The 1,099,658-nt window shown below is 33.8% G+C and overlaps 2 protein-coding genes, 1 long non-coding RNA gene and 3 pseudogenes across 10 annotated transcripts; 3 read left to right on the forward strand and 3 right to left on the reverse strand.

Moving 5' to 3' along the window:
* Positions 1–3,069: 3,069 nt before the first annotated feature.
* Positions 3,070–342,887, forward strand: APBA2 (amyloid beta precursor protein binding family A member 2). 6 transcript variants are annotated; one of them, XM_031955464.1, is made up of 15 exons: positions 3,070–3,159; positions 61,738–61,827; positions 146,227–146,282; positions 209,405–210,402; positions 246,609–246,689; positions 248,046–248,082; positions 259,741–259,886; positions 263,087–263,122; positions 268,359–268,445; positions 277,102–277,287; positions 289,287–289,466; positions 293,608–293,820; positions 299,595–299,714; positions 334,858–334,998; positions 341,415–342,887. In XM_031955464.1, exons 4-15 carry the CDS (start codon positions 209,443–209,445, stop codon positions 341,484–341,486), a joined length of 2,259 nt encoding a protein of 752 aa, XP_031811324.1. In that variant the 5' UTR covers positions 3,070–3,159; positions 61,738–61,827; positions 146,227–146,282; positions 209,405–209,442; the 3' UTR covers positions 341,487–342,887. The 6 variants fall into 6 exon arrangements, with proteins under 6 accessions (XP_031811324.1, XP_031811330.1, XP_031811329.1 ...); XM_031955466.1 differs by lacking the exon at positions 3,070–3,159 and adding an exon at positions 3,625–3,746; XM_031955465.1 differs by lacking the exon at positions 3,070–3,159 and adding an exon at positions 5,437–5,679.
* LOC116421846 lies at positions 98,330–124,488 on the reverse strand. Of its 2 annotated transcripts, XR_004232407.1 has the most exons (5): positions 124,192–124,488; positions 113,708–113,825; positions 110,580–110,849; positions 110,003–110,062; positions 98,330–98,548 (listed from the first exon to the last, which is right to left on the reverse strand). It is a non-coding gene; the product is annotated as an uncharacterized LOC116421846 (long non-coding RNA). The 2 variants fall into 2 exon arrangements; XR_004232408.1 differs by lacking the exon at positions 110,580–110,849.
* Positions 342,888–343,668: 781 nt separating the features above from the next.
* FAM189A1 (family with sequence similarity 189 member A1) lies at positions 343,669–895,057 on the reverse strand. Of its 2 annotated transcripts, none has more exons than XM_031955472.1 (12): positions 894,739–895,057; positions 693,800–693,856; positions 515,164–515,274; positions 458,946–459,080; positions 384,469–384,576; positions 376,438–376,598; positions 375,664–375,799; positions 360,978–361,053; positions 354,839–355,426; positions 351,906–351,980; positions 350,166–350,260; positions 343,669–345,999 (listed from the first exon to the last, which is right to left on the reverse strand). In XM_031955472.1, exons 1-12 carry the CDS (start codon positions 894,985–894,987, stop codon positions 345,814–345,816), a joined length of 1,977 nt encoding a protein of 658 aa, XP_031811332.1. In that variant the 5' UTR covers positions 894,988–895,057; the 3' UTR covers positions 343,669–345,813. The 2 variants fall into 2 exon arrangements, with proteins under 2 accessions (XP_031811332.1, XP_031811331.1); XM_031955471.1 differs by having other exon boundaries at positions 350,166–350,485.
* On the reverse strand, positions 397,325–398,043 carry LOC116421847 (annotated as a pseudogene).
* Positions 807,340–823,484, forward strand: LOC105749492 (annotated as a pseudogene).
* Positions 895,058–947,980: 52,923 nt separating the features above from the next.
* Positions 947,981–948,672, forward strand: LOC100922160 (annotated as a pseudogene).
* Positions 948,673–1,099,658: the final 150,986 nt, after the last annotated feature.

The following is a 1,099,658-nucleotide window of genomic DNA, read 5'->3' on the forward strand; positions in this document are numbered from 1 at the left end:
CAAATGTTTCTCCTCATCTTTACCTTTTTGTATATTTTGGTGAAGCCACCAGATACTGTGTATGTTAATTTGATTTGGAGGATCTTATCAAATTCCTTGTAGAATTTCTTTACCACTTCGTTCCTAGCAACACAAGTTGGTATATAAGTTGTAATTATTTTTCATGATAGCATTTTTGCATATACTTTTATCATTAATAACTATAATCCATGATGGGCAAACATTTCAGAACTTAATGTTTCTTATAGCCTCTAGGTCTTTATTACAACTCATGCTACCAACTACTGTGAACTTTCTTTTTATTAAGCTTCTTCTGGTTTCATGCACAGGAACATTATTCCTTCAAAAATGTGTCTAATTGTTAATCAGTGGGCAAGAATCTTACATTTAGAATATCAGTAGTCCAATTGAGATTTGTTGATGGTCTAAAATTTGTGATCCTTAGCCTTTTCTGCTTCTTTTCTCACCAATTTAGCCCTGTCATTGCAGAAGCAAGAAAAGGGCACATAGGATTGAGAGATTTAAATTTTATTTTTTCTTGTTTTGGCATAGTCAAAAGATTTAATCACTAGGTACTTATTGGTGATATGTTTCTCTATAACTAGCTAAGATGGTCTTTAAAAAACAGACTCAACTTGTTCTTGGGGACATACTTGAAGCCATACCAGGATAGTGAAATCTGTCAGTACTCTGCTGGCATAGTCTTTAAGAACCCAAGGTCATTTCTGTTATGTGATGAGGCCTGGAAATAGAATTTTTTTGAGATTTAGACTTCATGTAAAGAGAATTTTTTTTAGTATTTATTTATTTAGTTTCTCAATAGTATTTTATTTTTTTCAAATACTTATAAAGATAGTTTTCAACATTCAGTTTTTCTCCTTTCTTTCCTTATCTCCCTTTCTCCCCAAGAGAGCAAGAAATCTGATAGAGGTTAAATATGTACTATTTTTTAAAACATATTTCATATTTGTCATGTTGTGCAAGAAAAATAAGACCAAAAAGGAAAAAAAAACATGAGAAAGAAAACAAACAAACAAAAAGGTGAAAATACTATTCATTGATCCATATTCAGTCTTTATAGTTCTGTCTCTGGAAGTGATTGGCATTTTCATCTTAAGTCTGTTGGAATTGCCTTGAATCACTACGTTGTTGAAAAGAGCCAAGTCTATCACATTTGATCATTACATTATCTTCTTGTTACTGTGTACAGTGTTCTCCTGGTTCTCACTTCATCCAGCAACAATTCATATAGGTCTTTCCAGGCTTTCCTGAAATCAGCCTGCTTGTCATTTCTTATAGAACAATAATATTCCTTTACCTTCATAATAACTCATCTAGCCATTCCCCAAATGATGTCCAATTTCCAGTTCCTTCACGGAAAAAAAATTTTTTTTAAATAATTAGAGCTTTCCAAAAGTCTGATCAAGCAGTCTGTTTGACCACTTGTCAACATACAATAAATGTAATTCTTATTCAATTACAGGTTGCTATCCACATATAAAGGGCAGCAAGGTAGTATATGGGATAGAGTGCTAGACCTGGAATCAGGAAGATTCAACTTCCTGAGTTCAAATATAGCTTCAAACTAATTTTGTGACCTTAGGAAAGTGACTTAATCCTGTCTCAATTTCCTCTTTTGTAAATTAAGCTGGAGAAGAAAACAGCAAGCTCTCCGGTATCTTATGCCAAGAAAACCCCAAGTGGAGTCATAAAGAATTGGACACAACTGAAATCAATTGAACAACAACAAATACACATATGAAGTAATTCTTTGGTTGTCTTTTAGTGCAGATGTTCAGTCTCCTTTAGAAGCCCAAATACAGATTGCTCAAATTTTCATCTAGATTTTTCTAGAAAGAAAACAAAAAATGCACTTTGAAGTTTCAAAATTGCTAAATCATGTCTGTCTTATGTTGCCAAAGTGTCTTATTGGCATTAGAAATGAAATTAGGCATATATCAAGGTTTGATGACATAAGACTGGTAATTGGTTTCAATAAAAAAGGCACTTATTAATTACTAACTATGTGGTAAGGGTATTTTGAGTGACTTGGTAACTAAAAAGTAGAATTCCTACCACAATTCTTTAGATTTTGTAAAATCCATGTTAAAAGACTATATCAAATACTTTGTAATTATTGTTTCATATGTGATATAGACCCAGGCTAAGATTTCTCAACATACTTTAATAACTGAGTAATTCACTTGGAAATAAGAGGAAATGTCATTCCTGGAATCAGAACTATAACTAGGGCAGAGACACTGGGCCTTTGCCCCAGGGCAGAAAATTTATAGTAAGGGCAATAAGAGCAGAAAAGAGCTTGATTCCTTGAAGTGTCTATAATGGGGGGTGGGGAGGGGAGGGGAGGTAGAATGCTCCTTTTCTACTTTTTGCCCCAGATGAAAAAGCTGCGGTTCCCCCCATACACAATTGTGCTTTGTATAATGCTGCCCCCTGGTGTCACCATTTTCCTGATGTCATCGCTTTGGGGGGGACAAACTCCAAGCCTCCTTTGATCTCCCTATTTTAGGCCAGCCAGTTTGGCAACAGCCATTTAGTAAGCACTTGCTGCGTACTGGGGAAGTGCTCGATAAATACATTTTGAATGAATAAACTTGGGGCTAAAGCTAATTGTTGTTATTATGTGGTAGCACATATCCACCGTCTCACTCCTGCCCCTTTGTGCCGATTCCCCTCGGCGTGAGACCCATACCTGGGTGAGTGAGTGGTTTTGAGCCGAAAACTGCCTCGGGGGTGACCGCGCCGGGGCAGGGTCCGGACCCCTCGGGCCCGGGTCTCATCAAGAAACGGGAAACCCCAGCCGCTATCAGGGAGGCAGCTGCGGGGAGATGAGGCTGGAGGCCTCCACAGAGACTGAAGGGAGAGGAGGGAAAGCTTTGCCAGGCCTAGCAACTGTATCCAAGGTTGGGAGGTTTCTTTCCTTTTCTTTCCCTTCCCAGCATTAGAGAGCAGCTTGAGTTATACAGATTCTGGGGCGCCAGGCTTGTCCTCTATTCAGCTTCCTGGGTTAATTAGTAGTCTCTGTGTGTGGCTCTCAAGCAGTCACACAAAAGAGCTGTTGCAGCTGCCCCTTGTTCGTCTTCTCCAGGAGGGTGGGGGGGAGTGGGGGGGGAACCATTCAAGCATTTCCCAAGACAGGTAAGGAGAAGGAAGGAAATAAAGCTTAACTTGTCAAGCGAGTGCAAGCCCTTGTGTTTGTGCCTATGGGACCCACCTTGGTATTTGTAAGATAGAGGGAAAGTAGACGGAGAGGCCAGCAAGAGAGAGGATGCTTTTTTCCCCAGTCCGGGGGACAGTGCATGCTTGGCCCCCCTGCCACCCCCCTCCCCCCAGCCCCAGCTTCTGGAAGAGAGAGGCCGCCGCCGCCAAATCGCCTCCCCAGCCACCCCGCTAGAGCATGCAGACAGCTCCCCGCGATGCCCGGGGAGCCAGGTGGGGAAGGGGGTCTGGAGGAGCAAGGGCAGGGCTGGGCAGGGCAGGGCGAGCAGGGCTGGGAGCGCGCGCCGAGCGGGCTGGGGGCGGAGGGGCTGCTTTCCTGTGGGAGTAGTCGGCTCGCGTTTGTCACTTTGATGTGTTGCCTGGAAAGGTGGCGGCGGCGGTGGTGTTAGTGTTGTTTATAGCTCTGCCTGCTGCAGGCACGCAGGGGATGGATTTCAGAGAAGGCTCTTGCCCGATACGGAACAGCTTTCCTTTCTTCCTGCTATTGTGGTAGAGAGTGTGGTGGGGTGAGTGGTCAGAGGGAGATGGGGGGGGGGGCGGAAAAAAGCCTTGCTGCTTTTGCATCTTTCTCCTTTCTAAATAATTAAGGAGTAGGAAATGTCCGTGTCTTAGAAAGGTTCTGCTTACTGAGGGGCTGAGCCCCTCTTTCTTTGAAAGTCTTTTATGGTGGTGTGTTTTGGGGGTTTTACACCTCCCCCTCCGTTTTTCTCCTTTGCATCTTTGAGTAAGTAAATGTCTTCTAGAGAGAGGGTCATTTTCTACGTATCGTTGGATGCTGTGCTTTAAAAATAAGTGTGCCTCTTCTAAATCATACCTATTTGTATCTATTGTGCTCTGCAGGATAGCTGGAAGTTCATTTTCCTTAATGCACTTGAAGATGGCATAAAAGTCCCCATGCAACTCAGCACCTCTCTGAGTTTGTATTTGTCTCTAAATTTTCATGCCTCCAGTGTGGCAACTGAATCAGATCTTTTGATCCCCCCTTCCTCCCTTTTCCCCTTTATAATGAGATCTGGAGGGAAAAGCTACCTAATTAAAAAATTATACGTACCACTTTTTCCTGATATAAGCACTGTGACAAAACTGAATATGCATTTTTGGGGCCAGATTTAGCTGGACTCAATAAAAAGTATTTTCATATTGTTACAGGGAATAAGGGTACTGTATGCGGATGCTCAATGTTCAATAGGGAAGAATTGGCAAGATAATACCTCAATAGCTGGCAGGTTATGCTTTCTTATTTATGAAGTTGACTTGTTCACTATACCTTTTCTGGTTGTGATTACATCCTGACAAGGACACAAAAGATCACTCTCCTTCCAGATGTACCTATCTGATAGGAATTTCTCCGCCCCCCCTCAAAAAAAATGCTTTCCTAGTACTTACAGTTACATAGGACCATACTTTGCAACCTAGCTAGATTGCTTTCTATTAAAAATTCGATATAAGACCAATATTTTAAATGTTGAATTGTAAAATCCTAAAAAAAACACATCTTTAAATAACTTTTAAAGTTTATTATTTGAGGCTTTAGCTTTTTTAGAGAATAGACTGTCATCTGAATAGCATACTGTTAAGAGACCTTAAAAAAATAGATCTGAAGAGTAGTCTGCATAAATGTTGTTGTTGATATTTCAGGCATAGTATCAGTATTATTCGTTGTTAATTATGCTGAACCTTAGTCTTGACCTGTTTTTTGCTTTCATAAATAATGATTGCTTAAATAGTCTGTGATTTCTAGGGGAAGTACAAAAAAGTAGACATCTGTAATCATATATTGTTCTCTTATCCTGGAAGACATAAAATATATCAAAATAGTACCATAATTTTAACATATTGTTTACATATGAATGATGATTTTGTTGCTATGCAGTAGTAGTTGATGCCTTATGTCACTTGCCCATCCTCCTCTCCTCCTTTCAGAGCTTTCTTCTTTTGTGAGGTGATATTGAAGTTCTTAAAATCATTTTCTACCAGAGGTTTGGGGGTTTAAAAAGGAAAACTTTTCTTGAAATTCACACTTCTTGTTCTACCTAAGAAATATTGAAAATTATATATGTTGTTCCCCAGTATCATCCCTTTGGGTTAAAGACAATCTCCTACATGAATAGCAGCTGCTTTTTACAGTGTTTTTGTTATTATCTGGGGATAAGAAGGGGGAGCTATTTTTCTTTTTTTCCATCTTGTCCCTCTTCTCTCCTCCTGTTTCCTCCGCCCTCATTCCCTCCCTCCCTGCAGACTGCAGATTTGAGTTTACTTAGCTGTGACTTCTGGACACTTTTTGAGGCAGTATTGAGAATGCAGTCTTATCACGTGACCTCTTTGATGCTTTGAATGTCACTACTTTCATTTCTGTGCTAAGAAGCCTATGGACCAGAGAGTGGAATAAATATTCAAAGAACCTGATGGAGAGAGAAGTCAGGCAGAAAGTACAAGAAGGTATTAAATCTGTCTTGACTCGGGAGGAAAATGTCCAATTTATTAGGAAATGAGTTTTAGCTTGCTGTTTTTCAGTTTTACCTTTCTTCATTTAGAGCTTAACTCAGATATAATTAATAAACGTTTGAAAAGAAATTCTTTCCAGTATTTGATGACCTGAAGAACAGGTTTATATGATACCATTAAATAGTATTGAGAAGCAGGAATTGTTGACTAAGTTATCTAGGTATTCAAATGGAATTGTTTGTAAGCCAAAGTAATCACCTTCTGATAGACTTTCTATTTCCAAAGAGTTGTTCTTAGGCACCTAGGAATAAAGGTTTTATCAGATTCTGTGAAAGTAGATCCTTATTAGATTTTCTAGAGGAGAGGAGAGTTCAAAAGAGGGGGGGTTAATTAACTTTCAATAGATTTCTCATTATTTTCTGAATAGACCTGGCCCAGGTGGTCTTCCTTTTGGCTCACTATGAATTTTTGGCTTAGGTATATATTTAACCTGGAATTCCTCTAATCATTTCAATGGAGCTTTTTTTTTTTTTAATTTAAAGTTTCACAGGAATAATTGGTGATGATGGATTGTGAAATAAGAACAGCTTAAATATCTGACTTGTCAACTAAACTTAAAAAAATGTTAAGTAAAAATAAAAGATAATTATAAAAAGAAGCTAATCACACCCTCTAGAAGCTAAGATATTGTGCTAAAACACTTTTAGCTTTTCCTAGACACCACCGAAGAACTTAGAGGAAAAACACATTTGCTGGTGATGTTGCCTTTAGGTTGAGCTTTGTTTAAAATTGAGGGGTTGTGCAAGATTTATTTGCTTATGAAATAAGAGGGGAATGTGGAGGGAGATTACTGATGGAACTGTGGTAGATATATTTCAATATGTAAGCTAATAGAATTGTAACTAAGGAAAGGACAACAAATCTTTGCCCTGAGTTGAAACTTTGGAAGGTTTAACAGAACCAGCAGTTAGCAAGAATAATTAGGTTAAAATAGCCTCTTGTGTTGCTTCCTCTATCTCTCCCTTCCACTTCTCAATAGCTAAAGTTCTTCTTCAGCGATGTCCTGGTCAATCTGTTCCTCTTGTAACCTCTTGATATTCTGGGACTTCAATATAGTGTTACTTGCCTCAGGCACAAAAGTAGCTATTGCTAACAATATTGGCCTGTAAATCAGACTACTATTCTTATATATTGGGCTCAGGTGGATTAGGGATGGGGTGAAGGGAGGAGGGGAGTCAGATAATTTGTCTTTAAAACTTTAGGGAGAGTACTAGTCTCTTATCAGTGGCTTTATATTAGGAGTAAATCCTTTAATGACATCATTTTTTAATACTCATAAAATACATCACAGTAATCTAGGGGATTCTTTTTCTTGTTTTACAGCCAGAGAAATTGAGGCCCCAGATTCAAAAACTTGCTTAAGGTGCCTTGAAAAGTTAGTGATAGTCTATAACTTAGTCGACCCAATTCCTAGGATACTCCTTTATAAAAACAATCTTGTATGATTTCAAATCACAAATTTTAGTACACTGATATCAGGTGTTAGTAAACTATGACAGGTGTGCCAAATGCAAGTGGGTTTTTTCTTTTTAGTAGTAATCACAAACCAGAATGTTTGCTAAGGGCCTCCAGGGCCCCAGGTAAGAGGGGAAGTTTATGTTTGGCACATCTCACATCACTTTCTGTGCTATTCTTTGAAACAGTTTTACAAAACTGTGAATATGAGGCCACATTTTGGAATGGAAAGTGCTTATCTACTCAGCAGAGACCCGAGTTCTAAGACTGACTTGGATATTGGGCAAGCTACTGAAACTTTGAATTTGTTTCATCATCTGTAAAGTAGGTATAATAAGAATTTAACTAATTACTTCATAGTGTTGTGATGAAAACAATTTCCCTATAAACTTGAAGTGATATATATATATATATATATATATATATATATATATATATATATATTTATATATCCGTAAAGCAAAACTTGAAAGGACTTAGAGATCATGTCTGCTGCCTCTGCCCAAGCTTTTAACCTCAGATCTATTTGTCTCTAGTAGTTCTCAAATATTTTGGTCTAGAACCCTTTTACAGCCTTAAAAATTATTGAAGATCCTCCCAAAGAGTTATATGAGTTTTATCTATTGGTAATTTGTCATCTTAGAAATTCTAACATCTTAGTATTGTTATGAAAATAGTTTGACCTCATAGACTCCCTGGAAGTCTTGGGAACTTCTCCAACATTAAAAAACATTGATCTAGTTTTACACATGAGGAAATGTGGGCCTAGAAAAAGGAATTAAATTGTTCAAGGTCATTCAGTTAATAAAAAGCAGATTTTCTCAAATTACTATATCAAGTTTGCTTCCTCCTCATCATAATAATAAGAATAAGAGCTAACATTTATAAAATGTTTTAAGGTTTGAAAAATGATTTATATGTTATTTCATTTGATCCTTAACAAATCTGCAGAGTAGGTTTTGCTATTATTCCCATTTCACAGATGAGGGAATTGCCATTGAGAGGCTATACTTATCTTAACATGGCTATTAAATATCTGAGAGAAGACTGGAATTCAGACTTTCATGGATCCAAGTCTAACATTCTTTGTGCTGTGTCATCTATTTGCTTCCCTATATGATCTCTTTAGCTTAAACATTATGAATTTGCCAGAACTCTTCCTAGGGGTTGGTTGAATTTTATTTTTAAAATTTAAAAATTGTATTACCCTTGTTCCCAAATATCCTACCTACTCCCACTCTTTCCCACCCATCAAGCCATTCCTTGTAACAAAGAAAAGAAAAAAGAACGGGTAGTGAATTTTAAAAGAACCAATATAAATTTGGAACACAAAATCTTACTGAAATAAATATTCAAAACTCTCTTTATACATATTTGGAAAAATAAAATACTATTGAGAAGAAAAAGCACCAATATAAATCTTTAATTTGTTTCCCATTTGTTTTCTCATCATATCCTTCTGAATTCTGTCTCCTGTTCTCTATTTTCTAAAATGGCTCCCTTCCCAGAAGACCAAAGGGATGCAGAGTGGTTTAGTGGATAGGGAGTACAAGACTTGGTATCAGGAATATCTGGGTTTGAATTTTGTCTCTGGTAGTTATTAGCTATATTATTTTTGAGTCTCATTTTCTTCTTTTGTAAAAGGAGCATAGACCTATCTAAATGATTTACTTCATAAGAGTCTTGTGAGGCTCTTTTGAGAATGTCTATAAAAATCTGTATAATAACAACAAATATATCTTACATGTAAAAGGGCTTTAAAATTTGCATAGCACTTGATAGGTGAAATTGGACATTGAGATGATTTTGGTGGCAGTTCCTATTTTTCACAACAGAACAGCAAAGAGTATGATAAGCTCTTTTAATTATTGCCCAAGCCAACTCTTTTGACCTGTAGATCTCCTGCTTCCCCTGATTTTCTTTTCCTAACCTCAATGGAATTGTTACATTAAGCTATTTTAGACAACCCCTCATTATGTACATACAAATTTATGACTTATAGCAATATGTAAAAAGTTCTGGGATGTCAATAGTATAAGGGAACTTTTTTACCATGGTAGATAGAACTTTTGCTGTGACTTGGTAGATATATTTTAGAGAGTTGTTTGAGACGCATAAGGGTTAAATGACTTGCCACATAGCCAGTAAGTGCTGGAGTTAGGGTTTGAATCAGTCTTCATTTCTCCAAACCCAGTCCTATATTCATCATTAAACTATACTGCTTCTGAACTTATGGAGCATTCAGAATAAACCCTGTTTTATGCTACCTGCTGTGATTATGGTCATTTCTCCTTGCTGTAAGCTGGTATATTGTCAAGTAATGATACAAAAGAATTGAATATTGACTAAAGCAGAATATAATTGGGAAGGGTCAGTCTTCTGGAAGAACTGGCATGTTAATCTAAAATATAAATGATTAAAGAAAACCATCCATATTTTCCTTTGGTAAAGTCCTATTCCATTGTCTCATTGTGGCACGAAGGTGGTTTTTGATTCTGAAATACCATATAAAAAGACTGTGAACTTTGAGACAATGTGCCAAGCTAGAAATATTTCAAGTATGATCATAATGATGGCTTACCTGTTTGTTATTTGAAGATAAACTTAATTAGGTCAGAGTTGGTCATCAAGTGATGAAGATTTTCAGCCTTTCTCCAAATCATGAAAACCATTCGCCAAGGCCTTATGTGGTTGTGAGCTTTATCAGCATATGAAGAACTCATGCTGATGAAATCATATATCCTTGATTTAGCCAGTGATTTGACTGTATGCTATTTTGGGACAATCTGTCTGACTGTTCAGCTGGTTAATTGAGATTTGACAATAAGTGGATCTAAAATTAACTTTGGCATGTTGAGTAATGATAGCTGAATCTTATCACCAACCATGCTCCTCCCTTCCCTGCCACACACCTGGACCATAGAATTTTAAAAGCTGGAAGGGACTTCCAGGAAGAGACCATTTAGTTCAACTTGTGTATTTATAACTAAAGAACATAATGCCCTGAAAGGTTAGGTGGTTTCCCTAAGGTCACATGTCTAATTAGATGCATATCCACACCAAAACAAAAATCGATTTTTTTTTGTTAGATCTGATGCTTTTTAATATACCATGACAACCTATATATACCGTCTCCCCTAAAAAAATATATCATTAGTAGACCAAGAATAGACACACCTAGAGAAACTGTATGGAGAAGTACATGAGCAACAAATGTGCATGACTATAGTATGTGTAACCATGGGAATAACTAACATCTGTAGTATTTCAGGGCTGATAAGGTTCCCTAGTGGTATATATAAAAGGATCATAAGTTTAGGATTGGAAAGTTTAGGATAGAGGGTATCCTTTCTAACCCTTTCATTTTATATATTATGAAATAAAATCTCAGATAAATTGAATGAATTGCTGAGTTACATAGTGTCTAAGGAGGCAAATCCAAATCTTGCTTTCTCCACTGTCACTGTGATGATTCCATACTGGTCTGATCCCTCTGCTCATGTGGCATGGGGTTTCTGCCAAGTAGTATTCTAATGGTTTTGGGGTTCACTGTTAGGTGTTTCTCCACTGGGTATCTGCTGAGCTTTTCTCTTATCAACTTCTGAGTTGTATCTTTTTTAGGCACCTGCTGGTCAACTCAGCTCTTTCTTGCTAGGAGGCCTTTGTCTGATAAAAACAAGCTGACATCTTCTTAGTTACAGCCAGATATGAGCTAGCACCACAGTCCAGCAGAATGACCCCAGGCTAAGATTAAATCTATATTTTGAATTTCACTTTGTCCTGCTAAGAGAATCCATGTCATTATCTCAGACTGATAGCTATCTTAGGGTTAGAATATCTTTGCAATTCCCATTTAATTTCTTGTTGTAAAACTACAGCTTTTATGAATAATTTCTGAGACTGTTCTTTCAAGAAACAATTTGAGCATTTTTCTGGCCCTCCCCCCCACCCCATTCAGTTTCCCCAACTCTAAAATCACTGTTGATCTTTCAAGCAGATGAAAAAAATGGGGGCAGAATATAAGAGAACCATACCACTAAGTGGATCTATGTGGGATATCCATCTCAATGCTTTGTTCTGAAAGAGATGCTTCAGAACTATGATTTGAAATCATCACTGTAGATTGCTGTATCAATGAAGAACAGCACATCGCCTGTAACTTTTTGAGGAGTTAAATAACTCCTCCATTTGCACAACTCTCTTCTCTGGGTTCAGGGATTGTTCTTGAAATCACTGCTTCTTACTCTTATGATTTTCTCTTATATTTATGTTTCTTTTGAGACTTTGCTTCTGATCCCTCTTGCATGTTGTGTCCCCTACTGGCCAAATAACTCCCCTCCTAAGTTACATGGCCACAGGGGGTGAGAAGAGAAAAAAAAATCTCCTTAACTCTTATTGGAATCTTCTCCACAGGTACCTTCTGGATTGCAATCTCACCCACTGGGCAGATATGCCCAGGATTTAGTTATTTAAAACCTCCAGGAGGATCAAGAATTTTTTTTGCTTAACTAATTGAGTTGTTTCTTCTTATACTTCTTTTGGAGAGATGTTTATGCCGTGGTACCACCAACTGTGGCCAAATTCCTTTTTATAGTTAGTTTTTAACTTCTTTTAAAACCTTGTGATTTCATGAAGAGCTATCTGGTGATGGTAATGGAGTAGAGATTGATCAAAGACCATTTTCTCATATAAGCATTGCAAATTTCATTAAAACATATCACTACTCCTATTACTATTACATAATGACTTTGAAATAGCTATTTTTTCATTTGTATAAAAATTAATTGGGAAGAAATATAAATAATCAGTGTAAGCAAAAAACTGAATAATTTTTTTGGAAAATGAATTAAAAAAATGTTTACTCATATGGATCTAGGTCATTCTGGAAAAGCATCTACTACCTTATCTTTTTTCCACAAATTATCAGATGAACTTTGTCTGTTCTCTGCTATTCGTATTTTGAAGAGCCTCAGCACAATATGTAATTTCAACTATTTCTCATATGAAAATATTATATTTTATTGTCCCTCATATGTGGAGATGGTATTGGTAGTATTGATATTGTATATTTGAAAAAAATTATTATGCATTTTAAACTCTTCGTAATAGTAAACATACCCATTTTTTAGAAAGTAAAAAATAACATCTGAATGATATCTATGTGAATGAATGGTAGGAAGCCTTGTCTTTTCAGAAGGTAAGTATTATGGGGCTAAGAGCTTTACCAGCAACCTCTTAGTATAGGGCTCTTTGGAAGAGCCCTCAAGGGACCCACAAATTATAGTATGGGAGTTCTGCAGAATGGATGCTAGAGGATTCCTTGAAAACATTAATCTCTGGGTCCTGCTAAGGGTGCCGCCTCAAAGAGTGGGGTCAGATCCAATATCATCTTCTGTGGACTATCTAGTTTCTCTAATCTGGCTGAACACTGATTTTACTTCTCAAGCCTTGTAGCCAAATTCTTCAGGAAGAAAAGGATTCACAGTTGCATGATTCCATTTAGGGAAGGTAGGTGTCCAACCTATATAGATGTTTGCTACTGTGTTACTCTGCATTTGTCATAAAGTCAGGCATTTAGAAGCCTTTAGGTGGGCTCCAAATGATTACAGAATAAAGTTTTATTGTATTATTTTGTCATTTAACACTTTTCATCATATGGCTCCAATCAGCCTTTCTAACCTTATGTGCACTATTACTGGTCTTAGTCCTCTCCTGAATTAGCCATTCTTATGTTCATATGCTTATGTTCTGTCCCATACTAGATAGACTTTCTACCTTTCTCTCTGCTTCTCTGAATCTGATCCATTAGCGCCTAGTTTAAGTCCCAGCTACTCTGTGAAGCCTTCCATGATAATATCAGTGCTCAGCCATCCCTTCACCTCCTGAGCTCCTTATAGTATTTATTCTATGTTCTCACATAGCACTTGTCATTTTCCTTGAAAGAAGAGGCAGTTTCTTTTTTAAAATTATTAATATTCTCAGCAATTGCTTGCCTTGTATTTGGATCATAGCTTTAGAGCTGGAAAGTAATATAGAGGTCATCTGAATATATGTTGTTCCTCTGGGCACACTGTCCTTGAGAGCAATTACTATGTTTTATACCTTTTGATGTCTTCCATGGCCCACGACACAGTGCCGTGCACATAGGGGCTTGATAAATGCTGATTATTTGACAAATTCATCATTTCATGGCTACAACTTTAATGTAGAGCTATTATTATTTATCTCCCTGAATTTTCCTCATAGTCTACTTGACATTGTCAGTCAAAATGAGTGGGTCCTTCTCTGTAGCTGACCAGAAGTGTTCTCATTCTGTTATTTACTTTATTCTACTGTATACTGCTGTCCAGAACTTCATAGGCCTAGAACTAGAATGGATCTCAGAGGCTCTCTAGTCCAACCCCATCATTTTACAGATGAGGAAATTGAGGTCTCCCATGAAGAGTTTATGAAGTGTTTTCCTTATAGCAACAGAGGGATACAGTACTGTGAAAAGAGCATTGGCTTTGTAGTCAGAGCACAGAGGCTATATTCTATCTCTGAAGACTGCTCCTGGTATACTCTTGGGTAAATTGATTAAGAGCTGACAAAAAAAAAATAGCTAATATTTATGTAGTACTTAAAGATTTTTCAAAACACTTAAAAATAGTATCTCAGTTAGGGGGATGAAATTATCTCCCTTTTACAGATAAGAGAACTGAAGCAGGTTAAGTGATTTTCTCAGGTCACACAGTGACCACATGATCTTCCTGATTCCAAGTGTATCAATCTATCCACCATGTTACCTAGCTGCCTATTAACTTATTGGATCCTAATTTCTTTATTTATAGAATGAGAGGATTGAACTAGCGTATTTGGCTCTAGGTCTACGATCCTATGAACTCTGTTCAGTAGGTGACCAATGTAAGGATAATAATTATTAAAATGGAGTTAGTGTTTGCATTGCCTATTTTACCCCATTGTAAGAATGTAGAACTAAAGCAAAATAATATAAACTGAACTGTTAACCTTAAAATCACATAAATATTAACTTTTATTATAAGCTTATATTATTAACTATCATCTCCATCTTATAGATGAGAAAATGGCACCTGAGAGAGGTTGTGACTTGTCTAGGGTCTTGTAGTTAAAAGCTGAGGAGCTAAAGCTCAGATATGATTTTTTCTGACTCCCAGGTTTATTGTTTATTCTTATATGGTGGTAACTATCCACCTAAAGAATTGGACACTGCTACATGGAAAAGGAGTAGCTTGTCCCCTTTTCTCTTGTTCTGTCCCTCCAATCTTCTCTTTACAATTACTACAACCACTAAGCATAAGCTCTCTGCTTATACATAATTATAATGCATTTTGCTTACGGCGTTGTTTAATAACATTTTGTCATATCTGACTTTGATCCTTCTCCCTCATTGTTATATGTCTTTGATTGCAAGGATCCAGAGGGCAGAGTCTATTCAGTTAATCCTGTACAGTATCCTGTACAGTGTACAGTTAGTTCTGCACAGTTAGCAAGCAGATATAAAAAAAAATGCTTTTGATTTTGGTGCTACTGAAAATAAATTATTAAAATCAATAGATGTTCTCAAACCTTAATATTGATTTTAATTTTCTCCCAAACAAAAGAATCACTTGGTTGGACATTCATCAATTTCTTTTCTTTTGTATTTTTCCTTTGTTTGGGGGCTTAGTTCAAAGGTTTTCAAGAAGAAACAAATATCACATTATCTTCTTAGGAGGGGTAAGAAAACTGAAGAATAGCGAAAATAAATGACTGATATAAAATATAACAGTAACAGTAACTGAAACAAAACTGATACTTGTATTTTTTATTTAATAACTTTCTAGACATTTAAGGTAGAAAATCTATGACTGTTAAGCCCCAGAAGTGGAAAGTTAGCTCTGTATTGCTTTAATGTATCATTCACATTACCCTTAGTTTGGGGAAGCACAGTTGAAATCTTTGTTTAAACTTGTAGCGGGCTGACCAAAATGACTGAATGCCTTTTTGCTATCATCTGTTTACTGGTGAAAGATAGGACAGCTGCCACCAATTAGCTGGATATCTATGCTCATGGACTGACTTTCTTTATGTGGATTATCAACAATTTAACCAAAAGAAGCTTAATCATCCTCATTCTGGGCTTATCATAATGAAAAACGAGTATCCACAATATGTGAGGATCCATGTGTAGCATAGCAAAGAAACATTGCTATTCTCAAAGTTGTTGGACATTCTAGGTGATGTTTTATTTTTTTACTTGAGCATTTGTCCTTTAGTTTTGTTTAGGCAGGACTAACTCAGAGGAGACACCAGTTATTTGTCATAGTATCTTTTATCCATAGAATCCTAGGAAATATGAATTACATTTTTGTGAAGAGTATTTTCATGAGAGGAAGAGAAGTGATTTAAAGATAGAAAATTATGAAAAGTTATCCAAGATAACCTGGTATATAAACAAACACAGAAATGGAACTAGAATAGTAACACATTTCTATAGCACTTTTAAAAGGGTACAAAAAACATGTCATAAAATTTCTAACAGTACAATTTCTAGTTTAGGAGTCTGAAGTTCAATAACTTGCCAATGGTTATACTTAGTATAATTAAGTATTGGAGCCAGGAGTCAAACCCACTGAAGTTAGGATGATGAGGAGCATCAGATAAAGATAGTAGACATAGTAAAATCTTCACTGAATTTGAATGAGTGGCTTGGAGATTAGTGGTAGTTTGGGAACTAGGTAGTGTCAGCAGGACTGACCTTTTGAGGAGGGAGAAAGGATTGTATCCTACTTTTTCCTGCCTATGTTCTCCATTGCCCTCTGAATGATATTGATTTTTAATTTTTTGGAAACAGTAGTATTCTATATCTTGAAAACCATATAAAAAGAAATGATTACTTGATGTGATTTGAGGTGTGTCAGGCAGAACCCCTATACCCAAATATGAAATGCATTGCTTGTCATTATAACTAACATAGTAGCTAGTAATGAATACTTATGAAATGTCTATAGAATTGAATTGTAGTTTCATTCCTTCGGTTCTTAAATGCTTCTACATTACAAAGTGCAATTTTGAAATAAGAACACTCTTAAGGAGAGTCATACTTTGAACCATTTTGACAAATATTTGACAACATGAATTCAACATTTATTAAATCATTGCTATGTGTAAGGCACTGTGTTCTTGGTAAGAGTGGTATAAGGCTGAGAAACAGTCTTTGACCTTAAGGATTTTAGACCATGATTGGGGGGGAAAAGTCCTGGTCAGAAATAACTTATATAAATTAGAATGTAAATGCATGACTTACAATTTAGTTTTTAGTGAAGATTAGATTTCAGCAAGTTGAGAGCAAGAATAAAACATAGGAAATACTTGAATGACAGAAAAAAAACATCGTGAATGAAGGAAGGGTACTAAGAGGAAAAAAGTCAGTTATAAAAAAGGTGAAGGGACACAGTAATACATTTTACATATTTAGAATTTTATTTATGTCCAGCCCATATTGATGTTACATAAAATATGTCACTGGACCTAGACCTAGAAATATAACGACCATGGATGTAATCCAAACCCTTTCTTGTGAAATTCTCTAATGGCTTTATAAAAGAATTATCCAGATCTTCTCATTTCAAGTCTACTCTTCTTTCCACTGGTATTAAGTCTACTCTTCTTTCCACTGGTATTAAGCTGATAGTTTCAAATAGAAATGAGATGAAGATTGGACTCTTTTGGGTGCTTTAACTTGCTTCAGTAGAATATAAACTCTTCAAGGGAAAATATTTCTTTCCATCATTTTGTTTTCAGCATCTATCACAGTGCCTTGGAGATACTAGTGTATGCATATGCTTATTGGATTGGATTAAATTGGAAATGTGCCTGATAATGTAAAAAAAGAAAAAAACACACTTCTACACACATTATCATAATTAGTACAACCTTTCTCATAAGAGTATTGGTAAAATAAGATGGTAGTATGTAGCTCTAGGCACAAAGTAGGTACTTTATAAGTACTTTTGCTTAATTTGACAAATCCTATACAATAAGGATATGGTTCTTTTATAAGCATGAAATTATAAATTTCTTGATCTTGCCTTCTACGGCTACTGTCTTTATCTAGTGCTCTGTGAGCTATTCATACTTTTTTCTGCTTTTTTTTCCCTATACCATTTCCTTTTCTGAACTATTCTTAGGTGTGTAAGATCCCGCCTGAAGAAATTTTTGTATATGAACTCAAATTGATCCTGTGTCATTCAGTTGATCAAAGATAACAAATGCCAAATCCTATCATAGTTCTTTCAGTCTAAAAATTAAAATCTAAAAATAGTTATTTGCACTGTTGCAAAATGTATCCTAAGGATATGCATATAAAGTTCTACACATGGGTCCAAAAAAATCAATAATATAAAAAGAGGATGAAGGAAGCACACATACACACACACACACACACACACACACACACACATATATATATACACACATAAATATGTGTATATATATACATATATGTACACAGTAAGACATGGAAGTGTGAGTGACTACAACTTCAGACTTAGTCAACAGTGTGAGATAGTAGCCAAAAAATGTGATTTTAGTTTATGCTACTATTAATCCACAACAATGATACCTAGCATTTGAAGTTTACAAGGAACACTTCACAAAAATTACTGATTTTTTTTTTTTTTTTTTTTTTTGTATAACAGCCCTGGGAAGTGTGTGCTATTTATCTCCATTTTGGAGATGAGGAAATTGAAACAGACAGTTAAGAAGGCTATCAGGATGACATGGTTTATATTCCCCCTCATCCTATAAGAACAATATCAAGGAGAGCTAGCATTCATATAGCATTTTAAGGTTTACAAAGTACCTATGTATATGTCACTCCTTTATTCCTCATAGTCCTGTGAATGATGTACTACATTCTGCCTTTTACGGACAAGGAAACTGAGGTTGAGAGAGGTTAAGTGCTTGTTCAGGGTCACACCCATAGCAACTGTGTGAAATGTGATTTAAACTGAGATAGGTCTTCCTCATTCTATATTCGGTGACTACTCTTACCTTTGTGCTACCTTGCTGACTAGGAGGACTGATTGAAGGAACTTTTATTTAGTCTAGAGACATGGGGAAGGGAAGCATGATAGATATATTCAAATTTTAAAATTGAATATGAAAAAGGAGTTCAAGTTTTTCTTGTTAGTGTGCAGAAATATTAGCAATGTGTAGAAGTTGCAGGTTTTGACACTCTCTTAGCAAGCATTTCCCAACAAATAGAGCTGTCCAAAATGGGGATGGATGGTCTCTGGAGATTCCTCCTCACTAGGGGTCTTTGAGGAAAGGCTTTTACAGCTGGACCAGCTGACTAGTGAAATCCTATCCAACTCAACTCTGTGAGTCTGTTAACCTCTGAGGTCTTTTCCAACCCAGATTTTTGTGAAAATTTGCATTTGAAATGGAGAAGCCTTTAGCAAGTTTGAATGAGGGGATTCTCAAGTTGCTCTGTAAATTTATTCCCTAGTTGTTTCATGTTTGCATTTCATCCCTCTATAGACTGTCAGATTTTGACGGTACGCACTATATCCTCATTTTCTTTGCTCCTCTCCTTGACCTCTCAAGTGCACAAATGCTCAGTCATTGTTTATTGACTAACTTTTGACTTGCCAACAAGATAATTTTTACACTCATTGGAAGAGTGGGCAGAAAATCTGAGGTGTGGAACTGTGAATTGATTAGCAAGGACTATCCTGTGGGTTAGTGGGGAAGCTGGGATTTGGGCCCAGACCTCCTGTTTTTGAGTCCAGTTACAATCAGCTTTGGCTCCAGACTCTTATTATGTAGCACAGCCGGTTGCTACTGTGCCAGCAGACTTGCTTGGATGTTTAATTTTTAGCCTTAAGAGATTTACAGGTTTTTTTTTAGATTACATTGTCAGTGTTCTTCTATAACTACAAAATTCTATGGCAAACCATAAATCATGTTATTAATTTGTTCACATATTGTTAACCTCTGAAATTCAGTTAACTTTATTCTTTGAAAAACAGAATGATGAAAATATGGAAACCTCATTTCTAGTTGTCAGTAAAGCAAGGATGTACACCAAAGAATTTTAGGAGAGGAATACAAATGACAGACTCAGCCATTAGCTGGAATGTGTGGTTTTCTTGCATCACCAGGAGGCTTTCACCATTCTTTATAGTCAGAGCACGCAGACTGATCATTACAAAGGAGAATCGGAGCCCAACAATGTCGTCTTCTTGTTAAACCTGTGGGGTTGGGACTGGGGGAGGGGTGGCTTGGTTTTGTGAAAAGGAGGCATTTTCTCTTGGTGCAAATGCCATGATAATGAAACATAAACCTTGATTTTAGATACAGCAGGTCCCCCAAACACCTTCCCTCCATGATTTTATCTGATATGGGGTCGGTTGGTGTTAATTGAATTATGAGAAATCACTTATTATGGTCTAAGAATTATAGGGTAGTAGACACCTGTGGCATAGTTGAGATGGTTGAGAATAAATTAAAGACAAAGAAATGTGGCTGGTAACTTGTGATTCACTAAGTTCTACCTGCTCAATTGCACACTTATTAGCTGTGTGACCCTGCACAAGTTTTTTTTAACCTGTTTCCACATATTGAAAGGGGGATATCATCTACCTTCCAGGATTGTTGTAAGGATCAGAGGAAATAATAATTGGAAAATGCTTAGCACAGTGCCTGGCACATGGTAGGTGCCAAATAAAAGTTGGTTATTATTTTTATTATTATACATAAAGTTGATTTCCAAAGAGAACATTTTTGAAAGAATTCTTGAATTTGGAGCTGAAAGATAGCTTAGGTCAGGGGTTCTTAACGTTGGGATAGACCCTGCTTTTTTCCCCAAAAAATTTTTTGATAAAGGGATCTCAGTCTAAGTTTTTTTCTTTTGTAATCATATGCATTTTATTTTATGCACTTTTAAAAACTTGATTCTGAAAAGATTCCATAAGTGTTTCTAAATTACCAACAGGGCTCATGACAGTAAAAAGGTTAAAAGAACTGGTGATATAATTACTATTTAAGGTTTACACAGTGCTCTTCTCATAGCAACCCTGTGAAGCAGGTGTAAATATGATCATCTTCATTTTACAGATGAGTAAACTGAGGATTGGAGGGTTTGTGATTCCCCAAGGTCACACAACTAGATGATGTTCACTTTGCAACTCTATCTTGGTTTCCTGTCATCCAGGCCAGCATTCTTTCTATTCTGTCCATTGCCATTATATGCTGTAAGGATATATTTGAATTTTCTTTTAGCTCAGATACTACTAGTTTGTGCCTTCCCCTTCACCCCTTGGGCTAGTGCTCATTCTCTTGTTACAGACCTACCAACTGAAACCCAATAAGTAAACACAGGGAAGAACTTGCCTCTGCAGATTTTAAATTGTTTTAGCTACTAGGTTCTACAGTAACATTTTTTTTCTTTGTTTTTGTTGCTGTAATCTGAAAGGTGTTGTGTTTCTATGTTTTCTATTAGGTATAGATTCATTGTTAAAATGATATTACATAATTGTCTGCTAAAAAAATTTCAGGAATTTGTTTGCTCTAGAACTGAAGTGTCAAATGTAAATAAATATGGGGAACACAAAACTGTATATAAGGATACTGTCAGGCCACCTGTTGACTTTAGAAAACCATGTAATTAACATTATCTATGTTTTATTATATTTTTATTTATTTTGCTAAATAATTCCCAATTACATTTTAATCTGATTAGGTGGGAACAATGTGTTTGATACCTCCATTCTGAAACATACATCTAAGAAAGACTTCAGAATTTTTCTTAAGGAGAATCATATTCTAATCCTTTATGTTCTTGGATATTATACAAATGACTAACCAACCAATGCATTCTTACCTTGGAAGGTGAAATCTAAGTTAGATAAGGGAGATGAAATTGTCGTTTCACAGATACATTTAAAGGCTTGACCAGTTAGTATCTGGTTTACTATTCCCACAGAGTTAATGTATCTTATATACAGCAATAAAAGTAATGTAAAACTATTATTCCCCTGAGTCAAATAATCTCTATTTCCCCCTTCAAATCATTATTTCTAATTAGATCAACAATTAGCAGAAGGGCTCCAGTTATGATGCATGTGTACAGCATAATGAAGACCAACTAAATGACTGCTCAGATATCTGTTTTAAGGAGATCTGCTGCTGAGCATTTATTTGCAGATTGCAGTAGTAATAAAAGTATTGACAACTCCTCATCCCCCCCAAGGTGCTTCTAATAGGAAATCCCTGAATCCCTACAGTTCTACTGTGCCTGATGTGAGGACATAGCTGAGAGGAAAAAGGGTACAGAACCAGAGAAAAATAGTTGAAAAAGTTCTTGGCATATTGCTCTATGAGAAAAATTTGCATTTAAGATTTTTAAATTGATATCTGTGAGGCATCATCCTGAAATTCTTGGTAGGTCTGTAACAAGAGAATGAGCACCAACCCAAGGGGAGGATAAAGGGGAAGGCACAAACTAGTAGTATCTGAGCTAAAAGAAAATCCAAATATATATATATATATATATATATATATATATATATATATGTATATGTATATATACATATACATACATACATACAGCATATAATGGCAATGGACAGAATAGAAAGAATGCTGGCCTGGATGATAGGAAACCAAGATAGAATTGCAAAGTGAACATCATCTAGTTGTGTGACCTTGGGGAATCACAAACCCTCCAATCCTCAGTTTACTCATCTGTAAAATGAAGATGATCATATTTACACCTGCTTCACAGGATTGCTATGAGAAGAGCACTGTGTAAACCTTAAATAGTAATTATATCACCAGTGCTTTTAATCTTTTTACTGTCATGAGCCCTGTTGGTAATTTAGAAACACTTATGGAACCTTTTCAGAATCAAGTTTTTAAAAGTGCATAAAATAAAATGCATATGATTACAAAAGAAAAAAAACTTAGACCTACCAAGAATTTCAGGATGAACTTTAGCCCTCCAAATTATTAATTGAGTATTTGAGTCTTTAATAATAAATGCAGCTTATCATATGACCTACTGAAGTTATACTAAGAACAATCTGGATAAAATGATACTTGAAAATTACCTCATTAGTTCAGCCCAAAGGTCTAACTTTATACTCTTTGTCAGTAACACTGAGTTCTTATAACACAGAAATTCACACAATGTCTTCTTATGCAGAGTAGACATTTAATAAATATTGAATTTTGAATTTAGGTCATGATTGGTCTTACAAACATAATAATAATAGCTAACATTTATTATACATCAGGCTCTGTGCTGAGTGTTTTGCAAATGTTATCTCATTTGATCTTTATAAATACCCTGGAAGGCAATGGTGTTCAGTCATAGCCATATTTTCATAACCCCAATTAGGAAGGTGGAGTTTCTTGGCAGAGATACTGGAATGGTTTGCCATTTCCTTCTCTGGCTCATTTTACTGATGAGGAAACTGAGGCAGACAAGGTTAAATGACTTGCCTAGTATCACATAGCCAGTAAGTATCTGAGGTCAGGTTTAATTTAAAGATGAGTCTTCCTGATTTCAGACTAAGTACTCTAACTACAAGACCATCTAGCTGCTTTGAGAGGTAGGGTGTTTTTATTATCCCTGTTTTATAGATGAGGAAACTTGAGGCAGACAGACTTTATCTGACTTGCTTAGGATCATCTAGCTAGTAAGTGTTTGAAGTTGCATTTGAATTCAAGTCTTCCTGACTCCAAGTCCAGCACAATTCAGTGTGCCACCTAGCAACTCAACAGCTATTTCTCTTAATCACCCATTATGAATATGAATTTATCTGAATTTTTTCTGAAGCTAATTATTATTCCAGCCTATGCCACCTTTTGGGCTAATGAGGGCCCTAAGTATGCAATATTCAGAAGCTTAAGAGACAATTCTCTTATCCTGTTATACCTATTATTTGGTGAACAGACCTGTGTTTTATACTTTCTATTCCCTTTATGATTTTACAGAATTCAAGAATATTCTCCTTTAGTATTTTTCTTTTTAGACCAAAGAAACCCAATCTTTTTAATTTATCCTCAAAGAGCACCTGCCCCAAGCCTGGGACATTCAATCATTTTAATTGTCTTTCTCTAGGTTCTTTTCTATCTTGTTTTAAGTATTGACTTAATATACTTAGGAAAAGGATAAGATGATTTTTGTCTTTGTTTCCAGCAATCTTCCTTGGTGCCCATTATTATTTTTGATGTTTGGTGAGATGAGAGCAACTAGAATTTGATCCCTTATTTGATAGTTCAGAGCCTATCATCCTTTAAGAATAATTGGGATTATTTTTCATTAAATATGCTATTTGTATTTTCTCCTTTTGAAGCTTATCATCCATTTATTTGCCACCATTTCTGTAGCCCTGAGATTTCTTCTTTCAGTTTGTCATTTTGATGGTATCATTAGAGCATTTAGTGTCATCTGCATAATTAGAGACTTTACTATGTATTCCTTCTTTTAGAATATTTCTAAAAATGTTAAATAAAAATCAAGCTAAGACATCAGATTTCCAAGATCACTTGGGGACTCTCAAATCATTCTTTTCTATTCAGAAACGTATCCATTTATCCTAACCTTTCTTTACTATTTTAAACTAGTTACATACAGAGCATTTCTTGAGTACTCTGGTTTCTATATAAAAAAAAAAAAAGCAAAAATTATTTTTCTTCCTTCTTATTATTTCCCCTTCCCTTCCCCAATGAAATGAGTATATTATACTAATGAAAACAATAGTAATAATTTGGTCAATGAGAATTGTTTAATTGGAAATAGTCCAATAGTTCTTGGTAGAAGTCCACATTTGGAAATTTATGACTTTAGCACTTTCTCCTACCCCCTCTCATCTCAGCTCTGAATTTCGCATTTAGGTCTCCCTTCTGTCTTGTTTTTCCCTCCTTTTCTATTCTTCTACTGCCCTTTTAAATTAAATTTTAGAAACCTCCTTCATGAAATATCCAAACCAGACTATGATTCTAACTATTATGCAAATGTTAATTTGGGAATGCCATGATAGATAGCCTTAGCATTAAAAAGACCCATGTTCAAGTTCTACTTCTGACATGTATGTGTATATACATACACATATGCATATGTGTGCACAGCTGTATATATGCATGTATATATGTCTGTGTATCCACATACACATGAATGTATATATTACATGTGTGACCATGGACAAGTAGTTTCATCTCTCAGTGATCCCAGGAGACCCTTTAAATAAGACATCACAAGTTGCTGATTAGTTGCTGATGTGCTTTAGTAGTGTGAATTTTTTCACTGGGAGTTCCTGTCCAAATGAGATGATGATTCTAGACTAAAACAAAACAAAACAACATTTATATTTATAAGTATGGTGTTTTGCAGTTTGCAGAAGTTCATTCTTGTATATTTCCTTATTTATTTCTCATAATCTTTTGAGGTAGGTGGGAATAGTGTTATGTTATTCACAGATGAGAAATCGGAGTCTTAGGTTAACTTATCTGCCTTAATCATCTAAGAAATGGCAGAACTCAGATTCAAATTAGATTTCTTTATTCTAATATTATGGTGGGTTTGGGCAAGGGAAGAAAGGAAAGGTAACTTCTAATTCAGTACCCAGACTCTGAATAGGGATACTTCTTGCTTGTTCATTCCTTAATATTGTCTTCCTTTTTTTCTCTTTTATATCCAGTAATTGATAGAGCCAGATATATACAGGAAGGTTTTATACCTACTTAACTAAAATGTTAATCAAATGCTGCTTGGCAAGAACCCTCTATAATGGTATGCTAGTTAATTTTTAACAACTGATTCTCTGGGTGGGAGGGGGAAGCACCACAACACAGTTTAAAGTTTAATCTGCATTATTTAAAAAATTTATCCATCACTTTCTAACAGCCCACAATACAGTAAATCAAGCTCTGATTTGTATCTTTTGAAAATGTTTAAAGCCTCACAGTGAAAATTCAAAAAATCATTCAGGAGTTGGTTGGAGCTGATTCTAGCATACCTTTGTTTCTAGAACAGGGATTCTTAACCTTTTGTGTGTGTCATGGATTCATTTGACAATAAGGGGGAGACTATAGATTTTTTTTCTTAGCAAATACATGGTAATCATAAATTTCAAGTATAACTTAATGAAAAGAAAGATATAATTTTTTTCTCATTTAAGTTCATGGACACATTTGAAATACATCCATAGAACTTTTGGGATCCATGGATCTTAGGTTAAGAACTTCTGCTCTAGATGGTTTTTGAATAAATATGAATAGCTAATAGAATTAATATAGTACCTATTATGTACCAGGAACTTTATAAATATTATCTCATTTGGTTTTATATAGTTCTTATATTTGCTATATGGCAATGTTTGAATCATTGGCGGGGGAAGGGTTCACAAAAATGGCCTCAGTTACTATATTCTTATTATACATCAAACCTCTTCATACTATATTCATATTATTATGCCCTAGATAGAAATTAAGCCTTTAGAGATTAATTTACTTACTCAAATTCACCTAGATTGCAAATAGAAAATATGGAATTTAGACCTAAGTATTCTAGGTGATTCTGTGGATAGAGTAGCAGACCCAAAGCCAGGAAGTCTTCTGAGTTCAAATATAGCCTCAGACACTAGTTGTATATCCTGAGAAAGTCACTTAACTCTGTTTGCCCCAATTTCTTTATCTGTAAAATGAATTGGAGAAGGATATGGCAAACCATTTGCCAAGAAAACCTCAAATGAGGCCACAATGAATTGGACATGATTGAAATATTCTAATTCTGACTTTATTCCTCTTTTTATTGCATCTCATTCAATTGTATCTCAATATTCTAAATATTCTAAATTTATTATTATTTTTAATCACACTTCACTATCTTCCACAGTAACACATAGATCAACTGCAAATCTGGGATTCAGACCCAGAATGCTGAATTCCGAACCTTTGGTCAATTACTCTTTTTTCATTTTATAGTATGCAGATACAGCCAGATAATAGAATATTAGCTCTGGAAGAGGATTTAGAGATCAATTGTTCCAGGTCTTCTTAACCTGGGCGATGGGGGAGTGGGGAAACAGAGGATGGGGGAGGTTCTACCTGTATATAGAATTCAAGGGAGTCTGTAAACTTGGATGGGAAAAATTTTATAGCTTTATTTTCACTAAAATTGATCAGAAACATAGAATTTTCTTTCATTAAGACTTCTAAAGAACATTATTCTGAGAAATCCACGGGCTTTAACAAACTACTAAAATGGTCAATGACACAAAAAATATTAACAATCCTTAATCTAGTGTAAGCTTCTCATTTTAAAGACGAAGAAATTGAGGCTCACAGAGATGCAATGAAAGAACTGGAACAAGAATCCAGTTCAACTAATTTCTAGGCCAATCCTATTGTCTTTAAATTCCACTCTATAATGCTAAGTATTGGGATGTAAAATCAGAAAAAAATCTTTATTAACTTTTTTATATGCCAAACTTCTGAATGTTTGGAAATTTTTAAATGTTGTTGTTGATTTTAACTTTCATTCTAAGATTTGACATCTTGTAGGAACAACCTTGTTATATCCTCATATTTAAGTGATTGACATTGAAAGATACAGCCCAGTCTGGGAATGAATAGTTTCATGTAATGAAGAAAAAATGCATGGTATTTTCTGTTTTCGAGGAAATGGAATTCTATTGGAACTGATCTAAGAGCTATTTTTTATGAGTCAGTCTAATCGAAACTAGAATGGAAAAGTGATATTTCTTGTTCCCTTGCTGTACTCATTGGTGGTGGTAGAGGAGGAGGAATCTTAATTGTAAAGAAAAATTATGTTATTTGGGGGTGCTATGAGATCCCTCCCTCCTCATGATTTAAGCCTCAGGTATCTTTTGTAATAAGCAATCAACATCTTTTCTGTAGAATGGAGACATCATGTCTGATAGATGTTAGCTGAATGGTACTTGCTCTTACATGTTTATGATCCCCTGTTGATATATCAGCAGGTAAATAGAATGATCACTGATGGTTTTCTATTTCTTGTACAGGTAAATTCAGATGGCAGTTTTACTTGCATGAGGATAGCAGAGTAAAGCCTTTTGAGTTGATTCTTAGTAGAAGATGCTCATCTTGTGACTCACATTTATTCTGAAGTAGATGATGTTTGATAAAGATGGATGCTGGTGCATTCGGCTGTGAATTGTTCCCTGTACAGCTGTTGATGTGCTCAATACTTTTGGAATGCAACTCACAACCAGTCTTTCCTTGTAGATTAGATACAGGCTCTGTTCTTCCAACCATATATTCAGACTATTGGAGCACAGGTTTATGTAAACAATTTCCTATTTGGCTTATGTTATATATTAACTAAGAAACAATTATCATCAGTAGCCGTTCAGTCCATCCAAAGTAATCACATTTCATAGAGCAGCAGACACAGAGAGTCTTGTATGATCTGTTTTGGTTAAGGATGTTCTGAAAGACTGGGAAAACCAGCAGCCCACAGCTTGATGGAATCCCAGACTTTTAAAGTGGAGAAAAATCTCCTTTATGCTAACAAAGTTCTCATAAAATTATATTTAAGTATGGATTGTCACAGTAGGGAAGAATTTTCTCCATTTTCCAAGATGGTTAAAGAGGCTGCCTTTTCATACAATTTGCAACTCTTTCTTTTCTGAATTTTATATGCCTTCCTCTATACCTAATAGCTTAGATAATCAAGAGAGTTGATTGTATCTGTTGTTAACTGCTCAGTCACTTTCAGATGTGTTTGACTCTTCATGACCCTCTTTAGGGTTTCTTGGCAAAGACACTAGAATAATTTGCCATTTCCTTCTCTAGCTTATTTTACAGATGAGGAAACTGGGGCAAACAGGGTTAAAATGATTTGTTCAAGAACATACAACTATAAGTGACTGAGGCCAAATTTGAACTCAGGAAGATAGATGGCTTCCTGATTCCAGGCCTGGCACTCTATTGTGTCACCTGGCTAAATGTATTTGGAAAAACTTAAAATGGCTACTACAACAAAATCTACCTTTGAGATACAATATACTGTCCATAATCCAGTGTCCAGTCACATTTAATAATAACAGCAATAGTTGGCATTTATAAGTTTTGCAAGGTACTGGTAAAAATTTCCTTTTTTCTAAGGAGGGACCTGGTCTTGAAAATTAGAAAACAAAGGGATGTTTCATGTTGGAGTTTTTTGATGTTCCTTCCATATACTTTTTAATGATTTGGGTTTTGCATCCTCTTTCTTTCCAGTTGTTTCTTTATTAGGCATTAACAAAAAAAGAACAGACAACGATCTAAGAGGGAAATTTCTATGTTTGTTTTAAAAAAATGAGAATCAACTAAACTTACTTAGTGACTACTTTCATTTAAATTCATCTCAATGAATAATAACTTTTCATGTATTTCCTCTTGTCATGGTTTATTCTTGGTCTCAGACACTCTACATAAGTCTTGGTTATAGTCTTTGAGAGGGCTCCATTCTTCTGAGTCTACTTTTTTGTTTTGTTTTGTTTTGCATTCTTTTACTAGATTTCTTTATATTGTTATTTCAGTTTCAATTGCATTATAATGTTTCGTTCATTAATGTACCCAATTTATTTAACTAGTTGTAGAGGGAGATTTAGATAACAGAATTACTTCCCTAAAATAGACCACCAGAGGTTTTCTAGTCCATCCATTTCATTGTGTAAATAGGATAATTTTCTCTCTCTAAAGAACTAATAATTAATTTTCTGCTTTCTAAATAAACTAGAAAATCAGGGGGTTAGTAGTATAGCAAAGTGAAGTGGAAAGCATAAAGAGACCAGGGCTTTTTTATTGTATCTGTGCCAGTCACTAGCTGTGACACATTGGCCAAGTTCTATAAACCCCTTGAGGTGTCCATTCCCTCATCTCTTTAAAAAAAAAAAGAACCCTTCCAGATGTATGTTCTATGAAAATAGCTGAGTGCTAAAATAAGTATAATAGCCATTAAAAGGTAGGGCAAGCTGGCTTGAATTTTTACCATAAAGGAACATTATTAAACCATCAATGTCATCAAATGTAATTTCAGCTATGGTCCCTTGTGCATCTCTAAGTACCCAGACTCCCTATGGCATGATTTCTAAGTTTGGCTTGTGGCATTTTGAAAGGAAATCAAAAGCTTGCTGTGAAAAGCTTACTGTGACTTTCAAAGACTTCCCGATGACAAACAAGCAAAGCTAAAGCTATAGAACCTTGATTACATAGTACATTAAAAAAGATCCATGGAGACTAGTTGGGCAGCAGGGATTTTGGGGAATAATTCTAAGAAATATTTTAATGAGTCATGATTTTGTCAGTGTGGCTACTTCTACCAGTGATAAATTACAAACTCCTCTTATTCTTAGTAGATGGTCTTTGTGATTTACTGTGACATTAAAAAAAGCATTAACTTGTAACCAACGTGTTGTTAATGAGCCTCTTCAAACTTATTCCCCATATGACTAAGATATTGGTGGCTCATATTCACTTATTCAACAAGCATTTATTAAATGCCTATTGTTTACCAAGCACAGTGTTAGGGATACACAGACAAAAATAAGGCACTCCTGACCCCAAAGGAACTTCTGTTCTCTTGGGGGAGAGGACATATATACAGATAAGTAAATACAAAATATATAAAAATTGTAGGACACTAGCAACTGGGGGCATCAAGATATGGATCATATAGGAAACTATGCTTGTGCTGAGCTTTGAGGGGAGCTAGGAGTTCTAAGATACAGATAAGGAAGACATCATGTCCTCTCTGAGGGAAAAGAGGGTGGTAGGAGAAAGAAAATGTAAAAAGATATAGAGGTAAGAGAGAAAATGTTGTGTATGATGAAAACTTTTCTGAAATTATCTGCTGTCATAACTGGCTACCAAAGCATGATAAGAAATAGGAATTTAATGGAGGATAATATTTTTATTCTTGGATAATATCTCTCTTGTTTTTCAGCCCCCAAATAGACTCAGATCCATCTGTTTTTGTTTTTTAATTTGCTTAGTTATTTGGTAAACTGATTTTGAAGTAGAAGAATAATTGCCTAAACTAATTTAATTTTTTTAACTTAAAAAGTTTTGCTTCAGGAACAAAATATGTTGAAGTCTAGATAATATCGGTAGGTCAGACTATTATAAACCTTCAGGATGATACCCTCTCCCGATTTATGTGAGATGAGAGGATTTGTCCTTCCTCTTTGCAGGAGAGTTTCTATTCTTCTGTATTTTGAAAGGCATGCATATCTGTTCCACAGAGTAGGAGAAGGAAAAATTTGCCAAATGTAATTTATAAAGCCTCTTCACTTAAAAGAGAATATATAGCTTAAAATGGAATACTCTACTTCTGGGCCTTAAGAATTGAGCTTTTGAGCTCCTGCTCAAGTGAATTCTTTGAATATGGATCTAGATTTGTTGGAAACTTTCAAAATTCAAGTTGAAGTAAATACTAAAATATTTGCCTGATTGTTTTTTTGTTTGTTTCATTCTACAATTCAGAAACAAAATAGAATCAGGACTCTGAATGATCTAAAGACGTTATTGAATATAGCCTCTTATTTCCAATGGGATTCCATGTAAAATCATCCAGTAAGACAAAGTTATTCTTTATAAAAGCTCCACATAATTTATAAAGTTCCACATAAACAGAGCTCACAATCTACTTTTCCATTCTTTAGTTTTAACATAATTATTTGTGAAATAAAGATAAAAGTGCTATTTTTTCCTACTTTGATGACACTGGAAAGATGAAATATAGTTTTAAAAATATAATTTTAATAATAAATTGAATAAATAAAATAATAATTTTTATAATAAAAATATAATTCAGATGGTTTTCTTCCAGTTTCTTTAAGAAATATACAATATAGATACAAAGCTAGTGATCTATACTTCATATATCATGTTTTAACAATAATAAGAACTAGTAACAAAGAGACATTGTGGGGTATAGTGGAAAGAATATTAGCCTTGGAATCAGAAGACAAGGGTCAAATCCATGCTCTGTTGATCATCTGAGTGAACTTGGAGAAGGCACATCCCCTTGAAAATCCTCAATTGCATAATTTATAAAATGGGGTCATTGGACAACATGAAGGCTAGACCTCTTCTAAATTTGGGTTTATGACTGATGAATAATTAGCTTAATGTTAATCATACTTTTATTGAGTTTTATTTTTTGAAATACTTTCTAACAGTTATTTCATCTCATGAGAATTTTCAACAAAGGTCTCATCATTTTGGGGAAGTAATTTTGAGTTCTTAAAGGCCGAATGAGTAGACTATATGCTCTTTCAGGCCTTACCCTGAACCTTTAAGCAAATTCTGATGACAGACTATGTATTTTATCTGAAGACTGCATAAGTTAAAATTGGAGAGACTGATCACTGGTGGTTCACTGAGGTTTGGATGTTTCTGACCACAGAAACTAGTTGAGACTCCCATTTAAGGTATAAAGGAGTACCATCAGTAAAGTCATGACGATCTAAGATTTCTGTCAGAGGAAGCCTCCAGACAAGGAAACTCTTTACCAATCAACAGAGTCCAACACTTTCTCTGAAACTTTTAAGAATTACCTAGACTAGTGGTTTCAAACTCAAATAGTCTGTAAGGATCCCTCAAGGCTATATATCGATTCAGAAAGCACATATTAATATTATGATCTAATGTATTTTTATTTATTTTGTTAAATATTTCTCAATTACATTTTAATCTGGCTCAGGTAACATTCAGGAGTGTTGCTGTCCAGAGTGCTGCCAGTGTGTTTGACCTGTCTGGTTTAGAGCACTGAAAAGATTAAATTATTTGTCCAGAGTCATACAGCGAGTATGTGTCAGGCTGAAGGGATAGAATTACACCAGAGTAATTAGTCCATGAAGTAAGTATCCTGTGCAGAAAATACAGGACTTTTTCACACTCATTCTTTCAAAAAGTGACTCTACCAATGTCATACTGATAGAAAGTAAATGTTATCAACCAAATATTATGGCTGTGAATTTTGTGAGGAAGTCAAATGTGGCTTTTCTACAAAGTGAAAGGATCAAAAATGCAGCTTTGGTTGATATGGAAAAGATGAGAGTCCATTCACTCTTTTGTAACATGTCTCATGTAGTTATTGCATAAAATTGAAAAGTGGTGTGGCAAAATAGTTTCTTTACAAAAAAGGTAAAAATCAAACAAAGGTGAACGTTGTGTAGGCAAGGCATGTATGCGTATGTATAGAGCTCCACAGTTTGGACCGCGGAAAATAGGCCAAAATATTTCAGTAACTATCATCATGTAAGACTTGAAAAAGTCTTGATTACGGCCTGTGACTTTTGTCAATAGAGAGAGATCCTGGTAAAGGAACTTCCTCCAGCAATGCCAATTGAAATCTAAGTCCTAGCCAATTGAGAGATTTAGTGCCTTGTCCAAGATCTCAAAGCTAGTGAGAATCAGAGTTGAAATTTGAACTCTGTTCTCTCTGACTGCAAAGCTAGTATTCTGTCCACTACATGCTGTCTCCTTTAAGACAGTAATAACAGCTCCTTTTCATAATTCATTATTGTTTATTACATACTTCCCATGCAATAAGTCTGGGAGGTAGGAGTCATATAAGTATCAGTTCTATGTTATATATAAGGAAATTGAGGCTGAGAGAAAATAAGTGACTCAATAATGTGAGAGTCTAGGCTCAAACTCATGTGTTTTTTTAACTAGAGTATGCCTTCCTTTTGATAAATCCATAAGAACATCCTAATTTTGAATGATATAATATCTGAGACGCAATAGTAGATAACTTATACATAGTTGGCTTCAGATTCAAGAAGCCCTAGATTCAAGTTCTCTCTGAAATTTACTAGTTATGTTATCCAGACAAGACTGTTAAGCTTTCAATGCTCCAGAAAACTCCTTAAGACTCTAAGTTTTTGAAAATTTGCCAACCTGAATTTGTAGTCATTTTCCTTACCATGGAGCTCCCCACAGTAATAAAGTTACTGATCCAAATAACAAATAATTGCCTGCTTTTTAGAAAGAATGTTTGAATGTCTCCATAGTAGAAGGGTTTGATGAAAGAAAAACTACTATCTAGAATTATTTAAGAGCAGAGGTATAAAGAGGTTGGGGCTCAGAGTCTAAAGCTATATATTCCAAAATGTCCTCTGGACTGCCTTTCAGTACTCCTGCTGATCTGAATTACCTGAGGGAGATTTTTTGTTTTGTTTTGTTTTTGCTACTACTAAGTTCCAAAAAGGACTGAATGTATGTAAATCAGTATAGTGGTCCAGGCAGCTTTCTCTTCCCTTTGTGTACATCCCAGTTCAGTGCTCTCAATAGCTACATCTACTTTCCAGCATCTATTTCCAGTTCTCTCACCCCTCCCCCAATCCCTCCTTTCCTGTTCTGGGCATTGAGCGAGGATAGAACAAAGCTGCCATCCACTTTTCCCTTGCCAGTTTAAAGGTGGCCCCAGTGGCCTGCCAGAAAGGGTAGCATCTCAGAAGTTTTTCAGTGACTTACAGGCCATTTAAACTTGTCAAGTAGTGCATAAGATTTATGATTCTTATGGGAAGCCTCTGTGCCACCTTTTGAGTCCTTGCTTAGGATTAAAAATCTCACACCATGTTTAGTTGCTGCCACAGTGATTTAGGGAATGTGGTAAATTCAAATAAGCATTAAGATCTAATATCCAGAGTGCTGATTTCTAATAGAAGCCACTAATTAGCCACGTAACCTTGGACAAGTCATCAGTTAACCCTCTCGTATCCTCATTTTCCTTATCTATAAAATTAGATGATGTCAGAATTTCTTCCAGTTTTAAAATCCCATGATATTGACACAAGGATTATAATTTACCATTTATGCTGATTATGAGTTGAGATATGTCTTAATTGCTTACATTATCTCAGTTCTTTGGGTTAAGGGGGGAAAACCCCAAACAACAAACACTGAATACCTTACTGCTATAGACTCACAACATTTTAAAGGACCTGAAAATGAATTCAGGTGCTTTCACTTTGGGAAGCCATTTTAAAAGCCATTTATAGTTAAAATAATTCAGAACTCTGATCAGGTAGTAAAGCTTTGATCTATAAGACTGATGAAAATTTGTAAATTTAGCTTATGGGATTTTTTTTGGGGGGGGGAGGGAAGGGTGGTGGATAAATATGAATTAATAGAATAAGTAAAAATTCAAGAAGCAAGATTGGGAGTGAGGTTCTTAGGATTGAGATACAATTTTACCTTCTCTTTTTCATGTTATAATTTTATGTGGGTCTCAGTAACACAAATGTCATCAATTTTTTTTCTGTGGGTGGCAAAACTAGTACTTTTTGCTTTCCCCGTATATGATTGCACTTGGGAACCATTGCACCACTATTGAGTGAAGGTGGGAATGTAATTTGAAGCTAGAAGAAAGGAAGAGAATTAGATGCAGAAGTAATATTCTCACATAAGCTTAAAACAAAAATTCAATAATTCTATGAAAACTGTTAATGTGAAATACTTCATGGGACCCTAGGGTTCCCAGGTAGCCCAGTCTTGGAAAAAAAATGAAAACAAAACCAAAAATCTTGAATTCCTCCAATCCCCTTGTTATTATAAGTAACCTGGAGAGGCAATGTGATTTGCCTGTGAACATAAAGCTAGTTTATAAGCAGAGATAGGACTAGGACCCAGGTCTCAGCGCAGGAAATTGGCACAATGTAGGTGTTGAATAATATTTGTTGACTTGACTTTTGTTCACTGTTCTTTCATGGTCTGACAGTCTCAATTCCTGCTTTAAAAAATGGCTATTTATTTCTAATAGAATAAAATACAAATGACTTAGTCTGACGTTTCAGGCCCTTTAGAGTCTGATTCCAGCTTCTCTTTCCTGCCTTTTTCCCCCCACAGCAGTTCTTTTCATGTACTCATAACTCACAAAGACTTTATGAAGAAGGTGCTTATCAATGTTATTCCCAAAGTATTCTTTGTGTTTTTCTCATGACACAATGCTTTTATACTATATTGTAGTTATTTGCCTCCAAGTCCCATGTCCTCTGCTGGAATATTAGTCCCTGCTCTACAGGATCCATGTTTTATTCATCCTGTCCCATCCCCACCCCACCCCACCCCAATCTAAGCAAGGAATATTGGTTCAGTGCCTGACACATAATGATCACTCAGGAAATTGAGTCTCTTCTTCAGTCACTGAGAAGCTCTCAGACATAACTTGCATTTATTTAGCACTTTAATGTTTTTTGTGGATTAAAAACTCTCATTCTAATATTGACTTTCTTACACCTTCACCCATGTGGCCACAGGCAAAGCCTTTTTCTCAGAACTTTAGTTTCATCATCTGCAAAAAAGGAGAATTGAACTAAACGACCTGTAAGCACTCCTTCAGGTCTAAAATCTTTTGTTTCATGTCCCACATTCTACCCAAACTATTCCCTGTTATTTTCCATTTCTACCTTTGTTCATGTTCACAGATCATTACCATGTTTGTGATCTTCTTCTTCCTCATTTCTGCTTGCTGAAAGCTTCCTTCAAGGTTCAGTTGAGGTGTTACTATTTCTAGGAAACTTTACTTATTTCTCCATGTTTTCTCCTTTCCTATTTTCCAAGAACAAATTGACCCTATTAAATTCTACTTTGTATTATCCTTATCCTTTTACATTTTATAATTTGCCAGTAGAATGTAAACTCCTTGAAGGCAGGGGCTGTGTGATTTTTTTTTTCCCATCCTAATATCCCAAAGAATGCCTTGCACTTAGTAGAACTTTAATATATCATTTTTGAATTGATTATTTCAAATGGAATTCCAGCGTTGAAATGCCAGGCATGCAGTAAGAAGTACTTGATAAATGCTCACTGACTTATTGACTTGATAAGAACTGGATAAGGTTGAAGAGGAAACATCTCTCTGTCATTGAGATCAGGTCAATGATGTAGCAAGGGTCCTCAAACTACAGCCTGTGGGCCAGATTCGGCAGCTGAGGACGATTATCCCCCTCACCCAGGATTATGAAGTTTCTTTATTTAAAGTTTCATTTAGTTTTATCATCTGCAAAAAGGAGAATTGAACTAGACGACCTGTAAGCACTCCTTCAGGTCTAAAGTTTTTGTTTTTACTATAGTCTAGCCCTCCAACAGTCTGAGGGTCAGTGAACTGGCCCCCTATTTAAAAAGTTTGAGGACCCCTGGAGAGAATTCAGCACTGTTAACACCCATACCTCCTTGCAGGAAGTAGAAAATTTCATCTGTAATATAAAGTCAGCTTTAGTTCTCTTCTCAAGGCAAAAAAAAAAATAGAAATTGAGGGAATGCCCATCAATTGGAGAATGGCTGAATAAATTGTGTTATGTGTTTGTGACAGAATATTATTTTTCTTTGGGAAATGATAAGCAGGATGCTCTCAGAAAAAACAATGGAAAGTCTTCCATGACCTCAAGCAAAGTGAAATGTACTATATACAAAGTAATAGCAATGTTCTGGGATGACCGTCTGTAAAGGACTTGCTATTCTAAGCATTACAATGATCCACAACTACTATGAAGGACTAATGAAAAATCTTATCCTCAGAGAAGAAACTGATTTTGTCTGAATACATATTGAAACATTCTTCTTCTCCCCTTCCCATCCCCCTCTTTCTTTCCCTCTTTTTGTCTTTCCCTCTTTCTTTTAGCATTATTTTTCTTGAGGGTATTTTTTATTATAGTGGGAGATCTATGTTTTCTTTCACAACATGACTTTTACGGAAACGTTTGCATAACTTCACATATGATTTCTTAATTGGGGATAGAGAGAGAACCTAGAACTTAAAAGTTTTAAAAACAAATGTAAAAGAAAGTTTTTAATGTAACTAGGGGAAATTATTAAATAAATAAAATTTTAAAATATTAAAAATATGTAAGTCAGCTTTTTATCTTTGAGACACACTAATTTTAGGAATTGATTTTTTAAAAGGTTGAATAAGGAAGCATAATATCCATTTGATACATTCAGCAAACTCTTTTATCTTCCTGAATGTTTATTTTCTTCCTCTATCATTATTTGAGCATTTAATGTATTATGAGGAAGTTATTCTAAACTAAATAAAAGTATGAGACCCAAGATATGGTGGAAAAAGCTTTAGACTAGGAGTTAGAAGAGCTGAACTACCTAGCTTATACCATCATGGGCAACTATCTTCACTTTCCTAATTCTCAGTGTTCTCATCTGAAAAAAAATATGGAATGAAATATGGATTGCAAACAGAGAAATAGAAACAAATAGGTATATATGGAGAAAGTGAGACAGTTTCTGCTGTTCTAATAGAGCAGGGGAGACAATACATATAAGAGAGTACTGGAGAAGACTGGGAGTCAAGGTCTGGAGAATCTCAGGTATGGTGGGTTGATCCCATGTAGCCAATTAACATGTCTTTTCTAGAATTAATGCCATTATTTATTTAATTACTGTGCTATAAGTCAGAGTTTGAATGGGAGTAAAAGGAGATTGTGAGTGGTGGTGAGACAGATGCCAAATTGGCCTGAGTGAAAGGATGGAATGAGATTCATGTCTGTAGAAATAGTGAGCTAAGTAAGCTTGCATTAACTCAGGAACCAATCAAATCCAGGCACAGGAGTTCTAAAGTTGAATGGGTTATCTTCCTCTTGGACTGAAGGTTTCTATGATAGACCAAAGGCTCTTAAAGTCCCTTCTAGCTCTATAATTTGGTGTAGGGAAAGAATATTGTTTAGATATTATGGTGTAGTAGATAGAATACTAGATTTGGAGTCAAGAAGAATCTAGGTTCAGATGCTGGTTCTGATCCTATCTGTGTGACAATGGAAAGGTTGTTAAACTTCTTTGAGGCTCTATTTCCTTATTTGTCAGATGGAGTTAACATCTATAGTTCTCAACTCACAGGGTTTATTGTAAAGTTCATATGAAATAATACGTAATATAATATGTAAACCACTTTGAGAATGTCAAAAACCGTTTATGAATATTATTACTACCATTGTGATTTTCTTTAGTCAGTAAATTTCTTGAGTATATTGACTCCTTCCCCCCAGCCTCTCTGTTTCTTATGTTTCTGGATGTTACTGGGAAATCATAGCACTTTTCATGTATAGTGCTGAGTTGTGTGAAGCAAGGAATTTATAGACTCCTAAACTTCTATCTTCAGATATAGTTTTGTAGGAGTCTGCTGTCTCAAATGGGTTTAATGTCTAGATTTGTTTGGTGAATATTCTTTTAATGAGAATTTTTTTTTCTGAATTGCATGTCTGGTTTAGATCTTGAAATTCGAATTTTAAGAGAAGTAATGAAGGGTGACTATTATATAGTTCAGTGAAATTCATTTTTACAATAGTTTCTAATAGTCTGGATCTCAATGAAATCGGTGGTTAAAATGCAATAAGTCAGCAAGTTTTCCTTTACTTTGTTGACTTAGGTACTTTAAAAGTTTTCTATTCCACAATAAAATGACTTCAAGGTTTCAAGGATACAGGTTTAGGGAAATCATTGATGTGGGTGGATTTACTTTCTGCTAATATTACTGTTAATTTGTTTGAGATCACTGTAGACTAGCTTCTTAATTTTCAATTTGTATTTTATCTTCAGAAAGCTTTTCAGAGTAGAATGTTTGAAATGTATTATAATTATATCATTTGTAATTGTGTTAATTTTATTTTGAATGGACTGTAATAACACAACTTAATCTGTATAACTTTTACCTGTTGCACTGTTTTAATGAAAAATTTATTGATGAAATTTCCTCATGAGATTTGTTATGGCACAGGAATTTGAAACTTAGGCTAGTACCTCTTGTAGGTATAAAGTACTGTTGGCTGAGAAGATGACAAAGCTATCTTGGGTTGTTGTAAGAAGAACAATGAGAATTATCTTTAAATTTTTTCTTCAAAGGGTCTATTTACTTTTTGTTCCTCTTTATCCAGATGCTTTTAAGTGTAGGCAAGATATATTTTAAGGATACAAGATATCAAGTTCACCTATAAGAAATAATAAAGCAATAACAAAATAAGATTGACATTTTAGTCAGATTTAAGAGTTTGGAAATTTTAATGAAAAAGTTCACGAATTTACTAATATTTTGAAAGGAGGAAGACATGGAATTCCCAACTCATGAGATATTTGAAAATAGTATAAACTGATGTCTGAAGCAATATGATCTTGTAGATAGAGAGCTGGCGATGGAGTTCTGAAGCCATAGGATCAAATCTAGCCTCTGACACATATTAGTTATATGACCCCAGGTAAATCATTTATTAACCTTTTGGTGCTCCTAAACAACTCTTTAAGATTATAAATTACAGATGAATTGTTAATTTGAATAGATAGGAGTTTTCAAAGCAGGAGTTCTCTGATGAAATCAGAGTTCTAGACCAAAAAATAAACATACATGACATTATGCTTGGTTTTAGGCATATGAAGAGAAAATAAAGTCATCTCTCTTCTCAAGGAGCTTTAATTTTGCTGGATAATAACATCTTACATTTGTGCAGAACTTTATAATTTGCAAACCTCTTTGCATTTACCATTCACAATGGCCTCTAAGGTCTCTTCCAACACTAAATCTGTGAACCTCTTTTGACTGGCTTAATTATTATGCTTAAAGGCAGGAGACTGAACTAGCCGAGGTTTCCTTTGCCTCTGGGATTTTGTAATTCTGTTTCATTCCCTTATAAATTAAAGAAATAAATAACCTCCTAGGTAAATTCACCTTTAATATACCTGAAGAGGAATGTGTAGTTAAGTCTATGAATGAATATACTTAGCTTTTGGGATATTCAGGTAGAGAGCTACTAACTGCAATCTAGTCACTTTTGCCTTTTTAGTTTTCTACCATACTGTTTTACTGTTGTCCCAATTCTTCACAGAAGAAACATTGATTTTAGAGGATATTAAGTAAAATAATGCAAATTTATGTGGAATTTTGAGGGTTTATAAAGTACTTTTCTCATAACCTTGTGAAGAAGGGAGTGCATATTGTTTCCATTTTACAGATGTGGAAGCTGAAGGTCCCAAAGTCATAGAATGATCATCTATCTTGGGATCAAAGAATTAGAGCTAGGAAACACCATCTAGTCAAATCCTCCCATTTTACAGATGAGGAAATTGATACTCAGGGAGATTAATTGATTTGCCCAAGGTCATATAATTAGTTAAGTGTCAGGTGTGATATTTGAACCCAGATCCTAAATCCAGTTTAGAAGGATAAGATCCCAGATATAAGCTCAAGCCCTCTGACTGACTCTTGTGTTTTTCCAACTATCCCATGATGCCTCAAGCAGAAATGTTTCTTTTTTAAAATTAAGTTATGAAACCTCTTGGCTTCTTAAATATTTATCTAGGAATGAGAACACAAAAAATAGCATTTCTTGGGTCTTTTTTGAAGGATATAGACAATTTTATCTCCCTCTCTTCGCCCACTTTACAGGTGGCAAGAATAATAGATCCTTAAGTGCTTAAAAATTAAATTTTTGAGCTCTTTAATATGCACAATTACAATCTGTATATATTGCACCATTTTGAAGTATTTACACTTAGAGTAGGCAGAAAAATCCAGGAATTTATTTTAAGATGACCAGGTGTCTTTTAAATTTTTTTAAATTAATATTCTTATAGGCCTAGCCTGATAGAGTGTTGGCCTGGAGTTTACTTTTAGAATTAGAATAAAAGGAGACACTTGCATACAAGTAACCTAAAAGTTAAGAAAAGGAGATTTATGTAGCTATATTGTATAAAGGATGTTTAACAAGTGTAAAGCATTGATTCAGCTGAACCTTCCTACTTCTTTGTCAACCATGTTGACATGCTTGTCAAGACTGAGGGGAGAGCTCCTAATTCTGTATGTATTGTTTGGGGTTTAAAAATTTTTTTTAATTTTTAGTTTATCAAGAAACTCACCAGTGGTATGAGCTTGAACCTTCTGAACCAATTATGGTTCAAGGAGAATTTCAATAACTTTTAAGGAAAAACCATCTTTACCTGCATGGGATGAAAGTTTCTTCTTATGAAAGATGCTTTATAAAGATTCAGTCATTTTTTAGACCTTTCTCTCCTCACACCACTCCCTTCCTTGACTTATTGAATCATTGCTTGTGATAAAACAATCTAGTTGACAGAGCAATCACATCTGAAAGCTTATACAATGTTCCACAGCCATACTCCTTAACTTCATTGTTCATCACAGCCAAGATTATTCATCGCTATTATTCTGAGTTCATCTTTCTTTTAGTGTTGCTTTCATTGACAATATTGTGATCATAGACTATTTTGTTGTCTTTTTTTGTTCCATATCATATCATACAAATTCTCTCCCATGTTTCTCTGAATTAATTATATTCAAAGAGCTGTTCATCATTCTTGTTTTTCAGATGAGGAAAATAAGGCCATGAAAGAATAAACTGTTTGAATAAGATCATATAACGAGCAAAGGGCCAGGGATTAGACTAGAACCTAGGTTTCCTGACTCCTTTCCAATAAAGATCTTTGTACCTCTAATCATTACCTACCCTTTTGCTCTTACATAGAAACATATGCTTTATATACCATGAAATTAGGAGTCATATTTATCATATTTATGCCAGACTTTCTCAACTGAGAAAAAAAATTCATAGAATTCCATGGGTTGTACTTGAATGTATTGTCATTCTTGTAGTACAGAGCCTGTATCTATTGTGACACTCTTGTGCTTCATTACTTTGAAGAATTTAGGATGTCATTAATATAGGTACTAGATTCTCAGATCTCTTTTTTCAGCCCTAACTTCCTTCCTAAGTTCCAATGTCTCATCCCCTTATCCAACATGTTCCAAGACTTGTCCATTCTGACTTTGAAATCTCTTGTCCATGGCCCCTTTCTCCTTTGATACAGCTGCCTCATGTTGTGGGCCCTCATCACTTCATGCCTGCAGTACTGCAATCGTTTTCTAGTCAGTCTCCTACCTACAATTTCCACATTGCTATCTGCTCTCCATTCATCTCCCAAAGTAATTTTCCTAATTGATCTCTTTTTATTGTTCATTCATTTCAATTGTTTCTGACTTTGTGACTCAGTTTGGTGTTTTTTTGACAAAGATACTGAACTAGTTTGCTGTTTTCTTCTCCAATTTATTGTAGAAATGAAGAAACTGAAGCAAACAAGGTTAAGTGACTTGTCCAGGTCACACAGATAATAAATGTCTGACACCAGATTTGAACTCGGGAAGATGAGTCTTTATTATTCCGGACTCAGCACTCTATCCACCTAGCTGTTCTATATACCATCTCCTTTTATTTAGTAAACTCCAGCAGCTCTCTATTAAGATCAAATGTAAATTCTCTGTATGACTCTCTTCCCTTCTTCTCTTTTTAAACTTTTTATACCTCTCTATATATTCTGTGACCTAGTGATAATGACTTCCTTGATGTTATTCAAAGATATAGTGCCTTTTCACTAAATGTCCCCTGGTAGCTGGAATGTCCTTCCTTACCTCTACTTCCTGACTTCCTTCAAGTGTGAGCTCAAATTTCATCTTTAGCAAGAGAATTTTCCTGATTATCTTCACTGTTACTGCTTTCTCTTTGAGATTACCTCCAATTTAATATGAATATATCTTGTATGTCCATACTTCTTTATTGTCTCCCCCATTGAAATGTAAGTTTCTTGAGGGCAGGAATCATGTTTTTTTTTTTTTTTTTTTTTTTTTTTTTTTTTTGCCTTTCTTTGAATTCCCAAGGCTTAACATAACACCTGGCACATTGTAAATACTTAATAAATATTTGCTGACACCAGATCTTATATTTTCCCATGGTTCTTTGAATGACTTATATTCATTGCTTCTTTTGGCTAGCTAATATTACATCATATTCACATATGCTAGTATTTGTTAATAGGTTCTAAAATTGATAGACACCAATTTGTTTAAAGTATTTTGCTATCACAAAAGTGTTACTATGAATATTATTATATACATGGGGTCTTTCTTTTCATCTACATTCTCCTTGAAATATCTGCCCAGGTATTTTTGTATAACTCCAAATGCTTTATAGAATGGGTGGATCCAGTTATTGGTGCCTAGCCCCTTTAACATTGACTACTTCTCTTTTATTTTCCTAGAAAATTTACTGGATATGAGATATAAGCACTGTTGTTTTAATTTGCATTTTTCTTTAATAATTTGGAACAATCATTCATTAGATATTTAATAGTTTGCTCTTGGATATTAGATGTGTGTATCCTTTTAAATTCAAAGATGGTCAGTGCATTCCCTGTTTATTCATATAAAGTTTCTTTCAAATAATTTACCATTTTCTTTCTCAAAGGAATATTTTCTTTTTTCTGTGTGCATATCACACCTATTCTTTCTCTGAAATGTTTGAATTCAGAATATTCCTGAATTTCCTCTCCTGGATTACAGATTCTCATATGGACTTGTCCTTTCCCCCAAGGTATTTATATCATGTCTACTCCAGCACATAGTTCTTACTTGTTGGTGAAAATCAGCAAAGAAATTATTAATTTCAGTTAGTAATGGGGAATTTTAGGAGGTTGAAGATTTTAAGTCATCTTTCTAATGAAATGTAAATCCTGCTGAGAGAACCCATTTTTTAAAAATCTGCTTTGTTAAATCTCTGAAACACCAGTCTGTATTCTCTTTTTGTGAAACTCAATGGTATGATACAACAAGGAGGGACATCTTTAAGAAAATCATTTGAGTTTTTCTGCTGGATATCAAACTCTTCTCTGTGGAGACTAAATCAGAGATAAGGCCAAGGTCACTTAAGTCATTGTGAAAGAATATACTAAACAGTATCCTACTGTTTTTGCTTCTTTCCCCTGAGCAAAGAAGATAGTCAATTGGATGTCTGAATTTTGGACTAGCACAGACTATGCAGACAGTACTGTACCCTTTCAGTTTGCCTGATACCCTGGTAACACTTCTTGTTCATCACTGCACAATCAAATCTGATGTAGATTTCTCAGTCCTGCATAACAGAGATAAGACATTGGAGCTTACTGCAGCTATTCACAGGATTATAGAAGGAGCTTAATTTAATGCACTTTCCCCCCAGTCTCATTTGTGACTCTAGTATTAATGATATTCATCTTTTTTAGTCTTTGAAATGAAATACATCTTTTTCAAGATACTCAGAAATGTTTCAAATTTTTTATGATGCATTTTCATATTTGCTAGATCCTCAGTTTTCCTAAATCCATCTGTAAATGACTGTTTCTAATTCTGATTGTAAATGGAACTGTTCCATTGCAGATTACAGATTGCTTTAGTGGCAAAAGAACGGAAATAGACACTTCCTCTTTTTAATACAGTTCTGAGTAGAAATAATGAAACTGGATATCTGAGGCTAGCTGATTAAGTCTACCTTCCCTTAAGTATTTGGATTGGAGGAAAGTTGGGACTTTTTTTGGGGGGGGAATTTCAAGAGACTTCTCTTGGTAATCCTAAATATCTAAGAAATAATATTATCTATCTCTTCATTTTTATTTAGTTCTGATAATACAATTATGAATATTTGATTTTTATAGTTTCAGTTTAATTTTCTAATAATAATGTTTATCTTGCATATTTTTATATTATTACACTAATTTAAATTATGCTAATATTATTACTTGCACTCTGCTCCTATATTAGTGAATTGGTAAATTTTCTATTATTTAAAATATGGGCAACATATACAGCACATATAATAATGTGGGCAATATTTTGGATCATAAAAGTCTACTCTCTTACCATGATATGACATGTTAAGCTATGTTTAATGTAAATTGGTAAGTGTCTGAGCTTGAATTTTCAATGCTTTTGAATACAATGTATATGGAGAATCATGAATTATTCAGTTCTAAATTCTAAGATGTGATTTCAGAGCTTTGAATTCCCAGCACTTGGTCACTGAGAAACTTTGATCCCCAAATCAGGTAAATCTATAATAAAATTTAAAGTGAAAGTCTTTGTATGATAGATTCCAATTCATAGCCAATGTCACAGTGATTTCAAGTAATATTTGCTATAACCATATTCCAGTACATTCAAGAATCTGAACTTTCCCTTGGAGTTTATTAAAGTACAATTTGAGTAGTAAGGTATTGCTATCTACTTTCTCTGTATGTATAATAGGAGGCAGTATAATTGTGAACCTGAATAAGTTTAAATTAGAATACTGTTCTTTCATTTTGATACTAGGGCTTTAAATATTAAAGCTCAGATTGGATATAGGAAACTTCGAGAGCATAAGTTGGAGGTGAAATAGGGGGAGTGCTAAGTCAAAGGAAAGCCATTCTCCCATTCACTCATGCCTGAATGCCATATCTCATCTTACTAAGCAAGGTCTCTAGGTGATATCAGTGTCAGGAATATAGTGTCACAGCTATACCCTGGAGATGTGAATACATCAAGGTGTGACAAATGTTGAGATTTTTCATCTGAAAAAGAGGAAGGTGGATTGGATGAGCTATAAGGTGTTTTCTAATTCTGAATCTTTAAATTAAATTAATCTGCCAGCATTACTTACTTCCTCTACTTTGCTTGACCAATTTAGAGTGTTCATTATTTCATGTATTCCCCAAGCTCCAAAATACTATTTATGCCACTGGGACTAACAGAGTAAAGGGCAGGGGGCATAAAAGATAGGGTGGGGTTAAGATCTAGTCTAGTAGATTATTATAGAATACCTCAGTGTTTCAGGTAAAAATTTCATTTCAGACCATTGTATAAGAGAATTCTCTAGATACAGAGGTCCTCAAACTATGGCTTGCGGGCCAGATGCAGCAGCTGAGGACGTTTATCCCCCTCACCCAGGGCTATGAAGGTTCTTTATTTAAAGGCCCACAAAACAAAGTTTTTGTTTTTACTATAGTCCGGCCCTTCAACAGTCTGAGGGACAGTGAACTGGCCCCCTATTTAAAAAGTTTGAGGACCCCTGCTCTAGAATTTAAATAAGAAGGAAAATAATAGAAATTGATTAGATGATATTCAAAAAGGGAATGTTCATGAAAGATTTTTAAAACTCCATTATTAGATTTCTCAGACAAAAGTGGTAATGAATCTGTATTATATATTGTACATTGTAATATTTTGATTGTTAATATTTCATATATTTAAAAATTAAATTTGAAAGTATCATGCCTTCTCTCCCTTTAGATTAAGTGGGATATATTTTTATTTATTTTATTTAAAAATAATAATAATAATAATAAAAGTGTTATATTAATTGAGAAGTCTCAATTAAAGTGAGGTCTGTCTGGCTTGTCATTCTGGTGTTAACTAATTTTAAAAAAAGGGCTTTTAACCAGGGAGTCTGTCCCCTTATCTGATGCAGATTAGTGGAGCTGAACAGATCATGGCAAACTACTTAATTAGGCAGATCTTTGTTTTTAATAATAGCTTTTTATTTTCAAAACATATGCAAAGCTAATCTTCAATACTCACCCTCTATGCTCCAAATCTCTCTCCTTCTCCTTCTCTCCCTACGCTAGAAAACAAACAATCCAATATATGTTAAACATGGGCAATTCCCTTATACATATTTCCATATTTATCATGTTGCATAGAAAAATCAGATCAAAAAGGGAAAAAATGAGGGAAAAAAGCAAGCAAACAATAACAATAAAAAGATGAAAATACTATGTTGTGTTCCACATTCAGTCCCCATAGTTCTCTTTTTTAGATGCAGATGGTTCTCTCAGTCACAAGTCTATTGGAGTTGACCTGAATCACCTTATTGTTGAAAAGAGCCATTCATCAGAGTTGATTATCATATAATTTTGTTGCTGTGTACAATGTTCCCTTGGTTCTACTCACTTCACTTAGCCTCAGTTCATGTAAGTTTCTCCAGGCCTCTCTGAAATCAATCTGCTGATCATTTCTTATAGAACAATAATAGTCCATAACATCCATATATACCACAAGTTATTCAGTCATTCCCCAACTGATGGGCATCCCTCAGTATTTAGTTCCTTGCCACTACAAAAATTTTTGCACATGTGGTTCTTTTTTTCTGATTTCTTTGGAATATACACCCAGTAGAGACTTTGGATCAAAAGGTATGCATAGTTTGATAGTCCTTTGGACATAGTTCCAAATTCCTTTCTAGAATTATTGAATCAGTGCACAACTCCACCAACTAGGCAGATCTTTGAATAACTGCTATAGCTAGTCTGGTGATCTTATCTTGATTTCAAAGTCAACACCCTAAAATCGAGTTTCCATTAGAATTCTGCTGTCTCTTGGTTTTATTTCTTGACAAAGCCATTCTTTGATTTCTTTGACTATCCAATGAATCAATCATTCAATTCAATTCAATAAATATGTAATAAGAACTTATGCTAAACACTGGGGAATCCAAAGACAAAAATGAAAAAGTCCTAGGGTAGCTAGATTACATTGTGGATAGATTGCTAGACTTGTAGTCAGGAAGACCAATTCAAAAAAAGACTACTTCAAATCTTGCCTTGAACATTTGCTAACTTTGTGAGTCACTTATCCTCCTTTTGTCTCAGTTTTCTTTATCTGTGAACTGAGGGGATGGATTAAAAGGTTTGCAAGGTATCTTACAACTCTGAATTTATCATCCTGTGTTTTTTTTTATTTGGGAGACCATAGGTACCTTTATGTTCAAAATAAATATAAAAATAATTTAGGGGTAGAGGAACCAAGAAAGATTGTATCTAGAAGGCAGCTCTGACCTGGGTCTTGAAGGAATCTCCAGAATTGTAGAAGACAGAAATAAGAAGGAGAAAGAGAGCATTCCAAATGGGGGAAGAGAGTATCATCTTGTGCAAAGACAGAGATGGGATGTGTGTTCATCTGGATGGGATGCTGGGTACCGAGTATCTCTGAATCCAACATACAAAGTCAATGACCTTTTTGACCTTGAGTTTCCTCATTTGTAAATCCAGGAGGCTTTCTAAAAATTGATAATTAAATCATCAATTTAATCTATGCAATAACCTAATTATACTGGTGGGCAATCACAATTCTCTCTAGTCCAGATTTCCCTCTAAGCATTGCCAAAGTGGCTGATTTCCTGCTTCACTCTCTACTGCTCTGTGCTTGTGGAGGGTGTCTGGCTTCCTCCATCATGTGCCTGTAATGAGAATAAGCAGACCCAGGGCACACCCATACAGGGGATTGCTTGGCATTCCCTCTGTTGATTTATTTCCGACTTGTTTTGTTTGTACTTCTTTGGTACATACTTGTCTGCAAGTTGTCTCTCTCATCAGACAATGACCTTCTCAAGGGCAGGAACTATGTTTTACCTTTTTTCCCTCTTCCCAGTACTTAGTCAGTGCCTGGCACAGAAAGGAGTCCTTAATAAATGTTTGTCTCATCTGACTGGTGTTCTGCCATAACAGCTCAATGTGTCAAGAATTTCTTTCCATTTAGGCTACATTTTGGGATTTTTCCCTTTTCAAAGCTTTAATGCTCTCTCTCTATGGCAAGTCTTGGCCACATCCACACTTCTATACCTTGTTCTGCTTGTTAAGTATAGTGGAGTGCTGCACTTGGAGTCAGGAAGAAATGAATTCAAGTTTGGTTTCAGACACTTCCCAGCTGCATGAACTTGGCCAGTTCATTTAGACCTCTGTTTCCCCATCTGTAAAATGGGGATAATAAGAGCATCTAATTCCCATATTGTTTGTTAAAATCAAATAAGTTAATAATTATAAAGCACTTAGAACAGTGTCCAACATGAAGTAAATGCTACATAAATGTTAACTATTATTAACTAGTTAGCTACCTATTGTTTTATTTTTACTTAAACATTTCTTATTACATCATAGTCCAGATCCATTGAGGGTTTTGGCCACAGTTGGAAGAGATATACAGGTGCTGTACCTTAACATTTAATTCAACTTGGTTGGACTAGTCTGATGTTTATCGTCTGGTATCCTGCTTCATTTAACTAGTTTTTTCATCTCTTTAACAACTCCTATCTTCTCTGTGACCTCTTCAAAAAAGAATAAAAGAACTTTAGTTTAAGCTAAAACCTTTTTTGTGGCTTCCTTCCTTCAGATTTGAAGAGGTAAATATAAATGTCATTTCTGATCCTGGAGCAAGATGTTTTATGTTACCTTAATTTTGTCAGTATTTCCTCAGAATTAAAACTTAATTCTTGATTCAATTCCTCTTTTCTATATGCTGAAGATGAAATTTCATTTCCAACTAGTCAATAAGCATTTATTAAGCATCTACTATAAACCAGACACTGGAACTTATAGTGTAAGAAGGAGACAACATGAAAATATTATGTACAGACAAGATCCATATCTAATTAGAAATATTAGCAAGAAGGTGCCAAGATTAAGAAGTACACTTATTTCTTTCACTTTGTGACTTAACCCCACAGCAGTTTTGCTATAGTTCTTGGCATAAGAAATTAAATGGGAATTTTGGGGTAATTTTATGGAAGCCACAAACAACACAGAAAAAGTTTAGAAACTCGGGAAATACATAAAGTGTATGGATAATATTGTTTAATATCATATTTTATCTTTTAATCCCATAATAATTCAGACTGATACAAAGGGGAAGGCCAAAAAATTTAACATAGATTTTTCCAAGATTGCAGGGCTTCTGTACCCTCACCTCTTAAGATGTGGAAGGGGTAACTGTAATGGACAAGGTTTCTTGTACAAGTTTGAACTTTAGCTGAGACTTGGAGGAGTTCTAGGAAGCAGAAATGAGGAGGGAAAGAGCTCCAGGCATTGGGAAGAAGCAGTAAAAATGCCATGAGTTATGCAGTTCAGGTTAAAGGAAATATTCCTTGGAAACATGTAATTCTTGATAAATAACATATATAACTTTTACTACATATATATATATATATATATATATATATATATATATATATATATATACACACACACACACATACATACATACACTTTACTTTGCCTTTAATCCTATAACTGCTAGAAGGCAGAGCAGGCCAGGTTTCCTGCACCACCTTCTGAAGGTGGAGTTGAGAGACTACCAAAAGGCAGATCTGTGACATGATATTCTATCATAAATGGAGACCATGGATTCAGGGGGGTTCCTTTGCTAGGACTCTATAGCTAAGGCTAATATGACTACTTTATCTCATCTCTAATTTTCATTTTCTATTCTCATTCTGCATTCTCTCATCTTGTGGCCTTTGTGCCATTTTTCAGACCAGTAGTAGACTTCTTCCCAGTTTTTGAAGCCCCTCCCTTCCTTCAAGGCCCACTTTAGTTATTATCTCATTCATAAGTGTTGTACTGGGCTTGAGATCAGAAAGGTCTGAGTTCAATTTCTGCTTCAGTACAAGTCACTTAACATCTTTTCACTTCAATTTCCTCATATGTAAAATGAAGGGATGAATTCAATGGCTTCTAAGATAGTAATAATCCTACGATGGTCCTTTGTCTCTAGCTAGTATTAATGATCTTCTTTTCTTGAATTTCTTGTAGCATGTTGCCTCTTTCTTTTAATTTATTTCATAGTTCTATGTATTTGTCCTTGACATTTTTTACATTGTACATTCTTTGAGAGCGGGCTAAGTAAGTTACATTTATCTTTGTATCTCAGGCTCATTGTACGAATTTACTAAATACCAAATGAATACATTAAAATCATTTTTGTTTTGATGAATAAAAAGACTCCCATAAGGCTCATTTCTCTTACAGAGAAAAGAAACATATATATTGTAACTCACAAGGGTCAAATCTGTGTTAAGTAAATTCCAATAACTCTGTAAAAATTTATTATTAGAGAAAAAGAATGACTGTGTAAGAGGATGGTTGGGTTAGGATCCAGTAAGTCTGAGCTTGTTTTCCAGCTTTACTACCTAAGAGCTTTGTGATCTTGGACAAATCATTTTCTTCTCTTGATGTTAGCTTCTAAATCTATAAAATAACAGAGTTTTGTGTAGATGATCTCATGCATTTTTTTCCAGCTAGGTTTTAACCTGTACTGTTGTAAAACTGGGATGTTTCATCTATAGTCTTCTGGTGGGCACTGCATTGATTAGAGTTTTGATGTCATTTAAAGTTGTTTGTCTCTACAATATTGTTGTTATTGTATAAACTGTTCTACTCTTTCCATTCACTTCACTCTGCATCAGTTCATACAAGTATTCCTAAGTTTCTTTAATATGGGCTCTTTAAACATTTCTTATGACAAAATAATAATTACATTCATGTACGAGTTATGTTGTCAGAAGCAGAACTGCTTTCCACTTGGGTCAGGCTTTTTTGGGGAACTTAGTAGAAGGCAAAGGCAAACATCTTATTAATCGTTAATAGCTCTAAATCTTTCTCTGGATTTGAATTATATTGATTTTCTATTTGCAATCACCCTAATTTCAATACAAATATGCAATTCAATTTACTTGTATAAATCCAAGAAAGTTTAATATCTTTACTAAAATTTTTTATATTTGAGCTTTAATTTTTTCCTAAGTATGCTTTGGGCTGTATCCCACAAAATTTAGTATGCTGTTTAATTGTTGTCATTTTTTAATGAAATTATTGTTTCTATAATTTATTTTTTAACCCACTATTTCTTTAGCGTTGTCTATACCAGTTGCCTTCATTTGCTATCTAAATTACTTCCATAGTAGGAAGGAGATGCAAATTACAGATTCTTCTACATGAAGAAAGATAATTTTTAAAAATCCATAAAGGTTCCTTTCTAAATGGATAAATATTTATTAAGAACCTATTGTGTGTCCTCTGACATTTCTTTTAGGCACATTTGTGGTAGAGAAAAAATACTGACTTCAAAATAGTTTATAGTTTTGAAAGAAACATTTTTTTAATCTCTGAAAAATGTAGCAGTCCATCTAAGTCATTCATTTTCATTTAAATTCTATACAGTGACAATGAAATATGGATGCTGAAGCTTTGAATATTTTAATATCAATATAACATTCTTTAAAGCATGGTACTTGAATACATGTGACAGATATTTCTGTTTAAGAAAGAGAAGTTATTGACTAATTTTCAACTAAAGCTTTTGATGCACCATTTTACATAATGCTGGAGCTGTCATGATTTGGTATTAATACTTTTTAGTGTTTCTTATACATTTATAATAAAATAAGAAATTGTGTTCAAATATGTTTCCCTATTGATTTCAAATTACTCCACTGATCCATTGATTTTGTTTGAGACATTTGTTATTAGTATAGATGTTATGGTACAGATCATCTCTTTCCTAGATGATTGCAATAGTTTTCTGGTAGGTCTTCTGGTCTTGTGTCTCTCCTCATTCTAATTGTCCTCCAATCAGCTGTCAAAGTGATTTTCCTAAAGCAACTCTGTGTCAACTCCCTCCTCAATAAACTCCAGTGCTTCCTTGTTACCTCCAGAATCAAATATATAATTCTCATTTGAGGATTATATAAAGTACATCATGGGCTTGCCTCTTCCTACCTTTTCCAGTCCTCTTCCTTTTTCCTCTCTTCCACATACACTGTAATCCAGTGACATATAGCACTACATTTACTGATTCCATTTTCATTGGCTGTCTCTCAGATCAGGAATGCTGATTTGAGCTGTCTCCAGCATATGTTCAAGACTCATCCTATCCTAGATCAGATGGGAGTCACTAATTCGATGTCTTCTGCCCTATCAGTTTCTTAAGGTTCTACAGAGCCACCATCCAGGCCCTATGTCCTCTGGCTTCTCCTCCCAACTGGTACTTGATTTCCAGATACAATTTAGGACTTGCTATTATCTCCAGTCCTCCAATCCTCAGGTTTTTCTACCATACCAGAAAACTGATAAAGTTATTTTAATTAGAATAGCTTTATCTCCCATTTTAGATCAAATGTATGTCTTATCAATGCACACACACTTCATAGCCTGTCTGCTGTTGATTGCCTTTCTTTCAGCTCTGCATTTGAACTCTCTTTTCTTCTCTGATTAGAATATAAGCCCCTTGAAAGCAGGGACCATCTTTTTCTATTTGTATCCCTAATACTTAGTACAGTGCTTGGCATGTAATAAGTAAGTACTTAATTTAAAAATTGCCATTTATTTGTTTCACACACAGGTACACATACACAATTATGGTTTTTTGTAAGCTCATAAACAGAGTAAAGAGCAAGCCATGCTGTGTTATCAAATTCCATTACAACAACTACAAGGATTCTCCACATTTTTAAAATCAAATTTAGAAACTCCAATCTTAGTCTATTTAATGCTACAGAATTTTTTTTGAAATATAAAATCAGCACATACTTGCATACTACTACTAATTGCTAACTTGTCATTTCTCTTATACTTACAAAAGTCACACATGATCTACAGTAAAATTATTTAGCCTCTGAATATATTCAGAGAATAGGAAGTAAACATAAAGTCTTTCACTCACCACAAATAATATACCTTCTTGCTCACACCTGACATTTAGTCAATTAAACAGTCAAACTAGTTTATTTAATACTTTGAAGATGCCTTGAAATTAACTCCATGAAAAGATGATATAATTGTATGGTTTTAGGACACTATTGTCATATGACTAATACAATGGCCACCCCTAATTCCAAAGGAAAAATGATGAAACTTCCTGACAAAGTGATAGATTTAAGGTTCCGAATGAGATATACATATTTTTGCATACAATCATTGAATTAGTTTTGCTTGACTATGCATATCTATTATAAGGGATTATAAGGAGTTTGTTTTTCCTTTTTCTCTTTTCCCCCCAATGGCAGAGGGAGTAGAAGAGAGAGAAGATAGATTTATGTTAATTAAAAAAATAAAAGATGAGGGGGCTGCTTACAGAAGTCATTGGTATTATTAGTTCTGCTTGATTGTCTTTTCTAACAAAAGAAAGATAATCTGTAAATGTTTGTAATAAAAAACAAAACATCTATAAAACTTAAAAAACATAATAGACTCAAAAATATTTTAAGGGAAGGTGAATATTTTTGCATCATTGTTTAGAACTTGGAATTTATTCTACTTGATATGAGATCAGGATTGCTATCCCTGGTTTTTTTTTTCCTCATCTGAAGCATAATATATTCTGTTCTAGCCCTTTACCATCACTCTGTATGTAGTTTAAATGTGTTTCTTGTAAACAACATATTGTAGGATTCTGGCTTTTAATCTGGTCTGTTATTGAAATTTATTCCATACATGAGTTGTTATGGAAGGAATTTAGGGAAAATGTTTATTCTGTACCTTTCATATTTCAGTTTAGTTTAGCCAGAATAATTACTTGTCTTTTTAATTGTACTATAATACTTTCTAATAGACAACCAGGCAGATATGTTCTTCTTTGTAGTTTATTTTTCTTAAACCAATTTATGGATGCTTCTTGAATGTTTCAGTAAAGCACTAGGCTCCTTGTGAAGTAAGAGGAATGATGGCTTCATCCTCTTGTAATTCATAAAGCAAAGGTGGGCATATAGTTGTGGATTCTGCATGTTATGTTGTTGTTTTAGGGAATGTAAAGCAGTTCTTTTTGATATATGAAATATAAGTCGTAATTACACATGAGAATGGTATAATTTATTAGGTGGACTTTGACAAGGAAAGCTATTTAAAAAAAAAGATGTGTTCCCAGTAGAAATGATTTATAATGCTCAGATTCTATGTCTGTACAATATTTGAAACCACACCAGAGCCCTCTAATAAGATTGTGATTTGTGAGGTAATCTTGCTCCATTATTTTCCCTCAAATTTCTTCTCTTTTCTTGTGGTAGCCTATGTGGAATTGTGCTGAGTGAGCAGATGTTCTGGTCAGAATTTAGATGAGTGACTTCTTTTATTTTAACAAGAAGTTGCCTTAGTTTAATCAATGTGGTTTCACTTAGCTGCTTCATTCATCACTAGTCCTACCCAAGGCTTCCTTTTCCAGGCTATCCAATGAAAGGCTGGCCCACTACTCATTTGGATTGGGTCCAGGAACAAGAGTAAAAGGATTCCTGATCTGTTTTTTGTCCTTAATCAACACATTTGTTTGCTGTTCTTCAGTGGGAGTTAGGGAAGAGGGGATGTTCTTAATTTTGTTACTTAAACAATTCCCCCAGATTTACTTTGGCTTCCAAGATACTTGGAACTTGTCACCTCACTAGGTCTGACTTTTAAAACCACTGCAATGTGGTGCAGTGGCACTGAATGCTTGCTCATTGCCACCTTTGGCACTATGCCCAATGATTGCATTTTTAACTACTGTGCCAAGACTTCTGACTACTGTTCTCAGGACCAAAAAGGGAAAAAAAAAAAAACAGTGCGATGCAGGGAAACAGATCTCACTGTTCTTCAGCATTTTCAAATATTTACAGTTAAAATACCCAATTATGCAGTACATCTGAGTTCTTAGTTTTGAATGTGGCCTCCAGGGAAATAAAATGAGTTTAGGGAGAAAATTGAGTTGGATTGGAAAATTAGTGTCAGACCAGAGTAGAAAGCTCTGAATGATGGACTAAAGATTATTTTAAATATTTTTTTCATGTGCTCAATGGAAGTGCACAAAAGTTTTTAAGACATGGCTTTGTGATGTGGGGAAAATATTAGACTAAGAGGCAGAAAACTGAACTGATAATCAGGAGGCTTTTTTTGTGATCTTGAGCAAGTCATTTAATTTATCCTGGAGCCAGTTTACTTTTTAGCAAAATGAGGACTCTACTAGAGGACCTCTTTTTAGCTCTAAAATTCTATGATTAATTCATATAGCTGGGTTATTTAAGTAAAAGGAATTTCATCTGCAGGAGTAGCACAGCTTTTTCACTCATCATGGTAGGAAACACCAGAGTCTCTTTCTTCCATACTAAATAAAAGTAATGGGTTTGGTATAGTAGTACATGTCCATAATTCTTGATTTTTAGGGGGGGCTGAGGCTGGTATATTGCTTAACTTTGAAAGTTCAGAGTTACAGTCAATTATGTTGATTAGATATCTGTACTAAATAAGGGACTAATGTGGTGAGCACTTTGAAGTGGGAGGTAAACCAGATTGCCTTTGAATGGATGAAGTCATTAGAAACAGAGCAGGTTAAAGCTCCCATCCTCCTAAAAAGGACCTGTGTGTGGCCAATACATTTTCTGGCTAAGATAGGGAGACCCAGTCTCAAAAACAAAACAAAACAAAAAAAGATCACTTATGCTATAAGCCAAAAGAGGGACAAAGATCTGGTAAGTAAAGTAAAAAAAATGTTCTACTTGAAGAAATCCCATACTCAAGTGATTTTTCAAGTTTATTCCTACTATAAATTCATAAGGTGACCTTGAGATGTTCTGGTAAATAACAGGTGTGTTTTTGTATGTTAGGGTACATAGGTGATATATGATAGGATTTCCTAAAACAGAATATTTTACTATGACATTTATTGTAGATGTTCATTCTGAAAATCCTACTTCTCAGTGATCCTAGTAAAAATAACTATCCCTTAGGATTTTCTTCTATACCAGCAGAGGTTATCTTTCATCAGAATAGTTTCATCTTTCACTTGACAATAAATTCATATTCTAAAGGGCAGCTTCATTCAATATCAACCAGGTGCTAATTATAGATTTTTCAAGGTGGGGAAAAGTAAAGTGGTTATTCTGTTTGGATTTATGCATATATTTGGACAAAGTATCCCTTAGAAGTAGATTGTGTTTGAAAGTTCATTTTTAAGTCAGTTGTTGGGAGCTTGAGACATATTTTCTTATAAAAAGCAATATGCAGCTGTAAATGGTAACTGGGTTCCCAGGGCAGTTACAAAAAGCCAGTTTAAACTACTTCTGAAATACAGTTTTTTTCAATTGTTTTTCAATCATGTCTAACTTTTTGTGACTCCACTTGTGGTTTTCTTGGAAAAGATACTGGAGTGGTTTGCCATTTCTTTCTCCAGCTCATTTACAGATGAGGAAACTGAGACAAATAGTGACTTGTCCAGGCACAAAGCTAGTAAGTATCTGAGGCCAGATTTAAACTCAGGAAGATGATTCTTCCAGACTCCAGGTCCAGTGCTCTATCTACTTTGCCATCAAGCTGCCCAGATTGACTACCTCTCTCTGCCCCAACCCCTTCCCACTTTATATCTGTCTACCTCCTCCATCAATAGCCGCTTTGTTGTGACTAGGTCAGGAAATGCTTCCATTTTGGGATCTTATTCCTTGGCATTGTGCTGTCTAGGGGTGTGTGTGTGTGTATGTGTATACACATATATGTATACATGAGGTATCAGAAGTCAGACACCTGATTTCTTCAAGGAATGAATGTATACTGATGATTGGACTGATCTATCATCATAAGATATGCATTTACCCCCTCTTTTCTAGTGGTGATGGATTTATATTGAGCCATTTTTATATTTCCATCTAGTCTTCCATGTGACCAATAACTCATTTTAAAGATATTTGGCTCGAGTTAGAATGCAGTCTGGGGCTATGAAACATCACTTTTTACCCTAGGATGAATTTCCACAATAAAGAGACTTTTAAATCTTTGCAGTGTTAAGGCACTTAAAGAGTACTACATCTGGGTAAGGAATACTGAATTTAAATCTAGCCTCAGACACTTAGTAACTATATGATTTTGGGCTAATCATTTAGCTTTTGTCTACCTCAGTTTCCTTGTTTATAATTGAGGATAAATGGTGTTTGCCTCCTTTGGTTATTGTGAAGATAAAATGAGAAACTATCTGTAAAGTGATTTGCAAACCTTAAGGCATCATATAAATACTAACTATTATAATTATTTTTGTTATTATTGTTAAGGGAATCGGTAACAGAAGTCCCACTTCACAACATTTTTGGGAATTGCTCCACTCTGAGTCTACTTAAAGGGTCTTCTAAATAGATACTGAACACAGAAGGAGATAGGGAGAAATTTTATAGAACTCAGCAGTTTCATAAAGAAAAATGTCCATGCTAAATATACTAGTCTTTAGGGACCATTTTCTGAGAAAATATTATGAAGAAATGTGAATTTTTTAGTTATTGGGGAAAAAGTAGATATTTCTGCAATGACCTGCTCTTGTTTCACTTAGAGGCTTAAAATATCTCTACTTTTCAGCCAAGGGAGGGATTACATATATTAGTGCATGTATGGTAAGGAATGTATCCCCTTTTTTTCCTATACACAATACTTCCTCATTCTTTTACATGTTGTGAGTCAATAGTTTCTCAGTCTCCCCCCAAATGAAAATGAACTAATAATCTAAGTGCAGAGTTGCCTTGGGCCTAAGAGAATTCTCTCTAGAATGATTTTTTCCAAAATAAAAAATGTGTTTTTATGTCTTGCTGATAATGTTGAAGACAGGCCTTACTGAAATATTCGAGATTCACAGAGTCTTCTGACATTGTGACCATGGGCTATTTGTCTGTTGCAGCAAAATCTTGTAATTAAGTAGATGGATTTGGCTTTCAGACAGGTCACTTTGGATTTTTGACCATGGTTTTGATTTATGGAGGATAGTAGTGAGAGTGCATTCTTTTGTTTCACGGAAATTAGGATAAAAATGGACATGATTCTTTTCTTTATGGAAAGAATAATTTACAATATAGTTGAGGAGGTACTAAAACTGTATTACAATAAACCATTATTGAAAAAGAAAACATATTTAATGGGCCTTACTAAGTTGTTTTTCCTCCCATTATTTCCTTTCCATTTTGGAGTTTAATCTTTCCTGAACTTTTCCATATCTGTATTAATTTTGTTTCCTATTCAGTTCACATTTGCCTAACTTGATGTGTTTATTGTTAATTTTATGGATGCATAAATTAACCAATGGATTATGCCTAATTACCAATAAATATCTTTCGATGTTTAGTTGACTCGTTCATTCACTGAATGCCTAAATAGTAAGGATGAGTAGAGATTCCAGGAATGAAGTTGTATTCATTTGCTAGTAAGTCAAATAGAATATATTAACATTACCTAGGGCATTATTTAAATTTAGCACAAAAATACATCATATTCACTATTTAGTATTTAAGGGCAGTTAGATGGTTCAGTGGATAGCATGTTGTATCTGAAGTCAGGAAGATTCATCTTCCTGAGTTCACAGTCAGTCTCAGACAATTACTAATCATGAGACCTTGGGCCAGTCACTTAACCTGTTTGCTTCAGTTCCTCATCTGTAAAATGAGCTGGAGAAGGAAATGGCAAACAATGGCCAAAAAAAAAAATTGGACCAGAAGCTAAAAAATGTGTGTCCTATTTTAGGTAGTGTTAACTACTTAATAACTATGTGACTTTAGACAAATCACTTGTTCCCTCTGAGCCAGCTTTTTTTCCCCAATCCACCAAATAAGGATAAGAACTCATCTTTATATAATCCTTTAAGATATTAAAAATGCTTTGCATTCATTATTTTGTTTTATCGCCATAAAAATCCAGTGAGGTTGATACTGTTACTGTCCCCATTTTACAGATTTTTACATGACCACTTAGATTAAATGACTTGCCCAGAATCACTTTATTTGTGTCTGAGACAGAATTTGAATTTAGGTCTTTCTAACTTCAAGACCAGTATTTAATCCACTACTCTGCCCAACCTTTCTGACACCACAAAATTGCTATGAAGATCAAATAACCTAATGTGTATATAAATTATTTGGAGAGCTCAGTAAAAGCATAAAGAATTACCATTATGTTAAAATAATATAGATGGCTTAGATTTCCCCATAGGAAAGGACTGATCTTGCCTAAGGAAATTTTTACTATGTAAAACAAGCTTGGTGAAGGAATTAGACTCAGGAAGCATTAGAAAAAAGGATGGAATTCCTCATTAGCATGGAAAGAAGACAACTATTGGGGTGGAAGTGAGAAGTGGGGAGGTATCTTTAATGAAAGAAGTATGGCTTTGAGCTTTAAAGGATAGGTAGTTTTATTTAGGAAGAGAAAAATGAATAGGACATTCTGAAAGGATTCCAGGGTGTGAACAAAATTTTGCTATCAGGAATAAGAAATCATATTTGGCCAACACTTGAGTATTATTTATTTAACCTTACTTGCCTCAATTTCCTCATCTGTAAAATGATCTGGATAAGGAAATGACAAACCACTCCAGTATCTTTGCCAAGAAAACCACAAAAAAGGTTATGAAGATGAGGACACGATTGAAACTGAATATTGGAAAGAAATAGTTTCACTGGGGCCATATTGGTAAAGGTAATTGAATGCTGAATTAAGAAGTCCAGACTTTATTCAAAGGGTAATGGGAAAAATTTTTAACATAGGTAGTGACATGGATGAGAGTAGTAGTTTAGGAAGAATAATCTATCACTATGTGTAGGATAACGTGGAGGAAAATAGTTTGGAAGTAGAGAGGCCACTAAGGAAACTCCTGCGGGAATACAGTTGTGAGGGGATAAAATTCTAAAATTGTTTGGCAGCTGGTGAAGAAAGAGCCTGCTTTGGCAATCCTATGGCTGCAAATGAATTGTTAGCATAGTTATATAAACATATCTTATAATATTTCTCTGACTAGCCTCAGTCCATTGTCACTCATTGCATAGCAACTGCTAAAGAACCCTATTGTCATTTACTACCTTGGATCTAGGTCTTGATCTGCAGAAGTATATTGCAATGTATATTGCTTCTTTACTAATATTCTGGTTTTAGAACTTTTCTTCAGAAACTTGCACTGCCCTGTAAACTTGCTACAACCACAAAGGAGGTCAGAAACCCTGGCTGGTGGATTCATTAGTTCTCATTTCCTTAATCAGAACCTAAATTGGGAGTGGGGAATGATAGATCAGGGTGCATTCAAAAATTCAATTTTTAGAAACTATTTTCTATTCCTTTCACAGTAAATGGTTTCATAGAGTGGCACAGCCTATACATATTTGTATCTACTTCTAAATTATGTCTGTGTTCTTGAGAATACTGAGAGTTTGGAACCATAGTCTTAAGAAAGGGGTAGTAAAACTCCACCTTATCAAAATTTATTCAGATGTTAAACTGTAGCTTCCTTCCCTTTGGCCTTCCTTTTAAGAACTGTCCTTCCCTACTGTCCTAAAGTAGACAGCCATGGTGTCTGAGACTCGTTTGTACAGCAGGCTTTATGATAAGTGTTCATGATCTGTTCTGTCAGAAAGAGAGAAAGAGAGAGAGAGAGAGAAAGAGAGAGAGAGAGAGAAGAGCTTCCACTTCATATTGCTTCCACTAATCAAAAAAAGAATTTTTAATCAATGTGGGGGCCGCTTATAGTATGACCTACTGAGAGTGGGAACAAGGGTTATGTAGCATATGAGTAGTAAATGGAGGATGGCTTTGATTAAGCTCTGCAGCAATAGATTCCAGGAAGGTTTATGATGCAAATTAGGAATACTGCAGTATAGAAAGCATTTTACATTCAAACCTTAATGCTGCATTCTCTGTTCTCTGAGTTTTCATCTATTTTATCTTTGTGGGATTTTTTTATTGTTGTTGTGGATAGGGGGAAGGTTCTTTTTCTAATATTTAATTTTAAAAGATGACTAGTATAGCAGGAATACCAACCTAGAAGGACAAATGTGTCACTTGGTAGTATGATTAGGGATTGGTCTTCAGACAGGCATATAGTTTAAAGAACATGTGTGGTTCAATTGATATCATGCATCCCTGATGCTGATATTTCTTTGTGCTTTTCAGATGCTCCCTACAGTTGGTCTGGCTCGTACCTGACAGTGAACGGGAAGTCCCCAAGACCCTGGAACACTGGATGGAGGACTTTAATTAAAGGTGCCTCCAATTCCTAAGCATCCACAGATATTGTGTTTTAGTGGATGTTCTGTGGAGATGGAGATTAGTCAAGACTAGTATATGTGTTTATTTTTAGCCTCAGGAACATGCTGTATGTCACTTCTTGACTCTAAATGTCAGTTAACGGATAGGTTCGTTAAAGACATCTCTGCAATGGGGTAATTACTGCAATTTATAACACTGTGCCTATACCAGGGAGACTGACAGGCAGCTCTTTGCAAAATTTAGCAGGCATCAGCCTTTCTAACACTTAGGTGCAGAGATGATGGGTTTTTTCTAGGGGGGAGGGGAGAGTGTAGAGAGGTAATTTTTTCCCATTTCCACAAAAGCAGACTAGTCAAGAAACATTCTTCTAGTAATTTATGAAGATAGTTTCCTTACTCCTTGAATATTACTTGAAATATTTAATCCCTAATTGTGAATTCTGGTCTGATTTCACTTGAGAATTTCAGTTCTTTCTACATTTGGCTTCTTTATTATACTCAAGTGCTGTTTTGTTTTGTTTTGTTTTGTTTTCCCAGAGAACTATTTTTCTGAGAGGTGGAGGTGGGGTTGGGGAGATTTGGGCTGCTTCTTTTTTCTTACAATTAAGTAACGGATCTCCCTACCCCAAGCATCTCTCTTCGTTCCATACTACTCATAATCACCAGATTAATTTTCCTAAAACTTTGATTTGAATACTTTATGTTTCTACTGAGAAACTCTAAGTGGCTTGCCTTTGCCCACAGGATAAAATCTCAACTTCTTAATTGGACACTCAAGACCCTCCACTGCCTATAAAAATCATCTGGCCAGCTTTACTTCACATCCTTGTTCATATTGTTCACCCAAGTCCCACATTTGGGATCTTTTTAAAAATTACTTCCCACCCCTCCTAATTCTTCCAACAAATTCAACAAACATCTGTTGTATATTAAGAGCAAAGGATTGTTAATTATAGGGATAGTTTGGTGATGTAGCAGATAGAATCTAGAGTCTGGAGTTTGGAAAATTCATGTTCCTGAGTTCAAATCTGGCCTCAGACTCTTCCTGGCTGTGTGACTCTGGACAAGTCACTTAACCCTGTTTGCCTCAGTTTCCTCAACTATAAAATGAGCTTGAGAAGGAAAGGGGAAAACAGTTCTAGTAACTCTGTCAAGAAAACCCCAAATGGGAGAGATAATAACTATCTGTCCTAGGGGTTTCAAAGAAAAACTGTGAAATAGCCTCAGCCCCCAAGGAACTATTCTGGGAAGATAAAACATGAATTTAGATAAGTGCACAGGGATTTTTACAAGGGAGAGTACCAGCACTTGGATAAAGAGAATAAAAAAGGCATTATATAGATGGTGGCACCTGAACTTCACTATGAAAAATTCTGTGATCTGAAGGTGAATTGGGAATGTATTCCAAAAGTGGAGATTACACATGTGCATATGTGTGGGAAAAACTAGCAGACCACTTTGACTGGAATGGAGAGTATATGAAAGGCAGTAATAAGAGACAAGCCTAGAAAGAGTAGGTGGGGGTCATCCTGCAGAAGACTTTAAATTATAGATTAAGAATTTTATACAATTTAAAGGCAATAGAGAGCTGCTGAAGAATTTTGAGGAGAGTAGTGATATTCTAAGATCTGTGGTTTAGGAATATCATTTGGCAAGTGAGTGAAGAATCAGTTGGAGATCTTGAAGAGATTTAAGTTATTCAATGTCCAGTACTTTTTCTACAGCTGTTTAATGATCTCTTCCCTTACCACTATACCCTACTACAGATCATTGCAATGACTGCTTCCTCCCTACTCTGAATTCCATGTATTGTCTCTGCTGCTCATTCATCATGTATCATACATTCCTTTGTGTATGAGTAGGTTGTTTTCTGTCGTTCTGTATATATCATCCTAACCAGATTGTAGTCTTTTTGCATATGGGGAGCATCCCTTGTATCCTTCAGTGTCTAACATCTAATAGGGGCTAAAAATTAATTTTCTCTTTTGATTTCTCTCTATGCCCTGTGCTTCCTTTTCTAGTAAAAAAGGCTCAAAGCAGTTTTATCTATTGCCAGCATGGTGCCACCTTTGATACTGTCAACTTTGCTTATGAACTTGCTACAAGGATAGGATACTAATAGTAAAAATTCATGTTTCTGTAGCACTTTGGGTTGGTAGTTACATATGAAGATTGTTAGGGCAAACATCTAAATATAGTAATGTTTCTTTGTAAGCCAGGTATATAAAAATATGTTCTCCTTAACTAGGTTAATATTCAGAAGTACAGTGCAATGGGGCACTCTCAGAAAGGGTCATGCATAAGCATTAAAATGATTATCTTTACCCACAGTTGGCCTTCTCCAAGCAAATATTTACTTGCTTTGAATATATTTTGAACCCAAACTTTAAAAAGGGACGAGTGTCATCACTTTAAGTTAGTTGAGATTCACTAAGCTGACCTTTAGCTATTTGTCTCAAACCAATGTATTAACTAAGAGGTTTAAATACATGTATTATTTGAAAATGGTGACATCAATTTTTCTAGGGACTTAAATTACTCTGGAAAGAAAAGTGGGACTGATGACTTTGCATAACTCTGCCTCACTTAAATCCAATTCATGTTGAAGTCAAAACATCACCTGGAATGTCACTGGTCTTTGAAAATGAAAGTCAAACAACAACACCCTTTCAGAATGTGTATCAGTCTTTGTGACCTATAAATTTGGTTGTTGATGTGAAAAGTCAGTGCCATCCATAATTAAGTTTCTTATCCATAGATAAATAGTTCTTCAACTTGGGATTTCATTGTTTTATATAAGATGCTTAATACTTTTTCTATACTTTGGTATGATACAGAAATGACTCAGGTTACATTTCGATATGTTACATTGTTGTCTTGTAATTTTTATCACATCATTCCTTCATTTTTGCACCCTTTTAAAGGTAATAAAATGGAAAAAGATGCACAGTGCTTAGAAAATACAAGGACGTGATGAAACAGTGTAGTACTCTTTCAGAGAAGAGAAATGAAGTTGGAATATATAATATATAGATCAAAACTTTTTAAACTGTGGGTCATGACCTCATATGGGGTTGAATAACTGAATTTGGGGGTTATGAAGTTATGATTCATTATCAACAAATGTTTAATTCGTATACCTATTTTATATACCTAAACAACCAGGATCACACAAAATTTTCTTAGTTCAAAAAGGGTAGTGAAGTAGAAAAAGTTTAAGAAGTTGTGATATAGAGGATTATCTATTAAAAGTTAAGGGAAAGAAGGTAGATTGGGGAGCTTAAGGGGAAAAAGTTTGGAACATCTACTATTAGGAAGGAATATAATATAGCCAATGAGATAATTAAAAGGATTTCAATGTAGGAACAAGAGGGCATGAGGTTAGATAGTATAAGTTGATTGAAAACCCAGTCAACATAGTTTAACTATTTCTATCCAGCAGATCCCATAGGACTAGGAGTGAAAGATGGTAGATCTCCATGATGGAGACTGGGAAGGAGTAGTAAAATAATAGTACTACAAGGTCAAGGAAACTCAAAGATCACAAAGTAATTAGAGCAGGATGTTTGGAAGTCATCTAATCTAATGTATTCATTTTACAGGTAAGGAAATTGATGAGTTACTTGCCCAATGTTCCATGGGAAGTAAGCAAAAGAGCTTTTGCAGGTGACTGTTAAGACTGAGGAAGGAGAGAATGAGGTCTGTAGAAGAATGATGGCCTGAGAAAATCGAGAGGAACAAGGACCAAAAGTCTTAATGAGGATGAAGAATGGGCTTGTTAGGAGATTAAGGAATAGGAGAGTAGAGATTTGAGTCAGAGAAAGAAATTCTAGAGGATAGGGTATAAGATGAATAGGAAGAATTGTGAAATGTGATCATCCTTAGGTGGCAAGTAGAATGGAGATGGAGATCCTAGAAATTAATTGGAATTCATCAATTAGAATATTGAAAACTCTAAGGGGGATGGCATAAATAGGTTGAGAAGTAAGAGAAAGTGACTCAGATTAATAGATATTATTGATAAGAAACTGAAACGATCAGTTTATAATTGGATGGTATTTAATTCAAACAGAGCTGATTAACCGATGGCAGTAGAATAAGGATCTAAGAGTAGTAGTATGGGGATCAGGGAGGATGCCATTTTCATATACGTGGAACAGAGATTATATTAGTGATGGAAGTGACTAGGAAAGTATAGGGCTGAAATGAATGGGATGAGGGGAGATGTTAGCTAGGAAATTGTGCCTGAGGCTCTAATATAAATGGCAGATGTTAAATGAGCAGAAAATTAGAAGATAAGCTGGAGGGGAATGTAAATCATAAGGGGAGGAGAGTACTGAACAGACTAAGAAGTTTCATAAAAAAGTCTGCAGAGTTAAGTAGCTTGAGATTCCACTTAGAACACTGGTATCATGGCCCTTTAAGTTTAAAACTTCACAGGTCACGATTGCCCTTTCTTACGTGATATGTCTAAAGAGTTTCTTTCAGAATTTGAAGCTTGAAAATCTGAGGAGGAGGCTAGAGCTGAATGGATACTTCCATCCCATCATAGGTGTTCTTATTCTCTTCACATGGGGCAAAAGGGATATCTCCATAAATAGTGTATGGCTAATCCCTTTTCAGTTTAGGATCCTAATCATCTAGTGGTGCTAGTCCATTATGATTGGGTTTGATGTGTCAGTACCCTATTGTTGTTCAAGTGATATTTGGCCACTTTCAAAATCTTACAATCAGCTATTTTTATCCTTTGAGAACTTATTTATTCATTTATTTGCTTTTCATATTGACTATAACATGGCTCTTGCTATACTGTTAGCATTTGAGAACATCTTTTTCAGAACTGTTTGATACAATGGATATTTTAGTTGAAGATTCATGTTTTTGAAAAGCTTTTAAGGAGCTTCTAATTGCTTTATTTTTATGAGGATAGGAAGATGCATATAACAGAATCCACAAAATGGAAAAGACCTTAAAAGTCATTTAGGTTGGTCTCTATCAGGAGCATAAGTTTCATATATTATATTCCCAAGTAGCAGGACATTGAGTTTCTGTTCGAAGACCATCAGCTATGGGAACTTAGTAGTTCCCTGAGGCTATCCATTATATTTCTGGGCAGCTCTGACTATTAGATTTTTTTTCTTTGTATCAAGCTCAAATCTGCTTCCCTGTAACTTCTTTTTGGAGCTAGTAATGTCCTCTGGATATAGAATGATTATATAGAAACTTAGGGATGACTTAGGATGTCAATGTGTGGTTCACACTGACATTTTTATGCTGGATGCAGATTTATCTACATGCTTGAGAAAATAGCTTATGAAAATATTTGAGCTTATTGCCATGCAGCTGTTGCATATAGAAAATTTCTCTTTGCAGGGATAAAAGGAAGGTATAGAGTTCTAGTTCCTTGAGGCAGTGAGAAGCCCTAAAGATTGACCTTTAAAATGAACTAATACTATGAAATTTTATTTCTCAGGATAATAGCCTTATGAGTCAAAAAGTCCAGGCATAATTGTTTATAATACATATGGAAATCAAGATGCACTTATTTAAGTGTTTGATTTGAAAATCAATTAGTCTGTGGCAGAAGATTTGAATTTCTTAAAAAAAAAACCCACAATCCTCAGGCTTTTATCACCAATAACCAATGTGCTAGATTTTCTCCTGTGTAGTAATTGGTAGATGCTACAAAAGAGGCAACTAGAAATATTTACTAATTGCATTATTTTGCTTCCAATAGATAGTACCACATCTCTAGAATAAGCAAGAAATTCAGTAGAACCTAATTCTGTGACTAGTTATACCTCTCTGGCTATAAAATCAGATTTCTTTTTGAGTTTTACCCTCTTTTTCCTTATCTTCAACTCCCTGACCTCCATCAATGTGGATGTGCCAAAATGAATTTAGTACATGTTTTGCCTAAAGTACTGTGCTGTAGAAGAGCTGGGGGAAGGGAAGCAAATTAACCCAAAGCAGTTTGGAAGCTGATGAGCCAAGATTTTAACCCATATTGGAAATCAGTATTCAAGAAGCTAGAAGAGAGAATTAAAAAAACCCTAAAGATATATATAGATATAAAAAGACTTTTATTCTAGCTCTTCCTCTTCCAACCTACCATGAATATAGCACATATAAATATAAATATATATGTATGTATATATCTATGTATGTATATCTCCAAGGTGGATTGGAGGAGGAACGAGCCAATTCATATTGGTGTGCATATACATCTATATATACATATGCCCATATATGTGTGTGTATTTATTTATCTTTCTTTGATTTATAATTATTCTAGCTTCTTAGATGTTTATCTAAACCTTGGATCATCGGCTTCCAAATTGCTTTTAATTAATATATTCATGGTGGTTTGGAGGAGGAAGAGTTAGAATAAAAATCATGCATCTGATGTAAGAAAATCTGTGTCTTACACACTGGAGAAATAATATAAGAACAGTTTCTATACAACGATTATGGTGGTTGTCTTTCAGGGTTAGCATCTGAATACGTTTATTTGACTCGTAAAATAGGAAAATATAATAGAAAAAAATGGAAAAAAATCGTATCTTGGGGAATGTTGACCATGACACAGAAGGACAGTATTTCAGTATACCTGAGGATATTTTGTTCTTGTTCTTTACAACGTCTTTGAAAGTAAAATGCTTTCAAGTATATCATAACCTCAGAATAGGGTCTTTCAGGCAGTGATAATGTCTTAAACTTGTTTTTCCCCAGAATAGAATATACCCAGAATAGAGTAGCTAGTGGGCAAATATTCATTGATGAGAGATTATTATTATTAATATCATTTGGATGATAAATATTTAATGGATAATTCTTATGGCAACTTGTTGGGATTGGGCTGTGTAGCTCCCATTAGCATTAAAGGTAGCTTTGGGACCAAATTGATTTAGAAAATATATACCTTCAATTTTGCAGAATTTTTTTTATTGTTTGACATGAGATTTGGTATGTAGACATTTGGATCATCTGCTTCCAATGGAAATAATCTTGATGACTTGCAGGGATAGGATGTTTTTACTATATCAATTAGCTTTTTTTCTCTTCACCCTACCCCACCCTGCCTCATCTGTAGAAATACTTGTAGTTGCTGAGGGTTTTTTTTTTTTCCCCTCAGTCATTACCAATTCTTCCTGGCCCCATTTGGGGTTTTCTTGTAGAGAGGATACTGGAGTTCTTTGCAGTTTCCTTTTTCAACTCATTTTATAGACGAGAAACTGAGACAAATTGAGTTAAATGACTTACCTTAGGGCACATGGCCAGTAAAGTATCTAAGGCTTAATTTGAACCCAGAAGGATAGATGAGTCTTCATGACTCCAGACCCAACACTATCTACTGTCTCACCTAGCTGCTTTTAAACTATCTTAATTTTAAAGTATGTGATGATTTTGTAGATGTTTTCTTTCTGTAGAATCAATAATTTTTTTTTTAGTAGATTGAAAGATGCTATTGGACTGATTTTAAATAACATTTTATGAGGGGTTCTTTATAAATGTATTCTATTTGCTTTATAAGATAAGAAAAGTAGCTTTGAAACCTGAATTGTTAATAAGATAGCATGATGGCTTTCTTACTAATTTTTTCCTGGCAAGTTATATATTTTATGTATTTATAGAAATACATGAAAAAATATAAGTTCTTTTACAGAAATTGGGGGATAGTGGAAAAACCATAAGGTCTTGCATTTTTTAAAGAAGTGTTCATTATCTGCACAATTAAGAAAAATTCTTTGAAGTTATGAACCCTGTTGAGCTGTTTCACGCATCATTAAAATACATAGTGTGCCTTTAGCTAACTCCTTTATTTTAATCTGTGATTAGTCATTCTGATCTGTGAATGCCCCTCTAATTACGGTGTTTATAAATTAATATTTTACATTCTCAGATCATTTATGCACCATTTGTTCTCTTTTTTTTATTACAGTATCTTGAATATGTAAATGTTACCTAATTTTATGAAAGTAAAGTCAGCTGTTTAAATCAATTACTCTATTATGGTAGAGTTGAAAGAGTAAGATTTCTTCCTGTGGAGGTATTAAGTGAGCAGTATTAACTAACGGTCAACTCTCTGATGTCAGCTACAATCATTAATAGGTCGAGTATAACCAAGGTTGTACATGAAAGTTTTGAGGGTGATAATATGGGGGTGGTGGTGACAATGACTTTCATTAAATGCATTGCAGGAGGAACTTCAGTGATTATTTATGCTTACCACTTTCTTTTGACTACTTCTTAGATATGATAAACATTTTCAGAGAGATTTGATTAGATTTGTGAAACCATGGTTCTATAACCTAGCTCTTCTGAGTCTGAATCCTAACAAAGATGGCAACTATACTGAGCTGCCTTGTAATAACAGCTACTAAATAAATCTATTGATATTTGCTAAATGTATCTCCTTGTACATATTTATTTCTATAGAAAAAATAGTAGAGAAAGTCTTATATATACCACAGAATATATCTATATCTATCTTTAGAGTATTTCATATAGATGATGTTTTTTGAGATTCCATATTTTCTCTTAGAAATAATGCATATGAAATAACTTTAAATTTACAAGCTACTTACTATGTACCAACTGAACCTAAATTATCTAGTATTACTTTCTCTCATTTTAGTTAAGTAATTTCTATTTCAAGTACAAATATAGCTTAATAATGACTGGTCAGCATTATTTTTCAAGGATATTGTTTGTAAAGTATACTAAACCTCATTTCATTGTTGCCAAACCCTACTAAAATATTACTATTTAGCTAATTGTCCATTCTAGACATATAACGAATTAGCTGTTCTCTGAAGTGTTATTTTACCTATTTCTTGGAGACACTTAACATGGGTATAACACAGCTATAATTAAAATACAAGTTGAATTATAATCATCAAAGCAATTACATTCTTCCCACTAAAAAAGACGATTCTTGACTAGGTTCAGAAGCATAAAAATGCTAAGTTATTATCTTTAAAAGAGGTAGTCAATTTCCTTCCCCTGTTAAATGTTTTTTTTTTTCCTTCTTCTTCTTATCAATCATCTATTACCATGAACAATTTGTATGGTAAATTTATGTTTACATTCTCAAATGAGTTTAAAGCAGGTGAAATTTTCTGGTGAACTGCTATCATATGTGCCAGAAGATTCTTTGGGGATTATGGGTTTTGTTGGATGGATTAGCATCCCTTCCAAATCAGAAATTCTCTGATTCTATGTGGTATATTAAGAATAGGTCTGGCTTCTTTATTTACTTCCCCCTGATATCTTCTTGATCAAGGTGCCTTTAATTGTACTGAGACCTGAGATTGAGGTGTCTGAAATCAGCGATGACACATTCAATGATCTTATTAGCTCCCAGGGGTGCAGGTATCATTTTTAATGCAGATAGATGACTTCCAGTTCTAGATATCCTAATTTTCTCCTGAACCCCAGACATATGGGGGATGTTTAGGATGTTAATGCATTTCCAAAATAATCCCTTTTTGTTTGTTTTTGTTCTGACTTTGTGTTAAAGAAGCTGTGGGGTGGGGGCATTTCCAAAGATGTGCTCATTTATTGATTAATGAAATCCATTTAAATGGGAGATATATTCTTTGCTACTGAGTGTATCTCTATTTAGAATATAGTTATGTTGCATAAGAAGTCTAGCTTTAGGGAAAAGGAGCTTTTGAAATTTTGTCACTTAATTGAGAAGGTTGCTTTATTATTATGTGACTAACTTTGGAAGGTCCTCAATATTTTTTAGAAATTCTTCTTTCCAGAGGCAATAACCTCTTTATTGCCAATTTCAGTGGTCATTTCTTGGTCTTCATCCACTTTAACCTCTTTGCACCATTCGATCATGATCATTCTCTCCTTTTTGATACAGTCTCCTCTCTTGGATTATGCTGCATTCTCTGGGTTGTCTGTGTACCTCTTTAATTATTGTTTTCCTGTCTTTATCACCGACTCTTCTTCATATTCTTCTCATAGTTTTGTCCTCAGGCTATTTCTCTCTATATTGCTCTGTTATTTTGGTGAAAGAGAGAGTAGATCATGCTTTGCATACCTTAGGCTTTATGTAATGTTAATTGTTATTATTTGTGACCTTATCAATTCTTGTGTCTTTAAAGATCAGTTGTAGAAATAGGCTCTAAGCCTATATGGATAACCCGGAGCTCTAATCCTTGTGTTTTTATCTACTTGCTAGGTAATTCCTTCTGGATGTCCTGCTGGTACTTGAAATTCTATGGTTCAAAAATAGAACTAATTATCTTTTCCCTAAAAATCTGACCCTCCTAAATTGTGTATTTTTGCTGTTGGCATCACTGTTCTTAAAATCACCTAAATTTAAACCCCTGAATCATAATAATCCCCTTACGCCCCACATTACCAAATATCTTTATCCCATCAGTTCTCCATGATATATATCATTCACTTATTTCTCATATTTTTAGATTCACTGTAGTTTCAGGCCCTTATTGTGTCTTACGCAGACTTGGTTTCTTTGCCCCCAATCCTACATCCTTTTGCTAAAATATTTTCCTAATACACAGGTTTCACCACATTACACTCTCCTCCCACTTCTTTCCCCCTCCCAAATATCTGTGGTTTCCTATTGCTTATTGGATGAATTACAAATTAATTAACCTTGTGTTCAAGGGACTTCACCATCTGGCTCTGACCTACTTTTCCATTTTTATTGCATACTATCTTCTTTCATATTCAAATGTTTTAGCCAAAATAAACTACTTACCATGCCCTACCTGGTCTTTTTTTTTTTTTTTCTATTTCCATGTATATATTTCTCCTTTCTCTGTCTGTCTGTCTGTCTGTCTCTCTCACACCCCCATTCATACACACACAAACTTTTGTGATTACCCCCTTTCTATTAGAAGTCTTTTATAACAAAGTAAAACAGTATGAAAATGAATGCAACATATGCAACATTTCATATCTGTAGCAATTTCTTATTTTAAAAAATTCACAGAAAACTATTCTCTTTCCTTCCCATTCCTCACTTTATTTTTAAATAGAAAAGAAAACCAAATTCTTTATAACAAATATGCATAGTCAAGAAAAATAATCTCAATAACTAAATACAAAATATGAATCTTATTCTGATTATTCTCTGTCACAACTCCATTTTCTCAGTAAAGTCTTCCCTGATTTCTCCCTCTTTCCCTATGTCCTCAACTATGTGTTTTCTTGTCTGTCCTTTTTCAAATTTCTCATCATTCTGTTTACAACTATTCTATGTATTTATCATGGTATATCCAGATAGGTACAACACAAGGTATCTGTCTTATCAAAATTCTTCCCTCCCCTCCTCTACCATTGTAAGCTTTTAGACTTGAGGCATTATTTAGTTTCATTTTAAAAAACATCTAGTGCCTAGAATAGTGCATTGTGCATGGCAAACACTTAGTGCTTATTGGATTAATATAAAATACTGCGATGTAACATAAAAGTCATTCAGATTAGCAGATGTTCATGTGATCAGTCAATGAATTGCAAACAAGTTGAGTTAGTAGAAAAAAAGTAAGAATCATAGGCGCTGGCTTCGAATAGTGGCTCTTCCATTTAATACTTGTCTGATATTTACCTGAAAAAATGTCTACGTCTATATGTATATGCATATGTATATGGCCACATGCACATACATATAAACACATATGTTACACAGCGGGGTGTATATATAGAGAGGTAGATAGTATAAATGGGAGCGTGGAATTGAGGAGGGAAGGGAAATTAAGAGGGTCGTGTGTGTGTGTGTGTGTGTGTGTGTCAATTGGAGTTAAGTGACTTGTCCAGAATCACACAGCTAGGAAGTATTAAGTGTCTGAGAATGAATTTGGACTCAGGTCCTCTTGACTCCAGGGCAGATGCTCTGTCCACTTTGCCATCTAGCTGCCCCAGGAGAGACATCTTACAGAAGGTGGAATTTGACCTGAATCTTAAAGAAACTCATAAGATGGAGAGCAGAACTGATAATATTTCAGACATGGACAGCAGCCATTGATAAGAAAAGCAGTCCAGAGACTTGGTGTTTTGTGCAAGGAACAGCAAGAAGGCGAGTGTTGGCAGATCATACAATATGTGGAAGAGAATAAGGTGTAAGAAGACAGGAAAGGTAGGAAGGGGTCGAATTGTGAGGGGCCTTAAATGCCAAATAAGATTTATGTATGATCCGGAGGTAGGAGGGCACCTCTGCCACATAATAAGTGACTTGGTTTGACATGTGCTTTAGGAATCACTCTGGCAGCTGAGTGGGGATGGGTTGGAGGAGGGGAGGAATGTGAAACAAGGAGACTGACTATTGAACTCTACTATTGCATTGTAATATGCAGGCTATTATAGTATGGAGTTCAGACATAAGGCAATTCTAAACTCTATCAATCTGTGTGTGTGTGTGTGTGTATGTATATATAAGAGAACAAAAACTACTCCTAAATGATGAGAAATTTAGAGGAACATTAAAATCTGAATTTTGAAATTTCCTAATTGTATAAATTTTTTTATTTTAATCACTTTGGAACAAAAATTTCACTAGTGCAGTGAGAATTACAAAAAGATCTCAGATGATATTCTCTTTTCTTTATTAGCATTTCCTAATTGTAGTTTTCTTTGTCTTACTGTCGTGACTAAATTTTATATTCTTGCCAGTCTCTGCCTGTCCCCTCTTCTTTTTATATTCTGCATTTGTAACAACGCTTCCAGTATATAATGATATACTAGAATTTTAGAAATGGAAGAGACCTCAGGGTCAAACTCCCCCAAATGCCATTAAAACTGAATAAATCAAAATGTGTGATGATAGCACCTATTTCAGCAAAGTTTTATAGATAAGCAAATTGCTAACATATATTTTCATGGACATATTATCAAGTTTTCACCATCTGTTCTTCCCTTAATTATGAATGTAAAAAAGAATTTATTTCACAGTTACATATAATAGAGGGGGGAGGGAGGTATTCTTAAACCTCATGTTATTTCTTTTGTACAGAAGCTTCTGTGCTATTCTGTGGTCCACATTGTGAAGACCAAATTGTTCTCACCTGAAATGAAACTTCTATATATTACAAATTATTTTACATGAAAGGAGTTTATTTGGGTCCTGTTGTTACTAAATATATGTATTTTTTCTTTTTGGTCCTAAAAAAGCCGCACTAAGATAATCCTATGTTAGAAAATCCAGTCTGTGAGGGCTTTCTTCCTTGCCTCATAGAAACACCATTTTAGTGCTGTGTTGCCTGGTAGGAGATTAGCAGCAGCAAGGCACAACAGTCCCTGAGGAAGATTTGGGCCCTGTGGATAAGCAGCTATTTGTGGCTTTGCCAAAAACAGGCTGGGCTTGAAGGTGCTGGCGATACTTGAGCAATATTGATGAACAGCTTTCCATCTGAGCAACCTACAAGAAAGGTCAAAACTAATGTAGCCCTATACCTCCTGATAAATGAGATGTTTTCACTTAATGTAGGCTGCCTTCATTTTGGCACGTTGGATTTATGATACATAGAAGATTTTTGTTTTAGCAGACAGTGTGTCATGATTGAAATTTGGCAATATACCTGAGGCTTCATTTTCTGTCAAGTTAATATAATCATACCAATTCACAGGCCTTGGAGGAAGGAAGTCCTAGGTTCAGGTTCAGCTTAAGCCTCAGGATCCTGGACAAGTCACCCTTCAGAACCTTCAGTCAGCCTTCTAAGACTTAACTTTAGAAAAGGTATTCATCTGCATTGGTAAATGAAAGAAGAAAACATTTGGAGCAACTTGCAGGCAGCTAGGTGGTGCAGTGGATAGAGCACTGGGCTTGGAATCAGGCAGGAAAATTGATCTTCATGAGTTCAAATCTGGTCTCAAATACTAAGTATGTGACCCTAAGTATGTCACTTAAACTTGCTTGTCTCAGTTTCCTTATGTGTAAAATGAGCTGCAGAAGGAAATGGCGAATCATTTTCATTCACATTCTCAAATCATTCACAACTGAATTGACTCAGCAAAAAAAATAAAAATAAAAAATTCCAAACCTTAGAGCATATGTGTGTGTGCGTGTGTACATGTATGTATCATTTGCTAGTTATATTACTATTATTTATTTTCTTTCCCCAGGAGTTCTCTGTTCAATGAAATTATAGGTTTACTCTAAAAGAAAAAAAAATAAGCCATAGTGAAAGAATGCATTTAAGTAAGCTTTGTCTTAACATGACCTTTTGATTGCGTGACAATTTGATGAATTTAGTGACTATGACTACAGAGATATATTTTGGCATTATATTGCTATAAGTATAGCCATACTTGGACATTAACTAAAGCAATAATATTTATAACACTTAATAATAATCAATAATACTTATAATGCTAATTTTTATGCTACCTATTTCATAAGACATGTGGGGAAATGACTTATTATATGGTGAGAGCTACATACATGTGAGTTTCATATTCCTAGTCAACAGTCTTAGGAGGTAGGTAGAGTGACTTTTAAAAAGAATCCTCACTTATATCTAGTTCTTTTTTTATTTTATTTTAGTTAGTTTTTTGTGTATTTTATTTTAGTTCTTTTTATGTATTAAATTGTATTATTATTTATTTTAGTTCTTTTTTATTTTATTTAGTTCTTTTTATGTATTAAATTGTTTCCCCACCATAGTCTTGAGAGATAGGTAGTGTGGATATTATTATTTCCATTCTCTAAAGGGAAACTGAGCCACAGAGGGGTTCAGCATTTATTCAGTCTATTAAGTGCCCTTTATATATGAGTCACTTAGCTAGATCCTTTGGGGCATAAAGACATATGAAATACAGACCTTTCTAACATTTTATATTCTAAAGACAGGAAGGTTAAATATAAATATATATATATATATGAATAACTATAATAAAAGAGAGAATGAGATTAAAACCTTTGTTTTATGATAGGGACTAGCTATAGGGACCTTCATGATAGGGACTGGCAATGTTCTATGAGGAATCTGAAGCAGCAGAAAAATCACTTTTACCCCTTGGGGAAAGTTCAGAAAAATCCTTGTGGGAGGATTGATACTTCCTGCTGTTGTGAAGACTGAATATGTGATGTTTTTAGAGTTTGACAAACCTTCAAGTGCTATATAAATGCTGGCTACTGTATCAACTGGTATCAATACTATTATCTGAATCAGGCCTTGAATTAAGGATGATATTGCAGTAGATAAGAGTGGGGAAGGTAATGTTTTTCAGGCAGTCATGAAAAGGACGAGAGTAGAAGATAGTAAATATAATTTGTCTGGAACTTAAAAGTAGGAGTGAGATTGGAACCAAATTATGGTTAAATGTTAAATAAGTACTTTGTATTTATTCAAGAAGTAATAGGGACACACTGAAAGTCTTAGAGCTGACCAGTGAGATGACCCACTAAATTAGATGATTTGACCAAGGTCTGATTGCTGAAGAGGATGCCTTTTTAGTTAGGCAATTGTACCATTTTCAAAGTATGTTCTTTGTGATTCCAGGAAGAAAACATTTTTGTTTTGCAAATGTAGAAAATAATTACCATTTCTAGAGTTTGTTGAGAACATTTCATGCTATAAGGAGTTATTTTTTTCCTTCTGTAATCGTCCAGAGTGATCATTACCAGTAGTTTCTCATTGCCAAGGGGTTAATTAGAATATTGTTTTCTGAATTTGGCTTAGAGATGTGGAAGTTTATGTTTATTCAAATTAACAGTAATTTAAAATGTACAATTTTAGTGTTAATTGTATGTATTTGGGGATCTTCAGCAAGCCTTTTGAAATAATTGTGGATTACTAGTTTGGATAGTTAGATTAAATATTCAGAGATGTTTATGTGGTGGATAAAGGTATACATTAAAGATTCTTTTTCCTCATTAAGAAATTTTCTACCATGTCCAGTAACACAGTTCTGGTACCATTGTACTTGTTTCCCCAGTAGGCACATTTATCAGCTGCATTCTAAAAGGGGTTTGTTGACTAAACCTAATTTAAGTACAATGGGACAAACTGAAGCTATTTCTCCTTTTCTACTTGTGGTATGCAGTTGTCAGGTCACAAAAATCAATAGGTTGCAGTCTCTTCTGTGTTCTGCTTCAGTATAATAATATTGTATATGCTGCAGACTAGGGGTGATACTATCTAGTGAAGTGAAATAAGAAAGACAAGGAAGAATGGGAAAAGCAAATAAATTTGTTTTAAGAGGCGGGGTTAAAAGCTGTATAGAGTGAGTAGAACAAATAAAACTCTAAAATTAAAAAAAAAATTAAAAATCAGAGGAAATAATCACAATGCCAAGACCATTTTTCTACCAAACCATTTTCAGGTATTTCTTAAGATCACAGTATGATGCTCAGATTTACAAAGGGAAAAGACTATGGAGAATTTTTCTCCAGTGAATATGAACACAAAGGAATTATGTTTGGAAAGTTTTCATCCAAGTCTGTAATTACAACAGTGTGAAAGAACACCCATGTAGGGCAGCAAATCATTTGCAACTTATTTATTTCTCTGATCTTGTCACTATATGGTTGTCTGGGAAAATATGGTTGTGACTTGTCCATGACAGCACAGCTTATGGCTATGCTGAAGCAGGACTTTAACCCTCAAGTCATATCCCCATCCCTAGCTAATAAGCCACAGCTGTCTGTGGAGGAAATAGAGATGAACTGTTTGATTAGATAGAAGAAAGATTATTCCTGACAATAATGATGTTAGACTCCAAATGATAAATATTCCTGGTCTAAAAACTAACAAAAGTTCTTTATCGAAGATAAGCTTATATTCTGCTATGATGGGCACATGTCTATTCATAAAAGTGAACATGGCAGCTTTGTAATTTTAAATTTGGAGCTAAATAGTCCATACTGTATGTGTGTGTGCGCACACACTTACGTGTGTTGATTTTTATTCTTTGTTTTGGGGGTAATACTTTAGAAAGATGCATCAGAAAGCTTAAAAACCCTTGTCCAGCTTTCCAGGGCATGTTCTTAGAAATGAGAGCAGATAGGATAAAACAAAAATTTATGGTCAAGTTCAGTATATGATTCTAGGCGTCTCTGTTTTTGAGACTTGACTAATGGATATAAATTTCTCTTTAGAATAGAAGCAGCTTATGGACAGGACTCTTTTTTTGTCCTTTCTTTGTGCCCCTAGACTTAGCAAAAGTTCATGGAGCATAATTAACATTGAATAAATATTCTTTCATTTGGGATGATTGGAATACTTTTCATTCTGGTCTGTGTACTATTGAGGATCTTTAATGATCCTCTGGGTGGTCTCTTTTGATGGTCTATGACTCAGCTTCTTAAACTGTGATTCACCATCACATATAGGGTCTCATAATTAAATGTAGGGATCTCTAAATTAAGATTTATTATCTGTAAGTTTTTAATTTGTATGCCTGTTTTATATATCTATATACCCAGGGTCATGTAAAAAAATTTTGTGCAAAAGGGGTGGCAACTGGAAAAAGTTTAATAAATCCTGTAATGAATAAGAACACTGCACTTAGTATCAGGAAGGCCTAAGTTCAAATTTTGCCTCAGAAACTTATTATGTTGTGCTGGGCAAGTCACTTAACCTCCATCTGCCTCAGTTTTCTCCTCTGCAAGATGTTGTGAGAATCAAATGAGAAAGTGTTCTGTAAATCTTGATTGTTATTATAATAATAATAATTATTATTATTATGTGACTTCATAAATTACTGTACTTTTTTTTTCCTGATACAAAATAGTTCACTTAGGATTCTTAACAAAAAAAATCATCTCGTTTCTTCAAAAGCTTGCCATTATTACCATAAATTCTTTTTTTTTATTATTATTATTACCATAAATTCTTGTTGATTTTGCGGAACATGTGTATTTGGTGTCCTAACAATGGTAACTGAAGGAGTAATTGCAGCAAATGGTCTTTTGGCTCTTTGCAGCCCTGAAATGGTATATGGACCAAAAGAACGTGACAATTGCCAGTCCAGTGGGTAGATAATTGGAAGTAGATGATAAATCCTAGAGGCTTTTTCTGTCTTTGTCAATGATTCACACAAAGACTAAACAAGTCTGTTAACCTTTCTGTACTCCATGTTCCTCATTTGTAAAATGTGAATAGTTTGTCATCTTCCTCACAGTGGTGTTATATAGTGAATAATGAGGCACCATTTAGAAAGAAGCCTGAGTACCTTGGAAGAAAATCAGAAAATATGAGGTGGGGGAGGAAGGGAGGAATGTTAGCAAATTGAAATGCTGGGGGTTGAGTCAAGATGCATTCATCATTTTACTTAAGGTGCTGAAATTAGTATTCCTATATAGTACATCTTAAAAGTAAACATTGATAATGTTCTTGGTGTGCTGTTACTAAACATTGATAAAAACATGAAAATCAACCAAAACATGAAATCTACTCTATAAAACATGAAAAACTAATGGAATTATATAAGCACGAGAAGAAGAAGTATTAAATATAATGCCTCAGAATTTATATAAATGAAATCAGGTTCTTCCAACTTGTCATTGCATTATGACCATCAATCTTGGATTTAATTCATTGAAGCCTTGCTTCTGGTATTTCTTTCATGTATATTAAACAATTTTATGGGACAAATTAGCTTTCTGAAGATACTATAAAGATAAATTACCGTATTTAACCTGTTGGTAAATGAGAATTCCCGTATTTGGCTGAGGCTTCAGCTAAAAAGATAATTTTGATTTCGCTGGTTTTGGTAGACTGGATTACGTGCTAAAGTGAGTTGACCAGTTTTGTGACCACACCTAAAAATTCTGAATATCTCTGGTTGGCAACAAACTGTGAAAGCACATTAAAAGCATTTACAACCAACTTGAATGTCCATAGCCTTTGAAGGACTCTCTAAATAATGAAACTGAAATTACTTACATTGATGACAGACAAAACAAATGAAAACCATTAAGGATGATTGCAATCAGTTGGATTTTTGAGAAGTTGGTTTTGCTGAGTTAGAAAAGCAGAGAAGATGGGATTATTTTGGATAAACAATCTACTTACCTGAAATCACATTTCTAAAAGAATTCTAATGTTTTTAAATGTCCCTAGATATTTCTCAGCATTTTCATATTTGGAAATAAATTAGTTCCTTTCTTCTGATCTAATCTATAGTTTCATTATAGAATCCCTGGATTCCTTTACAGAGGTGAAGGCTGTGTATTACTACAAATTTAGGTACAAACTCCTTTATCTAGAATTCATTGTTGTTTAGTTGTTTCAGTCATGTCCAACTCTTTGTGTCCCCATTTGGAGTTTTCTTGGCAAAGATTCGGTAGTGGTTTACCATTTCCTTCTTCAGTTCGTTTTACAGATGAGCTTTACTGAGGCAAACAGGATGCCTTACCTTGCCCAGGGTCACACAAATAGTAAGTTTCTGAGGCTGGATTTGAACTTATGAAGATAAGTCTTCCTCTCTCCAAGTCTGGTGCTCTATCTGTTGAATTTTTTCTAACTGCCCCTTGCTAACATTTACTGCCACCTAAAATCTGGTATTTCCCTACATTTCTATCCTTGTCCATATTATTCCCCCACATGTCAAACTGGCCTATTCTCTGCTTCTCAAAAAAATTCTTTGTCTACATACCTTCCTGATTTATGATTCTGTTCCTTATTCCTGAGAGGTCTTAATTCTAACTTTATATTTTTTATCTATTTTTTAAAGTCCAATTCAAGTGATACATTGTTTTTTTTAATGGAAGAAGGCTTCAACCTTCTTTGATCACTTCTTCTGCCTTTCCCTCCAAGTATTAATTTTCCCTTTTTACATTTCAAGTTTTCATTTAAAAGTTTGAAACAGTAGTAATAGCAATAGTTGATACTTATTTAAGATTTATAAATCATTTTATACACATCTCCTACTTTTTGTTTTTAAATTCAAGAAATTTTCTTAATTTCTGTGGATTTTTTTGTTTCTTTTTGTATTTTAATAATATTTTCTTTTTCCAAATACATGCTTATTTTCAACATTCATATTTGCAGAACCTTGTGTTCCATTTTTTCCCCTTTCTCTCCCCTCCTGCATTTCCAAGACAGCAAGCAATCACATATAGGTTAAATGTTCAGTTCTAGAAATATTTCCATATTCATTATTCTGCACACAAAAAATCTGATCCAGAGAGGAAAAAACAAGCAAGCAAACAAACAACAACAACAAAGGTGAAAATAGTATGCTTTGATCTACATTCAGTTTCTATAATTATCTCTCTCTGAAGGTGAATGGCATTTTCCATCACCAGTCTATTGGAACTGCCTTGAATCACCTCATTGTTGAAAAGAGCCAAGTTTATGACAGTTGATTATCACATAATTCTTGTTACTATATACAATGTTCTCTTAACTCTGCTCACTTCACACAATATCAGTTCATGTAAGTCTTTCCAGTCTTTCCTGATATCAGCCTGCTCATAATTTTTTATAGAACAATAATTTTCTATTACAGTCATTTACCATAACTTATCAGTCGTTCGTCAATTGAGGGGCATCCACTCAATTTCCAGATCCTTGCCACTACAAAAAATGGTAGCTGTAAATATTTTTGCATATGTGTGTCTTTTCTCCTCTTCTCCTTTAAGTGTCTTTGGGAAATTTAGCATATATTCCCTACAACAGTGGTTCTCAAAATTTTGTTTTCAGTATCTTTATCCTATTAAAAATTGTTGAGGATATCTTCAAAGCATTTTTGTTTATCTGGATTATATTTATAGATATTTACCATATTGGAAATAAAAACTATTTTTGAATTTGTAGACCTTCTAAAAGAGTTTCAGAGATCCCCAGGATTCTCCCAGGGGTCCTCAAACTACGGCCCATGGGCCAGAGGTAGCAGCTGAGGATGTTTATCCCCCTCACCCAGGGCTATGAAGTTTTTTTATTTAAAGGCCCACAAAACAAAGTTTTTGTTTTTACTATAGTCCAGCCCTCCAACAGTCTGAGGGACAGTGAACTGGCCCCCTATTTAAAAAGTTTGAGGACCCCTGCTAGACTATACTTTGAGAACCACTGCCCTACAACATACTCAACCCCTTTAGTCTAAAACAAAAACCTGCATTTGAGGGGAGTGGTCTCTCACCTAAGTAATATAGAAGAAATATATTTACTTAATATTTCAAAATACGAAATAAGCAACCACTGGAAAATTTTTTTCAGCAAACATTAATTTTCAGTTGCATGCAGAATGCTATTTTAAGTACTGGAGAAAAGACAGTTTAAATGAAACATGATATTTCAACTTTCGGGATACAAGCAAACAAACAACAACAACAAAAGTGAAAATAGTGTGCTTTGATTCACATTCAGTTTCTATAATTATCTCTCTCTGGAGGTGAATGGCCTTTTCCTTTTTTTTTTTTTCTTTTTTTTTTTTCATGTGTGCTTTCTTTTGAATTTTTTTTTAATAGCCTTTTATTTACAGGATATATGCATGGGTAACTTTACAGCATTAACAATTGCCAAACCTCTTGTTCCAATTTTTCACCTCTTACCCCCCCACCCCCTCCCCTAGATGGCAGGATGACCAGTAGATGTTAAATATATTAAAATATAAATTAGATACACAATAAGTATACATGACCAAAACGTTATTTTGCTGTACAAAAAGAATCAGACTCTGAAATATTGTACAATTAGCTTGGGAAGGAAATCAAAAATGCAGGTGTGCATAAATATAGGGATTGGGAATTCAATGTAATGGTTTTTAGTCACCTCCCAGAGTTCTTTTTCTGGGCATAGCTGGTTCAGTTCATTACTGCTCCATTGGAAATGATTTAGTTGATCTCGTTGCTGAGGATGGCCTGGTCCATCAGAACTGGTCATCATATAGTATTGTTGTTGAAGTATATAATGATCTCCTGGTCCTGCTCATTTCACTCAGCATCAGTTCGTGTAAGTCTCTCCAGGCCTTTCTGAAATCATCCTGTTGGTCATTTCTTACAGAACAATAATATTCCATAATATTCACATACCACAATTTATTCAGCCATTCTCCAACTGATGGACATCCTGAATGGCCTTTTCCATCACCAGTCTTGGATACAGACCCAGTAGAGACACTGTTGGAGCAAAGGGTATACACAGTTTTATGGTCCTTTGGGTCTGTGGATTTTTTAATACCTTACTTGTTTGTTATTTGAATTTCACAACTCTATGAAATGGGGACTACAGATATTGTATCAATTTACAAATGAGATAGTCTGGTGGATAGGAATTGGAATCAAGAAAACATATATTTAGATCCCACCTCAGATACTCGCTATTTATGTGATTGTGGCCATGTCCCTTACCCTTTCTATGTTGCTTCACAAAATTGTTTTGAAAATCAAATGAGAAAAAAAATATATATATATAATACTTGTATGCTTTAAAGCAGTATATAAAAGGTAGTCATCATTATGAAATCACAGAGAATTTAAGTGACTTGGCCACAATCACTCAGCTAGTTAGTGGTAGAAGTGGGATTTGAAATTGAGTCTTTTAACTCTAAATCTAAAGCTCTGATTACTGTATCATATTCCCACTCCATGTCTTATGTTATATAGGGTGCCCTAAAAGTTTTAGTCAGTTTTAAAAACTTCATTAAAGCTTTTGAGATTCTCTCTATATTTGTATGACATTCTCCATACTGCACTGGAAACTTTATGAAAGCAGAAATATCATGTTTCATTTAAACTTTGTCTTTTCTCTAGTAAGTACCTAAAATAGCATTCTGCATGCAGCTGAAAATTAATGTTTGCTAAAAAAATTTTTTTCCAGTGCTTGGAATTTTGAAATTTTGAAAAATATTTTGAAATATTAAGTAAATATATTTCTTCTGTGTTACTTAGGTAAGAGACCACTCCCCTCAAATGCAGGTTTTTGTTTTAGACTAAAGGGGTTGAGTATGTTGTAGGGGATATGTGCTAAATTTCCCAAAGACACTTGACATTTTTCTAGCTTTGTCGATAATTCTTCCTTAAATCTCTGGGCAGCTCTGTTTTTCTGTTTAGAGAAAAATAACTATTCCCTTTTGTCTTCATGGAAGAAAAAGGGAAAGGAAAAATATGTAAGAGAAAAATAGGTGAAGTAAAAAAAAGTTTAATTCCCATTGAGCATTATTAGCTGTGATCCGCCAAGCTGATCTGTGAATCCTTGGCACACATTCTGGGAGAATAGAAAAAAAGAGAACCTGTCTTTAGCATCTTGTTACTGGAATTTGATCAAGTGAGAGGAGATGTCAGATAATCACACTAAGACTAGCTTTAAAGGTTTTATTCATTGCCCTAGGAAGTGATTGCTCTGGGCAGTTATTTATCAATCTGAATCCTTTCTTTCCTTAAAAAAAATCTTTTTTTGATGTTCTGAACTTGACAAACATTAACAAACATGAACATTTCCTTATACAAAGAGAAATAAAAATTATATTATGCTCAGCTTATATTTTTAAAAATTATAACAAATTAGACAGTTTCAAAGAAGGCCTGCTTGTCTATCTTCCTTTGAAGTTTTGCTTGTTCTCTGTGATTTTTTTTTAATGCTTTGATGGCATTCTTCTTTCTTTTCTTTTTTTTGGCACTACTATCACTAGCATAACTCTGTTTTCAACTTCTTCCCTCTAAAACAATTATAACAATCTCCTTATAGTGCCTAAGCATAGTGAAGCAGATCAAAGATAAACTTTGGCCATGTTTGAAAACATATGTCTCATTCTATGTCTCTAATTCATCCTCTCCTTCGGGGGGGTAGGTAGAATGTTTTGTTCTCAGTATTCTGAAATCCTTGGTGAGTCACTGTATATTGATAATAAACTAAAGTTTTTCAAAGTTGGTTTTTTCCCTTCACATTTTAGTGTGTATATATTGTTTCAGAAGGCACCTAGATGGTAGAGTGGATAGAATACCAGATCTGTAGTCAGGAATACTTGAGTTCAAATCCAGCCACAGCTATATAACTGTGTTATCCTGAGCAAGTCAACTTAATTCTGTTTGCCTCAGTTTCTCATCTGTAAAATGAGCTGGAGAATGAAATGGTAAACCACTCCATAATAACTGCCGGAAAAACCCCAACTGAGGTCATGAAGAGTTGGGCACAACTAAACTGACACAGTAAGAACATCGATTGTTGTAGTTCTGATCACTTTACTCTGCATTAGTTCACACAAATCTCAAGTTTCTTTTCTTTCTTTCATTCATTTCATCATTATTGTAGTACAATAACATTCCATTACACCAATGTGCCATAAATTATTTTGCTATTCCCCAATTAATGGAAATTCTCTTGGTTACTGTTCTTGTCTACAAAAACAAATATTACTTTAGATATTTTTGTACACATGGGCCCTTTCCCTCTTAAAAATCTCCTCAAGATATATGCTTGGGAGTAATATTGTTGGGGAAAGTATATGAATAGTTTTATAATATTTGGAGTTTAGTTCTTAATTCTTTTCCAGAGTATCTGGAATAATCCACAGTTCTACCAATAATATATATGTATGCTTATCCTCCCATATCCTATATAATAATATTTTTTCTTGTTATCTTTGCCAATCTGATAGGAATGAGGTAGAATACCAGGGTTGTTTTGATGTACATTTATTTAATTATTAGTGATTTAGAACATTTAAAAATATGGTTGCTGGTTCCTTGCATTTTTTCCCATTGAAAATTTCCTATTCATATTGACTGTCTATTGTTGAATGGCTCTTGTTCTTATATTTTGCATCAATGTATCTTATACATTAGACATTTAGCAGAGAAACTCTGTGTAAAGATGTTTTTCTGGTGAACTGTTTCTCTTCTAATTTTTCACCCATGTTAAATTTTGATTGTACAAAAACTGTTCAATTTTATATAATTAATATTCTCTATTTTTTGTGATCTCTATCCTTTATTTAATCAAGAATTCTTCCTCTATCTTTAGTTATAAAAAGTATCTCTCTGGTCCTTTAATTTATTTATGATGAGATTTTTAATATCTAGATTCTGTATCCATTTGAGCTTATTGTGATTTGTGGTGTGGAAAGCCTTTTATTAAAAAAAAGAATATTACAAGAGTATTTGAGAACTGACAAATACTGAGGAAAAGGAGATGGCTACTAGTAGGAGGAAGACTAAACTTGGAAATCTCTACTTCCTCAATATTATCCTGCTTATCATAAAAGAGTATACAATGTCTAGTGATTTCAGCTTCTCTATTATATAAGATAAAAGAAAAATTTACATATAATAGAAAAATTACATATATGTTATCCTTAACATGGGTGAAAAATTGTTCAGACAACTATGACACTTTTTTGCCTTTTCACATTAAATATAAATTACTGGGGGCAGCTAGGTGGCATAGTGGATAGAGTACCAACCCTGAAGTCAGGAGGACCTGGGTTCAAATGTAGCCTCAGATACCTAACATTTCCTGGCTGTGTGACCTTGGACAAGTCACCTAACCCCAATTGCCTCAGCAAATAAACAAATAAACAAAGTAAAATAAATTACTTAGTATTCCTTCAAAGTAGTCCTGTAAAAATGTTTCATCATGTGTATGGAACCAGATCTTAGTTTTGCAAATCTCTGTCAATAGGATGCAATATGTCATAGAATAGGACTCTTAATAATAGGATTCTTATGTCAGATCTTGCCAAATTAGAAAGGTTTTGAGAACACAGTTGATAATGAATTACATGTCTGTTTCCTAAGGACTAAAGGAGGTAAGATTTTTTTTTAAAGCTAGAGAAACTCTTACAACCCAGGGAATTGAGATTTGGGGAATAAAGTAGGGAAGGTGGAGACCTGTCTTGGTGGAGAAAGGAAGAAATAGTAATTAAGGATATTGATAAGATTTGAGAAATAGAGGAGAGTATGAAGGAACTCCCTTTGGATAGTCTCAGATTTCTCTGTGAAGCAGGAGGCCAGATCATTCCTTTCTTCCTTTCCCTCTTCTGTCCCTTCCTTTCCTTTTCTCCTTTCCTTCTCCCCCAAACAATTTTTCCTTTTCTAAATCTTGCTTTCAGTAGCACCAGAAACACTTCCTTCCTTGAGTGTCATTACTTGGTAATTGAATGCATGGTGATATTGGAAATATCACGTATGAGAGGCAGGGGGATGAAGAAATGAATGTCAACCAAGAAAATATCTTCTCTATTAGACTTAGCGCAGGAACTTTGATCATAAAACAAACTTTAAACCACTGTGTAAGTACTAGAGATCATTGTGATGATTGGACTTAGTCACCATGACAAGGAAAAACAAGATGGAGGAACTCTTGTGAGCTTTCTATGATTAATCAAGTCTGCAGCTCATAGCTTTGTGGCCTAATATGCAGAATTTATGAATCATTACCCCTATGTATCATATCAAATTGATTAATATTGATTAGAATAGAGTATCGGTCTAAATGAATTATTTCTCACATGTGTGTATGTATATGTGTGTGTGTGCGTGTATTGCGTTCATGTCATATTTGGGTGATATACTTTGGATTATCTACTTCTCTGATCCTATTCATTCATAATAACAGGGTGAACAGTACTTTTTAAGGCAGTACACATTGAGTTGTGATGTTCTTTTGTATATAATTTTTTCACTTTTCTCTGGCTTTTCATTTTAAATTATGAGCAATTTGAGAGCAGAGACTGTTTGTATTTACCTTGATATTCCCTAGTTGACTGAAACAATGGGCATTTAGTCATTGGTGTTAACGTTTGACTGAGTGACAAGATGTCACATGGAAACTGTACAGTTTCTTCACTTGGCTTTTCTTTCTGGGAAAATAGTAAATGCCTGAAAATCTTATACTTCCTACAAGAAAGGGAAATAAAAGGTTTGAAAGCTAAACTGTAATGTGAGAAAATATGATGGATGAATAGATAAATATTATTCATAAAAAATCACATAAGTACATTTCCCTCTTCTACAGCAGAATGGAAGAAGAAATCATATTTTCTCCTCTTTGATTCCCCTTGGGATGCATTGGTTATGAAGAGCTGAGTGTTATTCTTAGCTTATTTTTAGAATCACCTGATTTTGCATTTCATAGATAACATAGTAGACATAACTTTAGTGCTGAAGAGCACCTTAGACATTAGCTAGTCTAACCTCATTTGCCAGATGAGGAAACTGAGGCCCATTGAAGTAAAGTGATTTGTACAAAGGCATGATTCATCTCATGGTCATCTCATTCAAAGCCCCATATCTTACCTAAAGATGCCATGAGCCTTAAAGCAATTGTTGTCTTCTCAGTACAGGTCTTCTCCAGTAAAGGCTGGATTGGAGGGGTAGAAGATAACGAATAGATCTGAGTGTGTTTTGATCCCTTCTTCCACTTAGAGGCAGTATTGCTCAGCAGGTAAATAATGGAGAGATATCTGAGGGACTTGTATGTGTAATTCTGACTGAGCCATTAATTTGACATTTAAGCAAACCAAGTTCCTTTGACTTGGGTTCTCTTCCAGTATCTGAGTTAGGATGTGAGGCTATTCTTATTCCACAAATATTTTCTAAGTATCTTCTAGGTTGAGTATGCTTTTTATGGTTCAGTGAGTATAACAAACAATGAAATATGATTACTACCATTCCTGTCATATGCCTGCAGCACACTACCATGATTTATACACAGGGTCCCCCATGCCTGGAATGCATTCCCTCATAATTTCTACCTCTTAGAATATCTACTTTACTTTCTGGAGGAGATCCTCCTCCAAACTCTACTAGCAATTACTTTGTGTTTTATTTTCTTAAATGCAACAAACTGTATAAAGAATCTGACTTGGAGTTAAGAAGACCTGTGTTTGAATCTTGCTTCAGACATCACTAACGGTTTAACCTCTATTAGACTTATTTTCCTCATCCATAAAATGGGAATCATAATAGCACCTACCTCTTCATAGAGACTAAAGAAGATCACTTATGTAAAGTACTTGAAAAACCTTAAAATTCTTTTTTAATGTTGAATACAATTATTGATTCCACTGATGAGAATGAATATAAGCTCCTTGAGGCCAGAGATTATTTTATTTTTTTGTGTTCCTAATCTAACATAATGTTTAGCAATTAGGAACTTATTCCTGGATGATGGGTTGATTGACTGACTTTAAAGTCCACTATTTCCTTTTTGAAATATATGGAGATGCTCTCCAAGGGTGCAGATTTTAACCCTCCATATCCACATGGGCCTTCTTCAAGGTCTCTAGACATCTCATTGAGACCAGGAGCGCAAATAAACTGAGGGTAGCTGTCTTTTGCTTTTGTTTCTTAGATGCCCTACCATTGGTTTTGGTCACACATCTCCCTGAAGATATCCTTTATGCTTTTTCTGCTGAAAATTTCCTTTGGTAATATATTGCAACATTATCTTTTAAAGTGCAACTGTAGAGAACTGCCAAAAGGCTGCTGATTTTCTTGCAGTGCCACCACTGTGGTGTGTGTGAATATCCTGGATGATGATGATGATCTCAGAAGTTTCAGCAATGCAGAGAAGTCAGGAAAATTCCAGGTTCCCATTAGGCCATGCTCTAAAATAGTTGGCCAGTGCATAACTGTGATGATGAAGCATAATTATATTGGCAAAATTTGAGATCATTGATGATCAAAAAATAGGAAAAATTGTGGGGACTTGATGGGCAGAGTAATAGCAAAAGTAGCCTAATCAGTCCCAGATTTGATATTATAGTGAAAGATCTTTAAAAAGTGGCCATATAATATGCCATCTCATCACTTTGAGTTCATTGTGTCAACACCTTCAATTGTCATCCTGTATCATAAGAAAGCAAGATGAAAACACAGGAAGAAAAATATTGGAATTATTTTCCTAAGAGTATAAATTAAAACACTTACAAATAAGATACTCCAGGGGACAAAAGAAAAATTAAATAAAGGGAGTGGGATTTGTTCCAGGAGAAAGCTTTAAGTCATTAAGAAGATTGTATAATTTCCCAAAGATAGCTCAGTCTGTTGCCTGCCAACTTGTCCTGTCTATCTAAGATATACAGTGTTTACTAATGGATCCTCTCTTTTTATATACCTTATATATTTCATTTGGGCAGACTTACTTAAAAGGTGTTTTTCCCATCCTTCACCAATTAGAATGTGGGTTTTTAGGGCAGTTAGATGGCACAGTGGATAGAGCACTGGCTGTGGAATCAGAGTATCTGAGTTCAAATCTGACCTCAGACACTTAACACTTGCCAGTTTTGTGATCTTGGGCAAGCCATTTAACTTCAATTGTCTTACCAAAAAAAAAAAAAAAACAGACAAAAATGTGAGCTTTTTGAGAGAAGGGACTATTTTGTATATACAGAATAAGAGTGAGTTTTTATAAAAAGAGAATGAGTTTTTATAAAATATCAACCAAGTTCCAGGCACTATGCCAAGTAAGTGCTACAAGGTGTCTGAAGCTAGATTTGTCTTCCTGACTTCAGGCCCTGTAGTCTGGGCCATCAGCATTACTTAGCAGGAGTATCTGGCACATATTAACTACTTAATAAATGCTTGGTAACTTGCAGTTAACTAGATAGTCATTGCACAAAATTATCTTCATTGTTAATCCTTCAAGGAATATTGCATGATTTTCACATGTATTCAGGAAAGATATCTTTTTTAGGGGGGAGAAGGATCCATAAAATGGTCCTTTCGCTTTGCAATCAATTGCTTTTAAAATATAATAAACATAATAAGTACTGTGAGACTTTGTGTTTTTTATATCTTTCATTTAACTATGTTGTGTGACTAACTAGATGTGGTGTCCTCTGGAATACCTAAGAAAACCTTTCTGTTCTTTTTCAAAACTTCATCAAGGATGTTCTCTCTATGTGAAGGTTATTCTTATAGATGAAGAGACATATGCATTAATAAACTATTATATTATATCATTTGAATGATAGTATAGAAATTCAGAGGATGAGGAGTGTAACTGGGAGTGATCAGAGAAATATTTATTAGATAAGACTTGATTTGAAACTTAAAAGATCAGTAGGATTTTGATGTAAGCTATAGGAAGAGCATTCCAGGTATTGTTACAGGTGCATATGTAGAGACAGAAATGCATAAGATATATGTGGAAGACAGAGAATAAAGCAATTTAGTTGGAATGAAATATCAGGAGTTCATTTGCCATATTGTGGGAATTTGATCATAATTTTATATATGCAGATATGATTTAGAGATTAATGTTCTCTGGATGTGTCAACATTGTCCAGGTTAATCCAGGACTGGAATTCATGTTGATGAGTCTCAACTTGTTTGCTTTTGTGTGTGTGTGTGTAAAGACTTGTAAGGAACATAAAATTTATTAGATAACATTTTTGTATGAAGCTACAAAAAAAGAGAGACAATGTGGTATATTCAAGTCAAATCACCTTGGTTCTGTGTAATCTTAGACAAGTCACATATCTCCTATGATTCTATGACAACACAGTGATCATTAAATTAAATAATGACAACCTTGAGGCACTCAGATCTGTAAATATCTTCTGAGAGATCAAAGGAAAGATTGAATTCTGTTTAGTTTTATTATGATTATTTTGCTGTATTGTTATTCCTTTAAAAATTGAGATAGTATTTAGCATATTTAGTTAAACAGAACACATCCCCATTTCCTGACCATGCTAAATAATCAGGAACTGACTATACCTTATCCATTTTTGAGATTGTTATGCTCTTTCCCATTTACTGAACTACCCACTTAACTATCTTTTGAGGCTTTTGGCTCTCTGGAAATTTTTCTCTCCTGAGAATTTTTTAAAAGTATAGTAGAAAATAGATATAGACTTTTAAAGTAGTATTATGTACTTTATATTTTTTCTAATGGTATTAAATGTTATTAAGGGAAAATTTTTTAAAGGAGCATAGAATAGGATCAATAAATAGTTAGTATTTTAAAGTTATTAGGGGCTTTTTAAATTTGAAAGATTCAATTATAATACATTGTCTCAAAAATTTTTTGGGGGGTGAGGCGTATATATGACTTTGATAGTCAGGCTTTTCATATCATACTGACGTGCAAAAATTCACATGCAGATAATTGCATTCTCATTTAAGGGCTTATAGAGCAAAACCATAGTTATTTATGATTTATAAAGGAGAAGTTCTTTCTTTTTTTCCCCTTCCTCTTCCTTCCCTTTTCCTTGGTCTTTCTCCCTCTTTCCCCACCTCTTCCTTTCTCCCCTCCCTTTTCCTTTTTCTTTCCTTTCCTTTGCCTTCCTCTTTCTCTCTTTCACTTTCTCTCCTCCCCTCCCCCTTCCTTTGTGTTCTTCCCTTCCTCTCTTCTTCCTTTCTTTCTTCTTCCCCTTCCTTTTCTCTTCCCTGTGATTCTGCCCCATAGAACTCTAATAACAAATAAATGCATCAAGCGAAACAAATTAGCAAATTAATCATATCTGAAAATGTATCTCTTGTTCCACAACTATAATCAGCCTTCATACTTGAAAGCGGGTATTCGCTCTTCCAAAATCCTCAAGTTTCTGGAATATCTTTGAAAATAAAGAACCGGTGAAAAGAAGTAGCACTTCTTTCTTTCTTTTTTATATACTTTTTTTATTATAGCTTTTTATTTACAAAACATATACATGGGTAGTTTTTTAAACTCTTGCAAAACCTTCTGTTCCAACTTTTCCTCTCCTTCCCCCCATCCCTTCCTCTAGGTAGGTAGTCCAATACATGTTAAATATGTTAAAGTATATGTTAAATACAATATATGTATATATATTTATACAGTTATCTTGTTGCTCAACAAAGATTGGATCTAGAAAGAAGATAAAAAAAACCTGAGAAGGAAAACAAAAATGCAAGTAAACAATAACAGAAAGAATAGAAATGCTATGTTGTGTTCCACACTCATTTCCCATAGTTCTCTCTCTGGGTGTAGCTAGTTCTCTTCATTACTGAACAATTGGAACTGGTTTGGATTATCTCCTTGTTGAAGAGAGCCATGTTCATCAGAATTGATCATCATATAATCTTGTTGTTGCCGTGTATAATGATCTCCTGATTCTACTCATTTCATTCAGCATCAGTTCATGTAGGTCTCTCCAAGCCTCTCTGAAATCATCCTGCTGGTCATTTCTTAAAAAACAATAATATTCCATAGCATTCATACACCATAATTTATTCAGCCATTCTCCAATTGATGGGGATCTATTTAATTTCCAGTTTCCAGCCACTATGAAAAGGGCTGCTACAAACATTTTTGCACATAAAGGTCCCTTTCCCTTCTTTAAGATCTATTTGGGAGATAGGCCCAGTGAAACACTGCTGGATGAAAAGGTATGCACAGTTTGCTAACTTTTTGAGCATAGTTCCAAACTGCTCTCCAGAATGGTTGGATCCGTTCACAATTCCACTAACAATGTATCAGTGTCCCAGTTTTCCCATATCTCCTCCAACATTCTTCATTATCTTTTCCTGTCATTTGTAGCCAATCTGAGAGGTGTGTTAGTGGTATCTCAGAGTTGTCTTAATTTGCATTTCTCTGTGCTCAATAATGATTTAGAGCACCTTTTCATATGACTAAAAATGGTTTCAGTTTCTTCATCCAAAAATTGTCTATTCATATCCTTTGACCATTTATCAGTTGGAGAATGACTTAATTTCTTATAAATTTGAGTTAATTCTCTATATATTTTGGAAATGAAGCCTTTATTAGAACCTTTATTAGCACTTGTTTCTTAATACTGTATTTCTTGAAGTCACAGGTATAGGGAATTGTACATGTGCATATGTGTATGTGTGTGTGTACTGAATGAGGAACAATCAGATATAACTAAATTTAAGTAATTCTAAAAGGCGGTTTTACTTTTTGACTGACCAACTTGTACCATTCAGCAAGCAGGAGGATGGAGTAATATTTGCAACAATATGGTAACATAGTGACAAAAATGACAAATTTGTAGAGTTTGTATAACTCATAGAGATCTTGGCCCTGTTGGAAATGGCACATTCCTAAAGAGTGCAGGGAGTGGTGACATTTTTAATCCATAATCATTAATATTCTTGTGTCAGCCCAGAGACTGGTTATAAGAAGATGATCTATCTTTTCATATGTAGCCATACAATGTATAGAATTTTACTGTTTCACAATCTCCAAATCAGGGAATTTATCTGACAAATGTTACCTGAGAATCTAGACCTTTGTGAACTTACTGTAAAACAGGATAAAAAAAAATTTGCTTTATTTGGGACTGAAGTACAGATTCACTTCTACTTCTACTAATAAGAGATGGAAAAGGGGAGATGTGAAAACTTGGGGAAGCTTTTTTTATAATCTATGGAAAAAATTAAGGGAACTGAGAGAAGTAGTAGAGCATCCAAAGCTGTTTCCCCTCCTTTCTTGGCATGCTGTTAAGTATTGGCAGGCACTGCAGTACCTTTATTGCTCTCATCAAGAAGAGGCTAGCCACTTTACTCCTTTATATTATATTCATCCAATGATACTATAACCAAAACCTAAGTCAGACTGAGAGAGTCATGAAACTGTAGATAGAATGAGACTACTAAGTACAAAAAGAGACCATAAAGCAATTACCATGGATGTAAAATTGGAAGTGTTACGGTGATTTGAAGGCAATGAAAAAATTCAACGGAATCATGGAAGCATAACGTCTGATACTTTAACACCTGGCTGCACTACTTCTTAATATGGTATTTATTATAGTTTTGGGAATTATCATTTTGAGCATTTTCATTTTAATTATTTTTACTTTATGAAAATATGATCATTTCCCTGTAATTCCATGTTTTAAAAGGTATTCTGAATTTCTAATAGTGATTTGATTATATTTTGGAGCCAAATTTTTTTCTACAGGTATGCATAACTGGCTTTATAATAAGAGAATAGATTTTGAAACACAATTTAATTTTATAACCAACTTTTAAGCAGGTTATAATAATAACTAGGCAGAGCCCGTATACTATGCCTCTGACTAATGTTGGTTCACAATGATATTATCAATCGAGTATAATAAAGTACCACTTTATTGTTACATATTACATGATAACATATCTTTCAGTCAAATTCCATTCATAATATTCAGAATTAGGTAGCCCCCTGTGCCATTATTTCACTTAATGACTTGTTTTTTATAAATTAGTTGATATTTGATTATTTGTATATATTAAAAAATTTCTTTTCACATAAAAAAGCTTAAAAGCAAAATAGGTATATGCCAGACTTGTAGAACAAATTATTTACATAACAATAATAGTAATAGATGACATTTTTATCATTCCCTTAATTTTATACACACATACACAATATACATATATATGTATGTGTGTGTGTGTGCATATAAAATTCCTTAGGTTTTCAAGGAGCTTAAAAAAAAATTCTCATTTTGAGCATCTATAATTCTGTGAAGTAGGTTCTAAAAAGTTAAGGGACTTGCTGTTTCTTCATAATTAGCTGAGCTGTTCTTGGATAGTTCTGAGGTCACACAAGAAACCTTTCTGCTATAATAACACCAGACAAACTGAACCAAGAACCTAGAATTATGCACAAAGATAACTCAATTAAGAAACATTTATTTAGAAATAACTGTATACCAGGCACTGTGCTTATTTATCACTAAGAATGCAAAGAAAATAGCAAAAACAGCAAGATATAGAATGCAATTGTCTCCAGAGAATTAAAATTGATAGTCACAGAGAGGATAAAGAGCTCTGGGCAACTTAGTGATACAATGGATAGAGTGCCAGTTCTGGAGTTAGGTAGACCTGAGTTCAAATTTGGAAGAATATGTATGAATAGATTACAAAATATACTCAATAAGGGATTTTGAAAAATAGGAATAAAAGGATATCACTGGGGAGATACAGGATGAAAAGAGATGAGTTAATCACATGGTAAAAGGAAAATGAAAGGCAAATGCTTGAGTGCTCTACTGGTATCTTTTAAGTGTCTTGAGAAAGCAAGGAAGAATTCTAGGATTTTGAGTTGATTATAATGACTTAAGGATAAATGCAGACAAGAGTTTGACAAAATGAGTAAATGTGGATGTTTTGCAACCCGAATCATTGGTGGAAACAGCAAAATTGAACAAGATCACTAGATAAACCATTTTTAAAGTGATTAGTGTGTTATAGGAAAAAACATTTTTAAAGTGTGCTTAGTGTGTGACAAGAATTGTACCAAGTGCTGAGTACAAAATACAAACAAAAAAAAAAAACCCATAGTGCCTAACCTCAATATGTTTACATTTTTTATTCCAGTTGGGGAAGACAACATATAAAAGGGATCTGAAAAATAGAAAATTCCTTATGCTGGAGCATGATGGCAAAATTCTGAGTGGATTCAGAAGTGAACATAGATGCTATGGGCACTTCCTTCATTGGTGTTCCAAAGCAGGAATTTACTAATGAGAGGTAGGGGTGCAGACATCTCCAGAATAAGAAAGCTCATGAGGTAAAGGTAGAAAAGTCTAGAGAAGAGCAGGCTGAGAAGCATCTGCCAGGGAATTATAGAACTCTTCTGGCTCAACTCCTGAGACAGCATGTTCCTTCTGGGCATGGTAGCTGTTTCAGAATGTTTAAAAGGAGAATTTTCTGAGGAAGACAATGATCTTCAACATTTTTATGGAGGAATATATTCAAAGAAGGAAGACAGTGAGTTAGTGATACCTTGTAAAGAATAATTTTGGAACTTAAGGGCAGGAATTTGGATGTGAAATTAGAAGACACCTTAGAGGTCATCTTCTTTTTACAGATGGGGCACTAGGGCAGAATGATGTAATAGAAGAACTCTCTATTTTTCCTATATGACCTGGATTTAAAACCCACCTCTGCTCTTTACTACTTATATTATCTGGTGAAGTTCATTTACTTTTTTGGACCTCACTTTCTTCATCTGTGAAATGGGGAGATTGAGCTAAAAGTTCTATAAAATTCTTTCTAGTTATAGTCTGTGATCCTAAGTTGACTTGCCCCAGCTCATATAGGAGATGACCATCTGATAAGAGGTCATTTAATAAAGTGACTGAGTTGGGATCAAAGACTCATAGATTTACAGATGGAAAGCACCTTGCATTAGGTCCAAAGACCTCCAAAATGCAATCACTTGCCCAAGATCATGTAGGAAAGTAAAGTGGGAGAGCCATAATTTGGATCCTAAGCTGACTTCGAGCCCAATGTTCTTTTTAAAACACTGAGAAAAATGATTTAACCAGTCTTAATTATTTATCTCAATAGTTAAAATGCCAAGTAGGAATCAGTATAAATATAATAGTGAGTACAGGAATGACATTTTGATGGCCAGCACAATTGACAGTTTGACAAGAGAGTAAGATTATAGTTGCTTTCTGAGTTCCTGATCCAAAGACCATAGGAGATATCAGGATGGTTTTGTCAGTGTTAAAGATTTTGAATGTTGATGGGAAAAGCATATACCACAAAAAAGCAGCATATGATTAGTATTATTGGTGACTAGGCATATTAATGCAGTAACCCAATGAGTATCAATTTGGTTTTCCTCCCAAGAAGACTGATACAGGAAGGACATATTCCTAGTAAGTGTTAATACTTTATTTACAGGCCATCATAATAAATTAAGTTGTACAAAAAGAATAGCTTTTGACTTGTAAAATAAGTAACTTTTATTTAACAAGGCAAATTTGTCATTGTTTCTGTTGACATTTCTTTGTAATTTGCTTAAAGTTGATGACTGATGACAAGCTTATTACAACAGTGTAAACTAGAAGGTAAAATACATGTTCTGCACTGATTCATGCTTCCACCTCAAGGATTGTATTTTGTTTGGAGACTCAATGACCTGTGGTTAGAAGAGTCACATTAATGTTGATTGATTATTAAAAGCATTCATATATTCATATATATTCTATAAAATCATCTGGTCTGTATGGAAGTATCTTTATTTTTATGATAGTTTTTTTAGTTTTCAGATTAAATTGTGCTCCATGCCTCCCACTCCCCTCAATTTTCCTCCATATTATTGCTATACTGTATTTCCTACAGGATTTGATAGCAGCTTGCTCTTTCTTTTCCTGAATTTTAAGCAGATAGGTCATTAGTGAGAGATTATTTTAAGAAACAAAATGACAGATCTATTGCTAAAGACCGAACATTATAGAAAGTAGATCTCTTAGTGCTACCAAACAATTTTTGTTTTCTTTTTTTGTCACATTATGTCATTGTTAAGATGCCAGTTATCATCTGAACTGTCCCTTAATATGCCTTCCTCTAAGGAACAGATGTGACCAAATCACTCTCCTGCTTAAGAAGCTCCATTGACTCCTTATTGTTTCTAGGAAAAATTCAAACTTCTTCTTTTCTTTTTTTTATTGTTGTTGTGTAAAGTCCTTTACAACCTGACCCTGTACTGCCACTCTAAATTAGACCCTTTCACATATCTTACTGTCTAGCTACATTGGCTTATTTGCTATTCCTCCTGCAGAATATTTTATTTCTGCCTTTGGATAGGCTGTCCCCCTACCCTCCTCACTTCTGTCCCTGAAAATCCTAAGAATATATAAGTACATGAATCTGGAGACAGAAAGGATCTCAGAAACCATCTGCTTCAACCCTTTCACGTTACAGTTGAAAAAACAGGCCCAAGGAATTGAAATGACTTACAATCATACAGGTAGGTAGTAAGTATTAGATGAGGGTTAAACCGCAGATTTCTGAATCCAGACCTTGTAATCTATCTGCATGTTTCCCTTTACTCCTCTCTCCTTCCTAACACAGAAAGTCTTTTTTGATAAACTTATTCTTTAGCTGCTGATACCTCTGGCCAGTTAATTATAACTTGTAATTAATTTGTATAATTTTAAATTCTCTTCTATGTGTACATGTTTCTCTTCATCAAAGATAAACTTCTTGAAAGTAGGAGCCCTCATTTTGATCTTCATATTTCTAGCATTTAACAATATCAAGTAGGTAAATATAATGTAAGATGTAAACACGATTTATATACTATGTGTTAGAACATTAATTATCATAGTATCTTATCATTACTAGTATATCATTATTAAATATCAATTAATAAGATATAATAATATTTATATCGATCTTTAACATTTTTAAAATGTTTTATATTATATCATTTGATCCTCACAACATGCTTGTGAAGTAGGTGCTATTATTGTTCCCATCTTATAGATAAAGAAATCAAAGCCTAAAGAGTTAAATGGCTTGCCCAAACTCATATAAACTAATCAGTGTCTGAGGCAGAGATTCAGATTCCAGTTTTCCTGGCTCCAAATTTAGCATTCTCATAGCTAATATTGAAGCTGGCTGACTAATGTGCAAATGGTTCACCTCTGACTGCAGTTTCCAGATGTGTTCAACCATACATGTATATGGGGGCAATTAAGTTGGTAGGCTCAGAGTCAGAAAAACCTGAGTTTGAATGTGATTTCAGCTGTATAATCCTGAATAAGTTATTTAATCTCTGTTTACCTCAGTTTTCATATTTGTAATGGAGATAATAATAACCCGATTTCCAGGGTTATTTTGAAGATCAAATGATTTAATTGTAACATGCTTAGCACAGCGCCTAGGACATAATAAGTATTATGTAAATGTTAGATGATAATGATCCCTAAATCAGAAAGTAACACCTGATTTGAAGTCAGAAAGCCTGGATTCAATTCAATCTCTCTTCTACTACTTGTGTGATAGTTTGTTATTCAATCATTTCATTCATGTCTGACTCTTCATGACTCCATTTGGATTTTCTTGGCAGAGATACTGAAGTGGTTTGTCATTTCCTTCTCCAACTCATTTGACAGATGAGGAAACTGAGACAGACAGAGTTAAGTGACTTGCTCACGCTCACACAGCTGGTAATTGTCTGAGATAGCATTTGAACTCAGGGAGATGAGTCTTCTGGACTTCAGACTCAGTGCTCTGTGCTTTTCTTCTCTATAAAAAGAGGGTGTTTAAATAGACAATGTTTAAGGTTCTTTTCAACTCTAAATAAATCTAGTCTATGAAGAAAAGTCTTGCAGGGGTCCTCAAACTACGGCCCACGGGCCAGATGTGGCAGCTGAGGACGATTATCCCCCTCACCCAGGACTATGAAGTTTCTTTATTTAAAGGTCCACAAAACAAAGTTTTTGTTTTTATTATAATCTGGCCCTCCAACAGTCTGAGGGACAATGAACTGGCCCCCTATTTAAAAAGTTTGAGGACCCCTGAGAGGGAGAAGAATTCCCCAGCTTCTGTGTTACCATTGCTTCTCTCTAGGTAACTTTTCTAGATCTGGAAGCCTATTCTATATCATGTATTGTTTCCTGTAACTTAATGAACAAGAAAGATTAAAAACTGTATATAGATATTATTGATATAAGAATAATATCTTGTTTTTATGTGCCTTTTTCTTTGAAGAAGTTTTTTCTATAGTAATTAGTTATTAATTCATTTTCTCATAACATATGCCAAACTGAATTCTTGACATATTAGGTGTACCTATGTAACTCATCAGAACTAACAGGAAGTTATAAAAGGGCAAGGCAGTCTTTAGAATCAAGCTGAACTTCTTGCTTATTGTTGAAATGGAAATGAATTTTAAAATCTGCATTTATTTGGCTTCATAAAAGATGCATCAAGAGATTAAGAAAATATAAGTATAATTACTACTCAGAGCCAAATGACTGATTTTATTATTCACTAATACAATTATATATTAAATCATTTATAGGTTTTTAGTAAATTGGTAATATTTAAAGATGTAATATTCATTGTAGAGGAATGCAAATGCTCCAAGATTTGTATTCAACAGTCCTATTTATAAATAAAACAGCATTTCAGTGATTCTTATAGATTAAAGAATAATGAACATTATGACACTCTTAGTGAAATAATTGTTATTCCATTTTCCAGTCAAACAAGGGTGTTGGAGAAAATTATTATTATTATTATTGGAATGAATGAAAAAGAATTCTTGGATTCTGGAGAAGTTTTTTTTCTTTGCTATCAAAGTTCAGCAACCCAGATTTTCTATTTTCTTCGCTCATTGGAAAGTGCTGAATATTATTACAAGTTTTAAAACTTTAGGTTTATTATAAATATCTTGATTATGTCTTAAATAGTTAAAATAATGTAAAATATTCAAAACTCATACTGACTAGTCAGTTCATTTGGTTAGAACTTATTACTAATTGCTATCCAGTCTAGGAATGATTTGTCTTCCATCTCCTAGTGAAGACTATCAGCCCTTGCTGTACTCCTAATCCTCATAAAGGCTTCCTGTTCATGGATCATACAAATCTCCCTCAATACCCTTTAAAAGATAATCACAGACTCTTAAAAGTGAAAGGTCCAAGCCTCTCTACAGAGTTCTCATACAGGAATTTAAGGTTAACAAATAGTCATCCAGAAGTTAATAGAACAAAAGTGATGGAAAAAATAAATCTGACTCATAAATGAAGTAACTAGAATGAAAATAACTAGACTATAAGCAAAGATTATGCATATGAATTAACACTCCAGTTACTGTTTACCCTGAGTAATCTCTTGGGAGTGTATGTGCTAGCAAGTGTGTGCTTCCCTCAGAATTCCTGGAACAATTAGACTATTCCATTCATTTGGATATTAATCATATAGTGCCTTAGTTTTCATGAGGTCTTTTCTCCCAACTATATTTTAAGTTCTTAGAGACTCATTTATTTATGTCTGGCATAGTTCTATGTATATAATAAATACTCAAATATTTATTGAATTGAATTCTGTTTTTGTAAAAGTTCACGTTTCCCCAAAGTGGGTCAATTAATTTATTTCAATTGTTTGTGGACTTTTTAATTGCCTGCAGTTATAGTAATATTAAGATTATATTTTAATTTATTAATGTTTACCTATTTCAGTATTTCTTAATGTTCTTACTTCGTTCTGAAACCTTGATTACTTCCTCATTTTGGCTTTCTTAGAGGCTTGGTGTGGCTTTATGGACTTAGGTGGGTCTCAGGTTAAGTTCTATCTCTAAGACTAGTTGTGGGACCATAGAAAGACATATCCTGTCTGAGCTTTCAGGTCTTCATCTATAAAGTAGGGGATGGAATGTCTTGTGTGAAGAATAGCAAGAAAACTACTGGATTATATATGGAAGGAAGTCAGGTGTAAAAAAAAAAACCTGGAAAGGTAGGAAGGGATCAGATTAAAGAATTTTAAAAGCCAAAAAAGGATATTTTATATTTGATCCTGAAGGTAATAGACAGCCAATGAAAAATACAAATATAAGATAGTATAGATGAGTGAAATAATAGAAGCATGGCATAATATACTAAGTATTGGATTTAGTCAGAGCAGAGTTTAAATCATGGCTTACTAGGTATGTGAACCTACCTGGCTGAGTCACTTACCTGTCCTTGTTTTAGTTTCCTCATATGTAAAAAGAGAAAAATAATAACACCTATCCATAAGTCTACTATGAGAATTAAAGGGATAATGTAAATAAAATACTTTATAAATTTTAACATAGTACATACATATAAGCATATCAGAATATAAGCTCACTAAGGACAGGGATATGCCTTTTCTTTTATATTCCCAGCACTTATCACAATGTCTTGCACTTAGCTTAATAAATGCTTATTAATTTGTTGATATAAATAAATGAAGCACCACAGGGGTTCAGAGGAGAGAGGGAGGGGGAGAAGAAGAGAGATCATTAAAAGCTGGATTCTCAAGGAAATCTTCATAGAGAATATGAGATATAAAATGGATTTTTAAAGAAGCCTAGGATTTAGACATATGGAGAAAGAGGAGGAGGATATGGAGACAAAAATATCCAGATATGAAATGGTAACTTAGATTAAGATGGTGGCAAAAATTGTCATATAAATACAACACCAAACTACCTTCCTAGTGTTTATATTCCATGAGATTGATACCAAATCACTGATTTCTTTGAGCACAAGCATCACAGCATTTATAACTTACTTATTAGGAGAATGATTCAGGCCTACAGTTCAGTAGTTTTTTAGTGGAAAAAATCATTTTGCCATCCTTTAATATATAAAGAATGAGCCCTTCTTCCCTATTGCTTTGAAATGTGTCTAGAGCATTTTGAGATGGGAGGGTCCTTAAACATCCAATCCAATATCTTGGTCCTACAGTGAGGGAATTGAAGCGAAGCCCTAAATAATTAAATAATTTGTTATTATAAAATAATTTATTAATTAAATAATTTGCCCAAAGTCACATAGATATTAAGTAATTGAGTCAGGATTGGAATCAAGGTATTCTTACTCCAAATCTAGTTTCTTTCCACTGTGACATTCTCTGGTAATACTCCTTGTGATCATAAACATAACAGTTTTGTCAGATGACTGACAAGACTAAGGTAGGGTGCAAAATATGAAATAGGCCAAAGCTGACACATTTTCATAGCCCAATTAATACCGTGTTCCATCTACTTGAGCCAAAAAAGGATTTTGAAGTAGTTGAAGTGTTTTTTTTTTCTTTTTCTTTTTTTTTTTTTCTATTGTTATTGCTGTTGCACTTAGTCCTGAGAGGGAACCAGAGTGGTGTAAGCAAAACAATGTTTAAAGATGAAAATGATAAATTTCTAGATAATACCATCTGCCTTTTAATATCCTGAAATAACAATTAATTTAAATGTAGCAGAACTGTTCTATGACTGCAATAATGGGTTGGTTGTTCTGTTTTGTTTTATTTTTTCGTAAGTCTCTTGGGAAAGAGTTAACGATCAGACATCAATAGTCTTCATTTTGGTAAAAAGGCACAAAATCCCAGTTTGGGATTTCCCAATGACTGACATAGGTGAAACCATTAGCTCATGATGGTCCAGGTAAAACATTTCCCATTCTATTTCCTCTTAATGATGTAGGATGTCAGCCAAATCCCTAGTAAATCCAAAGCCATCTTTTTTTTTTTTTTTTTTTTTTTTTTTTTTTTTTTTTTTAAGAAACATGCCCTAAACTCGATAGGACAATTTATACTATCCAAATTGTTGTTTTGTTATAAACAATATATTTCAGAAAAAGTCGTAAGTTAAAAACATTTTGTTAGAAAGCTTGCTACTTAAAAGAAATGAATGAGAATCCTTTTAATACATTTTAAAAATCTTGGAAATGGAAAAGGAAGTAATAGCAAGTATATTTTCTTTCCTGCATAAAATAATTGCCTACATGGCAATAACCAACCAGTAGGATATATTTTTAAAATTCTTTTTTCTAAAGCATTAGATTTTTATTTAAATTCATCACATATTTTCTAGTTTCTCTCGAGACCAAGAACATATTTTCTTTTTTATTTTTATTCTATTTTTAATAGCTTTTTATTTACAAGTTATATGTATGGGTAATTTACAGCATTGATAATTGCCAAACCTTTTGTTCCAATTTTTCCCCTTCTTCCCCCCACCCCTTCCCCTAGATGGCAGGATGACCAGTAGATGTTAAATATATTAAAGTATAAATTAGGTACACAATAAGTATACATGACCAAACCATTATTTTGCTGCACAAAAAGAATTGGACTCTGAAATATTGTACAATTAGCCTGTGAAGGAAATCCAAAATTCAGTCAGGCAAAAATATAAAGATTGGAAATTCAATGTAATGGTTCTTAGTTATCTCCCAGAGTTCTTTCACTGGGTGTAGCTGGTTCAATTCATTACTGCTCCATTGGAACTGATTTGGTTCATCTCATTGCTGGCTAATTGGCCAGGTCCATCAGAATTGATCATCATATAGTATTGTTGTTGAAGTATATAATGATCTTCTGGCCCTGCTCGTTTCACTCAGGATCAGTTCGTGTAAGTCTCTCCAGGCCTTTCTGAAATCATCCTGTTGGTCATTTCTTACCGAACAATAATATTCCATAATATTCATATACCACAATTTATTCAGCCATTCTCCAGTTGATGACCATCTACTCAGTTTCCAGTTTCTTATCACTACAAAGAGGACTGCCACAAACATTCTTGCACATACAGGTCCCTTTTCCTTCTTTTGGGGTATAAGCCCAGTGGTAACCTTGCTGGGTCAAAGGGTATGCACAGTTTGATAACTTTTTGAGCATAGTTCCAAATTGCTCTCCAGAATGGTTGGATGTATTCACAATTCCACCAACAATGTATTTGTATCCCTGTTTTCCCACATCCCCTCCAGTTTTCCACATTATCTTTCCCTGTCATTCTAGCCAGTCTAACAGGTATGTAGTGGTATCTCAGAGTTGTTTTAATTTGCATTTCTCTGATTATTATTGACTTGGAGCATCTTTTCATATGGCTAGAAATAGTTTCAATTTCTTTTCTTTTTTATTTTTAATTCTATTTTTAAAAATTACATGTAAAGATAGTTGTCAGCATTCACTTTTATAAGATTTTGAATTTCACATTTTCTCCCCTTCGTCTGCTTCCTCAAGACCACAAGCAATCTCATATAGGCTATATATGTACAATCATGTTGTGTTTGAGCGCTGAAAGAGTCTTCACTGGCCATCTAGTCTAAGTGATATGTGAAAGATATTATAAAATATCTAGTTAATTGTCATCTAGCTTCTTGCTAAAGACCTCCATTGAAAAAGAATCCACCAGGAAGACTGTTCAACTTTTGGATAGCTATAACTGCTAAGAGGTTTTCCTAATAGTACACTTAAATTTGCTTCTTTGCAACTTCCATCAAAAACTATTGCTTCTACCCACCAAGGTCAAAGAGAACAGATCTAATCCTTTCTCCATAGGACAACACTTCAAATACTTGACAACAGTTATCATTTGCTTTTGAATCTTCTTTTTTTTGAAGCCCTTCAATTAACCTGTATAGGACATAGATTCAAGGTACTTCACAATTGTGATTCTTCATTGGACACTCTCCAATTTATGGAGATGACTTTCTTAAACTGAAGTGAGATGGGTAGCTGTTTATTTCAAGTCTATGTTCAGTATTTATCAAAAATACTGTCTAGTGACATAATGCTAGACCAAAATGAATAAGTTATTATGAAAGGAAAAAAAATCTGCTCCACATTTATAATCTGCACTTCTAATTCCAGCCTATTTTCTTGAAAATAAGTGGCATTATAAGTGAATTAATGTTTTATGAAATGATCAGAACCAAGAGAACATTATATATAATAATAGCAATATTGTGTGATGATCAACTTTGATAAGATTTAGCTCTCTTCAGCACTGAAATGATAAAAGAAAATTCCCAAGGACCCAGGATGGAAAATGGTTTCCACATCTAGATAAAAAACTATGGAGTCTGACTGCAGATTGAAGCATAATATTTTCACTTTTTTTTGTTTTTTCTTTCTCATGGTTTTTCCCTGTTCTGATCCTTTTGGCAGAAGTTGCAAAGAGGCAAATTTAGATTTGCTATTAGGAAACCTCTTAGCAGTTAGGCATATACAAAAGTTGAACAATCTGCCTGGTGGATTCTTCTTTATGGGAAGTCTTCAAAAGAGACTGGATGATCACTAACTAAATATTTTATAATGAGGAACACTTTCACATATCACTTAGATTAAATGACCAGTGAAGTGTCTTTCAACTCTCAAATTTTGTGATTTATCCTTGAAAGGACATTTAAGGGATGTCTTGACAGTAGATAAGTGCATCTGTCATGGGCTTGAATGAGAATCATTTAGCTTAGCTATTGTGTTCACCTGTACTTTGGGCCCTAGACTTATTTGGCTTCATTTTTTCCCACTGCACTCAGGAGGATAGAACTTTTATGTAGTTAAAGAAAACTTTTACCCTAGTGTAAACTTATAGAATATTAGTATATCAGGGTTAAAGTAGTAATTAGAGACTCTTCCATTGAGATGCCTAACCAAATCACTGGGATAGTAAATGGATGTATATTTTAAAGATTATTACTTTTTAATCAATTAGATTTATAGAAATAATGTTGGGTTATTCCAGCATTGTTGAAACTATAAACATAATAGATTATATTATTAGAAAAAATAACGATTAACATCAATAGATGTGGAAAGACTTTTGACAAAATATAAGCTTTTTTTTTTTAAAAAAAAACACTGTAAAGCAAAGTATTAAATGAACTTTTCCTTAAAATGACAAAAACTTTCTAAAACTAAAAAATAGAATTATATATAATTGAAGTACTAGTAGCCTTTCAGAAAGATTAGAAGTAAAGGAGGGGATTGTCCATTGTCACCATCATTTAGTATTGTTCTAGAATGCTACAAAAATCATGATAAAAATAAATTGAGGGAATAAGCATAAACAAAAAGAAAACAAAACCATCACTCTACGTAGATATGATGCTTAGTGATCCAGCCACAAATTATTTAAATCAATTACTTCAATGAAATCATCATAAAGTAAATTTTTAAAAATTAATCTGTTACTAACAAAAATCAGTAGGAAGAGATAGAAAAGAAAATTCTATTGAAAATAATTACAAGACCATATGAAATATCTTAGGGTTCTTCTAAGAAGACACTACCAGGATTTATAGAAATGAACTACAAAACACAGAAATAGATGACAAATAATTGTAGATATATTGATTATGATGGTGCTATGCCAATATAATAAAAATTACAATACTACCTAAATTAATTTAAAGATTTAATATCATAATCAAATTTTCAACAGAGATACTTTACAGAAATTGACAAAATAATAATAAAATGCATTCATAAGAATGAAAAGATGAAGAATTTCAAAAGAAATAAAAGGGAAAAAATGAAAAGGATCCCAGAAGATCAGATTTCATGTTGTACTAGTAAATAATAATCATCAAGACTTTAGTACTAAAAATAAAAAAGTTGATCAGTGAAATTACTTAGGTAAATAAAACCCAGAAACAACTGAAAATATTAGCGAAGTCTTTGATGATAATAGAGTGAAATAAAGAGACCCAGGAGAGCAATTTAAAATGCTACAAAAATAAAGTGAAAGCAATCAACTTTGAAAGACCTCACAGCTCTGAACAAAGCAAGCCATCAATCATGAATTCAAAAGACTGATGATAAAATATACATTTTACTTTTTGGATATAAGTAAGAGGAGGTAGAGGTCCAGAATGAGATGTGACCAGTGTTTGTATTAATTTTTCAAAAAAAAATTTTTTACTAGCGATATTTGTTTCAAAAGAGTTCAACTTGGAAGGGTAGAAAAGGGAGATAATGAGTAATTATTGACAGTAAAAAAAAGCATAAATAAAACATTTCTAAATAAACAGAAGATAACAAAAAAGTGAAAAAGGGGACGCAAAATAGAACAGTTTTATTATCAGAAGGCAACATAACCTTAGAGCTATAGAGATTGGTTTAGTTAGGAGCATTTGTAGCACAAAGGATGATATAATGAAGGGAAGAAGAGGGTAGTTTCCCTTAAATTTCCCCTTAATTTGAATCAAACATTCACAGGAGCATGAGCTTGCAGGACACAGAAGGTACAATGAATGAATCCAATGTTCTCCAGGCCATCATGGGGAATAAGCATCCTTCTCATATATACTGATGCAGATTAGACAAAGCCTGGCTGATCCCCTCTGTTACATCTCTCTCTCTTAAATTCCCTAGTGACTTTAACTGAAGAAATGCAAGAAATTATAATGAATTTTGCAGTTCTCTTTTATAGTATAGTTGTATTTCCAGTCCTGAAATATACTACATTATAATAAGTATATTTACTTAATTATAGTATTTTCAAGATATAAAAGGAAAAACAAAGATCCAAAGAATATGTAGTCTATTATTTGGAAAATGACTGGCACATCCTTCTGAGGTTTTTCTATCAGGCTACCTAGAAAATCCAGCCTTTCATAAATAATAGAGAATGGCTTCCCCCGCATCCCCAAAAGATACTTTACCAAAGAAACGTGAGTGTGAAATATAAAAGAACCTGCCCTCTCTGAAAATTATATTTCAGCTTGAGTGAGTTGCTGAAAGCTTTGATGCATTTCTGAAACTTTTGAATTTGCAAAACTGGGCAGGAGGTTTGTAGGTTTTGCAAATACAGACTCATTTGAGAGATTTTTGGCACTTCCTTTGCAGACTGGAAACACCTTAGACAGGCTTCATCATAAAATTTTGAATTAAATCCAATTCTTGCTTTAAAAAGTAAACAAGAAGATTCTAGGAACTTCTAAAAAAAATCATTCATTACAGCATTCATCCAACCTCGCTTTCATTCATCCTCTATTTTGAAGTAGGGAATATGTGTTGTCTTGTCTTACCATATTCCCTTATTTCATCTTATTACATACTAAATATACTTAAAGCCTAAAGCCACTATGAATCATAGAAAGTATTTATTTACCAGATGTCCATATGATGAAATCCGGAGAGCTGAAGTTTCTATAGAAGGTGAGGCTTAATCCTTTAAATAATGACAATGTAAAGTTTCAATCAAAATCTTGCTAAAGTAAAATATATATACTTCCCTGCCTTCTTAAATATGGTTTAACCTTAAAAAAATACTCAATATATTTGTGATTTACTGATAGTATAGTATAGAATTAAATCAAGGGAACTTAATTCTTTGGGGACTTCAAGTGGCTTAAAAAGCTTTGGCCCAGAAGTTAGTTCTCATTCTTCTATCCCCTTGCTTTGTGAATAAGAGGATGATTAGGTGATCTATACTTTTCTATAGGATCCTTTTCATCTATCATTGTTTCTGAGACTGACTCAATTTGTAAGAATCTATTATCATGCTGGAGGTAGATACAGATGTAGATATGAGTCAGGCATAAGGGCAACAACCAAAGTGACAGCTTGTCATTATACCACCAAACAGTAATTCCTCCTCCTTCATGCCCACATCCCTGAACTGTACTAGTGAGTATTACAGTGATGCTTTTAGGGGCTACAGAAATACAAGAATATATCTGACTTACATACTCACACAGAAGAAATTCTTCACACTGTGCTTTCAAAGACTACAGAAAAAAAGTGGCTTTTGGCAATGTTGATTTAGAGAAGAATACTGTTTAATCTTTTATCTCCATTTCTGACTCTCATCTTCTGTACTTTCTATGTATCTTCTAGCTTCCCTTCTTTATTCTAGATGAACACCTTTTGAATTATCTGTTACTAAACTATATAACTCCTCTTCTTTCTGCTTTTCTTCTTCCCTGTCTTGTGTCTGTTGTCACTTGTCAATAAAGCTATCAATAAGAAAAAGAGGATGCTTATTTCCTTTTCCTTAGAAAACTCACAAATTACACAGATTGTTCAGCATAATTTTCAGTACTCAGTGGCTATGTAAATTACTGGGTTCTCAAAGAAAATATTTTATTTATTTTGTTTTTGTACCAAAAAAGATTTATGAGAAATAGGTTTGAGTTGCTTCCAGTTTGAGACCTCTTAGGAAAGTGTGAGGATTCCTGAAGGATAATTTGACCTTGTCAATTTAGATTATATCAGGTAGACTAGAAGATCCTCATATTACTTTTCTCTTATGCATGAATTAATGGGAATTACAGGAGTTAGAACATTAATGACATTTCACCAGAGCCACAATTCCTTATAGTCCCTATAGTTGTATAGTTCATAGTTTTAAATTTTTGCTAATATTTTATTCAACATTTTTTTGTGCCAATAATCCTTAGAGTTGTTGGTATCTAGCATTCTTTTCTGCTTTATGTCTTCCCAACTTAGAAATCCAGACAATATCTATATTATAAAAGGAATTTTTTAGAATACCATCTTTTTCTAGTTTTGCAAGCAATTTATATGGTATTAGAGTTAATTTATTGATAATATTTACCTTTAAATCCAGTTGGAATAAAAAAACATCCTTTAATAATTCTTTGTGACTTATTTAATTTACTTTTCTGAGATTAGGTTCTTTAAACTCTCTGTGTCTTTTTCTGTAATAGTATATTAGTATTTTTACTTAATATTAAAGATTAGGAAACTGAAGACTAGAAAGATTGAGAGATGTGGTTAAAGTCACATAGACAATACAGAACAGTGACTAGAATCCTGATCTTCTTATCTTGTCTAATGCTTTTGCTATTTAGGATTAAATGTTTTAGAAAACCTTAAATTGATTATTCCCTACCATATCCAATTTGAACATTTTTTCTTGTTACAATACAGATAACATCTATAATAGTGTGTTCCCAGCATGTAAAGAAATGTCCAATAATATGCTTATGTGAACATTGTATTAAAAGGAGTGCCAAAATGGGGTATGTTTTAAAGAGGATTTGGCCACTAAACATTACAAAGAGGACATGTTGTTTTTAATCTTCTAACCCATGAGAGCCAATCTATATCTTCTCTGGCTTTCCACTCAGCTGAGTAATAACAACAGAGAACTGCTGAAGTTGTCATTTATTTCTAAAGGACTTTTATTGTGTGGCAACCAACCTTGTGCCATTTTAATTGTTCTACTGAAGCATAATGATGCCTGAAAATACTATTGCTTATTGAAGAAATAACACCTCTTCAGATACTATGAGTAGCAAGGAGTTGAACTGTTAGTATTTGTGGGAAGTTTAATCAGTAAGCAACAATAGGCCCCATCTCTGTAGGAAATTAACTTTTTTGGAAGCCTTCATACACTATTTCAAGTTTTTTTAATTACTTTTGGGTGCTTAGCTTTGCAGAATAAAATATTCCACGTACATAATTTGCCTTTAAAGTTTTCAGTGGATTCATATTTTTTTTTGTGATGCACAACACTATAAAATTTAAAATTGAAATCTATTTTTTTTAAGGCCAAGGTTCATATCTCCTTGTTTCTTTCCAGACTTGAAGGGGTTTGTCATCCCTCCTGGGCATAGCCAAGTTGTTACACACTCGAGATTCAGGGAAAAAAAAATTGTAGAGCTATGTGTTCAGACCTAAACTGACATGAAATCCAGAGATTACTTTGATACCCTAAGTAGTAGATTCTTCTTCCTTCAAGATCCTGTGCCTTTTGAGTGAGTCATGAAAAACTTGGCAGGACAGAGGAGTACCAGGCTGCTCTTTAGACTTTTTTCACATTTTTAAATAGTTCTTATTTATAGGACATTGTTAGAAATTGTTTCAGATTTCAGGAGGATTTTATTTGATTTTAACAGAGTTATGGGAAACAGTTAATGATCATTTGTTTATCCACATCAAACGAGGTATAAAATAGACAAATGAATTCTCACTACAGATATTTGCCACTAATCCTTATGCATGGTGAAGAGTACAGCAGGCTAGACAGGTATTGTGATCAACACAACAAATAAATAAGATTACTTGGATTTTCCTTCTAGTAAAAGGTAAACTTTCTGAGGTTAGAGATTACTTTACATATTATCTTTATATTTCCAGCACCTGAAATAGTGCTTTGCACATAGTAGGTGCTATATAAGTGCTTGCTGGTTTAAATTGTTGGAATAAAAATTTGGGGATTTTGATTTATAAAAAGAAAAAGAACCCACCTTTTATTAACTGGTTTATGTGTGCAACAAAATTGGCTTGTATTAACCTAGTATGAACTATAATTGTATCTGTGTGCATTCATGTTAGTGTTAGGGATTTTGTAAAATCAAAGATTACTTGCATACCTAGCTAATTTTAGATACATTTTCTTCTCTGCTCTACTGCTAATTAATTTTGGATTGGTTTGATTGTTAAAACAGTGGCAATACTGGCTTGATAGTTTCTCAGCTTCAGATAATTTGTATCTTGAAAGGATGCTGGATGAGCCCCATTAGAAGTTTTCCTCCTTTCTTCTCCATGGGTAGTCCTGACTGTAATTAAAATTCCTTTCTAGGGAGATCATCAAGGTAAATCAGAAAGGATTTTGCCTTCTTTGCTTGGACTACTTATGTATATTCTCTGTAGATAACAGCACAATTAGAGAATCATAATTTTAAACATCTGAACAATGACTAAGATCATTTGTGATTAATTACTGGGAAACTGCAAACAGAGAGAAAGTTTCTTACAATGGTCTCAAAGGACTAGGTATCTACAAAGACATAACAATGCAATTTTCTTATTATATCAGCTTGGCTGACAGCTTCCCATTGCTTACCTGTTTTATGCCCACTGCCTCCTTCTACTTCCTTTTCCTAATTTCGGTACCACCTCCAGTTGTCCCTTGCTTTGATGGCAATCTCTTAGAACTAACTTCATCTTGGCACTTTTGGTCCCTAGAGTGGGAAATTGCAAGATTCTGTTTTATAACAGTAGTAGTATAAGTTCAAATTCTTGACCTCCAAGTGCAACTTTTTAAGCTTTCCCACTCCCCCCACCCCTGTCCTCCTGCAATCCCCTCCTCAAACCTTCTTGTTCTTAGCATATTGGCCTCTTAAATCTATTTGCAGGTTCATACTTAGGATCTTCTTATTTTGAATATCTAAGCATTTCAGAGACATCTTTAAGGTGAATAGGTTGATGGCATCAGGAAGATATGAGATCAGATTTTGCCTTTGACATTTACTGACTGTGTAAACCTTGGCAAGTATCAATTTCTCTCAGCAGCAGTTTCTTATTTGTAAAATCAGTATAATAATAGTACCTTCACATAGTCGTTTTTGTTAAAGAACATATTAAAAGAAATAGCTGAGGTAAAGTGCTTTGCAAATTTTAAAGCATTATAATATATAATGTTAACTATGCCAAAAATGAAAATGATTTTCAAGAAGATGAAGTCAGTAAGAGCATCTGGTCTTATACCAAAAGCAGGCAGAAGAAATCTATGCTGAAGATGATGCAATTTTGAAACATTCAAAAATTAGTTTCTAAAATATTTGAGAGATAATAAATGACTAGAAAAAATCAGAGAAGCTATTTAATACACAAATAAGCGTATAAGTGTGTATACATATATACATACATATGTCTACTTTTCTTGTCTCTATTAAATCTTTAGGAGAATGATCTATGTGAAAAGGAACAGACAAACTTCCATAAATGATATTCTACAGGAGATTACATAATCATAGCCAAAGAAATGACCTAAAAGTATAGATAATACAAGATGATACTAAGCTTAGTATTTGTTGATTTAAAAAAAAAACTTTATAGATCAACAAGGATTTTTTCTGAACAAAGTTATCTTTGTGCCAGTTCATTTGGAGAATTTTGTTGGATCTTAACATAGGTATGGGAAACACCTAGTTAATGATCCTTTGTATATCATCTTCAAGGGAAGCATAAAACAGGGAAATGTATCCTTTCTGTAGGTAATTAGTACTGCTTTGGAGAATGTCTGTCAAAGATCCAAAAGGGAAGAGATATTCTTTTTAGCTAATGAGGTCCTCCAAATGTACCTGTTGGCAAATGACTTGTGCTGATTGATTCAAGACTTAGAGAATTTCAGACAGCTCATAGTAATGAAATTGTTCATTATTCAAAAGAGATCATCCTAATGATCTATACAGGAAAACAAAAACAAAATCCCTTAATGGATGAAAATTTTTTTTTGGCTAAACAGACTATCTTTCTTAATAGTCCATTTGAACATATGAACAATGCACATGAAAATGTGCATTGAGCTTAGCCCAGAATCAAATAGGAAGAAGAATATGGGATACATTGCATCTGGAAACAAACAGATTGTGAATTAAAAAAAAAACTGGAAGAGATTCCTTGACATAAAAATACAGCTTTCTTGTCATTAATATTTTCTTAGTAATACTGAATGGCTAAGAATCAAAATCTCAAAAGAGTCAAAATTATGGGTGATCCACAATAAAGAGACACAAGGTAAGTCTCGATAAATTGTGGCATATTACTACGATGATTTATTTGTAAAAAATGTAAAATTATTATTCCACAAAATCAAGTGAATAAATAACGTGAAAGTAGGAATAACAAACTAACAACCCCAATTCCTTGCTGGAATTTATGAAACAGTATTTTAAAACCCTCCATTGTGACTAGTAAATTCTCTACAGAAGATTTATAAGAGGACAAAAAATAATGACAGGCTGAGAAGGGTTGGAAGGTAGTAAGTGTGCTCTTGGAGGAGTGCAGTATAAGTATTTATACTTAGAAGATCCTGGATCTCCAGGATACCCATAATGAAAATATGAGAATGAAACAGGCACCCTATCACAAACAATTCTGTTGTTTACAGAATTTTGTTTACAACTTACATGATGTTGTTTACAGTTACTCCACAAAGCTGGATACACATTAGGTGCTCCAAAAATACCTATTGAATATACTGTTCTTTAATTACCAGTTTTCAAAGACTGTAATACAGTAAAACACACAGCATTAAGATTAGACCAACAATTACTCAAAACTGAGTGATTTAAGTTATTTAAGAATAGCTTTGTTCTTAAAACAATATTGTTACTATGTATAATGTTCTCTTGGTTTTGCTTATACATGAATCTGAATTTATGCATTGTTACAATCACATAGTTGACTGAAAGATGTAAGAATACAAAATGCTATTGTGTTATTACTTGTTGATGAGAAAAAAAATAAAAGGAGTGCAAAATGTAGCCTTAATGACTCTTCTCAGACATATAATCTAATGCTCATATTAAGATTATACATAATTCTTGAATAGATGAAACTATGGAGGTAACTGTAAAATGACTTTCTGATTATCAGATTTACTATTTACTGATATTGCACTGATTGCCTCAAACTCTAGAATAATACAGGACCTTCTCTGTGAGATTCTTGTCTCTTTAAGAGGTATCAGACTGATGAGACATATAGGGAAAGCTAAATCAATAAAAATTGTTTTTATTCCTAGATTATGACATATAATTGGTTGGTCAATCAATTGAATTAGGACATATAAACCAGATGGGCCTTGCAAATGGACATTGAAATGGACTCAAAATTTAATAATAAGAAGAAAATGGGCTATATGTAATTTGGGAAAATTCTTTTAATAATCCAAATTTGCAGCATTCTTTTGTTTAATACTAATGTTAAATATTCTGCCAATATTCTGGGATTCCAATTATTGGAACACTACAGTGTTTAAGGAATTAAGGTTGCCAATGATCCCAAGACCAATGGAAAGCGATAAAAAGAAAAACTTAAATCTAGAGTGAACTTTAAACCCTTTACTTTATAGATGAGGTAAATAATGTGAAAAGTTGTTAAAGCTAGTAAATGTCAAAGCAAGAAGTCAAACTCTGATTTCCTTGATTAAATTCAATTTTCTAGCCATTATGTCAGCTCTTAAGCTTCAGCTCATTTTAAATAATAATGATAATATTGACTGATTATTTTATATAGCATTTCAGTACTTGCAAAGTGCATTTCATCATTTAGGTCTCACAGCAATTCTGTGGGACAGATACTAAAGGTGTAATTGTCATTCTGCAGAAAAGAAATAGTTTAAAAAAGTTAAAGTGCCTTGTTTATGACTACCCAGCTAGTATACATCAGGAGCAGTATTTACAGCTAGTTCTTTCTGATTCCAGGTTCATCATTCTGCCTCTGTAATAAGAAGTGATATAAATTATATCTCTGAAGAAGTGTGTAATTGGAAAAGGAGATTAGGTTGGTCATGTATACATTGTACATATTTCCTTAATAAGATTGTAAACTTTTTGATAGAAGTTTTCACATATAATTTTCTCCCACAGAACTAGGTACATGTTAGGGACTCAGTAGTTATCAGTTAAATATATTATTCATGAATTACCAATTTTCAAAAAATTGGAATATAGTAAAATATACATCATTAAGATTAGACTGATAGTCACTCAAAATTCTTCTTAAAACAACATTGTTACAACACTGTATACAATGTTCTCTTGATTCAGCTAATTTTGATCTTCATTATTTTGTGTATGTCTATCCATGTTTTTTCTAAGATGATTGAGCTCATCGTTGCTTATAGCACAGTAGTATTCCTTCACAATCACATACCAATTTGTTCAGCCATTCCCCAATTGACAGGCATTCTTTCAATTTCTAGTTCTTTGCCACCACAAAGAGACCTGTTTAAATATTTTAGAACATATATGTTCTTTTACTTTTCCCCTAATCATCTTGAGAAAAAAGACCTAGTAGGGGTAGTGGTATTTCTGGGTCAAAAGTTGTTTGCTAACTCTTTGGGCATAATTCCAGATTGCTCTCTAGTCATTTTGACTGTTATAAATAAAATTAACTATAAAGGACATATAAAAGAAGACTCTACTAGCATCCAGAGAAAAAATTATGCATGGGATATTTATGTAAAAAAATACAAATGTATGTACACACATATTTTTGGCTAATAGTAGCCATTTTTAGGGTGGGGAGAGGGAAGAAAAAGAGAAAAAAAGAAAGTTACATGATAACTTTATTATATATTTAAAAGGAATAGCAAGCTATGCACAATAGATTTACAGTTTCATGCCTAATGATCTTTTTTCTATTCTACTATGTTATGAAAATGATTGTTTTTTTCTAAAGTTCAGAATAAAATAAATGTTTTTTTAAAGGCTAGGTAAAGAATTGAATTTCTTCTTAATGATTCAGAAGGCATTCAGAGATCTGGCTGTACTTATGAATCATCTTTGTGAACATATTTATCATTGTGCTTTAGAAATGTGAAAGTGTGATTTAGTCTAGGATGCAGAGCTAAAATGGCAGAATAAAGTCAGGGACTCCCCTAGCTCTCTCCCAAATACCTTTAAATAATGATTCTAAACAAACTTTAGAGTGTTAGAACCCACAAAAAGATGGAGTGAAACAATTTTCCAGCAATGACAACTTAAGGTCAGCAGGAAAGGTCTGTTTTATCAGGATGGGACTGGAGTACAGTTGCAGCACAGCATGTGGCAGTCCTGGGCTTAGCAAACCAGGAAAGGACCTTTATGTCTCTAAATCAGTAGCAGTAGCAGTGGTTTCCAGATGTCTCATCGCAGAGAGGCCAAGGGCAACTTGACAAGTTGTCAGGAAAGATTTGTCTCACTACTTTAAAGGGAACCTTGGCAAGCCAGAAGAGGGTCATGAGAGCTAGTGAGTCAAGAGCAGTGCTGCTGAATCAATAGCACTGGTGGCTTCTAGAGGTCTGAGACCATAGATAAGAAGGTCAAACAGTTGATCAGAAGAAGATTACAGGACTCTTTTTGCTAGCACAGTGACAAGATTCTATTGCTTTGCCTATACTCCAATCTGGATCACAATACTGGCTCATAGTATTGATCTTTAGAAGCATCTTTTAAAAGAGTTGCACAAAATTCCTGAAGCTTGAGACATTGTACCCTCCACCCTGAAAACAGCCCTACTTTGAGCTGGTAATAGGCTAAAAAAAATGAATAGAAAACAAATCTGACCATAGAAAGTTACTGTGGTAACAAGGAATATCAAAATGCACACTCAGAAGAAGATAATAAAGTCAAAGCTCCCACATCCAAAGTCTTCAAGAAAAATAATTGGTCTCAGGCCATGAAGTTCAAAAGGAATTTTGAAAATCAAGTAATAGAGATAAAGGAAAAGTTATAAAGAGAAATGAGAATGATACAAAAAGTCAATGAGCAGAAGACGGTTTTATAAAGCAAAATTGCCCAAATGGGAAAAGAGGCAAAAAAGTTCACTGGAGAAAATAATTCTTTAAAAATTAGAATTAGACAAATGGAAGTTAATGACTTTATGAGAAATCAAGAAACAATAAAAACACAAAAGAATAGAAAAATAGAAAGCAATGTGAAATATATCATTGGAAAAACAACTGATCTATAAAATAGATCCAAAAGAAATAATTTTTAAAATATTGGTCTACCTCAAGCCCATGATAAAAAAAAAAGCCTAGACATCATTTTTCAAGATATTATGAAAGAAAACTCTAGTATTGATGAAAAATGCTTTTTATACCCAGAGAAAGAACTGATTGAATAGAGATTGAAATATTTTTAATTATATTTTTGAGGGTTTTTTTTTTTGGGAGAGGGAGATCTATGTTTTCTTTCACAATAGGATTTTATAGAAATGCTTTGCATAACTTAACATGTGCCTTCTCAATGGGAGGGGTGGTGGAGAGGAGAAAAGAAGGAAGAGAATCTGGAACTCAAAATTTTTTGTTTGTTTTCTTTAATAGTATTTTATTTTTCAAAATGCATGCAAAGATAGTTTTCAGTATTCACCTTTGCAAAGCCTTGTGTTACAAATTTTTCTCCCTCTCTCCTTCTTCCCCTCTCCCCAAGACAGCAAGCAATCCAATATAGATTAACCCAACAGACTTTGTTTTGCAACTATCTCATAAACTTATCATTTGCTATTCTATAATATAATTTTCTTTGCTTGAGTTTTATACTTTGTCTAGAATGTAAGCTTCACATATAGAAGAATTTCTTTCTTCTATCTAAATGCTATGCCCTTTCTAGCACCTAGAATAGTAAGTGTTTGTAAATATGTAGTTCAATTAAAAAGTTAATAATTTATTATAATATGTCTGGAATTGTTCAACCCAGTTGGAATACAAAGACAAAAAGGAAAATATCTCTACCTTCTGCTGTTCATGTAACTGACCACATATATTCATAATAGCATTAAAATATTATTTTCATATTTTTTCTGAAGAAAAGTAGATAATACATAATTACTAATGGGAAACTTTCAAACAAAAGTCTTTCTTTAGTGTGTATACCATAGCAATTACTCTGATATGTTCCTTTGTCAGGGACCATAGCTTTGAAGGGTTCCTATGATGTTTTTCTTTTTTTGCATTTTCCCTGATAGCATGTGCTTTTATTTTGATTTTTCACTGACCTTCATTTCTATCTTCTTAATTGCCTGTGGCAGAAGCAGTGAAAAGTGATGTTACAGACTTTGCCAATCTTTACTCTACTTGGACATGCTTCCCACTGGGAAAGGGACAACAGGATCTGAGAATATATACTCTCCATCAGCAACATAGCAGAAGCATCTCTCTGCTCTTTGGTGTATTTATGATTTTCTTAAATTCTAGTCTGTAATCATTTCTCTAGAAATGATCTACTTCACGGATGCCTGTAAAAATTTGAACACAAGCTAATAGAGAGAAAACATGGCATGCTGAACTGTTAGTGTTAAAGACTTAGAGAATCTGGCCAAAGGGCTGTCACCTTCTGTTAGAAAGTTGCTGTCCCAGAAATCACCAATTTCCAACAGCAGGTTTATTTCTTTAAACCTCCTTCTACTTTCCAAAATGAGGACAGAAGCTGAGAATAAAAGATTAAACATCAGAGGAAGAGAATAGAGCCAGATTTTTTCTATTTATAAATCATAGAATGTTGGTGCTTGGAAGGAATCTTGGAATTGATGTAGAAAATAACATGCCGAAAGAGTATTCTCCCCTTTAAAGGGAGAAGGAAACTCACTGTCAAAATCATATAAGATTAGACAAAAAAATTTCTGGAAAATTGAATTTTGAATTTGGCTTGAAGAACAGAATTAGTGGACCTCAAAGGAGGGAAAGTTTTTGTTTGACCTTATGGTATTGTATATAAAACAATATAAATTATATGTTTGAAAGCAAAAATATAGAGATAAGAATGAGAAATTTATGTGGAGGGGAGAAAAGTAGGTAAGCTTGGTCAGAGGGGAGGGTTTAAGGAAATAAATGATAAGTTTTAAAAGTTGGACTAGAGTCTGTGGGAGCAGAAGAGCCCCTGAATACTAAGTGGAATAAATTATATTTGAAAGGATGGGAAACAATGAAATATTTTAAGCTTTTGATTAGAATAGTGATTGCTTGTATAAGTTATGAAAGAATGCTAAATAAGGCTATGTCATATAATCAGAAGAACCTGGTTCAAACCCAGACTGTTATTTATTGCCTAAGGGACTCTCAATAAGTCACTTAACTCCCAGGTTTCTATTTCCTTCTCTCCAAAATTGAATTGGACTAGATCAGGGTTTCATATTTTTTTTTCTATCACACACCTCTTTAACTGTTTGGCACTTAAGAACAAGTAAAGATAATCTTTTTAAATATACAAAATAAAAGATACAGAAATCACAAATAAAACCAATAACAATGAAATCCAATTATCTATCTGTATAATTTTTTAAGAAAGCAAATTCATGGATTCCTGCTTAAAACCTCCTGAACTAGATGATCTCTAAGGTTCTTTATGATTGTGAATCTTTATCCTCTTATCTTGAGCTGGACTAGAATTCTGGACATTAATACTTTGAGGAGTTTGCATTTATCAAAGCCCTACACATATCTGCTATTCTTTAACAATCCTTACAATGTATATAGTACAACACTTTGTATTAAAAACTGCGTAGTACTTTCAAATTTATGGAGTATTTTCACCAAAAAAACATCATATCTAAAAGTCCCCATGGCACAAGTGAAGGGAAAGAAACTCCAATTGAGTGTATATACTCGCTTTATTTTGTAGCCATAGTTCATTGAAAACTCAGTTCATCTTACTAGATTTAATTTGTTATGATGTGGAAAAATTCTATATGTTGGCAAGAATTGATGACTATTTCATCTTTTGAAAGTATCAGCATATTAATGTGCCCCAGAAAGTTACAAGAAGGTTTTAGGGAGGAAAAATTAAGGAAAGTAAAACAGAATTGGAATAACAAAAAAAAAAAAAAATAAGACAGAGTACCAAAAAATAAAGAAGAGACAGAGGTTCCAATGATGTTGTCAGAGAGCAACAGATCGTCCTATTTTATGTCTTTATTAAATTTAGATAGAAGATCATTAAATAAATTTATATCTGTGTTTACATGAATAAGTCTATCATTCAGGTATCCCACTGGAAAGGAGTTTTTTTTAAGTGTTTGTTTTGTTTTGTTTTGTTTGCAATTATTTTTGGATGACCAAGAAAGTCAAGGCAAAGCATATAATTGGATTTCACGGTATATTTCTTAATTTAAATGTTACAACTTTAATTATTAATTGTAGAGAAGATTTTTGGTGATGTTCTGATTGTAATATATAGTCCCTTCATTGTTCTGTGATTACCCTTGGGTTCTATTACTTTGAGGGGTTACCTGCTACTAGGTAATCCAAAATATTTAAATGGCTTGTTGACTAAGTCAAGACTTTTTAAACTTTCTCCACTCATGACCCCTATTTGCCTGAGAAATTTGCACATGATCCCAGATATGTAAAATAGGTATACAAATCAAACATTTAGTGATTCCAGATTATAATTTCATGACTCCCCCCCCCCACATTCAGTTTTAAGATTCTATATGGGGGTTGCAAACCACAATTTAAGAAACTGGAGATGAAATGATTTTAGTTTAAGGGAAGATGACTGATTTTTGTTATGTTTTTTCCAGATAGGAATGGATATAAAACTTTTAACTCAAGTACAAAACCAATTCAAGTTCAGACTCCTGTATACAGCAGAGATCATATGCATAGTATATTTTCTTTTAATTATTCTTTCATGAGCATAGAAGTGCTAGATTATGTGTTAAAGGCAGATAGCAACAGATTCCTTAGATAGAATTGGTGTCATAAGTTCACTTCCCCCCCCCCATTTCTAACTTGTATAATTCAGTTCTGAGAGATGCACCACTGAAATCAGGTCACATTTCCTGAAAACTGAGGGAGGTAAACATTTCTATGTAATTCAAAAGTCAGCAGATTTTTGCGATCATTTAGTATGTGCCCAGCACCTTGCTATTTTAAGCCTTTTTGAGGTAAACACAGAAATGAATAAAAGCATTATATAGAATGTATATCATACATTATATGTTAATATTACATATATATATATTATATACATATATATATATATATATATATATATATATATATAATCTTGCTCTCCCTCTCCTCTCTGTCTCTCTCTCTTCTCTTTCTCTCTCTCTTCTCTTTTTCTCTCACTTTCTTTGTCTCTGTCTGACTCTCTCTGCCTCTGTCTCTGTCTCTCTGACTCTGACTCTCTCGGTCTCTTTTTCATCTTGGACAATTCACCTAACCTATCCACTCTGACTCAACATTGTTTTTCAAATTTTAAGCTATGCAATCTTCAGGCTTTTTATATTTGATCTGAAATTAAATAGCTATGTAACTTTTTAACTGTGTAATGCTATACAAGTAACTTAACATCTACCTGCCCACTTTTTCACCATAGAGTTGTAAACATAACAATTGCATCTAATTCACAGGGTTATTGTGATGATTAAATGAGATAATATTTGTAAATTCCTGGAACTTAATATATGCCTGTTCCTTTCTCTTTCCTCATAACATACCACATCATAATTATTAATATTTGGCACTTATCAAACCTTATATTCAGTTATGACAGGAGGGTTTTTTTGGTGCTTTTTTGCTTTCAAAATGGTTAGAATGTGTTATGTGCCATAACAAAAGCTGTTATGGCAAGTGAGATTTCCTGATTCTATTGGCTGTGATTCAGCCTTAGGAAAATCCTACAAATATAATTGTCTTGAGCAAGACTGAAGAAATTTAAAAGAAAAATATCAACTTCAGTTATTATATAGTTCTACTTTTTCGTTGTCCTCTCTGCTTCCTATTATTAATTAATATGTTAATTATTATTATTATTGAATTAATAAATGTTATTTACATTAGCAGTCTTAAAGATTTTTAGAATTGGGAGAAATTTGCAGTTAGTCATTTACCTTTCTTCCTGTAGAGGTCCATGTTCTAGGGATTAAATGTAGGAAGAGCCATTCTTAAGTTTCCTGTTCATATTTCATAGAAGCTTTGAGGCCAGCTTAGAAATGGTAGGCTTATTGGCTCTTTGTATTTCAACAGTATAATTTGTGGGAATGTTGATGTGAATAGAAGAGAAATTTAAAATATTTGTGAGACTGAGCTATTTATTCTATCTTCCTCTGTCACTGGTACTTCCCTCCTTCCCCTCCTCCTCCATCTTCTTTGTCATCATCGTCATAGTTGTCATTGTCATAATTGTCGTCGTCATCAACATCATCATCATCATCATCATGGGATGGAACCAAAATTATGGTGTTATTGATATAGCAGAACTTTTGATGAGAAAACTTCCTTTACCAATGCAAGTCTGGTGCTGTCTCTACAAATTGTAGTCTTCTACAATTGCCTGGGACTTTGAGAGGGTTAGTGATTTGCCCAGTGTCACGAATCAGTAGGTGTCAGAGGCAGAACTTGAACACACTTCTTTATTCCCAAACCAGTTATCTATCCACTTAACCAAGTTGCTGCTTTCGTGATTTTGCATCTATTATCTTATTTTTACACTAACATTATGAGGTGAGTGTTCTTAACTATTGCTATTATACAGATGAGGAGACCAAAACTGAGAGAGATTTATCTCCAAGGTCATTTCATCTGAAATCCAGATTTCTTACTCATTTTAGTGTTGTATCAATGAATATTACAAGAGCACATTAGTCTTGTGTATCTAATAACAAAACATTTTTGTGGTGTTATCCAGCAACCCCTGTGGAGAAATTTACTGCCATTTAGGTCTAATCACCTTATGCCATTACAAATAAAAAAGGAAGATGCCCTGTTGTGAATTTTCATCTAAAGTGGGCTTAGCTTAGTGTTTGAGAGCTATGGGTGTTTACAAGTATATCTAATGATTCTCTGATGAATTAGAGAGGAAAGGCTTAACAGAGTTGAGGGGATGAAGAGATTATAACTGGTGAAGTTTATTTCTTCTGTTTTGTTACAAGGTAGCATTACACATAGAAAACTGTCATTTTTTCCACAGTAGAGGTGTAAACATAATTAGGTCACTTCTCAAAAGCAAATTTTCTTGTTCTCTAGCCTTTGCCTATTCCATAATGCAGCAACTTTATTCCCTAGTGCAGCAAACAAGATCAAGTACCGTTTTTAGTATAGAACTTAACAATTGTTTTAAAAATCTTTACTATTATACAGTGGGAATAGCTTTAGAATTCACCACCTTTCATTGGTAGGTGATAGAATTATTCTAACTCCTTGAAACCCATAACAAATCAGGAATTCATTTAAAAAAGCTTTTGGAATCACATTCATATTTCTTTGTAATAATTCAACAAATGTTATAAAAACTGTGTGGATGTGTATGGAGTTGTTTTTTTTTTCAAATATAATTTGTAGCAAGAACAATTGAAAAAAAACTTTTACTATCATCAGGGGTTGAATTGTATTTTTCAAACAATATCTTAAGTCTAGATTCTTAGATGTTCAATGGTCCTGAAAGCATGTGTAATGAACCATTACAATGCTTTGAATTCTGGTACATAAGATATTAGACTTTAATATAAGTCTGATAGCTTTTTGTTTTTCTTTCCTTTCATTTTATTCCAACACTGTCTTAGCCACAACAAGGGACAGATGTCTCATAATCCACTGGAGTGGGAAAGATGAATGCTCAGAGACAGACTTGGAATCTATACTCAAAGTCATGAGTTATAGGCCTTTTTCTTCATTCATGTCTTTCTTGACCTATACCAGTTTTCACATCATCATTGCCTTCTGGTTCTACTCATACCTCTTACTATTTAATCCTGTCTGACTCTTCTTGATTCATTGACTCGTGTCAGATCCTTCTGTCTTCCACTCTCTCTTGAAATCTATGTTCATGTTTTTTGTTTCTATTCATAACTCAAAGGCTGTTCCTTTGTCTCTTGATAACATTTGTCTAACACTTAATGCAGAGCCTAACACAATAGGCACTTAATAAATGTTCATTGACTGATTGACTTGTTTTCCTTGTATCTGCTTTTGCCATCATTTCTTATCCCTTTCCGTCTCTTATCAAGAAGAAGGAAAGGGATGCTTTTTTGGCTTTAGAGGGATGCTTCACCTTTATTTGGTGAAGGGGGGACTAAAAAATATTCCAATTCTTGCTTTTACCATGATAAGTGAGAAAATAGTGAAGAAGTCACAACATTAGAGAGTATAATAACTAGGTGTCTTCAGGAGAAAGCTAGATTTCAATGAGTGCCAAGAGTTGGAAGGAGAACAAAAGGAAAGGATCTAGGAGAAGAGGGAGCATTTGTCAATAATTAAGGAAAGGATAAAAACTGAGGCAAAAGAGGTAGAGTCAGAGAAAATAATTGTGTAGGGAAAAGGTGTTTTTTTTTTTATTTTTGTATGGTTTTTGTTTTAAACTGGACAGAAAATGGCTCTGAATCAGAGATCAGAATGGAAAGAAATAGGCATTTTCTAGTCAGAGAACAGGGAGAGCACCAACTTAAGGAGAAGTTAGTAGATAAAATCCTAATTAGATTGGTGACATGATGTCTCTATTAATGATGTTTTCCAAGATACCACACATATGTAATTCTACCCCTATGTGATTTCAGTAGCGGGAAAGGCTGAAATTTATGGTGACTGACAGGATACAGAATTGAGGGTCTCAAATAAGTAAAAAGTTCTAAAGCACACTTTCTGTTTTAAAAAGTCTATGATTCTGTGAACAATAATCACAAAGAAGAAAATCTATGGTCAACTGATAATCCCAGAATCTGTCCCCAATGTAATTTGAATGATTCCTAGAGATTAGAGTTGAGAATGGCCCTCCCAGGCAATTCCAATTAGAATTTCTATTTACATTTTTTCTTGAGATTTTTAATAAGTACAAGAAAGTAAAAGAGGGCAAAAGTTTCTTTCAAGAGAAAGTTTGTAGATCATATCAAATAAAAAAGATAAAACATATACAAGATAAATGTCAAAATTTCCCAGACAGAATGTAAAATCACAGATGTCTGTCGAATTAAGACATGCCTGTTTAAAGTCAAGTCTACTCATTCTTGCTTTAAATGACTATATAGTTGAATAATAAGCTTTTCTTCTAATTGTTATAGAAAATTAAAAGTTAAATCATTTATCTTTTTAATTTTTTATTACTACCTTTTAAACTATTACTACTAGATTGTTTTGCTATGCTGGATTGACTACTGTAGGATATAGTTATAAGATTATTGGACTTGGGTGTTAGGAAATTTGCATTTTTGGTCTCAGTTACAACAATAATTTAGCTATATGGTCAAGCATATTGCTACTGGGAAAACTGAATTAGGTAGATCACTTTAAGCTCTGGAGATGTGATGATCTAAAACTGACTTGGTTTGCACTATCTGGCACCAATATAAATCCCCATACAGGAGATTAAGGAAGCTTCCCAAGGAATGAACCAGCCCAGATTACAAATGGAGTAGGTCAAATATTCCACACTAATCAGTAGTATTTTAGGGCCTATGAGCAGCAACTATACTTTGAGGTGCATATCTTCAAGCACATCTCTTATTTGTCAAGTCAGTTTTCTTATTCGTAGAATAAGGAGATTGAATGAGATGATCTCTTAAAACTTAGATCAATGCATTGGTGATCTTTGATATCTAACATAGCTTTTTTGGTATAAAAATTTATTAACCATGAATATTTATCATAATTCTTTTACAGTTTGAGAAAGCTCTCATTTCATTGTTTAATGCTTTATTCTCTGATATTATTTATAGAAGAATAATTTGGAAGCAGTATTGCAAGTTACTTTTTCATTTTATAATGCAAAATCCATATGAGAGAATAGGACTGTAGTTATTATATTTGTTATATATGTAAAGTTAGCTAAGTAGCTATCCTGAAATTTTGAAATTGGTGTAAAAATACATTTTTTCAAGAACCTACAAGAAAATTGTAGTTTTGAAAAGCAGGGGCTAAGATCATATGCTTTCATCTGTAAGAGATGTTTATGAAAACTAAACTAGTATGTCTGTGAATAATTTTTAAAAATAAAATTATTTTCAAATATATATTAATTGCTAATTAGATATTAGCATCCAATTATATATTTTAAAATGACAATTCTTAGAATTTTTACTCCATAATTAAATTTCCTCTGATTAGATTTCTTTTTTCTGTACTCCTATCTTCTATGTTTCATGGAGGTCTAGCTCCTCTACAAAACATTCATGACCTTATTTTCTAGTATTGGTTTCAGCCTTTTAAAAATGTTTCCCCCTGAACTCCTTGACACTTTAGTTCTAGTATCAGTCAGAATATATCAGTATCAGTCAGAATACATCTTCATTCACCTCTTCTCCTATTTTCTTGCTGCTGAAAGAAATTTGAAGAAAGGTAATGCAGTCATATTGACTGGGACCCCTTTAGAGTTATATAACCTTATCTAGGGCCTTGGTACAGAATCTATTAATCCTTAGTTGATTCTCTGTTTAAAACTTCAAAACTGTTTTTCATTTAAACACATAGCATCTTTTCTTTCTACCATCACAGTTGAAGTTCTTGTCTTATCTTTAATTAAGAAAAGAGAAGTCATTCTCTATGGACACTCTTTTGTCATCATCTTTATTTCATAACTCTTCGACATTATGCCTCACTTTTGTCTCTGATGAAGAAGTAGCCCTTCTTGCCTAGACCATCTCTGTGTACACTTGAGTCTGTCCCCTAGTATTTTTTTTCATTAGATTGCCTTTGCTATCATCCCTGCTTCCTCTAATTTTCAGTTCCTTTCTATCTGATGGGCTCTTCATTGTTGTTAACAGACATGTTCAACTGTCCCTCATTCTCAATAAACTCTTATCATCCCCATAAGTTTTTCTTTTCTTGTTGTTCAGTCATTTTCAATTGTATCTGACTCTTTGTAACTCCATTTGGGGTTTTCTTAACAAAGATATTGGAGTGGTTTGTCATTTCCTTCTCTAGTTCATTTTGTAGATGAGGAAACTGAGGAAAATAGGAGTATGTGATTTGCACAGAGTTACACATCTAGTAAGTGTCTGAGGTCAGATATAAACCAAGGAAAATGAGTCTTTTGACTCTAGGTCTCCCCACCATGAGTAACCACTATCATTTCTCTTTTCAGCCAAATTCCTTGAAGAGGCCAACTATTTTTGTTCTCTCTCTTCATCTAAACTTTTTATAATCTAGTTTATGAATCTTCATTCAAATACAACCACTTTTTCTAATGGCAATTAGTGATCTCGTAGTTGTAAAATTTGATATCCTTTTTTTCCCCCAGTCCTTGTCTTCTTTGACCTCTTTGCAGGATCTGACTTATCAATCACAATTTCTTCTTATTTACTTTCCCCTCTTTGGGTTCTCTTGATTCTCCTATGTGTTTGGCAACTCTTTCTAACATGCTTAATTTTGAACATGTTTGGTGGATCATTGTCATGAGATGCCTCATAACTGTGCATATGCTCCAAGACTCTATCATTGGTCCCTTCTCTTTTCTCTTTAAAATACCTTGGTGATTGATTTTCATGAGTTTAGCAATTATCTCGATGCTTATAACTGCTGGTTCTGTATTTTTAGCCCTACTCTTTCTTCTATCTTCAAATCCACATTACTAATTATCTCCTAAAAATTTAAAATGGATGTCTTATAGATTTCTTCAATACAACATGGTGAAATAGAACTTAATATATTTCCCAAAAAATTTTACCTCTATTCTGAACTTTCATGATTCCTCACTCATTTTGTCCCATGTTCACCTAGTTGCCAAATCTTGTCTTTTCTGTCTCATAGGATCTCTATTATAACAGCTTTCTAAATGGTTTCTCTGCTTCAACTTCTCCCCTCTCCAATTCACCCTTCACACACTTGCCAAATCAATATTCCTACTGTACAGATTTAATCATCTAATTCTTCTATTTGTTAAATTCTAGTGTCTCCTATTACCTACAGAATCAAATAAAATATTTTAAAGCATTTTACAACATTTGAAATCTGGTCCAATCTACCTTTCTATTTTTATTACACATTATTTCTTTCCAGGAAAGCTGCAGTCTAGCCAAATTGACTATCTTGCCATTATATACATTCAACATTCCATCTGCCACCTTCACACCAGTTTTTTCACATGTATGAAATACATCTTCATTTCCATGTTTCAGGATCCCTAGTTTCCTTCAAAGATCAACTCAAACACTATATTCTACATGAGACCTTTCCTGTTTCCTTTCACTGCTAGTACCTCCTACTAAACTTCACATATACATATATGTAAATTTTGTAGAATGTAAATTCCAAAAGGGCAAGTAGTATTTCTGCCTTTGTCTTTGTATCTGTAGCACCTTGCACAGTACCCTAGTAAATACTTTTTGATTGATTGAGAGGAATGAATAGAAAATATAGCTGAACTTTAAAGAATACTTCTGTAAATGTTAGCTATTATTGAATATTATACTTTTGATGGTATCAAATCATACATATCTAATGACATATCAGATCCATATTTGATTTTTGTTTTGTAAAATAATTGAAAATTGTTTCTTTTGGTTTGTTTTGGTTTAGTTTTGAAGGAATATCTAGAAAGAAGTATAAATAACTACTTCTTTGGACAGTATAAGTTTTTTGAAGAGGCCAATGCAACAATGCAAAATATGAATGATCCCTTCTACAATATTTATTTTATCACCATCCACCAAAGTCCTACTTTCATATCTCACTATGGAGCAGAGATGACCACAGTGTTCTCAAAAGCTATGCCAGTAGACTGGTCATCCTGCCATCTGGGAGAGGGGGTGGGGGGAAGGAGGGGAAAAATTGGAACAAGAGGTTTGGCAATTGTCAATGCTGTAAAGTTATCCATACATATAACCTGTAAATAAAAGGCTATTAAATTTAAGGAAAAAAAAACTATGCCAGTAGAACTTAAGGTCTGTTAAGTCTAAACTAGATAGGTGTTAAGTTCGGACTCAGTGATTAACTTTATTCCTGTTATCAGAGAATCAGTCTAGCTAAGTGTAGAGACTCATAACCAGATTGCCTCTAGGGTGATGAGTTTTTTTTGTCCATAACATCTTTCAAGGCAATTTATGTTAAGAGAAGGGGTGATCACATTGATGAGATTACAAATTTTTGCAAATATTAAAGTATTTTGCCATTCACTAGTTATAATGCAGAGAGAACTCAATTCCTAAGTAGAGTTAGAGAATCAAAGAATTTTAGAACTAGGAGGGGTCTCCTAGGCCGGTTAGACCAACCCCCTCATTTTATATATCACAAAATTGAGGCACAATGAGATCAAGTGTTTTGCCAAATAATGGTGACTCTTGCGCAGGTCATTGGAGTGACAAAGTTGTTAGTTCAGCCCTGAGAATAAGCATTATTTTATGTTAATAGGCATATTTTCTTTTAAAACATTCCTAATTTTTGCAATGAAATATATAGTTAATTTCAACTTTAATGTTTTCCAAAATTAGATCATTAGCAGATAGGTAAAAATCATTAAAACACCCTTTAGCCAATAAGAATCAGTATGTCATCTATCCATGGCCTAATTTCAGTACCACATAGAAAAAGATTAAGTAAAAATATATATGTGGATTGGGGTGTTATTGTATTATACAACTTGCATTAAAAAATTCTCTTTTCTCAATTTGCTGGAATTCAGGCTTTTTTTCAGATATTAATAATAGGATGAAAGTCCCTCAAAATGACTTTCCCTTTCATCTTTAATCTGCCTTTGTGACGTATGTAGTGGCATGTCATCTCTGTAGCAATGTGTGGGACTAAGATAACTGTTTATACAATATCCAGAGTAGCAGGATTTTGCCAAAAGTTACTAAGATGATGGCTAATATTATTTTTTTTGCTTCTTTGGTTACACTATCGGATGGGAGTATCTCTGAAAATGTAGAGAAAAATTTAGAATATTATTATACTATTTTGTCCTGTGAACATAACCTATTCTACTGATCAACTGCTCTGTTTCTTAGCCAGTAGCAAATAGTTTTGATGATCATTGCTTTATAATATAGTTTTATGTCTGGTCACCTTCATTTGCATTTCTTTTTCATTAATTCCCTGAATTACTTGACATTTTGTTCTTCCAGATGAACTTTGTTATTGTTTTTTCTAACTCTGTAAAGTAATTTCTTGGGAGTTTGAATGGTGTGGCACTGAATAAGTAGATTAATTTAGGTAGTATTGTCATTTTAGTTATATTGGCTCAGCTTACTCATGGGCACTGGATATTTTCCCAATTGATTAGATCTGACTTTATTTGTATGAAAAGTGTTTATAATTGTGTTCATATAGTTCCTGAGTTTGCCTTGGCAGGTAGACTCCCAAATATTTTAACTTATTGACAGTTATTTTAAATGGAATTTCTCTTTGTATCTCTTGCTGTTTGCTGAACTTTGTTGGTAATATATAAAATGCTGATGATTTCTGTGAATTTATTTTGTATCCTGCAACTTTACTAAAGTTGCCAATTGTTTCTAGTAGTTTTTTTAGTTGATTCTCTATGATTCTCTAAGTATAGTTTCATATCATCTGCAAAGAGTGATAATTTGGTTTCCTTATTACCCACTCTAATTCCTTTAATCTCTTTTTCTTCTCAGTGTCAAAGCTAATATTTCTAATACTATATTGAATAATAATGGTGAAAGTGGCAACCTTGTTTCACCCTGATCTTATTTCAAATGATTCTAGTTTATCTCCATTACATGCAATACTTGCTGATGATTTTTAAATAGATGCTACTGTTCATTTTAAGGGAAAACTCCATTTATTCCTATAGTCTATGGTGTTTTTAATAGGAATGGGTACTGGATTTTGTCAAATGTTTTTTCTGCATCTTTTGAGATAATCATATGATTTTTGCTAGTTGGTCATTAATATAGTTAATTATGCTAATAATGTTCCTAATATTGAAACAGCCCTGCGTTTCTGGTATAAATCCTACTTGGTTATGGTGTATAATCCTGGGGATAACTTGCTGTAATCTCTTTGCTAATATTTTACTTAAAATTTTTGCATCAATATTCAGTAAGGAAATTGGCCTATAATTTTCTCTCTGTTTTGACCCTACCTAGTTTAGGTAACAGCACCTTACCTGTGTCATAAAAGGAATCTGGTAGAACTCCTTCTTTCCCTATTTTTCCAAATAATTTGCATAGTATTGGAATTAATTGTTCTTTAAATGTTTGGCAAAATTCACATGTAAATCTATCTGGCCCTGGAGATTTTTTCTTAGGGCGTTGATTAAAAGCTTGTTCAATTACTTTTCATAACTTAGGACTATTTAAGTAATTTATTTCCTCCTCTTACACTGGGCAAGCTATTTTTTTTTTTTTGTAAATTTCTTTTATAAATTTTTTTGGTAAATTTTTGTAAATACTTTTGGTAAATATTCCTCAATTTCACTTATTATCAGATTTATTGACATATAGTTGGGCAAAAAACTCCTAATTATTGTTTTAATTTCCTCTTTATTGGTGGAAAGTTTTCCTTTTTCAATTTTGATACTAACAATTTGATTTTCTTCTTTCCTTTTTCTAATCAAATTAACTAAAGATGTATCTATTTTGTTGGTTTCTTAGTTTTGTTTTTAATCAATAGTTGTCTTACTTTCAATTTTATTAATCCCCCTTTTTATTTTCCAAATTCCAGATTTGATATAGAATTGGGGGTTTTAATTTTAAATTTTTCTAACTTTTTCAGTTGCATGCCCAATTCATTAAACTTCTCTTTCTCTATTTTATGCAAGTAAGCATCTAGAAATATAAATATAAAACTTCCCCTAAGAACTGCTTTGGCTTCATCCCATAAATTTGGTATGTTGTCAAATTATTGTCATTCACTCAGATGAAATTAATTGTGTCTGATTTGTTGTTTCACCCACTCATTCTTTAGGATTAGATTATTCTATTTCCTAATTTTTGGTCTATTCTCTCCTGGCCTCTTACTGCATGTAACTTTTATTGAATCATGATCTGAAAAATGCATTTACTATTTCTGCCTTTCTGCATTTGATTTTGAGGGTTTTCCACCCTAATACATGGTCAATTTTTGTATAGGTTCTATGTACTACTGAAAAAAAAGTATATGCCTTTCTGTCTCCATTCAATTTTCTCCAAAAGCCTATCATATCTATCTTTTTTAGAATTTTATTTATCTCCTTAACTTCTTTCATATTTATTTTGTGGTTTGGTCTATCTAATTCTAAGACAGTAAGATTGAGATTACCTGTAGTAATAGTTTTTCTGTCTAATTCATTGTGCAGCTGTCTTTTAACTTCTCTAGGAATTTGGATACTATACCATTTGGTGCATATATATTTAGTATTGGTGTTACTTCATTATCTATAGTACCCATTATTTTTGATTTTGCTTGATCTGACATCAGGATAGCTACCCCTGCTTTTTTTTTTTTTTTTTTTTTTTACTTCAACTGAAGCATAATAGATTCTTTTATCTTCACTCAGAATGTCACTCTGCTTTAAATGTGTTTTCTTGTAAACAACATATGGTAGAATTCTAGCTTTTAATTTAATCTGTTATCTGCTTCTGTTTTATGGGAGAGTTTATTCCATTCACATTCACAGTTAAAATTACTAACTCTGTATTTCCTGCCATCTTGTTTTTCCCTAGTTGCACTTTTCTCTTTCTTTCCCCCTTTTTGCTCCTTTCCAATATTTTGCTTCTGACTATCACTTCCCTCAAATATCCCTTCCTTTTTACAGCCCTTCCCTCTTTCTTATATCTTTCAACTCCTACTTCCCATAGAATGAGACAAGTTTCTCTGTGATGCTAAATATGTCTAATTTTCTCTTTTTGACCCAAGTCTGATGACAGTAAGATTCACATAATGCTATCCTTCTCCCTTCTTTCCTTCAGTTGTAAAAGGTCTTTTTGTCTGTTAATGAAATATAATTTACCCCATTTTAATTCCATTTTCCTCTTCCAGTAGAATTCCTTTTCCTCTTCAAATCTATTTTGTAGGGAGTTATATGCTTTTTCTCTTTTGTCAAGTCTATTTTGTAGGGAGTTATATGATTTTTCCACTTCACTAAGTCAATTTTTAAGTTTTCTTCAGATAATTGTGTGTTTCCTTTTTCAAACTCTCCTGCAATGTTCTCATTTCTTTTCTCCATTTTCCTTCTATTCTCTTTTAAGCTCCTTTTTTAATTCTTCCAAGAAAGGCTTGTGAGATAAGGCCCAACTCATATTATCCTTTGGGGCTTCATCTGGAGATTATTTAACTTTAGTATCATCATCAGGGTTTGAGGTCTGTTCTCTGTCTCTATAAAAGTATCTATGGTCAGAGCTCTTTTTGCTTTTTTGACCATGTTTAAAGTTTGAGGTTTGCTGTTAAGGCAAAGGGAAGATTGTCCCAAGCTTCCTCTATAGGCAACAGCAGTTTCATGCTGCTCTGGGGCTGGTGATGCTGGTATCCCTTCTGTGCTGGGTATGTGTGACCAGGTACCATGTTATTCCAGGGTTGAGAGTCTCTCTATTTGCCTTAGGTATTTGTGTTGGATGTCTCACAGGTAATTTGCTAATGCACTGGCTTCTAACCAGGACAGAGTAGCCAATTGCTGTGTTTTGGCTGAGAGTCTCTTGGTAGATTACTCAGTGTGTGGACTTCCCACTGCCCTAAGAACCTGTGCTGTGCCTGTGCTCATCTACCTCACTCCTCACCCAGCCCAACCTTTTCTGAAGTTCTTCCAAACTATCTTGTGCTGCACATGTGTTACACTCCAAATATTTGTGAGTTCTGTCACTACAAAACCAGTTCAGAGGCTTGATCTGGTGTTTATTTGAGGGATACTATGAAGAGCTTAGGTAAAGACCTGTTTATTCTCTGCCATCTTCGTTTTGCTCCCTCATATAGAATTTTTCAAAGCCTTTACATTAATACATTAGAAATGAAGACCTGAAAATAGGGAAGCAACAGTAGATGAGAGAACAGTAGAATGAGAAATCAGTCCTTTTGAATTTTGCCTAGTGCTTGCTTGTTCTTACTCTTTACTCCAAATATTCCCATGAATCACTTGTTTTCAGGAGACTTGGGGAAAGATACATGACTGCATTGGTTCTGTTTAAAAAAATGGATCCTGAGAAGATAGCCTTATCTATTCTTTCATTATATTCTAGAACACTTTTGGAGTATCAGAGGGTGAGCATGACAGATTGATGGTAGAGTTTGAGAGGATTGAACCTTTTTTTGTCTCAACTTACCTTCTGGACAAAGTTTAACTTTATTTGTGCCAACAAAAGGTGTGCTTAGAGTTTTTGGTCTTACAACCCTAAAGTTTAAAGGAAACTTTGCTTTCATTAATTTAACTAATGTGGTTTACAGTGATCCTTTAAACTTAATAGAATTAGGCAAAGGATGATTCTCTCCTTACTGAAGTGAAACCATTGCCCACATAACTTTTTCAAGTTTTCCAGGTGATTTCTTATTTCATCATCATGGCTTTTAAGCGTATGTCATATTATTAATGTTCACTATTATACATATTAATAGCCTACTTCTTCTTCTGTTGTCATTTTTCATATTCATAAGAACTTTTTTCCTTTTGTGCCTATAACCTAGGAAATCTGACCTGATAAGTTTGTAAGTATAAAGTAATGTAGGAGAACCTTCAGAAATAGAACCAAGTTGATGGTAATCATTTCCTCCAATAAGACAACGTCAACTTCTAAGAATAAAGAACATTACTTGAACTGTTTTCTAAATGAATGACTTTAATAAATGAAATTTTTCTCAAAAGGAAAATTAGGTTTAGTTTAACCATGACCATTTCTTTATGGACTAAAGGAAGTAAGAGACAAAAAACTTTGCTGCATACCTGAACCTTGAGAGTTTTCTCCAAGCAGAATTAGGTGTCTAGTAACGGATGTATTTTTATTTCTAATCCAAATTTCACATGTAAAATAGTGCCATTATGTATTCACAAATTCCATATTGACTCTTAAGAAGTGATTTTTAAAAAATAAACAAACTGTAGAGTTTATTTTTAGGAGTGGGAAAGGAAGAGCATTTTTTAAAACTAATATACTGGAAATGGTGACTTTAATTAATTGTAATCTTTTCCTTAGTGTATAAATTTAAAGCTACCAACTCAGATTGTAGCACTCAGGTTTTTGAAAGCTATTCCCCTTTTTCTTTACAAAAATCATCTTTATAAGAAAGGTTTCCCACATTGGAGAAATGATGGAACTATAACCATTCCACAGGAACCATGCAGCCCATTATAGTTCCCAGAGAAAAACTAAATAAATTCTGGCAGGACTTTCCAAACAAGAAAAATTTTAAATCCCAGACTAGCAACAGAGTACAATAACACCTTTAAGCAGTGAACCATATAAAATAATGCAGCTCTTTTTTTTTGGTATTGAATTATTTTTTAAAAGACTGAAAGACTTCTTTTAAAAATCAACCTTTTCAATCTCCTTAGACTTCACTGACCTATTCATACGTGGAATGCTAGGTTAGTCAGAGCTATGTTCTTTGTTGCTAGGATTGAGGCTGAAGTAATCATGGGTGGTAGTGGACAGTAGACAGAAATGACTGAGGTATTTTTGGTCATTTAAGACTGGGAGGTCAAGTCAGTAATCTTGAAGTTCAGGAGTTTTAAGAAAGGCAAGATTCAAGGAAGGTAAAGTTCCAGGGAATTGGGGAGTGAGTCATGAATCCAAAATTTAAAAGTTTTGAAAGCTCCAGGAGAAACTTTTTCAAGGATGAAGTGACATTTTGCAGAGGAAGAAGAGTACTAGATTTGGAGTCAAAGATTTGACTGGTTTTGATGTGGGAAAGATTCCAATCTTTGATTCCCAACCCCCCCTAGTTAATGTAAATTACCCTTTGACTCATAAATCCTGGTCCATTTGAATTCCAGTAGAAGATCTGGACCTGTCCCAGCCCCACCTGGATCTGAGCCAACTTTGGGGCTACATCCAAAAGCCCCTCGAGCTAAGTCTCCTACTATAAAAGGGCCAAGCTGGGAACCCCTCTTTGCAGAGATTCCAAACATACCAGCCAAGTGAGGACTCTCTGTCCACTGGACCCTCTGTCCAGTGCCCTCCTTATCTCTACCTTCACCTATCTCCTACTTCTAAACTCAATAATAAACCTCTTTTATCAATCTAGCTCTAGGGCTAAAAAATGCTTTTATTGGGGACTCGCACTGCTACTAGACCTCATTTATGGCCGTGTCCTTGCGCCAAATCCAAGGGGATTGCAGGGGAGCTCTGTTTGACTTCCTGTACCTCAAACCTGCCACTAGACCTTAACTAAACCCTAATTTCATTTAGGTACCCCAAATCTAGACCTCAACATTTTCACAACTTTTATCTACTGATTATTACTTCAGTAACTTGGGGAGTGCTTTAAACTCAATGGGATATCTTTTCTCATCTATAAAATGAAGAGATTGGACCAGGGTTTAGATGACCTTTCAAGTCTAAGTCTCTGATCCTAAGCCTCTAGAATGAACTGAAAACTTCATGGCACTACTCTGAGTATTAGGAAGCTTTCTTCCCCTTCCATCTTTGGAGATTTTCCATATTTTTAAAGAACTAGCATTTTCTGCTTTAGAAAATTTGGGACTAAATCATCAGGTTTAGATTACAGAAGTAATTCATGTATCTACAGGGAAAGGAAGAGTCTTAGGGCCTGCCTTTCTTCCAGCCCATTTTAGGGCTAGATGTCTTCAGAATCTTTCTTCCTGGGTCAGTGATCAGTCCTCCCCACTTATTCCCTATTTCTAGAAGTCAATTCTTTGAATACGTAAAGAATCAATGAATAAGTTATAGATAATATTCTGTAGCTTTTGATGATCTGATGTTCTGGAGAAACAAAGAGCTTGATTCAAAACTGCATTTGATTGAGGATTCTTTCAACTACCAGAAATGTGCCAGTGGAATGATATAAAACTTATGACATTTTAAATGGCATCCTGTAAGAAAGTTAATTAATGCTGAAATCAACTGCTAACTGCCTTAGCAGACAATGTTTGAAATTAAAAAGAACCCTGTGATATTTTAAGTCATACAGCTGATGGATTTGGGTGTTTTGAATTGATTGTAAATTGCATTTTGAATACAATATCCTAAATGAGAAGTCACCTTTTCCCCCTTCTTAGCATTGAATGTTGTGTGTTTGCTGCATGTGCACCTGCTTGGCAAATTTCCTTGTTTGCATTTGAATTGAAATGTTTTATGCAAAAGCCACCTAGAGCCCTCAAGAGCAGTGACTGCCTCTTGCCTTCTTTATAAAGGCTCTATGTATAGTGTAGTGCCTGGCACATAGTAGTCTCTGAATAAATATTTATTATTTGATTGACTGACCCTGCAGTTTGAGTAATGGCACTCTTTTTCAAGAAATTACATAGGCAGCTTAGTGTAGTAAAGTACCTGGATTTAGAGGCGGCAATATGATACAGAAGAACCTGTAATTCTGAAGTTAAAGGATCTGTGTTCAAAACCCACTATGATACTTAGACATGGACAAATCACTTACCTTTCTCAGTCCTCAGTTTCCCCCTCTGTAAAATGAGGAGTGAGCCTACGTAGCTCAAAACCACAGGTTCTTAACATTTTTTGTGTATCATCACTGCCATTGTCAGTCTTGTTGAACCTACTACTGCTGTGGTTTGTTGCTTACATTCACAATAAGTACTAAATTTCAATTAGAAGTTAGGAAAAGTGAAAATAACATTCCCCCCATCCAAGTTCAGAGATTCCTTGAGATTCCCCTTTGTACCTGGTATGTGGACCTCACATTAAGAACCACTATTCTACATCTATGATCCAAAGACTTGGGTTTAGGCAAGTCACTTATTCTCTGGGCATCTTGTATGTTTATTTATCTATCTATCTAGTTATTTTTTTAGATCATAAAAAGTTTTAGCCTGCTTTGGGCGAGGAATTTGATTCACCACAGAACTTTCCTATGGCATGACAAAGATATGGTATATAAAGAATAGAGAGGTTAATTTCAGTCAGGAAGGCCAAATCTAAGCCTGCCTCTTAACACTGAGTAGGTATAGAACCATAGGCAAGTTATTTCACTTTGAATCTCAGACAAATCTCACATAAAGCTGAAATGGAAGGAACACAGAAGCTGTATAGTCCAATTGCCTCATTTTGCAGATAAGCAAACTGAAGCTTCATTAAAGTAACCAGATAATAAATAGCAGAGTTGGACTTTGACCTGATTCTTTAAGTCTATCAACAGGTATTTTCTTAATACTTACTATATCTCAGGAATTGCAAGGAATACTAGAGCCACTCTGTTAAACAGATAAATTTATATTTCAGATATCTAGCCTTTTAAACAATGTGTCCCCCCTGTGCTGTAATATGTGTATGTGTTTTGGGTGAGGGAATGTTATTTGGGTACACAGAGGGAATTAACATAAGAGTTTCCAAAAGGATGAATCTCAGGAACTTCATTTATATACACATATATACACATACACAGAAAGGAAGGAAGGGAGGGAGGGAGGGAGGGAGAGAAAGAGGGAAGAGGGGGGAGAGAGAGAGAGAGAGAGAGAGAGAGAAAGAGAGAGAGAGAGAGAGAAGGAGGAAGAAAATAAAGAGGAGGAAGAGGAGGAAAAAGAGTAGAATGCAGGAAACATGGAGAGAAGGACGTTTTAATTTGTTCTCATTTTAGGGATTATAAAAATTAGAAGGTTATTCCAAAAAGTATTATCAAGAAAAAGAAGGTTTGCTTTTGCTTAAATGAAGAAGACACAATCAAGGAATTCTGTAAAATGGCTAATGGAATGAGCAAGTACAATTTGGCCATGTTTAGAGAATTCATAAATACAAAGAGATTATGGGGAAGTACAGCCTTATGTCAGTTAAATCCTCAAAGGATCCTCTGCAGTTCCATTCCTGTTTTCTGTTGGTTCCCTTCTATTCCTCTTCCCTAAGATCCCAGAGAGATTTAATCTATGTGTGCTTTTCCATTGTTGCAACTAAATTTTTTAACTGGTTTCCCCTCATTTAAGGTTCACTGCAGAATGGGTTATAGCTTCCTTATTTCCCTGTCCAATTGTTTCCTTAAGAAGCCCATGACTCTTTTTTAGGTATAGAGCTGGAAGAGACCTTAGAAGTCAGACACGGGTTCAACACTCTTATTTTACAGATGATTTAACAGAGGCCCAGAGAAATTCTATAACTTACCAAGAATCACAAAGCTACAAAAGTATCTGAGACAGGAATTGAACCCAGGAATTAAGCCCATTACATTATTATTAGTGGATACAAGTGATAAGATTTAGATTTAGGGAACCAAAATCAGATTTGGGTTTCCGGTGGTCAGGGAGTTAAATGATAAGGTCTGGTGGCAGGTTCGGGAAACCAAAGGGAGAGGTTTGGCTCTCCTGCACCCCTTCGGATTCAGTGCAAGGGTCAGGAGTTTTGGGGATTCCCTTCTGGAGGCACAGTTCTTTGTAAAGGAATTTACAGATCCGAAAACCTAGATTGATTGAAGATATTTATTATAGGAATTGGGAAGTAAGGTAAGAAACCCTGACAGAGAGGCATAAAGTCTAGTTAGGGAAATAGGTGAGGATAAAGAGAGGATAACACTGGAAAAGAGTATTCCAGTGGACAAAGGCCCTTGGCATCCCAAGCATAGCATACCTGGCATGTTTGGAACCTCTGCAAAGAGAGGATTTTAGTTTGGCTCTTTTATATTGAGTGTCCTAGTGGGGGCTGGGAGAGCCAAGTTGGCTCAGACCCAGTGGGGGTTGGGACAAGTCTGGATCTCCTATTGGAATTCAAAGGGATGCCTTTTGACTGGGATTTGTAATTGAATCAAAGACTTTGGCATCCTGGAAAGACAACTTGTCTGGGAAGGATATGCCTTAGTCAGGAGGGGCTGGGAATCTGAAAGGAATCACAGATCAATAGGAAATACAATTTTTTAAAGGAAACAGACTAGAACCATTTAAAATAACATACGCAAGGAAAATGACCAGAAGTCCAAAATGTCTACAATAATTATCTTGTATTGTTGTTATTTGTCCTTTGTTTTTGGAAGAGGACCAGCAGGGAAATGATGCCATGACTTTCAAATGAATTGAATTTAAAGGAGGGAGGGCTGTGCAAGGTTACCTGCCTCACTTTCTCCTCCAGAGCCATCTGGGTCTAGTAGTCAGATATATATCAGGACAACTGGAGAGGGCCCTGGATGAAATAGGATATCTTGGTCTTTTTAAGGTAGGGTCTTCAACAACTCTCAGTTTGACCAGATACTTTGTGTCATTTTAAAGTTTAAGTTGATTTAAATCAATTTTTAATGTTCTTTTATTAGCCAGGAAAAAAACAAACAAACATTCAATTCACCTGTATACAGTGCACATTCCCACTTCTACTACTAACTAAATTATCTCAGGCAAGTCACTTAATCCTCTCTGGGTCTCTGTTTCCTGCTTGTTAAAATGAGGAGATTAGATGAATTGATCCCTAAGGTCACTTTCAGCTCTAACTGTGACTGTGGTCTCTATCTGGGGAGTCAGTTTTCCTGTAACCATCTATCTCTCTTTTCTTTCTGGGATTTATTAATTTATTCTTTCCCTAGTATCTACTTCTGTCTTGCAAGTGGATCTTTAGATGCCAGGGTAGAACAGTGTTGACCGTACGTGTCAGTAATGGATCATCAGTTTATGTAGAGTTTCACTCATATAATCACAAAAAATTTTGGCTCTGTCACATCCATCTCAGTAAAATAGATACTTCTCAGAACTTGAGAGTGAATTAAGGTTAAAACAAAAAATAGGAAGTTCTGTTTTATGCAGTATAGAATAAATTATAAAACTCATTACCCCAGATTGATATTGGTAATACCATTATGTCTGGGAACCAAAAAGTAGTCTTTAATGGCTATAACTGAACATAATTGTTTTTTGGAGTTCTATGCTTGACCCTGGATTAGTTAATATTTTAAAAAATCAATAACATGATGAAGAAATGAATGGCATAATTATCAAAATTTTAGTTAGGAGTGTTAGTTAACATACTGAATAACAAAAGCCAGGGTTCAGAGTATATAGATAGGCTATTAAACAAGATGAAATTCAATAGAGGGCTTCTTTTTAATTCTTTTTTTTTTTGTATGTTAAAATGTTCATGTTTGATAATTGTTGAGTTTACAATAAAACGTTGAATAAAAATTAATAAGGGTAAATGCAAATTTCTAAAGCTGAGGTAATACTTATTCACTAGCATAGTGTGGGAAAGGTGTGGTTTGACTAAAGTCCATGTGGAGAAAAAAAGATTTGGGCATTTTAGTAGACTTCTAGATTAATATAGGTCAACAATATAATACGGCAGCCAAAGAAACTAATGCAATTTTAGGCTACAAGAGGAGAGAGAGTGGCTATTGAACTAACTAGGTGATAATCTAGCTAAACAGTGCTCCATTTACACTGCATTTGAGGCATTATTTTCAGTTTTGGGTGGCATCAGTCCCTGAGGGAAGGAGGATTAAACTGTTAAAAAGCTACTCACCCTCTCTCTTAGCATGGCTACATCTACAGAGTATCCTTAATGCAATCACTGATGTATGATCCCCTTACCCTCACTTCCAAAATCTGCTTAGATCAACTGTTTTTGCTTGTGTTGTAAAATTCTAGTCATGGCTCTGGACATGCTATTTACTGTAACTTTTTGAAGAAGAATTATTATATCAAAAATAAATTAAATTTGTTTTATGAAGCCTTAAAGAGAAACAGTAAGAGGGTAGGAATGGAAAAGTTCATTTTGATGTAAGAAAAGCTTCCTAATAGGAACCATCCAGAAGTGAAATGGATTACCTAGGGAGTAAGTAGATTAACTTTTTTTTTTTTTTTTTTTTTGCTGAGGCCATTGGGATTAAATGACTTGCCCAGGGTCACATAGCCAGGAAGTATTAACTGTCTGAGACTATATTTGAACTCAGATCCTCCTGACTTCAGGGCTGATGCTCTATCCACTGCACCACCTAGCTGTCCCCAATAGGTTAACTTTTACTTGAGATCCTCAAGGGAAAATTGGGGATGTTAAGGATTATAGAAGAATTCTTGGCTTGGTTCAGGCTATACTAAGTATATGCTAAGCTTCTGTCCAGCTCTGAGATTCATTGTTTCATGTTATGAATATGTTTATTCAAAGGGGATTTGTGAGTGAAAGATACATAAATAGCCAATAATGGAAGCTAAGGTATGCCTAATCTTTTAAGTCACCATATAATGTAATTCTAGGGCAGCTAGATGACACAGTGGATAGAGTGTTGGATTTGGATTCAGGAAGACCTGAGTTTAACTTCAGCTTCAAACACTTATTGGCTGTGTGACTTTGGACAAATCACTTGACCCTATTTTCCTCAGTTTCCTCATCTGTAAAATGATATGGAGAAGGAAATGGCAAACCACTCACTACCAAGAGAAAACCCCAAGGGAGGTCATAGAGAATCAGACACAAGTGAAATAATTGAACAGTAACAGGAATATAAAACAATTTTCTTCTTCTATAATATCCTTATTGGGACATTTGTTGAGAAAAGAATACTAAGATGGAAGAATATGATTTTTATTCAATTTTGTAAATCTGTATTTCTCTGTAAAATAATATTTGGCTTATTTTTATTTATTATTCTATTGAGAACATGAAGTCATTTAAGATAGTATGATTCTATATACAATGGAAATAGCTCAACAAGAACATCAAGTAAAGAGATCTTTACTGTATTGAAAATAAAGTTAATTTTTTGGAAGTTAGTTGCTTTAGAGAGAAACATAGAATTGTTTCGTTGTGAGTCAGAGTAATAGGTGACTTTGCTTCTAAGATAAAACCTCGCTGAGGGAATTTAAGGAGCATAAATACATAATGCACAAAAAAATCATTAGAAGCGGACACTTTCTCAAAGTTGTATTTTGTCTCCATAATTTTTAATGCTGTTTTATGGTTATGTGAAACTTACAAACACTTTAGAACAGGTTTAAAATTTAATTGGTATGTGACCACTTTCTTCAATTACAAGATGAAATGCTCAATTTTTTTTCCTTTCCAAGAGCCATAAGGTTACGAGGAATTGTTTTCCTCTAGTCACCAAGTCAGAATTGGCAGGTTTGAATGAATATCTCTGTGGGATAACTGACAGGTCTTAAGCATACTTTTTCTAAATGTGTGATAATTTATTTGCCAGCCAGAAGGATGAGTCCTATTATTTTCTTTAGGATTTGATGAGAAAGACTTACTGCTAGTCACCAGAAATTTTTGAGAAAATTGAAATTGGGTATCTTTTTTCCTAAGTTTCTAGTTGCAAAGATCCATAGATGTGAGACAATATATTCATACCCTAAAGCATTCTATCAATACAATTTATTATTATTAACATCATTATTGTTGCTGCCATTTTGTCCAGACTTATAATTGGGTACTTCCTTATATGTCAGTAGAATCAAATGTAATTCTGAGAGGGAAAGGAAGAAAAGAGAGAGAGAAAGTAAATATCCCTCTGTGACTGCTAAGTGCCACTGAAAAATGTCAGAATATATTTAATCTCTTGAAAAAAAAGTGACAAGATGACTTCATTCCTCATTTTCTCCCTCTCCTCTATATCTTGACAGTCCTGCAAAATAGAGTTTAGGCTTGGGGCATTAACTTCTGTTATTTTTGGAACATACATATTCATAAGGGTTTAAAGAATAACTTTCTTAAAGGATATCTAATAATTCTATTTTGATGCACAAATTCATTGGCAAATCAATGTTTTTAAGACAATATTATATTATAAATGGTTATAGAAACTTTTTTATTATTATTAGTCCACAGTGATTTCTGTTCATCTCATTAGAATTTCTCATTTTAAGATAATTCAAAGCAATTGACTTATTTAAATTTTCAAAATTAAAATGTTCAGCTGATATTAAATATCCTATATCAGTATTCTGAAGCAAAAATAATTCTTTGTTTTAAAATTTCTTCCAGGAAGGTTTCATTGTCAAGAGATTTTTGAAGGCATTACCTACACTATTCAATTATAGGTAAGAAAGAAAGAAAATGGTTTCTTTGAAATGAAATTTCTATTTTTTATTCTTCATATATTAGAAACAATTTATTCATTACTTTGTTAGAATCATTTTGAGTTTTATTATTATGGCAATAACATTTTCTGAACAGAGTAAAGATAATTAGCATGTGGTTTAATATTTTGGGGCAATACTTGGGAATGTTTGGGGCTACATGGGTTCCACAGACTTTGTTTGATGCTGCTCTCTAAACCTCAATATCTTCCTATGTAACATGAGTTTGTTGTTAAATTCCCTTCTAGCTCTAACATTCTGTAGTACATTTTTTCCTCTCATTTTTCTTCTATCTCTTATTTCTTGTTTTTTCTCATTCTTTTTTTCTCTCTTCCTATATTCTTACTTTATAATTAAGATAATTTTGAAAAATAGTTTTTGCTCAACTGCTTCTTATTTTAACTTAAACATCTCATCTTAACCCCCATATTTTATTCATGGAAACTGAAATTGAATATTGTCTCATTTGGGAGTATGAGTAATGAGTAATGAGTAAACAAACAAACAAATAAATAAACAGAGCTTAAGAAATTTTCTAAGGAAAATTGTGTACTCTGCATGGTGAAATAACATAAGTGAAATAGCAAAATCTGCACAGTATCCCTTAAACAGCTACTAAACATGCAAACCTTCTAGGAAACTCAGTGAGAACATGGTAAATAGCTTGTGTCACCTGTAATTTCCTCTTCTAATATGAAAAATTAGTGTCAAATATGTACATGCAGTTCAATAGTATTTGGTGAGTTATGGTGATGGGAAGGATAAAACCTATTATTAGAGTCTATTCCCTTCTCCAACTTCAGGCATATACACATTCCATTCAATATTATACTGAAAAACAATTCTTTTCCTCTGAAATTGCCATTCATTCCATAGGAATTGTAGTCTTGCTTGTTTCCTCTTTATTATTTCTAGACTGTACTATGATTAGGTGTAGAGGATCTGATTTCGGAGAAGGGGAAAGTAATAAGTAACATTTTTGGCACTTTGTAGATGAGAGAGACCTGGTCTAAGTGTTAAGATAATATTTATAGTTCTCTTCCTGATTGGCTTCATTAGTTCATCAATATTCACAAGGAATATTTGATAAACTATTGAAGATTGAGTTGAATTACATTTACTATGTCACATACTATCTGTCTTGCCTAGATTCATCTAATGAGTTAATCAGTTGGTTAGAATATCACTAGCCAGTGGGAAAATGGTGAAATTTGGTGAATTTCTTCTGTAGGCTGCCAGGCAAATTTCTAGATGAAAAATAACATTTGTTTACTTGTAGTGAGTTAATCTGATATTTCTAGAACTACTTCATCTCCCTGGTTTGGAGTGTTTATGCTATCATAGCCCAATTTATCAGGAAACTTTGAATTACATAGTTTTAATATGCAAAAAAAAATGTTTCTAGAAAAAAAATATTTGAGGAAAGAGATAATACTTAGTAACTAAGAGTGTCATGGAGGACTTCTCAGAGGACATAGCTTGAGACCTAGGCCTCAAAGGAAAACAAGAATTCAGAGAGCTAGGGATAAGGAACAAAGACATTGTCAGTATGGAAAAAATCTTGTGCAAAAAGATGGAGGCCAAGATGAGATATGATATTTGGGGAATAACTTGGAGTCTAATTTGGGACATGGGTTGTATGAAATAAAGCTAGAGATTCAATCCAGAAATTTATTAAACATTTACTTTGTGCCAACTGACAGTTGGCCTTGAGGATGGCAATACATGCTTTTAATTCCCATCTTTCACACATGTTGACGATCCTAGGCAAGTCACAAGCTCCCCACTACAGCCAACAAACATTTAAGTACCTATTGTGTGCCAGGTACATACTAAGTGGTGATTATACAAAAGAAACCCCCAAAAATTAGTCCTTGCCTTCAAATTTAAAGACAACATATAAACAATTAAATGTATACAAAATATACAAGAGTATAATGAAAGAAGTTCTGAGAAGGGATGCCTTTTTAGGTGGAAGGATTATAACAGGTAGGATTTGACTTGTATCTTGAAAGACATCAGAGGAACCCTCAGGTTCTAAACAATTCTTAGTGTTCTAGATAACTTTCTTATTTAATGTTTTTGTTTATTATTTTATTTTTCCGTAGTTACATATGAAAACAATTTTTAATGTTCATTTTTAAAACTTTCAATTCCAGATTCTCTCCCTTTCTCCTTCTCTGTCCCCTATATTGACAGTGCAAGCGATTTAGTGTAGATTATACATGTGTAATCTTGCAAAACATTTCTATAACAATTATATTGTGAAAAAAAGGCCAAAAAAAACCCTCAAGAAAAATAAAGTTTAAAAAAAGTATGCTTCAGTTTTCATTCAGACACTATCTGTAATTTTTCATCATAACTCTTCAGTTTTCAATTCTTTGCCCCCAAAAAGAGCTGCTATAATATTTTGTACATATAATTTCTGTTCCTTTTTGTTTTTTAATCTCTTTTGAGATATAGACCTAGTAGTGGATATGTTAGGTCAAAGAGTTATTTATAGCTTTATAGCCCTTTGGGCATAGTTCCAAATTGCTCTGCAGAATGGTTGAATCAGTTCACAAGTCTACTAACAGGACATTAATGTCTCATTTTTCCACATCCCTTACAACATTTGTCACTTTCTTTTTCTGTCTTATTAACCAGTCTCATAGATATGAGGTAATACTGCAGAACTGTTTTAATTTGAATTTTTTATATTAATAGTGAGTTAGAGCTTTTTTTCACATGGCTGTAGGAAGCTATGATTGCTTCATCTGAAAATTGTTCATATCTTTTGATCATTTATTAATTGGGTATTGGCTCTTACGTTTATAAATTTGATTCCATTCTCTATATGTTTGAGAAATTAAACCTTTATCAGAGAAACTTCCTTCAAGTGTTTTCCCCCCACAATTATTCTTGCTAACAGTATTTCCCATTTATCCTTTTCTCTGTCTCCTTTTACCCTATCCATGCTCAAAAATATTTTGCTTCTGACTATCCCCTCCCCTAATCTGCTCTTCTTTTTATCACCTCCCTCCCTATCCTTTTTCCTTCCTACTATTTGAGGGTAAGATAAATTTTTATACTCATTTTTGAGTATGTATGCCATTTCCTCTTAGAACCATTTCTGATAATAAGATTCACTCACTCTCTTTCCCTCCTCCTTCTTCTCCTCCATTTAAAGATTTTTCTTGCCTCTTTTATGTGTGATAATTTATCCCATTCTATCTCTTCCTTTTCTTTTGTCCCAGTACGTTCTACTCTATCACTCTTAATTTTATTTTTTAGATATCATCTCTTCATATTCAACTAATACCTATGCCCTTTGTCTATATATAACTGTTCTAACTTCCCTAATAATGAGAAAGTTTTTATGAGTTAGAAGTATCATCTTCCTATGTTGGAATGTAAATAGTTTAATCTTATTAAGTTCTTTTCCTATTTACCCTCTTGTGTTTTTCTTGAGTCTTGTATTTGAAAATCAATGTTTTTATTCAGCTCTGGTCTTTTCATCAAAAATTCTTGAAATTTCATTGAATTTCAATTTCCCCCCCCTAAAGGAATGATTACATTCAATTTTGCTGGATAGGTGATTCTTGACTGTAATACTAGATCTTTTGCCCTCCAGAATATCATATTCCAAGCCCTTCAAACCACTAATGTAGAAGCTGTTAAATTTTGTGTTATCCTGACTGTGGCTCCAAGATACTAAAGCTTGTTTCTAGCTGCTTTTTTGCAATGTTTTCTCCTTGATGCAGGAACTCTGGGATTTGACTGTAATATTCCTCTGAGTTTTCATTTTGGGATCTTTTTGAGGAAGTGAGTGAAGGATTTTTTTTTATTTTTATTTTACCTTCTTGTCCTAGAATATTAGGGTAATTTTCTTTGACAATTTCTTGAAAGATAATGCAAGCATTATTTTTGATCATGGCTTTCAGTTAGTGCAACAATTTTTAAATTGTCTCTCCTGTGTCTATTTTTCAGGTCATTTTTTTAAATAGGATATTTCATTGTCTTATTTTTTTTTCATTCTTTTGGTTTTGTTTTATTATTTCTTAATTTCTCGTAAAGTGATTAGTTTCCATATTTCTTCAATGAGCTTTTGCATCTTTTTTTCCCATTAGTCCAATTCTACTTTTTAAAGTTTTTCTTCAATGAATTTTTGTTTATCTTTTTCCTCTTGGCCAGTTCTACTTTTTAAGGCATTCTTCTCCTCATTGACTTTTTGTACTACTTTTACCATGTGGCATACTGAAGTATTTTTCATCCCCTTTACCAATATGACTTGTTTTTCATGATTTTTTTTTTCATGCCTCATTTCTCAATTTTTCCTCTCTTTCTCTTACTTGATTTTCAAATTCCTTTTTGACTTCTTCATAGCCTAAGACCAATTCATATTTTTCTTGGAGGTTTTGGTTGTGGGAGCTTTAACTTTGTTATGTTCTACTGATTCTTCTGAGGATCTTTTTCTGTTGTTTTCTTATTTCCCCAGCCTATTACTTGTCTTTTAACTTGTTGTCAAAGTAGGGCTCTACTTCCAGAATGGAGGGAGCACTGTCCAAAACTTCAGAGTTTTTGCAGCTATTTTCAGAGATACTTCTAGAGACCTTTAAGTTTTCAGTTCTTTCATGGTGGTATGATCTAATGAAAGGTATGTTTATTATTCTCCAGCCTGTGCTCTGGTCTGAATGACCAAAAGCTCTCTTTGTTGGCCCTGGAACTGTTTGGAAGATACTCTTCAATTGTGGCTACAAGCTGTGATGTGCCAGGGATCCTTCTAGGCCTGGAACTGTCATCTCGGATTTTTGACCCTGGTCTGAGTATGGGCAAAGCAATAGAGTCCTGCCTCAGTGCCGTTTGATTCCCTTGCTGCCTGTGGTCTGAGAGCTCTGGAAGCTGTCTGCTGACGTGAATTCAGTTACATGGAGCCTATTCCTGATTTTCTGGGTCAAGGGCTATGCTGGTACAGCTTGTGCTGGACTGTGCTCCACTCTCACCTTGGTGCAACATACCTTTCCTGCCAATCTTCCAACTTGTCCTATATTGAAAAATTGCTTTGCTCCACCTTTTTGTGGGTTCTGCTGCTCTAGCATTTGTTTAGAGTCATTATTTTAAGATATATGAAGGGAAATTAAAGAATTTATGTAGCTGCCTTTATTCTTCTATCTTGGCTCAGCTTTGAGTAATTTTCTATGAGTATAATTTGCAAAGAAGGGATCAAACTGTACTGGTAAAAGGGACTTTCTTAGCTAGGAATTCTCTATAACAAAGAAATCATAGGTTCAAGTCCTCACCCTGGTCCCATTCTCCATGTGCCAGGCACTATGTTGACACCGGGATAAAGACAAAAACAAAATAGTTTTTAACCTTGCATTCTGTTGAGAGTGTGGTGAGGCAGGCAATATGAACATAGAAGAGCATATAACAGTACATATAGAGTATTGGTGGGAATGGGGGGCAGAATCAGGGAGAAAGTGGCATCCTGAAGGGAGGGGGCAGGGAGTCAATGAAATATTGCCTTAAAGATAACCTGACAGAGAACTCCTGATTCTTTTATTTGATTAATTTGTTTTTCTTTTTTTGGGAAAATAAATATAATCCCATTGGTTCAAATATGGATGAGCTATAAATATTAGATAGTTGCTTGTAGTTTTTAAATATTTTTGTAAACCTTAAAGTGATGTAAATCCTTAAAGCCTTATGTGAATTAGTGTTATTTAAAAATTAAATCTGATAACATTCCTTCTGTTAAATGATGAAATGCCCTGAAGCTTGGAATTTTTAATCTGAGCCTTTGACAAAAACTTAATGGGAGTAGCTGGTTCATGCTACTTTCACAAACACCATTGAGAATATTGTGGGCAAATAGCCCTGGGAGAATTGAAAGTATTTACAGGAGAGAGACTGAGCAGGTGGAAAGATGGGGGTGGCAGAGTGGAGGGAGCTCTATGACTCTCCATTTAGAAGTCTCATTAAGTTTTCTTTCTTTTGTCAAATGCTCTGATCTGGAATAGAAGTTGGGCCATGTAGAGAGCAAGTATAGGCTGCTGAGGGGGTTGCTAAGGAACAGTTGTATTTAACTCACCTTAGAGTAACACAAGCCATATTCTTGGTAGGTAGAAAGCTCAAGGGAGGAGGAGACAATTTCACAGTGTTTCATGTGATAGAATACTCCTACCTCCCCCTCCCCCCATTCTCCAATACATTTTCCAAATTTCTCTCTATTGAAAACCAAATTCCCATCATATTTGAAGTCCTCTTTTAATCGGGACAGTATAGTGTTTCAAATCTTCATTTATTAAAACTGGTTTGAAGATAAGATTTCTTTTTTTCTTTTTTCTTTCCTTTTTTTTTTTTTTTTTTTTTTTTGTAACTTCCATGATTCTTAGTATAAGAAGTTAGGACTTGTGAACTGACTCTAGCATTTCAAAACAGGAAGATCACCTGGCTCAATTCCACTACGGACTTAGGCCCAAGAGAGTTAAAGGACTAGCCAGGCATCTACTTCTTATCAGAGAAATTAACTGGGAATATGGAATGTTTTACATATTCTGATATGGATCAAATATTAATTTGTTTTTCTTGATTATATTTCATATAAGGAAAGAACCAAGGGATGGTGAACCAGTAAAAAAAAAGTGAGAGTAGTATCAAAAACAATAATCAATAAAATATTTTTAAAATTAAGAATTTGCCCAACTTTATACAGACAATTAGTGGCAGATCCAGAATTAGAAATCAAGTCACTTGATTTCCAGTCCTGTTCCTTTCTCTATATCATGCTGTTTCCCAGAGTTATTGCATCTCAGGAGTACTAGCAACAGATTGAGAGCCAAATTAGGTCCAAAGTGCTGAACTTGGAAGCGAGTTTCTATTCCTTTGAGAAAATGGTGTTTGTTAACATTCTGATAGTTAACTCCTGAGATGGTACCAGTGATGATTTGGGTTCTACATTGATGGGTCTATTTCAAGAGGAGATTGGTAAAGTAAAATATCTGTCAGGATACTAGAGGCATAGTTGGTTCTCAGTAACTAGATTCTTTTGGCTTAACAACATGGCTGTAATGGTTACTACTATTCCTGTTAGACATTAAGCATTTTGGTTGAATTGATAACTTGTAACTTTTTGAATTAAGATTGGAGACATAAGCACAGATTTCATTCTACAACAGTTTTTTATTGTAATGGTTTCATTTTAAAATCCTTTCTCTAAAGATATGCAATATATTTGAAAAGCTAATAAAGCAATCAAATGTTTGCATGCCTACTTTAGGAAAAGGACTATATTAGATGCTATCAGGGATGTGGAGATGTTTCTATAGTTGGAGAGACAAGATATAAATTAATGGAAAGTTAATAATACCAGAGTTAATAAGAAAGATGGAAATACAAGAGATGTAACAAGATAGTATATAATTAATAGCATAAGTGGTAGTATAATAAATTAATAATTTGATCCTAGAGCAGAGAAGAATAATTGTGGGATTTCCTTTTCAGTATTAGTTGTATTTTTTAATCCCTATTTTCCTAGGTTTCTCTGAAATCATCCCTTATACTACATGATTCAGCTCTTCCCCAATTATATATTATGTAATGTAGTTATTCCCTAATTGATGAGCATATTTTTAGATTACAATTGTTTTTGATCACAACAAAAGCTCCAAATATTTTTTTAATATTCATAAAGGTTGGGGTTTTTTTTTTTGTTTGCTTAGAATTAATACCTATCTTAAGGTAACCTAATTCTTCTTTCTCCTATGTTTCCTTTCCCTCCCATTTCTCTGAGTGAAATATATTTCTGTAACCATCTGTGTGCATATGTATGTATTCTTCTATTAATCAGTTAAGTAAGTTAAAATATCAGTCCTTCCTCCTTGTTTATACAGATTTCTCCTTGTACTACTCTGATCATATGAGATAATCTTCCCTAGTCTTCTCTTTTCCTCTCTTCTCCCACCCCCTGACCCAATGTATTCCTTTCCTTTCCCTTTCTGTTCTTTTAAGAACATAAAGACATGATAGAACCATTTTTAGGCCTTTTGTCTAATTGAAGCTTCCTCTCTCAATCCTGATGATCATTGGGTTCAGAAGGAATATATTTTACCTTACCATGTTAGAATATAAGAATATAAGCAATTTATCTTTTAGTTCTTTGTTATTATTTGTTTACCTTTATTTTTCTCTTAACTCTGTAGTTTGAACATCAAAGTTTTTACACAGCTGTGGTCTTTTTGTCATATTTCTGTATGTGTGTGTATGTGCGTGTGTGTGTGTGTGTGAGAGAGAGAGAGAGAGAGAGAGAGAGAGAGAGAGAGAGAGAGAGAGAGAGAGAGAGGGAGAAGGAGGGTAATGGCATTCAGATAATATGATGATTCTTAATTTTTTTTCCTTTTGATTTGTTTTCCAGGTTAGTTTTTTTTTTCATTATGTATCTTATACTTTCTTCTATTTTTTTATTCTGTCGATTTTGTTTTTAATATTTTTTGTTGTCTCATGGAGTCATTTGCTTCTATTTGGTCCATTCTGATTCTCAGTGGTTTTGTGGTTGGGCAAGATTTTATACCTCTTGTGCCAAACTGGTAATTTCCTTTTAAATTTTTCCCCATGGCTCTTATTTATTTTTCAATATTTTCCTCTAACACACTCATTTCATTATAATATTTAATATCTTGTATGTATTTTAGTCATTTTCTTATTCCAGATTTGGATCTTGAGAATCCTTATTACCATAATATCTTTTCATGGCAGAATTCTTTTTTTTTTGGGGGGGGGGGAGTGGGTTGTTTGTTTGTTTATTCTTCCAGCTTGCTTCCTGACTTCAAACTTGTTAAGGCCACTTCTGACTGGAAGGTGTAAGCTTATTTTATTGCTGTTTTCTTAGGGATATTGTGAACATAAGTAAATTGTAGGTTCACAGGGATAGCTTATGAGGCAGCTGGGTACCACAGTGAATAGAATGCTGGCTCAGAATCAGGAAGATTGAGTAGCTGTGTGATCCTAGAAAAGTCACCCCCATTCGCCTCAGTTTTCTCATGTATAAAATGAGCTGAAGAAGGAAAAGGCAAGCCACTTAGATATCTTTGCTAAGAAAACTCCAAAGAAGAGTAGGTCACAATTGAAAAAAATAAGTGAACATCAACACCAATTGGGACAGTTTAGGCTGGAGCTTTTAATGCTCTTGAAATGTTCTCATGCAGGAAGAAATCTTGGAGCCCCCTGGTGTTAATTCTGTAGGTTTGACCTGGACCTCAATCTAAACAATAGCATACAGCTGCTGGATTCAGCCACTATTAGTCACCTGGGAAGTTTTGCTGGTTTGTTGTCATAGAAATGCATAGCTTCCCTTTGGTCTGGGATTCCTGCTTTGGTTATTCTGCCTGTAGGCTTCAAACTGGGTTAGAAATTGAAAATGAGACCCTATATTGTTTCTGGGATTTGAGCCATAGCTGCTGCTTGCCTCTGAACTTCCTCCTTGCTCATCACCCAGGTTGGGCCCAAAAATGACTCCTTTGTCCCTTACTATATGTCTTGAATGTATTTTCTTTTGTCCTCTGACACCAAATATTTGTTCATCCTGGTGGAGGCCTTTATCAACCAATACTTACACTATTGAATTAGCCTCCTTGGTGGTTTGCCTGCCTCTGTCCAATCTATCCTTCACTCAACTATCAAATTAGTTTTCTTAAAGTACAGGTCTTCTGATTATATTACCTCCCTCAGCCTCTATTAAACAAATTCTAATGATTCCCTACCTCCAAGATTAAATATAAAATTCTGTGTTCAGCTTTTAAAGCCTTTTATAACCTGAATCCTTTCTACCTTTCCAGACTTCTTATACGTTATTCACTGCCATGTACTCCATGAAAAATGACACTGTTTGTCTTTTTGCTGCTGGTCTTTTTGCTGCTAATTGCACAGAACATGTCATCTCCAAATACTGAGATTTTCCACTGGCTATTAGCATTTGTGGAACTCAAAGGCTCATATTCAATAAAGAGCCTTGCCCAGTACTTCTTTTTTTTTTTTTAAATTTTGATTACAAACTGACAACATTTTATTTATTTATTTATTTTTTATTTAATAGCCTTTTATTTACAGGATATATACATGGGTAACTTTACAGCATTAACAATTGCCAAACCTCTTGTTCCAATTTTTCACCTCTTACCCCCCCACCCCCTCCCCTAGATGGCAGGATGACCAGTAGATGTTAAATATATTAAAATATAACTTAGATACACAATAAGTATACATGACCAAAACATTATTTTGCTGTACAAAAAGAATCAGACTCTGAATTATTGTACAATTAGCTTGTGAAGGAAATCAAAAATGCATGTGTGCATAAATATAGGGATTGGGAATTTAATGTAATGGTTTTTAGTCATCTCCCAGAGTTCTTTTTCTGCTTGCCCAGTACTTCTTAATCTTAGTGCCTTCCTGCTGAGACAAAATTATTCTTTAAGTATCTTGTTTCTACATAATTGTTTACATATTGTCTCTCATTAGACTTTGAACTCCTTGAGAGCAGGAATTGTATTTTGCCTTTCTTGTTATGCCCATGGCTTACCACGATGCTTGTCATACAATAATTGCTTTATAAATACTAGCTGACTGACCGGGTTAAGAAATTTTGGAAGAAGAGGGACTTGAATTTAGCTTTGGTTGATGGATAGATTTGTCTAAGGAAAGATGAAGATAGAGGTTATTTCAGTGGGGAAAAACATAGCTATTGCTTCAAAGGTAGATTTGAGCAAAGTTGCAAAGATACTTGAATGTTAGAACAAGGAGTTTGAACTTTGTGTGGTACTAAGAGGCATTAAAGGTATTTGAGCAAAAGAATAACATAGAGGTACTTTAGGGAAATTTTTCTACTTGTGATGTGCAAAGTGGTTAGATTGTGGAAAATTGGAGAATGAGGCTAATTGGAACTCTTTTATAGTAAGTAACCTGAGCAAGAGAATGATAGGTTCTTGAAAGAGAATGGTGGTGGCTGTGGTAATGGAAAAGAAAAAATGGATGTTTGAGAAGAATAAATCATCAAGATTCAGTGATTGGTTGGTTGCAAAGAAAAGGAGAGAGGGAAGATTAAAAAATGATTCTTAGGTTTGGAACAGGATAACTAGAGGAATATTAGGACTATTTTTTAATAGAAATAAGGAAATTAGAGAGTGGATCCAGTTTGGTCTGCAACTTGATTTGGTTTTAGGCTTTGGGTTTAACAATATCCAAGTGGAAATTTTTAAACCAATAATTGGACACATGGAACTAGAGACTGAGGGGAAAAGGAGCTGCAACTGTGCACTTGGAAACCATCCAAATCTTTACTACTTTCTGTCAATAGGGTCACAATTCTCTGCCTCCAAACCTTGCTGGTATCCTTGACTCTTTTTTCTCTCCTGGTCAACTTGTTGTACTCTTACTCTCTTTCCCTTTTTTTCCTTATTCCTTTGCTTATCCTGTTCACCTTGAATCTTTTCCATTAGAAATCTTTAATTCCTATCCATCATTCAATATCCAGAGCTATGAAATCTTGATGAAAACAATGTGATGAAGTGGACATGGGTCCAAAGGAGATGAGTTCAAGCCCTGGAGAGGAAGTTGAGTCAATATATGTCAATCAAATATTTGAGAAAATTGAAGATAAATGGCAGGGAAGAAATAGGAAACTAGTTGAACCTTGGACAACAGATCTAATGACTTTTTCCCCCAACATAAGGAATACCTGGGCAGATTTCAAGTCAGGAAGCAAGATAAGAGAAAAGAATGAAAAAACTAGAAAAAGAAGGAATAATAGAGGGGGGAAAAGTGGGGAAGAATAGTTTGTGGGCTTTCGTCAGTATGGTTCAGGTGATGGGTGGAGAGAGAGAGAGAGAGAGATTTTCATGGTAGTGGTGGAACAGAAATGGAAGGGTAATTTACATAATAACAACAATATTGTAAAAGCATACAACTTTGAAAATTTTTGAGAACTATGACAAGTATGATAACCATTCTAGAGAATCCGTGATGAAGTATGCTATCCATTACAGAGAAATGATAGATTTAAGGTTATTCAGTTATTTCAGTCTCGCCTAACTCTTCATGACTCCATGCTTGGCCATTTCCTTTTCCAGGTCATTTTATAGATGAGGAAACTGAGGCAAACAGAATTAAGTAACTTGTGCAGGATTACACAGCTAGGAAGTATCTGAAGCTAGATTTGAACTCAGGAATATATCTTTCTGTCTCCAGGTCTAGTATCACCTAGCTACTTTAGATTTAGATGTGTGTTAATGTATGTATATTATATATATATATATATATATATATATATATATATATATGTAAATTTAAGGTACAAAATAGAGCACTACTATTGGCTACAAGAAGAGATAGGTCAAGTCCAGACTGACTTATACCAGCTATGTAATCTTGGACAAGTCATAAACCTCTCAATGCTGTAGGCAACTCTCTGAGACTATAAATTACAGAGAACATGCTGCTCTGTGAGGGAATTTACTCAACAAATATCAATATTTGTCCAACTTCTATCCTTACCAAATGCAGAAAATAAAGGAAAAGCTAATTGAATCATGACTAACATTAAGAGGCATGTATTCATTCTCTTTGGACTGTACTACATTTTACTAGGTCTCTCTATTCGACAAGGATTACATAACTTTAAAGGGCATTATATTTAGCTAATACTCTATAATTTAATAAGCATTCTCTGTTAGAAGTTTTTCTCATCTTTTCAACTTTATCTTTGGTTTAAAAAATCAATATTATAGTAGAAATATTGCTTGCTGCTTACACTAAATAAATACTTAAAGACTTAGTGTTTGGGTTACATTTTTGTTGACTCGCTGTTTGAAGCTGCTTATCTAATGTTCTTTTGTGGGGAGAACATGACTTATTTCTTTCACTTATCAAGTCTGTGTCAGTCCTGCATTTGAGTTAATTTGATTACTTGTAAATTTTTACTGATTATAGTAGTAGTCTTCATTTCTTGAAACTGGCCTTGGATTGAGACTATTTCTGCCCCCCCCCCTCCATTTCCTCACCCTTATTTATAAGTGGTATTTCATAAAACCTTTGAAAGAAACTGAATAATCAAGACATCAACTACTATTAAACTGAAAGTATGAAATTCCTGAGCATTCTCCTCCAATTTAATGGAATTTGACAGATGAAGATAAAAATGTGAACATTTTACTGAAATCTGCTCTAATTAAATGGAAGAGTTCTTCAGAAGCCTCCAGTGCAGGTCTTGCAGCCAGAGTAACTACATTCAATTACAAAAAACCCACAACAATATAGCTTTTAAATATCCTCAGTTTTCTTCAGTTTAAGACATCAAACCAGCTAACTCTAAACTACAAAACTAACAGTTTGGAGCAGGGCTAGGATGACTTAAAGAAAAACAAAACCTGATGTTAAGTACAAAAATGGAGGTAAGATTTGTTTTTTAGAAGAAAACTATTCCTACAAATTAAAATGGAATTCAAATTGTTAAAGAAGCTCAAACTTCAATCATTTACCACAGTAAATTCACCAAATTCAGCCCTCTAGGAATTGTCTATTAATGAAATTGGCTCCTTGAATCTATTCCTAATGAAATAACGATAGTAGCTGCATATGCAGATAGACTCCACTTAAGCCTTAAGATCCAAGTATGCACTGTCAGAATTTTTTAAGCCTGAAAATACCAATTGGAATATTTTTCCAATCTAAAAATTCAGTTAAAATACAACAGTCCAGTTCTTTACATCAGATAGTGTGCTTGGTTCTTCTTCTTCTTTTTCTTCTTTAATATCCTTTGCTTTAGCTGATTGGAAATATATAATATGCTGAGTGTGTCATTTAAATGAATGCACTCATTACTATTCCCTGCAAAGAGGCATATTTCTTTCCTCAGAGAAAAAAAAGGAAATGAGATGAGTATTTCTGTATACCAATTATGCCAGAGTAAATCACTGGCACCAGATCTACACAAAACAAAGGGGAGGCCAGAGGTTCACTTTCCACTGCAAGTCTAAAAATTCTGCAATTTTAAGAATATTTTGACTTTTGTTTATCCGATACCTTCATAAATATTTCCAGAAATTATGTAGCAGCATTCATATGGTATTCTCTTTACCAATTCAGGTTACACTCCTTCTATTACTTAGTTCAGAGATTCCTAACTTTTGTTGTGATGAACTACCTTTACCAGTACCATGAAACCTATTGATCCCTTCTCATAAAGTTTTGAAATGTATGAGAGAGCATGCATAGGATTAATAGAAAACCACATATATCAAAATACAGTTATCCATATGTTTAAAAAAACAAACAAGTTTGTTTCCCTCCTACCTCTACACTTAGATTATTGATTCCCAGCTTTAGTCTATAGTTGTGATAAATTATTGTGATTTTAAAACAAATTCTTATCACCCATTGGTGATGAATCTCTAAATAAAAATTCAGGCTGATTCTTAGACAATGGACACATAGTCCCACACTCAAATCTGTCCTTGACAAGACCATCCAGAATTTGTGCTTGCTACCATTGTGCTTTTCTTTGAGAGCCCAGGGCCACCTTCATCTCATGGTAAAACCTTATATGACTTCAATGAAAGTATCGTTATATTTTTTTATACTGGCCAATAGATATGCCTGTTTTTTTCCTAATAAAGTAAAAAAGATAATTTATAGATAATAGAAAATCAGTTTTCATAAATTAGATATTGAGTTTATATCATCTAAAGTTTACATTAATAGGGTCATTGATTTACTGAGTTCAAAGGGATCTAGGAGTTCATCAGATCAATGCCTTTGATTTTACATATGAGGATATTGAAATCCAGTAGATAACTGCATTTTGTCTAGATTATGTTAATTAATGGCAGAACTGAGACCAAAACCCAGGTCTTTTGCTATTCAAGTCTTTTGATTCCCAGTCCTTATGTTTTTTTTCTCTGAACTGTTCTTTGAACTACTTTAGTCTCTCACAGTTCAGTGTTTATATCCTATATTGCTTTCTTTTGCTTCGTGTTTTGTCTGAGTAGCTGCTAAGATCCCTGCCCACAGGAAAGAAAAGATTTCTTATACTTCTCTACTCCTAATAATGCTTAGCACAGTACCTCTGCACTTAGTAGGGATGTAGTGATTTACTCTCTGTTGCTTTTAGTAGAAGAAAAGGGACCGATGTATAGACTTGTCTGTTTTCAAATACTTTTTTTATAGGTTCTCCTTGACACCATGCAAGGTGTCATCAAGGTAAGATACAGATCAGGAAAAAAAAATTGACATTTAAAAAAAAATGAAAAATGTGTTGAGGAAACACTTATTGATTGATTATATTGAAAGAAGTTATCAAGTTCCTCCTGAGTTTACTGCTGAGGTTACATTCAGACCAAGACAATCACACTTCAATACTGTTATATACCACTTGATTAGGAGCTGTTCTTTGGGAATTTGAATAACTCACAAATGCCTTAGATTCCTTCTCCAGTGAGAAGTTGTTGCCTCAGTTTCAGGACATCAGAGAAGCACTACACTTTGAAAGGGCAAAAAAAATTGCTGGGTAATTTTCAAGATGCAGGCAGTCCAATAAAATGAGCCCTATACCTTGATGAATGAAGCTGAGAAGCCTGCAGAAACAGAAGAACAACAGCTAAATACCTTGTTTAGCTTGAGTACCAGAGAGATGGGAGCTGACTAATTTTGAAATGTGCATTATCCCTGCTTATTTTTTTATTGACAAACAAAATTACATAAGAACTATAGGTTGAAAAATTGGATTTAAAGAAGACTCTTTATAATAGGAACTGTTCAGGCAAGTTACTTAACCATTCCCTAAATTATAAAATGACTGGACCAGATGATGTCTATTTTCTTCTAGCTCTAACATTCTATGATTTTAAAAAGTAAAATATCATGATGAATCATTATTAGATTTTCAGAGTGCTTTTTAGTCTTCTCATATTTTTTATCTGTATGAGAACACTTGTAATATAGAGAAGGTAAATATTATTAATTTCATTTTAGAGTTGCACAAAAAATGTGATGCAAAGAGAACCCTAGGGGCAGTGGTAATATAGCTAATAAGTCTGGTGTCAGTTTTTGTAATGCTTTGAAAAACTAGAAAATTATAATAATGTCAAAAAGTAATTTAAGTAGTATTATTATAATTGTTGTCATTCCAAAAATATTTATTACATTAAATAATAATAATTTCATTATATATTTTAAAAATATTATCCAAAGATTATTTTGTCTTTAAGCTATAGAATTAATACACTTAAAGTAAATTATCTGGTGTTTTTATAGATAAACATAATCATCAAATTAGTTTGTCCAAAATTCTTGCTCTATCAAGCTGTTTCAGGGGAAAATAACCTGGATAAGTCTATATATAAGAAAAATGTGGTTATAATATGGTTGGCTCCCTCTGCTATTTTGGGATGCCTTTCATTTATTCCGGTGATGCTCCTCTTGCTCAAAAACATTTCTAGATTCAATTGGAATTAGGAATTTTGGCACCTGGGACACATTTAGTTGAGTTAGGATAGGGATTTGTGTTTTCAAGTTAATTTTGTTATTACTTTATCTAATTCTAGAAAGTAATCCTTTAGTAATATGGTTGGTATCACATTAAACCTTATATTATGGATGCCCAGTAGATATTTTAAATTCAATATGTCCCAAACCAAACTGATTTTTTCCCCTAAACCTTCCTCTCCTCTTACTTTCCTTATTACAGTAGAAAGCAACTCTATCCTCCCAATCCCTCGGACTCACAAAATAGGAGTCATGCTTGAGTCCTCTCCTACTCCCCCACCCAATCCAATCTTTATACCAAGGCCTGTTTTACCTTTACAATATTTCATCTTTGCAACATTTCACCTTTGCAACATTTCATCTTTCCAGCATCTTTTACATGTGTCCTCTTCTCTCCTCTGAAACTACCACTACTGAATAAAACTCTCATCACAGTGTAAACATCACCTTGTGTCTAGACTGTTGTAATAACCTACTGGTGGGTCTTTCTGTCTCGTCTTTCCCCGTTCCAATCTGTTTTCCATTTGGCCACTAAAGTGATTTTCTTAAAGTTTAGGTCCAATTTTGTCACACCCCTACTCAATAACCCTAGTGGCTCCCCATGGCTTCCAGGGGCAAATACAAAATCTTCTGTTTGGCATTGAAAACCATAGTACTTTTAGTCAGTGACATTGGTCTCCTGCCTACTCCATGAACAAGACACTTCTATTGGATGTCTTTGGCTCTCTCTCATGCCTAGACTGTTCCTCTTCTTCCTAATAATTTATCTGGCTCTCTTTAAGTTCCAGCTAAAATCTCACCTATTATAGGAAATCTTTTCCAATTCTTCTTAATTCTAGTGCTTTCTCTCTCTTATTTCCATTTATTCTGTACGTAGCTTGTTTGTATATATTTGTTTGTCTTGTCTCTTCCCTTTAAATTGTCAGGTCCTTAAGGGCAGAGACTGTCCTTTACCTCTTTATGTATCTCTGACGTTTAGCATAGTTCCTGTTACATAGTAGATTCATAATAAAAATTTATTGAATGGCTTAATGATACTAGCATAGGGATTATTGACATATTTGTGATATTGGCACAGCTCAAACAGGAACGATGAAAATATTTCCACTAATTTTGGCTTTTGCTTCTGTCAAGAGCATTCTGCAGTTATATTTAGCTGAGTGTTACTTGTTAGGTTAGTGTCCTGATACTTTATGCCTTTTTGAATAGAATTTCTCTTTCTATTATTACCTCTCTTTTTGTTGTTAGTAGAATGCTAATTGCTGTTGCAAATTTATTTTTGTATATTTCTACCCTATTGAAATTATTAATGGACTTGATCCATTTCTTCAGAGCTTTTCTGATCTTTTCTAAGTATACCATCAAATGATTTGCATACAAGAATTTCCCCCCCTTATTTATGCTTTTAATTATTTTTCATATTGTTACTTTATATTTCTGATATATGTCAAATTAAAATGAAGGGAGTAAATTTCTTATAAATCATACAAGCTTGTATAAATCATACCAACTTAGTAGGTGAGCTGGAAACTAACTGTATGATAGAGCTGCCAGTTGCTATAGAAAAGTAACTACTATTTATTAGTGGCTGATATTTTTACACTGAAAAGCTCAGGTCTCAGTGAACAATTAACCAGGCATATAAATCATAACCCCTTTCCCTACCTTAGATTATATTGGAATAAGGATGAGTAGAAGAGAACCCAGGAGGAAGACTGCAAGCTGTGGTTATTAAGTTATGTTAGCACTTGCATCACAGCAGAGCTTAGGTTTCTTGCTGTGTGACTTAATGAAAGCAGGCATTTAGGCCACAAGAGAATCTGCTTGCCCATATTTCTCTGAAAGATTTTATGTTACATGGGGCATCTCACTAAGAGGTATCTTGTATTCTTTTAAAATTCTCCCTGTTTACTCTCTGGGAAACCTCATGAAATGTAGGAAAGTCATTTGTAGCTTTTATGTTTTGGCTACCCCCAATAGAAAGCAAGAATAAATAACCTGATCAGTGATTTGAATGGAGGTATACATGTATTTTTAATAAAATAGGTGGGTTTTTTAAAGTGACTACTGTGTGCCAGGTACTCTCTTAAGTGCTAGGAATGCAAAGGCAAAAACCAAATAGTCTCTGATTTCAAAGAGCATATTATCTAGTGGAGTGATACAAAGTATATCCTTATGTGTAAATACAAGAAATAATTAAAAATAAATAGAATGTATTTGGGGGCACTACATGGGTAATCACAAAAAAGTGCTTTGAAGAACGAAATACTTGAGCTGACCCTGAAAGGCAATATGGAATTCCTAGAGGCAGAGGTAAGAATAGAGAGCATTTTGGCATGGAGAACATGAAGTACACAGGAAGCAAAGGCAGGAAATGAAATATGATATGATATTTTGAGTATAAGCAGCATAAAGGGGAATGGCAATGTATAATTATCCTGGAAAGATGGGCTTGTGCCAAATTGTGAAAGGATTTAATTGCCAAATAGAGGAATTTTTATTTTATCCTAAAAGCAGAAGGGAACCACTGAATTTCTTTAGCAGAGTAATACCTTGGTCAGATTTCTGTTTTTTAGGGATATTGATTTGACAGCTGTATGGAGAATGAATTGGAAAGCAGAGGCTTCGAGTGCAACTAGATTAATTAGAAAGGTATTGGAATACACTAGCTACTGACAACTAGAGAAATCAGGAAAACTTTTTCTATAGCAGGTGGCCCTGAGTTAGTTTTCAAGGAAGCTAGAGGATTGTAAGAGACAGAAGTAAGGAAAAATGCTTTTCAAGCATAAGGAGGGAACATCTTTACGAGGGTGCCAAAGTTAGAAATGGAATACTGAATTCATTTAACAGCAAGTAGACCTACTGAGTTGGAGCATTTAGAGTAGGAAAGTGAGTAGCTTGAAACAATTTGGGAGAAATCAAACGATGTTATATTACACAGGTCTTAGATAAGAAGTTTTAATTCCGTCCTAAAAGGAATAGGAAACCAAGGAAACTTCTTTATCAAAATAGTTAGACTGGTGCATTAGGAAGTTCATTTTGTATAATTTAACTTTATCTTTTTCATTTATCATTTATTTTCTGTCCCTGCCACCTTCCTTCAGCTCTAATTGAACCAAAAGCAAAAGGAAAATGAGTCCTCATGTCAAATATCTGTAGTTAAGAAAAAGTTTAATCTTTTACTGGTCATATCCAAAAATGCATAGTTCATTTTTCATTTTGAATATTATCTTCTCTGTTAGGAGGTGAGCAGTACATTACAATTGTTGTTTCTCACAATCCTGGTTTGTACCACATTGATCAGTGTTCCTAACTCTTTCAAAGACATTTTGCCTTTTGTTGTATGTCCGGCACTTAGCACAGTTCCTGAGTGCTTAATAAATACTTGCTGACTTACTAACTTTACAATATTCTTATTGTGTAAATTCTAATTTCTGTTCATTACATTTTGAATCAGTTTATAGAAGTCATCCTAGTTAGAAGGCCCTGAATTATAGTAGTGGCCATGTGAGTAAATAGATGGGGTAGATATGAGAAATATTTTCAGAGTAGAACTGATAGGCATTTGACTATTATGGGAATGGCAGTAAAATGAGGTCATGTAAAGAACTAGAAAGCTGATGGTGTCATCAACAGATATTATTTGGAGAAGAGATGGTCAACAGGAAAATTAATGTTGAAATTTTGAATTTGAGATTCATAAGGGTCACCTACATGGGAATGTTCAATAGGTATTTGGTGATGTAGACCTAGAATTCAGGAGTAATAATAATAATAACAACAATAATAGTGATATCTGGTATTTATAAGTTTAAGGTTTGCAAAATGCTTTTTATATGTGATTTCAGTTGATTATCACAACAAACCTATGTGATATTTGATAGTATCATTCTCACTTTATAGATGGGGAAACAAGCCAAAACAAATTAAGTGACTGCTCAACATTAGTCATCAATGAAGTATTTGAGACAGAATTCAAACTAAGATCTTCTTGCCTCCAAGGGCAGTGTTCTGTCCACTACATTGCTGCCTCTAGATTCATGAAGGAGACACAGATTTGGGAAACATCTGCATAAAGATAATTGGGAGCTAATGAAATCATCAAGAAAGCAGGTGTAAAAAAAAGAAAAGAAAGGGATCTGAGAAAGAGCTTTGGGATTTACCACAGCTAGTGGGCAGAAGATAGACAACAATGCAACAAAGCAGACTGAGATTGAATCTTATGAACTGAGCCCTAAACATTTAGATCCCAAAAGCTACCTTCTTGATGGCTTCTTTTTATGCTCTCTAGTTGAGCAAACAGTATACATATTGTATTTGGGATGAAAAAATACACTGGGAACAACCATATTGGAAATAGGATTCTTCTTTTGCTTGAAGCTGCCCTGGATAAAGTACCCAGGGTAAAATTATATTTTTCTACTCACAAACTTTCTATGGTACCTCATTGGCAGTAAGATAAAGTCAAAAATCTTTAGCCTGATATTCATCATTGGCAGTAAGATAATGTTGTCAAAAAATCTTTAGCCTGATATTCAAAATCTTCCGCAGATTAGACCCAATCTCTTTCCATCAATATGTCCTAGTTCTCCTCTATATGAACACATTACTATATAATTATTCTGGATTTCTTAAGAATACTTGGGTCTGATCAAAGAATATAGAACTGAAAGAAATTTTGGAATTTATCTGGCTTAACCTCTTCATTTTACAGATGAAGAAATTGAAGCTGAAAGGGAATAAATGAGTTGTACAAGATCATATATGTAATAAGGAGTAGAGCCTGGTATGATAACCTATTGCTTCTCACACGTCCATCAAAGACCATCACAAGTCTTTGTTTCTTTATAAAGCTTTCTTTTCCCATTCTGGCCTGCAGTCACCCCTCCCTCCTTTAAATTACTGAATCATTTTGGGGTGTGTTTTATACAACATATTATATAATTACAGAAGGTTCATATAGACCCAGAATCACATGGAGTTCTACTGAGTATTATAAGGTATTCAGGGAATCTAATATATAGGGTTGGCCCATGGGGGGACCCTTACAAATGTTATCATTGTCATCAACATCAATCATCATCATCATCACCATCATCATCATTCTTGTTTCCATAATCATCATCACTGGTATAAATGTGGACTGGTTTTGCCAATGTGTAACTTCATAAATTTTCCCACTGTGCGGAAGGGATTTGGAATCTGTGCTTCCAACTATCAGCCTGAATTGGCTTTTACATTTGCTTTCAACAGCTAAATGTACCAATAATCCAGAGAAAGAAAAAAAGAAAAGGAAAAGGAAAAACACTTTAGAGTAAATTACTCAGGTAATTAAGGGAAGACTGATATTGGATCTGAATTACTATTATTAACTGTCTACCTTGCCCCAAATCATACACTAATTACCTGGTTTTGTATTGTTCTGTCAAGTTTGCATTAGCTGTAAAAGCAAAATAAGTTTGAGGTTTTTTGTTTGTTTATTTATTGTTCTTGTTGTTTTTCAGTTTATGCTAGAAAGCAAAGTTGTCTGTCTGATTATTCACATTATTAGTTACTGTTATTATTAAAGGAGTGAAGGACAAAGAGGGTAGAATTATTATTTCTTGTTTAGCCAAATACCTCAGTTTGGGGACTTAGTTGGGCATGGTGACAGGTCAGAGAATTTTGGTTATGGTTTCCTTATTTATTTAAGTGGATTCCATAAAGGGCAATTATAGTAAGGATACTGATCTTTATTAAAACAAAACTGTCAAAGGGACCCACATGTGCAAAGATGCCCATCAGTGGGAAAATGGCTGAAAATTATATAGCAAAATTATGGTATATGAATGTTATGGAATATTACTGTTCTGTAAGATACTATCATCAGGATGATTTCAGAGAGGCCTGGAGAGACTTACATGAACTTATGCTAAGTGAAATGAGAAGAACCAGGAGATCATAATACATGGCAACAGCAAGATTATATGATAATCAATTCTGATGAAGGTGGCTCTTTTCAACAATGAGATGATTCAGGCCAGTTCCAATTGTATTGAGATGAAGAGAGACATCTGCAATCAAAGAGAGAACTGTGGGAACTGAGAATGGATCACAACATAGTATTTTCATTCTTTTTGTTGTTGTTTGCTTGCATTTTGTTTTCTTTCTCATTTTTTTCCTTTTTGATCTGATTTTTCTTGTGCAACATGATATTTGTGGAAATATGTATAGAAGAATTGCACATGTTTAACATATATTAGATTACTTACCATCTAGGGATGGGGTGTGAGGGAAGGGAAGAACAATTTTAGAACCCAAAGTTTTACAAGGATAAATGTTGAAAATTATCCATGCATATGTTTTGAAAATAAAAGCTTTAATAAAAAAAGGAAAAAAAAGAATATTGATGAAACATATTAAATAAAATACTAGAAGAAAAATAAAACAAGACCCTCAGGGAAGTCCATATAACTTCAAGTGATACATTTTATTTATTTAAAATTCAAAATATAATTCTTCCAAATGTCATCAAACAAAATGCCAGCCCTTCATAAATTTTCTCTATTTTTTTAACTTAATGACTACAATAGAGATTCTATAGTTACTATCTTTCTGGCTGTTCAGTTTCAGGAAAGCGGAAAGAAATCTCTCAAACATTATCATAATGACCTTATGTCATTATGTTAGCAGTTGTTCAAAAAGTCCTGTTTGCCATTTTGAGAAGCAATTTTATGGTATTATTTCAAGTATATCATCCTTTTCCCCAAAAATTATCTGTTTTGTATTGACCAATCCATAGGAATGTATTAAGTCCTTATGGAAATCTGACTCCATTATTTATTGCCTCTAGAGACATAGACATATGCCAAGATCATTTTAGGGAACTGGCTGACATTTGGACTAATATACTGAATTGGAATTCTATTCAGTTCAATTTCAATTAGCCACCCTTCTCCCCAGCAAGGACTTGCATAAGACCTTGTGCTAGCCACTAAGGATATAAAAACAAATATTTGCCTTCAGAGATGCCACATAAATGTATTGGTGGAATCCAACCATCCTGGAAAGGAAATTTGAATAGTGTAAAGAAAATGACTATATTGTTGATATCTAGGCCAGGAAGATCCCATGCTTAGCAACCAGGTCTCTCAAGAGGTCAGAGATAAAAGTAAAGATCCCCTATACACTAAGATGCTCATAACACAACTTGTTTTCATACTAGCTAAGAATCTGAAATAAAATTGATGTCTTTGAAATGGATAATAGCAAAACAAATTGTGGTACATGGATGTTAAAAAATATTACTGAGCTATAATATATATATAATAACATATAATATAATAATATAAAGAATTCAGGAGAAGTACTCGGGGCCTTGTATTAGTTCAGTAACTAATGTGTAAAAAGCTTTGGTCATAGAGAGCTCTAGAAACTGTGTAGAAATTGAGCAGTCTTGGCTACTAGTAGGCAACTTTTGAGATGGACCTGGGTTAGAAAAATGTTCCAATTCTCTGGAAAGCGAGAGAGAGTATTGTTTGTTAAATGAGAATAATAATGAAAATTATTGAAAAGAATGTTATTTTTGTACTTCATAAGAAGAAATGCAAGGAAAACTCTTTGAAAGCTTTACTATAAATGTCTTGAGAAATGGCTGCCTTGTGAGAAATGGGGATATCTATTGCAAGAACTTTGGAATTGACTGACTGTTGAATTCTTTAAACTGGAATTCATCTACTCAAAGTTTACCAGGCAGCATATTTAGTTTACATCATTGATACACAATTTATTCTGAATTTTTTTATAATGTTATAATGGTTAGTCATGCATTAATGCCTATATATATTAGATTGAGATAAGTAGGTTAGGAGAAGAGGTGTTACCAGAGAAGAAAAACTTGGGAAAGGTCATGATTCAGGGAATCTTTAGTCTTTTGAGGAGAAATAGTTTCCATTTAAAAAAAAAAGATTCCTAACTAGTAACTGTTATATGTGGCTATGAAAAAACTCCATCAAAAATTAGTATCTGATAAAATGGTGTGAGGAATATTGATTTAATCAGAATTGGCTGTCAGAACTTCTAGGTGGAGTTTGGGGAAGAGCTTTCTCAAAGTTCATGAGTAAACTAGAAGGAGACTAGACCCATCTCCAGAATTTCTGAGTCCATTCCCTTATGATTGGTCCTATTGGATGCCTTGAGTCAACTAGCAGTTAGGAATTATATTGATGTCTTACTTTTCTTTACTTGCTCAAAGGAATAGAAAGGGCTAAACAAACTGAATTGTACTTTCCTAAAACTTCTCAACTCAGAGTAGGCATATACACAGGTTGGAATTCCTAGATCTGTGAGAAAATACATGTATATGTTGGTTGGTTGGTTGGATATTGTCCTTTGTTGGATATTTGTCTTTGTGAAGAGAACCAAAATGACATCACTGAGATGTAGGGCCAACCAAATGGTGCAATGGATAGAGTGCTGGAGCTGGAGATAGAAAGGCTCATCTTTGTGAATTCAAATCCAGCTTCAAACACTTACTGGCTATGTGACCCTGAGCAAGTCATTTCACTCTGTTTGCCTCAATTTCCTCATCTGTAAAATGAGTTGGAGAAGAAAATGGCAAACCACTCCAGTACATGCATATAATTTATGTGATAGATGTATGGTTATGTGTTGTTTATTCTTTTCATTTATTTAGTGGAAAAAACAATACTTATAAAATACTTATAAAGAATCTAAGTATGCTGGTTAGTTTGCACATGGAGAGAGGGTATGATTCCTTCATACAAAAGTTATATGATTATAGATAGCTAAGGGAAGGATAACAGATTCTGGGAGGAAATGGGTTTATTAATATGTTAAGCTGACCGCATTTTTTAAATCAGTAGTTTTCAAGTTTTAGAGTGATACCCTGCCCTTTTCAACCAAAAAATTGGCATGCCATTTTAATAAAATAATTTATGAAAATAATTTTCTTATATTATAATTTATGGAAACAAACTTAAGAATTTTATCGAGTTTATTGTTCTATATAAATCTTTAACAGTAAAAAGAATGCACTGGTACATTTATTATCAAAGGGACTTGAGGGTATAAAGCTAGAAGAGATCTGACCTAATTTAACTTCTTAGTTTTATAGTTGAGGAAACTGAAGCCCTTAGGGATTATTCAAGGTTACAGAGATGCTAAGTGGCAGAATCAGAATCTGAACTCGGGTTCTCTGACTCCAAATTCCATGTACTTCCCAAACTGGACTCTAAACATAAAGGAACAAACACAGAGTAATCAAAACTAGGAAGGCCTTGCATCTTTGCATTTGACCAAAATCAGGGGTTTTCTATGCCAGAGTAATGAAAGCATTGGAACAAGACTTCCAATGTATTCTGTACCTGTTACCTGAGATCCAGACTAGCTAAGTGTGTAGCGGTTTGTCACCAGGAGATCAGTCATTGTGTTATAAATTTTCTGTCTTTGACAATTTGTAAAACAAAAATACAAAATGATCTTCAGTCCTATCTAAGTGGATGGTGGAGAAGGGGATAGAAGGTGATACAATTATATTCTTAAGCCATTAATTTAACTCTTTTTTTTTTTACTCTAAATATGAGATTTTTTTCTAATGGCTTATAATTTTCTAAGAGGTATACCCTACAGTGGAAAGAGTACGTCTCTGAAGTATCAGGACTCAGATTCAATTTTGGCCTCTATTATATGTGTAATCCTATTTAAGTCATTTAATTTTTCTGGATTCCTAAAGTCCTTCCCCACTGTAAATTTGATATATGTTAAGAAATGCAGTTTTCAACTAAGAAGAGGTCAATGACTTGTAATGACTCAGAAGCCTCATGTATTATGAATATTTTCATCAGGAGGACTGGAGATGACCCTGGAGGCTATAGAGAGGCCTTGACCTTTTTAAGCTAAGATGTTTTAAAGTACCAATTTGATGGATACAACAAACATTCCAAAATTAAGACTAGCTAAGAATTGAGGCAAAGAATGAGGCAAAGAAATGAGGCAAAGATAAAACCCATTTTATCTAGTTAAAAAACATCCAACCTGGGAGGAAAATACTCTTAGGATTTCTGGCCTATAGAAATAATTGCTATTTACATTTACTCTAAATCAGTCAGGGTTCAAACAATGACCAATCGGGGCCTTTCCTGGGACCTATTGTTGGCCAATCAATGACAGCCAGAGGGATTTGGGTTTAAGGCATGGTTTTTAAGAAAGAAATCTAGCAAGTTAAACCCCAAAATATTTTAGGAGTTTCTGCAATTATTTCTTTTTTTAATATTTCTTTGAGTAGAGCACCTGCTCAAAGATATTACATGTACCAAGGTACAAATATCACAAAATTGGAAATTATGATCTGGGACTCATTTTAAATTCAGTTATCAAGAGAGATATTAGATATAGATGCAAAAAGAGACAGTTTTTCAGATATAGCCAGTGAGATTCATTTTACATAGCTGTACTTATTTGTCACAAGGAAAAATTATTATTGGGGGTATTGTGTAGTCAACTTTTTTTCATCCCTTTTCCCCCATGTGTCCATTTGTGTTACATCGTCCTACTATTCTCAGGAAAGAAAATATATAGAATTACTACAGTTCAGTATCATATATCTCTCCCACTTTTTCCTTCTTGCCTTTTCAAGTGGCTATAACCCTAGTCCTTACTAAGGACTAGGGTTATAGCCACTTGAAATATATATATATTTAAATTTCCTGAGGCAATTGGGATTAAGCGACTTGCCCAGGGTTACACAGCTAGGAAGTGTTAAGTATCTGAGGTCACATTTGAACTCAGATCCTCCTGAATTCAGGGCTGGTACTCTATCTACTATACCACCTAGCTGCCCCTGTCCTTAGTTTTATTTAAAAAAAGAATGATTCATACTCTAACATATTTAACATGTATTAGGACTACCTGCCATCTAGGGGAGAGGGTGGAGGGAAGGAGGGGAAAAGTTGGAACAGAAGTTTTTGCAAGGATCAATGTTGAAAAATTACCCATGGATATGTTTTGTCAATAAAAAGCTATAATAAAAAAAGAATGATTGTAGGTTGCCAAAGCACATATTTAAAACGCAAATGAACCAATCTTAGAGATTCTTCTCTATATTTTTACCACCAGACCATGAGTTCTTTGAAGGCAAAAACTTAGTTGTAATCTTAGTTAGATTTCCCAGAATCCTCTGAACATAATAGAATTTAAATGATAATTGTTATCCAAACTGGTTGGAGACCAGACCTCCAAGCTTTTCAAGGTTCAAAAGGAAATAAATTAATAACTATTACAGAATAGACAGGCCCTGCAAGAAGATGAATATATTCTATTTTTCCTATCATTCAGAATTAATGTGATTTTCTCTTGTGGAATAGAATTTCTTTATAACCCTTATCCTATAATAGAGGAATATTATCCATTTTGGAGTTTAAGTCCAGTTACCATTGTAGATAGTTATTCATTTTTGTGGGGCATGATTTGATTTGTGATGATCTGAATTTTTGTGATGAGCTTTATTTAGTTAGAGTTCTACTATATTTTACTTTTAAATTCATAGTGGGGTGGAGGAGAGAAGTGCATGGTTTGAATATATTATTTTATTGGTGAAAGGAACATCTCCTGAGGAAAGAACTCCTAACAATGCATGTCAATAAACTATGGTGGATTTGTTTGTTCTGTTCATATAACCTGTATTGTGTTAGAAGTGGGACTAGTAACCAGGTCTTTCTGACTCCAGAATATTGAGGAGATGTAATTAAGAAGTCAAAAGTTTATTGAACTGGTTTTTCTTTCTAAGGTTTGACTGGAATGGGTGAAATCTTTTGTTTCAGTTTAAATCTCTGGTTTCAAATCTAATCACATTTTTTATTATATATATATATACTTTTTAGTGCCTCTAGGAAAATATATTCCTCAGCTTGGCATTCCAAGACCCTCCACAATCTAATTCCTATTTTCCTTTTTAGTCTCATGTTACATAATACCCAAACTAGTTGACCAGCTGTCCCCTGAAGTTGATGAAATTCACAAATCTGTGTATTCATATATGACCTTCCCCATGGTTAGAATTCACTCTCTCATTAAAATCCTTGTCTTCAAGCTTTTTTTCTCAGGAGCCTCCATTTTGTGAAAACTTAATTGACTTTCTCTTAATGATTAGTGTTATCCTTTTCATATTACTTGTATAATATTTGCCCCTTTTCCACATATAAAATGTAAGCTGTCCGAAGTCAGGGATTGATTTTTCTGTTTGTTTTGGTGTTTTGTTTCCTTAATACAGTACATTGTATACAATAGATTCTTGCTTGATGTCTGATTTGAAAAGTTACAAAGATTTTAATTTTACATAAGAGAATCCACATATTTCTTGTTTTTTCCCCACCATTACAATCTCATTGTAACTATCCATAGTTTTGGTCAGTTTTTTATAATTTTTTGCTGAGGCAATTGGGATTAAGGGACTTGCCCAGGGTCACACAGCTAGGAAGAGTCTGAGGCCAGATATGAACTCAAGTCCTCCTGACTTCAGGGCTGGTGCTCTATCCACTGCACTACCTAGCTGCCCCTAGTTTTTTTAATGGTTTTAATGGAAATTGGTCTGATTTTTTTATGATCTGCTTAACAAAGATGAAAGTCAGCAATAAGCATACACTTCATTTGCAGTGCTAAGATGTATGTTAAATCTGACAGCTCGAAGAATATTTAACATCCCTCCTAGATCTCTGCAGTTTTGTTATCTTTAATATATTTTATTGATATCTTTGTTTTTATACTGCCAAGATTTCCTCTTAGATTCTTCTCTTTTTCCCTTCTAAAGAATCACCATTTGTGGCAAAACATAAAAAAGAGAGGAAGAAGCAGAGAAAAATAAGTAAAACCAATCAATACATTTAAAAAAAAAACTGACATTGTATATAGTATTCTGCACCTATGGACACTTTTTCTGTCCTTAAATTATGGAGAGGGAAATATCTTCACCTTTCTCTTCTCTGGGACCAAGTTTATTCTCTAAAATTTTGCACTGTTCATTTTCTGCTATTTTGTGATATGATTATGTTTACTATTTCCATTGTTTTAGTAATTGTGTATATTGTTTCTCTAGCTCCACATCCTTTCTTTCCTCAGTTCATCTAAGTATTTCCATGATTTTTTTTGTCAAGTTCATTATTTCTTAGAGCAAAAATATTCTATTATGTTCATGTATTTTAATTTGTTTAGCCATTTCCCAATAAATTGATGTCTACTTCATTTTCAGTTTTTTTCTGTCACAAAAATGCTGCTCTAAATATTTTTGTGTATATGAGGCCTTATTGTTAGTGACCATCTTGGGGTATATACCTAGCAGTAGAATCTCTGGGTCAAAGGGTAAGAAATTTTAGAACTTTTATTTTATGTAGTTTGTTTTATAGAGTATGTTTTGTTGGCAAAAAAAGAAATAAAACTGGAAAGGTAGTTGTAAAAATTCTATCCTAATGGGAAGCATTATTTCTAATATTCTTATCTTTATTAGTGGGAAAAAACTAATACAGAAGTTCTAGGATTTCATAAGTTACAAGCAGGTACTATAATTCAGTACCAATAATCAATTAGTAAATGGTTACCAGGTGTTTCAAACCAGAAAATATTAGAAAAGCAATAGTTTTTCCCCTTGAAAACATTAATGAGAAATAATTTTAAATAAATTAAAAAATAAAAATTGGAATGAATATGCCTTATTTCAGATATGATTTTCCTGAAGCTTTTATTTTCCCATTCCTATAAGACTTAAGGTAAATGACTGTGAAAGAAGCCTTGATGTTGTCTTTTTCATTAGTAGTTTTCTTTTGTTGAGATCTAGAGGATGTAATACCAAAAAAATGAAGGATGATTAACTTTCGGATTCTCATAACTCTAGAATTGGCTAGCTGGCTAGCTGAATTTATTGTTGTTGATTTTCATATGTATAAATAAAATGAAGAGGGATTTGGGGTAGAGAAGGAAAAAGGAAGGCCCATTTTTCTCTAATTGTAAATGGCATGTACTAATTATAATTCTTAACCTTTTAAAATTCAAATAAAGTTTCCAAGTTATTGAATGGACCCACTTGTGACATTTATGGGAGGATATGATGAGACTCATGGAAGAGGAGCAGGCATAGATGGTTTCCTTTACATATTTGTGGAAGAATTTGACACATTCATTATATTATTGATCCAGTGGAGTAACATTTTAAAATAATATCTCAGGTATAAGAAAAATAATGATGAAAGTTGGTAACACAAGTTAATGATGAAAAAATGTGGGGCTGAGTTCAGAAAAAAAGCCAACCGAGGTACATGGCTATTTTAATGGGAATAGCTGATTAGATTAAGACATTTAATACCATAAAGACCTCATTTCTTAAATATATAGAGAACTGATTCAAATTCATATTTGAATTGATTTGAATCAATTTGAATCATTTCCCAGTTGATAAATGGTTAAAGGACATGTAACGACAGTTTTCAGAAGAACAAATCAAAGCTTTTTATAGAAACATGAAAAAATACCATAAATCACAACTGATTAGAAAAATGCAAATTTAAAAAATTCTGAGATACTATCTTACACCTATTAGATAGACTAATATATAGAAATAGGAAAATAACAAATTTTGGAGGGATTTAGAAAAAAGGACACTAATATGTTGTTGGTAGAGTTGTTAACTGTTCCAGCCATTCTGGAGATCAATTTGGAACTCTTTCCAAAGGGCTATTTAACTGTGCATATCTTTTGATCTTGAAATACCACAACTATGTCTGCATCCCAAATAGATCAAAGAAAAAGGAAAAGGACTCATATATACAAAAATATTTATAGCACCTCTTGTGGTGATAGCAAAGAGTTGGGAATTGAGGATAGGACCCATCTTAATTTTCTTTTGCAACATGGATAATATGGAAATATGTTTTGTATGTCTATATACATATAGTCTTATAGAATTGCTTGCCTTCTGAAAGAGAAAAGGGGAGAGAAGAAGGGAGAAAATTTAAAACTCAAAATTTTTAAAAATCTTATTTTTTCTTACAAGTAACTGAGAAAAAACGGGAAAACAAAAGAAAATTATTCTCATGACTCTTAAGCATATGAATAGCCTAGTTGCTTTATTCTAGAAAACTTAGTATTGGACTTGCAAACAGTTGGCAGATGCAATCCATTTTTGCTCTTACCTGGAATATAATCTCTATATTTATCAATTAAAGATACTGTGGATATTTACATTTGTTTAAAAATGATATTAATATATAATGACCTACTTTTATTTAAAGAACAACAAAGACCCTCCAACTGTTACCTTTCCCCCTTTTCTTTTCTTCTTTGCTCAAAACATAGATTTTAACTCTTACCAAAACTATATTAGAGTCTAACACAAGTTTTCCTAACTTCAGAGGAAATGACTTTAACCACAACTTGCTCCAGGTCTTCTTAAAATACCCTGAGGTCTAAATAATCGCATCTTCTGCATGTCAGTGATTTGAGAAGATGGCTAAAGCAATTTACTTTTCCATCTGAGCAAACATCAAGCTTCAATCTGCGAACAGTCTAGATACCATAAATGATTTTTCAAGTGATTAACAAATTGCGTTACCTCTTTTGAAAATTATCTGTTTGGATGCTTTGATCATGTATTCATTGGTGAATAAATATTACTCTTTAATTTGTGTTTCTTATATAATCTAATTTTTTACCAGATATAATTATGTATAGGTATGTTGCTCAGAGTTGGAACCAAATAGGTTTCCACAAAAGATTGTCTACATTAAAAAATTGGCTGAAAGATATAGAGATTCTAAAAATCTAATAAAATTTCTTGGCTGCTTTTAAGAAGCACATTTGATCTGATAAAGCTAAGGGCCTCCTTAAAGACTGCCCTCCAATAAACAATTTCCAAGGCATGAGAGAGCAGAGAGGATGTTGTTTAGTGGCTCTTTCATTAATTTTATCAAGTAAAATATAAAACAGGTAAAGTATGCATGTATAAGGTATTTTGGAGAAAGTACAGGCAGAATACAGTGATTCCCTCCCTTCCTCTCTATCTCTCACTATATAAACATATGCCTTGTGTAAACAATGCAAATGAATAATGCAATGGGCTCAGATTCAAAGATAGCAATCTACATGTACACCAATGAAATCATAGATTTATCAAAAAGTTAGAGTATCATATTGTATCAAATAATTCTGGTTCAACTATTAAAATATTTACATATTTTATTGGTATAGGTTCCCTAAGATTGACCAGTCTTTTGTATGTTATAAAATTCTATTTGCCAATATTATATTCACTATTTTTGATCAATAATTATCAATTATCTTAACCTGAAAATTTTTTTCAGCCTTAACTTTGCTAGGAATGGGGATCAAAAACATGTTTGCCTCATTAAAAATTGGATAGTAATACTATTTTTAAATTATATTTAGAAATAATTCACTCACAAATTTATCAAGTATTTCTTATGAAAAAGGTACTTTGTTAGGTAGTATAAATTCTAAAATGAAAAGGCACCTTGTATTTTCCTCAAGAAGCTTAATTTATCTTGGGGTTTTAGTGGTAGTGGTATACAGTGTGTTGCCAGGTTTATGCTTCAAGCCTTCTTACTTGATTCAGTGTCACTTTTGTTTCTTGATGAGGTGTGAGAAGAGAGCTTTAATAGATAATTTTATTATAATTTTTAAAAATTTGCACAACAAAAGCAACATACCTATACATAATTATATCTGGTAAAAAAAATTAGATTATATAAGAAACACAAATTAAAGAGTAATATTTATTCACCAATGGTAGTGGTGATGGTTAGGGAATATAAAATATGTATAACTAAATACAATAAAGGACAAAATTTTATGGTAATAAGGGGAGGGGGAAAACATGGAAAAAGTTTTTAGATAAATTTGAAAAGGGAAAGACATTTTAGTTGAAAAAGTGAGGGGAGGTTAGGAAAGGCTTCAACAGAAGCAGTGACACCATTTTGACTGGAAGAGATGAAGCAGTGGAAGATAGCCTCTAAAAATGGAAGTGAGAAATAATTAGTCAAGTTCAAAGATCAAGGTAGTATATATCAGGGCAGAGTATATAAAGAGCAGAAAAACTGCAAAATGAAGTTGTAGCCAGATTGTAGAGGGCCTTGAATGCCAGCTTAATGAGTTTTGGTATGGGACTGTGATATTGCATGAGAAGATTATTTTGGCATGCAAATGAATAATCCAGTAAACAGGGTGGGAAATGAAAACAGGTAAACCAAATAGAATGCCATTATAATAGAATGGATAATTTGTAATGAAGTAGCGGTATGGAGAAATGATTGTTTCTATTTTATAAATTGAAAAATTAAAATTCAGAGGAATTAAATGACTTGTTTATTTTCATTCAATTAGTAAGTGTCAGTGACAAAATTTGAACCTAAGATTCCCAATTCTAAATCTAAACTCTACAAGAAAAGGAAGCTAGGAAAAAGAAATCCAGACTAATAGGAGATAGCAATTGATGATCTTTAAGAGTTTTAGTAGAATAATGAAGCTTGATGTCAGTTTGTAAGTGGGTGAGGACTGAATGGATAATGAAGTAGACGATAAGACTATATGGTACTTTTTCAAGGAATTTAAAACACTTATTCCAGACAGTATTCAAGTTACTTAAATACCTTGAAACTCTCTTTAGCCAGTTTAGATTCTTAAATTTATTAGTTTAAAATATTGCACAGGAAACTAATAATTTTCTTAATTTCATTTACATTATTGTTCTTTTTTTCCATGTCTAATTTTTGGAACTTGTATTCTATTTCTTCTTTCAAATATTGCCTTTTTGGGGGTTTGGAGAGGAGACGTGGTTTATATTTGGCACAACAATCTGCTTTCTCTACTAACACAGGCAAATTTCCTTAAACTTAGAATCTCAGAATATTGAAGGACAATGGAGAAGTTGAGTGACTTGCTAATGATCTCTCAGTCTGTCAGAAACTTAACTTTGAACCTAGCTATTCCTCACTCCAAACTATTACTACCAATTTAATTTTAAAATTATACTTGATAATTACTTTCTAATTTTATTAATCTGTTCTCTTTTCATATTTTTATTAAGGATATAATCAAGATATGTATAGGTCATACTTTTATGGGGATTAAGACTGGAGATTAGACATAATGATATGTTTCAGTCAGTTTAAGGGAACTGACTAATCTTTTCTCTTTTAAAAGAATTTTCTCTCTTGATATCTTGAAAATTCACCCTATAATGCTTTTAAAATTATGTCTCTTCATATACATCTTTATTATGTATTTGCTGAAGTCTCATTTCTCATCTTGACTTTATCTGCTTAAATGCCATTATAACTCATCACATAAATGCATTAGGTTCTAAGGTGTTACAGTTAAAATTAGTGATCATATTATCTTTGCTGATGAGAATAATTTGTAATATCAGTGGCAAATCAAATTCATGTCACTTCTGGTTTGCTGCTTGTTGTTATTGTTTCTCCTTTTCCTTGAAATTTCATCTACAAAGATCATTGGATAATATGATTTTATTGGGTCTCACACTAAGTTCTCTATAAATTAATTTCTCCTTCAATGGTTTTTGCTGTTTTATGAAGCAATGTCTTCTGTCATCTTCAGCCCCATTTTATACAATTAATTAAATCAAGATGTCTAATACTCTGCTCCTTTATTGAAGAGAGCAGCTGTACCTTGAGTTCACCACTGCCTACTCCCTCCAGTTTTCATTTTTTTCTTAACCTGTATTTATTTTGAAATTAAGTAGTTAATAATGATTTTTTTCTTTTTTATTATTTGCTATTTTTTGCAAATCAAACTATATTATTCTACAATTTAAAACCTTAAGAATTCTTGATTTCACAGATGTAGGTCCTTTTTCTGTTGATATAGATTACAAGGACTGCCCCTATTTGTAAATACTTTAACAAGTAGATGTATCACCTCTTCCTATACTTTTATCCAACAAAATTCACTGCCTAGTGCAATTCTCTGGAAACTAGCTCTTTAAAGTACACTTAACTAGGTTGTCCTTGAGATAACTGACATAGAATCTCCTGCTGGTGCTATATTTAATGATTCTTTAGTAAAATCTGTCATTGCTTCCCTCCACCCACCTATTGGCATGGAATTTGTCAGACAAAAGGTCACCTCCAACACATGATTAGGCAACAGAGGAGGATTCTCAAGAAACAAATTCAGTAATTTAACTAATAAAATAGTGGTATTTCTTTTATTATATTCTGAAGTCTCTTTTACTAAAATAATAATTCAATACAGTTGAAAAGTACCTATTATTCAAAGTACTTATATCTTCAGATTATCTCTCCAGATAAATCTCCAAGGCTTTTTTTTTCCCCCAAGTGTGGTTTTTTTCTTCATTGTTATAATATGAGGCCCTCGATGGTTTTTTAAAGTGTCAATCATTTGCTTTCCAAAAGAAAAAGATTTGTGGTTGGGATCTGTGAAATGATTGTGGTTTAGTGGAAAGTGTATTGGTCAAAATGTCATATTACTAGGCCTTCTAGTCTGCCTGTGACAGTAGTTGTGTGACCATTATGAGTCTCAGTTTCCTTATCTGTAAAATGAGAATAAACCCTTGGGATTTAATTCTTAGGGTCACCATAAGAACAAAATGATGTAACATAAAGTACCTGCCAAACTTTAAAGCATTATGTAAATTTGAACTATTGCTTTAATGATATATCTAAGTGAATTGAAATTCACCGACATACAGTGTTGGAAGAACTGTTTTTTCAATGAATTTTAATTTTCTTATAGGCATTTCTAGCAATTTTGTTTCTTTTTTGTATCTTACTGTAAGATTACTTTTGAAAGAAAGTGTTGGTTGTCTTAAAAAAAATCTCACTATAACATCGTCTAGGAGGTCCAAAATGAGTTTTCTGATATAAAGAATTAGGACAGAAATTTGATTATCTTTATAGAAATGAAGAACCCTCATTTTGTCTTTTAATTTGAATTATTAATCAGATCTCTAAATGCTGAATGATGGGATTACATTTGAAAGAGATGAAAGAACAAGTTGCTTTCAAAACTCGTTTTATTAAACTTTAACAAAATATTTCTATCAGGAGAAGGAAAATAAGAGAGAAGAATAAAAATATTCAAATGCATTATTAAATACTGTGGGACGGAGTGCAGTATTAGAAAAGACAGGTTATAGAATTATTGACCTTAATGTAGAGTTTATAATCTTAGCTTAGTCAAGGGGAGAAGCCATAAGTTCACTATTTTCTACCTCCTATCAACCCATCATCAATTTTACATACATATGTGTGTATGAGTATCTAACTGTCTTAAATTCCCTATTTTGATACTCTAGGGAATGGTTAAGATGATCCCTAAAATCTCTTTTGTCTCCAAAATCTTTTTGCTTTTTATTACTTTTTAGTTAATATGTCTTCCTATGCGTTCATACTCCAATAGTCTTATAGTTCATGTGATAGAATAGAACTTATAGTTCAGGTATCAGGTGAGATACCTCAGTGTAATTCACCTTTTCCCTTAATTTGTCCTTATTACAGGAGTTGCTTGAACAAAAACACTACTATTTAAAGCTCTCTGCAATCCATCTCAAACTTATCTTTTCAGAATGATTTCAAAAGAACTTCCCTTTATGTATTCTATGTTCCAATTAAATTGGACTAATGGCTCTTCCCCAAACTGGGCATTTCTTCTCCTGCCTTTGTGCCTGCCAAGTCCTCCCTCCTTAGCTCTGCTTCTTAGAATCATTCATGTCTTTCAGGGTACTTACGAATAAGCTCTTCTTGATTCTCCAACTTCTCTCCTACCCACATTTTCAGTGTCATTTCTTTTCTCCTCAAATTATCTTGTATTTTTTATGTGTATATGCCCTCTGAGAAGATTGTAAACTCCTTGAAGATGGAATTGTTTCACTTTGTACTGGTTTCTCCAAAGCCTTATATCATTTTATTTGAGTTTGAATTCTTGAGTTATGCATGAGGCTTTTAGTAGACTCAGGCTCAGGACCCACAAGTTTCCTGATCCTCATCAAAGTAGTAGACGAGGGGTGTCTCTGTCTCTGTCTCTCTCCCCCCATCCCCCATCTCTCTGTCTTTTTTCCCCTCTTCCCCTCCCTCTCCCTGCCTCTCCCCCGTCTCTCTCCCTCTCCCCTTCTGTCTCCCTTTCCTCTCTCCCTCTTCCCCTCTCTCTCTCTCCTTCTCCCCCTCTCTCTCTTCCTCCCCTTCCCTGTCTTTCCCTCTCCCTCCCTCCCTCTCTCTCTTTCTCCCTCTCCATTTCCCTCTTCCTTCCTTCTCCCTCTCCCTCTTCCTTTTCTTCTTCCTCTTCCTCTTCCTTCCCCTCTTCTTCCTTCTCCCTCTCCCTCTTCTTCCCTCTCTCCCTCTTTGTCTCCCTCTTCCCTCCCTCTTCTTCTCTCTCTCTCCCTTCCTCCCTCTCTGTCTTCCTTCCCCTCTCTCTGTCTTCCTTCCCCCTCTCTCTGTCTTCCTTCCCCCTCTCTCTATCTTCCTTCCCCCCTCTATCTTCCTCTCTCCCTCCCTCCTCTCCCTCTGTCCCTACAGATGTGAAATGTTTCATGCTTTTTCAGATGAGGTCACTGTATCATTAGTTTTACTTAAGTCTTTTATTTTCACTAAGGAGCAGTAATGTCTAAATATTTGTATTGTTTTTTTAAAAAAATCAATAAAACTTAAAGTTAAAAAACATTCAATACTTCCTACCTAAGAAAATGGTAAACTACTGTTATAGATATTAGCATTTATGCCTATCCTCCTTAGAAATTGGCCTCCAATTCTTGGTTTTTTTTTTACACCTTAGAGAAAAATAACAGTTCTGCTAAATAAAAATGGGTAACAGCTTATTACTTTCCTTTTAAGAGCTTTTTTCTGGTAAAAGAAAATGGTTTTTAAAAGGAGAAAGCAGATTCTTATCTCATGAAGGGGAAATCAAAATAATTTGCATTAAACAGAACAAATTAGCAAGATATTAATTTAAGTAAATTAATCCTACCAATTAGAGATAAAAGCAGACAAATTGTAGACAAATTGCCATCTTTTTTTTTTAATGAGAAATTTTGTATTGAAAAGATGATGTATGTTAAAGAAAGATTATACAATTGACTGGAATTTGAGGGGCAGAAAAGCCCTAAATAAACAAACAGACACACATTTGTTTGTCTTCTATGTATACACAAAAACACAGTATAGCTAGTTACAGGGATGTGTGTACATATGTAAGTATATGTATGTGTATATATGTACACATATCTACGTATGTGTATATCTGTATGAAAAAAGGGCTGATAAATTTGAAGAACATCTTAAAGTAGGAAAAAAGAAACTCAATTTAAAAAGCATTAAATATTTACGGTAAGCAGAGGTCTGTCCTAGATGCTATGGAGGGAAGGAAGAGAGCAGCAAATTTTAGATAAGATTTTGTCCTCATGGAGTTGACAGTCTAGTAGGGGAAGATGACAAATAAAAAGCTGTTTTTGTTGGTTTTTTCATTTTCAATTGTATCCAACTCTTCATGACCTGATTTGGGATTTTTTTTGGCAAAGATACCGCCTATTCTTTGTGACCCCATTTGGGGTTGCTTGGCAAAGATACTGGAGTAATTTACCATTGCTTAGATATATCTGAAATCTCACTAGTGCTGATGATCCTTTAATACCTTTCTATCCTGGGCAGTTGTCTATGTCCTTCCACCAATCAATGATGGTTACATTCCCTCTTAATATTATGAGAACAGTAGTGTATCACTGATACTTTTCAGCTGCCTCTCATTCTCCCTACATGATCAGCCTATTTAAATAGCTAAATTCAAAATAATGCATTAGGGCATTTAAAAAGTGCAAAGTTCTATGTGAAGAATGGGAGGAGGGGGTCATCAGAGAAACTTTCTAGAGGATATTCATTTGAGTTGGGCTTTAAAGAATAGTTAAGTATTCTAGCAGGGGAATGTAGAAAGCATTTTAGAAACAATGTAATCAGTTTAGGAGATGTATAGGGGATATTGAGTGATTTTTTTGGCTATAGCAGAGAGTATGAAATCAGTCCAGAAAGAAAGGATAGTGCTAGATTATGGAAGATCCATCAGGAAACATTTTTAAGCAGCTATTATGTGTTAGGCATTGTACTAAATACTAGGTATAAAAGAAAGGCAAAAGATAGCCTCTTCTCTCAAGAAGTAGAGTCTAATAGGGGTGACAATATGCAAACAACTGTGAATAGACTAGTTATATAAAATATAAACTGGAAATAATCAACAGAGAAAATGCCCTAGAATTAGGGAGTTAAGGAAAGGCATGCCATAGAAAGTGAAATTTTACTAGGGAAGCTAGGAAGATGAGGGAAAACATTTTAGGCATGGGTGAAGGCTGGTGAAAATGCCCAAAATCAAGAACTGAAGGATCCTGTTCAAGGAATAGCAAAAAGGCCAGCATCATTGGATCACTGAATACATTGGTAGGAGTGGAAGGGGGGTGTTGTAAGATACAAGACTAGAAAGATAGAATAAACAGGTTATGAAGGGTTTTGGACACCAGAGGATTTGTTTTTGATCCTGGAAAGGATAGGAATAAATAAATGTATTTTTTTTACTATTGTGTATGTTTGCATGGATGTGTATTCATGTTTGTGTGTACAGTAGTGTACTTGGGCTTTAGGAAGATCATTTTGATAACTGAGTGGATGGTGAACTGGGTGTGGGGGAGAGACTTGTGTTAGGTGTTCCAACCAGCAGGCAATTTTCACTTTAGGCATGGGGTAGAGGACCTACAGAGGAGGAACTTAGTGAATAGTAGCAGCCATCAAAAGTTCTGAACTGAGGAATAACATGACCAGATGGATGTATAAGGAGATTAATTTTGCATCAGTGTAAAAGATGGATTAGAGGAGAAAGAAACTAAATGTAGGATGGGTTACTTCCTTGGAGATATAAATGACTTGTTATATAGTCTCTAAATATGATTCTTTTTCACAGTGCATTACTACTACTACTACTACTACATTATTATACACTATTACTACTGCATTAGAGTAGATGGCCAGTGAAGTTCCATTCAACGGTAAAACTCCTCATTCTTTGTCCAGTGTGGGGGCCAAGGCAGTAGTTCATATGAGTGGAAATTTGGATCTATTTTGGATCTATGAGGATGGGAGAAGAAAAGAGATAGATTAGGAGGATATTTGGAAATAGAATTTGCAGGATGTGGTAACTAGATATGAGAGGCAAAGGAAAATGAAGAGTGGGACAAAATTGAAGTTTGGAATAGGGAGATTGGGTAAATTGTTATGTTATTAATAAAAAAAAACTAATAAAATCTGGGAGAAGAACAAAATTTGAGGAAAAGATAAGTTCTCTATTGAATATTTTGAGTTCAAAATGTCTCTAAGCATAGGGTAGGTCATTAGGGATGTGATGCTGGAGATCATTTGAAAAATCAGTTCTACAAAAATAGATTTGCTAGTCATCTGTTTTATATGCTAGTGGAAATATAATAGTAAATGAGATTTGCATGGAAGAGAATGTAAAGGAGAAAAGAATACTAAGTATAACTTAGTGAAAACCCACCTAAGGGATATAAAATAGGAATAGAAGTCAGTGAAATAGTTTGAGAGTATTCAGGAGGAAGAAAAGTATTCAAGAGGGTCAAATGCTGCAGAAGGGCCAAGAGTGATAAGGACTGAAAAAAAAGACCATTGTATTTGCCAGTTTTGAAGATCATTAGTGAGGAAGTAAATTTTCTGGGTATAGGTAACTTTTGATGAGATAATGTTTTTCATATTATTTGACCAGAATGGAGGAGGAAAATAGAGATGGTAGTTGAATTAGGATTAGTAAAATGGCTTTTTTTTGGGGGGGGGGGCTGAGGCAATTGGGGTTAAGTGACTTGCCCAGGATCACACAGCTAGGAAATATTAAGAATGGCTTTTTAAAAAAATTTAATAATTTACAAAATAGTAGCCAAACATACTTAAATGATCTTTTACATCGTGCTGTAATCTTGCAATAAACTGAATTATGAATGTCATTGGAAATGAAATTTGAAGCAGAGAGAACCATGAGAGTAAGAGAATAATAGGTGGGAGGGAAAAATAGGCTCCCTCAGTTTTGAGAAGATGGTGGTATATCCTATTCCTATTACAGCTAACGATCAAAATTATCCCAATATCTTTGTTTTGCTTTGGTAGTTCAAGGCTCTGTGATTTCACTAGTGAGGTCTTAACTCTTATCAATAATAATATGGAATTTAATTCCTCTACATCTCTGTGAGTTGCTGTAGCCAAAAACCAAACAAAAGTAATCACCCTGCTGCCAACCTGGTAATGAGTCTCTTTCTACATAAAAAAGAGACAAATTATAATTCATTAATTAGGTTCTTGTTTATACTTCTTTTGCCAGTTCTAATTAGCTGTTTGTTTGTATCAAGATCTGTTTCAAAACTTAAGAGTTATTTTACCTATCTTTTAAATGATCACAAATTTCACATATCTTTGCATTTCACCTGCCAGCTTCTGGGCATGGCCTATAAACTACATGTGTATACAGACAGGTGTTACAGAAGCCCATAATGAATTCAATCTTGGGAAATTACATATAAATCAAATTTTTGTTAATCACACCCAATTTGGAATGCACTGCGGAATGGTTGATTATTTAAATTTCTGGCAAGGAGAGAATCCTTTTGTAAAATATATCATTACTTCATGAATGTATTTGTTTGATGAGTTTGGATTTTTGTGCATTACATTTTCATTCACCCATTCAATAAGTAGTAGTTGATTGGTAATATGCAAAAAGTAATAGCAGCAGCAGCAGCACTTAAAAAAAACATAAAAAAGAGAAAGAGGAGGAAGAGGAAGAGGAAGAAGACAAGGGGGAGAAGAAGAAATGATGATGATAATAGTTAGCATTTATTTGGCAAATTCAGATTTGCAAAGTACATTACAAGTATCATCTCTTGATATGTAGTAGGCAAAAGAATCAACCTGTACACATGTAGATTTTTGTCTAACTGTAAGAGTACTGGGTGTGTGTGAATGATGAGGAGAAATAGGCTGTCATAATTGCTGGGACACTGTGTTTTTCTCCTATATACGTTTTTCTTCAAACTTTAAACTCTTAATATTAATGTCAATTACTAACACCAATACTAGTACCACCACTACTCCTCCTCATTCCACTGCTAAACTATTTTTTTTTATCCTCTGAAGCCTATTCTAATGTTTTTCCAGAAATATAGGTAATAGTTGATTAACTCGTACAGGTATTAGCTTTTGTGTCAGGAGCTACTGGCCTTTGACTATGACTGGACACTCACAGAAGATGTTGCATTAAGGTGTTTAAGGATCCTTCTTGGTTATTGCTCTGCCAGAGTCAGGTATAACTAAAGGAAACACTAGCAGAGAAAATGGAGGAACCAATAACAAGTAAAAGGCAAATATATGTACTAATTTCTCTCTTTCTTAAAATAATCTTATTTTTCCAATTACACATAAAGATAGTTTTTAACATTCATTTTTATAAAATGTTGAATTTCATATTTTTCCTCCCTTCTCTCCTCCCTCTACAGCTAGCAATCTAATATAGGTTATATACCTACAATCATATTAAGTTTATTTCCACATTAGTCATGTTGTGAAAGAAGAATCAGAACAAAAGGGGAAAAACATAAAGAAGGAAAAAAAAAACAGCAAAAGTAAAAATAATGTTTCAATCTTCAGTTAGATTCCATAATTATTTCTCCATCATGAATCTTTTGGAATTGTAATTTATCATTACATTGCTGAACAGAACTAAGTCTATCAAAGTTGATCATCAAAGAGCATTGTTGTTACTGTGTACAGCATTCTCCTGGTTCTATTCATTCACTCAGCATCAATTCATATAAATCATTTCAAGTTTTTTCTGAAACCTACCTGATTATCATTTCTTATATCAGAATAATATTCCATTATATTCACTATGTGTGTTCTCATTTGACTGTGCTAGAGGAGATGATTGTTTGGATAATTTAAAAATCATAATCCAAAATCGTTTTACTTTGTAATCTATTTTTGTACTTATATTACAAAATAGCTTACTTTTATGTTGTGAAAAGTTCAAAGTACAACAATAAAACTGTGCTTTAAACCAAAAGTTTCGAACATGAGAAATGTGGGTCTGTACCATTCCTCAATGCAGCCAAACCTGTCAGATTTTTATGTGTTCACATTTAACACATAAATATGTGTTTTTCAAATGCAGTGTGCAAGCAACAGGGATCCTTGTGTATGGTTTAGTAGTCCCCATTTATATTTGAGTTTCACACCATACTGCTTTTAACAACTTAAAATTCTGGCATCCCTACCATACTGTGGATATTCCATAAATACTGGTTGATGGTGGGACTTGGCCCTTCCTTTCTTCATGCAAAAATATTTTCAAAGTGATGCAAAGCAACCTAATGTAGAATTTGGTAGTTCACTTGTTCTCTGGAGGCAGGGATGGGATTACTTTGATTTTAAAGCCCCTTTATTATAGTAGCTAATGAGTTGAAATAAATGAAAATCCTCTTAAATTTTAACTATTTATGAAAGAATGACAGTGTCAATAAGAATATTAAAATAAGATGCATAGTGTCTCACCAAGGTAATGTAGAGTTGACAGTATTGATTTTCAGTAAAATCTCATTCATTTGGACTCTATTAATTAAGATTTTGTGCTTAAATTAAAATCTGAGATTATCTTTTCTGCAATCTTTAAAGAAAGAAATGACTAAATAATTTAATAGTATAAACAAGTAGGGATATATTTCACTTTTCCAAATGGACACACTGGTTTTGAAGGGCTTTAGCTCATTATTTGTTTATAAATGTTAATACTAATTATAATTAAGACTCAGTCATTGTTACCAATTTTGAGGGATACAAAGAAAGGCAAAAAGCAATCCCTGCTTTTATGGAGTTCACAATCTAATGGAGGAGACATATGAGCAACTATATATGTGCAAGATAATTACAAGATAAATTTAAGGTAATCTCAAAGAGAAGGCACTATCATTGAGGGAGAGTGGGAAAGTCTTCTTGAAGAGGTAAGATTTGAGTTGAAACTAAAAGGAACCTAGGACATGGAGAAGAGAAAGGAGCACATTCCAGGCATGAGAAATAGCTTTTGAATACGCATGGAGTAAAGTAAAGAAGATTGAGGGAGGGAGAAAATCTGAAACTCAAAAACAAAAAAAACAAATGTTGAAAATTATTTTTATATATAAGTGGGGGGAAATACTGTTTTTAAAAAGAAGACTGGAAAGTCAAGACGGGGCCACGTTATGATGGTTTTTAAAAAACCAAAGGGGAGATTTGATCCTGAAGATAATAGAGGGCCAGTAGAATTTTTTTTAATAGGCAAAAACCTGCATTTCCTAATTAGCATTATTTAGATTCCTCAACTATCTATACTGAACCTTCATCTAGATTATTTAACTATTTCAAAATATCTTTAATTTTTACCTATATAGACAGCCTCTTTATGGGTAGGTTATAATCCAGAAATTACAACACATTCATGCTTTAGGTAGTTCTATGAGTTGCTGTGGCCAATAATAATCTCACAAACCCATCCCTGAGTAATCATCTTCTAAGTGTTGAGTCTTTCTGAACTTTGCTTGCCTCATCCTTAAATCAAAGACCCAGTTCATTTTCTGACCTATATTTAAATCCTCTTTAGTTTAGTTGGACCCTTTAGAACTTGGATAGCCTTTGAGAACCCCAGTCTCAGAAGAGGTATTAGAGTAGAACCCTCCTACATATTACTCCAAATCTTTGTGAATTTTTGCTAGTTATTAAATAAATAAAAAATATGTATACACACATAAGCACATATATGCTTATGTGTATATATACACATATATGTGTATACACATGTATGTATACGTATGTGGGTATGTTACATCTGCACACATACATATGTATGTATGTATTTTAAAATATCTTTCCAAGTGGTTTTCAAGAAGCATGAAAATAAATTTCAAGGGACAGCTGGCAAATAAGGAAGAATGGGCTGTTACTCCCTTCTTTCCCATATGTGGAGTTTGAAGTGAACAAGAATTCAGCATCTTATTGAAAGTTACAGAATCATTATAGACTCTATAGATGGCTCATCCTCTGAAAGAGAAATTTCAGATGGTTGTTAATAAATATTTATTAAGTGCTTATTATGTGCCAGGCACTGTGCTAAGGGAAAGGGATACGAAGAAAGGCAAACACCCCCTTCCCTCAGTGAGCTTACAGTTTCCTCTCTTCTTTCTTTTTTCTCTTCCCCTTATTCTCACTTTTCTTCTTCTCACTCTCCTTTTCCCCTTCTGATCCCTTCTTCTTTTCTCCCTATTTCTCCTGTGCCGTAATTACAGTGACCACTTATATGTCTAATCCCTTTACTGATGAACATGGGAATTTTGACCTTTTCTCTTCCTGAACTGGGCCAGTTTGTTTCTCCTTACTTCATGTGGTTCTTCCCTTCTCACTAAGGAGCTCAACCACATTCTGCTAGATTCAATATGGAGTCCCAATTGCTTTCTTTACTGTTTCTTAGAACTCCTTCATTCAAGCAATCCATAAATTAACATATCTCACTTGAGTTCACATTGCAATGTATGGTCAAATTCATTCCAAAACTAATTTTTTTTTCACTATAGGGAATAATTTAGAAAAAAAATAGCCATTAATTATCCAGGGAACTTAAGATTTCTTATTCCTTTTTTGGCCTGTATTACTTAAAAAATATTAGACATCTATGAATTATCTCAAATCATTGCATATATTTAAAAAAAAGATATTGTTTCTTGTCATAGAAGTGGGAATAGAGTTGCTAGGTTTGGAGGTCAAAGGGGGAAATATGCCCAATGCTTACTCATTGGACAAGTTCTTTAAAAAACAACTAAGAAAAAAAACCAAACCCTAAATCTCCTTTAAAGCTTCCAATATGTGAGAGCAAGGAAGATTATAAAAATAGAACTCTTTGAGTAAAGCACATAAAATCCTTATGGATTTAGTGAGTTTATTTTAAATCTGCACAATGATGCTTGAACTTTAGTGTGATTGAAGTGAGAATAAAGTAATGAGGCAATATGTAAAAGAGAGAGAACAGCCAAAGCCGTGAAGCTCTAATATTTTATTTCAGCTCTTGTCTGTGTGGTGATTGTGTATGGACAGCCAATTGATAGTGGGTATAGTTTGGCATCGTGGGTTCTCTATTGGACAAATCCATTGGTCCCATCCATAAGAAAACCCTTAACCTCTTGAGAAAATGAGGGAGGAGGTAAGATTAGTTATACACATTTTTTTTAATTCATATTATGAATCATGAGTCTTTGTCTCTTTCTTGAGACAGCTAGGTGACAGCTAAGATAGAGGGCTGGCCCTGGAGACAGGAGGACTTGAGTTAAAAATCTATCTTCTGACATTTACTAGTTATGTGATCTGAGGCAAATTACTTAACCTATGTCTGCCTTAATCTTCCTGTCTATAAAGTGGGGATAATAAAGGCACCTACCTCCCAGGGTTGTTGTGATAGTCAAATAAGATAACATTTATAAAATATTCAGAATAATGCCTGGTACATTGCAGGTTCTTAACAAATGTTCATTTCCTTATTTCCTTTGTACCTAGGACATTATATTTCTAGAATTGGGGGCAGTGGTTTACCAGAATTCAATGATTCAGCTCATTATTTTTCCCCAGAAACAATAGAAAGAGTAAATAATCTACTAGCCACTTTAGAAATGGCTCCTATTCCTCTGTCTTGGCATCTCTATATTCTCTAATGACAGTATAGCTTAGTAATGGAGAGAGGGTGGCCCTAGGTACTAGGAAGACCTAAGTACAAGTTACACCTAAGATATAAACTAGTAGAGGGAGTTTCCTTATATGGAAGTTCCTTGTGCCAAAGAAATCACAGCTCTAAATTCTATTCTCTTATCCTTTAGTGAGGCAACGGAAAGAGCCCCAGACTTGGAGTTAGTAGAGATGGGCTTAAATCTTCCTCACTGACACAAGATATATGCCTCTTACAAAGTAAATTTGATTCCCATGAGTCTCAGTTGTTCTCAACTATAAAATAAGGTTGATTTTACTTTCAGTATTTCACAAGTTTGTTGTGAAAAAAATCACTGTGTAAGCCTCAAAGTACTAATTAAATGTGAGCTAATATTATATTGGAGGAAAGAAGGTAATGGATAGAGAGCCAGCCCCATGGAGTCCAGAAGGCCAAATTCCAAACCTTGCCTCTGACACATATTCTCTGTGTAATCCTGGGCAAGTGATTTAGTTTTTCAGTGCCCAAGGCAATCTCTAAGATCCGAAATTGCACAAATTATTGATTTGCTTTGGTAGAGGTAGAAATGCACTGGACATTTACAATGAAATAACAAGTCTGAATGAAAAAAAAAAAAAGGGAGGGGTAGATACCAATTTTTATAGTATTTGAGTCACAGATCATTACCACTACTCCTTCTGGCAGTGTGAGGTTATATGAAATGGGTTGTGTTATATTGATGCTTCCTTCTGTGACTTGATGTATTTTTTTCAGCCTTATTTTATCATCTTTTCACATATTATGTGTTGCAGCTAAATTAGATGACTAGCTATTGTTCAAACTGTATTAGGCCATTCCTTCCTTATCTTTCTTTGTTATAACCCTAATTTCCTTCAGTTCTCAACTTAGGAGCCAATTTCTTTGTGTTCTGTTACCCCACTTCTGCCCCCACCACATCCCACCAAGCATTCTCTCATCCAGTTTTCTTACAGCACTTTGTATGGATCTCTCCTGTGTCTCCATCACAACCTACTTTTTTTCTTCTTATATCTTTCTCTGTACACAGGTCACAACTTCCCTTCTCCCAAAGATCCTAACCCTAGCACAGAGACTATATCATTTTTAACTGTGGTATCCCTAGCATTTAACACAGTGTCTTAAACAATTCTGTGAGTGTCATATATGCTTGATATTGTTCCCTTCCAAATTTAAGTGTGAATTTAACTAAATGGTCTGACCCCATTTTGGACAAAAAAGACATCATTCTCCACCAAGTTAAGCCTAAGACATTTATTCTTCACATATGGAGAAATAGGACACCAGACAAAGTTAAACTAAGTACTGAATGTCTGCAGGGCCATTTGCAATTCATGACCATTTCTCTAGTGCCCTGATCTAGATTTTAAGGACTTAAAATTGAAAACTAAGGGCAACTGAGATTTGTTTGTTATACTTGTTAATTATTTAGTTATCATTAACTCACTCCTTAAAAATTCAGTTTGTTTATAATCTTGAAGCTGAAATTTCCAGTAATTCTTATCAGAGAAACAGTAGGAGAAATGATTCTAAATCTTGCATATGCTAAAACAGATGGATTAAATAGGTTTATTAAATTTGTTTAATTCACTTAATTCTGATAGAATGTGAAGGCAGGAACTGTTTCACATTTGTTTTGCTATTCCCAGTACCTAGCACAGTTATTGGCACATATTTGGTGTTTGATAAATGTTTGATGGCTGAGAAAAGCAAATACTTGTGTACGCACACAGATGTAAGTACACACATATGCATATATATGTGTATATATGTATTGGACTTGTGATTTCATTGGTAAAGGAAAGTCACTTATGAGTTAACTCCCTCTATCAATGAAGTCCCAGCATGTTCTCTGAAACTTAGAGTCTTTGAGGGATGCTGAAAGTACTGAAAGTTTAAATGATTTGCCCAAGTTCATGGAGTTAATGTGCATTGGAGGTGAGACCTGAGACCAATCTGTGCAGTTTAGAAGCCACTTCTATACATGTATGTAGACACACCATTCACAATACTCAGAACTAAACAGGATAACAACAGTTGAAATGACAATTCATCTAGATCTAGGTGTCATTTGAATGGCCTATTATGTACATGTCCTGGGTTTCAGTCACTTGGCAGCTGCTTTTCATTTTTGTTCTCCTAGATCATTAAACCTTCTTAGCGTCAGGCAATGACATTTTCCCCTGAAAAAGGTAAACACAGTTTAGAATGAGGAAATTGGTACTCTTTGTTGCCAATGAGACCTTATTACCTACATCTCATTTGGCTGTTTTGGATGGAAAACAGTAAATTAGATGTCAGTGACTTTATTTTCTATTGATTTATGTGCTGTTATCCAATTAATTGAGTCTGGACACAGTGCCTCATTTTTTTGGATGAATCACAGGTAATCATGCTTCACATGTAAATATGAATTACTTTCCAGATGGACAATTGTAGGGGATTTAGCTTTTATGCAATTAATTTTTAAAGTCCTCAGTATGTCTGCTCGTATGTTCTACCCTTCTTAAGTTGTTGCGATACCCTAACTCAGTGGTATCCTTGATATTATACAGATAAAAACTGAACTCTGTGATCTGCAATTGGTGCTGAGTATAATAATTTAAAAAGAATCTCATAATGAGTCTTTCTGGATTTTTTCAGAGTAAAATTCTAGAAGGAAAAAAAGAAAGGCTTAAAATACATCCTGGGGAAGCAGTGTGACTTGAGAAATTGCTGTCTCTTGGGTATATAAATCTACCCACATCAGTAAGACAAACAGTGAGCTAGATTAGTCATGTCTCTAGGACAATTTCTGAAGGTAGGGAGAGATTTGCTTCACACCCTCCTACATAGCAGCTGTACCCACAGAACAATTGCATTTTCAAACCCAATCTATAGATAGGGTAACCACAGAGCTATCCATTAGTGTGTTCAATGTAAATCTGTGAATTTCTGTATTATGTGTCCTTGAGATTTAGGTATCTCAGGCAATAGATATATTCTTGGCAAAATTGTACATAAATTGAATTACTTTTGACTGATCTGTATTTTTAAATGTAATTGAATTAGTTATTTAAGCAAAATGTACATTGTATCCTTTTGTAAAGTAAACATTATACCATAATGTGGCTGTTTGGGGAGTTCAGATTCTCTTAAAGGTGGATTCTTGCTTCATGCTGGTTGTTCCAGTATATGAATCTGAATATTGAAAACAGACCTGAGATTTCTCTCAGAGCAAATGTATCAATTAAAGTAGCTTTTACTTTGCCTTCTTCATCTCTAGGTTCAAGTGATAGTTCCTCTCTCTACCTGTCTTTTTCAAGCCTTGACTGCATCTCCTTTGAAAACTGTTTGAAATGGTTTTGTTTTTTTAGGTCAGTCTAAGTTTCCCCTGCTTCATAAAGTCTGTGTTCCCTTGTGGTCCTCTAGCAGGTAGCTATTAGAAACTCCTCTATTCATTATATTATGCATAAGTTTTTTCAGAGGTCTAGTCTGTGAGCCTACCTTTTTTCATTCCTTTCTCTTTCTTTCTTTTCCTCCCTCCCTCCCTTCTTCCCTTCCTCCCTCCCTCCCTCTTTCCTTCCTTCCTTCCCTCCCTCCCTCTTTCCTTCCTTCCCTCCCTCCCTTTTTCCTTCCTTCTTTCCTTCCTTCCTTCCTTCCTTCCTTCCTTCCTTCCTTCCTTCCTCCCTCCCTCCCTCCCTTCTTCTCTCCTCTTTTTTCTCCCTTTCTTCCTCACATCCTTCCTCTCTTCCCTCCATTTTCTTTGCTAACCAGGATGTTAATTGTCTTAATATCTAAATCTTTGATATTTTTGCATATGACATAGCGATGCAGTTAGGGAACCAAATGATGCAGTCAATGGCAGTGTAGAGTGTTGTGGGAACCCCTCTTGGGTCAGCACAGGTCCAAGTGAAAGAATTCACGAACCTGAAATATTAGACTGGTGAAAGAAAGTTTTGTTGGCCCTACAGAAGCCAGCTTTTGCTAGGAAGAATGACTTCTGAGTGACAAAGTCCTAGCAGAGAGATAAAGATCCTAGCAAACAAATCCTGGCAGAGAGATAACAAAAGCTTTATCACTGAGAAGAAATGTCTCTTCACAGCGGGCAGGGGTCCTGGTGGGCAGTTGTGCCAAGGTAGAGAGAGGTCCTTTTGGCATGGCATGATTCCTGCTTCAGGTCTCTGCAAAGAAATGAGCCCCAAATTGCCCTTTAATAGGAAATCTAACACTGAAGTTTCAATGGAATGAAATTACTTCAATGTTGTCACTGCTCCCAAGCCTAGATTCCCAGGTGAATAAGATCACTTAAGTTCTAGCTAAGTAGGAGTGCTCCTGGACTAATTTTCAGCTCAATATGGGGTGCAGCCAGCTACTCAATAGAAATATCAGGTCCAGAGCTCAGCTAAATGAGATCACTTAAGTTAGAGCTAAGTAGGGAGTGGTCCTGGACCAGTCTTAATGAAACCACTTAACTTCCCCAAAAGGTGGGTCCCTGTCAGGAGAATTTCAGGGTCAAGGACAGTTTCAGGATTCCCCTCACCATAGCTAGGGAACAACTATCAAGCAATTTTATATTCCATTTGTTTTTTGGTTATACTGACCTTTGAGTAGACAATGCCCAATAACACAATCAAGCACCATTCAAATTCACTTTATATATTCAGCTATTAAAACAAAGTTCCTACAGACCTACTGACTTGCATTTAAATCAGTGAGAATTCATGGGAGAGGTTAAAGAAAAAGTGGTATGGGTAATATTTGGCTGTGGCCATTATTGTTGCTCATTTGTTTCAGTCATTTCTGCCTTTTGATGTCTTCCTTTGGGGTTTTCTTGGTAAAGCTACTAGAGCAGATTACCATTTCCTTCTCCAGTTCAAGGCATCAGAAAAACAAAAAGGAATAGAATAAAAGAGAAAAGGCAGGTAATAAGTAACTTTTCTGAAAACCACACAAATGAAAGAGAGAAAAGTATATTTAGTGTAGTACAAAAGGAAATATTTGGGAAATTCTTGGTTAGAGTATCAAAGAAATTTTCCCCTGATTTTTTTAGCTTGTTTGTTAGCTTGTTAAGGAAAGTGCTATTATGGTTTTAGGGACTATTTAAATTTAAGAACAGACCAAAACAAAATTATGGACACCTGTAGTGGAATGAACTTTGGAGCAGAATCCCTGTAATGTTCTCACCAAAATGTAATGTTCTCTGTTGAGTTTTTCTTAGAGGCTCTGGGAGCAGCCTTCATTTCAGTTCAGTAATCACCACACAAGTAGCCAGGAGTTAAAGTCCAAATCCTTTATTGTCTCTTTCAAAGTCCTATCACCTTCACTTGGGGCTCGGCTAGTTTTCCTGGAGGCCTATCTCTCTCCTTAGTTCTGAGAGCTTGAGCTCCTGCCTGCTTTCTCTGGCTTCTGAATCTCCCCAAATTCCAAGGGTTTGTGTTTCAGCTTCCAGCCACAACAGAGGTGGAAAATGGAATGAATCTGTCTTTTCTGGCCCTGAGAGCTTCTAGCTTATATGCTCCATACTGAGTATATTCCAATCATTATATCACTAGGAAACCATTATTTGTTGTAGGATTAAATCAATGCTAAACTAGATTTAACCATTGTCTCCTTAATTCCACTTAGTGTCTTGTTTCAAGTTCTGGCTCATAACATCTCCTTGTAGGATTAAATCAATCATACTGAACCATGCTAAATTAGATAACCATTGTCTCTATCAATTCCACTGACTTTTAAGAATCCTTTGTTTCAAGTTCAAAGTTCTGGCCCATAACAGAGCCCAAATAACTGGATTATAGTTTTAGCCCTTCCACTAAGTAGCAATAGGACCTCGGACACCCTATTTCACTTTGGTCCTATTTCCTCATCTGTAGGTTAAAAAGATTGTACCAGATGATTAAAAAATCCATCCTCTTTAATAATCTATGAATTTAGAATTCTCTAATTATTTCTGTTAATAGGAAGCATATGATGTGTACACAAATATGTAGATAGCAAAAACATTTATTAAGAAATAACTAAATACCAGTAACTTTGTTAAGTATTTTAGATTTAAATGCAGGCAAGATGGTTCCTGACCTCAAGGAACTTAAATACTAATGAGTCTAGTTAAAATGTAAAAGGAACCTGAAAGGGTTGAGCTGTGGGGTGGGGAAAGAAGAGTGAATAGAAGAAGCCTGAAAAATCAAATTTGTAGTGGAGTGGATGGTGTTTTGAATTTTCAGTTACCAATCAGGGACTTGGTACATGGCCAAGCTAAAGATTTATACTTTATTTTACAGGCAATGGAGAGCCATGGACAGCTTTTTGAACAGGGAAGGGACATAATCAGACCTGTCCATTAGGCCATTTTCAAATCTTTATGAAAGATTGTAGATGGGCAAGATTGGAATGGCTGCCTAGAATAGAGGAAATGTAATTGTTAATCACTGAGAAGGCATTCTAGTAGAGAATTGTGAGGTCTTTGATTAACTGGATTGCAACGGATTGAGAAGAGTGGGATGATGAGGAAATAGAAGCAATTATAATTCCTTCTAGAAGTTTGTTAGTGAAGGAGAAGATATAGGTCAAATGAGAGCAAAGATAATTCTAAAGTTTAGAGTCAAGGGAGCCAGGCAAGAGATAGAAGAGATGATCAGTTTGGTTTTTAAAGATGTTTTGGTTTATAAATCATAAGAAGCACAAATAATGGAGTTGGGACCATGGAACATGAAGCACATTTGAGAACTTGGCAGTGGAGATATATAGCTGCTATAGAGTCATCAGCATAAAGAAATGAGAGTGGGAAGGGGCAGCTATTTGGCACAATGGTTAGGGACATGGCCCTTGAATTCAGGAGGAATCACTTAGCCTTGATTACCTCAAAAAAAAAAAAAAAGAGGAAAGAAAGAAGGGAAAGGAAAGGAAAGGAAAAATCAGAGTGGATGGACTTTGAGAAGGAGCAATAAGCAAAGGTGGCTAGGGATAACATGTTTGATGAGTTCATCCTAGAAATAAAAGAGAATTCTATTTTGAAGATAAGCACATACTGATTTATATCTACCATATGCTCAGTAAAGAGAGGCAATATGAATAGACTACTGGAATTGTCAAAGTTTCTGAGGTCAGATTTGTAACTGGAATTGTCCTCAGAAGGATCTGGGATAAAGTTCTGTTTTAACCACTTGTTAACTATATAACCATGGTCAAGTAACTTGACCTCTGTGAGCTTTAGGCAACTATCTAAGCCTATAAATTCTAGATGGATAATAATCAAAATGACACTAATGTTGAGGTTGGGAAGTTTGGGGTCCCAGACCAGTGTTGTAACGTGTTTCAAAAGAATTTGCAGGCTTGAATCCATCACCTAGTCAAGGGGCAAAGTTTTTTTGCATTAGTAATTATAATGCCATTACAAAAATCGAGCTGGAATTCTAAGGGAATTTCAACAGAGAAAGAGAAGCAAGGATATACTTTTATACAATCGTCAATATGCTAATTTTATGGTTTATAGTAGGAAGGAGTAGTCTCCCAAAGGAGTGGTTCTCTGTTGACTAGATTATTACTCACAAGATTACTAGTCTGCAATGAATTGAGGAGTGCTCTTATTCTCTATTTTCTCTGGAGTTTGATCTGTGGGAGTTTCCCCGAGTCCAGAAACTATTTGATATCTACCAGAATCAGACAGATTGGGTATGGGAGTTTCTTGAGACAGAGTCCAAAGCTAGAAGATTTAGGACTACTGATTTATTTCCCCTCAAGATTCCCCCAAGGGAATCACAAAATCATATTACATTATTAACACAAATAAAAGATTGATCAGTTAAGGAAAAGGAATGACATTAATGTTTACCGGCATTAATCTTTACCCAAATATTTTCTATCTTTCCTTTTTTTTTTGGTTCTTGGATTTTCTCATATGATATATAGTACTACCCTAGAACCCTTCACCTTTTTCCCCCTGTCCTGTTTCTTTTGAAGTGGTTATACCTACGCAGAGAGTCACTATGGAACAGTAGATACAGAGTTGGTTTCAGAGTCAGGAAGACTCAGATTCATGTCCTGCCTCTGATATTTGCTAAATGTGTGATCCTGAGCAAGATCTCTTACCTAATTTCTCTACTCAAATAGCTACCATTGTAGTTCAGTCTCTCTATATCTTTTGCTTAGATTATTACAGTAACTTCCTGATTGATATTTCTGCCTCAAGTCTCTCCTTAGTTCATCCTGAATACTGCTTCCAAAGTGATTTTTTTTTTTTTAGTGCAGATCTGACAATGTCACTCCCCTACTCAGTATCTCTTATGTGTGCCAGTCTTCTCCAAGATAAAACATAAACTTTGCTTATCTTTAAAAAGACTTCATAACCATGCCCCATCCTATTGTTTCCAGCCTCATTATCTTTTACTTCTCCTTTCATGCTACATCTAGCTAGCCAAACTGATCTCTTGTGTTTCTCACATGACACTTTATCTTCTATCTTTGTGCCCTGATAATTGGCCTTCACCCATGTTTAGCAATCATTTCTTCTTAATCTTTGCTTCATGAAATATATCTTTTCCTTAAAACATAGCTCAAATACCATCATCTATGTAAAGTCTTTCTGGATCCTCCCAATTACTAGACGCCTTCCTCCTCAAATTACCTTGTTATTTTGTATTTTGTAATTATTTGCATTTATTCTTTTTATATTTATTCTATATATATTTATGGTAACTTTGTTGTTTCTCATGCTATAAAGACTGTTCCTTTCAAGTAGAAATGGTTCCATTTATGGTATTTGTATCCCCAGTGTCTAACTCATTGTAGATTCTTAATGAATACTATTTGATTGATTAGGATAACCTTTCATTGTGCCAGGCATCCTCTATAAGAATATAATCAACAGAGAAATGATCAATCTACATTGACAAAAAACAGTTCCTCATTTCTTACACAGATGAAATCACAGATCCTATTAAAAACAAACCAAAACCTTGCCCAATCATGGATTCTATTCCACCAAGTTTCAGTGATTCATGAAATTGAATTTGCCTTTTTCTTTTAGGACTTCTGGTACCTTTTATTATTGTCTTAACTTTGGGCATTTCTGTACGAAACTTTGGAGCCATAAATTATACTAATGGTTCCTTTCTTGAATTTTGTAATCTTCTATAATCTTTTGGAGTCTGAACTCCTATTCTTATTCTTTCTCTGTACCTTTTTTGTTATGGTATTCTCAACTTTTAGCTACTTTCCATTGGGAAATATACATACACATTCTTCTACCTTTTATCATTTTTCTTTTAGTTTAAAGTGTTTTTTGCTGAAATTTTTAAGGCATCTAACAAATGCATTCTTGGTTCCATTAGGTGTATTCCTTTAACCAGTTATCTGTCAACTCTATATTGTGAACTATAAACCAAGAATCCAAATTCCAATCACAGGTATTGCCTATTTAACTAATTGTTCACTTCCTAAATTATTTTTCTCTTTAGCATACCTTGCCTTCCAGGGACAACAGCGAACAAAACAGCCTGTGTCTCTATGGTCTTTAGTTTCTTGCCTAAAACTTTGTAGTCATTGGTAATATTTTTTAGGTTCCTTTTGAAACTGTCATCTTGACATCTGAGTAGTTGACATCTATCAAGATAAATTTTGGGAGACTCTTATATTGTATACATACTCTGAAGAATAAAATATACCTATTTCTCTAGTATTATCAGCTCGACAAACAAGCTGTTTCAGTATCCCTGAATACTGGATATAACTATCTACTAGTAGACTTCTTCCTTTGACCCTTGATGATTTTTCATATGATAGCTTCTATGGATCTAGTATATCATTCTTTAATGGACAGGTGGCACTTTTCCCTCAGAACACTGAGTATCCTTCTCTTCAGGAAGATACCAAAATATATTTTAAATACCTAATTGTATAAATGTTCTTTTCTTTTCCTTTCTTCTTTGGGTAACACTATTTACTCCCCACATCTTGACAGATATCAAGTCTTTTTTCTTCCACTTCAGAGCACTTTCATGTCTTTTTCTAATTCAGTTAATTTTTCCTTTAAATTTAGATGTGAGAACATTTGGAACATATAATATTGATAGTGGTTGTCTGTGGCTCATTTCAGTACAATGTAATTTCTTCATTTATCTCTTTATACATTGTCAATATTTGTTTTTGCTTTTTCAGATGTTGCTTTTTTGGATTCATCTGATGCACATTAAATTTTATTTCACCCCTTTATTTTTTTATTCTTTGTATGTTTTTGTCCTTAATTATGCTTCTTGTAAGCAACAGATAATGGAGTTTTGTTTTCTTATCCAACCTGTTACTTTTTTTGTTTTTATTGGATTATCTAACCAATTCATATTTAAAGTTACATTGTTTATATTTTCTTCCATTTGTCTTTTACTGTCTAAAGAAATAGGATTTTCCCCTCTTCCTTTGAAAAGAGAGTATTCCTTTTTTTAATCTTCTTTTTTAAGTCGATCCTATTCTTGCCAGCTTTCTTCCTCATTCTCAGTTTTCCCTTTTCCTGATTTTGGAGTTGTTGGTTTTTTTTTTTTTTTTTAATTTGTGGATTCTTTTTACTTTTTAAAAAACCTAGTTGTCCAATTCTTCCTTCTTTGTTTCTCTCAGTTAAGCAATAAATCTACCTCTCCTTAATTTCTTTCATCTTCAGCATTTTTTGGTTTTAAATTTCATTTTCTGTTCCTGAATGAACAAAATAATAATTACTAATTAATGAATAAATAAATTGTGAACAAAAATGTAAGACAATGATGATTCCTTTATTTTCTTACACATCAAATTCCATCTCTTATAATTTTAAATTTTCAGATCAGTTCTTTCAGCTTCTCAGTTTGTCTTAAAATGTGAATTGGTCAATATTTCTTGAAAACCATGAATAAAAACTATGAGCCAATAGCAATCCTTTGGATTACCTCCCACTCAATAAACTCCAGTGTGTCCCTAGTACCTATAGGGTGAAATATACAATTCTCTGACAATCAAAGCCTTTTTATAATATCCTTCACTCTACATTTTTCCAGTCTTCTTACTAACAATCTGCACTCTCATTCTCAGCCCTCACAAGATGTTCCATCTCTAGCTGCCTAGAATATTCTCTCTTTCAATCTTCAAACCTCCTGGTATCTCTGGCTTCCTTCAAGGCCTAGCTAAAATTTCACCTTCTCAGAAAGCCTTTCCTCATTCCTTTTAATACTAGTGTATTTACTTCTTTTGGGTATTTCCAGTTTATTGCATATTTATATTGTTTGAAATTAAATGCAGATTATCTCCCCTATTAGCCTGTGAGCTTCTTGAGAACTAATTCTTTTACTTTTCTTTGTATCCCTAGCAGTTAACACAATACTTGACATATAATACATATTTATTGACTAAAGGTTACCTTTTCCATGTCACTATAAGATATGTTTTTAGCTCCTTTACTTTCAAGGATTAGGAAGAGTTATTTGTATATGTATACATATTACATGTAAAATACATTTTCACCTGATAATAACATCAAATTAAAAGTAATAATAATAATGATAGCTAGCATTTATCTATTACTTTGAGATTTATAAAGTGCTTTACAAAAATTTTCTCATTTTGTTCATATGAATGAAAATCAGAATTTCTTTCATTCAAGCAGAGATAAAATGTCTATTATATGTTGGGTACAGAGGTCATAAAAAATTCCTAAGACAATGTCCCTCCTCTCAAGCATCATTTTAGATCTTGAATAAGGCTGTGTTTATTGGTAATTAACTACATTCATTATTTGTAATTCTGAATAATAATATTCAAGTATTATAAAATAGGCAGTAGGCAGTATGTTAACCATGGAAATCAATAGATTGGAGGTAACTTTAATATTGTTATTGAATACATATTTACTTTTGGTACTCTTGAGACAGAATTATGAAAGTACTGAGAAGTATGTTCTTATTGACTAGTGGTAAACAAATTGCCCCTTATTAAAAAAAATGAGTCCTTTAGTTGAACCAGAATTAAAGGCATTGGAAAAAGCACAGTTGCTTACAATGCAATAGACAGGAAGAAGTGATGATCTCTTTTTAATACTACTTTTAAAATATATACATTAAATTCCAGAAAATTCTGTTCTCCATGGTGATTTGAATGAAAAGACAAAGGGATAGTCTCTGGGTAATCAAAAATCAGTTTATTAATTGTAATAGCTGATAATCATTAAATTGATGGTTAGTGATTTCTCCTGGTAATCAGAGAGAAAATCATGTATATTACCAAATGCTTAAATACCTTTGGAAAAAGGGGTGCCTCTGACAGGTGAAAATCAACCTTGATTGGTGAACAATTAAAGAAAGGATAGACTTTCAAATAAGGCATTAGGCTAAAAGCTATCAGCTCCTGTGTAATTGTGAAATTCAGCTACATCCAACAATCTCTATCTAGACCACTCTGCTTGGTTTTCTCTTTCATGAGCTGGATTAGCTTAAACCACAAGAGAGGGGTGCTTCAAGAGCATAGACAATGTTTCAGGGCTGGGATTCAATCTAGATTACATTCTGTTTATACTCTATACAGGAGTAAAGTCTAGTTGGGTAGGGTCCTGCCCAAGATACAGAAGGCTGTTCTTAGATGATTTGGGCAATTTAATTTGTCCACAATGTTCTTCAGACACTGATTTATTGATTTAGAGGGGATGGTCCTTGAATGAAGAAATAAAGGAGAAAAAAAGGTTTAATCTTAATCTAAAAAACTGGTTATTAAGATAATAGAATAATAACTTTTCTCAATGGTATATGTGTATATGTTTATATACAATGTTAGACACACCTCACCCCCGTCCTCCCACATATTTAAGTTGTGAATGTTATAGTGAAGGTTCAAAAATTCTAGTAGACAGAGAAATGAGGATTGCAATTTCTAATCTTTATGCAGGAACCACAAATGTGTTTGTTCATATTCTATAAATGAAATTGGTGATTTCAGGCCACACGCTTTAGTTTTCTATTGTTTTTAATGTATTAGGAACATGTTTTTATTTTTTCCCCTTCATGATGCATCCAGCCTCTATTGTGGATTTTGAGAGTAAAAATAATTTGGCATATTTAGGAGAACTCTCAGGCCCTACACAGGATGCTATTTAGTGGAGCATCTCTCTAGTAAGGCTACGACTTTTAGAAACTGATTTAACTTGCAGGCCATGAGGGTTTCAATGACAATTTATGACTTTATTATGACCAAGAACTTTTAGGGACTTGGGACATCATTCAGGAACTTGCTCCTATATTCTACAAATGAGAAGACTGAGTTCCAAAAAGTTTTTTTGTCCAAGATTACATAGCTAATAAGTAGCAAAGCTAAAATTTGGATTTAAACCACAATTCATAAAGTCTCCTAGGCCATCTTGTTGAATTTGTACAAGAGTTGCTTTTACACCATCCTTGAGAAGTGGCCATCTAGCTTTTACTAGAATATCTATATTATAGATAAAGCTACTCTTTTTAAGCAGCCAGTTTCATTTTTGGATAGCTCTAGTTATTTGGAGGTTTTTCTTTACATCAGCCTGAATTTGACTATTGGATTTGTATCCCTTTTCTTAGTTTTTCCCTCTATAAGAAAGAATAGTGAATGCTGTTAGGAAGTTCCCTCTTCCATGTGACAGTCCATCAGTATTTACAGACAACCATAATCTCTTGTCTAAATCTCTCCTTTGGCAGACTATTTACATAAATTCCTTCACCCTGTCCCTGAGTAATATAGTTTATTAATATCCTTCCTGGAAGTGAACACCCAAGATATGGTTTGCTTCAATTTCAGTTGAAGCATAATTGAGTGGGATTGTCAGCCTATTCATTCTGGACCCTGTATTTTCTTGATGCAACCCAGAGTAGTATGAGTATTTTGATTTCCATGTTGCTCTTTGACATTAAATTTGCAGACTTCTAAAACTTCAGATATTTTTCACTATTTTATATTCTCTCCCCATCTTATATTGTAAAGTTGATTATCTGAACACATATGTAAAACTTTACAATTATTTTTATTTGCCTTAATCTTTTTTGGATAAATCAACTAGTTAACAAATAATTGTATGAAAGCATTTTGAATCCTAATTCTGTCATCCAAAGTGTTACTTATCTTTCCCAGCTTTGTATTAACTGTAAATGTGATAGAACTGACACCTATTCCTTCACCAATATCATTGACAAAAATAATACATGGCCAAGGTCATTCACAGATCCAGAAACAGTTCAGTGAAGTCCTTTTTCCTCATTGTCATTGAGCTAGAATTCTAAAAAATGTTCTTTCTGGTACGTTGGTATACAATATACTCTGGTATATTATTCTATTTCTACTGTGTACGAAGCATTCTGGTCAGGTCACACATCACAAAGAAGTTAGTGTCACACAGTAGAATTTTAGAGCTGGAAGTTACCTTATGCAAAAGTGAATATAGTTTCTCAAGATTTACTCTCAGAATCACATATGTGTACTATAAAAACCATAGTTAAATAAGTAAATGTATATATATAATGAAATGAAACAAATCATATATTTCCTTTATGATTAATTTGGGTATATAGATGATAACATAACTTTTCTATAAATAATCAAAATTATCTAAATATACTAATATAAATATATCAACAGTTATTTACTGAATGGCTAATCTAAAAAAGAACTTTGAAGTATTTAAAGACCTAACACACACAGAATTTATGATTTAATGGGGAGAGAAGAAAATTATGCAAAAAGTTGCTTTCATCATTATTCATCAACTAATATAAAACTTTATAAGAGAAGTAAATGAATAGCGTGATAAATAAATATTATGGAAGATTAGAGAAGGGTAGAGAGAGAGATTTTAATAGATTTAGTTCTGTATGAGTTTATATTGGTCAATTCAGAATCATTTTTAAAGTATGTATTAAGCACTATGTTAGGTAGAAGGGATGCACATACAAAAATGAGCCAGTATCTTCTCTCAAGTGTTTAGTCTTTCAAGGAAGAGGGCACATACAAATACAAAATAAATACAGGATAATTAAGAAGGAAGAGTATGAACAGTTGGGAAGATCAAAACTGTATAGAAGTTGATGTATGAGCTAAGTCTTGAAAGAAATGAGGGATTCTATGGTATACAGGTGATATGGAACACATGCCTTGGATGGGCAGCAAGGCCAAAAGCGTGGAGATACAAGATGAGAAGACCCCAAAAAGAACTAAGCAAAGATCAATTTAATTGTATTATAGACCAGGGTTTCTTAATTTTTTTTTCCATTTACAACTCTTTCACCCAAGAAATTTTTGTACAACCCTGGATCTATATAGATATATAAAATAGGTATAAAAAAATTACTAATAAAAATTCATTTTGTGACCTCCACATTGTTATAGAACCCAATGTGGGATCTCAAAACACAGTTTAAGAAGCTGGAATATAGAATTTGGGAAGGGGATATAGTTAATTATTTTTATAACTTTCCTTATGTCTTCTGAAATTAAATTTCCTAATTATTTTCAAGCATAGTTAACAAGCATTTATTAAGTATTTATTATATGGTAGACACTATATTTTTTTAAATCAAATGTCTTTATTCTATTTTTCTATGATATGCTTTTGTGTAATATTTATAATAAAATTTTTGATAAAGAATATTTAGACCACATTAAATGGAAAATAGTAATAATATAACTCTTTCCGAAAATTAGGAATGTAGCTTATTTTCAGCCTTTTAAAAATTTATTTTTCAAGTTGAACTTTTTTCTGAGCATTTCTTCTTTCTGAAAATTTTCCTTTATAGTGACTACTTCGAAATGATTGCTGTGTAAGAAGTCAGCTATGGCCAATAGGAAACATCAGAGTACTACAAGCAACATGTTGGATCATAGAGTGAGGTCTTGCCCAACTTCCTCTCACAATAAAGAGTCCAAGGGTGAGGAAACAGACCTTTCACTTGAAGAGTATGCTGCAAAAGATGTAGAGCTGGCTACCATCAGGCAGGGAAGCCCTACCCCAGTGGAACATGAGTGTAATGATAACAGTGGGGATGGAGACTCCAGCTCTGATTATGTGAATAATACTTCAGAAGAAGAAGATTATGATGAAGGCCTTCCAGAAGAAGAGGAGGGAATCACATACTACATTAGATACTGTCCTGAAGATGACAGTTACTTAGAAGGGATGGACTGCAATGGGGAAGAGTATATTCCCCATGATGAGCATAATGTTGAAACTGATGAATGCCAGGAGGCTGTTGAAGAATGGACTGAATCCAAAATTCAGCACCATGATGGAAATGATGTAGAAGACAGGCAGGAATACCCAGAAAGCCATGTTCAGATTCTGGAAGATGAGGTATCATCTCTGGAGATCCAAGACCAAGAGGAAAGTATACAATATTGTCCAAGTGAAGAAAGTTACCAGGACTATTATCCAGCAGAAGCCAATGGAAACTCAGGTGGGACATCTCCTTATCACATAAGAAAAGAGGATGCTGACCTGGAAGAACAGGAAGAGGACATTGACCAGATCGTAGCAGAGATCAAGATGAGTATGAGTATGAGCAGTATCAACAGTACAGGGGAAATGAGCCCAGAGCATGTTGGAATGGAGAATGTGCCAAATGACTATAAAGAAACATGTTCACAAGAAGAGGTGGATCACTGTGCCAGCAGGCATGAGGGAAGGCCCAAATCACTGAATCTTCCACCTACTTCAAAACATGCTGCAGATGCTCAAAGGGGCTTTAAAACCAAAGCCAGGACACCAGAAGAGAGGCAGAAATGGCCACAAGAACAGGTATGTTTGTGATTTTCTACAAGAGATGGGAAATGGGTTGGAAGAGTTTTATAAAAGAATATATTTATCATGTTTTATATTATTCCTTGAAGTTTTTATTCTTCCTTTAGAAGAAAAAAATTTAATTGTCTTCATTGAAATACATGAGATTGAGGCTAAAGCTATATTTTGGTTGTTGTATCATTATAATTTTATATTTAGCAAATTCTTAAATTGATTGGGAGAAAATTTTGGTATAAACCTAACAAATTTATAAATAATGAGAGTTCCTTTGTGAGGTGCTGATTTTCAAGCCAGAATTTATTTAACATTTAAGAAGTTATGTTTCTAGCTAATTGGACAAATTACCTTAAGGCTGATGCCCTTGTCCCATCATTCCTCTGCTGAAATAATAGGTTCCTCTATAGCTTACTTCTTACTAGTTTATTGAACAAGGGATTCTTTTGTAGTAGATCTTTACTTAAAGTCCAGGTGATCCCTGGATTCATAACAAGACCTAATGAAGATAAGAGTTGATCTTTATGAATGATGATAGTCCCAGAAAACAGATAAGTCTCTAAAATGATCATAATCAGAGAATTTAAGCTTTTCACTTGTGATGAGGGAAAGGGAAGGACATTAAAAACCATAAAATATTTCTAAGGACTGAGATAATAAATGTATTTCATCATGAGCATGCCAGAATGGCCAGAAATCACACACCAACTATAGCATTCAGAGCAAAGCTTTCATATTAAATCATCTCTCAGTTACTTGTGCTAATGAAACGGATAGATACATGGATAATCCTGTAGTAAATGCATAGGAATGTTTCAATTCTTCCTTTGTTTGTTTGTTTTTAAGTAATATGTCTACTTTTCAAATTACAGAAATGTCTTCACAGAACTATTGATTTAATCATTTTGGCTAAATTGGTTGGTCAATTTTGTCAAGCAATCACTTTGAGTGATTTTATTGTTGAATTAACTGTTGTATCAATGAATCATCCAAAGTGACCATTTTATTTTTTTGATGATTGAAATAAAAGCTCATGACTGGCATTCTTGAATATTCAGATTATCATACAGCCCAGAATCCTATTGGGAAGCTCAAAATTTAAAATATACTATGGATAGTTTTTTATTTGATTATGTTTTGAAATAATTCAGCTATATTCAAATGATGATCTCAGATCTCCTTATAGAAGGGGATTTTTGTATCCTTTTGTGAAAGCTATTTACTTTGGGACTCTGACTATGTTTCAGTTAAATTATTTGCATATTTCTTTCTTGCTGCTCCATTTCTCCCATCAACTATTCCCTTTCTTTTGGTTTTATGAATAATTTATAAAAGTTTTTTATTACAAGAACCTTATACTAATAGTCTATAGAAAATTCACTTCATCTTCTTGAAATAAGTGTCTACTCTCTTCAAATCAAAGCTTTCAAAGACTAGCTGATATTGATGACAGCTACTTGACTAATAAAGTAACAGATCTCTTTCCCTTATACTAAGGTCATTTGCTATTCAGTAATGATATCAGTGAATTCCAGACTTCAGCATTTGCAGTTTTTTGAAATCTAGTTCCAACTCTCATTTCAATCATCAGCTTGATTTTTCTAACTACTTTCAAGACAATCCACTCAACATTTCTAAAACCAAATTCATTATTATCCAGGCAAGTAATATTTTATTCTCATAATGCTTAGTTTTATTAGCAAGCACTATCATTCTTCCACTCTCTTCAAACTAAATATTTAATGTTATATGGGCTCCTTCTTCTTTTCTTTTCTTTTTTAAACCCACAGTGACCAGTCGCTAAGTTCTATTCCTCTTTTGTATTATCAGATTTTTTCCTCTTTCATTACTACCAAATAACCATCACTATTTAAAAGCCTTTATTATCCTTTTCCTTGGCACTTTCCTATCTTTTCTTATCCCTTTCAATTCATAATAGACTATGCTAGCATATTAATTTTCCTAAAACCTATCACATACAACATATTACTTTGCTGCTCAAGAAGCTACAATGAAGCTTGCAATGTCATTTATGAACTCCCTGCCTAATGTTCAAGTTTCTCCTTAATATTGTCTCACTTTTCCTAAACAAACTTATTTCCTTCATTTCTCACATGTATCCTTCTCTCTACTCAGGCTACATTCCTTATTAGGCCCCACAAATCATGTTCATTTCCTTCTCTATTCTCACCCACCTAAAAACACAAAATTTTGTTTGTGCTTTTCTCTGCTTAATTGTATCTCATCCTTCATTCAAGACAAAGTTCTAAGTCTGACCTCTGGGGAATATTTGCTGATAATAATCAGTAAAAATTTTCAGCTCTCTTCTTTGATCTTCTTTTGTACTTATTGCTTTTACTGCACAATGTACATTTTATTCTAAATAGTTCCTCTCCCCTCTCCCAATTTGTTGCTATTATCAATTTAACCTATTATAGAACAATATATTCAAACTTTCTATTTCCTCCTATTCTCCAAATATATCCTTTGCCCTATCTAGTCTCCATTCCTACCTTGTACACATTAGGTTACATTAATCTCTTCTCCAATTTCTACTCTTTCTTCAAGATTACTTTAATGTCCATACGTTTTTCTTTTTTATTAAAGCTTTTTGTTTACAAAACATATGCATGGGTAATTTTTCAACATTGACCCATGCATGCAAAACTTTCTGTCCAAATTTTCCCCTCCTTCCTCCCATCTCCTCCCCTAGTGTCAGATAGTCCATACATGTTAAATATGTTAAAATATATGTTAAATCTAATATATGTATATATATATATATTTATACAGTTATCTTGCTGCACAAGAAAAATCATCTGGAAAAAAAAACCTGAGAAGTTTTTCTTCTTCTAAATTTTCAAAATGCAAGCAAACATCAACAGAAGGCATGAAAATGCTATGTTGTAAACCACACTCATTTCCCACAGGCCTCTCTCTGGGTGTAGATGATTCTCTTCATCACCAGATTATTGGAACTGGCATCAATCATTTCATTGTTGGAAAGAGGCACGTCTATCAGAATTGATCATCGTATAATATTGATGTTGTCGTGTATAATGATCTCTTTCTTGGTTCTGCTCATTTCATTCAGTATCAGTTCATGTAAATCTCTCCAGAGCTCTCTGCTGGTCATTTCTTACAGAACAATAATATTCCATAACATTCATATACTGTGATTTATTCAGCCATTCTCCAATTGATGGGCATCCACTCAGTTTCCAGTTTCTTCCCACTACAAAACTGGCTGCTACAGACATTTTGCACATGTGGGTCCCTTTCTCTCCTTTAAGATCTCTTTGGGATATAAGCCTAGTAGTAACACTACTGAGTCAAAGGGTATGCACAGTTTGATAACTTTTGGGGATAGTTCCAAATTGCTCTCCAGAATGTTTGGATCCATTCACAACTCCACTAACAATGTATCAGTGTCCCAGTTTTCCCACATCCCCTCCAAAATTCATCATTGTCTTTTTCTGTCATCTTAGCCAATCTGAGAGGTGTATAGTAGTACCTCAGAGTTGTCTTAATTTGCATTTCTCTGATTATTATTGACTTGGAGCATCTTTTCATATGGCTAGAAATAGTTTCAATTTCTTTGTCTGAGAATTGTCTGTTCATATCCTTTGACCATTTATCAATTGGAGAATGGCTTGATTTCTTATAAATTTGAATTAATTCTCTATATATGTTAGAAATGAGGCCTTTATCAGAACCTTTGAATGTAACAAATGTTTTCCCAGTTTATTGATTCCCTTTTAATTTTGTCTACATTAGTTTTGTTTGTATAAAACCTTTTTAACTTAATATAATCAAAATTATCTATTTTGTGATCAATAATGATCTCTAGTTCTTCTTTGGTCACAAATTTCTTTATCCTCCACAGATCTGAGAGGCAAATTATCCTATGTTCTTCTAATTTGTTTATAATATCATTCTTTATGTCTAGATCAAGAACCCATTTTGACCTTATCTGGGTATATGGTGTTAAGTGCGGGTCTATGCCTTGTTTCTGCCATACTAGTTTCCAATTTTCCCAGTAGTTTTTGTCAAATAGTGAGTTCTTATGCTAAAAGCTGGGTTCTTTGGGTTTGTCAAACACTAGATTACTATAGTCATTGACTATTTTGTCCTGTTAACCTAACCTATTCCACTGATCAACTACTCTGTTTCTTAGCCAACACCAAATGTTTTTGATGACTGCTGCTTTATAGTATAGTTTTAGATCTGGTACAGCTAGAATGCCCATGCTTTTTGACAGAGCTTCCTTTAATTATTCTAACCCATAATGATCGTGCCTTTCTTAGAACTTTAATCATCATTGCAAAACCTTGTACATGTGTTCAGAATAATTGTTTTTTGTGTATTGAATATTGCCTCTTCAACTTGGTTATACTTTCCTTGAGGGAACAAATAATATCCTTTTAATCTTTAACCCTGGACCAGTTAACATAATTTGAGAATGTTGTAGAAACTCAATAAATAACATATTCAAATATTATTTAAGCTGTACTACAAAATACTGAGGTGTATTTGAAATTTTTCATCTTTTATTTTACTGATTGGGAAAAATTAACTCAGAGCAATTAAATGACTTGTCTTAAATAAAGAACAATTGAGCATAATTTTCAATATTCAAGATTGTTTATAAGAAGTTTAAGAGCGTTATACTATGTCACCAACCAATCTTGCATTTAGGTAATGGTAGCAAATAAATAATCTTTACACTTGATCTTTCTTTTATTAATAATTTTAATTAATACTAACAAGATCAGAAGTGACATAAGAAATTTATAACTTTGAAGTCATCAACAAGAAAACTACTATTTATTTATCACATAGTTAATTACTTCATTAAAAGTCAGCTATAGTTGATATTTTGCAAATTTTGATGTTAAAGTTCAGTAAAAAAGCAAACACCCAAACCTAGAAGGATGAAATGCATACTAATGATTGCTTTAATAAAAATAATTTTTATTAAATTATAAGGTTATTGAAAGTATCCTAATAATGCATTATAAAAGAATCTCTTTTAAAAATTTCTTCTGAATAAATGGTTAGTAAGAAAAGATGATATAATTATTGAATAAATTTAAATCGGCATTTTATTTGGCCAATTTGAGGATAAACAAGAGAAAACTGCTGTCATATTTTTTCAAAACCTTTTTTTCTCTTTTTTGCGAAGAGGTCATGCATTGGCAAAATATGTAGTGTAAAGTCTCATGTATGGAATATAAATGATATTGACTAAAAGTTTGCTGTTCATTAAAATTATAGTTGCATTTGACATCTTTTGTTCTCTTTAAAGTTTATTGAGCAAAAGTTGACAAGGCTACTTCCTTAGCATTCCTGCCATTCATGTCAATTTTGAATATATTGGGAGCTTTAGAATGTAGGGAAATTAATATTGTAATAGTTAGCCCTGGAAAGCAAGACAAAAGGGCAGGGAAGTTTCTGGACTTTAAGTTTAAAAAGTGCTGTCTCTATTTAGTCTTTGGACAGATGCCTTGAAATCTTCCCCTCAATAATGGAGATGGCATTGTAATGATTGATGCTTGGTGGCACATATCCAGTAACATATTGTGCTCTGTTTTAACAAATCACTTTTCCGGCAAAGCTCTTGTCAGGAGGAAATTATCTTCTTAAAGCAGAGTGGGGGAAGTGTACAAGACCTAATATTTTGCTGCTGTTGCTTCATTCCAACCAAAGACTGAGGGAAAGTGGAGTGCCCTGTAGGTTAGCAAGGCACTAGGGAAACTGGGAAGTCAAAGAATCCCTTTGAATGAAACACAATAGGATTGCAGAAAGGCCATATTCATTTTCAATTCAGCTTGTGTTCAGGGACCTGGGAGATGGACACACAAAAGCTAAGGTGTACTGCACAGCAGAGAAAAGGAATAGAATGGCCAAGCATAGTAAATTAGGAAGAACACTTATGATGGAATCCAGAGCCTTATATCTGAATACTGATTCTGGTCCTTAGTACCAGCGGGACCACACTCAATTTGCTTAACATTTTTTTTTTTTTTTTACTTCAGCTCCCTCATTAGTAAAATATATAGAATGCTATAGTTGTATTACCTATCTTACAGGGTTGTTCATCCCCCTCCTCCCCCACCAGGGATTTGTTTTGTAAGCGTTCATGCTCCATGGACATGGGTTGCTGTAATTTACTATTAATTATTGTTATTATGATTTCTAGCAACATACTGAATGACAAAGGGAAGAGAGAAGCAGGTTTGTAATCTGAGAAAGTCAGTTTTAAAATTCTGTTCCCAGGGCTTAGCAGCTGTTTGTCCTCGAGCAAGTCACTAGAATTCTGTGGCCTCAGTTTCCTTCTATGTAAAATGAAAGAATCAAAGAATTTGAGGCTGGAAATACCTAAAACTTTGATTTGACTGATTAGACACAGGTGGCACAGGGTAAAGAGACTCCTGGACTGGTGGACCTGGGCTAAGTTTCTGGCTTCATCATTCTGTCACATGGGTGACCCTGTATAAATCACAAAGCCTCCTCTGTATCCCTATCAGTAGAATGAAGAGGTTTGGATTGGATGATCCTTTTCTTTAGGGTTTGTGATTCACTGTGTCCAATGTAAGCAAGACACCAATAGGCTAAGCTGATTAAAAAAAAAAAAAAAGAAACAAACAAACAAAAAGAAATTGTCCTCAGCCTTACCTCTGAATACTGATTCTGGTGCTCACACCCACACTTGGGTTATTTTCTCCCAGGAATCTGTTTTATAAACTTTCATGCTCTATAGACATGAGTTACTATAATTTATTATTAATTATTATTTATTATTTCTACCAGCATACTGAGCCAGGTTTGTAATCAGAAGGCGAGTTTTAGAATTACAAATGTATATATAAGAAAGTAAATGATAGTTATAAATATTTGCTTATTATGTATACTGCAGTGTACAGTTGAGAAAAAAAATAAAAAGCCTTAAAGCTTACTACACAGGCAATGTGGGCAGCTAGGTAGTGGGGTGTACAGAGTGTTGGTAAACTCAGGGAGACCTGAGTTTAAAATCTGATTTCAGACACCTACCAGCTGTGTTAGGTCACAAGGTCACAAGCTAGGCAAGTCACTTCACCCTGATTGTCTCAGTTTCCTCATCTGTAAAATGAGCTGGGGAAGGAAATGGCAAACCACTGCAATATTTCTGCCAAGAAAACCTAAATGGGGTCATGAAGTTGGACATACATGAAATTACTAAATAGCAACAATGCCGACAATTAAGTGGCAGACCTACACACAATTTGAATCCCAGTCTTTTGAGAGGTAATCTTATGGAGTGAATGAAGTGCTGAACTTGGAGTTGGGAAGACTTGGATTCAGATACATCCTCAGATTTTTACTGTAAGACCGGGGGGAAACCACTAATTACTTTGGGCTTCAGTCTGTTCATGTGTCAAATGAGAATGTCGGACGTGATAGATTCTAAGGTTCCTTCCTGCTCTAAATCTATGATACTTTTACCTTGGATCTAATGTCCTAACTTATATCCCATACTTTCTCTATGTAGTGTGATACTTGGAGTAAAATAGCTAATCAGTCATAAGCAGCATTACTATGAATGATGATACTATACATTACTATAGATATCAATACATTACAGTAGGTACTAAGGTGAAACTGAATATTAGTGAGGTCATTTGAGAACATCTCTCAAGATTCCCTGAATAAGATGGAAAAATATAAATTGGATAACTGCAGCTAGCTAGATATTAGATGGTTGAAAATATTTTATTTAATATATAGATGTGAACCTAGAAGGGAGGTCATGCTTTGAATCTTTGGTTAGATGAGACCTGAGGTTCTTTTTAGTAAGAGCTTCAAGGCATACTTGGCAAGTCCAACTAGGACTGGATTAGGAATGGGGCAAAAGAGAGAGTTCTAAAGTGAAATTAAAATATGAAGGTTTTGGGGGAATGGGAAGGGTCTTTGCTTCTGTAGACCAAGATCCAAATAGTCTAGGATTTCCTTCCTCCCTCCATTCCTCCCTTCCTTCTCTCCCTCCCTCTCTTCCTTTCTTTTCTCCTTTGGTCCCTCCCTCCCTTTTTTCTTTTCCTCCCTTCTTCGCCTCTTCCTTCCTTTTCCCCTTCTTTCCTTTCTCCTTTCTTTCCTCCCTCCCTCTCTTCCTTCTTTCTGTCTTTCCTGTCTTTTTTTTTTTCTTTCTGTCCTTTTTGTCCAGACTAGAACTCAGGCAATACTAATTCTTCAGAAGTTGCTAGAATAAACGACTGTCCATAGGCAGTGACTAGAAAGCAGTATTTCTCTAGTTAGGAAATGTTGTAGCAAAGATTTTTGAATAAAAATTTTAAAAATCTGAAACTGCCAGACTGTGTTCTTAGCAGCTGCAGTCCCTGCCTGAAATGTGGCACATACATCATCCAGAAAAAAAAAATCAGATCGCAACCCTGGATCATGCTGATATGTCTTGCACCTACCCTTCCTAAGGGAAATCAACTCTGTGCTTAGTGAAACTAGTGCACATATTTAGGCTCTAGATATATGGAGCACTGCCAAAATAAGCTTTTGTATGATATCTAAAGGAAAGAATCGACACCATGTCACTTAGATAGCTTGGAAGGTTATAGTTTAAAAAACAAATCAAAACAAAACAAATATTATCTATCAATGAGTCTTTCACTGTCTCATTCACATTTAAAAAATAGCTTTTTATGCATTTTAAAGGCTACCTGGACATCTCAGAGCAATTTAACATATTTATGTGTATGTACATATATGTTTATATGTATGTTTATATATATACATATGTATATGTGGATATATATATATATATATATACACACAGAAAGTGAGAGAGCGAGAGAGCGCAAGAGCGTGAGCATGCTGTCATCTTTTGGGTTTGGAGGGATAGTTAGCTAATCTTTATTGTTCAAATTGTTTGGTTTCCACAACGGAGCGAATGACTATCCCCAAAATGCATTGCCTCAGATTTGGAGGCTTTACCCTGTATACTGGAGGCCTTTTTTAAGGTCCTCTAATGTTTGTGAATAGCAATGCAATATTTGAATTGTCCATCTCTTTTTCCTCCCTTTTGTTATATGCCCCCGTCCTTTTCCAAATATACAAATACTCTTGACAATTTTTTTCTGCCAGTTCCCATGCACAGTTCATCACTAGTAAAATGTGCCACTGCCACCTACTTATAGGTTGCCATATACTTTCCATTTTCTTTTAGGTGAAAGGAAAAATAAAAACTGCTTTACTCTCATGAAGTCTCTTAATGCATTTAATATGTTAACTTTCAACTTTTCAACTTTCAAAAACATTTATTTCATAAAGTTTGCTAATGAGCAACTGAGATCCTGAAGAGCCAAGACTGCTATATGTACCCTCCAACTCCCAATTCAGCATGCTTTCTTCTGTACAATGGTTTTATTAAATTTGTATAGCATAAGTATAAACTGATTCGTTCCCTTTTTGTAAGTATTACTGGAGATAGTAGATTGAATAACAAGACATTATTTGATAGCCCTAGAAGAATCATTTCACACTTTGAAAATGGTCCACACAAATGCATGCTTTGATTATTCGTGATTTTTGTCATTTTACTTCAAGTACAGTAAGATAATTCCTTTGTGCACATTGGCTTATTTGGTTGTTTTTATTTTTTAAAAAACCTTTTGACAATAGAAAAACCAGTATGTCTTAACCAACTTGATAGAAAAAAAAACACTAAAAGGAAGAAATGATAAATAGTTATGGACACAATATTAGAAGTAGCATTGATTATTGCCATTCATTTTGAAAATGCTTTCAGATCTGTTTTTGCAAATGAAATGATACTTATTTAATGAGGGATAATTTGAAGTAGAAATGCATGATTCAAGCAGGGTGAGAAAGTAACAGCAAAATAGAGATAATTAGTAAATCAATGCTTGTTGGGGGGAAAGAGCCTGTGTTCACAGCTGCATTAGCACTTAGGATGAAGCACATGCCTGTTATTTTGTAAGAAGAAGGACATTAGCACTTTAACTATGATTGGAAGTTTTGCTTTGAGGTTAAAACAGTTGATTTCTTTTTGGCTGGTATGCAAAGATTGGACAGTGGGTGGAAGTTGGTGAGCCAGAGGTATAGATAGGAGAAAAACAAATGGGCACACATCCCTTAAGAAATGGGTTTGTGAGAATGGGCCTATCTCTTAGGAGAAATCTTTTAGTTAATTGAGACCCTCAGGATATTTGGTTCTATTTAGCTTGGCTCTATTATTCAGGTATTCAGAAGAGTCTGAAGGTTCTACAGTAAAATGGAAGGAGCATTAGACTGGAAAATCTGGTTCTAGCTCTGCCATTGATTGGCTAAGCTATGTATCATTGGATCAGTCACTGCACTGTCCTGTGCATGAGTTTCCCAACTGTGAAATGAAAGGAGTTGGATTAAAATAATTACCAAAAGCCCTTCTCAGTTCAAAAATTCTGTGATTTCCCAGGCAATAATATTACCTTTGGGATCAGAAGCAAACATTAGCTAAATTGGAAATACAGCATGGAAGACTTCTCTTTTGAGTCAGGGAGATTGATACTCTACTGGGAAATCTGTTTAATGATGTGGAATATATAGTCTTATAGGCACCACATGGAAATAGTTCTATTGATCTCCACAAAATTAAGTTTGATGGTGAATAGGTAACCATTGCTGAGGAGCCAGTTTTGCTCTTTGGTAGATAGCTTGTCCCAGAAACTTGGGCATGAAAGATGGAATACATGGAAGATGGGATGGTTTTGAAGGTGTTGTAATGCCGGAGAAACTGAGTCAAGATAGAGTTAGAGAGTTTTTAATGTTTTATTTGAAAAGGAGAGATTTATTGGGACCAAAATGGATCCATGGTTTGGTCCCAGGGCTGAATGAGACTATGGCCTCCAAGAATCCAGCAGGGAATATTGAATACAAAGATTGTTTTATAGCATAACAAGAAAGATTACATAATGGGGGGAGGCACCTGGGATGGGGATGACATAATGGGGGGAGGCACTGGAGAGGGAGAAGCACCTGATATTCTAATTAATTGGGAGGGGGAGAGGCATCTGAGAGTCTAAGATTCTGATGATTAAGAGGGAAGGGTGGTGTTATATATAGCCTGAGGATTGAATAGAACATTTAGGAACTGAGGCAGAACGATTCAGGGAAACAGAGGCAGGACAGTTAGGGAAACTGAGTTAGGACAATAAAAGGGAATTGTGGCACAACAGTGTAACTACCCCAGCAATCAAACTTCATTATGTGGGCCTGAGTTGTCAAGTCAGAAGAATTACCTTATTTGATTTTTATGGTGGTATTTATGACTAGATATAACTTTGACTGTCACTCAAAAGTTTACTTAGCTTAAATTCTTAGGTTGCTGACATTGCTTTTAAAATCTAGTTAAATCCAGAATTTCTTTCAAGCTGTTTTTACAATCTAGGAAAATCATGTACAGCTGCAGCTGTGCTCATCAAATGATACTCTTTCTGCAATAGGATGTTTTTCTTTTTATTTTTTGTAAACTCATAGGGTTAGACCAAGTAAAAGTCGTCAGGAAACACCTCTTCCCAAATGGACTAATCAAATTTCATTCCACCCCCAAATACCTTAAAACACACACACACACACACACACATTTTGATTAATAGTTTGTTCCTGTCACACAACTTGTTTTATCTTTTCCTAAGTGAAGCTATTATGTTACAACAAAATATTAAACAACCTTGCTTTGTACAAAATCTCTATTTTTTTTTTTTCAGATTGACATTTTCAGTTTAACTATAAATGGAAACTATAAAAATCAAAATTTTTCATGTGACAGTCTCCCACTTTCTTTTTCAGGGCATTCTCCCTCCTTTCCTTCCCCACTTTTTTCACTTCACTTCATCCCTACTTCCAAGCTGACTATCTTTTTATCTCTTTGTTATCTATTCCCCTTACAGTCATTGAGAGGTGTAGAGTATCTGTCTTATTGAGTAACTGAGTTAAATCCTACTCTTTCTTTTGACATTTTTCTTTGCCGTTGGCAAATTTTTGCTGTAATAATTGGGGGCTCAGTTGACTGAATTATTTCTTATCTATAAAATTTTCATTATATCAACCTTTTTTACTTTTTTTACATTATTGGGAAGCCCTTATCTGTCAATTTAGTATTATGTTTCTCTCTTCAAAAATTAAGTAGCAGGTCTCAAAATGAGGATCTAAGGTCAGCTTCCAGTGATGCCATTGCTTTTCAAAAATCAGGTCATCTTATCAGAATGAACTGAAGGTGTTGATATCCTTGATTTGGTCATACTTAAAATGAAACATTGGAGGGTCCCTCTGGGATGCTACCTTGTGGAATACGGAGCCACTGAAAGATAAGGTCCCTTATTTGCCTAGTACATATCTTTCAAAAAATATCCCCTCCTTCATCTCTTGCCTTGTCATTCAGAAAAACAAACAAACAATATAATCTGAATTGTGAGAGTTATAGAAGTATGTGATTTGCAGAAGCTGAGCAAATTCAGTGATCTGGATCCCAGTTGAGCTAAAATTTCTATTCCAGGCCATCTGCTGCCATTCTCTATGCCAGGGAACCAGGATATGGAGCCACTGAGCTGCCTCCGCAGCAGCTGTTTAAAACGTCACTGAATATGGGCAGAGAAACAGTGTGGCAAGATGGGCTTCTAAGATGAGCTGTTCTACTCTTCATGGGTCTCAGTAACCATTATGTTGCAAGGAGTCCTTTTTTTTTTTTTTTTTTTTTTTTTTTTTTTTTTTTTTTGTCTCAGTCCATGATCAAAAGTGATTATTTTGTTCTGGTTTCAAAATTCAATGAATCTGGTGCCAACAAAGGACTGGCAATTTGTCCTGCCAAACATGATCCACAGTGGCATGAAGGCCATTTAAATTTGTTTAACTAATTATAGTTTAATTTTTTAAATTAATTCACCAAACATTTGGATGTCTTTCATAAGAGATACCTTGATTTCTGGTCCAAATATATGGAAAAACCTAATAAAACAATTTAAATGGTTCTTATACATGTCAGATGGAAAATCCCCCTAGGAATATTAGTGAATTGACTCTATTTAGATTACTTAGATAAACCATTTTTTTTGTTAGCCATAATATATTATGCCCAGTTTTTTTAAACTCACTTTTCAGTGTAATCAAAAGAAGGATAGAAACAAACATTTATTAAATACCTACTTTGTGCCAGGGTCTGTTAAATGTTTTACAAAGGAAAAAAATGAAGAAAAGGAAGGAAAATATTTTAATCTAAATTTTGTAGAATGTTAGAATATAAGCTCCTTGATGATAAGAACTACCTCATCTTCACCTTTGCATCCTCAGTCCCCACAAATACCTGGCAAGGAGCAAGCGTCTAACAAATGTTTATTGATTGACTGCAGTTTACTCACTTAAATGGCTCTCAAGGTGGACCATACACAAAGATTTAATTTATCAAACTCAGGAATAATCGCTTTAGTTTTCATAATAAATTTAATAATTTGTACAATCTTCAGTACTTCAAGGTTCCATGATTTCATAAATGTAAGTCATGTTAGTAGTCATGCTGTTTCTTATCATTGTTCTTAAAAAGTAAACCTGAAACTGAGAGAAGAAAGATTGGGCTGTTGTGATTTAACTTCTTAACATTTGGCTTCTTTGGAATGTGGGGATATATATGACCCACCAGACTTTATCTCAGCATCGCTCTATCATTAGAAGTAATGTTTGGATTTTGTGAATCAGAATTTAAAATATGTAGAGGGCTGGAACTATTGAATCAATGCACTGAGGTCAGGACTGCTGAGGGCTTGAGGCTAACTTCTGATTGGACAATACTCTGTGGGCATATGCTTGGAAAATGGTCCTTTCCACTATCCATACTGGCTCAATGATTGGTATATAGAGGATTGTAGGAGGGACTAGAGAGCGGAGTAAGACTAGCCAGGGACACACTCTGGGCGGTAGACAAGGGAGAAGGTGGTCTCAGAGATTCTGCTTCCATCCTGTTCAATCCTGAGTCTAAGACCAAGAATAAAGATTAAGGACTTTTGCTTATCCTGACTCTGGCTGATTCTGGGGTGTCCTAGCATGATCGTTACAAAAATAACCAATGGAAAAGATTCTGCAGAAATCAAACAACACACACACACACACACACACACGTATGCACATGTATACCACTATACAGTTAGATCTTAAAAACCAAAGGGAGTGCTATTTTCCATGATTAACTATTATTTCTAGAACATTATTAGCATTTATACTTCTTTTCTTTTTTCTTCCATTCCTTGTGCAAAAAGCTTTTTTTTCCCATAATAATTATCATCTTTCAGAGAAATAATTGACTTCACTATACCAGCACTACCTTAAGAATTCCCATCCAAACTGATAATTATTTGCTCAAATCATTGGAAATTATAGCAGTCTTAGAGATTGGGGGGAGGGGGGAAGGAAGATTTCAGTACCCTCTTAACCTAGAAATGCTTCTTTGAAACTCTGTAATAAACTGTTGTCCAGAGTGAGTCATCACCTTGATGTAGGACCATTTTATGATAACCCCTTTTCCAGATCTATTCTTCATAGAAGAATTTATTCTACTTGCCGTTACTTTGTTATATTGAACAGTCTTATCTTTCTAAGGATGACCCATGAGTTCTGGCATCTTGTATGATAGTCTTTTATTTAAAAACTTCAAAATATCCACAAAGTAATCATTACTATTGAAGTGACAAAAAAAGCAGAAAGTCTACTGAAGTCAGATATCTAAGCTGCTGCTTCTTTTTTTCTAACTTTCTTTTCTCTTTTCTGTTGCTCTCTAATAAGTATTTCCAAGAAAGGCTTGTTAGAAATTTTGTGGTGTCCTTGATATGACTGAATGAATCCAACCTTTGTCTAGGTTGAATCCCTTTCTTCTATACTTGTAAATCCTTGTTCCTAGGACTAGACAAGAGAAATGGATAGTTTCCATTTCTTCCTTTTTTCTTCACTGTATTAAAAATGACAGAAGTATAGTTTCTGACATAAGAATGAAGTTTTCTGATGCTATCAGTTTAGTGTTGGCAATGGTAGCCTGAAAAATAGTGTTATATTTTTTCCACTTTTTTTATTGGATTTTTTTGATAACATGGCTAATATAGAAATGTGTCCTACATGACTTCACATGTACAGTGGTTATCATATTGCTTGCCTTCTCAATGGATGTATGAGGGGCTAGAAAAAGGGAAAGAATTCAGAATTCAAAATAAAAAAGGATGATAAAGATAACAAAAATAAAAATAAAACAAAATTCTCCAAAACAAAGAGATAGAAAGAAAAGAAAACAAAAATAGCTTCCAACAGTTCTAGAGCAAAGAAAACATCTTTCTTTGCTACTTTCAAGCTCCAAAGAATTCCCTTCTGGTACCTGTTTAATTTTTGCTCCTCAAAGCTATGCTAGGCAAATTAGTAGGCACTTCTGATTTTATTCCCTCAGTACTTCGCTTTTCATTTCCCTTCCTATCTGTATAGACACGTTTCTTGATGCAAGAAAAGACTTGGATTCTGTGCCTGTTCTAGTATGTCCCTTCCTTTGTGATATTTATCTATCTTCCTCTCTACCAGACATTTCTTATGTAAAGAGTATGCAAATGGTGAGAGGTAGTTAGTTGGGCAAGGAAATTGCAGAAGAGGTGGCCTGTGAGAGGAGTGGATGAAATAAAAATTGTTTGGTTATTCCCATGAGAAGCACTCATCAGGGAAGCAGGACCCCAAGACCAGAGTTCTTCTTAGGGATGGTCTTGGGGGTCAATATAAGGGGAGGTGGTTGACTGTGGAGAAAGTAGCCAGAGGGGAGGAACATTCTAAGAAAGACAATCAAAAAGCATTTAAGTGTTACTGTATAGGTTGTTTGGGGTGGGGGATTCATTTAGTGTCCTTGGGTACAATTTTGAGATTAATCTCATACCTGTTGTTCCAGTAAATTTTAAGTAAGCACTTTCCTTTCCAACCAGTTGATTATGAACTAGCAAATCACAGTTAAACATCATTTGCCAGATCATGAACATTTCTTCTAAGATGACAACAGTAAAAAGAGAGTAGGCACATGGCAGCATGTCTGTGTGATACCTCAGAAATCTAGCTATCTTCTCACCATGCTGTCTACATTCCAGTCATTATCCCAATCATCTTTCTCCACTCCCACTCCCTATCCCTAACTTGGACTTCACTCCTGGTTTTCAAGGTTCTTTTAGATGGGCTTTGGCCTTTCCTTGCCAGCAAACAGGTTTTCATATTTCTCTTCTTTTGACCAAGCCACGTATACTCCAGTCATCTTTTCCTATTCCTTGTTTTAGAGTCCCTTTTATATGTTATCTTCCCTATTTAGGATGTAAGTATTTTGAAGGCAGATACTGTCTGTCTTACTTATAGTTGCATCCCCATTTAGCATTTAGTACAATGGCTGACATGTAGTAAGTACTTAATAAAAATTCCGTCTAACTATATATCTACCATTTAACCATAAACTATGTTCAGAATATGGGCTATGCACCTCATGGTTTAAGGAAAAGCTAGTTTCATGTAAATGAGGAAAATTAAATTAGACTTAGAGATTTTAAAAAACCCAATACTTTCTTAAGCTAGAAATACTACTTTGAAACTTTGAAATATTCTTGTTCAGAGTGAGTCATTACTTTAATCAAGTGTCAGATCTATTCTTCACAGAGTTGTTGCTTCTACTTGCCATTCTTTTGTCTTTGCTCATGTTCTTTACCTGCAGTTCATGTGATGTGATCTATGGTGTGGGGTTTGTCACCATATGATGACAGGCACCAAAAGTTGGGGTTCGGTCATGTGAAGAATTCACAATAGCCATTCTTTTTAGCAAAAGATAGATTTATTTAGGGGAATAGGTTAGAGACAAAATGAAGGGATACAATAGACATTGGGAATGGTAAATATGAAATAGAGTTGAGAGAGAGCACATGATAGACAAGTTCCTCAGTAGAACTTACAATTACCCACTCCATGAGATTGGGGCATGCCCTTAGCTGGCAGGCTAAATCTTGAAAGGAATTTAGCACCCTAAGAAAGTTAGGTAGCTTTAAGGAGGAGAAGTGAGGTTGGAGAAAGGAAAAAATGGGGCAAGACACCATAAGGCAGAGTGCTGTGGCAGGCTTTCGCAAAAGAGGGTAGCAGCAAAGCCCATAGACCATTAAATTGTTTTATAGGGAAAATTTAGCCTCTGGGACATGACTGGGATTCCTGATAGGATATGGCAAGGTGAGACTTCTAAGGTGGGTCTCAGGAGTTTGGCACAACTTAGAGTTCAGACTGGACCACCTCCCCAAAGGGTGGGACAATGGGAGCTAAACTGATCGCTATCCAAACCTTCTGCCTGCTTGCCTTAGGAATCAATTCTTTAGTTTCTCTTGGTCCAAAACAATATTCAGGATCTCATCACATGAACTTAATCTTTTTTTGATAAATAAATTTTAATGTTAATTGGTCTCTTTTGTAATCTTGTGTATTTTAATCTATACAAATAAAAAATATTCTGAAAATCCTAAAATATTTTGAAAAGAAGGATATAGACTTTGCCAGACAATCAGGAGGGACTACTCCTTATGTGAATTGAGTCTAGATGTAATCAGCTTTGGTTTTATATGCAAGACAATTATTCTCCAAAATGATCCTACTTTACAGTAGTAATTGATGTAGGATAAAAGTGTAGACTACATTTTTAAGCATTGGCTTTTAAACAATTGAAAAATAATGGTATAACATTTCTTAACTAATTTTTTTTTTGGCAGGAGGAGGCACCATAACAATAATGATATATGTTTGGTTGTATGATGTGGCAAATGTATCCATTCAGTCACTAGTAGCAATAAGGCAAGACATGACTTCATGATGTTACTGATCCCTTTTGAAAATAAGTACCAAAAATCAACAACATTTGTTGACTTACATTTTGTAATACATTTTGGAAGCCAGGACCTAGATTTAAAGTTTTTATTTCTATTTATTATTGCTGCTATTGCTACTTTTTTTCTTTTTTTAAAAGCTGGGACAATTTACTTTTTGTCATGCATACTTTTCATTTATGATTTCTAGAAATATATCTTTGAAAAATCAATCTTTTTTAAAAAGTTCATTGCATTTCAAATATAGCTATATGACTTTAAACCCAAATCACTTTGGCCCTCATTTATTGGCCAGCAATAGCCCCCAACTCAAGCTTCTGTGTGTGACTCATTGTTTAGATTTTGATGGCTTAGAATGAATGTAAATAAGCAATTGTTTTCTATTCAGGCCAGAAACTCTGAGTTTTCCCTTCCCAAATTGGTTTTGTGATGGTTAATTGAATCATTTTTGGTTCTCAGTTCTTACCTACCCTTTAGACTAAGGGTATTGCCTCAGACAAACTGAAATCTGGGAAAGAACTAATTTAGAAAAACAAAGGGTACTCACCGAATCCTGGGCCATTGCTACTCATCTTGACTTTTGTCTTGCCACTGGACTTTGATGTCTCTGGAAGAGAGAGAGTGAGACTTATGATTTTGTTGCGTTCTGCTTCACTTAAATCCAACTTACATGCAAGTGAAAATATCATCCTTGTGATGTCATTGGTCCTCCTGAATGATGATGAATGAACAACAACATGGAGGTTTTAGAAATGTTTTTTTCACTCTTCTCTCTAGCATTCCAATCAAAGGAGCAGAAGCTATTGAAGGTTCTGATCATAACTTCTTCCAGGATGTCCATCTTAAATGGTAGGCTTCTTATGGGTAGATATCTTAACTTCACTATATTCTGATAGGGTACAGCTAGGGGAAATATAACAATGATTTTAAGGTGCCCCGATCAATTAGAGTGCTTCTGTTCTAATAATCTGTCAATGATTCTTAAGTCTTCTGGCTTTGGAATCAGTGATCTGTGCTGTTGTTCTAACAGTCTGTCAATGATTGTAAAAGTCTTCTGGCCTAGAAATATAATAATATTTCTTCCCTTAAACTTTAGGGAAGATACATTCTGAGATTCTGAGTGATTCTGAGATCCTCTGATCTTACAGTGCTATTGTTCTGACAATTTGTCTGTCAATGATTCTAAAGTCTTCTGGTCTTAGAATAATCTTGCAAACATTATTGACAGACAGATAATCAGTTGATTAGTGATAACCAACTTTCTTTTTTTTTTTAATAACTTTTTATTGACAGAACCCATGCCTGGGTAATTTTTTACAACATTATCCCTTGCACTCACTTCTGTTCTGATTTTTCCCCTCCCTCCCTCCACCTCCTCCCCCAGATGGCAAGTAGTCCTATACATGTTAAATAGGTCGCAGTATATCCTGGATACAATATATGTGTGCAGAACCGAACAGTTCTCTTGTTGCTCAGGAAGAATTAGATTTAGAAGGTATAAATAACCAGGGAAGAAGAACAAAAATGCAAGCAGTTTACATTCATTTCCTAGTTTTCTTTCTTTGGGTGTAGCTGCTTCTGTCCATCCTTGATCAATTGAAACTAAGTTAGATCTTCTCTTTGTTGAAGAAATCCACTTCCATCAGAATACATCCTCATACAGTATCGTTGTTGAGGTATATAATGATCTCCTGGTTCTGCTCATTTCACTCAGCATCAGTTCATGTAAGTCTCACCAATCCTCTCTGTATTCATCCTGTTGGTCATTTCTTATAGAACAATAATATTCCATAACATTCATATACTACAATTTACTCAACCATTCTCCAATTGATGGGCATCCATTCATTTTCCAGCTTCTAGCCACTACAAACAGGGCTGCCACAAACATTTTGGCACATACAGGTCCCTTTCCCTTCTTTAGTATCTCTTTGGAGTATAAGCCCAGCAGAAACACTGCTGGATCAAAGGGTAGGCACAGTTTGATAACTTTTTGAGCATAGTTCCACATTGCTCTTCAGAATGGTTGGATGTGTTCACAACTCCACCAACAATGTATCAGTGTCCCTGTTTTCCCACATCCCCTCCAACATTCCGCGTTATCTTTCCCTGTCATCTGACAGGTGTGTAGTGGTATCTCAGAGTTGTCTTAATTTGTATTTCTCTGATCAATAGTGATTTGGAACACTCTTTCATATGAGTGGTAATAGTTTCAATTTCATCATTTGAAAATTGTCTGTTCATATCCTTTGACCATTTATCAATTGGAGAATGGCTTGATTTCTTATAAATTAGAGTCAATTCTCTATATATATTTGGAAATGAGTCCTTTATCAGAACCTTTGACTGTAAAAATGTTTTCCCAGTTTATTGTTTCCCTTCTAATCTTGCCTGCATTCGTTTTGTTCGTACAAAAACTTTTCAATTTGATATAATCAAAAATTTCTATTTTGTAGTCAATAGTGATCTCTAGTTCTTCTTTGGTCATAAATTCCTTCCTCTTCCACAGGTCTAAGAGATAAACTATCCTATGCTCTTCCAATTTATTTATAATCTCATTCTTTATGTCTAGATCATAAACCCATTTTGACTTTATCTTGGTGTATGGTGTTAAGTGTGGGTCAATGCCTAGTTTCTGCCATACTAATTTCCAATTTTCCCAGCAATTTTTGTCAAATAATGTATTCTTATCCCAAAAACTGGGGTCTTTGGGGATAACCAACTTTCTGAGGCAATAGTGAATAGATCATCCCTCAAACTTTTCTGAAAGCCATAAAATTAGTAAATAAGTAACATGAAGTTCTGGTCTAACTGTCCTGTAAATCTATCTGCTTGCTTTTGGTTCTTTGCTAAATTCTTTTGGAACTTAACCCACTTCAATTGGCATTACAATTACAATAAATTTTGCCCCTTGACTTAGATATGGGTTCAAGCCTGCAAATTCTTTTGAGATACCTCCAACACCAGTCTGTGACCCCCAGCTTTTGGGGTCCTTTCTAAATCTTCCTTAACAACCCACCTCCACACCCCTCCCCACATTCATAAAATACTTGTAACTAAATAATCTTATTGAATTATACTACTTTATTGAGAAAAGAGGAGGAAAGATAGATTTTTCCTACTAAAGAAAGCTATATTACTCAAAACAATACTAAATTGTATAATTGTATATGCAGCATGTCTACACAAAATGTGTTGATGTAGCAAAAACAGTCACATGTGTCCTTTATCACAAAGTATTCAGATCTCAACAAATGCTAATTACTTACTAAAAAAAATCCATAGGAATATGATTAATAGGAAGTTTCCTAAAAATAAATCTTCAACCTACATTGGTCAAAGCATCAAAAATAACTCAAGAAAATTATCTTTTGACAAACATTGCATGTCAAAATATAGAAAAAGGAGCTTTACAACTGAATGATGGTTCTATTATAGACAAATGGGATCTTCTGTTCTAAAAATAACTTGAGCAACTCCAGGTTGGCTTCTTAGTCAAATTCCCTCATAACAAAATGGATCATGAATAAGTTCAAATTAAAATTAAATTGGGTCATATTCTTGGTCTTTTTGATAAAGATAAAAAAAAAACCTAATGAGAGTCTCCTTTAATTTTAATTCCTGATATATAAATTCATTCAATAAATATTTGAGTGTCTCATAAGTGCAAAGCACTATGCTCCTCCTTCTATAGAAGAAGTCTGCCTATGACATATGACTGAGACATATGTTAGAGAGAGAGAAAGCTATTGTTAATAGGGCAGGAGCTTTGAGGAGCAGGTTGGGTTTTTCTTTTCCTTTTATACTTATTTATTAAGTAGATGTCTGTGGTTAAGAGTATAGTTTATGACTGTGTAGCAGAATATTTATAATTAGAATCACAGGTTTATATGAGATTGACCTTAGTTTTATCAATATCATGTTGTAAAAACTAATTAAATTATCTGGCATTGGAAGGAAGAAGTATCTTTTATGCTTCATTGTCAGTGAAACAAGATGAACTATATCCTTAATCCTTGTTCCGTGATATAAGAATGGAGAGTCAGTCTTTTACAGAGAAGAAATGTGAATTCAGAGGAGGTCCAATTCATGCTTCAGTGTTATATTAAGGTTTGGAGAAGTTACTATGCCTCTGAAAGGGCCTATTTTGTAAAAGTTCCTTTTAACATGTTCTCTCTCATTCTCTCTTTTTCTCTGTCTGTCTCTCTCCTTCCCTCTCTCATTCTTCCTCTCTATTCCTCCCTCTCATATTTATCTGTGCATACAAAATGTACATATATGTATATATATATATATATATATATATATATACACACACACATATATAGCTATATCTTTGAGGAATGGAAGAATATTGGAAAATGTAAGAGATCCTAGATCATCTAAGTATGGTCAGGTTTGCTTATTATCGTTATATCAAAGTACAGTCTTTTTAGCCTGAATATAGTTTTTATTTGAGGACGGATTATATTATGCACTGTTCTACAGTGAGGTTGATAGTTCAAACACAGCAGAATACTGCTTTGATTCATTAAATCAGTGGATTTGCATATCTTAAGGAGTCTTTAAAAGAAAAATATCCAAGAAAGAGAAGATATTCTGAACTAAAAAAAGCAAAACAAAACAAAACAAAAAACACAAAAGGCAAACACCTTAGCAATAGAAAAGTCTTTTTCTCAAGTAGTATAGGAGTGGGAAGATAGAGCGTTTCATTGGAGTTTTTGATTTTCTAATAATATTTATGCATATCTGGGAGAAGAAGAAGAAAGAAAGAAGGCAATGACTGTGCCTTTTTAGATAAAAATGTATCTGCCTTTCCCTTAACACTGCTAAGGTCTTGCAATATGTTAATCAGAAATAACATTTACCTTGAATCACAGAGATTATTTGAGAATATTCTGTGCTTTAGCAATTTACAGCTCAGTGTAATGCAAATCGAGACATCACAAGGGTGATATCCTTTGGTCCTCTTGGAGTATGAAGGATGAACAACAACAGCATGGAGATCTGGGAAATATTTTTTCACTCTTCCTTCTAGACCTCCAATCAAAAGGGCAGAAACCTAACTTCTGCCAGAATGTCCAGTCTTAAATGGTAAACTTCTTGTGGGGAAATATCTTAACATCACCATATTCTTCCTAAACACCCCTATACTCATACGGTATTCATAAAATACTTGTAACTGCTTAAATAATCATGTTGAATTATGTTTTCCTCAAGAATATACCAACACAGTGGAATAGGACCATGTCCCACCTAATGAGGAAAGCCATCTATATGATTTAGACTTCCTAGAATTATACTCTTTGCCACAGAGTATTCTCATTTAGTTTCTTGCTCTCGTAGGATCTTCAAGTTAGAGATGAGATTTGGAAGGGCCCTTAGATGTTATCTAGTTCAGCCCGTTCTGATTTTCAGATTTGAAAACAGAGTTCTTAAATAACTCACTCATAGGTAGTAAATGGCAAAGATGTGATTCCAATTTGATCCTTCTGACTCCAAATCCAGGATACCAAACTGTCTCTCCTTTCTTTACATCCAAGCACAGGTCACTTCACATCAAGGCCTAACTAGAGCCTTTCCTGAGTAGATTTAGTACACTGGATTGACTTAGAATAGAAGAAAAGACTGCTTTTCTCCTGTTCTATTTCTTTTTCTAAAATGGGACTATTTAATAATTTATTTCCTTTAGCGTTAATCTGGGCAATCTATATTTTTGTACTCTTCCATTTCACTTAGATTATCAAATTTATTTACATGTAGTTGGGCAAAATAACTTCTAATTATTACTCTAATTTCTTCTTCATTGGTGGAAAGTTCTCCCTTTTCATGAAAGACTGTTCTTCTCATCAAGGCAACAGCTTCTGTCTTCTGGCCTATAATACTAAATCTCTGTCTTCCTAACTATGGTAACTGACTATTCATCTCATCAATGGTTATTATTTACATATACCCATTTGTAATCTTTATTAACTTATGCATTTATTTAGATTACAATTGTTGGATACATTCTCAGTTACTGGTTAAAACAAAAGTTGATTTCTCTGACTCATTTTAATTAAATCCAGACATTTTTCTCACCTCCCTCATCCCTAAGATGATTTTTAGGGAATTGACTATCTTCTTGATGTCCCTTTCTTGTTAAGTTTAATTTTTAAAAATTCAGCCTTTTAATGTCCTGCTCTAGTGTTCTCTTAGCTTAGGCAGTATAATTCAAGTCTTTTATTATTTATTACTGATAATATTGACACAGACTGAGAAATCCTTATCATAATATTAGGAGATAAGAGATCTAGTAATAGCAACTTGATTCCAGAAATAGCTCATGTATATTTTAGTGGAAATTAAATGTGCAAAAGTCCCCAGAAAATTGAATTCTAATATTGTTTTAGCTTTGGTCATTCTATTTCCTTTTGACTTGTGTACTCATATCTCGTTAATATTTCAAATGCCAGGTTAGTTTTCTCTTGAGTACATGTTCTGTTTTATGAGATTAAGTAAGAAAACAGTTACAGGAATAAAGAAAGGCTTGAACTAGACTGGTTTTCTGCTAGGACAAGCAGCATTTGCAAGCTCAATTGGAAAAACCAAGTAGTTATATTTTAGAGTTGATAGAATAGAGTGTAAGTTCCTTGAGTTCCTACTATTTCATTTTTGCTTTTGTATTCCCCATTGGCTAGCACAATATCTAGTGTGGTATAGGTATTTAACAAATGCTAGTTAATTGATTTTAAAATGTCTTAATTATCTTTCATCTTTATGGCTTAGAAAATGGAATTATGGACATAATCATAGAACAAAGAACTAGAAGTGTCCCCATAAATCTTTTGGTATAACCTGTATTCCATCTTCACCCTCATAAAAAATCTTTCTCATAACATACAAACTTTCTTCCAAGGCCCTCTACTCTATTTTTGAACCGTTCTTATTGTTAAGAAGATTTTTCTTTATTTGAAGCCTAAACCCATCTTTCTGCATTTCTACCCCATCTGTTCATGTTTATGCCCTGGATTCAAGTTGAACAAATCCAACACCTCTTTCATGTAACAATATTTCATATAATTGAAAGTAGCAATCATGTCCCTACAAAGTCTTCTTTTCTCCTGGCTCAATATCCCCAGTTTTTTTCTACTGAACTTCACATGATGTGATCTCAAGATGCTTTAATTTACCATTCTAATTCCCCTGCTATGTATATTCACCACCTGATCAAGACCCTTCTTAAATCCCAGAGCATAGAATTGAGCACGACATCCCACATATAGTCTGGCCAGAATAGAATGCAGAAAGACCAACCCCTTCCTGATCCCTGCTTCTTTTATGGTAGCCTAAGTTCACTTTAGTTTTCTTAGCTGACATAGCTTGCAGTATACTAGATAAGCTCAATGATTGTAAATGACCCAGGAGAAAAAAAACACATCTAAAATCAAAACTTCACATTTTGAACTTCTTCAATAAGAATTTCATGAAAGAGCAAACTTATTCTTACTCAAAGTTATTATATTTTCATAATTATATTTCAATATAATTGATTTTTTTTTTGTAATTCTGTACGTTTTACTTTATTCTTAGAAGAAGTCACTAGACTTCACTGGATTTCCAGAAGGGTCCATGACAATAAAAGACTAAAACCCAAACATATGGAGGATTTGAGTGGTATTTATGCCCATGGAAAAAATCCCCCTTGTTCACTCTACCTTATTTTCCTTGATCATTTTGCATTTTCTTCATCAAAGCAGAGTTTTATAACAATTAGGCCTCAGCAAGCCAAGGAGGTAATATGAACAGGAATTGAGTTGAAGTATATATGTGAATATAATGTTTTATGGAGACTGAAAACCCTTATATATCCCCTTCCCCCCTCAAAAAAAGCCTCCCTTTTGAAAGGACAGGAGTTATTTTTTGCTCTTTGACCCCTTAGTCTTATAGGGTTTGCTTAATTCATCATCAGGTTGAGAGTTCATCTAGAGCAGGAACTGTATCCCCTCAAGGGGCCAACAGTACTAGGCAGATGGCTGGGCTCAGTTGACCTTGACCCAGAACATATGCAGTGGTAATTAGCCTTTCTTTTTGTAGATGCAAATTCTGAAACTTATTGGATAGAGTATGACCAGTGGTAAAGATAAGGATTCAGTGAAGACACATACCATTCTAGAATCTCTATTCTTTTCCTTTACATAGTGTAATGTAGTCAATATTACATATAATGTAATATAGTCAACTCCTCCTTTAAAGAAGCATAGGAACAACCCCTCTTAAGTAGAAGGTAATTGTTCACTTTTTAAAATGAACTTAACATCTCATAGAATGTTGTGGCTTATTCCTCATTCCTCATAAAAATAAAAACCCAAATCTCATTAGCTCATGCAATATTTTTGTCAGCAGGCTCTTGCCTAGTAGATATACTGATAGTAAAATAAGTGAGACTAACTTCTTCATTTCTTTTCCAGAATAACATTTTGATAATCTATAATTTGCTTGATATAGGTATTCTCTCTAATGATGCAAATAAGAACTTTTAGGTGAAATCTTCCAAAGAAATTTATTTCTTGGTTGCTTGGAGGCTTGTCTTTTCTCTTTTGCTGTTATTCATATATCAAATACTGTCTACTTATATCTTGTCTCTTTCTTGTACAATTTCTCTTGGTGAGTTTTGGATACATAAAAGATGTGTTAATGTGAAGAGTGAGGAGAAATTTTTTCATATAATTAATCAATACTCAAATTCAAGGATCCTTTGGGCTGAATCATATTTTTAGAAATATAAACTGAGCTTTGCTTTAAATGCATTCTTAGGATACATGGTGTATCATCCTATATGGAAAGTATCTTTAAAGCATGAGCTTTCTAATTCCTTATGGGATCATCATATTAGAGTAGAAAGGGACTTCAAAGACCATCTAATTCAATGTAAGTTCTGCTATAAAGCAGAACTCAAAAATTCTCTGCAACATTAATGACAGTGCTTATTTTTATTATACTAGTGGTCATTTTTATTAAACTTAAGTTACTCTGTTGAAGAAGATTCCACTAATTTTTGAAGTAGTCTATTCTTTTTTAAAGTAGTATTTTAGTTTTCCAAATACATGCAAAGATAATTTTCACCATTCACCTTTGCAAAATCTTATGTTCCAAATTTTTCCTCCCTTTCTTCCCTTTTCTTCCTCCCCAAGACAGCAAATAATTAAATATAGGTTAAACACGTTCAGTTCTTCTAAACATATTTCCATATTCATCAGGCTACATAAAAAAATCAGATCAAAAGAAAAAAAAGCAAGAGAAAGGGAACCAAAAAAAAAAAAACCCAAGAAATAACAATAAAGGTAAAAATACTATTCTTTGATCCATATTTCAGTCTCCATAGTTTTCTCTCTGGATGTGGATGGCACTTTCTATCACAAGTCTATTGGAATTGCTTTGAATCACCTCATTGTTTAAAAGAGCCAAGTTCATCATAATTGAGCGTCACATAATCTTATTGTTATTGTGTACAATATTCTCTTAGTTCTGCTCACTTCATTTAGCATCAGTTCATGTAAGTCTTTCTAGGCTTTTCTGAAATGAACAGCAGTCTCTTCTTGTTGGGAAGTTTTCCCTGACATCAATTCTCAATTGGCCTTTTTTGCCCCTTACATTGCCCCTAATTCTGTCTTTATGGACAAGTAGAATAAATTTAGGTTTGCTCTTCCACAAAGCAGTCCTTCAGATACTTGAACATAGCTATTGTGCATGCTCTTTATCGCTACTCTCTGACCAAATTTTTTCTCCAAGCTAAACTAAATTCATTCATTTGATTCTTATATGACTCAATGTTCTTGTGCTCCAACTAATCCTTGTCCTTTCTAAATATAATGACTGGAACACAGTATTCCAGATTTTATCCAATTTACAAGTGCTTTCTAATTTGCTTATCTCAAGAGATTCCCATTCATTTCATTACCCTTTCAAGCTATGATCTTCATGTCCTTCATTGTCTTCCCTAACAAAATTCTTAAAAAAGTAGTTTGTAGTAATTTCTTTATCCTACATTTATTGCTCAGTTCCTTACTATTGGCTATCAGTCCCCCTATTCACAAACTATTCTGTTAAAGTACACTATTAACAATGTTGATCAGACCCTTATTCAAACTCTCCCTTCTCTTGATTTCCATGAAGGTGATCTATACTAAATTTTGCCTCTCAAGTGCTTGTCTTTTCTCCTTAACTTGGTTTCTTCTTCTCCCTGGCTGTTATGGTTAAATATAACCATGAGGGAGCAGCATAATTATCATTTAATTTTGCCTTTCTATGCAAAATACACTCATCATTATCTGTGGGACATTACTTAAATAACTCAGCATGACTGAAATGGTTCTCCTGATGTTTTGGTCTTGGTTGCCTTCTCCTCTTTCACTGCACTCTCTCCTCTGTCAATCTCATTTATATTTCCAACTCCAACTATTATCTCTATTTGGATATTATCAAAATATTAATATCCAACCTTGAGCATTTGGAGGAATTTCAATATCTATGTACATCTCTATCCAGCACCTCAAACTTAACTAATCCCTAATGATGTGAAGCTATTACCTTATTCCTTTTAGAGAAAATTAGGAGGCATAATGGGCAGCTAGGTGGCAAAATAGATGAATCTCCAGACCTGAAGTCAGCAAGATTCATCTTCCTGAGTTCAAATCTCATCTCAGATACTTCCTAGCTGTGTGACCCTGGGCAAATCACTTAACCGTGGGCAAATGCCTCAGTGAACTCTTCTGTAAAATGAGCTGAAAAATGAAATAGCAAACTATTTTATATCCCTGCCACAAAACCCCAAATAGAATCACAAAGCATTGTACATGACTGAAATGACTGAACAACAAATAAGTGGCATAATGGATAGAGTGTTGCATTTAGAGGCAAGAAGACCTGAGTTTAAATTTGGCCTTAGGCTGTGTGACCCTGGACAAGTCATTTCACCTCTATTTGTTTTCTCCTGTGTAAAAGCACCTATCTCCCCAGATTATTGTGAGGATTAAATGAGATATGTTTTAAATGTTTTGCAGCATTTAAAATGTTACCCACTATTACTATCATTACCCTCCAAACAATCCTTTCTTCTTCCCTAATTCCCATATCCCATAGTAAATGAATGGAAACATATTTATCAAATGATTTTTATGTGCCAAGTGCTGGAGAAGCATGGTAGAAAAGTAAAATAGTCCCAATTCTCAAGGAATTCACACCAAAATCTGGGGAGAGAAGACATAAATGAAAGATTTACTGCAATGTGAATGTAAAGACTCAGAAATCTTAAGGGTTGGGAAGTGGGATAGATAAGAAGGCCCCAGAGTCTTTAGGGTACATTTGTAGATCAGAATATAATATACAGAGGCAGAACCAAGGTGGTGGAGAGTAGACAGATCTTTATCTGCTCTCTTTCTGGCTTTCCTTAGATCAACTTCAGATCAAGCCTTTGAATGAGTTTTGGAGTAACAGAACCCACAAATATTTGGAGTGTAACAAATTTGCATCAGAAGACATTTTAGAAGAACTTCAGGAAAGATTGGTCTCAATTGGGTAGTGGCAGAATGGGGGGAAGAGGAATTTGCAGGCTGGCTAGTGTAAGTATAGAGTGCAGTGCAAGGAGACTCAGGGTCTCACTGAGGGAATCTAATAGGAGGCTCATAGCCAAAATATAGCAGCATTTACTACTTTGTCCTGGTTTAGAAGCCAGTGGGTCAGCAGAATAACTAGATTGAGACCTCCAAAACAACTATAGAAGGCAAATAGTGAGCATCTGAACCCTAGCGTAACAGGTACTTGGTCACATCCACCCAGCATGGGAGGGAGACCAGCAGCACCTGCTCCTAGGCATCATGAAGCCCCTGTTGCTTATACAGGAAGCTTATACCTTTGCCCTGAGAGTAGACCTCAACCTTTAAAAATGAGCAAAAAGCAAAAAGAGTTCTGACCATAGATAGTTCTTATGGAGACAGAGAAGAATAGACCTCAAATCCTGAGGGCACTAAAGGCAAAAAAAAAAAAAAAAAAAAAAGCCTCAAAGAGTGATATGAGTTGGTCTTCATCTCACAAAGATCTCTTGGAAGAATTCATAAAGGATCTTATAAGGAAGTTAGAAGGAAAATGGGAAAAGGAGATGAGAGCACTGGAAAAGGAAACACAGAACTTGTTTGAAAAAAAAAATCTTAAAAGAAAAAAATCCTTAAAAGAATGTTTTGGTGGAATGGGAAAAGAAAACAACTCTGAAAAACAGAATTTCTAAAATGGAAAAAATCCAATGAACAAAACAACTCATTTAAAAGTTTTATTGGCCAAATGCAAAAGAAAATAAAAAAGCTAACTTAAGAAAATAATTCACTAAAAATTAGAAGTGAACAAATGGAAACAAATGAATCAGTGAGACCACAAGGATCAGCCAAACAAAACCAAGAAAAAAATTTTAAATAGAAGAAAATGTAAACTACCTCATCAGAAAAACAACTGACCTAGAAAATAAATCCAAGAGAAACAATCTCAAAATTATAGAACTATCTGAAAATCACAATGAAAAAAAGAGCCTAGACAACATCTTTCAAGAAATCATCAAGGAAAATTGCCCTGATGTCCCAGAATATAATGTACAGAATCTGGAAGGTATAAATGATCAAAAGTAATACCCAGAGGACCTTATGATATCATGGAATGGCAGATGGTAAATCTCAGTATCTATTTCACTGAAATGGCTATGATTAATGCCTCCTTGCTCATCCAAAAAGTGTGGTCCCTCTTCTCACCCAACTGCCCATAAGATCTGGACAGCTTGGAATTGAGGAATAAAGTAAAGCAATGAGGCAGGATGCATTAGCTGGTAATTCTTCCCACCCATATTTTTCTTAGTCCTATATGGCTAAAGGCATCATTGATCTTAGCATTTGTCTAATAATTGGAAAGGATCTAACCTCAGCAAAGTTCTTTGAATCTATTTCCACTTATTCTCCCTTTTATTAACTCTCAATATTTCAGCAGTATTGGAGGGATGGAAGGGGGTGCTAAAGATTTCACTGATTCTTATCCTATCATCTAATGAGACAATCAGTATCTTTTGAATCTATCCCCCTTTCTTTCTATTCTTCATTATTTCTTAGCTTAACTATAGCATTGGTTTCTCAATAGGACTCTCAATTCAACCTACACAGTAGCATCAGATATCTCCCATAGATATAACTCTGATCATGGGATATTCCTGTTTAAAAATGTTATCAGTTCAAGGCTTTGACTTGACTTTAGACTGCCTTTAGACTGAGATTCCTTTTTCTAACACTTCCAGCCTCTATTTTGAACACTATTTGATAGTATTTGTGAATTGCTAATTATTATTATTAATAATTATTTGGATATTATTCTCTTGGTTAAACTTACACATACTTCATTTTATAAAAATCACCCTATGTTTATTAAATTCCTCATACTTTCTATTTCTTAATGTACCATAATGTTCTATTAAATGCATATGCCATAGTTTCACATTCTTATACTACATTTCTTTCATTTTGCAGACTCAGAAGGAGGAAGTGATTTTTTTTAAAGATCACATAATAACTATCCTTTATATCTATGGTCACACAAAATTCTGATTCTAAATTATTTTTGGACAAAAGAATACCTTTATCCTGTCCTTATTATATAATGGAGGGAAATATATAATGTATGAATAAATGGATGAAAAAATATTTAGATCATTATTGCATTAATTATAATTATGTCATCCTAAGTGATAGGTAGCATGGTGGATAGAGCCCTGAGTATGAAATTGGGAAGACTTGAGTTCAAAAATGGGACCCAACTGTTATACCAACAGTTACTAGCTGTGTGACCCTGGGCAAGTAAACCTAACTGTTGCTTTTCTCAATTTCCTCAACTGTGAAATGAGAATTCAATAGCACCCACCTTCCAGGGTTGTGAGGATCAAACAAGGTAATAAAGTGCTTATTTGTAAAGTGTCTGGCACAGAAAATATTTGTTTCCTTTCCCATGGTGTACTAAGCACTAGGTAGTCTTCACTAGGGTCTAAAAAGAGGTAGTAGTTGAGGTGGTTTGACTCTTCTGGCACGTGATACTTCCTGTCTTTCCCACTGGGTCTCTTTTCTGCCCTGAGGGTGGCTGTTGTTCAGCAATTGATATTGGCATTGTTGTTAGTAGGAATGGTAGATTCAAGGGATTTTTCAATCCAGAATGATGCAGAGGTTCCTCACCCCTCCAAGAAGTGGCAGTGACATCAGTAAAATGCATTTTTTTAATAAATAAAGAAAGTTAGACTGAATGATTAAGGCAATTGTTTTGCTCTAAAATCATGAATTTCATTTTATATTCTACCACTTGTTAATCATGTCACTTTAATTTCTTTCAGCCTCAGTTTGCTTTTCTGCAAAATGAGTACCATAATGGTTACATTACGTGCCTTTCAAAGTGATTGTGGATATTAAAAAAGAATAGAAAGTCTTTTGCAAATTGTAGCAAAGTGCTACATAAATATAAGAAATGATGTGGCAGAAAAACAGTTTATTGTTGATTTACTATTACTTATTCTAAGAGGTACTCATATTTGAGAGTGTGGACAGATTGTGGAAAAAAGAGGTTTTGACTTTCTTCTTCATCTTGCATGATAATTATCATAGTTTTTTTTTTAAAGGGAAAGGAGGGAGTTTATTCATTTGACATTTTAAAAAAATGCTACAACTTGTCTTTGAAAAGATGTGCCACTCTCCCAGGAATACTTATTGCCAGAATAGATACTTTATCCAGATTGCCCTCCAGATACAAATCATCAGAGCAATCTAAATTGAAAGAGGAGCATAAGAACAATATTATAATTTATTCAGAATCACTTATGTCACAAAGGGCAGTTTAAAGAACTATTGGAAGGATAATGTATTTGTGCAGTGAGACTGGACTTAAATCAGTTTCTACCAGTTTATATATGTGTGTGTAGCCTGTGACCTGAGAGTTGGTGCATCTGGATTTCTCCAAGTTGACGTTTTTAATAAAGACACAAATGTAGAAATATGATGTAATTTAACTCTCTCTCCCAGAGATAGTGAGCTGAGGAGATTGCCACTATGAAACCAGAAATTAAACATAATTAACATCTAAATGATTAATTCATCCAACTTGATATTTCTGAGGCTTGAAATGATACAAAGCGCAACATTACATTCTGGTGTATGTGTCTGTGTGTGATATGGAGGGGAATTGTTGATGGTTACATTTTTAATTTAGTGTTCTTGGTCCCTAGACTTTTAAACTATATAAATATAAAATGCGCACATTTATATATAAACATATTTACTAGCTAGGTATGTAATCAGAAACCATCTATTATAGGCAAAGTAAGATCATGACAACTAATTTGCTATTATCACAGCCAAAGCAATTTGGGCTATATTAATGTATTTTCGGTTCAATCAAGCACACAATGATTGGACATGACACTTTGAGAAATATTCTAAGCCATAGTTTTACCAACTGGAACCAAGATATTTATTAGAACAATTTATTCAAATTAATGTATTTTTATCATAGGGAAATAATAATCTCTTCCTCAAACAAATGTCATTTGGTCCTGATATTTTATAATTAATTTAGTCTGTCCATTTTATATTCTCATAACGCTGAAGGGATTCTACTTCCTACCCCTACCATATTAAAATATTTCACTACATATACTATTACCCATACTACATAGCTACTATTACCCATTTCCAACTCTGTAGGCTCATCTGAACCACACAAGGTGATTTATCATGTTTAAAGCCCACCTTCAACTCTCAGACATCAGAGGAAGAGAAAGGAGCATGGACATTTAGACAGTTTTCCCAGAGTTTGACTTCCAAGAAAGGAAAGCAATCTTTTATTTACTATAATTAATGGACCTAATTTGGGGAAGGTCTAAGGACCTCCAAACATGGCCTTTGGAATTTTGTTTAGACCTCAACTTCTTAAACTGTGGACTGGTTATGAAATTAGGATTTATTTTCAGTGAATGTTGGATTTATATAACTGTTTTATATATCTATATAAGCATTACCCAGAGGGTTAAAAGGGGTCATGAGTGGGAAAAGTTTCTGGTTTAAACTGTGAAATAGCCAAATGTATTTGACTCAGAAAACTGGAATTCTTACAAGACAAAAAGATTATGACTTAAATGTGTGCAGTCATTTGAACTTTCATCCAAACTTATTCCTTGCTGTTCCTCACTCCATATGCTGGATTCATACAGTTTTGCGATCAGTTCAGATACACAGACTAATTAGAGAAGAGGTATGTAATGTCCAGACTAGCTCTCCGGAGGATCTCTGGACAAACCTTGGTGTTAGGTAAAGGAGTGATGAAGGCAGGAGAGCCACCAGGAGGATCTCTGTTTCTATGTCTCCATTTTCTGTGTCTTCTCTTTCTATGTCCTGGCTTGAATCTGAGTCTGAGTTTCCTCTGTTTCTGAGTCTCCAGTCCTCTCGGCCCTTAAATAGCTCAGTATGATTACATCATTATATCACACTAAGTATAATGCCAACTAGAGTGATTACATCATTACATCACACTAAGTATATGCCAACTGGACTGATTATGTCATTACATCACACTAAGTATATGTGAACTAGAGAACCATTATCTCATCAATCTCACTGAGTAAGTGCTAGCTATAAGCACCCTGCTGTAAGTATCCTTGCTTCAAGTAGAACACAGGGGGTCATGCCCTCCCTTCTCAAGGAGGGAGGGGAGAAATTCCAAATGGAAAATGGGGAGCCAAACTAGATATTTTCATCAGGTTTCCTCTGGGCTGAACAGAATTCCCTTACTATCTGCGGCCCTCTACAGAGTTGTATCTGTTTATTTTGTCAGAGGAGAAAGAGGAACTGAGGGAATAAGATTCAGGGAAAGCCTCAGACTCAAGCTGAGTATTGACAAAATTAAAAGATTATACATTCAGCTTTTACTTTCTACTTTCCCTAAGAGAGTTTTGGGAAATAGGAGCAGCTGCTAGGAGCTTAGAATGGATTTTGGTCAATATTTTATAAAAACTAGATGCACTTCAATGTAGAGATAGTTATAAGAGGTAAAAAAAAAATTGAAAATATAACCAGAGAGTAACATTACATCACCATTTCTTAAATGAACAGGGGATCTATACTAGTTTCAGTTTAGCTTCTTGTGGGCAAAAAATAACTTCTTGGGATTCTAACAACTTCAATTTCTTAGGGTACAGATTGGGTTTGTATAATTTCTTAGGCCTCCTTAAAGTACACAGCCAATCATCAGTACTTTGTGGCTATTTAGAATAGATGAGTAAAACCTTTCATAGGAGAGGTATGTATAGAGGAAAGAGGAATGGTTCAAAGGAGAAGAGGCAGGGCAATATTTCAAATAGAATCTGTAGGACTTATTATCAGAACGAGAAAACATTTCTTAGGACAAGAAAGAAGGTGACCAAATCCTTTTGCAACTACTGAAGAAGTCTGTTTGATTTAAGAAAACAGGGGTTGAGGTAACCATAAGAGAAAGCCACAAGTAGGTCTCTCATCTAAGGATAACAAATTGTTTTATATATTGGATAAGATCCTCTGCTTTACCATATCTTTTTAGAGATTGTTATATTTTAATTGTTTTAATCCTATCTTCCATAGTCCTGCCTTGGCTTATTGGTAAAACTTTCCCTAGAGACTAGATTTGTAAGATAATGTCTCAAGTGAGATAATATATGCAAAGTGCTTTGCAAACCTTAAAGCTCAGGGATTATCATGATGATTCTAACTCACACTGATCTCTCTTTAGAACCCTTTTTATACTTTCAGACTGTTCAGAATTTTATTTTCCATAATTGCTTCAAGTGTCTTAGTTTTATCTCTTCAACTGGATTTTAAATTCCATGGTTGTCCCTTCAAGATCTAGATTTCTTTGTGCGATCTATGACAGGTGGGGACATTTTTGTATATTTCTTTATCCCTGCCACAACAAGCAAATGGAAGGAATGTGCTTGATAAGTCTTTGATTCATCAAACAGTTCTGAGATTAAAGATTTAGATTTACAATCTGGCTTGCAAGATATACTTACATATTACACATAGTATCTATTGGTACTTTCATTAACTGTAGTTTTATTCATTATGGTGTGAATTATAATCTTGATTAAATGAGTACATTCTGCTAACATAAGATTTGAAATATATAACTTAATGACTTTCCTCATGGAAAGAATCATGAAATATCAATTGCTAATTTAGTCTGATTGGGACCTTATTACAACTATGAATTTGAGTTTTCTCTATTCATTGTTTATAGGTTTGCAACAGTTTAGAACAACCAAGGAAACAGCAGCGTTCTGATCTCAATGGACCAGTCGACAATAACAATATGCAAGAGGTAATTTCATTAAAGGATAGAGTTCTGGGCCATGTTTTTAGTTTAATGGTGGATGGTAAAATTTCATTATTGGTTAAGCTTATTGTTCAACCATTTTACTGTTTGAATCTATGGACATCTGATGGGATGAAGTAGGGCTATGCCTGAAAGATTGTGGTACTAGGAGAATCTGAGCAAGTAAAATTTTCTTCCAGAAAAATAATTCGCGTTGGAAGAGTAAGAGAAAGTTCTTATCTTATAATTAGGAATAGAGACAGGTTAGTGTAATGGATAGGATACCTTGAACTGAGAAAATCAGAAAGAAATCACCTCTGACATACTGACAGGCAGCGTCACGTTGGACCAGGACTTGATGTCTCAGTTTCTTAGGTAAAGTTCTAAGGCAAAAGTTGCTGATTTACATGCTAGAGCTTATCACAACACTTGGAATTCCTATATTGATGAAATCATAGTGTGTACACACACATATTGGAATCAGGAAGTATGTTTATATATACTACCATTATTTCAACTTGATTCTGTAGAGTAGAGAAGGAAATGACCTACCCTATTATTCATTTTCAGTCATATACTTGGTTGCATTTGGGTTTTGTTTTTTTTTTTTTTTTTTGGCAAAGATACTGGAGTAGTTATTTCCTTCTCTGGATCATTTTAGAGATGAGGAAACTGAAGCAAATAGGGTTAAGTGATTTGCCCAGGCCACACAGATAGTAAAGTACCCAATTACTACATAGGTATTAAGTAATAGACTTAAGATTTTCTTACCCCAAAATTCAGTAGTTTCCCAATATGACACACAGCTTCTTGCTATATTTAATATTACTCTTCTACGTGAAAAAAAGTTCATCTTTCCTATCTTATAATTGTTTATAGACCAATGTAGATCATAAAAAGCCCACTAATTGTATGGCTTTAAACAAATCATTCCATTTTTTGGCTTCAGTGACCTCCTCTGTTAAATGAGAGAGCTGGACATTATGATCTGTAGGTTTCCTTTCAACTCTAAAATTCCTTAAGTTGCCAATGTGGTAGGAAAGATATTATATTATCAAATACTTACCCTTTGTTTTGGCTCTCTGATTTTAAGCCTATTATGATTTTACAGAGTACCCATATCTTAATATAGGCACTCAAGATATTGATTCCCTATGAAAGTCAATGAACTACATCCTCCAATCAATATGATGTCAATCAAGTTGGAGTAGTTTTTGTGTTACTAATCTCTTGGGAGTGCTAATCACTGATTTTAATTTTTTAACATTTTATTTGTCCAATAAATATAAGATAAAGTTTATAAGTTTAATATAAAATAAGTTTTCTTCTTTACCTATTGTTGTTTTTAATTTTTCCAAACAGACAAAGAAAGTTGCTTCATTTCCAAGCTTTGTTGCTGGTAAGTGATTTGGGGCTTTATCATTTTTGTAACAAAACAGTCATTTTATTTTATTTCTTGAAAAGATTATTAAGAAAATATAACTCAAACATTAATGAAATGCCACAATAAAGTACAATAAATTAGCATTTAATGTGTATAGCAATTCTGGGAGTTGTTCCATTCATTATTACATTGTTGTTTTTTTATTAAAAAAACTTAGCAGTCTGACTCATTTAATTGTTACCTACCTAATCATGCCATATGTCAGCACCAATGATTGATTTAATGAAATGAAATGGTTTTTGCTTGAAAGTGGCTAATTGTGTGACAACAGTTTTGATCCCAGTGGCTATAATGCATCCAAACTCACTATCCTGTTGTTTTTCACACTGACATTCCCGTGTTATTGTTTTCCCATCCTTTCTTTTCCTTAACATTCAAATGTAGATGAACAGCAGTGCTCTTTGTTTTTGTTTGTGGCTCAATTTCATTAGCAAAGTGTAGAGACCATTTTAATTAGGATTGGTGGATACAACCTTCCTTGGGGATAGAAAGCATGACTTATCTACTTACTAACTAAGCTCTAAGCCTTGTTAAACATACTCCTTATGTCCTTTTGATTCAACTTTAAGGACTCTTAAAGGTTTGTATCTGGCTCTAAAATATGAGTTGAGAAAGTTCACCTGTACTCCCAGGAAGGTGTCATGACTTGTGTTGAAATATAATAAAAACTTCTGATTTTCCTTATTTTACTGCAGTGTAACTCCATTAACTGAGGAAGGCAGTTCAGTGTATGTGGGCTAATCATTTATGTGTAAATTATTTACAGGACTAAAGTAAGTTAGTTCTCAAATAAGATTACCTGATTGTCTTAGAAATACCTTGGATCTTAGTCCATGCTCTAATTTTCTTACCCAGTTTAAACAAAGATTGTATTGAACTGAATTTCTTAATTATTTCTCTTTAGTAGTAAACCTCAATTAAATCAAACTTTTCTCTTTATCCTTTTGAACTTTGGTAGACTTTCTATATAGGCTGGTCCTCTGAGACTTATAGCTATGAGCTAAAGGCTTAGAAATTGTCTGCATCCACACAGAATGGCAGTCAAGAGACATTACATTTGACAGAGTTGCCAATTACTTGTTAACGAGACCTGATGAAGGTAAATCAAATCTACTCTTTTTAAGCAGATGATAACAGAGGAAGTATGACTCTGACTCCCAAACAATCCTGCTGGCCTCAAGGGATTTAAATAGGAGGAGACTAAAATGAACAAGCAGAGGGAAAGAAAAGTATACAATTTTTTAAAAAGAGGATCAAATTCGAATGAACTTTTTTTAAGTTGTTACCTGAAAAAATTCTATTAGTAAGAAAGATTGTTTTCAAATAATAATAAAATAATGCAAAATGTTTAGGGAGCTACAATCTTTAGAATATGTATGAACAAAATTTGTCATCTGAAATAACTGAGAATTAACTATGTGTTCATAATTCATCACATCTTTTTCTTCCATAACTCTGCTTTCATTAATACTGGTAGGGTGGCAGGGTGAAGATAAAAATATTTTTTGATGTGGAGCGAGAATACTTCAGTTCAAAGCTAGGCTCTAATGCTCATTACCTCATGTGGCCATATGCAATTCATTTAATCTTTTCAGGACTCTTTTTTTTTTTTTTCCATTTGGACTAAAAATTCTGAAACAAATTCCTTGTCCAATTCACAAACTAGTTTCCCCATGATAACATTGCTCTACTGGTCATATCCTAAACCTAGATAATCAGTATGCATCCCCAGGACCTAGTTTTTTTTTTTTTTTTTAACTTTCAAAATCTGCCTTTCCAGTTATATTCTTGAAAGGGTCTTCTTTTCAATTAGTCATCACTAAAAAGATAATCTGATAATACAATTTATATAGGGTATATTTTAAAAAATATTTACATATATTATTTCATTTGATCCTCATAATAGTCTTATGAGGTATGGGTTATTATTATGCTCATTTTATAGATAAAAAACTGAGGATAGCAGGTTTTTTGATTACTTAATATTTTCCCCAGTTACATGTAAAACGATTTTTAACATTTGTCTTTAAAACTTTGAGTTCCAGATTCTCTTTTTTCCTCTCCACTCCTCCTTCTCACTGAAAAGGTCCATGTGAAGTTGTGCAAAACATTTTCATGAAAGTCATGTTGTAAAAGAAAACATAGATTTCTCCCCAAAAAAAGATCTCTTAAGAAAAATAAAGTTTTTTTTTAAAGTATGCTTCAATCTGTATTCAGATAATCAGTTAACATTTTTTCTCCTAAGTCCTTCAGATTTGTCTTGGATTGTTGTTTTACTGAAAATAGCAGTTATTCACAGATGACCATCTTACACTATTACTGTTACGTTGTACACAATACAATTTACTTTGCATCAGCTCATGGAGGTCTTTCCAAGTTTTTCTGAGAGCATCTTGCTGATGATTTCTTATAGCACAATAGTATTCCATTAGAATCACATATCACAGTTTATTTCGCCATTCTCAAATTGATGGGTAGTCCCTCAAATTCTGATTCTTTGCCCTGATGAAAGAGCTGTGGTAAACAGTTTTTTTTTTTTTAATATAATATAGATCCTTTCCCTTTTCCTTTAAAAAAAAATCTCTTTTGGAATTCATGCCCAGCAGTGATATTGTTAGGTCAAAGGCTATGCATAGTTTTATAGAGACTGGAAGATATTGAATGACTTACCCAGGGAAGAGTGGTAAGAGTCAGTCCTTCCTTCATGCTTCTATCCATAGAATCCTAAAACAAATGATCTTTCTTCTTTTTTTTTTTTTTTTTTTTTTTGGCCTAAGACAAAGACTAAAGGAACCAGACATCAAATAATTCAGAGAAATGTGTGCCTTCACATTTCCATTTACCAAGAATCTTTATACCCTTTGGTCCTCCTGAATTCTGGATTTTTAGTAGAGTCACATTTACTATCATAAATCCATAACTTAGCTTAAGACAAAATGGAGACTTATAGAAATGGGGTAATTAGCCTCAAGTTTTTATCATTCAAAATCTAGATGATACCAACTAAGGTGAATTATGTCTAATACTTAATTAGTTTCAAATTATCTTAAAAAGTGAAAATTGAATTCTTCTATTGCTATGTTGTAGAGGGGATGAATGCTTTAGGTAGAGAGTTGGATCATTGAGATCTTAAATCTCTCCAAAGGAGTGACTTGAGGCATTCCATGTCATGGAGTACTTTTATCACCTTTGATTCTCAGAATAACCTTTTGAGTTGAGTAGGGAACACATTATTAGCATTTTACAGACAAAGACATTGAAGCTCAGAGAGGTTAAATGACCTTTTTCTAAAGGTCACACAGCCCATAAGATTCAGATCTGGGGCTTCATAGAATCTGATTTCAAATCTAATACTTACCAGTACTTCATACTTAACTCTCTAGACTGGTTTATATGATTATAAACTGGGGATGCATCTTGATGAGCTTTTGGGCTTCCTTGTACTGATTGTCTTCTTATATTCTAAGACAATCTAAACTATAACTTTAGTAACTTGGGAAAGAAAATCTCTTCTCTTTTCCCCTCCCCTTTCCTTTCCTTCCTCTCTTCCTCCCTCCCTCCCCCCCTCCCCTCTCAACATGACTTGAAAGGAGGTGATGAAGAAGGCAATGGGAAAGTGTCTCCATGCAAAATATTTCCATGCCAAACAATTGCTTTGTAGTGATGTTGTCTGAGCTCTTTGAATTCACATCAGCAAGCTAACAGTTACTGGGGAGTTCCTTTTTCAATACATAGTAGTTTGAGAGAGTTCAAATCAGGGACATTGTCCAGTTCGTGCTTAGTTAAGTAAGGGGTTTGGGTATGGATACAGCTTTGGTCCTCTGGATGGAGAAGTAGACAACCCCCAACATAGGCACATACACAGGACTAAGTGTGAACCTCATGTACTAAATTTGCAGACAAGAGTTTCCCTCCCTCTTTAGATTTCCTTCACTGTGTTGAACTCTCTGCCTAACCTCCCCTCCATCTTTTAAAATTCACCCTGGGATCATTAGAAACTAGACTTTTCACCATTGCTGGGCTGTCTCCAGGGACCACAGAGAAATTGAGTCTCCCTCAGCATGAGAGAGCACAAATGCATTTTGCTGCTTTCAGAGCAAAGGAGAAAGGCATCTGAGACAAAAGGAGAGACATGAAAAGACTCCATTTGAAGTTCAGCCAAGAAATCATACAATTGTATATAGAGTATTTTTCTCACACTTTCTTTTGTAAGGAGAACCATTGAAGTGAGGGGGAGGGGAACAGACCTTTTAAATAGTAGAGTCATTTTGAAATGAGTCCACTGACCTATGTGTAAGAAGCCCCATGTTTAGTGTATGATATTTTAGTAGGATCTAGCCTCTATTTAGACACAGCCCTTAATTTCCCCTGAGATAGCCATGAAGAATGGGTGCTGTCTGTTATGAAAGGTGTTCTGGGTTGCAATTGCTTTTGGCAAAATAGTTTCCCAAACACTGGAGCTTCATCTAGTATTAAATGACATTTTGTTTAACCTTCCTCCCAATCATCTTTTTTTCATGTAAAGTGACTTAAGAGATTGCTCCTAAAATGATTTATACAGCATTTTGTGTCCACCATGCTGTCACACTATTTGATTCTCAGATGGCTCCTATGGTTATTCATCCATTTCAGTTGTCTGATTTTTCATGACCCCATTTTAGTTTTCTTGGCATAAATAGGAACTGAGGCAAACAGGGTTAAGGGACTTGTCAAGGGTCACACAGCTAATAAGTGTCTAAAGTTGGATTTAACATCAGGAAGATGAGTCTCCTGATTCCATCCACTGTGCCACCTAACTGACATTAAGGGGTCTTCTGTGAACTGGTCTCTAAATTCTGGGCCTTTTAATTTAATGCAAAAGTATATCTGATTTATAATATTAATGTGTCAATCAATCACTAAGCACTTATTAAATGCCTACCATATGATATCTTCTGGTTTTACAGTGATAAAATATAACAATTCTCATCCTTAATTAGCTTATGTACATATGTAAATATAGACAAACAAAATCTATATAAAATGAATGCAAAATGATGGGGGAAGGAGATGGGGCACTAGCAGCTTAGTGGTAGTGCAGATCATGAAAGACTTCATGTTGAAGGTAATAATTAAGTGAATCTTGAAAAACTTTGAAGGAAACCAAGGCAGAGGTGACTTGGGAGTGCTTTCCTGGCACGAGGGGATAACCAGGGCAAAAAGTCCAAGAGGTTGAGAGATGATGGAATCATAAATTTAGAAATAGAAGGAACTTTGGAAGCCATCTCTTCCAACCCCCCTCATTTTACAGCTGAAGAAACAGACCCAAAGATGGCAAATGATTTGCCCAATGTCACACAGACAGTAAGAGAAATGGTATGAATATAGCTTCTCTGATTCTCAGGCTTTTTTCTCCTATGAGTAACAGCAAGAATACTGATTTGAATCATCATGAACATATAGATAGTTATTGTAGTGTTCATGATAAAATTTAGTTGGCTCAACAAGAATTTCAGGTATACAAATTGAATTTTGTTCATAATTCATTGAATTTCCTAAAAGTAGAAATTAACCTGTATTATTTGGATAAGTACAGGGAATTGACTTATGATTTCGTTAATATAGGGAGGGAAATCTCAAGTGAGGAAACTTTTTCTACCAATGCAACTTGCATCTCTGCATCCTATAGTCTTAGAGAGCTGGCAGAGTGCTGAGAAGTAAAGGGATCTGATGAAGGTCATAAACCAGGAAGTGGTAGAGGCAGGTTTTTCTGTCTTCAAGGCTGGCTCTCTGTCTACTCTGTCATACTACCTCTGATCTATCATAATTCAACCAATAAATATTTCTTGAGTGTCTACTATATACCAGCTCTCCAGAAGCTTACAGTCTAATGGGAGAGACACATACAAGTATGTACAACCTATAGGCAGAATAAATAGGAAATCATTAAAACAGGAAAAGCACTGGAAATTGAGGTTTTGGGAAGGGCATCCTGCAGAAGATGAGACTTCAGTAGGAATTTAAAGGAAGTTAGGGGAACCCGTAGGTAGAGATGAGAAGGAAAAGCATTCCAGTAATGGGGGAGAGACAAAGAAAATACCTGAAATCAAGAAATGGAGTATTTTCTTTGGAGAACGGCAAACTAATCAGTGTCACTAGACTGAGGATTATGTGGTGAAGAGTAAGACATAAGATTTAACATATACTTTTACATATTTAACATGTATTGGTGTACCTGCCAGCTGGGGAAGGGGCTGGGGGGAAAGAAGGTAAAAGTTGGAACAGAAGGTTTTGCAAGGGTCAATGCTCAAAAATTACCCATGCATATATCTTGTAAATAAAAAGCTATAATAAAAATGTTTTAATAAAGAGTAATACATAAGATTGAAAAGATAGAAAAAGATTAGCTGATGAGAGGTTTTGGATGCTAGATAGAGGATTTTGTATTTGATCCTGGCAGTAATAAGGAGTTATGGGAGTTTATTGAGTAGAGAGTTGGGAAAGGGATAACATGGTCAGACCTGAGCTTTAAGAAAATTATTTTGGTGGCCAAATGGAGGGCGAATTAGAGCAGGAAAACATTTGAGGCAAGCAGACCCTCCAGAAAACTACTCCTTTTTTTAACAGTCTAGGTGTGAGGTAATAAGGGCCCATACCAAAGTGATGGCAATGTTGGAGTAGATATTGGCCTAATTGACAGGCCCTGGCACATACTAGGTATACGTGCCTGATAGACTGAGAGCACAGTGTTGCCCTGTAGAGTTATAGGAAAGCTAGAGGAAGGCTTTTTTCGGAGAGGAGGGGACAAATAATGTTTGGTTTTAGGCATATTGAGTTTAAGATGTCCACTGGACAACTAGTTCAAAAGGTAAAGTTGTTTTCTTCATCTCCCTATTCTAGAATTGTTTTAGGCCAAAGTAAAAACCTTTTTTCCCTGATGCTGCTTCTTTTACTTTCATCCATATTTAGCTTAGTATCCACCCACCCAGTGATGATGCAAAATCTTTTTCTCCTGCCTCCTCTCCAGTGTGGATTCTGGAACCATAGCCTGGTGTTAATAAACTCCAATTTATTTTAGATCTCTTCCTTTTTGTATTTTTTTATTCACGTATATCTGACTTCCTCTGGAAGACATACTATCTTTGGGCTCCCTTTTCAGTATTAATTGTTCTTTCTCTTAAATCCCATAATATCTTAATTCAAGAGAAGTCGTAATATTATTTGCTCCCCACTTCCATTGTTCAGTAACCTTTTCTTCTTTGAGATAGTTACATATTCATACCCAAGTCCTTATTGCTGTGATTTGACATCGAAGCATTCTTTTTTTCTTTAGAGGTTCACTTGCTTCATGGTCTGCTCTCCCATACTCTGCTCTGCACTCCTATTTGAAGATTTGAGTTTTCACATTGAATCTCTTCTAACATCTTATCTTCCCCAGTTGATACAATTCCTTGATTCCCAGAAGCTATATCTCAGAAATAGTCATACCTTAGACATAACTCTCACTTCACATCCTACAAACTCTGAAATTGGGCCGTCTGATAATAATTTTCTATTTCTATCCTATGCTTCTTAAACTTATTCTAGGTTTTCATCCAGACCTCCAAGATCCTCTGTTTCTCCTGCTGTTCCAATCTATCATCTCTGTCCTGTCCTTGTATTCTTTCCCTTGCAGCCTTTTTTCCCTGTAACTAACTCATTTGACTATACAGTCCTCTGCCTTTGAATCCCAAGCCCCTTTGTCATACTAGCATTTGTTTCATACCAGTTCTGAACCCCAATCCAACCCCTTTCTCATTCCTATTCCTGAGCTACTGAATGCTGCTGGTGAAAGTCTTGTAAATATGCTAACTGGATCTGCTATACACTTATTTCATCTAATCTCATAGGCCAGTCATTAATGCTTACCGTTTAAGACTCTTTTTATCAGTTGATTTTTTTTTGAGGTCAGATTTGAATTCAAGTCTCCCTGACTCAAGGTCAGGCACTCTATCCAGTGAATCATGTAGCTGCCCTCTTCATTGGAGATGTCTAAATTGAGGCTGGATAACCATTTAGCATTGCAGATGTCAAGCTGAAGGAAACTACTTCAGAAGCTATTTGACCCAATATTTTCATTTTACAGATTAGGACACCGAGGCCCAGAAAGGTTAAGTGACAAGCATCCAAGATCACCTAAATAGACAGAGCTGAGACATAAACTTAGGTCCATTGGATCCATCCTGCCTCTTTTCAGAAATGTGGTAGGGAGGAAATTTCTGCATGGGCATGTGGTCAGACTAGACAATCTGAAATCCCTTCTTTCCCAATGGCTCTAAAAAGAAGCAAGGTGGAACTTCCAGGAGCTATTTTTTCTTCAGGGAAACATCAGGGCTTGAAGAGAAGAAGAATGAAAAGTAATGAAACTGACTTAAAAGTAATAGGTAGACTAGAATCAGTATTAACAATAGAGAAAACAGAAAAGTTCCAGTAGATATGTCAGCACTAGAAGTAAGGATCAGCCTAAGTGGCTATTTGCTAATTAGTTTTAATTTGGAGAATCTGCTCTCTATGATCTCTAATATCATTTAGACTCTTCTGAAGTACTTTGAAATCATCCCCCCAGACTCTTAACAGTTTATTAAATTAGGTTTTAGTACATATGAGCTGTTGCATTGGTGTGAAATAGATGATAATGACTCATTTTATTCTCTTCCTTCCAAATATTTATATCCCACATTTAGATGCAAGAAGCACAGAGCCCCAAGTGGACAAAACAGCTCCATAATTTTTAGATTATAATTTAATACCAAGCTAGAAAATGTTTCAGAATTCCTTGACAAATCTTTAAAAAAAAATTGGATTTTCAGGATGATTAGGACTAGAGGTTTTTTTTATTGGATACTTTATTGACTGGATTACATGCATATGTATATGGGCTGTGGTGGTAAAATTTTTAAAAATTTAATTCCAGAAACAAATGAATTTAGAATCTTACAAATTCCAAAGAATGTTTTAATAAAACAAGTGTTTGTGTTGTCACAGTTTAATCATCACTTCATTTTTACATTGTTTCTAGTCATTATCATGTGTATTAATGCATTAGGTAGAGTTATTTTTTTTTTTGGAACAAATTTTAATGAACTGAGTTCATCAATGATGCGCAGCTGATAGCTCACAGCTGGGATTGGGACATGGGCTGGTAGCAAAAACCAATGAAGGAACTCAATAGCCAACTATGTGTTTAAGAATTATTTATTCATTGGGAGGAAAAAAGGTCTTCTAGAGTTGCCAATAATTATTTATTGCTTCATAATGGCAATGTCACTATTGAAGAGGGCATTTGGAAAAATGCATTTATTTTGCATAATGAACATTTAGTTAAAGAATTTCCTTGGTGCTAAACTTTTGCTAATACAATGATTTAATTTTTCCTCTGTACTTCCCTATTAGAAGGCACAATAAACTATTATCCCTTCCACATTATGATTTTCCCCATAGCCATTTCAATATATCATGAGTCAGCATAAGAAATTAAATAGGAATGGCAGGGGGGGGGGCGTTGTATAAGCTGCAGATGACATGTAAAGGCTAGCAGAAATAGAAAAAGTTTAGAAATTCAGAAATGCTTAAAATATAGTATAGTATTATATATTATCAATATATTTCATCTTTTAATACCATAATAATTCAGACTTTTTCTCTTATATGAAAAGAGGGTCAAAAATTTATATTTATTTTCTAGTTTGTGTGGGGGTTCCATGTTCCTAACCGCTCCTACTCTCTTCCTGCCTCTCTCCTGCCCACCCATTCATGTGGAAAGAATAACTGTATGGGCATTATCCTAGAGCAATAGACTTTGAACTGGAAGTTATCTAGTATGACTCCCTCATAATACAGGTGAGAAAAATGAAGATCAGAGTTATTAAAGGATTTAACCAAGGTCATGAGAGTAGCTAGTATCAGAATCATAATTCAAACTATACTAATTAATTCCATACCCAACTCTCAAGTTGCCTCATCAGGCTAATGAGGGCGATTCATATTTGGGCCCCACTTCCTTCTTTCCCGATGGCCATTATAAGGGTGTGTTATGGTCTTAGAGTAGACACATTCATAACATCACATATTTAGAGCTGCAGGAGGCTATGGAGTCTATCAGATCCAGTCTCCTCATTTTATAATGACTTGTCCAGGGTTACATAGTTAGCAAATATCCTTATTTATAAATTAGTAAAAGTGAAATGCAGAGAAAACTGAGAAAACTCCATGACTTTCCCAGTTACAGCACATATCTAGATGTGTCCAAGGCAGAATCTGAGCCCAGGTCTTCTTGCCTCCATGTTCAATACTCTCTTCGCTCCTCCTCAGGATTTAGAGCTGGAATCAACATTAGAAATTATGTCTGATAATTGCACACATAAAACATATCAAATTACTATTTTAGAGGGGAAGGCAAGGCAACAGAGAGGGAGAAAATTTGGAACTCATAATTTTGCATAAAAATGAATGTTACAATTGTTTTTACATGTTATTGGAAAAAATATACTATCTACTAGAAAAAAAACAACACATGGCTAAAATATCCCTATAAGCATGCAACTTTAAGAGAACTTGAAGGAAACAGTTCTAGGCAAAATCTGTTTCACTTTTTGCAAAATGAAAGGTGTCTGAATTTTTTTTTTTTTTTTAACATTTTCAGTCCATTCCAACATTGTCAGATCTGACTATCTCTATTAGATAGAAAAGGCCAGGGGCAGCTGGTTGGCACAGTGGTGGATAGCACACAGCCCTGAAGTCAGGAGGACCTGAATTCAAATCTGACTCAGACACTTAACACTTTCTAGCTGTGTGACCCTGGGCAAGTCACTTAACCCCAGTTGCCTCAGGGGAAAAAAAGGTAGAAAAGTCCAGAAAACAGGAACTTTGTATTAAATTAATTAGCACTCACCTAAAAGGAAAGACTTCAAGGCATGAAAAAATAAAATAAAACTTTCTTAAAAAAAAAAAAAAAAAGGAAATCTAATCCAACCTCCTCATTTCACAAATGAGAAAACTAAGATGCAGAAAGGAGGCCGAGACTATAATTTGTGTGAGGTCACACAGGAACCAAATAGTAGAGTCAGGTTTTGAATGGAAGACCTTTGAGTCCTAATGAGGCCAGTTTCAGGAGACAATAGTGTACAGATGCTCTGACTTATGAAGCAAGCCTAGTCTCAGTGTGTAGCTGCCTCTCACATGAGGACGTGCTGCAAGTTACAGCTGCTGGTGTTCTATAAATTTCCCCTCTGTCATTGCTTGAGACTAAGAGACAGTGCCTTCTTTTGGAAAACAACATGCTTTCTTTATTGTCTCTTGGCGTACTTTATGGCCAGCACATTGACAGCTCGCCAGGTGGTTCTGCAGTTACTTTTACAATGTAAAGAAAGGTGTTTAGGAAAGATGGTTTGAGTAATGGTGGGAATAGCAATGATTTACTCCATTAAACCTGACCTTATGGATGCAATCATTCTCCTCCCGTCAAATGGTCTGCATGTGGACTACATTTGATATACATGTCTCTCCCACTGCCAGTCCTAGGTATGGAGTGTGAGTCCCCTTCATTGAAGACAGTTCCATCTTTCTGGGAAGAAACTAACTCCCTTCATTGTTTAGTTCCAGGTCCCTGTGAACCTGAGGATCTCATCGATGGAATCATCTTTGCTGCTAATTACCTGGGGTCCACACAACTGCTCTCTGAACGGAACCCTTCCAAAAATATCAGAATGATGCAGGCTCAAGAGGCAGTCAGCCGTGTCAAGGTAGCATTGGTCTCTAAGTTGGTGAAAGGGCTAGATCCCTTGGCTGCTGAGCTCTCAAGGATTCTGTCTAAAATCATGCAGTTTCAAATTGACTTCAGAGTGCAGTGAAGTGAGTCTAGTTCGACCACAGCAGAAACCCACTTTGCTTCCAAGGCCTGGTGTGAAAGTGCACAGAAACCCATAGCCCGCCAGTGAGTGAGACATAAATTATTGCCAAGGTCAGAACAAAGAGCCTTAAGACTGATAGAATACTCTGTGAGAATTCAAAGGCAGAATCTAGTCTACAAAGGGAAAATCGTCAGGCTGCAGAATATAGAGATTACTTTCCAGATGAATTCATTTCACTAAGTTGCAACCTAGAAACATTTTTTTTAAAAAAAAGAGATTATTTTCAAGCATTCTAGCTGCCAAAATTATTATTTTTTAAGATCTCAAGTCCCAATACAATGATATTTGTTTTATTTATTCTTTTTAAAGAATGTACAGATGGGGAGGGAAATTCATTTCATGAAAAAAGCTGAATATGCTCATAACTCAGAAACAGCTTAGAATTGGCAGACATAAGTTTAGATCCATGTAAATTTGTTTCTCTGATAGAATCTGGATAAATAGCAGTGATGTGATATTCTGATTTTTAGCACTGTTAAATAGCACACACATTTCACTAAAATCATCTGCCATGTCCTGGTCAAAGGTATATCTTGTTTTGAGCAATGCCTTCTCCACAAAAACAAACAAACCCACTACAGATTTTGAATGGAGGTTATGAGTTCAAATTCTGATTCTGCTACTATACTAAATGTGAAATGACACAAATTGGTTCACTACCTCTGGGTCTCAGTTTCTACATCTGTAAAATGAAAGGTTTGGACTAGGTAATCTCTATTGACTCTTCCAATTTAAATCTACGAATCCATGATTATATGAATCCCATGAAAGCATATATTGTACTGGATAGAGAATTGCACTTGGAGTCAGGAGACCTCATTTGAATCCTATTTCTGATCCTTATTAAATGTGTGATCTCGGTTAAATCATTTATCCTTTCTGAGTCCTAGTTTCTTTAGTTATAAAACAAAGGTGTTGGTCTAGTCCAGAGGTAACAAATTCAAATCAAACTAGGGACCATTAAGCCTGCAGATGCCTGCAGGCTGCATATTGACTTAGTTTTAAAATGTAATGTTATCCATATTTTATTGTATTCTTGTTTTGTTAAATATTTTAAATTCACTTGAGGCCCAAGAGCCACATGTTTACTTGATGCTTCTTGCCTGAAGGACCTCTAAGGTTTCCCTCTTTCAGAAGCCTATGATTTTGAGACAGATGGTACAATGCTATTGTATTATATTAATTTCAGATTTTAAAAAATGAGGCTTACAAGGTAAAATAATTAGAACATTGTCACACATCTAGGTATAGCGAAATCTTAACCATCTATCTTCTGATTTCCAAGTCCAGTATTTCTTTTGCTAAAATATTAAAGCTTCAGCATTCAAGAGTTTAATATTGCTTGTAAGTGATAGTGATAGTCAAATATGTTCTGAATCAGTGGTGCTAGAACAAGGTGATTATTTTGTTAAGAATTTGCTGTTTGTTAGTAAGATAGTAGCAAACATGGTATTTGAATTCTATATATATTAGATGCATTTAGTAAATAGTTTGAAGGTGGTGAAGACTTAAAGAGTATGGGCTTTTTTCAATTTTCCCACTTGCCATTCACGAGAGCTATTCTATACAATATCAGTTTTCCTTTGGAACCATATTGGAATGAGATCCTGATAGTGGCTAGGGAGTTTTTGCTATGAAAGATACTCTTAGTCCTAGTTGAAAACTCATAATTCTGTTTGGTCCAGGCCACAGATTACAGCCACATGAATATAGTTACAAGTAGATGTAATACCAGCTCCGCTGACCCTGTGCCTTGGATTCCCATATTTCCTGCCAGGTATCACAATTTTAACATAAGATGTGAAAACATTGTTATTTCTCCAGTACTTGATTATATTTAGTGATTTCTGACAATTCCAATGAACTTAACAAGTGTTTCTCAAATGCTTCCAGTTCTTAGATTCACACACTGAATAGACCATTGGTGTTGTAAGGGATCCTAGAGATTATAGTCCAACCCCAGTTTGTTTTTTTACAGATGAGAAAATTGAGACCCAGAGAAGGGAAATGACCTTGCTTGAAGTTAAATAATTAGTTAATATCAAAGCTAAAACTTGATCCTAGAGATTATAGTCCAACCCCAGTTTGTTTTTTTACAGAAAACGAAATTGAGACCCAGAGAAGGGAAATGACTTTGCTTGAAGTTGAATAATTAGTTATTATCAAAGCTAAAACTTGAACCCAGGGATCACAGTCCAATGATTTCCTCTTCCCTCGACCCCCAATTGCATCTTGTGCATAGTTATTTGAGCAAGTATTGGTCACTTGATGAGAAGAAGTACATTGAATATGAAGGTATTTATTATCTGAGATCTGGGTCACATTTTCCAATTCCATTAATAAACTTCAGTGTCTCCAAGTTCACTGGGACCTATCAATGGAATGTAACATTTTTTCTTGTTGTTAAATTTTTGTCTACTCTTTGTCTTCAATACTTTTATGGTACAGAGAGGCATTCCTAAGTCTTGCTTTGCTACCTAAGAAAAGAGTTTTGACTTACGTTTTTTAAATGGTGTCCAAGGGCTTTTGGCAGTCAATAGAATAAGGACACTATCAAATAACCATTAGAATAGAAACAAACTAGCACTCTTCCAGGGAATACAGAAGGGTTTTGAAACTTTCGTCCTATTTTTTAGCAGAGTTTCCCACTAAATGAAGGCCTCAGACCCCATAGCTATATGTGTATAGTTTCAAACTTAAAGAATTAATTCTTCACTGAGGCAGTAAGCTCTGTTCTCATACTTGGCACAGTCATTAAAATGTTTTCCTTAGTCCTTATCATTCCATATGTAAATATATGGAGTGTCCCAGATTTTTCTATTGCTAAGAAACAAACTTGTTAAAAGTCTTTAATGATTAATTTATCATTTATATATCTATGCTTAATCCAAAAGGCTATTTAACTCGGTAGATTCCCCCCTCCCATTTCATGTAGTTTCTAAGTATTTAGCTCAATGGCCCAAAGACTTATACTATGTGCTGTGTCTTTTTTGTGCCCATCTGTTTTTCTTTTTCTCTTACTTGCTACTCAGAGGATGCAGAAGGCTGCTAAAATCAAGAAAAAAGTGGTGTGTAAAAAAAAATGTTTCTCTGGAATACCAGTGCTTGTTTATGTTTTTGTGGCTTGTTCTTTGTGGAGCTGTGCTTTTCCATTAGGAATCCTCATAAACTGGTAATACTGAGTCTTCTTTCCTTTCCTCCTTGATTGCTTAATTCCAGATTATCAAATGGAGCCACAAAAATGACTTCATTTATTTTTCCTATTATCTATTTACTGAATTAGCTGATCATTGTTTCCTTTCTCTTCTATTTAGATTTTCAAATGTACCAATACTTTGTCTGGAGAAATGACTGATTTTGTATTTAATAGTGGTTATACTTCTAGGTGAAGCATTTCATGCTGACAGAGTGATGTATCTTCCTATATCATAGGCCTAACTATGACATTAATTAAATTATTCTGATATTTAAAGACTCATTAATTTTAATTTACCAAATCAGTACTGTGAGTACTACAATTTGCAATATGCACATACATTTTCATCTAATTAAAAGAGGTTTTGGAGTGTGGACAGGCTACCTATCATTTCAAAATAGAGTTAATATTTAGTAATATATTTGCAAATGAAGTCATTTGCTAAATTTAGGAGATTTATAAGCTGTCATTTTAATATCTGTTTCAGTATACTAAGTAGCAAGTATCTCAGATTGGTATTGAAATGCCCATTTGACAGATTTCTTTTTTATCTTTCATATTGACACTGATAGAAACAGTGTTATAATGGAGAGAGGTGATAGAGAGAACATGTTATAATGAATAGAGGAACACCTGGGTTCAAATCAAACCTGGACAGGCAAGCATGAAGTAGTAATTTTTCACACTTTTTGGTCTCTGAACTCTATTATAATACTCTTTTTGTTTTGGGGGTTTTGGAGGAAGCTGACTGCTATCAGGATTAAGTGACTTGCCTAAGATCACACAGTTTATAAGCACATCTGAGTCTGGATTTGACCTCAGGTCCTCCTGCCTCCAGGACTGATGCATTATCTACTGTACTACCCAGCTGCCCCAATTCCATTATGCTCTCAAAAATTATTGAACTTTTGTTTTTGTTGGTTATATTTCTTGATATTTACTGTATTAGAAATTAAAATGTCTTAGTTGTTATGAAAATGGTTTTGACTTCACAGATACCATGGATCTTGGTTCCCCAGACTACATTTTGAAAACTGTTCAGTTAGTAGAAAAGAATGTTGGATTTGGAGTCATAGAACATGAGTGTGAATCCTGACACTTCCATTTGTTAGCTATGAGATCTTGGTTGAACCATAATAAAGACATGAACCAAATGACCACTTAGGTCCTTTCTGCCCCCAAATCTATAGTCCCTCATTCCAACCCTTAAGAGAACCACAACCTCAGGTAATTCTGTTTCTGTACTAAATCATAAATGTGTTTTAGTAGGAAGTCCTCTATACCAAAGCTGAAAAAAAATCACAAATCTTATATTTTGATATACATACAGGATACATGCCTGAAGTTAATACACTTTTCTTTACACCCAGGCAGACATCATCATTTGATGGTTTCCCATGACCTATACTTTTTGGCCTCTGGCCTTACATTTTTACCTCAGATCTGTGACTATCAGCATGTCTCTAATTATTTATTTTCTGCATCCTGTTCAGTGACAAGCAAACTGGCTGGCTTCTGTTCTCATTCCTATTAAGTAGATATCCCTTTGGGGAGTTCAAAGCAATAGCATTATAGGTTTAGGTTTTCCAGGCTGGCATTCATAAAGCTATTTATTCTTTCCTAAGTACTTTATTGGCCTATGCACCACATTTTCCCCAATTCTGCCTTTTGCCTGCTCTTACTTCACAAGGGAAGAAGCAGGACCTGTGTGTAATTTTCATTCAGTTCAAATTGGACTCACCCACCTTTTGTTTGATTTTGCTTAAATATAGAATTTTCATTAGTACCTGCTTGTAGGTCCCAGGTGCTCCTCCCTCTGGCTATAAATGGGATATTTTCAGACCAAATGAACAAACTTTTATAACTCCTCTTCAATAATTCAATTTTTACAGGAAATATAGTTTATATGGCAAATAGTATGATTACTTTTCAGTATATATTCACCTATCAAATATTTCCTTAATTGTAATAAATATATAAATATATATATTTATATATGTTTATATACATAGCATTAATCTACCTATTTTACCTTTCAAAAAATCAGTTTTTAATAATACATCCTATATTGAGAAGGTGACCTATATTTGGGAAATTATGGTACTTGACATGTACTTAGAATAAGTTGTTACTAGATGGAAAGTGGTACCTTAGTACTGAATTTGTGATATTATTATAGACATGATTATCTTCTATAGGCATAATTAAATAAGACATTGATTGTAGTATACTTTCTTAATTATTCTTTTAAAAATATTATGAGGTTATACAGGTGGGAATAAACATTAGTTACTATTGATTTATATGCCCAAACAAAATATAGTTCTTACATGGAAAGAGCTTTACAGCTTCAGAGCAGCATGGTATCAAAAAACCTTGACAGCTTTCTTCTATGCTGAGCTTTAACTCTTCCAGTTTAATATTTTATTAAGCCTGTTTAACTGACTGGTCATTGGAAGAAAGGCCACCCATCTTTTTATATTCTTGTCTCTTGGTCCCAGTTTCTTCAGTCCCAAGAGAAAGCAATTGGTTTTATTGCCGTGTTATGTAAAATTCCTTATTTATGTCCACTCAGAAACTACTAATTTTCCCTTTTCTTGACTTAATTTGTTCCAAGTTTCTTCCTCCTTTTCTGATCAATAATTTTTCTGAGATTTCTACAGAGAACTGAAATGTACTCATTAAACAATGAAGCCACATTTGCCCAGCAATTAATTGTCATATTTTGCTTCTGACTCAACTTTTCTCAGCAAGAGTTACAATTCAAGTTATTTATCATCCAAGAATATTACTTTTGGAAACACATTTAAATAGATTGCATCAAAGCTTGTGGTTTGTGGTTGGATTTTGTTTATAAGCAAAAACATAAAGTGGCTTCTTTCTAATTTCACACACAGACACACACAGACGCAGACACACACACACACACACACACACACACACACACACACACACACAATATGTACTTTAGCAGGATTTATTTGAATCTATATAACAATGAGGTAAAAGTAATAGAACCCTGTAGTTGAGGGACAGTAGCACACTGTGTTTTTTTCTCTTTAAGGACAGCATGAAAGCTCAATTACATCATCATAATATGTGATCTCCAAGTATTTCAGAACTCTTAGGGTATAGCCAGCAGGGAAAATGTGTTTTAATCACATACTGGGAAGGATCGAGTCAAACCTATGTGATATTGTGAATTGGGAAGCACAGCACCATTGGCTTTTGAGTGACCAGAGAGAATTACTTAACTCAATAGGCATACTAGTTAAGCACATTTTTCTGTTTCTACTATATTGAAGTAATTGGGATTCCTACTGATTTAAAACCAATTAAAACACCTTCCTGGTCTTTAGCATGCCTAGAGTGGTACATTCAGGTACTGAAAAAGGTCAGCTTAAATGTAACTTAATACCATGAGTTGATGGTATTAACCAGTATTTCAGTTGGGCCAATAATAAGCATGCTGTGGTTTAAAAAAAAGTAGCCATTTTGCTTTTCAATATATATGCTATTTGTTATTGTCATTATTATTATTAATTTTTACAATGTTTTCCAGTTATTATGGGAGGATCATTATTAATAACTTTTATTATTAATTTTTATGATATTTCCCAGTTATAATGTAAAGGAAGAAGAATCACAAAACATTAATGATCAGTCATTTCTATAATTGTTTGAGATTTAAGGTTGAAAAAGTGCTTTCCTACAACAAGGTAGGTAGTGGAAATAGCACTGTCCCTATTTTTGGATGAGGAAACTGATTATTAGGAAGGCTCCCTGGGGAAAAAAGGCACACTTAACATACTTTTAAGTTTAATCTTCATTATTGATATAGTCCCCATCCCTCTCTTAAGTCTAGACAACCAACTAAATAAATCAAGGTCTGATTCGTAGTGCTTGATAATTTTGAAAAACAATTTATGGTTGTGAGTTGATAAAAGCTAGTTTATATAAATATATATATAGATATAGATATATATATTTATATATATAAAAAGATAGTTTAGTATCCCCTTATACTTGTCCCTGGTCACATGGCAAATACATATCAGTGTTGGAATTTGAATCCAGGATTTCTGATCCAAGGGTAGCTCTTTTCCTATTACATAATACTGCCTATCCATTATGTATTTATAATCCCCTAGTGTTAGAGCTAGAGGAAATTTTATAGATCTCTAGTTTAACTATCTTCTTCCATAGATGAAGAAACTTAAGGAGAGAAATTAAATAACTTATTCACAGTCATAAAACAAGTTAAATCATAGTTTTTCCAGAGTAGTTCATCTTCTACTTTTGGGAAAAGATAGAGTAATGGGACAGATGGGCAAATGTGATTATGAATATTTATCTCCAGAGAAAACACAGATATTTTAATTAACCTTCTTTGAAAATATACCCTTAGGGCAGCTAAGTGAGACAGTGAATAGGGTACTAATCCAGGACTCAGGAGTATCTGAGTTCAGATGTGGCTTCAGAGGCACATTCTAGCTGTGTGACCCTAGGCTTAAGACTTAACCCCCAGAGCCTGCCCTCTCCCTTCCCAAGAAGAAAAGAAAATGTAAATATACCCTCTCTATTTATAAGTGATAATTTTCAAGATTAAAATGACCAGTAAAGTCTGTGAATGTTATACTATATAGTTTGTACTTGTAGAATAGTCATTAATTGAATCAAATTTTGGGGTTATTAAAAAAATTGAATCAAATTTTTTGATTGAGTTAATATGGGCCGAGCCAAGAGGTATGAGCACACGCCATGTGCAGGCATGCACAGACACACAACTGACAGCTTTATTGGTCCAAATATATTTTGCTAGTATACAAAAGAAAAAATTGAAAATATTTCCATTTCTACCAAAGGCTTTCCTGTACTTTCAATGTTAAAAATTAAGAATTTGTTTCTCCTTTGCATTTTCAAATCACACAGGTAAAACTCAGTTTCCCTGAAACTTTCTTTTAAATTTATAATTTTTAGATGCTTATCTTTGAACAGTTTAGATATAAAGCACCCCTCCCTTCACAATTCTGTCTTGCTGAAAGCGATTAGTAAAGTCACTGAAGGCAGTTAAAATTTGCTTTTTAACTTTTTTTTTCTTTTGTTAGAGTTCTGAAGGAGATTCCCAAACTTTGACTGAAGTGGATCTCTTCATCTCTACTCAGAGGATTAAGGTTCTAAATGCAGACACACAGGTAAGTGCCTATCACGTTTAAAATATAATTACCCAGAAATTCTGTGATATGGAAAACTAGGTATATTATTAAAAAGAAAAGAAAAGAAAAGAAAAAATTTTTCATTAGATGTTTGGGGGCAAAAATGTTTATCTACAACACAGATGAATTTTAGGATCATGGGCAAGTACCAATTTTAGAAAGCATTTTTAGTTCATTTGAGAATAAGGAGCATTAGAAAGAAAATTTCCTTTAAAATAATTGTTTGCTTCTCATAAACCTTAAATACTTGAAGAACAAAGTTACTCTGGGAAGAAGCAAGAGCTGAGTTAGAAATCACGCAGTTATCTTAGGTGACCTTTCGTGATTCTAGAATGCTTTCCATGACTTCTTGAAAGAATAATTCCAGTAAATCTAGTTTTATTAATGTTAGTATAAAATGATAAAAAAAAAAACAATAGTAGCTCACATTTACATAGCACTTTAAGTTCTATAAAAAGGACTTTCATCTCAGAAACCCTCTGGTAGTGCAAATATTTTTATCTCTGTTTTACAGTTAAGAAAGCTAGGATAAAAGAGGATTTGTTCAGTATCGTATAGCTTAGCAAGGGAAAGGATTGGGACTCAGATTCTGGTTTTCTGATTTCACAACTGGAGACTCTATTACACCATTTCTCACTGTGTTTAAGAAGAATCTAGATATTCGAACTGTTCTTCTATCTAGTTTAGTGTTTGGAGATTAGGATGGTGAGCCTAGTAATTCTAGTTATTCTAGTGAATTTACATAATTGAGACAAAGACTTTAGTCAGTGATAGTCTCTCTTCCACATCTAGTTTGTAAGGCAAGTCTTTTAGAACTTCTTGTTTTTATGCACTCCCCACTTGTACTGCCTAGCCATTGGAACCGTTGCTTAATTAGAATGTGAATTAGTTTAGTTCCACTCTGATATAGTGGAAAGAATATTTGAATCGGGGACAGAAGGCTTGGGTTCAATGCTAATCTATTATTCAGTACTATATAACCTTAAGTAGATAATATAGCTTCTTTCAATTTTAGTTTCCTCATCCCTAAAATGAAGAGATTCAATTGAGTAAATCTTGAATGTCCCTTCCAGCTCTGAGTCCTATGGTTTCTCAGCATTATAAGCTTATATTAGCCAAGTAAAGGAATTTTAGTTTTGAAAAGAACCTTAGACATTTGTGTATATATGTGAGGCAATTGGGGTTAAATGATTTGCACAGAGTCACAGTTAGGCAGTGTTAAGTGTCAGCGGCTGGATATAAACTCAGTCTTCCTGACTCCAGGACCAGTGATCTATCCACTATGCCATCTAACTGAACCCAGACATTAGACATCTTGAAGTAAAACGACTTCATTTTACAGAGGTTGATGACAGGGAGGAAGGGAAGGAGAGAAGAAGGAAAGAAGGGAGGGAATCAGCAAATTAATGACAAATCTAGGATCATCATTATCATTAGCATAGTTAACATTTATATAAGTACTAGACACTGTTCTAAGTACTTTACCATTATTACCTTATTCAAGCTTCACAACAATCCTGGGAGAAAGGTGCTATTACAGATGAGGAAATTGAGGCAAACAGGTTAAGTGACTTCCCCAGGATCACATAGCTAGTAATTGTCTAAGGCTAAATTGTCAGTTCTTCTGACTTCAGGCCCATTGCTCTAATCTAATATGCCACCTAGCTGTAGGTCTTATATGTCAAGTTTGACATTGTACTGGTGGCAATATTAGGTTTGGAATTTTCTGAGTCTCTCCCAGAAAATTTTATTTTCAGGAAAAGATAAACTATTTTATTGAAGCTTCATAAAAAATCCTTTATTATATTCTGATTTGGGGTTCATAAAATATGGTCTGATTAAATCCTGTGTTTTAGAATCCTGGATCAAGACTAGGGGCACTTTTAAAAACTTTTGATAGATTATTTCAGAATTGACTGGGAGTGACTGAATACTGTTTGGTTCAGCAAACAGACATGTCATATGCCTACAAACCCAAAATGTTTCCCCAGGCAGTTGGTGTACTCTTACATTGATTTTCTTTTCTTCTCATGGTAGTTTTGGAGATCTATCTTTGTAGAAAATAAAAATTACTCTTTATCAGCCAGATATTAATTTTGCTTGCTATTTACTTGATAGGTAAGAGAGCAAAATTAGAAATCTCATGCAACTGAAGAAATGAGAAAAGTAAAACAACCACTCAAAAAATCTTATCAGTTCCACTTAGGAACAGAACTGGGACTTTCAAACTTGCAGTCATGGATAGAGACTATAACCAAATAAATCTCATTATACTTTGATCTACTTTTTCCAACCTACAGATAATGTAGCTTGTTTTTTCCATTTTAATCCTCAACTGTTACTTTCCCCTGGGGCTTATACAATGATTTTCTGGTTTCTATGCAATATTAAAACAACTGAATGAAAAATGGAAAAAAAATATTCAATCTTCTAGTTGGACGTACAAAAGCAGTACTAATAATTTAATTGTGTTGCTTTCCTCTTCTCTCCCCCTCCCCCTTTATTTTTGGTGGAACTAAAGAATTTTGGCATTGTATGAAGCAATTTATCCATTTTCTCATTGATCTAGTTTAGTGTTTGGGTATTAAGATGATAAGCCTACTAATTCTAGCTATTCCAATGAATTTACATAATTGAGATAGAGACTGTACCATGTAGATTATAGAGCAAGTCTTTTAGAATCCCTTGGTTTTAGCCACTCCTTACTTGTATTACCTAGCTATTGGTTAGCATTAAAGTTTTCTTAATGTCAAAAAGCATTCTTTCCTTCCTTCCTTCCTTCTTTTTCTTCCACTTCTTCCTCCTTCTCCCACTTTTTGTAGAGAGATCCTTCATGTCTCAGGAAAAGGATGGGTCTGAATTTTTCCAATATTAAAAGCACAGGTCTAATTAAAGAAGCCCATGACCAAATCCCCAAGAATTACTATGATACTCTGTTTGCTATTAACTTGGTAGGTAGGAGAGCAAAGTTAGAAATCTCATGAAACTTAAGAAGTGAGAAAAGTAAAACAACTCTCAGAAATTTTTATCAGTTCCATTTAGGAACAGAATTGGGACTTTCAAACTTGTAGACTGTAACAAAAAAATCTCATTATATAATGTTTCTACTTTTTGCATCCTACAGATAATGTAGATACTACTATTCTAAGGTCTCATCACCTATCTTTACATCACAAGTGTCCTGACACAATTATCCAAACACTTGGGTTGACAGCTTCATTTCACAGATATCTGAATTTGGCTTTACATGAAGATTTACCGCCTCAGTTGGAGTTAAGAGTCTGAGTACATGTTAATGATGACAAATTAACACTTTTAAAAAAGAGGTTATCTTTATTTACTTTATTTTTTACAAATACATGCTTCTGAGCAGAACAGAGGAAAAATGTCTTTTATACCTGATATGATAGGAAATCCTGGCTTTGAATATATTTATATATGTATATGTAGTTATACACATGCATATACACATATACATACATGTATGGATATATTTATACATATAAACACACACATACACACATTATATATATGTACACACCTTTTATGCACTCCATTTTTCTGAACTGGACCAGTTTGACCCTCCTTAGAAAGCTTGATGGTCCTCCAGAACTCAAAGTATTCACCTATTTCACTCTATCCCAGTAGGCAAGAATTATAGCTTTATGCTACCAAACCCAATACCCAGCAACCTGCTTTTGACTATTAACAGACTCGGCATTTGTTTTATTTTGTTTTTTTATCAGCCCACTGCAAACATCAGTACCAAATCTATTCTTTCATTTACTTAGTGCTCTTTGGCTTTTGAGAATGATAGCATAGTTTTAAGTATTGGAATTATTTTTGCATCTAATGGAAGGTGAGCAAATGGCTGGAATCATAACCTAGTATCTCTGAATCTAACTGACTGCGGATAGATGAGTTGGAGTTTAATGAGTATAGCTCCAAGTGGACCTCATCCTCCTCTTGCCTTTGATTCTCCATTTTAAGAGCCTACTCCCAATGGACTTTTTTCACTCAAAAGCAAAAGAGGAATCATTGTTCTCCTTAATGGAATGAAAATGCTGATGGTGAAATCGATTCTCTTTTTGGGGTGCTGTAAATAAAAGCTTCCCTGAGCAACCTTCCTCTTTCCATTTTCTCAGTGTGGGGGGTAAATTTCTTCCAAAAAGCCTTATGTTCACCAGTGTGCTTATATGTTTCTGGCTGATCATATTTCTGAGAGGGTAAGGTATTTTGACATAATTCCTGGCTTTTGATATTGTTTGACTGGTACAGCAGCTGGGGGTGCCAGATTCATTGCTTTATAATGGTTTCCAATTCTGTAAAATAGGTTTTTCTCCCTCTGTGTTCTATTGCTACAAGTCATGCAGGGCTGTATATAACGAAGGTCACTGGTGTGCATATGAGTGTGTGTGTGTGTGTGTGTGTGTGTGTGTGTGTATGTGTGTGTTCTGTATATGTATGGTTAAAGAATTCCATCATCTTTCTAAAAAGTGGAGAGGTCAGTTGTACTTATTATAACTCAACTTTCAGAGTAGACATTACTACAATTTTCCTCTGACTCTTCCCTCCTCAACACTCTTTTTGAACATGTGTAGTAAGAGACAATGATCATGCCCTTCTTAGTTATATATACTTTCTTAGTTATACAGTAGGGATTATCGAAAAGTGCCTTAGCCTGCAGTGTTTGAGGTTCTTCCAGGAAGCAACCATTAGAGAATAGTTTCCTACAGAGAGGAATTTTAGAAAATCACGGAGGAGAAAACCCAAAACATTTTTAGCATTTGTTTTCATGCTTCATCTGCAATGAATGTTCTCCTAACCACTGAGCATTCAATTCCAGGGTCCAAGAAGTCATTAAGAATATTTTGGGGGAATGAGCACTTAGAAAATAAATGCAGTGAACCAAGTGATTCAGAAAAAGCAGCCACAGAAGAGTTCAGGGGATTGTTGAATGGGCATTCCTCTTTCTAAACCAAACTGATGATCATCTGTCTTTTTGGAAGAAAGTTCCAAAATGATCTTTAACATTTGTCTTTTATCTTATAGTAAGATGCCATTGTCTTTTATCTCATAGTAAGACAATACTTTTGAATATTGCATGTGATTCATTACTATTACAATTTAAGGATATTATGGAAAAGGGAAGGAAAATTGGTGATACTTCAAGACTTTCAAAACAAATAAGTAACTTTTTCCATCTTTTACATGCCTAATAAGCCTATTTCTTTAGGATTTGTCTCTACTGTAACCTGGTCTCTTTGAAGAAGTATCTCCTATTTTCTAGTGAAAATTTTATTTCGTTTTTTGCCCAAGCTTTCTAATTTTATCATGACAGTGTTGTTTTGTTTTTCAGCTGTACTTTATACTCTATTTTGGTTGTCATTGTGATTTTGTTTTTGTTTTTATTTTTGGCTGTTTAGATTTTATAAGAAATCTTTAGCCAATCTACTTCTTTTCCAGAGATAGTAATAATCTGAGCAAGATGATTTTTCCCCTTTTGCACAAAAACAACTTTACTCCATTCTTTTGAAATGATGAGAAAACATTAAAAACATAGTCACCTGAACCTCTAAGAACAAAACTATCAATGTAGTGCCTAATATTCTTTCTTTCATCCTTCATTTTTCTTACCTGCTAGATTTCTAATCTAGTTCTTTTTCCAAAAAATCACAGATTCTAAGTGTACAGGAACCTCAGAGGATAGTTAGACTATGAAAAGAATCATCACTAAAAATATACTTGAAAAATGGTCTTCCAGCTTTTGCTTGAAGACCTCTATGGAGAGTGAACTTTGCAGAAAGAATATCTCTACAGGTGTCAGGCAGGTCCACTTCATTCAGTGGAATTTTCAGCTGAAGAGAGGAAAGGAAAAAAATTTTAACACACCCAGTCATGCTTTTATTTACCACCTCAGTTTTCCTAGACTACCTCCAAATTATGGGAGAGGATAAGTCAATATAGAAAGAATGGCAGGTTTCTCCATATACAAATCAGTTTGATTGCAGTATCCCTGTATTTACATTGATGTCTCACAATCAACCCTCTTTGTCTCCTACCCTGCTAATGTCAAAGGATATCTAGTGAATAAATGGGTGGCTCTTTTAATGTTTGTGTTTGCCAAGACCTTAGATGGAGTATTAAAAACTGACACCTGTCATTTCTTTTTTAAATAATCTCTAGTCTTGAGTAACTAAAAACAAAGCACAATTGCTGCTGCTGGAACCTCAAATCAACAGCGCAGATTGAAATCAGAACAAAAGATAAACATGTAATTTCATGAGATAGGAAGACTTCAGAGATCACAGAAACACACTGTGTCTCATCTTCTTTTGTGGAAGGGGAATAATGGCACTGGAAGAGAAGCTTATTAGTTGTTCAGAGTCATTGTGTGATACTTCATTGAGAATATTTTGGGGAGGAGACAGCAGACCATGATTTAATGGACAAAATAACAAAAATAAAATCAAAGCAACAAGAGTAATACATTCTTAAGCTGAGCTAAAAGAGAGGATAAGCTTTAGAAATTGCTACTGGGACATTTGGTGTGACTCTTGTAGGTCAGCACTTTCCCTATACAATGGCTGGTTGCTTTATGCTCTGTGAACAGAAGGTTTTTATGGGAAATTTAGCACTGAGCTGCATCCCTCTGTTCTCTGAAGGAATTTCTAGGCCAGGCAATTGTTATACTCTTTGTTTGAATGCACAGGTGCACAGTCAATGCTGCTTTTTAAGTTTGAGTATAATGTGTTCTAATTGAAGATGGCTCTTTGAGTCTTAGAAATTGAAGGGTACTTCAAGGGTCATCCCTCTGAAGGAGTGGGAGGTGGGATGGAAATCTTCTAGAGTAAGAGCTGCATTTTAAATGTTTAATCTTGTTCTATATCTAAGATAAAACTCTTTTTCTCCATAGATTCACATTTCTGAGATTATGAAAGGACTCAGGATCTCCTTGGCCTTCAGCCAATGGCAGAGCTTGATGATTTTGGCCAGCTCTAACATAACTAAGGATTTCACTTTGAATATGTTAATGCCAATGAACAAGAATGTTTAGGGAATAGAATATTCTAGATAGATGAGTTTGTTCCATCTGTGCCTATTAGGATGTAATTCCTGGAGGTATGGAGCAGGAGTCAGAGTTTGGGGAGAGGTGACACCAGGTACACTTAAAATAATACTTTTTAAATAAATGCACATGTTTATAATGCCCGACAATAATTTTTAGGCATTAATAGGTATTTACTTTGTGATGAGGTAAATGCAGTTTGTTAAGCCCTAAGTAGACAGAAGCACATAGGAGTTCAAATCTCAGATCTTGTCAAGAATAATAATAGTAACTTGCATTGCAATAACATTTCAAGGTTTATAAAGCTCTTTCTTCACAATAGCCATGTTAAGTGGAGGTATAATTTTCTACATTTTACTGATGAGAAAATTGAGGCTTGAGACTATTAAATGACTTGCCCAGGATCTATCTAGCACATAAGTTTTGGAGTCAGAATTTTCCTGACATCAAAAGAAGATAACTTTTCAAATGCCTTTTACTGGATCTGATTCAGGACACCTTAATTTTCTGATTAGCTGAAGGTTTTAAGTGGGAAAGCTTTTTTGTTTATTTTAATTTTGTCAAAGAGCTTTCTAAAATGTACTAGTCCAGCTTTCTTATTGAGAAAAAAATAGGGAATAATAATAGATGACATTTATATAATATTATAAAGTATACAAAGGCACCTGAATGTAATTATTTTTAATAGTATAAAAGACAGAGAGGATAGGTTTAAGTATTTATGAAGTTTGAAAAATGGTTATTGTTGTTAATTAAAAAAAATATATCACCAATATGAAGATATATTCTTATGCTTTGCCTGGTTTCCTTTAGAGCAGGGATAGAGAATTTTTTTTTCTGCCAAGAGCCATTTGGATATTTGTAACATTATTAGAGGATCATACAAAATTATCAACGTATAGAATTCAAACAGGGGGAGATTGTTGTACCTAACTTTCCACTCATTATAACCTGCAGTTACCTTAGCAAATGATTTCTCAGATTTTATAGGATCCTAAAACCAGACATTCCCTTTCCCTCCTTTAGAGTTTACTGGGGAAATTTTCTTTAATCAAATTTCTGCTTGATGGAGATTTTGTTCAATTTATCATCTTAGTGGATGTTTTCATGGTTGCTTTTCTACCATGTATTTGAATGCTTCCCTGTAACCATAGATATGTATTTCTATTGCTATGATGTTTGTACCTACCTGTATTCCTTGTGGGCACCTTCATTATCAGCAAATTTCACCCTTGGAAGAAAAGAATAGAGCCACTTTGGCTTATCTATGTGCCTTCTTCCTGCATACTTGAATATCTTCAGTCCTGTTGTCTGAACTGGAGGGAATCAGGTAAAGGCAGTGAGCAGGTAAGTATATTTAAAAGCTATTTGTATGGTTGTCCCAAAGACTTGTGTATAGTTTGTATTTTTGCTTCTCTCATTTCTGAGGAGATCATCATGTGAAAAGTACTAACACTGACAAGTTATCTAGTTAATAGTCTCTAGAGGCATTAAGAGGCGAGCCCAGTAGGCAGAGTGACATAGTTCTGAGATGTTCTTAATTTGTCTTTCCTTCTCCATTGGTAGGAAACCATGATGGATCATGCTTTGCGTACTATCTCCTACATTGCTGACATTGGGAATATCGTTGTGTTAATGGCGAGACGTCGGATGCCCAGATCAGCTTCTCAAGACTGTATTGAGACCACACCTGGTGCCCAGGAAGGGAAGAAACAGTACAAGATGATCTGCCACGTCTTTGAGTCAGAGGATGTAAGTAAATTGTATGAAAGAAGCAGCATTATGTAGTGCAGGGATATCTAATATGTGGTCCACTGTCCACACTCTGCTGGCAACAGTCCCAAAGGGAACTGAAGCAGATTAATGTAGAATTGGGAAATATTTCTTAAAAGTAAATAAAATATCACAGAACAGAGATGCATTGTTTTATTGTTGTTAGGTTTTGGCTAATTCTTTATGACCTCATTTGGGTTTGTTTTATTTTTTGGCAAAGATAATGAAGTTCTTTGTCATTTCCTTCTTCAGTTCATTTTGCAAATGAGGAGACTGAGGCAAGCAGGGTTAAGTGACTTGTCCAGGGTCACTCAGCTAGTTAGTGTCTGAGATTGAATTTGAGCTCATTTCTTCTTGACTCCAGACCTGGAATGATATCCAAAACAAAGATAAAACATAGTTAATATATTGTTTTCCAAATCAATATGCTGCCTTGGAGGGATTCTTTCTGTATAGTTTAGTGATCCTATTTGAGTGGGTAGTGGACAAAGAGAGCTTAGAGTCAGGAAATCTGGAGTTCGTTCCCATGTTAAATAGTTATACAAACCTCTCTTTGGTTTCCTCATTTGTAAAACAGGGAATAATAAGAATAAAAGAATAATAAGATCTCTTAAAAATTTTATACGGACCAAATGCAACAATATTTGTATAACACTTTGTAAACCCTACAGTGCTTTATAAACAATAGCAGCTATCATTCTTATCAATATTATTGCTGATATAATGATAGCTAGACTTTTCTGTGCTTCATGTTGTGATGCTAGATAGAATTATTCAGATGAACATATTCAGACCTCTTTGGAAAGGATGTACTATATATAAGTCTAATACAAAATTATTGTAAGTTTCAATGGAAATCTTGGAGTCCCCAATTTTTCTTTTATTAGTCCTTATGTCAAAGATATTTTGGATCAGCCTCTGTTTTTAAATATCTTCTCTAAGATGGTAATAGAACATCGACCAGCTTTCTTTAATCCATAGAACACTCTGGCACTTTTCTTCCACAATCTAATTCAGCACTACAGGAATGCCACACAGGAGTAAGGATCATTTTATATATTAATTTGTTTCATCAGCGTTCAGAAGCTATGCAATAGTTTTTGTTTTTCCCTAAACTGAAAGAAATATTAGAGAACATTTAGTTAAACCTTTATTTTTTTTAAACAAATGAAGAAACTGAGGCCCTTAGAGGCTAAATGATTTGTTGGCTTATTAGTGACTATAGTAGAACCCACATTTTAGTGTTATTTTCACAGTATAAATCCTCTTTACTGAACTTTCTGTTTAAATAAACCCTGTCATATATCATTTTTAAAAGCAAATAATTCCCTCCTAAATTTGCTAAATTATTTTTTGACATAAGTTTATCTTTTAAAAATAGGTATCAAATTTGCTTAAAGCTACATATGCTTGTATCTGAAAGCATATTTGGCAGTGTTTTCACTTGTGCTGTTTGCCTTCACAACACTCTGGGCAAATTCATTTGGGCATATTTAAAACTTCATTAAAGTTGAAAAAAATTCCACTTATTATCAAGCCCCTTTTATATCCTTTGAATGCTCCAGTATGATGTTAAAGTCATCATTAATAAAAATAGTTTATTTAGGGGAAGAAAGGGGAAAAAGTCAAGGAAGCAATGTGGTGCTATAATAGTTTTGTGATCCCCTGTTGAAGGGGGAGTAAAATTGTGTTCCCTTTAAAATTATCACTCTGAAACTGTGTTTCCTTTTAATCTTGGAGTCTCAAGCCCTCCTGGGAAAACATATCTCCCCATATAAGTTAAGTGTCATTATTCAACTAGAAATCTTGGTCCAAAAGCACCCCATTGATCTTTTGGGAATGCCAGACCCTTTTAAATTCCAATTGGAGATCTGGGCCAGATATTGGTAAGCGTCCAGGCCTGGGGACTTTGACTTTCTTTTCACCTGAAACCTCGAAATTCCTTTTTAAAGGGCAGTTTCTGAACTCATTCTTTACAGAAGGTCCAAAGCAGCTTGCTCTGCCTCTTTGGTATAGCTGCCAGGACCCTGCCTGCCGAGAAGATATTCTCTTCTCAGTGCCAGCCTCCATTTCCCTAATAGGGAATGTTCTGATGTTCTGATTGCTCTTGTCACTTTTAATTAAATATACCTATATACATATATTCATTGAAATCTGGAAACCTAAAAAAGACATTCTTGTGTATAAAAAGGATTTGTGGGTATCTTAGAGACCAGTAAGAATGGAATTAAGTCTTGTGTTCCCATAGTTTTTATAAGTAAGCAGTGTTAGAAACTTTATTGAAAAAGAAAATCTTAGCTTTGATGGACATGGGCCAGATAAGATTTCTTATGTCCCAATTGATTTTTTCGCACCCTCTTTCTGCCACCTCTAGGAAGATAAAATCAATAAATTATTCAATTTAAGTCTTCCCTTGGAATCATTTGTTACGATTGTTAGAATGTATTAAATGGGAAGAAACAAAGTAAAGTATAAGCAAAGACAATACAAAATTGGAAATGAAAAAGGAAACAAAACAGAGAAGATAAACTAATAGGGGAAATAAATTTATTTGTTATTCTTGTCTCTCAATTTAATGGTACTTTTCCCTTGGAAATTCTTCAGCATTGTTGCTTTCTAAGGGAACTTTAAATATAAAATCAAACTAAATCAATCAATCAAGTATTCATTAAATACTTACTATGTGCCAAGTACTCTGCTAAGTTGTAGGAATAAAAATGAAAAAAAAATATAAACACTCCCTACATGCTGGAATTTACATGCTAAGAAGGGAAACAATAGGTTTCCTAGTCAGAACACTAAAATAAGCATAGAATAGTGGGAAGGCAAAGTCAGAGAGAACACAATGGTTTCTATCTCCATCATTCAACTGAAACTGTTACTGAAGGTCATCATTAATCTCTTAACCAAGAAATCCAATGGCCATATTTTTCATCCTTTACCATTATATAGCTTTTGACACTATCAATCATCCCTTTTACATTTTTGTATTCTCTCCTTCCTTACCTTTCACTATACCCTACTATTATAGTTTTCTTTCCACAAAGTTGATCTCACCATTTATTTCTTTTTCTGGCTTCTTTCTCTCTTCATCCAGTAACTAAGTATTCTCCAAGCTTCTTTCCTTAGTTCTATCTATAATCTTTACTTTTTCTACATCCCTGGGAGCTCTTTATTCTTTTTACTTCAACCTTGCCTGGTATTGATTTCCTATATTTTCAGTCTTTATTATTTTCCCTCTGTAAAGTCATGTAATTATTTTGTAGATAAGTTGCACATATATACTATATATATATATATATATATATATATATATATATATATATACACATTCATATGTATGCATGTGCACACATATGTATATATATATATATATATATGTAGACATATAAATACACATTATTTTACCCTGATTAGAATGAAAGCTGCTTGGGAGTGAGAATTATTTTCACTTTTTCTTTATATCCCCAATCATAAATATGTGTCTTAATTGACTGACATGATAGACTTCTTGTGCCAGCTTCAGTACTTTGTCTCTAATTAGGTACAGGGCATTTATTTTTCCTTGCCTCACACTCAACATATCTAAAACCAAACATCATCTCTTCCCTACTATCTATCTGCCTTCCCATCTACCTCCCTTCCTTATCTTCATCAATGGTAACATTATTCTCATGTTAAGAAGTCAGGGCTTAGACTTTTTCCACTTAAGACCTAAAATTTTTTTCATGACTTCAAGTATATAGGTATATAAAATAGGCATACAAATCAACCATTTACTGATAATAAATCATAAAGAAATTTATTTCAAAGCAATTTTGGTATGTGTATAATTTTACTATTTATTAAATTGAAATCAAATTTGCATACTAATAAGATGGGTGTACTTATTTATTTTTACATAAAAATTAAACCTTGGTGGAACATTTGGCATCTTTTATTGTTGCAAAATTTTTTGTGACCTCCACATTCAGTTATTGACTCCATGTGGGGTCATGACACATATAGCCATATCTCTTTTTTTTTTTTTTAAATTAAAGCTTTTTATTTTTCAAAACATATGCATGGACAGTTCTTTGACATTAGCCCTTGCAAAATCTTGTGTTCCAATTTTCCCTCCCTTCCCCTTCACCCTCACCTAGATGACAAGTAATTCAATATATATTAAGCATGGTACAAATATATATTAAATCCAATATATGCATACATATTTATACAATTATTGTGCTGCACAGAAAATCACATCAAACCAGTAAAAAAGAAGAAAAAGAAAATATAAGCAAGCAACAATGATAAGAGTGAAAATGCTATATTGTGAACCACATTCAGTTCCCATGGTCCTCTCTTTGGATGTTGATGGCTCTCTTCATCACAAGAGCATTGGAACTGGGTGGAATCATCTCATTATTGAAGAGAGCCACATCCATCAGAATTGATCATTGTATAATATTGATGTTGCTGTGTACAATGAGCTCCTGTTCTGCTCATTTCATTTAGCATCAGTTCATCTAAGTCTCTCTATGCCTTTCTGAAATCATCCCGATGGTCATTTCTTACAGAACAATAATATTCCATAACATTCATATACCATAATTTATTCAGCCATTCTCCTAATTGATGGGCATCCATTCAGTTTCCAGTTTCTTACCACTACAAAAAGGGCTGCCACAAATATTTTTGCATATGTGGGTCCCTTTGCCTCCTTTAAAATCTCTTTGGGATATAAATCCAATACAAACACTGTTGGGTCAAAGGGTATGCACAGTTTCATAACTTTTTGAGAATAGTTCCACTTCACTCTTGAATTACCCTAAACTGACTTTTCAAGATCATCCTAGCTTTCATTCTCTAAAAATATATTATATCATAATGTGAACATTCTTCCAAAAATACCACTTTCATTATATTTCTCTAGTCAAAAACCTTCACTGTCTTCCTATTGCCTGCCTCATAAGGTCTAAACTCCTTTATTGTTTTTCAAGGATTATCATAATTTTTTGTTTACCCAGGATTTCTTCACTCAATTATTACCATTTTGTCTTTTCTCATTCTCCCTAATATTCCTTCCCATGTTTCTAAGTTTGAAACTAAGAGAAGATAAAAGGGCCAGAGGAATGTTTCTTTATTCTTTAAAGAAACAAGAAGAAAGTGGTGTTCCTTGAAAGAATGGGAGTTTAAAAATGAACACATAGAGGAAAAATAATTTATAGCTGCAGAGGGGAATCTAAATCTGTTTGAAGAGATTGAAAGAAGAAAGACCAAGATGTAGAGGACAAGAAGAATAGCCAATGAACTTTGAATTATTATATAAAAGGTTCAAACTTTCTAGTCCAGTAGGTTTTTAAAAAAGTGTATCTTCAGGGTTAATGTTCATGAGTTTTATGTAGTGATGATGAAGCTCTGCAAGTGCTGCCAGAAAAGAGTTGGTCCTAGTAACAGAGAGTAAAGAAAGAGTTTTACAAAATAGATGTAAATTTCCAGAATTGAAGATAGGAATTTTTGTTTATATGAAAATTACTATAAATGCCTCCTTCAGTTGGTGGCAGAGCAAAGCACTTGGATATCAGCCAAAGGCTGCTGGGCAAGTCAATGTATGTGAAGCTAGAATGGTAATGAAATAAAATTGGTTGGGGAAGTAATTCACTTCAACTCTTATCTGGTAGTATCCTCTCTTTTTTAATTATTTCATTAGTGTTTCATTTATTTAATTATTTTTCTGGCTAACTAGATGCTAAATTTTAATGTTTATATGTTACTGAAAAATTGAATGTACTGTCACTAGTTTTTAAATTTAATGCCCTCTAAATCCAGCCCTACTCTTCTCTCCCCAGATTATTGCTCTAGGTTACATAAGGATTAAAGCCATAAGAGACTTTGTAAATCAAATTTTATCCAACACAAGAGAGGCAATAGGGTAGAGTGGGAAGAGCCCTGATAGTTACTAACCATGGAAGTTTGATAAATTTTTTATACTCTCTGGGCCTTATAAGGTTCCTCATCTATAAAATAAGAGGTCCATACTAATTTATTCTGAAGTTTCTTTCAGCTCTTAATTTGTGAATTTATGATACCTCATATTATAGATGAAGAACTTACTTAGGCATAAATCACTTTCTTAAAGTTACATAGGTAATAAGCGAAAGAGTTGGAATTTGAACTTAGGTGTTCTGAATCCAAATTCAGAATTCTTCCTACTACACTAAGCAATCTGGTTTATGAAAAAAGTAATTATCTAACAGGCCCCTGGAACTGGGAAAACTGCTTCATTTTTCTGGATGGGAGAAATAATGCCCTAAAGCAATTGATGGCCATTTCTGCAAGTCTCCAATTTGAAACAAATTTTAGAATCCTGATACTGTCAAGTGCCAATTATCCATGCTAACTGAGGCAATCAGATAATCCAAAACAATTTATATTTTGATTTGAAATGCATTAGATGTGTGATTTTTTTGGACGATGGTGAATTCATTTGGGATCATTCTAAAATTAAGTTCCATTCCCCTAGCATACACATATTGATAGCAAGGGGAAAGAGTGGAAGCATGGTATTTAGCAGTAAGAAAACACTTTGATAATGAAAATTTGAAGCAAATAATTGAGTCTTGACTATTATTCATTTGAAATATCCTTTTTTTAAACAATATAATTTTCAAATAATCACTCTTGATCATTTATTTTAGATCTGTCTCCCGCCTGAGCTTGCTCTCAGGCTTCCTATGTGTGACCATCACAGTGCCAGCTCCATTCCCAGATAGAGCGGGTCCATGGGCACTTGGAAGGGACATCTGGTTTTTACTTTGAGTCACGTTTGACTTTTACAACCCCATTAGGAGTTTTCTTGGCAATGATACTGGAGTGGTTTGCCATTTCCTTTTCTAGCTCATTTTATAGATGAGGAAACTGAGGCAAACAGGGTCAAGTCACTTTCTCAGAGTCCTTCAGCTAGTAAGTAGGAGGCTAAATCTGAACTCAGGAAGATGAGTCTTATTGACTCCAGACCCCACACTGTTCTCGCTGCACCACTTAGCCTAAAATGTCTATCCTGGGGCTAAGATACTTTATATCTAGAAATACTATTTTTAAATCTTAGTGTCATTAGTGGCACACTATGTTTGATCATTGATTTTCTAAATTCTGGGAAAGGGGACTCAGGGAATGGGACTTAAGACATTTGTGATAGGTGTGAAGGGTCTGGAACTTAGGGGATAAAGGACAGGCCGTGGGTCCCTATAGAATATGTGAGATTGGTTGTGGTGATGTGGAGGTCCTGGATTCCATCAAGGTGAGAAAGAGGGTCAGCTAAGAAACAAGTTCCCTCCACTTTGATTTTTAGCCTGTGTCACCTCACGCTGTTTGCCATTCTTGTCTTTGTGCCTCTTTTTACTGGTACTATAGTGACACCTTGTGGCCATAATCGTCAAAGTGTGCTATATATGAAGCATTTAAAGCTCTGTTTTCAAGAAAAGTGGATGTGGTGCCAGATAAGGGAGTGCTTTAGCCTGGGGGTGAAGGGTGGGGAGGGGGTCTTAGTTCTTGTCCTTGTCATATTTAATATGCCCCCAAACAACCTTATAAACCAGGAGCAACAGTGATGATCCATTTATTAACCCCAAAAGTTTGGAGTTTATGATCATTTTCAAACACAAGTGAACATGATTTTTATTAATTTAAAAGAAATGGAAATAATTGCCTTCCTCTAAATGTTTTGGGAGTTTATTTGATAAGGGGAGAAGCTTGCTAAAATTATCAGCTTTTTAAAGTAAAATATTTAGGACTTTAGGGATGTTTTTTGTGCCATGTCATCAACTTGTGGCATGAAAGAAAGAGAGAAAGGAAAGGAAAAAAAGAAAAAAGGGAAAAAAAGAAAGGAAAAGAAAAAAAAAAGAAAAAATCATCTAGTGACCAGCCTAGCAATGGGTTTCTCTTATCTGAGTTGGGCTGCTCCTTTGATGATTTTTACTCCAACTCAAAAGACTTGCCAGAACTTGTAGTCTACTGGTTGAACCTTCAGTAACTCTCAGGGTCATTTCCATAGAATAGTTAAGTATCATTGTAGGAGTTTAATAGTGGTATTATAAACTGGATCACAAAATTTTAGAGCACAAAGGAACCTTGGGAATCAAGAGAGTAAAGGATTTTAACACTGAAGCACCTCTGGGAGATTCTGATTTAACCTTCTCATTTTATAGGTAAGGAGCTGAGCCTTAGAAAGATAGAGTCAAATAAACAGAAAGTTGCAGAGCTAGAACTAGAATGTAGAACTAGAATCTGGGTCTTCTGATTCCCAGGCCAGCATTCTTTTCCCACTGAACCATGAATCCAGCCATTACTTTCCTTTTATAGATGACAGCATGAAATAACATGCAAAGGGTGATAAAACTAATATATGGCAAATATAAAAAACATCTTTGATTTTGGCAGCATGGGGAAGTCTTGGAGTAGAGAATTAGCTCTACCAGTATAGACTATAAATTAACAGATAAATCATAGTGAATAGCCTAAGCCAAATTAGAAGTTAAGCAATGAGCCTAGGGTCACATACTGACTATATTTTAGAAGAATCTCAATCTCAATCTTCAGCAAAATTCAGAACTAAAGATTTTTCCCTGATCCAAGGATAACATTCTGTTATAACATGCTACTTCTGTTAATAAAAATAATAATTAATATTACTACTATTACTATTAACCAATCCTGTGATTTCATTGATGTAATGAAACTAGGTTCATTTTCTGGGTAAGGAACCTCTTCTACTGGCAAAATCTGCAGTTGTGCTATTCTCTGGACAATGATGGGACGCACAATGCTTCATATTTTCTTTATTCTACAGTTAATGTAACTTCAATCAATCAATAAGCATTTATTAAATATTTGTGTGCCAGACATTTAAAAATAAGTAAATAACTTTTTTTTCTTCTAAAATTTTATGTGATAGTCACTGTCATACTCTTCCTGAGCCTTTCACTTTATTATTACAAACCACCAAGGTTTTGTTTTCATCTTAACCTGGTCTGGGAGTTTAGATCTTGAATCTTGTCCAATAAATGATAGAAGTAGCAGGAATACACAAGAGTAATGCTATTGATTTTTAAACGTTGTGCTCTTTTCTATCGACAGTGTGGCAGGTATTAGATATGCTTAAAATATAGCTATGCTAAGAAAATAGGTCCCAGAAGACAAATGATTGACTCTGTTGCATCAATGCCATGGTAGGGGACAAACAGCCGCTGGGCCTATACAGAGTAGAGGAAGGATGGCCCTGCCCAAGAGCAGGCTGTGTTGTGATGTTGATGAACATGCAGGTCTCGTCGGCTACAGTGAAAGCCAGCTTATGAGATTCCCTTTATTGCTGGCAGAGAAGATTGGAGTGGATAGTCAGGCCCAGCAGGGAGAAGTCCTCATGTCATCACCTTCGGCAAAATGAAACCCAGACTGAGGGATGTGAGAAGAAAAGGGAACTGCAGAAGGGAATTGGAAGGCATCTGGGGCAAATCTTCTGATTCTATTTTGTGATCAGAGAGAAAGATCTGCTACTCCAGCTGAGGGTGGGAGACTTGGGACTCTCTTAATGAGCAGGGAGCTGTGCTCCTTAGGAGGCAGCACATCAAGGATTCAGGATAGTGATTTAATGCAGGGATGCCAAAGGCTGTTTTCATTTGGCAAGTGCATTAGTACCGGAATCTTATTACCCTGGATGTTTCATTTCCTAAGTGGCTGGGAGGAAAAGAAGGCTAACAATGTCAATTCACATTAATGAAAGGCTTTCCTCCAAAGGCAGGTAATGCAAATATCATTATCCCCATTTTTACTAAGGTTATATAGAAAATTCATGGCTAGCAAATGCCAGAGTTGTGCTCAAACTCGGGTCTTTGGACTCTGAGACTAGTGTCTTTGGCAACATTCTGCTTTGCTGTATAAGGAATGGGTGTTGGAATACCTTTGCCTTACTCATGTAGCTGTTAAGTCTCATGTAGAATTCTCAGTGGTATCCCAAGCCCTTATTATACTGAAGAGATTTTTGATTTTTAGGTATATACCCTTCAAAGTTGCTGAAGACTTTCCTGGCAAATCAACTGCACAAGTCAATGCAATTACATAAATATTTATCAAGCACTTACTCTGAGCCAGGTGCTGTGCTAGGTGCTGGGATTACAAAGGTAGAAACAAAATAGTCCCTGCCTTTAAGGAACTTAAGTTAGTTCTATTGTGCCCAAAGATGGAGAAATGTTTCTAGATATGTTTGAATGAATAAAAAAAAACCTTTTTGAAGTGGTTTTGTAGAAACATTTGAGTGAAAAAAAAATTTCTGAACGTTTTCTATATTGCAAATTCAATATATCTTAATGAGTCATATTGTTATCACTAAAGATAAGTGATGTTAGGCTCCATTTTAAAAAGCACAGTATCCATAATGAGGGAAGTGGGAGTCTGATGACATCAACATTGTTGACTCAGTTTACTCATCTGTAAAATGAGCTAAAGAAGGAAATGGCAAATAACTCCAGTATCTTTGACAAGAAAACTGCCAATGGAGTCATGAGGGATCAGGAACGACTGAACAGCAACAATAACAACTATTTTCAAAACATTTCTCAATTATATTTCAGTCTGATTGGAGCCAAATTAGGAGGCAGGATGTAGCCAGAGAGCCCTGGTTTGCCATCTCTGTTGTAAAGGGCATATATTAATTTAGGTACTGGTTTGACTAAATGGTTTGTGAGGTCCCCTCTTCAGGTCCCTGAGAGCTGTTGCTGCTGACACATCCTTATTTAGTTATTCTGAATTTAGGGAGTTCAGTAGGGATTTGTAAAGATTGTTAAGGTCAACTCCATGATACATTTTTTTAATTTAGGTGCTCTGTTTTCTCCATTTCTTCTTAGAAAATATCTTCCTGAATCTATCACACAGGTTGTATGTGTCAGAGGCAATGATCTGATCCCATGTGTTAGTCTGACTCAAGAATCAGTGATTTGAATGAAAGACCTTTTGAAGTACTATTGACCTCAGCTACTAGATAATGCAGTGGTAACCCCAATTGCTAAAAAAAAAAAAAAAAAAAAAAAAAAAAAAAAAAAAAAAAAAAAAAAGGCCGATTGAGCTTTTTCTTAAAGGTCCTTATAAACCTACTGGGGTTATCCTCCTTCCTATATCACTCTTGCACTTTAGTACCTGGAGTTTGAGGACTATGAATATGTTCTTATCTCTAAGCAATCTCCTGTTCTGTCTTTATACTTATAAAGGAAATCCAAACTGGGAGGAATGGCCAGAGTAAACTGTCATCAGGTCCTCCAGATACCTTTGGAGGCTATTGGCAGAGCTGGACTTAGACATCAGCAACTCAGAAGTATGATTTAAGGAGGCCAGAGGACACCTCTACCCACAATTGTCCCCCCTATCCACATGCCAGAGTGTCTGCAGTTCCATTATTAGATTTTTTTTTTCCCCTTTGGATTAAGGTTTGCTCACTGCATCTACTTTTAAAACTGGAGATATTTCCTTGGCCATAAATTGAATCCATAACGTAGGGATGAGAATTTATCCTTTGTATTACTTTCCTTTACTTAACAGGAGGGCTCTGAGAGAAACTCCACGTGCTAGGGTAAGAGATAAAGGGGTAAACGAGGCAGAAGTATGTGTGTGTTGCAGGTGGGTATGGGAGGGAGGGAGGAAACGTCTAACAAAGACAACTGAGCAACTTCAAAATTTTGCCAGAAGTTACCCAGGTTATGAATATTGATCAAGATCTGATCATTACCAGATGGAGGATGGAGTTCCTTTCTTATTTTTGTTTCTAAAGGGCAGATTTCCAAACAACTGACCCCTTGAAACCCTGTGTACTCACTTTGCAAGCTCTCCTATTGGGAATGATTCTCAGGAGCCCGTGGCTGTGTGGTTGCTGCTTTTTCTGATGCTTGGAGCCAGAGGGGTTATGCAGAACAAAGTTTTCAATTATGTCTTTTTTTTTTCTTTTTTGACAGGCACAACTGATTGCTCAGTCCATTGGCCAGGCATTCAGCGTGGCCTACCAAGAATTTCTACGGGCCAATGGCATTAACCCTGAAGACCTAAGTCAGAAAGAATATAGTGACATTATCAATACTCAAGAAATGTATAATGATGACCTTATACATTTCTCTAATTCAGAAAATTGCAAAGAGGTAAGCTTATTGCTTTAATTTTCCAGAAAAGAGTTCTTAAATTATATTTATCTACTAACTTATGCATTCCTGTTCTAGCTTCTTATCATAATTGAACAATGCAGTGGTGGAATGAAGGCATTTTTATGGGAAAATACCTCTTTTATATGTAGGCTTATCAGGGATGCTTGACGTTGTTGGTGGAGCCTTTGTACATCTATCATAAAAATAATTGCTTTTACATTTGATTGAAGTGGTGAACAAAGACTGCATCTTGCATGTCCTTGTAGTGTTGCCTACTTGTGTGTTGTAATGAGGTGTTGATATAACAAAGGAGATTGTAATCAGTTTTAATGACCTTGAAAATTTACATTTTAATGGTTTTTATTGTCACTGATTGGCACTCAGCAGTTTGGAAAAACAGAGCTGACATTTCAGAAAAGCTTTCTTCCATCTTTTGAAATGAAATATTAACAGAGTATTTGGGAGGGCCTGGATGCTTTTGTATTCCAAAGCTATGAACTGGTTTTGGTTAAGGGTGGGGAGATGCCCATAGGAGGCTTTTTGCAAAGGTCTGAAGATAGAGGCATTCCGTGGACTTAGCACAAAAGTAAAATGGGAGAAGGGGAGGAGGAAGAGGAGGAAACTGCCCCTGTGCTCGCTTCCTTTGAAGCCATCTTGCTTAGACTGACAAGGAACTGCTCTCTAGGCTCTACCTGTGTGTAGACATTCGCGCTGCTTTAGTTCTGTGAGACCAGCAGCAAAGGCTATCCAGGGCACCAGTGGCCTGGTACATGTTGTTGCCACAGTAGGGCCAATTAACCTTTGTATTCCCCATGCAATTTCTCTGACCTTTCTGGAACTGGAGTTTGGCTGTGAAGAGAAGTGTTCCTGTGTCACAATATATGGACCATAGGGATTGTCGGATTGTCTGAGCCTCTTGAGGCTGAGTGATCAGAATTTGCCGGTCCAAGATGGTAAGACTGGAACCATACTCTCCCTTCTTCTCTGTCAGAAAGGAAGCTTCAGCCCCAGTTGGATACTCTTGCATGCTTAGTGTTTCTACTTTGCACAGAGCTTGGGTTAAACTAAGGGTTTTTAACACCTTGATTAATATTCTTTATTGATATCCTTAGTGAAAGTCTGTGTTTAGGAATAAGACAATCTTGTCTGCACTTAAGGACAGGTGAGTGCAACATTGCTCATGGGGCACCACCATTGGATAATTCGGCTCACCAGACTTTTCCCACAAGAAGTTTCCAGCCCCTCTGTTTGGTCATTTTCAGTCATGGTTGACTCTGTGTGGCCCTATTTGAGTTCTCTTGGCAGAGATACTGGAGTGGTTTCTCCAAATCATTTTATAGACGAGGAAACTGAGGTAAACATGGTTAAGAGACCTGCCCAGGATCGCAAAGCTAGTAAATGTCTGAGGCCAGCTTTGAATTCAGGAAGATGAAGCTCCCTGACTCCAGGCCTGACACTCTCTCCATTGCACCCCGGGGCTGCCTTTTACAGCCTACAAAATCCTTTCTATTCTCTCTGGCCTGTTGGGACATTAATCCAGAAAAGACTCTAGTTAGTGTATAAAGTCATGGCCATTAAATGGGAGTAAAGATAACTATCTCGAAAAACATGGAAGTACTATGAGCTTTCAAGACTCACAAAGATAGGATGTATATGTAGGGTGGAAGAATAGAGGTTGGACTTTATTTGGTTTCAGAATTGATCTAGGCTAACAATCAGTCAACAAAAATTTATTACCATATGTGGAATATATAAGTTTGAAATATCTTTACTTTTTAGAAACCTTCAATCTAACTGAAAGATACATACACATGAAACAATGTTTAATTTTTGTGTAGGATATATCCAAACCACAGGGTGGTGCTATGAGTCTGGAGGACTTTAGAACCTTTTCAGAAGACTGAGACTCAATGTAGAGAATGGTATTGATTGAGTTACTCTGAATCTCCTATGTATCTTCTATATTTCCTGTGGGGAAGACCAAAGGCTAACATATACTTAATATATGTGTTTCTTACCTTGATTGCTTATGTGGGATCTGGGGATCTTTTTACCTCCTTTTGTATGATGTAGACGTGAATTATATTCTGAGTTTTTCCATAGAGGACGCTGAGGAGGGGAAATGAGTCAGAGAGTAATTGAGGGAGCATCCTAACATTGAGCCCCAACCTTGGAACACTAGTCTGTGTATTGCTTACAAAGGAGATTGTAATTACTATAGGTGCTAAAGTGTATGATATTTGTATATTAAATTCTATAAGACTGAAAAGAAGAGAGAGATCAAAGATCAAACTGGTCCTTATTTACTCTCTTTCCTCCAATCTGTTCTATACATCCAAGTCAAATTAATCTTCCTAAAACACCATATAGTGTGTGCATATATATATATATATGTATATATATATACATATATATATGTGTGTGTCATTTTTCTGGAAAGAACAAAAACAAAACAAAATCACTTAGTGCCTTAATATTTTTTACTTGGCATTCAAGTTCTATCAAAATCTAACTACAATTTTACTTCGCCATAATTATTTTGTACTATTTGTCTATGCATCACCAAAGCTCACCTGTTTATTTATATCTCTTATATATATTTATGTTCCCATTGTTTTCTTTGCTTGGAATATCTTCTTTTCTTTTATGAATCATATCCTTTATTATCCTCCTTTCTTCAATCAATCAACAAGCATTTATAATGTCCCTACTATTTGCCAGTCCAATGCCACTTCTTCCATGAAGACTTCTCTATACATTATAGCTCACAAAGATCTCTCGTCTCTAATCTCCATTAACTCTTAATGTCTGTACTATTCATTTGGCACTTAGAATGTGCTATCTGGCCAAGTTAAAATGAGTATTCCATATCCTTTGGTAGATTATAATCTGATTCACATTAAATATTGTCTTAAGCATTTTTTCTTCCCTCCAATGTCTAGCACTTGCCTTGTACAATTAAGAGCATGATTTTAACTCAATAAATGTTTACTTATTCATTCATTGAATGAGTAGACTTAAGTTGAGAAGACTTCTTGTAGGAGATGATATTTGAAAAACACCTGAAGGATGGATAAAATTTGTATACATTAGAAGGGAGATGGGAGTGTATAATAATTGAGGGAAGCACAAGGAACTATAGGATTGCTGGATATCTCTGAGGAGGAGACAAACAGGATAAAGGCTATGTTTAAAGAAGTTTGGTCCAATGGTGGCATGTACACTGGATTACAAAGGAGAACCTGGAGATAGAGAGACCATGCACAAAAATACTACAGTAACTTAGGTGGGAGATGATGAGGGCTAATGCTAGGTAGTTTCAGTAAAGAAAATGGAAAGGAAGGAGTGGCTTTGAGTGATTTTTTTAAAATAATATTTCAAAGGAAAAATTAATAGGACTTTGTTCCTTACTAAAAAGGAATAGGGCTTTCCATTTCTCTTTCCTTCTTGTGCTAATATGGATAGCATCAGGAAGGTCATTCTGTCACACATATCCATACTGCATATACCTAGCTATCAGTTTCTTAGTGGAAAGACCCAGAAGTTGAATGAAAAGGAAGCTTTTTACTTAATGAAATTTAATTATAATTTCCTCTAGATCTGGAATCTCTATAGCCTTAATTGATAATTCAGATTACACTTAGACCATAACAGGCAAAACAGGGAAAATATCTACTGAGCAGAGTTGTAAGGAAAATATTGTTAACTTAAAAGGGTTATATAAGTGCATGTTTTCTTATTATTATTGTCATCATTATAACTATTGAAAGTCTTATAGTGATATTAATTTCAAAGGCCCTGATTACATATTCTTCAATTCTTGGGATTATCTAGCGTGTGAAACCATATATGTGACAGAGATTGAGTTTTACTAAGAGAAAAAGATGATGGCTAGATATTATAAGTAAAAAATCCTCTTGTGACTAAATCTGAAACTAACAGGCACAGCTTTACTAAGGTTAATAGGGCTTCACATTATGGCATTAAGCCAGCCAACTCCCTTGAGATTCAAGTGGAGAGAGCAGGCACTCATCCAGTTCTCAAAATTGGGGGCCATGTTTAGGTCTTGTTTGCTGATGTGCCAGGTGGTTGTAGGATCAACACCAGTCACATTAATATCTATTTTATTTCATTGCAGCTCCATATAGAAAAGCAAAAGGGAGAAATCCTTGGTGTGGTGATCGTGGAATCAGGCTGGGGTTCCATCCTCCCCACAGTGATTCTGGCTAACATGATGAATGGGGGTCCAGCAGCTCGATCTGGGAAACTGAGCATTGGAGACCAGATAATGTCGATCAATGGCACCAGCCTAGTGGGTCTTCCTCTTGCAACATGCCAGGGAATCATCAAGGTACTATTGATTAATTTCTCCCTTCCTGTCCCTATCCCTTTCCCTCTCCCTCTCTTGTGCCCTCTCCCCCTCTCTGCTTCTCTCTCTTCTCCTTCTCTCTAGCTCTCTCCTCTCCTTCCCCCTCTCTCTTTCTCTCTCCTTCCCTCCCTCCCTCTTTGTCTTTCTCTCCCTCTCCTTCCCTCTTCCTTCTCTTCTTCTCTCTTGCTCCATCTCCTTCCCTCTCTCTCCTTCTCCCTCTCTCTTTTCCTTCTCTTTCTCTATTTTCTCTCCTTTCTCTCTCTTCCTCCCTCCCTCCTTTTTTCCTGCGTCCCTTTCCACACCCATCAACTTTTAAGGACCTATTATTGATCCTTACTTTTTCTATAAGGATTTTGGGAGTGTGGAAAAGTTTGATTCTGCTTCTCTGAGAATTAAGTCAACATACATCCAATGTGATGCCTGGGTTAGGTAGAAGAGATACTCCACATTTATATATAGCATTGATTTCCTAAAACTCAGGGCCTCTACCATTCTAAGAGTCTCTCACAAACAGTGGACCCCACAGAACATTTCATATTTAAAGTGTGGACAGGAGGAGTTCATAGAATCTTGGAAATGTAAGAGACCTCAGATTTTGGACAATACTTAACAAGCAGTCATCCAGTCATTGCTTGGAGACCTCCACGTTCAGGCAGTCCAGTTTAGCCAGTCACTTAGAAGACAGTATAATACCCTGATTCTCTCCAGGCAATAACTCCACATAATAGTTGTCTACAAGACATGGTTTCCTTGAATGCTTGGCCATAAATAATAGGAGTGAGATGCTGGTTTTAGTTTGGGCTTTTGATGAAATAAAAGGATCTCACTGTCTCCAAGACATCCTAAGACTGCTCTGAGTATTGTTACAAAGTGGGTTTTTTCCTATATCAAGTTTAAATTGGACTTTTTGAAACTTATTGATTACTATTAAGGGGAAAAAAGAGTATCATAAAAAATTGGAACATGACTTCAGGTGGGCCACATTTTAAACAATAGAAGTGTTTCTGAAAATTATAAGATCTTTGAAAGTCAAAACTAGAAATATCAATAGAAGTCACATGACCCAAACTTGATGTCAATGTGGGTTACATGTGTCAGGAATTAAACCCAGATGTCCTGAATTCCAGTGGAAGAATCCTCCCATTATGCCATATTACCTACTGTCAAATCTAAAAGGGACCTTCATTCTTAAGGTGGAGAGAACTGAGCCCCCAAGAGAAGATATTTGCCAAGTTAATGTCAGAACTAGAACTAGACCCCAGTATATGAATTGTTTTTTGAGTGATTTCTTAAAATGTATCAAGGGAGCCCTCTATTTAGAAAAAAATGTGAAAATATTTTTATTTAAATTTTTAAAAAACTATTTTATCATAACTCATCATTGCTTAGCTTATTTGTAAATTTGAATTTTTGACATAATGACCACCTCCAAGTAGGGCATGTGTACATTTATGCAGGGATAGGGAATAGAAGGCAGGTATTTTAGGAACCCGTGGGTCCAGGTTCCTTTTTCTGGTGCTTTAATGTCTCCAGAAAGTAGTTTAAGGCTGCTAGGAAGCCTGCTGAGCTATTGAGCACAGTGCTGATTTAGCCAATGCTTTGTACACATACAGAACCATCTTGTCAGTTTATAATTTATTCACCAGCTAATCAAGGCCACAGTATTACAGCAGAGGATGAGGGACTGGTTCCCTTGTCCTCCTCCCACACTCCCTCCCTCTGTGTTCTTCAGGGCCAGAGAAAGGGATTTCATTCCTCTTTTTTATCTAGTGAAATAAAGCCCTTTGTTTGGTCCAGGAAATCAAACATGCAGTGTCTCCGCACAGGACTAAGCAGATAGCATCTGCCTAATGGGCAAATCATACAGATAAACCAGAAGATAGATTTTCATATGAGTTCATAGCTGACTAAATTCTTCTCCTCCTAGCCAGGTTCCCCACAGAGCTGAAAGCCAAGCTCTGAGTTCTTACCAGTCAGTCGGAGGATAATGTAATACCCGATGTCTTTTTTTATGGGCAAGAGCTCCATATAATGGCTGTCTACAAGGCACCATTTCCATGAATGTCTGTCTATAAGATAGTAGGGGTAAGACTCTGTTCTTAGGTTAGGCATTTTTGATAACACAAAAGAATCCCAGTGACTCTAGGCTGTTATGAATGTTGATAAAATGTCACCTTATCAGAAAAGCCACAGAGGAAAGGGGACAGACTTCTCTGGGTCTGATAGAATAGCTCCCCTAGGCTAGAAGGAGCAAATTTGATTTAGTGCTGTAGGAGCAGTTCTCAGTCACAGAAAATATTCTTTTCATGTACAGTTAAGGCGAATAAGAGGTGGAGAGGGCCATATTGTCTCAGGGATTTGGTCTCTGTGTTCATGCTTACTTTTGATTACCAAATTTAGCCTCAGGCAGCCAGAAAATGGACCACTTTCCAATCAGATATTACTGTTTAAACTCAAAAAAAAGTCCTTGGATGTCACCTTGTCATAGACTTTCTAAAAAATCATAGCATCTCAGAATTGAAATGGCCCTAAAAGGTCATCTGAAGTGTCATAGTAAATATTTGAGGCCAGATTCTGTCTACTAGCTGTGTGAAACCGAGTTACTCACTTAACCCCGTTTGCCTTAGTTTCCTCATCTGTAAAATGAGTTAGAGAAGAAAGTGATAAAGCACTCCAGTATCTTTACCCAGAAAACCTCAGATGGAGTCGTGAAGAGGCAGACATGACTGAAAAATGACAAAAATGAAAAATGACTGTACAGCACCACAAAAAAGTATCTGATCCAATCCCTACCAAAAATAAGTATATTATCTAGGCAATCTTCAACAAGCATCATCAAATTATTGCTAGACATTGAAAAGATGGGGTATCCATTACCTCCTGAGGCCAGTATTGGATAATTATTAATCAGATAATCAACAAACATATATTATGGACCAACTTTGTGCCAGGCCCTGAGGATAAGACAAAAGCAAAATGACTCTCCTCTCAAGGATATTACATTCTAACAGAAGAGATTACAGTCCAACATTCTAAGACATTTTTCCTAATAATGAGCCAAAATTAGCATCTCTGTAACTTTCATCCTTTGCCCCTAATTCTTCTTTCTGAGGCCAAGCAAAATAAATTTACCTTTTAACATATTTGAAGATAGCTGTTCTATCAATTCCTTTTCACTTCATTCATCATTCACTTTCCCCAAGTCCTCTTTTCTTCTGGCTAAACACTACTGTTCCTTCAGCCAGTCTTTAAGTAGAGGCTTATTGTTTTCATTTCTAGCCTGATCATTCTCTTCTGGTTCCAGATTATCAATATCCTTCCTAAAATGTCATAGCCTAGATCTAGAGTATAGGAGGACTACTATTTGTCCTATTTTGGACACCACACATCTACTAAGTTGAAAATAAAATTATCCTTTCGGGGTGCTTGGCTCACTGTTGCCTAATGCTGAACTTGCAATCCCCATTAAAACACATAGTTTTTACATTCATTATGGTTTTATGTTGTCTAGCAATGTCTTCACCATGCTAAACCTGAGCAGTTGTAGAACTTTACATTTCATCTTGCTAAATTTGATGTATTGGTGTCCCTGTTAGTCAGGAATTTTTTGGATATTAAACCATTTATTTATTTTGTTAATCATCCCTTTTGTCTTTGTGCTATGTACCAAAGGCATTTTTTATTTATTATTATTTTAATTAATTGATTAATTATTAATTCCTTATCTAATAGAACCTCTGCCCCAGAGAATGTCACAATATGTAATTATTTTCTGAGACCGTAAAATTATTTTCCCAACATGTATCATGTATATATATATTGAGACTAATCAAATACAAAACCAAAAGGGAAGGCTTAGGATAGGATGCCCTTAATGCAGTCACTTCATCAAAAGTATGGCTGGTTTTTGTTTACCATAGCTTGGCAACATAAGGTTTTTGTCACTATTTGCAGTTTAACTGCCTAGTTCACTCATATTTTCATACCCATTTCAACACCACAGATGTATTTCTCTGAGGTTTGTTTTTTGTTGTTGTTCTTTGGTCATAGAGAAACCAATATGCTTTATTTCTGGGTTTGTTTCCAGGTTCAAAGTACCCTATTTGTAGCCCAACCTGAATCTAACTCATTAATTTTCTTGGATTTAGTCTTTGAATTTGTTTCTCTGTTCATTGAACCCTTGGCCTAACTTCTCTGAGTTTATCTCAATCTTCCCCACCTCAAAACTTCCTCAATAATTTTGATGTACAAATTCTCTAAAAATATCTCTTTGTAAAATTCAGAGCACCCTTAACATTCTGACCTATTGCTATTCTTAGGTCCATCATACTGAAGATGTCATTCATAGTTTATAGGTTTTGATTTCTACTGTATCTTCTCTACCAAGTCAAAGTAAAACACATGGCATCACAATAAAACAAAACATTTACTTAAAACAGAATTTAAAGTAAAACAAAACAAACAAATAATAAAATAAAAACAAATAATGAAACCAAAAAGTAAGTCTCCTTACCACCCACTTCCCAGAGTTATGGTAGATCATCATAGGCAAATTTCCTTCATGCATGGGTTTATTATATTAGTATCTACAGCCATTTCATATAATTTCTTCCTTCTTATCTCCATTCCTTGAGCTGGTTTTTTAGTATGGCACTGAAGGGTAAGGAAAAGAAGGGGCATTTAAAACTTGCTAAATGGATGAATAGAAAACATTAGTGTCTGGAAGCTAGTTTTTCTCAGTTTGGGAATGTTGAAACCTCAGGATATTGTATGCCATATCTGAGCAAAGGAACAGTGGAGAGAAGTAGCTATTCCTCTGCTTTGTCTTGGGAACCATAATGAAAGTGTTTTGTTTTTTGTTTTTATAATCAAGTCTACCAGGAAGCTCATGCAAACATGAAAGAGGCCTTGGTGGATCATAAATCAACCACTGGGGCAATATGGTTCAGAAAGGGTTAACTACCAGAGAGACAACTGGTCTAAAAATAGTTTTCATTTTTCTTTTCTCCTTTTTCTCAGTCTCTGCTGCTACAGTATTCAGCTTGCTTCTTATCACTTCTGATGCCTCCACACAATTTTTAACCTGGATACATTAAAAATATACTTGTCTAAATTGAGATTATGCTAAGATAACATCACCTACTGGTTTTATGTACTAGCTTTTGAGAGGATATAGGTCACAAAGTGAAGCTAATATTTGTACTCTATAATAATTAGAGGGAAAAGGATATAAAATGAGAAGAGCTAGGTTAAGCCAATTGGTTGCACCCCCACCCTCCCATATGATTAGGTTCTGCCATTAATTAATTATATTACCTCACGCAAATCAATTAATATCTATGGAGGGGTGACAAGAACACTGGGTTTGGAGTCAGTTGACCTGGGAAACCTCTGTGATCTTGAGGCAAGATACTCTTCTCTGATCTCAGTTTCCTAATCTGTAAAATGAATCAGTTAAACTAGCAGATGCTTAAGATTCCTTCCAGATCTGAATCCTCTCTTCTTTTGATCTTCAGTTTCCTCATCTGTAAAATCAAACAAGAGCATTTTTAAGTACCTACTATGTGCCAGGGACTGCTAGGTCCTGGAGTACAAAAAACAAAGATTGAAACAGTCCCTACCCTCAAAGAGCTTACATTCCAATATGAGGTGCTTAAGACTATGTGATTTTTAAGTGATTTCTAAAATTTCTGTGAGTCTAAAGATGCTCAGGATATTTTGGTTTGCAGTATCATACATATCTGCCTCTTTGACAGGGTTTGAAGAATCAGATCCAAGTGAAACTCAACATTGTCAGCTGTCCACCCGTCACGACAGTCCTCATCAAACGACCTGACCTGAAATACCAGCTGGGTTTTAGCGTACAGAATGGGATCGTAAGTCAACACTACTTTACTATGTGCTGTCTTGATGAAAATCTATATTTAAAACCTTAATGCAATGGATGCTATAAATTACTTAGTAGTGAGAACTTGGCAGATTAGATGCTTGCACTTATTCCTCTGCTCTTGAACAAAATGTCTCTGTAGCAGATCCAACTAGGGTTACTGTGTTCCAGGAGACCTGTTTGCTGCAGAGGTCATTTCCAAGCAAATGGGGCACCTATCTTCAGTGCCTATCTTGCCAAAGGACTCACAGAAACATCTCCTTACCCTCTGACAGGATTGTATTCATGACCAGCTTTGGTCATGGCAACAGTGACAGTCACCTATCCCAGCCCTCTGGGGCCAGGGTGAGGACCACATGTATTGCCAAAAAACTAAACCATGGGGAAGTAACTACTGGACCAGTGGCATTCTCTGGGGCTTCTGCTACTTTTTAGATCTCTTAGGGCTAGCTGGGATGGCAGCATTAGAGTAATGAGTGTAAAAGATATTCGTAAGGGACTCTATTCAAATTTAGCTTGTTCATGTTTATGGGAAATTGGGATAGCAAGTTAAAACCCATAGTAATCTCCAAATCCCATTTTCATTAATAATTTCATCCTGTCAGCTCATTGATCTGAGCTTGACTTCTGTATTTTAGCTTTCTTTGCCTTTCCATAAGCACTCTCTGAGGCAGAGGTTCCAGTGAATAATGAAAGTGTTAAAGGTAAATCACAAGAAGAAGGAGGAGAGCAAGGAAGGGATCTGGATAATTCACAACAGAGTAATCAAACTTTGAGTAGCTGATAGCTGACCTGCCCTATATGAGAAGAAGGGAGAGATGGGGGAATAAGGATGACAGTGAGAGTATATTTATAAAGAACCTAGAGTATACTTCAAAGGCAGATATTTTACTTTTTTTCAATGAATGGTATGATTACGGGGTCTCATTTCCTTTAGGTCTCTAAAGAGAATCATTAATTGGTGGTTTGGTTTCAGCCTAATAGCTAGAGGAACAGCCATCAGGTAGAAAAAATTGTAGAGGTCACCCCCGTCATTTTAGAATGAAAAAACTAAGGTCTAAAAAGATTACTTGGCTTGTGAAATTCTTACAAGTGGCTGACTGTGGATTCAAATCCAGATGCTCTGTCTTTCCTTTATAATACTCTTTCAACTTGGAGGCAGCTTAATGGCACAGTAGATAGAGTTCTAGGGCTGAAGTCAGGAAAGCCTAATTTCAGATCTAGTCTCAGATGCTTACTAGCTGTATAATACCAGGCAAGTAATTTAATCTGTTTTCCTCACTTTCTTCATCTATAAAAAGGGGATAATAAATAATATTTAACACAATGCCAGGCACATGACATGCATTATTATTCTTGTTATGTAGTACATAGATGGTATGAATAATTATTAATGGTATGCATTATTCTTATTATATAAATGTGGTATAGATGGTTTACACAATTATAAATGGTATACATTATTCTTATTATATAAATATGGTATAGATGATTTACATAATTGTAAATGGTATACATTATTCTTATATAAATATGGTATAGATGTTTACATAATTATAAATGGTATACATTATTCTTATTATATAAATGGTACAAATGATATACATAATAATAAATGGTATGCATTATTTTATAAAGAACATATAGATGGCATTCATAATTGTAATGGTATGCATTATTAGTATTATTACTTTATTGCATTCTAGATTGGGCGTTAGGACTGAGTTTGAAATCTGTTTCTATCAAATGTCACTTGTATGCCTCTGAACAAATCATTTCACTTTATTTTATTTCAGTTTACAGCTGAGTAAAATGGATGTTTGAACTAGATGCCCTCTAAGGACCCTCCTCTTTTTAAATCTCTCATGTTCTCATAGCAAATGACTAGGTCAGACAAGTGTTACTTTGAGCCATAATGATTTGGCCAAGCATGAGGTTATTTTCCCTATAACATCCAAGACTACCAATATGGTTAGCATAGAATACTAATTTAACATGAAAGGAAGATAGTTTCCCTGAAGACCAGGTTTCTTTACTCATGCTCAGACTTGTCCTTCCTAGTTAAAAATCTGACATTTGTCCTGGTTTCAGTGTGTGCAGTTTTCTAGGATTACAGATTTTAGAGCTGTATGCAGCTTTAGCTGGCACAAGACCATAGAATGAAGAAGACTCAGAGCTGGGTGAGAATTTAGAGGTCATTTCATTTCAACCCCCTCCTTTTACATGTGAAGAAGCTGATATAGGAGTAGCTGTTCCTTGCCCAACCTCCTGATTTTACAGATGAGAAAAATGAGTCAAAACAAAGTTGTGACTTTCCTAAGGTAGATCCAATAAATTGCAGAGTAGTAGAGTTAGGATTTGAGTGTAAGTTTTCTGATTCTATAGAAGTTCCTTATCCATTATATTGAACAATCATCTTATTTAGAAAATAAAAAATAACAAAATTAAGAGGCTCAAACTGACTAGGCTCTTGTGACAGAATCCAGCGACCGCATTTAAGGAATCAGATTTCATTTCATTTCCATTGGGAAATAACCTTGTTTATTAAGTTGATGTGATATTTCTATTCTTTAGAGTTGATCTTTGTAGATTTTTATGGTATTTTTCAATGACTATTTAATAGAAATAAGATTATCTAAGAGGACATAGTTGACAAAAAGGGAAAGATGGCATTCTCAAGATTATCTAGTCCCTTTCAGGGAACTATTTTGTATAAATAAAATATAAAGTATAACTTCACAGATTCAATCAATCAATATTTATTAGGTGTCTGCTATGTGTCAGGCATTGTGGTAAAGCACTGAGGACACAAAAAGAGATAAAAGACAACCTCTGCCCTCGAGGAGCTTTTAATCTAATGGGGGCGGGGGGGGGGGGGGGGGGGGGGGGGGGGGCGAAGGAAGTAGGGGAGAATTAGAGGGAGTGAAAGCTTGTATATATACAAGCTATATATAAGAAATAATTAACAAATGGAAGGCACTAGAATTAAGAGGGATTGGGGAAGAGTAGTAAAGTAGAAATGTGAAAGGCATTGTTTATAAACAGTAACTTCCTTGTTTTCTGCTGTGCTTTAAAGACAGTGGTAATATAATTGATTAAACAGTAAATTAAGAAAGATTTGAGTTCAAATTCTCACTCTAATATTCTAGCTGTGACACCCCAGGGAAGCCATGAATGTCTAGTCTCTCAAGCTGCTACCTAAAACTTTGTTACTAAGTCATGAGTGGTTGGTGGGTATTCTTCCACCAGTTTTCCTACTAGCAATATTACAGATCATTCAAGCATTCCTTCTTTATTTCAGAGGTAAGAGAAATGCGATAGAGGAAGTGCAGAAGAATGATTAAGACATATTAGCTGTGAAACAAAGGATTTGTGATTTTACTTCTGAATCTGATAGCCCAAACTGGGTTATTAAAAACAAAAACAAAAAACAACCTTCAATTAAGGAGATTCTGGGCAATGGAAAAAGAAATGGTGGGGGGTGGTTCTGGTTAAATGAATTTTGTGGTTAAGTGATGGCTATAATCTGAATCCATTTTTAAAAAATTGAATCCAGATTATTTAAACATTGCATAAAATTAGTATTAGTTTAACTTTCAAAAGTACACTCAACTCAAGGTTGAGGATCTTGTTAGATTACTTCAGTCCTTCAAAAGTTTCATGATTTCATTGGTGTTAATATTTTCTTCATTGATGCAACCCTTCCATGTACTGAAGCTTCTTACATTTCTATGGCTAAAATACATGTGTCACTTAGTCATGAGACTCTTCGATCAGGCTCTCCAAAGACAAACCCATGCTGTCAGTGACCAGACCTAAGTATGACAAGTATTCCATGGACCTTTCAAGCTTGGTAGGACATTACTGGAACCTTGATTCTGTTGGCATAATCTTCGAGAATCCCAGGTTATATCCATGCTGTGACTGTATCTAAGATAATGGCAAGAATGGGACTTTTAGTTTCACTTGATACAGGAAACTCATAGATAAGAAACCTATACAAGGTCAATGCATTCTCTGCAGCTAAGAGTCCTAGAGGAAGGTGAGTATTTTAGATGAGCTTGTTAAGTATCTTTGTGATGGTTGCAGAAGTACCAACTCACCAAGAATTATGCAGTGATAACTTATGACTTCTTTTTCAAGAAGTGCTTTCATTTATCTAGAGACCCATTGTAAGGTCTTTCCCTCCACAAAGCCTTGAATCTGCTGCTGTTTGCTCAAGTCATGCAGAAATAACACTCTTCTTAGAGTGAATCTGATTTGTGAAGGGGTTAATGTGCTAACTCTTCCAGACACCAGCTGCACTAGGACATGTGGGTGGGATGGTTAAATTGGAGAAATACTACTGATGTCATTGTCCCACATATGGTCAAGCAATTTTTAGCACTGGTTTGTTCTAGGTTTGCTATTGCTTATAGATTTTGTAAGGATAACATTTGCCAATTCATTCACTTCATGTGCCGAAGCTCACCGGTTTATTGCAGAAATTTGAGTTCAGAAATAACCCCAGTTCTAGTGGTTTGGGGAATATCTGGAATCATACTGTGTTTTAAAAGGATTTTAGAGCCAAAAGAATCATAGGATCTTGGATGAAAAGTTGGAAGGGACTATGGCCCATTTAATCCAACTCTCATTTTGTAGATGAAAAACAAGAAGACTAAATGAGCTGCCTGCATTCACAATAACTCGTCTTTTGAGCTCACCATGAAGTAGATTCTCAGGGACTCAGGCAGATTTCTGTAAAGGACAAGGAGCAGAAAAACTCAATTAGGATCCTACCTGCTCCCAAGTGTGTTTGATCCTTCAGCCTGTGTAATTTACCTGAATAAAACAAATGGTGACTGTTATTGTAAACTTAGCGCTCTCTTCTGGACAACATCCTATTGTGTCTGGGCTACTTTAGAGTCCACTATACTATGGTCTGGAACCCAGAGGGAATTTTATAAAATTCAGATGTTTAAAGGGGGGAAGGTTTTACATTTAAGGATAACAAGGAGAATAATAACCATCCAAAAATATTATGTTGAAGGTATTTGTTGGTAAAAATACAGTTATCAAATAAAAGTCTTAAAAGTCTTCTTATGTTTAATTATATTATATTAAAAGAAGCAGATTTTTTTTCATTATGGTGGTTTTTTTTTTCTTTTTTGTCCTTGTATCCTCAATGCCTGAGGATCCACAGTACCTGATATACAATAGGTGTTTAATAAATTCTTGGTGAATTGGACTAGATTGAATGAGATTTGGGAAATCACTACCTCCTAGAACCCTTTCCTGCCAGGATGGCAATCACTGCAGAGAAAGGACATGAGGATTGATATAATTACATCTCCTCCCCTTCTCAGCCACTATCTCATTAGACTGCATCTGCTCATTGTTTGCACAGCTCATCCAGTTCCCCATTTATTTGCATCCATCCAGTGTGTCTATTTTATACATTATATAGATATATTAGAGTTCTTAGGACTGGATGCTGCCAACTTCAGTGTCTATAAAAGGCTCTTTTTGAATCACGGACTTTGGTTAGCAGACTGATCGACATAATGATTACCCTTTAAAAATGATATATCTACTTGAAGTGGTTTTAATCATCTTTGTTTTAATGCCTTAATTTTGTATTTGAAGTTTCAATAAAACCATCTACCTCCTTACCTAAGTGGTGAGGCAGCCTGAAAACAGATTCAAACAAGCCTTAGATAAATTCATGGATGACAGATTCATAATGAGTTATTAGGAAAGATCAGACTCTCCAGAGCTACTGGGCCCTGAACTGGCTCCTTTGCCATTTCAGCCGCTGACCTGCCTTTCTTGGACACTCTGTAGCGAAGCTCCTGAGACCCAGCCTGCGGGTCACTCTCTGGCATGCGGAGGCCCTTGCCCCCCAGCCCCTTCCCAGAGGACAGGCCCCGGCCACCGCGTGACGTGATGCCTTTGGGTGCTTGGGCAGTAACAGAGGGAGAAGTCTCCTTCAGGGTGAATCCCAGAGGCCCAGCCGCGCCAGGTTGCTGTATGATAGATGCTCAGTGGGCGGATTGTAATAAAGGAAGACATTTATTAAACTCCTGGGCTTTCTCTTGTGATACATTGTGGCATGTCCCAGAGTGCGATGGGAAAGTTTTTACAGATGAAGCAAATAAATCTGCATGATTTTATCCTTGTTATGATACATCTCCCCACTGACCCAGAAAATAGGACAAAGGCTGTTGCACAAATCAATCACACTTCCTTGATGCATCCTTATGGCAGCTCTATTATAGTAAATACAGGAAATGAAATGCTAAAAGTCATTCCCACTTCTGAGACAAGCAACAGATGTTAACCTTTCTGTTTCTCACCTGCCTGATTTGGCATTGACGCCAGGCAACTCCAACCAGTGTGTGTGTGTCGTGTGTGTGTATGTGTGTGTGCGTGTGCTCCCACACCCCTTGGTGCCCAAAGCCCCTTTGCAGATGTTCAGATACTTAGCACTTATCTCATTGATCTTGTGCCAACTCTGTGTCCACTGGGCTTTTTAAGATGAGAGGCTCCCTGGGTAACAGCTCGCTAGCGTCCTTTGTCAGCAGTTCCTTCTCTCTCCTGTCCTCTTCCCTCTTCCCAGTCCCCGTGCCCTGTCACAATTGCTGGCCCCCAAGGGAGTTGTACTATTTCTGCTTCATCACTGTACAATCATCTTGCCAATACCCTTGATGCCAATTGGAAGGAAATTATGCTGGGAGACAACAGAGCAGAAAGGCTCTCTCGTCTTCCCAGTGCTACTTCCCAGTCCCTGCCCTAGAACAAAGGGCAGCAGCTGACAAGAGAGGGTGATTTGTCAGAGTGAAGAGTCATGAGGAGAAGAGATTCTGGCCGTGTATGCATGTCTAAGAGTAGCCTGGGAGGGTTATCCTCGAATTAGCCCCTCCATACATCAACAGTGCTCAGAAAACATCTCTATGTGTCTTGAACAAAAACAAACAAAATTCGAAACAAAATAAAATAAAAATAAAACCAAATAACATAGACTGGCAGTCTCTGCTGGGGAGAGCCTTATAATCTTTCCAGGACATCACTTTCACCATCAGATCTAGTCGCTAGGCTGCATATATGACTTTTTATGAGTAAATATTTTAATACATTTATCCATACATTTAAAACACAATACACATATGTCTTATAGTAGCTGGAATGGGTTAGCATCAAGGACTCTTATAAAAGATCTGACAAGGGAGACCTTTTTTTGGAGGCTGCCCACACACTAGGCATGAAAGGTCTATATCCTGGGTAGTCCCCTCACCTGGATGGCACAACATCCCCTTCAGTGAACCATAGCTCCATGTGGGGTACATTTATCCTTCTGTAGTGGAGAGAGTCCTTCATTTGGATCACTTTGGATCAGGGGGTTGGACCAGGTCCTTCAAATTCCAAGCCCAGTGACATTCTGTCACTCAGCCAAACCAGTGGCTTTTTTTCCTTTAACACAATTCACATGACTCTTTATCCTCAATATATGAAGTGACCACATATTCTGATTTTTCTGGGACAATCCTGCTTCCAGGAAAACGTCAGGCTTAGAGAAAGGACATGCTTTTTATAAATCACATGTCTTGATTTGGGGTTCAGAAAATATGATCTTTATCTATAGGGGGTCTTGAACAGCAATGAGCAGTTTCTTTTTTCATCTGGAAGCATTTGTGACTGCCTAAGGGGTAATGCACCTTTAAATGCAAATTTCCTACCACATTCATTAAATTTGCTTTGAGAGTCTTTTAGGCACCCTGCCTGTCACTGCTGTGCATAAATCCTATTAATTCTGATGGAAATTAAGCTACTGCCTTGATGGCAGAACAGCCCTTTTTTTAGTGAAGAACAGCTGCTTTAGGCAGAATATGTCAACTTCATTTTCCAAATTGTGCCTTTGTCATAAGCCCAGACCCAATGGCAAAGTCCAGTGTCCATCCCTGCTACCTTTTCTGTCATCGGAACACACAACTCAGAAGCACTTTCCGTATGTCTTCCCTAGTCTTTCTCTGTGATAGTATCATTAGGTTGACACCCATACCCCTAACCTGTGGACACTTAATAACTGGTAGCACTGGGGATGGGAAATCCACTATTACTAACTGTGCTCTTCTATCCTCTTAATTTTCATCCTGGTCATCGGATCATAGTTCCAGAGCTGGAGAAGGAAATCTCCAAAGCCATCTAGTCTAATCCCCTCATTTAATAAATGAGAGAATTTATTGCCATCTAGGGGTGGGGGTGGAGAGAAGAAGGGGAAAAGTTGGAATAGAAGTTTTTGTAAGGGTCAATGTTGAAAAATTACCCAAGGAAGATGATGATTTGTCCAAAGTCACATAAATAGTAATCATCACCAGAGGCATTTGAACCCAAGTCTTCCGGCCCTTGAGTCAGTACACTTTCTGCTGTACCATGCTACCAGCCTCTGAATGTAACTGTGAAATTGCTCCTTTCTAGGCTTGCTCATCAAGGACTCAAACTATGCTTTCATTACTCTTTCTCTTTGGACTGACAACTCAAATATGGAAGGATACTTGCCCCATGAAACTAGTAGTAGGGGTACTGACTTCTTATATGAGGAATCCAATGAGGATGGGAGCAGGGGTAAAATCTACAGAATCCAAAAGCCTTTAGAATTGCTAGAACTTTGTTTCTTGAACCCCTTTGACAATCTAGCCAAGTCTCTGAACCCCTTCTTAGAATGTTTTTAAATGTAAAAAAGTAAATCATGTGGAATTACAAAGGAAATCAATTATATTAAAATGCAAGTTCATGTACATGATGTGAAGAAATCTTGTTCTAGGATAATTACTGTTTTTTCTTGGCTGGGCAGTATGTTCATTCATGCTACAAAAATTATTGAATAATTTTGTCTATATGAGTATTCCCTCTACCAAATAGGATTTTCACTTTTCTGCAGCTTAATATATGGTATTAGTATTATTGTGACCCCCCCCAATTTCATTTTGTTGTTAACAATTTGGCAATGTGCCTCTTCAACCATAGTTGTCTCTGAAAGACATATGTCTAATCTATTAGAATCTATCACTGGACTGATGTTATTTCAACCATGTGCAACTCTTTGTGTGTGACTGTATTTGGGGTTTTCTTGACAAAGACATCGAAGTGGTTTGCCATTTTTTTCTCTAGCTCATTTTACAATCAAGGAAACTGAGGCAGAGTGAAATGACTTGCCCAGAGTCACACAGCTAGTGTCTGAGATCAGATTTGAATTCAGGAAGATGAATCTTCCTGACTCCAGGTCCAACATTCTATCTATTGCCCACACTGAGCTTATACTCATAAGAATTTGTACTGTGTTAGCATAATCTTTGAAAGTTCAAGATCCTGAAAGATCAGGAACCATGATGGTTGAGGAGTAGGGCTTATAAAGGCTGTCAGGTATAGAGAGAGCTAATCTTGGAATCTGGAGAACTTTGTGCAAATCCTGGCTCTGACACACCCTCTATGTTACCTTTGATAAGTCACTTAACTTCTCAGTATCTCAAGTAACTCCAAAGTTTTGCCCCTTTTTATATCCGTAGCACTTAGCATAATGCCTGACACAGGATAGGTGCTTAATAAATTTTGATTGAGTAGGTCCTAATTTAAAAGGATAGACTTAGTTTTCTCATTGGAAGTTCTACATTTGAATTAAATTTTAGATCTAGTCCAATTAAAAACATGCTCTTTCTATGTTCAGCAGCCCGTCTTGCCCTTTATGCATTAACAGGGAAAATAACAGGCGTGCGCGCGCACACACACACACACAATAATAGCACAAATAATGTCTTCTTATGGAGAGGTTGAATCTCTTTGGGCACAGTGGGATCATTAGGGAAGATTTCATGAGAAGTTTGATGTAGATCTTGACAAATGGGTAGACTTCCCCCCTTCCCCCACACTTAATAACATTTTTTCTAATTACTTGTAGAGATAGTTTTGAAGATTTATTTATTTTTATTATAGCTTTTTATTGACAAAACATATGCATGGGTAATTTTTCAACAATGACTCTTGCAAAAACTTTTGTTCTAACTTTTCTCCTTCTTCCCTCCACCTCTAGATGGCAAGTAGTCCCATACATGTTAAATATGTTAAAGTATATGTTAAATACAATATATGTATACATATATATACAGTTGTCTTCCTACACAAGAAAAATTGGATTTAGAAAGAAGGTAAAAATAACCTGGGAAAAAAAAAAACAAAAATGTAAGCAAACAATAACAGAGAGAGTGTAAATGCTATGTTGTGGTCCACACTCATTTCCCAGTGTTCTTTCACTGGGTGTAGCTAGTTCTGTTCATTACTAATCAATTGGAACTGATCCCTCTTATTGTTGAAGATAGCCACTTCCATCAGATTTTGATCCTCATATAATATTGTTTTTGAAAGGTATAATGATCTGGTTCTGCTCATTTCACTCAGCATCAGTTCATGTAAGTCACTCCAAGCCTCTCTGTATTCATCCCGCTGCTCATTTCTTACAGAACAATAGTATTCCATAACATTCATATATCACAATTTACTCATCCATTCTCTAGTTGATGGGCATCCATTCAATTTTCATCAACATTTATTTTATAAGATTATGATTTCCATTTTCTCCTTCCCTCCTCTTTCCTCTCCCCAATAGAGTAAGCAGTCTGATATAAGTTATACATGTACAATCATATTAAACATTTCCATGTTAGTCATGTTGTAAAAAGAAAATCTGAACAAAAGGGAAAAACCATAAAAAAAGTAAAAAAGGTAAAAATTATATGCTTTGATCTGCACTCTGACTCCATAATTCTTTGTCTGGTTAGGAATAACATTTTCCATCATGAGTCTTTTGGAATTGTCTTAGATCTTATTGGTGATAAATCTATCAAAGTTGATCACCCCACAATTTTGCTGTCCCTAGTGTACAATGTTCTCCTGGTTCTGTTTACTTCACTTAACATCATATGTAAATCTTTCCAGGTTTTTCTGAGATCTACCTGCTCATCATTTCTTAGAGCATAATAGTATTTCATCATATTCAAATATCACAATTTGTTCAGTCATTTTCTAATTGATGGACATCCCTTCCATTTCCAATTTTTTGCTACCACAAAGTGAGCTGCTATAAACTTGTTTGTACATGTAGGTCCTTTTCTCTTTTTATGATTTCTTTGGGATATAGACCTAGGAGTGACACTGCTGGATCAAAGGGTATTTAGAGTATTATAGTCCTTTGGGCATAATTCAAATGGGTGAACTTTTGAAAGAAATAATGGGTATATGGAAGGAAGGATGTGGTGGTAGTTGTGGTGATAGTGAGCCATTTTGCAAATAGAAGAAGCAATCTGATCAAAAGTATGTTTCTGTCACCACCAGCTGCAATAGAAGCTTCTTCCTCAGATAAGGAAACCCTTATCATCTTTCTCCTTTTGCTGACAACATCTAGTATATACTGTATGACTTGGGATTTGGTTCTTGAAATCAATCAAGTGTTGAAACTTGGATCTCTGTCTTCTACTTAACCTTTCTTGAGTGCCTAGAACCTCTCTGTGGCGGATCAAGAGCCCCAGTTATTGCTTTGCAGTTTGTCTCTGCCCCTCTTCCCCAATCTCTAGGATTGTCTTTGAACCTTCTCACCTAGCTTTGTCCACAATTTCAGTTCCACCTTGAGAGTTCCAGTTGAAGGTAAGAGTGAGATAGTGGCTGGCAGAGGAGAATTTTAGCAGAGAAAATTTTATCTATTGTCCTCTCTGAGAACCCATGGACTATTTTCTGCCATATACATATGTCTACATATAAACATACATATACACATACAAATAAGTATATATTGCTAAGAAGGAGATCTTAAGATTCTGCAAAGTCCAATATCAAGTTGAAATACAATGGAAAGATCTCTGATCCTTAAGTTCTTGACTGGCAGCTCTTGCCTCTTCCCTGTGTAACCTTGAGTTCCTGTGGATAAAAATCTTCTTGGGCCTCAGTTTCTTTATATGAAAATTCAAATATTGGACTACCTGGACTCTAAGGTCCCTTTCAGTGTTAAATCTGTGATCCTAAATCTAATTTATTCCTTATTCTGAGGATGCTGGTCACAATAACTTACCGGGAGTTCATAGTCTCTGTTATATTGAAATCTTACAGCCTCATAAAGATCTTCCAGGGAGAACAAGGGGATTTATCATATTCAATGTGTGTATATTTGTGTGTGTGTGTGTGTGTGTGTGTGTGTGTGTGTGTGTGTATAAGATGGAATAAGGACCTGTGATTTCATTGGTATAGGGAACTTTACCATGGAAAGATGTGAAAATTCCTTCCACTGATATATATTGGCTATTGATCATTTTGCCTGGAACCTTAAGAAATGAAGTGACTTGATCACATGGCTAATGTGGGCCAGAGTTGAGTTTTTAACCCTTGATTGTAAACTGGCCTTCTATGCTTCTATTTACTATGCTGCTTCTGGTATTAATGATATAATGTTAGATAACATATATCATAATATAGACTATATTAATAACAATATAATAATTGAAATTAACCTAGTACTTCAGGGTTTTGGAAGTATTTTGCACACATCTGCAGAGCCTCTAGGTGAAATCTGTTTTCTCTTTTAGCCTATACACTGTTTAAGGACAAGTATCATGTCACCTTCATGTTTTTATCTCTTTCAATATCCAATCCATGGTAGTCACTCCTGCAATGTTTGCTTAATTGAATTAAGGTGAATTTTCCAGTAATTTTTTTATGGAAAGCCTTAAGTTTGCATCCCATCCTGTCACCTTCAGCTTCCTAAGGCTAGAGTCCTGGACCTCAGAGCTTGACTTCAACCTTCCCCCATTCTCTAGGGCTATCTTTGGGGCCTCCTATTTAGCTCTATTCACAATTTCAATTTAGTCCTTAGAGTTCCAGTTGAAGGTGAGGAAGAGGTGGTGGAGCAGGCAAAGGAGAGCTTCTGCCAGGGAAAATATATATCTATTGCCCTCTCTGAGAACCCACTGGCTATTTTCTGCCTGATTAATATATAAAAATTTCATGTGGCAGGTGGCAAACTTTAATTTTCAGACTGAGCGGTTAAATGAAATATGTGCCTGCATAAGATGGCTGAACTAAATCTGGGTAATGTCGTTTAGTAGATTTTGTCGTCTGTGTGATTAGGAGAAAGGCGATCTGCAAAATGATATGTTCTTAGCGGGAAGAACCATGGTTGTAATTCCAAGGCTGGCTCTGTTGACACCGTTAACCATGAAAGTGCAGTTCAAGTGATTTCAAAACCCTAAGCAAAACCCAGAGATCTAATTATAGCCAAGTCTAGAGCACTCAGCATGTATTGTTATTTACAACACTGACTGTTGCACCATTCAGGATGCAGAAGGAGGCTCTTGTTGACAAGCAAGAAGTAATGAGTCAATGAATAAAGCTGGCATTTTTTCTACCCACTCCCCACTGCTCAACTTTTGCTATTAGAGGAGATCATACTGTATTTAGTTAGCATAGTTGCTGGGGGGAGGGGAGGAGAAAGCAGGAAATTACCATCAATATTTCTATGAAAGCAAATCTAGCCCAGAACCCAAGGAGAGTTGGAGAAGGTATTCTAAAGGAAACCGTATCCACTATTTCTGCCTTTGTTCTCCCCCAGCTATTCAGAGTTGGCTGTGCACATTAAAAACAATATGGTACTCCTTCCTTCCACCTCCCCAAGAAACAGAGAGAATGCCAGAAAAAGATCTTCCTTGAGACTTCAACCATTTCCCCTGTGGGACAGAAAGTGACTTTGCTGTGATTCAGAGTGTACTATGGGACTGCCTCCCTTTCTAGCTCTCTCTCTTCTAGGAATGAAGGGATGAGATAGTGGGTCTGGGAGGGAGGAGATGGAATAGAGGGAGGCCAAACAGTGGAATTTACAATTCTTGGTACCTGTGAAGCTTCTGCCACTTGTTACTTAGCAACACAACTGCTTGAGGCTTCACAGAGCTCATAAAGCTCAGCTGAAAGCATTTGATGATTTAAAGGGTGAAAAAAAGGCTCTGAGATTTGCTTCACAGTTTCTGGACCACTGCTGTCCTTCCCAGGAGCCCAGGCCAGAACTGCCTGAAGAAGAAATCCCGTGGTTTCAATTCATTTTCTTACCACCATTAGATGGATGGGAGGGAGGAAAGTGAAGTGAGAGCTCATCTCGCTGGGATAGTAGGTGTGTGTGTATATATATATATATATATATGTATATGCCTTTTTTTCAGTCTGCTTCCCCCCCCATTACACATCTCTCAAAAAGATTTGGAAAAGAGGAAATAGTGTTTTCTTTTCTTGAAAACATGCTAATGAAATGATTATAAAAGCCATTTAAAATAATATTTAGTTGTTGTTTTGTTTCATTCATTTATGTATTTATTCAAAGATGTATGGAATAAGAGAAAGAACATGGGAGTCAAGAGACTTGGGATCTAGACCTAACTCTGCCATTTATTGGTATTGTGAACTTGAAGTCATTTAAACTCAGTTTCCATAACCCTAAAATGGAGAAATGATACTTGCACTTACCTACTTAATGGGGCTATTATAAGGAAAATGCTTTTGAAACTGTTCAGACCTATATCAATGTAAGAGATTCAACTAAATACATGACTAAGTTCATACAAAATGAAAGGCATGGAGATGAAACACTATAAGAGACAAGAGTGTTGAGCTTGCAACTTGGAAAACCTGAGTTCAAATCCTAGCTTTATGATCCTGAACATGTCATCCAATTCCTATGTGACTCTTTATGACTTACTAAGTCAAGATTGTTGGAGGAAGGTTCCACATGGGGAGTCCTCTGATAAAAATTATAGAACTTTTTGTATTTGTGTCTGTGAAAAATATTGTTAGGCACTGGGGATAAAAGGGAAAAAAGATGCAAAAAGACATAATCTCTACTCTAAAGGAATATAACATTGTCAGTAAGAGGAAACTGTGTAGGGGAGACAGTTGGAGCATACAGCAGCCCACAGTTATGAATTATGTCTCTAGCTTATTAAGATGTGTTGGAACATAATCTTGTCTCTAGTGTTTGCTAGCAGCTTGGTGATAGACATCAACCCTATATGTATATTAAGAGGTTTGAAAGTAGATCCGTATCCAAGAGGAAAGAATGTGTAAGAGTAATAGTTTGTGAATGGTTGAGAGAATGTGAAACAAAGTTAAAAATAGCATGCAGCAGATATGGAGGCCAAGGGTTTGTGGGAAAACCTACCGTGTGTCAGTTTGTGGGCTTGGGGGAATATTGTGCGTTATTCTGGATCCTGATGCTTCTATCCTGTGCAATAATACTAGTATTTAGGGGCTGTGATATGAAAATAAGGTCAGATGCTATTCCTTAATGGAAAATTAAGACTATTAAAGGCTCTTTATAGAAGAAAGTTTGTTCAAACTAGAATAAAAAAGAGAAATAAGTACTTAAGTACAAATACATAGACTTCTTCAAAAAGCAGGGAAAATTGACTCCTATGGAAGCATAAGAAAGGGCTTGGCTTTTAGACAGAGGTTCTTCCAGATATATGGTACCATTGAGAGCTCTTCTGGTTGTTGTCCTCATTGAGAATGAAGCTCTAGAGATATTTTTCCAGTGAGTTGTATACATGGCCAGTTCACAAGTTAAGTTGAATGCTTTACTGAGTTCTTATGGTATTTGGGTGTGGGTAACCCATTGGTGTCGTACTACAATTGTAGGTTTGGATACAGTGGGACAAGATAAAATTACAAGATAATTAGAGGCACATTTAGCTTCTAGAATCTTCTGGATCAGGGCCATGGCACATCCCAAGCCCAAATATAAAATGGGAGGGATTAGGCTAGATAAAGCATCCAATATTTATTGTTTGCCCACTATGTTCATACAAATATAAATAATGATATTTTCAAGGAACTTCTATGATTTTTTTGATTCTGTGATTTATCTGACAAATATTTTTAACTACTTGCTTTGAACTAGGTTCTTGTGCTGAGACTTTTATTTCAACACCAAATCATTATAGGATACTTATTTCCCTTCCATATGCCTTTCTGTTTTATAAATACTTGTATAATTACCAGGCCTTTATGCTTTAGCCAGTAGAACTACTGGCTAAATAATGTGGAGTATTAAAGGGGGTAGTTGTTTTGTAGCCAGATACTTCAAATTATGTTCCAGTATACAATATATATGTCACACTGAAAACCAAACAGAAGCTCTGTGAGTTAAGACCAATTAGAATTCATTAATTAGTTCTATTTATGTTTTTGGCAGATGCTAATATTTTACTTGCTTGAATACTTGTTGGCTTTGTTTAGGGAATGGCATTCAGTTTCTACAGATCTTTTTGAATATCACTCCTTGAATTTCTAGACAGGAGAAAGACTGGTTAAAATGCTCCCCTATCAATTACTGGTAATCAAAGCATAGCATCTTAGTTAAGCTAGCAAATGATTAGGCTGCAACAAAGTGTATATGGTACCTTTCCTACCTGATTAATGAGTTTCCTAATGGGTTTTTCTTGTTCTGAACATTAACTTCAGTTTTATGTTTAGCTATATTATATATATATATATATATATATATATATATATATATATATACACACACACATACATTCACATAAGTGATCTTTATGTAGATATCACATATACATACTTGTACCCATAAACACACAAAGACGGACCTGAGTATAACTATATGTATATATCTTAAATGCACATGTACATATGTGCATAATTTCTGAATAAATAATATAAATATGTATATATAAATATTGTGTGTATATATAATGTATAAATATGTATGTATGTATGTATAAATATATATGTACATAAATAGAAATATATACACATTTATACATATATGTATACATATATGCATATTTATACATATAAATATAAATAAATTCATACATATACATAATGTATAATATATAAATAATATAAATATGTATAAATATATGGATAAGTTATATATGTATATATTCTCTTTATTGTTCAATTACATTAACTAATAATATAAGATATGCCTACATGAAACAATGCTAGCTTAGCAAATGCTGTTATCCTAAATCTTCTGAAAAGTTTGCAGACATGTGAGTTAGTTTTGCTCCAGTGCTTTCTATTTTCAGCTTCATTACTCCCAAAGTACAATACATTATTTCAGAGAAAGGCCTTAGATGGCATCGTTAAAGCTATTTAAAAATGGATTTTCAGAATTCATCAGTTTAACTTTGAGGCACTTCTCCTGAAAAATATTTGTGTCATATTCTCAAAAATAGGCCTCCAACTCTCTTGACTTTTGTACAGCAAAACACTTATTGTCAAGCATCTCTCCCCCTCTTTCTTCCTACCCATTCCCTGTGTCCTAACCTCTCCTTTTGAACACTTGATTAATCCAATGGCTTTCAACAGAGCTCTAAAATTTTTTCTTCTCCCTAGTTTTCATTGTTTATTTTCTTCCTATAAATTAAGGTAGTGATAGGAAAAGTCCTGAAAAACTGAATGAAAGGATGAATTTAGAATCATAGACTCTTAAATTTTGATAGGGACTTCTAGTCCAATCTCCCACTTAGTAATCTCTGTTGTAGTAGCCCTGTCCCTCTGTGAACTCTTCAGTGACAGGGCGCCCACTATTATCTCCATAAATTTGTCTATTCTATTTTGAGATATCTCTAGTTTAGAGGCAGAAAGAAAGGACACATTTCTGATAAAAATCTACTTTGAGTTCCATAGTACCTCTTTCACTTTAATAATATCTAAATCTTCTGATTACATTTGATTGACATGAGGGCAAAGCAGGGGTCCTCAAACTACAGCCCGCTGGCCAGATGCAGCAGTTGAGGACACTTCTCCCCCTCACCCAGGGCTATGAAGTATCTTTATTTAAAGGCCCACAAAACAAAGTTTTTGTTTTTATTATAATCTGGCTCTCCAACAGTCTGAGGGATAGTGAACTGGCCCCCTATTTAAAAAGTTTGAGGACCCCTGGTAAAGTAAATCATTTAACTTGAAGTTTTTTTTTTTTTAATCAAATGAATTAATACTGGGAATTGGACTTAGATGTGAACATGTGATTGGGGAAACTGAGTACTACATGGATAGAATCATATTTCTGAGTTCAAATCTTGCCTCAGACACTATTTGTATGAACCTGGGCAAGTCACTTAATCCTGTTTGCCTTAATTTCCTCCTCTGTAAAATAAGCTGGAGAAGGAAATAGCAAACCATTTCAGTTTCTCTGGCAAGGAAACCTGAAATGGAAGGCTTTGCAGCAGATTGGAATTGTAGGTAACATAGCAGAGATATGCAATGGAGAGAAGAAAGAGGTGAATACTTTTTTTTAACCATTAAACTTGTATTTATTAGGAAACAAAAGAATTCTAGAGGTTGGTTGGTATTTTATCCCCACTCTACTTTTCTGTGTATATATGTATTTATGTGAGAAAAAGAGATGAAAGGGAAATTGAATGTCTATTTTCTGATCAATAGTCTTTGAAAATTGTCTTATGATGTAAGTCATAGGACCAATATCAATCTATTATACCCTCTTCTTTTATCATACTACTACCCAATGATAATTGATATTCATAGTTAGAAATTTATCATAAAATCTTACAGAAACTTGTGAATTCTCAGGAAAATTCATTATGCTCAATTTACTTATATGTGTATTTTTGTGGGGAAGGAGACAAAGGCTTTATCGGTGAGTTCAAATGTGTTGGGAACTCCCAGTATGGAAATTACTGTCTATAGATACTGTTTGACAGTTGTCTAGAGTTGAGTGACCTGAGACACTAAGAGATAAAATGATGTTGCCATGATATCATTACTAATCTGCCTCAGAAACTGGCTTACATCCAGGTCTTCCTGACTCTAAGGCCGGATCTCAACCCATTACAATAATATATTACTTCTTCCGGGCAACATAATTAAATTCTGAGAACAATGACCATCCATGTACAACGCATATGAATACTCAACCAGAATATTCATTAACAGTTTTATATCCTCAGACAAAGTTAAAGCAAAATAGATTTAATCAAAAGAGAAAAATAGTGAAACTACACTGTGTGTCAGCCATATTAATCAATATTGTTTTAGACTATTTAAAATAATTAAATGGTATGAGGTTGAAATATTGCTATGGTGTAGGAAATGATAATTTGGTAGGTTTAGAAAAATATGGAAAGACTTGGACTTGTGAAAGAAGATGTTGCCCACCTTCAGAAAAACAGAGGACAAGCAAGCATAATATGGTTTTACCTAAATATATATGAATGTATATGTGTGTATATATACATGTATGATTTTATATATCTATGTATATGAATGTTAGGTGTGTGTTTATATGTAAATATATATAAATGTGTATATGTGTCTCTATATACACACTTTATTGTTGTCTTCTTGAAGGGAGAGATGGTGGGGGAGAAAGAATAAAGTAAAAAGTGCACAACAGAGAGGAAAAGGAAACCTTCAAAGAAGCAAAGAGGGATAGCTCTGAACACAACGTATAGTGTTTATTATATAGGCTTTCTTGAATTGGGAATTTATTGCTTTACATTTTAAATCCTCCTTTATATCCTGCTGTGCACATAGCAATTTTTTCAATTTTATATTTGTTTTAAGTTAATTAATTTTAAAAATAGAAGGAAAAAACAATATACATTTCTGTAAGATTAATCTAGGTTCAGAATTCAGCTTTCAACAGACATAGTCTTAAAGAGAGTGGGTACAAGTTTATTACTGCTCAGAATCTTGATTTAATTAAAACAAAAGGAAAGAGGAAACAGAACAAAAGTAATACATAGTAAACAAACACAGCGACCACTTTAATAAATGGCGTAAGTACATCATCACCACTCTAAGAAAGCAGAAATATCTGAATTCCTTAGCTGAGAGGACGCATGATTATAGTTATTTAGAGTCTTGAGTAGGAGCCATTGCAAGGCAAGTTAATATAAGACTTCCCCAAATCCCCAATGTCCCTTTCTACTAAGGAGTTTTTATAGGCTGAGGACAAAAAAGGCCCTATGCCAAGTATTCTCATTTGCTATGTGATTCTTGAGACAGACGGAACAGTCTTCCAGGTATAGGATGTTCCATCACAAGAGGCCCACCAAGAAGAATATTTGTTCATTTCCGTAAGGGTATTATGTTTACTCCAGGAACTGGCCAGGTTTCTGGGGTAAATACAGGCCTGCCATATAGGGTACTCATTAATTAAGGTACCAGAAGGGTGGCCAACCCTTCTTGTGGTCCCTGAGATTCTATCAGATAACTGTGAGCATGTTCCAAAGTTTTTAGCAAATAAATTTACACAAAGGCATAGTAGAGACTCACCAGGGTCTCTCACTAGGATTCCTTACAATATTGACGTGAATGAAAATCCAGCGTCAGAGTTAGGAGAAACTGCTTTGAGTCCTATCTCTGACACATAGATTGTGTGCTTTGGGAAAGATGTCTCTCAGTGTCCCCATTGCCTGAGACTATATATTGCAGAACAATTGGTGATCTGCATGTGAAGAGGCAGTTTCCTTAGTCCAGAGCTTCCTATACTTATGAATCACATTTACCAAAAAAAAAAAAAAAAAAAAAAATCAGCATTACATCTTTTTTGCATTATAGATACATGGAAATGGGTTTCATTGTACTATCCTTTATCCATAAAAGTTCTAATTACAGAGCCCTCCCCTCCCCACTTATTGAGCTGAGAATAAGTAGAGTGTAAATCTTCCCTCTAAGTCACATGAGTAATAGCCTAATCAATAAAGCTTCTGAGGTATAGTGAGCTGATGGGCAATGAAGCAGGTCTTAACCTTAGAGTGCTATCTCACCAGAACACAAGGACTCTTTCCTCTGTATTTGTTCCTTTAAACCTATGAAGAGAGACTTCTTTTAAACAGTTATAGATGTCACAGTGGCCCAAAGTAGACGATAAGTGGCTAATATTGGAAATGATTGTGGCTCTTGTGGCTCAAGCCATAATAAGCTGCCACAATAGTCACCACAGAGTGACACAGATATTGTCAGCCGGTATGGAGAAAGAAACACCCTAGTGGTCCCATATCTGTTGTAATTTGAAAAAAGTCTATGCTGGCTAGTCCTTGTGAGAGCAGGATGGCTAAGGAAGTATTAAGCATTTTCTGAATTGTCCTTTCTAGATTTGTTTAATGTCCAGCTGTTTACATAGAGATGGGTTCCATAGTGCTGCAGATACTAAGTAAATAAACAGGCCAGGGGCTTAATGGAAAATGTGGCTCCAGTATATTGTCTTTCTCCAAAAATGGACAAGAAGACTGCTTCCTTTTCTTTTCTTCTTTTTATTTCTTTCTCATTTTTTGGGTAAGGATTAATCTAAGTTGTCACTGACACACCATAAAACTTCTTTCGTAGCAGGAGATCTGGAATGGTCAGATCCCACAACATGTTTGTCATGTGAAATCATGGCAAGAAATTCTTACTTCACAAAAATCAAGATTAGGTTGTTGAGGAAACACTTTTTAGAATAAAATCTTCTATTTCTGTATTTTTGGTTTCAATTTAAAATCAACTGATAGACTGGTTCCTGAATGGCTCCAAAAAAGAAGAGTCTTTGAATATTTTTTTTCTTGCCTTTCCCTATGACCTCCAAACAAATAAATTTTGTCTTTTATGTGAGGGATGCAGTAAGGGGAGAATGAGGGAAGGAATGTTTTATTTCTTTTTCTTTTCTTTTTTTCTTTTTTTTCTTCTCTCTCTCTCTCTCACACACACACACACACACAAATGGCTTTGTCTTGATTCTCATATCTTTGACCTCTTTATGATCCCATTTCTAAAACACTACCATTGTGATAGGTGATTTTAAAATAGATTTCCAATTTGGGGACAATTACATTGAAATATAGAATGGTCTCTCCTGCTGAGATTAGCAACAAAAGCTTCTTAACTCATATTCTTCATGCTTTGCCCTCATTCAAGTTCTGTCTTTAAATCACTGACCCATAAGCTCAAGCACTTGGTTTTTGATTTTCCTTTCTGCTGTTATGTTGTAATAGAAAGTAGACATCAAACAAGATAAAGTAGTGGCTGAAAACTCTGAAATTCACAGAGGTCTCTGACCAGTTTAACTTGCAGATCATTAGATTCCTACAAAAGAAAATTTATCATCAATATAAATCTGGACTCGAGGCCTGATCTTGATACTTGTAAAACCTGGCCTTATTTTATCATCAATATTAACTGAGAGGGAAGTAGAAATATATATTCTGCCCATTTGGCAGATGGGAAAACAGAAGCAAAGATTTTGAGCAACATTATACAATTATATAGTAGCAGAATTATATTAGATTCCTCCTTAAAAGTAGCACAATGAGATTAGAACTCAGGCTTCCTGTTTTCCAAAATTGTGCTCTTTCCACTGAATTTTGGATAACAATGTTAAATCAATCAGGTTTTTTACTGTTAGATCTACAAAGCATTGTCCTAGGTACTACTGAGGACACAAAGAAATATAGATGCTCTTGTGTTTAGAGACGTCTAATCTTGATGGGGAGACAATATAACATATATACTCATGAAAAAAATAATGAACAACATTTCAAGTGAAAGATGTAGATAGTAGGAGCAGTTGGAATTTGGGTGAGGGGGAAATTATTCTTCCTGCTCAAATGATAATTTCACCTTACAAGTTTATAACATTTTAAATTGTTATTTCTTTAATATTTTCCCAGTTACATTTAAAACAGTTTTTACATTTCTGTTTACAAAGTATTAAAGAACTTATTGTATTAAAGAAATTAAAGAAATATAAGCTCCCAATAAAAGATTGAATGATATTCAAGAGCAAACATTTATTTAATGCCTGTATTAAACAGTACATTAGATACTAATGACATCAACAGGCATTTAAAATTTAGCCCCTTTTTGTATTGTATGAAAATTGGGAATATGCCATGTGAGTTTGATGAGATGGAGATAGCAAGACCTAATTTGAAATAAATGTGACAAATTCACAATTTGCCAGAAGGAAAGTTTATTTAAGAGAAGACGTAATAGACAAAATAAAAGATAAAATAGACACCAAGAATAGCAAAAATGAAATGGAGTTGGGAGAGAATATCGTTAGAAAGGAAAGGAATTTGGAAGAATCCATTAAAGGAATATGCCATGAAGCCTGAGTAAGTCTGACTGGCAGATTTGATTTATAGAGGAGTTTAGCAGACTAACCAAAGTTAGCTAGAGTAAGGAGAGAGACACCATTAAAGGGAAGGGACTATGAGGAGAGAGAGAGAGTATCTCATCATGAGTTTAGTCCTAAAAGGAATTTAGCAAAGATCTCAAGAAGGAAGGTCAGAGAGCTATGGCAGACTAGGTATATAATATGGACTTGTCTCCATGCTAAACAATATTCCAAAGTTGTTGCAAATGCTTTTAACAATGCTAACTAGATTGGAGACAGGATGAATCTATTAACAATAGACTCTGATTTCACATTATTCTTTACAATTTGGGTTTCTTCCTGACAGAGAAAGACAGTTCACATCAAGTTGTTCAATGGGCAGATTCCCAGTTTATAGATTGGGAAAGTAAGTGCTAGGAGAATCCAGTGCTGAGATCAAGGGGGAACTCAACAGTAATGACAAAACTGTAATCTTCTTTCTCCTCCTCCTCCTAATGGAAGCTCCCTTCCAAAGGCCCAAGACCCTTCTTTTGGTTTCCTAAGAAAGTTTCAACTTTCAGTCATCCTTTTAGAGTTGGAAAAAACCTCAGCGGTCAATTAAACTTTTCATTTTACAGATAAGAAAACTGGTGTTTGGGAAACTGACTCCCCAAAGTCTTATAGGGTGTCGGTGTCAGAGGGGAAATTCAATTTTAGATCCTCTGACAGGAAAACCAGCATACATTCTCCGTCTCCTTGGCATGATAATGATCAATAGTTACGTGAAGCAGGTTTCCTGCTGAAACTTTTGGCATCTGAATTCTTTTAGTGGATCATTAGAATGTAAGCCTTTTGAGACCAGGAACTATTTTCCTTTTCCTCTGTCCTCCAGGTACTCAGTATAGTTTAGTAGAACACAGCATTTGCTTAATAAATACTTATTGATTGATCACCAGTGCTTTCAGGTGTTTGGTTTGAAAACTAATAGACAAGATCCTTTCCCATGATCTCTTTGAAGGAAGGGAAGAGATCAAGCATTTTTTAGGTACTGTACTATATGTGCCAGGCACTGTGTTCAGTGTTTTCCAAATATCTCATTTGATCCTCACAACAAAGCTGGGGGGTAGGTGCTATTGTAATCCTCATTTTGTAGATGAGGAAACTGAGACAGACAGAGGTCAAGTGGCTTACCTAAGATCACACAGGTTGTAAGTATATAAGTTTTAAACTTTTTGACTTGATAAAAGTTTTTTTCCTCTTTCATATTTCTTTTAAAAATTCATATTTTCATTTGTTTATGTTTTTTTCTTGGTAAAGCTGTTGGGATTAGGTGACTCAGGGTAACACAGCTAGTAAGTATTAAGTCTCTGAGCTGGATTTAAACTCAGGTCCTCTTGACTCTAGGGCCAATGCTCTATCCACCATACCATCTACCTGCCCTTATTAATTACTTTTCAGTTAACAAATATTTACTTTCTCTCCCACATTACAAAAAATGACAATAATCTTGTAAAAATGAATAAATTCCCACATTGGTATTTAAAAATATTAGGTCTCATTTTGTATTTTGAGCCTGATACTTCTTTGTCAAGAATTAGGTATAGTATTTCTTCACCAATCCTCTACACTCTCAATTTGTTTGGTTTTAAATCTTTCAAAGTTGTTTGTCTTTATAATGTTATTTTTATTAAATGTTTTCCTGGTTCTACTCTCTTTAATCTGTATCATAAAAGTCTTTTCGGGTTTCTCTGAAACACACCATTCACTACATTCACATACCATAATTTGTTCAGCCACCCCCCAGTTGATGGATATCCTTTTAGTTTTTTTTTTTTTTTTTTTTTTTTAACCATCACAGGAAGAATTGCTACAAATATTTTTGTATGTGAGGGTTCTTTTTCCTTTTTATTTGATCTTCTTGGAGTTCAGACTCAGCAGGGATAGAACTAGGTCAAAGGCCATGCATACTTTTTTTCTATGCATTCCTTGAATGAGGTTAAAAGTATCAGGCTAACAGGACTGTGCGAATATAAATAACTGATTATGTGAAAGCTCTCAAAGTTCTCTGTTTAAAATGTTGTAAAATAGAGTTGAATGAATATTTAACATTATAAAATCTCTTTATTTTGACTCAAGGCCCCAGAAGTCAGATTGTCTCCTTTATAACTTGTGACCATGTAGAAGCTCAAAATATGTACTGATGTACATATAGCTGAGATTGCTATAAAATTTCTGTCTTGAGTAAGTCCTCCTCCCCCATCCCTCTCAGTTCTTCCTTTGTCTTCAGATATCACTGGGAGATTAATAACCCCTCTGCTATCCCTGGGGTCTCCATATGTTGCCTGCTCTATGGAATGAAGCAGCTTGAGGAGGGAAGAGGGGAGGGGCAGGCCCACCCTTTCTTGTCTTCCTTCTCTTCAAGCCCTCTGGACTGATTATAATTGTTTTCAATGAAACATGGATCTTTTCTGAAAGAGATTTCAGCACAGAAATCCCATCCCCTTAACTACCCTTGGCTGCACATTCCCTGTATCTGCCACCTCCACAAGAGGACTCAAATAGCCTTCACTTTCAGAATTCAAATGAAAAGGAACACAAGGACTTCCTCTGGCTGCCCAGTCTATTTCCAATTGTTAGAGGAAGATTTCCTTACATTGAGCCAAAATCTGCCCTTTGACAGCTTCTATGCAATTGTTCTTGGTTCTGCTTCCTTGCTACCATTCTTGACCTTCTCTGTTCCCCTGGCTAGAGCTGTCCTAAGCTCAACTTAGAAAAGTTGTTAAAATTCCTAGTATGGGATGGGAAACAAGGAATGGATGCCTATGGTTAACTCCCCCATTCAGTATAAGCTCCTTGAGAGAAGGGATTGTTTCCCTCTTTGTATTTGCATGTGTAGAGGCTAGCACAAACTTAGCATGGAGTATAATTCAGTGATAGATTGAAAAGGATACAGATGATGAATAGTATTGGATACTGAGTGCTTCTATTAGCTGAGTGACCCTGAACAAGTTACTGCACTCTTTCTCTATCTTAGTTTTTTCATCTGTAAAATGAAGATTATAATAGCACTTACTTTACAGGGTGAAGATAAAATGCAATAATGTAAAGTGTTTGCAAACTTTAAAAAAGATAAATTTGAATGATAGCTGCTATTCTTATTATAATTATGAAATATTATTATTAAAAAGAAAGACAGTTTCCGGCAGGGGATTTAAGGGAAGAGAACTAAACTCCTTATAGAACATACCTGTTAAGTATCTCTTTGACAAATGAATTTTGCATATCTGCATTAACTCCTCTTACTCTTTCCAATGCTAATTGCATATTTCAGTCTTCTTTAGGTGCAGGCTTTGATGTTTCTAATCTCCTTTATTTTAATACTAAAGAACTTACTCTCTTAGACTTGTATACTGCTTCTCGGGAGGCAAGTCCATTCTTGGCAAACAGTTCCCACAGCTTCTTCCATGCACTTTGGGAATTTCCTTGCTCAGGCACTTGTCTCTCCTAAGACGTGAGATGTAGGTGCAGGCCCTTAAGCTTCTTCCGTGTAGCCTTTCTTGCAAGCACCACCGTGTACATGCCATGGGGTGTCAGAGATTCGTGCTGGGAGGCTGCTGACCAAATGCTTTCATTTGCTGTAGGATCCAAAGCATGGGAGTCCAAAAGAGTCAGAGGTACTCTGGACACAGATTCCACATTGGTGGTTTGATAGAGAGGTTGTCACACATTTTATAAGGGAAGAAAACTAATTATATTCACACATTGCTTCAGTGATTTATATAGATTTCACATTCTTAATGAAAACTATTTGAGATAAGTAGACTAAATATTGTCAGCCCCATTTTATAGATGAGGTGATGCTGAGTTTATGTTTTGACCAAGATCACATAGCTAGTAAATGATGGAGTCACACTCAATCTGGGTCTTCTAATTTTTTTTATTCAGTGATATTACATTATTATCCTATATATATCAAGCAGGGACTTGATCACCAATAGGGCCAATTACAGCATCACTATACTCTGGTTTACTCAAGAGGATATGTTATAAATGAGTAGAAATCTGCATTAGTTGGGGTTCCCATGCCAAAGAAATTCCAAACAAGTGTCTGATATATTGGGGGGGGGGTGTGACACTGTACCAGGCTCTGGGGATTCAAAGCATGATAATTTCTAAGATCTTTGTTTCTAAATTTGAAAGAGAATGGTAAGGCTATTCCCTTTTAAGAAGAGGAATAGCAACTTATTTCAGTTTCCTAGCTCTGTATGCAATTTCTAATGACTTTGCAAATTGTCTTTCAACCTCTCTCCAATCCTCTACCTAACAATCAGCCTCTAGGCCTGGAAAAGATGGCTGGGAATTATCCTTGGTAATTAAATCTTAGTCTTTAAGAAATGGATATTTAAAAAATGCTTCCTGCAGATTTTTTCATTGTTGTTGTTTCTGTTCAAGCTCATAAAAGCCTAAGTTCATTATGGTTTTGCTGCATTTCTGAGGAAAAAAAATATTGAGCTCAGTGATTGGCTTTATTTCAACAAAAGTTCTTCCTTCAAAGAACAGCTGCAATGATGGCTCTGGTTCAGAAAGGAGCTGATCTTGACTTCTGCCATGGAGCTCCAAGTCTGTTGTTGTTCAGTCATGTCTGATTCTTTGTGACCCCATTGTTTGATTTCTTGGCAAAGATCCTGGAGTGGTCTGCCGTTTCCTTCTCCAGTTCATTTTACACATGAGAAACTGAGGCAAACAAGGTTAAATAGCTTATTCAAGCTCACAAAGCTAGTAAGTGTTGAAGGCCAGCTAGATTTAAACTCAAGAAGATGAGGCCTGAGACCCTGTTTTCTATTCACTGCACCACATATCCTGAAGTCTAGGAACATTCAAAAGGCTTTCTTGTCCGAATGACAGCTTCAAGAACCAAAGAGCTAGAGAATTCTGGAAGAAAAAATTTTATTCTCTGTATAAACACTATTTACTTTTCCCTAGGTTTATATGCTTGGCCTTCTCAGGAGTAGCTAACAGTTACTGAGCTCATGCCCTTCAAAACTGTCAGTTTTGGAAAGAGTTCCCATTAGGAAGTCTAGGATAAAGTAGAGGAAGAATATACTGTTACTGGGTGGGATCTCAAACTTTAGATCTTAGCATCCTAGATTTTGGCCTAGAAAGATCCCCTAAGTACATCTAGTCTGATATCTGACATCCAGACAATATTTAGTCCAATTCAGACCTGAACAGGAATCCTCTCTACAAGATCCCAAATGGCACTTTACCTCTACTTGAAGGTCTCTAACAACCTGAGGCAGCCCATTTTATATTAGGACATCATTCATTATTAGGAAGGCTCCCTTTATATTGAGGAAATTGCTTCTTTTCATCTTCTTCCCACTGTTCCTACTTCAGCCCTCAGGGCTCAAGCAAAACAAATCTGGTCTTTCTCCAAATAATTCTAATAAGTCAGTAGTCAAGATATCAAGAAGCTGGGATTTCATCAGCATGGGAAAGTCCCTTTATCCCATTCTAACTTTTCTATAACTTACTATGAGTCTTAGAGTTTGAAGCTCAAAGAAGTTTATGCCTTTATTAAGCACCTATTCTGTTCAAGGTAGCATGCTAGCTTCTGGGTTAATTTTTTTTTAAATCAAATTGTTCCTCCCTTCCAGGGGCCAGATTCTGCTCTGGGAACACAACATGTATGTAGAGAAGTAAAGACCAAGTTTATGTAGAAGGGATAATTGAAGGAAACCCTGATAAATTTACTGAATTGAATGGGTTGAATGTGCCCACTAACCCTTTGCTGAGGAATGTGTTCCTTGATAAGTGTACATAGTGAATGAACTTTGATTGGTTCAAAATAACTGAAGCTGGATTGAAAATGTTTGTTCATTGATTGTAAAGGAGGATAGATTCTTGCTGAGAAATCACTGATGTCTCTGTGGTCTTTAATAGCAAAATACTTTTTGGTTGTTGTTCCAGTCCAGTAGATAAATTAAGGGTTCTCTGCTATCTACGCACACAAAAAAAAAAAATGTAATGTACTTTTTCAGGGATGAAAAGAAAGCATTTACAATGGAGATGACAGAGAATTATGGAAGATCTTCTTATAGAAAATGGCACCTAGGTTAATTTAAGACTGGAAGTGGGGAGCTATTGATTGTTAGTCATGGGTAAGAAAGGATAACATTTCAAACATAAGAGATGGTCTATGCAAAGGCCTATTAGTTGGATTTGTAGATGAAATATGCAACTATGCCATTTCGACTAGAACACAGAGCATGAATGTGAGAGTTTCATAATTTAACTCCAGAAAAGTACACTGGTACCACATTGTGAAGGACTTTAAAAGCCCAATCCAGAAGATGTATTTTACTAATATGTCACTGGAGATTATTCATAATTTTTTAGTGGGGACTTCATGATCAGACTTCTATTTTAGGATCATCAACTTGGCAGCTATGTGAAGGATGAAGTGGAAAGAAGAGAGAATTTGGAAGCTATTGCAATGATGTTGGTGAAAAAGTAACAAGGGCTTGAACTACAATATCAACTATGTTGTTACAGAAAAAAGGGACAGTTGGGAGAGGTACGGAAAAAAGAATAGAGAAGCCTTAGCCACTCGGTGGATGTAGAGATTGAGGGAAAAGGAATAGTCACACATGATGCAGAAGTTGCACCAAAGGTGACTAGAGGATGAGAGATTATACCTTCAGAAAAACTAGATGAATTAAGAGGTGGGGGTCATTTCAGTATGGTTGTGTGAATTCATCTAGTGGTGCTCAAATGACTCAAAAGGAGTGAGAGAGATGTGGCAACTCTGGACTAAGATTTGATAAAGCCTAAGCAATAGTTGGACAAGGAAACAGTAGACAGGGTTTAGTGGAAAAGATAAATTCTATTTTAAATCTGCGCAGTTTTAGATGCCTATGGGAGATCCAGGTGAAGCTATCTAGCAGTCATTTAAATATGCAGGAGTGGCATTCAGGAGAGAGTATATTTGTAGATTTGGGTGTCACTGATTGAGAGGCAATGTTTGTCCCCATGGGAGATGATGAAAGGGGGAGAAAGGAGAAATGAGACAAGAGCAGAAGGTTTAGGAATACCCCCACATTTAAGAGAGGATACTGCAAAGGATATTGAGGAAGAGCATTCAGACAAGAGCAGAAACAGGAACAAGTATAAAGGAGGGCAGGATATGATCCATAGTGTCAACTGCAACAGGGATGTCAAGAATGGGGACCAAGAAAGGGCCATTGGTGACTGTGGGGAGAAAGCTTCAGTGGTGGGGTCAGAAGTCAGATTGCAAGGGGCTGACAAAGCAAATGCCAAGTGAGGAAATAGAAGCAATGATTGTAGAAAGCTTCTCTGACTCTTAACTGTGAAAAGGAGCAAAGAAAGAAACAAGATAGTAGCTTTGGTGACAGTAGAGTTAAATGAAGGATTTTTAAGAGGAAGCCGACCTTAGCATATCTGTAGATAGCAGGGAAGGAGTTGGTAATTAAGGAAAGAATGAAGACTAGAGAGAAAGAGTAGTTGATTGATGGGACAAGGTCTTGGATAGGGGTGTGTGGTAGGTGATATGATTAAGGGCCTGAGCAAAGAGATTGACATTAGCAGGGAGAAGTGCTACCTCTTATTTAGAGATTGGAGCAAAAAAAAAAAAAAAGCTTAAAATAGATGGCCTTTATTTTTAAGTAACCAATGAACAATTTATTAAATCATTCAATAAATGTTTGTGTGCCTGGAACTGTGCTAATGATGCCCACTATATGCCAGGCGTTATGCTAGGCACTAGGAATTCAAGTAGAAAGAATGAAACAATCCCTGCTTACATTTTGATAGGGAAAATAAATACTTGTTAAGAATATATACTGCAAAAATGTATAGTTAATAAATATACATATACAGAAAAATACTTAAATACAAAGTAGTTTGGGAAGGGGAGGACAATAGGTTAGCAGTGGGGATGATGAAAGACTTCATGCAGAAAATGGGACATGAGTGGACTCTGAGGCAGGGATAAGAAAGGAGAGCATTGAGAACATGGAGGACAGTTAGAGGCAAGGCCCACAAGTAGGAGATCAGGGTCACAAGTGGAGAAAAAACAGAAGGCCAATTGTCCTTATGGCCTTTATTTTCTTGGCAAAGTAGAAGAAAGAGAAAAAAAAGAAACCAACGATAGTTGGTTTGAGAAGAAAACAGATGATTTTGAACAGTCATTGAGGGAAGTGAGGTAAAGTCCATTAGGACATAATAAAATAATTGCCTTGTAGCAATTGCTCAGCAGAGGTGATGGACCAGGAGTACATGGATGCATGTTGGAGATTTTAATGATGCAAAAAAAAAAAATCAAAGGAGGATTGAGATGGAGGCTGAAATGGAAAGATAAGAGGATGTGGTAGAATAGTTATAGGTGATGGTGAGAGCAATGGAATGACCATCCCTGTGTTTACCTGAGGTAGGAATAAAGGTTCAGATCATGGAAATTGTGGAGTCTGAGAAATGGGAGCCTTGAGTGTTGGGGGACCACATGTATATTGAGGTCTTCAAATTTTTTTTTTTTTTTTTTGCTGAGACAATTGGAGTTAGGTGACTTGCTCAGGGTCATATAGCTAGGGAGTGTTAAGTGTCTGAGGCCAGATTTGAATTCAGGTCTTCCCGACTTCAGGGCTGGTGCTCTATCCACTGTGCCACCTAGCTGTCCCAAGGTCTTTAACTGTTAGAACAGAAATCAAGGTAGAAAGGGAGGTAATGAAGGCACAGTAGATAATAGTCTAGTATCTGCCAGTATCTGGCAAAGGTGATTGATACTGAATGGAGTGAATCTTAAAGGAGAAGTGGTGTTTGATACTGAATGGAGTGAATCTTAAAGGAGAAGTGGTGTTGACTGTGATATTCAGTACTTTCTAGAGGAAGTCAGGAGTGTTAAAGGATGAGGTCTAATGCAAAGGGACATTATTGTTGACAGAAGAGGGGTTCTAGAGATTGGACAGGATAGGGACTTTGGAAGTAGAGAAGCCTATGAAGAATAAGGATGAGAAATTGAGGAGTGATAGCAGGGAAAGGGAGTCACAAGCTAGTCAACCTGTCACTCAATCACACGATTTTGGAGAGGAGATAAAGGGAATTTGCTAGCTTCAGCACAGTGGATCTTTTTGATATTTCCACTATACAAAAGCAGTTCTATCCCATGCCCCAACTAGTAAAGGAAGATTGAGTCAAGATGGGATGTCTTTCTCAGGCCTCATTCTGGTGGTCACACAGCTAAGAAGGATTAGGGGCAGGAACTGAATTCAGGTCTTCTTGACTCCAGGTTTGTACTCTATCTACTGGGCCATTCTATCTGTTTATATCTCTTTCCCAAACTCCAGCTTGAGTCTTCCCTTCTCCAGACTAAATATTGCTAATTCCTTTACCCCTGTTGTATGATTTCAAATACTTTCAAGTCACTGCCTATTGTGTTCCTGCTTGTCTGTGTCCTATCCGAAATGTGCTGTTTAGATCTTAGAATTCTCCGAATGACCAGGGCATTCCTTTTGGGGCCTAATTCTGCCCTCTGCACATAGAACATAGAATTTTCTTTTCTATATTTCAACCATTTAAATAACTGAAGACAGCTTTCATATTTCCCCTTTTCTTTCTTCCTCTTTTCTTCTGTGGAATAATTAATTCAGTTTCTTATCTTTAGGACTGATATTTGAGTCAAGAATGCCTGATGAGATAATCTATGAGTTTCTTTCAAGTGTAATAATTAGATGAGTGAATCATAGTATTATCCAGGTGGAGGAGACCTCTTAGAGGTCATTTAATACAATTCCCTCATTGTATAGATGATGAGGTTGTGGTCCTAGAGGAATGACTAGTTCAAAGTCACAGGGATAGCAAGAGGCTGAGGTAGGACCTGAATCTAGGGTCTCTAACTCCCCAGAAGTATAGCCTTCTTTTATTTTTTTTCTTGTAGAGAAATTGAAGTTAAAAAAAAAAACGAAGCCATGTTTACTTAACATTCTACCTCCAACCTAATTTTCTACCCTTATTTCATATTACTCCCCTTCTTGTACTCTTTTTGTTCCAACCAAATTAGATTAATGGATCATCCTGAAATGTTGTCGTGCAGTGTATTAAAAGAGAATGACATTTAATATTGGCCTTTCTAATTAAAATTTAAAAAATTTTTTGATGTAATTTTTTTTTTTTACATCATTGCTACTTCCCAATAAATTTTATCCAATTTCTTAGGTAGAATTCTGGTAGCAAATAATTATAATTCAGCAAAGCAAACTAACATATTGACCACATCTGAAAATGTATGATTCATTTTACAGCTCTTCGCTAGGAGATAGTAGGTATGCCCTTGTATCCTCTAAAATCATAATTGATTTCCACATTTATCAGAAGTCTGAAATCTGTTCACATTGTTTTCCTTCATATATTATATTTATGCACATTTTTCTCCCGATTCTGCTTACTTTGCTTCACATAGGTTCATAAGTCTTCTTCATTTCTCTCTTCATATTTTTATTTCTTATGGCATAATAATATTTTATTTATATTAATGTTGCTACACCATATTCAGTAAATTGATGGACAGGTTCTTTGCTGACACAAAAAAATGCTCATATAATATTTTTGTATATACAGGCATTTTCTCTCCATCTTTACCCTCCTTGAATTTTAGGTCTGCTTATGTTTTCATTGGATCAAAGAAGCAGGGGTCCTCAAACTACGGCCTGTGGGTCAGATGCGGCAGCTGAGGACATTTAACCCCCTCATCCAGGGCTATGAAGTTTCTTTGTTTAAAGACACATAAAACAAAGTTTTTGTTTTTACTATAGTCTGGCCCTCCAACAATCTGAGGGACAGTGAACTGGCCCCCTATTTAAAAAGTTTGTGGACCCTGGGAGCTTCTTGGCTTTTTAGTTGTAATTCTAAATTGGTTGTACCACTTCAGAAATATAGCAACAATGCTTGTAACACACACACACACACACACACACACACACACACACGCACGCACGCTCATCTCCTTTGCTGTTGGTTATTCAAATTTTTTGGCTTTTTTGTTAGTTTGATGGATATTGGGTAAACCTTTGGAATTGTTTTTATTTGCATTTTTCAAAAAGAAATTCCTAGAATATCCCCAAAGAGGAAAAATGGCAATAAAGCCCAAAGGGATAGGTCTTGTTTGTTGTTTCTGAGCTTTCCTGAACCCATAGTTGAGGCAGGGCTTCGGATTGCCAAGAAAACCAGTGGCACTTGTACTTCACAAGTCTCTAGGACAAGTTAAGATATCTACTTTTAGGAGGGTCACAAAGTCAGCCTTATCAGTTATTGACACCTCAGTGCAAAATTTATCTCACATCTCACCTTCTGGATTTTTTTTTTAAGAGGGGGAAGAATAGTATCAACTTTAGCATCTCTTTAGCAAGAATCAGTTAAAATAAGAAAGTAACAGATGGAATGATTCTACCCCACCTTTTTTGGCATCCTAGGTGAGCTCTTCTTCCAGCCCAATCCTCATTGCTTCCTCACACAGTGATTTCCTCCCTAGCACTGGTTTTGGAGAGTCCCAAGGTCTCTGCTGCTCTCACTCCTTTGAATGGAATGGAAAGCAATCTTTATTTCACTTGCTTATTCTAAGTGCTGAATTGCTAATTATGGCTTCTGTGGTGAGTGCTAAGGCAGCACCTTTATATTGGATAAGTAAGTATTTTGCTTATCTGGAATGATCTATGCACATGAAAGGCAAAAACTTACTGGTTGAAATGGAACATTTAGGCAAAGGATACTACTTGTTTAAGAAATGTTTAAGAAATAGGTGTTTGTAGAATTGTATTGTAGGTGTTAATTTAGGGAATATTTTTATTCAAGTTGTGATTAATTCATTAATTATTCTCATTTGTCTATGATCTGTTACCTATGTTGACTTGCGTGTTGCATCCCAAACACACATTCCCTAGAAGTCATTCTTTCTGCATAACACTTGCTAATCATATTAATCATGAATTCCTCTGGTTAGATTTGCAGCCTCATGAGAGGGGGGATAGCAGAACGAGGAGGAGTGAGAGTGGGACATCGGATCATTGAAATCAATGGACAAAGTGTTGTGGCCACAGCCCATGAGAAGATAGTTCAAGCTTTGTCTAACTCAGTAGGAGAGGTAAGAGTGTTCTGTTATTTTCTTCCATTATCAAAGTCTGGATTGCAACCTGTGAACTTCATATTAGTGTTGTCTGAGGAACATGAAAAATTTGGGGAATAAATGGTTCCAGGTTATATATAGGATTAAGTTGCTGTGCATTCCTGAGTCTTTTCCAGAAGGGCTTTGCCTTTCCCAAGATGAATTTCACTTAACATTTCACCTCAGAGACTTATTAGAACCACTACTTGATCTGATTATTTCTGTTAGGGGTTTTTCTCTTTGCACCCAAGCTGAACTTATGCTATTTACAAGGCAGGATTGTTTCAATCAGACTGAGCAGTATTAACAGTTTCTCAGAGATAATGAATACATTTACCATAGGAGTGCAGGATTATATAATACTAACTAGGCCATTGCATTATACTTTATTTCATCTGAATGGACAAAGTGTTATTTCTATTGACACTCGGGACAAAAGACCTGTGCCCTGTATGATGTTGCCAAGGATAGAGTTGTCCTTAAATGTTTTTAGGATCGGATTCAGACTCAAGTAGGATCTAGGAGTCCTTTATTAGGAGCTAACAAAAAGGCCTTTCTAAATTCTAAGCCACTTAGCAAACTTTAGTTTCTAGGAAGAAGTGGGTTTAGGTAAGATTTGACTCATTCTGTTCAGCCTGCAGGTTGGCATGAAGCCCAAACCCATCTTATTTGCCCCTCACTGTGGACATCTGGAGCATTTTCTACTTGCAGACTTAACCTCCTTCCCCTTTCCATTCTGGCTTCTGACTCAGAGGCTGTGATATAGCATTAGAGCTCCTGACAGGTAACATTTTTTGTTGCCTTAAAAAAGAAAAAAACAAAAAAAAAAATCCCCGAGTTCTTCATATTCAGCATTCCATTGAAACACTAAGTCAGATACCTCTGGGATGAGAGGCGAGGAAGGGTTGTTGGCAGTTACTGGCAGTGTCATTTCAAGTAAGGAAGGAAAAAAAGGGTGAGATGTCATTAAGCCTCCTTTTACAAATGGTTTCAAAAAGGAAACAATCTGATTTTCCTAAGTGGAATCGTTGACATGTCAGCCCCCTTTGGAGTGATCAACCTCACAGAGATGAAGAAATCAATCGAGTAGCATAGGACTGAGAGCTATGAAAAATGTTTAAGAGTTTTTAGTCCTGAGATGAATTGATATTCAAAGGGGTGAGAACGCAGACTGATGGGTTTTATAATCCTTTCATCTTGTGGTATTTCTCAGGCTTGACTGGGAATGGTTGAGGAGATTAAAGTGTCTGTCTCTATTTTTCATCATTCCTAAGCATGTTTAAAAATTAGTGACTGATAAACACGACTTGAGGTTTTGATGAGCCCTGTGGGTGAATTTCCCTTGAATGGATGTGCAAGGGAAAAAGATTACTGGGCTGATGGAGAAGCTAAAATCAAGGATGATCCTATCAAAATATTCCTTATTGCAGTGTGCCAATTTGAAAAGTATGTTTTGCTAACTATGATTTATTTGTTCATATATGTGTCAGAACTAGTTAGATCAGTTGCTCTAGTGTGATGTGCAAAGCACCAATGCTTTGGCTTCAATCCAGTTAGAGAAAAATTCAAGTTCAAGGCCACAAGCTATACTCTTATCCTGGTCAGCCATCTTGCAAATGTGGTATTAGCTATAAGGAGAAAAGGAGGGAGGTGCTGGGCAGCTTAGCAAAGTTAATAACAGATTCTGAAAAAACAATTGCTCGGTGTACTTTTGATGATGAGTCAATAACACCTTCATATATTAAAGCTGATAAAATATATAAAAATATGCATGTGAAATATTGTATACTTTTACAATCATGTATTTTTTATTTTAACATTCATAATCTCAATAAAATATAACTTTTAAATTGTAAGGGCCTTAATATATGTGTGTATGTTGTATATATACACACTACATATATATTGGGAATATGGAGATGAAGAAAATAAGCATATGGAATAGACTATATAGGGCCTATGACTTAATTTTATTGCTCATTAAACTAGTCCCAGGATTTCAAAGGGAAGAAGGGCCTTTGGAAGCCACTATTTTACCTGTGACTAAGAAGGATCTCTAACCAATTCCCCTTTAATTTGGAAGCAAAATAATCCACTATAATCCTTCAAATACTTAAAGACAGTGATCACACTGCCCTTGTCCCCCAGATCTTCTCTTCTCTGAGTTAAATATTCCCTGTTCTTTTCATTGATCCTTGTTTTACAGTCCCAGGGCTCTTTACTGAGCTAGAAGGCTTTCTCTGGACATATTCCAGCTTGTCAATCTCCTTCCTAAAACTAGGCTACTCAGCACTGTATATATTTCTCCAAATATGATCTAATCAAGGAAGGGTAGAGTAAGCTTATCTCCTCCCTTATTCCAGACTTATGCTTCTTATAATGAAGCCTAAGAACTGAATTAGTTTTTTTTGTTGCCATGTCAAACTATTGACTCATAGTGATATTGGATCTTGCAGTCCACTACGTATGTTTGACAGTGTTTGGAGTTTTGCTATACAGTGTATAGCAGCAACTGTAAATTGATTATTTTTAAATTTTAAATAATTTCTCCGATGTGCATCAATTCTTTCCTTGTTCCCCTGAATTTTCAAGTAGCATTCCTGGAGCCACATCTTGAAATCCCCCCCCTTTTCTTTTTTTTTTTTTTTTGGTCTACTTGGGTTCAGTATGGGTTGAATTACTTGGAGTTTTAGGAAACTTCTGGTGTGAACTTATGTGTTTGGCTTCTCTTAGCCATTTTGTAAGGCAAGTAGCTGACCTGTGTAGCCTTTGAGTGGGGATCAAAAAGAGAGCTTCTGACATTTTCTAATCATGTATTTCCTTGGCCAAAAGTCTATTCTCCAGAATGGAAAGAAATGATTTCCTATAACAGTTATTGTAAGAATAGAAATGGCTATAATTCACATATCCCTCCTTCTTGTTGCCATCTTAACTTCGTGGATGGATTTTTCTTCATTTATAATTTTGGAATTTACCCTAGAACATTAAACTGCCATGTCCTTTTAGGTCTTTTGGCTAGGTGTGAGAGAAGATGAATTTGAGGGTCATGCTATAGCACTGATATAACTGGTCCTTCAAATTCCCAGAGTATTTCCTATACTTATACAAGGAAAATGCCAAGTGGTTTGAATTTGGCATAACATGCATTTAAATGTTCTTCAACATTTTAATTGTCCATGTGGGGTTTTTTTGTTTGTTTGTTTTACTAATTTGTTCTCCCTTCTGCTTTATGTAGTAAATCACTAAATTTCTTCTAAAGGCTTTTTAAGTCTTTTGTTGCCCAGAAACTCACTCCAGAGCACTTAATAGCAGAAATTACAGAAAGGTACAATTAGTTCTAGGTTGCTCTGCTCCTTCTCAAGCCAGATAAATCTTTGTTGTTGCTTTTCTCTTTGACCATCTGAAGAGGGATATAATCCTCTTCTGTGTAAAAAGTCATTGCTGTTCAATCAACTTAGAATTTATCTTTCCTGTTTTTGTGTTCTTTTTAATTGAGGTGTGATGCAGTTAGATTGTCACTTTGGAATTTCTCATTTACAAACTCAAGAGAGTCAGTAAACCACATGAAGCTGTTCTGCTTTATCCCCAATATATTTATTCATCTTGGAATCCCTACATATCTTTTACTTCCCTAAATGTGTTCCATTCTTTGTAATCTTCCCTTTAATCTCACTACACTTTTCATGATACATAAAACAATGATGGGTGAGTTTCCAGTTTACAGCTGGATGATTTGTATATAGAAATTACAGTGACAGAACTGTTTATAGGTGACATCTTTGTGATTACAAAAGGACCCCCATTAGCTGCCATTTATTCTTAGTTATTATCAATATACAAGGGACAAGGGAATGCATGACTATTGTATTACAAATCACTTCTATTAAAAAAGGAAATCATAACTAATATTAGAAATGCTATTAATGAAGTGACTTTGAAAAAGATGGTAATCAAATACCTGTAATTAATTACATAAATAACAGCAATCAAATAACCAATTTCTTTCTTTCAAGCAAAAAGCCTTGTCTTCTTCACCTTCCCATATTAAACTCAGCTTGCATCTCTTTTTTCTACTCACAAAACATTTGATTCATCTTTTATTCATCAAAGATGATAATTCCTTTTTCTGGCAAGCCAAAATATGGATTTTGATTATTGATAGTAATCTTGTGTAAAATTCTTCCTTTTAATTTTATCTTATTCAGTGTATTTACACTGTTCTAGGCACTGAGGGATATACAAATGATGAATAAGAAAATTCTTGTCCTTGTGCTTATAATTACTAAGAAGGAGAATTAAATACATACTATCTCATTTTTGTTATCATAGTTAAATGGCAAGACCTATAACAGAAGCACAAAATAACTAGTTTAGCAAAAGACAAATAGTCTGTAAGAGACAGATGTATGGATGCTGCATGGAAAAATCATCCTAACAAGTAAGAGTTCTCCAAAAATGGAATGGAATATCTTGGGTGACTAGTGCATTTTCCCCTCACTGAAGTAAAAGCTGGATAACCATTTGTTAGATATGTCATAGAAGGAGTTTTGCTCTGATATGGGTTGAAATAGATGGCTCCTTCTGATACTGAGATTCTGTGAAAAAACACTTTTAGGGAAGCAGAGACTAGTCCAAAGAGTGGGAACCTGGAACAAAGGATGAAGGTATACTATAATATATAGATATAGATATAGATGTAGATAGATATAGATAAGTTAAACAGGTGAAGAAGAAAAAGTTGAGAGAAAGCTTATGTTGGAAGACCATCTTCTCAGCAAAGTAGGAGGTAAGTTCATTTATTGTTGAACATAAAATTCTAGGTAGGTCAGTGAAGAAGTGAAGATAGTAAGGAGGAAAAACCTGGGATCAGGACCAAGATGAAGAACAAGGTGAATAGAAATGAAGGTGTAGAAGACAGAACAGAGTTTGAAATCTTCATAGTAGAATAGTTCTGCATGATGACGAGGTAATAGATTATAGCCTTGATAGTGGGCACCTAAAATGGTAAGGTGTTGGAAGTTTTTGATGTAGAGGATAGGGAGATATGGATGTGGAGAAACTGTCATTCATAGGACTGATTATAAGGATTATCAAAATAGCAAAGTCTAAGAAAGAGATCAAGGAAAAGTGTCATGAAGAAAATTGGATGGTGTTCAGTCATTGAAAAAAGTGAGAGATAACCTGGAGTTGGGAAAGCAATGAGATATATGGAGGAGAGGAGACAGAAAAGTTGATTTGAAGTATCAGTGGGGAAGAAGAAATGAGCTGCTCACTCATGTTGGCTCTCACTGGAGAGATAAGGAATAACTTAGTTACCTTTAGAGAGGGCTGCCAAAAAATGTGAAAGACTAGAAAAATTTGTGAACAATAAAAAGTGAGGCACACAGAAGATTGTAAAGGCCTAAGTTTTGGGCAGAAGATAAGTAGAGCCCAGTGAGGGTAAAGATGAGTTTGCTGAATGAGATATCTGGGAGAATGACTTCCAGCAAAAAGATGAAAGAAGGAGATTAAAATACATCTTGTGAATATTAGAGACCATGAACCTTCTCTCACTTCCCCCTTCATTTCTGTCTGATGGTTCTTTTCATATGAAAATATCGTGAGAAAATTCTTCTTTAGGAATAAAGTGGCAACCTAGAAGATGAAAACCACCTGTTCCCTCTATTTTTTGTGTGTTCAATATGGCAATTTTCTTATCGAGTTAACATTTAGAAGAGCATAATTACTCTCTCTTTGAGTCGATAACTCCAAGAATAAACAAGCCCATCCTTTGCTAGATTGGGAAAAGCAGAGAGGTGTGTTGGGACTTGTCTCCTTTCCTAAGCAAGAACCTAGAGAGATCTTGTTCTTGAAAACACCTTTTTGTTTCCCGTTTCCTCAAATCAAACAAACATATCTCAGATTTCTTTGGGGAGCTCCACTATTGCACCAGCATCTTCTCAACTGAAAAACTAAATTGTAGTCAAAATTAAAAATCAAATGTTTCAATTCCCCAGGATCAACTTGTGTTGAAAGGGAGGAAAAGGCACTTGGTGGTATATATGAAACCATAAAGCATCAGGGATAGGAAAAACTTAATCGCCTGAAACACCATAAAATGTATTCTAAATCACCTTTTGCATTGGTTAAATCATAATTTTTTTTTAAATCACTCTCAAAGACATATTTTAAGCAGAAAGCTCTCCGTGAAACCATTAAAATTTTTTTCTTCCCCTGAAGGATAGAAGGAATTTTCACATCTAGCTACATGCTGAATTATTTGTTCTCATTTGATTTGCTTCTCAAGTCTAGAATATAGAAAGGGGGGAAACAGAGGCTTCCAAGGCAATGGACAGATTGCACTAAACTCTGATACAAATCCATTTATTTTTAATCTCTTTTCAATTCATTAACAGATTCACATGAAGACAATGCCAGCTGCGATGTTCAGACTTCTCACTGGCCAAGAGACACCTCTCTACATCTAGTTTAAATCTGACTTTCATCAAAAGAACTAAAGGCAAATCAAGGATCTCCACCTGAGCTGAGTGGACTCTGAACAACAGAGGATATCTCATATTTTCTAAGAACAAAAGGCTGTGAAAAACCTGAATTAGCAGCCCAATGAATGACCAGACAGGCTTCCCCGAGTGTCTTCCCCTTCCCCCACTTCCTTTTTTTCTTTTTCATTTTGCCAAAAAAAAAAAAAAAAAAAAAATGATTTGTCTTTATTGAGGACCAGAGTCACAGACACCAGATCTTTGTAAAACACTTAAGTATTTTGCAACATATTCTGAACTGTTTTCTCATTCCAGCTGACCACAGAAATATTTATTTGTACCTTTGTGTGGCTTAGTAGGTGTCTGTCTGTCATACTTAAAACTATGGTGAATGTGGTTGTTTGATGAATGGGTCGGTGGAAGAGAATCCCGTGATCAAAAATAAATCTTAACATGGTTGATTTACCAGATGCTACTATCCAATCCAGTCCCTTGTGGTTCAAAAACTGAGCTAATGGAGGTATTATTTGATGGTGGAAAAGTGTGTGAGAGAGACTCAGTTGCTGCAGAAGTAGAATCCATAATTGCAGCAGTACCCCCTAGTATTCATTACTCCAAGTGTGTAACTGGTAATTAAACGTTGGCAAGACGTGAATGTGTTTATTTAATAACACAAAAAGGAGCCTTTCCTGTATTAAATAAAGGATGATGGCCACAATGTAAAAACTCAAAATATTTATTTAGATACATATTTATGTTTTTGACTTTTCAGTTTGACAAACTGTTTCCTACAGATTTAAAAGTTTGAATAATCATCAACAAGACTGCTAAACTTGTACTAAACATGTTCCACAATCTGTGCAAATGTTACTTTTGGCATTTTATTCCTTGCCCATTTGCAACCATGCAGTGCTCCTCATGGTCAAGCCATGCTTACCTGTTACTTCTGGAAAGGAGTAGAGCTGCCTGCCCTAGAATTCCTACTGTCCTTTGAATATACATTTACACAAGTAAAAAATGGCAACAGCCTTTCTCCCACTATCACCTCTTTATTCCTAAGGCAAGGAGTCATGGATACAAGTTATCTTGGGTGAGCAAGGAGCTATCATCATCAACAGTATTAGAATGTGTATAGATAAAGTAAAATGTAGTCAAGTTGTATTCATTACTGAGATAAATGTTAATTGATGTCATTTTGTCTTGATTTTTTTTTTGGCCACGGCCTTGAAGAAATACACTGTGACTTAAGAAGCCTTACCATGCAGTAACTAAAGCTTTAGGATTACTGTATTTCAAGGAGTAACCTATGTGTTGCATGCAACTGACCTTAGGAAAGAATTAAGCTAATCACTAATAAATCTGAAGTAATAAACAAGGTGCTTGTTTGGATTGTTTTGTACACTGTTTTATGGTCAGCATCTCTTGTAGTTTTTGGTCTCACACCAAGACAGCACCACCACCAGTATCAGTAATTCCCATAGCTACTAAATATCCCATCATCGTTAAACGGGTTGTAGAGCATAAGAGTTCTCAGCTATAAAATTTAGAGGGACTGTGTGCTTGCTATTAGCATGAACGGTTGCCACTGGATGTCACTGTAGTGTCACGTCAATGCAACTGAAAATGCATGTTAAAATCACTTCAACAATGGTGACTGATTTCACTAAATTCACTTTCTGGGGGTGGGAGACAACTCTTTTGTCATCTGGTTATCTCCTATCCTAGTCAGAAGGCAGTCTTTGCATTTTGTGGCCTAAAGATTAAATGAATGATGAACATTCAACATCAAGAGAAGCTCTGTATCTCTGGGGACCTTTTAGGTGTAAATGTGTACATTCAATTTTTAAGGTATGGAGACAGAAATTTTTCTGTCTTAACTCCTACTTGTTCTACCAGGGTAGCAGAGTGACTGGAGTACTGAACTTTTTTCCTTGATTCCCTGCTCTAAACTTTACTAGTGAGAGTATCTTGGGCAATGGGGCAGCTAGGTGGAGCAGTGGAGAAAGTGCCAGACCTGGAGTCAGGAAGATTCCTCTTCCTGTGTCCAAATCTGGCCTCAGACACTTACTAGCTGTGTGATCTTGGGCAACTCACTTAACCCTGTTTGCCTCAGTTTCCCCATGTGTAAAGCTGGAGAAGAAAAGGGCAACCCCCTCCAGTACCTTTGCCAAGAAAATCCCGAATAGGTTCACAAAGAGTCGGATACAACTGAAATGACAATAACATCAGGGCAAGCCACAGGATAATGGACTCAAGCAGAAGGGAATATTAGATAGAATCTAGGTCTGTACCTTATTTTATAAGTGAGGGGACAGAGGTCCAGAAGAAGTTAAGTGAGTGCCCCAAAGTTATAAACGGAGCAAAGTAGCAGCAGTGAAATTTGAACTCCAGGTCTGATGCCTCACAGCTTTGTTGTTAGGACCTAATGAGAGACGTGTGAGAGCATTGTAAAACTGTAAAGTGCTAAACAAATGTTTGCTTTCTGAAATTCTTTGGCTCTCAGAACATACTCATGTGACTTATGCAGTACTTCCATCATTCAGAAAGATCCATTTCTTCAAGGTCACAATCCTGGAGGTACAGTTATCTTCTGTAAACAAGAGTTAAATTGAGTATTATGCCATTGGTAAGTCATACATTACCAACAATGCAGAATTATAGTATAAATTTTTTGTTTTGTTTTTGGGGAGAGGGAGATAGAAGGGCTGATGAGGACAAGACTTTTGTTTACCTGGTTGGTCCTGGGTTGTAGCAAAAGAAATAATTAAATCATGTTTAAACTACACACTATGTAATCACCAGCCTAGAAAGAGCAGCTTTCCAAATAAGCATCAACTGCCAGTTCTGTGGCAAGTGTTCCCTCCCTCCTCCAAGGAGTCTACATTAACAGACTCAAAATATAATTTTCATCTTTAAAATGGGAAATTCAATTTGAAAATTTGGCAAGATTTCTTTCTCTAATTAAAACCACTCAGATGAATTGGGAATGTTATAGTTTTTGGGGGGGCATAACTAGGAAGTGAAAAACGCTAGACCATTGCCAATCTAGGAGAAGGGTTAATTTATATTTTGCATGTTGTTTCCCCAGAAAGGCCTTTTTATTAATTATGATGTCATAAAAGTAACCTGAGTATAAATTTACCTGGGATTAAATTAGAAAAGCCAGAAGGGTAGTTCCATTAAAATTCTCTACTTTGTAGAGAACACTGCCCTTGTGGTCCACTGCTCCATCAGGACCACAGACATCTTGTGGCTCTGCAAGTGTCCATAGGAAATCCTTGAGTCTCAGGCCTGGCCAGTTTGCTGTGATTCAGTGACCAGATAAGGTCTGAAGCCTACTTTGATTGTGCTTTTCATACCAATGAACTACAACACTTGATTTTTGCAGGATGACACTCTTATGATTTCCCCTTAGCAGTACTTTTTTTTTTCACTAAGTACCACATTAGGAAAAATAAAGTAAATGCTTATGCACTACAAACCATGGTCTCATCAAGTAATCCTAATTTGAAAAAAAAAGTCCCAATTAAAGGATAATTCTGAGCTACAGTCCTGAATTTGTAGTAGGGAAGCCTGCAAAAACATTAAAGTCACATGCACAGTTTGGAGATATGACAGCTTTATGGAAAAATGCCTTGACATAGTTTTTGGATAGCACCTTTTGGGCTTGCCCAGTTACCCAGTTATCTTTCACTTCAGTACTGTTATTTCTGAAACTCTTAAGTATATTTTAGGGAAATTTTGAGAAAAGCTATGACAATATACACTTTTCAGTTCTCAAGTTTTGTCAGGCTCATGTGTAAGTCTGACATGCTAAACATACACAGAAATCTGAAAATGTGTTGCTATTCAGAGCCTCTGTAATAACAAGTGTATTATCTTCTTCTGAGTCCACTCCAATCAATCCTTGGAGAAGCAAGAGTCAGAAATACTTTTTATTAAACACTGATCATTGTTAAAACACTGCGAGGTACATTAAATACATACAACTTTCAAGTTGTACAAACAGATCTCTTGTGGCTGGGGGGGGGGGGGTTCCTGGAAATTACCTCACAGCAACATTTAAACAAGCACATCTGAGCAAAAAAATAATCCATTTGGAAAATGCCTTTTGTTACATGATAACATACATTTAATTTGGGCATTCAATAAAATCTGTGCATTATCCTCTTTCAGATGAAGAAGAAATATAATCTTATTGGATGATGCTTTTGCTGCCGCCCCCCACCAAAGTGCTCTTCTCTGAGGTGGTCATTCAGGTCTGGGAGGGCAAAATTCAGTTTTTTGATCTTTCCTAGGTACATCTAGTTCAATATCAAATTATGGTCTCCCGGCAAGCTTCAACAAAACCCTGGGGGCTGTTTCCTTCTAGTCTGAGAGGGAGGCGTACTCTATGCAAGAAAGCAACCGGAGAGCTCAGGGCACCGCAGCTTTGCAGATGGAGGTCTTCTTGAAACTGTTTTCTAGAGAGAGTCACATTCTGCTGAGAACTGGCAATGACCTGTACAACACAAGAGATGGAAGAGAACAAGGAAAATTATGGGAAAAGGAAATCTCACTGCTTATAGACCATGTCTTTAAAAATACATCAAAAGAGTGGGCTTGAAAAATATTCAGGATGCAACATAGACACACATGGGAGAATTAAGATATCAGTGTTCTTTATCCATGGCCTTACATCAACAGAACTGAATATGGTTCTGACTGATGACTTAATGCTGGGGGTGCTTTCGGCTAGAAAATAACACAATACTGATTTCAGGTATTGGTCACTTTACTGTGGAGTTCTTCCAAGGTCTACTGAGTATCAACAAGATTAAAACAAGTTGATGGAGTGGTTCCTAATCTCCAGAAGTGTCAGCAACACAGTCATAAATGCTTTTCTTAAAGGCTACAGTTATTCTCCCAGGTACTCAAAACCTCTGGGAAAATCAAGATCCCAAAGTATATTAGTTAAGGGGTTTTTAGTAGCATTTTTACATAGTAAACCTTATAGTAAAACATAGCTCACATAGTAAAAAAAATGTGCTGTTTTACAAAATCACTACTGGTCAATTGTGTCCGACCTATTTGGGACTGGGCTTTCTTGGAAGATACAGAAGTGGTTTGCCATTTCTTTCTCCAGCTCATTTTACAGATGGTGGAAACTGAGACAAGAAGGCTTAAGTAACTTGCCCAGGGAAGCATGTCTAAGAAGTGTGAGGTTAGATTTGAACTCAGAAAGATGAGTCTTCCTGATTCCAGGTTTGGCATTCCATCCACCGTGCTACCTAGTTACCCCTAACAAGAATTGATTTGTTTTAATTGAATACCTATGGCAGGTAGGATATCCTATCTGATATGTGTCCTTGTATGCACAAGTGAGAGGGCCTGAAAAATGTATCCTAATGTCCTTAATCATTTCCATGATAACACGTCAGGCACAATTACAGAGCATTTGGTTCATTAAAAGAAAGGTTTTAAAACTAAAAGAGTTTAAAATAGGCCTTTGTGAATACATGGGGCTCTAAAAGAGATTTATAAAAAACATCCTGGGTCAGAGCTAGCCAGAATGAACTTTCTCCACTCCATAATAATATTATTATGGAAAGCAATTCAATTGAACTCAAATTCTGAGGGCTTACATTGTGCCTCAGATGCTTAGAGCACATGCAGCCTATTCCTGTAACTCATGCCATTTGGGACAGGTAGGCAGTAGAGTGGGTAGAACATTGAGCTTTAGAATGAGGAAGATCTGAATTCAGATCTCACCTCAAATACTTACTGGGAAAGTCACTTAAACCCACTTTAGGTTCCTCATGTGTAAAATGGGAATAATAATATGCCTCCTTCCTAGAGTTGTTGTGAGGACCAAAAAGATAATACTTGTAAAGTACTTAGCACTCTTTGGCATATGATAAGTGCTACCTAAATGTTAGTTATCTTTATTGTTCCTTGGTATTTAAACAAGGCCTTTCAAGTATTCCAAACTGCAGAGAGGGTGAAACATTCTATTGTAAATTAGCAGAAAGAAGAGAATAAAAAGATTGAGGATTAAGGCTGCTAAGAATAAATTTTGCCTACTAAAGATCAAGGCTCAATATCACCTCCTCTAAATGTGGCTGCTGATTATGTACAAAATAACAGTTATAAAAAATAGCTGTGCCTCTATGGTTTTTCTTTTAAAATCAACACCAGCTCAAATGTGGATTCTGTTAAAGAATGCAAGCTGTATGCACTCCCAAAGTAACTCATTACTCCCGTTAGAAACAGTTGTGAGTTTCCCAAGCCAAACATTCCTGCATCAATAGGCTGGGAGAAGAACTCTAAAATCTTTTATCAACCTCACTTACAACAGCATTTGACTCTTGGACTTCAAGAGCACTCAATAAAAATCACAAGATAGGTTTAAAATTTTTTTTTGCATAAGGTACTCATAAATTCTCCTGGTAAGAAGTTATGGTTTTTCATCAAAAGGCCTGATTTGCTCTTTTCAACTACCTAACCTCTGGGAATTAATGACCAATAATATTAGCAAAGCAATAAAAATGTTCACAGCAGAAGTGTCGCTGCTGAATTCTTAAACACTTCAACATGATATTAGCTTCTCTTTTGCTGGGGGAAAAAAAACAACTTTGCAGTGCTCACTGAGAAAGCTTCTTTTTGCAGCTGCACAGATGCCCATATCACATCTCATTAGGTAAATTTGGGGGGCTGGAAAGTGGGGGAGGGTGGTTCTGCAACATTAGCAGAGGGAGGCCATATGAGCAGATGCAAAGCACAAGACATCCACTCATAGGGCACACGTGGGGCCATGGCAGCTGCCAATCACCTCTTCCTCTGTGTCTAAGCAGAGTGGTTTAGAAAAGAACTATGAAGAAAGCTGAAGGCAACTATTTAGGAAGGAGAATAAGCTGTAGGGAACAACATAGATAACTAAAGGAAGAGAGGAAGTTTCAAGAAAAATGGAAATATTTAAGATTTCTGCAAGCTGATGAACTTATTAGTAGCAGATGTAGCCTTATTGCTGCATAATAAGTCAGCTAAACTCTGTGCTGACCAGAAGGATTGGGAAATATAGTACTTTCGTGAATCACTCATCCCAGTTAATATTTAGCTCACATACATCCAAGATAGGTGTTTTTTTTTTTAAATTAGGTATCTGTTTCATATGCATATAAAAGAATCTTAGACAACACACAAGTAAATAACTTTTTTGAGAAAAATATAAAATGGTCAATTCACCCACTTTTCAATTTCACAAATGGAAAGAATTAAGGGTAGACCACAAATTCATATTTTGGCCACTTAAGAAATAGAAATGAGGAGATAGAAAAAATGGTGGAAAAACAGAGCAACAAGTAAGAAAAACCCAGAGAATGTATCAAAAATAAGGAGGAGTGAAATGGAGAAGAGATGGCCAGAGGAAGGGAAAGCTGAAGAAAGAGGTTTAGTAGTTATGAGGTATATGGGTCAATGAAGGTTATCTGCTCTTGTTGTATTTTACTGTTTGGTCTATGACTTGTGGTCATCCCATGCTTCTTTCAATAGGAGTTCTTGAGGGTAGAAGAAGAGGGCAAAGGGAAGGCAATGTTCTATACTTTAGTCCTAAAACCACTGTAGCACCACCTTCAGTACTTGCCATTAGTCAGATGAAATTATGTCTATAGTTGGATCTAGCTTTGAGTTAGAGGGTCCCCCATCCACAAGCTAGGTAGACAGGTGGATAGAATACAAGGTCTGGAATCAGGAAGACTAGAATCCAAATTTGGCCCCTGATGTTTACCCGTTGTGTGATTCTGGACAAGTTGCTTAACCTATATCTACCTCAGTTGCCACAACTATAAAATAGGGATAATAATAGGATCTATTTTCCAACAAATAGATTGTGAGGATCTGTAATGCTATATTTTAACACATATAGCAAGTATTTAATAAATGCTTGTTTCCTTTCCTTCTTGTCCCCATATCTTGTATAATAATTAATTTAAGAGTGTTAGAAAGAGGCGATTCTTATGTAATAAGATGAATTCTATAAACCCCATGCAATAACTAATATCATTGCCTAAGTCTCATTGAATATACTCAACAATAGACCACACCCACACTAAATAGCATTTAAGATTTCTTAAATTATTCTGAAATGCTTTTAGGATCTTGTAATGTCTCAAAAATAATAATTAAGAACATCAAATATTGTACTGTAGATATGAAAATTATAATCAATAAAGAGGTACAGTTTATAAAATTACAATGAAAGCAAGACACAGCTGCATATACGAGGCAATGATTTCTGGTGTGTGTGTGTGTGTGTGTGTGTGTGTTAGGGAGGAGAAGAGGCAGGAAATATGTCAATGAATACAAGGAACCTATGGGTTAGACTAGATGTCAGTAATGCTTTCCAGGTAAGGCCACAGAAACACAAATGAATCCTGCTTTCCCAAGACATAACAGCCTCCTTTTCCATTCAATTCAGCTAATGTCAATCCAACAAATATTTATTAAATCCCTAGTAGAATAGAATATACTGAGCTGGGGCCTAGAGAAAGAACATTTCTAAATCAAACAGAAGTCATTTAGCTCCTTTCTAAAATTGTTTCCTGCCAACTCTGTCCCATATATTTAGCAACTTGGGATCACTGAGGAACAACTGTCAAAAACTGTGGCAGGACCTTGAGACACTCATACCTGTTCTATAATGTTGGCACTGAAGATGGCTTCTTCCATGTGTCGTTCATCAGATTTGATGACTGACCGGATAGTGTTCACCACATGCTGTACTTCTGGAGGGAGATTACAGTTTGAATGTTCCAAAAATTTAGCCACCAAAATTTTTGTATCTTTATAGGCCTTAAGGTCCACTAAAGAGGGTGGCTGCTCTTTTGAGACGGTCCGTAAGACCTTTGGCTTTAAATGTTGGTCAACTTTTCTGGTATGTCTTTGTTTTCCAGCTGGCAAAAAATGGTCCTGATAAGCAGAAGCAGCCATGTGAGAGCTAGAAATGGAAACTAAAAATAAAGGGGAAAATACAACTTTGAAAAAAAAAACTAAAGCAAGCTGTTAAAATCAAAGAAAACCAAACATAAGCATGCTTGGGAGAAAGCTTTCTAAGAAGCCTATGGGATTTAGAGATAGGACAATCTCTACTGAAATATAGGAGAGTGGAAGGCCACAGAGGGAGGAGACATACTCAGAACATGAAAAAAAAGGCATAACTCAGTAGGGAGTCACAGGCAAGATGGAGAGATATCTCTTTGTACAGAGATTAGAAAGATATTTTTCTTTAGGATATCTACAGTATTAAAGGCAGACTGCTTCCCCCTTTCTTGTTAGTAACAAATACATCTACCTTTTTTTTTTTCTTTTTGCAAGGCAATTGGGTTTAAGTGACATGCCCAGAGTCACATAGCTAATAAGTATCTGAGTACAGTTTGAATTTATGTCCTCCTTCCTCCAAGGCCAGCGCTCTATCTACTGTATCACCTAGATGTTCCCTACCTCTGGTCTTATGAAAGTTTGGCAGTCATAGGTTCCTAAAGGTGAAAGGGAACTTAAAAACAGTTTAATACATAATCCTTATTTGATTAAATCAGTAAAGTGAGGTCCAAAGTAATTGTTGCACAGAGTCATATAATTAGTATAATAGCTAGTTTTCTCCTGACTACTACACTAAATTTTTTTGTTTTTGTTTTTGTTTTTTTAATTTGAAAGACATTTCCTCCTTCCTTGGATTTTTAAAAAAGTAGTGTTTTAGATAATACAAAAAGCATTAATGTGAATACTCAAGTATCCACAACACAAATGATAAGCAATAGTAGATGTTCTATTTCCCTAACTATGTTTCAGGCCTACTGTCAAGGTGAATTCTGGGTGAACTAAGTTAATCTTCAGTAAACCTGGCTAAGTCAACTGACTCAACTAGTACTAGATTAAATTTTGATTCCCTCCCTATCACTATTAGACTAAGAATTAAAAAATGAAAAGCAAAAGAAAAAAAGGAATGGGTAGTCTGAAGCATTTCAGCTTAAAACCAATGGGAGATTAAAAAATGAAGGAGGAAGCACAGAAATGACCACCACCACTCGACCAAGAAGATGCCTCACAAAGGGAGAGCTCATATTGAAATCAGTAGGCATATGTAAGGCTGAAGTTAATTATGCTCTCTGATACATTCTATTAAGAGAAAAGGGAAGAGAAATGTAGACATTGTGTGTGTATACATATACAAATATATATGTGTATATTTATAAATTATACCTCGTAACATGAGAAAATGAATTTAGTAAATATACTTTACTCAGTCACCATCTATGAAAACAACAACATATAAAACAGCTCTCTTCAACCTATACCATCATCTATTCTATTGATAGGCTAATAAAAAAAGTTATGCATCTATGCAAAGAAGATTAGAAATCAGTACCTCACCTGTCTCTAAATCCGACTGAGATATTCCTGCTTCACGATGCTGGCTATATAGAGGTGTGTAGGAAGAGGTATCTCCTTTAACCAAAGATAATATTTAATTAATCATATTGCATTAAGAAAACAGAAGGAAAAGCCCTTCCAAGTCTAAGGAATCAATTGTAAATAATAAAACAAGTTTTAAAAAGTTAAAAACAATTGGCCTATGCCTTTAAAATAAGCAATAGATCCACAGATAGAAAAAAAAACACACCACTAAAATCCTTCAGCTTTTCAAACACCACAAGTTAATGGTTATTTTCTTTACTTTGACATAAAAAAATAATTTGATACAATATCTAGTTGATTTCTTTTATTAAATACTTGATCCATACTGGTGGGTTTTTTTCCCAAGAAGTCTCAAGGTACCCACTTCAATAGAGAGAAACAATAAATTGAAAAGAAAACTGATTTGTGTCAGGATAATTTTCTCTTTTTAATAGTCATGTGGCTGATAAAGAAACAACAAACACGACTGATTCTCATTAATAATGTTTGTATTTCAAGTTCTGATCAAACCCTATTTCTCCTTAATTCTCTTTGTGTTGTGCAGAACATGAATTAGAGGTGATCAGGGTTGATTAGAATAGAAATGGGGCATTTTAGCCTCAAATGAGAAGGTAACTGAAATCATCTCACTGATTGCACAAAACACTTACCAAAAAAACTTGTGGTAGTTTCCCACCATTCTCTCAATCTTAGATTCATGAAAATAAATAAGGAGCAAATTTACCATACATCAGAGGAAGGATTTATTGGTCTTTCAAAGACAAAAAATATCTAATTTGAACTTCTACATAGATTAAAATATGTCTCCTCCCCCTTTTCAGGGTACAGTTTATAATGAAAATCTACTCTACCCTCTTTGGTAGAATAGGTAATTAAATCAGGAAATGGGAAAAAAAAAGAAAAAGAAAAAACCTACAAGATCCTCACCACTACTCAGAAAAGTTAGGATAAGAGAGATGTTGGTGGGAGTTGACTTCATGGCTGAGAATTTTGGCATATGTTTCTCCAGTGAAACTCAGATATTTTATGGGAACTATCACTTTGCTAAAGTCACATTATTCCAGCATATAAAATTACACAAAGGTAAAGTATCTAAGATACTTTAAGAAATGTTATAATTTATTTGGGCCATGACAATGTGACAAAGTGATTTGATTGTTGCAGTATATACTGGCTTCCTCTGTTAATGTAGTTTTGAAGATATCTTACTTGCTCCTAAATAATTTATATATTAAAATATTTTTTCCAATAAGCAGTAGATAATCTACAGCTCAATTCTTAGACATGCTGGGCAGGGAGGCAGAGAGAGGAGGCTCAAATATCCTTCCTTTTATACATATATTATGAAAAAGATCCTTTTTTTCAAGTTAGGACTTACTAGGTGTATCTGTAATATAAAAGTAAAAAGATAAAGCAGCAATATCAAGGACTGTATACACATGAATGGTTTCAGAGACAATCATCTGCAGCCCTGAACTCAAGTTAATATTATCTACATTGTGCTGACATTAATATCCAGGATCTCTTGTTGAGAAAGTAACAAAAAAGTACTTTGAAGTCTAAGGAATAAATTATTGATAGTAGAACAAACCAATGAAGACTATTAAACTATATATTTAAGATAAGCAATACGAGTAAAAAAAATATTGCTGTATAATCAACCCTTCATATACTTAGGTACATTGGCTTAATTTTCCCCCATTTGACATATGCATGATAGAAAAAAACAAACAAACCAATAAAACCCAAAACCAGTGAATGACTAAGCTATTCTAAATATAGAAGATATTCAAAAAGCTACAAAAGATCTATGAAGGAAGATGTTATCTACCTACAGAGAAAGAGCTGATAAATAGGAATGTGCATTGTATGGTTTATATATAAACACGTGTGAGTATGTTAAATGATGACTTTCTCTACTGTGGGATGGGGAGGAAAGAAGATAGAATAGGAGATGTTTCAAAAATTAAAATGTAAAAGTAAACAAAATCAACATCAACTACATATATGAGTAGCTGTATCAAATCTAACTTTTAGTAGAAAGTTCCCACCAATGAAATCTCATTGCAAACTTCTAGGAATCAACATGGATAACTCTGTATTAGTTATATAAACTGGAAGATGGCATGGGTATGAGTCAGATGAAGCAATAAATAATCCCAAATTATTTACATTTAATTTTTATAATATGCATACACACAACATACACACTCCTGTGCCAGACATGCACAAATACTTGAGACATAGGGAGAACTCAGACAATTGGAGCTACAAAAAGACCATGAGCTCTACTACAATTCCCATTTTCCAGATCAAGAATGAGGAGATGATTTACCCATGTGTGTGCAATCTTAGTCTTGTGATCCTTCCACAACAATATATAACCTTTCTCTCAGTGTAACCATGCCTGATCCCAGTCTCTGTTAGGCTTGTATTTTGGTTAACATCTCTCATTTTCTTATTATAAATTTTAATTAATCTATTCTCTTAACACTTTATTATTTGTTTATACAATTTATTATTTTAAAATTTGTATTATACTTGCCTGTGTACTTCTCTAATGAAACAAATCAAAAGGATACCCTTCGATTACATGATCTGAAAGGTTGTGTCTTACTATGTATCCCTTTATGCTTATTGTGAAAAGTCATATAATTCAGAGCAGTTATCATTATCTTGTTATCAACTTCATGTATGTGGATTTCCTCACGTTTGCTTTGTCCCACACTTTTAAAGTTCCATAAAAGAGACTGAAATGCATAAAATATAGAATGAACTAGAAACCCATGTGAATGAGTTATTCCATATTTTGGCGTGACAACCAATACAATTAACTTTGGGATGATGAGTGGGAACCCTGGCCCACCATCATTTTTGAAGGAATTTACCTTCTGTGCTGGATGAACATGAAATAGGATCACTGGTAGATCGGACAATATTTGAAATTCGTTTTTTCCTTACACGTTTTGCCAGGACAGTTCTCTCTGGGCAACCACAATGTAATGAAGTATTTGCAGGAACTGAACAGAGAGAGGGCTGGGAATGACTTGCAGAAGACTGGCTAAAGCTCCCACAACACATTTTCATTTGTTTTAAGTGTGGCTGTGATTGATTCTCCCGGACAGAGTCCTGGGACTCTGAGAAGCTACAATTCTCAGAAGAACAGTCTGGCGATCTCTGAGGAGAACTCTCATAGTCCTGGATGTGAGATCTGTTTAGAGAGGCTCTATGCTGGCAGCCTCTAGCTTCCATGGGGGAACATGGTGAGTGAGTCCTGTGGAATCTGCAGCGCACACTGCGATCCAAGCTGGTACAGCTACTGTCCGTGGCCGCTTTAAGGATTGTACTGTATGGAGAAAAGTCTGCAGAACGGAGAGAGCTTTGAACTTCCAAAGAACAAAGGTCCTCAGAGGAGTAGCTATGATCTGGAATGTCAGCAACTTCAGACACCAAAAGAGAAGTACTATCCACAGAAACTACAAGAGAAGATTGTTAAAAGGAAAAAAAAAAAAAAGATTTAACATTGTTTTAAATGAGAGATGAGAGATGAAACAAAACATCGAAACACAAATTCTAGGAAAACTAATAGCAGCATCACCTTTATCTATATGTGTTTGTATCTATTTGCCTTATTTAAAACTCTGAAGCTTAAAAGTGCCAGCTTTCTTTTTCTCTTGTGTGATGTTTAAAACTTTTAATGGAGATTTTATTATGCTTTGAGGCCCTAATATGTAAGATGTCATAGAATTACAGTATAAAAATATCTTTAAAATATCTAGGTAAGCATCACACATCTCTGTGGTTCCAATGACCAAATTTTGGGGGCTTAAATGGGGGGAGTGTGGATTGGGAAACAATGGATTTCAAATAGAAAATAGAAAAATGCTCCAACATCTTTTCTGGAAACAAGTTTTTTTTTTTTTTTTAAGAAAACTGGATTTACCTATTAAATAATAGGATTACAGCAAACATAACACTACTGAAGTTCTCTTTGAACAAGGTTGAACAAGTGTTTGGCAAGAGGTTAATACATTTAATTTCCCCAATAAATATCGATGCAAAAATTCTGAACAAAATACTAACAAGGAGATTACAGCAATATATCACAAAGATTATACATTGTGACCAAAAGATTATACATTGTGACAAAAGCCTTTTCAACATCTATATCAGGAATGCAAGACTGGTTCAATATTAAGAAAATTAGCAATAAAAATGATTATATCAATAATAAAGTGCATAGAAATCATGATGATCTCAATAGATGTTGAAAAGGCTTTTGACAAAATACAACCATTCCTATTTTTAAAAAATCTAGTGAACCATAAGAATAACAGAAGTGTTCCTTAAAATGATGAGCAGAAGAATCTATCTAAAATCATGAGCAATCATTATCTGTAATAGACAAAAGTTGGAAGCCTTCTCAATAAAATCAGAAATGAAGCAGGGATGCCCATTATCACTACCACTATTTATTTACATTTTAAATTAAAATTTAATTTTACAAATTTCTAAATAAAATATATAAATACAAATTTAATCTTATAATTAATTAATTATTTTATGTAGTTCAAGAAATGTTAGCTATAGAAATAAGAAAGAAAAAGAAATGGAAGGAATTAGAATAGGCAATGGGGAAACATAACTCTCACTCTTTGTAGAAGACATGAGTTACAGGATCCTAGAGCATCAACTAAAAATTACTTGAAATAATTAACATTTTTAGTAAAATTTCAGAAATATAAAATAAAGTCACAATATAAAATAAAGTCATCAATGTTTCTTTATATGCAACAAAGCCTAGCAGCAAGAGATATAAAGAAAAATTCATTTTAAAATAAGTGTAAAAACTATAAAGGTGTCTACCTGTCAATACAAATTGAGAAACTGTAAGGACACAATTACAAAACACTTTTCATGCAAAACAAAGTATAATCTAAACAACTGGAAAAAAATCAACTTCTAATGAGTAGAATAAAAATGGCAATTCTGCCTAAACTTATGTACTAATTCAGTGCCAAACCAATTAAAATACCAAAAAACTATCTGATAGAACTAGAAAAAATAACAATAAAATTTAACTGGAAGAACAAAAGGTCAAAAATATCAAGGGAATTAAAGGAAAAAATATAAAGGAAGATGATCTAACAATACCAGATCTCAAACTATATTACAAAACAGTAATTATCAAAACTAACTGGTTCTGGCTAAGAAATAGAATAATGGATCAGTGAAATAGATTTGGGACACAAGACACAGTTAGTTAATGATCATAGTGACCTAGTGTTTGATAGACCCAAAGATCCTGGCTTTGGGAATAAGAACTCACTATTTGACAAAAACTTCTGGAAAAACTGAAAAAACAATAGTTTTGTTTTCTAAGTATAGATTAATATCTCACACTGTATACCAAGTTAAGTATAGGTCAAAACAGGCACATGATTTAGACATAAAGGATGACACTATAAACAAATTAGAGGAGCAAGAAATAGTCTACCTGTCAGATTTATGGGAAGGGAAAGAGTTCATGAGCAAAAAAAGAGAGCATTATGAAATGCAAAATAGATAATTTTGATTATATTTAATTTAAAAGCTTTTGTATAATGTTTTAAATTTTCTCTGTGTCTAGGAAGAGTAGATCTTCCTCTTTTCTTCTCATAGACTCTATCTTTCCCTTTAAGCTTCCTCTAAAACTTTGCTTCTATGTTGAATGAAATCACTTATATTCTTTTTCCCTTATATTTTTACACTGATTCAATCTTCACTGGCACCCCCAAACTTCCATATCTTAAAAACAAAAAAAAATCTCAATCCTGCTACCCACTCCCCAACCCCCAACCTGCCTGGATCAGTTCTCAGTGTCCTTTGTTGACTCATTATTTATGTAGAGTACACTAACATCTTTCTGGATATCATGTTTTTCAATCCTTTCTTACCTTACATAACCAATGTTGGCAAATCTTACTGCTTCTACCTTCACAACCTTTTTTTTATTCTGTTATTTCTACTAATGCACCCACTATCTTAGTTCAGGTCTTCTTCACTTCTTACCTGGAGAAATGCCTTCCTCTTTGGCCTTCCTGCCACAGGTTACTCTCCATTACAATCAATTCTCCACATAGAAAAGTGATTTTCTTTATATTGATCTGAGCAGATAATTTTTCTAATTAGCAAATGTCAAGTTCCTTATTGTCTTTAGGGAAAACAAGTAACTCCTCCATTTTGTTTTTAAATCCATTTGTAACTTGGCCCCAACATATCTTCCCAGACTTATTATATACTACTGTGCTTCCTATACTCTTTAGTCCAAGTCAAATTGGATTTCTCTGATTCCTGTAACTTCTATTGTCTTTTCTCCTAACAACCTTGTACTTATTTTGTATTTCTGTGTATATATATTCTATCCCTTCTTATACCTCCCCCAATAGAAAGCCACCTCTTAGAGAAGAAATTATTTCATTATTTTGGTCTCTATAACCCTAGCACTTAGCATCAAGCTGGGCAGAGTGTAAGCACTTGGTACAAAATTATTTGCTAACTGTGTTTTTTTTGTTGTCACATACTAAGTACTTAAATATATATTGAATAAACTTATTAAATTAAAATTATAAATGCAGGATCACAATTTTTGAGTTAGAACAGACAATAAAAATCATAAAATCAAATACTCTCATTTTACAAAAGAATAAGCTGAGTCCCTGCTAGGAAAATTGACTCATCTAATGTTATAAGGGAATTAAATAGTAAAACTTTTCCAAAGGAAGCATGGATGAAGCATTACTGATATCGGCAAGGACATAAAGCAGAGATTTCTTCCTCTTCTGAATTTTCTTTGTACTTTTCTTGTGATACTCATCCCATCCTACCTCATTTATACCTAATTTGTGTAAATAATTTATTTTTTCTATTAGAGGGCAAGGAATATATCATATGCAACTCTATCCCCCACAATGGCTAGCACAGAATTATGTTAGCAAATAATAAATCCTTCCTGAATGTATAAATAAATGAAACTGAATGAATGAAAACCCTTAAAAATATTCTTCAATCCCTACAATCTTATTTTTTAATTACAGACATTGCCATTTTAGGATGGCAAGAAGGAGGACTTTATTTGTGTTTTTTATTTTTAGTTTTTAGATTTCCCATTTTTTGAGGGCAAGGGATAATAGTAATAAGCAAAACAAAATAATGACATTCTATGAAGGATTTCACACATCAGAAAAACAGATTTATCATATTGTCTATGAAAAGAATATAAACCATACCATCTTGAAAAGTAATTTGAAAAAGAAGGTCAAAAGTATTCCAGCTAACGGCTACTTCTAAGATAATCACCAGAGAAAAGTAAACACCTTCCCTCACCCTCCCAAGTAAAAGTAATATAAGGGAAATGAGAAATTGAATTCATTAAGTTCTTAGTACATGAAAATACATGTAAAGTTAGGTTCAGTTTCATTTTGATCTAACTAAAATTAGTTCTCTAGTAACTGGGCAAATATCATTTTTCAGGAATTATAGTCATGTATTATGTACAAACCCTACAAATACCTAAACCACAAAAAAGTTTTTTTTGAAAGATGAATTATTCAAACCTTTGCTGTGTCCTTTTGATTATACATTTTTAGGATGAGCACACAGCTAATAATTTATTTCTTTTGAGAAGTGGAATTATAGGGAACCATAAAATCCTTTACTATATAATCTGTTTACTGAATGTGACTTGGCTCAAAAATTGTTTTTATTCAATTCAGCAGTTCCATTTCCATTAGCAAAATACAAGCAAAATCCACTCACCAAATCTGAAATTGTTATTTCAAATCAATAAGCATTTTGGGAAATACAGAATTTTGAACACTTAGAGTATCTTAAATATTTTCCATTTTTTTGAGAACATGTCTAGGTTTAGGTCGAATTTTATGTTGTATTTTTAAAATACTTTTCTGTTTAGAATTGCTACTAAAATTGAAGCGCAAAGCTTTAAGATTCTCTGAGACTGTCATACTCTATTTCCTGAAAGCGGCCCCCCACCCCCCACCCCTGGTAAGTAATTACTTCCTCTCTTTTTTCACCTTCATCTCTTGGAAACCCTGACTCTCCTTGAGCATCTGCTCAAGTGCCATTTTCTTTATAGACAGGCTTTTCCTAATTCCCCCATTCTTTCTATTATTGTATATTTGGGGAGAATACATGCCATAAAGATTATTCATTGTAACTCCCCATTGAAATAGAAGCACCGCTGGATCACTCACTTTTTCTTTCTTTGTTTCTTTCTTTTTTTGTTTCTCTTTCTTTCTTTCTTTCTTAATTCTTACTTTCTTTCTTGCTTGCTTGCTCTCTCTCTCTCTCCTTCCTCCTTCCTTCCTTCCTTTCTCTCTCTCCCTTTCTTTCTTTTTTTTTCGTAGGGACTATTTCACTTTTGACTTTTTAGAGTTAGTGCCTATTGCAGTGCCTAATAAATGTTTGTTGCTTGCTTGATAGAATGAGATCTTTGCTGTATCTTGCTTGTTGCTTGCTTGATAGATTGAGATACAGCAAAGATGCTTCACCCAAAGATGAAATTTTTGTAGCTATTTATGTCAGTGATATTCCTTCAACCTTCTCAGTGGTAAATAAAGACTTCATTACAGGGATCACTATGGTACTAAAAAGCAAAGATGGGGCCAAGATTCCCTAGCCTCATCACAGGGTGATCATGGGTATCGATTTTTTTTTTTTGGAAGCAGGAACCAAGCTGGAAGGCCAAATCTCCCATGCTACAAAAGAAGCAAAGCAGAATGCATTCATTAGACCAGAGATGCCACAAAAGGAATGCTTCTGAATCTACAAATTATTTCATTTTCCCACTTACCAGTTCTGGGTAAAAGTGAAGGAAGAGACAAAACTTAGGAAGGAATAAAATGGCCAATTCAGTGTCCTTAAAATGAAGTAAAAGTGGGTGAATGAAAGAAATTTCTTCTGGAAACTTTGTAAACCATGACTACTTCAAGTGTCATTATAAAGAACTCTACTCTGAGGTAAGCTTACCTTGTGTACTGAAACCAGCAGTTGTATTTTGATCCCCTAAGCTAGATTCAGTTACTTGCTGGTCTAGACTGGTAACCTACAGAAAGAAAACAAAAGCATTATGTGTTTGATTTCAATGAGTCTCAGATTCATTAATAATCATAACTGAAATAAATCATCTAAATGGCAATTGACATCCAGTGATATAGACTCACTTGAAAATTTTTGTTCAATTTATGACATTGACACATTTTCACACGTTTCAATCTTTTGATCCAAGGGGATGATAAGGGTGTGAAAAAGCATTAGTCCAAGGTCATTCCTGACCTCCCTAATCAAAAAAAAGATACTTTTCCATGATGATCTTTGATTCTTCAGGAAAGCATGGCCCAGTTAGAGAATATACAACAATCACTGAAGAACAGTGATGAAGCTTATAACCCCAGAAGATCACATAATTTTTTTTTTTTTTTTTTTTTTTTTTACAATCGTTGGACCAATTCTCCCATTCTTTCTTTACTGCATTCTCAATTCTACCTAATCCTTCTATTCAAATAGCTGAGGAATCAGTCTTCTGATTCTAGGGATTTTGAACACTTATACTTCTGAGCAAAAATGATTTATATCCTTCTTTTCCCAAAATTTTATTATCTCATTGTACTTATTCCTAACTTCACCTTATCTCCTTTTGTCTAAAAGAAATATTCTAATGTTTTTTAACCAATCCTATAACTTAATTGATATAGGAACCTTCTAATGATGAAACTTGCTACTAAAGCAAACTGGCATTTATTTTGCAATTCATAGTTTTAGAATTATTTTAGCCACTTTGAGGCTTAATCACTTTTCCAGTGTCATATAGTCAGTATGTAGCTGAGGCGGGACTTAAATTCAAGCCCAACTCTATCAACTATGCCAATCTACTACTCAATGAGAAGATAACAAGTGTGATTCCCAACCTCAATGGTGGAGTTTTCCTCTCTTTTTCTCCCTCCTTCTCTAACAGGAATCTGCAATCTTTGAATATCTTTTAACATGTAAATATCTATTTCTCTATAAAATAAAATATTATAACAACCTCTATATATTATTAATTAATATATTAATTACATGTGTGTATATATTTGCATGTATAGTTATTTAAAGATATTAACAGGTTACAATTAGGAATATATCTATATATGCACATACACATATACATACATAATTCTACATTTGTGTGGCTACATTTGTTTCTGGGAAGATCCACATTTTAAGGTATTCTTGCAAAACTAGATAATATTGCTGCAGTATCTACATGCAATATATGTATACAAGCAAAATCTATTTTAAAGTGGACCCAAATATATTGTTATTGTTTATCCATGTAACCCTCAGTTACCAAAATAACCCCATTTTTGAACTCCTAAGTGATTTCAAAATGGCTTAGGGAATTCAGCTACAAATAATGAGCTGCTAGGGGAAACTGGGAGAGGTGAATTGAGCCCTAGTGTCATAGTTATATTTCAACTCAGGTAATTAGATTTCTGCCTATCTATATGTCCCTTGCCACTTTAATCAAATAGGTTATTTTTATTTCTGTTCTTTAAACTAAAACTTTGCATTAGTGCAAGTAAAAATTGATGGCAGTGTCCTCATCACTACAAGAATATGTGAGATACTGTGTTTGAAATGATTCTGAGAGTTATATAAAGTTACTACTTAATTCAATTAGCATTTATTAAATGTCTGCTATGTGTTACAGACACAAAGACAAACACAAAATAGTCTCTATCCTCGAGGACTTGATATTCTATTAGGAAACTATTCTAGCTGGTTTAGCTCTAGGGAGAATTGAGTGATCATCTCCAATGCAAAAACCGCTCAGCCTTCCTTATCTGCAAGCACATCAACACTCCCTTTCCTGGGCTCAGCCCTCAGGAGTAATCACAACACAAGCTAACATTAATATAGCATTTTAAGGTTCATAAAGCCCTTTACATAAATTATCTCATATCAGCCTCAAGCCAAACACAGTGCCTAGCACAGAGCAGAGACTAAAAAATTGATCGTTAAAAGAAAGCAAAATAATGAACAGAAAATAAACATTCCAGAGAGCAATAATCAGTAAAGCAGACTTACTCTAGTCAAGTTTGGGCTTGTCATGTTGCCATAACCTGTTATTACAGTTTTCTCAGTACTCTAATTATGTTTTTGGAAATTTTGTGAATGTTTTTTTCACATTGGAGTATAAAACAAATAATAAACATTTGATGTCTTGATCTATGGAGGAGGGAATTAGGTAAATATAAATTAGTAAAAACCTTTTTTCTCTTAAATTTCTTTTTCCTTTTCTTCCTCCTCATTCAACATTAGACCACACACACACACACACACACACACACGTGTACTTTCTCTGGAAATGGACAGCATCTTCCTTCATAATTCCTTTATAATTAATTTGAGTATTTATGATATTCAAAATAACTTAGTTATTGATAGTTATTCTTCAAATAACTATATCCAGTGTTCTCTTGGTTCTGCTCATCTCATTCTTCTTCATTTCAAGCTTCATTTTCTATTTTTTTAATCAATCTGCTCATTATTTATTACAGCATGGTCATATTCCATCATAGTTATAAAACACAACTTGTTTGTCACTTCCCATGATGGGTATTCCCTCAAATTTCTAGTCCTTTGCAATCACAAAGAGAATTGCAATGATATTTTAGAACACATAGATTATTTTCTCTTTTTCCTGATCTGGAAACAGACCTAACAAAGGTATAAGTGGGTCCAAGGGTATAAACAGTTTTATTACTCTTTGTACTTTAATTAGTAAGATGCTTTACATTTGCTTATAAAGATTTGAATCAATATTCATAAATATTCAATGCTACACAGATCTTCCCGGTAGTCTTTCTCCAAATCACAAAAAAACAATCACTACTATGAGAGATTATTCTTTTTCATAATGCTCTTCTTTTCTCTGTCCTCTCTATCCTGCTCCCTGGCCCTCCATCACCATTATTAGTTTTTGGCATACCTCCTTTGAAACCTAAGGTTTGAAAAAAACTCCAACAACTTCTTTTTAATAAATTATTATAAATAAAGCAGGAGTACCAAAATAACCACTAGGTCAAGGTCTGGAATGCATTAGATGGATGCCATTTAAAAGAAAATAAGGCATCACTTTGGTTCCTCAATAGCCACATAGTGCTTAATCCATGTTGATTACAGTAGATGGCAGATACTAGAAATGATCATCAATCACATTTGAACAGGCAATAGTCAAGGGCTTAATTTTAATTTGGCCCTCCATAAAATTGAAAGTGACATTACTATGTAAAATCTATTGGGAAAAGAGCTTTTCATAAAATGCTAGACCTCACAGGGATGAAAACATCTAGTCCAGCTCTCTTCTTTTCAGATGAGAAAATTAAGGTTTAGAGAAGTTATGTGTTTGCCCAAGATCACACATCTGGTTGGCGGCACAGCTGGGACTGGATTTGTGTCATGTGTTCTTTCCATTATACCATACAGGATTTTAGATTAAAGTACATTTCTAATCAAAAGATGAAGAATAAATTTATTTGTCAAAAAGTTAAATTGAAAAAAAAATTAAAACCAAGACTCATACACAGAGCTACAAGCAGTAGGAAAGATGGTGGCATAAACATTCTAATGTAGATGTCACATAAATAACAAATATGCCATGCTCTTGTGCTATTAAATGGAAGGGATTTTATTCATAGTTATGCTACTTTTGTCAGCCATAGTAATAATGACAGAATAAATTGCCATGTAAACTTGTTTTCTCCTACTCAAGGGATGATGGAAATTTCCTAATAAAAAAACAAGAAACCATGAAAATTATTCCATGTTTCTAAGTTTATGCCAAACTAGTATTTGGGTCATGAAAAAAGTCTGCAGATTTTTGGCAATCTCAGGAAATCTACACTAAAAATTTTCATTCCCAAAGCAGAACAATGTACATTTTTAAGTGCAGATTTTCTGAAATTGCCAAGGATCTGCAGACTTCCCTAACAAGTGCAATCTGTATAATTATGTTCTTCTCTCTCTATTGGGGACTAAATTCACTTACAATCTATAGGCATAAATATAATTTAATTGAAAAAATTAAGTTATGTTATTGGAATATTAGGAATGAGTTTCTGAAAATGGTCCAGACTAATGAAAACTTAATAAATATTTTGTGACAGTGAGAAAACAACTCCCTAGCTGTATCTTTAGGGAAGATATCTGTGTCTCAAGAAATTCGATCATGGTCAAATCACATTCAAGTCAAAACCAATGTTGATCTCTGCTCTTTCTATCCAATAACTCTTCTCTTTGCAAAATAATTGCAAAGATTTCTTGTATTGTCTCTACTTGTTGAAGAATATTGGTTTTAAAAAGTCACATGAAGAATACTGAAAACAGAAGCAGACTCTCACTAGAGCAAAATTTGCCCCAAAAGAAAACAAAATTTACACACAAAATATCCCATAATTCCAGTGTAAATTTATCAATGACTTGAACCACAGCAAAAAGTTACTGACTTGCTGCTTAAGAGTGCTATCTAAAGCCACAGGAACATGAAGAATCAGCAGAGTAAAAATGAATGTGAAAGAAATGAGTATGTTCAGTGTAGCTGAGAAGTATATCTACATGAATATAATCAATCCTAAAAATAACTAATTCCTAAAAACAGGATTTTAAAAAATCTACTACTGTTTTTTTTTTATTCCAGGATTAGCTCTAAAAAGCAGCCCCCTTTTGCATCTCTCCCTAGCTTCTGTACTACTTGTATTCTTTCATTCTGTCAGTTTGTCTTCCTCTATTTCTAAAAATGACTGCTGACATGTAATTTATGTGCAGTTTACACTAGCAAGTGGAATCAATTAACCTTCTGCTTGTCTAGGGGGAAAGGGCTCTTGCTTTAAATGGGAACAAATCTTTAATGTTTAGTCAGGTCAGAACTCTTGGTCTACCCCCTGGGGAAAAATACAGCTGGCGCGGACTCCCATTTCATTTTGTAGAAGGTAATAGATTTCATTGACTTTGATACACTCAGCACTGTCTATGGCATTGAAAAGTGGTCACTAAGCCATTAGGACCAAAAGGCAAAAAGACCCAACAAAGAGTATGGCCAAGTCACTGAGAAACTCTCAGCAGGCCTGCATAATTTGCTCAGATGGGTCTTTCATAAGAATGAAAAAAAAAGCAGTATGCAGAAAAGCAATGTCTGCACCATAATATCTCCACTTATAAAATGCTAAAATTTAAACTTTTTTCAATGTTCAAAAAGATATAAAACTCATAAAAGATGTTATTTCAACAAAGCCAAATTATAGAATTTCTAATCTTTTCACAGATGATTTCAAAAAGTGCTTAGAAAAAAGCAATATGTCCCTAGAGCACTCTATTCTTTAGAAAATACAACTTATGCAGCTAATATAGGACAAGATATTGATGAACTAAATTCTCCTCAATGCTCAAATAGTGCTAAATGATACCCCTATTTCCCATAGTAAGTATTCTCTACTGGGAATACCAGTAAGAAGGACAAGGATTTCCTATTTTGTATTTATATTCACTTTCTTGGAGAAGTCAAAATTCTCTATGAGTATCAAAACATTAATCTTTACTATCTCCATGCAACATAAATATAATGCTCAGTCACATGAAAACACCAAAAGTGAAACTTAAATAAAAATGAGAAATTTTCTAATTATTATGATGATCCATATCATTCCCTAATTTAGGAGGAAAATAATGTTTGCATTTAATAAAATCAGTAAAACATCAATATGTGTTGCTTGCTACATTGTGTACTGGGTCATCTTAGTTTAGGAAATAGGCCATGATGTAAACACAATGACATCAGAAAGAGATAGTAAAGCTATAAGAAAACCTTTAATAACTTACCAGACTATCTTTCTAATGATTTGTTGTCACTGGCTGTTGTTTTAATATCATGTAAGAAGCTAGAGAAGGTATTTCCACTCAAATGACAACCCTCAGCTACGACAAGAGTGGGCTTTTCATTTCTTTTTTGCAAACCAGAGAGGAAAGCTGGATGCTATTTAGACCCTAGTCTGACTACAATAGTAGTCTCCCTCACTACAATCATAGATTGTGAAAAATCTCTATTACCTCTTTTAGAATTTTCTAAATCTGTCCTCCCTTGAAGGTTTTCAGAGAATCCAGTGAATTAAGAATGTGGATATTCGCTGAAAAAAATGTAGTTCATTAGCATCATGCGCCTACATAGTAACCTACAAATACTGCTGCTATTATTACAGTTTAAATCCCCTTATATTTCCTACCTGTGTGACTTCTTGCAAGTCACTAAAACTGTCCAACCCCTAGTCTCTTCCTCTATAAACTAAAAGAAGCTGATCTACATGGTCACTGAGGTCCCTTCCAGCTTGACGCTTGACTCACTAGCTGTGACTCTGCACACATCACTTAACCTTGATTGACAGAGAAGGGAGAAGATGGGTAGGGAGAGGGAGAGAGAGAAAAAGTAAAAAAAGAGAGGGAAAGAAAGGGGGAGAGAGAGAGAAGGAGAGAAAGAGAGGGAAGGAGGGAAGGAAGAGAGAAGCAAGAAGAAATAGAGAGAGAAAGAGCAAGGGATGGAGGTAGAGAGAATTAGAATGAGATAAAAACCATTTAAGGAGGGTCAGATAAGTGATTGTGTAGTTTTCAAGCAAGAGTATGTGTATTTAACTACAAGAGCTGTAACTATAGTTTTGTTGTTGCTGTTCAATCAGTTTCCAACTCCTTGGACCCCATTTGGGTTTATTTTTTCTTATTTTTTTTGGCAAAGATAACAGAGTAGTTTGCCGTTTTCTTCTCCAGCTAATTCTATAGATGAGGAAACCAAGACAAATAGGATTAAGTAACTTGTTCAGAATCATGTAGCTAGAAAGTATTTGAGGCCACATTTCAATTCAGGTCTTCCTGACTTTAGGCCTGATACTCTATCCTCTTTGTCATCTAGATGTCCTGTTATTATAGCTACTTTGTCCCAAAATTAGTAATAAATAGGTTTGGGGGAGGGAGGGAGGGAAGAAATTGTCACCCAAATCATTTTTCATTAGTATATCAAGGACTTGTGATTTTGTTGGTTTGAAAACTTACAATTTAGATTAGAACCTGTCTATAACTGGTAAGTAACTAGAGGAGAACTGCTTTACATTCAGAATGGTAAAGGAAATGATCTATGGTCATATGGTTAGAATGTCTCAGAGGCTGGATTTTAGCCAAATATTTTTATCCCAGGTCCAGCACTTTGTTACTCTGTACCATGAAGCTTCAAGAAACAGAATGAATATTATTTCTCTTTCTGTGGCTAAATCTTCTTAGTAATATCTATATGGCTAGGTAGGTAGCTTGGGATGTTGGGATAGACCTCTTCCTTGGTCTCTCTTTCATTTCAGATTATTATGTAAGAGAGAGAGATACTTGAGACCTTAGGGAAAAGGTGGTTAATTCTGAGTCTCACTGAAAAGCCATGGGTTTGTGCCCAAAGGCAAGTGAAAAAAAGATATGAAGGGACAAAGAAACACGTTCATAATTCAGGTTCCTTGAATTGTGGGATTATAGGGTATTATAAATAAAGAATCAGCAGAAAAAACAATATAACAAAGAAGTCATAGTGGTTAGGATTGTATATCCTCTACATCTTGAGAACTAAACTCTTTAAATTCCCTCGAGAAAAATGGGGATATTTTTATTTATTTTTTAAAATTTTATTATTTAAAACTTAAATACTAAGAAAACAAACAAAACAGAAGACAGAAAAAGAAAATGAAAAAAAATTGTCATGTACTCAACAGATATTCAATTCAATTCAATAAATATTTATTATAAATATATGTATTTACATAAACATATATATATATATTGGTAACATAGATGGAAAATTGACATATTTCATTGGCTAAAGAAGATAATATATTTATAGGTAAATACAGTACAAAGCAGAGGTAAGAAAGGCAAAAGAGATAGGATAAAGTTCAATTAGAAACATTTAGGGGTTATATGTGAACACATAAGTAAGATTTCATGGTGGAGATGGTAGTTGAACTGAACTTCAGGAAAAAGAGGCTTTTATGTAGAGATGAGAATGGAGTTCTAACCAGGAACAGTGGAATTTATTTTGAAGAGCATCTCAAAGATGCTCTAAGAAACTAAGAGTTGCTATGAAAGTATGATTTCTAATTCAAAGATTATTGATGTGGAATTTCATTCAAAAGGTTTAAGAAGACTTCTACTCATTACAAGGGTTGTGTGTTTTGTTTTCCAGTGGTAGTGGAGAGAGGCTGAGCAGGAAAGAAAATAGTTTAATTTAAAATAATAAAATTTAATTTAAAAACACGAGTCTACTTTATTGAGGGTGGGGAAAGACTCCTAATTCCATTGTGTGATGGTTCAATAAAGGAAATGTTACTTGCTGCCTTTGGTGAAGGCCTTTAAGCAAAGTTTGACTACCCTTATTTATGAAAGAGTTTCATCCTATTCAAAAGTGATCTTAACCCAGCTTACAAGAAAGTATTGTTACAGTAATCTTGTGAGTGGACATCTTAACTCAAAGTATTAAGGCTGAGTCACTAGGGTGGCTCAAGATAGACAAAATCATTGGAGATTAAGAGGAAAATGGGTGAGAAGAAAGTTGTTTCTTTTTTGGTTAGTTTGTTTTGAAGGTATGATAACATAATATTATATAATTAATATTATATCATATCATATGATATAATTAAATATGGTCCTAGGTCAAATGCACAGTTTTATAGCCCTGTGGGTATAATTCTAGATTGCTCTCCAGAATGGTTGAATCATTCCACAACTCCACCAACTATGCATTAGTGTCCCAATTTTCCCACATCCCCTCCAACATTTATCATTATTTTTTTATTGAGAGTGTGAGGTGTTACCTGAGAGTTGTTTTAATTTGCCTGTCTCTAATCAATAGTAATTTAGAATAATTTTTCTTATTAACTATAAATGGCTTTAATTTTGTCATCTGAAAATTGTTTATTCATATCATCTGACCATTTATCAGTTGGGGAATGACTTTTTTTCTTATAAATTTCACACAGTTCTTTATATATTTTAGAAATGAGACCTTTATCAGAAATACTGGATGTAAAGATTTTTCCCCAGCTTTGTACTTCCCCTTTAATCTTGTTTTCACCTCTTCTATCATTTCAGAACAATTTTCTTTGATTATTTCTTATATTATTGTGTCAAGGTTCTTTTTCTGGTCATAGCATTCAGACAGCACAATTATTCTTATATTCTCTTGATCTGTTCTCCAAATTTGTTAATTTTTTTAGTTTCACCTTCTCTTCTTTTTTTCATTCTTTATATTTTGTTTTGTTTTATTGGTCTCTTATATTTTCACTAGCTTCTCCTTCCCAATTCTAATTTTCAAAGAATCATTTTCCTTTTTAAGACTCTGTATCTCCTTTTCTATTCTTAATCTTCCTCCTTCTATTTTTCCTCCTCCTTTTCCTCCTCCTCCTCCTCTCTTTTATTTTTAAAGTCTTTTTTGAGTTTTTCTACAAATTATTTCTGGGCAGGTAGCCATTCAACATTACTCTTTGGGATAGAAGAACCTGTGAATATAAACTCCAGTCTTCCCTATTTCCATAGTAAGTTTTTATGGTTGTTTTTCTTTTTTTCCTTTGAACTCTCTCTCCCCCTCTCTCTCCTCCCTTTCTCTTTCTCTCTCTGTCTCTTTGTTTCAAATGAGAACTTATTAGTGTTACCACATCTCATCTTGGGATGGGGAGATGGTTCCTCTAGCTTTATTTCATCTCTCCCCACTCTGACCTGGAATCCCAAACCAAACCCCCACACTCTCCTGTAAGTGGCCATATCCCCACTGTTTTTGACCCAGGCCTGGGTCTCTGTAGCACAGCTGGACCTTGCATTTTTATTTTTATTTTTTTATTTTTTTTTATCTATGATTTTTCTTTATTCATTTTCCATTCTTTTATTTTTTTTAATTTAATAGCCTTTTATTTGCAGGATATATGCATGGGTAACTTTACAGCATTAACAGTTGCCAAACCTCTTGTTCCAATTTTTTACCTCTTACCCCCCCACCCCCTCCCCTAGATGGCAGGATGACCAGTAGATGTTAAATATATTCAAATATAAATTGGATACACAATAAGTATACATGACCAAAACGTGGACCTTGCATTTTTAGCAGCTGTTCCCTCAGCTTTCCCAGACTCAGATTTTCAATTCCCCATGCTATCAGAGAGGTGAAAGTTTCGATGGTTGTGGCTGGGGCTACCTCTGAACCCTGCTAGCTCTGTGCTTGCTGTTCAGCTTGGAGATGTGTATACTTCCTACTGATTAAATCTCCATCCTAGAGTCTTTCTTCAAATCTTACCTGGTTGTCCCATAGTGATCCCCATTCTGTCCCAAGTCTTATTTGTTTTTCAGTTTTCCATATTCTCCCTGAGATGTAATTTTGTTTTATTTGTGGGGGAAATCTGGAGATCCTGGAGTTTATTGATTGACTCTTCCATCTTCCTGGAATCCTCCCTAATGTGGAGGTATTGTATATGGAAACACTACAATCAAGTGTTTCACATTTCACATAGGTCCAGGAAATAAGACCTATTTTGTGGGTGACTTCTTGTTTATGAACCACATGAATAGGGGTACAGTACAGTGGAAAGAGCTCTGTATTTGGAGAAAAAAAAATTAAATTCATATCCTAGCTTTGACATTAAAGACCTATATGATCTTGGGTAAATCTTTTTACTTCTTGAGTCCTTACTTATTCCATTAGTAAACAGAAAAAATGGATTAGAATACCATTAATGACTCTAACCCTAAAATTTTTTTCCTATATTCTTAGTTATATGAGATTTTGATATGATTTTTCAGTAAGGAAGGCTCTGAGTTTATAAGAGCACCGATTGATTTTAATTGGTATGATAGGTATTCTTAATTATTTGTACATAGTAAACCCCAGTGTCTGTAGGCAGAGCTTATCCTAGTGTTATTTGGTACTTGTTGGGACATTAGGAATAGACACATGGTGCTGCATAAACTGAGTTTTGGTCCCTTACACAGTCATGGAGATAAATAGAATCACTTAACATATGGCCCGTGGGCTTATGCCATCATTCATGTGGATTAGTCCTTGTATATTTATGACAAGCCATGATCACAAAATAAACCATTTCATGTATGTACAAATCTTTACTTTACTCACATTTTTTTCATATGTAAAAATGACTTAAATTGTTTGCCATATAAAGAAAAATTAAACAGGTGATAAATATCGAAATCGCAAAACACTTTGGTATTTCTAGCATAGTTTTAAAACAAATGATGAGGAATTTCCATAATTAACAGCTTAGAAATAAGATGATACAAACACTTCAATTCTGCTACTTTAGTGAGAACAATTTCTTTCACTTAAGTAGTTTTCCGTTTTTGTTTCCATTATGGATAGAAGTGGATAGAAGAATCAAAGGCAAAGAATACATAGTTATTTTTATTATATACTCAATGAAGCAAAATTAGAAGCATTTTATCTATACCCACATTTGTGTGCCTTGACAAGCATATTCAGAAATTTCAAGCTTTGAGTAAAGAATGTCACAATATTAAATTGAAAAGGGATTTAGAAAAGATAGTGAAAATGAAGATGTGTGACTCATCTACCTAGCAAAAACTACCATGTGAATGGTAGGAAAAATCAAGTGATTTTGCTCTCTGTGTTTGGGAACAGAATTTGTTACTTGGAATAACTAGTAAAAATGATGAAATTAAACAATCACAGAATAGCATTTTTAAAAGTTAATATAAAAAATTCCATTTTATTGAATGAGTATTCAAATGTTTTGAATAGTAATTTTTCCTTTTGGTATCATTCCCTAATACTAAGTCCAATTTTCTTCTTTGGATTCAGAAATGTGCAAATCTTATATTCTGAACCCCTCTTTCTCTACATACTACGTCAATCAGCACTGATTTCTAAGTGCTATTGACAAAGGAAGTCTCTTTGTCAATGAAACATCTTCGATTCTCTTTTTCAGGATTCTGTAACTATAATCTTTCTGTGGCTTTCAGAAATTCCCAGATAACTCATAGTTTATCATTTTTCTTTTATCACACAGAAACTGTATTTAGTCCAAACTACTTAAATAAACAGTTATGCATCCTCACAATTTGGCTCCAGTCTTTCCAATATTTTTCTCCCAATGCTTTCCTGTACAAATCCTAAGCTTCAATCAGATTGGTCTACCTATTGTCCCTTAAATATACCTTGAACTTGCTTGATTTTGCACCCTTCCTCACACTGTTCTTCTTGCTTGGAATATTCTTTCTTCTTCAGATATTTGAATCCTACTTATTTTTCAAGGTCTAGATAATGCACAAATCCTAACCTAACTACCCCAGCCCATGATAACCAGCCTTTGCTTTGAATCACCTTATCATTTAATACCTATACCACCTGGTACTTCTGACATAAGGTCTTGGGTTATTATTTATATATTTCTTATTCATACATTCTGTCTCCTTAGTAGGATTTATTTAAAATTCAATAGATATTTATATAGTGATTAGACAACATTATGCTAGGTGCTGGGAGATGATAAGGGTTGTATCTTATGCTATTTTATATTCTTCATAGTACCTAAAAATGCCTTGCACACTGAAGACTAATTCAACAAGAATCTATTAAGGTGGTTGATATGACCCATAGCAATGTAGAATATGAGACGTGGTAATGTGGAGGATCCATAGAAACTGAGGAGGCCATATGGGCTTCCTTATCTCTCCATGAGGATTGGGGTTGAGCAAAAGCAAGAAGGAAAAAGTTTCTAATTGCAAAGGAAGCTGAAAGTCTAAATCAAATTAGGATCACAGTGGCAAACAATTTTTGAAGCATTTAGAGACATGAGGATAGGGCTTATCTCTCTATATACTTGAGATAGTTTTAGGCTGAAGTTTTCACCTGGGAATATGTGGTTCATTTTCCTACATGCTACTTTTTCATGCTACTACTCAAACCTCCTAGATATTTGAACATTTTTCTATTAAATATATCCAATTTAAACATAAACTTTTTAAATGATAAGAAATTCCATAAATAATAAAAAAAAGAATTCAAGGAAAAAAGAATTCATGACATCTTTTGTCCAATAAAATCTTACAAATACATTTACTATTCACAAATAAATACATGTAAATAGAGAACATCAATTAATACCTATACTATACCAGTTTCACTGCAATTTTGAAACCATGAAATGAACACTAATATGTGAAGTATCCTAACAAAAATCAAATGGAATTTAAGTAACACAGGGACCATGGGCAACTATATCTCCACATCTCTATATATCCATATCTATCTATCTATCTATCTAAATTCATACTTCCTTGACAAAAAGAAGGAAGAAGAATGGCAAACATTCTTATAGTACATAATGAAAAGGTGTGAGACCTAAAGAAATATTTTTGGGACAAGCACACATCACTTTATCAATCAATAATCAAGGCTAACAATAGGTACATCCTATGGAATTTATCCATGTAATAAGAAAATGGCTCAGATTCAAGAAGGAAATCAAAAGGCCCTCCGTGGGTGACATTTACATGAACTCACTCAACAATATGTGAACAAAGCCACATCAAATAAATAGTTGAGTCATGTATATTTGTTTATGATCTCAAAGGGGTTCATGATTATAATCCACGACCAGTCACTAAGCAAGAATAATTAGAGAAGTTTGTTAACTGATCATATAGGTTTAGTGATCAATGTAAATTAGCAAGAAAATGACAGAAATCGTGCTATATGGCACCAGATTGTAAAAAAAGATAACCAACTGACTATCTAGCAAATACAATCTGGTGACTAGAATTACACATTAGAATTCAATAAAATTCATGAACTGGTGGATGAAAAATCTTCATAATACATGCATATTTCAAAATATTCCTGACAACTCATGTAATAAAATATACTTGAATTAGATGATTATCATTTATTGAACTGTTACCCAGAATCATCCAAATATAATATTGGTTCATAAAAAGAAACAACTTAAAAACAATATTTTAATAGATTCCACTATGCCAAATTCTTATAATCTTAAATCTTCATGGAACAAAAAGTTTTCACAATATAGAGATTTGACAGAAGAGATTAAACTTGTGAAAATAGGAAGAGGTAAAAATATTCTGCTAAACCTCATCTGCTAATGGAGTTGCACCCAAAACAATTCACAATCGATAAATACATGCTAATACTGATATTCAGATACAAATTCTATTTCTGAAATAGTCCATACAAGACTACATATAAAAAAAAACCCCAAAAAACAGCAAAATAGCAATTTGTTCCAGTACTGTTTCTATCTGAAACCCACTAACAAAATGAGAATGAGATGAGAATGACTAGCATTAATATACCACTTTAGGGTTTATAATATGCTTGTATATTTTATTTCATTTGTTCCTCACAAGAACTCAGTGGTGGAAGTACTAGAGATTTTATTATTTCCATTTTACATTTGAGGAAACTGAGGGTCAGCAAAATTTTTTTCCAAAGTGATGTTTTCCAAATTGACAAGCTGGTATCAGAAGTGAGATGAGAACTCAAGTCTCTCCTGCCTCCAAATTCAGTTCTATTTTTTTATTCCACCAATTGCTTGTCTTTGAAAATGTTTCTTACCTGGCTTGCAGGTGTCTGTCCAATCACTGCTTCATATGGAGGAGGGAGTTCTGTAGGATACAGCATCCCAGGACTGTTGATTGCAACTTCATACAAAGTACTGAATGGAGAATGAGGAAATTCCAAGTGAAGTCCCCTGAAAAGAGAGAAAGAACACTTTATTATAGTCCTTTAGCTATGCAAGAAAACTAAGTTTCCTCTATTTTATCCAAGTAAACAGAATGTGTAACAATCTTGTGAAAAGTTCTTTACCATATACTTGTCATGTAAACAAAACAAAATCCTAAATCATTGGAATTAGTTTTTTTTTAATTTTTTTAAATTTTAAAAAAAATTTGTTCCTTTGAGGACACATCAACTATTTAACCAATTTCACAACATCACGTATAAATTAAGGTAATTATACAGATTAAAATTTTAATTCAATTGTGTTATATTTAACACAATTTAACACACTCTAATTTAATAGAAGTTTAAGTTTTATGTTTAATTATGGCATAAAAAGGTTGCTTTTGTCTTGTCAGAATTCTTTTTTTAATTTTTATTGCAACAATACTAATAATGAGTTCTAAATCTAAACTGTCACTTCTTTCGCAACTGATCCTCTCATCTCTTATCAAACTCTCCTTCTTACCTTTGTTATTCTCTAGTCAAATTGTTTGCTGAAAGCAAGAGCAGTTTCAAGTTCTCATAACAAACCCAGCCCAACCATTGCTTCCTGATCTATGTAACACCATGGCATGTAATCACAGACATATAAAACAAAAGATGAACCTTTGAGCTTCTATCATGGGTGTACAGGTATACTCTGGTGGATAATAGGGTGGGGGAGGTATTGGAGGTATAAATTCATCAAAATCCAAGGTCTGGTGGAGAATGGTTCCATGGGGAGTCATACAGTCTGGGTTTGTGGAATGTGATCTCTGTGGAAGAAACTGAAAAATAAAGTTGAATCAGATTTATTTGTGCAGAGCTACTAGGACATCTCATGCTGTGTGTGTCTAACTTAATTACATATGAACTTTAATTATAAATTTAAAGTATATGTAATTTAAACTGTCAAGCAAGGAATGTTAAACATATACTTAAGAAAGAAAAGTTTTTTTTGAGTAATGTTTTACCCTAGACATACAGTTATAGCTTGTTTTTCAAATACTGATACACAGAATTTTTAGTGCATTATTTTTGTTTGCTTTTTAAGGAAAATAAGATTGAAAAATTCTTTGCATCTTTTCTCATATTAAACCCTGATGGATAATTTTTGTTTGGTAAATTCCCTGGTTCCAAAACAATGTTAGTAACTTACAGATTTGAGGGGAAAAGAAACAGGCTTCTGACTTGTTTAATAAAAGGGCAAATGATTCTTCTTCTTTGAATAAATGTGACTACTATGTTTTTCATGAAAATCTGCCCATCATGCTTTCATATATTAGATTACTTTATCTGACTATTTAAGATGCTATATTTTATGCATTCATTTACTCATTCATTCATTTGACATTTATTGAGTTATGCAGTGCATTAGAATCTAGGGAAGATATGAAGCTAAACAAACCATAGCCTACAAACTCAAGGAGTTAATAATGTATTAGGAATTAATAAAGCTTATTATAATTTTATATAAACAATTTGTTTTGACATTATAGATATTTTCCAACCATACAAATATCTCTACAGAAATGTTGTTCAGTCATTATCAGTCTTATCTGATTCTTCATGAGCTCATTTGGGATTTTCTTGGTAAAGATTCTAGAATGGTTTGCTATTTCCTTCTCCAATTCATTTGACAGATAAGGAAACTGAGGCAAATAGGGTTAAGTGAATTGCCCAGGGTCACACAGATAATAAGTGTATGAGATCAGATTTGAATTCAGGAAGATGTCTTCCTGACTCCAAGCCTATCACTCTATAGACTAATGCCACCTAGCTGTCCTACAAAGTACATTTTGTAAAATATTAATTTAGTGATTTTACTTTGACAATACAGTATGGAATTTTAAATGTTATTATTCATTTTCCTTTTAGAGTTACCTTTATTTAAACTGCTATCATAAAATATATTGCTCCTTGGCTTAGCATTTCTTACTCTGCATCCCTTCATCTAAGTCCCTCCATATTTCTCTGAATTGTTTATATTCATTTTTCTTTCAGGTACCACCATTTTTCAGTTACCTCGCCAATTAATGGGCACATGTATAGTTTCTAACTTGTCACAGATAATGATAGTTTTATTGGTATTTTGGCACAGATGAGTCTTTTCTTATTATCAAGAGTTTCTTAAAGCTATCATTCCAGTAGTGGAATCTCTAAGTCCATGAGCATAATTTATTTTTCCATGCTACTTAGGTTACATTTAGATATATGTCATTTGTTCATGTTTCCTTTATTGATTACTATTTTTTTCCTTATAGCCTGTAAGATGATATTAACTAGTTCTACTTTTTTGCATTTATTTATGAGATTTTCATGCTCTAGGCAAATTTTTGTAATGTGATAATGAGGCCAATTTTTGTAATGCGATAAAGAAAAGTAAGTATGCTCTTTAATGTTTCCATTTAATAATTACCATAGGTCTAGCAAATCTGGTTTTTCCCCAAAATTCCACTTTGATAATTTTCTTCTTATTTGCCTTTCTGTTAGACTTAACAAGTTCTAAAACAGAAATGTTAAAATTACAGGGTTTTTTAATTTATTATAAAAGTAATTTTGTCTTTAAATTACATACTTTTTAAATTTACATACTTTTTAGGTGCTATACTATCTAGTATACACATACACATATACAAAAAATATATATGTACATATAATATTGATATTGTATTTTCAATGATAGTTTAAAACAATGATTTCCTTGTTTCTCAAAACTATTTTTTAATAATTAAAAATGTTTGAAATCATGTTTGACATGCCTCATGTTCTGGATTTGTCTGAAGCATCAAACTTATTAATATAGCCTCTCACTTTAAGACTCCACAGAGTATTCACATTTTATATAAATACATTATATATTTATAATTAAGAGGCAGTGAGTCTGTCACAGTAGAAAGAATCCCTAATTTTGAGTCTTCAGCTTAACATCACCAAATCTGAATTTGAGCTGTGGCTTTGCCACTAACTGCCTGTGTAACCACGGACAGTTTCCTAATCTGTAAAATGAGGGGATTTGATGAGAAAATTGACAAGATCTCTTCCAGCTTGGAATGTATGATCCTATAAGTGCACCAAATTTCTAGATTCTTGAACAATTATATAGCAACAGCCACAAATATACATATATATATACATATTGGTACTAACAATTACTAGTTATCTGAATTAGGATTGTATAGGGAAAATTAAGCAAAACTCGCTTGAAATAATTGAACTTTTGGAAATCTGCTCTCTCTCTCTCTCTCTCTGTGTCTGACTATATCTCTGTCTCTTATATCTTATACAAATTATTAAAGTCTCACCAGTAGAAATGTTGATATTCTGCTCCTAGATTTTTTGACAGCATCACTAGACTTATAAATCAAGATAATATTGCATAAAAAGTTATTATAATAATAAAAAAATAAAAAAGATAATATTGCAAATATAGCTAACCTAGTATTTAGCAAAGCTTTGGAGAAAATATCTCATGCTATTCTCATGGAAAAGATAAAAAAGAAACAGGCTAGGTGGCTATTCAGTTAAATGGCTTTGGGACAGGTTGGATGGCCTGGTCCAAAGATGGTAATTGCTAAAATAAGGTCTCCAGTGGAGTGCCATGTATTACCTGAGAAATCTGGGTTTAACTCTGTGTACTTCAATATATTTTATCAGTGAGTTCTATAAATATATGAGTGGCTTACATATCAAATTTACAGATAACAAAGATAGGAGGGATAGCTAAAACATTAAGTAAAACAGATTCAGAATTTTTAAAAATACCTTTATAGGCTAACATTGTCTGAATCCTCTAACAAAAATTTAATAGAAATATATGTGAAATTTTTATATTTGGAGGAGACAAGGCTAGAGAGTAATTTCCCTTAAAAAGATCTGGGCTTTTTGGTATATGGCAGCCTGAATATGAATTAGCCTTGAAATAAGGCTTTCAGTTTTAATCAATGACTTATTATTTGCCAGATACTATGTGAGGATCGAGGAATTCAAAGTCAAAAGTGAAATATAATAAATATATCCATACACACAAACACATACATATAGGCTTCTATTGATAGAGTGAGGGAGAGGCTTGGTAGATAGTGATAATTATGAAAAAATAAAGAACCAATAAAACATTTTTTGCAACACATATGAAAAAAAAATGCCAGAAGATAAATAGATCAGTGTTCTCTCTCCACTGAATTATATATACTTACACATATATTCCTTTAAAAATACCATGCAAACTGAAGTTCTATTTCTTATTCAAAGTTGTTTTTTGTTCTTGTTTTGTATGCTGAAATGTTTGTTGGTAATAAAGTTTAAAATAAAAAGAAAATTTTAAAATAAGGCAATTATGACATATATCTCAATAGTCACTAAATGATATTTTGATTCAGAGATACTAGCACTAAATATATAACTCAATTAGCTTCCAATGTCACATGCTCTAGGAGTAGAAAGGAAGAAAAAACTTTACCACTGGTCATTTTTGTTAAGAGGTTAGAAATTCTATGAGAAATGATGAACATATTGATTTCAGAAAAATCTGGAAAGACTTACATGAACCAATGATGAGTGAAGTGAGCAAAACCAAGAGAACTTATACACAGTAATAAGAAGATTATATGATGATCAACTGTTATGGACTTGACTCTTCTCAACATTATGGTAATTCAAGACAATTCCAACATTCTTGGGATGGAAAATGCAATCACATCCAGAGAAAGAATTATAGCGATTGAATATGGATCAAAGCATCATGTTTTCATTTTTTGTTGTGTTATTGTTTGTTTGCTTTCCCCCCTTCTTATGTTTTTCTTCCTTTTGATCTGATTTTCCTACATAGCATGACATACAAATATGTTTAGAAAAACTGCACATGTTTAATCTATATTGGATTGCTTGCTGTCTTGGAGAGATGAAATTGGGAGAGGAAGGGAGAAAAATTTGGAACACAAAGGTTTGCAAAGGTGAATTTTGAAAACTATCTTTGCATGTATTTGGAAAAATAAAATACTATTGCAAAAAAAAGAGACCAGAAACTAAAAAATGTTTATCTAGGAGATTTCCTGTTATGTCAGACATTGAAAAACTAGGCTCAATATGAACTCTACACATTTTCAAAGAGCTGTCACATATAGTTATGAGATAGTTCTCATAAATCCTAAGAGTCTTGGAGGAAAAGTATTAATCTTCCCAGATACTGAAACTGACACACATAGAGGATAAGTCAATTAAATAATATGTCAGCAGGCTATTTTGACACAAACAGAACGGGAGAAATTGATATTGGGAAATGAAGGGAAATGAGAAGATGAGATGACGAAAGTACAGGAAATTTATACCAAATAAATTTAAGAAGTTCTTAGTTTCCTCCAGAATTCAAATCACAATATTATACAAACTATTTAGTAGCAATGAAGTTGATATCCTTAGAATTACATAAGAGTAATATGTGATCATATATCACATAAGAATAATAATGCAATACCTTATCTCACAATCATGATTATTCCATAATTAAAAGAACTATCAATTTACATATAACTTAAGCACATAGTAAGCATTAAATTCATGCTAAAATATATTACTTTTTATATAGTATTTTTGTATTTAATACCTGTATGTGATTACACAATGTACAATGTTGGATTTTACAGCTCCTATAACGTTATATTTGCTTACGGAAGCACCCCTCAATTTATTGCTTCACAATGAAATCTGATGTGGAAGTACTACCCACATAGTATTTAACCTTTCTTTCATAATACATGCCAAAGAAAATAACCAGTATAAAGCCTCGATGAATAGGGTCAAAAGTTCATTTCCACTGCATAAATGTTTCTGAAAACTATAACCCCCTTAAAAGGTTAGTAACTGCTTGTGACAATCTTAGTGGATTTATATTGGCTATAAGTGTTTGAACGGGGTGTACAATTAGAACAGTATTTTTTTAATCTTACTAATGACACACTAAAACTGTTCTGGCTTCCAAGCTTGCTTAAATGACATATTATGATGGCAAAAATGGGCAAGGGGGAGGGAGGAGAAAACACTGTCCTACCAAAACAAAAACATGTTTTTTTTTTTTTTTTCTTTTCTTTTTCACTTTCAAATGAAGTGAGTATTTTTAAAGGAAGGGATTAGTGGTTTTTGCTTTTGGGGGGCTTTTTTGGTTTTTGTTTTGTTTTGTTTTGTTTTTTTTAAATCCTGGGTATCTAAAAAAAGAATAGACAAAGGTTCGATTTTTCTTCCCTCAATAAAGAAACATTTACACACAAAGTGTCTTGAATTTGAGGATAAAATACAGATTTATTTTGAGTTAAGATAATAAAAAGTCTTCTATATTAAGAGATATAACTTCAATTGCTTGGCCTCCTGACTTCCTTGAGGAGTAAATTTTTCCTAAGACAACACTGGTTACATGGGGTTTATAACAGGAAAATGCAGAAAAATCAACTAGCTGGATAAAAGCATGCAAACAAAATAATAATGAATCTAAAGAATTTGGTTAACAAAGTCCAATAGCTACAGATAAAATAAAATTCTTTATCTTCAAAAATGTAGTCGATATTTTTTCTTTTATTTTTTTCTTTTGTTAAGAGAGTATTCAGTAAGCCAAAGAATGAGCTTTTCTAGGGTTCCAGTCTATGACAGTGAGGTTATAGCTACATGCTTATTTAAAGTACTTGCCCCTTTGTTATGTTAATTTGCTGAAAAAGGCATTAAAAATGTTTGTGAAGCACTGATAAAAACAACTGGAGAAGAAATATAGCCTATCAGATAAAAATGCTTGAGGAGAGACAGCAACTGTTCTGAAAGGACCAAGGAGAGAACAATCAGTCTCAGAAAAAAAAAAAGTCCCTGATGAATTGTGGTAAGGACTGCAAGGCTTTGTTGTCCACTAGTTCATTTACATATGACTGTTTTCAGGTTCTGAAGGATATAGCTTTTTGTGGACTGAGTGAAAATTGATATATTTTCTGTTTAAGTCATACCTGACCGAACTGTAGACTTTGGATTTTTCAAATGCATTTAAAGATACAGGTCACTGATTCCTGAAGAGGTACTGATCTCTGGCACTAAAAGTCAGAGATGACCAAAGGAAAACAAAAGATGAGAAATAAGCAAAAGAGTGAGAAGACAGCAACTCCAAGAGAAAAGCTGATGATGGAGACTTTCTTTGATACATCATCCGAACAAAATAGTGCAGAATCAGAAAATAAGAGGGGGTGCTTCAGACTGAGTAAACTAAGATAAATAAGAAGCCAGGGAGACTGCAGCTACTGTCCTCATTGGAGCAGAGTTGTATAACACCTGAAAGTTGCTTAGGGGAGGAAGAATCTTCCTGTTGAAGATCTGGCTGGGTTTCTTAGTGTTGCCATCTAACACCATGTACAACCTGAGAGAGGGAAAAGCCTCACAGGAATGTGTGTTGCTCTTTACTATTTTCACATATTCAGAGAGCAGAAGGCGAAGGGAAAAGATAAACTTTGTGGTTATTTTCCTGTATGCTACACTAATATTATATGGCTTAAAAAATATTAACATTTTCTCAGCACCCTGCCAAGTGTGGCTCTGTGCTAAAAGAGCTTGACAATGCCTCAGAGGCCAGAAGTAGCAGAGAAGCATCTTTGACCATCAGGTAACATATGATAATCTGTTCCATACAGAATCTAAGGATATGAAAGTCTGCAGTCAGTTGTCATGAGTTTTCCCAGCAATGACTTTTCCTTCTCACTTGTTTTACTGCTAGGTTTTTCTATGGATCCCAACTTCTTCCTTGTGGACTCTATATGCATGGGTAGGAGAAAATGACCCTAGTTTAGGAAAAGACTGTATTTTTATTATTCCTGTTTTGCCCTATATTGGATAGGCATAAGGTTATTCTTTTTTGTTTTGTATTCTCAGTCATTAAATTAAGAGTTAATGATTTCATTCTGACTAATTTTAGGTAAATAAGAAACACACCAGTGGGGTTTCAGAAGCTAGAGTTATAAGTAATATAATTGTCTTCAACTCTCTCCCACCCCCAACATGCTTACTTCAAGAACCCTGAGAGTTGACAAGGAGCAACATAGTCTTAACCACATCCAGACCTCTGGGAAGCAGCTCTCTGTCCCCAGACTTGACAGTATCAGGGTTGGTTGGGGCAACTGAGCCATACTAGAGAAAGTAGGGGAGCATGGATGCACCACAAGACACAATACCTTGACTACATAATAGTAGCGCCATTGAAAACTGGTTAATTAATCATTTATGGTCTATCTAATGTGGCAGCATAACTGAAATAAATAACACTTTTAGGTGTCTGTAATTAGATGGAATTTTAATGATCCACAAAATAAATGAGATGAAAATTCCCATTAATTAGCATCTAACAAGTAAATATAATTCCATATTTAGCAATTCTCAATACTGAAAGCATTACACAATTATTATTACAAGGCTGTCAACATTTCTAAAACCTACATCCTATTCTTTTTCATTTATTAGAAGACAAAAATTCTCAACTCTAGATTAACTTTAAGCTGATTGGAAACAGAGAGGGAAAATTCTATTATTACTATTAATACATTTTATGAAGAAAAACATTTCTTCAAAATTGAATTCAGTTAGATAGCAGCTATATGTTCATCTAGATATGGGTGTATGTTATTAAAATACACTCACCATTTGTAACACATCAGAAGAAACCATCTGCATACAGCACATAGCTGTAGCTAAAGCACAAACAATGGTAGAAATGATGTTGAGAGCACACACACTGAATAAGAGGTCCTGTGAAAAAAGATACACAATAGAATGTCAGTTCTTATCTTAGTAATACAGATGACAGAAACCCAAATATTTGTGACAGCTCTGACAATGATAATTGACTACATTTATCAATTTTATATGGCTTTAATTGTTGAATGCAATTTATTCTTGTGAGAATACATTTCTATGACAGAAATTAATTCATGATTCAAAATAAACATCCCTAAACTTAGACTACTGACAACCATTTCAATTCCTTTTCATGTGTTTATAATTATCATCAAGAATTTTGCTTTTTGGAAAAAAACAAGGATATGATTAATGATTTCCCAGAAATAATGTAATCTTAAAGATAAGGATAATAATAAATTTGGATTGATCCAAAAATTAATTTAAATTAAATTAAATTAAAAATTAAATTAAAAATAAATAAATAATAAAATAATAAATAAAATAAAAATAAAAAAAGGATAAAAATAATAAAAATCTATGACATGGAAATAAACCAATATCAAGAAGGCAAATATTGCTTTTGCATTTTATTGGTCAAATGGGTTTAAGCCCTACAATAGAAAAAAGGCATGTGTGTTAGAACTTCTATTTGCAAATCCAGGTTGATGGGAGTGGTTAGGGCCTTGAACTATACATTCTATCTCTTTAAGTATTTCTAATAATAATTTCATGCTTGTTTTAAAATATTTCTTTGTTTATATTTCCAACTAAGCATGCTTCCTATTATATGAAATATTTATTTTCAAAAACTATATTCTCCTCTCTCTATTTTTTTTTACAAATAACAGAAATATATTTTCTCTCCTTTCCACCTTCCATTGCATTGGGAAAAAAAGGAAAACACACATTATTAAAAATACTCATAGTCAAACAAAACAAATTTGCTCAGTTACTGCCATACAAAAATATATGTCTTATTCTGCACTGTAAATTTAGCCCTTCTCTATAATCATAGTTTTTACAGCTTTCAAAATTGTATATCTATATATACCTATATAGATATTTAAATCTCTATACAAACATATATATATATATATATATATATATATATATATATACTTATAGCATTACTATTATTGAATAAATTGCTTTCCATATTCTGATCATTTCCCTATTCTTCAATTTATAAAGATTTTCAGAATTGTTCATTTTATATTGATATTCCAACATAAATTCTTCTTCTCATTTTACTTAACTTCACTCAACATCTTTTCAAATGTCTTTCCATGTTTAATCTTAAAATCATTTATTTCCTTATTTCTTATCGCACAATAGTACTCCATCACATTCATATACTACAACTTTTTCAGCCATTCTTCAACTGATGAACTTTCCCTTTTTTTGTCCCTACAAATTGTCACTATAAAAATTTCATGGTTAAAGTAACTTTCCTTCTTTCTGTGAACCCTTTCAGGAACGGGCTTAGCAACAGCTAGGGTCAGAGGACACATATTGTTTAGCAACTTTTTAATGTATAATTCCAAATTATTTTACAGAATGGTTGTGACTGTTCCCAGTCCTGCCAAGAATGCACCCATCTGCCCCTCCAACATGAAAAATTTAAAAAATTTTTTTATCATCTTTGCCATTCTTATGGTAGGAGGTGGAATCTCAGAATTGCATTAATTTGTATTCATGATGATTTAGATAATTTTTCCTTATGGCTATAAATAGCCAAGGTTTCTTCTCTTAAAAACTACCCTTTAAAATCTCAGATCATTTATCAAATGGGGAATAGCTTTTTTTCTTGTAAGTTTGAATCAGTTTTTTATATATCTTGGCAATGGAGATCATAAGCACAAAAATGTATAAAATATTTATCACAGTTGCCTTTCTTTTAAACTTACTATATTTATCTGTAAAAAATATCCCAATTTTATTTAATCAAAATTATTCATTTTATCTTCTGTAGTCCATTCCAATCCTTGTTTAACCATGAATTTTTCTGTTATCCATAGATTTGAAAAGTAATCTTTTCTTGTTTTCTCCTTATTTGTTTAGGATATGACCTTTGAAATCTAAGTCATGTATACATTTGGAGTTTATCTTAGTAAAAGTTGTGAGGTTTTGGTCTAAAGTTAATTTATTTTCTTTTTCTTAAATATATTTACTTTTTATACCAGACTTTTGTCAAATAGTGCTTATTCCTATAGTTGCATTTTTCTGTTTATCAAACACCAAGGCATTACATACATTTGCTTTTCAGTGCTGTTCATATATCTGTTTCATTGATCATTCTCCCCATTTTTAAATCAATATTTAATTATTACTGCTCTGAAATATCCTTTCAGATCTGGCACAACTAAATCATCATCATTATTATTTTTCATTATTTCTCTTGAGATTTTTCACTGTTTTTTCTCCAGATGCATTTTACTTGTTCTTTCCAATTCTATAAAGAAACTTAATGATAGTTTGGTATCGTAGTGAGTAAGTAAATTAATTTTTGTAGTATTTTATGGCTCATTGTATCCATAAGCAATTATTTTCCAATTGTTTAGATTTGTATTTATTTTTATTAACAAATGTTTGTAGTTGCATGTAGATATAGTTCCTATGTGTATCTTGGGAGATACAATTTTAAGTATTTTATATACACTTTCTACTGGGGTGGATACATATTTTATAAAAATGACAATTTATATTTAATTTGTATCTTGCACATTTGGGGAAACTATTAACTATTTCAATTAATTTTAGTGGGCTCATTAGGATTCAAGTGATTTAAAAATCTATGCTTATTCTCTTAATTTCTTTTTTTTTTTTTTGTCTTATTGCTAACCAGAATTTTAGTACTATATCAAAGACTATTTTCACAATACATATTCCTGTTTCAAACTAGAATTTATTTGAAATGACTTTACTTCAACTTTATTACAAAAAATGGCAAGTTTTAGTTTTAGGTGTAGAGCATTTATTATTTTAAGGAAAGGTTTACTTATCCCTGTGTTTTCTATTTTTTTTAAATGGAAAAATACTTGTCAAAAATCTTTTCTGTATCTACTAATATAATTAGATGATTTTTGTTTAATTTGATATTTAGTGATTAAGTTTATAATTTTCCTAATATTAACCCAACCCTATATTCATGATATACAACGCTGTTTGCTTTTCTCTTTTAATTAAGTCTATATTTTCTGTTTTCTTGTCTGAAATTATAACTGCTACTCCTTTTTGTGTGTTCAGTTAATTCATAATAGATTTTACTCTAACTCCTTAATGTTTCAATTTTAAAAATCTTACACTAGATTTCTTATTTTCTAATCCATTTTGCTAAGTGCCCTAACTTAATAATATATTTTGTTTTTTAATTGCTTATATTTCCCCCTGAATTTCTTTTCCAATTCCCTCTCAAGGAGTCATTCCTCAGGAACAGATACGAATGTCAGCAATAAAGTCATGAAGACAAGGGTTGAGTCCTGCCTCAGATACTTGCTACTTATGTGACTTCTAACAAATCACTTGAGGTTTTAGTGTCTCATTTTCTAAAACAATCAAATTAAACAGCTGGACTAGATGACCTCTCAGGACCTCTTCAGCTTTGAATCTATGATACTATGATATTATATGGAAATATTACAATTAAGCAGAAATTTGTTATTTTGTGAATTAAATTTCCTCTAAAATGCAAAGATTAATAAAGTTAGAACAAAAGGCTATAACTTAAATCCCTTAAAACTTCCCTGAAGCTATGTAACCCTTTTTAGGTTTTAGTTTTCCCAACTGTAATATTAGAAATTGGATTAATGGATGACTAAAATTCCTTCTAGTCTTGATCTATTTTGGTTTTTGGTTATGTCCAAACCATAGTAACCCCATTTTGGCAAAGATATAGGAGTGTGGTGCCAATTTCTTTTCAAGCTCATTTTACAAAGGAGGAAATTCAGGCAAACAAGATTAAGTGACTTGCTCAAGGTTACACAGCTAGTAAGTGTCTGAAGTCATATTTGAACATATTTGATTTTAAATTATATGCTTTACCTACTGTACCATCTAGTTGTTCTAGACTAGATCTACTACCTTAAGAATATAACACTTAGATTCATGCCAAAAAAAGCTTATGCAATTGTATTTAATTAAATGGAATCATTTAAAATATGAAGGTATCTATTTTCAAAGTCAGCAATACTTAAACTGACATGCTCTCAAAAGAGAGGAAGCACAGGAAATCAAGGCAATTATTTTATTTTTTCAGACTTATTTCAAACACATAGGAAATTGAAATGTCAGGAATTCATAGAAGAGACCATATAAGACTACATGTAATACATATGAAACTAATTTAAAGGCAACTTGGTGGGGCACAGACAATTCTAGGTCTGAAATCTACAAGACCTGAATTCAAATCCATCCCAGAACAGTTCCAATTGTGTCATTTTACTTCTATTTGCCTCCATTTCCTCACCTGTAAAATGAAGATAATAGAGCTCAAATGAGAAAACATTTATAAAGCACTAAGCACAGTACTTGGCACATAGAAATTGTTATATAAATGATATCTATCTAAGAGTAGGAATTTTTTTTTTGCTGAATTGCTGAATTTAAAAGTAAGTATAGGAATAGGAACAATGTCTACAAAAGTGCAGATACAACTTTAATGACCAACTTAAAAATATAATTGAGTTCAAAAACCATTTTGCAACAAATGGCCAAAGAGCATAAACAAATAGTTCTTAAAAGGAGAATTACAAATTATTAACAATACTACGAATGAATATTCCAAAGAATTAATAAAAGAAAGGTGAGTCAAAACAACCCTTATGTTGGATCTTGCAGACAAAAGATAAGAATAACTAATGTTGAAGGGATTGCATAAGGTTAGACATAATGATGCATTATTGATAAAATTGTGATGTAATATAATATTTTAGAAAATAATTTAGATTTATGCCCCTCAAATGTGGCTAAAATGTTCATACTTTCTGACCCAGAGGTTACATGGTTAAGTATATACATCCCCAAAAGGTATATGACAAAAATAAGGCTCCATGTAAACCAAAATATTTTTAGCAGCTCTTTTTGTGGTATTAAAGAACTAAAAACAAAATAGAAACATCTTGTTTTGTGAAATTAAGGTATATTAATTTAATGGAATATTGTGGTGAATAATGAATAAAGAACACAATGAATAAAATCAGATACGAAACAACTTACTTGAACTGATGCAAAGTGAAATAAACAGAGACAAGAAAAGTACATACATAAATTCAGCAAGAATATAAATAGAAATAACCACATCCTCAAAAATAAACAATTAAAGTAGGAAAAGTACAAAGAACATAATATCCACAAAGAAGAGATATGAGGGACAGCTAGATGGTGCAATGGATATAGCACTAGCCCTGAAGTCAGCAGAACTTGGGTTCAAATCTGATCTCAGACACTTAACACTTCCTAACTGTGTGAGCCTGGACAAGTCACTTAATCCCAATTGCGTCAGGAAAAAAAAAAAGAAGAAAAAGGAGAGAGGAGAGGAAGGAGAAGGAGAAGAAGGAGAGATGTGAGAAGATATTTTTCTCCCAATACTATTCCTTTATACTCTTTTGCAGAGTAAGAATTCATGGATATGGAATATTGCATATAATGTCAGATTGTTTTGATCTTTTGATCAATTTTCCTAGAATTTTTCTCTCTATTCAAGAAATTGTTTGTCATACAAAGAAATATCTTCTGGGGGAAAGGGACACAGGGAAATTTAAGAAATGTAAAAAAGTCAATAAAAAACTTTTAAAAATGTATTAATTAAATAATACGAGATATTTTTGTTTATTACAATGAGTGAAGTTTTTGGAAGTATATTGAGTTTAAAAAGTGAAACTACTTTAATTAATTAATTAAATTAGCAATTAAAGTTATTAATTAAACCTCTATTATTCAAATCAAAGCCAAAAGTTTCAAAGCAATTTGTGAAAAAATGTGGCAATCAAGAAACTGTGCTTAAATTTTATATTATCATTTAATAATAATAATCACATTCATATGGTATTTTAAGCTTTACAAACCATTTTCCTCATAGTAACCCTACGAGGCAGGTAATATAAGTATTATTATTACTTATTTTATACATTAAGGAAATGAGGCTCAAAGAGGTCATTCACTTATAGACTAAGAGTTGGACTATGACCTCAGAAGTGATCTAATCCAATCACTTCATTTTTATAGATGAGGAAACTGAGGCTCAGATGCATTAATTGGCTTGTCCAAAGTTCTTAATCTTAGAGACAGGATTGAAGATAACTGTCTGCACCCAGAAGGCCAATGTTCCTTTACATTTTCTTAATTATAAGGGAGGTATTGAGTTAGATGACTACTAACAGATAGTCCTTTTCCTGAAGAATTCAAGAGAAACAAAAATATTAACTAATTCAATGTAGATTATATTTGAAGTTATGGCTAATAACTAACATGAAAATTAAATAATAGTTTTTGCTAAAGGAAAACTGAGAAGAGAATGGGATAGAAAAGCATGAGTGCCAAAAAAAAAAAAAAAGGGATAGAAAATTATTTCAGTATGAACTTAGATGAAGCGTCAAGAGAGATTTTATGTCTATTGCACAAAAACTTCATATATTATTCTCTCCCTCACCCCCATTTCCTGAATGGGGAAAAAAGAGACAACATCCTTAAAAATAGGAAAGAGTCTTTCTTCTGATTATTAGTTTGGGAGCAATGAAAAGATTTTAAGTGCAGTAATCAAAGACAATGACAAAGAAAATTCAGTAGATAATTTTATGCCAAATATGGGTGGAGGATCCTTTAAACTCAAAATGCTAAATTTAAGATTCACTGTTCTAATCTAGGCCTATGAATAAGTTTAGATAACATTCAGAAATAGTAATGTGTGTGTGTGTGTGTGTGTGTGTGTGTGTGTGTGTGTATACATACATATAGCTATATATGTGGAATAGCTGCGACTGCTTAATTTGGAATTGGAGGGACTTAGTGGAAATCCTGGTTCTGATATCCTGGCAAGTCACTTAAGCTATCTAGGCTTTAGTCTCTTAAACCGTAAAATATGGTAGCTGGCATAAATTAATCAGTGAATAAACATTTATGGAGTTTGTACCTACTATGCACCTGGTACTATGCTAAGAACTAGTTAACCTTTAATTTCCAATGCTAACTGTGAGACTCATTGATGGACCTAGGAAAAAAGGAAACTCTACATTATGGTCAGTTTTCTTATTAGTAATTTTCATAAAGGAAAGGCTGTATTCTCTAGGCTACACAGTCTAAAGCTGAGATACTGCTTCCTATTTTCATTCTGTGGGTGGTAGCCATGGAGAACAAAATGACAAATATAAGAAAAAACTATTAGAGAGCCCTCTTTCCATTCTGTAATATATATAAGTTGACCTTTCCTTTTTTAATATAGAACATTAATCAACAATTCCAATATTATTTTTAACTCTAAGAATTTTTACAATGGGAACAAAACCCATTTCCCAGTGGATAAATGGTCAAAGGATAAGAAAAAAAACTACTTCTCAAAAGAAAAATTGCAAATGATTAATAATCATATGAACAGCAGCTCTAAATCATCAATAATAAGAATGCAAATCACAACAACCCCAGAGATTTCACTTTATACCCAGAAAAATGGCAAGCAAAAATGACAAAAGACAGGAATAATCAAAATGGGGGCAGGGATTATGAAAAGAAGGCATATTTGTATATCTGTTAGTGGAACTATTACTTAATCTGTCCATTATGGAAAGCTATTTGGATTATATTAAGTCAATGACTAAGATGAACAAATCTTTTGACCTAGAAATACTACAGGTAGGCCCTAAGGAGGGTAAGAAGAAAGACCTTACATAAAACAGAAATATGCATAGCATCACTTTTGGAAGTGCAAAAGCCTGGAAACAATGTAGATTCTCATCAAATGGGAAATAGTAAAGGATATTATATGTAATTATGAATGTAATAAATATTTCTTCATTGAAAGAAATTATGAATGTAATAAATATCACTCTATTGAAAGAAACTGTGAATATAAAGAACTCAGAGAATCATAGTAAGACTTATATGAAGTGATACAGAAATGAAAGTATGTAGAGCCAGAAAAACATGATAGTGAAAACAATTTAAATGGAAAGAACAACAAACAAAATTGAATACCGTGTAATGATGATGACTTAGCTTGTCCTTGAAGAAGAGATTTTAAAAATATAATTCCTCCCATCTTTTCCAAAGTAAAGGACTTTGGGTATAGAAAGAATAGATACTGTCAAATATGGCAGCATTGATTAATTGTACTAGATTTTCCCACTTTCTTTATTCTTTGTTAAAAAGGACATCTGGCTGAGTGAGGAACAAATAGGTGACAAAACAATAACAATTTAAAAATTAAAAATAAGATGCACTAAATTAAATAAAAATGAAGGAATTTTGTTGTTTTCTGTAGTCATATCTGCAATGACCTAAGAGTGGGCTCATTTTATAAGGGAAAAAAGGAGGGGTATATACAGGTTAATAGATTTTGAAACTTAAATGCCTCATAAGTATTCTATAACCATATACCTGCATCAGAGCATGAGAAGAATGATATCATAAATAAGACAGGTAAGAAGAGTATCCTCTTAGAGAAATTGCTGCTGGGGGAAAAAAAAAAGACCTGCTCCTTTATTACATTCTCAAGTGCCAAATGAATCATTCTGGAGGGTTATGCTTCACTGGATTTTATCAGTTAATTGTAAACCTAATGAAATATAGAGAATGAAGTGCTATTTCCTTATTGCTTATGCTCCTCCACTCCTTATCCTGTAGAAGTATCTTCATATGAAAGATTCAGCATTTTATTTAAGGCTATTGGTAACTTGTTCCTTATTTGACATATTAAAAATTGTTATTATTACTATGTGCATGTTTACATTGCACTTCATTGGTTAATTGTCAGGTTAATCTATCTCATGGTTAAAAGCCTAAAATATATTGCCTTAAAGTAAAGGAAAATGCTTTAAAAAAAACCCACAAGAACAAAATAAACTTACTTTGAAGTTCCAGTTCACATAGAAAATTAATAAAGTACATCTTGATAACAAAAAATATATAAATCAAAGTCAATCAACAAGCTTTTCTTAGAGGCTATTGTGTTCCAGCCACTGGTTAGGTAATGGAAAAACAAAGAAAAAAGATGAAAATCCCTGTCATCAATGACCTTACATTCTATGGGAGAAAGTGCAACATGGATATATACATATATGTATGTATATAGTATACAAAGACCTGTCTATTAAAAATGATTATATTGCAAAAAATACATAAAATAAATACAATGATTCTGAAAGTCATGTTTAATGGATCATTTTGGTAAACATATGTTTTGTTTATTTTATTAACTCTGTGAATGTCATTATGCTAGGAGAATCCTGTTTTTTGTTAGGGTCCAAATGTCAAAACATGTAGTTGTATTCCCTCTCTGACAAAAATAGTAATTTCTTTATAGCTCTACTTTAAAGTTTCTACTTGAAGCTTTGAGGGCAGCCCTACAGTTTCTATACTTGTTCCTTTCCTTTTTTTCTCCGAGTTTTAAAATGTTGTTCTTTTCAGGTCTTCCAAAAGCAAGGAAACCACTTCCACAAAGTTACCATTTTGATAACATTTGATAACTAAAAGGCAGGACCACCTGAGTGATAGAACTCTTATTTAACAACTGTTGCAATTAAGATCTGAAGAGTTATATGATGGAACTAATAATTATGTTTGAACTCCATAGATAACATCAAACTTTTTCAATAAAGGACAACTCAAAATCATAATGACAAAAAAGCAAAATCTTTTCAATGACATATATAAATTACAGATGCAAAAATACAAGAAATTCATTTTTATTCGTCAATCTGAAAAAAAAATAATTGCAATCCCTATACATTCATTTGTCATTGAAATGAATGCCCTTTTGAAAACATTAATGTGACACATACTATGTGCTACACTGTAGAAAAAAATTGTTTGTTTAAAACTACTAGAAAAAGAAAAACACAAGTCACAATCTTTTGTTTGAAAATGAATGCATTTCAGGAGGTAAAGACTACTTTGTACTTTGTGAAATGCACTCATTTTAAATATAAAACAAGGGATTTCTATTTCATTTTTTTATCAGCTCCTTAAAGTGACTGGCTTTATTCCACACAGCTGCATGCTGCATGGAATACTGCTGTTGTGTTTGCTTATTCACAATTCTCTTTCTAGCTGAAATAATGCTCTCACCTATGCACTTGGACAGCTTCATCAGAGAACCTTTTCTGAAAGCATGTAAATCAGTATTATGCAAAACTACTCTATAGCAGCTTTCCAAATTTTAAGTAAGAAATGGAGCTGGCTCTTTTAAAGTTGATCTTAAGTTTTGCTGCTGGGCATTTTGTATAATGATATTTAAGTGACATCTAAAATGGATTTAAAAAACAATTACTTGGCAATACTGAAGCAAGCAACAGATTAGGGAAAATAAAGTTTTCCCCTTTTCTAGGCAGAGCAATAAATAAACAATATAAAGTTAAAAAGAGCCATCTAAATGAACTATATTCTATAATTTAGGATATGAAATAGGGATTAAGCAATAAATATAGCAGAGTCTATAATTACTTTTTGATTAAAGAAAATGACAAGTTTGAGTAAAAAGTTACAAAGGTGAAGCATTACAGATGTCTAGAAATTAGTAAACATTAGAACTCTAGGACAATGATTTGTTTACCATATGAAGATGCCAATGAACAGGTGAAATCTGTATCTATTTCTAGATTTGCCCATTCATATTTGTTACGGTTTTAAAATGTGATGCCAAGTGTATTACATGAATAAGATTACTTTGGGAGAATATTGTAAGCAGAGACATGATGAAAGAAAGGGGGAAAAAGACAATAAGGTCAAGGAAAGCCAAAATATAGTAAGGAGGAATATAGGATGTAAAGGATAAAGGGGAGACAAGGGATGCAAAACATAATACAAGGAAGAATGATGGAAAATCTAATCATGAAAGTAACTTTGCTATGGCAAGAAAAGGTGTTTAAATGTGGAATGTCAGAAAGTTATAAAATGTCTTTGATAAGGTTGGTGTGTCTTCTAAATTCCCTTTAGAGTTTGGAGTAATACAGCACTCCCCAAACATTCTGCAATGAATAATGCAGCAGTCCATCCCCTTTTTATTTGTAATACATAATATGTTCTTCCTTTATTTTCAAACTCAGTCATAGAGTTTGAGGAAAGTCAAGCTCAGTGTTATGCAATATCACCAATGACTAGTCATTTATAAAATGAAGGGTTAGACTTCTTGACCTCTAAACTCTTAAGCAATAATTCTAATATCAACTGATCTAAAGTAGAATACAACCTCTTGGATCTACATTTTTTAGCCTTAGAATAATGCAGACTCATAGGATCCTGGCCTTAGAGATGGAAGGGGACTCAGATGTCATTTAGTCCAATCTCTTCATTTTACCTAAAAGTAAACAGAGGTCAGGAGAAACAGAGTAATTTTGCCCAAAGTCGCATAGATATTGGCAGAAGTAGGATTTGAACCTGTCCTTTCATTTCAAATTCAGTACCATATTTGGAGTGGTTTTGGTTCATTTTTCCCTATAACTAATGCACTCCAAGATGATGCTGATTCTTCCTTCAAGAAGTTTTCTAAGCATGTCCCATTCTATCATTTCTATCCTTTTTAATCTTACATTTGACCTATGGCAAAATAACATTTTAATTCTATTCTATGGATCTCCAAGTTAAATATTAAAATATCTTTTGATCATATTAGAGCTCTACTAAAAATGTTCAATGCCTTCTTATACTTTACGGCATAGTCTAAACTCCTTGCTAAATTCAAATTCTCTATAATCTGCCTCCACACTATCCTATTCCTTTCCCTGAAGGATCTATAACAAAAGTCATTTACTGTAGCTATATCCTGTCTTAAATATAGCATACACTTTTCTACTAATATGCCTTTGTTCACCTTCCTTGCCTAAAGTATCATCCCATGGGCTTCCTGGCTTTTTCTAAATCATACCCCATCCTTTCTCCACCTTCTCCAAGAATTCATCTCAAAATATTTCAGTTCAGGGCTTCATCCTCTGACTTCATAGCACTTGAAATCACAGAAGCATAAAATTTAATGACAGGAAGAAATCTTAGAAGCCATTCATTCCAAACACCATTTTTTTTAAGCATTAGGAAAGCAATAACTAGAGAGTAAAGGAGCTTGCCACGAGTGGTACTTCATTTATGGCAGAGGCAAAAAACAAATCTTTTTTTTTCTCAGCAAATACTCTTTTCAACATTAATCACTAAGCAATTAATCATGTGCTACCTTAAGATTACTTGTACTGTTGTCTTGAATTATTTGATTTTCTGTATTGGAGTATCACTTGTCTCTGAAAATGGCATCTTATATATTTGATTGTGTCCCCTACTATATTTGGTAGAATCCCTTGCATTTAGAAATCATTCAGCATATATTAACAAGAAAAACATGAATAAGCACAACACAGCTCTTCCCTCTGCCCCCCACATTTAAGATTTGTGAAGGAAAGACCAGAGATAGACAAAACCACAGAAGAGAAAATAGATAACTCTGATGACATCATTTTTGAAGTGTCCTTACAATATAATTTTATTTTGTACCTTATACAAATAATATACAAATAAATCAGTTTTAAAAAATGAGAACAAAGGAAAAGAAGTCAAGAGTTATTTTTCATTTTTGAAATTTTATCTGAATATATTTCCTATCCTATTAGACTTACAGACCTGAATCAGTGAACTAAGAAAAGGGGAAAAAAAAAGACAGTTTTGTATTTTTAACCTGGCACTCATAAGACAGGCTTGGCAAATAATTTACTCCTCCATTCTTAAGAGTCAGGTCAAGTTCCTGAAAGCCAATATTCTCATGCCTTCAGTGCTTGGTCAGAGTTGGCTATGCGATGGTAAATGTTTATAGAATAAATTAGAGAACAATATAATAAGAAGTAATAACTTTTTTTGAAACTTTAAAAGGGTAGTCGTTTTCATATTCTTAAAAAACTCTTGCTCATTTATTTTTCCATCTCCGTTATGATCACTTTATCCAGCTTTATCTGAGGTTCATCTTCTGATAAATGTTCTCTCAATTACTTACCAATTCATTTAACAGATTTGAGGGCAATACTTCTTGTGTAACCATATCAAATAATTTGAAAGCCTTTAAATTTTTTTCACCTTTTTTATTCCTTTTCACATGTTTCATAACAAAATGGTGCCAAATCCTTCTTTATTAATCTCAGTTGGCATTTAAAAATTTTCTTTTTTTTTTGTTTTTTTTTTGGCTCAAACCCTACGGCATGCATTATAATTTTCAATTCCTTCACATCAATGCTTCTGGACCTATTACCATCAAAGAATACAAAGGTATCTTTAATTTCTTATTTCTGTCTCTCAGTAAATTAGACTTTCATATTAAGCACTTTGTGTAATACTTGGTCAATAGTTAGATGCCATTTAGCAAGACACAGTGCCTCACCCCATTGGGTCAGTGCCCTAACACTACTCTAAGACCCAGGCACTGCCACTATGACTCCACACCATTAGTCTTGTCTATTCTCAATGGTACAATGGTTGCTAAGGCAAACTCTGACTATATAAAATTAAGAGTTTATTCAACAACAAAAAAATGCAGTTAAAATTAAAGGGGAAACTAATTAGGGAAAGCAATCTTTTCTGGGTCTCATTTCTAGAACCATTTCAGTCATATAAGAATAAGAGTCATTTCCCAGTGGCCAAATAATAGAATGGAGCTGAACAGGCAGTTTTATAAGAAAGAAATCTAATCTATAAGTAGCCATGTAAAAATTCTTCAAATCATTAAAAAATCAAAGAATTGTTGAAGTTCTATTTCATATTTATGAGCTTATTAAAGTTGATCGAAAAATTGAAAAGGGCAAATGTTGGATAACCAGTAGAAAAGCAGGACAATGATATGCTATTGATGGTCATTCTGTCATTCTAGAAACAGTTTAGAACTATGCTCCAAAAGTCCCTAAAATGTGCATATCCTTTGACCCTACAGTGTTACTAAATTTATACTAAAAAAGATCAAGGAAAGAAGAACAGGATCCATATATGTGAAAAGATTTACAGAAGTTCTTTCTTGTGGTAAAAAAGAACAAGGAACAAAAGGAGTATTCATTAGTTGTGGAAATGGCTAAACAAATTACAGCATATGAATATAATGGAATACTATTTCCCTATTAGAAATTATGAGAGATGGATTCAGAGAAATTTCAGAACATTTCTGTGATATGTATCAGTTGGTACAGAATAAAATGAGAAGAATGGGGAAGATAATTTATAAAATAAGAACAATATAAAGACGAGCAAGTTTGAAAGAATTAATAACTCTTTGTAATAACATTGTAATCAATGCAATAATCAGGTATGACTTCTTAAAAACCAGTGATAAAGCAGTAATACCTCCTGACATAGAGGTAACAGGGAGAAGTAGAATTATATATTTTTGGACATGGTCAGTGAAGAAGCTGTTTTGCTTAATTATGAATAAATGTTAACCGGGTTTTCTTTTTTGTTTACTTTTAACAGGGGGAGGTAGGAGAAAGGGAAAAGTACATTTTTGTTCTTAATTTTAATTAATTTTTTTAAAATATGGGAAAGAAAAATGATTTATCTACTTAATTTTTAGACTCCCTGCATGGTTTACATAGGGAAAAACATCATAGAAATAAAATGAAGTTGGACATGTGAATAGAGTACATTTAATATGCCTTTTACTTTTCCAAAAATTTTTAGAGTTGCAAGAGCATATCCTAGAATAGCTCTCAACAGTGAAGTCTAGCTATGCTAAAAACAATTTTGCACAAAGAGATTGCTAAGGATGGCATGTAAACTGATCCTGCAAAGGAAGTGAAAATTAGTCTTTTATTTAGGGAGGACAAGTGGTTCTCTGAAGAATCTTTGGAAAGTATAATTTCAAGCTGCTAAAATTCAATTTAGCAATGTTATAAATTTAAACATATAAAATGTCAGTGCTCACAATGCCACAGTCAGTAAAATGCTACCAAAAATACAATTCAATTTAAAAAAGCATTTATTAAGCACCTACAATTTGGAGGGTACTATGGAAACAAAAACAAAACATAATGCAATTAATTCCTGCCTTGAATGAATTTTCATGAAACTATAGTGAAATAATCAGATTGATTTCAAAAACTGACTCTATTACAGTTAATTTATTTTATCCGGTTAACTGTCTAAATCACGGTTCTTTGTTTCTGAATTTAGTTCAGAAACTCAGTTGGCCTGTATGAGTTAAGTTTACAAATCCAATGCTCCTGCTAATCATTTTTTATTCTTCACTTAAGGAAATCTATTATCTTTGAGGGATGTAGGTAGGAAAAAGGAAGTTGTGTATATTACCAAGCTATCTTTCAAGGATGTCTAGTTTGTTCTCCAAAGAAGTCTGATTCACTGTTTCTAACCTTGCAATGAATAACTCAAATACTGAATATTTCTTAGTCACAGGAGAGAAAAAGGGGGTAGCTCCTCATTCCCAATTTCCAATTAACCATATTGTCCTCCACGCCTCAGCTCTATAATCAATCATTTTGATTTCCCCATTTAAGATGTTGACCTCTATTAATTAATAATAACTTGTTTCCTGTCTACAAGTCTTGTTTTTTGTTCTGCACTCCCCAAAATTATAAAAGAGAGCTGTCCCTCTCATTTGGAATTTTAGCTTTGCTGAGGAAGCTAAGATCTATTTATTGGTAAATTCACATTTTACTAATAAGTTTATCATGCATGGAATTTTGTGCTTCAATTTAAGTTATTTTGAGCATAACAATATACATGGATAAGTATTTTATTATTTATGGATTAAACAATAAGGAAGATTAAGAAAGGTTTGCATAAGAGATGGCAAATGAACTAAGCCTTGAAGCAATTAAGGAATCAAAGAGTTACCTATTCAGAGTAAATGCTAGGTAATAGTAAATTATATCATAGATCATGAGAGCTGAAGTCAATGAATCAGAAATGTTGGGTGTTTGAAGGGATGCTGGTATGTTTATTAGAAGAAGCAATGTATAGAAAGCATTACTCTCTAAAGGGAAGTCAGTTTATGACTTCTTATAACCTATAGAATAAAATATAAACTTTTCTGATATTTAAAGGTAACTTTTATGTACCCTACAATCTATCCAGATGATTCTAATTGCTATTCTTTAGAAATAACATTCTATTTCTTTGTCCTGGCTGTCCTACCTACTTTAACTGTTAAATACCACCTTCCCACCCCCAACTTCCAACCTCCAACTCTAGAATTCTTGGTTTCTTTTAAGACTCAGATTAAGTAACTTGCAGAAGGTCTCAACTGCTTCCTTCCACCTCCTCTATTTATCTTGTATGGACTGATAATGTCCACTTCATTAGATAAGCTCCTTGAAGGAAGTTAATATTTTTGCATCTTCTTTGTATCCCCATTGCTTAGACAGTTTCTGATACACATTAAGACCTTAACAAATGCTTGTTGATGGATTGATTGGCTTGGTATAAGTAGGTATCTATAACCAATAGTTGATGATATAAGTTGATGAAGTCTGCTTCAGGAGGGGTGGTTCTAAATAATTGTGGCAGCAGGGCAACCTGGAAAGAGAATGAATTTTGTTTTTTTTTTATATATAGTCTTTTTTTTATTATAGTTCTTTATGTCTAGATCATGGACCCATTTTGATCTTATCTTGGTATACGGTGTTAAGTGTGGGTCCATGCCTAATTTCTGTCATACTAATTTCCAGTTATCCCAGCAGTTTTTCTCAACTAACGAATTTTTATCCCAAAAGTTAGGATCTTTGGGTTTGTCAAACACTAAATTGCTATAGTTGACTATTCTGTCTTGTGAACCTAACCTGTTCCACTGATCAACTAATCTATTTCTTAGCCAATACCAAATGGTTTTGGTGACTGCTGCTTTATAATATAGTTTTAGATCAGGTACAGCTAGGCCACCTTCATTTGATTTTTTTTCATTAATTCTTTTGAGATTCTTGACCTTTTATTATTCCATTTGAATTTTGTTGTTATTTTTTCTAGATCATTAAAAATATTTTCTTGGAAGTCTGATTGGTATAGCACTAAATAAATAGATTAGTTTAGGGAGTATTGTCATCTTTATTACATTCGCTAGACCTATCCAGGAGCACTTAATATTTTTCCAATTGTTTAAGTCTGACTTTGTGTGAAAAGTTTTTTGTAATTTTGCTCATATAATTCCTGACTTTCCTTTGGTAGATAGATTCCCAAATATTTTATGCTGTCGACAGTTATTCTGAATGGAATTTCTCTTTGTATTTCTTGCTGTTGGATTTTGTTGGTGATGTATAAAAATGCTGAGGATTTATGGGGATTTATTTTATAACCTGCAACTTTGCTAAAGTTGTGGATTATTTCTAATGGCTTTTTAGTAGAATCTCTGGGTTCTCTAAGTATACCATCATATCATCTGCAAAGAGTGATAGTTTGGTTTCCTCACTGCCTATTCTGATTCCTTTAATCTCTTTCTCAACTCTTATTGCCGAGGCTAGTGTTTCTAATACAATATTGAATAATAATGGTGACAGTGGGCAACCTTGCTTCACTCCAGATCTTACTGGGAAAGATTCCAGTTTTTCCCCATTGCATATGATGCTTATTGATGGTTTTAAATATATGCTCCTGACTATTTTAAGAAAAAGTCCATTTATTCCTATGCTCTCACGTGTTTTTATTAGGAATGGATGTTGGATTTTATCAAATGCTTTTTCTGCATCTATTGAGATGATCATATGGTTTTTGTTAGTTTGCTTATTGATATAGTCAATTATGCTAATATTTTTCCTAATATTGAACCAGCCCTGCATTCCTGGTATAAATCCTACTTGGTCATAGTGTATTATCCTGGGAATGATTTTCTGTAATCTTTTGCTAATATTTTATTTAAGATTTTAGCATTGATATTCATTAGAGAGATTGGTCTATAATTTTCTTTCTCTGTTTTCAGCCTACCTGGTTTAGGTATCAGTACCATGCCTGTGTTGTAAAAGGAGTTTGGTAGGACTCCTTCAGTCCCTATTTTTTCAAATAGTTTATATAGCATTGGGGTTAATTGTTCTTTAAATGTTTGGTAGAATTCACATGTAAATCCATCTGGTCCTGGGGATTTTTTCTTAGGGAGTTGGTTAATAGATTGTTCTATTTCTTTTCTAAGATGGGACTGTTTAGGATATTTACTTCTTCCTCTGTTAATCTGGGCAAGCTATATTTTTGAAGGTATTCTTCCATTTCATTTAAGTTGTCGAATTTATTGCCATAAAGTTGGGCAAAGTAATTCCTAATTATTGTTCTAATTTCCTCTTCATTAGTGGCGAGTTCTCCTTTTCAATTTTAAGACTAACAATTTGATTTTCCTCTTTCCTTTTTTAATCAGATTTACTAAGGGTTTGTCTATTTTGTTGGTTTTTCATAGAACCAACTCTTAGTTTTATTAATTAATTCAATAGTTTTTTACTTTCAATTTTATTGATCTCTCCTTTTATTTTTAGAATTTCAAGTTTAGTGTTTGACTGGGGGTTTTTAATTTGTTCCTTTTCTAGCATTTTTAGTTGCAAGCCCAATTCGTTAACCTTCTCTTTAAGAGAATGAATTTTGAAGAAAGTTAAAAGGAAGCAAAAGGAAAGACTAGAAATGGCATTTAAAAAAATTTTTTTTCTTCTTGAATTTGCAATGGGCAATGTGAGAATATCTCCTTTGTAATGGAGAAGATATTCATGGATGTGCTGTCTTGTAAGTGGAGCTGGATTTGTATTAAGTATGATAAAAGGTCCTATGCATGCAAAGAAAGATCTAATATGAAAGTCAGTTTCTTAAAGATACAAGGAATACAGAGGACACAATGAAAGATAAGGGCACAGAGAGATGGAGAGATATGAAGGATAAAACTAAGATCTATGTTGATGAGAGAACTGGAAATAGTACTGGGGAGAGCGTTTGCTTATGCAACTGGTGATTGAATCACAGAGATTCAGGGAGGAAGAGATCAGAGTTCGCTTGTCTTATTGTTCTTCATCCAGACAAGTGATATAGACAAAATACTTTCTAGCAATGTTGATCTATAACTGAGTTACCTAGAGGAAGGGCAGGCACTTGAAGTGACTTGATTGGGGTTATGTGATTGGGATACATAATTTTTTTATTTGGACTTCTACCTTTAAGGGGCTTGTAATGGAAGTATTTGCCATCAGCTACTTCTCTGACAAGAAGCGAGTTTTAGTCAGACATCTAAGAGACTAAATATTTACTGATTAGTTCCTTGGACACCTATATTGCCAATTTTCCTGCCTCATCTCAAGGTGATAAGGATTCATAGTAAGGAGACTTTTGCATGTGAGCCCAAACAACAGATCTGGTATAAAAGACTACATTATTAGGCAAGATGATAATGTTGATTCTACCAAAAATTAGTTTTATAAATAAGAATCAACTTGTGACACCACACAAGGATCCCATAAAAGATCCCAAATATATCAGCATTACATACATAATGCTTGGTAATTCTGTTCTGTTCTTTTATCTCTGAAACTCATAGACCTCAGTAGATGAATGCAAACTACCTAAACTATAATATGGTAAATATCTATATTCTGTAGAGTACTTTATTTTTTGTTCTGTGTGACCCTGGGCTCCAATAGGTGATCTTTCAATTTATCCTTCCAAGAGCTTGATCACCCTTAGACACTCCCAATCACTTCCAAACATACGACCACTGTAATCATCCCGTTCCCCTTGGATTTTGAACTTGGCTTCTACCTTTATAGTTCCCCTTTTTAAAAAAATGTTTACATCATTTTAACAAAGAAAATCACATTTATCATATATTAGATATTCAAGAAAAAATTAATGGGAAAGAAAAATAACAACCTGCCACCATTCCTGGCTCTGTTTGGCGTGTCATTATTTTTATGTTTATTTTGCTAAATATACAAAAGCTTACTTGAGGCAGAATTTGCCCCAATGTTTTTTCTTTTCTTAAGTATGATTTTGTTTTCAAAGCCTGTTAAAGTCCAACCCAACATCAAAAATATATATGAGATTCTTCTTATTAAAGACTCCACTATCAGTAACTTGGTTGGGAGTAGGATAACTAGCATGATTATACCATAAAAGTTATTCTACTACTTAAACCAATGTTTCAAACAAAATTAGAATTATTTAAATTATTATTGGTATTACAGTATAAGAGGATATTGTTTACTGAGATTAATAATCATTTAAAAATTGACATTTATTGGGCATATTAGATAAATAAATGAACTAGTACTTGGTTGCACAGTGAGCCAATGATATGACTAGGATTAGGAAGTTAGCACAACAGTTGTTAAGATATATATGGAGAGCATATGCAATTTGGCCTTTAAAATATCATATTTAGGTTATAGTATACTCACATACTATATTTAAAATCAACTGTCAGGACTATCTTCAACAAGGAGTTTGAGGTTTAGAATCAAGTCTATGGGATCAAAATAATGTCTACCTCATCTCTAGGGCAATCCTTTATATAGAAATGATAGTAAAGTTCTACTGCACAATGAGCTATTGGAAAGTTAACAAGGGTATTTTATAGAGAGAAAAATGTTTCAAAGTCAAACATTTTTGTTAGCTAAGAAAAAAGTAAACAGATATTACTGATATTTTAGTTTAAAAAAGGGCATATCAAAATGAAGTAAACAGAAATAAGAAAATGTTTTAAAAGTGAGTACAAATTATAAATAGAAAGATCAACAACAAAACAATTGAAATTGAGTACTATGAATGATCCCAAAGAAAGCACCTCTCCCACTACTTTGCACAGACATATGAGCCTTTGGGTAAAGAATAATGTAGATAATGTCAAATTTTTAGCCAGCATGTGCTAATAAGCTTTTTCTAAGCTCTTTTTTTTTTTAAACTTTTTGTTGCAAATAATGACTCTCTTGGTGGTGGTAGAGGAATACATGAAGAAAAATAGGTAGGAGCACCTAGGTGGTGTAGTGGATAGAGCACCAGCCCTGAAGTCAGGAGGACCTGAGTTCAAATCTGGTCTTAGACACAACATTTCTTAGCTGTGTGACCCTGGGCAAGTCACTTAACCCCAATTGTCTCAGCCAAAAAGAAAAGAAAAATAAGTGATGAAAAACAAAGAACAGCCATATAACAATTATTTCAAAATATGGTACATGAGTTATTTTTAGTGTTCATAGGTGATACATAATCAATGCATCAGGAAGGCAATTTGATTTAATGACCTTTAATCTCTCTTCTCACATTGAAATTTGACAATTTTAGCTCAATAAATATCTGCTGAGTTCAAAATCCTATAACCACAGATCCTAAAAAGTGGAAGTTACAGGCAAAGCATAGAATGTACAAGAGAAAAGGATTTGCCAATCAATGTTTTATATCATTTCTGCTACATCTGAATTAGCAGAGGATAACAACATTCATTACGGTCATTTTTGGTTGTGAAGAACTAAATTGTAACATAGATGTTATCAACAGGAACTTTACATTTTATATAACTGAAAACTTCTGCTATCATTTCTGTGCCAATAGACATTCCCAGAAACTGTAAAACACATGACCATTCTTTTCCCATTATTCAGGTGATGAGTCCTATTGTCTACTGGCAATACCTTTAATATCTTGCTAGGGATCCATCTCATATTCCATTAATTTCTTTTTGTACTAGAGCCACCTTGACTCTGAAGGACATCTATCAAACCCTTGCCATACATCACAATTGTGGATCGAAGAAAACAGTATAAATTAATGGGGAAAATTAACTAAATGTTTAACATGTGGCAAGGCACTGCGATAAGCATTGGGAACAGAAGTAAAAAAAAAAAAAAAGCAAGTTAGTTTTTGGCTTCATAAGCTTACATTCTAATGAAAGAACATAACACAAAAAGAAGAACTAGAAAGATAAAAGCAGAGTCTAATTATTAATGAGAGTGGGATGAAGACATTGGCCCTGGTGATTGAGTAATGGCTAGTTACATCTGGCTTTGGGAAAGATGAATTGAAAGATCACCTACAAAAGCTTAGGGTTCCATACAGTTTCACAGGATAGTTCTGCCTCCAACCTTTAATCACTGTCATATTTCAGTGCTAACTATGAATGTTAAAAGATTTGTAGATAGTGTATGTTTACTTTGGAAACCATAACCTGAAGAAGTATATATGAAATTTTGAGGGACTGTCACAAGGCTGTGAGTAAAAAGCAAAGGAAATCTGGAGGCATTGGGGAAGAATTCTCAAGGGGGCAAGTAGATGAGAGGGGAGCTAGAAAGGAAAATGTCAGAGATTGATAAGAACAAAATGGAGACTGTGAGTAACAGGCAAAGCTAGTGCTGGCAGCAGTATAATTTCTTCTTAATAGCATCTATTTCATGCCAGTACTGGCAGTCTCAGTAGAAGAAACAGCAAGAGGTCTCCACATTCTTCCAATTTGCAAGAGAATTCCATAGACTGTAGAGTTGTGCTGAAGAGCACTGTGGGGAGCAAAGAAAAATGGACTCAGTCTTCAGTTTTTGGAGCCTTGGAAGAGTAGCAGTTTTGGGAAATGGGGGTTATGTTCACTGTCTGATTTAACACTTTATTATTTACTCTGTATTTTTTTTAAAAAACAAATGTCTTTTGTTTCATTATGATATATATTTCACTTGAGTTTTATGGAGGGATATTTAGTAGAAATAGGGCTTTATGAGCTATGGAATGAGATAGACCATTTTCTCTCTCAGGATACAGAACAGAGCATATTCAGTACAGGTCTGCATTAAGAGATTAGGATGCTCCATACCTAAGGGCTTGTCCAGGATATTTAAAAAGCCCTTTGTATTTTTTAAGTGAGGCTATTTGAATACTAATTTTAACTGAGGCTATTTTCTCTGGCATGAAGACACAATAAAAATAATTTAATATCAATCTTTTTCCCTTTGAAACTTTCAAATATAACTAGATGAAACAGTGGAGAAAATGTTGGGTCTGGGGTCAGGAATACTGAATTCAAATCTATTCTCAGACATTTACTAAATGTGTGATCCTGGGCAAGTCACTTAGTCTATTTACCCCAGTCTATTTACCCCAGTTTCCTCAACTATAAAATGGGGATAGTAACAAACCTACCTCCCAAGATTGCAGTTAAGGATTAAATGAATTATATCATTAGTAAATATTTTGTGAACATTTTTATAAATATTTAGTGCATGGTACATAGTAAGCATTATATAAATGCTTATTCTGTTCCCCTTCTAAAGACCAAATTAATTATTTATTATAAGATATTGTACTGACATATCACTGATGCTTTATCATTGAAATGACACGGACAACTATCATTATATGTGAAATTTTAAAACTTTTTTAGAGTAATTTGGAAAACTTTCCTTTCTGAGATGAAGGACCTTAGGAAACAACTGAAAGACGATGCTAATAGAAACATCCATGTGCTATATTCCCTGTATTTCTTATACATCTGATACCATGATAACCATAAAATGAATGAAAGTAATTTATGACATGCAGAACCTGATTCTATAATAGAAAAGTATAGCTGAGTCTAGGATTCAAGATTCATTCCCTTAGAGAAATCCAACTGTTCAAAGTGTGACAGATATTGGACCTATGGGATTGAGCACTGTATTGGACCAAAATAGATTCAACTCTAGTTAAAAGAAGACAGTTGGTGTTATTCAAGATACACTGATTTTTCACCACTAATGTAGTATGTGATTTTAGACACAGTACATGAAAAAACCCTGGGTTTGGTGAAAAAAGATTCTTTTGGTCTAAGAAAGAAGCCAATGTATAAAAGTGTGAGACTTGTACTTGATATGTTCAAAGGAAAGTGCTAATGACTCAGATAGCTCATCTGGAGGATATAAGTACCAGAAAACTTTTGGAGTTTATGTTTATAGAATTTTTTAATCTGCGCAAAGAAATGTGAAATATGCAGTGTCCTAAAATGGCAGACCTTATAAGCACAGGCATTCCCAGTTAGTAGTCAAAAAATCTTCCATAGTTTTCCAAGGTATTATCAGAGATTTATTTCTCTGTATGTGGCTTCTCTGATAGAATCTATTCTGGTAATGCCTAGTTTGAGAGCCAGCTATTCATAGAAGTGTTAATTTTAGTAGAAACAAGAAATTTACAACCATACATTGCCATACTCAGGGAGACCCAAAACAAGATTATTTTAATCACATACTAATGAATATGCTAGGGTTCAGCAAAATCAACATGTTGACATTTCTAGTGTGTATATATGCTGCCAAAGCTGATGATACCAGCTTTACCTTGTCTGCAAAGGCTAAATTTAACCTACTGATTTGTATTTTGGAATCCTGGAAGATAGAACTAATGTGGAGACTCAGAACTGGTAGGTCTCTGAGCTGAGATATCAGACAAGTAGATCATAGAGACTAGTATGGACTTAGCTCAGAAAAGCTCAGGATGGAACAAATAGTATAATGCTTGAGTTAGAGGAACCATAGCCAATGGTTAGCTATCTGTTAAGTAATCGTTGTGTCTTAACAATTGTGGAGTCAGCTCATATTAGGCTGTTTATCAGTCTATAAAATATAATCAGAGAAGACTCAGTTTTCTACAAAGATAATATGCCTTAATCATTATTGTCTCTGGGAAATTAGGTTCCTTAGGATGTGGAGAATAAAGCATTGGAGAACTGGTCAATCAGCACTTAGTTTAATGCATTGACCATAATATATGCATAATAAATGCTTGTTGAATGAATCAGACTCCAAAGAGGCCCCACCCACCATTTCTATACGAACTGTAAAAACTAGATCATGGCTCATATAGAGATGATGGGGATTATGCATCAGATGAAGGGGGAAATGCCTGTTGGTAATCCCTTAAAGATTAGGTAAGTCAAATAAGGCTCTTCTGATCTAAGAAAGAACTCTTTCCAGAAGTGAGGCATTTATTTCTTGCCAAATGATTTACCTTTGAAGACCTTCAAAAGAAACTTACCTATAGAACTTAAGTCATTGGGACCTGGAAAGCAAAGCTGGCTACGTTATCCATGGTCTCAATACTTTAACTTCAAGATGATGAGGATGCCAAGTTACAGTGAACATAGACATCACTTAGTAGATATTTATTACTGACAAGAGAGGAGTAATAGGAGAGGTGGCTAGTTTCATATATAGTTAGCTGCTATCCACTAATATAACATGCACTTGTGTGTAGTCCTAAATCACTGGTGTTATATACATGGCAAATGAATTCTCTACTTTGTATACTGTATGCAGCCTTCTTACATGTGTGATTACTTTGTTGTATGTTTCTGCATGTGCTGTATGTCAAAAGCATACAATTAGACATTATGCATGCACTAACTATAGCTAGATTATATATTTAGGATAACATGGTATTAAGCTATATGAAAATTAATAATTGCTTATAATGGATGTTTATATTTAACTTGTCTTTGCCTATTTATTTGTCTATCTACTTATTTACTTATTTTTACTGAAAGGAAGATACAGAGGAGACAAGTTTATAGGACTATAGATCTAGACTTGGAAATAATAGTAAAGTCTGTTTTGTCTAATTTTCTCCTATTTCAATTGAGGAAAAGGAGAGCCAGAAAGTTTGAATGTTTTCCTTCCAGGGTCATTTAGGTGGTAAATAAAACAACTAGGACTTTGAACAGAGGTTCTTTGATTTCAAATCCAGGAATCATTCCACTGTACCCCTCACTGCTTAACTGACACCAGTGGTGATACTCCTAGTAGGAGAAGGAAATCTTGAAATTGCTTTAAAAAGCAATATTCACTTATTGTTCCAGGCTTCAACGTTCAGCTCTAGGTCAAGTGATTAAAACCCTTTTCCCATTCTAAAGCCTGTACTGCTATACTAAACAGCAGTATAATGAGGGAAGTCAAGTGAACTCACAAACTTAAATTTATGGAGGCTAGGAAGGTGGTAATTTTTAGAAATTGAATATTGACTATTTGACTCAGCTTTTTATTATTTACCTTATGTTCTGTTTAAATAAATGTGTTTTGCCTTAATATGATATCACATGTTTTGGCCAAGGTAGCTTCAATGGAAATCAAGGATCATAAACAATGGATTGAGTACCATTAACCAGGTATTAGTTGACAGGGGAATATCCAAGAAGGCAAAGGAGATTTAGATAATGAAAATATTTATTCCAGAAAATGAAGGTTTCCTGGAAATCATGTTACTTAAGTTGATTATAATATTTCAGTATAAGATAGAATAATGAAAGGCAGTGAGGTGGTGCAGTGGATAAAATGCTGGGCTTGAAGACAAGAAAACTTATCTTCATAAGTTCAAATATGGCCTCAGACACTTATTAGCTGTGCAACCCTGCTCAAATCCTGGTAAATGCTGCTTGCTTCAGTTTGCTCATCTGTAAAATGAACTGGAGGAGGAAATAGCAAACCACTCAAATATCTGCCAAAAATATTCCAAATGGCACCTTGAAGAGTAAGAGGTGATTGAAATGATTAAGCAGATTAATGAGATTCACAAATCAAAAGCCTGGCTCTAGAGCACTTAGAATTCTTCTTCTATTTCTTCTAATAAAAATCAAATGCAATTTTTATTTCATTTCATTCTCCTGACCTCTCACTCTGTCACACCATGAGAAAAGGACTAGTAAGTAATAATTATACTTTCATTGGCTATTTCTTTTGGTCTCAATCAATTGGTATATTTGAAGTAACTTCAAATAAACTCTGACTAAAATCTAAGTATAGGAAAGAGAAAAATTCATCCAAATTAAACTTAATATTTCAATTTGTAACTAAATGATAATTGGCTAAATAAGATATACAAGACATAGTGTGATATATAAAACTATCACAAACATAAGAGAAATAAAATTAAAAGAAACATAAAAAGCTCTTATAGGAAAGAGAGTAAAGAAAGAAAGTGAAAATGGTGGTGATTCAAGCAAGTATGATTTAATTTAGGACTCTGAAACCCTTAGGGGATAATCTTAATAAAGGAATGATAATTCAGTGGCATGGTTTTGAAGCACTTGCTAAAAAAGAATTTACATACATATACATGTTTGCATGCAGGCAAATTCCTGCATGCAGGAATTAACTTTTAAGTTTTTTTTTCTTTTTTCTTTATTGCTTTCTCTTTTCTAGTTATACATGTACATTAATTTTTTAAATGCATATTTCTTTATGAATCATCAGAACAATAGGGAAAAACCACAAGGGGAGTAGGGAATGAACATAGCATGTGATGATTTACATTCATTCTCTATAGTTCTCTCTTTGGATGCAGATGGTGTTTTCTATCCAAAATTTATTGGGACTGACTTGAATCACTAAACCACTGAGAAGAACCAAGATTTTTATAGTTGTTTATTGCACAATCTTGTTGTTACTATGTATACTGTATTCCTGGTTCTACTTCTCTCAGCATCAGATATTGTAAATCTTTTCGGACCTTTCTAAAATCAGTTTGTTCATTATTTTTAATAAAACAATAATACTCCATTACTTTCATCTATTACAAGTTATTCATCTATTCCCTAACTGATGGGCATTTATTCATTTTCCAATTCTTTGTCACCACAAAAAGAGTTTCTACAAACATTTTTGCACATGTTAAGGTATCTTGAACAGCAGACTAAACTGAAAAGATCACATAGGGCATTTTTGTTGAAAAATGGTGGCTGAGATAATATTTGTAACAATGGACCAATGGTCTAGTTTCTCATTTCTATGAGATTTTTTTTTTATAAAAATGATCTTTGATTAAATATATCAGAAGGATCAAGTAGATTTATGTAAGTAGTTTTCTATAGCAAACCACATTTTCAGCATCATATATCTGATTATGGTGCACAGAGAATATACCTTGTTAATTATTAAAAAACAAAACCATAAAAACTCCCAAACAAATCTATTTAACATATTAGAACAAAATGCAGCCTTAAAAACTCTCTTCAGTGGCAAGAAACTGCAAACTCAGTGGATGCCCACCAGTTGGAGAATGGCTGGATAAGTTATGTATATGAATGTTATGGAATATTATTATTCTACAGGAAATGATCAGCAGGATGATTTTAGAGAGGACTAGAGAGACTTACATCAACTGATGCTAAATGAAATGAGCAGAACCAGGAGATTATTGTACACAGCAATAGCCAGATTATATGAAGATCAATTCTAATGGATGTGGCTCTTCTCAACAATGATATGATTCAGGCCAATTCTAATGATCTTATGATGATGACAGCCATCTACACCCAGAGAGAAGACCGTAGGAACTGAGTATGGACATAGAATTTTCACTCTTTTGTTGTTGTTTGCTTGAATTTTATTTTCTTTCTACTTTTTCCTTTTTTATCTGATTTTTCTTGTGCAACAATATAATTGTGCATGTATGCCTATATTGGATATATATATATATATATATATTATCATGTTTAAATATATTGAACTACTTGCCATCTAAGGGAGGGAATGGGGGGAAAGGGGAAAAATTGGAACACAAGGTTTTGCAAGGGTCAATGTTGAAAAATTATCTTTGCGTATGTTTTGAAAACAAAAAGTGTCAATAAAGATTCTCTTCAGATCAAGACATTTAAATATAAAAATTATATTTTAGGAGAAAAAATTTTGTTTAAATATTTCACTGAATTTCAATTGCAGGAAATTCAGAAAATGGGAAAATAAACATCTACAAATGTAATTACTAGGGATGGATTTAGAATCTTAGAACAGGTGTGAATCTCAGCTGTGCTCCCTACTATGTGACCTTGGACATGTCTCTTAACAGCTTTTCTGAGACTGAATTGCCTCATCTTTGGAATTAAGTGAATGGGTCAAGATAGCAGAGTTTAGGCAGCAATCAAGTTGAACTCTTCCAATAGTTCTCTCCAGACAACTTTAAAATAACACCTCAAATCAAATTTTAGAGTAACAAAGCCAACAAAAAGTCAGAGTAAGACATTTTTTCAGCCTGAGACAACTTAGAAAGTTGGCAAGAGAGGCCTGTGATTTTGGGGGTGGGGGAGCCCTGTACAGAATACATCCATGTAGCAGTAGCATCAGCAGCAAGCATCAGAGGGATCAGAACAGAGTAGGGAATTCTTAGCCCAGAAATGGTAAGAGGTTGGATAACTGGTCAGAAACAGATCATCAGAGCCATTTCTGGCACTGGGTGCCAGAAGCTAACTGGACAAATCTATTGCAGTTACTTATTTCTGGATTATAGTTTCAGGGCAGAAAAGAGCATTTGTGTTGGTCATAAGAAAGCAGGGGTACTAGTGCCAGTTCTAAGAAGCATTAACTCTTGTGGCCACAGGAGAGTAAAGAACCTGGTCACAGTTCAAAAGCGAAGAGAAATGCTATGGCTTGCAGGTGCAAGAGAGTGCTAATGCTTGCAACTGTAGGGAAGCAGGGGTCTTTCCTGAGCAAAGACAGATCAGGAGAACAATAAACACACCTCTATCTGGATTACAGACTCTGGAAGGGCCAAAAAGCCCTATGTGAGCAGAACCCAACTTTAACATAAAGTTCAAAGCCCCAAAATAAAGTGGAAAAATAAGAAAACAATAAAAAAAAAGAACTTGATCATAAAAAAATTAGTGTGGTGGCAGACCCTTAAAATCAAGACGCAAACTCAGAAGACAACAATGTGAAAACAGCCTCAACTAAAGTCTCAATGAAAAATGCTGATTGGATCCGCACCAATAAGTATTCCTGGAAGAATTAAAGAAAGAATTAAGAATGGTAGTCCTATTTTTTCTTGAAGGCCAATTCAAGTCTCACATTAAACCATGTCACTATCCTAATCAAACTCCATTGGCTACCTATAACTTCAAAGATTAAATAAAAAAATACTTCTTCCCACTTTTCATAGGCTCTTGTTTCATTCAATAACTATCTCCTTTTTCTTACGCATCTTAAATATCTTTTCCCTCTGGTTCAATATGACCTGTCCATCATTTTATTGTTGTTGTTGAGGCAATTGGGGTCGAGTTGCCCAGGGTCACACAGCTAGGAAATATTAAGTATCTGACACTAGATTTGAACTCAGGTCCTCCTGACTTCAGGGTTAGTGCTCTATTCACTGCACTACTGAGCTGCCCCATTATCCTTATAGTTTATACAATTATCTCTCTAATTTCTTTCCTCCATTTCACTACTAAATTTCTGGGACAAAACTGTTTATAATAATGCCTCTACTTTCTGTATACCTTTTATCTCTTCCCCTCCTTGCAATATGGCTTTATCCCTCACAATTGTGATTAGACAGAATTCATCACTGATCTCCTATTTGCTAAACCCATCTGACATGGTTTTATTGTTACTGTTTTCATCTTCTTGGCTACTCTCCCAATGATTGTCTTCTACTCCCTTGGTTTCAAAAGACATTTATAATCTTCAGGCTCTTCTTTTTTTCCTTGTACATATTTCCACATTTATCATGCTGCACAAGAGAAATCAGATCAAAAAGGAAAAAAATGAGAAAGAAATAAAAAGCAAACCACAAAAAGGTGAAAATTCTATGTCATGATTCACTTTCAGTCCCCACAGTCCTCTGTTTGGATGCAGATAGCTCTCTCCATGACAAATTTATTGGAATCGCCTGAATTACCTCATTGCTGAAAAGAGTCAAGCCCATTATAGTTGATCATCTCATAATTTTGTTGTTGCTGTGTAGAATGTTTTCTTGGTTCTATTCCCCTCATGTAAGTCTCTCTAGGCCTTTCTGAAATCATCCTAGTGATCATTTCTTATAGAACAATAATATTCCACAACATTCATGTACTGTAACTTATTCAGCCATTCCCCAACTGACAGACATTCAGTCAGTTTCCTATTCTTTGTTATTACAAAAAGGACTGCTACAAACCTTTTTGTACATAGAAGTCCTTTTCCCTTTTTTCTGGTCTCTTTGGGATACTGATCCAGTAGAGACACTGCTAGATCAAAGGTTATGTACAGTGTGATAGCCCTTTGGGCATAGTTCCAAATTACTCTCCAGAATGGTTGGTTAGATCAGTTCACAATTCCACCAACAATGTATGAATATGCCAGTTTTCCCACATCACTTCCAATATTTACCATTATCTTTTCCTGTCAACTTAGTCAACCTAAGAGGTATGTAGTGCACACCTGTCAGATTGGCTAAGATGACAGGAAAAAATAATGATGATTGTTGGAGGGGATGTGGGAAAACTGGGACATTGATTCATTGTTGGTGGAGTTGTGAACGAATCCAACCATTTTGGAGAGTAGTTTGGATCTATGCTCAAAAAGTTATCAAACTGTGCATACCCTTTGATCCAGCAGTGTTACTACTGGGATTATATCCCAAAGAGATTATAAAGAAGGGAAAGGAACCTGTATGTGCACGAATGTTTGTGGCAGCCCTTTTGTAGTGGCTAGAAACTGGAAACTGAATGGATGTCCATCAGTTGAGAATGGCTGAATAAATTGTGGTATATGAAAATTATGGAATATTACTGTTCTGTAAGAAATGACCAACAGGATGATTTCAGAAAGGCCTGGAGAGACTTACACGAACTGATGCTGAGTGAAATGAGCAGGACCAGGAGATCATTATATACCTCTACACCAATACTAGATGATGACCAGTTCTGATGGATCAGGCCATCCTCAGCAACGAGATCAACCAAATCATTTCTAATGGAGCAGTAATGAACTGAACTAGCTATACCCAGAAAAAGAACTCTGGGAGATGACTAAAACCATTACATTGAATTCCCAATCCTATAGTTATGCACACCTGCATTTTTGATTTCCTTCACAAGCTAATTGTACAATAATTCAGAGTCTGATTCTTTTTGTACAGCAAAATAATGTTTTGGTCATGTATACTTATTGTGTATCTAAGTTATATTTTAATATATTTTAACATCTACTGGTCATCCTGACATTTAGGAGGGGGGGGGGTAAGAGGTGAAAAATTGGAACAAGAGGTTTGGCAATTGTTAATGCTGTAAAGTTACCTATGTATATATCCTGTAAATAAAAGGCTATTAAATAAAAAAAATTTAAAAAAAAAAAAAAAAGAGGTATGTAGTGGTCCCTCAGAGTTGCCTTAACTTCCATTTCTCTGATGAATAGTGCTATGACTAGAGATAGTTTTAATGTCGTCATCTGAAAATTCTATGTTTTAGAAATGAGACCTTTATTAGAACCTTTGGATATAAAATAATTTTCTCAGTTTTCCCCTTCTCTTCTAATCTTGACTGCATTGATTTCGTTTGTACAAAACCTTTTTAATTTAATATAATAAAAATTATCCATTTTTTATTTAATAATGTTCTCCAGTTCTTCTTTGGCCTTAAATTCCTTCCTTCTCCACAGATCTGAGAGGTAGACTATCCCTTATTCTCCTAATCCATTTATAGGATCATTGTTTATGTCTAAATCATGAACCCATTTTGACCTTACCTTGAAGGTATAGTATGTTCAGTGTTGGTCAATATCTAGTTTCTGTCATACTATTTTCCAATTTTTTGAGCAATTTTTGTTAAATAATAACTCTTATCCCAGAAGCTGGAATATTCATATTTATTATTCACATTCCACAATGTGGAATATTCACATTCACTAGATTACTATAGTCATTGACAATTGTGTTTTATGAATTTAACCTATTCCACTGATCAACTATTCTGTTTCTTAGCTGGTACCAAATGTTTTTGATGACTACAGCTTTATAATTTGGTTTTAGGTCTGGTACAGCTAAACCACCTTTTTTTAAATTCCCTTGAAATTCTTGACTTTTTTTTTCTTCCAGGTGAACTTCGTTATTAAGGCTCTTCTTTTATATCTACTATATTCTGTCTCCTTTTTTAGTCTCTTGCCTTTCTGATCTTTTACTGTGGTTATCTTTCAAGCTTTTGTCCCCATTTCTTCATCTGAAATTGACCTCCTGAGCTCTAGACATGCATATCCAATAGCCTGTAGAACTAGTCTACTTGACCACGATCTCAAAATCAACTTGTCCAAAAGAAATCTTATCATCTTTTAAAAAATAAAATTTCTTCTTCCCCCACATTTCAACATTTCTGTTATTGACGTTACTTTTACCCAATCCTCCGTGTTAAAAAAAATTTCTATTGGCTCTTTCTTCTTTCTTATCTTTAATATACAAACTACTAGCAATACTCATTGCTGAGCACAGTGCATGGAACATAATGGGTTCTTAAATAAATTCTGGTTGACTTAACTTCCTATTATTCCACAGAGTTCTATCTTTCTTCAGCAACTGGTTCAATTCATTTTTTCTTGCATTATTGAATTGCAGAAAACTATAATATCTTGATGCATTCAGCTTTTTACATTTTATCTTTTCTGTTGACAAACAGAAAAAATAGCTTTGCTGATAGCTTTTGTAGAAGGCTACTGGCCTTCATGGTCAAGGATCTATTTAAGAGTCCAATATACTGGCCTAAAACAGGGTTAACCATGTCTTTTTATTGTAGTATGTTTATTTTTAATACACATTGCTTTATGAATTATGTGGGGAGAGAAAAATCAGAGCAAAAGGGAAAAACCATGGGAGAGAGAAAAAAAACAGAAAAAAAGAAGTAAACATAGCATGTGTTGATTTATGTTCAATCTCTTTAGGTCTTTTTCTGGATAAAAATGGTATTTTTTGTCCAGAGTCTATTGGGACTGCTTTGGATCACTGAGCCACTGAGAAGAACCAAGTCTTTCATAACTGATCATCACACATTCTTGTTGTTATGGTGTACAATGTATTCCTGGTTCTGCTTGTTTTGTTCAGCATCAATTCATGTAAATCTTTCCAGGCCTTTTTATAGTCAGCTTGTTCATCATTTTTTATAGAACAATATTATTTCATTACCTTCATGTACCACAACTTTTTCAGCCATTTCTCAAATGATGGCTGTCCATTCATTTTCCAATTCTTTGCTATCACAAAAAAAGAGCTGCTACAAACATTTTTGCACACGTGGGTCCTTTCCCATCATTTATAATTTCCTTGGGATACAGACCCAGTAATGGAACTGCTGGGTCAAAGGTTAACCATGTTTTCAGCACTTCCACTGGGATAGATGATGATTTGGTTCTAGTGAGGGAACCTACAATACAAAGCATCCATATAAATTCCAACTGGAGGGCTGGACTTGCCCCAGGTACATTATGGTCATGATAATTGTCTTATCACAGAAAACTAGAAGAAAAGGAATGGAATCCACTGGGAAGGAACATGGAAGAATCCCTAGTCTCTTATCCACTTGGAACTCTTATGACCTAATTCATGTTTCTATAGACAGTACATATACTGGCAGCCGGAATCACATTCATGAGAATAGAGGCATTTGGAACAGCATTCTTCCACTCCTGGGAGTGGATATAGAAGAACTTCAGAAAAGTGACCTAGAAAGCACTCTTGATAAAAATCTGAACTTAGATGCTAGTTGAAATCAAGGCCAAAAGACAGTTGGAAATTTGGCCACAAGTGGTAGAGATGGTAGGAAAGGCTAACAAAAGTATCTCTAGGTCTTCTAAGTTATAACTAATACTGAAGCCACCTGTTCTTCAGGACCTCACAGAAAGGTCAATTCTAGCATGAGATATTGAGTGGGTTGCTCTTGTAGAAGGTCAGGAGCTTCTCATGGTCTAACATCTGCTACATAAAGTCCAGTAGTCCCTTGTATCGCCCTCTTCAATGAAGAGTTAATAATGTCTTCAGCATTTCCTAGGGTAGATGATGGTTTGAGGCATAGCTCTAGTGAAAGATCTTACAACAAAGAATTCATGCATTTGCAGTGTTTCCTGATTACCTACTTGATTTACTTAAATGCATGAAACTGATAGCTAATTAAGCCATTATATTAAGCCCACTTATTACATTCCCCAAATACTGAGTGGATGCCATCCTCTTTGTCAGATGTTCTACAGTTTCTTGGGAAATTTGGCTGATTGGTCATCTGGTCAAATGGAACTCTGATCTATGACACAGTTCCTGCCCCCCATCTGTTTCTACCATATGCCTAATGCATCCTCTTCTTTATTAACTCAACTGGCACCACCAGACACTTCCCAATGTCCAAGACCAAATGCTCTATGTTTTCCAGGCATTGAATTAGGAAATGTTCTTACTGTTCTTGTCAGTTACAGGTCATTGTCAAAAGGAATTTAATTAGTTCCTCTCTGTGCAAGGAGGACAACTAGATAATAGATATAAGACTCATCTTCCTGAGTTCAAATCTAGCTTCAGATACTTACTAGCTGTGTGACCCTGCACAAGTCACTTCATGCTGTTTGCCTCAATTTCCTCATTTGTAAAATGAGCTGGAGAAGGAAATGGCAAACCACTCCAATATCTTTATCAAGAAAACTCCAAAAAGACTCATGAAGAATCAGACAAAACTTAAAAAATGACTGACTAGGGATCTCTGATGGCGAGGAGGGGAATGATAGCCTGAAACCATACTTTACTTGTCCACTTCATGACTTTGATAGGTGGCTTGGTTCAATTTATAGTGTGTAAGGAAGGGGAGGGAGCATGAAGAATGAGGGGAAAAAAATTGGAGGTCACATCTCAGGCTCAGCAGATCATACTTCAAAGTCATAATGGTCTGGGCTGGCAAAGATTGTTCCCCAGCAACAACCTCATCTATTTGCAAAAGCCCAATTAACTGTCTCCAGGATGGGAGAGGGAAAGGGAAAATCCAAAGAGAGAGACCCCCACACACAACCTGATTCTTAATACACCAAAATATGTCAACATGGTATAATGGGCAAAAATTCAAAAAGATATGGGTTCAAATCTTGCCTCTGACACTTGTGTAATCCTGGAGAGATTTACCTAATCTGCTTTAGGAAACTAACATTTTGAGTTCCAGAGACTGTGAAACCTGAATTGAAAGAAGCAGTTTTCTGATCTGGAGTACCTTACACTAATAAAAACACAAGTTTAGTTCCTATCTCTATTTTAAATATAGCTGTTTCATAGCTCATAAACATAGCTCTGATAAAGAATTAGACTTTGCCAATGATTCCAGAAGGGTGTAGAAATAAGCTTTGAAAGAAATTACTAAAATATCTTTTTGGAAATTATAGGACTCCCTCTTGACCATGAAGGAGAATTTTTGTTCCCTAAAAATGTGAAGAGGTATGGCTACAGTCAGTGGGTTCTTCATTCTATTATGAAATATAAGAAACTTCCACTTTACCCTGCAAAAGTAGTACTCCTTTAATCCCAGCACTGCTTCTTGAGGGCAAGTAGAAGAATTGTGCCAACTGCTATTCTCTATGATTCTAAGTTTAGATATTCAGCACAGAGCATATCAGGGTCCAACAGGGATGATGCTTTTGTGGGAAATTTGTCAGGTGCCTGTTCTGTTTCTCAGCATTAATTCCCCTGTATTGAAAGGAAAAAGACTGGAATAAAAATTCGCTGCCAGCAGCTGTATTAGGCTACCAATAACTGGTGACTCAATGTATCTTAACTGGAGATTGAATGGCTTTTAAGAAGCTATAGAAAGTAGATGTATATGTGTGTATGTGTACATATGTATGTATATGTATATCTTCCTAAACGCATACACATAGGGATCTCTCTCCTTTTCCCCCTTCTTCTCTTCCTCCTTCTTGCCCTCCCTCTCTTTTCCTCCTCTCTATCTTACTCTCCCTTTGTCTCGATTCCTCTGTCTGTCCCTTCGTCTCTTTCCTCCTCTTTTTCTCTCCTTGCCTCCCTTTCCCTTCCCCTCCCTCCCTCTCTCTTTCCTTCTCCTCTTTCTCCCTTTTCTTCTCTCTCCTCCTCTCAAATACATAGAAATGTACTATGTTAAGCTGCACTCAAAGAAAAAAATCTAGAATGAAGAATGTACTGAGGTTCCACTTCTTACACAATCAGTTAAGGAGCTTAATGCATGAAAGAATTGTTTATTCTGGCCTATCTTTAAATGCACAGCACAGACATTCCTGAAAATAGTCATTTTTTCCTCATCTCTTTAGTACCATTAGGACAGTGGCGGCAGATAACAAGCAAGTACTGGGTGGTGTGTCACATAGAGTTTTCCTATTTTGCAGAGATAGATTTCACTTCTCTGTTCCTCAAAAATAGATAAACAATACATTTTCACATTTCTTCATGATAACCCCTGGAGACTACTCCAGGGCCAAAAGTACAGAGTTCTGTGTAACTAAGCTGTATACTCCAGCAAGGCCTTCCCAACTATTCTTGGTACTGAGCCCTGAGACTGGCTTGAGGTAAGGAAGGACATGAGGTCATCAGCAGATGAGGAGTTCTGGGTTAAATATATGCTTAGGAGGGTGCCATTGTACATATTTATATCATTAATTTATATTAGTTGTCATATCCCAGAATAGCAATGTACATTATCATCATCATAATGTGTAACTCTCTATATTTCTATAAAAGGTACAATCTAAAAGAAAATACAAAATACCAGCTAAGCCATATTCAATATCCCTGTGATGTTGACGCTCTAATAAACTAAATTGTAGACTCCAGAGGAAAAAATAAAGGTCTCAAAATTATGAATAAGTTCATTTTAATTCAGCTAAAGATCCAAAGGATGTATCACTTTCCTTTTTCATCATTAAAACCATCAAAAAAGTTGTTAGTCCTCTGACCAGCTCTAAGACCTGCAGTCCTTCAAAGAGGGAAAGTGACCTCTGCAATTCAGACATTCTGTCTACTTGTGTGATCAAAAATAATCAAGCACACACAATACTTATTAGAACTACCTAATTCCTGTTTCACCTCTTCACATCACAGCATGTAAATTGTCCTGTCAAATTAAACTACATGCATGAATAGCAAATCAGAGAATTTAAAATTCAAAACACAAACATGTCACCATAAATGAATCACTTACATTATAAAATACTTATTCTTTCTGTCAAACATAATATGGAAAGCTGCCCAACTGCACTGCAGACACAGATAAATTATATCTCAATCCACCCAAGAGGGTTTTATTCTTTAAAAGCTATGAAAATATTGTGCTTTTTCATGTTTCATTTTTGGTAAATTTTTTTAATTTTAAATTTGGACAAAATGAAAATATTTTATTTGCACTGCAAATTTACTTTCATTTTGATGTCTAAAGAATCCTGAGTTGCCTAAAGTTATTTCCAAAAGCTTTTATTTCTTACTTAACATCCTTTCTCCTGGAATTTTCCAAAGCAAACACTAAAACTTTTACATTCTTTTTAACATGCTTAGTTTTCAAAAATTATCATGAGAAAAAAGTCTGTAAATCATGAATGATAAAATCGAAATAAAAAATATCGATCAAATAATAAAAATGCTATTTTTGTTAGTGCTATGAAATTACATTTTTTTATCCTTGATTGACTTCAATTACTATGCTTTACTTCTCCAAAAAGAAATAATGAAAAACCAAGCGTTCACACTCAAGAAATGGCTTTCTTTTTATATACATTTTTGGCTTGAGTATAAAAATCTCATATTGTAAACTTACTAGTATTAAAAATAATATTTATGCAATTAAAAGATTTTTAGTTAATGTTTCTCTAAATCTGAAATTATGATAAATCTATGTAATGATACTGTGAGGTCCTATAATTTCTCCTTCTTCCTTCCCAACTCCTTCAAGGATCCTTACTTAATAAAAAATAAATAAATAAATAAAACAAACAAACAAACAAAAAAAAAAAACCAAAAAACCCCTCCAAGGCAAGCTCAGTTGTGTCCATGATTTGGAGATTTAAAGAACAAAATATGATCTTAGAATTTTATTAGAATTAGAGAATTAGAATTAGAGAGAGAGAGAGAGAGAGAGAGAGAGAGAGAAAGAGAAAGAAAGAGAGAGAAAGACAGAGAGAGAGAGAGAGAGAGAGAGAGAGAGAGAGAGAGAGAGAGAGAGATTGAGATCCCAGTGTTCCAAAGGTTACCAGTGCCTTCACCTATCTACTCTCATGCTATTCTCAAGAGCCTATTTGGGGTTCTCATCCTCCACACTTCTCTACAAACACTGATTTCACATATGAAAACTATATTATAAATGTATATTCACTACAACAGATGACTCCATTTCTATTCTCCTCCATGCATTAATTTGCATTAATCCATTAGATTAAATTAATTGAATGTTAAATCCATTTAAATCTAAAATTAATACATTAGATAAAGTCCTCTTCCACATTCTTGATACACTAAGCAATCCTAAAGAATTATAATATTTCACTATCTAACCCAATCATATTTATTAAGCAAGAAAGTCTAATATAGGTAGCAATCCTAGTGGTTTTGTTACTGCTGCTTTTCTGGTATAGAAAATTCATCCTTAGCACCTAAAGTTGATGATTAATAATAGCTGTTTGATTTTAAATAAATCACTTAAACTGTTTCCTTCTCTAATAAACAAAATAAGGGTAATAAAACTTCTACTTCTACTTTTCAGAATTACTGTGAAAAAAAGACTATAAGCCTTAAAGTATTATGTAAATGCAAGTTGTAGTTATTGCTACTGTGATTGTTATTATCAAAACCAAACTTGATAAATTAGAATACAGTTTATAATTCTATTGTAAAGATTGTTATTGATAATTACATTGTTACAAAAAGATTCCATGCCTTGACAATAAATGTTAAGTGGAGAAAAATATTGACTGAGTCAGGAGACATGATAATGAAGCAAAAAATGAAATTCATACATATTATCACTTATAGGAACAAATTACTCAAATATAAACAGAATATCTTAATTCAGAAAATACTGATTAAAGTAGACTAGTATAAACAAGGCCATAACACAATTTACAATTTTTCAGGCTAATGACAATAAACATGTTCCATTTTTAGTAGAAGCACACTTGCACACCCCCCTACACACAAGCACACTTTTATAGTTGTTACTTCTTTCCCTCTGGGCCCCCCCTCCAATTACTGTTAAAATGAACCTTTTTATAGTTTTTAGGAGCTTCACTGAGAAAAGTAATTGCATTGGGGCACCTTTTTTCCCAAAGGTGCAGAGGAACAGCTGTGCTTCTGTTCAAATATCACCCAAATGGGCCATGTTTTCCCAATTTGTCTGAGGTTTGAGTTCTATAAACCAGTTAATCTCAGAGCTCTGAGATAAGCTTTTTTTTTTTTTTATGAACAGAAGATATACTATTTTTGCACCTGCTAAAAAAGAAGCGAACCCTAGAGGTTTCTACAATGTATATATATCTAAGTAGTCTTGATAATCCATGGGATAATTATCAAGTGTGCCAATTAATTAAAACCTTTGGGTCTTTTTTCTTTATATTTTGAACTATAACACTCAGGTGAGACTCCAAACCAAAGGGCTATATTTGTTCTTCTAGATAACTTTCCACTCATCCCACTAAAGCTGAAGAGATTTTTTTTCTGCCAAAGATTCCACCCCTTCCCTTTTTCATTTATGTTCAATCTTAACCACATGTACAAATCTACTTTAAAAAGTATTTAAATCAGAATACAAAGGAATCCTGGAATACAACACACATTCAGAATAAATTTAAAAAAAACAGTTTGACAGTCTAATATTATTCAATTAATCTGACTTGGCTTAAAACAACAAGATCCAATCAGTTGACTATAGATCCCAATGTAATTAATGAAAGAACTTTTGTTGATATAAAGGACATAAGTGATTACAATGAGGTTTTTGATATGTAGATGGTTTTTGATTTTATCAATGTAGGTACTTCTTTCAATGTTACAGATTATTTCCCCTTTGTGCTTCCTCATTCTATGTGATTCTCACTGATGTTTTCCACAAATATTATATATTGTATTGGGGTCTATCCAATGTATTGAGAGCTTCATTTAAATCTCTGCACTGTATCAATATGATACACAGATTTTTTACATGACAATCCAACCTCCTTTTCTAGTCATAGTTATTTAGAAATAAATTTCACACTGCTTCTGAGGGACGATTTGTTGTTGGTAAGATGCTGAAGCTTAAGTCTGCCCTGAATCTCCCCCAAACTCCTACTCTGATTCTATATCATGATTTATAAATAACAAAAGTTACATATGTGCATCAAAAACTCTGAAAAGTTCTACAGGTTATGCCTGTTCTCCAAGAACTAACCCTGCTAATTGTGGAAGAGATTATCTCTAGCAGAGTGGCCATTTGGGGATGAATTCTTTGGTCATGGAAATACATAAAACAAAGAAGATTATAAGAAGTCCTTCAGTCCTGTGTGATTCCTTTCTCCTCCTACAGTGATAATGGCATAAAATAAATTGAGAGTGCCAAGAACATAGTTTTGAGGCCATTTATAAATATTAATTTAACTTTTGATAATGTAAATGTGAAGACTTTGTCCAATGACCAAGAAGATGATGTATTACTAGAGGAATTCAATCATATAAATATTAATATTCTTGCTATAAAAGAATCCAGATCTTAAAAGGAAGTTGCAGATAAATGATGGTCATCACATGATCAGAAAATGGTGGGTTTTCTTTCTTTCTTTTTTTTTTTTTTTTTTTTTGGAAGGGAGACATAACTCCTTCACTTGATTATTTCAAAATAGTAAGAAATACATCCAATTTACAGTAATTAAAACTTCATTAAGAAGAGCAAAAGCCATGAAAAATTTCAACAGAAGGTAGAATCTTTTGAAATAATAGCAGTGCCAGAATCACCTCTAGGTCCCATTGTAATGAAAAAAAAAAAAAATAGGAATGCAGATATGGTTCTTTTCCTATGGAATTTTCATATATTAGAAATTCAGCCAAGTCCAGTGGGTTACTTTACTCAGCCCAAGAGCTTTAGGCAAGAGAAAATAAATGTTACGGTAACGAAAAGGGAGAAGGAATAAGCAGTGTTGAGGTAATATATGCAAAATGGAAAGAATGAGCTATAAAATTTCAGACAAAGTCAAAGTATTCAGTGGTTATGATATTTATTTATTATAAGGGAGAGTTTCTAATGAATAAGAATGAAGTTGGGAGTTAGTAAGTGATGCAAATGACAGAAAGAAAAATATTTCAATGAAACATTAAAAATACATAGAAAAGACAAGAAGAAAGGCACTTGGAAATGAGAGACAAAGTCAGCAGAGAATGTAGGGCAGGATGGATTTGAAATCAACAGCATAGAAATGGGAATTTTATCAATGGGAACTGATGAGATCATTAAGTGAAGGTAAAAGGAGAAGAGGAAATGGCCCAGAACAGAACCTTGTGATACACCTACTATTTTAAAGGGTATCTCATTCAGGAGAAAACTAGATTTCAGTAATGGCTAGAAGATGGAAAGAGTGGGAGAGAAAAATCTTTAAGATGAAAAGAAATTTGTTGTCTATGAACCAGCCATTTTAGAGGGCAACCTGGAATGGGCGGCTGGTATTTGGTTTGAACTTTGGGGTGAGGTTGTCAGGATCCCTGTGTATCCCTTGTTTTCCAGGGGTTAAAGTCTGGCAAGTAAGCTGTGCCATAAGCTTAGCATAATAATAAACCTTTGTGCTCTTCTTCTGAATTAACTCTGCTGCAGCTAAGTCACAAAAAATGGCTCTGGCCAGCCCCAGGTAGTCCCTCACCTCAGACAAACACCTGCAGGAACCACCTTCTGGCATGAAGTCCTGCCTCATTCCTACTAATACCTCCTATCACTGCAGCTACACCTTACTGCTCAGTTCTTGTCAAGACACAACTATATGTGTCAATGCTTAATCTCGCTACCTTGGGTCTCTTCAGTCCTAGAGCATATATGTCTAGTTTCCCTTCTCCAGGGGAATAAAGAAGCCTTTTTGCCTATAACTTTTGTGAGTTCTCTAAGTTGATTTTCTTTTTCAGAGCTTGACAGATGGCATAACGTTTTTGCTCTATGATTCTTTGGTCAGAGTTGAAAGTTATAATAACCTGTATGGCTCTTTGATTTTAAATTATTTTTTTGGAGTTAATCATTGTTGAATCATTTCTGTGGTTCTTTAGTAACTTAGTTTCAGAGTGTGACTAAAGAGAATGGGAATAAGGAACTGAGAAGTGAGGGAAAGGGAATGATATTTGAATGATGACATATAGGTGTTTAGAATAACAGGAACATGTAAAGCACGACTGAGTATATTCAACATTAAGTGGAAGATACCATCATTCTCAAAGTCAGCTGGAGATAGGTGAAACATGAGAAGGAAGGCAGCTAGTCAGATGCTTATACTTCATTTCACTATTCCTCTAAATAATTATTAAGCAGGAAACTGTACCCCCCAAAAATTGAAATCAAGCCTGCACAACAAAAGATGAATGTACCATTTCTCATTGACTTTATTCTTTTATTTATTTATTTATTTTGCTGAGGTAATTGGGGTTAAAGTGACTTGCCTACGGTCACACAGCTAGGAAGTGTTAAGTGTCTCAGGCCACATATTAGTTGGAAGATCAGGCAATGCAACAGGAAATGGAAGGCCTGTGGTCAAGGGAAGGTGTTCTTACCTGATGTTGCAGACCAAATCATCAAGCATAAAGTGGGAGTGTCTCAAGGAAGGAAGAGTCCTATTGGAGCAGATAAAAGTTGGCTGAACTCTTAACACCCTCCCTTAGGGGAACTCATAGCAGGAGATGAAAGATTATGGTCAGAGGAAAGATATTATAAAGCAGAAATTGTTCAAATTAATTAGTTGTTTAAAAATATAAACAGTTTAAAGGAACAAGCCATTCAGGGAAAGAGAAAAAAATTGAAAGCAATAACTCAGAATATGATAAACCTGAGAAATGAACTTGCTCAGGAAATTATTACATGACAAGAATTGCTAGGAAAAAATAGAAATCAGTTTGGCAGAAATCAGACTTAGAGCAAAATCTCCTACCATATGTGATTATAAGCTCAAAATGGCTGTCTTGAATATTAAAAATAATGACATAAAAGGAAGATAACGAGATAATATATCTTAGAAAGCTATAGCTACAATGCTCTTAATGAAATGAGATAGAGGTGATCCAAAAGATAAAAATGAATTTTTTGACTATATGGAATTGAAAAGATTCTGCAGTTACAAAATAAATGCAACTAATATAAAAAGAAAGACTTAGAAGAAAATTCTTGGAATCAAATGAGGTTTTTATATATTTTAAAATGGCAACTAATACAAATACAAAACAAAAACTATTCTCCAAAGGATAAATAATAAAACAAAAACAAAACAAAAAACCTAGAACAAACATTTCTCCAAAGAACTATAAAAATATAAATGTGAAGTAAATCAAAATAGCTCTGAGGTTTCCTATCACATTTAGAATATACTGGAAACAAAGATGATGCCTATGGATTAATTGATAGCGCATAAATGTTTTATAGTGAACTTGAAAAATATAGAGAACTCTAATATGAACTAATGCTAAGCAAAGTAAATAGAGATTGGAATGGGAATAGGGTGAAGAAGGAGAATTCAGAACACTCTTATCTAGGAAAAATGAAAAGAATTATAAGATTGAAAAAAACTAAATGAATAAATGAAAAACTTTGAAAAGAATGAAAAATAGATTAGCAATTTAATAAACATCAAGGACCAAGGATTTAGGGAGAGAATAGATGTAGAGACATGTTGAATAAAGTTGGGATTAACTAGGTTTAGGTAAAGCTACTTACAGGAACCAAATATTAACTTAAAAGAGCAAAGGAGTGAAATACAAAAAGTATTACATTATTAAAAATTATTAAATGGAGGAAAATTTCACCCTAACAATTATATCTTTAACAGTGAAATTCCAAAACTACATGATAGAGCAAAAGAGAAAATCAGAATGCTTAAGAAAATAAAATTCCATATTCGGAACACATTTTGAAAAAATATATAATGAAAATGACATAATAAAGTAAAATTTTTTTATTGGGTGATTGCAAAAAATGCAAAAATACAATCATACTATTAGGGATAATAATAAAAATATTCACCATCAAAAAGACCAATATAGAAACCATATTAAACGTACCATGGTCAATGAAGTAATTTCATTACTAAACTTATATATATATATATACCAAATGGCATAGCATCTAGATTTATAAAAGAAAATCTAACTGAATTGTAAAAGACTTATATTGTAATACAATAATTTCATGAGATTTTAATATCTCAGGGCAGGAAATCTAATAGGAAGATATACATATACATATACATATATATATATCTTATTCTATTTGTATGATACACATACACATAAAAAAATAAAGTTAGAAAGGGATGTATTGAAATAACATCATGGCTAATGCATGGTATGAAAATTTCAGAAGGTATCACAAAAAAGACAAAATCCCCACTATCTTATCTGGGAATTCAGATGTATAAGGTTGTAGTGGGATATGGAAGATGAGGATGACTGTCAGACTGGATAGTACATGTGGAAGATGGTTGAGAGGTGGCATGGGGGGGCCTGTTTCTATGTAAGATAGAACTGTCAGAACTGTGGAACCCAGATGTGTATTCCAACCTTACTATGGGAGGTGAGAGAGATGAGGATGATGGATAGAGTATAATCAAGAAGGAAAATATAGAACAGAAATGACTAGTGACAAATTATATCTGAAACTTGAGAATATATGTGTTCAATATATAACATGAAAAGATATCTTTTTTTAAGGATTGAGGAAATTATCAATAAATGTAAAATTGTGATATACCAAGTTATTTTTTAATAGATTATAAAATATTATATAAAACAATTACAGAACACTATCTAAATGAGATAAGACAAATAATTGCAGGGATGTTCATTGCTTTTGGTTGGATTAAGCCAATATAATAAAATTAATTAGAGTCTCCTAAATTAATTTAAGAAGTTAGTGCTATGACTCAAACCATTAAGGAGTTACTTGAAAAACTAGGTAGAATCATAAAATTCATTTGAACAAACCATGTAACTCCAGGAAAACAATGGGAAAAAATAGAAATAAATGAGATAAAACATTTCTGGATTTCAAATTATGTTATAAAGCAATAAAGACAATTTTTTGATACTGGCTAAAAATAGAAAATTTGAATAGCAGAACAGACAAACAGGGTTCAGAAATAATTGAGTACAGTATTGTTGTGGTCTCTAAACTCACGAACTCAAAGGGTTTGGGAGAAAGATACCTGAAATGAAAATAACATCTAGGAAAAATGAAAAGCAGTTAACAGAAATTAGGCTTAGACTGGCATATTTAATCATATACATCATAGGGAGCTGATGAAGTTCTTTTAGGTCAAAATATAACAGTCCGTTTTGTACATTATAATTTGGGGGATGGTATAAATTGGGTATATTTATGTGTGTGTGTGTGTTGCATGTTTATATTTTGGACAGATACTGCAAATGGACAAATGGTTGTGCCAAGAAAGGACTGAAGAAATTTATTATTAGAAGTTTCTAGTTTTATCCCTCTTTTATTCTGGGAAGATTTTCCTCACAGTTGGCTCTGCCACTGGGTCATAGATTTCCCTGTGAGTAATCTTTTTCAGACCCCTGAATAAAGTATTTTCTTCCTACTCTGCTTTGGAATCTATATACAGCTTTATCCTCTATGGCTGTTCCTTAATTTAATCTGGTCATTCTCATTTGTTAACTCATTCTTACTTTCCACTAGGATTTAAAATGGAATTATTTCTTTGACTTCCTTGATCACTGCAGAATCCTGGTCTTTTTTTTTTTTTTCTATACCTAGATCTACTCCATAATTTTAGTTCTTTAAAGATAAAATCTGTGCTATCTACAATCTAACTTCATGAAATCTCTTGGACTTTTTTGCATGGATTATGGCCTCAAGGACAGTTAAACCTGGAAAGAACTTTGGAGATCCTTTATTCCAGCATCTTCATTTTAAAGACAAGAAAACTGAGACTCAGAGAAGTTTAATGATTTCTCAAGGTCATACAGATGAGTTTATGAAAAGGTCATGATCAGAACTGATGTCTCATGGAGTCCCATTCTCCAAACTGGGCAAATCTGTCTTTTATACAACCTATCGCAAGCATACCCTGTATCTGAGTTCACCTTGTCTGAGTTGGTTCCACCAATGCTCTTCACTTCACAAGTTATTAATTTATAAGTTCATCTTCCTTCCTGAGTCACTCTTATAGAGTTTCCAGCTTGCTACCTTGGTTTACCCTTCTCTTATTACCAGGATTAATGTATGTTATATCAACATAGAACAATTAGAATCTTACACTCTGTTGTGTTCCAGTTAATTCTGACTTTAGGCAGACTTAGATAAATCCCAATTCAAATAAGAATTTAGATTGTCTTATTTTTTAAAATTATATGTCTGAAACTAATGAGGGCAATAATGAATCTATAAATTAACAAGTTTTCATTAAGTATCTATTATCTACCAAGCATCATGAAAGGTGCTGGGAATATATAAAAGTATGTACAAAGAATGAAATAAACTACTCTCAGAGTAGTTTACATATAAAATTTAAATTTTTAAATTTTACTCATGAGGAGTTATGATCACAGGCTTTAGAAGAAGAATGGGAAATTATTGGCTTTAGTGAAACAGAGTTTTTATCTAACTCCTCTAATCCTATCCCTTATGACAGATAATCAAGAGTTGGTTAAGTATAAGATCTAACCAAGAAGTATTCTGTTTTGAGTTGTAACATTAACTAGGAGATTTTTTCATACAAAAATGAGGGCTATTTATTCATCCACAAATATCATTATGCTTGCTTAATATATATATAATATTTAAAATATTAATTTATTCTTTCAAAGTATGAACATTAAAAATTAAGGCTACAATATTTGCTATTTCTAATTGTACATTAGGGAATGTAATTTCTTAGCAATTACTTATTAATATATGAAATGCAACTTATTTTAAATTAATGATAAGTATATTAGGAAGGATATGTTTTGGGGGGTCCTGGAAAAGAAAATCCTGTTCTTTCCTTAGTGAGAACACCTCAAATAAGGGAGACTTTTAAGTTGCCTTATTTTAAATTAGAAAAGAAAATCATATCTGATTTCCAAAATAAATATTTTCTAAATTAGTATTTAAGTTGCCAATTCCTGAAGAAAATTTTATACTAGTTAAAACTATTCAAAGATGTGATTTTCTTCCCATCATAAAAACTGGACTTGTTAAATCTTCCAAGCCCCAGTGGATATGGTTCTAAGAGACTCCTATTAGTCACCCTATCTCTTGTGTATCAATGAAGATTTCATGGAAGAACAGTGCATAACTTTCCCCCATGTAACCAAAATGACAATCCAGCTCTTGCATGACCACAGGATCAAAGTACAATGGAGCTTCACTGGTATTTTATTCAATTAACATAGAGGGACAAACTGTATTTTCACAGGAGGACATTGAGACTAGAAATGGTTTTAGACGGGGAACCATGAAGGTTTACAATTGTTTGTGCAGTAGTAAAATTCTCTCAGTACTTTAAGGACATTATGAGAGCTCTTTGCAAGTATATACTGGGAATATGATTCTCTGCTAAACCATATACTCTAGCAAAAAAATTACTATACTATCATATCACACATGGATTATCTTTGTAATGGAAGTCTATCCAATAATTGCCAAATATTTTTAGTGCCTATAATCCTATCAGTGGAAAGCAAGAGAAAAGCAAGTTTATTTATTATTAAGAGATCATCAACACAAGGCTTTGTTTACCTAAGAACACTAGCAATAATGCATGAAATGAACATAGTGTTTTTCATTTTTAGCCCAGAAATTAAAAAAAAAATACTAGATAATTATGAGTTACCATTACAATGACTTTTGTTTTACTTCCCTGTTCTCCATAACTCAGTTCTTTTGTTTAATATGTAAAAAGCTCTTTGGAGAGGAAGTCTGATATTTCTCTGCTGTTTTTTCTTTTTCTCCCCTTTCCCCCACTGAAAGTACCATCAGTTAGCTGATCTAGTGTCTAGCTGAGTTAAATATGAGAGAAAGTAAATTGATTGAAACACAATCCAATTAAGATAGAAGTGATGCTGATGGGTGGGCATGAAACAGTGAATAATATGGCAGAGGTAATTTCAGTTCTCTCAAAAGAAAGCACTTATTAGCCTTTTGCTTCTTGCTTTATTAGATAATGTATAAGGCCAGAAGCAACATTTTCTATCTTTATTTAACTGAGATTCTAATCCTTTCTTAGAGTTATGGACCTTATCATCATTTTCCATGCCTCCTAGACTAGACAATTATCCTTAAATACCACTTTGAATGTAGAGCCTATGACAAAAGCAAGTCTGTTCATTTAACTTGGCCCATTTAGAAGGAAGAACACCTGTCTACATAGGGGTATCTACTCACTTTTCAATTCACTTAGGGTCTCTTTGAGTGACTGATTGTATAGATAGATAGATATGTATAGAGAGATGTATAGATAGATAGATATAGATATAGATAATCCTATCAGTGGATTATCTATACATCTCCCCATTTTATCCTAGACTTCATTCTAACAATTCAAAAATCTGAATTTAAACAATCATTATAAAGGTTTCTATAAGGAGAAAATTCTTATTCTTGTGACTTTCCTATAATGTACAAAATAGAAACTTAATGAAGCCTCCATTGATGCATGGAAAAACCTTTATTATTCTTGATTTATTCTGTATTCCACATCCTCCTTTTCAAGCACTTTCTTTCCTCAGCCTTTCAATGCTTCTCCCAATTCTCCTTTCTCAGCAAAGGTCTTAACATTCTACTTAAGAAATTCTATCCACTATGTATACTCTCCTTTTCCTTGTGCTGTACATCAATACCCCTTTACATATTTACCCATATTCTCCTTTAATTCTATCTCTAAAGATCCAGTGGTCTTTCTCTTTTCCAGGGAGAATCTATGCTTCTGTCTATGTTGCATCTCTTTACCTTCCTTTTCCTATAGCCATTTTTTTCTTTTTCCCTTCTTTGATCTTCTCAAACACAATGCCTTAATGTTTGCAAAGCACTTTATAAATAGTATTTTATTTAATCCTCTTAACAACTTCAAAATGTAGGTGGTATTATCATTCCCATTTTACAGCTAAAGAAAATGAAGCAGACAAGTTGAGTGACTTGTTCAGGATCATACAGCTAATGCCCAAGGTTGGATTCAACTCAGATCTTCCTGACTCCAGGTCCAATTTTCTACAACTGTACCACCTAGCTATTGAAGCCTTCATATTTCAAAAATTTTCACCTGACCCTGAGAGTATTACAGTTTATAATCCTACATCTTTCCTCCTTTTTACTACTAATTTTCTAGAATTCTAGATCCAATTCTTCAAACTCACCACCCATTTCAGTGTGTTTTTTATTCAAGTAAAATTCACCTATTTATTGTTTATTTGTTATAGCTGATAGTTTTTTTCAATTCCTATTCTTCTTGATATCTTTATAACTTTTTATACTGTTGTTAACTGTTTTATAACAGTTGTTATACTGTTGTATACCGTTTTTTCCTAGATATTTTCTCTTCGTTTGGCTTCTGTTACTCATTTTCTCTCTCCATTTTTCTTCTTCCTGGTGGCACTGATGGAGTCTTCTTTATTGGATTATTATCCATCAACTACCATCTTAAAATGGGGTGCTCTTCAAGATTTGTTCTATCTCTGACTGTATATCCTTTTTAGAGATCCCATCAGCTGTTATAGTTTCAAATATTTAGATATTCTAAATCTATCTAAATAGATCTGGAGAAAATCATAAGCTCATGTTTATTATGCCCATTACAAAGTTCTATTACATAATTTTAACTGGGCCTTCTTTGCAGCTAGGCAATATATTTACACTTCCTTAAACTATTAAGTATCCCACTTACCACAGAGCTTATTTCAAATTCCATCCCTCCTTAACCCTTCCCCCTACCAGCCTTCTTACTTACTCTCTCAGCTGAAGATCTAGTTCCATCATTAATCAAAAACAAAGCAAAATAAACAACAAACAACAACCAGGCTACTCCATACTTCCTTTTTCTATCCTTTCACTCAGATACTTAATTCCCCCCTTTACTGTCTCACATGAAAAGGAAGCACATCTTGACAAAACAAACTCATGCACATGTGCTTTTAATTGAAGCTTCTCCCATTCTGACCAGCAGACTACCCTTCCTTTAATCACCACTACATGCTCTTGAAATTTCAAACACTCCCTGAATGCTAATATTTCCATTATTCTGAAAAAAACAAAAAACAAATAAACAAAACAAAACAAAACAAAACTATCACTTGTTCCAATTACCACTGATAGCTACTTGGGAGCTGTACTGACCTTTCTTAAACTTGTTAAGAAAACCATTTACTCCAGGTGTCTCTCTCTACTTTGCTTTCACTTAATTTAAAACAAACAAAAACAAACCAAAAAAATCCTCCCAAAACCCAAGCAAACAAAAAACTCTCTACAATCTGGCTCTAAACCTCTCTGTTCCACTGAAACTGTTAACAATGATCTCCTTAATTACAAGCTTCAATGGCTTTTTCTCAATTATCCTTCTTGACTTTTCTGGGGCTTTTGGTAAGTCAATGACCATTTCCTCTGGGATACTCTCTCCTTTCTTGGTTTTAATGACACTGTTCTATCTTTATTATCTTCTTACCTATTTGCTCCTTTTCATTTTCTTTTACTAGATCTTCACTTGGTTTATGCTCACTAACTTCTGGCGTGTTTCAAAGATATGTCATTTGTCCTCTTCTCTATGCTAGAGCCTAGATTCCCTTATTATTATTTTATTTTTCGGTCTACCATTTTCATAATAGTTTTGCAATATAATTTATTTCCTTTAACTTTCTATTTAAATTTACGTATTTAAAAATATTATTCTGAGGAGGATTCCAAAGCCTTCACCAGACTTCCCAAAGGAATGGTTGAGTGAGAGGGAAGAGTGAGTTATTGTACAGAGTGCAAGAGCAACAGAAACAATATGTTTCTATGGATCCCATGGCGCAAATCTGTGGATTGGCAGTGGAACCTATCAAAATGGGAGGAATGATGTAGGAAGATAGTACTAAGTGAACACATTAGAAATTTAGCACTCTTTTCTATTAATTCATAACACTATTATATTTTTGGTCTGTGGAAACAGATTGTAATTCTTCTACACTGATACAAAAGTCTTCTTTGGAGGAGTTTTTATTGTGGAGAAAATGTGTAGTCCTCTATCTCAGGGATTACATAGTTCAGAAGTTTTATTCATATTTCTATTGGGGGTAGAACAATACAATTTTCAAAACTTGTATAAGGTGCAAAAATACTGTGGCCATACAGTTTAAAATTTTTTGTTTCTCCCACAGTATCTCTAAATTATTAAAACTCTATGTCCATTCTCTGCTCATCTTCTGTCTTGACTTTATCCTTTATTCAATAGTTTAGTATCTTACTCATTTTTGAGATGAAAATTATCATATCAAGAATTAATTTTTTCTCATTACTTCCTTTTCATAAGTGATCCCCTTTGGATCTTTTAAATCTAACTTAAATGTTCTGTATACTAATCTCCCCAAACCAAATCAATAGCAATTTCCTGAGCATGTATTACTGATAGATTCTTTATAATAATAAAATTAAAAAAGTTTTTCTATTATTCTATCCTTGTCTAAAATTTCTGTGCCACGTTTTACCTTCTTATCATTCACATACTCATCTCAAACAAAAGACATTTTTTTGTGTTTTCATATTCCCTTTTAAAGTGGCCATCTCTTAATAGAGACAGGCTAGGACTCTGAAACTAAAAGTCTTGAAAGTAATGATGTTTCCAGTCCACTACCCTCAGCTATCATACTGGGAAGCAACTCTTTGTAAAGATGGAGCCTGGCAACTGTTCTTGCAAGTGCTATATGCAGACCCAGAAAGGAAAGTTCTTACACCAAAGATCCTGGCCCTACAAAATAGTACATTATTAAAAAAAATAACTACATTAGAAAGTTACATGATTTTATCAATGGAAATGACATTAAAGAAATAGCATTAACAATGGATCTGCTGCTACATCCTATTAGCAATGGAACTTTTTCATCTGACTTTACAATTGAAACCTTTCATATAAGTTGTGTCTCCCTTTAGAATGTAAGATTCTTAAAGGCAGGAACTGTCTTGCTTTTCTGTTTGTATTCCTGGAGCTTAGCATAGTGCTTTGCACTTAATAATCCTTTTGTACACATATTTCCATGTAATCTTCCAAACTATTTCATATAAACAGAGTATTCATAAACTTAAAATTACTGTCTTCTATTCCCTTAAATTTCTCTTTGACATTTATGTTTTTTCCTTCTTAAAAGAAGATATTGGATTATTTTGGATGCCAAAAAATATCTGGAATAATATTTAAAAGTTTTGTATCCCTAGACAATGAGAGAGCATAGCTGGACTTGAAGTAAAGAAGACTTGAGTTTAAATCTTGCCTTAGATGCATACTAAGTATATGAATTCAAGTATGCCATTTAACTTTTCTTACCCAGTTTTCTCATCGGCAAAATGGGCTTAGAATAATATTTATATCTTGTAGAGAGCTGAAACTCCAAAAAGGCATGCTTGAATCAGACAACTGAGCACTTAAGGCTAATTACCTATGTGAGACAATGACTCTATTAGCATATGTTTGGATAAATGGCTCTTCTCACCATTGGTGCTTGCGGAATATTTGGTGTTAAGATAATCTGATGCAAGGCTTGGAGGGGTTGGGAGATAGGCAGAGTCACTTTATGGCAGGAGGAGGAGAGAGGCTAGTATAGAGAATCCAGGAGCCTGGTAGCAGTTTATCTGTCTCCTTCACTTCTCCCCCTAAAGACCAAGGACTTTAATTCATCCTGACTCTGGCTGATCTTGAACCTCTCCAAAGAACTAACCTGTATTTTACAATATCTCTGTAGCTCAGGATTGTTGTGAGGATCTAATAAGATAATATGCAAAAAACTTTTTAAGCCTAAAATTTACAAGAAATAAATGCTAGGCATTTTCTTTACTATTGTTATTGTTATTGATTGATTCCCTAGTCCAGCTCTTCTCTATCACTCTTTACATGTTTTGTCTGTTAAAATTATATTGGATTCATAAAAAATGAAGAATTACTCAGTCCAACATAGCTATAACACCTTATAACTAGTTTGCTTTTTATCACTAGATAAAAGAAAGTGGTCCCATATTTGGGGCAGCTAGGTAGTACAATGGAGAGAGAACTGGGCTCATCTTCATTAGTTCAAATCTTGCCTCAGACACTTGTCTGTGTCCCCTCTATGCATGTCCCTTAACTGTCTCAGTTCCTCATCTATAAAAATGAGCAAGAGAAAAAAATGACAAACACTTTAGTATCTTTGCCAAGAAAACCAGTCACGAAGAGTTAGACTCAACTGAAAACATGATTCAACAATACCTATGAATATTAAATCACAGGATTATAGATCTAGAACTTTAATGAATTGCAGTGGTCATTAGTCTAAGAGGCAGAAAATGAAGAGCAAAACTATTAAGTGATTTTCCAAGGTCATACAAATAGCTAAATACCAAAGTCCAAATCTGAAATCAGGTTTTGTGACTCTGAATTCAGCCTTCTTTCCATTGAACTAAAAATGAGTATGGCCCAGTCATAATGCTATTCTAAATTAGTGGAAAGGGATTCAGGGATCGATAAACCATTTATTTCAAAAGCTATCTATGTGGTAGTTTTGTTTGCCACCTAGTAGGTACTGAAGAAATGCTAGATGACTGACTGAGAAAACTACTAAAGGGTTAAGAAGTAAAAACCATTGGTCACTTTGTGTCTCTCCTCCCTCTTCCCCCCTCCCCATCAGTTTAATAAGATTATAGTTTCTTCTCTTTGGGTACATTGAAGGCCTTGGATTGGTTCCCAATGGTTCAGACTCAGGAGGATATCTTCTGGAAAACAAACCTCTCTGTCTGCTATAAAATCAAGTTGTAAAAATCTTCTAGCCCTTCCCATGATTTGAGAGAGCAAAAAGAGAGCAAAAGAGAATAAGACTGAATCAGAGAAGCTAATAGATATTTGGAAAGCACAATTAAAAGGATTTTTTTCCTCACTATGGCTTCACAAACTCCCTTTGTATACCTACCAGAAGGGCTTTACTGAGTTTGGAAAGGGAATGGCAGAACTCCTCTGTGAGGAGAGGATGAAGGATAATTTCTTTCTTTGGAGAAGGTCTAACCAAGAATGAGGGGAACTGAAGGTAATTTTTGCTTCAAGCATATTAAATTTTAGAGTAAAGAAAAAAACCTAGGCGAATATATGAGTAACCATACTATTTTGAAGCAGATCTTTTTAGTCATAAACTATATGACACCCTTCTTAGTAAGAGACTGCATACAGACTGCATTAGTTTGTGTACTGGTTGGTAAAGGGCAGATAAGTCATACCCTTAACTCAAGACCTGCTGTTGTCTATAGAGGAAGCTTGGGATAATCTCCTCTTTGCCCTAAGAGCAGACCTCAGTCTTTAAAAATGAGCAAAAAATCTCTGACCACAGATAGCTATTATGGAGACAAGGAACAACAAACCTCAAACCCTGAGGGCTCTAAAGGCAGAATGTTTCCAGATGAAGCCTCAAAGGAAGATATGACTTGCACTTCAATTCAAAAGATTCTCTTGGAAGAATTAAAAAAGGATCTTAAAAGAGAATTGGAAGAAAAATTGGAAAAGGAATTGAGAGCTTTGAAAAAGGAAACAAATTATCTGAAGAAAAAAATAGATTTGGTGAAATGGAAAAAGAAAACAACTCCCCAAAACTCTTTTCTCTTAATTTTCCTCTTTTTTAAATAAAAAAAATTAAATATTTTCCCCCAAATGCATGCCAAAACAATTTTAAAACATTTTATTAAAAAAAGTTTTCTTTCATCAGCCATGCTCACAATCCTGATGCCATCCTTGACTTGTTGTTCTCTCATCTTTTACAGCCAATCATTTGTCAAATTCTTTCAATTCTCCTTTTGTAATTTCTTTTGTATACAACCCCTCTTATCTTGCCACTACCCTGGTACCCAATTATCTCATGCCTAGACTATTGAAAAAGCATTTTAATTGGCCTTCCTGCCTCAAATCTCTCATAAACTTCAGTCCACCTTGTAGTCAGATGCTTAAGCTATTTTTTTAAAAAGCATAAGTCTGACTATGACACCCTTTTCTATCCCATTATTCAATAAACTCCACTGGTATCTCATTACTTCCATGATCAAATATAAAATTCTCTGCTATTTTTTTCAAAAATCTTTATCATTTTCCAGTCTTCTCACACTTTATTCCCTTCCATATACTGTATGATCTAGTGGCAAAAGTCTCCTAGTTATTCCTCACAAATGATAGTCCATCTCCTAGCTCTTTCACAGGCTATCATTCTTTCTGGCATTCTCTCTTTCCACATGTCTATTTCTTGACTTTCTTGTCTTCCTACAAGTTTCAACTAAACTCTCATCTTCTTTGAGAATTCTTTTTCTGATCCCCCTTAATGCCTTTGCTCTGAAATTGTCTCCAATTTATCCCATACAGAACTTGTTAGTACATGTGTCTCCCATTAGAAGGTGGGATCCTTGAAAATCTGTTTTTGCATCCCCAGGGTTTAGCACAATGTCTTGTACATAGTAGTTCTTTAATAAATGTTTGTTGACTTGACTTGACTTCTATAGACACAGCCTGATGGCTCTAGAGAAGAATAGAAGTTGGAATCTGAAGAGTTGGGTTAAGGTCCAATCTCTGATTAGTAAAATGACCCAATGGTGACAACCATTTTGAGACTTATTGTTCTTGTCTTTCTATAAAAAAGATAATGACCCATGAGGTACTTTCTCCAAAGTTTTCTTTTTGTTTCATAATACATGCAAAATAAGGATCTACACTGGAGGACTTTTTGTTTACATTTATTATTAAAAACAACTGTTGGTATATAATCTTTAATTATCTTCATACTTCTTTACTAATATTGTGAGTATTACATAGCACAATGATCCAAACTTCCAATCTCTGGTATTTCTTACTGTTTGGGTATTAAATAAAAGCTGAAATGTCTTTTTTCTTTTATTCATCAAAGAGAATCTGTAAGGTATCTGGAAATTTGTGGCTTGTATTTTCATTTATAGAAAAAATCTTCATCTAGTTGCTTCAGTTTTTCTAGCAAATGCTAATGTTTGTACATGGTTTAAGTACTTTTTGATCTGTAGCATCCTTTAGTTTTCTGTCACCTGATTATTATTTTAATGGAAGCAGAAGTGGGCTGCACAAAATCAACAACCACTTTATTTTTATGTTTCCTCACTATTATTATTGTTATTATTGTTGTTGGTGTTTATATGTTTCATCATTCATCATGGATAAAACAATTCATCACTTATTCACAAACTTGGTGGTGTTTAGCCTTTCTGATTCCAATGTGGCAAGTGTTTGAACAGAAGATGACCTGTGCCAAACATATTTCCAGCTATTATTTGTAGACATATATGTTTACCTTTACATAGTCACATGACACATATATGTATATGTGATAAAAACAGCATTATTTCTACATATATACATACATATAATATTCCTTAACCTTTTCCATTCTAACCAATATCATGTTTCCTAACTTCTGATCTTTTTTCTCTTAAAAAAAATACAATAGATTTGAAATCCTGTTTCATTTAGGTGCCTTAATAATGGCTATTTTATATAGGATTGGGTTGCTTTTAAAGTGCACAATGAAATGTACAAAATGGGGTCTCAATTTAAACAATTTTTCTTCCTTATTTGAAATAAAGAGAAAAAGATAAAAACACTAGGCCCTGTAGCTCTTTGTGAATAAAGAAACTGCCAAGTACATTACGAAATCACTGTAGAATGAATAGTACTCACCGAAAACTAGACAAACATTATCTGGAAATAATTCCAACAATATTAGTTTTGAATATGAAATGTAAGATATTTACATAAATATATAAAACTATCAATAGCTTGGTTTTTGGTAGAGAAAAGTAAAGGAGAGATAGAAGAAATGGAAATGAAAGGAAAAGAAAATAAACATGTTACAGTTAGATAGTTACAGCAGTAAGGACTAGAAATGTGGATGTTGCAACTAGCCTCCAACTCTAAGACCTCTTCCTCTGAATGAATAGCTTCTTCTAGCACCTCCATTTAGGGAAGGTGTCAAACTAGCATTCCCCATCCTCACCTCCCATTTTGGTATCTCTTTCCTCTCCCCCTCCATTTAAGCTTTTCTTTTTTAATTTGTTAGCTTCCTTCCTTGAAACATATGCTCCTTGAAGGCAGGGACATATAGTCTTTCTTTCTACTTTTTCTTGTATTCCCAGCGCATAATAAGCACTTAATAAATGCTTGGCTCAAGAGACTGAAGGTGAAAGAAAGCAAGGGAATCTTAAAGATGTCATTTGTAGCCATCTGTCCAAACTTGGGAATCCAGTAAAGACATCTCTCTAATCTTTTCGCTATATACTTATTTTTAATTTCTTCATAAAATAGCATATTTGAAGTCATAAAGTATAATGGAGAAACTAATAGAGCTTTGACTCTCAACCAAATCTAAAACTATAACCACAATTTTGATTGGATTGATATAGCTTAAGGTTTGTATTCATAATTATTCTGAAATGGAAAGAGACTATTAGTAATATACCAATTGATGTGCCATTCACCTTTAATTAAGTGAATATTTCCACACTTTGAGGTATTAGTGATTTCACTAATGTGAGGACTTTGTCCAATGATTCAGGTCATATCTCATCAATGCCTTATGATCCAAAGCAATTCTTGATCATATTTTCCATCATCTTCAACAAGGGAATCATTCAACCTGCAGAATTCCTGTAAATCTTAAGATATTCCATAAATCTCAGGGAATTTGGAAGACATCACCCTTTAGATAATATATGGGACATCCTCAGACAAAGTGTCAAATACTTTTTAACAAACATCATTCTAATTTATTCCTCGCTTGATAATAATAACCAGAATCATCAAAATTACCAGTGCTTACACCTTCCACTAAATCTCACATGATTTCAATATATGCATGGGAAATATTTTATTGGAGGACAACTTTCAAGGCAATTTTTGCTTTACTATGACAAATATTTTTTATAGTCAACAAAGAATAAACAGAGTGGGATATTGGTGTCTCTGTACTTTACAGTGTTACTATAGGGATGTAATCTATAAAAGACTATCAGGATGCTTATCCAGAAGAAAAGATGTCTCAGTTGAGACATGACAGCTCATGTGGGCAAGTATTTGAAAGCTTGTAATGTGGGGAAGAGATCTGATATTTATTTCTGTTTGGTTCAAGAAGGAAGAACCAGAAAAATTATTTTCAAGTTTCAGATGTTTGATATCAGGAAAGACTTTCTAACAATTAAAGCTGTTCAAAAGTGGAACAGATTGTTTCATGAGACATTGAGTTCCCTTCCTTTGAAGTCTTCAAGAAAAGACTAGACAAGCACTAGTCAGATATAGCATAGTGTCCTGTGTCACATATGAATTGTACAAAACATTTGCAGAGATCCCTTCCAAACCTCTAATTTTGTGACTGTGTGGCTGTTTCCTAAAACTTGCATATTCCCTCCTCATAGTTTCATTATGATTGCTCTTAATGTGTCTGAAGATCATTCTCACAGATATGAAGGAGGCATAAGGATTGGTAATTATTGATAACTTTTTCAATCTAGTCTTCTGCTTATTTCATCTAATCATTCAGTGTCTTGATGTCATCAAGAGATCTTGAGAAATTATCTCACAGTTGTGTTATCTTAAATATGGACTTTCTCTGCATAGACTTTAGCAGAGTCCATCTGTCCTTCTTAGCTCCTTTCTTTACTGATATTTCTGCTTATTCATGACAAACAGTAAGCACTGAGATGTTAAGAGTATAAATATAGTGACACCACTAACATTTATATTGTGAATAGTTTGCTACAAAAATCTTGAAAAATATTTTCTAATTTTGTTTGTTGATCACCTTCCAGGAATGAAGATGGAGGAAGTCCTAACAAATTATTTCTGTTACCCATCTTCATCTGGGACCACACTACACCAAGACAGTCTTTTAATCTCTCAAAATTGATTTCCTCACTCAAGCTCCAGAGAAACATTCCAAGTCTTCTATTAATTCCCCAAACCTCCTTATATCTCTTTACCCCCCTCATTTATCACTTAGCTGAAGTCCTTGCTTCTCATTTTACTGAAAAGTTAATGAGTATCCCTCTTTTCCATTATCTCTGTATCATTCCCCACTCTTTCCTTTCCCAAACAAGTTGCCCTTTTTTCTACCAAGGCCACCTCTGAAAATGGGGTAGTCCTTTTTCCTATTGAGGTCAATAACTCTACAACAGCACTTTATTCCAGCTTCTTGTGCCCAGCAGATTGCAATCTTTTTTTTTTTTTTTAATTTAATAGCCTTTTATTTACAGGATATATACATGGGTAACTTTACAGCATTAACAATTGCCAAACCTCTTGTTCCAATTTTTCACCTCTTACCCCACCACCCCTCCCTAGATGGCAGGATGACCAGTAGATGTTAAATATATTAAAATATAAATTAGATACACAATAAGTATACCTGACCAAAACGTTATTTTGCTGTAGAAAAAGAATCAGATTCTGAAATATTGTACAATTAGCTTGTGAAGGAAATCAAAAATGCAGGTGTGCATAAATATAGGGATTAGAATTCAATGTAATGGTTTTAGTCATCTCCCAGAGTTCTTTTTCTGGACATAGCTAGTTCAGTTCATTACTGTTCCATTAGAAATGATTTGGTTGATCTCGTTGCTGAGGATGGCCTGATCCATCAGAACTGGTCATCATATAGTATTGTTGTTGAAGTATATAATGATCTCCTGGTCCTGCTCATTTCACTCAGCATCAGTTCGTGTAAGTCTCTCAGGCCTTTCTGAAATCATCCTGTTGGTCATTTCTTACAGAACAGTAATATTCCATAATTTTCATATACCACAATTTATTCAGCCATTCTCCAACTGATGGACATCCATTCAGTTTCCAGTTTTAGCCACTACAAAAGGGCTGCCACAAACATTCGTGCACATACAGGTCCCTTTCCCTTCTTTATAATCTCTTTGGGATATAATCCCAGTAGTAACACTGCTGGATCAAAGGGTATGCACAGTTTGATAACTTTTTGAGCATAGTTCAAACTACTCTCCAAAATGGTTGGATTCATTCACAACTCCACCAACAATGCATCAATGTCCCAGTTTTCCCGCATCCCTCCAAAAATCATCATTATTTTTCCTGTCATCTTAGCCAATCTGACAGGTGTGTAATGGTATCTTAGAGTTGTCTTAATTTGCATTTCTCTGATTAATAATGACTTGGAGCATCTTTTCATATGACTAGAAATAGTTTCAATTTCTTCATCTGAGAATTGTCTGTTCATATCCTTTGACCATTTTCAATTGGAGAATGGCTTGATTTTTATAAATTAGAGTTAATTCTCTATATATTTTGGAAATGAGGCCTTTATCAGAACCTTTGACTGTAAAAATATTTTCCCAGTTTATTGCTTCCCTTCTAATCTTGTCTGCATTAGTTTTGTTTGTACAAAAACTTTTCAGTTTGGTATAATCGAAATTTTCTATTTTGTGATCAGTAATTCCATTTAAAGTAACTACTGATAATATAAAATATTTAGGAATCTATCTGCCAAGGGAAAATCAGAAACTTTATGAGCAAAATTACAGACCACTTTTCACACAAATTAAGTCTGATCTAACCAATTGGAAAAATATTAAATGCTCTTGGATAGGACAAGCAAATATAATAAAGATGACAATATTACCTAAACTAATCTATTTATTTAGCGCTATACCAATCAGACTCCCAAAAAACTATTTTAATGACCTAGAAAAAATAACAACAAAGTTCATATGGAAAAACAAAAGGTCAAGAATTTCAAGGGAATTAATGAAAAAAAAAATCAAATGATGGTGGCTTAGCTGTACCAGATCTAAAATTATATTATAGAGCAGCAGTTACCAAAACTATTTGGTATTGGCTAAGGAATAGATTAGGTTCAAGGGATAAAACAGTCAACAAATATAGCAACCTAGTCTTTGACAAACCCAAAGATCCCAGCTTTTGGGATAAGAACTTACTGTTTGATAAAAATTGCTGGGAAAATTGGAAACTAATATGACAGAAACTAGGCATTGATCCATACTTAACGCCGTACACCAAGATAAGGTCAAAATGGGTTCATGACCTAGGCATAAAGAATGAAATTATTAATAAATTAGAGGAACACAGGATAGTTTACCTCTCAGACCTGTGGAAGGGGAAGGTCTTTATGACCAAAGCAGAACAGCAGATTGCAATCTTAACCATCCCCCTTCTCTCTCTTGAAACTTTTCTTTCCAAATTGATTTCTTCTCCACTACTTTCAAACATACCCAGATCTCCCTCACTATTTAAAAACAATAAACAACAAAATAAACTTTCACTTCATTATACAATCTCCTCAAAGTATCATCTTACAGCTTTCCATTTTAGCTCAAACTTCTAGAACAAGCACTTTATACTATTTTCTCCATTCTCATCTCTCATTCTTCTACCCTTTGCAATCTGGCTTTTGGCTTCATGATCCAACTGAAACTGATTTCCCCCAGTTACCAATGATTTCCTAATCTTTAAAAAGTAAAATTTTATTGATATCTTTTGTTTTTTACATTCCCCAAATATATTTGCCCTCCATTTCTTTTTACTATTTTTTTAGAGAATCACTTTATAACCTATAATTTTCCTCCAAAAGATTTTAAAAATCAGTTTATATTCTCAACTAGTATTGCCTCTGGCTATCAAATCTGACTGGTTGGTAAGAAGACCAAATATTTCCAGCCTAACACATTTTCTATACTCGATTGATTTACATACATTAAACTATCATATGCACTGATAATAGTCTGTTGATTTTTTTTTCTTTTATCTATTTCTAGGGATTTGGGAGTAAGAGGGAAAAAGAAAGGTGGTGGTCAACAATTTTTTAAATTGGTCAAATTAAGATTGTTTTAATTTTACATCCCTATTTCTCATTTTCTAATTGGGAACTGATTTTGACTTTTTGCTCTACAATGTTTCCAGGAGCTGACTTGCAAATTTTTCCCACATTGGTAACAAGTTATTTTCTATCTTTCTCTTTAGTCTTTCTTTTGTTATATTAATTGCTATTCATGCTATATACCTCCATACTCTCGACGTTTTAAAAAATGTATTTATGATGTACAGATGTGATTCCTTAAGTCTCTTTAGTAACGTCATCTTGTAACGTCATATTCTTACATTTTTCTAACAGTTTCCAATTTGGGGATACTTCAGACAAAAGTGTCAAAGAATTGATTTTATTTAGATAATTGCTTCAATTTAATATATTATATATCTGTAAGCATGTTCAGAAGCATGTTCTTTTAAATAAGTCACTTCTAAAGATAACTATTATCTATATGTTGACAGCTTACTTTTAAAATTAGAAACAAAGCTTTTTTATTTCTTTAACAAAAATAAGGAAATATTAAAGAAAGACATGATTTTATTTTAAAAGTCCTTTTGCATTTTTTGTCAATAAATCATCTTACTTTTTTTGAATCTATTCAAAATAAGTTGTAATAGCATTGTCCTCAAGAAAGAAAAGCATTTAAAACAAATAATTTACTGCTTTCCACTCTCCCCTTTATATAAAGATTCTCTTGCTGTTATATTATATGACTACTGACAAATTAATTTCTACACCAGGAAATAAAGAAGAAGAAAAAAGTCCTGTTCAATCTTCTGAATGAGTAGTTCATTGTAATATAATCATACTGACATTCTGAAATGTAGGAGAGAATTAAAATTCTACAAAATATTACAACCATATGACAGTTTGTCTAAACTTCCTAGGTTAATGAATCTGCTCTTTTTTGTATTCTGTATATAATTTCTTTCATACCACCTGGAATAATATGTCATAGCCCTTAGCCAACTTGAACTTGGCATATGATCAGAATAATTTTTTTAAAAAATCTTCATTTTGCCTCAATAAAGGCTGTTTTGTTTTTGTTTTGCTTTATCTCACTTGAAGGGAATATATCAAGATTTGTTCTTGATTACATTTACTATGTTTCTCCTAGGTCTAAAGAATTTAACCATTACAATACTAATTGTTGCTTTTATTTAATATTTACTGAATGCCCTCAATGTGATTCATTAAATAATGGCCCTACTACCCAGAAAGTGATTTTATTAAGTAGCAAAATGAACTTTTAACATATTCAATTAAATAAATCAAGCCAATATCAATTTATTTAAATAACAAAGCCGTGCTATTCCACAAATTTGCCTGTTGTCACTCATATTTTGGTTCACTTAATCAAAATATGTGTTTTATATATATATATATATATATTGAAAAGGAAATTTAGTTTGAGTGTCAGATAGATTCTCAAAATAGTTATGATTACTTAAAGAGTAGGAAAAGATGAAATTATAATTAAATATTTTCTTTTTCTTATCACAATGCTAAGAATGAAAACGATTTGCAGATATCTCTAGAATTATCTGGGAACTCTGAGGTACTTTGTTTCTTGAGAACACATATAAAAGTAAACCAATGAAATATTTTCCTCATTGAATGCTCTGAATTCCTAGGAATCTATATTGCCCTAATGACAAAATGTTTAACAACATGCAAAAAGGAACACAAAAAAAGGAACAAAAGACTACTGTTAGAGATTTCTACACTAGAGAGGAATGTATCCAATAGAATAACCATTGCAATACAATACAGTATGGTTAAGAAGGACATTTATTGCTTTAATAATTATAATACGGTTAATAATAAACAAATGACTGAGAATTCAATCATGAATATATGAATTTAAAAGTGAAAAACTATTAAGAAGCAAGTACAGAATCGTTATCAACTTGATGTGGGCAATCATATATATACAAATAGGACATTTTGATAGACATCAAGATAGTATGTAGAGAACAAAAGTTTTTTTTTTTCCTAGCACTGTAAGACATATATTAGTTAAAATTGATATATTAAAAGGAAAATTCTGAGGAGTAAAAGGAATTTTCTGAAAATTCTATTATAATTTGTTAAGAATGATTTATTTAAAAAAAAAAAAGGCTTAGAAAAAGAGCAGAATGCCCTTCCACACCATAAAACCAGTGATCATTAAAATCTTTTGACATTGAAAAAATAATGACATATTAGAACCAATTGAATGTAATAATGTAGTTAAACCAGAAGACAAATTATTTAGGAAAGAATTAGTCATGTGAAAAGAATTGTTGGTAAATCTGGAAAGTTAAGACAAATGTTTGATGTCATTTATTACAATAAACTGAAAATGGTTTTATCTAACTATGGTTACTTGGATATTATATGTTATACAATTCAAAAAATAGAAGATAAGGTACCTTTCACAAATAATGCTAGGAGTTAAATTATTTTAAAGTAAAAAAATATTTTTAGTAATAGCCTTTTTTTTTTTAGTATCACCTACATGCTGCTATATTCCACTTTTTTGTCTCAGAAAGCCATCTTTAGAACAAATAATTTCTAAAAGAGAAAATAAGGAAGAATAGAAAACCAATTATCAAAACTGATTAACTTGACAGGATTCTGAAGAGATGGCAGAATAAGGCAGGAAATTACCTGGCTCTATTAAATTCCCCCCAAACAATATTAAAAAATGGCTCAATGTGAACTTTGAGTGACAGAAATAATTAAGTAAAACAGCTATATGCTTAAGACTATTTTGACAGACTATAGCAAAGACCCAAATAAGATGATAGTTAGATTTGATTGAAAGGCAAATATCTCCTAGCAGATACTGCTAAATTAACAAACAATCCTTGGGGAGCTGTGTAGGTGGCTTCCTCAGCTTCAGGAACTTTCACCTCACAGGCACTACTGGGATTTAACAGCTATTGGAGAAGATTGCAGGGGCCTCCACTGATGCTGAACTCCAGGTCCAAAAACACTGACTAGACATTGTCCAGGGCTATGATAACAAGCACGTGGCTGTGAATATGGTCACAGAAGACTGAGACTCTGCTTGCTGTGGGCCTTAGTAGAAGAGCAGAGGTCCCTGGTTTTGGTTCTATGGTAGAAGGGTCAGTTGTCGAAAGAATGACAGGGAGCAAGATTGCGATGATAGTGTTGCTAAGGGTCCTGGTGTGGGGCTGAGCAACAAAGAGGAATATTTTAAATTAGACCCAAAGATAAAGCTTAAAAAAACAGCACAAAAACCTGGAAGACTGAGATATCATTCCCCACAATTCAGGACTAACAAATTACTTTAACACTAAATTAATAGATGAGAAATAATCTACTGAAAAGAAATAAAAGAGCAAGAGAAAAAAATCCAACTATAGATAGCTACTATCATGATAAAGATCTGAGTTCAAATTCATAGAGATAATTAAGTTAAAATAGATGCTTCTATCTCAAAAACAAACAAAATAATCACAAAGCCCTAAAAGAATTTTTAGAAGATTTTAAAAATCAAAGATATTGAGGAAAAATTAGAAAAAAATAATACTAAAGTAAGAAAATCGAGAAAATTATGAAAAGAAAGTCAAAGAAATTGAAAACAGAGATCTAAAACTTAAGGAAGAAGATAATGCCTTAAAAATTAGAATTGGTCAAAACTGCAAGAAATAATAAAACAAGGTCAAAAGAATGAAAAAGTAGAAGAGAATGTGAAACATCTCATTAGAAAAACAACTAACCTGGAGAAGAGATTAAGAAGAAACAATAAAAGAATTGTAAGACTATCTGAAAGTTATCATTTTTAAAAAGAGCTTACATTCTATGTATGAGATTATTAAGGAAAATTGTCCTAAAGTTTTAGAACAAGATAATGAAATAGAAACAAAGACAAATCCACCAAGCACTACTTGAAAGAGATCCCAAAATGAAAACTCACAGAAATATCATAGCGAAATTTCGAAGCTTCCAAGTCAAGGAGAAAAAAATACTATAGACAACTTGGAAAAAAACTACACTATTTATATACTCTGGAATTATAGTCAGGATAACACAAGATTTAAGAGCTTCTGTCTTGAAGACAATGGGAAGAAAACACCAGAACTGAATGGAAATTTTGACCTATTAGACTCAAGAGAAAAATAAGAAGTAAACATTAAATACCAATTATAAAGGACTTAATGTAAAAATATTTACTTCTTATGTGGGAAAATATTATCTATAACTCTTAAGAATGTTATAATTACTTGTATAAAAACATACATAAATAGAAGACTTGGTGTTGAGTTAAGTATGATGGGAAGATCTTAAAAAATACAATTGGATAGGGATAGGTAAAATGACATAATTATTTCATAGAAATGAGGAAATTACAGTGAAGGCAGGAGGGGGTGAAGGATAAATTATACTAGAATCTTATTGTCAGAAGTGTTAAAGTGAAAATTTACACATAAAAGGTTATAAAATTCTTAAATTACAGAGAAGTAGGAGGGCAAGGGGATAGGATAAAGGAAGGACTTTTAGAAAGATAGAGGATAAAGATAAAGAAATAAGAGTATAAAAAGAAAGGATTAAAAAAAGTATTTTTTTTAAAGGGGGAGAGGATAAGGGAGGGAAACAGGAGAGTTAGTATAGTAAGTAATAGGAGAATAAGAGAAGAGGATAAGGGATGGATTCTTAGAAAGGGTGTGGACTAGGAAGGTAGTGGTTAAAAATTAATTAGACATTTGAGAAAAGATGCTAGAGAGAGAGACAGAGACAGAGAGAGACAAAAAGCATAAGTACTGACAAAAAGTATGATGGAGGGAAAACAAGTAGTAATTGTAAGTTGGAATGTGAAAAGGATGTGCTCACCCAAAAATGGAAATGAATAGCAAAATGGATTAAAAACCAGAATGTGACAATGTGTTGTTTATAGCAAACACATTTAAAAATGAAAAAATAAAGATAAAGGGCTGGAGTTGAATTTGTAAAAAGCGGAATTAGTCATGATCTCAGAGAAATTTAAAGTAAAACCAGACAATTTAAAAAGATAAATGGGGAAAATACATGAGTTACCATAGAAAATGAAGTAATATCAATATTACACCTATATGCATCAAATGCTATAGCATCCAATTTTTTACAGGAAAAGGTAAACTAATTACAGATGAAAACTGATAGCAAACTGTAACAGTGTGGGACTTTAATCTTGCCCTCTCAGAACAAGAAGTCAAGGAAGTGAACAGAATCTTAAAGAACCTAGAAATTATAAATACCTAGAAAACTGAATAAGAATAGCAAGGAATAAGTGCTTGCTATAAGTGAAATAATTTTCAGTGATACATTTACTTTACAAAACTTTACAAACTGATACATCTTAGATCAATAGTTAAATGCAGAAAAGCAGAAATAGTAAATGTATCCTTTTCAAAGCATAATACATTGGAAATTATTTTAATAAGGATCCATAAAAATGCAGACTAAAAGTAAACTGAAAAAAAAACCCTAATTTAAAGAATGAGTAACAGAAAAACTATAGAAACAAAAAGTATTTTAAAATGATTTAAAATATCTAAAATTTAAATATTTTAAATTTTAAAATAAGGAAATAGCATGCCAAAACCTTTGAGATGCAGCAAAATCAATAATTAGAGGAAATTTTTATCTTTAAACACTCTCATCAATAAAATAGAGCAAAAGTAGACCAAAGAATTAAATATGTACTTTAAAAAACTAAAAAAACAACAAATCAAACCCTCCTCCAGGGTAGCCAGACCCTAAATGGAGCATTAGACTCAATGATATCTTGGAAGGAGGTCTCTAGTAGAGTGACTCAGAGGCATGCATTTGACCTTTTGTAGCTTACTATTTTTTTTTTTGGTATTTTATTTCCCCCCAATTACCTGTAATCAACATTCATTTTAAAAATTGAGTTTCAAATTCTTTCCTTTCATTTCCACATTCCTGATTGAAAAGGAAATGGATTTGATATGAGTTACACATGTGTAGTCTTATAAACAAATTTTTGTATTTGTCATGTTGTAAAAAACAAAAAAAACAAAAACAAAAAAACCACAAAACAACATAGACCAAAATAAAAACCCAAGAAAAATAAAGGTAGTTAAAAAGTATGCTTTGAGCTGTATTATTTTTTTATTTTTCATAATAAACCCTTCATAGTTTGTAGTGTTCTTTGTTAGTTTTCTGGAGGTCTCTGGAACAGCCTTCATTTCAGTAGAGTAATCACCACAAGAATAGCCAGGTGTGAAAGCCCAAATCTTTTATTACCTCCTTCACAATCTAGTTTCCTTGCCTGGGGCCCATCATTTGTTATAGTACAAAAGTATTCTATCACAATCATATATCACAACTTATTCTGGGCATTTCTTCAATTTCCATTTTTTGCCACCAGAAAAGAGTTGCTGTAAACATTTTTTGTATTTATAGATTCTTTTTCTTTTTTGCTTACTTATCTCTTTTGGGATACAGACTTAGTATTGGATAGGTCAAAGACTTACAGACAGTTTCAAATTATTTTACATAATAGTTGAATCACTTCATCACTCCACTAACAATGAATTAGTGACTCCATTTTCCTACATCCTGTCTAGCATCTGTCATTTCCCTTTTTTATATATTCAATATAATTGAAATAAGGGAGTACCTCAGAATTGTTTTAATTTGCATTTATCCAATCAGTGATTTAGAGCTTTTCATATGGGTATAGATAGCTTTAATTACTTAGCTGAAAACTTTATCATTTAAAGAATGGGTGTTATTTTTATAAATTTGATTTCTTCATATATTTGAGAGAAAGACACCATTATCAGAGAAACTTGCTTAAGATTTTCTCCACAGTTTTGATTACCTACTGTATTTCCCTCCATTCTAATTCCCCCAGTTTTTTCTATTCTCTTTCCTTTCTCCCTGTCCTTAAAAATGTTTACTTCTGACCTCCATATATTTGAAAGATGACACCTTCATCAGAGAAACTTGCTTAAGATTTTCTCCACAGTTTTGATTACCTACTTCCCTCCATTCTAATTCCCCCAGTTTTTTCTATTCTCTTTCCTTTCTCCCTGTCCTTAAAAATGTTTACTTCTGACCTCCATATATTTGAAAGATGACACCTTCATCAGAGAAACTTGCTTAAGATTTTCTCCACAGTTTTGATTACTAACTTCCCTACATTCTAATTCCCCCAGGTTATTCTATTCTCTTTTCTTTCATCCTGTCCCTCCTTAAAATGTTTTACTTCTGACTACTGCTTTCTCAATTTGCCCTCCCTTCTATGAGAAATCCTGTTTTCTTATCTTCTTCATCTCCTACTTTCCTGTTGTGTAAGATAGATTTCCATACCCAATTGAGTATATATTATTCCCTTTTTGAGACAATTCCAGTGAAGTACTTCCCACCACCTCCCTCATTTTCGCTTTCACAGTTAAAGCTCTTTTGTGCCTCCTTTTCATCAGATATTTTACTACATTTTACTCTACTTTTTCCCTTTCTTCTACTCCATTCCTATTTCTCACCCCTTAATTTTATTTTAGATATCATCCCATGGTATTCAAATCACACCTATGCCCAGTCTCTGTCTCTGTCTCTCACTTGCTCTGTCTCTGTCTCGCACTTGCTCTCTCTCTTTCTATATGTGTGTGTGTGTGTGTATGTATATATATATATATATATATATATATATATATATATTCTAACTGTTCTAATAATGAGAAAGTTTTAAGTATCATCTTCTAATGCAGGAATGTAAACAGTTTGACTTTAAGTGCCTTATGATGTCCCTTTCCTGTCTCCTTTTTTTATGCTTCTCTTGAATTTAAATTTGAACATCAAATTTTCTATTCAGCACTAGTCTTTTCATCAAGAGTACTTGAAAATCTTCTTTCATTGACTATCCATCCCCCACCCTCCAATCCCCAGAAAGAATTATACCGAGTTCTGAGCTCATTCTACTCTTTTGCCATCCAGAAATTCCAAACCCTGATCCTTTCTTTCATGTAGAAGCTGCTAAATTTCTTGTTAAGCCTAACTGTGGCTCCACAATACTTACATTGTTTTCCTCTGGTTCTTGCAATATTTCCCCTGGACCTGGGAGCTCTGGAATTTGGTTATAATACTCTTGGGAGTTTTCATCTCATTGGTAGACTACTTCAATTTCTATTTTATTTTCTGGTCTAGAATATTAGGGCAATTTTCCTTGATGATTTTTTGAAAGACGTTGTTTAAGTTCTTTTTTATTATCATGTTTTTCAGAATTTCAATAATTTTTAAAATGATCTCTTTTGGATCTATTTTCCATGTCAGTTTTTTTTTTGCAATGAAATATTTCACATTGCCTTCTTTAAAAAAATCTTTTTGGCTTTGTTTTATTGTTTCTTAGTGTTTCAAAGAGTCATTAGCTTTCACTTGTTCAATTACAGTTTTTAAGGGACTGTTTTCTTCAGTGAGCTTTTGCACCTCCTTTTTCATTTTCATTTTCATTTCATTTTCCATTTTCATTTCATTTTCAATTCTATAAGGAGTTCTATTCTACCAGTACCAATATGTCCTTTATAAAGCAATTAATTGTCAGGATAGGATGATTGAAAGTAGTTTATTACAATTATATATGTTTGTATGGATTTTCTGTAGTCACAAACATTCTAAGAACAACTTAATTGGATATAATTTCATCAAGTGAACAAAGGAACATATTTGGCTAGATTTTAATTTAGACATCACTGGATAATTCTAATATTGAAATTTAATACAGAGAGAGTCTCAAGTCACCATGATGTAACAGAAAAAAAGTGACTGATGTAGCCAGGAAGATGTTTCATTCCTTTCTTCCTTACTAATCATGTTAGCCTGAGTAAATCACTTCAACCTCTCTTTGCCTTGGTTTTCTCTTCTTGTAAAATGGGGATATGTGAGAATCAAATGAGATCATATATGTTAAGTCCTTTGGAAACTTTAAAGTGCTACATAAATGTTAAGTATTTATATAGTTTAACAAATGTTTATTTAATACCAGAAGATATATTCTATAAATATTAATGTATATAATGAAACCTATTTGCATAATCTTCGATTGTGAAAGAATATAAATAAATAATCTTCACTGATTAATTAATATAAACACATCTTAACAGAAATCATAGACTTAATACAATTATTCCTTCTAAAGATTACAGAACCACACATTAAAGGGTTAAAGGAAAACTGGTGAGAAAAATATTAAGTGAAAAAATACCAATTTATTAGGGAAAGAATGCATATAGTATATCCTTGATTTTCAGTTAAAAGTTGGAAGATTATCCAGTCATTCAGTGAAAATCATGAAATGTAGCAGACCTTTATATAATTATTTTAATACATTAACACATTTAAGAGTATGCATACTAGTCAGAAAATAAGCAACTTTAAAAGTTCTTTAACTATCAATTATTGACAACACAGTGATTCATGACTGTCACAAGTGAGGCAGCTGAGGTGAGGATAGAGAGCTGCTTTTAGAGTCAGGAAGATCTGGATTCAAGTATTGCATCTGATTTATGCTGTGTGTGTGTGTGTGTGTGTGTGTGTGTGTGTGTTACCCTATTTATTAGATTAACTCCTAGATTAGATAAATTCCTCAGTGTCCTAGACAACTATACTATCAATTATAGAGAAGGTGTAGATGTGTTTTGGTAAAGGATGTTCTTTCTGTGGCAAGTTCCTTATAATAATGAAATAGGTTTACTTGCTATTCTTTTCAAAATCTCCTGTGAACTTCATCAAGTTATTTCATTATGATTTATTAAAGGTTCATGAATGTACAAATGTTGTTTTATTTAGGAAGCTAAGTTACTTAGCTTATCTGAAGATAAATTACTTATCTTATTATATTTTCTAGATTCTCTATCAATAAGTAGTTAACTGTGCAACCTATAATCAGCCTAAATATAAGATAAATACTATTCAAACAACAAAGAAATTCTTTGCTGGACTTTAGAGTCCTAAAATAGTCTTCAGATACAAGATTTAGGATTTGGTTGAACTTCAGAAATAGGCTACCACACTCAAATTTCCCTCAAAATTTAGTTTTCAGTCAAATATATATTATGAGTTATGATGGAATAGAATAAGGGGAAACTACTTTCTAGTTCTTTGTAAAAATTTTCATTTCATTTTACTCTGTGAGGTTGTGAAAGGTATTCAGTAACTTTTCCCCCTCTGTTTCTTCTTGTATCTATATTGGCAGTTGGAAAGAATGATAGAGAAAGAACAGGGTAAATGGATTGGAGATGGACTAGAGGATAGATGCTTTTCATTCCTGTTTAAGTCCTGTTTCTTCTAAAATATTCAGTAAATTGAAAAGAATAAAGCTCTGTGTTCTTACCACAGCTGTTCTCTCTTTACAAAAAAAAAAAAAAAAACCAGAAAGCAATTACTAATCATAATTAGGGAAAGTGAACACCCTCACTGACAGTTGCTGCCCTGATTAGTTATAATTTGCTCATTTGCCTCATCAGACATCTTTCTCTTCATGAACAAAGTCAAAATGCAAAGATTTTGTAACTTTGTCCAGGGAAACAGGATCTAATGTTTTAAGTATCAACATTGGAATCATTTTTTCCTTCATATTTTGGTCATTTTAAATTAATGCATAATGTTATCTGAGAGTACACCAAATATAAGCTCAATTCTTCCTATTTGAAAAATATGTTCAATATTGTAAACATTCCTATAAAAATAAAACTTTTTTAAACTTTTAAAAAATATTCTGAAAATCCACAAATAAGGATCATCATATTGTAAACTGTCTTCTTTCAGTCATAAACACCAATTATTAAAACAAGTGCATCCATGAAAAATAGGAGAGAAATTGCATTTAATTATTCTTTTTCTTACATATTTTTTACCAACTCTAAATTTATAATAAAAACACTACCTCCACTGCCTTTTTATGCAGTTGGAAGAAAAAGAAAAGGAGTAATTTAAACAATTGTTCTAGCCAATTTTCTTTAATCAGTTGCTATACACTGGAACAAACTACTGAGAGAGGAAATAACTATTTTTTGAATATTTTAAAAAATAATAAACCATCTGTCCAGGATTGTATAGTAGCAGATATGTCTGGAAGAAGTGAACTTTATGACTAGCTGGTATTTAGAGGATAATTCTAATTTTTTATTCTATATTTTGTATATTACAGAAGCAACAAAATAAAGCAGTAGAATCTCTTTTAATTTTAATAGAAAGTAAAATGAAACATGGCAAGCAGTAACTATGAAAATGGTTGCAAAATTGATATTTTAGAAAGTGAGAATTATTTTTTCCTCTTGATTTTGATAAACTAAAAAAAAGATAGTTTAATAATTCCTTTAAATGATTGTGTCAGACTAGATCCAAAGCAGAGAAAAAAGAAAAAGCCCACTTCTTCTCACCTTTAAAGTCAGTCTCACAGCATTACAGTCCTCCTGAAGTGGGTTCAGTTTTAGGGTTTCACCAAGATTGCTGCAGCCTGATGATTGATGTTGCATTTCACAGCAAACACATACTTCAACACTGTCAAATTTTATCTAAAGAAAAGACCACAAAAATATGTTACAATCAAAGCAAGATTTTAGTCTTGCCCCTTGAAAGTTAACAAGCATCATTAATGGAAGGTTTAAAATTTCTCAAAGTTGCTAACACTAGTTTTGAATATGTATAATTAGCAGAGCAAAACTGTTTGTATTGACAGAATCAATGGAAAATAAATTTAAAAATTAAAAGATATACTGTTTTAAAAATTCTCTTCATAAATGAGAAGACTAATCTGAAGGATATTAAAATACTTAAGAGGAGATGAATTATTGAAAAGAATAAAGCATCTAAAAATTAAACCGTGGAAATTAAACAATCCAAAGTGTAGGCAAGAAAACAAAGACAAGGGAAAAAAAATGAAAGTACATTAAATGAAGAAAATGAGGAGAAAATAAATAGTTTGTCTCTAGTCACAGTTCAACTATTTTAAGCAACTAATAATAACTGGAGAGGGGTCATAGGTTATGAAAAATGGAAATTGATAGCCTTCGAAATAATAGTTTAATATACTGAGATGCCAAGAAAAGATGATTTTATTAAAGTACCAAGCATCACATTTTAAGAAGGAAAATATAGTAAAAATACATATATGAAATGAATTTTTATTGATTAAAATATATGCATTGAAAAATGGTTTCCAACTCAAGGAAATATTCTTTATACTTGGATAATATTCTTTATACTTCGATAATATGCTTCATAGACCATTTTTTTCCTTTTCACTTTAAGTTTAAAATTTATTAGCTGTCAACTAACTAAATGAATTTTAAATGTTTCATAATTAATTATTCAGGCTATCTCTTTCAAGGAAAACAAATGAAACTGTCTCAAATTCAGTAACATTTAAACTAATTAATTATAAATATTCATTATAAATATTAATATCATTATGTATAAATATAAATTACTCCAAGATCAATTCCCTATCCATTACATTACACTAGTTAGTCAGTCAACAAGTATTTATTAAGCATTTTACTATGTGAAAAGCATCATGCTATCTACTACAGTCAAAAAGAATAGGGGGGAAATTGTTCTTTCCCTCAAGGAGTTCACATGCTAATGGGCGATATGGGTGAGATATCATACAAGTAACCACCACATACATACAAAAAATACATAGTTTAAATGGGAAGTAATCACAGAAAAAAAGGCACAAAAACTTGGGGGGATGACAGTCAAGGAAAAAAGTTTCCCTCAGAAAGAAGGTAGGCTTTGAGTTGAAGGAATCAAGGAAGTGGAGGTGTGGGAGGTGAACATTGCAGGCATATAAGGGGCAGCAAAAAGAAATGCACCAATTCAAACTGGAGATGAAGGCACATGAGTGAATAGTAAACAAGCTAGCATGGCAGGATTATAGAATCTGTGGATGGGACTAAAATATAATAGTGGAAAAGGCAAGTGCCATGTTGTTAAAAACTTTAAATACTAGATAGGTGATTAGGAAGCAGATGAAGTTTATTGACTAAGTGGGTAACTGTCAATATTGTGCTTTAGCATTTTGACAGTTGAGTGGAGGCTGGATTGAAATGGGGGAAAATTTGAGGCAGAAGACCAATCATAAGACTATTGTAATAGAACAGGAAAGAGGTGATAGAGCTCAATTTAAGTGGCTGAGTAAAGAGGAAAAGTAAAAGAGATTGCTGTAGAGAGAGAAATGATAAAGTTTTACAACAGATTTAATATGTGAAGTGAGAATAAGACATTAAAAATTACATCTAGTTATGAGACTGGGGGACTGGAAGAATAATAATGCCCCCCCATATTAATGAGAAAGTTGGGAAGGAGAAATTTGAGGGGAGATGAAGATGAGTTCTTTTTGAATTTCAAACTCTTTAATACAAGGGAGATAAATTTGTGATATGCAGTTTACTATGTTAGAAACTCGAGATACATGTGAGATATAATAAATTAAATTAATTTTTTTCAAAATGTTTATATTATATATCTTAATAGTGCCAAATAGAATATTTCTATCCATGTTTATGAAATAAATTGTCTTAAACATGAGCTTAAATTCCTCTTAGTTACTATCTGTCATTCTAAGTAAATCTAATAGATACTATTCTATTCTACTATTCCACTATTCTACCAGAGAGAAAAGAGCAATAGGGAAAACTAAAATTAATTTAATTTATCCTGAGTTCCTGAAGTTCACAATCTTAAAAACAAATAATTCCTGCACAATACAAATTTTAAAATGATCATTTTTTTTCTTTATTAGAATAACCTTTACCTCATCCATCATTTCAAATTAATCTACTGGTGAGATCACTACTCCCTAGTCCAAAGTCATGAATTTTCAGTTCATTTTATAATGGAAATCAGTGATAAAATAATATTTTCTGTGCAAAAATAAAATTTAGAATCCTTTCTGACAGAATTCACAAGGTCTGTAAAATGAAGGGAAATCTATATAAAATTCTAGAAGGTGAGGACAGATAGAAGAATTACTTTGTTTGGGGCCTGTTTGAGCTTCATATTAAGAGCAATCATCACTTGGAGCCACTTTAGAAACTCAATAAAAAAGAGACGTCAACTTCAGAAAGGGAAAGGACACAGATTTTATGCACACACAAACATACACACATACATGTATTATGCATACACTATATGTATACATACAAATACACAGGTAGGCAGTCCAGCAGATAAAGAGTACTAAACTTGTAATTATAAAAGATTTAAATTCATTGTGTGACTCTAGATAAGACACTGATTCTCTGTTTGCCTCCATATCCTCATCTGGTAAAAGTGGGTCTAATAACAATACCAGGATTACTGTGAGAATAAAATGAGATAATACTTTTAAAATGTTTAGCAAACCTTAAAGGACTACATAAATGCTACTAAATATAAATAAGCATACATATCATCATCCAAAATAGTCAACTAGCTTTGCTATGTCATTAATGAAATTTACATTATTTCTTATCCAGGATAAATTAAGAGGCTATCTTCAAGATCTCTAGGAAGGGAGGGGATGTCATAATACATGGTAAAAAACCACCAAATTAAGTTATGGAAAGGGAAAAAGAGAAAGCAAGAAAACAAATTCAATTCAATACACATTTAAATGCCTGTTATGTACATAGCAAAGAGTTCTTGACATCATGGAATTTGAAAAGTTGTATAATCATACCAAGAGTAACTTAATATTTGACCTTTACCCATAATCTAAGGCATCTAACAAATATTCCCTAAGAGAATGTGATTCAATATTTGATTTAAAAAATAGTTGAACTTTGAGAATTTTTTTAATATAAAAAGTTTAGGTAAATCTTTGTACTGAATATTTCTGATAAGAGTTTGATTTCTAAAATGCATAAATAACAAAACTTTGTGCCTCAAAGTTATTTTCCTATAGACAAGTCATCAGAGGACATGAAGAAGCATTTCTCAAAAGAACTGCAAACTATTAATAAGCATATGAAAGAATGCTCCAAAACACTAAGAAAAAACACCAATTAAAATAAATCTGAGATTTTACCTCAAATCAAGCAAACTGGAAAAGTTGTCAAAATCTGGGAAACTAAGGTTTTCAGGAGGTAAAGTAAAATGGGAAGAACTAGGACCTGAATTCCTCTTGGTTCAAGTCCAACACAAAGGTTGAGAAGGGTAGAGTAGTCCTTCATGGGTAAAAGTGATATGGGGGTGGAGTAAGTGCCTAGTTGGGGGGGGGGGGGAATACTATAAAGACCTTTGGCAGGATGTGTGGAGGTTTGGGGAAAGCTTCCAAAAAAGTGTGTTCTTGTTAGGCCCATTGGATTGGGTACCCATCAGTACTTGTCTCCTTCTACAGCCATCTGATGAATGGTCTCTAGGCCATGTAGGTGGACTGGGGAGGAGAAGGATGAAATTTTATGTATTACTCTACATCCAGAGTCTTCTGCCACGAGAAAGAATAAAGTAGGGAAGCGTATATTCCTCTTTGTTCTTCAGGGCCAAACTTGATGATTATAATTATGCAATGTTGTATATATATATATATATATATATATATGTGTGTGTGTGTGTGTGTGTGTGTGTGTGTGTGTGTGTGTATTACTGCTTTTTACTTTTATATTGTAGTGATTTTTAATAGTGTTTTCCAGGTTCTGTTATTTTACTTTGCATCATTAATGTCTTCTCATATTCCCCCTGTATTCATCATATTCCTCATTTCTTATAGTACAGTAATTTCTATCATATTAATAAACCACAATTTATTTAGCCATTATTTCCCATCCCTATCCAAATATATCTAGTTTCTTTCTAATTTGATGCCACCACAAAAAGTCCAGTATATTTTGGTGTTGATTATATCTTTCTTTCTGTCTTCACCCTTTTTAGAATCCATATCCAACAGAACACCACTAGGTCAAAGGATAAGGGTATTTTAATCAATTTTTAATGTATAATTATAAATTGCTTTTCAGAAAGGCATATACAAGTCAAGAAATAGCACATTAGTATGTCTCTTTATACAAACTCTCTCACATTGTTATCTTTGACAATGTGCTACATGTATCATGGATTTCAAAGTTGTTTTCATTTTCATTTCTCATTAAGAGTAATCTGGAGTAACTATTTTAAGTAATCTATAGTATTTTTATTATGAGAAATTTGTAGTAACTTTTCATATAATTTCTAATAGTTCACAATCCTGAAAATCATTTATATTCTTTGAGAAATGGCTCTGGGATATGTATGTATGTATGTGTGTATATTATATATATATATATATATATATATATATATATATATAATGTGTGTATATGTTTATGGTTGATAACAAATCTTCGAGGTATTTGATAAGTTTTTTAAAAAATTTTTGACTACTTTTTTCTTAGTTCAGCTATGCAGATAATAATACAAATCTTTCCATTTCATTAACCTTTCTTTAAGTTAAATATTCTACCTTTAGACAAAGCTATAAAAGTTATGTGATCAGATCCTCTTCTAATCTTTTTCAATAGCATGATTCTTATTTTTCAAGTCAAGTATATATTTTTATCTGATTATATTCTTTTGCGTAAGATATTGGTCTAAGCCTAATTTCTGCCAAATTGCTCTCCATTTTTTCAAGCAGTTTTTTTTCAAATAGGAATTCTCTCTTAGTAATTGAGGATCAAATGAAATAATTGTAATTACTTATCATAATACTTGAAAAACTGATATAAATGTTAGTTATTATTATTATTATTATTATTAAGCATTGAGTTCAAAGCAGATATTTATCAATGGTATGACCCTGGGATGTCATTTAACAGTTTTATCAGTTGTAAAATGGGGATACTGATATAACCTACCTGGCAACTCTTCTATAGTGAAAATATGAAAGGAATTATTTAGTAGGCTAATGTCTGTCTGTATCAACTTATGTAGCTAGCTTAAGTAGTAAGGAATAATTCTTAACCAAAAGATTATATGATTCAATGCACATTTTGTTATATTGAAATTTCTCATTGTTTTATACTTTTGATGCTGTTTAAAATACAAATGACATTTCTCCATTTCCTACAATTATTGAGTGACATGAGTTTTGATATATTGTTTAATACTGAGTAGGAATAACAAGTGGTTTGCTTAGGAGGGATTTGGGGAGAATTTGGATGTCATTAGCTACTGTGTCTTATGTCAAATCCCAGCTTACATACATCATGGAGAGTAAGAATTGAACATATTCACAGATGTTTATTCATGCAGTGAAATTTTTAATAAGTAAAAGATTTCTGTCACTTGTATGACTCTCAATAAAAATCATTATTGTTTCATTTTTGTCTCTGAATTCTCAGCACCAACCTACCATAGTATCTGACTCAGAGTAGATAGTTAATAAATGGCTATCTGTTGACTCATTAATGCTGTTTCTTAGCATTTTGTATCCTGTAAACGTTAGTATTTATTACCTAAATGTACATTGTATATATTCTTAGTATATCTACTAAGTTTGGTAATTGTGTAAATAGCTTCTGTTATATGTACAGTAAACTAACTTTTAGATCTCTAAGGAAATATTTTACTTCTCTATGAAATTATTGACTAGGTCACATGAGCAACAAGATGTGAAACAAGGAATTTTCTTAAATCCCCACAACCTCTCCAATAAACAAAATATGTATCAAAGATAAACCCCCAACTCCAGTCTATAAAAGTCTGCTTGCTCCTTGACAGCCATCTTGGCCATAACTTTTCAGGAACAAAAGCCTACATAGGGTTATAGTCCAGAAGCATCATCTCTGCAAACTTCTGAAATTCTGTTGCTGAGGAAAAAAGAATTTGAACTGCTGGTGTTAAGCTAAAACTAGGGAAAATATGGATTAAGACAGATCATCAGGACAGGATACTCTATGTATGTATGTATGTGGTGTGTGTGTGTGTGTGTGTGTGTGTGTGTGTGTCTGTGTCTTAAGCTAGTTCTTAAACTACCCAAAAGTCACTTGGAGCAAGATCTAAGGTTGTAGATCCAGAATTGTTCCATGTGGGAAGAGAGGAGAAGAAGTCTAGAAGTGACAAGGAAAATAAGGAATGGGGGTGGAGTTAAAAATCCCAAAGATTTTAGGAAAAAAAATACCAAAAGACCTTGAACATAAATAGACAAATCAACAAGAAAAATAGCTAAAAATAGCTATTTTTTTCAAAAGCAACAGAAGAAAAATGTGGCCATCTGATCTAGTAAACAAGTTCAAGAATCTACAAATCCTCTCAAATAAACACTTGATGAGACAGAGGATCTTGTGGAATTGGAAGAGAACATCGAATCAAAACATAGTATTCTTGAGTAGTATAAAAGACAAATGAGAATTATGAGAACATTTGTATCCTGCACAGGAAAAATAACAGATAGAAAAATCTTGAATATAAAATTTTAAGCCTTGCCAAAAAAATTGGTTGCCAAAAAATTAGATTGTAAATATACAAAACATCCAAAAGTGAAGAATACCCTAAAACAGAAGCAAAAAGTGGTTGTGTTAAAAGAAAACATGATCACTATGAAAACAAAACATACTGAATTTGAAGACATGAGGTGAAAAGACAAATGAAGTATTCTATATCACACAGATGAACATGAAAGGAGAACAAAACTTTAATCCCACAGTGAAGGAAAAAACAGAATAAAATGGGCCAAAACATCTGAGCATCAAAAATAAAATTCCAATTGAAAGAAGTCACAGGTTCCAGAAAAACAAAATCCGAGGGTGTAAAATCCAAGACACACAGAGGTTAAGTTTAACAATTTAATTCAGAAACTAGTTCTACAAGGGATAAAGAAAAACACCTTCAAATGCAAAGGAAAAGATAGTCAAATAATAGAAAACTATCATACCTGTTAGAAAAGGAGGAAGAAATGAAAGAATGTACTCTGAAGAGCAATGGAGCACTGATACTTTTGGATAATGAAAAGTAACATTCCCTAGATGTAATACAATAAGTAGTGGCCATATTTCAGGTCACTTAAGCAAGCATTATTTGGTTTAGTAAAAGTTTTTTTTAAAAATATGAATTAAAATCTGTGAAGATGAAAAGGGAAAGACTACATATAAAGCAACACTTGAAATCATTATAAAATATTATAAAGTTCAGCTATTTTTATAAGAATGAAAAAATCTTATTTAGGAAAAGAGAAGAGATATTCAAAAGTAGATTTGTTATATAAACTATAGGATATCATATGAAAGAATTCTTTTCTTCTTTAGGGTAAAAACAACTTAATAATATCTTCCATTTTTAATTTCTATGAATGTATGAATAATTCTGGGAAAAATTTTCAAAACATTACTGATTAGCTCTATTACACTGATTTACAAAAAGTCCAGGAGAATTATTTTAGAATTAAGTTAGGGATCACAATGAGCAATTCTACAAATAAAAGCTTAGTAAAATTTCACTTATATTTTTAAAGCATTTATACTAGGATCTTAATATTCTGTGCAAAAGTAATAAAGAAATGCATATGCAAATAGAAATTTCATCAGAGCTGGATTGTGCTTATCTGACTCCCTTCCACAGATTAACCAGAGAACATGGCAGCTACCACCACTAACAAGGCAATAAGATGGGAAAAGTTGTGCCAAAATGCTATATGGAATTGGACAAAAGCCCAAGGTGTAATGAGAACCAAAAAGAAGAAAAAAAAGGATGGCAAGCTGGACAGTCAGATGAGTAATCAGAGGAACAATGATGGAGTTAGTTGGTAGTTATATAACTGAAGTTCTTATTAAAAAAAATCTCAAGTACAGCAAACCATACTAGGTTCCTAAACTTAGATACAATCCTACAGGGACAAACAGAGCTGAAGAGAAGAGCTAGGATAAATTAACTCTCAGAAGAAGTGGGATACTGATGCCTCATACAACTTTCAGAGTTTTAATGGAATGTGCACATCTATATCCTTCTAAAACCATTTATCTTTCCAGTTTCATGGTGTTTGTAGCTATCCATTCACACTAAGTACAGTTAGATTAACAAATTCTATTTTTTAAAATTTGGAGTATAAAGGTTGGTTAAATTATTTTTTTAAAGAATTTCTATTAAATTGTACCAAATCAGAAATTTACAAAAGAGGAAAGAAAATCTAATTTCTGGAATATATTTTAATATACCAAGCCTGAACAAAGAGGTTAAAATCTTCAATTTTTTTGTATTTCTTAAACAACAGTATTATTCTCATCACATAGAGTAGCTATCTAACTATTGATTAATGGAGTCAGCTGCTGACTAATTAGCAAGTTCTCCCAGGGGGCTGAGCTCCAGACTACATGACTGGCATATGAGAGAAATTTGGGGGATGAGAAAGAGAAAATCCTCATCTATTCTGATACCTGGGTGAGGGTATTAGTTCTAGTCCAGTGGTCTGAAATCTGTACAACACAGGATTGATAGGTAGGTCAGTAGGTCTCTCATTTGGCATCAGGACTAATGCGAACGTTTCCCAATTGCATATAGCAGTTGTGAGGGAATATTATCATTAGAAAAATTAGAAATATGCTAAACAACCAGGTTGGAATTATTACAAGAACAATAGAAGTTGGAGAATATGTCCATTGCTAGTATGAACATTAGGGTTATAATAAATACCATGATGTACTGGGCACAGAAATATGTTGCTTTTTAATAAGGACAAGGTACCTTATACCTGCCCAATTGAGTTGCCTATGCTACTTGAAACAGCCACTTTATCCAAGTATCCCTCAACCTGCACCCAATTGGAAAGATGACACTCTGCCATCTCAGAGCTACATTTGCCCCTACTGATTAATAGCTGTATAATGATGTACCTGGAAACTCAGGTCACACATCTAAGTTTCCAGAAGCCATGTGTGTGATCCATCAATACTATCCTAGGAAGGGGAAAAGCTCTCCTTTCCAGTAGTTTTTGGGATTTAAGTCCTGAGAATACTTAGAGCTACTTTTGGACATAATTCTAGCTGATTTTTTTTTTTCTCTTCTTTCACTTGGATTAGCAACTCAAATTCCTCATGCTCAACACAACTCATTATTTAGCTAGGTAATATAATGAATAGAGTGTTGGGCCTGAAAGCAGGAAATCTTGAGTTTGCATCCTGCATTAGATACACTGCTATGCAACTCTGAACATGACACAACCTCTCAGTCTTAGTTTCCTCAGTTGTAAAATGGAGTCAATAACCTTAAAAATGAAGGCAACTGTGCACCCAGAAGGAAAATGGAATGTTGCTGAAGATATTTACTGCTGTCCTAATGGCACTGGCAGATCCAAGAAGGGAAAGAAACACTAGATTTTTCCAGGGAATTTGAGAAAGAATATAAGCTTTCACACAATCTCTGTTTGCTATTCAAAATAAAGACAAATTTCTAGATATATCAATATAGTAACCTAGGTAAGTTATTTTAGTAACTCTCAACTAGAATATTTGGAAATCATATTGTTCCTAGATACTTGAATTGACTAAGTTGCTTGAGATGTACTGTTTAATATTTTTATTAATTACTTACATAAAAGATATAATTGATATGCTCATATATGTAGATGCTATAAATCTGGAAGGGACAGACTAAAGAATCAAGATCCAAAAAAATAACAGTATTGAATGGAATCTAATAAGTTGAAGTGTAATAAGGATAAATAAAAGTTAAAATTACACTTAAGTACCACTCTTTTTCCAGTCATCCACATGTGCAACTTTTTTTCTTCTTATTCAGCACTCCCTACCATACAATTTCTAGGTCCTATTGATTGATTCTACTTAAACATATTCCTCTCAACTCATACTCTTATTTATGGCTTCATCACTTCTTACTTTAGCTACTGCCACTGTTTCCCTAATTATCCTCCCTATATCTAGTTTCCCCCTTTCCATCCTATCCTCCTCAAAGTAGCTAAATGTATATTCTTTTTATTTTTAAAATTAAAAATGAATTTATTAAAACTACCAAGCAGATACATGTTGGTGAGTTAGTCATAAAGATCAACTCAGGATTCAAAATGGAGATTACAGTTAATGAACTTTTTTTTGGTAATAGGCGAGACTCATTTCTAAAAGAGAATGGACCATTGTGTCTCAGTCCCTTCCCCTTTCTCCCACTTCTACATAATAAAGAAATACAGGAAAATAAGAACAGAGATAAGGGGGGCAGGATAAAAGCATGTGTGTCTACATGCTGACTGGCACATACTACATGAGACAAAGGGATGGGAGGAAAGCTATATGCCACAGATTGACTTTCCTAATAGATTGATTAACACATACAAGGAATTCAAATAAGACTGAAAAGAATGGGGTCAATTACTCAGCACAAATTTCAATAACTTTTCCCTGTGATGCAAACCATACACATAATATAGCAGAATTTGATCTATATCTGTCCTCTTATCCTCAATGGCAACATCCTGATCATTATCTTTTGCCTGTAAAAGTGAGAGCTGGCTTAGAGATCATTTCTTTGCCCCTAGGCAGACACTGTAAACATAAATAATACGTGATATTTTTTTACAGAAAGCCCACAGATACATTAGTCAAGAAAATCCTGCATCTCAAAACTTATCTGTGGTCCACAGACTTTGGTAGTTCAATATAGTCACTCTGGGGATGTTCAAATGGTAGGATTATCAATTCATCCACACTTTTATACAGTTTCCTTCCATGAGGTTCTTGACAGGAAAACAGCCTCAGATCCTACAATTGCTTCAATAAAAGCAGAAATGATAAGCAACTTACAAAATAGATAACAGGTTCACAGCACAACTAACATTATAAGCAAAGCTACAATAGGCAAGTAAAGAAACCCAATATAGCAGTACCTTTAGGGGTATCAAATGCTTTTACAACATCTATGATCTTCAGAGATCTTGTAAGCACACAAACAGCTGGCTATAGAGCAGGGCAGGTGTGTGGAGGCATTTCCTTCATCATCTCTAGGTTATTCACAGAGATTTTCTACATAATACTAAATCGTACTAGTGATAAAACTTTACCTAATTTAGTAAACTGTAATAAAATCTAATCAGATTGGGTTTCCAGTAATTAGTTCTGCAGCAAGCATTCAAAATGTAATGTTCTAACTCTACTAACAACAAAGTTATAAGAACAAAGAGCCTCATAAGTCATTTCAAATTTTAGAGAATTTCAATTTTCTACATACCATTTGTTCTTTCCATCTTTACCCCAAATCTATATCTGATATGGACAATGCTATCCACAGCTGAAAAAAGAGTGCCTGGCAGAAAATGAACCCTCTTGTCCTTTAAATAATTTAAAATGGGCAAAGGGAGAGACTTGTTTTAAAATTCTTTACAATTATAATAAAATTTTATATGTCAAGACTTTAATTTTAAGAACTTACTATCAAAATATACTGAAGTCTCTGTTTTCCATTAGATACATGTGGAAGCCAAGTGAGTATATATCCCAGGTTGTAGATTTCTAATAATATAATATTGTCTTCTCAAAGTTTACTATTCCATTAATTTTCTAAAAAAAACTTTACATCTTTGTTTTATCCTATCTTCTTGAGATCTCTCTCTCTCTCTCTCTCTCTCTCTCTCTCTCTCTCTCTCTCTCTCTCCATCTATCATATCATTTTGAAGGAATAGGGTTCTTTAAAAACCCAATCTTATACATGAACATATAACTTATTAACAAGGAGATGCCAAGCCTAAGAAGTTATTTATCAAGTTATATAGAATATGGAGTTAACCACAAACATAGATTGACAATAGTAGCATCTTTCTTACTATTAGTAGTACAGATGTTTTATTATTGAACTATTTATTAATAGGTTTAATATTGCAACAATAAATTTCCATTTTTTACCTGCCCTGATTAAAGAACTTTAGTATAAAAGGAAAAAAAGGAGAGACAAGGTTATGACAATATCAAAACTGCTGTTTCAAGGGCAGAGATTGATCAGGCACAAGCCATAATCGGGGAAAACTCCCTTCACTCTATTGGATTCCAGACAAGGGTCAGAATGAACAGTTAATCTCACAACAAAGTTCCATATTATTCATAGGACACCCAAAATTACCAAAATGAATCATGGGGAAACTTTTCCATTCAGAAAGAAAATAGTACACTGGGGAAATCAATTTAAGAGAGTTCTATTTTTGTCCACTAACTTTCTCAGGGACAGGAACTGCAGTTCTTAGACTGCACTCCATTTAGGCAGCATATAATTTCCCCTTTGAATGGTAGAATCTTGGTTTCAGGTCAATTCAGACAATTATATTTGAAATCAAAACTTAGAATTATATCAAATTATAGTTCCCTGAAATTTTCCCCAAAATTTCATTAACTGCAGCTTAAAATAAAGATTGCCATTATTTTTTTTTTATCATGTAACAATAACAGTTAACAATTAGCAAATATGAGACATTCTATTTCTCCTTTGTTTATAAATTAAGAATAATTATATGAGGGTGGATCAAAAGAGAGAAGCTAGGAAGTTGTCTAAATTCTACCCAGTTCCCCTAGGAAACAATACTATATCAAGCTTCTATAGGAATTTTGAAGTGACAGAACCCACGAAAAGACAGAGTGAAACAGTTTTTTACTGTAAGATAATCTAAGAAGGACTTCAAGAAAGGTCTATCTCACTTGGAAGGGGAGCACAGCACAGTGCAGGCAATCTAGTAGGAGGCTCTAGTCACACCACAGATCAGCAGTTGAGTCCCTATGTCCTGGCTCAGCAGCTCAGCTGTGAGGTTTCCAACCTCAGTGCAAAAAGCAAATTGAAAGCCCCACAATCTGCACAACAGATGCATCTAGAATAAATTAACCTAGTGCAGTAGGCAAGCCATCAGCACCTTTAGCCCCAGCCCAGAAAACCACTGACAAGGCCCCTTCACCCCAGAAAAAGAAGTTTGAGTTGTCCCCTATGCCCTAGGAGAAGAACTCAACTTGAAAAAACAAGCAAAAGATTTAAAAATAAATAAATAAATAAAAAGCCCTGAGCATAGAAAGCTACTATAGTAACAGGAAAGATTGTCAGATAAATTCAGAGGAGGACAGAAATGGCAAAATGCCTACACGTGAAGCTTCAAAGAAGAATATGAAGTGAAATCAAGCTCAAAAGGTTGTCTCAGAAGAGCTCAAAAATAATTTTAAAAATCAAGTAAAGAAGGTAAAAAGAAAAAATCAAGAAAAGAAATGAAAGTTATATAGGAGAATTATAAAAAGAGTCAACAGTTTGGAAAAGGAAGCACAAAAATTGAAGAAACAACTACTTAAAAAATACAACTGGCAAAATTGGGGGGAAATACACTAAAGAATATAACTCCTTAAAAATAGAATTGATCAAATGGAAGAATAATTTACATTCTGGAGTTTCACACATACAGTGAATACATGATAGCTGTCTTCAAAAACACCCCAAAATTCTGGGCACTTTTAAGTCTCCAGATTAATGTATCAATATTTCCTATCAATCCCCAAGGTAAAAATGAAATGTTTGAATTTAAGGTCTATTGTTACAAGTTGGTACAAAGATGTAACTTCAATATGGACTGTTTATTGAGATACAATTTCATAAGTAATAGCCAAATAATCTCAGATGAAACCTTCTCTTTACTATAATCCAACTTGTAAACTTCCCCTTTTGACATTCTTAAAGAATGAGATTTCCCCCCCCCCCCCCCCCCCCCCCCCCCCCCCCCCGCCTGAATTTTATAGCACTCTGTCAAGGCTGATAAGTTTTTAAGACTGTCTAAGTAGAAAGTCTCAGGGAACCTCACAGAAAGTTAACTGAAGGAGTCTGTTATTCACTTCAAAAAGTAATTTATTAGTATCCAAGTTAAAAACAAATATACCCTATTAATTATTTAAGTTTTCGAACATTTTACCATATTCTTTTTGCAATTTAGTTCATAAACAGCATTTAGATTAAAGAAAAGTTATGTTTCTAACAACATTTGAGATACAATTGTTTCTCAAATTTCAAAATGTAAGAAAAAAATCTTAGAAATACACAAATAACATATAATGTCACGTTTTTACAACATAAAGCAAACATTTGGCTTTTTATATGATTGTATTCAAGACTAATATTGAGTATTTAAATGTACAATTATCCCTCCTACATCTTGAAAATTAGGGGCCCAGCACACTTGCAATTTGGAAAATCTGCATAAATTTTTTGGCACTTCCTTTATACTACAGAAGAAGTCTGCATTATTATGGTATTAAAAGATAAAAATGTGTTGACGTTATATAATAATGTACATATATTTTATGCAATTCTGAGTTTCTAAATGTTTTCTGTGTTATCTGTTGGCCTTCATGTATCATCTGCAGCTCCCACAAAATTTCCCCCAAATTCACATTTAATTTCTTATGCTGAAGTGTAATATATCAAAACCATGGTGGGGAAAATTACAATATGGAAGGGATAACTATAGTTAAGATTTATATAGTTTTTGTCTTGTATCATGTGGCAGCTAGGTGACACCATGGTGCATAGAGACCAGACCTGGAGTCAGGAAATTCATCTTTCTGAGTTCAACTCTGGTTTCAGACACTTACTGGTTGGGTGACTCTGGACAAGTCCTTTAACACTATTTGCCTTAGTTTCTTCATCTGAAAAATAAGCTGCAAAAGAAAATGACAAACTACTCTAGTATCTCTGCCAAGAAAACCCCAAAGGAGATCATGAAGAATCAAACACAACTAAAACCATTAAACATGTACTAGACACTGTACAAATCATTTTTAATCAAGTTATCCTCACCACCTTGAGCAGTGGATGATATTATAATCCCCTTTAAAAATCACTAAATAGGTGAAGTAGAAGTAACTTGCTGAGGATCACAAAGCTAATAAATTTCTGACTGAATATTAATTAAAGTTTTCCTGACCCATGCATTTACCAATATATTACTTTAATGCCAAATAGCAAATCTATTTTACATTAAGTTTTGATTTACCATAATTATCCAAATACAAGAACCCATCTGACCATAAATGAGACCACACTTTGAGGTTGATCAATTTCAGAACCTATGTTGACCAAATCAAGTCTGGATTTATTATCATTAATGGTAACATTCAAATAGCAATTTTTCCAAGAATCATTAGCTGCTAGCACCTCAAATTTTGGAGATTACATTTTTAGTTACCTTATGTTGAGAAAAAAAATTTATGGTAGCATTCTCACCTCCCCATAACTTTTTTTTTCTCTTTAAAATCTCCCAATGAGCCCAATAAATTTCTTTTGTTTTCTTAACCTAATCCCATCAAGATATTTTAAGAGAGTAGATAAAGAGCACATCTCCTTTCTCCAAAGTTTCAATTTCACCAAGTTTCAATTTAGCTTCAGTTTTAACCATGGAAGTGAAAGGTGAAGAAGTTTTAGGTAAAGAAAAGGAAGGGAACTCACAAGACTGATTCATGTCCCCAATTCACTTCCTTTGGAATTCATATGGGTACTAAAAATTGGGTTGTGTTTTTTGAATGTTCTTCCAAGCAAAGAGGACTGTCTGTTTAAAATTGCTAGCAGGCATTTCTCTAAAAAGTTATTAAATCCTTCTTCTCTCAATGAAATCAAACCCTTTTCAAAACTGTCCAAACTCAAACTCTAAACATCATGTAAACCTCCACTTACAGGATCAATGCAAAGAGATTCCAACTTTCTTTAGCTTTTTTTTTTTCACCATTTTTCTCATTATCTCTACTTAAACATTTTGTCTTCTAAATTGTACCACTTTTAAAATTAATCTTTCATTTTATGGCCTAGATTCCTCACTTCTCTTTTTATTTTCACTGTCTTATTAAGTCTATCTCAGCTTATTTCTCATTTATATTTTAGTCTAACATTTCATTAATAACACTAGTCTTTGTTGCTGTTTGGTTATTTTAGCTATGGCTAACTCCATTAGCTTTGTAACTCCATTAACACAGCTAATATGTGTCTGAGGACAGATTTGAACTCAAGATGAGTCTTCCTGATTTCAGGTCTGGTAATCAATCTACTGTGCAACTTAGCTGCCCCTTGTAGCAGAAAAAATGAATTGAACTGGATGAGCATTCATGCATGGATGGCAAACTGTGCCACTGAGGGATCGTCTGAATTGAAATTTTATTTGAATCTGAGTATATGTATACACATACACAAATGCACACACTTCAGCAATAATGAAATTTAATTATAAAAACTTGTATAACTCTTAGCATCCCAAAAATCCTAGATTTCCACATGGAACAGATCACAGAGATCAAATATTTCAATAATGCCATCTTTTTACTAAAGAAAAAACTGAATCTTAGAGAGAAATTAAATGTTTAAAGTAAGAAGGTAGGAAGTAATAAATAAAGCTGAGATTTGAGTCCATTTCTTTTGAATTCAAATCTAACACAATAACTACACCACAACTTGTAAAAAATTACTTTTTATTAGTATTTTACTTTTCCAAATACACAAAAAGATAGTCTTCAACATTCACCATCCCAAAACCTTGTGTTCCAATTTTTTCCCCCTTGTTTCTCTAACTTTCTCCTTCCCAAGATAGCAAGCAAAAAATATAGGTTAAACATGTGCAGTTCTTCTAAACATATTTCCAAAATAACTTATTTAATATGAGTATTTAAGGTGACACTGTTTTACTCAAATGAATCAATAACAAACTCCAGGATCTAATATTATTTATGTTTCTCAGTCAACTATGTGAATGTAAAAAACATGGTTTGCATTAGAATGTCTTTTGCTAAAGTTTATTTTTTCCTTCTTAGAAAAAAGTTTAGAGTGAGCATATTTTTTGATAATTATTATCATCTCAATTCCCTTTTTGGCTTTAATAAAGTAATGCCATATATAGGCTTCTTTATTCTTTTAGAATCTTTACATTTCTGCAAAATTGTTAATACTCATCTCTTTAAAGTCATATTACTCTATCACTTATTTCTTCTTACTATATTTCATCAGTTAGGCAATCATCCTGACTTTATCAAATATTACTTCCCTCTTTTACACAGTATGTCACATAGTGAAATAGGGTAATTCTATTATTGCTGCCATTTAAAAAAGACCCCACTGCAAAAATGCTAGTAAATCTGCATATTTAATAAATTTTTATTGTGCTAATTATGGTTTCAGGTACAGGCTTTCCCAGGATATTATGAAGCTGAAATGTTCAACATCCTCTCTATAGGATAGATTGTTTTTTCCTTCAACTACTTTGGGTTGTTTTGGGATGACACTGCTTGTAATTTTCTGTCAATCTTTTTCTAGAAATTACTTTGCATAATGAACCTATGCCTTTTATGTCATTGAGCTTCATAAGTTGATCAAGTATATGCTGACATAGGAAGTTTCGGGACTCCTTTGCCTTCCTTGCTGTGGTGATTGTTTTCATCTGTTAAACTTTTCTAAGAAACTGTGAGTCTCAAAGTCTTTTTTTTTTTTTTTTTGTCCTTCTTAATTTGAAAGTCAATAATTTAAACAGGTTGGTTTGGAGGTACTATAATTACAGTTGGTGTCTTATCCTTATCTGTATTCCTTTTTTCTAATGTTAAAAGCTCATTCTGAATAGCTTGTGAATTATTCATTCAGAGGAACTCATGAATAACTAATAGTTACTTCTACATTTTTAATTGCATATTTCCTTTCCATTAAAAAACAGTCAACTCCCTTCATTCCCTCTGTTCCTTCCTTCCTTACTCTCTCCCTTCTTCTTTCCTTCCTTCCTTTTTACCTTATTTTCTTCCTTCCTTCTTTCCATCCTTTCTTCTTGTTAAATATTGCCACATCTAGCATTTTTTGATCCTCTTCTGGACAAAAGTATTTACAATGTAAATTACTTTTAAGCTATATCCTTCATTCAGTCTCATTTATTGGTAATAAACTGATAATAATGAAAGATAATAGTTTGTATTTCCAACATAGTAGACTTTCTTTTCTTTCTTTCTTGATCTTAACATCATAAGAGTATCAAAGTAGAAGTTAATTTAGTGGAGTATCTTGTCAAGTTCTTCAAAGAATTTTTCTATTTCATTCTCTGTAACAAATGGAAGCATTATTTATGATAGCCTTTTTGTTCATGATCGTGAGAACACTGCAAGATGCAATGACCAATCATATTTCTTCTTGTCTTTGGGATCTTTGTTTCCTTTATCAACTATTTTGGTCTCTTACTTAAGAATTTGTGAGTTGTCCTATTTAGTGATAACTTCTTCATAGATTCATCTTCATTGTCATTGAAAAAATACCAAAATGGACATAGTTCAGTTCTTTCTGGAATAGATCAACTTGTGGATCAGTGGGTAAAGAGTAAAATTAAGCATTCTAAGAACCAAAACATTCTGAAATCTTTTTTGTAAACCATTCAAACCTGTCACTGAGGAATACAAATTGATGGCTTTGATTTTTATGCATTTCATATACAAATATTATTTTTTTAAAAAGGAGAAAAGAAAAAAAAACGAAATTTTTATTTAAAGGCCAAGTTTCTAGTAACAAATATTCTGGATCTTGATTCTGGTATCCAAGAAGTAGACCTGAAAGCATTTGTGCCAAAAAAGCCCCATAGAAAGTTATGATCCATAGGGTCAAGAAGAATCAGACATGACTCAACAACAACAACAACAACAAATTATGAATACATTTATCAAGTGTGCCACCATTTTGCTTTCAGCATTTCCTTTTTTTGTTGTTCTTTCATGCTGCTTTTTCCTCTTCTATTTTTTGCCAATTAGAATATTTATTGTTTTAATCTTGAACTCTTTCGAAGAAAACTGTTATATAAATCTAATAAATAGACCCCCAAATGTAAGGATAATTGGCACTACTTCATCTTACAACCTTGAACCAAGACTTTCACATTAGTGCTTTAGGAAGGACTTCATTTTGTGAAATCTTTTATAAAAAGTAAAAAAAAAAAAAAAAAAAAAAATGAAGTATAACTCTTCTTGAAAAAGCTTTCCAAGTAACTCCATCAAATTGTTCAACATTTTCCACTAAATTTTATGTGGTAACCTCTAATTTCCAAAATAAGAAATATACATATATATCAAAAAATTCTTTTTGTCAGTCACAGGGTCTTGAAATGAAAATTAAAGCAAAATAGGTGAAAATAAAAACTGAGTTTTATTATAAATGAACATTTTGCTTATTCCTTACACCTTGCTAACTCTTGAAAAAAGAGGCATAAAATATTTTATCTAATTTATTACATATATTAGTATATTATCCCTGAACACCAACTGCCCTCAATCTTTCTCCCTCCCCCAAACATTTTCCATGTATTTCTATATCTAGTCTGTTTAATGTTTCTTTACTGATCTAACTCACTTATTTATTTAATAAACATTTATTAAGAGGACTGCTTATGTAAAAAGCACTTTAGATATTTAAGAAAATTAAGTTAAATAATATATGACTCATGCCCATCAGGAGCTTACACTCTTTGCATTGGAGCTTTACTCTTTACATACTCTTATCTATGCTAATTTCTGAAATACCACCACCAAAAAAAGGAAGGTTCCTAAGCCCATGATTAAAAAACAAACTCATTTTAAGCATCTACCACAATGTCTTATAACAGGTGCTTAATAAACATTTCTTAAATTAAATTCACATAAATACTGATTTCTTATGAGTGTTTTTTTTTTTTTTTAGCACATTTTTTTCTGGAGTAGAGATTTATAGGCATTGTTGTTGAGTCATTTTTCAGGCATGTATGACTTTTTGTGACTCATTAGGGATTTACCTGGCAAAAGATATAGCCATTTCCTTCTCTAGCTTATATAACAAATGAGGAAACGGAGGCAAACAGATTAAGTGACTTGCCCAGGATCACACAGCTAGTAAGTATCTGAAAATGTAATGCCGAAGAAACTGAGCAAGACAGAGATTAGAGACCAATTCAATAATTTATTAAATGGAGAGAAAAATACTGGGATCAATGGATCCATGTTGATCCCAAGGTTAGACGAGACTATCATCTCAAAGAGCCTAGCCCGAACATTGGGGCAGCAAGCCTTTTATGGAATGATAAGAACAATGACATAAAACTAATAGAGGGAGGTTACTGATATTCTAATGACATCTAAAATGGATAAACCTTTTATCTTGTCAAACATTAAGGAATGTCTATAAAACCTTTATCTCAAACATTAAGAGGGGACAGTTATAACCTACGGCAGAATAACAAAATAGGACAACTGGAGAAACTGGGGTCACCCAATTAAAAGGGAACTTTGGCATACAAAATGAGATTTGAATTCAGAAAAGTGAGTGTTTCTGACTCCAAGCATAGTACTCTATCTACTCTGCCATTCCTTTCTTATTTTACTCTGTACCTAAAAATAGCATTTAAGGTACGGGGGGGGGGGGGGGGGGGGGGGGAGAAAGCTTCATTTTTTATCCTTTACACTAAAACGTAAAACCCAATTCAATAAAAATAGAAAGGAATGTTTTTAAAATTTACACCTGACATTAAACCTACTATTCACTTTAAAGCTTCAGCTATGATCATTGGTGATATTATACATCATACACACATTAAAATATGAGAGAATTAAGAAATGTTAATGCTCAGAGATAAATTTTATATGAAAGTGTTTTTGAATTAAACTTTTCAAAAAGTTGCCATCAAGTTACAGGGGATGATGGCACAGTAAAGAGAAAATTCTAACTGTGCACTCACATGTCAAATGAAATTCTAAAACAGCATAATGAACAAAGTCAGGTTGGGACATTTTCTTTCAGATCAGGACAACTTAGAAGAACAGAAGGAGAGATAAATGGATCTGAGTTGAGGATTAATCTAGACCACAATGCAGAGAATACACCAGCTGTGGAGGCAACAATGGTGACATCTCTAATAAGAACAGCTTTATAGGAAGAATTCAACCCAGAGACAGTAAGGGAATTGAATAACTACTCAGAAAGAAATTACAGAAAATTCTTCTGCTAGCATCAGGAGTAATATAAGGCACCATTTGACAACTCCATCTATTATGCAATTCTAGTTATCAGTTATAGAGCAGAGAGGAGCACTTGCAGTTACAAGGGATCAGGATCCCAAGTTCCAGACTACAGTTTCATGAAAGAAGAATTGTAGTCACAAGACATAGAAGCACTACCTAGATAAAGAAGAGAGCTGAGATCCAGAGAATTATACTGTTCTCGAAATCTCATCTCCTTGGAAGCACTAAAAATTTACAGGCCTCCAGAATTAGCTATGAAAACAGCAGGATGAAAAAGTCTGAATCTTGGGACACTGACTCCCACCCCCACCTCACAATTAAAAAGAGCCCAATTCTATCATAAGGTTTGAATTTAAAAACCAAACTGAAAAAATGAATAAATGACAACAAAAAATAACCTGAACATAAAAAGCTACTATGGCAACAAGGAAGCTCAAGACATAAAACTTAGAAAAAGACAATGTGAAAACATCTACTATCAAAGCCACAAAGAAAAATGTAGGTTGGAAACAATTTGAATTTTTATAAAAGCTAAATAGATAATAAAAACAGCGAAAGAAAAATTTTTTTAAAAAAATCAAGTAGGATTAGTAAAGACAAAATTATTAAAAGAAATGAAAGCAATGCAAGAAAGCTATGAAAAGAAAACTAACAGCTGGATAAAAAAAGAGATGCTGAGGAAAACAATACTCTAAAAATAGAAATGACCAAATGGAAAAAGAGCTATAGAACTTCATTGATGAAAATAACTGCTTAAAAAGCAGGATGGTTAAAATGAAAAAAAATCTTAATAACTGAAAAAATAATTGCTCAAGGCCAGCTTAAATCAAGAGAAGAAAAATGATAATTTTACTTAAAGTAATGTAATCATTCAGTGTCCTACTAATCAAACTACCAAAAGATTATTTTATAGATCTGGAAAAATAATAATGGGAATGGAACCATTATAACAGAGTAGAGGAATCACTCATCTAAACTTTTACAAAATTCTCTTCTAAAAAACTTTTAAATACTACTTAGGCAGAGTGAATATAAGGTCATGGTAAGACATTTTTCCTGCCAAAGAGAAGTTGGGAAGTTGGAAGGGGGAATCTGTGACATATGCATGGAGGCTGGCCTGCAACCTACGTGGATGCAACAATAGTGGGAAGATGATGGCAACAGAAGCAGCAGCAGCTTTTGGAGCTCTCAAGGCACAGTCAGTAAGAGACTCAAATGACCAATCAAAAAGAGACACCTTCTGGTAACAAAGTTATAGGGTGGAGAGGAACATTTTCAGTCAAGAGAGAGTAAAAGAAGCAATATGGATTGCAATCAATTATTTGCCATAAAAAAGAGGCAAGAAAAAGCTTTTACAATAGTGGAGAAAAGAGAGAAAAGAGGGTGAATGAGTGAATCTTACTCTTATCATAATTGGCTCAATCATAAAGGAAGAAATAACATATTCAATATGGGTATAGAAGTCTATCTTACTCTGAAGGAAAATAGGAGGGGAATGAGACACAGGAAGGGGAGAGGATGATAAAAGAGAGGCTATATTAGGGGAGAGAGTGGTCAGTAACAAAACATTTTTGAACAAGGATAGGATAAAAGAAGAAAGAGAATAAAGGGGGGAAATATAGTTAGCAATAGTGATTGTAAAAAAAATTTTGAAGCAAGTTTTTCTGATAAGACCTCATATTTCAAACATAGAAGGAACTGAGTCAAATTTATAAAAAATAAATAAGAGCCAGACCCCAATTGATAAATGATCAAAAGATAATGATCTAAGCCCAAATTCATGCATATCCTTTGATGTAATAATATGGCTACTAGCCATGAATATCAAAAGAGATTTTTAAAAAAGAAAGAAAAATGACACATACGCACAAAAAATATTCATAGCAGCTCTTCTCAGAGCAAAAAAAAAAATTAGAACTTGAGGGGATGCCCATCAATTGGGGGATGACTCAATGTAATATGTGTTTGTGATGGAATCTTATTGTTCTATAGGAAATGATGAGCAGGATGCTCTAAAAAAAAAAACAAAAAAAAAAAACAAAAAAAAAACCAACAACAACAACAACAACAACCTGTAAAGTCCTTCATGAACTCAAGCAAAATGAAATGTATCATATACAACATAATAGCAATGTTCTGAGATGTATAGGTATTTATAGGTATAAATGACTTTGTTATTCTTAATAGTAAAATGATCCATGAGTACTCTGAAGGACTTATGAAGAAAAATTCTCTCTCTCTCTCTCTCTCTCTCTCTCTCTCTCTCTCTGTGTATATATATATATATATATATATATATTATTTAGGAGAAAACAAACCATATCTCAGTCTAAAAGGAATGACTTGTTTCTGAAGACTTGTCATGATGTGGAAGAAAACATAGATCTCCCACCTTAGTGAAAATAAAAACCGTAAAGAAAAATGAAGTTTAAAAAAGAGATGGAAAAAGAGAAAATGTTATAGTCTGTATTCAGACACAATCATTTCCTTTTCTGGGGATAGATAGAAAATGTTGAGTTCCAAATTATGTCCTTCCTTCCAGTCCTTCTTTTACCCATAGAGAAAGGAAGTAATAAAGTTTCATTTAGTCTTTTTTGGATTGTGTTAAAATTCATTAGAATTTAAATTTCTAACTAAAACCTTTCATGATAATATGCTAGAAATTCCAAGTAGTAAAACATTTATGAATGATCAATATTTCAAAATTTATTTTCCTTAAGATTTTTGAAATCTAATTAAAATTCATTTAAAATACAGACATTTGCTACAAAGAATATATTAAAGTTTCTGATAAAAGCAATAGATCTAAAAACTTGTTTTTTTCATTGCTCTTGGGAATGTACAACAAAAGGACAAAAGTGAAAAGTCTTCAGAAACAAGTCATTCCTTTTAGCTAAAATTCCTTTTAGACTGGGATATAGTTTGTTTTCTCCTACATAAAAAGATTATATTAAGAGAGAAAAATTTCCATTTTATGTTAGAAAAAACAGTATGAGCCTTTTTACATCAATGTTAGAATTAAATGAAGTAGTTCTATGTCTAGGCCCAACAAATTTATATTTTTCTCAAACTCTATATTTTTAAATTCTAATAATTATCATAAAAATGCTTTAACTTACCTGCCATGTCCTTCCCCAAATTGTAAAAATAAATTACCACTACTATCCTCCAGAAGATTATGCTCATAATCATTCTTTCTCTGCATTTATCAAATGATTAATCCCTTAGTGAGGAGAAAGGGTGAGGTGAAGTAAAAGCAAACTTCTTTCAGTATGGGCTGAAAAACCTTTCCATATAGGTTTTCTATAATGGACACTTCAAATTGGATGTTCCATAAGTACCTCTGACTAAATATGCCTAGAATGGAACTAATTTTCTTTGCTCCTAAATCCACCTCTCTTCAGAACTTCCCTGTTTCTGTTAAGAGTGTCATTTTCCTTTCAGAAACCTAGGTTCTCAGTCTTAGTGACTCTCTGGACTCTTTACTCATACTCATTTCATATATCTAATCAGTTGCCAAGGTTTGCAGTTTCTCCATCATTTACATTATATTCTTTTCTACGTAGTCAATCAATACCATACTTTAGGCTATTATCACCTTTCATCAGGGTTGAGGTGAGAGATGATGATAACCTAAAATTTTCTAACTGGTCTATTTATTTAAAGTCTTTTCCTTTTCCCCAGTTTGGCAAATTATTTTTTTTAACTGCACATCTGACTATGTTACTTTCCTACTACTGGCTCCCCATTTCACCAAATGCAAACTTATTTGTTACTTTTAAAAACAATTCACAGCTCAAAAAGAAGAGATAGAGAAATTACATTAAAAATACCTACAAAATATATAAAATACCTGGCAATTTATTTTCTAAGGAATATTTGGATATAAAACACTCTAAAGACAGTTTCGAATAATTGAGAAGATAGTAATTGCTCACAGTTGGTTTGAGTTAATATAAGAAAAATAACAGTTCTACCTAAGTTAATTTACTCATTTGGTGTTAGATCAATCAAATTATTAAAACACATGTATTAAGCATAAGGCCTTCAGTATAAAAGGAGGGAGGGAGAGAGGGAGAGAGGGAGAGAGGGAGAGAGAGAGAGAAAGAGAGAGAGAGAGAGAGAGAGAGAGAGAGAGAGAGAAAGGAGAGAGGGAAAAAAAAGGAAAAAATAAAAGATAATGAGGATAGAGAGAATATACAGTTAATAAACATAACTGTGAATGAGACACACTCACCTATAAAACAGTGGAAAGCAGAATGGATTAGAATCCAGAAGAATCCAACAATAAATTGTTTATAAGAGACACATTTGAAACAGAAAGAGTTAAAATAAAAGGATGAATAAGAATCTTTTAAGTTTCAGATGAAGTAAAAAAAATTCAGGGGTAACAATCATGAGTTCTGACAAAGTAAAAGCAAAAGCAGATCTAGTTAAAAGATAAAATAAAGGAAAGTACATTTTGATAAAAGGTAAAGTAATATCAAAAAAAATTGATATCTCTCTGATAAAGGCCTCATTTGTCAACTATATGGGGAATTGAGTGAAATTTTAAAAAATATAAAGAACCATTCCCCAGTTGATAGTCAATTTACTAATAGTAAATAGTCAATAGGCAGCTTTCAGAAGAAGAAATCAAAGCTATCTATAATCACATAGGAAAAAATGCTCTGAATCACTACTGATTAAAGAAAGATAAATTTAAAAATTATAGGGTACTATCTTACACCTATCAGAAAAGATAAATTCTGGAGTGGCTGAGGGGAGAAAAAACGTACATTAATAAACTATTGATAGAGTTAAGAACCAGTTCAATCATTCTAGAGAACAATCTGGAACTATATCCAAAGGCCACGAAAAGTGCATATCCTTTGACCTAGTAATAGCAGTACATTAGGTCTGTCTCCCAAAGACAGTGACTCTCTGGACTCTTTACTCATATTCATTTCATATGTTAGAAAAGATAGTTTTTAGAAAAGGAAAAGGAACCCTATATTCAAAAATATTTATAAAAGCACTTTTTGCAGTGATAAAAAATTGGAAATTGAGAATATTACCTGAAACTTCTTGTTTTCTTGAGTTGCTTTATTTTCCAGACACACTGGACTTGGGCTATGCAGGAAGCCCAAACAAATCAAGGAAGAAGCCCTACCCTGAGCTATATTCAACATATGCACTTTTAAATTCACTAATCTAAATAATCCCTCTTTTAAGCTCCAATCCATCAAAAGACACATAATCATTTCAAACTGTATCTAAAAGAGAACTCTATGCCTTTACATCCAAGTCCTTGAAGTCTCCTAAATTTTTTGTTCCCATCACCCTCCTAGGCATCTAGACTTGCAAACTTGGGGTTATCTTTGACTTCTCATTTCTATTTATTCTACCTATACAATCTCTAGTCAAATCTAATTTCTACTTTTCAGATAGCCTCTATTCACATAGGTACCATCCTTTTGTTTCTCATCACTTGTGTCTGGACTACAGCAACAGTCTTCTATCTGGTCTCCCTTCCCCAATTCTCCTAAGCAATCCATCTCTGCTCAGTTGCTAAACTAATTGTCCTAAAGTACAGGTGTGATATCACTCTCCTATTCAAGAAACTTCCCTATTATTTCTAGGATTAAGTATAAAATGCTCAATTTGGTGTTTATAGCTCTTCAAAACCTGATCCCTTTACATACTTCCAGTCTTCTAATTTTGCTTTCTTCCATGTAGTCTATGATTCAGTCATGCTGTCTTACTTGTTGATCCTTATATGATAGTCCATCTCGAAAGTGAGTTTGCAGTACCTTTGTACTTGTTATCTCCCTTGTTTGGAATATTCTCCCTCCTTTTTGCCTTCTGCCTTTTGACTTCTTTAGCTTCTTTCAACCTTCAGTTCAGATCCCACCTTTTGTAAGATGTATTTTTAAGTTTCCTTATTCAATATCTTCTGCTTAAAAATAAATAAATAAATAAGTATATGTAATCCTAGGAAGAAAGAAAAGAAGGAAGGCAAGAAGGCAGGGAAGGAGGGAGGAAGGAAGGAAGGGAGGGAGGAAGGAAGGAAGGGAGGGAGGGAGGAAGGAAGGAAGGAAAAAAGAAAAAGAGGGAGGAAGGGAGAGAGAGAAGGAAGGAGGAAATGAAGGAGGGAGGGAGACAAGGAGGAAGAGAGAGAAGAAAGAGTTGTTAAAATTTTGTGTCCCTCATTAGAATATGAGTTCCTTGTGGGAAGGAACTATAATTTTCTTTTTTCTTCGTATTCCCAAAAATTAGTATAGTACCTTGCAGAGTGGTTTTTTTTAAAAAAATTATAATGGTTTTTATTTTTCAAAATACTTGCAAAAATAGTTTTCAACATTCACCCTTGCAAAACCTTATGTTCCAAATTTTTCTTCTGCCTCCCTCCCTTAGACATCAAGTAACCCAATATAAGGTAAATATATGCAATTCTTTTAAACATTTCCACATTTAGAAAATCGAGAAAGAAAATAAAAAGCAAGCAAACAACAATTTAAAAAGGTGAAAATACTATGTTGTGATGTAAATTTTGTCCTCATTGTCCTTTCTCTGCATGCATATGACTCTCTCCATCACAAGTCTATTAGAATTGACCTGAACCATTTCATTATTGAAAAGAGCCAAGTCCATGATAATTGATCATCACATAATCTTGTTGTTATAGTATATAATGTTCTCTTGATTCTTCTCATTTCACTTAGTTCATATACCATAACTTATTCAGCCGTTCCCCAACTGATGGGCATGCACTAAATTTCCAGTTCCTTGCCGCTACAAACGTCTACAAAATACTTCTTGATTGACTGACTGTGACCTAGAGGATCGCTTCCACTTTTAAAATATATGTTTTATATGTACCCAGAGAAAGATCATAGTTTGCTATCTAAGCATCAAGCTAGCTAAATTTGGAGAGATTCAATATCAAATTATCTACAAATGATAAATTCATTTCTGTAACTTTCAAAAGCCATTTAATAACTTATAGGAGAATTCCGACATTTCTTGATAGAAGTCATGATTATACTGATAAAATTATACATCCTCGACACTGACATATAAATAAATGCTCATTATATTTGTAACTGGCAATAGTATTTAATGCAAAAGACTATTCAATAAATGATTAATCTTTAATACAGCCTGGGTGAGATTTATTCTATAGGTTATATCAATAAACATTACCTACAAAACTTACTTGAAGGTCAGTATTTATTTTTCAGGAAGTGCAATTTCTTTACTCCATTTAGTCTTTGATGTTGATATATAGAATAGATCTACTGCTGTTGTTGGAAATGATGATAATGACAAAGATGATGATAATTTACGGTACTATTATTAAACTGTATGAGTATGTTTACATTTTTAAAACCTGAATACCAATTAGCTTGGTTCCATTACTGATTTTAAATGACAACAATTCATGTAGTTTTGTTTCGTATTAATGACAGAACTAATCTCATTAAATTTTTAAGTACATTTTTCCTTAAAGTTTGACACCTGATCCCAAAGCCAATATGGTTTTGTAACTGATACATATGGTACTTGCCCAATTTTTATATTTACAAATCATCTTTCACAGTCCAAAGCACAGCATGATACATAATTACTTACACAGTGTACTCATTGAACAGCAGATGTAAAATTCCTTCATAAATTGAGTCTTTGCAGGGAGATATAAAACTCCTGCTATTTGTGAAAGCAAAGACTTTCAGTAGCCATCACTACTGCTGTACATACTTGTTTTTTATTTATTTATTTTTATTTTTTTAAATAATTATAACTTTTTATTGACAGAACCCATGCCAGGGTAATTTTTCACAACATTTTCCCTTGCATTCACTTCTGTTCTGATTTTTCCCCTCCCTCCCTCCATCCCCTCCCCCAGATGGCAAGCAGTCCTATACATGTTAAATATGTACATACTTGTTAATGCACACCTACTACTCTCCCCCTCATCTATCTCAAAGTCTGATACCTGATGTTTCTTTGAATTCTTTTCTTTTAAAGATTATTCACAAAACAGGCATATTTTTAAAAAATAAGTCAGCTATTTAGAGGACAATGTATTGACTTAAACAAAAGAGGACATTTTTGTTCATGTTTTAACCATGTTCAAAATTACTAACATTACCCAGAAGATGTAATCTCTTTGTCATGTTAATGTTTCTCAATCTGCTCACCTAGTATCTCTCCCATATTTTTTCCACTCTCTACAATTCCTAAGTTTGTGTTACTCAGCTTTAGCTCAGTCTTTGTTGCTATTTTACGTTGCAATATAAATTCTTACTCTTTCTTCACATCCTCATTGCCCACATTTATAGCAAATAATAAAGCTATTCACTTGACCACAAACACTAAAGCCACTCATCTCATGATTCTGTAGCTTCCTTAAATCCTTTCAGCAGCAACAGCATCCACTCTTTCCTCCTTCACAGAAATATTTCTTCTCCTTATTAAGGATAATTTCTCTAATCTGAATTACTGAAATCTCAGAATTAAAATTTAAGGATTTCAGAGTTGGGAAAAAAAACATAGCCATCAGCCCAAATCATATCCATGACAGCATCTTTAAATTCAATACACTACCTGAAAATATTCTATCACTTCTTCACTGATAGGAAACCCATCTTTTCCCATTAGAGTTTATTTCACTCTCAGATAGCTCTAATTATTAGGATGTCTTTCCTTATGTCATATCTAAATTTATCTCTTTTCAATATTTACTCAGTTTCTAGACTTGCAAACAGAACAAGTCTAATTACCATTCTAATATAACTCTTTTTCCCTTAGACACTTTTCTTCTCTAATCTAAATATCCCAAGTTCTTTCACCTTATCCTGTTAAGAATTCAAGCTTCTTTACCATCTTTGTTGTCTTTTTTTGAATTCTCTCTATTTTATCAAAGTACTCTTAAGTTGTGATTTCCTAAAACACAATATTGTCAGACCAGAGGAGAATACTGTAAGAATATCAGCTCTTTATTCTCGGAAACTATACCTTCTCAACCCATCCTGCATCAAATGCCCCATTTAGCACTCAACTAGTAAAACCTCCAGACATTTTGTAACATGTCTTTTATTCATATATCTCCCCATCTTTTAGTTTTAAAGTTGATTCTTTTAAACCCAAGTATAAGACAGGCACATTTATCTCTATTAAATTTACCTTTATTAGAATTTGCTCAATATTTTCTCTTTAAAGACTTTTTTGAGCCTGATTTTCCACCAAATAAGTTGGCTATTGCTGCTTGCTCCATGCCATTTATAATTGTGCATCACCTGCAAGTTTGCTGCTACTGCTGCTTAAGCCTTAATCCATATAATAGGTCTAAAAAAATGCTAACTCTTATATCACAAGGCATAGCACTAGGCACTTATCTAGAAACTTTTTTTATACTATTACTGAATTTTGGATGACTACTTTTGGGACCTGACCACTCACCACTCAAGAGGTTCTAAATATATGTAACGAGAATACACAAGCAGTTAGGTGACACACTAGATAGAAGAAAATTCATCTCCCTGACTACAAATCTAGCCTCAGATACTAGCTGTGTAGTCCTGGACAAGTCATTTAACCCCATCTGCCTTAGTTTCCTCACTGGTTAAATGAGTTGGAGAAGGAAATAGAAAACCACTCTAGTATCTTTGCTAAGAAAACCCTAAATGGTATAACAGTCAGACATGACTAAAAAGTGATTGTACAACAAAAGACTCCATTTTCTCATAAGTATAGCCTAAGATTATTCATCAAAATCTTCATTAAAATCAGATAAACTGGGAAGCTGGGTGGCGCAGTGGATACAGCATCAGCTCTGAAGTCAGGAGGCCCTCAGTTCAAATCTGATCTCAGACACTTAACACTTCCTAGTTGTGTGATCCTGGATAAGTTAAATGACTCAATTGCCTCAGGGGGAAAAAAAAGGGAGGGAGAGAAAACCAAGTAAACCATATCAATATCCTAATTCCTTAGCTCAATAACCCTGAAAAGAGAAGGAACAAAATTAATCTGGCATAATCTGTTCTTGATGAAATCATTCTGGCTGTGATCAATGCTTCTTTTTCTATCTTTCTCTTAAATACCATATTCTACTTTTTTTGGTCAAATATCTGCACCAACAACACTAGACTATAGTTAGTAGAAGATTCCATTTATTTTACTCTATTGCAGTTTAATAAAGATAGTAAAAAGTTGGAGGCTGCCTACAAAAGGACAAGTAGAAAAGTGAAAGGTCTAAAGTTCATCTAAATAAGGATGGGATAAAGGAACTATGATGTTTATCCTGGAGAAAAGAAGATGTATAGGGAAGGGCAAAGTAAAAGAGAATTTTACCTTCCTCTCAGTTCAGATAATGTAATCTCAAAATGAAATGATACACAGTAAAGTTTTAAATACATAAAATATGGCTATACTTTATGATCTCTTAATGTGGTAGAAGCTGCTTTCTTTGAACCAAATAGCTGATCAAACAAGCTAGCCACACTTATTTCAGCACTGATTCAGTACAGTGGTGGAAAATTTCAGTTTCAAAATTATTGGATTACAGTTGAAAAAGGCTTAGTGATAGGCAAAGAGGGAATTATTCTAGAGGAATGTGAGGGGAGGGAAGAAAGCTCTTACAAAATTCCTATTCCTTATAAATTCACCCTGCATTACTGCCTCTTCTCAAGCACTCATTTAATAGAAAAATAAATTTAAAAGGGGTGGAGACAAGATAGTGAAGTGAAGCCAGGAAGTTGCTGCAGCTCTCCTAGTTTCCTTTGAAAACCACATGAAACCAAGCCTTTGAACAGACAGAATGAACCACTCTCCAGCTCTAGATAGATTGGAAAAACTTCAAGAAATGTCAATCTCAATAGGCTGAAAGAGGTGTTCAGCCCAGCTCAGACTTTGGGAAAGCCAGTGAAAGGGTCTTAATCATAGCAGAACAATAATTGAGATTTTTAGTTCTGGCTCAATAGCACAGCAAACCAGTAGGGCAGTTCCTAGTCCCCAGCTCAGAAGGCAAATACTGGGAAATTAGGCTGTTTCTTGGAAAAAATAGATAAAGCTATCCCTACTTTATCTACACAAGGGGCTCCTGTACTCAAAGCAAAGGCTCAGAGCTGCCCAGAAAGCTTGAGATAGTGCCTTCTTCACCCCAGGAGCAGAGCTCAACATTAAAAGTTTAAAAAAAAAAAAAAAAAGAAAAGAAAAAAAAGAGGAAATACAAAAAGAAAAGAAAAGAAAGTGACCAAGAAATAGAAAACACCTTGACCATAGAAACCTAGTATGGTGACAGGGAAGACCAAAACACCAACTGAGGAAATCTCAAAAAATTATATGAATTGGTCTCAAGCCCAAAGAGGCTTCTAGGAAGTACTTATAAAAAAGACTTTTAGAAGCAAATAAAAGAGGTAGAAGAAAAATATGAGCAAATAAATGAGAGATGTGCAAGAGAGAACCAATAGCTTGGGGGTAAAGGCAATTCCTTAAATAATACAATTGGCCAGAAAATCCACTAAGGAAAACAACCCATTCAAAAGTAGAATTAACCAAACTGAAAAAAAAGATAAAAAGTTATTAAAGAAAATCACACACTGAAAACTAGAAAGGGACAAATAGAGGCTAATGACTATGAGACAGCATCAGTCAAACAAACTAAAAAGAATGAAAAAATAGAAGAAATTGTAAAATATTTCATAAGAAAAACAGCTGGTCTAGAAAACAGATCTAGAAGAGACAATTTAAAATTTATTAGTCTATATATAATATGTTTAAGATTTATATCAGCAATTAAGTAGCTCAAAAGAAAAACTGAGGCAGATTCTAAAAAAAGTAAAACAACTTAGAAAAAGGTCAAAATAGTAATTGTGCTATACAAATGAGGTGTGGAGGAAAATAGACAAAGAGGTATTAGAAGGCAAAAAGAGGGTTCATAGTTCTGAAAACCTACTTACTTGTCTTACTAGGCATATATACCATGAAGGCTGTAGCACCTTCCAAAATCTATAAAGAGATAAGAGGAGGAGGGATGGATTGAAGGGGAAGCAAAGAGTAGGGGAAGAAGACAGGAGAGAGATCCATGTGGGAAGGTTAAGTATTCCAGAAGGTAAAGGACCTGAGGTTACAACCAGGAATTAACTACCAAGAGATTGGGCATCATCTTTCAGGGGAAAAGATGGATCATGAGTCCAACTCTCATCAATAAAAGTTTATAAAGGGGAAAGAATATCAACATCCTGATGAGGGTCTCAAGGAAGGGGGGATTTTGGACAAAGAACACTATAGGCAGTGATAAGGGGGTATGTCTTAATTATCTACTTGGGTCTCAAGCAAGAGTCTTATGACTTCTTAGTTAATTACTAAATGTGACTGTCAGGGGATTGTGGTCAGTGTTGGAGGTGTTATTTTTACATACTAGCCCTGATGACCTCCATACTATATCTGCTTATCATTTTACATTAGGAGATCTATTTTCAATTGACTCTGATATTACAATGACTGCCAGAATTTTAAAAAATCTTTTTATTAATGAAAATATTTATCATTTATATTAAGTCCTTCTGGAGATATTTATAGTTTCCTTTGAATTAGTATTGTTTTAAAGCCATATGTAAGAAAGAAATTGTGAGGCTTTCTGGGCAAGGAAACCAATTTATACCAAGAGAAACAAAGGAGAAGTCTACAATTCACCTCGTTCAGTCTAAGACCCCAAGACACAAAATTCATCGTTATTTATAGATCTCTTAAATCATGTATGGTGCAAAGTCCTCTTCTAGAGCTGATTAATGTATGGCACAAGATCACATTTATGTCCTAACGTTATCACATTCTAACTTTGTTTCTTCTATGTCTCAATTATCCCTAAGGGTTTTCTTAAAATGAAATTTAATATGTAGATGTAGATGTGATTATTATAGTTCATATACTTAAGATACACATCTTATAGTGATTTAGTTACACTTGTAAGGTTAACTAACACAAGTGTTCACCTGGAATATCTTACCTTCATTTACAAAAGTGGTGTTTTTTTTGTTTTTTGTTTTTTTTTTTAACCTGGGACTATATCTTTACTATAAAGCACACAGGTTCTTCTTACTCTAATGATTATAGCTGATAAAGGATTATCAAGGCAATATAGAGAAAAACACTCAAGGCATTATCGATATTTTTTCTTTTTATATATGACTGCTAGAAAGCCCCTTGGAGAACTTTTAGGATTGTTTCCTTTTAATGTAGTAAAGAATTTGATTGATTCAAAATATTAATGTTAAGGGCAGATCTCTCAGTTCAGGTTCAATGATAGAACAATATAGGGCACTTATAAGTATTTCAATAGTTTTAAAAAAGAGATTTACTTAACCTTAGTAATTTAGGGATATACAACAACGATATTAGCCTATAAATATCTGCCCTTCCCGCCCCCCACTTTGATATAGAAACATACCTTTTGGTAGGTCAGAGTATACAGATTTCATGTGATCTGTTTTCTCCCCAGTATGAAGCACTAGTTTTACTAGAACTGACCCCATGTGCAGAGGACTTATCATGTTCTTGAGGGACTCAAGATATGGTCCATGAAATTATGTTAATATTGTCAGAGACAAATGGATACTGTGTTAAGGGAAGCACAATATGAGCCTAGATCAATCAAAAGTACTGGTTTTATTTGCTTTTTAGGGAAAATCTAGATGAACTTACATTGATGGCAAAGAAGAACACGGGTATATATTGATTCTAATGTAAAGAAGATTATACAAAGACCAACTTATGTGGTACTCCAGAGGTTTGGAATTTCTACTGCCCTCTGACAAGGTTTTCTGATCCAGAGTTTCTGCCCTCATGATTTCAGAGGAGAAAAGCAGTTGTTTTTTTTTTTGTTGTTGTTGTTTTTTTTTTTTTTTACTATAAGTACAGTTTTTTTTAAATTACATTTTATAGTATACAAGTGCTTCATTGTATTCAATATTGAGTTTGAATTATTTTACTAGTCTAAGATTTACTATGCAAAAGTAGTTGTGCCAAAGAAGCTATTATTTTCATCAACATCCCAATATGAAAATCATTTGAGGATAGTATAATTAATTTGAGAAGAAGGTCTAAAAAAGCCAGTACCTAGGTCCTCAGTCTGAAACTGTAGTGAAAAGTCCCACATAAATCATCTTTGAACCACTGGAATAAAAAAAAGCTTTTATAAACTTAAAGAAAGTCTTCACTGCACAAGTTGTTCTTTATGTTGCCAATCAATTATTGAAACAACTTTTATTTTATGCATGATATTTTTACTTCTGTGACATAAGCATTAAAAAACTAAGTTGAACTTGTATCCTCAAATTCTTTGTTCTTTACTCTTTTGCTGTCCAACAATGCCTAAATGATGTATTTTCCTCTGAATCCAAAAGATTAAGAATAGAAGTATGATTATTATAATAGATGGAAAATATGTAAGCACCAAGTTGAAACCAGTAACTTAGACTTCAGTTGAACAAATTCAAATGTTTAGTAGGAAAGGGTCATTTTAAGTTCTAGCTTTTCTTCATGTTAAAAGATATCTATTGTACACAGTCACAGCCCAGGGCTCTGTTCTTTATCCATTTATTATTCATCATGTTACAGTTAAATAATCAGTGTTTCCTTGGTTACTGTGGCTAGCTCTTCTGGGTACTGTGGTTAAGTAATTAATGTTGGCTTGGTTACTAGGTGCTCTCAATTCTGTGGTCAGAATTTGGTCATTTATGTTGCTGCAAAGCTGAATAAAGAATTCCAAGAACCTTTGAGAGGAAAGAAGTATAAATACAGGCAAATTTTTTCTTCCAAATGATTTGGATGTTCCAACAGGTAAGTTGGAGCTTCTATAACTGCATACATAACTGCATACACAACTATGTTCACATGGCCATGCTGTACATAATAAATGTCTGAATGAACGTGGTGAATGCCACTGGCTTCTTCTTCTTGGTTTGGTATGTCAAAGTCCTAGAAATGCTCCCAGTGATACAGTTCTTCAACTTGTCTGCAACTTACAGTGTTAAAAAGTTACAATGGGGTACTCTCTATCCAAATTCCATATTAGAAATTATTGTAAACCAAATCCTTTAAAAAGCAAGACATCCATCTTTCTTTCACCCTTCAAATTTTAGGTGTAGATAATTGATAGTTCTTTGTCTATTATGCAATTCTATCTCAAATCAATATACAGAAGGAAGAAATTATAAGGTGTCTTAGAAGATTAAACCTATATAAATTTGATTAGGACAAAAGTTTTATTCATGGAATAGTATGAGATGCAGTGAGAAATAAATCTGGAAAACCAGACAGTAAAAGATTTTGAAAATATGAAGCTAAAGAACTTTTTTTGGAGGCAATCTGGGTTAAATGATCTGTACAAGGTCACATAACTAGTAAATGTCTGAGGTAGTACTGAACTCAGGTCTTCCTGTCTCCAGGGCTGATGCTTTATCCACTATATAACCTCACTGCTCCTTTACTTTTACTTAGTAAGCAATAACCTGTAACTGAAGGTTCTCTATTAAGGAAGTAATAAGAGACTTAACAAGCATTGGCATCCCCAAGGGCATTTTAAAAAAATAAAGAGGGTATTCAGTAGACAACTGAGCGTATACTCTACAGAGGATATTCAGAAAGGCATTAGCAAAAATTGCATAAAATAAAAGGAATAAGAGGAGTTTAGCCTATTAATGTAGGTAGTAGCCATATTGACGAACTTATAAACGACATTAAATTAGAGAACTCTGGATATATGATTTGATATATGAAAGTAGCTATTGCTAAGGTATCAATTTTTGGTCTTCTGGTTTCCTTTAAAAGAAGAATATTATTTCTAATACATATTCTTGTATTGGCATCAATATGCTGATGATTGCAAAAAATTCACATTGAGATTGCCAACAATCCACTAATTATTAATAGATAGTTTTGGAATTATGTTTCCTTTTGAAATTTATTTAAAACTTAAATGCAAAATAGGAAAAGGAAAAAAATTGCTACATACACAGCAGAACACAAGATATTTGTTATTAATATTATTATTATTATTATAGCTTTTTATTGACAAAACATATGCATGGGTAATTTTTCAACATTGACCCTTGCAAACACTTCTGTTCCAACTTTTCCCCTCCTTCCTTCCACCTTCTCCCCTAGATGGCAGGCAGTACCATACATGTTAAATATGTTAAAAGTATATGTTAAATTCAAAATATGTGTACATATTTATACAATTATCTTGTACAAGAAAAATCAGATTTAGAAATGTAAAAATAATGTGGGAAGAAAAACAAAAATGCAAGCAAACATCAACAGAAAGAGTGCAAATGCTATGTTGTGGTCCACACTCATTTCCCAGTGTTCTTTTGCTGAGTGTAGCTGGTTCTGTTCATCATTGATCAATTGGAACTGAATTAGATCCTCTCATTGCCAAAGATAGCCACCTCCATTAGAATTGATCCTCATATAGTACTGTTGTTAAAGTGTATAAATGATCTCCTGGTTCTGCTCATTTCACTTAGCATCAGTTCATGTAAGTCTCTCCAAGTCTCTCTGTATTCATCCTGCTGGTCATTTCTTACAAAACAATAATATTCCATAACATTCATATATTATAATTTACTCAGCTATTCTCCAATTGATGGGCATTCATTCAATTTCCAGTTTCTAGCCATTACAAAAAGGGCTGCCACAAACATTTTTGCACATACAGGCCCCTTTCCCTTCTTTAATATCTCTTTGGGATAAAAGCCCCGTAGTAACACTTAGGGATCAAAAAGCACGTGCAGTTTGAAGAATAGTTTTTTTGAGAATAGTTCCAAATTGCTCTCCAGAATGGTTGAATCCATTGACAACTCGACCAACAACAATGCATCAGCTTCCCAGTTTTCCCACATCCCCTCCAACATTCGTCACTATCTTTTTCTGTCGTTTTAGTCAATATGACAAGTGTGTAGTGATATCTCAGAATTGTCTTAATTTGCATTTCTCTGATCAATAATGATTTGGAACAGCTTTTCATATGAGTAGAAATACTTTAAATTTTATTATCTGAAAATTGTTTGTTCATGTCCTTTGACCATTTATCAATTGGAGAATGGCTTGATTTCTTATAAATTAGAGTCAATTCTCTATATATTTTGTAAATGAGGCCTTTATCAGAACCTTTAACTGTAAAATTTTTCCAGTTGATTGCTTCCCTTCTAATCTTGTCTACATTAGTTTTGTTTGTACAAAAGCTTTTTAATTTTATATAATCAAAGTTTTCTATTTTGTGATCAATAATGACCTCTAATTCTTTTTTGGTCACAAATTCCTTCCTCCTCCACAAGTCTGAGAGGTAAACTATCCTATATTCTTCTAATTTATTTATAATATCATCCTTTATGCCCAAATCATGAATGCATTTTGATCTTATATTGGTATACCATGTTAAGTGTGGGTCAATGCCTAGTTTCTGCCATACTAATTTCCAATTTTCCCAGCAGTTTTTGTCAAATAGTGAATTCTTATCCTAAAAGTTGGGGTCTTTGGATTTGTCAAACACTAGATTGCTATAGTTATATTTTGTCCTGTGAATCTAACCTATCCCACTGATCAACTATTCTATTTCTTAGCCAATACCAAATGGTTTTAGTGATCACTGCTTTATAATATAGTTTTAGATCAGGTACAGCTAGGCTACCTTCATTCTTTTTTTTTTTTTTTTTCCGTTAGTTCCCTTGAAATTCTTGACCTTTTGTTCTTCCAGATGAATTTTGTGGTTACTTTTTCTAGGTTATCAAAATAGTTTCTTGGGAGCCTGATTGGTAAAGCACTAAATACATAGATTAGTTTAGGTAGTATTGTCATCTTTATTATATTCACTCGAGCTATCCAAGAGCACTTAATATTTTTCTAGTTGTTTAGATCTGACTTATTTGTGTGGAAAATGTTTTGTAGTTTTGCTCATATAGTTCCTGACTTTCCTTTGGCAGATAGAGTCCCAAATATTTTATACTATCAACAGTTGTTTTAAATGGAATTTCTCTTCATATCTCTTGCTGTTGGATTTTGTTGGTGATGTATAAAAATGCTGAGGATTTATGTGGATTTATTTTGTATCCTGTTATGAGCCAGAACTTGAAACAAGGTGTTAAGTCAGGGGTCCTCAAACTTTTTAGATGGGGGCCAGTTCACTGTCCCTCAGACTGTTGGAGGGCCAGACTATAGTAAAAACAAAAACTTTGTTTTGTGGGCCTTTAAATAAAGAAACTTAATAGCCCTAGGTGAGGGTGATAATTGTCCTCAGCTGCCGCATCTGGCCCACAGGCCATAGTCATAGAGTTGATAGAAACAATGTTTTTACCTTTGAGAGTTCACACATTGGAGTTAACAAGTCAGGAGATACCCAAGTTTACACCTCCCACAATCCTACTCTCTCAGAGGAGGAGTCAACCTTTGGGTTCACACCTTTAAGAGATCATATATATATGAAGCTCTTAGTCTCAGGGAGGGTCAGTTAGAGATATTGAGAGCCACAAGTCAGTGAAGATTCAGTTGGGAGACTGAGAAGCCAGGAGTCGGAGGTGAGCTAAAGGCAAAGGACTAGCAACGAGCGCTCTCAGAACCAAAGAAAGCTAACTGGGCTATTTTGGAAGAGACAATAAAAGATTTGAACTTTTATCAGCTGGCTGTGTTTGAGGTGATTATTGATCTGAACTGAAATGAAGGCTGCCTCTGAAAACCTCCCCAAGAAACCTGCTTCCCCCAGAAAACCATCATATATTATACAAAAGAAGAGAACACTACAGTATCCTGCAACTTTGCTAAAGTTGTGGATTATTTCTAATAGCTTTTTAGTAGAATCTCTGGGGTTCTCTATATCATCATATCATCTGCAAAGAGTGATAATTTGGTTTCCTCATTACCTACTCTAATTCCTTTAATCTCTTTTTCATCTCATTGCCAAAACTAGCATTTCTCTATAATATTGAATAGTAATGGTGATAGTGAGCAACCTTGTTTCAGTCCTGATTTTACTGGGATGGTTCCAGTTTATAACCATTACATATGATGCTTACTGATGGTTTTAAATAGATGCTACTAACTGTTTTAAGGAAAAGTCCATTTATTCCTATAGTCTCCAGTGTGGTTTTTAATAGGAATGGATGTTGGATTTTATCAAATGCTTTTTCTGCATCTATTGAGATGATCATATGGTTTTTGTTAATTTGGTTATCGATATAGTCAATTATGCTAATACTTTTCCTAATATTGAACCAGCCCTGCATTCCTGGCATAAATCCTACTTGGTCATGGTATATTATCCTGGAGATGATTTTCTGTAATCTTTTAGCTAGTCTTTTATTTAAGATTTTTGCATCAATGTTCATTAGGACCATGTCTGTATCATAAAAGAAATTTGGTAGGACTCCTTTAATCCCTATTTTTTCAAACAGTTTATATATCATTGGAGTTAATTGTTCTTTAAATGTCTGGTATAATTCACATGTAAATCCATCTGGTCCTGGGGATTTTTTCTTAGGGAGTTGATTCATAGCTTGTTCTATTTCTTTTTCTAAAATGGGACTATTTAAGCAATTTACTTCCTCCTCTGTTAATCTGGGCAAGCTATATTTTTGAAGGTATTCATCCATTTCATTTAAGTTATCAAATTTATTGGCATAAAGTTGGGCAAAGTAACTTCTAATTATTGCTCTAATTTCCTCTTCATTAGTATGCCCTCAGATTCTTGATTCCAATGGAACATAATGATGAGGAGAGACAGATTAAGGCAATGAAAGGAAGTAAATGAAAATATAATATTTATACTGCTTATTACAAAGGCACAGTAAAGGATTTAGTATTGGGAAATCACAGAATTTTGGAAATGGAGGTTCTTTCAGAGAACAACTAATTTACTAGACTAGAGTCCCTCAGTTCAGAGATAATTAAATGGATTCCCAGAAAGGTGAATGTAATCACTGAAATGAAACTTAGAGAATAGTTTTAAATTTCATTAATTCTTCAAATCAATCTATTTCTATATATAATTTAAAAAATGATGGATCAGTGAGACACAAATATACTACGATAAGTATTTTGCACATATGTAGAGATAATTACTCTGAAGAGAATAATATTCACCTTTTTCAAGTGTTTTGCTTATAAAATTAACCTCACAGATATATTCCTATGATAGTAGTATCAATTTTTAAACTAAAGTGCAGAGTGATTTTCTGAAGGTCGCGGAGCTAAAACTAGTTTAGAATTTAAAAGCTTCTCTAAGTAATTTTTCAAGTGCCATATTAATCTGTCATTCATATTCTTGTATAAAAAATCATTTATCTAAACAGAGAGTAGCCTCAATCTCTTCATAACTTATGAGAACACTGACCAAAAAATACACAGAAAGGAAATTAACACAAAACAAAAATAGTCAACTAAAAATAAATGACAAATGCTTTCTTTAATTCCTCTAGACTCTCAGCATAGAAGATGAGGGGGAAAGTGAAGTTTCAACCAAAAAATAAGAACATTCAAACCTTGAAAACCTACTACAATGGATTTGTCTGCCTCTCCCCTCCTCCCCCCCCCAAATATTACATAGCTATCTTTCAGTGACAGCATTTTGGAAATGAAGAGCCATTTTTGTAAACAGCATAAGGAATTAAGTAAATAAAGATCAATGGTAACATTACCCTATGAATTGCCATAGATATTAGTGGCTTGAAAATACTTGCTAATTATAAATGTTTCATTGTAATTGGCTACAATGACAGGAAAAAATAATACTAAATATTGAAATGGATGTGGGAAAATTGGGACACTAAGGCATATTTGGTGGAGTTGTAAATTGATCCAACCTTTCTGGAGAGCAATCTAAAACTATGCCCAAATGGCTATAAAACAGTGAATATCCTTTAATTCAGCAGTACCACTACAAAATCCGTTTTCCAAAGAAATTATAAAAAACAAAAAAGGATTTATGTGTGCAAAAAATGTTTGTAGCAGATTTTTTTTTTTTTTGTGACGGCAAGGAATTGGAAATTTAGTGTTATTAACGAAGCAGCAATACTCTTTTCTTTTGCCATAATCCAGTGAAGATTGGTAATTTGGTCTCCAGTGCATCTGCTTCTTTGAAAACCAGATTGCAATACTGGAAATTCTAGGTTCACCTACTGCTAAAGCTTATCTTGCAAAATTTTAAGCATAATCTTGCTGATGTGAGAAACTGTTCAATAATTTGAACATTCTTTGGCATTGCCCTTCCTTTGTACTGGAATGTAAACTGATCTTGTCCAATCCAGTGAATATTGTTCCATTTTTTAAATTTGCTGATGTAATGAATGGAACTTAACAGTATTATCTTTCAGGAAGTTAAATAGCTTAGCTGGAATTCTGTAATGTCCACTATTTTTATTAGCAATGTTTCCTAATGCCTACTTGATTCATTCTCCAGGATGTTCAGGTCTAGATCAATAATTACACCATTATAGTTGGTGATGTAAAGATCTTTTTGTTCATCTGTATGTGATTACCAGCTTTTCTTAATTTCCTCTACTTTTGTTAAGTCTTAGCATTTTTGTCTTTTATTATGCTCACTTTTGCATGAAACTTTCCTTTGATATCTTGAATTTTCTTGAAGAGATGAAGTCTTTCCCATTCTAATGTTTTCTTTTATTTTTTTCTGTTGCTCATTTAAGAAAGCTTTCTTTTCACTCCTTGCTTTTTTCTAAAATTCTGCATTTGTTTAGGTATATTTTTCCTTCTCTTCTTTCTTTTTCACACTTTCCTTTTTTCCTCCACTATTTGTAAAGTCCCATCAGACAGCCGTTTTGCATTCTTGATTTACTTAAATTTTAGAAATCCAATAAATTCAAATAAAAGAAGTTAGTCTCTTCCTTCCCCTACCTGGGTCCTTTGAAATACTCTCTTTTTCCTCCTTAAACACTTTGATTTTATAAAATATTGCATTGTAAGCCAAACAAATTCTGAGGCAATCTTAATAGTTTTTTCAATATAAATCTATGAAACTAAAATCTCATTTCTTTCAGTGGTTCTATATTTCCTCTTTATATCAAAAACTCTGAGTCAATTCTCTTTCCTTAAATAAGACTTACAATACCAATTCTACTTTGATAACATATCTCATATAAAGGGCAAGATGTTCATCAGAAGCTTGCTAGGTCCCTTACAATGGTTAATATTCTCATTTATGTTCTAATTTTAACTGAAAATAATAGCAATATCATATAGGACTGGGGTAGACTGAAAATATTCCCTAAAAAATAAAAGCAAAGCAAACAAATGAAAACACAAACTTCAATTGCTAAATTTTTCTCCAATTTTCAGTATCAAGATTTGAAATATATATATTTTAACCATCTAGACCAATAATTTTAAAAATTGTGTCATGGTAAAGTTGTGAAATGATCCAACCATTTTGGAGAACAATTTGGAACTATGCTGAAAGAGCTATCAAACTGTGAAAACCCTTTGCTCTTGTAGTGTCTATTGGATCTACAAGCCACAGAGATCATAAAAGAGGGAAAAGGACCCACTTGAGTAAAAATGTTTGTTGGTAGCAGCTCTTTTTGTAGTGGCAAGGAACTGGAAATTGAGTGGATGCTCATCAATTGAGGAATTCATGAATAAGTTAAGATACATGAATCTAATGGAATATTATTGTTCTATAAGAAATGGCAAGTGGGCCAATTTCACAAAATCCTGGAAAGATTTATGTGAACTGATACTGAGTGAAGTAAGCAGAACCAAGAGAACATTGAATATAATAAGAACAACATTATGTGATGATCAACTGTGATGAACTTGTCTCTTTTAAACAATGATAGAAAGAAAGAAAGTATTCCAGGCATTGAGGAAAGTCAGAAAAAAATGCCAAGTAAGAAGATGAAGTACATTGTTCAAAGAATAGCAAAAAGCCAATGTTACTGGGTCATAGAACACAGAAGATATGGGAGGGGTGAAGAGTAAGCCATAAAACAACAACATAACTTAACCAGGTCATGAATGACTTTAGATTACAAAGGAAGCTATACTGAATTATTAATTTTTTTTTTAAATTCATTAAGCTCAAGTTAAGAACCTGAGACCTAGGAGTTCAACATTTTATAGATGAAGTGAGGACTAGAGAGATTAAGTGATTTGCTCATACAGTCTTAAGAGTGCCCACACTAATTTAGTTTCTTTCCACTATGCTATAATGTTTCCTTCAATAATAATAATTTATATTTACCTTTAGTCTTAAGGTTTAGAAAATATTTTCTCCATAGGACATAAGGGAAAATGATGAAGAGGTTAAATAATCCTCCTATTATACAGCTAAGCATTCAGAAATCATACCTAGGTCTTCTGATTCTAAAAACTCAGTACTGATTTTCAGGAATAGTTGATCCTCATAAAAATTGCAATTTTCATTAAATTGAATGTGAACTTAAATTATATCATTAAATTTTGTCATTCAGGTACCATTTTGCTGAGAGATTCTGTTTTGAAAATGTAAAATGCTCACACGTACATTCTTCCAACCTAAAGTTACTATTTAACCTATTTGGCATTTATTAGAATAGAAAAACATGTAAGTAGCATCCAATGGCACATACAGATTACTTAAAAAAATCTATACAGTTCTAGAAGCTGAGGATAAAAATACTGCTTTGATATAAACTGAATATGGATAAATTATCTAACAGATACTAATAAACCTAATCTCTGCTGTTTTATCAACTTGACTGCCAAAATAGTCATCTCAGTGATTTATCAGTAGCCAAAGAAAATTAATTTTTTATTAGAGATTATAAGAGAGTGCTGATTTGTAGTCAACTTATTTTTTGGCGTTATTACCCACTCTATTCTTAGCCTGAATTCAGTTTCACCCAAACTCAAGCTTATCTGACTAATAAACTAATTTGACATTTATTAAGATAGGAAGAAACCAAATATATTGAAATACAATTATCAAAATATTTTTTTAAATGACTTCACTAACCTAGTTAAGAAGCTCAGTTTCTAGAGGTTAAATACTTTAAATGTGAAGAAGCTGAGGATCAGAGAGATAACCTAACTTTTCAGTGTTAAGGTACCAACTCTAACTATTCAAGCTCTTTCTATTATACAGCACTGCCTCTTCCAATAATATAACAATTTACATTTATATCAGAACTTAAAGTTTGGAAAATACTTCCTTTATAATAATGGATGAAGCTTAATTCCTTTCTCCACTGGAAGGGGATTATTTTGAATAGCCATGCCATAATTATAAAACTAAAAGAACAGTTGAATAAAATAATTTTTCAAGGTAATTTTATAACTCCTCCTGAAATGTCTTCACAATCTAATTTTATGTTTAAAATGCTGGAAATTCTGTCCCCGACCAAAATTAGATATCCATTTAAAATATATGTATAAAAATAAATTCACAAACTAAATACAATGAATTTATAGCTTATGTACTGTTTCAGATGAGCTACATCATGACTTTCACTATTAACATAAATAATCATGAGTTAATTATGAGTTAACACATGAGTAAATAATTATGAATTAATAACAAGTTAAGTAACTGAAACAGTGGGTATTGATGATACTAGAGATTAAAGATATTGTTCTAATCCTAACAGTTTTAAAACAAAAACTCAAAATTGAGTTAATAATGTGGCGGAGCCAAGATGGCGGAGAAGACACACGCGACTTTCTAAGCTCTTCTCTTACCCTCTTTATCAATATTATATCGAGCCTCAAAATAGTCTTGACTGCTACAATTCGTAAAGATAAGAAGTAGAACAACTCACCGCCGAAAAATCTGCAGTCTCGCCAAAAAGGTTGGTTCCGGGGCCAGGGGGAGATTGCGCAGACGGGGAGAGAAATTAGGTTCCGAGGAGAGTCTCAAAACCGAGGGTGAAGGATGATCTCAGCACAAGCGCCAGCCCCAACCCGCAGTACAGGGCTTTCCTTGGGGCAGTTGTGATCCTGCAGGCAGGAGGGACGCAGCCGGTTAGCCTCCAATCTGCAACAGTGGGAGCTCAGCGGGCCATAGACTTTTCCAGGGCCGGTATCAGGCGAGACACTGGGCAGAGTTTGGGCAGTCCGGTCTGCTGCAATACTCCCACAAGAGGCTCGCCGGGCGTACACTATCACCACTTACCCAGGAGGGCAACGATTCATCAGCCCTACTAAGCAGTTTGATAGTGGGCCAGTGCAATCCACCTCCTGGGGGAAGGAAATCTCACACAGAGCACTCCCTACCTCGGAGGCGGAAATCGTTTACATCTCCCTATTCTGCAGGGAAGCTGGTAACCCTTTCCTAGGAGACCTACCCAAAGGCTTTAAATATGAATAAAAAGATGAAAAGAACAATCGACAGCTTCTATGCAGAAAAGAGCAGGGTCAAAACTAAGAGACTCTAAACAGCAAAAATGCATCAGACTGTCCTCCTTACATAATGCTTCCCTAGAAGAGACCTTAAAAAGTCTCAAAAGAGAGTTAGAAGATAAATGGGGAAAGGAAAGAGAAGCTTTCTAAGAGAGCAACAACTTCTGAAATACAAATTGGAAAAGTTAAAAATTCTCAGGAAGTGGAAACAAAATTGGTGAATTGGAAAAAATAAAGAACTTGCAAGAAAGTAGGATCTGTGGAATTGAAAGAAAATAATTACTAAAAAAAAATTAGTGAAATGGAAAAAATTCCACAGACCAAAACAATACATTCAAAAACTCAATTGACATATACAGAAAGAAGTAAAAAAGCATTGAAGAAAATAATTTTTAAAATTAGAACTGAACAATTGAAACTAATGATTCATTGAGACAGCAAGAATCAGTCAAGCAAAAAAAAAAATGACAAACTGAAAAACCACGAATTATCTACTTGCAAAACGACAGACTTGAAAAAGATCTAGAGAGATAATCTGAGGTTATTGGACTTTCTGAAACTATGATGGAAAAAGAGCCTAGATACTATTTTAAAGAAATCATCAAAGAGAACTGCCAGATGTAATAGAATCAGAAGGTAAAATAGGCATTGAAAGAATTCATCGAACACCTTCTGAAAGAAACCCTAAAAAAAACCCCAAGGAATATTGTGGCAAAATTTCAGAACTATAAGATTAAGGAAAAAATTTAAAGCAGCCAAAACCATTTAAATACTGAGGTGCCACAATAAGGATCACTCCAAGATCTGGCTGCCTCTACATTAAAGGAAAGAAGGGCCTGGAATATGATATTCCGAAAGGCACAAGAACTTGAGATGCAGCCAAGAATAAACTACCAGCTAAGTGAGCATTTTCTTCCAGGGAAGAAGATGGATATTAATGAAACAAATGAATTCCATTTGTTTCTGAAGAAAACCAGAACTAAACAAAAAATTGATCTCCAAGAATAGAACCTCAAGAGATGCAGAAAAGGTAAAATAACTCTTGAGAATTGTATTTCTGTTGTGGATATACAAAAGAATACATGTATAATTTGATTGTACTGATATAACATAAAAAGGGAAGTAGATATGAAAAAGGGATGATGGCAGAATAAGGTGGGAAGGAGGGATAAAAGAGGAAACACATCCCACAAAGAGGCTAAGGAAACTTATCATTCTGAGGGAATTTAGAGAGGGGAGGAACATTGTGTGAATCTTACTCCTATCAGAGTTGGCTCAAAGAAAATAATTGACATTTGTTTTAAGAAAATTTCTCTCGCCTCATTAAAAACGGGGAGAGGAAAAGGGAAAAGAAAAAGAGTAAAGGAAGGAAGGAAAGACTCAAAGGGGGAGGGAGGATTATAAAGAGGATAAGATCGTATACAAGAGGGGTACATAAGTTTAAAGGGGAAAGAGGGTTGGGGGAGGCAAGAATGTAAAGCACAATCTGGGGGTTATTAGGATGGCAGGAAAACAGATTTAGTAATTCTAACCGTAAATGTAAATGGGATGAACTCCCCATAAAGGGAGGCAGATAGCAGACTGGATCAAAAGTCAGAACCTCACATAGTTGTTTAAAGAAACACATTAAAGCAGGGGATGCATATAGAGTAAAAGTAAAAGGCTGAGCAAAATCTATTATGCTTCAGGTGAAATCAAAAAGAGGTAGCTATCCTTATCTCAGATCAAGCAAAAGTAAAATTGATCTAATTAAAAGAGATAAGGAAGGTAACTTATATCCTGCTAAAGGGTAGCATAAACAACGAAGCAATATCAATATTAAACATATATGCACCAAGTGGTATGGCACTCAACTTCCTAAAGGAAAGTTAAGAGAGTTGCAAGAAGAAATAGACAACAAAACTGTAATAGTAGGAGATCTCAACCTTGCACTCTCAGAATTAGACAAATCAAACCACAAAACAAATAATGCAAGAACAATAATAACGGAGGCAGATCCATGTAACAGAAGATCTTACTAGCATATAAATCATTACAAAGTAGACTTCATTATTAATATAGGTCCACCTTGTCTCTCCATCCAAGTGTGTCTAATTACTAAAGTAGCAAAGAAAATACCTTTTAAACAGGTTTTACTTATATGGATGTCTCTGTACATAGATTTGAATGACTGCGTTAGAGTGAGTTTCGTATATGGTTTTATTAAATGATAAACGAGAAAAAAATTTTCTTTTTTACATATTTATTATTTTGGCAATGATGGTATCTGGCATAAATGAAGACAGAAAAAGCTGAAAGCTAAAAAAGGGGAAAAGAGAAAGAAACAGAGGGGTAGATCTAATAGAAAAAGAATAGTTTGAGAAAGGAAACAGAGGGAAGGGAAAATCTGCAATGTCACCCAATTAGGATTTTCAAAGAATTCAGATACAGAGCCAGAAGGAATCTTACAAACTCTCTAATTCATCATTTTTACTTTGGAATTGAAGTTTGTGACTTGGCCTACATCATAGAGGCAGGGATAAAGGAAGGCATTTGAACTTCAGTCCACTTACTCCAAACTCAGATGTCTTTTCATATTACCTAAACAAAACTTTCCTCTGGCCAAGCTACAATTTGAATCCAGGTCCTCTGACTTCACTCTAACATGGTCTCTCAATTAATTTATTCAGGTTTAGATCACTTTCAGTTTCTAAGAGGATATCACAGGTGGTTGTGGAATAGAATGACTAATTACTAAGCATACTATAACTGTTTTCCAAGCTTTCAGTTAGATCTTTTCTCTTAATCACTTGTTTCTGTGGGTGTATTTAAATTTTTCTTTCTTTCTACTATAATTTCCATGTAGTAACACTGGTCTTTGGTTTTCTGAAGCTAGCAGAAACTATATCTCAGTAAGAGAAGTAGAGAATAAAAGCTAAAGTTGTTTTCACTAATAAATTTTTGACTGCATTCCATCTACATTAATAGAACAGGTACTTATTCTTCTGAGAATAGGCCTACTTTCCTGAATTTCTCCTGCTCCCTATGGATTCCAGATACAAATACAGATAGTGAGTCCAGGGATTGTAATAAGATGCTAATTAGTATGAGGATCACTCATGCAATTGGAATGCCTGCAGCTATAGACTGAATGTAGATTAAAATAAGTCCCTCTCAGGAGGATGGTGTATTTAAATGTAAACCTTATGAATAACTGTCTATTATTGATGGAATCTAATCTAATCAATTTTATACTTGGCCTATTTTTAGTAAACTCAAAGATCTATTATCTTATATTCTGAGAAAAAAAAAGTATAGAATAAATTGGCTAATTTTTGGAGGACAAGGATTATATAGGAAGAAACCAATATTTTTCTTGAAAACTACAGAATTGATTTATAGTCATCTATACAGTGACACTTTTGGGCCGGACCTTAAAAAATATTTACAGACAGATTTGAAGATTAAAAAAATGCTTTTCTAGTACAAAGCTTCTCTGGTATATTCAAAGACTGAGCTTTGACAATTATAAACAATGCCCTTCTCCCAACACATATTGTGATTGTCTTTTCAGTTTTTAGCATAAAAATAAAGTTAAATGTAATACAGCAAATTAATAATTCTTTTTGAAATATTTTCACAAGATATTTTTGGACTATAATTTTAATGATGAAGACAACCTACAAGCAGAACAATCATATTGACTGATGTTAGAGGGATGTGAAAAACTACAGAAGAATTCTAGGCTTGTGGGATATGAGTTTAGGTCCTCTCCCACTTAATAGAATGAATTAGATACTGCTCTGCCATTTGCAACAAATGTTTTCTTTTCTCCTCTGGGTCTCATGTTCCTTAACAATAAAATGAAATTGGTAATGAGAATCAAAAGAGATAACAATGATAAAAATAAAAAAATAACATGCATATATATTTAAATTTGAAAAACAGGGCTATACAAATTGGGTTGTAAGAAATTATTTGTCCAATGAATATATAAAGGGCCTCACAATTTTTAGTTCAGCTTCATCTAATTGTCTTTCCTAGGTTTGCAAAAACTCTTGCCTTAATGTCCACTTGTAGTATTTTTTACTACATTCAAAACTTTGCTATATTCCTCAGCATTTTTTTCATTATTTCATATATGTTATATATTAATATGTCTACAGATAAACTTGTACAAAATACAAATTTATCAATAAATTTATTATTAATATATGAATATAATTATTGCTATTAAAACAAATATATAATAATATTTTAAATAATAATCCCTAGTTATATTTATCATAATTTTATCATTATAAAGGTATGTGCAAATATATTAAAACAAGCACATTTTTTTCCAATTTTTATAAAAATGGGATTTAGGCAATAACTAATGAAGTTACCTTACATCCAACTAACATCCATGGTACATAATTTTGATAAAAATTCTAGTGTTTCAGTTTTCATAAAATCTCTCACATGTATCTTCTTTTTACTCATAGAGTCACCATCCTAGCTTAGACCCTTATTACCTCTCATCTGGACTATAACAAAAGCCTAATAATTAATTTCCCTACCTTCTCTGCCCTCTCCACCACAAAGCTGCCAAAGTGATTTTCCTAAAGCACAGGTGTGATCCTGACACTCCCCTATTTGAGTAACTCCAGTTACTCCCTAATTGCCTTGAGTGCCAACTCCCATTGGCTCCCTAATTGCTTGTAGCAGAAAATACAAAGTCCTCTCTCTGTAGGGTACTTAAAGCTTTTCACAACCTGAATCAATTCAACTTTTTGGATTTATTAGTAATTATTTTTTTCAGCCTCTATAATCCAGCCAAAATGACCTTCTTACTATTCCTCATGCAAACTATGCTACCATCTCTCACCCTGGCTATTCCATATGCTTATAATGAATGCAAAGTCTCTCCTCCTCTCTGTCTACCAGAACCCTTAGTTTCTTTCAAGTATTTCACTCAGTGCATACAAGAAGCTTTCCTAAACTACCCAACTATTAATCTGTCAGTCCACCAATAAACATTTATTAAGCACTTATTATATTCTAGGCATGTGCTAAGTGCTGAAGAAACAAAGAAAAAGCAAGACAGTATCTGCTCTCAAGTAGCTCACAATTTAATGGTATTCTCCCAAACTCAGTTACTTTGCATTTATTTTGCATATATTTTATTTTTATTCACATATGCATATTATTAAGTGCCCACTATATTCTGGGCTCCAGGTATTGATTAAAGTGAATGAAACTATGCCTGCTTTCAAAGAGCTTACATTCTAATAAGGATGCCATTTTCCTTGAAAGAATACAGGCTCCTCCAGGGCTTCATTTTTTTTTTAAATCTTTGAATCAAAAGTACTTATATACACACACACACAAAAAAAACAAAACAAAACAAAACAAAACAAAACAAAAAAAACACAGTTCTTGTTTTACATAAATTTTGCATTAGCAAATTTGATTTGGATGTAGAATTGGCAGCTTGAAGGGACTGTAAGGACTCAGCTGAGGAGCTATACCAGAATTCTCAGCTTTAGGCACTGAAGCAGCTAGAGATTCAGGGACCTAGTAAAGCTGAGGAAGAAGGTAGAACTATGTAAAATACTTTAGGGGACGGGAAATTCTGCAGTCAGTTTATGTTAAGTGAGAACTCACCTTGAAAAGTGCCCAATATAGAGTGGATGCTTAATGACTACCTCGTGAATAACTGACCCATTATCCCAAGTATACATGACTGATATAAATCATACACTTTTCTATAGAACTAAATCAAAAATCTCTCTGTGAAGATGCTTGACTCCTGGCTCCCTTCAGAGGCTCACACTTTTGAATAGTCAACAGCTCCTAAGACTCCACTCCCCACTCCCAAAATGGAATTTACAAATCATAGTTTAGATGTTCATTTGTGTTCCAAACTTTCTAAAATGAATATCAGTTTTGTTCAAATCCTATGTCCTCTCGGTGGTAATTGTCTCACTAGAAAAAAGGTCTTACAAGCTGCTCTTGTTTTCCAGCTCATGAGTATAACAGGGATTAGATATCCCTGAACCAGGTTTTTTGTTTGTTTATTTGGTTCTGGGTTTTTTTTTTTTTTTTTTTTGCCTTTTCTTTTTCTACTTTTGTATCACTGAATTTTAAGTCAAAACACAGTATGATCCCTAATGAATTGTTTTCTAAACTTAAGGATTTATGAATGATATATGTACTCACAGTCATAAATAAGCATATAAAAGTATATAACTATAAAATCACATTCATTCTTCCTTATCCCTCAACCCCAATCTCCAATATGAACTTGAAGTCAGGAAGATTTGAGTTTGAATTCTGCCTCAGACATTTAATTAGCTGTGTGATCTTAGCCAAGTCACTTATGCTGCCTTAGACTTAATTTTTCTCATATGTAAAAATGCAGTAATAGCACCTAATTCACAGAAATGTAGTTGGTATTGTGTGGAATGGAGAGATAAGGTGAAGAACTTACAGTAATGTTTAAATTTTTTTTCTGTATTTTTTTTTTATTATTTCTATGTCTCTATGACCTACATAAGTATGGTGTGTGCAAGCCAATATTTACTTAAAACTTAGGTATTTTACTTAACCAGAGATGATGACATTTATCCTTGTTCAATGTTATCAATATTTAGACTATTAGTTTAAATGATGTCAGCTCAGTAATCTGAAATTTGAAAGTCTGATTGATGATTCCTCTCAGAACCAGGAAAACAAAGCCTTCTGTTCTAATCTGCCTTTGGCACCAATATTTAACATTCAATTAGAGGAGAGGGCACCTATTTCTCAATGCTCCCCAATTTATGATGTAATCCTTTATAACAAAACCTATAAAAATCTGTATATCTTTACTAGTTCTTTAGCCCTCCCACCATGAGCTTTCTCTTTCCCTTATCTCATGATAAAAGGGCTCATCCTCCGGAGATTTTAATAAACACCCCTCTTTCTGCTTTCTATTTTGAGTGATCTCTGAGTAATCATTTTGGGTAAGGGTCTTCTACATCCCACACATTATCAAAAAAGATTATGTAAGGTACTATGCAAATTTTCAAGTGTAATACAATTACTACTGCTGCTATTGCTCCTTCTCCAACTGCCACCACTATTACTACTCTCTAACATTTTTATGTGGTACTTACTAAATGCCAGGTACTATGCTAAACACTGTATAAATATTATCTCATAAATATTGATCCTCACAACAACTCTGAGAGGTAGGTGCTATCATTATCTCCATTCTACAAATGAGGAAATTTAAGCAGACAGAGATCAAGGAATTTACCCAGAATCATACAGCTAATAAGTGTTTGAGGTCAAATTTAAACCCAGGTTTTCCTAACTCCAGGCCCAGAATTCTACCCACTAGTACCACTACTTTTACTACTATTATATAGCCCAATTATGATTTAAGAAAAACAGTGTCTTCATTATGTGAATGTTTTTTCTTATGAGAAGATTACATTCTTCTTATCAAAAGACATAAACTTATTTTTTTCTCATACTTATATTTGTGATAATGGATCCATTTATACTCTCGCTTCTTATAATAAACATTAGTAATATGATGAACAAGTGTTATTGGTATATAATATATTTCTGAGATAATCTAAGTGATCTATGCAAAGAATAAATCTATGACCATGGCTTCTTTTTATCACTTTGCCTTGTTTTTTCTTTGGTGAACTAGAGTTTTGGGTCTATAGGTATTTACTTAGAGACAATAATGTGCTAGTAAGTTTCAGACTAGGATGAATGCCATTAGTTCAATAGTATTGCTGGTGTAGAATTAATTTATTTAATTTATATTTTCCACAGATGTTCTTCCCATTTTTGGGATAAGTTTGAGTAACTTTACATAAGCTATAATCAACTTCATATCGCAAAAAAAAAAAAAAAAAAAAAAAAAAAAATACTTAAGATGCATTCTTAAAGCACAAGAGAATTTATCAGCTTTGAAGGCATGCTTACCTAGACTCACTTCTAGTAACCTCAATGTATGTAGGGTAAAATCCCAAGTTCTTCTATGGAGAGATAAAATAGAGAGACTACAAGAAAAGCCAAAAAAAAAGATATTATAAGGGAAAAAAAAATGAAACAATTCAGCTCACAAACTACAGAAAGAGAAAACCAACTGGGATTCTGACCATTAGAAAAATAAGGCAGAAATCCATTCCCCTCATTTTACAAATGAGGAAAATGAGATCGAATGATTTTACATAACTTGTTTCAAAACCTAGAGCAAGCTAGTGGTAAGTTAGCTCTGAATTTCACTCAATATTTTTGGACTCATATACTTTCTATGCATTCAAATTGTTCTTATTAAGTGATATGTTTTAAAAGTTTGATTTACAAAATTTTATGGGCCAGAACTCTGAACTTGAAACAAGGATTCTTACAAGGTATTAATTCAGTGGAATTGATAAGACAATGGTTATCTAGTTTAGCATGGTGATTAATAGTTCTCTAAGTTCAGTATGATTGATTTAATCTTACAACAAATAATGGTTTCCTAGTGATATAATGACTGGTTTATACTCAGTGTAGAGCATATAAACTGGGAGCCCCAGCCTGATTCAGGGCAGAGAAGACAAAGAACTGGATGAGATTCATTCTGTCTTCAGTCAGTCTCCTGGTGGCCTGGCCTCCTGCACTTCCCCCACTGAGACCAAGGCTAGTCTGAAAGGCTCTCCAGAAAGCTGGCCTGAATCCCAAGTGAAGGAGATAGGAATTTCAAAGAAAAAATATAGGATTTGGACTTTAACACCTGGCTACTCTTGTGGTGATTTACGGAACTGAAAGGCAGGCTGCCCCAAAGACCTTCAGAGAAAACCGAAACAAGAACATTATATTTTGGTTTCCGAATGTGGGGCTAAGGATTTAAGTCCAGACACAATCCTGAGTTCATTGAAAAAACATTTGATCCTGATTTCAGTGGAAAAGTTTCCTATCCTGAGTTCAGTGAAAAAGTCTCCGTGACCCAGAAATTAGGGTAAGTACAAAAATAGACAAGAAGGAAACTTTGTAAAGGGCTGAACTCGTGCTTCAGCTGAAATGTGACAAATGCTGAAAAATAATTATCCTTCAGTATATAGAAAACATTCTAAAACTTTTACATTGTATTATTTTGAATTATACTAATCCTGTGTTTTTCAAATAAAATAATTTAAAATATGAAGTGAAATATTTTTAGAAATCCTTTTTATTTCTTCAAACAACTCAAAAATGTGAATCAATAGAACTATTAAATGAAAAATCACAAACTCCAAAAGATGTGGGTTTTAAAATGGATTCAGTATAAAATCAAAGCTTTTGCGCTTTGTTTGAAGGTCTTCATTTCATTACTCACCAACTGACAGCCTTCTAGGGAGTTGACTAGCTGAGCATTCTGACAGGAGAGAATAGAACCAGCCAAATTCAGCATTACACACACTGCTGACAGCAACATGAAAAAAGTTATCTGAAAATAAACCAAAAAAGAAAAAAATTTCATTATCCAAAAGGAGGGGGTCATAGGAAAGTTTTAATTTTACTTTTTAAAGCACTCTAAATTTATCAAATAATCACATGGATAATAATTTGGTTTAAAGAAAAACAAAGTATTCTCTCAACTTTCATATTTATATAGTTTTAGCACTTTAGCACTTATTGAAACTATTATTATACATATATGTACATACACATGTAAAGTATATATTCTACATGTATTACATGAGTTTTATGCATATACTTTGTATCCACCATTAAAATGTAAACTCTTTGAGGGCAGGAGGTGTGTTACTTTTGGCTATTTTGTTGGCAAAGTATTTGCATATAGTAAGAGCTTAATAAATACTAGCTGGCTGGGTAATTGATTATAGGAGGATACAGTATCTAAATAGGTTAGTAAATAGAAACTAATCTGAGGATGGAAGGTATACTGATGTAATAAGGACTCTGTCTCCCTGATCTTTGTGGAGGATGGGGAAATTCCTAAAAATGATTCCCACCCATCTGAATCTCCCTTGGGAAAGCTATCTGATTCCCACAGGAATCTCTCACTCCCAACTAATCTGATAATCACTTTGGTCTGTGAAACAAACATCACCCTATACTGAATTGAAAATTAGTCCCTCAAATTCATCTGGAGATCACTCTCTAGCCCCAGGCCCAAAACCCCAAAATAATCAAATCTATACCCCAAACTTTGCTAAAAATCCTAACAGGATTTGGTCCACTGAGAAGTTGTTTCTTCTCAGTGTAAACCCCTTTTTGCTAAAACCTACCTTTGCTAAATTGCTTTTTGGAAGAACCTGCTGAGTTGCTTCTCAAAGTAATAAGCTCATTTTTTGCCACAAACCTCACCTGCATTCAAGATTGTGAATTCGTAAAAACTTTCAACACTGGCCTAGGACTCTCTCACCCCTCATTTCTCACAGCTCAACAATACTAACAACTAAAATAGTACCTGAGCTATAAAGACAAAGATTCTAGTAAATAGAGTTAAGAAAAGTGCACATTACGAATGTTTGTAGCAGCCTTCTTTGTAGTGGCCAGAAACTGGCAACTGAGTAGATGCCCATCAATTGGAGAATGACTAAATAAATTGTGGTATATGAATATTATGGAATATTCTTGTTCAGTAAGAAATGACCAACAGGATGATTTCAGAAAGGCTTGGAGAGACTTACATGAACTGATCCTGAGTGAACCTAGCAGGGCCAAGAGATCATTATATACTTCAACAATACTATATGATGATCAATTCTGATGGATCTGGCCATCTTCAGCAATGAGATGAACCAAATCAGTTACAATGGAGCAGTAATGAACTGAACCAGCTACACCCAGTGAAAGAACTCTGGGAGATGACTAAGAACCATTACATTGAATTCCCAATTCCTATATTTTTGCCTGCCTGCATTTTGGATTTCCTACACAGGCTAATTGTACAATATTTCAGAATCCAATTCTTTTTGTACAGCAAAATAATAGTTTGGTCATATATACTTACTTTGTATTTAATTTATACTTTAATATAATTAACATCTACTGGTCATCCTGCCATGTAGGGGAGGGGAAAAACGGGAACAAAAGTTTTGGCAATTGTCAATGCTGTAAAATTACCCATGCATATAACTTGTAAATAAAAAGCTATTAAAAAAATAAAGAAAGAAAAGTGCACATTACATGTATAGGAGAATCTGTGCAAAGCTAAGCAAGTAGAAGATGGAATGCCAAACTAGGGAATGGGATTGTTTTGCTGGAATAAAAAGTTTATAAAAGGGAATAATGGGATAACAAATCCAGAACTACAGCAAATTTCAAAGAGCTTTAAATGTCAAGCTGATCCATTTGTAGTTTATCTTAAAGGCACTAAGGACTTTCTGAAGTTTTTTAAGGAAAGGAGTAAAATGATCAAAATAAATAATTTAAGAAAAATTATTCAAACTCAGGTCCTCTGATTCCAGATACTGTTGTGTGGTTCAGAAATGGTGAGAGGTCACCATTTAATTTTTAAAAAAAGCTGGAGAAATCTCTAGATGCAAAGCAAAGTTTATTATACATTCTTGCTAGACAGGGTGTCCCACCCATAGAGAAGACAATCAGGAGGAAGCACCTTCTAGAGCAGAGTTAACACTTTTAATCCCTAATGCAATTAGTACATTCTAAAAGGATATATAAACGCAATGAATTATAAAATTCAAAAGCTCTGATTAACCAAGTACTTGTCATAAACAACACTTTTCAGAAAGAAAAGGACCAGTTTTGCAAAACTCTTATTGAAAAAATGTAACAGTTCATTTTAATTACATAATATTGGAAATAGTATAATATACTGAATGTAAAAGTCAGAAAGGATAGCTAAAGAAAATATTCAATGAACTACAGCTTCAAGCAATAGGCATAAACAAAAGAAGGATTCATAGCTCACAAATTAGCCTAGGACATTGCTCTGCTCTTTTTGAGCAATAGCTTCTCTTGATCCATCACAAGCTTTGAATAGAAATGGGTCATTTGTATAACAACTACAAAATGATTGGGGTACACACACATCCCATTACTTTTTATTTGGTTAAGACACATACTTGAGCCCAATCTAATACCACTGATGACTGTTTTTTGCTCAATACTTTTTTCCATTCTTTACTCATTATTCTTATTAGAATGTTGAGCGATTTCCAAGCTGAATTCTGGTGATATGAAAGTATAGATACCAACCAAAGAAATACTTCACATGACCATCATAAAAAGAATTTTTTATTTCCACCAATAATAATGCTGTGGTGTTCTTCTTTTCTAAAATATAATGGTTCTCCTGGAGCAGGTTTCTTGGGGAGGTTTTCTGGAGGCAGCCTTAGTTTCGGTTCAGAGTAATAATCACATCAAATGCAGCCAGGTGTTAAAAGTTTAAATCCTTTATTGTCTCCTTCAAAATAGCCCAGTTAGTTTTCTTAGAGGGCTATCTCCCTCCTTGGTTCCAAGAGTTCTTGCAACTTGTCTGCCAGCTTCAGCCTCCAACTCTCTCTGAATCTTGGTTGTGCCCAACTGCCATCTCTAGCTTCTCAATCTCCTCAACTGACTTCTGGCTTTCAATCTCTTCAAATGACTCCTGACTGAAGCTCTAAGAGCTTCTTATATATGATCTCTTAAAGGTGTGAACCCAAAGGTTGACTCCTCCTCTGAGAGAGTGGGATTGTGGGAGGTGTAAACTTGTGAATCTCATACTGAATCCTGAAATCTCCCAAACTTGTGAACTGTGTAAACTAATGTGTGAACTCTCAAAGGTGTAAACATAAGCATTGTTTTTATCAATTCCATTGAATTAACACCTTGTTTCAAGTTCTGGCTCATAACATAATGCTATCTTTGAAAATGAAAGAAGGAAAAAAAAATGGATAAGTCATGGAACTACAAAGAGAGGATCAAGATGAGGAATCATATACAATAAGGAATAATATACAAGAATGAAGGGACCCCCAAAACTCTAAAACTCTTCCAAAGACAGATTCTCCTTGAATCCTGAGATTCAGTAAAAGATCCTGAGAGTCCCCCCCATTGATAACACTCACTACTGATTAAGTTTCCTATTGAATTAAAGAGACTCATTCAATTCTATTCAAATTCAGCTCAAACTGTACCCAGCCCCATCAAGAGCAACCCCCAGCTTGTAGCCAAGACATAAAAAGAGCCAATCTAAAATGCTTTTTGCAGAGGAGCTAACATGTCCTCCTTGGCATAGCAAGCCTCTGCCCACTGAGATGACATTCTCTTCCAGCAATACCCTCTCTTTATCCTCACCTATTTCCCTAATGAGACTTTATAGCTCTCTATCAGAATTTCTCTACTAGGAACTTTATTTCTCTGCCAGGACTCCTCCACTACTTTACTTCCCTATTGGGACTTTGCCACTAAGGAATTCAGCCTTTCTATTCATGCATAGCAAAGGATGACTTCCCAAGGCCTATAATAAACCTCTTTTATTGATTTAAGTTTTTGAGTTCATAAATTCCTTTATGAAGGATCTCTGCACTGCCAGGAGGGGGATTCTCAAAACTCCCTACCCATGCGCTGAATCCCAAGGTGATTTAGGAGAGCCAAACCTCTTCATTTGGTTCCCTGAACCCTGATCCTGCCACTAACCTTCAATTTTGTTAATATCTTTGATTTTCAGGACTTCCAAATTGGTGTTTTATTGTGGATTCTTAATTTGTTCTTTTTCATCATTGATCTGCTCTTTGTCTATTTTATTAAACAATTACAAAAGTGCTTTTTGTTTCTTGAAACGTTATCTGGGCTCTTGTTTTGATCAAGTAATCCAGTAATTCTCAGATTATCTTTCCTTACATCAATTGCATTTTACTTCAGATACCTTTCTTTTTCTATTTTCCCCAAGGCTTTCACTTGGGTTTTTAACACTTTCTGTCTTTTGTGGAGTCATTAACTTCTATTTTTCTCCTAATTTTCTGAGTTTGTTACTGGAGTAAAGTTTTTATACATTTTATGGTGTTTTAAATTCTCTTCAAATCTTTCTTCTGTAGTTCTTACTTTTCTGACTCTTTGATGTAGCACTCCTGTATTACTTTAAAGTAAATTATAATTTTTAAAAACATACCTCATTTATTTAATTATTTTAGTGATTCTAATTTCTTTGTGAGCAAGCTATGTTATCTTTTGAGACTTCATCTGTAGAGAATAGTTTATTTTCTACTTCTGGACCTATGTCTCAGGCATTCTAATAGTTCATTATATTTTGTTATTATTGGTTATGTTCTTCTAATCTTACCTCCTCATTGAGATTTTAAGGTAGGGCTAAGCTCTGTGTATTTTCATCTGGGCTGCCATGGTCAGAGTCCATAGATTACCTTATTTAGTATTCTATAGTTATATGTTCCATGTATATCTGCCCCATTCTTCAAGGATCAAAGGTATAAATTGGGAGAGGAATCTGCAAGCTTTCAAGAAACCTCTGCAGCAATCTGATCACCATCCTCCTGGGCTTTTCAGTCTCTAAATATTGATTTGTGTCTAAATCATATAGTCATTGATTTGATCCTAGGCAGACCTGCAGTCAGTAGTTTATGCCCTTAGCTCATGTCAACTAGTTGAAAGGTTCTGCAGCTTTAGAGTAACAAACATTTTGTCTTATTCTCTGCACTCTAGAATACTGCAACCCTGTTCTCCCAGGTCTGAATGCAAGATCCCCTCTCCTATGTTAAAGTGACAATTCCTGAACTTCCCAAAGGGACTGAATCCAAAGTCACTTTTCTGGTTTTAGGAGATACTGAAGCAGGCCCCTAGGCCTCAGGGCTGAGTTTGAGATCCTAACCCCCTCTCTGAAGAAGAATGACAATCTTGATGCCTTGTTCTGCTCATGAGATCTGGCTCAGTGATTACAATCCTGCTCTGTTCCACAATTTTTTCTGTAATCACTTGCCTTTGGGATAAACTTGTAATTATTTCTTGAAAGTATTACTCACTATGATTTCTCTTTAGAATTCCTATCGCTAGGAAACTAAGATGGAATTAAGCAGTACTGCTTTCATTATTTCATTATTATTTTTCATAGAATTAAAGTTGGGAAACAAGATCTATCTTTTATTTAATTAAGTCAAAAGATATAATGTGTAAATTAGAAATAAGAGTCCTTATCTGAACCTCCACTGATCATGCAGATTGAATTGTAATATGACTATAGGATCAATTATAACCTACACTATGACCCATAGGCTAAATCCACTCTGCTGTCTGTTTTTATAGTGCCTGCAAGCTATGAATGATGCTTATAGGTTATTCAAAAACAACAGATAAGCCAGATTTTGCCCACAAGCTATAACTGGCTGATCTCTGCCCTATCCTGTTATTTGTGAAACTCCTTGCTTATCCAATCTGTATAGTCATCTAACTCTGCCTCTGCTTAATGTTAAAACCTGCCCTCATTTGGGTGAATTTTTGTCTATTAAATGCATTGTTACTAACTCTCCAGTTAGACACTCTCATTATTCTACTCTTATCTCCTGCCTTTGAGATTAGTCTAGTTAGGACATATAAAGTTCATTTTTAAAAACTGTTTAATCATCCATTGCATTTTTCTAGTCATATGAAAAGATTCTCTGATTATATACATTTATTTAAATAAATAAATAAGTCTTAATTTACATTTCTCTGATTATATACATTATTTAAATAAATGTATATAATCAGAAAATCTTTTCATATGACTAGAAATTTTAGAAATGAGGCCTTTATCAGAACCTTTGAATATAAAAATGTTTTCCCAGTTTATTCCTTCTCTTCTAATTTTGTCTGCATTAGTTTTTTTTTTTTTGCACAAAACTTTTTAACTTAATATAATCAAAATTATCTATTTTGTATTCAGTAATGATCTCCAGTTCTTCTTTGGTCACAAATTCCTTCCTTCTCCATAGATCTGAGAGATAAACTATTCTGTTCTTCTAATTTGCTTATATCGCTATTTATGTCTAAATTGTAAACCCATTTTGACATTATCTTGGTAAACAGTGTTAGGTGGGTATCAATGCCTAGTTTCTGCCATATTAGTTTCCAATTTTCCCAGAATTTTTGTCAAAAAGTGAGTTTTTATCCCAAAAGCTGGGCTTTTGGGGTTTGTCAAATAGTAGATTGCTATAGTCACTGACTATTTTTGTCCTGTGAACCTAACCTATTCCACTGAGAGACTACTCTATTTCTTAGCCAGTGCCAAATGGTTTTGATGACCACTGCTTTGTAATATCTAGCACAGTTAGGCTACCTTAATTTGCATTTTTTTCATTAATTTCTTTGAAATGTTTGATCTTTTGTTCTTCTAGATAAACTTTATTTTTTTTTTTCTAGATGTGTAGAATAATTCCTTAGGAGTTTGAATGGTCTGGTACTGAATAAGTAGATTAATTTAGGTAATATTGTCATTTTTATTACATTAGCTCAGCCTACTTATGAGCACTCAATATTTTCCCAATTGATTAGATCTGACTTTATTTGTGTGGAAAGTGTTTTGTAAATGTGTTCATGCAGTTCTTGACTTTACCTTGGCAGGTAGACTCCCAAATATTTTATATTATTGACATTTATTTTAAATGGAATTTATCTTTCTATGTCTTGCTATTGAACTGTTGGTAATATATTTAAAAAGTTGATGATTTATGTGAATTTATTTTATATTGTGCAACTTTGCTAAAATTGTGAATTATTTCTAGTAATTTTTAAGATAGTCTTTTGAATTCTTCTAAGAGGCCCTTGTGAAATGGGGACCAACTCATATCACCCTTTGAGGCTTCATCTGGAGTTAATTTGTCATTAGGATCCTCAAGATTTGAGGCCTGTTCTTCTCTTTGTCCATAAGAGGTATGGTCAGAATTCTTTTTGATTTTTTGTTCACTTTTTAAAATGTTGAGGTCTGCTCTTAAGGCAAAGGGGTGACAGTCACTTTAGTTTGCCCAGGCAGGTTCTGATAACTTGCTTCTGGTGCTGGGTAAGCACAGCAAGGTTCCCAGTTCTTCCAGGCTCAATGGCTCAACAATTTGCCTTTTGTGTTTGCTTTTGTGGGTTTTACAGAAAATCTGCTGAAACACTGGCTTTTAATCAGGACAGAATAGCCTAACCACCTCTCAGTAGATTCCCTGGTGTGTGGAGGCCGCAATGCCCTGGCTTTCTGCCTGGCTCCCTACCTTGGGTTCCTTATATTGTAGTCTGAGCCTGGCAACCTCTGCCACTGCCTGACTGAAACAGACCTTTTCTGAAGCTCTTCCAAAGTATCTTGTTCTGGAAATTTGTTGTACTCCAAATATTTGTGGGTTCTGTCACTCCAAATCCAGTTCAGAGGCTTAATATGCTGTTAATTTTAGGGAAGCTCAAAGGAGGTCACACTATATTGGCTCTACAATCCTAAAGTTCATTTTTAAAAAAAATTCATAAAGCTCAAGAGCATACATGAAATAAATATAAAAGTACTGTGAAAGCTGAAGTTGAGATGAAATGTTACTAGCATTATAAAATATTAAAAGCAAGTGTGGTTGTATTTCCATCCATCCACTCATTCATTTCATTTTTCAGACTGCCTTTGATATAATTTGCACTATATTAGGTATGTCCAGGGCAGATTCCCTTGTCCTCTAGACAACTTCCAGGAGTCACTATGACAATAAAAGAAGAAGTAATACAATTACCATCATCAGTAAATCTTAAAGACATTTTGAAATCTGATGAAAGATACTTTTATTGCAACTAAGTTCATATTCAATATTCATTTTTTAGAATCTCATAAAATATGAAATAAAAAAGAAAAAGGTTAAATATGCCTGTTATAAAGTTATTTATTTCTTACCAATGGTGATTTTAAAAAACCCCAAATCATTTATTTTTTATTTGCTTTCTGAGAAGAGATTAATGGCTACAGTTTCTATACAAATGATTAAAGATTCCAGTAACTCTTTAAAATGACTTCAAATACACCGAACCCACAGCCATTTTCTGAAAAAATAAACATGAGAACCATGCAATTCAAAGCTCTTTCTAGTCACTTACATTATCTGTTAAGTAGTGATTCATTCAACTGACATTTTAAAGAATGCTTCATTAAAGTTATCCAATTTGACAATCATTATTCATTAAATGATCAAAACTAATAATTTTCTCCATTAAGTGATCAAAACTAAGACTTCAAATGAAAGCTTCAGGCTAGTCATAGGAAGGTTCAATCTAATGGAGAGACAAGCACACAACTATGTATAAAAAAGATGTAGACAAGATAAATTAAAGATAATCATCAACGGGCAGGCACTAGAACTCAGGTTTTGCATAGAAAGTGGCATTTTAGCTAGAACTTAGCCAAGAGAAGATAGGAAACAGATACTGGGTTGGGATGGGTGAAAAGGCAGGAAATTCCAGGCATGGAGATAGCTAGAAAAATTCACAGAGTCAGAAGAGAGAGTGGCTTTGCCAAGAAACAATAAGGAGGGCAGTGTCATTAAACCTCAAAGTATGTGGTGGCAATGACTAAGGTAGAAAAGAATCAGGCTGTGAAACCAAGGGATTTTTTATTTCATGCTAGTAATAATCTATAAATACAATGAATGAAATAAATGTTACTTATAGGAAGCTTTATTCAGTAATAGGGGAGACATAAAAATATACATAATAAATGAAAATATATAATATTTCAACATACGGTAGTAATAAGTATTGCTTGTGACTAGACACAATATAAAACATCAACAGAAATAGTAAAATCAAACCAAGTCAGATAAACTTCCAAACTAAACTACAATACATACACATATATATACACACACACATACAATACTATACATGGCACAGCAAAAAGAGAGAGAGAGAAAAAGAAGAGGAGAGAGAGAGAGAGAGAGTGAGAGTGCCAGCCATTTATTTTTAAGAGTTAATGCAAGGGTGGCTAGTTTGTGTAATAGACAGAGCACCACTTCTGAAGTCAGGAGGACCAGAGTTCAAATTTGACTTCAGATACTTAACACCTTCTGGCCGTGTGACCCTGAGCAAGTCACTTAACCCCAATTGCCTCAGCAAAAAAAAAAAAAAAAAAAAAAAGTCAATGAAATTGAAGCTTTTTCATCTTTAATTAGTAAAACTTTAAGAGAATGAAATAAAATCATAATGGTACATTAACACATTAATGAAATTTTATTTTTTTCAGGAAATACAGCTTAAGAACTTAATTTACCATAACACCTTCATTTAGTTCCTAAATCTTGGCTTCATCAGGCAAATGATGAAAACATGGTTAATTAAATAAAAAAGAAAAAAAAATCTTTTTTTAAGCTTTTTATTTTCAAAATACATGCATAGTTTTCAACATTCACCCTTTTTCTCCTTCCCTTTTCCCCACCCCATCCCTTAGATAGCAAGTAATCCAATATATGTTAAACAGATGCAATTCATATGTGTGTGTGTATATATATATATATATATATATATACATATATATATATGTATATATATATATATATATTTCCACAATTACCATGCTGTACAAGAAAAATCAGATTAAAAGCACGCATACAAAAACAAAAAGATGCAAATACTAAACTGTGATCCACATTCAGTCCCCCACAGTCCTCATTCTGAATGCAGATTGCTCTCTCCATCAGAAGTCTACTAGAATTGGCCTGAATCACCTCATTGTTGAAAAGAGCTAAGTCCATCAGAATTGATCATCACATAATCTTGTTATTGCTGTATACAATGTTCTCTTGGTTTTACTCACTTCACTTACCATCAGTTCATGTAAATCTCTCAAGGTCTTTCTGAAATTATTTTGCTGAATCTTTCTTACACAACAATAATATCCCATAATATTCATAGAATATAACATATTCAGCCATTCTCCAACTGATGGGAATCCACTTGAAGAAAAAGATTTTTTAAAACTGAAAATGCTTCATTGAAGATTCAGCTTATTTCTAGCCCAAGGCATTGCTTTCATTGTAACTCAAGTTCACATTCTATATTAACTATGCTTCTGTCTCCAAAGAAAAGAGATAGAAAAGCTGAATAAATTATGTTATGTGAACATGATGATCTGATTTCACAAAAGCCTGAGTAGACTTACACGAACTGATGCTGAGTGAAGTGAGCAGAACCAGAAGAACATTATATAGAGTAACATCAAGATCATGTGACTGATCAATCATTCCTTTTATGACACATAGTACTGATACCTAAACCAAGTAGGACAAAAACAGAAATTAAATTATAGACCGATCTGCCTAATGAATATTGATACTAAAATCTTAAATAAGATATTAGCAAAAAGATTACAGAAAATCATCCCAAGGATAATACACCACAACTAAGTAAGGTTTATATCAAGAATACAGGACTGGTTCAATATTAGGAAGACTATATATCATTGAATATATTAATAACCAAATGAACAAAAAACATAATTATCTCATAGATGCAGAAAAAGCATTTGATAAAATCCAATACCCATACTATTAAAAAAGACTAGAGAGTATTGGAATAAATGGACTTTTCCTTAAAACAGTCAATAGCATCTAAAACCATCAGCAAGCATCATATGAAATGGGGATAAACTGGAATAATTCCCAATAAGATCAGGGGTGAAACAAGGTTGCCTACTAACACCATTACTATTCAATATTGTATTAGAAATGCTTGGTTTGGCAATAAGAGAAGAAAAAGAGATTAAAGGAATTAGAAGAGGTAATGATGAAACCAAATTATCACTCTTTGCAGATGATATGATAGTATACTTAGAGAACACTAGAGAATTAACTAAAAAACTATTAGAAGCAATCTACAACTTCAGCAGAGTTGCAGGATACAAAATAAATCCACATAAATCATCATCATTCTTATACACCACTAACAAAATCCAATAGCAAGAGATACAAAGAGAAATTGCAGTTAAAATAACTCTCAATAGCATACAATATTTGGGAATCTATCTTCCAAGGGAAAGTCAGGAACTATATAAGCAAAACTACAAAACACTTTCCACATAAATAAAGTCAGTCAAAGAACTGGAAAATTTTCAAGTGCTCTTGGATACGACAAATGAATATAATAAAGATGACAATACTCCCTAAACTAATCTACTTATTTAGTGCTATACCAATCAAATTCCCAAATTCATCTGGAAGAACAAAAGGTGAAGAATTTCAAAGGAATTATTGAAGAGAAAAGCAAATGAAGATGGCTTAACTATACCAGATGGAAAAGTATATTATAAAGCAGCAGTCATCAAAACCATTTGGTACTGGCTAACAAATAGAGAAGTTGATCAGTGGAATAGGTTAGGTTCACAGAATAAAGTAGTCAATGAGTATAGCAATCTAGTGTTTGACAAACCCAAAGCACCAGCTTTTGGAATAAGAATTCACTATTTGACAAAAACTGCTGGGAAAACTGGAAACTAGTATGGCAGAAAAAAGGCATAGACCCATACCTAATGCCATGTACCTTCAAGATAAGGTCAAAATGGGTTCATGATCTAGACATAAAAAATGATATTTTAAATAATGTAGAAGAACATAGGATAGTTTACCTCTCAGATTTGTGGAGGAGGAAGGAATTTGTGATCAAAGAACTAGAGATCATGACTGATCACAAAATAGATAATGTTGATTATATTGTTAAAAAGTTGTTTTTTTGTTTTTTTTTTGTTTTTTTTTTTTTTACAAACAAAACTAATGCAGACAAGATTAGAAGGGAAGCCATAAACTGGGAACTGGGAAAACATTTTTACATCCAAAGGATCTGATAAAGGCCTCATTTCTAAAATATATAGAGAATTGACTCAAATTAATAATAGTTCAAACCATTCTCCAATTGATAAACAGACAATTTTCAGATAAAGAAATTGAAGCTATTTGTAGTCACATGATAAGGTGCTCCAAATCACTATTGATCAGAGAAATGCAAATTAAGACAACTGTGAGATACCACTACACACCTGCCATATTGGCTAAGATGACAGGAAAAGATGATGACAAATATTGGAGGGGATGTGGGAAAAATTGGGACACTGATACATTGTTGGTGGAACTGTGAACAGATCCAACCATTCTGGGAAGCAGTTTGGAACTATGCTCATAAAGTTATCAAACTATGCCTACCCTTTGATCCAGCAGTGTTTATACTGGGATTATATCCCAATGAAATCTTAAAGGAGGGAAAGGGAACCACAAGTGCAAAAGTTTTTGTGGCAGCCATCTTTGTAGTGGCAAGAAACTGGAAACAATTGGAAAATGGTTGAATAAATTATGGTATATGATTATTTTATATATATTATATATGTATATATATATATATATATATATATATTATTTTCTATCATACTGAATGCCCAATTAAATCAATTAAATGCTGCAAAATCCAATCTCTGAATACTCTAAAACTTTGGATTTTCTTCATAGAAAAAATTTAACATGACATTAGAGGAACAAGTTAAGTGATTGGACAGTCCTCCAGATCAAAGAAAAAATAAGGGCATTATTCATAATACTATTATAGTGCAAAGAAAATAGTTCTCTATTATCTTATACTGTTTTCCATATACATAACTAATAATAATTCATTATACCAAACATTATGCTCTATTAGGTACTTAAAAATGTATTATTTCATCAAAATGTATAGACATAACTAAAAATTCCATTCCCAAGACTTCCTCCTCTCCAAAAAAATGCAAATAAAATCATTAAGATAGTACATAGAAAATTTCAAAGTTAGTATAGATAATGTTGTTTTCCTTAGTCTCAAAGCTAATATAGATTTGGAGAATGTGTGTTGATGAAGCACTCAGATTCTAGCTATATCAGCTATTAACTGTATGATCTTGGGGGTGTCATTTAATTTTTCTGGGTTTCATCTTCTTTATAAAATACAGAGGTTTGAGGTGATGATTTTAAGATCATTTTTAAAGCTATGTTATGATAGTATAAATCTTTGCATGCTACAAAAGATTTTGTAATGATGAAATGATATATCTGTAAAGAGTTTTGCAAACCTTAAAGAACTATGCAATAGTTATTATTATTATCAGTACCAAATGCAGTACCAAAAAATAGAAATTTAATAGTATCACATTAAACTTTCCCTTACCTTCCCACATTTCAAACTGAATCCAAAACAATAACAAAAAAGAAACTCTTTAATATTTCACCATCAAAATTTCTCACAGCTTAGTCCATGGATTAATTCATTATACATCTCTTATTGGTAACTTAATTACAGGAACACACATATAGCAATTAGTGACGAGTTTGAGCTTTTATATTTTCCATAAAATTATTTAATTTATTTTTTATGGTTATATTTTCAATACTTTAATAATGTCAAAAACAAAATTTAGTTATATTAAGGGCCCTAAAAGGTCAATTCTTTTTATCATAGGTAAAAATAAAGTTATTATAAACACTTTAACAGACAAATTTGAAAAGAATATAGACTATTCCAAAAAAGAAAATATATTTATCATGATGAGTACTAGAGTACTAATAGGGAGGCAAAAAATAGCCAAGAGGAAATCTATACATAGAAATAAAATACAATCCCTATAATAATTTAATCCATAAATTGAAGCAGTGTAAAATAATTGCTACAACAAGAGGGCCAAAATATATGGGAAAATGCCATGGTCAGCAAACATCTGATTTATATAAAAAATTAAATTATGCTGTAAAAAACATAAAATAATAAAAGAAGAAATTATGACTAAACCAGAGGTAGAGAGCATTATGAGAGATAATACAGATAATTTTGATGACATTAAGTTTAAAAATTTTTTTAGAAACAATACCAATAAAACCAAGATTAGAAGAAAAGCAGAAAATGGAATGGATTTTTTCAGCATATTTCTCAATTATATAAAAATTTATAAGAATAGAAGTAATTATATAATTGATAAATGGTCAAAAGATATGAAAGGACAATTTTCCCAAGAAATCTATCTAGCGTACTCATTAAAAAGCTATCTATTGTCAAATAAAAATATTCTAAATGATTATTGATTAGAGAAATTCAAATGAAAACAATTTCTGAAATATCAACTCAATAGTATCAGATTGGCTAATGTGGCAGAAAAGGAATATGACAAACGTTGGCAGGGATACATAAAATTTGGAACATCAATGTACTGTTGGTGCAGGTGTAAATTGATCCATCCATTTTATTGAAAATGTGAAGACCGCGTATTTTAAAATCAGCCAGAGTCAGGAATTCAGGTTAGGGGAAAATTGTCAGTCTTTATTCTCAGTGAAGAAAGATCTGAGGTGGAAGAGAATCGGCAATAGCAATATGTGCAGCTGAATCAAGAAGCTAGCTAGACCAGTAGCCACACAACCAGCAGCTAGGAGTATGGAACCCAGGCCAATCTCTCCCAGCTTCTCTTCCTGTCTCTCTCTCAGCCTCCACCCACAAAAATCGTCATTTCCTATACAACACATTAGGACTTGCACAGAGAGTGGGTGGGGGCCATTCTTTATCCAATCATGTATATTAATAGAGTATAGCCCAATTACTATTTAGCCTCACGTACTTGGGACCTCAGTGCATCAACTCAAACCTCAGCCTATTACAAGAAAATCTTAGAACTATGTTCAAAGAGATATAAAACCACACATTTCTTTGATTCACCATAATACTACTAGTTTGGTATCACAAAGAGATTTTAAAAAAAAGAAAAGAAAAGGATCTAATGCATAAAAATACTTAAAGCAGTTATTTTTGAGGTAGCAAAAATGGGAAATTATTGGGATGCCCATAATTTGGGGAATGGTTAAAAAAAGGTTCTATTACATGATTGTGATGGTATAAAAAATTAAATGACAATGTAAAAAATTTCACTATTATGTAATAAGAAATGATGAGCATGACACTTTCAAGTAAAGTGGGAAGACTTAAGTGAACAGAGGCAAACTGAGGTGAGCAGAACCCAGACAACACTGTACAGAGTACAGCAATCAACAATATTACATTATGGTCAACTGTGAATGATTTGATTTTTCTCAGCAATACAATGATCCAAGATAATTCTGAAGGACTTAGATTAAAACATGTTATTCATTTCCAGAGAAAGTGCTGATGGGAGTCTGAGTGCCAATCAAAGAATACTTCCTTTTATTTTATTGTCGGAGTTTTTTGTATGTCTTCTTTTGCTACATAGCTAATATGAAAATATGTTTTGTATGGCTACACATGTATAATTTGTAGTGAATTGCTTGCTTTCTCAATGAGGGGTGAGGAAAGGGGAAAAGGAAGAGAATTTAGAACTCAAAATTATAAAAAAGAATGTTAAATTTATTTTATATGTAATTGAGATTTAACCGTATCACATCTCAAATTATAAGGCTATAATTATCAAAACTACCTGCTACTGGTTAAGAAATAGAAAACCAGATCAATGCAACAGAATATATATACACACATATATATATGTATATATATATATATATATATATATAATTTATAGCAGCAAATAATGATAATAACCTTGTATTTGACAAGTGTAAAGACAAGTTTGGGGAATAAGGATTCATTATTTGGTAAAAAAAAAAAAATTGGGGAAACTGGAAAGCAATCTGATAGAAATGAGGCATAGGCCCATCATTTTTGCTATTTACCAAGATAAGATCAAAATGTATACATGATCTATGTGTAGAGAGATGTACAAGAAAATTTGAAGAAAATAGAATATATTACCTATCAGATTTATGAATAAGTAAAGAATTTATGAACAAGAGAGAACGAGCAGAGTAACATGTAAAATAGATAATTTCAATTACATTAAACTAAAAAGGGGCTGTATAAATAAAACAAATATAGCCATGATCATAAGGAAAACAGAAAACGTGTGGAAAATTTAGACAGATTCCCAGATTAAGGTTTCATATATCAAATATATAAAGAACTCTGTAAAATCTATAAAAATATGAGTCACTCCCCAATTAACAGATGTTTGGAGGATAAGAGCAGACAGTTTTCCAATGAAGAAATCAAAACAATTTATAGTCATATTAGAAATGTTCAAAATAATTATTGATTAGAAAAATACAAATTAAAATGTCCTCGAGAGATCCTTTTATGCCTACCAGATTGACTAAAATGTTTGAAAGGGAAAGCAATAAATGTTGGAAGGAATGTGGATAATTTGGGACACTAATTCACTTTTGGCAGAATTGTAAACTGATTCAACCATTTTGCATCATGGGCAAAGAGCTTTCAAGCTGCTTATATATCCTGTGATCTAGAAATACTATTATTAGGTCTGGGACAAAGAAAAGACTAATAACTCTTGAGTAAGGGCTGCCAAGCTCTTTAAAGGTTGTTTTCCACCTTTGTTGTCCACCTGATCCATCCAACTCTCACATGTGGCTGCAAGAAGCAATAGGATGCTTCTTGGATAGCATGCTTAGATACCAAGAACAGCCACACCCTAGTAGATATTTTTGGTTATTGGGCTATAAACCATGTTGAGGATAACCAAGGAGTCTCAAATCCTATGGCAAGTTAGGGAGGTGTCAGCATGTGAACATTTCTCAATGCAATGGGCAGATGAAAACAATTTGTTCTAATGGCCATAAAGGCAGGTAAAATAGGTGCTATGGTGCACTTAGAACTTGGTTAGACATTGAAGATACCAAGATCATCATTCACTGCATCTTGAATCATCCATCATCAGTCATCTTGACTCTGTCCTGCCACTGAACAGTGATGACTCTGGAAGAGAGAATGAGACTGGTGACTTTGTCCAACTCTGCCTCACTTAAATCCATTTTATACATGAATCAAAATATATATGATATCATTTTTATTATTTTACCTATTTCAGAATCCTGCTGCAATGGGCAAGTGATGAAGCAGCAGTTATGGATACACTGGGAGTGGTAGTCACAAACCTTCACACAGCTGGCCCAGGCCATAAAGTTATCTCACTAGAAGTAGTGAGGATTCAGAATTCCCTGGGTATCTGAGAAGACTTTTAAGTATTACACTGCTCACCTCCAGGTGTGGGAAAGTGGTTAGAAAAGGTACCTCAAACATTGTCTGCTTATCTGACCCTGGCTTGATTACTAAACCAGCAAGCATTCACATTCTATTGCAGAGAGCACAACTTGATTGAACTGACCACATTCTTTGAATGTCAAATCTACACTTAACAAAAACATTATTTTATAGAGAACTCACACAGAGCAAGGACTCACAAAGTGGAGAGAAAAAGTAATATAAGGACACTCAAGGTCTCTGTTAAGGATTTTAGAATTGATTATATGACATGGGAGACATAGGAATAGGCCCAACCAGCATAGTGTGCCCTTATTAGAAAAAGTGCTGTACTTTATGAACAAAGGAGAATTGAATGAGCTCAGAAGAAATCCAAAATGTAGAAAGTTAGAGAATCCACCCCAAATGTTTATAGTAACTATTTGTGCCTGACTTGTGGCAGAGCATTCTGAGCTCATATTGGTCTGATCAGCAACAGTCAGTCTCACTTTCTACCTATGCTAACCTAGGCAAGTATATCAAGCCTGATTGCTTCAATTTCTTCATCTGAAAAATAAACTGGAGAAGGAAATGGCAAACTACTCCAATATCTTTGCCAAGAAAACCCCAAATAGGATCACAAAGAGTTGGACATGATTTTAAAAAAAAAGACTGAACAACAAGGAGAAAAAGAAAAAAAGACAAAATATGGAACTGACCAAAGTCTAGAGAATTCTAGAGAACTTTTAGAAACCTCTACTTAATAGACGTTTCATCCTCTACATGGAACAGCAAAAGAATACAAATTTCTCAGTGTGATATAGGACTTTTACAAAAACTCACCATCTATTAGAGCATAGAGATATTACAAATAAACATAAAAATATAGGATAGCTAATATATTTTTACAGACTATAACATATTGAAAATATTTGATTTAGATTCTACAGATAACAGATACAGATCCTATTAGAAATGGAAAACTAACAATAAAATCCTAAATGAGTGTGTTAAAGAACAAATTATAAAAATTAATAACTATAAAAGAAAATTATAAAAATGAAACTATATGTCAAAATTTCTAAGATGTAGCTATGGCAGTTCTTGGGAAGAAAAGCATAACCTTATATTAACAAAATAGAAAAATAAATGATTAATAAGCCAAACATGCATTTTTAAAAATTAGTTACAAATAAACAAACCTAAAGTAAACATAAAAACAGAGATATTGAAAATTGGAGAGTAAACATATTGATAACCAAAAACCATAATAATGGCAAATAAAACTAAAAGCTGATTCTTTGAAAAGACTTATGAAGGTGATAAATACTTATTTAATATAATTAAAAAATGAAAGTAGAAAATTAAATCAATAAAATATCATACAAACCAGGTAAAATCATAGCAAAACTAGAATAAATAAAAATAATTATTAAGTTTATTATACATATATATTAAATGCTAATAAATTTAAGAACACAAAGTAATGGAATATCTTGAAAAAATCAAGTAACACAAAATATCAGAAGGTTAGATAGAGATGTTAAATAACCCAATCTCAGGAAAGGAAATAGCTTTAGCAAAATTGCAGGATACATAATAATTCTTCAAACATCAAAAGCATTTTTAGATAATAATAACAAATGGAGAAGATTCTGGGAAGATGGCATAGTAGGTCAGAAAATTCCAGTCTCTTCATTTTTCCCTCACAAACAAGACAAAACAGTTCCCTGGAAAAACTTAAAAAGAGCATTAAAAACATGCAAAAGTTGGGGCAGAACAGTGATCCTCCTAGAACAATTTGAGAAGATCAAAAGATACAAGGATGGAGGTATGGCCCCTGTGAAGTGTAAGTAGTTCCAGACTGGATTGGGAGGTAGCCTCTGCTGCAGCCATGGGGAATTTTCACCTCCCAGATAATATGGAAACTCAGTAAAGAATGAGGAAAACTCTTCTTATAGGGAATACCAGGCCCAACTGCGCTGCCAAAATGAGGCCCTGAGAGAAAAAGAACCATTACACCTCAGCTAAGAGCAGAAGTGGGGCTGAAACCCTGCTGGCTGTGGGTGCTTACAGGAGTGTAAAGAATTGATTTTAGTTCCAGAGACAAGGGAGGACTGAAAAAGTACTATCCCTCATACTCCAGGAGTAGAAGTGATAATAATCTGCTTACTATCCATTTATCATCTATGTATGTGTGTATATCTATATCTATCTATCTATTTATCTATATCTTTTTTTTAATGAGCAGGCTAAGGAGAAAGAACTCAATCATATAAAGTTATAAGGTATTGGAATAGGGAAGATTGAGGCTCATCTTCATGAAAGATACTAAAGCAAAAAAAAAAAAAAAAAAAAAAAAGCTTTTCTTACCACCAAAACTAAGATTAAATGGTTATCTGCCTCAAATGAGCAAGACGGAGAAAAAAATTTTTTAAAAAGAGCAATCTTAAGAAAAACAAGATTATGAAAAGAAAATCAATCAACTAGAAAGAGAAAACCAGAATCTTAAGGAAGAAAGATAACTCTGTTGAAAATGAAAATTAGTCTAGAGAAAGCCAGTAAAGTTATAAAAGACCAGAAAATAATAAAATAAAATATAAATAATGAAAAAATAGAAGAAAATGTGAGACATCTCATAAGAAAAATAACAGATCTGGAAAACAGATCAAGAAGAGAAAACACAACAGTAATTGTATTACCTGAAAGGTATGATGAAAAAAGAATCTTGATACAATAATATGAGAAATAATTAAAGAAAACTGTGTTGAAGTGTTAGGGATATATATACACATATATGTGTCTCCCTTTTGGGGAGAGGAAGGAAAGGGAGAGGAAAAGAATAAAGTAAAAAAAATGCACAACAGAGAACAAAGAAAGGATTAACTGCTCTGAAACAATATGTAGTATTTATTACATAGGCTTTCTTGAAATGGAAATCTATTATTTCATATTTTGAATCCTCATTTTCTGTGCACATAAACATACACCTATTAAAGCACACAAAAGACCTACATGGATTAAATTATAAAATGTTTCTTAAAGAAATGAAAATGCTGAGTGAAATGAGCAGGACCAGGAGATCATTATATACTTCAATAACAATACTATATGATGATCAATTCTGATGGACCTGGCCATCTTCAGCAATGAGATGAACCAAATCAGTTCCAATGGAGCAGTAATGAACTGAACCAGCTACACCCAGAGAAAGAACTCTGGAGATGACTAAGAACCATTACATTGAATTCCCAATCCCTCTATTTTTGCCTGGCTGCATTTTTGATTTCCTTCACAGGCTAATTGTACAATATTTCAGAGTCCGATTTTTTTTGTACAGCAAAATAACAGTTTGGACATGTATAATTATTTTGTATTTAATTTATACTTTAACATATTTAACATGTATTGATCATCCTGCCATCTAGGGGAGGGGGTGGGAGGAAGAAGGGAAAAAATTGGAACAAAAGATTTGGCAGTTGTCAATGCTGTAAAATTACCCATGCATATAATGTGTAAATAAAAAGCTATTAACATTTTTTAAAAAAGAAATGAAGAACAAGTTTAAAAACTAAAAAAACACTAAGCACTCATAGCTAAGTGATGCTAATATAATAAAAATTACAGTACTATGAAAATTAATATGAATGCTTTATAAAATTTGATAAAACAATACAAAAATTCATTTGGAAAAAAAAATCTCCAAACTATCAAGAGAAATAATGAAAAGAATATGATGAAAAGACAGAGAAAAAAGAATCAGAAATAAAACAGTATAATAACCCACCATTTGATCAAATGGAAAATATAACATATCCCTGAGGGGAAAAAATCCTTATTTGACTACAAACTACTAAAAATAAGTAACTGTCAAGTGAATCTTCATCAATATACTCAATAACTACAACAATGTAAATTTTAAGTAGAAAGAATTACATACCAAAAAATCAAAAGTTATTATAACAAAATTGCAAAGACTAATTAAACAGAATTCTAATGAAGTTACATCAGATGACATCCCTGACCCACGCCTTATGAGATGTACAGGAGTCAAACCCCATACATGTTTCTAGACTTTTTTCAATGGACTGATTAGGGATGCCAATTCCCCTTCCCCCCAAAAACACTATTTGTTGTTTAAGCTAGCTCTCTGGGAGAGGGAATATAAGAGGTACTTAGGATAAATATGACTATATAAGAAACAAATAATTACTTCAACAATGTTGCATTATTTAAAAAAAAACCCTAAATATTGTAAGCATTTCTAAAAATTATCAACTAAACCAACATAAAATAAATTCCATTTAAAATAACCACAGAATATTAAAATACTTGAAAATCTAATTGCTAAGATAAAAAATTATTACAACACAACTACAAAACACACTTTACAGAAATAAAGATATAGAGTTTGATCAATGTAACAGATTAGGTACAGCACAAACAAATCTAGTATTCTAGTACCTGACAAATCCAAAGATCCTAACCACTAGGAGAAGATTCCACTATTTGATTTAAAAATACAAGGAAATATAACAATTTTGCAGAAATTAGATTTAGACAAACACCATCCAAAATATGGCAAGTCTGGTTCTAAATGAATACATGATGTATAAAATATCACATTAAATATAATTTAAAGAAACAAGGAAAAAATTTCTTTTCAGATCTATAATATGGAAAGAATTTATGATAAAAAGAGGATGGGAGGATCACAGAAGACCAAATCGGTAAATTGATTATTTTTAAATTTAAAAGTTTTTCATAAAATGAATGTAATTAAAATTAAAAGATATGAGGGGGGAAAACTAAGTTTCTCTGCTAAAAGTTTTATTTCTAAAACATATAATGAATTGGTTCAAATTTAAAGAATAAGAGCCACTTCTTAAATGAGAAATTATCAAGATAGATTATATTAATAGAATATTTTCTAAGGAAGAAATATAAATTATTATTAACAAATGTTTAAAAGTTCCAGATCAGTAATAATCAGAGAAATAAAAATTAATATAACACTGATGTTTCACTTTGCACACACTCATCAAATTGGCAATGTTGACAAAAATTGAGCAAACAACCAATTTTGGAGAGGCTCAAAGAAAACAAATACTTTAATGACCTACTGGTAAGGCTGTGAATTTGTCCAGCCATTATGAAAAACAGTTTGGTATCATGTCTAAAAAAATAAACAATTTAACTCTATATATCTTTTGATCAAATAATAACACTACCAGGACTATAGCAATAAAAGAGTGAAATAATTCATATAATTTATTTGTATTTATATTTATAGCAGCTATTTTTATAATGATAAAAAACTGGGAATTAACTGAATCATAACAAACTGGAGCAGAAATAGCTGAACAAATTATAGTATGTGAATATAATAAAATATGATTACCTCTATAAGAAATAATGAAACGGATAAATTCAGAGAAAGCTAAGAAAACCTGAAAAAGCTGATCTAAAGTGATGATACAGAGAAGAATCTGAAAAACAATTTATAAAATAACAATACTGAAAGGACAAATAATTGATCGTGCAGTGACTGACAATGAATTTAGAAGCCTGATGGTGATTAAGCATGCTATATACTTTCTGACAGAGATGTGAATGATGCTAGATCCAAGATGAGACATGTATTTTTAAACAGGCCAGAGTGGAATTTGTTTTGCTTGATTGTACAAATTTACTATGAAGGTTTCGGGTTTTGTTTCTTGTTTGTGTTTTTTTTTTTTTTTTTCAGTTTAATATGAGAGATATACTAAGGAATGAAAATAAATTGTAATTTAAAAATAAAAGTCAAATAAATGATTCCAATGTCTTAAATTTTATATTGTTTCTTTTCTTTTAGATAATCAATGGCTTTGATAATATTGTAAACTCTTTCAGAGCAGCCTCTTCATTTTCTTATCAATGATGTATAGTAGAGAACCATAATACTAAAGCAATATAACATTGTTGAATTGAAATGAATTAAACTGAACTAAAAAGGGATTAAAAAAACAACTCTAAAAGGAATGAAACTAGATATTGAAGAAAGTAGAATCAGTAAAGTGTTAATCTAGTCTGAAAATGTGTTATTAGTTTTCTATTAATTAATACTAAAAAGTAACCACAACTCTTTTTAAGAGACATTCCCCTCAGGAAATTACAAACCATTATGCAAAACATATATACTTTGTTCTGATCTACTTAGTCCACTGAAAGTGCAAGATAAATTCTCAAGAGGTGCTACTTATTATCATTTTTACATTAACTCTATTAGTTGTAGAAATTGAAGTGAGTAAAAATAAATTATTTTTGTATTAATATAATTTTATTTATACCCATGAGCTTTGCAAGGAAATACCCATTTCAAAATTACAGTTTTCTTAAAGAGTAACACAGGTAAATACAGAAAGATTACATAAAATATCAAATTTGGACGTCAGTATTAAGAAAGAATAAGATCCTTAAGAAAGGACGGGGATAATATTACTCATATTAAGGAGAGACCAGTTTTTATTATGGCACAACTCTCTAGGGTTATAGGAACTCATCATCCTGTTCACCATGGAAAAGTCAAAAATTAAATTTGGCTATTATCCAGGTACTATAAAACTCTGTTATGTCCAATACCTATTTCTCCCCATTCTTTTGCCCTTTTAATCACCTTTCAAAAACTAGCACCTCTAAGAGGAAAAAAATTCTCCTTTATAATGCTTAATAATTTGAACAACACATTTTCAAATTAAAACCATATTCCTTTTTGCTATGTGAGCAACTATTTCATAGTTGGAAGAAAAAAAAACCTAACAACTGTGGTTAGCAAAATATGTTTGTCTTTTATCCCATGGCTTAAATATTCAAAGTTTGTATAGAGTATATTAGAAATCATGTTTACATGCATAAGAATTTTTGAATCTTATTAAATTGACTAATAATGGCCAATCATATATGTATATGTTCATATAGATATACATATATATGCTTATGTAAGCATAAGCATTTAAAAAGGTCCCCCAAATTTCCCCTGAAGTTAATTTCAAAAAAAGGAAATTTAAACAATTTCAACAATAGGGGCACCTGTATAATAAAGATGTAGATATTCAGTAGCTACTTTTTAGAATGATGGCCATTTCAATGCCTCTACTATTCTAAAAAATGTTTTTTCTAGGGAGAAAAGTTAAATGTTTCTTTTTACTTTTTATAGATAATTTCATAAAGACTATTATAGAACAAAAATAGATGTACATTCATATAACTGACTTTAAAGTTAAACTCTTTTTGCTGAAATATTTGAAAATTAGAATTTTTTTAAAATTAAGAATACTTACTATAATTTTAAAGCAAGCATAAAAATATGAAAGGGACAGTTTCAGAGAGAGCTAAGAAAACTTAGATAAGCTGATCCAGAGTGAATATGTAGAATAAAACATTAAAGAGGAAGGTTATCCTATATAAGAAAGAATAAAAGAGATTAAATTGAAACTTATGGATTGAACAGAAAAAGATTGTAGAACTCAAAAAATAATTTGCAATGGTAAGGTTATTTCTTCCTGCCACTTCCTACTATAGCTCTCTTCAGGTTTAATCTTTCTGATAAGCCTCCTATCTCCCATTTGCCTTTAATATAAAGCTCTCTTGACCTTTACAGTAATATTTTTGAACCAAATTAATTTATGCTATTTTTCATATTGGTTATTTCTTAACACTTGGGGGTCTGAAAACCTGTTATAATAACATGTGCAGGTATATATATATATTATTGCTGTTTAGTTGGTTTGCTTTCATGTCTATTTCTAAGACCCCATTTGGAGTTTTCTTGGCAAAGATACTGGAGTGATTCTCCCTTTCCTTTCCAGATAATTTTACAGATGAGGTGACTAAGGCAAACAGGGTTAAATGATTTGCCTAGAGTCACACAGTAAATATCTGGGCAGATTTGAAGTCTAGTATTTCTGACGCCAAGCCCAGCACTCTATTCACAGTGCCACCTACCTGTCCTGCAAGTATATAAATGTAGATATGTATGTAGTATAATGTCAAATATCATATATAATGTACTATATTTCTCTTTGTGTTTATATTTTACATTTGTACATAACAAGTTAGCATATTTCTTTTTAAACAAATTAATTCATATGTTTTAATGAAACTTTTTTGTGGGTCAAATCAGACTAAAGAATCTGCTATCTGCATGCCCATGTGAACTGATCTATTACTCATAACAATAATATAGATACCCTTTACAATCACTATCTTGATATAGAATATACAAAAAACAAAGTAACTTCCTTCCTTAAGAGAGTTCAATTTAACTTTGGGTATCATTGATAAGGAATTACAATAATATGAATCAGTTAAATTTCTAGATTCTTAATATATGAGCCATGGGGAAGAAGAGGAAAAAAAATCTAACGGCAATATTCCTCATAAGGTACTTTCTTTTCTAAAGGATGAAATGTGATTATACTTCTATAAATTGTGAAATAAAATTTGCTACAATGTTTTCAATTATGTTTTCAAAAATTTTAACAGGAAACGAACTATTCTATCAATAAACATTTTACAATTATTTTCATTGTTATTTATTCAAATCAGAAAAAGTTACAACAAAGAAAAAATTATCTTTTTGATAACAATGGTCAAAATATAAAAGGTCACACATTTTCACTTAAAAATAAAACTTCCAAAGAGCGGCTACATTATAAAAGTACCGAATCATATTATGTTCCTGTTTAATGCAAATGCATTCAAAATAAAACAATTCAGAACACATCATTGGAATTACATGACCAAAACACAAGCTTATTAAAATTCTATTAAATGTTAGTACTATAAAAATGTTTATTTATAATATAATATGAAATTTTAATTTAATAACTGCACTGAAGTTATAATATTTAATGTAAAATGATATCCCATATTGTGATTCAGGTGTGCTAAAATATGAGATCCTATTAGTGATAACATAACAATGAATGGCTTTTTGTTCTATGAAAGATTCAATAATATATACTGAAGAATTAATCTTAGTGACAAAGGCAAGCAAGAAAAACAAATAAATCATCAAGACACTCATTTTTCAAACTAAGAATATTGCTTCTTCCAGAGGTTTCCTTATAAATTAAAATATAGACTTAAATTCAGAGAAATATTTCATAATACAGATTTCAGGATGGGATTCTAAAGAACAGGAGTAATGCCAGAAAATTTCTAGAATTAAATACATGAATATATGATAAAAAGCTGATAGATGTTTCCCTAATAACCGAGTCAAATTATAACTGGTGACAACATCTATGTATGTATCCAAATATTGCAACCACATAGGTTCTATACATCTATTAAATCAAAAATCAGTACCTTTTAAAAAGGGTCCTAGCTAAGGTGTTCTCATACAAGTGATAGGTCTTTATTATTCAAAATAGAGGAAACTAGTCTAATTTTAAATCCTAGTGCAAATCTCTATATAATTATCTAATTCACAACTTGTAAAGATACAAGTAGCTATTTTTTTTCATAAGCCTGTCCTACTCCACTGAAGTCCTTTAGACCAAAAAGAAAGAAAATTATAATACAGATTAACTAAGACATAATTCCAGAGTGTCTGTCCAACTCAGATCCTATGAAATGGCAAGGCTGTTTATCCACATACCATATTCTTCAAACATGTTTGATTCATAGATTAAGTACCATATCAGGGATATACTTTGCTGATAAATTACTTTCAGCCTGTTGGTTGAGATAGTCCTAAAGTTAGCCTCTGAAAGAAGTGGAATTTGGCAAACCAAGTTCTCTATGTTCCTGGGACCATTTGCATTAAATCCAGTTATCTGGATTGCACTCATCCTCTTGGAATCTGAGGATAAGTGAGAAGTGAGTGAATGAATGAATTAGTGATTAAATTATTAAAAATAATTATTAAGCACCCAGTGTGTGACAAACACTGTGTGAGGTACTAGAGATATAAATACAAAAAAACTGATAGAACTCACATTCTAAGAGGGAGGAATACTTTTTATATAAAAAAATGGCAATTAGGAAAGGCTATTTTCATTTGGAAAATTATAAGGCATAAAATAGAGAAATAGAGGATCAATAAATTAGGCCTGCAACTAGAACAGATAGAAAAAGAACAAACTGAAAACCTCCAATTAAATACAAATTTGAAATTCTGAAAATAAAAGGGAGATTAATAAAACTGAAAGTAAGGAATATATTGAATTAATAAACAAGAGTTGGCTTTATGGAAAAACAACAAAATAGATAAATCTTTAGTTAATTTGGTTAGAAAAAGAAAAGAAGAAAAACAAATTGTTAATATAAAAAATGAAAAGAGATTTTTCCACTTGAAAGAGAAATTAGAGCAATAATTAGAAGTTATTTTGCCCAACTATATGTCAATAAATCTGATAATCTAAGGGAAATGGATGAATACTTTCAAAAATATAGATTGTTCAGATTAACAGAAGAAGAAATAAATTACTTATATAGTCCCATTCTAGAAAATGAAATAGAATAAGTTATTATCAACTCCCTAACAAAAAATCTGCAGGGCCAGATGGATTGATATATAAATTCTACCAAACATTTTTAAGAATGATTAATTCTAATACCATGCAATCTATTTGTAAAAAATAGGGAAACACAGATATGATGTTGATATCAAAACCAGGTAGGGTCAACACAGAGAAAGAAAATTATAGCCTATTTTCTCTAATGAATATTGATGCAAAAATCTAAATAAAATATTAGTAAAGAAGTTACAGAAATCATCCCCAAGATAATACACCATGACCAAGATGGATTTATACCAGGAAAGCAGGGCTGATTCAATATTAAGAAAACTATTAACATAATTGCTTATATTAATAACCAAACTAACAAAAATCATATGATTATCTCAATAGGTATATAAAAAGCATCTGACAAAATCCAACACCCATTCCTATTCAAAAACACTAGAGAGTATAGGAATAAACGGACTTTTCCTTAAAATGATCAGTAGTATTGATTTAAAACCATCAGCAAGCATCATATGGGGACAAACTGGAACCAATCCCAATAAGATCAGAGGTGAGACAAGGTTGTCCATTATCACCATCACAATTCAATAATGTATTAGAAATCTTAGCTTTTGCAATAAGAGAACTAAAAAAGATTAAAGGAATTAGAGTAGGTAATGAGGAAACTAAATTGTCAGTCTTTGTAGATGACATGATGGTACACTTAAAAAATCCTAAAGAATCACCTAAAAAACTATTAGAAGCAATTCACAATTTTAGTAAAGCTGCAGAATACAAAATAAATCCACAGAAATCAATATTTTTATATATAACCAACAAAGTCCAGCAGCAAGAGATGCAAAAAATGTCATTTAAAATAACTATAGATGATATAAAATATTTTAACTTAAAATTTAACTTAATATAATCAAATTATCTATTTTTGCATTCCATAATGAACTCCAATTCTTCCTTGCCATAAATTCCTTCTTTCTCCACAGATCCGAGAGGTAAACTATCATAGGTTCTTCTAATTTGCTTATAATATCACTCTTTCTGTCTAAATCCTAAACCCATATCAACCTTATCTTGGAATATAGTGTTAAGTACAGGCATACTAATTTCCAATTTTCCCAGCAGTTTTTCTCAAATTTTGAGTTCTTATCCCAAAAGCTGGGGTCTTTGGGTTTGTCAAAGACTAGATTACTATACTGATTTTTCTTGTGCAGCAAGATAATTGAATATGTGTGTGTGTGTGTGTGTGTGTGTGTGTGTGTGTGTGTGGATTTAACATATATATTTAAATATGTTTAACATACATTGGCTCACTTGGCATCTAGGGCAGGGGGGTGAAAGAAAGAGGGGAGATTTGTAAAACAAGGTTTTGTAAGGATAAGTGTTTAAAAATTATCCATGCATATGTTTTGAAAATAAAAATATTTTTTTAAATAGTTTTTTATTTACAAGTTATATGCATGGGTAATTTTACAGCATTGACAAATGCCAAACCTTTTGTTCCAATTTTTCCCCTCCTTCCCTCCACTCCCTCCCCTAGATGGCAGGATGACCAGTAGATGTAAAATATATTAACGTATAAATTAGATACACAATAAGTATACATGACCAAACCATTATTTTGCTGTATAAAAAGAATAGGACTCTGAAATATTGTACAATTAACCTGTGAAGGAAATCCAAAATGCAGGCAGGCAAAAATATAGGGACTGGGAATTCAATGTAATGGTTCTTAGTCATCTCCCAGAGTTCTTTTGCTGGGTGTGGCTGGTTCAGTTCATTACTGCTCCATTGGAACTGGTTTGGTTTGTCTCAATGCTGAAGATGGCAAGGTCCATTAGAATTGATCATCCTGTAGTATTGTTGTTGAAGTATATAATGATCTCCTGGCCCTGCTCATTTCACTAGCATCAGTTCATGTTAAGTCTTTCCAGGCCTTTCTGAAATCATCCTGTTGGTCATTTCTTACAGAACAATAATATTCCATAATATTCATATACCACAATTTATTCAGTCATTCTCCAATTGATGGGCATCTACTCAGTTTCCAGTTTCTGGCCACTACAAACAAGGCTGCCACAAACATTTTGGCACATACAGGTCCCAGTAGTAGCACTGCTGGATCAAAGGGTATGCACAGTTAGATAACTTTTTGAGCATAGTTCCAAATTGCTCTCCAGAATGGCTGGATGTATTCACAATTCCACCAACAATGTATCAGTGTCCCTGTTTTCCCATATCCCCTCCAAGATTCCACATTATCTTTCCCTGTCATTCTAGCCAGTCTGACAGGTGTATAGTGGTATCTCAGAGTTGTCTTAATTTGCATTTCTCTGATTAATAATTGTGATGACTGCATATTTTAAAATCAGCCAGAGTCAGCAATTCAGGTCAGGGGGAAATCGTCAATCTTTATTGTCAGTGAAGAAAGATCAGAGGTGGAAGAGAATCGGCGATAGCAATGTGTGCAGCTGAGTCAAGAAGCTAGCTAGACCAGAAGCCACGAGACCAGCACCACCAGAGTAGAACTCAGGCCTAATCTCTCCAAGCCTCTCTTCCTGTCTCCCTGCCTCCACCCACCAAAAGCATCATTTCCTATATAACATATCAGGACTTGCACAGAGAGTGGGCCATTCTTTATCCAAGCATGTATATTAATAGAGTATAGTCCAATTACTATTTAGCCTCACGTGCTTGGGACTTCAGTGCATCAACTCAAATCTTAGCCCATTACAAATAATGACTTGGAGCATCTTTTCATATGGCTAGAAAAGGTTTCAGTTTCTTCATCTAAGAATTGTCTGTTCATATCCTTTGACCATTTATCAATTGGAGAATGGCTTGATTTCTTATAAATTAGAGTCAATTCTCTATATATTTTAGAAATGAGTCCTTTATCAGAACCTTTGACTGTAAAAATATTTTTCCAGTTTATTGCTTCTCTTCTAATCTTGTCTGCATTAGTTTTGTTTGTACAAAAACTTTTCAATTTGATATAATCAAATTTTTCTATTTTGTGATCAGTAATGTCACTAGTTCTTCTTTGGTCATAAATTCCTTCCTCTTCCACAGGTCTGAGAGGTAGACTATCCTGTGTTCCTCTAATTTATTTATAATCTCATCCTTTATGTCTAGGCCATGAACCCAGAAAATAAAAAAGATTTTTTAAAAAAATATAGGCATTATGGGAGGAGTCATAGGAGAGCAGGCAGCTGAGAGTCAAATGAAAGAAATGGAAGCTAAAGCTTTCTCATATAATATATCCATGAAAGAGAAGAGATTACATATACAAAAATTTTAACTAGAATTGTTGCCAGAAAGCTATGTTGTTGGTTTTGCGAAGTTTTGCTTGTACATATGTTTTTGGATAGAGGATGTCAGCTTTTAGTCTTCTCTTTATAGGGTGTGTGTGTGTGGGGGGGGTGTAAGTATACACATACATATATATAGTTTTTCAATACTTTTTTGAGTGACAAATTTTTCTTAACTCAACATTTCTGAGCAATTCTTTAGATTCATTTAATTTGAGAGGTGATGTGGTATAATAGAAAGAGCACTGGATTTAGAATCATTGGGCTTGAATTAAAATTCATTATCTCCTGTGTAATATCTAACTAGTCATTTTCACTTCTCTTGTTCCTCATATAAACAAAGAAGGTTTGAACTAGATGATCTTTAAGGCCTCTCTTCAAGTTCTAAAGGTATTATGTTTTGTTATCAGAGATTATTCCCTTGGTGTGGGAAATCTCTCTAATAATACTGATGACATAGCCTTTCTTAAGTGTAATAGATAAGTGCTCATAGTAAACAGCTAATTAAATATCAGCTGCAGAATTTGAGACAGTTCTTCTTGTCTACAAATCCAGCAAACAATCTACTATGTGAAGTTACATCTATTTCTTACTATCCTTTTTAATTGCCAAATTTTAACAACCTTTTTTCTATTGTTATCATTCTTGACCTATCATTAGACTTTCATGTTGTGGATAGAGATATCACTTCTTGATAATCTCTTCTTTCTAGATTACTATGACACTATTCTGATATTTCTACCTGTCTCACCATTCTTCAGACATCTTTGTGAGATCTTCATCCAGTGGGTCAAACCCACTAAGGTTTGGTTTTCATGGGAAATTTGTACTGAGTCCTCATCTCTTCACTGTCTCAGTGCTTAGAACAGTGCCTGCACTTAGTAGATACTTAACGAAAGCTTATTTCTTGACCTCTTGAATTTGAACATAACACTTAAGATTCAACTTCATCACTTGTGATATCAGAAAATTATTCTAAAAACAAATCATTTATGACTTTGAAGTGACATGGAATCAGATGACACAGTGGAAAGTGTTAAGCTGAAGGTCAGGAAAATCAAATTTCACATCTGGCCTCAGGTACTTACCAGCTGTGGGACCCTGGGCAAGTCACTTAACCTCTTTCTGACTCAGTTAGTTGAATTGTAAAATGGGAATCTTAAGTGTCTTCATCACAACTGCCATCTTCTACTCAACTGACATATGTCTTATTAAAGTACAAATCTGATCATGACACCTATCTAACCAATAAATACCAGTGGCTCTTTATGACCTCAAGAATTGAATAAAAATACTTTGAGATTTGAACCCTTTTATAAACTGGCTCTGTCTTGCCTATCCAGTCTTCTTGTATCTTAATATCACACTCCATGATCTATAAACACTGGCCTCCTTAATGTTCTACATATAAGATTCCTGATTGTACATTTTTGCTGATTAATTCAAATGCCTGGTATTCTTTCCCTCTTTGCCCATACCTTTTGGCTTCCCTAGCTTCTTTCAGATCCCAACTAAAATACTAGTTCCTATTGGAATCCTTTCTTAATCTCCCTTAATGCTAGTGCATTCCCTCTATTATATCAAATTTATTAGATAGGTATCTCATTTGTACAGTTCTTTATGTTTACTTCCCCTTTGTACTGTCTTTTTCTTATCTTTGTATCCTTAGTACTTAGCATGGAGTCTGACACACAGTAGGTAAACTGATTTCTTAATACTGAGCAATGAATACTTAAGAGGCTAGTTGATTAGTTTGGCATTAGGGTTGTTCTAAAACTTTCTCTTTTGTGACCTTTAACTGACATAAAATTACAACTATTACTTAAGTCATTATTATTGATGGTAGTCTTAGAGAATATGTTAATTTATATTCTAGAAATATTTTGAAGGAAAAATCTTGATGTAGAGGGAAAAAAGTAAAAAAAAAATTGAAAATGACTTGTTCTCTTCAAGGAAGGACTGGGATTACTGAAGTGAAGTTTACAGTAAAATCAATATAACAGACATGTATTTGCAAACGTAAAATAAATTCAATGTGATTTGGATATGGCATTTGTGACTTCCTATTCTGGTGATAAAGAAGCAATGAAAAGTACTAAAAAGCTAAGCATTTTAACACATTAAACTAATTACTCTAACACTATTTTCATCACCCTCATTACCAGAAAATATAAAAATTTTTGAAGTAAAAACTAAGATAGTTTAATTCTATATGCATGAAAATCAAAAACCCAAAGGAAATGCCTTACTGCTAATTATCTTAAATATACCCCCAACATAATTAAATGTTTTACTTTAACTCCATAGTAGCAGTTCCATGCCAGTATGGGATAATCACTCATTTTCACTGCTGAATTCTATCCTACTTCATTTACTAAAGTTTCTAGCTACACAATATTAAATTATAATGCACTTCCCAACAAAGTAACATCACTAAATTGCTAGTCTTCCTTACAGATTTGCCTGTGCTAAATATAATTTTCTTATCCTCTAGAAATGTGAGTTTGCTATGATATAGAAGAAATATGAGTGACATTCATTACACTATCATAATATGTCATATGTCTGTATTTTCTAAATAGTATAAATGGAACAGAGAAAGAAGAAATAAGTGAGAAAATAAGCATTTTAAAAAAAGGTGAAAGGCAATAAGTATGTAGCTAAAAGTAAATTGATGATGTAGAGAAGATAAGACAAACGAGATAATTAAAGTAATTTTAATACTGTCCTTTTGGTCTTAGGATCATGTCTATTCTTCTATACCTAAGAAAATCTAATTGATAATGATGAAATTGTGCAGTTAAGTGTTTGTGGTATTGTATCAAAGAACACATTTGCCAACTACAATCAGTTAAAGTATAAAGTTAAGCTTTTCTTCAGGGGATGGGGTAGAGAATGAGGGAGGGAAATAAGAACAAGGGCACAGCTACCACAGTTTGAGGCAACAATTTAAAGTGTCTATCTTCCATATATATCTATATCTATACACACACACACACACACACAAAGAGAGAGAGAGAGAGAGAGAGAGAGAGAGAGAGAGAGAGAGAGAGAGAGAGAGAGAGAGAAGCATATCCTATATTCATATTAGATATCTTTTCAAATAGCATTGAGGTAAGAATTCTAAATTGCTATACTATGTCCATATCTTGAGTTTATTGCTACTGAGTAGCAATAGAAGTAATGTTTCATTTTAAAAAACAGATCTCTTTGTTACACTATACTTGTAAGCAACAAACTGGAGGAAACCTCATTTCAATTTTCTGAACAAGTTATAAAGCAGACCTGGATGAAATTAACTACTTATAATTTGATAAACATAAATGCCAAGTTGCACTAATTTTTTAATAATAGTTTTTTTTCAAAATATATGCAAAGATAGTTTTCAACATTGACTTTTGGAAAAACTTGTGCTCCAAATTTTCTGTCTCTTCCCTAATCCCTCCCCCAGACACCAAGCAATCCAATATATGTTAAGCTTGTGCAGTTCTTTATAATATTTTCACATTTACATCAAAAAGAGAAAAATGAGAAATAAAAAAAGGAAGCAAACAACAAAGAGGTGAAAATACTATATTTTGATCTACTCTCCTTCACTAGTCTATTGGAATTGCTGAATCATCTCACTGCTGAAAAAAGTTAATTCCATCAGAGTTGATCACATAATCTTGTTGTTATTGTATACAATGTTCTGGGTTCTATTCACTTCATTTAGCATCAATTCATATAACTCTCTCCAGGACTTTCTGAAATCATTCTGCTGATCATTTCTTATAGACAATAATGTTCCATAACATTCATATACCATAACTTATTCAGCCATTGCCCAACTGATGGGCATTCACTCAGTTTCCAGCTCTTTGCCACTACAAAAAGGTCTGTTTTGAATATTTTTGCACATGTGGGTCCTTTTCCTTTTTTTATGATCTTTTTCAGATACAGACCCAATCCAGACACTGCTGGATCAAAGGTTATACAAAGTTTGATACCCCTTTCAGCATAGTTCCAAATTGCTCTCCAAAGTGGTTACATCAGTTTACAACTCCACCAACAATGTATTAGTGTCCCAGCTTTCCCACATCCAATCCAATTTATCAATGTCTTTTCCTGTCATCTCAGCCAATCTGAGAGGTGTGTAGTAATACCTCTGAGTTGTCTTAATTTGGTTTCTCTAATCAAGAGTGATTTAGAATACTTTTTTTCATATGAATAGAAATGGTCTTAATTTCTTCATCTGAAAAATGTCTGTTTTTATCCTTTGACCTCTTGTAAATTGAAGAATGACTTGTATTCTTTTAAATTTGAGTAAATTCTTTATATAGTTTAGAAATGATTACAGAATTATCAGAACACTTAAATGTAAAAATTCCGCCCCCCCCCCCCCGTTTTTCTGCTTTCCTTCTAATTTTGGCTTCATTGATGTGTTTATACAAAACCTTTTTAATTTAATATAATCAAAATTATCCATTTTGCATTTCATAATGTTCTTAAGTTCTTTGACCATAAATTCCTTCCTTCTCCACAGATCTGAGAGGTAGACTATCTTTTGTTCTTCTAATTTGCTTATAACATCACTATGTCTAAATCATGAACCCATTTCAACCTTATTTTGGTATAGGGCATTAGGTTTTGGTCAGTGCCTAGTTTCTGCCATACTATTTTCCAATTTTTCCAGACATTTTTGTCAAATGAGTTCTTATTCTGGAAGCTGTAGTTTGGGGGTTTATCAAACGCTAGATTATTATAGTCATTGACTACTATGTCTTGTGAATCTAACCTATTCCACTGATTAACTACTTTATTTCTTAGTACCAAATGGTATTGACTGCTGCTTTATAATATAGTTTTAGGTCTGGTACAGCTAGGCCACCTTGGTTTGCTTTTTCCCCCCATTAATTTCCTTGAAATTCTTGACCTTTTGTTCTTCTGGGTGAATTTTGTGGTTATTTTTTCTAACTCTGTAATTTCCTGACAGTTTAATTGGTGTGGCACTGAATAAATAGATTAATTTAGGTAGAATTGCCATTTTTATTATATTAGCTCAGCCTAGCCATGAGCTGAAATTGCACTAATTAATGAAAAGGCATTTGATCTTACTATGTGCCAAACATTAAACTATGTTGCCAATACAAAAGCAAAAACTGAGCCTGCACTAAAGAACTTATATGCTAACTACATATGCTATCTTTCGGTCATGATAAGATTGTTTGGGACATGTTGAATATAAAGTATATAGGAAATCCAATTCAAGACATTGAATAGGAAATTGGAGATAAGGGAGTAAAACTTAGGAGAGAAAATAGGACTGATGAAATAGATCTGAGAATCATCAGGTGAAAGAAAATTGAATTCATAGAAGATAATGAAATTATCAAGTGAAATAACATAGAGGGCAAAGATCAAAGGATATGAACAGACAATTCTCAGAGCAAGAAATTGAATCTATTTCTAGCCATATGAAAAGATGCTCCAAGTCATTATTAATCAGAGAAATGAAAATTAAGACAACTCTGAGATACCACTAGACACTTGTCAGATTGGCTAGAATGACAGGGAAAGATAATGTGGAATGTTGGAGGGGAAGTAGGAAAACTGGAACACTGATACATTGTTGGTGGCTTTGTGAATACATCCAGCCATTCTGGAGAGCAATTTGGAACTATGCTCAAAAAGTTATCAAACTGTGCATACCCTTTGATCCAGTAGTGTTACTATGGGGCTTATATCCCAAAGAGATTTTTAAAAAGGGAAAGAGACCTGTATGTGCAAGAATGTTTGTGGCAGCTCTCTTTTGTAGTGGCAAGAAACTGGAAATTGAGTGGATGCCCATCAATTGGAGAATAGTTGAATAAATTGTGTATATTAATATTATGCAATATTATTGTTCTGTAAGAAATGACCAGCAGGAGGATTTCAGAGAGGTCTGGAGAGACTTACATGAACTGATGCTGAGTGAAATGAGTAGGACCATCATAGTAGGATCATCATATACTTCAACAACAATACTATATGATGATCAATTCTGATGGCCCTCTTCAACAATGAGATGAACCAAATCAATTACAATACAGCAATAATGAATTGAACCAGCTACTCCCAGAGAAAGAAGTCTGGGAGATGATTATGAACTACTACATAGAATTCCCAATCCCTCTATTTTTGTCCACCTGAATTTTTTATTTCCTTCACAGGCTAATTGTACACTATTTCAAAGTCTGATTCTTTTTATACAGCAAAATAACTGTATGGACATGTATATACATATTGTATTTAACTTATTCTTTAACATATTTAACATGTATTGGTCAACCTGCCTTCTGGGGAAAGGGGGGGAAGGAAGGAGGGGAAAAGTTGGAACAAAAGGTCTTGAAATTTTCAATGCTGAAAAATTACCCATGCATATATCATGTAAATAAAAAGTTATATAAAAAAACATAGAGGTCACAGAGAAAAGATGATAACACAGACCATTTGCCAATTCTCACATTACCAAGTGTGTTCTAGATAAAGACCTATTAATAGAGACTGTGAAGAAATGGTCTGATAAGTAGGAAGACAACCAAGATAGAGAAATGCTATGAATACCTAGAAAAATTAGTGTATAAAGTATAAAAGGAAAAATAATAATGCCAAGAACTACACAGAAGTCAAGAAGGATGAGGTTTGGAAGAGGCCATTAAATTTTGAAATTAAGGGATCACAGGTTACTTTGGAAAGAGAAATTTCAGATGAATGAGATTGGAAGCTAAACTTCACAGTGATCCCAGAGGATATGAAAAGAAAGAGGAAACAAAATAGAGGTGACCTCAGAGAGCTTAATCAAAAAATGGAAGAAGATATATAACACAATAGTTAGTGGAGACAGAGAGATCAAGGATCAAGTAAGAACTTCTTTGAAGATAGGAGGAACATGGGAATATTTATAGTTAACAGGAAAGCAGGTAGTAGATAAGGAGAGATTGAAGATAAGGGAGCAAAGAGAAATGACAGAGAGGATGGAAATGCAATCATTTGTAGATATAGAGGGTTCGGTTTTGGCAAGGAGAAGCACACCTTTTCATGTAAAAAAGAGACAAAAGAGTCTGTAAGTTCCCACGGATATAAGCTCTGGATAAGTGGTCAATGGACTTAAACAAGTGGCTTTCAACAGAAGAGATGTAAACTGTCAACAAACATGGAAAAATGCTACAAATCACTAAATGAAACTATATTAAGACATTCTCAAGATATGACCTCATAACCATCATAATGGCAAAAATGTTTTTATTTTAATGATGTATTTCCCAAATCATGAAGATTACAACCCATTTATTATCTCTCATTCTATATAATTTGTAGGAAGAACAGTACATTATTATATTGTTGGAGGACTGTGGACTGATCTATATAATTTTTTTTTATTTAAATAAAAGAAGTTACTAATATGCTTAAATCCTTTATTTGGCAATGTCAAGAATAGGTTAATCTCTTATAATGGTCATTGATTGAATGGCTTCTGTGGTAGAAATAGAACAATACTTTGTCTCCTTGAGATTTTAGGCTTTTTCACATTAGAAATGACCAATTTGAAGCAAGGGATTCTAAGATTCCCAATCACTCAATGAGAAGAAGTATACATTTGCTGAGCAAAAAAAGTGGAATGGATTTTTTTTTCTGTTTACTTCTATGCAATCATTATAGGATTACAAGAATCTTTTCTGATCATAGGCCAAAGAAGGCGGCCAAATGTACAATATCATAGTTATCATCTAGTACAAAGACCAGTATTTAGAGAGGTTTTTTCTTAATACATCACATATTAATAATTTTAACACCTTCAAAACATTTTATAGAAATATTTCTAAAATGTATCATTTTTGCTTCATTAGTCAATAACATGTGGAAAATAATTTAATCTTGATGATTTAGAATTACCATTAACAATTACTGAATATTACTGCTAATTCATTTGAATTTTTTAGATGTTACCAGGGCCCTTAGAGCTACAAATCCCTCTAATGAATGCCTTGTTGATATTTTGGTCAGTGGACTTTTAATGTGGAACTGTGATTATTTCCTATTACTGAGAATTCTCCACATTATATCCCCTTCAACTACATGTTTCCAAGCTGGGATGGTAATTTACTGGTGTCTCTTTTCTCTCCTTCCTCATGGCTTTTATAGACTTCAATCAAGATACTTCTTTTTGCAGGTCAGCAAACCAATGAATCACATTACATTTCACTGTAATAATCTTTCCTCCATAAAGTCCAGCTATTTTTCTCACTATTGATAACTGACAGTTTTGCTGGATCAATTTCCAACTAATTTAGTGTGTATGATCTTAGTACTAGTTAAATAATTTCTAGGAGATGTTTTATAATTACCTTTCCTACTGTATAATGCAAACTCTTTAATTTTAAAACTCATCTATAATTGTCAAAATATTATTGATTTAATCAAAAACATTTTTTTAAAACATGGATTTGCTTTTATCTGGTAGGAAAAATTTCTTCACAGGACCTCAAATGGCACTTTATTAATTCTATACCAATGAGATAACATATGTAAAGTGCTTTGCCAACCTTTAAAGTGCTATATATGTTGAGTTCATCCTATATTTTCTTTCTTTCTTTCTTTGTTGAGGCAATTGGGGTCAAGTGACTTGCTCAGGGTCACACAGTTAGGAAATATTAAATGTCTGAGATCAGATTTGAACTCATGTCTTCCTGACTTCAGGGAGGGTGCTCTATCCACTGTACCACCTAGCTTCTTCCTATCCTACAAAAGGGGACCAATAACATGTTTCAGTAAAATAGTGGATGATGGGTGATGTCTTGAGTGATATCTTGATTTACATGTGAATTGAGTTTAAGTGAAAAATATCTGGGATAACTGGGAAGCAATTTGAAAGAAATTAGGCATAGACCAACATTTCACAGTATATTAGCAAGGAAAGGCCAAAATATATAAATGACTTAGACATAATGGGTACTATCATTAGATAAATTAGGGAAGCATAGAAAAGTGTGTCTGTCAAATTTACAAATAAAGGGAGAGTTTATGACTAAACAAAAGATAGAGGAGATCAGAAAAAGTTAAAAGGAACATTTTGATTACATTAAATTAAAAAGTTTGCATAAGGAAATCTAATGCAACCAAAATAAAAAGGGGAAAAGGAAACCAGAGAAAATGTAATTTCACAAGTTCCTCTGCTAGTGGCTTCAATTCTAATAAGAGAGATCTGAGACAACTTTTTAATAGGAGCCATTCCCTAATTGATAAATGGCCAAATTATATGAATAGAAAGGAATCAAAAGTATCAATAGTCACATTTTAAAATGTTTCAAATCACTATTGATTAGAGAAATGTAAATTAAAACAACTCTGAACTACTGCATTACATCTAATAGGCTGGCTAATGTGACAGAAAAGGACAATAAGAAATGCAAGAGGTGATATGGAAAAATAAGTATACTAATACACTCTTGGTAGAGTTGTGAACTGATCCAACAATTCTGGGGAACAATTCTGAACTATATCCAAAGGGCTATCAAACTGCTTTGGCCCAGCAATATTGGTACTATGTCTATATCCAAATATATCAAAAAGATATCAAAGAAAAGAAAAAAAGGACCTAGAGGTACAAAAATATTTATTTCAGCTCCTTTTGTGGTCGCAAAGGATTGGAAATAGAAGGGATGTCCATCAACTGGAGAATGGCTAAACAAGTTGGGATATATGATTGTGATAGAATAAAACAGTATAATAAATAAGACATGACAAACAGGATGAGTTGAGAAAAATCTGGACTTACATGAACTGATGCAAAATGAAGTAAGTAGAACTAGGAGAATATTGTGCAAAGCAACTACAATACAGTAAGGATAATCAACTAAGAAAGTCTTACCTACTTGGATCAAGACAATGATCCAAGATAATTACAAAGGACCCATGAGGAAAAGAGACCTGATAAATTCTGTGTACAATGAAACATATTTTTCCACTTCCCTTATTTTTCTTGTTTTATTTCTATATGTATTTTTTCTTTTTTGCAACATGGCCAATGTTGAAGTATGGTATGCATGACACATATAATCAGTATCATATTACTTGCCTTCTCAAATGGTAGGGAAGGGGTAAAGGTAGGGAGAGAATTTGAAACTCAAAATTTTTTTACAATGAAAGTTAAAAATTTTTATATATAATTGGAATATATTTAACAAAATTAACAAAACTACATCTGAATGCTTTGCAAAGTATGAAATACTATATAAATGCTAGTTATTATCAGTTTTGTAATTTATTACTTAATTGGAGGTTATAATTGGATGACACAGTATACTGTAGTTCAAAATCAATGAAAATAAAGAAACCATTTTTGTTATTCAAGTTCTTAAACTCCTTGGAGTTTTTCCATGGGCCCCTGGGGATTAGGAATCCATGTATTTAGTATGAGTGTACTAGATACCAGAGAAAATATAAAAATCAGATCAGATGTGGAGTTTCCTTCTTGATGTTTACATTTCAGTTTGAGCATAAGATGAACACATAACATCACATAAAAAGTACTTCAGAAAGTGGTGACACAAAGAGCTACAAGAGATCTAAGGAAAGGCTTCACTTATATGTTTGTCATTTTCAAAGCCAGTATAGTCAAATATTTTTCACGTTTGTAATTTAGGAGTGAATGTTTTAATTTTTTAAATAAAATTTAACTTCACATAAATTTCTCTATTAGTTTAAAATATGTGAAATTCATAAAATACTGAATTTTGAAAAGATTCTCATGGAGTGAAATTCTAGGCAGAAGGTCAGGGACACTAGTAATACCATAAACACTAATGGAAATTTGAATAACTTTTCTAAAATTAAATCAGGTTGAAATGTCCCCCCTATATTCTGAAACACTGTTCAAAGTTTCACATAATGCATACCTTAAAAAAGTGAGAAAAGATGCTTTTATAAAAAATTCAATTACAAATGAAGTTATTTTTTATTTTTTGCTAAATCTTAATTATTTCTGTAATTTTTTTTTTTTTTACAATTTCATCAGTACTAAAGAGGTATAAAATGGTTCAATCTAAATCTTAGTATGCTACCATTTGAGACAAAATAAAACAGTACTCAATCCTTTCAATCTTTGGATTACCTTCTTCCCCCTTCAAAAAAAAAATACCCTCCCAAATAGAATAGCAGATACAAAATGTGTTTATAGTTTTTCAAGGAATTAAATTAAACTTTAAGGAAAATTAGGAAACTAATTTTAAAGCCAAAAAATAACTGTAACACTAAAAAGAAAAAAAACACAGCATAATTATGAATGAATAATGTCACCCTCTGCATACCTGTTTCATCATACATAAACATAAAGGAATTAGACAAGATGATCTCTAAAGTCTCCTCCAAATCTAAATTGTTATAATTCTTTGCAACATTTCTTAATACCATTATTAGAATGAAAAGAAAAATATTTACTGTATTATAGACTTCAGATTATCAAATTAAAGAAATAACTGATTTAACATTTTAAAATATTTATTTGCAGTATAAAATCATGAGACTTTCAGATCATTTAGCACATTTGTTTAAATGTGGCTATATTTGTCTTTGAATACCACAGTGTGGGATGATTTTCTTATAGACCCATTGGAGATCTTGAGGTAAGGTTGAACTGTGTAAATAAAACTTTAACAATAGCTGCATAGGAATATTTTGAGAGTTCATGTTATTCATTGAATCTTAATTTCCCTCTAAAATTGCCTTTGGCAAATATAGGCAACAAAGACGACATAAGAATCTACCCTCATCATATTCTCATGAGAACAACATAAACAAAGACAGATAAGAAAGGTCAAGTATAGAGGAATTTCATATCCAATTTTTTCCAAAAAAAGGTCATTTCCTCTAAATGAACAATTACTAGGTCTCCTGAAAGACCAGTCTGTTAAAATTCTGTATACTATATTGTAAACAAAATGCTTCTGAATTAATCATAAGTGTTGCACCTATAAATAAACCAGGTATAAAAGTATAATACTTATATCAGAAGAAAGATATGAACATCTCTGTTGATGATATGTGCTTTAAAATTAAATTCTGTTGTTTTGCAGGCAATTTCTACATTCTACAGAAAACAGGAAAGAAGAGAAACATTAATTTGAGAAATGTTCAAATGGATATGGTGTTTTGTTCAACAGACTAAGCACAAATTTTATGTATCTTTCATCATGTAGGGCAGCCTACACAAACATTCTCAATGGTCTCATATCTCGTTTACTTACTGAATATTATTCAGGTAACTCAATAAAATTTGCTCCCCAATTTCCCTAAAATTGTAAATAATAAAAATGGACTTTGGTAGAAAAAAGAATTTAGGAATTAGGAAGCTTCCTAAAAATTTATTTCCCCAGTATTGAAAACTAATGAGAACTTTGCTAAGATGAAAACTTGTTTATTTCTAAGGCTTTTGGGGGTGGGGGTAGATGATTCAGCATTCAAATTTCCTTTAGGGTTTCTAATTAAAGTTTTTTTTAATTTTCAAAACATATGCATGGATAATTCTCTGGCATTACATCTTGCAAAACTTTTGTGTTTCAATTTTTCCCTTCCTTCCTTCCCCTCCCATGGATGACAAACGGACCAATATATGTTAAACATGGTAAAAATGGATATTAAATCCAATATATGCATAAACATCTGTACAGTTATCTTGATGTACAAGAAAAATCAAATCAAAGAAAAAATGAGAAAGAAAATACACTGCAAGCAAACAAAAACAAAAAGAGTGAAAATGCTATGTTGTAAACCACACTAAGTTCCCAAAGTCTTCTCTCTGGGTGCAGATGGATCTCTCTCTATCACAAGATCATTGGAATTGGTCTGAATCATCTCATTGTTGAATAGAGCCATATCCATCAGAATTGATCATTATATAGTCTTTTTGTTGCCATGTACAACGATCTCCTGGTTCTGCCCAATTCACTTAGCATCAGTTCATGTAAGTCTCTCCAGGTCTCTCTTATATCACACTGTTGATCATTTGTTACAAAATAAAATTTCATAACATTCATATACCATCACTTATTTAGCTCTTCTCCAATTGATGGGAATTCACTCAGTTTCCAGTTTCTTCCTAATACAAAAAGGGATGCCACAACAATTTTTGCACATGTGGATTCTTTTCCTTCCTTTAAGATCTCTTTGGGATATAAGCTCAGTAGAAACACTGCTGGATCAAAGGGTATGCACAGTTTGATAACTTTTTGAGCAAAGTTCCAAATTGCTCTCCAGAATGGTTGGATTCATTCACAATTCCACCAACAATGTATCAGTGTCCCAGTTTTCACACATCCCCTTCAATATTTATCATTAATTTTTCCTGTCATCTTAGCTAATCTGAGAGGTGTGTAGTAGTATGTCAGAGTTGTCTTAATTTGAATTTCTCTTATCAGCAAAGATTTAGAGCACCTTTTCGTGTGGCTAGAAAATGGTTTCAATTTCTTCATCTGAAAATTGTCTGTTCATATCCTTTGACCATTTATCAACTGGAGAATGTCTTGAATTCTTATAGATTTGAATCAAATCTCTATATATTTTTAGAAATGAGGCTTTTATTAGAACCCTTGAATGTAAAAAAATGGTTTCCCAGATTATTGTTTCCCTTCTAATCTTGTCTGAATTAGTTTTGCTTGTACAAAACCTTTTTCACTTAATGTAATCAAAGTTATCTATTTTGTGATCAATAATGAGCTCCAGTTTGGTCACAAATTTCTTCCTCCTTCATAGATCTGAGAGGTAAACTATCCTATGTTCTTCTAATTTGATTATAATATCACTTTTTATGTCTACATCACAAACCCATTTTGACCTTATCTTGGTATAAGGTGTTAGGTATGGGTCAATGTCTACTTTTTGCCATATTAGTTTCCAATTTTCCCAGCAGTTTTTTTAAATAGTGAGTTCTTATCCCAAAAGCTGGAGTCTTTGGGTTTATTAAACACTAGATTACTATAATTATTGATTATTTTGTCCTGTGAACCTAACCTATTTCACTGATCAAGTAGACTATTTCTTAGCTAGTACCAATGGTATTGATGACCACTGCTTTATAATATAATTTTAGATCTGGTATACCTAGGTCACCTTCATTTGCATTTTTTTCATTAATTCTCCTGAAATTCTTGGCCTTTTGCTATTCTAGATGAATTTGTTCATTATTTTTTCTAGATCTGTAAAATAATTTCTTGGGAATTTGATTGGTATAATACTAAATAAATTAAATTAAATTAGGTAGAATTGACATTTTTATTATATTTGCTTGGCCTACCCAAAAGCACTTGATATTTTTCCAGTTGTTTAGATCTGACTTTATTTCTATAGAAAGTGTTTTGTAGTTGTGTTCATTATAGTTCCTGACTTTGCCTTGGCAGGTAGGCACCCAATTATTTTATATTATCAACAGTTATTTTAAATGGGATTTCTCTTTTTTACCTGTTGTTGCTGGACTTTGTTGGTAATATATAAAAATGCTGATTATTTCTGTGGATTTATTTTGTATCATGTAACTTTTCTAAGGTTGTGGATTGTTTCTTGTAGTTTTTTTAATTGATGGTCTAGGGTTCTCTAAGAATACAATCATATCATCTGCAAAGAGTGATTGTTAGTTTGGTTATTGATATAGTCAATTATCCTCATAGTTTTCTTAATATTGAACCAGCCCTATATTCCTGGTATAAGTGCTACTTGATTATAGGGTTTGATCCTGGTGATGACTATGTAACCTCTTGGCTGTTTTAGTTAAGATTTTTGTATCAATACTCATTAGAGAAATTGGTCTGTAATTTTCTTTAATTTTCTTTCTCTATTTTCATTCTATCTGGTTTAGGTATCAGTATCATGTCTGTGTCATAAAAGGAATTTGATAGGAGCTCTTCTTTCCCTATTTTTTCCAAATAGTTTATATAGTATTAGAGTTAATTTTTCTTTAAATGTTTGGTAGAATTACCAGGTAAATCCATCTGGCCCTGGGGATTTTTGTTAATGAGTTAAGACAACTTAAGAAACTTATTTCCTCTTAGGATAATCTGGGCAATCTATATTTTTGTAGGTATTCCTCCATTTCAGTTAGATTATCAAATTTATTGACAAAGTTGGGCAAAATAATTCCTAATTATTGCTCTAATTTTCTCTTCATCGGTGGAAAGTTCTCCCTTTTCATTTTTGAGACTAACGATTTGATTTTCTTCTTTCCTTTTCTAATGAAATTAACTAAAGATTTACCTATTTTTTTTTTTTGGTTTTTTCATAAAACCAACTCATCTTTATTAATTCAATAGTTTCTTTTCAATTTTATAAATCTCCTCTCTTATTTTTAGAATTTCAGATCTAGTATTTAGTTGAGGGTTTTTAATTTGTTTTTTTCCTTAGCTTTTTTAGTTGCAAGCCCAATTCATTGATCTTCTTTTTCTATTTTATGCAAGTAAGTATCTAGAGATATAAAATTTCCCCTTATTACCACTTGGGCTACAAATTTCACTATGTTCTCTCATCATTTTCTTGGATGAAAATATTGTTTTACTCATTCATTCTTTAGGATTAGATTATTTAAATTTCCAATTAACTTTTGGTCTATTTTCCCCTGGCCTTTTATTGTAATTTTTATTGCATCTTGTTCAATGCATTTACTATTTCTGACTTTCTGCATTTGATTTTGAGGTTTTTATGCCCTAATATATGGTCAGTTTTTTTTCTTTTTTTAAATAGCCTTTTATTTACAGGTTATATGTATAGGTAACTTTACAGCACTGACAATTGCCAAACCTCTTGTTCCAATTTTTCCCCTCCATCCCCCCACCCCCTCCCCCAGATGGCAGGATAACCAGTACATGTTAAATATATTAAAATATAAATTAGATACACAATAAGTATACATGATATGGTCAGTTTTTGTAGAGGTTCCATGAACTGCTGAGAAAAAAAGTGTATTGCTTTTTGTCTCCAATTTTCTCCAAAGGGCTACCATACCTAACTTGTCTAATATTATATTTACCTCCTTAACTTCTCTTATTTATTTTGTGGTTCAATTTATCTACTTCTAAGAGAGCAAGATTGAGATTCCCCACTATTATAGTTTTGTTGCCTATATCTTAGAATTCTCTTAACTTCTCCTTTAGAATTTAGCTATTACATCACTTGGTGCATATGTGTTTAATACTGCTATTACTTCATTATCTATGGTATAGCCTTTAGCAAGATATAGTTTCCTTCCTTATCTCTTTTAATTAGATATTTTTTGCTTTTGCTTGATCTGAGATCAGGATTGCTACCCCTGCTTTTTTTTTTTTTTTTACTTGACCCAAAGCTTAATAAATTCTCCTACAGCCTTTTACCTTACTCTGTATGTATAACTCTGCTTTAAATGTGTTTCTTGTAAACAACATATTGTAGGATTCTGATTTTTAAACCTGTCTGTTATACATTTCCATTTTATAGAAGAGTTCACCCCATTCACATACACAGTTAAAATGACTAATTCTGTATTTCCTGCCATCTCATTCACCCTAAATTATCCTTTTCTCTTTCTTTTCCCCCTTTCCCTTCTCCCCCTTATTTTGCTTCTGAATACCACTTCCCTCAAGTAGCATTCCCCTTTATTGCCCTTCCCCCTTATTATACCTTTCCCCTTCTATTTCTGTTTTCCCTTCTATTATCCTCCCCTTTCCTTTTCCTTTTCCCCTCCCACTTTCCTATGAGGTGAGACAAGTTTCTATGTAAAACCAAATAAGTTTGATATTCTCTCTTTGAGCCAAAGCTAATGAGAGAGATGAAATATAGTTCTCAAGAGTTCTTTCCTTTTTACGAGTCTCTTGAGTTCCATATTTGAAGGTCAAATTTTTTTTTTTAATTTCTACCCTTTCCATCGGAAATAAATGAAATTCACTTGTATCATTGAATGTCCATCTTCTTCCTTGAAAGATAATGCTCATTTTAGCTGGATAGTTGATTCTTGGCTGCATTCCAAGTTCCTTTGTCTTTCTGAATATCAGATTCCAGACCCTATGATCCTTTAAGGTGAAAGCTGCTAGGTTCTGGGGTGATCCTGATTGTTGCTCCTTGGTATTTGAATTATTTGTTTTTAGTTGCTTGCAATATTTTTTGCTTGGTCTGATAGTTCTGAAATTTAGCCACAATATTCCTTGGAGTTTTCATTTTGGGGTCTCTTTGAAGAGGTGATAGGTGAATTCTTTCAATAGCTATTTTATCTTCTGGTTCTAGGACACTAGGATAGTTTTTCCTTGATGATTTCCTGAAAGATAATGTCTAAGCTCTTTTTTTTCCATCATGGTTTTCAGGAAGTCCAATAATACTTAGATTGTCTCTCCTAGATCTATTTTCGAGGTCAGTTGTTTTTCCAAGGAGGTATCTTTAATTTTCTTCTGGTTTTTTTTTTTTTTTTGCTTGAGTGATTCTTGATGTATCACTAAATCATTCATTTCCATTTGTTCAGTTCTGAATTTTAGTGAATTATTTTCATTTACTTTTTTTTTAAACTTTGTATTTGTCTGATTGAGTTTTAAATGAGTTATTTTGTTCTATGGATTTTTTTTTCCATTTCATAAATTCAGTTTTGCAAGGAATTGTTTTCTTTTTCCATTTTGTCAAATATATTTAATAAGAAGTTATATGGTTTTTCCATTTCAATAAATCTATTTTGTAAGTTTTCTTCATATAATTTCTATTTCCTTTTCTAAACCCTCTTGCAAAGTTCTCATTTCCTTTCCTTAGTTTTCTTTTAAGATCTTTTAAAATTTCTTCCAAGAGAGCCTTGTGAGATTGGGGCCCAATTTATACCACCCTTTGGGGTTTCATCTGTTGACGATCTCCTTTTAGTGACCTCAGGGTTTGAAATCTGTTCTTTTCTTTCACCATAAAAACTATGGTCAGAGTTCTTTTTGCTTTTGTGCTTATTTTTTATAAAAGTTGTGGTCTGCTTTTAGGGCAAAGGGGAGATTTTTCAAACTTCATGTACAGGAGGCAGTGGATACACTGGGTCAGTGCTGCCTAACTTCCAGTGCTTTGTGGGAATGGCCAGAACTCATGATTTTCTGGTTCACTATTTGCCTTTTGTATTTGTATTGGATGTCTTATAATTAGTCTGATGATCTACTGGCTTGCCTCCAGGGCAGAGTAAACAACATTGCTGTAGATTCCTCCCAGTAAAATCTCCAGCACACAATACTACCCTGGGACTGTGAGCTGCCTGAACTTGGACATATTTATGGGTTTTGTCACACCAAAACCAGTTCAGAGGCTGGATTTTCTGTTAGTTTGAGGATCATGGGCAAAGCTCAGAAAAAGATGTGTTTCATTTCCACCATCTTGGTTCTGTCTCCCTAAATTAATCTTTGTTTTGAGACAAGATCATCATATTACACACAACAAAAAAGATATATCGAGAAGAATCCTGATTGGCACAGATGCTTTAACCAGTCCCATTTCTCCTAAATTAATTTGCTCTTTCTAAGGAAGTCTGTTCATTTTCCATTAGGAATGGGATCACTATATTGGTGCCAAACTTAATACAAACACCTGATTAGCTTTAGTCATAATCCATTTCATAATTCCCTAATCTATTTGATCCACCTCAGTCTTCCAGCAAGTTTCTAAATATTACATGATATGACATGCCTCCTCTCTTTATCTGCAATTCTTGTCTTTTTAATGACTGGCTAAGTTAATAACTTGCCAACTGGTTAAAAATTAAATTATATTTCTGACTTACCTAAAGAACAGAAATGTTGTTGCCTAGAAAGTAACTTTTCCAGCAATTTGTTGATAGATAAAAATTAAGAAAATTGATTCATGTTAAAGTGATCACAAAGATATGTGTAAATATACCATGAGTTAAACTTTCATAGTATTCATATAACTTTTTAATCATGCTATGTAATTTGATATAAACATTTAGAAAAAGATGCTTTTAAAAGATCTCTTTTCTGAAATATTCTGAATTCAGCTACTGTAGTAAAATTAAAGTTTTATTTTAAAATACTTACAATTGTAAAAGACTCATGTCCTAACATATGGTCCCTATAGATTTAAAGGAAAAAGTCTTATCAATATTAGGAACTGTGCTAAGAACTAAATATACTGTTAAATTTTTGTTATGAAAATTTATGAGCCAACATGTAATATGAACAACTTGGTAACATAAATCAGTATTTATTAAATACCTAGTTATTAAAGATACAAGTACAAAAAATGAAAAACTTTATTCACATGCTGCTTATAGTCTGATAGGGGAGGCAAGTTTATATAAAATAGAGCACAAATATAAAATGAATAAATACCTATATCTACATATCTATACTTTTTCACACCATTTGTCATTTCTGTTGTATTTGACTACACTGTTCTCTTGATGCACTTTACTACATACATACACTTTACTACACACGTACACGTGTATGTGTGTGTGTGTGTGTTAAATACAAAGGATTATTACAGGAAAGACATTACCAATGAGGGCTACCATGAAAGGTTTCTTGTAGGAAATGGTGCTTCAGTAGTGCTATAATGGAAAAGAGAGTCTATAATATAAAGATAAGATGGAACTACATTCTAGATATGCATGTGGAAAGATGGGGGATGGAATGTCATGTATGAGAAACAGAGGTAAATTCAGTTTGGCTGGATCACAGAGTGTGGGAAGAGAATAATGTCCTATGAGATCAGAAATTAGATAAACTAGGGCCAGGCAGTGAAAAATATTAAAAGCTAAAAAGAGTTATATTTTATTCTAGGTGTAATAGGAAGCCACTGGAAGTGGGAATCACATAACCAAATATTCATTTAAAGAAAATTACTCTGGAATATATAATGGATTGAAATAGAGAGAGGCTTGAGAAAGATACACAAATTAGGAGGCTGTTACAATTATCTAGGCTATAAATGATTAAGGACAAAAAAAAAAATTGGGAACAGTGTGAGTAGGGGAAAAGTATTGAATTGGAAAGGCATAAATGTGAAATAGGAAAATATGGCAACTGATTAGATAAAAGAGGTGAGATAGTACAAAGAAAAGAAGTCATAGTAAATAGTGGTTACCAAGAAAGAGATAGGCTTTAGCAGGAGAAGAAAATTGTGTTTTAGGAGTGTTATATGGTTAATGAACCAACAAAGGACACTAAGGAAGATACATCAGATAGGTAGGAGAAAAAAAAATCAAAGAGGAAAGTGTATCAGGAGGACAATGTAGTCAAATACAGCAGATAGGACAGTGTGAAAAGACCACTAGATGTGACAATTAAAAGATCACTGGTAATTTTGGAGGGAGCAGATTCAGTTGAGTGATGAGTCTGAAAACCAGATGGCAAAGGATTGAGGAAAAGATGTAGAGATGCTGAATGTAACTAGCTTCTAGATTAAGTAAGAGAAGGAGATGTAGGATGAAAGTGAAGTTTTGTTAATTTTTTTAAAGATAGAAAAATGTGGCATTACTCAAATGCAGTAATTCCTTTGATAGGGAGAAGCTGATAAGTGAAATGAGCAGGACCAGGAGATCATTATATACTTCAACAACAATACTAGATGATGACCAGTCCTGATGGATCAGGCCATCCTCAGCAACGAGATCAACCAAATCATTTCTAATGGAGCAGTAATGAACTGAACTAGCTATACCCAGAAAAAGAACTCTGGGAGATGACTAAAAACCATTACATTGAATTCCCAGTCCCTATATTTATGCACACCTGCATCTTTGATTTCCTTCACAAGCTAATTGTACAATAATTCAGAGTCTGATTCTTTTTGTACAGCAAAATAATGTTTTGGTCATGTATACTTATTGTGTATCTAAGTTATATTTTAATATATTTAACATCTACTGGTCATCCTGCCATTTAGGGGAGGGGGTGGGGGGGGGTAAGAGGTGAAAAATTGGAACAAGAGGTTTGGCAATTGTTAATGCTGTAAAGTTACCCATGTATATATCCTGTAAATTAAAGGCTATTAAATAAAAAAAAAAAAAGAATGAAGAACAAACAATAACTTATTTATATCTACACACACATACACACACACACACACACACACACACACACACACACACACACATTCCAAACCTTAGAGGAAAGTGTTTTCCAAAAAGGGCAAGATATGTTTCTCTTTCTTATTTGCATCTTCATAATCTAGCACAGTGCTTTAGCACAGTAAGTGCTTAATGATGTTTGTTAAATTGAGTTCAATAAATATTTTGATAAGAAAAAAAAAAAAGATAGGGAGAAGCTGAATACTGGAGGAAGGTCAATGACTAAGAAAAGAATAGGCTAACGAAGAAGAGAGAGAGCATGTTATCAAGTAGGTAGTGCAATGGATAGAATGCTGGGTTTTGGAATCTAACAGTTCTGAGTTCAAATCCAGTCTTAGACCCTCTTAGCTGTGTGACCCTGGGCAAATCTCAGTTTCATCTATAAAATAAGGATTATAATAGCAATCTATCTTTCAGAGTTGTGAGAATCAAATGAGATAAGTGTAGTGTTTAGCTTATTATAAGCACTATATATATATAATATATACATATATATTAGTTATTAAGAGCATGTTCAGAGTAGTTAATTTTAATAAAATCATGTTAAATACCTAAGTTATATACTTATTTAAAACTAAAACAAGGATTAAGGAAATATATATTATCAGCATGAAAAATATGATGTTCAGACATTTAAATGGAATTATCAATTCAACCAATGACAATTTTCTATTACCTGGCACTCCTATCATTTTATAGTACATATTAGTTACTTTTAGACATGGCAAGATGCTGAATTTCCTTCTAAGTCAGTGAAATATTAAATTGTGTGCCATACATCTATAGCATTAAATTTACCAAATTCTAATTATCCAAAAACCTAGTAGTCCATGGATAAAACACATAAAAACAATTAATTAGAATGTCTGATCAATCCATTTCCTGATCTAATGGAGAATAAAGAGTTTACTTGTTTTTTTTTAAAGTAGGCAGATATTAAAATAATTACAATTTGTCATTAAGGTTTTGAGGAAGATGGCATGTAAAAAGTAAATGTTGGCTTATTAACTGCTTCTGAGGCTCTAATCACATATTAAAAATGTGCTTCTCAAACTTCAATGGTCTATTCAATTCAATTGTGTGTAATTATCCAATTCTTTTATAGTTCTCCCAGTTTTTCCTTTCCTTTTGCATTTGACTAAAAGCAAATTACTCAAATCAATAAGGTAATTACTCTGAAAATTCCATACAGACATATTAGGAATTTCTACATAAGCTAAAACATTTCTTTATTTTCTTTAATGTTCTCTGCCTGTTTTACTGGTTATGACTTACAGAAAATTTCCAGTACTTTAACTTTTTCATTATCAAAAACTCACTATCAAACCTCAAAAAATTTTCCTTGATTCACTTTATTTAAACTAACAATCTGTTGTCTTTATTAAGCAGAAGATTTCTTCATTTGATATGTAATGCTAGAGAAACTGAGACAAGATAGAGATTAGAGAGTATTTAATAATTTATTTAAAAGGGAGAGATTTACTGAGACCAAATGGATCCATGGTTTGGTCTCAGGGCTGAATGAGACTATCATCTCCAAGAAGCCAGCAAATAATCTCAGTTCTTAATGACATATATACATGTAGCTCAGACTCAGGGGGTAGACTGAGGCAGGGGTGGAGTCAGGGTGCTGAGAGCAGGAATGGGACTCTGACAGGGTAGGATGAGCCACCAGAGAGGGGCATGACATAATAGGGGAAGGTACCTTGGAGATGGGGAGAGGCATCTTGATAAGACAGTATCTGATATTCTGATAGCTTGGGATGGGGAGAGGCATTCTGATATTTTAAAATAGGAGATCTTTTATCCTTATCAAATATTCTGATTAAGAGGGAGGAACAGTTTTGCAGGATTGAGCAGAACAATTATAAACTGAGGCAGAACAATTAGGGAAACTGAGTCAGGATAATTAGGGAAACACAGTCAGGACAATAAAAAAGAACTGTGGCATAAATTTAAAAGAAAAATGATATATTACTTTTTTCTAAATGTGAAAATAATATATTACAACCAGGAACAATGGAATTTTGTAGATTTCCAAAAGGTCGATTATGATTTCCATTAATTATGCAAATGGGCAAGTGGCATAGAGAACTAGATTGAGAGTCAGAACATCTTGGTAAGTACAATGCCTTCCAGAGAGTAGGTATTTAATAATTACTTGTTGAACTGAATTAAATCCAATCTTGTCAAATGAGAAAATAGCACCTAGAATAAGCAATCATTATGATTAAAAACATAACTTTTATTCTAAAATTTATAGAAATAAGTAAAGAATGAAGTAACTTTATTGCTGCTATACATTTATGATAATTGATCTGAATAATGATAACACAACATTCAATTTTTATAACTCCTCTCTTCAGTGAGTGCAAAATACTTAACATAGATGCAACCAAAGAAATGAAAGCATTAAAACATCCCCATTTTTCATCTTGGATTACTAGGAAGTTATGCAAATTGTCATCCACTAAAACTGACTTTGTGACAGAAACCTGAATTCAGGCATACCTCCTCACACTCATTTATTTTTCCATTTGTCCAATAATGATTTATTTGTATAGCTCATTTTTCTCACTGAAAAAAACTCCTTTTTTTTCCAAATTGGAAAATATTAAAATAATTCAAATAATGGAAATTGTGAATAAATCAATACCCATTAGATTGCATTTATATGCTTGTATTCATAATTAAAAACATGAATATTAGGTTCAATCATTTGCAAACAATGATCTTTATCATGCATTACAAATGAAATTAAGACTTGGAATATACTGCATACCAGTAGCTATTGCTAATGATGTTTTGAATTGGTCTAGTAGCTAGAGGACTTTGGAAGGTCCTGAATTATTATGTTTATATCTGTTTTGTATGCTATTCAGTAGAATTATTTGGGATGGTGTAATGTTCTCTTTAGTTTGGTTTTCCTAGGGTCTCTGGGAGCTGCTTTCTTTTCAGTTCAGAGTAATCACCACAAGAGCAGCCAGGTGTTAAAGTCCAACTCCTTTATTATCTCCTTCCTGGAGCTGGGCAGCTTTCTGGAGAACCTTTCAGATTGGCCTTGGGCTCAGTGGGGGAAGTGCAGGAAACCAGGCCAGCCAAAAGGAGCCTGATGAAGGTGAAATGAATTTCTGTCTCCTTGGCTCCAAGAGCTTGAGCTTCTGCCCCCAGTCCTTTGTTTTCTCTACCTCTGAATGAATCTAATCGAGGTTCCTAGCTTATATGCTCTACACTGAGTATAAACTAATCATTATATCACTAGGAAACCATTATTTGTTGTAAGATTAAATCAATCATACTGAACCATGCTAAACTAGATAACCATTGTATCATCAATTCCACTTAATTAGTACCTTGTAAGAAGTTCAGAGTTCTGGCCCATAACAGAGTGGGGAAGTTTTCACCATTCTCCACAGTACTAATTGAATCTGGGAGGGAGAGAGAGAAGAAGGGAAGGAAAGAGAGAAGGAAGAAAGGGAGGAAAGGAGGGAGGGAGGGAAAGAGAAGGGGAGGAGGAAGAGAGGGAGGGAGGAAGGAAGGGAGGGAGAAAGGGAGGAAGGAAAAGAGAGAGGAAGAGAGGGAAAGAAAGAAGGGAGGAAGGGAAGAAGGAAAAGAGGAAGGGAGGGAAGGAGGAAAGGAGAGAGGGAAGGAGGGAAAGAGGGAGGGAGTGAAGGAAGGGAAAAAAAGGAGGGAGGGAGAGAGGGAAGGAGGGAGGGAAGAAGGAAGGAAGAAGGAAGGAAGGAAGGAAGGAAGGAAGGAAGGAAGGAAGGAAAGAAGGAAGGAAGGAAGGAAGGAAGGAAGGAAGGAAGGAAGGAAGGAAGGAAGGAAGGAAGGAAGGAAGGAAGGAAAGAAAGGAGGAAATAGGGGAGTTAAAGGAACTTGGCTTACATGGCAAGATGATTTTGAAGTCCAGAGAACGTTAAGAATAACGCCAGAAACAAAGAAAGCAGAGTAGCCTGAATCTTTACACAAGACAGTATCTCCAAGAGAAATTTCACAATTATTAAGCCTTGGTGAAGAACAGTTCAAGATGAATAAGATGCAGGAATAGTAGGATGTTCTAGGACAAGGAAACTCCAGGAGCTCAGCTTTAGGATGAGAAAGAAGCAGAGGCATGATTTTGATCTTCAGAGAAAGTCAAAAATAGGGATAGGAGGGAAAAGACAAGATCAACTGTATTTGAAGATTCTACTGGGCCAAAGAACATACTTCTAAGTTAAAAATAGCATTTACATTTCTATTACTAGCCAACTCATCTGCATAAAAAAAACAAAGGAGTCTGGGAAGTATAACAACCTGAACTGAGGCTGATTACAGTATAACTTTATTGATGAAACTGGATTTGAACCTGAAAGGAGGGTTACACAGGAAAGAACCAACTTCTGGCATCTCTGCCTGGAGAGGATCTTCAATCAATCAATAATCATTGATTAAATACCCACTCTGTGCCAGGTGCGGTCCTTAGGATTAGGTATGCAAAAAGAGACAAGGATAGCCCGTCTTGGGAAAGAAGAAAGTTCTGCTAATGCTAAATTAAAGGTTTTTGTTTCCTCTGACAGAGTCCCGTAATACTCCAGCTGATTCCTTCATCCTAAAGAGAGCACAGTGCCACCTTGCTGAACCAGTGACTTAAGAAAGTTAAAGACTGCACCTACCCTTGAAAAGGCAAACCAAGTAGGTCTATTAGCTCAACACAGTGAGCAGAAAAGTGGTATCCTGAGAAGATCCCAGTAACAGTGACCTGCCTTAATTCAACAGCCTTAGAGGATCAAAACTCTGAAAAGGTGTATTTGAATCTAGGTCAGCATGGTGCTTATAGTTAAGTACCTATTCAATGTGAGATAATGGTTCTCTATGGTGATGTAATGGTTGCTGTGCTCAGTGTGCTGTAGTGATGTAATCATACTGAGGTATTTAAGGGAGTCTGAGACACAGAAGACTCTCCCTCAGCCACAGCTCTTAGCTACAAACACAAGACTCCAAATTCCAGACTCCATCTTTGACCAGTCACATGGTTGCTCTCCTGCCTACTTCACTCATCCACTAAGACCAAGGACTCGGGCTGATCCCGAGGACCTCCAGAGAGCTAGTCCAGACATTACAAACAACCATCCAGAGGCCAACACTAACCAATCCTAGCAACAAAATCAACTAAGAATCACATAACACACCCACTCTAGGAGCCACTGAGGGTGACACAGCTCAACAGCTGAGTTACGTGTTTCATTCAGTACAAAAGCAAATAAACCCATCCAGCTTTGGGCTTTGCAAGAAGCCAGCCTGCCTAAGTAAGCTGCACATCACCAACACTACAGCCTCCTATAGCAAATTTTGCAAGGACCTTCTAGAAGGAAAGGAAATTGAGACTCTAAGAATTGCCTTTGGTTAAATGCTTTTGTTGAAAATTACATCTAGTGGATGACTACTAAGAGACAGTATATGGGAAGAATCAGGAAGGGAACACACAAGCTCCAAAAACACTGCTAACAGTGGCAAGGTATTCCTCGAAGGGATTGAAATTCAAGGGCCAGGTGGTTTGTTGGGAGAGGGCAAGATGATATTTCAAAAGCCAGAAAGAGAAGTGAATCAGATGATGAAAAACATGGCACCACACATTAGCAATGTAACTTGTGAGGCACTGATAAAAATAAAAAGAAAAAACTTTTTAAAAGATCTAAGTTGAAGAAATAATTAGATAGTACTCATTTGAAAGCTGAGAAATTCTAAAGAGTTTATAACACTTTAAGTTTGGTAGAGAGATTAGGATCCATTTTGTAAACTAATCCATACAGCCCCCATTAATCACAATTATTTATTACCAAAGAAATTAATAATCCCATATAGATACTGAAACTCAGCTTCTTGCAAAGTATAATTTATTGTTGCAAAATCATATTGAATACTTTGCTTTTTGAATAAGAATTTTTAATGTATAAACTTTATAAGTGGTCAGATGGCAAATATACATTTTTTTCCCCAAAAGGAGAGGTCTAATCTTCATACACCCTGAAAATAATGGCAAGAGTGCTAGGGATCCCTGCCTTCTTGATACATAAGCCAATTTTATATCACAGGTTACTTCAGCTTCTTGAGATTTGATATCCTTGGCAATACTAATACTAATACTAGTCATTTGATTAACTACATAGTAAAACTATATAGTAAAATATATTTAATTAACTTCACTTTGCACCTAGCATTCAATTAATAATCATTTATTGCCTAGGAATCTTCAACTTTCCCTCTGCTTTTTCTTTAGTCAAAACTACTTTTTAGTTATGTGTATTATTTTTTTACATTTATCATTGAAGCCTAAGTAATTATAATTGTAGCATATTTCCTCTAGGACTATGTTATATATGTCTTTCCTTTCATTTTTATATCATCTCTAATTTTGAAACAAATGACTTTGTTTTGCATTTTGTAAACTGTTTTTACTTTTCCTTCGGTTAATTTTTATCATTGGTTAATACAATCATTTTAAATTAAATGCTTTTAATTCAATTATTTATTGAAGTATTTTTTCCAGACTGTATTTATCTATTACTTTTCTTCAAGTACATTTTAAATAATTTTTATACTGCAGAAAATGTGGAGAAATGTAATGATCAAATCAATCTATAGTATATACATACATGATTGATAGACCAGCTAACTAAAATTACCCAGTGACATAATTTATATTGAAGTTTCCCATAGTACCTTAATAAACTTTTTAAAAACATTCTCTCATCTAGTTAATTTCTAAAATACATTCATTTTATATTGACATCACTGAAGTTTGTCTATCACAGACCTTACAGAATTCAGCCAGCTGATAATAGAACAATGTAAAGAAAAATATTTTATGTATGATAATTCTATGGAAAGAAAAGCATTTTTATGTCTGACAATACTGACACTGATAACATGAAATAGAATGAAGTACAACTTATCATTTTATGGTATAAAATCCTCTGTAGGACTTATTTCAGTAGAACCTTGATGTGCTTTTTCTTCCTCACTCATGTTCATAATTCCCCAGCATAAATAGAAATAGAACAAGAACACATGGGAACAAATGTGTTCCTCCAGTTATCATTTGTAAGAAACACATTTTATAAATGCCATCAAATCAAATACTCTTGTTCCTTTGATTCAAACATGATGCCAAGAATTTTTCATTTTCCGTTAGACAAAATCATACGTGTAAACAGTCTCATATCTCATCTCACATCTCTCTTCTTTTTTCTAAAAATTCCCTACCTCACCTTTCTTCAGTAATTGATTTCATTGACATTAAAGACTTTCCTGTCACCTAAAGTTCCTTTAAATCCATGTGTTGTCTCTGTATTTGCTCATCTCTTGTTCTTTTAAAAATTTCATGACATAGCATTATCAAACTAGTAATCTTTCCAATGCTGATTAAAATAATTTTTACCTTTACATTTTAATTTATATTTAATCTTTATAAAAAGGAATTACTTTTTCTTTAATTTACTTGTTTTTTAATACACACATTGTTTTATGAATTAAGTTGGAAGAGAAAAATTAGGGCAAAAGAGAAAAACCATAGTAGAGACAAAAAAAGAAACAGAAAAAAGAAGTGAACATAGCGTGTTCATTCAAATTTAGTCTCCATAGTTCTTTTTCTGGGTGCAGATGACATTTTCTGTCTAAAGTCTATTGGGAATGTTTTGGTTAACTGAACCACTGAGAAGAACTAAGTCTTTCTTAGGTGATCACACATTCTTTCTGACATTGTGTATAATATATTTCTGATTCTGCTTGTTTCATTCAGCATCAGTTCATGTAAATCTTTCCAGGTCTTTCTAAAATCAGCGTGTTCATCATTTTAATGGAACATTAATATTCCATTACCTTCATATGCCACAACTTGTTCAGCCATTCCCCAATTAATAGGCATCTACTCATTTTCCAATTCTTTGCTACCATAAAAACGGCTGCCACAAACATTTTTGCACATGTGGGTTCCTTTCCTTCCTTTAAGATCTTTTTGGATATAGGCCCAATAGAAACACTGCCGGATCAAAGGGTATGCACAGTTTCAAAACTTTTTGAGCATAGTTCCAAATTACTCTCCAGAATGGCTGGATCCATTCACAGTTCCACCAACAACGTATAAATACCCCAGTTTTCCCACAACCCCTCCAATATTCATAATTAGCTTTTCCTGTAATCTTACCCAATCTGAGACGTATGTAGGGGTATCTCAGAGTTGTTTTAATTTGCATTTCTCTGATCAATTGTGATTTAGAGCACCTTTTCATATGATTACAAATGGTTTTAATTTCTGAAAATTGTTAAAATCTTTTGACCATTTATCAATTGGAGAATGGCTTATCTTATGAATTTGAGTCAGTTCTTTATATATTTTAGAAATGAGGTCCTTATCCTGGAATATAAAAATGATTTCTTAGATTACTGCTTCCTTCTAATCTTATCTGCATTGGTTTTGTTTGTACAAAAATATTTTAACTTAATATAATCAAGATGATCCATTTTGCATTCCATAACGTATTCTAGTTCTTTTTTGGCCAAAAATTCCTTCCTTCTCCACAGATCTAAGAAGTAGGTCATCTTTTGTTCTTTTAATTTGCTTATAATGTCACTCTATGTCTAAAACATGAACCCTTATCTAGATATAGGGTGTTAGTTGTAGCTCAATGCCTAATTGCTGTCATACTAATTTCCAATTTTTTCCAGAAATTTTTGTCAAATAGTGAGATCTTATCCCAGAAGCTAGGATCTTTGGGTTTATCAAATATTAGACTGCTACAGCCATTGACTATAGTGCCTTGTGAACTGATCGACTATTCTATTTCTTAGCCAGCATCAAATGGTTTTGATGATTACTACTTTATAAAATAGTTGTAGGTCTGGTACAGGTAGGTCACCTTCATTTGCATTTTTTTTTCATTAATTCCCTTGGAATTCTATATGTTTTGTTCTTCTGAATGAACTTTGTTATTTTTTCTAGCTCTGTAAAATAATTTCTTGGGAGTTTGATTGGTAAAGCACTGAATAAGTAAATTAATTTAGGTGGTGCCATTTTTATTATATTAGCTTTGACTACCCCTGAGCATTAGATGTTTTTCCAATTGATTAGATCTGACTTTATTTGTGTGCAAAGTGTTTTGCAGTTGTATTCGTATACTTCCTCACTTTGTGTTGGCAAATGGACCCCCAAATATTTCATATTATCTACAGTTATTTTAAATGGAATTTCTCTTTTTTATCTCTTGCTGCTGGACTTTGTTGGTAATATATAAAAATGTTGATGATTTTTGTGCATTTATTTTGTATCCTGCAACTTTCCTAAAGTTATGGATTGTTTCTAGTAGTTTTTTAGTTGATTCTCTAGGATTCTCCAAGTATACTATCATATCATCTGCAAAGAGTGATAATGGGTTTCCTCATTACCTACTCTATTTCCTTTATTTCTATTATTGCCAAAGCTAACATTTCTAATACAATTTTTAATAATAATGCTAATAGTGGGCAACTTTGTTTCACCTCTGGTCTTACTGGGAATGATTCTAATTTATCTCCATTACATATAATGCTTGCTGATGGTTTTTAAATAGATGCTATTGATCATTTAAAAGAAAACTCCGTTTCCTAAACTCTAGTGTTTTTAATAGGTATAGATTTTGTCAAAAGCTTTTTCTACATCTATTGAGATAATCATATGATTTTTATTAGTTTGGTTATTGAAATAATCAATAATACTAATATTTTTTCTAATATTGAACCAGCCTTGCATTCCTGGTATAAAAATCCTACTTGGTCATGGTATATCATCCTGGGAATAACTTGCATCAATATTCATTGGGGAAATCAGTCTATAATTTTCTTTTTCTGTTTTGACCCTACTTGGTTTGGGTATCAGCACATATCTGTATTATAAAAGGAGTTTCGGTAGGACTCCTTTTCTTATTTTTCTAAATAATTTGTATACTATTGGAATTAATTGTTCTTTAAATGTTTAGTAGAATTTACATGTAAATCTATCTGGTCCTTGACATTTTTTCTTAGGGAATTGATTAATAGTATGTTCAATTTCTTTTTCTAAAATGGGACTATTTAAGTAATTTATTTCCTCTTCTGTTAATCTGGGAAATCTATATTTTTGAAAATATTCCTCTATTTCACATAGATTATCAGACTTATTGACATATAGTTTGGCATAATAGCTCCTAATTATTACTCTAATTTCCCCTTGATTGGTAGAAAGTTCCTCCTTTTCATTTCCTCTGGCCTTTTATTGCATCATGATCTCAAAAAATTCATTAACCATTTCTTCCTTTGTGTACTTGATTGTGAGATTTTTATATCCTAATGCATGCTCTATTATGGTGCAGGCTCCATGTACTGCTGGGGGGGAAAAAGTATATTCCTTTCTCTCTCTCATGTCTAACTTTTCTAAAATTCTATTGACCTCCTTAACTTCTTTCTTATTATTTTGTGGTTCAATTTATCCAGTTCTGAGAGAGTAAGGTTCAGATCTCTCGCTAGTATAGTTTAGCTGTCTAATAGTTCTTGCAGCTCTCTTAGCTTCTTCTTTAGGAGTTTGGATACACTTAGTCCATATATTTAGTATTGATATTATTTCATTATCTATGGTACCCTTCAGTAAGATGGAGTTTCCCTCCTTATCTCTTTTAATTAGATCTGTTTTGGCTTTTGCTTGATCTGAGATCACGATCACTACTCCTGCTTTTTTTTTTTTTTTTTTTTACTTTGGCTGAAGTATCATAGATTCTGCTCCAGTCTTTTACTTTTATTTTGTATCATTCTGCTTTAAATTAGTTTCTTGTAAACATATTGTAGGATTCTGGTTTTTAATCCAGTTTGTTATCTGCTACTGTTTCATGGGAGAGTCCATCCCATTCACATTCACAATTAAAATGACTAACTCTGTATTTGCCACCATCTTATTTTCCCCCAAGTTATACTTTTCTTTTCCCTCTTTCCTTCCTCCCCAGTATTTTGCTTGTGATCATCACCTCCCTCAAATAGCCCTCCTCTTTTAGAGCCCCACCACTTTTTATATCTTTCTCCTTCTTCTGTTCTCCCTTCTATTAGCCTCCCCCTTTTATTTCCCCCGTCCTCTCCTATTTTTCTATAGAGTGAGACAAGTTTCTCTGTGAAACTAAATCTGGATAGTCTCTCTTTGAGCCAAATCTGATGAGCGTAAGATTCACACAATTCTAATCTCCCTTCCCTTCTCTCTTTCAATTGTAATAGGCCTTTTTTGACTCTTCATGAGATGTAATGTACCCCATTTTACATCCATTTTTCTCCTCTTCCAGTTCAACCCCCCTTCTGCCTCTGGTTTCTTTTTTTACATCATGACAATAACATCAAATTATACCTATACCTTTTAATTAGACCCATAACAGAGATACAATTCTCAAGAGTTAAATATATCATCTTCCCATATAGGGATGTAAACTTTTTATTTTTAAATTAAACAGTTACTTTTTCTTTCCTTTTTTTTACTCTTCTTTTGAGTTCATTTGAAGATGAAATTTTCTGTTTAGCTCTGGTCTTTTCATCAGAAATAAATGAAAGTCACGTTTCATCAAATGTCCAATTTTTCCCTTGAAAGATAAAGCATAATTTTGTGCAATCCAAGTTCTTTTGACTTTCAGAATATCAGATTCCAAGCTTTTTGATCCTTTAAAAGTGGAAGCTGCTAGGTCCGAAGTAATACTGATTGTGGCTCCTCGATATTGAATTGTTTTGTTCTCATTGTCTGCAATACTTTCTCCTTTAACTGTTTTTTTTATTAATTTTTATTTTATTATAGTAACTTTTTTATTGACAGAATCTATGCCAGGGTAATTTTTTTTTACAACATTATCCCTTGCACTCACGTCTGTTCTGATTTTTCCCTCCACCCTCCACCCCCTCCCTTAGCATCAGTTCATGTAATTCTCTCCAAGCTTTTCTGTATTCATCTTGCTGGTCATTTCTTACAGAACAATAATATTCCATAACATTCATATCAAATTTCCCCATTCTCCAATTGATGGGCTCCACTCAGTTTCCAGCTTTAGCCCTCAAACAGGGCTCCACAAACATTTTTGGCCAATACTGGTCCCTTTCCTTCTTTAAGTATCTCCGGGAAACCCATAGAAATACTCTGGATCATGGATATGCACAGTTTGATAATTTTTTGAGCATAATTCCAGTTGCTCTCCAAAATGGTTGGATTCACAAAACCCCCAACAATGTAACAGTGTCCCAGTTTTCCCCATCCCCTCAACACTCATTTATTTTTCCTGTCATCTTAGCCAATCTGACAGGTTTAGTGGTATCTCAGAGTTGTCTTTTTGCTTTCTCGTTAATAATGATTTGGAACCTTTCATATGATGGTAATGATTTCAATTTCATCATGGGAAAATTGTCTGTTCATATCCTTTACCATTTATCAATTGGAGAACTTCTTTCTTATAAATTGAGTCAGCTCTCTATATATTTTGGAAATGAGGCCTTTATCAGAACCAACTGTGAAGATGTTTTTTCCCAGTTTGTTGCTTCCCTTCTAATCTTGTTTACTTAGTTTTGGCAGAAGCTTTTTAATTTTTAATTAAAATTTTTCTATTTTGATCAATTGGTCTCTAGTTCGTCTTTATCACAAATTTCTTCCTCCTCCCAAATTGGGAGATAAACTATCCTATGTTCCTCCAATTTGTTTATAATCTCGTTCTTTATGTCTAAATCTGGACCCATAATCGGTGTTAAGGTGGGTCCATGTCTAAACCTCCATCAATTTCCAGTTATCCACGTTTTGTCAAATAATGAGTTCTTATCCCAAAAGTAGGGGATCTTTGGGTTTGTCAAACCTAAATGGCTATAGTTGATATTCTGTTTGTGACCAACCTGTTCCACTGATAATTAATCTTTTCTTAGCCAATACCAAATGGTTTTTGGGACTGCTCTTTATAATATAGTTTTAGATCATCAGCTAAGGCCACCTTCATTTGATTTTTTTCATTAATTCTTTTGAGTTATTGATCTTTTATTTTCCATATGAATTTTGTTTTATTTTTTTCTAGATCATTAAAATATTTTCTTGGAAGTCGTTGGTATAGCACTAAATAAATAGATTAGTTTAAGGAGTATTTTTTCTTTATTATATTTCTCGACCTATCCAGGAGCATTGTATTTTCCAATTGTTTAAGTCTGACTTTATTTTTGGAAAGTTTTTTGTAATTTTCTCTTAATTCCTGACTTTCCTTTGGTAGATAGATTCCCAAATTTTTATCTGTCAACAATTATTCTGAATGGAATTTCTCTTTTATCTCTTGCTGTTGGTTTTGTTGGTGATGTATAAAAAGTAGGGTTTTGGGGTTTATTTTATAACTCAACTTTGCTAAAGTTATGGATTATTTCTAATGGCTTTTTCATAGAATCTCTTAGGGTTCTCTAAGTATACCATCATATCATCTGCAAAGAGTGGTAGTTTGGTTTCCTCACTCCCTATTCTGATTCCTTTAATTTGTTTCTCGACTCTTATTGCCGAGGCTAGTGTTTCTAATACAATATTGAATAATTTTGACAGTGGGCAACCTTGCTTCCTCAGATTTTCTGGGAAAGATTCCAGTTTTTCCCATTGCATATGATGCTTACTATGGTTTAAATATTCTCCCTGACTATTTTAAGAAAAAGTCCATTTTTCCTATACTCTCAAGTGTTTTTTATTAGGAATGGATGTTGGTTTTTATCAAATGCTTTTCTGCATCTATTGGATGATCTTATGGTTTTGTTGTTTGCTTATTGATATAGTCAATTATGCTAATCTTTTCCTAGACCAGCCCTGCATTCCTGGTGTAAATCCTACTTGATCATAGTGTATTATCCTGGGGATGATTTTCTGTAATCTTTTGCTAATATTTTATTTAAGATTTTAGCATCGATATTCATTAAGAGATTGGTCTATAATTTTCTTTCTTTTTTCCAGCCTACCTGGTTTAGGTATCAGTACCATGCCTGTGTTGTAAAGGGGAGTTTGGTAGGACTCCTTCAGTCCCTATTTTTTCAAATAGTTTAATTAGCATTAGGTTAATTTTCTTTAAATGTTTGGTAGAATTCACATTAAATCCATCTGGTCCTGGGGATTTTTTTCTTAGGGGATTGTTAATAGTTGTTCTATTTCTTTTTCAAGATGGGACTGTTTAGGATATTTACTTCTTCCTCTTTAATCTGGGCAATATATTTTTGAAGGTATTCTTCCATTTCATTTAAGTTGTCAATTTTTGCCATAAAGTTGGGCAAAGTAATTCCTAATTATTGTTCTAATTTCCTCTTCATTAGTGGCAGTTCTCCCTTTTCATTTTTTTGACTAACAATTTGATTTTCCCTCTTTCCTTTTTTAATCAGATTTACTAGGGTTTTTATTTTGTTGGTTTTCATAGAAACTCTTAGTTTATTAATTAATTCAATAGTTTTTACTTTCAATTTTATTGATCTCCCTTTTATTTTTAAATTTCAAGTTTAGTGTTTGACTGGGGTTTTAATTTGTTCCTTTTCTAGCATTTTTTTTTCAAGCCCAATTCTTAACCTTCTCTTTAAAGAATGAATTTTGAAGAAAGTTAAAAGGAAGCAAAAGGAAAAGACAAAATGGCATTTAAAAAATTTTTTTTCTTCTTAATTTGCAATGGGCAAGTAGAATATCCTCCTTTGTTGGGAGAGATATTCATGGATGTGCTGTCTTGTAAGTGGAGCTGGTTGTATTAAAAGTATGATAAAAGGTCCTATGCATGCAAAGAAAGATCTAATATGAAAATCAGTTTCTTAAAGATACAAAAGAATACAGAGGACACAATGAAAGATAAGGGCACAGAGATGGAAGATATGAAGGATAAAACAAGTCTATGTTGATGAGGAGAACTGGAAATAGTCTGGGAGAGCGTTTGTTATCAACTGGTGATTGAATCCACAGAATTCAGGGAGGAAGAGATCAGGTTCGCTTGTCTTTGTTCTTCATCCAGACAAGTGTATAGACAAAATACTTTCTAAATGTTGATCTATAACTGGTTACCTAGAGGAAGGGCAGGCACTTAAGTACTTGATTGGGGTTATGTGATTGGGATACATAATTTTTTTATTTGGACTTCTACCTTTAAGGGGCTTGTAATGGAAGTATTTGCCATCAGCTACTTCTCTGACAAGAAGCGAAGCTGAAGCTTTCTTAGGGAGTTGGTTAGTAGCTTGTTTTATTTCTTTTTCTAAGATGGGACTGTTTAGGATATTTACTTCTTCCTCTGTTAATCTGGGCAAGCTATATTTTTTGAAGGGTATTCTTCTATTTCAAATTGTCGATTTTTGCCATGAAGTTGGGCAAAGTAATTCCTAATTATTTCTAATTTCCCTCTTCATTAGTGGCAGTTCTCCTTTTCATTTTAAGACTAACAATTTGATTTTCCTCTTTCCTTTTTTTAATAAATTTCTTTTCTTTTTTTTAAAAAAATTTATTTAATTAATTCAATAGTTTTTTTTACTTTTTAATTTTATTGATCTCCCTTTTATTTTTTTCAAGTTTAGTGTTTGCTAGGAGTTTTTAATTTGTTCCTTTTCAGCATTTTTAGTTTAAGCCCAATTCGTTGACCTTCTCTTTCTTACTTTATGCAAGTAAGCCGCTAGAATTAAATTTCCTTAATACCCTTTGGCTGCATCCCACATTTTATGAGTTCTTATTGTCATTTTCTTGGGTGAAGTTATTATATTCTATATTTGCTGTTTCACCCAATCATTCTTTTAATTAGATTATTTAATTTCAATTATTTTTTTGGTCTCCCCTGGCTTTTTTGGTGTAATTTTATTGCATCGTGGTCTAAAAAGGATGCATTCACTACTGCCTTACTGCATTTGAGTTTGAGGTTTTATGTCCCTAATATTGGTCCTATTTTGTATGGGTTCCATGAACTGCTGAAAGAAAGTGATCCCTGCTCCATTTCGTTTTTCTCAGGGTCTATTATATCTAACTTTTCTAGTATTCTTTTACCTCTTTGACTTCTTTCTTATTTATTTTGTGATTTGTTTTCTAATTCGGGTCGGTTGAGATCTCCCACTATTATAGTTTTTGCTATCTAAATAGATAGAAAACTTCCAACTCTTTAATTTCTCTTTTTAAAAATTTAGATTACACCATTGGTGCATATATTTTTATTGATATTGCTTCATTTTTATGCTACCCTTTGCAAGATATAGTCCCCTTCCTTATCTCTTTTAATTAGATCAATTTTGTTTTTTGCTTGTCTGGTCAGGATTCCCCTCTTTTGACTTCACCTGAAGCATAGTAGATTTTCTCCATCCTTTTTCCTTTATTCTGCATTTATCTCCTCTTCAGGTGTGTTTCCTGAAACAACATATTGTAGGATTCTGGCAATCCATTTCATTTTCCTTTTTTTCATTCCATTTTGGTTAAAATTCCAACATTCTTATTTGCCCCTTTTTCCTTTTCCCCCCCCCCCCCCCTTCTCATATTAAATTTGGCCCACCCCTTCACAGCCCTCCTTTTTAGTATCCCTCCCTCCCACCCTTAGAGTTCCTCCCCCTATCCTCCCTTTCCCTTACAGTTTCCGTATTCCCTTCTGTGCTTATTCCTTCCCTTTTCACTTTTCCCTTCTCACTTTTCAATGAGATGGGGATTTTCACCATATATTGAATATGTTAAAATTTTTTTTCTTAAAAGTCAATTCAAAGGCATAAAATCCACTATTTCATCCCCCCTCCATTCTTTCTCCCGATATAATAGGTTTCCTTTGCCTCTTTGTGAGATAAGTCCCCCCATTTACCCTTTTTCTGATACAATTCCTTTCCCCTCTAATTTCTAGAACAAGGTATACATGTATTTTATACATCTTTACAGCAGAAATATAGTTCCCAAGATTTCTTTTTACCTTTTTGTTTTTTCTTGAGTTCTATATTTCAGATAAACTTCTTGTTAAGTTCTGGTTTTCACCAAAAATAGGTGAAATTCCTTTTTCGTTGAATGACCATCTTCTTTCCTGGAAAAAGATGCTCATTCTGGCTGGAAAGTTATTTTGGTTGCATACCAGGTTCCTTAACCTTTCGGAATATCATATTCCAGGCCCTTCGATCTTTTAATGTGGGTGCTTAATCTTGGGGATCCTTTTGTGGCTCCTTTATATTTGAATTGGGTTTTCTAGCCCTTGGATATTTTTCCTTTGTTTGAGGGTTCTGGCATTTGGCCACTATATTTCTTGGTGTTTTGATTTTAGGATCCCTTTCATTGGGTAATCAATGAATCCTTTCAATGTCTATTTTACCCTCTGTTTCTATGACTTCTGGGCAGTTCTCTTTGATAATTTCCTGGAAAATAGTGTCCAGGCTCTTTTTTCATCGTATTTTTCTGGGGTCCAATGATTCTAAATTGTTTCTCCTAGACCTGTTTTTTCCAGGTCTGTTTTTCCCAAATATTTCCACATTTTCTCCATTGTTTGATTTTTTGGGTCTTGCTTGACTGATTCTTCTTGTCTCCTCAGGTCATTCAATTCCATTTTTCTATTCTGATTTTCAATGAATTTTTTCTTCCTCCTTTTTTTATATCTTTTTCTAACTGTCAATTTGTTCAGGAATGTTTTTCCATTTCCCAATTTATTCTTTAGAAAGGCTATTTTCTGTTTCCAGTTCACTAATCCTATTTTTCAAGGTTTGTTTTCTTTATCCACTCTGTCTTTAAATGGTGGGATCTTCTCAGTCTCTCTTAATCTCCCTCTTCTTTTCCCATTTTTCTTTGCTCTCTTGTGAAAGCCTTTTAATTTCTTCTAGGATTCATCTGTGCTAGGAACAGATGATCTCCTCCTAATAAATTCTCGAAGATAATCTGTTTTATCCCTCAGGGTTTAGAGTCTTTCTCTGTCTGTATGCTTCCAATCATTAAAAGTCCTTTTTAACTTTTTTGCTCATTTCTAAGAAAGAATCAAGACAAATAAAAAAAAAAAAGGAAAAAACCCAAATGGAATCTGCTTTTTTTGGGGAGGGGCTGGGTTTTACCGGCTTCCTCTAACACTGGGGGGCAGCGCGAGGCACTACAGGACTGTGTTTGCCCCGCTCTGAGACTGAGGAGTGTGCAGACACTGTGGGGGAAGGGTTGCGATCCCAAGGAACTCCAGCTGTTTGGGGTTGATTCTTCACCCCGGTTTTAGCTTTCTCTGGGCCACTGGCTTGCTGCCAGGGAAAGGCCTAACCAGCAAAGCTCTCCCCGCAGAGACGGCTGAGATCACACCCCAACCCCCTCCGGTCTGCTGGGCTGTGAGCTGCCTGCCAAGCTCCCGCTGCCCTCAGCCTCTGTCCCAATCTAAAACCATCCGCCCTCAAGCAAAAACAGACCTTTCCTGGCGGGTCTCAAGGATGTCTTCTCTTGGTAACTGATTGTGGGTTTTTTTTCATAGGCATTAATTCAGGCTTGTTGGATGGATTCTGAGAGAAAATGCGGAGCTTACCCAGCTGTGTGCCTCCTCGCCGCCATCTTGGCCAGAAGTTCCTCCTTTATCTGTTAACTCTGAAATTTAGCTATGATATTCCTTGGAGGTTTCATTTTGGGGAATAGTAGATTCCTAGGTTACTGTGCTGCACCTACAATCAGCGGCTGCCTTTCCCCCATTTATCCTCCCCCAATTGAAACAGACCTTTTTTGAAGTCCTTCCAAAAATATTTTCTGCTGGAAATTTGTCAACACTCCAAATATTTGTCAGTTCTTTTCCTCCTAAAGCAGTTCACAGTCTTGATCTGGTATTGATCTGAGGGCTGCTAGGAAGAGCTCAGATAAAGACCTGTCTACTCTCTGCCACCTTGGCTCTGCCCCCTCCCCCAATCTAAGATTCTAATCATAAGGCAAAGCTTTAATTTTGGAAATCTTATCTACTCCAGAAGATGGAAAGAAGGATGTAGAATTATAAGGTCTAGGGTGAAATCTTGGATCTGCAATGCAACCCTAGATGGGTTGCAACCTATGTAGATCCAGTTACTTTATTTGCTAAATGAGGCAGTTGGATCAGATGCTCTCTAAGGTTTATCTAAGGTCCCTTCCAACTATAAATACTATAACTTTCTGATATATTTAGTCAGGACTACAGCAAGGGAATCAAAATTTCATATGTGATCATCTAAGATTCAAATAAAAATAAATGAGACAAAGAAAACTAACATTTTAGGATAGTATTTATGATACTGAAAACCATTTTAGCTAATTATAAGTGATATTTGTATAGGCTTTCTGCATACAAAAAACAATGTACTTTATGAGATGTATCCAACAATTCTGTGAATTAAGTGTAATAGATATGTGCAGATTTTATCTGTATGGGGGATTCCTAATATGGAATTTCTCTACTAGTGCAAATTTGAAACTCATTTCTCATATATAATCTTAAAGAACTGTTTTCATTACTTAAAAAACTAAACTGTTTCAGAAGTTACTCTGTTCTTTCAGATTTCAAGACCAACTCTCAATCATGCAGCATACTAGAGCTTCAGAATTAAGTACTTCAAGGATTTGGCTAATTATCTAATAGGTGAGGAAATTGTAGAATATAAAAGATTAAGTAATTTGCTCAAGAACATAAAGATAATATGTCACAGGATTGAGACTTGAACTAAGGTTTGTTTTCTCAAAATCAAATACCGTTTATTATTTTTGTCCCAAGGACTGATTTTATTCTATTAGACACCTAAATAATCAAGAATAGTTTGGACTCAATTTTATTTAATTCAATAACCAAAATCACTGGATGCAAAGAGAAAAAGTATAATAAATAATAGGGTTAATTCAAAGTTTAAATTAGATCCCTGTCCATGTGGAATTTACCAGTTAGTAAACAATAATAGATTTTGGATGTATCCAAACAAAATTACCTACACTATTAACAAAATTGGGTCTTTAATCCCAAAAGCAATTCTAAAAATATTTAAAATTAATCTCATAAAGGAAGGAGAGAGACTTGATCATCTTAGAGCACATGATAAATAGGTTAGAAAATTATTGAAATACTTTTGAAATGGATGCTGCTTTTTAGTAAAAATGGAATATAGGTATTAGATTTGCTGAATATGCCTGAAAGGGCTAACCCTCAGATGTAATACAGGAAATGGCAAAGATCCAAGAATGAGGTCCTTCAATGATGAAATCCTCATGAACTGAATCAAAAATATGCTGGCAAAGAAACAATGAACAAATAGCTAAAAAAAAATGTAAATTCCAGAAACAAAGGGATATGTGATAGTAAATTCAAGAGTCAAGTATTTGTCAATGAATATTACACAATGAAACAACAGATAATACAAAATGCTTTCCAGAGGTAAAAACATTATTTAGATATGATGTATATATAATAAACCATGACACATTTGTCAGAATTATATGACTGAAACTTGCTATTTTTTCATTACCTAAATATATATGTATATGTATAACCTTGAATCAGTATTTTCACAGATGAACCCATTCCCACATTCAATGGGACATAACAATGAGCCATAAAATTCTAAGAACAATCTTTATCATATTAATTGCAATCTCCAAATTGTATGGAATGAAGTTTTCAAAATACAAAGACCAATCCAAATGACATTTAGTTTTTAGTGCCAAACTCTCCATGAATGTCAAGGAAACAGAAAGGATGAAGATTTTGAGATGGAATTTAGGAATGCAACTGATGCAGTGACACTGAAAATTTCAGTCTTCTACAAACAAGATATATTTAGCAGAAAATTATTAGAAAGAATACTGTGGCTCTGTATGACAAAAGACTCCTATGACATTCTGAATTCAAAAGAAAATTGGAGTAACACATTTAGAGCAACTAATCTCTCCAATGCCAGTCTTAACATTCTCCTTTGAAACAGGAAACTGAATAACTGAAAGAATCCCAACAAAGAATTGTTCAACATAAATAAAGATATATGTCCACAAATAAAATGAAGCTATAGAGTGATTATCATTACCTTATTAAAAAGGATAAAAATAATTGAGATGCTACATATAAAACAGACTGAAATTTTATAATATCATGAATAACTACAACAATAGTATAGTAATAATGTAGAGCTCCAGTACTACATGTTAGTTATCATTTTGTTGTTATTATTGTGGCTAGCATTTATACAGTACTTATAGACTTGCAAAGTGAGTTGCAAATTATTATGTTATGTTATTTACACAATAGAGATAGTGTAGGGAGGTAGGGTCTATTAAAAGCTATTTTACAGATGAAGAGATCAACTGATGTTAAATGACTTGCCCACTTGTAAATATCTGGCACAAAATTTGAACTTAGATTTTCCTAAGCTCAGTTTGAACATTCTATCTACCATAATATTTACCTGCCAGAAATGTTTACTGAAAATATAATACTCTAAAAGTAAAGGATAGATAAATATTGCTGACACCTCTAGCATAGCAGATATAGATATACTGCTTAATGGAAATCATTAACAGCTATGATTCAAAAACAGAATATCAAAAGGCCCTCTGTGGGCCCATACTTCCACATGAATATCTAACAACAAAATGACTAAATAGCCTCAAGCAAATGGCTGTCAAACAAATTTATTTACAGAAAAGGAAGGGTCCACGATAGGGATTCAAACCCAATTTAGTGGTGAAAATTAAATCTTTATGTGAAATTATATTAAGTTAATTTTTAATGAACCCAGATTTATTGATACTAATATTAATCAAAATCCTGTTGATATTACTATTACCTAACCCCACTACTGCTACTGCTACAACTATTTACAATGACTACTTCTTGTAATAGTAGTACTACCACTACAAATAATAATAGTAACTACTCCCTCAAAGTCTAAACCTATCATCTATATTGTTGAGTGTGTGCAGAGGAACAGAAAAGTAGGGATTTTGTGGTACATTTAGGTAAGCACAGTAATGGAGTCCTTGTTGTTGGCCCCAGTTTAATAGTTGCCCTTAACTCCAAACCTCATAAAAGTCCTGAATCATAGGCTACATTAGAGTCATAAGCAGATCAGCATGCTCTGTGACTGACACCACCTGGGGTAGACATACCAGAGAACTAAGCCAATAACAAAGCAGCACCAACAGGATTTAAAAGAGCATGTTGTGTATGGGATTACCTGCCAGATAGGGGAGTGAGGGAAGAAAGGGAAAATTTGCAACAAAAGGTTATGCAAGGGTCAATGTTGGAAAAATTTACCCATGCATATGCTCTGAAAATAAAAAAAAAAAAACTTTAGTTGGTTTAAAAAAAAAAAAAAAGATCATGTTGAATTGCAAACCACAGAAGGGATTTTCTTCAATCTGCCACCTGTATGCTATATTTCCTAGTTTGCCCTTAGATAAACTTAGATGAAGTTAGGCTAATTATAATATCACTACCCTACATTAATATGTGTCTGAGTAGGCAATTCTGTATGGATTTTGAGTAAGCACATGGACAATTACATCAAGGTTTTAGGACCTCCCCATGGTAGCAAACTCCTCCAATAACTTCAAAATTTACATGATGTAATCATGTAATCTTGTGATGTGATCTACACCATCTTTGCTATAAAAATTCTTGTCTTGCTCTGATAAATGGTTCCCTTCCTTAAAGAAAGCTTACTGATTGTGTATATCTTGATAAATATCTTTACTTAATTTAAAGATGGCTTGGGTACTGGAATTCTTACAAACAATACTAGAAATCACTCACCTAACCTAACGTTTCATACAAACAAATTACAAAAAAGATCTAAAGAAACACCGAATTTTCAAATTATTTTGAAATAGAGATAGCCAAATTTAGAATGAAATATTGAAAAGCTCTTTTTGAGTCAGATGTCATGAATCAATGAACAATTATATATATATATATATATATATATATATATATATATATATATATAAAACTAGTTAATTGGGGGAAGGATTCTAGGAAGATGGCAGAGCAAGTTTGATAAATTTGAAGCTCTCCTAATTTCCCCTACAAATGGAACAAATTTGCACCTCAGGGTGAATACAAATTGGGAAAAAAATCAAGAAGACTAGGGACAGAATTGGGGTTTTCCTGATACAAGATCTGAAGAAAGGCCTCAGGCTGGGGACTAACCTTTCTGAAGTACAAACACTTCAGGGATAGCTCTACAGAAAGATCAGGTGGGGACCCCTCAGGCTAATTCGGTATGGCTATAGACTCAGCAGGAACTACAGAGATTTTCACCTCCTGGACTGTTTGTGGAATCTGGTTTGAGTCCCAGAAGACTGAGCCAACCTCAGCTAATTGGGAATGCAGGGCCCAATTGTGTTGCTGGGTGAGAAGGCACCAGTACCAGTGAGTGCAGAGGTGGGGGTGGGAGAAGTGGGGGTGGGGCGGATGTAGGGGGGGATAATGACACTGTTGATATGGGCACTTGCAGGAGGATGGAGCTGTTGGTTTGGGGTTCCTTATCTGAGTGGAGAACTGAAGGGAAGCTTGAGGCACTATCCACCTACCTTATGATTTGAGGTGCTTATACTAATATCTCTTATTTAAAAAATAAATCAGAAAAAAAGAAACAATCTCACCATTGAAATATATTATGGGAAAGTTGCAGGGTAGAGTAAAATAGAAGAGTAAAGTCAGGAATCTGCTTGAGAGCTCTCCCAGTTTTCCTTGAAAACCACATGAAACCAAGGCTCTGAACAGAGTCTGACAGAATGAAACCCCTCTCCAATACAAGATAGACTGAAAAAAACTTCAAGAAAGATCAGTCTCACTGGAGTGAAAAGGGTATTCTGTAGTGTTCTGGTTGGTTTTCTGGAGGTCTCTGGACCAACCTTTGTTTCAGCAGAGTAATCACCACAAGAATAACCAGAGATAAAGTCCAAATTCTTTATTGTCTCCTTCACAGTCTAGTTTCCTTGCCTAGGTCCTGGGCTAGCTTTCTTGAGGTCCTGCAGAATAAATCTTGGTTTCTGTGGGGGAGGCAGAAGGATTACTATGATCGTCTCTGTCTTGAAGTCTGTCTCAATCTGAGGGCTTGTGCTCCAACCTCCAGCCACCACAAAGATGGGAGATAAAATGAATCTCTCTGGCTGAGTTTGTCCCAGCTTCTATGCAGCATACTGAGTATAAGCCAATTATTATTATCACTAGGGAACCATTATTTGTTGTAAGATTAAATCAATCATACTGAAGTAGAGAACTATTAATCATCATACTAAACTAGAGAACCATTGTCTTATCAATTCCACTTAGCACCTTGTAAGAATCCTTGTTTCAAGTACAGAGTTGTGGCCCATTACAGTATTCAACTCAGTTCAAATAAACTCTGGGAAAGTTAGTGAAAACGTCTTTAGACTCTGGGAAAGCCACTGGGTGGGTCTTAATCACAGCAAATCACTAAGGCCTTCTAGAGAAGGCCTTAAGATCAATCAGAGTCAGGATCTGGATTCAAGTACACCTTTGTAGAGTTTCAGGCCTCCACACCCTACAATCACAAGAGGCCCCTTTGCTCAAAGCCAAGGCTCAGAGCTGCACAGGAAGCTTGGGACAGCATCCCCTTTAGCCCACGAGCAGAGCTCCACATCATAATTTAGAAAAAAAGAGGAAATACACAAAGAAAAGGAAAGACATTGAGCAAAAAACAGAAAAGAAACTTGATCATAGAAAGCTATTGTGGTGACAGGGCAGACCAAAACACAGATTCAGATAAGGATAGAATGTCCACAGAAGAAATTTCAGTTAAATTGGTTTCAAGCCCAAAGAGGCTTCTTGGAAGTGCTCATAAAAGATTTTAAAAGGTAAATAAGAGAGGTAGAAGAAAAAAAATGAGAAGTATGCATAAGAGAGTTGACAGTTTGGAAAAGGAAGAAAAACAATTGTCTGAAGAAAACAACTACTTAAACAGTATAATAAACCAAATGGAAAAAGAGATACAAAGATAACTAAAGAAAATCTCACATTAAAAAAATAGAACAGGGCAAATGGAAGCTAATGGACTTTGTGTGACAGTAAGAATCAGTCAAACAAACTAAAAAGAATGAAAAATGGAAGAAAATGTTAAATACCTTATTGACAAAACACTCATTCTAGAAAATAGATTCAGAAGAGACAGTTTTAAAATTATTGGCCTACCTGAAGGTCATGACTAAAAACAGAGCCTGGATAGCATTCTACAAGAAGTTATCAAGGAAAACTGTGCCAATATTTTAGATCATAAATCATAAAGGAGGGAAAAGGACTCATATGTGCAAAAATATTTGTAGCAGCTCTTTTTGTGGTAGCAAAGAATTGGAAAATGAGTAGATGCCCATCAGTTAGGGAATGGCTGAACAAACTGTGGTACATGAAGATAATGGAATATTATTGTTCTATAGAAATGATGAGCAAACTGATTATAAAAAGGCTTAGAAAGACTTACATGAACTGATGCTAAGTGAAACAAGCAGAACCAAGAATATATTGTACAAAATTACAGCAAGAATGTATGATAATCACCTATGAAACACTTGGTTCTTCTCAGTAGTTCAGTGATCCAAAGCAATCCCATTAGGCTTTGGACAGAAAATGCCATCTGCATCAAAAAAAAAAAAAAAAAAGATCTAAGAAGATAATGTAAATCAACATATGCTATGCTTACTTTTTTTTCCTGTTTTTTTTATCTCTCCCGTGATTTTTTTTTTCCTTTTAGTTCTGATTTTTCTCTTCCAACATGATTCATAAAGCAATGTGTAATAAAAATAAATAAGTTTAGTATAATAAAAATAAGTATATTATGAGAACAGGGAAGATTAGATTTCATCTTCAGAGATGGAAAATTTAGTAAAAAGCAAACCAAAAAAAAAAAAAACCCACCAAACTTCTATCCCAAAGAGTAATGTCCAGAAAGAATTTATAGAACTCAGAAAATAATTTAAAAAGCAAATGAGAGGCATTGAGGAAAAACCTAAAAACTAAATTTAAAAAATAAAAACTATCCAAGGAAAACAAGAAGCTTATTAAAAAAAATTAACCAACTAGAAAAGGAGATAGTGTCTCAAGGATGAAAGTAACTCTTTGAAAATCAGAATTGGGCAAGGAGAAGCCAGTGAAGCTATGAGAGAACAAGAAATAACAAAAATAGATCATAAAGAATGAAAAAATAGAACAGAATGTGAAACATAAGAAAAATGACAAATCTGGAGAACAGATCAATATGAAAGAACATAAGAATAATTGAACTTCCTGAAAGTTGTGACCAAAAAAAGGACTTGACACAATAATGCAAAAAATAATCCAAGAAAAATTGTCCTGGAGTGATAGAACATAGGGGAAACTAGAAATAGAAAAAATCCACCAATCATCACAGCTCAATGAGATCCTTTGTGGAAAACATATAGGAATATTATTCCCAAATTTCAAAATCTTCCCAATCAAAGAGATTATTTTGCAAGAAACAAAGAAAAAATTCAAATACGCTGGAAATTAGAATTGTACATGACTTAGCAGCAGCCACAATAAAAGACAACAGGCCCTGGAATCCTATCTACAGACAATCATAAGAATTAGGTCTATGCCCAAAAATATCATGTCCAGCAAAATTATCTATAATATTGAGTGAGAAAAAAATGGACATTCAATGAATTTGCAGATCCCAAGACTTTCTATAAACCAAACCTGAACTTAACAGAAAATTTAACATATAAAAGCCAATTCAAAGAACAATTTCAAGGAACTCAACATGTCTAAATTTGATCCTGTATTTTTACATGGGAAATTTATAGCATATGTTTAAGATTAGCATAAATAATATAACAAATCAAAAAAGTTGGGGCAGAGTTAAGATAAAAATAGTAACTATATCATATAAATGAGGTGCAGAGGAAGAATAGACACAGAAGCATTAGGGAGGAAGAAGGCTCATAGTTCTGAAAACCTACTCATCTTGGGAATGGGTTAAATAGACAATACCTCATACATACCATGAAGGGCCCAGTATCCTCCAAAGTTTATAAAGTAATAAGGGGGGAGTGATGGGCAGAGAGAGAAGCAAATAGCGAGGGAAGACAAGGGATCCATGGATTAGAGGAGGTTAAGTGATAAGAAAGCAAGTTAGGAGTAGAATTAAAGCAAAGGGTCAGCAAGGATAAGAAAGATATGTGTGCATCTATGTGTGGTGGATGTGTGATTGTTATGTGTGTGTGTGTGTGTGTGTGTGTGTGTGTGTATATATATATATATATACATATATATATATGTATGTATATATAAATGTATCCTTTCTCAACTATAGCTTGCATGGGTATGGTGCAGTGGATGAAAGGGGGGAAAAGAATAAAGTAAAAAAGGTACACAGCAAAAAGCAGAACAATTTAATAGAAAGTAAAAAAAAAAAGATAAATACTCATGAATATAATTTCTTCTGCATACACACATAGACACACACACACACACACACACACACATACACACACACACTTTCTTGATCTGGTATTTGTTATGTATTTTGAATCCTTCCTGATGTTCTGCTGGACACATAACAATGTTATATTTTCTTTTGTTTCATTTTATTTTGTATTCCTGTTTTTTTTCTTTTTTCTTATTCTGCTTCTTTAAATAAAATAAATATAAGGGAAAAAAGAAGAAAGTAATTTTTTAAAGATCTGCCATCTGATATAACCATCATGCCAATATATTTGAAGAAGAATAAAAAAAAAAAATAGGATCTGCAAATGTTTGACATTGCTTTTATAAGGACCATAGGAGAAAAAGTTGAAACATTAAAGATTACCCCTAATGATGGTCTTCAAATAACATCATAACAGATAATTTTAGGGAGCTACTCAACAAAACAGATATATACAACAAAAAGGAAACATGTAGAAAAAAAATCTGGAAAATAGAACCATAGTACATAGTCCATATTATCTTAATCAACAACTGGCAATAATTCAGTCAATAAGTATTTAAGTTATATTATATGGCAGGCATTTTGCTAGGCACTAGGAATGAGTACTTTTTTTTTCCCCTTGAGGCAATTGGGGTTGAGTGACTTGCCCAGAGTCACACAGCTAGGAAGTGTTAAGTGTCTGAGGTCACATTTGAACTCAGATCCTCCTGACTTCAGGGCTGGTGCTCTATTCAGTGCACTACCTAGCTGCCTTTCTTAAGTACTTTAAGTACTTTCTTAAGTACATTAAGTACTTTCTTAATGTACACAAGGAGATAAGGGCAAAAGGAAAAGTCACATAAAAGTAATGGTCAGGAAACAAGCTGGCAATTTCATGGCTTGCTCTCACAACATTTTTTTTAATTTTTCTTTTTATATTTAAATTCAAAATGAAAAAAAGAACATTTCTATCTGCAGAGGAGAACATAAAGAGAGAGTTCAATATAAAGTTATGAGTTTTCATTTCAGACAGCTTGCTTTAAGAAAACAGTAACTATTGTTACACTATACATTGGTTTCAAAATAACCCAGCTTTTCCATGCTTTCTTCAAAGTTTTCTTTTGTTCTCTCCTGTGCACTTTTTATTATTTTCCCTCCCTCCCAACCTATGCTAGAAATGGCTACAATTAAAAAATATACATATATAGATATATGTAAAATCATACTGTACATACTTCTAATTATGAGATCTTTTTCTGGAGATAGATATAGCATATTCCTTTTATGGACATAAGTATTTCCATGATTTTTCTAAAATCAACCAGCTTATCATTTCTTATAGCACAGTAGGGGTCCATCACAACCATATATCACACCTTGTTTAGCCATTCCCAGATATTGCACATCTCCTTAATTTCCAACAATTTTATTTACCAGATACTGTATACTTATCCCAAAAGCTTATTAAATCTTTACATTTGTCAAATACAAGATTACTATAGTTATTACTCTGTATTATAAATCTGCTCTGTTCTACTGATCTACTTTCTATTTTTAGCCAGTACCACATACTTTTGATATTCACTGACTTATAATACTATTTCCAGTCTGTTACTGGCTGTATCTTTTTCCTTTATATTTTTTTCATTAGTTTCTTTGAAATTCTTGACCTTTTGTTCTTTCAAATTAATTTTATTTTTTCTAATACTAAAAACAATATTTTAGTAATTTAATTGGACTGGCAATGATTAGATTAATTAGGTAAAATTGTCATTTTTATTATATTGGCCCTGCCTTCTCATGAGAATTTTATATTTTTTCTAATTATTTCTAATAAAATCTGACTGTTTAAAAATTGTATAACATTTGTAGAAAAATTGTATAAAATTGTAAAAAATCATATAAAAATGAAAATAATTATGTTCACAGGGGTTCCTGGATCTGTTTTGCTAAGTATACTGTCAGATTTTTATACTGTCAACAATTATTTTAAATGGAGTATCTTTTGCTACCTCTTCTTGCAGGGTTTTGTTTGTGATACATAAAAATATTGATGATTATTTATTATTTATTCAAAATTAATATTTGAGTTAAATCTTTAGAATTTCTCAATTATATTACTGTTTTACTTGCAAGTTTATGATCTAGCCATTTGGATGAGCAATTTGGCCATAACCAAAGAGCTATAAAACCGTGCATACCATTTGATCCAGAAGTATTACTACTGATCCAAAGAGATCATAAAAAAGGAAAAGGACCTACATGTGCAAAAATATTTGTAGCAGCTCTTTTTGTTATGGCAAGGAATTAGAAATTGACTGGATGGTCATCAATTGGAGAATGGCTGAATAAGTTACAGTACATTAATGCAATGTTCTATGCGACATAATGGGAAGGCTGATTTCAGGAAAGACATGAACTCTTCCTTAACTTGCCTTGCTATTATTTAACCTCTATCTACCCATGGATCCTTCTCTTTTCTTCTCCCACTCTTTTCTTCCTTCTTCACCCTTTCTTCTCCCTTTATTTTTATAATAAATTTTGGAGGATCTATACCCTTAATAGTACATATATAGTGTTGTCTATTTAATCTATTCCCAATGTGAATAAGTTTTTAGAAGTAGAAGCCCTCCTTCCTTGCCTCTACTGCCTCTGTGTCTATTCTTCCTCTGTACCTCATTTGTATAACAGAATTATTATTTACCTCAACTCTGCTCCAATCTTTTTTTTTGAGCTACCCCATTGCTGATGCCAATTTTAAACATATGGTATACATTTGCAATAAAAAACCATAAACAATTTGTCCACATTAAGTTCCCTGAAATTGATCTTTGATTCTTGGCTTATATGTATTAAATTTTCTGTTGAGTTTGGGTTTAGTTGAAAAAAAATCCTGAAAATCTATAATTGAATGTTCACTTTTTTTCATCCAATATTATGGATAATTTTACTGGATATATTTTTAGCCACATGCTTAGTTCTTTTGATTGCCAGTATATATGATTCCAGGACTAGTGACCTTATTATTGTTATTGTGGTTGATAAGACTTATATAATTCTAATTGTAGCTCCAGTATATTTGAATTTTTTTTTCCTTGTTTCCCTTTGAAATTTTCCCTTTGAAAAGTTTCAAAATATGGTAATATTTCTACGTTTCCCACAAAGGATCTCTTTGAGTGATGACCAGGGGATTTTTTCTATGTCTACTTTCCCCTCATGTTCTATCACTCAAAGACAATTTTCTTGTATTATTTCTTGTATTATTGTGTCAATGTTCTTTTTTTTTTTTTTTTTTTTTTTTTTTTGCTCACAGCCTTCAGGTAGTACAATTAATTTTATATTTTCTCTTCTGACTCTATTCTCCAGATCTGGTTTTTTTTATGTTTCATATTGTATTCTATTTTTTACATTCTTTATATTCTGTTCTGTTATTTCTTAGTTTCTTATAATGTCACTGGTTTCCCCTTGCCCAAATCTAATTTTCAAAGAGTTATTTTCATCTTTAAGATAATGTATTTTTTCTAATAGCTTCATATTTTTATAACCTACTTATTATTTTTGGATGTTTTTTACTTTATTTTTAACATTTCTTCCTTAATGCTTCTCATTTGCTTTTTATTTATTTTTTGAGTTCTATCAATTCTCTCTGGATAAGGAACCATTTAGCATTACTCTTTGGGATAGAAGAAGCTTTTTTTTTTATAACTTCAGTATCCTCCTCTGAACATGAACCACAATCTTCCCTGTTCCCATAGCAAGTTTCTATGTTTAGGCTTTTTATTTGTTTTTTTTTTTCTTTTTTTTTTTAATAAAAATTTTTAAATAAAAAGAAGTATTAATGTAAAGACCTCTAATAATGGAGTGAGAGGATGGTTCCTCTAGCTTCACTCCAGTTCTCCCCTATGGTTCATAACCACAAACCAAAAGCTCCTCACTCCTGCAAAAGCCTGCAACCAGCAGCGTCCCTGCCTCACTGCTTCTGCATTCACTGAGTGTGCTGCTCCTTCTTGCTCAGATCTGCATCTCTATAGCATAGCTGGGCCTGATGTTCCCAATAAGCTGAGGTTCCAGACACAGTCCGGGAGGTAAAAGTTTCTGTGGTTTCTGCTGAAGCTCCAGACAAACCCAGCTTGCCCCAGGGGTGCTCACACATGGTGTTTTTTTGAGAGACAACCTGAAAGTGTTTGCAGTACACACAGATTAATTCCTGGCCATTTTATTCTGGGTCTTTTTAGGTTGTGCCAAGAGAACCGCTGCTTTGTCCCTAATCTTCTGGATCTTTTACCCCTCTATGTTCACCCCGAGGTGTGAATTTGTTCTGTTTGTGGGGAAAATCTGGAGAGCTTGAAACTGACCTACTTTGCCATCTTCCCATAATACTCCCCCAATTCTTTTTTTCTTGTCGATATTGCTAGCATTTTTAAGACAATACTGAATACTGATGATGCATAGAATAGTATCCCTGTTTGTCTCTTTTAAGTTTACTTTAGCTTTAACTTTGGGCTCATGATTGATTTATCCCTGCTATTTTTACATCAGCTAAAACACAATAAATTCTACATCAGCTCTTTCTTTATATATATCACTCATTTTTAACTGTTATTTCTTATTAACTGATAACATATTATCAGATTCTGATTTTAATGCATTCTATTATCCATTTCTGTTTTATGGATAAATTCACTCTTTTTACATTCAAAGTTATAATACTGGTTGTATATTTTACTCCATCCTATTTTTCTTCACTATTTATCTTTCTGTTTTACACTAAACCTCTTTACAAACCTAATTTACCTCTAATGACTACCTTGCCCTCTTACTCCTTAATCTACCTACCCCTAGAAGAATCCCTCTCTTCTTCTTCCCCAACTCCTAATTCTTAATTTACACACCCTTCTAAAAGTCCCTCTTATATCCTATCCCCTTATCTTATTTCTTCATGAATTTAGAAGACTTTTATATTCTTTTAGACATATATATGGTTTTCTTTCTATAACCCAGTTCCAAAGAATTACCAGCCCTTCTATACTTACTTCTATCAATTCTTCCTTTCATGTTTCATGTGTATGAGATAATGAGTTCCCACCACCTTATACTGTTGCACTGTATGTACCATGCTCTGAAGAAAAAACCTCATGGGGAAATCTATCATTCTGAACAATCAGCTTTGGTATTTATTCCTCATTACTGTCAGTATTCATTCATAGAAGGCTAGAGAGTTGAGCAAAAAATTCTAAGTATCCCTTTGTATATCCAGCACTTAGTACAGTTCTTGCCACACAATTCCATTTAATAAATGTTTAACAAATGACTGGCAATAAAAAAGAGAAATGGGGACCTTAAAATGGATATAATCAACAGAGATTTAATGCTTAAAGATATCTATTTCAAGAGAAGGGAATAGGAACAACTAGCCAACATATTTTTCCTCATCCTCATTCTTCCTGATTTTCACCTTCTTTTTTTTTTTTTTTAATTGTCTTCCTCTATAAGATCATAAGCTCCTTCAGGAGAAATACTGACTATATCTACATCTACACAAACATATGTATAGAGATCTATTTACATAAAGAGATAGATGATATACATATATATATGTATGTATGTATGTATAATATACAGGCACCTTAAAATGTTTACAATCAGCAGGGATTTAGTGCTTAAACATACCTGTTTCAAGAGAAAGGAATCAGAGCTCCTAGTGGAACTGATACCCAAAAGAGAGGATTTTATGGAAACTGGTAAGGTGGGATGACCATAAAATGGACAAAATTCTATAAGAAATTAAACAATCAGGAATCCAGTGACATAGAAAAATGCCTATCTTGGGGCAATATCCTCTCTATCACCTACAGGAATGGATATTTCTAAGTGTAAGCCATGACAGAAAAGAAGGGTACTTGAAGATCAACAGGATAATTATACAGTAAAACTGTTTAGATGAGAGAACCCCAAATATTTAACTCCATGAGGAATACAAAGACAAAAGAAAGGATAATAAACAGTTCCTGAATCAAAGAATAAAAATAAGAAAGGACAAAAAAAAGAGATAAATAATGATGAGAATCAAGGGAAAGAAAATATTTTATTAAAAAGTCTAGAAAATGGAATTAAACTAATGAATCAAATAAGTTAAAAGGGATGAGGAAAGTGGAAATTTTATTTGACTACTCAGCTGAAAGAAAAAAAAAGATAATTAAATAATTAGATAATAGGAAAGTATCCTAACAAAATCCCAACAAAATGTATATCATAATATATTATCAACAAAACCTAGAGAAAATCCTCTCCTTAAAGGAATTACAGAAAAATGAATACTTCCATCATGTGATAAAAGAGAAATAAAATTGATAAGCATTCAAAAATCAATAGAAAATTTTCTGGAATAAGCAGATATCTTCATTGAAAAACAGGAGAGGCTGATAACAGGTATATGTTTTTGGATCTGTTGAATATAAATGAAAGTGAATTACCTCCATCTGAAGCCTATGAAACATGATTATAGTCCATGGTCCATTTTCTGTGATCCATAGTTACAATTAAAAGGCCTACCATGGATAATGTCCCATTTCAAAAAAAAAAAGGGGGGGGGGCAAATAAATGGCTGAAACAGTAGCAATTTTTGCCAGAGGAAGCATTCGGTGGCCATTTCCCACCCAGAAATGGCAAATGAGTTATTCTTAAGGGATTTGGATGTGATATTATGCAAAAAAATTATGCAAAAAAAATGCTGAGCATGGTACAATACAGGGTGTTAAAATTTGGCACTCACTGACGACTTATCAATTCATGACCTTGTATCTAGATTTACACAACACACTGTCACTCCCATGGATAAACAAATGACATTTCATTATCCTACAAATACAAACAAAAATATGCTGAGAAATTCAACCAATATTTTATCTTGGAACTTTACTATAAGCATAAGTAAAACTACTGCCCATAATTGTCAGGATATAACAATTACTGATGAATTTAATAGATGATGCCATTGCAAATACATCACAGATTCTAAGCAATATAGAATAAAATCCTTTTAAAATATAAAGCTGAGTAGGAAGACCAAAATCATATGAGGAACAGGATGAGTTATATTTCATGTCATTTGTCCAATATGATAATGGAATTATATTACATATAAAGTTAGTGAACTTACAAAAAACAAGATTATGTCCTAATGTTTTTATTCAACTAAAAAAAAAACCAATTTATCTGCCTATGCAATAGTCTTTATAACACTGAATGTTTAAAATTTGTAAAGAGCTTTGATCTTTCTATATATGTATACATATATTGACACATATGTATCTTCATCATGCAAGTAATATCTTTTGAACTATACAACACTCTTATGAGAAAGGTGTTATTTATTGACCTTGTTTTAAATATGAAAAAACTGAGGTTAAAGAAGACTGATAAATGTTTTCATTGCAAACAATAAGAAAAAAATTACAGAAATGTTTCTGGATAAAACAAATTTCACTTCACAAAGTTATGTAAAGGCTCACAACAAGTATATTAGATTTTCTGATCATAACTTAAAGTAGTTTGTGTCTTGAAGGAACCTATAAAATAACTAAGATTCAAGAATAAAATAAAAAAATGTTTCCATCAACACCACTGACACAGATTCAGACAACAAGCCAGTACAGCACCAAAGAATCACTCATCTAATAGATAATCACATTTTGGATATAGAAATGGAGAATTTTCTGACTACTGGCAAAGCTCCCCAATGGTTTCCCATTCATTTAAAAATCTAATAAGAAAAGATATTAGTGAATTAATACCATCATCTTTCCAGTAGGATTATCTTTTATTTATTGTCAGTTTGTTAATTCTTGCAGGTCTATATTACTTCTTTCCAAATGTGTGACCTCCATTATCTACTAAAAACAATATGCTAACACCCATCTACTAAATAAATACTAATAAAATGAAAATTTTATACTTATAAAAATATGAATAAGATGTTGAGTAATGCCATAATTTTTAGTATTTTTCTATCTTAGGAATTAAATTATTTTTATTTTGCAAAAATACTATTTGGGGTAATTTTTTCATGCAAAATGGCTTTTTTACAAGTTCCTGATAATATATGATGGGGGGGAAAGAAATAGCCCTTATTAAATGAGTCCCATATATTTTTTATCTTTGGAAGATGAACTAAGTATGAAAAAGAAAAGAGCAGGAAAAATATTAAGTATTTCTAAAGCTTAAATATATATTGTTTCCTTTAAAATTCCACTTGTTTCAAAAATGAATTGGCAACTAAGTTTTCATCAATTTACAAAAATTAATTTAAAATGATGAATTGTTGAGCCAACATTTATTACAACCCTTTATTTTAATGAATATTCATTTAACAATTTTATGAGCTACTTCTGATTACAAAAATATAATAAAACATAGGTTCTTTGGGAATACTTGAGAATAGTGTTATCTGATTAAATAATAAAACTACCGTGAAGTTCTATACAAAATTCCTACTTAGGATTTATTTGCCTTTGCAACTTTTTCTTGGTTCATGTAAGGATATTCTGTTTAATGAATTACATAATAATACAAATCATAATCCTGAACCTTCATTGGCAAAGCTCTCTAAGAATAAATAACGCATGAGTCACAAATCTATTAAATGGAAAAGAAATGAAGATAATATCCCAGAAATATCCAGGCAAGAGAATTCTTTCTCAAGTTCTTCATTCACAAATGGATCTAATTTCCTAAGCATCTAGAAGTAATTTGTGTGTGGTTAGATAACTTTTAAGGAAAACTTACTTAGGAAAAGAGGGAAATCTTCCATCCTATGTATTGGTATAGAATGAAAAACTTTGTTATCCAATCTTCTCATCACTTTCTTCCCCACACATCATTTAATTGCAGCCAGCTATCTCCATGTAGAACCAAGCTTCTGAGATTCAATCCTTGTATTATCTATAATCCAAAAACTCTGAGCATAGAATATGACATCTGTTACTCACTAGTTTTTCCCACAACATCAGATCACTCAAATTAAACCCTGTTGCCCATAACTGCTCAGTAATATACAAGGACTACCCAGAGGCTGTATCTAGTCACCTCTCCGTGTAGGGCCATATTTGCTTATATTTTTCAACTGAGTCATTATAGTTCAAAACCTTAAAACTGTTTTTGAGTTATCCTTATTCCTCATCTCTACAAATCAGTTGCAAATTCTTGTCAATTCTACTTCTTCAAGTTCCCGTCTTTTCTTAACTCCTTCTGCTTTTATCCTAATTTATATATAATATATATAATATATAATATTTACATTGTCTTATCAAAACTAATAAATATTTTCTAATTACTGAGGTTGGCAAGACTTTCTGCTCTCCAATTTGTCACCTCATTCAACTCCCAAAATAATATTTTAAACACAAATGTTGATAGGATTTAGAAGGGAAAAGAACTTTTAAGAATAAAAAATGAGGGAGGCAACAGCCAAGATGTCAGAGTAAAAGCAGGGACTTTACTGAGCTCATCCCCAAACCCCTAGAAATTCCTTTAAACAATGACTCTCAACAAATTTTAAGCATCAAAATCCACAAAAAGAACAATATTCCAGGTAAGAAAAAAGAAAGGGTAGGAAGGTAGAAATCCAGTTCAGGCCATTCCAGCACAATTGAAGTTCCAATAAAGCAGCAGCAGACCTAGAACCTCTAAATCAGCATCAGTACAATCCAAACCTTAATCCAGAGATGACTTGGAAGGACTGAAGGAAAGGTTGGTCTCATTAGGGTGAGAGGGCCTTGGGGAAACCATTGGCAGTGGCAGAGGTCTCTCTGCCCAAAGGTGGTAAGGACGTTGAGCTGACCAGAAGAAAGTCTCTTTACTATCACTGAGGGAAGAATTTGTTATTTTAACACACTAGCCCTTATAGCCACAGTAGAACAAGTGGCCCTTTTCACAGTTTCAGGGCATAAAAGAATTATTGTGGTCATTCAGACATACTTGTCTTTGTATCATAACACTTAGGAAGACTGAAAACTTACAGGTTCCTCATAGGATCTCTGAAAACAGCTGCATAAAATCTTGAACTTTGGGACATTATACTTTCTACCCTAAAGATCTAACTTTGTAGATCTAACAGTAAAAAACCTGATTGATTTAACATTGTTATCCAAAATTCAGTGGAAAGAGCACAATTCTGGAAAACAGGAAGCCTGAGTTCTAATCTCATTGTGCTACTTTTAAGGAGGAATCTAATATAATTCTGCTACTATATAATTGTATAATGTTGCTCAAAATCTTTGCTTCTGTTTTCCCATCTGCCAAATGGGCAGAATATATATTCTATTTACTTTACTTTAACAAAGAATTAAAAGCTGAGTAATAGGCTGAGGAAATGAGCAAACAATAGAACAAGATTCTGACTATATAAAATTACTATGGTGACAAGGAAGATCAAAACACATACTCAGAAGAAGACAAGAAAGTCAAAATTCCTCCAACCAAAGCCTCCAAGAGAAATAAGAATTGGTCTCAGGCCATGGAAGACCTCAAAAGGGATTTTGATTTTGTTTGTTTTAAGGTAACTGTGAGTTAAGTGACTTGTCCAGGGTCAGACTAGGAGTGTTAAATGTCTGAAGCTGGTTTTGTGCTCTATATATTGCACCATCTACGTGCCCCCTCAAAAGGGATTTTGAAAATCAAGTAAGAGAAGTAAAGAAAAATACTCTTAATGAGAGTGCTTACCGGGTCCATATACCAAAGAGATCATAAAAGAAGGAAAGGAATCCACATGGACAAAAACGTTTATAGCAACTCTTTTTTTGTGGTGGAAAGGAACTGGAAGTTGAGTGGATGTCAATCAGTTCAGGAATGGCTGAGTAAATTATGGTATATGAATGGAATGGAATATTATTGGTCTATAAGAAATGATGAGCAGACTGATTTCAGAAAAGCCTGGAAAGACTTCCATGAACTGATGCTGAGTGAAGTATGAGCAGAACCAAGAGAACATTGAATATAATAAGAACAATATTATGTGATGATCAACTGTGATGGACTTGACTCTTCTCAACAATGTGATGATTCAAGGCAATTTAATAGATTTGGGATGGAAAATGCTGTCTGCATCCAGAGAAAGAATTCCAGAGATTGAATGTGGATCAAAGCATAGTATTTTCACTTGTTTGTTTTCTTTCTCATGTTTTTTCCCCTTTTGGTCTTATTTTTCTTGCACCACATGACAAATATGAAAATATTTTTAATTGGCCATATTTAATCCATATTAGATTGCTTACTGTTTTGCAAAGAGGAGACTTAAGGGAGGAAGGGACAAAAAAGTTTGGAGCCTAAAATCTTATAAAAATGAAGTCTGAAAACTCTCTTTACATGTACTTGGAAAAATAAAATACTATTTTAAAAAAGAGTGATGCAAAAGGAAATGTAAAAGACTAATGTGGAAAAGAATGCCTTACAAAGCAAAGCTGGCCAAATGGGAAAGGAGATATAAAATCTCAGTGAAGAAAATAATTCTTTAAAAATTACAAATGAACAAATGGAAAGTAATGACTTTATAAGAAATCAAGAAACAATAAAAACTGAAAGAATGAATAAATTTTTAAAATGTTAAATATCTCATTGGAAAAACAACCATCCTGGAAAATAGTTCCAGGAGAGATCATTTTTTAAAAAAATTGTCTATTTAAAAACATGATCAAAAAAAGGACCATCATCTTTCAAGAAATTATCAAAAAAACTATTCTTACACCTAGAACATGAGGGCAAATTAGAAATTGAAAGAATTTTGCATCTATCTTACTTGATTTTCAAAATCTTTTATGAGATTTTCTATGGCCTGAGAACAATTCTTATTTTTTGTTGGAAGGAGAAATTTTGACTTTGCTATCTTCTGAGTATGTATTTTGATCTTCCTTTTCATCGTGGTAACTATATATTCAGGATCTTTTTCTATTGTTTGCTCATTTCCCCAACCTACTACACCTCTTGAAAGAGATCCCAGGATGAAACTAGGAATATTATAGCCAAATACTACAACTCCCAGGTTAAGGAAAAAATACTGAAAGTATCCAGAAAGAAACAATTCAAGTATAGTGGAGCAACAGTCAGGATAACACAAGATTTAGCAGCTTCTACATTAAAGGATATGAGCATTTGGAATATGATATTCTGTAAAGAGCAATGGAACTAGGATTACAACCAAGAATTACCTACCCATCAAAACTGAGTATCATCTTTCAGGGGAAAAGGAGCATATTCATGAAATAGGAGAATTTCAAGCATTCATGATGTAAATACAAGAGCTGAATAGAAAAGATAATTTTCAAATATAGGAATCAGAAGGTGCATAAGAAGGTAATCAGAAAAGGGAAATTGTAAAAATATTTTTTACATCACTACATGGGAGGATGTAATTCATGAGAACTTTCTCATTATTATGGCAGTTAAGAGTATATATAGAGGGCATGGATGTGCATTGAATATAAAGGGATATCTTTAAAAAATAGAATTAAGGGGTAAGAGGAATGGACTGAGAGAAAAGGAAAGGTGGAATAAATTATCTGTCTCAAAAAAAGACAAGAAAGAACTTTTACAATGGAGGAGAAGAGGGGGAAGGGAGGGGAGTAAATAAACCTTACTTTCATTAGAATTGGCTTAAAGAGGAAGTACCATACACACTTAATATGGGAATAGAAATACCTTATTCTGCAGGAAAATAGGGGAGGGGAATAGATGAAAGGAGGATAAAAGAGAGGGCATAATGGGGAAGGAGGTGATCAGTAGGAAAACACTTATGAGGATCAGGATGAAATGAGAGAGAGAGAGAGAGAGAGGGAGGGAGGGGGAGAGGGAGGAGAGAAGAAGGGAGGGAGAGAGAGAATAGGATAAACTGGGGAAATATAGTTAGCTAAGGGAAAGTGTTTCTGACAAAGGCCTCATTTTTCAAATGTATAGGGTACTGTGTCAAATTTGTTAAAAATAAGAGCCACTCCCCAATTGATAAATGATGAAAAGACATGCTCAAACCCCTGTAAAATCATGCATATCTTTTGACCTAATATTACCCTTACTAGGCATGAATTCTAAAAGAGATTTTTATAAAAGACAAAAGACTTACATGTACAAAAATATTTATAACAGTTCTCTTCTCAGGGCAATGAAATTGAGGGGATGCTCATTACTTGGGAAATGGTTAAATAAGTGTGGTATGTGATTATGATGGAATATTATTGTTATGTAAAAAATAATGAGCAGGATACTCTTGAGGAAAAACTGGAAAGTCTTCCATGAATTCAAGCAAAATGAAATGTACTGTATACTAAATAATAGCAAGGTTGTGGGATGATTAACTGTGAATGACTTTGCTATTCTCATCAATATCCAATATTACTCTGAAGGACTTACAATGAAAAATGCTATTCATACCCAGAGAAAGAATTGATTGTGTCTGAATATAAATTGAAGCATACTTTTTAATGTTATTTTTCTTGAGGGTTTTTATTGGGGAGAAAGAGATCTATATTTTCTTTTGCAACATTACTTTTACAGAAATGTTTTGCATAACTTCACATGTGCCTTCTCAATAGGGAAGATAAGAGGTAGGAAAGAAGAGAATCTGAAACTCAAAGTTTTAAAAAAGTATAAAACACAGTTTTACATATAACTGGGAAAAATAAAAATAGTAAATAAAAAAATGAAGAAATAAAAAGAATTTATTAATCATTTATTGGGTGCCCACCATGTTACTAAGTACTGGAAATATTAAGTTCCTGACCTCTCTGAAGTACATTCCTTGCAGTGGAGTCTCTGAGTCAAATTTGGATTATGGAAATTTTAGTCATTTTATTAGTAGAATTTCAAACTGCTTTCAAGAATGGCTAAATTGACTCACATTTCAATTAACAACATTAATCATTCCCACCTTTTGTCATTCTTACTAATTTGCTGTGTATGAGGTAAAATTTCTCTCATCAGTAATATGAAGGATTCTTTTATATGTCTGGTAATAATTTGCAAATTTTTAATAATTGTTTTTCATATCCTTTGGCTACTTATAAAGTTAAAATGGCTTTTGGTCATTTTTAAAAATTTTTAAATATTTTAAATATTATACCTTTACCAAAGATATTTCATATAAATATTATGGGAATAATTTCTATTTTTTGTTCTGTTTGACTGATGATTGAAGTCTCATTGAGTTTTTTACTTCCATTTGTTCTTTTTGGGCTCAATTTTCCCTTTATATTGGCTTTTGGGTGTCTTGCAGCAAATCTAATAAGCCACCCACCTGCAACCAGGGCAGAGTAGCCTAAAAGACTCAAAGAAGGTTCCATGGTCCACAGAAACAGTTTGCTCTGACTCCCTGCCCCAGCTCCTTGCCTCAGTTTGATTTGGACTTGGCAGACTGTCCCCCTGCCTGACTGAAACAGACCTATTCTTAAGTTCTTCCAAGGCATCTTCTTCTAGAAATGTGTTGTATTCCAGATATTTATGGGTTCTGTCACCTCAAAATCAGTTTAGAAGTATAATCTGCTATTGGTTTGAGAGAAAAGTCAGAGGAAGTCATAAAATCGTGTCTGCTCTCTGCCATCTTGACTCCCGCCACTGGAAATAATTTCTAAAGAACATTTCAGAAAATTTCTTCACCAGGTTTCATTTTTTATATTCAAAATTCATAACTCCTCTGAGTAAAAAGACATTTATAATTGTAGTAGTGGTGGTTCTTTATTATTAATTAGTTACCTGGTTTTCCAAAATGATTTTTTTTTTGTTGGGCAATTTTTTTCAGGTTCCTGATTTATGCAAAGAAATCTAGCAAATTTCATTTTATCTTAAGTTCATTTGAAAAGTTTTCTACTATTTAAAGCAACTTACCCTCAAACTTTTATGTTTTATAAAACATTTAGAAATTCAATATATTTCATGTAGGTCTAAATTGGTGTTAACCTTATATAGCCATAAAAACAAAATACTTGATCTGTTACTTTATGAAATAAATATTTAAAAGTAGAAGAAGAAATGAGAGAATCAAAATTTGAAAATGAAAGAATGAATTAGGCTAAATTTTCATTGTGCTATTAAACTCTTCTACATAAGAGAAACTGATGAATTTTCCCATTTTTTGCTTCATTCTGGATATATAATGATTAGGCTAGGCTTTTATTTTTGTAATTTAATCTATTTCCACAAAAAAGTCATAAAATCAAGAAAAAAAGCACAATTTGCCACATTCAGGGGCAACTGAATTAAATAGCTTATAAAGAGTCATAAGGAAAGTTCCATTGCCATATTTATGACATAGAAATAGACAGCCATCAAATATGTTTTCCAAATCTATTCTCTTGTTTTCATTTTTACTAATAATGCAAATACTTTCAAATATTTCATAAATCTTAAAGTACTAAAAGAGTAGCAGGCGAGCTATTATTATCAAATCATGAAATAAGAACATTATTGAAGCAAGAATTTAATAATTGATACATTAATCATTGTAACAAAAATAGAGATTGAACACTTGATTTCACTGTTAGTAAGGATTTCCAAGTTAGGAACTAACTTTCACTTCCAATGAAGGTTAGGATTTTATCCAGAAGATAAAAGTTACAGATAATTGCCCACAACACTGAAAAGTTATCTCTCTTGCCTAGACTCACAAAAACATACATCAGGGGTAGGATCTGAACTCAAGTTTTCCTCTATAAGATCAACTCTACTAATATAAATTAGTTATAATAGTTATATATATATAGTAGTTATAATACTAAAGGAAAATTAAAGTTTAATTTACAAATCAATAACATACTATACTTGTACTTACAATAATTATTGTCTTACAACAGTATTACAACAATAATAAAATAATTATATCTTATAGGACAGAATAATTTTATATACATATGTAATAGATATAAAGCTAGATAATGAAGTAAGAAGAACATTGGATTTGGAGTTAGCAAGACCTGTCCTAAATAAAAGTGATTAATTCTTTATATATCTCTGGTTCTTTATCTGAAGAAATAATAATAACATATACCTTCCCAAGTTGTTGTAAGGATAAAATGAGATAATATTTGTAAAGTACTTTGCAAACCTAACAGCAACATATAAATATTAGCTATTATTAATAATAAGCTTACATTTTTGAATCAAAGAAATAAAATTATAAGTTGAGATATCTCGTTTAATCAAGAACTTTGGTAGGACACTGCCAAATATATCAAGGCAAGAAAACAACCCCTTATTCTGAGACCTTTGAATGGATCCGTGATCTATTTAGATGACCCCTTCAATGGTACCTTTTATAATCCATCCTTGCATGCCCATCCAGTGCAATCTATGAACATATCCTCCTAAACATTTATGGAAAAAAGACTACCCCATATGCTTAAGGACTTCGGAGTTGCAAGGGTATTGGTAGGACACTCTGGCTATCTATATTTCATCCCTTACCTCTAATATATTTCCAGCTCATCACCTCTCTATCATGTAATTCCTTAATAATATGATTGATACCTCTTCTTTGAAGCTTCTCATTGGTTTATTTTGCAAGTTGTTCATACCTGTGACATACCTATCATATTGCTGACTATGTAATAGTGATTTTTCATTCTTAAGAGTCCATTATATTCCAAACTTTCTGCCAAACAATATTGGTAAACTATTGCTATTAAAAAGATGGGACTTTTGTTTTCATGGTAAATTTAGGTTCATATTCTTGGCACATCACCAATAAACTAGGGATAAAAAGACAAGGCAAAAAATAAAGATCTAGTTCTATGACTTCACTTAGCATCAAAGGGAAGAGAAAGGAATAAACATTGATATAAATCCTTCTATGCACCAGAAAAAAAATGTGCCTGTTAACATAATTTCTCTGACTGTAAATTATTTTTCAACTTACAACCATAAACTTGGAGTCATTTTAAATTATTCTCTTTTTCTATATATATAAATATCAAATCTTGTTTCTATAGCTGCTGTATTCACTCTCTACATATCTTCATACTCTAGTTCTATTCTTTTAATTTTTTGTCTAGACTTTCTAAGAAGTAACAGTTCTTGCTTCCAGTCTACCCCTTGCCTAATGAATAAAGTATAAAAATATTTTTAGCACTAAAAATCCTCAATGTGACTCTAACGTACCTTTTCAGACCAATTTTATATACTATCCTATCTCACATAATTATGTAAAAGTCAAACTGAATTACTGTCCTCTCTTATCTCTGTCCTTCAAGAAAATATGTTTTACTTGACTATTCATATTTGTTACAAGAAATTTGTTTTTCTTTTTCTTTGTCAATGGGGACAGGAATGAGAGGAATAAAGGAGAAGGGACAGAACTGCCCTCCAAAAGTGGCTCTATTCCTGGGATCTGAGCTCTTTTGGGTGAGCTTCTGTCTTATCCTTCACAGATTCCAGAACTCCATACACTTACTAGTCATTTTCAAATCAGGAGTTATATACTTACCACTCCCCTACTCAAATTGCTGTCTTTCTCTATTAAGATATTAGTTACAAAGATATGTTTGCTTGCATATGTATTTCTAGCAGTGAACATAGTGTTTGGTATAAAGTAAAGCTTTCTTATACACTCATGCATTACTTTATTTTATTTTATTTTTGCAAATTTTTTCTCAACAGTATTTATTTTTGCATGTAAAGATAACATAAAGATAATTTTCAATCTTTATTCTTGAGTTCCAATTTTTTTTCTCCCTCTTCCTTATCTTTTACCTCCCCAAGATAACAAACAATCTGATATAGGTTAAACATATACAATCATTTTAAAAGTTTCCATGAGTCGTGTTGGGAGAGAAACATCAGAAAAAAAGGAAAAAATAGGGGTGATGCACAGTCAAGAAGTCAGATGTAAAAACAGGAACTTACCTAACCTCTTCCCCAAACTATTCCAAATTTCTTTAAATAATGACTCTTAAAAAATCTTAGAGCATCAGAACATCCAAAAAGATAGAGTAGGTTTTTTTTCTAGCCAAAGGCAACTTAGACAGTAGAAAAGGTCTGTGACACCAGAGTGGAAGTCCAGCGTGCAGTCCCAGGGCAGACCATACCAGAACAGCTCCAGCCCTGCTCTCAGTCCCAGCCCCAGCCTCAGCCCCACTCTCAATCCCAGACCCAGCTTCAGCTCTAGTCCCAGTCCCTGGCCCTAGCCCCAGCCCCAGTCCAACCTCTGAATCAGCAGCAGTGCTGGACATTTCTAGACTTCTTGGCTTGGGAAAACCAGAAAAAACTCAGAAAGTTAAAGCAGAAGTTCTGTGGCAATGGGATGGAAGTCTGTAGAGCAGTCCCAGCACAGTCCTGGTCCAACTACACTTTAACACACTAGATCTTACAATTACTATGAGGCAGGGACAATTCTAATAGCTCCTAGGGCAGAAAACAGTGCTTGTGTTCTTAGAAAGATCCTTGAAAATAGCTGCATAAAAGCCCTGCAGTTTGGGACAGTGCAACCTTTACCCTGGAAACAGAGCCCTACATTAAAAATGAGTTAAAAGCTGAATAATAGGCTGAGTAACTGACTCAATTTTCTATATATTTTAGAAATGAAGCCTTTTTTAGAAACAGTGGTTGTAAAAATTATTTCCTAGCCTTCTACTTCCCCTCTAATCTTGACTGCATTGATTTTGCTTGGACAAAACCTTTTGATTTTAATACAATCAAAATTATACATTTTAAATTTCATAATATGTTCTCTAGTTCTTGTTTGGTCACAAATTCTTCCCTTTTCTAAAAATCTGACAGGTAAAATATCCCTTGCTCTCCTAATACTTATTAGTATGATCCTTTACTTCTAAATCATGTACCCCTTTCAACTTTATCTAGTATAAGATGTGAGATATTGGGTCAAAGCCTAGTTACTGCCATACTATCTTCCAAATTTCGCAGCAATTTTTATCAAAGAGTGAGTTCTAATTCCAGAAGGTCCTGGGATTTATAGAACATTAGATTACTAAGGTCACTGACTATTGTGTCTTGTGTACCTAACCTATTCCTCTGATCCACTACTCTTATTTCTTAGCCAGTACCAAATGGTTTTGATGATCACTGCTTTATAATACAGTTTTAGGTCTAATACAGGTAGGCCACCTTCTTTTGCATTTTTTCCTATTAGTTCCCTTAATATTCCTTACCTTTTGTTTTTTATAGATGAATTTTGTTATTTTTTTCTAGCTCTATAAAATTTGGGGGGCAATTTGATTGGTATGGCACTATATAAATAGATTAATTTAGGTAGAATTGGTTTTTTATTATATTAGCTTCAACTGCCAATGAGTAATTAATATTTTTTTTCCTGTCATTCAGATGTGTCTATAAAGTACTGGGGTTTGTCTGAGCAGGTAGACTCCCAAACATTTTATATTATCTATAGTTATTTTAAATGGAATTTTTCTTCCTGTCTCTTGCTGCTGGGCTTTGCTAGTAATATATAGAAATGTCAACAAATTACGTGGTTTTATTTTATATCCTGCAATTTTACTGAAATTTTTAATTATTTCAAATACTTTTTTAGTTGTTTCTCTAAAAGTTTTATTTCCTCACTGCCCATTTCAATTCCTTCAATTTCTTATTATTCTCTTATCACCAAAGCTAACATTTCTAGTACAACTGAGTAACAACAGTGATGATGGGCATCCTTGTTTCACTCCTAATATCATTGGGAATGTTTCTTGTTTGACTACATTATATTTAATGCTTGCTCAAGGGTTTAGATAGATACTACATATCATTTTAAGGAAAAGATTTATTCCCATGCTCTTTAGTGTTTTATTAGGAGTTTTGTATTTTGTCTAATGTTTTTTCTGCATCTATTGAGATAACTATATGATTTCTCTTAGTTTTCTTATTTGGTTAATTATGTTGATAATTTTCCTGATAACAAATCAGTCCCACATTCCTAGTATAAATCCCACTTGATCATAGTATATTAGCCTGATGACAAAATATTATAATTTCTGTGCTAATATTTTATTTAAGATTTTTGCATTAAAATTTACTAGAAATATTGATCTATAATTTTCTTTTCCTGTTTTGACCCTTTCTGGTTTAGGTATCAGCATCATCTCTGTGTCATAAAAGGAATTTGGGAGGACTCTTTCTTCATCTATTTTTCCAAATAGTATATATTATATAGAAATTAATTGTTATTTAAATGTTTGATAGAATTCACTTGTAAATCCATCTGGTCCTAGAGATTTTTTCCTTAAGGAATTCATTGATAGCTTGTTCAATTTCTTTTTGTAAAATGGGGTTAAATATTTCATTTATTTTTCTGTAATCTAGGTAATTTATACTTTTAAAAATATTCATCCATTTCAAATAGATTGTCAGATTTGTTGGCATACACTTGAGAAAAATAGCTCCTAATTATTGCTTTAATTTTCTCTTCATTGGTGCTAAGTTTATCTTTTTTATTTTTTGATAATGGTAATTTAGTTTTCTTCCTTCCTTTTTCTAATAAAATTAATCAAAGCTTTATTTATTTTGTTGATCTGTCCTTTGATTTTTAGAATTCCTAATTTACTATTTAGCTGGGGACTTTAAAATGGGTCTTTTCCCAGCTTTTTTAGTTGCATGCCTAATTCGTTGATCTTTTCCCCTATTTTACTCAAATATATAGATATAGATATATAAAAGGTATATTCCTTACTCTCCACATTCCTTTCTCCAAAGGTCTTTCCTAAGTAACTTTGCTAAAATTCTATTGACCTCCTTAACTTTAAAAAAAATTTTTTTTTGTTATATTTGTCTAGTTCTGAGAGAGGGAGTGTTGAAGTCCCCAAGTGGTACAGTCTTACTATTTCTTCCTGAAACTCACTTAACTTCTCTAAGAATTTGGATACTCTGCCACTTGGTGCATATATGTTTAGTGTTAATATTACTTCAGTCTTTATGGTAACTTAAGCAAAATACGGTTTCCTTTCTTATTTCTTATAATTGGATCTATTTTTTGCTTTTGTTTGGTCTGAGATTAGGATTGCTATACATACTTTTTTTTCTTTTACTTTAGCTAAAGCATTCAAATATGTTTCTTTTAACCAACATTGTAGGATTTTGTCTTTTAATCCACCTACTTCTGTTTTAATAGGAGAATTCATCCCATTCATATTCACAGCTATGATTAGTAACTGTACTTCCCTCTATCCTATGATAATTTCCCCACTTATACTTATCTTTGCTTTCAACCATTCCCTCTTTGCCAGTGTTTTGCTTCTAACCCCCACCTCCCTCAATCTGCCTTCCCTTCTATCAGCCCTACCTTTTTCTTTTTATTCCCTTCTACTTTTGTCCTCCCTTCTATCAGTCTTCCCTCTTTCCTTTTTTTTCCTCTGTAGAATGAGATAAATTTCTATTCTCAATGAAGTGTATATGTTATTCCCTCTGGGGCAAATCCAATGATGTTAAGATTCAAACAATTCTCATCTTTCTCCCTTCTTTCTTTGTACTGTAAGAGGTCTTCTGTGCCTCTTTGTGTGATATAATTTACCCCATTTTGCCTTCCTTTTCCTCTTCTCCCAGTACAGTCTTTTTTCTACCCCTTGATCTTTTTTTTTAAGATCGTTACCTCAAAGTCAATTTATACACACACCCTCTGCCTATGTATATCCCTTCTAACTTCCCTAAGATAGTTTTCAAGAGTTTAAAAATACCATCTTATGGGTATAAACAGTTTAACCTTTAATAGCATTTTTTTCTTTCCTGTTTATCTTTTATTCTTCTTTTGAGTCTTGTATCTGAAGATCAAAGTTTCTGTTCAGTTCTAGTCTTTTCATCAGAAATTACTACAAATTCTCTATTTTCCATCTTTTCCTCTAAAAGATTATGCTCAATCTTGCTGGCTGGTTGGTTCTTTGTTGTGGTTCAAACTCTTTTGCTTTCCAAATTATCATATTACAGGCCCTCAGATCCTTTAATGTGGAAACAGCTGATTCCTGGGTAATACTGACTATAGCTCTTCGATGTTTAAAATTGTTTCTTTCTGGATGGTTGTAGTATTTTCTCATTGACCTGATAATTCTTAACTTAGCTACAATATCACTTGTAGTTTTCATTTTGGGGTTGCTTTCAGAGGTGATCAGTTTGTCATTTAGACATTTTTCAGTGATGTCTGACTCTTCTTGACCTTTTCTTAGGAGTGTTTGAAGGGTAAAGATACTGGAGTGGTTTGCCATTCCCTTCTCCAGACCATTTTACAAATGAAGAATTCAGGCAAACGGGGTTAATTGACTTGCCCAGAGTCACATAGCTAACAAATGTCTGAAATTGAACTCAACTCTTTCTGACTCCAGATTTTGCATTCTATCCACTTTAAGTTGATACAGATATTAAATTACCTAGTCTAGGAAAAAGGACAGGAGTAGAGGATTTAGAGAAAAAGTAACGAGTTCTGTTTTACACATGTTTAATTTAAGATGTGTACTAGACATCTACTAGATTGAGACATCTCAAACAGTTGTAGAAGTAAGATCAAGATCAACAGAGGTTAGGACATAATAAATAGATTTGAGGATTGTTAGCATAGAGAAGAGTAAAAAAAAATCACCAAAAGTGTATCTAATTAAAATATATCCACACACAATGAATGAAAAAGGGTGTAATTTGATGTATCAAGTTCCCCATTTAAAGTGCAAATACATCTGGAACAGCTAAAGTTAGTTATGCAGATTAGATCTATAATGTAAATTTGTTAATGTGACAAAAGGGGAAAATCTCTATGTCAGAAAGACCCAAGTTCAAATTCTGTTCTCTCAGTCACTTGTGACCAGTGTGCTCATGAATAAGTCACTTAGCCTCTCCCTGCCTCAGTTTTTTCAACTCTACCTTCCAAGGTTGTTATAAGAATGAAATCATATTTTAAGCATTAAATGCCTTAATATACTGCCTTAAGGTACCACATAAATGCATATATTAAAGTGCTATTAAATTCCATTGATGATGATATCATATTATATGTATGTCTTATAATTTCTTTGATGAGTACTTTATTCTTTATGTTTTACAGAAGTTAAACGATGAAGAAATAAGAAGTTTTATTTCAGGATGGATAAAAAGGAGCAATTTGATATTAAGGAAGAATTCATCATTAAGCAACATATACAAAATAATTTGAAGAACCATTAGGAAGCAGGATGACCTTGGAATCTAAGAAACAGGATCAAGAGTGTGAGAAACTTGGAGAAGGAAATGATGAAGGGAGTTGGCAAGATACCAAATATAAACTTCACATAATTTGAGACTTTTCATAAAACCTTAATGACTATTGACTGTGAGTCATTGAAAATTCTCTTTCCTTCTGTAATGTTTATAGTAGATTTCTTGATCTGACTTCTAATATAAGCTATCCAGCAAAGTGACTGAACATCTGTAAAAGATTGCTTCTAAAAGATTTGAGGAAAAAAATAAATGTCTATTTGTGAGGCCAGATACCACAATTCAAAAAGCATTAGACATGTCAAAAGATCTAATCTTGATTTCATATTCTACCATTTACTAGTCAAATGATTTTGAGATAAATCACCAACTTTGGCCTCAACAAACCTGAATTTAAGAGATGTTAAAACTATTTTCTTTTTTTAAAAAAAAAAGTATTATTTTTAATATAAATTGTCTGTAAATCATGTTGGGAGAGAAAAACCAGAGCAAAAGGGAAAGACCATGGGATAAGAAAAAAGAGAAGTAAACACATCATGTGTGGATTTACATTCAATTTCCATAGTTCTTTTTCTGGAAGCAGATGGCATTTTCTGTCCCAAGTTTACTGGGAGTGCTTTGGATAATTGAACTACTCAGAAAAATCAAGTCTTTCATAGTTGATTGTCACACATTCCTGCTGTTATTGTGTATAATGTATTCCTGGTTCTGCTTGTTTCACTAAACACCAGGTCATGTAAATCTTTCCAGGGCTTTCTTTTTTTATTAAAACTTTTTTATTTTCAAAGTATATACAAAAATAATTTTTAACATTCACCATTGCAAAATTTATACATGTGCAATTTTTCTATACATATTTCTACAATTATAAGGCTGCACAAGAAAAATCAGATCAAAAAGGAAAATAAATAAGAAAGAAAACAAAAGCAAGCAAACAACAAAAAAGTGAAAATAATTATATTATCCATACTGTCCTCTATCTGGGTGCAGATGGCTCTCTTTCTCACAAGAGGAACTGTAGGTCTTTCTAAAATCAGCTTGTTGATTATTTTTTATAACAATAATATTTCATTATTTTCATGAACTACAACTTATTCAACCATTCCTCAACTGATGGGCATCCATTCCTTTTCCAATTTTTTGCTATAACAAAAAGAGATGCTACAAACATTTTTCACATGTCTGAGTGCTGAGACAAAGGGCATGCACCATTTAATAGCCCTTTAGGTATAGTTCCAAATTGTTCTCCAGAATGGTTGGATCATTTCACAACTCTACCAAAAATGTATTAGTGTCCCAGTTTTCCCACATCCCCTCCAACATTTATCATTATCTTTTCCTGTCATCTTAGCCAATCTGAAAGGTGTGAGGTGGGATCTCAGTGTTTTTTTAATCTACATTTCTTTCATCAATGGTGATTTACAGCATTTTTTATATGACTATAGATGGCTTTAATTTTACCATCTGAAAATTGTTCACATCCTTTGACCATTTATCAATTGGGGAATGATTTGTATTCTTATAAAGTTGATATAGTTCTTTATATATGCTGAAAATAAGACCTTTATCAGAAACACTGGCTGTAAAGATTTTTCCCAGCTTTGTACTGCCCTTTTAATCTTGTTTCTGTTGGTTTTGTTTGTGTAAAACCTTTTTAAATTTATCAAAGTTGTTCATTTTGCCTTTCACAATGTTCTCTAGTTCTTCTTTGGCCATAAATTCCTCTCTTCCCCATAGATCTGATGGGCATATTATTTCTTGCTCTCCTAATGTGCTTATGATAATCATTCTTCATGCCCAAATTATGTACCTCTTTTGACCTTATTTAATATGGAGTGTGAGATGTCAGTCTATGCTGAGTTTCTGACATATTATTTTCCAGTTTTCCAGCAATTTTTGTCATATAATGAGGTCTTGTTCCAGAAGCTGGAGTTTGGAGGGTTAACAAATATTAGATTACTATAGGCCTTGATTTTTGTGTCATGTGTAACTAATGTATTCTACTAATCCATCACTCTTATTTCTTAGCCAGCACCAAATGGTTTTGATGACTGTTAGTTTATAACATAGTTTTAGCTTTGTACTGCTAAGCCACCATGCTTTGAAATTTTTTTCATTAATTCTCTTGATATTCTTGACATTTTGTTTGTTCTTTCATATGAATTTTATTATTTTTTCTAGTTCCACAAAATAAATTTTTGGCAGTGTGATTCGTACAACACTGAACAAGTAGACCAATTTAGGCAGAACTGACATTTTTATTATATTAGCTTAGCCTACCCTTGAGCAATTGATATATTTCCAATAGTTTAGATTTGACTTCATTTGTGTGAAAAGTGTTTTGTAACTGTTCATATAGTTCTTGGCTTTTTCTTGACAAGTAGAACCCCAAATATATATATATATATATATATATATATATGTATTTTTTTTTTCTGAGGCAATTGGGGTTAAGTGACTTGCCAAGGCCATACAGCTAGGAAGTATTAAATATTTGAAGCCAGATTTGCACTCAGGTTTTCCTGACTTTAGGACTGGTGCTCTATCCACTGCTCCATCTAGCTGCCCCTTTTTGACTGGTTATTTTAAATGTAATTTCTCTATCTCTTGCTGATGGCTTTTGTTAGTAATATATAGAAATGCTGATGATTTGTGTGAGTTTATTTTATATCCTGAAACTATGCTAAAGCTGTTAGTTGTTTCCAACAGATAACTGAATGATTTTCTAGGATTCTCTAAGTATATCATCACATTGGTTGATAGTTTTATTTTCTCATTGCCTATTCTAATTATTTTAATTTCTTTTTCTTTTCTTATGGCTAAAGCCAACATTTCTAGTACAGTGTTAAATAACAGGTATCCTTGTTTTACCCCTGATCTTACTGAGAATGCATCCAGCTTTTCTCCATTACAATAATGCTTGCTGTTCATTTTAGTTAGATACTGTTTATTATTTTTGAGAAAACTCCTTTTATCTCTACACTCTCCAGTGCTTGCAATAGGAATGGGTGCTGTATGTTTTGTCAAAAGCTTTTTTTTGCATCTATTGAGATAATCATATGATTTCTATTGGTTTTGTTATTGATATGGCCAATTATGATAATACTTTTCCTGATTTGGAACCTGCCCTGCTTTCCTAATATAAATCTCAAGAGTCATCGTGTATTATCCTGCTGATAAGCTGCTGTATTCCCTTTATTAACATTTTATTTATATATTTGTGTCATAGAAGAAATTTAGCAGGATTCTTTCTTTACCTATTTTTCCAAATAGTTTACATATTATTAGAATTAATTGTTCTATAAAGATTTGTTAGAATTCATTTGGGAATCCATCTGGCCCTGGAGATTTTTTTCTTATGGAACTGATTAATGGCTTATTTGATTTTTTTTCCTAAAATGGCACTACTGAATTAATTTATTTCCTCTTCTGCTAATCTGGATCATTTATATTTTTGTAAATATTCATCCATTTTGGTTAGATTGCTGGATTTGCTGCCATAGAGTTGGGCAAAATAGCTCCTGATTATAGCTCTAATTTCTTTTTCATTGGTGGTAAATTCACCCTTTTTTTTTTTTTTTTTTTTTTTTTTGGCTGATGATTTGGGTTTTTTTTTTCTTTCCTTTTTCTAATCAAATTAACCAAAGGGTTTATTTATTGTTTTTTCATAAAACCAACTCTTAGCTTTATTAATTAGTTCAATATAGTTTTCTTAGTTTCAATTTTATTCATCTCTCCTTTGAGTTTCAAAATTTCTTATTTGGTATGTAATTGGGGGGTCTTTAATTTGTTCTTTTTCTTGCTTTTTTAGTTGCATGGACAATTCATTGATCTCCTCTTTCTCTATTTTATTCATGTAGCTAATTCAAAATATAAAATTTTTCCTAAGAACTTCTTTGGTTGCATAACCATAAGTTTTGGTATATCGTCTCATTGTCATTCTCTTGGATGAAATTATAAGCTGTTTCTGTGATTTGTTGTATGACCCACTGATTTTTTTTTTTTTAGAATTAGATTTTTTTCATTACCAATTGGTTTTTAATCTATCTTTACCTGACTCTTTATTTAATATATTTTTTATTGCACTGTGATCTTAAAAGGAAGCATTTACTATTTCTGCCTTTTTGAATTTGACTGTGAGGCTTTTATGCTCTGATACATGGTCAGTTTTTATGTAGGTGCCATATACTGTCAAGAAAAAGGTGTTTTCCTTTCTGCCCTTATTCAGTTTTCTCTACTGAGCAAGGAGAGAAGATTTTAGATAATGATTTTATGTTATTAAGGCCTAGAGTCTTTTCCCAGAGTCTGTCTGAGCTAGACTGAGCACCCTTTTCACCTCAGTGAGACTGATTTGTCTTGAAATTTTTCCCATCTGTCTTGAGCTGGAGAGGGGTTTCATTCCATCAGCCTCTATTGAGAAGCTTGGTTTCATGTGGTTTTCAAGGGAAACTGGGAAAGCTCGAACAGCTCCCTGGTGTTATTTCACCATCTTGGTTCCTTCCCAAAAAGGAACTAAAACTATTTTCTTTAAGAATTAATGTTTTCTTTTTTTGTTACCTCCAATTTATTTGTGTATTAGGCAAGGTCTTTTGGTATTGGTTTGTTTTCACATACCAATACAAATTCTGTGTAAAGATTTTTATCTAGTATCCAATTGTCTGGTTTTCTTCTATCTATACATTTTCCTCCCTCCCCTCCCTTCCTTCTTTTTCTCTTTCCAATTTCACTTACTATCTCTCTCCTCTCTTTAACATCACTGCTAAGGGTCAAGGAAATATCTTCTTCCCCTCTATTGGGCAGAAGACATTGTCAGCATTCTTATTCATGAGTTGAGGTGACCAAAAGATGTATCACCAAGCATCGAGTTATGGACTATGGCTGGAACTGGGCTCAAAATCTTCTAGTATGACAGAAAAAAAGCTAGCACTTATGGTTGGTTGGAAATGCCTTCGAAAATACAGGATTAATTTAGAAAAATGGAAAAGGATTTACATATACAGAAATGTTTGTGGCAGCTCTTTATGTAGGGGCAAGAAACTGGAAACTGAGTGGATGTTCATCAGTTGGAGAATGGTTGAATAAATTATGGTATATGAATGTTGTGGAATATTATTTTTCTATAAGAAATGATCAGGAGAATGATTTTAGGAAGGCCTGAAGAGACTTACCTGAACTGATACTGAGTGAAATGAGTAGAACCAAGAGAACACTGTATATAGCAACAACAAGATTATGCGATGAACAATTCTGATGAATATGGTTCTTATCAGCTTCAAGGTGATTCAGACCAGTTACAATGGTCTTGTAATGAAGAGAGCCATCTGCATCCACAGAGATGATTATGGACACTGAGCATGGATCACAACACAGTATTTTCACTTTTTTATTGTTTGCTTTCATTTTTGTTTTGTTTCTCATTTTTTTCTTTTTGATTTGATTTTTTTCTTGTGCAGCATAGCTGTGGAAATATATATAAAAGAACTGCACATATTTAACATATATTAGATTACTTGCTATCTAGAGGAGGGGATAGAGGAAGGGAGGGGAAAACTTTGTAACACAAGGTTTTGCAGGAGTGAATTTTGAAAATTACCTATGCATAAGTTTTGAAAATACAAAGCTTTAATTTAAAAAAGCTAATCACTTTGGTATGTAAAAAAAAAAAAAAAAAAAGACAGGATCCCATCTGTACCATGATGAAGCATGAGAAGAGGACATGATAGAGGTTATAACAGATAGGTTCATTTTAAGAGTTAATAATTGGAAAGGCACAAAAAACTTTTTAAATGCTCCTCAGCCTACTAGTCTGTAGAGGGCTCGAAGGATTGCAGAGGGCTGGGACTCTGAAAAGGTGTACTTGAATCTACTTAAGGCTAAGTACCTACTCAATGTGAGATAATGGTTCTATAAACATATACTTAGATGATATGGTGATGTGATGGCTCTCCTCCTGATTGGCTCCTGCTGAATGTGTTATAATGAGATAATGATAGGGAAGGGTTGGAGCACTGAGGGAGAGAGTCAGAGTCTCTCTACTGCAACATGCTCAGCAGGAAAGACTTCAGGCTCCAAACTCCAGAGTCCAGGAACCATCTTTGATGAGCCATGTGGCAGCCGCCTTCACTTCTCCTAAAGACCAAGGACTTTGACTGATCCTGATTCTGACTGATCCTAAGGTTCTCTGGAGAGCTAGCTTAGACATTACACTAGTCCTAAATGCATTCAGTAAGGTGCATAGAGCTTTGATTGTTGTTAGATAAAGATCATTACCTGTTAATGCCTGTTGACCTGTACAATGCTTATCCCTATATGGTCAAATCAAGAAACAGCCATTAATTGTCAATATGCCAGGTACTGTGTTAAATGGTGGGGATACCAAGAAAATTAAAAAAAAAAAAAAAAAAAAAAGGATTCTGCTTTTAAGAAGCTCAGAATCTAATAAGGAAGAGAAACATGCAAACAGCTATGGAAAAAAAAAAAAAAGATGTATAAAGGAAATATAGGAGATTATCTCAGAAGGAAGATTAAGGTATTTGGAAAAGGCATCTTGCAGGACATGAGAGGTAAGCATATTGGATGGATTCTAAAGAAGACAGATGGTACTCTAGAGGAAGGAGAGAGTTCTAGCCATGTGGGACAGACTTTGAAAATGTTCAGTTTCTGGAAATGGAATGCCATGTGCTAGGAATAACAAGGAGGCCAATGTCACTGGATCAAAGACTCTGAACAGGAATACTGTGTAATGTGTAATAAGACTGGAAAGACAGAAAGCAGTCAAGTTATGATGGGCTTTAAAAGTTAAAGCAGATTTTATTTGATTATGAGTCAATAAGGAGCCACTGGAATTTCAGAAAGAAAGTTGATAGGATCAAATTTGTATTTTAGGAAGATCATTTGACAATTAAATGGATGATGACCTGGAAGAGGAAGAGACATGAGGCAGGGGAAAATAACTGTCAGAATATAGCAATAGTCCAGAAGTAAGATTGGATCAGGATGGGATCAGTGTCAAAGGAGAGAAGATAAATTATAGAAGAGATGTTATTAAGGTAGAATCAATAGAACTTGCCATCCAATTCATTATGGGAAGTGAGAGAAAATGAGGAAGTGACAAGGATATTTAGATAATAAACCTAGGTGACCGAGATGACAATTTCTCCAAAAATAATAGGAAAGTTAGGAAATGGAAATGGTTTGGAGATAAAATAATTTCAGTTTTAGACATAGTGAGTTTAAGTATCTATAGGACATACATTTCAAGTTGTCTAACAGGCAGCTGGAGATAGATAACAAAGCAGAGAAAAGGTCAGAATTGAATATATGGATCTGAAAATATCTTCATAGAGCTCTTAATTGATTTCTTGGGAGCTGAGAAGATCACCAAGAAATAATATGGAGGGAGAAAAGAATCAGACCCAGATCAGAGCATTGGGAAATTCCCAAGATTAGCAGGTTTGATTTGTATTAAGATCCAGCAAAAGAGCTGAGAAGGAATGGTCATCCTTCACAGATAGGGAGGAAGAGAATCGGGAGAGATCAGTGTCACAAAAACTTAGAAGAGTATGAAAAAGCAGAGGACAAACAATAGTGTCAAAGCCTGTAAAGAGATCAAGGATGAAGACTTCTAAGAGTAAGAATTGGTTACTTTGGAAAGAGCAGCTTTCTTTAAATAATCAGATTACTCAGCAAAAAGTTAAGAAGATGTTAAGAAGTCAAGAATGAAGGTAAAGATTATAGAGAGCCCTCTCAAGGAATTTTGTCACAAGAGAGATTATAAGATAAAAACCAAAGGTTACAGGTTTGTTTTAGCAAGGAGAAGGGCAGCTATTCATTTGAGACAAGGCTGAAAATGATGACAGCAGAAAGAAAAAAAATAAAGTAGTTTATTGTTCCTATTGATCCCATAACTTGCTTACTTCCAGTAGAAAAGAGAATGCATATATCTTTAGGCTTTTCCTCTCACTTTATTTGCACAATCATCCTAAATTCTGCAGCATTCACATGATAATAGAGTGCAAATCTATAACATGTGCATTTGAACTTAACCTCCTTAGCTCTAGCATTCTTAAGCCTTTCTTCTTAATTATTACAGGAACATCTCTGACTTTGCTCTGTTTCTCTAAAGCATGATTCCTCTGGTCTGATCATTTTACTTTCTTTCCCATCATGGCATAGGCTTTGAATACATTTGGCTCCCTTCTCTCCTGATTTCACACTAATGCTCCTGGACAATCCCTACAGTGTTTTTTCTCTTCCCTCCCATTAATATGTTGGCTGGTTCAGGTTCAAGTCATTTGCTTAAAGTCTTCTCCATACTCACTTCCTCTTTTGTTTCTGACAGATCTTAATATTCTCCTCCCTATTCCCACAACTGCTATGAATATTCTAGGCTAATTATATATTCCAATAAGTTAACAATACACGGGCAAGATTACTTCTGATATTAGTTCATATCCCGATTTCAAGTGAGCTTTTTCTCTGCTATCTCTATGCTATCTAAACTCTTGAATGAAGTTTATGAACTTTAATAGATAGGTATTGTGACACCTGCTTTACTTGGACACTTTTGTTTATTTTCTTGTTCCTTTCTTGTTTTTAAATCATCAAGATCTTCCAACAGATTAACTTAATATATACAAAGTGACTAGAAACCTTAAAGTACCACATAAAACCTAGGCTTTATTATTATTAGGTGGCCCAGTAGATTAGAATACTGGGCCTAGAGTGAGAAAGACTCATCTCCCTAACTTCAAATCTAGCCTCAAACAATTACTAGCTGTTTGTCCTTGGATAAGCCACTTAACTTGTTTGTCTCAGTGTCCTCATTTGTCAAATGAGCTGTAAAAGGAAATGGCAAACTATTCAAGTAACTTTGCCAAGAAAATCTCAATTGAGGTCACCAAAAATTTGACACAACTGAAATGACTGAACAACATTATTATTGAGAACATCTAGGAAAGCCAAATTTTATATTATAAAACATTTTCAATCTGTTTACATTTAAAATACAAGTATTCAAATTAACTTCTGATTATATTTACTGGGATAATCTTGTAACATGTTTAGGGTAAGAATTTATCTTTTTTCAAGATATTATGCACTTTAAAACATTTTCTCTCAAATTAATCATTACTGATAACATACTCATACATTTTAATTCCAGAAGTTTTGCTAAAAGTGAAACGAAACTACCTAAAACAGTACTTTTTTCCCCCATTTCATAAAACATTTGAACATAATGGTAAATTAGAAACGATAAATTGAAAAATACCCCTGGAACTACTCATACAGAATCTTCCATGACTAAAAAATGTAATCCCTTTTTGGAAAACTTTTTATTCCAGCCTCTTCACAAAAAGGCTTAGAGAAGTATATGCAAAGCTACAGTTTAACTTCAATGTCATCAAAAAATTCTTTCGTAGCAAGCAGAACCAATTTGTCTTCTCACCATAAACAATTCCTGCCTCTTTTGCCAAACCATCTGTTTTGCACTAAAAACTAATCAAAACTTTCCTATTATTTTTATTCTCTTTTTTAAAAAATAGCCTAAAAGCATGCAGTGAGAATTATTCTATCCAAAATATAAGTACAAAGATTGTTACCTCTCATATTAGAGATTAAAATATGATAATTAGGGAGGATTATCATTATAGTTAAGATGGGTGGCATAGCTAAATATGCCATAACATATTTAACATTTCAATATGAATTTTGCAGTAAGTCATAATCATATAACCTTATAATTCAATAAAACTGAAAGAAATGTCTACATAGCTCTGTTATTAGCCAGATAATCTAAGTAACACAGTATTGGTATTAGTCAGTTAATCTGATCTAATCAATATGTAAGTTTCCAAATTCCTCATTTTCAATGATAGACCATTATTGGAAGCCATATTTAGAAGAGATTAAAGGTTTAAAAATTAAATAATCATTTCTGAAATACAAAAATTAGAATTTTAAAACTCCTAATTCATTAAGAGATTAAAGGAATTAAATAAAAATACATATGTTTAAATAATATTTAGCTCCTTAAAAAAAAATCAGACAAGAAAGCATTCTCCAGAGAGCAGCAAAAGGCAAAGTGAAGTATTTTACACTAATTCACCCTAGGCTGGGCCATTTATGCCTCAGGCAGCAAGGATGAAAAATGTCTTTCCTGCCTAACCTCTTAAGGGACCTACTCAATCTACTTAAAACTGATATTGCTCTTACTACATTCATCCAGAGTTTAATACTTTATATTGCTAAGAAAGTCATCCTTTAGGCTTATTAAAATTTCTCCTGCCATAATTTAAATCTACTCTCACACTTTTAAAAAAGACTATGTCCTTCAAATTGGTGGTATCTTGGACTAAATATACATTTCAAATTAAATTAAAACCAAATAAATACTGTCAACTTTCAATTAGCTGCACTGAGATAATACATTTTGTTTAATAACCATAGCAATTTCTAAATCTTGAACTATTTTCTCTTTATAATCCAGTATACTGTCAGTCATGTCTCAATACTCAACCATTGTGGTTTTAGGTAATAAAAATTAATTGCAAGCTGTCCTAATTTTGATATAACTGGAAAATAAATGTTATTCAAACCATATAATACATTCCATAGCTGACAGATTTATTTTCCATCTTATATTTCCCAAGCCACCTTGTTCTTGTTTATTAACAAAATAATCAATTTAAATACACTTACTTTTAAAGACAGAAAATGTAGTTATCAGCTTCCATGAGAGTTTAAGCTTTTTGAGGTCAGAGATTGTGTCATTCATTTGTACCACCACTGCCCACAAAACTCACCCATAGTTGGTCTTCAGTAAATATTTGCTGGATGAATGGAGAAGTATAAGTTTGCAAATTAATTTTCTGAAACAGCCTCAAATTTAGAAATGAAAAAGCTTCTAAACATAATGAAAATAATCATCATATTGCCTGAGTACTTTATTCCATAGCTATTTTTTTCAGCTCAGAGGCAGAGCCAGGTCTGCACAAAACTGCTAAATAGAAAACATTGATCTATTTTCCCTCCTCTCACTTTCTGGATCCCCTTCTTAACTCAAGGGCTGATTTTCCTCACTTGATCATGGTAGAATTCTATCCAATTCTATTCTTTCCAAAACTCCAAAACTCTTTATCCATTCTTTTCCCAACCCAAACAAGATCTCAAAACTTCAGGTACTTACTTGTAAAGAGCACTAGATCTGGAGTAAAGGAACTGATTTCAAAGCTGGTCTCTGTCACTTAATAGCTGAGGGACCTTGGCTAAAACATAATCTCCCTAGGTCTAGGTTTTGGTTTTCTTTTTTCTTTTTTTTGCTGAGACAACTGGGGTTAAGTCACTTGCCCAGGATCACACAGCTAGGAAGTGTTAAGTGTCTGAGACCAGATTTGAACTCAGGTCCTCCTGACTTTAGGGCTGCTGCTCTATCCACTGCATCACATAGCTATCATTCCTTTCTTCATCATTAAAACCGATAGCTAGGTAATGGACTAGATGATCTCTACAACTTCTTTTTTGTCTTACCTTTTGATACTAAGATAAAAATGATAATGATAACAACAATGATAACAATATCCAGAATTTATATAACTGTTTTGTCAGGTTTTTGAGGCATGATATTAACATATATTTTCCCAACTAAAACTTCACAAGTATAAATGCTACAAATTTACCCTCCAAAATCCCAACATTTGAAAAGTTACTTAAAATATTGATATTTCTTATCAACATTAACAACTCTATTATGAGATACAACACACTAATCTATGTATAAATACTTTGATACACTGCTGCTCAGTCACTTAAATAACTAAATGTATTTGTTTGGTTAGTGTTATGTTAAAAATGTATTAGCCTCTTGTAACTGATCTCTTCCAAGACCAAGCATAGAGAAAAACATTGCCCACAAACAGGAAAGGACCTCATCACGTCTAGGATGTACCTCTTCAACCATCCACCATCACATTGAGAAATATCTGTGGCTAAGATGTATCTGCCTCTTTTATGTTTACCTTGTTATATGCTAATCAGATTTTCAATTAAAACTAAAAATTATATTTTTAAAGAAATGTTGGATGATTTTGATATATGGATGGAAAACCCCTTATAAGAATTAAGAAAAAATAAATACAGGTCGATGCTGAATTCACTATATCTTTTAGTCAATTGCAAAATGGTAAAGAAGTGTTAATTGTAGCAATTAGTTACAAAATCTTCCTTTTTCTCCCCTGCAATTACACTTATCAAGTATTCTCTTAATACATGTAAGGAAAAATCAAATAAAGATTTTGTACAGATGATAAAGTAAGCATGATATTCTTTATCATTCACCCTTTTCTCAGTAATAATAAAGCCTGAAATTTTTTCCACATCTTTCACACAATCCCCTCCTTCAGCTACTTTATGACTTAGACCTCACTGTTTTCACAAGTATATTATCTGAACCAACAATGTCTTTGTTCACTTGGCCAAATTTGGCCATTTTTTCCCCAACACTGTTCTCTATAATATCATTTCTACCTATAAGTACATCTAAAACTCTGATTTTAAAGGCAACATTTTGAAAGTTCTAAAGTCCCAGATGATGAAAACAATTCATTATAAAAATAATTATGAGTCTTCCCCTATTTTTCTTCTATATATTGGTTAGTCTAGGTTATATTCATTTGGAGGTTGTTTTATGCTCCGAGGTCACCCCAACCAAAGACTATAACTCAGTGGCTTATAAAGTTTGTTCAGGTAGGTTGGATAGTAGTATGTGTTGAGTTATGCAACTTAAACTCCACAGGGTCTTCTTGTCTTGTATAAGCATTCCCACTTCTGCACCGGAAGGTCAATTTCACTGATTGGGAATAAGAGACAGTTAAACCCTCGTTGTGCCATTCATACTAGTCCCAAGTGATTATGCTACCTATGCACGGTCAGGATGCTGCAGCCGTTAAAGTCACAACTTACCAGGCAGGCAGTGCCTCGAATACTGGTAAATGCTAGAGGTGATGTTTTTGGTAAACAGGCGGGGTTTTTGTTTGCCAAGTTCCTTTTATTCCTTTTAATCTTTCCTTTTATGCACACCTGTGTTGGGTTAACAATGTGTGTAATAGAGTGCTAGTGTGTGGGTACAATTATTTGTTTGGTTAAGTGTAAGCGGTTGTTCTGATCTGTATTTATGTTTGTGCAAGGAGAATATATTCAGGTTACTCATATTAGCATTATATCTTCTAAATATTAATAGAATTGTCCAATATTGGATGTAGGGATTTTGATGGATTGTTGGTATTAAATGACAGGTAAGTTTGAGCTTTAACGCTTTCTTAATTGGTGGCTGCCAATGGTTCTGTCATCTTTAAATGCAATAAGAAATAATATAACTTAGTTGGCTCTTTCCATAAGGATCTTCTAAAATAGTTTTTAAAATCTCCATTGCTTCTTTCTAATTTATGAGGAAATATCATTCAGAATAATCCATTATTCTTCTTTGTAAAATTTTACAAACAAGTTTATATTCTAAACCAGGGGTGAGAAGCCTTTTTCCTGCCAAGTATCATTTGGATATTTCTAACATCATTCATGGACCATACAAAATGATCATCTTATAGAACTCAAGTAGCAGGAAGTTATTTTACCTTGCTTTCAGCTCATCATGACCTGTGCTTATTTTAGCAAATGATTTCACATCATATGAGCGGCAGGCTGAATCTTCCCTGTCCCTTTTCTAAACCAAGGCTGATTTTTGGCTACCATCTTGCTGTTTGACAATGAAGTCAAATGTTTGCTGACTAAATTGCTTGTTGTGCTTTTTTTGCCCTCTTTATCATGGTGATTAATTTAATTATTGTATTGAATTATTCCATTTCTGGTCATTTTTTTCCCCAAAATCAATTGATTTTTTTCAAAATTCAAGATTAAGTTGTTTCAATTGCATGATTAAAATTTCCACATATAAGTTAGGATATATTTGATACATAGATTTTTCTGGGGCTCTTTAGTACAAAAGAAAGTGGGAAGACATTTTAATGAAAATGAGTCTTTCTACAACTCCAGAGAAACTTTCTGCATTATAGATTTGAGCAAAAAAATGCATTCAAAACATATCCCAAAAGATAATAGTAAAGATTTAATGGAGAAAAGGGAGAAGTTAGTGTAGATTAGTGGACCAATAGGATAAGTCCTTCAAACATGCACAGATATTCCCTGCAAAGTTCCTGCTCTAACAACAATATGGAATTTTTTGGGAAACTTGAACTAAGCTACATATGATTGGCCACAGATGGCTGTCATAAAATACTTAAAGTATGATGACACAAAGTCTTCTAATTTTTGTGCCAGAATTAGTAATGAATCATCAGAGCTGATGTTATTGAGTGAATAAAATGGATGAATTGCAATTCTATACTTTACAAATACGAATGTGGTGTAGGGTGGATTCAGAGAATACTGGAATCAGGGTTACTGAACCCTTTGACCAGGCTGCTTTCTGCCTCTGGTGTCCACTTCACCCATCTAACTCTCACCTATTGCTCCAAGAGGCTGTATCATGCATCACAGCCACTATTTTGGCAGATGAGTTAAACCAGGTGGAGGGTAACTAAGAGGTTTGAACCTTATGATGAGTTAAAGGGGTGTCTACCTCAAGCCTGTGAAGACTTTCCCTGGTGGAATGGGCAAAAGAGAACAATTTAGTCCAAAGAACATGAGGCAGGTGCAGTGGCGTGCTTAGAGTTTGGTTGGACATTGAAGACACAAAGGTCATCATCCACTGCATCTTGAGTCATCACCAGTCATCTTGACTTTGTCCTGCCTTTGGACAGTGATGTCTCTGGAAGAGAGATCAAGGCTGATGAATTCATGTAATTCTGCCTCATTTAAATCCAATTTACTCATGAATTAAAAGACATCACAACTATGAGTAGGCACTGCTATTTTTATGTAATTCTGAGAAATAAGTGAAGGCAAAGATAATTGTCCCTGCTGTCATCCATCTAAAATGACCATGAACATAGGACCAATTATATCTCTTAGTGTTCTTTCCTGATCTTAGGCAAATGAGCATGCACAATGGAAGTCTTCAGGAAACCTGATAAATTCAAGAGATCCTGATGTCCAATTGTCCAAAATTGTTGATCAGTAGAAGCAATATCTATTAGGGGGTATGCCAGTGTCTTTTGGATTGGTTGCTGCCCAACAACAGCAGAAGCACCTATAAAATATGCCCCAAAGTGACACAAGTCTGCTAGCAGCTTCAGGGAGCATAAGCTCTTACAATGCAAAGAAATATTAAATATGACTCTAGAAAGTCATAAATAGGAAGCAAAGCAGGTGGTATAAGATAACCCTGTGGGTACACAACTACCTCAAGATAATTCAAGCAAAATTAATCATGAAAACAAAGTATTAACTTAAGAGGAAGGGCAAAAAATAAATCATTTTTTAAAATTGATCAGCATGTGACCTAAGGAAGTCACTAATTATAAGAAAGATAGCAAAACATTTAGAAAGCAGTACTTTCTTGCAGTAGTAAAGAGCTTTGAAGTAGTTGCCTATTAATTCAGAAATGCTCCCCCCAAAATGATACATGAATGTAATGATCTATTACTGTAAAAAGAGATGAATATTTTGCTAAAATGCAAAAACATAACACAGATTATAAATTATAGCCTAGAACAAATTTAATATTAATCAATTATATTTTTAAAAACCAAAAGTTGCAATTAAACTGTCAGACAAAGCAAAAATAAATATTCCCAACAATCAATATATAATTTAGGAAATCTCATTATACTGAAAGGAACCACAGAAAATGAACAATATAAATTTATATATACCAAAATACATTGCATTGTTATTCACAAAGGAAAAGTTAAATGAATTAGAAAAAATTTAGTTCCAGAGTAATAGTTGGAAGCTGTAATGCTCCTCTCAGAGCCGGGTAAATCTAACTGAAAGATCAACAAAAAAGAAAAAATAAAAAACCTGAAAAAACTTGTAGAATTGAGAGCTGAGAGATTATGACACCATCTGAATAAGATCAGTAGGGGATATGTATATTTCTCAACACCACATGGAATTTTTTTTACAACAATAAACATAAATAAAATGCAAATAACTGTTTTAAAAGAGGAGACAGTAAATATATCCTCCATAGGCTATAATGTTATAAACATAGAAAGTAATTCAGGAAACAGATAAAAAAGATATAAGCAGAATCAGATACTTAATATTGAAATCCTAAATAATGAAAAGATTAAAAGAAATTCAAAGAAACAATTAATAAATAAATACAGTGAGACAACCGCAAAATATGGGGAATGAAACCAAAGGAATTCTAAACAAAATTATTTTATCCCTGAAAACAAACATTAACAAAATAGAAAAAGAATTAGAAATATGGATGTCAAATGTTAGAAAACTCATAATATTGTGCTCAAAATAAGTACAAAAAGGGACATTATGAAAATTAGAAAACTAGATTAACTATAAACCAAAAAGATTACAGAATTTATAAACAAAAGCTAAAGTTGGTTCTTTGAAAAAAACTAACACCATTACTGCAGAAATTACCAATATAAATTCCTTTTAGAAATTGTTCTAGCAATCCAAATGGAAAATGCTCATTTTTTTAAAAAGTTCATTTTCCAAAAGGTACTTTTTACCCATTATTATTTTACAAAATTTGAAAAATGATAACAATAATAAGAAGAAAAGAGAAGAGAATAAAGGCACAAAGATGGGACTCCCAAAAGATAAAAAACTATCTCTACTGGTAGATTACATGATAACATGATAGTTTACTTAGAAAATCTTAGGAAATCAACACAGAAGCTACTTATGAAGATCAATAATTTCAACAGCTATAAAATCAACCTAAAAAAATCAATAACATTCCAATATAATAATAACGAAATCCAGGAAGTAATAAAGGAAAGGGAAGAACCACTTAAAATAACTATAAAAGGCATAAAATATATAGGAGTCAATCAATCTAAGCACATTCAATACCTAGGTAGATCCAATTACAAAATGCCCTTTAAAAGAAAAAGGAATAACTTGAATAGCTGATGGCTGGACCATATCAATAAAATAAAATCAAAATATTAGCAAAATAAACCTATGGATATATGTTATGCCAGTCATTTTAGGAAAGATTTATTTTACAGAGCAATAAAAATAATAAAATTCATTTAAAGTTAGAAAAATAATAGATATCAAGAAAATATAGGAATGAAGGGGAACAGTACTTCAAGACTTTGAACTCTATTATTAAACTATAATAATCAAAGCCATTTGCTTAATACTAATTTTAAAAAACAGAAAAGTAGGGCAATCAAACACACTAACTGAGAAAAAAGCTTAAAGAACTGGACTCAATATACCAACATTTGACAAGCCCCAAACCATAAATTATCTAGAAAAGAAATTCTTATTTGATAAGAACAGCTAGAAAAACTGTAAGGTGGTATGGCAAACATTAGCCATCCATTAAAATTTTATACCATATTGAATTGAATTGGAATGGAAATGTGATTTGAATATTAAAAATTATTCAATAAAAACTAGATGAGAAGCAGATTCATATTTGGTGGTGGAACAAGGGGATAGTGCGGTAGGTAGGAGGGATGAAATTTCTAAACAAGGAATAGAGGCAATTTATAAGGTAAAATGAGTGATTTTGATAATATAAAATTTCAAATATTTTGCATATACAAAATATTCAATTGGGAAAAGAAGGGAAGTAGTTGATTGGGAAAGAATCTGATATCTCAGATGAAGATCATCTACTGAAAATCTATGGGCAACTAACAAAAATATAAAACCAAAAGCCCCCCCAAAAAAACTTTCCAGAAAGTCAAAACAGAATATATAAACTGTTTACAAAAGAAAAATTGCAAACTAAGAATAATCATATATGAAAAGCTCCTTAGAGATAAAATGTCTCTATTCACACTTTGTGTGAATGAACAGGAATGAATAAAGAAACTATGGCAGAAGAATGTAACAGAAAATCATTAAAAAATGAAAAAGATAGAGGGAAATAAAAAAGAAATGTAAATTGATGGAGAGTGAATTAAATGAAGGAAAGGAGAAAGGAATAAGTATTTATATAGTATATACTATGTGTCAAACACTGTTCTAAACACTGATGCAAATACTTCATTTCATCCCAATACTATATACTTCCACAATAAAAAATGAAAAAACAATAACAAAACAATCAAAATTGAATGTTTTGGAACTATAACGAAGCCAAGATTGGCTTCAAAGAAAGATGTAAGAATACACTCCTGTTTCCTATTTTTTTGCAGAAGTTGGGGATCATGTATGTGAGATACTGAATATGACATTAGTTTTCTAACTGATACTTTGTTGAATTTTGCAGAACCTTTTTTTTCTTTCCTTCTTTCTTCATACTTTATTATAGAGTATTGCTCTCTGGAAAGATGGGAAGAGATTATTTAAAAACAAAAAGTATTTTTTTAAGGCTACTGGATTTGGAGTCAGAAAATCTCCATTAAAATATATGTAGTAGATCAGGACTAATCGATATAATTGCAATATGTGACAAGCTGATAACCTACCTGAAGTAAACATAGGCTCCTAAAGAGACAACAGATGTGATTATTGTCACCACATTTGATGCCTATACTTCGTGTTTCACATTTGCCTATATGCAAATAAGACAAAATTATACTATGTATATAGATCTTTAACATTTCCAGTGAAATAAACAGAACAGTTTTATCAAGACAATGTACAAACTAAATTACATACAAATTGATATTAATCGTGATTTAATGAGCTCCAGGTTTTTACATTTCACACACAGAATTTATTTATTTAGAATGCTGATAAAAATGGAATGTAAACTAAATATATAACATAAATTTGAAACAATATACAAACCCAAAAAACATGTAGAAGAAAAGATATAAATATCTTTATTTTACTGTTGCACTAAAGATATGCACTGAGGATGAAATTTGGTGAATGTGTTCATTTCCTTTGGCAGTGATGTTGGCAATCTTTAGTAAAGACTCTTATAACAGAAAGAAACCCAGAACATCCCTGTGATATTTTCAAACTTTTTCTTTGAGATACTTGAATTCACATCTAAAAACCTTGGGAAAATTTCACTTAAAATGTTCATGATCCAGCACTCTGACCATTGAGAAACATTTTACTGAAGGAAAAAGAAAAATAAAAGAATGTCTTATGATACATAACAAGAATAAGATTGACTTCCAATTCTTAGAAAGTCCCTCAATGAGGATCTGAGTATTATCAAGAATCAGCTCAGATGTCACTTCTACCAGGAAACATTCCCTGATTTCCACCATTGTTAATCATAGCCTCTTCCTCAAGGAATTCAATGCAGAATTTAAGAACTAGATGGAACTTTGGACACCACATAAGTCCCAATCCAAACACAAAGGGAATCTCTACTCAAACATACCAGACAAGTGGCTGTTCAGCTTCTACTTAAAGGGTTGCAAAGAGGGGGAACTCACAATTTCTCAAGGTAACCTATTCTACAATTTGAATAATTCTGATTGTTAGAAAGGTTGGGTTCCCCCCCCAATATTAAGCCTAAATTTGCTTTTGCCATTTCAACCCATTGATATTAGTTCAGTGCTCTTTGAACCACCAGAACAAGTCTTAATCTTACACATGACAACCTATTATACACTTGGAAAAAAAAAAAACTAGGATGTTCCAATTCTCGTCATGTAAACTAAATATATAACATAAATTTGAAGCTAAATTTATCATCATGAAGCTAAATATCTTCAGTTCTTTCAAATGATCCTCCTATTACATGAATTCAAGGTCTTCATCATCTTAATTGTCTTTCTCTGGACATTTATAGCTTCTATGAACACCTTTATGGAAATGTCCATAATGGAACATCCTTCTCCTCATGCAGTCAGCCAAGGACAGTAAGAGCAAACTGTCACTTCTTTATTTTTGGAAGCTCTGTCTTTCTTAAAGCAGTTCAATGTCATATGAATTAGGTTGGCCATGCTATCATCTGATGACTCATTTTGAACTTCTAGAATACTAAAACCCAAATTTCTTTTCAGAATAATTGCTTCTAATCATGTCTTCCCCCATCCAATATTTGGAAAAAATATATTTTTATACCTAAGTTCAATATTTTATTTTAATCCTTACTAAATTTCATTTTTTTAAAATTTAGTCCAATTCTCTTAAGCTTTCCCTACTACTACATATAGTATGACCATCCTCTTAAGGTGTCCAGCCTGGCTCTCACCCACCCATTTTAGTTAGTTGCCAAGTCTTATCCTTTCTTCCTTTATAATATCTCTCATATTTATCCCTTTTTGTACTCTGACACTTCCATTATCCAGGTCTAGGATCTCATAACCTAACATCTTAATGACCACAAAAGACTGATAATTGATTTTCCTGCCTCATCTTTTCTCATTCTAGTTTATTGTCTACTTGGATGTCAAATTAATTTTCCTCAAGTATAAGTCTGACCAGACTTAATTCAATTCAATCACACCAATAACTATTGCCTCCAGAATCAAACATAAGACCCTGTTCAACTTTTAAAGCCTTCCATAACTTTTCTGCTCCCTCACTCCACACGAAGGCAACAGATAATTCAGTAAAACAATTTTTGGAAGACCTGAGTTCAAATTCTTCTTCAGATAGCCTCATCTGCATGACCCTGAGTTAATCCCTTAACCTCTAACTGCTTAACAAAATGGAGTCATTGGATCCACTGGAAAAGAAAATGGCAAAGCACTTCAGTATCTTTGCCAAGAAAATCCCAAATTGGGTCACAAAAGGTCAGATATGACAAACAACTGAAAAACAGAAAACAACTTTCCCCCTTTCTACATTTTTATTCTTCTTACTCCTTACTCTTTCCCTCAGTAACACTGCCCTTCTTAATATTCTTCACACTAGCTGTACCATATCCTGATTTTGAAATATCCTTGGTTTATTATGCCTTGACCTATATTTCATCTGTGCAATGAATTCCCATTTAGAAAATTCCCTCTATAGGTCAGTAATTGTCCTCAACTTATAATCTTAAGAGAAATGCATGGAACAAGTTAGCATTAAAATAACACCCAGAAAAGACACTAATGCATTGTTGATGGAGTTGTGAAATGATCCAGTCATTCTAGAGAATAATTTGGCACTATTCCCAGAAGGCAGTGTTCCTACTGGGCTTATATCCCAAAGAGATCTTAAAGGAGGGAAAGGGACCCACATGTGCAAAAATGTTTGTGATAGCCCTTTTTGTACTGGCAAGAAACTAGAATTAAGTGCATGCCCCTCAATTGGAGAATGGCTGAAAAGCTTGGAAAGACTTATTTGAACTGATGCTGAATGAAGCAAACAGAACCAAAAGAACATTGTACACAGCAACAATAAGTTGTGGTGGACCTGGTTCTTTTCAATAATGAGGTGATTTATCTCAATCACAATAGATATATATGATGTAACATGTCATCCACTCTCAGAGAGAAAACTATGAAGACTGAATGAAGATCAAAGCAAAGTATTTTCATCTTTTCCTTGTTGTTGGTTTGTTTTGTTTTTTCTTTGCATGTTTTTTCCCTTTTGATCTGAATTTTTTTTTTTTTTTTGCTCAGCATGATGAATAAGAAAATATGTTTAGAAGAATTGCACACATTTAACCTATATCAGATTGCTTGCTGTCTTGGGGAGGGGGAAGGGAGAAGAGAGGGAGAAAAATACAGAACATAAAGTTTTGCAAAGGTGAATGTTAAAAACTATGTCTACATGTATTTTAAAAAATAAAATACCATTAAAAAAATTAACAACCAGAAGAACCCAACCAGAATGTGTTAGAAGCAGGGTTTGATTTCTGGAATCTGAGGATAACCCTCTTTCAGCTACATTATTCTGCATCTCAATCCCCATTTTTACAAAGAATAAAATTGGGACTCAAAGGTAAAATGAATTGCTTATAGTCACACATGTTTCTAGTATCATTCAAATACTTCTAATTCAAAGAAACATCTTGTTACTGGTACTGCTCCTGCTGCTCCTGCTGCTGCTGCTACAGCTACTATTACCACTACTACTAATGCTGTAATAATAATAATGATAATAATAACAACAACAACAACAATTAATATTAACATAGTGCTTAAGATTTGAAAAGTGATTTTCAAATATCATTTAATTTGATCCTCACAACCCTGGGAGAGAAGTGATATTATTATCAGCATCTTTGCTGATGAGGAAACTGAGGCAGTCAGATTAAGTGACATGCCCAAAGTCACAGAGATACTTAGTGTCTAAGACAGGATTTGAATCAAGAGCAGGTCAAATGATCTATCCATTCTGCAACCAAAATGTCTCTATATACTATGCATAATTGCTGTTCATTCATTTCGGTTATGTCTGACTTTTTATGACCCCATTTTGTGCTTTCTTGGAAAACATAGTGGGATAATTTCCCATTTCTTCCTCTATAGTAAGATTTTATAGATGAGGAAACTGAGGATAAGGTTAAATGATTTGCCCAGGGTCTCACAGCTAGTAATCTGAGACCACCTTTGAATGAGAAAGATGAATCTTCCTGACTTTAGACCCAGCATTTTTAGCTGCCCTTCATAAACCCGAACTACATTGAAATCCTTTGTTTTTGTGTTTATTTGCTATTTGGGACACCTGGATGGCATTAAGTGATGTGCCTAAGATCATGCAACTAGGAAGTGTCTAAGGCCAAATTCAAACTCGGGTCTTCCTGACTCCAGTCCAGGTGCTCTATTCATTCATTGTGCCACTTGACTACACAAATATATACATTTGCATAAATATAGATATAAATATATACACATATACAGATACATATACATATACATACATATTATATTTGTATAATAACCATGTATATATGTGTGTGTGTATATATTATATATATATATATATATATATTATATATATATATATATATATATATATATATATATACTATACGTTGGCATATCTCTAATGATGATGATGATGATGACATTGTCCAAGAGAATGAAATACGGGACATTAATAGCCCAAATAAATAGTCACCAAAGAGTTGGTCATAGGAAGATAAACATTTTTTGGATGTAGAAATTTATAAAGTAACCCAAAAAATGTGTCCTAAGCCTTTTGTGGATCCTTGATACTTATCCTGAGCTGATAGTAGTGACAAAAAAGTAGCTGATAGTGCTAAGAATGGCACAGTGCTTAGATGTAGTTAAAAATTTAATTGGTGTTATATTTAATAACCTAACTTTGTTCAATAAAAAATGACACATGACTAGTTAAACTGATAAATTACTAAACTGAACCAGATTCATATTGACACTATAAATGTAAATGTAATGAGAGGACTAAAGAAAGCTAAGTAAGCTTTCTTGAGAGAAGAAAATTAATGAGTTTATTTGGTCACCTGCCCAAAGGCAACAAGAAAAATAATTGTTCCTTGACAAATTGGGTCATTTATCCTTGGATTGTTCAGGAGGTATGTAACTAAACAATTTATGAACAATGATGATGATAAAAATCACATATCCCACTTCAAGGTTTGTAAAACGTTATAACTTACATCAATTAATTCTATAACAAAGGATAAAGAGTTTTCAAATTTAACAATTTTGGAATTTCTAAGTGCTAGCTAGTACTTTAGTAATTACAAAAATATTTTATAAAATCTCTGATGGGATGCTTTAAATTAAGGAAACAGTCCAATCCAATAAGCATTTAACTGTCTATCTTCTGCCAGATACTGTTCTAGGTACAAAAGATATAAAGACAAAATCTAAGCATCCATCCAGAAGTTGACTCTATTGGGGAGCATGTGAATTTATAAGTAGATAATAAGACACAATATTATTTTAAATAAGTGAAAGTACTAACAGAGGATCAGGTTACATTTCCCAGATGATTGCATATGAGATAATGCTTCAGGGGCACTTGAGATTCTGACAGAAGTGTATCTCAGGTATAGGATCCTATATTCTATATAGGATATCATACCGAATGATGAAATTGAACAATTTAGTTTCAAAAACACAATGTGTGGAAGAGAATATGATAAAAACAAGTTTGGAGAGGTAAGCTAGAAACAGATTGTGAAGTGTTTTCAATATAAAAGTTGAGCATAAAATTACATTAAACTATGCTGGAAAACATGGCTTGTGATCAAGAAACAAAAGACCACAAAAGTTTACAGATTACTCAGAAACCTCATACAGAATATGATGAATTCTTTAAGAAGATATCTGGATGCAGCCAAAGAGGTAATAAGGGGAAATTTTATATCTATAGATGCTGACTTGCATAAAATAGAGAAAGAGAAGATAAATAAATTGGGTTTGCAACTAAAAAAGCTAGGAAAAAAACAAATTAAAAACCCTCAATCAAATAGCAAACTTAAAATTCTAAAAATAAAAGGAGAGATTCATAAAATTGAAAGCAAAAAAAACCTACTGAATTAATAAATACAACTAAGAGTTAGTTTTATGAAAAAAAAAGATAAACCTTTAGTTAATTTAATTAATTTTTTCGATTAGAAAAAGAGGAAAATCAAATTGTTAGTCTCAATAGGAAATCAGTGCAATAATTAGGAGTTATTTTGCCCAACTTTATGCCAATAAATTTGATAGCCTAAGTGAATTGGAGGAATACCTTAAAAAATATAGATTGCCCAGATTAACAGAATATGAAATAAATTACTTAAATGGTCCTATTTTGGAAAAAGAAACAGAACAAGCTATTTTATAACTCCCTGAGAAAAAAATCTCCAGGGACATGTGAATTCTTTTTTTCCCTGAGGCAATTGGGGTTAAGTGACTTGCCCAAGGACATACATCTAGGAAATGTTAAGTGTCTAAGACCAGATTTGAACTCAGGTCCTCCTGACTTCAGGGATGGTGCTCTATCTACTGCACCTTCTAGCTGCCCCTACATGAGAATCGTACCTAACATTTAAAGAACAATTAACTCAAATACTATATAAGCTATTTGAAAAAATAGGGAAAGAAACACTTCTACCAAATTCCTTTTATGACACAGCCATGATACTGATACCCAAACCAGATATGATAAAAACAGAAAAAGAAAATTAAAGACAATTTTCCCTAATGAATATTGATGCAAAAAAATCTTAAATAAAATATTAGCAAAGAGATTACAGAAAATCATCCCCAAGATAATACACTATAACCAAGTAGGATTTATAACAGGAATGCCGGGTGGTTCAATATTAAGAAAACTATGAGCATAATTGACTATATCAATAGCCAAACTAACAAAAACCATATGATTATTTCAATAGATGAAGAAAAAACATCTGATTAAATCCAAGCTTCATTCCTATTAAAAACACTAGAGAGTATAAGAATAAATAGACTTTTCCTTAAAATAGTCAGTAGCATCTATTTAAAAGCATCAGCAAGCATCATATGTAATGGGGATAAACTGGAACTGTCTTTTCACTCATCCAAAAACAATTTGTTCAAAGTTTATTATAATAATCTAGTTGAAAGGTTATTACCTTTCAACTAGATTATTATAATAAACTTTAAACTTTAAACAAATCTTAATTCCCTTCCTTCTTATCCATTCTTTTAACAAAACTTCCAAATTAATAGTCATAGAGTGCAATTCGCACATATGTCACTCCCTTGCTCAAGAAACTTCAATGACTTCTTATTCCAACTAGAAGAAAATACAAACTTCTCTATTTACAATTTAAAGTTCTTTTTAAGATGACTCTAACAGACCTTTGTAGCATAACTAAATTCCACTCTCCCTCAAACACTCTATACTCAAATTGGACTACTAGCAATTCTTTGAATGGGTCATTCCATTGAAAATCTTCACATCTTTGTTCAGGCTCTTATTCAATGCCCCAAATGTTTCTGTCTCTGTCTCTCTCCTCTTCTGCCTCCCCTTCTTCACCACTCCAGCCCCATATAAACCATTTCTCAAAACTCGTAAACTTCTTCTCTTCAAAGCTTATCTCAAGTGTCACTTATTTGATTAAATCTTGGCTAATTTCCCTAGTTGTTACTGCCTAGTGTTTGAAATCATTCTATATTTAATTTGTATATATCTTGCATTCACTTATCTGTGAATATGTAATATTTCACTTCATAAAAGCATTTATTGTTTCATTATTATATGTGTATTCCTAAGTCTTAACTTAGGAACTTGTATATGCTATTTTTTTCTATAAGTTTTTCTGGATAAGACTTTCTCCCTTGTCTCCTTTTTTTTGTTGTTATTATTCATTACTTTATATAGTGCATATGATGATATAGGTGAGATAATGAAGGGGAACTGATCTTGGGCATATCTACCTAACTCAGCTATCTTCTTCCTCTATCTGAATTTTAAACTTAGATGATGAATGTTCAGGTTTGTCCATCCTGCTTTATTTAAACTTCATTGAGCTAGAAAGTACTCTATACTATCACCACTTTTACATTTTCCATGAAACAACAGATACTGTTCTCAGAATCATGGAAGATGTATGAAAATCAGAGATGAAAACTGATATTGCCTTCAAGAAAATGCAAAATTAATTTCAATTTTTTATATTTTTAATGACAGCAAATTTCTCCCAGGAAAACAAAGGTCTACTCTTTTAATATCATTATTCCATTAGTATTCTTGTATGGTTGTTAGTCATGGTATATCACAGTATGAAGAATTTAAAATGTTTCACACAAAAGACAGGTGAGGGTAATGTATAACAGAGAAAATACAGACTTTTATTGAAGAATTAAAGCAAAGGAAGAAAAATGGATAACTGAAAAAGAAAATTAGTCACATGTAGACTAATTACCTAATAAACCTGAGTTTTCCTCAGGTAAAATGACAATATCAAGAAAAGACAAGAGAAGCATCACTTCTTGTGATAAACTTATGGGAAGATGTGGATAAAACTTGCATAGATTTGGTATACATGAAGGGACAGTGACCTGTAGGGTAGGAGAGAACATCCACATCTCTGAAATCACAAATTACTATTTGAATATTTTAAATATCTGAATAAAAACTAAGATGGTTTCCCAGCTATCCTAAGTTTTCATCAGTATTCTTACTTTTTTGATTCATTTTCTTTTTCTCATAAATGGTAAAGTATCTACTCCATCATTGTTTCTACTGGTTGTTGTCATTAGAGGTCCTCAATGCAAAACCTAAAGTAGTGTAGAGATGATGCATTTTTCATTCGTCATTAGGGTATCCTGGAAATTTCAGTTCCTTAATCTCTACTTCTTATCTTTTGTTTATTTCTCTCCTGTACTGTTCATCTTTTCATTTGATATTATTTCAAAATTTTCCTGAAGTACTTCTAGAGCAGGGTATGTTAACTTTTTACCAAAAATAAATAAATAAATAAATAAATAAGCCCTTTGGCAGTCTGGTGAAATCTATGAACTCTTTCTCAAAATAATGTTTATAAAATGCATAAAATTAAGTGCATTGAATTATGAAGGAAAGCAATTATGTTAAAATAAATGTTAGATAGAAAGGTAAAGTGAATTGCCCAGGATCACAAAGTTAGTAAGTATCTGAACCAAAACTGAACTCAGTCCTCCTGTCTTCAATGCTCTATTTACTGTACCATTTAGCCATCATATATATCTGTTTTAAGTTCATGCATCCTATGTGGAGATTCCCTATTAAAAAAGGAAGTTGGTCTTGATTAGCAGGTTTTCTGGAGATATCTTTGTTGTGCTTATGCCTACCCATTTTCGCTGAGTTTTACTCTTACATGGTCACAATTAAATCTTACTTTATTTTGGCATTTTTTTAACTTGGTATTATTTCATATAACTCAGGATTTTTTCATATCTATTATCTATCATTATTAACCATCAAATTTTTCTCATTATATTAATCCATAACAAAATGTTTTACTATTTCCTTATTACCAAGCATTTGTTATATCCAGCATTTAAAGAATCAGATATAAAACTGCTCTTAATACTTTTGTTTAGAAGACTTTTTTGTTGTTATTTTTGGCAATAATTTCGATTAACATTTTGGTTGATATTGTAATGTCCAGGACCAGCCTTGATCGTAGTGCAAGAGTACAGGAGGCAGGAGAGTCAACCGGAGGATGGTCAAAAATGGAATCTCCCTCTTCCAGTCCTTCTTAGCCCTTATATACCTATTACAATTACATCATTACAGGATACTATGTTTGTGTAGACTAGAGAACCATTACATCACCATACTAAATACTAAGTATATATGTGAACTAGAGAACCATCATCTCATCAATTGCACTGAGTTAACACCTTGTTTCAAGTATACTTCTCCAGAGTTCCAGCTTTCTACAGATATTGCATGAAATACTCTAAACAAAAGAATCATTAGTTAAAAGGATATGATTATTTTTGTAATTTTTTTATCATTTACTGCCAGATTCTCTCCCCCAAAAAAAAAAATTTGTTCAGATTAAAATTCTACAAGTCATGGATAAACGTACTTGTTCCTAGACTGCCTCATAAGTATTCAATTTCATGACTTTTCATTATTTCTGCCATTTGATAGTATCCATTTGATGATTAGCAGAATTAGACATTTTTTACTAATTATCAAAAATTTTATTCTCTTTTTTACAAAATGTCTGTCTTACATTTTGCTCATTTATTCATTATAGAATTTTTTTAGGAATGAAGGGATGGTGAAAAAATAAATGCTACTTATTATGTGCCAGATACTATATTATGTGATTTTTACAAATATCTCATTTGATCTTAATAACAATTTTGCAAAATAGGTGCTAGAACTATTCCCATTTTACAATTGAGGAAAACAGATCAAGTGACTTGCCCAAGATCACATAGTTAGAAAGTGTCAGACCTAATGTGAATTCAGTTTCCCAATCCCAGGCTCAACACTCTATCCACTAAACTACCAGTTACTTCTGATATAGGAAAACAAGGTAAAAAATTACTTCTATCAATATAAATCTCTAAACTGTTCTAAGACATATGTCTCAGAAAACTCTTTAGGGACACATAGGGCTTAAGTGACTTGCTCAGAGGTCAATATATCTACTAGAGCTAAAATCTTGAATACAGGTCTTATCTCTGAGGGTAACTCACTATGCACTGTGCAATATCGCCTGTTGTTCATATTCCATAGGCTTATTAAATGGTAATTCTTTGTATATCTTTGAGTGGATAACTGACAGTTCTATTTTATTCCATTAATCTCAATCTGGTTAAGGTTTTGTTGTTATCATTGGTTTTTTGGGGAGAGAGGATTTTACCCAATACCAGGTAGTTCTGATGATAGCCTCTTTGCAATGTTTGAAGTATGGGAAAGTTTAGTCACATTTATCAAGTTTTCTCTTCAGTCTGACCTCTTCATATTATTGTCATTTGTTTTTCAATAGGAACTTCATCATGATTTTGAATAGATCTATAAAGACACTTATTAGTATTTCCATAGTTGTTGCATTAAATATTTAAATTTATTTGATCAGTCTTGTACCTCAATGTATCATACCTCAATGTATCAATCCCACTAGTACATCAAACATCACTCTGGTTATTTCAGGTTTTTATTTTGGTCATTATAATTTAAAAGTTGTGCTTCTACAGGGACAATGTATTATAAACTACTGATTGCTAAATTTGAAAGTCCTTAATATGAAGTATTTTATTTTTAATTATGTTTTCTTGATATTTATTCGTAGCACTTGACAATGAAGTGACAAGGATAAAGACTGGACATTCAAAACTCTCCTAAAGTGTTTAAAAACAGTTTATAAGTCATGTACGAGAGTCTCATATTGTAAAGTATGACAAATAACTTTTAGTTGAAAAATCAAAGAAAGCATTAAAGTTTACCACAAAGTTTAACCACAATGGAAGCTATTCAAAGAATCATTTCCAAAGGTCAGAGGGTAATTTAAAATGAATACTCTTTAAAATGCTTTCAGCAACAGCACCAAAACTGTAATAATTATAACATTGTCCCCTGTAGTGACCATGTTGAATTAAACATTATTCATTTTCTGACACAGGTTTTCATTATTTAAAAAAAAAAAAAGGTGACATTAACTCATAGTCATCTATTATACTACAAAATCATAATGATAACAAAAATATAATACAAGAATATATATGTGTATGTATCACAGATCAGGATCTAGGAATATGCTGGAGGCAGATTGAACCAGCTCACAAAATGTGATGGCTAAATTTTCAGTGGGAATAATTATACTTTCGAAATTAGCATTTGAAATGTCTAAACTTAAAGAAGCAATCAAGAAAATTAATAAGTGTTATTAAACATAAAAGTGTATCAGGCACATATTTTCCTTTCCTTTTCTTTCTTTCTTTTTTTTGTGGAGCCAGTTGTTAAAAATTTACCAACAAATTTCTAGGCATGGCTGATATTAAAATCTGTTAGTTTAACCTCTAACAATTCCCAAAATCTAGATAGAGAGGAAGATGGAGGGGAGAAATTGCATGCAACTAAAATACAGATTACAAATTTTGCTAATTAAGATTATTTCTTTTTCATTTACTTATTTTTTTTAATATACTAACTGAAATGGCTCCTGGCATAAAAACAAAGTAGTTAATATTTATACTAGCCATGACAGAATTTTCAAAAGTATCAAATTTATGTTCTTCTGCTATTATTAAAAGATCCAGTTATTAAATATCTCAAACTAATCAGTAAAACCAATTAAAATACATCTTGTAACTCAGACACGAGTAGTTTATTTGTGTAAGTGCCGCTGACACTCAATATAACCATTGGTATGCGGTACTTGTCTATGGTACTTATTTCTAGCGCCTACACATTTACTTTCTCCTTCCTTATGATGAGGTTAGGGTTCTTGGTGGTCAAGGAGTTAAATGATGAGGTTTGTGGCAGGTTTGGGGTTCAGGGAACCAAATGAAGAGGTTTGGCTTCCCTAAATCCCCCTAGGATTCGGTGCAGGGCAGGGTGTTGTGGGAACCCTTCTGGTGGCTCAGAGGTACTTTGTAAAAGAATTTACGAACTCAAAAAGCTAGGCTGGTAAAAGAAGATTATTATAGGCATTGGAAGTCAGCCTTTGCTATGCATGAATAGAAAGACTGAATTCCTTAGTGGCAAAATCCTGTCAGAGAAATAAAGTTTCTAGTGGAGGAGTCCTGGCAGAGAGGTATAAAGTCTTGTTAGAGAAATAGGTGAGAAAGATAAAGAGAATATCATTTCAGCGGGCAGAGGGTTGCAGCTTATGCCAAGGAGAGAGTGAGGTTTCATGGCATGGAATGTAAGGTTCTCTGCAAGGACTGAGCCCCAGGTTGGCTCATTTTATAGTAGAAGCTTAGGCTAGCAGCTCTTGATGGGGGCTGGGTGCTGCCTGGGCTGGAATCAGATTTAAAAAATCTTGAAATTAAATGAGTGTCTGGGCTAATCTTCACCTCAATAGGAAGCTTAATCAGTAGTGAGTGTTATCAATGGGGGTGGTGCCCGTCTCTCAGAATAGCAGAATGAAGCTGTTTGTCCCGTTTTCCTCAGGTGGGGCCTTTTACAGAGACCAGGATTCAAGGAGACTTTCTCCTTGAAGAAATTTCAGAGAGTTTCAGAGTCTCCCTTCAGTTTCAGGTTCCCCTCCTCACTAATAGTACTGAAAAGTAAATTTATTAGCAATTCCTGCTTTAGCTTATGTTCATGCAATTCAAACAATGTTACCTGATAGCCATTCTATACTACTTGCATATGTAACAGTCAAGAACAGATAAGTGACATTAAAAATGCAGAAAAAACTGCTATTTACTCTAAAGTCCTCAGTCCTGCTACATACAGATTACTTCCTTCTGTCCTTTACATTGGCTCAAAGAACAATCATTCCTTATATCAACTCTGCTGAGTTTGCATTTGCCTGGGGAAAGCTATCTCTTGAGATATAAAAGGTATAATTGTTCAATTTAATATATTTCTACTGTTTTCATAGTGTTAAAAGACCTAAGGAAAGCAGAACAAATTTCATGCATATGTTAATTCATCTACCAGACTATTAAACTGAATGAAAATAACAACTTCTATTTCAGTCTACAATTCTGAAAAACTTTAACATTTTATTACCTGTGTTGACAAATAACTTTAAAAATCACATGAACAATATTTTCTATTAGTTACTTATGGTGAGGCCCTTAGCAATTTAAAATGAAAAATCAGCATGACATTCTAAAAAGTTGTTGGTCAACAATTATGCATTCTCCTCAAATCTTTGTTCTACCCCACTTCTTGCCAGCCAACATGTTTTCTCTCATATGATAAAAGTAAGTGAATGAGAAAAACAAAAATTGATTTCAAATCATCCACTTAGTTTCTTAAAGTCTATGAGCAAAACTCATTATTCTTTATAAATTTCTTTTTTAAAAAGATAAGGGGAAATGAGGAAGATAGCTAAGTTTAATTTCTCTTTGCTTAAATATTATTGTTTCCAACTCTCAATGCCCCTAAGCAGGCTAATCTCTCCCTTGGAGCTCTGATCAGGATTCCTTCAAAGCAGATTTATGCAGACATCCAAATGATTGGATATTAGTAAGTGGAACAAAGTAACCTGTAGTCAAAAAGTAAATTACATGATATGAAGTGCAATGGGAAGTTGTATACTGAATGGAAAGCAAGGACCGAGAAAGTGATATAGCCTGAGTCTGTCCCATAATTATAGCAAAATAAAGGAAGAGCACTAGACTAAGTGTCAATCAGAAATTTCAAGGAGAAAATATGGAGTCATTTTTTCTATTCGAAACTAGCCTAAGGGAACAGCCAGAAATCTGTGGACATGCAAAACTTTTTAGTACAGGGACATTGGTCTGTGACTTAGAGCTCTAAGTAGAAGACCATAGAAATAAGAAAGGTGAAGTAGTGGGAGAATATATCCCTTCAAACTTACTTTTATCTGAACTGATAATAGGAAGAGAGAATATATACCTATATGTAGAGGGTTGGAACCCTGAAAAGGTGTATTTGAATATAAAAACAGCAGAATACTTAAGACTCAATGTGAGATAATGGTTCTATATGATAGGGTGATGTGATGGCTCTCCTCACCAATGGCACCTGCTGAATGTGGTTTGGTGAGGTTATCAGAGGAAGAATTGGAGGGCTGAGGGAGGGAGGCAGACTCTTTCTGCGGCAGCACACGGAGAAAAGAAGACTTTAGTCTTCAGACTCTAGAGTCCAGGATTCATCTTTGATGAGCCATGTGGCAGCTTGCCTCCCTCCTTCACTTCTCTTTCTAAATACCAAGGACTTTGACTGATCCTGACTCTGACTAACTCTGGGGCCCTCCACAGAGCTAGCCTGGACATTATACCTATACAAATACAGTAACAGTGAATTTTGTTTAGACATACATTCAAGCTAAGAAAAATATGCAACTAAATAAGGAGGATAGACTAAGGGATGCATTAGTTATAAACAAAAACAACTTTTAACATCTGAGTGTAGATAATGAAGAAGGGTTTAAAAGAAAAGAAAGGATTTGGGCATGAAAAGAGGCAGAATTGTATTAGCAGCATCAAACACAAATGATTAGTACCAAGCACATTCCTTGCCAACATTAAAAAAGGAAACTGGGCTACAAAAAGAGGGAGAAGAATAAGAGAATAGGGTGGAGACAAATATAAAATTAATGACTCGAATTGTGAATGTGAATGAGATGAAATAAAACATAGAATAGGAAAACAAAATTGATTAGAAAGTAATATCCAAGAATAGATTGATTACAAGACACACACTTGATACGTAAAAATTCACATAGCAAAAATAAGAGACTAGAGACATGTAATTATATTCAGCTTAACTTTTAAAAAAGTAGATGCAGTCATAATGATCTCAGATAATAAATACCAAAAAGTGACTTGCTTTAAAGACATTAAGAGAGAAACTATTTTGAGCTTAAAGACATAAAAAAAAAAAAATGGATCAATTACAATTCATAACATGTATGCACCAAAAGAAACAGAATCCAAATACTTAAAGGAAAAATTAAGTGATTTCCAGAGAAAAACAGAAAGTAAAACTGTGAATTGATACAAAAAATAAATTAAGGACCAGAATATAATTTTGAAGTTAAAAATAATTGATCTCTGGAGATTATTAAATGAGAAGACAAAGGAGCATGTATATTTCTCAGGAATACAAGATACATTTACAATTAATGCCATAGTTCAAATGAATATATAATTAGACATAAAAAGAACACATTACAAACAAAAAAGAGAAGGGAAGAAATTAATTTAGTAAACCTATTAATAGAAAAAGAGTCTGCAACTAAAAAAGAAATTATTTAATTGCAAAAATTAAAAAGGGTTTGCAAAAACAAAATATAAACAAAACTGCATTAGAGACAAGTTAACTAGGAGAAAAGCTTTATCAAAAGGTTTTCTGATAAAATGTCCTGTTTGCAAAATGATGAAGAACTCAGTCAATTTTATAAAAACAAGAATCATTTCTCAATAGATAAGAAATCTTTGACCTCTTTGACAATCCTAAAAGGAAGAAATCCAAAATATCACTAGCAATATGAAAAGAGGTTCAAATCAATACTAATTTAAGAAATTCAAATCATGGTTACTATAAGGTTTTCACACCCATAAAACAGTAAAGATGACCAAAAAAAGAAAAACAAATGTTGGAGAGGTTGGAGGAAAATAGGCAAATAAGGCACTGTTGATGATGTTTTTTATTAGTCCAGCCATTCTAGAAACAATTTTGTTATTATATCTAAAATATCACTAAATCATGAATATTTTTTGATCTCACAATATCTCTTTTGAAGCCTACACTGAAAATTAATTTTTTAAAGGAGACTACTATGCACAAAAATATTTATAAAGGTATAAAACTGTACCATAGAAAATGATGAAAAGGACAGTTTTGGAAAAACCTGTGTGCACTGATGCAAAATAAAGTATATAGAAGCAGAAAAACAATTTCATGCAAATAACAGCATTACAAAAACAAGCAACTCTGAAAGATTTGAGAAATTTGATTGAAGTAATCACCCATCATGATTCCAGAGGACTGATAACATATGCTATCCCGTGACAAAGTAGTAATGAATACAATATGCCAAATGAGACATACATTTTTAAATAAGCTCAACATAGGGATTCATTTTGCTTGACTATATATATTTGTAATGAGGTTTTTTTTTTCTTTTTCTTCTTCTTTTCAACTGGAAAGAGAGAAGTAGAAGGGCAAGCAAAGATGAGTCCTCTCTTCTTTATTCCACCCCCACCAAAAAAGAGAAGAGAACAGAAGGAAGACCAGAAGGAATCATAGACAAGTAAAGTAATTTATAAAGGTATATGCTGAATTTATTATACATTTAGAAATAAACACTTCTTCTACCTTAGAGATTTATAGCTTCAAGTACAATTTTCTGTTCAACATGACATATGGAAATGCTCATTTTCCTCTGCTATTTGTTAAGTTCAGAACATAAGGAAAACAAAATGAAAAAAAAAAGTTATTTTGTGGTGAGAATAGTCTCCAACACATTATAAATGACATTTTGCATTTGAGAAATGACACAAAGGACATTATTGATGACATGTATGATAGGAAAAGGAAGTGATTATGTAGCAAGAAAGAGGAATGAAAGAAACAGTCCAATGCTATGTTGATATCTATGTGATATCAAAATGAGGAAAGAAATTTTTCCAGGATGTTGAGTAAATCCTTTATAGAAACACATAAAGATTATGATGATTGTGGGAGGGCATGGATAGATTTTAAATTACATTGTAGTAATGGAAAACTACCAAATCACAGACATATTTATTCATAAAAAATATTCTAATAATACACTGGACTCATGATCTTAGATAGTCTCTTTAATGATACAGAACACATGACTTTTCCATGTCTACCCATTTTCCCAAATCTTATTCATGCCCTCTTCATGTATCTATCAAAGGTGGTATAAGGTTCAATCAATGTGTGTGTGGACAGTCTTTTGATATTTTCCTTGAGTTCTCATAATGTATACAAATGAATGAAGTACATGAGCCATTCAACCATTATACTTTCTCACTCTGTGACTAGCCTTTTTCCTGTCAAAATGCTTTAAGCCTCTCCAAGGTAATTCCTTTCATGTAACATATTGAAGTTTTCTCACCCCATTGCACTTTGTTAGAGCTTAAACCTCAATTTTCTGAAGACTTGTAACTTATAATCATTGCACATGAATACAGGGAAAGACAATTATCTATGGGGCTATCATACAAAACAATTATGTCTGAAGGTCCTTCATTTTGTCTTCTTTTCATGTTTCTTTTCTTATATTCACTAGAAACCATTAATTTCTCAAATCATACATCAATAAATAACAAAAACAACACTTTCTTCTTTTCACCCTGTCAAGAACTCTTCTGTTGCTGATTCTGCTTACTTGTGTGAAATATACTTTCAAAGGATTTATAAGAGGATAAAAATAACACTTCACCTTTACTATAGTAATCCTCCAATATAAGATGTGATAACTATTTAAACACATTGCTTCCTTTGGGGAGCAGGAAAGTTGAAGGCACACTGCTTACTATTACTGAAGCTGAAGAATTCAATCATTCAAAGGCTGCCATTATTATTAAAAAGCATTTGATCATGTTAAAAAAAAGTGAGAATGAAATACAGTAAACCCAGATCTCTAATTCTTCTTTATATTTTAATGTCACTACGAGCATGTGATTTTAAATTCTAAATCTAGAGTTTAGATTTAAAATTACTTATTATTGTCATTCAGAGGAATTATATAGAAAACTGTTTCATGTTTTCAGATTAACACTGTGGTGATGGAGAATACATTGTAAATGTGACATTTACTGTTTACCACAAAATGCAGGTATCTACCTAGGTCACTACCTTTTAGATAAAGACTTTCAGTTTCAAGGACAGCAATGATTTTCCTATAGGCACATAGGATATCTAGGACAGAGTTGCAATCAGAATTTATGGTTCCTAATTTTGGTTCTATGATGACTCCTGAAAGTTCTTATGTTGCTAATAAAAAAGCTATTCTTGCACAATATTAAATATATGAATATTCAAGGAAAGCTTATTACCAACTTACATGAACTGAACTATGTTTAAGAAAATCAAAATAAACTAAAGCTTAACAAAATTACAGAAATTATTCTATTAGATGACTTAAAAATCTAAGCTTTATAATTGCCATTTTATGTTGGTAAAAATGAAATGTAAAGTTGTTTAAGGTAATAATCTGTTGTTTTTCTCAATCTTTGATACAAAGTTTTAGGGTTTGTTTTTTGCATGAATGAAATCATGTTGAGTTAGTTAACATCAAGAAGCAACAGTCAAGATTACCCAGCATCTGACAAGTTATAGAATGAAGTATCAGAGGGTCTGGAATACCATATTCCAAAAGACAAATGACCTGGGAATTGCAATCACGTATTAACTACCCAGGTAAACTCAGTATCATCTTTTAGAGGAGGCCATGGAGCTTTAATGAAATAAGAGACTTTCAATCACTCCTATTGAAAAAACCAGAATTAAACATAAAATTTAATCTTCAAAATCAGGATTCAAGACAAGGATAGAAAGGTAAACAGAGGGAAAATATACATTATTAAAAGGTTAAACTGCCTACATCTCTAAATGGGAAAATGATATCTATAATTCTTCAGAACTGTATTTGTTACTGGAGTATCACATGGACTGAGATTGTGGTTGTGAATGGATTCTGATGTGATAATATCAAAGAAAAAGACATTAAGGAGTGGGAAAAGGATTGCACCTGGAGAAGAGAAAGGAAAAGTATAAAGGAACAAATTAGATCACATGATGATGCACAAAAGATCTATGACAATGGAGGGAAGAAGGAAAGGGGATGAGCATTGCCTGAAGTTTGATCTCATTACTTAATCATTCAGTTAGGTACAAAAATTTACCTAAATCTACAAAGAAGTAGGAGGAGAAAGAAGAAAGAAAAGGGAGGGGGTTAGACAGAATGAAAGACAGAACACTAAAAAAAAAAGTAAAAGAAAGGGGGAGGGGTGATAGAAGACAAGTTAATGAGTAAGGTAGGTTAAAAAAACAAAACATTACTAAGAGAAATGAGGAGGAGTGATACAAGATAAAGTAGTGGGTAAAACAAACAAACAAAAAAAACACTACTAAGGACAGGATAGAAAGAAATCTTTAGGGTCAGATAGATTTACAAGTCAAATTATACCAAAAATTTAAAGGACAATTAATTCTAATACTATGTAAACTATTTGGAAAAAACAGGTAAAGAAGGAGTCCTGCCAAATTCCTTCTATGACAAAAATATGGTACTAATATTTAAACTAGGAAGAGCCAAAACAGCAAAAGAAAATTACAGACCAATCTCCCTAATGAATACTGATGCAAAAATTTGAAATAAAATATTAGCAAAAAAAATTTCAGCAATTTCTCAACAGAATAATACACTATAACTAAGTGGGATTTATACTGGAAGGCAGGATGAGTTCAAAATCAGGAAAAATGTTACCATAATTGACCAATCTAAACCAAAAGTAAGCATTATTTGTAATTGAAAGAAGCTAGATGCATTCCTAATAAGATGGGAAGGAACAAGGATGCTCATTATCATCACCCTTATTCAGCATCACACTAGAAATGTTGGCTTTAACTAAAAGATAAGAAAAAGAAATTAAAGGAACTAAAATAGGCAATGACAAAATAAAACTGTCATTCTTTGCAGATGATATGATAATATACTTAGAGAATCCTAGAAAATCATCCCAAAATCTATAAAACAATTCACATCTTTAGCAAAGTTGCAAGATATAAAATAAACCAACACAAATCATCAGCATGTGTATATATTACTGATAAAGCCCACTAGCAAGAAATAGAAAGATAAATTCCACTTAAAATATCTGAAGACGAAATAAAATATTTGGGGGTCTACCTGCCAAGACAAATCCAGGAACTATATAAACACAAATACAAAACACTTCTCACACAAAAAGTCAGATCTAAATAACTGGAAATATAGTAAATGCTCATGGGTAGGCTGAACTAATATGATAAAAGTGACAATTCTGCCTAAATTGATCTACTTGTTCAGTGCCATACCAAAATGCCAAAACATTTTTTATAGAACTAGAAAAAATAATAACAAAATTCATCTGGAAGAATAAAATTTCAAGAATATCAAGGAAATTAATGAAAAAAATACAAAGGATAGTGACTTAGCAGTACCAAACCTATAAAGCAACAGTCATCAAGAACATTTAGTTTTGGCTAAGAAATAGGGTGGGGGATCATTGGAATAAATTGGATACACATGACACAATAATGAAGGTCTGGAGCAATCTAGTATTAAATAAACCCCTAGACTCCAGATTCTGGGATAAGAACTCACTATTTCATAAAAATTCCTGGGAAAACTGGAAAATAATGTCAGAAACTTGGCATAGATTGACAACTCACATCCCATATCAAAATAAGCTAAAAATGGGTGCATGATTTGGGCATAAAGGACAACACCATAAGCAAATTAGAAGAACAAGGAATAATTTACCTATCAGATATTTGAGAAGGGAGAAATTTATGACCAAAAAGAACTAGAGAATATTATGAAAGGCAAAACGGAAAATTTTGATTACATCAAATTAATAAGGTTTTCCACAAACAAAAGCAACAGAAACAAGATTAAAAGAAAGTACAAAGTTTGTAAAAAAAAAAAAAAATTTACAATCAGTGTTTCTGATAAAAGTCTCATTTTAAAATATATAAAGAACTGTGTCAAATTTATAAGAATAAAAGCCATTCCCCAATTGATAAATAGTCAAAGCATATGAATAGACATCAGATTTTTCAGATGATGAAATTGAATCCATCTTTAATCATATGAAAAAATATTCTGTATCAATATTGATTAGAGAAATGCAAATGAACAATGTTTTCACATCTCTCTGATTGGCTAAGATGACAAGAAAAGATAATGATAAATGTTGGAAGGATGTGGGAAAACTGGGACACTAATGCACTGTTGGAGTTGTGAAATAATGCAAGCATTCTGGAAAGCAATCTGAAACTATGCCCAAAGGGCTATCAAACTGTGCATACCCTTTGATCCAGCAATGACATTACTGGGTCTATAACCTGAGGAAATCATAAAAAAGGGAAAAGGGCCCATATGTACAAAAATGTTTATAACATCTCTTTCTGTTATAGAAAAGAATTGGAAAAGGAATAAATGCCCATCAAGTAGAGAATGGCTGAATAAATTGTGCTATTTGAAGATAATGGAATATTATTGTTCCATAAAAAATGATGAATAAGCTAATTTTAGAAAATTCAGGAAAGATTTACATGAACTGATGCTGAGCAAAAAAGCACAACCAGGAATACATTGTACACAATAACAGCAAAAATGTGCAATGATCAACTATGAAAGACCTGGTTCTTCTCAATGGTTCAATGATCCAATCTAATCCTAATAGACTTTAGAAAGAAAATGCCTTCTACATCAAGAAAAAGAATTATGAAACTCTATGTAAATCAACATACGATATGTTCACTTCTCTTTTCTGTTTTTTTTTCTCTCCCATAATTTTTCCCTTTTGTTCTCCCAACATAATTCAATGTGTATTAAAACAAATAAATATATATATTTTTAAATAAAGTATAACAAGGAAGAGAGGCATAGGAAAATTTAGAAAGAAAAACAAAAATGATCAAGAAAATCATGAAAAACAAGTTAACAGCTTAGTAAAAGAGACACAAAAAATACTGAAGAAAATAATAAGTTAAAAACCAGACTAAGGTAAATGGTAAAGAAGTACAAAAACTAATGAGGAGAATGCCTTAAAAAAATAGAATTGACCAAATGGAAAACTCGTTAAAGAGAAGAATTGGACAAATGGTCAAAAAAAAAACCAATCCATGAAAGAAAACAACTTCTTTAAAAGTTGAATTGAACAAATAGGAAAGGAAGTACAAAAACTCATTGAAAAAAATAATTCCTTAAAAATCAGAATTGAGAAATGGAAGCTAATGATTTTATGATAAATCAAGAAAGAATAAAACAAAACCAATGGAATGAAAAATTAGAAGGCAAACATGAATAACTCATTTGAAAAACAACTGATGTAGAAATAAATATGAGATACTTTTCAGGTAATTCAATAATTTTTAAATTATGATAAAAAAGAGCCTAAACATTAATCATCTTTCAAGAAACTATTAAGGAAAACTGCCCTGATATTCTAGAGTCAGAGAGTAAAATACATTGAAAGAATCGACCAATTACTTCCTAAAGAGAAATATTATTGCTAAATTTCAGAGTTTCCTGATGAGGAACAAAATATTGCAAACAGTCAGAAAGAAGCAATTCAAGTATCATGGCACCTTAGTCAGGATAATACAATATATAACAGCGTCTACATTAGGATTTAGAATATATTACAGAGGGCAAGGAAACTAGGATTATAACCAAGTATCACCTAGGTAGCAAGACTGAATATAATCCTTCAGGGGAAAAGGTGTAAATTCAATGAAACAATGTACTTTCAAGTATTCTTGATTTAAAAAAAAAAAAAAACAGCTGGATAGAAAATCTGATTTGCAAATACAAGACTCTAGAGAAGCATAACAAAGTAAACAGGAAAGGGAAATCAAAAAGGACTTAAGGTTAAACTGTTTACATTCCTACACAGGAAGATGATATTTGTAACTCATAAGAACTTTCTCATTATTATGGCAGTTTGAAGGAATATGTATAGAGAGTGCACAGGTGTTAGTTGTACGTGAAAGGATGATATCTTAAAAAGCAAAATTAAGGGGTAAAAGAGGAATATATTAGGAGAAGGAAAAGGAGAGGTACAATGGAATAAATTATCTTACATAAAATAGACAAGAAAAAGTTTCTACAGTGGAGGGGAGAGGAGGCAAAGAGAAGGAGGAATAGGTAGTCAGAGAACCTTACTCATCAGAATTGACTCAGAGCATAACATGCATACTGAATTAAGTATATAAATATATCTTACTCTACAGAAAAATAGAAGGGGAAAGGGATACCAAAAGGACATGGGGAGGTGAGGGAGATTTTAAAAATGACTGTCAAAAATTGTTTTTACCTATATCTGGGGAAAAAATAAAATATTAAATAAAAGAATTCTATAAAGGACAAGGAAAAAATGAAATAAATTTTTTACATCACTATTCAAAAAAAGAGAAAAAATGTGACAAGAGGTTATGTCATCTTCCATTTGCCTCGTGACTTCTCCTCACATAAGGCATCTACCACTTATTATTGGCATAAGTTCTCCAGCTTTAAATGAAAAATAAGTCAAATCTTTATCTTGTGCATTACATCTTCTGTTTAACAGACAGCTTCTCCTAAATAAATCAATGTTTTTGTGAGATTGACGAGGTGTGAGAATTGGGATAGGAGATCCTCTCTGATTGGAGACACAGGTCCTATAGGAAAGAATTCACAAACCTGAAATCTGTGGCAAAAACAATTTTATTTCCCCTAAGAAGACAGCTTCTTGCTAGGAAGTCAGCCTTCTTAGTGGACAGGGAATAAGCAAAGGTGGATTACACTGAGAAGAAAATATCTTCACCAGTGGACATAATCCTCTTTAGGACATCTGCAAAGATTCGAGGTTCAGAGTTGTCTTTTTATTAACCCTCTGAGGCTTGGGGCTTCAATTTAATTCAAAATTGAATGAGATTACTTAACTGGGAATTTGAGCCACTGGACAAAGTTTGAGCCACTCAACAGAAGACTATCATGCCGAAATTTCCAATTGAGTGAGATCATTTAACTGGGAGTTTGACCCACCAGGAGCTGTTTGAGGCAATTTAATAGAGGGTAGTGATTATGTCCCTGGTCAAGATCTCCACCTGAAAGAGACCACTTAACTTGGAAAGGGTATAGTTTGGGAAAAGTGTACTTGTCTCAGGGGAGAACTTGAGACCCCAAATCACCCTTTTCTCACACATTAAAGGGGAAACAGTTTCAGCCCCCCCCCCCAAAAAGGTTAAAGGAACACTATTTATATCAAGCCTATATTACACAAAACGTACATAAAAGAGGAGAAAGAAAAGGAGCATAAAAAGAGCAATATATGGTGTGGCTGGATCAAATATAGGAATAGTAATGAAGTTAAGAAAAAGCCAGTGGAATTATGAAGCAGAGTTAGCGTTAAAGAAAAGAGAGCCAATATGAATAGGATCATTTTAAAAAAATAATAAGGCAAAGTAACTGAAGGAACACAGAAATGTATTTACAGTAGAAAAGGGGAATTTTATAATCAAAAATATATATTAGAGAAAGAAAAAATATAAGCCTAATTCTCATACCTTTAAATATGAATGGATTGAATAATCTCCAAAAATGAAAAAAAAAAAAAAAAGATTAGCTAAGAGGACAAAACCCTATATTTATTGTTTGTAAGATATTCTAAAAACAGACATACAAAAAAATAACACTGAGAGGTCAGAAAAAATTTACTATGAATCAAGTGAATCCAAAAAAGCAGAAGTTGCAACCATTTTATCTGTCAAAGCAAAAACAATCAAAAAATGAAGTAAATTTAGATGAGAGGATAACAGATAGGGAAAAAAACAAATGGAAGTGCTGTTCATAAAAGAGATGAAAATAAAAGTGATACAATAACATCTTTAATGATAGAAGAAAATAAGTTTATTATATATTCAAATTTTTAAAAGGCTTTCTGTATGTGTATTTCTATATGTGCATAATAAAAATACATGGTTCACATATAATCATTTTTTATGTTCTACTTTGTTTATATAGATGCATAAGACTCAAAGTAGCCATACACTGATAAGATTTTCAATCCATCAAATTGCTCTCTTTAGTCTTCCTTTCCTTCTTATGTTAAGAAAGACAGGATTAAACCTGCTATTTCATTTGATATTGGAATATGGGAAATGGTGTGAAGGGAAAATTCTACAATTTAAAGATATTTTGCTGTACAACTGAGCACTAGGGTATAAGACTTTGAATGGTTGTTTTATGATGTTTGTACTGTCATTAATGTGTGAAGACCTGTGGAAGAGGATTGTTGAGTGAAATTTCAAAGTACAAAGATTCTTTTTTCAAAATCTTATTGTATAAATTCAAAATTGTGTTGTTTTAATCAAATTCCACACCTTTCCCCTGATCTTTTCTAAGTTATTGCTGATCTTGGCTCTTGGAAGTCTCACTATACACAGACATCTGATTCAATAATGACTCCTGTCAATAATGATAAAATTTAATATCGTACAATATAAATAATTCAATTATTTGTGATGTTATCTTGTGTTTGACATATCTGAGATCTAACAATTCTTTCCTTGAAGAAAGTATTTGTGCTGTAATGTATGTGGTCTACAGCTGTGTGGATATTCTTATTTCTTCTTCCTGACCAAAGTGTTTAAATATATTCTTCATCCTTCCTCACCTGTTCTCCTATTTTAATTAAAGTCACCAAGTATCAAAGTATATATGATTTTATTAGTCAAGTGTTATCAAGGTCTTTGTAGAATTTTTCTACTTCATCCTCCAGAACTGATGTTTGACATTTTAAGCGAATTATTTTCATAGTTCTCTTTTGCAAATACTTACCATAAGCACTACAATTTGAGATGAGCAAACATCCCATGAAATAATGAGGTTCTTTTTACTAACTTTGGATATATAACAAAATCAGTTCAACCAACTCCGTTATTTTTCCATGGAATACCTATGGACTACAATCTTCAATTAAAATGTAATTTTTCCTTCTATTTTTAGCTATATCAAGATTGTCAGAATTGACATTCAATTCTTTCTAGATTATTTACATTTAAAGATCTCACAATGAGAAGATCAAAAGCCAAGGTAAAGTTTGTAAATGGTTTATAAACTGTGATTCTTGTCACCCACTGCTAATCTTCCTATCTCCCACAATCATTCCAGAATAGAAAAGGAGGCTGTACACAACTGAGGACCATCTGCATTTTTCTTTTTTTCATGTGTTTTCAGAGCCAGAGAATTCACTACAAAATATCTAGTCTACTAGTGATGAGCTCTCTACTCAGTTAGACATATCTTTAGAAATCTGACAATATTCCTGCAACTACAATCAACCTCCCCACAAAATGTCCTCTAATGCCTCATCATGACACAGAGCTGACCCTGGATTCTCAAAGAATATAATGATAATAGAATATAATACCTCGCTAGTTCCATCAGCCTGAAAGATTATTTGCTGCATATATATTTAATGATGATATGATTTCATTACTTATGGTACCTTTACAGCATAATGTAATATTCTAATAATCTAATTAATATCTAATAATCTAACATCTAATTTTTCTTGATCTTTCTTGATAATATCAACTTCTATTGTTGCTGCATCCAAACTCTTAAATATAAATATTGATCTTTTTAGAGGCACAATAAAATTTGTTCCAGTCCCTTGTGTTTGCTTTTGTATGTCTTTGTATCTGAAATGTGTTTCTTAAATGCAACAGGTGGTTTAATTTTGGTGCCTTATGCATTCTACCATTTTCTTTTGATTTACTGGAAAAAGTAATCATTTCACATTTATTGTCATATGTTAAATTTGTGTTCTTTTGTCCTGGAGTATTTAAACAGGTAGGAGGTAACATGGAGAGGAAGCTGATTTATCTATCAAGAAAATCTGTTTTGCCTCTGCTACATAAAACATATGTAACCTGGGCAAGTGACTTCAGTTCTCAGTATCCCAGGAAAATTTCTAAAATTATAGCTGAAGAGAAGTTATCCACCTAAATTGGCAAAGCGTTTCCTCTTTCATGAATTCCTTATACCAAAAAAATCATAGGTCCAGTCCATTCCTACTGATTATCATTACCCTACTCTAATCCCAGTTCCTTAATTTTACTTTTATTGTAATTTAAGAACTTAGGATCTCTAAGAATTGACTATATTTAAGTAACAAATTTATGGTGCTTCTTTCCAAGTATTTTATTTTATTATTATTCTATAACCTTCTTTATTTTCCCTTTCTAGACTGCCCTGGAATCTAAGCTTGTATCACAAAGTTTTGACTTTTTATGATTTCTCTATTCTATTTCTTTCATAAAGGGCAAGATTTTTGGAAAATTATTGTTGCCTTCTATCCCCAGATCTCCCATTCTTATGTCTTTATTTCAGGTTCATTTTCTTAGGAACTACACTCCCAGAAATATGAATACATAAAGGGGACAGTTATGTGTGGTAGAATGGATGAATATATAAACAAATAATGAATTAATTAACTCAACACATCTATTAAGTGCATACTTTGTATATTATTAATCTTCAGTTTGTGTTTTTTGTTGTTTAAATAATATGAGCCTTAAGGAAGCAATGCACTGTGATTGGAAGTAGTGTAAGTACTATGTTATCATTTTTTTAAAGAAGCCTTCTGTTTTCAGCAGTGCAGCATTTTATTTTTCCATATCTTCTTTTCCCTGAATGCCTTTTTACTTGGACACTGCTGCTTGTTCTTTTTGCCATTATCACATGTATGGCTCACCTATTCATCATTTGACAGTTACTAACTCACTTGTCTACTTGGCATTTTTAAGTTCACTCTGTTCACAGTCATCTCCCAACTACCAAGCTGTCATGTATTGTGACATACCAACTACCTATTCGTCATCTGCCAGCCAAAGTTGTGCTTTTCTTTCTTAAAAGCCACCATCATTTCATTTGTGAGATTTTTTTCATTTCTCTTTGCTTATTGATTATTCTTTGGGCATTTACTGGCTCTTCAAATTTGCTCCAGTCTGCCTTTAGTTTGGCCTCATTTGTGAACTAACACAGGCTTTTTCCCCCACTAATATTTATGTGAAACACCTTTCCAGATCTGCTTCTTTTCAGAGAAAAACTTTATTAGTGCAGTGCATTCTTTTGATCATTCTTATATTACAAAGAATTTGGTAAGCAAGGATAGAGGTAAAAGTAGAGTAGTAGATTGCTACAGCACTGATATTATTATTATTAATTATTATTATTATCACATAGTGATTAAGATTTGCAAAGTGGTCTACTTGTGCTATCTCATTTTATGCTCACAACAACACTATAAGGTTGGTATTATTATTATTATTCCCATTTAAGAGATTAAGAAAATGAGGATGAAACAGGTTAAGTGATTTATTCTAGCCTACAAAGCAAGAGTAGGCACCTAAAACAGAATCCACATTCAGGTCTTCCTCACTCTAAATTCAACACCCTATCAACTGTGACAACTAGCTGCCTCCAAATTGTCCATTTCCATTCAACTTACACTTCCTACTTCAGGAAAAAAAAATTCCAAATAGACATGATTTTTCTATAAATGACAGACTTTATTAACTCTCTTTGCAAATAGATAGAAATAATTTCCCGTCTTTCCTATCACCTGACTGGTATAGTATATTCATGAACTGATTTTTTAAAAGCACTTATTAAATGTATGTAATGTTCCAGACATCATATCAAGCATTAGGAATACAAAGAAAAATTAAAGCACTCCTTTATTTCAAAGATCTTGCATTCTACTTCTCTATTAATTGTAGAATGAGAGATAAAGGGTCCACAGGCATTCCTTTCATTTTGAAAGAAGAAAAATATAATGGTATTTTAACAAAAGTTAACTAAAAGGCTGAGTTCTTTTAATGTCAGCTAGTGATGGTACTGTTTTCATTTCATTGCCAGGGAAACAGGTTAACTTAGATTAAATATTTTTTAAAGGTCACTTAACAAATCAGCAAAGTAACTGGCATTTATATAGTGCTTTAAAGTTTGCAGTGCTCTTAAAGATATTATCTCATTTTATCATCAGGACCACCTTGGGAGTTAGGTGCTATGATTATCCCCATTTTATGGATCAAACTGAGGCAGACAGTGGTTGTGACTTATCCAGTTCCACATATCAAATAAGCTTTTGAGGCTGGATTGATTTGAACTTAATATTTTTCAAATGGATCCAAAGTTGTATCTCCTTTTGTCACCTAGCTGCCTCTAAAGTTCAGGTACTTTAACACTTAATCTTTAATCATCAGACTAAACTATTTAGATGTTAGGATCTCAATGAGTTCAAACTTCCCCCAATTCCTCGAATTTGTTTACTTATTTTATTTTTTAAACTTTCTGTTGTCTGTGATTGTTCCTGGCCTTCGCTGGCCAAATTGTTTCAATAGCCCTCAACTTTTTTCCTTCCTTCTCTCCACTATTTCCCCACCCCTTCACTCCCCTCCCCTCGTTTCCCCCCCCTCCTAGTGACCCTCTCCTCCTGTTTGGGGAAAAAAAAAATTCTTGTAACAAATATGCATAATAAGCCAAAGAATTTTCTCTAGCAATATTCAAAAATTCAACTTTATTCTGCATCTTTTCCATCACTTCACCAAGACCATTTTTATTCACCTTTTTTCATCACTGAAGGAATCAAATTTCTTGCTGCCTAGGACTTAGATAGATCTATCCTATAATTAGAGGTCAAAACAAGTCTCAAGAAAAGGATTATATTTTACAGAGGAAATTACTTGTTACTGATGCTGAAGTAGATTCCGAATGAGCAGTGTAAAGTCAGAACACCTACTTGATCATGTAAAGAAGGGGGTAATAAATACACCATTACAAGAATAAAAATGCAAAAAAAAAAAAGACCATTGAAACTGATATAACTTGACTTATTTAAATGAATCAGTGATACATGGAGAGAGGAAAAGGCATAAAAACCAATTATAACAATTTTAAGTAAAAAGTTTTTTAAGTTATCAAGTTATAAACTCTTATTCCATGGTAACTTAGAAATTTGTGCCTCTCTCATGATATAAAGTAGCTACATTCTTTTGATTAGTAATTATTATGATAGAGTTTTCTGCTAAAATCTGTCCCACTTGATATCATTCATAATGACTACACTATAATAAAACTGCCTCACATTTGGTAAGATTTAAAAAAATACTAATTCTGAATTTAACACTATGTCAAATAGGCACTTCTATATACCAACTAAATAAGTTATACATAAACTGCAAATTTATGTTACATTCAGCTTATTCTTTTTTAAGGATGTAATAAAATCAACTTGTAACTTGCAAAATTGTTCTGTTCATCTGTAATTCACTCAGAACTTCCTTCTCTTCACTTCTATATATTTTTATATTATTGAAGTATTTTCTTTTTTCTAAAAATATTACTTTGAGCCTCTTCTCTCTTCCTTAGTGCCATCCACTCAATCAAGGGAGAGGAGAAGGAAAATGAAATCCTTCGGACAAATATGAATAGTGAAGGAAAATTCACATATTGGTCTTATTCTGAACCTTGAGACCATTATCTGTCAGAAGAAGATTAGCATTTTTCCTCATCAGTTCTCTAGAGTCACACTTGTTCATATTTGAAAATTTTGTTGCGAATCTTAAATATAAATTCTAGCTATTATTATTAATCACATTGTTCAAGATCTCAACAATTTTTTTGTTTACTTTTTTCTGATCAGTTCAAGCAAGTCTTTCTGTTTCTCTACCACATTAATATTTAGTTATATTCAAATAATATCAATTGAGTCACTACTCAATTGATAAATCTCTCTTATAAACAAAGAAGCTACACTGTAACAGGTATTATTCTGAGGAATAGGGATCCTAACAAGTTCCCTCCAGTAGGTCTAAACTGCAGGCCTTAAGGCAAATAATATCTTATCTAAACTGATTTCTTGACAGTGGTTATGAATCAGGCAGAGTACAGTATGTAAAGAAAAGAACTGGACTATGAAAAGCTCTTTTTAGGATTAAGACTAATAGACACAAGTCACTGGTGAGTCATGTTAATGCTCAGAGATATTATATGCTTTTAGGTGAACTGAACAAGTAATCTGATGCCCTTACGAGAAGAGCATAATCCAATGATTTCTAGTTTGCAACTTGCTTGGAACTACATGATTCCCCCTCCCCCAAAAGAGGATGACAACTACTTCTGTCCAACTATGTATCTAATGCAATCAGATAACATACTCCTAACAGACCAGTATAAGTGGCAAAAAATTTTCTGGCCCCCTTTCATTATCAAAGGGTAAAAGGCTTGCTCTTACTGTAGTTGATAGCTATTTAGATGATAGCAAGATAATGCCATCAATAAAGCAAAAAAGACTAAAACTCTCACCCAACATATTATCTTTCCTTCTGAGCTTCCTTCCTCTTTAGGCAGAAAACTCACTTTAGCACAAAGGAATCTGAGATTAAATCTGCTGTCATAAATCTACTCTTTTGTTATTTTAACCATCAGTTAATTAAGTAGGATCAACTGGAAAAAAAAAAACCAACTAATTCTGACAGCATCTGTAACATCTTTTTGCCATTGTCTGCCACTTTGTTATCAATAACATAGCAGTATGTTCTCCAGGACTGAGGCTGTTTTTTGATGCTAATCTGAACAGTTTCTTTTAATGCAAATGATAACCTGTAGGAAATAAAATTGATATATACTGCATTATAAAAATTAGATGAACTCTGAATTCACCAATACTTTCATTTCCTGTCTCTGCCATATAATTGTGCAAAAATCTCCACCAAAAACAAAACAAAACAATAACAAAAACAAAACCAGACTCTATTAATATTCTTTGCCACAAAGCATTGCTTGAATCATATGAAGAAAAATGGTCTGACATCTCATAGCCTCAATGAACAATTTCTTAGCTGGATAAGTAGAGACATTTGCTAAGAACTGAATATTAGATTTATTCTTAATTAATATAGTTCTGTATGCTGTTCATACTTATGATTTGTATGCTTGCTAATACCTTTAAAATTAGCTATGCCACAGGCAGACATATCAAATACTTCAAAGCAGTCATAATTCTTCTAGTGCTATATCTATATTATTATAATTGCCTTCTTTCTGAAAAATAGGCATTTTGAATCTAGTGACACTTCAGTTATTACTTTACTTATATTAAAGCTATCTTAGCATATTAGAGCTTTCTTAATGTTTTTTTTTTTCCTCAAGAGACTATGAGGACCTCAGTGCAAAAGAGGAACATTATAAAACTAAGGAATTTTATAGGTGAGACAAGCAGTTCTAAGATAATCTAGACAATTATTTAAAATTCTTTAACATAATTTTCCCTTTTTTGTCGTAATTTACTAATATAACAAGATGACAATATGTTGGGCGTTATTAAAAAGAATGAAGTGCAATACATGAAAAATGTCACAGGTAAAATTAAGTAAATTATCAATAAACATTTATTAAATGCCTTCTACATGCCAGATTAGCCTTAGTTAAATATCAGGAGTAGCCTTTTTTGTAGTGGACCTCTTGGGCAGGCTGGTGAACCTTACAAATCTTTTCTCAAAATCTTTACTCTTTAAAGAAATGCTAAATATCAGCTAAAGTTTAGTAAAAGTAAAGCTGTTTCCCATTCACATTCATGGACCTAGACACCTCCTGCCATTATCCACTGAGTTTATAATGGATTCTTGATCTATCACTATTATTGTGGTTCAGTCATGTTCTACTTTATATGACAAAGTCCACAGGGTTTTCTTGGGAAACATACTGAAGTTAAGATATTGCTATTTCCTTCCTTGCAGTGTCTCCATTTTACAGAGGAACTAAGGCAGATAGAGGTTAAGTGACTAGCTTGAAGTCATACAACTAGTAAGTACCTGAAGCAGATTTGAACTCTGATCTTCCTGACTCCAGGCACGCTGTGCCACCTAGCTGCTCCGATTGTTGTTGTTATTGAGTCATTTCAACTGTGAATGACTCTGTGGTTCCATCTGGAGTTTTCTTTGCAAAGATATAGGAGTGCTTCTACAATTCTTTTTTCCAACACATTTGTAGACTAGGCAATTGAGGCAAACGGGGTCTGGTGATTTATGCAGGGTCACATAGCTAGTTAAGTTTCTGAAGCCAGATTTAAACTCAGAAAGATGAGCATTTCTGATTCCAAGATGAGCTCTGTGCACTATGGCACTATCTAGCTGTCTCTGACTATACTTTAGACATGAATCAGCTTTCAACAAGAGAAAACAGAAAAGACACTGGTCATGGTAGTTAGTTAACTTGAGAAGACCAAAGTGTGTAGTTTTACTTTTTGGTATGGTTAAAAAAAAAACTATATTATGTTATAATGTCATGAAATTTAGAGCTAGAAGTCTAGTGGTATCAAACTCAACTAGAAATGGATCCTTGCAAGTCATAAACCAACGTAAAAAAAAAAAAACACCATTTAACAATATCTGAAATACATTTTATTTATTTTTGCCACACATTTCCCAGTTATATTTTAATCTTGTGCTGACACTTGGGATTTTGCTGATGCTGTAAAGTACCTGGCACAAAGTATTAAAAATTAGCTGCTGCTGTTGTTATTGTTTTTTTTGTTACCGAGATGACTCAGTGGATGGAGCAATGGACCTGGAATCAAGAAGACTTAGTCAGATTTGAACTGAGACATTTATTGGCTATGTGACCCTAAGTTAAGTCACTTGACTCTCTTTGCCTCAGTTTCCTCATCTGTAAAATGGAATAAAAATAGTGCCTATCTACCAAGGCTTTTGTGGGATCAAATGAAGTACCAACTGTGAAGTGCTTAGCAGAGTGCCTAGCATATAATAAGAACTAAATAAATATTAACTATTATGAGGAAACTAATATTCAATGGTTCATGCAAAATCACACAGCCAGTTAGTAGCAAGCAAGACAACTAAAATCCAGTTTTTCTTATTCCCAATCTAGAACTCCCTTCAAGAGTCATTAAAATAACACGGGGTAAACTGTGCAACTTAAAAAGCAACTAAATGACATGCATATACTTATTGCTAATCCATTCATTGCTAACCTAGAAGATTTTGGGATGTCAACTAGAGAAAACAAGATCCATTCCATTGCCCAAATCACCATGCAATCCACAATTTAACCTGAATCAAATTCAAACTCTCAGTAAAACTCTGGCCTCCCAGTATCTGGACACTAAAGTCAGAACAAATTTTCTGAGAAAGCCAAGTACTATTGTATTCAAATCTTATTTTCTCCCAATATCTTCATGCACTACCAAGTTTGTGCTAGCACACATAGGTAATGAACATTAGGAGGTACTGCAGAAGCTTAATATTACATGCTATGATGGAAGAAACAGCAAAGAAAAATAAAATTTCATATTTATCTGGTTAATGGAAGATCAGAGAAATACTCCTCATCCTTACTTCCCCATTGCCCCCAGGTGCTACCTTGACCTTAACCACTGAAAACCAAAGCTTTTTGGTCCCTTAATGTCATTTTAGGGCATTATTAATAACACACTTTTAAAATTAAAAATGAAGGGTAAAGAATTGGAAGAGAAGGGTATTCAATGAGAAGATGCAAACGGCTCAACATGTTTTAGTGGCTTTGAAGTGGGCCAAGAGCATATAGTGAGCAAGAGGAAGATCTAATTGAGACTTACCATTCCCCTAATATAGCTTCCTGTCAGAGTCCTTCAGCTAGAATTCTAAATTCAGTCCATTTCTAGAATTTTCCCCTTTTGAACTCAATTAATTTATAGACTATTCCTAGAGAAAACGTTTTCTTTCACTCTAACCAAATGATATCACAGTTCTTGATCAAAACAAAAACTCTACATGTGTATTTGAGAATATTCCACAAAAAATGTATGAAAAGGGAACAGGAAATGTACATTCAATAGCATACCTCATCTTTACCTCATCTGACTCAAAGATATAAAGAATACAAAATCCCACTGTGCTTATTCTTGGCTAAGTAAAAGAAATTGTGATTCAATAGAGAAAAAATATCATTTTAATTTAAAAACTCTCCTACAATAACGGGGCTGATATATACAAGCAAAAATAATAAAGATTTCTTGGAATTATACAAAAAGGGAAATTACTTTGCTTATACTCTGTTTAAAAAATAAGCAAAACATCAAGTGTCATGTCTGGAATCTTCTCTGTGTCTGAGACCAAGCTCTAGCACATACTCACTGGATTCAGCCTCAAGTCTGCTTATTTCAAGTCCCCTCAGGCCTTATATATTTTAGTACAATTACATCACTACAGCACACTGAGCATGTGTCAACTGCAGAATCATTACATCACCATCCCAAGTACTAAGTATACTTAAACTAGAGAACATTATCTCATCAATCACACTGGGTAAACACCCTATTATAAGTATCCTTGTTTCAAGTATACTTTTCCAGACTTCTGGCCCTCTACAATCAAGCATATAGATTGCATATTTGCCATAGCTATCATTATAGTGTCTAGCACCGAATTCAAGTTGAAGGGAGATTCTTTATAAATCCTAAATCTTACTAGATTGCTCTTGCCATACTGCTTTATCATAGAGTACTTTACATTTGTATATCACTTTACATTTATAAACAGCAAACACATGGTCCTCTTTGTCCTTCATAATAACCTTTCAAGGAGCCAGTGATGCAAATAAACTCTGCTATAGCGGTTGAAGTGATTTGTGGTCACACCTACAAAGTGGCAATACTAGAATTCAATGCTAGGTCTTCTGACTCCTCTTTCAAACAGAAACACTTGGATAGGGTTGCTTATTTAACTTTGCATGTTTATGTCCTTTCTCTTTCAAAAAATAAAAAGCCTAAACTCCTAGAAAACAAGGATTACGTCTTATACTTTTTTGCTTTTAACCTTGTCCAAAATCTACTTATTATTCATGAAGGATGGTGTCAAAACGGATTTACAAATACCTGGGAAACTCTTCCAACTCAACAGCCCTAGCAACCAGCATAGAGAAAGTTAGAGTTATTGTCTTTTCCTATATTCTAAAAGGTCACATTTTCAAAGCAAACACATAATTAATTGATTGTAGAATCATTTTGCAGAGTCAGCATGACACTGAGGACTAACAATAGACTTGAACACTGAAGTTGTTCACTAGCCTGCACTAGAGAAAAATTTATACAACCAAACATCATCAGCAACAACAATGAACTCAAAGCTTTCAATAAATCTTAATTTATAAGAATATGGCCTCATGAGTAAACAAGCTTCATAAACATGTGGTCAAGACATTTTTCCACAGCCTTAAGCTTTTTTGATGCAGGCTTCTAAGTTCTTTAACATAATCATAAATTTACTACTCACCTATTATTTCTTTATCTAAGAGATCTGGGACAGAAGCACCTCATTTTATAATGCTTAAATTTGGGGGCATTAATTGAAAGGAAATTATTTAAACTATAATTAAGAAAATAAATTAATTGTATTTTGAGTAGCACAACAGATTTATATTCAACCAGCAAAAGGGTTATTTTGCACCTTATCAATTATGTATATAATTTGTAAGTACTGTGTTCCTTGTTCCATAATTATCCTTACTTCCCAAAATTTCTGCAACCATCCAGTAGCATCTTTTTATGCCAGACCTCACCTGTGATTTTTCTGGGAGTGTTAATTCAAAACTTTACTATAGTAATATTTGTTTCTTTGGGGACCCTTCAAAGATAATTTACAAGCAACAACTGATATAAAGAATGCTACAATTGATTCCAGGTGCAATTATATATGTAGTTTGCAATTCATAAAGCTTTTAAACACTGAGTTACTTAGGAAAATGTAAGCAGATCTTTATTTTCTTATCTATTTACTATACCGTCTTCCTTATATATACATGTATTTGTATTATATATCTAAGCTTAGTGATGAAACAAATTTTAGGGGGTTAGGATAGAGAAAAGTGTCCAATAGGCTTCATAACCACTCCCCCATCCAACACTTTAAATCTAGACAATCAACAAAACAATAAGTCAAGCCCTGATTTATAGCTTGTTGTTTTCCAAAGTGTAAAAAGTCACAGTGAAAATTTAACAATCAGCTCAATGGTTTTTCACTCTGGTACATTCCATTTTTAATTCAGTTTAAAAAAAAGAGAGAAAAAGAGAGAATTGTGTGCCTGATTGGTTCATAAACCGACGCTTAAATTAGTGTTGCTTTAAGAATATGAGGAATCACCTCCATATTTCATGCACAATAATATTTTGTACACAAACATTTTTAAATCTTGATTTTCTTTTTTTTTCACTAACATTCTTTATTTTTATGAACTATGATACAATGACAAGCAAAATGAAAGGTGATTATTAAACAAGAGGGAAACATGCCTTCTCTTTAGATGGAATAACATGTTTTTCGGTTTTAAAATTTTATGACCTTAAGTTCTACCATAAGTCAAAGGAACAAAAATCAATAGCTCCATCTCAAAAACTTACTTCCTAGACTTCTAAAACCATTGCCCCCTCTAAATTTCCAATCCCTCACCTGCCCTTTAAGTTTTTCCCAGTGCAACAAGCATTAGTGACTACTTTCTTACTTTATTCAGGGTATTTACTGTGGATATCTGTTGTTTCCCTCTTGCTTCCTCCATTCAACATTGTTCTGGCCACTGTTCAATAACTAACTCTCTCTCTCTCTCAAAAAAAAAAAAAAAAAAAAGCGCACAACAGATTTTTTGTGTGTGTGTGTGTGTGTTTTCTAGGATGACTTTTAATCTAATAGACATTCAAGTAACATTGATTATGGTAATCACTGTGAGCATAACAACATTTCTTTTTAATTGCCACTTGCTATGAGCAAGACATTCATAAACATCCCAGATTAAAGAGTCAGAATCTCAGAGAGTTTCCATATCATAGATACATGGATTTCCCTGTCTCAGCTCTCTATTGCATTAATTTATACATTTTTATAGTAACCAAATTGCAATTCCCAAAGCAAAAATCTGACCATATGATTCACTTGTTCAAGAAGTTTCAGAAACTCCCTAAAACATATTGAATGAAACAAAGCATCTGTTACATGGCATTTAAAATCCTTCATAGTATGTATGTCTCTAACCTGTTTTTTTTTTTATTTTATTATTATAGTAACTTTTTATTGACAGAATCCATGCCAGGGTAATTGTTTTTACAACATTATCCCTTTCACTCACTTCTGTTCCGATTTTTCCCCCTCACCCTCCACCCCCTCCCCTAGATGGCAAGCAGTCCTATATATGTTGAATATGTCCTAGTATATCCTAGATACAATGTATGTGTGCAGATCCAAACAGTTTTCTTGTTACACAGGGAGAATTGGATTCAGAAGATAAAAATAACCCGGGAAGAAAAACAAAAATGCAAACAGTTTACATTCATTTCCCAGTGTTTTTTCTTTGGGTGTAGCTGCTTCTGTCCATCATTGATCAATTGAAACTGAATTAGGTCTCTTTGTCAAAGAAATCCACTTCCATCAGATTACATCTTCATACAGTATCGTTGTTGACGTATATAATGATCTCTTGGTTCTGCTCATTTCACTTAGCATCAGTTCATGTAAGTCTCTCCAAGCCTCTCTGTATTCATCCTGCTGGTCATTTCTTACAGAACAATAATATTCCATAGTATTCATATACCACAATTTACCCAACCATTCTCCAATTGATGGGCATCCACTCAGTTTCCAGCTTCTAGCCACTACAAACAGGGCTGCCACAAACATTTTGGCACATACTGGTCCCTTTCCCTTCTTTAGTATCTCCTTGGGGTATAAACCCAGTAGAAACACTGCTGGATCAAGGGGTATGCACAGTTTGATAACTTTTTGAGCATAATTCCAGATTGCTCTCCAGAATGGTTGGATTCGTTCACAGCTCCACCAACAATGTATCAGTGTCCCAGTTTTCCCGCATCCCTTCCAACAATCATCATTATTTTTTCCTGTCATCTTAGCCAATCTGACAGGTGTGTAGCGATATCTCAGAGTTGTCTTAATTTGTATTTCTCTGATTAATAATGTAAATCTTGATTTTCAAGAGAAACTGATATTTATCTTTTGTATCTTTTGAGTTATCATGATCCTATTTTGTACTTTCATTTAATCTAATTCAACCTCAGTTTTCTAGCTGAAATATTCTATTCCTACTCCTACTTGGTGAAGCTGGAAAATTTAAAAAGAGAGAGGGAGGATGATATTGGACTGCTTTAATAAACAAAATGATGGGTGAGTTTTTACCTACATACTTAAACTGAAGCTGTTTTATTAGTACAGTAAAAACCGGCATAGTCTCAAAGACTTTAGAAATTTATATCCCATTTCTAAGTTCTATTCAGTATTTAATGGATAGCTTTTATTCTTAATATGATCAAGTAAAATGCATTCTCTTAGAAAGAGGTCATGATCTAGAGTATAATGAACCTGAAGGTAAATTTATAATGACTATTTAGAATAAATTAAGAGTCCAAAAACACTTACGTTAATTGTATTAACCTACTATTTCCATAGATTCTTGCTAATATGTTAAAGTTATAGTTGAGTCCTTTTCTCAGATTTAGGGGAAATTCTTAAGGTTTTCTGATGCTTATGTTAAAAATCAAAATTCATAAACTGTGCCGTTTTATAAGAAAAGGCACTAATTTTATGTCAAAAGTTCTGATGCATGAATGGTAATAGTCCATATAGTAACTCTATAGAAATAAAACTGAATTACCCACAGTTAATACTGATACTACATTAAACATATTTTTTACTATTTAAAAAAGAATGTATTATAGAAAAAAAGGTTAACAGCAATCATCAAAACCATTTGGTACTGGCTTAGAAATAGAATAATTGACCAGTGGAATATCTTAGATTCACAAGACAAAATAGTCAATGACTATAGTAATCTAATGCCTGACAAACCCACAAACCCCAGATTTTGGGGTCAGAACTTACTATATAACAAAAACTGCTGGAAAAACTAGAAACTACTGTGGCAGAAACTAGGCATAGACCCACACTTAATACCATATACCAAGATAAGGTCAAAATGGGTTCATGATCTAGACATAAAGATTGATATTGTAAACAAATTAGAAGAATATAGGATAGTTTACCTCTCAGATCTGTGGAGGAGGAAGGAATTTGTGACCAAAGAACTAGAGATCATTATTGCTCACAATCTAGATAATTTTGATTATATTAAGTTAAAAAGTTTTTTAAACTAAAGCAGACAAGATCAGAAGGGAAGCAATAAACTGGGAAAACATTTTTATATTTAAAGGTTCTGATAAAAGCCTGATTTCTAAAATATATAGAGACGATTCAAATTTATAAGAATTCAAGCTATTCTCCAGTTGACAAATGGTCAAAGGATATGAACAGACAATTTTCAGAGGAAGAAATTGAAACAATTTCTAGACATATGAAAAGGTGCTCTAAATCACTACTGATCAGAGAAATGCAAATTAAGACAACTCTGAAGTACCACCATCCACCTCTCAGATTGGCTAAGATGACAGAAAAAGATAATGATACATGTTGGCGGGGATATGGGAAAACTGAGACACATATACCTTGTTGGTGGAGTTGTGAACTGATTCAACCATTCTGGAGAGTAATTTGGAACTATGCCCAAAGGGCTATCAAAATGTGCATACCATTTGATCCAGTAGTGTTTCTATTGAGCTTATATCCCAAAGAGATCTTAAAGGAGGGAAAGGGACTGGCATGTGCAAAAGTGTTTGTGGCAACCCTTTTTTGCAGTGGCAAGAAACTGGAAACTGAATGGATGACCATCAATTGGAGAATGGTTGAATAAGTTATGGTATAGGAAAGTTTATGTTTTGTTTATGTTTTTGGATTGTTTATATATAGATTGTTCTGTAAGAAATGACCAGCAGCATGATTTCAGAAAGCTTTGGAGAGACTTACATGAACTGATGCTAAGTGAAATGAGCAGAAGCAAAGATCACTGTATGTGATAACAACAAGATTATATGATGATCAATTCTGGTGGACATGGCTCTTTTCAACAATGAAATCATTCAGGCCAGTTCCAGTGATCTTATGAAGAAAAGAGCCATCTCCACTCAGAGAGGACTGTGGGAACTAAGTGTGGGTCACAATGAAGCATTTTCACTCTTTTTTTTGTTCTTTGCATTTTGTTTTTTCTCATTTTTTTTCCTTTTTGATCTGATTTTTTCTTGTGCAGCAAGATAACTGTACATATATGTATGTATATATTGGATTTAACATATATTTTACCATGTTTAACATATATTGGATTACTTGCCATATGGGGAGAGGGGAAGAAGACAGAAATTGGAACACAAGGTTTTGCAAGGGTTAATGTTGAAAAATTATACATGTATTTGTTTTGAAAATAAAGAAGCTTTAATAAAAAAAGAAAAAAGGTTAAGTAAATTGCATATGATTTTAAGCTAATTTCATTGCTATATAAGTAAAATACCAAAAGTAAGGAATAAGAAACCATTCAATTTGAAATTCATAATTGACATCTATTCAATTCCTCATTGTTCAGAATATAATAATAAATACTGCAATTGGCCAGGAAAAAAAAAAAAAAACCAAGTAACTAGCAAATGGAAAGTCAATCAAACCTAATTTTTCATTTGTAATATGTACCTCTCAAATCAAAATGAGATTAATAAATGAAGTTAGCATGTGAGACTAAAACATATTATATAGAGTGAATATTTTAGAACCAAAATGGGATTTTCAAACAATAACAAGCCCATGATATTGCTACTACCAGACTGAATAATTTTCATAGTAATCAATCCCCAAATGAACACTACTAATTGTTATTCTAGTAATAAGTATAATTGAAAGATTTCTTCATTATTTCTATGTTTTCTGCTATCTATATTGTTTAATAAAAAGATTACATCTTTCAAACAATATTAAACTATTCACATTCAGTTTGTAATAAACTATGACCCTTATTATACTCAAGTTGGTTCTACAGGGGATGTCAATATTCATGTCATTAATTAACTAATAATTATTTGAAACTATGACTTCCTTTTCGTGAGGTAAATATTTAAAATTTGAAATTGCTTTAACATAGATTATTGTGTACAACTGCTTAGAGGCAAAGTTAAAGTAAATATTGTGTTGACTTAATAAATGGCTATACTAAAAATAAAATCACAGGTTCATTAGAAAAGAACATACTTTCTTTAATATCACATGTTACATTGAATAGTGACCTAATTATGAGTTATAATAGATTTAGAAAATATTTTACAAGTGTAACCTAATGACCTTGAACTGAAGCTTTTGTTTTTAAACAGTCTAGGGTTAAACCTTAGAAGCTTCTCAAGGATATTATTTTTTTTTAAATAATACCTCTCACTAAAAATCTCCCTTGGGGGTCATAAAAATGTGGCTTATATTTAGGAAAGAAGGGAAAAGGGGGAAAAAGAAAAGGAATGGAATGTAGGGAAAGAAGGAAAGAATAAAAGGGAAAAAGGAAAGAAAAAAGTAATGGGGATGAGAAATGAGGGAAAGAGTAAATGGGGGAATGATGGAAAGGAGAAGGGAGTAGGGGAAAGAGAGAAGGGAGGAAGGGAAAGAAGGAAGGGAAAGGAAGTGGGGAAAGTGGAAGGGAATGGTAGAAGTAAGGAAAACAAAAAAGAGGGAGAGGAAAGAAATAAAGGGTTGAAAAGAGGAAAGGAGAGGAGAGGAAAAAGGGAAGGAAAGAAGAAAAGATTAAAGAAGGAAGGAGGGAAGGAACAAAAGAAGAAGGGAAGGGAGGAAAGAAGGAAGAGAATGAGACAAGAAGACATAATGAACAAATTTTTCCCACAAGTACATTTCCAGTCCATGGCCTAACCATCCCTCCCCACCCAATTCCCCACAGAGCCAAGTGGCACTTCCAGGTACAGAGAAACAAGCCAGGCCAACTCAGCCCAGCCCAACAGGGCTCCTCCCTTTTTGACCCAACTCACTTTCTGAGAGGAACTCCAACCTTTTAAACCTGAGCCCCCAAACTCATTGATAAGGGATTCTTTCTTCAAATGAAGAGAAAAATGCCCTCAATGAGAAGAGCAGGGTTGGCCAGCATAGGAGAGAAAAGAGACTGATTCTTCTGACTTCCAACTTCAAGAGAGGAGATGAATGATGCTACCCTCTCTCTTCACATCACTAAAGGTAAAGAAAGACTCTGGGAAGAAGTTGACATGAGAGGATCCAGCAGTCCCATCATGCTCCTTTTCCCAGTTTGCTACAATAGAGGTGTCCAAAAATTTTTCTCTTTGGAAGAAATCTGGGACTCAAAAAAATCTAATTCCCAATGAAGGAGTTTCCCCAACCTGAACTATCTGGTATATAATTTCACATATTTAGTTTATCTGATTTTAATTTTTCTACTAAGATAAATGAGTTTCTTTGCTATTTGTTATATGCATCCATTGTGCAATTTTTACTTGGAGGAGGGGAGTCAAGTGTTGTATGTAAAGCTTGGAATCTCTTTTCTTTATTAATGAATAGCAATCATTTTAGCTTAAATCTAAGTTATTTTCTCTAGACTAATGATATCTAAAGGAGCAGAAAGATATAATTTTTAGCCCTATACTCTTATTCTCTGAGGAGAAGATAGCCTCTGGACCAATCTCTTGCTTTTCCTCCTGGGAGGAATTAAAGTCTTCCTTTGAGAAGGGTGGGAAAGATACTAAAGATGTCTAGTCTTTTGGCACTGTGGCCACATCAAGAGTTATATTATATAAAGCTTAGTTCTACATTATCTCCTGGTAGCAAATGAATGTATAAATCTCCCTCCAGGACACTAATTTCAGTATGTAGCCTCTACTTTCTCTCCTCTGTGTCTCTCTTCATCTCTGACACAGTATCCAAATACATTAGTCCAACTATAACATCTCTTGTCTTGGTCTCCAGTCTTGGAATTCCCAATGCCTATTGGTTACCCTGAACTTACGTTTTACAGACATATGAAACTCAACATATCTCAAACTTGATCCATTAGTTTCCCTATTCATGTACCCCCATAAACCTTCTCCTCTTCCTAAATTGATTACTGTTCAGACTACCAACCTTCCCAATCAACCCTATAGCCTAAACCTAATTTTAATAGTTATATTCTCTTCCTCTCTCTCTCCTTTTTTCTCTTCTCTCCCCATCCCCATCTCTCTCTCTCTCTCTCTCTCTCTCTCTCTCTCTCTCTCTCTCTCTCTCTCTCTCTTTCTCTCTCTCTCTCTCCCCTTTTCCCTGTCCCTTTCTTCCTTTCCTTCTCTTTTTCTCCCCCTCCCCCTTTCTCATTCCCTTCCTTCCTCTCCCTACCTGTGTTTGGACATTTCTTTCTATGTGTCTGTGTCTGTATGTCTCTATGTCCTTTTCTGCTTCCCTTCCATATCCAAATGATTACTAAGTTCTATTGACAACTTTTCTAACATCCCATAGATGCCTCTTTATTTCCTTAGTCACTACCACATGATACAAGCCTACATCACTTTACATACAACTTATATACATGCAGCTAGGTGATGCAGTGGATAGAGAACCAGTCCTGAAATCAGAAGGACCTGGGTTCAAATCTGGCTTCAGAGACTTAACATTTCCTAACTGTGTGATCCTGGGCAAGTCACTTAAACCCAATTGCCTCAGGAAAAAAACAGCATCATCTAGGTGGCACAGTGGATAGAGCATGAGCTCTGAAGTCAGGAGAACCTGAGTTCAAATCTGGCCTCAGACACTTAACATTTCCTAACTGTGTGATCCTCGGCAAGTCATTTAACCTCAATTGCCTCAGGGAAAAAAAAGGAGTAAAACCACTGCAATCTAGTTACTCTGTGAGTCTTAAATCCTTTCTCTGAACTATCTTTCATTCAACTATCAAAATAATCTTCCTATAGCTCAGGTTTAGTCAATTCACTTCTGTATAAATTACAGTGGTATCCTATTACCTCGAAAATTTGTTGGCTTTTAAAGACCATCATAATCTGGCCCTTTTCTATCTTTCCAGTTTTCTCATGTCTTATTCCTCTTGACATCCTCTACAATCCAGTGATACTGGACTCCTTGCTCTGTGCTGTGCATAAAACATTCTATATCCCAACTACATGCGGCTCTCTATGTCTAAAATGTTCTCCCTCCTCATCTCCCTCTCCAGACTTCCCTGACTTCAAGTTTCAGCTAAATCTCTATCTTCTTCAAGATTTTCTCAGTCCCCAGTTATCCCAGTTCTTTCCCTCAAAGATCATATCCAATTTACATTGCAAATTTCTTGAAGACAAGGGCTGTTTTTGTCTTTATGTGTCCAGTGCTTACCGCAGTGCCTGGTATGTTATGGTTACTTTAATAAACACTTCTTAACTTATCTTTGTTGTGTGTATTTTTTCTTCCCCCTTTTAGAAGCCAAATTTAAGATTGTAGTCAATTATTAAAATCAATTATCAATATGGTATTCATGTTGCAAAAAGTACTCAGAAAAAGGCAAAGATTTGAATTCTCTGTCTTCAAAATATCATCAATATCCAAACAGATTCTCATCAGTGGGACACAGAGAGGTCTTTTACAAAGTCAATACCAGACTCAAAGGTCACTTTAATGGGTCATCGGGGATTCGGGACAATGTGTAAATACAGTCATACAATGAACCCTTCTTGAACCATATCTATGGTGCTGCCAAGTCAAATGGATAAAAGGATTGCAGGATTACTAGAAAGAATTTAGGAGTGAAGGGAAAGAATTTAGGAGTGAAAGAAAGGAAGACTATAAAATGTAGGGTAATTAAGAAAAACTAGATTTTTTTACATGATCAATTGATCAATTCTTATATATTTAGCACTTAGTGTTCAGTATTGGGCATCATGGATGATTTTTTTTTAAGCAGAATAAAAATTAGTCCATTCCCTTAAGAAGTATACTATTTAGCTGAAAGTAGCAGGTATGAAATGTTAGTAACAATAAAAAGTAGCACAGCATTAAAGACAGTTTCTGTGGCACAGGAAGGAAAAATCAATGAATATTGGAATGGTCTGAGATAGACAAATGGATGGGGAAACAAACACAAGTTCAGTACACACTACTGATATAGATCTTTATCTCTACAAGAGGCATACTGTTTCTTTAAAGATTTTCATAACTCAGAACAAACTCCCTTCCCCCAAATCATGCTGAGCCATATCATAAAACATAAAAGCTATGAACACTATTTTATGTCCATTCATCTTGATCTATATCTTGCCACAGCACACAGATAGATGGTTTGTTAAGAAAAAGTGAGGCTAGTGACTTTGCAGTCTTTCCTCACTTCAATTCATTTGCAAGTCATAAAATCAACTTCCTGATGTCATAATCCTAACAAAAAATAAACAACAAAAACAACTCTGAAGTTTTAATCTATACAAAAAGACCTAAATTTTCAAAGAAGTTAATTTTACAATTCTAAGAACTGTGAATTAGAATTCTGAGCCTTTCCTCTTCCCTCTCATACCTTTGCTTGAATTCCTCCAACATATTTTATATATTTATCCAGGCAATAAAAGAGACTATAGTCACTGATTTCCCAAGAAAATTGGGAATTTTAAAAACATCGCTGAAGTCACAGCTTAAAATGGCCACTTACTGAGGTCAGACTTTGTTTCTCACTTTGGGCAAGTAAAGGTAGAATTGGGAAAAAGGCAATAACAAGCCTGTTTGCCTTCAAACTTCAAATTCATCCTGTTGCCTGGCCATTTTAATATCACTTGGAAAGTGACAGTTAAACTACCTGAGCCAATACCTAAAATGAGAGATCCTATTTACCATGACTTTATATTAACATAATAACAATTCCATGATCTTGACTAGTAAAATTAGCATATAAATTTAAGATTATCTCATGATAAAGAGAGCCATCAGTACCCAGAAAGAGGAATGTGGGGACTGTGGATTGCAAAATAGTATTTTCATTTTTTATTGTTATTTGCTTGCATTTTATTTTCTTTTTCATTTTTTTCCTTTTTGATCGGATTTTTCTTGTGCAGCATAATTGTGGAAATATGTATAAAAGGACTGCACATGTTTAAGATATATTTAATTACTTACTTCTAGGGAAGGTAATAGGGGGAAGGGAGATAAAAAATTTGGAACCCAAGGTTTTACAAGGGTGAATGCTGAAAAGTATCTATGCATATGTTTTGAAAATAAAAGCTTTAATAAAAAATAACAAACTTAAGACAATTATTTGAGTAAATCATATAGTTTTCCTATGACTATGTGAAAATTTTTAAAAGAGGCAGAGAATTTATCACTTAGATTATCACTTAGATCTATGCATTACAAACATTATTAATAAATTCCAGTAGCTAAAAGCATTTTAAACTGGGTTTTTTTAAGACAGATCATATAATATATCCAAAATAATGCATTCTATCAGTTGCATATAAAAGTTAGTTTTCCTTACAAAAAATAAAAACCCTTCTTAAACTTTAGTTTTTAGTCCTTCAGCAGTGTTAGCATTTATGAATAATGCAATGTCCACCTTTCTGCTCATTTTTAACATTAGTATCTATGATTATTTGTAAGATTGTTTCCACTAAAGATAAGTAAGCAATCTCAAAGTGTTTCACTGAATCTTTCATGAAATTACCTAATCAGAGCCATACAATTTGATTCTTAATTGGCATCCAGCATAATGTAGAACCTCTTATAGAATAATGCAAAGGAGACAATTATCTCAATCATAGGGGACTTTTAGTACAAATGAAAAAAAAATTAAAGACATTCTTTTCCCACATATATACTACAGCTTAGGAGTCAGTGCAAGAGATGATATTCTAATTTTCAATCGTTTGGCAGGAATTGGATGGTATTTTTATAAAATCAAACAAATATTATTTTTGTTTCTTTACTTCCTCTCTACAATCCAATAGTAGCTATCCTGAAGCTTCCTAGCTGTCCATTACATATAATCAAACCTCTGCTACTTGCCTAGGAAGATGATCTCTTTTCCTTTTTGCGGGGTGGGGTGCTCCCTCCATTGTGCATCAGAAAAATTATAGGAATCCTTTCTCAAAATTTTGCAATTTTATCCTGTCTCTGTACTTATCCCTTGTAGCCAAGCCAGGAAGGGAAAAACACTAAATAGGTTTGGGACATAATGGATAAGACTCAAAGAACTAATTGAAAGGAAGCTTTTCCAGTATCTAATAGCAAATGTCAAACCAAGGACATCTTATATAGATGAGGGTAAGTGTGATCCCTAACTGATTGGAGAAAACAGGCATTTCTTAAACTCTGTTCAGGAATATATTAATCCTGCTCTGTCATCTCAAAATTACAAGCAAACCACAAGTCCTGATATCTATTTTCAATGAAAATGTTAACCTAATTCACTAGAAGATAAATGAAATAGAAAAAGCTATCCCTTTAAAAAAATCCTGATATACTCACCTTTCACACTATGTAACAAGTTAAATAACATCAAACAAAAACAACCACTTTGTCTGTATGTGCCACTTTTATAAAGCTAATAAAAGCAGTGTCTCCCACTCATCATTTTTACATGATATGTAGAAAAAGTACTGGGACTTATATTGTGAAGAGACAGGTTCATATGTGACTTTTGATATTGACTATTTGACTAGGCAAGGTGAAATCACTGAAGAGCATTCTAAAAGTATCATTTTCTACATTTGTGAAGTAGAGATAGCTCTAGCTATACTATTCACCGTGTTGCAGAGTTACAACGATCAAAGGTGAGAATGAAGGTAAAGTATCCTATAAAAGCCAAGGCATAAAAAAAAATCAATCATTATCCCTACTTCTTTAGGACTAGAAGAACCAGAAAAATTCATGAAGGTAGCAAAGGAAGAAGTATTACAAGCACCTTTCCCTTTAACTACTCTAATAAATTCCTAAGAAGGGAACCAGAGAAGTAATTCTAAGTAGTAATCTAAGGAGACAGCATGGTAGATCATCTTTCCAGCCCAAAATCCCACATTCAGGACCAGAATTGGAGAACTAGGAAGGGAAATGATCAAAGATTATGAGCAGGGCCTTTATGCTGACCCCTCTGAGAGGGAATCCCAGATTTAGAAATGATACTCAGAACAGGACTACCAGCATGACTGCTCTGACCTAGAAATGGGATAACAGCCTTCTACTTCTACCTCAGAATAGTTCTGGTGCTATGAATTCAGAACAGAATTAAGGACTCCACACTCAGGCTCAGAATGGGTATGCTAATAGTAGCTGAATTATTTCTTTGATAACAGGGTAGGATTGGGGACTCAATCCTCCAGCTCTGAACAAGCAAGAAGCTGAATTTTTGAAGAAGGGAAAAAAAACCCTATAAAATCACAACTAAATTTTATTTTTGAAAAGAAAATTAAATCAACATTATAAAAAAATGAAAACAGAATCTACAACAAATTAAGAAAATATAAAAATATTACTAATCATTGCATCCAATTATATGCCAAAAAAAACCCTGAAGTGAAATGTGTAAATATTTACCAAAAAAAAAAAATCCAGATTAAGGAAACCTAAAATATGGGATTTAAGTGACCCAATATCAGAAAAAATAAATTTAACAAGCCTCAAATGAACTTGCAAAGGGGGAAAAAACAGATGTATGGACAGGTGAATTTGGTCAAACATTCAAAGAAAATTAATTATTAAATTGCACAAACTGCCTGAAAAAAAATAGAATTTGAGAGAATCCTTTCTTTCTCTATGTTGTAAATATATCTTGATAGCTAAATTAATGAGGCAAAAAAGGAAAACAATAGAACAATGTGCTTAACAAACGCTGATGCAATTTTTTTTAATAAAACACCATCAAAGATGCTGTCATAAAGATTATATAGTTTGACAGATTCAATTTATAATAAGAATCTGTAACAGGAACTAAGGATTGGTTCAATAATTATGAAATTGCCAACATAAACAACCAGAATAACAAAAAAAAATAATTCTTTCAATTATTTTTTTTTGTTCTTGTAGCTGCTGATAAGTCTTGTACAATTCTAACTACAACTCCAGAGTATTTGAATTGTTTTTTCTTGTTTCATGCAAAATTTTCTCTTTGATAAGGAGGTTTTGAAATTTAGCATAATATTCCTATGTACTTTCTACAAAGGATCTCTCTGAGGTAGTGACTGGTGGATTTTTTTTTTTAATTTCTACTTTCCCCTCATGCTCTATCACTACAGGACAATTTTCTGGGATTATTTCTTGCATTACTGTGTCAAAGTTTTCTTTTTGGTCACAATTTTCTGGCAATCCAATTATTCTTATATTTTCTCTTCTTGATCTGCTCTCCAGAGCTGTTGTTTTTCTTATGAATTGTTTTACATTGTATTCTGTTTTCTCATGCCTTATAATTGTTTTGTTAATTCTTAGTCTCTCAGATTCACTGACTTCTACTTGCTCGATTCTAATTTTCAAAGACTTATTTTCATCTTTGAGACTATCTCCTTTTCTAATTAATTTTTTTTCATAATCTTCTTGTTTTTCTTGGATTTTTTTTTAGTTTTTCCTCCATGTCTCTCATTTGATTTTTAAATTCTTTCTTGAGTTCTATAAATTCTCTTTGGATAAGGAGACATTTCATGTTACTCTGAGGTAGAAGTTTTTCTTCTTTTTAAACTAATGTGTCCTCCTCTGAAGATGAACTCAGTCTTCTCTGTTCCCATAATATGTTTCAATGGTGGGGTTCTTTCTTCTTTGCTGATACATTTTTTTAAAGTAAGAGGTATTAGTGTAAGCACCTTTAATCATGGGATGGTGGATGGTGTCTCAAGCTTCCCTTCAGCTCTCCCCTCTGAGTAGGAACCCCAAACCACAAATTCTTCCCTCTTGCATGTCCTCAGCCAGCAATACTTTTCCTGCTGCTTCTGCACTCACTGGGCCCGTTTCAGCAGCATAACAAGATCTGGATTCCCAATCAGCAAAGGTTCATTCTGTCTTCCCAAACTCAAACTCCTACTCAAAAAAAAGTTTGGAGGTGAAAGTCTCTGTTTCCTACTGAGGCTGCAGCCACAACCACCCAGTCAGAGGGGCCCCTACTTTGTGTTTCTTCAGAGCTGGTACAGAGTTATACAGGAGGATCCGGGTTCTTTCCCAAGTCTTCTTGCTTTTTCACTAGTCTATGTTCACCATGAGGTACGAATTTGTTCTATTTGTAGGGAAAATCAGGAGAGCTTGAAATTTACCAATCTATTCCACCATCTTCCCAGAATCCTCCCCCCTATCAAAATATTTAAGAAAAGATTTCTGATAAAATATAATATTCAGTAATAAGAGAAATGAAAATTAAAGCAATGCAATTTCCACTTCAAATGTGACAAAAGAGGAAAATGAAAAATGTTGGAGATACCTTAATAAAACAAGTCCATTAATGCATTGATAATAGAGTTTTAAAATAGTTCAATGTTCTTGAAGACAATTTGGAAATGAACCCTGACAGTTATTAAACCGTACATATCCTTTAGCCTAGAAATACCCAGTAGGCTGCCAAGGAAAGAGAGAGATAAAGAGAAAAACAGACAAAGAGACCCCTAGAAACCTCAAGACTGAGAAACTGAGAGGACAATGACCGATATGAATAAAAAATATGTATAGAAACTTTTGCAGTGACAAAAAAAACCCTGGAAACTAAGGGAGTGTCTATCATATGGGAAGCAGTTGTACAAATTACAGCACATGAATATAATAAATTAGTATTGTGCCATAAGAGACAATGAAAGGAACAATTCCAGGAAAACCTGCATGAACTGATATAGAATAAAATGTACAGGACTAGAAAGAGAATTTATAACATAAAATACTGTAAAATAGAACAACATCAAAAGACATAAGAACTCTAATGAACAATGATTCATCACTGGACTTCCCCAGGAATGTTGATCAAGAATACCCTACTTTTACCACTGACTATTCTTAATACCTCGAATATATTCCTTCTTCACCTCTGCCTAACAGAATCTCTTCATTCCTTCAAAGTACAGGTCAAATATGACCTTCTACATGAAGTCTTCTTTCATCCCCTCAAGGGCTAGTGCTTGCTCTCTCTCAAATTCCCTAGTGTTTAACAAATTTGTATTTATATGCATTTATTCTTTATATTTGAAATGTCCTTGCTGTCCTTTTGTTAAGATTTAAGCTTTTTGCAAATATGGATTCTTTTATTCATTGCTTTTGCATCCTCAGCACCTACTACAATACTTGACATATGGAAGGAGAGTCATAAATACTTGATTCTGCTTGAAGCTGCCCAGGAATAGAGCAACTCATTATCTCTCACACTGTTATTGCAGATGAAGATAAAGGGAATTCACTAGAATCTAGCATTTATTTATTTTTCCTTCTACTTTTTAAAATATTTCCTATATTTGTTTCATTCTTTCTTCTTACACAGCCATGACATTTATCTATGCCCTCATCAACTCTCCCCTGGACTATTTTGAGAGTCTCCAAAACTGTCCCCTTGCTTCAAGACTCTCCCTACTTCAATTTATTTTCCGTTCAATTGCCAACATGATTCTTCTAAAGTGTTAAGAAAGACCATATCACTCAACTGCTCAGTAAGTTCAATGGTTCTCTATTACCTCCAGATCAAATGTAAACTCATATAGCAGTTAAAGTTCTTTATATGAATCATTAGAGCATATGAATATGAATAGAACTAGACATTATAGAAAGAAATCTGGAATTATGTCCAATGAGTCATCAATGTCATATAGACCTTTTACTTCAATGATGGCACCACAAAATATAAAAAGAAAAAGGACCTATATGTTCAAAAATAAAATATTTTTTTAATAAAAGCAAAAAACTGGAAATTAACAGTGTACCTATCAATTAGACAAAAAGTGAACAAATTTTGATATCATGGTATAACTAAATTCTACTGTGCCATAAGAAATGAAAAAGGGAGATATTTCAGACCAGGAAGATATATAAATTGATATAAAGTGAAGTGAGAAGAGCCAAAAGAATATTTTATATAGTAATAGAAATAAATATCACAATAAAAACAAATAGTTATGAAAGACCAAAGATCCCTGGATCAATGCAATACCTAACCACAATTCTAAAGGACAAATGAAGAAGCATCCTACTCACCTACTAAAAGAGAGGTGATGGATTCAAGATGCAGAATAAACATATATTTCTAGACACGGCTCATTTCTAAAAATGGAACTTGGTTTGATTTACTATGTATATTTGTTACAAGATTGTTTTTTCTTTTTCAATAGGAAGTAATATGTGACAGAGAAACAAATGCTAACCAAAAATATTTTAAAGCTTTTTATTTTCAAAATAGATGCATAGGTTTCAACATTCATCCTTGCAAAAGTGAAGTGAGCAGAACTGCAAGAACATTGTAAGCAGTTGCAGCAATGTTGTATAACAATCAACTATGAATAACTTAGTTCTTTTCAGCAATATAATACTCAAGATGATTCCAAAGGACTTATGATGGAAAAGGCTAACCATATCCAGAGTAAAAAGCAGATGGAATCTGAGTACAGATGAAATGGCATACTATTTTTACTTTCTTAATTTTTTGTGGATTTTTTTTCTTTTGGAACATTTATAAAACATGATGAAATATGTTTTATATGATTACACATATAAAGCCTATTTAAAATTCTTAACTTTTTTAGGATATAATAAGGGAGGGAGAAAATTTGGAATTAAAAATAAATGTATATTAGTGTTAAAAACTGTCTTTATATATGATTTGAAAAAATGCTATTTAAAAAATCATAAAGCTAATATATTCCTTTTTATGACCTCTTAGGGATATATACCTAGTTGTGATATTGTTCGATTAAATGGTATGTACAGTTTATAAGCCCTTTGGGCTTAGATCCAGATTGTTCTTCAGAATGTTTGGATCAATTCACAATTCTATCCACAATACATTAGTGTTTCAATTTTCCCATATCCTCTCCAACATTTATCACTTTCCTTTTCTGACATATTAGCCAATCTGATAGAGGTAAAGTGATACAGAGTTGTTTTCATTTTAATTTCTGTAATTAATAGTGATTTAGAATTTTTTTAATATGACTATGGATAGCTTTGATTTCTTCATTTGAAAACTGCCTATTAATATGCTTTGACCAATTTCAATTAGGTAATGACTTTTATTCTTATAATACAAGGGCTTCCTAATGTAGCTCCTTCCTACTTTTAGAGACTTCTTTTACTTTATTTTCCTCCAAGGTTCTACTTACACTAATATACTTACTTTTCCTCCCATATGATTCTCCATCTTTTCTTTCCACATCTTTGTACTGGCTGCCCCTCATATCTGTAACATTCTATCCCCTAATCTCCATCTCTTAGTTTCCCTCACTTCAAACTTTTTATCAAATATCATCTTTTTCAGGAGGTTTCTCCTACTCTACCATTCAGTTACTAGTGTCTTTCCCCTAGCATACTTTTTGTACACATTTGTATGTATCTTCTTATTTATATGTTGCCTCCCCCATTGGAATTATAAAGTCCTTTAGGGTAAGAACTGTTTTTGCCTTTCTAGCATAGTACCTGAAGCACAGTAAACACTTAAATGCTTGTTGGCTAACTGAATAATGAACGCATGGATTTTCAAGTTAAGTTAACAGAATACTATTACTTGTTTCCTCTAAAAATGATTATTAGAAAACTATTTATGACTGAATATTTGAAATATAACCATATTTTCATGGAAGAAAGCAGATTGCCCAAGTCAGACAGTCTTTTCATATGTAAAATGGGGAGAATGACCTTGAAGGTCCCTCCTGGTTCACTGGATGTACAAATTGGCAGAGCTGGAAGGGATTTGGAATATAGAGTATCTATAGTAGGAGAAATCCTAGAACCAAAGCCTGAGCTGGGAGCAATCATAGAGCACAGCACATTAAGGCTATGAGAGAGTACTGAATTTCAAATCAGATAGGCTAGGTTCAAGTCTTAAAACTCTATCTAGATTTTTTTTTTAACTAGGTGAAAGAGGACTTTTTTTGTCATTTCTTTTTTAGTTTCAACCTAGCCTTAATCCCTAAATGGATGTGGTCTCAGTCAAACAGAACTATTGAAAACCTTGTCTTAAAAAGGCTAATTTCTCCCACTGCATCCAGGGCCATCTCCAGTCATTCTGATCTATATCTTGCCACTGGACCCAAATGGCTATTGAGGGGAAAGTGAGGCTGCTGACCTTGCACAGCCTTGCCTCATTTAAATCCAATTCACTTGTATATCTTTGAGAACAATGGACAAACAAGAACTGAACAATGTCTCTTTTCTATTCCCTGACTCAGCCTTTATTGTAAAAAGGAAAATAAATCCTGAAAGAAGAGTTTTGAAATTTGCAAAATGTTATATGTATTTCCATAAGCATTTAATATTTTGTTCCTCAAAGTTAGTGGCTGGAAAAAATATATAATGACTGAATGACTATTAAAGTGGGGAAAAGGCTATACTCTTTTCTGATATTTCTCATTTTATCTTTTTTCTTCAAAACCCAACAATTATACACTCACCAAATATACAATTATTATTGTACAATCACAGAGCTTCAAATAAAACCTCCTTCACATTTGTCTTATTTTGTTGAAGAAAAAAATTATATCATGCTACAGAGTACAAAATTTCCCACTAAAACCTTCTCCTGCCAATTGTGGCTGGTATAAAATCTATATGCAACCTATAACAGCACTTTTTGGAATAAAATGACACCAAAAAATGAAGCAGTAAAGATAAAATTAATAACTCATGTTTTTTGAATTGAAAAAATATAAAATTAATCTTTTAAAATATAGTAAATTTGATCAGATGAGAAGGGATTGTAAGAGATTATTCAAATAGAAACTTATAGACACAAAGTAACAAATTTGTTTACTATTTATATATACATATATACACATATTTATGCATAAATAGATCCGTATACCAAATAAAAGTTGAGTATTTGAATATATATATAGCTATTGTTTTCCTTGTCAAAGAGACTACATTTGAGGTTACATCATAAATTCTTTTCCATTTCCGTAGCATGCTACTTCAACTTCTTAGCAAAGGAGTCATCCAGTGTCTTTTGTTTGCCCCATCTAGACAAAAGTGTATTATCTATCCTTTTTCCATTCCTTAGCACACAACTTTCTAACATGTATTAGTATACACTATGCACATATCTATTAGGGGCTATTTTTAAAAGTAGCATCTATACTTTGCAAACACGTTTTTTCTTGCATATCCTCACAAGAGTAACTAAAAACTCAGTAACACATATCTCATAATAACATACCATGAATATTTTTCAAAATTTTCTTAATATGGAACACATGACATCTTTAAAAATCTTTTAAAAAATTTAGCATCACTCAAATAACATTTTAAACACTTCTACCACTCAGATTCTACAAAGAAAAAGAACATTTAGATTAGCTTTAAAATATTAATATCCTATTATTTTGTTTAAATTAATATTTTTATCAAAACGTAAAACATTTGATTTAAATTATTTTATTTGTATTTGTTTATTCAATCATTTGTATTCTGATAGTTATTGTTAATGTTTTTTATTCCCCCTCTTTTTTGTTCAGACTTATAATTTCATTGGTGTAGAGAATTCATGGTGAAGAAACTATATTAATATAGAGCTACAATTGTTCTAAAGTTTAGAGTGGCAGAGAGTTGCCTGGGATACTAAGAAATGAAATGTTTTGCTCAGGCTAATAGAACCAATATATTACAGAAATAGGATTTTAACTTAACTCCTCATAATTTCAAGACTAGCTCTCTTAACAAGCATGTATTCTATAATGATGGTCCTAAACTGTTCAACTTAATCAGATCAGAATTATTACTTACCACAAGTGATAAGGGCCTTTTCCAAGAAACAACACCAATAAGTCCAGATAAGAGCACCTGAAATCAAATATAAACATTTCTGTAAGATATAAACACTAATAAATATAAACATAAAATAAAATAAACCAGAATAAATGCTTCTTCCTTAGCAGATTAGGAGCTGATTAAGAACATAAAATGTATTTTGTGTATGATAGACATGATAAATGTTTGCTGAAGTTAGTTGAAAAATATAAGTATATTCTTTGACAATGAGATGATTCAAACCAGTTCCAATTGTTCGGTGATGAAGAGAGCCATCTACACTCAGACAGAGTACAGTGGGAACTGAATGTGCTTCAAAACATAACATTTTCACTCTTTTTGTTGTTGTTTGCTTGTATTTTATTTTGCTTCTCTTTTTTTTTTACTGGTTTGATTTGATTTTTCTTGTGCAACACGATAATTGTATAAATATGTATGCATATATTGGATTTAATATATATTTTTACCATGTTTTAACATGTATTGAACTACTTGTCATCTAGGGGAGGGCATGAGGGAAGGTGGGGGGAAATTAGAACACAAGGATTTGTAAGGGCTAATGTTGAATAATTATCCATGCATATGTTTTGAAAAATAAAATGCTTAAGAAAAAAGAAACAAAAAAAGAAAAATATAAGCATAATAATATTGAATGAGTAGAGACATACTCCACATAAATGTAACAAAATGTTAGGTTATATAAAATTATATTATAGGGAATTCCTGGCTCTACAGAAGCAGAAGTACTAATAGTGCTAGTGGTAATAATAGTAAAAAAAAAAAAAATTAGTAAATAACTTTACTGATTATCTAGCAAAATAGGACCAATTGGCTGGCATTATATACCAGAGGCTCACTATCTTTCATGGACTACTGATAACAAAACATCACACTACAAATACAGACCTCAAAATGTCCTGGAGAATTCAATCAATAAATGATATTGGAAGTAGATCCTTCTCACAGATCTGTCACTTACAATAGCTCAAATACAATTTTGAATCATGAAGAGTTAGGAATAACATTTTAATAGATATAGCCACATCATATACTCTTAATGTCTGAGAATAAAAGGCTCTCAATATACAGATACTTAACAAAGGAAACCAAAAGTGTTTAGGAACAAGATGGGGCATATATCCATTTGCCAGTGGAATCATATCAATGTTGCTTTCATTGAACCTAGAGAAAATAAGCTTACATTATGGACCCAAAGACAAGAGGGTGGTCATAATGAACATTTCCTTGATGTTATGCTAGTCACTATAACAACTTTAAATTTTATAATTCTGATTATCCATAGAAAGAGAAGTAAACGTCAATTTAAAGTCCACTCCTCCAAACTTCCACACTGGGAAAAAAAGTAAGTATTCTTCTAGGCATCCAAATAAGCAACCTGAAAATAAGCTTTAACACTTCAACTCTTCCCTCTTTTCACCTCATCCAAACAGATGCCAAATTTTGTAAACCTCATTTTTCTAACATCTTTCACAGTTATGTTCTCACTTTACAAATGACTCAGATTCACTCACTCTTGATTTCTGTATGGACTGCCTTTTAATCAGACTCCTAGTTTTTAATCTCTTCATTCCACAAACCATCCTCCATTATAGCTGCCACAACAATCCTCCTAAAACAAAAGGCAGATCGTAACATCACCATATCTGAACCATCAGTGACTCCTTATTGCCTATAGGAACAAAAGGTAAACTCTTAAAGTTGGATTTTTAAATCTTTCAAGATATGGCTTGAACCTACTTCTCCAAGTTCATTTCATATGATTCCTTTTCAGATTCCAGAGAAATTGATGTGCTTGCTCTACTAATACTTAGCATCTCACTTCCTGCCTTCATGTCTTTTACATTCCTTCCTCATATCTATCAAAATCCATACCTTCATTCAGGCATCAGTTTCTGTATCAACTCCTGTGGAAAGCTTCTCTTGAATTTCCTAGTCATTAATATTCTTTTCCTTAAATTATCATGTATATACTCCTTTGTTTGTTGGTGTGGGATGTTTAACCCCCTTCCCTCTCTTAGAATATAAGACCCTTGGAAGAAAGGATTTTCTTTTTGTATGTCCAGTGCCTGAAGCAATACCTTGTACAACACAGACACTTAGAAAAAACAATGTATTGAATTTGAACAAATAGTTCAGATGGTCTAAAAGTGAAAATAGTAGCACACAGGCTCCCTTGTAATTGGTTCACTGGTACCTTAAGGGGCTTGCTCTATGACCATTTCCTGATTGTCCCAAATATCAAAGAATTCTAAGTAGGCCACTTAGGCTACTCTTTCCATTTAGTAATGAGTACAAAGAAGATTAAGAACATAAGAAATCAAATGCTATTAGAACAAGTGTTTGCTACCTCAAGGTGGGGCTTGAATAAAAGAATGTTATTGTGAAATAATATTGGTAGGCATAACCTTATGAGGGTTATTTAATACTTTTGAAAATACAAAAGTGCTATTTATAAAATTGTTTATAAATAGCAATCTTGTAATTTGAAAATGATCATATACCATCCACCAGTGTTTATATCAAGGTTAATTATTTACATTAGATTGCCTTATAAGGCCTTTTAACTAAAAAAATTTAGTAAAGAAATGGCTATTAAATTAACATTTGTGAGAAATAAATGAATTACAATATCTTAGAATTTTAAACAAATCCATAAGGTAATATAAACTGTTTGGTAGATGTATATACACATGCAAATATGCATACAGATACATATGTTATTATTATATTATATATGTTATATTATTTACAATATTATATAGTAACCTAATTTTATATTAATATATACACATATGTGTGTGTGTACATGTACAATTATATATATAAGATATATATCATGTTCATATCTCCCTCATATACATACTGATATCCATACATATATGTGTATGTGAAATAAAGATAGGTTTTGTTGTAACTTGTTCTCAAACTATTAAAACAGGCTCCAATACATCCCACGGTACATGGGAAAGATAAGCTGTAGAAGATGATATAAGCTTAGCCTTGAAGAAATCCACAACATCTAAGAGGCAAAGGTCAAGCAAGAGAGTGTTTCAAATCCTGGGAACAATGAGTGAAAAGGCATGGAGATGGAAAATGAACTGTCCTATAGATGGAACAGCAAGCAGATATATTATTATGGAGTTCTATAATATCCATAACTGTAGCAGGCTGGAATTCTGAAAAGGTATACTTGAATCACAGCATGGTGCTTATGGTTGCACATGCTCAACGTAGTGTAGTGAGGTAATCGTACTGAAAGATTTAAGGGCTGAGGGAGAGACACAGAGCCCTCTTGGCTGCAGTGTCTCAGCCACAGCTCTCAGCCAGAGAAGACTTCAGGCTCCAGACTCCATTTTTGACCAGCCACATGGCTGATCTCCTGCCTCCTTCACTTCTCCACCTAAAGACCAAGGACTCTGGCTGATCCCGCGAAGGTCCTCCAGAGACCTAGCCCAAACATTACATATAACAGAATTAAATTTCCCCACACTAGATCCTCCATCCCCTTGCTCTTCTTTACTTCTCATAGTTGTCAAGTATCACTACCCTCCCTCTTAGTCTTCTAGGCTAATAACTTTAATATGATCCTAAATTTCCAAAATGTGGAGTTGGTGATGTAAAACTATACTTTAGGAAGAGTGACAAGAGCTGGAAATGAATTAAGACAAAAAGACAGATCTTGATATCCTATGCATAGAAATTGTGATTGAACTTACGATGAAATTACAAAATGAAACTGTGGTATAAAGCAAAAACAAAAGAGTTTTTTGCTCAAGACGGAGTTTTGAATAACATCCACAGACAGTGGGCATAATATGGATGAAGAATCAATAAAATACACTGGGATGGGGGTCAGTCACATTAGGGGAGGACCAGGAGAGAGCAGTGACATAAAAACTCAAAAGAGGAGAGAGTCTTTAAAAGGAAAAGGTAAACAACAGTATTCAGTGCTACAAAAAATTTAATTAAGATTGGAGAAAGTTCATTAGATTTGGTATACAAGTGATTATTGGTAAATTGGAGCAAAATAGTTTCAACTAATGATGAGGTCAGACCGACAACACAGAGTTTAGAAGAGAATAAGAAAGGAAGTAGAAGTTACCGGGTTTAAATGGCTTTTCCAAGAAGTACAATGAAAAAGAGATGAAAGATATAGGAAGATAGTATGTATGGTAGAGATTATTTAAAGATGGGAGAAACATGCATGGGCTTATAGGCAAAAGGGAAAGAGATTAATAGAGTAGGAGGAATTGAAGATGAGACAGCATGGGAATGTTAGTAGGGACAATCTGCTAGAGAAGATGGGAACAGATAAGATCAAGAGTTCATATAATGCTGAGGTGTTAAATACATAGCCCAGAGGCCATATGGTCCATAGCATTTCCAACTGGGCCCTGGACCAGATTAAAAAAATCTGAGAATACTGAACAAAATATGTAAAACAATAAAACTTACTAAAACTAATTCAAGATACAGCACAAAGGGGTCCTTTTATACACATTAGTGGCCCCTTCTATCAGAGCTGGAGACCATTGATTTAAAGGATTCATCATTGAAAAAAAAAAAAAAAACCTATGTTTTCATCTAAGAGTTTAAGGGGAGAGGGAAAGAGGGAGGGAGGGAGGGAGGAAAGTAGAAAGGGAAAGAAGAAGGGAGGTAGAAAGAGAAAGAGGGAGGGAGGTAGAAAGGGAAGAAGGGAGAGATGATCATCAGTGTCAAAGGATGAAGAGAAGTCAAGAATAAAAAAGACTGAAGAAAGGACATTAGATTTGAGCATTAAGAGATCCTTGGTAACTCTGGAGACAGCAATTGCAGCTGAATAATAAGATTGTAAACCACAGGTTCTGGAGACATGCTCCTTGGGGAAAACCGAATCAAATAAGCCCAAAGCAGCCAGACCTCTCTCTAATCAGTATCAGACAGCTGTGGAGTGCACATACTTGTTGTCTTGCTGAATAAAAGAGAAAGCAATGACACAGAGGTATGCAATGCTGTTATTTCCATGCTGAGAGAAGCACAATGTTTTCAGTGCAATACAGTCTTCAGAGAGAGTTGGAACTGATAACTCGGCCCACTTTGGTAAGAGCTAATAATATCTGCTCCCTTCAGTAAGAGAAGAGCTGAGGAAATAAGGAGAAGATGCATGCGAAGAGGGTTAAAGACTCTAGTTGGCTTGAGCCTTTCCTTTCCTTCCCTCATCTCTCTCTTTCCCTCTGTTCAAGCCAGGAAAATATCATTTAAACTTTTATTCTCCAAATTTGGCTAAGCAGCAATGTATATCAAACTGAAAATATTATCCTCAATGGAACTAAATATTCTCTGCATCATGATTTTGTATATTACCATGCTTTTATGGAACCAATTAAATAGGCATATAAATAAAAGTCCAAGGGCTAAGGTATGGCAGCTTATAATCAAATCATTGATTAGAATGCCTCATTAAAAGTGAGAAACTAGTGTTCAAAGCCTCTCTTCAATTGCTAGGTACACACGTACCTTCTTGATTCCTTCATGTCTTACAATATAACATGTTACTAGGAGTACATATACATATGTAACATTATACATGATTATTACACACACTTAAAAATCCATAATTAGTAGATAATATGCCAAGGATTTGACATACATAAGCATCTTATGCAGCTTGAATTTAATAAAGGTTTGGCATCTAGTTGCTCATTTATTTTCATCTAATATTATTATTATTATTATTTTGCTGAGACAATTGAGTTAAGTGACCTGCCCAGGATCACACATCCAGGAAGTATTAAGTGTCTGAGATCAGATTTGAACTCAGGTCGCCCTGACTTCAGGGCCAGTGCTCTATACACTGTACCACCTAGCTGCCCTGTCTAATATTATTTTTTGCCAATCTGCAGAATATGAGGTGACTAGAGTAATGTTTCTCATGGTTGTTAATCTTCTTTTGATAACTTGTACATGTTCTTTGATTGCTTATCAATTAGAGAATGAAGTTTGGTCATATAATTGTGTTAAATCACTACACAACTGGACAGCAAAACTTCATTAGATAAACAGATTTTTCTTGCAGTCAACAATACGCCTTATTAACCTAAATGTATATTTTATTTATGTACAATATTTTCAGTTCAGGATAGGATATGTGAAATTACTAGTAAGGTCCCTTCAAGTGTTAACTGTTGTTTGATTAATTTCATGCAAACAAAATTGTCCAATTTTATGACCTTTCGTGAACTCTTATATTCTTTGTTTCATTATGAAATAATATACCCCCAACCTTTATTATAATTGTGAAATTTAATTCCTTCTATCTTCCTTCAGCTGTTTTATATTACCTTTCAAATTAAGCTCACTAATCCATTTGCAACATAGTAGTTTGAAATACTGTTCCAAATCTGTTTCTGCCCACTTATTCTCCAGATTTTCCTGCTCTCATCAAACCTGCCATCTTTTTTCAGTTAATTCGTATTCTCAATGTTTATCCAACCCTGTATCATAGAGTTTATGCTTCTCAAATATACTAAACTTCCAATTCTTCAACCTACTCAGTCAAAGAATATTTATTAAGTTTATATATGTCAACCAAGACAATAGCCATTTATTAAGGATCTATATACCAGGCAAAATGCTGCGCCGGGGAACAAAGAAAGATTACAAACCATCTCTGCCCTCAAAGAGTTTACAATTTAAAGGGTGAGACAAAATTCAAAGAACTATGAACAAAAAGCATACATGCAGGATAAACTGGAGGAAATCTGAGGGGAAAGCACCACACTTAAGATAAAAAATTTCTTGCAGAAGGAGAGATTAAATTCCAACAACTAATTAAGTATCTCCTATCTGCCAGGAACTATGCTAAACTCCAGGGAATACACATAAAGGCAAAAACAGCTCTTATCCTCAAGAAAAATTTTAATGAAATAGACAACATATAATTAGTTTGTATACAAAATATACTTATAAATGTGTGTATGTGTTTGCATGTGTGTCCACATAGACAGACAGACAGAAGTAACTTGAAATAGGAAATCTTGAGATGGATTGAACATAAGTGGTATCATTATTTTCCATGAGTCCTCGTATGAGCTCTTTTTACTGCAGTGTTGCCTCTAATCCATATTTCCTCAAATATATACTCAGAGATGTAATAATTCTAATAGTGATAAACAATGATTCAGACAAATAAGTCACAATTCTGTATTCATATAATAATAATTTGAGGAAATCCAGGAATAAATGTCAAAGAAAATTCTAATTCTGTCATGAAATGGTAAAACTGCTATACATAGCATTTATAAAATGCTTCAATTCCCAATAAGAACTGACATGGACCCTTGTAAGGCTAATTTAGTTTAGCTGTCATTCACCTAATAGAGTGTACCACTAAAACTGATAACTTTTCTCATTTTACTAGGACTTGAATAATTTTTCAGACCTACTTTCTAAAATATCTGCCTGATAATGGAATGTATATATACTTCAAATTAACTTTGGAGAAGCATTATGAATAAAACTTTCAAATGAGTGGGCTTAGTTAACTCCCCTTTTTGTTAATCATTTCCTAAAAGCCTAAAAATCTGTTTGCTTCTGCTATTCACAGTCAACCTTTAAACACTCTTTTTTAATTAAACCTTATTCTACAAGCCCAAATGTAGTTATTTAAGACACATAAAAGGGGGAGGGAGATTTCCATCAGGATCTACAGACATGAAATTAGAAAAAAAGAAAGAACTCCCTGCCAAGGGTGATTAGGCAATATAAAATGTTAGCAAAAAAAATAGTAGTATCTCCATTCCTAGTAATAGTATACATAAAGACAGGTAATCCCCTATACATTTTAAATTAGAAATACTATCGCATTAATGGAAAAGTCTGGACTAAATTACTTCTTGAAATCATTTCCCCTAAATAATTAGTAAAGTGGCATGGTTGATTGAGAGCCATCCTTAAAGCAAGGAAGAAGTTAGTTTAAATCCCTCCTTTGAAAGATTCTTGGTTGCATGACTCTGGGCAAGTTTCAGCTTTTGGCTGCTGTAGTCAACTCTCCAAGACTTCCAAACGCATTAAATACCTATTTGAATTAGTAGAGGGAATTTCCTCATCCAGAAAACTCATTCTGCTAAAGAAATCACAGGTCTGTCCCATAAAATGCTTTACTTAATATAGTATAAAAATTCTATATTTTCTCTAAACTCTCATAATTTATGAATTATGAATTTATGACCCAAGGGCAGTCAAAAGTTTTACAGCAATTTAACAAATTTTATAGGTAATCAGGTCTTTCCAGAGCAGAATCTCTGTAGGCAATTAACATATTTGTAAAATATATTGAATATGTATCCAGCCATCTTCACTAAAAACCAATTCATTTCTAAGTAGCTAGCCAGTTTTTGCATTTTGAATCTAGTCACAGGTTCAAAATCTTGTAGCCATTTGAACTTCTTCCCTTTCCCTTAATTCTGCTTCATGAATGAAAAAATGGAATGAAGCCATCTCAAATGGTCATATTAATGAGTCTTTGTACACCTCTTATTAACTGTAAAGAGGGAGGTAAACAAAGCTGCCTAAACTTCAATAAGAATACTGAAAGGCCACAGTAAGTGAAAATTATAATAATTGATGAAATGAGCAAAATCAGGAGAACAAATTACACAATAACAATATTAAAAACCACCACTTTAAAAGTTCAAAAAAAAGAACTCTAAAAAATATGATCACTACAATGGCCATTCATGATTCCAGGACATCAATGAAATAGGTTGTCCATTGCAGAGATATGAAAGAATTAGGATTCACAATAGGACACAAACGTAAACATTCATATACAGATATATAGAGACATATAAATTCACTTTTTAAATTTTTTAAAGCTTTTTATTTTTCAAAACATATGTGTGGACAATGCTTTAACATTAACCCTCACAAAATCTTGTGTTCCAATTTTCCCTCCCTTCCTTCACACCCTTCCCTAGATGGCAAGTAGTCCAATATGTGTTTGTTTTTTTTTTTAATAGCCTTTTATTTACAGGTTATATGTATGGGTAACTTTACAGCATTAACAATTGCCAAACCTCTTGTTCCAATTTTTCACCTCTTACCCCCCCACCTCCTCCCCCAGATGGCAGGATGATCAGTAGATGTTAAATATATTAAAATATAAATTAGATACACAATAAGTATACATGGCCAAACCGTTATTTTGCTGTACAAAAAGAATCAGACTCTGAAATATTGTACAATTAGATTGTGAAGGAAATCAAAAATGCAGGTGGGCATAAATATAGGGATTGGGAATTCAATGTAATGGATTTTAGTCATCTCCCAGAGTTCTTTCTCTGGACGTAGCTGGTTCACTTCATTACTGGTCCATTGGAAATGATTTGGTTGATCTCGTTGCTGAGGATGGCCAGGTCCATCAGAACTGGTCACCATATAGTATTGTTGTTGAAGTATATAATGATCTCCTGGTCCTGCTCATTTCACTCAGCATCAGTTCGTGTAAGTCTCTCCAGGCCTTTCTGAAATAATCCTGTTGGTCATTTCTTACAGAACAATAATATTCCATAATATTCATATACCACAATTTATTCAGCCATTCCAACTGATGGACATCCATTCAGTTTCCAGTTTCTAGCCACTACAAAGAGGGCTGCCACAAACATTCGTGCACATACAGGTCCCTTTCCCTTCTTTATGATCTCTTTGGGATATAAGCCCAGTAGTAAGACTGCTGGATCAAAGGGTATGCACAGTTTGATAACTTTTTGAGCATAGTTCCAAACTACTCTCCAGAATGGTTGGATTCGTTCACAACTCCACCAACAATGCATCTAATGTCCCAGTTTTCCCACGTCCCCTCCAACAATCATCATTATTTTTTCCTGTCATCTTAGCCAATCTGACAGGTGTGTAGTGGTATCTTAGAGTTGTCTTAATTTGCATTTCTCTGATTAATAATGACTAGTCCAATATGTGTTAAACATGGTAGAAATATATGATGAATACAATATGCATACATATTTATACAATTATTGTGCTGCACAAGAAAAGTCAAATCAAACCAGAGAAGAAGAACAACAAGAAAGAGAAGGAAGAGGAGGAAAGCAACAATGAAAAGAGTGAAAATGCTATGTTATGATCCACATTCAGTTCCCTCACTCCTCTCTCTGGGTGCAGATGGCTTTCTTTCTCACTGAACAATTGGAATTGGTTTGAATCATCTCATTGTTGAAGAGAGTGACATGGCTCAGAATTGAACATCATATAATCTTGTTGCCATGTATAATGATGTCCTGGTTCTATTCATTTCACTTAGCAAAAAAAAAAAAAAAAACTCTCCTTTCTGCTTTCACTCTCCAGGCCTCTCTGAAATCATCCTTCTGATCATTTCTTGTAGAACAATAATATTCCATAACATTTATATACCATAATTTATTCAGCCATCCTCCAATTGATGGGTATCCACTCAGTTTCCAGTTTCTTGCCACTACGTTTTTGCATATGTGGATCCCTTTCCCTCCTTTAAGATCTCTTTGGGATACGTATAAGCCCAGTAGAAACACTGCTGGGTCAAAGGATATATACAGTTTGATAACTTTTTGAGCATAGTTCCAAATTGCTCTCCAGAATGGTTGGATCATTCACAGTACGCCAACAATGTATCAGTTTCCCTGTTTTCCCACATCCCCTCCAACATTCATCATTATGTTTTCTTGTCATCTTAGCCAATCTGACAGGTATATTCACACACACACACACATATATATACATACATGTAATTTCATTTATGGCATTTGTTTTACTTGACTCTATTTGTTTCAAGAAACTTATTTTTCTTTTTTTTTTAATGAAATGAAGGTTGAAAAGAAAGAAAAAAAGATTTTTTTCTAGAGAGGTAGGAGCATTAGATATATAAAGTGCACAAAAGTGCATCTAAAAAGATGATATCACTTGTTTACTTAATTATTTTACTTTGGTATAGAAAACCTCTTCTGAAGCATTTATAATCTGTATATGTTTGTATTGTAAAAACACAATGTACTAAAAAATGTTAGTCATTACGAATAAAATGGTTATAAGTAGGAAGATGAAGCAAGTTTCCCTGATAAGTCTCAAAAGAAAAGAGATCAGAGGCTAAACTACCTGGTCTGGGTATGAAGCTGGCACAGGGTTTGCTAGGAAGTCTCAATGCTTAAGACAGAAGCTAGCTTCCAATCACTTCAATCTGTTTACTCCTATCTTAGGCAGCCTAGAGATGATGTTCTGAATTCACATGGTTTAATCTTTCTCTGCTATTGGGAAGCTTATAAAAATTCTCAAGAAGACAAAATTCCTTAAATCTCCAGCTAAGATTAAAAAGAAAACCCCAGAACTTTAGACAGGCCTTTTCTCTTTCTGCCAATCTTAGCTACCATCTCTATCATTTTTGTGTGAAAACTACTCATTTGTGAATGAGTTGTAGCTAATCATAATTTTATACCCAGTGTGGACTTTATTTAAAGGCATGAATTAAAATAAGAATTATGAATAGACTAAGAGAACAGAGAAACCGTGCAGTATATTTTTCTTTTTGAGCAGGGGAGAAATGGGAAAAGAGGGAAAAGCATATCACTGTCCTTTTCACATCTTAAGAAAAGCAGTTAAATAGGTCTCTCAGATTTCAAAAAGGTGGAGGCAGTATCCTCAACACCAAGGCTTCCAATTCCTCTCCTTGTTGTGGTTCATTCAATTCCATTCACCTCAATGCTCAATAACTTGCTCTCAGAGTTCCTATCTAGATAATCGCATATGCTGTCACAACTGCAACTACAGAATTCAATTCAAAATTCCTTATCTTGTTGTCTTAGAGCAGCACCACCCCCATGAGTGTCCCTAAGCCTCTTCTAGGGCAGGAAAAAGACAATGCTATCTCCTTGAAATAATTTCTCCCACCAACTGAGGCCCTAAACACTTCACCTTGTTTCCAGAAGTTCACTTCAAACATAGAAGAGTGCTTGTTTGAAGACTTTTTTAAATAACTTAGTATTTTGAGGTAAATTTTGAATTATCTATATTTAGATAACTAGAAGTCAGGAAAGACTTCTTTAGGTAAAATATGTTCAGGGCTTCAACAAAAACAACTGAGGAGTTTCAGAAAAACCAAAGACATAGATATTTCTAGCAGAAAATGAAAAACAAAAGGGTAGGACAGAATAAGGGAAAAGAGACAGTGCATTAATTTTATAGATATTCTGCAAAACTCCCAGGGCACTAGATATCAGCAGACCTAGTTATATTACCAAGGGACTCCCATAAACATGTTATGAAAGTTATTTTAAGAGCAATAACTGACTGCTGATGGTATGCAGGACCAGAAGATATTCTAGCTCAGTAAAAGAAAAGAATCACATGGTGAGATCAGAAGGGAAATCATTACAGAACAATTGAGATCAAAAACAATGAACGTGAAAACTATATAACAATCAAAATTAGAAACACTTGTAAATATTTGTGGTTCTTCTTGAATCCAAAGAAACAATAATGATTACATTTTATACAACAGAGTAATAGTAGGTTTACTCATATAACCTCCTGTTTTATATATCTCTTCTACTCCCAATACTTGAAGAGAAAAATCAATAAATTTCCTCTTGTCATAACTATTTTGCTTTAATTTTTGAAATTGTAAATGGCTATAGTCGACAAAAAAATTCCTAAAAAGAGAAAGATTTTATTATTTCAGAGAAAAAAGATTATTTTTTAAAATAATCAAATGTCTGTATCTGTCTATAGCATTTCAGGGCTTACAGTTCCATTCTTTTTATTTTGATTTTACCTGAAACCTAGCTGCACCTAATTTCCACTTTTTGATTTACCTGCTTTAGCGTATAATTGTTGGCCCTTCAATTAATCTGCAGCCTTTTAAAGGTGATATATGCAGTAAGTTTGGAAAGCAGTTTAGTCTAAATAATGGTCTAGTCTTTCCTTTAAACCAAAGGTGAAGCTACACCCAGCAAAAGAACTCAGGGAAATGAGTGTGAACCACCACATAGAATCCCCAATTCCTCCATTTTTGTCCGCCTGCATTTTTGATTTCCTTCACAGGTTAATTGTACACTATTTCAAAGTCCAATTCTTTCTGTGCAGCAAAATAACTATATGGACATGTATACATATATTGTATTTAACATATACTTTAACATATTTAACAGGTATTGGTCTACCTGTCATCTGGGGGAGGGAGTCGGGAAGGGAGGGGAAAAGTTGGAACAAAAGGTTTTGCTACTATCAGTGCTGAAAAATTACCCATGTGTATATCTTGTAAATAAAAAGCTCTAATAAAAAATTAAAAATGAAATAAAATAATAAAAAAGTAAAAATAAACCAAAGGTGATTGAGCTCCCAACCTGAATCTTAAAGGAAAATGTTAATTCTAACTTAAGCATAAATATCATCTTTTAGTCCACCCCAAATTATTTTCCTATCACAAAAAAATGTGTTCCTACTTAAGATAATTTTTCATTCAAAGTATCAAGGAATTGCAAAAAAAAAATCATGGTCTCAATTAATTTTATTAATGACTCATTTATAATCATTTGTGAGAATATAGTTTCTTAGCAAATGAAGATGAGGATCGAGCATTAATGAAGTTTATGAAGACTAAAGCCTGAAGAGAACACAGAAACATACCCAAACCTAGACTGAAAAAAAAATATGGCTGGGAGAGATTAAGATAATTTTTGTGAATAGATTTTACATGCAATTTTATTTATGACACATTATAATTTAAAATATTCGGATTACCAACTCTACATTCTTTTCTTTCAAAAATGTCTTCTTTGTATAACAATAAAAACAATGCATTTGTTGATACAGAACATTAATTCCATTAAATTCACATTAAATGTAATGAAAAGCTATCAAAGTATAATTACGCGAACTAATTTATAGAACTACATCAGCTTAAAATTACTGTAACTATAATATGCACTGAACTTGTCTAATAGATAAATTGTTCCTTCTTTATTTCCAAACCGTATATACAACCACAGTATTTTGGTGTTATAAACAGTATATTATTTATATGAAGTCCAATAATATAATAAAGCATCTTTACTCATACTGTTCTCCCTCATCTCAGATGTTCTTTTTACCAACATAAATATAATATCTTACCCAGTCCTACCTCTTCTGAGAGGTCTTGGCTAACTAACTTTATCCCTTAATGAAATTTCTGATTCTGAGACCAGGAAATGATTTTAATACATAATTTACCACTTTGTTATATTTTAATAGAGATATAAATCTTTATCTTTATATTTCACCAGTGACAATAAAAAAAAATAGGCTCTTCTTCCCCTTTCCCTTTTTTTAATGTTTAAAGAAACCATCCCAAGAATTTTGAATAACTCCAATTACTCAGGAAGAAGCACCAAGAATAGTTGGAAACTGTGCTCCTAACATGAAGAATCTATTTCCAATTTCAAAGATTTCTCATTTGTGTGGCACATAAAAAAAAATAATCAGGTATTTCAGGAATCTGAGTTTCTAACTCTTTCCCAAGGGTAGTTATCAACTGGCCTTAAAAAATACAAAGATCAGGGGCAGCTAGGTGGCGCAATAGATGGAGCACCAGTCTTGAAGTCAGGAGGACCTAAGTTCAAATCTGGTCTCAGACACTTAACCTTTCTAGCTGTGTGACTCTGGGCAAATCACTTAACCCCAATTGCCTCAGCAATAAAAAATAAAAAAATGCAAAAGTTAATAGAAATTATATGAATCTAGTATGTGGAGAAGTTAAAAAGTATTTATCAGACAAGGACTTCTTCACTTGTGATAACAATTTGAAACTAGATGTACCTTAAAGTTCTATGATGAACCTTTGTCTCTTGACACTTTCTCACTTAATGATCTTATTTGCTTCCATCTTTTGAAATATCATCTTTTATGCAAATGATTCACAGATATGCATTTAACTCTAGATTCTCTATTTATCTCTAGTTTTTCATCAACAACTACCTATAGGACATTTTGAACTAGATGGTCCATAGGCATCTCAAACTCCACATGTTCAAAATCAATTCATTATCTCTTCTCCCAAACCTATCCCATTTCCAAAATCTCCTATTTTTATCAAAGCCATCATCATTTTTCCAGTTCTCCAGGTTTACAAATTTAGAATTTGACTTCTCATTCTCACTCACAGTTGCCAAATCTTGTAATTTCATTCTCCACAACTTTTGTCACAATATGTCCTCTTCTCTTCATTTACATAAGCCATAGCTAATTCAAGTTCCATCACTTTTCACCTGAAGTATAGCACTAACTTCCTGACTGGCTACCTAGCCTCTAATCCCTAGTGTCCTTCTATAACTCCAATTAACACAGGTGTTACTGGTTTTATTATAATGTAGGTCCGATCACTTAGCCCTTTTGCTGACTCAATCTCATTTCTCCTTACTGCCCCTAAGGTCAAATATGAAGTCATAGTTCAGCAATTAATTTTTCATTGGTAATCATGAAGGAAGTAGAGGCACTAGTTTTTGTAAAATGTTTGGCAGTGGCAGTAGATGAAATAAACTTCCAGGGGTGGAGTCAATGACAGAGATGACACACATTTCTTTCTGACCTTTTCCTACAACACTCAGACTAATTAGCAAATCCAGCCTCTGAAATAGCTCTAGATGGGCAGAATCCACAAATATTGGGAGTACAACAAATTATCAGAAAAAGATAATTTCAAAGATCGCCAGAAAAGGTCTGTTTTAACTGGAAATGGGAGGGAGGCAGTCAGTACAAGCAGATGAGCACAAATGCCAGAGCAAACAGCACAGAGTTCCAGGGTGCTGCAGAATCCCCATGGCAAAAAATCTATGGGGAGGAAACAGACCATTAAAGGTCTGTTTCAATCGGAAATGGGAGGGAGGCAGACTAACACAAACAGCTGAGCACAAAAGCCAGCTCAGACAGTGCAGAGTCCCAAGGTGGGGTTGACTTTGCTTGGCAAAGAATATATAGGTAGGAATCTACAGGAATCTACGGCAGTGTTGACCACTCTGCCCTGGGTGCAAACCAGAAGATCAACAGTGAAGTTATAAAACATCCAACACAAACACAAAGGATCAATAGTGAACACCAAAACGCCAGAATGTCATGGGACCTGGCCACACCCACCTAGCACAGGGAGTGAGTCAGCACTGACCCATCACAGCCACAACTGCTTGTAGAGGAAGCTTTGAAAAACCTCCCCTCCTCAAAAACAGACCTTATTTTTTTTTAAGAGTAAAGAAGTAGAGGACTCTGAAGATAGACAGCTTTTATGGTGAAAGAGAAGAACAAATTCCAAAACCCTGAGGAGGCTAAAGGCAGATTGTCTCCAGATGAAGCCCCCAAAGGTGATATAATCTGTTCCCTATCACACAAGTCTCTTCTAAAAGAAATTAAAAAGGATTCTGAAAGAGAGCTAGAAGAAAAAATGGGGAAAGAAAACGAAAACAGCAAGAGGATTTGGAAAAGGCATATAACTCATTAAAAGATAGACTTGATAAAATGGGAAAAGAAAGCAACTCCCAGAAAAACAGAATTTTTGAAACAGAAAATGAAAATCACTCCTTAAAAACAGAATTTGTGAAACAGAAAAAGAAAACAACTCTCTAAAAAACAGAATTTGTGAAATGGGAAAAAAATTCCATAAAACAAAACAACTCATTTAAAAATTTCAATTGCACAAAAACAAACAGAAGTAAAAAAAGTAAATGAAGAAAATAATTCACTAAAATTCATAATTGAACAAATGGAAATGAATGACTCAATAAGGCAACAAAAATTGGTTAAGCAAAAAAAAAAGAAAGAAAGAAAGAAAGAAAGAAAGAAAGAAAGAAAGAAAGAAAGAAAAGAAAAGAAAAGAAAGAAAAAATAGAAAAAAATGTAAAATACCCAATTGAGAAAACAACTGACCTGAAAAATAGATCTAGAAGAGACAATAGACTATTTTTCAGGAAATCATCAAAGAGAACTGCACGGATATTATACAATCAGATGGAAAAATGACCATTGAATGAATTCATCAAATCCCTTCTGAAAGAGATCCCAAAATTAAAACCCCAGGGAATATTGTGGCTAAATTTCAGAACTGTGGGACAAAGGAAAAATATTACAAACAGCCAGAATAAAACAATCCAAATCCCCAAGAACTATAATAAGGATTACTCAAGACCTAGCAGTTTCCACTTTAAAGAATCCAAGGGCTTGGAATCTGATATTCCAAAAGGTGAAGGAACTTGGAATGCAGCCAAGAATAAATTACCCTGCTAAACTAAGCATTTTTTTTTCAGGGAAGAAGATGGACATTCAATGAAACTGGTGAATTCCATCTATTTTTGATGAAAAGACCACAGCTAAAAAAAATGTGACATCCAAATATAAAACTCAAAAGAAGCATAAAAGGTAAAAAGAAAAAAAAAACTCTTGAAAACTATATTTCTGTTTTGGGTATACATAGAGAGTACATGTATAATCTCATTTTACTGTGATAATATAAAAAAGAAACTAGAGGTGGAAAGAGGACTGTAACAGAAAAAAAAGTGGAATGTGGAGGTAAAATGAGGGAAATTACATCGCAGGAGGAGGCAAAGAAAACCTATTATAATTGAGGGAAATGAGGGAGGTTGATGAATATTGTGTGAATCTTACTCTCATCAGATTTGGCTCAAAGGAAGAATATTAGATATATTTGGTTTCACTGAAACATCCCTCACCTTATAAAAAAAGTGGGAGGGGAAAAGGAAAAAGGGAAGGAGTAGGCTAAATAGAAGGGAAAAGAGAAATAGTAGGGGAAAGGTATAAGAAAGGGGGAGGGTCTCTAAAGGGGGAGGATTGCTTGAGGCAAGTAGTGTCATAAGTAAAACACTGGGGAGGAGGGAAAGGGGAAAAGAAAAGAGAAAGGTATAATTTGGGGTTAATAAGATGGCAGGAAATACAGAATTAGTAGATTTAACTGTAAATGTGAATGCGGTGAACTCTTCCATAAAGCATAAGGGGATAGCAGATGGGATTAAAAGCCAGAATCCTATAATATGTTTTTTAAAAGAAACACATTTAAGGCAGAACAATACAAAAAGAGTAAAAGTAAACAGCTGAAGCAAAATCTATTATGCTTCATGTGAAATTAAAAAAAAAAGCAAGGGTAACCATCCTGATCTCAGATCAATCAAAAGCAAAAATTGATCTAATTAAAAGAGATAAGGAAGGAAATAATATCATGTTAAAAGGGACCACAGATAATGAAGAAATATCAATATTAAACATATATGCACCAAGTGGTATAGCATCTAAATTCCTAAAAAAGATAAGAGTTGCAAGAAGAAATAGACAAAAAAAACCTATAATAGTGGGAGATGTCAACCTTGCTCTCTCAGAACTAGATAAATCAAACCACAAAATAAATAAGAAAGAAGTTAAAGAGGTAAATAGAATACTAGAAACATTAGATATGATAGATCTTTGAGAAAATTGAATGGAGACAGAAAGGAGTACACTTTCTTCTTGACAATTCATGAAACCTATATAAAAATTAACTAGGTATTAGGACATAAAGACCTCAAAATTAAATGCAGAAAGACAGAACTAGTAAGCGCATTTTTTTCAGATCACAATGCAATAAAAATTACATTCAATAAAAGGCCAGTGGAAAATAGATCAAAAAGAAATTGGAAACTAAAGAATCTCATCCTAAAGAATGAATGGGTAAAATAGCAAATCACAGACACAATAATTTCATCCAAGAAATTGACAATAATGAGACAACATACCAAAATTTGTGTGGGATGTAGCCAAAGCAGTATAACAAGGGGAAATTTTATATCTCTAGATGCTTACTTGCATAAAATAGAAAAAGAGAAGATCAATAAATTGGACTTGCAACTACAAAAGCTAGAAAAGAACAAATTAAAAACCCTGAATCACATACCAAACTTGAAATTCTAAAAATAAAAGGAGAGATCAATAAAATTTAAACTAAAAAAAAAACTATTGAATTGATAAGAGTTGGTTTTATTAAAAAATAGATAAACTTCTAGTTAATTTGATTAGAAAAAAGGAAAGAGGAAAATTAAATTGTTAGTCTCAAAAATGAAAAGGGAGAACTATCCACCAATGAAGAGGAAATTAAAGCAATTGTTAGGTGTTACTTTGCTCAAATTTATGCCAATAAATTTGACAACCTAAGTGAAATGGAGGAATACCTGCAAAAATATAGATTGCCCAGATTAACAGAAGAGGAAAAAAATTACTTAAATTGTGCCATTTTAGAAAAAGAAATAGAACAAGCTATCAATTAACTCCCTAAGAAAAAATCCCCAGGACCAGATGGATTTACATGTGAATTCTTCCAAAAATTTAAAGAACAATTAACTCCAGTACTACATAAACTATTTGAAAAAATAGGGAATGAAGGACTCCTACCAAATTCCATTTATGACACAGACATGGTACTGATACCTAAATCAGGTAGGATGAAAACAGAGAAATAAAGTTATACACCAATCTCCCTAATGAATATTGATACAGAAAAAATCATCCCCAGATAATACACCATGACCAGGGAGGATTTTTACCAGGAATGTAGGGCTGGTTCAATATTAGGAAAACTATTAGCATAATTGACTATATCAATAACCAAATGAACAAAAAACATATGATTATCTCATAGATGCAGAAAAAGCATTTGATAAAATCCAACACCCATCCTATTAAAAACACTAGAGAGTATTGGAATAAATGGACTTTTCCTTAAAACAGTCAGTAGCATCTATTTAAAACCATCAGCAAGCATCATATGTAATGTGGATAATTTGGAACCATTCCCAGTAAGATCAAGTGTAAAACAAGGTTGTCCACTATCACCATTACTATTCAATATTGTCTTAGAAATGCTAGCTTTGGCAAAAAAAGAAGAAAAAGAGATTAAAGGAATTAGAGTAGGTAATGAAGAACCCAAATTATCACTTTTTTGCAGGCAATATGATGATATACTTAGAGAACCCCAGAGATTCTATGAAAAAGTTATTAGAAATAATCCACAACTTTAGCAAAGTTGCAAGATATAAAATAAATTCACATAAATCATCAGCATTCTTATACACCACTAACAAAATCCAACAGCAAAAGAAACAAAGAGAAATTCAACTTAAAGTAACTGTTGATAGAATAAAATATTTGGGAATTTATCTTCCAAAGGAAAGTCAGGAACTATACAAGCAACACTACAAAACACTTTCTACACAAATAAAATTAGATCTAAGCAATTGGAAAAATATCAAGTGCTCTTGGATAGGTCAAGCAAATATAATAAAGATGACAATACTCCCTAATTAATCTCTTTATTTAGTGCTATAACAAACTCCCAAGAAAGTATTTTACTGACCTAGAAAAAAGTAACAACAAAATTTATCTGTAAAAACAAAAGGTCAAGAATTTCAAAGGAATTAAAGAAAACTGTAATGTCCAGGCTAGATTTCTGGAGGTCCTCCAGAAGGGCCTTGGTCTCAGCAGGACAAACACCACCAGAATGGACAAGAATAGAGTCCAAAGTCTTTACTGTCTCTTACACAGTCTGTGTCTATCATAGTTTGACCTAGTCTCAGTCTGACCCAGTCTCCTCCAGCAGTCTGACAGTCTGCCAGTTTCAACCAGACTCCCCTTGAGAATGAATTTGTCCCCAGTTGAAATATCCTATTACAATTTTATCATTACAGGTTACTGAGTATGTGTGAACTAGAGAATCATTACATCACCATGTTAAGTACTAAGTATATATATGAACTAGAGAACAATCATCTCAATTCCAGTGAGTTTTAATACCTTGTTTCAAGTATACTTGTTTCAAGTATACTTCTCCAAAGTTCTGCCCTCTACAGAAAAGAAAAGCAAATGAAAGTGACCTAATTGTACCAGATCTAAAACTATATTATAAAGCAGTGGTCATCAAAATCATTTGCTACTGGCTAAGAAATAGATAAATTGATCAGTGGAATAGGTTAGGCTCACAGAACAAAATAGCCAGTGACTATAACAATCTAATATTTGACTAACCAAAAAGCCCTATCTTTTGGGATAAGAATTCACTATTTGAAAAAAAATTGACTCAAATTTATAACAGTTCAAGCCATTCTCCAATTGATAAATGGCCAAAGGATATGAACAGACAATTTTCAGATAAAGAAATTGAAACCATTTCTAGCCATATGAAAAAGTGTTCCGAATCACTATTTATCAGAGAAATGCAAATTAAGACAACTCTGAGATACCACTACACACCTGTCAGATTGGCTAAGATGACAGGAAAAGATAATGACAAATATTGGAGGAGATGTGGGAAAACTGGGACACTGATACACTGTTGGTGGAACTCGGAACGGATCCAACCATTCTGGAGAGCAATCTGGAACTATGCTCCAAAAGTTATCAAACTATGCATACCCTTTGAGCCAGCAGTATTACTACTGGGTTTATATCCCAAGGAGATCTTAAAGAAGGGAAAGGGACCCACATGTGCCAAAATGTTTGTGGCAGCCCTCTTTATAGTGGCAAGAAACTGGAAAATGAGTGGATGCCCATCAATTGGAGAATGGCTGAATAATTTATGGTATATGAATGCTATGGAATATTATTTTTTCTTTTTTCTTGATCTGATTTTTCTTGTGTAGCAAAATAACTGTATAAATATGTATACATATATTGGATTAAACAAGTATTTCAACAAATTTAACATGTATTGAACTACCTGTCAGCTAAAGGAGGGCATGGGAGAAAGGAAAAGAAAATTTGGACAAAAGGTTTTGCAAGGGTCAATGTTGGAAAAATTACCTATGCATATGCTTTGTAAATAAAAAGCTTTAATTTTAAAAAAAGAAAATAGATGGAATAGTCAAGTGAAGCTATTCTAAATTCTAAGGAGATCTGTCATTGGCTGTAATTATCTGTGAAGAAGCTGACTACCTCTTTTTTCCTTCTCATCATAAATTTCTCTTTGTGTCTTCAGACTTTCTTTCCTATGAGCTTCCCATTCTTCCTGATCTGACTTCTCCAGAAGAATTTTAGAATATTTTAATGAGACCAGAAAATAAAAAGAAATATGGCCAAGCCCTTTTCCTTGGTTCCTCCAACAACAAATTGAGTAGATCTGTCAATCGGGAAATTCAAGGAAAAAAATCACAGTAAGTAATTCATAGTAGAAACCTGTAACAAGGAGTTAGGATCAAGGATGAACCTACAGTTCTGTCTCTCTGAACACACAAAATCCTCCAGCTAGATGACACAAGCTGAAGAAAACAGGAATCAAATGAAGCAACAATCACACTCTACTGTTGATCAGAATGCTTAAAGTTCATTTAAAATTTACAGGTGTCTAGAATGAGCTCTTGCTGAGATCTTTAAAAGATACAGGACTGAATATCCAGAGAAAACAATAATAGCGCCCTAAGAAATACAGATCAGGACCAAAAAAGATTCAATATTCCCTATGCAAATATATAGAGCCTGACCCTGAATGGGATAAACTGAGTGAAAATCTCTCATGGGAATGTTATCTTGAACTGTGCCCTAATTGTGACTTGAGTCTTGGCAATAAAAAATTGAGATATAGATAAAAAGCTGTTCCATTGTCTTGGATTATTGTTTCCCTCCTGTTTCCTACCACCACCTTTTAATTAGCATTTAAATACTTGATAGGTAAAGAGTTTGTAATTTAGTAGTATCCTTTTGTTTCTGGGATAGATTTCCATTTTTAGAGTATAGGCCTGTACTCTCCCAGACAATGGAAGAAAAGGTGTGTGTGTGTTGGGGGATGGGGGGGTTTCTGTGTTTAGGCTCTATTAAATCTTATGTTTAGCAATTTGTGCTTTGCACTCCTCTACTGATACCTTTTCTGCTGAGAGTTGTCCTTTCTCAGGAAATCGTAACAAATCGTTTATTTTATTTTATTTTTTTGCTTTTTACCTTAAGAGTCTCTGATTTTAATTTGAGTGAGGAACACTGTCCTACACAGCCCTAAGAGAAAGTGGAAATTAAAGATAAGGGAATGCATTTTTTAAAATTCACACTATAAACAAATATTATGGAGTTAGAAATGCCCAAGGCACAATTAAGAAGAAAACAAAATGAACAAGCATAAACACAATATGAACAAGCAAATCTTCAAACAAAAGCACATTTAAGCATAAGATCAACTAGAATTTTAGGATGAATGCCTTAAGGAGGAGTTTCAAAAGAAAATTTTAAATAATATAAGAACTCTACCACAAGAGTTTTTATTTTTATTTATTTTTTTTTTTTTTTATTATAATAACTTTTTATTGACAGAACCCATGCCTGGGCAATTTTTTACAACATTATCCCTTGCACTTACTTCTGTTCCTATTTTTCCCCTCTCTCCCTCCACCCCTTCTCCTAGATGGCAAGCAGTCCTATATATGTTAAATATGTTGCAGTATATGCTAGATACAATATATGTGTGCAGAACTGAACAGTTCTCTTGTTGCACAGGAAGAATTGGATTCAGAAGGTAGAAATAACCTGGGAAGAAAAACAAAATGCAAACAGTTTACATTCATTTCCCAGTGTTCTTTCTTTGGTTGTAGCTGCTTCTGTCCATCATTGATCAATTGAAACTAAGTTAGATCTTGTCTTTGTTGAAGAAATCCGCTTCCTTCAGAATACATCCTCATACAGTATCATTGTTGAGGTATATAATGATTTCCTGGTTCTGCTCATTTCCCTCAGCATCAGTTAATGTAAGTCTCGCCAATCCTCTCTGTATTCGTCCTGCTGGTCATTTCTTACAGAACAATAATATTCCATAACATTCATATACCACAATTTACTCAACCATTCTCCAATTGATGGGCATCCATTCATTTTCCAGCTTCTGGCCACTACAAAGAGGGCTGCCACAAACATTTTGGCACATACAGGTTCCTTTCCCTTTTTTAGTATCTCTTTGGGGTATAAGCCCAGTAGAGACACTGCTGGATCAAAGGGTATGCACAGTTTGATAACTTTTGGGCATAGTTCCAAATTGCTCTCCAGAATGGCTGGATGTATTCACAATTCCACCAACAATGTATCAGTGTCCCTGTTTTCCCACATCCCCTCCAACATTCCGTGTTATCGTTCCCTGTCATTCTAGCCAATCTGACAGGTGTGTAGTGGTATCTCAGAGTTGTCTTAATTTGCATTTCTCTGATCAATAGTGATTTGGAACACTCTTTCATATGAGTAGTAATAGTTTTAATTTCATCATCTGAAAATTGTCTGTTCATATCCTTTAACCATTTATCAATTGGAGAATGGCTTGATTTCTTATAAATTAGAGTCAATTCTCTATATATTTTGGAAATGAGTCCTTTATCAGAACCTTTGACTGTAAAAATGTTTTCCCAGTTTATTGTTTCCCTTCTAATCTTGCCTGCATTAGTTTTGTTTGTACAAAAATGTTTCAATTTGATATAATCAAAATTTTCATTTTTGGAGTCAATAGTGATCTCTAGTTCTTCTTTGGTCATAAATTCCTTCCTCTTCCACAGGTCTGAGAGGTAAACTATCCTATGCTCTTCCAATTTATTTATGATCTCATTCTTTATGCCTAGATCATGAACCCATTTTGACCTTATCTTGGTGTACGGTGTTAAGTGTGAGTCAATGCCTAGTTTCTGCCATACTAGTTTCCAATTTTCCCAGCAATTTTTGTCAAATAATGCATTCTTATCCCAAAACTGGGGTCTTTGGGTTTGTCAAACACTAGATAATTAAAGTTATTGGCTGTTTATCCTTTGAACCTAACCTATTCCATTGATCAACTAGTCTATTTCTTAGCCAATACCAGATAGTTTTAGTAACCGCTGCCTTATAATATAATTTTAGATCTGGTACAGCTCGGCCACCTTCATTTGATTTTTTTTTTCATTAATTCCCTTGAAATTCTTGACCTTTTATTTTTCCATATGAATTTTGTTGTTATTTTTTCTAGGTCATCAAAATAGTTTTTCAGAAGTCTGACTGGTATAGCGCTAAATAAATAGATTAATTTAGGTAGTATTGTCATCTTTATTATATTTGCTTGCCCAATCCAAGAGCATTTAATGTTTTTCCAGTTAGTTAGATCAGACTTAATTTGTGTGGAAAGTGTTTTGTAGTTTTGCTCATAAAGTTTCTGATTTTCCCTTGGCAGATAGATTCCTAAATATTTTATACTATCAGTAGTTACTTTAAATGGGATTTCTCTTTGTAACTCTGACTGTTGGATTTTGTTAGTGATATATAAGAATGCTGATGACTTATGTGAGTTTATTTTATAACCAGCAACTTTGCTAAAATTGTGGATTATTTCTAATAACTTTTTAGTAGAATCTCTGGGGTTCTCTAAGTATACCATCATATCATCAGCAAAGAGTGATAATTTGGTTTCCTCATTGCCTACTTATTCCTTTAATATCTTTCTCAGTTCTTATTGCCAAAGCTAGCATTTCTAATACAATATTAAATAGTAACGGTGATAGTGGGCAACCTTGTTTCACTCCTGATCTTATTGGGAATGGTTGCAGTTTGTCCCCATTACATATGATGCTTACTGCTGGTTTTAAATAGATGCTACTGATTATTTTAAGGAAAAGTCCATTTATTCCTGTACTCTCAAGTGTTTTTAATAGGAATGGATGTTGGATTTTATCAAATGCTTTTTCTGCATCTATTGAGATGATCATATGGTTTTTGTTAATTTGGTTATTAATATGGCCAATTATGCTGATAGTTTTCCTAATATTGAACCAGCCCTGCATTCCTGGTATAAATCCTACTTGATCATGGTGAATTATCCTGGGGATGATTTTCTGTAGTCTTTTTGCTAATATTTTATTTAAGATTTTAGCATTAATATTCATTAGGGAGATTAGTCTATAGTTTTCTTTCTCTGTTTTCAGCCTATCTGGTTTAGGTATCAGTACCATGTCTGTGTCATAAAAGGAATTTGGTAGGACTCCTTCATTCCCTACGTTTTCAAATAGTTTATAAATCATTGGGACTAATTGTTCTTTGAATGTTTGGTAGAATTCACATGTAAATCCATCTGGTCCTGGGGATTTTTTTTAGGGAGTTGATTAATAGCTTGTTCTATTTCTTTTTCTGAAATGGGACTATTTAAGCAATTTACTTCCTCCTCTGATAATCTGGGAAGCCTATATTTTTGGAGGTAGTCATCCATTTCGTTTAGGTTATCAAATTTATTGGCGTAAAGTTGGGCAAAGTAACCCCTTATTATTTCTTTAATTTCCTCTTCATTGGTGGAAAGTTCTCCCTTTTCATTTTTAAGACTACTAATTTGATTTTCCTCTCTCCTTTTTCTAATCAGATTTACCAAAGGTTTATCAATTTTATTGGTTTTTTCATAAAACCAACTCTTAGTTTTATTTATTAGTTCACATAGATAACTTTCAATAAAATCAGCTCCTTGTTTTGGTTCACTATATGCAGTTATACATTTTTTAAAAATTATAAATTTTACCACTCTTTTCTCAAAACTAAAAAATCTATCAACATTTTAACAGATTAGTAGAGATACTATAGAATAGATAGCCAGTAAGAGAAATTGAGGTATGTATCTGAAAATTAATGTTATATCAAAACAACAAATATCAATAAAATAAGAAAAATGAATTTTATGTTATTAGCAAAAGTATTAGATACTTTTGGATCTTGACTGTCACTTGATTTGTCAGTTATCTTATAACCTCTATGTTACCAACAAATTTGATATATCACAATTTTTCTAAGTCATCAACAAAAATGTTATGCAGACATCCTTTAGGTCCTACACTAAAAAGCTCATTCCAAATTGACATCAAATTATTAATAACTACCCTTTTGTGTCTATACATTGAAGCAGCTCCAAATCCAACCAACCACAGCTCATTCCAGCCTCTGCCTCTAAATTGTTGAAAAAACAATAGCAACTGTTAGTTTTAGTAAAATCTAAGTAAAGCAGAAACAAAATTATACTGCTTTATCAGTATAATAGTCCTATATGAAAAGGAAATGATTCGGGGTAAGGGAGAAGAAATAGAATGATTATAGAAAAAAACACCAGTCTGCACAACATCATTAAAAACATCTTATACCTGGGAAATTAAAGGCCCTTTGGCTATGCAATGATTGTTGCCTCATGAGTTCTTCCCTAATAGACTTTCTGGACCAACTGAATTCTCAAATAATCAAATTTGCATGTTTCTAATTAAAATATAATTGCCACATTGATGTTATATATTAATTTTTGTAAAGGCATACAAAACAATATTTGAGGTATGTCTATGTTTTCCTTGAAGCACTTTTTTAAAAAATCAAACTGAAGGGGAGAGAGCCAGATGTCTGAACAACTACAGATATGCTCACAGAAGCATATCTATAATTGCAGAATTCACAATAAATGTCCATCTTTCATTTGTTTTACTGAAAACAAGAATAGTTGCTTAAATACCATTTACATTCTTTTAAGCATAAAGATCTGACAGATTTTATGACTACAGTTCTGTCTCTGCAATGATGGTAAGCTGAAAAGCCACCTTATTTAAAAAACAAAAACCAAAAAAAAAGACTTAGTCAAATTGTTGTCAAATAAGGTTTAGATAATATTCAAATGACATACAAATTACAATAAAGAACTAGTATCCAACATTTGGTTTTGAAACCAAATTCAGTTCATATAAATATTTCAATAGGAAGTAAACATTTATTAAGCGCCTACTATGTCCCAGGCATAGTGCAAAGTGCATTATTATTTTAAATGCTCACATACATCAACACAATGAATATGTGCCTAGAAATTAGACTTAAAGAAAAATTTAATTCTAGCTCCTTTTGTCATTTCTGGAACAGATCTATAATCTCATTGATGTGGATACTACTCCAATGGTACATCCCAGTTCCTTCTCTTATATAAGTTGGATCTTCCCATAAATCCTCCATAGGAAATCTAGGCAATATATTTCCTCTAGGTCTTCAACAATTTTGCATGTACAAATCAAGACATTACCCTCATATCACTGGAACTCTTCAAGAACAAATCACAAACAACAACTACAGAACCAGAGTTACCCACTAATTAAACCTCAAGAAAGTCTCCTATTATGCTATAAAAAACAAACATGAGGAATTCAAAGAAGCATCAATGAATTTATATGAACTAAAAGAGAAGAATGTAGAACTAGAAAAATAATATACCCATGAGGAGACTAAGGTCTTTCTCTGACAAAATTACAATACCAAAACAATGGTGTTTTGTAGTTGATGGCAATGCATAATAAGCAGGAGAATATGGTCTAACTAAGGTAGAAAACACTGATTCCTTAGGTTACCATTTGTTCTAGCTCAAATTCTCTTTCATGATAAGCCAGAGAGGACTTAAAAAAGGTGTAGGGAAATAAGAAAATTTATTCTTAGCCTAACAGGCTCTCTGACTGACTTTTGTTATCTGGCATGGTAACTATGACAAAAGAGCCATCAGCTTGCCCTCTATAAGAGAGAAGGCTAGCCACTATTTTCTAGCACACTGGAGCTGAAAAGGCAAGAAGGTGGCACTGAAGACATGTGTCCAGAGGCTGGGAGCAAGGAGCCACACTCAACTGAGACCATATAGCCACCAGTTAGCATCTGGTACCGATGGTGCAACACCAAGCTACAATGCCCAGAAATTACTATAAATATTATGGACCAGAGAAATAAAGCGCTGAATGGGGATGGCATAACCAAGAAGGAACAGACACAAGGAAAGCAACCTATCCCAAGAATTCTAAGAGGTACTATCCCATCAGAGGCACCCATACCCCATCAAGCACATCCCCTGGGCTGATGTGTTCCTTATGGGTATTTCTAACTTCCCATTTACTACCGAGGGCACCAACATCCTTCCTTCCAATCCCCGGTCTTCCACATAGATGTCATTCTATATTTACTCTCACATGCCCTACTCTGATCTCTTGCTAAGTCTCATCAATTCTATCTTAACAACACCTTTCATACACTCCCTCTTATCCCCTTTGATATTGCCAACACACTAGTGCAAGCCCTCAGCATTTTATATTCAGACTATTTCAACACCTTCTAATGGGTCAACCTGTATCACATGTCATTCTCTCTCCACTCCATCCTCCACTCAGCTGTCAAAAAAAATCTTTCTCAGCATGGATTTGACCCATGCCTCATATAAACACTCCCATTCAATAAACTCCAGTCTCTCCCTATCACCTCCATAACCAAACATAAAAACCTCTTTTTGACAATGAAAGCCTTTTAAATCCTTGTCCTTTTCAATCTTGCTAATCTTCTTACATTTTATTTCCTTCCACATAATCTTGGATCTAATGATAATCAACCTCTATACTATTTCTTACATTATTTCTTTTCACTGATTGTCTGCATTGACAGGGTTTTCATGCTGGACCAGAACTAGGACCAGGTGTCCCGTTCTGATCCCTAGGACTTGAGAGAACTTGGGTCCCACTAGCCTCGGCATTTGCTGAGTAACTCGGCAAGACAATGAAATTGCTCACCTCCTCTTCCTGATCCTGTCACTGACTGCACATGTAGACAAACTTTCAACTGCTTCTCAGCACCTGACTCTTCCTTCCAGAATATAATGGTTTATGAGAAATTCTTAAATATCTGCTGTTCAGTCATTTGAGTTGTATCCAACTGTTTGTAGCCTTATCTGATGTTTTCTTGGCAAAGATACTGGAGTGGTTTGCCATTTCCTTCTTCATTTCATTGATGAAAAAGTAGAGGCAACAGGGTGAATTGAGACTTGCCCAGGATCACACAGCTACTAAGTGTCTAAGGCCACTTCTGAACTCATTAGCTGTCCCTTTTAATATAACAACTTGGTAAAATTTCTCCAATGAACCAAATCCCTGCCCTGGAGCAAATTCCCATTAATATTCTAAATGTCTAGCAAAATGCATCTCATAACATTATTATCATTAAATTGAGCAATTTTGAAAACTTTTATGTCTTCATGAAAAAAGAAATGAGTAAAACTAGAAGAGCAATTTACACAGTAACAATACTGTACAAAGGGAATGAATTCATATACAGCACTCACTATGGACAAAGTAATGTTATTTTCCCCATTTGAAAATTGAGAAAACTGAGACAAACAGAAACTTGTCCAGGGTTACAAGTCTAGTATCTGAGGTCACATTTGAACTCAAATCTTCTTAACTCTTTTACAGCACTCTATCCACTAAGACATATAACTATCTAAACAAAAACAAACACTATAAGAATTATGATCCATACATAATCACTCATGATTCTAGAGAATTAATGATGAAATTATCTATTTACACATAGCGAAGGATCTATAATAGATATTATTATACATTAGAGAAAAGTGACAGATTGATTAATTGTCACTAAGAATTTGTTTTGCTTAACTAACATAATGTTTTGTTTAACCAAAGTTTGGTCTCTCATTTACTCAATATTAGTTTAAAACTAATCTATTAATTGCCATGGAAAGAGGAGTATAAAAATGTTAAATCCCCTGATGCTTCATGTGAACAGGAGAGTCCAGTCACTTGAAAATCTTTATAGCTACCAAAGATGCATTGAAATAAAATAACAATTATTATATATATGCCCTTCTTTCTATCCATATATTTATACTTTGTTCCTTTCAAGTTCAAGAAGATGCTTGTGTCACATTGGTACTTGATTTATTCTTGTATCCTAAAACGACTGTAAACCTAGAAGACAAATCCTAGAAGCACAATATTTCCATTATATGAAATGTTTATACAAAAATATGTTTCTTATCCAATTTATGGTTTTACAATATGTACAATATAACTCACCACACTATAGAATCCATAAAAGAACTTTTTTTTTCCAGAACTAGGGTGAGAGGAGAATTTTTCCTGAAAATAAGACTGTATAATATTTTCCCTCTAAATGTCATTTTACAAATTTATTGCTCAACAATGTGAAAAATGCAAAATATTTCATCTCTGTGACAGTTAATGTCCAATAATGAAAAAATAAATTCAGTGGATTGTGCCTCTAATAAAGCTCTACTTAAAATCTCTACGTGATGTTGAAGAAATCACATGAACAGTCATATTTGAGTACCTTAACTCTTCCCCCAAATGTAAACATTCTACTCTTGCTCAAGTCTTTTGGTCCCTAAGTTGCATTATTATAACAAAAGACTAATTTGTGAAAATTCTGAAAGTACATCTCAACAACTTGGCTACCAAATTAAGTAAATATAAATAACACATAATCCAGTATTCACTGTGCTTTGAAAAAATCCTATAGCTCTGTCCTTTAGATATATGCTTACAAAAAGGTACAAATAAATGATTTAAACTTTTAGCTTATGAGTGAAATAAGCAGGACCAGGAGGTCATTATATACTTCAACAACAATACTATATGATGATCAATTCTGATGGACGTGGCCCTCTTCAACAATGAGATGAACCAAATCAGTTCCAATAGAGCAGTAATGAATTGAACCAACTACACCCCGCAAAAGAACTCTGGGAGATGACTATGAACCACTACATAGAATTTCCAATCCCTCTATTTTTGTCCACCTGCATTTTTTATTTCCTTCACAGGCTAATTGTACACTATTTCAAAGTCTGATTCTTTTTCTACAGCAAAATAACTGTTTGGACACATTAACATACTTAACATGTATTGGTCAACCTGCCATCTGGGGAAGGGGTTGGAGGAAGGAGGGGAAAAGTTGGAACAAAAGGTTTTGCAATTGTCAATGCTGTAAAATTATCCATGCATCTATCTTGTAAATAAAAAGCTATAAAAAAAAATCCAATGCTATCTTGGGCTGCCATTAGTCCTAGAGAAGCATACCTTCTAAAAATAAGGATTTATTTTATTTATTAATACTCTGTCCTGGTTAGACTCCAAGTGGTGTATTGCCTTTAACTTTGGATGTCAGAATTTTTAAAAGATAATGATCAGTAGTACAACACATCCAGATAAAGACAGCTGGGGTTTTGAAAGGCCTTAAATCTAAGTGATATGAGGTTGTGGTAGAAGAACTGGAGATATTTAACTTGGAGAAGAGAAGACATATAATATCAATCTTCAAGTCTTTGAAGATTTGTCTTTTGAAAGAGAGAAAGCAGAACTAGGAATAATGATCAAAAGTTTAATGCAAAGAAGTAAACTTAATATAAAAACTTCCTATCAAAAAAAAAAACCTTTTAGCTTATGATTTGTTTCCATTTTCATTGATCATTTTTATCATATCAAGGATCATTAATACATGATCAAATGTAATGAATTCAGTTATACATGATCTTCCTGTCCTCATTCCCTAGGTGACAAACTATATAATCTATTTCTGAATAACTGAAAATTAATGATAACAATGTACGCCTCAGTTAGCTTTAAAACTACCCCCTTCAAGGTCTTTATGACCAAAGCAGAACTAGAGATCATTACTGATCACAAAATAGAAAATTTCGATTATACCAAACTGAAAAGTTTTTGTACAAACAAAACTAATGCAGACAAGATTAGAAGGGAAGCAATAAACTGGGAAAATATTTTTACAGTCAAAGGTTCTGATAAAGGCCTCATTTCCAAAATATATAGAGAATTAACTCTAATTTATAAAAAATCAAGCCATTCTCCAATTGAAAAATGGTCAAAGGATATGAACAGACAATTCTCAGATGAAGAAATTGAAACTATTTCTAGTCATATGAAAAGATGCTCCAAGTCATTATTAATCAGAGAAATGCAAATTAAGACAACTCTAAGATACCACTACACACCTGTCAGATTGGCTAAGATGACAGGAAACAATAATGATGATTGTTGGAGGGGATGCGGGAAAACTGGGACATTGATGCATTGTTGGTGGAGTTGTGAACGAATCCAACCATTTTGGAGAGTAGTTTGGAACTATGCTCAAAAAGTTATCAAACTGTGCATACCCTTTGATCCAGCAGTGTTACTACTGGGATTATATCCCAAAGAGATTATAAAGAAGGGAAAGGGACCTGTATGTGCACGAATGTTTGTGGCAGCCCTTTTTGTAGTGGCTAGAAACTGGAAACTGAATGGATGTCCATCAGTTGGAGAATGGCTGAATAAATTGTGGTATATGAAAATTATGGAATATTACTGTTCTGTAAGAAATGACCAACAGGATGATTTCAGAAAGGCCTGGAGAGACTTACACGAACTGATGCTGAGTGAAATGAGCAGGACCAGGAGATCATTATATACTTCAACAACAATACTAGATGATGACCAGTTCTGATGGATCAGGCCATCCTCAGCAACGAGATCAACCAAATCATTTCTAATGGAGCAGTAATGAACTGAACTAGCTATACCCAGAAAAAGAACTCTGGGAGATGACTAAAAACCATTACATTGAATTCCCAATCCCTATATTTATGCACACCTGCATTTTTGATTTCCTTCACAAGCTAATTGTACAATATTTCAGAGTCTGATTCTTTTTCTACAGCAAAATAACATTTTGGTCAGGTATACTTATTGTGTATCTAATTTATATTTTAATATATTTAACATCTACTGGTCATCCTGCCATCTAGGGGAGGGGGTGGGGGGGGGGGTAAGAGGTGAAAAATTGGAACAAGAGGTTTGGCAATTGTTAATGCTGTAAAGTTACCCATGTATATATCCTGTAAATAAAAGGCTATTAAATTAAAAAAAAAAACTACCCCCTTCTCCCCACCTATTAAAATTAGCCTAAATGAAAACAGTCTGGAGTTATTTTCGAAATTCAAGTTATGGAAAATTGAATTACTAAAAACACTATGTTTTTCATAAAAGGACATCCTTATTCCCTACTTAAAAATGATTTCAATTTGTAGCTCTCTGAAGCATAACTCAAAAGTACTTTCTTAGAATGATCCTTCCTCATAGAGAAATGCCTTAAATTTGATTTCTCTATGTAAGAATAGTTTACTGTATGTATATTAAAGATATGTCTCTATTAAACTCCTACACATTTTTGAAGGCTGCATTAATTGTATAGTACTCAATTTGTATCATAAGTATATGTATATATTTTATCACTCCTACTCAATAATAAACAAAAACTGAATATAACATATTTTTATTTTTCCTACAGAGGTACTTACAAGTATCTTAAATTCTTTGTAAACTGAATCATTAAACTGAAACTTACAATCTAAAAATAAAGACTGTCAAATTACCCCTTAACTAATTTGATGACAGATTTTAACACCTCATTTATCCATCAACCTCATCTATTAAGAATAAAACTGAGAACAAAGAAATAAGCCCCCCAAAAAAACCTTCTGGAGCCAAAACATATAGCTCTAGGGACGCAACTAGTAAGTACCTTAGGCCAGATTTGAACTCATGAAAATGAGTCTTCCTGATTCCCAGTATAGCACTTTATCCACTAGCTGCCCCAAATTAGGAAGACCAGAGTTCAAATCCAGGCTCATATACTTATTAGCTATGTGACCCTCATCTGTAAAATTGAGAGTATAACAGTACTTACTTCTCAGGATTCTTTTGAGGATAAAATGCCCTACTATTTGTAAAGTACTTATAAACTTTAAACTACATAAATGCTAGCTATTACAATTATTTTCATTATTATTAATCATCCTTACTTTGACCATCACACAGTGCCTACTTATTCTCATCTGGATACAATAATTTGAAGCCATTTTCAATAGAAATAAAAAGGCCCACATTTTAATAAGCCCTGAAGATGTTGATATAACACAGTAAAATAATTTGTTAGTAATAAATGGCCCTAAAGCATTAATAGAAATTTAAATTATGCTCCACATGGGTTTAAGAAACTATTGAACAAAATGATAAAAGAGAAAAAACGATATATTACTTATTAGCTTAGAAGTTCAAATACAAAACCAAGTGAGCACCTCCCCTTATGGGGTTTACATTCTAATAGAATAAAAACAATACATATGGAGTAATGATGGCCATAGACAAGTATTTTGGGTGGGTAAGTTATAGAGAGCCAGAAGGGAACTGATTACATTTCTTTGTAGCAGTAATGATCTTATTGATTTAATTACGGTTCCAGAGCTGGAAAGTGGAGCAGAAGGAGAAAGGGCATACCTATGGCAACAGGGCAAATGACCAGGAGGTAGCTAGTATAGATGTCAAAACCATGGTTGGGTCCTGCCAAACATAGTTATCCATGCACTCACTAATCAGGATACCACACATCTCCAGCACTAAAAGGATGAAATCTCCCTAGGTCATTACATTTCAGTTTAAAAACAGGACAGAGGACAAGATCTATGGTTTCAGAGAGTACAGTGGCAAGAAGGAGAAGATTTTAAAAAGAAGAGGGTCATACATTTAAATAACTCTGATATTCAGAATGATTTTTTAAAAATTTTGAGTGATTAGAAGGCGTAAGGTCTTTAGTTCTCCAGAATTACTCATTTCTCTAAAAGTTTAGGATAGTCTGTTATTTATTTATTTTTTTTTACTGCAGATCATTTCCTACAAGGAGTTCTTTTTTCTACGAAAAATTATCCTAAATTTATCTTTTGTGTGAATATGAATTTCATACTTTTTAAAGTGAGTTGGACCTGGAAACCATATAAAGCTGTTTTCTTTGCTAATGGACTATGTTTATAGCTTTCTATTCACATTATGATTATGCAACTTATAGCCCAAAGCTGTTCTCAAACATTTTTCTAACAAAGCCAAAATAAGCATATCTCCTAAATTGTGTTAAAGATTTTGGTTTTAATTCATTTTGGTCCTAAATTCTAATTATCATCATTGGTATCTCTAAGCACAAACTATACAAAGCAACATAGGAGAAGACAGGAGGAAAGAAATACTATCATATAAATGGGATCTGAAATTGAAGTGAATTTTACACACCTAATAAAACAAAAAATATAAAATAACAATCGACATAAAGGCAAGGATTAGGAAGTAAACCAAAGAGACCAATCTATTTTCTTTTCACATGAGATCTAAACCTTCTTATTTTCTATTCTTTAGATTAATGGAATGAAAATAAGACCACTGATTAGCAGATCTGAAGTAATGGAATCATAGATGATTTTCATTTACTTTCATTGTGAACAGAATATTCTGATAGTTATAAAAACCATGAAAAATAATATGATATGTCATTCCTTTGTTAGCACATGATGGGTCCTAGTTGTAATAAGCTATTTTAATTGCAAAACATGGGTCATTTAATATATATATATATATATATATATATATATATATATATAAAGACTTATACAGATTAATACATAAACATTAAATTATCAATATTTTAGTTCTATAAATTTGGCATTAATTGTCATTGATTGGTTTCCTCCAAATATATGCATGGATGAATAGCAGTGTTGAACAACAACTGATGATAATGATTCATTTCATAATGTCAGGTTTGTAATTATGACCTTTCCTAGAACATATGAGGATGTTTTTTTATTTAGTTAATATACTTTTAACTGCAAATGCCATTCTTTTTTGTGAATGGTAAAAATTGCCACTGCTTGGTAAAAACATATACCTTTACATATGCATTGGTAACTCCAATATTCTCTGATAAATGAAGTGCTCAATTAACCTTGAATGAATTTTATCATATTTATTATAGCTATAGCAAGTTTTTAGAATATTAAGATTCACTTAGGCTAAGTTAAATCAGCAATTCAAGTCATGAATAAACTTTGTTAGTTTTTTCCTTTGCTTTTTTATGCAGATATTTATGAGCTCATGAGCACCAATGTAGAAATTTTCTTAATCTCAAGGGAAATTTTCAAGAATCAAGTAAGGAAGGCCATACGAACCTATTTTATGACAAAAACCCCAAGTTAGCTATAAGTACAAGTCACCTTCTTCCATCAATTATAAAAATCTATCTCAAAATTGTGATAATAGAAAACACTTGTTTCCTTAGCAATCATTTCTCTGTAATCCCTAAACGAAGAGAATTAGTGGTACATCAATAGTATAAGACCTTTCCTGAACAAATACTGAGAAGTCATCTTTGTAGCTGTTCTCCCTTTCGACCTTTCTTAGTCTTCCCTCACCTTCAGTGGAATTGATTTAATGAAGATTTAAAGATTTGAAGCACTCCCCCATTTCCAGTTCTTCTGAGATTTCACTTAGTTGTAAACTATATCCTTCACCAAATCTCTTTTGGATATCTGTTTTGTTCATCACTTTTATTTTTTCATTACTAGGTTGAACACTTTATCATGAAATCACTCAGATGGAAAGGAATTTGCCATCAAATGTAGACAATAAAGTGGGTAAAAGGATTTGATAAATTCTCTTTTTCAAAAAAAAAATGAGCTTTAGTCTTCCTTTTTTTGTTCAGGCTGGAAATGAATAGGCCTCAGTCCCATTACTGATTAACAGAGGAGCTCTAACCTTCTCTGATTTCCAAAAAGACTAACTCCCTCCCTTAGAAGAACCCGGTGGCCATCCACTCAGCACACTGATGACAAACTTTGTGCAGACAACTGACTAGCCTAACTCACTGTAGCTCAGGGCTTCTTGTTCAAGAGTCCATTTTCCAGCAGCAGGCATAAAAGGTGTGCACCACAACCCTAGTACTTCCCTTTTAATTTATAAAAACAACCTAGGGACTCATAAAAATAATACCATGTTGCTGGAATTACCCCAAACCTAGAACTTCTTGAAGTAACTAAATCTCTTGCTGAAAAGACTTGAAATGTTGAAGCTATAAAGATTCTCACTTTCTCCTCCTAAACCAATGAATGAGTAACTTACATAACTTTTAAAAAATTTTATATTCACATATCCAGAACTTCAGCTCTAATATAAATTTTCTTTATTTTTAGATGAATTCTTAAAAAATCAATCATCCACAAATGAAATACCAAATATTTTAAGTAAATATAGTTAACTGTAAAAATCTTCCATTCATATTTATCTAATTAAAATACTAGCAAACTACTGAACCTATAGTTATACCACATTGTAATCATTATTTAAATTTCCCTTCTTCAGTCAGTATTATACAGGATCTTCAACCATTTCAAGCATATTCCAGTCTCTTGGTATATTATAAAGACTTAAGTGGTTGATAGCCAAAATAGTCTCTGCTGCCACACTTGACTCAAGAGGATTGTCAGGAAGGAGAGTAGAGTACTCTTTTCTAGCAAGGTGTAGCTTTTTCACACAGGGACCCTGATTAGGTGATCATATAAATTCCAGGAAAATTAAGAGCAAATCTTCATTAAGAAAACCTGGAGATGCCTTACTATGAAGTATTATCTAAAATCCTTCATATTTGACAATCCTAAAAATCACATTGTTTCTCCTTGCCTAGACTGAACTGCTGACTATACTGATACCTTGAGAAACAATTTTTTAAAATACTTGAAAATTGTAAGAGGTCAGTAAAAGTCATTTTACTACAATGTTTACTACATTGGCTCCAGCTATTTTACTATGTTTACCGAATATCTTGACTTCTATTCACTCCAGAACTTCCTGCCTGCTTCCAGAAGAGATTTATAACATACTCTAAACACTGAATTTAATATGCTCAAAGCAAATACCTATAAGCTTTATGCTGTTTTTGCTTTGGACCTCTCCATACTAAAAGTTGAGTGATCAGTTTTAGGTCTGTTATTCATTTCAAGGATTTAAAAAAGATTTGTTTTCTTGGGCTTGTAGGTCTAAAGTATGTATTGCATTCTCTACCCCTCTGTAATAAGCACTACATTTAAAATTTTGTCATTAGTAAATAAACACTTGCATGTTTTTAAAAAACATTCTTGTGATTGCATCAATCTCCCTTCACCTGTTCTTTGTTCTAATCTAATCTTCATTTGCTGCAATGAGTCATAAATTCTTTCATAGGTCATTGGTACTATGAATCATGGAACATCACAATCTCAGAAAGAATGGAAATAAATAAAAGGCAATGCAAAGATACATAAGCTTAAACAGGATAATGAACACAAGCAATGACAGTCTGTATGCGAAAAGCAGCATAAAAGATATTTTAAAAGAAAAGTTCAAATGGAAAAGGAGTTAGATGCCATATAATGCAAACTATTTAATTCTCAAATGCATTCAAGCTACATCTGTAAGATACCAAATGATTGAAACATTTTCAGGAAGCTTATGTGCAAAATAGATGTATGCATTTCTGCTCTAAATGGTGCTAGTCAATCAAATTAAGTAATCCTATCCTTTCTTTCTCAATCATTAGACTTTAGATTGTTCAGTCAGGCTCATTTCCTGATTATATTTGTTTTTTCTCCCTCAACTTTCAGCATTCTTGTAATGCTGCTTAAGTGACACACCCTAATTGATATATAGAGGCCTTTCTCCTAGGAAGAGATGGTTTGGCCTTTTAAATTTTTTGTTTTGTTTTTAAAGCTTTTTTTAAAAAGAAACATCAATCAAGAATATATTAAATTCATACTCCTAAGGTGTTTCATAATCAAATACCAAGAATCAGAGAGGAGAAAAAAAAGTCAAGAAAACTATTACTACTACTAATGATGAATTATGACATCATCATCTTAATTCCTGCATTATAAATTCAGACCTCAAGCTACTCTTGAGAATTCAACAAATAAATTATATTGGACTGCATTATCATGGACAAAATGGTTGCCCACAATTGCCTAGTCATAATACCATAAAACATCCATAAAAATATAAGAATAATATTTGTAATATATGTTGCCATGCCAAATACTTGTAATCTCCAAACTATATGGAATTAAGAACTTTCAATAGATGGAGATCTAACAAAGTATAACTGTGCTTACAATATTAGGTACATATCACTGTAGCAGTCACTCTATAATATTAGAGTGATCCTGTAAATATCTTTAGCAAGTCTACAAAAGATGAATTTTGAACCCAATATATTTATCAAATGACAAGTCATTTGATGCACCCATGTCTGCAGAACATTAAATATAAAGGGATAATGACAAGATGGCAACTTGTCCAGAACCATTTCCATCTGAATCATATTTTTTAAAAAGGATGTAAATTACTTATTAGTAATAATAACTACATATATTTATAGATCACTTTCAAAAATCAAAAGTTAAGCAAGCTTCAAAGGAAGCATGAAATTTCTGCTTTAGAAAGCAACTCTGAACACAAGAATTTGATTGGAAATGAAAGATTTTACAAGCATTTTATTAATTGATTACGATATACTAGAATTCAGGGGTCCTCAAACTTTTTAAATAAGGGGCCAGTTCACTGTCCCTCAGACTGTTGAAGGGCCGGACTATAGTAAAAACAAAAACTTTGTTTTGTGGGCCTTTAAATAAACTTCATAGTCCTGGGTGAGGGAGATAATCATCCTCAGCTGCCACATATGGCCTGCGGACCGTAGTTTGAGGACCCCTGTCTAGATGTTTTGCTAAGTACTGGAGACATAAAATAAAAACAAACAAGCAAGAAAATGACTGGCCTCAAAGAACTTATATTCTAATCAATAAAGCCAACTACATATATAGTGATTTGATTATAATGATAAATTTGTATATGTGTGCTAAACCTTCACAATTTATTCCTATAGTCATCCACTCACAAGTCAATGTCATTCTTAATAATTGGTATGAATCACCAAAATTATTCTTATGGCTATCAAGCATTTTGCATATTGTGGTTAAAAATGTTTTTGCCTTATCTTATGCTACTGTACTTTTCTGAAGTATTTTGTTTCAGCACTGATGAGTCTTAGCATAATCCCAACATGGTCCATACCTTTTTAATTTTAAGAAGATAATCAAAATTCATCAATTATTATTAACCCAATCAAACAAGAAGATTATAAATCTCAGCTAATCATAACAGGCCTATTTTCTTTTTTTAATTGATGCTTTTATTTACAAAGCATAATGCATATGCATGGGTAATTTTTCAACATTGACTGACCGTTGTAAAACTTTCTGTTCCAAATGTTTCTTTCCTTCCCCCAAACCCCTCCCCTAGATGGCAGGTAGCCCAATACATATTAAATATGTTAAAAATGTATGTTAAATCCAACATACGTATACATATTTATTCAATCATCTGGCTGCATAAGAAAAATCAGATTAGAAGGAGAACAAAACAAGAGAAGGAAAACAAAAATGCAAACAAACATCAACAGAAAGTGAGAAAAACGCTATGTTGTGCTCTACATTCAGTTCCCACAGGCCTCTCTCTGAGTGTAGTTGGCTCTCTTCATCACTGAACAATTGGAACTGTTTTGAATCAACTCATTGTTGAAGAGAGCCACGTCCATCAGAACTGGTTATCATGTAGTCATGTTGTTGCCATGTACAATGATCTCCTGGTTCTGGTCACTTCACTCAGCATCAGTTCATGTAAGTCTCTCCAGGCCTCTCTGTATTCATCCTGCTGGTCATTTCTTACAGAACAATAATATTACATAACATTCATATACCAGAATTTACTCAGCCATTCTCCAATTGATGGACATCCATTCGATTTCCAGTTTCTAGCCACTACAAAAAGGGTGCCATAAACATTTTTGTACATGTACATCCCTTTAAGATCTCTTTGGGATATAAACCCAATAGAAACACTGCTGGGTCAAAGGGTATGCACAGTTTGATAATTTTTTGAGCATAATTCCAAATCGCTCTCCAGAATGGTTGGATTCGTTCACAGTTCCACTAACAATGTATCAGTGATCCAGTTTTCCCACATTCCCCACATTCCTTCCGACAATCATCACTTCCTTTTTCTGTCATTTTAGCCAATCTGCCAGGTGTATAGTAGTATTTTATAGTTGTCTTAATTTGTATTTCTCTGATCAATAGTGATTTGGAGCACCTTTTATATGGCTAGAAATAGTTTAAATTTCTTATCTGAAAATTGTCTGTTCATGTCCTTTGACCATTTATCAATTGGAGAATGGCTTGATTTCTTATAGAGTCAATTCTCTATATATTTTGGAAATGAGTCTTTTATCAGAACCTTTAACTGTAAAAATGTTTTCCCAGTTTATTGCTTCCTTCTTAATCTTGTATGCATTAGTTTTGTTTGTACAAAAGCTTTTTTAATTTGATATAATCAAAATTTTCTATTTTGTGATCAATAATGATCTCGAGTTCTTCTTTGGTCACAAATTCTTTCCTCCTCCACAAGTCTGAGAGGTAAACTATCCTATGTTCTTTTAATTTGTTTATAATATCATTCTTTACATCTAGATCATGAACCCATTTCAACCTTATCTTGGTATACGGTATTAGGCGTGAATCTATGCCTAGTTTCTGCCATACTAATTTCCAATTTTCCCAGCAGTTTTTGTCAAATAATGAATTCTTATGCCAAAAGCTGCGGCCTTTGGGTTTGTCAAATATTAGATTGTTATAGTCACTGGCGATTTTGTTCTGTGAACCTAAACTATTCCACTGATCAACTTCTCCATTTCTTAGCCAGTACCAAATAATTTTGATGACTGCTGCTTTATAATATATTTTAGATCTGGTACAGCTAGACCACCTTCATTTGTTTTTCTCTTCATTAGTTCCTTTGAAATTCTTGACCTTTTGTTCTTCCAGATTTTGTTGTTATTTTTTCTAGGTCAGTAAAATAGTTTCTTAGGAGTCTGATATAGCACCAAATAAATAGCAACCAGCTGACACAATGGATAGAATACCAGCCTTGGAATCAGGAGAACCTGAGTTCAAATCTAGCCTCATCAATTAGATTATTTCTTTTAGCTTCTAATCACTGACAAAGTCAAGATTCTTTTGGTGCAATTTGAGATAAATGAACTTTATAACGGGTCATTTTTCTCTATTAGTCATTTAGTACATGTGCACCATAGCAAAGAAGGAGGGAGGGAAAGAAGGATAGGAAAGAGGGAAGGAAGGACGGAAGGAGAGAAGAGAGGAGGGAAGGAAAGAGGGAGGGAGTGGAGGGAAGAAAAGAAAAGAAGTAGTTATTGGTTTGGGGATAAAGTAGAAAAATGTAGTACATAAATTGGATGGTACATTACTGTGCCATAACAATTGGTCAAAATAAAGAATATGGAGAAACATAAGAAAAGTCATATGAACAGATAGAGAATTAAAGAAGCAGAACCTGGAAAATAATGTGCATAACACTATAGTAACATAAGTGAAAAGAACAAAACTATCAAAATTTAATACTATGAAAGGTAAATAATCAAATGTCAACCCTAAGAAGAGAGATGAAAATGCTTCTCCCTTTATTATAGGCAAAGGAGAGAAGTACAAATATGTAACATTGCATATCCTGTCAGATTTGACTTATGTATTGGTTCATTTTGCTTATGTCTCCATATCTGTCTCTTTCTGTTTATCTCTGTCTCTGTGTCTGTCTCTGTTTTCTTTTTCTCCTCTCTAAAACACACACACACACACACACACACATTAAATAGAAAGCTGACTTCAAAGCCAGGAAAATTTGGCAAATTTCACCATTACTACATATTAGTTGTATTTCTTTGCACAACTTGCTTCACTTCTCAATATTCTGATCAATTCTCTAAAAATAGTTGCAAAATGCACTGTTAGAACTGCATTGATAGAGGAAGGTAAACAAGTCTGCTCCACTTCTTTTTCTCTATTTTATCCTTTCTTATAAGACACAGTTCTCTGAGTTCGGGAAAAAGGAAGGATATATTGGAGAAAGAACATAATGTATTAGTAAAAGAAATCAATAAAAATTTTATAAAACCAAATTGACAATATAACAAAGGAAACAGTACCTTAATAAAGACCTTCTACTCTAGACAAGCACTTTTGGTCTTTAGTTTATAGCAACCAAAATTACATTAACTACAAGGAATATGTACACATTATTATATACTCATGCAACAGTTACCAGGTCTATAATATTATACATTATTTTGTCTGCCATCTGGAAAATGAAAACAAAGTTTTTATCCAGATGCAGAATCATAATCATATCATTCTGAAATAAACTTCAGGTAATTTCAAGAATGTAGCAGCTTGCTGGCTGCTAGCAAGTTATGGATTCAAGAAATAATGGGGAAAACTTTCATTTAAGTAGAAATAGTCCTATCAACTTGGACAAAGTCTAGACCCACTTCCTTTAATGACTCAAAATATTTGTAATTTGTTCATTAAAGAACCCTACCAAACATTCAAAACATATTATTTGTTATGAAGAAAAGAATTCCAAACATACAAAACATTACTTTATTAAGAGCATTTTGTTTTTTCTGTCATGCCATTGAATTTTTATTCACCAATGTTGAAATTGTTTATTCCTATTTACCTGTTAAATTCCTTCCTTTTCATGAGCCCAAATTCAGATCTGCCCTCCCCACAAACTCCAATCTTCCAAATCAGTTATTACCTTTCCCCTTTCCATCTTGCATAATTCTCTATTTTGTATCACTACAATTAAATTATTAAGCAATACTTTGGAATATAATTATCTTAGGTATTATACATAACAAAAGTCACATTCCCTGTGACTTAGAAGCAAGAGAGGATTTGAGCATGTAGCATCTGAGTTTGGTTATAAAATTGAGATAAAAATCAAATGGGTGAAAGGGACAACTAAAGATGTTACAGATATAGATAAAAGCATTAATAAAGGCATGGAAAGCAGGAAAGCAAAAAAGAGCTATAAACATCCCATTTTGTTATGGGTTGAAATTGTTTCTTTAGTGAATGAATTTTTGAGTCAAAAGATAGCAGAGACCATATTTCTAGGATACCTTTTTTTGAGTAAAACAGGCCCATAAAAAATGCCAATTCAATTTAAAACTCTGTATATGCTTACCTTTCATGAATCAAAACTTATTTTATATATTAACATAAAGTTATACATAAAATATTTTTCTTCCGTTTAAAAGATTGCTTATATCTTCTTAAATGGATTTATGTAAAAATCAAAAAGTATGTTTTCCAATTTTTTTAAATCAATGGAATTTGTAATAAAAATTAAAAATACAAACTAATTGCCAAAGCTTAGTTTCATAGAAATACTATCTATACAATTTTTCTAGCAGATAACTTTCTAGTTTATCAAAAAAAGAATTATGATATATCTCATGCTGCTATGAAAAATTAAACTATTGTTTAGATAAATTTCTTAAAATAGTTCCTAATCTGCTTTTTGAATTAATTTTTCCTTGCATCACTGACTTGGTACCTGAAAGTGTTACAATAATAGCATTTCCAGAGAAGGTTGAGAAATTTACCAGATTTTTTTTTTACAGCTATTAACTTTTAATATTTACATGAATAGGGATATGGAATGCATCATATAGATGAAATATTTTGATGTTTTCATTACAGACATATTTGTCCAAAAACCAAATGTTTCAAGATAGTGTAACAATATACACAAAAACATACAAGTACACCTGGGAAAGTGCCTTTCTTTGGCATATGGCCAAATGGTGTTTAAAAAGATAAATATATACTTGCAACATAATAAGTAAATATTTTGAAAAATAGCAAATTTTGTAAATAAAATAAAAATCCAAAATAATTTTATCAAATAATTCTTGAAAAATTAGAAAATTTTGAATTAAAAACTGTAACTCAAAAGATAGTAATGAAAATGTAGTACCTTATGGCAAATTATTCACAAAAGGATTAACTAGATGATTACATTTCTAATTCTATTATTATTCACTATCACAGGGCAGGCTTTGGAGCTCAAATAAATAATAAAAATCATTCCCATCAATCTATTCTGATTACCATTAATCAGGGTCAAGTTTACATTGTCAACTCTATAATCATTTCTTTGAACTGAAGTTTCCTTGATTCATTAAAATCATTACTTTCTGCCAGTAAAACAATACTCTAGTTTCTAAAGTATGTCTAATTTCACATATACTACAGCAAGAATGCAAAGGAATTATTTTAAAGGAAGTGTTGTTGCTTTTAAATAAAGGCCATAGCCAAGACACAGAATCTCAAATTGACATAGAAGTGTCCTTCAGAATATAATTGTCTTTCATAAGCAACATTAAAAATTCTAAGCAATGAATGTGGTCAATTTCACACACTCAAATGCATTGTATAAGGCAATACATTGCTTCCTGTGAGAGGAGCATTGGCTGTAGAGTCAATGACCCAAGTTTGAATTCTACATTATTTGGGGACCTCAATTTCTTCATTTCTAAAATAAAAGGGTTGGGCTAGATGATGTCTAAATTTCTCTGTAAGCCAAATCCAGTGATATTTAAAGATTATAATATAAAATCCTTTTTAGAATTTCTTTTAAAAATGGTCTTTGAAAAGACCTAAATATATATATTTGTTATTTTTTAAATATTATAGTAGTGTTAAATTATTTAACAAAGAATTAAGTCAAAATAACTTTAAACTATCATGTATGACATGTAAATTGGAAAAGAAAAATTAGAAAACAAAATCCAACAATATATTGTTTATAAGAAATATTTTTGAAGCAAAGATTCACAGAGAATTAAAATCAAGGGCAAAAATACTACTTATTAAGCATTAGGTAAACTCAAATATGGAGGTGAAGAAATATCAGAGAAGGTATTAGTAAAGTAGAGCAAAAGAAGACAGAAAAACAGAGAATCATCAAAAATGAAATAATATCAATCTTTAAAATAATATGCAATTCTTGGCATAGCATTTAATATTTGGAGGAAAAATTAATCAAATAGTAAACTATAGTTGTAACTGTCAATGTGCCTCACTTTGGATTAGAAAAAAAAGAAGTAACTTCTCTAAAATGATGTTTTACATTATCAATCTCTGGCATTTGCTGAATAGCAATCAAAAGAGTATTCATTTTTCTAAGCCATATACAATACTGTCACAAAAAATGAACTTATATTAGGACATAAAATCTCTCAGTATACAAAAACTATAAGCATTAGTCAAAATATCAAGGCAGCTAAGTGGCACAGTGAATCGAGATACTGTCCTGGAGAGAGAAAGATTCATATTCCTGTGTTCAAATCTGGCCTCAGAGACTTAATAGCTATGTGATATTAGGCAAGTCATTTAGCCCTATTTGCCTCAATTTCCTCATCTGTAAAGTTAACTGGACAAGGAAATGGCAAACCACTCCAGTATCTCTGACAAGGAAACCCCATATGTGGGTCCAAAAGAGTTGAACATGACAGAAAGGACTGAACAACAACAAAGTTAAAAGTGATCCTGAGGAATAATCCCCAGATTTGATTTTAGTATTTTTTCAAATAAATAGGCATTTCTTTTCATTTCTATTCACTTTTCTCTTCAATTAAATAATTGAAAAAACCTTCATAATTAATATGAATAATCAAACAAAAACTGTACAAAAACTTGGACTTTGTATGTCATTTCTAACATAAGATAGTAACTAATTTTTTTCCTCAGGAATTATGGTTTATCACTGCATTCATTAGAGTTCAACCATCTTTTAAAGTTCTTTTTCTTTGTAATGTTTTTGGCACTGTTTAAATTGTTTTACATTCTACATCATTTCACAAGTGCTTTCCCAGTTTTCTCTAAAACTGTCCATTTCATTATTTCTTATGACACAAAAGAGTTCCATTATATTTTTATATCCATAAGGTTTTTAATCATTCTTCAAAAAGATAAACAGCCCTTATATTACATAGTTTTTTGTAACGTTATAAATATATTTGCATTTGTCAGTTTATTCTCCTTTTGTTCAATTTCTTTAGGATAAATAGCTTGATAGTTATATTGCTGGGTTTAAAGGTAGATTCAGTTAAAAGCTACTTTAAAACTATAGTAGTTAGTAAGTTTCAAGAAATATTTCCAAAATGACTAGGCCAATTCATTGTTCCACAACAGTGAGTTAATGTGCCAAATTTCTGACAGACCTTTCAACATTTGTTATTTCCCTCCATTTATTTTCTTTGCAGATATGATGGATATAAGGTGGAACCTCAAAGCTGCTTTAACTTAAATTTTTCTGATTATTAGTCCTTAGCATCATCTTTCATGAAATTCCTGTTCATATCCTTTAATCATTTGTCTATGAAGGCACCTTACATTATTATAAATTTGAATCAATTCATTAATCAAGGACATTTATTGCAAAGGTTTTTCTGGAAACTATGTTTGAGATTGAATCTCTTCCTTGCTCCTCTAATTTGTTTATAATGTTCTCTTTTATAATTATATAATCAATTGATTTATATCTAAAGTACAGTATTTATCTATTTATAGTTTATCTTGGGATACATTTTGAGATGTTGGTCTATCCACAATTTCTGCCATATTGCTTTCCAGTTTTTCCCAGAATGTTTTACACCTAATCTGTTACTCACTACACTGTGTGGTACAGGGGACAGAGCACTAGCTCTGGAATCAGGAAGACTCATCTTCATGAATTCAAGTTAGAAAACAGCAGATCCTGTTTGCCTCAGTTCCTCATCTGTAAAATGAGCTGGAGAAAGAAATCCAAAAGATATATCTACTGAAGAAGCAAATGGCAAGCCACTCCATTATCTTTGCCGAGAAAACTTTGTGGAAAATACTAAAATGAAAAAAAAAGGGATGACATCAGAAGATTGAGTCCCTCTGTTCAGAAAATATCCAATACACTACTGGGGAAAAAAGAAAGGACAGCCATAAATAGCTCTGGTACTCATGAAATAGCTCAGCCAAAACCCAAAGGAAGCTCAACTGCAGATGCATATTCTGAAAAAAAGCAAATTTGCTCCAACTGCTGTAAAGATCAATATTGCATAGGAACCTGAAATGTAAGCTCTAAGAACCAAGGTAAGGTAGAAGTGTTCAAACAGGAGATGGAAAGATGTCAGTGAACTTAAATGGACAGGGAAGGGTAAATTTGTGTTTACTGCATGTAAATGCAGATCAGATCACTGCATGTACTACTATGGCTAAGAATTCCTTAGTAAAATAGAATAACCCTAATATCCAATAAAAGTGTGAGAAAAAAACATTACTGGGGTATAATCTTAAAACTGACAATGATATCTGTTCAAATCCAAGGCAAACTACTCACCATCACAATAATAAGTCCAACCATTGATACCAAAAAGGCCAAAGTAGATCAGATCTACACTATTTTGTAAAAATAACACCCTAAAAAAATGTCACATTCATCATAAAGGACTAGAATGCTAAAGCAGGCAATCAAAAGATAATTGGAACAACAGGCATGTTTGGTCCTGGAATACAAAATGAAGTAGAGCAGAGACTAATAGAGTTTGGTCAATATAACTCACTGAACATAAGAAACACTCTTATCAGCAACCCAAAAGATAACTCTACACATGGACATAACCATATAACCAATAAGGAAATCAGACTGACAAATATACTTTGCTGCCAAAGATGGAGAAGTTTTCTACAATCAGTTAAAACAAGAGCTGAAACGGTGGCTCAAATCATGAGATTTTTATTACAAATGTATTACAAAATTAAGACTTAAAATGAAAAGAGTAAGAGAAGCCATCAGATCATATAGATACAACCTAAATAACATATTTTTTGAATATGAAGTTAAAGTGATGAATAGGTTTAAAGGACTACATTAGGTAGAGTGCATATACAACTATGGACAGGTTTATAATGTTGTACAGGAAGCAGAAAGAAAAAAGAAGAGTAAAAAAGCAAAATGGCTGTCTGACAAGGCTTTACAACTATCTGAAGAAAAGGAAAATGAAAAGGAAAGATATACACAAATAAATGCATACTTCCAAAAATAGCAAGAAGAAATAAGATTTTCTTACATAAGCACAAAAGCAATAGAAGAAAACAATAGGATGTAAACTATCAAGGTAAAGTTTCATGCAAAAATGGTAAGGATTTAACAGAAGCAAAAGAGATTAAGAAGTGGCAAGAATGCACACACACACTCTCTCTCTCTCTCTCTCTCTCTCTCTCTCTATATATATATATATATATATATATATATATATATATATACATATATACACACACATATATATGTATGTATTATATCATAGAAAATAATGTTATTAAAGTATTACACTCAATATATCAACAAATTTGAAAAATGCAACAGTGGCCACTGGATTAGAACATTAGAATGTTCAAATTATCAAACAATTGTACTCCTTTCACACATCAGCAATGTTATCCTTAACATTCTGTAAGCTGGACTTCAGCAATATGTGAACCAAAAAGAATTAACACAAGAATAAGACTAGTTCTCTATGAGACAGACAAAGTAGAGAACAAATTGCCAACATTTGGTGAATTGTGAATAAAGCAAGGAAATTCTAGGGAAAATGTACTTCATTAAATACACTAAAGCCTTTGACTCTTGTGAATCACAACAAAATGTGACAAGTCCTGAGACATGAGCACCAAATCGTCTTTCTTGTCTCCTGAGAAACCTTATGTAGGTCAAGAATCAATAGTAAAACTGAACTGAGCTAAGATTGGAAAAGGAGTATGACAAAGCTGTATATTGTCACCTTTTTATTTAACATATGCAGAATACATCATGATAAATGGCAGGTTGAATGAATGAAAAAACAAAAGTTAAGTTGCTGGGAGAAATATCAATAATCTCAGATATGTACACATTACTCTAATAGAAGAAAGTGAAGCAAAAATAGGAAGTCTCAATGAGGGTGAAGGATGAGTTAAATAAATTACTATAACTGGGTTAGAGTTATGTATGTAAGGAATGCACAGTTACTTTAATATTAGGGAAACTATAAATACAATAGATACTACTAATTTAAAAAAGAAGAAATACACGGCTACATCAACATAAAAAAGGGAATAAAACTTTTGTTCAAATACAACACTCATTTCAGTACTAAACAGCACAGAAAAAAATGGGCCTTTCCTTAATATGATAAATATATATATATATATATATATATATATATATATGCATTGAAAATAAAGAGGCAGAATTATATCATAGAATTATATGATAGATTGTGTCATAGAATATATATCATAAAATATGCTGAAAACTATTCAAACAAAGCCACATAAGGAAGAATTTGATTATTATTACTTTTTTTTCCAATTCTGGCTATTACAATGACAAGAAAGTAATTCCCAGAATAATTACAGCCAAAGAAGAAAAAAAAATGCTCTTTTCATAGTTGATATGATAGTTGGAAAACTCTAGGGACTCAACTAAAATTAATTGAAGCAATTATAGCCAGCAAAGCAGTGGAATATAAGATAAACCCACAAAAGTAATCAGTTTTTCTATATATTGTCAATAAAACCTAGCAGATTGAGAGAGTGAAAAAATTCCATTTCACACTATAGGATATGTAAAATATTGAAGAATAAACCTGCCAATACTTACATAGGAATTCTATAAATACAACCACAAAAGACTCATAAACAGATCTTAATAATTAAAGTGAGATTAATTGCCTATAGTTGAACCATGTCAATATAATAAAAATGATAATATTTCCTAAACTAATTTATTCAGTGTCTGAACAATCAAACTACCAATGGATTATTCTTAAATCTTGAAAATGTTTGGAGAAACGAAAAGTCAGGAATTTCTAAGGAAATAATGAAAATGTGGAAACAAAGCGGGTGATTGAGCAGCACCATATTTTAAATAATACTACAAACCTGTAATCATCAATACCACTTAGTAGTGGTGTAAAAAAACTACAAAAGTTAACCATTGGAATAAATTATGCACATAACATATAGAAGCAAATGAGCATAGTAGTTTGGTATTAATTAAAGCCAAAGTTCCCTGATGCATAAGGCCTTCTATATAACAAAAGGAGCAACTAGTTAGTGTGGTGGATAGAGCACTAGGAAGATCTGAGGTCAAATTTGACCTCAGAGACTTACTAGCTGTATGGCCTTGGGCAAGTCACTTAACCATGTTTACTTCATTTTCTCATTTTTAAAATGAGCTGGAAAAGGAAATGCCAAACCACTCCAGTATCTCTGCCAAGAAAAACGCCAACAGGTTTACCAAGAGTTGAACACAACTAAAATGACTGATCAATAATAACAATCTAACAAAAATTGCTATCAAAAGTTGAATAGCAATCTGGCACAAACTAGGTTTAGACCACATCTCACATCATATACTATTACAACCTCCAATGGGTACAAGGTCTAAATCTAAAAAGTCACATTATTAAAAAAAAAATTAGAGGAACTAGAAAGAACATATCATTTACAATTATGGGTATATGGGGAAAGGAGATATGATCACAGAAGATAAAATAGAAAATTTTAATTACATAAAACTGATCAAATTATGATCTGAGAGTTCTTCACAATGACTTTCTGTAACAAAATTCATATATATAATTATAAGGATAATATTCCAATAGAAATTAAAGGATATGAACAGTTCTGAAAGGAAGAAATTTAACTTACCAACAAATATATAAAAATACTTCAAACCATTAATAATTAGAGAAATGCAAATTAAAATGATTCTCAGTTTCTATCTATGAGATTTGTAGAGGAGCAGAAAAAAGGGGAAATGACAATTATAGGAGATTCTATGAAAAAGACAGACATGAATTCTCCTTGGTAAAGCTATGAATTAATTGGTCAAAGCATTCTGGAAAGTACTTTGGAGCTATACTCACAAAGTCACTAAAGTGACGAAGGAGATAATATATATAAAACATTTTGTAAATTTTAATGCATTATATAAATATCATATTTTTACTGTGTACTTTAATACAACTTTTTCTCTTTACAAAAGTTACATATGGTCTTACATCTAATAATGCCTAATACATTTTTAAAGCAACAATATAATTATTGATGGAGATTATTAGCAATGCACAAACTAATTTAATAAATTATCTACTTTTAAAAATACTTCAGTGAAGAGTCTCTCCAGAGGCTAAAAGAGAAATTTTTTAATTTTTGAAGACCATTTTGAAAACTTTCAAATTATTATTCTTTAATTACTGAGAAAAGGTTAAAATAGAATGTAAGAAAATTGAAGTTATCTACCATGTCATATCAAAAAGCAATAGAAATCATGTTTCTAATATTTACCCAAAAAACTTTCAACACTACAGAGAATTTCAAAAACAAATAGGAAAAGAATAGTATTAGGTCATATATAATCATGTTTTTTTGCAAAAAGTTATAGAGCACTATTTCAAAAAGTTCTCAAAAACAGCCAACATTTTTTGTACAACATTTTCTTTCATATATGCTAAGCAAGGAAGAAAGAGATGCAAAGAAGAAAACAGACAAAGGTTTGCTCTTAAAGTCAAAAAAGATGAAGGCAAATTCACTTTATCTTTTGGCTCTTAAAGAAATACTTTTAAGTCTGTAAGTTTTTGATGACAGAAAAAGATACTGATGAATTTTGGAGGGGATATGAAAAAACTGGAACATTGTTGGTGGAGTTGTGAAATCTGGAGAGTCCAAAGGGCTTTCAAAAACTGTACATACCCTTTGATCTAGCAGTCTTACTCCTGGATCTGTATCCCAAAGAGATCATAAAAAGGGGAAAAGAACTGATATATGCAAAAATATTAGTAGCAGCTCTTTTCGTAGTGCCAAGGAACTGAAAATTGAGTGGATGCCTACCAGTTGGGGAATGGCTGAATAAGTTATAGTATGTGAAAGTAATGGAATATAATTGTTTTATAAGAAATGATGAGAAGGCTGATTTTAGAAAATCCTGGAAAGACTTACATGAACTGATGCTGAGGGAAATGAACAGAACCAAGAGAACAATATATATAGTAACAACAAGATTATGTGATGGTCAACTGTGATAGACTTGGCTATTCTTACCAATGCAGTGATTTAAGGCAATTCAACAACGGACTGGGGATGGAGGGTGCCAATTACATTGAGAGAAAAAAGTATAGAAACAATGTGGATCAAAGAATTGTATTTTCATCTTTTTGTTTCTTTTTCATGTTTTTTCCCTTTTGATCTGATTTTTCTTGCACAATAAGTCAATGTGAAAATAAAAAGAAAAAAAATTCTTTTGAGTTACCATAGGATATTGACCTGAAAACCCCAGTATATTACAGGGATCCAATCCCTGTAACCCAACAGGGGAATCCCTCCACTACTGCATTAAATGGACTTAAAAGATAAGCAGCTGGAAAAGTCATTGCTGTATTATTACCAATCTAGTCATTAGTCATGAAACTCAACTAGGTTGCCCTTTGGGCAATAGACTATGCCTTTTGTTCTGCCTATCTTTTAAACCTTTTTGGCCTGACTGAATCTGTCAGATCTTGTGCTCCACTAGCAATAAACTTCAGGTATCCAGGGTCACTTTTGAAGCACAATGAAACATGAGAATTGTGAGTGAAAGAACATTTAGCAATGTTTTAGTTAAAATTCTATGTGTTTTCAAAACATCTTTCCTTTTTCCTACAACTACCATTATTTCCTTTTCTCCCAAGAAGTATGAAAACCTTCTGTGGAGGTTTCAATAAAGTCCAGATTCTATACCAAATAAATGAATATGAAGTGGGTTTATTTCAGAAAAGGAACAGTGAGTAACAGCACATGGACCATGGTTCTGTCTAAGATCTTATTGAGTGTAATTGTTAATAAATGTAATTGTTAATCTTGGCAATAACTCTAAGGCAAATGGCCCTTGATTGAAAAGTTTATTTAATTCTGAAATTATATAAGGCTGGTATTTTCTTATTCTGAATCTATTTTATGTTTGTTTGAGGGAATTATTTTTGAGGGAAATTAAAGCAGCATTTTTATCATATCTCAAGGCAGTTTTTTCATGTAATATGTCTTTCTTTTCCAGATATTCTTTGGATACTCATCCTCATTTTATATTCCATCCCAATTGATTTGTCTAGGCTTCATTTATCTTCACTATTAATTTTAATAGGATGAATGAAAACCATTTAGTGCATTTTTTGAGTCTGAAGAAATGTGAGTATAAAGAAATCACTGCTTTTAGATCAGCATTGTTATGCAGTCTTATTTTGAAAAAAAAAATTAAGCTGTAAAGAAAATAGTTGCAAATTATACCTAGAGGAAAAGGAGGTAAATAAACATACTTTTTCTTACATTCAAAAATGAAAACAAAACTTTTGCTTCAGGTATATAGAAAATTTAAGTTTAAATAGCATTTGAACTTTTGCTCATTTACATTTGATATAGTATGAGTCATGATAGATTTTTTGGAAGACAGTAATGAATTCAATTTGATCTGTAAAAAAGCTAATGTACTATAACATATTAACAGCCAACTTTAGCTCAGACCTCCCTGATTTTCAGCATAAACCAAATATCTAGAAACAAAAGCATGAGTGAGGTCCTAAATATTTTAAAGTTCCTAATATGTGACACACACTGTGTGTCTGGAGATACAAAGAATGCCAAAAATAATAGCTGCTTTCACAGGGCAAAATGCAAGCAACTGTGTTCAAAAAATATATATATGGAATATATATTGGAAATAATCAGCAGAGGAAAGGCAACAGCTTTAAAAGGATCAGGAAAGGCTTCTTGCAGAAGATGGGATCTTAGCTGAGACTTAAAGCCAGGGAAGCCTGGAGATGGAGATGAAGGGAGAGAATTCTAGGCATTATGTGCAGCTAGTGAAAATGTCCAGTTTGGAGGTGGAATGCTTAGTGCAGAAAACAGGAAGATAGCTAAAGCAGAAGCTCCATGGCTGGGACTGAGCTCTAAAGAGAATGGAAAAGTAAAGAAGGTCAGATTGAGAGAGATTTTGAAAACCATAAGACTTTATATTGGATCCCAGAGACTATATACAAATAAAATGAAGGAAATAATCCCTACTTGCATATTATTGAGGCAGATAAGCATAATCATATAAAGCAAATATGAAGAGAATAAATAAAAATAAATACATTGTACTTAAAAACGAAGTACCAATTATTGTTTATATTTAAATCTAAAACAAGATTGTTGATATTGATATAATTCAAAGAAATCCCAATACTAAACTGGATGAGGTCCACAGATATGATAATTTTTCCAAGGATCATATGGGAAGTAACCAGATCAAGATTTGAATGTAGAATTCTAACTCTAAATCCAGGGCTTTTTATAATAGGCCATGCCATCTCTCAACTGGGCTGCTTTCTGTTACTGAATCCAAAGAAAATACTTTAGAATTTTAATGGCTTTCATTTTTGATATGTGTTTGGATTAGTCAAATATTTCTGGTATCAATACAGATGATATTTTTAAATTTATTGACATTTTGTTAGACTTTTTTTTTTTAGAAAGTCGGTATGTTAACAATTGATGCTGCTTGTAGAAGGAACATATATTGATTATTTCCATAATAAATTAGTGTTTTGCTGTGTATTCTCCACTTTTCTCTAGAGTTAAAAAAATGTGAAATTAAAAAAAATCAAATCACCATTTTATTGTAACCTGATCAGTTTTATATATAATTATAGGCAACAGACTATAAGAGAACTGAGAAATCACATTGGTAAAAAACAAAAACAACAACAACAACAAAAAAAAAAAAAAAAAAAAAAAAAAAAAAAAAAAAAAAAAAAAAAAAAAAAAAAAAAAAAAAAAAAAAAAAAAAAAAAAAACGGAAATTGAGACCCAGTGAAGCTAAAGATTTGTTCAGGCTCACACATAGCAAACGTTTTAACTCTTAGTCCAATATTCTTTCTACTATGTTACACTGCCACTTGCATAAAATAGTATGTACAGTATTATAGCAAGATAAGATTCTATCACAAATCTGGCCATCATATTACTCTTTGGCTCAAGAAGCTTTAGTGGCTCTCCATTTGCCAAAAGAATTATTACCTCTGGCATTTAAAGCCCTTTACTATATGGCTCCAGCCTGCCTTTCCAGACTGATTATATATTACTCTCCACTATATAGTTCCAGAAAAACTGACCTACTTTGTGTTATATATATATATTTTTCTCTTTCTTCCTTCTCCATGCATTTATACAAGCGGTACTCTATGCCTAGTTCTCCCCTCAAGCCTCCCTCTCTAAACTCCTGTTTCCCTTTAAGGCTCAATTTAAGTGCTACCTCCTTCAAAAGACATTTTTATGTTACCCTCAGATATTAGTATATCTCTTTCTCCCCAATCACAATGATTTATCTAAGAACTTGTAAAATGTAAAGCTCCTTGAAGGGAGGGACTTTTTAAAAAAATACTCTAAGCATTTATCATATTTATCACAGCCTGATAATAGTAAGTGCTTAATAAATTCTGATTAATAGATCATATCTTCCTGGAGTTTAAAGGTTTGTGTTATTTTATATGGCTAGAAACACATTTCCTAAATAGTTGTTCTTTTCTGTGACTATGTCAAATTTTTTTCCCACACTAGCTTTTTAAAAATAAATTTCAAAAGAAAATGCTCAATATATAGAAAGTTAAAAAGGGGGGACCTATAAATCTGATTTACCTGGTTGAACAGCCTTATCTTCACTTTGATAGTAGTTGTTATACTATGATAACTATTATGTTGGAAGATTTTAGCAAGTTTACTTATAAACTGTTATTGTGACCTAAAAAGAAACTTTTTCATTATTTGTTGACCAAAATTTATATTTTTAAAAATAGAGTTGTGTATTGTAGTTGAGTTTTATTTATTTCCCACATTGGTATGTATATAGATAGATCACTTTAGTACTGTTTAGTTTAGTTTGAAAGAATTTCATGAGCTTTCAATTTTCGTATTCCATACCTCTGATTTGAACAGTCACTCTATGACACTTCAATGTAGAAAGTAGAGTGCTGATTTAATACAGTCTAAGATGAATTAAGTCCAGCAGTAGATGTGGGCTGCTAACTTTAGAATTCTAGAGCAGACGAATTTGATGGCAAAAAATGATATGCAAATAAGCAGTTAGCTAGGAATTAGATAATCTTAATAGTGCAGATCACCAGTTCTTAAACTTTTTGGTCTCATCGTCTTCAGCATTCATTTCTGTAAGATTTTGTGTTCTAATTTTTTTCTTCTTTCCTTCCCTCCTACCTCCCCCTTCAACATAGCTAGCAGTTTGATATAAGATAAACATGTACAATCCTTCTAAAAGTATTTCCAAATTTGCCATATTGTGCAAGAAAAGCCAGACTAAAGAGAAAGGAAAAAAAAAAAACCATGAGAAAGAAAAAACAATCAAATAAAATGGGTGAAAATACTGTGCTTCAATTCACATTTGGGTTTCATAGTTCTCTCTCTGCATGCATATGACCATTTTCCAACCCAACTGGGATTGTCCTGGATCACCACACTACTGAAAAAAGCTAACTCTATTATAGCTGATCATCACATAATGTTGCTATTACTGTGTACAATGTGCTCCTGGTTCTGCTTACTTCATTCAGTATCATTTTATATAAGGCTTTCCAATCTTTTCTGAAACTAACCTGCTCATCATTTCTCATAGGACATTAAGATTTTCATTGACCTAACTTTCAGAAAGGAGAAGCCTGCTTAAGTTTCATATAATAATAAGTAAATTACTATGGAGATTAAAACACTTTGGATTCATGAACGTTGATATCTTTGTAATAAGACTGAAACACTGAGGGAGCCAGCTATAGACAGCAGCAGAGGATGTTACCACTGACACATACTCAAGCTCATCAAAACCTATAAAGTGGTAGTTAAGACAAATAATTATGGACCCTTGGATAAGAAGTACTTGATGAAAAATAGTCCAAGTTTCCAGAAGTGATTTGCTAATTATATCCTATCTAGTAGTGTAATCCAGCCAGAATAGAACCTTGATTTCTGCACTGAGAAATACCAGTGAAGCATCACGAGATTCTCTGGACTATTTTTTTCTTAGGTGAACAATAGTTCCTGTATTAAAAAATAATAATAAAGTTCTGCTTGTGATTGCTACTATAGACCTAAAAAGTCAAAGGTAATTTTGACCAGAGATATTGTGGGGAACCATAGCAACTGTCAGAAAACTTTATTTTTATATATTTCTAGTAAATTTATTCTGCATTGTATTCTGCTCAGAGACAATTAGAAATTCCAAAAAAGATCAATGATTAGATTACTGCATATATTTTTGTTTGTTTTCTTATATTTTTATACTTGACCATCCATTTAGCTTTATTTCATAAAATGTTAGAAAATAAATTTAATTATGCAACATTAAAACTTATAGATCAAAAGAAAAATTTTTTCTTGATGGGTATAAAATACAGCCACTTTAGGGCCTGAAATCAAGTTTAGATCACCTGGATTGTCAATTCTTTTTCAAAGTATCCGAAAGGTCCTGTCCTTGTTGTGGATAATTTTTTTTTATGTATTTGCTTTGTGTGAATTTCCTCATTATATAATTACTTACCATTTGGGAACAAGAGTATAAAATTAAAACTTGCAAATTACAAAATTAATCAAAAGGAATTATTTAGGAAAAAAAAGAATCTTCTTTTTACAATATTATTATCTGCTAAGCCTCTCAAGTAAATAATAGATGCTTTACTGTTACCTTATCTATGAATTAAAACAAAACAAAAACCCATTAAAACCATCTTCTAGTCTTCACTTCACTGGTCATTATTTCTTTTGGTCTTTTCCCACAGGTAGGGGTCTTCAAACTACGGCCCGCGGGCCAGATGCAGCAGCTGAGGACGATTATCCCCCTCACCCAGAGCTATGGAGTTTCTTTATTTAAAGGCCCACAAAACAAAGTTTTTGTTTTTACTATAGTCCAGCCCTTCAATAGTCTGAGGGACAGTGAACTGGCCCCTTATTTAAAAAGTTTGAGGACCTCTGGTAAGGCCTTTATCTAGTACTATAGGTGTTTTTTGTTAACCATTTACAGAACAAAATCCCTAGTTCAAAGTGAGATTTCTCACTACTGCATCCTTTCTTCAGTGGCTGCCCTATTTCCAGTACTATTTCCTTGTGACTAATTTTTCTTACTGCTGGTCATTCTTTTGTGTTAATTAGAACTATTAGCAAATATTCATTCATCTCTGATATTCACTTAACTGTGTAAGATGGGTCATTTGGAGGATAACCAGTAAAGATATTACTTCTAACAATTTTGAATTCAGAGCAACTGCTCTGAACTTTATTCTCAGATTTGTCAGAGCACTGAGGGATTTAATGAGAGAGAGACAGAGACAGAGACAGAGAAGAGACTTGAAGCCAGGTCTTGATTCTGAGATACTTTTTCTAGCCAATATATCAAGTTAGTTCTCATGGCCACCTGTAAATTCTTCTCTAAGTCTTCTCTGAGTCTTCTCTAAGAAAGAGGGGTCATAACACTACCTATCTCACAGATATGTTCAAAAGAAAACACTTTAATAAACTTTATAGAGCTATAAAAAGATGAATTATTATAATTACGTGCAAGAATTATATCAAGTGCTTTTATGATGGGGCCATCTCATTTTTCACTGACTCCTTAACATTCTCACCATCAAGTTAAGACCCTTCCTTTCGACTGTATACCTAGTGATCGAATATTATTACAGAGAATCTCAGAATGATTAATATGACAGCATAGGTCTGTTGACATCAAGGAACAGACTTGCAGATGCTACAGGAGCCCTTTGCTTATGCTACTTTGTATGGAAGAGAGGGAGAAGCAGGAGCATTTCCTTTTTATGGATGTTGGATACAATGGATGACTGGAACACTCAGAACCTTCACATCCTGCTTGGTATAATGAATTAAATAAGAAAATGTTGTTTGCCTCACATATGTGAATAAAAGCCAGGATCATAATCAAGTGTCACTCCTGGTTCTGAATGAGAATGTAAGGGAAAAGTTTCCTTGGTTAAAAGGAGATTTCTTGCTTAACTGTTCTGATTATTCCATGGATAGGAAAAATTACAGATACAGCAATAGCATAGAGAAAATAGGAAGCTTCTTATAAACAAAATCCATGAGCTTTCCATGTTTCTTATGTTTTATACTACTGAAGATTATATTGATGTTTATGAGGCATTATCTATAATAACCCAACAGTTGCCCTGCAAAGTGTGGTATAGTGACTTGGCATGTCTCAGATGTGGGCAGGATTATCTAAATTCAAAGGTCATTATGAAAACTTAGTCTTTTAAAAATTTTCCAATATTTTATTTTCCCAAATATATGTAAAGAAAGTTTTCAACATTCATTTCTGTAAAATTTTGTGTTCTAAAGTTTTCTTCCTTCCTGCCTTATTTTCCCCTCCACAAAACAGCAAGCAATCTGACATAGGTTAAATATGTACAATCCTTTAAAATCCTTTTTTTAAAAAGGAAAATAAAACACAAAAGAAGGAAGGAAGGAAGGAAGGAAGGAAGGAAGGAAGGAAGGAAGGAAGGAAGGAAGGAAGGAAGGAAGGAAGGAAGGAAAGAAGGAAACGAGGGAGGGACAGAGGGAGGGAGAAGGAAGGAAGGAAGGAAAGAAGGAAACGAGGGAGGGACAGAGGGAGGGAAGAGAGAGGGTTAAGGAAGGAGGGAGGGAGAGAAGGAAGGAGGGAGGGAGAGAAGGAAGGAGGTAGGGGAGGAAGAAAGGGAAGGAGAGAAGGAAGGAGGGAGGGAGGAAGAAAGGGAAGGAGAGAAGAAAGGAGGGAGGGAGGGAGGAAAGGAGGGAGGGAGGGAAGGATAAAGGAAGGAAGTGGGGAATGGGGGAAGGGGGAAGAGGGGAGGGGGGGAGGAGAGTAAGGAGGTAGGAGGGGAGGGAGGAGAAAGAGGTGAAGATACTATGCTTCCACCCACATCAAATTTCCATAGTTTTTCTCTGGATGTGATTGGCATTTTCCATCCCCATTAAATCTCTATAGTTTTCTCTCTCCATGTAATTGGCACTTTACATCCCAAGTCCATTGGAATTGCCTTGAATTGCTGCATTGCTGAAAATAGCCAAGTCCATCACAGTTAATTATCATATAATCTTGTTGTTACTATGTACAATGTTATCTTACTTCACTGAGCATCAATTCATGTAGGTCTTTCCAGGATTTTCTAAAATCAGCCTGCTCATCATTTCTTATAGTACAATAATATTCCATCATTTTCATATACCATAACTTATTCAGCCATTCCCCAACTGCTGGACATTCACTCAATTTTCAGTTCCTTGCCACGACGAAAAGAGCTGCTACTAATATTTTTGCATATATTGGTCCTTTTTTCCCTTTTTTATGATCTCTTTGGGATGCAGATCCAGTTGGGAGACTGCTGGATCAAAGGGTATGCACAGTTTTATAGCTCTCAGGACACAGTTCCAAATTGTTCTCCAAATTAGTTGGTTAATTTCATAACTCCACAACAATATATTAGTGTTGCAGTTTTTTACATCTCATCCAACATTTATTATATTACCTTTTCCTGTCACCCTAGCCAATCTGAGAGGTATAAAGTGGTATCTCAGAGTTGTCTTAATTTGCATTTCTCTACTCAATGATGATTTAGAGAATTTTTTCATAAGACTAGAAATGGCTTTAATTTCTTCAACTGAAAATTGTTCATGTCCTTTGACCAGTTATCAATTGAGAAATGACTTGTATTCTTAAAAATTTGAGTGAACTCTATATATATTTTGGAAATGAGCCCTTTATCAGAAAAACTGATTGTAAAAAAATTTTCCCAGCTTTTTGCTTCCCTTCTAATTGTGGCTCCATTGGCTTTGGTTATGCAAAATCTTTTTAATTTAATGTAATCAAAATGATCCATTTTGCATTTCATAATGTTTTCTAATTCTTCTTTAGCCATAAATTCCTCCTTTCTCCAGAGATCTAACAGGTAGATTATCCCTTGCTCTCCTAATTATCCTTTATGTCTAAATCATGAACCCATTTCAGTTCCTAGTTTCTACTATTTTCCAATTTTCCCAGCAATTTTTGCTTAGACCATCTCCAAATCAAATGTCAAAGATTTTATTATTATGTACTGCAACATATTCAACATATATAGGGCTGCTTGCCATCTAGGAGAAGGGATGGAGGGAGAGAGGGGAAAAATCGGAACAGAAGTGAGTGCAAGGGATAATGTTGTAAAAAATTACCCTGGCATGGGTTCTGTCAATAAAAAGTTATTTTAATAAATAAAAATAAATTAATTAATTTTTAAAAAGGTTTTATTATTATGACATTTATTGGTATACTAAATTCCCAAAAAAGAGTTAGCAAAGAAGTAGGGAACCAATAAATTCTTTTATAAGAGAAAATAATTTCTGAGGTAGACATTTCCAACTTGCCCTTCTGATTGGATACAGAAACTGTGAGGTCATGATAATTTTTAACAATGCAAGATTGTTAAATGCAAAGAATGCAAGGATTCAAAAAGAACCCATTGCAACTAAGGTCTACTATAGGACAACAAAGGACATTTAAAGATAAGATTAGCCTATCAATTTTCTTCCCTACTTATATCTGGGAATAGTTAAATTCACTTAAATTCAACAAAAGCCTTCTCAGATTAATTGTCCCTCCCTATGTCCCAACTATGTGTTTTATTTACCCCATCAACTCCAATATTGAATATCAGAAAGTAATTCAGTAACTTTTATAAGACAGTTTAACTAAGAAGAAGTTTTATTTTGTTTTGTTTTCAGTATTACTTTAAAAAGTTCTGTTCAATGGAATAAAGTATTTTTATTAGGCATGTAGAAGATACAAAGTATACAAATTCAGGAAATTGTTTAAAGAGAATAGTAATTACTACTTTACATTTATATAATTTGTGACCATTTAAAATTCATTTCAATATATAATATAGCATCTCTTTTTATTCTAACAACTATCTTATAAAGTAAAGATTGAAATAATTTATGCAATTACATATTAAGTATTTTAGCTCAAACCTAATTTAGGATGACTAGTGATTCAGGCTCAGGGTTAAAATACAATGATAGAGTCAAATAAGATGGAGAGGCAATTTTTCAATGGAAGAAATACAAGCTATCAAAAATGGATGAAAAATTATTTTAATAATAATAACAATAAGTAAAGAAATGAAAATTAAAGTACTTTGAGGTTCCACCACACAAACAATGAATTGATTAGGGTAACAAAAGAAAATGACAATTAATGGGCCTGTGGGGAAATATGTATGCTAATATACTATTGACTGGTTCAGTTATTCTGGAAAGCAATTTGGAATTATGTTACCAAAGTTGCTAAACTGTGATGCCCCTGTAATACTATAACTACTCCAAAGAAGTTGACAAACACAATTAATTGAGTACTGACTGATCCTGACCTGGCTTTGGTTCCCAGACCAATAAATTGTGTGAGTCTGATCAGATGTTGTCAGAGAGGCTTCTGATTATTATGTAAATCTCCCAAACTCTCCCCTCCCCAGATTCCCAAGCTTTCTGGACTTTTGCAAGATATACAAAACAAATTATTTGATGAAACTGAGATAATTGGCAATCTTGTCATTTTCCTGCCTTGATACTTTATATAAGCTCTGTTTCCAGTCCTGGTCCTTGGGTACTCTAGCACTTCCTGTGGGTACACAAGCTGCAACTCTTCTGTCCCAATAAAGATCTCCTTTCTGTTGTGTTTACTGCTTTCATAAAATTTCAGGTTGACAAGTTAAAAGAAAAAGGACAAAGACCCATATGAACAAAAATAATATTATAATGCCTCTTTATGTGGTGGCAAAACTGGAAACTAAGTAAACAGGATAAACTGAGTGAAGATCTCTCATGGGATTGTGGCTCTGAACAATGTCCTAACTGTGATTTGAGACTTTGCAATAATAAGTTGAACTACAGCTAAAAAGCTGCAGGTATTTGATTGTCTTAAAGGAACATTTCCCCTCCCGATTCCCCCCACTTCTTAATGAGTATTTAAGTACTTCTTTTAAAGGTAATGAGAGCTATAAGAATCTCTTCTAAGATAACTGCTTATATAGCAGTTCTCTAGGGAAAATGTAAATTAAGAATTTGTTATTTACTAATATTCTTTTGTTTCTGGGATGATTTCTACATTCAGAATGTAAGCCTGGATACCCCCAGACAATGGGAGAAAAGGTCAAAAGGGAATGAGGGGGGAAGGTCTTCTATATATAGGATCTACTTAATCTTGTGTTGCAATTTGCGTTTTGCACTCCTCTACTGACACTTTGTCTGTTAGGAGTTGCCATTTCTGGAGAGACCATAATAAATTCCTCCCCCCCCCTTTTTTTTTTACCTAGAGAGTCTCTGATTTTAACGTGGGTAAAGGTCACTGTCCTACATAAGGGTGTTCCCATCAATTGGGAAATAGAATAAGATGCAAAATGAATGTATGAAATAGAAGATTATTATGCCATAAAAATGACATAAAAAGACAGTTTCAAAGAAACATGAGAGGACTTAAATGAACTAATGAAAAGTAAGGTAAGCATAACTAAGAAAACAATATTATAACAACTTTTTAAAGAAAAAGAACTCCACCAAGATGGTGGAGAGGACACACGCATCTATCTAAACTCTCCTTTTTCCTCAAACTATTTTTTATGAAACATCCTCGGAATTAGTGCTTGACTGTCAAAACACAAGAATATTGGGAGTACAACACATTAACAACAGAAAATAATGTCGAAATTCACCAGAAAAGATCTGTTTTTGCTCACAGGCAGGGATGGCTAAACCAGGAGCAGAATCAGGCAAGCAGTGAAAACATGGGAAACAACTCATACTGAGCAGATCAGAGAGGGTAGGAAGTGGTTTTCACAGGCTTAAAATTTGCGGGGAGAACTTTACTACAATATCAGTTACTCTGCTCTGGCAGCAAGCCAGTAGATCAGTAGAGAAGCTACAATACAGGAGGTAAAAACTGTAACCTCTAAATACTAGAGTCTCTCTGAACCTGGCCATACCCACCCAGCACTAGGAGGGACTTAGCTAGATCTCAGCACACAACTACTGATCCCAGTGTAGATGATGACCAGAGTACAGATGCTACTCCCATAGCAGATGCTGATCCCAGCACAGGCATTGCTGTCCCACTGCTGCTTCATTGCTACTTCCTGTTGTCTGTTGAGGAAGCTTGGTAACACCACACTGCCCCAAAAGCAGACTGTAGGGTTTGTTTGTTTTTGTCAAAATGAGTAAAAAGTTAAAGCGGGCTCTAACTATAGATAACTTCTATACTGAAAGAGAACAGACTTCAAACCCTGAGGAGATTAAAAGCAGATTGTCTCCAGATGAAGCCCCAAATGGTGATGTAACATGATTCCCATCACACAAGGCTCTCATAGAAGAAATTTAAAAGGCTCTTAAAAGAGAGTTAGAAGAAAAATGAGGAAAGGAAAAGGAAGCTTTGCAAGAAGGTCTGGATGAGTCAAGTTACTCATTAAAAGATAGAGTGGATAAAGAAATCAACTCTCTGAAAAACAGAATTAGTGAATTGGAAAAAGAAAATAGCTCCTTAAAAAATAAAATTGGCAAACTGGAAAAAAAATCCATAGAACAAAACAACTCATTTAAAAATTCAATTGAACAATTACAAAAAGAAATTTAAAAAATAAATATAGAAAATAATTTATTAAAAATCAGAATTGAACAAATGTAAATGAATGACTTGAGGAGACACCAAAAATCAGTCAAGCAAAACCAAAATAGAAAAAAATTTTAAAAAATAGAAAAAAAAATGTTAAATACCTACTTGGGAAAAAAACAGACCTGGAAAATAGATCTAGGAGAGATAATCTGAGAATTATTGGATTTCCTGAAAACTCTGATGAAAAAAAGAGCCTAGACACCATTTTTCAGGAAATCATCAAAGAGAACTGCCGAGATGTTATAGAAACAGAGTGAAAGAGACATTGAAAGAATTCATCAATCACCTACTGAAAGAGATCCCAAAATCAAAACTCCAATAAATATTGTGGCTAAATTCCATAACTATCAGAACAACAAGCAGCCAGAAAAAAAAATTCAAATACAGAGCAGCCACATTAAGGATTACTCAGGATTCTAGCAGCAATCACATTAAAGGATCTCAGAGCCTGGAATCTGATATTCCAAAAGGTTAAGGAACTTGGTATGCAGCCAAGAATAACTTACCGGCCAAACTGAGCATTTTCTTCCAGGGAAGAAGATGGACATTCAATGAAATAGGGGAATTCCATGTATTTCTGATGAAAAAACCAGAACTAAACAAAAAAATTTGACCTCCAACTATAGGACTAGAGAAGCATAAAAAGGTAGAAAGAAACCTTGGGAACTATATTTCTGTTATGGGTATACATAAAGAGTATATGTATAATTTGGTTTTACTGTTATAAAATAGAAAAGAATCTAGAAGTAGAAAGGAAATTGTACCAGAAAAAGGGAAAAGTGGAAGTACTACATCTCACAAAGAGGCAAAAGGAAACTTATATCTGAGGGAAAGAAGAAAGGGTGATGAACATAGTGTGAATCTTATCTCATCAGAATTGGCTCAAAGAGAAAATATTAGACATTTTCCATTTACAGAGAAACTTCTCCCACCTCATTGAAAGGCAGGAGGGGGAAAGTGAAAAAAGGGAAGGAATAGGCTAAATAGAAGTGAATACAAAAATTGTAAGGGAAAGGTTTAAGAAAAGGGGAGGGACTCTAAGGAGAAGGGGAGGGATCCTAAAGAGGGAGGGCTTCAAGAGGCAAGTGGTGCTCACAAGTTTAATATTGGGGAGGGGAGTAAGGGGAAAGGAAAGAGAAAAGCATAATCTGAGATTAACAAGATGGCAGGAAATACAGAATTAGTCATTTTAACCATAAATGTGAATGGGGTAAACTAATGAAGAGGAAATTAGAGCAATAATTAGGAGTTACTTTGCCCAACTTTATGCCAATAAGTTTGATAACTTAAATGAAATGGATGAATACCTTCAAAAATTTAGCTTGTCTAGATTAACAGAGGAAGAAGTAAATTGGTTAAATAGTCTCATTTTAGAAAAAGAAACAGAACAAGCTATTAATCAACTTCCTAAGAAAAAATCCCCAGGACCAGATGGATTTACATGAATTCTACCATACATTTAAAGAACAATTAACTCCAATGCTATATAAACTATTTGAAAAAATAGGGAATGAAAGAGTCCTACCAAATTCCTTTTATGACACAGACATGGTATTGATACCAAAACCAGGAAGGATTAAAACAGAGAAAGAAAATTATAGACCAATGACCCTAATGATGCAAACATTGATGCAAAAACCTCAAATAAAATCTAGCAAAAAGATTACAGAAAATCATTCCCAGGATAATACACCATGACCAAGTAGGATTTATACCAGGAATGTTTAATTCAATATTATATTGGTTCAATATTAGGAAAACTATTGATATAATTGATTATATCAATAATCAAATTAACAAAACCCATATGATCATCTCACTAGATGCGGAAAAAGAATTTGATAAAACCCAACACACATTCCTATTAAAAACACTAAAGACTATAGGAATAAATGGACTTTTCCTTAAAATAGTCAGTAGCATCTATTTAAAACCATCAGTAAGCATCATATGTAATGGTGATAAACTGAAACCACTCCCAATAAAATCAGGAATGAAACAAGATTGCCCACTATCACCATTACCATTCAATACTGTATTAGAAATACTAGTTTCAGCAATAAAAGATGAAAAAGAGATTAAAGGAATTAGAGTAGGTAATGAGGAAACCAAATTATCACTCTTTGAAGATGATAATGATGGTATACTTAGAGAACCCCAGAGAATCAACTAAAAAGCTATTAGCAATAATCCACAACTTTAGCAAAGTTGCAGGATACAAAATAAATCCACATAAATGCTCAGCATTTTTATACATTACTAACAAAATCCAACAGCAAGAGATACAAAGAGAAATTCCATTTAAAATAACTGTCAATAATATAAAATATTTGTGAATCTATCTGCCAAAGAAAAGTCAGGAACTATATGAGCAAAATAATGAAACACTTTCCACACAAATAAAGTCAGATCTAAACAATTGGAAAAATATTAAGTGCTGTTGGATAGATTGAGCAAATATAATAAAGATGACAATACTACCTAAAGTAATCCATTTATTTAGTGTTATACTAATCAGACTCCCAAAAACCTATTTTGATAACCTAGAAAAAATAACAACAAAATTCATATGGAAGAACAAAAGGCAAAAATTTCAAGGGAACTAAAAAGAAAAATCAAATGAACATGGCCTAGCTGTACCTGATCCAAAACTATATTATAAAGCAGTGGTCACCAAAACCATTTGGTATTGGCTAAGAAATAGACTTCTTAATCAGTGGAATAGATTGTTCCTAGGACAAAATAGTTGTCCTATTATTGGACTATAACAATCTATAACTATAACAATCTAGTGTTTGGCAAACCCAAAGATCCCAACTTTTAGGATAAGAATTCACTATTTGACAAAAATTGCTGGGAAAATTGGAAATTAGTATGACAGAAACTAGGCACTGACCCACACTTAACATAATACACCAAGAGTTCAAAATGAACTCATGATTTAGGCATAAAGAATGATATTATAAACAAATTAGAAGAACATAGGATAGTTTACTTCTCAGACCTGTGGAGGAGGAAGGAATTTGTGACCAAAGAAGAACTAGAGATCATTATTGATTACAAAATAGAAAATTTTGATTATATCAAGTTAAAAAGGTTTTATACAAACAAAACTAATGCATACAAGATTAAAAGGGAAGCAATAAACTGGGAAAACTGAAATGGACCAAGGACTGGCCCCCTTCTTAGCCATACTTCAAAGGCCTCAGCTCGCAGAAAAATGTTTGCTCAGCCAGAATAGGGGACTTGTTTTGTACTTCAAAGTGCCAGATCAACAATGCTCCCAAGGATATCTGTTCCATGAGGGTGTTTGGCCTAACCCTGATCCCTATCTATGTCAAAACATCTGCCCTAGTGGATTCTCTTTTCATCCTGTAAAACCCCCATTTTCCTGTTGTAAAATTGAGTCACTGTTTAATGTCAAAATGTAACAAACCGAACAGAAATGCTTATAAGGCTGTCTCTAGTTCTACAAGTTATGGAGTTTGATCAGAACTCTGTCCCAAGCTTGGTACAAAATAAATTCTAAAATTTTACTCACTGTGGCTATCTAGACTTTTATTGCCTGGGCTATTTCAAAACATTTTTATAGTTAAAGATTCTGACAAAAGCCTCATTTCCAAAATATATAGAGAATTTACTCTATAAGAAATCAAGCCATTCTCCAATTGATAAATGATCAAAGGATACGAACAATTTTCAGATGATGAAATTGAAACGATTTCTACTCATATGAAAATGTGTTCCAAATCATTATTGATCAGAGAAATGCAAATTAAGACAACTCTGAGACATTACTGCACACCCATCAGATTGGCTAAAATGACAGGAAAAGATAATGACAAATGTTGGAGGGTGTGTGGGAAAACTGGGACACTGATACATTCATGGTGGAGTTGTGAACAGATTCAACCATTCTGGAGAACAATTTGGAACTATGCTCAAAAAGTTATCAAACTGTGCATACCCTTTGATCTGGAAGTGTTACTACTGGTCTTATATACCAAAGAGATATTAAAAAAGGGAAAGGGACCTGTATGTGCAATAAATGTTTGGGGCAGCCCTTTTTGTAGTGGCTAGAAACTGGAAAATGAATGGAGAATGACTGAATAAATTATGGTATATGAATGTTATAGAATATTATTCTTCTGTAAGAAATGACCAGCAGGATTAGAGAGGCTTGGAGAGACTTACATGAACTGATGCTAACTGAAATGAACAGAATCAGGAGATCATTATACACTTCAACAACAATACTAGGATCAATTCTGATGGAAGTGGCTGTCTTCGGCATCGAGAGGATCCAATTCAGTTCCAATTGATCAGTGATGAACAGAACAGTGAAAGAACACTGGGATATGAGTGTGAACCACAACATAGCATTTGCACTCTTCCTGTTGTTGTTTGCTTGCATTTTTGTTTTTTCTTCCCAGATTATTTTTACCTTTCTAAATCCAATTTTTCTTGTACAACAAGAAATGCCTGCCATACTTAGCTGTACCAGATCTAAAATTATATTATAGAGCAGCAGTTACCAAAACCATTTGGTATTGGCTAAGGAATAGATTAGTTGATCAGTGGAATAGGTTAGGTTCAAGGGACAAAACAGTCAACAACTATAGCAACCTAGTCTTTGACAAGCCCAAAGACCCCAGCTTTTGGGATAAGAACTTACTGTTTGATAAAAATTGCTGGGAAAATTGGAAACTAATATGGCAGAAACTAGGCATTGATACATACTTAACGCCGTACACCAAGATAAGGTCAAAATGGGTTCATGACCTAGGCATAAAGAATGAAATTATTAATAAATTAGAGGAACATAGGATAGTTTACCTCTCAGACCTGTGGAAGGGGAAGGTCTTTATGACCAAAGCAGAACTAGAGATCATTACTGATCACAAAATAGAAAATTTCGATTATACCAAACTGAAAAGTTTTTGTACAAACAAAACTAATGCAGACAAGATTAGAAGGGAAGCAATAAACTGGGAAAATATTTTTACAGTCAAAGGTTCTGATAAAGGCCTCATTTCCAAAATATATAGAGAATTAACTCTAATTTATAAAAAATCAAGCCATTCTCCAATTGAAAAATGGTCAAAGGATATGAACAGACAATTCTCAGATGAAGAAATTGAAACTATTTCTAGTCATATGAAAAGATGCTCCAAGTCATTATTAATCAGAGAAATGCAAATTAAGACAACTCTAAGATACCACTACACACCTGTCAGATTGGCTAAGATGACAGGAAAAAATAATGATGATTGTTGGAGGGGATGCGGGAAAACTGGGACATTGATGCATTGTTGGTGGAGTTGTGAACGAATCCAACCATTTTGGAGAGTAGTTTGGAACTATGCTCAAAAAGTTATCAAACTGTGCATACCCTTTGATCCAGCAGTGTTACTACTGGGATTATATCCCAAAGAGATTATAAAGAAGGGAAAGGGACCTGTATGTGCACGAATGTTTGTGGCAGCCCTTTTTGTAGTGGCTAGAAACTGGAAACTGAATGGATGTCCATCAGTTGGAGAATGGCTGAATAAATTGTGGTATATGAATATTATGGAATATTACTGTTCTGTAAGAAATGACCAACAGGATGATTTCAGAAAGGCCTGGAGAGACTTACACGAACTGATGCTGAGTGAAATGAGCAGGACCAGGAGATCATTATATACTTCAACAACAATACTATATGATGACCAGTTCTGATGGACCTGGCCATCCTCAGCAATGAGATCAACCAAATCATTTCCAATGGAGCAGTAATGAACTGAACCAGCTACGCCCAGAGAAAGAACTCTGGGTGATGACTAAAAACCATTACATTGAATTCCCAATCCCTATATTTATGCCCACCTGCATTTTTAATTTCCTTCACAAGCTAATTGTACAATATTTCAGAGTCTGATTCTTTTTGTACAGCAAAATAACGGTTTGGTCATGTATACTTATTGTGTATCTAATTTATATTTTAATATATTTAACATCTACTGGTCATCCTGCCATCTGGGGGAGGGGGTGGGGGGTAAGAGGTGAAAAATTGGAATGAGAGGTTTGGCAATTGTTAATGCTGTAAAGTTACCCATGCATATAACCTGTAAATAAAAGACTATTAAATAAATTTTTTTTAAAAAATGCCTGCCATCTAGGGGAGGGAGTGGAGAGAAGGAGGGGAAAAGTTGGAACAGAAATGTTCGCAAGGGTCACTGTTGAAAAATTACCCATGCATATCTTTTGTCAATAAAAAGCTATGATAATAATAATAGTAATAATAATAAAAGAAAGAAAAAGAATTCTGAAAGACTGAAGAATTCTGATTATACCATGGCAAATCAGGATCCCAAAAGACCAAGGAAGAACCATGTTACCTATGTCCCGCCAAAGAAGTGATGAACCTAAGATGCAGAATAAGAAATATATTTTGGACATTTCCAATAAAGGAATTTGCTTTATTTGGATATATAATATTTGTTATGAGTTTTCTTTTATTGTTGGAATTTTAGTTTTAGTTTAGTTGTAGTTTTATTGTTGCTGAATGGTGGGGAAGGGCAAAAGGAAGAGGAAGAAGAAAAAAATGTTAATTTTTAAAAATAAAATTAAATGAGCAAAAAAAAAGAAAGCAATGAGCGATTCATGGACCACAAATAGCTTTATTAATAAGAGTAGAAAGAGCACATTATTTCAAAGATTAAAAAAGACAGTAAGTCAAATTAAATGGCTTTTATCCTCCACATTCATATTCATTATTGTAACTAGTCACACTAGGTGACAATGCCATTCGCAGAGGGTAATGGGAATTCAGTTAAAACTGCTAACAAAAATTCTCCACATAGTGAATCTTTTGTGCCTGAGGCAACAAGAAACTATCACAGAATCCCAACCCTCTCAAAAGAAAAAACAGTTCAGCCTACATAAATTCAGAATAGTTACTACCACATTTGTGAAAATAAGGTAGAGACCTTAAGTGTAATGTCCAAGATTAAGTGGATAGCAAATATCTAAACCAGTCTCCTTTCCAAGATCAGCATTTGTCTTCATATGCTGAAGTAAGCTGAGGCATACTTAAAGCCAGAAACAAAATCAACTTTATAAAGCAGTTGCACATTTAATTTACAATATGTAGCACTATCTAATGAGTTTTAGTTATATATAACAAAAGGGATATTATCTTTCAAAATCTCTCAAATTCATCGCTTCTTCACTCCCACTGCCTTGTCTATAGATGTTCTCCTCTCCAAAACATCCCATACAACACTGATAAATTTTTTTGCCTTCCATGATAACCTAACATATGAATCCAAACTCTGGCTTGACTTTCAAGTTCCACTGAAATTTGGCCACAAAATAAATTTCCAGTCTTATCTTCCAGAACCCTGCTTTTCTCTATCTTTATTTCTCTAATTCCAGTCATATTGAACTGTTTCTTACCCTTTCCACAATAAGAATGTCTTGTTTTTTAGTTTCTGTATAATTCTAAACTTTCTCATTCCAATGCAAGAGAAAATACAAAAACAACTATATATATATATATATATATATATATATATATATATATATATATATATATAGTGTAAACAGGAGGTAATTTCAGAAGAAAGGCTCTGAAGCAGTAGAGAGGGTTGAGGTAAGAAAAGGATAGGTCTCTTGCAGAAAATGAGGTATATGAGCTATATTTTCAAGGAAACCAAGGAAGGTAGGAGAGAGAAATGAAAAAAAAAGAAGGCATTTCAAGAATGAGGGATTGCCAAGGGAAAGGAATGAAGAGGGATGAGGGAATGTCATATGAAAAGAACAGCAAGCAGGCCAATGTTACATTTTAGTGACCTTTAATATTACATAGTGCTTTACTTTTTTTTTTTTTTGGAACTCCTATAATCTGACTTTTTCATAACAAAAGATAATGAACTCAAAAAACCAACTGAATAAGAATAACTTAAAAATATACTATTACAGAGTTTGGATTAGAATATTAAAATGAAAAGCTGAGAACAGTTTTCAAGTGAGTTAAAGTATAAGGTTACAATCTTGTTGTTCAGTTATTTTTAGGAGAGGCAAAACTCTTAAAGACATGATAATCTGGGGTTTTCTTGATAAAGATACTAGAATGGTTTTTTATTTCTTTCTCCAGCTCATTTTGTGAATAAGGATTTGGGGTAAACAGGGTTAAGGCACTTGCCCAGGGTTAGCAAGTATCTCGGTTCAGATTTGAAATCAGGAAAATAAGTTTTCCTAAGTTAAGGTCTACTATTATTCTATGCTTAGTCAAGCAAATGAATTCCCATACTGATCATAGCCAAAAATGTGCATCTCACTTTGCAGCTGTACTCCATCATTTCCCTTTCAAGAGGTAGAAAGCAAGTTTCATCACTGATCATTTGGAACTGTGGTTGATTAAAGTTCTGAAGACTTTAAAAAGGGTTTGTTTTTACAATATTGCATACAATATAATCCTTGTACAAATTGTTCTATTCACTTCATTCAGCTCATACAAATCTTGACAGGTTTCCTTTATCTCATCATAACTGATAGTATAATCTTATTCCATTACATTTCTATAACATAATTTGTTTAGTCACAACCCAAATGATATTCCCTTGTTTTTCAGAGTTGTTTTTTTTTCAGCACAAAAAGACCTATAACTGTATTTGTACATATGAGTCTTTTTCTTTCTACGTTCTCTTTGATGTGTAGGCCTAGTGGCAGACTTGTTGGATATAACTGAATAGGCATAGTTTAGTTACTTGGGGGTATAGTATAATATTGATTTTGAGAATGGCTATACTAGAACAATTAATAGATCCACCAACAGTATATCAATGTTTCCTGTAGACCCAGGTCTCTCCAATATTTTCTTTTTTTTTGGTGGGGGGGAATAATCTAATTTGATCTAGTGGATGATAATGGCTATGAAAAAGAATCTCAAAAAAATTCTTTAGTAGGCTATTTAGTAATATTATATTATTAATATAATATATATAATTAATATTTGTATTACATAAATTAACATATTAGTTCTTGGGAATATTTTTATATGATTGTCAATAACTTGGATTTCTTTACTTGAGAACTTTTTCTCATTTATCATCTCAGGATGGTTGTTATTCTTATAAATTTAAATCAATTCCTTGTGTAATAGAAATGAGACTTTTATCAAAGAAACTTGCTGCAAAGACTTCTTTCTCATTTAACTGTTTTTCATTTAATTTTAGCTTCTTTATTTTTTGTGTAAAAATTTTATGTAATCAATATTGTCCATTTTTGTGGAATCCTTTATATTTCATGAAATGTTACTGTATTAAGTCATTGTGTATTTAAGTCAGTTAGTCATATAGAGCTTATTTTGATATGCTGTATGAGTCATTGATCTAAACCTAGTTTTTTCAGGATGCTTTCAGATTGTTTCTTTCTTGACAGTTTTTATCAGATGAATCCTTCCCAGAGCATTTGGAGTCTTTGACTTTATTGAGCATGAGGTTACTACATACATTTGTTTTAGTGTGCTGTCTACTTTGTCTTTTTATTCAATAAATCTTTCTATTTTTAATCATTACTGCTTTGTGGTAAAACAGAGTGCTATTAAACCTCATTCTTTTTCATTACTTCCTTTGAGATTATTTATCTTTTGCTTTTCTAGATAAATTCTGTTACTATTTTCCTAGACACATGAAGGAATCCTTAGATATTTTGATTAATATGGCAATAATATTTATTAGTAAAATAATCTAGATAGCACTGTGATTTTTATTAGTCTGGCTTTGCCTACCCACAGCAATTGAAATTTAAACCTGTCTTTATTTGTGTAAAGAGTATCTAAAAAAAATTCTTATGGTCCCTGGGTAAATCTTAGAAGATGTAAACCCAAGTGTTTTGAAGCTTCTATAATTATTTTAATTATATTTTTCTAACTCTTAGTACTGTGTTTTATTTTTAATACACAGAAATGCAGATGATTTGTGTGGATTTACTTATTTTATATGCTGCAACTTCGTTGAAGTTAATTGTTTAAATTAATTTTTAGATGACTTTAGGTTTCTCTAAATGAACTGTTACATCACCTGCATAAAAGCATTAACTTTGTTTCTTCTGGGTTTATCTTTATTCACTCAGTTTCTTGTTCTTGTTTTGTGTCTAGAAATGCTACAATTAACATTTCTAAGAACTTTGTCAAATAGTAATAATGATAAAGGACATCCTTACTTTACTCCTCATTCTACTTGAAAAGCCATTACATATGATATTGGTTCTTGTTTTTAAGATAACTGTTTAGCTAAAGAATTATTAAAGAATTCCATTTTAAGGAAATTATTCTTATGTTTTCTAGTGTTTTTATAGTTACTCATCCTTCATTAGATGATGCTAGTATTTTTACGTTATTCACACTGACATTCATTCAGGTCAATTAATTTCTGCCTAGCAAATATTTTTAAAATATTGACCTTGGTACTTTATCAACTATGTAGATGGTGGACTGGAGAGGGAAACACCAAATGCAAGGAGATTAGGAAACTCTTCCAATAATCTAGGTGAAAAATGATGAGAATTTTTACTGGACACCAGAGCAAAAGAAGAAAAAAATAGAAAATAGATAAAAGAAAGTTTTAAGTTTTAGAATAAGAGAAAAGAAAGATTTCCTAATACATGATGATTCTGAAATTATAGTAACCAATATTTTCTTCCCTATTAAAATAAAAATCAATTTCAATTTTTTGCGATATTGGTTAATATTTGCTATATTCAGGAACTTCTCACTATGAGAAAAATATTCATGAGGTTTCTGAATAATAAAAAAAATATATCTTTTTTATTTCTTAATCCCCAAACATAGATTGCAAGAGAATTTTTTTCCTATTAACATTCTCCATAATGTTCTTTACAATCAAGGAATGAATATCAAGGTGAGGGTTTATTTGTCTTAGAGGTACTCATCCAAGTTGTTCATAGAATTACTCCACTTTATATTCTGTAGCAGATATTATACATAAACTGCAACTATCTTTACAATAGTTCACATAGCATAGTAACTAAGTATCCCAAGAAATTATGTTTCTCATTTCCCTGGGAACATGATTAAAACAAGTCCATCAATTGCTTTTTTATTCATATCATTAGTATACACTGTGAACTATGTTTCCATTTAGGTGCAATGTCTTTATATATCTGACTTATCTTTTTCTCCCTGAGGCAATTGGGTTTAAGTGCAAAGTGACTTGCCCAGGGTCACACAGCTAGGAAGTATTAAGTGTCTGAGGTCGGATTTTAACTCAGGTCCTCCTAACTTCAGGACCAGTGCACTATCCATTGTACCATCTAGCTGCTCCTATCGGACTTATCTTACAGAAAACATGGCAACATTGAAGTGGTTTAATCCATATTATAATTTATCAAATCAGTGGTCATTAAGAGCTGAAATCAACAGTAAAGTGAAGATTACTTGGTTGAAAATGAAATAATTAAATGTGTTCATAAATAAAATTTACAATTTTAATATCATTTTTAAAAAATTTAACACATGGGAACAGAACCAAGATGGCAGAGAGCAGACACAGCTTTCTGTGACCTCAAATATTTGGAGTACAACAAATTTCCAGAAGAATTATATGATGATCAATTCTGATGCACATGGCACTTCTCAACAATGAGATGATTGAGACTAGTTCTAATGATTTTGTGATAGAGTCATCTACACCCAGAGAGAGGACTATGAGAACAAAATATGGATCACAACATAGCATTCTCGCTCTTTTTATTGTTATTTGCTTGCATTTAATTATCTTATTTTTTCCTTTTTGATTTTTCTTGTGCAGCAAGACAATTGTATAAATATGTATGTATATATTGGATTTTATATAGATATACATATATATATTTCTACCATATTTAACATATATTGGATTACTTGTTAGCTAGGGGAGGGGAGAATTGGAAAACAAGGTTTTACAAAAGTTAATGTTGAAAAATTATCCATGCATATCTTTTGAAAATTAAAAAAATTAATAAGTAAAAATTTTTTTAAAAAAAATTAACATATCTCATTTTTCTATCATTTCTTTTAAATTTTTTGCTATTATGTTTAAATCTAATCCATAAAAAGGTCCCAAAACAACAAAATGTTTATTTACATTTCTGGAATATTATTCAAAACTTTTTGTGACCCATGGTATAGTAGAAGACAGTGTTATAGTATTCCATCTTAATATGGAAATTTCCATCATTCTCTAAAACTTCTACCCCGCAATACAGCAATTTATTTATTAGAGTACATCATCCCATCAAGGGTATTAAGACATCCTGACATTATTAAAACTTTAAAAAATAAAATTGGGATATGTTAAACCATCTGATGATGTCCAGATCCTATAAGCTCACTTGAAGTTATTCAGACAATAGTTCTGGTGTTCATATTTTGAAATGAACTTAATTAATACAATTTTTTTTTTTGCAATCTTCAGTACTCTAGTCTTTCTATTGTTTACCCATTACAAGTTTGTGTTTTTGTTTTTAACTTCACAGCAACGGCTAGCTGCTATGGTACTTTGTTTTGTTTTGTTTAACTGGTCTTGCTGGTCTCCTACTTTCAAGAAGACTATGTTACATTTTAGCAAAATCAGTAATTACTCTTCTAGTTTCCAGGTCCTTCTGACAGTCTTTGATCATTTTTAAAAGAATTAATTAGGCTGTGATTCAGCAATAAATATGTCAGTTCTTGGCATTTTTTTTTTGCTTATTTTTTTATACTTCACATCCTTTTGTGTTTTGGTGTGAGTGATTCTGTTTCATTATGGGATTTAATGTTTCATTATGGGATTTAATGTTCCTTGAAGTATTTGACTCAACCTATGCCAACAACTGTATTACAGTATGTTCTTTAAGAAAAATACAGCTTTTACATATTTCCTTGGAGTAATATCCAAAGAATTAAAAACACAACAAAGAATAGCAATGAAACAGTGTGAATGTAGCTCAATTGGTAGAAAATTAATTAAAGTTTGGGAAACCAACTCAAATCTAGCTTCAGCAGGATAAGATCAAAATTCTGTTTCACCCTAAGGCCAGTAGAAGTACATGTGCAAGACTGTTGTTATCAAAAGGAAACCAAAATTACTGCTTATCTGAAGTAATTCATACTCCAATGTAAACTGCCATTAGTTAATATTTGTAATTCTTTTCATCACTTCACTATAATGTAATGCTTGATTTTCTGTAATTATCAGTATCCACTTTTCCATCACTTTACTATCATCACTATAAAAGTAATTCATCAATTAGCAATCATTAAGCATCTCTCTTGAATTAAAAATTAGTATTAAAAAGAAAAAAAAGAAAAATAGTACTTGCTTTCAAGAAGCTTGCATTCTAATGAAGGAAGTAACACACACAGAAGTAGGAATAAACAAAATAGATTCATAGTAGATTCAAATGCCTTTTGAAAAGAATGTACTTACAAGTGAAGGGAAGACTGAAAAGGATCTCATGCTGAAGGTAGATAGAAAAGAAAACAGAGCAGAGCAAAGTGCCTTGAAAATTACCCTCAGTTAGAGGGAGATGATAAAAAAGAGTCATAAAAGATTTTTTTTTTTTGCTGAGGCAATTGGGGTTAAGTGACTTGCCCAATGTCACACAACTAGGAAGTGTTAAGTGTCTGAGGTCAAATTTGAACTCAGTTCTTCCTGAGTTCAGGGCTGGTACTCTATCCACTGCGCTACTTAGCTGCCCTGAGTCATAAAAGATAAAGAAGGAACAGTCAGACATATAGGAAGAAAACCATGAAAGAACAGTATTACAAACAAACAAAACAGAGAGAGTAGTGCCTATACAAGAGGCAGTCAACCACATCCATTGATGCTGCAGAAAGGTCAAAAAAGAGATAAGCAAAAAGGAAAGGCCCTTATATGTGACAATTAAAAAGTCATTAGAAATTCTAGAAAGCAAGTTCGGTTAAATAATGAAGGAAGATTGCAGAAGATCTACAAAATAGCAAGAGGGGAGGAAATGGAAGTACACCAACAGCTTTTTCAAAGAGTTTAGCTGAGAAGAGGAAAGACATAAGATAATAACTAATGGTGATTAGAGGATCGAATGAGAATTTTTTTTAAGATGGAAGAAACTAGAATGTGGAGAGAAAGGAAAGGAAATATTATAGAGGGAGTGACTGAAGATTTTAAAAAGAATAAAAATTGTAATGAGACAATCTGTTGGAGAGGAAGAAAGTAGATGAAATCAAGAATGTATAAAATAGAACTAGTCTTGGCTAATAGAAGGGCCACCTTAAATAAAGTAGGAGATAATGAAAGATGATATTAAAAATATAAAACAAGCATAAAAAAGAAGCTTTCAGCCTCAATTTTTCAGTGGAAAATAAGGGGCAAGATCCTTTGACTGAAAATGTAGGGGAAAGGAAGTTGTGAGAAATTTGAGAGAAGTGAAGGATAGGAACACCCATTGTGATGAGTAGGGTAGGCAATCAATTAGAGAAGACCAGAATAGCTGACTTGCAGCAATGAATAGATGGCAAATGTGGCCCATCAAAGGAGTCAAGGCAAGGAAGAAAATAGAGTATATCACTTTAACATATTTAACATGTACTGGTCAACCTGCCATATGGGGGAGGGGATGGGGGGAAGAAAGAGGAAAGGTGGAACAAAAGGTTTTGCAATTGTCAATGCTGTAAAATCACTCATGCATATATCTTATAAATAAAAAGCTATAATAAAAAATAAAAGTTAAGTCAAAATTATAATCGAACCAAATAAATTTAAATATTTATAGCCAAAAATTAATTAATTAATTAATTAAATTAAATTAAAAAAAGAAAAGAAAATAGAGTATATCTAGAGCAGAGGTAACAGCTAGGAAAAATATTAAAGAGCGAAGGGATCAAAGGTCACAATGAACATGAAAAACAGGATTGTAATAATAAGACATTGAGAGTGATGAAATGATAAAGCAATTTTTGATTGGATAAAGCAATTTCAGAATTCTTCACCACAGAAACACAACACTAGTAGGTAATAGGAATTTTAAGGGTATGACCATCCCTGTGTGTAGTTGACACTGAATGCAAGAGCATTCAAGAGCAAGGGAAACAAATAGATTATGGAATTGAGAAGCATTTAAGGAACATCAACGTATTTGTTGAAGACCACTAATATGAGGACAAGAATTGAGTTGGGGAAAGGAATCTTATGAGCCAAGTCTAAAGTCCAAGTCCAAAGAGAAAGGAGAATATCCTGGAAATTGATAGATAATAGTCACCAAGAACTGTACTTGGTAATATAAAAATAGCTTTGACATGGTGAAAAATATATAGTCCCAAGGATTCTAGCTTCAATTTGGATAAGTCCTAAATATAATCTCTTTTTTTTTTTTTGAGGAAGATAGGGGGTCAGAGAAATCAATTGTTTGTTGTTTTTAAAAACAATGAGGCAAACAATTCTACTTAACTGAAAATTAAAGTAAATTTGTTTCCAGGTAAGAATAATTTTACTGATTCTTAAATGTCTACTTCTAGGGGAAAAAAATATTAATGAACAAAATGCAATGCAAAAAAAATTTCTAAACTGAGATAAAGTATCATGTTTAGTTATCTTAACCTCACAAACTATATTCAATTATAAAGTTCGACCAAAAAAACCTTAATCAATTAATCCAACATGGAATACAATGTTGTAAATGCCATATATATCTAAAATACCATATATATCATCATACTCCAACTAATAAAAATGGGTTTCTCTTTATTGGACTTTGAGTCTGGGGTTCTCATATATTATAAGCAGCTAGGTTACACAGTGGATAGAATGTTGGACTTGGAGTAAAAAAAGAACTTACTAGAAGGAAAATAGATCTTACTAGCAGTATGATCCTACATAAGTCATTTAACCTTAATAGAGAAATATGTGTTGCTTTATGTAGACATTGTCGAATATTAAATGACTGTGTGAATATGTTCTTATATTTTTTAGAGAAAATTATATATAGAGATAGATATATAGTTATATGTACAGAGATATATAATGTGAACAAATACTTTGTTTTCCCCAAATTGATTTTGTCTGTTTTACTGTGTCATAGAGTTTGCAAAGGTATGCTTGATCTAGCCATTCAAATTATTCTCTGACACTCATTGTCATACCATAGTCCTAGGATTTAAAAGATTCAAAATACTGCCAGCTTTTCCACAGACTCTAAGAAAATTTTTCATCTTAAAACACAAAAATATTTAAAGCGACCGTCTCCCAAAATTATCTCCCAAATTAATCATCTCCCAAAATTATCAAAAACCAGTACAAAGGGGAGATCAAAGGCAAACAAAAACAAATGGATATTTATGGGGTAATGAAGTAACAACACAGAAATTAGAGTTTCCAGGAAGAATAGCATGAGAGTCTTCACTTGGCTAGCCTGTCAACTGAAAATACAAAGCAGATATTGAATCTAAATTCATAAGTGGCAAAGAAAATTAAACCAGAAAATTAACAGCAAAAAAATAAACTAACATTAAAGGGATTACTTCGCATCTTTTCATTACTTTTAAAAATTACCCTTAGGTAACAGTGCAAACATAGTCTCCCACTATAAAAAAGGATAAGTTCAGAAATTTCTAGATTAATGACTAACATCTGTGCTGTATTGAGAGGAACAGTGCAAAAAAAAATGATTCACAATAACTTTAAGAGAATGTCCTAAGGGAGAGAAAATATTATAATGTTCTGAATATTGGAGTAGTTTTATTCAACAACATAATTGGGATGCTTTGTTTTGCTGTAACAGGTAGATTTTCTGGAAGAGTCTTTTCAGGTTAATTAATAAATATAAAGGTCACAAAATTAGAAGGGAAACAATTTTACATTCAAAGGTTCTGACAAAGGCCTCATTTCTAAAATATATAGAGAACTGACTCAAATTTATAAGAATTCATGCCATTCTCCATTCAATAAATGGTCAAAGGATATGAAAAGACAATTTTCAAATGAAGAAATTGAAATTATTTCTAGTCATATGAAAAGGTGCTCCAAATCACTATTGATCAGAGAAATGCAAATTAAGACAACTCTGAGGTACTACTACACACCTGTCAGATTGGCTACATGGAAAAACTGGGGACACTGATACATTGTTGGTGGAGTTGTGAACAGATCCAACCACTCTGGAGAACAGTTTGGAACTATGCTCAAAAAGTTATCAAACTATGCATACCCTTCGACCCAGAAGTATTTCTACTGGGCTCATATCCCAAAAAGATCTTAAAGAAGAGAAAGGAAACCACATGTGCAAAAATGTTTGTGGCGGCCCTTTTTGTAGTGGCAAGAAACTGGAAAACTGGATGGATGCCCATCAGTTGGAAAATGACTGAATAAATTATGGTATGTGAATGTTATGGAATATTGTTGTTCTGTAAGAAAGGACCAATAGGATGATTTCAGAGAGGCCTGGAGAGACTTACATGAGTAAAATGAGTAAAATAAGTAAAATGAGCAGGACCAGAAGATCATTATACACGGCAAAAACAAGATTGTATAATGATCAATTCTGATGGATATGGCACTCTTCAACAATGAGATGATTCAAACCAATTCCAATTATTCAGTGATGAAGAGAATCATATACACCCAGAGAGAAGTCTGTGGAAACTGAGTGTGGAGCACAACATAGCATTTTCACTCTTTTTGTTGATATTTGCTTGCACTTTTTGTTTCTCAGTTTTTTTTCCTTCTTGATCTGATTTTTCTTGTGTAGCAAGATAACTGTATAAATCTGTATACATATATTGGATTTAACCTATATTTTTAACATATTTAACATGTATTGGACTATCTGCCATCTAGAGGAGGGAGTGGAGGAAGAAGGAGAAAATTTGGAATAGAACTTTTTGCAAGGGTCAGTGTTAGAAAAATTAACTATGCATATGTTCTATAAATAAAAAGCTTAATAAATAAAAAAAATTAAGTTAAAAATTAAAAAATAAATATAAAGGTCACATAATTTTTCCATTCATAATTTTAAGAAATATGCATTGCTATTATAAGAATATAGTTCAATTTATTATTAAAGTCATAATTATAATGCACATATCAAAACATATTCCTAGCTCATTTGAAATCCTCTGCTTTCTAGTCTTGTTGTAAATCAAGATTGCAAATAAGCACTGGCCCAGAATACTTAGAAATTTATGGCAAAGTAACGATTCTAATTAGATTATTTTGCTTTCTTTGTTCCTCCTGCAATGGAAGTGCTAAAATGGCACTAGTATGGAGCTCATTCTTTACCCTAAACACTAGCATCTGAGTGCACTCATTGTTTTGGGTTTTTTTCACTGTCAAATTATCATCTGTATTTTGATTGAAAATATTCAACTTTTCAATACCAATCTAGGCTCTTTCATCTTAGGGGGATACTTTGTTGAACCCAGATCTTGTTCAAACAGTCCACATCTGCCATGTTTTGGACAATATACTTCTACCCTGGACACTGACAACTTTTCTGCTCCTTATAAGACATAAAAGAAATCAAGGATGATGCACATCATTAGAATTTATGAATTCCATTGCTTCACAAGCAACACCCTTTCGGCAGATACTGATTATCTGAAACTTTATACATGTTCATACAACATAATCCAGGCCTTATTTTAAACTGCCATTATGTATTATGAATCTGTTGGAATGCAGTGAAGTGTCAGTTTAAAAGATATTCAAGCTGAATCCACAAAATAAAAACAAATAGCACAGAAGATAAAAACCTCAATAAATAGACACGCCCTCTTTAGAACAACAGTACATATTCGGAGAAGCCAGCACAAGCAACTGTGTGGATATAAAATTCAGTGTTTGACTATGGTGGCCCCTATTCAGTATTGCCTTATTAATGGCTCAGTATGAACTCTACAGCTCTAACCCATAAGATTTAAGAGCTTTGAACACCAAAATTATCAACCATGAGTCCAGAGGACTAATGATAAACAATACTATTTGCTTCCTGAGAAAGAAAAGAAGAACTATATTTGCAGGATGAGACACATACTTTTTTGGACATGAACAATATGAGGATTTTTTTAATTGATTATACTTATTTTTACAAGGAGTTTTTCTTTTTCTCTTTTTAGTGTGTGTTGGTGGGGGGGAGGGGAGATGAGAGAAAGAGAAGATAACTGCTTGTTGATTAAAAATGTTTAATTAAAAAAAAAAAGAAACAACATCCACTAATTCTACCCCATGACCAAAATGAAGAGGTGAAGAAGGGAAAACCAGGCAGCACAAAGTTGAAAGGGGAGGAAAAGAATTTCTTAACACAAAATATCCTGAGCCAGGACAATTAAAAGTGTAAGACAAAAATAAGGTCAATAAGGATGCAGTAAGGAAAATTATGTAGATGTAGGGAAAAAAACATTTTTTAAATAATGGGAAGATAAATAAAAATACATAAAGATACAATTACATATAGGTAATACTAAAATAATTTTCCTTAACATGTTCAAATAACTTGAATAGCACTTACCTATTAATTCAGTCATGTTGTAGTTCTAAAATTATTGCCTGTGAATCTCAAGTTTTCAAGGAAGACACATAAAGTACTTCATATGATACAATACAGAAGATAGGCAAATTAAAATATTATGAAAATCTGTAATATGAAATTAATAAATCATCTTTTATAGATTCTTAACATAAATGAGATTGTTTCATACAATAAAAATTCATTGACTACTAAGATTTCAAATAAGTGTCCTTAGGTATGCCTAATTCAATCATAAAATGTCACCTATTTGATTTTAGAGAGAACTAACCAAGACATATTAAAATACACTCCCCAGAGAGCAAAACAGCTACTAAGAATCATGAATATCAATACATATATCAATTCATTAATCACATGTATAATTTCTATCTACTCTCACCTTATATTCAGGCAGCTTAAAATATTCCAGTAAATTTTGCAATAAAATTTGTGCTCTAAATAATATAAAAAGTCTAGATGCTTATTTTTATTTCTACTTGTTTTATGGCACATAATATCAGTTATGATGAACTGGGTTTTGTCACTCTCTTAAATCAGTGAAATTTTACACAGTAACCAATACAAATCAAGCAGAACAAAGTTGCCAAAAGCATAAATTTAAAAATAAAATCACATTCATCAAAACTGACAAAGTGCTCTGACTGCTATCATTTACACATGACTAAAATTATTCACAAAACTTTAAACCTCAGTGTTATTAATACAACTGACTACTACAGTAGGTATTTCGGAAAACATTCCATAAGCTTAGACCAAAAAAAGTGATTATTTTAACATAAAACAGTAATAATAAATCACAAGCAAAATTAAGAACATCCAGATGTAATCTAATGTGATAATTTTGACTGATTAAAGTCAAGGAAGTTACCCAATTGGTATATTAAATTATAGGATTAAACAGCAAAATGTGTGCCTAATTTGTAATCACAAAATTCTAAAAAGTAACAACAGGACATAGATCAGTAAAGAATGATAATTGCTTTGTCATATAATATCCAATATAAAGAGCAAAGCAAAAAAAAAAGAACAAAATGCACTGATGGAAATTGAATAATCATGATGAGAAACTAGCTTAAAGTTAAATTAATAACATCAGAGAAAGTTTCTAAACAATTAGCCCTCAGCAGAAAAGTAGATAACAAATCAGAAGATATAGAAACAGAGATATCAAAATAAATCAAATTATCCCAATGATAAAAGAAGTTAAATAACTGAAGAACTTGGGAATCAAAGCAGATAATGCTGGATAGCAAACAAATGCCAGCTTTATTTGTTTTAAAATGTGTTGATTATTAAACCCTTGAATAATATTCAAAAAAGTTATCATTTACTAAAATCTGGTTACCAAATTTATTTTATACAAATAGGAACAATTCCAAAATTCAATGGTGAGGCTATGATTTAATTCATTGGTAGACAAGCCACTAATGTTTTCTTATCCCGTGCACTAAAATCTCAAGATACACAGCATTTTGTTTTAGTTAGTTTAAAATCTGCGATTCTTTTGAATTTATGCAATCAAGTTGCCACTACCTATACTGATGGAGGTGAACAACTAATACAAAAAAAAAGTAATTTTATATTTGACTCTTAGCTAAATTTTCTTTATTAAGACTGACATGGGGGTGAATCTGACAGTCCTTGAATTAATAATACTTCAAGAAAAATATAAAAGCCAAAATGGCCATATTGTGAAAGAGCTTTTAAAAAGAAATTTAACAAGAATAAGAAAAGCATTAGGAACAAGTATCTTTTTTCTCTACCAAGTATTTTCACCTGCTTCACTGAAAGACAACTTTGCTTTTCAGGATGATACAAAGAATCAACATAAAACACAAATCAGTTCTCTCCCTTGAATGTCTTTTTCATATTTCATAAAGTAAGGTAAAGAGGCATAATTAAATACTTTGAACTAAAAAAATTTCCTGCAACACTTCTGACTACATGAGAGAGTCTAACTAAATGACAGTGTTTATAAAGGATTTACTATACATTGTTTTACATCTGTAACCTCAAAGTTCATTGGTATATGAGGTTTTCTCATTATTGGAGATTGATTACATAATAACCCACATCTGTGTGAAAAGAAGAGTTGGTAAAATCTAAAGAGATTTTCTTTTTCTTCTGATTTTCTGCCTTTCAGCTTTGATCAAGAAGTATATTGGGGTGCTGGAGGGAAAAGAACTCTAAAAACAGGAGGACATGTAAGAGTTATTTTGATTATGTCCCTATTCCCAGTACTACCACAATAGAGTTCAAGGAATTTTTCTTTGGGTGACATCTTGGACTACGCCCCATGGTCGAGAACTCATTAATTCCTTCCTGCTGTGTATTTTCACATATATATTCTCTGATTTCTGTTTGCTGTTTTGGATAAATGGATTTATTAGCCATTTTCTTTGTGTGTTCATTGTGGAACTGGCATTTGGTGTGTTAAGTCATGGAAATATAACTTGAGATGCTCCTTCCCTGGGATTACCAATCAGGAATACAGCTTGACCTTAAAAATTACTTCCCCTAGATTAACAATATTCAACAGAGCAGGCTGATATAATTCTAGTATCATATTTCCCTTCTCTGAAGAGAGCAGACTGGCCAGCTTCTGACCCTAATCTCCAATTTTCACCCCTAATAAGAATCAAAGTCAGCTGTGGAAAAGGGTAACAAGAAGAGATATCTATTCTTCACTCTCTACAAGCTACTTTTAGAAAGATCCATGTGGCTACACAAACCACATGTATAAAAGATAACACATCCCCTAACAGTCAAAAAGAAAAAAAGCAAAAATGACATTTCATTTCTAAGAGTCTGGTTGACAATAATCAATAGTTAATTCTTGTGTCTACATGAGTACTACCTAGTACTCCCACCTAATAAATGAAAACTAAAGCATCACAATTAATAAAAATTCATCATCATCCACCCAACTTTTTTTTGAGAAGTTCTATTAGGTTCCTTGGGAGTTTTGAATATTAGGACAACGCTGCTATCAGATAGTTTGGTACCTACTACAGAAGATAAGACATGATCACAAATACCTGCAATAAAAGGTAGAATATAAATGCTACAAATGAGAAATGACCATTTAAGTATTTACAGTACTTAAATGTCAGACACTCTGCTAAATACTAGGGAAATAAAGGTAAAGATGAAATAATACCTGCTCTCAAGAAGTGTAGAGGTAATATGTATATAGACTGGTGTATATATAAAACATGGGAAAGACAATTTAGGAGGAAAAAAAGTGTGATTATAGAGATAAAAGAGGGGGGGAAATAATTTACAAATGGAGAGTTTTCATAGATGGTAAGTTCCTTGAGGACAGGGACTTTATCATTAACTTAGCTGAGGGCCTTACAGATTATAGATGCTTAATAAATGTTTATTGACTGAAGTTGAGAAAAAAATGTCATAGAAGACATATTAACTTTGATAAAGATAGGGCACAAAAGATAGCACTGTAAAGAAAAGATGCCAAGTCAAAAAAAATTTTTAAGTGTCACAGGGGTCCCCAAACTACGGCCCATGGGCCAGATGCAGCAGCTGAGGACGTTTATCCCCCTCACCCAGGGCTATGAAGTTTCTTTATTTAAAGATCCACAAAACAAAGTTTTTTTGTTTTTACTATAGTCTGGCCCTCCAATAGTCTGAGGGACAGTGAACTGGCCCCCTATTTAAAAAGTTTGAGGATCCCTGATCTAAGGCATCTGGATACTAAACTTTTAAAATTTAACTATTACTTTCTTCTTCATTAGAACTTTTTTTTTTCATTACTACTTCCAATGCCAATTTCACTAGATCATGGGGAAGAGTAGGCTCTTATACAACCATTTATAAAAATGTCCTCAGATTTCTACAATAAAATAACATTAATTAGTATGATCATAAGCCAAAAGTCAATCTTCAAAATATTCATAAGTGATACCATGCACTAAGTAAATCAAAAAGGAATCCTATTCAAATCTTTGAATTTGGAACAAATGAGTGATGTAAAGTATACAGTGAAGAATGAAATGAAATTCAGAGAAGCCCATGTGAATCCTCCAAAAACCCAAGATCTATTCTTTGTAAAAGCAGAGTATATTTTTCAATCCACTAGGAAAAAGAAGATAGTAGTAGTAGTAGTAGTAGAAGTTGGCTACTTTGTAAGTCTGAAAACAACAATAAAGATGTCTATCACCTTCCTGATACATATGTCTAAAACGGTATTTTAAAAAAGCATAACTATCTCCAAATTCTGGTGATCCAAAGGGCACTAACTGAAAGTACCTTAAATTATTTCCCACAATTCTGAAGTCTTGCACAAGAAACTGAAGGCCATAGAAATATAGGCTGTTTTCTTCAATGTTGTTTAGTGAAGGTAAGAAATACATAAAAGAGCTATACCCAGAAAATGAACTCTGGGAGATGACTAAAAACCATTACATTGAATTCCCAATCCCTATATTTATGCACACCTGCATTTTTGATTTCCTTCACAAGCTAACTGTACAATAATTCAGAGTCTGATTCTTTTTGTACAGCAAAATAATGTTTTGGTCATGTATACTTATTGTGTATCTAAGTTATATTTTAATATATTTAACATCTACTGGTCATCCTGCCATCTAGGGGAGGGGGTGGGGGGGGGTAAGAGGTGAAAAATTGGAACAAGAGGTTTGGCAATTGTTAATGCTGTAAAGTTACCCATGTATATATCCTGTAAATAAAAGGCTATTAAATAAAAAAAAAAGGAAAAAAAAAGAAATACATAAAAGAAAGTTTAATGTGGGAAGCAACTAGCCAATTAAGGAAGTAGAGTATAATAATGGGGATCTGGATTTTGTACTACCTTTTTAAACATAGGAATGTAAAATGCCCACCCAGAAATGTTAGTCATCCAACAAAAGCTGACAAACACTTATTTATCAATTGTCTGGCAAACACAATCAAAAGACTTATTAAAACTAAAAAGCATAGGGGAATGAACAAAACTGTCATAGCTACCACACCAGATTAAAATGTGACTGGAAAATATTTTATGAAGTAAAAATAGAACAGAACATAGATTATGTGAATATGAGAGAACAGGTCATAGAGATCCTTATATACTATTTAATAGGCTCCATTTGTATTTGAATTTGATGCCAGTGCTATAGCAATTAGCTTGGATGAAAAACAGCAACAAAAATATGCAGAAGTTCACCAGACACAAAATTTGAGAAAGGAGCTAGTAGTAAAACCTATGCATTTATAAACAAATACCCAAAGTTTGAACAACAAATAAAAGGAGATTCTAGCTTTGGGGGTGGGGAGATTAAAGGGAGGAAAAGCGAAACAAATTTGACTTTAAATGTATCATTGAGACTTGAAGAGAAGAAATCCATAGCCGAACCACTATTCTGACAAAACGCAACTTATTCAAATGAAACAGGATAAGAACAATTTATATAACACTGGAGGTTAATTGTTCTTTGTGTAAATTATAAATCAATCTGGTCTTGAGATTTTTTGAGGGAAGGGATTCATTAATGGCTTGTTCAATGTCTTTTTTTGTAATATTAGGTCATTCAAATAAAATGCTCCTTATTCTCTTCATCTCAATATTTTGTATTTTTATAAATATTTATCCATTTCATTTAATTTAAAAGTTTTGTTGGCATAAAATTGAGCAAAATAGTTTCTGCTGGCATCATTAGAAGGATACTAAAGAAATGCAGGGAGCAGCACCAAAGGCAGGGAGAATCCCAGAAATTTCCAATACTTTAGTGGGGGGGAGTCATGTATTGGATACATGAGTATAGCACATCCCCAAAATGCCAAAGGGCCTGGAGTCCCTCCTCACAGTTCCATCAGACTGGACAGGGAAAGTCTGGGAGGGAAAGAAAGGGAGTGGTGCCTAATGTGGGATGGCCATTTATTATGACATTAAGGGAAGCCACCAATAGGTACCTCAGCTGAAAGAATGAGAATAGAAAGCTAGCCAAATAAATGCAGCTACAGCAAGACATGCAAAAAGCCACAGTTTAGTAGCTGGGAATTTGACTGACAAGGTAGAAACTCTAGTTTACTAGATGCTCTGGCTGAAGGAAGGTAAAAATGCAAGCAGGAGACCAATAAGATATGTGATCATGCTGGAGTGATGGGATCCCAGGACATGGTCTACTGAAAAAGAGAAGCAAGTGAATAATAGATAGAATAGAGAAAAACTGATAATTGATTAATGTGCAGAAAGTTTGGGATGCTGTGAAAGCCCTAAAGGGATTGATTCTGCTCACACAGAGGAGTCTGTCTTGGGATATGAGAGTGTGCAGGGACAGTCTATCTTCCCTTTCACAGGAGTCAAAGAGCACAGCCCATAGCAGTCTTAAAGTTATATAGGGTGGACAGCAGGCTCAGCCCCTTCTCTGGGATCCCTGTCAATTCCCCTTAATTTATAAACTTGCCAGGTTTCTTGAAACCATTCTGTGGGTAATGCCAACAGCTCTTTAGGTTATATATTCTGAAACAAAGAATGGGTTTGTTGAGAATTTACAAGTTTGTTTATTGTATAGAAGTGATTTCTAATGATTTATCTTTATACCAGGATGAGTTTAAACTCAAGAAAAAGAAGAAAAAAAAATGAAAGATATTATATGAAATCTCTTAGGTGTGTAAATCCTAGTAAGCTTTTGTTGCTCATTGCCATACTATAAGACTAAAAATAACTGTGTTTAGTTCTAAGTTGTTACTAGCAAAATGTTATTTAAAATAAATCTCTTTGGACTATAATTGATACCATTTTGAGTTTAGAATTCATTTTAAGTTGTCTGATAGATCATTAAACCATTATTTGAGAGAAATGCTACAAACTACTCAGAGGGATGTAATTCTGAACTGTTATAGGTAGAGATCTATATGTGGGCAAAAGCTGGAAGAACAATCTTTGGCTTAATTTAAGATGGGAACCTACTAGCTCGATTTTCTATTGTGTTCCTTTGAATAGGAATGCTTCTTATTGTGAGGTGTAATTGTTACTGCATGATTGACTTCAAGTAAGAGTAACAGTTGATAGATAAACATAGCTAAGGATTCTTTATGCTGCTACACATGTACTCTTAGATTTGGGCCTGAAGGACAAGCTGTTATAAACAAGTCCCTGCTTTTTTTCTCGCAGCAAATTTCTAGTAAGTGCTCAATAGAAGACATGAGCACAATACATGTATGTGAAATCTTACTGTTTTCAGTATAAATGTGTAATCATTTCATATGCTAAACAACTAGATAAATGAGTATATAACCTAGTCATCTATTACTGGACTATGCATTACTGGATATATATGTCTGTTTGAAATAAGATCTTTAAGTGTTTCAAAATTATGTAAGAATAATTGGATATCAATACTGTTCTTTGTGGAGCCTATTATTCTATTGATTATTAAAACTAAATCAGAAATATTTTTAGAGAAGATTTAGAGAATTTAGACTTAGAGAAGAGCATTTTACTGCAGTTTTCTTAGAGGAATATAACTTATAGAATATTTTGTGTGCAAGTTTATTACTAGTGTGGAAATAACATCGTTTTGTAGTGTGTATCCTGTAGTACCTACATGTTTTCAACCTCTTATAAGTAAATTCATTTGTGTAACCATTGAATATAAAGATGAAAAGCTTCTACTTGCAAGAATATTGTTACTTATGGTTTCATGTATAAGAATGAATCTTCATAAACATCTTATCATCCTAAAGGAAATTAAATCAGAGTAGAAAATTTTGAGAAAGAAACAAGATCAGCAATCCTGAGGCAGAGCCAGGATGGCAGTGTAAATGCATGGACTTTCCCAAAACATGTCCAAATAACTTTAAATAATGACTTAAACAAATTCTAGAGCAACAGCAGAACACACAAACATATAAAATGAAACAATTTTCCAGCGTGGGACAACTTGGAAAGTTGGCAGGAAAGGCAATATAACCTGGTCCCCATACAAGGCTCATCTAGCAGAAATTAAAAAGGATCTTAAAAGAGAGCCAGAATAAAAATGAGCAAAGGAAATGAAAACTTTGGAAAAGGGTTTGGAAAAGGCATATAACTCATTAAAAGATAGATTTGATAAAATGGAAAAATAAAACAACTTCCAGAAAAACAGAATTTGTGAAACAGAAAAAGAAAATAAGTCCTTAAGAAAGAGAACTTATGAAATGGAAAAAAATTCCATAGAACAAAATAATTCATTTAAAACTTCAATTTGACAAATACAAAAAGAAGTAAAAAAAAAGTAAATGAAGAAAATAATTCACTAAAATTCACAATTAAAGAAATGAAAATGAATGACTCAATAAGACAACAAGAATCAGTCAAGCAAAACCAAAAAATGAAAAAATAGAAAAAATGTAAAATACCTAATTGGGAAAACAACAGACCTGGAAAATAGATCTAGGAAAAACAATCTAAGCATTATTGGATTCCCTGAAATTCATAATGAAAAAAAAAGCATATTTTTTTTCAGGAAATCATCAAAGAGAACTGCCTGGATGTCACAGAATCAAAAGGTAAAATGACCATTGAAAGAATTCACTGAACAAAATAAAAACCCCAAGGAATATCATGGCTAAATTTCAGAATTATGGAACCAAAGGAAAAAATATTACAAGCAGCCAGAAAGAAACAATGCAAATACAAAGCAGCCACAATAAGGATTACTCAGGACCTAGGAGCTTCCACTTTAAAGGATCCAAAGGCCTGGAATCTGACATCCAAAAGGCTAAGGAACTTGGAATGCAGCCAAAAATAAATTACCCTGCTAAACTAAGTATTTTCTTTCAGGGAAAAAGATGGACATTCAATGACACTGGTGAATTCCATGTTTTGATGAAAAGACCAGAACTAAACAAAAAATTTGACCTCTACATACAGAACTCAAGAGAAGCATAAAAAGGTAAAAAGAAAAAAAAATCTTGAGAACTATTTTTGTTATGGACATATATAGAGAATACATGTGTAATTTGATTTTACTGTTATAATATAATGACGAAATTAGAGGTGGAAAGGGAATTGTTACAGAAAAAAGGGGGAAAGTGGAGGTAAAATGAGGGAAAATACTTCTCAGGAAGAGGCAAAGAAAACATTATAATTGAAGGAAAGAAGGGAGGGTGATGAATATTGTGTGAATTTTAATCTTATCAGATTTGGCCCAAAGAAAGAATATTAGATATATTTGTTTTCACTGAGAAACATCTCTCATCTTATAGAAAAATGGGAGGGGAAGAGGGAAAAGGAGTAGGCAAAATAGAAGGGAAAAGAAAAATAGTAGAGGAAAGATATAAGAAAGGGGAAGGGTCTCTAAAAGGAGAGGACTGCTTGAGGCAAGTAATGTTCATAAGTAAAATACTGGGGAGGAGGAAAAGGGGAAAAGGAAAGAGAAAAGTATAATTTGGGGTTAATAAGATGACAGGAAATACAGAATTAGTAGTTTCAACTGTAAATGTGAATGGGGTAAACTCTCCCATAAAACATAAGTGTATAGCAGACTGGATTAAAAGCCAGAACAAGAAACACATTTAAAGCAGAGTGATACATACAGAGTAAAGGTAAAAAGGCTGGAGCAGAATCTATTATGCTTCAGGCGAAGTAAAAAAAGGCAAGAGTAGCCATCCTGATCATAGATCAAGCAAAAGCCAAAATTGATCGGATTAAAAGAGATAAGGAAAGAAACTATATCTTGCTAAAGGGTACCATAGATAATGAAGCAATATCAATATTAAACATATATGCACCAAGTAATGTGACATCTAAATTTCTAAAGGAGAAGTTTAGAGAGTTGCAAGAAGAAATAAAGAGCAAAACTATAATAGTGAGAGATCTCAACCTTGCTCTCTCAGAACTAGATAAATCAAACCACAAAATAAACGAGAAGTTAAAAAGGTAAATAGAATAGTAGAAAAGCTAGATATGATAGATCTTTGGAGAAAATTAAATGGAGACACAAAGGAATACACTTTCTTCTCAACAGTTCATGGAACCTAATAAAAATTGACCATATATCAGGACATAAAGACCTCAAAATCAAATACAAAAAAGGCAGAAATAGTAAATGCTCTGTTTTCAGATCACAATGCAATAAAAATTACATTCAATAAAAGTCCAGGGGAAAATAGACCAGAAAGTATTTGGAAAATAAATAATTTCATCCTAAAGAATAAATGTGTAAAACAGCAAATCACAGACACAATCAATAATTTCATCCAAAAGAATAACAATAATGAGACAACATACCAAAATTTGTGGGATGCAGCCAAAGCAGTAATAAAGGAAAGTTTATATCTCTAGAGGCTTACTTGCCTAAAATAAAGAAAGAAAAGATCAATGAATTGGGCTTGCAACTAAAAAAGCTAGAAAAGGAAATTTTTAACTTAATATAATCAAAATTATCTATTTCATGATCAATAATGATCTCCAGTTCTTTGGTTACAAATTCCTTCCTCCTCCATAAATCTGAGAGGTAAACTATCCTATGTTCTTCTAACTTGTTTATAGTATCATTTTTTTATGTCTAGATCCATTTCAACCTTATGTTGGTATATGGTGTTATATGTGGATCTGTAACTACTTTGTGCCATACTAGTTTCCAATTTTCTCAGCAGTTTTTTTCAAATAGTGAATTCTTATTCCAAAAGTTAGGGCTTTTTGATTTGTCAAATGTTACACTGTTATAGTCAATGGCTATTTTTTCCTGTGAGCCTAACCTATTCCACTGATCAACTATCTATTTCTTAGCCAGTACTAAATGGTTTTGATGACCACTGCTTCATAATATAGTTTTAGGATCTGGTACAGCTAGACCATTATCATATGATTTTCTCTTCATTAATTCCTTTGAAATTCTTGATCTTTTGTTTTTCCAGATGAATTTTGTTATGATTTTTTCTAGTTCGGTAAAATAGTTTCTTGGGAGTTTGATTGGTGTAGCACTAAATAAAGAAATAAATCTATTGTCATCTTTATTATATTCGCCTGACCTATCCAAGAGCACTTGATATTTTTCCAATTGCTTAGATCTCACTTTATTTGTGTTGAAAGTATTTCATTATTTTGCTCATATAAGTTCCTGACTTTCCTTTGGCAGATAGATTCACAAATATTTTATGTTATTGACAGTTATTTTAAATGGAATTTCTCTTTGTATCTCTTGCTTTTGGATTCTGTTAATGATGTACAAGAATGCTGATGATTTATGTGGATTTATTTTGTAACCTGCAACTTTGCTAAAGTTGTAGATTATTTCTAATAGCTTTTTAATTGATTCTCTGGGGTTCTCTAAGTAAACCATCATATCATCTGCAAAGAATGATAATTTGGTTTCCTTATTACTTACTCTAATTCCTTTCATCTCTTTTTCTTTTCTTATTGCCAAGGCTAGCATTTCTAATACAATATTGAATAGCAATGGTGATAGTGGGCAACCTTGTTTCATATTGGGAATGGTTCTAGTTTATCCCCATTACATCATGATGCTTGCTAATGGTTTTAAATAGATACTACTGACTATTTTAAGGAAAAGTCCATTCATACCTATACTCTCAAGTGTTTTTAATAGGAATGTGTGCTGGATTTTATCAAATGCTTTTTCTGCATTTATTGAGATAATCATATGATTTTTATTAATGTAGTTATTGATAATAGCCAATTATGCTAATAGTTTTCTTAATATTGAACCAGGCCTGCATTCCTAGTATAAATCCTACTTGGTCATGGAATATTATCCAGGGAATGGTTTTCTGAAATCTCTTTGCTAATATTTTGTTTAAGATTTTTGCATCATGAGATGAACCAAATCAGTTCAAATGGAGCAGTAATGAACTGAACCAGCTATGCCCAGCAAAAGAATTCTGGGAGATGACTAAAAACCATTACATTGAATTTCCAATCCCTATATTTTTGCCCACCTGCATTTTGGATTTCCTTCACAGGCTAATTGTACAATATTTCAGAGTCCGATTCTTTTGGTACAGCAAAATAACAGTTTGGTCATGTATACTTATTGTGTATCTAATTTATATTTTAATATATTTTAAAAAAAGATTTTTGCATCACTATTCATTAGAGAGATTGATCTATAATTTTATTTCTCTGTATTTGTCTTACTTGGTTTAGGTATCAGTACCATGTCTATATCATAAAAGGAGTTTGGTAGAAGTCCTTCATTCCCTATTTTTTCAGATAGTTTATACAGTATTGGAGTTCATTGTTCTTTAAATGTTTGGTAGAATTCACACATAAATCCATTTGGTCCTGGGATTTTTTCTTAGAGAATTAATAGCTTATTCTATTTCTTTTTCTAAAATGGGACTATTTAAGTAATTTATTTCCTCTTCTGTTAATCTGGGTAATCTATATTTTTGTAGGTATTCCTCCATTTCACTTAGGTTGTCAAATTTATTGGCATAAAGTTGGGCAAAGTAACTCCTGATAATTGCTCTAGTTTCCTCTTCACTGGTGGATAGTTTTCCTTTTTCATTTTTGAGACTAACAATTTGATTTTTCTCTTTTCTTTTTCTAATCAAATTAACTAAAGGTTTATCTATTTTGTTGGTTTTTTCATAAACCAACTCTTAGCTTTTATTTATTAATTCAATAGTATTTTTCTTTCAATTTTGTTAATCTCTCCTTTTATTTTTAGAATTTAAAGTTTGGTATTTGATCAGGGGGTTAATTTGTTCTTTTTCTAGCTTTTTTAATTGCAAGTCCAATTTATGGATCTTCTCTTTCTCTATTTTATGCAAATAAGCCTCTAAAGATATAAAATTTTCCCTTATTACCACTTTGGCAGTATCCCACAAATTTTGGTATGTTGTCTCATTATTGTCATTCTCTTGGATGAAATTATTGATTGTATCTATGATTTTCTGTGTTACCCATTCATTCTTTAGGATGAGATTATTAAGTTTCCAATTTCTTTTTGGTTTATTTTTCCCTGGCCCTTTACTGAATGTAATTTTTATTGCATTGTGACCTGAAAGCAATGTGCTTACTATTTCTGCCTTTCTGCATTTGATTTTGAGGTCTTTATGTTCTAATATGTGGTCAATTTTTGTATGAGTTCCATGAATTGCAGTTCTCTTTGATGATTTCCTGAAAGATAGTGTTTAGGCTTTTTTATTTGTCATGGATTTCAGGGAGTCCAATAATCCTTAAATTGTCTCTCCTAGATCTATTTTCCAGGTTGGTTGTTTTTCCCATTAGGTATTTTACATTTTTTTCTATTTTTTTTTTCATTTTTTTGGTTTTGCTTGACTAATTCTTGTTGTCTTATTGAGTTATTCATTTCCATTTGTTCAATTCTGAATTTTAGTGTTATTTTCCTTATTTACTTCTTTTTGTATTTGTCCAATTGAATTTTTCAATGAGTTGTTTTGTTCTATGGAATTTTTTTTTCCATTTCACAAATTCTGTTTTTCTGGGAGTTGTTTTCTTTTTCCAGTTTATCAAATTTACCTTTTAATGAGTTATATGCTTTTTCCATATCATTATATCCATTTTGTGTTGCCTTTTCCAAACTCTATTGCAAGGCTTTCATTTCCTTTCCCCAATTTTCTTCTAGCTCTCTTTTAAGATCTTTTTAAAGTTCTTCTAGGACAGCCTTGTGTGATGGGGAATATCACCTTTTGGAGCTTCATCTGGAGACAATCTGCCTTTAGTCTCCTCAGGGTTTGAAATCTGTTCTTTTTAGCCATAAAATCTGCCAATTGTTAAAAGTCCTCTTTACTTTTTTACTCATTTTTTAAAGTAAAGTTAAGTCTGTCTTTAGTGCAGGAGAGGTTTTCCAAGGAACCACAGCTGCCCTGGGTCAGTGCTGATTCACTCCTGGTACTGAGTCTGCCACGTGGAGTCTGCAGTGCTGCTGGAGTCAGCAATGCCCTGGGTCCCTTTGCTGTCTATGCTGTCATTCGTGGTTGGAGTCTGCACCGCCATCTTGAGACTGCATTGCTCTGGAACTCTTGAGCTGTTTATGCTGGCATTTGTGGTCAGCTGTTTGTGCTTTGCTGACTCTCTCCTGTTTCTGATTGAAACATATCTTTTCTGGTCTGTTTCCTCCTGTAAATTCTCTGCCCTGGGACTCTGAGCTGTCTGTGCTAGCATTTGTACTGGTTCCCCTGGCTGCCTTCCTCCTGTTTCCAATTGAAACAGACCTTTTTTTTTTTTTTACAATCATTGAAATTATCTTCTGCTGATGATTTGTTGCACTCCCAATATTTATGGGTTCTGCCCATTCAGAGCTAATTCAGAGACTGGATTTCATAATTATTGTGAGGTTGTAAAGAAGATCAGAGAGAAATGTGTGTTATCTCCGCCATCTTGGCTCCACCCCGGAAGTCCTTTTTCTTACTTCTTGAGCTGATTTTTCTTGTGCTTCAAGATAACTGTATAAATATGTATACATATATTGGATTTAACATGTATTTCAATATATTCAACATGTACCTGCCAGCTATGGGAGGGGGTGGGTGAAAGGAGGGGAAAATTTGGAACAAAAGGCTTTGCAAGGGTGAATGTTGGAAAAATCACCCATGCATATGCTTTGTAAATAAAAAGATTTAATAAAAAATAATAATAATAAATAGAAGAAAAAAAATAGATTAACATATTCCAAATTTTCTGCCATCTTTTTTGCAAAAGGCCAGCCACCAAGACTTTTGTGATTTTGATTGAGACTTCTTAATTTTCTTTTTGTATACACATTGTATTTTTCATTAGGACTAGACGTTCTGGATTTTGACTGCATTCAGAACTTTAATGTTTCTGAGAGTTTTCATTAGGGGGTTACTTGTGGGAAATGAATGGTGGTTCACTTATTTTCTTTTTGCCAAGTGATTCTAAGAGATTTGGTCAGCTTTCAATTATGATTTCTTGATTATGATATCTAGACCTGTTTTCTGAAGATTTTCAGGCAATTCAGTAGATTATCCCTCCTTGACTTGTTCCCCAGATCAAGTAATTTAGATGGACTATATATTACATTTGATTCATTTTTTTCAATCATTTCTTTTTGGTTAATATCTCTTATCTCATATAGTCACTACTTTCTGTTTGGCTCAATCTAATTTTCAGGGATATTAATTTTTGGATAGAGATTAGCATGATTTGTTCTAAGCTATTAATTCTCTTGCCATTCTTTCTTCACTAGTCCTGATTTCATTTAACATTATATTTTGTATCTCTTGCTTCATTTCCTCTATGATACTCCTGTAGTCCTTGTGGCCAAGACTTTATTTTCACTGATATTCTACATAGAAGTTTTATAAAGTTACTTTCTTCTTCTGGATTTTACTTCTAAGTTTTCTTTCAGTCTATATTATTTCTTTATTGTATTTAGGATTATGCTTGGATCAGAATCTGCCATGCCTTTCCCTCCAGCATTCATGTTCTTAGATGATATGGGTAGGCCTTAATTAGTCCTGGATGCTGTGGCTAAGACTAGACCCAACCTTCTGGTGGAATTTCTGGATTTGGGCTTCCATCCTTTTCTCCTCTTTGCCTAATCCTAAACCTAGAGATGGCTCAGACTATTGCTATTAGCCTAATAGACACTAACCAAATGTTAATTTTTGTGCTAGTAACAGCCACGTAAAAGCCTATAACTGCTCTGCTTCCAAAGTATTTACCTGTTCTTTCCTTCTCCAATGCTCCTTGCTATCCCTTAAGCAGGACTGCTTGGATACTGAGCCTAGATGTTGATTTGCATCAGCATCCTGCTAACCTTTGAAATGGGCAGCTAATTGGGCCCTGTGCTTCCTGGGCCTGTCCACTTGTCCAAACCTGTTCTTCCTCTGTGATTCAGGTAATGTTTTAGCCCTTCTCCTACCCTATGTTTCTACTGCCTGCACACTAGCTTTTTTGCTCTCCAAGCTTCCATAAGATTCCAACAGTAGTTTTATATAGACCTAAACTATATGGGAGATTTTATACTCTTTCTCTTCGAATATTTTTAACAGTGATGCTCCTGGTATATTTTTAGAGCTTTATTGGGGGCTCCTTTGCATCCTAACATTATCTTTCCACTATCTCCCAAAATTAGATTTTTAAGAAAAGTTCAAAAAAAGCAAAAGAAAGGGCAGATAAAAAATGAATTTAAGAATGTAGTCCTGAAAAAAAGCTTATAACAAATAAGGAAGCCAAGAACAAGAAAAAGAGATTTCTTTTTAAAAGATGCTCAAAAAAAAGGATAGGACCTTTATTTGTGATGATAGGATAATAACTGTCAAGAGAGACAAGGTGGAATTATTTAATTTTAGCGCTGAGCATAGTGTGTAGCATTATGGGAGCTACTATATAACTGACTGATTTCTTACTTTGATTCTCTTTTGTCTATCAAAAACAATATCTTTTGGACATGATAGATGTTCATGAAATGATAGAACAAAAAATGGCTAATAGAGAGCTGACACTCCAGTTAAGAAAGGAAAAGGAAAAAGAGCACCTATTGCTCCTGATGAATTCATGTCACCTGGCCAGATAAATTATATCTTCTGTTACTGAATAAAATGGCAGATTTGATTACTAAACCACTATCAATGATGTCTAAAAGGTAATAGAACCACAAGGTCAGAGATGGGTAAATGTTTTCCATTTTTCCCCAGAAAAGAGAAGAAAATAGTCCAACTATAGCCTAGTGAGCATGACTTCAATTTCTCATTGACAATACTCCATCATGCCTTTTAAATTACTGTCCCACATTCTTAAAAAGCACTCCCATTTTTGTATCCCTCTAAAAATTCCACGCTTCCTTGAAAATCCTACTCCAGGTATACTTTCTACATGAAACTTTTCCTGATCTTTTGATTTGCTCTCTCCTCTTTACCCCCACCCCTTAATTTTTTCTTTTTGGCACTTGATTTTGGGGGGGTACATATATTGTATATACTTGTTTACATAAATGTCTCACCCTTATAGAATTTAAGTTCCTTAAGGAAAGGGATTGTTTCAATTTTATCTTCATATATCCGTAGGAGTTACTTAATAAACATTTTTGTTTGATTGTTATTATCTGGAATTTACAATGTCCATTGTCTTCTGAGTCTTTTCTTTTTAAAAATAAATATTTATTTATTTTAATATTCTTTTCTTTTTCAATTGAGTTCCATAGTTTGTCCCTCCTTCCATTCTCTACTCACAGACAAGCAAAATGATATCAATTATATATGTGAAATAATACAAAATGTATTTCTATATTAGTCATATTGCCAAAAAATGCCTTAGAAATAAGAAAATTATATTTCAGTTTACACTAAGAGTTTTTCAGTTCTCTCTCTCTCTCGAGTTATGGATAGCATTTTTTTCATCATTAATCCTTTGGATCTTGGATCACTACATCAGAGTAACCAAGTCTTTTATTGTTAAGCACTCCCTTTTATCATCCTTCTCAATATCTCTTAACCCCTTTCCCTCTTATTTCAGTATTAGATAAATTTCTGTACTCAACTGAATGTGTGTGTGTGTGTGTGTGTGTGTACACATGCATGTATTCTCTTTTTGAACCAATTCTGATGAGAGGGAAGTTCAATAATTGCTACTCCTCCCATTTTCCCCTCCCCTCTAAAAACTTCTCCTTACAAGCTCACTTATTGTGAGAAAAATGTTCCCATTCTGCCTCTTCCTTCCCATTCCCCTCTCCCATACCTTCTTGCTTACCCCTTCATTTTAAAAAATCAATCCAACATAATTTAACTCACACTTATGTCTTACAGACGTCTATGTAGATGCCATCTAACTGCCCTAATAATGGTAAAAGTATTTAGGAATTATACATGTAATATTTACATATAGAAATGTAAACATTTTAACTTTGTATTGAGTCCCTTATATGTATCTTTCATGTTTACCTTTTTATGCTTCTCTTGATTCTTGTGTTTGAATGTCAAATTTTCTATTCAGCTATGATATTTTCATCAAGAATGCTTGAAAAATATCCATTTCTTCCCCTTAAGGATTATAGTCAGTTTTGCAGGGTAGGTGATTCTTTGTTGTAATAGCTCCTTTGCCTTCCAGAATATCATATTCCAAGATCTCTGCCCTTTACCATGGAAGCTGCTAAATCTTATATGATTCTTCATGGCTTCATGAATTCTTTCTTTATTTGAATTCTTTCTTTATGGCCACTTTCAACATTTTCTCATTGATATGGAAGGTCTAGAATCTGACTATACTATTCCTGGGAGTTTTATTTGAGGATCTCTTTTAGGAGGTGATTGGTGAATTCTTCAATTTATATTCTATTATCTAATTCTAAAATATTGTAGTTTTCCTTGATAATTTCTTAAAATACAATGTCTATCTAGGTTCTTTTTCTGTTCATGGATTTCAGATAATCCAATAATTCTTAAATCTATTTTCCAGATCAGTTTTCTTTTCTTTTATGAGATATTCTTCCTATAAAGTATATCTCTGAGTTATGTTTTTAATTCTTTTGGCCTTTTTATTTTATTGTTTCTTGATGGTTCATGGAGTCATTAGCTTCCACTTATTCCAATTCTGATTTTTAAGGAATTATTTTTTTCAGTGAACTTTTTCCATTCAGCCAATTCTAATTTTTAAGTTCTTTTTTTAAGTGAATTTTTGTAACTCCTTTTCCATTTCATTTCCAAAAGCCTATTCTACTTTTTAAGGAGTTCTTTTCTTTAGTAAATTTTTGTAGCTCCTTTTTCACTTAGCCTACTCTGCTTTTTAAGGAGTTCTTAATTTCATTTTGGTGCCCTTTTTGCCATTAGGCCATTCTGTTTCTTAAGGTATTATTTTCTTTAGTATTTTTGTGTCTTTTATTAAGCTGTTAATTCTCTTTTCATAATTTTCTTACATTACCCTCATTTCTTTTCCCAATTTTTCCTCACCACTCTTATCTATTTAACTGTTCTAGGGATTCTTATTGAGCTTGCAACCCATTAGCATTTTTCTTTGAAGCTTCACTTGTAGCTATTTTCATATTGTTGTCTTCTTTTGAGTTTGTGTCTTTGTCTTTGTCTTCCTTGTCACCGTAATAGCTTTTCATAGTCAAGTTTCTTTGTCTCTCTCTCTCTTTCTCTCTCTCTTTCTCTCTCTCTCTCTTTGTGTGTGTGTGTGTGTGTGTGTGTGTGTGTGATTTGTTCATTTTTCTAATCTGTGTGGTTTGTTCATTTTTCTAATCTATTCTTAACTTTAAACTTTATGCTAAAGTTGGGTCTTACTCATGTGAGGAGTGAAAAGACACTATCCCAAGCTTTAGTCTTTTTCATGCTGCTGTTTTCAAAACTAATAATGATAGTCTACAAGTTTTTAGTGTTTCCAAGGTGGTGTGATCTAGCAAAGATTCCTCTGTAATCTCTTTCTGACATTGTCTGATTCCCTTATTGTCCATGGACTGAGAGTTACCAAAGCTGCCACTAATGCTTTCACTTTTACTTCCAAGGCCCCATTCATGCTACAGCCAAGCGCATCTCAGGATGTTCCCACGTCAATGAACACTCTAATCTCCTAAGCAGTCTTAGGTTGCCCAAAACAAAAACAAACAAACAAAAACAATACTGACCTTTTATTGGTTCTGCCAATCCACAATTTAATTTGAGGAGTTGCTTTAAAGTTGTTTAGAGGGAATGTTGGGAGAGTTTAGCTGGATTGCTACCTCTGATCTACTATCTTGGCTCTACCCTTTGTGATTCTTTTCTTAAAAAAATCATTAAAGTAAGACATCTGTGTAGTCTACAATTTTGTGGCCTAATTCTTTTATTATGGAACCTTATCTTCCAAAACATTTTTACCATCTATACCTATGCCCACTTTTTCACTAAAGTTGCTAAATATCTAGCCGTAAAATGCTTTAATTTGAAAAATCACATTGAATTCTTCATGAAATTGCTCTAAAATTCCATCCTCTATAACAGAGGTAATAGTTCATAAGATAGTGTTTTCACCAATATTTATCATGGACTCTATAATACAGTATGAAACAATGTTTCTTGTCTTTGGAAGCAAAATAAAACAAATTACTCTTCCAATTCCTTTATTCCACTAAATAATTGAAAAGGCAATTTATTATTAAATAATTATTTTATTATTAAATACTCATGATGTGCCACAAATAAGCAAAATAATCCCTGTCTTCAAAGAGCTCACATCCTAATGGAAAAGGAAAATATAAAAGAAGGGGAAGACACATATAGTACCAAGTTTTATAAATATACAGGAAGTATCATAGTGGTCTAATTTTGGCCACCACTCTTAAGATTCATTTCCTTTGAAAGCATATACACCAGTTGATTAATGGGCAATGATATTATATTCCAGATACCAAAAATAATATACATAAATTGTTTGAAAATTGTAATTCTAAGCACCTTTTAATAAGTCTGCCACTACAGATGCAGAAAATAGCCACACAAGACTATAAATTATTTTGTATTTTTCTTCATTTTAGAAGTTACCAAGGTCAAAGGGCTGATTACCAAGTGGTAAGACTACTACTGGTAACAAACTTCTCAACTAAATTATCCTCCAGAAAAAAAGGACAGTTTACTGCTACACTCAGAAGTCTTCCATCATAGTAAGGCAATCTGTAGACAGAACTTTCAAGAACCCAGCTTTGTTTCTGCATTATAATGAAGATATATCTATAAACTATCCAAGCTCATACTCCCAATGAAAACCTTGTAAACTTGAATTTAATCATACATCACAGAATATGCTATGGAAAGAACGTTCATTGTGGGGTTAGACGATTTGGGTTCAATTCCCAGCTCTATCTTTTCTTGTGTAACTCTGAAAACTGATATATTTTTTCTGACCTCAATTTCCTCCTCTGTAAAATAAGGGGATTGAATTAGATGATCTTACATGCTCTTCCAACTCTAAATATCCTCTATCATCCTTTAAAATTTATCAGCAGTATCTTTCCTTCTTGAAGGTTAGAAAATACAGAACAAAAAAAAGTGCTTTTCCAAACATATGGCCAGCACTGAAAATTTTCTTCCTAGTCCTACCACCCACACATAATATGGCATTAGGCAAGTCACTTAAATTTTCAGAATCCAAGTCTGTTCTTTTGTCTCCTAGATAGAAAACTTAACATAATGCATGTTTAAATCCTTTGAAACATATAAGTGTGTCAATTATTACTTAAAGCTTAAAACTTAGTACAAATTTTTTAATATCAAAATAAATTCTTGCTAATACAACTCCATATTCCCACTTAAAATATCCTAAATGTAATAAGTTGGCATGAAATCCTGCCCAAGTAAAACACAAAGAATGTTTTTTGTCTAGTCGTAGTATTAAAATTTGACTGTTTCCTGGCCTCCTCAACAGTCTCGATAAGTCCCAAACAGTGCCTAGAAAATACAAAGAATATTAATTTATATTTACATTTTTGCCTTACTCAGAACTCTGTGAAAAACATTTCACTTTGAAAAAGCCTAAGGAAGAAAATCTCAATGCTGGTTGCCACTGAGAATGAAAGAAAACAAATCCTCAATTGGTTAACATTTATCACATCAGTCACCCTATGATATTTTTTGTAAGGCTCAAATGCAAACTAACTGATACCATGGTTACACTCTTATTTTCTCATGTCAATACAGCACTCTTCCCAAGCTGTTAGCATTTAATCCTATTCACATTAATACCTATCAATGCAATTAGTAGGCAATTAAGAGATATTCAGAGATATTTTAATCATATTTTATAAAAGTGATATTACTAAAATAGAAAGCATACAAAAATGCTCATTTACAAATGTCAAGCCATTAAAAGGCCCCAAAGATGTTTGTGCTTTAGAAATATTTCAAGCTTAGTGAAATGCAGACTATATACATACATATATTTTCTTAAATAACATTCACAGATAAATCATATTATTAAAATGAGGCTTTAGTTTTACATCTTCCACTAACATCTCCCTCCAGCAGCCTGTGGTGGCCAAAATGACTGGAATGTACCTAGCCATTTCCATCTAAAAATTATTTCATTATCCTAAGGAAAGTAAAAAGAAGTGAAAAGAAGTGAAAAGAAGCCAAATACAAAAAAAAGTTAAATTTATGAACATAATCCATATTGAAGTCTTTGTTCTTGAAGATTATTGCTAATACAGTGTGTGAGCTCTGGAAAAAATTCAAGTTTTGACCCAGAGGCAGCTTTAATATTTGTTACCCAAATACAGTAGCCTAGCAAAGGTGGGAAAAAGTTATGACCAAAATGGCCACAGGATAATGATTTTTTTTTTGCCACAATTCAGAAACATTATTAAGGCCATAGAAAAACCGTGGTTTCTGTTAGTACAGAAAGTAGTTACATTGATGAGATAATGAATCTTCAATAAAATGAAATTTTATTTATTTATTTCAGTCATGTCAACTCTAGGTGACCCCATATAGGATTTTATTGGCAAAAAATACTAGAGTAGTTTGCCATTTCCTTCTCCAAATGATTTTAGATATGAGGAAATTGAGGAAACCAAGGTTAAATGACTTGCCAAGGTCACATAGCTAGTGTCTAAGGCCAAATTAGAACTCAAGAAGATGAGTGTTCCTGACTAGGTTTGGCCCTCTCTCTACTGTGCCACCTAATTGCCCAGTGAAGTAGTAGGAATGGAAGAAGGAGGAGGAAAAGGAATAGAGGGGGAGGGGAGGAAAAGGAAGAAGAGGAAAAGAAGGAGGAAGAACATGAGAAGGAAGAAAAGGAGGAGTAAGAGGAAGAGGGAAAGAGGAGGAGGAGAGAGGAAAAAAGATGGAGGAAGAAGGGGATGTGTGTGGAAGAGAAGGGGAGGTGTGTGAGAAGAAGGAGAGGAAGGAGGAGAAGAAAATGAGAAGGAGGAGGAGTAAGAAAAGGAAAAGGAGGGGTAGGAAGAGAAGGAAGGGGGGAGGAAGAAAGAGGGAAGAAGAGGAGAAGGGAAGGAGGAGGAGGAGAAGGGAAGGAAGAGGAAAAAGAGGAGAAGGGTAGAAGATGGGGGAGGAGGAGAAGGAAAGGAAGGGAGGAGGAGAAGGAAGAAGAAGAAGAGGGGAAGAGGGAGAAGAGGAAGAAGAAAGGAAGGAAGGAGAGGAGGAAGAGGAAGAAGAGTAGAGGAAAGGGAGAAGGGGAGAGGAGAAGGAAAGGGAGAAAAGGAAGAGAAAGAGAAGGAAAAGAAGGAGGAGAAGGGAGGAAGGAAGAGGGGTAGCAAGAAAGAGGGAAGATGAAGAAGAGAGGGGAAGAAGGAGGAGGAAGAGAAGGAGGAAGAAGAAGAAAGGAAAAGAGGAGGGGGAGAAGAAGAGGGAAAGGGGGAAAAGAAGGAAAGGAGGAGGAGGAAGAGGAGAAGAGGGAAGAGAAGAGAGGAAAGAGGAAGAAGAGTAGGGAGAGAGGAGGAAGAAGGGAAGGAGGGGAAGGAGGAGAGAGAGAGAAGGCGGAAGGAGGAGGAGCAATTGAATATGAAGGACTATAGTTCAGGAGAGAGGTAAAGTTGATTTTGAAGTAATCTGCATGGAGACGATAGTTGAATTCATGAGAGCTGATAAGGTCCTCAAGAGAGAAACCCTAACACTAGAAGAGTTCTAGCAAAGGTTGGATGGCCATTTGTTAAATAATACACAATATATTCTTATTCAAATGTGGGGTAGAATAAATCATCAGTGAGTTCATATGATTGTAGATTTTGAATTGTAAAGGAATTTAGAGGTCATTGAACCCCTGACTTTACATATGAAGAAACTGAAGCAACAAAAAAAAATGTATTTTACTGAACATCAGAAAGGTGGAGACAAAGATCAGTTGTGAATCATTTCCTTCAATATAATACTCTTTCCTCTACATTACTGAACCTCAGGCTGGTCTTTTTGGGGGTTTTTTTTAATGACTGAACCTATGATGCTGGGACTTTACTATACCAGGAGATGAGTGAACTATGAAGAGATCATATCTGAAGACCTAGCATCCATAGACAGACTTTCTACCAGCAGATGGCAATGTGGTAAGATCACTATAGCAGTTCTACTTGATAAAACATTAATCAGCAAAAAAGCACTAAAATGGGTTTTGCTAAAATTGCTCAAACTCCCAGAGATAGAAAATATATAACAGGATCTCTTATAAATTAAACCTTCCTGAAATTCTGTGACATTAGGGAATGCTAATTTGGGAGCTCTTTACCAGGGAGAACTTTTCATTTTCAGAATACTTTGTTGCAGATTTATTTTTTTAATAAAATTTCTTTTTGTTACTAAAATAAAATACAGCCCCCTGAAGACAGGTGCTTCAAAGTGATGAGGTTTGGCTCTCCTAGATTCCCAGTCAGGGAACCAAATGATGAGATTAGTGGCAGGTTCGGGGTTCAGAGAACCAAATGAAAAGGTTCAGGGTTCCCTAGATTCCTTTAGGATTGGGTGCAGGGCAGGGAGTTGTGGGAACCCCTTCTGGTGGTACAGGAGTCCTTTGTAAAGGAATTTATGAACCCAAAAAGCTAGACTGTAAAAGAAGTTTATTATTGGCATTGGGAAGTTATCCTTTGCTATGCATGAATAGAAAGACTGAATTCCTTGGTGGCAAGATCCCGACAAAGAAGTAAAGTTTCTAACAGAGAAATCCCGATAGAGAGGTATAAAGTATTGTTAGGGAAATAGGTGAGAAAGAGATAAAGAGGGGATAATACTGAAAGAGAATATCATTTCAGCGGGCAGAGGGTTGCTACTATGCCAGATGGAGAGAGGTTCCTTAGCATGGCATGTTAGGTCCTCTGCAAGGACTGAGCACCAAATTGGTTCACTTTATAATAGAAGCCTAGACTAGCAGCTCTTGATGGGGGCTGGGTGCAGTTTGAGGTGATATCAGAAGAGAAAATTTGGAATTGAATGAGTGTCTCTGCGCTAATTTCCAATTCAATAGGGTTGGAATCTCCAGTTCCAGGCTCAACTAGCCCCACCTAGATAACAGAATGAAAACCACTTTATCTTGATTCCCTGTGGTGGGTCTCTCAGGGGAGATCTTAGTGTTCTCCCTCAAAGTCAGAGAGAGAAAAAGAGAATTTGGGGTTCCCCTCATCAAACCATATTCAAGCTTTATGAAGACTACCAATCCAACTAGGGTAGTCTCTTTTGTCACTTTTTTTCTTTTTTAGTTTTGTGTTTTTAGATATGCAGTCTAAAAATTCATGTTTGTCACACAAGTAGTTGTTATATATAAGGGAATTTCTCTTATTGTTGACATTTAGAGAGGGGCCCATCCATACTATGGCTTCAACCTATCTTTCTACATAAAGTCTTGCACAAATTCTGTCTCCTACAGTGGTCAAATTTCTCTTTCTGGGGCTCAAAGAAGAGTCTATCCCATTTAAGAGATTTTTGAAACAAGTGGACTTCCTCACAGTGTCATTTAACAAAGCTAGGAAAACTGACAATGAGGATTTGCGAGAAAAGAGAAGAAAGGATCCAGTAAGGCAGATCAACTGGAAGAATACAGAGTATATTATTCTGTGACTAACAAATAAAAAAAGTGAATAAGAATAGGGAAGGCACAGAAAGAATGTCCTTAAGCATCAATAAAAGGGAAATCAATTCAGTAGTTAATTTACAATGCTCAATTACCCTTCCCACAACATAAAAATACATATTCAAAATGCAGATAGACATAAAAATTGACACTGCAAGATGGAATAGAATTTTAGAGAACAGGGTTTGAATCTGCCACTCTTTAGTAATTAAACATGTAGAGACAAATCAACAAATTTTTTTGATGGAGTAGGTAGCCAGTGCAGTGAAGAGAATACTGGATTTAGAATAAAAAAGAATCATCTTCCTGAATTTAAATCTGGCTTCAGATACTTACTAGCTGTGTAACCTTGGGCAATTTACTTAACACTCTTTACCTCAATTCCTCACCTATAAAATGAAATGGAGAAGGAAATGGCAAATCAATTCATTATCTTTTCCAAGAAAACCCAAAAAGAGTCACAAAGAGTTGGCCACAACTGAAAACAAGTAAACACACATCAGGCACCATACTAAACAGTGGGGATACAAAAAATAGTTAAAAAAAAAAAGTCCCTGCTCTCCAGACATTCAAAAATGTAATGGGAATGTAGCATGAAACAAATGTCTTTTTATTACTCTATTGCCTTATCGTGATGTAGGGTTGACTCTGGATTTACTGGGATAGGTCAATAAAGCACAAACCCTGATAAGCACTACCATCTAGAGAGCTGCAGGTGCCAAAGATATGCATTTCTGTAGATGTTATAACTGGACATAAAAACAGCATCAATCAAGTAATACAGAGAGTATAGGTAGTGGATCTCTGATTTCATCATTACAGAGAATTCCCAGTATAGGAAGCTTTCTACCAATACAGATGAGTACTTTAGCTGTAACCTACAGTCTTGGAAAGACTCCTAGAGTCCTATAGGATTATGATCTGTCCAAGGTCCCATAGCCAATATGTTTGATGCAGAAATGAAACCTAAGTCTTTCTAGTTTTGAAGACAGCTCTCTAGCCATTATATCACACTGCCTCAATATCAATGAAAGCTTGAAAGTTTCAGATCTCTTCACAATTTCATTATTTTAAACCAATTTTACATTGCAAGATCCCTTTGAAATTTAAATGTATTTCTTGCATCAATAAGCTACACTTTTTTTATAAAGTCTTAACAATGATCACAATCCTCAATCAAAAATTCATTTGAGTCTTTAATTTAACCTGACATTAAACTACTCTGAGAGAAAAATTTCCAAAGAAATTTCCTTCCCTATAGAAACTTATAATATTACAGAAACAGTACTTAAAGTTCAACATATACAAGATGAGTAGATTAAATTCATTTAAAATGGAAAGAAAATACTGGTACCATAAGGAGGTCAATGCATTCTAGGGATAAGAAATATAAGTTATATTACTTAATAGTAGAAAAGTTCTTACTGTTAGAATTATTTTAAAATTAGTTTTATTTAAGCAGTGATTGAATTCATGTGTTTGTTATTATACACAATAATTTTGGCACAAGGAGAGAAAATTTCAAGCAGGAAAAATGTTAAAGATCAACTAGTCTAAGCCCCTCCTTATAAAGAAAAAGGCTGTGTAAGATATAAAGAGAATTACTCAAATTTGAAGCAATCAATCCTTCAAAAAAAAAGCATTTAAACATTTACTATGTGCAAGACTCACCTTGTATTAATGACTAGAGATATAAAAAAGGTTTTAAAAAATGGTCAGTACCCTCAAGGAGCTCATATTCTAATGGAGAAAGACAACATGTATTTTGTCTAGATGCATACAAGAAGTGTGTACATATGTGCATATATGTGTATAAAGGGAATAGATAGATTATAGATAAGATTTTTTTTTATTATGCGAACTTTGCTTTGCATCAGTTCATTTAAGTCTTCCTGGGTTTTTCTGAAACCATCTATGTAAATGTGTTAATGGAAACTGAGGTCACAACTAACATTTTTTAATATTATAATTTTTTAAATTTCACAAATATAGAAAAAAGATATAATTATAGACGGAAAATTATACACACACACACACACACACACACACACACACACACACTATGGAGAAAGTAATCTCAGATTAGAAGGTATGAGCAATGAAAGATCAGGAAAGGATTCGTGAAGAAGATGGAATATGATGAGCTGAAAAAATGGCAAAGCCATGGAAACCAAGAAGCAGAGGTGAGAAAATAAAGCACTTCAGGCATGGAGGATAGTCAAGTCAAAGGCACAAAGACATAAGTGGTATTTATTAGGAACAACAATACAGTCAGTGCAGCAGTATCACAGAGTGATTGAAGAATACATGTTTTACTAAAAATGGAGGAAGAGCTCTATGAAGGAAGAGCTTGATGAAGAGCTCTAAATGCCAGGTAGATGACATTATATTTAATACTGGAGATCATGAGCAGCTCATTAAGTAGGAGTAGTGATATGCTTTACCCATGTTTTTAGAGAAACCACTTTCACAGCCTAATGTTGGATGTAAAGGAATGAGAGAAAAAGGCAGGAAGACCAGGTGAAAGGCAATTACAATGGAATAGGAGAGAGGTCATACAGATCTGAGTTATGATAACATAGGAGTAGAAAGAAAAGGATATATACTAGAAATATTGTGAAGGTAGATACAAGAAGAAGTAGCAAGAAACTGGATATATAAAGTAAATGAAAGTGAAGTATAACACCAAAATTGTGAGTCTGAGTGACTTAGAGAACAGCAGAGCTCTTGATAGTAGTAGAGAAGTTAAGAACAGGGAAAGGTTTAGGAAGGTAGATGGGAAGGGAAAGGAGGAAGAGATAATGAATTGTTTTGGATATGTTAAATCTGAAACATCTACATGACACCCAGTTCAAGATGTCCAAAAGATAATTGGTGTTATTGGACTTCAACCAGAAAAAGGTTAATGTTAGATACATCAATCTAAGAATTATCTCTTTAGGAAAGATCATTGAACCTGAGAACTGTTAAATTACCAAAAGGAGTAATATATAGGGGAAAAGGAAAAGGCACTCAGGACAAGTTAAAGAGAACAGCCGTAGTTAGTGAGAGTGACAGGGATAAAGAATTAGCAAAAGAAACAGAAAAGCAGTCGGACACCTATGAAGAAACATAATATAATCTGAAAATGTAACGTAATAACATATATGATGTCAAATACAAATGATTTTGTGCTATAATTACATCCTTAAATTTTACTTGCCTCTATCAAGACCATGAAATTACATCAAATTCTATATTTAAACATAAATCACACTAAGAGATCAAAGACTAAACAAGAAGTCATATACCTTTTGCAAAAGATCTCCCTATAGAGAACCAGTTATTAATCTTGACTTTCTTATGTTGGCTCCTAAAAAGACGGTAGGTCAGAAAAACTAAGCTATTAAAAAACAAAACACTTGGCATTATTATGGTAGCCTAGTATTCAATTAGTGTTAGCAAAAAAAAAAATCTATTTTTATAAGGTTAAAAAAAAAACCCAATAATGCAAAAAATGTTAGTTGTCATCTCAGTTTCCATAAACACAAACATATGCTTTCAGGAAAACCTAAGAAGACCTATATGAACTGATATAACATAAAGTGAGAAGAAACAGGAAACCAATTTACACAGTAACAGCAATAATAATCATGTAATAATCAGCTGTGAAAGATTTAGTAAATGATCAACATAATGATTCACAATGATTCAAAAAGATTCAGAATGAAAAATTCTATTCATATTCATTTCCAGAATGAGAATCAATAGACTCAGAGTACAGATTGGAGCATTTTTCCCTTGTTTTTTTTTTTTTTAATATGAGTAATACAGAAATTTATGATGCCTGGTTTTATATATATATATATATATATATATGTACACACATAATTGATTTTATATTTCTTGCCTTCTCAATGTATTGAGGAGTAAAAGGCAGTTTTGACCTGAAAGTTTACTAAAATTGAATTAAAAAAAAAAAACAGACACACACATAAACCTTGGGTTTGGTTGGCTTTAGTTTTTTCTTAATATGTGATTCTAGTGTCAATCCCTTTCCTAAGGTATGGTGATGAAAGTAATCCTTGGGGTTTGAGTGTATTTCTAAACTTATCTACAAATGAATCTATCTTTGTACCACAGGGCTTGACCAGGATTTTTTAAGTGCTCTATGAGTCTGCAATATAAAATTTCATTCCATTCCATTTAAATTACAATTCATCTTCTAAGATAGCACAGTATAATTTTTAAAAATTGGGGCAACTTGGTGGCAGTGGATAGAGCACCAGCCCCAAAGTCAGGAGGACCTGCATTCAAATGTGGTCTCAAATACTTAACACTTCCTGGCTGTGTGATCCTGGGCAAGTCACTTAACTCCTTGCCTCAGCCAAATAATAATAATAATAATAATTTAAAATTTTCCATATCATAATTTTTAAATCCAGGAACAGATATAATTATTATCTATGTGAATGTCAACAAAATTGTTTTGCAGGTTAAATTTCATTTATTGTTCTACAATATAGAAAAATTTATTTAAAATGTGTAATACTTAATAACCCAACAGGGACTAGGCTAATACCTATAAGAATAAAGAATACAATGCAAATACATGAATATGATTCTATTTATCATCCTATAACTTTGAGGAGTTTGATCCTCTGCTGTCAGCAAAATAAATTTCAGGCACTGATGTTAAAATCTTTAAAAAGCAAAACCTGATCTCAAAAATTTTAGAATATATTTGTAGAGACACAGAAACCCAGAGAGTTTCGTGGTTTATAATTATTATAGAATCATATTATTCAATCATATAATTATCAATATATAAAAATCATCTAATTTTAGAATTTTTAAACTGAAAAACCATTCAAAAAATATCCTATATAATCCCTCCTTTTTAAAGATAAGGAAATTGAAGTTCTGAAACACAATGTGAGCTGTCCGAGGTTAAAGAAATTGAGACTTCCAAAACAATGCTGTTTCCATTATATTAGACAAGGGAGCATGCCAGAAAATGTAAGGTGTGAAATTTTAACAATTCTGCAAACTCAAATATTATATTCTCTTAAGTTAGCAATATAAGGAAAATAGATTTTAACTCAAAAAATATTGACAATAAATGTGTGAACAGAAATCTAATTAATGAATTTGCAAACTTATTCATAACACTAATATATATACATAGATCTTCAATAACATATGGAGAACTTTTGTAACAAAATTACAGATTCAGATTTGACTTCAATAAAAAAATAAATTATTCAACACTAAGTTCAAAGTCATCTTGCCAAACTGTGACCCAACTTAGCAGATTTAATAAATAAATTAAAATATCACCTGCCATTTATGACTGATCAAAATCAGAAGCTAAATCCATATAGTTTCTTTAGAGTTCTATTTTTAATTTTCACTAAAAACTACTTTGATTACTAATATCTCGTTACACTGTTTCACCACATATATTTTTAAGACAAAAATTCCACCAAATTCCACTTAACTTTGTTAAGTACATAGGAATACAAAATAACTTCATGATCTCTCTTTTCAAAAAGTTTATAATCAAGATGAAGAGGAAAAAAAACCCAAATTATCATTACTTTAGAAAAAATAATTTATAATATTCATCCTTCCATGATTTAAAAGTTATCTTCTTTTAATTTCTTACCCAACTTAAGTTTTCTATCCTTTACCTTAAGAAATCTGTGTCACATTTCATCTTCCCCACTCCAATATACCTGTAGGTCTCATTTCATTTCCTTCTATCTGTTTACTGCTAAAATTTTTATATATGTAGCTCTCAAAACTATGTATATTATATATATAAATATATGTATATTCTCACTCAAAGAAATTTCTTCCATTTTTCTCAACATTCTTTGAAAATTTGCCTCTTCTCATTTGTCAATGAGATTTTTCTATTCAAATCTTTATTTTGGTATGCTGTAGGCGATTTCTGTCTTATCTACAAGTTTGAGAAATAAAAATGGAATCATTTTTAATCCAATACTTTTAAGTTTCATGAATTGACCTCCTGACCTTTCTTGTAAATTGCAAAATGAGAGAATCTAGCAAAAAAAAGGGTCATCTCTATTTATGACTTCTGCAGTAAAGGCATAAGACTATCTTTTGTATATTAGAACACAATTATCATGTCCCTGCCCCAAATCTTTTTTTCAGGTTAAATACCCTGAGTTTTTTTTTTTTTAATAATTTTCATATCCATAATCTCCAATCCTTTCGCTCTTGTTACTTTCCTCTGGATAGTAACAGTTTGTCAAGTGTTTGTTTGTCAACATCCTTCCTAAAATGTGATGCCTCAAGATGAATACTCTATATTTGACATAACTAGGGTCCCATCACTTCATTCTAATCACCATGCCCCCATTAATGTAGGTCTTAAGATTGCATCAGCTTTTTTGTCATTATATATATAATTATTGACATTCTGAGTTTGCAATCCAATAAAACCCCCTACTTTTTTCCATTTTAAATTTATTTTTAAAATTGTTTTTAAAAGGATGGTCACTTTCCAGTGTCTTTTCCCATCTGCACCCCTATAGATATAACATTCCTCTGTAATTAAGAAATGTAAAACAAATTAACACATTTTCCACATCTCAAAATATATCATAATTAATCCACCACCTCTCTACTGAGTGGAAGAAGACATATTTTACTACCATTCTGAATTCAAGACTGGATGCTGCATTGATTGGTATTCTGAGGTCTTTCAATACTGTTTTCCTTTGCGTATTGTGGCCATGGCAAAAACAGGTCTTCTTGTTCAATTTACTTCACTCTTCATGAGTTCATAAACTTTCTCACATTTCTATGAATTCTTCATATTTGCCTTCTTCATAATACAATAATATTCTAGTACATTCATATATCACAGTTTTCTCAATCATTTCCTAATCTCCAGCTTCTTAAACTGTGGTTTGCAATCCCATATGGGATCTCATAATTGAATGTGGGGGTCACAGAATTATGATTTATGAGCAAATGTTTGATTTGCATATCTAGTTTATATACCTATATACTCAGGGTCACTTAAAATTTCTCAGGTGAAAAGTGGTCACGAGTTGAAAATATTTAAGAAACTTTGCCTAAATCCATGAGCAACTAATTATTCTCTTCCTAGTTCTTTGCTATTACTACTGCCCAAAAATGATATAAATATTTTCATATACATGGGACTTGTTTCTCTATTTTTATACTGATTCAAGTGTCAGCCTAGTAATAGTATTATTCATTAAAAGGTAAGTACAGTTTAATGAGGTGGGTTTTTTTTTTTTAACTCTAATTCCAAATTGGAATAATTAACAATTCTACCAGCAGTGCCTTAATATATATCACATTCCTTTTAACATTTGCCAGGTTCACTTTTTGTCATTTTTGTCAATCTAATGGATGTGAAAGTAAAAGTGAAGCATTTTGATTTGCTCAGATGTTTTTAATAGGAATGAATATATTTTGCTCAATCTACACATAGGGAATTAATTTTTAAATAAAGTACAGAACTTTATATTTATCCTTTTAAGACCAGAACAGTTGACTTTTAAAGTTCTCTCCCAGCTATAAGATTCTACATTTCTATGAATTAATTATAGAACTAAATTCTATTCATAAATTTATAACTTTAATAGTTTATTAATCACACAGCATGGTCATCTAATCAAAAATTAAATTAGAGGGAATATTGCTAGTAATTTTCTCTTTTTAAGACTGTTTTTCACTTACTTTCTAAACCAAACTTTGTTCTACCATTTTAGTAAAATATTTCTTTTTTGTAAATTTTATTATTTATCTTAAAATTAAATAAAAAACAAGAAAAATACTGACATGTACACAACAGAATGTAAGAGAAGATTCAATAAAAAAAAGTTTTCATTTCATGAAAGCCTATATAATAAATACTATACATTAATTTCAAAGTTATCCAGCTTTTCTTTGCTTCCTTTTAGGTTTTTTTTCTTCTGAGCACTTTTTAACTTTATTTTTCCCCTTCCTCCCCTTATTCCCACACCTCAATGCTAAAGAAAGCTATAATTAAGTGTGGACATATACACATATCGATATCTATATAAAAATTTACATATATTTACTCATACACATATATATCATACTATGCTTAGTTCCACTTATTGTCTGTTTCTCTGAAGGTAGACAGTATCTTCATAAGTCTAAATCTACCCATATTTTTCTAAATCAATCAGTTCACTATTTCCTACACCACAGCAATATTCCAACTCAATCATATTCTATCTAAGGGGAAAGCTTCTTTTTCCTCAAATTTTCCGCATTCCTTCTACTCTTGGCTGTATAAGTTAAATAAGAAAGTTTTGATGTGAAATAATCAAAATAATCCATTTTATAATTCAACAATGCTCTCACCTTGCAATATATTTTAAAGTCTGATACCACCGAATCAACTTTTTTTTCTTACATCTTGGTTTCTTTGAAGTCCCTAAACTTTTGTTCTTTCATATAAACTTTATTTCTAACCCAGTAAGATAAATTGAGTAAAGTAATAGAACAATGAATAAATATATTCATTAGGTAAAATTGTCTTTTCTTATTATACTGCTTTTATGTACCCATGAACAATAAGTATTACTTCAATTATTTAGGTCTGACTTTAATTTTACAAAAAGTATTTTATGTTTATATTCATATAGTTCATGTGTCTGTTTTGGAAAGTATACTTTCAGATATTTTATACTGTCTGGTTATGTTAAATGGTCTAAAACAATATTAAATAATATTATTGATACATAATATAATGTAGTTTCCCTATTTTTCTCTTTTGATTAAATATATTTTAACTTTAACTTCATCTGAAATTATAATTATTATACCTGGTTTTTTATCTAATAAATTCTATTTCTGTTTTTTTATCTTTGTGTATATCTTTCATTCATACTGCTGAATTCAAATTTTTAATCTGCTATCAGTTTCCATTTTATGGGTGAATTCATTCCATTCATATTCTAAGTTATAATTATTTGTGTATTTTCCTCCTTCCTATTTTTCCTCACTATCCTCCTCATATTATTCCTATCCCTCCTCATTCCTCTACTTTATTTCTATCCATTACCTTGCCCTCATATTCCTTAACCTACCCCAGCCCTCCAAGAGTCCTTCCCTTATCCTTTACCTCTCATCCTCTCCCTTTACCCTCATTTCTTTTAGAATTTAGAAGACTTTTATACATATATATAAATATATGTGTGTGTGTGTGTGTGTGTGTGTGTATGTATATAAGCTGTTGCCTCTTTAACCTATTCCCATTGAGAGTAAGGTTTCAGCACTACCCACTCTCCTCCCACTAGAATCTCCTGTATCAAATTTTCCTGATGCCTCATTTCTAAGAGGTAATTACTCCTTTTGAATATCTCCCTATAAAATGTTTTGTTTTTAGAACCACCTCACCATACATAGGTCAAACCTTTTCTTCAAACTAACCTGATAATGACAGTCATAAAAGTACTATTACTCTTTTCACATATAAAAAGTAAACAATTTGACCTCATTGATTACCTTATAATTGGTCTTTAATATTTACCTTGTATTTCTCCTGAATGTTATATGTTGATTTTCCTTTAAGTTATGCTGCTTTTGTCAATAATACTTCACAAAATGTTCTTTTTTCCCATTCAGAATTATAATTAACTTTTATGGGTAAATTAACCTTGGAGGTAACCCCAGATCTTTTCCTCTTTGAAAAATCATAACCCATAGTTTGGAACTATGCTCAAAAAGTTATCAAAGTGTGCATACTCTTTGATCCAGCGGTGTTACTACTGGGCTTATATCCCAAAGAGATTATAAAGAAGGGAAAGGGACCTGTATGTGCATGAATGTTTGTGGCAGCCCTTTTTGTAGTGGCTAGAAACTGGAAACTGAATGGATGTCCATCAGTTGGAGAATGGCTGAATAAATTGTGGTATATGAATATTATGGAATATTACTGTTCTGTAAGAAATGACCAACAGGATGATTTCAGAAAGGCCTGGAGAGACTTACACGAACTGATGCTGAGTGAAAAGAGCAGGACCAGGAGATCATTATATACTTCAACAACAATATTATATGATGACCAGTTCTGATGGACCTGGCCATTCTCAGCAACGAGATCAAAGAAATCATTTCCAATGGAGCAGTAATGAACTGAACCAGCAACGCCCAGAGAAAGAACTCTGGGAGATGACTAAAAACCATTACATTGAATTCCCAATCCCTATATTTATGCCCACCTGCATTTTTGATTTCCTTCACAAGCTAATTGTACAATATTTCAAAGTCTGATTCTTTTTGTACAGCAAAATAACGTTTTGGTCATGTATACTTATTGTGTATCTAATTTATATTTTAATGTATTTAACATCTACTGGTCATCCTGCCATCTAGAGGAGGGGGTGGGGGGGTAAGAGGTGAAAAATTGGAACAAGAGGTTTAGTAATTGTTAATGCTGTAAAGTTACCCATGCATATAACCTGTAAATAAAAGGCTATTAAATAAAAAAAAAAGAAAAGAAAAATCATAACCCAGTACCTATTATCTTTCAATAAAATAACTGTAGGTCTTCTATAATCCCTATTGTAGCTCTAAGATATTTAAATTGTTTTTTTCCTTGTTGCTTCCAATATTTAACATGGGGAACTTTGAAACTTAGCTATGATATTCCTTTAAGTTTTGCTACTGGAATCTCTTTCACATAATGGTCAGAGCACTGTTTCTATTTCTGCTTTATCTTCTTGTTCTAGAATTTCAGAGCAATTTTCCTTGGTAATTTCTTACAATACTGTATCAAGATTCTCTTTTTTAATCACAATTATCAGGTAGTCTAACTATTCTTATATTATTTCTCCTCAATTGATTCTCCACATGTTTCACAATTTATTCTATTTTTCATACTTTTGATTTTGTTTTATTATTTCTTACTCTTAGAATATCATTAGCATCTTTTTGTCCAATTCTAATTTTTAAGGAATTTTCTTCCTTAAGTTTGCAATTCTCTATTTCAAGTTAATTGATTTTCTTTTCATAACTTTCTGAGTTACTTTTTTTCTAATTTTTCATTGATTTTTCTTTTTATTATTTTTCATGGTTGTGAAATAGTACACCTCACAGTTGCTTTAATTTGCATTTCTCTAAGTGATTTAGAGAATTTTTTCATGTAATCACTTTGATTTCTTTGTATTAAAACTGCCTATTCAGATCCTTTAACCATTCATCAACTGAGGAATGAATGGTATTCTTATAAATTTGATTCAATTTTCTCCATATTTTAGAAAAGAGGTTTTTATCAAAGATATTTGCTGCAAAAATTGAAGGAAAAAAATTGTTGTCTGCATCTTCTTACTCTCTAAAAAGTATGGACCTCATCCCTGCATATGCTATTGTGGCACACATCTATGGGTTGCATTGCTTGTTCTTACTCTGCCATCTTTGCATATGTAGCAGTGGTTGAAACTTAAACATCACCATATGAAGGAGTTTGCAGGACTGATGAATTAGCATTTCAAATGTCACCTTGGCTCTTCACTGGCCAAGCAATTCTATGGAGATCCATATTTTCTGCCAAACCATCCTCTTACTTATGATCTTCACCTCCAGTGCAAAAACTCCTGCAGTTCCATTATGACCAAGAGGCCCAAGATCTTCAACCTCTCAACCTCAAGAAGTTGCTTTCAAGATTAGAAGTTTCATCATCTATGCTTAGGTAAGAAATAAAAAACAGAAAAGATGTTTGGGTCCCTAGGCTAAAGCTCAGCTACCCTTGCTGAGCCTTGACTTTAGCAGTCATATTCCCATAGCTGCCATGTTGGTGAACTAGAAGAAGTGGTCCTGCCTCTACCCTACAAACTTATTGGCAATATAGCAAAGTTGTTACCACACAAAACAGGCAAAGGAAAGTACAGACAAAAAAGTTGTCCACCCATCTTAATTGACACTGCACCCTACCCTCTTATTATTATTATGGAGGGGGAGGAGGACCAAGAGAAAATACAGTGTCTTCTATTTCATATCAAAGTATCAAATCCTTTTAATATTAAGTCTCATTTCCCTGAAATGGCTAGAGTACAGTCTCACAACTACATGGGCTATTCCAAAAGTGGAACAAACAGAAGTACGTTTTTTACCATTTCATTTCATTTTTGTTTTTATATTCTCATTTCCAATGATTCCTGTAAAAATTTCCTCCTCAGATGAAAAGGAAGTAAAATATTTAGCTTTCTTAGGTTAATGTATTCAACAGTTTTATTCTTATTTTGATTCTGATATTTTATGCAAAAATATTTTTATATTTGAGTAAAAATAGAAAGGAACTGTTTTATTTTAAATTACTAAAAAATGGATATATAAGTATTACTATGACAGTATAAATGTATTTAAAGAGTAAAAACATGTTCAAAAAAATTCAATGTGTGGATTCAATAAGAGAACTGTTGAGAATACTCAGTTCAATTCCAATTTCAATGAGTAGGTTTAATTCATTATCACACAATATAAGGTTTAAAGGAGATTACCTCTTTGCTGATGAACATATGTGTGCACATCCAAGCCTAGTGTCCCCCTCAGCTACAATCCAATCATCTATTAGATATTTCAAACTAGATATCCTATCATAAGAGCATCTCAAACTCAACATGCCAAATAACTAAACTCATTACTTTTCTTCCTCCCCCAAAACTTTCCTCTTCTTAAATTCCCTATTTCTATCAAAAATAACAACATTCTTCTTGTCTCCCATGTTCATAACGTCATCACTGCCCTAAATTCCTCTTTCTCCTAAAACATTATCCAAAGCATTATCATGTCTTGTTGTTTCTTTCTCCAAGATTTCTCTTGCATCCAAGCCCTACTATCCATTCTTCTCACATCTACTATAACCCTCAGACCCTCAGTCAGACCCTCATCACATTTCATTTAAATCACTGGAATAGCCTCCTAATTGATCTCTCTATCCCAAATCTTTTGACAATCTAGTCTACACTTTATACTACTAATAATATACTAAAATATAACTACTAATCTGGTTAAAATACAAGTTTTTCTGTTTAGCTTTTAAAGTTCTTCACAACAATATCCCAAACTATTTTTCTAGATAAATTGGCCATTAATTCCATTCCAAGCACTTCAAACAGGTCTTCCCTTTTTTTTTTCCACAATACTCCACCCCTCTCTGTGTGTTTTTTCACTGCCCATCCCACACATATATAATATGTATTTCCTCCTTACCTCCATCTCATAAAACCTCTCTCTTTAAGAAAGTCTTTAAGATGAAACTCATGTACCATTTACATGAAATCTTTCCTAATCCCCTAGAATGCTAATGTTCTCCCTTCACAAACTACCTGATATTTATTTGTATGTATTCACTTTATTTTTATATATTTATATTTATATATTTGTGTCTTCCCCTCCCTCCCATTAAAACGTAAACTCCTAGTAAGTAGAAATGCTTTCTTCATTCCTTGTATAAATATACCTAGCACCTATCACAGTACCTGACAGATAGTAGGTGCTTAAAAAATGCTAGTTGAATAACTGATAACATATACCTAAATGAAATGTTAAAAGAAGTTTCATTATTTTCACTATGCACATTTTATTTCGGTGAAAATTCCTCCATAGTTATAAAAGCACTTTGACATCCTTTATGGTCATTAAATCACAGGATTTAAAGCTAGAAGAGCTCTCAGAGATTATTTAGTCTAAGTAAATATTTCATTGATAGTAAGTGCTGATGGGGGAGGGAGGAATTTACTTAGACCTCAGTAGCACATCCTTTTAACTAATGAATTGAAACTCACATTCCCATATCACTATTTCTAAATAGGAACTTGGCCTCTAGCACTCAAACTAAATTCATACCCCTTTCTGGCAAGCCTATATCCAACACCATCTGTTATGGTGGCCTTATGCTTACTTATATGATAGTAAGCCACTTTTAAATGGGCACCAAAACCCAAAAATAAAATGAATTTAGAAAAATAGCCTATAAAATTGATGAATTTCTTCTGCTACCTCCTCTTTTGAAGGCACAACAAACCCATTTTCAAATAAAACTCCAGCACGTCACTTACAAATTATAACTAGTAATTGGGGAGAAATCTTTGAGAAGGTCAAACTAATATCTTCACCACCACTGTAGAATTGCTTTCCAGCCAAAGTAGATGAGGAATTTTTAAACTTAAAAGGAAACTATTAAGTGATTTTGTCCATGGTCACAAACTAGTAGTTATCAGGGAAAGATCTAAATTCAGATCTTCTAGAACATCTTCTATGTTAGCCTTCTATCCACTACAACACAATGCTTCTCATTTACACTCACATGACTGACAAATGCAGCAACATTAAGGGAGAAAATAAATAAATATTTATTAAGAAGAGGGATGGTATAAGCTAAGGAAAGTATGCAATTACAAATATAAATATTAAAATCATGATCCTAAGGGATAGTAGGGGGAAGCAATGTGAAGGATTAAAAAATAAAGTAATACATAAAATACATCAGAGGTGCAAAAAGATAAAAAAAAATTCTTTAAATATTGCTGTGAAGAGTTTGGGAGAAAGATTTAATTACCAACTGGGCTAACCAGGAATACTTGATCAAAGTGCTTTTATAAAGTGATTATAATATGCCATATTTTCTACTAAGTGCAGAAAGACAAAAAGGCCAGGGAAGAGAAGGAATCTACTTGCCTTCAGGAAGTTCATAATTCATTAGGAAAAAATAATAATATGTACACATGTGGGTAAATACTGAGATAAACACAAGAAAATTTCAGGAGGGAGATATTAGTGTATTAAAGAATCAAGAAACAATATGCAAAAGAAGCAATATTTGGATCTGAGGACTGAAGGGAGTTGTGGTTTTCTAAGACACAGAGGTAAGAAAAAAAGAAATTCATAATAAGCATGGGGTATATACTATACAGATAGATAAATGTAGAAGATGTAATGTCATGTATGAGAAACTATAAGAAGATCAGTTTGGATGGAACATAGAGTACATCAATGGGAATAATGTATGATAAGTCAAAAAAAAGTTGCTGTAGCCAGATTTGAGGGCAACCAGGTTGCAAAGTGGTCAGAAACACCTGGGTTCAAATCCAGCGTCAAAGACTTACTAGCTCTGTAACCCTGAGCAAGCCACTTAGGCCTATTTACTTCAGTTTCCTTATCTGTAAAATGAGCTGAAAAAAGAAATGGCAACCTAATCCAGTATCTTTGCCAAAAAAATCTCATGTGAGATCACGAAGACTCAGAAACAATTGAAATGACTGAACAACAGCAGCCAGATTATGAAGATTTTTAAATGCGGAGCCACTTCATGAAGGAAATGTCATTTGAGTTTGCTTTCAAAGCATGGATAGGAATTCAATAGGTAAAGCAGAGCAGATGAATCAAATCAGATATGAGAAAGCACATGAGCAAAGGTATAGAGATGGGTAAAGCATCAAATAAAATTCATATTCTGAAACTTTTATAATCTGCTTAAGTTTGGATTTCTGCCTTTGAAAGATAAATATGCATTTAAATTTTCTCAAATTAAATTCAAAGCATTTGAGGTCAGCTGCATAAACATAATAAAATAAGAGACATAAAACAAAGAATTAAGGGGAAGCTCAGTCACTCCAGGTGGCTCTACCTAGAGAATTTTTCTCACATTTCTTTTTCCCTCCTTTCATTTGAGTACAAGACCAAACTGAATCTGAATTTTGGGATGGGGAAACAGTAGTGAAAGGGTTGCTCCTCAGATGTTGCTAAAAGGGTACAATGTAGTGACTGGAAATTAAGAAAGGAAATATAAGAACTTTGTAATTCTAAATCCTACTGGTGGTGGTGGTGGTGATTAATCATTCTCTGAGGACCAAAATGACACTGCTCTATTAGAGTTGAGTTGCAGTGTCTGATTGTGGCTCATCAGACCAATATGAGCTCGAAATGCTTTGCCACAGGTCAAAAACAAATAGTCCCATTTGGGATGGTTTCTCTACAGAGCCGTTGTGCTGACCTAATTGTTGCCTGTGAAACTTGGCAGTATACCAGTGCCATGCCAAGAAATTGAATCACTTACATTTGAATTGTCTTGGGAAGATTCTGAAGATCACCTGGCAGGATAAAAAACCAGACACAGAGGTCCTTTCTAGAACTAAACTGAATGAATGAATAAATGAATAATGAATAGTGAATGCAGGGTTTAAAAGATTTAAAGCCAACAGGAACTACTTAGCTGGATAGCTGCACTGTATTTTTAGACTTTGGTCCCTGGAATGAGGATTCTCCTTCTAGAGAGAATAAGCCCATCATCACCACAGTTCTGAGGACTGAGTTTCCTTATAAGAAAGAAAAATAATTTTCTTTGGTCCAATGACTAGATGCATAGGAGCCCCACTTATCTAAAATGGCTTTACTTCGATTTCTCAGTTCAAAGTTAAAGACTGCAGTGCCTCCTCTGGAAGATATAATACTACAGCCACAGACTCAAATTAAAGCCAGAAGTTAGAAGCAGAGAAAATTTCCTCATACATCTGCCTAGCAGAGTACCATCAAGCAGGAGCAGCATGAGACTATGCAAATATTTTTCAGTGACTATAAATCACCCAAAACCAACAAGAAGCAAACCCAAAAGAACCACTCAATGACATTACAAGAATACACTGGTGGCTCCCTTGTGTTAGAAGTATGAACTGTCCTACAAGTATGTCCTGAGCACATATGTACATCCCCTCTATATGTGTGCCCCAGATACCTGTTCCCTCTTGTATTTTCCTCTATACATGTACTCTAGTTCAATGTGATCCATACACATACACACACACACACACACACACACACACGTGTTCTGTACGCCTACTCTTCCCAATGATAGTGTGTGTTATTTGTACATAGCATGATGTATTTTTAGGCAAAAATAGTCTATTTTTTGTCTTATTAGCTTTGAATTAATTGTATCTTCAAGTGACCTACCAATAAAAATATCAAGGGTCAACTGATTTACAAAGTTAAAAGAATGACTTCCAATATAGGTTACAATGAAGCCACTAGAAAAATAATTGTTTGCCTAAGTAAGAAGTTTCAAAGACAAATGGTCAGACATACTATAGAAAACTCACTGATCCTTATATGGTAATTTGCTGTTTTGGACAACATATACAAAAGATTAAAATTTTGCCAAAACCTATTTTAATGTTATTATTTGAGTGTCTGCATTTTAGAATAATAAAATTACTCTAACAGATTCATTTAGTTATTTTGTGATTATGCATGTTTTTCATGTATTTAATATAAAGATCTTATTAAAAATCATATTCATTGTAAAGTACTTTAAGTACTATATAGCACTTTATAAGGAGAATACAAATAACACTTACTTTCATATAAGCATGCTAATTTTAAAGAAACTTAACAGAAGACAAATATTAGCAATACCAGCTTTATATTTTACATTATAACCATATTCAAATCACTCACTTATTTGCTTTTTGTATCCTATAACTAATCAGTTATAAAGTATGTTGTATTACATAAATTCAAACAAAACCATTCATTTTAACCTTCATAATTTAAGGGAACTAGTTTTTACTTTATTTTTTTTTAAGTTCACTTCTTTTCTTGCAGGGTAGTCAAATAAATACAGTGTAAGCCTCCAACAGCTAATAACTAAATCTGTCTCCTTTCCTCCACCTTGAGTAACCCAATTTATCATGAAATGGATCAATATAACATAACTACTGGCAGACAGAAATCGAGTTGGATATTCCTGTTAGCTGTTTGCAAACGTACTCTTGTAATCAGCTCTACCAGGCTCCCAACACTCTCTCCTCTCAATCCCCAGCACTGGGGGAATTAGGAATAGGGGAGGAGGGATAGGCCTGATGGAAATGGTATAACAATAGCAACAACTACAAGAAGTTCTCAACTTGTACCATAGAATTTTCAGGGTTTCAAGGAGATGGCAAGCGTCATCAGAGCATATGGAGGACACCTTCAGAGAAAAGCACTATATTATAAATGAAACTAGAATGTTGTCCCAGAAAAACAAAATCTTACAGATTCAAGACTAATTAAACAATGTATAGATGAATACATAGTAAAAAGTGAAATAGGATTTTATTATTAGATCCCTCCAATTAACCTGCCTCTTATAGTTCTCACTCCTCTACAAAGTTGTGGACTTCAAAACCAAGAGAAACTAAGGAAACTTCCTAAACCGTTATATCTCAAGTCTTATAATGAAGTGTCAATCCAGGAAATAGGTTCTCTGTATGAACTGTAAGCCATAAAAAGACTGAGCACAAACTAGATAATGAATCTTTTCTCTTTTATTTAAGTCTAGTCAAAGATAGGAAGGACAAAGAATATAGTCTTTGCTATAATTTCTCTTAAACACTCAAAGATCTAGATCTTTAGTCTTATAACACTAATTTATATGTCCTTAAATTTAGCAGTATTGTTGCTACTAGATAGAAATATGCTAACTCTCAAAAATCATTTCTAGTCATGATCTTAATAAAATCTTAGATAAAAGTCTGAACATAGTAAGAATTGGGTTTAAGTTTAAATTTTAAAATTAAAAATTTTGTGGAAAAAAAGCTGCAGAGTGAAGACACAGCAGTATCTGTTAACAGCATCTCTTGGAAGTTCTTAAAAATTACTACTATAATCAGATACTAGCCTCAGACTTGTCAGTCCTTGCTTTATGTTTAAATTATGGATATATATATATATATACATATTTAAAATTAGACCTTTTATGTTTCAGGTGTTCTACTGATATGTACTTTTTGGGGTTGTCTTGATACAAAGATTTTTTTTTCATTAATATTCAAGTATCCTAATTTCTCCTTTGCCACACTAGCAGAGTTCATAATATATACTCTAATCCCATCACCCCCTTAATTGCTAGAGAAGATGTCATAATTTCTTGGGGAAATTTGGGAGAGGAGGGAAATATCCCAAATTTTCAGGAACTTAATATTGTGTGTTTAATTCTGTCCATTAAATGCATACAACATACAAATGAATTCTAAAATATATGACATAATTCTGGCCTCAAAGTCTAATTGTAAACCAATGTACAACAGGTAAAAGTAAAAACTATTTCTAATTGACAACAAAATTGGAATCTCAAAACAAAGAATATGCTGTATAAAGTACAAGGCTTGGCTGATTTTAAAATTATGTAAAAATAGGAAAAGGAAAGGCTAGATCAAAAGAAGAAAGGGCACAACCTTTATGATAATCCAAGGGAAAACCCCATTGAGAGTTTCTTATACATCAGTGTTTTGTGTTCAACAAATTATTAAAATCTTCAACAAAAAATTGTTTATTAAAAAAGTGCTTTCCTAGGTGATATACTATTCAAGGCAAGTATAATATATTTCCCAAATCATAAAGGAGTTAGAAGGGACCTCAAAAGATACTGACTCTAATATCTACCTAGACACAATCTACACAAACTCCATAACTAGTCAACCAATCCCTTCTTGAAAGCTTCAAGTGATATAGTATTCTCTACCCACTGAGGCATCCCAATCTACTTTTGAATGCATATAATTGGAAGAAAGTTTTTCCTTATGTTGAGTCAATATATTCCTCTCTATAACTTGTACCCACTGCTCCTGACTCTGATACTTGGTGCTCCCATCATAAAGAACAGGGGAAGTGTATTGCTCTTTCACTCAGAAAACACAAGTTCAAGTCAGGGTCCTGATATTTATAATTACTTGATCCTATATAAGTCTTTTAAAAACTCTGTGCCTCATTTTTGTCATTTGTAAAATAAAGTTATTAATTTATTACTTACCTTATAGTACTAATTGTAAGGAAAGTATTTTGTATACTTTAAACTACTATATTATAGTGAGTTGTTACAGTGTTATCCTGAGATTTAGGCATTTGAGACAAGTGATTAAAACACTGATGACAGAAGATCACTTCCTTATTTATCTTGAATTTCAATTTTCCATTTGATATTTTTGTTCTATAATTCGTCTGAAAATCAATATTTTTCATAAATAACAAAATCCAAATAGGACCTTGAGTTCTGCCTTCCTCCACAACTGTAGCATCTCATGCCATTGTTTTAGAAAAATTAGAAAAATAATGATAGTAGAGTTGGATGAATTTGAAGCAAATGACTACTTTAAATGACTAGACTCAACATCAATTTGGAAGAAATTTTCTCATGCAAGGACTCAGAATTCTGCTTCAATTAATATGGTTTAATGACCTGTATAAATATATGGATGATGGCAAACTTATCAAATGTGTCAATGGCTTAAGCCTGAAGTGATAGATAATAGGTTATATACCAGAAAGATAATCCAAAATGTGCTATACTGAGATAAAAATAACACTTATTAGGAATAAATGTAAAACCTTACACAACTTCTTTCTAAACTTCAACCATGTCAAAGAGATGGTTAGATACTATTTGACAGGCAACCAGGTCATGATGTCTTAACTCCAAATGGCAAAATCACCATAAGCCATTTTATCACAATTACTCAATATATTTTCAGACTTTTATTAAAAAAAAAAGGCATGATACCATATTGTGGTGGGGAGGGACAGTCTTATTGTATTCTTCTTTAGTCATCTCAAATCTAGAAAATTATATTCAATTTGTGGTAGCACATAATAGGAGAAATAGATGCAATGTCTAAAGCCAGAAATTCTAAAATGCTGGAACTTCAGGGAATGTCCTAGTAACCCAAGACTGGAGTCTCAGACACCACACTAAACATCAAAGAATGAAGGCATTGAACACAAAACTTGATACAGATCTAAGTGCAAACTCCATATACAGTGTACCTTTTTGGTGTCTCTTCTCCTGCAATTCTGGGAAATAATTATTGAATTAATGTCATGTTTTTCAGATCAGTCCTTGGAGAACAAAACCTCAAATCCAAATCCTGCTACCATTTTCCTTGAGTTCCCAGTACTTGGAGAATAAACATTGAATTATTACTGTCTTCTGCCATCATGGAATCATGGGAGTAAAGGGCCCAACAATGGGTAATTTGGGTTAGCAAATTTCTAATTCCATTCTCCTCAGATTCCAGATTTTCTGGAATCTTTTCTGGGGAAGAAACACCTCCCCTTTCTTACCTTTTTCCTGTACAACTGTCCATACCCAACTCAGTCCTACCACTGTCTACCTTCCTCTCCCCTCCCCCCATCCTTTTCTCTGTGTTTTGTGGAAACCCAAAAAATCATTAACAAATTCAGCATCTTCTTTTCATATTCAACTCATCTTCTTGGATTTATAGAAACTGTACTCCCTCTACAATATAAGGCATCACTGTTGACAAAGTGGTAATTATTAGCCAATATTTCTCAAAAACCAGCACTTGCCCTCGTACTTGGAGACTTAAATATATAATATTGCTTTCTTTTACAATTTAATTTTTTTCATTTAACCAACATTTATTTTTTTTCTCCTTTCTACTACCACTGGGAGAAAAAAAAACTAAAACCAAAACCTTTGTAATAAATATAAACAAATTTGCAAAGGAGAAGCTAGATAATACAGTAGAGGAGAATCAACACTGAAGTTAGTGGGGCTTGAGTTCGAATCCAACCTCATACACTAGTTTTGTGACCCCGGACAAGTCATTTAACCCTGATTGCCTCTAAAAGCAAAAAACAAATGAATGTGCATGTTGGCCATTATCAAAAATGTGTTTCTCATTCTGTATATTTAATCTGTCACCTCTTTATCAGGTAATGAGTAGCTTCTTCATCATTAGTCATCCGAAATCATGGTTGATAATTGTATTGATTAGTTTCTTGACACTTTTGAATTTTTTATAATGTTAATTTTTAAGTTATTCTCTTGCTTCTGCTCACTTTACTCTGAATCCATTTATACAGGGATTCCTATATTTCTCTGAAACCTTTCCTTTCATCATTTCTTACAGCATAATAATCAAGTCACTAACTTGAGTTAACCTCCAGTTTCAAATATATATGTATTATTTTATACAATTATTTGCATGTTTTCCCTTCAAATGCTTCTTGGGAAGAAGGGACTATCTTTTTACCTTTCTTAGTATAGTGCCTGGAACTTATTAAGTCCTTTATAAATGCTTGTTGACTTGGGATATAAGCTAAGTCAAAAGGTATTCATAGTTAAGTGTTTTTGGTTTCACATTGTTTTCCAAAATGACTTAACCAATTCATAGTTTCATCAAGAATGCATCATTGTTCCTATTTTCCTGAAGCGTCTTCAATATTTTGCATTTTCTTTATTAAGTTTACCCATCAGAGGGTTACAAAACACAGCTTTAGAGATCCTTTCTCTGATCATCATTGGTTTGAGGCATTTTTCATGTGATTATATATATCTAGAATTTCTTGAGAATTTGCCTCTTGATAACTCTCTGATAGATTTTACACTAACCAATTTCAATCAGTTCCTTGCATAGCTTGGAAAATGCAATTTTTATCAGAGAAACTTGCTGCAAAGACTTTTCTCAGTTACTTGTTTCTCTTCTAATATTAGCTGCATTTGAACTTACAGCATGGATTTCTAAAAACCATTTTGTCTTCAGAAGTTAAAGTATCTTATACTAATAACTTGGTGTCTACTTCTGTCCTGAGATAACAATAAGCAAGAACAATGATAGTATCAGTGGAAAATGGATTGAAGTAATCTTGGAGAAAGCTGAAGGACAGAAATAACTAAGCATAAAAACACACCAGATGAACTCTCATCTGTTCAAGAAGTTTCAGTGACTTCCTACTGATCTAATATAAAATACAAAATTCTTTGAATGGCATTTTAAATCATCCACAGGCTAGCTTTAGCCAATTTTTCCAGGCTGATTACACATTACTTCCATTCTTGCATGTCACATGCAGCCCACATAACCAACGTGATGTTTCTTGTGTGAAATATTCTATCTCCTGCCTCTGTGGGTACAGAACATCATCCATACCTAGAATTCTCTCCTTCCTCATTTTGGCACCTTAGAATCTTTCGTCCCTTTCAGTTCACGTGCCATATCCTTTTGTTTATGTTGAAAGTTTATAATTAATAATCTAATGAACATATTGTATTTCCCCAGTGTAAGATCCTTAGGGGCAGAAATTTTATCACCTTTGTCTCCGAGTCTCCAGTGCCTAAGCAAAGTACCTGGTTTTTTATTTATTAATTACAACAAATTGAGAAACCTTTTTGCCAAATACAGCCTCCTATTATTTGTTTTAGCATGAAAGCCTAAAAGGTCATATTAAACCTCATTTCTCATTATCTCACCTGAGCTCTGTCCTAAATTTTGTTTATCCTACAGCACATAACTGAAGCAACGTGTGAGATATAGCATGGTGCAGCACTACAAAGAATGTGGATCACAGAGATTGGCTTTACCTCTGTCACTTACAACCTATCTACATTAACCAGGCATAGTCATTTAACCATTCTGGATTCTAGCAGTCTCATTTGTAAATTGAAAAGGGATGAAGTCAAAGTCTCTTCTAGCTCTAAATTCTATGATCCTAATTGTTTTGTAGACACTAGTAGATAAAAGGACTACCAAGGGAGGATATAATTATAGTTAGAAAAAAATTATAATTATAATACATATTTTAATAGAATTGATCATTTAAAGTAAAATTACATTCTAGTATATCCCTAAAATGATGTCATACTTTGGTCCTTGCTAAACAAAAAAACAAGTAAATATGAAATGAGGCTTTATAATGTCTTTGGATTGTTTCAAATCTACTCTAACAAAGTCCAAGTTTCTCTTTCATTAATTATTCTGATGAAATGAGATCATATATTTTGAGAAAGTATATGTCATGAAAATGCTTTTGGTATAAAACAGATGTATAAAAATGGAAAGAAAGCATTTTCAAGTGAGTCAGTGATTTCCTTCTGCCATCTACCTAACAAAAATCTGTATTCAATTTTTAAATTTAGTAGACATTATTTTAAATTCAGCACCGTACAGTATCTATCCTAATGGGGTGTATGCTTTCAAAGTTGTCAATCCATCAACACAACTTATGCTATTATTGTTAAACATCCAAATGTGGAAGAAAAACTTATATGAATCAAATTTTCATATTTCTCACAGACTGTTTCATGTATTATCACCATCATCATAACTAACAGACAATGCCTTATTGATAATCAAATGAGGGCTCTGGAGCTGCAGTATTATGAAGCCTTGAACCCTGAGGAGAGTAATAAACAGACATGCTCTGGGGAACCACCCTGCCATTGTGAAAGAATACTGAAAAAGTCAATCCTATACAAATATTTAACAAAGAAAAAGCAAAAACAGGCTCTGCCTTCAACAAACTATATTCTAATGTAAAAATTAAGATATCCTAAATTACTAACAGTAGCTGAGGAAACCAGGAAAAATTTCTCATGGAAGCTAGTGCCTAAATCTAGCAAAAGTAAGGGATTTCAAAAATTAATGTTAAAGGAAAGTATTCTAGGCATGGGAGAGTCATTGTAAAGGCATGGAGAAACAAGACGGCATATCATATATAACATCAGGATGGCTAGACTGTGAAGTTCATGAAGGAGAAAACATTTTAGAAAATTATATAAGATAGGAAAGGGTCAGGTTGTGAAGAGTTTTAAATGCTAAAGTACTAAAAGTAATAGGGAGCCATTGGAGTCTATTTCTTTTAAAAATCCTCCATAGCTTGGCCCTTTTTCCTATCTTCTGTCTTCTTAGACTTAATCACATTAGATTATGAGCTCTTTAAGGACAAGGAAAAGGGGTTTTTGTTTTGTTTTTGCTTTTTTTTTTCATATACCAAGCATTTAGCATAGTGTCTGGCATTTAGAAAAGGCTTAACAAATATTTATTGACTTATTGGAAGACCATCATGTACTCAATGATACAGTGACATTGGCTTTTTCACCATTCATCATACAAAGCACTCTATTTCCCAACTCCATTTTTTTTCATTGCTTAAACCCCATGTCTAGAATTTACTTCCTCTTTACCTCTGCCTCCTGACTTCCCAGTTAAAATCCCACTTTTTATAAGCGACTTTCCTAATCACATAGTACCTTTCCGCTGAGATTATCTTGTTAGTGTGTGTATATGTGTGTGCATGTGTGTATCTTGTTATTTACATGTTTATTCTCCCATTATATTGTAAACTCATGATAAACTGTTTTTTTTGGGGGGGAGAAGCGGTGCTGTCTTTCTTTGTATCCCCAGTTCTTATTTATCACTATCTGGCAGAGAGTAGGTATTTAATAAATGACTTGTCAACAATTAAGCAAATGAATGACATGGTCAGATCAATATTTCAGTAAAATCACTTTTCACAGCTATAGTGCATGAGATAGTATGGGGATTATTATGCCTATTTTATATGTAAGGAAACATGTTAACACATGTTAAGAGATATGTCTATAGTTACCAAGCTAATAAGTACCATATTCTGTGTAGAATAAAGGAATATCCTTATTAGTTCTTCAGAAGACTGTCACACTGACTAATTATATAAAGTAAGTACACTTAAATGCTTTTGATTCCAGTTTACAAAAACATCCCTAATGCAAAAGAGTTATCTATATATCATGATGTAGTGAAAAACAAAACAAAACAAAACCACTGAACTAGTCATCAAGAGACATGGGTTGTAGTCCAGGCTCTGCAATTAAGGAGCTTGGGAAAGTCACTAAAGAACAATGATAATAACACAGATTATGTTTATATAGTACTCTGTAGTTTCTAAAGCACTTTGACCTATCTTCTTATTTGTTTTAATGATCCTCAAAACAATCCTCTCTGACTGGAAAAGCAAGTATAATACAGATTAGAAACCTGAGATTCACTAGTTAGCTGACTTGTCCAAGATCACAGACATACATAATAGTCACAATTATATATAATTTCCCTACTTTTCAAACTATTGCACAGCTGCTTCCATAGGTCTTAGTTGTTTTACCTAAAGGGAGTTGGAATGAATAGTCTAATTTCATATTTAAATTTCATATTTTATATTAATATTTATTTTTTTATATTACATTAAATTAAATAAGCTTTCATATTTAAATTCTATGATACAAGACTCTATATCATAATAATCCAAAGTAAAAGCTAGCAATATGGTGGAAATGGCACTGATCATGGAGTCATGAAAAATGTAAAACAAATGATTATTAGTTTTATTACCACGATAGGTTCCAACCTCTTTGGACATTCGATTTTTCATCTATTAATGAAGATCTTTTTAACTGCCCATAATAAAGGTCAAATAAAATGATGTTTCTATTTTGTGTTTTGCAAACCTTAAATTATGTAATTATTATTAAACAGAATTTATTTGCTCACCATGGCAGCTTCAAGAACTTAGAAAATAAACTATTATGAAGCAGCCTCCATCTTTTATCTAACAGACAAGTCATATGTTAAGAGTACAATGGGGAAAAACAACATTCTCCATATCTTGTGCCAAAAGAAAATAGAGCTACCCATTAGAGGCATTAGCTGCAGATCACTAATCACTAATTAGTTTTTTACATAATTTGAAACCTACTTCCAAAACTCATATTCTATAGTGAATGAAATATATTAATTTAATTCACTGTTCTAATACCATCAGAGAAATATTCACTTAGAAAACACAGCTGATAAAGTACTTAAGAAGTGACATATGTTTATGATAACCTTGCAAGGCAATTGTTACTATCAGATTGGACATAGAAAAATTTAGTTCATGCATAGAGGCAACAATCCTTTCAAATATATGATCTGTAATAGAAATGTGGTTTTCACTAAAGTCCTAATGAAAACCAAAAGTTCATTTATTTAAATACAGGTACTTGCTCAGAATTATAGACAGAAAACATGAGGAGTGTTTCCTACTACCAAATATACAAATGTATTCTATCCTACACAATTGTTTTAGTCAATCTGATAATTGCTGTTACTACTGAGAGAAATTTCAATCACAGAACCTTAGATTCTGAGGTACACAACAGCACCATTTTTTGACTTAACCTATGAATATACTTCAATAAATGAGTGTTCAAACAAATTAATTGTACGGAAATCTGAATCCAGAATTTTGTTGCCTTTTTTAAATTAATTTTTTTGTTAATAGAATCAAGATGCCAGAGAGAAGCTAGGAAAGTTGCCTGAGCTCTCCCAAGTTTCCCTCCAAAACATTGCTAACTAAAGCTCTAAATGGATTCTGCTGTGATAGAACTCACAAAAATTCAGAGGGAAAACAATTTTCCAGTTGAGATATGTTGGAAAAACTTCAGGAAAGATCTGTCTCAGCAGGATAAAAAATGGGAGCACAGAACAGTCCCAGTGAGGGGAATCTAGTGAGAGGATCTCAGCCAAAGCACAGATCATCAGTATAGGCTCCTCTGTCTTTGATCAGGAAAGTAGTAGCTCAGCAGTCCCACTGTGAGACCTCCAGCCCAAGCATAGAAGGCAAATTGGAAGTTCTGGACTCAGAACAACAGATGGTATTAGGCCAGGTCAACCCAACAGAAAGGAGTGAGAGGACCCTGTATTCCTGCAAAAGAAGCTTGAGATCCTTTCCCCTGTGTCCCAGGAGCAGAGCACAAATTTTTAAAATGAGCAAAACAGCAAGATCCTGGACCACAGAAAGTTAATATGGCAACAGGGTAAATCAGAACAAAAACTCAGAAGAGGACAGTAATGGTGAAATATCTATATGTAAAGCCTCAAAGGGGAATATGAATCAGTCTCAAACTCAAAGGGTTCTCTTGGAAGAGCTCAAAAAGTATTTAAAAAATCAAGTAAGAGAGATGGAAGAAAAACTAGGAAAAGAAATGAGAGTTATTCAAGAGAATTATAGGGGAGAAAGTCAACAGCTTGGACAAAGGAAGCACAAAAATTGAAGAAAACAACTCCTTAAAAATAGATTTGGCAAAATGGGAAAAAATATGCTACAGAAAACAACTCTTTAAAAAAAACTGAATTGGTCAAATGGAAAAGGAGGTTTTAAAAAGCAAACTAAAGAAAATAATTTATTAAAAATTAGAATTGGATAAATGAAAGCCAATGATTCAATGAGACATCAAGAATCAGTCAAACAAAAATTTTAAATGAAAAAATAGAAGAAAATGTAAAATACCTCATTGGGAAAACAACCAACTTGAAAAATAGATCCAGGATAGATTATTAAAGAATTATGACTTCCTGAAAGCCATGAGCAAAAAAAGAATCTGGATGACATCTTTCAGATCATTAAAGAAAATTGCCCTGATGCTGTCTAACCAGAGGATAAAAGAGTCATTGAAAAAAATCTAGCAAGCACCTCCTGAAAGAGATTCCTAAATGAAAACTCGAAGGAACATCATGGCTAAATTCCAGAATTATCAGGTTAAGGAAAAACATTGCAAGCAGTCAGAAAAAAACAATTCAAATATCAAGGAAGCCCAATTAGGATTTCCAGGATCTAGAAGCTTCCACTAAAGGATCAAAGGGCCTGGAATATAATATTTCTAAGATAAAGGAGCTTGGGATGCAACCAAGAATCAAGTACCCTGAAAAATCAGGCATTATTGTTCAGGGGAAAGATAGACATTAAATGAAATAGAGGATTTTCAATCATTTCTGATGAAAAGACCAAAGCTGAACAGAAAATAATTTTTAAAAAATCTTTTATATATGCTTTTTGAAATAAAATTAATTAATTTTATTTTATCAAATGTGTAGGAGGCTATCAGTAGATTTCTCCCAAGTAATAAAATGTAGAAACAAATTCTGGAAAATTTTAAACCTAAAATTTCCCAAAATATTATCCCAACATTAATTGAAGATTCTTAGTATCCTTATGTTGAAGAACTGCAAACACAATTTTAAAGCTGAAGGAACCGGAATAAATAACAAAAAACTTACTTAAGTTGTAAATAAACATAAATAACAAAGATAATTGACTAGGTCAATACAATCAAGATTATAGATTTAGGAGATCTTAGAGATTACCCAGTCCAGAAGGTCTGAGGTGTATGAAAGATTCTGAATGAAGAAGAAGAAAATTACATCTTTATTTCAAAGCAATTGTTTTTCTTTGGAATTCCAAGTTGTTTATTTTGTGTTTTTTAAAACATTATTCTGAGAAGGGGTTGGTCCATAGGTTTACCAAAAGTAACATGACCAAAAAAAGTCTAAGAATTCAGGATTAAATCCAACACCCTCCATTAAATTGAAAACAAGCTTTTATTAAGCATCTATTACTACATGATAGGAAAAACATAAAATGAAATAGTCCTTGCCTTTAAGGAACTGACATTTACTAGGAGCATGTGACATGAACACAGATAAGTAAATCCAAAAACGCATAATTATATGTGTACATATATGTGTATACACAAAGAAAATACACATTAATTAGAAGGTAAAACTAACAATGGAGGAGAACGGTGGAAAGGAAAAGGCTCACATTAGAAGAAACACAAGCTGAACTCAGAAAAGAGGTAAGGATTCTAAGGAGCCAAGGTGAAAAGGGCACATTCCATACAAAATATGTCATATACAAAAAAAGTGAAGGATGAAACCTCAAAATAGGCTTTTAGCTGGAGCATAGAATGAATGATGGAGAGTAATATTTGTTTTGGAGTAAATTAGCTCTATTCTCTTCTGTAACCATACTGTATTCCTAGTCACAGCTGACCAAATGTATGCTGTTCATCACCTTAAAGGCCCAACTAAATAAATGTGTGCAATTAGCAGGGAAGACAGAAACATCAATAGTTAATTTGCAAGGCACTAACTATAATAGTTGGCTATGAGGTGAGAATGCAGGGAGAAAAGCCCTATGATCATCTATTAACTATAATTAGCACTTTAAAGGACCATAGAAGATACATGATAAATGTCCTCCCACAATCATAACAGACCTTCAACTACAGAGAGAGATGTATTTTAAAATCTTCAGGAAAAAATTCTGCCTTAAATTGATACTACATTTTTCTTAAACAACTGCAACTTTTTAAGAAAATCTAAACAATTCAGTAGAAAAAGTGGTTACAATAAAGTAAAATGCTATATTACCAAAGGAAGTTAGATACACTGATGCACCTTTATTTGCTACTCATTATTAGAAGTAAATAGATATGTGTAATAGTAGCAAAGAAATATGTTTCACTCACTATTTAGAAAACAAGGAAATTCAGAAGCATAGGTCCTAAAACAGTCTCCACTACTTAAGCTACTTTTCTCAGTGTTCACTTTCAAACTCTCTTCCCATCCCTCACCAAGACACCACTCTGGCTTTCCTCTGCCTTCCTGAGAATTATATGATTTAACACTAGAAAGCATCTTACAGATTATCTAGTTCAATGCTTTAATTTTACAGATGATTAAATTGAGGACAAGGAAACCTACATAACATATACAAGTTCACTCAGAAAATAGAAGGATCTTCTGACTCCAAGAGCAGTGCTCTTCTCACTACCTTATATTAAACTAGTCTTTCACAAGGCTTGCCTTCCCTTTAATTCTCCTTGTGTCCTTAAAGTATTATCTCATCAATTTATATCACCAAGACCTGTGGAAATCTTGTTCAAAATCTTCAAAATATAGATAAATGGAAAGAATACAATTACAAAGAAATGGGTTGATCTATAGGAGGAAAAATAGACACAATTCATACCATTCCAGTCTAGATTAATAAAAAAAAACTATTTCTGCATAGTAGATTGATCTAAATAACAATTAGTGTGTCCACAGGGCAAAAATCCCGCCAAGAAGTGAGAACAAAGGCATATCTTTGTTTTTCATAACTAATAAAGTTTATTAAAATGCTATTAAATAAGCTTTTGTCATGTTGTAAAAGTAAATTAAAAGATTTATACCTTTCTAAGACCAAAGACTTGTTTCTTATTATATTATGTGTCACTATTAAAAAAGTATACTTATTCTCCTAAAATTTGGAGGCCTGGGAAACTTTAGGGTAATCTATAGCTTATTTAGGGTTAAGAAGAATTAAAAAATATCCCCTGATCAAAAACTATGCTGTACATTTTTATATCAAATATTTATTATACAACACAAAAAAAATCTGGTTCCTGAAAATAGATATAAATCAGAAAATAATTCAAAATTACTTTACATTATTATAAATATAGATCTAGAAGCAAAATCTTGTATATGATATAAAGACAACAGAAATATATGCATGCTATGTATATATATGCATACATATAGAATGAATATTTCCAAATATCATCAACTAAATTCAAAATTGCAAAAACATAGTACTTTATCATCTACATTAATTATTATTGCTAAGCTTTCTGCTGCCAGATATTCATGTTTTGTCTCTTCCATCTATTCATTCCAATACTTGGACCTAACCAATGTACGTATCTTGCCTTTTACTCTGCTGTTGATGGAAGGCCTGTCCCCATCAACATCAGTGACCCTCAGGACCTAGATTTCCAAAGACTCTGGTTCTTTACTGAGAAGAGGAAAAAGAACAAGAATTAATCTTCTCAGTTTTTTTGGACTCACTCTAGGGAAGACTGTCCAGATGGAAGAAGACTAGGTGAGTCAACCCAAAAAGGAAAAAAAAATTCAAGAATGAAATTCTGAAGACAAAGGAAAAAAATGATCCTGAACTTTTGACCACATATCTATTGGCAAATGGCAGAGTTATCACCTTTGAAAGATCAATATGGAAAGATTCCATCTGGTTCTTGACATGCCTCTGGAAAATTTATTATTTTTATTCTCCTCTGTCCTAAGGCAAAAGGTTTGTTCTCACTGCAGTTGATAGCTATTCAATATCGGGAACGGCAGTCTGCCATTGTGGCAGTTATCATCAAGTGAAATTGGCAGTTTTTATCAAGTGAAATTGGCAGTTTTCAAAGGAAAAAATCCAAGTTAGCAAAAATAACATGAAAATGCTTCATATTACTAATAATTAGTGAAATGAAAATTAAAGCAATGCTGAGGTTCCAACTCATACCCTTGAAATTGGACAAGATAAAAAAATGATAATTATTGGAGAAAGTATAGGACAATTGGCACATTAATGCACTGTTGGTAAAACTATGAATTAGTCTAGTCATTATGGAAAACAATTATGCCCCTGAAAGATACTAAACTGTGCACACCTTTGATTCAGTGATATCAATAGGCCAATACCCTAAAGAGATCATATTTTAAGAGGACACATATGTACAAATATATTTACAACTGATTTTTATAGAAACTAATAACTAAAAGGATGCCCATCTTTGGGGAAATAGGAATTAAGTCCTATAAATAATATGAAATGTTACTGCTCCGTAATAAATGATCTGAAAAAGATCAAATATCCCAATTTTCAGAAGAAGAAATCTGCAAACTACAGGCTATTACACTTTATTTTGATTCCTGGGAAAAATCCCAAAATAAATTATTAAAGAAATGATTAATAAACATATAGCAGAAGTGGAAGACATATCAGTTTTGGGTACACATCCATAAAACCTTGCAATAAGAGATCCTCAGTTATCCCATGAAACTTAGATTTCATGTTACCTTTGAAGACAAAATAAAACTCCACCTGTTTCTTTATTAGCTTTACAAGAAGGAACTGTGAGCTTTCCTTTTATTTGGTCACGATTTAATTTTTATTTCTCATTTCACTTAAGGCAAAAATATTATTATTATTATCACTAGTGACAATAATAATAGCTACCATCTATTTAGCACTTTAAAGTTTACCAAAAACTTTACATACATTATTTCATTTTGTGCTTAACCACAATCATATGAGGTGGGGAATATAGCTATTTTTTACCCCACTTTACAAGTAGGAAACAGAGATTCAGAAAAGTTAAGTGGTAAGATACCTAGTAACTACCTAAGGAAGAATTTGAACCAAAAGTCAAGGTCAACATTATTTCAACTATACCATGTTGTCTCCTGTGTTCTTTAAAATATCTATTATGTTCTCCACAAATTCTGTATCTTCACATTTTAAAGATAAATACTACACTTTCTCTAGTTTAACAAGGAGGACGAGGTTAAGTATGTCTTCATTCATCTCTAGGCTTTACTCAACTCTCCACAGAAATATATAATGCCATACAAAACTGGAAGCTCAGTTCACATCTGGATTATTTCTCAACACTAAAAGTACTCTTTGCCTGTGTGCCTCTCACTCTACTGACTCCTCCCAGAATTTCCATTTGAAGAAGAAAGCCTAGATCAGTCAATTCTTCATTCCTTTTCAGGCTGCAATCCTGACTTAAGATTTTGTCTACTATGCACCAATACAAAATATCTTCATCTTCCTCTTCTCTTTTCCAGTTCCCTTTTATGTAATGTGTTCTCCCATTCCAATGTAAGCTCCTTGAGGCCAGAGACTATATTTCTGTTTATTGTGTAAACACTTAACAAAGGACAGTTGACAGGTTAACTTCACCTAAATTCTACTTTCTTGCTGGGTGTCCTCAAGAAATCTCATCCTTTTCATCTGTCTCCAACAGAACAAAAACAGCTTATTTCTTACTTTCCACTGTCAATTCCTAACCATTATTATAGCACCATATTTATGTAATATGCCATCGTTGTAAGCATGTACAATCTGTTTATACAACTGTCTCATTCTTGTTACTGCCATATTAGAATACCTAATTTTTCCAACTTTTTCACTGACTCTTAAACATAGCTCATGGTGTTAATTCTCTCAGTGATTTTAGTATCTGCTTCATGATACTAACTCTCCACCAATCCTTTGCTATGATTCTAATTTTTCAACAAGAGTATTAAAGCCCCTTTGCCCATCATTTAAAATCTTTAAGTTAAATGCCACCTCCTGCATGAATCCCTTCTGATTTCTCTACTCACTAACAACCTTCCTTTTTGGACAAATTCGTGTAGCATTCTGTTTGACAGCTCTCTAATGCACTTTGGCAATATTGTTTATTATAAGAATATGTTTATGTCTTTTCTCTCTTCAAAACTAAAAATGCCAAGAGATCGAATGATGTGACATAACATGACATTTGTCCTCAGCATACCTGAATTCAAGGTCAGAGGTTTATCACTAGCTTCTCTAGATGATTTTCTTCCTTTTTAAAATAAGACTGGGAAAATAATAACTGATATGAACACAATACTTTAAAGTTTACAAGGTGTTTTAAATATGTAATAGAGCTTCAAGGAGGGGTTGTAGTGAGCAGCCACAGTGCATAATCCCCAGATGGAAAAGACTGGGAATCTTGCTTCTGAAAAAGACATGATGTCATGTAATGGGATATTCCCTAATCTGACGCATGCACATACAGACTATAACTGTGTCCAGCCCACTTATCTTGTAATAAAAGAGGTGAACTACTGATTGGCTACATAAGTAAAGCTGAGGCTCAAAAAACTCTCACCAGCAAAGCTTTTCTTGTTCTAGCTCTTTTTTCTATGTAACTATAATTCACATAAAAGATGCAATGATGTCAGATCCTCCTGATTCAATGCCAAAACGTGGCTTACTTTTTGCAAGCCTGCATTTTTTGCCTCTGCATTAGTTCTGCTCTCCTTTTATGGTTAACTATTTTTCTGTCATGTTCAATTATTTGTGAACACATTTGGGATTTTCTTAGCAAAGATACTGGAGTGGTCTGACAGATGAGTAAACTGAGTCAAACAAGGGTAAGTGATTTGTCCAGAATCACACAGCTAGTAAGTGTCTGACAAGATAAGAACTCAAGAAGATGAGACTCATGATCCAGCATTCTATCCACTGTGGCACCTAGCTGCCCTGCTTTTTGTAAAAAGATTACTAGAGATAGCTATAAATTTGTAAGCTAGGAAAGGTTCAAAAAACACCATGAACTTTGCATACATTCTGGTTCTTGAACCTCTGGTTAGCTTACCATTCTGACTTTTCAAGGATCATAAATTTAAAGATTCCATTGGTTTACAGCTAACCAGCCCAGAAGCTAAGCCCTAGGGAATGCCCTGAAGGAGCTATCCTAACAGTAGCTGAGATAGGAACTCATCTAGACATTATATTTCATTTAGAAAGTCAATCTGATGGGAAAATGCTATGTAGAAATTTCATTAAATTTGACCCTAATCTCAATAGATACCTAAGTGATAAAGAAGAATATGACCTCCCTCAAGTACTGGGAGGAAATGCCTTTACTCTGGTTCTTGTTATATAATCACAGTAAAAACTAATTTTGTAAAACTAATTGATGTTAATTGGTAAAATGGAACTAACAGGTAACTACAGGGAACACTTTAGAATGAAGGATCAAGCTGACAGCATTAGAGAAAGACTTCTCCAAACCCTCAGGAATACTCCTAGGTGGTGGTATAGATAGCTTCACTCTAATAGAGTGAATTCAATCTCACTGAAAATACATTATCTCATTGGAGTCTCATAATAACCCCTGAGGTAGACACTATAGATTCTGTTATTCCAATGTTCCTGCTGGAGAGGTTAAGTGATTTACTAATGGTCACATAGCTAATAAGAATCAAAAGGAAGAAGGAGCTGAACTTTCTAGCCTTTTATCCTATCTCATGCCATACTACTGCTAATTCACAAGAAATTATGCAAATCATTGATTTGAAGCTAGAAAGGACCTCAGATTTCATTTAATAGGACTCTCATTTTACATATAAGAAGAATACTATATCCCAAAGAGACCAAGGAACTTTTCTGAAGTCACACAGGAAGCTAAAAGCAAGCATGAGTTTGGCACACATATTCTGGTTATAAATCCATTGTTCTTCCCTTTACTGCCTTCAGCTTTGATCTTGTGATTGCTGGGTACTCTGTACATAAGAGATGCTTAATAAATGTCTGCTGGATTAATAGCTAATGTGGAGAACAATAAGAAAATGTCCTGACTACAACAGAATGTTAATAATAAGTATACAAACCAGATTAAATATTTAACCATGGCAAATGGGTTGCTACACATTACAAATGAATCCTATCTATTCACAATAATTTCCCTTTAAAGTACCATGGGGGAGAAATTTAAGTATTTGATAATTCATATTTTTCCACTTATTCATACTGGCATAGTCCTCAGTTGGTTTAAATTAATGAGGTTTTGTTATATTTTTATTTCACCCATTTTTCTAACTTAATGCTTTTAAAGATATTCTTTATATTTTAGCAATCCATGATTTAAAAGAAATCAAAAGCAGGCCTGGTGGATCATAATTTTATCCATTAAGGCTAAACATTAGAGGATTTCTACTGTTAATATATAACTAGACAACTGTTCACTGGGGAAATATATCTACAAAACCTTTCAAAGCTATAAACAATGATCTTTTTCTAAATGCTATTAGGTCTCAGGAACTTTATGAAAAAATGCTAGCCAATGTTTTCTTCAGTTACTCAGTAGGCAAATGTTAGTCTTTGACACTTTAGAAAAATTTGGTATATGAATTCAATAATTAAAAAATAATGTAAGTATATTTCCAATACCTACAATCTTTTAGCAATTACTATGTTTTCAAACTTCATAACGAATCCTGCAAAAATCCTGACAACCAAGAAAACTGCTATGGCGCATTTTTTTTTAAACTACTAATCAAGTGTATGTATTTCAAGAGATTCCTTCTACATATGTGCATGTGCATACACACACACAATTAATCACATGCTGTCACAAAACCTGAATTTTGTAAAAAGTCACTGCATTTTTTTAAAAAAAGTTTTTATCTAAATACATTGGCCCAGACCAATTAGCTTAACCTCACTAAACCTTTATCAAAACTTCTACTTTTGCAAAATGAGGTTAGATAAATATTATGAACTATAAAATAAGTTCAGAAAAATATAAGCTTACCACTTTAAGGGATTTATAAATGTTTAATGTGATTTCATTTTATAAACTTCATGAAATAGTCTAATTGAAGATACAGTAAAGATATGGTTGAATGATATATGATAATCACAGTTTGTATAAAATATTTCTAAACTAGGATGGTTTAGAGTATGGACATCATAAATGAATTGTTAAGGAAGTAGATAAGTTTAAGGAAATAATCTGAAGTTAGTATGAAACTAATGAGAGACAGAATTGTTAGCTAACCAACCAAAAAGAAACTGCATTTAAGCTACCTAAGATCTAAAGTCTTTAAGGTATTATAAATCAGATGATAGCATCCAAGTTGACAAGCCAGTGGATACTTCTAATAAATGTTTGCTAACAGATCTCAAAAGTAAACAGAAAACAGCAATTTATTACCAAATTTTTTACAAGTGTGCTTTACTCATTTTTATTATATTTATTAAAGTTTACAAATTTACTAATTGCTGTAATTGCAAAGCTTGTTAATAAATTCAAAGGATTCAAAGTTTTCATTTAAATTTTCTATTAATCTAAGTCTGTACAACCCTGAGGTTGCCACATTTTTTAAAGTTTTCACTTATTTTCACACTTTTTTTTACTTATCAAAGACCTGATACCAATTTGTACCTAGTGACAACAAAATATGAGGTAAATTTTCTTAAAAGTGTAGGTAATTTTATATTTTCTCTCTAACCACCAAAAAAAAAAAGTGATTCAAAGGATATTATATGCTGGCCATTAAATGTTCTAGAATCATAAAGTAATTTATTAACCCTTTGTAAATATGCTGGAAAATATAGATAATGGTTATTCTTCCTTTTCAAATCTATTACAAAAATTGCAAAATAAACTTCAATGTGATCAAAACTCAATTAAGTAGCTTGTAAATGACTTCTAATTATTCTGATCTCAGAGATAATAAAATTAAAATACTGAGTTCTCATCTATCATAAAGCTGAAAAAGAAAAATGGAGGGAGGGGTAAAAATTATTTAATGAAGTTGATTCTCTGTTTATTTGCCTTCTAGAAGCCAACAAAAAGAAAAGGGGAATGGCAATACACTGGATTCCCGATTTAAGAATTGGGGGGAAAAGTAGAATGTTAACAAAGTGGGAAGGGAAAGGTCTGATAACTTCCAAAAAACATCAAGGAGACAAGAATTCATTTTTAAAGGGTTAAACCACAACTGTTATTAGAAAATAAATGATGACTTTATGTAAAAATGCATTTTTTTTTTGCTTACATAAAAAGCCTGCCATTATTATTGCTACTTCCAAATACAGTCATCCATGTTGCTACAACCAAATTCTGAGAATCACATTTTCCCAGGACTTAATTTCTCTGAATATTATTGACAATAGCACACTTGGCTATTCAAGGCAAGAGTTTTTACAACCTTCATGAAACATCCAGAAAACCTTTTTCACTACATTGTGGACTGTCCAATCTAAAACTTTAGCCATCATTTAGGGGGAAATGACAAGACAACAATAATAATGACAATATCACCTACATAGTACTTTAAGTTTTGTAAATATAAGTTATCACAAGTAACTCACATACTGGGAGATGTTTGGATATTATCAGTATTGGTTATTATCATTATTCCTGTTTTACAGTTGAAAATTTGAGGAAGACAGAAGTTATATGATTTGCCTAGGATCCCAAAGCTACTAAGTGTCTAAAGTTGGATTTGAATTCAGGTGTTCCTAACTTCAGATTCAGAGCTCTATATAGTGCATGACTTAATTGTTATAATTCTCTAAAAAGTATGCTTAGAGAAAATAGAAATGATAGCCTAAAATGCATCCTGTCCATTATTCTTATTTTGGTAATTCATTTATTCATAAAAAATCTTTTTTAGCATTTTACTTTAATATTCCAAAAAGCCCTCATTTTTATCAGCATTGGTGTTCCAGTTGCCAACAAATATGATGAACACACCAACATTCCTTAATGATTTAACAGTCTTTATTAATTGTTGTAACCAAAAACCTTCTTTACCTAATAGTCAAACCTGCTTTAATTAACATGTTTAATGGACGTGGCACTCCTCAACAATGAGATGATTCAAGCCAATTTGAACTGTTCAGTGATGAAGAGAGCCATCTACACCCAAAGAGAGGACCATGGGAGCTGAGTATGGACCACAACATAGCATTCTCACTCTTTCTGTTGGTGTTTACTTGTATTTTGTTTTCTTTCCCAGTTTTTTTTTCCTTATTGATCCTATTGTGCAGCAAGATAACTTTATAAATATGTCTGTGTATGTGTGTATGTATGTGTGTGTGTGTTTAATATATATATATATATATATATATATATATATATATGTATTGGATTTAACATATTTTAACACATTTAACATGTATTGGACTACCTGCCATCTAGGGAAGGGGGTGGGGAAAGAAGGAGATAATTTGGAACAGAAGGCTTTGTTTTTTTTTTTTTGTTGTTGTTGTTGTTGTTGTTTTTAATTTAATAGCCTTTTATTTACAGGTTATATGCATGGGTTACTTTACAGCATTAACAATTGCCAAACCTCTTGTTCCAATTTTTCACCTCTTACCCCCCCCCCAGATGGCAGGATGACCAGTAGATGTTAAATACATTAAAATATAAATTAGATACACATTAAGTATACATGACCAAAACGTTATTTTGCTGTACAAAAAGAATCAGACTTTGAAATATTGTACAATTAGCTTGTGAAGGAAATCAAAAATGCAGGTGGGCATAAATATAGGGATTGGGAATTCAATGTAATGGTTTTTAGTCATCTCCCAGAGTTCTTTCTCTGGGCGTTGCTGGTTCAGTTCATTACTGCTCCATTGGAAATGATTTCTTTGATCTCGTTGCTGAGGATGGCCAGGTCCATCAGAACTGGTCATCATATAATATTGTTGTTGAAGTATATAATGATCTCCTGGTCCTGCTCATTTCACTCAGCATCAGTTCGTGTAAGTCTCTCCAGGCCTTTCTGAAATCATCCTGTTGGTCATTTCTTACAGAACAGTAATATTCCATAATATTCATATACCACAATTTATTCAGCCATTCTCCAACTGATGGACATCCATTCAGTTTCCAGTTTTTAGCCACTACAAAAAGGGCTGCCACAAACATTCATGCACATACAGGTCCCTTTCCCTTCTTTATAATCTCTTTGGGATATAAGCCCAGTAGTAACACTGCTGGATCAAAGGGTATGCACAGTTTGATAACTTTTTGAGCATAGTTCCAAACTACTCTCCAAAATGGTTGGATTCGGAACAGAAGGTTTTGTAAGGGGCAATGTTGAAAAATTACCCATGCATATGTTTTGTAAATAAAAAGCTTTAATAAAAAAATTAATATATCCGAACTTGGTACATGGTCCATGCTCAAAGCCTTCCTGGCTTGGTAAACAGGACCTGTTAGAATTCACATGTGGGGATATTCTAGCGAATGTTTTACAACCAGCTCTCTAGGGGGAGAGGAGAAATGATTACAGATACACTTTTAAGTTTAATCTATATTATTTTTCTATTTTTTAAACTAGACAATCAATAACACGATAAATCAAGCCCTGACTTACAGAATTCTTTAATATCTGAGATACAAATGACTATGCTGAAAATTTAGTAATTGGCTCTCTAGTCAGTAAAAAAATTTTTTTTTCAGCACACCCCTTTATACTCTACTGGCACAGCCTTCAGAAACCCAGGTCATCTCCATCAAACAAAATTTCATTGGAGTTATTTAAACATGCTTTCAATCAAATTTCACTTTTTCAATCAATCAAAAAAGTATTAATTAAGCATTTGCTATATGCTAGGCACTGTGCTAGTTTATCATATAAATACAATTAATGAAATAATCCCTGCTTGTGTAATCTTGTATATATGTGGCATGAAAAAAATTCATAAAAGAAATTCATGGTTCTTAGAGATTAAATACATTAATCTTCACATGAATTGTAAATATGTATTGTAAGTAAACATGAATTGAAAACAACAAACATTTCCTCTCAAACCTATTCACCTTACTAAAAGAGGTAAGACTAAAGAAATCTATATTATCACCAAGAGTAAGTAAGAGTGACACCAATAAGTTTTCCTTCTTCAGTTTGCCTCAGGGACAAACAGTGAGAAAAATGAATTCCTAAGAGTGCTCTAGATATCCATCCATAGTAGAACTAAGTCACTGTTAAAAAACTGATTTACTCACAGAGGGCAAGAACTATATATATTGCTTGATTAACCTTACAGACAGCATCTTCTACTTCTTATATTGCAAATATCCATGATTTCATTAAAATAGAAAGGTATTTCCTCTGATAATACAGATTGCAACTTCACTAAGAGAAGATAGTTGTAAGTACTACAGCTGAAAAAAATTCATCTGGTAGGCAAAATTTTATAGGTTAACCTGGTGCTTTCCATAATCTACCATATTTTGTATTGGAAATAGGGATTTTTATCTTCTAACATAAAGAAAATCATTTAAAAATTATATTCTGTCATCACTGACCTAATGAATCTATTGAGTAATAATTACTGTTCCAATGTTTCCTGAAGACCTTAACTTTCTTAAAAGGCTGCCTGAGATGGGAGTTAACAATGCTATTTATCCCATTAATCAGAAAGGCAACAAGAAAGAATTCAAGATCATTAATGTATTCATGTCTTTTCAACTTATTGCAAATCAACAGAACCACAGGATTTCCACTACTAAAAAAAGAAAATTATTGTAACCACTAAAAAAAATTTAGTCCCAAGTCTCTATCGGCAATCCCATAGTTCTTAAAACCCATTCCATATGTTGGACATCCAATTCACAAAATTTCAACAATCAAAGAGACTTCAGTAGTCATCACACCTATAACTGAAAAAGAATCTTCCTAGAACATATCAAATAAATAGGCTTTGTTCAAAGACCCTTTGTAGAAAAGAAACTAATACCTACCCAATGAACTCATTCTACTGTTTAGTTGTCACTATAATCACTTTCTTATATTCACTATAAGATCTACATTGACTAGAACAGATATCAATATGTAAGCATTCAAACAAGCAAAAGTTACCAAAGATTCTAATGTGACATAAGATATACAACATAAGGCAAACAGACCAGAAAAAAATAATTGTACAATTACAACCTAAAGTAGTGGTGAGAAATAGCCAGTTTTTCTATAGCGAATCCCTAAAACTTGAGAACTTAATAAAAAGGATCTTACATGAAAGATCATTAAAATGGTCCCTGGAAAAATAAAGGTCTCAATTTTTATCCCCAAAAAGATCATGCATGTAGGCATATATAAACTGAGACTTGCTCTCCTAATCCCCACAAATCAGGTCTTCAGAGCTCATCTGTCTACTCCCCTCCCATGGTTCCAAAAGTAACCTGAAGGAACATCTCTTCTGTCTTATGTAAGCTTACAAAGTCATATCTAATTCATTTCAACTTCAATGTTCACTCACTTAATATCAGTAAAGACTAAACACAAGGACCACACAAAGGATCATGCATCCACAGCCATAACATATTGTTAAGGGAGACAAGGTAGCTAATTCTATCTTTTTCCTCACATGGAGGCTCATGACTAGGCAAGAGAGAGCCTTCTTCTGTCCCTGTGTTATGTATATATACTCATTTTCAACTCAACAGCCAATCAAAAAGTTTTCCATTGTGATTCTGCTAGCAATCAGTCACAGTTTACCATATCCAAAATAAGAAGAGTCTTTCCATCACATTATACATTCTCTGAAGCAGGATCACCAAGTTTCTATGAGTTGATATACAACAAAGTATACAATAAAAGCTAAATGAACTATGCTTCCATTGGGTAGTAATACTTAGATCAAGATTTAATTTGTTGGGGCAGCTAGCTGGTGCAGTGAATAGAGCATCATCCATGAAGTCAGGAGGACCTGAGTTTACATGTGGCCTCAGACACTTAACACATCCTAGCTGGCAAGTCCCTTAACCCCAATTGCCTCAGCAAAACAAAACAAAACCAAAAAAAACCTGTCTCTACAAAAGGTATGCATTACCTACAATGTTCTAAATTCTTCCCACTGCAGCCAATCAAAAAAGTGTAATTTGATATGATAGTCCTTTAAATACATGAAAACAACTTTCATACCAGCCCACTTCCTCTTCCTTCCAAGATCTCCAAGTCTTCTCTTTCAACTGACTGATCCTCACATGGCAAGAATTCCAGGTCTTTACCATGCTGGCTGATCTTCCCTGGATCTCTCCAGCTTATCAAAAACCATGGCATTCAAAACTGAAAGCAACAAAGAATGCAACAATCCTATAGCCACCTCATTCGTAAGCAAGGAAATTCCTACTTCTTTCCTATTTAGCAAAGATCAAATTAGCTTTCTTGGCTTCTGTATCATACTCTTGATTCACAATTTGACTTGCAGGTCAATGAAACCCCCAGATCTTTTTCAGATGAACTGCTGTGCAGTTATTCCCATCCTGTACTTAGGAAGTTGGGTTTTTTAAACTAAATACAGATTGTATTTCTATTAAATTTCTCTTGATACAATTCACTCCAATGTTTTAGCCTGTTACAATCTTTTTGAATGCTAGATGGTCTGTCAGATCCCCCTCTTAATTTTTGTGTTAATGCAAAATTGATAAGCTTTACATATATGCCATTTTCCATGTCATTGAGGATATGTTAAACAGCAGAAGGCCAAGAACAAATTCCTAGATATTGCTCTTGCTTTTTATTACCTAGTTAGTTCATATTTATTCCTTTAACCTGAAGATCATAGAATATAAGGATTTTTAAAAGGATTATGAAAATCAATTAATCTAACTACTTCTTTATACAGATTAGAAAACTGATCTGATTTATAGAGAATTTAGCACTTTATACTCATAGTTCCCTGTCTCTCTCTATGGACTGAACCCAAGTAAGTCTCTGAACTGGAATTGGTCAAGTCCTTTCCCATTCTTTCAGTATCATTTGTGTTCCCTTCCTTATTAACAATGTGAATTCTGACTTTTATTCTTGACTGCAATAGGTAGAAGGCTAAGGTAAGACATATAAGTTTTATTTTAAATTAAAAATTTTCCCATGAAGCCTCCACATTTATTATATAACAATAATGGTCACAACTCACTTTATACCCAAACTTTTCGCTAAAACCAAAGAAAAATAAACTAAATATACTTACAAGAATATTTATAGAGTTATCACATTTCCTTACGTTAAAAAAAAATCTAGAGCTATGATAGACTAAATTTTTAAAAGAATTAAAATATTTTCCTCTCTATTATTGTTATATGAAATACACTATAAAATCTCATTAAATTAAATACCTCTACAAAAGGAGAATACTATTTAATAAAGCTATTTCTACATTCAGTATTCTTATAAAGGCTGTATGATCTGGTTATAATGAGTTCTATACAGTAATTCAAAAAATGAATATAACTGATTTGAGGCATTTGCGCGATAGCAATAGCTGTACTTTTGAAAATTGTTATCCTATATGAAGCAATAATCATATTTCCAAATTCACTTTAGTTCAAATACACCAAAATCATACAATCTCAATTCCCAGATAATATAACAAAGCAAAAGAAATATCTAGGAGTTTATAGGATTAAACATGTAAGGTCACCAACTATTACCAATATTGGTTTCAGGCTTTTTTTTCCCCAGTGTGTACTATTTTTATCTTTTCCCACAGTTTCTGTAGTGTGCTACAATTCCTATATAATTAACACATCCACCTCTGAAGAGAAAAGAAAAACCATCCTTCTATCATAATACTTTGCTACTTATCTCTGTCCCCAACTCACTCAAAGAAATTCTCATAGGATATTTCTTTGAAAGCTTAAGATAACCTGTTTTCTACTCCCATAAGTCTGGGTCAGATTCATTTAAAAATTATGGTTTCAATTTTCAGAGGGAATTAAAAAATATTCCCTATAGTTATAGTCATTATTTTCTTTACAATTTAGATTTAATAGGTAACCTTTTCCAGAAGCCTGAAGTCATTCTAGAATGACAATCACATACTTTCTTCTTGATAAATCCAATATTTTATCCTACTTAATCTTTCTGGAATATCTGATAACAATAACTACCATCTCCTTGAAAGTCATGACACTATTCTTTCCTGGTTCTCTTCCTATTTTTCATATTCTCTCCTCTTTCTCCATCTCTATTTCAAGTTTTTTTTTTCCTCCTCCTTATATCAATTTACTCTGGACATTCACGGCTTTATTCAAGGCTGCCTTTTTTCCCCTTTCTCCACTCCTTTGATGTGTTTATTCACTCATAAGGTTTCAACTATTACCTCAATGCATATGACTTCTCTTCTCACAGGCATTCAATTTCAGTAGTTACAAGTAGCTACAATTGAAAACACCACCATCCCCTCAAATGTTACATAAGCAAAATTAAAATAATTATCAGAAGCCCTAGAAGCATGATACACAAAGAATACTCTTGGAGATGGTGAAAAAACTAAGACTAAGCATTAACTTAAGCTGCAAGGCCAGAGAAGAGGTTGTTTTTTCCTTTAAGCAGCATTATGTGACAAAACTGTTTACAAAACCCAATAGTATCAAGAATAAGAATTGGCCCTAAAACCAAAATAATAAAAAAAAGAATTACCATCTATTACTAAAAATGTCCTTTTAAAACCTCATTTACTATTGAAATACTCTAAAAGAAGAGGGAAAAAAATTTGTTAATAATGATGAAAGTACAAGAAAAAGGGATTTTTTTTTCAGAGTCCAGTGGTATATCTTTTGTTATTGCCGTTTGCTTGTTTTTTTTTTTTTTTTTGGGGGGGGGGGGAGGATCAAGTGACTTGCCTAGGGTCACAAGTGTCTAAAGGCCACATTTGAACTCAGGTCCTCCTGACTTCAGGGCTGGTGCTCTATCCACTGTGCCATTGTGCTGCCCCCCAGTAGGTTCTGATTGATCCTGTATTTTGTAAGGATTAGGAAAGTAATTGGATCACAAGGACTTTGCACACTAATCTTTTAATAGTATGTGCCATTATTGTGCTAACCAATTCTATGCTAAATTTTAAAAATAATAGTATGTAGTATCCAAACATGACTGTCTATTTTTGTAGTGTCAATTACATTATGCCAAGGTCATATGTCTTGGGCTCCCTGTAATAGAGCCAATTCAGGACCAAAGAGGAATTTCACCAGTGAGTAGGATCTTAAAAGATCCTATATAAATCAATACAACTCTTGACCCTGACATGGTACCATCCTATAGAGGAGGTTACTAGGTCAATTCCTATTGGAATTCCAAACTCACTCAACAATAGGTCAAAGCAGACTCAGGTCAAAAGAAAATAGGATTAAGTAAACCCCTAATATGCTCACAAAGAGTAAATTAAGCACTGAAAGTTGATTATTCAGGTTTCTAGGCATGTGATCTCCAAGAATTTCAGAGAAGCCGTCTGGACATGTCTGTCATATTAAAGCAAGCATTCTAGTTCTGCTTAAAAGAGAAAAGGAGAAAGAATGAATATTTATGATACAAATGAACTGTTACACACTATTATTTTAGTATTGTGAAATTCATACTTTTCATATTAGCTATAATACTCATCCTGGGATACAGTAATACAATATGTCAATATATAAACATTCAAACAAGTCAAAGTTATTACAAGGAAACCTCTTTGAGTTTACAAAGAAGCACACCAGAAAACTGACTTAGTAATTACAATCTAAAATAAAAGAAATAGAGAAGCTGCCAAATTCTCTCTAACAGTGTTCCAAAACTACTAAATCATGTTACTTTAACTGGGGTGGGGATATTTAATACAACTGACCTACATACACACTCTTACATATCTTTTTTCCTATATTCAATAATTAAATTCAGTAAAAATTCATTAAGTACTTTCTAGGTGCCAGGCACTATGCTCAGTATTAGATATACAAATAAGAAAAAGAAAGTCTGTGCTCTCAAGGAGCTTACAATCTAATGGGGAAAACAACAAATTGTTATTATAATATTCATTCCCCATCTTTAAAAAAATGGAATTAAGGGGTGAGAGAGGAATGTACTGGGAGAAAGGGAGAAAGGGAAAGGGAGAAATAGAATGGTGCAAATTATCTGTCATAAAAAAAGAGGAAGGAAAAAGCTTTTGCAGTGAAGGGGAAGAGGAGGAGGAGGAGAGAGTGAGTAAATCTTAATCTCATCAGAATTCGCTCAAAGAGGAAATAACAAAATATGGGCATAGAAATTTATCTTATCCTGTAGGAAAATAGGAGGGTAATGAAATATAGAAAGGAGGGTGAGTGATAAAAGAGAGGGCACACTGGGAGAAGGACAGGTCAGTAGAAAAACACTTTTGGGGAGGGATAGGGTGAAAGAAGAGAGAGAATAGATTAAATGTAAGGAAATACAGTAGTATTAGTAATTAGTAATACTTATAATTAGTAAAATAGCAATAGTAATAGTACAAAGAATTTTGTAATTAGTAATACTAATAATTAGTAAAATAACAATAGTAATAGTAAAAAGAATTTTGTAGCAAGTTTCTCTGATAAGGCCTCATTTCTTACATACAGAAGGAACTGAGTCAGATTTATAAAAATAAAAGAAAAAAAAAAAAAACAACCATGCTCCAATTGCTAAATGATCAAAAGATATGATCTAAACCCAAAGGCTAAAATTCATACATGTCCTTTGACCTAACAATGCCACTATTAGGCAAGAGTAACAAAAGAGATTTTTAAAAGGAGAGGGGATCTAGCAGCTCTCTTGGCAAGGCAAAGAGTTGGAAATTTGGGGATGCTCATCAGTTGGGGAATGGATGAGGAGGTTGTGGTGTGTGATTGCCATGGAATATTGTTGTTCTATGGGAAATGATGAGCAGGATACTGTCAGAGAAAAACCTAGGAAGTTCTCCCAGAACTCAAGCAAAGTAACTGTACTATATAGAAAGTAATAGCAATGTTCTGAGATGACCAGTTGTTAATGATTGCTATTTTCAGCAGTACAATGATCCACAACTATTCTGAAAGATTTATGATGAAAAATCCTATCCATACCCAGAGGGAAAAAAAGTGATATAGTCTGAATACAGATTGAAGCATACTCTTTCTCACACTCTTTTTTAAACTTTATTTTCCTTGATGGTTTTTGGATTAAGGTAAAGACTGTAGATATAGCTTATCTAGCTTTTAGCAAAGTGTCTGACAAAGTTTCTTATACTATTTTTGCTGATAAACAGGAGGTATTTAGGTTATGTGTCATTATCTTTAAATGGATGTAAAACTTGTTCAATAACCAAATTCAAAGAGTAGTCATTGATGGTTTGAATGATCATAAGTCATTTGATGTGGATTTAAAAAGGAGATTTCTAATGGAGTCCTTAAGGATCTATGTTTGGTATTATTTGACCAACATCTTTTAAGATACTGGCAGCATGTTTATTATATTTGCAAATGACACAAAATTAGGTATATATAATAAAGTGTAAGTCAAGAACCATATAAAGCTTATAGAAGACTGGGTTGAATCTAAAAGAATGAAATTTAAATTCATAAGAATTCTGGTTGAAGGCAACATGAAAGGTTTCCCATATATAATGCAGAAAAGATCTGAAAAGAAAACGATATCAAATAATGATCAAGAAATTCAGAGAGAAACAATAGTAAACCAACCACTGAAGCCCAGAACTACACACTAAAAAATTTTAAGCCCAAAATCCAGACAGTGGGGGAAAATATCTCATCAAAAAAAAATAGTGGGAGGCTCAGGAAGGGAAGAAAGGAGGAGGAGAAAAGAAAGAAAGAAATGGAGGGAGGGAGGAAGGAAAGGAGAGAGAGAAGGGAGGAAAGAAGTGAAGGAAGGAAGAAAAGGAGGGAGGGAGGAAGGGAGAGAGGAAATAATTTCCTAATATATTTTCTCTAATATTGATGTCAAAAATTGATGAATAAAATATAAGTAAAGATTTAAGTAAAATATTTAATCAGGGTCAAATCATTTTCATGATAATTTACCTAAAATAGAGTTTGTAACCTGGTACTAAGACTCTGAGTCCCAGAAAAACATCTACTTCTGCTTCACTGACTACACTAAAGGCAGACTTCAAGAGATAGTGGAAGGCAGAAGGGTCACAAAAAATCGATGCAACTCAATGACTGAACAATAACTTTCCACTTTTTTCCATCACTGGAATTAAAATTCTTGTCCATCTCATTTTTCTTGGTCTATAAAATATTCTTTCATGATTATGACTGATAAATTAGGTAGTACTGTCACTTTATCACACCCATAAACTATCCATTAGTGATTAAAAATTTTCTGATTATTTAGATCTGTATTTCTGCATAGAATATTTTTAATAAAACTCATATAATCTTGGGAAAATCTTAATATATATTCCCAAATACTTTATATATTTTGTATTTATTTTTTCACAAAATTTCTCTTTCTAGTTCTTCCTACTGAATTTTCTCAATCTCATAAAGGAATGTTGCTGGTTTATGTAGATTTCTTTTATACTATTCTATATCCCATAACTTTTTATGCTTATTAATTGTACCATAGTATACATAAAGTACAGCTGAGTGGCACAAAAAATAGAATACTAAGTCTAGAGTCAGAAAGAACAAAATTCAAATGTGACCTCAAACACTTTATAGCCATGTGATCCTGGGCAACTCATTTGCCTGCATAAGGCTGGTGAAGAAAATGGTGAAACACTCCAATACCTGTGATAAGAAAACCCTACATACTGTCATCCATGGGGTCATGAAGAGTTGGACATGACTAAACCACAACAACTTGTGTACACCAGATATAAAGTACATTTATTATAATATACATGTGATAATTTCTCTGCGTATGTACATTCATTCAATTTCTTTGTCTTATCCTATTGCTATACCTAATGTTTCTAGCATTGTTAAAAAAAAAAAAAAAAAGTGGTGATAATGGGTATCCTGATGTGACCACAAAGATCTCTAATTTGCTCTTTTGATAGTTTCTCTTCAATCTAGATAAATATCATTTACTATATTAAAGAAAACTCCATTTTTTAAATTTCTGGAGTTTTTAGTAGAAACAGGTGGTAGATTGTCAAATGCCTCTTTTAAAGCATCTATTGATATAATCCTATTTTATTAACAAATCATAATCTTCTTTATGTTAAGCTAACCCACATTTTTTAGTGTAGTCATAGTATATACTCTTTATAATATATTATTGAGCACATTCACTAATATTTTATGTAAGATTTTTATTTCAATATTTATTAGGCATATTGGTCTGTAGTTTTCTTCCTTTGCTTTGATTTCTCCTGTCTTAGGTAATCAAAATTATATTTTGATTGGAAGCAATTGGAAAGATGTCTTCATTTATTGAAAATACTTTATGTAGCATTAAAATTAATTAGTTAATTGTTCTTTGAAGTTTGGCAGAATTCACTTGTAAATTCATCTAGTCCTGTACATTATTTAATTTTGAAATTCATTTAATATTTGTTACATTAAAATATTTATACAAAAATGACTGGAATCATACAAATGATACAATATTGGTATAATATTGGGAGATTTATAAAGATAACATACTAAATTAATCATAAAACCAATAAATATTATGTGACTATGTCAATGACCTCAGAAAAACCTTTTGTCAAAATACAATACCCATTTCTTCTTTTTAAAAAAATGTTAAACTATAGGGATAAATGGATGTTTTCTTAATATGATAAATAGCCTATATTTAACAGGAGCTGGCATTATATATAATAAAAAATGATACATGACTTTCCAATAAAATCAAGAATAAAACACAGAATACTACTTTATATAATGCTTGTACAATACAAAAACAAAAAAAAAATCAAGGGAATAAGCTTAGGCAAAGAAAAAAACATCATTTCTAGACAGATAATTCCCAGATATAGTTTCTCCCTTACATTTCTCTTCTAGATCACAGTTGCTTTTTAGACATTTCAAAAAGAATGTCCTCAACATATATCTTAAACTTGGTAGTTCTAAATTGTACTCATTATTTTTCTGTCTAAACCCCTCCCTCTTCTAAACTTCCTTAATCCTGTCAAAGATAACCATATTTCAAGACTCCCAGAATCACTACTCTTAAGATTATCTTGAATGTCTTGCTGTCCTCCTCACTCTACATATTCAATCAGTTGACAAATCTTACTGATTTCCATCTTCAAAACATCACCTTAGTTCTATCCCTTACCTCTCATTTAGATTATTGCAATAGCTTCCTAATTGGTCCCACTGCTTATAGTTTCTCCTCACTCCAGTCTATTCTACAAAATACTGCCAAGATAATTTTATGATGTTCCTTAAGCACATTTCTAATCATCCAATTCATCCAATCAACCAACTTCAATGGCTTCTTCTTAATGCCTCTCTAAAATCCTCTGTTTAGATTTTAAAGCCCTAGACAACCTGAATTTAATTTATTTTCTAACTTCAATGAATATTGCCCTACTCTGTTATCTGGTCAAACTATCCTCTTCTCTGTTATTCAATGCCAACACTTCATTCTCCTCTTATTAAGGCTTCCTACTAAACATTCAACATACCCAAAATATACTTCTTTATTCCCACTACAAAGAGCCCCTCTTTTTCTTTAAGATGAAATTATGTCTGTCAATACAAAATTATTTAAAAAAAAAGATGAAATTATGTACCATGTTCTTCATGAAGCCTTTCTCAATCCAAACTACTAATGCTCTCTCATAATACCCTGTATTATTAATGTGCATTTACAGTATACATATGTGTAAATATACATATATGTATATATTTATCATCTCCCTCTTTAAGCATGTAAGCTCATTGTATGTACAGATTGCTTCCTTCTTTATATTTTCCTTCTTTGTATCTTCATCATCCAGTACAGTTCCTGTCACATAGTAAGTTATTTAATAAATACTTACTGATTGATGAATGAATTTGAATTGATTGACTGATTGATGATTAGGGTTATTTATTGTAACCTAGAAATTTAACTTAAACATTAACTACAGCAAAGTAGCAAAATATAAAAGACACCAATACATATATTGTTCTATATGCATTTTTACCTATTTTCAATGAAATGTCAGGAAATGATAAAGAAATTTCATTCAAAATAACTACATAATAAATAAAAATTTTGGTACTCCACTTACCATGACTCCTACATTATTTTAATGCAATTACAAAGCACTTTATAGAAATATAAAAGACCAAAAAATTGGAAAAAGATTAAATGTCCATGGCTGGTCTGTGCCAATACAAAAAATAATAATATTACCTACATTGCTGAACAGAGCTATAAAAATAATAACAAAATTCGGGTAGAGGAACAAAAGGTCAAGAATCTCAGAGGAAATAGCAAAAAACTAGGAAAGTGGCTTAGCAGTATCAGATCTAAACTATACTATGAAAGAATATTCTTGAAAATCATATGGAACTGATTAAAAAAAACAGAAAAGTTGTTCAGTATGTCAGATTAAATACATAAGATGCAAAAGAAACTACAGTAGCATAGTGTTCAATAAACCCAAAACTATTGGGGTTAAGAATTTACTCTCTCAAAAAAAAACTGTTGGAAAAAATACAGAACAATTGTCAGAAATAAGATTTATTCAAATATTTTACAAAAAATGCCACAATAGTATCAAAAAAACCTAAATAAGCTAGAAACAAAAGGTAATGCCATAAATATTATTTTTCTATAAGAAATGATAAGCAGGCTGATTTCAGAAAAGCCTGGAAAGACTTACATATACAGATACTGAGTGAAGTGAGCAGAACCAAGAGAATGTTGTTACTATGTACAAGCCATATGACCCAAAAAATGCTCAAAATCACTAATAAGATAAACAAAAATTGGTCCCATCCTACATCCACAAGATAGACAAATATAACAAAAAAGAAAAATGACAATTGTTGGAGAAAATGGAATATATTGGGCACATTAATGTGTAGGAACATTGAGAATAAAGGACTGGTGATAATGATATCAAAAATAAAAGTAAGAAAAAAGAATCAATAAAACATTTTTAAATGCATAAAGGAGAGAGCAAAAGGATTTTCACAGATAGATAAAGACAAGCTTTGAATATGTGTTGAATTTATATATTAAGCTTTTGGTTTTGTCATAAACAAGTTATAACTATATATATAACATGTTGTAATATTAACAGCTTTTGCTTTATGAATGCTGCAGTAACTTCCCTATGAAGAAATAAGGAGATCACCCTCAGTTTTTAGTGGTCAGGAGGATTAGGGATAAAAACAAGAGTCAATCAATGAAGAGCTGATCTTCCTGAGATTTGGTTCCCATTGCCCTAAATCTATGTCTATTTGATCCCGCCCTGCTGCCTTGGCAGAGACAGAGGAAGGTAGCATCTGTCTCTAGTAATTATATTAAAAGAATATAAGAATATTAATATTATTATTATATATATTATATAATTATTATATATTATTATATATAATATAATAATAATATTATTATTACTATATAATATTAATATTAAAAGAATAAAAGAATCTAGTAATTATATTCTTTTAATATTCTGCTATGAATAAAATCATTTCTATTGCATTTTATGGTCCATGAATGTCGCATTGCATGTTTATCCCAAACCTACATCACTAGCTTGACCTAGAATATTTGTCATTAGTAGCAAAGAATGATGTTGATTACTTCATAGTTCATTTAATTATTGAAATGGGGAAAAGGGAAAGTAGAAAAGGAAAGTTGGTGGCTAGATATAAGAATATAGCATTCTGTGGCCACAAGGATTTTAATCCTACATGGACAACTATCGAGATGGAATAAAGAATTAACTCCCCACTAAATTTGTAGGACTAGCCCCATCAATAATTAAGGAGTTTGACTTAAAAATATGGGAGATTCAATATCCCTTAGTACTTAGTAATTGTTCAGAAGAGCTAGATCATCAACCCAAGGGAAATGAAAATAAAATTTCTTTGTTTATTCAGCAGAGACAGATATTAATGTGCTTTTCAATTTTAAGTACCATGCCTACAAGGCAAAGGAGCAGTTTATGGGATTTAGTTACAACATTATTGAAAACTATAATCAAAATGGTGATGGATGCTGCTAGGATACATGTGGGAAGCACTGTTTCTGACCTATAGATTTCAGATGATCCCACTAAGATTAGGGTTATAAAGGAATGGTGGCAGAGGCCCTAGATCAAATGTGGCTCATATGAAGAATAATGGGCATGCAATGAACTGAAAGAAAATTTAGGATCCACCCTATCAGTCAAGTTTTGTAGGATTTTCTGGATGGAGAGGATACAGATAATTATAGATATAGTAACAATTGCTAAGATACTGACATTTATTCTCCCACAATCTAAAAAGAAAGAAGAGGGAATTAATGGACTCTTTGGGCTCTGGAGAATTCATATTCCCTACTTGGGTATTCTAACGGGCTCCATATACCAAATCTCTCAAGAATCAGATTCTTCTGACTAGTTCCCCAAAGAGGCTATAGCCCTGGAAAAATTAAAGCATTGTGTTCTTACCTCTTGAGTAAGAGGTAAGTATTTTGGGGACCTATATTTTGGAAATCTCTGTCCATAAAAATTAAGTTTACTGGAATCTTTGGCCAAAATGTTACCAGACTGAAGACCTTCTGGAGTCATAAATTCCTTGAAGTACCAATTCAATGTATAAGCTTTTTTAGAGCAGCTGTTGGTCTGCTTACTAAAGAATAGATTATATAGAGTTATGATGCCATTATCCTTGGTCCAAATGACCCATTACAAGTATGATAATACAAAGTGGTCCTCTAACTGGATGGAGATAGGCACAGGAAGCTTCCATTGTTACACAACATGAGCACTTTCAAGATCATGCTCACCTGGGCCTCTGAAACAGGTCAGGATATCCATGCCAAGGTCAACCCTCTCTTTTTAGTATTAGCAATCATCCTGTTTTCCAGAGCTAAGGTCCAGTATGCAGTAAGCTGTGCTCTGAGCTTTTCATAAAAACAATCCATTGCACTGGATAAACTGCGGCAGGAAAATCCCAAATTTTTTTTCACATGAGTCCCAGGTGGTCCTTGAGCTTAAACAAATATCTGCAGAAACCATGAAGCCCTGCAATGAATCAAACTTGTCTCATGGTGCTGTTGCCCCTATTGTCATGGCTACAGCTGATAGCCTGGCCACTGCTATCCTTACCAGAGTTTGCCTCACTAAAGCAGGTCTCCTAAAGGAAACCCTAAAGGAAGTCTGGTTTCTCTCCTCCAGTGGAATAAAGAAAGCTTTTTCTTAAAACCACCTTTAGCTCTTTGATTTTATTTTGTTTTGTTTTTCAGAGTTCAGTTGCTGTGATTTCTTTTGTGAGTTCATTAGTAATTTTTTTAGAGTTCACAGTCATTGGTATATTTAGTCCTTGGCAATTTAGTCATTTATTTATTTTTTAAAATTTAATTTAAATTTAGTCATTTATTTATTTTCAGGGTTTGACAAGCGCTAACATCCTTCATGCAGAGATTTGTTACTGAAGGGCTTCAGTCCCAGCTGCAGTTCTTTGCTACCTTTGATTTCCCAAAAGGTTGCAACTACAAGGACTTAGCTCTTGAAGATCTTTTTATCTGGTTCACAAATGGACCCACTTTGAGAATAGTATAATCAATTGGATCTCAGTAACCTTATACCAGTAATGACATAGTGGAATATCTGGAGGAATAGGATTCCAGCAAGTTCTCCAGTGTGCTGAACTTTGAGCTGCATGAGTGAATGAGGCTTGAAGGGTAGATTAGATTTTTATTTATACTGAATCCTTGGCAGTGATTATAGGTCTGGCTGAATGTTCTGGATATAGATAATAGGAATAAACAGTTAAAGGTTCTTTTGGTGATCAGGTACAAACATACATGTTTGTGGGGCAAGCGAGTGTCCATCAGAGGCAATATATTCTCTGCTGAACTAAATAATGAGATTTATGAGAATAGCAAAAATTAGAGAATGGATCCATCATCAATATGAATGTGAGGGTCATGATGCTATGTTGTAGTAAATATAAAACCATATAATCCCCTAAAATAAGGACGGTGCCACTACTTCTGCTCAATGAAGTTCATTTGGAATACTATGTACTTGTCTCTGGCTGGTAATCTAAATACATACTTAATCTCTTCACTAGTATCACTGCAAGCAGTCAATCCTTACCACAGAACATGGTTAACCAGTATACAGGATTGAAATGCTAGTTAAATCTGCCATTGCAATAGTCACCATCGAAATTCTTACAGACCCTTTCTTTCCTCCCTTCTAAGACTGCCTCTGCTTTGATCAAAGCACCCATTTTATCATGAAAAAAGCTCCTAAATTAAACCTTTCATCATCATGTCCTCTGGGCTATCTTTCTTCCTCAGGCAACAGGTATTGAACTTTTAAATGAAAAAAATGAACTTTTAAAACAACAGCTGCTCATCACTCTTTGATTACTGGGTCTCAATGTCTCATCTCAGATTTGTCCCTAATAATTCATAGCTATCCTCAAAAGGACAAGTTCCCAGGGATAGTAATTTCTTGGATCTAGCTTTTAGGAACACTCATTTGAAAAGATGGACTACTTTTACACAGAAACTCATATTAACTTTTGTATCCCTTCCTTATTCCATTCCCTGGGTCACCTGAGCCTTCAAGTGTCTGTCTCCATCAAAAGATTCTATTCAATATGGTGAAATAGTTTTAAAAACTCCTTAATTACCAGGTCTCTCTTGCTCCAGGATATTTTGAACACTTTTTTCCTATATAGAATTTTGGAGACCAAGTATTATAATTATTGGGAATGCTTTGTTGTTTAATATAGAATATGTCCTTTTTATAATTGTGGCAATATAATCAATGAAAAAACACCAGGAAAAAATGGAAATCCTTTAGCTGACTTTATGACATTCCTGAATGAATGCTCAAAGAAGCAGTCATCTAAATTCCATAAAAGAAGGAGTTAATTTTTTCTATATTTTTCCTTCATGGAAATGAGAGCTTTTGACTTGTGAGCCAAGAAACACTAAGTGAGTGGCAGTATCATAATAGTGGTGTACCATGATAAGGTAAAATACTGAATATCAGTATCATGAAACAAGCTCAGATCAGATTCTATTCTTGAGGATGATGAGATCTTAGTTAACTTGCCACAGATAATGTGGATCTGTACCGAGGACTGGAAATAGCATTGGGTATATAATAATGTATCCTGTTGTACCTGGGGCTACTTATGGCTACTGTAACTTTTGCAGCAAAAGATCTACTTCTGATATGACTGTCCTGTCATTTTCCCTATTTTATGAATTTTATTTCAGAAGTGTTTTTTATGTTTATTATTTTTGTTAAACTCTTCCTTCAGTGTTGCTCATTCTAGATTTCGAGGCATTTCTAAAGCAACTACCGTATGTCAAACACTGTGCCAAATCCTGACAATATAAACAGAAAGAAACAGTTTCTTCCCTCAAGGAGCTTACATTCTAAAGATAAAGAACAAATAAAGGAAGCTGAAAAGTGAAAGGATGGGAGAAGAAAAACATAACTCCACGGTAGACAGAGTTCAGATAATTAGAAGCAGAACCAAAAGAGGAATGAAAACATGGCTTAGATATGTTCCCTAGAATGGAGGTTCCCTAAAATGGAATACTAATCAATCAGATGAATAAAATGTTGGGCAATTATAATGAGGAGGACAGGGACAGAATGAATCCAAAATCAATGTTGTTTAAATGTCATTTTAGCATGGAAGGCCACCTAGAAAAGATGCTGGAGTCTGACACCAAAGGCTGGGATACAGTTAGTATACTTTTTTTATTTTACATAGGCTGGGGCAGTTTTGCTTTAAGGAAACAAGAAGACCGTCCTAAACTTTTACTGATCATAAGGAAAAATTCCTTAAGAATCAGAGCAATCTCAAAGTAGTAGAATAAACTTCTGGTGAAGCAGCAAGTTCCCTCTTACTAGAGTTCATGGTCAAAGACTAGATGGCCAGTTAGCTCATACTGTAGAGAAGATTCTCATGCACAAACAAGACTCCTCTGGAACTATACCGATATACATAAATACACAGTTGGTATCTACCAACTAATGAAGATCTAATGAAGATCTCTTCATTATTCATGGATTCCAAATTTACAAATTTGTCTACTCACTAAAAAAATTATTTGTACTTTTGTGGTCATTGTGGACAGGTGCAAAGTGGAGAAAAATTTGAATTGCCTGACATATATGTTCCCCACTGAGATTAAATAAGGTGACTTCTTGTTTCAACCTTCATACTATAAACAAGTGATTTTTATAATCATATTTTTGTGCTTTTTGTTGGTAATTTCATTGTTTAAAAGGGCCTCCAAGTGTAGCACTGAAGTTCTGTCTAGTGTTCCCAAGAGTAAGAAGGTGTGTGATGTACTTTACAGAGAAAATGAATGTGCTAGTAGATAAACTTCATTCAGGCATAAGTTAAGTTCTGTGAGTTAGAGTTGGCCATGAGTTCAATGTTAATGAATCAACAAAATGGTATATCCAGAGAAAGGAAGAAGAAATTTACTGATCTGTACCTGAAGCTTCTCTGGCAAGTGCTAAAGTAAATGTAGCCAGTGGCTCACAAGAACCTATTTCTATTTCCTCTAAGGGCAATGGTACAGTATTCATGTTGACTTTACAGAACCTAATTACTTCAAACTAAATGAATCATGCAATATATGTGATTCTTAGCCTAATGAAATCACAATCCCACAAAAATAGATTTTATATATATATATATATATATATATATATATATGAGAGAAAGAGAAAGAGAGAGAGAGAAAGGATACAAAAGGGAGAATATTGCATATGTATATGCATACATATATGTTAAACATATATGTTTAAACAAGTAAAAATCCAGAACTATTGCACATTGAAATATTATCAGAAGCTTTATTAGAACAATAATGCACATGTTTAGATAGGTAATAGACAAATTAAGAAATTAAAGAAATGCTCAAACACTTTTTTAAAAACTCAAGAAGAATTAAAGGAAAAAAATTAATGTAGCCAAGGAATCTCAGGAGAATGTGACAAAAATTATTAAAATGAAAACTATCACAATAAATAATAAAAATATTTACTGAATACAGTCAAAATAAAAACACTGCATTATAAGAATGAATGGTAAGTAATGCAAGTCAGGTTAAAAAAGCAAGCTTTTTTTTTTAATTAGGAAAGGATTTAGAAGCAGTGCAGGAGAAAGTAACATAGTTGGTGAATAGATCAAGGAAAGGAAATCCAAGAATTGTGGAAGAAAAAAGAAAAATGAAGAGAAAAATAGGGAGAAAGGAAGAAGGAGGAAGAAAGAAAATGAGATTCGCCCTCTTAGGAAGTTTTTCAGTAAAAGTTCCTAGGATCATAAAAAAAAAAAAATAGAATACAAAGCAAAAGAATTCACAGAACTCCAACAAGAAGAAACTTAAAATTCAAGTCACTGGTAAATTATCATTACACACTGGCTACATAAACTCAGGACAGAAAGCAAGTAAAGCTAAATCCAATTTGGAGAGTTCATCTCATCTACCCTTCACTAAATAGATTTAAAAATTATAGAGAAACAATTTCTAGATGCAACTTAATTTGGGTAAATTGATAGGGATAGAACTGTGCTAAAAAGCCTACAGAAGTTTTTCTAGTCTCTGCTTAGGGATAAAGGCTGTATAAATCTGATTATTTTAAATAAATCCTCTTTATTTAATAGAATTTCTGTGCTTTTTACTGCAACCATCTCTACAACTACGTTACTGCTCAAGACTTCAATATAAAATATTAATGAGATATCATTCAAGTAACACATTTTAGGATTCCAAAGTTAAAAATAAAATCCAAGAGATAATCAGTGACCAAAGAACTTAATTTATTAAGAGTTAAGAGTTATCACCATAAAATTTTAATTTTATGCCATAACCCTAATCCAACACCTTTAGAGACTATCTATAAAATAAGGTTGAAACTCCTAAGCATGACATTCAAGGTCCTCCACAATCTTAGCTTAACATAACATCTTCAATTATATAATTTCCAATTGTTCAATTCTCTAAACATTGTTCCAGATCCTTTTTCTAATACACATTATATTTTTCTACAATAAGCTTTGTTCATTCCATTTTTTCCACTTTGAGTGCTATCACTACTCATTAAGTGTTACTTTGTGAAATCTTCTCTGCTCACTCACATCCCTCGGGAATCTCTGACTCTTCAAAGGATTTTCTATTACAGGCCTGCCTGATCAACTATGTAAATAATAAGAAACTAGTTTCTGTTGGGAAAAGGAGGAGAGTTCCAGCAGGAAATGCTCCCTCCCCTTCACTGGGTTTTATTGTCCTAACCAAGACAATATGTTTTAGGAAAGAATTGTTCTCAAAAATAATTATTCAGATTTAGGAAACAACTTTCTATTATGAGTAAGGCAGATTTCCTTGATTAAAAAATTGTCATCTCTAATGAGCTTGAGACCTGGATTACGAGACTTATTTATTAATGGCATAAAGACTCCCTCAATGCAAAACTGAATCCTTTCTTGGAAAAGAGCTAATACCTCCATTGATCTTCACCAGACCTCAGGGATGTAACAAACAAGATCCTGCTTTATTCTCAGGAGAAAAGCATGGCCTCTAGATTGTATCATGTTAACTGATAACCAGAAATAATAATCAGGGCTTCGAAACACAGGTTCTTCTCTTGACATCACTTTATTTTCTCTAACTGAACAAAAGGGAGAATATTGCATAATTCTCTTTTGACCATCTCTTTTCTCTCCAATTCTGGAAAAGAGCTTAATTGTTCTCTTTCCCATTTCATCTCCTCCCCCTCATCTTTCCCATTCTTTTGTTCCTGCTTCCTTTCTTCTTTCCTCTTTTCATCTCTCTCCTTTCTCTTTCCTTATCTTTTTTTTCCTATCTCCCCTCTTCCTAGCAAGCTAATGAGAACCCCTTCCCTCTTCCTTCATCCTCACTTGGCTTGGTAGATCCCATTAAGCTTATACTTACAAAATCTACTCATAATCTACTACTACTACAAAAAATACAAAAATCTACTTATAATCCATTTTGGGGAATAACTATGTCCTATATCTTTAACGATTGGGGTATCATTAGATAGGAATATTTTTTAAAGAATTTAAGTTTTAGAAATTTTTTCTTATTGTCCATAGGTTTAATAATGCTCTTTAAATATATCCTTTTGACTCTTAAAAAATAATCTATTTAATTAGTAGGTTCTACTTCTAGGCATTCTATTAATAAATGTCTAGAAGATTCTGAGAATACTAGCCTTCAACACATTTGAATGTAATGCCCCAATAAGTAGTAATGGAAAATGCAGGTATAGAGTTCTTTCAATATCTCCTCCATCTTTTCATTCAATTCAAATTGGAGGAGAATATGGACAGCATCTTCCAAAGGTCCAAAAACATTAGTTTTTATAATAATACCAATAATTTGTCATATTCAAATACACTAACTAAAGTTAGAAAAACATAATGAATTATGTATTATTCTCCCCAGTTAGATTAACAAATATTTATTGATTGAGACTGATTATAAGCTCCTTAAGTGCAGAGATAAAATCTTAGGTTTCTTTGTATTGCCCCACATAGTACCTGACACTATCTGTCTTCCAAATGATAGCCATTTGATAAATATTTATTGATTCACTTAAAAGAACAGAAGTTGATGGGAAGGTGTAGCTTAGTGTTCCTAATGTTGATTTGATCAAGCCCAATTCACTGAAAGAACAAATAAATGAAGCAGACACACACAGAAATGCAAGACAATCCTCACCAAAAAAAATCACATTTTAATGGGGAAAACAACACATATAAAAGTTTTTAACTGCAAGTCAGATGGACCCACAGAATTGAAGGTATAGCAACAAAGCAGATGGTAATGCTTCTTTAATGTTATTTCTACAGATAAAATGATAACATTTTCTGACGTTGAACCATTAGATGGTGCCAAGAATTCCGGTGACAAACTTTAGTTTCTGAGTCTTCAATAGCTGTATCTCCTATAGGAGCAGATGCCTGGTTGCATTGCTGTTTCCAAAGCTCTTAGACTGAATGCTGAGCTGTGTCTATCAGAATCTTAGGGAAAATGGTGATCAAAGGAGGAGTATGTTGACACTGGTGGTAATTTGAGTTGCCTAGTACATGATGGCTTATGTCTTTCTCTCTCAGGGTGCCTTACTCTCTCATCTAGACCAACATACCCAGTACCCTAGATGTGGAAGTTGGTGTGGTGGCTCCTTCACATAATTTAATTCACTGGATGAGGACTGAGCTAAAGCAGAATTAGTGGTCCAAGAAGCACTACCATTCTCAGGGCTTCTATACCCATATCTGACTGTCAGATCAAATTAGCTAATCTGACCCTGGTTTGTGCTCCAAATATCCTTCTTCTATTCTGCATTAAAATAGTAGCTGACAAATGACCGGTTATTATGATTCCATTCCAAAAAAGAATGCTGTAAGAGACATAAGCTACAGAATAGGAGCATCTGAATCCACTGATGTCAACTAATGGATGGTAGGGAGTAAGAGTGGAGGAAATAGCATAAGCACTCCTCATAAAATGCTATGGTCTCAAGTTGTCCTTGAGTGAATTACATCATTATGGATGCCATAATGTTATTTTCTTTTGTTGCTATGTTGTTTTCTATTTCTGCTCATTTCAGTTATAGCAGTTTTTGACCCTCATCGTAGGACTCCTGAAAATGAATCTCTCTCTAAGCCCCAATACTTACTTTATACTTGATTGGACTTTGGCTCAGGTTTTTTCTATTGGCTCCCTAGCTTTTTCCAGATTTTAATGTGGCTTTTAAAAATCATTTAATGACTTTCTATAACATAAAGTTCTATTCTGGGTTCTTTTCTCATCTCCCTCACTATTTCATTTGGTGATCATACCAGATTCAATTATCATCTCTATGTTGAATTTTTTTTTTAAAGTTACAATAAAATAAAATAAACCCTCTACTCTTCTTAGTTTCTCTATTACTATGAAAGTTATCATCAGTCTCCCAGTTACCCAGTTTTGAAATATTCAATGTCATCATCCACTTCTGTCTCTCACACCCTTATATATCCAATCTGTTGCCAAGGCCTATTTCACCTTTGCGACATCACTTAAATATACTCTCTTCTGTCCTCTGACACTCCCTTCATCCTAGTACCAGCCCTGATCATATCGCATCTCACCAGACTACTACAATGGTCTATTAGTTGGTCTGCCTCAAGACTCTCCTCAGTCCTGTCTATTCTCCATTCTGCTGCAAAAGTAATATTACAAAATTTTAGGTCTGAATATATCACTCAGTACACTACTGTGGCTCTATATCTCCTCCAAGTCAAATAAAAAATTCTCTGGCATTCAAAGCCTTTCAACATGCACGCACACACACACACAGAGAGAGAGAGAGAGACAGAGAGAGAGAGAGAGAGAGAGAGAGTGAGTTAGTTTTCAACCTTCTTACATCTTATAATCCCCACCCAAGTACTCTGTGATCCAACGGCAATGGACACTTGAACAAGACACTCTACCCAAGTATTTTTTACCAAATGTCCCCCTGGAACACTCTCCTTCATCATCTTTACCTTCAAAAAGCCTTTTTCAATCCTCTTTAACTCTACTGCTTTCTCTGTTAATTGTCTCCAATTTAACCTGTGCATAGTTTATTTGTACATAGTTGCTTTCACATTAAATGTCCCGTTAAAATGAGTTCCTTGAAAGCAGGGGCTGTCTTGTGCCTTTCTTTGTATCCCTAGAGCTTATCACAGTGCCTAGTTTTCAGTTTTAATAAATGCTAGCTGACTGACTCACCCACCTGTATTACAACATAATAAATAAAAGAGAAAAACTATCACAACAAGGTCATGTGATTTAATTCAATTAGTATTTATTGATAACAATTACTGTGTATAAGGTATTAGGTAAGAGGATGATACAGATGAAATAAAGTTGAAAACGAACTTCTTCAAGAAATGTATTACTCCCTGCTGCAAGAATATAATGCTTGTGTAGATAATTAAATACACGGCAATTTGAGCACTTTTATTAAGTAAAGGAACAAGCATTGCAGAGAAAGGGGCACCAAAGGCAAAGTCTTAAAAAAAGATAAGGATTCTTAAAAGGAAGATGAGAAATATTACAGAAATTCCAGACAGAATGGGGCAACCCTATGCAAAGACATGACAAGAAATGAAATACCATCTTCAGGGAATAGTTGGTAATTCAGTTAGGCTAGCATGATGAGTGTGAGGGAAAAACTAATATAAAATAAATCTGGAAAGGTAGGCTAAAGCCAGATTGTGATAGACTTTAAATGCCAGGTTGAGGAGTTTTCATTTTGTTCTAGAAGCAATTGACAGCTACTGAAGCCTATTTTGTTTGTTTTTTATTTTGTTTTAAATCAAGAAAGTGACATGATCAACCCTGTATCTCAAGAAGATGACTGGCAACAGTGTGGAGAACGGCTTGGAAAGAGAAGATATCAGAATGAATAGGAAATAAGAGAAATGCCATTCCATTGACTGCCAATCCCCTGTAATCTCTTCCCATTTGCAAGGACCCTTCTTGTCTTTAGGAGACAGAGATGCCATTCCTTTTTGATCTCTCAATCTATTTCCTGACCTGGCCTGCCAGCAGCACTAATAGAGAAATCCTATTACAACACCTCTTTTACTGGTTCCTTGCCTGAGCCTCATAACACCCTGACAGGACACCATCTAGAGGGTGAAACCCTTGTGATGTGAATAATTCTCCTGAACTCATTCAGCAATGATTAATAAACTCCCACAAATATTCTCTTGCCATCCTAATGATGCTAACTTGAGGCTGTAATGATAGCAACTTTGTTCTCTATCAATCCTACCACCTTTCTTCCCCAAAATTCCACTCTTAAATTATCTACCCCTTCCACTGTACTCACTAAAAAATGTCCTTAGTACCTAACAAACTTGCTGTTATTCTAAATTTTTTACTCTCCTGCTCTTTTCATTTTCTGATACACTGAGATCTAGCAACCTCTTGATGATCCAGGTTCCCTATCCAACATTCCCAACACTGGCTACACTTGCACTCATACCCCCAACACCATTTACAGGTTATGGTAAGGGAGATGAGGGAATAGTCCTTGCTCTCTACTGCCATTTCCAGACTTTCTCACCCTCCATCATTTAGTAACCTTTCCTCCTTTGAAGTTCACTCAATCCATACCTCCCAATCAAAATTCTAGTAGCTGTTGTCTCCTGACCTCCAAGACATTCTTCTTTGTTTTTCAGCGAGTTCAGTGCCTAGCCTAGCCATAAGTCTTTCTTTTCCAACTCCAGCCATCATACTAGGAAACTTCAAAAATACATATTGATATTCTATCAAATCCTCTTAACTCCAGTTGCTCAATTTTCTAGTTTCTCATGCCTTGCTCCAACACCTCACTTTAACTACACAAAGCAAATGGTATACCCTTGGTCATTGCCAGAAGGCAACATTTAATTCACTATCCCATTCACCACAGCAGCTTTTCCAAAACTTTTCATCTATCTTCCTAATCCTCTCAGCTGAGAACTTTGCCACATATTTTGCTGTACTAAAGCCATTCGTGAAGTTTCCTCTTTTCAAAAAGTTCATATCTATCAGATTTTTTCTGCCACTATCTCTGCCTTCACTCTCATCTCACAATGTGGTCCTTACATTTGCCAAGGTCAATCCCTCTACATATAGAAATGGCATCATTCTATCCCTAATTCTCCATCAGACTGTCCCTTTCTACATCTCCATTCTTACTTATCTTTAATCTCGTCTCCTAGATCCTTCTATACCACCTATAAATATACCCACATCCTTCATCCTCAAAAAAAAAAAAAAGAAGAAAAGAAAACGAAAACGAAAAAAGAAAACTTATTTGATCCATCCACTATTGTCTCATATTTTTTCTCCTTTTGTGGCTAAATTCCTGGAAAAATCATCAGAAATAGGTGGTTCCACTTCCTTTCTTCTTATGTTTTACAATCTAGTTTCCAACTTTGTCATTTAACTAAAACTCCTCATTCCAAAATTACTAACAAATTCCTAAGTGTCAAAACTAATGGTCTTTTATTTATTCTTCTTGGCTTCTTTTCAATCTTTGATATTGCTGATAACATCCTTGACACTCTTTTCTCTATTATTACCTGTACACTGATAATTCTCAAATCTAATTATCTAATCCTAACTTCTCAGCTGACCTCCAGCCTAAAATCTCCAAATCTCAATGGGACATCTCTAACTAAATGTCTTTTATATATTTTAAACTCAACAAGTCCAAAACTTAACTTTATATTTCCCCCCAAAATCTCCCTCTTTCTGTTCCTAGCATGCCTGGACTTAAAATATTAAGCCTCCTGCTTGATGTCCCTGTCATAAATCTTTCTTCATTCCAACTCATCTCCACTCATTATAAATTATATATAATATTATAATTATTATAAATTATAATTTATATTATTATTATAATTATATAATTTATATAAATTGTAAATTTATATTATTATATAATTATATAAAATATATTATATATAATATAATTATATTTTATTATATTATTATAAATTATATTTATTTTATAAATTATATTATAATTATTATAAAATAATTATAAAATTATTTTATATTTATTATTATAAATTATATTTATAATATACTTATTTATAAATTATAAAATTATTATAGTTTATATTATAATTATAAATTATATTAAATTATTATAAAAAAGACTCCAGTCTTTTTTCTGGAATTTTTCTGAAAATCCAGTTCAACTATTTTACCCTTTACTCAATAAACTCTAGTGACTCCTTATCATTTTCAGAATCAAATATAAAATTCTGCCTGGTTTTCGAAGGTCTTCATAAACTGTTGCCTTATCTTTCCAGGCTTATTAAATGACTCAAATATCCTGAAAAAAATTATCGCTATTAAATGGTGATACATTAAGTTCTCAGGTCTCTACTATTATGGTTTCAAAAGCTCAACAGTTATTACTACCCACATGACCGACCACCCACTCTGACCTCAAGGTTTAGGCAATGATTTGAGATAATTGAGGAAATGAAGACAAGGCAATCTGAGGATAAATTTTATGCAACAGAAAGGGTCAAATTTGGAATCAGGGGACATGAGTTTAAATCCTAGCTGTTCCACCTAAGCAAATCATTTGATTCCCAGTTCCTTCAAACTTATGTGAAGGGTTGTACCAAATGGCTTCTAAGATTTCTTCTGTCTCTCAATTTGTAATCCTCTGACCTTAAACATACAAACATATGCAAAACTTGGCAAGCTATGAAATTAAAAGATATTAATTCAGCCTCTGGATCTTTCAGTAGTTAGGATAAGTAACAGGCCCATGCATTTCTATAGTTTCAAAAATATGCCATAGCTTTAAATCAAAATTAGTAATATTTTTAAATATCTAAATAGGCATATTGTTCCATTATTCATTCTACATGTTTCCTCTAAATATGTCCATCTATGTAAATCGTTATGCAACATTTTCTTCCTAAAACTGGAGAAACTATCAACTCCTTCCTTACCTTTTTTCCCTCTCTTTCTCCCTACCTAAACAAGTCATAATATAATGTAGATATGAAGTGTTACCTTTGGTTTTTAATGTTAACTTTGATTTTTATTTTTACATTTTGTTTTTATATCATCTGCATTTCTCAATATGACCCTTCCCTTCTACTTCCTAGAGAACCATACCTTGAAATGACGAAAAGAGAGAGGAAAAAATTAAGCAAAATTAAACATAACAAATGCAGTTACATGCAGTGTCAATAGCCATAATCTCTGCTTCTAAAAATAAGATGGGTATATGATTTTCTTTGGCACCATGTTTATTCATTAATATTTAACAGACCTTAGGTTTTCATTGCTTTTTTTGCTCTTTTCATTTATATTGTTAAAATCACTGTGTATATTATTTTTTGTTCTATTTACTTCATTTGGCATTAGTTCATTTTACTTCATTTGACATTAGTTCATTTAAGTCTTCTCATTTTTCTCTTTATCAATTATATTAATTATTTCTGGGCTTTGATTTAATTTATTTTTGTTAAAATTTTAAGTTCCAAATTCTTTCACACTCTCCCCACCACCCAGCACTAGAGGCGGCCACCATTTCTCTTCTCTCTATCTCTGTCTCTCTCTTTCTCTGTGTCTCTTTCTATGTATGTCTCTCTCTCTGTTTCTCTCTCTCTTTCTTTGTCTCTGTCTCTGTCTCTCTCTTTCACTCTCTCTCTCTCTTTCTCTTTCTCTCTCTCTCTCTCTCTCTCTCTCTCTCACACACACACACACACACACACACACATACACACATACAAATCATACTATACACACTTCTATTTATCAGAATATCCACAGATAACATCTCAAAAAGTGAGATAAATTGGTCTGAAGCCCAAAGAAGCTTCTTGGAAATGCTAATAAAAGACTTCAAAAGGCAATGAGAAGTAGAAGAAAAAATGAGAAAAGAAATGAGAGCTAGGCATGAGAAAGTCAATAGTTTGGAAAAGGAAGGGAAAAAACTGTCTGAAAAAACTACTTAAACAATAGAATAAACCAAATGGAAAAAGAAATACAAAAGATAACTGAAGAAAATCACACATTAAAAACTAGAACAGGGCAAATAGAAACTAATGATGTTGTGAGAGAGCAAGAATCAAACAAATGAATAAGAATAAAAAAATGGAAGAAAATGTAAAATACCTCACTGATAAAACAGCTTGACCTGGAAAATAGATCCAGAAGAGACAATTTAAAAATTATTGGTGTGCTTGAAGGCCATGACCAAAAAAACCTAACTTGGATAGCATTCTATAAGAGGTCATCAAGAAAAACTGCCCCAATATTCTAGAAAGAGGGAGAAATAACTGATTGAAAGAATCCATCAATCACTTTTGGAAAGGGACCCCACAAGGAAAACCTCAAGGAACATTGTTGTGAAACTCCAAAACTATTCATTTCAAGGAAAAAAAATATTGCAAACTGCCAGACAAAAACAATTCAAACAACAAGGAGCAACATTCATGATTACCCAGGATCTGGCAGCTTCTACAATAAAGGATCAGAGGGCCTGGAATATCATATTACAGAAGACAAAGAACCTGGGGTTACAATCAAGAATTAACTACCCAGAAAAATTCAGCATCATCTTTCAGGGAAGAAGATGAAGGTTCAATGAAGTAATAGACTTTCAGTCATTTCTATTGAACAAAACAAAACTAAATAGAAATTTTAATCTATTAACATAGGACTCAAGAGAACCATAGAAAGGTAAATACAGGGAAAATATACATTTGGGGGTTAAACTGTTTACATCCCTAGATAGGAAAATGGTATCTGTGTGGCTCTTCAGAACTGTGTCTGTCACTGGGGGGCATCACATGGACTGAGGGTATAGTTGTGAATGGACTCTAATGTGATGACATCAAAGAAAAAGATATTAAGAGGTGGGGAAAAGTCTGTACTGGAACAAAGAGGAAAGGGGAAGTATAATGGAATAATTCCTTCAGAAAAAGAGGCTCAAAAGACCTATTACAATTAAGGAGGAAAAAGGAGGGGGATGAGCATTGTCTGAAGTTACATCTCATCAGGTTTTGCTCTAAGAGGGAATAATTTAATCATTCAGTTGAGAATAGAAATTTACCCAATCCTACAAAGTAGAAGGAGAAAGAAGAATGAAAAGGAACAGGATAAAAGAGAGAGCAAAAACACCAGGGGAAAAAAGAATGGGAAGGGTTGATAGAAGATAAGATAGTGGGTAAGGAGGGTACAAAACCACTTATAAAGACAGGATGGAAAGAGAGAACAAAAATACTTAGAGGAGAGAAAATAAGATGGAGAGAAATACAGAGCTGGTGATCATAACTGTTCATGTGAATGGTATGAACTCTCCCATAAAACAGAAACAAATAGTAGGCAAATTCCTGGAGACGTTTTTAAGCCAATTATAGGAAAAGATAGCAAAACTATTCTAGTGGGGTACCTCAACTTTCCCCTCTCAGAATCAAATAAATCTAACCACAAAATAAACAAGAAAGAAACTAGAGAGGTAATAGAATCCTAGAAAACCTATATATGATAGACTTCTGGAGAAAAGTGAATGAGGAAAGAAAGGAATATAACTTTTTTTCAACACTATATGGCACCTACATAAAAACTGATCATGTATTAGGGAATAAAAACCTCACAATCAAATGCAAAAAAGGAAGAAATAGCAAATGTGTCCTTTTAAGATCACAATGCAATAAAAATTAGATTCAATAAAAGACCAGAGAAAATCAGACTAAAAAAACATTGGAAATTAAATAATCTATATCTAAAGAATGAGTGAATCAAACAACAAATCACAGAAACAATCTATAATTTCATCCAAGGAAATTATAACAATGACATAATACACTAAAATCTATGGGATGCAGCCAAAGTAGTTCTTAGGGGAAATTTTGTATCTATAAATAGCTACATAAATAAACCAGAGAAAGAGGAGGGCAATGATTTAGGCATGCAAATAAAAAAGGTAGTAAAAGAACAAATTTAAAAATCCCAATTAAATATCAAATTAGAAATTTTGAAACTCAAAGAAGAAATTAATAAAATAGAGACTAAGAAAATTATTAAACTAATATACAAAACTAAGAATTGGTTTAAGAAAAAAACAACAAAATACATAAACCTTTGGTTAATTTGATGAGAAAAAAAAAAGAAAAAAACCCAAATCACCAGCATCAAAAATGAAAGGGGTAAACTCAACACCAATGAAAAAGAAATTGAGGCAATAATTAGGAGCTATTTTGAACAGCTCTATGACAACAAGTCTGACATTCTAACCAAAAAGGATAAATATTTACAAAAATATAAATTGCCCAGGTAAACAGAAGAGGAAATAAAATGCTTATATAATCCTATTTTAGAAAAAGAAATTGAACAAGACATTAATGAACTCTCTAAGAAAAAATCTCCAGGGTCAGATGGATTTACAAGTGAATTGTACCAAACATTTAAAGAACAACTAATTCCAATATTGTATAAACTATTTGCAAAAATAGGTAAAGAAGGAACTTTAACCAAATTCCTTCTATGAAACAAATATGGCACTGATACCTAAACTAGGAAGGGTCAAAACAGAGAAAGAAAATTACAGACCAATTTCCCTAATGAGTATTGATGCAAAAATTTTATTTTATTTATTTTTTAATAAAGCTTTTTATTTTCAAAACATATGCACAGATAATATGACAACATTGACCCTTGCATAGCCTTGTCTCAGATTTTCTCTTCCTTCCCCCCCCCCCAACCCTCCAGAGGGCAAGCAATTCAATACATGTAAAACATGTTAAAATATGTGTTAAATCCAATATGTATAAAATATTTATACAACTTTCTTGCTGCACAAGAGAAATGAGATCAAAAAAGGTTCATCTTCAGAAGTGGAAAACTTAGTAAAAAAAAAAAAAAACCTTCAACCCTAAGAGTATTGTGAAATGACTTCCTGTCCAGAGAGAATTTATAGAACTCACAAAAGAATTCAAAAAGCAAATGAGAGACATTGAGGAAAAAACTAAAAACTAAAATTAAAAAATAAAAACCATCCAAGAACAAAAAGTTTTCTCCTCATTGTCTCTGATTTGATTTTTAAATTCTTTTTTTAATTCCTCTATAAATAAATTAACATTTAAAGTTACTCTTTGGGGTAGAAGCTTTTTGTACTTCACTGTCTTCCTCCAAAGATGAACCCCAGTCTTCCCTGTTCCCAAAGTAAATATCTAGAGAGTCTTTTTTTCTTTGCTGGTTCATTTTTTTAAAATGAGAAATATAAGTATCTCTAATTGTAGGGGAAAAGAGAGAGGCAGTGATCTCTGACCTAGAACCCAAACCAAGAGCTCCACCCTATGCCAAGTATTTGAAGCCAGTAGTATTCCTGCCCCACTGCTGGCTCTTTCTATCTCAGAACCATGTCTCAGCAGCACAGATGAGTCTGGTATTCCTAATAAACCAAGGTTCACTCAATCTTCCCAGACTTATATCCCAACTCCTTGCTGTCCTGGAGGATTAACTTTTAATTAATATAATTAGAAAAAGGAAAGAACAAAATCAAACTGCTAGTATCAAAAATGAAAAGGGTGAACTTCCCACCAATGAAGAAGAAATTAAAGGAATAATTAGGAATTATTTTGCCCAACTGTATGCCAATAAATCTGATAATGTAAGTGAAAATCTGATAATGTAAGTGAAATGGATGACTACTTACAAAAAATACAGATTTCCCAGATTAACAGAAGAGGAAATCAATTACTTCATTAGTCCTATTTTTAGAAAAAGAAATTGAACAAACTATTAATCAACTCCCTAGGAAAAAACCTCCAGAAGAATTTACAAATGAATTCAACCAAACATTTAAAGAACAATTAATTCCAATACTATACAAGCTTTTGGGGAAAATAGGGAAAGAAGGAGAGCAACCAAATTTTATGACACAAATGACCTGATACCCAAACCAGGTAGGGTCAAAACAGAGAGAGAAAATTACAAATCAATTTAACCTAATGAATATTAATGCAAAAATTTTAAATAAAATATTAGCAAAGAGATTAAAGCAAATTATCACCAGCATTATACACCATGGCCATGTAGGATTTATTCCAGGAATGCAGGGCTGATTCGATTTTAGGAAAACTGTTAACATAATTGACAATATCAATAACCAAACTAATGGTAATCATATAGTTATTTCAATAGATGCAGAAAAGCATTTGACAAAATCCAACACCCATCCCTATTAAAAAAAAAAAAAAACACACTAGAGAGCATGGAATGAATGGAATCTTCCTTAAAATGAGCAGTAGCATCTAAAACCATCAGCAAACATCATATGTAATCAAGACAAACTACAACCATTCCCAACAAGATCAGGGGTGAAACAAGGTTGTCCTCTACCACCATTACTATTCAATATTGTATTAGAAATGTTAGCTTTGGCAATAAGAGAAGAAAAAGAAATTAAAGAAATGAAAGTAGGTCATGAGGAAACCAAACTATCACTCTTTGTAGATGATATGATAGTATATTTAGAGAATCCTAAAGAATCAACTTAAAATTACTAGAAACAATTAACAATTTTAGCAAAGTTGCAGGATACAAATCATCAGCATTTCTATATGTTATCAACAAAGTCCAGCAGCAAGAGATACAAAAAAAATTCCATTTAAAATAACTATAGATAATATAACATTTAGTCTGTGAGACAAAGTCAAGAACTATATGAACACAATTATAAAACACTTTCTACACAAATAATATCAGATCTAAACAACTGAAAGATACTAAGTGCTCATAGGTAGGGTGAGTTAATACCATAAAAATGACAATTCTACCCAAATTAATATATTTATTCAGTGCCATACCAATCAAACTGCCAAGAAACTACTCTACAGAGCTAGAAAAAAAAATAACAAAGTTCATCTGGAAGAAGAAAAGGTCAAGAATTTTAATGGAAATAATTTTTAAAATGCAAATAAGGGTGGCCTAGCAATACCAGACCTAAAACTATTTTATAAAGCAGCAGTCACCAAAACCATTTGGCACTGGCTAGGAAATAGAGTAATCGATCAGTGGAATTGGTTAAGTTCACAAGACACACATCAATGACCATAGTAATCTAGTATTTGGTAAACCCAAAAGCCCCAGGTTCTAGTATAAGAACTCACTATATGACAAAAATTGATGAGAAAATTGGAAAATAGTATGACAGAAACTAGGCATTGACCAACACCTAACACCTTATACCAACATAAGGTTAAAATAGGTTCATGATTTACACATAAAAATGATCCTATAAGCAAATTAGAAGAACAAAGGATAGTTTACCTCTCAGATCTGTGGAGAAAGAAGGAATTTATAACCAAAGAAGAACTAAAGTACAGTATGAAATGCAAAATGGGTAATTTTGTTTATGTTAAATTAAAAAAGTTTTTGTGCAAACAAAAGCCTTTAGTATTTTCAACTTTTTGTTGTTATTTGCTTGTTTTTATGTTTTCTTTCTCATTTTTCCCTTTTTGATCCGATTTTTCTTATACAGCAAGATAAATAGAGAAATATGTATAGAAGAATTGTAAATGTTTAACATGTATTGGATTATTTGTGTCTGGAAGAAGGGGTGGGAGAAGGGAAGGAGAAAAATTTGGAACACAAGGTTTTGCAATGGTGAATGCTGAAAACTACCTTTGCAATTATTTTGATAATAAAAAAGTGATTATTTAAATGTATGTGTATGTATATATATATATATATATATATATATATATACATACACATACATTTAAATAATCACTTTATATATATATATATATATATATATATATATATATATTGCTGAGGCAATTGGGGTTAAGTGGCTTGCCCAGGATCACACAGCTAGGAAGCATTTAGGTGTCTGAGTCCAGATTTGAACTCAGGTCCTCCTTACTTCAGAGCTGGTGCTCTATCCACTGTGCCACCTCACTGCCCCAGGCTCATACCTTTATAATGGCAACATCTTCTGCCTGACATATGAAAATTCTTTGGGATGGATGAGTAACCTGGTTTTTTTAGACATTTTGAATGTAAGTATACACTATTTTGTGTGGCTGATAAGCACACTATATCCTCTTCTAAGAAATGTCTTTTAGCTATATTTATTTTCTTACTGCAATTTATTCAACAAATCTTTATCCCTTGTAAATTTTTTACTTTTTAAAAAATCTTTTCTAAAGATCATGAAAAATGGTTTGCAGTTTGTAGAAGTGCAGCATTCCAGATTTTCAGAACCCCAATAAAGTTATAATTTAGAAGAATCTAATTTTATACCAACTTTATGATTACAACATAAAAAATACAGAACTAGAGCCAGAAGGAAAGAATCTGCATTAAGTCTTAACTACCATGAATGTTAATGGAAAAGGAGGTAATATAAAAAGCCACGGGGGGTTGGTTTATATCAAGAGAAACACAGTTGGTATGTGTGACCCTATCAAGTAATGTACTGACGTAACTTAAAATGTTCTGCACTATAGAATAGCATAGGAAACTTAAATCTACAATTAAAACAAAAATTTAATTATAGCCAAGAGCTTGAACCTCATGGCAAAAATCCTCTTTTAACACAGATGAATAATTAAACTACTTTGAATCTTGGTTCTTTTTATTCTTCTTGTCTTTTCTTTTTCTGAAGATGATAATAATAATATTATTATCATTTGCTGGTAAGTGTATATACATGACTATACCTATAAAAAGAGATATACATATAGACATATATACACATCCCTTCATAGTTTACAAATTCTTACAACAGTCTTAAGCAGTACCATAGTAAATTACCATCATCCCCATTTAGGTATGAAGAAAAATCTTGAGAGGGGTTAAACAACTTCCTTGAGGTCACACTGCTAATAAATAGTAGTCTGTACTCAAACCTAGGTGAAAAGAGGGCCAAAAAAAGATAAACAAGTTATCATTATACTCCTGTTAGATATACATTATCAAGTTATTGCTAACTTATGTGCATGTAGGTTTTAAATAATCTATATGCTTGTAAGACTTTAAAATTCCCTCCTTAAAATTTAAATAAATAACACTGAAATGACAAAAATATTATTATATAAGCTGCTGTTTATATTGTCAATTACTAAATCAGTTTAGTAGAATTGTTCTACTAACTAGAACTAGCTAGAAGAGACTTGTATAATCTAAAAGGTCCAAAAGATTTTTCCACATCTAAGAAATATTCCAAAAATTACTGTCTATAATATCTATATCATAAACCAAGGACAAACTGGACTCAATGAGGAAAGCAGATTCAAGATTCTACAAGGAGATTTAGACCCATACCTCAGAGGAACATCTTCAGGAATAAAACAAAAGGACTCCCTCCTATAAACTGCAAATTACATCTTTGCTACTCACTTTCTTTAGCTTGAACATTCTTTCCCCTGAACAAGATATATATTAGTGTGAGAGTGTTATAGACTTTTTGAGAGAATGTACAAACTACACACTGCTAGTAAATGCCCTCCTTTCTAAAAGCTAAATGTAGCTGATTAATTAATGCCAACTCATAATCATAGCATGAAATACATTGGTCGGGATTCATGAACTATATAGCATGAAAAATGGAAATTCCAACCTTTCAGGATTAGCCAGAGAATTCTGAGAATACATGCTCTGTACATGACCTGATCTGTCAATGCCATAGGAACAGGGATAAAGATCCCCAAATCTATCATTCTCTTTATGTATATATCTGTCTGTCTTTGTCTCTATTTCTCTCTTTCCCCCCTTTCTCTGACTGCCTCTCTCTGTCTCTGTCTGTCTGTCTGTCTCCCTCTCTCTCTCTCTGTTTCTCTCTCTCTTTATTTCTCTCTCTCTCTCTCTCTCTCTCTCTCACACACACACACACACACTATCTCCTTTGCTTCTCATAACAACCTTATAAGGTAAGTATCACAGTTATTTTATCCTTACTTTACAAATAGAAAAACTACCATTTAGAAAATTTTTGCAACTTGCCTATGATGTCATAGCTAATGTCAGAGGCAGATTTCAAATCTGTTTCTGGCTCCAACTTGTTGCAAGATACCCCTCATTTCACACACTGGAGATTTGGAAGAAGCACAACCTAGGCACAGTGGTAGGTCTCCACATATGTAAGAAGGAAAGAAAAGGCAAGATGAAATTAGGGAATGTACTCTTTGACAAAAAAAAATTGATGAAAAGAAATAGTGTAAAATAAGACTGCAAGAGTAGATGACTAGTACTCTGTTCTAAAAATTATCAAAAAAGAAAGGGGAAAGATGGGCTATATGAACACTCTCAATAACTAATTGAGAACTAGTATGTTTATAATACAATATTTGTTGTTAAAATTGTTTCAGATGAAAGAATTGTGGAGTTGTATTAGTTACCTTTCAGTTCTATCCTAACAATAATAGTAAATTAGAAAAGGAGTAGAGCATATTGTAAGCCATAGTACAGATGGGAAGTAGTTTCTTTAGGAAGAGATACTCACTATTAATAACAAAGAAAAGAAAAGATATTCTAAAGGATCATAAGTGGTAGACCAATAAAAAGTTTACACTATAACCTACAGGCAATGGGGGAAAAAGTATTTGAGCAAAATGGTGTCATTGTAAAGCAAAATTCTCTGAGAACACTTTTCTCACTCTAAATTTATAACTTCACACATTCTCTGGGGCAAAGAAACAGCTGTGTTGTGACTATAAAACTTCCTTATTAAGTAAACAAAAATTGCTAATGTTAACAAAAGATTAAGAAACACACCAATCTCTCTAAGAACTTATAAAAACAAGATCTACTAGTGTATATTTCTACTTCAAAACTATACTTTTGTTGTGTTTACTTAACAAACTTGACTATCTAAATTCATGTAGCAGGTATTAGGTCTTTCTTACTTTCTTCCCTAACTTACTGAATAGCTTGATGGCAATTATGTCTTAAGAGCCACAAATGACATGGCTCCACCTGGAGTAATAGCTGATTACTTTGGGTAATCTGAATAAGTATCCAAATTACCTGGAAAGCATAAATTGGAAAGCAACTGATATATATTGGTAACCAAATGAAAATGGTTCTTTTGTTAAAAGATAGCTCCACCGTAAGAATGAAGAATTTCTCTCTGAATCTAAACTTGTAAAAAGATTCTCACAAAAGATGGACACTGACAACAAATTCTTCCTCTGCTATTAAGTCAATATACATGCAAAAACTATTGTGACAAAAGATGTTTTCACAAAGACATTTATCACCTAGGTAGAGAGCTCTAGGATCTGATAGTTAAAAAGTATTCAAAGAATGAAAATTCTCTACTAATATTCTCTCTTATTCATTTTGTCCCCACCCTGATTAAAACACTTTAGGAAACTTATCTAGTTTCCAAACTTCTATAAATGAGTCAACTGACTTGCTGCTAGCAAATCAAATCTACAAATAAAAATATTTTTTCATAATAATAATAAAGCAGCCTATGTTATCACATCCCCAATGACAACAATTTCATTCCACTTCACAATGTAGTTTTGGTCTTGATTTCTTCTCAACTCCAAAAAGGAAAAGTCTTAGCAAAATCCTTGCCTGGCTAAGAGACAGTGAGATTGGAAAACATCTTCAAAGTCAGAACTGGTATTTATACTCAGCTTTTCAGCCATTCACATTTAACAGCCATTCTCAATCTCTTACAAATGCAGAAGTTTCCTCATCATTTGGTCATATAAACTGACTGAAACATCTCCTGATTTGGCAAAAAACTACCATCATCAATTTTGCCTTCCTTATCTTTCCTGACAGTAGTTCCTATATGTTGAATGTCTATCTGTCATGTTGCTTCAGCCCACAATATTCTTGGAATTATAGTCTTTAACCACTGCTATGTTTGAAAGACACTCCAACTTCAATCTCCTGGCCTACCCTTTGGCAATGGGACAAGAAAAAGTATGAAAGTATAGAATTATATAAGGAAGTTTTCCGTTACTTTGTATCAATCAAATCAACAGACATTTATTAATCATTTTCTATGTGCCAAGCATAATGCTCTAGAGATACAAAAGGAGACAAAAGACAATCTGTGCTCCCAAAAATTATCTACAATCACAGAGAAATCAATCCTGCAGAGATGCCAACAAAGAGCAGAAAAGGAAAAGACCCAAAAAGAAAAAAACCACACCATGAAGGGTCTCAACCAAAGAATCCTCATCTTGCTTATAATAAGTATTAGGAGATTTCATTGTGGGTTTGGGGAGCTAAGAATAATTACATATTGACTTACATCATGAAGATTGTGATAAGGATCCCCAGTTCCTATAATGACATATACATACATATATAGATAGATACATACACACATATGCATACATATGATTTTCTATTTTTCTGTTTTCAATGAAACCTTCTGCAATATCAAGAAATGTGTATTTGGAAGTAGAAATTTGGTATAATTATGAGACTTCTTTTCCTCAAAAAGTTTTAACAGAGGGCCTTTCTATTAGTCACCCTGGTACAAAGCTTTTATTTCCAAGAGTTTATTTGGTATAGAAATGAAGTCACAGTTAACCACTCTTTCTTCTTGGATATTCTCCCTTGTCTGGATTTTCATGATACCATTCCTTCCTGGTCCTTCTCCAAGCTTTATAACCTTAACATCCACATGATATCCCCTAAATGTGGGTGCTTCTCAAAGTTCTTACTCTAGCCCTTCTTTTCCTTCTACAGTCTGTCTCTCTTAGGAATTCCATCCACTCTCATGGGCTTAACTATCATCTTAACACTCAAGAGAGGGAGAGAAAGACAGACAGACAGACAGAGAGGAAGGAAGGGAAGGAAAGAGGGAGAGAGCACTCCAATTTTTTCCTGACAAGCCTAAATCACTAATTTCCTAATGAGCATTTCAAACTGGATAGCTCAACTCAAATTCAACATTTCTAAAACTGGAATTATTTTATTTCCCCTCCCCCCCCAAAAAAACCCTTCTCTCTTTCAAACTTCCCAATTTCTGCTAAAGGCAATACTATCCTTTTAATCTTCCAAATTCACAACTATGGCATTATCCTGGACTGCTTCATTCTGCCTCAACTTACATATCTAAGTCAACTGCAAACCTTGCCATCTCTACTTCTACAATATCCTTTTCATTCTACTCCTCTCAAATCACTGAGCAACCTCCTTAATTCCAATTCCCTCTCCTAGATTACTACAAGAACCTTCTAATTTGTTTCTCTACCCAAAGGTTCTCACTACTCTACTCTCCCCTACACATTGCTGCCAGTGATTTTTAGTAAAGTATGTTATTCCATTACTCAATTAACTCCAATGATTTTCTATTGCTTTTAGAATAAAAAAAAACTTTTTCTGTTTAATGTTTTAAGTCTACCTTGGTTCTAACCAATCTTTCCAGCCTCAATGGATGTTACTTCACTCCCCTCACTCTACATCTAGTCAAAATTGAGACTCTATTCTCCCTCTACTCTCACATACTACATACTATTTGCTCTCTCCTTTGCACTCATTCCCCCATTCTATTATGAATGGAACACGCTCCCCCTACTGGCCACTTTAGCTCTCACAAGTGAGTTTTCATTTGGCTCAAACTCTAGGAGACACTCCAAAAGTAATCAATTTCATCAGTGCCCGACCTTTTACTTATGAGGTAAAAATCCACCAAACCTATCCTATGATTTCCATAATTCTTATTTAATCATCTCACAATCTATAAGTAGCTATACTTCTTCATTTTGATGACTTTTCATACTCTTAGATTTAAAACAGCTGTATGCAAATGAAGACTACTATAGCCACTGTCATTTATCATGTTTCAGAGGAACCTCTTCCACAAACTCTTTTAAAACTGTTTCTTCATATTCTTATTTTATCAGTGCTTAATAAATAAAAGTTCTCTCCCTGCCTCATTTAAACCATTAAAGGGTATCACGCCACATCCTTAAGAAGATGATCTGAGGATGCACAGCCGAGATGGTATATAATACAGGAAGTAACCTAGCTGAATTTTCCCATTATTCTCCAAACAACTTTAAATAACTCCCCAAATAAAAATTTTGTAGTAACAAAACTAAAAAAAAGTTTAGGGTGAAACATTTTCCTAACCTAATACAATTTAGGCAATTGGCATGAAAAGTCTTTGACACTGTAATGAGAACCAGTTCAGAGCTTGACAAGAGCACTAGCAGTGGCCACAACAGGAGCAACAGTAGCTTCAGAAGCTCTCAACCCAGAAAGAGGAAGAGCGTTGAACAATGAGTCAGGAAAATATTAGAAGGCACTCTATACTGTCACTGAGTGCAATTGGTGCTGATTAGCAATGCTGTTATCCATATATAGTTCTTGGTCATAGTTCCAGGGTGAAAAGGAGTTATTAGGGTTGGTCATAGAGGAACAAGGATACTGATCACATTTCCAGAGCCAAAAGAACACTAGTGTTTATGACTGCAAAGGACCAGAAACCTTTCCTGAGTAGTAATCAAAATACAATCTAAGACAGCAGTGATGACAACTCTCCCCAGATCACATCACCTTGGAAGCATCAAGAACTAGCTCTAAAAATACCTTGGGATGGTGCCTTCCCGTTTCAGGTGAGCAAAACCCAACTTTAACATAGAGTTCAAAATCAAGAAATAGGCTGGGAAAATCACAAACACATACATACATGTGCGTGCATGTGAACATGACCACTAAAAAATTACTACATCAAAAGGAAGGCCAGAAAATATAACAATGTAAAAACAGCTACAATCAAACCTCAAAGAAAAATGCAAATTGAACTGAAGCCCAATAAGAGTTCCCAGAACAATTAAAGAAAGATAAGAGGGGAAAACAAAAAAAGGGGGGGGGGAAGAAATGAGTGCAATGAAAGACAATTACAAAAAAGGAATTAATAGCTTAATTTTTTAGAGAATACTGAAGAAAAGAACTCCTTAAAAAACAAAATTGGCCTAATGGCAAAAGAGGCACAAAAGTTCACTAAAGAAAAGAACTCCTTAAAAAATAAAATAGATTGAATGGAAAAGGAAGATTGATTGAAAAAGTTCACTGAAGAAAATAATTCCTTAAAAACTAGAACTGGATAAATGGAAGATGATGAGTAAGAGACATCAAGAAACAATAAAACAAAAGAATAAAAAAAGTGGAAAAAATGTAAAATATATCATTGGAAAAACTACTGAACTGAAAATTGACTGAGGAAAGATAATTTAAGAATTAATAGCCTACCTAGAAGCCATTATTTAAAAAAATTTTGTTAGACATCATACATCAAGAAATTAGGAAGGAAAACTGCCCCAATGTCTTAGATCCAGAGGACAGAATAGAAATGGAAATAATCCACCAATCACCTCCTAAAAGAGATTCCAAAATGAAAACTTCCTGGAATAGTATAGACAAATTCTAGAACTCCCAAATCAAGGAAAAAATATTACAAATATTCAGAAAGAAACAATTCAAATATATAGTCAGGATCACACAAGATTTAGCAGCTTCCACGTTAAACGAGTGAACATCTTAAATTATATTTATTCCAGAAGACAAAGGAACTGGTGTTAAAATCAAGAATCACCTAATCACCTATGTAGGAAAATTAAATATAATCCTTCAAGGAGAAAAATAAATATTTAATATGTCAATTGAACTAAAACTGGCTTCTAACTTGGGAATGACCAGAGCCAGAGACAAGAAAGTCAGGAAGTAAGGAAAGCACTTGAAAGTGGAAGCCTACCTTTCTAAAAGGTAGTATTTAACAAGCTTGGATGAAGCACTGTTTTATACACATTACAACACACACACACACACACACACACACACACACACACACACAAGCTGGACTATCATAATCATTTTCAGGTCTTGCATAGCATTCCCCATGGCAGGCTCATGCAAAGATAATGTAGGCATTCATGGTCCTGTAGGACAGCCTGCAAGTTGTTTATCTCACAACAAAGTATAAAACCAGTGGGAACTAGAATGAAGTACCTGATTCAGTTTATTTGGCATTTTCAAGGAATGGAATTATAAGCACAAGGAGGGTGATGAATGGCTTTCAAGTCCCTGGAAAACAGGGGGCAATAAACATCTTATTCTGGTCAAAGCAATACACTTTGCCAGAGAGAGAGATCATCTAGAGTGCTAAGGATTGTTGTTATGCCAACCTCAGGGTACAGCCTGCTTGCTGGGCCTTAACTCTGGGAAACAAGGTTTATCTCCAAAATATTTTAGCAAATAAAATACAAGCTTCTCAAGCATTCCTGACCAGAAATGAATAGAAAATTAAATATTTAAATACAAACCCCAAGAGAACTATAAAAAGACAAACATGAAAGAGTAATCATAAGTGACTCAATAAAGTTAATGGTTTACTTTTCTCTATGGAAATATGACACATGTAACTCCTAAGAATTTTAGCATCATTATAGCAGCGGGGGAAGTATACATAGACAGAGGGCAGGAATGGGAGTAGATTATATTAGGATTATCTCAAAAAAAAATTGAATGATCTCATCCTGGATAAAAGATGGATAAAGGGAGAGAGAAGAAGTAAAATGGGGGAAAGTTTTTCCAACATAAAAGAAACTTATAAGGAAGATCTAACTGGAGAGGAAAATGGGGATTTCGGGATAGGCAATACTTCAATCTCACTTTCATCAAAAACATTTCAAAGGGGGAAAAGTATATACACACACTCAATTGGAGAGAAATTGAAATAAACCAATATGGAAATAAGAGAGAGAAAAGGGGAGAAATATTTGGGGAAGAGGTAATAAAAAGGAAGACAGATTAAGGGAGGCAGTAATCAGAAGCAAAGACTTTGAGGAAGGACAGGATAAAAACAGAGAGAAAAGGATAAACAGAAGAAAACAGGATGGAAGGAAATACACATAACTGAATGTGAACAGCATAGCCTCACCCATAAAATGGAAGAGACAAAAGAATGGATTAAAAATTAGAACATGTCATTTATAAGAGGCACACTTGAAAGGGAAAGACACACATTATTAAAGGTCTAGAGCATAAACTACTTTGCTTCAGCTGAAACAAAAAAAAGACAGAGGTGGCAATCATGATCTCAAACAAAACAAAAACAAAAAATAGGCCTAATTTTAAAAGATAATTAGGTAAAGTATATTTACAAAAAAAAAGTATATGGAAGGCAATGAAATTCATAGCAAATTTCTCTGATAAAGATCTCATTTCTCAAGTAGACAGAGAGCTGAGTCAAATTTATAAAAATACAAGCCTTTCCCAATTGATAATCAAAGGATATGAAAAGATAGTTTTCAGAAGAAGAAATCAAAGTTATCAAATAAAAATCTAATTTAAAAAGTGCTCTAAATCACTACTGATTACAGAAATGCAAATTAAAACAATTCTGAGGTACCACCTCCCATCTATCAAAAATGACAAATACTGTCATTTTTATATGAGTTTAACATATGAAGGAAAAAAGGTATACTAAAAACTGTTGGTGAAATTATAAACTAGTTTGAGTACTCTATTGTTTTGATTTTGTTTTATTGGTTCTTTTTTATTTTTAATATACATTGCTTTATGAATCATGTTGGGAGAGAAAAATCAGGACAAAATGGGAAAACCATGGAAGAGGAAACAAACAGAGAAAAAAGAAGTGAACATAGCATGTGTTGATTTACATTCAATCTTTTTCTGGTACAGATGGCATTTTCTATCCAAAGTCTATTGGGATTGCTTTGGATCACTGAATTACTGAGAAGAACCAAGTCTTTCATAGCTGATCATCACACATTCTTTCTGTTATTGTGCACAATGTATTCCTGCTTATGCTTGTTTCATTCAGCATCAGTTTGTGTAAATCTTCCCAGGTCTTTCTAAAATCAGCTTGTTCGTCGTTTTTTATAGAATAATAACATTCTATTATCTTTATATACCACAACTTGTTCAGCCATTCCCCACTGAAGAGCATCTACAATCTAAGAATTCTAAAGAAAAATTTGGAATTATGCCCAAATGGCTATAAAATTGTGTATGCCCTTTGATCCAGTAATAACACTATTAGGTCTGTACCTCAAAGAATTGAAAATTGAAGGTATATTCATCAATTGAAGAATGGCTAAACAAGTGGTGGCATATAATTTGATGGAATACTACTGTGCTATAAGAAATTACGAGAGGACTGGTTTCAGAAAAAAAAAATATAGCATGAGCTATATGAACTGATGCAAAATAAAGTGAGAACTGGAGAATAATCATACATAGTAAATAGCAATGTTCTAATGATGACCAACTGTGAAAGATATAACTACTTGATCAATGAAATCATGCAAGATAATTCCAAGTGATTCATGATGAAAAAAAAAATTAAATCAATCTCCAGAGAAATAACTGATAAAATCTGAGTGTAAATTAAAGAATAATTTTCTTCATTTTTTTTGTTTGCAATATGGCTAATGTGTAAATAAATGTGTAAATTTTCATGATTTCATGATAATTTATATCATTTTCTTTTGGAACTGAAAATTTAAAAAGAAAAGAATATTTAAAAATAAATAAATAATAAATTTTCTAAGGAGGTAACTTTAGCTTTATTCCACAGTCCATTTTCTATATTAAACTACTTGTATCCAATATGAAACTATTTATTTATGTATGAATTTTAGCTTTTTTATTAAACCTAATTTTTCTTTAATAATTTCAGGCATAAATGGTTCACCTATGAAAGAGGCAATATTTTACACAATTTATCAATAAATTTCTTATTTATGCAAAAGTATATTTTCTGAAACTTTCTACACTAAGCTGCTTCATATAAAAAGACAGAGTAACTAAACTCAACAATACCTTTTATGACTTATGTAGTAGGTACTCATCTTCCCCATTTGATAGGAAGATCACTTTGAAAAATGAATGGATAATGGACTGGAGTAGACAAAGACTTGAGACAGGGAGAAGGCTACAGACTTCAGCTATATCAGGCATGAGATAATCAATACTTATGCTAACATAGTGGTTGTGAGTGGAGAAAATGGGGTCATATACAAAAGCGTTGGAAAAGATAAAAATGACAGGACTTATTAACAGATTGGATAGGGAATTAATGCAATTAACAAAGATCAAAGATGACACCAAGATTTCAAATTTGGGTAACTGAGAAAATTGACAGTGAAAGAGAAGTTTAGAAGGGAGATTTGAAGAATATCCTGAATTCTGTTTTGGATATTGCCAAATTACAAATTTAGAGACCTAGCATTACTTTCTTGGCAAAGCCACATTCTCCACATATTCCCAAAGTCTCTGCTTTCTGGTAATATGAGAGGAGACTGCCTGCATATGTAAGAGAAACTTTTCTTTCTAATAATCTCACAACTTAATTCTATCTTGCCAGTAGAAAGTCAGGACATTGCAACTATCAAGGAACCAATCTTATCAGAAACTAATCTACTTCAATAGATATGTGATCTCATTGACACAAGTTTTTCCTCCATACTTATAGTTCACAATGGATCCATATATTCCCATTCTTTATGATTCCTGTCCACATTCTCTACAAGCTAATCTCTACTATAATTAGTAGCAAGACATGAATATATTGGTCACAAATTGATGGATTCTTAGAACAGTTGTCCCTGAAGGATCTTTAGAAACATCTAGTTCAAATCACTTGTTCCACAGATGAAGAAAGTTGGATCTAGAAAAGTCAAGCAATTTGCCAATATCACAAAGCAGGATGGAAAACTAAGGTTTGGATTCTAAATCTTCCGATTCCCATCTCAGAACTCATGACTCTCTATCAGGCTAGTAGCCACAAGAGATACACTAAGCGCCAAACATCCAGGATATGCTTCTAAATCTGTTTTTAGAAAATAAGAAAAAAAAATCACAGAAATCTCACAACTAAATAAAGTGTTTTAATCTCTATTACAAAAGATTTAATAAAGTTCTAAGAAATTACTTTAAAATGTTTTAGATTGTTAATTGTATTCAAGTCACATTGTATAAAGAAGGTAGAAATATGTTATGACACAATAGCTTTTCAATATGTAAAAATCTATAATATGTAAAATCTCTAAGAGAAAGGTAGATTACTTAAATAATATCACATTTTTACTTCATAAACTACACTAGCATTTCACTACAAAAACAATACTCAATATTCTTCAGAGGATGAGCTTCAATATAAGATAGATTCATCTTGGCTCCTGTGGAAATATTCTACTTAAACAAAGAATTTCATTAAAAGGTGGTCTCATGAAATGGCCCAAAGACAATTTACAGAAAGATATCAAAGTACTTATTAACATGTAAATTTGCCCTTCATCTAAACTGTTTATCAGAGTGTGTGACAAAGACTTTTATGGAGGGGAAGGAGTATGTGTCTATGAAAGGATACATTTAAAGAGAAAAATAAAATACAAAAGGCACACATATATGGGGAGAAACACTACATCCAACACTATAGGAAATTACTTAAAAAAAATAATATGCCTGGAAATGTAAAATTTTTTTTATTATTACAGTTCAACCCCATTCTTGGCATCACAATTCGTAAAAAGAAGACTGGGATTTGAACTGAGGTCCTTTTACTCCAAATCCAGGGTTCTTTCCACTGTACCAGTTACTTGTTTAACATACTTTATCTAAATACGTTTCTTTGTTTTGTACAATAAAAAGGGTTTTTTTTTTCAATTTTAGGTAATTTGATGCTAAAATTTAAATTTTTCTCATAATGCCCTGCAAAATCATCACAATCCACAATTGGAAACTATATTTCTTTGATTTACTTGGGGGGGAGGGGAGTAAAAAGGAAGAAAAAAGGAAGAAAATCAGTTAATGTACAAGCCTACCATCCCCAAAAAATATCTAATAGATTGACTAAAACTTCAAACTCAACATAACATATATTAAGTAGAGGTAAAACTGAGCAACAGATGTGTGACTATATATAGTAAAGGCTTTGGTTCACAGCTCCAAAGTTATAGTCTCACAACCTCATTCTTTTTTTCACAAGCACATTGAGTTGAGCCTCCTACAATAGTTGTTACAGACTACCTCTATCAGACTCAGATTTAGTCTGTAATAAGCTTTGAAATTAATATCCCAATTAAGAATAATGGCCATACCTGAATCGATTATGGAGTTTCAAGAGTCAATTTTGCTTTGATCTCATTAAAAGAACTTACATTAAAAGATAAAGAATTTTTAGATAGTTAAAAAGTTAATAAAAAAAAAATACACTGGATTTAGAGAACAAAGGCCATTACCAGAAAAAGAAAACCATAGTTTGTTTTGGATTGATATGCTTTGCTTTGGTATTTTTGGGGGTTAAGGGGGAGAGATAGGAAGAGAAGTTGTCTATAAATTCAAGGGTAAATAGCCAATGAAACCTCAAACAAGTTTTTGCATGTAGAATTATTATGCCATTTTTACTTCTGGTGCAGTAAAATGAAGTTCACAAATCAGTTCAACTAAGTCCTCTGTGTTTTCTACACATTTATTAATTCTAAATAGATTTTTCATTCTCTCCAATTTTGCAAAGCTACAGATACATATTTTCATTTTTAAAAAAGCATTGTAAAAAAATTCCAAAAATTAACTCGGCAACAATCTATTAAAGGAAGCAAGAACTCCTTATAGAACCTTCTGTGATATGTTACCCTGGAAACATCTCCTGTTTTACTCCATGGGAAAATACACACACACACACACACACACACACACACACACTCACACACACATACAAACTTTAAAAACCCGTCATCCCAATTTAAGAATTCAGAAAGAACATGCTACAAATATATGTTACATATCCACATAATATTTTCCCAAAATAAATATGGCATAGTACCACCAGGTGTGAAAATGAAAATATGTGTGTACACAATAGATAAAAGTGAGCCAAATGAAGGCTAATTTCACATTATCCTGTGTAAAGAACATGCTACCTACTCACAGGCTTTTCAATTTTCACATTGAAAACCATGGCAGTTAACTGTCACAAATCTCCTCACTCAGCAAATGTGGTGGCAAGCTAAGAGCAAAGAAGCATAGATCTCCCAATGGAGCAGTCCATTTGTTGCTCTCTATGATTGTGAGGATTTTTGTATTGCATGTGTGCATTACAATCTGTGCCCACTGTTCTCATCTCATTTTATTACTTCCAACACAACCTGTCTGGTAATTAAATTTGTACCAATATCCTAATCTTTTCTCCAGGATCTATGAAGTCTGTGATCTATTCGATTTTGTAAAACAAAGTTCTGCACGTGAAAGCAAATCATTTCGAAAAAGTCATATTAAACTTAACAATAAATACCCTTAAAATACCCTTATCTGGAAGAATTAGTCAGTTGACCAAAGAAAGCTTTCAGCTGAAAATTCAACACAAATTTGTAGATATAATTAAATACCCATCTGTGGATTTTGGAACCCAACTTCTAAAAATTCTTCAGGGAGAAGAGCACAGATAAAACACCTATGGCATAACTACACCTTAATTTTGCAGGACCAGTTTCCTACAAATAACTATCATGCCATTACAATCTCCATCACATTGTGATTTCTACAGGTAACTGGCAAAAAGCCCGAATGTTTGGCTGACTGGCATCTCTAAGATAAGTAACAAGGTTATATTGTTCAATAGCTTGCCTAATCAATACAGATTAGGTGTTTGTTTTAAAAGAGTGTAATTATAGCTGTGTTGGAATATGAAAAGGGCAATCCTTTTTTTAAAATTCCCAATTTTACACTTTAGTAACAATTTGCCCTAGGTCTTTCTAATACACTGCCTGCCCGTCCCACCCCCCATTCCCCCGAAAAAAAGCAGAAATCGGTATCCTATTCACTGAACTTAGGGGCTATGGTTTTCCTGGGGTTCTCTAGTAATTGCCCCTTACGAGGAATAACCAAGAGCGGGCGCATCTTTCCCAAATGTGTGCCCTGTGGGGCATGCCCGACACCATTAGATCAGCACCCGGGCCAGGCACTATTCGCAAGTCCATCTCCTCCCATACTTTGAACCCCCATCCGCACTTGGTGCACGTCGCAAGTTTCTCTCAGCTGCCAACTTTCTGGGTGCTGAGTGTCCGAGGTGCCATCGGGGGAGAAGCGAGAACCAGAGATGAAAGGGCAGAGAAGGGAAAGAAGGAGGTTGCTAGCACTTACCGAGAAACCAGCCCAGAAGGGGCAGGAGTGCCGGACCCTAGCTGAGGTGGTCAGGGCCAGCGCCGCGAAGCTGACTGCCACGATGAGGCATCCGAGCACCATCTGCGTGACCCCGAGAGCCAGCATGATCCGGGAGCGGGTCCGGTACTCGCGCAGGCGGGATAGGCTGCGGGACAGGGCGGCGGGGCTCAACGAGCGGGGGCCCGCCACCGCCAAGCCCGAGCCACCCCCGGCCACGGCTGGCGGCATCCCGGGCGCTCTGCGGGCTCCGGGCGGGGCCGCAGCTCCTCAGGCTCTGACACCGCTTCGTCTTCGTCCTCTGCTGATGCGCAGCTGGGACCTTCAGCCCAGGAGCTCCAAGCCGAGTCTGCCTGGGCGCAAGCAGTCCCTCCGTTCCTAGGTCCCTCAGTCTCCGCGACCGCAGAGGCTAAAGCCCAGGCGGGAACGACGTTTGCCCAGGTGCTTTTGCGGCCGAAGAGGGGATTCAGACCCCTCGGCACGCAGCTCAGGGCGCTTCGCTCCCCCGCTCCTCCAAGAGAGTCCGCCGCAAGTTGAGCTTCAGTCGGGGACGTCCTCTGGTGGGAGATGATAGGGCAGGTGGGTCCCCTGGCGCTGCACGCCGCCCACGGGCAAGAAGGTGAAGAGGAGAAGCGAGCGTGGGCAACCCCATCCCGCAGGCAGGCGGGAGCCTCCGCGGCCGCTGCCGCTGCTCCAGTGGAGGGCGGGTTACGGAGCCTCGTGCATCACGGATGCGCTCTACATCTCCCTCTTCCTCTCTCTCTTTCTCTCCTCTCCCTTTCCCTCACAAGCGCACACACACACTCGCACACACGCATACACTCGGCTCCTCCGCTCCCCCGCCCCACGCCAGCGCGCGGCGCCTCCAGAGCCGGCTCCGCACACTCGGGCACGGGCGCGAGCAGCCCCGCGTCCCCCGCACCCCCCGCACCCGGGCCAGTCAGCCAGCAAGCCAGAGGCTCGCGTGCGCGAGCCGCCGCCCGGATGTGCACTCAGCGGCCCCGGACTCAAGGAGGGGCTGGGGGCGGAGGAGGAAAGGAGAAAGGCAGCAAGCGCTGGTGGTGGCACAGGTGCTGCGGCCGGGCCAGTCCGGTTGCTAGCTCCGCGGGATGAGCTGTGATCTGCGGGGAAGGAGAGTGGAGAACCAAGCCGAAGCCCACAGACACACACACAGACACGCTGGCTCGCGCTGCGATGAAGCAGCTGAGGCGCCGGGCCCTCGGGAGCGAGAGTCTGGTTTGGGGTATAGGGGGTGGACGAGGGTGTTTACAGGAGAAGGGGCGGGAGGCTGCAGAAAGAGCCGTCGCCGCCTCCAGGGGGAGAACGAGCAGCTTCCACGAGCAAGAAAAATCAAGGGCAGCGGCTCCTGCTGAGAGACTGGGGCTTGAGGGGAGCTCTGGGGACGCGAAAGACGTCTGGGTCTCGGCAGTTCCCTGGGTCCTTTCTGAGCTGGGTTCAGACTGACCCTGGGCCAGGAATCCGTCTCCTAAAGGCAAGAAAAAGTAGAGCGACCCAACGGGGCCCAGAAATTCCCTATCCCGGGGTGAGGTTCGCTTTGGAGACTGGAGTCTAAAGCTGCAGCTGAGCTTTCTCGGCTGTCCTGAGCTCTTTAAAGGGATGGCCAGCGGGAGAGATTAAGTCTGCTCTAGGAGCTGGCCCCGAGGCCCGACTAGGCGGTGCGCCCCCGCGCTTTGGCTCCTGAGCTCACAATGGATCCTCTTCTGAAAGGTGGACGAGGTGACTTCCAAGATGGGTTTGGCTGGAGTCTCCTCCCGAAAAAGACATTAATTAACCCTGATTTGAAGCTGTAGAAAGGGAGGAGTTGCTTTGACTGAGGTCAGCAAAAATAGACCCAAAAAATGGAGGAGGGGAGATCCCTCAGGATAGGAATAAGAAAAGAAAGAGCAAACGATCCAGGAGAGAAGATTGGTTTATAAATAAAGAGAATTAAGTTAAGAAGAGATAAAATATTTCTTATGTCTTTAGACCAGTGTTAAATGTCAAATATTAGGGTAGGCTGTTTAATGCCATCCAGGAAATCTGAGGAAAACTCTAATAGATGGTCATTCTAATTAGCAATCTACACAAGCAAGTACTTCCTTCCTCCCCCCCAAAAAGTATTCATTTCTAATAAAGTAATCTTATAAAATGCAAGATATTTATTCGGCTGGCTCAGAATTCTCCCTAGAGCTCTTCTGTGAAAGTATGTGTATTTTTTCTTTCTGTTTGCCCATTTGAGGGACGAGATGTCTGCTTGTGTGACTTTTACAAGGAGGGATTTTACTTGAAATAAAAAGTTTGTCATCTAAGTGTCAAGATTATTTAAATGAATACAATCTTAAAACTCTGATATTCTGATAAAAAGAATATCAAGTCTCCTACTCTACCTTCTGTCCGCATTTTTTAAAAAGAGAGATTATAGTTACCTTAGAATAAAGCATATATATTTTTAGAATCTTTCCTCTAAATATAAAAAATCATTTTAAGATGACTTTTAAAAATTATATTTAAATGTTTGCTTCAAAAACTACTAGTAAGCTATGTTACTTTGGGTAAGACACTTTCCAAAATTCATTTTCCTCATATGTAAGAAGAGAATATAATTATTTGCATATTTACAGGTTTGCCAGGAAGTTATTTTGTACAGTGTCATATAAATGAATTATTGTATTTGCAAGATTATATTACTGATTAGACCCTACCTGTAAAATAAAAAGGTCACCATTGGATAGTGGAAGTAAATAGAAACTAAGGATAGTTCCCTCTAGAAATCAATGTTCCATAGTCTTTATTAAGGACCACTTTTAAGTGTAAGTGTAAAGGACAGCCAAAATAGAATTTGAGGAGCTCTGGGCACAAGTAAAAAAGAAGAAACTATCCAAATTCACTTTGTAAACTACAAAGCACTTTCTAAATGTAAGGTATCATTATCTACTGGCTTATCTTCCTTAAGATCAAAATAACAGGAAATTAGCTTGAACTTCCAGATGTAAGTATAAGAAAGAATCTCCAAATAAAGTTGATAAATTATTGTGATGGAATTCCAAAAAAGATTGTGGATTCTTCTTCAGAAATCTCCAAATCTGAACCTTTTTTTGAATTTGTAGCCTCGCTTCCTCTTCAGATACATGAGAGTTTTTCAGAGCCTTGAATTCTTGATCTGTAAAATGGGTCTAATACTTGCACCAGCACATGGAGATGTTGTAAGTCGAAATGCTCTGAAAACCTTAAAATACCATATAAGTGTATTCTTGTTAGTTACATTTTAAATAAATTTAAAACCTCACTGATCATTTCTGGCAAGCAAGCAAAGGAACACTGTCTTGAACCTCATCCTATTCTTAGAATGCTCTATGTCTTGGAAGTCATCAATCTCTTTTTCATGGAAATTACTTCATTTAGTGTCACTTTTTTTTTCTGGCTTTCAATCAGTTCAGGAAATAACTTTATGAGTCGTTTATAAACACAGTATCTATCCTTCTCAGAGGGAAGGAGGGAAAGAGAACTTCATGTTATTATTGCCACCCACAGGCATTTCTATTACTCAGGCAGCCTTTGCAGTGAGTATTTGAGAATCAATGAAACAGGAGGCTTTAGCTTCATAAGAAAAAGGTTCAGATGATTCTATGTTAGAGGAGTTATTCCTTTGTGAAGAGTAGAAGAACTTGACAATTGAAACTTTCACTTATCTATATTGGAAAATAGATTCATTGAACATTTATTGAGTGTCTTCTATGCTCAATATACTCAAATCTTATCTACAGCAGAAGGCCCTTCCTTCTCCCTAGGTGCTAGTACATTTCCTTCTTCCATATTACCTTCCATATAATCTCTAGATGGACGAATGGATGGATAGTTGGATAGATATAGATATTGTGCATATGCCTAGATATTTACATGTTGCATTCCCAATTAGAATATGAGCTCCTTCCAGGCAGGTTTTTTTCCATTTATTTTTATCTATTCTTAATGCTTAGAATAATGTCTAATATATAGTAAGCACTTAATAAATGATTTTTGATTATTTCCTTGGGAAGACCAAAGATAAATAAGATATGCTTCATATCCTCAAAGGGTATATAATCTAGTACAAAGTAATGGTTATGAAATTTACAAAGGACATCTTTATACATTCCTAGAATCATGATGAGTATGTAATAAAAATACAGCAGATTTAGGAAGATGAAGTTCAAATAATTATTCATATCAACCATTTTAAAAGTAATTAGGAAAAGACCATGTAAACCTCAGTATTTTAGATTAACTGTGAAAGATATTTCTGTCACTTAGAATGACTTTATATTAGATTATTAATTCACTTCAGAATCTCTAAAGTTGCTTGTTTGGCTCTTTTCTCAACAAACCTACTTATCAGCATTTATAAATATTATTTTACATTTGTGAGAACCACCTGATTAAAGCTAACAAATCATTCTGGATTACACAGAGAGGACAACGAATATGTGAGAAAAAAATCTACTTAGATTAATTCTACCAGTATTTTTGCAGACTTGCATATTTTAATGATTCAATATAAAAAATAAACAGCTATTCATATGCACACACATTGACGCTAACAAAATAATACATGAAAGAAATGTTTTGCCTTTAGGGGAAAAGTACTAGAGTTATGAATCATGCACATGGGATGTTCATGATTCTCATTCATCAGTTTAAGAGGAAAAATGAAGCCAAATCAATCATTTTGTTTTTGAAGTATGATGTTCACTCTCCACCAGAACTCCTTAACTAACTTTTTTAAGGGAAACTAAAATGGTAGCTGCCCTTCCCCCACAAAAAAATCTTTGTCAATATAAATATTAAATTTCTAAAATTATGAATTTCAAAAATCTATCATCCTGAGTTAGTCACCTAATTGTTTCTACTTAATAGCAGCAAATCACTTACAAATGGAATTCTTTGAGTAAATAGTAAAGCTTTGTCTCCAGGTAGAGGAAGGCCTTTAAAATCTGACTCCATTTTATTTTCTTAGTCTTATTTCAAGTTATTTTTCCGAACAAAACTGATTTTGTCCCACGAATATACCTTCTACCTTTTCTGTTCTATGCTTTGGCTTATACTGTTCCATTCTTTTGTAATGACCTTCCTCCTTTCTACCTAAACCCTAATATTTCAAGATCTAGCTCACATCCCACTAATTACCCAAAAAACAAACAAACAAACAAACAAAAAATTTCAGGTCACAAACAGAACAGAAGTAAGATTACAACAGAAATTCAAGTCAGGCCAAAGTATGATCAGGGTATACACGTTGGCATTTTTAAGGAACCAGGATTAAAACTAAAATCTTAAAGGCGGAAAAATGCAAAAATGTTTGTAGCAGCTCTTTTTGTGGCAGCAAAGAAATGGCAAAAGAAAAGTAGAATTGAGGAATGGCTGAACAAGTTGCGGTATATGAAGATAATGGAATATCACTGTTCTATTTTTAAAAATGATGAATAAGTTGATTTTAGAAAGGCCTGGAAAGATTTACATCAACTGATGCTGAGCAAAACAAGCAGAACCAGTAATACATTGTATACAATAACAGCAAGAATGTGCAATGATCAGCTATGAAAGACTTAGTTCTTCTCAGTGGTTAAATGATCCAAAGCAATCCCAAAAGACTGGACAGAGAATACCATCTGCATCCAGGAAAAGAATTAAGGAGACTGAATGTAAATCAACACATGCTATATTCACTTTTTAAAAATCTGTCTGATGTTTTTTTTTCCCTTTTGCTCTGATTTCTCTCTCCCAATATGATTCAGAAAGTAATGTGTGTTAAAAATAAATAAATTTAACAGGAAAAAACAGATACAGTCAGTGATTTATTCAGAGATATGAATTATTTTCTTATAGTCAGAAATAGGATCAATATTAGTGGTAGATCTAAGTACATAACACAAACGACCAAAGACAGACATAATCTAGAAATAAAGATATTATAAGAAAAATTAAATAATATGAATTTATGGATAGTTTACATAAAATTTTAAAAGGTTTTGTATAAATAAAACTAATATAACCAAGAATAGAAGGAAAGCAGGAAATTGGAGGGAAATTTTTATATGCAATTTCTCAAATAAAGTTCTTGTATCTTAAATATATAAACAACTTTGTCAAATCTATAAGAATAACAGTCATTCTCAAACTGATAGATGGTCAAAGGATATGAACAGACAGTTTTCCAAAGAAGAAATCAAAATGATTTATAGTCATATGAAAAAAATGACCTAAATTATTATTGGTTAGAGAAATACAATTAAAACAATCTTGAGATACAATTTCATACCTATAAGATTATCTAAAATAATTGAAGGGAAAAGCAACAAATGTTGGAAGGGATGTGGAGATATCAGGACACTAATTCATTCTTGGTGGAATTGTGAACTGGTCTAACCATTTTGGAAAGCAAACTGGAATTATGCCCAGCCTATACCTTTTGACCCAGTAATTTTATTACTTGGTCTATGTTCTAAAAATATTTATAGCACCCCTCTTTAAAGTGGCAAAGAAATGAAAAGTGCAATATGCCTGTCAATTTGGAAATGGTTGAACAAGTTATGGTATATGATTGTTATGAAATACTTTGTGATATTTTCAACAATCTTAGAGAAACATGGATAGGGGCAGCTCAGTGGCAGAGTGGATAGAGCACCAGCGCTGAAGTCAGGAGGACCTGAGTTCAAATGTGATCTCAGACACAACACTTCCTAGCTGAGTAAACCTGGGCAAGTCACTTAACCCCAATTGCCTCAGAAAAATAAAAGAAAAACAGGGATAGATTCATGAAATAAAGAGGAATGAGATGATCAAAACCAAGAAAACAGTGTATATAGAGTAACAGCAATATTATCTTAAGAAAAACTTTTGAGCAAATAAATCATTTTGGCTATTATAAATATCCAAATTAACATACATAGGAAGACACTATCAGCATCTAAAGAAAAAACTGATAAATGGATTTTAGATATGAAAGTATATATAATATACATATACATACACATACATATTTATGTATAATATTAGCCAATTTAGGAAAAGGTATAGAGAGGAAAGGAAAAAGGGGAAAAATTTACATGATAACTTTACTATATATTTAAAAGGAACAACAAGTTGTACATAATTAAAATTTAAATAAATAAAAATTTTAAACATATTATTATTATTAATAATAGATACCATTTGTATAGTACTTTAGGCTTTGCAAAATCCTTATAAATTATCTCAATTGAGACTCACAACTCTGGAAAGTGGGTGCTCTTATTTTTTTACAAGTGTTTTTAATAGATTTTTAAAAATTTTACCAATGAGGATCCTGTATCAGACAAAGGTTAAGTGGCTTACCCAAGGTCACATAGCTGGTGGGTATATTGACACTGAATTTCAACTCAGGTTTTCCTGATTCCAGAATCAAGGTTTTATTCACTGTGTCACCTAGCTGCTGCTGCACTTGTACCAAATTTCTACTATATATAAATTAGTTTAAGATTGCAATAGAAGAAATGCTGGGTCTAGAGTTAGAAAACTAATTCAGTTCCGGCTCTTCTATTTGTGTGACCTGGAGAAAGCCAATGTTTCTTTGTCTAAGTTTCAGCATTTCTAAAATGTCAGGGCTATACTAGACAATCACTAAGGTGCTTTCCAATTCTAAATATATGATGTTTTGGTTCAAAGATAAATAAGACACAGCTTTTTCTTATAGTGAAACTACTTACTTTTAGACGTTTCTTGAAGGTTTTCAAGCTACTTCCTTTTCAACAGCTCTGTACAGTAAATTTATGAGACTATAGAGATGACAAAAGTGAGACTTTGAGGATTTAAGTGATTTACTTAATTTCATATAAAGTAATAATGTCTGAAGCAGGATCATTAACCAAGTCTGACTGCGAGTCCAACAAGGTTTGTCCTCACCCATGCTGACCCCCGCAAATATATTTGTATTTCATGAGGAACTTAACACAAAAAATAAAAAGTAAAGCAATAAGAAAATATGGACAGTCTCAGTTTTCTATGAGATGTCTCATTTTGCTTAGAGGAATTTTTCTCTGTGTCTGACCCAAGTAATAAAACTTAGGAATTCACTTGCAATTAAAGTATAGCATTTTAAACTGAAATTATTAGAATTATTGAGGAGGCCCTGATGTTCCAGGTAACAAATTTGATTATGTAGTATAAGTTTTGATTGTCTGATTCCCCTGGTTACCATTATCCAGCCAGAAAAGGTGAGATCTCTTGTGGAATATTTTTTTCTATTGTTCTCATGCAAGTTATCAGATCCTTAATAAAAATGTTCCATTGAAGTTACAGGTGAGAAGTAACAATCATACCTCATCCAAATTCTAATTGGTACTTTAGCAACAACCTTTGTGCCAGTATATGAATATAAGTTTGCAGATGGACAATTCTGTCTGCTCATCATTTGTAGTCACCTTAGCAGCAAGGACTTAGGTGTCATTTTCATAGATGATACTTGTTCTTATCTTCCTTTGTTATGGAGATGTTTGCCAATCATTGTCCACATGGTATTTAACAATCTGACAATTATCTAATGGAAGGGAAATTATAATTATGAAAATCAAGATCTCTTTCAACTTGACCCTCAACTTACCTCTTTAGCCTTAGTTCCATCACTGGAGATATATGATTCTTTGGAAGTCAACTGCACATTCATCATATAACTTCAGGTTATCATCCATTTAATTTTCACAGCATTTCTTTCCTTTATCCAATTCTTGAAAGCATGTTAAGCTACAACATAACTCTGCCCCATGATCTTACCTTCTCCCTTGAAGAAAATTAAATTTTTAAAAGGGCTCATAGAAAAAACAGAGCTACTTCTTGTAAAGCAAATGTCATTTTGTCAGCTATGTACCTTTCCTCCCCAAATATGTCTTAAATTTCCAGTTTGATCTTGTAGAAGAAAAATAAAACTAAGGTAACTACAGTTATAGACACAAATAGACACAAGTATGTTTCTGCCTTTAATTTTCCAAGTCCAGTGATAATAAATTTCTTATAAACAACTTGGTAGGTTTCAATTCATATTAATTATGTGTTTTCTCTGCAGAGATCAATGTTTTGGCCATTTATGGGGGAGAAAGCTTAGATGAAGTATTATTCCTATCCTCATGGAGTTAAGAGTCTAGCAAATAAATGTATATAATCTATATGATTTTTTCAGTGGATCTGTAGATAAGGATATGGATATTCTGTCTGGGAGTTATATATCCCAATGAAATCATATAACACTGCTGACCCTTATTATATTTGAACCTCAGTTCCCTCAAGTATAGAATGACACTCACAATACTATAATACAACTAAGTGGTTCAGAGTAAATAGATTGCTAGACTTGGAGTCAGGAAGACATGATTCCAAATCCTTCCTCATATACTTATTAATTTTGTGACTCTGAACAAATCATTTAATCTCTCTCTGACTCAATTTCCTCATCATAGTATCTACCCCCAAGATTCTTGTGGAGATCAAATGAAATAGCTTGAAGAGTGCTTTTAAAAAGTACTTTCATAAATTTTACTATCACCATCATTATCATTACAGGGTAATTATAAGGTAGTTATAAAGTTCAAATTCTAGGCAGCATATCCCAAAGCTGTTAATGCAGGCAAAAATTCTAATAATTTAAAGCTGCACTAATACTTTTGAAGCATCCTGTACAGAAGTTACAGATATAGAGGATACAATCAAATATAGATAAATATGGGAGATACAAATATATGCATTGTAAAGCACTTTATAATCTGTAAAGAACTAAGTAAAAGTAAGGGTGGTATCCGATTGCAAAGAACTTTGAATATCAGGCAAAATTATTTATCTTTCAGAATTTTTGAGCAGAAAGTTGATATGACCAGGTCTCCCTAGTAGGAAGATTACTTTGGCAGTGAAAGCTGTATTAGAGACAGACTATTAGAGGTCTATTGTAGTAGAATAGAAATGAAAGGAATAGAGAAGGGAATAGAAAATGGGGAAGTGAGATATTGTAGAGGTAATAACTAATTCTAATTCTAGAAAAGAATTTGCTATATATTTATTAAAGGTAGCTAGGTGGCATAGTGGATAAAGTGCCAGGCCTACAGTCAGAAACATTGGTCTTCCTGAGTTCAAATCTGGCCTCAGACACTTATTAGCTGTTGTGACCCTGGGCAACTCACTTAGTCCAGTTTCCTCATCTGTTAAATGAGTTGGAGAAGGAAATGTGAAACCACTCCAATGTTTTTGCCAAGAAAACCCCAAATGGACTCACAGTCAGTTATGACCGAAATGATTGTACAGCCATAGCAATATATTTGATCCAACAATATTGTAAGATAGTACAAATTATATTATCATCACTTTACCAATAAGGAAACTGAGATCCAGAAATCTTAAGTGACTTGCTCTAGTAAGTATCAAAGGAAGGATTTGAAACCAGTTCTCTCTTGACTCCAAGTACAGTTACACTTTTTCTATTACCCGAAGTTTTGCTGTAGGGACTTGCTAAATGATCAGTTGGTATGAGAAGTGAAAGAAGAGATAATAGAAACATGAGTAAATGGTGTTGCCACTGAGAGAAATAGTAAAGTCAGAGAAAGAGCAGATGTAGCAAAAAAGATAAAAATCTAATAAGCTCAGTTTTGATGATATTGATCTTGAAAAAATATAGGGTCCTTGACTTGCAGCAGGTGGGAAGTGTATAAAGTTATCTAGTCTAACATCCTCACTTTACAGATACAGAAATCTTACCAAAGTCATATCTGGAGCTGAGATGTGATTTTAAAGCTCAGACAAGAGAGTAGAGGGTAAGGGAAGGAAAGGGAGAGAAGAAAAGGGAGGGAGAGTCAAAGGATGGAAGGGGGAAAAAAAAGAGAAGTAACCAAAGGAAAGCCAAACCAAATAAATGATTTGGACACTAACCTAAGCCACACAGCTTTGAATGTATTTTCATGTCCTTCATAAGAAATATGTCTTGAATACAATTAATTGCAAAGAGAAATGAAGGCAGAGAAAAAAGAATCTTTCTCATTCTAAAAAGGTAAAGAAGAGGTGTGAGAGGGAGGGGAGGAGAAAGAAAATGGAAGGAAGGAAGGAGGGATAAGAAGAGGGAAGGGGAAGAAACCTAAGGAGAGGACCTTCACGAACAGCATCTTAAAAGGTTTGGGATCAGGATGAGAAGCCAGAGAAGGAAACTGAGAAGGAACTGTTAGAGAGATATGAGGAGAAAAACTGTGTGGTCTTAGAAGCCAAAATGGGAAAATCACAGAGTCAGATTCCCTTAGAAAATTAGCTATATCATATATGTAAGTTAGTTTTGGAAGAGGTAATAGCTTTTTCAGGCCACTAGGGTGCCATTTAGTAATTGCTACTTTGATTCAATTTTGTAAATTACCATTCTAATTGAGTAAAAATAGAGTATCCTTTAAGAACTTTGTGGATCCAAGCAGGGAGGTCATTTATTGACCTGAACTTTCTGAATGATATCCTGGTGGTCTAAAAAGACTTAATGCAGTTTTCAAATGTGACTTGTTCACAGAACATAGCTTCTCTTTATTTAAAAAAAAAATCTAGTTCAATTAGTTATGATTTGTGGGGAAAGAAAGACTGTGAACCTTAATGAGGAGGGAAGGCTGTCCAGCCTATTTTCTACTCTTTGAGTGAAAGGCACTCATCCAGTCATAATTTTCTTTAAAAAAAATCTTCCAAGATTAACTATCCTTCTGTGGTGTTTTATGGTAGGAGAAAGTTTATATCCTTTGAATAAAGGATATTTTGAAAGGGACAAGTTAATACTTTAAAAGACACAATCATTTACAAATGTTAGAAATTACTGAGCACTAGAAAATATGTAAACATAGTTCTGGCTAATATGCAAAGAATGTTCCTGAAGATTTTTAATGAAATAATGTCTTCTCAGGACTGAAACATACTATCTTATAAATTATTAGCTATAAATGTATTTTATGTTAAAATCATATGTGAATCACCTTCACAAATCTCCACTTTTTTTCTTTTTTCCAGCCTCCTTCAGTCATTATCAGATATGTTCCTCCTACTTTTATTTCTCAGTTTGTTTAAGGAAAAATGTTTAAAAACAAAAAAAAGAAAATCTTAACTTAAGAAAATCTGTTTTTACTAAAACAATGTTTTGGCACATTGATCCATCATAAAACTTAATTTTCTTGGAGTATGGAACTGTCCAACCAGTTTGACAAGGTTCTTCTAACAGATTCCACAACTTAAAGGATTCCTTAAGGAATAAGATTTTACAGATTTGAGCATGGAAGATGAGAAATTACTCCTATTTAATGTTCAAAATGGATTGATATAACTAAAATTTTTTTAAAAATCAGCTATTCCTTGCCCTCAGAACATGTTTTTAAATAATAAAATTTTAAACTTTCTGTGAAACTAATAGCTCAGGTTTTTTAGGTACTTCTCTTATAAAATTTTTCAAGTGCTTTACCAAATGGTAATTCTTTTTCACATGTCAAAAAGAAAAATGGGAAATATCTATTTTAGAGAGAAGAAAATGAGAAGAGACTTAGTCCTGTGGCTTGCCCATGTGATTTTTATTAACAGGTAAATTCTCCTTACTTTTAACATAATAAATTATCCACTAGGCAGTGTTCTAAAATTTAGTAGAAATATGGTTCTGACATTTTGTTTTTTCCCCACTCTATGAGTTCGTTGATATAGGGAACTACTGACATGGAAACTCCTCCCATATATACAGATTAAAACTTGTCTGCAAGTTATAGTCTTAAAGAATTGTCTTTAGCATTGCTAAATTATTTACCTGTGGTTTCAAGTTTTCCTTATATATATGGATAGGTCTATGGGAATAAGTTGGGAATATTGGGAATCTCCTATTAAATACACTGACAGAGTAAATTACTGAGTTATATAAGTCTATAATATGAAAGTCAATGCAGCTTTCTGAGTGAAGAAAATAACTTATTTGCTAAAAGAATGATTCATAGGCAAGGAATCTATATTTAAGAAGAAAAGTTGCCAGGATTAATTGTGTATACGATTATGTTAAGATACTGTAGTATTTATTTTCCAGAAATTTGTCAATAACTTCAGTATTATAGGTTATTCTATGATCTTTGCTTATAACAAACAGCATTATTTCTCAACTTCATTCTTCAGTTCTCTTGCTATTTTATGACTCTTAAAAGCTCTTTAGCACAGTGGATAAAACACTAAATTTGAAGTCAGAAATCTCTTAAGTTTAAATCATGCCTCAAACACTGTGATCTCAGGCAAGTCACTTGTCCATTGTCAGTCTAAGTTTATTTACCTAAAAACAAGGATAATTAAAGTACCATGTAGTTCTCAGATAATATGTGTAAAATATTTGCAAAGCTTAAAGTACTATATAAATGTTAACTATTATTAATATACTTCCTAGAATATAACTAGAGCATTGTGTGTGTATTTAGTATTAAGCTTTCTTTCTCTAAGATTTGTTTAACAGGAAGTCTTCCAGTGGGTCTACTAGATAAATGACTTGGAAACAGGAAGAAAATGTTTTTACAATCAAATTTTTTAGGCAAGATAAATACTTTTTTTCCATTTGCTAATTTTAATACGTTAAATCATGTACAGTGAAAGCCAATATGTAGAACATTTTTTTTATTTATACTATACTGTCCTCTACTACTCAAACTACTCTTGCTGTGTTACATTTGATATAAAGAATTGAAAATATCCAGTAATTGTATATGTATACATACACACACATAATGAATTTTGATACATAAGGATGTTTGCATCTGAAAATGTCATTTAATCAGGAACTTCATTTATAACTCAAGTTATTGAAGTTAGATAACAAAATATTAATTATTTAATTTTAAGATACCAATTTCAACAAAATATTAATACTTCAATATTGAAGTATTTTGAAGTCAAAATTATTTTTAATTTTATGAAACATAGGGAGATACATATTTACTTACAAATGAGTTATTACTGATATTGTACATCAAGAGGAAGATAAGTCAAAGACTGATTGTCATAGAGTTAATTGGTATAGCATCTAGGCTAAGAAATGGTTTCTCTTGGCACTAAAAGAAGGACGATAGCTACAATAAAATATAGAAAAGCATAGTTTGTAGAGTATAAACTAGAGAATGAACACAGATTGATACATCTATGTAGTAGGACTATTGATATGCATGTGGTATTAATGTAACAAGGGTAAACAGTGACAGAGGTAAGACATTTAGGAATGTGGCTTCCCCAAGTGACATTTGGAAGAGAGTGAGGGAGAGAGCAAAAATCATTGATATGGGGGAAGATTAGGACATGGCTTACTGGATAAGCAGTCCCTTTTCTCCTGTTTTTCTCCTTTATTCTAGTTCCTATCCAATTTAAATATGACTGGATCTGTTTGAATATATAATATATTTATGTATATATACATATGTGCATATGTAAATATATCTCCCAGTGTATTGTTGTCCCCTGATTTTCCATTGCACTATGGCTCTTGGGGTCAAGAATAACATGAAGGAAATCTGATTTTGCCTAAATAGTGCAATCTCAAATCCAGATAAAAGCTATGAAGAATGATTTCTGTTTTGTGTACATAGCCCTTCTGGATATAGGACTGCTTGTCCAGTAAGCCATGTCCTAATTTTCTCCCATATCAATGATTTTTGCTCTCTCCCTCACTCTCTTCCAAATGTCACATGGAGAAGCCACATTCCTAAATGTCTTACCTCTGTCACTGTTTACCCTTGTTACAATACATTAATACCACATACATATCAATAGTCCTACTACATAGATGTATCAATCTATGTTCATTCTCTAGTTTATACTCTACAAACTATACTTTTCTATATTTTATTGTAGCTATCATCCTTCTTTTAGTGCCAAAAGAAACCATTTCTTAGCCCTAAGAATAAAAATTCATCCCACATTTTTTCCTAAGATTGTCCTCTTATGTATCCTTGAAATACAGTCTTGAATGGGAATAGTCTTTTTTAAAAGCCAGCAAAGTTATTGCCTGGCACATGATATAGACTTTTAATGTATGTTGACTACTCTATTAGTTCCCCAATTTTTATCAAATATTTTTGGACAATGTTTTTTATTTCTTTTTATCAAATATTAAACACGTGGAAAAAATAGCCTTCAGCTCATCATGCTTGTTTCATAACTGTTATTGGCTGGAATCAAGTCAGAATTTCCAAAGAGATGCTTCCCTATGCTGCTTTGTATAGAATCCCTGAAATGTCATCAACTGAGTATCAAATTTGTCATTACAGTAGTATTAGAAGTACATTTGCAGTAATACTAAAAACAACAACAAAACCAATATTAGGGTACTATTTCCAATATATCTCTAGAAAACATGATTACTATCTGGAAAAATCACTGTCATTCAACAGTTCCTGCCCATACACCCCACAATAATTATTCTTCCAGAGATATAATCACAGAATTAGCTGGGGGAGGCTAGTAAAATTCTAGAGCTAAACTAAATATCTGAAGCTCTGTTTCTGTCTCTGAGGAAGAAGAGACCAAGAAAACAGCATGAAGAGTTGCTGTCACTTGCTATCTCTATTTAAGGTTTTGGGTGGAAGGTCAATGTATTTTTTTTTATTAACTAAATCTTATCTCATAATTAATATTATATTAGCCTGAATACTTACCTTGCAACCAAAGATCCCTTTTTACTCTGTGTGTGTGTGTGTGTGTGTGTGTGTGTGTGTGTGTGTGGATTGTAAAGCATGGGCTAGCTCCCTGGAGGGCTTCAGGGTCAGCCAGAGTCAGGATAAATCAAAGTCCTTAGTCTTTAAGGAGAGAAGTGAAGGAGACAGGCAAGCTGCCATGCGGCTTGCCAAAGATGTATCCTAGATTCTGGAGTCAGGAGTCTCCAGCCTCTCTCCTCCTTGTCTTGCCACCAAGTGACTCTGATTTCTCTCTCCCCACCCTCCAATCCTTGTCTACAATTCTCCCAACACCACACATTCAGCAAGCACTAAAGGTGAGGAGAGCCATCATATCACCATCTCAACTAAATATGTATATAGAGCCATTGTCTCACATCTAATAGGTAATTATCCTGAAGTGCTCTGTTGTCTGATTGAAGCATACCTTTTAGGGGTTTCAGCCTCTACAGTGGACACCTAGATATAAGCCAAATTCCTGTTCCCAGAGGAGACCCCAAATTGAGACATAAATCAAAGAAACAGATATTTAATGAAAAGCCTCAACTCAAGAGTGAACTCAGAACCTGAGGAATAAGTTGCATTATTTAGTCAAATGAATCATCACTTCCTCCTCCTCTGAATAATTGAATCTCCCTTTTATTTCCAGCCAATTTTTAATAACATTCTCTCTGACAATCCTTCTATCTCATTAGGTAAAAAACCAAGAAACACAATTTATCTCCCCACTATGCATATTAAGCACCAAAAAGTAAGTAAAGATAGCTGAGTGGTATAGTATAAAGCTTCTTAAACTGTGGGTAGTGACCCCATATGGGGTCTTGTAACTTATTGTGGGAGTTGTGAAAAAATTGGCAACAGTAAAAAGTATCAAATATTCTGCCAAGATTTAATTCTTTATGTAAAAATAAAACAAGTACATCCATCTTATTAGTATGTTAATTTGCTTTCATCTTTAAGAAATGACAAAACTATATGTGTAAAAAGGAATTATTTTAAAATAAAATTATGATTTATTATCAGTAAATATGTAGTTTGTATGCCTACTTAATATACCTATAGACCCAGGATCATGTAAAAATTTCTCAGGTGAAAAGAGGTCACAAATAGAAAAAGTTTAAGAAGATCTGGTATAGTAAATAGCATATTGGGTAGAGCACTGGAGCAAGAATCAGGAAGATCTAGGTTTAAATGTGACTTCTGATGGTTTACTATCTGTGTAACCTTGGATAAGTCATTTAATCACTTTCTGACTCAGTTTCTCCATCTATAAAATGGGGATAATAAAAGCGCTACTTTTTATGATTTCTGTGAGGATGATATATTTGTAAAACACTTGATAAACTTAAAAACACTATATACTTAAAAACATAATAATACCCTATATCAGGGTATTATTATTAAAACAGTATATAATTCCCAACCTGTGTTTCTTCCATAGAAATAGTATAAACACTAATAGAACAAAGTTTACTTCTTCCATAGCCCATTTTTCATTTATACTGTATATCTATGTGTTCTGATTCTTAAATTGCTATAGTTATACTAGAAAAAAAGAAGTTAATTGGCCTTCCCCCAGGGGACCAAAGGAGATTGCCAATTAAGTTGTGACATATATACAAACTAGGATTCTCCAACATACCTTTTCAGCTCCTGGCCTCAGTCTGTGGGTCTTTCTACTTGGACTTAAGAAAATGAGCATGTTTAGTACCTAAATAGCTCTTCCTCCAAATACTTCTTCAATACATATAGAGGATCCTACCAAGTCTGGTCCCCATCATTTTCATGCTAAAATCTCTTTAATCTAGCTCTAATTCCAGAATTGATTCCTTTTATAAAGATCATCTTTCATGATGTAATTCCCAACTTGATAGTATATGAAACTGTCCATTGATTCCTAGGATACTTAAATTTTCTTCAGTTACTCTGTTGGTGAGGATGTTACTTTAGTACCCTATTAGTGAGAGTGCCCTCACACAGATATAGTATAGAACTGTTTCTAGGGAAAACACTTTTCCCACTTATTCTTTATCGCACCATAACCAAGATATCTCCAGAGAATTATCTATAGTCTTTTCTTTCCTGCTTCCCCATTCTGTACTAGGCCAACTGGTCAACCAAAGCCCAAGAAAACCTTTTCATATACTAAAGCCCTACTCCTTATATCACCTGTACTCTAAAGGGTTTTATTAGAACAAATAATTGACCTGGAAGAGAAGAAAGATAATGTTAAAGTACAGACTTCTTAAAACCATGGCTAAAGGTTAAAAAAAGTATGTCATAATTAAAAACATTATAAATCTTCCCACTTAGAAGATAATGTAAAAATAAAAAATTTCCACTAATGATCACCTGAAAAACAAAACTACACAACTGAAATTACACATGAAAGTCATAGTCAATATGAGTTTCCAAGCCCAAGAAAAAGTAATACAAACAGCTAGAATGCAATAGTTTATTTATCATAGAACCATAATCAAGATTATAAATTACTATGCTGAAATTAAACTAGATGGCTACTCAGGTCCATTTAGCTCTAAGTCTATGGTTCCATGAACTGCTATAAAGAGGAATACCTCTAAAGGCAAAAAAAAAAAAAAAAAAAACCAACTTAAAAACAAGAATAATTTATTTTGCAAAACTAAATGTAATACTATGACGGGAAAAGGGGATCTATAATAGAAGTCTTTCAACCTTTCTTGAATGAAAAGATCAAAGCTGTGGAGAAACTTTGAAATGCATATTAAGTTAAGAGAAACCTAGAAAGGTAAACACATATACAAAATTGGAAGGAACTAAATGATCATAAAATAGTTGCATTGCAATTGAATGAAAAAAAAAAACCCTTCAGAATCCTAAAGTCTTTAAGGGTCATAGAGGGAGCTAAATAAGACAAAAATGGCCATGGTGTGATTTTGTTGTTTTTTTTTTCTGGTAGGGTTTTTGTTTTGTTGTTGTTTTGTTACTGAGAAAGAAAGGGGAATTAAAAAAAAAAGAAATATGCTAGGGAAGAGGTGAAAAATAATAAGTAGTGTTTATCTAGTGCTCTAAGGTTTTTAAAATTCTTTATATATGTTATCTTGTTCAATTCTCACAACAAGGCTGATGTTATTATACTTGTTTTGCAGGTTAGGAAAATGAGGCTCAGAGGATTTTACACTTAATCGTATAAGGCAAAATTTGAACTCAGGTCTTTTTTACTCCAATTCTAATACTGAATTCACTGTACTACCTAACAGCAGCTAGAAGAAAACAGGGGAATCCATTATTTTGCATAATTGAAATATGAGAAGAGTATTCAATCCCAAAGGAAGAGATGGAGAGTAGATTTCTCATGAACTTCATCGACATCCAAAATAGATAAAGAAAAATATAACTGACACACATATGTGCACACAAATTCACAAACAGTTTTGTGTAGAAATATAATTAACTTTACAAGGAAATAGCCAGAGGAAAGAAGATTCAAGAGCAGGGGAAGAACAAGCAAGACAATAATCATAAGGAAAAAAGTAGCTTCAGAGGGTTTATCACAAAGGGGCATTTAAGAAAAGAGAAAGGGGATATAATGAGACCAGTTTGGTTTTTTCAAAGAGAGATAGAAAAGGGAAGTAAGAATAGACTATTTCAGTGATGGATTATTAGTGTTAATCAGATTTGTTTTCCTCTTCTCTTCCTCCTTCTTTGGAAAGAAAGAGGCAGAGGAGAAGAAAAAATATGTGAAGAGATGATATAATAAACTGCATAATTAGCAATGATAATTGTGAAAATGGATATAATGAACTCATCCATAACATGGGAAAAGTAACAGAATAGGTTAGAAAGCAAAATCTAAAAACAGTTCTTTAAAACCCTTAGAACTCACAAAAGTAAGAATTAGAGAATAGAAAAAATGTATTATGCTTTAGAGAAATTTTTAAAAGCAGGGGTAATAATCAATTTCTCAGTTAGTACAACATTTAAATATGTATGATTAAAATAGAGAGAAGTAGAGAAAATATATTATAATTAAAAATACCACAATGAAATATCAGTGTTTATACATATATTAAGTATCAACTTCAAAATACTTAAAGGAATATTAATCAAATCATGGAAAATAGAAAAATTATAATAGTTGGAGACCTTATTATGCCCCTTTTAGAATAAGATGAATTTAATAATAATTTAAACAAAACAGAAGATAAGCACCTGAAAAGAAGTCTTGAAAAGTTAAATATTATAGTTTTCTTGTAAACAGGGATCTGGTGATTCCTGAATAGAAATAGAGATATACATATTTCCTCAAGTATGAATAGCTCTGTTACAAATCTGACAACATAATGGAGCATAAAATTTTATAAACATATGCAGGAAAATGAAACATATCATCCATTGACCAGAATGCAATGAAGATTATGATAAATAAAAGAATTTGAATAAAATACTAAAATTTAGAGACAAAATAAGTAGCATATGAGATAAAGAACTAACTACAGTTTCATTATAAAAAAAGACAACAATGAGATAATTTACCAAACTTTTGGAATATGGTCAAATAATTTCTGGGGGGAAATGTTACCTCTAAGTACTTTAATCAAAAAAGAAAGAAAAGATTAACAAACTGGACATTCAACCATAAAACCTAGAAAACCAATAAGTCAACTTAATACAAAAAATAACATCCTCCAAGCAAAAGAAAAGATAAGGAACATGAAAAGTAAAACACATACAAAATGGACAAGAAAAACTGGTAACATTTTTTTTAAAGTGTAGAACAATCTGATTTTAAAAAGAGAAAAGAAAACCATGAGGAGGATCTCAAAGGAAATTATTAAAAAGTGGAAGAAAGCAAGTAATACCAGATGTCAAACTTTCCTATAAAGCAGTAATCATCAAACTAACAGTGCAATTTGTTTGGGTTTTTTTAGTGGAAAAAATCTATTAGTGGAACATTAGGTATATAAGAAGCAGAATCATTTGAACATAATAGCAATGCTTGCTAAACCCAAAGACTCTAAATATTAGATAAGAATTTTTTTATTCAACAAAGACTTTTGAGAAAAGTAGAATGTGATCAGGGTTTAGACTAACATCTCACACAACACAACACAATATACTCCAAAAGCATATGGTATTTAGACAAAAAATTTCTCATCATAAACAAATTAGAGGAACAGTAAAGGAAATATCTTTCACAACTATAAATATGGAAGAATTCTTAACCATTGAAAGAAACAGAAGATATCATGATTAGTTTTGATTTCATAAAACTGAAAAATTCTTGCATGGATAAAATCAATGTAGTCCTCAATTATTAGAAAGGAAATATTTCACCAGGAAAGAAATGTTTGCAATATTTCTCTGATAAATGATTGCTAATATATATATATATATATATTTGCTCAATTGTGTTATTTGTTACCAGAAAGAGCTTTTATATGAAGGGAAATAGAAAGAAAATTAGTATAGTAATACCAAAAATAAGAAAAGAAAGAAGAGAATATCACTGAAATAGTTATAAAATACATTGAAGAGAGTATTAGAAGGAGATACACACACACATACACACACACATACACACATATACACACAAGACTCACATACACACATACACACACAAGACTCATGTTAGAGGTATAATCAATCCTTAAATTTTGCAGGCATAATATTTCTTGTAAGTGGCACAAAAGTGAAAAAAACATGAATGTTGACTCATTGAACCTTTGGTAAAAAGAGAAGTTCCTACAACCACCAAAAACTATAATTTTTCACTAAAGATTGTTGAAAACATATTTTCTTGAATATAATGCTTTATAACAAAACATTTAATTCTGATGATGTACTCTTTTCCTTACACAGTAACTATAAAATATCCCATAAAATGTAGTACAAAATATAAAATTATTAACTTGTAAAACAGTTTTCTGATGAACAATTTCCTAGAATTCTTCAAGTTTTTGTACTAACATCTCAGTGGGAAAAAAAAAGATTTCAAACAATATCCATTTTTATAACATATGAAATCTAAAGTATTATAAAAAAACTATAAACAAATAAAATTCTTAAAACTAAAACATTTTTGAATCTGAATCTTACCTTATACTGTTTCAGATGGTAATGTGAGGGCATTGTACTTTACACTACATCATTGTAAATCTCTTTAACTTGATAAAAACCAAGGGAGATGTTCCTGAGATTTTAGTCACTCTTATCAGAAGATGCTAAGGTGGGTGAAGTCTCAGCATCACCTCTGATACTCTCTACTTTGCATAGCCAAGAATGTTGCCAATGTAAAAGTGAAAATGAGATTACTAATAAAATGATATGAATGCTTAAAGTTGCAAAAGTTAAACATGTGAGTGTTGGCTGTCAATTATAACATTAAATTTAACATTCTTTTTTAAGTTGTATGTAAATAGAGATTCATAGAAAAAGCTTTTTCTGTTTTTATATAGAAAATTTTACATTTGTTAGTATTGATAAAATTCATAATAAAAATCAAATTATCTTTAAAAAGTAAGTCTTTAGTTTAACATGATCATTTGGGCTACTATTGGCCACTAATTCTCATGCAGTAATAATCATTTCTTCCACCCCTGATAATGCTAACTTGATCTAAAATCACCATTACAAAATATTCCTCAACTTAAATGAGGAAAGAGGCCTTTAGAATTTTCTTAGGTTTAGTGCAATGGGTCTGGGGAGATAGGGACTTCAAAAATTAGAGGAACACAATTTTTGGGAACTTGAGCTATTGTCAGAAATGACCAATACCCCACAGTCCCACTAAGAATACCAGTATCCCTGGAGGAATGAAATGCAACACATTTGACTGTAAGGCAGTACTTTATAAAACATGTACAGTCATTATGTTACTTAAGCCTGATAACAACCCTTATGAATCAGGTGATATAAGCATTATCACACTATTTTATTGAGGAAGAAATGGACTCATAAAAGCTTAGTGACTTGTCAATGGTGGAATTTGAACCCAGGTTTTTTTGGTTGCAAGTTCAGTATTTTGTCCTTCTGGACAGGAAAACAGTAAAATCAAGTATGAAATTCTGAAGAACAATTCTGTTGAAGAAAAAAAGGTGATATCATCCAAGAGACCAATGTCAGTGAAAAGGAAGCTCATCAACCAATTTAAATTTTCAAAAATCAAGTACAGAAGTTAGAGGTAGCATAAGGTAACAGAGGATGAAAAAATAGTGTGGTGAGGTCTTATAAGAATTGTGTCAGGAGTGTTAGATTTCAAAATAAACTGATCTTGGTGAACAATACTAAGAACGACAAAAAGAGATCTTTACAGCTCTATTTGGAGAAAGAAGAAAATTAAGAAAGGATGAGATTGTTGCTTGTACAGAATAGGATGATAAAATATTCCAGAGAAAGAAGATAGAGAGCTCAATTTTTATTTATTTACTTATTTATTTATTCTAACAAGGAGATTGTTCTTCTGGTCTTAAGATCCAAAAAAAAAAAAAAATAGTAGGGCGTTTATTGCTGATATAAGTAGGAGGAATTAAAGGAACTAGTAGATGTGATTGTTGAGTAACTATCAGTGATCTATGAAAGATCATAGATGATGAGGACTGGACAAGGATAATTATTTGATTTTTAAAAGGTGGAGAACATAAAGTAGAATCTACAATATAATTCCAGAGTGTATTTTTATAAAGAGATGGTTAATGAATGAGCCGGGCCAATAAAGAGCCAATATGGCTTCAATGGGATAGGTCATGTCATAGTAAGTTCATTTTATTTTTTACTGTGATAACTAGAAAGATAGATGAGGAAAACCCTATAAATATAGTTTATTTTGATTTTAGCATCACTTTTAATAAAATGTCTCATGATGTTCTTTTGTAAAAGAGAAATGAGCTGAACAATAATTCATTTAGGTGTGTTTACAGCTGATTAAATAGCTGGAACTAAAGAAGAGTTGTTGATGGTTTGATATTTACTTGGCTAGACATCTCTAGTGATATGCCCCAGGGATCTATGCCTGACTGTGATGGTAAATATTTTGATTGGTAACTTGGATAAGGCATAGATAGCATGTTTATCAAATCTTCATATGACATAAAGCTGGAATTAATAGTTAACATATTAGATGATAAAATGAGACTTCAGAAATATCTTTACAATCTAGAACAGGGCTTCTTAAACTTTTTCTTGACTCCTTCTCACTTGAGAAGAAGAGAAGTCTGATACCCCAGGTATATGGGTACATGAAATAAGTATATAAATCAAACATTTCTTAATAGTAAATCATAATTTTGCAAACCCTACTTTCAATTATGTGACTCCATACTGGGTCACAAACCATAGTTTAAGAAGTTTTGGTCTAGAACATAAAAGGAGGATATGTTGTAAAATGTAAGTGATGATATCAGCAAAAAGCTTTAAAAGGGAAAATCTTTTTTTTTTATTATTTATTATAACTTTTTATTGACAGAGCCCATGCCTGGGTAATTTTTTTACAACATTGTCCCTTGCATTCACTTCTGTTCCGACTTTTCCCCTCCCTCCCTTCACCCCTTCCCCAGATGGCAAGCAGTCCTATTCAAGTTAAATATGTCACAGTGTATCCTAGATATAATATATGTGTGCAGAACTGAACAGTTCTCTTGTTGCACAGGAAGAATTGGATTCAGAAAGTAAAAATAACCTAGGAAGACAAACAAAAATGCAAGCATTCATTCATTTCCCAATGTTCTTTCTTTGGGTGTAGCTGCTTCTGTCCATCCTTGATCAATTGAAACTGAGTTAGATCTCTCTGTCGAAGAAATTTACTTCCATCAGAATACATCCTCATACAATATCGTTGTTGAGGTATATAATGATCTCCTGGTTCTGCTCATTTCACTTAACATCAGTTCATGTAAGTCTCGCCAATCCTCTCTGTATTCATCCTGCTGGTTGTTTCTTACAGAACAATAATATTCCATAACATTCATATACCACAGTTTACTCAACCATTCTCCAATTGATGGGCATTAAAAGGGAAAATCTTAAATAAAGTAAAAGTTGGTTAAGTAGAACAAGATAATGTTTTTTCTGCAAAAATGATAGACAAACAGACAGACAGACTTATATAAATAAAGTATTTATTAAATACTTTCTATATGACAGGCAAAAAGATGAGCTAACCTAGGTCAGGAAGAATGAGAAGATAATATCTGTTAATCTGTTTTGGAGGGAGGGAGCATAATGGTTAGCAACACAATAAGTGTTTAATAAATGTTTCTTTTTGTTGATGATGATATTGATGAAACATGATAGCTATTTTTTAAGTATCTGAGTGAATTTGCCTGATTTCAGGCTCAGCACTCTATCTACCCCACCACCTGGTTAGAAGTTACTAAGAGAAAAATTGTAAGATCGATGTGAGGAAAAACTTCCTAATAATTGCAATTAGGCAAAAGTAGAATAGGCTTTCTGGAGAGGTAGTGGGTTTCTCCTCCCTATATATTGCAAAGTGTTTCTTGTTCAGAAATTAATCATACCTGATGGCCTGTGAAAGTCTTTCTAACTCTAAAATTCTATGATTTCATATATATTTGTGCGTGTGTGTGTGTGTGTGTGTGTGTATGTTTTAAGAAGTTATTAAACCTTTGGAAAAGACTTTTTATAAGGAATGACTTAGCCTGGATTTGTTCATGAAGATCAGTGTCTCCTGGGCCTTGCAATCTTTTTCTAGACATAGAACAATCAATCCAGAAAGCAGAAAGAAAGAAATCAGGGGAGAAGAGCTAAGGGGTCCCCTGCCCTACAACGTGTATTCATGTCACACAGGATTGTAAATATATACAAAGTTAGTTCTGACCTTTGCCTTTACTATTGCAATTTTGTTTAGCATTAAAAACTACTTTCACTGAAGAATATGATTATTTTAATAACAACTTATGAATTCTTAAAGTTCTTAAAGTAAAATGCATCTATGTTATCTGTTAATTAAAATGTTTCTCCTGTCATAGCATGCTATTTTCTGGGAAATTATATAATTTTTAATATTAATGGTATTCAGAAACCCATCTGTTTATACTTTTTAGTGTAGCTTATGGCAACATGGAATATAAAAATCTTTATGCTTTTTACAATATTTATATATTTTTTAACAGATTATATCTACTAAAATTTTTCTAAAGGGATTGTAAATTGAGGCAGACACTCTTGAGGGAATTTAGATCTCTCCTTCTCCCAGAGAGGAATATGCCAGGAGAACACAAAGGTCAATTCTTGATATTTAAATACCCCTTTTCCCTAAAGGGAAAGATGATGCCTGTGAAATTAAAGAAAGTTTTTTATTTAACAGGGAAGAAAAATATACGCTTATGGGTGTTGTCCAGCCTCTGCTGAACAGGAAGGTAAAGGATGAAAAGCATTTATATACCTTTTAAACAAAGGAAGGTAAGGATTTTGGTTTAAACAAAGGAAAGTGAGCTTAGAAATGAAAGAGTCAATGAGCCCCATCCCCAAGGGGAGGAGAAGAGAGGAATTCCAGGTATCAGCTGTGGCCTTTTGATACACAAATGAGAAGGTGATAAGCAGTCCATAATTCAAGGCTTGATAAGGAGATGGCTCCAAAAACATGATATTTTTGGAGCTCTATAACTAAAATTAAGGGAATCTCTAAATTAAAATTGTCTCTCAAAACCATGAAACTGGATTTCTCTATAGTCTCATAACCTGCAATCAGGAAAGTCTTTGAAAATAGGGTTGTCTCTTAAAGGTCTATAAATCACCAAATGGCCCAGGCTCTTCTTCAAAGGTGGTATAGTCTTAATTATTTTGAGAATTGTTGATCTTCTGCATGTGTATCTGGGTTCACTCTAAGCTACTTTAATGGACTGTTGGTATGTCAAGCCATTTTACTTCTTAGTCAATATAATCAGTCTTCATAAAACTCCTCTAGGTGCCTGGACAATTGAGGGAAAGGAGTAAAGGGGAAGGATTTAAGCAAATCAAAATTCAAGCAAATTTCACAGGATGACATACTAAGACAACCATATTCAAATTTTTGTTTGTGTCAGTGAATTTAAGCATTTAACACCAATTTCAATGGCCTCCCCTGTAAAGATTGTAGATATTGTTACTATATCTTTAATCTGAAATAGAAGTTTGAGAGAATAACTGTTAAACTGTCAATCTCTTATCTCCCTAAAGGATACAGTAATTCTATCCATAGTCTCTGAGGAAGGGGCTATTAAGGAAGAATATTACCAGAATCCTTCAATTGCAGGGAGACATTGTAGACATTGCAGGGAGAGCACCAAAGGTGGCTTAAGTGATTATTTTTACTATTTGAGAAAGTTGGGTGTACAGTAATCTTAATACCTGTTACTCTAAAATTAAATCTCAATTTGGTTTGGACCCTTCTCTATTTTAGGGCAACTGGGTAATGCAGTGGATAGAGTACCAGGCCTGGAGCTAAGAAAACTCATCTTTCTCTGTTAAAATTTGGCCTTAGACACTTACTAGTTGTGTAACATTGGGCAAGTCCCTTAGCCCATTTTGCCTCAGTTTCTTGCATCTGTAAAATGAGTAACAGAAGAAAACAGCAAACTACTCTGCCATCTTTGCCAAGAAAACCCCAAATGGAATCACAAAGAGCTGTATATGATTGAAACGACTGAACAACAATGCCTCTCTGACTTATTTATTACTTCCAGGTATGCCTATTGGATGTCTACAAGTGACTGGTGCATTTGCAGAAGCTTTTAACATGCTTCCTTTTACTGTGAGAAGCATTTTGTCTTTTAACCTCTGTACTCTACATAGTTCCCAAGCTGGCTTTGTCACAGTAGGCAGATTGTGCTCTACCTCAAAGCTTTTTCAATGTTTCATCCAAAGCAGGACTATATGGTACAGAAAACCATTCATCTACCTAAGAAACTCCTAGTATTACTACTTGCATGGACCTTCACAAAGCATCTTCTCACTTCAAGTGTGTCTATTCATCAAACAATGTTAAATGATGATGATGATGATGATGATGATGATGATGATGATGATGATGAAAGGAGACCTAAGGCTAGATATGTGCTTTATAAAAGACACCCAACATTATAATGCTAAAGGTCAAGAAATGTCCAAGAGGAAAACTTACAAGAATAAAATAAGTAGGCCAGAACTACAAAAATATCCTCATGGAAGAAAATAATCTTGGCCATAAGAACTCCAGGAGTAATAAAGAGAAATGAAGAAATTACAAATAAAATTAAATATATACAAAAATATTTATAGTAGTTATTTTGTAGGAGCAAAAAATTGGAAATTGAGGAGACGTCCATCAGTTGGAGGATAGCTAAACAAATTGTGGTATGTTATTATGATGAAATATTATTGTGCTATAAGAAATGAAGAACTGGATACTCAAAGAAAAATCCTAAATACTTCCATAAGATGATGAAAAGTGAAATGTAGTGTGTACAAAGTAACAGCTTTGTACTTTGTAAGCTTTGTAAGATGATCAGCTGTGAATGACAGGTATTCTCAGGAATACAATGATCCAAGACAACTCTGAAGAACTTAAGATGAAAAATGCTATCCATACCCAGAGAAAGAACTGATGGTGTCTGAATACAGATTGAAGTAAACTTTTTTAAACTTTATTTTTCTTGAGGAGTTATTGGGTTTTTTGTTTTGTTTTGTTTTGGTTTTTTGGTCTGTTTTCTTCCAAAATATAACCATTAAGAAAATGTTTTTCATGACTACACATATAACTTGCTTTCTTAATGAAGCATAGGGGAAGGTAGGAAGAAAGAGAACCTGTAACTCAAAGTTTTAAAAACAAACGTAAAAAATTGGAAAAATAAAATATTAAATTAAAATAATAAAATAAAATTTTGATAACATAAAATTTTAAAGCTTTTGTGCAAACATGCCTAATGCAGTAAGGAAAAAAATGAGAAGTGAGGTGGGTAAGAGAAAAAAAACTTTGCAATAAATTTCTCTGATTAAAGTCTAATAATCAAGAAATTTAAGAAATTGATCCAAATTTATATATCCCCAAAAGATATATAATGGTCAAAGTATATGAACAGGCAATTTTTAAAGGAAGATTTGCAATTATATCAACAAGTATATGGGGAAGGAAAGATGCTCTAAAATACTAATAGAAAAATTAAATTAGAGCATATTGAAGTTCTATATCACATCTATTAGATTGGAAAAGGTGAGAAAAAAGAGGAAAATGACAAATGTTGGAAAGAATTGTGATTAAAAAAAAAAGGCAGGAGCCCTAATGTATCATTATTAAAAGCTGTGAACTATTGATCTAAACATTCTGGAAACTATGTCCAGAAAATTACTAAGCCTATACACCTTTTTGACACAATTACCCCATTATGAGGCCTAAAACCCAAAGAAATTGAAGGGGGGGAAAGAATATTTATGTAAAAATAGTCATAATTATAAGTAGTTATTCTATGAAAAAGAAAAATTGGAAAGTAAGGGAAGGTCTTCCTATTGGGGAATGGCTAAAAAATTGTAATATATAAAATTTTAACATACCACAAAAAAATATGAAGTAGATATTTTTAGAAGAAACTGAGAAGACCTACACTGAAGTAGATAGAATTGAACAGAAGACTTTTATAATATAACAATATTATAATAAAAACAATTTTGAAAGGCTTTATTTAGAACCCTGATCAACAAATTGATAAATCAAAAGAATAAAGATGAAACATGCCATTTTCCTTCAAAAAGAAAAGTGATTATCTTAAATGCAGAAAGTGACATTTTCAGACATTGTTAATGTGAGAATTTATTTTGCCAATTTATGCAGTTATAAAGGGTTGAGTTCTTCCAAGGTTGTTTTTCTTTGTTTTGCCTATAAATTTCCTCAGTGGACTGGGAGAAACAGAAGGACAAGATTAATTTTAGGAAATAGAAAAAAAAACTAATACATTTAAGATTATAATAAAAGCCATTGAAAAAAAATTAAAATTTAGAAACTACTTAATCCTAAAGAATTTGTGAGTCAAAGGATAAATCATAAAAATAATTGATGATTTTTTTCCTAGAAAATGACATTGATACAAAATGGGATGTAGCCAAAACAGTTCTTAGGGGAAATTTTATATCTACAAATACTTTCATCAACAAAACAGAAAAAGAATTGATTCATGAGTTAGTCAGCAACTAATTTCAAAAACCTAAAATAAACATTTAAAAATAGGCATTCTAGATGCCCATCAATTGGAGAATGGCTGAACAAGTTGTGGCATATGAAAATATTGGAATATTATTGTTCTATAAAAAATGAAGAACAAACTGATTTTAGAAAGGCCTGGAAAGAGTTAACATGAACTGATGCTAAGTGAAACAGGCAGAACCAGAAATACATTGTACACAATAACAAGAATGTGAGATGATCAGTGGTTCAGTGACCCAAAGTGACCCTAATAGACTTTGAGCAGAAAATGCCATCTGCATCCAGAAAAATAACTAAGGAAACTGAATGTAAATCAACGGTATGCTATGTTCACTTCTTTTTTTGTTTTTATCTCTCCCAAGGTTCTTCTCTTTTGCTCTGATTTTTTTCCCCCAACATAAATTTATAAAGTAATGTTTATTAAAAGTAAACAAAATCTTTTAAAAAAAAGAAAAAATATAAGCATTCTTAAAAACAAAGAGATTAACAAAATCAAGGAAAACGTCAATCACGATGCCAATAAACCATAAATAAAGTTAGGATTTGGTCTTGGGGGGGGAATAATATATCTACACCATTAATGAGTCTATCAAATTTCCAGTAGCAAAAATGAAAAATGATGAGAAAAATGAAAATTCAGAAGAAATTTAAATTCTTTCTGAATTTTATGTCAATAAACCAAATAACTTAAGTGACATTGATGAACATTTGCAGAAATAAAAAAAATGCCTACATTAATAGAATGGGAGAGGAGCCTAAGTGCAATGTAATGGAGTTTTATATGCAATCCTTTTTTCTATTCTTTATATAAAGAAATGTTATTTTTTATTGTTTCCCAAGTTAAGAATGATAAATAAAAATCATTTTAAAAAAGAATCTGTTTATTTTTTTAAATATACCAATTGTTCCAGGGCTGCAGACATTGGAACATTTGCTAAAGTTATTGCAAGATGTTATAAGAATGATAAGACCACTAAGGAAGAGAAATATTTGGTAACTCTATAGAAAGTGTGAGGAGGCCTTTGCTACATATAATGTTTACCCTTAAACTTAATGAGGCTTATTTGTTTATTTGTTATTTATTATTTATTATATATTTATTTGAAGGTCTTCAGAGGAGACTCCAAAACACATAGGCCACACTGTCTAAGCTAACAATATTAAAACAGAATTCTAACTTGAATTTAGTTCAGGCCAAATGTAACTAGGCCCAGCAATAATATGCAAGCTCCAGTGATATGACAGGATGTAATTCTAAGTATCTCTTTCCTCCCTTATACCTTCTGGTCCTTGAATACATAGATAATAGTTTTTTTAAAATTATTCTTTATACAAACAACTCGTGTTTACATATAAAATAGAAAAAAAGAACATCTATAGTGTGTTATGTAATCAAAATTAATTGTCAAGTAAATTGTGAATAAGAAACCTTCTGAATGGCAGCTATGTAATTATTTTTTAAAGCCAGGCTGAAACAATAAAAAAAATACAAGGTCAAGAAAATGGAGAAGAGTAAAAAGATATAACCAAGAATACCAAAATGTCTTTTTCCTTGCCATGGGAAATGAAGATCATTAATTTGTGATATAATGATGACATGCTGCAGTTTAAAAAAGTTATGTAAGTTGCTTAGCCTTTGAACTTTGCTCACTTGAGTATAAACAACCGAGCTAAAAAATGAAGAATTAATAAAAGACTGCAGGATAGAAAAAATAGCATCCTTTCTTCATAAATCAGGGAGCTACAATGAAATAGAGATGAAGAGAAATAAAGATAAAGATTCTGTATTCATGAATACCTAAGTCTCAAGAGTTTAAAGTAAATGATTCAGAGTATAAGGTAGAAGGACAGGACTTGTATCTATAGAATGAATTACCTAATTCTATTCCCATCCCTACTTTGCCATCTCTGAGTATATTATCAACAGCCACCCTACCTAGGTGACATAGACACTGTAGGCCTCTACACCTGGGATAGCCCTCACTTTGGAGATGGAAAAGGATAATTAATTACCCCCTTTCCCTAGCTCCTACTCCTCACCACTGGTTCAGCATCCCTATGCTGTAAATCCCCTTGGAATTATAACAATGAAAAATAGGGTAAGTGCATGATTTGGTACATTGTGCTAAACAGAAATGCATTTTAGAAGGCTTCATTAATTCTGGCTACATTCTGGTATGTACTAACGATGGGACACAGGGGTAAGAGAAGTAATCATATCTCAGTCCTTGGCTCTTTGCACATACTTCTACAGGCTGATGCTTTTTCAGAGGAATTATTTCAGATCTGAAATAATTCTGGGGACAATGAAAGCTCTCTACCACTGCAGTTAGCTGTACTACCATTTCTTTTTATCCAAACACTTAATAGAGCTATTGGCACATTTTAGGTACTAACAAATGCGTATTGACTTGATTTATACCTTGAAACATCTAACAGCTAGTAGTACATGACTCTTCCCAATGATATAAGAAAAACTTAACACCTTTATAGGGAAAGGCTTTTCATAAAATCAGGCTTTACATACAAGGTTGTAGAAATTTGCTTATTTCCTTCTCCTTACTGGCTATTAGACTATAACTCGATAGCAATAATATGATTTACTATTAGATGGAATAATGGGTAGAGCACTAGAACTGGCATCAGGTAGACTCCTCTCTGAGTTCAGATATGGTACTGAAGAAGGAAATGGGAACCCACTCCAGTATCTTTGTCAAGAAAATCCCAAATAGGGTCAAAAAGAGTAGGGCATGACTAAACAGCTGAGATACTGCTAGCTAACAATCCATATTATATAATAGAAAAAGTCTGAGTTAAATGTGTGAATTTGTTTTCTATTTAATCAGTTCTATTAATTTGATATTCCTAATATTAAGTTTACATATAATAAAGAATGTCTCAAAAGATTACAGGATTTTAAAGCTGAGAAGCACCTTAAAGGTCACAAGGTCCAACACTTTCATTTTGCTGACTGAAATCTTGAGCAGTGAAGTTCAAAATTATGCATGTAATGGTAGAACCATTATTCATACCCCAATCTTCTCATTTTAGTGGAAGAGGTCTGTCAGCCACACTATACATTTTCCTACACCCTTTGAAAAGCATAAGATTATTTACTGATGCCTAATCCTTACTTCATCTGTTGTCATAGTCTTCAGGCTCAGTCAACTGAGACATTGAAATGGAAAATTTGCTTCTATAAGGCTGACTTTAGTAACTCTTGTACAGAGTCAGTTGAATGTCTTTCACATAAATGAAGAGACAGATCAGGACTCAGGTGGGTCACCTCCCAACTCTGGCAAAGCTGGAGTGGAATATCAATAGGGGGCTTATCTTCCAGTCTCTGGATTTTATTTTGTAACTCACCCCTTCTCAATAAATATAAATCTGCTCTGCACACAGCGAGCACTCAATCAATGTTGACTAACTGGCAAAGGAGAAATGGAAACCCAGATCAGGCAATAATCCTAAACACATAAAGCATAGCTAAGCTTGTATGACTTCCCTTTGTGTGTTTAGGGTATTCACCGTCTTGAATCACAGGGTTAATGCTATAACTAAGATTAATATACAAATTATTTTGCAAATTTTGTGCAAATGACTTAATAGTTTGTAGTCATGGTTCCTATGGTAAATAATTCCTGTTTGCTCTTTTGAAATCTAGTGATCAAAGAAAAGGTCTGATAAATAGATCTTTGTATTTAAATAGGCTTAACTATAGAATTTCTACTTTTTTAAAAATTAGTTTAATGAGGAATTATACCTGATAATAATATAGAGTACTCAAAATAATGGTCTTTGAGTTTTCAACAACTAAAAAAAATCTCTTCAAAAGTACCTCTGAATATGCTATCACCACCACCACCACCACCACAGCAACAATAATAATAATAATTTACCTAACAACTCACTTTCTAAAAAACTTCAGGTACTTTATTATTTCACTAATGTGAGTACTTCCACTACCAACACAGATTAAAGCCTCTCTGTGCTTTAGTAGGGATATCCAGGTGGCACAGTAGCCTGGAGCCAGGAACACTCATCTTCCCGAGTTCAAATCTAGTCTCGGACAAATATTTACTAGCTTGGGAGCCTAGGCAAGTCATTTAACCTTGTTTACTCCAGCTTTATGATCTATAAAAAGATCTGGAGAAGGAAATGGCAGACCAACTCAGTATCTTTGCCAAGAAAATCCCAGTAGGGGTCACAAAAAAGACAAAAAAAAAAGTTAGTTAAAAAAATAACTAAATAACAACAATACTTTAATTCATCATGGTTGTCTTCTGGTGATGAGTCTCCCTAAATTTAGGAAGGCTGATACTTAGTCAACAAAAATATAGTTCATCCCTAAAATTGAAACCTTTCTAGTTTAATAGAACCTGCTAGGGTTTGAACTTTACTGGGGTAGTAGTGAAAAACAGTGTCATCTCTAATACTTCAATGAAAGGTAACTTTTTTGGAGGTGGATGTGTCAAAGTCAATATGCCATGTATCTATGATTTTATGAGTAAGAAAAAGATTCCCTCTATCCAAATATATTGCAGCTCATCTATAACTTAGTAGATAGATCAGTCTTAAAGAGTTTTGCTTAGAGAAGATAGTTTGTATTCAAGCAAGGTTGTATCAAAAGGAAGGATTTCAATTCAGATCTTCCTGAACCTATTCACTATACTTCTTGAACTCTTTCCACTTGTGATCCCTTTTCAACTGAAAAATTTTTATTCAACATTTGCCATAAATGTATATAAAATAGTTATACAGACCAAACATTTATTGATAACATCATAATTTCATGTTCCCCACATTGTTATATGATCTCATATGGGATCATGATTCACAGTTTAAGAAGCTTTGCACTACACCATGTTGCCTCTAAATGTTATATGAAATCTTAAATATAAAATACAGTTAACTTGAAAAAGTGATTACTTAATTAAATATGCCTATTAATTACAAATAATTTTATTAATTGTAACTCAAATAGAAGAAAAAGAGAAAATCCTTTTGCCTGCTTTTTCTACCACAGTACAGTAATTGAACTGCTGTAATCTTAGTGAAATGATATTTAAAAAAAAAAAAAAAAAGACCAGTTTAGTGCTACTGAAGAAAGATCTGGCATCTCTTGTTAAAGACTTATTATTATGTTGAGTGAAATGAGCAGAACTGGGAGAACACTGTATGTACACAGAAACAGTAACATTGTTTAATGGTCAACTATGATAGATTTAGCTCTTCCTAGGAATACAATGATCAAGACAATTCCATAAGACTTGTGATGGAAAATGCTCTATACATTCAGAGAAAGAACTATGGAATCTGAATGCAGAGCAAAGCATACTATTTCTACCTTTTGTTTTGTTTTTCTGCGATTTTTCCCTTTTGTTCTATTTCTTCATTTACAGCATGACTAATTTGGTGGGGGGGTAAGAAAGAACTATCATTAATAAGCCCAGAATAGAAGAAATTGATAAAAGTAACCAACATAAAGAAAATGGTGAAAATTTGAATAAAGAGGTAGAATTTATATTAAAAATAAGAATTTTTTAGCTTGGAAGACAAATTAACAAGAGCAGCTAATGTAGTAAAATAGGATCAAAGGAAGATTCAGCTGGGAAAAGATTTGAAGAAAATTTAAGCAAATTTAATGGAACTAATCATAGCTAATATTTACATGGTGCTTTAAGCTTTTAAAAGTGCTTTTCAAACATTACCTCATTTGATCCTCATAACAATCCGCTGAGTAAAGTACAATATATATTATTATCCCCATTTTATAGATGAAGAAACTTAGAAAAGTTATGATATTCTATGGTTATATAAGTAGTATATATGAGAAGCAAGATTTGATCCTATTTTCCTCCAGCCACTCTGCCACTTGTATCAAGTGAACTAAAAGCTAGAGTTTCAAATATTAGCTTCACAATCCAAAGAACAAGACTTTAACCATCATGTTTTAGTGGACTATTCAAGAAAATTTCACAGAACTAGTAAAATTGTTAGACTTCGAGAAATCTTTAAACAGTTTTAGAGAAATGTCATATTCAGTTCACTCAGACAATTGTCAAATTCCAGAACTTCATCAATAAAGGATCTTACAATCAGCTAAAAAGAAATGTCACTCATTAAGACACATCAATTAAAATCACATTATATGATACTCTCAGGAAAACAGAAAAGGCTGAATTGTGATTTCTAGACTATCAAGAGAAATTGAACTTCACCCTCAAAATATTCTGTCTAGCTAAACTAAAAATATTATATGAAGATAAAAATATATTTTTGATTTCCCAAAATATTTACAAGTAATTTTACCAGGGGGAAAAACCAAACTGTTAGAAGACGTTGTTGTATAAGTTTGCCCAAGAACAAACCTCCAGGTAATTCCTGAAAAGATAATGCTTCTTGGAGAAAATTTATGTGTAAATCAATGATGAACTTCTGATAAAAAGGGGATTCATTTAAAAGTTATTCAAGAATGAGCATAAAAGATTTAATATGATGAAGGTATTATGATCTAAAACTTTTCTTAAGGAGGGCGATAAAGAACTATATAGGGGAATTATCATGATGTTATTTAGCATGAGCAAATATCCAGAGGCATTATTGTAATCTGTAGTGATGTCAAATGATGGAGAGTTTGTATTTGTAATATATTTTGTACACTGTCATAGACTGTGCATTTACAATATGATATCTATTATATTATTCATAATGTACAATATTTGATTGCATGATAAGACAAAAGCTAGGATGTATTAAGTAAACTAGAGATTTATTCAATTTTCATCTTATTTTCTTCATAGCTATCATTATAATCCTGAAATATATGTAATGGATAGGTATATCTTAGTTCTTATGATAGTTGTACTATAGATAGACAAGAAAAGAAACCAGATAGTAAGGAGTATGTCTGCCATTATTATTTCATATTGTATTAGAAATGTTAGCTTTGGCAATAAGAGAAGAAAAAAGAGATTAAAGGAATTAGAGTTGGTAATGAGGAAACCAAATTATCACTCTTTGCAGCTGATATGATGATATATTTAGAGAGTCCTAAAGAATCAACTAGAAACAAGTTGCAACTTTAGCAAAGTTGCAAGGTACAAAATAAATACACATAAATCACCAGCATTCTTATATATTACCAACAAAGTCCAGCAAGTTACAAAGAGAAATTCCATTTAAAATAACTGTCGATAATATAAAATATTGGGAAGTCTATATGCCAAGGCAAAATCAGGAACTATATGAATACAACTACAAAGGGATATGTCCAGCAAAAACTTTTATAAAGAATTACAAAATCTCAGATTTAGGAAAGATTTAAGGACCTTCTAGTCCAACCCATACATAAACAAAAAAAAAATCCTCTCTACAACATATTCAATATAGTGGTCACTTATCTGGAACATGGATTTACTCTGTTCCCACTGTCTAAGAAACAGGTCTGTTACATGTAACCTCCCTCCCAATATTTTCTGGTATCCTGAGAGGGCTGAAGAGTCTCTGTTCTGCTGTCAGCTGGAGTCCTCATTGATTATGTTACTCTCTGTTTAGAGTCTATGACAAGCATATGAATTACACTTAAACATTAACATTGGATAAGTTTTTATGAGCAGCTAGATAGTGGATTGAGTGGATTTAATGCTGGGGCTGAAGCCAGGAATACTCATCTCCCTGAGTTCACTTCTGATCTCAAATACTTACTAGGTGTGTGACCAGGTCAAGTCACTTAACTCTGTTTTCCTCAGTTTCCTCATCTATAAAATGAGTTGGAGATGGAATTCACAAATCATTCCAGTATCTTCATCTCGAAAACTCTAGGTAGAGTCACAAAGAATTGGATATAAGTGAAATGACTGAACAGCAACAAAATTTTTTTAAAAAGATTTTTCCTTTAAAAATATAATAATATGGGCAGCTAGGTGGTGCAGTGGATAGAGCACCAGTTCTGAAGTCAGAAGGACCTGAGTTCACATCTGCTCTCAGATACTTAACACTCTCTAGCCTTGTGACCTTGGGCAAGTTACCCCCAATTGCCTCAGCAAAATACATATACATATATATGTAATATATATGTATATATAGTAATAAACAAACAAACATACATACATACAATCATGTTTCCCCACACTCAGAGAGTTAGACTCACAGTTTAACTCAGATTCTATATAATATTAATTATACCAAGTTCAAGTCCAAAGCCCTTCTCTACCCTTGCTCCCATTGTTGGGCTGGCTGCCATACCTGACCTGAATCCCTGACCTCCTACATTCCCATGACTTGAGTTCCCAGGTGGTAGACTCTACTACCTGCAGTGAACTGGAGAATAAATGAAAGAAGAGTAAAACCCCAAATTTAGAACAATTTGGTTTAATGGAGGGGGGAAGAAAGGTGGGGAGATAACCTTTGGGTTCTCCTTCCTTACTACATGGTGTCACTTGAGATATGTCAAGGAGTCCTTTATACTTCACTAATTCAAGAAAAAGAATCTCTACTGCGCTTTCAGGTAATTTTAAAGACTCAGTTCCATCTACACAAGCAACGGAAAAAGACTACTCCCAAATACATAATAGGCTAACTCAGAATGTCTGCTCACATAGCAGGGTGTGCTTTCTCTTAGAAGCGGGTACCTAATGTCCTCTATGTGGTTGACTCTATCTTAGGTGACCTAAGCATATACCAAACCCCCTTTATACACTTCCATTAGAAAAATCTGCTGTCCCTGACAAATAGACAGGATTACATTTTGAAAACATTCTCCATGAACCCAGTCCAGAAAATTCCTCTGGAGGTCTCTCAAGAGGCATACACATTATCCTTTCACTTGTTTCTCTATTATCCACAGTAAAAAAAAAAAAGACCATGAAAACAGAATATGGTAAGATTTTTTTCAGTTCCACATGTACAGGCAATAATCCCAATTATCCCCAATTACAAAGTTTTTCCAATTCAATAAACAAGGAACATTTCATTAATTTACTGAAATCCTTATTTGTTTAATATTTAGCAAGTGATAAAATATTAACAGAATGACCCGCTTCAACCCACAAACAAAGGCAAGGAAAACTGTCTTCTTATCTCAGATTAGTCCACACTGAGATTTATAAACTACATGAAGCTCTCATCACATAGATTTAGGGCCTTGATATGATTAGACATTACCCCCTTAGCTCAGAAGGAAAAGTTATTTTGAGTAGAAACTGTTCCATAATTGCATAAGGCCATTCAATGAGAATCTGAATAAAATTTTCAGACTTCCTTTTCTTTTCTTTTTTAATTTTTTTTTACATTTAAAACTTAAATAGAAAAAGAAAAACATTGTCATGTTCACAGTAGAACATAAAAGAGGATTCAAAATATGTAACAATAAATTTCCACTTCAAAATAGTGTACATAATAATAGAACACATTGTATTCAGAACTATCCATCTTTGTGTTCTTGTACGTTTTCTTTTGTTATCTGCTGCACATTTTTTACTTTATTCTTTTTCCTCCCTTTCTCCCTCCCACCTCCCCCTAAAAAGCTATAGCTAAGCAAGGATGTTTTTATACTTACATATATATGTACATACACACACACACACACACACACACACACACACACATATGCATTATCTTTTGTTTCTTACCCCTACTAACTTTTCTACTTTACTTCTACCCACTAGCTTACTTTGCTATTACTTGGCCTCCTGCCCCAAGGATCCCTTCTGTATCCTCTCCCTCTATTCTCTCTTTCCCTCTTTGTTCTTTTCCATTAAGGTGCACAGTTTATCCCATTTTGGTTAATCTATACATCCTTCTATAATCCTGTTTTATCCTGTCCCCTCCCCATAATCTTCATAGATTTTAAAGCATAATATAATTTCTAGTCATATGAAAAGATGCTCCAAGTCATTATTAATCAGAGAAATGCAAATTAAGACAACTCTAAGATACCACTACACACCTGTCAGATTGGCTAAGATGACAGGAAAAAATAATGATGATTGTTGGAGGGGATGCGGGAAAACTGGGACATTGATGCATTGTTGGTGGAGTTGTGAACGAATCCAACCATTTTGGAGAGTAGTTTGGAACTATGCTCAAAAAGTTATCAAACTGTGCATACCCTTTGATCCAGCAGTGTTACTACTGGGATTATATCCCAAAGAGATTATAAAGAAGGGAAAGGGACCTGTATGTGCACGAATGTTTGTGGCAGCCCTTTTTGTAGTGGCTAGAAACTGGAAACTGAATGGATGTCCATCAGTTGGAGAATGGCTGAATAAATTGTGGTATATGAAAATTATGGAATATTACTGTTCTGTAAGAAATGACCAACAGGATGATTTCAGAAAGGCCTGGAGAGACTTACACGAACTGATGCTGAGTGAAATGAGCAGGACCAGGAGATCATTATATACTTCAACAACAATACTAGATGATGACCAGTTCTGATGGATCAGGCCATCCTCAGCAACGAGATCAACCAAATCATTTCTAATGGAGCAGTAATGAACTGAACTAGCTATGCCCAGAAAAAGAACTCTGGGAGATGACTAAAAACCATTACATTGAATTCCCAATCCCTATATTTATGCACACATGCATTTTTGATTTCCTTCACAAGCTAATTGTACAATAATTCAGAGTCTGATTCTTTTTGTACAGCAAAATAATGTTTTGGTCATGTATACTTATTGTGTATCTAAGTTATATTTTAATATATTTAACATCTACTGGTCATCCTGCCATCTAGGGGAGGGGGTGGGGGGGGGGTAAGAGGTGAAAAATTGGAACAAGAGGTTTGGCAATTGTTAATGCTGTAAAGTTACCCATGTATATATCCTGTAAATAAAAGGCTATTAAATAAAAAAAAAAGCATAATATAGCTTTCTAAGTATATATGTAATATGTGTGTATATATATATGCATGTATACATGCATATATATATACATACATTCACACATACACACACATACACGTGTGTGTATATGTGTATTATTCCCTTTAACCCATTCCTGATGTGAATAGGATGGATTTCAGAACCACCAGTCCTCCTTTCCCCATTTGATTCCTGTGTCAGTTCTTGTTCTCATACTTCATTTGTATAGTATAACTACTACTTTTACCTTTTCCTACATGGTTTTGCTTTTTAAAAATCACATTATATCAGCTCTATCCCAATCTTTCTTTTGGACTATTCAATTACTAATGACAATCTCAGACATATGGTTTACATTTCCACATATAAAACATAACAGTTTGTCCTTATTGAGTCCCTTGAAATTAGTCTTTGATGTTGGCTCTTATATGTCAGATTTTCTACTGAGTTCAGGTTTGTTTGTAACAAAATCCTGAAAATCTGAGAGTTCATTGAATGACCATTTTTCCATTCAGTATTATATTCAGACATAATATTTTCAGCCACAACTCTAGCTCTTTTGATTATCCATATATAATATCCCAATTCCTTCAGTCTTTTCTTGTAGCCATTGATAGGTACTGCGTGATTTTAATTATAGTTCCAGATATTTGAATCATTTTTGTTGTTGTTGCTAGTAAAATTTTCTCTTTGATCTGGGGGTTTCAATATTTAGCAATGATATTCCAGAGTGCTTTCCTTGTTAATCTTGTTCAGGTAATGATTAGTGGATTTTTTTTCCTATTTCTACTTTCCTCTCTTTTTCTATTTATTCAGGACAATTTTCTTCAATAATTTCTTATATTCTTGTATCAAGTAGCATTGTATCTTTTTTGGTCATGATTTTCAGGTAGTCCAATTATTCAGATCCTCTTCTTGGTCTTTCCCCCATTTCTATTGTTTTTCTTATGAGATATCTCACATTCTCTTCTTTTTTTGTATTTTTGTTTTATTATTTCTTGGTCTCTTATAAATTCACTGGCTTCCCCTTATCCAGTACTAATTTTTACAGTCATTTTCCTCCATAAGGAGATCCTCTGAATCTCATTTTCTAATTGACTATAATTTTCATAATCTTGTTTTTCTTTGATCTTATTTATTTTTAATTTTTTCCTCAATTTCCCTCATCTTATTTTAAAAATCTTTCTTGAAATCTTCTATGAATTCTTCTTGGGCAGGTATCCATTTAATATACTCTTTGGGGTAGAAGAGGCCTTTTTTATTTCTATATACTCCTCTGAAATCTAGCTCTGGTCTTCCCTCTTCCCTAATAACTTTCTATGGTTAGGTTTTCTTTTTGCCTGTTTTTTTTTTAAATAAAAGCTCTATAGGTAATCACCTCTAGATCTGGGGTGCAGGAGATGGTACCTCTAGCTTCATGTCATCCTTCATTTCTCTCCTCTGGTCTGGAACCAAAAACCAAGAATTCCATCTTCCTGCAAGTGCACACAGCAGTTGTTTCCCTGCCCCATTGCTTCTGCACTCACTAGGTATGCTGGCTCCCTCTCACTCAGGGCTACATCTAAGCAGCATATCTGAGCCTGGAGCTCCTTATCAGCACAGGTTCATTCAGTCTTCCTGTTTCCCCACACTGTTCCCCAACATTTAGATGAAATTTAAATTTAGGGATGAGGCCATCTTCAAACTTGACTAACCCAGGGTTCCCACTTGTTTCAGTAGAGCTAAACTAGAAATGTTTACACTTCATGTGGGCCAAATCTCTGTCCTGTGTCCTTTCTTTGGATCTTCTCTGGCTGTCTCAAGAGGATCCCTGCTCTGCTCCAACTCTTATTTATTTTTCACTGGTCTACATTTGTCCCAAGGTACAATTTTGTTTTGTTTGTGAAGGCAATCTAGAGAGCTTGAAATTTTCTGACCTACTCTGCCATTTCATCAGAATCTTCTCCCAGGTGTCCTTTTCTACACAAGGTATACCAACATTTCTCAAGGGATCAAGGGATTCCTTAGAATTCCAGGCAAAAGGGGCAGCTAAATGATGCAGTGGATAGAACAGTAGCCCTGGATTCAGGAGGACCTGAGTTCAAATCTGACCTCAGACACTTTATACTTACTAGCTATGTGATCCTGGACAAGTCACTTAATCCCAATTGGAAGAAGAAAGAAGAAAGAAGAAGAAGAAAGAAGAAGAAGAAGAAGAAGAAGAAGGAAGAAGAAGAAGAAGAAGAAGAAGAAGAAGAAGAAGAAGAAGAAGAAGAAGAAGAAGAAGAAGAAGAAGAAGAAGAAGAAGAAGAAGAAGAAGAAGAAGAAGAAGAAGGAAGAAGAAGAAGAACCTTTCACAATTTGACAAGCAGTCTAGATTTGCTTAAATACAAAATGAAAATTATGAATATTTCTACTAGAAGCAACATTCTAATGATTTAATCTCCATATTTTTCACATTAGATTAAAAATCAATACTTATCAGGATATAATAACAGAATAAGTATTGATATTTAAACATTTAAGGAATCAAGAAAATTAAAAGTTTACAAAATTACACCAACGAAATTGACTTGTAAAACAACACCCATCAGAAAAAAGTCTATACAATTATAACAATTTTTTTTTTGCCAATATCTCTAGCATCTTAAAAACTAGGGTATCCAAAATTTAAAGTCTCAGGTATATGATCCCTCCAGGCGTTGGTCCCGACTTTATCCCAAACAAGTTCCTTTAAGTTCATGTCTATCAGCAGATATATACAGCTCAAATTCATAGTAATTCTGCCCTTTGAAGTATAACCCTAGTCTCCACTGGTATGATACACTCTCCTCACCGGTAAAGATGAATGCCCTACACTGCATGAGGGTCAAGTGTAGTTGGTGAGAATGGGAGAAAGGAGAGTTCTTGAGTTTTATTTGATTTTTTCTTTCTTTCTTTCCATGCCTTCAGAAATGCTTAGAGTCTCTTCAGGTTTCTTCAGGCTTAGGGCACTTCTGTCTTTTTGGTTTGAGAGATAAGATAGATGAAATGCACTCCATTTCATGTTGCTGAAGGGAAAAAAAGACTTTAGGAAGAAACTGAAATGGGAAGAGCTGACTGTCTCTATCACATTCTTTATCCCCAGCTTGCTAAATAGAGACTTTAGGAAACTTCCCTTTAGGTAAGAGCTAGTATTCTCTTTCTCTTGGTTGAGCTGTTGCCATTAGGAGAGCTCTTTCACTTTGCACTGTGTGGTATATGTTTTCCTATATACTCTTTCTATGATTTCTGTTTTGCTGTCAAATTGAATAAATGTGTTTCTTTGATAATATGTATATTCATTATGAAATTAGTGTTGGGCAGGAAAGGGGTCAAACCTTGGGTATAAAGTTTGAGGTCCTACTTCCTCCAATAATGAAATCTCAATAAGAAATTAGTTTGGAAAAAAACATATTCTCTAAACTACTAAGATTTAAGAGAACAGTTATAATTCTATCTATAATTCTTTGTAAGGAGAGCAGGGTGACCAAAACTTCTTACCTCCAACTTCTGCTTCCTATTCTGATAGGAAATCAAATCTTTGCTCGGGGATAAGAAGGAGGGAGAATGGGAAGATACTAGAGATATCTCTTTGGTCTCACTTTGAATCCCACAAATGACATTCCCATTCTGTGTGTCAGGGAATAGCTTTCGCTTGTAGAAATATAGTTGTGAAACGGCTCATGCTTATGTCCCTAGTTGATGAGCAATGGGGGACAGAATGATAGGCTGAGTGTTGAACTCCCAATCCTGTATTAGATAAGGTCACTTTCTTTTGTGTGTCTCTCACAGCTTTAATACCCTTATGCTAAAAACAGGGACACCAAGCAAAATAAGGATAGAATCAGCCAAAGTATTTATGGCAAATAATATTAAATTTGGCAAATGTCTCTTTAATAGAATTTTAGAAGTAAAGCAGAAGTGGGATAGACATCTGTTCATATCTGATTCCCCAGGACTATTGCTATTAAAGAGAGAGTGTTCCTGATTAAAATATATATATAGGTCACCTCTCTACTTTTGTCCATATAGAGGTTATTCATAAAGGACATATGAATAAAAATTATAGCATTAAGATAAAGAACTGACAAATAGAAATATACATAGAATAATTATATCATTATATAGAATATATAGAGAATAATTATTTGTAGAAAATATTTTCTATTTGTAAAATATATAGAATAATTTCATATATGTGTCTTTCACATGTACACCCACATATACATACCTATTTCTCTGTAACAGTAGCCATCTCTAGCATTGGGGGAAAAGAGGAGGGGAGAAGAAAAAGGAAAAAAAATTTACATGACAACTTTATTATATATTTAAAAGAAATAGGGACAGCTAACTAGCACAGTGAATGGATCACAAGGAAGGACCTGAGTTCAAACCCAGTCCCAGATACTTGGTATTTACTAGCTGTGTGACCCTGGGGAAATCATTTAACCCCAGTTTCCTCAGAAAATAATAATAAATCAATAAAAGAATAGCAAGTTATACATAGACATTTGCAGTTTCAAATGTATGTCCATAAATTTAAATTTTTTTAAAGAAGAGAACTGCTATTATTGTGGCCATTAGCTTTCCTAGTTGCTCTGATGCCAAAAGGACAACTACCACATCTCTCGTCTTCTCTCATTCTCCTGAGAGATGCTCAAAACTTCTACCATATGTTATTTGAAAAAGACCATCCCCCTTCTGTCTGAGGGCTCATTTCACATTCATTTCCTTTCTTCTCAAGATGAGAACTACAGCTGCCAGAGTCTTTTTAACTAGACAATACCTTGCCAGAACTTATTACATACCCTTTATCATAAAATTTCCAGTGAAGAGAAGCCTATAACAGGCTGAGGCCCCCCTTTTGGATAGCTTTAATTATTAGAGAACTTTCCCTTACATCAAACCTAAATTTGTCTCTTTCCAACTTTTATCAATTGTTCTTAGTTCTTTGAATCACTCACCACTCTGCCCCTTTTCTAGTATGTCTTTACTCAGATTAGGAGCAAATCAGTTATATTTGTCATGCTCACTCCAGCCTTCCAGATAGATATATTGCAGACATTAAATTTCAAGTTTCCAGTTAAACAGTTTAAATTTGTAAACATGGAAAATAAAAAGATTACATTAGAAACAAGCACTCATATCACTTATGGAGAAGCTGGGAATATCTCTCAATTCCTCCAGGAAGGAAGGTTATGAGTTCAGTATTTTTCCCTTTCTTCTGATACTTTGGGGTAGGAAAGAAAAGGAGAATTTAATCTGTCAATTCTACTCTTAAACCCATAAATCCTTTGACAATATGACAAAAAAGAGTTTCCAGGACCAAGATGACAGAGTGAGGAAAGAATGCCTTGGAGCCTTTTCAAATTCCCCTCCAAACAACCTTGAACAATTCCTCAGAATGAATTTAAGAGCAGAGAAGCAATTTAGCAGCACAGTAGAAAAGGTCTGTCTCAATGGGGAAGGAGGGGAGTCTGGTGAATAATCAGCATATATAAGTTAAACCCCAGGGGGCCTACAGTGAGGCTTTTAGCCCCAGTACAATTCACCAATGTCCCACTCCCATACAAGCAACATAACTTTAGACCAGCGGCATAGCAAATCTCTACCCCCCAATTAGATAAACCTTTGGTTAACTTGATTAGAAAAAAGGAAGAAGAAAACCAAATTACCAGTATCAAAAACAAAAAGGATGAATTTACTGTCAATGAATAAATTAAAGCAATAATTAGAAGCTATTTTACCCAACTATATACCAACAAATCTGATAATCTACATGAAATGGATGAATATTTACAAAAATATAAATTGACCAGATTAACAGAAGAGGTAATAAAATGTTTAACCCCATTTTAGAAAAAACAATTGAATATATTGTCAATGAACTTCCCAAGAAAAAATCTCCAGGGCCAGGTGGATTTACAACTGAGTTATACCAAATATTTAAAGAACAATTAATTCCAATATTATATAAATTATATGGAAAAATAGGTGATGGAGTCCTGCCAGATTCTTTCATGTGCTGATTATAGATGTAATGGGGATAAACTAGAAGCCTTCCCAATAAAATCAAGGATGAAATAAGGATGCCCATTATGAGCTGTATTATTCAGTCTTATACCAGATAGCTATAGCAATAAAAGAAGAAAAAAATTGAAGGAATTAGAATAGGCAATGAGGAAACAAAGCTATCATTCTTTACAGATGAAATGATGCTATACTTAGCATTCTAGTGAATCAACTTAAAAAGTCATTGAAATAATTAACAACTTTTGGCAAAATTTTAGCAAAATTGAAATAAACTTTTAACAAAATTATAAAATACAAAATAAACCCACGTAAATTACCACCAATTCTATTTATTACCAACAAAGGAATAGAAAGAGAAATTCCATTTGAAATAATTGTAGACAATGTAAAATACTTGGTAGTCTACCTTTTAAGACAAACCTAGGCACTGTATGAATATAAGTACAAAACTCTTTTCATACAAAGAAAGTCAGATCCAAACAATTGGAAAAATATCAATTGCTCATGGCAGATTGAAACAATATAATAAAAATGATAATTCTACCTAAATTAAACAGTTTATTCATTGTCAAATCAAACTACCAAAAAACCAGAAAAAATCTAACACCTCTAACAAATTTAACAAAATTCATCTAGAAGAGAAAAATATCAGGATTATCACGGGAATCAATGGAAAAAATATAAAGGAAGGTGGCTTAGCCATATCAGATTTCAAAATACATTATAAAGTGGTAATTATCAAAAATCAATCTGGTACTAGCTAAGAAATATGTGGTAGATCAGTGGAATAGATTAGGTACAAAGTGTATTGTAATAAGTAATAAGACCACAGTAATATAATGTTTGATAAACCCAAAGATTCAAACTTTGGGGACAAAAAAAATAATTATTTGACAAAAATTCCTAGGGATATTGCAATATAATATGGCAGAAACTAGATCTAGACCAACATCTCACACTGTTCTAAGATAAGGTCAAAATAGGTATATATGATTTAGACATAAAAGATATTAACAAGCAAATTAGGAGAACATGAAATAGTTTATCTATCAGATCTATGAATAAGGAAAGAATATAGGACCAAACAAGATATAGGGAACATTATAAAATATAAAATGGACAAGTTTGATTTTGTTAAATTAAAAAGATTTTGCACAAAATAAACCAATGCAAACAAAATTAGAGGAAAGCAGAAAAGTGAGGGAAATTTTTATAAATAGCATCTTTGATAACAGCCTTATTTCTCAAATATTTAGAAAACCAAGTCAAATTTTTAACAATTAAAATCATTCCCCAAATGATAAAAGGCCAAAGGATGTGAATGGAAAGTTTTCAAACAAAGAAATCAAAACTATATATAGTCATATGAAGAAAATGCTCTAAATGACTATTTTACGAGAGGAATACAAATTAAAATTACTTTGAGGTACCCCTTAATATTTATCAACTTAGCTAATTTGACAAAATAAAATTATAAATGTTGGAGGAGATGTGGGAAAACTGGGACACCAATGCATTATTGGTGGAATTGTGAACTGATCTGATCATTCTGGAAAGCAATTTGGAACTATGCCAATGATCTATAAAACTGTGCATGTTCTTTGATTCAGTAATACCACCATTAGGTCTATTTACTAAAGAGATTTTTTTAAGGGAAAATAACTTAATTGTACATAAATATGTATTGCAGCTCTTTTTGTGATGATTAAGAATTGGAAATTAATTGGAGACTGGTTAAACATGTTGTGGTATATGATTTTAATAGAATAGTATTTATTATGCTATAAAAAAATGATAAGCAGAATGAATTCAGAAAAAACCTGAAAAAACTTATCTGAACTGATACAAAGTAAAATGAGCAGAACCAAGAGAACATAGAATACAGCAACAATTGCAATGAAATGTGAATGACAGCTATTCTCAGAAATACAATAATCCAAGATAATCCATTTTTAACTTTCTTTTTGTTTGAGTCTTCTTGTACAAGATGAATAATGTGTAAATGTTTCATATGATTGCACAAATATAATCTGCATCACGCTGCTTATATCTCAGGCAGGGGAGAGAAGGGAAGAAAGGGATAATTTGGAACTCAAAAATTTTTTTTAAAAAGATATTAAAAATCATTTTTACATGGAATTGGGGAAATGTATTTTTAAATAAGTGAAAGGGGAAACAGTTCTAGTTTATTTTCACCAAATGACATCAACAGTGGCTGCTACTTGAAGTTTGCTTTCAGCCATAGATCATTTCTGAATGACTGTAGGTTAAAGGAACAGAGGTATCCTGACTCCTTTGTTTCAGGATTAGGAACAGCAAATACTCCTTTCCCCATTGTTATCTTGCCCCTGCCTCTTTGACCTACAAGTTCCATATACTACCCATTCCATATGTAAACCAAACTGGATCAAAAGAATTTTTCCTTAGCACAATAGGAAATATTTATTTAAACCACAGATATAGCAGTAATGGAAGAATCTTAAAAACCTTTACATTCAACAGGAGTGTTAGGTAAGACTGCCTATTCTGATTAGTATTTTTTGACTCAGTCCTAGAAATACTAGTTGTAATTAAAAGAATAAAATTAATAAAGACATAGCTAGAATGTTGCTACTTGCAAGTGATATATAATATATATAGAAAATACAAAAAATTCACTAAACTGTTACATTAAATAATAGATAAGTTTGAAAAAATAGTAGAATACAAGATAACCATCACTATCTTACTACCATAAATCATCAACATTTCTGCCTAGTACCAAAACACAGCAGACAAAGAGTTTTTAAAATAAATATGAAATATCTAGGAGTTAACCTATCAAGCTAAATATAGGAATTTTATGGTCAACTATAATACTTTTTTTGAGAAATAGAGAAATAATTGGTATGTCAATAAAACTTTTAAAAAACATGTTCATTGATCATTACATAACACAATTATACAATTGCATTGAACAATATTATAATGCTTACCAAATTAATCTTTAGATTTGTGCTATTCTTTTTCAAAATTCAAATGTTTATATAATTTGGCAAAATATAACAATTCATTTGGAGGGACAAAATGTCAATAATAAGGGAAATTATGAAAAAGAAAGCAATTTACAAAAACAGGCAATAGTAATATAAAAGAATATAAGAAAACAAAATAAAATAAAACAATTTGAAAAATGTTAGGACACTGATCAAGTAGCAACATACCAGATTTCAGATTTCATCAAACTGATGATAAAACCTCCCATCCTATCCCAGAAAGGATGTGTACCAGAGATGCAAAATGAGATATGCATTCTCAGACATGCTCTAGAGTTAGTTTGTCTTGCATGACTATATATAGGAACATATATAGAAAAGAGATTCTATTTGAGGTGATATGAGTAATTTAGTGAATGGTGATAGATATTCAAAAAAAGCATGAATAAAATATTTTCAATGTTCAAAATAAAGCAAAAACTCAGAAAATAGAGCAATTTTGCTACTGCTTAGTTAAATTTCATATATTTTTAAAACTACATAACAAATCCATAATTTTTGCATTATATTTCTCCTTTTATTATAAATATTGAAATGTTTATATCTGTTGAAGACTTTCAGATTAACAATAAAAAAGAATGATAGAAGGAAAGAAAATTGTATTTTTATAGTTCAAATTATATTCCAAAATATTAATTATCAAAACTATTTTATACTAGATTTTTAAAATACCAGAATAACCACATAAAAAATGAACAAAAAATCTATGATTCCCTCAGTCTAGGGAAATCCCACTATGATAATGCTCTCCATCACTGCAGATGACAATCCTAGGAAGTTGCCTGGAAAAACAAAACAAAACAATGTAATGAACAGAAGATTTGCCCAAGGTCATACAACTAGTACATGTCAAAAATAGAAATTGAAGAAAATGTTCCTAAATCTAAACCCAGAGCTATATACTATGCTATATTTTCAGGAAAAAAAAAACAAATGCCAAATTACTATACTTTCTAGATAAAATTTAGAAAATATAGGCTGTGCTGATCACCTGTCTTATTCAAGATGGTGTCTTTCCCCCCAGTTTTTAGTATTCCCTCAAATCCAAGGCAAAATGGAAATGAGAAAGCTCTCTTTATCCAAGCCAGTCACCTTAGAGTGGAGGTACTCCATGGACTAAGCTACTACAGAGAACTTGAGGATTCGAGTTACTCTCAGGACACCTGAACTCTGTGACTAACAGGCCAGAGTCGCTCACTCCAGCATCTCTAGTAGAATAAAACTCTTGTGGTTAATCCCAACTCTCAGGAAAGTTGCAAAAAATTAGCTACATCATTTAAGACACTTGAGAGGAATAGAAAACAGAGATTATACCCTAAATCCAGGTTTGCTTTCCTGTGGGTCAGCATAGTAAGAGAGATATATAGTGTGGTTATTTGTAAGGGAAATTTCCCAGAATACCATACAATAGAAATCGTGTTCTTTTTTAGTTTGGAAGGTTAGAGTTTAGAAGGAGAGAGTGCTGGACCTGGAGTCAGAAGACTCATCTTCCTAAATTCAAATCTGGCCTCAGATTTGAGTTCTTACAAACTGGGTGACCCTGAGCAAATACTTAACACTGTTTTCCTCAGTTTCCTCATCTGTAAAATAAACTGGAGAAGAAACTGGAAAATCATTCCAGTATCTTTGCTAAGAAAACCCTAAATGGAGTCACAAAGAATCCAACATGATTAAAATGACAATAACAAAAAAATACTTACCTGTGTCTGAAAAACAATTCCCCTCTCAAACCATCAAATAAACACACACACACACACACACACACACACACACACATTCACACACTCACATACACATGCCCTGTTCCTACCTATCTCTAGTTTAATTATTCACCATGAGAAGCCCATTACTATCTAACAACATTTCTAGCTACACATATATCAGTAAATTCAGTGCAGTGCAGTTCATTATCAATGCTTTGCTCAGAACAGTAGCAAAATTGAAACCAAAACATTGAGCAAAAGAGAGAGAGAGTGCCATAGATAGAGATGCTTTTTGCCATTTTCATGTTATCTGAGATATATATGGTCAGATTTGAGGAAAAAGAGTAAGTGCCACTGCTGCTAGTAAGAAATGAGTAGTCATTATGAAGCCCTGTGGCAAACTTACTTTTTTGTAGAGCACTCAAGCAATACTATATGAGAGTCATTTAAAATCATTTTTGTATCATGGTCCTTTCAATAGTTTGGTGAAACCTATGACCCCTTCTAAGAATAATGTTTTCAAATGCAGTAAATAAAATACTTAGGATAATAGAAGAAATGAAATATAGTTATCAAAATACATAGCAATATATTACTTCATTATTAACATGTTAATAAGATAATATGTTTAAAATATAGGCAAGTCTAAATTAAAATTTATTTTTAAAAGATATGCTCTGTGATGGCTGGCTATTGTTTTAGCTTCAATAAAAAAAATTTGATTGTGGAGTTATCTTTGAAAAGGCAACACACATGCCATGACATCCAATTGATTTTGAGGGGTTTTTTGTTTATTTTTTTAATGGTTATAAGTGTTGGAAACACTGATGTGAAGAAATTTATTGTTGCAAATGGAATGACAAGTTTCATAGCTCTTCCTGACAGGGCAAGGATTACCATCTTTCAAGAAATGCCAGAATTCACTTGGGCTTTTTGAGTTAGACTCCATTTTTTCTCTTAAGACCAATGAATTCATCTTTAACTTGGTCAACATCTTTAATATATCTTATCTTAGAAAGAAAAGGATTCCAAATCCATGGTCCTGGCAACAAGATACAAAAACCTTTTTAAAAGTTCTAAAGTGTTTCTAGGAGTTCATCAATTTATCTTTTTTTTTTTAATTGAGAGGGAATTTTTAAAATCTCAGCTCCACCTTGAGAAAGCACTTCCCCTAATATTTGAGCATCTATAAATATATCATCAGCCTTTACTCTTTTTTTCATATTAGCAGATAAGCCAAAAAAAACCTTTAAAATTTTCAGTAGCATCTATAATAGTGATTGTAAGACCTTGAATTGAAATTTTTATTTCATTCATATGGTTAAAAATATCTGCCAGGTAGGCCAACCACTGGATAAAATCTTTTTTTTTTTTTTCAAAGTGTTCCAAGAACAAGTTTTCATTTTTTCCTTTTTTTCAGAAAAAGTGAAACTTCTACTCAGATTGAACAAATGCTTCAAGATTTGTCCTCTTCAAAGCCAGCAGACTTCTGTGTGATAATGAAGAGCTTTGTATTCTATTCTCATTTCTTGACAATATCTTCTTTTAAAAATGTGAAGTTTGAGAGACCCACTGATATTAAATCTGATGACTCTTACAATGAGAAAAAACTTCTTTCATAGTGGTTAGAAGAGCCTTTGTTGCTGCTGGATATTTGCACAGAAAGAGTGAAAACAGTGGAAAGAGCTTCATTTTTTCATTAAAATAATAAAATAAAAAAATGACCTGGATCACATGGTCAGGAAAGATGTGGAGTGAACTATTACCTCCTGGGATGAATGAAAGTAATATTAAGTTGAGTTCTGAGGATGAGACTACATTGAAAATCTTGGAACTTAGTTCAAAGAAAGATAAGGGAGTTATGTGATTGAAGAAGTCGAGTTTTCTGTTTTCCATATTGATGGGCCTAAAAATGGGACAAAGACAAATGCAAAAAATGCTACTGAAGATTGTCCAGCTAGACTTCCTCTAAATATGTGGAATAAGTTTCAAGAATTACATAAAAGCATTCTGAACTGAAAGCCTTAACAATTTCTATAAGCAAAGAAAGTGAGAGAAAATGTCCCAGAAGAATAAAAAGGACTCTGACAGTCAACAATCTTCAAATAAAGCCCAGTGGATGGAGCTTACTCAGTATTTTGGAATAAATGATAAGTTTGAACCTCTCATAACTAAAAGGGCTCTTCTGAAGTCAGGCCTTGAAGTGCACAGCAACAAATCTTGGCTGAAGGGGATATTGCGAAGACTGAAGAATTAAGTAATAAGTTAGCTACTCAGGAGCTTGGGGCAAAAATTGCTAAAGTTGTTGCTTGTTGCAACTTTGTAAAAGCTAAAAAAGATGCTGAGGCTTCATAGGGGGCTTTTAAAAAGAAGAAACTTGGATGGGGCCTTGAAACAAAGAAGAATCGGGAAACCAAAAGCAACATGGAATATATATAACTAGTGCATTGTCCTTGAAAAGTGAAAACTGTTAGTATCTTACTTTTCAGAGGGAGCCAACTCAATTTGATAAGTTAAAGAAGGTAAACATCAGATTATTAGTAGGTCAACTCTCCATAGTTTTTAATCATTTTTTAAAAAATGTACATTTTTTGTTCAAATGGTTTTTCTTAAGAACTGTGAGAATATATGTAGTTAAAATATAAAAAATATAATGTATGTATATATTAATATTTTTAGAGTACTAAAGAAATTATAGATATGTACACTATTAGTTCACATTGAAACCTCTCTGTGTATATAGTAAACAGCATTTTTTTAATCGTATGGCCAAAATAATTTTGCCTTCTGGTGACTTCCTTTAGGCAATGACCCTTTCCAAGCATAGTTAATTTGGTGATCAAAATAGGTGTACTCTCTCTGAACTTGTTGGCACAGCTTTGCAGGAGTCAGAATCACCTATACTGATAAGATATCCATTGGACTTTATTGGATAAATATATTTATATAGCAAAAATTACTGCTTTTCTAGTATATAATGAATATTTAGCGATTAAAATTCTTGTAGTATATATTTATGGTCATAAAGTATCTTCATAGATTTTCTTTTTTAAATAATTGTTTTTATTTGGTAATATGATGGTCATAAGTGTGCCAAAGAGAAATAACTAGACCAGCCAAAAAACATTCAATTCTAATACAAGTAACATTTTGTCTAAATATTCTTTTATAGAAAATTAGGGATTTTTTCTCCATTTTGAAAGAGGTCATCAAGAAATCAACGGCCTCACCATTCCTCTTCAGTAAACACCTGAATAAAATTGCAGATATATTTCACTGTAGCCAGCTCCTTATTTTTATTCACTTAGTGCCTGCTGATGCCATGAAAGAATTCTTACTTTGTGAGTCCCCTTTGAAAATTACAAAGGCAATTGACATTTTAGAAAGTGAACTTATTTTTTGAAACAAAACTTTAACTGGAAAGAAAATTTCATACCTAGTTGGAGTTCCTGTGACACTTTGTAATATATCTCAAATTTTTTTCTAGAAAATCGTATTTTTAAACTATCTGAAAAATCAGAAAAATAATGCCTGCTGTTATAGAAAATGTTTTTTTAAAAAAAAAACACAATTATTGTAGAACTTATCACATCAATTGACAATGGAATCCTGTCTAGTTTTTTCCTCCATTACAGTTCATAAATCAAATCAGGTTTCCAATTCATACGACTTTATTAAAGTCTTCCCAACAGTGAATGATTTTCTTTTGTTTAAGCTAGTAAGCAATTTATAGAATACTTCAAGAAAAAGTTTTGTTGAGTTTTTTTAAGGCAAATCCAAATTTGAAAGTGTCTTAACTTTTTCAAATTAAGTATTCTTCACATGAAAAGAAACTTCATCTAGATCTGAGTTCAAATCCTGCCTCACACAATTTAAGCTGTGTGACTGAACAAATCACTGAACCTCTCTCTCAATATCTTCATATATAAAATGAGGATTAATAATAGTGGTTACTTCTCAAGGATGGATGAGGATCAAATGATCTAATATTTGTAAAAGTGCTTAATGTAGTATCTGGAACATAGTTGGTACTATATAAATGCTTATTCTCTCCCCTATAATAAAGTTTCTTTATCTGTTAAAAGGCGCTAATAATAGCATCTATTTCCCCAAATTTTTGAATTTAAAATGAGATAATAATTATAAAGTGCTTTATAAATCTTAAAATACTTTATATATTGTAGTTAATATTATTTTTGGTATGGATAAATAAGAGTTATTCTCAGTTTTTCATACTTCTATTCTCAAGAAATTTTCAGCAAAAATTCCATAGCTTTTGTGTTGTATCATGTTTGTTAATGTAAATGCATCCATTTAATACATAATTTTCATCAAATTTCTTTTTCTTCAAAATCCTTATTTAAATTGGGTCTATAAAATCATAAAATAAGGCTAAAATGAAATGTTTGATTCAATTGATACTTTCATAATTTTTTTTTATAAATCTGAATAGACATTAGACATTTGTATGTTAATTTAAAATATAAGATATTTGTACAAGTAGTAAAATGAAGGAGGTGTTACAAATTATTTAAAGTTCTAACACTTTTATTGATTTTAAATTCTTTTATCTGATCTAATCCTTTCTGCAGCCCTGTCTGTTCCTCTGGGCAGGGACAAGTGGAGCTACTCCAAGCCTCACCCTTCTCCCCTGGAGCGGGTTGCCCCTCAAAATGGGCAGCACGACTGTCTTGAGCCCTGCTGCTCTGTAAGCAGAGGCCGAGTCATGTACAAATGACCACATACCTAACTCACAGTGAATTGTCCATATACTCCCCAACTGCAGAAGACCTTATATGATTGCAATGAGGAGCTTTGTGTATTGCTGATTAACTCTGGGGTTATCAGGGAGAGACTTGACCTTGCCATAAGTCCTTGCATTGTTCTAGCTTTATTTTGGTTTTTATTTGGTTTATTTACTTCACATAGGGTTGGTCAAAATTATGGTGCTAAAACCTTCTAGAGGAAGGTAATTCAATGATTTGAATAGTTAGAAGAGAGAGAGGGTGGAATGTTGTGCCACAGTTCCCTTTTGATGTCCTGACCTAGTTTCCCCAATTGTCCTATTCCGTTACTCTGCCTCAGGTTATAACCATTCCCTCTCAATGTTAGGATAAAAGTCTTATATCTTAGACCTCAGGCTATAATCATCCCCTCTTAATGTTTGATGGGATAAAGGTCTTTATCCATTTTAGATATCATTAGAATATCAGGAGCCTCTCCACTACCTCCCTCCACTATTTCATCCTAGGTTCCTCCTCATTATGTCATCCTCATCCTAGGTTCCTCCCTCCATTAGGTCATTCCCATCCAGGTACCTCCCCCATTATGTCATTGTTCTTGTTACCCTATAAAAGAATCTTGTATCCGACATTCCTTGCTGGATTCTTTGAGACAGTCTCATTCAGCCCTGGGACCAAACCATGGATCCATTTGGTCTCAGTAAATTTTTCCCATTTAATAAATTATTAAATACTCAAAAAAATAAATTCTTTTATCTGGAGAAAAATGGCAAATCACTCTAGTATCTTTGCCAAGAAAACTCCTAGTGGGGTAACCAAAAGTCAGACACAATTGAAATGACAATCAACTGAACAAGTTCTTCCATAGACAAGCAGATTGCAGAGGTAGCTCAGAAACTGGGTCCATCCTGGAATTCAACTATTGTCATATGTTACTGTCTGTGTCTTCCTATAAATGATGATTCTCCTTTCTGATATTGTTCAAAGTTTCCTTGTGAAGACATTTTTAAATGTTGAATTCTTTCCCCCCCTCCTTTTTTAAAATGGTATTTTATTTTTTCTAAATACACTCATTTCTGTAAGATTTTGTGCTCCAAATTTTTCTTCCTCTCTTCCACCCTACCTCTTTCCCAAAATAGCAAGCTATCTGATATAGGTTAAATGTGTGCAATTCCTCTAAACATATTTCCACACTTGTCATGCTGAGCAAAAAAAAATCAGATTGAAAGGGGAAAAAAACACCAGAAAGAAAAAAAAAGCAATCAACAACAATAAAAAGGTGAAAATACCAAATCCTGACCTAAATTCAGAATCTATAGTTCTTTCTCTGTATGCAAATGACTCTTTCCATCTCAAGTTGATTGAAGTTGCCTTGAATCACCACATTGCTGAAAAGAGCCACATCCATCACAGTTGATCATCACATAATCTTGTTGTTGTTCTATTGATTCTGCTCATTTTATTCAGCATCAGTTCTTGTAAATATTTCCAGGCTTTTCTAAAATCAGCTTTCTCATAATTTCTTACAGAACAATAATTGTATTCATATACCATAACTTATTCAGTCATTCCCCAACTGATGGGCATCCACTCAATTTCCAATTCCTTGCTTATGTGATCTACAAGAAGGTTTAATAATTATAATAATTTTAAAGTAATGATCAGCACAAATAATTTTTCAAGATATCTGTGACATTTGTAATGCAATATGAAACCATCTGTAATTTCCATTGGTGACAAAATCACAAGTACCAGTAATGCTACTGTGGTTTATTACCTGCATTTATAAATGAGGGCAATGATAAATTTCAGCTAGTAAAAATAAAATTCAGGTTGATAAAAATGAAGATATGATTTTTCTCATTCAAATTCTTGGGATCTTTAAAATTTATCCATAACTGCTAATGTAAAAGTCGAGAAATGTGTCTCACCTGAATTTTTCACAATACTCAGGAACCTTCTCTAACATGAATATCATTCCTTCTTCCTATCCTTCTTTCTCATCCCAAAGGGCAGTTTCATAGAGGAAACTATGTATGATGTTTGTACTTTCTCTATCCCTAGACATCTTATGGACATTGACTGCATCTGCTATCTCTCTATTAGCTAAAGATCAGCCTTTAAATATACATAATTCTGTGATAAAAAATATCTTCTAAAAAAGTCCAGGACATATTTTTGATATAATCTCCTTTTTTTTAACCTCCTTTGGCTACATTTAGAACTCCAAACACAGCAATCACTGATGCCATTTCCACTGTTTTTCTACCCTGTAGAAAACTACAGGGTACTGTGTTCAGTATTCTGTAGTACTATAGTACTGACCAAGTTTACCCAGAGCTCAATGATTTGACTTAATTATGGTCTTGCCATTGTGTTTCTCCTACAACTCCTTCCCACTTATTCCTGAAGAACATGATCAGAGCTAGTTCCAGTAGAGAAATCTAACTAGATAAAGAATGTGAATAGCTTTAACTCTTCTGGGATATGCACAAACAATAAAATATCATTACCTGTTAGTAATCCAAAATTCCCCACCCAAAACTCATCTTTTAATCTTGCCCATAAAGTGCTAAAGTGGGTTATTTCTACTATTGTGTAAATTAAAGAGAACATGATTTTGAGGTGACATTTGTGAGTGAATAGATTTGAGTTTGTGGTAGTCCTAAGCAATAATTCATCAAATTCAGTCACTAAAAAAAGTAGTGAATGAGCCTGAATAAAGAGTTGGAGGCCAGGATGGACTACATATCAGGAAATGCATGTGATCTAGCCAGACCTGGATTCCCACAATGTAGTCTTTGTTCTCTGTTGAATCCCCTGCTGCGTTCCATGATTCTATTCCCCTTTAATGTGTGATGAGTGGCCCAGATCTCCTTTTCAGATGTCATTCTCAATTCATAAAATTCAGCATTTGTTGAGAGGCTCATATGTCTGCCAGTTGAATATGGATAAAATCTATAGGCCAGAAGGTGAGTTTCCAAAGACAGTAACATCTGTATTGCATTATTCTTGGAAAAATAAATTCAATAGGAATCAGTCCCAGTCCTACCACAGGTGTATAGTATAACAACATAGATACTAGTTGGTATAGGGATATAGTGCTGGATCTGGGGTAAGGAAGATTAGGCATTTAATAAACTTCTACAGCCTCAGTTTCCTGTAAAATAGAGATAATGGTAGCACCTATCTCCCAGGGTTGTTGTGAGGAAAGAAGATATTAAGTGTTTCATTAACTTTAAAATTCTATATAAATTTTTGCTATTATTACTGTTGTCATTTTGTCCTTGCACTGACTAATCTTATCAATATTAAGCTACAGTAAGTAATAAATGAATTCTTAACCTTTTTGAAGTATTATCCAGAATATAGTTGTGAACTATGTGAGCTATTCCCTCTCTCAGAAAATCTGTATGAGGATTCCACATAGTAATTGACCTTTAGAAGATAGCATACTAGTAATGAACTGAACTAGCTATACCCAGAAAAAGAACTCTGGGAGATGACTAAAAACCATTACATTGAATTCCCAATCCCTATATTTATGCACACCTGCATCTTTGATTTCCTTCACAAGCTAATTGTACAATAATTCAGAGTCTGATTCTTTTTGTACAGCAAAATAATGTTTTGGTCATGTATACTTATTGTGTATCTAAGTTATATTTTAATATATTTAACATCTACTGGTCATCCTGCCATTTAGGGGAGGGGGTGGGGGGGGGGTAAGAGGTGAAAAATTGGAACAAGAGGTTTGGCAATTGTTAATGCTGTAAAGTTACCCATGTATATATCCTGTAAATAAAAGGCTATTAAATAAAAAAAAAAAGAAGAAGATAGCATACTACAAGGTAAATAAAAAGAACAATTACACAATAAAAAATTAAAAGTGGATTGTTATGGACCAGAACTCCTGTACTTAAACAAGGATTCTTACAAGGTGCTAACTCAGTGGAATTGATAAATACAATGGTTATCTAGTTTAGCATGGTGCTTTATAATTCTTTAAGTTCAGTATGATTGATTTAATCTTACAACAAATAATGGTTTCCTAGTGATAAAATGATTGGTTTATACTCAGTGTAGAGCATATAAACTGGGAAAAACTTAGCCAGGCTGGGACTCAGAGACAGATTCATTCCATCATCCACTTTTGTGGTGACTGGAGGCTGAAGTCCCTGGGACACAAAGCCAGATTCGTTCACTTCATCTCACAGCACTGTGGTGGCTGGCTTCCTGCATTTCTCCACTGAGAAAAAGGTCTGTCAGAATGGCCTCCAGAAAGTTAGCTGGGCCCCAGGCAAGAAAACCGGACTGTGAAGGAGATAAAGGATTTGACTTTAACACCTGGCTATTCTTGTGGTGATTACTGAACTGAAACAAAGGCTGCTCCAGAAAACCAACAAGAACACTACATTTTGGCTCCTGAAGTGAGACTAAAGATTTACAATCGGCAGTCCACACTGATACATTCTGAGTTCAGTGGAAAAGCTTCCAATCCTAATTTCAGTAGAAAAGTCTCCAATCCTGACTTCAGTGGAAAAGTCTCTATGACCTAGAAATTAAGGTTCTTTCGCTGGGCATAGCTGGTTCAGTTCATTACTGCTCCATTGGAACTGATTTGGTTCATCTCATTGCCGAAGATGGCCAGGTCCATCAGAATTGGTCATCATATAGTATTGTTGTTGAAGTATATAATGATCTCTTGGCCCTGCTTGAACAACACACATGAAGTTATGGACTAAATAATGAAGTAATGGATTGGTTTTGGACCATTTCTAGAACTTATGGACATGTATAATTCCTCATGTTGATCATATTTGTTATATCACTACTAGCCTGTGTTATTATGTGCTTAAGTAATGATTCCCATGTTGATGGATTTATGTATATCTGTTTCAAGTGAAACCCTTCAGAAATCTACTAATCTGGTTTGATTCCCCATTTCTTTTGGTGTTTTCATCTCCCTTCTTGAGATGTCAGGGAAGGCATGATTACCTCCTTTGGGGGGTTCTCACCTCCCTGAGAAGTCAGGGAGGACATGATCACCTATGTTCTAAAACATAAGAAAGTGGGAGATGTTATGGGCCAGAACAATGAACTTGAAACAAGGATTCTTACAAGGTCCTCAGTGGAATTGATAATACAATGGTTATCTAGTTTAGCATGGTGATTAATAGTTCTCCAAGTTCAGTATGATGGATTTAATCTTACATCAAATAATGGAGTCCTAGTGATATAATGATTGGTTTATACTAAGTGTAGAGCATATAAGCTGGGACAAACTCAACTAGGGTCAGAGTCAGGCAAGGGGAGACTGAGAGACACATTAATTCCATCATCCACCTTTGTGGTGGCTGGAGGCTGAAGCACAAGTCCTCAGATTCAGAGCCAGATTCATTCACCTCATCTCACACCACCATGGTGGCAGGCTCTCCTTAGCTTCTCCACTGAAACCAAGATTCTGGAAGGTCTCTAAGAAGGCTGTCCTGGACCCCAGGCAAGGAAACTAGATTGTTAAGGACACAATAAAAAATTTGACTTTGGACTTTAACACCTGGCTATTCTTGTGGTGATTAATCTGCTGAAAGGAAGGCTGCTCCAAGACCTCCAGAAAACCAAATAAGAATACTTCAGTGGATGTAACAAAATTACAAAAATCTAGCTGGACTCAAATGAAAAGATATGACAGCCCAAATACTTCTTCATAAGGTGGGAGATAACAGATGTTCCACATCACACATGTATTCAATCTGTGTCAATTTGTTGCTAATTATGCTGATTTTTTTTCTTAGAAAAAATTGTTATATGGGATGACTCTGGGAAAGGGAGTGGGAAAAAAAACACCTAGGTAACATGATATAAGAAATAGAGGTCATCAATAAAAATCTATTTAAGAAAAAGGAAAACATACTGCCCATGATCCAGATGACATCTTGGGAGATAGGTCAAGGGGAACATTTTAAAGTTCTAGTAGTATTAGAATAGTAGTATTCCTCCTTCAATTGTGGTAATTCAGTTAAAAAATTATGATTAAGGAGGGATCACTGATGAGTGTAGGAATGTCTAATTTCTATTAGAATCTCTTCATAGATTCATACATCAGATTCAGATATAATGCCAAATATCCTCATGTTTTCCAAATGTCCATTCAAGAGATTGTTATGATGAGGTTACAGTGGCTTCTCTTGATAGTGCAGTAATAATTCTAATCCATTCCTGGAAGAACCACAGTTTGACTATTTCTTACTTCCTTACTAATGCTATATACATCCAGGAGACATGATAGTTGATAACAAGCGTTGCTTGATCTTCAGGTCCCAAATCAGATTCCAAATTGTATTAGCTAAAACATCTCTCATTCTAGATACATTAATGAACGAGGAAAAGGGCTGAAAATAACTATCAATTGGATATGATGCTATTTTGTGGTGCAGTAGATGGAGAATACTTCCTGGATTCAGGAAGACTCATCTTCTTTAGATCAAATCTGACATCAAACATTTTCTAGCTGTGTGGCAAGTTACTTAACTCTGTTTGCCTCAGTTTTTATCTGTAAAATAAGCTGCAGGAGGAAATGGCAAACCACTCTAGTATCTCTGCCAAGAAAACCCCAAATGGGGTTATGGAGACTCAGACATGACTGAAATGACTGAACAGCAACAATGATGCCACTGGGTGAGGTAAGTCTCCCTAAAATAAACTGAGTTTTTATGATTTCTTACTAAATGAATGAAAGTGAATGAATGAATAAGCATTTATTAAGCACCCACTCTCTGCCAGTACTGTTAGAACCAAAGCTAAGAGCTTAGCACCCTTCAAACAATGTCACCAAATCTCCAAGGCGGGATTGATATCAAGCAATCCTTAGTCTATCATGGTTTATTTCCTCCCTACTGAGGCAACTAATGAAAGCAATATGTGACTAGAAAGTCTAAAGCTTCAGCCTATGAACACTCTCCTTTTACAGCAAATTGTAAATCAACAGTACCTCAATAGCCACCTGGTGGTACCTGTCACCACAAAAAAGCATCCTGGTTTTGGATGTCTTAGCAAGAACATAGTTATGAAGGCTCTCTTAAGTGTCAAAAGATCCCCTCCTCCTGCCCCACATTTCTCTTGAGTAATATTTCCTTCCTCAGTAAATTATGTGAAGGGTTCTGTCAATCTTGAGTGCTTTGGAATGAACTATGTAAAATTTCATCATCCCAAGGGAACTCTGCAGGGCTTTAATTCCTGCTGGCAGAATCCAGTCTTTTATAACCTGTACCTGTTGGGACGATTTATAATTCTTTTGGATTCAAGAAAAATTTGCACAAGGTCTCCTGGCTCTGGTAGAAGACAGACTTATAAGAGAATCATTGAGAAGCAACGCCTAGAGTAGTTCTTAAAACTTCATAATATGGTACTGCTCTTCTGGGGTGGGGGTGGGGGGGGAAGAAAGACCAGAATTTTGTCCAAATTGGCAATAGTATTGATCAAGAGAATCTTCCAAAAACTTATCAGTCATCTGTTAGAATGTGCTCCCTCTCCCACTTCAATTATTCCTAGAGAAATTTTTCTGAATTTTTCTTTTGCCTTCATCGGGCTTTATATAGACTTATCTTTATATGTATTTTAGCCCCTACCCCCAGAAGACTATAAAGACAAAGGCCATATAATAAATATATATAGTTATATTCCTTATAATTGCATAAGGAATATACTTATATATTCCTATATAAGTCTAGCAACTTCCTCTACTTATGCAGAACAGCAATAGTTCTTAGCCTTAGAGAGTGGCCTGAACAATGTCTGAGAAATCAATTGTCTCGCCCACAGTCATGCACCTTGTATCTATCAAAGACAGATCTCAAACCCGGGTTTTTCTGGTTCTAAGCCTGGCCCTCTGTCCAATATGCCACACTGACTCTTGCTGTACTCATTGAGGCACTTAATGACTTTTTTGTTAAATTTAATTGGATGGTTATAAATGAATTAACTAACCTAAAAGAAATGATCCTTTTAAAATGGCCAAATGATTTCTAAAAGGTTTTATTCTCACAGGAGAAAGATTAAATAGAGTCTTATTCCCTAATGTCCCAATGAAAACAAAATCGGTTGAAGTACTGATGGTACTCTTCTTCATGCCACAATAATCAATACAGAGGTCAAAATTCTCTCCTTTCTTGGAAACAAAAACAAAAGGGCACTCTTGCTGGTGACCAAAAAGTTCACCTAACAGTTCTTCATATATATTTGTATTGATGTCTCTGTCTAACACACAACTTGAAAATTAATCTATGTAAGAGTGAGAGATTGGGGTAAAGTTCAATGGAAAGAATATATCTAGGTTCTGTAATTATGGAACAGGGAGCATTTCATTACTAACAGCTTTTCAATGGGTCTTGGTACTTTGTAAGAATTCCTTCCACTGTCCATTAGAGTAGTGTGCCATAATTGAAGTGGAAATCCTGAATGTTCTCTGGGTTCCATTCAGTCCTGTGAAAACTACAGTGGCTTAAACTCTAGTCATTGCTAAAATAATATTACATCAATCATAGAAATTCAAATATCACTTAAATTATAAGCGTGTCTACTTGCCCCAGGATCAAAATTAACAATCTCTGGGAAGGACAAGCAGTTGTCCAGAGCATACAACTTTCTATTACATCCATTCTACTGATTAAAAAAATCAAGAGAACATCCTCATGATCTTTCATAGCCTAAGGAGACCAAGGACCAATGTGGACTTTTCTCTCAAAATACTTGCCATCTCTTTAGAATCTATTAACCAGCATCCTTTCCTAGTATTAACCTTTCCATTATTACTACATTCTTGAGTAATAGTCATTTTAATTTCCTTAAAAAAAACATTGCAACAATTTATTATGTATCTAATATTAAAGGGGGGGAAGTATGCATTCAATGTGTAATATATCCATAACAAGGTAGTCAGTCCCTCTGTATCCCTTTTTATCCTGTTCAATTTTTCTCTTTATCTGTTTTGTCCTTTGTTCTTTGTTTTTAGTTAATGTCAGCATACATACTATTTTTCTGGTTTCTGATTTCTTTGCTTCAAATAACTTCATATGTCTTTCCAAATTTCTTTCTTTTCTTATTTATCATTATAATGGCATTGTAGTAAATTCCATTACATTGATATACTGTAGTTTATTCAGTCATTCACCAACTGCTGGACATTTAAATTATTCCCAGTTCTTTTCACTTACAACAACATATATATATATATATATATATATATGCATATATGTCTGGGGTATGTGTGTGTGTGTGTGTGTGTGTAGAGATATCTCTATTTTCTTTATAGAGGCACTTTTAGAGTACATTCCCAATAATGGGATTGAGCTGAATCAGAGGGAACGATTCTTTTCTTGACTTCTTGTAGACTGCCAGATTGTTCTTCAAAAAGATTCTCCTAATTTGCAGTTCTCCACAGCTAAGATAAATGTTTTATGTTTTTTCTAACTTTTTAATAGATAATTTTCTTGTATTTAATTTTATGGTTCAATTGGAGTTTATTATGGTATATAGTGTGAATTAATATATTTTTGCAATATTGCTAATTGGTTTTCCAATAACATTTATTAAATAATTAATTGTTTCTGCAGGTTTAGCAAACTCCAATATTTTGTATTTATTTAGTTCTTTTTTCTTGAATTTATATTCACATCAATTTTTTTCTGTTTCTGCCCAGAACCAAATAGTATAAGCAATTTACATTAAAACTATATTTTGTATTCTAGAAACTCAAATTTACTTTCATATGTTTTTCTTGCTTCAAATTAACATTTAACATTCTTGCTAATAAGAGGTAACAAACTATAAAGGACAGAGTCCTGAGGTTAGAAGTAGGGAGACCTAGGCTCAAGAATCTTGATTTTGATATTTGCTGATTGTGTAATCCAATGACAGGTAGGTGGCACAGTGGATAGAGTTTTTCCTGGAGTCAGGAAAACTAATTTTCCTGAATTCAAATATGGCTTCAGACACTTATTAGCACTGTGATTCTAGCAAGTCACTTTAGCATGTTTGCCTCAGTTTCCTAATCTATAAAATGAGCTAGAGAAGAAAATAGCGAACAATTCCAGTGTCTTTGCTAAGAAAACTTCAAACGGGGTCACAAAGAATCAGGATTGAAAATTACTGAATTGTGTGATCCAAAGAAAGTAATTTAGCCTCTATGCAATACAATTAGAATTTGATCTCTAAGTCCTAAATATGTCATGGTATGAGACAGTATAAATAATGTCAAATAAAGCAGAGAAGCTTAACTTGACTGAATGGAGGATGGGGAGCCTGGTGCTCTTGACAATACCATTTTGAGAATGCTGAGAATCAGTTGTTAAGGATTTCAGGGAAGGGATAAATAAGATCGCATGGACTAAAATTCTACCAGAGAAGTCCATCCAAGAGGAATGAGAAATTCTCAAAAATTAAATCATAAAGATACAAAGAAAAATAATCCTAATGAGGAAAAGTAAAAATTGTCCAAAGAGACTTGTGGATCAATAAGAAATTCACCAATTTAGATTTTAAAAAATAATATGCAGAAAATTTTTTTAAATGGTAGATAACAGATGAATACAAAAACACTTTAGTACTATCTATGTGAATCTATTAACACAATTAGTGTTAGGAATGCTAAAGCCCAGACAGAATGAATTAAGGCTAGTAAGGAAAGCTTCCAACAAGATTTTCTTTAGCTATATTGAGGAAATCAAGAAGATAAAAGAGGATATTGGGCCATTGTTTAGAGTAGAGGAGTTCTGTAAAAGCAAAAAGAAAGTAGAGATGCTCAATTATCATATAACTATTTTCTATGCCAAGTTAAATGACCTTTGGACTGGAAAGGACTGACCAAAATTAGCTACTAGGAGTTGATACCAAACTAACAGTTGGGCATTTAGGTCCAACTTCTTTCCATTTACTACAATTTTCACACATATATATACACATATCTGACATGTGTGTATGGATGTATGTCCTTGATGATCATGATGAATGCAAATCACCTGGTCCAGATAAGCTACATACTTGTGCACAGAAACAACTGGTGAGTATAATTTCTGACTATCAGTGATCTTTAAAAGTCACTGAAGCACGAAAGAAATTCCACGGGACTGAAGAAGAGTGCCAATTTAAGGAAAAAAGAAAAAAGATAAAGAGACAGAAAGACAAAGACAGAGACAGAGTTTGAGTTGAATACCAAACAAAATGCTAGAGTAGACTTTTGCAAATGACATTCTATAGATTACAGAACAAACTAAAAAGTAGAGGGAATGAAATATCCCGTTTATTGTTTGTTTACTAGAAAATGCATTTGTTTTAGTAAAGAAAAATAAAAGTTCTTCTTAAAGGCTCTCCTCCAGTAAGATGTTCCCCCCATTCTTTGTTAAAATAAGAAGATATCTCTTGTAAGATGTAACTACAGTAAAAATTTTTAATGATCCTGTTCAGTTTATCACCCTCTGATACCTTACAACTATCTAATATTATCTGCTCCTTCATTCTAATCACTGATGATGAAGTAATTCTTCAACTTACCAAGGTTAACTTCTCCTGATCCCAACCTCTCCTGTATTCTCCAGGAAATTCCCCCCTCATTTTCTTGTTCTCTTCTTCTCTCTTTATTCCTCTCTTTCTCCCTACTTCCCCATATTTTAATCTTTCTATCTCTAGAGATTTCTTCTTCTCTCCCTACAAAAGGTCTGTTGTTGCTGTTGTTCAGTCAGTCATGTCCCAAATCTTCACAACATTTGAGGTTTTCTTGGCAAAGTTACTGAAATGGTTTACCATATACTTCTCCAACTCATTTTATGATGAAGAAACTGAGGCAAACAGAGTTAGATGACTTGACTGGAATCATGTAGCTAGTAAGTATCTGAGGCTGAATTTAAACTCAAGCTGAATCTTTCTGACTTCAAACCTTGTGCTACCTAGGTGCCCCACAGATAGGTCTCTAAATTCCCCTTTCTAGGGGGTAAAATCTTCATTACATCCTATCATATCAGAAAGCTATTATTTTCCATTTCTTCTCCTATTCTCAATTAAATTCCTTGAAAAAAATCATCTACACCTTCTGAGAGTTATACAGAATAGATTTTTTATTGTTCCTTACACACAACTCTCTATTTCCTATTTTCATGCCTTCTTCCTAACTATCCTTCCTACCTGAAATGAGTTCTCTCCTCACCTCTATTAAAATGCCTTATGTCCTTTAAAACTCAATTCAAATTCTACTTTTTACAAGAAACTCTTACTGAACTCTTATCCACTAGTACTCTCCCCAGAAATGTCTTATTTATACTTAAGTTTGTCTGCTTTCTACCGTGGTAAAATGTAAGTTCCTTGAAGACAGAAAATGTTTCATTTTTGCCATATTCTCAGTGCCTAAGGAAGTACCTGGCATTTAGTAAGTGCCTGATAAATGATCCTTTGATCATTGAAATAAGAAGCTTCAATAAACATGGGTTTTTTTATGAGAAGGATTGAGAGTACAGTGATAATTTAGAGGAGAAAATAGTTTTTGTATTGAATGAAATGAAGAGTCTAGAAAAGAGCAGGACTATCAAGCAACAAGCTTACCAGCTTTATATTCCATGAATTTCTAATGTGGCAAATGAGCTTGATTTTACAAGTTTCTTCAGCATTCTCCAATAGCCCTAAAGGATTGTATAGGAAAAGATATTAACTATGGATGAGGTTTCACAAAATTTCAGGTAGAAAAAAAGATTCTAGGACTGTAGCCAGTGAAACAAAGCGTCTATGAATTAAGTTAATTATAGAGGAAAGTAAAGGAGAGCCAGGTGGACAGTGGAAAGAGATTAATCAGGATCAGGAGAATAGGGCTAAATCAAAGAAAGCCATATTGAGATGAATAGGCTTAGTGTGATTGAGATAGGGGAGGAAGCGGCCAAGAATTTATTAAACACCTACTATGTGTCAGGTACTGTGCTAAATGTTTTACGAATACTAGCTCAATTGATCCTCAATTGTGGAGTAGAATAAAATAGAAAATTCAGCCTTCTTTTTATTATACATTACTACTTCTCTCAAGGCCACTAATTCCTCTTGTTGGATCACCTAATCAAATGCAGTAGCAGCATAATCATCTGTTACAGTTCTGCTTTTGAATGAATGACTGTGCATTTCCCTCCAGTATCCATCCCAGTCCCTAATCCCCAATACCAATGAGTTGGTTCATATTAACTTCAGTTAAATACTTGCTAAACATTCTCCTAGATTTAAGGACATATACTGTGATAAAATATGTAGCCCTGTAGTCCCTTGTTCTTTGCTGACAAAAGTATTTTTTTTTTTTTTTTGCAAAGCCTCTGGTAGTATGGTGTTTCCCCTACAGCTACTTTTTTTTTGCACATATAATACATTCTCTGATTTTTTTCAAAGAACATATTTTCTGTGGAGAAAGTATTATGAGTACTTTTGCAAATGTCTTCATTTTGCTAGCATAGAAATAGCTTCATTTAGCTCAAATCACCTTTATAAATGACCATTTTAACAAAATATTGTTACACATCAAGCTGATTTGGCAAAGACAGGGTTCTTATTTGCACCTGCTCAGCAAATTGATAGTTACCTTCTTATATAATGTGGGCTATGTAGGCTGAAAAATTCTTGCTTTGAATGTCTATTTGTCAAAATCATTTTTACTGTACTAAAAGAGAACTTTATCTCTAACACACTTAAGATTTGAATTTTCAAAATTCATTTTATAACTAGCTAGCTTTGTTCTAGCATTTTCAACTCATTATATTGATATAGTCCAAATACATTGAACTTTTTGTGTAATGATTAAAACATTCATTTTTAAGAACCTCAGTCAGGAATATTCACTTGGCAATCTGTATTTAATTAACATTTAATATAAGAATACCAAGGTTTCTACAAATTAGAGTGCAAATATATTGGCATTGTAACACTTTAACTACTGAACTATATTGTTAAAATTTTAAGCCTATGCTATTTAATTTTTTTATTTTATTTATTTAAAACTTGAGTGCAAAATAAGATAGAAAAAAGAAAAAAGAAAGCAAAACATTGCCATGTGCCCAGCAGAACATCAGGGAGGATTCAGAATATCTAACAATAACTTTTCATTTCAAGAAAGCATAAAAAATAGAAGACATAATATTCATGGCGGTCCATCTTTTCTTTGCTTCCTTGTAGGTGTTTTTCTTTAGTTCTCTACTGTTCACTTTTTACTTTATTCTTCTTTCTCCTTCATCTTTTATTTTGTAAGTTCACATTTGCTCACTACCAGGTGACACAGTGGATACATTATCAGACTTGGAGTCAGGAAGCCCTGAGTTCAAATCGTGCCTCAGATACATACTAGTTGAACAAGTCACTTAAACTGCTTCAGTTTCAGTAATTTCTTCTGTAAAACTGGAATAAAACAGTACTGACCTCACAGGGTAGTGTGAGTAGAGGTATCAAACACCTACCAAATTAAATGTAATTGGGAATTTAAAAAACACAATAAAATATAGATAGTATTGCATTTTAAAACTAAGTCAAGACTTAGTTTTAGGACAAGAATCTCTGTCCTCTGTGAGAATCAAATAAGGCAACATATAGGTGATTTGTCGATCTTTAAGCACTATATAAATGCTAGTTTGGGGAAGCTTAGTGGTACAATGGATAAAGAGACTGTAGTTAGGAAGATCTGAATTCAAATCCAACCTCTGACATTGTGTGAACCTGAACAAGTCACTTCCCTCTGTTTGCCTCAGTTTCCTCATCTATAAAATGAACCAGAGAAGGAAATGGCAAATCCCTGTCTTTTGCCTGATACGCAACAAGCATATGAAAAAGAGCCCCTAAACACTGATTATTAGAGAAATTCAAATTAAGAACTCTGAGGCTTCTTCATTCACCTTATAATCAATAGATTGGCAAATTTGACTCACTCTTCCCAAATAGGAAAGAAAATAGTAGCGATTTTTGGAGGGCCTGAGGAAAAATAAATATATTAATGCACTGTTGGTGAAACTGCGAATTGGTTCACCCATTAGGGAAAGCAATATGGAAGTATGACTTCAAAGTAAATAGACTGTTCATATGCTTTGACCTAGTGATGCCATTATTATATTATAAAAAGATCAAAGAGAGGGGGAAAGGATCCATATGTACAAAAATATGTATAGCATTTCTTTTGCTCATAGCAAAGACTGGGAAACTAAGATGGTGCACATTAACTAGGGAAAAGCTGAATAAACTATGGGATGTGGAATGGTAATATAATTCATACATATAATACATAATATAATTCATACATAGAATATTATTTGTGATCAATATAATAGAATATGACATTAGAACAGTAGTGATATATTGTAATGGAATATTATTGTTCAAAAAGAAACTTGGGAAGATTTATATGTGCTGATACAGAATGAAGTGAGCAGAACCAGGAAAATAATTTGTACAACAACAGTATAAAGGAAAGATTTAAGACTGTGAAAGACTTACGTATCCTGACCAATGCAATGGATCACTATGATTCCAGAAGACTGATGATGAAGAATGCTCCTCGTGGAAAGATAATGAATTTAAGATGCAAAGTAAGACCTACAATTTCTGATTTGGCCAATGTGAACCAATATGTTTCATATGCATATTTGCTACAAGGATTTCTCTTTTTTTTCCTTATTTGGTAGAGGAAGTAAGGGGTTACTGTAGCCAAATTTCAAAAGAAAGAAAAAGCAAAGATAGTCATTTTTTAAAAAATACTAAGAAAAGAACAGAAGGCCCAAAAGAATTACAGACAAGCAAAGTAGCTTTGAAAATTATTTGTTGAATTTGTTATATATTTTGAAAGAAAAGAAAGCTGTATCTTCTTTGTAAAAAGAAGCAAGCTGTTTGCTTCTTGCCGTTTTGGCAAAGATTAAGTTTGTATGTGTCTGTGAGTGTGTGTGTGTGTGTGTGTGTGTGTGTGTGTGTGTTATGTACTTAACATGATCCTAGTTTATTGATTCCTGATTTTATGGGTATATTTCTGATTCTGAATTGATGCTTCAAGTCACTTACCAATATTGAAGAGTGGTGGCCTGTGTGACACCTCAGTTTTAATCTCTTGTCACCTGCTTTTACCAACCACTGTGGTACAGATTTTAATAAGACTCACTGACTGTGTCAACTCATTACTGTATTCTCAACTGCTGTCATGCTCCTCAACTGAATGGAGCTATTACCCAGTGGCATGATGCTATTTTAAATAAACTAGAGAAAGCCATTAGAGAGCCAGAGACAATTGAGGTGTGAATAAACTTGAAGTTTCCAGGATTTAGAGAAGCTTTATGACTAGATCTAGTGATTTTGGATAATAAAAACTGTACTGATGCTATCATAGACATTACCATACCCTTCAAAGATATTATATCTTACAATCAGCCAGGGCTGACAAAATTTAGAAATACTGATGGTGCATCTATACACACACACACATATACACACATGTGTGTACACATAAAGTTATTGAAGTTATTGAGTTATTGAAGAATTGGAATGCTTCTTGCTCTGCATACATCATCCTACATTTCCCATCATCCCCTCCCCATCCTATCCTTTGCATTAGCTGTCTAAGGTACTTACACAGCACATGCTTTGAGATGACTACTCCATCATATACTGACAAATCAGGTCCTCAACCTCAGATTTAGATAATGTGAATGTTTCTTATATTTATACATATAGAGACATATGTGTACATATGTGTCGGTTGCTTTCACCATTGAAATGTAAGCACTTTCAGAGCAGGAACTTCTTTCACTTTTGGTTCGTAGCTCCAGCAGTTACCATAGTATCTCTGTAATATTCTCTCTAAAATGTAATGTTCTCTGTTGAGGTTTTCTTGGGGGGGGTCTCTGGGAGCAGCCTTCATTTCAGTTCAGTAATCGCCACAAAGTGCAGCCAGGTGTTAAAGTCCAAATCCTTTATTGTCTTCTTCAAAGTCTTGTCTCCTTCACTTGGGGCTCGGCTAGTTTTTCTGGAGGCCTATCTCTCTCCTTGGTTCCAGAGCTTGAGCTCCGGCTTCTGAATCTCCCGACTGAATCCTGGCTGAGGCTCCTAGCTTATATATGCTCTCTTAAAGGTGTGAATCTTGTAGAACTATAATAAATACTAAGTCCATGTACTGAACTAAAGAATTGTTAAGCACCATGCTACATTAGATAAGTATTGTCTCTATCAATTCCACTAACTTAGCACCTTGTTTCAAGTTCTGGCTCATAACATCTCCTGATGTCTTTTGATTTAGAACATAGGTGGTCATGACCTTCCTGACTTCTCAAGGAGGTGAGAACCCCCCAAAAAGAGGTGATCACACCTTCCCTGACTGCTCAATAAAAAGGAAAACACTATAAAAGGAGGTGATCATGCCCTCCCTGGTGTTTCGGGAAGGGAGATGAAAACACCAAAGGAAATGGGAAACCAAATCAAATTGAAGGGGCTCACTCTTAAATCCATCAACATGGGAAGTATTACACAAAAATACATAAATTACATAAGCACATAGAAATATAACGCAGGCTAGTAGTGATGTAATAAGTTAAATGAATCAACATGAGGAATTACACTTGTCCATAAGTACTAGAAATAGTCCAAAACCAATCTATTGTCCATTACTTCATTACTTCATTACTGCCAGGAATCCAATAATAGTTTTATTATGTGTTAGGGAGTCCAATGATTCCTGATAATTTTCAAGTCCTGCAACAGTCTTTATCAATGATTTTTCATCTCAGGGAATCCAATGATTCCTGCTGGTTTTAAAGTTCTTTAACAGTCTCGTTATCAGCCATGCTCTTTCAGTGTCAGATGTTTTTTAAGTCTTCTCCTTTGTTTTGAATTTTTTCTCTTTTTTCTGTCTCTCTCCAGGTGCTCTTTGGCACTCATCTGATTCCTTCTCCATCTGTAGGAATACAAGCAAACCCTCTCTCCTGGCCAGTTAACCTATCTAGTCCTTTCTATTTATCACTTTCTAAATCTCTTCTCATCACCTGGCCATTACATTGGAGTTGCTCACACTGGACACTGCTCTTCTGTTGGGTCAAAAAAGCCTATATTCCCTCCAGTTGTAATCCCTTTCTGCCATCTGATTGCTTTTTTGCTGATAAATCACATCAGAGTCCTGAACTTCTAAAGACTCTCTGGGTGTAAACTCAGCTGCCATCATGCCCCATCTGTCTTTTGTATGATATCTTGGAGCTGGGCCCTGCCTCTCATTTCCCTGGGTCAGTCTACATTCTGAGTCCCAGTGAAAGCCCTTGTGGCATTTTGGACATGGGGTTTTAGGTCTTCTCTCAGCCTGTCCTCTCACTCTTTCTCTTTGCCTACACTGGGCTTTTAGATGTTCAATATTTCCATACTGAAAACATCAACGAGTTTCTCTAGAAGTCCCTTGCCAAGAGGGACCCTGTCTTCCCATGTTCATCATAGTTTGGGTATAGTAAGTACTTGTGCCCACTATGGCACAGCATCTAATAATGTCCTCTAAAGGAGCATCTTTGTGTAGTCCCCATATAATTCTTCTCCAAACCTCATTGGCATTTTCCTTAGCCAGTTGTCTTATCATAATTCTTGTAGCTTCATTTTCTCCAATAGTTCTTGTGACAACTGTTTGCAAATGTCCCACAAAATCTGCAAAGGGTTCATTGGGATCTTGCTCTATTTTTGTGAAGGCTTCCCCCTGATCTTTCTCTGGGAGGGAACCCCAAGCTTTTGTAGCAGCAGTGGCAATTTGCTCATACTCTCCTATGGGGTAATCTGTGCTGAATTCTCTGCATATTGACCTTCACCTGCTAGTTGGTCAAAGGAGATTTGTACATTAACTCCAGTTTGCTTATTGCATCTGGCTTGAATCCTACATAATTCATGATACTCCGAAAGCCACAACAGGTTTTGTCCAGGTTCTAAACATATCCTTGTTATGGATTTCCAATCACTAGGGGTTAGGGTTTCATAAGCCAAATTATCTAGTAACATCTTAACATAAGAGGATGTAGCCCCATAAACAGTGCAACCCTTTTTCAAATCCTTAATTTTTTCCAGATCAAAAGAAGTGTAACTTCTCCTTTGTTGACCTGAAGAGTCAAGCTCTTCAATCACAGGGTATGCATTTATTAAATCAAATATATCTTGTCCTTCATTTTTTGCCTTAACCGTGCCTTTTGTCATCTTGTCATAGGCTGTTTCATAAGTGGTGCTGATTGTGTTACTGCCTCTCCCCCTCCTCCTTCTCCCTCCACCCATGAAGGATTAATTGAGGGAAATAGGTCAGGGGATGGCTTCTGCTGTGAAGTACTACACTAAGAACTGTACTTACCTCCATTCTTATCTGATTCTTCATTCTTTTCATCTACTTTATTTGGATCCTCCCCCTCCTGCTCTTTCTTCTTTTTCCTTATTCTATAACATGTAATTTTCTAAAGCCAGTTGTATTAAATTATATGTATAAAGTGTTTCTTTGGAAATTGAATTTGGATTGGAATTGTAGTATTTACATAGTTGCTCTCCTACTAATTTCCACTCCTCTAGATCCAATTCTTTTTCCTTAAAGAACCAAGGAGATGTGTACTGTACAGTTTCTGAAAGTTCAGTGATCTGCTCCCAAATTATAATGAAACATTGGCTTTTCATAAGTCTGATATAATGCTCTCCACACATTTTCCTTGAATTGGAAAAGAAAGCTGTTTTCTAAACATCTGTCCCATTTTAGCTGAAATACTATTTTAGCACTTAACAAAGTTTCCTTGTCTATTTTTGTACTCACCCTAATTTCTGGGTCAAGGAGACTTTTCCACTGAAGACAGAATCAGAGAGTTTTCCACTGAAATCAGGATTGTGTCTGTCCCATATTGGGACACCAAAATGTAATATTCTCTCTTAAATGTAATATTCTCTGTTGAGGTTGAGAATGTAATATTCTCTATTTCTGCCTCAGGAGGCAGCCTTCATTTCAGTTCAGTAATCGCCACAAAGTGCAGCCAGGGGTTAAAGTCTAAATCCTTTATTGTCTCCTTCAAAGTCTTTTCTCCTTCACTTGGGGCTCGGCTAGTTTTTCTCAAGGCCTATCTCTCTCCTTAGTTCTGAGAGCTTCAGGTGGGAGCTCTGCCTTCTCTGGCTTCTGAATCTCTCGACTGAATCCTGGCTGAGACTCCTAGCTTATATATGCTCTTTTAAAGATGTGACTCTTGTAGAACTATAATAAGTACTAGTACATGTACTGAACTAGAGAACTGTTAAGCACCATGCTAAATTAGATAAGTATTGTCTCTATCATTTCCACTGACTTAGCACCTTGTTTCAAGTTCTGGACCATAACATCTCCATAGTAAATAGTTTGTTGACTAAACAAATATGTGACCTGATGTTACTACTTATCTTTTTAATTATATATACTGTCTCTTCAACAATGATCTACACAATTCTTTTGTCTACTGTAGGACTTTAATCTTTCAAGTATCCAATAATTGTGGGGTTTTTTTGGGGGGGGAAGGATGAAGAAAGCTAAATTGAATATCAGGTAAGTATCATACACAAGAATTGTCAGCAAGATTTCCTTTTATTCTCTAGAGGTTTGAATAAGTTATATTAGTTAGGTAAAAATTATTAAAGACATATATTCTTACACTAGAGTTTCAGCACCACTTGTGCTTGTGGTATATAAACCTCAATTCTTTAATTGTTCATTCAACAAACATTTATTGAACTATTGCAGTTTCCCAGAACTGAACAAATTGCTTTAGAAAATGCAAAAGAAAGCTTAAAACACATCTCCTACCCTTCAGTAGCTTACAATCTAGCTAGAAAGATGGAAAATACAGTAAGAGCTACAATAGTATTACAAGGCAATATAAATGTACAATGCAAGTACTAACTTTTATTTTTAAAATGCTGAGATAATTCAAAGTAGAGTATACTATTTGATAAAGACTATTTGGAGAAACTGATGTTAGTTCTTGAAAGAAGTATATTGCATGTGGCTTGCCAGAAAGGAAGAATAGTATGAGTAAAGATCAATAAAATCAGAGATTATGGAAGGCACAGTAAAGAGCTGAGGCTGGCTAAAGCAGAGTGGTCATATATATTAGAGTAGTGAAAAAAAAGTCAGATTGTCTTAGCTAATGTTGATCCTTGAAAGAAGAAATGAGGAATGTAGATTGGTATATACATTATCGAACAAGATAGTATAGTCTTGTAATGAAAGCAAGTGTTCAGAGTACAATGAAGTAGGGATAAATTAGATATAGAGGGACCCCCTAAAGAGTTGTAAATCAGTAAACTAGGATAGTTTTTGTGAAAATGTAGAGAAAGTCTCAGATTTAAATCACAGAAAAAGAACCAGAGTGATTTGACAAATAAACTAAGGCTAAGGAGTCAGAGCCAGAGATAGAAAAAAAAAAGTGAGAAACTGTGTCTTTGACAAACCTGGAGAAATTAGAATTTGAAACAAATTAATGATGGGGTTTGAGGTGAAATCATGATGTCTAAGTATATACCTTTTAGATAGCTGGAAGTACAATGAGAATGAGATGTCAAAACTGGAAATGGAGTTGTCAAATTGTATATTTGAGAAAGACACAGGCTCCAAATGAGTATGAGGAGAGGGGAAAAATAAAGAACAACACTTGGATGGTGTTCATTGATATGGGATAAAAGGAAGAAAAAGAATCATTTAAAGGAAAGGGAAAGATTACAATAGTACAAAACTGTAATGAATTGGTAGCTAGAAATGGAATCATTGAAGGGAAAGAAAAAAAACGAAGAGAATATAATGTCAAAGAATCATAGTGAGCTGATTAATATCCAATGTAAAAAAATAAGCTCAAGAAAGATAAGAATTGAGAAAAAAACCGCATTCTTTTGTCCAGAAGTTAATAGGTAATCAAGCAATTTCAGCCGAGTGATAGAAGAATTAGATTGCAACAAGTCAAAAATGTAGAGGAATAAGTAAATGTAAAGACTACTGGTTGACAATTATTCAAGAAGTGTAACTATGAAAGGAAGGAAAAGAAAAGAAAATTCTGAAATGATTTAGGGTTCCCTAAGAAGGGCCAAGTCTTTTTATTACCTGGTCCGGTAATAGAAGGGGAAGAGACTGAAGTCTGGTCTTTTGATCTTAATCTGTGAAATGTAGCTAGATACCTGTAGGGTCTACTTCATAGGGTTGTTGTGAGGCTCAAATGACATTGAGAATGTTAAGCACTTTGTAAATCTGAACAGACTATATGTACTTCAGCTCTCATCCTCATTCTTAAAGCGTCCTTTCTTTCTTTTTCTTTTTTTTCTTTTTTTGTTATTCTGAACCTCACAAATATCAATAAACATGAGCATTCACAAACAATACAGAAGAATAGAAAATGAGGCCCATACACAAAACTATGAATCTCTATGACATACAACTGGCATTTTTAAAAAGAATATAATAAATTTCACTGAGTTTTAAAGTCATTCAATTTCTCTGTATCTTCTTATGAATTTCCTTCTATTCTTTTCCATAGAATTATTTTAAAATGCTATAGTAACCCTTTTTCCTTTCTTTTTAAAATGTCTTCAATAGCTTATTCCCCTCCTAAGTATTCAACACATCAAATCCAGAGCCCTCAAGTGATTCCTCAAAATATTCTATCAACTAGAATCCCATGTATCAAACCTCAATTCTTTTTCTTCTCTTCCTCTACTGAAATTCCACGTCATAAAAAAATAATTCTTTGTGCCCAGCATATACCTTGCTTATTACTGCCTCCATGCCTTGCCTAATGGCAATCTATGCAGAACAGGGGCTCTTAGGCTAGATCTGTAACTTTAAAAAAATGTTTTATAACTATTTGCATAGAATTGATTTGTTGTGCAATTTGTTCTAGTCATTAAAGAAATATTCTGAGAAGAGATCTATAAGCTTCAAAAGCCTCCATTATATGAGTCTAAGAGCTATTTCTTGTAACACTTTTATGCATGCCTTTTTTTCTCCTCTACCACTGCTACTAGTCTAGTCTAGGCCTTCAAACCTCAGGCCTGGATTATCTGCTTCAATTTCTCTCCATTACAGTCTTTTCTCCATCCTACTGTAAAAGTATTCTTCCTAAAGCAGATATCTGACCACAACACACACACACACACACACACACACACACACACACACACACTATCCAACAAACTCCAGTAGCTCCATGTCACCTACAGGATAAAACAAAACCTGGTATTTGACATTCAAGGTCCTTAACAGAGTAAAATCCTTCTTACCTTTGCAGTCTTTTTTACATTTTACTCTCTTTCCCATGTATTCAGCAATCTATTGATAAAAGCTTCTTTGCTATTTCTTGCACAAACACTCCATTTCCAATTCCCAGATGTTTTCACCAGCTGTTCCCCTGCCTAGAATATTCTTCCTCTGTCTCAGCTCCTGCCTTCCCTGACTTTCTTCAAGAACCAACTAAAATTCCTTCTACTACAATAAGCCTGTCCTGATCCCCCTTAATATTAGCATTTTCCCCCAGTTGATTATTTTCCATTTATATCTTGATTATACACTTGTTTTTATATCATCTTTCCATGAAACCATGAGCTCCCTGAGATCAGGGATTCTTGACTTTTTTCCTTTAATCATCATTGCTTAGGCACTAGCCTGGCACAAAGTACTTTATAAATCATTAGTGACTGAGAAATGTTTTCATCTTCCCAACTTGTTCATTCTTCCTTTGCCCCCATCCTACTTGTTTTTCTTCCTTTATGTGTAGAATATAAGCTTGTTGAGGGTAGGGACTTTACTTTTGTTTTTTCAGTTTGTGTTTTATTTTGCTTTTATTTGTATTCCTATGTCTGGCAAAAGTAAGCACTTAATAAATGTTTGCTGACTGACTGACCAACTAGTTTCAAGATCCTTTTGAAAAATATCAACATTTTCAAATATTTAAGAACTTGTCTTTTTTCCAGCTTATTTTCTCATAACCAGGGGTATTGTTTCTGCTTACACACACCACACACCATCACCTCATTTCTACTCCTTCAAACCTTGGTGCTGACCTTTATGCTCTGGTTTTATTAGGGCAATTAAATTCTTGAAAACCAGAAGGCCATGTTGTTATTTTGATTTATGTTGCTGTGTGGATTTATTAACTCAATGTCAGATTTTCTGCTTATTTGTGATTTTTCTTTTCTAAGAGAGTTCAATTTACACTGCTATTTGTGCAACGTCCTTAACCATGGTTTTTGGCTTTTGACATTTTTTACCCTTCCTGATTTACATGCAGTATTCTTGGTCATATTTTTTCTTTTTTTAAAAAAAGTTTATTGATATCTTTTGTTTTCAAATATATTTTACAGCATCCCTCCTCCCATTCACTAAATGAGTAATGCACATAACAAAGAATTTTTTTAAAGAGGAGAGAAAAGTTCTTTAGCAAAACCAACCAAAGAGTCAGTCAAGTCTAATAGTTTATGAAATATTCTACATCCATAGTCATCTATCTCTTCAGAGAAAGGATGGGTGTGAATTTTTTCTTCCCTTCTTCAGGACTAGCCTTGGCCATTAAAATTACACAGAATTCAGTTGTACTACTATTGATTTGATTGTACCTAATATGTATACTATTTTCCTGGTTCTGATTATTTCATCCTACATCATTTCACAGATATCTTCCCATATTTCTCTGAATTCTTCACATTCCTCATTTTACAGAGCAGCACTATGTCATATTCACATTTATTTAATAAATACTATTAAGTAAATAAACAAACCATAGTTTATTTAATCATTCTCCAAGTGATAGATATATTACTCCGTTTCTGAGTTCTTTGCTACTAGAGAGAGGTTTTGCTACTACAAAAAGTGCTACTTTGAATATTTTGGTGTATATAAGATCTTTCTGGCATATACCTAGCAGTAGGATTTCTAGATCAAAGGTTATAGATATTGTAGATTCTTTCTTAGTATGATTCCAATTTATTTTTCAGAAGACAGATTTTAAAGCATGCTAGCAACTTCCTGACATGACATGGGTTGCAGAAGACATGTTTTGGGCATAGACAATGAGAAAATATGTTTTCCTTAATTCTGTCAATTTGTTATTATTTTTTCTTTCTTTTCTTTTTAGTGTGGTAAGGTAGAAGGAAAAGAAGATATATTTCTGTTAACTGAAAAAATTTTTTAAATATCTTTCTTTCCAGAATAATTTAAGCAGAATTACTATAAGTAGTAATTAGATTTTAGCCAGGATAGGTCATAAAATAAGTCTTGGTCATAAGAATATTTTGTGATTTTTCTAAATACAAGATGATTCTTTTTTTGCAAGGAGGATTTAAAATCATTTGTTTATGTTTCTCCAATTATATGTAAAAACAATTTTTAGTATTTGTTTTTAAAATTTTGAATTCCAAATTCTCTCCTTCCTTTCCCGTCTCCCTCATTGAGAAGGTAAGCAATTTGATATCAGTAATACATATGTAGTCATGTAAAAAATATTTCCATATTAGTCATGTAGTAAAAGAAAACAGGCCAAAAAGAAAAAGAAAGTTAAAAAATGCTTTACTCTATCAAATGCAAGATAATTCTAAACAAACATCATCTAGTTTTGCTTAAAAGGGATAAAAAAAATTTTTAATTATTTGTGAAATAGTCATAAACTAATTGGGTATCAATCTATTTGGGGTAATGTGTTCTGAGATTCAACATTTCCAGAGCAAAAATATTTTATTCTTTTTGCTTGTCCCAAAGTAGACAGAGCTCTTGATTATATAACCTTTGTTAGTGGTGTAGAAACCTAAGGTCTAGGAATTCCAAAACTGTCTGCTTCATTTGCACATACTGTCTAGCCGAGAATAGAGATGATAAAGCTGGCTACCCACTCACAGCACACACATCAGCATGTCATCAGACAGGCTTTCTTATGGCCTGCAGTTAGGAATAATCTGTTCAAGGATTACCCATATTTTGTTGCTAGGCAATGTACCTTGAACAATAGGAATATATAGTAGTTTTGTGAACTCTGGTACAGGAAGTCATTATTTTTAAGGTAAACCCCTTGGTTTATTATAGATTTTTCGTTGAGCATAATATACACTTGATTCTTTGGGGAAAAAAAACAATTCAGTTCTCTCTATCTTTTAAGACACCAAACTTAAGAAATAACCCCCCAAACACCTGTAAACTCCAGCTCAAGCTTCTTTTTTAACAGGCTATGGCAGGATTAAGCCAGAAATTTGAGAAGATACTGTTTCCTATTAAGCAAGATGAAAAGAGTTAGATTGTCACAGTGTTGCATAGTCTTCAAATAACTAGTCTCTATAGATTCACTCATACAGTATTTAGCATGGTATCTGGCACATAGTAGGCACTTTTAAAATGCGTATTGATTGAGATCTTTACTCAGGAAATAAATGGGGCCCTATTTTTAAAACCAATTTTTTTTTTTACAGAAACTTTCACAATCACTATTGTGATTTAGAAATATTTAAGCTTGAAAATATTTTAAATGGTTATTTGATACTAGGTCAGACAAAGGATTACATCAGAAAGAGCATGACCTGGTAGAAAGCATGCTAGCTTAGGAGTCAGAAAGACCTGGTTTAAGTCTGGAATCTGATACATACTAACTGACTCTGTTCAAGTCACTTAACCTCTCAGTACTATAATGCTTTTATGAAACAATCAACAAGCATTTGTTAAGTGCCTTCTTTGACAATATAAATTGCATGTAGATATTTATCTGCATTGATAGAAGAAATTGTCCCACTGGAAGTTACTTATACTTACAAAGTCAAAAGTAGGGCCCATAAAAATGTGCTAAGGGACCACATGGGACAGTTTAAAATAGACATTGGAAATTTTTTTTATTGCAAATTGTTTCAAAGAAAATAATCAAAACCTTAAAATATTTGTCACAAGGATATGGCTAATATTTTAATAACAAGTTAATTTGAAATAACATGATAATTTTGAAGGGGAAATGCTATTAAAAGAAAATTTTATTCAATTTAACAAGCATTTATTAAGAGTCTACAATGTGCAAGGCACATTGCTAGATGCAAAAATGAATGTGAAGAAAGACAGGTTCAAAGATATACACTTCTGAACTAAAAGCAAACATGAGAAAAGACTTGAACAAACATAAATATAGTGTTAAGAAAGCAAAACCCTGGATCTAGATGGGACCAAAAGGAGACTCACGGGATAGATGGATTTTATGCCAGTCAGTTGATTCTCAGTGTTACTAAGAAAAAAGGCAAAGGGGATCAAATGTACTGATAATTCATTATGAATTGGCAGTAGAATATCACCAAGAAAAAAATATAATTCAATCTTGGACTGGATAAATAGAATCTAGATAAATAATACTCATAATGAGGCAGGTAACTGGTATATACTAGTCAATGATATATAGAGGACTACTTTCATGTTTTCAAATTAATCAGTGTTTATTAAGTACTTCCTGTTTCCTAGATACCTAGGAACTTCTAAGGTAGAAGTAGGAATACTGAAAAGAAAAAAGAAACAATTACTACTCAGAAAGCTTACATTCTATTGGAAGGGATGGGGGAATAAGAGCATAGACTTAGAATACACAGAAATATACATATACATTATGTATAAGTATATAGAAAAAAATATAAAATTAACACAATGAGAGAGAGTACTAGGAAGGGGGAAAGGGAAAGTAGACTAGGACTTTATGCAAAAAGCTGTGCTTAAGTTTTATTTTGAAGGAAATGGTGGAGGCAGAGGTGAGGAGAAAGTTCCTTCTGGACATGGGGGACAGTCAGAACAAAGTGCCATATATGAGGAGCAGAGAGAAGGCCAGTTCAGATGGATTACAGAGAGTATAGATGGAGAGTAATATGTGTAACAAAGCTAGAAAGATAGGTCCAGGCTTTGAAGGGCTTTCAACATATGGAGAGCTTATATTTATCCTAATGGCAACAGGGAGCTACTGGAGTTGATTCAGTAGGGGAGTAACCCCATGAAAGGGTCCCCCTTAAGGACAATCTCTTCAGCAGCTATGTGAAGGATGGATTAGAGCAGAGATGATTTGGAGATAGATCAATGGAACTACATGAAAAAAAATTGGAAAATTAAAGCACAAACAGAAGAGGGGAGCCAGATTGGCAAAGAAACTGAAGACAATGTCATTCAAAGAGCAGTTGAAGAAAGTAAGAAACACATAAGCTAGAAAAGAAGACAAATAGATGAAAAGTCTTCAAATATTGAAATAGCTGTCAAGTGAAAGAGGAATAAGATTTGTTCTACTTGACCGTAAAGGGGAGGACTGGGAGCAGTGGGTTGAAATTATAGGACGGCAGGCAGACTTTGACTCAGAAAGGAAAAAGTGATTATTAGATCTCTCTTAGTAAATGGTGACTCACCCATCACTGGGAGTTTTCAGAGTTCATGACCACATGTTTGAGATGTAAGAGGCAGGATATGTGTTACAAGTAGCTGTTAAATGGCTTAACTAGAACCAGCAGGATAATGCATACAATAACATTGTTCTACAAAGAACTTTGTAGGATCTCCAGTTGGTACTATGACCAACCATAACTCCACAGGACTAAAGTTCAACTATTTTATTGACCTTCTGACTGAGATAAAGAGGAAGAAAGGAAGGAAGGAATGGAGGATGGAGGATGGAGGAAAATAAGGAAGAAGCATTTATTCAGCAACTACTATGTGCCAGGTAACATCCTAAGTTTTGTTTTCCTTTCCTTTAAAAAAATGGTGAAGGAGTGGGAGGGAAAGAAAATAAATATTTGTTAGTTCAAAAATAAAATTAAACAAACTGGATAGTTTCTGATGTACCTCCAACTCAGACTATGACTATACTAATAATAATTCTGTATATCTCTCAGTCTCTCTCCCCCTCCCCGCTCTCTCTGTGTCTTTCTCATCTTTCTCTGTGTGTGTCTCTCTCATACACACACACATATAGCCACATACACTTTAACTTTAAATTTTTTATGGTCTTCCATAGAAATTAATCTTGGATACCTCAAATTGTCATGGATATAAAAAGTGCAAAATAAGGTACGTTCTACCAAGCTTGGAAAGATATTAATCCTGTGAGAAACTATTTCTGATATTTAAGGACAAGCTTAACTAAACATAGAGAACCTTACCACTGGGAGGATGGCCATTAGAGGACAAAATTTGGGGTCATGACAACCTAGGAAAACAATGTAAAATTAAAGCAGAACCTGGTCCTCAATTCTATAACAGTGGGTACCTTTCACCTTCAGCAGTGATGATGGAACAGTAGCAGAAAATCAGATAATAGATACTAAAAATCACATGGTCTGTCTATCATTGTCTATATTTATAAACATATTGTAAAATTCCCATTATTCACTGCTGAGAACTTTGTTCAAGCATTGATATCATATCCTTTACAATTTGGGTAGTTGATCTGTGAACTTGCCTTAAGGATGATTTATTCATAAAAAGTTCATTTAATCTTAGACTTAACCTTAAAAAGGAGAAAAATGAGACACCAGAACATAGGCGTACAAAATGGGAACTAGATGTGGGATGCTGTAAAAAAAAAAAAAGAATCAGCTGAACATACATGGACCCAGTTTCCTAGAAGGAAGCTCTCACAGCTACATAATTCCTCCAAGGAATCATGTGTTCTTCTAGCTCTAGAGATAGCAGAAAAGGATGAAGTGACAATGAATTCTTGAGCTAAGTCAGGAACTACAGGAATTCCTTGAACAACAAATTACCTTCTAAGCCAAACTTCCTGGACCCAGGGAAGGAGTTTCTAGAGGACAACAAGCAATTTTGAACCAAATAGGAGTCAAAACAAGTGGTTAGTAAGGCATAGAGCTACAAGTAATGGAGTAGATCTTTGCTTTTCTTTGTGATTATAATATATGAACAGTACAGGTACAGGGAAATAGATCAACTCTCTAAAAATGCTGACTCCTTTCCCTACTTGTTGCTTATGTGGGGTGTGTGGGGGGGGAAGGATTAACTTCAGGGTGGTATTATAAATCTGTAAAACTACATAGGTCCTTAGAGAATGTTTTTTGGCAGCATATGGAGAATGAATTAGACAGAGGAGATATTGGGAGTGGGTAGAATAATTGGGAGATTACAATTTGACTGGGGTGAGGATGGCATACAACGAGAGATAGGTAAGTTAAAAAGAACAAATTCAAGAGATGTTATAGAAATAGAATCAAATGTGTTTGGCAGGTGATAGGACATAGAGGTCAGGAAGAAAGAAGGGTAAAAGGTAATTCTGGAGAACCAAAGCATCCTGAACAGACAACAAATTTTGGCGAAAGGAGAGTTTAGAGGAACAATAATTAGTTAAGTTTTGGACACATTGAATTAAGTCACTGATAGGGTGTCTAGAAGGATATCTTCAACAAATAACTGATGCTAAGAGACCGAAATTTTGAATATTGTGATTGGGTGTGTGTTGAAATCATCTCCATAGAGATTATAATTAAACCCCAGGAGATTCAGACGATCCTGAGACAGAGGATGCAGATGGGGAAAGGGGTTAAAACAGAGTCCCAGAGGTTATTCATACTTAATAGGCCAAAGAGGGAAAGAATCCAAAGTACAAGGGACTAAAAAGAGAAGAGGCAGCTTGCAAGGGTAGAGGGATTGATGTTGAAAGCTTCTAGAGAAGACAAGAGAACATGAGTAGAAATTTACTGTAGGAAAGGAGTACTTTCTCAGACACTGGAATAAAGGAAGAGAACATGAGTGACAAAGTGTGAAGGATCTTGAGTTTTAGAGTAGGAAAGATGAGAAAGCTCATAGTATCTTAATATTTTTAGCAAAAGCAGGAAGAAATTCACCTCGAAATGAGGAAGGATGGTAGTAGCATAGAGATGTGAAGATGAAAGAAGTTTGGAACAACTGATAGATAGATATAGATATAGATAGATAGATAGATATGTAAAAAGAGAAGCTTGGTATAATGCTGGAGTTGTAGCTAAAGACCTGGGTTTAAATCCTACCTTTGATACTAATTACATGACCTCAGGAAAGCCACTTAATCAGCCTCAGAATCAGTTCCTTCATCTGAAAAATGAGGATTTCGATTAAATGACTTCTAAATTCTTTCCCAACTCTAAATCTATGATTAATATAAGAATAAAAAGATTTCCATATTGCTCTGAGAGGCTATTTGATATTGAAAAATTGGAATTTTTAGTGGATCCTAAGAGTTACATAAATGAACAAGTTGGTAAGGAATTAAAAGTTGAAGGGCAGTATATGCCTTGATTAAAACTGCTGACCAGCAGGCTTTCCCTGGGAAGCAATAATGTTGCATCATATGCCTGACTCTGTGTGTGTGTGTGTGTGTGTGAGAGTGAGAGAGAGAGAGAGAGAGAGAGAGAGAGAGAGAGAGAGAGGAGAGAGAGAGATAATATCACCTGTATAGCTCTTGACCAAGATGGTTCATTTACTTCCTGGATCCTCCATCATGACTGAGGCTATATATGATTTCCTGAAATCAATTGTCTTTTGCTACTTACTTTCCTTCTAATGAGAATATCCATTCTTTTTTTCTCTACTGTTTTTTCCCATGGTCCTATCCATCTCCAGTGTCTCTACTGACCAATCCAGTGACTTGACAGCTGGAACCATGTTCCTTATTCTAGATCCATCCTACATTATATGGTCTTTGATACAATTGTATCCTACAGGAGAAACAGTATACATGCTCCCAGCCCCAGCAGAGTTGGCCAGATCAGGAGGTGTGATTGAACCACTGGCGCACTGATACCTCAAAAGCACCTGGCCACAGGGAAAGGATGCAAGTGTAACAAAAAGCTTAAAATCGTGGACGTTTAGAGTGAGTTGCCCAAATTATCAACTGGCATTCCCTGAATTGTGAATTACATTGTCTTCAATTCCCCCATCCCAGTCTACCAAAAAAGTAGCCCAAAGATTGGGCAATATCCTTTGCTGCCACTGAGAGGAACTATCCTCTCCTTTCCTTTCCTTTGCTTTCCTCAACCCAACCTTCATTGCTCAGGTTTGACCAATAGCAGATACCTTTTGTCAGCTGGAAGCCAGACTTGCTGGAGGTGTCCCAGAGCCTACTCCACTCTGACCCTTGAACCTCTGTCTTCTTTGTTGGGGACCATCTGCCTTGCCATTGCTCTCTAAGTTCCTCTGATCCTTTCCTTTCCAACACCTAAGTACTAACTGGTCTTTCTACCTGTCATGAATTAGAGTGGAGTAGAGAGAGAACTGGGTATGAAATCAGGTGAGTCTGGCATAGAGTAAATTCTTAATAAATGCTTCTTACTTTCCCTTTATGTGTTTCAATTAAAATATGAGTTCCTTGATATCAGGGGATATCTTAATCTTCTATTTGTATTCTTAATGCTTAGCAGCATTTATCAAATATTAAGTATTTACTAAATGCTTTTCCATAGTTTTCCATTCATTACTAGCTCAGTCTGATAAGCAACCTCCTATCTCACCCTGGTGGATTTTGTCATTCCAAAGATACTCTGGCAATAACCCCAATTTTCAGGTTACTTTGGCTCTCATCGTGACTGTGACCCAGACTCCTCAGCCCCAGGCAAGGATTACCCATCACCTCCCTGCAGGATCCAACACTAGGAAAGGTAACTTTATTCAACAACCTTCTAAATATCTACATTAAATTAGGCATATAACAAGATGACAGGTCTTTGCCTAAGGCATTCTGCAGTGTCCTGGAGAAATTCCTATATGCAATCCAAACAGAAGGCTTCTTTATTCACAGCAAAGTTTGCAAAATGGTCTTGTTCAACAGTAACAATATACAGATGCTATCGATGCTAGAGACATAAAGCAAATTGAAAAAAATCCATTGTTATCAGGAAAAGAATTATTAATTTAATAGTGTAAAAACAATGCTAATTGAAATACGTGTGATGTAAACTGCAATATATAATCCAATGAGCAGTCTTTGAGTTTTTCAATCAGTATAAATATATAGGTAAATAAAGACATATACATATACGTATATATCTTACACAGATACAGAAATGAGTTGGAGTCAGAAATGATTATGAAGAGCATATCAGGTTGTATTATATTGGGGAAATTGGAAAGTGTTTTTAAAATATCCCAGTCTGCTCACTTTTATAAAAGCTCCATCTCTCAGAATCAATATTCTCTGAGTGATGCATGTGACTACTAATCCCAGACTGCCATGATCTCAGAAGAATCAAAGCTGAAATGACCCAAGGTGCAAGAGAAAGAAATATGGAAAGTATAATAAAAAGCAGCAAGTGAGAGATCAGAGATTAAGTGATTGTCCTAAGTTATCCTGGGAATATTTAGTTCTGTCACATACATCATCAAGGGTCTTGAAAAGGTCAGCCAAACATACATGAAGTGAATGATAGGTAGGGCCTCATGTGAACTCTACAATAGTAGAAATTGTTTCATTTTTGTCTTTGCAACCCTACAATAGCAGAATTACATATATATGGTAGATGCTTAATAAATATTTATTGAATTTAATTTGGTGAATTTAAGGCCTCCAGCGCACTCAGTATGGCAACTAAGAGGCACAGTGAATAAAGCACTAGGCTTGGAATCAGGAAGACTCATTTTTATGAGTTCAAGTCCAGTCTGAGACACTTATTAGCTTTGTGACCCTGGGCGAGACATATAACCCTGTTAGCATCAGTTCATCTGTTTAAAAAAAAAAAGAGCTGAGAAGGAACTGGTAAACCTTTCTAGTATCTTTGCCAAAAAAAAAATGGGGTCAGGACTGAAACATCTAATTAAAAGAAAAATTTTAAATCACACTGAATAGATTCTCTATGGAGGATTCATCAAAAGATTTAGATAAGAATTACCCAGAATAAGAAGACCTGGAAGAGTTGAAATCTGCTTTTGTGGAGGCAGTTAACTATTCTGATGAGATCAAGACTCTGCCTAAGTATTTCACAGTTATTATAACAACCCTAGGAAAAATGTAGTTCAAATGTAATAATTACCCTCACTCTTGCTTATAGTCTGTTATATAATTCTATCACTTGACTAAAATTTTCTCAAAGTTACCAACTTTTCTCGTTTCCAATAATTTCATAATGCTAAATCCAACTGCCTTTACTACATCCTTATCCTATTAGAGCTCTCCTCAGTTTTTGACACTTTGACCTCTATCCTCCTCTCTTCTACACACTTTCTCACCCTGGGTTCTATTACATTATTCTCTTGCTCTTGCTTTTACTTCTACTCCTTTCAGTCTCTTTTGGATCATCATTCATGTTACATCTAAGTATGAACATCTCTTTGGTCTCTTTCCTGGCTTTTTCATTTTCTTTCTAAACTTTTTCTTGTTAATTTCAACAGTTACCATGTGTTTGATCATCACTGATGATTTCTCAATTTACATAGGCATTCCTGCTCCCAATCTCCAGCCCTCAGTTATTAAATGTCTATTGAATATCATTCTTAATATCAGAATATCATCTGAATAACATATATACATCATATTCAATGTCTAAAATTTACGCCCAAATTTATGTCTCCCGATGACTGAGCCTTCATTGACCAATCCCACATTTTCTAATATATTTCATACTTTGCAAGATTATTTACTATTCTCAATTTCTAGTACCTAACAATTCTTTCTTCAGTCAACACACATTTATTGTTTATCCTGTGCTATGCACTGTGGTGTATGCTGGTGATACAAAGAAAGGCAAAAAAGCAGCTTTTCTTCTGAAGACATTCACATTCTGGTGGGAGAGAAAACATAAATAATTTGCTACATACAAGAAACATGCAGAGTAGATGAAAAGCAATTTGAAAGAGGAAAACACTGGCAATTGGTAGAGTCAGGAAAGGCTCCAGAAAGTAAGGTTAGAACTGAACCTTGATAGAAATGAGAGAAACTAAGAAGTGCACATGAGGAGACAGAGCATTCCCAGTGTGGGGAATGGCCAATTCAAAGAAATGGAGATGAGAAATGAACGATGGAGTCTTGTATTTGAAAAACTATTAGTAGGTCAACCTAACTGGGTCATGGAGTACATGGAGGGGAATAGAGTGTAAGAAGACTGGAAAGTTTAGAAAGGGCCAAGTTATAAAGAATTTTCTTTTTTTTTTCTTTGCTTTTAATATTTAATTTATTTATTTTTCATTATTTAGTATTTTATTTACCCCCTAGTTACATGTAAAACCATTTTTTAAACATTTGTTTCTAAAATTAAGTTCTGGATTTTCTCCCTTTCTCTCTCCACATCCACTCTTTGAGAAGGCACACATGAAGTCATGTAAAATATTTCCATAAAAGTCATGTTGTGAAAGAAAACATAGATCTGGATATCAATAGCTATTGTCATTATAAGTTCTGTTATGACGAATTTTCAATGTCAGGCAAAAGATGTTGTCATTATAAAGGTATGAGCTTGGGGTAGCGAGTTGGCACAGTGGATAGAGCACCAGCCCTGCAGTAAGGAGGACCTGAGTTCAAATTTGATCTCAGACACTTAACATTTCCTAGCTGTGTGACCCTAGGCAAGTTACTTAATCCCAATTGCCTCAGTAAAAATGAATAAATAAATAAATGAAGGTATGAGTCTTAGTGTAATCTGTAATCCTTTCTAATTTAAAACTTATTTTTATTCCTGAACTACTTTCCTATATATTTCTTATCATCCTCACCATTTCCTACCTTTGCAATGAAGTCACTGAGTATTAGAGTGTATGTTGATTTAATTTTGAGGGTTATATCAGTTTTTAGTAGAATTTCTGTCTTTATCTTCAGCAACCAATGTCATTGCTTAAACTCTTTTTTCATGGGGATCATTCTGCAACATCTATAAAGAGTAACATGAAATGACCTTTTCATTCTGCCAAATTTAGGCATTTTCAACTCTTTGTCGAGGGTAACAAAAAATATAGCTTTGCAGATTATTATTATCCAGAGATGTGCATATAAATTTTAGCAATCATCTCCTCACTCATCCTTCCAAGAACTATAAATGACTTAGCATTTACTCATTTGGGCTATTGTTTTGGTCCCCAGGACAATTATACATGGAAAAAAAAATCCATGCTAAAGGTAATGCAGTTTTAAATGTGTCCAGGGTTCTATTTTTAATGTATTTGAAGGAGAAATGATACCTAATAATTACAAAAAAACTAAAAATCTAGAAAATATTATTATCTCCTTCTTAAAAAGAGATTGAGAACAACTACTGATTAGGTACCTACTTTCTCATATCTATTAAAGTCTTTTTGAGAAAAAAACTATACAAGTATATAGGGATTAAATTTAAGAATATAAGAAAATAACAGAAAGATCTTCATAGACTATTTTCTGGAGCAGACCATATCATCACAGTCACACAGCTGACTGAAAGTTGAATTCCATTGTGTTTACTGTTTTATATTTATATTCTTCAAAAAAGTAGCATTTGACCTAATTGAGCCAAACACAGTCATAAAAGTTCTCTATCAAGCCATCATTCAGGAGATCATACCAGATTCTTTGATTGTTGCAAACACGTAGATAACTATTTAATAATTTTCTGATTATTAATAATGGAAAGATGCATTATCCCACCAATGGTGTTATGATGGAGAATGTTCTTCATATGGTCCTTGCCCAGGTTAGAGAAGACATGTACATCATGGAAGGCAGAGAATACTAAGGGATGGCAAAGACTAACAAAAAGATCACCTATGAATAACTGTGGTAAGTTTTTTTGATTTAGGTAGGTTTTTTTATTTTTACTATTAATCCATTCATCTAAACTTGAGTAGTGTGCTCCTCTCACCCCAATCTGCTCTCCTCACCCATTATCCTTTTACTCCTATATTCTGTACTTTAGTTTACATTTTCCTTTTTTTCCCAAAATTCTAGCTAGGGTGCAAAGTTTATGATTATGAAATAAAAGCCAAACAATAAATAAGAAAATAAAAGAATATACATATGTTATAATGTATATTATATATAATAATTATGTTATATAATTTTCTTTTGGTTCACAGACCCCAGATTAAAAATTAAGACTAAAAGTTGCAGAGCAGTTGCCTGCCTACATTAATAAAGTCTGACCTACTGGAAAATGCCTACTGTGATAAAATCACAAGTCCAGTTCCTCTCCTCAAAAAAAAAAAAAATTCTAGGATGTTAAATTAGTTGTCAAAATTATCGAAAATTAGATGCCATAATTATGGTTTGACATCTCATTACTTTCTTGCTCTTTGGAATGGAGAAATAATAAAATGCATTCCTCCTCTCAGCTATCCTTCCCTTTCAGCCCTATCTGAACAAAAGATATTGCTCAGAGAATAAGGGAGCAGTGGATTGTGTAACTGGGTTGAGGCAATGGGTTTCCATTGCTAAATAAAAGTAACCTCTATTTGAAACTGAATTTTTTAAGAAGTGGGAACAGCATCCCCAAAATGAAGTCACTAGCTCTCATTTCTGACCAAGGTTTAGGAATATAAAAGGTGTACTTTTGTCTTCAGTTCTTGGAAGGAACTGAGAAACAGGTTCCACACTTTAGCAAAGGAGAAGGTAACTTTTGTCCGGCATGACCTCAGTACACCAGAAATATCAGGAAGACTATAAGAAAAATGTACACAACACTTTCTTCTTACCTGTTTACCTTGTCTATGGGGAAGCTTCACATGTTTCTCATTCTCTTGTTTTAATTGAACCACATTCAATAACTCTGTCATTCCCTACCAGCGACGAGGACCCTCAGCTATTTCTGTAGCCCTCTCTGATAAGTAAATGAACCATACATTTCAAATTCTACACTTTTTTCTTCTCCTTTTCCCTTTGATTCTTTATAATTGGAGTTTGGAACTGATAGGCTACATGACTTCTTCAAGTAAGACCAATAGTGCCTAGAAGGGCTACTGACTGTAACCTTATTCCATCCTTTTTGCAGGCATATTTTTGGGGGGTTATTATCTTATAAAGTAGTAGTTTCAATTTACCATTTTGTATGTTTGTTTTGGGAAACTTTTAGAAGTTTCCTCCAAGTTTCATGCCCCTACTAGTTTTTATTAATAATCCTTCATTTTGAGAGAATTTTCTCTATTTACCATAGGGGTTAAATAAAAAAGAACTAAAAAATTAGTGGTTAAGGAGAGGCAAAATAGACTTGATCTAAATGCCTACCCAGAACAGTGTTTTTATAACATAACAATCCTGTAAAGTAGATAGTATAAATGTTATCTCCATTTGACAGATAGAAAATTAAAACTTGGAAAAGTTAATCAATTTGGTAAATTATATTATTCAGTAAGTGATGGAGCTAGGTCTCAGACTTAAGTAATATGAAACTCATGTAGTGATTTTTTTAAAGACAGCCTCCCTATCTTGCCTACCCTAAGCTTTGATCTGATTTAGTTTCTTTTACCCCTCCTTAAGTATTGAACTGCTTTAGGCCATACATCCCCCACTACTCTTCTCTACTTAGGGCCCATCATATTAATGCAGACTTAATGAGGACAAGTAATAGTGTTATCCCAATTACAGCTCAGAACTCCTGAACTCAAGCAATCCACTAGCCTCAGTTTCCTTGGTGGCAGGGCAATAGATGTTCTGCATTTTGTCACCCAAAGAAACTTTTGTTGTAAGGAGGAGACTTTAAGACTGATTTGACATGGAAGTGTGAAAATCTTCCCTTTATTCCCCCCCTCGACAAATCTCCATCCCCCAGATTAATGATTTCTCACATTTTTTAATAGGAGACCAAGCCTTTTCATTCCACACAAAGAGACAAGACTAGATATTCAAAGAGCTTTGAAATAGACAAGGTATTGATTCAGATCCTGTGATGACATTAAGAAGAACTGAATCTGAGCAAGAATGTACTAGGTGTCATCTGGAAGGGGGAAATGGGGTGTTCAGCATGAAAAGGCATGCAAAGGAGAGAAATAGGTAGAAAAAATTATACTTATTTCTTAATTTCACCCACAGCCAGGCTAAAAAAAAACTTCTGTGACCAATGTTCATATTTCCCTTTGGCAGCATACTGCATCACATAATTCTGAAGTATTTTCCATACAACTTAATAGTTACATCTGGAATGGAGTCTATTTCCACTGAAGGGAGGTTGGAGAAATCTTTCAAGAATTGATATTCCATTTTCTTGGATATTCTTTGCCTTAGTGATTTAAGGGCTTGTGAGATATCTTATTTAAGGATAAACAATGTAATCCTCAGAATCCTAAAGAATTCAAGATCCAGTTATACTTTTAAAATGGGGCAGTTAGAAATGGCAAAGTAGATCCCTGAACTTGAAATTGTGAAGATTAGGGTTCAAATCTTGCTTCAAAACATCTAGTCACATTACCTTTCTGATTTTCAGGGTTTTTTTTCTTTTTAAAAGGGAGATAATTGTGTCTACTTCATTGGTTGTTATAAGGACCCAATGAAATAATGCATGTGAATCGTTTTATAAACCTTAAAGTGCTATCCAAAACTGAGCTATTCTCATATTAGCATTCTGTGGTATAATTTCATTTACCAAGTCCTTCTCACACTAGATTTCTGGATTTCTTATTCCAATTTACTGTACATCCATGTCTTTTCCCTTTGGAAAAGGATCTTTCTAACCTCTATAGATTTTCATATCTCTAATTATGTTTGGGTCCAATTGAACTAGATATATGTTTGCAACATACTTAAGTAAATATTTTCTGTCATCCAATTATTGAATAGACATAAGCATTTTCTAATTTGGTGAAACAAATATTCAAACTATATACCTGAGTTCTGAATAAACCAATTCAACATTTGCACAGAACTTTTGTCATAGAATATACATAATGCATATAAGGTCCCATTTCGCAGAATGGTCATGGAATGAAACGAATTAAAACCCAACATTTTGATCTCATCATACTTTCAGTTTGGATAGGATCTAGCCAGTTACATTTCAATCAGGTCAATCAATGACCTGTGCTAAGTATTAGAAAAGTAAACATAAATAAAAATAGATAGTCTGTACTCAAGAAGCTTATGTTCTTGATGCTGAGTGAAATGAATACAACCAGGAGAATATTGTACACAGTAACAACAACATTGTGAAATAAATCAACTATGATTGACTTAGCTCTTCTCAGAAATATAATGATCCAAGACAATTCCAAAGAACTCCTGATGGAAAATGCTATCCACATCAGAGAAAGAACTGATTGAAGCATACTATTTTTACTTTCTTTTGTCTTTGTTTTATATGGTTTTTCCTTTTGTTCTGTTTCTTCTTTTACCACATGACTAATGTGAAAATATGTTTAATATGATTGGACATGTATAACCTATATCAAATTGCTTGTCATCTTGGGGAGAGGGAAGGAGAGGGAGGGAGGCAGAAAAAATTGGAACTCAATATCTTTTTTTAAAAAATGAATGCTGAAAAATTTACATTTTCAGTTTTTACATGTAATTGAAAAAGTATTTTTAAAGCTTATTTTCTAGTAGGAAAAGATAACATAAAATGAAGCTAAAAAGAGAATACTGGTAGTGGGGGCATAATGGAGAAGCTGAGAGAATAGCCCAGTGAAAATTGAAGGTACCTAGCCTTAGTGTCCTTCTTAAAAAAAGTTTCTGGGAAAAGCCATCCAAGGGAAGAACCTCAGGATAGAGTGCTTCAGAAGTGACCTTCCAAGATGAAAAGGAGTCTGGAGAATGATGGAGAGTATAACCAGGTGAGAAATGAAGCTTTGTTTTTCCTTCATTTTTATTAATAATGCTAATAGAAATTGACCTTTATATAATACTCTAAGGTTAGCAAAGTGTTTCTCACATACATTATTTTTATTTGCTCCTCCCAATAACACTACAAAGGAGGTAACACAAATACTATTATTTCCATTTTCATAGACAAGGAAACTGAAACTCAGAGAATTTAAATGATTTGCTCAAGATCAAAAAGCTATTATCAGAGTTAGAATTTGAATTTGACACTTGCTGACTCCTAGCTCAGAATCCTATCCACTGCACCAAGCTCCATCAAAGATCCCTCTTGTCATTTCTGAGTTTTCAAGCAACAATGGCTTCCCAGTCCACGATAAAACCCATTGTGGGATTATTATTTTATTTTGTACCTTTGACAAGTATGCTGGGAAATCCTTCTGAAATTACACTACAGACACCTTTCCCATGTTGTGAATTTGATCACCCTCCTCTCAACTTTCAACATTTCTTTCAAGAGGTTTCCATGCTGTGATCTAACAAAGAAATTTAGGGATCAAGGAAAAATGCATCATTTTACTTTTCTCTTTTTATAAAAATTAGTGAAATGAACCAAGTCATCATGCACAGGGCTTATACTAACTCCTAACTAACATTTCAATTCTTATCTAAATACAAATCTCAAAAACACTTGTTCTCAGAGGCTGTTTTAAACAGTTTGCCAGATTGTGTACTGCCCTCAGTCTCACCCTGCAGTAATAAGCACTTCCCCTGCTGGCACCAATAAAGAGAGGAGACATCTAGAGCAAGTAGGAGGCAGATGTCCTATTAGAGCAAAAAGAAGGCTATATTGAATTCTTATTTTTCCTTGATCACTATTTTTTGCCTCCCTTGGTAGGATTAGATGTTTCTTCCTGAAAGCAAATCAGCTCAATGGGGCTCCTTTTAAAAGCTGTATGCACAGAACAGCTGGGAAATAGTCCCTGAAAAGGAAATCTTTATTTTCTGTCCAATTGAATAAAACCCCCACCTCCAAGTATGCACCCTACAGGACCCTATTTACACTGATGAATGAAAAAGACAAAATTTAATATTTGAAAAATGCTTTCAAAAGGAAAAATACTAATTGTATGATCATTATTAACAGACAGATTAACATTCTTGTTTCGTAAAAAAGGAAAGTCATGGTTTAGATCATCCTGATATCTATTTTATCATTCCAAAGAGCTACAGAACATTCCACAGGAAAGGCCATACAAATGTGGCTATCTATGTATTTTCCTTTTTCAGTGAAGACATTAATATCTGGGACTTAGAAGATGATGAAAGGCAGCATGGTGTAGTGGAAAGAACATTGGACTTGGTTCAAATCCCAGCTCTGGTACTTATTACCTACCATTTAACTCCGCTGGGTCCCTGTTTCCCAATCTGTAAAATGAAAGGTTTGGACCAGATGATCTCTAAGGTCCCTCCTAGGTCTAAATGCTAGGCTAAACTAAAGCAAAAGCTTAAATTCTTCTACATGTTTGCCTAACTCCCAAATTTCAGATAAAAATTATTTAAGAAGCATGGTAATTCAAAAAAGCATGTATTAAGCTCTTGTTATACACAACACACTAGTTTGTCACTGGGAATTAAAAGACAAAAACAAAAAACAATCTTTGTTTTCAAAGAATTTGCATTCTACTAGGGAATATCACATATAAAGGAATAAGCAAATACAAGAGAGTTTGAGGAGGGAAATAATAGTGATGATTAGGTAAATCAGAAGTTTCCTATCCAAGGTGACTCCTGAGCTGAACTGAAGAAAAGTAGGGAATGGATGAGGAAATACAGGGAGTACATTCAAGCTTACAGGACACCCATGCTGAGAAGCCACAGAGGGAGCATGCTGAGTTTAGGTAATGGCAAGTAGGTCAGTATAGCTGGGTTACAACATGTGTGAGAATCTGCAAAGATAGACTGGAGTCAGACTGTGAAGGGCTTTAAAGGCTGATGAGAAGTTTCCATTTTATGGGAAAGGCTTCAAAGCCATTGAAAAATCTCAACGAGAGAATGATGTAGACAGACCTGTACATTAGGAAGATTATTTCAACAGCTGTATGGAAACTGAAATTGGAGAAATAAGACCAGAAGCAGAAAGACCAATTAGGAGAATATCATAGTATCCCAGAAAGGGGCCTGAACTGAAGTGGGAGCCTGTATGAAGAAAAGAGGAGGCAGAAGAGAAGTTGTGGAAGAAGAAACAAAAAGATTTGTCAACTAATTGTTTATGGAGAAGAAAGAATTAAAGATGGTTCCAGAGTCATCTGGATGACTAGAAGGAAAGTGATAATCTCAATAGAATAGTGAAGTCTAGAAGAGATATGAGGGTTTTTAAAATATTTTATATTTTCCCTAGTTCACATGTAAAGACAATTTTTAACATTCATTTTAAACAATTTTGAGTTCTAAATTTTCTCTCTCCTTCACCACTCCCCTCCAAGAGCAACTTGTTACAGGTTATACATGTTCAATCATGAAAAACATATTATTATATTAGTCATGTTGTGAAAGAAGACAGGCTCTAAGGAAAAAACAGGCATAAAAACACAAAAAGCAAAAAATAGTATGCTGAAGCATACTGTATTCATCTGTATTCAGACTCCATCTGTTGTTTATATATGGATAGCATTTTAAAATTATGAATTCTTTGGAATTATCTTGTATCATTGTATTGCTGACAATAGCTAAGCTATTCATAGTTGATCATACAATATTGCTGTTACTGAATATGATGCTCACTTCACTTTGTATCAGTTCATATAAGTCTTTCCAGGTTTTTCTAAAGTAACACCTTCTATAAAAACCCTTTTTTGTTTGTCATCTACCCATTATTTTTCCCCACCAAAGATACCTTGTATAGTTTTGTATATAACTATGTATGTCAATGTTGGCTGTTCCATTAGAACATAAGCTCCTTGAGGGCAGCATTCATTTTGTTTTTGTCTTTGTATCCCAGAAGCCTGGAACAGCACCTAGACCATAGTAGACTTTTAAGAGCTGCTTGAAATGAGACAGATAGAGAGAGAGAGAGAGAGAGAGAGAGAGAGAGAGAGAGAGAGAGAGAGGGAGGGAGGGGGGGGGGAGGGAGGGAGGGAGAGGGAGAGGGAGAGGACAAAGAACTTAGGCTATTTCAGGGTCAGGTAAAAGTCTTTCAATTCAATAAATATTTACCTACTATTTCCAAGGTAAGAGACACTATGGAATAATGGATAGAAAACTGACCTCAGATAGAGCAAGGACCAAGTCTTGATTCTAATATACCCTGGCTATATGACTCTGGACAAGTTATGTAACCATGCATACTACAGGAAACTCTTAGCTTGCAGAAAAAATGCCAACTTGCATTAGTAGGAGTTTCCTTATCCAAGCATACAGGTCCAGTCCCCATTCTAATCCCAAAGACTTTGGTATAGGAAGATAAATAAAAACATATCTGCCCATAACGAGTTTATATTCTGCTAGAGGGAAATGCAAAATGAATATAATTAAAAGAGACAGAGAGAGACACAAAGAGACAAAGAGAGACAAAGACAGAGAATGTGCTAATAACATGAGGGGGGAAGGAGATCAAGAAAATTTGGTGTTAGACCTCTTCCTTGAAGGAAGAAGTGAGTAATTCTGTGATGCAAAGATAAAGAGAATTGCATTTCAAATATGAGGAAATAGGAAGAGAGAATGTCAGGTATAAGAAATAAGTAGAATTCTGAAGGTATATTCTGTATTCTACTTTATTATTTTATGGGATTAATCCGGATTAAAGTAATTCACTGTATATGATAGTATATATGTTCATTGTAATAAATTCTACCATATTCAAATGACTGTTCCTTTTACCAGTCAGAGTTAGGACTTACTCTGAAATCTATAACTCAGAGTCCCCTAAATTCTATAGGCTTACATGAACTAGCTTTGATCCTGTACATTTGACCTTCAAGGGATAATTTTTTTTTTTGGCTCATTGCTTCCACCTGGATTCAGTCCAAAAAAGACTCCAAATAAAACTTAAAATAAAGCTTAATTCTAGCTTACTCCAAATATGTATGGCAGAGGCTATAAAACCTGCAAGGATACTCAATATACCTTATGATTATTGGTTTTGGGATAGTCTTTATTTCATACCACCAAAAAGTCAGAAGATAGTAAGGATTCACAGGAGTACATTGACAAATACAGAAAGAGAGCACATAAAAAGCCCATCAGGTCCCTATCAGAAGGAAAAATGAATTTGGAATTGTTGTCAGGGCAACCCACTGTCCTTCTGGTGAGTTTCTCTTTCTCCAAGAACATAATGCGGTCTCCTAAGACTTGTAGTACCACCTTGTGGTTTAGGTTCCCTAGAAAGGTAAATGCTGTATTTTTTGGAAGTTGTTGAACAAACTCCTTTTTACTGGACCAGCACAACCTGAGTTGCTCACTGTCTGTCATATATACTATGAATGCTCTTCTTTCTCTAAGGAAGAGACTACATCAGGGAGTGTTTTCTAAGAGTTCCAGTGTCCAAATTCAAACTTGGGAATTCAAATTTAAAATTATTCACAAAGCATTTTTTTTAATCTGGTTGCCCAATAAAGTTCCCTTTTCTTCTAAAAGTCTCAGTTCTAGCATTAGAGAGAGACCTGACATGTTTTTAGGAGGGAGGAGAGGAGATATATATTAGGGGAGACTGCAGAGGGGAATGAGAGATTATCAAAGGGGACTCACAGAGAAGTTAAGAGGCAAGGGCACATACAGAGTCATTAGCTATGTAACCAGAAGGTTCACCTCTTTTGTAGAGATTGGAACAAAGGATGAGAGAATCAAGGGTTGAGGAGACTAGTTTATTAATTATGGGTGACTTTTATTTTCTAGTAAAATTAGAGACAAGCTTCTATAGTGAGAAGATAAGGAGTGGTATAGAAGACCTGTTGAGGAGAGCATGGAAGATTTGATAGAGCTTCTTTGGGGATACAATACAGAGTCAATCAAGAAAGCATGATAAGAGTACCTTGAAGCAGTGAGGATCCAGTTGAAAATAAGAAGGATAAATCTGCAGTAACTCTTTGTGTGGTCTTCAGTATGACTCAAATTGAAACATATTAAGACTGCTGTTATAATAGTGGCAGTAGGGTAGTCTAGAGTTGGATTTTGATAAGCATCAATAGCAAAAGACAAGAAAAACAAAATTATTCCACTTCATTTTTTCCTCCAACTCCAAATCCTACTAAGTGCTATTTTACCAAACTTAAAGAAAATTGTAAGAATTCATGAGTATCAATGGAACCATAACCCATGTTTATTGGTTTCTATTTCATTCCTCAAACAAAACTGCCTCCAAACACTATATATTATGTTTAGACTTTATGTTTGTTTTAAAATTTCCCTAACATGAGAGGAATTTGTTTGTCCATCAATAGCATTCTTCCACTTGTTTGCTGAGAGCAGTAAGATGGGTCATCTTTTTCTGGTATTTCATTTAATATACCTCCATTCCTATTTTCCCTGGCAATTAAAAAAATGATAAAAAGGTTTATTTAAGCACTAAAAGTAAATCTTATTTTATTCAAAATGTGTAACACCCCATTTACCCTTCTTAATTGGTCCTATCAAGTTGATATTATCAGTTAAATGACACAATGAACCATAGACATGCTATATACTCCCCATGAATGTTTCCTATTTATAAGGGATGCTGTGAAAACAGTCCTTATCATCTCTATCTGACTTTCTTTTTTTATTAAAGCTTTTTTTAGTTTTCAAAACATATGATAATTCTTAGACATTAGCTCTTGCAAAACCTTCTGTTCCAATTTTCCCCCCTTTCCCCACCCCATCCTTTAAATGGCAAGTAGTCCAATATATGTTAAACATGGTAGAAATATATGTTAAATCCAATATATACATACATATTTATACAATTATTTTGTTGCACAAAAAAATCAAATCAAACCAGAAAAATGAGAAAGAAAATGAAATGTAAGCAAACAACAGCAAAAAGAGTGAAAATGCTATATTGTGGACCACACTCAGTTCCCATTGTCCTAACTTGGGGTGTAGATGGCTCTCTTCATCGCAAGACTATTAGAACTGGTCTGAATCATCTCAGACTTTCTTAAATGTTAAAGTTTGTATTTTCCTCATGGAATTGAATAATACTATACAATTATTTCTACAAAAAAAAACACGGTAATAAATTATCACTGAGTGGCTCAAAGGATTATTTTGAATTTCTATTGTGGCAGCAAAGACTGGTGAATTTTTCTCTGACGTCTACAATGATGCTTTATTTAACTATACTTTTTGCTATACCATATACTATATACTATATGTTATACTAAATGCTATACCCAAAGACTATGTAACCTCTTGATTTGCACATTCCCTCCAATGATGTAGATTGCAGATGATCCTGTTCATCTCCTGTCCATGGAGTTTCATAAATTTGCCATTTGAAGGTGAGAAGGTTGGGGGCAGTAAGGGAATCATTGTGTCTAGGGCCTTCCTTTATTATCTTTACAGCATCATGACTCTTCTTTATTATCCTTCACAACTTCCATGTGGCCAGCCCTTCTTTTTCAATCCTTCTGTACATTCTTTTGATGCCATCAAAAAAATTGTTCTTTCTCACTCATAATGTGTTGCTGTCTGCTCACATACACCCACGAAACAAAGAAACTGAGCTAAACTCTGTTTTAGGGAAAAAAAGCCATTAAGGGGCTAGGTGGGGGAGGAACAAAGTTGTTATTTAATGAGGATAATTATATTTATATCTGCTATTATTCTTCAGTGGTTTCTAAGTTAAGTCTTGCTGGTACTATCTTTCAGCATAGCCATATTCAGAAATATTTCTTTAGCATCTTGGCTATTTGAATACAATTAGCTATGATCTGGAACCTCATGGGGTCTTTGTGCTTCTGGCAGCCTCAACTCAGATGTTATCAAATATCAGATTTGCAGATGACTTGGATCCCAAGATGACAATGCTTGCTGTTGTCATGGCATAATATTATGAAGGGCTTTATATTTCGTTAAGAAGATGAATGAGAATAGGGAAAGAATGGCCATTTATTACTCTGTGTCAGCCATTGTGCTAAGTGCTTAATATATATATTCTCCTTTGATCTTACAACAACACTGTAAGCTAGGTGCTATTTATGATTTCCATCTTACAGATGAGAAAACTGAGGCAGACAGAAGCTATGTGACTTACATAGTGTTACACATCATGTGCCCTGATTTCAAAACTCCTTCAAATCCACTGTGTCACTTGTGAGGAATGTAAACAGTGACAGAATAGAGTCGTTGTAGGGTCAGTCACTGATCTCTTTCTTCTTCCTAGTGCCTTTTCCTTTGGAGCTGTGCTTAAAAATAATTAAACTCTGAATTTACATCTCTTTCTTCATAGAAGGCCTCAACTCTGGGATTCATGACATGACTCATTTCTATACATTGATACTGCTACTTATATTATTGCTTGATGCTTTTTTAGTCATATTTGAAGATTTAGTTATACCAGGAGCATTCAGTGAGATTAAGAATGTTGACTTCTATTCTGTTCTTCACTATCCTAATTTTCTGATCCAAGTTTGTGATTTTATCACTATCAGTAAACTCCTGGTGGGAAAAAACCCCTGTCTTGATGTAAACCAGTAACTTATTTTCTTAGAGAATTATTTAAGACATTAAGTGACTTGCCCATGGTCATACATCCATGTGTCAGAAGCAGAATCTGGTCTGAATCCTGGTCTGAGTTCAAGATTAACCCTAAGCCACATTGCCTCCCTTTATCTTCTAAGGTCTCATGTAATTCCAAAGTGCTAGGTTTGTGCTCAACTATTTCTAACTGTCATAAGCTGTAAATTTTCTCTTTTCCTCTCCTTCTCCCTCCTCCTCTCCCTGCTCTTTCTTTTTTTCCCTCTCTTTTCTCTCTCTTACTCTCTTCCTCTCCTTTTCCCTCCACCTCTTTCCCTCTCCTTTTTTCCCTCTTCCTCAACTTCTCCCTCTTCCTTCTCTCCCTCTCTTTCTTTCTGCCTCTCCTTCTTCCCCCTTTTCTCTCTCTCCCTCTTCCCTCCTTCATCTCCCCCTACCTCTCTCTCACTCTTCCTCTTCCTCCTCTCCCCATCCCTCTCTGTCTTTGTGTGTGTGTTTCTATCTGCATGTCCCTCTCTCACTCCCCCCCTGCTTCCCCAAAATATACACAGACACCTACATTTATACAGATGGTCTAGACAATATCAAGTGAGAAAACCCATGCAAGTACATCACATTTCTGGCTCTAATCAAAATCTATGAGAACAGGGACAACATGTGTTCATATATTTTCTTTTTCTTGAACAGTAGCAAAACAATAGCAAAGTAACTACTTGCCCAGAATTCTGTTTTTCTAGTGTTATATTACATAAATGTATCTTAGTCAGAAGCAGTGTGATATACTGGAGAAGGCAGGAAAATCTCAAGTTTAAGTCTTACCTCTGATTCACACAAGCTGTATGACTATGGACAAGCCATATAATCTTAAAATACCCTCAACAACTTTTTATGACAATAAGTGCAATAGAGTCTATTTCTTTCAATAGGCATAATTTATATAGATTGAATTCCTTAGGACAAGTAAGTCATAAGTCCTAGAGCAAAATAAAAGGAAAAGAGACATTTGAGTTAAATCCAGAGTCACTATCTGTGCATGATTTTGCTGTGTTAAGGTTGCTACTTAAGAAATACAGATAAGATTTTTTTCTAGGATTTAAACAAGTTTTGAAAGGGAAAAAAAAAGAAAGAAAAAAACTAGCTGTCTTCTTGGGTATTATTAGGCATATTATTAGGTATATCTTGAAATATTATTAAATACACTTAACTTTATGCTAAATTCTCCTTCATGTACATGCTAGTATTTCAGATAAAAATAGCTAAGAACCTTCTATAATCCTCTGAATTGAACCAGAGTGCACATTCATTTCAAAGAAATGAGTTTTTCAGTGGATTTTCACCAAACTGTAATTTAATAACTAATCTGGCTGAGTAGAAAAAGGCTTTGTTTATAAAAGAAAATAAACTAGAATTTTCTGGCAAATGATATGCTTATATTCTTTTGTTTTGTATTTTATAGTCTTAGAAAAGTATTTTCTTTTTTTTCCCTTTTTTTTTAAACTTAGTACAATATTGAAATGAGATGTTTGGGTTATCACAATGACAAGAATCTCTGCAGATGCTATTAGCCTGAATCAGTGCACTTCTATCTGTGCCTAAACTATAACAAATGATACTGCAGTGGAGGTCCCGAAATACGGCGGGGATGATCACCATCCAAGTGTTGACTACTAATAAGCCAGCCAGTCCCACACTGAACCCACAATACCCCCACCCTCCTGAAGGCTGAGGGACCAGAGCAAAGTATTCCCTATAAGCAAGATAAGAGAATGAAAAGGCATGAAACAGTAAATGAGCCATGTAGCATGAATGATACTGCATCTCAGATATTGTCACTATTTTCCAGTGATCATTTCAAACAGAAATCATAGTATGTCTCCTTGTCTTACCTCTTCATAGTCAGACTGGTTTGCTTCCCTAGTGACCCCAATGTTTGCCAATTATCTGGTGACTATAAGTGTGACTTAGTCCTGTTAGCAGTTAGGCTCTACGTGTATATGTCTACAAAGCCAAACCAGAGTAGATAAGGAAATTTAAATTCACTCACCTCCTTATGACTGAGGGTCTTCATAAATCTGTGAGCAGAGAAATGGGTGCTGCTTAAATCCTATACATCTGGATCTGTCGTAGCATTGGTTTTCTGTGGGTGTATTGATACTGACCAAGAACAATATAAACTATGGCATCAAGTTCACCCCAAAACCTGAATAATTGAGTGGTTTGATGATGGTAGTCCAGAATCAGGTTTTTAGTTCCAAATTCCCAACATACAGCAAACCTTCCAGAATTAGAACTAAAACTAAGATAGGATAACTGGCACTTTGCCCTTAGGTACCAAATTTAGAGGGCATTAATAGCACTTTCAATCCCCAGGCAGCATACAAATAGACCTTCGTGTCTAATTTACAACAATGATTAGTTTAAAAAAGGAAGTTACTAGATGAAGCCCTCCCCTGCATGTCCACCTCCCTCTGTCACTCAACAAGGATGTTTTTGTCCATTTAGGTGGACAAAGTCTGGGTACAACTCTTAATCACAGTTCTTTTCAAAGGACTGCCTCACCCAAAAGATTTTCCTGGTCTTTCTTAACTTGTCCTGTTCCTTGAGTCCCACTGGATTCAGGGGCCATTTCTACAGACAGCAGGATAGGACAGAACTTTTATTCAAATCCATAACATTTATACATCTCATTCTCTAACTTTTGATTATAATTTTATAATAGACTTTTCTCACAAGTAGTCCCAAAGATATGTTTTGTAGGTATTTTGTACATATCAGTCTATCTTGTCTTCCTATAGACTGTAAGTTCCTTGAGGTCAGGAACTATTTCCCTTGGGTCTGTGTACCCCAGTATCTCATGTAATGGCTGGCAAATAATAGGCATTTGATAAATACTTCTTGATTGATTAATCTTCATTTCCTAGAAGTAAAAAAAACTAAGAAAGCCAAGGTTACATAACAGAATAGCATATCCAAAGAGATATATCTAGAAAATGGTAACATTGACATTGAATTCAGATTTCCTAACTTATAATTCAGCACATTTTTTATTGCATCCTGCTACCTTTTGCTTCAGTATGGTAGAATAGATAGAATATAGAATATCTCTATATATCTATATAGAATATCTATCTATAATATATCTATATATCTATCTTGGTATATAAAATATCTATAGAATTCTATATACTTGGTACCTCTGCTCAAAAGCATTGGTACTTAACTTTTTATGCTCAAAATATTAAAAAACAATACATGGTATAGAAATTAAGCAACATGCATAGACCAGTATCCTATCTCACACTAATTTTTATGATCACTGATACAGTAGGACAGGATCAGAGTTACTAAATTAACACTTACTCTCTCTAGGGAACCTGCAAATAAAAGTTTAAGAAAGCAGTTCCAGGTAGTTGTAAGAAAATTGGTGTTGAAGCACTATTATGACACTATAAGGTTGGCTCCAGCTTATAAGTATATAGATACGTTTGAACCTATATTAAAGGGGTAGGGAGTGAGAAGTGGGTGATAGTGTTGGGATACTCAGGACCAGTTTCACACAGGAGTCTCTGCAAAGCTAGTAAGGATGAATCTATTAATTGACTTGTACCTTACTTTTGTCCTATGAGATTAAGAGGATTTTTGTACAAGCTGCCCTCGATTTAGTACAACTGACTCATGCCTGTCTCATTATAGAAAGAAGTAACAAACAATTATGCTCTATCCACTTGACTTCCTGGTGGTGCTTTGACTCTTAAGGTTTAATCATTCCCCCATTTCCAGCCCATACTTGATCCCACACTGGGTCCCCCCTGCCTGTGCAACCCTTTTTGGAGAGGGGAGGGTTTCTTCTAATCATTTTGCATGCCTCAGAAGCTTAAGAACAATAATCACCCCTGTGAGTGAATAGGAGAGGCTTGCAAAAGAAGAGAACTGAATAGAAAAAAGATTTAATCAAATTTAGTGATAGTGGTTTGCCCCAAACTAAAATCAGGAGGAGACTGGACCTGTGTTGTAGTATTGTGCAAGTTATCATTCAAGAAAAAACTAGAATGTACATTGAAATTAAAAGCGCAGCCACACTGCAATCTATCAATTCAAAGCAACTGCTGGACTTGTGACTGAGATGAGAAGACTTTAATTTATGGATTCAGGATCAAACTCAGGACTCTATGTCTTTTCAGTTCAGATAGCATTCAAAGTAAGTCTTTGAGTTTTTTGACACCAGGAAGCAACTATGAAGCGAATAAAAGGATGAAAAAGTAAATGCAAGTAAGGATTGGTTCATGCGTTTTAAAGATAGCTGTGCCTTGCATAACAACAGGCCGTAACACGGAATTGCTAGTACCAACGAAACAAGAGCTCAAAAAATTTCCCCTAAATTGGCTAAAATCATAGAGGCAACTAAAACTTCATCATGAGTGTGACTTGTTCTGGAAGAAAATGTGTGTGGTTCACACTCAAAATCCAGCAATGAAAAATTGGTCTGATTTCAAAGAAGTTAAAGAAGGATTTGATAGGCAACCTAGCCTGCTTTATAGAGGGTTAGCTTTGGAAGAAGGAAGACCTGGTTCAATTTCTCCCCCTGATGCCTGCTTGTTTCATCTTTCAGTGCTTCTTGGAAACCCCTTAAGACTGTAAGCTGCAAATGATGTCAGAAAAACATGAAAAGAATTGCATAAACTGATGTAAAGTGAAGTGCACCAAAGAAACACTATACACAGTAGCAGCAATATTGTATGAACTATGAATAAGGAAAAAACAATTCAAATACGATGGAGCCACAATTAGAATCACAAAAGACCTAACAACAACTACATTAAAAAAAAAAAAAAAACTTCAGGTGTTGAAATGCTATATATCAAAGAGCAAAGGAATTAGGCTTGGGGTAAAAAATATCATACCCAGAAAAGTTAAGCATAATCTCGAATGGAAAAAAAAAAGGACATTCAATGAATTGTCAGCTTTCTAGGATTTTGATGCAAAATCACCTGAATTATACAAAATAAATCCACACAAATCATCAGCATTTTTATATGTCACTAACAAAATCCAACAGCAAGAGATACAAAGAGAAATTCCATTTAAAATAACTGTCATAGTATAAAATATTTGGGAATCTTTCTGCCAAGGGAAAGTCAGGAACTATATGAGCAAAACTACAAAACATTTTCCACACAAATAAATTAACATCTAAACAGTTGGAAAAATATCAAGTGCTCTTGGATAGGTCGAGTGAATATAATAAAGATGACAATACTACCTAAATAATTTACTAATTTATTACTAAATTATTACTAATTACTACTAATTATTACCAAATATTAATCAAACTCCCAAGAAACTATTTTACTGACCTAGAAAAAATAACAACAAAGTTCATCTGGAAGAACAAAAGGTCAAGAATTTAAAGGGAATTAATGGGGAAAAAAAACAAATGAAGGTAGCCTAGCTATACCAGATCTAAAACTATATTATAAAGCAATAGTCATCAGAACCACTTGGTATTGGCTAAGAAACAGACTAGTAGATCAGTGGATTAGGTTAGGTTCACAGGACAAAATAGTCAATGACTATAGTAATCTAATATTTTACAAACCCAAAGACCCCAACTTTTGGGATAAGAATTCACTGTTTGACAAAAACTGCTGGAAAAATTGGAAACTAGTAAGGCAGAAAGTAGTCATAGACCCACACCTAACACCATATACTAAGATAAGATCAAAATGGGTTCATGATTTAGGCATAAAGAATGATATTATAAACAAATTAGAAGAACATAGGGTAGTTTACCTCTCAGACTTGTGGAGGAAGAAGGAATTTGTGACCAAAGAAGAACTTGAGATTATTATTGATCACAAAATAGATAATTTTGATTATAATAAGTTAAAAAGGTTTTATACAAACAAAACTAATGCAGACAAGATTAGAAGGGAAGCAATAAACTGGGAAAATATTTTTACAGTCAAAGGTTCTGATAAAGGCCTCATTTCTGAAATATATAGAGAATTGACTCAAATTTATAAGAATTCAAGTCATTCTTCAACTGATAAATGATCAAAGGATATGAACAGACAATTTTCCAATGAAGAAATTGAAACTCTTTCTAGTCATGTGAAAAGGTGCTCCAAACCACTATTGATCAGAGAAATGCAAATTAAAACAACTCTGAGATACCACTACATACCTATCCAGATTGACTAAGATGACAGGAAAAGATAATGATGAATGTTGGAGATGATGTGGGAAAATTGGGACACTGATACATTGTTGGTGGAACTGTGAACAGATCCAGCCATTCTGGAGAACAATTTGGAACTATGCTCAAAAAGTTATCAAACTGTGTATATAACCTTTGATCCAGCAGTGTTTCTACTGGGATTATATCCCAAAGAGATTTTAAAGAAGGGAAAGGGACCCACATGTGCAAAAATACTTGTGGCAGCCCTTTTTGTAGTGGCAAGAAACTGGAAATTGAGTGGATGTCCATCAATTAGAGAATGGCTGAATAAATTATGATATATGAATGTTATGGAATATTGTTCTGTAAGAAATGATCAACAGGATCATTTCAGAAAGTATCATGAACCAATAATACTAAGTGAAATGAGCAGAACCAGAAGATTATTATACATGGCAACAAGAAGACTATATGATGATCAGTTCTGATGGATGTGGTTCTCTTCAACAATGAGATGATTTAAACCAGTTCCAATTGTTCAGTGATGAAGAGAGCCATCTATACCCAGAGAGAGGTCTGTGGGAACAGAGTGTGGATCACAACATAGCATTTTCACACTTTATGTTGATGTTTGCTTGCATTTTGTTTTCCTTTTCAAGTTTTTTTTTCTTTCTAGATACAATTTTTCTTGGGCAGCAAAATAACTGTATAAATATATATATATATATATATATGTTGGACTGAACATATATTTTAATATATTTAACATGTATTGGATTACCTGTCATCTAGGGAAGGTGGGAAGGGGAAGGAGGGAAAAATTGGAACAGAATGTTTTGAAAGAGTCAATGTTGAAAAATTACCCATGCATATGTTTTGTAAATAAAAAGGTTTAATTAAAAAAAAATGACCTGAACTTAATAGAAAATTTGACATATAGGATCCAAGAGACATATCAGGTAAAAATCAAAGATTAATTTAAGTGATTCAATAAGGCAAGCTGTTTATGCTTTACATGTGAAAATGTAAAGCATATGTCTAAAATTATTATCAATAAACGAGTCGTGTGAAAGAAAGATTGGGGTAGGGCTGAATATGTTGTGATTCTATTTTTTTTTCTGCTAAGGCAATTGGGATTAAGTGACTTGCCCAGTGTCACACAGCTAGAAAGAGTTAAATGTCTGAGGCCAGATATGAACTCAAGTCTTCCTGACTTTAGGGCTGGTGCTCTATCCACTGCACCACCTGGGTGCCCCAATATGTTATGATTCCAAAAAGCAAAACCATGTAGGAAAATATAAAAAAGAGTAATTAAGTTATATGAATGGGTTGCAAGAGCAAAAACTAACACAGAGGAATTAGATAGGGAAGAAGGATTGTTAGTTCTGGAATCCTACTTACATCAGGAATGGGTAAAAGAGGGAACAATACATGCACAAACATACACACACATACACATCTAGAAGGGTATAAAAATCTTACAAATTTATTAAGAAATAACAGGGAAAGGGAATAGGATAAGAGTGGGATATTAAAAAAAAGTGTAGATTAATAGGATAAGTTGTGCATGTTAACAGTGATTGAATGGAGAGGAAAAGAATAGGAGAAAAATGTGGGAGGAGAGAATAAGAGAAGAAAGAGTAAATTAAGTAATAGCAAGGCAAGGTAGAAAGCAGAAGTAGAGGAGTCAGCAGGAATAGGAAACAAGACATTCTTACAAACATAATAATAATGATCAAAAGTAGAATTTATTAGAAAAAACGGGAGTAGTAATCATTGATTTTGAAGTTAAAATTAAAATAGATTCACTCAAAAGAGAAAAACAGGGAAACTCATAATATGACAGACATATTAACTGAAATTGTTATAGACTATTTAAAACAACTAGACAGTATAAGATGGAAATATTGCTATGTTGTAAGAGATGATGATTTGATGAATTTAGAAAAATATGGAAAAACTTGGACTTAAGAAGGAAGATATTATCCATCTTCAAAGAAACAAAAGACAAAGGCAGTACAATCTTATGTAGATGTACGTGACTGTGTATATGTATATATGTGTATGATTATAGATATTTGCATATGTATGTGTATGTGCTTAATTGAGATGTAAATTTATTGTTTCATATTTTGAATCCTCTCTTATGTTCTGCTTATCAGAACAATGTTATTTCTATTTTGTATTTAAATTTTAAATAAATACTTTTTTTAAAAAAATTGTGAACAACTTAGCTATTCTCTGCAATATAATGATCTCAGACAATCCCAAAAAGACGAATGATAAAGCATACTATCTGCCTCCAGAGAAAGAACTGATATTATCTGAACATAAAATGGTATTTTTCACTTTCTTTTATTCTTTTTTTTATTTGAGTATTCTTGTACAAAATAACTAATATAGAATGTTTTACATGATAGCTAATGTATAACCTATATTATTGGATTGCTTACCATCTCAGGCAGGGAAGAGGAGAAGAAGGGAGGGAGGGAAGGAATTTGGTACTTACAACTATTAAAAAAAAACAAATATTTAAAAATTCTTTTAACATGTAATTGGGGAAAGTAAAATAACATACATATATATACACAGTTATATTAAAGGTTATAAGCTATAAACAAGCCATGGTATAATCTGATGGAAGGAGTTTCATATACTACTAAAATCACATGACTAACCTAACATTTTCTGAGAACATCCTCCTCATCACTTCTTACAGCCCAATAGTACTCCACCATAATCGCATACCACAATTTGTTCAGCCATTCTTCAATCGATGGGCATAATGTCAATTTCCAACTCTTTGCCACTAGAAAAGAACTGCTATAAATATTTTTGTACATATAGGTCCTTTTAGTTTTTTGGGTTTTTTTTAAACTCTTTAAGGATACAGATCTAATATTCATATTGCTAGGTCAAAGGGTATAACATGGTTTCATAACTCTTTGGGCATAGTTCCAAATTGTTTTACAAATTGGTTGAATCAGTTCAAAATTCCACCAACAATGCATTAATGTCTCATATTTCCCACATCCCTTCCAATATTTATCATTTTCATTTTCTATCCTATTAGTCAATCTAAAAGGTATGAGTTAGTTCCTCAGAATTATTTTAATTTTCATTTCTTCAAGCAATAGCAGATTAGAGCATTTTTCCACATTTAGCTTTGAATACTTCATCTAAAACCCATTCATATCATTTGATCATTTATCAAATGGGACATAGTCTAATATTTTCTAAAACAGATTTCCTTTTTCTTGCATCTAATAGTACAAGGGATATCAAGTCCAAATCCTTACCTTTGTTTTTACCAAATTTTTACACACTGAAACACTATGAAAATGAGAGAGATTCAGTCATCTGAAAACCAGGTCCCTTCCAACTTTAGATGGATTATCCTATGAACCCAATCAAATCACAGAATCTCAAAAACTTCTGTTAAGGAACTAGCTCTGAGTGTTTAAAAAAAAAAAGTCCTCAATGCAATACTGGTCATGAAAGTCTATAGCACCGGAGGGAGGAGAGAACAAAATAACAAGCCAGGTATTGAATTTACTGAGGAGGGATGGAAAGCAACCTGAAGGTCAGTATATGGTAGGAAGGACCTTAGAAGTTGGTATGGACCACAAGGCCTACTAGAACAAGAACAAGAAACCTTACATCACTCCCAGCAGCTGATCTCTCAGCTTGTGCTTGAACATGTGAAAGGAAAAAGAATTCACTACACCTCATGCTACTTTGTGATAGTTTTAATTGCAAAGAATTTCCCCTTACATTAAAGCTTAAATCTATTTTGTTACAATTTCTATATACAACTCTTATTTCTGCTTTCTGGGGTTAGAGAAGATTACAGAGAAGAGATAATGAAACATAATTTCTTACTCCACTATAGAGATGTGAGAGATCAGTAGGATAAAAGATTGTGCATGTTGTAAGATGCAGCTATCATCTTGGATATTTTACATTGTTATTTGTAACTAAGAGAAAGTTCAACAAATATGTGCGTGTGAAATGACTTACATAAAGACAAAAAAAAAAAGCATAAATCAGTCATTCTATCATAAATCCTTCCCTCTCCACCCCAATCCTGAGATGGCTCTCAGTCCTCCAACCCTCTTAGCTGAGAATGTTGATTCATATTTTTATTTTAAAAACTGGGAACTTTCACTGAGAGCTCCCTCTCCATATATTAAATAAAAATAAACTCTAAAGGCATACCTAGTAGAATATGTACAAAATTCAATAGCTAAGTAAACCTGATGCCAAATCTAGCTTTAGACACTTACTAGCTGTGTGACTCTGGGCAAGTTATTTAACCACTTTCTGCCTTAGTTTCCTCAACTGTAAAGTAGGGTCAACAATAATACTTACCTTCCAGGGTTTTTATAAAGATCAAATGGGATATTTGTAGAGCATTTAGCAAAGTACCTAATACATTATAGAAATCATATGAAATTAATCATTGAATTATAAATATTTATTAAGCATCTACTATATGCCAAACATTGTGCTAAGTGTTGAGGATACAAAAAAGAGGCAAATGACAGGCCCTGCCCTCAAGGAACTTATAATTTAATGGCAGAGACAACAAGCAAACATATGGAATGCAAGCTATATACAGGCTAATAAAAAATAATTAATAAAGAGAAGACACTAGAAATGCTAGCCAATTTTTTTTTATTATTTGACTATAAATAAGTCTCTTAATCTTTCTGAGTCTTGGTTTCTGACCTGTAAAATCAAAATAATAATAGCTGTACCACCTTATGTACCACCACTGGCAAAGTGATTTTCCTAAAACATAGGTCTGATCATGACACACCTCAACCAAATAAACTTCCCTATAACCATTACAATCAAATAAGAATTTTTCCTATTGACATTTCAAGCTCTTTATGACCTATCCCCTTCCTATCTTTTCAAGATTTTAACATTTTACTCCCTTTCACATATACTGTGAACCAACCATTTAGCAGAATGCTTGTGGTTCATCACACAATCCTCCATCTCCTTTCTGTCACTTTACAATGTCTATTACCTGTCTCTGTAATACAATCTTTACTAACTTCTGACTTTTGGACCCTGGCTCCCTTTAAGACTCAGTTTAAGTGCTTTCTCTTATTAGAGACTTTTTTAGCTTCTAGAGCAAACCTCCCCTTCCATGTATCCTGTGTGTACCATATATGCAGATTTGTATTGTCACTCCCATTAGAATGCAAGCTCCTTGAGAACAAGGATTGGGTTTTTTCCCCCTTTTTTTCTTTTTATTTCTATCACTTAGCACCAAGAACATGTTTTAAAAAATACTTTATGTTTGAATGATTACTGAAATAATGTTTTCAGGGGTGGGGGAAAAGTCATTAATGAAATGACAAATAAACCTCAGTGATGTCAGTAGAAAAAGTATGTCCACAATTTTTGCTCTAATTTCTAAAGATTTGAAGGGCAACACGGCAAAGCCACTGCTGATTGCCAATTTAGGAGTTCTTCTGTGTACCACTATAACGCCAGAAGGTTTTGTATTTCAGTGTTAGCATTTTCTTCTTTGGTGTGTACTTGTTCACGTTCTGTTCCTTCATATTTTCACCAGTTGAGTGCTACAATGATTTCTATGATAGGTATTGCATTTCCCCTCCCTCTTTCAATAGCTAAGTAGTTACAAAGATCTGTCATGTGAAAGCCTACATATCTGTTTCTTATTATTGATATTTGGCATTATGCTTTTCTGGCAAAAAGAGTGGAATTTGCTTTAAGGTGGATAAAAGCAGGCAGCAAGAAGTCTAATCTCAAGATCTCTTGTAAGTTCTGCCATTGAATTCTGCCTTTACTTTGAAATCTGAGCAGAGTTTATGATTTCAATGGCTCCACTGGAACATGTTAAAAAGTCTGATGCCAGTCAGCTAGTTCTGCAGATGTGCAGAATAATTTTTTTCTATTTCAAAGCAAGCAAATAGAAGAAGAATCATTAATTTTTAGAACCAAAAAGAATTTTAGAGTCTATATTATCCTAACCTTTTCATATGTCAATTGACACAAGGGAGATTCTATGACTTGCCACAATCCAATAATTTGTAGAGCCTAATCATGTGCCAAAATAGGATCTCTTGTAAGGACAGAAATTCTTTCATTTATATTTTTGTGTGCCATTGTCTAGCATAATACCTAATTTATAAGTGCTTATTAAATTGAGTTGAATTGATTTCCTAGGATTGTTGAAAACATCTTGTTTATTGAAATCATTGATTATGGTTGAAAGATTTAAGTTTCAAAAAAACCAACCAAACAAAACTCAACAGCCTGTGAAGTAATTGCTGTTTATGTTAAATCATTGTGTTGTTAGGAAAATTAGAATTATTCAATTGTGGCATATGTTGTCTCAGAAAAAATCCTCCCACCCAAACAGAGGCCCTGAAAATATGTAAGCTTCTTGAAAGTAAGAATTACCTTTTTTTGGATTTGTATCCCTAGGGTCTAGCACATGATACGTGCCCAAATACTGTTTGCTTTATTGATAGATAACCAATTTCAGATATGTTGCATAAAGAATTTTTATTCAATTATAGAGTAGACTAGATGATCTCTAAGGTCCTTTCCAGCTTTATGGATTCCTTACATGATCTGCGATAGGATTCTCTTTCCAGTAAAGTTCACAATGAAACCTATGAATGGTACTTCTTGCCTGAATTAAATGATTTGACACAAAGACCTAAATATTGGTGTTGTATTATTATCTGTCACAGAAATTAAAGGAGCAGTTTATAATATCAATGCTAGCCATCAGATTTTAATATCAATGTTATCCATCACATGGAGGCACAATGTTTTTGACAAGTGAGCCAACAGAAAATACAAATATTAACAATATTTGAAGATTCAATTCAACAAACATTTATTAGGCATCTTTTATATGCACAGAATTCTGTTAATCATTGGGGATAAAACTATAAAAAATGATAGTTCTCTCAGGAGCTTTGACTATATAATAAAGGGATACAATAAATATACAATTAAGTATGCTAACAAGATAGAATATGATCAGAGAAAAAGAGTAATCAAGACATAGGGTTGTTTGAAAATTTGGAGGAGAGATTCCTTCTAAATTAGAGATAAAGACCAAAGTTAGGATTATTGTTATGTCACAGTTATGGAGGGTACAGGAAGAGATGGGATCAAAGGGAAAGAAGTGATAAGACAAAAGCCAGTTGGATATAGAGATATTTTAAAGAAGGAAAGATGAAGGATCTCATAATAATGACTTTAATCTTCTCAGTAGAGTAGTAGACAAGATCTCCCAAGTGATAGGGAAAATAAACTGTGGTATTGAAGGAAAGGGGGAGAAAAAGGTTTAGAACGCCTGGTTTTGTATTTTGCTCTCTACTCCATCTAGTACTACAAATTTTAATGATGTCAGTACTTATATTAATGACTTTTTTCATTGATGACCTCCTTATTTATCAATCTCCTTAACTCCTCAGACTTCAAAACTTTACTATAGTCCAAGACTCTTCTGTCTTCAGGATGCTGTACTTTGAAATATCAATCTCAATTCACATATCCTTAATAGTTTCCCTTTGCTTTGTTTATGATTTTGCTTACATCATGGCTTCTGATACAATCCCATGATTCAGCCTTGTTCCTTGTCTGTCACTTCTTTTCTGACTTCACTCACAGTTTTGACCTGATAAACATTTGAATGATGCCCTGTCCTCCATCTTTCAGGCTGTTGCACCCTTTCCCTTTTAAAGTTCCCACTCTGCTTTTCCCCTTCAACTATTCCAACTGTCTACCTTCTCTGCTGCTACTTCTGAATCATCAAATACTGTTAGAGCCAATCCATTGCTATTAGATTGCCAATTCCAATACACTCACGACTGGGTTCACTATACATTTCTCATATCTAGCTTTGTCTGGAATTTTAACATACATGACAATTTCTTTATCTCTGATAGACTTTTCTCTCACATTTTCTCTAGTAGGTGTTCTAAACCTATTGAAGTGCTGAAGTCAATGAGGAAGATTGGAAAGCATGCTGAAGATCAGTATATGGTAGGAACTAGGATCTGGATGACATGCCATGGTGGATGGTATGTATATCAGAGGGTTTGATGAATCATGGTGGCACAAAGTCTAGAAGACACAGGAGGGGAAAGGAGTATACAAACTCTTCCTGCTGTTGGTGTGAACCAAAGGCCATGAAGAGTGGATAGCATTAGGGACAGTAATGAAGAATTTCACGTCTTCTGAGAAAAGCTAGATTGTAATTTGTATTGAGCTAGAAGGAACCCAAGAGGAACGAAGAGACCAAAGGAGATAAAGGGAAGGATGTGGTTTCTGCATTTCTAGACTAACTCTCAACTCAGGATGCTCTTTTCTACGCAATCTTCTAAACTTATTGAGAACAAACTATTTCCTGGGCTTAAGGAACTTTCTTTGGTATACTTTCTAAACTGGAGTTACTGACCTTTCATTCTCATGTGCAAATAATTTTTGAGTTACCCATTTGGTTCCTATCCTTTTCTATTAGCAAGTGATAATTAATATTTAAATTACAGTTACTTAATATATTACCAAAGATTTTAGAGGAGCTAAGAATGTGATTTTAATTGTAGCATCTTTTTGCTGATTTGTAGAAACTGTGCTTCATATAAAGAAAATAAGGTTTTGATGAAAGAAGGCAGAAATGTTCTCTGGTCTTTTAATGTACAAAAAAGGAATTAAAGCTGGATTTTGAAGAATGTTGGAAATAACCTAATAATTTAAGGACAACTAAAGTAAACATACAAGAAAGAGCTGTTTATGTTAGGTTGAATACTTAATTCAGCAGAACATTTCACATAATGAGCAAAAAAAGTTAAAATGTCCAAGATTGTAATATACAGAAGCTATAAAACCATTAATGTTTTAGGAAGCTACTACTCCAATAATAATGGTTATTATAAGGGTTATTATAAACCAATGTAAAAAAAAGTGTTAACATTATCCAGTGAAATAATTATTCTAATCTATTTGAATATAAATGTGTATTGTTAATGACAATCTCATTAACCTTAACAATGTCAGAGCACTCTCACTAACCAATTTTGCTAGATCATTGCCTAAGATAATAGTTAGGAGAACTTTTCACTTAAGAATATAATTCAGATACTTGATTGGGTCCTAACAAAGGCTTCTGTGAAGCTGGACAATATGAAGAAAGTAAAGTATCTTGGAAGAAGCAATAGAAAGGCAATAGAGAGATTTGGGCTCCAATTTTATCTTGTACCATCTTTAATTATTTTATTTTTGACTAGCTGCTAATAGCTTTGTATATTATCTTATGACTGCTGGAAAACAGAAGCAAATCTGTTTCACACAATGTTCCATACATTTTTATATACTATTATATATTTATAAAGATTTATAAAGTAATATCTACTTTCTTGAAGTTTGGAATAAATTGGATTATAAAATAAGTGCTTAAACTTACTGAAAGAAAAAGTATCAAAAACATCAGCTATCATTATTAATTGTAATAATAATAATTCCAGGGGTAATTAAAATTTACAAGGTATAAAATATTACTAGACCACCATAAATAGCCCCATACATATTTCATGAACAGCATTTCATTGATGAACAACAGAAAGAAGTGGTACTATTAGGAGAATTTATTGTAGACCAGCAGTACAGAAGGAAAAAAAATGAAGAATTTAGGAAATATCATAAAACTGGCACAGAAATATCATATAACAATGTTGGGTCCTTCAGATTTCTGGACAGCTACTAGACTGCTCTGTCTAAACTAGAGTAGATAAGTTCTTTACTTACCTTAATAAGTTGATGTTTTTAAAAGGTTAAAAAAAATAGCCAAAAAAGCTGCTACTTGAGACCTATTCTAAAAAACAAGGATTGTTAAGTAATTGTTGATGATCTCTGATCATGGAGAATGGGAGAGGACTTTTTTTTTGTTCAGTCATTTGTCAGTCGTATCTGACCTTCATGACCTTCATCCCCTATTTAGGATTTTCTTGGTAAAGATACTGGAGTGGTTTGCCATTTCCTTCTCCAGATTTTCTAATGTTACAGATAAGAAACTGACTTGCCCAGGCTCATACAGTGAGTGTGAGTGAGTTTGAATTTGAATATGGCAGCATGAGTATCCCTGACTCCAGATCTGGCACTCTATCCACTGTGCCATCTACCTGCCTTGAATGGGAATAGATTGGAGAAAGGTAAATGTCCCATTTTTTCAAAAGGGGAGGACAAACGAGTCTGCAAACTCTAGGCTAATGAGCTTGACTTCCATTTCTGGCTCTTCAGAGATAATAGCATTTCCCCTTTTCTCAGATATCTTTTTTCTGATCCCTCCTTTATGTCTTAACTTGTATAGCCAACAAAAACTCTGGGTGTTTTCCCAATCCCCACTTGCATTGGCAGATCAGATGGCCAAAAAGCTATAGCGTTGTTCAGAGTTTAGGGACAGCTCTCGATAATCAGGGATAGTTATCTAATACTATATCTCACAGCTCCCACCAGGATACTTCCCCTCATATTTATTAGCTGATTATCAACTAGTCAAACAAATTTAATTAGTTTTCAGAAAGGAGTAAAAATTTTATTAAGTGAAATATAGTTAAAATGAACCCAAAAAAACATTCTCCCCAAATCTTGTGACAGATTTTAGGGAGGAACTGGACTTGTTTACATGTGACAAAATAGTAATACACAGCTCCTTTAAGTCCTTTTCCTGGAATCCTCACGATGTTTTCCTTAAATATACTTAAGCTTCTCTGTTAGAGAAGTTCCGTGTACACTCTATGTACTGTGCCACCTAGCTGCCCACAATTATAATACATTAAACTAACCACATTATAAGTTCTCATAACAAATATCTTCCCATAGACTGAGATAATGTTTTTTCCTGAAGAAGGGGTTTGAATTGAGTCAAAACTTCCATATTTGAGTACCAGGCTTGCAGTTGAGAAGACTCATCTTCCCGAGTTCAAATCCAGTCTCAGTTACTTCCTAGCTATGTGACCCTGGGAAAGTCACTTTACTCTACTTGCCTCCGTTTCTTAATGTAAAAATGATCAGGAAAAGGAAATGACAAACCTCTCCAGGGTCTTTTCCACGAGAACTCCAAGTGGCAGACACAACTGAAAGACCAAAAAACAACCAATTGTTCCCAGAAAAGACTCCAGACACCAGGGCTGAAGGTTAAGTAACCCACGTTCTGGTGTTAAGGCTGTGGTTTTAGCAAGCCCTTTTACTTTTCTGTCCCTATTTGACAAAATAATGAGACCTTCCCAACCTGTATCACAAGCATCCTGAAGGAGTGGAGACAGTGTGATGGAATGGAAGGAGCTCTAGGTCAAGTAGGCACCGAACCTCAGGCAAATCACTGAATCTGAAACTGTTCCTTATCTGTAAAGCAAGGAGGCTGGGGCAGAGAAGGTCCTATTCATTTCTAAAGTTATGGTCTCACAAACATACTTTGCCAATTAAACAAATGTTTATTTTTATTATCATAATTCATAGTTAAAAATCAATCATAATAATAAATAGATTTGGGACTCAACATCACATTTTGCTGATAAATGGCACCTGATGTGCTATGCCTTGAATGTCAGAGCTTTCAAGTTCTATAAAAAAAATGCAATAACAACAACAAATATGCCCTACTTACTTGATTCTGTAAGTTTTCTATTCTGTAAGAAGAGTTTATATAGATCAAGGATATCTTTGTATTTCTCCACTTTACAAATAACGATGTTGTTGTCTTTTTTTCCTGCGTGTTGTTAGAGTTTCTAAAATTTCCTCATGACCAGAAGTGCTATCCACACTGCATATATGCCGAACTGCATTTTGGCTGTTGGCTGTGACCCGAAGGTGTCAAGCCTGTCACTGCTGCTCTTTCTTCTGCTAAGAGCTATATGATGCCTTTTCTCAGCTTTACCTCAGAACCAAATTAATAGAGTTTTTGTTCCTGTTTCTCCATCCCACGGCTAAGCTCCAAGCTCTTGTTCATGAATCCTTATGGGACTTTCTAGGATCAGAGGTTCACAGGCGGAGGTAGAAAGATGCTCAGAAGTAATTGGCAAACTTTCTCACTTGACAAACGAGACCTGAGGCACAGAGATATTAAGTGACTTGTAGGTCACCCAGATAAAAGGTATGACCTGATCAAATCATTTATCCTCTATGTATATATTTCCTCATATGTAAAACGGGGATAATAATAATAGCACTAATCTCCTAGGTTAGCTGCAAAGATAAAATTAAATAATGCATATCAAGTGCTTTGAGAACTTTAATTCGCTATATTGTTGAGTGTTTTATGTCCAACTCCTTGTGAACCCATTTGCAGTTTTCTTGGCATAGATATTGAAGTAGTTTGCCTTATTCTTGTCCAACTCATTTTAAAGGTAAGGATATGGAGCCAAGCAGAATGAAATGACTTACCCAGAGTCACACAGCTAGTATCTGAGGACAGATTTAAACTCAGAAAAATGAGTCTTCCTGACTCCAAGCCCAAGGACCTCTGCCCCCGACATCCTCTAACTATGCATTATTGTCATTATTATTATGTAACAGGGATAAGATTTGAAATCACATGTTTTAACTCCAACTTTCATCTACTAAATCAGTTTCCACAAGCCTTATACAATGATACCTGTAATGTTATGCTTTCTTCCCTATTCTTATCATATCCTTCTCTTATATCTAGTGAAAGGAAACTGGAAGCATAGGACAATTCAGATAAGTAGTTCTAGATGGGGTATGTATTCATAGCTTCATTATCGCTTGCTTCCCACACTGGTACAAGCTGTGTAGGGACACTGGAGCAGTACAGACCACAAATATACCCACCCACCCACTCCAGTGAAAATACAAGAAAAAGTGACCCAAGACTAACACCACAGCTGACCAAAGCTTGGGATGTTGCAACAGCCCACACGCGGCCACCTGTCCATCCCTTCTGCATCCTCCAACCTCTAACCAAATGCTTTCTCCACCACAAGTAATGTACTATCTATTCATTTATCCTATGCACCAAACAACAGCCTACATTTACCACTACCAAAGTGCTCCCATGTCTGCAGTCTTCCAACATCTTGGTACCTGTGAAAACAGTAAAAGAAATAGCAGTGCAATTAGCCACTCCCCTTAGCTGCTACTGCAATGGTGAGAGCTAGAGAGGAGAATTAATGACCTTATCACATAATCTCTTAGGACCTCAATTCTCCCTCTCTGTAAAGTAAAGGGCTGCTAGATGGTACAGTGGATAGAATGCTGGGTCTGAAACCAGAGAGGTTTATATTCCTGAGTTCAAGTCTTACATTTCCTAGCTGTGTGATCCTGGGCAAGTCACTTAACCCTGTTTCCCTCAGTTTCCTCATCTGTAAAATGAACTGGAGAAGGAAATGGCAAACCACTCCAGTATCTTTGTAAAACAAAAAACAAACCAAAAAAAAAAAAGCAAACAAACAAAAAAAACCTCCAAATGAGATCACAAACTTCAAACTACTAAACAACAACAAAGTAAGGTGGTAGGACTGGATGAACTCTTAAAGTTTCTGTGCAGTTCTCGCCTTCTGCAATTCCCTCTACATCACAAAAAATAAAATCCTGTGTCCGTCTACTTCCTGGCTTCCCAATGGCCCAGAAGTCTCCTCAGAACTTCTGGAGAACTTACTATCTGTGCTACTCACTTAGAAAATAATGGTATGTCTTGCTTCTGCTATTGTACCACTTCTTAAATTACTATTTAAGTCTTACATTGTGGTATGATCTCACATGTGCTCAACTCATTTCTCTGACATCACAAATGTCTTGAGGTCAGAGGTCATGGCTTTTGTCCCTAGTAGAGCCTAGCACGAGATTTTGTCCAAAGTAGGCCCTTGATTAATATTTGTTGACTTGATTTGATCTGATTCCAGTCATCTGACTTTTGCTCCCCATATGGCACCTGCTTAGGTTTCTGGCTGTCATCCCTTTTTTGAAAAGAATCAAAATGGAAATGTTCGACATTCCAAGCAAAACATGTTACAAATATAAGCAGATGCATTAAACCAAATATATGATACTAGGGCTCTTGGCTAGAAAAGCACGAAAAAAAACCAACATGAAAAAAAGAGTGATTTGTGCCAGCCATATGTGGATCACCTCATTCCAAAGTAAGGAGGTCTTGAGGAGCCTAACACACTTCAACAGCATAAATATACACATCAATTTTAATGCAAAAACCATCACTTCCAAAGTAGCTGCCAAGTACTTGGGATCCAGCCAAGATGCAAATATTGTTCAAATATCCTACTGTATCTCAGTTAACTAATCACCAGTTTCCCCCAAGACAAACTAGATCTCACTAAAGTGGTGACATTGATAATTTTCCAAGCATAGCACAAAACATCCGTTTAGCAAGCTTGCTTTCTGGATGGTGATAATGGATACCCTCTGGGGAATGCTCACCCCCTTCCTGACTTCTTCCCCTGTAGGAAGAAAACTATATTGTGCTATAAAACCTGTCATTAAATGAATATTTGGAGTCCTGGACTGACAATCTATTTTGAAAACTTGGATGCATCAGCTGAGTTCTTTGTTTCTTTCCATGCATGGTATATAAAGTACTGTGTAATCACTCTGTAACAGCACTGCAAGAGGGGAGCTGGAGCCAGAAATCAGCGTCCCTTTTGACTCCAAAAAATTATCATTATTTTGTCTCTGTAGTCAAGCAAACTGGGGACCTGTTTTGAGTGCTAGAGAGGTAACAGTTTGGTATTATGCAAATTATAAGCATGTGTGTTTTGAGGAACATGTTTGAAGATTTTTTTTTTAAATCAGTTGCTCATATTCAATATTTCTCTAGTGGTGATAATTTCTTTGAACCAAAATTTTCCCTAGAGTTACAGGAACAATTTAAAGGCCTGTCTGCTTCGTGGAGTTTCACAGAATCTCAAGTCTAGCACCTTTTTTAAAGGAAGGCTATGGGGTACGCTGAAACTACATATTGGTTAGGCAGAGGTCCTAAAACAAACCTCATACATCAATAATCCAGGCAGAAAGTACATGTTAAAAGCTTGCTATGTATCGGGCAATGTGCTGAGCATCAGGCTAATACATAGAGAGGCAGAAACATTTTTTCTGACCTAAATGAGTTCACATTTTAATCAGTGAGACAGCAAGAAAAGAACCAGAGATGATAGATATAGGCAGAGAACTATGTAGATTTAATGGTCTCCTTGCTGTTTGTGGCTCATGTACAATACTAGACAGGGTGCTTTTTTTCTGGCTGTCACCCATGCCTATAGCTTTCTCCCTTCCCATTTCCACCTCTTGACTTCTTTAGTTTCCTTCAAAATTAGCTAAAATTCTACCTTCTGCAATAAAAAGTCTTTTTTGAGGTCCTTTAATGCAAATGTCTTCCCTTTAAAATTATCTCCAATTTCTCTGTCTTTGTCTCCGTCTCTCTCTCTCTCTCTCTCTCTCTCTCTCTCTCTCTCTCTCTCTCTCTCTCTCACACACACACACACACACACACACACACACACACGTATATATAATATAAAAAATCTGTGATAGGGAAAAATAAATAAGGAGAAGGAGAGGAGTATAGGAGAGAGAGAGAGAAAGAGAAAAACAAACAGAAACAGAGATAGAAACAGAAATCTTTTCAGAGCATCCAAGTGGTACAGTGAATAAAGGACCACCCAGGAGTCAGGAAGATTCATCTTCATGAATCCAAAACCAGTCTCAAAACTGCTGTATAGCCCTGGACATCTTAATTTCCCTATCTATAAAATGACTTAGAGAAGAAAATGACAAACTACTCCAATATCTTTGCCAAGAAAATTCCAAATGGGGTCATGAAGGAACAGTCACAACTAAACAACAAATAGTTCTTTTCATATTATATGTGTGTATGTATATATATATGTATATGTATATGTATGTATACATATATATATGAATATGTATACATATTCATATATATATATATTTATAAAAGATACATGTATCATATGTACATTATGTACATGTATGTTATATATGTGAGCATATGTGTATTTGTATATTTGTGTATGTTATGTAAATTGGAAATAATCTTACAAGGTAAGGGAGTAGAAGTAGGCAGGATCGGGACTTATGAAGAAGATGAAATTTGAGCCTTGAAGGATATGAGGGAAGCTAAGAGCTAGAGGTGAAGAGGAACAGTTCTCCAAGTCTGAAGGACAGCCTGTGCAAAGGGATGGACAAGAGTTTGGAGAAAGAATATTATGTATGAGAAAAATAGGCCCATGAAAGGATTACAGATGAATTGCTATTCTGGTTGGTCAATGTCCTTCCTAAAATGGATGCCCAGAGCTAAAGAAAATCCCATAGATGGGTCTGACTTGGGCAGGATACAATGAGATGATTGCCCCTCTAAGTCTGGACACTCTGCCTTTTAAGAAAAGCAGTTTCAGATGATATGAACTTTTTTAGTGACCACCTCAGTGTTCTACAAATAACATTTATTGAATTGAATACAACTAGAAATAGCATACCAATTTCATGGATTTTTTGCTAAGACTTTTTGGATTTACCCTGATGTTGTTTAACAATTCTTGAGATACTGTTTACACCCAAAATGTGAGCCTCTTGAGAGCAAAGACCTGTTTCACATATCTTTGGATCTCAAAGGCTTAGCTCAGCACCTGACATTTAATAAATGCTTGATAACTGACTATGAATTATCCAACAGAATAGTTTTGGTGGAGAGTCTGACTAACTCTGGTAAGTTTTGAGACTTACAAGATAATTCAGGTTCTAATAAAGTTCACTTTTTCCAAATCTTATCCCTGTCTCTCCCTCCCAGGGAGGAACCCTCTCTATCTCTCTTCTTCTTCTTCCTCTTTCTTCCTCCTCCTCCTCCTCCTTCTTCTTCTTCCTCCTCCTCCTCTTTCTTCTTCTTCCTCCTCCTCCTTCTTCTTCCTCCTTTTCTTTTCTCCTCCTTCCTCTTCCCTTCTTCTTCTTCTCCTTCTTCCTCCTTTTCTTTTCTCCTTCCTCCTCCCTTCTTCTTCTTTCTCTCTCTCTCTCTCTCTCTCTCTCTCTCTCTCTCTCTCTCTCTCTCTCTCTCTCTCCCTTTCCCTCCACCCCCTGCCTTTCTCTCTCCTTTTCTCTTTCTGTCTCTCTCTATATATCTCACTAATAAAGACATCAGTGGCTCCTTATTATATATAGGCTCAAGTACAAAAATACTCTGCCTTTAAAACTTCCTATTATCTGTCCCTTTTCCCAACTTTTCAAGTCTTCTTACAAATTATTCCCCTCCACATGAGCTATTATCCACTGATACTAGTTTTCTTGTTGCACCTATTATATGTCAGGCACTATGCTAATTACTTTTATAAATATCTCGTTTGATCATTACAACAGCACTCTCTCCCAGCTTGGTGAGTGATTTTCAGTGGCTGACTCCTATGCTTATAACTCTCTCCATCTTCATCTTCCCTTCCCAGTTTCCCTGCATTCCTTCAAAGTCTAGCTAAAATCCTACCTTCTATAATAAGCCTTTCCTGATCCCCCTTAATGCAGATATCTTTCTCTGAAGTTATCTCCAATTTACGCCGTCTACATCTTGTTTCTACCTTGTTGTTGGGTGCTTTTCTCCCCCATTAGACTGAGCTTCTTGAGAGCCTGGACTTAACTTTTGTGGATCCAAAGAGCTTACTTAGCATAATGTCTGCCATATAGTAGGTGCTTAATAAATGCTTCCTGAATTGATATCCTGCATGGAGAATGCTCCCAGTGTGTTGGAAACATTCTTTTTATTCTTCTTTTTTATCTTGAAAGTACTAACCAGATACATGTTGTCTCTCATTCTTCCTAAGTAACTAATTCTCCTAACTTTCTGGTGACAAACTTCATGTATTACATCTTTTACTTCCTTACTAGATTTTAAATAGTCATTGGTAATGAGCTTATAGGTGCGTCTTTCAATTGCCTTTTGATTGTTCACAATTTTATTTCTTCTGAGATATTGTATGTTATGATTTATAGTCACATGTCATTACTGAGAAAATATTGATTCAAAAGAGATGGATTTTTGCAGTGGCATATAAAATGAGATCATTAAAAGCACTACACAGTTTCCTAAACACAATCTATCCTGATATTCTCTTCAGTTGTTGACAGTTTATTTTCTATCTGTAGCATTTATCCAAAACATACATATTGATGAATTAATTCAGTGGGTTACCCATACTTCTTTGTCATAATCTGAGGAATATACATTTTTCATCCACTTAGTTTTTCTACAGTAAATGATTACACAAATCTCATTTGCATTATTTTGAATTTCACTGAGAGGCTTTGTAATATATCTTGGCTCAGTGCAATTAAGTATAATGACATCTGTAAATAGGAACATTTTGAGAATTTTGACTATATTGACAGTAATATTAAGCATCTTAACTAAATAAAAGGGAAATATTTTCATTTGGACCTCATTTAAAACATTTTTCATGATACTATAAAATAGCTTTGGCAAAGGGGAGGAAAGGAAGGGAATAAGCACTTATATAGCATCTAGGTAACACAATGCTGTATCTGGATTCATCTTCCTAAAGATAAATCTGGTCTTAGACTCTAATTAGCTGCATAACCCTAGGCAAGTCATTTAACTGTTTTCCTCAGTTTCCTCATCTATAAAATGAATTAGAATAGGAAATGGCAAACCAAACCACTCCAATATCTTTGTAAGAAAACCCCAAATAGGGGAATGAAGAGTCATATGCTACTGGAAAATGAAAAAACAAATAGCACCTATTATATGCCAGACACTATGCTAACTACTTTTATAAATATATCATTACAACAATCTTTCAAGGTAGGTACTATTTTTACTTCCATTTTATATTTAAGGAAACTGAGGAAAACATATTAAATGACTTGCCCATTGTCACCCAACTAGTAAATATCCCTATTCCTGAGCCAGCACTCTATCAATTCTACCACCAATTACCTCTAATAAGTGAATATATTTATATTTGCTTACTTCAAGGATTTGTGATTTCATAGTCCTGAAGTCAGAATTATATAGGACTCCAAAGGCCAATGCCTCAATTAATCAATGAACATTTATTAATCTACTATGTGCTATGTAATGTGCTGGTTTCTGGAGTTAATATAAAAACAAAAGGGAAATAAATCTTTGTTGTAAGGAGATCAAATTCATTCTGTGGAGAAGAAAATCCCCTTCATACTTTTTCAGTACTCTCTTGGCACTTCACAAGCCACGGACTCTGACTTTCTTGCCTATTCTTCTCACATAACTCTGCAACTCCCATTTTTAGGACTTTGTACTGGCTCTTCCAGGGGCCTGGGGCTGTCTTACCCTCTCTTTTAGTTTGCTTTAAAACCTCTTCCAATCAACAACCTTATAGCCTCTTATAGTGAGAGTCTGTTCTAAGGCCGCCTTCTCTGTATATATCTGGTATGGGCCTGTTCAGAAACACGTCGCCATCAGCATAGTGTAAGCTCTCTGAGGGCAGGAAATGTTCTTGCCTTTCTTTTATGTCCATTGTTTAATACCTGGCATGCAGTACATACTTAATATATACTTTTTGATCAAATATAAATAACTATGTACCCAATAGATAAAAAGATAATTTGGGAAGAGGGGAGACTAAGGGCTTGGAGACAAGGGAAAGGCTTGATATAAAGTGGTTCTTGAACTGTCTTGAAACAAGGGATTAAATCTAAAAGACTGGGAAATGGGTTTGTGAGGAAAGCAAAAAAGGCATTTGGCTGGATCACAGAGTTCATGAAGGGGAGAAACAAATAAGACAGCTAAGGGGATAGGTTGCAGTCAGGTTGTAAAGGGCTTTAAATAACATGTAGAGGAGTTTATACTTTATGCTGAAGGTAATAGGCAGGCAATGAAGTTTATTGAATAGAGAAGTACAATAGTTAAACATGTGTTTTAGCAAAGTCACTTTGCCAGTTGTGATACAAGATAAAGAGGAATGAAAGCAAAGGTGGCCTGGGGCTCCAGAATGAGTATTCCAGGAGTGAAGTGAGCTTTCCAGAATTATGACGCTTCTATGGCATGATAGAGGGGTAGCTACATGGCACAATGAATAGACTATCAGGCCTGGAGCAGGAAAACTTGAGTTCAAAGCCAATCTCAGACACTTATTATCTGTGTGATTCTAGACAAGTCACTTAACCCTGTCTGCCTCAGTTTCCTCATCTGTAAAAAAACTGGAGAGGGAAACAGTAAATCACTTTAGAGTGATTGCCAAGAAAATCCCAAATGGGTCATGAAGCGTCAGACGTAACTGAAATGAATGAACAGAACAACATGGCATGGTAGAGAAAGTCCTTGTTGATGAGACAATGGTGAAGTCTAGAGAGGAAAGAAATATGATTGGCCTTGGCCTCCTTAAAAATGAAGGGCTTTCTGGCTCTGTGACCCTGAGCCCAATTGTCTCAGCAAAATCAGTAAACATTAAAAAATGAAAGTCCTTGAAGAAAGGAGCCCATCAGAGGGAGAAACTGAAGGGATGGAGAGTGTTTCCAGTGTGAGAAGTAGACAGAATGGAGTGAAAGAAAAAAGATTTCTGTGGCATTATGGAGAAAGTTTCATGCAGTCTGAAAAGGAATAAGAGCAATGGATATGTGAGCAGATAAAAAGGGGTGATTACAAGAGATGCTGTGGTGACAGAAATAGCAAGATTTGGCAACAGAACAGGTTGTCATTTGACGAAAATGACATTTTCAGAATGTCAGAAAGGTCATTTGAAAGAAAGTGAGGGGCTAAGGATAACATCTAGATTGTGAACCCAGGAAGTTAGAAGGATGTGATGTCCTCAACAGAAGCTGTTGAAACAAAGGAAAATTCAGAAGAAGAACTTAAACAAATGTTATTAGTTTGGGAAGAGAAAAAAGATGAGTTCTGTTTGGGCATATTGAATTTGAGATGTTTATGGGACATCCACTTTGAAATCCAAATCAACAATGGAGGTCAGGAGAAAGACTAAGGCCTGACATAGATTTGGGAATCATCTGTATCGAAATGATAATTAAATCCATGAAAGCAATAAGGCCACCAAAAGGGCAGAGAGGAAAGAAGGCTCAGCATAGAATTTTGGAGTAAAATCACAGAGGAAATAATAAGGATTAAGAGAGGAATGAAGAAAAGTAGTTCTGGAAGGAAAAAAATCATAAGAACCAGTAATTTAAAACAAGAGGTAGAAAACATACCCAAGCAGTGTTTGACCTCAAAAAGAGTAAAGCAATTATATGAATGAATCTATGAGACAAGAAAAATTAGAAAAAAGTCAAAAGAGCTTAAAAACTGAAGAAAATGTGTTACCTACTATTTAAACAACTGACCCAAAAGACAGGACCAACAAAAATAATTTAAGAATCATCGATCTCTCTCAAAATTGTGACCATAGAAAAACCTATATATCACATCTAAGAAGTAATTTTTTAAAAAACAGTCATATCCCTTAGAATTAGAAGGTAAAGTAAAAATAGAAAGAATACATACATTGGTCACTTTCTGAAAGATATCCCAAGCTAAAATCACCCAGGAATACCACATGCCTCCCCAAATACCTCAGCAGAGTGAGTATGGCTGGGAAAAACTTGTTTTTGCTGCTGTTAAGTAGGTCAGTTGTTTCAGTTGTAGTTCAGTAGTTTCATATCTAACTCTGTGACCCCATTTGGGATTTTCTTGGCCAATATACTAGAATGACTTGCTATTTTCTTCTCTAGTTCATTTTACCAGTGAGGAAACTGAGGCAAACAGGGGTATCTGACTTGCCGAAGGTTACCCAGCGTGAGGCCAGATTTTAACTCATGAAGATGAATTTTCCTAATTTCAGACCATCCTCTATTCACTGTGCCACCTAGTGGTCTGGTGCCAATTTTCTGGTGATGAACCTTTCTAACCAAAACTAGTTTAGTTGGTCCTAGGCAATTTATACAGACTCATAGCTGAATCTATGCTTAAAGCCCTTTCAGCTACTGTTCCCTGCCAATATTTGTACTTTAGGTTCTAGTTCTCAAGTCTCTAGTGTCAGTATTATTGTCTAACAAGACCCTAGCATTATAAATATTCTATTCCCAAATGGATAAACAGAAATAGAGATAGAAAGATAGATAAATATAGAAATGGTTCATCACTAATTCCATAACAGATTGTTCATTTTCTGAATTTTTGAATTTCATGTCTAAGTGATTTATAAAAACTACCTAGTAAAGGATGAAAATGTTATGATTCATATTGATGGAGAACATACTCATACTAGCAGTATAGTACAGGAGAAGAAATCTGTAGCTCTGAAGATAAAGCATCTGAGTTCAAATCCAGCCTCTTGTGTTTCTTCTTATGTGACTTCAAACAAATCACTCAGCCTCTTTGGACCTTACTTTCTCGTCTGGGAAATGAGGATATTGAACTTGATGTTCTCTGAGGTCTATGATCTATGATCCAATAAAAATTACTTTTGAAACATATATACTGATTTATAATGGAAAGATCTAATACATGACTTACCAAATTATCTTAAAAGGCATCCAAGACTTTATACTGAATCCCACTCCAATGACAAATGTTAAATGAAACTTCAAACATTCGTAGCATCTTTATCATAACCATTCCTAGGAAGCTGAAATGTGATTGTAATCAACTCCTTTGTTATTAAAGAGCTAATTAAAATACCCTTGTTACTTGTCTTTTGGTTATTTCATAATTCCTTGGCATGTTCAACCCAAAGGAAAAAAATTGGAAGGGAGGGAAAACTCAATCATATGATTTTGCTGCCTCTTTACAGTTCTAGTACAAGATTGCATGATGAAGGAGGTTGAAACTGTTCCTTCTAACTGATTTTTTAAAAATCTACTGGTTTCAATTACCCTACACAGAAGGAGATTGCCATAGCTAATTAAGAGTTAGCTGTACTTTAAAATTGGTACCTAAAGTGGCAAGGTGCTAATTCCACTTAATGTCTAGCATGTCAATGCACTATTTACTATGCTTACAAATGACACTCAAAACCTTCTTAAATTCACTATGAGCTTTCATCACACCAAATCAAACCTTCGATGTGTCATTCATTCATTAGCTCTGTCAGCCAAGCTGTCAAGATAAAAGATTTGATGGGTTTCTTTAAATTGTGATAACTTGAAACACACTACATATATTTAGAATGAGATTCTGAACTAAGACCTCATAAATTCATCAAAATTTACCTGAGCTCCTGGGGGAGTAATGGTCTCAAGGTACACAAAAAGTGCTTAAGTATATTCTATTTGACGCTTTGGGATGCATTAGATACAGAGCCTGATTTAGCAATATCTAGGAATTGAGAACAAGAAGTCCCACCTTCTTCAAGAGATGTTCTGGATCGTAAGAACTGGTCATAGAAAGGGGACTACTTACTTAGGTTAGAGATTTCAAATATCCTTAGGGTTAAATAAATAGATGGCACAGTAGTTAGAGCATTAGACTTGGGATCAGAAAGACATATCCATAACCAGCCTATCATGTTCACATGACAACTTTTAGCTATTACTTAGCCTCTCTGCCTCGGTTACCCCATTTGTAAGATAGTCACCAGGGTTATTGTAAAGATCCAATATGATATTTACTCAAAGTACTATGAAAATGCTAAATATCTACATATATATATATATATATATATATATACAACTATAAAACAATAACTATTGTTGTTATGCTCCTGAGATAGCAAATTGAAAAAAAAGTACAAAAAACAAAAAAACCATATTTTATGTGTAATTGCAACCCTTAATAACAGAGTAGAAGAATGGATAGAAGACCCACTTTAAAGTCAGAAAGACCTGAATTCAAGTTCAATCTGTCACAGAGGAGCTGCCATGTTTATGAAAAGGTTACTTAACCTTTCAATGCCCCAAGCAAATTTTATATCTCTATAACTTTGTTATTGTTCAGTTGTGCTCAATTGTTCACGACCCTATTTGTGATTTTCTTGGCAGAGAAACCGGAATGGTTTGCCATTTTCTTCTTCAGCTCATTTCACAGATGAGGAAACTGAGGCAATCTGGGTTAAGTGATTTGCCCAGAGTCATACAACTAGAAAGTGTTTGAGACCAGATTTTGAACTTCCTGATTATAAGGTCAGTGTTCTATCCACTGTACAACCTAGATGTCCTGATTCTACAACCTAGTTATAATGGAATTGCTGATCTCTATCTCAGTTCCCTCATCTGTAAAATAAGGATAATAACAGCACCTATCTCTCATAATTGTTACAAAATAAAATGACTAAAATTTAGCACAGTGTCTCGTATTTAGTAAGCACTGTATAAATGTTAGCTATTATTTGTATATTACATATATAAATATATATATATATATACATATGTCTGTGTATTTGCATGAATATATACATCCAACCCCAGGAGGTGAGTGCTATTATGATCCCCATTTTACAGTTTCCTAACTGAGGCAAACAGAGGTTAAATGACTTGCCCAGGATCAAGTCATCAGCACTCTATCCACTGTACCACTTCACTGCCTCTCATAATTTTATAGAAGCATCCAACCCTATCAGATATAGCCAATTCTTTAATCTGGACACATATTTCTACTATATTAAAATGGAACTAATTGGACCAAGGATATACTTACCTTAAAAAATCTCTTACTTTCACTTGCTTGTGGTAGTCCTACTGTGGCCAATTTGCCTTGTTTTAGCAGAATTACAGGTTATCAGAGGTAGTAAATAAATCATTAGCAGCCATCCAATCCAGCAGAGGCTGAAAAAGAATTCCATCTACACTATATCTTTGTCCAAAGACCTCCAAAGAAGGGAAACATATGATGTCCCGAGACAATGTATCCCATTTTGGATAGCACAAAATCCTCCAAGTTTTTCTCCTCTGAGTGTGGTTGAAGGAAAGAAGCTGAAGTCAAGATTTTTCCTACCCTACAAGCAATTCTTTCTCAGAGGCTATTTGGATACTATCTGGACACTAAGTAGTGAAATATTCAAATTCCCAAGTTCCAAATTAGCTTGCTTTTTTATACAGATTTCAAGGAACATGATAAAGTACCCTCAATCAGAATGTACATTCTGTGCAACATCACTCCAATTTATCTGATGGCTTTCAAAGACTTTTTAGTTAATTAAGGACTTTTTACATTTGAGTCTAAAGCTTGATTAACTGATTGATTCAATAGAGATGACTAAACCTTGTTCACATCTAGTTCACTTCTCTGGTTGAATGATTGTTCTTATCTAATTGATTCCTTCCTACTTGAACTCTTTGTTTTTGACTGACTACAGCCTTTTCGTTAATTAATTTGTTTATTTTCATTTAGAAGCCCTGGATTTTGACTATGATATTCCTAAAACTTTTACGTTTAGGTTCCCTTTCAAGAAGCGATCAGTCTATAATAGTTGTCTAAATTACATATTGTTGTAACACAACACATAGGACTTTCCCCTTCCCCTTCTATAACATACTATGGGCAACAAGCAGTATTCATCCACTTCATTTTTCCAGTGTGAATAATTAGACCATTTTCTTTTGCACTACTATGGATTTCACTGAGGAGCTTTTGTTATGTTTTAGACTCAGTAAATCTAAACTTACTTTTAGTATCATATCAACTGTAAATTCAATTCCCTCCAATTCAAGAAGTGTTTATACATAACATGTGCCAAGAATCCATAAGTTCTATGGATACAATAATCCTCATCTTTAGGGGTTCTTGCATCTTCCATGATTCTAGCACAGTGCCTGCCTCTTAGTGAATGGTTAATGAATTTGGGAACTGAGATAGAGATCATGAGTCTCCTAATAAGTTTTATTTTACCATCAATAGTGAGAGAGAAAAGGATGAAAGCAGAATGGTGGAGAAAGTCTGGAACTTGCTTAAACTCTCCCAAAATCATCCCTAACCAACCACAAAATGATACCTAAAAATGAATTCTGAAACAGCAGAATCAACAAAAAGATGGAGTGAAACCATTTTCAAACCCAAGACAACCTAGAAGATCAGCAGGAAAGGTCTATCTCACTGGGGAAAAGGGGGAATGCAGTACAGTGTAGGTGGTATCTGGGCAATCTAGCAGCAGTCACAACCTAGCAAGCCAGCAGCAATGCCCCAAGTCTTGAGCACAAGAAGTTTATACCCCCTATACCCAGGAACAGAGCCCAACTTTAACATAAAATTAAAAGTCATGAAAGACACTTGAAAATGATTTTTAAAAAATAATCTGACCATAGATAGTTCAAAATATAAACTCAGACGAAGACAAGGTCAAAATACTTATCTGTGAAACCTCAAAGCAAAATGTGAATTAGCCTTAGACTCAAAAGGAACTCCTGGAAGAGATCAAAAAGGATTTTAAAAATTAAATAAGAGAAGCAAAAGAAAAATGAGGGAAAGGGGGCAGAAATGGAAGTTAGACTAGAGAATCATGGGGGAAAAAAGAGTTAATAGCCTGCTAAAAGAAGCATTCAAAAATGGGGGAAAAGATATACAAAAACTCATTTAAAAAACTGTAATGGGCCAGAACTCTAGAAGTTAAGGAGACAGGACAGCCACCACAGGATCTTTATCTTCAAGTCTGTCCTCTAGCTTCCAGTCCTCTGTCTTCTCTATCTCCCCTGAGACTGTCTTCCCTCTCAGATCTCTTAGCTCTTATATACTCTAAGTATATCATTATAGCTGTCAATCGTGTACAATAGGTGTCCAACTTGTAGAACTATACTAAGTACTAAGTACATGTAAACTAGAGGATCATTATCTCAATTCCACTAAGTTAACATCTTATTGTAAGATTACTTGTTTTCAAGTACACTTCTCCAGAGTTCTGGCCCATTAAAGAAAACAACTTCTTAAAAAGTAGAATTGACTAAATGGGGGGAAAGGGTACAAATGTTCAATGAAGAAAATAATTCCTTAAAAATCAGATTTGGGTACATGGAAGTTAATGACTCCATGAGACGTGAAGAAATAAACAAAAGGTAAATAATAAGGAAAAGATTGAACAAAGTCATCTACATGGTTATGTCCATCATAAAATCTTTTTAACACACAATTAAGGGATCATTGTTTTGGAGAACAAACAAGATTGCATTTTTATTTTGCAATGTCAAATGCATTTTTTAAAAATCAGTAAACAATAGGTACATCTGGATCCTATATTCTCTACACTATTTAGTCCATTTTGTGACCATAAAAAGGTGTTGTGCTACAGAATACTGCATAGGACTATGAGGAATCAATCTGGTTATTTGAAGTCTGGATAACAAAATTAATAACACTTCTTAGTTGTCCCCCATCAGTTCACCCTTTTAAGCTTCCTTTTGTGTGTTGTTTTCCCTCATTGCTTTGTAGGCTCCTTGAGAGCAGGGAAAGCCTTTCTTTTTCTTTTTTTCTTTTTTTACATTTGTATCCCCAGTGTGCAGTACTGGGCCCAAAGCTTGCCTTAATAAATGTTTCATAAATATGCCTGCACTTAATAAATGTTGACTTATTAACAGGCTCTAGAATCAATGTGGCCTGACATAATCATAGAAGGTATCTAAAGTAGAATTTGAACTGGGTTTTCAACAATAAATATAATTTACTTAAGTAGAAGGGAAGGGTAAAAGAAAGAGCACGGGGAAGAAAGAAGGACAATGTAGATAGTCTGACTTGAATAGAGGGGGTGTAGTAAAGTGCAAGACCTAAAGATGGCTCGGGCCATGAAAGTGAAATTTGTTGTAACAAATAATAATTTTGGAATGGCTGACCTGACTCCTGCCTCTTAATCTTTCCACATGGATTCACTAAACCTATCCTGCTTTGAATTCCAAGATAAAACCTAGGCATGAAAGACATAAAGTCCCAAAGTTCAGGTAAAGTCTTGCCTGTTGGTGGCCTTAGTTTTAGCACTTGGACTTTTGTCTAGGCTGTTATAATCAAGACACTTTCTGCCCTTGAATCCCAGTCATGTACCCCAGCCAAAGATCCCATGTGGATACCTCAGCTTATATCCTGGTTTATATGAGACTTGAGTCTTGTTCCCTGAGCCAGAGCCTTTGTTGCTGGATTATATTCTATTTACACTTTATAAATCTTGTGTGTAAAGTCTTGTCTCCCCCATTACAATGTGAAATCCTTGAGGACAAGGATAGTGCCTTTGCCTTTCTTTACATCTCTAGTACTTTGCACAGTATCTAGAACATAGCTTCTATAATTGTTCAGTCATTTAAGTCATGTCTGACTCTATGACCCCATTTTGGATTTTCTTGGCAGAGATACTGGAGGTTAGCCATTTCCTTCTGTAGCTCATTTTACAGAGGAAGAAACTGAGGTAAACAGGGTTAAGTGACTTGTCTAGGGAAGTGTCTGAGGCCAGATTTGAATTCAGAAATTTGAGTCTTCCTGATTCTAAATGCCCCTTAGGTGTCCATAGTAAGCACTAGTTAAATACTTGTTGCTGCTACTGATGATTCCTTGCCACCTTCTGCCAGACTTCTTTTACCTGCTGACACCACAATAGCTTGGTGCTCTAACCATCTCTCTTGCTCTACTGCCTGCTCTACTCAGAATCTCCAGGTTTTCTGAATTTCTCTGCTCACTGAATATTTGTAAGAATATAATCTAGATTTTTAACCAAGGTGATGAACACAATGTTTTAGGCAAGGTAGGCCAGGGGGCAGTTAGGCGGCACAATGGATAGAACACTACTGGATTTGGAATTAGGAAGACTTGCCTTCATGCTTTCAAATCCAGTCTCAAACACTTAATAGCAAAGTGATCCTGGGCAAGGCACTTAACCCCATCTGCCTCAATTCATCATCTATCAAAAAAGAAAAAAGATCTGGAGAGTGAAATGGCTGACAACTCCAGTATCTTTGCCAAGAAAACCTTAAATGAGGTCACAAAGAGTCGGACATGACTAAAAAGACCGAATAACATTCAAGGTAGTCTTACTTCAAACTAAGTGAAAGGCACTTCAGCACGCTATATGCATGAGAGAACAAGGGCTTGGCATTAATTATAGAAGAGGAAAGGTGACTGAGAGAAAGACCTTGCAAAGGATGAAATGTCAGAACATTAAGGCAGATTGACTATCAAAGATGAAAGGGAAGGAGAGTTAAGGCAATTCCAAAGGTTTTATGCTTGGAGACCCGGGAAATTGTGGTACTAACATCAGAAACAGATTATTTGAGGAGGGGAATTGGTTTGGGGCAAAAATTGTTGAATTTTGCCCTATAAAGCCTGCCCTTTTGAAATCTCCACACTGGTAAGTGAGATCTCTTCTTTTCCAATTTAAAATTGCCCCAAAGGTTTCATTTTATCAAGAACTTTTTTAAAATTCATCAGGCATTTTTTTCTCAGTAAGATTTTCCTGGAGTCAGCCTCCCAGGGATGGGTGCCCTACACAGATATCTAGAATCTCATACAATTTTTTGGAAATTAGAATTCTCTAGGAGGAAAACCTCTGAAACCTGGATAGTGCTGATAGATGGTATCTAAGTAATGTATTAATTGCTTTACTCATTTACTTTTAGCTCCCAAAATAATAATTCCACGGATACTATCTAAAGATTTTGAAACTATAACAGGATACTTTATAAGATATACTTCTCACTTCTTCCTATGTAAATATAGTAACATTCCCACCCTGTAGATAGACTTCCCACTATCTGCCTGGCTGTGGGACCTTGAGGTCTCCCTTGACTTCTCAGGCTCTCAACTTTCTTCTCTATAAAATGAGAAAGTTAGAAGAGATGTTCCAAATATCAACCATGTAGTGCACAGCCTCAAACCAGAAATGGAAAAAAAAATTCTAAGCTGTAAGAAAAATGTCTCAAAGCCCATTCAACTTTATTCCATAAAGAGGAGTGCAGCTTCTCACATCATCAGCCTGACAATTTTTTTTTAATTGCATCTGTGATTTCAATGCTTAGCAAACTCCCAGTGAGGAAACTCCTCTAGGGAGTTACCTGGAACATTGAAAGGTTAAGCGACTTGTCTGGAGTCATATAGTTGGCATTTTGAAGCTATAATAGAGGCGTGATTTGAATTCAGGTTCTCCTAAATATAAGATAAGCTCACTATTCACTAGGCCAGATTGCATCTCCAACTGACTTAATATTCTATTAATTCTATAAAATTGAGGTTACTAATTTAATAAGTTTGGTTTATCCAGTTTTCACTGGCAACTCTTCCTAAATACACTGGGTACTCAAGTTAGAAATAACAAGGAAGTTGTGTGGAGTATTCAGAGAGGACTAGTACCTCTACTGGGAGGGCTTACAGAGTTCTTTCCAGGGTTGCTCATCCACTTTTGGTGTCCACCTTCACCCAACCTTCACCTGTGGCTCCAAGAAGCTGTAGCACACATCCAGTTAACCATCTCTGTGGAAGGGCCAAACGAGGCCTTGGACCCATCAGTGAGTTAGGAACCAAGCATGTGAACACTTACCCTGGGGGAATGGACAGATAACAACAATTTGTTCCAATGGCCATGATGGTGGCTGAAGCAGAAGCTATGACAGAGACACCAAGGTCATCCAGCCTAGACCATCACCAGGCACTTGGACTTCAGTGACAATGGACTTTAATGATGCAGGAAAACAGATTGAAATTGATGACTTTGTACAACTTTGCGTCACTTAAATCCAGCCCATGGACAAGTCAAGACATCATCCCATAATATCACTGATCCTCTTCCCAAACAGTCAAACAACAGTTGGAATTTAAAAGATGGCCATGGAAGATGAGACACTGAAAAGTACCAACAAGAAAAATGATAGATATAAATAAATTTGTGACAAATAGCACTCTCTACCTCAATACTCCCTAACACCTTAATTATACTGTAGCCCAAAATAAAATAGTATATGTACATCATGCTGGACCTCAGTCATCAAAAGATTAAATTATAGAATTAAGGCTAGAAGGACCTTTCATGATTAAATCTAACTATTGAGGCCAGACAACTGGTGCGAACCAAAGTTATGTGACCACAACTAGATAACCATAATACAAAGACTACACCCAGGTCTTCTGACTCCCAGGCTAATGTTCTTTTTTATTAAATCTTAAGACCTCTCTTCCAAAGGATAAGCATAACTTCCTTTTTAAAAAAAATTCTGGATAGCAATTGTTTGTTTTATATTTATAATTTCTGGCATCTTTGAGTCTGTTGGGATTCCTCTGTCGTTAGCTTTCTTTCCATTACTGTCTCTATTCAAACAGAATATCCTCAAAAAGTTTTCATGAGGAATCTTTTGTCTTTCCTTGATAGATTTTGTTTAAGAGAATAGGAAAGGGTGTGATGGTTTTAAGAAAGATTTCCATCAACATTTTTTTTAAGTTTCTGGAATTAAATATCTAAGTTTAGTTATCTAAACAATTTACATAGTGGAAAACTCATTTCATATATACATACATACATACATACACATATATATATATATGTATTGCAAACAAAATCCTACAAGAAGAGATAGTAAAAATCTCCTGTTTATAACTGCTTCAGAAATGTGATTATTTGCGCAATTGTTATTGTACATTATTAAATATATTTACATTAAATGTTTGAGGTCCTCCAAGCATATCTTTTGGAGAAGTTTTTGTAGCTTTCCAAATGAGCACTGACCTAAAGACAAAAACAATGTATTTGATCACCTATGTGTGAGTCCCTCTTGGATCTCCCCAATATATGGAATGAAGTTGCCTTTATATCTCTGTGAATATTTTCTTGGAATCACAAACAAAATTCTCAAATTGTACCTCAAATTATTCATGGCCATTTCAAAGTCCTTAATGATATTCCTTCCAAGGTACCCTACATGAAAACTCACAAGACATATGCTACCCAACAAACTGGGAAAACATCTTCACAGTTAAAGATTCTGATAAAGGCCTCATTTCCAAAATATATAGAGAACTGACTCTAATTTATAAGAATCAAGCCATTCTCCAATTGATAAATAGTCAAAGGATATGAACAGACAATTTTCAGATGATGAAATTGAAACTATTACCACTCATATGAAAGTATTCCAAATCACTATTGATCAGAGAAATGCAAATTAAGACAACTCTGAGATACCACTACACACCTGTCAGATTGGCTGAGATGAGAGGAAAAAATAATGATAAATGTTGGAGGGGATGGATGTGGGAAAATTGGGACACTGATGCATTGTTGATGGAGTTGTGAACGGATCCAACCATTCTGGAGAGCAATCTGGAATTATGCCCCAAAAGTTATCAAACTATGCATACCCTTTGACCCAGCAGTGAGTGCTACTACTGGGCTTATACCCCAAAGAGATACTAAAGAAGGGAAAGGGACCTGTATGTGCCAAAATGTTTGTGGCAGCCCTGTTTGTAGTGGCTAGAAACTGGAAAATGAATAGATGCCCATCAATTGCAGAATGGTTGGAGAAATTGTGGTATATGAATGTTATGGAATACTATTGTTCTGTAACAAATGACCAGCAGGATGAATACAGAGAGGCTTGGGGAGACTTACATGAACTGATGCTAAATGAAATGAGCAGAACCAGGAGATCACTATATACATCAACAACAATACTATATGAAGATGTATTCTGATGAAAGTGGATTTCTTTGACAAAGAGAAGATCTAATTCAATTCCAATTGATCAATGATGGTCAGAATCAGCTACCCCCAGAGAAGGAACACTGGAAAATGAATGTAAACTGTTGGCATTTTTGTTTTTCTTCCTGGGTTATTTCTATCTTCTGAATCCAATTCTCCCTATGCAACAAGAGAACTGTTCTGTTCTGCACACATATATTGTATCCAGGATATACTGTGACATATTTAACATATATAGGACTGCTTGCCATCTAGGGGAGAAAGTGGAGGGAGAGAGGGGAAAAATCGGAACAGAAGTGAGTACAAGGGATAATGTTGTAAAAAATTACCCTGGCATGGGTTCTGTCAATAAAAAGTTATTATAATAAAAAAATTAAAATTAAAATTAAAAATAAAAAGATACCAATATTACAACAGAAAAAAAAGACACATGCTACCTCCACAATTTGCAATTGAAATAAACAGAATGGGGGGAATACTTCACACTCCTAAACTGGCTTCCCCCTGTGGTGACTACTGTACACGCTTTGTCTCGATTCTGTTATTTCTTCTTCCATAAACTTTCATTTTCTCCCCTAACCAATTACCTCTTTTATTTTAGATCTCAACAGTCTTCTGCAGACTCTTCTCAGTAGAGATTTGACTGTGTCTTTGTCAAAATGATAATAACCAGTCTTATTTCTATAGCTTCTTTAAGGTTTACAAAGCAAAACAATCCTATGAGGCAGGGGGTATAAGTATCATTATTATTCATGACATTCTTCTCATCTTTATTAGTATGAAAAAAAGAAAAATCATTCCTCTTATTTCACTTGCTAGAGTTAAAATTTTAATGGTCCTGCAACAAATCAATATTTTTATGTTAATCTTTTAGATTTAATTATAGGTTTATGGACTATTTCAGAGATAGATATTACATAGTCTTTTTTTGCTTTTTTTTATTCTTCAAGATTTTGGACTATGGAACAGATACCTAAAATAACTGATTTTCTAGCTGGGTCCAGTAGAAAGAACACTAGACTTGGAGCCAAGAAAAATGAAATCAAATCTAACATCAGACACTTACTAGCTGTATGATCCTGGGCAAGTCACTTAAATGCTGTCAGTCTCAATTTCCTTATCTGTAAAATGGGGTTAATAAATAGCCCCTACCTCTCAATGTGATTGTGAGAATATAAGGTTATCATATTTATAAAGTGCTTCACAATTCTTAAAACATAATAAAAGTGATAGTTTTAATATTATACATATGCTTATAATATAATATATGAATATATGAATATAATATGATGATTATGCTCATCTTACGCTGGCTGAAAATGCCCTCCAAACAATTACAATAGTAGATGGATAACAAAAATGATATGCATCTCATCCTGTTTCCACATGATTTTGATTCCTTCTATGAGGTCTCTAAACTTTAAAATCTTTTCATTCCATGTGACTTGGAACTTATGAAAATGTGATATGGTGATATCCATTTAAGCTGTTCTTATAGAATGTCTATGTGGTTGTTGGCAAAAGCTGTTTATGATAATATTATTTATTCAGTAGCTCCTTAAGATTATCTGGGGTTTTATACTTGTAATATGGGGATTCATCCCCAATTTATAACAGGACAATGAGCTTCTGGTATATAATTTTAACCACTTGATTTCTAGGTATTTAGCACATGACTACAGTTTTGCATCCTTGGTTATATATCAATGTTTCCACCATGTCATTTAATAATTTACATTGATCTTTAAGTTCAGCCTCCTTAAAGATAACCTTTCTATAATTTCTAGTGGCAATGACCTGATTTGAATTGCTATCATAAACCTTTGGTTTCTGTAATAAAATCTTAATGACTCAGCCATGTCAACATGTGTTTGATATTTCTCTGCCAATATTTTGTTAATATGGTACCTGTGAGTTCTTTTTGGTTCAACTCTTGGATGTTACTTGTTTCATAGGCTACATCCAGAGATAAACTATTTTCAGTTACTTTCAATAAATTCAGTTGTATCTCTATGCTTTGGCCTTTACTCTTGTCCTGTGAAGTAACATCTATTTGCTCCAAAAGTATTTCTGTACATTTTTTCTGTACTGTACTGTACATGTATTCTTTTAATATCTAGCAATTCTCTTTGAGGAAGAAGTATTAGTCTTCCTAGAGTTGCTTTGAGGTGGTAAGTCCTAATGTTTCATGAACATTGTGCAAGTTTAATCGTTTGGGAACATCCTTACAATCTGTTGCCATCCATTTTAACATGCCCAAAGACTGGAAAAAACATATACGTTTTAAAATATTTATGACATCTCTCTTTGTGGTGGCAAAGAATGGAAATAGCAGGATGTCTGTCAATTAGGGATAGCTGAACAAGTTGTGGTATATAATTGTGATGGAATACAATTGTGCTATGAGAAATGATATGTTCCCTCTCAGATTGGGTTAAGATGGCAATAAAAAATAATGATAAATATTCAAGGGAATATGGGAAAACTGGGAGTTGGTGGAACCATTTTGGAGAGTAATTTGGAACTGTGCCTTAAAAGGCTATAAAACTGTGCATATTCTTTGATCCAGCAGTGTCACTACTATGTCTGTTTCCCAAAGAGATTATTAAAAAGGGGAAAGGACCCACATGTGCAAAAATGTTTGTAGCAGCCCTTTTTGTAGTGGCAAGGAACTGGAAACTGAGGAGATGCCCATCAATGGAGAATGGCTGAATAAGTTATGGTATATGAATGTAATGAAATATTATTGTTTGATAAGAAACGATCAGCAAGATGATTTCAGAGAGGCCTGGAGAGACTTAAATGAATTGATGCTAAAGTAAATATTCAGCAACTTTACGAATTTTGATGGACATGGCTCTTTTCAACAGTGAGATGATTCAGGCCAGTTCCAATGGACTTGTAATGAGGAGAGCTGTCTGCACCCAGAGAAAAGATTGTGGGGACTGAGTATGGATCACAACATAGTATTTTCCACTTTTTTGTGGTTGTTTGCTTGCATTGTTTTCTCATTTTTTTCCCTTTTTGATCTGATTTTTTTTGTGCAGCATGACAATTTTATATGTCATATGTATAGAAGAGCTGCACATATTTAACATATATTGGATTACTTGCTATCTAAGGGAGGGGATGAGGAGAAAAGAGGGAAAAAAATTTGGAACACAAAGTTTTGCAAGGGTGAATGCTAAAAATTAAGCATATTTTTTGAAAATAAAAAGCTTTAATTAAAAAAAAAAAGAATTAGGGGATCAGTCTTGTATCATAGAGAAGAATGATAATTTTATTCTCAATAATCCACACCACACCGTGAAGGATTTTAGTTAACAATTATGGATCTTATCCAGAGCTACTTTAAAGTTTTGCAAAGAAGCTAGATTTTCAACTACCAAATATGGTTAGAGTAGTAAGACTGGAGTCAGGAAGAGTCATCTTCCCAAATTCAATTCTAGCCTTAAACACTTAGTAGCTGTGTGTCTCTGGGCAAGTCAGTTAACCATCTTTTCCTCAGTTTCCTCATCTGAGTTGGAGAAGAAAATGACAAATAACTCCAGTATCTTTGCCAAGAAAACTCCAAATGGGGTCCGAAAGAGCTGGACATGATCTAAGAACTGAACAACAAAAACCTTTTATATAATTGTTGTATTGTTCATTAAATTAATGATAAAGAAAGCTGTTTTATATTTGATCCAACTTATGCTTTTGTTATATCAAAGTTCTTTTAATGATACAGATCAGACAGTTTTCACATGCACCTTTTTTGGGAAGGAATGTTTCATAAATAGCTCTATATAGAGTTCCCTGTTTAACCTATTTGCAATGTGAATAGGTTTTCAGAACCACCATCCTTCCTCCCCTAATGCCTCTGTACCATTTCTTCTGTATTTCATTTATATAGCATAATTACTGTTTTTATCTTTTCTTAGACTATTTTTCTTTTTAGAGTCAGATCATACTCAGATCTGCCCTAATATTTTTTACTCAGTTACTAATGTCAGTCTTGGATTTGTTTTTTACATTTCCATATACAAAACATAAACAGTTTGTCATTGTTAAGTCCTTTGAAATTACTTTTTGATGTTGGCTCTTATATATTAAATTTTCTATTAAGTTCAGGTTTAGTTGAGACAAAATCCTGAAAATCTGTGAGTTCATTAAATGTTCTTTTTTTTTCATTCAATATTACAGTTAATTCTGCTAGATATGATATTTTTGGCCACAGGCCTACTTCTTTTGATTGGTAGTATATAATATCAGGATCTATGGTTTTTATTTTAGCTACTGATCAATTCTGTACAATTCTAATTATAGCTCCATCATAGTTGAATTGGCTTTTTTGTTGTTTTGTTTCTTGTAAAATTTTCTGTTTGATCTTGGGGTTTCAAAATTTAGCCATCATGTTCCTGTATATTTTCCTTGTAGGATCTCTTTGAGGTGATAATTGTGGATTTTTTTCTATTTATACTTTCCCCTTGTGTTCTGTCACTTCAGGATAATTTTCTTTGATTATTCCTTGCATTAGCATGTCAAAGTTCTTTTTTGATCATAACTTTTAAGTAGTACAATTATCTTATATTTTCTCTTTTTGATGTGTTGTCTTAGAACTCACAGATCTAAGACAACACATCAAGAAAAGAAAACTTAAGATAATTGTACTACTTAAAAGTTATGATCTTTTAATAAGATATTTTGCATTCTCTACTATTTTTTCATTCTTTATAGTTTGTTTTGCTCTTTCTTAGTCTCTTATGGTTTTATTGGATCTCCTTTTCTAATTGGTTGACTTTCTTTTCATAATCTTTTCATTTTGCTTGGACAGTTCTTTCGTTGTTCTTGGTAGTTTTTCCTCAATTTCTCTCATTTGATTTTTGAGTTCTATAAATTCTTTATGAGCAGGGAACCAATTAATGTTACTCTTTGGTATAGAAAAAACTTTTTTTTACTTCACTGGCCTCCTCTGAAGATGAACCCTGATCCCAATCTTCCCAAACTCAGACACCTGATTCTCCATGCTGTCAGAAGGTGAAAATTCCTACGGTTGGGCTGAGACTTCCCCCTGAACCCAGCTGGCTGCAGAGCTCCTTAATTGCTGTTTTTGCAGACCTAACCTGGAGGTGTTTATGCTTCACACTGGTTAAATCCCATCCTGGGGTCCTTCTTCAGGTCTTCTCTGGTTGTCCCAGAAGGATCTCTGTTCTGTCCCACATCTTATTTGTATTTTGTGGTCTATATTTGCACTGAGGCACAATTATGTTCTGTTTATGGGAGAAACCTGGAGAGTTTGAAATTTTCTGACCTACGCCACCATCTTCCCAGAATCCTCCCTCAATATTCAGTTGTGATTGTTTTAATTTACATTGTTATAGTCATTGTGTTATAGTCATATAGCCAACCTGTTGGGTTGGCTTTATATATTTCATTCTGCAACAGTTTATGTAAGTTTTTCCAAGCTTCTCTTCATTTATTGTATTCATTGTCTCTTACAAAACTGTAATATATTCAACTCCATTCAGGTAACACAGTTTGTTTAACCATTCTATAATCCATGGGCAGCTATTTTGTCTTTAGTTTAATACTGGAACAAAAAACTAAAGTTTTTGATCAATGTTGAATTGTTTATATAATAACTAACATTTACATAGTGCTAAACTACATGCTAGCCACTATGCTAAATGTTTTACAATTATTATCTCATTTGATCCTTACGACAACTCTGAGAGATACATGCTATTATTATCCCTATTTTATAGATCAGGAAACTGAGGTAAGGAATTTATCCAGGGTTACATAGTAAGTGTTTGAGGCTGAATTATTTTTTTATTTTTTTTCCTTTCTTTTTTTTTTATTTAATAGCATTTTATTTACAGGATATGTGCATGGGTAACTTTACAGCATTAACAATTGCCAAACCTCTTGTTCCAATTTTTCACCTCTTACACCCCCACCCCCTCCCCCAGATGGCAAGATGACCAGTAGATGTTAAGTACATTAAAATATAAATTAGATACACAATAAGTATACATGACCAAAACGTTATTTTGCTGTACAAAAAGAATCAGACTCTGAAATATTGTACAATTAGATTGTGAAGGAAATCAAAAATGCATGTGGGCATAAATATAGGGATTGGGAATTCAATGTAATGGTTTTTAATCATCTCCCAGAGTTCTTTTTCTGGGCATAGCTGGTTCAGTTCATTACTGCTCCATTAGAAATGATTTGGTTGATCTCGTTGCTGAGGATGGCCAGGTCCATCAGAACTGGTCATCATATAGTATTGTTGTTGAAGTATATAATGATCTCCTGGTCCTGCTCATTTCACTCAGCATCAGTTCGTGTAAGTCTCTCCAGGCCTTTCTGAAATCATCCTGTTGGTCATTTCTTACAGAACAGTAATATTCCATAATACTCATATACCACAATTTATTCAGCCATTCTCCAACTGATGGGCATCCATTCAGTTTCCAGTTTCTAGCCACTACAAAAAAGGGCTGAGGCTGAATTATTATTAAAAAGGTTATTATATTCTTTATGCTTGCTTCCTCATTTTCCCTTAATATATCTAACTTTCAATTTCAATGGCTGATGAATAGTACCAAAAATTTCCAATATGCATTTATTTTATGTTTTTTTTTAATCATTGAATTTGATCAGCAATATAGTATTTCAGATTTCTACCATACCTACTAGCTAGAGTTCATATAATTATCCAAAGTTTTTTTGCAGATCTTTAACAGATTATTCCCTGTTAGTATTTGATACCCATCTTTAGTAATATTCCTAAATAGCTCCACCATACTATTGAGCAAAGGTAATAAAATATTTTTACATGTGGTAAAAGAATGCATTCATCCATGATGATTATAGCAGATGCCAGCCTTTAAAAATTAATCTGTTTTGGTATAATTAGTCTATTTGGTGGAGTTATGGGATCAAATTAAAAATGGGCTTTTCAAAATTCTATTCTAAGTGATTATATTTCTCCTTAAACTCATTCAACATATTGCCCTTATTTTTGCTATTCATTTTGTTATCGGCTTGAACATCTGGAGTGACTTCATTATATATTTACAATGCCTTTTAGATTCTTTCATTTTTCTCTCTTCAGATTTAAGCAACTCCTCAGGTTTTATTTTTAATTCACCTGATTTACATTTAGAAATGAAATTATTCCACATAATTCCCCTGCATTGAGCTATAGCGCATTTCTGTATAATTTGGAACTGAGGATATAATTGACAAAAAGCAGTATGAAGCCTTTGTCTATGATTTGGTACTAAGTTTCTAATTTTATTATTACCCAGTACTGACACATAATAAAGACATTCATATACTCCGTATACCTATAATTTACCCATTTTAGTAGTCAGAGGTCTGTTCACCAAAGTATTTCTATTAAGTGGATATTATTATTTATCTGTCCTGATGTTATCTTGCATTCTTGTGACACCAAAATGCAATAGAGCAATACTCATCTCCTCTCTCATCACATTCCTCCAAGCTATCCTGTTTAGGAAGTTACATTACACTGTTCAGGATGTGAACCCAATCAGTGGTATCACTGGAGTCCAATTGACCAGCATTTAATTCTTGCAAAGCCTTCATAAACAGTGTAACGATCTCAGGATAGACAGATTCCTATTGAACACCCTGGCTGGTATTCCCTTATTTTGTCTCATCTCATGATGTGAAATGCACATATACATATGCATAATGTACATATATGAACATAAATATACAACACAAACATGTGTATGTGTGTGTATATATATATATATATATATATATATATATATATATATACACTTTATATCCACATGGTCCAATCCATTTCTATATCCTCCATAAGCACATCCTAGACTTCAGTATTGCTTTCCAAGTTTGGTGGCTCTATTGCCCCTGACATTGAAATCAGCTTGTTAACAAAAATCTTGCAGATCTTTCCCATTTTTATTCTATTATTTTTGTCCTCCTTTCATTTTTTTCCCTAAAATATCCTTATGATGATTTTGCTTAACTGGAACCTTTGACAAGCTTTCTTATCTTAAAATGGTTTTACTCTCTATTGCTTCTCTGTGTTTGAGGAGGTGATATAGCTCATGATCATCCATCACCCTTCCTTATAATATTTTACAAATGAGTTTATATATTGAACTGATACTGTACTTGCTTTCTGTCTCTTTCTCTGCCTAGCATATAAGTTAAATATTTTGCTGACTAAGGAGCTTTTGAGGTCCCTTTGATCCTTGTTAAGTTACTTGACTTATATTGCTTCAATTTCTACATAAAATTATTATAATCTGTGTTGATGTCATTTCTGCTTCCTTTTAGCCACTTCATTATTGATTATTTGCTTGAACAGTTGATGACCAAGTTATTTAAATATATCCCACATATTTATCTTATAACTTTCGTAGAGCTTTTACTCATTCAAATCTTTATTCTAGCAATTTAGTAATTTAAATGTACACAGAAAGCTGATTCAGGGATAATTTCCAATCAAAAAGGAGTCTTTTCTACCTATTAAAATATCATCAATTTTATTTTGTGTGATTTTATTTGATGCTTATCTTACCCATCTCTAAATTGCTGTTCTTGAAGAAAATAATCACAATGTATATGTGGGAGGTTCCTCTGTGTATCCTAAAGGCTTTTGTCTATTCCCTTCCTTCTTGGCCTGTGCTTTCTGATATATTTCTCTCTTACTTGAATCTTTGCACTTGAGGCCACCAGCTACCAAACTGTATATTGAAGGAGCAATTAGGTAGCACAGGGGATAAACTGCTGAACCTCAAGTCAGGAAGACTCCAGTTCAAATCGAGTGTGACCCTAGGCAATTCACAACCTCAATTCTTCCATCTTTAAAATGGGGGTGATAACAGAACTTCATCCAAGGGTTGTTGTGAGGAACAAATGAGATAGATTTGCTTAGTATGTTGCTCAGAGTAACTGCTCTGTAAATATTAGTTATTATAATTTAATTTGAGAAATCTCATCCAGTTCTTCATAAAATGTTCTCTATCTCTTCATCCTTTGCAAACAATGTTGTTTCATAAGTTGCAATTATTTTCATTGTAATCTTTTTTTTGCAAATATTTATCATGAGCACTGACCCAACCAAGAAGACCCAATAGCTCCTTTAAAAATGTTTCCAGTTTCCCTTGGGTTTATAATAAAACGAATTCTTCCAATTCCTTTCTATACCTCACCAAGGAATACCTATGAACCCTAACTCCATTTACCTGCATTTTCTTCCTTTTTTCTGGCTTCATTTATGTACATTGTATAGACAATGTAAAGATTGAATTGATTCAAGTTCTACAGCAAAGGATTCTAATTTGATTATTGGCCACTGGACAAGGATCTCACATTTAGAGTATAGTACCAACCCCCAAATTAAAATTTCCAGAGGATCTAAACACTGTGATTCTTTGTCCCCTCTACTTTTCTACTCTCTGTCAATTCCAATACATAAGCAATGGTTATGCACAGGACAGAAGACCATTTTGAATTTTTCTTTGTTTCACAAGTTGCCTTGGCCAAAATATTCATTACCAAGTGGCCTCAACACAGGTTATCCTGATACTCAGAAAACAGACTTGTTCTTTTGTCATGCTGGAAACCTACCTATCATGGCAAATTTTTCCAGAACCCGAGCTTTGTTGTCATGGTCACTTCCTTGACAGGATGAAACATTAAAGTATGCCTTTTTGTTATTGTTATCCAAACCTGGAATTTCATTGGTGTGGAGAGTTCCTGGTGAGGAAACTCCCTCCATCAATAAAGAGCTGCAGTTTTCTGAAGTTTATTGCATTAGAACTCTGGATGGAGCTAGGATAACTATTCAGTTCCTTCTGACACAAAAGCTGGGGCTCTGTCCACTACATTACCCTGCTCCTTCCAAATGTTGTTATTCCTCTTTTATAAATGATGAAACTAAAGCTCAAAGATAATAAATGGCTTCATTCAAAACCAAATTGCTCTTTAGGAGCAACAAGGTGATTCAGAGATGAGAGTAACAAACTGGAGACATGAAGATCTCAGTTCAAATCCAGTCTCGGATATTTCCTTGTTTTGTGACTCTAGGTAGGTCATTGTTTGCCTTAATGTCCTCTTCTGGAAAATTGGGACAACAGTGGTACTTACCTCCCAGGTACTAACTATTATTATTATCAGGAACTGTGGATTCAAAACTTAAAGTCCTTTCCACTACATCCCGCCCCCCCCCTTCACTCAACTCAGTGCTGAAAGAATCAGAGTAATGGTTACTTATGTCATGGGCCTAGTAGACAATCTGATAAAATCTATGAACCTCTTCTCAGAAAAATATTTTAAATTCATAAAATAAAATACATAGAATTACTTAAAATGCAGTTATTAAAATCTCCTTGATAATGTAATGCTGGAGTAACTGAGGTGAGATAGAGGTTAGAGAGTTATAATAATTTAATTTATTGGAGAGTAAATGAATTGACTGGATCAGACTCTCATCTCCAAGTATCCAGTATCGAATGTGGGGTATAGAGATTCTTTATAGGGAATCAGAAACAATGACATAATGGGGAGCAGATGGGGATGACATAATGGGGAAGCACCGGAGATGGGAAGATTATCTGATATTCTGATGGGGAAAGGGTATCTGATATTCTAATAGATTGGGATGGAGAGCAGCTTTTGATATTCTAAAATATAAAATCTTTTATCCTTATCAATTATTCTGATGATCAAGAGGGAAGGGTGGTATGGTAGCCTGAGCTTTCTCAGGGGCAGAATGACTGAGGTAGGGCAGCTCAAGGAGACTTATGGCATTACAGGCAGGGGGGGTGCCTGGAGGCTGTAACAAGGAGGATATTCAGGGTACTTAGGGCTTTGCTCCTGGCCTCCACAATATGTTGTAGTTTGCATTGAGTTACTATTCTGAGCCAATAATTTCTTGATAATTCCACCTTCTCTAAGGTTAAAAAAAATCACAAAAGAATGCTGTCGAATATTGATTTGGAAAATAATTTTCTCAACTGTAAATTTAGTAGTACAAGTAATTAATAATTCAATGAATAAAGTACCAAATTAATACATTCACCAACTAGCCAGGACATAACATTAAGTGTTGTTGTAAGACATTAAATCCTTATGGTTCAGATAGAAAGAAAACACTAGCAGTTTAAAAATAACTGTCTTTGAAATGCCAAATGCAGCCTTCTTTTCCACTCTGAAATTGCTGTTCATTTATTCTTTCTTCCATGTTCCTCACAAGCTGAATGATAAATAGTCTTAATAGGCTTCAGAGACTGCAAACATATAGGCAATATAATGACAGGCTTTCCATTAGTGACATTAGCATGGTGTTTTCTTGGAATTTCTAGAGGAAGCCTCAATTAGATTGAGCCATTATTGGGCATTTTAATAAATCACACAGCATTCTGCTTAATTACTTTCAGTTCTTTTCTCTTCCCTTATTAATGAAGGAGAGGAGAGGAGAACTTGCAGTTATATGATAATATTTGCTGTAGAATCAAAAAACTATCAATACTTTGCAGATAGTAGGTGCTCAATGAATATTTAAATTAAATCATCACTTTTCCTCTTAATTACTTCCAATCTTATCCCCAAAATATATTCTACCCCACTGTATTGTTATAGTTGAACAATACTGTCAATATTTGGAAGGCTTTCTTATTAAAAAAAAAATACTAAAGGTAAAATAGATATCTGCATTATAATTTTTATGCAACTTCAGAGAAGTAAAGGAATCGTTAGAATAATTTTTTAAAATATCATTTTTGACTCTTGAAGTCACTAGCTTCCTTTAAGAGCTGTCAGCTCTTGTATTATCTCCTATAGAAAGACTTCCTGATCCCAAATTCTTGAGAATCTCCCCTTTTTCACTTGATATGTTTATCTATAGATGTTTTATCTGCAGTATCAGTTTTTTCATTTGTGTTCATGATTCCATTAGGGGTTTTCTTGGCAAAGATAGTGGAATGCTTTGCCATTTCCTTTTCCACCTTAATTTTACTGATTTGGAACTGAGGTAAACCAAATGAAATGACATGTACAAGGTCACATAGCTAATAAATGTCTGAAGCCATATTTGTAATTAGGAAGATGAATCTCCCTGACTTCAGTTCTGGCACTCTATCTACCTAGCAGCTCCTGCAATATGACAGAATGTAAGATATTTGAGGACAGGGAATTTTTTTTTTCATCTTTGCATTGCCTACATCTAGCACAATGTCTTACATGTACTCGATTTTAATAAATGCTTTTAGGATTAGTTTATAAGCTGCCAACGCTATCAATAAGCATTTTGAGGGGGAAAATGAGAAAAGGAGCAAATATTTATTGTTTGTTCTATGAGTTCTATGAGTCAGGCATAGTATTAAGTACTTTAGAAATATCTGATTTGGGGTAGCTAAGTGGTCCAGTGAGTAAAATACTAGACCTGAAATCAAGAAGATCTGAGTTCAACTCTGGCCTCAGACACTTACTAGCTGTTTAGAAGTCATACCCTCATATTCCTCAATCATAAAATAGGCTCTTAATAGCATCTAGCTCCCGGGGTTGTTGTGTTGAAATAGGATTGATTTTTGAAATAATATTGTGGGAGGCAGGGGAATCAGATTCATTACAAGATTTATTGAATTGTTGTTATTTTTAGATTTATTATATTCTAATAGCAAAATGACCCTCACTTTCTTTTTTTTTTCTTTTTTTTTTAAATATTAGGAATTTTCTTTTTTTTTTTTTATTTAATAGCCTTTTATTTACAGGATATATATATATATGGGTAACTTTACAGCATTAACAATTGCCAAACCTCTTGTTCCAATTTTTCACCTCTTACCCCCCCACCCCCTCCCCTAAATGGCAGGATGACCAGTAGATGTTAAATATTAAAATATAACTTAGATACACAATAAGTATACATGACCAAAACATTATTTTGCTGTACAAAAAGAATCAGACTCTGAATTATTGTACAATTAGCTTGTGAAGGAAATCAAAGATGCAGGTGTGCATAAATATAGGTATTGGGAATTCAATGTAATGGTTTTTAATGACCCTCACTTTCAAGAACAATAGCAAGGTCTTCCTAACCAAGACAAATTCCCAACAGCAAAAAGCAAAGTTCTCAGTAGCATGGGTAGAAAAGTCACTTTTCTCACTTTCACTCAATACCATAACCTTCCACATAATCCTCCCTCTTTGCTTTCTAGCCACCAGCCCCTCTGCCTTAGCTTGAAAATACCAATGGAAAGTGATTCTGTACTCTTTTCTAACTAATGTCTCCAGTTTGGGCCCAGTAATTATTGAAAAACAAATATTCCTCTCCTCTTCTGTATTATACAGGTCTCTTACTGACAGGTGAGAAGATGGAGACCCAGAGACACATGATTATTAGTATAAAGTCATACATGGGGAAAGTATTGGATTTAAAGTGCAAATCTAGGTCATCTGTGTTTAAATTCAGAGTCCTTTTACTTATATCATCACCTTCAATAGAATAGAGTATGCTGGAGTTACCAAGAGGTCCAAAGCATAGAGATAAACAAGAGAAAGACCAGGGGGAATGATGCAGTAGAAAACTCAAAGTAAATGAGCCTCTGTTCAAGTTTTGTCTTATATGTTTTACTTTGTGACATTGAGCTTAGCTTTGCTGGACCTCAGTATGCTCATCTGTAAAATAGAGAGGTTGAGTTTCTGAGGTCCCTTTTAGCCTAAATCTTTAATACTATAAAGAAAGGGAACAGGAAAAAGAAAGGAAAAAGAAAAAGAAGGGAAATATGAGAAAAAGGAGAAGGAGAAAGATTTCCATGACAGTAAACATGAGAGTTTAACCACTGGCCATTCAGTTGACTCTTGATGATGATTGTGTCATCACTTGCCTAAAACAAATATAACTGACCTTAACAGCACTGCATATTTTTTCTTTTCTAGAACTTTCCAAGTCTCCAAAAGTTGCCAACGATTTTTGCAGTAGGCAATATGCTCTGAATTTTTATTTCTTTTTCACTGATTATGATGCTCATGGGGACAGTAGCAGTTGCCATCTGTAAAGAATTCATCATAATTCTGCAATAGAAATACAACTAATTTTAGCCTCAAATGTTGAATTGCAATGAAAGTTAAGTTACTGCAAGAGGTAGAGAATTATAACCCTTGTCAGAAAACCACCTAGGAGGGAAATACAACAATATTGGAGACAAAAATCCCAGAAAACAAAACCTTTCAACCTTGAATTCAGACTAAGTAGAACAGCTGAGGACTCTTATGAGCCATGGGTCTGTCTGTCATTCATTTTAAAGAATCTGTCAGCATTTTCCCAGAAACTTGAAAGCATAATGATGAGCAAGGAAAACGATTTGGAGCTGTTTGAGCTTTATGAAAGATGCCAGACAGACTCAAGTGGCTCAATGTATCCTTTTCCTACAAACACTGAGGCATTCATTGCTTCTTGTTCTTGACTAAAGCAATAATGAGGAGGAGCAGTAAAATCTGGAGGAGGCAAAGCCTTTATGCCTGTGCTCCTTCAACAGCACCATATTACTACGGAATGGATTCTTCCTTCTTCTGCTGAAGTTGTCCTAATGGCTTCTAGTCCTATTTCACATAGTAAATTATAAAGTTGATAGGAGGCCAGATTTGAGCACTTCCTTCCCTAGGGATGATATGAGCTGCTTAACTTTTTTGGCACCCAAGGTAGTTATAGCCTTTGGCTCTTTGGTAAAACATGAATCTGGCAAGGTGGGAAAGTTCAGAGCCCTTCTGCAAATGAAAACTGTACAGTCATAGCACAGTGTAATATCGGTTGACTAAAAGTATTCAAGACTAGGTTAGTTTAATATGCAGCTTCTACCTGCCTGAAACTGAACATTTTCTTAAGAGAGGCCCCTAATAGCAATATAAGGGATTCAGAAGGCACGGCACCTGTCTTTAAAGTCCTCAGAACATTAATCAACATGGCAAGATGAAAGTCCTGGCAGGTGGAGGAAATGAAATTTTCAGACTCAACCAGTCATTCAGATCTTATCAAAGGCAAGTCTAAATGCTACTTCCTATTTATAATCCAACAATTCCCCCCCATAAGACAAAGTGTAGGATTTAATAATTTTAATTCGATGGGTCATTATTTGAATTGAATTGTAGAGTGAAAAATATCCAAGTCCCAAGTTCTCTTGCTCCAGAACCAAAAATTTGCAAAAGATTAAAATTAAGGTGAAGGGAAAATCTCTCTATCGGGCATAATTTTGAAATCAAATCTTTTGCTTTTTTTATATGGATATGGATTCGATTTCATTGTGTGGAAAGATAATAATAGGTAATATCTAGTAATAGCTAATATTTATATAATATTTAGTATGTGGTAGGCAGGGCAACTAGGTGGATCAGTGGCTAGAGCACTGGGCTTGGAATCAGAAAGATATGACTTCAATCTGACCTCAGACACCTATTAACTGTATAACTTTGGGCAAGTCACTTAACCTTGTTTGCCATAGTTTCCTTATCTATAAAATGAGCTGGAGAAGAAAATGACAAATGACTCCAGTATTTTTGCCAAAAAACAAAAACAAAAAACCCAAATGATGTCACAAAGAGTCAGACCAACTGAATAGACTGAACAGCAATGTCCCAGACATTATGCTAAGTATTTTACAATTTTCATTTCATCTGATTTTCACAACTCTGAGAGGTAGATGTTATTATTATCTCCATTTTATAAATGAGTAAACGGAGACAACTTGATGTGAAGTGACTTGTAGGGGTCACAAGGCTAATAAGTTTCTGAGGTCAAATTTAAACTCAGACCTTCCTAATTCCAAACTCAGTGCCCTTCCCATTATACTACAAACAGTTGGAGAAAAAACTCTCTCTACCAATGGCAGTTTTGCAATCCAAAACTTATAAATCTGAAAGAGTTCCCTGGGTGACTGAGATATTATTAGTGATTTGTCCAGGGTCACACAGCCAGTATGTATCTTGTGTCAGAAGACAGACGTGAACCTACGATGGCTTGGCTCCAAGGTCAGCTCCCCTCTGACTATGCAATTCTGTTTCTCCATTACTTTTCTCTGCATTTAGGTCCAGACAAGACTAGGAACACATGAAAAATGCAATCCTTTACATAATAGAATTGCTCATATCCTTTCCATTATTGTAAAACCCAGCTGGTCATGATTCAGTAAAAAGATCAGCCTTTGAATCTTTAAATACAGTGGCTCTGTCACAGCAGTCAGAAACTTTCAGGGGATATAGCATTACACATATTCCCAGAATATTGTTTTACAGGTGAAATTTGACTTTTGGTCCCATATACCAACTCACACTCCAAATTCCTTAGAAATTTAAGCTGACCTAAAAATGTACACAAAGGTAGTGATAGCATGAATATTTTTCCAGAATAGGAAAGTCTTATTGTATTAGGGAAAGAGCACACCCCAAACCCTTTCCTTTTCTGACTGCTTGTAAGAGAGTGGTGTAGTAACAGAATGGATTTTGATGGGGTGATCCACCAATTTTCCCAGATTCTTTTTAAAACCAGAGCAAGTCTATTAAAATTACACTGGAAACTTTTCTTCACAGACTCAAGTCAAAATTAGACTTTTATAAACTAATCTAAGGAAAATTTGAAAGTTTGCTTTTAGAAGAGGATACTTTTGTTGATTTTATTTAAATTTTCAGGCAAGGTACAGGTATAATTCTACTACCCATGGTGACCTCTGTTTTGTTTTTCCTCATATTCTTTCCTGGAATTTTATGGGGTTGAGCTGAATTATTCAACACCACTAAAACACACACATATATACATACATACATACACACACACCCTATAGATTTGAGAAAAATGTCATTTAGTCAAGTGATTATTGATTTATTTCTTTCAATTAAAAGGATAATTAAAAGTTCCCAAATTCCCAAACAACATATTTAATATTGGCTGAATACTTATAACTAGGTACTCCACAATAAAGTGCAATATTACATTTATTAAATAGCTACTGGATGAGTGAAAAAAATATTCAAGTGGCTTCAATGTGCCAAACACTGTCATAGCCATGGAGAGAAATACATAAAAACAAAGATAATCCCTGACCCCAGAGGGTAAGCAATACACATAAGGGAGAAGTAGTCAAAGAGGAAAATTTTGGTCCCGAAAGTTACAGGGATAGTAAATGGGGGTACACTGAAAAAGACTCACAAATCCCATCTAGGAACAATGGCAGTATTGATTTAATCATGGTTCTTGGCACCAGAACTGGAGAGATGGAGAAAGGATAACATGTGATGAGGTGGTTGACAAAGGAGGTTGTGAAGAAAGTCGGCTGACAGAAGAGAGTGAATTAAAGAATGATTGAGACTCTCAGTAAAACGTTGCACCTGGTCTTCATAGAGTTTGGTCTTATTAAGACAAGATGCCAACTCAAGAGCTAGCTAGAGCACCCTATATCACATAAAGCTTTAGAAGGCTATGAAACAAAATACTTTAAGAGATCCAAGAAAAGAACATTCCTAGAGTAGACTATCAATATCATAATTAGAATGTTAAAAAATTAGAAGTAGAGTTACATAGTGGTTAGAGTATTTTGGAGTTAGGAAGGCTATATTCAAATGCTTCCTCTGATACATCTCAACTGTGTGATCCATGGCAAGTAATTTAATCTTTCAGAACCCAGGATACTCTTGAAGACCAAAAGTTGCAGATGATTTGTCAATCTGCCTTAATGGAAAGAATTTCCTTCCTGGGAATTTTCCACAATGATGAAATCATAAATTAAGGCCAAAAAACTCCCCCCAAAACAACTTTGTAAGCAAGAATCATTGTGAAGAGAGAAGCTTTCCCCCAAATAAAATGGACATGATTTACTCTGAGAATCAAGTTTTGGGGATTTCTTAGACCTCAATAGGTTGAACAGGACAGGGCAGAGATTTTTACTTCACCTCAGACTCGTTGGACCACAAACTTGTCATTCCAAATGTGCATCTTGTCAGACCAACATTCAGCAATACTAAAGGCTAAAATTAGTTTTTGAAGGGGAAATGATAGCTTGCAAAATGGTCTAAAAGGCCAATCTCTTGAGCAGTTTAAGCATGAGCTGATTGTTAGTCAATAATGTGGGTCCGTAGATTAAAAACACATGTATAATTCTCTCTAAACTTATCCCAAAGACTGCCATTTAGCATTATAAAACTGTGGTGATAGATGAGTGTGACCAGATGTTTTCCTTTTCCATTCAGGAAAATTTCCCTAAAGAGAGGGCCCATGGGGAGACTTCCCAGTCCAGATTTCCCGTGGATAAACACTTGGAAGAACCATTACCAGTCGTGGTCTTCAATCTCCCACATTTATTATGTGAGTTGATGGATACTTTGAGACTATAGCACTCAGAAAACAATCCAGTTGATTTTAGTTATCTTAAAGATTATACCGATTACTCGCTATCATGTAAATATTGCACTTCCTCACTTCTCAAATTTCCCTTCCCTCCCCTTACAATGAGTCAAGCAAGCTTGGGTGCCCATTGGAATAGATTTTCAAGGACACAGGGAAACAGGATTGGCTGGTGAGAAGGTGAAGGAGGCAAATTAAATCTCACTATGTCTAGCTAGTATTTGCTTATACCTCACTGCTCTATTAAGAATGAACAAGCTGGAAGGAATAGTTGGAGTCAGCCCAACCAATGAACAACAAGGCAAGCAGCAGTCAGAGAAAGGAGTGGAGTTGGTGAGGAGAGAATTGTGAGGGGGGAGTTTCCCCAAAAACAAATTTGGGGAATACATCCATTTTCCAAACACCCCTCAATCCACATTCAGAAATTAACCCTCACCCATGCCATGAATTGGATCACATTTGGAAATTCTGTTACATTTCATAGTTCCTTTGTTCATATGGAACTAAATAAAATGAACTGTGTCTTTCCCAGAACTTTTGAGTTTAGAGCACGCAGACATGCTATTTTGAGTGGCCTGGTTTTAAGTGAGTCTAGGAGAAGCAATGAGTGTATAGCCATGTGATAAATGTTCTATTTATAGTATTTAGAGGGTTTGATTCCATTCAAAAAAAGAATAAAATGCTGTTTTCAACCATGCCATTTTGCCAAGATCATGTGATTAGAGCTCAGTAAAATATTGCATATTCTGTGAAAAATGTGGGGTTTTCTGTAAACTGATGTTCATAGTAGTTCTGACTGCATAAATTCAAGTTATCTATTCCCCTTAGGTTAATAAATTGATATGGCAACCCAATGGCAAATAAAGCTGGGGGTAAAGTTACCCAGTCAGAACCATAAAACTTGGCATTTCCCCCAAGAAGGGTATAGTGCCCAAACCCCAGAGTTTTTCCCATAAAAATTCCATGTCATAGCCTTTAAATTGTAGGATTAGGTCAGTGGTTAGCAATCCCTCCTGCTTCCTCTGCCTCACTCCTAATCTGGTCCGTTTGCAGAATAATATGGAAACATCATTCTATCAGAAGACTCCACCTTATGGTCAAAGCCCTAGTGATATTATAACCTATGTGTAATCATTTATTGGTGATTAACAAACTCCAACCCAGGCATACCTTCTACAATACCCAGTAATTCTGAATGTCTAATTGGTATTATTTAAAATCCATTCTCTCTCTCATTATCCTGCTCCATTATTCCCATCTTCCTTAACTCAATTCCCCCAATGTCCTATTCTAAAAATACCTACCCTTTGCTTTCATATTAAATCTTTTTCTTTCACTCTCCTTCTGGCTTTCATTGAGATCTGGTTCCCTGTCCATCTTTCCAGCACTAGTTATACTTTGACTTTCTCCTGCTAATTCAGTGATTGAGACAAGGGAATTGAAATACTTTTTGCCCCCCATTATTACCCCCTACCATCATCATACAACTCCCTCTTTCTTTGAAGTTCACTCAATTCATATCTATCATTCAATCAATAATCTGGTAATTGTTGTCTACCAACCTTAACACACACCATTTCTTTCCTCAATGAGTATAGTGCCCATCTTTTAGTCTTTCTTCCCTAACGCTTCCTCTCATGTTAAGGGACTTCAAAATATATATTGACATTCCCACAAATAACCTAACTTTCAGTTGGCTCATTTCCCATTACCTATTCCTTAGTCATACCTCTGAACTTGCCATCACCCTCATGTACCGCTATCATGTCCATGAACTTTGAATTTCCTTTTCTGGTCACAATCTATTGTCATTATGACCTTCCCACTGCCTTGAAATTCCAAACCTGTTCTTTATCTATACAATGATTTCCAATACTTCAACCTCTTAGTTCCTATCCAGGCCATTATCTCTGTATTTGGTTACATTCTCCTCCCATCCCCATCTTGAACACTTGATGAACCAATTCAACTCTACAAATCTCTTCTTTTGAATCCTTTGGTTCCTTACCCTACTAAAGATCTTTTCTTGCCAAGCATCAGCCCTGGTTTATTCCCACCATCTCTTTGTCCTTACTCACTTGATGCTGAACAAAGCTGGAGAAAATCACCAATTCTCACCTGAGAACTTTGCCTTAGAATTCACTGAAAAAGAAGTGAGGCCATCTGCTGAGAGCTCTCTCTTCTCCCCTTTTCTCCTCTTCATTCTACACATTCCCCCTCCTCCTACAAGCTCAATCACTTTCTTCTTCTTGATATTCCTTCTGACAAGGATTTCATAACATTGCTCTATTCTGGTTCTCCTTTCTCTTATTGTTCTTTCTCAGTCTCCTTGGTGGATCTTTATCAAGGTTATATCTCCTAATGATGGATATTCCCTAAGACTCAGTCCGGGGGTCCTCTTCTCCCTTTATGCTATTTCATTCAATCATATCATCAACTCCAGTGTTTATTGGATATACTGATGGTTCTCAAATCAACTTATCTAGCCTTAATGTCTCTGCTGATCCTTAATGTTTCTGCTGACTTCCAGACTTGCCTCTCCAACTGCCTATTACCTCAAACTGAATGTCCCATAAACATCCTAAACTCAACATGTCCAAATTTGAACTCATTATCTTCTTCCCAACTCCATCCCAACCTCCATCTTCTTCCAAACTTTGTGATTACTCTCAAAGGCACAACCAATTAGGCTCAAAACCTAGATTTCTTCTCAATTCCCCAGTCTCTCTGCCCATATCCAATGTGTTACTAAGTCCTGACATTCCTTCCTTTGTAACATCTCCTGTACATGGCCCCTTCTCTCCTGTGACTCTTTCATTATTTTAGCACAGACCTTCATCACCTCAAATGTGGACCATTACAATACCTGCTGGTTAATTCTCTTCCTTGAGTTTCTTCCCACATCTTTTAGTCAGCTGTCAAATCAATCTTTCTAAAGCATAGGTCTAATCATATCATCCTCCTGCTCAATAAATTTCAGTGGCTCCCTATCACTTCCAGTGTCAAATAGAAAAATTTCTCTTTGACATTCAAAGCCCTTTATAACCTGTCATCCTTGCAAAAAGAAAGGAAGAGGAAGGAAGGAAGGGGAAGGAAGGAAGGAAGGAAGGGAAGGAAGGAAGGAAGGAAGGAAGGAAGGAAGGAAGGAAGAAGGAAGGAAGGGAAGGGAAGGAAGGAAGGGAAGGAAGGAAGAAGGAAGGAAGGAAGGAAGGAAGGAGGGAAAGGAAGAAGAAGGGAAGGAAGGAAGAAGGAAGGGAAGGAAGGAAGGAAGGAAGGGAAGGAAGGAAGGAAGGGAAGGAAGGAAGGAAGGAAGGAAGGAAGGAAGGGAAGGAAGAAGAAGAAGGAAGGAAGGAAGGAAGGAAGGGGAAAGGAGAAGGAGGAAAGGGAGAAGGAGAAGGAAGAAGGAAGGGGGAAGGGGAAGAAGGAAGGAAGGAAGAAGGAAGGAAGGAAGGGAAGGAGGAAGAAGGGGAAAAAAGGAAGGAAGGAAGAAGGGAAGGAAGGAAGGAAGGAAGGGAGGAAGGAAGGGAAAGGAAGGAAGGGGAAGGAAGAAAAGAAAAAAAAGAAGAGAGGACCCTTCACACTACCCAAATGCCCCCAAAACACACACACATATTCTAAACTATTTTTCCATTATTCTGAATGCATTAAACACTGATGATCTCACCTTATACCAATTCCAATCGACATTTCACTGATCTTGATATAATTTTCTCTCATTTTCATCCACTTTTGTCTTACAAGTCCATTTAAAACAACTCCTAGTGAAAATGTCCCATTCCATTTCAGAGTCTGATTCTTTTTGTACAGCAAATAACGTTTTGGTCATGTATACTTATTGTGTATCTAATTTATATTTTAATATATTTAACATCTACTGGTCATCCTGCCATCTAGGGAGGGGGGGTAAGAAAAAATTGGAACAAGGGTTTGGCAATTGTTAACTGTAAGTTACCTATGCATATATCCTGTAAATAAAAGGCTATTAAATAAAAACCAAAAAAAAAAAAAAACCCATCAACAAGAGATAGAAAAAGAAACTTCACTTAAAATTAAATACTTAAAATAAAATACTTGGGAATCTACCTGCCAAGACAAATCCAAGGACTATATAGATACAATTACAAAGCACTTCTAGCACCAATAAAGCCAGATCTAAACAAATGGAAAAAATATCAATTGTTCATGGATGGGCCAAGCTAATATAATAAAAATAACAATTCTGCCGAAAAAAAAAAAAAGAAAAAGAAAAGAAAAAAAAAAAAAAGAAAATGTACCATTCCCCCCTTAATGCTATGGCCTTTTCTCTATTGATCACCTCCAGTTTAGCCTGTATTTATCTTGTCTGTATATGGTTATTTCATGTTGTCTCCCCCATTACACTTCAAACTCCTTGAGGGCATGAATTGTCTCTTGCTTTACTCTCCATACTTAGGACAGTGTCTGGAACACAGTAGGAGCTTAATTAATGCTTGTTGACTAATTCCTGGTTTTCCATTCCGATCTGTACTGTACACCAAGGTCAGATTGATTTACTGAAAAATCCTTTCAGCCATACCTATTCCTGGATAAACAAGCTTTAAAGGTTCCTCACTTCAGAAGGGCAGGACAAAGTGAGAAAGTAGGAATGCAAATAACTTTTTTTTTTTTTTAATCAGCCAGCTATGAATAATTTATTAAGTGCCTACTACACACCAAGCATAATGCTAGGTGCTGATGTTATACCTATTGCCTCCCTCCTCTTTTCTCTACTCTCACAGTCACCAGCCTGGTGCAGGTCTTTATCACCTTTCCCCTGAACTAGTGTAATAGCTCCCTATTTGTTCCTTCTCTGCCTCAGGTCTCTATTTCAATCTATCCTTCACAAAGCTGCCAAGGTATTACTCCCCTATTCAAGAAACTACAATGACTCCCCATCACCTCTGTAATTAATAGGGGGAAACTCTTTTTAAAGCTCTTTTATTAAAAAAATAACTTTTAAATTAGAAGAATATTTTTAAAATACTTTTAAAGTATACAGCTTTTCACAACCTAGGCTATCCTACCTTTCTTTCATGTCTCTGGCCCTTTGCACTGCCTTCATGCCTGGAAGGCAATTCTTTAACTCTTCCCCTTAGATCCACTTAGTTCCATTCAAGACTTGGCTTATAAAGTAGTATTTGAATCCTGGTCAGCAATCCCCCAGAGATGATCCACCCAACGTGCTGAAAGCCTTGTTCTTTTAACAATATGTTGATATTTTGAAGCTAGAGACATTGAGGATTGTTCTGGGAATAAAAGCATCATGGCTGTTTTTTTTTTAACTGGCTTTCTTGGAAGGGCTCTTTTTTTGAGTCCATAAATCATTAAAAGCCTTTCAAAAAAAGGACTTCGCTTAAACCACTTACTGCATGAACACTTTCTTCTTTCCTACCCCTCTCCCCCCCCAAAAAAAAGAATTGCCTTGTATTTATTTTGTAAATATCTACAGGTACACACACACACACACACACACACACACACACACACATTTGTCTTCTCTAATAGAATGTGAATTCCTTCAATCAGGAATTCTCTCTTCCTTCACTGTATACACAGTGCTCAGCCCCATGTCTAGCACATAGTAAGCACTTAACAAATTATTGTTGATTGATTGGCAACCAGCTTGTCTTCCAAACTAGACTGTGAGCTCCTTTAAGATCAAGGATTCTGTCCTTGCCCATAATGGTGTCTCTTTTGATATTTGTTGACCCGCAGAGAGGACATTTTGATTGTTGGTGTTACTGCTATGTTCTGCATTTAAGCATAGTAGAAGAGAAAACCGATCTTGGCAAAAGTACATCAAAACAGAGCCTTGGGATCAAACATAGAAAACTGAATGGCAGTTTGGTTCACCATCTGACATTCAATCTAACTTTTCTCTCCTTCAGTTAATGTCTTTATAATAACTTTCACTGACTAATGAGAATATGGCAACTCTCATTATTGACTAATTAGAATAATTAAATCTTTTTTTCACATCCATTTTCCTATTTTTAGACTGGTGTTTAGACTTGGAATTTCACAAACAGTTGAAAAGGAGAAAAAACCATATCAGCTCTTCCTTTTAAAACATACAGTATGTGTTCTGTTATAAATATTGGAATTAAGGGCAAAAGTAAGTCTGGGCCACCCACACCATCATGCAAAAACCTCAAAAATGTAGCTTACAGGAGGTCAGAGCTGCATAAACATTCAATTTAATTGAGGTAATCAGTATAGAAAGACTCCCTTCCCTTACCCTCACTCTTACCCCCAATGGAGAAGGAAGGAAAGTAATTACCAGAAATACTATTATTCTTCACTATTTGAGGTAAAGCCAAATAGCTTGAACTAATGAATATAGTTACCCAAAAGAAAAGTTTTACATTTCAAATAAAAATGTCAAAAAATTTCAAGCTTCATTTAACCAATATTTTTTCTAGTCAATATTTTGTCTGCTTATATGTGCAATAAATTTTCTCCTCTGTGTTCAGCATTTTACAAGAAGTTTTTCAAAGAAAGCCCCTTTTCTTCTGGTAGATTTAGTTTTATGCAATTAAACCATGATTGCAGGGCACAACATTTTGCCCATCTGTCATCCCTTGCTTCTTCCATATAAATGGTCCACCTCTTCTTGCGATCAAATTTCCTCCCTGATAACCTCTATACCACTTCTTCAGAATAGATCACATTTGGAAATAGTCTGCAACTTAATTGTGCCTACCATATATCTCACCCTTGTACTTTGGGTCACCCACAACTTAAATTCCCACTGCAAGGCCTCATACTACAGCATGGAAGTGACCGAGTTCCCAAAAGTGATACCAGAAGAGCACAATCTGCAACAGATTCTCCCATATTGAAAAGACTTCAAATCTTATCCAAGTAACAGAACGAGGTGGCTGGCTGGGCTCCAACCAAACTAAGAACATAGAGATTGGCCATCAGTAGTTTAGTTAATTGAGATGGAATTCTTTGACCATGGCAATACATGAATTCCTTCTCCCCCTCAAAAAAATTTTCTTCAATCCTGTACTGATTCTTTCATATAAATCATCAATCAATAAACATTTAAGTACCTTCTATGTGCCAGGCTGTGTACTAAGCACTGAGGATAGATACAAAGAAAGGCAAAGACAGTCGTGTTTCTCAAGTATTAGCTCATAATCTATTGGGAAACACAACATGAAAATAACCATGTACAAAAAAAAAAAATCAACAGAGGGAACACATTAGAATTAAGAGGCACTAGGAAAAGCTTCTTATAGAATTAAGGCAAACAGGTTAAGTGACTTGCCCAGAATCATACAACTAGTAAGTGTCTAAGGCCAGATTTGAACTCAGGACCATGAGGGCTTCTTGAATCCATGCTCTGTCACCTTGCCAGTCAGCTGCCCCCATTCTGCATTAGGATAGCTCTAACAGTAAGTTTTCTTTGACATCGAGGATTCATTAGGAGTCATACCAATTTTATATAGATGGAGAATGAGGAATTGGGGAGCTTGTTGCTAAGTAGGAGTGATTGCCCTGGTTGCCTTATTGTACCCAGGGCTTCATACACAATAAGTTACTTTAGCAGCAGGTGAACCAGTTAAGTTTCCTTAAAAAGGGTTTGGGGGAATTATCTGCTGCTTGAATAATAAAGAAGCTTTTCTTGGAAGAAAATGAATTTAGAAGCTTCACCTTAGTTGTTGCTGAGCCGGGAGCATAAAGCCTTTCTATTCCAGGTGATCATTTTCTGTGATGTCTACAGAATTTTATATTTCATATTCTTGTAACTTTGAAATTTTTGGCTTCTTAATCCAATATTAGTAAGGCTGTTTCCAGTTATGTTTTATGCTGTCTCGTATTTATTACATTTTAAACCTATGTAATGAGGGAAACTTGTCAGTAAAACTCAGATCTCAGAGAATACAGCAAAGGTGCCAAATAATCCAGAATACAATCAGAACCAGATTGAATATAATTGGGAAATAATAGCATTTACATAGGTGTCACACCAGGCATAGAGTCAGGAAAACTTCAGTTCAAATGTGGTCTCAGACATCTCTTACTGTGTGACTCTGAGCAAATCCCTTGACCGTTTTTACCTTAGTTTCCATAAAATGAGCTGGAAAAAGAAATAGCAAACAACTGTATCTTTGCCAAGAAAATCCCAACTGGGTGATGAAGATTCAGTTATAAATAAAATAACTCAACAACAAAATATGGCGGGCTTTGTGTTAAGTATTATAAAAATATTATCTCATTTGATCCTCACAACAATCCTGGTAGGAAGGTGATCTTATTACCCCCATTTTTAAAAATGAGGAAACTGAGGCAAACAGAATTGAAAGTGACTTTCCCTAAATCACACCATTATTGAGTGTCTGAGGCCTGATTTGAACTTGTCCTCCTGATTCTATGCCAGTATTGTATCCACTACACCATCTAACAAAATGAATAAAAATACAATATGGCAGAGCGTTAAGATGTGATTTTTCTAAAACAATATACATCCAGCAGGGATCCTTATGTATGGTTTAGTGGTCCCAATTGTATTTGAGTTTGATATTACTAGTATATGGAATATGCTTTGCCTAGAATCCACTCATGTGGAGGTTTGGTGAACTTGTTTGTGGAAAAACATGGGGTCTTTCCTATCCTAATGTTCAGATATCATATTTACTTTCAGCTCATTGCTGATGGAAAGTCTTTTAACTGGCTACTGAATGTACATATAAAAGTTTGATTAAATAAAAGCTTTCTCTCTCTCATTCCTACATTTTAGGAAGAGAGAGAAGAAATGCTAATGGATCCTGGTGGGGGAAAAGCTAGTAGCTCCCCATTCTTGCTAGCAGTATTGTGTATTAGTGACAAATAAGATCACAATGAACTTCAAAAGGGCAGAAAAGCCACAAGAGCTCCTTCTGCTGTCATTCATAGCATAAACCAACTGAGTACAATAAATAGCCAGAAGTACAGATCAACATCACTGACCCCTTCTAGCAGTAAACTGACCCGATGGCTAAAGACACTGACTATACCACTCTCAGAAATGAATTCATTAGGGAGACTATTTGGTAGTTATCACTGTAAGTGAAAGTCTTCTCTACCTAGACACCAGATTGGGGTATAGCAGAAAATCATATCCCAGATTAGGGGGGAGATCTTTGTATTTCTGTCCTTTTCTGGAAACTTCCCTTTGTCAGTGCTAATTGAGATTCCTTGAGATTTTGAAAACACCAATCGATAAATTGAAATTTGGGACATTTTAATTGGTGATTAAAATTGGAGGGAACACAACACATGGGAATTAGTGAGCAAGGGTACAGAATATTGCCCTCATCCCTCACTTACCCCTAAAATACTGGAAGGGAGAGTCAAGCTCTGAGATCCAATGTGCCAAAACTAGCAGGGATGACGGAGGAAGAGCAGACTAAAACAAGTATAATCACTCTGTAGGTGCCAGATCTTCAGATACCTGAAGACTTGCACCCAAAGAATATACTCTCTATGCTACATTGGGCACAGGAATTATTAGATTTATGTTTAGAGCTTGAAGGAATCGTTGAGATCTAGTCCAAACCCTGTATTTTACAGATGAAGAAACTGAGTTTCATAGAAATTAAGTGACATACAAGTTCATACAAATTAATTAGTACAATTCAAACCCAATGTTCTTTCCACCCTACCACCATTTTTCCATCACATTTCCCCTAAAATTTTCTCTTCTCTAGGAGAAACATTTCCATTTTCTTGAACTGATTTTTCATTTAACATGATTTTGAGACTTTTTTTCAAGAATGAAAGGAAATTTTAAATGTGTTATTTATTTATAACATTTTTTTCTTTTTAAAATTTGAGTTCTGATTCAACCATTCTGGAGAGCAATTTGGAATTATGCTCAAAGGGCTATCAAACTGTGCATACTTTTTGATCGAGCAATATTTTTATTATCCCAAAGAAATCATAAAGGAGGGAAAGGGACCCACATGTGCAAAAAATGTTTGTGGCAGCTCTTTTTGTAGTGTCAAGAAACTGGAAAGTGAGTGGTTGTCTATCCATTAGAGAATGCCTGAATAAGCTATGGTACGTGTATGCTAGGGAATATTATCGTTTTATAAGAAATGATCAGCAGGATGATTTCACAAAGATCTGGAGAAATTTACATGAACTGATACTAAGTAAAATGAGTAGAATCAGGAGATCATTGTACATGACATCAGCAAGATTATACAATGATCAGTTCTGATGGACATGGCTCTCTTCAACAATGAAATGATTCAGGCCAGCTTCAATGGTCTTGAGATGAAAAGTCATCTACACCCAGAGAGGACTGTGGGAAATGAGTTTGGATCACAACATAGTATTTTTACTCTTTTTGTTGTTTGCTTGCATCTTGTTTTCTTTCTCATTTTTTTTCATTCTTGATCCGATTTTTCTTGTGTAGCACAATATTTGTGGAAATATGTATAGAAGAATTGTACATGTTTAACATATATTGGATTACTTGCTATCTAAGGGAGGAGGTAAGAAGAAAGGAGGGAAATTTTTAGAACACAAGATTTTGTAGGGGTGAATGTTGAAAATTATCCATGTTTAAAAATAAAAAGTTTTAATTAAAAAGCATTTGAGTTCCAAATTCCCTCCCTCTCCTTCTCTTATCCTATAAAAATGCAGGTATTATGGCAACTTCATATGTAAAATCATGCAAAGCATATTTAAACATATTTTCATGTTAACCATATTTTTTAAAACTAGAAAAACAAAGTAAGAAAATCATACTTCAATCTGTATTCATAGTTCATCAATTTTCTCTCTTTTTCTGTCTCTCTGTCTCTCTCTGCAGGTAGATAGCCTGCAAATCTCATTTTCTCATAATAAATCCTTTGAAATTGTCTTAAATCATTGAATTAAATGAAGTATGAAGGTCTTTCACATTTGATCATTACAACATTGCTGTTACTGTGTATAATGATGTTCCAGTTTTAACTTGACTTTGCATCAGTCAATTCATATAGGCCTTCTCTTGCTTTTCTGAAATCACCTCCCTTGTCATTTTTTTTATAGTCCAATAAATTACAATCATATGCTGCAACTTATTCAGCCATTTCCCCCCATTGATGAGCAGCATCCCCTCTACTTTCAGTTCTTTGCTACTACAAAAAAAGACTTGCTGTGAATACTTTTGTACATATAAGTCCTTTTCATCTCTTTGGGATGTAAAACTAGTATTGGTACAGCTGTTGATTGTTCCAAATTATTCTCCAGAGTGGTTGAACCAGGTCACAAATCCACTAACCGTGCATTAGTATACCTATTTTTTCCTCATCCTTTCAATTCTGAGTCTTTTCATTCTTCTGATCTGGATTTTTTTTTTTAGTTTGCCAATATCCTTTCTAAAATGTGGTACTCAGAATTGAACATCACACTACAGCTAAGGTTTGACCTCCCTATTCCTAGATGTTATATCTCTCAATGCAGCCTAAGGCTACCACATCACATTTTATTCTCCTACAAACCCATATCTTTTTCAAAAAAAAATTACTGTCAAGCTATGCTTACATAGCTTAATCATTTATTACTAATTTAATATTAAATGTCAACACAACTAATTGAACTTGCTTTATAAATAATTTAATTGCAACATATAAAATGTCATAACTTTTTAGTCACCCCCTTCTTGTTTGCCCAGTCATTATCTTTCACTCTTCTACTTATATACTTCTTTCATTTGGTTATGATTTTATTTTTTTAAGTTTCACATTATTTTATCAAAGCATTTTTCCTCAACTGTGCCATGTTATCCTATTATATTAATGTTATATATTTAACCATTCCTCTATTATTGAACTAAGCTAATTCCTGGGTTTTGTTCTGGGATTTTTTTGTAATTACAGATAATTAGATAAGAAAATTAGATACATAAAAAGATAGCTTTTATTTTTTGTTAATACTTGCAAGCTATATTTCTAGTCATAGAATTATTGGATCAAAATGATTGGTTTTTTTTTTAATTTTACTGCATACTGCCAGATTTCCCAAATTTCCTAAATGCTTTAAGTTTTCAGTTTCAACAAAGAAAAAATATATTTGTTTCTCTAACTTCTATCTTCCAATTCCCAACCTCTGAATTTCAGGGCTTTTATTTTTGCCAAATTGATACAATTCTAATTTACTTGTTTTTGATAACTACTAAGTTTGAATTTTTTTTAAGTGATCATTAATGTTTGTGCTTCTTCATTAAAAATTTTGCATTTTTTTTTTTTTTTACTGAAAGTATACATAGTCTAAATAGAGAGAGGGCCAGTCTTGCAGTCAGGATATGCTGGATTCAAGTATTCACTGGCATGCTGGCATGTGCAATGCGCAAGTCACTTAATCTCTCAACACATAAAATAACAAATTACAAATAAATTGCCAATTTCTAATAGACAGAGGAAGTTTCAAACTGTAGTAATCATAAGTCCAGACCAAAAAAAATGTCTTGATGATTTATCCAAAGTGAACTGGGAATTACCTTGGTAAAATTTTAAAACAGTCCCTTAAATATTTTAGGTGCCAAATATTTATTGTACTTGCCATAAACATTTTTTCCAATCTCTCCATTATTTATTTTAATCATTTTTTGCACAGAAATGTATTATTGCCAAAGTCAAGTAAGTCTTTTTTGTCACTGATAATGGCTTCTATTTGTTCAATAGGGGAAAAAGTCATTTTCCCTCTATAACCAAGATATATTATTTCATTTTCTTCTATATTTCAGATAGGTCTTTGTTAAAAAGTTTCAATCTAGGAGGAATTCACTGGGATAGACAGAATGAAAGAAGAGGAAGGAGTATCTGAATCTTATTACCAAATTGCCCCAAAATTTTCTCAAGTGCATTTGTTAAACAATTATTTCCCCCATTATTTTTTCCTGTTCCATAGGTTTATTAAATAATGATTATTTGTAATCATTTGGTTGGATTCTCTGTCATAGTGGGGGACTAGGTGGCACAGTGGAAAGAGTGCCAGGCCTGGAGACAAGTAGACTTGAATTAAAATTTGGCCTCAAACACTTCCTAGCTGTGCGACTCTGAGCAAGTCACTTAAATTGAAGTTTGCCTCAATTTCCTCTTCTGTAAACTGATTTGGAAAAAGAAATGGCAAATTACTATAGTATGTTTACCAAGAAAACCCCCAAATGTAACTATGAAGAGTTGGACATGGCTAAACAACAACTATAAATCCAATCCTATTCCCTGGATCCTTTTCCCTCTTTTTTGTTCAGTGCTGGATAGCTTTGCTTATTATTTTATCATGTGATTTCATCACTTGGTCATCATTTATTTATTTATAGTAAGTGACCATAGGCCAGGCACTATGTCAAGAGCTAGAGACACAAAAAGGGTGAAAAGACAGTCCTTGTCCTCAAGGAGCTTACATTCTAATGGAGAAAACAATGTGTAAAGAACTAGATAGATACAAGATATATACAGCAGAGATGGAAAACAACCAAAGTTGAAGACCTTATCAACTCAAGAGACTGGAAATGATCTCCTGGAGAAGGTGGGATTTGTGAAGGAAGCCTGGGAAACTAAGAGGCAGAAGTGAAGAGGCATAATATTCCATGAATAAGGGAATTAATCAGATATTTTTTCAGTGTTTCCCCTTTTCCCTAAAATTTCCTTTTTGTTTATCTAGAGCTATAAAGAATGTGCTGTTTTGATTTAAGTATGTATTTAACTTCAACTAATGCTAGATATACACATATACATATATTATTTTGGAAAGTTTTGCCATTTTTAGTATATTAATTTAGTCCAACCATGAACATTGGAGGAGCCCTTTAAATTATTTAGAGCATCCTTTATTTGTTAATTCACAAAACTCCTTAGAGTTGTCCTTATGTGGATTTTTTGTTTCTAATCTAAGTAGATTAATTTTCAGATATCTGAAGGTTTTGTTATTTTAAATAGTATTTTACACCTTTTTCTTAATCTTTATTACTTGAAAATAATAATGCAAGTTTTTTATTATGAAGTTGATTTTTAATACAAATTTAAGTACCTTTATTTTTATCTCTATTAAATTTCATTGTTAGATAAAACATCAATTTGTTTGGATATTTTGGAATCCTTTCATGCAATACGTTAATTATCCCTACTGGCTTTGTGTCATCTACAAATTTGTTAAATATGTGTTATGGTATTAGGTACAAACTTGAAGCCATTGCAGATTTTTAGGCCTACATTTATCACTCTGGTTTTATAAATATGCTCAATATTTGACACTAAAGTAGCAAAAATATTCTTCATGTTAAATATCTCTTGGACTGATCTCAAGCTTTCACATTGCCTAGAAAATTCATTTAAGCTCACCACAATTCCTTTGGTTCTATTAGAAGTCCCAGAGCCAGCTCAGGGCAACCTTCCAGGACTAGCCATCACATCTCCAGGTTTTGCAGCTGACTAAAATGAAACAACCATATATATATATATATATATATATACACATATATATATATGTATATATATATATACACTATAGTATAGTTTATATTTATATATAGTATATATATATATGTAAGCATATGTAGATATAGATATAAATATATTCAATTAAATATATTAACTATATAAGTAACTATAGTTACTTAGAGCTACCTCTTTACTTATATATCCTTCAAGAATTGTGCCAGCAAACCAATTACAAATAAGCTCCATTATGTCAAACTATTAGAATCCCTTGAATCCAGGATCAAGACAGTATGCTATCTACCTCCTTATCTAAGTTATTAATAACAGTTACTAAATTGCACAGAACCAACGCTAGATCACAGAAGCATTTCCTTGAATATCTCCTTCCAAGTGAATATCAAGGCAATTAATGGTGCCTTTTGCATCCAGCCATTCAACCAGTTCTCAACCCATCTCGTTTTATTATATAGCCATTTTTCAGTGGTTTCCAACTCTTCATGATGGTACTTTTAGGGTTTTCTCGGCAAGGATAGTAGAGTGATTTGCCATTCCCTTCTCCAGCTCATTGTACAGATGAGAAAACTGAGGCAAAGGGTAAATGACTTGCTCAGAGTCATTGAATTAGTATCTGAGGCCAGAATGATGAGTCTTCTTAATTCCACACCTGGCACTCTATCCACTCTGCCATGTAGCTACCTCCAGTTTAATTATATGTAATTATAACAATAGCTAGTGTTTATATAGCACTTTAAATAAATTAAATTAAATTTTGAAAATTCCAAACCTCCCCTGCTTTTCACAATCATTCAAAGTTCACTGACTGCCACTGGCTCAGCAGTGATATCCATTAGTTCTTTCTCTAGTCTGCGATTTAGACTCTCTCAGTCCACTGATTAATTCTTTAAGAGTTAGAAGATCCCTTATTATCCTCCTATTTGTGTAGAATTACCTGTTCTATTTTTATTTGGGGGGCTTTGGTTCAAAGATTATCCTCCTAAGGAGAGGAAATATAAGTCAATGAGAGTTGACTAGGTCTACCGCATCTCCTTCATCTTTAAAGTATCATCCCATCCACCTGAAGCAATGGTCCTATCCTTGTATCAATCCTTCTCTTTCCCTATATGTAACTACATACACACACACACACACACACACACACACACACTTTTTTGTTGTCCTTAGCATTACTTGTTACCTTTTGCTTAATTAATACTTTAATCCTCTAGACAAAGTTCTTACAAGACCATGTTATCTTTTTTATATCTAACTGCCATTATACTTGCCCCTTCTTCTATCTTTGAACACGCTCTAATGGAGAATGATCTAATCAACCTGAATATACTCAACAATGATGCAGATTTCAACCTATTTATACCTATCTATCCATGTCCTTTCATTGATTTGCCATTGGGATCTATTAGATATTTTGGAAACTTTCATAATTTTCTTCTGACAGTATAAGAACATGTGGATGTTATCCACCTATTTTTCCTAACTTTCATTACATAACCAGGCCATTTCAATCTCCCTGAAGACATTATTCTAGTTTTTCTTTGAATTTCCTAATTTGTTATGTACATTAAGTTTATATCCACTAGGCACTTTTCCATTGCTTTCAGTATGATGCTCATTTTTTTTTTTTTTGAAATTGTAATGTTCTGTGACTTACAGCCAAATAAAATCAGTAGTGTGTTAGTATTTAAAACATGAGCTTATGATTCTGGGAGAAGGATGCGGTGATTAGGGCTTTGCACTTTCCTAAAGCAATATATTCTTGATTCCTTCTATCAGTATCTACAAAGGAGATTACCTTGGACTTTGAGTCAGTCCCTTGGCCTTGGCAGAAAGATAAACAATGAGCCTTCTATGCAAGGTGTTGTTGCAAAAAACTCTTCCTCTCTCCATACTTGCTTGAAGTGAGATTCTCTGTTATTTTTGTTAGTAAGACTAAACTGCTTCTCAAATATAATTTTTAAGCATATTTGCTTTCTCTCCCCCCTGCCATCTCCACATATGCCTCCTTCTCCTTCAGCTCAAATGGTACTTCTTTGAAAATTTCCCTAATTCCTTAAGCCAGAAACAACCTCTTTCTACTTGATTTTTTTACAGTATTTTCACTCTATTATGTACTTATATTTTATGATGTATTTACAATACATATAGTTAACTTCAGCATGTAATATTCTACTCTAAGAGTTCTCAACAAATTATTCTGAGAAGAAGTACATAGGTTTCACTAGACTGTCCATGACAAAAACAGTTTAAAATGTCTGGTATATTGAAAAGTAGAAATAAAATTCTGCTATCCTTGCTCATTCTCTGTCTAAATCCTGCCAATTTTTAGAATATGATGATTCCCTATGGTCTGATTATTTTGTGGAGGGGAAAAAAGTCCTTTAACCACCTTGATTACAAACTTCTTGAGGGTAGGGATCATGTTATGCTTGACGCAATTACTCAGCTTTTCCTCCAAACCTAGCAGAGTGCCTTATACTTAGTAAGTTCTTAAAATAAATACTTCCTGAATACAAGTGAAATGCAATGATTCTGTTAAGACTAGAATACTAATTGCAGACCACATACCTTTATGTAATTAAGATGCTGAATATTTTATAACAGCCTGAATAGGCTGGAATCTTGGAATCTTGCTTATTTGTTATTATTATTATTATTGTCTGCTTATTTATATGATCCCATATAAATCATCAGTCAGGAAGTGACTTACGGTTGTTATGCATGTACGCAGCTAAAAAGCTACATATTTCCTTTCAGCCTGAATAGACTGGAAATCTTGGATTTTTTTTTGGTTATTATTATTAAATCTGCTTATTATATGACCCCATATAAACTATCAGCCAGAAAATGACTTAAGGATGTTATGATGTACATAGCTAAGATGCTGAATATTTCATAACAGCCTAAACAGGCTGGAAATCTTGGAATCTGCTTATTTCTGGAATTTCACCACAAAAATCTGATAAGGTGATGACCAGTTGATGCCTAAGAAGTGCTTTAAGGATGTCATACATTTCTTGTACTCTCCCTCCTTCAGTATTGGGATGGGGGAGGAAAAATAGCCTAATGTGATAGTTTTTTCCTTGCCCCATATAAACCATTAAAGAACTTCAGTTCACTTTACAACCCCAATATTCCAGTCCTCAGAATCAGGATCATTCTGAAATTGCATATAGATAAGATAAATTGCATATAGATAATTTTCCTGCAAATACTTTGGGAATATTGAAGGGGTTGTATACTTACTGTTTCCACATCATTTACTAATTTTTCTAATGAAAAAATTTTGGGGATTGATGTTTTATTCATTTCTAATCAACTCCACATAATATACATTTCTTTTCTTCATGGTAATGGAGTTTTGTTGTAATCCCTGTTTTGTCAAAAATGATATTCATAGATCATATCATGAATGGGAACGGACCTCAGAGATCCTTATTTTACAGATGATAAAGCTGAAGTAATATGGCTCTATGATTTGCTCAATCACACTGATAGTAAGTATTAGAATTTGAACCCAAGGCTTCTGACTCTAGTTCCAGTGCTTTTTCCACAATACAATGCAAAAACATACCCTGAAACACTCTAGAACCACGGGGTGGGGGTGGGAGGTATTACAACAGTTGATTTGTATTAATAGAGGGGGATTCATTACTTGGAGTTCTCTAAAGCAATAAAATTATAGGGCCAACCCTAAAAGGGAATTTTCTATTTATGCTCTCTCTAAGGATGCCCTGTGCATCCTACTGTGTGTAGGATGCTCTTATAGTCAAATTTTTCCAGGCTCACTAAAAGGCAGGATTGGGAAAATCCTTCTATGGTTTGTTATATTATAGATCCTGGAAAGCTTTCTTTATCAGAAGAAAGGACAGTATTCTATTCAGCCCAGGAGATTCATGCAAACTCTAACCACAAAAAAAAAAAAAAATTGGTCAGTTCACTAGCTAAATACAGTCATTTCTTTGCGCATCTGACAAAAAAATAAATTATCTGGTTTTAACAGATCAGGGAAATTCTTGAGCTAAAAAATTCCTCAAACAATGCCAACTATAATCTCTGTGACTTAGTAGATAACTCCTAAAGAGCTGCCAAAAGCAAAGCTTCTTAAACTGTGGGTTTCAGCCTCAAAAGGGCACCTGTAACTAAATGTGGAAGTCATGAAATTATGATTTAATATCAGTAAATTTTGATTTGTTTACCTATTTCACATACTTATATACCTGGGATTATGTAAAAATTTCTTGGACAAAAAAACAAAATTTTAAGGGGGTCTTGAGTAAAAAAAAAAAAGTTTAAGCAGCCCTGGCTTAAAACACAAAGAGGTTAAGTCATTTCCCAATATTACACAGCAAATAAGGATCAGAAGTAATCTGAAATCAAGTCTGAGTCTCAAACATGACAATCTGTCCCCTACATTGGACCAATTCTCCTTATGTGTAGTCAGCAATGAATACATGTTTGCTTAATTGAATTGAATTCGGTTTCCTTAAATACTTGTTAAGAGGGATTTCCTAGCTTCCTGGCATAGGTGATAGGATCTTTTCCTTGCCATTCTATGATAAGAATCAAACAAGGGTAAATTAAAAGCAGTGGCACATGCCTAAATCTTCCTCATCCTGAGCTTTCTCAAAGCCACCATCTTTGTTCTTTAGAAACAATGCACACAGGCTCACAGGCAGAGAAAGTCAATTAAATAGCTTTTATAGTCATTTCTTCATATAAGGGAAACTCTGCAAGCCTTGTTGATTTTCTTGTAAAGAAAGTTTGGAGCAGTGACCTCGGAATCACCATTTTAGTCACGCCAACTTAGGCAAGCAAACCTAAAGTATAAAACATTCTTTCCAACACAGTGAAGAGGAAAGCCTTTCAGTGGGATGAATAGGTAAGAATAGGCAGTCTATGACAGCAGATAGAGAGCCAGACTTCAAACCTACAAAGACTTGGGTTCAAGTCTTACTTCTGACATATTCTGATTGTATGAAACTGGACAAGTCACGCAATTCAGTCATTCAGGTTATTCTGTGAGGGTCTTCCTCTCCCAAATTGAATCTTTTGTAAAAGCACTTTTTCTAATCTTAAATCACTGGATGAGTGCTGTCTCAGACAAACTGAGACCTGGGAAAGATCTTAGCTTAAAAAAATTAAGGTCTACTGCATTGGAAGTCATCACTAATTGTCTTGACCTATTTCTAGCCACTTGGTTCCAATGACTTTGGAGGAGATAGTGAGCCTAATGACACAACTCTGCCTCTCTTAAATCCAATTCATTTGCAAATCAAGATGTTGCCCTCATGTTGTCATTGGTCCTCTCAAAGGACTAAGGATAAATAAGTTGTGAAGTAATCTGCATCAAAAAGGGAAGTTTCTTGAACCAGCTACACCCAGCATAAGAACTCAGGGAAATGAGTGTGAACCACTACATAGAATTCCTAATCCCTTTATTTTTGTCCACCTGCATATTTCCTTCACAGGTAAATTGTACCTTATTTCAAAGTCTGATTCTTCTTGTGCAGCAAAATGACGGTTTGGACATGTATACATATATTGTATTTAACTTACACTTTAACATATTTAACATGTATTGGTCAACCTGCCATCTGGGAGAGGGGGATGGGGAAAGGAGGGGAAAAATTGGAACAAAAGGTTTGGCAATTGTCAGTGCTGAAAAATTACCCATGCACATATCTTGTAAATAAAAAGGTATAATAAAAAATAAAAATAAAAGGGAAGTTTCCTCACTAGAAGTACCCTATATACTTAGGCAGGTTAAAATGAACAACAACAAAAAGAAAACAAAACCAACAACAACAACAAAAACTGGGGATACAATAATTGCAAATCTCATAGAAACTGAGTGATCTACCAAGTTGAGTTCAGTTACTATAATGAATTTTGTTATTGACTAAAAATTGTTGTTCAGTCATTTCAGTCATGCTCAACTCTTTCTGACCTCATTTGGGGTTTTCCTGATAAAGATACTGGAGAAGTGTGTAATTTCTTTCTCCAGCTCATTTTACAGATGAGGAAACTGAGGCATAGGGTGTGATGTGACTTGCCAGAGTTCATATAACTGGCCAATGTATGAGGTCAGATTTGAACTTAGAAAGATGAGTCTTCCTGACTCCAGACCTGGTGCTGAATCTGCTGTGCCATCTAGTACTAATTAAAAAACCTATAGGCAGATGATTTTTTTTTAATCAATCTTGCTATCTTAGACAAAGTCAAACTTAAAAAAATATTCAATGAAGAGAAAAATCCACATTATATGTCAGCTATATTAATATTCTATTAGATGTATGTATACACATATGCATATATGTTTATAAGTAGATATGTGTGTCTGTATAGACACACAGACATATATGTATATATGTAAGTGCATGTACAGTCTGCTTGGAGGAGGTGGAGGAGAGGAAAGGGGGAAAAAAGAGAATTAAAAAAAGTGCACAGCAGAGAACAAAAGAAAGCCTAAAAGGAAGTCAAAAAAAAAAAAAAAAAAAAAAAAAAGATGGACAATGTCTTCTCTTCTACTTCTATTATAAGTACCAAAAAATCCTAATGGAGAGAGAGTGGGGAAGGAAGGTACAAAATCTGGCAGTCCTGAATTGAAGAACTAATTCCAAGGGTTGGAGTTAATTTTGATCTGTTTCTTTTACCTATTGTCCAATATTTAGTTGCATAAATTCTCTCTAAATGGATAACTCTGTAGTGAACAATACCACATCACTAAAAGATAAACATAGGATACATAATTCATTAAGGTATATTGAAGGATAAAAACAGAATCTTCCCCAAATGGAGATTACCCTTTTGTTTTAACTATACAATGAATTATGAATGGATAAAATATCATGGCTTGTTACAACATTTAGCAGTGCTTCTATAGGGAGAAATTATATGACAGGAGAAGTTTGACTTATGAGTTGGAGAAAAGTCAGTTAGCTGAGGCTCTAGCTAATAAAAAAGTAAAAAACTGAGCCATGGTATTACTATGGGGTTCTTATAATACCTTTGGGGAAAACTATTATTGCCCATTTTAAGTATGTGAATTTCCCAGGAAACTCAATGAGATAGGATCAAGGAATAGGACCTATTTCTGTAGTATAACACTAACTTTTCTCAAAGTGTTTCACAAGAACAGCATGTACTAATTTGTAAATAACAAAATAATTCTCTCTCCTGCTTTTCCAGAAAATCTAGGACTCTCCCAAGCTACTATCCAGATGTAAATCTTGGGTTTTAAAAAATATCTTGTAATGTCCATCCGTTGGAGAATGCCTAAATAAGTTATGGTATATGAATGTTATAGAATATTATTGTTCTATAAGAAATGACCAGCAGGATGATTTCAGAGAGTTGTGGAGAGACTCACATGAACTGGTGCCAAATGAAATGAGCAGAACCAGGAGATCATTATACATGGCAACAGTAAGATTATACAATGATCAATTCTGATCTCAGGAAGTCACTCTTCAAAAGCAAGTTGATTTAGGACAGTTCAATGATCTTGTGATAAAGAGAACCATCTGTACTCAGAGAAAGGACTCTGGGAACTGAATCTGGCTCAAACATAGTGTTTTTACCATTTTTATTATTGTTTCCTTGTATTTTGTTTTCTCTCATTTTTTTCCTTTTTGATCTGATTTTTCTTGTGCAGCATGATAATTGTGGAAATATGTATAGAAGAATTGCACATTGTATTACTTGCCATCTAGAAGAAGGAGTGGAGGGAAGAGAGGGAGGAAAAAATTTGAAACAAGGTTTTACAAAAGTGAATGTTGAAAATTATCTATGCATATGTTTTGAAAAAAATAGAATTAATGTCACAAAGGAAAAATATTTCTAGGATGATAAAATTCTTAAACAACAAACAGAAATGTGTCAGGAAAAAAATCTTATAAATGCAGAAATAAATAGTTCAAGCTATTAGGAATTCAAAACAGTCCCAAATAATGTTGGGGAGACTCATTATTTTCTCTCAGCTATCTTGAAAGAAAGATTGGCAGTGATCTCATCAACTCAGAAGATCCAGTTATTGAATTTAGTGCTAGTCACCCAGAGGGAGGTACTTGGAATCTTGGAAGAGATTTTCTATTAAATGTATAATATGTGCATATAATTCCTATATATATTCCTCAACAAAGGTTCTTCCTCTCACCTACTCTTCCTGCTATGAGAATTGGATGAGGGTTTAATTTCCACAGAGTTACATTAAAAAAAAAATCAAAATCAGAAAAATGAAACTGAAATCTAAGAAATGAATCTTAAGATTAGGCTGATGTTGAAACAAAGGAAACAAAACTTATAGAAAGAAGCCATAAATTAGAATAAGAAGCAGTCTATAGGTAGATGCAGAAGGATATGTATGCATCCAAATAAGGGTAAAAGAAAATAAGGACCAGAGTAGCTTAAGTGGGGGGTAATAGAAATTGTAATTAGGGTAGAGATTGCTAATATAGGGTAGAGATTGCTAATATAGTCCCTCACAGGTAACTATGACTAAATAAGGTGAAGCTCACTGGAAGATATTAAGGATGGGAGCTTACACTAACATAGGGGATTTAGGTGCTTCAGACAGGCTGTAACCTCTGTAGTATCCAACCAATGGGGTAAACAGGGGAGGGATTTGCAGCTGGGCAGACAGAGAATAAAAGGTTTTGCTTTGTGCTTCAAAGATATGCCTACTAGTTAGATATTTGCTCTTGCAAGATTGGGAATAAAATATTTCCTGGATTCATCAGTGAGTCAGTGGAATTCTCAGATAAAATGTTTGTTTCTTACACTATTTCTTCTCCTTCTATCCTCCCTCTTCCCAATGGCAGATTATTATACTATCTATTAGCCTGGGAAAATCAAGAGAAGAATGTGTTAGGTTCAGAATTCCATTCAAATAACCATTGCAGTTAGGAAAATCTCTTGTTGGAGAACAGCCACCTTCTCTTGATCATTACAGTGCTTGAGATTATTGGAGTATCTCAAAGGAAATCAGATCACACTGGATGATTTGCAATTCTTGGTCTTGTGATTAGGCTAAACCAATAAAAATAAATTTAATCTGACTTCCAAATCCCAGAAGAATCTTTGAGATATGACTTGTAAAAATGTGTTTCTTTTTTCAACATTGACAATCACACAGTTATGACATTTGCATATGTTAACTATGTCCAGGTTTATACACATGCACATACATAATTTTAGATATAAACTTGTCCTTCCAACAGAAGTATGGGGATCAAAGAGATAGATCACTATGTGATAGCTAGCAAAAACAAAAATAAATTATGAAATGTTTGATGTATTCTGTCTAAACTGGAAACCCTCTCCCCAGAGGTCAATTGTGTAGGGGTGACTACATAGACAGAAGTAGCTAGAATGACCAATGAACCCATGATTAGAGCTTCCATGATCAAAGCATTTCACCAAAATATATATTTATCCTTATCTCCCCAATTCCTAATTAATGTATTCAAAGATACCTCAAGATCTGCTTACCCTAGAATGGTACATTTTTAAAAGACTGCAACTTTCTTTGACCTCCAGATTTTAAAATAGAATTTTCCCTAATTTCTGGATCCATTTAGCACCCAAGCAACCATTTTAAGTAGGATGATATTCTTAAAACTCCCAAGTGTGTTACTTTATCTGTCAGACTGTAAGAACAGCAAATTTTTGCACAGTTGATAAAGCATATTAGCTTACATATCCTTACACATTCATGTTTTTGCATATGCACATCATTAGTGATTAGTATATTATCAATAAACCTAGTGGTAATAAAGCCATGACCTATGTATATTATTTCATGAGGTATCAAACTGGACTAATAAAATTTGAGCTAAAATGCTTCATTTTTTTCCTCTACAGGACTGAGGTTAGCATGACTACCCAGAGAAGGTATGCAGAGAGGGAAGCTTTATGGTTGTTCGGGATTAATATCCACTAAAGGAAAGAAGATGATATCTTTTTTGCTTGGAAACTATGGCTATTTTTGGTCACAGTATTCTTAGTGGACACATTGAAACTACAATCAATGTGAATTTAGGATCATAGAATGTTAGCATCAAAAGAGATTTTGGAGATCTATTCAGCCCACTTGACAGATGAGGTAACTAAGGCCTACAAGGGGGAATTAAAGTCAAACATCTAGTTAATGGCATAACTGGGACTCACACACTCCTCCCCTCCCCGCCCCATTCAATCCCATGCTCTTTCAATCATTCCAAAATAACCTAGCTCTCTTTTCTAAAGACCTGTTCCCATATTTGCCATATTCAACCTTTAAACAGCTCTGATAGGCAAATATTGTGCTCATTCTCAATCTTTTTCTTCCCTTTCTTTTTTTCTTTCTTGTTACCTTTCTTCCTTTTGGGGGGAAAGGGAGGGAGCTGGATTATTATCTCTATCCTGAACTAGACTAGAAAGACTAAGCATTTTGGCCAAGTTTAAATAATAAACCATTGGCAAAATGGGGATTGGAATCAAGGCTTCATTGATTTCTCAAACCAAGTTTCTCTGAAGTCAAATGAAGTCAAAAAATATTGACGGAGTTCCCACCATTTAGTACAAATATATGCTAGATTCTATAGGTGCTGTAGAAAAGCCAGATCTCTTCCCTGGCTTCAGTTCTTAGAGGGGCTTAAACATTTAATTGCAATTCAATGTTTGAATAAGCACATTCCAAATTTTTACTCCAATTGAGTTCCTAATCCAAATAATCACTTCCACTCTTTATAAGAATTTATTTTTCCAAAGTATGATATTAAGTGTATATATCTTTGGACAGGTCCCTTATTCTTTAAATTTCATTTTTTTTCATCTATCATATAATGGAATGAGCTAATATTATTCTTTAGGTATGATTCCTGCTCTAATTAGTTCTATTAGTTCTATATTATATACTATAATAAAAATCAAACAACTCAATTTAATAAGCATTTTTAGTGCTGCTATGTGGTAAGCATTGTTCTAAGTGTTAAGAATTCAAAGATAAAAAAGAAACAGATCTTATCCTCAAGCACACTGGCAAATGGAGGGACAAGAGGAGAAGAAAATATAAGGGAAGGAAGGGAGAAAGGAAGAGAAAGAGAAAGGGAGGAGAAGGAGGGAGAGAGGGAGGGAAAGAAAGAGTAAGAGAGGGAGGGAGGAAGGAACAGAGGGAGGGAGGGAGAGAGGGAAGAACAGAGGGAGAGAGGAACAGAGGAAGGGAGGGAGGGAGGAAAGAAGGAAAGAAAGTGAATGGTCATTCTGCCTCTGCTTAGAGGATGTTACTATCCTTCTAATTTAAGCAATGATTAAAAATGATTTACCAACATAATTTTTGCCAATGTTGATAAATCTGGTTCTTACTAGGAAATAAAGTATTTTTCTGCAGTATTTTATATTTATAACCATTTCTGTAGGTGAAAATCCCAACAATACTTTTTTTTTTTTTTTTTTTTTAACTTCACTGAGAGTCTTTGCTATTAGTTAGCTATGTGATGATTTCAAGCAAGGTAGGTAAGTGGTACAATGAATAGAGCACCAGGCCTAAAATTAGGATAATATTTTCCTGAATTCAAAATTGACCCCAGTTAAATTCCTAGCTGTCGGGCCCTGGACAAATCACTTAACTCTGTCTGCCTCAGTTTCTTCATCTATAAAATGAGTTGAAGAAAGAAATGGGAAACCCCTACAATATCTTTGCCAAGAAAACAAACCCCAAATGAGTTTGCTAACAGTCAGACATTACTGAATAATCTCAATCAAGTCATTTAGAATCTGTAGGTCTCAGCTGCCTCATATATAGAACCAAGGGTTTTGATTATATAATCCCTACCAGCTGGTCTGATTTGGTTGTTTGTAGTTTTAAATGGAAAACTAAATGATAATAAAATATTATATATAAAATTTATGTATGTTATGTATTATACATACATATACCTACATGCATTTATATATATACATATACATAAATCCGTTTAGTGCCTGGTTTTCAAATGGGTTCTAATAAGCTCCTTTGGGCTTTTTTTTCTCTTTTTTATTCCAGGGTTTGCATATATCCTTTGGAATCCCCCATTCCATTGTCAAAGTAACCTTAAACATTACTTTGTATTTATTTTGTATTGATATTTCACATATATGATGTTCCCCACCCATTCACCCCCTCCAACCTTGACAAGATTGAGGTAGGCATTGAATAAACTGAACTGGAAGAGCAGGTACTTTAGATCAATTCAATTGGCACTGGGGAATTTGTTTTAATCACAATGCCTGCTTTCAAGGAGTTTACATTCTGTTATCATTCAGCTCAGTTCACTGGCAAAGATCAGTCAAGCTAATTGGAACCCAAACTGAGATCAAACCGGGAGAATGCCTTTTCAGCACTGAGTATTTATGTTTTATAATATGATTTAGATGTATGAATAATTTAAAATCTTTAATACTAAAGATTTTCCCTGTAGTTTGAAAATCATCATTCTATGCTGGAAGCAAACTCATTATAACTCTATTTTCTGTTTGACGTTTCTCTGTTGGCAAGATGCTACACAGTGAGTTGCCTTCTTTTCTCTCTGACCAGTTCCCCCAGGAATCCATTTCCTTTCCCATTGCTCTGACCCTCTCCTCTTGCCCTTCAATTATCCAGTTTGATTTCTGCTCTTTTCATACCAAATGAAAACTTTTGCTTACCTTCAAAGCCTTCACCTCCATTTATTTCCAACTTTACCTCTTTCTTTTTTCATCTTGCCCTCTGCCTCCTCTGACCAGACATCTTTCAGCTAACCTAGATATAGGAACTGGCCCGACAATTAGAACACACCAGCTGTCTCCATCAAACAGACAGCTGTGGGGATCTGTTCTTTGAAATGGCACCACCAATCGAGTCTGTAACATTCGTGTATTTGGCATATACACATTCTGCATGTGAATTTGAGGAAATTAGTCCTTCATATGCAACAATATGCCTATCTATGAAGTGTTCCAGGAGGAGGTTTGAAAGGAACAAGTAGGTAAAAGGATGAGATTATTTAAAAAAACTAATACATGACAAACTAAACCAATCTAAAATCCTTGGACTATAGATACCACTCTTCCTATAGTAAGAGTTCGAACTTAAAAAGAAACAGGTTTTTTTTCCCTCCTTTATTTTCTACTTTTAAGAGTCAAGCCACCAAAACAGCAACAACCAAAGTTATGATCTGGGGAAGCAGAAGCAAAAAAAAGAAAAAAAGAAAAAAAATCCAAGCTGCTTTCTTATGCCAGTGTATATTTAGTTCAGGGTAGCATGGTAGGTTGTTTAGTTATTTCAAACTCTCCCTAACCCCAGCTGGAGTTTTCTTGGTGAAGATACTAGAATTGTTTACAATTTCCTTCTCTAACTCAGGAGAAACTGAGGCAAGCCAGATTAAGTAATTTGCCCAGGGTCATACAGGTTGTATTTAAATTCAGGTCTTCCTGACTCCATTCTGTCAACTAATTGACCTGCATGATACAGTAACTAATCAATATTTTTTAACCCCTTACTATGTTTCAAGCAGTATATCAAGTGCTAAAGATAAAAATAAAAAGAAAAAAAGATCCTCACCCTATAACAACTTACCTTCCATAATACAAGGGAAAAATAGAGTAGGCTCCCAGGGGTCCTCAAACTTTTTAAATAGAGGGCCAGTTCACTGTCCTTCAGACTGTTGGAGGGCCGGACTATAGTAAAAACAAAAACTTTGTTTTGTGGGCCTTTAAATAAAGAAACTTCATAGCCCTGGGTGAGGGGGATAAACGTCCTCAGCTGCTGCATCTGGCCGGCTCGCGGGCATAGTTTGAGGACCCCTATGACTGCCACTAGAATGCCAGGGACAGTATTTGTGTCACAGATCCCTTTGGCAATTTGGTGAGGCCTCTGGATCCCTTCTCAGAACAATTACAGGAAATGCTCATTTTCAGTTAGAAATTATTGAAAATAAAAGTATTTTTTCCCCATCCAAGTTTATGGACTCTCTGAGATCTATCAAAGACCTATTGAAATCCGGTATTGAATTCAACAAGTCTGTATTGAATTCAATTCAATTTGTTAAGTCCTTAAGATGTCCCAGGAATTGTAACCGGCCTAAATAATACAGAGACAAAAATGCAGCTATTTCTGGTTTCTAAGAGCTGTATCAGAGCAGGTAACTGAAGAGAAACTACGGTGTCAGGGAGGACGAGGGAGGAGAGTGTGGAGAGATGGTAAACAGCATCAAAAAACGGGGAGCGACAGCCATCCAATTTAGCAGTGAAGAGATCTTTGGTAAACTCGGAGAAAGTCGCTTCAGTCTCAGAGCGCTGTCAGTCAGATTGTAAAGAAATAAAAGATGAATGTGTGATGACGAAGCCGGTCCGGGTGTGAGACAATTCTCGGAGTTCGGGGGGAGAAGAGAGGATGTGGGTGAACTGACAAGGATGCTCCAGAGGAATACTGATTTCCCGAGGCTTCCTGGGCTCTTACAGGGGACTCCCTGACAGGGCTGCACAAATAGACATGAAAATACGTCCAAAATGTACTCCGCAAACACAAAGCAGGACAAACAGAACAACACGCTTGGGTTTGGTTCGGTTTCCATTTGTGGGAACAAAATCCTTCAGGTCAAGTCTCTGAATCCTCCGCTGGCAAAGGTTAATGCTGATTTTCTCCACACGATGGCAGCAAGGACCAGCTGCCACTGCCTGGTTTTGTTCCTGAGCTGTCACCCTATTTGGGACTTGCTTGGCAGAGGTAATGGAGGGTTTGCTGTTTCCTACTTCAGCGCATTTTATAGAGGAGGAAACTGAACAGGGCTAAGTAACTTTCCCAGAATCACACAGTTAGGAAGGTCCCGTTTGAACCCAGGAAGATGTCGTTTTGACATCTAATATTCTATCCACTTTGCCTCCTACCTGTCCTAAACCTGATTTGGGGTGGGGGGTGGGGGACACCAACCCCCAAAGTTTGGAATACAAGGGCCCAAGTCTGACTGAGAAAAAATTTACATTACATCATATGATATTGTGCGAGAAATAGTTTGATTACTTCCAAATATGGCTCGTTAGAAATCAATACTAAATAAAATGAAGTAGATTAATTAGTTGCAAGTCCCATTCATCACACTATATTCACTCAAAAACAAAAATCCATTAGGAGAGACTTTATTGCTAAACTAAAGCTGAAGAACTGAAAAGAATCTTTAATTGAGAAATCTTTTACAAGCAGGTACACCTTGAAATTTTGAAGGAAAAAAAAAGTTTGAATTATTTACTTACAAAAAAATCACTAAAATAATGATCATAGATTCAGAGCCAGTAGGATCCAGATTAATAAAGAATTCCAAATTGTCCTCACCACTTTGAAGGTTCTAAACACTGGTATGGAGTTATTCTAAATTTTAAGTTTATTCTCCATTTTCTTCCTGTTTTGCCCCAAGTAATAGCAATGGTGACATACAGCAGAAGCACAAGGTCGTGGTAGATGTGTACTTGCATGGGACTACGGAGGGGATTTTAAGAAATTTCTGAATAACAGTTTCTCTTGTGTATTGGAGGGGATGTTTTTAATTCCCAAGGCTGTGAGATCCTAGAATTTAGCATTTCAGTAGAGAGAAATTTCCTAAATTGCAATCCTTTTGGGAGTTGTCTCTTGTTTTAAGTTCTTGCATTTGGGCATTGGGGAGTTTTAAAGATTATTCAATTCAGTGAGTTCATTGGAGAAAAAGATAATAGTTCCTTTGCAGTCCTGATCAGAGAGTAGAGACAAAAATTACTTGGCCAGTTCAGGTCTGAGGAAGAGTTTTACTTGGGGAACGATCCCCAATATATGTTTACCTTCCAGGAGGAATCTAAACGGTAGGGTAATATTACAGATCTTGGAGAATCATGTAGGATTGTAGGAAAGAAATATCTTCAAAACGACAAAGGGTTGTCTCAATAGCAACTTCAGTCAATTTTTCATCAAACATTAAGTGCCTACTATGTACCAGTCACCATGCTAAGCCTTGGGGATACAAAGAAAGTCAAAAATCAGTTGCAAGAAGCCTACAATCTAATGCAAATTCTTATATACAAACAGGATATATGCAGAATAAATTGGATTTATCTCAAAGGGAAGGCTCTAAGATTAAGGAGGGCTAGGAAAGGCTTCTTGTAGAAGTGAAACTGGATGAGACATTAGGAAGACAGGGAAACCAAGAGGGGGAGAGAGACCCAGGATATGAGGAATAACCAGTGAAAATGCTTGAAGCGAAGAGATGAAGTATCTTACATGAGAAATAGCAATGAGGCCAAAGTCAATGGATCTCAGGACAGATGGATAGGAGTAAAATGCCCTTGACACTAATAGGGAAGTTTCAGAGTGGAGAAAAAATGAGCTCAGTTTGAATATATTGAGTTTAAGACTCAATTCCAATTCAGCTCTTTTACAGGTGGAGCTGTGAGCCATTTGGGCATTTTATGATTCCATATCTTTTCATGGGTCCCCACAAGTCCTTTTGCCTCTTATAAATTTTCTTTGGGGGGAAAATGAAGGCTGTTCCATACCTAGATAGGTGATGCAGCTGCAAGAGCTCTGGGCCTGTAGACAAAAACCTGAGTTCAAACCCAGACTCAACACTAATTGTGGGCAAGTCACTTAATTATTTGTCTCAGTTTGTTCAACTGTCAAATGGGGATGATAATATCACTTCCCTCGTATTTTATGAGTATCAAATAAGATATTTGTAAGGTGTCTACCACACAATAAACACTATATAAATGCTTATTCTCCTCCTTTTCTGTTTCCCTTTCCCCTAAAAGTCCTATTCTTCAATGAATGGCTTATAGAGTTTCCCCACATTTGGGAGAAATCTAGATTTAAGCTACACCCAAGTTTCATTTTAGAGATTCTCTAGAATAAAATTCCACAATGAAATCAAGTCACCAGCATACCATTTCTTCTAGCCAGTGCCTTTGGGTGGAATATCAACCAAATTTTAAGAAAAAGGCAGGCATCAGCAACTTTTGAAAGAAGTAGCATTATTCATTATATTCTTAGATTAGAATAATGACAAAATCAGGGTATTCCAGAATTGAAATTCAGTGGCCATCCAATCCAATGTACATCCAAGAAGGAATCCTTTAGATTGCCCTGATGGTGGCATTAAATCATAGTGGCTAGAAGAAAAGTAAATGGTCATACAACATATGTTTGAAATGTCTTTATTTCTAATAAAACTTTATTGATATCTCTTATTTTTTACATCATCAGAATTTTTCTCAACATCCTTCCTCCTGCCAGAGAGCCATCCCATATAACAAATATTTTTAGGAAAAAATCTAAATCAGCAAAACCAATCAATACATCCCAAAAGACTGAAAATATATGCATTATACCAAACTGTGAGCTTTCATCTCTACAAAGGTTTGTTCTACAAAAACAAAGTGTTCTTCTTGCATCTCTTTTGGGGAGAGGGGACATATTTGTAATTTTGCAATATTTACTTTTTTTGCATTATTCTTTTAATTCACATTACTGTTGTCATTTTGTATATGGTTCCTTGGCTCTACTTACTTCATTCTGTAATAGGTCATGTAAATCTTTCCATGTTTCCTTGTATTCTTCAAATTTGTCATTTCTTACAGCACAGTGATACAGGACAGTAATCCTAATTACTGCACAAAATAATCTGCCTTAGATGGCCAATGTATTCTAATTCTCACTATTTGAAATTATAAGTATGTAAGATTTGGTCAATGGTTCTGGCTCAGCGGAAATTTGCAGTTCAAATTCATATTATGCAATCATTTCATTGGGTTTATGATTGAATCATATCTACTTCCTTACGTTAATATACCCCAATTTCTTTAGCCACCTTCCAACTGATGGTATCTATTTCTATTTCTTTTCTATCACATAAACTGCTGCTGTAAATCTTTTGGACACATCCTTTCACATTCTGTCTTTTCTTTTTAAAAAAAGTTTTGCCAAAAGGAAATAAAAAGTCAAAAATACATATAATTAAAAATTTAGCAATGAACTCTTAAAAGATTTGTGATTTTACCAATATACAAAACGATAAAATAAACAAAAAAAGAAATGAGGAAAATCAAATCAGCAAAATAAAAGATGAATTAAGTAAAATCACAAAAGAACTAAAAGAAATAATCAGTTGTCAGAGTACACATAATTATACATAATTATATGCTAGCAAAACTCAGAATTTTAAAAAAGTAGAATTATTTATAGAAATATAAATTATCTGAATTAACAGAACCTTAGAAATCATATAATACCCAATCTCAGAATACAATAAAAGCACCAAGAGATGGGGAAATCTCCTGTTCAGACAGATTTAGAGGTGAATTTTACCACACTTAAAACACAATTAATTCCTAGACCACATAAAGTACTCAAGAGACAGAATAAGGCACACAAGAGAGAAAGAGAAATGGGGAGGAGATGAGGAAGGGAAGAAGGAAGGAAGAACAGATTGTATTCAACACATTTTATGATAAAACACGATCCTAACAAACCAAGGATGAATAAAGCAAAGAAAGAAAATTGCAAAGGAATATCACTAATGAATATTGATCAAAGATACTATCAAAAAGACCACAGCAATATATGTTTTTTAAAAATTCACTGTGGCCAAATTGGATTTATACTAAAGATCCAAGGATGCTTCAATATTAGGAAAGGAAATCACACAAAATTGACCACATGCTTAGATACATGATAAAGAAAAATCTTTGACAATATATCATATTTATTTATGCTAAAAAAAGAAAAAATCCTCTTCTTAAAAATATTCATACAAGGGCCATTTCAATATGATAGTATATGTTATGCATATATATAGTTCAGTATAATTATATAAAAGTAGTTAAATACAAATATATAATTTTAATATGACATTATATATTTAATTATATACACATATATCCATATATTCATGTAACCAAAAGCTGGCATTATTCATAACGGGAAAATACAAGAAGTTTTCCACAATGAATACAAGAATAAAACAAGTATGCTCCCTCTTTCCCCAAAATTATTTGAAAATTCTAGAAACAGTAGGCATAATATAAGAAAAAGAAATTAAAAGTATAAATATTAGAAGAAGGAAGGAGGCAAGAATGAAGCAAAGAAAGAAGAATTAGATCTACTTGCAGATGATTTATTCAGAAAACTTCAGAGAATCATAAATAAAAATAATTGCACTAATTAACAGCTTTGGTAAAGCCCATGATGCCATGACTCACCTCTCTTTAGTTTTTTCCTACCACCTTCTTCCAATAAGGGCAATGAATCTACCCTTAAGGCAGATTATTTATTGATTGAGCTCCTCTCAGAACCTCCACTTAAAGAAGCACCCACGAGCCATGATCTCTTCAAACCTGTTCTAGGCCATGACTCCATAGGCCTTTGCCCCAATATGTTTGCCCATAGATTATTTGCTCTTGAAAGTGGTCTTTCTTTTTGTTTGCATTTGGTATTCCCAATACTAAACACTAACCCTGACACATAGTCAGCACTTAATGTCTGTGTCCATTCATCACAACACAAAATACACAAACATTGTCAGCATTTCAGCATGTCAATAACAAAATGAAAAAAATTAAACACCCCATTTAAAATAACTACAAACTGCATAAAACCACACTTAAGACATATTCTTTTTAAAAATTAAGAATAACAAATAATTAGAGGGCTATTCATTGTTCATTAGTGGGCCACACAAATAAAATGAAAATTTATATGGCTAAAATTACTTTGCAGACTTGTGTTTTGTCAGACTATGAATGGGTATTATGTATACCCAGAAAAATTAACAAAAGTTAATTGACAAAATAAAAGTTTCAGAATCTCAAAAGCCACCACTATAAAAAAGGTTTGATGGTGGTGTTTGTTGTTTTTGGATGGATCTTTTTATACATTTTCAAATTGCATATATTTATTTTATCTATTTATTAAAGAATTTGGGGGGTAATTAAATAATTTTAAAAAGCAGAAAGATGTCCATTGACTGTACTTAATCCATCATGTATTTGGTTGTGGAATGATGGTTGTAATGATGGGACCCAGTATAGCTCATCAAAAATAGCATTGTCTTGAATTTTTTAATAGCTATATTTATGCACATGCAACTTCCTTATTGCTGTCATCTTGAGAATCTTGAGAACATTATAAACACAGTATTATGCATGTGAAATAAGATATTGGGCCTCAAATGTCTTACCGATTTATACTGAACAATTTTCCCCCCATTAAAAAAAACAAACCTCACCTTTATTTAGTTCTATCAGCTGAATCTGGATTTTATGAAATACACATGCATTTCATGGCTTTTTAAATTTTTGTTTTTAATTCTATAGTTTAAAAATGAGTGTCATGCCAAAAGAGAACCCCTCAATGACTGTTAAGAGATTCTGAAGAAATTGCTGGTGTTGGGAAAGTTAAGTATTTCAAGAATCATTCAAGTCCACAATGAAACAAAGATCAGTTACACCAAGGGACAAAGTGTTGTATAAAATGCAAATGAAGAACTGACAAACTATTGCTGCAGAACAGTCTAATTAATCCTCAGAAAACAAGCAAATTGACATTTACCCAAAGGGCAATGGAAAGGTGGATATAAGTAAATATGGCATATTATAAACACAGTATTATGCACGTGAAATAAGATATTGGGAAACATATTTGAAAAAATTGACTTATTTTACAGAGTAAGGCATAACCAAAGGACCTATTACATGCTCTATTGTTATCCTCATAATATCAAGAGAATGTGGGAGCATCCTTTGCATATTGAATAAATCCTTTATGATCAGTTTATAGGAAGATATAAAAAAGTTGCACAAGACGAACTACCATTTGTATTATTGGAGGAAATATCCACATCAATGTGATCCATTTGAGTGAGGCAATTGGAATTTATTGCAATATATAGCATATGTTAGTTTAAACAAATTTTCCATTACACTGCTTTCCAGTTGTCCCAGTAGTTCTTGTCAAAGAGAGCTGTGCCCCAGGATTTTGTGTTCTTGGAATTTGTTAAATATTGGACTACTGTTTAGGTCTTTCTTCTTAGGGCTAATTTATTTTAATTGCTACTAAGTAGTTTATAAGTAGTTTACCTTATGATAAAGATGTTTACTTTGTTTATGTGAATTTTACTATTTTAATTCTGTAGTCCTTTGATAATCTGAATATTGCATTTGTAAATATAATTTGAATAGTACCATTTTTATTATATTGACACTGCCCCAACCATCAACTATATCTAATTATTGAAGTCTTTATTTTCTGCAGTCATTGGTTTTCTTTATATATCCTGTGTATGTCATGGTAAGTTAACTCCCAATATTGTAGGCATTTTGTAGTTATCTCAAAAGCAAATGATTTCTCCCTGCCCCCAGACTCTGCAAGAAATATACTAATGCTTTTCTATGTATTTCTTTGTGAAATTTTGCTACTTTGGTGAAGCTATTGTCCTGATTAGTTATTTTCTCCATTAGGACTATAGAATAAAGCTTCTTAAACTATGGGCCATAACTCCATGAGGGATCACATAACAATGTGGGAGTCATGAAAAATTTGGCAACAGTAAAAGATATATTCTGCCAAGTTTTAATTCCTTATGTAAAAAGAAATAAACACATCTCATAATAATATGCAAATTTGTTTTCATCTTTAATGATAAAATTTATGTATGCCAACTATTTAAAAATAAATTTTTAGTATTTATTATCAGTAAATGTTTAATATACCTATTTGATATACCTATCTATCTAGAGTTGTATAAAAATTTCTCAAAAGGAATCATTTGTGGGAAAAGTTTTAAGAAGCCCTGGTTGTAGAATGGTGTGAAGGTTGCTGAGCCCTTTTCAGGGCAACTCTCCATCTTTTGATCCATCTAATTCTCACCTGTAACTCCATGAAGCTGTAGGATACACAGGTAAACCATTTCAGCAGAACTAAAGTAAGTTAAAGCAGGCTAAACTTGGTTGAAAGTAACTGAGGGATCTCCAACCCTTCAGTGACTTGGGGCAGGTCAACCCCAAGCATGTTGAAGACTTCCCCCAGAGCAACAGACAGATGAGAACGATCTGTTCCAATAGCCATGAAGGTGGTTGACCCTGGCTGGACTTCAAAGATGCCACGACCATCCACGGCATCCCAAACAGTCGTCTTGACTTTTTCTTGCTGCCGGACTTTGATAACTCTCCAAGACAGAATGGGGCTCACAACTTGTCTGCCTCAGTTTAATATAAATTATAGGCCAATTGAAAAAGATCACGTCCCATTACACCATTTTTACCCATCTCAAAGCCCTGTTTAACAGACAAGCGATGAAGCAGCAGGTGTGGATATGCTGGGAGCTACAGTCTCAACCCTGCACGCAGGCTGCCCAGGCCATAGGATCATCTTCTTACTGGAAGCATCAACGGGATTCAGCAGCCTTTTAAAAACTCTCTGCTCACCTCATAGTGTGAGATAGGGACTGGAAAAGATGTCCTAAAAATTATCTGCTTTATCTAGCCCTGGGCTGCTTTACCACAGCAGGCAAGGTGGTCAAAATACACACACACACACACACACACACACACACACACAACTCCTACAAAGATGACTCCACTCCCCACTGCTACATTGAATGTGTTTACAATTAGGGAAAACACGAAATCTGGTACACCTGAAAGAGGAACCATTGTGAAAGAACTAATAGGCGTCATACCCAAATAGCAGGCCTAAATGAAACAAAGATGGCAAACAGAGGTCAGTTTACTAAATTCAGAAGTGGATAAAAGTTTTTCTGGTGTGAATACAGTGAAGGGGAGCATCTTTGAAATTAAAATTAACCTAGTCAACAAGCTTGTACGCCTACTAAAAGGAGCTAAAAGAGGCTCAGTGCAATTGCCACTTTCGGGAAAGTGCCATATGCCTATGCTCCCATCATGACAAACCCTGATAAAGCCAAAGAAAAAGTTCAAGCTTATAGTTCGGGGCAATTTTAATATAAGACAACCAGACATAGCAGCAAGTCCTTGGGAGGAATGGTGTCAGAAACAGCAACAGCAGTGATCACTTCCTACTGAAGATTTGTGTATCTTATGACCTCCTCATCAGTAACTCTGTCTTCCATTTACCTAAATAGGTAAATGCACCCTTGCAACAAACATAGGTCATTTAGTCAACTATGTCATTGTGGAGAGAGAGAGAGAGATGGCATGAGAGAATGATGAAGGCCCTGTGGCGCAGCAAGCTGGACTGATCACAGACTTCTCCTCTCCAAGCGAAATATTTGCATTCAACAAAAGCAGCTGTTCCAAGGACAGGTGACTACTAGAAAACTTAATGTCAACAGATTAGAGTGCTTCTCCAAGTGAGGAACAATTGATTGCTAAATTGGAGAGAAAGCTGAGCCAACACATGGTTGGCAACAGTGGAGTCAGAAAGGAGTGGGCAACTTTCAAAGATTTGGTGTATAGTGCTGCATTTATTCATCTGGGTCAGAACATCCACAATATCAAGACTGGTTTGATGAAAATGATGGGCAAATTAAGAAGCTGCTAAACAAAAAACAAGAACTTCACAGCATTTGCCAGCAGGATAGTTCATCTCTTAAGGTAGCAGCATTTAACTCCATCAAGAGCAAAGAGCAAGAGAAGCTTAGAGATATGCAGGATTCTTGAAGTAAGAAGGCAGATGAAATTCAGTTTTATCGTAGTAACAACACAAAGCACTTTTATGGTGTCCCAAAGGCTATTTATGAATCAAAGACCTAGGCTATATCTCATTTTTTCAGTGCCTTTGGAGCTACATTGATTAGTGATAAGGGCACAACTCTGGAAAATAGACTAAACCACTTCCATAGTGTTTTCAACATATCGTTATCAATCAATGCTTGTTATGAGCCAGAACTCTGAATTTGAAACAAGGATTCTTACAAGGTGCTAAGTCAGTGGAATTGATAGAGACAATGGTTGTTTAGCAAGGTGCTTAACAGTTCTCTGGTTCAGTACATGTACTTAGTATTTACTATAGTTCCACAAGATTCACACCTTTGATAAGAGAGGATATCTTGGATAAACTCAACCAGAATCAGAACTAGGGAAGACAGAGAAGTGGGGGCAGGCTCTTCTCCTTCGCTTCTCCACTGAAAACCAAGATCTGGAAGGCCTCCAGAAAACTGGTTGAGCCCCAAGTGAAGGAGACAAGACTTTGAAGGAGACAATAAAGGATCTGGACTTTAACTCCTGACTACTCGTGTGGTGATTACTGAACTGAAACAAAGGCTGCTTCCAGAGACCCCAAAAAAACTTCAACAAAGAACATTACATTTTAAAGAGAATATTACATTTTGGCGTCCAAATGTGGGACAGACACGATCCTGATTTCAGTGGGAAAAGTAGAAAAGTCTCCTCAACCCAGAAATTAGGGTGAGTACAAAAATAGACAAAGAAACTGTTAAAGGGCTAAACTAGTATTTCAGCTAAAAATGGGACAGATGTTTAGAAAACAGCCTTCTTTTCCAATTCAAGGAAAATGTATAGAGTATTGTCAGATTTATGAAAAGCCAAGGTTGGATTGTAATTTGGGAACAGATCATTGGATTTTTAGAAACAGTACAGTACATATCTCTTTGGTTCTCTAAGGAAAAAGAATTGGATCTAAAGGAGTGGAAATTAGTAGGAGAGCAACTATGTCAATACTATAGTGATAATGGACCTGACTCCATTTCCAAAGAAACACTTTATACATATAATTTAATAGAACTGGCTTTAGAAAATTATATAAGTATAAGAATAAGAAAAAAGAAGAAAGAGCAGGAGGGGGAGGATCCAGATAAACTAGGTGAAAAGGATGAAGAATCAGATAAGAATGGAGTTAAGTACAATTCTGAGTGTAGTGCTTCACAGCAAAAGCCATGAGGGCATTCCCCATCCCCTGACCTACTTCCCTCAATTAACCCTTCATGGGTGGAGGGAGAAGGAGTCGGGGAAGAGGCAGTGACACAATCAGCACCATCTATGAAACAGCTTATGACAAGACTACAAAAGGCACTGGTTAAGGTTAAGAAAAAAGGACAGGATATATCTGATTTATTAAATGCATACCCTGTGACTGAAGAGCTTGATTCTTCAGGTCAAAAAAGGAGAACATACACTCCTTTTGATCTGGAAAAAAATTAAGGATTTGAAAAAGGATTGCACTTCTTATGGGGCTACATCATCTTATGTTAAGATGTTACTAGAGAGTTTGGCTTATGAAATTTTAACCCCAAGTAATTAGAAATCCATAGCAAGGATTAGAACCTGGACAAAACTTCTTGTGGCTTTCAGAGTATCATGAATTATGTAGTGTTCAAGCCCAATGCAATAAGTAAACTGGAGTTAATATTCCAATCACTACCAACTAACAGGTGAAGGTCAGTATGGAGACAATTCAGCACAAATTAATTACCCCATAGCAGCATATGAGCAGATTGCTGCTGCTGCAATAAAAGCATGGGGTTCCCTCCCAGGGAAAGATCGGGGGGAAGCCTTCACAAAAATAGAGCAAGGTCCCAATGAACCTTTTGCTGATTTTGTGGGATGTTTGCAGACAGCTGTCACAAGAACCATTGGAGAAAATGCAGCTACAGAAATCATCAGACATCTGGCTAAGGAAAAAACTAAGAATTATATGGGGACTACACAAAGATGCTCCTTTAGAGGAGATCATAAAACATTGTGCCACAGTGGACACAAGTGCTCATTATACCCAGATTATGATGAACACGGGAAGGCAGAGTCCCTCTTGGCAAGGGACTTCTAAAGAAACTTGTTGATGTTTTCAGTGTGGAAAGATAGGACATCTGAGAGTCCAATGTAGGTATAAAGATAGAGTGAGAGGATAGGGTGAGAGAAAACCCAAAACCCCATGTCCAAAGTTCCACAAGGGCTTCCACTGGGCCTCAGAATATAGATTGACTCAGGGAAATGAGAGGCAGGGCCCAGCTCCAAGATATCATACAAAAGACAGGGACATGATGGCAGATGAGTTTACACCCAGAGAAGTTCAGGACTCTCATGGGATCTATCAACAAAAAGGCAATCAGATAGCAGAAAGGGATTACAATTGGAGAGAATATAGGCTTTTTTAATCCACAGAAGGGCAATGTTCAGTGTGAGCAGCTCCAATGTAATTGCCAGGTGATGAGGAGAGACCAAGAAAGTGGTGAATGGAAGGGACCAGATAGGTTAACTGCCTGGGAGAGAGGGTTTGCTTGTATCTTTACAGATGGAGAAGGAATCAGACAGGTGCCAACAGCATCTAGCTCAGAGAGACAGAAATAGAGAAAAACCTCGAAACAAAGGAGAAGACCTAAAAAACATCTGATGCTTTAAGAGCATGGCTGATAAGGAGACTATTAAAGAACTTTAAAACCAGCAGGAATCATTGGATTCTCTGGGATGAAAAATTGTTGTTAAAGACTGTTGCAGGACTTGAAAACCATCAGGAATCATTGGATTCCCTAACACATAAGACTATTGCAGGACCTCAAAACTTGCAGGAATTATTGGATTCCTGGCACATGAAGTGATGGCCAATGGATTTCTTTTGGACTATTTTTAGGGCTTATGGACATGTATAATTCCTCATGTTGATTCATGTTATTACGTCACTACTAGACTGTGTTACTATATGCTTATATAATTATGTGTAATACCTCCTGTAATGTCCTTCTCCAAATTATAATGTTCTCTAGGAGAAGATTTCTTAGAGGTTTCTGGAGGCAGCCTTCCTTTCAGTTCTGTGTAATAATCACCTCAAATGCAGCCAGCTGCTAAAGTCCAGATCCTTTATTGTCTCTGGCTTCTGAATTTCCTTCCTAGGGCCTGGTTAGCTTTCTTAGAGGCCTATCTTTCTCCTTATTTCTGAGAGCTCTTGCTGCTTGTCCTGTCTCTGCCAATTTCAGCCTCTAGCTGCCTCCAAATCCAACAGCCTGTAGCTAGCACAAAAGTGGAATATAGAATGTTTCTATCTTGCCTCGGAGAGTGGGCTCCTCCTCTAGTGGGCTTGTCCTTCTGACTTGTGAATCTCCCCTGGCTCTGAATCTCTCAGAGTTTCCAGGGGGCTTGTCCTTTTATATGCTCTTTTAGAGGTGTGAACTCAAAGGTGTGAAAGGTGTGAACTCTTGCAGAACTCTGACAAGTACTAAGCATATTAGTGAACCAGAGAACTAAGCACCATGCTAAAATTAGACAAACGACTTAGCACCTTGTAAGAATCCTAACAACTTCCCATATTGATGGATTAATGTATATACCTATTTTAAGAGTGAGCCCCTTCAGAAACCCACTAATCTGATTTGATTGCCCCATTTCCTTTAGTGTTTTCATTTCCCTGAGATGTCAGGGAAGGCGTGATCATCTTCTTTTTGGGGTGCTCACCTCCTTGAGAAGTCAGGGAGGTCATGACCACCTATGTTCTAAATCAAAAGAAAGTGGGAGATGTTAGGATTCTTACAAGGTGCTAAGTCAGTGGAATTGATAGAGACAATGGTTGTTTAGCAGGGTACTTAACAGTTCAGTACATGTACTTAGTACTTAATATAGTTCCACAAGATTCATACCTTTGATAAGAGAGCATATAAGTTCAGACAAACTCAGCCAGAATCAGAACTAAGGAAGACAGAGAAGTGGTGGCAGGCTCTTTTCCTTCACTTCTCTACTGAAACCAAGATCCGGAAGGCCTCCAGAAAACTGGCTGAGCCCCAAGTGAAGGAGATAAGACTTTGAAGGAGACAATAAAAGATTTAGACTTTAACCCCTGGCTACTCATGTGGTGATTACTGAACTGAAACAAAGGCTGCTCCCAGAGACCCCAAGGAAACCTCAACAGAGAACATTACATTTTAAAGAGAATATTACAAATGCTGAAGCCACTGACCATATACCTCCGGTTGAATTCAATCCCTCTCTAGCCAAATTTCCAACTGAAAAAGTTTTGAATGCCATTAGACTTCTTTGTTGTGGCAAAGTGACTAGTGTTGATTTTATCCCAGTTTAGATTTCCAAGGCAGGGGGTCCACTGCTGATACAAAAGCTGGCTAAAAAATTCTCTAGATCATATATAGCAAGAGGCTATTTCCCAGGAGTTGTTATTTCCATTGTTCATCTCTATGAAGGTAATAGAAATAGGTTGTTCCATGAAAAATACAGGGTCTTAGGGAGAGGGGTGAGGAAGGAACGGGGGAGAAAGACAAGGAAGGAACGGAAGAGGAAGAAGAGGAGGAGGAGGTATTGATTATAAGATGGCAACATTCTTGCTAGGGTCCTTACTAGGTTAATGTTTCACTGGAAGGCAGTCATCTACCTGAAATCTAGTGGGGCTTCAAAAAGGGCCAAGGAATAGGCAACATAGCATTTGCTGCCTAACAACTTTAGGAGAAAAAACCAGGAGCACAATAGAGGTCCATACACAACATTCATAAATCTGACCAAAGTCTTTGACACTGTCGGTCATGAGGGCTTACAGAAAAGCATGTAAAATTTGGTTGCCTGGAGGAATTCACCAGTATTGTACACCAGTTCCATGACAGCATGATTACATGGGTTCTGGATAACAGACAATGCTCTTGCACTTTCCCAGTCATGTGTGCTTACTCCCATGCTTTTTAGCATGATTTTTTTCTACATTGTCAGACACCTTCAATGAGGACAAACCTGGCATAAAGGTCAGCTACCATACTGATGGCAAATTATTTAACTTGAAAAGGTTACAAGC

This window comes from Sarcophilus harrisii, chromosome 2 (genome assembly GCF_902635505.1).
Source record: "Sarcophilus harrisii chromosome 2, mSarHar1.11, whole genome shotgun sequence".
In the NCBI taxonomy this organism is placed as follows: domain Eukaryota; kingdom Metazoa; phylum Chordata; class Mammalia; order Dasyuromorphia; family Dasyuridae; genus Sarcophilus; species Sarcophilus harrisii.

Bases quoted from the DNA above. Each gene is read 5' to 3' on its own strand.
- FAM189A1 (XM_031955471.1), bottom strand. From the start codon at position 894,987: ATGCCGCCAGCCGTGGCCGGGGGTGGCTCGGGCTTGGCGGTGGCGGGC. The intron at 376,599-384,468 runs GTGAGTGTATTT...TTTATTTTTCAG, and splicing joins CTTCTGATGTGTTACAAATG to TTTCTTCCACAGAGATCACA. The intron at 351,981-354,838 runs GTAAATTCCTTC...CTTTGGTTAAAG, and splicing joins ATGTTCATCCAGCACAGAAG to GAGATACCTCTTCCTACACA.
- APBA2 (XM_031955464.1), top strand. From the start codon at position 209,443: ATGGCCAATAGGAAACATCAGAGTACTACAAGCAACATGTTGGATCAT. The intron at 277,288-289,286 runs GTAAGTAAATTG...CTTTTTTGACAG, and splicing joins ACGTCTTTGAGTCAGAGGAT to GCACAACTGATTGCTCAGTC. The intron at 334,999-341,414 runs GTAAGAGTGTTC...ATTCATTAACAG, and splicing joins TGTCTAACTCAGTAGGAGAG to ATTCACATGAAGACAATGCC.